This window comes from Crocodylus siamensis, chromosome 4, assembly GCF_052110815.1.
Source record: "Crocodylus siamensis isolate JL-2025a chromosome 4, ASM5211081v1, whole genome shotgun sequence".
Classification (NCBI taxonomy): Eukaryota; Metazoa; Chordata; order Crocodylia; family Crocodylidae; genus Crocodylus; species Crocodylus siamensis.
Window position 1 is genome coordinate 150801548 of NC_143398.1, and position 1069460 is coordinate 151871007.

A 1069460-nucleotide genomic window follows, 5' to 3' on the forward strand; every position below is an offset into this window, starting at 1 on the left:
GGCCAGGGCGGGGGAACTGTGGGATGGGGGAGGGGGACAGGACATACCCCTGCAGCCAGGAAAGGTTACACACACGAGCAGGAAAGATCATGGCTACTCTTCTTTTCTTTTCTTTTTTAAAGACATTTTTCCTGTTCCGAGCCAAATCAAGTCCAAATCTGAGAGTCAGCCCAGAACCATACATGGCCCTACAATCAGCAAACGTCCTACAGCCCCACCAGGGGCTTCAGATATTTCCAAAGTCTTTTGGCCGGCATCCTACGTGCAAGCTTGGGGTTCAGATGCCCCCAAGTTTCGCCTGCCCTCAGCCATATATATGGCTGGAGGAGCAAGCTAGGGAGGAGCCTCCCATTTCCATAAAATGGGCATTAAGCCCCAACCCCTCGGCGGGTACTGACCCACGCCAGGAGATCAGCTATCCCCGGGAATGCTTAAGGAGAAACTGCCGTCATGGACCCAGATACACGATGTTTCCCCTGCCAGGCAAGATCCTGGCTAGTCTGTCAAGTCTAGCCCCCGGCCCCTTCCCGTGTGGGGCCGCTAAGAGCCGGGCAGGCACGGGAAAAGCAGCGGCTCCGGCCCCGTAGCGCGATGAAGCCCGTTGGCAGCCGCCCCTGGGGCCCCCGAGCGTCTTGCTCCCCTGCGGCGGGTTTTGGGCCTGGGGGAGCCTGCGGCAGCCCCGGGGCGTCGGCTCCCCCGGCAGCACCTGCGCGCTGGGCCCGGAGGCAGCAGGGCGGCTCCTCCGCCAGCGCCGCTCACCTCAGCCGGCCCGCCAGGCGTCCGCCTGTTGCCTGGGCAACCGGGAGCCAGCGCGCACCAATCAGCGCAGCCGCCAGAGCGGGGCGGGGCCAGCACCGCTCTCCCCGCGCCGCGCCGCGCCGCCGCCCGCCACTAGGCCTCGGCCCGGTCCCCGCCGCGGGGAAGCGACCGGAGGTGCAGAGTCAGGCTCCTCCCCAGTCGGGGCGGGGGGGGACAGGGACCGCGGTGCGTCCCGAGCAGCCCGGCCTGACTCCTGCCGCCTCGCCCCTCCCACACGCGCATCTACGGGCCGGCAGCTTGTGGCCGCGTGAGGGCCTGCCCGGCCCAGCCCCAAGCCGGTCCCGTGCACCCAGCACCAGGCCCGCACCTCGCCCTGCCTGGGGTCAGAGCAACCCCGTCCAGTTGCAAGAGGAGGAAGCTCGAATGGAAGATGTCGAGAAGCAGGGCATGCCGAGAGCCACCTGTTTAGTTGTCAGGCACAACATTACCCTGTTGAGACACCAGGTTACCTATGGTTGCAGACACGGGCAGATCTAGGATTTTGAAAAGAGGGGTGAGGGTGGCGAAGTGCATCATCACTTACAACAGACACATTTTTTCTCCCCTTAAAAAGAAACTAGGAGGGTTTACTAATATGGTGGGGGCCTAGGGTGGGATTATTCAGTTTAAGATTGAATGAAAAGCAAATATAACTTCATTGGAATGAGTTGAAAACAATCTGCAGGGCTATGAGGTCGGAGCTTCGTTACCAGGAGCAGCTAACAGGACAGCAGAGCTGCAGTTAGGGGAACATCAAGACTGTTAAAATGGAGAGAGGGTCACGAATACCTGTGAGATGAGTTCGGAAGGGATCAGGTAGATTATAATGAGCCATACAGTCCATTGACTCCCTCAGCACTGCCTGACTAGAAATGTTGCTGCCACTGCCAGGCAGTTGATTTTAAACTTTGGGTAGAGCAGGAATCAAAGCTAGATGCAAGTGTACCAGTGCACTCTGGATCTGCCCCAAGGATTGACTGGGTGGCAAGTATCAGCGAGGGCAAGTCACTGATATGCAGCAAACGAGTAAGTGGAGGTCATTCAAAATGCCATGTGTTTTACACAGGCCAAAACAATGTCTTTGCAGCCCTTAATGCTGAGCTTAGTGGCCCCTTCAGGCTATTAGATCTCATAATGGTAATGAGTAATTAGAATACAAGCCATAGATCTGTTGGTTTCTGTTTCCAGTTCTGTTATCAGTTTGTTGTGGGACTTTGGTCAAATCATTTTACATTCCTGTCTGAGGTTCCCCATGTCCCTTCACTATCTGAAAACAATGATATAAAACTTAGGGGTTGATCTAGTAAACCAACGTTCTGTTCTTTCAGATCTCTTCAGAAAGCATGGTACATAGTCATGTCCTCAAGGCATTGCATTCCAAACCCTGAACTTTGGTGTTAAATAAATTCCAACAAATTCAAATCTTCTCCCTGCTGCTTCTCACACGTATGTTACAAGCAGGTATGGGGCTACTCCTAAAGTTAAAGCATGTTTAATTGTTTTGGTTAGTGTTTTGCTTAATTAAATAAAACACTTTGAGAAGTTTACTTAATAGAATATTACATGTGTCCATACCTTGTTAGTAACAAGAAGACCTTTAAAATCTAACCATTGCTGTAGTAGTCCACTAGGGTATGTGTGTGAAACATCATTCTACACTGCAACTGAACATATGGGAAATATGCTAAAATATGGGAAATATACTAAAATCCTAGTTAGGATATTTTAGTAAACAGAAGGAGTGAAAGAGTAAGTGACAGAAGCAAAAGAAATTCAGAGTTAAGTTTCCCATTCTGCCATTGACTTGCCCCTACTGTGTTTTAGAATTGCAAGTTTTCTGGAACTCAGTGGTCTCTCTAATTTGGAATTTCCTTGTTTGTTGAAGTCAGTCCATAGGTCTTATTTGAATACATGTTATTGTTCATCCAATCTCCTTTTACTGAAAACAGGAAAAAGAGTTAAAAATGATGAAAAATGTTAATTGGCAGAATGCCACAGTGCTGGCAGACAAACATTGAGTATCAGAAAAGCTCACCTTGGCGCCCCCATTCTTATTTCTTCCTTAGAGGTGGTAGAAAGCAGGAACCAGAACCCAACATTTAATAGGCTGGTAGTTCGGACAGCTTAATGGGAAGTGGGCAGTGTGATTTTTGAGAACTCTCGGGGAAGAGGGCCTGGAACTCTAATCTCCTATGTCTTGGGCAAGTGCTAAAACCAGTAGCTTCCAAACAAGAGGTAGTCAGTTCATCAACACCACTGGTGCTTCCAAGTGACTGTAACTGGAGTTTGTGCTTGTTACTAGACTCAATGTTATCACTATCAATCACGCATTAGGTATGCTCTGCAGCTATCTACTCAATTAGTGACTTAGCTAGACTTGAGGGCCCCAAACCAACTCACTTGTAGGCAGGTAAATAGCACTCATTCATCTATAGCACTCACACATGAATGGCATTTTGGGCTACTTAAGCAGGTTTCAGATCTCAACCCTCTCTAACTCAGCTCAACTTGCCTTTTTGAGCACACTTAGAACTAAGGTGAACTTAAGAAAATTTGGGACATCTGGAACACTTCCCTCTCCCCCCCACAAGTCAGTGGCACTGCTGTGGGTAGTGGCACAGGCTGGTGGGGAGGCGTGCAGCTACAGTTTGGCACACCATGCTGGACTGCACCCTGTCCTCTGTGAGTTCAGGACTCCTGTTTTAATTTTTACCAACCATCTGGGACTGGCCTTTGAAATCCAGGACTGTTGTGGGCAAACCAGGACATATGGTCAACTTGCTTAGAAGGAATCTTCTCCACCTACTTATTCTCTGCTTCAATCCTGTTCTGTCTACTTTGTGTAGGTCCTCAAGGTGTCAGCTGGAGAAAAAAACATGATTAGTGAAGGAAGGAGGGTGCCGTTATCTTTTAGGCTAATGGTCTAATGATTCTTGCATCTGCCTGGAGAACAGAACCGGTGTTCTAGGCCTCTTTTAAACAGAAGGACTTTGAACCTGTATATATCCAAGCTTTCATCAAATGCTCTAACCACCAGGTTACTGGCTATATAAGGTTGAAAAAAAACACTTTTCATGCCCCGTGTTGAAGCTACCCCCTGGGCAGCCAAAAAGGGAAGATAGGGGCAGGGTCAGAAGAGCAAGCCAGAGAGAGGCTTTCTCTGTGGCTCAGCGGACAGGACCCTGTCCTGGAGAGGAAGTTGCTGAGTGCCCAGTATTGCCAATTCTCATGATTTTTGCCATTGTTATTAAAGTCTCCACTTCAGGAATATGACAAACATAGCTCTTTCTTTTATATATATACTAGCCAATTCCCTGTCATGAATGACGGATTTCGAAGGAGTGTTTACATTGTCAGCCCTGAAGGTGGCCTTTCTCCTGCCCATTCTGTTGCCTCACACTCCCAAGCCACAGCCCCCCCAGCCCTGCTGCTGCCCCTCACTCCCAACCAATTGACCCTAGTCCTGCCAGTGTCCCTCAGTTTTCTAACTGCAGTACCCTGCCCCCCTGGGCCCTGATAGTGCCCTGCACTCCGACCGCACAGTCCCCCACCCCCACTCCGGTGCTCTAACCTGTCAAACTGCAGCCCCTTGCCTCCCTTCCCCCACCCCTGCAAGCCCTACCAGAGGGCCCCAGCTGTTCCCATCCTGCCTGGGCCAGAGCATGGTGGCCCTGATTCATGCAGGCAGGGTCAGATAATGTCTTGCCCCAGTGCAGTCTGGAGGGAAGAGGAGAGAAGACTTGTGGCTCTCTTGCCCTGGGATAAGGTTGCAGTGCCCTTCGGGCATCCTGGCAAGAGTCCCCCTCTCTGTCCTTCCCTCCCTTCCCCGAGCAGCAGGTCCTGGTCGCTCAGCCCCTCCAAGCACAGGCACCAGCTCCTGTGCTGCCGGCCTGGCCATAGAGTTCCCCGCTGCCCTCAAAGCCCCTCCACCCCTTTCCCTGCTGGAGAACAGGCAACCCTCCCCTCCCCTCTGCCTACTCATAGCTGCAGCTCCTGGTCCCCCTGCCCTGCACAAATGTCTGGGATTTTGCTGTGCTCTGGGGTGGGAGAAGGTGGAGGTGATTAGAGCCACCAGGGAGCACTGCATGGGTCTGCACCACTGTAGCTGCAGGCAGGTCCGTGTGTGCTCCCTGTTGCCTCCTATCACCCTCCCGCTGCTCCCACCCCTGGAGCAAAGGGAAATCCTGGACATTTGGGCAGGGCAGGAGGAGTGGGGGCTTCAGCTGCAACAGGGCAGGGGGCAGGGGAGGGTTGCCTGCCCCTCCAGTGGGGGAAAGGGGTGGGGGAGGGCAGTGGGGAACTCTGTGGCTGAGCCAGCAATACGGGCACTAGTGAGCAGCAGGAAGCACCACATGAGTCTGCTTGCATCTCCACAGCTGCAGGCAGGTCCACTAATGGAGCATGGGAAAATCCCGGACATTTGGGCAGGCTTAAAAAAACCTGCTCAGATGACGAACAAAGGGCTAAAAAAAAAAGACACGTCCAGGGAAACCCAGACATATGGTAACCCTGTCTTGGCAGCACATGTGCACTTGAACAAAAACGTTACAGACAGACAGACTAAGCCCTTTATTATATTAGAATACATAAATATATATAAAAGAAAGAGCTACATGTTTCACATTCCTGAAGTGAAATTCCTTATCCACGTGGGCACCAATGACATGGCTCGGAGCGCTCCCAGCTGGGGCATGAAGTGCTACAGGGATTTGGGAGTGGGGCTTAAGGGTCTGGGGGCGTAGGTGTGTTTTCTTTGATCCTCCCAGTCTTGGGTTACGGGCTGAGGAGGGAGAAGAGGATCTAGGTAGTGAACTAAAGACTGTGGCGCTGGTGTCATCAGGAAGGCTTTGGCTTCCATGACCACAGTCTGCTCTTTGGTGAGAAAGGCAGTGAGCTGCTGGGAAGGGACAGCCTCCACCACTCTCTGCTGGGGAGGAGGCTCTTCTCAGCCAGACTGGCTGACCTGCTTCACTGGGCTTTAAACTAAGCCCACCAGGGGAGGGGGGGACTACTGCCACTGCTGACCAGCTGAGCAACCCCTCCAATGCCAACAGGCCAAGGCACTTAAGGGAGTCCATCCCTGCCACAGCTCTGGAACAATCTGTAGGCAAGGCAAGGGCCCCCAAGGGGACCCTTGCCTGCCTGTACACAAATGCCAGGAGCTTGGGGAACAAACCAGAGGAGCTTGTCCTTCTGCTTAACACAAATAATTACGATGTCATAGGGATAAAAAAGACCTGGTGGAACTCCACCCATGACTGGACCATGGATATAGATGGCTCTACCCTGTAGAGGAGAGATCGAGGAGACAAAAGGGGCGGGGGTGTAGCTCTGTATGTTAAGGAGAGCTACATGTCCCTGACAATCTGCACCCCAGGGTACTCAAGGAGCTGGCAAGCATCATAGCTCAGCCCCTGGCACAGATCTTTGAGGACTCCTGGCACTCTGGTGAAGTGCCCAAAGATTGGAAGAAGGCCAATATGGTGCCTGTCTTCAAGAAAGGGAGGAGAGTGGATCTGGCAAACTATAGGCCCATCAACCTAACCTCTGTCCTGGGGAAGGTCTTAGAAAAGATTATCTAAGAGGCCATTCTTAACAGACTGGCCCACGGCAACATCCTGAGGGATAGCCAGCATAGGTTTGTTGCAGGTAGGTCTTGCTTGATCAATCTTATTTCCTTTTATGACCAGATGACCTATCACCTGGACAAGGGAGAGGAGATTGATGTCGTATATCTTGACTTTAAAAAAGCCTTTGATCTGGTATTCCATGATCACCTCTTGGCAAAACTGGCCAACTGCGGCCTCGGGTCCACCACAATCTGCTAGCTGAGGAATTGGCTCCGTGGTCGGACCCAGAGGGTGATGGTTGACAGAAGTCAATCGTCATGGTGCCCTGTGACCAGTGGGGTCCCTCAAGGTTCTGTCCTCAGACCTGTATTGTTCCACATCTTCATTAATGATGTGGACACTGGAGTCAGAAGTGGACTGGCCAAGTTCACCGATGATATGGGTAAAGCATCCACACATGAAGACAGGAGGGCAATCCAGGCTGACCTCAGTGGGCTCAGGAAATGGGTGGATGAGAACCTGATAGTGTTTAACACCAAAAAATGCAAGGTTCTCCACCTTGGGAGGAAAAACTTGCAGCATCCTTATAGGCTCGGCAGTGCTACGCTTTCCCTACGGATGAAAGGGACTTTGGGGTCATGATTAACCACAAGATGGACATGAGCATTCAATGTGATGCTGCAGCTAGTAAAGCGACCAAAATGCTGGCTTGCATCCATAGATGCTTCTCAAGCAAATCCCAGGACATCATTCTCCCGTTGTACTCGGCCTTGGTGAGTACTGCATCCAGTTTTGTGCTCCACAATTCAAAAAGGATGTGGAGAAGCTTGAGAGAATCCGGAGAAGAGCCACACGCATGATCAGAGTTCAGGAAAACAGACCTTATGACGAGAGGCTGAGAGCTATGGGACTCTTCAGCCTGGAAAAGCGCAGGCTCAGGGGTGATCTGATGTCTGCCTATAAGTATATAAGGGATGTCCACCGGGATCTGGAGGAATGTTTGTTCACCACAGCACCCCAAGGGACAACAAGGTCAAACGGTTATAAACTCCTGCAAGACCATTTCAGGCTGGACATAAGGAAGAATTTCTTTACTGTTCGAGCCCCAAAGGTCTGGAATAGCCTGCCATCAGAGGTGGTTCAAGCACCTACTTTGAATGCCTTCAAGAGGAATTTGGATGTTTATCTTCCTGGGATCCTATGACCCCAGCTGACTTCCTGCCCTTGGGGCAGGGGGCTGGACATGATGATCTTCCAAGGACCCTTCCAGCCCTAATGTCTATGAAATCTATGAAGTGTACACTTTAAGAACAATGCCAAAAATCATGAGAGTTAGCAATACTGAGTACCCTAACTGCTAGGTTATCAGGCCATAGGATCACAAGATACTTTTCATATGCAATGTCCCTGACCTCGGAGCAGAGCTGAACACTTTCTGCTTTTTCCTTTAACTGTCTGAACTCCCTGAAGCTGTGTTGCCTGTATAACATTTTGGCTTGCCATATCTTGTATCAGTAACTTCCAATGTACAATTTTCAGAGCAGACATACAACACTGCTTACACACTTCGTTGCACAAACACCTTAATCTTTCTAAAACCGCTCACTTATAAAGTTCCTTAGGCTCTACTTCTGTTACAAACATTCACACAACTTCGACCTACAGTTGGGTCTCTCTCGCTGTGCTTTAAAAATGGCTTTAAGTTAGTTTAAAAGAAAATCAGTCCACATCTAACATTGTCCCCTTTTTGACCCTTCGAACCTATGGTGCTGAATAAGTCACATTTAGAATTTCCTTAACATAATATATTGAGAAGCAATCTGAGCATGTGGTTTTAGTTTAAGGTACTTTTTTAATTCAACAGCACATACAACACATTGCAATAAACATTGTTCCAGTTAAAACAAAGAGAATAATTTTAGGATGTAACATAATGTTTAAAACCGCTGTCCACGAAGGGGCACATCGTGTAAAAATATCATACCAATAATGAATTACTATTTGATTTGCTTGTTCTGATACCTTTAAAATTTCTGGCACTTGATGTAAAATAGCCACACTATGCATTTATACCTGTTTTTGTGTAACGGCATTCAGGTGACTAATCTGTTTATTCTCTTGCAGTAGGTTGTACAAGGTTGCCCAATCAACTCCTAAAGAAAAACTAAAATCTAAGGCATTACTTGCATCTTATAGGAATAACTCCCTTTCCTCTTGAATTGCAAAGTAATATGTTAAGGGGTTTGGATCATGGATGTTACACATGCATGATGTACAGGAGGTTTTGAGACATTTCTCCCTTGTTGGATAATTTCTTCAAGTCCAATTACACAAACACAGTTTTTATCCTAATTGCAAATACATGACCTGATTGCCAGTTTCCCATAAAGCTGGGTTACCAATCTTTTCCTTCTGCATTTGTTGGATGGCCTTTTCCATTCATGCCTAAAGGGTTGCCTTGTTCTCTTTTATTGTGCTAACCATTTATACACTTCATAGTCAATGATATCTTCCACCTCATTAAACTGATTCACATCCATCATTAATTCATAGATTCATAAATTCATAGATTGCAAGGCCAGAAGGGACCTTGGAAAATCATTGGGTCCAGCCCCCTGCACTAAGCAGAAAAGATAACTCAAGGTCAGGTGACCCCAGCAAGGTGACTGTCTAGTCTTCTCTTGAAGACTTCCAGGGTAGGTGATTGCACCACCTCTGGAGGGAGTTTATTCCACAGTCTGGGCACCCTGACTATGAAGTTTTTCCTAATGTTGAGCCTGAATCGATCTTCCTGGAGTTTGTGGCCATTACCTCTGGTTTTCCCCTTGGGTGCCCTGGTAAACAGTTGCTCACCGAGCCTTTGATATACTCCCCTAGTGTAGCAGTAAGCTGCTACCAGGTCCCCTCTCAGCCTTCTTTTCCTCAGACTGAAGAGTCCCAGATCCCTCAGCCTTTCCTTGTATGGCTTGTCTTTTAAGACTCTGATCATACAGGTGGCTCTTCTTTGGACTGTCTCAAGTTTGTCCACGTCCTTGTTGAACTGTGGTGCCCAGAACTGGATGCAGTACTCCAGCTGCAGTCACACCAGTGCTGAGTAGAGCAGAAGAATAACCTTCTTGGTTTTGGTGGAGATGCATAGATTGATGCATGCCAGAGTATTATTTGCCCTACTGACTATGGTATCGCACTGCCACTTCATAGTCATACTGTGGTCTATTATTACCCCCATTAAAGCTCCCTTTCATTTATGGTGCTAGTCAGTTTGGTTTCACCAAGCCTGTAGATGTGCTGGGAGTTGCTCATCCCAAGATGGAGCACTTTACATTTCTCAACATTGAACTTCTTCAGGTTCTGATCCATCCAACTTGCTAGCCTGTCTAGGTCCACCTGTATCTGTAGGCTATCTTCAAGTGTTACCACACTCCCCCATAACTTAGTGTCATCTGCAAACTTGCCCAATGATCTCTTCACCCCCACATCCAAATCATTGATAAAGATGTTGAAAAGTACTGGACCAAGCACCGACTCCTGCAGGACACTGCTGCCCACTTCTCACCTGAATGACAGATCCGTTCACTACGACTCCTGGGTTCTATCCTGCAGCCAGTTTCTCACCCACCTGACTGTCTCGGAGTTAAGCCCACAATCCTCCAATTTTCTTGCAAGGACATTGTGGGATACTAGATCAAAGGCCTTTTGGAAGTCAAGGTATACAATGTCAACCTGGTATCTTATGTCCAGGTAACAAGTTACCAACCTCATCTCTTATGACCAGGTAAGGCAAGACCTGCCCCCAATGAAGCCATGGTGGCTGTCGTTCAGAATCTTATTTTCTGCAAGCTTATCACAGATAAGACTCCTAGGCGATTATTCCTACTATGCTCATCCTCAACTCTACCTGGCATGATTTTCATAGTTTCATAGTTTCTAGGGTTGGAAGGGACCTGAGCAGATCATCGAGTCCGACCCTCTGCCATGGCAGGAAAGAGTACTGGGGTCAAATGACCCCAGCAAGGTGTACATCTAGTCTCCTCATTTTGTACCCTATCTGGCATGATTTTCCCCTTGGTCCCCTCAGTGAAAGACTGAGGCAAAGTAATCATTCAGGAGTTCAGCTTTCTCCTGGGTACTGGTAACTAGCTCTCCTGAGTTGTTGAGCAATGGCCCCATGCTCCCATTTGTTTTCCTCCTGTTCCCTGTGTACCTAAAGAATGACTTCTTGTTGTCCTTGATTCCTGTTGCTAATCTAAGTTTGGTCGCTGCTTTAGCCTGTCTTATCTGTTCCCTGCAAATGTGGCCCATTGTGGAGTAGTCCTCCTTGGGGCCTGCCCCAAGCTTCCATTATTTATAAGCCTCTTTCTTTTTTTTTTTTTAAGAGGACTGTGATTTCCCTGTTTAGCCAAGAGGGATTCCTGGCCTTTCTGTTACCTTTTCTCCGCATGGGAATGGGCTTCCTTTGTGTTCAAGGATTGTATCCTTAGGGAACAACCACCGTTGGTGCGCACCTTTCACCTTTGGTCCCTGGTCCTGCAGCGCTTGTCCTTCTAGTGACATGAACTTGTTGAAATTTGCAATTTTGAAGTCCAAGACTTCAATCCTGTTATCCGATTTGTCTACCTTACGTCAGATCGTGAACATGATGGTTTCATTATCACTGTTGCCCAGGCTTCCCTCTATATTTATGTCGGTCACCAGGTCGTCTGCTTTGGCCAGGACCAAGTCTACCAGAGCATCACCTCTGGTTGACCCATGCACCTCCTGAGTCCAGGAAGAGCTCCTCGACACAGGTCAGGAAGGATCGTGGCCAATTCGACTTGGCTGAGTGTTTCTCCCAGGAGATGTCTGGATAATTAAAATTGCCCATGACGACTATGTCATGTGCATGTGCAGCCTCAGTCAATTCTCAGGTGAACTCTAGATTCAGTTCCTCCCCCTGATTTGGTTGTCTGTTGTATATACCTACAGTTGGGGTTAATTTTATTGTTCTTACTTATAAAATTAACTATGGGTAGGGCCTTTAAATAGACTGCATAGACTCCTAGGCCCTTTAGAGTTTATCAGTAAGTAGGGAAAAAACCTAAATCTTCTCTTTTAACACTTATCTTGCTGGGATCCTATGACCCCAGCTGACTTCCTGCCCTTTGGGCAGGGGGCTGGACTCGATGATCTCCCGAGGTCCCTTCCAGCCCTGATGTCTATGAAATCTATGAAACACTTGGCTATGGCTTCATCCAAGGGTTAGACTTTTACTGCATAGATTCCTATATCCTTTGGAGTCTATCAGTTAATGGAGAAAAATTTAAATTCTACCACATACACTTCTGTCTCCTTCAGCGTCTACCAGTTAATGGACATCCACAAAACTGCATAAATTCCTTGAATTTACCAGCAGTGTAAACAAACTACATAAGCTCCTATATCCTTCAGAGTCTACCGGTCAATAGGAGTGTGGTGGGTGTGGGAACTCCCCAGCTAGCCACAGTGCTGGTGTCCCACTGCCTCTGTGCATGCCACTCTTCTGCCACGCCTTGCTGTTAAAATAATTACATTCTTAATTAGGCAGGCAGCTGCCCATTCTGAGCCCTGATGTCTAGGGCCTTTAGTGCACGCTCCTACCTCACCTTACATGTCCCATACCTCACAGATGTTTCTAACGACTACTGGGCTGGGCCTAACTCATTGCAATATTAAGCCACTCACAACCTACCCTGTTACAGGCCAGACTCATACTGCCTCCCTCTCACTGAGATGCCTCACACTCCACCATCTCTCATACCATCTCTTTCAAATTGCTCTTGCCAGACCTCATTTGTTTTGCCCCTCCTTTTCCCCAGGGCCACAGTCACCTTGCCTTCACCTGGAGGGTCCTTGGGCTTGATTCCCTTCACTCCCTGGCCAGCAAGCACATGGCATTTTGGGTACCTCCCACTGCACTCATCTGAGTGAGTGCTGGGCGTTTTGCAAAATACTGCGCAGACTCTGCCCCTGTCTCATAGCTGGGTAACTCCCCCCAGCTGCTCTCCATACAGGGCTGCTGACTCACCCCCTTATTTCTCTGCAGCTTCTCCTGTGACGCCCTCCAATTGGCCTCAGGCCCACCTGTGGCCTCAGGTCCCTGAAGGCTTACCTGGACCAAATTCGGTCCTCCAAGTTAATGGGACCTCAACTCATGCCCCCTACTCGCAGGGCCTCCAGTCCATATTCCACCCCCATCTCTGGGGCCTGTGGCTGAAGGCTCCCACAGGCTCAGGTGCCCCTCGTCAATGTGCCTGGCCCTCTCCTTTTCTCTGCAGGGTCTTACACACAAAAGGGTTCAGGTGCAACCATGGGCGTGCCCTCTTACTGGGATCTTGCACCCCCAAATGGGCTCATGTGCCCCACATGGGCGTGCCTGGCCCCACTGCCCACTTTGGGCTTTGCGTCACATTGGGCTCAGCTGTCCCACCTAGACATACCTGGCCCTAACCCCCTCCGATGTTAGTAATAACCCACTAAATGGTGGGGGCAGGGGTTATTAAGTTGTCCCAATTCGCCTTTTACCAGGATGGTCCTCAAACCTGGCATTTGCTGGCCCTGCCCCACCAGGCCTCCCTATCCTGGCAGGGTGCACTTTTAGGTCATCCCCAGGACCAGGAGCCTCCAAGCCACCCCATAGCTCCTGGCCTTACCTCCATGCTATCTCTGGAGCAGCTGCCCTGCCGGGAGATGTTCCTTTCTCAGTGCCAAGCAGCAGCTGCTGCCTCCAGCCCTGCTGGCCTGAGTCTTAAGATGGTCACTCATCAAGACTGGGCTGCACCTGCCTGCTGCCTGGACCAGTTCTTAAAGCGGCAGAGCGCCATGAGTGCTTTGATACACACCTTCCCCCTTAAAATGGTTCCTTGTGGGTTCCTTGTGCCCCCAGAGCTTGCAACTTCCCTAAGTGACAAGCAGCTCACTGGTGCTCCACCACAAGGAGAAAAACCTAAATTTTCTCCTGTAGTGCTAAGCCAACTACAACTGAGGGTGTGCACACCAAAATAACAATAAGCATGGCGTATGCTATGCTCCGCCTTTTGCAATTCTCCACCAAAATGTTGTATGCACTGTGCATACAGTATGTTGAATAGCAAGAGGAATCTTTATCAGGGGACAAGGCAATATGCCATGTTTATTGTAAGTACAAATACATTAAAACATCACATACACACACACACACATGCACACTTCTGCCAATGCTAACATGTTACCAGTCTTTTAGTTGCTCAAGTCAGCTTAGTGGCCAGCTAAGCTGAACACAAGGAGGGAGCCGGGCCTCTGTCGGACGAGTACCGATGCTCTGTCATTGTTGTGCAGAAATACCCAAAGCTTCTTTATTCTCACCCATCTGTTATAGTCGCTGTTTCCCATGTATGTCTATAGACCTTGTTATGTCATGGTGTTTGCTTGCCAGCTGCACACCTTTCATTCCTGCAATTGAATCATGCATTGTTTGTTCAGACCCGTTGTTCCTGTTTTGATCAGGCTTGTTGTTTCTATTTCAGGTGGATTCTTCTTTGTTTTGGGTTTATCTGCAGTCTTCAGCCATTATAACAGGAGGTTACTGCAACCTTTGGTCATTGAAACTTTCACCTTTGGAACAGAAGGTCATCTCTTACTTCCTTTCATATGCATACCATACTTCCTTTCACATGTATACTATATTAAAAAAAACAACAACAAAATGGCATTACTCTTACGCCAAGCAATAAAAAAATAAGATGGAATCTAGCTTATGCTAAGTCATATAAAGGCTAAGCTAAATAATACAACAATAAAATGTATATAATCAAAATAAAATGGATACGAAGTTTCTATTATCCCTATCATTCTGTCTTCCTCCAGTGAGATTTCTTTTGTGAACAGAGTGTTGTTGCTCACTCAAATTATCCTTAGCCCCTCTTAGCATTACCATCCTTAGCTCCTCTTAGCATTACTAATGGATACTAGTTTTACCTTAAGCAAAATAATACAAAAGTAAAAAGGATACAAGTTAGTTTAAAAGAAAACCAGTCCAGATCTAACAGATTGGCTTGCTTTTGAGTATTCTCAGATGTCCATTATATATAGACTGGGAACTTTCAGGCCAAGATGGAAGTCTAAGTAGTTTTGTTCCTGCAGTGTTGATGTATATCATTTTTAGGGCCTTAAGTCTGATTAAGCCCCTATCGGAATGATTTGGAGTTTTGTCTTACCCTATCTTTAAGTGCTCAAACACCACTGTAAATCTGTCTCTTAATCTGTAGTAAACAGACTGTATATTTCTGATTGCCCCTTTCTGAGATGCCAGAAGAACAGGAGGAGCTCTCTGCACCATTTTCCCCCTCTTACGTGTCCATCTACTTAAGGCATGGCCTCTTATGCATGGCCCTGTTTTGTTTCCATTGATGTCAAAATGGTTTCCACTAATGACTTCACTATGACTAGGTTGCATTCCTGAATGGACAAAGAATAGAGCCAGTTAGCCAGTAGCTGCATATTTTTAATATTTTCCACATAATTATTTGGCCTTCCCTCTCCTCCTCTTCCTATATTATTTTAATAGGCCTTTTTCATTAAAAATCTTGTTGCCAATATGTAGCAAAAGTTGTACTAGGCAGATATGAAGGCAGAAAACTAACAGTTGATAGCCAACTGGTGTTATCCATGTGAGTCAAAGTTTCTTATTTCTTTATGTAAACTACATGCCTGAGGTTGCTGTTTCAGCTCTCTTTATTCCACCAATGAATCTCTGGATTTACGTCAGGCTATGTGTTCCATACAATATCTTTTCTTTTCTTGTTGTTAATTGCAGTTTAGCCTCAAAGTGCATCTCTGTAATTCCAGATATGTGCAAGCTATAGATATCATTAAAATGCTATATTCTAAAGCATGTAGTCAGGAATGTGCCCTGAGAGGAAACCTTTGCTTGCCTAAGATATTTGTTGAATTCTTCTATAGCAAAATATCCCCAACACACCCCTGAAAAAGTAATATCAAATGATTTTCAGTGCCTGGATTTCTTCTTTTGTGCACTTTTATTTTTAGGAATAAACACTGCAAAATCCAACTCAAGGTTGTGAAAATGGGAAGGTCATAGCCTTATCAGTCCTTTTGGAATTAGATTTATTTTAAACTGTCATATCAGGATAATGGTTATGAGCTTTAAAACCTTGTTTCCAGGAGGGTTGTAGGGCAAGAGCAACAATGCCTCATACACAGGTTATAACCCTTAACTGCAAAATGTTACATAACTGATACTAAATCTCTTGTAACACAGCAACAGACATCATCAGACCCACTCACCATTTGATTTCAAATTAGTTCTAAAGTTTAATAGCTATTTTGTCAGCATTGCAGTTTGGATGCCACATGAATTTGAACAAAGCTGAAAACAATGGTATACCTAAATATCATGGTATTTGTGTTTACATTTTTTATTATCATATTCAGTGCCTCACAAGATTTCATTTTGTGGTATTTTCACCATTCGGGAAATCCTGTGAGAGGACCCCAAACCTTTCAATCCAGAAATGGATTTTCTAGGCATTAAAATCACAAAAGCAAACAAAAAAATGGACTTTACATATATTTCTAACAGCAATTAAAACAATTGTGTTGCACTTAAACATTTATTTGCAGTTTTATTAACACAAACAGCTGCATGTGCTTGTCAGTGCCATAACAAGTGTGTGTGGGGAGAAATGGGGCAACCGCCCTGGGTGCCAAAACAAAGGGGCATCAACAGATACTGCCCAGCCAGGGCGGGGGGTGGGATAGATCTGTGAGAGGCTCATTTGTGGGAGCTTGGGAATGGGGGAAAGGTGGCTCCCACCCCTGCATGCACTCCCAGGCAAGTATGAGGAGGGGCATGTGCCCCCCAGATCTGTGAATGGGGCAAGGATGGGCTACTGCTGCATGCTTTGCCCCAGGTGCCAAACCTTGTTACTATGGCACTGGTGCTAGTGCAGTGGGTGCCTACTTTTTTAGCAGGTGTGCCACTTTGAACCCCTTCTCCTGCTCCTCTGCTTTCTGCTCCCTGCCCTATCTGTTAGTGTGTTTAATAGATTTCATAGATTTCATAGACATTAGGGCTGGAAGGGACCTCGGGAGATCATCGAGTCCAGCCCCCTGCCCAAAGGGCAGGAAGTCAGCTGGGGTCATAGGATCCCAGCAAGATAAGCATCCAATTTGCTCTTGAAGGTGTTCAATGTAGGTGCTTGAACCACCTCCACTGGCAGACTGTTCCAGACCTTGGGGGCTCGGACAGTAAAGAAATTCTTCCTTATGTCCAGCCTGAAACGGTCTTGCAGGAGTTTGTGACCGTTCGACCTCGTCATCCCTTGGGGCGCTCTGGTGAACAGACGTTCCCCCAGATCCTGGTGGTCACCCCTGATAAACTTATAGGTGGCCATCAGATCACCCCTGAGCCTGCGCTTTTCCAGGCTAAAGAATCCCATGGCTCTCAGCCTGTCATCGTAAGATCTGTTTTCCTGACCTCTGATCATGCGCGTGGCTCTCCTCTGGACTCTCTCAAGTATCTCCACATCCTTTTTGAATTGTGGAGCCCAAAACTGGACGCAGTACTCCAGCTGCGGCCTCACCAAGGCCAAGTACAATGGGAGAATGACGTCCCAGGATTTGCTCGAGAAGCATCTATGGATGCACGCCAGCATTTTGGTCGCTTTACTAGCCGCAGCATCGCATTGCAGGCTCATGTTCATCTTGTGGTCAATGATGACCCCCAAGTCTTTTTCTTCTGTAGTGCTAACCAACGTAGCACTGCCGAGCCTATAAGGATGCTGCAGATTTTTCCTCCCAAGGTGGAGAACCTTGCATTTATCGGTGAGGTTCTCCTCTGCCCATTTGCTGAGCTTGTCCAGGTCAGCCTGGATCACCCGCCTATCTTCTGGTGTGGATGCTTTGCCCCAAAGTTTGGTGTCATCAGCGAACTTGGCCAGTCCACTCCTGACTCCAATGTCCACATCGTTAATGAAGATGTTGAACAGTATGGGTCCCAGAGCAGAGCCTTGAGGGACCCCACTGGTTACAGGGCACCATGATGAGTGACTGCCATCAATCACAACCCTCTGGGTCCGACCACGAAGCCAATTTCCCAGCCAGTGGATTGTGGTGGAGCCAAGGCCACAACTGGGCAGTTTGGCCAAGAGGTGATCATGGGATACCAGATCAAAAGCTTTTTTGAAGTCAAGATATATGACATCAATCTCTTCTCCCTTGTCCAGGTGATAGGTCACCTGGTCATAGAAGGAAATGAGATTGGTCAAACAAGACTTACCCGCAACAAACCCGTGCTGGCTATCCCTTAGGATGTTAGCCTGGGCCAGTCCCTCAAGGATGGCCTCCTTAATAAACTTTTCCAAGATCTTCCCCAGGATAGAAATCAGGCTAATGGGCCTGTAGTTAGCTGGATCCACTCTCCTCCCTTTCTTGAAGATTGGCACCACATTGGCCTTCTTCCAGTCTTCGGGCACTACACCAGAGTGCCAGGAGTTTTCAAAGATCCGAGCCAGGGGCTGGGCTATGATGCTCGCCAGCTCCTTGAGAACCCTGGGGTGCACATTGTCAGGGCCAGCTGACTTGAAGGTATCCAGCTTCTCAAGGTGTTCCTTCACGAGGTCAGCATTGATGGAGGGTAGGGGATCCCCCTCACCCAGATTTCCCTGTCCCATAGCAGGCATGGGCATCCCATGTGACTGATGAAAGACTGACGCAAAGTACCTATTTAATAGGTTGGCTTTTTCCTGGGCGTCAGTTGTCAGTTGCCCCATCTGGTTTAGCAGGGGTCCAACATTGCCCTTGCTTTTCCTCCGGCTCCCCACATATCTGAAAAAGGACTTTTTGTTGTCCTTGATGCCTGAAGCTAGTTGGAGTTCAGTTGCAGCCTTGGCTTTCCTGGTTTGCTCCCTGCAGGACCGGACCAGCACGGAGTAATCCTCTTTGGAGGTGAATCCCGTCCTCCATCCTTTGTAGGCTTTCCTTTTTAGCCACAGTAGGTCCGCTAGGTCTCTGGAGAGCCAGGGGGGCTGCTGTGCCTTCTTGCTGCCTTTCCTCCGTGTTGGAATAGATTTAGCTTGTGCACTGAGGATCGCTTCCTTGAGAAGCAACCACTCTTCTTGAACTCCCATCTCCCTGGGGTCATGGTCCCTGAGGGCCTGACTGACTAGCCTCTTGAGCTTATCAAAGTCGGCTTTTCTGAAGTCAAGGACTTCTGTGTTGCTGACTGACTTGCCAGCTTCACGGCGGATGGTGAAGGTGATCAGCTCGTGGTCGCTGTCACCCAACTTCCCATCAATCACTAGGTCGCCGATTAGGTCGTCCCCCATAGCCAGTACCAGGTCAAGCAGCACTTTGCCTCTCGTTGGCCCATAGACTTCTTGAGTCAGGTAGAGGTCATCCACGCAGGAGAGAAAGCTTTGCGCCCGCTCAGATTTAGCTGAGTGATCTTCCCACGAGATGTCCGGGTAATTGAAGTCACCCATGACAACCAAGGTCCTGGAGCAAGCAGCCTCAGTCAGTTCCTGGGCGAACTCCTGGTCAAGCTCGGGACTTTGAGTGGGAGGTCTGTAGTAGACTCCCACTGTTGTGTCCCCTGTGCCGAATTCCCCACGAATTTTTACCCAGAGGGTCTCTCGCTGTCCATGCCGGTCGCCAACATCAGCTTGCAGGGACATGTAGCTTTCCTTCACATAGAGAGCTACACCCCCGCCCCTTTTGTCAACACGATCCCTCCTGTACAGGGTATAGCCCTCTATCCCTGTGGTCCAGTCATGGGTGGAGTCCCACCAGGTCTCCGTTATCCCAATGACATCATATTTCTTTGCACTGAGCAGGAGGACGAGCTCGTCCTGCTTGTTGCCCAGGCTCCTGGCATTAGTGTACAGGCAGGCAAGTGTGCCCTTGGGGGCTCTTGCCTTGCCCACAGATTGTGTCAGGGCTGGGGCAGGGGTGGGCTCCCTTAAGTGCCCCCTTAAGTGCCTTGGTCCGCTGGCTTTGCAAGGGCCGTTGAGCGGGCCAGCAGGGGCAGTAGTCCCCCCATCCCCCAGCAGGCTTAGTTTAAAGCCCAGTGGAGCAGGTCAGCCAGCCTGGCTGAGAAGAGCCTCCTCCCCAGGGGAGAGAGGTGGAGGCCATCTCTTCCCAGCAGCTCGCTGCCTCTCTCTCCAAAGAGCGGGCTGTGGTCATGGAAGCCAAAGCCTTCCTGATAACACCAGCGCCACAGTCTTTGGTTCACCGCGTGGATCCTCCTCTCCCTCCTCACCCCATAGCCCGAGACTGGGAGGATCGACGAAAACACCACCTGAGCTCCCAGACCCCTAAGCCCCACTCCCAACTCCCTGTAGCGCCCATGACCTGGCTGGGGGTGCTCCAAGCCGTGTCATTGGTGCCCACATGAATAAGGAGCATGGGGTAGTGGTCTGTGGGCCGGAGGAGCTGCAGGATCCTCTCCGCAATGTCTCGGATGCGGGCCCCCGGGAAGCAGCAGACTTCCCGGGCTAAGGGGTCGGGGTGGCAGATTGCCCCCTCAGTGCCCCGCAGGATGGAGTCTCCCACAACAAACACCCTTCGCTTTGTCTTGGGGAGAGCGGGGCCAGTAGCTGCGGTCGAGCCTGGGTTGCCTGCGGGAGCTGGCAACTGCGTGGGCTCTGCTGGGGCTGCAAGAGGTGCGAACCTGTTGCTAAGCTCCGGTGAGGGAGGGGCGTTGGTGCGGCGGGCCTTAGGGCCCTTGACCACCTTGGTCCATGCCCCTGACTGGGCAGAGCAGGAGGTCCCAGAGTCCTCCTTAGTCGCGGAGGGAGACGGAGCTCTCCCCTGCGGCTCCCGGGGGAGAAGGGCCTGGCAGTAGGAGTCTATCTCCTGCTCGCAGTCCCTGATGGCACGCAGTCTCTGGACTGTGGCCTGGAGCTCCTCCAGCTGGCATGCCAGAGACCCCAGTAGGGAGCAGACCCCACAAGGGGAGGTGGCCATGCTCCTGGGCCCCAGAGCCTGAAAAAGGGACAGGCAGCCCCCGCAGCCAAGAGCCAGGGGCTCTGTCTGCGTGGAGCCCGGAACCATGGGCTCCGTCTGGGCGGCCGTCTCTGAGGCGCCCAATGGGGGGGCCGCAGAGCCCGAGGAGACCCTCGGGGTGCGGCGCGTGCCCATCCGTGTCATGCCTCTGGTGGGCTGGCTATGGCTGGGGCTGGCTATGGCTGGCGGGGGGTCGCAGGCAGGGTCTCGTGCCCTCCCACGCCCTCCCCTGTGCGAACTCTGCGCTAACTCGAACGCCTGTTTACGCAGCCTGTTCGCGCGGCTCCAGTCGCGTGGCTCCCTGGGGGGCTGGGCCAAGTAGAGGCCTGGGTGGGGGCTTGACCTGGCCCGGCACCAGGCAGCGGCCTCCTCCCAGCAAGCGAGGAGTTAACCCCTTCCCACCATGAGCCCGCTCACCTCCGGCTGTGCTGGGGGTTGGCAGGGGGCTCCGCGGCTGCTGAGGGGGTGTCTGGGGGGCTTCGGAGGAGTGGGGGCGCAGCGGGCTTCACCCGTGCGTCTCTCACCACTCCAGAGCCTACCTGAGTGTGGGTTTTTTTGTTTTTGTTTTTTTTTGGGGGGGGGGTTGGGTTTTTTTTGTTGCCTGTCCCCTCCCTGGTCTGGGTAGTTTAATTGCATTAGCTGCAAACCAGAAACAGCAAAAATGGTAAAATTGATGTTGATTTTAAGATTTATTTCCCTTATAATAAGATATAATATTGCAACAGAATCTTCTTTAGTTTGCACTGATATTTGCCACCTGGTTTGCAGATAAAATTGTCGATAGCCAACATGGCTCATAGATTTCATAGACATCAGGGCTGGAAGGGACCTCGAGAGATCATCGAGTCCAGCCCCCTGCCCAAAGGGCAGGAAGTCAGCTGGGGTCATAGGATCCCAGCAAGATAAGCATCCAATCTACTCTTGAAGGTGTTCAATGTAGGTGCTTGAACCACCTCCGCTGGCAGACTGTTCCAGACCTTGGGGACTCGGACAGTAAAGAAATTCTTCCTTATGTCCAGCCTGAAGGGGCTCAGGGGCTACCACCTTTGCTTCAGAATCAGAAGCTTATTTTTGTCCTGTTGATGAAGATCATTTTAAATTGCTGTCACCCACTGATGATTCAAAGGAAGTGCTTTGAGGAGATGAGGGTGATCAGCTGTGAACTGGACCCATGGCCATCCTGGCTTGTAAAAGCCAGCCAGGGGAGACTGGGGCCACTGCTGGAAGGGGTTATCATTGCCTCCTGTCCCTGCCTGATCTCGTAAAGGTACTCTCTGACATCCTTTGAGCGCCCACTCCTCTCCAGCCGAGGGTTATGTCCCCAGGACCTGGGCGTTAAGTCACATTCCACCCCGAGGGAGACCCCGACACTCTCCTGCCACAACTTGATCTTCTTTTCTTCATTGGTGAGGCTCCTTCTTGTGGATTCTCACGGACCGGGTACTACCTGCTGTAGTGCTCTACACCCCAGCCATGCACCCGCCCTCAGGACTGCTGGATGATGGGTCGCCGGCCTGTCCCCTGTGATGTCCTTGTCTGTCTCTTTATTGCCTTGTCCGTCCCTGGATGACTTGCCTGCCCTGGATGACCACAAGGCGTGAGATCATCTTCGTCCTTGCGCCCAAACTTCCTCTGAGGTTCCTGCAAATCCCACCTCGACCTCTCTTCATGACCCTGGACCTGTGGAGGGTCTTTCTCTGGTCACGACTCCAAGTGCCCTCCAAAATAAAGTGAAACAAAGAAAAAAGTAACAAAAAGATCAGGGTGCAGGTCTCTCCTCACCCCACTCACGGGTCCAATGTCTGTGGTCCTTTTGATCCCTCGACACCATCCCTCTTTGTCCTGGCTGTCCCACCAAGCTGGGTGTACAGCCTTCTCACTGTAGTTGAGACCCCTCCACAGGGTCTCTGTCCTGCCCCTTGCAGAGCTGCCGATCTTGTTGAAACACAGCCTGGGGAGTAGCTTCGCCCTCAGCTGTCCTTGCTGCCTCCCCTGCCATTTCTCCACTGCTGGCTTTTGAATCTGCCGGGTGGTGGTTTTTTTTAACATCATCTGCTGATGCCGCTCCCAGCCGGCAATAAAAGCAGTTGATGAACCGCACCCGCACCCCTTCTCGGCGTGGCTCTTTTTTCTGTGGGTGGTAAGTATGCCCTCTTTTCAGGGCTTTCTCTCTCTTTTCCTGGGTGGGTCAGCCCTGCCTCAGGTCCCACCACAGGAGGCCGTTCTGGTGCTTCTGCTTTTGTTTCCCTGGGACATTTCCTTTTAGGAGAGCAGGGTGCTACACATTTGTAAGTTTATGGTTTTCAAACTTCTACTCAAGAAACAATTGCTTGATGCTGACTGCCCAGTCCCTTATCACCCTGTCTCCAACCTCTCGTTTTTGGATAGGACACTGATTGGCTGGTGACCCAACAGCTCCATGTGCGTCTGGATTGTCACCAGTGTTTTTGGACCCTTGTCAATATGGCTTTCATACTAGATATATCAAAGTGACTGTGCTTGTGGCCCTGGTTGATAATCTGTGCCTGGAGATCTAAAGGAGAAATTGTGCCCTTCTAATTTTACCCAATTTTTCAGTGGCCTTTGGTACAGTTGACCATGAGGTGTCAAAAAAGCATTTACTTGACCTGGTGGGTATTTGCAGGACCACTATAAATTGGTTCTGCTCTGTCCTAGCTGGGAGTTCCTGGAGGGTGGTGGTGAGAGAGTGCTCATTATCCTGTCAGGACCTTTCCTGTGGGATCCCCAAGGCTCCATCTTCTTGCCCCTCTTGTTCAATGTGCATATAAGGCCACTGAATGAAATTTTAAGGAGATTTGGAAAGAAGTGTCATAACTACGCTGATGACACTCAATTCTACCTCTCTCTCTCATCTGACCCTGCCTCACAGTCTCAGTCCTTTCCTAGCGCCTGGCTGCAGTTAGAGATTGGATGTGGGTGAACCAGTTGAAACTGAATCCAGACAAGACAGAGTTGATGGTGGTGGGCAGACCACTTGACTTGGGGGGGGCGGGATTGAGACGTCTATCATGAAGGGGTTTCTCACAGATTTGACATGCTCCTGGATCTCTTGTTGGTAGCACTAGCTAGGAGCACCTTTCACCAACTCCATCTAGTGAGAAGGCTGCAATCCTTTATTTCAGATTTGGATATGACCATAACCTGAAGTCTAGACTACTGGAATGTACCGTAGGCCTGCCCTTGCAGCTTCTAGATGGTCTTCAGCTGGTGCAGAACCCAGCAGCCCACCTTCTGATGGAGCTGGGTTACTAGAAGCACATAACCAGCGCTCCAGAGTGTGCACTGGCTCCTAATAGTTTTCTGGGCACAATTCAATGTGGTGTTTCTGATCATAAGACCTTAAATTATCTGGGCCCTATGTATCTAAGAGACAACCTTCTCCCTTATACCCCACCACAATTCCTAAGGTCAGCCAAGAGCAACCTCCTATAAGTCCACTTAGCAAAAATGTGTGGGAGGTCATTCCTGGCAGTTGCTTCTTCTTAGCTCTAGTGTTTCCTCCCTTGTGAGGCCTACAAGAACCTGAGCCAGGACATCTTCCAGAAACACTGTAAGACCTCCTATTTGGGCAAGTGTTTAACAAAGCTAGGCTAAGATATTGTTTGGACTGGTGGGGGCAGGGCCTGTTTTATATTGATATTCTAGTTCCCTTTTTAAATTGTTTTCTTCTCTTCTTATTCTCCTTTTTATGAGTTATTCTGTTCTCTTATTGTAAACTTTGCTGAGCCTCTATTGAGAACAGTGGCAGGTAAATAAAATATATAAACAAACAAACAACAGTGACCCAGTATGATGGTAAATATATTCCAGGTGTATTTCCATTGACTTCAGTGTAATCATGCACATTTGACCTACTGATTTTTATCGAAGGTACACTCAGCTCTCTTTATGTGCTTTATTGTTTTGTGCAAATTCGCTTATATTCGACAATCTTATCCATACCAGAAACTCGCTTTGTATGAGAAAAATTCAGTCTTATGCAAAGAAGCATGCAACCCGGCTATGCAGTGATGCAAGTGAAGCATTGTGGGAGGGTAAGTGAGGTGGATATGCAATGCCATCATGCACTTGCCTCAGTCTCGCATTGTCCATTGTTCTGTGCGGTGCTATGCTACTTGCACTCATATTGTGGTGCATCTATTTGCTTCTATCATTGAATTTAGTGAAATGTCATCTAAGTGACCTTCTAGTACATCTCGCGACCCCACTTCTGAGGCAGTCATGAAGTGAAAAAGGAGGCTGGTATGTATCCCTATTAATTACATGTAATAATGGATTCATTTTATGCGATTTCACTTTATGCGAGGTTTTTTGGAATGCAACCCTTGCATAAAGAAAGACCTCAATGTACTCTTTTATCTTTGTTCTCATACTCCTTAAAGGAATGAAGTGAAGAATTTGAGACTTCTTGTCAAGCTGATTGAATATTAATAAATGAGGGGCAGTTCTTTCTCCATCCTGATTATTCTACTGATTATCATACACAGACTTGCTTTTGCCACGCCAAAAAAACAAACAAACAAAAAACCCTGCTGACTTGAATGTCTATGATTCTGGACACTTTGACAAGTTACATTTACTGAGCAGAAAAAAGTAAGGAAAATGGTGCAGAACTCCCTGTAGGCACTTTTCTTGAAAGTGGCCTCATCAGCTTAGTCCTCAGGTTTTATCTAGGGCCTCATACAGACATTCAGTCTCTCTTGGGAGAATCGCTGCTCTCTAATGAGAAATCTTGAGTGTACAGATGTTCAAGCTTTTTTTCCCAAAGTAAAAATGGGCACTTCAAGAGTTAAGTTACCTGGGACCAGCCAGGGTTAAATCACTCCCAGGATATTTTCTCCTGGGAGAGTGAATGTCTGTACATGCCATGGCTTCTCTCAAAAGACAACATAGTCCTCCAGCATCTCCACCCCACCGCTCCCCCCAGCAAGGGAAATACCCCCCCCCTTCACAATGCCCATATCGTGCTGAGGGAAACACAGGCTAGTTCTGAGCAGTCTGGGTCAGCTAGTCAGAGCTGCCCTTCATACTACTGTCATTTGTTGCCTCCCCTCCTCCACCTGACCCCAAGTCTGCACAGTGCCAGTACTGTAAGTTGTTCATTTTTCAGTACTTCAGGATTCAAATGTTTGTATACACAGCTCTGAGTAAGTTTCTCTACCAGGAGAACAAGCTTGGGAATTCTGTCAGGTTATTTGAAAGTGCGTATGCAGCCTAGGGCTGAACAAATCCAGGCCTTCTTTATGTCCTAAAGAGCCTAGCCAAATATTTAAACAGACAGTAAAATAAAGGGTAGCATTCTATTATTTTGCCTGAATGCCTAGAAAACCTAGGGCCAAAAAGTGTAATCTCAATGATCAAAATTTTGGTGCCATTCTGTTGTTTTTTGTAAGTGAATATGTGCTTCCATTGTAAGTATAAGAACTTGTGGATGTATATTGACATGTTGGCATCAAGGCATGTAGACCTGGCTACATGGTGATTGGAAGGCACTGCACCTTCAGGGCTCCCCAGACCCACCTGTGCCTCTACCCACACACAGCCCCTCAGACTCACCTAGGAAAACAGGCAGTACCTGTCACTGTAGGCATTCAGTTTAGCTGGAGCCAGGAAGGGCTTTGTAGGCAGGGCCAGATTATGACGGGGGGGGCCCTAAGTTAGGGGTTCCCAACCTTTCCATGCCATAGTCCAGCAAACTGCAGTCCAGAAGTGGCTGTGGATGTAGCTGCAGCTGTGGCCTGGCAAACTGTTGACCACCACGTGGAGCTCCGCAATCGGAATTTCCAGCCGGAACACAGGTAAAAGTACTTCTACCCCCTGGGCAGTGGTGGATGGGAGCAAACCCCAACTGCAGGCCCTGTGGAAGAAGTCATGGCCTTGCCACCAGGCTCTGCAGGGCTACGGTTTGCCTGTCTGCGATCACTTCTGGTCCAGCAGCCAACGCTTAGAGGCCCCTCATAATATGAGGCCCTAAGCTATGGCTTGTGCCTAAATCTGGCACTGTGTGTAGGTGAGTAGAGCAACTTGTTATTCTGTTGCTATCTGGACATCTACATATCTGGACCCCCAAACTGGCCCCCCTTTTCAGATACCTACATCTGGACAACCATAGTCTAAGCCTGACCAGCAGGATCTCAATGGACCTGCAGGCCAACCCTGTTCTCAGACATTCCTTCAGGGGGTATGCAGGCAGGCAGCCCAATACAGGCAAGGCCAACATTGCCATGGAGGGTCCCAAGTTGGCTCAGGGGAGGTTCAGGCAGTGTTGCACTGACCCTATTGTCCATCTCAACTTTTTTTCCAGGGAGCTGTGGGGAACCAACTCATCTGCAGCCCAGCAGCTGGAGGAATTAACCAGAAAGGGGCTTTTTGACCACTGCATTCAGTGTGGGAAGAATTGCAACAGTAGGTCAGTTCTGTGGGGGCTATAGTGGATTGGTGGAGTCAATCCAAAAGAATCAGAGGTACCTGAGTGGTGGACAAGGTCACAGCTCCTTGAGAAGAAACAGGCTGCAATGGGAGCTTTGACTAGGAGGCAGTCATTAGACATGTGGTGCCTTACCTATGCCTGGCAGTTTCCACGGTTAACTATGTCAGAGACCAACAATGTTGGCAGTCAGCATCTTAAGGAAGAGAACTAGAAAGTAAAGTAGATACAGCAGGGGTCTGGCAGTGTCCTCCTGCCCTCATGGGAACAGGTCACAGGGCCCAACATGTAGCACACTTACAGAAGGGTTGCACAACACTCCATAGGGTGGCATGGCTTTGGAAGTACCTGCCCCTTCCTTCACACTCATGCTGTTCCAGAGCCCCTTTGTACTTCCCATTCCTCCTTCAAGACTCCTGTCCTGCTCCCTAGCTGTGTGTCCTTCCACGCATAGCCAACCTTGGGTTTCCTTTCTGGTTCCTGCTCCCCTGGCCTATCCATATATTTTCTCTACTTCCTCCTAGATGCCCCTGTAGTTCCAAATCTAGCCCAGGTCCCCCACTCTGGTTCTAAAGCAAGCTTGAATACCCTAAGCCTAATTGTAGCTAATATCCCTGGGGTCCTCTGAGTTGTCTCTCTCACAGGTGCCTGGCCCAGGTGTGCCTACCTGCTCCCCACAAGTGATCATGGCCACCAATCTGCTCCTTACAAGTGACCATGGTCACCTGCCCTCTAGGCCTGTGTGAGTAGGCAGCTATTCAATCTGGCTTTGGATTCGGCCAATTCAGATGCCAGGGATCTGATCTGGAGCTCCAGGATGGGTTCCTGCTTCAATCCATCCAAAGCAGCTCCAAAGCTTCAGAGCCACCTCAGACATCCGGCCATAGGGTATAATGGGAAATCAATGAAATATCTATCACTTTCTTGGGCTTTGTCTGATTTGGATGAAACATGCAGAGATGGTGGCCTCTGCTGAGACCATGAGCTCTGCCAAATTTCAAGAAGATCAGTGCAGGGGTTTGGAGGGAACTACACCCCAAATTCTTGAAAGCAAAACTCATGTCATGTCTATGTATTACACCACAGGGAGGTGAAAACTGCAGGGGTGATGGCCCCTGCTGAGGCCATGAAGCCTGCCAAGTTTCAAGTTGATAGGTGCAGGGTTTGGGGGGAACTGCACCTCAAGCTGCTGACAGGCAAAACTTGTGACATGGGTGACACTGTGTGTTAAGGCACAGCAGGAGGAAAGCTGCAGGGATGGTAGCCCCTGCTGTGGCCATGATGCCTGCCAGCTGTCAAGGAGATAGGTGCAGGGGTTTTAGGTTTTGGGGCCCTGCACCTGTAGCTGCTGACAGGAAGAACTTGTGACATGGGTGCTTGTGCAACTGTGTCTGTCTTGGGGCACGGGGGTGGGGTGGGGGACTACTGCAGGCCTGACTACTAAGCTACTGTGTTACCAGTTACCAATTAATCATGATTCTCAGGGACCAGCTCAATACACAGTACCTAGCTACTACATAATGAGTTAACGAGCATGGATTAACACCTACAAAACCACAGACTCAGGAGAGGAAATAATCAATACAGACAATCAACTGCCCCAAGACAGACACAGTCAGTTGCACAAGCACCCATGTCACAAGTTTTGTCTGTCACCCCAGCTAGGGGTGCAGGGCCGCAGAACCCCCCTGGACCTATCTCCTTGACAGCTGGCAGGCTTCGTGGCCTCAGCAGGGGCCACCAACCCTGCAGTTTTTAGCCCACTGCGCCTTAACACACACAGGGTCATCTATGTCACGAGTTTTGCCTGTCAGGAGCTTGAGGTGCAGCTCCCCCCAGACCCCTGCACCTATCTTCCTGAAATTTGGCAGGCTTTGTGGCCTCAGCAGGCGCCACTACCCCTGCAGTTTTCACCCCCCTGTGGTATAACACATAGATGTGACATGAGTTTTGCTTTCAGAATTTGGGATGCAGTTCCCCCCAAACCCCTGCATCTATCACCTTGTAACTTGGCATACTTTGTGGCCCCAGTAGAGGTGACCATCCCTGCAGTTTTCTCCCCCCCTGTGTTGTAGCACATAGACGTGACACTTGAAACTTGGTAGACTTCATGCTCTCAGGAGAGGCTATCACCCCTGCAAATTTCATCCAAATCAGACAAAAAACAAGGAAGTTATAGATATTTCATTGATTCCCCATTATACCCTATGGCCAGATCTCCAAGGTGGCTCCAAAGCTTTTCCAAAGTGTTTCGGAAGCTCTGAATTGCTTCAGATAGCCTAACAAAGCCAGTACTTCAATCCGGACATGCCGCTTCAGATGCTGAAGTGTCCAAAGCTTCTCCGGATCCGAAGCACGGTCTGAAGCCTTGCGCAGCCCTACTGCCCTCCTCTATAGATATGGCAGTGTCCCCTGCCCCCTCCTTTTATGGGCTCTAGGTGCAGGGAAACTTCTGAGGCATCTACACAGCTAGAGACATTCTATTAGATGTCTCTAGCCATCTAAAGCCTGGCACAGAGCATGACTACATGGACTTTGCCTTTGCCTTTGCCTTTGCCTTTGGCAAAGTCCATGTAGTCATGCTCTGTCCCAGGCTTTACATGGCTAGAGACATCTAATAGAATGTCTCTAGCTGTGTAGATCTTCATGGATAGAAACAGCTGATCACAGTGGTAGAAAGCTATTTCACACAACTATATTTAGCCCCATCCAAGACTTCTATACAGAAGTCCTTGTAGATGGTGGGGAAGGCATGGAAATAGAAACTGAAGTATCAAGTCAGTCTCATAAATCACTTATGCTCATGGTTTGTGTCACTAAAATGGCTAATATAATACCACCCAAAATGACCAGTTCCACTGAAGAATAAAAATCTGACTACAGGCCTGTTCAAATTTGAAAGAATCTTCAAAGAAGAGGGTTCATTGCCTAAGATTTTTTTTCTCTAAAGAAGAAATAGTAAAAGGCTCCAACAATAGACAATCTATTGTCAGATAAAAAACACTAGCCAGTTCCCTAACATCTTTCTGTAGTTCTGAACCACGTATCTACTGTCATTGTGTTTGTTGTTTGAGTACATAGAGCTTTAATAAATGTTGGTATCTGATTTGTCTTTGTTCTCACTTTCACCTATGCTACTGTTTAAGTTCAACGAAGGCTGATTTTTATTTACTCAAATGTGTATCACTTTTCTCAGATGTGAATTGCTTAAAGTGCTGCTAGTGATCTGAGTAGGTCAACTTCACAGCAACCCAAGTACTGCAGAAATTAAGGTTTTTTTTAGCTAAAGCCAAAAAATATATATGTTTTACGTTAAATGAGTGACAGTTGGCAAGTCTGCATCCTGCAGCTGGAGGAGCTCCAGCATTCTCTGACTCTCAGATATGGGCTAGTAATTATCTCCTGTCTGTAACTCTTTTTTACTAGGCTAAGCACATAATTTTGCAAAGTTTGCTCTAAACTATGTTTTACTTTGCAAACCACAATAGTCCTTTGTACTTTGAGAAATGCATGCTTTGTTTCCTTTTTAGGAGGTTTTCTTTTTTAGCTTTTGTTCTTCCTTGGTTCTGCTGGGCAGGTTAATGTCTACATTGTGTGGGCTGGAAAATGGCTTCACCACAAGCCCTAAGTAGGGGGCAGCAAACTTATGTGCAGTCACTGCAGATCAGAAGTGAGAATGTGACTCCCAGTCTCTCCCCTACTTAAATGGTAAATGCCCTGTGCCAAAGTTATATGGGTTCCTGTGGTAACCATTCAATTGAAAGGTAAAATGTGGGACCTCTCTTTACCCCCTCACTCATCAGCAGGATAGGAGAGGTAGGATATAAAAAGTTCTGCAGAGCCTTCTGTGCCCTCTGAGCTGCTGCCTAAGATACAGCTAAGCCATGCAAGAAAAATAAGGGGGGAGCTTACTTTCCTACGCTGCTGCACAAGCCAGGCCAAGATTTGGTCCTAAGGGAATAGCTAGGTCTTATATTAATGTCAATGCAGCAAGCTCAAGCCTCACTATTTAAAAAAAATCTGATGCTACAGGTTATGTATTTGGAATGTACATTTTAACAGCTGTCCCTGTTACTCTATTCTTATTGCTGGCAGATACAATGGGTGTCATTTCCACTAGTACATCAGTTAAGTGATACAGATAACTTTTAATATTAAAATGTGATCGATCCAAATATGTTGAGAACAAATGAGTATGGACGTTACTATTGGTCAGAATTATGGTCCAGTCCTCCAAAATCTGAGAGGGAATGGAAGATTCTGACTGTTGGAAAATATCTCCAAATGGAAAAATATTTCTTGTGGAATAGCATGAGCAATCTTGTTCTCTAGAGTTTATTCATAGAATGTAGCCTGGAAAGGACCTCAGAAGATCATTGGGTCCAGCCCCTCTGCACCAAGCAGGAAAGACAACTGTGATCAAGTGACCCCAGCAAGGTGACCATCCAATCTCTTCCTGAAGATTTTGAAGATAGGTGATTGCATCACCTCTAGAGGGAGTGGGAGTTGATATATTAATTGCTTGTTAATGGGCAGTTTTTGGCAAAATATCTTCTTGGTATGTCTGAAAGTATTCTAAGAGAACATCAGTTAGTGAGTGGGAAAATATACTTAAAAACATAAACAGGATATTCAGTGGTAGAGTCAGGTTGTGACATTATGTCCAAAATCAATTATTTTCCAGCTTAGCTGACTAGTAAACCCTAAGTTAACTTCAGTAGAATGTACTACTTTTTTTCTCCCAGCATGGCACTATTTTCTCCAATGATCCTCTGGGATCCTTCTTTCCTTTTCTTTTTAATTGTCCTCTATGTCCCAAGTACAGAAAGACTGAATATCTTTACTTGTGAATACAGATAGAGATTCCTGCACCATTCCTTCAGTGGCTAATAAATGATGAGGGGTATCAGTAAAGAAGATCCCCAGTCTGGTGCTTGTGTTCCACAATGGGTTGACTAAAGAGGAAGCAATCAGGGAAGCCTTAACAAAGTTCCCAGGGAGAAAATAGAGCAGTAAGTTTGCTATCTAAAATGTTTGTAGACTAATATAAGCATGGGAAATAAGCAGGAAGAATCAGAAGCCCTGGTAAAATCACAGAATTTTGATGCAATTGGAAAGACAGACACTTGGTAGGATAGTTCACATGACTGTGGTACCATTATGGATGGGTATAAATTTTTCAGGAAAGACAGGCAGGGGAAAAAAGGAGGCAAGGTCCTGTATATATAAAAGGTTCCTTTATACCTCCTGTTCTGAGGCACAGTATGAAGCAGGAGGTAAGCATGTTGAAAGTCATGGTCAAAGGGATGAACAGCAACGATATCATGGTGAGTGTCTGGTATAAACCATCAAACCAGGAGGAAAAGGTAGATGAGGCTTTCTTGGAATAACTAATCAAAGTTTTCAAGTCAAAGGACCTGGTCCTCAGGGTGGACTTAATATACCATGAAATTTACTGAGAGAGTAATAGCAGTGCACAGGCAGTCCGGGTTTTTGGAGTGTGTTGGAGATAACGTTTTTGATACACGTGGTGGAGAGGCCAACTAGAGGGGGAAATTCCTTTCGACTTGCTCACAAACAGGGAGAAGCTTGTTAAAAATACAAAGGTGGGAGGCAACTTGGCTGACAATGATTATAAAATAATAAGAGTTCAAGATCCTAAGGCAAGGAGCATGTCAAAGAGAAGAAATCAACTGGATGAAAATAGCAAAGACAGGTGTAAAGTCCTGAATTTGGGATGGAACATGCACAAACACAGATGGAAGAAACAGTGGTTAGCTTGCAGTATCACTGAAAAGGACCTGGCAGTTACAATGGATCATAAGCTGAATATGAGTCAACAGTGTGCTCTTACTGAAAAAAACAAAACCAAACCATAGCATATTGGGCTGAATTAATAATAGTGCCATTTGAGAAACAAGGAAAGTGATTCTCCCACTCTCTCTGGCATTGGAAAGGCCTCCCCAGGACTGTTTTGTCCCATTTTGGGCTCTTCGCTTCAAGAAAGATATGAACAAATTAGAAATAATTCAATGGAGAGCAACAGAAATTATTAGTGGCCTAGGAAGCGTGACTTTAAGAGCCCAAGCTGAAAGAAGTAGTATTATTGGGCATCTATACACATGCTCTGGGGTAGGGGAGTGCATTAATTAAAGCAGCTCTGAGAGCCACTTTAATTAAAGTGCACACAGCATCATATGTATTCAGTGTCCTGTGCTTCACAATGGCAATGGAGGTGCTTTAACTAAAGCTTTTTGGATGAGCTTTAGTTAAAGCACCCCAGCTGCCATTTTGAAACACGACACTGGATACACATGACACGGTGGCTGCTGGAGCATGCTAATTAGCACACTCCAGCAGACTCACAGCAGACTCAATTAATCGAGTCTGCTCTGATGCTTGCTAATTAGCATGTTTCAGAGCAAAGGTCCATCATATGTACAGGGTCTTCATAAACTCCTTGTGGACTTTTTAATAACTTAGGTTGTAGGTATGATAGAAACAATCTGTAAATGGCATTTAAAAGCAAATTTATTAAAGTTTTAGGACAACCAGCATGCACAATGCTAGACTTCAACATAACTACCATCCATCATGATAGAGTGCTCAATTCAATCTTCCAACTCCTTGAAAACATTTCCCAGTTGCTCTTGAGTTACTATACTAATTGCATTGGTGATCCTAGCCCTAAGTTCTACCAAACAATATGGTTTTGACAAGTAAAACTACACTTTTAACATGTCCCCATAAAAAGTAGTCCAACTGCAATGGGTCAGGTGAATGAAGTGGCCAAGCAATTGGTCCACCTCTGCCTATCCACTTTTCTGGGAAAACGTCATTTAGGAACTGTCATACATTCAAAGCATAGTGGCACGGAGCTCCATCTTATTTAAGAATAAATTTGTTATTACTTATGAAGTCTAGCATTGTGTACTCTAGTTGTCCTAAAACCCTTCCTCAAATACCTGAAGAAGGGTTCCAAAGAGGATGGAAATAGATCGTTCTCTCTGGTGGCAGGGGGCAGGACAACGAACAATGTTCTTAAATAGCAACAAGGGAAATTTAGGTTGGTAATTAGGTTGGTTGTTGGAACAGGCTACCTAGAAAGTCTGTAGAATCTCCATTCTTTAATGTTTTCAAGAACAGGTTAGACAAACACTTGACTGGGATGGTTTAGTCAGTAGGTTAAGCAGTCAGTCTTGAGCAGACTGCCTGAGGTCCCTTCCAAACCTACTGTTCTATGATTCTAAAGGCCTCTTGTATGGTTTCACTTTGCTATACTATACTGGGGTGGTAGGGATTAGAGAATATGTGTGGTACTTCAACATAGATTTCCTGTTCTGCACTATAATTATGTCCCACAAGTTATTATTGAAGATAGTAAATTCACTTTCTTACAGGACATGTCTGGAATAAATTTCAGTTAAGGATACACAATCAATATCAAGAAAACTGCCTATGACTTTTAGGATGAGGATGTTTTTGGAGTCTGGCTGCTGCAGTTGCTAGGCTGATAATAAAGTAAGTTACCTCATATAAAGGCTTTGAGCCTATGGCTTTGGCTTGATTAAACTGACAAAACTTTGTATCCATTTTCACACCAGTAAAGAAATTTCTAAGTATATTTTCTTAACTGACTCAAAAAGAATTAAGCCTATAAGGCACTTTTTTTAAATCAGGAAAATGTTGTTCTTTGTTTGATGTTAGATTTGGTATTATGAATTGTTGTATAAATATTATCTCCTCTTTTTTAAAAATGAACAATTCAATACAAAGAATTGTTGGAAAATCACTAGAGTTTTGTCCCGAACTCACTCTCAGTACAGACAAAGCCTTCAGTAAAAGATTGAGCTCTCAGAATTTTAGTTAATGCTGGTATTTCGGGAAAGGTCATGAGTAGTGACAAACACAACAAACACAATACAACCTGCAAATATTTAGTCACTTACTTTCTATGCCATTTTAAAGGACTCTGAGCTCCTTAATATTTGTGAGTTTCTTCAACATTCTGCATGCATGGAAATCTACTTTTTCATATGCAGAGGGGGCTGTTATGTGCATGAGTCCCTATATACATAGAAATGCATAATTACACACTACGTTAGTGGAGCCAGACAGGTGGAGAATGTGTGTCCCACCAGATTTCACACCTGCCCACTCCTTTGTGTGTGACACACGGCAGAATTTTTTTACCCTTTGTGTGCCGAAATTGCAGTTTTCCAGCTGTGTAAGTAGCCTTTTGGCACTTATGAACAGTTTTCAATTCCTTTACTTGTGCAGTGTGGATGAGTATTAATTTTGGAATATCACTCTACAAAGAAAACCTTAACCCATTACAAAAACCACATCCGCGCACCCATACAAAGGCCCGCTGGCCAGCCAGACCCATTACAGTATCCTCATCGCGCACTACACACACAGGCAACTTGTGGTCTCTCAGACCAAGCAACCCTTTTCTTTCATCCCCACCCCGCTTTGCAGGGTCACATACTCAGAAAACCTGTTGTCCATGTTGCTGTCGATCCAGCTTATACACAGATATACCAAGCATGCTTAGTAGGCTAAGCACTGGTTATGTGTTATGCCCAGTGTATATGAACAGGCTGTGAAATTATAGCCAGACAAAAAAAATATCACTAGGTGATATTAGATACCAGAGGAGATGGAAAGCCCTTTCTTGTTTTTCCCCAGTAGCTAAGGAGTTAAACTACTCACCCAATGAGTGAGAAACCAAGATATTGGGACTCCTCAGCTATAAGGGATCTGCATTGCACCTTTCTGACTTTCCTGCATAGGACTCTGACCACCACAGCATAGGTAAGGTATTGTGTCGGCATTTTTTTCAGCACTACCCTTGAAGCTGGCCCCCTGGTCAGTTGAGAGCAGGAGACATGTGAGGCTAGGAGGACAACAACAAGGCAGATGGCAATAACAAGGCAGATGGTGGGTGGCTTGGTAAACTGGATGCTCTTCTCCCCATAACCTTTACTCCCCAAAGGCCAAAATATCCTCACTGGTGTCTATCCATTTTATCCAATGGCTATTAAATACAAGCAGCCATGTCTCAGCTCCTAAAACAGTGCTTCTCAAATGGGGTGCCACAGCACCCTGGAATACCATGAGATCTTTTGAAGGGTATTGCAGGGTACAAACACCTTTACAGGATCTACAAGAGAATCTCAGAGATTGGCATAGGAATTCAGTGTCAAAACCATTCTTGCTGTTTTGGGCTTGCTGAGTTCTTTGCAAAAAAAGAATTGCTCTAGTATGTTTCCATAGTAAAAAAAAAAACAGTGAAAACTAAGAGCTGGCATTTTTCAAGCAGGGTATTGAATCTAACAAGGGGCACTGAGTTGAAAAAGGTTGAGAAACAGTTTGCTAAAGAACACAAGAAAAAGGGAAAATTGGAGTGCTGAGAGGAGAAGCTAAAAAGGATGTTTTAGCCCTGAAGATCCAAGGGCCTCTACTGGAAGGAATGGCTCTGTGTTGTGATTGGGTGCTACCTCTTGATCTATGTCCTGCTTCTTTCTTTGGGAAAAGGCAGGTGTGGTTTGCAAATTGATACCATTTCTATCAGCATTTGGGGTCTGGACCCAATGATCTTGTAAGGTCACTTCTAGCCCTAATGTCTATGAAGCATTAAATCCTGCCTAAGAAACCAAGGTAAATTCTGCCAAACTGGTAATTCAAGAGTACATGTATGGAGTCAATGATCCCCAGCCCTACCCTGGAATAATGCCCTTCCAAGCTGCAGAGCATGATCCCCACAGGGTGCGTGGCGGAAGCTGTGTCCACAGGCTCACCAGGAAAAAAAAATTCATACCCTGATTCCTATCTTGCTGCCCCATTACTTCTATTTGTTCCCTCTAGAAAAAAGAGTCCTGGGAGGAGCACCAAAAAATGTCTTATGTAAGTAGCAATTTCTCGGAATCCCTATTGTAATGCATGATTACATGGTATCAAATTAGTAGACAGAACCGGTACTGTGAAGGAGCTTGTGCTGTCACACATACAACATAATTAACACAAAACAACAAAATGAAATGTTAACCACTTAAGAGTCTGTAAGTTCTACTCCACCACACATAAGTGCATAGCTGCCTGTAACCACAACTACAGCACACTACAAACACAGACACTGCAATCCTCACTTTGTTGCTTCTTTGTCCTGCTGCATACACCCCTTTCCCACATTATATTTTCCCCAGCAGCAATAGTTGTGGATGTTTGCCTTAGAAGCTAATTGTTGGAAGTCTGTAGTTCAGGAAAGGATTATATGCAGAAAGATGGTTAGAGTAAAGATACAATAAAAGACTGGCAATGGCCAGGGTTACTGTTAAGGCTGCAGCTCAAGCCCCCTTTGTTGTAGGATAACATGAAGAGGACAGGGCCTAATGGAGATTTTATAAGTGCCCATCTCCCATTGATTGTGCCTGACTGTGTCCATCTCACATTAAAGGGGGTGTGCACCCCACCCTAATCAGATTACTGTGTATACTCGGCCAGTCATACCTGTATGTATCCACCAGGCAGGCTTGTGTATGCAGCACATATTTATCACATGAATAATAGCTAAAATTGCTCTAAATCCAATGTTTATGTGGGAAAAAAGCTGTTGTACCAGATTGCATCAGATCTATTGAGGATCCTTTTCTATACTTGCTTTTGTGTAGCTAAGCAATGTTTTCTGTGCAATATTCTTCAGCAGTGGAAGGTAAGCCTGCCAAGGACAAATTTGAGCCAGCACCTAAATCCAAAACTTGCTTTTGAAACTGCATGAAGAGGAACCAAATAAAAGCTACTCAGAAAACTCAAAGAGTCTGAAAATTAAACCTGTGTGAAATTTCTCATTAACTGGGCACATCTACATGAGGCATTATGTAGCTGTAACAACGAACTACAGCAACGTAGCTCCTCACTACAGCAATGTAGCATCAGCGGGCACAAACTGTGATACTGATGCTACTACCCAGTAGCAACCACAGTAGGGTTGGAAATGACCCATGTGCCACTGGGACTGTGCAGTAATGGTGGTTACTACACAGTCATTTAGTACTTGCAAATACTAAATGACTGCTCAGTAGGAACTGTGTAGCCACGCACACATGTAGACGCATCTAATGTTACCAGATTTGGCTGTCGCTTTGGGGTCTGCTCTTTTATTAGGGGTATGTTTCTGGGGTCTCTAATTCTATCAATGAGCTGCTTGTGTTACTTGTGTTTCTATATGGATCTGTATTTCTCCCTTCTGCAAGTCCTCACCCCCAGCGGAGCTATCCTGCAGAACTCAGGTTCAACGGGGCTGCATTCCTTTAACCACCAAATCAGTCAAACACATATACGCACATACACACACAGATTAACGGGACATGCCTGAGCCAGGCTGGGTTATTCAGCATTGACAGGCTGACATCCTCATGTGCCTTGAACTCAGTTCATCCCTTATTTCAGCAGGACAATAATAAATGCAGTTAGACAAACATGCTACATCTGAGTAGACTGGGTCCAATCAGCACTTTCAGCTGATACCCCCATGCACCTTAAAACTCAGCACATCCCAATCTCTTGTCACAATGGTCCTAGTAGTAACTCCCTTGATGAGCAGACCCCACTGTAGTTTTGGGCATTACAGGGATCTTTGGCTTAGGTAAAAGAAGCACTGCCGCAGAGCAAATGGGGAGGTCAAGGGGAAGGAAGAGTAAATGAGGCTCAGAGGCAACCAGCTGGACCATAAAAGTTTATTTATTGGTATATGAACTTATGATGATATCAGTAGTAATAGCCATACAAGAGAGACAAATAAAAGTTACAATTGTAAATGTTTTATTTAATTTTGTATAACTGCTGCATGGCATTGTTCACATTATGTAACTTTATCTTTTAAGTCAACCCAAACCAAAATGTTTATTTAGTAATAACTATAACCAAAATCCTATTTGCCATGCGCGCAAATTTTATATTTTCCCGCGCGCATGAATTTTGTATTTGCCACGCGCGCGAATTTTGTATCAAGCTGCGCATGCGTACTTTGTAAGTTTCTTTTCTATCCTGTAAGCTTCACTGTTGCAGAAACACAACCTATATAAAAATCTGCCTAGCAACACCCATGTAAAAGAAACTATCCTATCCCTGCACACTTAGCTTATGTCGTAGTTAGTGTCATAGAGGCGGTCCAACCAACATCAATAAAGAGGCAAAGAAGCAGGAAATGGCAGAGACAACGACTGGATAAACCTCAGGCTTGATCACCCTGTTCCCGGTCCTCAGCCTCCCGTATGGGCGTATCCCAGCGAAAACCCATCAAAGGCCTCGAAAACCCGACAACGAACATCAGCTTCTCAGCGTAGCTTAAATTGCATACCCGCTTTTACCATACCTCCTCGCTTATACTTTGGCTGCAACTTCGCTCCAGCCGGTCTCCCCTCTTATTTGTAAGAGGGTGAGGCCAGGTGAGTTGAATAAAGCCTTTTTACTATAAACTTTGAAAGCGTATAGCATTTCGCCTACTTGCGCCAGTAAGGCGAACCTCGAGGGTGGTCGACGAGCCACCTCTTATCCCGCCCCACAAGCCACGTACTCGCTCGCTCCGTAAATTCTGCGGCTCACCAAGCGGTGTCGGAGTCGCTAATCCGGCATTTCGCAACAACAATATTACATAGTTTCAATGAGGTATTTGGGGAAGTCTAACTCAAGTTTGATTAGCAAAAGTCAGGTTTAGAAAGCTGTGCCTGGAATAAGAGAGTAAAAATCAGGTTCCTGGAGTCAGGGAGAGAGCAAGAGAGTTGGGACCTCAGCACTCAGCAAAGCTTGAACCAGTCGAGGTTCCCAGGTGTTTATTGGAGCTTGCAGAACAGCAGAGTCCTGAACATGATCAATGAAGGGATCCCAGGCAGAAAAGGAGTGGAACCGGTGCAGCTTTTGGATCCAGGCACCAGGACAGAAACTCGAGCTTGGGTAGGGGTTTTTGTAGAGAACTAACAATGGTTCAAGGGAGCACGCTAGGTTTGTCTATGGGTAAACAATGGCTTATATGCTGGATAATAGGAACTGATCTCTCCTGGCCATAGGTGGTATTACTCTGAGAGAGCTCACAATACAGACAGGCAAATTCAGTGTTTTGGGTACCAGTAAAGGAGCCATTACTAGAATTGCTCTGATAAATGCTGAGCTGGGTATGTGCAGAGGTGGGTTATTAGCATTTGGAGCAGGGATCCCCCATCATGCAGTGCTCGCCTGCTTCTCTCATCCCAGAATTCAGTGCAGTCCTTGCCTTGGACTCTCTGTTCTCCATCCTGAATGCTAATGAAGGTGCATTCCTGTTCCATCTCCCGTGAAAATGAGTTGTCATCCAGTTCCATCTCTGATGTAAATGAGGCCAGGGGAACTGCTTCACTCCTATCACCCTTGTCTGGAGGGGTTTAGGTGTCTCTCACTGCATCTTCATTGTCTTCTGTAAATCCTTCCTCTAATCAGTTCTTGTTCTTGGGGGCGGAGGGTGAGTCCTTTGTGAGTCAGACAGGCTGCATACTGTGCCAGGGTTCCCTAAGAATACCGAGCTGACAACTAACACCAGCAGCAACCTTCTCCAAGATGGAAACAGAAGAATACGTCCATTTGCTGTTTTTATAATGCAACTCTTAACTACAAGCCACTACCAGGACCTTCCAGAATGTGATTTATGTTAGTATATATTAATTCTGATTGGATATGTCCTTTAACATATCTCCCACTGTCCTATGCACAATTTCAAGCTTCTCATTCATGCCATCAAGGTTGTATACAATTCCACCCCTTCTAACATATCTTCACTTCTCCAACTCTAAACTCTGTAAAGTCTTGGAACAGCCTTCTAGGAAGGGTTTACAAAAGCCCTGGCTTCTCCTCAAAACAAATCTTAAGACACACCTGTTTCATGATGCATTCTGGCTACAAACACCGCACCCTATCCCATGCATTTTCTGTATTGTTTTGTTCAGTATTGGGCCCCTGTGGTGAATCTTGATTGTAGATCTTTGGAGCAGACTCTTAATTTGTTTGGCACATTTTACCCATTGTACATTTCTGTGCACATCTAAAGCTCTGGATAAATAATGAAAATGAATGGGGCCTGTTGGCACAAGTCAATAGAGAGCTGCATTTCCTGAGGCTCTGCTCAGAGTTCTGCTTTGTTTCTAGGAGCAGAGTTCTTCTTTGGTTTTGAGTGCATTGTGTAAGTGCTTTTTGTAAAGTTTCTCTTGAGTTTTCATTTTCAGACTCCTCCAAGGTATGCCAGGCATTGAAAAGGAGCCTGTATGGCACCAGAATATGGCAAAGACACGTGTGGCTTGAAAAGCCGGTTTCTCTTTTAGCTCCCTTCACCACACCAGTTGCTGGTGTAACTGAGAATGGGGCATATATTGTGTGAGTGGTATTAGGCCAACAATATACTCAGCTTTAGAGGGAAAGGTGAATCTAAAATTTGCTGAACAGTTGTCTTTAACCAGTAGAAAAGGAGTGTTGCTAAGCTTGCAAGCACTACCTAACCAGTCCTTCTTGGACCTGAGAATGGTAGTTGTAACGGAGGCATAAAGAAAGATCAGATATAAAGCTGTGGACTGTGTTAGGAATTCTTCCCCATACAGAAAGTGTTTTAAAACATGGTCATCTATAGTAGCAATCCTGGGATTTTGCCAACCTGAATTTTATTCGTGATATACAGAGATTTCAGATAATTTGTCTGAAGTGTATTATATAAACTAACTCTGATTGATTTGAAGCAAGTCTCTTGAATTTTGGTTTCACTTGCAACAAATTACGTGTGTCTAAATTTCCCTACTTGAAAAATTTGACCAAATATATCATGGGTAGAATTAAATTAATTTTACCGCCCACAATAGTTCATTAGTGGGCACGTCTACACAATACATGTTACTGCATAGTTGTCTAATTTACTGCGTAGTGTGGGTGAGCGTTTACACATGTGCACCCATACTGCGCAGTAAAAATGGCTAATTACAATTAAATTTACTACCTGCAATTGCCCAAGGCTGGAGTGCTGGCTGCCTGCCTCAGGCCTCTGCCCCCTAGGTGCCTTGCCCCACACCCCCCACATTGGGACACCAAAAAATCCCACTTTGTATATAGTTTTCAAACTGGGAAGAGGGTTTTTTATTGTTGGTAGGTTGGGTATGTGGTGGAGGTGCTCTGTTTGTTGGGGAGGGAGCTCTGTGTTATGGGGAGGGAGAGGCAGGGGTTGGGGGGAGTGAATTCTGAGGGGAATAAAAATGTGTTCTTTGGAAACATGCCAGAAGGTGCCACTAGGACTGGAAGCCATGGCAGTGATGTACTTTTTAGCTTTCCTGATATAACCCACATAGCTGCATTTAACTGTGTATCAATAATCTTTGTGTGTACATTTTGTTCCAAACTGGGGAGCAATACTCTGCTGCAGAGAAAAAAAGTGCTAGAGTGGCTGTTTGAAGCATGGTTGCATTTGTTCCCCAAGTCATTCCAGCCAGTTCATGCACAAGGCTAACTTGTGATTTTGCTTTTTTAGCAACATTCCGTAGATGTTCACACAAGGTCAAGCTCCGATCAAGAGTTATGCCGAGGTATTTTGGGAACTCATAAAAATGATAACAACCTTCTCGTGGTCTTCCTTGTTACATACTAAAGTACAACCAATGTCATCAACTCAATGACTGAACTCCCATAAAGGGCCTCCCGATCAGGATTACAATGCCAAAGACCTTATTAGACTAGCATGCAATAATGAAAAAAATGTTTTTAAATATCACTTTGTAGCTACACTTAGCAATGTATTGAGAAGGTATACAAGTGGATAGGACATACTGTATAGCATTCATAAGTTGCTTGCTTATTCCATTCTGTAAAGCAGAGGTTCCCAACTACCGGGCCACGGCCCGTTACTGGGCCACAAAGGGTTGGCTGCTGGGTTAAAGCTGGGTGGCAAAGCAGCCCCAGGAGGGAGGCAGCCGGCTCTGTGTGCCCCATCCCATGCCCACTGCCATGGCCATGCCTGGTGAGGCACAGCCCATGCAGCAGGTACCAGGGCCCGCACCAGACCAGGCAGGACCCCCCAACCCCATCCACAGCTGGGAGCAGAGGGATGCGGGTGGAGAAGTGTCTGGGGTGGAGGGCGGGGAAGCATCCCCTGCTTGCTCCTAGGGAAGGCAGTAGAGCCCCTTCTTCCCGGGCAGCCCCAGCTGGGTGTCACCAGGACACTGTCTGCACAGCCTTCTCCCCTGCAGGGTCCCCTGGTGCCCACAGTTTGGTGCTCCAACCCAATCCAATCCTTGCAACCTCATCCCAGACTGATGCAATTCCCCTTCTGGTAAAGCACTAAGTTGTTGGGTTTTTTCCCTCCATATCTGTCAGTGCCCATAATAAGTATAATAACTGGTAATTATAATAATCAATTAGGATGATATAGTTGAGGATGGTCCAGCTTTGAGCAGGGGGTTGGATTAGGTGACCTCCTGAGGTCCCTCCCAACCCTAATTTTGTATGATTCTATATTATTTTGTTTTATTTTGCAGGAAATTTCATAATATACCTTGGGAAACTCCTAAGGTAAAAATGTGAATCACTGCAACAGGGCGATAATGATCCAGGAACTGTTGAACACTATCAAGTGGATTGCATATGTCCTATGGAAATAGGAAGCTTGTTCTGAACAGTTGAAACTACAGCAGGGCAGACCAGCGGAAAATAGGTGAGGCTCTGTTCCCCCAGGCACCACCTGGGATAACGAAGAATAACTGCCACAAATTGATTGAGAGCAGGTTCAGGCTTGATATCAGGAGGCATTACTTTACGATTAGGGCTCCCAAGGGAGGTGGTGTTCTCCCCGGGGTCTTCAAGAGGAGGTTGGATAGATATCTGGCTGGGCTATTATGATCCCAGCACTCGTTCCTGCCCAGAGCAGGGTGTCGAACTTGATGATCTGTTCAGGACCCTAGAAACTATAAATATACCCTTGTATTGTAGTGTGCACTGATGTAACCACATTTTAAACAGGTGAACCAAGACAAAGCATTTGCTTACCATATTGTAGAGCAGAAAAAATCTATAATGAAGAAAAGCTGTGATAAAAAAAAATATATCCATTGTAAGAACCCCTTGCAATGATGCCTGCATTTTTCCAATGTGCTTTGCAAAAGGAGGGCAATAGAATATAGGGTCAGAAAGTTATGGGGGAAAATGCTGGCCTTGTTGAAATTGTTAAGAGTTTTGCCACTGACTTCATAGGGATCCCTTGGAAAAATAAATCTTGATAGGGACTTGAATATGGTATACAGGGCACATCTACACACACATATTAATGCAAAGCAACAAACTCTGGCACATATTTACAAGTACTAACCTCCTGTGAAGTTTATTCATTTACTGTGGCCTAATAGGGCCACATATGTAGATACCAAGGTGTTTACTGCAGAGCTAATTAGGTAATTCCCCAGTAAATGTCTCATGTAGATGAGTCCATGGTATTTCAATATGAACAAAACCACAGGTAAAAATTTAACTTTGCATATCTTCCATATGCCCTTCTTTATGTAGCTGTGAAAAAGGCAGCCTAAACCATGCTGAGCCAAGCAATGATGATACAGGTTCAGAAGACTGAAACCAATAAACACATGTGATAGCTGACATCTTAGCCTGCACCAATGTTTTGTCCAGGGAAACTCCCAAAGTAAAAATGTGATTCACTGCAACAGGGTAATGATCCAAAAACTGTTGAACACTACCAAATGGGTTGTGCATGTCCTATGGAAAGAGGAAGCTTGTTCTGAATGGTTGAAACTACAGCAGTCTAAACCCAGCACAGGCTGTCATTTATGTAACAGCCACTTTCCTGGCTGAGGCAGAGGACTGCATGAAGGACTTCCACCTCTCAGTGCATGATCCTCTATAGCTTTAGCTAAAGAGCTAGGATTTGCAACTGGGTCCTGAATTCATCCTAACTCATCCTCTGTGGATCAGGCACAAAGGGAAGCCAGTAAATAACCAGTTCATATTGACTGTTAGTAGCACACACAGCAACTTAAAGAAGCTCCTGAGTGTAGATAAATTATACCTAACACCACAATTTTCAAGACTGCAGTTTTCCCCTTATGTTTTTTTCTTGTGTAGTCTTGACCCCCTGACTTCTTTTCCCAACTATGTCACTGCTTTACCAATATGACCTTCTTTGCTTCCCCAGCTAGAAATTGAAGCTGACAATATTCATCTTCCTCCCAGGTTCATACTCTTCAGAAACAGCAAGCTATTCTTGAAAAGTACCATATTTACTCAAATCTAAATTGAGATTTTCTTTTCCCCTCACTCAACATGGGGGGAAACCTCTCATCTTAGATACAAGCTTAAGCCAGACAAGATGCTGCAGCAGTTCCAGACAGGGCCAGGATGTCTCATGCAGCAGGTATGGGGAGCATGGAGCAGGGGGCAGTGTGGGGGAAGGGGGTGCACAGTGCTGGGGGGAGAACAGGAAAAGGATGCACGGAGTGGCAGGAGGAGCTGCTGCAACTCTAACCATGTCCCAGGCTGGAGCCAAAGCAGCTGCTGTTGTCTGGCCCAGCCAGGTGTTTTGTTCCCTTAGATGACCCAGAGCAGCTGCAAAGTTAAGGGTGGGGGAGTCAGAGCAGGCAGCAGAAGGGGGCAGGTGGCAGGGGGAAAGGCATAGGGAGGGACAGGTAGCAAGGAGAAGGCATAGCGGGGGCAAGTGGCAAGCAGGGAGATAAGAGGCATGGGGTAGTTTGCCTGCCTCCCAGTCACTACTTTCCTTGTGGGGGAGGAGGGTGGTAAATTTAAGCAAACCCTCCAATAACTAGATTCTAGACATGGAAAATAAAAACAAATTCATAATTTTCTATATCTAATAATTAGGGGGGTCCTTAAATTCAGGGCTGATTAGGGTAAATACAGTATTAGTCATCTAGTATTGTAGAAAATCAGATTCTGTGCGCAAAAACACCCATTGTAGTTTGTATTTTTTCTTTGTTTTTGAGCTCTTTTTCATCCCAATTCAATCCTACACACATAAGACCTTATGTGGTACCTACCCATCCTTGCAGCTGAGGTTGCAAGAGACTAGCAGACCTGTTAATGTCAATCCTGAGCTAGTCTTTAGGTCAATGTTTTGAGGCAGTTCTGTCTCCCAAGTGGCTGATCTTGCAGACTGCATAGCTTTCCCTCCCTGCCTCTGGGTTTGAATTCCGTTTGCATTATGCAGTAACATTATGTTGCTGTCCAATTATAGAAGCTATTCCTAATCCTCCCTGCTTTTGCTATTATTTTCTGATTTCTGTCTATTTGGTGATAGACTTGACCTCTTAAAACAGCAGAAAAAATGGTGGTGGTAGAATTCCTTGTACATCTCCTGTTAAGCAGAGTGAAAACAGCAACAGCTTTACCCCTGAGTTGCTACAGAAGGAACAAGTTCAGCTCAATTCTCATTTTCTCCTCTGCAGAAACCATTTTAACTGCACAAGGTGACTTTGTGAAGCAAAGCACTATCCTGAGGCCACCAAACTCAGTTCATGAAGAGCCACAGATGAGGTTCAGCTGTATGCTCAGATAGGCCATGCTAATCCCACTAAACCCTTCAGGCTCACTTTAGCACTTTTATAGATCCTTTATGGACTCAGGTATTTTCCTAAAAAAGATTTAGTATTTTTAATTAAGGAATAAAGTGGACATTATCCTACTTAAAGACACAGCTAGGGAATGAAAAAAATCCTTTAATATCCCTGGATGGGAATTAGGGAAAAAGACTAGATGCTTTGAAAGGAATTATTGCCTATTATTAGACTTTGGAAAAATAGACATTAAATTAATAGTTGTGTGTCATTTTCATTACCACTTTGACAATCTGCTTTCTTTCTTTTTTCAGAGCAAGTTGCTTACTAGAGTTTTGTAGTGAATAACCTTTTTGCATTCAATTCAAGACTGAGTATAATTACTTTATAATTTCAATTCATAGAGCCATTTTTGGCAGTTCCATTGGAAAAATGAGTTCATTCACTGCAAATGGCCCTCTTATTCAGGTGCCCTTCATAGGGATGTCACTGCAACTGCAAAGGATGTTATTTTGCCTTTCCTCATCATCTGCAAATAGTATACGCCTTAGGATCCAGCTACTGTCAGGGGCATAGCAAGATGAACGTGGGCTTGACATTTCTAACAGCTGGCATTGATTGGCTCTGAAAACTGAAGTCCTCCATCAAGGCACATGTCTGGTTTAACAACATAATCACTATGTATAAATGAGAAGTAGGGGAAGACAGCAGCTACAAAGAAAGAAATTGGACATAATGTGCTAGGAGTTCAAGCTGACATGCCCCAGTTCCACGCAGCTCATAGGACTGATAGAACAAATATACCCCTGTGTGTCAGCAGCTACTGAGGCATGGTATTCTTGTACGTTTTCCCCAAATTAATGACTTTACTATGGGAGACAACTTCACTCCAACATACCATTTAGCTTTCTATGGCATCTTTTATCCAAGGATCTAAAAGTATTTAAAAACAATTAATTATATTTTCTGTGTCTCTCTATGAGATAGGCAAGCATTATACTCATTTTCTGTCTGTATAAATGAAGGCACAGAGAAGGTGTTCATACTCACACATTTATTTGGTGGCAGATTCAGTAAAAGTGAGGAGGCCTGACCCAACTGCCCTGTGCTGCTCACTAGGCTGCTCACTAGGTCATCTGATCTTCCTGTGCTGCATCAATATGGGAGCAAGGTAAATCCTTTATCTCTTTGCCTGTCATATTTGCTTCTCTTTACTATTTTTAACTCCCTGCAGGAATGCAGTTAAATATGTACTGTGCAGCTTCCCCTGTTGCTTGACAAGCTTTTGCAATCTGATGCTTTATTTATAACAATTTTTCCTTGTTAATTGTGTGTATGTATGCACATGAGTGTGCGCATGTGCGTAAGCGAGAGAGAACATGGATATAAAGCTTCATAAAATATGGAACATTAAAATAATAATAGTCAGCCTTGCTGGAAGCGCAGAGAATGTTGTAGGCATCCCTGTGGTATGATTGCTGACTAACTGGTTCCCATGATATATTTGGCTGTCTAAAAATTGTCTTTGGATATTCAGGTTTACTTTATTTGTGGACTAGAAAGTGTTAAAACAAGGAGAAACATATTCTTGCTTAAGCTGTGCCTCTAACTTGGGATCCATCACTTATATATGATCACTATGGCAACCATAAAATGGTATAGAATTCCTTTTATGACTGATTTCCGAATCCAGCATGGCCGGAACGAGAGCCTGCAGAATCTGTTACCTAGCAACCTGTTTCCATGCTGTGGTAACTAGGAAATGCAGCCAGTGCAAAGTGCTTTTTAATAGCACCCGTCATTTTGATCATATGTTCCATTCTGTCGACTTTTGTCTTTTTAGTATAAAATAATTAGTATGTGTTAAGGCTAAAGAAAGGTTGCTGTTTTGCTTTGTTATTTTCTCTGTATCTTCTCGCTTTATGACTGAAAGGAAGGCAGACACAACAGTCCAGCTGTAAAAAAAAAAGTCAGAATGTTCTATTCCATATGTGATGCTGGCTAGTAATTAAAGTGATGCCATCTGCACTGTGTAAGAAGAGATATATTGTCAGGTCCCCAGGTTTACAGCTGATCAGACTTTGTGTTTCTGTACAAGCATCCCAATTTGTAGATGACCAATCCCTTTTAAGTGATACTTCTAATTTCTGCTCTAATTTTGACTCCATCCATGGCTTTATCCTTATACCTTTACAATAGAAATATGGGAACAACCAGTTCCATTGATAGAGATAGCAATTAGTTAATTTCAACAGTTGATTCTAAATATTTATGCTGAAATTAAAATGCTGACTTTTTTAGTAAATATTTATATTTCACTTATAACTTTCCCAAAGGCACCAAGAAGGGGCAGGATCCTTGGATGCATCTACATGTGATGTTATGTCACCGTAGCAATGAGCTATGGCAGAGGTGGGCAAAATACGGCCCGTGGGCCAGATCCAGCCCACCAGGCCATTCTATCCAGCCCACAGGGCTGCTAAAAAATGTAGAAAATTAGTATTTATCTGCCCCTGGCTCCTGTCAAAGATGACAGAAGCTAGGGGCAGTAGGACCCAGGGGAAGCCACAGCAGGCTCCTGCAAGAGCAGGGACTACCTGGCCCTGCCTCCCCCAGCCAGAAGTCCCTGCCTAGCAGGGGCCTCTGGCCTGGGACCGTGGGGCTATTCATGCCTGTGCTGGTGCAGGAGCAGGAAATTTAGATAAGAAGGGGAGCAGGGGGTAGCAGGGGAGGATCACAGGGATTGCCCCAGTCTGTGGGGCCCGGCCAGCTCCCACTGTATCCCACAGTCTGGCCATGCAGCCAGGAGCCATGTAGTGCAGTGGCTGGCAGACAGGTGGGCAGGAAAGTGGGGAAAGCAGCAAGGAGTGGAGGGGGAGTGGAAGCGAGCTGGAACACGGAGCCTGTACCAATGTCCACAGGGCAGCTTACAAGGGGGGCCGCCTTTTTCCCGTGTCGAGCACCAATCTGTTGCCCATTGCCACTGCTCAGCCCAGATGGGCAGTGTGTGGCATGCCGGGTTGGGGCTGTGTGCCTGTCCCTACCTGTACTATGTGGCTGAGGCAGGGGGACTGGGAGTGATTGAGCACATGGGAGCCAGCAGCAGCCAGGCAGGAGCACAGGGCCTGAGCCAGTGTCCCTGGGCCAGCACCAGCAGTGCCCAGAGTAGGATGGCAGGAGCACAGAGTCCTGGCCGGCACAGGCTCTATGGAGCCAGGTCAGCTCCCCACTCTTCCTGCTGGCACAGCCCAGCTTGGCTCCATAGACCCCTGGCAGCCCATGCCCAGAGCTCCTACCGCCCAGCTCTGACCCAGGGACATTGGTGCAGGCCCCGCGCTTCTACTTGCTTCAACTCCCCCGCCCCTCCCCCGCCTCCCATTTCCTCACTTTCATACCCACCTGCCTGCCCACCTGCTGGCAACTCTGCACTACATGGCTCTCATACCCACACACACAAACATACACACATCCCCACAAACCCCCATACCTACCCACCCACAACTCCCTGCAAACCCTATGCCCACCCACCCATACTCCCCAACACCTCTGCACACCCCACACAGTTTAAAAGACTAAGACTGCATTTTTCACTGTTATGCAATAACTTCTGCATATACAGCACAAATGCACACAGGTCAGGAAAAAATATATTTAAAAAATAAAATGAATATATATTATTATGGGTGTTTGATTTTTAGTATGTAATTTTTTTTTTTCCCCCTAAGATGGCAAACCCTCTTCCCCAAAGGAATACTTCCAGGGGCAAGGTGGGGGGGACTTCGGGTGGCAAAGGTCAGAGGCTAGGGGCAGGACATCTTGTCCCAAGATGGTGATGAGGTGGCAGGGCACCTGTCAAGGGGTGGAGCTACCCATATAGCTCTCAACAGCTTGCCAAAACTCAGTAAGCAGTCCTCTGTCCAAAATAATTGCCCACCCCGGGCTATGGTGACATAGTATCAGCAAGCACAACCTGTGACACTACAGCTATGTCACCATAGTGATGCGCTCCCTTGGTATAGTGCATTGCTATAGTGATGTAGTTGCTAAAAATAACCATGCACCACCGGCACAGTGCAGTAGCAAAGGAAGTACTAAATGACGGTGTGGTAACAACGGTGCCATAGGGGCACATGTAGCTGCACCCGTTGTGTACTAGGTGCTGTACAAATAAACATATGAAGACCTAGTCCTTGTCCTGAAAATCTCACAGTCAGTGATTTTGATTCAGGACGGCATACCTGTTATGCATGGACCGGACTCCAGGTACATTACTAGTGCTCTGAAACCCAAATAAGACTGCTTATTTGTTTGAAGTTAGTTTTGTTATATTGGAGCTTTGTCAAGGGGTAGGTGGGACCTAACAAGTCAAGACAGTAGACAGGAATCAGAAGATGTTTCACAGATATTTCTTCTATCTGAAGAGGTGGAATATTGGCTTCTTCAGTGTGACACAAGGAGGCATGTGTGTGCGCGCGCGCGCACACACACACACACACACACACACACCCCTCCCAGAGAAAGAGAAAGGATATGGTATCTTATACATGACAGAGAAATAGGCAAAAAACTCCATTAGGTTAAATTTGAATCAAGCTGATTTACTGTTATTAGAAAGACTTAGTGTATTTTCTTATGTTTTTTACTGCTTTTTATCACCAGCAGTAGGAGGGAAGGAAGGAACACAGTATACTATCCCCAGTGATAGCAGTCTGTCAGCATCTCATCTTGAGGCAGCTTTAAACATCAGCCAGAAAGCTGACTACATACCATGTTCACATCCTCCTTTTTACAAAGAAAAATACATTCCTCTACATTACATATGCAATGAGTGAATAGAATCTGGAAAGCTTCGTTCCTCTAACACGCAAAGGTAAGTGCTTTACTAAGACGAGCAGCATAGCAATTCACTGTGTGCTTAGATATCACAGGGCACATCTACACAAGACATTTACTGCAGAGCTGACTAATTAGCTCCTCAGTAAAATGTCACCATTTACATGTGCAGCACTAGGACAGAGTAAACTAATTAACACCACTGTAGGATAGTATGCAAGACACAACTACTATCCTACAATGGAGTTATTTACTTTGCCTCAATACATGTGCAGATGCTGACAGGGCTTCAGAGCAGGGGCTGCTCTTGTACCTGAGCCAGCCCCTCCACAGCATGTTGAGCTGGGTCAGAGCAGCCTTGGGCCAGTAGGCTGACCCCCAGGGTACTGCCAGCCACAGCTGCTCTGCTCCAGCTCAATGTGCTGCAGTCTCAGGCATACGTGCAACATGTGCCAGAGTTTATTCAGCCTCATTAATTGCATGTGTAGACGCACACACACAGATCATTTAGTACTAATCCACACAGTAGGTAGAACAATAAAGGGAGTATCTTTCTCTGGGGCTCAGCTTCCTGAGCCCACATAAGTTAAACAGAAATCAGTCTTTTGCCTTGTCTTCTCAAAATATTGGATACATTGCTATGAATATAATAAGGAAAAAGAAGGTACACTTTCTTCTATGTACTCTTCAGAAAACCGCTTGAGCCATTGTAACTAGCTTCTAATTTTTATTGTACCTTATACACAACAGTAAGGAAGAAGTACTATTACATGCATTTCAACTCAGTGTTTCCCAGGACTGAGAAAAGAGATATCTTTAGCAGGAAGTGAGTAAAAATGTAAGGAAAAATAGACTTATTTAGATTTCTTGTAAGGTTGAGCTGTGCTGGAGACTGAGTAAAGATGCCTGTGACAGTGCATGTAGCTAGATGCTACATGCCTTTGAAAGGTACAATGTTTCCTGCTTACTAAGAAGAATAAGCACAAGTACCTGTTATTACACCTGCATAATAGCTATATCCAGCATTCTCCTCTGAAGTAGAGGGAGAAGGAGGTCATATGTCTCCACTTTCACTGGGATCTGCTGCACTTGTCAGAGCAAAATTATGTTTGTCTCCAGAACTGATACACTGGGGGTTCTGTGCATTTTATATCAAGCTTCTACATACATATTGTATACTTTGCCTCCACATGCATATATCATTTTATATATACGTAGAGGCAAAAACATACATTAACTCATACCTTTTGCAGATACTCCATATTTATTCAGTTAAATATATATTCTCAACTGTGTCCTAAAGCATGGGATATTAACAACCAAGCAACTTTGCTAAAGACTATCATGATAACAGATTGCACCAAACCACTGAGCCATTTGCATACATACATTTTGAAACAAAAATGGCAAATGTGGTTGCAGAAGTGAGTTTACAAGTCCTGACCTCTGCTTTAGGAGGAAAAAGAACCTTTCTCCTGCTGTACTTGGAAACTCACGGGGAGACAGGCATGCAGCCAGTCTTTCTCTGCCTCCCTAAACACTGCACATACTGGTTACAAGTAGGATAAATCTGGCTAGTAACTAGCTTGGTCAAGGACTGCAATTGTACATCTGCAGCATCTCTCATTCAATCTCAAAAGCATATTGCAAATGCTAAGTAATTAAGCTTTAAACTTTTGTTTCCCGGGGTGGATGTTATCCCCATTTTCCAGGTGAGGAAATTGAGGTAGGGAAAAATTAGGTGGTTGATTGTCAAACAGAGTCGGTAGTGGAGTCCACAACTCCTAACTTCCTGACCCAGACTACTACCTTCCAGTACATTTTAGAAAACAGCATGGAGAAATAAAAGGGAAACACTTAGAACACAAGGTATAAACTGTCACAAAACATATTGTTCATGATAAAGAACAGATCTAGTTTTCAAGGAAACCTAGGATTTGCCAGGGATCTCTCAGTGCTGTTTTGCTGCCTCTGGAAGAGGTCAGCATCTGATACTGAAGAAAAGGTTGGTAAAGAAAAGCAAACAAACCAATGCCTCCAGTCAGTTATATAATGTGCATGCAGGAAGGATTCTTTCTGATTCTCTCAGTATCCATCTTGCTTCCTAGAGCATTAGACTTATTTATACATATCTGCATTTGAACAGCACCAAATTTTATTCTTCATAGATTTCACAGACATTAGGGCTAGAAGGGACCTCGGAAGATCATTGAGTCCAGCCCCCTGCCCCAGGGGCAGGAAGTCAGCAGGGGTCATAGGATCCCAGCAATAAAAACATCCAGATTTCACCTGAAGGCGTTAAAAGTAAGTGTTTGAAACACCTCTAGTGGCAGGCTATTCCAGACCTTGGGGACTCGGACAGTAAAGAAGTTCTTCCTTACGTCCAGCCTGAAATGGTCTTGCAGGAGTTTATAACTGTTCAACCTCATCATCCCTTGGGGCGCTCTGGTGAACAAACATTCCCCCAGATCCTGGTGGTCACCCCTGATAAACTTATAAGTGGCCATCAGATCACCCCTGAGCCTGCACTTTTCCAAGCTGAAGAGTCCCATAGCGCCCAGCCTCTCACTGTAAGGTCTGTTTTCCTGACCTTCAATCATGTGCATGGCTCTTCTCTGGACTCTCTTGATAATGAAGTTATCTGTTCCCATTTTCACTCAAGAAACAGTCTTATAATTCCTGTTCACGTTAACAGTCATGTTCTCAGAAAGATGTACTGTGTGCTGGAGAGTTTGTTGAAGAGTTTCATTCCAGATACAGATTCTCCAAACAAATAAGCCAGAAGCTTCACCTCATTGAAGTTGGTGGCAAAACTGCCAATGACTTTAGTAGGAATATGATTTTTCCCATAAATATTATTTTGGTGCTGATTTCTGATATGTTTGCTTACTGCATTGTGGATTCTCAGGTGATTTTAAACTGGCATAGTTATGTTGACTCCAGTAGGGTTACACTGACTTACACGAACTGCCAATTTGGTGCTTCATGCTTTACACCAGTGTTTTCTTTAAGGCTATAATTACATCAACTCACAGTGATATTTAGTGCAATCCTTAATGAAATGGCAAACTTTACACTAGCATTAATTTTACTGCGATTTTTCTGTCTCATGTGACAATATTAACATTATTTGACATCAACAAATGCTTCATGTACTTTGACTATTTCAAATGTTCTGTAACACTGTGCTGTGTATTTCCCATGCCCCTTGGGAATGCTTATTGTCAGGAGAAGTCATTTCACATCCCATCTATTTAGTAAGTTGTGAAAATAGATCTTTGTTCTTTTGCATTACTGGTATGCAAGCACAGACATCAATGCCTTTGAAATAACTGACCGCAGTCATAGTCATTAAGTGTCTGTATCACAACCTTCATTGAAGTAAACAAGACTCTATATAAATCTTTATATGGAAGCCTTCATACCATTTCAGTCAAGTAAGTATGCTGTCAGCTGTAACTTGTTCTTTTAATCTGTGGTAGTGGTTGTCAGGTGAGGAATTGACAGCCCTGAAGGTAACAATTTTCTATTTATCTACAGTTCAGGTATAGTAAGAGTGGATATTTACTATCCATGAATGATCATTTCTGCCAATCCAAGTTAAAGTCTATCCTTGTGTGTGCTTTCAGGGGATTCTAGTATGTAATTTATTTATAGATGCTAAAATGTAGTGGTGGCAGTAAATTAAGGGCTAAATTCAATTTCTTGGTTGCCCTCTAAATACTTGATCACACAAAGGCTAGGGCTGTAGGATTCTTGTACATGTACACATGACAAAAATGGCATTTGTGTGGCTTAATGGCATCACACATTACACGTATACCACTTTTGGGGTTTTAAGTGACTTTGCATTGTTACAAACTGCAATGATGCACCCGTCAGCCAACCCCCCTGGCTGCAGAAGAGGTGGGCAGGCTCTGAAGGAAAAAAGGATCTGGTCCCTCACCACTTCTGCCTTCAGCAGGTACCTGCTGAAGGCAGAAGTAATGAGGGGCCCAATCCCTCTTTTTATTTTTTCCAGAAGAGCCTGCCCGCCTCTCCCACAGCCAGGGGTTGAGCTGCCGGCATGCTGAGTAGCCTATGTATTGCAGGTGGCCCTGGTCCTTCCCTCTGTGGTGGTAGCACCCCCCCAGGGTTGCTGAAGTGGGCTGCTAGCAGGCCGCATGCTGCCTCAGCTCGCAGGCAGTACCCAGCTGGATCCAACTCTTCCCTGAGCCTTCCGGTATGTCCAGCACCCCGTGTACTGTCTCTGCCAACTTCCCACTTCCTGGGACTGCCCAAGAATTGGCTGGCTTGCCCTTGGGGCAGTGCAGGACTGTGGCTGGGTTTGCTGGCGGCCAGAGAAGGAGGCAGGGACAGTGCACAGGCTGTTGGAAGCCTGGGCGAGCTCCAGGAACCTCAGACTTAGTAGGTTTCCAGTGTCCTGTGCACCATCCCTGCTGCCTTCTCCAGCTGCCAGTAAACCCAGCCACCCTCCTGCACTGCCTCAGGGGCAAGCCAGCCCATTCCTGGGTGGTTCCAGGCAGAGGGAAGGTGGTAGGGATTGTGCACAGGGTACTGGAAGCCCCACTGGGCTCAGGGAAGAGTTGGTTTGGGCCAGGTGTTGCCTCTGACCTGGGGTATCATCCACCCACTAGCAGCCTTCCGAGCAGCCCCAGGGGATGCCACTGCCATGGAGGGAAGGACCAGGGGCCCCCACAGGTCAGGGGCTGCTCAACCTGCTTCCAGTTTGCCCTCTGGCCATGGGCAGCCTCTGGCTCTGACAAAAAAAATTTGAAACAATGGGTTTCAATTGAAAACCCATTGTTTCAATTTTGGGGCCATAAAATAAAATTTGAGGAGTAAATCCCCATCATATGTACAAGCACTCATAAATACTAGCAATAGTACTAGTTTTTAAAGACAAGTGGCTACATCTTGATTATGCTGTTCTACAGGCTATTTTAGTCATGCTGAATCAGATGGAAAAAAGTGAGACCAATATCTGTTGTACAACACTTTCAAGAAAATTGTGACTGCATTGTCATGCCTAAATCTCCAACACCAGTTGCAATCTAGGAAGATAATATGAGATATCAAATAACACAATACAACTGGAAAATAGAAAGCCAACTTCACAGTAAAGACCAAAGTAAATGGGATGAGTTATGATTTGAGAATCAATGGATAAGTCAAAATAGTACCAACTGTTTTAGTAGAATTATGAGATATGAAGATAACATCTGTGTAGTAAGTTAAATGGTATCCTATAACAAGGGACCCAAAACCTTTTACTCTGGCATAATGTAACAGAGAGATAGGGGCTCCTGCCAGTTTAAGAGGATGCAGCAGGCTAAGCTGGCTGCATGGGGCTACAGCTGCAAAAGTGTAGGCTAGCCCTTAACAAAGAGTGGAGAACACCTGTGCAAAGCTGGGGGAAGACATGTGACAGAAAAGGGGGCAGGGCTTTGAGGCATATAAACCCAGGGCCTGAGCCAGGACAGGTAGTCTGGCTCTGTATGCTTCAGGGAGAGGAACTCTTGGGTGAGCAGGCACCTAAACTACTTCCTGGAGCTGCCAAGAGAGCTAAGGGGAGGTTAGGGCCTGTAGTGAAGTGATGATCCAGAGCTGAGAACCCCTGCCACCCCCCCAACCCTGCCTGCTGCCCCAGCCACCCCCTCACAGATACCCTGCCCACCCCAGCTCCCGTTACTTTAAAAAAAGCCCCAGTACTCACCAGGTGCTGATGGGGGGGGAATCTCTGCTTCCTCCCACAGCATGGTGGGCTCTGCCCAAGCCCCCCCTGACCCCTCCCTTACTCCCCCAACCCCCTATGGGTGTCCTGCCTGAGCCAGCTCTGGTCTTTTAAGAAAAAAAAATAGAGAAAAGCCCTGGGACTTACTGTTCCTGCAGCAGCCTCGGGGCTCTGGAGGCCTTGTGCAGAACCCCCCACATGGCACAAGGCAGCAGGGATTGCCCCACCTCTGGCAAGAATAGTGAGTCTGGGGTTTTTCTCTTTCTTTTTTTTTTCCTTTAAAGAGCCAGAGCTGGGGTGGGCCTGGCAGCCATGGGGAAGTCTGGGGGCTTGTTCAGAGCCCCCCATGCAGCATCAGGCAGTGGGGCGCAGTGGGGATTGCCCCCACCCACCCAGCAGCACCCACTGTGTCGCTCTTTTTTTTTAAAAGAGCTGGGGCAGGCAGGGCAGCCATTGTCAGGTGGCGGGGGGGGTGGGCCTGGCTGATTCGGATATTCAGCAACAGCCGAATCTCAGAGTCAGATTCAGCCAAATTGATTTGGGATAGTGATTTGAATCACCAAATTGAATCACTGTCCCTCGAACTGAACAAATCTGAATCCAAAGTGAATTGTAGCCACTTTGCAGGCCTGGAGACACAGCCTGAGGCTGACAGATCTGGGCCCAAATCAGTGGTCCAGGCCTCGAGGCCTGCAGCCAGAGAAAAGCCAATGGGGCTGAGGGCTCTACACAAGAACTGGACTGTAGCCCTAGTAATATCTGAGAGGCATGGGCATGACTGCAGGGGTGGAAGGAGGTCACAAATTTAGTCCTTAAGTAAGGCCTGAGGAAATGAGTACTGAGAGAGAGAGAGAGAGAGAGTACCCTGGGCTCACCAGCCTCTGAGGGCACCCTTGCCTAATTCTCTTCTAACATCAAGGCATAGCAGGAAAGAAAGCGGGAAGAGAACCTGGGAAACTGGAGTAGGAGCCAGGCAGAAACAGGAGGACTGCTACAAGGCATCATGGCAGCCTTAGGGTGCTATCCAGTTATATATCCAAATATAAATGTATGCCTGCCCACCTACAGTCATGCATGTGCACACACTCTTTACGAGTAATCTTAGTGCAGGATCAGATTAAATCAGATAAATTTGGTTGACAAATTATGACTAACCCTTTGTAACAATATAGTGGCAATGTTGTGGCTTGCTTGTACAGTGTTCTTTGTCCTTCCTGTGGGACCCTGACTGGCTTCAGCTACCATCTATAGCAGGGGTGAGCAACTGCTTCAGCTCAAGGGCCACATAACAAGTCTTGGTGAGCTATCAAGGGATGCACACACACAATCTTTCACAAGATATTATTTTAAAAGATTATGGATAAAAAACTAATCATATACTAAAAATCAATCATCTACTATAACATATTTGAATTTTATTTAAAAAATATTTTTTGTCCTGATGTTTTTTTCAGTAGTAGTGTGTGTGTGTATATATAGAGGTGATTGCATAGTAGCTCAAAATAAAGTCTTACTCATGTATGGAATGGGGGGCCTTTGGGGGAGAGGGGCATGTGGAGTGGGCATTTGGCAGGTTTGGGTGGGGTGCACATGTGGGAGGGGCTGCCCACATATTAGGTTCTGGGAGCTGGCTGGGAATGGGGAGCAGGGGAGGCAGGGGAAATGTGCAGGGGAAACGTGCAGCGGAGCTTGCCTGAGCAGCATAGTGCTGGTGCAGTCTTCACCCCACCCCCCAATCTGGCCTGCAACTGCCCCCACAGTGTACTACATGGGGCTGAGCCCCGTCTACTTCCACCAGGGCAGCCTGAACCACACTCCCACCCACACCAATCCCATGCCTGCCAAACAACAATCACCCCATCCCCAGCCTCAGCCCCTGCCCCAGTCAGCATGCACAGCTTCCTGGCAGGACTCTAGCCCTGGCTACCCAGGTATTACTCATCTCCCCCCACTTCCAGTAGCTCCTCCTCTCCCTGCTGTGCTGCTCCAAGCAACAGGTAATGCAGGGAAGCCATGAGGAAGCATGCCAGGCAGCAGATGACCAGCCAGGCGTGGGAGAAGCTGCAGCCAGGCAGGTTCTGCCCCCTTGTGCAGGGCATCAGCTCTTGGACACTTTCTGCCTACTCCACTCACCCAACACAATGAGCAGCCACCTATGCATTGCTGAGTGGGTGGAAAGTGGCTGGGAGCTGGAGCTGGAGCCCTGTACTCTGGGGCAGGAGGTACCTAGCTGCAGCTTCTCCCCAACCTGGCTAGGCATGTGGTGCCTGCCATGCATCCTCATGGCCACTATTGCTTCTCAAAGCAGTGCAGCAGAGGCAGGAAGAGGAGCCACTGAAAGCAGGGAAAGCTAAGCAATACCCAGGCAGCTGCAGCCACACTGGAAACAGCTCCACCAGGAAGATATGCATGCTGGCTGAGGCTATTGGCAGGTGTGGATGGGAGCAGACAGGGTTCAGCCCCATGCAGAGCACTGCAGGAGTAGCCATGAGCTGACTACAGTTAAATGGCAGATGCCCTTCCATGGGCTGGATCCAATCAATTGACAGGCCAGATCCAGCCCATGGGCTTTATTTTGCTCACCTCTGATCTATAGGAACAAACTCTGCAATTTTATTCCCAGACCTGCTCTACATCATGCATGTTTAAGAAAAGAAAACTGAAATAAGAGTATGCAGATATAGTCTGTGTTCTATTCACACAGTGTCATTATTTATTATTTTCACTGTTTATAAAATTAGATTAACAATACTTCAGGGTCAGTGAGGCCTGGTATTGGTTTATATTTGCATCTGGTGGAAGAGTTCTTATTGTCCGATGCTGCCATCCTTACACCAAATAGTAATAGCCATATTTTCTAAGGTGTCTGGCATATCTGGTACACAATGAAACCTGAGCAATTCTAATATAATAAAAGCTGTAGCATTTCTGGCTGTGTTTGTCTGTCCATAACGCTCAGGGCCAACTGCACATGTGCCATCTGGAGTCTTATTGATAGACACACAGGCGAGGCAAACATAGTGGGGACGAGGGTGTGCTTTGCCGCGCGGGGGTGGGGAGGAGACACAAGGGATGTGGTTTGCGGCCCTACAGGGGGGCATGGTATGTGGCGGCGCCTGGCATGTGGCTGCAGAGTGCACAGGCAGCACCCACTGGCTGCAGCAGGAACAGGAGGGGGTTGTGGTGGTACGCCACTGCCACCACCACCACTGCTGGAAGTTCCAGAGAACGGTGGGCCTGAGGCTGCTCCAGGCTGCACTCAGGCTGCACCAGGCTGCCAGACTATGGGGGCCTGGCGACTCCTCCAGACCCGGGGGGTGGCTCCCACCACTGAGCACACTGCGGTGGAGCTGGGGGAGGAGGCCCTGTGCCACCCCCTTGGCTCCTCAGTGTCATGCTCTGCCCCACATGAGCTGCTGGGCTCTGATGGCCCCACAGTCTGGTCTGGCTGAGGTCCCAGTTAAGCTGAATGTGGCCCTGGCCAAGCCAGGCTGAGACATTCAGAGCCCAGTGGTTCCTCCAGAGACAGTGCTGGGGAGCCCAGAGGGGTACATGGCCCCCAGTCCGTGCATGGAGTAGGGGTGGTTGCAGCTGCGGTCTCTGCTCCTCCTCTGCTGCCTGCCTCACTGCCCGTGGTTTGACAGTGGCACGGCGCCATGTGGGTCCTGCCACAAGTGGGGCGGGGCCAAACAGCAAGGCACATGTATGTGGTGTGGGGGTGGCATGTGGCTGTGGCTATGTGTGTGCAGTGTGTGTCTGGGTGGGTATGTGGCATGTGGCTGGGTGGATGTGTGGGGGTGGGTTGGTATGTGTGGCTGGGTGGGTGGCTGGGTGGATGTGTATGTGGGGGGGTGGCATGTGGCTGAGTGGATGTGTCAGTGTGTAGCATGTGGGTGGGTGTGGCTGGGTGGGTAGGTGTGGCATGTGGCTGGGTGGGTTGTGTGGGTGTCGCATGTGGCTTGCTGTGTGTGGCATGTGGCTAGGTGGGTGTGTGGTATGTGGCTGGATGGGTGGGCATGTATGTACGGCATGTGGGTAGGTGGGTGTGGCGTGTGGTTGGGTGTGTGTGTGCTTGTGGCTGGGTGGGTGTGTGCGGCTGGGTGTGTGTATATTTGTGTCATGTGGCTTGGTGGGTGGCTGGGTGTGGGTCAGGTGTGGGGGAGGGGCCGCATGGGGCCAGACACAAAGCCAGGGGGGTGGGTTTGCACACAGCCGGATGCAGAGCAGTGGCAGCACAGGGCAGTGGGCAATGGCACTCCATCCCTGCCACCCACCTGTCATTCTTGATGGGCACTTTGCTAGTTTTGAATATTTTTCCATAAGTGTTATAACAGGAGCTTCTGACTGCTGAACACCTTTTAAAAGTTTGGTTTGAATTTATAATGCAAATTATTCAAATAATTTCTATAGGTCTGTTCATACATGCTATTCAGCATGAGCAAGCATTGTAGAATCCAGCTTTCAGTTTAGTGAGAACATGCTTATTTGATTAAATTATATTTACATATCCTGCTCCTTTTGTTTGATGGTCATCCCCTTTGAGTAATCTGAATGCAATCCAGGATATGTGGGAATCTTTACATGAGAGAATGCTGATTTGATTAATTTTGAGCTAGAGAAACACTACATCAAAAGCCAAGACACACAAAGAGCAAGTGACTGGAAATGAGGGCCCTTCATCTAAGAAAAACAACGCAGATACTTCCATGATGTTTTGTTAGAAGATTCCTTTTCTTTGTGACTTAAAACTTGCCTTCTACAGACATGAAGGAAGATGATTATACAGCCACTTCCCCTGTTGTCCATTTTTGTTTTCTGCATATCAAGGAGGAAAAAAAGTTTTGATTCCTTTTTTTTTTCCAGAGATGCTGCTTCCTTTGCAGATATTTACAGGCTGTTTTGGAAAGATACAGGTAGTTTACAAAATGCCCACAGAATTCCCATTTTTATTGCAAGTTTGCATAATAACAAATAATCCATAGATATTACAGAAGTTTTTGCTTTCTGATCATCACTTGTGCTCCTGCACTTAATGCTCAATTAATAAAAAAGGGATTGTTTTATTATTATATCCACTTCTAAAGAAGATTCACAGTTTAAATCATAACAACTTTGATTGAGTCTTGCAACTGTTGTAAAAATTGAGTCTTGCAACTGTTTAGTTGCTTGGTCCGACTTCTGCTAGTAAGTGCTGCAGAACTGGGCATTGCACAGAGTGACAGCAGCCCCTTGCTCAAGTTGTCTAACACCTTCCCTTGTAGAAGCATTGGCCAAGTTTTCATTTGGAACAGGAGTCTGCAATCCAGCCGTAAGATAGTCCTGGAGTCAAAAAGTTTCTTTTGTTATTATCCCAATGACTTTCTAGTTGGGTACAACCAAGTTATAAATGGTTAAAACTTACAATTTTCCACATGTGCTTCACTAGATTTTGCGTAGTCTTGATACTGAAGTCCCTCAAGGTCCCATTAGTATTATACTTGCACAGCCACACACAATAGAATTTTTGGGCAGGACTCAGGCAAAATGAATTAACCTTCTGTCTCCTCCCATTAAAATACTGTTGGTGGTAGGGCCACCTGTGGCCAATGGGCTGGATCTGGCCCATGAAGTACAGTCTGCGGTGACATGAGGGGTTGGTGACACACAGCTCAACTTGTTGTGTCCCCCTCTCCATCCCACCAACCCTCCCTCCTGCAGCCCCCCCAATTTCTCTCCCTGACTCATCAGTGCTGGCAAATTTGACCACTCCAACTCCCATAGCCACTGGGGACAGAGATGGGTGGCACGTGGCAGAGGTGGCGGCACATGGTGGAAGTGGCAGTAGACAGCCTGGGCATTGTGGAAAGGGACATTGCAAAGGGGAATAGTAGCCCATGGCAGTTGGGAGGAGTAGCAGCCAGGTTACAAGCAGTAGTCCTCTAATGTAAAAGGTTGGTGACTCCTGGTCTCCGGAAGGGTACTAGACTAGCATTCAGAGAACCATGAATTTTAGACCCTTCTACTGCCTCCTGATGATAATTCTGTGCCCTTCACAACCCTTACTGTTAAGCAAAACCTCACACTACATGGAAATATTACACAATCTGGGAATAATTTCAAATCTTTAATATTGTGCATTCAAATATCACTTACCTAACCACTCAGTCTTTTTCTTCCCCCTCAGTGTGGTCTTCACTGAAAAAGGGCATGTTTTTATACTGAAATGGCTCTCTCTACAAAATTCAAGTGGAGACAATACAAAGTCAAACCCTATGGTTCCATTTGGCATTGTCCTCATCTAACTACAGCAAAGTAAAATCTGTATCTTGTCTCCACTAGAATTTTATATTGACAAATCTATCACAAGATAGTCATCCTGATGTGAAAAAGAGACATTTTTAGCAGTGAAGACATTATCTGAAAGCATCAGTTTCATTTTTAAAAAGTAACTCTTTCAATACTTAAACAGGTGTTAACTGTTGAAAACACTTTTTTTTTTGTGAAGGTGGAAGTAATATTTCCCTTCTGAAACAGTTCAGTTGAAAGTACTTCCCACAATTTCTTATTGTAGTCCACCAAGAAAACAGTTGGAAAAATAATATAGTGTGTGTCAGGGGGAGCATTTTTATAAATTAAATTGTGAAAAAGTTAGAAATTAGAAAAGATAATTTAAAACAAATATTTTTCCTTGTAAAATTTGAATTTTAACAAAATCCTATTTTTTACAAGAAATTTGCTGATCAATTCTAATTATTATTATGAGCATGATGTATGGTGGACAGTAGGTAGAGGTGTGCAAAGCGGACCCTACTCGATTTGGATTTGGATTCAGATTCAGCCCGAATCAGAGATAGTGATTCAATTCATTGATTCGTATCACTGTCCCTGATTCGATTTGGCCGAATCTGAATCTGAAGATTCGATGCTGATTCAGAGAATCAGCGATCTGGACATAGACACAGCTTTAAATGTTTTTTCTATGTGCCTTGAGGTATCAGCATGGCTTGTGAATGCTGCAATGCTTGGGCTCACGGAGCATCCCAAAGGAGTACGGGGGGGCACCCTCCACGTAATACTTCTGGTCCACTTCTGGGTCTACCAGGGATTGCATGGGGGACCCTCCACGCCTCCCTGGCTTGGCAATTGGCCATGGGGGGACCCCGGGTGCCCTCCCCAGACCCAGAAGGCACCAGTCGCTGAACTGGGAGGGCACGGGGGAGGGGGGCACCGCATGTTCCCTGGCAGACCCAGAAATGGACTGGAAGTGCTTCTGGCCCACTTATGGGTCTGCTGCCAAGCGTGCTGGAGAGGCCCCTGTGCTTCTGTGGAATACTCCATGCGCCCCACCATTGCAGTATTCATGAATCACCTGGTACCTAAAGGTATGCAGTAAAAACATTTAAAGCTGTGTCTATGTCCAAATTCCTGAATCTTTCCGAATGTCTCCGAATCGATTCAGAGGGTTCCGATTCAATTCAGAGAAATTGAAGGGTCCTCTGATTCAATCTGGATTCAGAGATTTGGCCACTGAATCAAGCAGGCTGAATCTCCACCAAGTCAAATCAGGGACCAAAGCGTTGCACAGCTCTAGTGGACAGGGAGTATAGTTTTAACTAAGTGAATTTGCTTTTTCCTTGAAGAAAAATTTCCCTTAAAAGGTAGAAAGTCAAAGTTGCAAAATCAAGTTAGGAAATGCCATAATTAAGACTTCCCATTAAATCTTATTCACCACATATGCATAAATAGTCTTTTTGCAACAAACCATCTATAGTTACATACACTGATAAAAAGTGTATGTAATGTGGTACCAATCTGCTTTGGTGAAATTGAAAGTTCACTTTACAATAGAAAAAATAACTATCCAAGATAAAGTGAAACAGAGAACTGGGTCCGCATGCATTCTGATTGTAATCTCTTCCTTATAGCTATAATGTTTGCCTTTAGTTGTATGTTTACACAGTGCTGTCAAACACTTTAACAGTGGAACTCTGTTATATTTAGTGGAGCCAGAGGAGACATAACTAAAATGCTGGTGTAAAGAACCTTTTGTGTTTTTGCAGTGGTGAATATATTTGTCATGAACACTTAATGAAAGTGGGATCTGCAAGGCCAGTTGGAAGCAAGAAGGAAGAGCAGCATATATTGTATTTTAATAAGCTTGTAAGCTGCAAGGCAAAAATTATATCACATTGACAACTTCTCTCTTCAGAAAATTGCCCCAATAGCTCAACAACACTCATGTGTTTGGACCGTTTTCAGAAACCACTGGTTTTAGTCCTTCCACTGCCAATGGGGCCAGTGGAAACAAGAAAGGGAATGCTCATAAAATAATTAATTTTGCCATAAATGCGTACAAACAGCTGCAGTCACTGGTGGTGACTGACAGTTAATTACCACAAAGTTAAGTGGCTCTATCCTCACCTGTAGGTGTCAGTGCAGTGAATTAAACTAAATGGAAGATTTCACTAGGAATGGTAGGAATGTAATGCTGAACAAAACAGCAACTGAATAAACAAACTAAGTTGAAGTAGTGCTAGATGAATGAATATCTAATCTGGTGGCATCCACAGGAGAATGGACCTGTCAATACTAATCATTTTCTGGAACTGCAAATAAGAACAGATTAACACAATATCAACATTTATCAGATTTGTCCTGCAGTTTATAGATTTTGCTTTAATAGAAAAGGGACTTTTAAAAAGTGAAAGAGTTGCTTTTTAGAAAATGTCATCACTGAATGTCAATTGGTAGGTGTAAGTTTTCAGATTTTTCCAGGACAATGATCCTCAACCAGTGTACTGTGACAGGCTCCCATCCTACTCACCACGGTGCCAGAGTCCATGTGGCTAGCCTGTGGGCAAGCTGACCTGCACCACATAGCTGGAAGAAACTCCACCTGTAGGTCCAGAGCCCAGAGACTCTGGAGTTAAAGCCAGCATGGAGATAGAACCTGGGGGAGAGCATGCTGAAGCACCAGAAATGGAGTCAGATGCTCCCCTGTGACTGGATGAGACCCAGCTCTTGCTTCCAGGGCTAGGAAGCTGGGAGGGGCAGCAGATACATGTCCCATTGCCAAAGCATCCAGGGGGACCCCAGATGCTCTCTTTGTGGCTGATGGGAAACCGGTTGCTCTCCCTGGGCTGAGTTCCCCAGGCAAATCCAGGAAGCCTCAGCCACTGATGGGGCAATAGGGACCTGCCCAAGTGCCAGGAGAATCAACGCAGCAGGTGGGCTGTGCAGCCCAGGCTCAACACCGCTGTCCAGCACCCATGGCAACCCATACAGGAATACCCAGATCAGGTGGGGCTGGGAGATGGTGGCCCACTGGGCACTGCAAGTACCCACTGGAGGGAAAACCTGTACCGCACACCCTGGTAGAAGGTCTGCAGGCCCAAAGTGCACTGATGAGGGAGTGGTGGCACCATGAGCTTTGTGCAAGCATGGCAAAGCATGCCATACAGCATTACCATACCTGACTGGGCAGTTGGGCAATCAGAATCTAGATCCAGAAGATGGCCTGCCAGGAGGTCCTGCAAACATAGAGGTGGGTAAGAGAAGGTTGCCTTGGGCACTAGGACACCTATGCACTTAAGGAAACCACTTGGTACAGGGGCATTATTGCCCTGCCCACCATGCTGCCCAAAATATTTAAGTTAGATTTTCTGTTATGTTGTAATTCTCAGAGTCTACAGGGCAACAGCAATACCCCCTATAGCCATCATCTTCACTAGGCTCCAGCATAGAAGGAGAAGATCCCATTACCACATCTGAGCTTCACCCAGGCTGATCATAAACACCCAAGTGTAAAGGGGTGGGGTGTAGGGGAGAAGGAACAGAAGATGCTCCAACTGAGTTGCCTTGGGCCCTACAGAATCTACTGAGCACCACCTCCAGTGGTAAAACCCAGTAAACAGCAAGTCATGGTGGGGAATAGACCCAGGTGCTACACGGCCCAAAGTGGCAGGGCACACCCATCAACTGGCCTGGTGGTTGTGAGCTTGTCACAGGTACCATATCATTTTGGGGTGCCTTGAGAGCCTTTAGGGTGCTGCAGGGTGCTACACAGTACTACATGTGAAAACACCTACAATATGCCTCACAGGATAAACCCAGAGCTGTTAAATAGCAATCCATACTGTCAAAAACATTCTGACCTGTTGGGAAAAACTCAGAAAAATCACAATAAAAGAATTACTCTGTTATTTTTCTGCAGTCAAAAAATGAGTGAAACCTAAGAGCTGGCATTTTTTGAGGGGGGCCCTTGAGTCTAATGAGATAACCTAAGTCTAAAATGATTGAGAACCACTGCTATAGGACTTTAGGAAAGAGCTTGCTTGTAGAAAAAATAGTTTACTATTTAGCTCATTGATAGGATGCCAGTTACAGAGCACTTCCATGTTGTATGCTTGGGGAGGAATTCTGCTTCCTTGTGTGCATCTTAAAGGCAGTTTTCTAGCTGTACAAAATTGCATTTTTGCTACTTACACACAGGTTATGATTCTGCTTCCTCTGAAGCATGAACACAAGGAGGCATGCATAGACTAAGCATGTGCATTAAACCAGCATTTCTCAACCCGTGGGTTGAGAATATACGAAAGGGTCATGAACAAGCTTAAAAAATGGATCAAGTGTTGTTGGTTGTAGCTGTGTTGGTCTACAGAAGTAGACAGATAGGGTTCTTTGGTACATGTGATATCTTTTATTAGACCAACTATATAGTTGGGAAAATTGTTCTTAACAAGTTTTTGAGTACAAACACCCTTCAGGCATAGGGAAAGCCAACAAACTTAAAAATGGATCAACAAACTTTAAAAATGGATTCTCCTTTAAAGGATAAAAAAAAAAGATGGGAAACTGTGGCTTTTCCGTTACAAACTCTCAGAGTTCAGTTCCAATCTCCAAGGGGCTGCTTGGGGGCCCCCATGCCCCACATACCTCCTCCCTACCCCACACACACAACCCCTGCCCTGGAGCCTGTGGATGGGGGGCAGTGGGTCGGGAGTGAGGGGCACTGTGTTGAGACTAGCCATCAATATTTACAAATGGATCCTGGTACAAAAAAGGTTGAGAACCACTGCATTAAACTACACACTGGCCAGGCAGGTATGCAGCTATGTATGCACACCCATTCTAGATGTGTGCCTGCATCTAAGTCATGAAAATATGACCAGAAGTCACAGAAATGCAACCAGAAGCCCATGACTAGTGTTGCTAAGCAGAGACAGAAACCTAACAACAGACAAACTCACTAAGACAAAATGGACAATTTAAAAAAATGTTTCTTTGTTTCTTACCATGAAATCTTGGCCTTCTTGAAGTCAATGGGTATTTTGCCATGTATTTGAAAGTTATGTAGTTTATCCATGATTTCAAACCTACAGGGAGAAAAATGGGAGAATAAGATGCAAACAGGTAAAATAGGGCTTGGCTTAGGAATCATTGGACTTGGGTGATCACTCAACTTTTTAAATATATTTCTAACTTTGTCTTTTCCAATGTTGGCAGTAAAGAAGGTTGTGGTATACCTATCTCATTTGGCCAGATTTACACAAGCTTAGAGAAAAGTTAATTTAATTGAAAAATAATCATAAGAAGTGTTAGACAAATGCTTGACTATATTAGTTTAAATCAGATATCAGGGATTATCCTACCTTGAGCAGGGGGTTGCATTCACTAGCTGACCTCCTGAGGTCTCTTCTAGCTTTATTTTTCTCTGTTTCTATATGAATCCAAATGTTACAGTTCTGTTCTTGATTATAACACAAATACTTTTTGAAGCTTGAAAGTGTATTCATTATGACTTTGACCAAGCACAGCAGTTTCTATTGATCCAGAAAAAAGGGAAAAGTAGATAGACAGGGTCTTTACTTCTTGGCAAAACCTGATGCTACCTATTCTTCACCTGGAGCTGAAGTTTATGATCTTTGGTTGCTTTTCAGTTTCACATGTGCTTTTCCCCTAGTTAACCTTTTCCTCAGTGAGATCTTTTTCAAATATTGCACTCAGTGCATTATTTTCTTGTTGCATATTAATTTTAAGGTTCTTGAATACTTTAATTAGTATTTCTGTAGCGGAATGTGGAGCTTTACAATTTCTGTGCCTGTGTCTATTTATTATGTAATGCTTCTTTTGTGGTGGACTTTACAGACTATTTGAAGAATGCGTTTATCTTTGACTTGCCTGGTTATATTTCTTTTAATATTTTTATCTAATTATGTTTATGAAATATTAACTATTAGCATTTGCATTTATAACTATTTAAAGAAAAATGCACATTAATGGATTTTAATTTATATCTATTATGTATATTTTTCCATGGAAGAGTCTGGCTGGTGCTTAGAGTGCTAGCACAGGAAAGTGGACCCCCTTTTCCACATCCCTCCACCTCTGCTTTTCTGCCTCCCTGACTTTGTTCACCAGCACCTCTGTCCAGTGATCAAAGGTTTTGGTGCTGCACATGCTCCCCTTCACCCTTGGGTTGCACATGCCCACCAGCACATGGACTGTACTGGACCACAAGGGATCCAGCTGTTTTTTATGCCCTCCTTCAGCTGCTTCACCAGTGCCTGCACCTCTAGTGAAAGCAGCTGGCCCCTGCCAGGAACATTGGTCCCCTGGAACTTCTTCATTTGGTTCTCAAGCTCCTTGACTATGGGGATCACCTGCCTAAAGAGGGCATTGCCAGTGCTGAGAGTCTCAGTGGCCTCAAGGAATGGCTTGAGGACCACCAAAATCTGGGAGATAACAAAGCTAAGGATACTAAGGGGGTCACTGATCCCAATCTCCCTGAGCAAGGCCATCTCATGGATGGCCTTCTGTTGCTCCACCAGCATTTCCAGCATCAGGTATGTGGAGTTCCACTGAGTCTCCACATCCTGCATGATTTTGTGCTGTGGAATGCTGAGCTCTGCCTGTTTGTCCTGCAGTATCTTGCCTCCCTTGATGTTCTGGTGGAAGCAGCCTGCCACCTTCCTGCATTTTAAAATCAGCTGGATGGTAATAATGGCTCCATCACTGGCAGCACTGACCCCCTACAAAGCATCCCTGACTATGAGGTGGAACTTGTATACCACACAGCAGATGCCAAATAAAGTTGGTGTCACTCACTGCCTTAACCATATTGGCCCCATTATCAGTGACCATGAACCCATAGGTGAGCTTGCCTTGCCCAACAAGCCACCCCTGCAACATACGGTTTGTGGCCACCATTATCTCCCTTGCTGTGTGAGACTCATCCATCACCTCTGCTTGAAGGAGAGCCCACTGACCACCTGACTGATTGCACAAGTGCCCTGTGAGGGAGAGGTAGGTATGATCTCCACCCCGGCTGCTCCAGATGTCCAAGGTGAAGTACAAGACTACCTGCAGACCAGCTCCTCCCTCAAGTACTCCCTGCATGCCTCATACAGGGAGGGCACCACCATCCTACTAAAGGTGGTGCATGCCAGCATTTGGTAGTATGGGGCCATGAGTGCCATGAACCGTCTGAACCCTGGATGCTGAACTAAGGAGAAGGGCTGGCCATCCAGTGCAAGCATCTCCCCAGTGCTCTGGGTGACCTCACTCGCCTTCGGAAAATGCCTCCCTTTGTCTGCAGCTTTCCCCTACCGCTCCAGGGTGGCCTACCTCTGCTTTTTAGGGATGGGGAGACTTCTTTGTGGGCACACTCCCACTGGTGCCAATCTAAGGAGGAACAAGGGCAAGGGGGTGTTGCCTCCTGAGATACAGCATCATCACCATGGTGGTGAAGTGTTTCGCCTCCTTGCCTGGCTGATCTGCCTTTGGCAGTGCTGGCAGAGAGCATACTTGGGATCATCTTCCACCTCAAAATGATCCTACATTACACTTCCCCCCTTCCCCCCCGACTTCTTGTTTCCCAGAATTTCTTTTGCTAGGGGGCTCAGGTCCCCTACTTCCAGATCCAGATCCTCCTCCGGCACTGGGAGGCTTATGCTGGAAGATGAAATTGGGGTGAAGGAGACCATCATACTGGTGCTAGTGGCTATTTCTGGTGTTAGAGGAGGTGGTGCAGATGCAGAGACAGGTACTGCTCCCACTTTGTTGCTCCCACTGGCAGCAGAAGACTCATCACTGCTAGGAAAGAGGATACATCTGTGTTTGGGGGCGGGGGGGGGCTTGCAGCAATCCCCATACCTCCTCTTGGTCTTCTAACTCCCCTGCCAGAAGACCTGGCACCTGCCTTTCCAGCACGCTTCATAATATTTGCTGTTCTGGAAAATGTGTGTGCGCGCACAACTGTAATATGTCTTCTTTTCTTCTCTGTTTACTATATGTGTGTGTAACTAATATCTCTTCTTCTCTCTGTTTACTGAATGTGTGTGTAACTAATATCTCTTTTTCTCTCTGTTTACTATTTGTGTGTGAGTGTATGTAATGTATGTGCATTCCTGCACAATGATGGATCACACACTGTCAGGTTGGAAAAACACAGCTTTCTTTTTAAAAAGTATGAGGAAAAAAATAACAAGAACAAATAAGAGGTTTTTTGGGGGAAGAATAAGTTCAAAGAAACAACTGAGTAACAGGGCCCCGACTGAGACCCTGTTACTAGAGGGACGTGGACAGCTGAAGGCAATTACAATTTGTGGGGAGGAGGTGGGCCCCGCCCATGGAGAACCAATGAGGCCCGGGCCTGAAGGATAAGAGGGAGAGAAGGCAAAGGAGAAATTGCCTTTGGGCACTACAATCTACGGAGACACTGCGGAGGACGTGGCTACGAAGGATCCCTAGGGTAGATCCTAAACATGAGGGTCCCTACAAGGATGATGAAGGGGTACTGAGACCAGCTACCTCCTTTCTACATACTTGGAGTCCATGCAGGCAACGGTGAGTCGGAGAGAAGCGGTGCTGCACCACAGGAGAAACCGTGGCTCTGGGCTAGGACGGGGCGAAGGTACTTGGGAGGAAAAGAGGAGCGGGGAATGCCTGATCTGGCTCTGAGGAGGCATGGATCCGGCACCCCGCACCTGAAGAGAAGGGGGTCGGGACGAGAGACCCTTAGCACGTGGCAAGCTCCCCTCCGGCGAAAGACGCGGCAGGAGAATGTTAAAGGCGCTGCTAACAAGCCGTTGATGGGATAATTAGCTGCTGATGCGATAATTAGCAACAATTACTGGGACTCTGCGCAGTACTTACGTGTTGTATAAGTGGACAGGGATTGGCCAGGAGGCCTAGGGGGTCCCTGAGATCGGTCTGTTGAACTGCTTCCTCCTCCAAAGGGGGTTCCTGTAAATAATAGAAAGGAATAAAAGCACCTGAATTATACCCCGATCCAGCATGGTACTTCCCATGGGTAGTCACTCGAATAACACCCCCTTCCTCCCTATTTCTATTAAGATCCAAGTCATGGCAGATGAGAATCAAGAGGCTTGGGGGGCACTCTGCGTGGACACGCTGACAGACTGGATAGGGATAAGTAGAGGGATTCTAGGCAAGGGCAATTAGTAAGCTGTATCCAATCCTTTCCAAGAAGATAAACTAGCAGGAGATGACTAGGAAGCCAAGCCAGTCCAGTAGTACCTTTCAGATGCTGTTGCTCAGGCAGAAACAGCTCACAAAAAGGACAAAAAGGCTGCAGACAGAGGCTTATATGCTGTTTCTATGTCCCCCACCAGTGCATTGTGATTGGAAGGGGACTCAGGGAAAGATCAGAGTCACCAGCCAGCTACAGATGTCAGTCTTTCCCCCCCACCACTGAATCTCTGAATCTTTTTCCAAATTTTTTCCGAATTGATTCGGAGCAGGAGTGGGCAAAGTGCGGCCCATAGGCTGGATGCAGCCTGCCAGGCCATTCTATCCGGCCAGCGGTGTCCCTAAAATATTTAGAAAATTAATATTTATCTGCCCCTGGCTGTCTGTCATGTGGCCCTCCATGGCTTGTCAAAACTCAGTAAACAGCCCTCTGCCCAAAATGATTGCCCTCCCCTGATTCAGAGGCTCCAAATCAATTTGGAGTGGGGGTTTTGTCTCCCAATTCGATTTGGATTCAGTGATTTGGCCTCTGAATAGGGCTGAAACTTCTCCGAATCAAATTGGCAACCGAATCTTCACACACCCCTACTCCTAACTGATTTCATGGGCTCTGAATAGGGCCCCAAAAGGTAAATGGAACTTTCAAACAGAGACAGAAAGTAAGAAGTGCTAGGTAGTAGGGCTGTGAGAAGCTTTGGTCACTGATTCGATTCAGTGGATATTTCGCCTGATTCGGGGGCTGAATCTCTGAATCTGAATCGAATCAGGAGGTACCCTTTAATCTTACCAAATTGAAGCAGAACACTCTGAATCAATTTGGAGACATCTGATGATTCAGACATAGACATAGTTTTAAATGTTTTTTCTACATACCTCAAGGTACCATGTGGCTTATGAATGCTGAGATGCTAGGTCAGATGGAGCACCCCACAGGAGTGCAGGGGGGTCCCCAGTGTGCTCAGTGGAGGACATGGACGTGGACCAAAAGCACTTCTGGTCCACTTCCAGGTTCACTGTGGAGCGTGCAACGGACTCCCACCCCCCGGCTCAGCAACTGGTGCCTCCTGGGTCTGGGGGAGCACTCAGGGTCCCAAGGCCAATCACCAAGCTGAGGAGGCACAGGGGTGTCCCCCCCGCACTCAGCAGTGGACCCGGAAGTGGAATGGAAGTACTTCCGGTCCACTTTTGGGCCTGCCACTGAGCACACGGGGGGGGGTGGCGCCCATGCTCCTGTGAGATGCTCCATCCACCCCACCATCTCAGCATTCATGAGCCACACCTGGTACCTCGAGGTATGGAGAAAAAACATTTAAAGCTGTGTCTATGGCTAAATCGCTGATTCTCTGAATCAGCATCAAACCTTCAGATTCAGCTGAATCGCATTGGGACAGTGATCCAAATCAACTAATTGAATCACTGCCCCCCGAAATAGGCTGAATCCAAATCTGAATTGAATATGGCCTGCTTTGCACACCCCTACTATGTACCCATACTAAGGACTTTTACATACCAGAAGGGAAGTGCAGTCAACTTGGCCCCAGAGGCTTTTGCTGAATTGTGCTATATACTGTCAGCAACCGTAGAAGTTACTTAGACCCTTAGTACTTTTAAATTTAAGGCTGTAGCTCAACTATCCTCTCTGTTCAAATTATTAACGTTAAAGATACCTTAAAATGTCAATATAGTGGTTTCTGGATTTTGAAACGGGGAGTTAGGAGCAGCAACCAGTGTTACAAGGGTGGCTGCATCCCCTACTCCCAGCTTCCTTCCCTAACTAGAGTGTGCAGATTGCACCAGGGGAGCAGCAGCCAAGTAAGAATCTCTCTCCCTACTCTGGGATTCCCCTCCCTCCCTTCCATGCTCAGTGGCATCCCCTTCTCCTCCCTCCTCCCATTCACCTCTCACTCTCTCAACTACTGATGCTTCTGGAAGCAGAAAGGAGAGACTTGCCTGCCACTGTCCTGGCCACTCTGGTGCCACTTCAGCTATGGTTGCAGGGAGTGTCTGCATGGGGAACAGGGTTTGGCAGCGGCAGGCTGGTTCCCCCTCCATGTGCCTACTCCCAGGCTGGCAGGGAACACCCACAGGGACCAGGCAGGGAGGGGGAACCTGCTTGCCATCCTATTGCCACTGTCCCCAGCTGACCCCATCTCCCCAAAGAGCTGCTTCTCACAACCCTGACTGGAGCAGGGCAGGAGCAGCTCTGGGGCTCCCGTGGCTGCTAGATCAGTCAGGGAGAGCAGCAGAAGTGCGTGGGTCTCTCCTTCCTGCACCCAGAAGCATAAGTAGAGAGGGGGAGAATGGGAAGGGAAGTGCTGTGGAGCACAAAGGAGAAGAGAGGGGGTGGCAAGGTGAGTGGTTTTTACCTGCGTCAGGGAATTAATGTAAGTCCTCAGCTGCTGCTTCTGTAACATGGTCCAAATTCCACAGGGACCCAGGAATCTGGGACTGCAGGGAGCTGGAGCCTCTGATCTATATTGTGGAAGGCGGGGGTGTGACTATGCCACTGCATCCCCTTTGAATCTGCCCCTGAATGTCAATGATCAGCTATCCCATGGTGGCCTTACTAATCAGCTCTAGGAGGCACAGCCAATAAATTCTGTCTTCCTCTGAGGATCAACTTTGCTGGTAGCTTTTACTTAAAGAGGAACAAAAAGAGCAGAAAATGGGGGAAAATAAAATGAATTATTGTAAGGTGACTTCTTAGTGAGAAGATACTCATTTACATTCTGCCATGACAGCATCAATATCATTATACAGCAATCACACAAGATGACTCATGTAGAAAGTACATATGTTTATGCAGAAATTCTCAACAGGAAAAATGAGAAAAGAGAGACAAGTCAATGAGGGGCAATGTTTTTGGTCACAGGTATGCACGTAACAGTGCTAGTTCTCCATGACAACATCAATATCATTATACAAAAATCACACAAGATGATTCATCAAATGATACATGTTTATGCAGAATTTCTAAACAGGGAAACAGAAAGTAGAGAAGTCAATGATGAGGAAAACTTTTGGTCTTAAGTGTGTCCATAGTTGTCCTTGATCTCTCTCACTTTTATATCTATGTAAAGAGAATATAAAATGCTACCATTCATGTCTGGTAAAATTTTACAACCACTTTGCACAAGATGCCAAGTGTAAGAGAAGCAAATTAAAACATTTTATAAAACACTGGTGCATAGCAGTCCATTTCAAAACTGAATTGTCCAATAAAAATCCTCAGAATACATTCCAGACATTTGGAGCCAGATCCTGCCCCATCTCTAAAATATGTCTGTGGCATTTAGGCAACGTTTAGGTATCTACTGCTCTCTACACTGCCCCGAGCAGCAATGTCTTAAGCACTCTGCCCTGGAGTGAGCTGTCTCCCAAACTTATGCACAGTGCCAGGGTTGGCTAATTAGCCTTGCTGAGTGACAGTGCCAAGTAGTCTGCATCACGCAATTCACCCACTTGCATGGACATTGCTTCCAATTTAGGAGGCAGCCCATGTGAATGAAGTAGGGCAGTATGTCTTAGAGCACCATCATCAAGAACAATAAATTTACCATGTAGATGTAGCCTAAGTTTCTAAGCGTGATCCTATTCTATATTACTTGAGTCTCTGAAAACCATTAATGCAGGGGTTGTCAACTGGGGATACATGAACCCCCAGGGGTACTTGGGAAGCCCCTAGGGGGTATGCATGGGTGGGCAGGGAATGGAGAGGTCACCATCCCATGCTGCCACTGCTTTGCATTTGGCCATGCGCCACCCCACCCCCACCTTCGCATCCAGCTGCGCACCACCCCCTGCCAGCTCCACATCCAGCTGAACGCCACTTCCCCCTCCCAGCCCCCACTCTGTGTCTAGCCGCGGGGGTGCACTTATTTAAAAAGGTTGGAAACACCTGCATTAACCTATCCACTTTTGTAACCTGCCTTCATCTTTGCTTTAAGAATTCTAAATCACAAAGGAGTGGGTGGAAAAGGAGGAAAGGGCTTATATTTTGCCTAATACTGTAGTCAGGGCACTTACTTGAGAATTTAGGAGACCTAAGGTAGCACTTGTTTATGCATTTTGCATTAAATAATCACTTGATAAAATGCATGTACAGGATTGGCAGCAGGAAATAGAAGCCAGGACTTCCTCCCTCCCAGAAGAGAATCCACTTCACTACTCAAGTGTCAGCCTCGCTCTTATCTGCTTTCCTTTTTGACCCAAGAATCTTGTCCTCCTGCCTAATCAGTGGGCTGGAGGGTACTTTCAGCCCATTGCAGACTATAGTTCTTTAGTTAAGGCACTTTCCTGGACAGTGGAAGACGTAGATTCAAATCCCCTGATTGAAAAGTGTCTCATCCCCCACTTCCTGGGCAAGTGTCCCAGCTACTAGGCTGTTGGGCGAAAGTTGGGTAGATGCTTCTCCTAACCCTCTAGTAGGCATTCACTGTACAGCAGTGAGTCAGGTGCCTGAGGGGCAAGAGTTCATTCTTCACTTGTCTAACATTTCCTATTGTTTGTCTGTAGCTAACTCACTCTATGTTCCGGAGATTCATTAGGTTGGCCACTAAGATGATGGCTAAGGAATGAACCTCCTTAAGGCAGAGTACAATTGCTCTCCTGAAGGCAAGACATTTTTTGGTCAAGTGACCTTGTAGGTTTAGATGTTTAGATCTAGGTAGCCAGAGTAGCATCTATGCCTTAGTTTCATAGTTGGTAGGGTCGGAAGGGACCAGGGCAGATCATCAAGTCCAACCCCCTGCCATGGCAGGAAAGAGTACTGGGGTCAAATGACCCTGCAAGGTGTTTGTCTAGCCTTGTCTTAAAGACCAAGGTAGGAGCCAGCACCACTTCGCTTGGAAGTTGGTTCCAGATCCTAGCCACTCTGACAGTGAAGTAGCGTCTCCTGATGTCTAATCTGAATTTAGCTAGCACCCTCTGCCAGCTTGTGACTGTTATTTCTAGTCACTCCTGGTGGTGCTCGGGGGAACAGGGACTCCCCCAATGCCTGCTGGTCCCCTCTGACTAGTTTGTAACAGGCCACTAGATCCCCCCTCAGCCTTCTCTGTGGAGGCTGAACAGATTCAGGTCCCTGAGCCTCTCCTCATAGGGCCTGCCCTGCTGCCCCCTGATCATGCGCGTGGCCCTCCTCTGGACCCTCTCCATGTTGTCCACATCCCTCTTGAAGTGCAGCACCCAGAACTGGACGTAGTACTCCAGTTGTGGCCTGACCAGTGCTGCATAGAGGGGGAGTATTACCTCCTTGGACCTGCTTGAGCTGCATCTGTGGATGATGACAAAGTATGGTTGGCTTCCCTGACCGTGTCCCCACACTGCCGGCCCATGTTCATCTTGGTATCAATGATGACTCCAAGATCCTTTTCTGCTTCTGCACTGACAAGAAGGGAGTTCCCCAGCCTGTAGGTATGCTGCTGGTTCTTCCTCCCCAGGTGCATCACCTTGCACTTGTCAGTGTTGAATCCCATCCTATTCTCATTGTCGGGTATCACCATCCCCCGTGGACGTAACAGACACCGCCTGCCAGTTGCCTAGGGTGTCATCACCTATAATTGGGGTCTCACACGCGTATGTTTCTCCTGCCACGACTTGATATTAACGGAGTTGGTTCAGATGTCTTCAGCATGTAGTCCAATTATGAGTCTCCCCGGCGTCTCGCGAGGTCCTGAGTTTCTGAGGGCTCTGCCACCCCTACACCCTCACCCATTCCACCGGGTGGTGGCCAGCCGGTTGGTCTGGCCACATATCCACAGTTCCTCCCAGATAATCCACAAAAGAAAGGTCAGTCAAAACAAACACAACAACCACAAAGGTTCCCCTGATCTGTGTAGCTGCTCCGTCTGTCTGCAGCCGCCTTCCAACTCAAGCTTGACCTTCGAGGGGTCAAGCACCCCTTTGTTGGCTCTCAGAGGGCCCCCTTGTAGGGCTTAATGAGATTCCTTTTTAACAACTTAAGTTCCGTATTGAAGGTACCCCTATTACAGGGACTACGATACCCAAAGTCAATAGTGCCCCTCTATTAGGGTTATTATGGTACCCTTCTCCCGCCGGGCTCAGCCAGCTTCCAGCCGATAAACAAACAGTTCTATTCCCCACCAAGGGCAGTAAACTGGGTTCAAAAACCACACTGGGGTTTTGCTCTCTGCCAGAGGCTCCTACCAGCACTCAACGTTGCATCTAAGGATTTAGTGACCTGGTCGTAGAAGGCCACCAGGTTGGTCTGACAGGATCTGCCTCCGATGAACCCGTGTTGGTTGCCCCTAAGCATAACCTCCCCCACTGGCCCCTCATGGATATGTGCCAGGATAATTCTCTCAAAAAGCTTACCCAAATAGGATCGAGGTAAGACTAACTGGCCTATAGTTTCCTGGGTCCTCCTTCCTCCCTTTTTTGAAGATGGGAACCATGTTGGCCCTCTTCCAGTCCTCTGGCACCACACCAGAGCACCACGAGTGCTCGTAAAGCTGTGCCAGGGGTCCCACAATGACCTCAGCTAATTCCCTCAGCACTCTGGGGTGGAGATCATCCGGACCAGCTGATTTGAATACATCCAGTTCCTCCAGAAGTTCCCTGACTAGATTGTCCCTGACCCTTGGCCTAGGTGCACCTCCCCTGGGGCCTGAGGGAGGCCCAGTCGGGGGGGCTGATCCAGTCCTTGCTCAGGAAAATGGAGGCAAAGAAATCGTTAAATAGGTTGGCTTTGTCATCTGGTGTGATGACCAGATTTCCTAGCATGTCTTGCAGGGGCCCCACGGTTACCCGGTACCTTCTTTTTGCCCCCTGTGTATCTAAAAAAGGACTTCCTGTTTTCCTTGATCTTGGTAGCTAGTCCCAGTTCCATCTCCACCTTGGCCTTCCTGACCGCCCCCTGCATCCCTGAGCAACTGAAGCATAGTCCTCCCTGGTGATGGCCCCTCCCTTCCATTGGGTGTATGCCTCACTTTTGGCAAGGAGACATTCTTAGATGCTTTGGTGAGCCATGGGGGCTTTTGCACCCTCCTGCTCCCATTGATCCCTGTTGGGATTACCTCCCTTTGGGCTTGGAGGATTGTCTCCTTAAGAAGCAACCACTCTTCTTGGACACCTGACTCTTTTAATGGATGCATATCTCTGCTTTCTCTGGGTTCAAAATGCATGTCTGTGTCCCTCAGTTTTGGTGGCTCTAATATACATTCACAAAATTCTTAGCTCTTTTATATTTTATAATTGTCGACTTCAGAAGTGAAGCTTGACCCATTAATTTAAATCCCAAGCCATGCATTTCTTGTTTCAGAATTGAGAAGTCTCTCTACCTTTTTCTGAGAAGCAAAGAGTAAGAGACCAGTGTTAGAATTAATAGTGTGGGTCCAATCTTTTGGGCACATCAGTCCCATTGATGGTGTTGCAAATTTGTAAGATCGGGCTCCGAAGATGCAGTTCCTTCTGCTTCAGATAATATCTTGTCCTTGATTGTTAAAGATTTACATTGTATAAAATCACTGCTAGGAGTTGTGCTCCTTTGTGCCAGTGTTAAATGTGGTTTGAAAGTCAGCATATTTTCCATCCAGAAGCTTCTTTATTCTCTCTGGCAATCCATAATCCCAAAGCCAATGTCTGTTTTTCTTCACTGTAAAATAAACAAATAAAAGAAAACCAATATTCCCTCCCCCAAAAATAACAACAAAACTCCACCACTTTGGGTATTCTGGCTTCAGTACTCTCAGGAAAACAGATTATTTTATTGTCTAGTTAATCCATCTTGTTGAATGTTCATTGTCAATCCCAAACATTGTTTTGTTTAAACCTGAGCTAGATTTAAATGTGGCTACACTAAGAGATTTGGAAATCATCTAGCTTTTCTTCAGTTTCCTGTAATCTCTACAGGAAGAAAAGACTTAACTTTTTTATCTAAAGCACAGACAGAATCTCACAGAGTATAATTTCACAGATTTCATAGATATTAGGACTGCAAGGGACCTCGCAAGATCATTGGGTCCAGACCCCTGTCCAAGGGGCAGAAAGTCAGCTGGGGTCAAAGGATCCCGGCAAGATAAGCATCCAAATGTGCCTTAATGGCGTCCAGAGTAGGTGCTTGCACCACTTTTGGGGGGAATCTGTTCCAGACCTCGGGAATTTGGATGGTAAAGAAGTTTTTCCTTATGTACAGTCTAAAACGGTTTTCCAGCAGTTAGTGACCACTAGACCTTGTCTTTCCTTGGGGCGCCCTGGTAACCATTCTCCCAGTTCCTGGTGCACACCCCTAATGTATTTATAGGCCGCCACCAAGTCCCCCCTGAACCTTCACTTTTCCAGGCTGAAGAGTCCCATGTCTCTCAGCCTTTCCTCATAAAATTTGTTTTGTTGTCCTCTGATCATGTGCATGACTCTCCTCTGGACTCTCAAGCTTCTCCACATCCTTCCGGAAGTGTGGAGCCCAGAACTGGATGCAGTACTCCAGCTGTGGCTAGCAAGTGTAACACTGCCGAGCTTATAGGTGTGCTGTGGATGTTTCTCCCCCCCGCCCAAGGTGGAGCATCTTGCATTTCACAGTGTTGAATGTCATCAGGTTTTGGTCTGCCCACCTTGCAAGCCTGTCGAGGTTAGCCTGAATCACCACCCTATCCTTTAGTGTGACCACACTTCCCCATAGTTTGGTGTCATCAGTGAATTTAGCCAGCCTGCTTCTGATACCCGAGTCCAGATCATTTATAAATAAGTAAAAAAAGTACTGGTCCAAGTACAGAGCCCTGGGGGACACCACTGGTCACCATGCACCATTTTAACATGATTCCCTTGATTACCACTCTCTGGGTCCAACCAAGGAGCCAGGTTCCCAAGTCATTGGACCGTGAGGTTATTGAGGTCGCAGTTCCCCAGTTTAACAATGAGGATTTCATGGGAGACCAAGTCAAAGGCTTTTTTGAAGTCTAAGTAGATGATGTTAACCTCCAGTCCTTTGTCCAGGTGATGCTTCACCTGTTTGTAGAAAGAAATGAGGTTTGTCAGGCAAGACCTACCCACAATGAAGCCGTGCTGGCTATTTTTCAGGATATTGTATTCCATTAGCCTCTTGCTAATAGTTTCTTTGATGATTTTTTCCAATATCTTTCCAGGGATTGAGGTCAAACTGATTGGCCTGTAGTTCTCTGGATCTTCCTTCTTCCCTTTCTTGAAGATGGACACCACATTGGCCCTTTTCCAACACTTAGGAACCTCACCTGAGTTCCACGAGCTCTCAAATATCCTCACCAATGGTCGTGCTATGATGTCTGCCAGTTCTTTTAGCACTCTTGGGTGCATTCCATCCAGACCAGCTGATTGTGGGTGTCCAGGCTCTCAAGGTGTCCCTTCATGAGGTCTTCACCAATGATGAGTGAATCCTGCATCTTAGATTCATAGATTCATAGACATTAGGGGCTGGAAGGGACCTCATGAGATCAACTCTAGCCCCACTGCCATAGGCAGGAAGTCAGCTGGGATCAAGCGATCCCAGCAAGAAAAATATCCAGATGTCTTTTGAAAGAGTCCAGAGTAGGTGCTTGCACCACCTCTGAGGGGGAGTCTGTTCCAGGTTGCAACGGTGGGCGGATGAGAATAGGATGGGGTTTAACACTGATAAGTGCAAGGTGTTGCACATGGGGAGGAAGAACCGGCACCACACTTACAGGTTGGGGAACTCCCCTCTTGCCAGCACGGAGACGGAAAAGGATCTTGGAGTCGTCATTGACTCCACGATGAACATGGGCCGGCAGTGTGGGGAGGCAGTCAGGAAGGCCAACCGCACCCTGGCATGCATCCACAGATGCATCTCGAGCAGGTCCAGGGAGGTGATCCTCCCCCTCTATGCGGCACTGGTCAGGCCGCAGCTGGAGTACTGCGTCCAGTTCTGGGCGCCACACTTCAAGAGGGACGTGGACGATATGGAAAGAGTCCAGAGGAGGGCCACTCGTATGATCAGGGGTCAGCAGGGCAGGCCTTATGAGGAGAGGCTACGGGACCTGAACCTGTTTAGCCTCCACAAGAGAAGGTTAAGGGGGGACCTTGTGGCCTGCTACAAACTGGTCAGGGGGGATCAGCAGGTATTGGGGGAGTCCCTGTTCCCCCGTGCGCTGCCAGGAGTGACCAGGAATAACGGTCACAAGCTGGCGGAGGGTAGGTTTAGATTAGATATTAGGAGGCGCTACTTCACAGTCAGGGTGGCTAGGGCCTGGAACCGGCTTCCAGGGGAAGTGGTGCAGGCTCCTAGCCTGGGGATTTTTAAAAGGAAGTTAGATAAGCACCTTGCCGGGGTCATCTGACCCCGGTGCTCTTTCCTGCCAAGGCAGGGGGTTGGACTAGATGATCTACCTAGGTCCCTTCCGACTCTAGCTACTATGATACTATGATACTTGCACTATAAAGAACTTTTTTCTTATGTCTAGTCTAAATCAGCCTTCCTGGAGTTTATGGCCATTAGACCTTGTTATCCCTTGGGGAGCTCTGGTGAAGACCTGTTCTCCCATGTCCTGATGTACCCCTCTTATATATTTGTAGGCAGCTATCAAGTTCCCCCTGAGCCTTCTCTCTTCCAGACTGAAGAGTCCCAAGTCCTTCAGCTTCTCCTAATACAGCTTAGCCTCCAGGCCTTGGATCATATAAGTGGCTCTCTTCTGGACTCTCTCAAGCTTTTCCACATCCCTCCTGAAGTGGGGGGGCCCAAAACTGGATGCAGTACTCCAGCTGCAGCCTCACCAAGGCCGAGTAAAGTGGGAGGATGATATCCCTGGTTTCACTTGTAATGCATCAGTAGATTCATGCCAAAGTTTGGTTTGCTTTGCCAGCCACAGCATCGCATTGGTGACTCATATTCATCTTGTGGTCAATCAGGACCCACAAGTCTCTTTCAGTCATGGTGCTAGCGAGTGTAACACTGCCAAGCTTGTAAGTGTGTTGAGGGTTCTTCCTACTGAGGTGCAGCACCTTGCACTTCTTAACATTGAAGGCCATCCGGTTTTGGTCAGCCCACCTTGAGAGTGTGTCCAAGTCGGCCTGTATCCCCAGCCTGTCCTCCGGTGTGACTGCCCTCCCCCATAATTTGGTGTCATCCATGAACTTTGCCAGTTCACATCTGACTCCTGACTCCAGATCGTTAATGAAGATGTTAAGGAGTACCGGCCCAAGTACTGATCCCTGAGGGACTCCACTGGTCACCCTGTGCCACATTGATTTGCTCCCATCAACTAGCACTCTTTGGTTCCGACCACATAGCTAGTTACCTAGCCATCAGATGGTAAGATGATCAAGGTCATAGTCCCCCAGCTTAGCCATGAAGACATTGTGGGGAACTAGGTCACACGCTTTCTTGAAATCCAGATATATGACATCCATGTCATCTCCTTTGTCCAGGGCTTGTGTCACCTAGTCATAGAAGGAAATGAGGTTGGTCAGTCAAGACCTGCCAGTCACAAAGCCATGTTGGCTGGCATTCAGAAGCTTGCCTTCTGTTAGTCTGGTGTTGATGGATCCCTTGACAATTTTCTCTAGGATTTTTCCAGGGGTGGATGGCAGACTGATTGGTCTATAATTCCCTGGGTCATCCCTCCTCCCTTTCTTGAAGATAGGGACCACATTGGCCCATTTCCAGTCTTCTGGGACCTCACCCACACACCACGAATTTTCAAATATCTTTGCCAAGTGGGGTGCAATCATGTCTGCCAACTCCTTTAAGACTCTTGGGTGCATTCCATCTGGACCCCTGGACTTGTGAATGTCCAGATTCTCAAGGTGTTCCTTCACCTGATACACATTGTAACAGGGGGCCTTCTCAGGGCCAGTCCACAATTGGCCTGACCACCTCACTCACCTGCCACGCTTCATTGTTTCATAATTGGTTCTAATTAGGCAGGAGGCTGCCCATTCTTGCCCCAATGGCAGGGGGCACTATCTGCAGCTTCTATCCTACCCTACACCACAGCCCAAGCCTCGCAGATGGCATCCACTAGTGGTTTGTACTGGGTCTTTTATAAAACAGATGCACAAACAGGCAAACACATACTGGGCTCCAAGCCCTTGGCCCCCTCACTGGGGTTCTACACTGGGGTCTTCCACCCCTTGAGGCTCAGGTGGCCACAACCCTGCCTGGCCCTCTGCTTATGTGGCCATAGTCATGCCTGGCCCCCTCTCAGGGTCCCTGCAGCTACAGGACTCATGAAGAGCCTGAGCACTGCACCAGGTCCCTCTGCTGACCTGGGCCCTGCCTCAGGACTCCCATGAGCCTGGGCTCCCCCTGAACTGGTTGAACCCACCAGGGATGTGGGAGCTGAGGTTATTAAGGCACCTGAGCCAGCTTTCACTAGGGTGATAACTAGCCTGGTATTTCCTGGGGGCTCCCATGCCACTGGGAGCCCCACCAGATCACCCACTCCCAGCAGGGTACAGTTTAAAGTCATGCCCGGGACCAAGAACCTCCTGCTCCTACCTGCAGATATATCATTCAGCAGTTCAGCTAGGCATCAATTCAGTGGCGATCCCCTGCTCATCAGCCAGGGACAGGAATGTGTAGTGCTCCAACAAATAGCCCTCCAGGCAGTTGCGGAGGTTCTGGGGCAGGCCAGGCTTGCCCCCTACACCATCTTGCCTGTTTGGATCTCAAGCAGGTCCAAGGAGGTGATCCTCCCCCTCTATGAGACACTGGTCAGGCCGTAGTTGGAGTACTGTGTCCAGTTCTGGGCACCGCACTTGAGGAGGAATGTGGACAACATGGAGAGGGTCCAGAGGAGGGCCACTCGCATGATCAGGGGGCAACACGGCAGGCCCTATGAGGAGAGGCTAAGGGACCTGAACCTGTTCAGCCTCAACAAGAGAAGGCTGAGGGGGGATCTAGTGGCCGTTTACAAACTAGTCAGAGGGGACCAGCAGGCATTCCCCCAAGCACTGCCAGGAGTGACTAGAAATAACAGTCACAAGCTGGCAGAGGGTAGATTCAAGCTAGACATCAGGTGATGCTACTTCACTGTCAGGGTGGCTACGATCTGGAACCAACTTCCAAGCGAGGTGGTGCTGGGTCCTACCCTGCAGGTCTTTAAGAGGAGGCTGAATGAACACCTTGCTGGGATCGTTTGACCCCAGTACTCTTTCCTGCCTTGGCAGGGGGTGGGAATCGATCTGCTCAGGTCCCTTCCAACCCTACAAACTATGAAACTATGAAACCATTGTAGCTCAGGGTCCTAATCCAGGAGTGCAGGTGTGCCCAGGGTACCAACAAGATCAGCAACAGCAGGATGTAGTGGCCTGGGCAGACCCTCCACCTGTATAAACAACCCATCACACAACGCCCACAGCACACAGAGCAGGGGCACACGAGGGGTGAAGGGGCAACATGGTGGGAGGTCAGCCTCAGGGTGCCTCCTTGAAGAAGCCCCCAGCAGGGAGGGCAGGGGCATAGCCAGCTCCTCACCCCATTTGTCCAGGAGCCCTGCATGCCCTGATCCTGGGTTCTGGGGGCTGGACAGCAATGCAGCAAAGCAGTGGGCCTGCAGGGATGAGGGTGGTGAGGTCAGTGGGGGCTGGAGCCATGGCAGCACGTGCTGCCAGCAGCCTGGCCTGGCCCACCCTGGGAAGGGGTCAGGGGACACAAGCAGCCTGTGGACAGACCCCAGGGAGTAACCAGGGATGGGGGGACTTGGGTGGCACTTACCTGGGTCCAGGCCTGGCTGGCCAACTTACCATAGTTTCTGAGCACCCAAACACAGCCAGCCTCCAATCTGAGGCCAGGCAGCACAGGGCCTCTGGAGCAGACCATCTTATTTCTCAAATGTTGCAAACTCTTACAAAAGCTTTCTGTCTCTTGCCTCTGAAGGGCCAACATCTGGATGTGGGGGAGAGGCTGCAGGGGCACCCAGGACTACCACTGCAGGCTTGCTGCCACCCACTTCTAGAGCTGCCCAGAGGCACTGGTTGCACATGGATTCAGGGAGCAGGTCCAACATGAGAAGTGTTTTTCATGTTTGGGGAATGGGTTTTTTATTGTTGATGGGTGAGGTGTGTGGTGGAGGGGCACTGTGTGTGGAGGGATGGGGGCTGTGTTCATTGAGGGGGGAGGGAGGAGGGATGGGGGGTTGTATTAATAAAGTTTGTACTGTTTGACCTACATGTGTGCCCTGGTGTGGTGCTGGGGTGGGGCAGGGGGTTGGTGGTGTGTGGGAAGCAGGGCAGGCAGGCTGGAGCAGGGAATGCAGGAGGAGGGGGTCAGCCAGAGCCTCCTGCAGCTGGTGCCCTGGGTCCAACTGGCAGGTCTGTGGCTGTCTTGGGGGGGCAGCAGAGCCAGCACCTTGGCCAGCAGCAGCCTAGGGCTCTGGTCATTGCTGGTAGGGGCCAGGTTGGAGCAGTGAGATACTGGGCACTGCTGACAGAGGCAAGGGCAGGGGCAGAAGCTGGAGCAGCCGTGGCATGGGGAGGTAGGGTGGGCAGGGAGGGATCTGCTGTGTGCTGTCCCTGCACTGGGCATGCAGCTCCCAGGCACAGGAGGGGCTGGGCAAGGATCAGAGGGCAGGGGTGTGCTTTTAAGATGGCCACCAAATGCTGGCAGCTGCCTCTGGCCTCAGCATGGCTGGCAAATGCTGGCAGCCATGTGACCAGAACCTGAGTTCCCCCGGGTGGCCACAGAGGCATATGGTAGGCTGCTCTGACTTGGGACTAAATCTAGTCTCAGGTTGACTACATGTGTAGATGCCCTATTCCCACTTGCTACCCAGTAAGTTACTGTGCAGTAACTTTAATGAACAGTAAATACATGTGTAGACATGCTCAGTGCTGAGGAAAATGAAAGGAGAGTGAATCTACAGAAAACCAGAATGTACTCTTTCACTCCCTCTCTATTGATTCTAGCTAGAGTAAGCTGGCTAAAAGTAGCTTGCCTTTTCTGTCTGAATTCCATGGTGAAGAAACCATGTTTCTTTGACATTTTATACATGGACCTTGGCTTGGGAAAGTATTTTTATTTTGTTTGAAACAACAGGGGAAAGTGTTGGTCTTTGCCCTCTGACCACAGGTTCTTTCAAGGGCAGAAATTGTTTTGTATATTTTTTCTATTATCACAGAACTGAAACTTCATTCTAATTACACCACATTCTTTCACCTAACTTCCCCCACTGTACCACATCGTCCATGTCTTTTCATTGTGATTAATGTATTCTTGCTATTATAGTGGTATTAATAAATCTATCCTCTACATTTCTGAAAGTCCAGAATGCTGTAGCATAGATACTTTTTCATTTCAGAAAGTGGAAATGCATCACTTTCCTTACAGTGATATTCATTTCAAAATCCTCTACAAACAATCTTCTGGTTACACAAAACAAAACAAAAAACAACAAAACCCAAGCCATTCTTTCAGGCCACTGGTATTCCTCCTGAGATTTTTAATTCTTAGCTTGCTTAGAAACATGGAACATAGGACTAGAAGGAGACTCTTGGGCCAGCAAGTCTAGTCCCATACATTAGTAGACAATTAATATCAACTGAAGCAAGCACCAAAATCATCATTGTATCCCCCCACCATACACACAACTACAAGGCATAATATCCAAAACCCTAAAACAAGGGCAGGCAATTATTTTGGCTGGAGGGCTGCTTAGCGAGTTTTGGCAAGTTGTCAAGCACCTCATGGGTAGCCCTGCCCCTTGACAGGTGCCCCACTTCCTGATTGCCATCTTGGGACTGGAAGTTCTGCCCACTAGCCCCTGACCTTTGCCACCAGAAATGTCTCCCCTTTCCCCCAGATGTACTCCTTTCACCAAGGGAGTTTGCCATCTCAGAACCAGAAAAAACCCAAATTATATTCTAAAAATCAAACATCTACTACATTTATTCATTTGATTTCAAAAAATATTTTGTCCTGATATACATGTGTGTGTGTATGTACATAGAGGTGATTGTATAATAGCTTAAAATGAAGTCTTACTCTTGTATATGGTGGGGGAGTCTGGAGGGGTGTTGGGGGCATGGGTAGATGGGTATAAGTTTGTGGGGGGTTGTGGGTGTGGGTGTGTGGGGGGGGTTTGTGGGGGGTGGATAGGTGTGGGAGGTGTGGGTGGGTACGGAGTTTGGGGGGTGCGGATGCATAAGTATGTGGGGTGAGTGAACATATGGGGGTGTGTGTAGATATGTGGGGTGTGGGTGGGTATGGGGTTTGTGGGGGTCTGTGAGTGTGTGGGGGAGGGTGGCTGGGGGTTGTGGCATGTGTAGGGGAGGGTGGCTGGGGTATATGAGAGGGTATGAGTGTGGGGTGTGCATGGGGGGTGTGGGTACATATGTAAAGTGGGGTGTGCTTGTGGGAGTCCCCCTACAAACACGCCCCTCCCACACGTGTCCACAGACCCTGCCACCAGCAGTAGCAGTAGGCTGTGAGGCCTCAGGGAGATCACGACCTGTGGCAAGGCAGAGCCCCTGCCAGCCTGGGCTCCATGCTCCTGCTGCCTGTGGCCCCAAGACACTGGCACCAGCATGGGCCCCATGCTTGCTGCCACTCTTCCCCACCCCACCTGCCACTGCTGCCCTTCTGCCACTTCTCTATCTTCCTGCCTGCCACCACCACCGGCCCTCCTCACCCCACCTACTGCTCTGGCACCACAAGGTTCCTGACTGCATGGCTGGGACTGCAGAATGCAGTAGGAGCCAGCTTGGTTCAGCCAGAAATAGGAGGGGCCAGGCCAAGCCATGCTGGCTCATACTGCATTCTGCAGTGCCTACCATGCAGCTGACAACCATGTAGTACCAGAGTGGCAGGCAAGTGGGTGGGGGGTGGGGAGAAGTGTCAATGGGTCAGAAGGTGGGAAAGTGGTGGTTGCAGCAGTGACAGTTGGCAGAGGGAAGTAGCAGCTAGTGGGTGGGTAGGAGTACAGCGATAGCTGGGTGGAGCACAAGGCCCATGCCAGTGCCCCAGGGCCAGGGCCAGTGGAGTCACCAGGTCAAAATCCTCTGCTAGACAGAGGCTTCTGGTTGGGGGCTGGTGTGGGGGAAGGCTGGGGGTGAGGCAGGGCCAGGTGGGCCTTGCTGCTGCAGCTACTGTCCTGTTGCCCCTGCGTCCTGCCACTGGCTCCTCCTGGGTCCTGCTACCACTGGTGCTTTAGATAGGCAGCCTCAAGCAGATAAAAATTTTCTAAAAATTTGGGGGGTCCTGCAGGCCAGATCCAGCCACGGGGGGATTCCCCCCTGGTCAGCGATTGGCTGCTGGGGGATTCCACCCCACCCCCCAGCTGGTGATTAGCCGCTGGTGCCCGCCAGGATCAGGAGGCACCAGTCACCCATGCAGATGAGAGGAGACCAGTACCAGTGCCATCACAGGGAAATACCAGTATTTGGATAATGCATGCTCAGAAGATCTTAGGAAAAGGACCATGCCCCATACTTCAAAAGAAGGTAAAAAAACCTCCCCAGTCCATGGCAGTCTGAGCTAGGGCAACAATTCCTTCTTCACCTCAGATTTGACAGTTGATGTGACCCTGTGTGGAACAGCAAAACCCTTCAGCCAAGAACTCCGGGTTTCTGGTCCTGGAGTACAATATTTACCCCAAAGCAAGAAGATCTCATGTAGCTAGAAAAAAAAATTGTATGTTTGATCCATTATCCCTACAGTGACTACAGGCAGAATGATTCTTATTTCTCAACTGCTGCATCTGTCTCCCATCCAGCTCTTCTTATACAGTTTCTGCAAAGAAGCTAAGAGATTCATTATTCACTGGTTTTAGGGTTCCTGAAAACTGTCATGCCTTTTCTCTAGCTAATAAATAAGTTGCTGAGAAAAGTTCCTGATGAAACAGTGTATTAAGATTTTATCTAAAAATATATTGCATTTCCATACTGTTGTGAATTTAAACTGGCTTATTGCAGATAGAGATAAAAAAGATTATTAAGACAATCTCTAGCAAGAGAGCAGCTCCTGCTGTGTCAGGTCTAACTAGTGTAACAGCAGGTGTCCCCACAGCTATAACTGCAAAGGTATCCTTCCGATATAATGATTTAATTGTTTATTTATGTTCTTTTATGATTAGCTTTTCCTTTATATTTCCATCCTGGTTTACATGAAGCCCCTTTTATTAAATACCTACAATACATCCATTTTGCAGGTGACAAAAAGGGGTAAAGTGATCTTCTCTGACACTAGAAATGTGTTCAGCTATTATTTTTCAGGCTTGAGAATTAATTGTGATGAGCAATGTGACTTCAGGTGAGTCTTATACTTTCTTTAATATGCTTGAAGCTGCCACTTTTATTCCCCAAATGTACAAATACTTAGTTTACTACCTAACGGTGTCATGGGTACTTTATTCCATTGAGCAAACACTTCCTTTTCCCCCTTTACACAGCATTTTGATTGGAGCAGTGATATCAAAGAACTGCCTAATGGGATAGCAGTTGTTAACTATCACACAAACTTCAACTTCACAGTTACCTGACCTCCAGCACTTCTGGTTATCTTGCTGTTTACAACTATACTGTGAATTGTTTAGATGCTTTTTGAGACTCCTGTCATTACAACATATATACAAACAACTACTTTCTCAAGATCAGAGCAGTAGTATCAGTACCAAATGCTTGAAGCTGACAGTTTCATTTTAGTTTTAACATTTGCACTAGTTTGATTGATGTACTTTACTTGGCTCATCAGGACAATTCCCTATTGGGCATAAATTAAAAGTAAATGGCTAGAAAGATGTATTGAGCTGCATGAAAATAATTTGAATACTGGGTACAGTATCTGTGGGTGTTTGGCACATCCTCAGCACAGAAGATATTTTAACACTTGCTTATTTTTTATTCTGTTCAAATATGACTTTTCCCTATTTTTTTTAACTGTTGGGCATTTTATGTTATGAAAAAAATGTCCTAAAATAAAATTAGAATGCAAAAAGTTAGACTCAAGCAGTGGTCTCAATTATTGGGTGCAATACCAATTAGAAAAGCTAGACATTTACAAGTCAGCAGGACCAGATAGACTCCATCTGAGAGTGCTGAAGGAGCTGGCTGAGGAACCCCTGGCAAAGCTCTTTCAGAATTCGTGGCGCACAGGGGAAATCCCTGAGGATTGAAAGAGGGCCAACATTGTGCCCATCTTTAAGAAGAGGAAGAGGGAGGATCCCGGCAACTATAAACCAATCAGCCTAACCTCTATTCCAGAGAAAATCCTGGAAAAGCTCATTAAAGAATCAATGCACGATATGCTTCTGAAAGGTAGGATTCTGAACAACAGCCAGCATGGCTCTGTCACAGGTAGGTCTTGTCTTACCAATCTTATCTCTTTCTATGACCAGGTCTCTCACCGTCTGGACATGGCAGACAAGGTAAACATTATATACCTAGACTTCCAAAAGGCTTTTGATCTAGTATCCCACAATATCCTTGTGGGAAAACTGGAAGATTGTGGGCTCAGCTGCTCAACGGTTCAGTGGATAGGAAACTGGCTACAGGGTAGGACCCAGAGAGTTCTCATGAACAGATCCATGTTGTCTTGGTGTGAAGTGGCTAATGGTGTCCCTCAGGGGTCTGTCCTTGCGCTGGTACTTTTCAACATCTTTATCAATGATTTGGATGGGGGAGTGAAAAGCTCGCTGTCCAAGTTCATGGATGACAACAAGTTATGGGGCAGTGTGGCCACACCAGAAGATAGGTTGCTGATACAGGCAGACCTGGACAGGCTAGAGAGCCTGCACCATGACTGAAAGGTAATGGTTGACCACAGCATGAACATGAGCTGTCAGTACAATATGGTGGCCAGCAAGGCAAACAACACCCTGGCATGCATCAACTGATGCATCTCGTATAAAACTAAGGAAGTGATACTCCCACTGTACTCAGCGCTGGTAAGACCGCAGTTGGAGTACTACATCCAGTTCTGGGCACCACACTTCAATAAGGACGTGGAAAAACTTGAAGGTCCAGAGAAGAGCCACCCATATGATCAGGGACTTGCAAGGCAGACCATATGAAGAAAGGCTGAGGGACTTGGGCCTCTTTAGCCTAAAGAAGAGACTGTTGAGAGTGGACTTGATAGCAGCTTACCACTATATCAGAGGAGTGCATCAGGAGCTCAGCGAACAACTGTTCACCAGGGCACCCTGGGGAAGACCAGGACCAATGGATATAAACTTCTGGAAGGCCACTTCAGGCTTAATACCAGGAAAAACTCCTTCACAGTCAGGGTGACCAGACTGTGGAATAAACTCCCTCCAGAGGTGGTGCAGTCACCTACCTTGGAGGTTTTCAAGAGGAGACTGGACAGTCACTTTGCTGGGGTCACTTGACTCCCATTGTCTTCCTGTCTAGAGCAGGGGGGCTAGACCCAATGATTTGCAAAGTCCCTTCCAGTCCCTTCTAATCTGAATCTATGAATCTAGGCTTCAATCTGGTATGGAATACTGAAAGAGTGAGCATACAGGCTATGAATAAAAAAGAAAAAACATCACCCCAGAGTATCCTTTCCCAGAGGAAAAAAAACATATGAGAAACAAGACAGCTCAGCATAATACCTCTTATGGAGTTTCCTTGGAAGAGTTTACTTTGATAGGAGGGGAGTGAAAAGTCTTTGAAACTGGCAGAAAGTGAGGCCCCCCATATGCAGGGGATCCAGAGGAAAGAACTCTCAGGTCACCTAAGGAAGAAATTATTAGGCGGGGACAGGAACCCTTTTGTAATGCTACACTGCACATACAATGAAGGAGCTATGCTATCACTGGCTGATTCTGCTTATTCAACAATAGCTGTAAAGAGGACTCCACTGCAAGGAATGATGGTCCCAGTGGGTTTATGCATGGAAGTAGAATACAGAACAATACTGTGGAGAGCCTGCACCTTTTCTGCCATTAAACTTTTCCCTCCAAAATCATTTGAGCCCTCTCCTGAACTCCCTGGAAGACAAGATAGAGCCGATAATATAGTACTCCCAAGTGTTAGGGTCACATTAGATGTAATAGCGGCAGAAGTGATTTGATTTACTAACATAGTGTTTGGCTAAAACCATGAACAACTTGTGCCTCCTGAGGCTGGGGGGCACAGTGGCTGCCTGCAGATGGTAGCAGCAGTGGTAGCAGTGAGGGCATGGCAGTGGCAAGCGGGGACTGCCTGCAGGCAGCCACGGTGACATTGGCCGTGAGGCCGAGCAGGGACCCCGGAGGAGGCCACGGTGATGTCGGCAGTGAGGGCGGACCAAGCAGGGACCACCTGCCCGTGGCCACGGTGACATTAGCAGAAAGGGCAGGCTGAGTGGTGACCGCCCACAGCTGGCCACAGTGGTGTTGGCGGCAAGGGTGGGGGTGGCAAGCAGCAACCGCTCACAGACGCCAGTCACAGTGTCGGCAGCTGCTAATCTTGGGGGAGAATGTGCTCCCCTATGACTCCCATACATACTGCCTATGGCTAAAACTGTAGTAACTTAAAAAGAATCAAACCTGTGGCATTAGGCTGTCCTGCCCAGTCATCTCTAGCCATTGCAATGCAACATTTTAAGTCCTACACTCTTCAGCTAATATTTATACTTCTGTACATAAACTGCATAGGGTTGTATCTCGTAACCGGTGTACGCTTGACCTGTGAGCCTGGGTCGGCACAACCGGCTTGGCGCAGAAGGGATAGATGACCAGACAGGTGGGGAGTAGCAGCGAGTAGGAGTCAGGCGGCTTGAAGTGTATTGGTTGTATGAAAGGTTTATTGTACTTACGCTACCGACGGTCGCTGGATAGCTGACTTGTTCAGTTACAGTGCATAAAACAGAACCGTCTAAAGGGGTCTGTTGGTTCACGGGATTCCTGAGCCAAGCCTTTGCTTTCTAACCCGGAGACTAGGTGCGGCTGCCCGACTCAATAGTCACTGGTCAACAGCTCATGCACAGGGAAAAATTATAATGCACTTTTGATCAGTAAACTTCCAAGAGCTCTTTGATGAGAAGGACAGATGAACTGGTGAGAAACGAATACGCCAAAATGAAGGTTGGTGGCGGGGAGATGTCTGCAGGTGGCCAATCTGCTAACTGTGTCTCCCTGATGTGCTCTGAGTTCTCTGCTTAATGGCGGGAATCTGCTCTTAGTTATAGTCAGCAGTGACCAATCACTTCATGCCAATTGTGAATATTAACTAACCGCCAATTACGTTCTTACACAGTGACCTAGATACATATTCATCTGACCTAGATACCTATTCATTTGACCTAGATACATTATTCATCTGGCTGCCCTCAGCGGGTTCAAAAGGTCAATCTTGTGATTGGCACCTGCAATACTTATCATTGCAGACAACAAGCTTCTAAGTGTGGAGAACAAACTTTCAACAAACTCCAACTGCAATGCTTCTTTTAACAAAGAAATAAAGGCTACTAGTGCTGAGGGATCTTTATGGCCTGCGTCCTTACTAAGTTATTATGATCTTTTGCTTTGCTGGCATTGGCACTCTAACCGACAGGTAAAACTCAGACATGACACATAGTAGTAGCAAATACAAATGGTTGACTTCAAAATTGTTCCTTTGAATTGCAAACCCATAAGCAAATTCTATATTTCTCAGTACTATCGTTCTAATAAAGGCTGCAAACCTCACAAGTGGAGCTGCAGAAAGAAACTGTTGTTTCTTACATAGGCTTATTAAATATCAACACAGAGAACAGGTCACAGGAAGGATGCAAAGGCTGAGATAATGACTGCTAATAGACAGCTAGGACCAACCACAGAAAGACAAAGAAAATTACAAATGTGGCATCAACAGTATAACTTTTAACACTGAAACATTGATTTGGATTTCCAAATGTCACATAACATCTTTAGTGTTATTTTTCCTGAAGATTTTAATTCATAAGCCTCTTTACAAAGTGATAACCCAAAAAAGAAATCTGCTAAAATGCAGTCCTCTCTAAGGGGAAACACAGCAAGGTTTGAACACTGCAGAGCAGCAATACACAGGAATATAAGCCAGGTGTTGGAGCAGAGTAATAAGCAATAGATCCAGTTAAAACTTCAGAAAGAATGGAAAAGAATAGAATGTAATGGCTGAATTGAATTTTGATTATCACCCTGTCTCTGAAATCCCTAGTCTTGCCAAATTTGTCATGAAATCTTTAGTGATGAGAAGTGGCTAGAACAAAGTTTTGTGTGTGCATGAAAAAGTTACACCTCCGGTCACGTAGGCACTGTTAACTAACATAATGCAGGAACACTGGCTTCCATTCTGACTCTGAAGAAGGTTGCTGTCTGTTGAGTTATCCCTGTTCCCAGCAACCCCAATCCTTTCCTTGGAAAATTTCCCAATGGACCAAGTAAGTATTGGTCTGGTTTGACTCTGGTCAGTTTGTGAGAACTAATGTAACTGCACTACAGGCAAAATAGCTGCAGGTTTATAAAATGTACTTGCACATTAGTAAATATTGAATTACTGCATTCAGTGTTAATGTATATGTTTCTGTAGATTTGTAGCCATACCACCTTGCGATATGAACTCATCAGATGAGAACTGTATTAATGGTAACAGTAAGCACTGAATAAGAACAGTGTTAATAGCATTATCTTTGGATAGACCTGGGAAACTCGTGTAATTTAAATTCAGATGTTTCAAATATTTTCATAAGAGGAAAGACCACCCCCTTTTACAATTAGAAAATAATTAGAGATTAGCCAAAGCATATTTAAAAAACAGCTACTAGGCTGATTTTTCAAGCCACAATGCACACCTAACCTAACTCAGTTAGGTTAATTAGGAAAAGGATATATCTTAGTCCATATGTCTTTTTTAAATGGAATGAACAACATTATTTCATGGGGGGAAGGGGATAGGAGTAGGGTAGGTACTGGCAGCTGGCTTGTAATGGAAGAGTATTTTACATACTGTATTTTCACAGCTGTCTTACCCATTTCCTAAAGTGAATCAGGGTGGAGTGCAGAGTTTAGGAATGCCATGAAAAAAGGACTGAAAGCTTTGTTGTGGCTTCATGATAATGAAGTACTCCTGGGATAATGTGGCAGTCAGGAGATTCTGCTAGAGATAGGAAGAGTGCTTTAAGAATGTTCTTGTGTCAAACTGGGTGACTACTAGATCTAAGATCTGGAATGAAGTATGTTTCTTATTGCATGGGGAAAAAAAGCAATCTTCTATAATCTGTATACTCTGAAGAGCATTTTCTAGCAACAAAGTACCTCCTATTCTCTTGCTATACAGCCAAGTTTTGCGATATGACAGGTATGCCGACACGTGCTTTTACATGCGTCTAAAATGACTGTGCATTTGCTTAATGCACATTAAGGTGATATAGGTGCACAACTACACGTACACACCCTAGGTGCATTAATACAGTGTGGGGACAAACTTGGGACTAAAGTTAGTCCCAAATCAGTCAAGATACACAGTGTTAATGTGCCTTAGCGCATTTACATGTATTAAGGTGCTTTAGCTATTTGCACATAAATTTGGTGCAAATAGCCTAAAATCGCCATTTTTAAGGTGTGTTAAGGGTGTGCACGTGTAGACCCGCACCCTTAATGCACCTTAAATTGGGACGTGTGCATGTGCCCGACAAGTGTCTTCCATTCCATCTGGCTTTCCTGGAAGTTGAGGGATCCTAGCACCTTTGCAGGAAGTGCTGACTGCTCTGTAAGAGTGGGCACATAATGTTTTATGGCTGTAATTAAAAAAATTGCAAACCTTGCTTATTTCAATCATTCATTAAATGTATTACTCTTCTTCCACTGAACTCAGTGGCAAAATTTTGATTGGGAATTCAATGGGTTCAAGTTTAGGGTCTATAACACATAGATGTAGGAAATATAGTCTTTTATAACTGGTTTATTTCCAGTAGAAACCACTGTACTGTTTCCCCTTGCAATAAGATTTTTAAAAAAATAACCAGTGTCACTGTTCAGTTAACAAAAAGAATAATTATATAGACTGCTGCCCTCTTCTTGTATATTGGGGAGAGAATTAAGAACATTTTTACTAATTCATTACAGAACTTAAAAGGGAAAAGAATATGACATTCCCTTAACACTCATTAATGGAATACATGGGACTATTTCATAGTTATAGTAAACACCATTTATTCCATCATAGGTAAAAATTATAGTATATTTGACAGAAACAAACTGAATTAAACCAAAACCCTGTCCTTTCCAACCACACTTTAAATTAAATCTTCTGAACGGTCAGCCTTAGTCTTATTTATTTATTTGATTTTCCAATTAATGTATTGGAATCTATAGTATTCTATAAGAATTCATGGTCCAGGGTGATTGTAAAGCCCTGGCTATGATATCTAGGTAGCATTGGCTTACAGAAGTCCTTGAACAATTTGCAACATATGTGCCCAAAATTATTCCAATTTTGATTCAGTAATCTCTGACACCCATTTTGTCCAGGAGTAAGTTACTATGCAAATTAGAGAGATGTACAGAACCTGAGCCAATTGTCTCTGATATTCCAGAATTTAGTGTTCTTTTTTAATGTGAATATATAAACTGGAAAAGAAAAACTGTCAAAATTTTTCATTAATGGATGTATACAAAGTAAAAATGCAGGTCTGAGATAGTTCCAGTATATATTTATCTTTATTCAGAAACACAGTTATTATGCCTAAACCAAATTGTTAAGATTACTTTTGAATGCAAGTCAAATGAATAGCTACATCATAACTGATGAAAATTGTATAAAACCAGGCTTTTACCTCCCCAAATAAGCACAATTCTCTTCACCATCTGCAGCCACTTAGCCTGGGCTCTGATCATGTAGATACCCACAACTAAAACTCGTTTTTTGCCTGGCTTGTAGTTGAATGGAAGACTACCAGGGTGTGTCTACACATGCAATTAATTCATAGCAATAAATTCTGGAGCAGTTTGAGCCGGAGTAAACTATACCTGGGCGCAGTGCCTACACGTACACCTGGGACAGCAGCAATTTGAGCCAATGCAGAGCAGTTTACACCAAGGCCACTCCTGTCCTTCTCTTCCCCAGGTTCTAGGTAGCAGCATCAGGTGGTGGAGGAGCTGGCTGGGGCACAAGGGTGTTGAAAAAGCAGAGCTGTGTGGCTAGGCAACAGGCAGGAATCTGACCCCCCTGCTGGCTGGTCTGACTGGGCACAATCTATATCCACAGTCAGTGTCTACACATGCAATTAATCACATTTAATTACTCCACTATCCCCAACAGTATTATCTTATGGCAGTGTTATTAGTTTACTAAAGCCTAATACCATTGCATGTGCAGATGGTGATGCTTTACTCTGCAGGTAATGAATCTACTCTGCAGTAAAGTGTGTGCGTAGATGAAGCCCCACAGAATCTCTGGTGCTGCTGAGAGTGATGTTGAGAAATCAATACAGTGGTCTTCATTTAAATCTTTACAAACGCTGTTTGCCAGGAATTGCATACATTAGCTAAAACTTAAATAAAAATACTGTGAATACTTATGTAACTTTAACAAAAAAAAAATTCTAATATAATAAAAGGTGTAGCACTTCCAGTTGTGTGTCTGTCTGTCCATAATGGTCTAGGCCAACTGTGCATGCACCACCTAGAGCCTTATAGATAGACAGACACACAGGCGAGGCGGAGGCGGAAGTGGTGGGGACCAGGGTGTGCTCTGCAGTACATGGGGGAGGGGAGGCGAGGGGCATGATTTGCATCCCTGCAGGGTTGTGTGGCATGTGGCAGGGCCTGATGCATGGCTGCAGGTGGGTGTGCGTGTGCATGGGTGAGTGGGTCCGTGTGTGTGGCATGTGGGTGGGTAGGTGTGGCTTGGTGGGTGAGTGGGTGTGGCTTGGTGGGTGGGTGTGGCAGGATGTGGTGAGTGTGTGTGGCAGGATGGGTGGTTGGATGTGTATGTGTGTGGGGGGGGTGTGGCATGTGACTTGCTGGCTGGCTGGCTGGGTGTGTGTGTAGCTGGGTGTGTGTATGTCAGGTATGGGGGGGCACACAGAGCTGGACACAGAGTGGGGTGTGTGTGCACAGCTGGATGAGGAGCGGCGGCAGTGCAGTGCGGTGGGTGGTGGCACTCTGTCCCTGTCGCCCACCCATCATTCTTGACAGGCACTTTGCTAGTACAATTATAAGGATGTTGGTCATGACCACTGTACTTAATGCTTGTTCCTCTCTGTTAGTTTTGAAAGTTCTGTTGCTGGTGGTTCCTTATTTCAGATGCATTATTTTGAGCATGTGTACCTTTTCCTAGAGTGTATTAAGCCTCGTGTTCCTGCCAAGTTAGGATCTGCATAAATATAGTCCAGCTCCCTAAATTCCCACTGCAGTTTAATTGGCCACAGTTGCTTTTTTCTTTTACTTCTTTACTACTGCTTAATAATGGGAGCTTTGTAAAATGGGTATGGCATTCCACAATAGGGCTGCTGCATTTTGGTGATATTTTAAATAATTCTTTTTATCTACAGGTTTTCTTAACTAATCTCTCTATCTAGGAAGAATGTGAGAGAGCATTATAAGATATATGGGGGGAGAGAGGGGGAGGGGAGAGTTGGTCAAGTATAATACTTGTTTTTTGCTACCAAAATAAACATTAGAGTGTATCACATGATAACTTTTATCTCACCTAGTTGTTCAATGTACTGTTATTCTTGTTGAAAATCTCTTGGGAACAAAAGGCAAGGTCTCTGCTGTGGAGTGTCTTTGGCTATGGAATTAATTACTTCTGAATGCTTGCCAGAGTCTAAAATTACTGACCTTCAGAGTGCAGCGCAAGGCTCATCTTTTGGCCAAATATTTGCTATAACCTGAGATACGGCTATGCGATTCTTCCCTCTCATCTGCTGGGTGAGGGAACTCAGATTGGCTATTATTTGCTTACTATTGCCACCAGGATTGCTTAATTTTCTGTTTAATATGTTGTGGTAGGTGTCACCAAGCTGTTCTACTACACATGGTCCTCAACATTCTTTTTCTTAGAGTGCAAGCAAGTTTTTAGTATTTGGTTTATTATAGTATTTGGGAGATGGAACAATGCAAGCAACAAAAAAAAAGAAAGAGAATTTGCCCTCTGTGTTGATTTCTGAGTAGACTCAGTTCTTGAAACCAAGCTGCTGAGAACTGCATACTAGGGCTGGGCTGAGATTCCTGAAAGGGATGGCTCCTGAAACTATTCCATCAGTACAATCACCTACCCTGGAGATCTTTAAAAAATGACTTGATGCGCACCCTTCTGGGGTCATCTGATCCCAGCAGTCTTTCCTGCCCAAGTGCTGGACCCTATGATCTCATGAGGTCCTTTCCAGACACTACTTTGAGAAGAGGCAAGACATGGCAGTTTATTTATGTACTCTGTTTAGATTTACGCAAAAATGAAAGGGAGCACAGATGTAGTTGTGCATATGCTGAGAACTCAAAAGATACCTTCTCAGTAACCTAAAAAAATAAAAGTTCTTTTGAGTTATGCATCAAAGGTCATAACTGACACAATGCAGATGTGGATATCTGTTACACTGATGGGGCTGGACTACCTAACTGAACTGCAAGTGTGGCGCCCCTTTTCAAACTTTGAATCACATCACCTCTGAATGCATTTAATGGAACTCTATTGGATTTTCACAATACTACACCTGAAGCAAAAAGCTGGTTGCAAAATTTGGACATGAAATTATAAATATGTTTTTCCTTGCTTTGTGATCATTGTATTGCCATATACCAGGGGTAGGCAAAATACGACCTGCTGGGCGGATCCGTACCACCAGGTCATTCTATCCAGCCTGCAGGGCCCTTAATTTAGAATTAATAAGAAAATTAATATTTTTCCTGCTTCTGGCTGCCTGTCAAAGATGACAAGAACCAGGGACAGTAGGATCCAGGGAAAGCTGGCAGGACCCAGCAGGAACGCCAGCCCAGCCTCCCCTCGCCACCCGGAAGCCTCTGCTTGGCAGAGCTTCTGGCCTGGGACCCTGGGCTATTCCTGTCTCCCTGCACTGGAAGGAAATTCAAGTAAGATGAGGGGAGGTGGGGGAGGAGGCAGGGGAAGGCCTTGGGCATCACCCCAGTCCTTGGGGTCAGGCAGCTCCTGCTGAGTACTGTGGTCCAGCCATGTAGCTGGGAGCCATGTGGTGCAGGAATGGCCATCAGAGGGTAGGGAAGTGTGGAAAGTGGCCACAGGCAGGGTGTGGGGGAGTGGCAGCTAGTGGGGGCATGGAACACAGCGACAGCTGGGCAGGAGCATGGGGCCCGTGCTGGTGTCCCAGGGCCAGCGCCAGTGGGGCCCAGGGCAGGCCAGCAGGGGCATGGGCTGGCAGAGGTGTATGGAGCTGGGTTGGCTCCTCCCTCTCTCTGCTGGTGCAGCCTGGCCCAGCTCCGTAGATCCCTGCTGGCCCGTGCCCCATGATCCTACTGCCCTGCTCTGGGCTCAGCCAGCGCTGGCCCCAAGATACCAGTTCCACTTGCCCGCTCCCTCCCACTCTCCCCTCCTCTCTGCCACTATTTTCACTGCTTTCCTGCCTGCCCCTGGTCATTCCTTCACCACATGACCCCTGGCTGCATGGCTGGACTGTGGGAACACAGGGCCCATGCCAGTACCCTGGGGCCAGGAGTGGGAGGGTGTGTGTGTGTGTATATGTGTGTGTGCATCTGTGCAATGAGGGAGGGAGGGAGACAAATGAGGAAGGGACAGAGTGTGTGTGTGTGTGTGTGTGTGTGCAATGAGGGAGGTAGGGACAGACTGTATGTATGCAATGAGGGAGGGAGGGAGGGACAGACTGTGCGTGTGTTCTTAGGGTAAGTCCCACATGCACACCTCACCATATACATGCACACTCCCCCCCACACTGCCATGCACTCAGATTCCTGCGCTCACCCCTTCTCACACTCCAGCCACCCTCCCCCACGCACTTTACCCCACAAACCCCATACCCACCCACACCCCACATATCCACACACACATCCACCCCACACAGACACACCCACACACTGACCCCAAACTCCACATACCCACAAACCCACCCCCACAATATACAAGAGTAAGACTTAATTTTAAGCTATTGTGCAATCACCTCTGTGTACACTACACAAACACGTGTAAATCAGGACAAAAATATTTTTTGAATCAAATTAATGAATGTTGTAGATGTTCAATTTTTAGAATATAATTTGGTACTTTTCTGGTTCTGAGATGGCAAAACCCCTTGCTGAAAGGAGTATTTCCAGAGGCAAGGGGAGGAACTTCTGGTGGCAAAGGTCAGGGGTTAGAGGGTGAAACTTCTGGTCATAAGATGATATCTGGGGGTGGGACACCCTTGTCAAAGGGCAGGGCTACCCAAGTGGCCCTTGACAGCTTGCCAAAACTCCATAAACGGCCCTCCACCCAAAATAATTGCCCGCCCCTGCCATACACTAACAAAACAAACAAACTGACACAAAGTGTTTCCAAATGTTGAGGTTAAGAAGGGCAAAAATGTTTTTTGTTAAATTTCCACTATGAGTTGATTGCATCTTCCTGGTTGAACAGAAATTGTAGATAAAATATATATTATTTTATATGGTCACCCTTAGACTCAAATGCAAAGGATGCCTTGGTGATATATAGCTTAAAAGACATATTGGTATGTGTGTATTTTTTGATATTTAAAAAGAAACACCCGGGCGTTGCTTATTAGTCATTTTTTTCATTGGCGTTTTGAAAGCCACATATCAGCTAGCTGAAGAGAGATACAAGATGTATTTAATGATTTGTTTATTTTGGCTTCCTAACTTTCCAGAACAACATTTGGAAGGCTGTTTATAGGATCTACATATCAAATCCAGCAAAAGAAGCAATTGATGTAGAATTTAAGTGGAATTTAACCATCTTAATCTAAAATTGGAATTCTGAAAACCCTTACTCAACACTGCCCAACCTTGGAAATTCCTTGACTCCATCGGCACTTAACTTTTTTCCTTTAAAGTTCCTAATATACCTAGAGATGTGCTTCTGCATGGGCCCAAATTACTTCAGTCTTGACAGGGCTGGGCTGCTCAGACTAGTTGTCCTATAAGCCCAGTTAGGATCCTGGTATTGGCATTCTTCTCTCCTGAGTGGCTTAACCAGACGGTAGTTGCTGAATATGCTTGCAACGAACAAAACAAAACAAAACATGCAGTAACAGGATTAGACTCCCTGCAAAATGTAATGATGGCTGTGACTATTTTTATTTTAAACACTATAGGCTAGTATACAAAAGGGTAAGGAAAACACCTCCTTCCCTGGTAGTCTTGTTTTAAAAGAAAAGAGTGAGTCCAGCTCAGTTCTTTGTAAGAACAATCATGGAGACCTACTTTCAGGAGAAGATTTTTGGCAATAGATTCTGAGTGTACAAAGATGCCTCCAGCAGTGGGATTTAAAATTCACCCTTGTGTCAGCACAACTTTGTTGGCTATCTGTAGTCAACGGTAAACTGAATGCACTGCCTTTTGGCAGTTTGTTGCTTAGCATGCTGGCTGCTTTGGATCATTCTGAGGCACCTAACCTATCTCATGTGCTATACAGGTGGTCCTCGGACTTACAACACAATTGATTCCTGAAAACCACGTCTTAAGTCAAAACGTTGTAACTTGGAACCACTTTTCCCATAGGAACAATGTTATTAATGGGGGATTGGTTCCTTTGTCATGCTTGATACAGCTGTGTCCAGCTGGGAAGTCTGTTGTAGTGGAAGGGGAGCAGGGAGGGAAGGAGCGTGGGGTTGCAGATCAATGCCCCCCATGGTAAGGGAGGGAGGGAGAGAGGCTGGGGCTGGGACAGGGGCTGGGGCTGGGGCAAACACTGCCCAGCCAGGGTGGGGTGGGCATGGGATGGAGCCACGGTGCATGGATGTGAGGAGGGGGGAACGACTCTCATTGCTGCATGCTGCTGGTCCAGGAGCGGCTTGTCTGGTGGCTTGTCCGGTGGCTCCCACCACTGCTTCCGCCATTCGTCCGGGAGGGCATGGGGGGACATGTGCCCCTGAATCTGGGCAGGGTGGTGCCAGGGCTGCACCAGGCTGTGCTCTGGGTGGGCAGTGGGGGCTATGAGGGTGCTACAGTGAGTTTTCAGGTGGCTACACTCCACCCCACCCTGATTGGGGGCAAGTCCTTCCAGAGGAGTGGCAGGAGCAGCAGGAGGAGCTGCTGGACAAACCACCAAACGGGCAGCTCCCAGAACCGTGGGATGCAGAGGTGGGAACCACCCCCACCCACCCTCGTGGTTCCATCCCGCATCCACCTTGCCCCAGCTGGGTGGTGCCTGCCCCATCCCCTGTCCCAGCCCCAGTCTCACTTCCTCCCTCCCTCCCTCCCTCACCACAGGGCCATTGATCTACACCCCCACGCACCTTCCCTCCCCCCTCTCTTCTACCATAAAAGATTTACCAGTTGGATGCAGTTGTATCAAGCATTGTAAAGTTGAAACCCACATCAGAACTGGGTGCAGCTGGTGACCTGTGAGACAGATGGAGCAGGTGGAGCCTCACACTAGGAGCGACACTGTGCAGCTGGGGACAGCGGGGCTGCATGGGGATTCCTCGCCACTATGAGCTGCCCCCTTCCTGCTGCCCTGGCGATGCACCCCCTGTGCCTGCTTCTGCTTTGTGGAGTGCAGCCCCGCACACAGGGGACAGATTGCTGGGGCAGCAGGGGGCGAGAAGCGGTGAGGAGGTTTCCCATGTAGCTTCTCTGTTCCCTGCAGTGTTGGGCATTGGGGGGAGAAGCAAGGTGGCAGAGAACAGCAGGCCCCCTGCTCTCCACTGTTCACTGCTGCCTTGCTTCTCCTCCCCCCTCCCCGTGACCACTGCATGGAGCAGAGGACCCGTGCAGAAAACCTCCTCTTCTATGCTTCTCGCCCTGCACTGCCCCGATGTCACACCCCCTGTGCACAGGGCTGCATTGAGGGCAGTGGCGCAGGGCTGCTCAAAGCAATGGCAGGCGCATGGGATGTATTACCAGAACAGCTGGGGGGCAGCTTGCTGCATCGAGGAATCCTCATGTATCCCCACTGCTGCCAGCTGCACCGGATTGCACCCGCTGGGCTCTGGAAGCCCCGGGGGAGGGAAGCAGGACAGGAGCTCAAGCCCACAGCCTGTGCTTGCCCCAGGTACATGCCTTGTGGCCCCAGCCCCAAGCCCCACCTGGCTGGGCAGCAGCCCCCCAACCCTGCCCAGCTCCCTCCCTGCAGGGGCCTCAATCCCCCTTCCCCCAATTTCCTGCTGGAGCTGCTCTGCAGGCTGCCTGGGACCAGTGCATGTCTCTGCACGTGGTGCCCCCTGTCTTTTTGCCTTCCTCCCAAGAGCTGTTTACCCAGTCTGGGGCATCAGTACAGGCACCCCACTGCCTGCTTAAACAAGTGGTTATTGCCATCTATTCTAACTGTTGAAGTGTTTCTACCGCCCATGAACTACTCAGGCGGTAAGGAGATTGCCTGGAGATGCTTACTGCACATACTCAACTTTTTGTTGTGTATGTGTAGTGCATGAGCATAATCATAATCATGACATTGATCACGTCATTCTGAAACCAGTGGGTGGCACCTGAGTGCCCCCTATCGACCGGCCACCACCGGTCAAATGTTGAAACAGGGTGTGAATTTATAAACGTCTTAAGTGCCGTTCGTTGTAACTCGAAAAGTCGTAAGTCAAGGACTGCCTGTATATGGAACTTGAGTACCTACCACAAGGTTCAGGATTCCACTCCAGGGCCAGGCACCTACAACTGAAGAATTATGGAAGCATCTCTGAATCTGGCTCTGTGCCCACACTGTCACCAGCTCAACTAGTCCAAATGCCTCAGTGGGAACAGCAGCAAGGCCTCCTGCATTTTGAAGCACCTCTCTATTCTCTGAGAAGTAATACAGAAATGAACACTACTTCTAGGAATATTTTTGTTATAGGTGGAGTATTATTATTACTGCTGGGCACTCAAACAACAATAGCATCCAAACTCTGTTTGCCGTGCAGACAGCACACCTCACAAAAAGGGGGAGGGGATTTTTCCAATATCTATTTTCTTCTACTGTACATGTATTAAAAAGAATAAAAAATAACGTGAGATAAAATTACATAGAAACAATTACAAAAAGCATTTTCTTTGGTAAGGATCAAAAAAATCAGGTGCAGAATTAGGTGAAAATGATTTCACTGATATTTTTAGAAGGAGCTCATGCGCTGTTTTAAATTAAATGACTTTTAGAGAACATCTTTTTAGGCAGAGAATTCAGAGACTTGAGACATTGATGCAAGCATGGTCACCCACTGCAATCCTTACGTAATCCCAGAAATGTGAGAAGGTAAAGTGGAATGGTAAGAGCTACATTGCACATTCAGGGATAAAAACAAATAATGCTACCTTGATTTTGGACAGGTTCAAACTAATGGGACTACTTCCAACATATTCTTTTTTGTTTGTGTGGGCAAGTAGGCAAGCTTATTTGGGTAGATGCGATATCTTTCATTAGACCAACAGAGTAGTTGGAAAAAAAGTTCTTAGCAAACTTACAGGCACAGGCACCCTTCTTCAGGTATAGGGAGTTTCTGCTGGTCTGACTCCAAGGAATGAAAGAAGCTAAAAGTGTGACAGGTCAGTGAGAATGTAAATAGATGGAAATTAGGAAAAGAAAAGGTAGAGAAGGGAATGGAGGGGGGAAAACTAGAGGGAAACAATGCCAAAGGTAAATAAGGGAGACTATATTGTAGTTGAGTTCTCCAAGATAGAAAAGAGGCAGTCTAAGAAAAGGTAAATAGCTGGAAATAAGGAAGACAAAGGGTAGAAAAGGAGGGGAGGAAAGAAAGGTGGGGGGCAGGGATTGGAAATGGTACAGTCAAGGCAATCAGGACTCATAGTAGAGGTGATATCTTTTATTAGACCAATAAGATTTTTGCAAAAAAAAAAATTCTTTAATTGCAAGCTTTCAAGCACAAACTCCCTTCATCAGACATTGGAGAAAAGATTGTAAAAGTTCTCCTGGGTAGAAATGAAAGTTCATATTTCATAGGATTTCACAGAGGTGTCAATAGATGGGAAACTCCTCTGGGCAGTCAGTTCATAGCTGTTAGGAAGCCTCCCACCTCCTATGAGGATCCAGAATGATGCAAATTACCTTTGAAACAAATGCAGGAGCAGGATCTCAGGTTTCATGTGGTCACAGTTGCTTCCTGCTTGGGAAAATATGAAGATTTCATTTTAAAAAATCCGCTAAAATGTGATATCTTCCAGGTGTCAGGTATCCAGGTTGTAGCCGTATTGGTCTAGAGGAAAAGGGTAGGTCTGGCAGGTACCTGGTGAATCAGATTGTCAGGCAGGTTGTAGTGTGTCATAAATCCAATGTCTGTATTCAGTCCATGATTTTTTGTATCCAGGAGATTTACGAGGTGAAGTTCGTAAGCTTGTAAATTCCCTTTGAGGATTAGAACTGAGAGCTTGAAAAGGGAGTGATTGTTTTGCGAGAAGTGGGCACCCACAGGTTAAATGGACATTTTAGGGTAACTAGTTCAGTTTGCTGCTAACTGCAGCTCCCACTAGGGCCTTAGAGATGTAGCCATTAGCTCTGAGACTGGGGAGAGGGGCAATGCAAAGCTCTTGACCTTTTTCCAGGGGTAGATGGAAGCAAACATGCTGCACCCAGAAGATTTGACAAGCCACCCCATGGGAGCGGAGCACACTTGCAATCATTTGATAAAGGGAAGAGGGGGCAAGAAAGAAGGGTTTCCTTCCTAATAAACAGCGCAGCTTTTTCATCATTATTCTAAAAGGGTCAGTGGGAAAAACAATTTATTTCCTGTGCTGGGATTCAGGTTTGGGAATTAATAATAATAATAATTTTTTTCAAAGCGCAAATTAACTCATTTGTTTTTTGTTTTTTTTTAGCTCAAAATCTTCATCCTTTAAATGGCTCAGAGGTGCTGCTTCTTTCCATGTTGCCAGAGGCAAGTGGTTTTTATCCTGGCCTGTCTTCCACAGCCGGGAGCAAGTGCCCCCCTCCAGCACCTTCTGTCGGGCCCCTGTATCTGGCTCCCGGCGGGGGAAGGTGGATTGTCTTTTTTCCCCAGGGATTATTTATAAGCGAAGCGCCGTATCGCGCAGGAGGACCCGGGTGGGGGCAGTTTTAACCCCTTCAGCCCTCTGGGAGGCGCCGAAGCCTGCAGGAGGCGCCGCGGCTCAGCTCGCCCCGCCCTCGCGCGCCTCGCCGTCTCCCTCCGCGGCAGCGCGGCCCAGGTACCGCGGGCACGCGCGGGGACATATTTGCATAGCCCCGCCCCGCCGGGGCAAGGCGCAGGCCCCGCCCCCTCATGAATAAGCAATTTTGCTCCTCGCCCCCTCCCTCCCCCGCCTTCGCAGGGGGGAGACACCGCCACGCCCAGCTGAGGAGCCGGGCTGGCGGGCGCGCGCGCACTGCGGGGGGCGGGGCGCTGCTGAGGGGCCGCGATCGGCGCGGCGGGAGAGGGAGAGGGAGCGGGAGCGGGAGCCGGAGCCGGAGCAAGAGCGAGCAGGGCGCCCCCCCGCGCTGCCGCCTGCGCCCTGCCGCCCGGGCAGGGAGGCGCCCGGCCGCGGGATGCGCTGAGAGGGAGGCGGCCGCGCCCGGAGCCCGGAGCCGCCGCCACAGGTACGGGGCCTTGCCGCGCGTCCGCTCGGGGGGCCGGGCCCGGCGCCCATCTGCGCCTGGACCCGCCCGGAGCGCTGCGGACGGGAAGGGGCCGGGGGTCGCTGGGCGGCGCCGGCAGGCGCGAGGGCCGCGTCCGCCGCAGCCGGAGGACGAGCGCCGCGCCGGACCGGGGGCTGGGGCGGCTCCGCCCGGCATGGCACGGCACTGCATGTTCCCCGGCCGGGGACCGGCCTAATTGCCTCCCGGCAGGGGGGGGCAGGCGGACGCCGCTCTGGAGGAGGCTGATGCGCGCGGGCGGGGCCCACAGTGCTGCCCCCTTCGCCCGCCGGCGGCGGGGTCCCCTGGGTAGAGCAGCCCCTAGGGCGGTGAGGCCGCAACACCGCCCTGGCGGGGGGCGCGAGGGTGGATCCCGGAGCGCCTGTGCGCGGTGCCGCCGGCGGGGCTGAAGCACCGAGAGAAATGAAGACAAAGGGGGCAAAAAAAACCCTGTGTCTGTTAGAGAGGCTTTGCTTTATTCCCAAGCACTTGGCTGCATAGAGCTCTGCACGGGAGAGAAACGCTGGCAAAAACCTGGGAGCAATGAGCCAAGGAAGGAAAAGAAGGGTTGATCGCTTCCCTCCCCCGCTCCCCTAGTAAGGGGTAGGTAACCTAATGACGAGAGAGTGAGAGCAGTGAGGAGGGAGGGGGGGTGGTTTATTGCCAGTGTAGGTTGATGGCTGGGGGCTAAACGGGGGGGTGGGGTGGGAAAAAAAGTGGTGAGGCATGAGGTGGGTAGCTTGTGCTTTGCCAGGGCCCGAGGTTCTGGAACCTGTATCTTAGTGGAAGTTGGGGAAGAAACTCAGATGCGTTGTTCCCTGGAAGCTGGCTCACCGTTTGTGTGTCCTAGAGGTAAATCACTGGCATCAGGAGAATGGAATAAAAGATGCTGAGCAGAAAGATTTTTTTTTTATTTGATGTAGTTGGATAACAGGAGCTGAAATAATGAATAGTCTAGAGAGTAAAACAGCACTGATCTGTGTCTGTTCAGTGTGTTGTAGCAGCAATGAAACTGGGAGGGGACAGAACGGAATAGAATAGAGCAAATGTGCTGTGGAGAACAACAACATGGATACACTGCTGTGGAATCTTGCTTGCAGCATTTCCCAGGTGGAGCTTGGAGTGATGCATCTGAAGCACTAGATCTTGGATGAAAAAGAGTGGAAAATCATAAACCCCTTGAAAAGCCCAGCTCCTAATGTGTGAATATAAAGGCAAGCCAACGAAATGGGTGTATTTTGCCAAGAACATCTGTTCCTAAGATAATTGCCAGTTACAGTCATTCTTACTTGCTTATGGTTGTGAGGAGAGAAAAACCTTAACAAATAATGTGTTTTGTATATATAAAATATAAGGTACAGACAAGTGAATTATAAATCATGATATATTGACTAGTATTGTGTGGGATTGTCAGAACTGCTTTAGAGGGCAACATTTTGGGCTTGTGAATGAAGTGTTTGGAGGAGTTATGTAATGCTGGAGGGTTCTTGAGCCATCTTAGTTCCTGTGGGTAGGTTGACTTTTGGGGTTGTTGAAAAGTTGTTTGCGCTCTTGCCAACTGGATTGCATCTAGAGTGGAGAGGAGTGGCAGTTATGTATTCTGCCCTGACTTATGTTATGGGCCAGGAATGTAAGGCAAACAAGGCCTGTATAATTCTTGGTCATATGTTGAAGTTGAATGAAGTAACTTATGGGTATACACTCTGAAGCAGGTTTTGATGTACTTTATGTTCTGTAAGTGATTATAAAACACATTTCAGTTGTCTCTGTTTCGAATGACTAGGAATTAAGTCCGTATGTGTGTATACCTTTTGAGTATTGGTCCATATTCATATTACTGCAGCTGAAAGTCTGCTGACATATATTCACTATATTCAGTGAACTTTTACAAAATGAAGCTCTTTCTTCAGCACTTACCAAGGAACATGTTTAATTGTGTACCATGGTATACAAGTGCAAAGGTCAAGTGTATGCTTCAAGTTAAGCATGTGCTAAAGTGTGTGCAGCATCGGTCCTATGAAATATTGGTACAATATATTCCCACGGCTAACTTTTTTTTGTATCCTTTTAAATTTGGGATCTTTCAGCAGAGTTCTGTCCTCTTTTTTGTCTCTTTTTCTTAAATGGTTTAGTTGTAAACTCTGGCATATTTTTCATATTGATAACAATGATAGCAATATATTTTTCACATTTAAATATACAGACAATAAAATATACTTTATGAAAAGAACATATAAGTGCAGAGTGAAAAATACCAGTGTTTGTGCCCTATTCTGCTTATGAATTGTACCGAAAGCCTGAAATTCCACCCCCCATGTTATTTGTATTCCTGCTTATGTTTCATATAAAAAAAGGTAATTCTGTCATTCCCTGTTTTGTCGTCTTTGAGGAAAGGAGAACTAATGATCAGTTATGGCAAGTGATCTCTCATTCTAGTTCTGTGTTCTAATGTATTTAAAAACAATCCTCTGCTACTCTTCTAAAGCTGTGAAACACATTTTTTGGTATCCTACATGTCCTAATGAAGCAGGAAAGGTCATAGATAATTTTTCCTTTTTCCAAAACTAGGGTTTCGGAGTTAAATTTTTAAAAATAATATGGTGGAATGATTTAGCTTTGTGACTTTCATTAACATCTGTGAAAGCAGAGTGACTACCTACCTGCACAAAACCCTTGAAATTTGTATCCTAGAGTATATACACAGCGTGTGCTGTGGCTACTTTTTTGTAAGAGCATACTGTTCTATGAGTGGATCCAGGATTCTGAAAAGTATGTGGGAGCAGCGACCTGTACTGCAGGGGGTGGCTACACTCCACCTCCCAACCCCTGCCCCCTCCCCCCCGAACAGCAGTGGAAGACTTTTAAAAAAAAAAAAAATGAAGTCCCTCAAGTAGGTATGAATCTTCCCTCACTCGCATCTCCTTCCCAAGTCTTGCTGCCTCTGTCCCCAGCTGGCCTAGGAGGGTTGCTCCAGACTTACTGTAGCTGGATTGCACATGAGCCAGACTTGGCTAGAGACAAGTGTGGCAGCGGGCAGATTCCCTTCCCTACACCTACTCTCCAGCTGGCAGGAAACATCCGAGGGGACTGGGCAGGGAAAAGGGACCCAACTGCTGCTGCTGCTACTGTTCCTGGCTGAGCCCAGCTGGAACAGGCGAGTGTGGCTCTGGATCTCCCCCTGCCCTGGCTTCTCCCAGGGCAATTGGTTACAGCAGTTGGTGGGGGGTGGAAGGTGCTCCGAGCATGGAGTGGGGATTCTTACTTGCTTAAGGGACTTAAAAAACAAAAAAAGTCCCTGGCTGCTGCTCTTGTGGCATAGTTCCCTGAAAGGGTGGGTGAGTCCATGTTGCTGTACTCCCTGGATTCACCCTGTGCTGTTTGTGTTCAATGCAGTATACACCATATGCAGAATTCAACTGTATTAGTTAAATCAAAGGTCAGCAACTTTTCCTGGTGGTTGGAATGTGGTTTCAGGTAGGCCAGTGCTAGGACCTGGCTGCTTCCCACTGTGTTGGTGTAGTGTGGCTGCAGTGACCTCACACTGGATCTGGCTTATGGGCCATAGGTTGCTCACCCCTTACTTAAATTATTGAGTATACAGTGATTAATGTCATCATTACTCTGTAAATTGTGTGTTCAGTAGCTATTTTCAATATATATATGTGTGTGTGTTTTAATTCAAATTATAGCAGACTTATATACAGTGCTGGAAACCCACATAAGTAGCACAGTTGTCAAAGCACTGGTATTGCATTGTTAGGGACATCAAGGTTTACCACTGGCTTCAGGGAAGAAAGCTTGAGCACATAGCAAGGGTTTTGGGTTTTGCAAATGTAGACCTTTATCTTGAAAACACTTGTGCGTATCTTCACAGCTTTGAGTAGACATATTGAATTCAATGGGAGAGTTGGTTTATAAATGTCTGCAGTCTTCTAGTAGTATATAATTTAACTACTGGTCTTTGTTTTAAAAATGTATGAACTCTACTTCCATCATATGAAGCCATCCTTAGTTGTCTGGCCGTCCGCTCATCTTCTGTTTTAATTTTATTTTGCGTAAGTCAGGTTTAAATATGAACTCTTACATTAAGTCGAAAAGACTCTGGCCTGTCGTGTTATAGATACATTGGTAGGAAGGGAATGGAGTTTAGATCCTAATCTTGCAGTCAGATCCTTATATGAAGTGAATGTCTTCTTTCAAAGAGAAATCTTTTAAATGTTTTAACTTCTGTTTTATAATACCTTTTGGGAAGAATTAATATATTCTGTTAGTTGCTTTGACTTTCTGTTTATCCAGAACTTATTTCACTTTTTGTCCTATTAAAACTTGAAATAAACAAGGCTCTCTTCTTATAGCATTGTCAAGGTTATATCATTATTAATGTACTTTTAATTTTTTTAATATTAATCTGGAAGACAGTTGATTTTTACCAGATTTGAGAGAATGAATGGAATTGCATATTTTCAACAGAATCAATATTCCTTACATGGAAACATTGTTTAACTGCTATTATTTAGATGAAGCAGAGACTGACTTTGTACATAAATAAAATCTTTGTTTGAAATCTAGCACTCCAACAAGACATTTTATACAAAAGACGTTTTAGCTTTGGAGAGAGAAGAAAATAAAATTTTAAGTTTATTAAAATTTCTCCTCCTCTTCCTCCTCCCCTCCCCCCCGTATTTGTTACCAACATTTTGATACTTATTAATCTGTTTAGTAAAGGAGCAGCAACCCATGTTCTAGCATATCAAAGAAGTATGCAGCTGTTAAGCATGTGAATAATTGGGTAGAGTTCAGTGGAACTGCTTATGTGTATACATCCTGGACTGGGGCTTTCTCTTTGAATAGGAACAGCATTGTATGATCTAGTGGCGTGCTAAGTAGTCTGTAGAAGAAGTATGCTTTTTCAAATAAGAGATGAATCATTCTTGCTGACACTTCAATTCTTACCATATTTGCCACTCATTCATTGTTTATAGCAAGCATATTTTTCCTGGAAGACCACAGCTTAGAGTGGACTAATGATGTAGTGGGAGGGCTAAAGTTAAAAGTCAGTGCCACTGTTGCATTGAAGGGTAGATTATTGTAATAGATCCTAGTCACAGTTTCTGAGATTGGCATTCTGTTCATATTTAGTAAGGGATAATTAGAAAAAAATAGTACAAATTCAAAATTAGGATCCAGTGCTGTACACTGGTTTATATGGGTAACTTTTAATTTGTACTACAGTAGGCCCATTTGTATTAGTTTTCATGTACATGACTGAAGAAGAGACTCATTTGGATTTTGATTCCATTGTGTTGGGTCAAATAGCTCTAATTTGGCACATCTACACATGCATTGTACTTTTCCTAATGTGTGTTTAAATTTAGTACCTCCAGTGTGAGGTACTAAATTTAATATGCTTAAGGCTGCCCTAATGTGCAGTAGCCTATTTTACTGTGCATTGGAGTAAGAGCATGGTTTTTTTTATGTGCCACTTTAAAGCACAGTAAAACACAGGTTACCGCGAATTAAAGCGGATGTGTAAGTGCTGCCACTTAGAGCTGGGTTAGCTGCTTTGTGTGCATGTGAAACCTCTCAGAAGAGGACAAGTCCATGAGAACTCTGAAAAATGAACATGCTTGTTTCTTTCCCTGATGTGGGTCTTAATATTCCAAAGATTTTTTTTCTGCAGTTAGTGAAAATGATGAGTTTCTATTGTATACACCCACTTCTGAAACTTGAGCATTACTAATAACACTTAATGTGGAGAAATGGTGCTTATTAAAGGCACAAAATAATCTCTTATGTGTACCTGTGGAAGACTTTTAGCTGTTAAGGCAGAGTTCCTAATTGATTATGATTATGGTAAGAGTGTTGTGTGTGTGTGCAATTTACAATTGTTTTCACCCTTACCTTAAAAATTATTTAAATACTTGATTATCCATCTTGCTTATTACTTTAATAAGGCATCTATAGCTTGCATTGGTATTTACAGAAAAAGGTAGTCACAGCCCAGTGCCTTGAAACTTGAAGAGGTTTGGGAGAAATTAAAAAAACAAAACAAAACAAAACTGAATGTTTGTCTGAGATGCAAGTGTTTGCTCTGAGCTTACTTTTTGGACATCAAAATTAAGTGAAAGCCAATCTGTGTACTTGCCTATCATGGTGGATTTTTAAAAAGGTTTTTTTTTTTCCCCCCTCTGAATTCCAGGAAAGACATACAGTACATGTGTTGAGGGTTGTTGCTATCTTTGTTACATTTGGAAAATGAAGGTATATGATATGCTCCTATAGCATAGTAACCAGCCATTGCTGTAGTTCTGAAGTCTGATGTTGTTTTTGAGGAGTCAGTACTGTTGCATTTATTGATATGCAAAACAAATAACAAGCAGTCTGATGTTTTTAGATGGTAGTTCTGGAAAGAACATAGTGTAATCCTTAGTTTAGGCTTGAAAACTTGTTGAATGTATTTTAAAAAAATCCCTTAGCAAATGCATGGCGTGTGAAAATCGGAGAAATTGTAACACAGTATCTTCAAAATCTGAATAGGAATGGTGGTGTTTGGGAATGGCAGGTGTCATTTAAACAGGAAAACTGGAGACCTGTAGTTGTTTGGTGCTTGTTATCAAAAATTCTTTGTATATTGAATTATAAAACATAATTAAGGTGACAAAAAAGCCATGAGAGTTGAAATTTTTACTCTTAGTTGCCTTGTCCGAGCCCCCAAGGTTTAGAATAGACTGCCACCGGAGGCAGTTCAGGCACCCGCTTTGAACGCCTTCAAGACACATTTGGATGCTTATCATGCTGGGACCCTATGATCCCTGCTGACTTCCTACCCCTGGGGCAGGGGGCTGGACTCAGTGATCCTCTCGGGTCCCTTCCAGCCTGAATGTCTGTGAAATCAATTTATTTTAGCTGATGACTTAACCCATTGATTCGCAACCTTTTTAGATTCAAGGCATCCCTTATTAGACTCAAACCATCACTCAGAAAATGCCAACTTTTAATCTGCACTTGTTTTTTGACTATAGAAAAATACTAGAAAAATTATAGTGTTGCAAAGAACTCGGACCCCAAGAGATCAGAATGTTTTTAACACCATAAGTTCCTATATGAAATCTCTGGCTTGATCTTGTGAATCATGTTTCCACATATAACGGTGCTAATATTGTGTGGTATGCTGATACCCCTGAGAGGATTTCAGGGCACTCGGGTTGAGGATCATTGAGGCAACCATTGGGTAAAGCAGGGGTTTTTGACCTCTTTTTTTTAGTCGAAGTACCCCTGGTGACAAGATGCCAAGCGGAGGGGGCGTGGTGGCGCACAGCCAGATGCTGAATGGGGAGACAGGAATGGCATGTGGCCGGTCAGGGATGTAGTGCCGCCACCTCCCAGGAGCAGGGCCGAGGTGAGGTGAGGACAGCGGTGCCCCTTTGTGGGGCAGAGAAGCTCACCGGGTTGGTGGGTGGAAGCAGCTTCTGCACAGGTGGGTGGGGACAGAGTGCCATCACCTCCCAGAAGCAGGGCCGGGGTGCGGTGAGGGCAGCAGCACCCCTCTGTGGGGTGGGGAGGCTCGCATGTGGCAGAAGCCACTTCCAGTCCAAGTACCCCCAGAGGTACCCTGGGTTGACAGCTCCTGAGGTAAATCACTGGAGGCTAGCCTTTTTGGCAGATGTGCCACAAGTTAGCCATGCACCCTGTCCCGGGAGTCAAAATAATGAGCAGCACTTACCAGCAGCTCGGGATAGGACGTGCACGGGGTGGAAGGAGAAACCTGTGCGGCTCGTTAGCCACCTATTTGTTCAATTATGGCTGACAAATGACGTCAGTGTTGGACGCTGGCCGATGGAAATAAGAATGGCAGCTGGGCAGCTGTTGCCACGGAAGGGGCGGACAGCATGGGCGAGGAGCTGCACCTGCTGCCGGCGATGGGAGGAACCTTCATCACAGGATCCATGGAGCCAGGAAAGCTGGCAGGGCTACAGGCGGCGTGAGGCAAAACATCTTGGCAGGAGCCTGCACCGATCAACATGGGAGTAGCAGGCACGGTATCAGAAGACACGGTTGGAGTGGCATCCGGGAGCAACGTGACCCACAGGTGGGGTGCCGGGACGATGGGGCATGGAGAAAGCTGCACCAGGGAGGGAAGACCCCAGGAGAGCCCTGAGGGTGTGCATTCGGGGCGGGCATTTCCGCCAGTCCCAGATGGAGTGATAGGCAGAAGAGAAGAACACTGGAAGTGATTGGTCGGGTGGACCAGAAGGAAAACCCCAGGGAGTGTTCAGGGTAGGGAGTGACCTGATATTCTGTATTTTGTTGGTCTGTTTATTTAGTCACCCTAGATAAAGGGGCAGAGAGAAAGGGGTGTGTACCTTGGGGACCGAGGCTGAAGAGAAGCCTCTGTAAGGTTACCTTTCCTTTGTGTATGTTTTCTCCCTGAAGGAAGGGGTGAAGGTGAGGGGGGCAGATAGAAAGGCCCTTACGGCGGTCACAGTGGCTAAGGGCTGTGGGCACTTAAAGGCCAGTCAGAAGGTGTTACCCCACAGGGGGGAACAAGACCAATGGATGGGTGATGCACTGAAAGTGGTGTGAGGCTGGGGTGTAGGGGTGGCAGAGCCCCATGAGCAACAGCCGAGTGAATCCCGGGGCACCGGGTGTCCTGCCAGCTGACGCCTCCTACTGAGGAATAACAAGTCGTGGCAGGCAAGAACGGGGTTGGTGACGCGGGAAGAAGAGAGCTACTCTGGCACCGACATGGTCCCAAGAGGTGTTTGACATCCACCCGTAGACCAAAGGCTGCTTGAGCGGTTATTCGAAGCCCAGCGGTCACACACCTTCCCCAAGTGCAACTCAGATCCCTCTCACTTACCTTATCTGCTGCTCAGCTTTCTACTCTGTGCTCCCTGCCCAAGCTGCTGCTCTGCTTTCTGTTTCCTTCCCTGTGTTTTCTACCTGATCTGATGTTCTGCTTTCTGCTCCCTGCTGTGTCTGCCACCATGCTGCCTGTCCCTTCCTCAGTCTGCCAACTCCTGACACAGACGCTGCCCATGTCAGTTGTTGCATCAGTGCTGCAGGTTGGATAGAGAAGCCTCTGATGCTGCAACACATTTTAAGGGAAATCACTCCTCAAAAATCTTTATTTGGCTTCCTCTTCACATGCAGGTAAAGGTGCATTTGGATCTAATGAGTAATCCACACAACTGCACTTCCTGCCATGCCACATGCATGGTAAGAGGTGTGATTGTGTGTGTGTGTGTGTGTGTGTGTGTGTGTGTATTACTCATTAGATCCAATTATGCTTTTTTGCTGGTATAGAGCAGGTCCAATCCCAGGCTGCTTCTGCATCAGCAACAGGCAGGGAGACACAGCAGGGAGCCCCCCTTTTGAGCGATCTCCTAGCCATGGGTGCCATGTGCAGCCAGGCTTCAGAGATCCTGTAGCTGATGGGGCTCTGGGTCCTAGCTGTGTGTGAGGTGCAGCTGGGATCCAGAGCTCTGTATGGGCCTGTGGGTTCCATGTACCCCTGAACTTTGGGGATCATGGCAGCTCCAATCCTCAGAGCTCCAGGGTTGTATTCCTGTGGCTGGGAGGCCCATCAGCTGATGGGCTCCCAGCTACTGGCGAGGTGGGGATCTGTAGCACATGCAAATTTAAAGCTCGATGGCAACCAGTTGTAAAGTTGATGTACATTTTTGAGGTCTAACTTTATAGCTGGGTTGGAGCTTTTTATCATGATTAGCTATATGTGCAAAGTAGTTATCTCCAGGTACTTCTGCAATTAACCAGTTAGTTGTATGATGCCTGTAACGTGTAAAAGGGATCTTTGAAAGGTTTTATCTCATTCCATACCATATGGTATAGTGAAACAAGGTCATGTTTCCTCTCTTCCTATGATTATTTTTTATAATTTCACTGGCAGATAGAATGAAAAGAATTCTGGAGAAAGTTAAGTGTAAATATTATGGAAAACCATATTTTCTCACATATAACACATGGATTCCCCAGCCCCCCCCATCACCTATTTGAAATTGCAGTTTATATTATAGGTGAGAGAAAAAGTAACAGCAGGTTTTGCTGCTTACCAGGTAAAACTAAAAGTAAAATTTACAGGGAGCAGAACAGTGAACAGGGCTCAGCTTCCTAGTTGCTGTTGCTCATTTACTTATGACAAGGAGTGACCCTCCCCAACCCTCTCCTGTTTTCTGCCTTTCAAAAAGGTTTGTATTATATTCTGTGGCATGTTATATATGAGAAAATTAGGGGTGCACCAATAGAGAAATTGTGGGCCAATATCAATGGCTGATTTTTAATGAGCCATATCAGCGGATACCGATCCAATTCCGATATGGAGCCAGGTAGCATGGAGAGTGGCACTTGGCTGGTAAGTATTTTGGAGGAAGGAGCTACTGGGGGTGGGGGGTTGCAGATTGAGGCCCCGGTGGTGAGGGAGGGAGTGGGGCAGGGGCAGGTGCTGTACAGCTGGGAACAGAGGGTGGGGCGGAGTTGTGAGTGGCTTGTCTGGGGGCTGCTCCCACCACTGCATGCATCCCGGGAGGTCATGGGTGGCGTGTGCCCCCAGACCTGCATGCAGGGTGAGAATGGGCTGCTGCTGTGGGCAGGGGCTGGCTGTGCTGGGAAGCAGATATGGGGGGGGCTGTAGCCACCCCAAACTTCATTGAAGGTCCCCCATAGGTGCCTCTCAGTGCCACTAAAGCCTACCTTGAGCGCAGTCTGGCCCAGTTCCCTGCCAGAAAGAGTCCAATACCACCCCAGTCTGCAGTGGCAGTCCACCCTTGCCCTGCGCACAGATCCGGGGGCATGTGCTCCCAGTGCTGTCCCAGGGTAAATGCAACAGTGGGGGCCTACTCCTCCTCCTGCTCCCCCCCACCCCATACCCTTCTGGATGAGCTGCTCATGGTTCTGTCCCATGCCCTGCCCCAGCCAGGCTGTATAGCCCCAGCCCCACTCGCTTCGTCACCATGAGGCCCTCAATCTGCCCCCCGCCCCCATGCCCTTCCCCTCATAACAGACTTACCAGCAGACCCAGCTGCTCTCTATGTGCAGCTGTGCTCCTGGCTGCCTGTGTGCTGTGCTGTGGCTTATTGGTCACATCAGCCAAAAGAAGCTGATTGCCAGTATATATGGAAAATTGACTTGGTGCCAATCCAATATGGGGCCAATGTATCAGTGCACCTCTAGAGAAAATATGATATTCTCCAAAGGCATAACTTCAGTTAGTCCTCCATTTTTTCAGCTGAACTGGTAGCATAGGGAATAAACTCTTAGTTCTATGTTTTAGGAATAGGTGTTTCCATTATCGTGATATGTTCTGTTATATTCAGATCTTCGTATAGATGAAAGAGGCTGAGCTACCGCTGCCTTTTGTTATTGTATTGGGCCATCATTTTGCCAATTTGTTCTTCCTATTTGTAAGGGAACACCAGTACATCATAAGGATAGCAGAGTTCATTTCAAAGGATCAGGACTATGGTTGACATTTCTTACTAACACTTTCTGGTTGTGCTTTATTTAAACTTTTAATAAAAATTAGTTTTTCCCTCTTATATTCCTCTTGTAGATGAGGGGCTATTCTGTGGAGAAAAATTTGTGCTAGTAGGGCGGGGGTAGACAACCCCTCAGCACACATGCCAGAGCATGGCATGCGCATGACACGTCTCAGGGTGGACAGCCAAGGGGCCAAGGCTGTGCTGCCACAACAAGGATTGGGCCCCTCGCGGTTCCCCCGCTGCCTGCCCTTGGCACACCAACAACTTACAGGTCAAGGTTGTAGGTGTTTTTGGTGCTCTGCCCAAAAATGTTGCCGACCCCTGTGGTAGGGCATTCTTGAGTATTGTAAACAAAGTCTTAATGAGATCCAGTGCCTGGAAGCTGAAGCTAGATAAATTCAGGGTAGAAATGAGGTTTAAATCTAATATTATAAAGTCTGTCTGTCTGTCTGTCTGTCTGTCTGTCTGTCTGTCTGTCTGTCTGTCTGTCTGTCTGTCTGTCTGTCTGTCTGTCTGTCTGTCTCAAACTAAGGTGTCTGCCCCCTCCCCCCCGCACCTGGGAGGCAGCAGTGCGGGGTGCTGGCAGTGCAGCTCTTGCCTTGCTGCTGTCATTGCCGGGCCCTAACAAAAGCTGGCAGGGAGGGGGAGGCAGTGGGGTGGAGGGGAGGGCACAGTGGTGGTGCTCCACCACTGGCTCTGCTGCCTCTGGGCCCTGAGAACAGCTGGGGAGGGGGGTGTTGTGTACAGCCAGAGGCGCAGTGGCGGCAGCTGTGTCTGCTGCATGCAAGCTTCCCCTCGTTCCACGCCTGGGAGGTGGCGGTGCTGTGGGGTGAAGTGGCAGGATGTGTGCAGGGGCATATGGAGCCAGACAGTGCAGGGGGCAGCACACTGTGGTGGAGGCAGAGCAGTGACAGCATGGGCCTGTGGGTGCTGGCGCTCTGTACTTCCCCTCCCCCCCCAGTCATTCTTGACTGGCAGTTGGCTAGTGTTTAATGTTGAGGGTAACTAATCACTGGAATAACTTTCAAAGGGTTGGGGTGCCAACTTACCTGAGTATTTTCTAGTTAGCTAGACCTAATAATCTTGCTTCAGAAATAACAGAATGAAATTCTGAGGTCTGCTTTATGCAGTTAGAAAAGACATTCTGGATAGTGCCTTTGTGTGTCTAAATCTACGAGTGAACCATCAGTCCAATTTCCAGCTTCATTTCCAGTGTCTATTGGCCCCTTCTGGTACTCCACGCCCCACATTCACATATACTTAGCAGTTTACTTATTTAAAAAAATTTAAAAACTTAGTTAAGGATGTAGACAGTTCATTTCTTATAGATCTTGCAGAAGAAGTAGGGCTACAGGAGGGATTTTATGAGGAAGTAGTGAATTGGTGGACCAGGTTTTTGTATTTACAAAATAGTACAGGCCATGGAAATGAGATGAACCAGCAAAAAATACATCTGTTCTGAATGTTTTGGTGGGGCTAGGGACCTGGGGGCATGATGTGTTCAGGGAGAGGGAATTTGTGTTGGCAGACAACCTGATGTATGAAAAAGGGAAAGTCAAAGGAGAGATTCTGTGACTGGGAAGTCTAGGACCACATTTCAAAGTAGACTGGATTGGGTATGTCCTTGGTGTTAGTGGGGGGGAGGAGAAGGTGAGGAGAAAGTTACTGTAATCGATATGGGATACTTTGTGGGCGGAGAAGGTGTTAGAACCGTTGTACAAGAAGAAACAAAAACTGATTTGGATGTGTTGGGGAAGAGCAGGAAAGGTCTTTAACCTCAGTACAAAGGCATGGTTTATATAGAGGAGAGTGGCTATGTTGGCAGTGACAAGGAGCTTGAGAACTAGTTGGGATAATAGATAAGGTCAGCTTTGGCCATACCTGGTGTAGTAGATAGTGAGACAGCTAGAAAGAGATGCTGGGAGAGAGGCTGCAATGTGCATTGGATGAAGGAGAAAGTTCAGTGAGGAGATTTCTTGACATGCTTATGTTTTTGTTGTAATCGCTAAAAATGCTGCCACAAGGTGAAGGTTGCTGCTTGTGTTTTGGATTAATTTAAATGGAACAGGCATTATCATTGAAACCATATTTACAAAACATTTTCTATTCAAGGCAGGGTAAGAAGTGGTCTTTTTAGTTTTATTGAACTACATGAACAGATACACAGGAATGATTTTTTTTGCATTAATTTAGGCTCTCACTTTTAAGTACCATGCTTGTACTTTTAATTTTCATTCAGCTTTCTTCAAAGTGGTAAAATTTTGTGTAGCAGAATTATTCAGGGTCTTTGACATTACATCAGTCTGATCTAATTCTGTTGTTAGTGCCTGCTGTTTATGGTAGTTAGTACTCTTAAGCTTTTCTCCCTTTTGTCCAAAATGCATGAGACCTGACTTGCGACTTGTTTAGTAACATCATCTGAAAAATAGTTTGTGAATTTTTTTTCAAGCTTTGTTCTTACAAGTTATGTTTGTAAATGTAATTGGAATATTCTTTTAGTTTTCCAATCTGTACACTATGGATGATAATTATGCTTATGTGCTGCATAGTCATTGTATGACATTACTCTCCTGAAAGTTATATCATTATCAAATTGTACATTAATCCTAATTAATTCATAGTTTTGGTTCCAATGCATTAAACCATATGACTCTTTGTTTGCCTTTCCTGCCAAGGACATATGCAAAATGGCATGACACATGTAATTATTCTATGCACATTTGTAAAAACTATAATTCTATTCCACAGTTCATAGTAGTGGAAACTTTTCAAAAGGAAGTATAGTCTGATTTTTGTAGCTTTGCTAGTTTACTAAATTTGTGTTGAATGCCATTTCTAGTGTCTTTCATTAGGAACATGACTCTTTTATTATAGGCTAGTATTCGTTCAAGCTAATTGGGTGTTCAACTTATTTTTTTCTCCTTATCACTCACGTAATAGGTCACACCCTGTTTTATTTTTTTCTCTTTATAGAGACTGATATTCTCTCTAATAGAGAGATTTTTTAAAGATAACTAGGTCTACCATGTTATCTGTCAATCCTTTTTGATTTTAGAACCCAGATCTTCCTTCACCTCCTTCAAACAGCTAGTTATTAGTCTGAGATTCTTAAACTCACAGTTGAGGCATTAGAGATTGCGTGAAACCTGCACGAGCAGTTTCCCCTTGGTAACAGCCTTTGGTTAATCTTTACTCTTTCATCGAGGCATCTCTGGAGCTTTTTAGCCCTCAGAAGTGTGGCTTTATTACAGCTGGTGCCATTAGAGAAAGGAAAATTACTTGGATGTGATTCTTTTTCTTTGAAGGTTCAAGTTGTAATAGAGCCACATTTGCCCACCCACTTTCTCTGCAGAAATGGCGATTATATGTTTGCTTTTGCTAATGTTATCTATCTTTTGATTAAAACTGACAGCAGGCAGGCCTGTTCCACCTCCTCAGCCGAGGTAGAATATACCATCTGCCAGCATGTGGGAAGTAGCTACCCCCAAAACTAAATTACAGTTGGAGTTCTTGCCATGTGCTAGTTGGGATCACAGGCAAATGGTGCGGATCTAAGATATTTCTGTTTGAGAATGAAAGTAGTTTTCCTAAGCTTTAAATATTTTTAAGGACACTGGGATCTATGATGAAGAATAGTTATAGTGACTGATGTTTTAAAGTGAATATGAGGAAAAGAGTCTGGGAAATGAAGCCAGCTTTTACTTAAGATTATTTTATACACTTTGCTGAGGTTTACAGTAAAAAAAATTACTACCAGTTTATTTAATCAACATCTGACATTTGAAGAATTATTTAAAAGATGATTATTTATTTTTCTGTTTATAGAAAAAAATTTATAGTTATATCTGTCCAAAGTTATAGAAGTAGTTCTAACCATTATAGCTTGGGTATGTTCTAGATTGTGTAACATGATAATTTCAGCCTAAGGAAGGGACAGCCCAGCATTTAGGGTTGCCAGCCCTCCCACATTGGCCAGGAGTCTACCAGAATCAGCATCCATCTCCCCGTGACTTATTGAAAGCAATCTGGGAGATTTGATACTGTGAACGGGTTGAAGAGTACAATTAATAACATGACGTAATGTTGTATTAAAAAAAAAAAAAAACTAAAAAAAACCTCCCGGAACAGCTTCAGTCAGAGTTGGCAAACCTACCAGCATTATTGTTCTGCTCCTGGAGAGTCTCCCCATGGTTCAGGGAAGGGGTTATTTTTAGGGACCTATTCTCTTCACAATATTGCGGAAACTGCAAAATCAGGCATTGTCCACAAAATCCACAAGAAAACTTACTAAAAATAAAATGCTGGCTCCCCAGTAGGAGCCAGTGGTCTTAATGGCTGCTGTGGCCAGGCCTCAGAGCCTGCCAGGGGTGGAGAGGGGGAGCTGCTGGTGTGAAAGAGGGTAGCCAAGATGGTGCCTTCCCACCCCCTGCCTTTGCTGCTGATTGAATGATAGGGCTTCCAGTTGTGCGGCCCAACCCCTCTTGAACCAGTCAGTGGCATGGAGTGGGGCCACATGATAGACAGTCCTCTCTTGGAGAGTCAACAGCAATCGGAGGCTTGGGGGGGTGGGGGGCCTCCATGATAAGACAATGAAAATGGTGACTGGCCTAGTCATTGGTCTGTGAAATAAGCTGCCTGCCTTCCTGATTTCAGTAGGCCCCTAGTTACATTGTATGAGGTTTTTGCTCACATCTGTCTCCAACTTAGATGGATTCTTGGCTAGACCAGTGATTTTGCTATTTGCTGCTTTGCTTTTCCCATCTACCTGAGAAGAGGGGTGAACATAGCTGCTTTGTAGAGTCAATGGTCTCTTCCACATCTTCAGAGGTTTATAATGTGCAGGGTAGGCCTCAATGTGTTCCCAAATAAGGGTGATCAAAATGATGTAATCAATTTCCTATCTAATATTTAACAGTGTATTTAAATATAAATTAAATATATTGAATATAAAAAAATTGGCAAGAAGAACTCAAGGACAGATATAATACCTGCCATCATGTGTAATCTACTTCTTTTGGGGAGGAGATTTAACTCCTTTTTAGTGTCCCTTTTGCAGTTTTTTAAGTTATAACCTCACTTTAAATTCTAGTCTCTCTACTGTTACTCTGTGAACAAGTGACTTAACGAGACTGACTGTCTCCATAGTTCTGTCATGCACAGCTCAGACTTAAAATAGAAAACTAATTTTTCCCCTCTAATCTAGATATACTGCATGTTGCTTGTAACAGAAGTATATGCACACTTGCAGATGAAAATGTAATTTTTTTAAAAATTAAGTTGATAGTGTGATTTTAATCGGTTAGAATTTAGCGTCTTTTCAGGTGTTCTGCAGAGAGAGCTTTCACCTTAGTTGATCATTCCTAGTAAGGAAGTCTGATCTTGAATAAAACATTATTCTACAAGTTAGACTTGGTATAAAGTATTGACTTGTATTTTAGCTCTCCTGTTTTGAAAGTGTACTTTTCTGAGACTAAATCACTGAACAAACCATTTTCTGGAATAAAGTGTGAAATTAATCTTTGTGTTCTGAACTGTTTAGCATCCATCTCTTTCATGAGAAAAATGGAAAAGTTTTTAATGTTAGAATTGTAAATAATAAGATGATGTATAATAATAATGTGAGGTTTGGTGGGGACTAAAAATGATTTCTTTCTGATATAATTTTGGGAGGGATGCACTGCTTTATTATTATGTAACAGATTTGGTTGCTACTGACTTTAGATGCAAAACTTAAATTGAGTATTTGGAACAATGAACAAGGTTATCGTGACTTAAGAATTGAGAGCTTTATGAAAGGCTGCAATTACATGTTACCTAATTCTAAAAACTATTTTGTTATTGATGGTATGAAAAAGTAATGGCAAGTAGAAGATCAGCATATATGAGAGTCGAATTTAGAACACGTTCATTTTAGAGTTAGCCAGTTCATGAAATGGAAAGAGACTTTATATGAATCTACCTCACTAAAAAATGATGCACCCAGATTTACATAGCTGCTACTGAAATATTTATAGAAATTTTGCAATAATATAACATGGAATAGGCAGTATAAAATGCTGATACAGGATTTCAGAAGTAAACATGTTATGCTTGAGAAACCTTCCAGCTTTCAAGAAACACTTTGAAATCTAATTAATAAAAAAAAATATAAGTAATGTTTGGTAACAGGTGCTCTGGATCCACCTGTCTGTTTTTGTGGTATTATAATCATATTTTCCTATTTTTTAAAATGTACATCTTCTCCCAAGATGCTGTGTGAAAGACTGTTATAAACAGAAGGAAGTCACAGATTATATGCATAAACCTTGAAAATAGCAGTAGTTAGCATTCTGTCAAATACCCAAAATACATTGGGGTGAAACCCCCCCAAATTTTCCCCAGACTTTGGTACAGTAATACTAACAGTTTCTTTCAGTAGAAGTAGGGGAAAAAAGGTTTAGATGCAAGTGTTTTAGTTACCACCTTTTCAGGGGATAATTAATTTGGCTGAAGTGGGTAGCCAAAATTTGCAAATAGTTTCCTTTAAGAAAAACTGAGGATGTGGTCAAATTTACAATGAATTGGATATCTGCTGAAGGAATACTATTTATTTGCAAATAGGAAGAACCCATGGGGGGTAGGTTCTCTGCTTGGAGCTCAGAGGCTCTTTTAGCAAATGCTTTGCTTTAAATGCTCCTGAGAGCCATGCTCCCTGTGGGTACCCAGGCTGTGATCAAGTTTTCATTACGATGTTTTGTTTGCATAACATTAATGGCTAGGAGTTGTGGTAGTAGGGAGGAAACAAACTGACACAGATGATGTAGCTTTGGTGGCCAAACCCTTGGTGAACCTTTGCTGGCAAGCATGCTGGTTTGTTGTTTTACCCTTTTATGATTCAGGAGGGTGGGAGAGCTTACTGGCAGAAAAAAAATCTTCTTTATTTGGCATCTTTGCCATGGTGCTCTGCAAACATAGCTATAGTGTTTGCCAGCAGGGGCTCTCTCGGTCTATCTGCATCTTATTCACTTTTGCTGACTCTTCCTACTTACCTCTCTCTCTCTTGAACACATGAGCTTCAGCCAATTTATGCTTCAGTGGCAGCCAACTTATGCCCAGTGGCAGCATTATTCAAATTCTTAAGCGGCTTATGCTTATTGATATTTTGGTTTGGTTTGATCAGATACCAGGTATTGGCTTGTATCCAAGAAATATTAGTGCATTGTCTGTATACAGCAGGATCTTGTGTTCATTATCTCCTGTCTTAACGCCTTTTATGTATCACCCTTATTCTTTATAGGTGTAGCCAATGATTCCAATGCTAAATCAAATAGAAGTGGGGATAATGGGTAACCTTTTTGAGTCTCCGTCCCCCCTTTTACAAAGAAAATGGATCCGGTAACATATTAGTCACAGCTCTTGAAGTACCATATGAGTAAAGCAATGGTAGGGGCTGAGTCAGAATTCATAATCCACCTTATGAATTCTTTACCAAAGCCCATCTTTTATAATGCATACAGAGGTTACCTCCAAGAAACGTAGTTAAAGGTCTTCTTTTATAATCATTTAACATGGAGGTTTTGAGTTGTCTTCTATATGCAAAGAAGGGCTGAAGTTCCACTTTGGTATGGCCCAAAACTGCTAATAGAGGCACTGTCCAGAGGGTCAGTTATCCTTTGAGAAATTTAATGGTAGTCAGTTTGAGAATATACTGAAAAGAGGTATTGGTGGGGGGAGGGAGGGCAGGGGGAAAGCAACAAACAAGCTATGATTCCTGATAGAGGAGTCATAATTCACCAAATGTATACTAAGCCCGGGTCTGACACATCCTGTAATTACTTGATTCCAAGATAAGGTCACCCCTCAGTTTCACGTGGGGGGGGGCGGGGGGAAACGTCTCATCTTGGAATTGAGTATAAGGCTGGTGACGCAGATAGCTGCTGCAAATCTAGCTCCCATCCATATCTGACGTGGGACCAGAACCACAGCTGCTGCCTGCCCTGCCACTCCCTCTGAACCCCCATCTTGTCTCCCCCTTCTGCCTCTCAGTCTCTGCTCTCCATTTGCCACTCTCTTTCCCACTTAGCCTTGCTCTGGGCTCTGGTGCTGGCAGTCTTTATGCTTGCCGTAGCCTGGGGCACAAAGTAGGGCCCCAGTCCAATAAAAAGGGCAAGGGGAAAGGGGAGCAGGAATCAGGGAAGCAAGCGATTGGGCGGGGGTAGATGGTGGGAGCAAGCTGCTTTACTTTCCCATACACCTGCTCCCCCCACACTTGCTTGCCCCCTCTCCAGTAATGTTTGTGGGGGGAGTGAATTTAAAATGACCTTTCAGTAATTGGCTTTCTGTACATGGAAAATTATTTAAAAAGTGTTTTTAGATGTTCCATGTATAGAATTTAATTACTGAGTGTGTTGTCTTAAATTCAGGGTTGTCTTGGATTGGGGTAAATACAGTAACTGTTAATAACTTTCCTAGAAATACTTTTCATTAATAGAAGATCGCAAGGCATCAGTGACAAAATCCAAACATTTATTCCCGTCTATCCCCCTAAAAAGGGTATTTCCAAAATTCATACAGCTTTATGAAAAAGAATGATAAAATGTTGGCTTGTCAAAATGGGACCATAGATGCATCCCAAAGTAAAAATGGAATCTATAATTTTACATTTGCAAGAACAAGTCTACTTTTTGAATCATTAGTTAAATGGGGGTGCACTTTTTTTTTTTAATTCACTAAAACAGATATTCCGTGTGACATTTATATGCAAACCCTATGCAACCATGCTTTAATTTTTTTAGGTTCAAGCATGGCAATATCAACCTGTTTTTAAAGGATTTTTTTTTTCTTTTTAATAGGGCTGTTAAGACCATTAACATTCCAAGATGCACACTTTAAATGACTGATCATTCTCAATAACTTCATCTTCTGTGTTCAACTATATACATATTAAGTAATTTGTGAATGTCCTTAATTCAAATGTACAGTGTTTACCTGTATATTACCCTAGTTTGAAATATTGTCATTCTCCTATATATTTAGAGGTCATAACATACACTCCCTAGGATAGTTTTGAAAATCTCATGAGGGTAAAGAGGGAAACAAACAAAGTAATTCTCTGGAATACTCCTATACTAACATCAACTTTCTAGACACCACAATTCACATTCAGTATGGCATTCTGCAAACCACTGTGTACAACACCCCATGGACTGCCATACTTCATTTCCACAAGATGAGCTATCATCCCAAGCACACCAAAAAACCCTGTAATCTGCAGTCAGGCTCTTGGGTACCACTGCATATGCTGTGAGGAGCTCTCTTGTGATGCCCACCTTGCCAACCTAAAATCTGACTTCATACAACAAGGACACTCCAGTAGAAAATATACTGTACCTTCGAAGAGGCCATCCAGATATAGTGTAGCAAATTACTATGGGATAAAAGGAAACCCCACCACTGTGACTGCATACCCCAGGTGATCACATATCATCCCACTCTGGAACTGATTAGGACAGGGGCGGGCAATTATTTTGGGCAAAGGGCCGTTTGCTGAGTTTTGGCAAGCCATCGAGGGCCGCATGACAGGCAGCCCAGGGCAGATAAATACTTATTTTCTAAATTTTTGGGGGGCCCCGTGGGCCGGATAGAATGGCCTGGTGGGCCACATCCAGCCCCCGGGCTTCATTTTGCCCACCCCTGGATTAGGAGAATCATCAACTGCAGCCTAAATTTGACAGAGGTCAGACTTTGAGAAAGATACTGCCAGCCCCTCTGTTCCTGGTTTTCAAACAACCCACTAATGTTGCCCAACTCATCGCTGTGAAAACTCCACACTGCTCAACAGACATTAAATGGGACAAAAAGCCTTGCCTCTTAATAGTTGCTTAATCTGTCAACACATCTCCACTGCTGTTAAAATCGACACACCCCACACTGAGCCCATCAGAATCTATGGATTCTATACATACCTTTCCTAAAATGTTATATATCTGACCCAGTACACCAAATGCCCTCATGGTAACTAGGTGGGTGAAACTAATTGTACACCAGAATGAAATCTCACCCAAATATAATGGACAGAAATGTCATAAGAGCATATTTTTCATAGAACTACTGGCATCATATTCTCATGCTTAAGGAAAATCTACCAAATGCCTTTAAAGGCAAGCTTGGAAATAACAATTTATGAGCTGTCTGGATACTAGGAAGCAAGGACTAAACATCAGTATTTATTTATTTTTTAATGTTTTTATGAAGCACTACAATCTGTCTGATTCTTGAAATTCTTCCTATGCATTACAGACAGTATTCATCCTCCTCACTTTTGATAGTTCTTGATCAGGGTGGATTTGATTTAAATTAAATTGGTTTAAATCATGATTTAAATCACTGGGCAGGGTGTCTTGATTTAATCATTGTTTTCTTCCTCCTTGTTTGATAATAACTGTAATGCATGCTCTTCACAAAGCAGAGAGAGATGTAGGTTTCATTTTTAGAAAGTACACACTCTAGATTTTAAAGCAGTGGTTTATTTTGATATTTTTTTCAGATTAATTTTGAAGCTACATTAGATAACTAAATTTTGAGATTTTAAGTTGTTTTATTTAACTAGAACAGCAAGCTTATGTATTTTGAATATTTTTTGTCAACAACAAATGTATTTGGGTCTGGAGGCCACACAGGAAATTTTGATGAGTTGACATGGGTTGGATCAGCCCCTGATTTCCCTCCCCCACACACTGCTGGACCAACTCACCAAAACTCCCTATGTGGGGTAGACTGCAGACAGGTAGAGAACAGTGTTCAGGAGTGAGACAGGTGGGTGAGGGTGGGATCACAGGGTGGGATCATGGGGCAGCCCCTCACATGTATGCACATGTGCGCATACACACTCCCACAGGGCAGGGGCTGCCTGGATGTTGGGTCCTGGTAGCTGGCTGGGGGATGAGGGGAGGGAGGAAGAGGTAGGGGGTACATGCAGCAGAGCGTTGTCAGGTAGTGCTGCCCCTGTGGTGTTTGCATGGTGCTGAGTCCCAGCTGCTTCTGCCTGGGTACTGCTCTGCTCCCCACACCTTGCTTTGGCTGTAGCTCCCAGCTGCCTTCCACCCACTCCAGTTGCCCAGGGTGGGTGGTTGAGTGAGTGGAAGGCAGCTGAGAGCTGGAGCCAGAGCCCTGCATGCTGGGGCAGAAGCTGCCCAGTTGAAGCTCCCAGCTGTTTTCCACCCACTTGGCCACCTGTGCTGGGTGGGCAGAGTGAGTGGAAGGTAGCTGGGAGCTGGACCCAGAGCCCTGCCTGGCTGAAGTTTCTTCCTAGCCCACAGTGGTGTAGCAGTGGCAGGAGGATGAGCCTGTTGCTGGAGGTGAGGGGAACAGAGCAGTGGTGGCTGCAGCTGCACCAGGAACATCCCCAACAAGCTGTGTACACAAGCTGGAGCTGAGCTGAGCTGGGCCGGTGGGTGCGGAGGAGTGCAGAGCAGGCTGTCCTGGACGGGGCTTGGCCTTGCATGGAGCACAATGGGTGCAGCCATGGGCTACACTGAATCAATTGGCAGGTGATTTCCATCCTGCGGGCTGTATTCTGCCCACTCTTTACTATAGTGTGATTGTGTGTACATTTTTTTCCCCCTAAATCTACCCTATTAACACTGCATTAAAGTAGTTTCACAGTTCATGATCTGATTACTTTGAAAAATGAGAACACCATGATTTTCACATAAAAAAAATATTTAGAGGTGTATATATAGACATACCATAGGATTATTACTAAATTATATCAATTAACTATCATTTTAAGGTCCAGAAGACTTGGTTTCCCTGACTATTACTGTATTAGCAAATTGTCCATCAAGAATGACAAGTGGGGACGGAACCCCATATCCACCCACCCCTTGTCCTGCACCCTGCTGACCCCTGCCACTTTGGGGTCTGGCTCTGCTTCCCTGTCCCCTACTGCATTGGGCCTAGGCCTGTTCCTCCCCTCCACCCCCGCTGCTGGTGCTGCCACATTGGGCTTGCCCCTCCCCCCACTCCTCCCCCTTCCCCCCTGCTTCTGTATTGTGCCTAGTGCTCCCCTTCTTCACCACTGGCCTGCTCCTCCCTTTACTCCCCCCGGCCCACTCCTCCCCACTCCTGCTGGTGTGTATGGCCTGCTCCTTCCTGCTGTCACTGCATCGGGCACGCTTCTTCCCTCCCCTCTTCTTTCTTTCTCTCTCTCTCTCTCCCTCCCTCCCTGCCCCTGCTGCTGTTTCTTTGGGTCCGGGCCTGATCCTCCCTTTTCCCTCCTCCCATTGCATCGGGCCTGGGGCTCTCCCCCTTGCTCCCCTTTGCCGCTTGAGGTCCTGGGCCACTCCACCCACCACTGCCTCCAAGGGGCAGGGCGAGGCCAGTGGTGCTGGACTCGCCCCCACTCCCACCCCCCTGCCACTGCTCTGTCCTCTCTGTTGTGGCAGGCTGCTGCCTGCTGTCCATCACACTTTGTTTGCACTCTGATTGTGATTGGTTGTCTGGCAGCCAGTGTGAATAAAGTGTTATGGACAGAGAGACTAAGGCTTTTGTATATGGAGAATTTACTTGAACGCGAGACAACCCTGATTATAAGATGACCCCCAATACTTAGATTCCATAAATGGAAAACCTGTAAATTTGATATAATTTTCCAAGTTTAGAATCTAATTATTGGAGGTTTGTCTTGAATTTGTCAACCTCTCACTGCTACAGCAGGGAAAATTTAAATGGGGGGGGTGAGGTAGCCCCTTTGCCCCCCCCACCCTGAAGTGAGTGGTAACTGCTTGTTTCAGCTGACCTTGAAATACAGATTGCTACAACTGTTTATATACAGTACCCATGTACTTAGTTCTCCGTGAAATGATGCATTTTTCTTTTTTTGAAACTGCTGCAAATTTTAGCCCACTTTAAAGTAGCACTTCAGTACTTATAATAAAAATTATGCATATTAGGCCAAAGTCAAAAGGCTCATGATTTACCATATAGTTCACTAGGCTGGGCCCCAGCGGGGTCAACAGCATTTCAAGCCATGGTGACCTCACATGCTCAGCGCTGGTGTGTGTGTGTGTGTGTGTGTGTGTGTGTGTGTGTGTGTGTGTGTGTGTGTGTGTGTGTGGTGTGTGTGTGTGTGTGTGTACACTCCAGACACCTCCCTCCCCCTTCCCCCCCCCCCCCCCCCCAAAGATCCGTGTGCTAATTGCCCTCCTCACTCATGACAGGAACCAGGTGTTCTTGTCTTGAATCCTGGGATGCTTCAAAAATGTATATGCAGATGAGGTGCAGGGCAGCATGGTCTGCACCTCATGGCAGGTGGGGCAACGCTAATCATGTGTGATGGGCTGAGAGAGGATGCGACAGGGATTCTGGATGAACTGTTTGGGGTCCTGTTTGGTGATGTTTGTCAGACCTTTAAGGCTGGTCAGTTGGTCAGGGTGTGTATAATCGCCAAACCACGTGATAGTGTCCTCAGTGGCCATGTGCATTTCTGTAGTCCACCACTGAACTTAGTTAGCAGGCAGTCATTGACTTTATGCAACATGGTATGTGTTTTGCCACAGCTACAGTGTGGGTTGTTGTGATCACTCCAGTGATGGAGCTTGGCTGTGCATAGACCTTCGCCCGTCCGGAACCTATTTGGCAAGCTCCACTGATGGCATTACACGTTGATGCCAGGTAGGCAGACTGTAGGATCTGTGATTAAAGAACCTGTTTGTTGGTGATGTAGACCTCCATTCCTCATTTTGAGTCTGGTGAAGAAACGGGAATAATTAGAAATAATAATTGAACATGGGAAAGAGCTGCTGGAGTGAAGAGCAGGGTTCCTGGTTTTCCATGATTAAAAATCGCAAATACTCTAATAACCTCCCCCATCCATGATTAAAATTAAAGGCCTCCCATAGGCCTCCCTGGCCCTTCTTGTGCCTCTGACCCCCCTCAACCACAGTCCCTGATCCCCTTGTCCTGCTGGAGGGGCCCCTTACCTATCAGGGCTATGGACCCGGGTCTGCAGTCCCTTGCCGCTGCTTTCACCTGCTGCAGGCTTGAGGTGGGGTGGGGAAGGTGCTCCCTGCCACCACATGCGGTCCTGGGGGGCCAGGGAGACCCGCACCCCCCCGATCTGTATATGGGGTACCCACCCTGCTTCCCTTCCCCGGGGCCTTCCCACCCGAGCAGGCATGACCCAGCATGGCAGGGAACAGTGGAGCCACACAGGGAAGGTGTTTACTGCTGTGAGCTCTGCACAGCTGTGGTGAAGTGCTTCCTGCACGTGGGGCTGCAGTGAGGGTAGTTGCGTGGGGTTGCACTCAAAGCAGCAGCACGTGCAGGAGATGTGTTGCCAGGACAATGGAGAGTTCGCAGTGATGAGGAGGTCCCTGCATGGCCCTGCTCTTCCCTGCTATGCCAGGTCGTGTCCGCTGGGCTGTGGAGGCCCTGGGGGAGGGAAGCAGGGTGGGAGCCTGAGCCCACAGCTTGCGCCTCCTTGGTGTACAGATCTGGGGGGCATGGGTTCCCTCTCCCCCCGGGAGTGTATGTAGCAGCAGCGAACCAGCCCTCCCCCTCCCCTGGACAAGCCACCCATGGCCCTATCCTGCTCCCTCCGGGGGCTCTGCAACTGTACATTGCGGCCCTGGGCCCCAAACACCCCCTAGCTGGGCAGCAGCCCCAGTCCTCCCCAGCTCCCTTCCTCCCTCCTTACAGGAGCCTCAATCTTCCTTCCCCCCACTCCTCCCTTACCTGCTGGAACTGCTCTGCAGGCTGCCTGGGGCCATGTGCATGTAAATAATGCATGTGGTACCCCCAGTCTTGCTGCCTACTTCTTGCTCCCTCCCAGCTCCCTGCCGGCTGGAACTCTGGCAGCCTGCAGGGAGCTTATTGCAAAATTTATGGATTTCTCTGGTAAAGAGGAGAGCCACGCGCATGATCAGAGGTCAGGAAAACAGATCTTATGATGACAGGCTGAGAGCCATGGGACTCTTTAGCCTGGAAAAGCGCAGGCTCAGGGGTGATCTGATGGCCACCTATAACTTTATCAAGGGTGACCACCAGGATCTGGGGGAACGTTTGTTCACCAGAGCGCCCCAAGGGATGACGAGGTCGAACGGTCACAAACTCCTGCAAGACCGTTTCAGGCTGGACATAAGGAAGAATTTCTTTACTGTCCGAGCCCCCAAGGTCTGGAACAGTCTGCCAGCGGAGGTGGTTCAAGCACCTACACTGAACACCTTCAAGAGTAAATTGGATGCTTATCTTGCTGGGATCCTGTGACCCCAGCTGACTTCCTGCCCTTTGGGCGGGGGGCTGGACTTGATGATCTCCCGAGGTCCCTTCCAGCCCTAATGTCTATGAAATCTATGAAATCAAGAAATCCATGTTTGTCTCTGGTAAAAGGTAAAAATTATGGTTTTTCTTAGTTTTTTTTGTTTTTCTTGAAAGGGAATTGGTGCTATGGGGCACTGTGCTCAGTAGGTGTTACTGTGTGTATTATTTGGATGGGTTGTGCTAACCTACCTTTGTGGTAGCTTCCAATCAGCATGTTTGCCCCACATGGGCCATGTCTCTTGTAGTTATGGTCAGTGTTGGCTGCATTTAATTATAGTTGGTTTTGACTGCTGAGCACACGCTGCTTTTAGCAGCAGTTCAAAGATAGGCAATGTATTTAATGTGATTTTCCTTGTATCCGAATACTGTGCAAGATGAGGGGCTTTTCCCCGCCATGTTGATTGGTGTCGGGGAGGAATTCAAGTATATACGGTATCACTATTTAGATTTATTGCGATGGGTATGGGTAGAGAGAGATCAAGGACAGTTCTGGAATTTTTAACTAGCAAGCTTTATATGCTTTGTAAAAAGATTAAAAAAACAAAACAAAAAATCTTCAGCATTGATATGTGCAATGAATTCAACATATGCTACAAATTTTATTTTACTCCTGTTATTTGATATAACACTTGGTAGTTTGTTTCCCATGTAACTTTTCCCTTTCCCTTTGTTTATCCTCAATCATTGACAATGTGTAGGGGGTGCACACAGGTGCATATGCACTCCCTGAGCATGTCGGTGTACCCCCTGCAAAAAGGTGCCATTGGTACTGCCCGCAGCACCTGCAGGGAGTCGCTGCTTGCTGCCCCCCAGCCCCCCCACCCTCCCCCAGTGCTGACCACTGCTAGCAGCATTGGTGGGCGGCCTGTGATTGCAGCTGGCTGCCACCTGCAGAAGCTCTCCACTTGCCACTGCCACGCTTCTGCCACCGACAGCACCACTGCCTCTTGTGGGAGCTTGCCGTGCCTCCCCAGCCTCTGGGGGCATGCAGCGTTGATGTCCTGAATGCAATAAAACTTTCATTTAAAAAAAATAGTTTTTTTTTTTTTTTGCATTAGTGCTCTATTAAACAGAGTAACTATGCTTTTGCCTTGGATGAGCTTTCTCTGAAGGGAGACGAAATAAAGCAGTGTTTGGGAGACTGATTTCTTTTTTTCCTCGCAAATAGATTAATTCTCAATAGAAGTACTATAAAAAGAGCTTGTTAATTTAATTTAATTTATTTTTTCTGAAGTAGTATTCTCATTAGAATGGGGGAAGGTGAGAAATATTTCTCAAGACTGTTTGAAGAAAGAGACCATGTTTAACCCAGCATTATATAACATAAGGCAAAATCTGTTTATATTTCTGGACCCTTGTCGCTGGCAGGCGACCAATTTGCAGTGTTTATAGAAGCTTTTTTTCTGCTAATGGACTTGTTTCAATATTACGTGTTATATGAGCATTACAAATCCCCAGAGAAGAGACCCACCATTGTTGTTGGTATGCATTTTGAAGAGAGTTGTTTCAGTACTTAAGACAAATGCTGTAGCTGTCATGCAGTCACTAGGACAAAATATTTAAGTTGTCCCACAAAATGAAATGAAATGTTTTAACTTTATTCCCTTATAGAAGGTCACGCTTCTCTTTATTTTGGTCGCTTACCTCTAAACTCGAAGCTGTTCTATGGAGTTGATACCGACACGCAGGAATTAGAGATTCCACACCTATAAAATGTTATGGGACGATCGTGCTTGTCATGTCTCTGGGCTCCATTCAAGCAGCTATTAAATCCTTCTGTTTTTGAATCCCTTGATTGTCAAATTTTTCATAATCTGGTACCTTCAAGGATTTATTGAGTATTTGATTTGTTCTGAAGAGTATGGCTTTGTTTAATTCTGTTGCAGCTCATTTCTTGATGGAGCCAAAGGAAATACAGCAGTGGTTCCTTAAGAGGAGGTCTGTTCTTATTATCTTTTATTTTATCTTATTTTTAAAAATTTGTACAGTGCTTTCAATACTTAAATTCATAGGTGACACGTTAGGGAGGTGTATGGGGGGGGGGGGCACATGCCCTCCCTGCCCTGAGATTGGCTGACACTACCACCAGTATTTGCGAGCAGTCACTGCTTACCACCCTGCCCTCGCCACTGACATCACTGCAGCTGCCTGTTGGCGGTCCCTGCTTGCCACTGCCACTCCCCTGCCATCACCCCCATGAGCTCATGGTTTTAATAGTACCTCTTTAATGGAAGTCTTCCATAAATTAGCATAAAATGTCTGTCTTATTTTATAACAGCAATTATCTATACTAGTTTCAGTTATGTATTGGTTTGACCACATATTTAATGTTTTAAAATGATTAGTAGTATTAAACTTTTTCTCCTCAACTTCTCAGAGCTCCCGTCTTTGATAACTATGCCTCCACTGGCCATAGCTTTGGGGCAAGAAGATACTGTTTAACACCTCAGCTTCTTTGATTCTCCAGGCACCGTGTTCTCCAATGCATTCTGTTCCCTTACCGCTCAGAGTCTTCACAGTACTGCAGGTCCTCCCAGCACAGGTTCCCCAGACTCCTGCTGCTTGCCTTGCCTTCTCACTCTTGGCTCTGCAGAGCTTCCTTTCTAAAAAATCCTTTATAGTGACTTCATGTACTGCACCAGGGTTGTCTAACTTCTAAACAGTCTGGGGCTGAATCCCCCAGGAGCCCACACTAGTGCGAATCGCAGGCGGCCCCACCAGGCCATTTCCTTCACCCTGCTGCCCCATGGTGTTCACAGGTAGCCATCTTCCGTTGTGTGAGGGCAGCATTCCCCTTCTCTGCCCCACTTGTAGCATGCTGAAGGCTAGTAGTGGAAGCAAACTCCTCATGGAATGTAGAAGTGTATTCACTGTACAGCAGATATTATGAAAGAAACATGGCATTCTGGATATTTATCTTACTTTATTGTTTCTGTGTTTTCTTAAGGTTACAGTGTGTCTTGATGCACTCATCTTTTGTACATAGAAACTTGTGTTTAATAAGTTAGTCAGATTTCTTGTATAGGATGCTCCATAATTTGTACATTGAACTGACATTTCACTTACTTTTTTTAAAATGAATGCTAGTTTATCCCAATCCACCAAGTCAATTTTCTGATATGTTTTCATATGATGGAATTTTTTTTCCCTTCATTCACAAATTTGTATCGTTGAAGCTTTAAAGAATGAATCTATAGATTATTCAGTATTTTCATTTCTCAGTGAACAATTGAGTTTAATTCCTTTTCTGTTAAGGAGGTACGGAAGCATATTTAGGTATTGTCTTCCTTTTAAAGGTACGAGTCTAGTTTAAACATGTCTTAAAATTGCTGAAATTTAATATGTTCACCTGCTTACTTGGTGGTGACTACTTTAGCTAAGCTTCATTCTTCACAGCTGTCTGAACTGATTATTGACTTTGATCTTGTCTGTCTTTCTAAGTGGTTTTCTAGGTCAAGCAGATTATATAGCTCATGTATATCATTATAGTCATTCTGGGATTTAGGCAACTAGAAGACCTAAATATATTTTATTCAGTTCCTGTTGGGTCTTATTAGGAGGTGGAATATGGAAGGAAAAATGTTTTAAAGAAAGTTCTTCATGTTTTGCATGAACTTAGTTGGTTGAGTCTCTTTAGACTGTGCTGTCTACCCTTTTTTCATGCTGAAGCTTAATTTCTTTTAAGGGGGAGAATAATATGATGAAGGTGGCACCCTTCCTCTTTCTATGACTGATACAGAGCTTTGCTATTCTTGACTTACAATGCTAGGCAGGGGAATATTGCTCATTGATCAGCTTTTTAGCTATGTAAAAACAATATATGAGCAACAAATAATGAACTTTTGTTTTTCTTTTTAAATGAGGTAGATGAGCATGTAAGAGAGGAGTAGTACCTTTTTTAAAACCTTCCAGAGTGAGATGGCTCATAGTAAGCAAATATGATGCTGTATGTAAAATAGTCCATCATAAAATTTGTTTCTTTGTTCAGGACAAAAATCAGTATTTCTGTTTTATATCTTAGCTATCTAACTTGAAGAAAATGAAATTATTTTTAAAATTTTCTATGATACAGGACCAGAATTTGGGTGCCTGTTATAATGTAAACGCAAAATAATTGCGACTATTTAGGATAGTTTTACATCATTCAAAGAGTTACCCAGATGTCACTGAGAGGAATTGATTCTTTGGGTTTGTAATTTAAAGATGTTCTGTGACTCTCCATATTACATAACTTAAAATAACAAACGTTGGGAAATGGTTTGTACAGCAGCTGCTTTCTAAAAGTAATATTGAGTTTACTTTCTTCAGTCACATGTCTGTTGATGTTTTGCATATGAACCCCATAGTGGAAGTTGATTTGATTTTTGCTAAAACCAAAATGGAAAATGATCATGATATCTCATAAACTTTATAGCAGTTTAGTCTCAAAAAGGTATCATTTAAAGTATTAATGACTTAATATTTCTATATTTGATCCAAAGTACTGACTTAATATTTCTATATTTGATCCATTTCACTTGACCGAAGAATTCATTGTTTATACTTTATTTAATATATAACAGAGGAAATACATTTTCCAGTTTAATCTAGTTTAGTTGCATGACTTTTTTCAGAAGGAAATAAGTGGTTTCAAACAAAACTGTTTAGTCTGCCTGTGTAGATGTGTTTCCAACAGAGACTTACCAAACATTTTTTAGAAATAATTTTACATAGGGAAGCATTAAAACATGAAACATACAAAAAAAATCAGAAAATTAGAAGTGCCATTTTTTAAATAGTTTTTGTTCAATTTTTCTACTATGGTTATGCTTTGTAGTAGCATACATATCAAATTGCTAGTTTTTGTATCCTGTTCAGCATTGCAGGAACACTGGTTGTGTTTTCCTTCCTTTGTTTGTCCTCCCCCCCCCCATGTCCTACTGTTTAAATTATAGTGGGGTTGCTTTGTTTTTGCTATGTTGTTGCATTTGGCAAGTAGGGCCAGAAATTGATCTTGTTGTTCCTCAAATGTAGTGTGATTGGTATATGGCTCCTCTAGCATATAAACCTTTGGATTGAGTGTATTTTACAGATTTCATTTACTTTTAGCCTTTTTTTGACTCATGCCTTTTTTGAGCAACATTCTATCTGAAATCTTTAGTATTTGTGAAGGACTTCCCCCTTTCCTAATTTGCTGCCCTTGTGGTATTCTTCACTTGAATGTGTACACATTGTGAAAAAAACAGCAAGGTCCAAGAGTTTGTGCTTTATTTTTAACTTTCTTTGTTGCATTTGTTGAGGGATGGCCTCTCTAGGGGCTTGCCAGGTATATTAGGTATAAAGGGAAAACTGGAAAACCCACAGTCATGTTGAGGATTCAGCAGTAATAGTAGATGATACTGGAGTAAATTGATGCATGGTCATGGATGATTGTGCCTTGATCTCAAAGAAGTTGAATGTTTGGTGTTATGTATTAACTTGAAAATAAGGTAACTTCAGGTTGAGATGTTGTTTTGTCCCTAAGGTTTGTAAATAACTTTTACATGGCTTTTAGGCATCCGAGTCACTAAGTGGGATCCATTCTGTCTTTTTTGAATCGTTGGAAAATTATGATTGTGTGTACTTTTATAGCATGTGTTTATTTATCTTAGCTTTATACAGTTGGAAAAAGAGGAGGAGGAAGGACACCCACTTTTTGTCTAGTAATTTAGTGGTTAGGTTAGGGTATCCCTCAGGAAAGCAAGCTTTTTAGGCCTCATTCAGAAGGTTTGAACTTGCATCTCTTACTTCCCAAGACCCTTCGTTTCCTAAGGGTGCTCTATTTACTAGGCTTTGGGTTACATAAGACTACAGGTGCTCTCTGTTCATCCTGTTGAACAGAGACAAAGTAATGCAAAAGTCTTTTGAGGCCAGAAAGAGAGCATGCAAGAGAAGAGGTGGTGCTCTCCTCTAATTTGGGGGTCTTTAAGAGAAGGCTGGATAGGCATCTGGCTGGGGTCATCTGATCCCTCAGCACTTTCTTGCCCAGACAGGGGGCTGGACTCGATCTATTGTGGTCCCTTCCGACCCCAAAATCTATGAATCTGAGGGAGCTAGACTATGCAGCCATTGGGTAGAGAAGATACTAACTCTTCTGTGAAGGAGGGAGCCTTGGGTTCCACTCCTAAATCTGTATGGGGTTTTTGTTGTTGTTTGGGCTTTGGGAGCAAAAAATGGAATCCATAGTTTTATTCCCTTACAAGGAGGGCTGGCTGTGCCAGGCTACAGAATCAAGTGTCTTGTTTACTCTGCACGAATCACGGAGCTGGAAACATTCTTTTCTACTTGGTGGAACAGCTTCAGTAAGATTTCTCTTCTGTTTGGCACTGGTGAGGCCACATCTGGAGTACTGTGTCCAGGTTTTGCACCCCTCCCGCTATAGAAAAGATGTAGACAAACTGGAGAGTCCAGTGGAAGGCAACAGAAATTGTTAGGAGGCTGCTGAACATGACTTATGAGGAAGAGAGGCTGAGGGGACTGGGCTTATTTAGTCTGGAGAACAGAAGAAAGAGGCGGGATTTAATAGCAGCCTTCAACTACCTGAGGGGTGGTTCTGAAGAGGATGGAGTTAGACCAGGGGCAGGCAATTACTTCTGGCAGAGGGCTGTTTAACAAATTCTGGCGAGCTGTTGGGGGCCGCATAGGTAACCCTGCCCTTGACAGTTGCCCTGCCCTCTGGTTGTCACATTGGGACCAGAAGTCCTGCCACCTAACCCCTGACCTTTGCCACCAGAGGTCCCTCCCTTTGTCCCCCCCCCAATACTCCTCTTGGGGTGGGGGGGTTACTATCTTAGAACCAGAAAAAAAACAAATCATACACTAGAAGCCAAACACCTACTATATTTTAATTTTACAAAAAGTATTTGTCATGACTTGTGATTGTGTACTGTATATGGAAGGGATTGTATAAGAACTAAAAAATAAAGTCACTCCTTTATTGGGTGTGGGAGTCTGGGTGGGGGGACTGGAGCCTGCCATATTGCCAGGGTTCCTCACTGTGTGCTTGCAGCTCCAGCACTCGCAGCAGGGGAAGCCCCACACTGGAGCCTGCTACTTCCCCTGCTCCGTGCTGCACAGGTCGCTGTACTCTGCTGGGAGTGGAGGGAGTCCTGTTCCCTGTTTCCCTGCCAAGTCTAGTGTGGAGCTTCCGTACTGCGAGTGTGGAGCTGCAGGCGCCCAGTGTGGAGCCCCTGCAATAGAGGTGGCCAGTGCTGTGCTGGGAGTGAGGAGCACACCCCTGTGCAACCTGCCCAGTTTCTACTGTAGGGGCTCTGCGCTGTGTGACTGCAGCTCCACACTAAGTAGGAGAAACCCCATGCTGGACTGTACAGGGAAATGGGGTGGGGCTCCCTCCACTCCCTGCAGAGTGTGGGGACCTGTGCAACAGGGAGTGGGTGAAGCAGCAGCCTCTAGTGTGGGGCTTTTCCTGCTGCAAGTGTTGGAGCTGCAGGCGTGTGCTGCAAGTGTTGGAGCTGCAGATGTGGTGATAGGGCAGGCTCTGCTCCCTTTTCCCATGCAGCGCTGGCCAGAGCCACACCCCACCAGGAGCCTGCACTAGGTACGAGTGCCCTGACCTCTCCCTGCCTGCTGCTGCTGCCAGCACCTGGGGCTGTGTGCCATGGGGGGAAGTATGTGGGGGGGATCCCTACACTCCCTCACCCTCACACCCACACCTTCCCCAGCTGACCTCCGTGTTCCCAGTGCCCCTCTGGGCTCCATGCTGTGCTCCAGCTTCTGTCCATCGTCAACTCCCCCTCCCACCCCCCCCACCATTCCCACTGCTTCTGTACCTGCTGCCCCAAGCGAGCAGGTTCTGGCTGCAGCAGGAATTCTGCCGAGAAGCTGCTGGCTGGGCAGAGCCTTTACACCCATGAGGGTGGGAGTGAGACCCAGTAGGGTATGTTGGGGGTTGTACATGTGGGCATCTCACTCCCACCCTCATGCATGGAAGGGCTGGGTAGGGTGCAATTCATTGGGGGGGGTGCCAAATGCCACACTGAAGTGCTTGGTGGGTTGGATGCGGCCCGTGGGCTGTATTTTGCTCACCTGAGTTAGACACTTCTTAGTGGTGGCAGATGACAGAAAAAGGAGCAGAGGTCTTAAGTTGCAGCAAGGGAAGTTTAGGTTACCTATTAGGAAGAAACTTTTTCTCCTAGGGTGTTAGTAAAGCACTGGAACAGGTTACCCAGAGAGGTTGTGGAATCTCTGTTCTACAAGGTTCTTAAGACCCAGCTAGACAGCCTTGGCTGGGATGATGTAGTTGGGGGATGGTCCTGCTTTGAGCAGGGAGTTGGATTAGATGACCTGAGGTCTCTTCCAACCCTGATTTTTTTTTTCTATGATTCTATTTCTGCTCAACGTGTTCAAAGACAAATATGAAATTAAATTATTTAAATAGGATGTGCATTGATCTCCTAGACGATAAACTGTTATTTGGATGTTCTAATTTACAGGATTAGAGGTAGATGTGATGAAAAAAAATAAAATTTTGAAATAGACTGAGGAAGCGTGATGGGTATTATGAATAGGTTTATGGGTTCCCCTGAAATTTCTGGTGACTTCATATATGTTAGTTTCTATGGGCCTTCTAGAATCTTAAATGTTTTATTTCCTTGAGGACTTAACTGGCAATCTTAGTAATGTAGGACTGGGAAAAACCGCAAGAAGTCATTTACTCTACCCTCCTGCTCTGAAAAGTAGAATGTTTGTCTAAACAGTGATTCCTAGTCCATGGCTTGTGGGCAGCACTGGTGTGGCTCGCATCTGCAGAAAATGGAAAGTTTTTAAAACTGATTAACAGCGACAGCAAATATCATCATCTCCACAGCACTTTACCTGCTCAGTATTGTTGTCCATGGGTCTGTGAAGGTTGGCTTCCATGTGTAAACTTTGTTTAGAAACCTCCAGTAATGGAGATTCCACTGTTTCAGTGCTGTTATTCTTATAGTTAAATGTGTTATTTCTTTGTAATAAACTAAATCTCTGTTGCTGCAAATTTAACCTGATAGTCTTGTCTTACTCCCTTGGGGAGAGTGGTTGATCGCAGTCCTTATACATAACTTTTTTGAAGACTTAATTGTGTCTGTCTTTCTTCCTTCCAAAGTCATATTTTTGTGTGCTGAACAAACACATTTGTTTCAACCTTTTATTGTTGGTCACATTGCTGTCCTTTGGAATCTCTCTAACTTGTCCGTCTTCCAAAAAGTGTTTAGCCCAAAATTGGACAGTACTCTAGCTTGCATCTTGGCAGTGCCAAGGAAATGACTCTCAGGTCTTGCATACAGCACTATTGCTTATATGATATTTGTCTTTTCTGCAATGGCTTTATCAAGTTGAAAGGTTCAGTTTGTGATCCATTACAACTCCAGATTTTTTTTTGCAGTACTCCTGCCTAGTAGTTCTGGCACTTTATACTTCTTTAGGTTTTTCTTCTAAAGTGGTATACCTCACATTTTTATATTTATTGACTTGCCTTATTGATTTCAGACCTTCCTCCTATATATCTGTATCATTTTGAATTCTAATACTGAATTACAAAGTGTTTGAAGCCTCTTGCAACTTGATGCCCACAAATTTTAAGTGTATTGTGTAATCCAGAGGTTCTCAACCACCAGGCCATGGGTACCAGGCCACGAAAGGTTGGCTGCTGGGTTGTGGCATGAGCCCCTCGGTTGGACCCCCGCCTGTCTGCCTGGGCAAGTGGCTTCTGCCACTGCCAGTCACGTGTGGCGTTAAAGCTGGGTGGTGGGGCAGTCCCAGGAGGGAAGCAGCCGGCTCCATGTGCCCCATCCTGCTGCTGTGCCAGTATGCAGTATAAAAAAGACTGGGAACCACTTCCCTTATCCATCATCTAAATTCAGTGAAAATATTGAATAGTACAAGGGCAGATCCCAGGAGGAATTTACATGATAAATCTTTCTAGTTTCACAGCAAGCCATTGAGTAGTGAATGCTATTTCTCAGTGAGTTGTGCACTTACAGTCCAGATGAAAAGATAATAAAGATATTTCCTTTTTATTATTTATATTGAATGGGCCTATACCACAAGTCTTTCTATTAAAGTAAATTTCTCTATCATCTAGCACTTAACCTGCATCTTCAAGCAGATTTCCCTGTCAAAAAAAATTATTGGTTTAACATGACTTGTTCTTGACAAATCCATGTTGACTGTTTATCACTTCATGCTTTAGATTAGTTCTCTAGTCACTTTTTTTTGCCTTTTTATGTCTCTTGATGCTTCTGATTCACTTTCAACATCACCCTTTTTCTGATTTCCGCCCCCCCTTAGAAGCAAGGGTGGTTTGATGATTTGGGAATATGGTTGGGAAAGGAGAAAAGATTATTTTGTGGATAGGTTTTGGGAACTTGTTTTTTCCCTTCGTATATAAAGTTGGGTGAGATGTTAGACGAGCTTTCAGGCACGCATTTTTACGCAATTATAGTTGGTCCAAATATTTTATTTCTATTTCAATTTAATTTTCAGTTTTAATTTTATTTTAATTTTATTTTATCATGCCATGTGTTGGTCCCAAAAAATTATGATGTACAACTATATAGTTGTGAGAGAATGCATGTCTGAACGCTTACAGGGGTTTAGGTTGTAGCTGCGTTGGTCTAAGGACATGGGCAGACAAGGTTCTTTGGGTAAATCTGATATCTTTTATTAGACCAACTCACTTGGAAAAATTCTTCTTAGCAAGCTTTTGGGTATAAATGCCCTTTGGCAGGCTGAGGAAGCATCTACAGTTGGTGTGTGCTCTTCCTGGATGGAATGAATAGTAAAGAAGCCAGAGGCTGGTATGCATGCAAGAGAGGCAGTCTGAAGATATAAATTGAGGAGTCAGTGGGTGAGAGACAGGCTGGGGGAGGTGGGGCAGGGGAGAGGGGATGAATCTAGCAGGTTAATAGTGGAGAGGTACCTGGGGAGTCGGATGTTAGGCAGGTTATAATGTGTCATAAATCCAATGTCTGTATTTAGTCCATCATTTTTTGTATCCAGGAGGTTTATGAAGTGAATTTCATAGGCTCATCTATGAAAAGTGTTTTGTGGTAATTGGGTATTCTTGTCTTCGATAGATTTCTGGTGGGTGTTCATTCTGGTGCGCAATTGTTATTTGGTCTCTCCTGTGTATTTTCCATCAGGGCATTTGGCAGATTGGATGAAATATATTACACTTCTGGAGGTGCAGCTGTAAGATCCAGGAATGCTTATGGTTCTCTTGTGGGGTGCAGTAATTGTGGGGGTGATGGAGATATGTTGGCAGGTTTTGCATTTCTTGTACTGGCATGGTCTGGATCCTCTTGGTGTGTTTTTGGGCCATAAGAAGTTTGCTTCTGGTGATGAGGTTAGTGAGGTTCAGTGCTTATTTGAAGGCTAGAATGAGTGGTTCTGGGAAGCTCTCTTTAAGAATTGGGTCATCTTCTAGTATAGGTTGCAGTTGTTTGAGGATTTTCCATGTAGGTTTATGGGAGGGGTGATGTGTCATAGCCAGTGGAGTGTGATTCGTGGGGGTTTTCCTTTTGTACTGCAGCAATTCTTCACATGGTATCCACTTGTCTAACATCTCTCCTAACTATACTGTAGTTGCTGGAATCTTCAGAATTGCTGTTTTCAAGTCCTCTAATGGTTTGCAGACGCTTACTGTAATCTTGATTCATGTGCTAGAAGCTCTCTAGAAAACAATTAACTTTTACAGTCAATATGTCTCTACCTTTTATCTCAAAAGATTTTTGTCTTTTTTCGTTGCCACTTCACCAAGTAGGTTTTTAGGGTGGATTTAATAGTTTTGTATATAACCTCTATATGCACATCTTAATTTCTTTTAATTTTTTTTTATGGCTGATTATGAAATTCTATATAATTTAGTTATAGCTTGTCTTCTAGCCCAAGGATTGCATTATTTCTGCAGTCTTTCTGGTAAAGATTACTTGAATGGTATATTGCTTTCTTTCCTCTTTCAAGAAGTTGAATGGCAAAGAAAGCTGCTTTTTTTTTTTCTTTTCCCCAGGGAGTGTGCTAAAAATCATCATTTAATTTTCGCATTGGTTTAGTGTGCCTTGTTTTTTATTTCCCCTTTTTAAGCTTCAGAATATATCCTGTGAATTTTGAGGTTTCTCATCTACCATGCAATGGAATCTTGATGGTAAGTGCAGTATTCAAAATGCTAGAGACTAATGTTTAGACAAATCAGAAAGTAATGCAACAAATCTTTTAATTCTGCCCAGATGCATGAAAAGTCTAGGTTGGGAGGATGGTGTTGTTAAATGTTTGGTAATAAATGGGGGCTTGCTTAAGTTGTGGCGAGACAGTGGGTTTTTTGTGTTCCGCTTGCAGCACGTGAAGCAGATTTTGCAGTGGCCCCACCCCTTGCTGCTGGTTCCTGGTGGCCCTGCCCCTTGCTGCTAATTGGGAAAGGGTGCCTTCACTCAGTCTACCTCACTGCCACTGTCTTTGGTTGATTTCACAGGAAATTGTGCCAATGCTGAATTTCCTGGTGATTGCAGTAGTTTCCATGAAATCTGATGTAGGTAGGTCCCTAGTAATAAACAACTCCTGTGGTCTCTCTGTTCTGAGCAGGGATTCCCTAAATTCACATAGTAGTGTTTTACATTTAAGCATTAGTGCTTTCAGTTTAGATGGCTTTATTTTGCCAGAGAATAGGGAATACAATTAGAAATGATGAATTAACTTTAATATGGAATCTGAAAGTAAAGCAAATCAGAGATGCATAAGCTTTTGTCAGTCATTGAGTAGACTGACAGAAAATAACACTGAACTGATCCATTAATTTTATTATTAAAATAAAAAAGCATTTTATCCAGAGGTGCATCAATATATTGTTGCATATTGGCATCAATAAAAGGCAAATGAACATTATTGGCGATTGGCTTTTTTGGCAAATTATAATGCTACCGATAAATGCCATGTACATGAATGCAGCCAGGCTGCTTGGAGAGCGGCATCTTGCTGGTAAGTTGTTGGTGGCGGGGGGGAAGGGGAAGGGAAAGCATGATGGGGCATGTGGCCCCCAGCTTTGTGCGTGGGGCAAGGTGGGCTGCCCACTGTAGGCCTGGGGCCAGGGGCTGTGCCAGCCTCTTCCTGGCTGGGGGACTGAGCTGGGGCTGTGTTTGGGGCAGGCTCAGCTGCGTGAGGTGAGCAGTGGCAGTGCTGGGAGGGGTGGCTATGGGGAGTACAGGGAATTTTTGGGTGGCTATAGCCCCCCAAACTCCCCTACTACCACCACTGCTTGGGGCACTGTGCTCTACTGCCTTCGGGGGGGGGGGGCTTGGGGGCTATATATCAGCCACCCCAAAATTCCCCATTCCCACCCCTCCTAGCACTGCTGCTGCCTGCCCCATGCAGTTGAACCCACTTCACTCCCACTCCAAGTGCAGCCCTGGCCCAGCCCTCGTGCTGGGAAGAGGTTGGCACATCCCCTGGCCTTCAGCCTACAGTGGGCAGCTTGCCCTTGCCCTGTGCACAAATCCAGGGGGCCACATGCCCCCTATGCCTCTCCTGGGGGTGCCTGGAGTGGTGGGAGCCATCCCCGTCCCCCTGGATAAGCAGCCCATGGCTCCATCCCGCTCCCAGCCCTGGGATCGCATTTACCATCCTGACTGCAGCCCCTGTCCCACTCTGTCCCTAACCATGGAGGATTTAATCTGTTCCCCCCTGCCCTTCACCCCACACGGCCCTTCTTCCCCACAGACATACCAGCAGAATGCTGCTCCAAGCTGCTGAGCTGCATTCCTGTAAATTGGCTATCGGATGGGTATTGGCCGATATGACTGGCTAATAATAGGCTACCGGTATCGGCCAAGAAAATTTTTCAGTGCATCTGTAACTTTATCTCCATCTCTTTTACAATTTGCAGCCCTCATTTATGTTACATTTCAGATTTACCAGAATAAATATCACGCAAATGGTGATAAAACGTTTCTTGAAAATGATTTGCTAATATTTCTGCTAAAATATTTTCATACTGTGAGTTAACTAATTAATTTTAGATACCAGATGCTTACTTACTCCCTGATCTATCGTTAAGACATTGAAGTGTCATTTTTAGTACAGAAAATTAAAATTTAAGGAGATACTCCTTTTTATGTAAAGAACTATAATTTCAAAATGGAATCAAATGATGGGACCTCACTACTACTAATAAACTTCCTTTTATTATTTTTTATTTTTTTTAACAGCATTAATATTGTTGGTTAGGATATTATTCAGGACCATAGTTTAAATTTTGCTAAGCTATATGAGCAAAATTAAAATGAACTCCAGTATTTTTGCTAAGCCTAGTATGCTTGTTCAAAGAAAAATTAGTCTCTATCAATCAAAACTGAAGGAGTACTGCAAATATTTCTAACATTCACTTGTAGCAAAATGAGAGGACCTTAATTGTATCTGCTGTGTGTGCGTATAAATATAAGTTACATGAATATAAAGTAAGTAAAATGCTATATGATAGCAATCATAATTAGAATGGTTTTATGTTGTTCATGTAGCTCTCCATTGCTGAGTGGCGTAGAACTCCTATTCCACTTTTACTATCCAGAATATGTGCTCGTGCTAATAAACTGGGTTAGATTGAATTATTGATGCCACGTCCAAGTCTAACTGGCATGTGTATCTCTTAAAACAGAGGCGATGTGTAGCATCACCCTGAGTGGCGGTGCACCCCTTACGAAAAGATACCGCCGGCACTGTCGGTGGTGCCTGTGGTCAGTTGCTGGTTGCCACCCCTTCCCCCGCCACCGACACTGCTGGCGGCATCTGTGGGTGGTCAGTGATCCCCGCTGGCTGCTGCTGATGCTGCCAGCGGCATCTGCAGGTGGTCGCCAACCCCTGGTTGGCGCTTGCCACGCCCCCCCCCATCACAGGGAGCACCGGTGGAGTCTGCGGGAACTCCCGCTGCTGCGCCCCCACAACTGCTGGGGTTATGCGTCGTTCATGCTTTAAAATGATAGGAAAGTTGTTTCATTATTAAGATTATATTAACCATGTAGAAATTCATTTTAAGAATTAGTTAAGTTTCATACACTGATACATTAGCTTATTTCAACTGCAGGTAGCTAAAATCTTTTATATTATGGTTGTTTAGGGAAGGTAGCATTTCATAATGTGTATAAAAGAAAGTGCAAGTGGTAACTTCTGATACTATCATAAAAAAGAGCCTGACAGAAATTGTCTAATTTTTTGTGATGCTCTTCTGAAAGAATCAAAACTATACATATAAATCTAGTATAAATCTAATGAAAATAAATAAAATTCACCTGCTGAATCATGGGTCTGGTAGAGCTCAGAGTGGAAGATAATGTTTGCATTTGAACTTTGACAGAATTCTTGTTGGACCTTTTTTAGGAAGTGTATACAATTTTTTTTCAATGTGAAGGTTGTTTTTCTGATGCTAATAATATCTGAGGGAAAAAGTTCTAAGGGAGAATCTTTTAGTTGACAGAAAGGTAACATGTTGCTGCAGTTACATGTATAAATGGCGTAAAAACTTCCTTTCAAAATTCTTCTTGTGAATCGGTTCACTTATGATATATCTCAGGAGATATTCAGGCCTAATCTTCAGCATGAAAAATAGAAGATATAATAAATGTTGGATACTAGAGGAACCATTACATTTTTATGTCTAAAAAACTACTTTTACTGGGGACATTTACTGGCAGTTTTTACATGGGGAAAACTCAACTTTAATAGTATAAGTGGAAGAACAAGTCAGGAGGGTACAAAAGAGTACCTGAATCCACCGTACCATCTCCATCTGGAATGAGGGACTGCTAACAGTTGTTTGATTGCTGGAATACATAGAGTTGAATTTTGTGTTTTAAGGATACTTTTTGTAGGTTAATGTGGAAAGACATGGGGTGTGAAAGAGTTTTTAAAAAACAGCATGATGAATGGGTGGTGACAATCTCATAAGTGTGTAGGTGCTGCTGTGATACTTTTTAATGTATGGATGAGTGTTGAGGTGATGTTAAACGAAGAAATTTGTGACGTCCTGGAAGGTTATGGTGTGAAGATAACTGAACAAAATTCCAGTGACCGAGAGAGATGAATGGTTAATCTCGGGGTACTGTGATCAAGAATTTGGCCCCTCAAGTCTGGTGATTAATGGCCAGGGAGATACCAGCCCAGAAGATAATGTGTATTGCATATATTCATGCCAAGAGCTTAACAAAGGCCATGATGCTTCATTTTCTTCATTGGTTTCACCTAGTATGAAGTGATTAGGAATGTAGTCTAGAAAAAAGGATTCACCTCTTCATTTCATGTTGTTGAATGCAAAGTTATTGTCTAAGAAAATCAATACTTTAGTTTTAAGCATGGATAAAGACCCCTGACTTTGCATCTGTAATCACTTTTGACCAGAGATCCTGGCTTTCCCTGATTGATAAATCACATTCTCTGCTAAAAACAAACAAACAAACAAATGCACTGCTAAACCCCCCCAAATCCATGATTAAATTAAAGGCCCCACCCACAGCCTTGCTGGTGTCCCTTGCCAGCCACCCACAGCCGCTGTTCCCCTTCTCTGCTGGAGGGGGCGTTCAGCTATCAGGGCTACGGACTGGACCGCAGCCCCCTGCCCCCACTCCCCCCACCCTTATGGGCTTGGGCGGAGCAACTCCCCGCTGCAATGTGCATTCCCAGGGGACACGGGGGACCCATACCTCCAGGTTCTGTACCCAGGGCAGGCGCAGACTGAGGCTGCTACCCAGGGTGGGGCTTGGGGCTGCAGTGTGTGGCTGCAGGGCCCCAGTGGAGAGCAGAACGGGGCCATGGCAGCTCATCTAGGGGAGGGGGAGGGCTAGCTCCCTGCTACTGTGCACACTTACCGGGGGACAGGGGGAACCCACGCCCCCCAGATCTGTACCTGGGGCAGGCACAGGCTGTGCGCTTGAGCTCCCACCCTGCTTCCCTCCCCTAGGGACTTCTGGAGCTGGTTGGTGCAACCCAGTGCAGCTATTTCCTAGATCTTTGCTGTCGTAGCAGTGAAACAGAAGACTTTCAGGCCTTTAGGAGGATGTCTGCTGCTAATATCAACAGAGATCAATGAAACACGCAATTCTTAATACATTATTAAACCGTCAAGTCTACTTGATATGTAGAATAGCTTTGATACAGACTCCAAAGTTGTTTGCCACTTTCACAGGAAGACTTAAGGGAACAGCTAAGAGGGGAGAGGTCAAAGAATCATAATAAAGCTGTAGAAAGAAAACCTGAATAATGAAATTGCATGTAATTGTTCTTCCTGAAGAATGAAATTCCTTGGGAAAAATTTTCTTATGTAAATACTTTCACTCCTTCCCAGGGAAGAAGGAAAACACTAGATGGGGTCAGCTTGGAAAACTGTCTTCTGCAAGTGAGGCATAATTAAAAAACATCATCCACTGCTTCTTTGCAATGAAACATAAGAACTGCCATGTACTGGGTCAGACCATAGGTCCCTCTTGCCCAGTATCATGTGTCACACAGTGGCAGAGTGGATGCTGGAAGGGGGAGCGAACAGGAAATGTCCACAAACTTCTGGAAGACTGATTCAGGCTCGACATGAGGAATAACTTCTTCACAGTCAGGGTGTCCAGACTGTGGAATAAGTGCAGCACCTCTGGAGGGAAATCACTACCCTGAAAATCTTCAAGAGGAGACTAGACAGTCACCTTGCTGGGGTCACCTGATGCCCAGTTATTTTTCCTGCTTGGTGCAGGGGGTTGGACCTGATGATCTTCCAAGATCCCTTCCGGCCTTACAATCAATGAATCCTAAGCTTGTACAAAAATACCCCCTCCCCCCATAATTCTCTGTCAAGTGGACCCTATCTCTTCCTAGTAGTTCTTTTTGGAACACTACCCTATGGTCAAAGAAGTCAAAGCCCTTCTGGCTGTACTATTTATATAGCCATGTGTTCATCTCCAGGATGCATCTGTTGGTACCTGGGCTTTTACTCTTGACCAGAATGATCAAAGAAAATGCTGCCTGAGCCAGTTTCCTGGATTCAGAGCTACTTCTAATCTGCTCAAGTCACCCCTGGTGATACCATTAATGGCCACATAGATGAGAAGTGGTGGGTAGTAATCAGAGGCCCACATGTATCTTGAGAATCTTTCCATAAAATTTCAGAGGCAGGCTGCTGGCAGGCAGCAGACCTCCAGACAGAACAGAACAGAACAGTCTGGCAGATGGATTCCTTTGTCCTGCATAGAAAGGAGTTGCCAACCACCAACACTTACTGTTTCTTTTTGGTGGCAGGGGGCTTGACTTTTCCTATCCCTTGGGTACATGGCTTGGCTTCTTCCATTACTCTAGCAGGCTTCTCTGATGCTAAGACTTTTGTACCTGTTCTCCAGGTAGAAAGCCGTAGGTTTAGAGGGTGGGTGCTGTCTGCTGCCGGAGATTGCAAGCTGCCTGCTTCCACCTGAGAGTTTGGGTCATTTTTTTATCCTCTAACACTTTTTCGTGCATGATGATGGAATCTCTTTGTATGTCAAGTTGATGAACATGCATGTGATTTTTTTTTTTTCTGACCCCATTCAGCTCTCTTGCTTGGTTCTGGACTGCCAGGAGATGCATCTCCCACCTCCCTGTCTTTGGCCAAGGACATATGCACGCTGCCATCCCTGCAAAGCCAAACCAGGACTTGGACTTGCTTCTTTGCTGCCTCCTGTTCAGAAAGATTATGATGAAAGAATGTTTGAAAAGTAGGTGGGGCAAACTCTCACTCCAACTCCCATGTTTATGGCCTGTTCTCTAGTTCCTGCTCACTGCCCCAACTGCTCTGCAAAATGATTACAAAACTGAACCTAGACCACCAAGCCCAATCCAGATAGGCCATCGACTTGCCAGCATTCACAAACCCACTCCTCATTCACCCAGGGCTTTTTGGTAGTCTCCTAATAATACCTAACAGGTTCTGTTCTAGATGTGTTTAATACTCGGACATGATTTTTGAAGAACACTGGTTGTATGAACAAAGACAAAAACAAAAAACCTTTTCAGTATGCTAAAAAAGTTAATGTTGTTTTTGTTTTCTTTTTTTAAAACAGGGTTAACATGTTTTCTAAAAGAAAAGCCTTAAATTAGGCAACTTAAGAGAAGGAGTTTAAAAATGGCTTATGAGCACAAAGTCTCATTAACTTCAGATTGCGAATTCTGATACACTTTTTGGTCTACTTTTGATGTTTGTAATTGTCGTCTTTATTTGTTGAGCATGATTGTGGAATACCCATAGTTGTATTTAAAGAAGTGAAATACATACCTCCTTTCTTTGAAATATATAACAATTTTAGGAAAGTTGAATTTTGATTTCACACTATTGTTCTTGATTCAGTATGCCTTTCATAGAAAATTAGGGTTGGAAGGGACCTCAGGAGGTCATCTACTCCAACCGCCTGCTCAAAGGAGGACCATCCCCAACTAGATAATCCCAGCCAAGGCTTTGTTTAGCTGTGTCTTAAAAACCTCCACGGATGGAGATTCCACGGCCTCTTTGGGTAACCTGTTCCAGTGCTTTACTACCCTCCTGGTGAGAGAGTTTTTCATAATAGTTAACCTAAACTTTCCTTGCTGCAACTTGAGACCACTTCTCCTTGTTCTATCATTTGACACCACTGAGAACAGTCCAGCTCCACCCTGTTTGAAACCACCCTTCATGTAGTTGAAGGTTGCTATTAAATCCCCCCTTAGTCTTCTCTTCTTCAGGCTAAATAAGTTCAGTTCCCTCAGCCTGTCCTCAGAAGTCATGTGCACCAGCCCCCTAACCATTTTTGTTGCCCTTCAATGGACCCTTGCCAGTGTGTCTACATACTTTCTATAGTGGGGCCCCAAAACTGGACACAGTATTCCAGGTGTAACCTCACCATTGCTGAATACAGGGAAATAATTACTTCTCTCCATCTGCTAGCAATGCTTCTACTAATGCAGTCCAGGATGCTGTTAGCCTTCTTTGCAACAAGAGTAGGTTGTTGGCTCCTATTCAGCTTATTGTCCACTGTAAGCCCTACACCCTTTTTTGCAGAGCTGCAGCTTAGCCAGTCTTTCCCTAGCCTGTACTGTGGGATTGTTCCGTCTCAAGTGCAGGACTTTGCACTTGTCCTTATTGATCCTCATGAGATTTCTTTTCTTCCAGTCCTCCAATTTGTTCGGGTCTTTCTGAATCCTAGTTCTACCCTCCAGCATATATATCTATTACTCCCCACCCCCCCCCAAGCTTGGTGTCATCTGCAAACTTGCTGAGGGATGTACTCCGTCTCATCTTCTAGTTTGATGAAAATATTGAAGAAAACCAGCCCAGGACCAAGCCTTAGGGCACCGTACTTGGTATCAACTGCCAACTAGACATTGAACCATTGACTAGTGCCCTCTGAACCTGATGATAGAGAGAGTTTTCTATCCACCTTGCAGACCATTCCTCAAACGGTTAACCCATACTTCCTTAGCTTGCTTGTAAAAATGCTGTGAGAGAACACATACACAGATCAAATTTTTGTTGCCCCTTAGTTCTCTTTGCTTTCCCTCCAGTAAGCAAAACAAACATCAGGTCTTCTGTTACTTAAAAATATATTAATTTGTAATGTTGTTAATAAAGAGAAATACAGTAAAATCTTTGTTATCCAGCATCCCCGGGCTAAAGGGATTGCTGGTTATATAAAAATTCCAGTTGTCAGATAAGGCGGGTGCGGGGGGGGGTGGCGGTGGCTGCCTGTGGAGTGATGGCAGTGCAGGATGGTGGGTGGCAGCTGCAGCAGCCGTGTATGACCTTCCCACCCCTCTGCCCCGCCCAAACATTTTGGCTGGCCAGAAACTTCGGTTAATGGAATTTCTGGTTAGTTAAATGCTGTATAGTGGAGATTTTACTGTAAATATTTTTAGACAAAATGCAGGAGGCATAGAAGATGGTAGTATAGTTCCACGGTAACTAATACCTTCCTATGCTTGAAGTTGTGAGAACTTGCTTTAAGTTTTTTAATTAATACAATTAACTTGAAAAAATATTGCTTGGATTGTAGATTTAGAAGAATCATATTGAGCTGACAATAACATGAATGAAAAGGCACATTATCATCAAGAGTACTTTTGAGGAAAAAGGTTCTGTATTGCTAAAGGTAGCTTATCATTGACACTTGTGCATCTCTACCAAAAGCAGGTAGAGTAACTTCTCCCGTAATTGGTTTTGGTTTAATTTTTCAAATTATTGCAATGATTTTCATTGTTTTGCATTGTAGCCAAGTGGTAACTCTGAAAAAGTGTTTCTTAATCCACTTACTGGGAACCAAAACTATACTTTGTGGATAATACAATTTGTTTTAGAATGTATGCAGTTAGTGGCTAAACTTTACCTGTAGACGTATTGATTTAAATTTTTTGTAGTGGAGTAGTGGAAGAGGTATTCCATCAGTATGAAAAAACAGTTTTTCCAGTATTTCCTCATTACTTGGGTAACAAAAGAAGTTGGTCCCCTTTTTGGGACCTCAGTGTAAAGAATATATGTTGCCAATCTCTTCCTTACCACCCCAGAATAAATGGCAGAGAGATCTCAGTGGCAACAGTGATTTCAATGTGTATTTGCTTTTAAAATATCCATGGTACCACGTTTTCCAGTCCTTGTGGTTGTCACAGTTCATTTGCCATTAAAAAGATCCGTTTCTTTTTTCTTTAAGTAGACAGCCAATTACCTTATTTCCTAAAATCCAACATGACTTTACATTTAAGACAACCCTCCAGGAATTAGGTTCTTTACATGAAAAAATTAAAAATTGGTTATAGTTTTCCATGTATGGAATTATTGGGGATCATCTTAGATTTGTTGTCCCTCCCTTGCAGTGGGAAAAGCAGCAGCAGGGGTACATATAGGTTGTTCCCTTGTTCCCAGCACCTTCCTCCCCTGCCACTTATCCCATGTAGCAGCTCTCTCTCTGGCCCGGGGCATGGAGCACACAGTGGCTCTGACCATGGCTCGGTGGCAGCATCAGCAGCCCCAGCCCTGGTCCTGAATTAAGGCTGGAGCTGCAGCAGCTCCCCTATTGGTGATATCCCCTGCACAGTTAAGAATATGAAGTTGATAAAATTGTTTAGAATACCATGGGTTTTGCTAAGAACTCTTTTGAGGGAACACACAAGCATTTTTAAGGGAAATTTTTCTAGCAGAATTTAAGGGGGTTTTATACTGTTTTGCCTGAAACATTTAAAAATATCCCTGACTTTGTATACAAGCCAGTAAAACTAGCAGAATTTGAGCTTTCCCATCGTAAACCTTGCAACATTTATAGTATTATGTATAAATAGTCTGTATGAATAAATCTTATTTCATCACTTTTTTTTAATTGGCAATATTGCAGATAGGAAGGTTTTGGTTTACAGCATGTTTATGACAAATTGGCAAGCTTTATGGAGCTGTTGTTTAGAGATATTAATATAGTAAGTTTATTTTATTTTACTAGACTTCCCAGGTTGTTTCCAGAATTTTATCTCTACTTTTAAGCAAACTCTTAAGCATAACAAGATGCTAAACAAGTAGAAAAAAGGAACTAATACAACTCTATGATATCCCTTTCTACAAATTAGGATTTAAAATAAATCGTGTGAATTTAAGATGAAGGGTATGTAAGTTTTTCCTAATGTGGAAATGCCTGTCACTCTTCACTTGCAATGGGTCTTTTTAATTAAATATTGAGACTGTTTAGATATTCATGTTGTTCTAAATTGTGTTGTGTGGCTTGTGTGGCTTTTTGTATGCACAAATAAATTGAATGTGCACTTAAATCAACAAACTTATTCTGGTAGCATGTTAAGCAAGAATTTCATCACATCGGCAGATACTAAAGGTTGATGCATCAAATGACTTCGATTGACCCAGTTAATTAAGGTACTGTTCTTGTAACTGAATAGAAAGTGGTCTCAGAAGACTGCATTTCAGCCCTACTTCCTTGGTAAGGCATCACATTACTTGCCTTTTTCTGTTAAAAGATCACATAGTCTCTGCAAGCCCATAGCAATAGGCCTGTTTTGATATTTCACTCCTTGCTGCCAGGGAGAGCAGTAATCTTCCTAGAACATTATATCATGCTCTTTATTATACTCACTCTAGAAAATATAATTTGTGACTAGATTCTTTCTCTGACAATTTAATGAGTTTTGATTTAGGATCTTGCAGAAAGGATACAGCAGACATCCATGTCATTCTGCTTTGTGATAGCTGTTTGAAAGGAATTTTTAAGAAAACACATCCTCTCCTAGTAAGACAACGGAAGGGTGGTAGTTTTATTCAAGAATATCCTATTTAGAAGCTGGTGTATTAACATAGGACTTCCATCTTGTTTGTTTCTGGTAAAATCAACTGTGTAAAACATTAACAGTCCTTAGAACTCTTTAGTCAGTCCAGTGTAAAGTTGCCTGACTCTTCCAGGGAACCAGAGCAAGAACAAATTTAATCCAATCCTATGCTCTGAAAGTAAATTTAATAGGTTTATTTAATTGCTAATTGCACTTTAGTTTATTAAATTAACAGATTCAGTATAGAAAGAGGAGCTGAAACTATTGCACATTACTCATACTCTGAATTGTAACATTTAATCAGAGAAGGTTTCAGTTTCTAAGACTATTTTGCTGAGAATATGAGTTGAAAGACTGGAATAATAGTCTATTTCGGTCTGGATTTTACAGCAAAATGGACATAATTCCTAAGTGATCTGTGATATGAGCATGTTACCTAAAACATGTACTAGCTCATGTTAAGTTAGTTTTTTAAAATTTATCTGATCTTTGAGGCATACAGGTAGAATACCCTGATTTTTCTGCCATCTAATTGGGCTTTATTTTCTGTAGAATATTTAAATACCAAATCCCTTTTATAGTACTAAATCCTGGGTCAGGTTCCCAGTTTTTGAAGCCATGAAATACAAGTGTCATTCTTTTTTTTTCTTTCATTACTGCCATTCTCATTGCTGCCACCTAAATGGTTTGATTGCTTTTATTGATTATTTTTTCATAGTTTTTCTTGGAAGCAAACAGTTTTTATCCTTCTAAAAATGCTAAGGTAGAGACTCTATTTTCTACATTTGAACAAGGACATGTTTCATAAGCAGTGTAATAAGAAAGCCTCAGCTTAGGAATAGCTACTTCCTTTAGGTCTTAACTTTTTGATTAACAGCCAAGATGCTTCTAAAATATCATATTTAATTGCATACCACATACATGTTTTCCCAAAAAAATCTGCCTTCCAAAATTGAGGGGTGTCTTCTGTTCAGTGGGGAAGCATTGTCTGATTAGAGGCTCTGTAAGATAACTGCTGTTTTTCTTTCTCTTCCCTTCAGGAGCCCAGGAGGGAGGGACAGATATAGGGGTGGGGAGGTGGAGTGCAGCAGTGTAGTCATACCCCACTTTGATTCCTGCTCCACCAAAAGTTTAAAAGCAGCTCCTCTTCTGCAGCAGGAGCAATGCAGAGAGAGTTAATTGACTTTATGCCTCATTACAATCTACCTGATTTCTGCTAATTGCTCTTTACTTCACAGGAGTTTATGACCATATCTCCTTATTTTGTTGTCTCTTAGCTAGTCCTGGCCCCTCTCCTATTTCACTACCCTTGAGACTGTGTTTTTAGGCTTTTCCAAAATACTAGGTCTGCCCATGAAGTCCAGTCCTCATCAGCAGCTACATTTCAGCTTTTTTTGGAGTAACCAAGAGCTGCTGACAATTCAGCTGTGCAGAGGTTAAAATTAACTTTGGCCTGAGGAGGAAAGGGAGGGTGAAGGAGCTAAAACTTCAGTCACATACAGCCATTCAGTTTTTCCTGGGAGAGTTGTTCAAGATTTTTCTCTTCTGAGAGAAGCCACAGCACAGACCTGCAGCATCCCTGGTCACTTTGTTTCCTCAATTTTTCTCCAGGTGCATTATCTTGTACTTTTTGACACTGAAGTTCATCTGCCGTTTTGTCCAGTCAGTTAGCTTGATGAGATCTTCTTCTAGCTCTTCTCCATCAGCCTGGGACTTCACTACCTGGAATAATTTGGTCTCGTTTACGAACTTGGAAATTTCACTGTGTGCACCCCTATTTCCAGGTCATTGATGAAAATATTGAATGCAATAGGACCCAGCATAGATCCCTGTGGGACCCATCTTCTGAACATCCTCCATTCAGAAAAGTGACCATTTAGTCCTTCCTATCTTTTGATCAGTTCTCAATCCACAAAAGAACCTTCCCTCCAATTCTGTGACAATGTCTTTTTTTTTCAAAAGCCTTTGGCGAGGAACCTTGTTGAATGCTTTTTGAAAGCTTAAATATATTTATGGCAACTGTATTCCGCTTGTGTATCTGCTTATTAACATCCTTGAACTCCAGCAGGTTTTGTGAAATGGGATTTCCCTTCACAAAAACTATGTTGACTCTTCTCCAGCAGATTTGTATTTGTCCATGTGACTGCTGGTTTTTTAATTCTTTTTAATAGTTTCCATCGATTTGCCAGGGATGGAAGTGAGACTGACAGACTTGTAGTTCCCAGGGTTACCTGTGGGGCTCTCTTTTAAGGTGGGTGTTATGTTGGCAACTTGCCATCCTCTGGCACAGAAGCCTTTATATGAGAGAGTGCAGAAAATCCTTGCCTCATAAATTGTTTGAGATTTATAGCACCTTGCTGTAGAGCAGTGGTGGGGAAATTAGTTTGGATGGTGGACCACTTAATGAATTTTGGTGAGCTGTTTAGGACTGCATACACTAAATCTTTCTGAAAATACCATCTTAACATATTATAGATTTTTAAAAAACCCACAAATTGTACCCAAGATCAAACATCTACTATAACATATTTTAATTCTAATATGAGATATTTTTGTTTTTGTCCTGACTTGTGTATTTTTGTGTAGTGTATATAGAGGTGATTTTATAATAGCTCAAAATAGTCTTACTTTTGTATATTGTGTGTGGCAAGAGGATTGGGGAAGAGCTGGCTATGTGCTAAGTCCTGGGAGCCAGCTGGGGGTAGGGGAAGGCATGGGCAGGGGTTGTGTGCAGCAGAGATCACCCTGGCAGTATGGTACAGGTGTGGTCTCTCCCTTGTCCAGCCCACGGCTGCCCCCATGACACTCCACATGGGGCCAAGCCCTGCCGGCTCCCATCCAAGACAGCTTGTGCCATGTTTCTGCCTGCACCTGCTGACAGCCATTGTGCAGAGCTTCCCTGCACAGTTGTTTCTGCTGTTGCTGCAGCCACCCAGGCATTGCTCACCTCCCTCATCCTGCCGCAGCTCCTCCTCCTCCTGCTGCACCTCTGTGTCGCTCCCCTGCCCCATGCCAGGTTGGGTATGTGGCATGCATCCCTGGGGCTGTTGTCCCATCCACTGTTTGTTCGTCATTCCCCATTTTCCTTAAGCATGTTTTACTTAGTCCATTTCACTAGTGTTGGAACAGAGCCTCTTTCCAAATCTAATAAATACTTATGATCTGTAAGAGTTTGCCTTATCTGCATCATTACTGACAGCTTTACCTTCTCCTTTTTGAGAAGTTTTTCACATACATTCTTATACACGAGTGTGCGCAGTCACTAAGCATTTTGACCTGAGACTTCTTTTTTTTTCTTTTTTCTTTTTTTAACTTAGTAGGTCCAATAAGGGTTGCTTTGCCTCCCTGCCTGGTTTGAGTTGGAACAGTATATCAGCTGGCATTCATAGACTGCATCAGTTTTCTCTTTCTTTCATTATTCCTCACTCCCTCCCCCTGCCATTTTTTGATGTTTCTTATCCTGCTGATTTCAAAGGGGCTCAGACTCATTGCCACCCTCTCCCACCATATTATTTCTTTTTGTAGTACTTCCATTTTGCAACTCAATGGGCACATCTACATGTGTTGTTAGTGTGCAGTAATAAACGCTGTGTATTGTGCCAAAGTTTGCAGTTCCCAGGCACTGTCTTTTACATATGAGCCCAGGACCGCAGCACGTTGACCCAGGTCAGAGCAGCCATGCCTGGCAGAGGGTCTGGGAGTGGGTCGGCCTGTCGACTTGGGGCTGCTCTGATTCTGCTCCACGTGCTGCAGAGAGGCTGGCTAGGGCATGAGGGTGTGGGGCTAGCTGGCAGGCAGCCTCTGCACTGAAACTCCCTTTTGCCCCAGCCAGCCACATCAGTGTCTACATGTGCAGAGTTTAAAAAAAAAAAACAAAAAACAACTCTGCTGAAGGAAACTAATTAACTCCACAGCAGGAGTAGTACTTGTATTTACTTGTGTTAGGCTGCGGAGTTAATTTGTTTCCTGCAGCCTAATAGTGCCATGTGTGTAGAAAGGAGATGTTTCCTGTAAAGCTAGTCTATTCTGCAGTAAATGTCTTGTCTTGTGTAGACGCACCCAATGTGGATTCTCTTTCTCTCCTATTCTCTCTCTCTCTCTCTCTCTCCCTTCTATTCTCTATTCATTCTATAATCTGGTAGCATGCCACCAACTCCTAAGCCATCCTTACAGTGCCTTCTCCTAAATCAATTGATTTTTTTTTTTTTTGGTAGCTCTTTTCACAGGAGACTGATTCATGTCTTTTGACCTGCATACAAAGCATTAGTGTTGTCTCAGATTGCTGCATATGCTCAACAAGTGACATTTGTAAGTTATTCAAGTCCCGGGGAAGGAAGGGGCTTGAGATAAAGCTGGCTAAATAAAGTTAATTTACTTCCTGGGTAGGCACTGGCTGAGAATGAAGAAAAAGTTCCTGCCAAGTCTGTGCATTCTTGACCTGGTAGAAGATCAGTCCAGTGCCTGAAGGTGGGGTATCCTTTTAGCCATGGCCACTCAGTCTCACTGGTGACAGGTGCCACCCAAGCCAGCTGAATGTATTGGTGGCCTGTAAGTTCATGCCGTGTAGTCATCCCACAAGATGACCCTTCACATAAATGTACTTGTGCTGAGGGGATCAGACAGGCTTGCAGAACTTTTGTCTTCCATTTGGGCTGTCATGATCAGAGAATGCTAAACAAGGCTATATCTATGTATTACATTAGTAAGAAAAGAAGCACCAGTTTGTCCCATTCAGTGAGGAAGCTGTCTGACTGGCATTGATGCCATTGTATCTGCCTTACAGTTCCCTGGCCCTCTCAATGAGACAGCAGTCCTATAAATCTACCATGAGTGGAAGATCAAAGACTCCATCGTCTGGTGACTGTTCCAGTGTGGGTCTTTCCAGAAAGATTTAATTGTGATGGAGAGGAATGCAGCAATAAAGTCTGCATATCTTGCCAAACTTTGCTGTTACAAGGTGCTCTCCTGCTTGAGAGGAGGCTTTACTTTGGGTTCTGATGCTTTTCTGATCCTGTAATGGAAGCTATATGCTTTCCTTTGCATCCCATTAATTATTTGGTTCAAGAATGTACAACAGCAGTGCCTAGTTCATCCTGATAGCACTAGCCTGCCCCAGACAGCCCTAGTTTCAGGACTTCCTGCAATTTATTGATGAGAAATTGCATTTCCCTTCCTCTGTTCCTGGACCTGCTCTCTCAAAACAGTGGACCTGGCTCTGCATCCGGATCTGCACTCTGTCCATCTGACTTCATGGACATCTGATGGTCCTCTCAGCTAGAGTCATTCTGTCCTATTTGCATTAGTAATGTCCAAATGCTTATGACAAAGGGTTCATGAGGAGTATATACCTAATAAAGTGGCCTGGATGCTCCTTGTTGCCCCTGAATGTGGTATCCCCTTGGTACTGTCACTGATAGCAAATATTTTTTTGTCTCAAACACTGTCACTGGCAACAGCCTTCACCTATTCTCCAATCTGGTCCCCAAAAACTCCCAGTTGATGGCTGGCTAATTTTCTTATTTTCTGTTTGCTGAAGTTTCTGAGAGGACTGACAAACCTCCTCCCATGTATCAAGGAGGTTGTTCCTCAGTGGGATCTGAATCTGGTTCTTACTGCACTAATGTGCCCACCATTTGAGCTGATGGTATCCTGTTCATTCCATAATATGTCTGTGACATGTCTTTCCCAGTGATGGCTGCTTTTGTCAGGTGAGTTGGTGAGGTCTAAGCCCTAATGGCAGATCCACTTGTGTATAGTTGTCTGTCTCTGTGATGCTCAGCCAGGGTGCCAGAAGAACCTTTTAACCATGTTGTGGGGCTGCACAACACTAGCACTGTTAGGTGTGCTAACACCTATGCATGACTCACAAGATAAACCCAGGGGTTTCAAATAGGAATACAGTGTCAAACACACTTTGATCTGTTCTAGTCTTCCTGAGATCTTTGCAACAGAAGAATTGCTCTATTATTTTTCTGTAGTCAAAAAAGGGTGAAAGCTAAGAGCTGTCATTTTCCGAGGGGTGCCTTGAGTCTAAAAAGATGAAGACCCACCAGTTTACCTGGACAAGATGATTCTCTGTTTCCACCCCAGATTGCTGTCAAAGTTATGTGTCAGTCAGCAAATTTCATTACTGGATTGTACCCTAAAGGTGCATAATTTTATTACTGAATGCTTGCGGGCAGATGTACATGGATACCAACTTGAAGGAGAAAGGGAGGTTGCCAAGTGATAGCTGGAGGTTGAACCCTGCCATCCTTCCTCTCTCCTTCAAAGTCTGCCTCTTTGAAACTTCAGTTTCTCATTTTTTTGCAACTTCTATCCGTCTCTCCCACAAAAAAAAAATCCCTCACCATGATTACGTTCTTAGTTGGCATGATATGCAAGGGGCTTTGCAGCTAATCAATTATCTGAGACAGGTCAACTTGGAGAGACATTAGCCCTTCTCAGTTCTTCAACAGCATTTGGTATGTCAGGTTGGACCAGGATATTTGTGAACTCCAGAGGACAGAAGACAAAAATACTGTATCTTGACCAATAAAATTATTCTGCTAGTTTCTTAGGATACACTTGTTCCTAGCTTTCTTTTTACGAATAGGTTGTTTTTGGTTTACGTGGCAATTTCTTGATTTAATTTTTCACTGTAAGTTTATAAAGAGCCATTCAGATGTTGGTAGCCTTTTATCTGACATCAAGAAATCCAGTCATTTTTGTTGTTCATTTCAGCTTCCTGCTCGTATACATATTCATTTTTAAGTGACAAAGCCTTGTATTTAGAAACAAATGGGATTTTGGACTTGACTCTGTGAATGGTGACACATTGTTCCAAATTATGCATGTCTGAACTCGATTGCAGTCATTTATACTTCAAACCTAGGAAAAATGTACCTGCTCTCCCTTTTAGGTGTTTAGCTATCCAGGTGTCAGCCTCTTCATTGTGGTTACATTGTTCCTACACTTGTATAACATCAACAAATAGAATTGAACCCCTATTAAACGCAAGGTAAAGTGTGGGGGACCCTCAGTTTAAAAAAAAAAAAGGAAAAAAATAATTTTCTTCCTTTTATTATGTTTATTGTGTAAAGTGAATATTTCTAGTTATACTATTGTCTTAATTTCTGTGGTTTTCCTGATTAAGGTGTAGTGTGTAAACACAACAGGATTGCCTATAGAACACCACAACATTTTTGATGTAGTCTGTTAACACTTTTTACACACAGTATTTTTGTTGAGCATAAATTGCAAAGTGCAACATGGAGATTAAGATATGACTGTATACATCTATATGTAGAAATGGATGCATGGAAAAAGGAGTAATTTAGGACTACAAAAATTGTGGAAATGAATTGTAAATGCTTAAGGGGTCAGATGGGATATGCTTAACAATGAAGCTTTTGAATAAACTACAAGGGACTCACCATACCAAATCAAACCATCAGGCAGTCATGTGAAATATTTGCCTCCAGCAATTGTCAGCATTGGATACAAGCATTGGATGCGAAATGATTTTTTGCGACAACTAATTCCATAGAATGGAGAAATCTTGCAAAGTCAGGATTTTCAAGGGAATTAGGCACCAAACTGCCAAAGAGATTTTGTATCCCTCATTCTTGGGGTATAAACGCACATAACAAACTGCAGTAGCACTAAGGGTATTTAATACAGCTGTTATTTCTGCATGATTTGCAGCAATACGAGTACGTAGCAAAAGTCTATAATTTTACCCTGCTTCATTCAGGGTCACATTTACAGTGATTTAGCTAATTTATATCACTTAAGGATCATGCAGACATAATGGACTGTAACAGCTGCTGCATACTTCTAAGTAGCAGCTTCCCTCCTCTTTTAGGTGTGTTTGTCCATTTTTTGGGGGGGCACTCTTGCCCAAAATCCTAGTCCAAAGCTATTGATTTCAGAAATAGCCTTGTGAATGTGAGGTAAATCATGTATGCATAACTGCTTAGATAAAAGAACAAAGGTAGTTGGAATAAACTATTACAGTAGGAAAGAGCTTGCCTGTGTATGTGTTATAATAATTACAAAATTAAAATCGTAAATGCTGTGAAGGGAGAAGAATTGCCTATGGGTTGTCCAAGGTGATATTTCTTGGTTGCTCTTTCCAGAGAAATGTGACATTCTGTGCGGAACACCCCTCAAGTTCCAGATTCTAGGAAATTTGTCACATTTGAATGCTTCCCAATGTATGCTTATTTTAGCCAAATTAAGGCCATGTTTTGAATCCTAGTTCTCAAAGATGTTGAAGTTTCTTGCTCTATCAATTTGTTTGAATTTTTGTTTGTTTGTTTGTTTGTTTGTTTTGTTGTCTTCTAAATTTATTTTAAAGAAATGTTGCTTCCTGATCCCACTTTAGCTTGCTTGGTTAGCACACGGTGCTAATGACACCAGGGTTGCAGGTTTAATTTCCCAGTTAAACTAGGTGATCTCTTGAGGTCCCTTCTAGCCTTACTTCTCTGATAACTTGGTAGTTCTTTTTTGCAATAGGTTTGTGTGTAGGTACCACTTGATTACTAGTTGTTTTGCATGTATATTATGTAGGTGTTAGTCCTGGCTCTAATTTGTTGTTTTTTTTCACATCATGTTTTTATTTCGTGGTGATTGGTGGAATTTACAAAAAAAAAGTTAAGCCTTAAATAAGTTAGAAATACAGTGTATTCTAAACCGTGATGATTATTGCACAAGTGACCTATGTGTTGTACGTTTAATTTGTAAACTTAAGTCAGTGTTAGGTGGCTTGCAGCTTTATCAGTTAGAACAGTGCTATAAACTTTCCTGGAATAAGACGTCATCTACTTGAAAAGAATTAGTATGAAATGATAGCTGCTAACAAATAGGTTGCCTTAAGCTCATAGTGGAGAGTGGTAAGGTTTGAAATGATCCTTTGTTCCTTGATTCAACGATCTTTGGGGCTGTCCCCTTGAGAGAGCTCTTCAAGTGAGCCTTTTTCTTACTGTAAACAATTTGTTGTTGTTGTTGTTTTGGCAGAGGAACACAGTTCTTTGTCATATCTGGGAACTTTTGGGAACCTTGAATATAAGGACTAATACTTTTAACTGAATGCTGCTGTGTATGTACTGAGCACTCTGGGCCCTGATCTAGCAAAGCACTTCAGTGCATCTGTAACTTGAGCACCTTAATAGTGATATTGAAGTAGTAAATGTATGTATAAATACATGCATATTTTCGACCTTTTTTCCTAGCACCTTACAGTATCATGGCTTATAAGCACTTTTTATATCCTGTCCTTTGCTGAATAGGAAACTACCGTGGCAGCAGCAGGACTGCTGCCACAAAGACCTCCCCCAGATACTCTCTTCATGCATATGGACTTCCATTTCTTTATTATTTAACAATTTATATTGAAGGCATCTCTGGAGCCCAACTGGGATATGGCCTATTGGATTAGATTCTACATAAATGTAGGCAGAAGGTAGCACCTTTTAGAGCAATGATTCTCAGCTCGGGTGCTGGGGAACCCTTGGGTACTATGAGATGCTTTGAAAGGTGTTGCGGGAAGCATGTAAAGATAAACAGATAAGGGGGAGCTCAAGTTCTCCCTGGGCTGGTGCCCCACTCCCAGTGCCTGATCCCTCTGCAAGAAGGTAAACACTAATAAATTTGTTTTTGAAATGGGGTTTCATGGAGTTCCCAAAAGTTATGGAGGGGTGACTTGAGCCTAAAAAGGCTGAGAACCACTGCCTTGGAGACTAGCTACATTAGAGAGACAGCAAATGAAGTAGGCTGTTTCCTGTGGAAGCTCACTTCTTCCTAAACCAGCTAGTTTCTAAGGCCCTTGACACAGTCATTCAATGGCATGATGAGATCTAATCCCCAGTCCAGCAACTGCTCTTCCTGCTGTACCACACATACAGGTACTCCTCACTTAATGTTGTCCTGGTTAACATTGTTTTATTAATATGTCACTGATCTATTAGAGCACATACTTGTGTAAAGCCGTGCAATGTTCAGTTATAATGTTGTTTGACCACCGCCTGCTAGTAGGTAACTATTGTGACATAATTGGATTCGCTTAACATAGTTTTGCTTAAAGTCACATTTTTTCAAGAACAGTAGCTGTACAGAGCAGGAAGTGTTTTTGGAGGTTTTTTTGTTTTGTTTGAACTGTGAATCAGATCCTAATCACACCACCACTACTTGCTAGTGCAGGGAGAGCCCAAGGATTATGGCTATGGGAAGCTGGGCTGGGCCTGTCAGTCTGCTGATTGTCAGCTTCAGCCAGGACTGCACTGGAGACTTGAACTGGCCCCGATTGTAGTTTGGGGCCAGGAATGACAAACAGATGTTTGTGAGGGTTGGTCCATGGCTGGGGCCAACATTGGGGCTGGTTTTGAGTTTTTCCAGTGCAGTCCCAGGGCTGGAGCTGTGTGGCTCTCTCAGGGCTGTTTGGGCAAATGATAAGCTGGTTTGTCAAAACCCTGCACCCCACAGTTCTGGCTGGGCTGCCAGGTGCAGGGGATTGGCAGGAAAAGCTAAAGGACTTCTGCTGAGGTCTTAAACCTCATACTGGCAGATCTGGCGGGACTGCCAGGCACAAGGTGTGGGCACTGGCAGAGGAAGCCCTTTGCCTCCCCTCCTGCCTCCAGCTTCAGGCCAGGTCTGTTTCAGATGCTGGTGTGGTCTGAGTCCCAGGACTGACAAACAGCTGATTGTCAGTCCTACTCGCATGTTAAATTTAAGGTGCCATGCAAACCAACCATAAGTGTGATCTACATTACATGTGGAACATTTTGTTTTTTAATGGCTTGTTTCCCATTTTATGGTGCTTTAAATTTGGTGCTTGTATAGCACCTTTCCCATTTTTGAAATGTCATGATTAACACTTCAGTCATGGTATGAAGGTAATGTGTAAAGGGGGGCTGCCCATCCCTGCCTTCTGTCTGATTTCAAATTAATAAACACAGTTAACCACCTCTCTGCTATATTTCTTTTTCATTTACTATATCTGTGCCTAGAGAGAGTTTCTCCATATTTTTCATTTTGGTCTTTGCAAACTCTCACATAAGATCCATGCAGGAGTGGCCTTTTCAAGCATAGTATTAGTTAAAACTAGAGAAATCCATTACACCTCAGCAATATATGGGTTTAAAACTTAGGGGGTAATGGGTGCAATAGGGTAGCAAGATACTACCTAGTCTCCAGTAAACGAGTCTCTTTTTTTTAAAGATGCTGAGCAGCAGGGCTGTGTTAGTGGCTGACGATGATGCCTTTGGGAATATTAGTCTCCAGATCTTTTCCAATAAGTGTCATAGGGCTGAGTTAAGTCATAGTCATAGCCTTGAGATTTTTTTTTTACTTTCTAATGATGCTAATTTATGTGATTTTAAAAATTAATACTTGAAGAAAAGATGTTATTGATGGCAGATTTGTTTCCCTTAGAATTATTTTAGTAATTTACAAGTATTGACCCAGCAAATTTTCACTAAAAACATTTATTGCTGGATGTTTGCTTTATAAATAAGATTCTTTCTGAAATAATTCTTCACACCAAATTTCTTTACCAGCTGTGAGCTTTGTGAAGGCTTAAATCTACAAAATGCTTCAAGCTGTACCCATCATCAAATACATCACACTGTCAGTCAACTCAAACTTGTTTAATTTGCTTTCCCAACTTCTCCTCTTTTTCCTTCTACTGTGCTGCCATGTTTCCTTTTAAGGTTTGACTTTTTCCTGTTTTTCCTGTTAATCTTCTGCCAAAATTTGGGCTGAATATGCCTGACGTTTCTGGCAAAAACCATTACATATTCAGTAAAGTGGAGTATATTGGTTCTACCCAAAACAAAAAAAAAAAACAACTGGCCCAGTATGTTGCAGTCTTTAGACTCCTTTCAACCTTATCATACAGTTGATCAAGCAATTTTGAAAATAGCTTGTTTCAAAATATTTCCACAACATACTAGGTAGGGAAAGACTAGAGTTAAAACAAAATAGACCACTTTGCTTTTGAAATCACTTGGTGAACTTGAAGCAGCTTCAGAAACTCATCATTTAAACAAGCAGGTTCAATCAGTTTGCAAGTCATGGGGGGAAAAAAGCAGCATGTGATCTAGAAGGGGGCATATTTATAATTATAAACTTCATTGGAGGACTTGGTGGAATATCACTTTTTTTTAATGTAAATGCTGTCCAAGTTTGATATTCCTTGATCATTTTTTCCATATAACTTATATTTTCAGGTGGTCAGATGATTTCAGTCTTGATATTGCAACATTTAGGTGGCCATATCCAACTGCAGGTTGTGATAGGCATACTTACTGTATCAAGTGTTTGACCTTTGTGTCACAGAGTACCCTCTACTCTGTGGGTTAGTTTGTTTAGGACCATGGCAGCCTTTTCTGGTCTTTGAGAACAGCCTCCAAAGACAACCCAGGCATGGCTTCTAAAGCAGGGGTGGGCAATTATTTTTGGGCGGAGGGCTGCTTACTGAGTTTTGGCAAACCATTGAGGGCTGTGTGACAAGCAGCCAGGGGCAGGTGAACATTAATTTTCTAACTTTTTTTAGGGGCCCCGTGGGCCGGATAAAATGGCCTGGTGGGCCACACCCAGCCCATGGACTGCGTTTTGCCCACCCTGGTTCTAGAGCAGGGGAGAGCCTGGACTCCCTCCTGCTCTGAGGATGCTGGCCTTTTGGTCCTTCACTCTTCCTGTTTCCCCATGGCCCTGACTCAAGGAGCTAGCATCCAGTATTGCCCCCGACACAGGGGCTTCACTGCCTATTGGGAGGACCAAGAGCAACTTGAGGCCCTAGGCAGCATAGCAGAGAATCTCTTCATTAAGTGGATTTATTGGAGTTAAAGGGCACTCTGCTACAGTTTCTTCAAAGGGGTTAAGCAGTCTCTCTGTCCCTTGTCCAGCCAGCTCAGAGCTGAGCACTTCCAAAGGTCCTTAGCTGTTTCTTTCCCAGTCTTTCCATCTCTGCAAAGCACCTCCATTTTTCTCAGTCCCCACAGGTCTTCTGGCCAGGAGATGACAGGCTGCCTCCCTCCCACCTCTCCCATTGTCATGTTTATCTCCTCTGGACCCCTCTTGGATTGATACAGCAGGAAAACGAACTTTGCTAAAGGTCCATCTCATCTCATCCTGCATGTAGCTGGGTTGGGTACTGCATGGGGTGATTAAGGTAAACCGAGTCACAAATATTACAATAACATGAACACAGTTAAGATGGAAGTATCACAGTAAAACCTGTAGTCCACCACAACTTAACTTTTCTTGATAGTCATTTTAAAAGCTACTCTGATAGGAAGTTGCCTTTTATGCATCTTAAACATAGAATGGTGTCCACTAACATTGCTGGGGAGTAGTGAGTGAGGTGGGTGGAATGATACCTTGCCCTGGGAATCTTTGCCATATCGGGTACACTCTTATACCCAATAGCATATTTGCAGGTGTGTGGGAGTGAGCAGAGAACCAGGGTCAGTTCCCAGGGAGCCTACATCATGGGGGTGCTGCAGCTTAAGCTACATTGCTATAGCAGTAGCAATAGCAGCTGCCTTCAGTGTGTTAAGCCAGCCGTCACTCCCTCCCTAGACTCCAATGGTTGGCATACTCCCCCCCTCTTCTGCCCTGCCGTGGGTACTGGAGGAGCGTTGTTATGCCTTTTACTGTGTCTTAACATAACATGACTCCTGGCAAAAGAACTGTAGCCTCTTCTATGACAGCTTTTGAGTCTATAGTGTTATTGTAAAGTCTTCTTACAGTAAGTTTCATACCATTGATTTAAGTCAATTTTTGGATTCATGTTTCACAACACTCAAAATAATTCCCACCTTAAGTGTGAGCCTGTGGTGAGCCAAACTACTTGGTAACAACTACTGAGAACAGTCGGAAATCAGATATCCTGTTATCATGTTCATTATCTACACTTAAGTATACTCTGTCCTTTCCAACAGTTCTGGCAATTACTTTATAGTATCACAGTGTGTTTTGTGTGTGTATGAGTGTGGTTTTTTTTTTTTTGTTTTTTTTTTTTAAGGTGTTTCTCTTTTCTTTTTCAACAAAGAATCGCAGAATTTGAATGGCAGCGAAGGGCATCTTCTGAAAAGTCAGTGCCATAGACCCACCTGATTAATTTGCCTACTTTTAAAATGCAATATTCTGGTAACTTTGATAAGATCAGAGAAATCTCCATATGCAAACTAGGTCCCCTGTCTGATCCTCTTGAGAGGAGCTGCAAATTCATCTGTTCCAGCTGTTGCTGTTGTGTTGTGGTGAAGTTTCAGTATTTTAAAATGTCTCCACAATGACGATATCTTAAGACAGTTCTCAGTTACAGATGTGTACAAGCCATGAGGAACAACAGGCAAAACGTACCTGAAATTTCCTTCTAAAGCAATGACTTTCCCTTTAAATCAAGTTTCAGTCTTTATGTTGTGCAGGAATCACGCAGGGCAAGTGCACAAAGTTTGTTCTTAGTAGGTGGTGTTAGTATGTCAGGTGAAAATTGGGCAGCGATCAGCTTTATGTGAAGTTTCACAATGAATTAAAGCTCAGCACTACCTGCTAGCTTGCTTTAAGAATTCCAGGTGATGTGCACACATGTACTGTATTGCATAATGTTTTTCTGTGGCCACTTTTTTATTCACTTGTGGTTTTCAAACTTCTTTACAATTTTTGATCTTTGTGCAAATCTATACTTTCTTTATAACAGGGGTAGGCAACATTTTTTGGCTGGAGTGCTGAAAAAACCACAATGTCTACCTTGGAAGGTGCCAGAGTGCCGACATGCCGGAGTCTGGAGCAGCTGTTTGCAGCCTCCTGGCTGTAGCCGGCCCAGGGAGCCCGGTCTGCTTGCAGCCTCCCAGCCATCTGCTGGGAGCAGCCTGGGCTCTGTGGCTAGCAGCAGCTGCTTAGAGCTTGGGCTAGCGGTGGTCTGCCAAGCAAAATGGCGTTCTGTGCCATTCTTGGCATGCGTGCTGGGGGTTGCTGACCCCTGCTCTATAAGCTTTAAAATGATATAATATGTGGGGGTATGGTAAACTCAGATACCTTTTAAAATGTTCTTAGTTCATGCACTCTGTAGTGTATTTGTGTATAGATGGGAATGGCAGCATAGAGCTTTGTTTGTTTGTTTGTTTGAAATTTGAATCAGCATATGAGCAGGTGATGGGAGTGCCAGTGCCCTGTGGTTCTTATCCCCAACCCTGAACGAGAGAGAGGGGGAGAGAGAGAGAGAGAGAGAGAGGACTGCAACTAGCTTGGAAGTAGTACTGCTGTTCTCACTAGTTCTATGCAACTACTAGCGCTTAGAGGGAGAAATAAGTTAAAATTCCATCAAAGAGTAATAAGGAAATCATATCCCCACAACCTTGTGTCTTTGCATATTGAAAATCTGTGTCTAATTGTGAATAGTTTGTGAAATTATTTTATGAACCATATAAGTATTGTTTTAATAGAAAATTATGGGCCCAATCCAGTGAGGAACTTGAAGATGTGGCTAACTTCAGGTATATGCAAATAGTCCCATTGAAGTCAATGGACTGGTTATGGATTTAGGCAATAACTGTCGGCTACTGTTCACTTTATCTCCTCAGTGCACAATGTGCATTTTACATCCTTCTATATAATTCAGATAGAAGCCTTACATTACTGAGTTTTACCCATTTGCGCAGACTAACATGGATTCATAACTCTGAAACATTCCTAAAGTTTGGAAATTTAGATTTTTTTCTGTCAAAGCAACTGCTATCAAAAATCACTTATGGTATGTGTACATTGTCACAGTATAAAGTGTTTATTGCTTTCTTAATTTCTATCACACCAGTTGACATGGTAATAAGATGCTTTGGTTACAGAAGTGTAAAGAGGAGAATTATTTACAGCAGGGGCCAGCAACTTTTAGATCGAGCCCGTGGTCATAGGTCTTTGTATTTGGCAGTAGGGGCTTCAGTTGTGGGGTCTTCTCCAATGCCACCATGGGGAGAAACTGGGCTGTGGACACTTTGCCTGGGTCACTGTGGGGGAGAAGTGCTGGCAGGTAGGTGAGTCCTAGCATCTGCTTACCTGTCTGTGTCTGACCTGAGATGCATCACTCTTCATGATTTTAATTTTACAGTTGCTCTTATGGCTAACATTACATGCAAATACTTTTCCATGTGACCTTGATTCAGCTGCATCACTTGATCAGTGAACGTACAGAAAACAGAACCAACTGTCTTGTGGGTGTCTATGACTTAAGTGTGAAAGATGATAATTTGGAAAGCTCCAGAATGTAATTCTTCTTAACCATTGGATCTCCTAGCTATTTCCAACAGTTTCAGAGTTGAACAGTATTATTTCTAAGGGAAGTATTGAAGGGCATGTGAAAGACTAGTCTGATGATATGTGGAACTAATCGCATAAAGCAATCAACAGCTGTAAATATTAATGAAGAATTTGAAAGAAACAAAACTTGATAAAAGTATATAGCTAGCTTTTGAAAGAACTAGGGCAGCATTCTATTTTCCTTTTGTGCACTGAAATGGCAGGTTTTTTACTTGCATAAATGGCTTTTTTGGTACTTGTACACAGATAGCAATTCTACCCTTCTGTTATGTTGACGTGCAAGCATGCTTGTATAGCCTGAGTATACATAGTAGGTTGTGTATGTGGCTAAATATGTGTGCCGTTTATAGATGCTTAAATCATGAAAATATAGTCAGCCAGAAACTAATGGGGTGGGGGTAAGCTGTGTTCTAACCCTCTTTACTGACAACTGAAGTTTTTTACTCATATGCCAGTTATCAAACAACACCCATATGTTTCATGTGATGTAAATAACCCTTCTGCCAGGCCCTGGGTGACAGTAATAAGACTTGAGCTCAGATTTAGGGTTTTAATACACACCATACCAAAACATTTTGTCTGTCAGTAAAATGTTTGGAAGTTGTCAGTAAAATAAATAAATAAATAAATTTTTGAGTTGACAACCCTGCTTGACTTGACCATTTTTTAAAAAACTATGCTGTCCCTCCCCTTCTCTCTGCCCTGATTCCTAGAGGTCCCCTATTCAACTCCACATCCTGATTCCACCCACCCCTGAATACACCCTGCTTTGAGCTACCCCTTTCCTCCTAGGCCCACCAGACTCACTGCCCCCATTCCAGCACAGACCCCCACCCACTGCCTCTCTTCCCTCCTGGCCACACAGCTGAGTCCCAACCGTGCCAAACTTTCAGTGTCCTGCCTGGGGCCTTATGGCCCTGCCTACCTGTGAAGCAAGCAGTGTTGTGGGCAGGCATTGGGAGGTAGAAGTAGTAGCACATTGCTTTGGGATATGTAGGGTTGGGAAGGGGGCTATGGAGGCTCTGATGGGCCTCAGAACCTTGAGGGAGTGGTCCCTGCAGGTTGCTGAACTGTGCTTCTGCTCAGACACCAGAACGCCTTTCTGCTCTATTGTCAGTCCTTCAAGATCCATCCCTTGTTCAGGTGACAGATCTTCAGTCAAGTCCATTATTCCTTAGTGGGTTTGTTATTTAACACCCCTCATGGAAAGGCATTCTAAGGGATTTTAATCTTGTTTTTTGTTTTATTTTTAAAAAACAAATGAACAAAACCCCTAGAGCATACATACATTTACACATAGTTGGCAACCCTGAATGGGTGGGAGTGCTTTAGAAATGCCTGTATAATGTCTGACTTATTGTGTAGTAGTTGGTGCTGGACTAGAAAGTCAGACATAGGTGGGTTTAAATTCCTTTTGAGTGAGTGGAACCTAGCACATGGGTCTCCTGTATCCTGCATGAGTGCTGTGACCTTAGCTGTTGGGGCTTAACATGAGGCTCTCTACATTCTTCCTTCCCAGATTGATGTTCAGTTATATGCCAAGCTAGTGTACACAGGGTTATGCATTCAGTCAAGGCCAAAACTGTGGGTATTGTAAGTAGAAAACTGCTGTTTAGGTACACAAATTACAGATTACTACCTACATTTGTAAAAATATTATATGATTGATTTTATATTATCATATATACTGTGAACTATAGATGCCTTCGTCTGATTTTTATCTTCAGGATGTTTATGAAAACCTCTATTCCACAACAGATATGCCTGACTTCTAAATCTTGGTTTCCTCCCCACCATTTTGAAACTATTGAGAATGAAGTATAACTAGTTAGATGTGTAAGTTAGTCATAGAAAATTATGTGGATGACTGGAAATATGTTGTTTAATGATTATTAATCACCTTTTCATCTCTTAGTCAGGGGTTGGCAACCTTTTGCTGCTGTTTGTGTCCCAAAACCCTGCTGCAGGTCTCAAATCTCTGCCCCCTGATGTGCTCTAACTATCCGTCTTGCCAGTGATTCAAGTAACCACTGGTGATGGAAAGGGTTAAATTTGGTAGCACCAAAGGAACAAGAACAAGGAGGGCAGAGAGGATCTAATCTTTTCACTCTTTTTTGCTCCATCTTGTGGCCTGTGGGTGTCTAACTCTTGCCTTAAGTCGGGGGTCACCAACCAGGCGATTCTGGTCGACTGGTTGATCGTGGAGTCTCTGACAGTCGATCTCAGTCAGGGACTGTCAGAGGCTCCGGGATCAGGAATGGAGGGATGCACATGTGGAGCAGCCAGGATGCAGTCCAGGAGTGGCAGGATGCATGTGGCTGGGCTGAGCTGCGCTCCCTGCCACTGGGGCTGGGCCAGTGATCCCCCTCCATGCCCTGCAGTGAGGGAGGGGCTGGGGCAGAGGCCAGGGGTGAATGGGGCCCCAGCCAGGTTGGGGGAGGGTCAGGGCCCGGGCCGCTTGTCCAGGGGTGTGGTGGGGCTCATGTACTGCACACATCCTGGCGGAGGCCAGGGGCCACCTGCCCTCCTGATTTGTGTGCAGGGCAGAAGCGGCTACTGCTGCATGCTGGGCTTTATGCCCTGAGCCCCATGCACAGATTGGGCCTTCGTCGGGGTGAGTGCAGTGGTGGGAGCCCCCCAGTGCACCTGGACGAGCCTCCTGGACTTTAACCAGTTAAAGGAAGACCTGGCAGTATTAGTTAACCTGGCAGCTCAGTTAACCTGGCAGTTAGGAAGGCCAGCCCCACCCTGTCATGCATCCACAGATGCATCTCGAGCAGGTCCAAAGAGGTGATCCTCCCCCTCTATGCGACACTGGTCAGGCTGCAGATGGAGTATTGCGTCCAGTTCTGGGTGCCGCACTTCAAGAGGGATGTTGACAGCATGAAGAGGGTCCAGAGGAGGGCCTCTCGTATGATCAGGGGACACCAGGGCAGGCCCTATGAGGAGAGGCTATGGGACCTGACCCTGTTCAGCCTCCAAAAGAGAAGGCCGAGGGGGGATCTTGTGGCCTGTTAGAAACTAGTCAGGGGGGATCAGCAGGCATTGGGGGAGTCACTGCTCCCCCTAGCACCGCCAGGAGTGACCAGGAATAACGGTCACAGGCTGGCAGAGGGTAGGTTTAGGTTAGATATCAGGAGGCCTACTTCATGGTCAGGGCGGCTAGGGTCTGGAACCAACTTGCAAGAGAAGTGGTGCAGGTAGGAACCCTGGGGGTGTTTAAGAGGAGGTTAGATGAACATCTTGCCGGGGTCATTTGACCCCAGTATTCTTTTCTGCCATGGCAGGGGGTCGGACTAGATGATTTGCTCAGGTCCCTTCCGACTCTAGAAACTATGAAACCCTCCCCGCCATAATGGGAGCTATGTGGGCCTAGGAGGGAGAGTGTATGTAGAAGAGTTTTTGATAGACTGAGATGGCTGCTTCTCTGGAAGAAAAGGAGCTATGGGTTCCAACCTGCTTCCTATGGGGAAAAACTTTCCTAGTGCTGTTTATGTAACTATATTAAATACAAGATGCACGTTGCCAGCTTCAAGGGCTGCTGGAGCGCAGGGCCTGGTCAATACTTATATTGTGGCATCATGATTAAAGCATTGGGCAGGAAAGCAGAAAACAGAGGCTCAAACCACCTCTGGTTAAGACAATTATTTGGGCTGGAGGGCCACTTAAGCAGTTTTGGTGAGCTGTTGAGGGGTGGGGGGTGATGACTCAGCTTTGCACCCCATTCCCCCCATGCCCCCCCAGCAAAGCTGTTTATAGCGCCTGGTGTGGGGAGATGTGATTTGGTCCTATCTGGCTCTGGATCCATCTGCCCCACGGCCCCAGCCACCAGATGGAGTGGGCGAGTGGGGTCTTCATGGAGACCAACCGAGGATGCATGCAGGGTGTGCTCATTCAGGTGGATGGGAGGAGACTACAGGTGGGTAGGGAGTGGCATCTGGGAATGGGACAGATGACTGGGGCTGGGGTTGAGATTGCAAGGCGGTGACAGCATGGGCCATGATTGATTCCACTCCAGGTCCCTGCAATGGGTCCTGGTACCATAGTTCTGTGGACAGTGGCCCCTACCTATTGCCTGTTGTGGGTATGTATGGGGAGCAAATTGTGGGTCTGCCCCTGGGCCCTAGCCCCACAGTGTTACCACCCTGTGATCCTGGCCCCGCCCTTCCTCACCTGTCCCCTGAATGCTGCTACCTGCCCATTGGTGGCCCCATCATATCCTGGCTGCATGTGCATCCTGTCCATGGGGGTCCAGGCTGGGCTTTCTGTAGACCTGTGCCTGCCTGCTGTGTCCAGTGCCCACAGTGGTGGGCACAGGGCTGATGGATCGGGGTACCCGGGCTGTGGGCCTTGGTTCAGTGGCGTCAGCAGAGAGAATGGCAGTCGCAGGTAGAAGGAACGCCTGTCCCACTGCCAAACCACCCAGCCCCACAGACTACAGCTGCCAACCTTCCATGAGAACCATGCAAAGGGAAAAGGTGGGCTGAGCTCCATGCCAGGCAGCACCTCTACACCCAGGAGTGGCAGGACTGGCTGCATTTGCCATAGCCTGGGCTGCCCCCCACAGCTGGGCTGGTTGGGACTGAGGAGCATCGTGGGCCAGGTAGAATCTTTTTGCAGGTGGCAGACTAGATCTGGCCCGCGGGCTGTATTTTGTCCACCACTAGGCTTAAGGGGTGCTTGAAATGGTCTGGTATTCCCTTGGCAAGTTCCCTAAACACTGTGCTTTTGGGCTAAAAAGTAGGAGAGTGGTCCTTCTCTATTTTCTGGCTGGTACATGTGTAAAGCCATTCTATTTTGCCAGAGGGTGAAATTGCATTAAAAATTGTGACCAGGTGCTAAAAATAACAGTTACGTGGCTGCATATTGCCATTTAGGCACATAAAGGGAAATAGGATTTAGCCCTTTGTGTTTAAGGTAACTGCAGTATTTATTTCTGGCAGCCTTGTAAAGTAATTTGCTCTTCATCAGCCTGCAAATTTAGAGGTATCTTGGTCCAGAACAGTCTAGTGCTTGAGTCCTTTGCATTGTCTCTGAGCACATAATATACCTATAATGCTACCAATTTACAAGTGGACTCAGGGTTTTTCTGTACCATAATTCTCAACCTCTTTAAACTCAAGGCAATCCTCCATAACTTCTATGAATTGAGCAGTGCCCCATTTAAAAAACAACTGCATTTATTACCTCCTTGCAGAGAGGATAGGCAGTGTGAGCAGGGGAGTAGCCAGGTAGGGAGAGCCTGAGCCTATCCTTAACTGCTTTTCTCCTCACACTTGAAGCTTGTTCCTACCCTTATCTACTGATCTCCTCACACTTCCTGAAGCATCATTTAAAGGATTGCAATGTATTCTGAGTTTCCACGGTACCCTAGTTGGGAAACTGGTTTATACTGTAGTCACTTCAGTAATTATGTTTTGTGTAGACTTGCCCAACCATGATTTAAACTAGCTAGTTTGAGTACTGATAGGATTGTAGCTGCGGCCACGTGGATCTCTGTGCTGGTTAAATGCTGAGACGCATACCCAAAAGGAGTCAAAACTTGTGGAAGAGGTGATCTCTTTTATTAGATCAAGTAGATATTTGCAAACAAATTGTTTTATTTATTTGCAAGCTTTTGGGCACGCTCACCCTTCACCCAAAAGCTTTAAAATAAATAAAATAATTTGTTTGCAGCCATCTAGTTGGTATAATAAAAGATGTCACCTTTCACAAATTTTGATTCCTTTTGTCTCTAGACCAGGACAGACAGATGAACATTTTTAATCGGGTTTTACAGCTTGTGCTGAGCTCTGTGCCTCTGTGAATACAATGTTACTGGTACCAGTGCTAGCTCACTTAAAGCTAGTTTGGGTGTGTCTCTATAGACATACTGTTATTTACACTACAGTAGGTTTGCTTACACTGTTACATTATGATCCACTTTTGTCACTGGAAAATGTTCTCTCCTTCCAGGCTTTATGATCAATGTTTTGACAGAGATATAGGGCAGAACATTTTCCAAAATGGAAAATTTTTCAGTGCTTTATTTTTCCATGGGAAATTTTTCCATTTATAAAAATTCATTGTTTCATAAAATTTATTAGTAACAATGAATGCATGCCTATAAATATTAGGCAAGCTTGGCAGTTTCAAAGTTGTAATTAATGTTTTTTAGGTGATTAGCCCTAAAAAGTGTGTGAGAGAGTACATATATGTTTTATTGATTCATCAACAAGAAGGTAAATATACTCATATAATAATCCAAACCAAAAATCAAGTTGTGAATTCACTTAATTGGCTGTGCAGGTGAAATCAAAACCAAAGCTGAAATTTTTATTTCATCTCAGACTGCAAGTGAAAGCAAAACTAAAACTAAAACTGATGAATAGTTGTTTCTGTTCCAGTTCAGCAAACACACAGAGCAGTGTCTCATTTTGTTTCTTGAGTTGGGGAAGTTGGAAGTGTTTGCATAAGATCGGTTAGTTTTTTAAGTGTTTTTTCACTTGAAGTCATAACAATGGTTAATCAGAAAAAACTCTATTGTGTGGCATCATTATAGTGAAGTTCAAGCCACTGAAGGAAGGAAGAAAGTTGGCAGATGTAAATATTGCGGCCAGGAGTATGCTAACAACACAACAAGAATGAAGAAACAGTTAATAATGTGTAGAAACTGCCCTAAAACAGTACAAGTCATATACAGAAAACTAATGCAACAAAGTGGTAAAAGTACATCATTTGAGAAAAGTTTACTTCAGGAATCTTATGCAAGTAAACCAATTAATATGTTAAAAAACACACAGTATAGAATAGCATCTCTATTGTTTTAAAACATTATACTTTTAAAATTTGTTAATGCAACTCTGGACTATTTATTTATTTATTTAAAATATTTGTATCCTGCTTTTCTGCTTGCACTAAGCACCCAAAGTGGCTTAGGCTTAACAATATATATTTTTAAAAATTATATAATGGATAAATAGCTATTTCAACCCAGCTGAGCGAGCTTAGTCTTCTGGCCGGTGGCAGAGGGCAGACTATGCTTCCCTTTGGCTCTGCAGTCCCAGGGCAACTGGGCAGCACGTTGAGCAGCAGTCTTCTTTCTGGCAGGGAGCAGGGAAGCAAGCTCTCTGCCAGGGTTCTCTTCTGATGGATGAGGCCAGATTAGAATAGACTAAAATAAAAATATTTCCCCCTTTTATTGCAGGAACTTGGTAGCGCAAGTGAAATAGCAGATTTGCAAAAAATGGAAAATGAAAATGTTGAGCTGCCAGGTCTGGGAGAAGACGCAGCAGGACCCTTGCTTTCAAGATCACTGTCACCAGATACGTGACCCACCATGAGTAGCTGTTCAACACAGTCAAGCTTTTTATCAAGCTTTGTGGACAAAATGTCAAAAGAAGATCAAAAAAAAGCAAATGAGACATTGGCTTAATCTATATTTACAAGTGGTACACCTCTTTCCATAACTGAAAATCCATACTGGAAGGAACATTACAAACTAATTTGCTCATTACAAAAGTTACTGTCATGTTATCGCTTCTCACATTCTCTCTTAGATAGAGGGTATGGCAGAGTTCAAACAATGGTTATTTGAAGGATTGCTCAAGCAGAATCACTGACTCTGTCAGGTGGATGGACTGACATACAAGGAGATCCTTTATTGAACATTATGTTAGTAACACCTTGTAGCAGGGCACTGAGGTGCCTGCTACTTGGGGAGCAATAAGTAAGGAATCCAGCTGTGGGTTGCCAGGGTAACCGGTGGGAGTCAGCTGACCAGAAGGGGCAGGGCTTGGCTCCCATATAACCTAGGCTGAGCCAGGCAGGCAGTTCCCTGCTGGCAGCCGAAGGGGAAGGAGCTCTGCCTAAGTGAGGAAAAGGAAGGGGTCTGGATGGCTGAACAATGTGGTACTGGTGAGGGCTCAAATGATGTTGTAGCCCGTTGGCAGAGATTTATGTTATAGCCTAGGGGCTCAAGTTTTCTGTTATTGTTTACAACTAGTGGTTTGGGTGAGGCTATTGGTGCTTGGAGGAGGCCTTATAGGGGACCCCAGTAGCGTGGGGACCCTGGTGCCTGCGAGGGCGCAGCGTTTGAGGTGCACTGATCCTGGTGCCTGCGAGGGCATAGCATTTGGGGTGTATGGACCCCAGCCCCAGAGAAGGGGTGTAGTCTCAGAAGGCAGGTAAGGCTGAGGCCGCCTGAGCCAGGTGGGGGTTTGAGACCCCAAGGAGGAGAGTTAGGGCCAGGCACGGCTACAGCCACTTGAGCTCACCTGAGCGAGAAAAGCCCTAAAGCCAAGGGGGCAGCGAGAAGCCCCAAAGAGGGGCACCATTGACTGAGAGACATGCCAGGGAAGGGGCAGTGAGAAGCCCCAGAGAGGGGGGTAGCACTGACGAATGCCCTGTGAGGTGCCCAGTGGAGCAGGACCATGGAGAGCCCAGGGAGGACAAGGGGGCCAGAATATAGTAAGGCCCAGACTAACTGATGTGAGTACCATCTGTGAGGCTTGGGCTGTGGTATAAGGGGAGGAAAGGAGCCCCAGATAGCGCCCCCTTGCATTGGGGCAGTAAAATAGGCAGCCTCCTGCTTAATTAACATCTTCTAATTAAGCAATTAACAAGGCATGGCAGGCTAGAAGGCGGGCGGTTGGCCCATAACAGGTGGGCAGGGGCACTAGTAGACAGACCGTGAAGAGGCACATCTGTTACACACCTGAACCAATATTCCTGAAAGCAATTGCTACCAAATCTTCTTATCATACAGTTGAATACATGGCCAAATTACAGATTGAAGAGACTGAAAGTGCAGGTCCTCCAGGGTACAGGCCCTTGTAACTGATAATGTCACTGACATGAAAGCTGAATGGAAAATATTCAAGGCAAAATATCCTCATTTAATAGGATTTGGCTGTCTTGCTCATGGTTTGGATCTTCTGGCAAAGGACACAGAAAGTGTGGATACAATGAAGATAGCATTGGCAAACTACAAAGCGCTTGTGAAGGTATTCAACAATCATTATTTTGCTAATCAGACTGAAGAAATTACAGAAAGAGAAGCAAGGGAAAGAACGTGCACTTTTATTGCCGGGAGAAACTAAATGAGGCACGGCTACATAGTGCTTACATAGTTTGCCACTCACAAAGAACTGTTTATAGTGTGCTTCCATAGATAACACAGTAGCCAAGATTATTCCTATGAAGCAGATGTACAAGCAGATTCTCGACAATGATGTATTCTGGGTTCGAGTTCAAGGAGCATTCAGTTTGCTACTGCCCAGTTCACTGGCTATCAAGAAACTTGAAGGAGATGCACCGAGCCTTTGAAATATTTCAGAGGTATTCAGACAACTGAATGAAAATTTAATTGAGCTTTTGCTGTCTTTATCTCTATCTAAAAAAGTAGTAGTAGTAAAAACAAATGTTTACTAAAAGATAGGAGTTTTGCTCTCATTCAGTTTCATCTGGCAGCAAACCTTTTGGATCCTCAACACAGAGGACAACATTTATCAGAAGATGAATTATGTACTGCTCTTGATACAATTATGGAAGTAGGTAAGAATGTCCGCAACACAGACAAAATAGCCGTGATCCCAGACGCTGCCAAGTACTGTGCAAAAGAAAAACTTTGGAGCAAAGACGTCATTTGGCAGGCAGTGGAGAATGTCTCCTCTCACATGGTGGAAGGGAAATTGTAACACCCGCCTGTTGTCCAGGATTGCTCGAAGGATCCCAAGCATTTCCCCAACAGCAGCAGCTTGTGAATGGAACTGGAAAGCTTTCAGCTTAATTGAGACAAAAAAGAGGAGTAGGCTAACAAATGAACACACCGCTAAGCTGGTTTCTATTTCTCAAAATCCCTTGCTTCTGGAGAATCAGTCAGAAGCACAATTAGTGAAGAAGATGCAGTGTGATGATAAGTTGCCCTTGCCTATAGACTCATGGGTAAAACCATCCTTTAGCTGAAGAGAATGTGGTTTAAGTAGTTCTGAATCAGATTGGCCTCAATCTAATTCTGACATGGAACTAATAAGTAGTGCAAGTGATTCTACTGATAGTGACCGTGAAACTGGAGTTGCTGCGGTGATCTCAGTGGAAGAGAGTTAAACTCTGTTGAAGCAGATGAGTGGACAACCGCGGCATATCTTGCACAGCTCTTTGGGTGTGCTAAAATTAGTGTCTCGATGCTTTTCAGTGCCTTCTTTTTTTCCTTAAATTTAAACAAATAATGTAAGGGAAGTACATGCTATGGTGTATCGTCTTTACATTTTTACAAGTAGTCCAATAAAAATAATGTCTTTCCACATAAAGCTTTGAATTTGTTTGAATATAATATTTATACCACACTAAGTGTGCTGTATTATTTTTTTGTTCCTAATCGCATATTTCAGTTCAAATACTTGTGGCTATTGGGACATAAAATTAACATGGGGTAACTTTTGGTTTTGTTTACTGTATACAAGTCAAATAAACATGCTAAATCAGATCATGCTGTATTTAGGTCATTGGAAAATTTTCCAATTCATAATTTTCCAGAAAACCCATATCTCTGTGTATTGATAAAAGATGCTTTGAATTTTAGCTGGAACCACTTTGGTCTGTGTGAAGTTCTGTTTTGCACTTTGTTTGGTTTTGGGGTGTGGGATTTTTTTCTGTTACAAACTTCTCCCCTTGTTCAGAAGACTATGGCTAGAAACATTTTTATGTACAGATAAACATGTTGAATAGCCATGTTTACTTATATCAGCATTTCTTAACCTTTTCAGACTTGGGGGACCCCTTGGAAAATTACAGCTCTTGCATTCACTTATTCCTTTTGACTGTTGAAAAGTAATAGAGCAATTCTTCTGTTGTGAAAGAACTTGGACCACAACAGGTCAGAGTATTATAACACAATAGATTGCTATTGGAAATCTCTGAATTTATATTGTGAATGATGTGTAGGTGTTTTCATAACTAATAGTGCAAATATCAACTGACACTCTGTGGCATCTTGAAAAGTATGTTGTGGCACCCCAGGTTGCTATAGCAGTCTGGTTGAGAATCCCTGGCTTATCACTTTTCTTTAGTGTCTGAACAAATAAGCAGATCTTTCAGATGAAGTCCAAGCTGCTGTTAATCTATGGGAATGCCACTGAGCAGTTCTGCATTGGTGAATTTTTATTTCACCTGGGATGAGTAGTATAGGTTCCGTGTCTTGTTCATGCAATTTTTTAAAAAAATAGTCCACCTTTGCAAAATTTCCTTGCTTTGGTTCTTCAGGTTCCAGTATAAAATAAGATGTCCTTAAAAAAAAAAGAAAAGAATTTGCAGTATTTTTTTGGTGCTTGGGCCATAGCCCACCTGGCTGTAACGTGTACCACATTAGAATGTTCCATGTTAGAATTCTGAGTTCGGTTCCATTCTGCTCGTAGTTGTCAGTAAGAGGCAGATTGCCGTAGGAATTTGTGTGTCTTCCAGGTTTTGATATTTGGCCAATTTAAAAGTCTTCCAGCTTCAGGGATCATATCCTGCTTTTCCTTAGATCTCCAGCTGTTCCATATTAACATTTAATCTCTTCACTTAAATGAGTTTTGTCTTCTCATTGATGTATTACTGGGTTTTATCATTAATTCTGGCATTGTACCTGATATTTTTGTGGCTTGGAGTCTGTCCTTGGCTCTTCAGCGACCTCAGCGCTCTGGCTTTAGAAGTATTCCTTGTAGCTGCAAATACTGTACCCCTTTCTGAAAGTGACAAAACAGCTGCATGTTGATTCTGCCTATATTTTAGTGACAGAAAATTTTCTAGTCTTTTGAAATGTGTGTCATATTGTGTAATGGTAAAGAATTACTTTGCCACTATAACTGTATGGATTTATATTTTTAAGGTCTGTTTTATAAATTGCTTTCAGTAAAAAGTAGCTAGTGCTGCTTTGACAATTCCAGTGGTACAAACTTCAGGATTTATGTTTGGCAGTAATTAGTAAGAAGTAATTAAATAGTGTGATTGACATCTATTACTTTTTTAAATGACAGAGCATTGAATCAGAACTAAACATGCTACTAAAAATGTAATTGTTTGAGTACCTTTGGATGTAAAATGCATTTTAATGGAAATTCTGTTTTATGGCACTTTGGGTTTTATATTGCATTAGGTGATTTTTCTGGAAACAAAAATGCTTAAATGACCTTTTTGTTTAGGAGAGCGGTCAAGCGAAAGTTTAATACAAAACTGTCCATCATTCCACTGCCTCTAGTAATAGTTGACAGAGTTTTGAAGCAAGACTAAGGATGTCATCCTCCTATTCTACTTGGCCTTGGTGAGACTGCAGCTGGAGTATTGCATCTAGTTCTGGGCACTGCACTTGAGGAAGGATGTGGAGAAGCTTGAGAGAGTCCAAAGGGGAGGGCCACATGCTTGGTTACAGGTCTGGAGAGCAGGTCATATATGAAAAGGCTGAAAGACATGGGACTGTTCAGCCTGGAGAAAAGAAGACCTACAGGGGACTTCGTGGAAGCCTATAAGTATTATTAAGGGCACACATCAGGGCCTGGGGGAGCATCTGTTCACCAGGGCACACCAGGGGAAGACAAGAAACAATGGACACAAACTGCCTGATGGTCACTTCAGATTAGACATAAAGAGAAATGTTTTCATGATTTTGAGTGCTCAGGGTCTGGAACAGGCTCCCCCCAGAGAATGTACCTACCCTGAAGGGCAAAGAGGAAAGACCCCAAGAAAAAGGGGGGGGGTACCTACCCTGGAGATCTTTAAAAAATGACTTGATGTGCACCTTGATTTCGTGCCCAAGCAGTCTTTCCTGCCCAAGTGCAGGGAGGATGGACCCGATGAATCTTGTGAGGTTCTTTCCAGCACCTAACATCTGTGAGTCTATGAAATCTCTCCTCAATGGGTAGGGGCAGAAGTTGCACATAAACTGGTTTAAGACTTCAGAAACTGATTTAAACCTGTAACGGAACAGAAACTCAGTGCACATAAAGCAATTTCAAAATGGCTGAAACTAATTTAAAATAAACCAGGTCGAATGTAGTATCAGACCTAACTGATTTTAGGTCAAACCAGTTTATGAAACTTCTGTCCCAGACCCCTTCCTGGTTCAAGATAAATCAGAGTCCCCCATCATCCCAGCATGCTTTGCAACCCTGGGATGGACTGTGCCATCTGCTCTAGAGAGCAAGGTTAGCCCTGCCCCTCTGCTCCCTAGCCTAAGCAGTGATGGCTGGTGGACAAGGGTGTGGGGCAGCCTTTGCCAGGTTATTCGCTGCTCAAAGCTAGAGCAGAGGGGATGAGGGGTGTGGGGCTAGGTCTTGGGGAGTGGGCACAGCCTGAGGGGGACTGCCCCTCAGTCTCTGCTCCTGGAAGATACCTGCTATGCAGAGGCTTCCCTCTCATTCAACCCAGCTATCCGGCACATAACCAGCATGGACTGTGTGTCTGATTCCTCTTCCTGCTGCCCCCAGGTCTGAGATCTGCAGTCCAGATTCTTAACCACAGGATTCTGAAGGGTTGCTTATCACTTCCACTTCTTGCTTCCAGGTGCCTCTGGGATTTGTAGTCCAGGATCACAGCCAGCAGTTCTCTGCAGGGTTGTTCCCTTCTGTTCAATACATGCTCACTTTAGTGAAGGGAGTATTCTTGTTCAAGCTTTTATGAATTCAGTACCACTACCTTTTCCCCCACCCACTCCCTTCTCAGCCTGGCAGGCATTGCCCCCCCACCCAGGCAGACCCTCCAGATAGCTGTGGGCTCTGATCCGGCCACGTCCCCTTTGCTTGGAGCAGGCAGGGGGGAAAACCTTGGAGCTGGTAGGCCAGGAAGTGTGTTCTATGGGCCGCCCCCCCCCCGGTATCTGGCTTGAGCCAGAAGTGAATGTCTGTTCACTTGCTTATCGGTTCAGTGTGTGCAGGTTAGAATAACCTGCAAAGACTGAATCAGCCGTGGGCTTTTTGACTGTCTGTACTTAGTGCTATCAAGATTGTCAGCATATGGTTCGTGGCTGTCTCTTCTTCACTCTACAGGTGACTTCAGCATCAACTTTCACTTGTTTTGTTTTTTCTCTCTAAGGAATTGGGGATTTAATGCTGTTCCCAGATGAAACGGGGTTGAAGCTGACCTCATGAGGAATTAGATGTCTAGGTGGGCTGTTCTGGATTGCTTGCATAGTAGGCCAGGTCTCATCATCACCTAAGGATCTTTCCAAGCCAAAATGGAAATACATAAGACATCTAGACATTTTTTTTTGTCTGTTAAAGGTAGAATAAGATCACATGTAGTGATTTTAACACCTAAAAGCTATGCAAGTGCCACCTAGTTGTTAGAGGTGTAACAGGATCTAGGCCTGTAAATGGATGTTTAAAGTCATGTGGTTTAGTGCCTAAACCCCAGTTTCCTGTGTGTAATTTTAGTACCATTTTATTTTACTTTTTTAATTTGTATTTTATGCATTTGGCATTTTGAAAACTGTGGGTACTTATGTAACTATTGAGATTTTTAGCAACAACTAACTGGTAGTACTTAATTCCAGACAATCTGAAGAATTTTTTTTATCTTTTTGTTCTCACTCCATTTACTAGTATTTATATATGTGAAAGTGTCAAGTGACCAGCACTGCAACCCTGCATAGAAGATAGAATTTTCCTGTGGAATTTTTTAGTGTAATCTCATTTCAGTTTGGAGGCATGTGTGCTGAATGTTTTAAAATTGGAAGACATGGAATGGAAGAAAGGTATGGAAATGTATTTATTATTTTAACTAGCAGCACTGAGAACTCCATTGAACAGAAACCAATTCTAGGGAAAGAAAGAAGTCTAGTTTCCATTTTGTTCATCATTAATTCTCTTGGAAGGTTTAAATGTGACTTCTGCTTGTGGATCTTTTTATTAAAATTATAATATTATTATTATTATTATTATTATTGTTATTATTATTATTGTTATAAAAATTATTTTTATGGTATTATTATAAATACTGGACTGCTGAGTGTTATGGAAAAGAAATCCTGAAAGAACCAGGAAACTAAAACCTGCACTGATGCAAATCTTCTTTCTCCTCCAAGAGTATAATGAAAAATATAAATTATGTTGTGATTTTTTTTTTCCCCCCACAAGCACAAGACACATCACATGCTACAGTTTTCATGCATGTCCACCCTCAATATTTGCAAACATTGCTGAGATTATAATTAATATTTTGTATTTAACTGTGAGGGTGATTTTAATGTGCTGCATGTCTCCCTGGTGGGAAGCAAAAGGCTGGTGTCTTGCATTCACTGAGCCCATACTATTCCGTCCCTGGTTTTAATGATCCCTTCAGTTAAGTCAAGTCCAAGGCCCTTGGCCCCCTGCTGTCACTACCCTGCAATCTGGGCCCCAGTTGCCTGTCTTGCTTCTGGATGCCATTCCCTGCTCGAGCCCCCATCTCTTCTGCCCAACTCAGCGTGCCCTGCTTGCAGGGGTCCTGGGCTAGTCAACAAGGAGACCCCACCTGCCCTCTCCATTCAAAGCCCCTGTTGGTAGGTGCAGGGTGGATGGACCTGGAAATGGATCAGTTGTCCCCCGCCCCCCATGGTGGGCCAGGTCAGCATCCCCCCATCTCACCTGCCCTGCAACAGCTCACCCAAACTCCTTAAGTGGCACTCAAACCCAAATAATTGCCTACCCCTGGGTTAGAGGCTGCTAAAACAGTTCCCTTTTGGAAAACAGCTAATTTTAGTGAGAATCATTTTGTCAAGTTGAAACTTTTACTGGGTCACACACACACTTAATTTTGGAGGCCTGAGGAGGTTGTTGGAAAGCAGGTTTCATTTTGCTAAAGCATATGTTTTTTCTTGCTGTGATGATAGATGTGCATCTTGCCAGATCATAAATGAAGGCAAATGTTAAAGCTTAAGACAGCTTACATTTCCCCATTGTACCATAATGAAATATGATCTTCGTTGTTTTTAGTCTAACCTAGGGATGTCAAACATCTGCAAAGGTGGGTTGTCTGATCCATGGGACTTTTCTCCTCGGCTGTTAGAGCTACTGTGTTGGCTCATGCAGGTGGGTCATCCAGGTAGCAGGGCTTCTGGGAGGTGGGTAATCTGAGCAGTAGGGCTTTTTAAGTGGCTGTCAGAATCGCTGTCTGTGTAGCAAGCCCTGAGGAGGTTAATTCTGATGCCACCCAGTCCGTTTCCCATTGTTGAATTTGTTTCTTCATTCCTGCTGGAAGCATAATTTAGTGGTGGTTTGGAACAGCAATAGAGGCCTGACTGATGGTGGCAATATTTAACCCTCTGGATGTTGGTCATGCTGAACCTGTGGATCTGGCAGAGAATGTCGTCTGCTCCCTGGTTGCTGGAGGGAATACGGCTTGCCACCTGATTTCAGTTTGACCCCTGGTCTAACCCATGGAAACCATAATTCTACCAGTTCTGTGGAAGTAAGTTCTCTGTAGTCTAGTATCTAAACATCTCTTTTCCTCTTCTCTTTCTTCTCCAGTTTACTCAAAAGTAAACACAGTAAGTCTTGACGTTATTGATATGCTGGGCAAAGGAAGTGTTTGAAACCCACTGTCAGGGCCATCCCTGGTGAGGGTAGTGGGGGTGAATTGGGCCACTGCCCCAGGCTCTGTGCTTGGGGGGTCCCTGCAGAGCTGGGTAGAGCAGCTCAGCGATTCTGCGCTGCCACCAGCTTCACATCAGGCTGCTCAGCACCCCACCCTCCCCGCCGCTGAAGCCGGTGCATGCAGCCACTCACCCCCTTCCGCCCCAGCGGCAGATTCAGGGGCGGATCTGCCCACTGTGAATATTAGGGGTGCACGGAATTAAAGACTTTTTTTTTTTTGGCCGATTTAACTATGGTCAATTTATTAATGAGCCATATCTGCTGCGACTGATCTGATTGCCAATATGTACACACCCCGGATTTGTGCCTAGGGCGAGGGCGCGCTGCTATTGTGGGTTGGGGGCAGGGGCTGTGCTGGACTCTTCCTGGTGGGGGTGGGGCTGGGCCAGGGCTGAGATTTGGTTAGCAGTAGCGGTGCTGGGAGTGGGGGGCTACAGGGGAAACCCACCCTCTAGCCCCATTCCTAGCACCACCGCCTCCTGCCCTGAGTGCAACCATGGCCCAACCCCCTGCCAGGAAGAACCCAGTGCAGCCCTCAGCCCTCAACCGCCCTCAACCACCCTCACCTGCATGCAGATCGAGAGGGCACATATATCCCCTATGCCTGCCCCGGGTGTGCATGCAGCAGCAGGAGTTGCCCCTCCCTCCCTCCCCATACCTCCCAGACAAGCCACTTGCAGCTCTGTCCTGCACCCTGCCCTGGTTGGGCAGTGCCTGCCCCTGTTCTACTACCTCCCTTACTGTGGGGGCCTTAATCTGCCTCCCCCTCACTCCTTCCCTTCTCTCTGCTCCTTCACCTCAACAGGCTTACCAGCCAGATGCTGCTTTACATGCTGCCGGGCTGGCTACATGATGACTGCGGCTACACGCATGCACGCAGCATTTCTTAGCAACATTACTGGCCAGATCAGCGAAAAAAAGCCAGTTGCCAATAATGTCAATTTTCCTTTTATCGGTGCTGATACAATATAGATGGACGTATCAATGCATCTCTAGTGAATATAGAAAGTGTGAGAGAATTTGGGATTTCTAGAGATAAAATACCTTTAATTAGGCCATTTGTCCATTGGATGTGGCTATTGCTTCATACAAATATAGATATCTGCATCTTCTGGTGGTATGATATCAAATACATTCAAGAGAGCTATTTAAATGTGCTACTTCTGTGTGACCTATGAAAAATTAATTCCTTTTTTTATTACTGTGATTTTTTTTTTTTTTTTTTTTTTTTTTTTTAGTATCTGTGTCACCAGACTATTGGATTTCATGACACTTGTTTTTATGTGTCCTGCACGTGAGGCTACAGACATTTTGTTAGTGGAGTCATGTACATGCATTACAGTGGAAGCAGTCATATGATGTTCCTTTTCTTGGTGCTTTGTGTACTAAATTGTGGACCTGTAATTAGGTCAGCTGGAGACACTAAAAAGGAGTCTATTAGGTGTGATGCAATAGAAAGAGGCCTTTAAAAATAGCTTAACATGCTGTAATCTATTCATTCTGTTTTAATATACTTATTCCATGCTATTTGTTGCTGATTTGTCCATCATTGCCTTTCCCTCCTGCCACTCCTAGGCATGGTTACTGCATCTCACTTGCTTTTTGTCTTGTCTTTTTAATTTTGGGGTTTTCTTCCCCTTGTCATTTTTTTCCTGTATTTTGGTAGGCTTTGGTTTTCATTTTTCATCCCTGTTTTTATTACCTGTTTTTTCTGACACCTTTCTTTTATTCTTTCTTACTATTCTAGCTCCCTTCTTCCCAGTTTACCCACACTTTGTTCTCTTCTGCAGCAACCCTGCTTAGTGCTCTTAATTGTACTGAGTTCCTTTTTTTTACTTTTAATCTGTATTTCTTCTGTCTTCACCGTGTTCTCCCTCCCTGTTTCTTCTTCTCTCTTTATTTTACTCTTCCCTTTGTAACTTTCTTTTCTTCATCCTGTGTCCACCCTTCAACACAAAGATATATAAAAGAGAATAGGTCTGGGAGGGCCTGTGTCACTTGTGTCCCTGCAAAAGCAGAAGAGAGGGATTCGAAGGAAATTTGTGAAGAAAGCATAGGAAAATATTGGGACTGTGGTTTTCAAGTTGGGATATGATCCCCAGCTCATTAAAGGTTGGAATTATTTTTGCATTGGATGGGGTGAATACGCGAGCAACAATTTTTCCACACTTGGCTTTCTCTTCCACTTTCCCAGACTTTCATGCTGTCAGATCCATTGCTCCCCTGAAGCCCAGCCTATCGGAGAAAGTTCTTATGCTCCTAGGTGGTGGTGGTGATGATGACTACGCTTGTTGTTAGAGTACTGGGGCTAAGTTGAGGCAACTCCTGTGCACCACAATTTGTGCCACTTTGATTCAGTGTATTTAATTTACGTATGTTGTAACATGTATAATGTAATCTTAATTGCTAGTTCTATGGTTCTGTGTATGTTCATTTTTGTATATATTTCTGCAGAAATATATGTATTTTTTTTTTCTTTTTCCCCAACCTGTATTTTCTAAACTGGCTCTAGCAGAGTGGGCACAAAGCATGGTAGGATTATGTATTACATGAAAACCGTAAGTCATAACCGTAAGTCCTTTGAACTGGCAGAGAGTCCTGCTCTCACTCAAGTATGGAGCCATGTACCTTCTAGATTAAGGTCTTCATTCCTTCTCACTCTTAGGGATTATTCTTTAACTGGCATTGAAAAATAGTAATGACCTAAAGCTCAGCTTAAACTTTTTCTCCTACAGTTAGCAGTTGCTAGCATATTCTTCCAGGACCTCTGGAGCGATGGAATAGAAATGGATGCATTTTAGAGCGTCATAAAACCAATAAATGCAAAACTTTACATGCCATCTGCAATTTAACTTTTACGGCATTGTATGTGTGTTTTATGTGAGGGTGTGTATATATATTTTACAACATGAGCTACATACTTATTTAGTAAAAGAGGGTTTAAAGATGTGACATGCAGTGTGGTTGAGTTAACATTTCTGCTGTACGCGGAACTTTTCTATTCCGTGATCTTGGTACTTAACTATGTGGAAATATAAATTAGCATTTGTGTTGATATTTACATCTAATGCTCCCCATCTTTCAAAAAAAACAAAAAAAAAAAAGGGAAAAAGAAAACCGTAAGAATAATTTCAATATACTTGATCAGTCTGTATAGTTGATAGCTCAGTGAGAGCATGGGAAAGGAGAAACGTGGCAACCTTGTTGCTATTATAGTGATCAGTGAAGTAATCAACGAGGCTAACTGAAGTTTATCATGCATTAGCAGATGTGTGATGAACAGGTCTAGGGAAGTGATGCTTCCCCTTTGTGACACTGGTAAGGCCGCAGTTGAAGCACTGCATCCAGCTTGGGCACCGCCCTTCAAGAGGGATGCAGAGAATCTTGAGAGGGTTCAGAGGAGGGCCACGTGTATGGTCAGAGGCCTACAGGCAAGGCCCTACGAGAAGAGACCACGGGACTTAGATCTTGTCAGGCTTCGCAAGAGAAGGCTGAGAGGTGATCTTGTGGCTGCCTATAAATTCATCAGGGGAGGGCAGCAGGGAATAGGAGATACTCCAGGGGGTGCCCTAGTAAATAGAGTAACTAGGAACAATGCCCACAATTGATGGAGAGCAGGTTTAGGTTGGACATCAGAAAGAACTTCTTCCCCGTATGGGTGGTCAGAATCTGGAATGGGCTTCCGGGTGGTACTCTCCCTTACCTTGGGCATCTTCAAGAGGAGACTGGACAAGCATGTGGCTGGGATCACTTGACCCCAGTGCTCTTTCCTGCCCAGGGCAGGGGGTCAGACTCGATGACCTACTGAGGTCCCTTCTGACCCTAGCATCTATGAATCTATAGAAATGCAGACAAATTTCCCATTGCAGTCTTGGAGAGTTTTTCTTGAGGGCTAGTTTAAGGACTTTAGGATTTAGGCATTGGTTCACTGGAGAAAGTTCTCTGCATGATAGACAATTTGCAAGTAGTAGCACATTCTTTGATGCTTCAATTTCTATATATTTATACAGGAAAAAAATTGAATGCTTTATATCAGAATTTTTAGTGAGTTGAGAGCCCCAGTAGTATGAAGAGCACCCTAAATCAGGGGCTTTCAACCTTCTTTTTTAACAAGTGTACCCCTTCTGCCTTAAAGTTTCAGCTCACATACCCCTTTATATTTTTCTCTTGTTTTTAAGGGATGGGGGAGGGGTAGATAGAGGTCTCTGTGGTGAGGGAGGGAGTGGGGCTGGGGCAGAAGTAGGTGCTGCACAGGTGGGGGGAAAGTACAGGATGGAGCTGTGAGAGTTTCATCTAGAGGGGTGGGGTGGGAAGCAGCTCATTGGTCAGTTAAAAATAAATAAATAAAAAATATTCTTGGGTTGGAAACCCTGCTAAACCCAGTCCCCACCATAATCATAATCATATTCTCTGCTGAATATTATTTGGATTTAAAAGCATCTCCTTCCCTACAGAGACCATATATGAGATCAGTTTTCTTACAGTAAAAGGTTTCTACCACCATAATACTATTCTTTCTTTTTCCTTCCTTCTTGCATCTCTGTGTTAAGGACTCCCCATGGATTTGTGTAGAAAAGTTAATCTATCTAGGAAGTTTCTCTAAGAGGGTGGGGGACAGGACTGTATCACTTACATAAATTAATGAAGTGTTTCACTTTTGTGGTGGCACACTTTTTTAATTTATATTTTGTACCCATCTTTTTTTGTACTGGTATATTCCCAAGATTGTTTTGTTTAGCTGTTTGTGGATGGTTTTTTGAATAATAAACTCCGGAATAGTTTATTTGCAAATTTTAATGGGCTGTAATGAGCCAGCTTTTATTGCTGTGGTTAAAGATATGATAAACTTAACAGATGGTTGGGCTGTGGTTATCCTAAAACAATAATTAAGTTGTATTTTTTTTCTGAGAGTACTCAAAATGCACAACATTGCCAAAGGTGGGGGGGGTGGTTAGTTTATTTTCCACAGGTGGTGTCAGCATGTTAAGGGGAAAGACAAACAAAGCAAGAACTTGTTGAACACCTGTTTAAAACAGAAATAAAAGCTTACAAATGCCCCTAGGGTTGTTAGGTAAATATATTGTGTAACGTCTTTATGAAAAATAAAGAAATAACCAGACAGAACCAGTGTATTCACATTTTCAAGGTTAGAATGTCTTTGGATATGCCATTTTCCTTGCATAATGCTAGAAGCAAATGTAGTTACTGAAGGATGGTTAGATTTTGTTAAATTCTTTGTGCTATGCTAGGTGACATTCCATTTCTTTTTACTGACTGCATTGAAATGAAAAACGTCATCTCAAATGTATTTTGACCTTCTTGTAAAAGCTGAGCAACAGTAATCCCAGTAGAGAGGAGATAATGCTGAACTGTGTAGAATGCAGGAGCTTATGTGATTACAGTGTTATACTGGTCTTCAATTCTCTTCTCACTACAGTTATAACTGCAGAGTTTCCTTAGGTTTAAAACAACTGATATTCCTGTTTCACTTATATGTAGTTTCTTAAAAAGTGTTGTAGTTTCATATATTAAATGCATCAGTCATGCTTGATTTTTCTTGAAAGTTACAGTATTGTGAGTCAGTGGGATCATTTTAAATACTTGCATTAAATAGATTAATATTTTTTATTTTGCATTTTTAAATTTGTGCTGTTCTGAATGGAATAGTTCATGCATTTTTATAGTGATCTTTTTAAGGGACAGTGACACTGTAATATGTTTAATATTTTTTTTTTATATAAAGCCTTGTGTTAGTAATTTAATTTTATGTGGAACTTACTTTCTGTATGATACCATCTGCTGGTGCTTAGCTTCAAAAAATAAGATCTGCTAAGTTCCTCAGCACTTAAAGAATTTTGAATCCTGAGGGCAGCTGTAGTAGTCAACTGTTCTACATCATCCCTTACGGAATATAAATACTGTCTTCTGAATATTTCAGTTGGTTCCTTCTTTGCTGCATTTGGCAAAAGCTTCCTGTTTGCTGCACTTGTGCTTAATTGGAGCTCTTCCATAAACCTGGCTTTGATTTACGGAATGCTAGTTTAGTGCCTGCACTTCTTAGACCTCTGGTTAAGCTGGTTCATACCTGTGTTTCTGGTTCTGGAAGACTCCCCTTGCTTCCCTCCCTCCCCCTTACTATTTTGTCTGTGGTCTTACCTGATACCAAATGGTGCATATGCTATGATGGAAGAAGACAGTGTCTCTTATGTAAAGCTCTAATCATACTCTTTATACAAAAGGCATCGAAGATGGGTAACTTTGAGTTAAGTATGGTTCAAAATTATGCAAAACTTTGATATAAATATACTTTGGGTAAGAACCTGGATCTCATCAGATTTTAGATTACTTTATCCTTCCTGTGTTGTTTTGAGCAATTAGTGACATCTGTCTTGAACGCAGTCAAGGATAGTTTATCATTTAGAGAGAATGTCCTGACTACATCTTCTATTTTTTGTCTATAAAAACTTGTTGGCAGATCTGGCTCTAGCTAGAAGAAAAATGACCATACACCTTTGCAGTGTATTCCAGAAAGGAGGAAAGTCTATTTGAACCTGATGGGCCACAGGACAAGCAAGGTGAAGGCACTCAAAATAGTGAAGTGGCTAGAGTCACATCCAGCCATCTTTGACTCCTCAACCTGAATGACCAGGTACCCATTACAGATGGGTCAACCTCTGGCAACCTTTGATATAAGTCTAGAATGAAGCTTGAATTCACACTAGTGGAGTTGTAGCAAAATGTTGCAACTATTCTGCTATTGCATTCCTTAAAGATCTTGGAGTGAGGAATTATTTGAATGGAGGCTTTACTAAACATCTGTTTGCTGTCAGACATTCATGACTGGTTCTTCTGTGGAAATTCAGAACTAGATCCTCCATTTTGTTATTCTCTTCTCTTTCCCAGGAGAGAGATTGGATTCTTAAAGAAAAAAAATCCATAGATTTGACTCTGTTAGTTACTGCTATGAGCAGGCAATGGTTATAAATGCTAACTCTGGCATATGCTTACAGGTCTGGTAAGGATCAGGCCTTTAGAATTCATAGGGAAACCTGAGTACCAGCCTTATTCCAGGAATAATTTATTGACAAGTAAATATGAAGGCTTCATTAAAAGGTAAGAGAGGCATGTTTTACATATTTAACGATTTCTTTGCCTCTGTCTTCCTAAGTAGGGACCAGTTCAGCCACCTCCCTGCTGGGCCCCCCTCGGGCCCCGGGAGAAACACGCCTGGGCCAGGGGTTAGCGAGGAGTTAGTTAGGGTACTTCTGGAGAGGCTGGACGTGTTCAAGTCCGCTGGTCCGGACGATCTTCACCCTAGGGTTCTACAGGAACTGGCCGAGGTCATTGCGGGACCCCTGGCGCGGCTCTATGAGCACTCGTGGTGCTCTGGCGAGGTGCCGGAGGACTGGAAGAGGGCCAATGTGGTCCCTATCTTCAAAAAGGGAAAAAAAGAGGACCCGGGAAATTACAGGCCAGTTAGTCTTACCTCAATCCCGGGTAAGCTCTTTGAAAAAATTATCCTGGCACACATCCAGGAGGGCCTTGCGGGGGAATGTATGCTCAGGGGCAACCAACATGGGTTCATCAGTGGCAGGTCTTGTCAGACCAACCTGGTGGCCTTTTACGATCAGGTCACCAAATCATTAGACGCAGGGGTTGCTGTGGATGTAGTCTTTCTGGACTTCCGGAAGGCTTTCGACACTGTCTCTCACCCTGTCCTCATCAAAAAGCTGGGAGACTGTGGTGTCGATGCCCACACGGTCAAATGGGTCGCCAACTGGTTGGAGGGCCGCACCCAGAGGGTGGTAGTGGATGGGTTCTTCTCGACCTGGAAGGACGTGGGCAGTGGGGTTCCGCAGGGCTCGGTCCTCGGGCCCGCACTGTTCAACATCTTCATCAGTGACTTGGATGAGGGGGTAGAAAGCACCCTGTTCAAGTTTGCTGATGACACTAAGATGTGGGGGGATGTGGGTGCACTAGAAGGGTGCAATAGGCTACAAGCTGACCTTGACAGGTTGCAACGGTGGGCGGATGAGAATAGGATGGGGTTTAACACTGATAAGTGCAAGGTGTTGCACATGGGGAGGAAGAACCGGCACCACACTTACAGGTTGGGGAACTCCCCTCTTGCCAGCACGGAGACGGAAAAGGATCTTGGAGTCGTCATTGACTCCACGATGAACATGGGCTGGCAGTGTGGGGAGGCAGTCAAGAAGGCCAACCGTACCCTGTCATGCATCCACAGATGCATCTCGAGCAGGTTCAGGGAGGTGATCCTCCCCCTCTATGCGGCACTGGTCAGGCCGCAGCTGGAGTACTGCGTCCAGTTCTGGGCGCCACACTTCAAGAGGGACGTGGACGATATGGAAAGAGTTCAGAGGAGGGCCACTCATATGATCAAGGGTCAGCAGGGCAAGCCTTATGAGGAGAGGCTACGGGACCTGAACCTGTTTAGCCTCCACAAGAGAAGGTTAAGGGGGGACCTTGTGGCCTGCTACAAACTGGTCAGGGGGGATCAGCAGGTATTGGGGGAGTCCCTGTTCCCCCGTGCGCTGCCAGGAGTGACCAGGAATAACGGTCACAAGCTGGCGGAGGGTAAGTTTAAATTAGATATTAGGAGGCGCTACTTCACAGTCAGGGCGGCTAGGGCCTGGAACCAGCTTCCAGGGGAAGTGGTGCAGGCTCCTAGCCTGGGGATTTTTAAAAGGAAGTTAGATGAGCACCTTGCCGGGGTCATCTGACCCCGGTGCTCTTTCCTGCCAAGGCAGGGGGTCGGACTAGATGATCTACCTAGGTCCCTTCCGACTCTAGCTACTATGAAACTATGTTGCAGATAGAAAAAACCAATCCCAACATGAGTCTGACTCTTAGGTCATGACTCAGAACTAAGATAACATGGTACTTCCCAAACCAACCTGATTGCCTTCTATGATCAGGTCACCGAATCATTGGACACGGGTGTCATGGTGGGTGTAGTCTTTCTGGACTTCAGGAAGGCCATTGACACCATCTCCCACCCCATTCTCATTAAAAAGCTAGGCAACTGTGGCATTACCTACAGAGTCAGATAGATAGAAAATTGGCTGAGGGGCCGCACTCAAAGTGGTGGTGGACAGGTCATATTTGACCTGGAGGGATGTGAGCAGTGGAGTCTCCCAGGGCTCGGTCCTTGGGCCCACACTGTTCAATTTCCTTATTAGCGACTTGGATGAGGGGGTGAAAAGTACCCTGTTTAAATTCATGGATGACACCAAGATTTGGGGTGAGGTGGGCACGCTAGAAGGGAGGGACAGGAGACAGCTGGAACTGGATAGGTTACAGGGGTGGGCAAATGAGAATAGGATGGGATTCAATACTGACAAGTGCAGGGTGCTTGTAAGAACCAGCAGCATACCTATAGGCTGGGGAACTCTGTTCTCGAAAGCACAGTGGCAGAAAGAGATTTTGGAGTCCAAGATGAAATGGGCCGCCAATGCGAGGACACGGTCAGTAGGGCTAACTGCACCTTGTCATGCATCGACAGATGCATCAGGAGCAGGGCCAAGGAGGTGATCCTCCGCCTCTGTGACACTGGTCAGGCCGCAGTTGGAGTACAGCATCCAGTTCTGGGTGTTGCATTTCAGGAGGGATGTGGACAGCATTGAGAGGGGCCAGAGGAGGGCCACTTGCATGATCTGGGGACAGCAGGGCAAAGCCTACGAGGAGAGGCTATGGGACTTTAACCTGTTCAGCCTTCACAAGAGAAGGCCGAGAGGGGACCTGGTGGCTGTCTATAAACTTACTGGGGGGACCAGTGGGGAATGGGAGAGACCTTGTTTCCCTGAGCGCCTTCCGGAGTAACGAGGGATAACTGCCATAAGTTGTTGGAGAGTAGGTTCAGACTAGACATTAGAAGGCAGTATTTCACAGTCAGGGGGGCTAGGATCTGGAACCAACTTTCAAGGGAAGCAGTGCTGCTCCTACCTTGGGGGTCTTTAAGGGGGGGCTTGACAGTTTTCTCTCCTGCCCAGGGCAGGGGTCAGACTAGAAGATCTGCAAGGCCCCTTCTGACCCTACATCTATGAATCTATGAACCAAGAACCTTTCCTCTGACATAGTAGTGATCCATAGAGAGAGTGCTTCTGGGAAGTTAAGGTGGGTCATTAAGTTTTAAAATACTGAATTAGAAATATCAGAACATTTCTTTGTTCTGTACAAGTCAGTTTTCCTCATATAAGTGTATTTTACAGACCAAGAGCCAAATCTGTACGTGGAATCAGGTTCCGTTTTTGCTTGCTTTCTATCTGGCATCATGAATCTTGCATTTATTTTCTGCACGGTGTTATAGCTTTCTGCACAGTGGGAGAGGGATTGAAAATGCTCTCCTCCTTTGCCTGTAGTTCTGTGTTTAGAGCAGTCTCTCATGGGAGACTAGAAACATTTTTAAAAGAGGTTACTAACATGATCTGACACACATTTTATCTTAAGTCTCCTAACTTCATCTACTCCAAAATGTGAACCAGAATTTTTCATTTGTCACTTGCCTGTGCAACAGCAACTTAGATTCTGGAATTTAGTCTTTTGAGAGCCATCTTCAAAGTTCAGGTAGCTGGGTTCTGCACTTTTTTCAAACTATGGCAAGCCAAGTTTGATACCTTATCCTAGTATTGGGTGATTTTTATACAAGCAGTAGTTCTCAAAATGTATCATAATTGTCAACACTGGGATCTGACTCTGGCCTGGATGTATTTACCTTTTATCTCTTTTGACTACTTTTGAGAGCAGTCACTATTTTTCATCAGTGTTATGACAAGGTATAACTTCAAGCCTTATTCTGTGGACCTCCCTTATTAGAAGGAAGGAAATGCTTCAGTGAGCGATAAGAACTTCTTTTTGATTGTGCAGTCCCCAAGTTTGAATTTCATGGAAATTCATCTTCCTGCTGGTAATGACTTTTTAGATGAAAGTTTAGTTGAGATTTTCAGGCCCTGGAGAGAAGGGCAAGTGATGCTATGCATTCACTGGAGATTTTTTTTCCCTCAGGACTAACAGAATTTTGCTTTAGTGGACCCATCCTTCTATTTCATCTTCAGATACTCCATATCAGAAGATCCTTAGGGTTGGGGTGTGTGAATTTTTTTGGAGTAGACTAAAATGTTTACAAAACTTATCTAATTTCTTGTTTCCTTTGACACCAGTTTATGGAGAAATAAAATTAACTGGGGAATGCAGTATATTTCCTGTTGTAAATTAGCTAGCCTAAAACTAGAGGATCTTCTTCAGGCTCTAGGCTGTATCCTGTTGAATCAGTGACAACTGTTAATGCTAATCAGTGTCACCAGAATTGGACCAGAGCAACAGGTGTGACCCTTGGGAGAGGGCTTTGTTTTGGTGTGGTATTATCTGTTGGTTTTAGTTCTCTTGTAATCATTTGCTGATACTGTGAAATGTTAGAGAATTACAGCATGTCTCCTAAGCTTAATGCCACCTGAGTGAAAATTATTGTTTTTCTTAGAACATACATAACATATTCTATCACTAGATTGGTATATTTTGACATTCTGAACATATTATGGTGAGAACAGTACCCAAAACAACTTGTTTTAACTCAGTAAAAAAAAAAAATTATGTAGCTAGATATACTAAGAAGGATGTGTGTGCTCACACAGCAACAAATAGAGTAATAATGAGGTGGGTTGGATTTGAATACTCAGAAAAGTACTGAAATCTGGCATATAGGCTATTATTGTTAAAATTGTTACTGTAGCACCTGGAAACCTTATACAAGTCAGGACTTTATTGTGCTAGGCACTATGCTAGGAAAGAAAATGCTAGGCCTTTTCCCATGAAGCTTATCCTCTAATGTACAGGCATCAAACATGTGGCCTGTGGGCTAGATCTGGCCTCTGGTTCTCCTAGAGGTAAGGGTGGGCTGTCGGCCAAAATCTTGGATATGGAGCTGCATTGGAGGTAATGTCAGTGATGGGGGTGGCAAGCAATGGCTGGAGTGACTGGAAGCAGGCAGCTCCCTGAAACTGCTTGCTATGTCCAAGAAACTCCAGTCTGCATTTGGTGTGGGGGATTGGGTGAGTTTTGACACCCTTGATGTAATTAATGCATTTCTAAATTCTAACATGCTCCAAAACTAGTGAACGAGATAATGAGAGGTGCCTTTGAATACTTATGTCAAAATAAGATGCCAACTAGTTATCATATTTTCTTGAATCCAAGACTTAAGTATTTTTTCCCAAACAACATGTTGGGGTAGGTGGGGCTCATCTGCCATTCAGGTACTGGCATGGGGCAGGCAATGGTTTAGCTCTGTCTTTGACCCTAAGCTCAGAGCCAAAGCTGCTGCTGAGCCACCCCTCTGCCCCAGGCTGGGGTGGCTTGCACAATGGGAGAGGGGGAACATGGTTAGGGGAGCCCTTCAGCTTGCACCCTCCCCCTCTCCTTACTTTCTGCTCCAGCTTTGGCCCTAGGCATGACCAAGGTGGTCTTAGAGCTGCCACTGCTGCTTCTCCCTGGCCAGGCAGGGGAGACTTGGGCTGGGGCTGCCACTGCTGCTGATTCTCCTGGAGCAGGTGGGGGGAGGGAGCTGGCCCAAAGGTAGGGGCAGGCAGAGGTGGGCAAGTGACAGGGTGGACAGACGTGGTGGGGAGGCAGGCACTGGCATGGGGAGGCAAGGGGCAGGGGTTACTGCTTTCCTTGCCACAGCTGTTGGGGGGGATGAATTTAAGATGATTCTCCTCTAAATGGATTCTATCTAGGGAAAATCATAAATTAGATTCTATCCATGGAAAATTATATTTTTTCCGTGGATGGAATCTAATTATTGGGCGGTGAGGGTTGTCTTGGATTTGGGTAAATTCAGTAATTAGCAGTTTATAAAATAATATAGGTAATGTATATTAACTTCTGGACATCTTGCTGACCAAGATAGAATTTGACTTTCATGTGTAGTTTACTACACAACTTTTTTGAAAGTGTTGGAATGACTAAAATAAAATTCATTTAAAGAATTTTCAGGTTTCTGAAATCCTTTCATAGTTTATTCATTTGGTATGTGGAAACTACACTACTTGCTTAAAGTGATTATCATTAAAAGGAAAATGTTAGTTCAAAGTGCCACGAAGCTTATGTATGCTTTGTGTTTTTTAAAATCGTAAGAACAGCCATTTACTCGGTCAGACTGTATGTAGGTCTATCTAGCCCAGTATCCTGTGTCACAGTGGCAGAGTAGATGCTGTAAGGGGGAGTGAACAGGGTATGACCAGAGTTTTTTTCCACTATTCCTCTCCCACTTGCGGCCTCTAGGATTTAAGGTCTAGGAAGCTCTGATTCAGAGGCTGTACCCCTAACTCCCATGCTCAATAGGTACTGATGACTTTTTCCTCCAAGAATTTGTCTAGTTCCTTTTTGAATCTGGTTTAAGTGTCAGCTTCTACACCATCTATCTGGTAGCAGTGAGTTCCATGCTTTAATTACACACTGTGTGAAAAAAAGAACTTTTGCTCGCTCATTTTAAACTTAATACCCACTAGTTTCATTTTATGACCCCTAGTTATTGTATTGTAAAATAGAGTAAATAATAAATCCCTGTCAACTTTCTTTTCCATATTTAGTATTTTGTAAACTCATCACATCCCCTACTTAAGCGTCTGTCTTCTAAACTGAATCGGCCCAAGCCTCTTTAGTTTCTCCTCATATAGAAACCCCTCCATACCACTGTTCATCCATGTTGTCCTTCCCTGCACCTTCTCTAGTTCTTCTATATTCTTTCTGAGGTGTGGGGACCCAAATTAGGCTCAGTATTTAAGGTGTGGACCTGTCGTGGATTTATAAAGGGGCATAATGACACTTAGTTCTGTTTACAGTTCCCTTAATTATATATTATAATTTTTAAAAATTTGAATAAGATTTTTTTATTTTATTTTAGTTAAATTATAACTCAGCTGAATTTAGTACAGCATCGGTTAAAGGCATAAATTTGGTACACGCTATTACAATAATTTAAATAAATTAATATGTTGAGTCGACAAATCTAAGTGTAAGTGTGTGTCTGTAATGTTTCAGTTTTCAACCATCAATTTTAATCCACCCTGGGCAGTGGGCAGGCTGGTTCCTTCTTACACCTGGGCTATTTCTGGGCTTGTGGGGACACCTGTGGAGCTGGGGGACCAGATGGTGAGCGGGCACTCTCTTGCTGCTGTTGCTGTCCCAGGCTGAGCCTAATCCTCATGCAGCCCAGCTGGAGTGAGAAAGGAGTTCCCCTTGCCTCTGGGACAGCAGTGGTAGGCAGGTGAGGGGATGTGCCTCTGAGCATGTAGGGGAAGGGAAGAGGGGGTATTTCTTACCTTCTTTGGGGGCTTAAAGTCCCTGGCTACTGTTCTTGCCACATGAGCAGAAGTGGGTCTGTGGCTGTACTACTGCAGTCCCTCTGGATCTGCCGCTGGGAAGTGACCCTGGGTTCTAACCTCAGTCTTTCCTCCCAGGGGGGTAAAAACTTCCCCACTTCATTGTTCTCCATCCATTTTGTCCAATGACTGTTGAAAAGCAAGGTGCAATGTCTCAGCGTCAAAACAAATGTTGGAGTGGGAAGCATGGGTAATGCCTAGCCTGGTGCCTCATGGTTAGAGACCTGGCCTGGGAAGTAGAAGATGCAAGTTCAAACACTCTCTGGGTGTGAGGGGGCCTAGAAACTGGGTCTTCTGCTTCCTGATTGAGTGTTTTTACCACTAGGTTATTGTAACAGTAGGAGAGCTCTTCTCTTTCTTTCCAGCAGGTACCTGAGGTGATTGTTAGTCGTCCTCTTTTTTGTCAGGTGTTTGTGCAAGTGTCCATGGCAATTTATTTTGTCAGAAGCCAGAACTGAATTGCAAACTAAGCTTAAGTGCCAAATATAGCAGTTATGAAGTGCTGGGTAAGTGTTATTTACATGCATCAAGTGAAATAGGATCTATCCCTTATAGTCTTATTTTTCACCTGATACTTGGTCATATGTACCTCCTCAATCTACTATCTGGCAGGTTTAACAGAAATTTCCTCTGTGAACTTAGAATCATAGAAAGTTAGGGTTGGAAGGCACCTCAAGAAGTCATCTAGTCCAACCCCTGCTCAAAGCAGGGACCATCCCCAGGTAGATCTTCCCAGCCAAAGCTTTGTCCATCTGGATTTTGAAACCCCCCAAGGATGGAGCTTCTACCACCTCTCTGGGTAACCTGTTCCAGTGCTTTACTATCTTCCTAGTGAGAAAATTCTTCCTAATATCTAAACTTCCCTTGCTGCAACTTAACATCGTTGCTCCTTGTTTTGTCATCTGCCACCACTGAGAATAGCCTAGCTCCATCCTTTTGTGAACCCCCACCCCCCTTCAGGTAGTTGCAGACTGCTATTAAGTCTCTTCTTCACCTGTTTTTATTCAATTTTACTTGGATGTTTCCAGATTCTCTTTATTGGATATATAGATTTTTTTAAAATCAATGTTCTCCAATAGAGGTGTCATTCTGACTTATGTTCGACGCATTTACTTTCCTATGAACAGTATTTTTTTAATGTGCCAGCTGTCTGGTTCCATTTTGATTTGATGTGATGATCATCATGGGGCATCTGTGCATTACCTTTCCCGGAATATTCCGATGCGTCTAATAAACTTTAATTCTCTTTTCTTCACCTTAGTTAAAAGGATGAAGTTGCTCTTTCATATTTGGCCTGTCATCTCAGTTACAATTTTAGATTTTCTTGCATCACTAGTACTGGTATGTTCCACATCCATAGAAACCACTCCAATAGAAATACAGCTCAGTGCTTCATAACACCAAATTGCTAGGGGTGAACCAATTAAAGATTTTTGTTTTTGGCTGATACCAATGGCTGATTTTATTAACCAGCCATATCAGCCATTACTGATCTGATAGCCCATATGCAACCTGGCAGCTTGGAGGGCAGCTTGTGGCTGGTAAGTCTTGGAGGTGGGGAGGGAGAGGGAAGAGGTTAGGGGGTAGATCAAGGCACCCCTGGTGAGGGAGGGAGCGAGGCTCAGGTGGGGCAGGAACAGGAGCAGGTGCTGCCCAACTGGGGCAGGGCAAGGCGCAGGACAGAGCCACCAGTGGCTTGTCTGAGGGGCGCAGAGTTTGGGGAGGAGGACGCAGCTCCTGCATCTGGGTGTGCCCCCAAGGGAGGCATGGGGGGAGTGTGCCCCCCTGGATTTGTGCACAGGGCAAGGGTAGGCTGCCCACTGTGGGCTCAGGGGCTGTTCTGGCCCCTTTCTGGTGGGGAGGCTGTGCTTAGGGAAGGCAGGACAGGGAAGGTGGGTACTGGCGGTGCTGGGAGGGGGGGCTTATGGGGTGGGCTATTGCCACCCCAAAACTAGCTATAGCCCCATCCCCCCCATAACCTCCTCCCAGCACCACCACTGCCATCCTCACCCTGAGCATAGCCCCAGCTCAGCCTCCTGTCAGGAAGAGGCCAGCACAGCTCCTGGCCCTCAGCCTGCAGCAGGCAGCCTGCCCTCACCCAGCACACAAATCCAGGGGGCATATGCAGAGGACATATGCTTCCTCTAGGGGTATGTGCAATGGCAGGAGCCACCCCACCTCCACGTCCCCTGGGCGAACAGACTGTGGCTCCATCCCACGCTTTGCCCTGCCCCAGCCCTACTCCCTCCCTCAACTTGGGGGCCTCAATCTGCCCCCCCACAACTCCCACCCACTGACTTAATGGCCAGGTGTTGCTGTGCTGTATTCCTGTCCGTGTGCTTGATGCGGCTATGTGCATGCATGTGGCATTTATTGGGGATGTTATCTGCCAAGTTAGCCAAAAAAGCTGATTACTGATAATGTCAATTTTTCTTCCATACAATATGGACTGATATATCAGTGCACCTCTATAAATTGCCTAACATATTTTAAGTAGGAGCCTTTTCCCACCTGTAAGTGCCAAAAATGCTATCTCAAGGACCAAACAATGGCCACTAAGATGGCTAGTAAGAAATACAGTGTCACTTGTAATACCTAAATACTGCCTTATAAATGAGACCTTAATTGTCATCCATTATTTTAGGCTTTAAATGTAATGTAGAGTTGATGCAGGCTAATTAGAGGTTTTCCTAGCCTCATGCCAAAAGAAGCTTGGTGTTATACAAAGGATTTAGATTTGGGATCATCGATATAGACAAACCCATTAAAGAAAATAATTTAACTTAATGTGTGGCTTTTAATAAATACTGTAGTTAGGGCTGTCTTAAAAACAAAACAAATCAAAATAGCATTATTAAATGGGCTTATTAGTGCTAAAACTAAATAGTATAGAAAAGGAATTCTAATCCCTTTCCCCGCCCCAATCTCTCTAAATTATTTCCATGACATGCTCTTAAAATTGATTCTTATTTAAAGCTTAACAGTTTTTGGAGAACAGACGTAGGAATGTTAGGGAAGCTGGGAAGGAGGAAACGAATTATTAATTCATTTGGGACGTAGGAACAAAAGCAATCTCTTTAACAATTATAAAAGGGAAAAAGTGAATTTTTAAAAAAAAATTTCAGAGCTGAAAGTAGCAGAATTTGAAAATTAGATTTTTCTTCTCCCTGGATGCATCAGTCACTTTCCTAAGCATTTCAGTTAGACTTGTACTCTACAGAAGATTCTAGATTTATGTTAATTGTACAATCAGCTTTAATTCTGTTTTTTCCTAACTTTCCTAAATTTTGATTAATTAACTCTGTAATTAGGGACCTTTTTAATTTGCAGGGGCTGCCCCCCGATTTCATGGGCAGAATATGATTTTGGGCAGCCATTTTGCAGGTGGAGAGTGGTGGGCCCCCCAGGTCTCTGGCCAAGGGGCCCCACCTCTTACTGCTGATTTGCTACAGGGACTGCCTGTTGTGGCCCTACCCTTTGCTGCTGATTGGCTGCAAGGGCTGCCTGTCATGCAGGCCCACCCCTTAATGCTGATTGGTGGAGTGGATGGGGCCACATGACAGGCAGCCTTCCTAGCCAATCAAAGGTGAGGGATGGCAACCATCTTGCTTGCAGGCCTTTGAGCAGGCAACCACTCCTTCCCTGCTCTGCCAAGCTGCCGCAGCATACTGAGAACTGCTGGCTTCCTTTGAGGAGTCAGCAGTTTATTTTTTGTAAGTCCCTCCCACCCCCTGCAGATTTTGTGGGCATTGTCTGGATTTTGTGAAATTGTGAATTTGGTAGGTCCCTATCTATAATATATTTAGAGGGGTTTTTTTTATAACAACATTCATTTAGGATTCTGTCTTTGAAAGTGTATCCTGTCCTTTTAGATACCCAGAAACTGGCAGGATAATGTATATATTTGTTTACCAGGGAATTGGGATTAATTATGAATAAGTGAAATTAAAAAGAATTATCCAAGAAAAATACTCTGTCAAATTGAATATGGCAGAAGCAGCGATAGCAGCAATCTGGAATAATGAAGTGAAAGTAAAAGGTATGACCAGGTTGACTATATTTTTATGTGAAATAATTATAAAAGAATCAAATAATAAGCTATACTTGGGTGTTGATTTTATGTGAAGGTGCCTTCCTAGGGTTATTTTTTTTTATTGTTGTGTGACAAGTTGTGGTGATGCTCCTGCTGTGACTGATTCAATTTTTACCTTTCTTGACATTACTTACTTTATTCAGTTGACATAACACATCCTTCTAGTAAGACTCTTTCTTTGCATTATGGAATTGAAATATTCATGTCTAGCTCATGTTTCAAATTTGGCCCAGTTTAATGGTAACTGAAAGTCATTGTTTTCTGACAATTTTTGTAGTAAGTTTTTTATCCAAATCAGAAAAATCTGGATTGACACTTGGTGGCTTCTTTATTGATGGCCAAAGGCAGAATAGTCCATGCTACAAGTACTCCCTTCATAGCATCTGGTAACATAAGCTATCACCTATGAAAGCTTATGCCTCTGAATTAGTCTCTAAGATTAGATGTGAGCTACATATGCCCATGGGTTGGATCAGGCCTGCCAAGGGATTCTATCTGGCCTGTGATGGGTCCCATGGCCCTACCCGGTTTAGGTGCAAGGGGCAGCCTGGGTCATGGTGCATGCAGCTGATCCTCCTGCCCTTAGTCATATGGCAGGGTGGGAGTAGTGTGGCTCTGGGACTCTGCTTCCCAGCAGTCTCCTGTGGCAGCAGTTCACTTTACCTGAGTGCTGCTGCCAGTTTTGTCACTGCTGCCAGTCCTGGCCCTTGTGCCTGGGCACCTTGGCCTGTCTGCCCCATGCCCACTGCTGGATAGAACAGGTGGGCAGGTGGGAAGTGTTTCTATGGAGACTGGCCCTGGGACCTGTGCAGGCAGTGTGCACTTGACTGGCTGGATGGAATAGGGCCGTGGGTGGGTAGGGAGTGGGATGGGCGGGTGGAGCTAGGGCTGGTATGGTGGGCTGGGGCCCAGGGAAGAGCCACAATCTATTTCCCACATGTCCCTGTCTGTCACAGAGATGCCCATCACAGAGACATGGGGAGCAGATCATGGCTGTGCCCTGGGCCCTGGCCCTGTGCTGTTATGATCTTGGCCATGCTCACCTGTGGCCCCATCCCATCAGGCTGGCTGAGTGTGCCCAGCCCACAGGGTTCCTGGGCAGGTTTCCATGGAGACCCCTACAGCCCACTGTCTTCATTTGGCACCCTGGTGGGGGGTGGATGGGCCCTGGGGCCAGATAGCAACAATAACCACCCCCTCAAACTGCTGGCCTGCAGTAGCACACCAAAACTTCTTAAGTGGCCAGTCAACCCAAATAATTGCCCAGCCCTGCTCTAAGATGCTTCCCTGCCCTGATTTCTACCTCCCTCTATTTTTTTAAAGTTTAGAAATGCACTCTGAAGAAGTATTGTGCTTTGTGGCTAAGCCTGGATTAGTCTAGGCAAGTTCTGGCTTTTCCCTGTGGGAAAGAAAGAAAGACTGGGGGTGGGGGGCACATTTCAATGTGGAAGCGCAGCTGATTCCAAATTAAGTCCTTAATCTTTAAATTTGACTTCTGTTATGCCCATTTCGAGTAGCTTGTAAGACTGTGGCCTAAAGCCTTGTCTTCTCCAGAGCCTGGAATAGAGTCCCCCCAGAAGTGGTGCGAGCACCTACTCTGGATACGTTCAACAAATGCCTGGATGCTTATCTTCCTGGGGTCATCTGACCCCAGCTGACTTTCTGCCCTTCGGCAGGGGGCTAGACCCAATCATCTTGCAAGGTCTCTTCCAGCCCTAATGTCTATGAAATCTGAGCTTCTACTTTTTGTGAATAAAACTTTATGGTATAATGGTCTAATAACTCTTTAAGAGATCTCTCTTAGGATGGAATAATCCCATGCAACGGTATTGGCTAGGGATCAACTGGCTAAGCAGCAGCTCTGCAGAAAAGGACCTTGTGGTTACAGTGGACAATAAGCTGAGTATGTGCCAATAGTGTACCCTTTTTTTCGAGAAGACTAACAGTACGCTGGGCTGCATTAGTAGGAGTGTTTGCCAGTAGATCGAGGGAGGTGATTCTTCCCCTCTGTTTGGCACAAGTAAGGCTATATCTGGAGTGCTCTGTCCAGTTTGGGACCCCCTTATGACAGAAAGGATGTAGATAAATTGGCGAGAGTACAGTGGAGGACATAGAAAATGGTGAGGGGGCTGGGGCACATGACTTATGAGGAGAGGCGGAGAGGCTGAGAGAACTGGTTTTGTTTAGTCTGGAGAAGAGAAGACGGTGGTGGGGGGTGGGCTTTAATAGCAGCCTTCAACTACCTGAAGCCTGGTTTCAAAGAGGATGGAGCTGGAGTCCTTCTCAGTGGTGGCAGATTAGTGAACTAGGAGCAATGGTCTTAAATTGCAGCAAGGGAAGTTTAGGTGAGATATTAGGGAAAAATTATCTCAAGCAGGGTAATAAAGCATTGGAGCAGGTTACCCAGAGACATTGTGGAATCTCCTTTGTAGGTTTTTAATACCTAGCTAGACAAATCCTTGGCTGGATTGATATAGTTGGGGATGGTCTGTTTTTGAGTACAGGCATACCTCGGAGATATTGTGGGTTCAGTTCCAGACCACCGCAATAAAGCGAATATTGCAATAAAGCGAGTCGCACGAATTTTTTGGTTTCCCAGTGCATATAAAAGTTATGTTTACATTATACTGTAGTCTATTAAGTGTGCAATAGCATTATGTCTAAAAAAACAATGTACATACGTTAATTAAAAAATACTTTATTGCTAAAAAATGCTAACCATCATCTGAGCCTTCAGCGAGTCGTAATCTTTTTGCTGGTGGAGGGTCTTGCCTCGATGTTGATGGCTGCTGACTGATCAGGGTGGTGGTTGCTGAAGGCTGGGGTGGCTGTGGCAATTTCTTAAAATAAGACAACAATGAAGTTTGCCGCATCGATTGACTCTTCCTTTCACGAAAGATTTCTCTGTAGCATGCGATGCTGTTTGATAGCATTTTAAGTGAAAGACGTGTGACTCTTCCTTTCACTTGAACACTTAGAGGCCATTGTAGGGTTATTAATTGGCCTAATTTCAATATTGTTGTGTCTCAGGGAATAGGGACGCCCGAGGAGAGGGAGAGAGACGGGGGAACGGCCAGTCAGCGGAGCAGTCAGAACACACACAATATTTATCGATTTAAGTTTGCCGTCTTATATGGGCGCGGTTCATGGAGCCCCAAAACAATTACAAAAGTAACATCAAAGATCACAGATCACCGTAACAAATATAATAATAATGAAAAAGTTTGAAATATTGCGAGAATTTCCAAAATGTGACACAGAGACATGAAGTGAGCAAATGCTGTTGGAAAAATGGCGCCGATAGACTTGCTGAACGCAGGGTTGCCACAAACCTTCAATTTGTAAAAACGCAATATCTGCGAAGCGCAATAAAACGAGGTATGCCTGTATAGGATTGTACGAGTTGACCTCCTGAGGTTCCTTCCAACCCTAACTTTTTATTTTTATTTTTTTTTGAAAATTTTTCATGTACCAGGTTAAATTAGACAGATCAGTTCTGAATCCTTTGAGTTGTTCAAAAGCCTTATGTGGCCATACTACTGGCAGGTATCCTTCACAGCAGACTCTTCAGCCTGGAGCTTCAGATACTTCCAATTGCTTGGGCAGGCATCCTATATGTAGGCCCAAGCCTGGAGGTTTGGCGTTCGGATGGCTCTGAGTTTCGCTTGCCCTCAGCCATATGGCTGGAGGAGCAAGCTAGGGAAGTGTCTCCCATTTCCATAAAGTTGGTGTGTAGCCAAGATCCTCCCAGTGGAAGCTGGCCAGTGGGAAGCTACCTACGAAGCTCTCATGGGGAGTCCTGTAAGCAAGCAGATGGGTGCACCCTCCACTACACAGTGCCATTTTAAATGCATTTTGGCTTGGGTACCAGCCCAGTGCAGTAACTATGCTTGATCTTCGCCCACAAGAGGCCAAGAAGCGATACCATCCTCTCTAGGAAATCTCTTATCTCTCCCTAATTTTCTGTGATTCTATGATGGGAGCCTACCACAGGAATAGGTTAGTGTGCAGCCCGTCTGAATAAGATATATGATGGTGTCCATTGAGTGCAGTCTTTCTCAGTGCTGTCTTCTAGCCATGATGAGTCACTGCATCAAATACATTTTTACTTTCTCTTCACTCCTGCAGTTGAGCTGTGCTTTTCTTTCCCATTTTCAACGATTTATCTTTGTTCACGAGCCTTAAATGTTTGGCAAACATCAAATGAGGGCCCAAACAATTCATCCAGAATCCCTCTGTAGTCTCCTGTCAGCCTGTTGCATATGACTACTGTGGCCCCACCCTACATGAGGTGGAGCCAGATCAGGTTGCTCTGAACCTCATCTGCATATAATATTTTGGAGGATCCCAGGACTTGTAACAAGAATATCTGGTTCCTATCATGAGTGGGTGGAGATAATTAGTATATGCCTCCTTTGTTGTGGGGGGATATTTGGAGTACACACATATATCGAAAAGTGCTGAGATATGCGGTCACCATGGCTTGAAATACTGTAGACTGGTGGAGCCCAGCCAAATGAACTATGTGAAAAATCATGAGCCTTTTGGCTTTGGATTAATATCGTACATTAGTTTATATTCTGTATAAGTAGGTATAAATGTGCTGCTTAAGTGTGTTTATGGTGTACTTGCATGAAAACATGCAGCAGTTTCTAGTAAAGGTAAAATGTGTCACTTCTGGATGAACTAAGCCTATGGATACCTCTAATATGAAATAAATATGCCTATAACAATTTGCAAAGTCACCAAATTCAAATTTTTCCTCTCACTTCCATGTGCTCAGGGAGAGCGGGGTCTAATGGGAAAGAGCTGCAGAAGGAAGATGTTGGGGGGAGGAGGGGGGAAGCAGAGGACATGGGGGTCACCTGACCCTGCAGATTTATTTGCCCTGCTATAGCAGTGGGAGGGGGAGAAAAATAAAGGCAAGCCTCCAATAACTAAATTCCATTACTGTAAAATTATAATAATTTTTACATATACAGGCTTTCCTCGCTTTAGGCTATGCATACATTCCTGGAAAACAGTGCATAACTTGAATTCACATAAAGGGAACCCACTTTACAATGCAACAAATAGGGAGTGGGAATTTGTTCTCCCCACAAATTTTCCAGTGTCCTAAATAGAGCATGATCTGATTTAGCATGTTTATTTGACTTATATTCAGTAAACAAAACAAAAAAAGTACCCCCATGTTAATCTTATGTCCCAATAGCCACAAGTATTTGAACTGAAATATTGGATTAGGAATTAGGAAGCATGAATTGTGTTTCAGACTGATTCTCCAGAAGCAAGAGATTCTGGGAAATAGAAACCTGCTTAGCAGTGCATTCATTTGTTAGCCTATTCCTCTTTTTTTGTCTTGATTGAGCTGAAAAGTTTCCAATTACATTCACAAGAAGCTGCTGTTAGGGGAATGCTTAGGATCCTTGGAGCAATCCTGGACAACAGGTGGGTGTTAGTTTCCCTTCTGCCATGTGAGAGGAGACCATATTCTCTGCTGCCCACCAAATGACGTCTTTGCTCCAAAGTTTTTCTTTTGCGAGACACTTGGCAATGTCTGGCATCACGGCTATTTTGTCAACATTGGGGATATTCTTAGCTACTTCTATAATTGTATCAAGAGCAGTACATAATTCATCTTCTGATAAATGTTGTCCCTGTGTTTAGAATCCAGAGGATTTGCTTCCAGATGAACTGGATGAGAGCAAAACTCCCATCTTTTAGTAAACATTTGTTTTACTACTACTACTATTTTTTGGGATAGAGGTGAAGGCAGCAAAAGCCCAATTAGATTTTCATTCAGTTGTCATCTACTGAAGCACACTGCAAACAGTTTTTTTTTGCGAGCGGCAAACTATGTAAGCACTTTGTGTCCAAGACCCATTTAGTTTCTCCTGGCAATAAAAGTGCACTTTCCTTTCCCTGCTTCTCTTTCTGTAATTTCTTCAAAGTCTGATTAGCAACATGATGATTGTTGAATACCTTCACAATTGCTTTGCAGTTTGCCAGTATTTTTTTCATTGTATTTATGCTTACTATGTCCTTTGCCAGAAGATTCAACCCATGAGCAAGATAGCCAGATCCTAATAAATGAGGATACTTTGCCTTTAATAGTAGGAAGGCTCCAAGTATTTCCTCATATACATATTTTAATACTTTTGTAAAGATCTGGATAACCTTTCAAAGTAGTAAATCACTAAGTACTATTAAGTACTGGTATCAAGTTCCAGTTTGTACGGGTCATTTTTTACACTTTGTTTTGGAATAGTTGGATGACTTATTCTATGAAGCTTAAGAAAGAAAAAAAACTCAATATTATCTTTTTGTTTTTTTAAGTGACTTTTTTGTCACAAATTTCCTTTCCCTTTTCTCTTTTCTCTTTTGTATGTCAGTTACCTTTTTGTAACACTTATCTCAATATAAAGCCAAGTTCCTCAGTTACATCCATGCATGCTGTCCCTATGCCTTTGAGGAGCTTTGTTGGCATTAATGATGTTCTGCAGAAACATAGGCATCTGTTTACAGGTTCAGTTATAAAATTAAGTCAAAAGATTTTAAGCTCCTTGCAGCAGGATCTTCACTACCCCTCTCCCCACAATTAAACTTCATGTACGTATATGTATATTTATAGATGCAACAAAAATATATACAGACAATCCTTGATCATGGCTTGTCAGGGTGAGCATAGTAACTATAAAAACCCTGACTGGACAGAAATGACAGAAAAGCTTAATTTATTAGAAGCCTATGGCTTTGTTTTCTTCTTATTTTTTTAATGCAGTTAATTTTATAAGACATGGACCGTTTCCATCCCTATTGCTGTGCATTTCACTTGTATGAAGAAATAGAGAAAGAATACTAATCAAACTATTTAGCATTTGACAGTTTTTCCCCTGATACTTAATCTTGTATAAATTATAACCAGAACTGTATTGTAGAGGAGTTGAGTTTCCGGAGCTTAAAGGCAGAAAGGAAAAGGGATATGTGGCTAAGTAAGAGAATAAGAAAATATATTAATAGGAGGGAAGGGAAAGATGAGCAAGATTTTTAGTGTCAGTGTTAGGTTACAGTGAAGAGAAAATGCTGATGGGATCTGAAAAGTGGATAACTTATTAAGAGATAAAGAGACATGTCACACAGATGGGACTAAATAAAGTGACTTAACTGAGGTAATAAAGGCCAATTCTGGAAGAGCAGAGTGGAAAAGGTAGATTAAAAACAGTGAGAGAAGGTAGACTTAATTTATGAGGAGCTTTAAAATCAAGAGAGGTAATTTTTTGTTTGTTTTAGAGGTAGGGAGCCCTTGAAAGAGTTGACAGTTGGGTGCTATCTACTGTTTACCTGGCCAGAGAGAATTGTCTTGAAAAATTGTAAGCAAACTCTGATTTTTAAAAAGCATTCACACTTTTAGAATATCATCTTATACTTGAGCCATGCTCTATGGGGAGATGGTTCAGATTTGCAAACAGTGATTCTGATTTTAGAACATAGAAGTTGCCATTTACTGGGTCAGACCATAGATCCCTCTTGCCCAGGGCCCATGTCACTCCCTTCCCTAATGTAGACTCCATCATAGTGTAGGTGTAACTTGGTTTATTTTTGGCCCTGTGTATCACTTTATACTTGCCTACACTGAATTTAGTCTGCCATTTAGTTGCTTGCTTGCTCAATTGTGCCAGATCCTTCTGTAGTTCCCTGCAGTCCACCTTGGTCTCTACCACTTTGTGTCATCTGCAAAATTGGCTACCTTGCTACTCATCTGCTTTTCCAGAACTCTTATGAATATATTAAAGAGTACTGGTCCCAACACAGATCCTTGGGGAACCCTGCGGTTTACCTCTTTTCATATCGAAAACTGACTATTTGTACTCACTCTTTGTTTTCTAATAAACAATGGATTTTCTCTGTAATCCCATGACTACTTAACTTTGTTAACAGCCTCTGATGGGGGACCTTGTCAAAGGCTTTTTGGAAGTTCAGATATATGCTATATCAACTGGATCACCTTGATCCAGCTGTTTATTGAGACCCTCAGAGATCTCTAGTACATTGGCAAGGCATGATTTTCCTTTGACAAAGCCAAGTTGATTCCTCTTCAGCATGTCATTTTCGTCCATGTGATGAACAATTTTTCTTTAATATTTTTTCTACCAGTTTTCCACAAAAAAGTTAGGCTCACTGCCTTGTACTTCCCTGCGTTCCTCTCTAGGGCCTTTTTTAACTCTGGGAGCCACACTGGTAACCCTCTGGTCCTCTGGTACTGGGGCTGTTTTTAGTAACAGGTTGCACACTACAGTTAGGAGTTGATCAATTTCTGATCTGAGTTCCTTTGGGTCCTGGTGATTTGCTACTGTTCAGTTTACCAATTTCCTTTACAATCTCATCTATTAAAAATCTAAGCTTGCATCAGCTTCACTGACTTCTCCCTAGAGAGTAGTGGATCTGGTTAGGTAATCTGCCTAACATCTTCCATAGTGAAAACAGATGCAAAGAATGCCTTTAGTTTCTTAACAGTGGTTCTGTTATCCATTAGTGCTCATTTTACACCCTGATCATCGAAATGGCCAGCTAATCCTTTGATAGGTCTTCAGCTCTTAATGTAGTTACAGAAATTTTTATTGTTGTCTTTTGTGTGTCTAGCAAGTTTCTCCTGAAATTCTTTCTTAGCTTGTCTTTATTACAGTTTTACACTTAATTTGCCATTTATACTTTTTTTTGTTTCCCTCATCAGGTTTTGTCTTTCATCCTTCGAAGGAAGCCTTTTTTCTGTTTATTGCCTCTGCGACACTACCATTAAACCACGCTAACTTTCTTTTGCTCTGCTTTCCTTTTTATATTTTTTTTTATTTGTGGTATGGATTTGCTTGGTGCCTCTAATATGGTGGTCTTAAGCAGTTACCAAGACACTTGCAAATTTCTCACGTCCTTGTTGGGGCCCTTTTAACTTCTGTCTAACCAATTTCTTTTCTTTGGTGTAGTCTACCCTTTTAAAGGCTGCTGTGGTAAATTTTCTTCTTTTCTCCTCTCCTACATGGGTATCAACCCCAATTGCATTGTGATCAGTCTTGTAGAGCAACGCTTAACCTTGCACCAAAGCCTATACACTACTTAACAGTAGATCAAAAATGGCCTTTCTTGGAGTTGCCAGCACTAATTGCTCAAGAAAATAGTTTTTTATAATGTCAAGAAATGTGGTTTCTGCATCCTGGTGTAATGTTACATTGACCCAGCCAATTTGTGGATAATTAAGGTTACTCATTATTACTGGGTTTTCTGCTTTCACAGCCTCTCTTCTTTCCCTCAGCATTTGTAGCATGCTGCTGCTGTCCTGGTCTGCGGGTTGATAGTATATCCCTAGATGTACTTTTTTCTGTTGAAGGGTAACATTTCTATCCGCAGAGACTCTATGGTACCTATCTTATCATTTGAAAAATCTGCCCTATTTGATTCAATTGAGTCTTTGATGTAGAGAGCGCCACTCCCCCACTAGTGTGACCTACCTATCATTCTTGCATAATTTTTATCTTTGTATTACAGCATCCCATTGATTTCTTCATTCCACCATGTTTCTGAGATTCGTATTATGTCAATGTCTTATTTGCTGCTTATCATTCAGGTTCTCCCATTATAGATCTTAAAGTTCTAGCATTAGTATAAAAGCATTTATTCATTTTATTGTTGCCTGGTTGGTTACTTGTGTGTGACCTTTTAATTGGGAAAGGTATTTGTTTCTGTTGGTCTTCTCTGTGTACACCCTCCCAGTTCTTACCCCACTGTTTATGGTTTCACTCCCATAGGGTGTGTCAGTCTGAACTGTGTGCTGTTCTGCACTTGTCAGCTTTCCCTTTAGTTTTAAAAGCTACTCTACCACCTTTTTAATGTTACATACCAGCAGTTTGGTACCATTTTGGCTTAAGTGGATGCCATCCCTTATAAATATCCCCCAGTTGCTAATAAATCTGACCCCCTTCTTCCCTACATTGTCTCCACCACACATTGAGACTCTGGAATTCTGCCTACCTACTTGGCTCTGCATGTAACACTGGAAGAATTTTCTACTGTAGAGATCCTGGACTTCAACCTCCTAACTAGCAGCCTACATTTAGGATCTCTGCTACATTTAACCATCTTGTTGGTACCTACTTGGACCATGACCACCAGGTCCTTCCTAGCAGCCTGTTTACCCATTTTGTGAGCTCTGCTATCTCATAAGAAAAGAATGGAAAGAAAGAGAAGATCCGAAGTTGACTCATAATTATATTTGTGCATGTAATCTCTTGATAAAATTAAGTAACAACATTTCAGAGTATATACATGTCCTCCAAAAATCCCAGAATTTACACTTACAAGTATAATTAAAGAAGATTATAGGCATTTAAGGAGTAAAGTGTTAGCAGTGTGCAGTTTCTATTGACAGCCCACTAAAATTGGTTTCATTCATATAGAGATTTTTAAGGTAATTATATGAGCAGATGAAAGTCTCACTGTTTAGAGGTTTTCTTCAAAGAGAATTTGTGAAATATGCTGTCTGAATACAAGCAAAAAGTTACCAAACATATTATAAGTACTCAGCATTCTTTGATATGTGTGTTTTAAAAACTGCAGGTAAACTTGTACTGTAAAACACAAGGCAGAAAATGACTTTCACATTATGACAGAAGTTAAGATCATTGGCAGTAAGTGATAAACATTTTAAGAGATGGTCTAAAGTTTCCTTTCAGCTATACCGCTTGTTTAACTTTTCTGTTTAGTTCTTTATTTATGAGTATCTAGCATATTTTTCCTCTCTCTAACTTCAGTTACTTCTGTGATGTCTATTATCACCTTATGATGGAGAACAAATATGAAAAATGCATAAAGTCTTTAAGTGTGCTTTTCTCTTTCCCCTTAATTTTAGGTAGGGTATAATTTTTGTTTTGTTTTATGGAGGTCACTGATAAGAAAAGTCTTTTTTTTCATTCAAATGTGGTTAGATTTGAGCTCATTTTACATGAAAGTAACAGAGGGCGCCTATACATGTGCGTTGAGGCTGCTCCTAATGCACTGTGATTAACTGAGTCCGCCGGAGCGTGGTAATTACTGTGCTCCAGCAGACTCTAACATCACATTTGATGAGCTTTAGTTAAAGTGCCCCTGCTGCCATTTTTCAGTGCAGGGACACTGATGCATGTGATGCTCTGAGTGCTTTAATTAGGGCAGCTCTCAGAGCTGCTCTAAATAAAGCACCTGGCCTCCTGGAGCATGTGTGTATATATATGCCCATTGATCTGGAGACCAACCCCAACCTAAAATAGGTAGTCACTCAGTAATTATGGTGCTCACTCAGGATGTGGGAGACTTGGGTTGAATTTTCTGTGCCTCTTGGATTCAAGGCAAGTAATTGACCACTGGCCTGGTGACTATTTGGGGGATACCATTCCCATCTCTCTCTTGCTATTGTTCTTGCGCTCTCACTAGAACAAGCATACCCAGTCTGGTGCACCCTGTAAAAGCTGCCCATTGTCAAGAGAAGTGGCAGCTGCTGCATGAGGCCCTGCTGCGTTTTGACACTCCCTCTTTTTTGGTCTGGGTACATGATGTATTTGAATTTGGACAGTTTGCCCTACAACAAAATATTGACCAATTTGTGTTGTGCTGGGCCATCAAGGGGGCACTTTGCTTGGTGCAAGATGGACAGCTGGTCCTAAATGTGTAACCCCATGAAAGGCATTGTGGTGGAGGGAGAGTCAATCTCTGATATTGTGTTTTTTGTTTGACAGGTGCTTGCTTCATGAACAGTTCCAGGAGGGCTATATATTTTTGCACTTTTACCTTTTTGTTCGTAATATTCTTACATTTAAAGGTTGAAAAAGTCTATCCCTCCCCCTCCTCCTCCCTCATGAAAATCTATTTTGGGGCAACTTTTCTAATCTTTTGGGAAGGAAAGAAAAACTGTCAGATTTGTTCTGAAGTTAATATTTTATTTCAGACTCTCAAAGTAAGCTCAGACGAACCCAAACTCGCACATCTCCCTGTTTCCTTTCTCTGTGTTAAGAGAACCAGAAATCATTACAACAGAACTCTTAAAGTGAAATTCATTAAAATATTGATACTTCTCCATGAATTCAGTTATAAGTAGCAAGTTGTAAGGAGATGGGTTATAAAAAAAACAACAACTAAAAAACAAAAAACCAAACCATCAGCATGTGATGTTGTTGTTGTTGTTAAACGTATACACAGAAATTGTTGAACTATTTAGGGTCTTTTTGATGAAAGATACCAGATTGAATAGTTTTGACTATGACATTCAATGTGTATATGTAATCATAAAACTGTATAACTAACTTCCTGAACTTAAAAATTACTTCTGCTTCTTTTCACCAGTGAGTTACTACTATGTAGTCTCAACCTTTATTTTCTCTTGCAACATTTTTTATGATTTTAATATATGGTATCTCAGTGCTAAAACTGAAATGTAAAGAGAATCTACATGATATTTCAAATAATTTGAAGATGCAAAGTATCAACCTTTTAATAATTTTTCTTATAGAACTTCTCATGCATTGTTATGGCTAGGGATCCGGGTTTTCTGTTTGCCATGGAAAAATGTGGATGCTGTTCTTTAAACAAAAAATCACTGGAAACAGCTGGTTTTCCCCTTGCAGGTTGGCAGTGTTCCAGCCTGAAAGGGGCTGGAGGGAAGTGGGATGCAGGGGGCGCCATGTGCATGTATACACATGCACGTGGCAGCCAGGCAGCGTGGTGGACAGCAGCTCCCTCTAGGTAAGTCTATGGTTGTGGGGGGGACACCATAGGCAATGCAGCAGGGGAGTGTGGGGGGCAAGGTGATGTGCCCCTCCCAGATTTCTGTGTCAACTGGGGCACAGGGCTGCAGCTGGACCTGAGCAGCTCCAGGCAGGAGCCACCTCTGGTCCAGTGGGAGGGACCTGGTGTGGGAGGGAGCACCATGGTGCCATGGCCGCCAAGATGAGGCACTCTCTGCCTTCCTGGCAGCACTGGGGGCACAACTCCATGCCTTTGCTGCACCTCACCTTGGCAGCCATAATGGCTGTGCTTCTTCCTGAGGAGGCAGCTCCTGCCTGGGACTGGTCTCGCTCTGTTGCAGCTCCTGTGGCCCACTGTGGGTGCAGAAATCTGTAGGGAGGGCACGTGCCCCCTCCACTCCCACAGCATGTTGCCTGTGGCCCCCCCCCCAGTACATTGCCTGCCAACACACCTGCCCTGTTCCCCACACACTAGCAGGGCAGGGGCCTGTAGGTCAGGAGTGAGGGGCATTGGCAGGACCAGGGGGCTGTAAGGCCGGGAGCAGGATGTCAGCATGTCAGGGCTACTCAGCTTCACAAAGCAGTGGGGTGAACAGCCACAGCTAGATCGGCCTTCTAGTGAGTGAAGGAGGCAGGGAGGGGGAGCTCTGATTTTTTTTTTTTCCATAATAAAAAATCAAAAGCAAACTCCAAAATATATAGGTGTTTAGAATGTATTTTATTACAATGATTTAGGCACTGGTAGGCTTCCATATGGATTTAAAATGGTAAATATATCAATAAAACATTTAGATAAAAGCATTTCATTTTAATCATGGGAAAACACAGATTTTGGGTTTCTTAATAGGAGAGTTTTGGTTTTTGTTTTTTTTTAAGTTGGTGAATTTGGGATTTCTAAACAGAAAATCAGGATCCCTGGACTCAGCACTATGTCAAAGTAGCCAGCGTATACTAGTAAGATTAGTTTATTTTAGAGCTGTTTGCATCATCAAAGAAGAGCAGAGAAACTGGAACAGTAGGACTGGTTCTTGATCAGTAAGGTACAGTTTACTCTTCTTTTTCAGTTACATGTGGTAAGAGAAACAACATCTAGCATGCTTCTGCTAACAGGCATAAGTTAAATTTAGACATTATCATTGCTGCCACAAGTTTTATTTGTTTATCTATTATTACCCAGACTTAAAGAACATAAAATTAGTAGGTGACAGGTTTAAATCTAACCAGAAAAAAAATCCTCTTTTAATGCAAAGTGTAGTTAATTTATAGAACTTATTGCCACAGGACGTGGTAGAGGCGGAGAGCATAGCCAGGTTCAGAAAGGGTCTGGATAAATTCATGGATGATAGATCTATTAATGGCTATTGAACAGAATGGTTGGAGATATTTCCTCTGGCATCTCTCAGGCAATAGTAGTGGATACCAGGGAGTGTATCGCAAAGGGACTGGATTGTTCTAGAGAGCTCCTGTTCAATGTTTTCCCTCTATAGCAGGGGTGTCCAACCTTTTTGAGTGTAGGGCCAGATCATGAACTTTTTATCACCCAGTGGGCCGGTGAGCCATATTCAAAAACCTCACAGGAAGCGGTATCACATTACCCCCCACCCCCAATGAAAGTACAGTGTTTGCTTTCTTTTCCCATTGCAGCACCTTGGGCCTCAGAAAGCGGCTTGGAGGGCCACATGTTGGACAAGCCTGCTCGATAGCATCCACTCCTGGGCTATCGGACATGGAATACTGGGCTAGATGGACCACTTGTGGTCTAACCCATTATAGCACTTTTTATGTTTTTAACATTTGTTTCTCTGTAAAATTGTATGTGAAGGCAAGTTCTTGTAACAGATGCTGCAGTATAGCCAAGCGAGATTAACACTATTTATACCAGGTTTATCAATCCCCTGCCCTGTGGGTCAGATCTATCCCTGGGGCCCTGCACACTAGATTGGGTATGCAGGGTGGCACAAGGTCCAATCCTGGCATGTGGGGCTGGGTGGGGGCAGCATAGCATCTTGGGGCACATTGTAGCCCATGGGAATAAAGATTGAGCAACACTGGTTTGTCATCCAGTCATGAATCTCTCCTAGTTTGTTGTGCTATCGCTGAAGTACCTAGTTTGCATTATGGTTTTTCACTGGGCTAGCTAGCACGTTTTCATTATTCTTCACTAAATGCACTTTTATTATCTGGGAAAACGTGTTACTGGTTTAAAGGATAATGTTAGAAATGGTGTTTTATATGAAGGATACCAGAAAGAATTCAATTTTTGACTTTGTGCTTAAAGGGCTCTTCTGGTCCTGGTGCCCTGCACACAGGGTTGCTGAGGTCACAGTTAGGGCTGTGCAAAGCTTCAGTTCCAGATTTGATTCAGCGGAGATTTGGTGGCCAAATCCGAATCGTATCAGAGGACCCTTTTAATCTCTCTGAATCAAATTGGAACCCTCCAGACATAGTCAGCTCTAACTGTTTTTTTTCCTATATACCTCTAGGTAGCAGGGGCTTATGAATGCTGGGGCTCATGGAGTGTCCCACAGAAGCATGGGGGCTCCCCAGTGAGCTTAGCAGCAGACCCGGAAATGGACCTGAAGCACTTCTGGTTCACTTCTAGGTCTGCTGGGGAGCATGTAGGGGGCCCCCTCATGCCCTCCCAGCTCAGCGGCTGATGCCTCCTGGGTCTGGGGGGAGGGCACCCGGGGTCCCCCTGAGGCTGATCTCTGAGCCAGGGAGACGTGGGGGGGCCCCCCAGCAGATCTAGAAGCGGACCAGAAGTAGTTCTGGTCCACTTCCGGGTTCGCTGTCAAGTACATGGAGGGTCCCCCTGCATTTGTTGTGGGATGCTCTGTACACCCCAGCATTGCAGCATTCACAAGCTACTCCTGCTACCTCAAGGTATGCGGAAAAAACAGTCAAAGCTGCGTCTATGTCCGAATTGCTGATTCTCTAAATCGGCATCAAACCTTCAGATTTGGATTTGGCCGAATTGAATTGGGGACAGTGATCCAAATCAACGAATTGAATCAGTCCCCGATTCCGGGCCACATCAGAATCCAGTAGGGACCGCTTTGCATACCACTAGTAGCAGTTACTTGGGGAACTCTTCCAGTGCTGAGGTCTAAGCTGGTACACAGCCACAGAGCCTTTGAAAAACAGTGATAACTGATCCAGCTGCATTTGAGTGAGGATTCTTGATGAGTCTTTGGTCTCTCCCCGAGTCATTAAACCAATGGAATTACTTATGAAATTTAGCTGTAGAAGGACGGTACTAATTGGTTGACTTTTAATGTCACAGTAACCCTCATTAAGGATTACCTGAACAATTGATCTGACCTTGAGATTAACATATTCAATCATAAATTAGATACAGTGGTTTAAAAGTTTAATTGTAATGTAACTGTTTCATATATAGCTCATGCACAGCAATTCAATTAATGTTAACTATCTGGAAAGTGTGAATTACATGCATTATTGTATTGACAAACTACTGCAGAATAAAGACAAGAATAATTCAGGAGGTTTAATTTCTTAAGTGGCACAATTTTTAATTAAAGAATTTATTTGTAGCTCCTCAGGAAATTCATTACATACTAAAGATGTGAAAAATTAATTGGTAAAATGATAATTATACTGCTAATGTATTGCAGTTAGCAATTTAAACTAGCCTGGCTTTGCACACTACCTGCCCCTCCTACCAGCAGTTTGCGCCCCATAAATCAAAGTGCTGTGACTGGGTGGAAGGAGGAGGCAGAAGAGCCGAGCTGATCCAGCCTTTTCCACGTGGGAAGGGGAGGCAGGGCATGATGGCTGACAGCAGGAGCACTGCTTAGCATGTGCGTGTCTCACCCTGTGGCAAATATCAGGTGCTGGCTATAGGGAGTCTCCCTGCCTCCATCCTTCCCTGGATTACTCGCTGCTCTCAATCTCCTTTTCTCTTCTCAGTGGTGGTGTTCTCCATGGCTGGGTGGGCAGACAGGGGTGCTCCTGCAGGAGGGCCTGTGAGAGCACGGCCCACAGATGCTGCAGCTGGTTTGGCAGCTGTGCACTCCCCCCACCCTGTGATGGGGCTCTGTGCCTCTGCTTGCTGTTGAGGAGAGCTGATCCCCTTTCCTGCTCACACATGGTGGAATTTACAGCTAGGGAGGTGCCTCCCCTGTACTGTACCACCTACCCACTGAATGCCTGATTGGGCTGCCTGGGACCACTTTTCTGTGAGACTGGGTCCTGGGTACCAGTTGCACCAGCATCGAGAACTGCTTTGCAGTGGGGAGCCCCAGATCTCTGCAATGCACCCTGCACCCCCAGCCCTCCACAGCAGGTATGTGTTACCAATTAAAGGGTTAACCAATATAATTAGAAGAGTTCAAACAGCCAATTTTTTCAGTGATATTTACATCCCTATTCTGTACTCAACAAAGTAAGTTGGTCTTAGTTTGGGTAGGATGTATTGTATCCAAACAGATTGTTTCCATGCTTCATGTGCAAAACTGTTTTTAAGTACTGCTTTCTTGGAGGTATGCTGACATCTTAGTAGTAGCAGATGCATCAGGTAAGACTGAGATATTAGTAAGCATCATCATTATATTATTTGCAAGTGAGCCCATAATATCTCACAGATGTAAATGTGAAACACTCTAATTTGGAGTGCTTCAGCGTTGTGCAGATATACAGACCTCTCTCTGCTGAAACACTTCACAGTGTGCAGGAGCTGATGCTGTTATGGCAGAGGCAGGTAAAGTCTGGCCCACAGCAGACTCCATTTCCCAGCAGCCCCTGCCCATGTTGCTGCCTTCATCATGTAGCCCCATCCCTCACTGCTGATTGGTGTAGAGGGGCAGGGCCATATGATGGGCAGCCTTCACAGTCAATCAGCTGCAAGGGGTGGCAGTGGTAGCCATCTAGGCATGCCAGTGGCACCCCACCTCCTGGTGGGCTGCACGGCTGGGCTGTAGTGGCCACAAGGGTTGCTGCCTTCCCAGAGGGAGTCAGCATTTTTTTTTTCCCCAGGGTGCCTGGGCTTTTTTGCAGAGCCTGCCCAAAATCACAGTTTTCAAAAAATTGCAAAAATCATGATTTTAGTAGGTCCCTACCCATAATGCACAGAGCTCTATCAGGCAGAACTGTCATCAGGCATGACCATCTCCACAGCTGGACAGGACAGATGGCAAGATGCCCATTAGATACCATGGATAATTGATTCCATCTGCCACTTGGGACACAAACAAGGGCTGTGTTCCCAAAAAAAAAACATGGCCTGCAAAACTAGGCATATTGTTAGGAGACTCTGGAGGCGACTATGATATTCACCCTTCTCTTGAGCCCACTACCCACAAATTCCTGGTAAATGTTACCTCCTAACATCCTATGACTGCCTCGCCCTAGAAAACAGAACCACAATATGGCATGTTATAGACTTTTTCTGCAATAAGGCAGCCTTTAGTTCACTTTAAACTCATCCCACTCATTCTGGACCTCTGTCCCAAGGAACCTTGGCACAGCCACTTTGAAGTCTTTCTTTTCCAAAACTTGCCATTCCTTCTGCTCTAAGAAAGCCCCTGAGGTCCTGGCTTATGGGTGACAATATGGAGGGGCTTGTGTCAGAATATGGGATGCCAATCCCACCTGAGACTATGTGCTGTTTGCTGCCAGATCTCTTGGAGACTCCCACATCCTGCCTATAGGCTGCCTAGCATGAGCTCCAGTTGACAAACCTTCCTCAGGACATTTGATAGTGCACCAGTGAAGAATCAGTTACTGAATGGACTGATTGGTAGTGTCCGATGTGTGCATCATGGAACTGTGCCAATCCATTGCCATTTTCTCTTTTTAAAGAGAGCTGTGATTATCATGGAGATTGGTCAGGAGGATGGGGGTGCCTTCTCTGCTATTTTTTCCCTTCAGTCTTCTCTGATTTATGCTATGGTTAACAACCTAGAAAAGCAAAAGCTTCAGGGAAATCTGAAGTCTTGAGGGAGAGGGGGATTTATGAGGTTGCTTATGGATTCTTAAGCAAGCACTGCCTTTGGATGAAGAAGAAGTGAAAGCAAAGTGCCTTGCCCCTGCCATTGCCCCTCACTCACCACCCACATCTGATGCACCTCACTTCTGACCCACAGGTCCCTGGCCCTGCTGGTGCCTCTCACTTGCCACCCACAGCCGTTCCCCATCCCTGCTGGTGTTTTTCATTTGCCCCCCACAGCCCCCTGTCTCCCCTAAGTGCCAGGGCTATGGGGCCAGGGACTCAGGTCTGCAGCCCCCTGCCTCCCCAGTAGCAGGTGCTAAGCCCTGGCTGCCACCCACAGGAAGTGGCTGCTGCAGTGGAGTGGAATGCGGAGACTAGCTCCCCCTACCCCATGGACAGCACGGCCAGAACAGAGCCTGTTGTGGGCATAAGGGGAGGCAGATGCAAGCTGCTTGCTGTAGGCTTGCGCTCCCTACCCTGTCCCCAGGACCTCTGCAGCCCAGTGGGTGGGACCCAGCATTGCAGGGCAGAGTGGGGCCAGGTGGAGAAGTTTGTTGCTGATGGGAGCTGCCCCCTGCCTGCCCCAGAGCAGCGAGGGGCATAATTCCACACTGCTGCCCCCTCTGCTGTGGGGCAGATAGGGGGCACCTGGCTATGGCAGTAGCATCCGAATTCCCTGCCCTGCTGTGCTGGGTCCCACCCTCTGGGCCCTGGAAGCTGCAGAGGGAGGGCAACAGGGCAGGGAGCCTGAGCGCACAGTGGCCAGCCTGTGCCTGCCCCTGCCCTATGCACAAATCTGGGGGACACATGCCCCACATGCTCCCCCTGGGAGTGCGGGAAGCAGTAGGGAGCCTGCCCACCTCAGAGTTACCTCTGGGGAGCTGCTCTTCAGGCTGCCTGGCAGCCATGTGCATGTGTGTATGTGCACATGCACATGGCATCCCCTGCCTGGCCACCCTTAGCTTGATCCCCTAGCTTCTTGCAGGCTGGATCTCTGCCAGCCTGCAATAGCAAATCTACCATATCCTGTGTTTTATTTCTTTTTAAGGAGAAAATCTGGATTGTTCTCCTCAAAATGAAAAAAAATATGGTTTTTACCATGTTTTCTGTGGCCAGCGGAAAACCTGGATCCCTGCTGATGAGATTGGGTTATGTGTTGTGTTTTGGTATCCTGTGGAGGTGGAAGTGAAAACCTTACAGAGTGCTGGGATGTGCTATTTAATAGTCTCTTAAACATGACAGTGGCAAGAAAGGTAGGAGGCTTGTCCTACAATTATTTTTGTGCTTTTCAGATTTTGTCAAGTGCCTGGATTGAACCTGGCCTGTCCTTAAAATCAGAACTTTTTATTCTTTTCTAATTCTGCTCCCTTTAGCAAGGTACAATAGACTCTTACTTTTCTATTGCAGTGACATGATAAGGGCAACAACATCTTAGCAGCAACCTTTCCCTGGGAAAATCTTTTATTGGACCCAGAGTTGTTAGACATGCCTCTAGACGCACAATACTTTTGAACCATCTCACTGCAACATAACTACAGCAGTCCTCTATCATCTTTTAGTTGGTTAAGATAAAAAGAGAAGCAGGTAGATCCATAAAGCCTGTAATGTACCAGAAGTATTATAGCTGCTTGTAGACTTGGGGAGGGGGGAGGAACTCCCAACGCTTTGCTTTAAACTCGGCACACTCCCACATCAAGCCCTATACATGCCCAGAAAAGGCAGCATGTTAGTTGCACCTGGCTTTCCCAGCATCTGTAGAGATCAGGAGTTTGCTTTAGTGGGTCTTTTTTGGCTTTTTTTATCTAATAGCCAATTGAATTGGTTTTGCTAAAAGCACCAAAAAGCACTGCTGAAGCATCCAGGTTAAAGTAACACGCTGCTGCTGCTGCTTCCAGTGGAGAACATTTTGTTTGTTTGTTTGTTTTCACATCTTGTAGCGCCTTTTGTCAATGGACAGGATTCTGTATACATGTAAACACTGATATGGGTCACAGTGAGTTTCATTAGGTGTTAAGCTACAATGACCAATTGATACAAAGAACAAAAGGTCAAATCATTACATTTTGGCTTGGTTTGAAATACCTGCAAACGTGAGTTATGCTTGATTAAGGGTAAGCTGAAACAAAATGAGAGCATCAAATTTAATGCTTTGCAACTCAGCTAATAGAAGCAGTTTTTGTAAAGCACTTCATTTTTTAAAATTATCCTGGGATAATGGGATGAGATTATTGTGGTTATGTACTTCCTGTCTCCAGTGGGAATTGAATATCACATTTCAACAACATGAGATGTAGTTTATCTGATAATTAAGCAGAAGGCATTTGGTGCTAAATTTTGTTGCTTTTGTGGCTTTCAGATTTTTTTGTTGCATGGTGAAGGGCACTTCTGACTCAGAAGTTTAATACAATTGCAGATTTTAAGGTAGGAGAAACTTTTTTTTCCCCCTCTCTGTATTTTATCTATTATAGAAAATAAACGATTTCTTTAACCAGACCTGGGGGGCGGGGAGGAGGGCAGGTACTATTTTACATGTTAATTTCTATGCTAATTTTTGATAACGAGAAGAAGTAGAATACTGTAGGAGGGGCTCTTTTTCTGAATCAGTTTATAGTTCTAACCTAACAATTTACAGTTGAAAAACTGCATAATATTCCTTTTTCCCCTTATTAATGTAGGAGCCTTACCTGTCTCTTTCAGTTTATACATAAATATAACAAAAGTAAAATAGCATACTATTTACATGCACACTTCTATGTTTATATGTTTTGATAAACCTAAAATCAAACTAAATTATAGTCAAGAAGTGGACGTTTCCGTTATAGGCTGTACCTGAACTGCTTGTTGAATGCTCTCTGAAATTTGGATATATATAAAAAAATAAAAATAAAAAAAATAAAAGCTTGAGCTGATGGATCATTATACAATACTTCATTTTATATGTGTGTATGCATGTATACTATGGACATGTCTTAACAACTTTAGTTACAGTTGTGTTTTAGAAGTGGTTTAAATTATGGCATACATTCTTGGGGTTGTTTCCCATACAATAGGCAGTAAGCTGATATGAAATTTTATACGGGTTTACTTTTTGCCACCAAGGGGCATAATTTTTTTTATGTAATTTTTGTTTTACTTTGTGTTTTTTAACACCATAGTAACTTTTTTTGCATTTGGGCTCTGGCTAAGAGTTTATCTTTGTAGGCCTACATGTGCTGACTGACTCTCAAAAAACCCGTATCTGTTAACACAGAATTTGCTGGGGGGAATATGTTGAATACAAGTAATGCAATGTGTCGATATTTTTTTTTTGGGAAAATATATAGAATAGTAGAAAGATTTATCAGCCCCGAACCATTGTTGATGCTTGTACCACTCCTGATGACGGAGGGGAGTTTGTTCCAGACCCTGGACACATGTGCTGTAAAGAACTTCTTTCTAATATTCAGTCTAAATCGGCGTTCCTAGAGTTTATGGCCATTAGACCTTGTTATCCCTTGGGGAGCTCTGGTGAACAGATGTTCTCCCAGGTCCTAGTGTACCCTTCTTATGAAGTTAGGCTGTTACCAAGTCCGCCCTGAGCCTTTTCTTCTCTAGACTGAACAGTCCCAAGTCCCACAGCTTCCCCACCAGGCCTTGGATCATATGAATGGCTCTCCTCTGGACTTTCTCAAGCTTCTCCACATCCTTCTTGAAGTGGGGGGGGCCCAATACTGGATGCAGTACTCCAGCTGCGGTCTCACTAGGGCTGAGTGAAATAGAAGGATGACTTCCCTGGTTTTGCTTGAGATGCATCGGTGGATGCACGCCAGAGTTTGGTTAGCTTTGTCTGCCACCACATCATAATGGTGGCTCATTCGTCTTGTGGTCAATCAAGACCCCCAAGTCCCTTTTGGTCGTGGTGCTAGCAAGCGTACCGCTGCCGAGCCTTTAAGTATAGTGAAGGTTCTTCTTACTGAGGTGCAGCACCTTGCACTTCTCTGTGTTAAAGGCCATCCGGTTTTGGTCAGCCCATCTTGAGAGTGTGTCCATATTGGCCTGTATCCCGAGCCTGTCCTTTGGTGTGAGGACACTCCCCCATAATTTGGTATCATCTGCCAACTTGGCCAGTTCACATCTGACTCCTGAATCTAGATCATTGATGAAAATGTTAAAGGGTACTGGCCTGAGTACTGAGCCCTGAGGGACTCCACTGGTAACACTGCACCACGTTGATTTGCTCCCTTCAACTGGTACTCTTTGGGTCTGACCCCGTAGCCAGTTGCCTAACCATTGGACCATATGATGATCTAGGCTACAGTTCCCCAGCTTAACTGTGAGGACATTATGGGCGACTAGGTCAAAGGCCTTCTTGAAGTCCAGATAAATGATGTCCACATCATATCCCTTGTCCAGGGCATATGTTACCTGGGCATAGAAGGAGATGAAGTTGGTCAGGCAAGACCTGCCAGTCACAAAGCCATGTTGGCTGGCATTCAGAAGCTTGCCTTCTGTTAGTTTGGTATTGATGGATCCCTTGACAATTTTCTCTGGGATTTTTCCAGGGATGGACATCAGACTGATTAGTCTATAGTTCCCTGGGTCATCCCTCCTCCCTTTCTTGTAGATAGGGGTGGTATCACATTAGCTCTTTTCCAATCATCCGGAACCATGCCAAAGTGCCATGATTTTTCAAATATCCCTGCCAGGGGGGGATGCAATGATGTCTGGCAGCTCTTTCAAGACCCTGGGTGCATTCCGTCTGGGCCCACGGACTTGTGAATGTTCACTTTCTCACAGTGTTCCCTGACTTGATGCACGTCAATTTTGGGCCCATCACCCGCTCCCAGATTGGTTTGTGCCATTCCTGGCTGTGTGATCTTTGTGGGAGAGTGAAAAATTGATGCAAAAAAGTCATTTAGGAGATTGACCTTCCTTGGGTATCTGATAGTTTCATAGTAGGGTCAGAAGGGACCTGAGCAGATCAAGTCCAACCCCCTGCCATGGCAGGAAAGAGTACTGGGGTCAAATGACCCCAGCAAGGTGATTGTCTAGCCTTGTCTTAAAGACCCCCAGGGTAGGAGCCAGCACCACTTCACTTGGAAGTTGGTTCCAGATCCTAGCCACCCTGACAGTGAAGTAGCGCCTCCTGATGTCTAGTCTGAATCTGCCCTCTGTCAGCTTGTGACCATTGTTCCTGGTCACTCCTGGTAGTGCTCGGGGGAACAGGGACTTCCCCAGTGCTTGCTGGTCCCCCCTGACTAGTTTGTAACAGGCCACTAGATTCCCCCTCAGCCTTCTCTTGTGGAGGCTGAACAGGTTCAGGTCCCATAGCCTCTCTTCGTAGGTCCTGCCTTGCTGCCCCGATCATGCTAGTGGCCCTCCTCTGGACCCTCTCCATGTTGTCCACATCCCTCTTGAAGTGTGGCACCCAGAACTGGACGCAATACTCTAACTGCGGCCTGACCAGTGCCATATAGAGGGGGAGGATCACCTCCTTGGACCTGCTCGAGATGCATCTGTGGATGCATGACAAGGTGTAGTTGGCTTTCCTGACTGCATCCCCATGTTGCTGGCCCATGTTCATCTTGGCATCAGTGATGACTCCAAGATCTTTTTCTGCCTCTGCACTGACAAGAAGGGAGTTCCCCAGCCTGTAGGTCTGTTGCTGGTTCTTCCTCCCCAGGTACATCACCTTGCACTTGTCAGTGTTGAATCCTATCCTGTTATCATCCGCCCACCCCTGTAACCTGTCTAGGTCTGATGGCAGCCTATTCCTCTCTTCTATTATGCCCACATCCCCCCGCATCTTAGTGCCGTCAGCAAATTTGAATAGGGTGCTTTTTACCCCCTTGTCCAAGTCACTGATGAAGATGTTGAACAGTGCAGGCCTGAGGTCTGAGCCCTGCGGAACCCCACTGCCCACATCTCTCCAGGTTGAAAATGACCCATCCACCACCACTCTCTGGGTGCGGCCCTCCAGCCAGTTGGAGACCTATTTGACACTCTAGTTGTTGACACCACAGTCCCCCAGTTTCTTAATGAGAACGGGGTGAGAGACAGTGTCGAAGGCCTTCCAAAAGTCCAGAAAGACTCCGTCTACTGCTACCCCTGCATCTAAGGATTTGGTGACCTGGTTGTAGAAGGCCACCCAGTTGGTCTAACAGGACCTGCCTCTAATGAACCAGTGTTTGTTGCCCCTAAGCATAATCTCCCCTGCTGGGACCTCGTGGACATGTGCCAGGATAATTCTCTCAAAAAGCTTACCCAGGATCGAGGTAAGACTAACTGGCCTATAGTTTCCCAGGTCTTCCTTCCTCCCTTTTTTGAAGATGGGAACCACATTAGACCTCTTTTAGTCCTCTGCCAGTTGTCCCATTGGATATCTCAGGGGCCCAATACTGACCTTCTTTTTCCTACTTCCCACATTACCTAAAGAAGGACTTTTTGTCGTCTTTGATCCCCACTGGAAGCCTAAGTTCGGTTTCTACCTTGGCTTTTCTCAATTGCTCTCTGCAGGTGCGGGTGAGTGCAGAGTAATCTTTTTTGGTAATGCTTTCTGTTTTCCACCTGGTGCAGGCTACTCTTTTGAGCTTAATGAAGTCCAGTAATTTCCTATTCAGCCATAGGGGCTTCCTTGCTCGTTGACTGCATTTCTTGCGAGAAGGGATGGCTTTACCCTGTGCTTCAAGGATTATGTTTTTGAGTGACAAGGATTATGTTTTTGAGTGATGATTATTCCTCATGTACTCCCTTTTCTGGAGGGGTTGGGGGACCTCTGATTGCCTAACTGACCAGTTCTCTCAGTTTGCAGAAGTCTGCCTTCCCAAAGTTAAGGATTTCTGTTTTACTGAAGAGTTTGTCTGCTCTTCAGGAAACTAAGAAGGTGACCAATTCATGGTCGCTATTGCCAAGCTTCCCCTTGATACTCAGATCGCTCACCAGGTCCTCTCCTTTGGCCAGGACCAGATCCAGCAGTGCATCTCCCCTAGTTGGCCCATAGACCTCCTGGGTTAGGTAGAGGTCATCGACGCATAGTGAGAGAACTACACAGCCTGTCAGATTTGGCCGTGCGATCATCCCAAGAGGTGTCAGAAGTTGAAGTCTCCCATGAGGATAAAGCATCAGGATCATGTGACTTTGATAAGTTCCATAATAAATTCCCGATCTAGGTCATCTTGGTGGAGTGGGGGGTCTACAGTAGACTCCTACAAGCAAGTCACCCTTCCCATGTTCTCCTTGTATCTTGACCCAGAGGGTCTCAAGATGCCCTTCCTGGTTTGGAAGCTCAATCTTCAGGGAGGAGGGCTGATCTTTGACAGAGAGCAACTCCCCCACCTCTCTTCCCCATATGATCTTCTCCTATACACAGTGTAACCTACTGCCACTGACCAATCATAGGTGGAGTCCCACTAGGTCTCCGTAATTCCTACAGGTTTGTAGTTATTATCACAAGACGGGTGAGTTCCTCATGCTTGTTTTCTAAGCTCCTGGCGTTTGCATACAGGCAGTTAAGTCTGCCATGTGAACCCTCATGCTTCCTTGAGGCGCCTTTCCTTGAGCTGTTGCCAGAGTGGGATCCTTTAGGCTGCCCAAGGTATTGATAGTGCAGCTGACACGACCTGGGCTAAAAAGGTTAGTAGACCACCCATCTCCCAGCAGTCTCGGTTTAAAGCCCTGTCAAGGTCAGTCATTTTGTCTGAGAAGAGCTTCTTCCCTTTCCAGGTGAGGTGGAAGCCATCCCTTCCCAACAGTCCACTCTCTGAAGTGCAGACTGTGGTTGAGGAAGCCAAACCCCTCACGATAGCACCATCACCGGAGTCTTTTATTCACCTTGCTGATGCACCTGTCTGTCTGGAGCCTATGTCCTGCAACAGAGAGGACTGAAGAGAAAACTACCTGTGCCCCCAGGCAGTTCCTAAGTTCTGGCACACTGTCATGAGCCGTTGGGTGGAGAGCCTGAAAGTAAGAGTCCTGCTCCGCATCCCTAATAGAGCGCAGCTCCTGGACCATTGCCTGGAGTTCCCTAATCTGGCACTCCAGGGCCTCCGCCACTGAGCACACCCCACAAGTGGGGGATATCCGAGCCCCAAAATGCAGCTGCCTGTGGTCTTGCTAGGCAGTTTCCATGAGGAGCCAGGGGCTTCATCTGAGTGGAGGCCAAAGCTGAGGGTCCGGGGGGGGCAGGGACTGCAGGCTCCATCTGGGTACAGACCAGAACCATGGGCTCCGTTTGGGTGGAGATCCCAGTAGTGTCAGAGCAGGGGAGTCCAGGTGCAGGGGGGAGCCTCGGCATGTGACATGTCCCACCCACCGTAGTCTGGCTATTACTGTGCAGATCCTTGGCTATGGCTCAGTGCCCAGAGCCTTGGGCCCACCTGCTCAACCTTCTGTGCAAACTCCCACAGTAACTTGTGTGCCGGGCAGACAGGCGCCCCTGGTTGTACAGCTTTCTGGGGGGCTGGGTGAAGTAGGAGCTGGGGCGGGGCGAGACCCATCTTAGCTCCTCTCGGCTGCCTCTCTGCAGCTGTGTTATCCCCCTCCCACCTCAGGCCTTGCTCACCTCTGGCTCTGCTGGGGGTCAGTCAGGGTTGCTCTGTGGTTGCTGGGGGGCTTTGGGGTGCCAGGGCCTGTGCATCTTGCGCCACTCCTGGAGCCCAACTGCGGCTTGTCTGTTAGTGGGCTGTTTTTAAACTGCGCTCATGCACAGTGGGCCTGCCACCAGCACCGCGCTGCTCCCAGGCTAGGGGGGAACTTTACCTGCAATTTGGGGGATCCTGTCCCACCGGATAGGGACCAGTAAGTACCCTCCCCCCCTCCTCCTCCTCCCTGGGGGGCTGGGCCAAGTAGGAGCCAGGGCAAGGTGAGACCCTCCTCGACTCCTCTCAGCCACCTCCTCACAGCTGTGTAACCCCTTCCCACCACGTGCCCCACTCACCTCTGGCTCTGCTGGGGGTCAGTTGGGGATGCTCCCCAGCGGCTGGGGGTGTGTGGGGTGCAACGGGCTTACACCTGTGTGTCTTGCACTGCTCCCGGAGCTTAACAGAATGGGTTGTTCCTGCACCCTCAGTAAGCTTTCTTTAAAATATAACCAGTCCTCTTGGACTCCTTCAGACTGGCCTCCCAGGGTATCCTGCCCATCAGTTCTTTGAGTTAGTTGAATTCTGCTTTTCTGAAGTCCAAGATATTTACTCTGCTACTCTGCTTCCTTCCTTTCCTCAGGATCCTGAAATCAATCTTCTCGTCATTGCTGTGCACTACTACATTCCGCACCAATTCTTCCTTGTTTGTGAGCAATGGGTCAAGAGAAGCATGGCTCCTAGGTGGCCTGCCCAACACTTGCACCAGGAAGTTGTCCTCAGCGTTCTCTGAAAACTTCCTGGATTGCCTGTGCACTGCTGTGTTGCCCTCCCAGCAGATGTCAGGGTGATTTGAAGTCCCCCATGAGAACCAGGGCCTATCCTTGGATAGGGAAACTTCTGCTAGCTGTTTTGAAGAAAGCCTTGTCCACCTCATCCTCCTGGTCTGGTGGTCTATAGCAGGCACCCACCATGACAGTCACCCTTGTTGCTCTTCCCTCTGACCCCAACCCAGAGATTTTCAGCAGACCTATCTTCAGTTTCGTCCTGGAGCTCTGAGCAGTCATATGGCTCTTTTACACACAGCGCAACTCTTCCTCTTCTCCCTATTCTTCCTGAGTAGTTTATACTCATCCATGACAGTGCTCCAAGCATGTGAGCTATTCCTCTGTTATTCCAGTTGCACTATAGTTCCTTGACTGTGTGGGGACTTCCAATTGTTCTTGCTCATTTTCTAGGTTTTGTGCATTTGTGTACAGACATCTGAGGTAACTCCCTATTTTCATCAGGTGGATCCATCTCTTTCTAGCAGTCCTTCCTGGAACAACGCCCATGGTCAAAGAAGCCAAAGCCCTGCTGGCAACACCATCTGTGCAGCCGTGCACTGATCTACAGGATGCAGCCACTCCTGCCCAGGCCCTTCCCCTCAGCTGGAAGAATTGAGGACAACACTACCTGAACCCCTCTTTCCCTTCATCCTTGCATTAAGAACCCTGTAGTCACTTTTGATATGCTCAGAGTCCCCCCTGACAGTATTATTGGTACCCACATGGGTGATCAGCATGGGGTAGTAGTCAGAGAACTGGATGAGTCTCCATAATCTTTCCATGCCATCTTGGATCTGGGCTCTGGGTAAGCAGCAGACCTCCTGAGACAACAGATCAGGCTGGTGGACGGAAGCCTCCATCCCCTTCTGAAGGGAGTCTCCAACCACTACCAACTGTTGCTTACTCTTTGTAGCAGTGGTCTCAATCCTTCCAGTCTTGGACTGCGAGGCCTGATCTCTTCCACAACAGAACATGCTCCTGTTCCTCCTCCATTGTTGCTAGGGTTCCATATCTGTTTTCCAGGCAAACTGCTTCAGGTGGAGATGAAGACTTCTGCTTGCTGCCAGATGTCACAAGCTTCCAGCTTCCACCTTCCTGGGACTCTTAAGTCTTTCTTCTGTAGTGCTGCCTCTGGCAATCCTTGTTTCACTTTCTAAAGGTCTCCTCCAGCATCAAATCCCTGAAGTCCTCATGGCAGAAGATGCTTTGGAGCCTCACCACCTTTTCCTGTAGCTTTGGTAAACTACTCCCTGAGTGGGAGGTACCTCACATTGCAGGCACTCCCCGACTTGGATGTCACTGGAAGGAACCTACAAGCTGCTGTCTTCACACCACCCAACTAGGATCTGGGTGGAAGCTTCAACAGTGAGTGGTCCTTTCTGGACAGATGCACCTCAGGTGTAAGCAGAGGAAGAGCTGTCCCTGACGGTGGCTCTGGCCATTTCTCTGGGTCTCTTAATCCGCCACCTCCCTCTTCCTACCCCTCTTTTCAAACAGACTTTCTGCAGCAGACTTCCCTGTAAACTGGCCTGTTCACTGCTCCTTTGTCCCAAAAGGTTCCCTTTTTCCTGCTAACCTGATTCTTTCACAAAGCTTACGGTGAAGGAAAATGAGAGAGTTTCTGGGCAAACTCCCTGGAGAATTCTCCACTCGCTCTGGACTTTAGTTAAACCAATACTTAAACCCCTTGTTTAACTGCTGAGTATTAGCTACTTGCACTAAATATATGTAGGTTAGTTATTCTTATTTACAGAAAGAGTTTACCTTAAAGGCTCCCCTTCAAAGGGGCAAGGGGGTGGGGGGGCAAAAACTGACCTGCAAACTGCTTGCGAACGGCCCTGTTTTCTGGCCCTGTTAGTTCACTCTTGCTCGATGGTTGCTCTGGGAGTTTCCTTTTGTACCATCCTGGACCTGGATTGGCTCTACCTCCTTGCTAGGGTTTTGAGACGCAGGCACCAATCTCCCAGCTATGAGTGCTTCCAGCTGCTCGGAGCACACACCCAGGTACACAGCCTACCGAACAAACACTCAGCCTACCAAACAAACACTCAGCAAATCAAATGCACAGAAGACCCTGGCTCACTTACCTTCCTGGAGCAGGATCTGGTGCCTGGTTCATCTTCCTCTTCCTCCTCTTGTATCTCATACCTGCAGTAATATGCTAATTATAGTTGATAGAGAAACTCGATATGAAGCTACTCTTGTTAAAGTTCTTTGTGTTGAAGCCCACAGAGTATTACAATGGGTATTCAGCCTACTAGTAACCTGGGGGAAAACCAGACCCGTCAGTCACTGACAGCAGGAGATTGTCCCATGTCCTGAAGTTTCTTCCGTATTTTTTGCATCTGCAAAAAATATGAGCTGCTTTTCTCCAGAATTTTTTTTGAGGCACATTCCATTTCAAAGCTTCAGTTACATAGTATTAGACTGATAGTTTGTTTCAGTGATGTTGGTGTAATTTCAGGCAGTGTACTAGCATTGCATTTAATTTTTTGGGAGAGATGATTCTCAGAACTTCACTTACCCTTTTAAGGTGTGCAGACTACAGGGAGATCTGTGCCAAGGAGAGCCAGAGGTAAAAGGAGCGATCTCTGTCATCATTTCCCCTCTCTGGCTAATTAGTTTTGAAGTAATTGATTATTTCTGTGAGAATACATTATCTCTTGTACCACATCCTGGACTTGATAACCTAAGCCTTCCTTCCTCAGGTCAGAAAAGGGTTAGGTAGTCTCAGGGTGGAAACGGACATCACCTTTTGTTGCCTTGGTGTCACTCTAAAAATGTTTTGGCAGTACAAAGGTGAAGCAAACAGAGATCCTTACCTTTATTTTTGCCCCAGATGCCCAAAATTAGTGGTGTCAATTTGTGCTACTGCTTAACGGTGGATGTCGTCTTTTATTTTGCCAGCAGATTGAAGCTGGTTGCACTCTCCAGCTGCCTGGGGCAGGTGCTCTTGAGAGCCTGATTCTGTGCACGCCAGGAATTCTATAATGGATTGGGATTCTCAAGCTCTGGGAGCACCTCCCTAGCTTTCTCCTGGCTTTGCTCATCCCAGGGGTGCATTTAGGTAAGCAGAGAAAGCCCAACCTTTCTTGCTTACTGAGTTGTGCCCTGGAGATCCTGGGTGTCTTGGTAAACAGGGAAAGCCAGGCAGGGACTCCCAAGACTTGAGGGGCCTGATCCTGGTTAGGAATTCCTAGGATGCACAGGTCTGGGTTCCTTGAGCTCCTGGAGAACAAGTTGCCTGTTGATGCTGCAGGACAATGGGCTACATGTATGGTTTTGCCAGCCAAGTGGATCAGCTGTTGTGGGATACATCCTGGCACAGCTGATCCGCTTCATTTGACGACATTTATTTCTGGTGTCAGTGGCCAGTTCTGCACGGCAAGGTATAGCTCCAGCCAGTTATGGTTGCTTCAGTCCTTCACACCAAGGAGGCAGGCAGGATTAGACGAGACCTGGCTCTGGGGCAGGAAGCCACCCCCTCCATCAAAGGAGTCAAACCAGAAGGGTAGTGCCATGTTAAAGACAATTATTGTAACCTTTACCAGCAGGCATGCCTTTGCTCACAAGTTTCCTTCCTTCTGCTTTCGTGAGGTCACTAGGCAGAAAAGATGCTGACATCTGCAGAGAATGTGGTAGGTGCACTGGATAAAAAACAACAGCTTTTTCATTAAATAAATTGGGTTTTATCCATGGAACAGAATTATAACTAAATAATAAAATGAATAAAAAGTTATTTAAGTATAACAAGTGTATAATTTATAACAAATTATAATTTAAATACTTTTTCTTTTTAAAAATAAACGTATTTAAAATTAAACTAAACTTTACTTCTAATCTAATTTGATAACATAATTTAAACAAAAAAAGATTCATCAGTGAGCTGTTCACAATTTTTTGAGGTGGAATTCTGCTTTTTTGAAGTATAGCAGTAATGAGAAAAGTATCTAACTTTTGAGTTTAAATTTAAAAATGTCACGGCATAAAATATTATTTGAAGTGTATTATTTTCTGGCATTGCATCAAATTACTTAATTTTTCCCCAAAAGTGAGTGTTTTCATTTTATGTTTTTCAGAGAAACGTTATCATTAATAACCTTTATTTTTAGTATAGGTGCCAAAAGGTTATTTTGTCATTAAGACTAGTTTGTTCAGAGTTGAAAAACTGATGTAGATTTAAAAAATTAAGAGTTTTTTCCCCCTTCTTCTAATCTGCAAAATCTAAGGGGAGGCCTGCTGCTTCAAAAACAAACAAACAAAGAAACCCAAACCCCAAACCAAATCATAAACAAAACTTTTAGTATCACATTTTCAAAGCTACTTAGCACTTAAGCAGGTTAGATTCCTTGCTTCCATTGATTTCAGTCAGAATTTATGTACTAATCTACTTGGTACATAACTGACACTTAGATGCCAGTTGGATATTCATCTAGCAACTTGTCTACGTTTGTTGATGCCTTTTACACCATTGAAAATTTGGCTTATTGTCACTAGAAAAAAATGTTAATTTGGCAGAAACAGTTAATGCTTTATTTGGTTCAATAACCATTATTTCTTAATGAAAGTGTGTTTTGAAAGCGTTGTTTTATTCAGCAAATTTCAGATAATTTTTATCAGAAACTCCCCCTATCAAAATGTCAAGAGTATTGTTTGCATGGGGGATGACCTTAGTATAGTCTTTTATTTGTAGTTCTGCTCATACTAAAACTGATCTTCAAATTAAAAGAAAATCATGCCAGTTTTAATACATTTGTGGCCAGTGCTACTAGCCATAAAAACAAATACTTATCCCAAAGTCTATCTGGCTGTGTGTGACAGCATGTCATAGATGCTCACCTAAAGCAATTGGAGAGGTGGGAAGGGTGGCATGCATCTTGATAGCAGGTTTTGAATTTGCTGAATGCTCCAAATTTCCCTCCAGCCTAAACCATAAATGGCTGGTTCTAATATTCAAATAAATAGTCTCTGATTGATTAAGTCCAGTTCCAAAAGTTTCAGGTAAACAAAGATATTTAAATAAAACCGATTTCCTTGTGGATGTGAAAGGTGCCAGTTAGTTGAGATTTTATGTTTCTGTGGAAATTATATTCCTGGAAGGAAGGATTCTCATTCCTTCCTTCACCATTATGGAATACTGCTTGTCCTTATCATAAAGCCTGAGGAAGAGAAAAACAAGGTATTCTGTAAATAAGGCTGCTTTTTTTTTAAAAACAAATTATCTAGAGACTTAACAAAAATATATATTTTAAAGGCAAAACTGTATAAGGCTAGGGGCAGACATTACACATTAACCAGTTTAAGTGATCAGAAACTAGTTTAAACCTGTAACAGAACAGATGTTCAGTGCACATAAATCAGTTTGAGAATGGCTGAAACTGGCTTGATATAAACCTGGTTGAATGTAGTATCAACTTAACTGATCCAGCTCAAACCGGTTTATGCAGTGTCTCTTCCAGGCCCCTTGTTGGTTTAAGTTAAACCAGACTCCCCTGGCATCCTGACTTGCTCTCTGGGCTGGGCAGGGCTCTCTGTTCCACTAAGGTCATCCCCCATGGCAGCAGTCTCTGCTGGCGTCTGCCTGGCTTCTGCTCCCTACCCCTGCCCCCCTCCCCCTCACACACTTTCTGCTAAGCAGGCATTTTCCCCATCCCCAGACACCTCTCAGTATTAGCTAGTAGACCACATGCTGGCTACCTCTGAGCTGTGGGACATGGGACAAAGGCAGATTCAACAGATAGCTGGTAATGTCCTTCTCTTCTCTTAATGGGATGATTAAACACTGAGTCAGAGGTGATAAACATTCCCTGCTGGGTTGTTCAGGAGCAGGGCATAACCCTCCCTAATCACAGTGTCCTGCTGCCTGGCCACACCCTCCTCAGCTCAGCTCTGTGCAAGGGAAGGGAGGGCTGCTCTAGTGACCCCTGGTTTCTAGCCTGAGCCCACTGCAAGCTTGTGTCTGCATTTCTGAGATGTCTGTCTGGTTACAAAATTGATTTACCCTAGCCAGGTTAGACTAACCTGCAACGATTGAATCAATTCAGGCTCAGGGTTTTTGAATGTCTGTCCCTAGCCCAAGACATTTGGCGCATCAGTTACTATAAGCTAAACTATGATATAATAGATTGGGATTATTTAATGTATTGTATTTCCTTATAATGTCTTTTTTCAGATCTTGTGCTTTGTTTTAATGTATCTCATTACTAGTTTAGCTGCAGGTATTGATGGCTTTCTGTACTTTGTTGGCCAAGCTGGTTGTCACATTTGCAGAGGTTCTCTCCACTGTCCTTCAGAAACGGGTTTTGGGGATTTTTGCTTAGCCATGCTTTTGCAGTTTGGCTTAGGCCCCTTGGATATGGCCAAGGATGGCAACACTATAGAATCAGAATCATAATTGATTCATATATAGTTGTATAAAGTTCAATTTCATAATTTATTAGTGAGAAGGGTTACATCTAAGTGGATGCATCCCTGATTTGGACTGCCGGCCTCATTCCAGTGCCACACCTGATACTTCTCATGTATACATTGTTGTCAGTTGAACACATGAACAGGCTTATTGCTGTCAAAGTTATGATGACATTCTTTTAAATAAGTAGAGAGAGAACTTTTACTGAAGTTGTAGAAAAAATATTGGGTATGATGTATTGGGTTGTGTCAGGATTGACTGTAGTTTTATTAAGAGATTAGATTATAGATTGATATAGGATGGTTTGGATAGGGAGGTTGGATAGGGTAAGGGGTTGGATTAGATCAGTGTTTTTCAACCTGCGGGTTACAACCCAAAAGTGGGTTGCAAGAGTATATGAAAGGGTCACAAACTTTAAAAATGGATTCTCCTTTATAGGAGAGAAATGGGGGAAACTGTCCATGGCTTTTCCCTTGCAGGCTGGCAGAGTTCCAGCCTGCAAGGGGCTGCTTGAGCACCCCATTTCCCCATACACATTCCCCCCACACCCTGTGTTAGGGGGCTGGGGGGGCGGGCAGTAGGTCAGGAGTGAGGGGCACTGGGTTGGAACTGGCCATCGATGTTTACAAAGGGGTCCTGGTACCAAAAAGGCTGAGAACCATTGGACTAGATGACCTCTGGAGGTTTCTTCCAGCCATACTTCTCTATGATTCCATAAATCTGGAACAGCCTGCCATCAGGGTAGTCCAAGCACTTACACTGAACACCTTCAAGAGTAAATTGGATGCTTATCTTGCTGGGATCCTATGACCTCAGCTGACTTCCTGCCCTTCGGGTGGGGGGCTGGACTCGATGATCTCCCAAGGTCCTTTCCAGCCCTAATGTCTATGAAATCTATGAAAATGTAACTTTTTTGGCATGTGCTCTGTTTCTGTATTGCATATTAAATATAAAACATATACAAACTATGTAAAAATACAAAACAAAACAAAAAAACCAACAAAAAATCAAAATATGTTGTTTCACTAGTCCTGTAGTCATTAGAATTAAATGTATATATCTTATTTGGATTCATAGAACAGTATTTAGCCTTCTTTAGCATTTTGACAATACATCCAACATTTCACTTACAATTATTTCCACACATTGTGTTAGTGTTTCCCTGAGAGAATGTTTTTAGCTAGAGCTAAAAACAGTCTGCAGGGCTGTGAAATTGGAGGAGAGAGTCCAGGAATAGCTAATAGACATCACAATTGCATGAGAAAGGATACCTTGATTATTGGAACGTCAAGACCATTATTAGAAACAAGAGTGGGTTGTCAACACCTGTTGAGTGAAGAGAGATTAGGAAGAATCAATCAGGTAAATTATGAGTGATTGCACCATTGCACAGCCTCTGGTTTTGCCTTTTTGTGGGGCTGTCACAGAAAGGCTTTATAAGATTTCTTTAGTTTAGAAGTATAATTATTTTCCTTTCAAAAAGGAGGTTGAGAACATGGAGCTTGTGGTGCTTCTGTAGAAAAGCAACTACAGAAGTAACTGTGGCCTGAACTGATCATTTAAGAGTACATATGGGCACCCAGGTTCTTTCTGAAGACTCGCAAGAACTTCAGGTCACTTGTGTTGCACACCAATATATATCTTGAAAAAAGCTATAAAAGATTTTAGGGACAGATGGATGTTTTCTGGAAAGGGAAAAGAGTTTGAAGAGACAAAGTAAACACTAACACAGTGACAATTTAAATGCTTTGAGTTTTGATAATACTGTGTGACCTTTGCTTGTGGACAAGCTGATTGACTTCTTTTAAAATGTTTATTTAGTGGCTTTGGCACATATGTCAATGCCAGAGGTTGTCTTTTGAACTTTGGATGTAGTACTCCAAGCTAAAGCAAAGAGTGAGGTCATGCTGGACAAACTGAATGAGGTTGCTGATAGTACGAGGTGTCTTCAGATCAGGGGTGAGCAAATATTTAGGTTGGCGGGCCACATAGAGAGTTTTGGTGAGCTCATGAGCTGGGGCAGCACTCTCTGTGCACTTCCTCCTCTCCCGCCCCTCCCCGCTTGCCCTCCAGTGCAACAGGCAACCAACGCTCCCTACACACCCCTGCAACAGGTGCTGATTCTGTGGGCAGGGATGTCTGGGGAGCAGATCACAACTGTGCATTAGGCCCCATCCTGCACTTACTACCCAGTGATCCTGGGGTCTCCTTGGACACTACCTGGGACCAGGGCATGCAGCTAGGTGAACAGGATGATAGGGAGCTATGTCTGGGGCCAGGGCTGGGTTGGGGATCTTGGGGTGGTGATGGTGCAAGGCCAGGGCAGAGCCACAGTCTGCTTCCTGCACACTGCACGTGGAACTGTTGCCTGTGTCAGGAGCATGTAGGCAGCAGATCACGACTCTGTCCTGGCCCCAGGCCCACGCTGTCACCACGCCAAGATCATGTCCTGTGATCCCAGCCTTGCTCACGCATCCTGTTCCTGAACACACTCCTCACCCTGCCCACACGGGTCCTTCCCCCTGTTGTTGGTGTGGAGCAGACAGGCTGGGATGCCTGGGCTGGGTCCAGCAACAGCGGTGGCACCTAGAAAGACACCATCATCAGGGTTGTTGGGAAGCCAGTCCAGATGCTGCATTACCCCAACCCTGCTGCATGCCCAGAGGTGGTGGGATTGGCCGTACATGTCACGGCCTAGGCTGCCCCATTCTCCCTGTGCCTGGACTGGGTAGGACCTGCTATAAGCTGAACAAAATCCTTTGGTGGGCTAGATCCAGTCTGCAGGTTGTATTTTGCCTACCCCTACTTTAGCTGAACCCAGAGTTCATGTTACAATACTAAATAAAATATGGCACAGTGCATGTTTAGAGTTGAATCCAGCTGTCGAATGCTCAGGTTAGTGACATGAAGGAAAGACAGAAATTAGTTAGCCTTTCCGTGGTTTAAGTCATTTGGCAGTTCTCAGTGTTCTCTTGAGTTTCTTCTCAATAGGCTTTCTTCATGTGAAGTCCTTAAAATAGTCATTCTCTTCCTCTCCTCCCACCTTGAGCAGCAGGAACCCAAAGAAACGGCAAGAGGCACAAAGTAGGAAAACAAACTAAAGAGGAGGTTAACATAAGTATGATATTCCTCTGGGTATCTAGCCCATCAGTTGCTTTCCAGTGGGAGGATTATTTTGTCATTTCATTTTGTTTAAACACAAAAATGTTTTCTTTACCCTTATGTTCCTTAGAATGGATCAGCCTAAGAGGAGTTTCAGTAGTTCCACAGCATGATGCAAAATTAATTAGGAAAGAGCTGTTGAGCCAGTGTTGTAACCAGATTGGTTCCTTACCTCTCTGGATGCTCCATAATTTAACATTTTCTGCTATCTTTCACCTGGTGAATTTTATTTCCCTAGAAATCACAGCAATTCAACCTAGAATTCAAGCAAATATGCTACACAGAAAAAGCTATGTTTTGTCTTAAGACCTTGTAAATATATGTAAATGTAATAATTAGAAATACCTTGGTGGTGAAGTACCACATTTCATAATGTGCTAATTTGATTAACCACAAAATATCTCACATGGTATATATTTTAGGAAAGAGATCCATGTAAATACCATATGCTGATTTCAGAAAAGAGTTTTCTTATGTACCCTTTACTTCTGGCTTAAAGATACGATAGATCCTTAGCTGATGTAAATTGGTATAATTTGTTTAGGTTTTGATGTACTACAATTTATACTACCTATCTTCATTAAAGCCAGTGAAGTTAGCTTAACACAGACTAGAATCTGGTCCATTGCTTTATTTTGGGTATGATTTACTGCATGCACTTCTGATCTTGATATTGTCTTTAATCTTGAGTGTGTTCAGAATTGAGAACAAATGATTTTTATCCATTTGGTTTTTACAGCGTATGTGGGTAGCAAACAAAAAATGGTCGGAAAATCCAAAATCATGGAACTGGATTCTGATCTCAATGTGCAATGGGGCTGTTTCTTCACAAGAAACAGCTGCTTCCTTTTCAAACCCGGATGAACTGCTAAGCAATTTGAATGGTGCTTGTAGGTTGAAGAAAAAGGAGCTGCATCACAAAATATAGCATATTTGTTAATAAAATAATTTGCACGTATAGCAACTTCACTCACAGTTTCAAGAATCTTTGATGGAAGGGTGAACTTGTTAAGGAGCTTGACAGGGACTCGCATAATATGGGGTCAGTTCCTGGTTCTTACACACATTCTCTGACTTTGGGCCTAGGTAATTTTTTGCCTAGTTTTCCTTTTTATACAACTGGAGTAATATTCTTGTGAATACAATTTGGGATAATATTTTGGAGAGGGAGTCTCATATATGTTTGGCAGATGCCCTAAAGGCTTTCTTGGTATTCCCCCCCCCCCCTTTTTTTTTTTTTGACACGGTTCTAAATAAGAAAGAATGTAGGCTGAACTTTTGAATAATTTATCATAGAATCATGGAAAGTTTCAGTCTGGTAGCTGTTAAAAGCAAGTGTGAAGTAGGCTTTAATATACTTGCATACATTATACATTGCAAAAATCCTTGAATGGACTTGATTTAAACTATTCATGGTCTTTGTTTTATCCTTTTGTTGTTCATATATCTAGGGATAATTAAAATTATAAATAAATTATTTTAAAAAGGTTTTGTAACTTGTAATTGTTTTTACTGTGCGCCTTTAAAATAGTATGATAATTATGTATGGCTAGATTACATGTTAATTACAAAATTTGGAGCGAAATATTTATATCTTATATTACCTGAAAACTAACTAGCAAAAATATATGCTGTGCTGAAATGCAAGTTAACATTTCTCATAATAGGTGACTGAGGCAAAATGTACCAGCAGTGATGCTGATACTTTTTAGCCAAAATTAACCAGCAGCGATGCTAATGTTTTTGTTTTGTTTTGCTTTTTAACTTTCAGGCTCATTTGGTTTGAAATTAAAATAATTGCTGTTTCCTTTCCCTGCCTTGAAATTTGATGTTTGGTGTTTACTTCAGAGTAGTCTTTTTTTTATAAAATGAAAATACCTACAGTTGGACTGTGTTACTGTTACAATGTTACCATGACTTATTCAGAAAAGGTATTATCAAGAGGAAAGCTTTATTGAACACCTCCTTTGATCCATTTTTTAAGAAGTATCATGGTGATGTTGAATTACTTTTTAAAACTCGGAATGTGGTTGTTCATTAGCAAGTTACAATACCTGTACACATTGCAAAATAGTCAAATTTGCAATTTAATAAGTTTCCCTGTGGATTCACTAGCATCATCTTTTATAACTAAAATATATAAACATATCATGCACATTTAATAAAAAACATTTTCCTGTTTTACTCTTTCTAAAATAATGACATTTGATGCTTATGGAAGAAAAAATATTTTCTTTTACATTTTCATGCATGAAGACTAATAGTGATTGTTAGGTGAAGAGGTTGCAAGTAAACTGGGTCCTTTCTATTTTGGGGACATAATGCATAGCTGTTAAGTCATGGTATTCTGGGTAAGAAGTAAGGAAGAAGTAAGAAGAAAGTAGTTAGAAGATGGTATTCTGGGTAAGGAGGAGGGAAGGAAGATCGTAGTAAGCTTTGGACTAAGGTGCACACATTTCATAGGCAATAGCATGCAAGAGAGTGTTGTAACCAGCATCCTGTTCTGTCAGTTGTTGGTAGGCCTTTCACCAAATTAGAGTTCTGCCCCTTTTTGTGGGGAGTGCCCAATTTAATTCAGGCAAGTCTGTTATTCTTACAGAATTTCGTTTTGCACATTGCTGAGTCACTAAATGGTCTCTGTGTGATCAAATTCTGACAGGTAGTGGAGTGGGAAAGTAGTCTTACCTGCTAGGGCACTCCTACCTTGAGTTACAGCTGCTACTGCTACTGCCATAGGAGCAGGGCCTGGCTGCTGCTGCTGCTGGGGGACAGGCACTGACACACACAACTCCCTAGAGGCTGCTGCTGGTGCTCTGTTCTCCCCCATCCCTGGGGGCAGCAGTTTGTCTCCCATGACAAAGCAGCTCAGAGGTTGGGGGTGGGGGCACATCATCACATACCCAGCTCAGAGGATGAAGCCAAGAAGCAAGCCAGAGGGAGCAGCGAAACAGTCTTGGACCAGGGTGCCATGTTGCCTGAGCACTTCCTGTTCTGGGTCAGGGGCTTATATGTGGGAAATGGAGGGTCATTTGACTCTAGTTGGCCACTGTAGTGACAGGGAGTGGGTGAAGATGGTTGGACCCTACTGAAGGCTTCACAACAGCTTTGACCAACCTGGGAGGCCTGCACTGGAGTGGCAGGACAAGATATGTGGCTGTGCTCTTAGGTCAAGGTCTAACAGCTGTGGACTGACAGTGGGGCTGCCCAGCTCCCACTCATGGCGTGTGTCAAAATGGCTACCTGCTCACATTGTTCCTAATGAGAATGAAGCCAAGCTGGTTTCAGGGAATATGGTATCCCTTCTGTGTTGTGATAAAGCAGAGAGGAGCCCATGAAGGAACATAGAAACTGTAAATGGCTTGGAGCAAGTAGTTTCCCATTTGCGGATTTATAGAATATTGCTATAAAGTTGTCCATCAAATATTAGTGGATGTTTGATGGGTCATTCCAGAATGTGATAACTATCTCTGGAGATGACGGGCATAAGGGAAAGTTCTTAACTCCCTACTTTGAAGGACCTAGGGGACTTGAGATAAAAAGCTTAGCAGCGTCCCCCACCTATTTCTCGTTGGAGTGTGATCTACTGCCAGTAAATGTCATAATGGTTTAATAGGTAAATGGAGATGGCCATAGTGGGAGGAGTGTGTATGTGTGTGTGAACCTACATATATTGTTAAGAAATGCATCACTTAATTTTGAAATTGCCTTTTCAAAAGGAGTATGGTTTGATACACGTTCAAATCTTTCCCATTCATATATTAAGTATATTATATTATTATAATATAATAAGTGTATTATTATATTAAAAGTATTATATATATAGATATATAATACTTTTTTTTAAGTTATTGGTGATTACCTGTTCTAAGACTTTCAAGCTATGACTTTCTGAATAGATGACACAGATTTTCAGACTAAATGTTGTCTTGCCTATTAAATATAATATAACATACTTCTGCCTAAAAAAGGACGTTCAGTTAGTGGGATCCCTTGTTCTGTCACTGAGGTGTTCCTGTTTTTAAGTTTTACTTCTCGCCTGGCTGGAAACCACTAACAGAATTACTGAAGTGTTTCTGATTTGGCAGCATCACTCAAACAGGGTTTTTCTGTGGTTCTTTTAACATTCTTAATAGTAGCTTTGGAGCTGAAATACTCTCTAAGACTATATTGGCAACTATTTGCCCCGTTTCATAGTTTCTAGGGTCGGAAGAGGCCTGAGCAGATCATCAAGTCTGACCCTCTGCCATGGCAGGAAAGAGTACTGGGGTCAAATGACCCCAGCAAGGTGTACATCTAGCCTCCTCTTAAAGACCCCCAGTGCACCACTTCTCTTGGAAGTTGGTTCCAGATCCTAGCCGCCCTGACCGTGAAGTAGCACCTCCTGATATTCAGGGTAGCCTGAATCTACCCTCTGCCAACTTGTGACCGTTATTCTTGGTCACTCCTGGTAGTGCATGGGGGAACAGGGACTTCCCCAGTGCCTGCTGGTCCCCTCTGACTAGTTTGTAACAGGCCACTAGATTTTCCTTCAGCCTTCTCTTTTGGAGGCTGAACAGGTTCAGGTCCCGTAGCCTCTCCTTGTAGGGTCTGCCCTGCTGCCCCCCGATCATGCTAGTGGCCCTCCTCTGGACCCTCTCCATGTTGTCCACATCCCTCCTGAAGTGGGGCGCACAGAACTGGACACAGTACTTCAGCTGCGGCCTGACCAGTGCCGCATAGAGGGGGAGGATCACCTCCTTGGACCTGCTCGAGATGCATCTGTGGATGCATGACAAGGTGCAGTTGGCCTTCCTGACTGCATCCCCACACTGCTGGCCCATGTTCATCTTGGCATCAATGATGACTCCAAGATCCTTTTCTGCCTCTGCACTGATGAGAAGGGAGTTCCCCAGCGTGTAGGTATGGTGCCGATTGTTCCTCCTCAGGTGCATCACTTTGCACTTGTCGGTGTTGAGACCCATCCTATTCTCATCTGCCCACCCCTGTAACCTGTCCAGGTCCGATTGCAGCCTATTCCTCCCTTCTAGCGTGCCCACATCCCCCCACATCTTAGTGTCATCAGCAAATTTGAACAGGGTGCTATTTACCCCCTCATCCAAGTCACTGATGAAGATGTTGAACAGTGCGGGCCCGAGGACCGAGCCCTGAGGGACCCCACAGCTCACATCCCTCCAAGTCGAAAATGAGCCATCCACCACCACTCTCTGGGTGCGGCCCTCCACCCAGTTGGTGACCCATTTGACTGTGTGGGTGTCGACACCACAGTCCCCCCCATTTCTTAATGAGAACGGGATGGGAGACCATGTCAAAGGCGTCCAGGAAGTCTGTTGAGCTACGATTGATTATAAAAAGCATAATCGAGTGGTCTGAGTGACTGAGATTTCTGGAAACAAATTATGAACTCTTCTTTATGAGATTTATCACTTTAATTGTACTCAAAGACCAAATTTTTTTGCAATAATTATACTTGCCAGAAGCATCTTTTGAAATTATTCTTTTACTAATTTAGGCATTTTTCACCCCCTGAAGTTAACAAGTAGGAAGGAACTTGAATAGAAATAAAACTGTAAATTGCATCTTACATTTATCTAATATGTAAACTGGATACATTCCATGTGCCATTTTGTATATATGTAATTCTGTTTTCTTTCTTTTTAACAGTGAAGTTTATAAATACTTGACTAAAAAAGATACATTTGAATCAGGGTTGCCAACCCAAGGCGCATATATATATATATATATATTTTTTTTTTTTTTTCTGACAATGCACAAACTTTTTACTCACTTGTTTTACATAATTAAAACGTAACCTCTCTGCCAGGTTCTGAAAGAAAAATCTGCTACCATAAACCAGTGGGGACCACATTATTCCTGGTTTGGTATAAAGAGACTTGTAACCAGAAGTTTTCAGGGAAGGTTCATGGAGAAAACCAAAGGCAAGAATCCATTCAAACAAAAATCTGTCTGGTCTTGAATGGAGTGAATTCAAGAATTCCAAGGCAAGAATTTAATTTACCATATATGAAATATGTATTATTACACTGCAGCATAATACACATGTAAGCATCTTAGGGAGCAGAAGGTTCAAGTTGCTTGCTTTTTCAGTGGGGTGATTTTTTTTTTAAATACATGATAGGATATATGTAACTAGATTATAGAAGAGAACATTATTGAGCTACGTAGCTAAGGTTTCAACTATGAATTATCCTTAACTGCTGCTGTGATTGTGTCATTTCTTCCATGATTCAGTTCACTGGCCTTTGCTCTTGTCTGCTTTAAATTAAAGCTCATTATTCTCTTCAAGATGCTACACATCTTTCCCTTTGCTTTAGTTCTGTTCTCATTTCATTCTACACCATGGGCAGAATTTTATTTCCTTTTTGTTAGTCTAAATGGCATCTTTCTAGGACCCCCTTGCCAGTGCTGCTTTTGAAATTGAGTTACTGCCCCTTACATTTAATAGTCATTGGATATGACGGATGGAGACCAGAACAAGGTTCCAGTTTAAAACTTAGATCCCCTTCCCATCCAAAGCAACTTCTGTCTCACTGAACTATATATGCTCTAGCTTTATTTGTCCTGTCCCCACATATTTTGCTTCTTGGTTGTCTGGAGGACCAGTTTCAAAAGAAGTGCTAGAGAGGGGACTGGATGATACCAGACTTGAGGTCTGAGCAGTGCACTGAGTTAGGGAATCGGAGAAATGAAAGTTCAAACCCAGGTCTCCAGCTTCCTGAGGAAGAAGTTGGATGGCAACTTGGGCAGCGGTGACCATGAGAAGACTGAGTTCAGGATCCTGAGGAAAGGAAGGATGGAGAGCAGCAGAGTAAGGACCCTGGGCTTCAGAAAAGCAGACTTTGACTCGCTGGGGGAACTCCTGGGCATAATCCCCTGGGAAGCCAGACTGAGGGGAAAGGAGTCCAGGAGATCTGACTGTACTTGAAAGAAGCCTTACTGAGAGTGTAAGAACAAACCATCCTGATGTACAGGAAGACTAGCAGGTATAGCAGAAGACCAGCTTGGCTTAGTAGGGAACTTTTCAGTAAACTAAATCACAAAGAGGAAACTTATAAGAAGTGGAAACTCGGACAGATAACTAGGGAAGAATATAAGAGTGTTGCTTGGGCATGCAGGGATGAAGTCAGGAAGGCCATAGTGCAGTTGGAGTTGCAGCTAGCAACTGATGTGAAGGGTAATGAGAAGGGTTTTTTCAAGTATGTCAGTAGCAAGAGGAGGATCAGGGAAAGTGTGGGTCCTTTACTGGATGGGGGAGGCTACTTTATGACAGGATGCAGAAAAAGATGAAGTGCTTAGTGCCTTTTTGCCTCAGTCTTCATAGGCAAGGTCAGCTCCCAGACCACTGCACCAGGCAGCACAGTTTGGGGATGAGGTGAGCAGCCCTCAGTGGTGAATGAACAGATTAGGGACTACTTAGAAAAGCTGGATGTATACAAGTTCATGGGGCTGGATGGGATGCACCTGAGGATGCTGAGGGAGTTGGCTGATGTGATTGCAGAGCCATTGGTCATCATTGAAAACTCATGGTGATCAGGAGGGGTCCCAGATAACTGGAAAAGGGCAAACATAGTGCCCATATTTAAGAAAGGGAAGAAGGACCCAGGAAACTACAGACCAGTCAGCCCTACCTCAGTCCTTGTAAAAATCATGGAGCAGATCCTAAAGGAATCCATTTCTAAGCAGTTGAAGGAGAAAAAGGTGATTAGGAACAGTCAGCATGGATTCACCAGGGGCAAGTCATAACTGACCAAACTGATTATCTTTTATGACAAGATGACTGGTTCTGTGGATGCGGGGAGACCAGTGGATGGGGTGTACCTTGATTTTTAGCAAGGCTTTTGATTACAGGTGCACTGATGCATTAGTTTGATATTGAATTGGCACCAATTATAAAGAAAATTGACTGTATCAGAAACTGACCTGATGTGGCTGATTAACTTGGCTAATAAATGGCCTGTGCATGTGCGTAACCACAGCACAGCATGTAGGTGGCAAGCAGCAAAGACTGGCAGCTTGGAGAGCTGCGTGCAGCTGGTAAACTGTTGTGGTGGAAGGGAAGGGGGAAGGAAAGCAGTGGGGGGGAGGGGGGCAGATCAAGGCCCCCATGGTGAGGGTGGGAGTGGGGCTGGGGCAGGCACTGCCCAACTGGGGTGGGCACGGGACAGAGCAGCAGCTCATCTGGGGAAGGGGAGAGCAGCTCTTGCTGCTGTGCACCCTGGGATGGCAGGAGTGGGGGCATGTGCCCCGGATCTGGAGGGGGTGGGGTGGGGCAGGCTTGGGCTGGGGTGGTGTTGGGGGCTGGGCCGGGCTGTGCTCAGGGTGCGATGGGCAGCGGTGCTGGGAGGCATGGTTGGGGCTACGGCAAATTTTGGGGTGGCTGAAGCGGTGGGAGCCACCTCCCCCCTTCCCACACCCCCCGGATGAGCTGCTTGCAGCTGTGTCCTGCACCCTGCCCCACCCTAGCTGCCCCAACCTTAGCCCCACTCCCTCCCTCACTATGGAGGCCTCAATCTGCCCCAACCCACCATGCCCTCTTCTCTAACAGACTGACCAGCTGGATACTGCTCTTCAAGCTGCTGGGCTGGTATTGGAAATTGGATCAGCATCGGTCGATATGCCTTCTTAAAAATTGGCTATCAGCATCTGCCCCAAAAATCTATTGGTGCACCCCTGCTTTTGATATGGTCTCCCACAGCATTCTCACAGGCAAACTAAGGAAGTATGGGCTGGATAAATGGACCAAGGTGGATAGAAACCTGGCTGGAGCATTGGGCTCAGAGAGTAGTAATCAATGGCTTGATGTGTAGTTGGCAGTCTACTGTATCACGTGGAGTGCCTGAGGGGTTGATCCTGGGGCCAGTTATGTTCCATGTCTTCATCAGTGACCTGGAAGATGGCATAGAGTGCACCCTCAGCAAGTTTGCAGATGCCACCAACCTGGAAGGAGTAGTAGATACACTGGAGGGTAGGACTAGGATTCGGAGCAACTTAAATGAATTGGGCTAAAAGAAATCTCATGAGGTTCAACCAAGGACAAATGCAAAGTTCTGCACTTAGGACAGAGGAATCCCATGCACCAGTACAGGCTGGGGGCTGAATGACTGGGCAGTAGCTCTGCAGAAAAAGACCTGGGGGTTACAGTAGACAATAAACTAAATATGAGCCAGCAGTGTGTCCTTGTTGCCAAGAAGGCTAATGGCATACTGGGCTGCATTGGTAGGTGTGTTGTCAGTAGGTCAAGGAAAGTGATTATTCCCCTCTATTCAGCACTGGTGAGGCCACATTTGGAGTACTGTGTTTAGTTTTGGGCCCACCATTACAGAAAGGATGTTGACAAATGGGAGCGAGTCTAGCCAAGGGCAAAAAAAGTGGTGAAGGGGCTGCAGTGTGTGACTTATGAGGAAAGACTGAGGGAACTGAGCTTATTTTTAGTCTAGAGAAGAGAAGACTGAGGGGGAATTTATTAGCAGCCTTCAACTACCTTAAGTGGAGTTTGATTGAGGATGGAGCTAGATTGTTCTCAGTAGTGGCAGATTACCGAACAATGAGCAACAGTCTCAAGTTGCAGCAAGGGAAGTTTAGGTTAGATAATAGGAAGAATTTTCTCACTAAGAGGGTAGTAAAACACTGGAGCAGGTTACCCAGAGAGGTGTGGTGGAAGCTCCACCCTTGGAGGCTTTCAAAACCTGGCTAGACAAAGCTTTGGCCGGAATGGCTTAGCTGGGGATGGTCCTGCTCTGAGCAGGGAGTTGAACTAGATAACCTTCTCAGGAACCCTAACTTGCTGTGAGACTATGAAGATCCTAACCACTTCACTTTTGGGACTAGATTATGGGGGAGCCTTTTTTTTGTGTGCTTAACACCCATTAGTTGTAGGTTTCCAGCTATTTAATTACTTGAGCGCAGCCTGCTGCGTGTGTTCAGTTTATTTGCACATGCTTATGCTTTCACACTGCAGGAAAAATAGAATCACAGCCTGTGCATAAATTTCACTTACAAATGTAACCTATAAAACTGCTGTTTAAATGCACAAAGAAAAACAGATTTATGCCATAGGTCTTTTATATTCTCTAATTTTGGATTGGTTTGCTCTTGGGTGTAATCTGGCTGTGTTACAGCTAACATAAGTCAATAATGCTGGTGTGTACATGTGTATGAGCTAGTAGCTCCTCAAGGCTTTGGAAGTACAGCAAGGACATTGAATTTATTGATTTTGGCATCATTATACAATTTAGCATCTAAATAGTCCTTTACAGGTTCAAAATGCTGTATTGCTGTTACCTAATTAATGTTCATATTCCTATGATATAGTATGGTAGGTATTATTCCTGCTTAAATTCCATCAATGACATGATATTTTTAGTTAAGCAACTGCAGGAGAAGTGTAGAGAAAAACAAATACTACTGTATATAGCCATTATCAATCTGACAAAGGCCTCAGTGGTACAGTGAACAGACAGGGCCTTTTTACTGTTCTGAAGTAATTGGGTTGTCCCCCCAAATTGTTGAATATAATTTGCTCATTACATTAAGGTATGAAGGCAACTGTAGTATATGGAAACAAAGAATTAAACACCTTTGACATCAACAATGGGGTGAAACAGGAATGTCTTAGCCACCATGCTTTTTAATATCTACTTTTTATTCCTGCTTCTTCGTGCATTTAAGGAAAGCAATGATGGCATTTATCTTTGAACCAGACTAGATGGAGGCTTGTTTTAGAGCAAAAACCAAGGTGAAAGAACTCGTGCTGAGAGATTTCCTGTTTGCAGATGACAGGGTCTTGGTTGCCCGCAGTGTGCGGAAGATGCCCATACCTTCTCTGAAAAATCTTTTGGGCAGATTTTCTGAATCCTTTGGGATGGTACTTAGACTTACAAAGACTGTAATAATGTACCAGAGGGTGAAAGAATCTAACATCACTCTGGAGGATAATTCTCTTGGTGTCGTTGATAGTTTTTACTACTTGGGTTTTATGATCAGCAGGAATCTTGCTCTTCAGACTGAACTGACTAACAGAATCGAAAAAGCAGCTAAGAATTTGGGGCTATTACAGAAGTGTGCATTGAATAGGAGCAAACTATTAGCTAAGATGACGATAAAAATCTATGAGACTTGTATGCTTTATGGTTCAGAAATGTGGACTACATATGCTAGGCATATCAAGAGACTGAACAGCTTCCCCATGAGATGTCTGCTTAAAATCAGGAATTAAATGGGAAGACAGAATACCAAACATGGAGGAACTGCAGTGGACAGAACTGACACACTTAAAAACCACTATCAAGAAGAGGATGTTGCTTTAGATCGGCCATGTCAGGAGAATGGGAGAAGACTATATCCCTGAGAATATTTTGTATAGTGAATTTTGAGATGGCTCTAGAACGTGAGGTCGCCCTCTATGGCTGTACCATGATCTGTGTAAAAATTATGTGAAGTCATTCTACATAAACCTAGAAAGCTGGGAGGAATGCGCAGAATCCTGTTCAGTCTGGTGGGAGCATCTGGCACTGGGTGCAGCTCAGCATGAAGTGGCTTTGATTCAGGGGATGGAAGCAAATTGAGGAAGAAGAAAGCAGCATGCTGTAAACTTGGACTCCAACTCAGACAGCATATGGATATGTGAAACTTATAACAAGCTGTGTTGCTTTTGAATTGTGCTTCTCAGCCAAAAATGGATTTATCAGGCATCTGACTAGATCTCTTATATGTATACCATGATCCAAAGGATTGATAGTTGCCTACTAGAGGTAGGGGAAACTGAGGCAGAGCAGGGACATGATTTACCCGAAGCCATGTAGTGTGCTGTGCATGTAGACTGAGGGCAGAAACCCAGGAGACCTGATTTCCAGTTATCTGCTAACTCTTCTTTTCTGTGCTTTGCAAACTTTGATTAGTTAGTATGTATATTCAAGGCAATATGTTTCTTTTTAAAGTACAGGGTTTATCACTTGTAGTAGAGTGCTACCTAGGAAACGTAATTGAGATGGAAGCTCATTATGCTATTTGCTGTACAAACATGTAGTAAAAAACGCTCCATGCTCTTAAGAGATTACAGCACAAATAGACAAAGTTTGGGAGGGAAGGATGTATCTTAGAAGGTGGGTGGGCACTGTTGAAGCTAACTATGATGGGCCTGCTCCTGCTTTTTACATTTTTTCCCATTTTAAGTGTATTATGCTGGCTGGGGTGAGTGTAAGGGCAAAAGCAGTGGATGGAGACGTTAATAAGGGAAAGGGAGTGACAAAAGGGAAAGAAGACAGTGCGGGAGTACTAGAGGGAAAGAAGATGTTATACATATAGAACATACATACTAACTGGCAAGAAATTTCGAAGTTAGAGGCTGGTAGTAGAGGGGTAAATATTTGGTAAATTATTGGGCCTAGAATAGGGAAGGGGCATTGGAGAGAGAGTGCTGTCTTGGTTAAAGGGGAAAAAAAACCAGGCTGTATCTGTATGGCCTCTGAAGAGAGCCCAGAAGCTAAGGTAAGCTAAACCGACTTGCACCTGCTGCTGCAAATGAGGCAGCATAGACAGCTGAGAGAGGTGCCTGGGCTATTCAGAGCTCAGTGCGTTTTGGCAGATGTGAGTAGTCAAAATGGTCTTTTGCTTTGCATTTTATGTTGATTTAATTTTTGTACCATTTAACTTTGACTTAATTAATTTAAACTGCACAATTAAGTTCAATAACCTTCAGATGGTTCAAGTTTTTAAAATATTGGTTTGGTAATGAACTTTGCCTAACATAGGTTATTCACTGCTGTGATACAGAAGCTGACTTTCTAAGAATAAGAAAAATCTACTTCAGGTTCAACTTCATGTAAATTACCACAAGCCAGTGCCAGGTACAGAAAATGATGATTAAAGATTTAACACAAAGCCATTGTAGCTTCTTATAGGCTGGACTACCAAATTTGTTATTGTGTTAAAAGACTGTACTTCAACTTGTTTAAAAACATGAGAAATAATATACCTCTTAAATTGTGGGAAAAATATATATATATTTCAACATTTGGAAGTATAAAACAAGATGATAATTGGAAAAAAGCAATTACAAAACCATCCATTTTAAAGTCTAGAAAATGTATTTTTGGTGATTCATATCTTTTTGACATTTGGGTTGTATCACTTTAAACAAAAGGTCAGTTGCTTACTCGGTTTTATTAATAAGTGTCGCTTGCAAATCAAGGGAAGTGGTTCTTCCACTCTACTTGGTACTGATTCAGCCACACCCAGAGTGCTGTGGGCTCCTCACTTCAAGAATGAATCCAGTTTTGGGCTCCTCATTTCAAGAGAGTGGACAAACTAAGAAGAGTCCAATGGAGAGTGATTTGAAACCTGAGAAACGACTTACGAGGAAAGACTGAAAGAACTGTAGTTATTTAGTTCGGAGAAGAGAAGATTGAGGATTTGATAAGCCTTCAAATACCTGAAGGGTGGTTACACAGAGGATGGAGATTAGACTGTGGCTACAGGACTCAGGGCACAGGGGAAGAAGCAATGGTCTTAAATTGCAGCAGGGGAAATTTTAAGTTGGTATTAGAAAGAACCACTCTGAGGGTGATTAAGTATTGGAATAAGCTACCTGGTGAGATTGTACAATCTGCATCTTCTTTTTTCTTTTTTTTAAGAGCAGATTAGACTAACATTTTTCTACTCTAGGATAGTTTAGACAGGTATGGTGGTATGGTCCTGACTTGAGCAGGGGTTTGGACTAGATGGCCTTTTGAGGTCCCTTCCAGCCCTTTTTTCTATAATTTTGTGATAATCCTGAGTTTTATATGAACTGTTGACTGCTTTGAGGCAACATGCTTTCTGTGGCATTGCTGCCGCTCTTCTGGATAAATTAATTTAAACACAGAATTTTTGCTTGCCATCTGTTTGCCTCTGGCAGACGGATAGATTTCCTTAATTTTCCTGGTTTCCCTAAATTATCCTTGTCTTGTGGCTGTCATTTTCTTCTGGATCAAGGTGAGGCTGTGAAGTTACATACCGTATATACTTGAATCCAAGACTAGGTCCACATTCCTACCCATTTAAATTCTGCTCTCATTCTAGTCCCAAACTGGCTGGTCCTGGAGCTGCTCTCACTGCTTCTGCCTGGCTGGTAGGCCTGGGGCTGAGGCAGGTCTGACACTGCTGCTGAGTACCCCAGAGCCAGAGCAGAGCTGCAATAGGGAGGGGACAGTGGGGAGACAGACAGCAGGGATCAGGAACAGGTATGGGGGTGAGCTGAGAGGGCAAGAGGGATAGAAGTTGGGGGACAAATTTAAGACACTCCTCTAATAGTTAGATTCATCTCATCCCAAGCTTTGTTTAGCTGGGACTTGAAAACCTCCAAGGATGGAGATTCCACCACCTTTGGTAACCTGTTCCGATGTTTTACTACATTCCTAGTGGGAGAATTCTTCCTGATATCCAACCTAAACTTCCCTTGCTTCAAATTGAGACCATTGCTCCTTGTTCTGTTATCTGCCACCACTGAGAACAGTCTAGCTCCATCATAAAATTATAACAGATTTATAATTGTCCATATGTAGAAACTAAGTATTGGTGGTGGGGGTGGATCATCTTAAATCCAAAATTTGTCTTGGATTCAGGTAAATGGAGTAAAAACAAGGGGAGACAAAGGAAACACCCAACTAGAAAACAGTTTGTTTTCCTTCCAGTACAAGGTCTGTATTTCAGATATTATGCTGAATAAGTTAAACTTAACGCTTCCCATGAGGGCTTTATTTTGGATGTGAAAGAGTGGTGAAGCAAAAAAGTGAAGTTTATGTAGTATTGCCTTCTCAGCATGTAAAGGAGGTTTTGTACACATCCCAAAACTTGCATGTTCCCTTACAATACCAATTTTTTTTCCAAACCTGAAAGATCATGTAGCACAGTTTGGTAATCTCATTCTGCTCCCCAGAGCCTGACCCAAATTGAATCCTTTCAGGAGGTGATGTTATATTTCTTGTCCATTGGATTAGACCTCACACCATCTATTGTCTGAAATGGGATAATTTTTTTGAAGTTGGGAGTTTTCTTTAATGTAACCTAGGATAGTATTTTTTTAATACAAACAAATGTTAGAAGCTCAGGAGGTGCACAGACCAACCAGAGGTAACGCTATCCTAGATTTGGTCCTGGCCAAAGGAGACGTCCTGGTGACCAACTTAAAATAGAGGGTAGCCTGGGCTACCGTGACCATGAAACCATCATGTTCGTTGTCTGTCACAAGGCGCACAAATCTGATAGCAGGGCTGAAGTCTTGGACTTCAAAAATTCAAATTTCAACAAACTCAGGTCACTAGTAGGGCAAGTGCTGCCAGACCAGGGACTGGAGGCAAAAGATGTGCATGAAGAGTGGTTGCTCCTTAAGGTCATGATCCTTGAAGCACAAAGGAAGTCCATTCCCATGCAGAGAAAGGTAAGCAGAAGGGCTGGGAAGCTCTCTTGGCTAAACAGGAAAATCACAATCCTCCTTTAAAAAGAAGAAAGAAGCGTACAAACAATGGAAAATGGGGAGAAGCCCTAAGGAGAACTGTACAACAACAGCCCACACCTGTAGGGAACAAATTAGAAAGGCTAAGACAGCGACTGAGCTTAAATTAGCAATGGGAATCAAGGACAACAAAAAGCCCTTCTTTAGGTATGTAGGGAGCAAAAGGAAAACAAATGGGAATGTGAGGCCACTGCTCAACAACTCAGGACAGCTGAACTGAACTCCTGAATGACTACTTTGTCTTGGTGTTTCACCGGGCCACCGGGAAAATCATGCCGGATAGGGTACAGAATGAGCAGGGAAGAAATGACTGGCTCCCTACTGTTGCTGTAGAACTGGTGAGTGATCAGTTTAAAAAAAAAAAAAAAAAATTAGACGTATAAAAGTCATATGGATGAACTCCATCTGAGGGTGCTAAAGGAGCTGGCCGACATCATTGCGGAGCCCCTGGCAAAACTTAGAAAACTTGTGGAGCTCCGGAGAGGTACCTGAGGACTGGAAGAGGGATAATATGTCCATTTTCAAGAAGGGGAGGAGAGAGGACCCAGGTGAGTATAGGACAGTTAACATAACTTCTATCCCAGGGAAGATCCTGGAAAAATCCAGTAAGGTGTCTATACGCAGTAGGCTTGCAGAAGGTAGGATTCTGAACAGCAATCAGCATGGCTTCGTTGCGGGCAGGTCTTGTCTAAGCAACCTCATCTCCTTTTATTATCAGGTGAGTCACCATCTGGATAAAGAAGTGGTGGATATTGTATACCTTGACTTCCAAAAAGCCTTTGATCTGATATCTCACAATGTTCTCAAGAGAAAATTGGAAGTTAATGGGCTTAATGGCGAGGCAGTTAGGTGGGTATGAAGCTGGCTGTGGGGTAGGACCCAGAAAGTCCTAATGAACGGATCTGTGTCATCTTGGCAAGAAGTGGACAGCAGTCTTGTACTTGTCAAGATTTTCATCAGTGATTAGGATGAGGGGGTAAAGCGCTCACTGGCCAAGTTCTCAGATGACATCAAGTTATGGGGAAGCGTGGTCGCACTTGAAGATAGGCTGCAGATATGGGCAGATCTAGACAGGCTAGCAAGTTGGGCGAGTCAGAACCAGATGAAGTTCAATGTAGAGAAATGTAAAGTGGGGACAAACCATCCCCTGCACACCTACAGGCTTGGCAATGGCAACCTGACCAGCACTATGAATGAACGAGACCTGGGGGTAATAATAGACCACAGCATGAGTATGAGCTGGCGATGCAACTCTTATGTCAGCAGGGCAAATAATACTCTGTCATGCATCAATTGATGCATCTCCAGCAAGACCAAGGAGGTGATTCTCTCACTCTACTTGGCACTGGTGAGACCCCAACTGGAGTACTGCATCCAGTTCTGGGTGCCACACTTTAACAAGGACACGGTACAACTTAAGAGAGTCCAGAGAAGGGCCACCTGTGTGATTAGAGGAAAGGCTGAGTGACCTGGGACTCTTCAGCCTGAAAAAGAGGAAGCTGAGAGGGGACTTGGTAGCAGCTTACCACTAGGTCAGGGGAGTACATCAGGGGCTTGGTGAACAACTGTTCACCACGATGCCCTTGGGGAGAACCAGGAGTAATGGCCACAAACTCCTGGAAGACTGTTGCAGGCTCAATATTAGGAAAAACTTCTTCCCAGTTAGTGTGTCCAGACTGTAGAATAAGTTCTCTCCATAGGTGGTTCTATAGCCTACTCTGGAAATATTCCAGAGGAGACTGGACAGTCACCTTGCTGGGGTCACCTGGCCCCAACTGTCTTTCTTGCTGGGTACAGGGGGTGGGACCCAGTGATCTTTCAGGGTCCCTTCCAGCTTATAATCTATGAATCTTAGTAGTTTTTACTGTTGTGGCATTTGTTCTCTACATGAATTTAAGGTCTATACCTCCTTTTGCTAGGCATCAAAATCTAGTATTGAAAAAACTGGCATATCATATCTCATGTACTGAGATCTGCTAGATGTCCATAAGTCCACCATGTTCTGCATATTGGTCATCAAACCTAAGATAATAGAGTGTACTTTATTTTGACACAGAAAAGTTTTCTCTTTGCTTTCATGCCTTGTGAAAGAGGGAGAAAAGATTTATATTTATTTTTATATATAGATATTTTATGTATGCATATAATCAATCTCATTTTGGATATTCATGTTTAAAGAATGATCCTGTGCCCCAGCCTAGAGGAATGCCACTATGAAAATTCCACTGTGGAACGGAAAATATCTGAAAACTTGCTTCCTTCATGTAATAAAGTCCACTGCTGTAGCCATTCCTGGAGACTGATGAATCACTCAGAATTGTCTTTGGGGAAAATTAACTACACTTATCTTCAGTAATAGAAATTGGATACCTTTTCTTTAAAGTCTGTTTAATGAATTCTTAATTAAGTTAGGCAGCTGTGAATTATCTTGATTATGGAAGTTTTAACTTGAAGCAACCTTTATGTGTGGGGACGTTTCATTGGCTGCTGATGAATGACAAGTCTGGTTCTGTCCAAACTATATAAGCTGACTGAGGCCTTGGCTGTAAAATATCTCTGCACTTTGTAGTGCTACAAAAATAGAGCGCTATCGGAGTGGCAGGGTGGACACAGCTCCTTGCTCAGTTCTCCACTGACTGAAGTTGCATTCACATACAGAACAGGCAGTCAAGCATCTCCGAGTAGCTTTCTCTACAAGAGCTCCTTCCCCCTTACCTGCTGCCAGAGAACTAACCCTGCTAACCCCAGTCTGGGGCTTAGATGTACCCAGGGCCCTGCTTCCTGCCAGTCAGCTGAGCAGGTGCAGGTGCCAGCTAATGCCCTCCTTAGCCTGCCTCCCAGGCAGCCTGCAGCTGTGGAGCTCTGCCTAGCTTCACAGGGCTCTTCAGCTAAGCTGCTCCTGCCCTTAAAGAAGCATGTGTACTTTAGTGCCCTGCAACAGTCTGAAAGGACTGTTTTTTCTCCCCTCATCTCCAGCTGCAGCTTCTGCCACACAATGTAGCACCATTCAGGGCTAAGGGAGCTTCCTTCAGCCCAGCCGCTTCAACCTGAGTTGAAAATATAGTTTCATGAAAAGAAATGTTACCTTCATTTGGCTCTGAACGGTTCCTAGTTTTTTCTGAATTCAGTTTTCTATTTGATACAAAAGGCTGAAGCCTTTACAGAGATTCTTTTCCATAAATTTGTGTCCATCATTCATTGAGACAGGCATCAACATGTGTCACTATCATCTGGGGTACCTGTTGGCTCCTAAAGTATAATTTTACACAAGTTTTCATCAGTCAATGTCCCATAGCAGCCTAAGTAATCCATGCTGGAATACACTGGATGAATTTTTCCTTCGTCATTTATCTGTGTCTGGAGACGTCCATATTGTTTGTCGTCTGGTTCCTGACTTGTATCTGTCTGGAGCACAAAATCTGTCCTGTGCAAACAATTAACTGTAGTATTTTGTTTCATTCTTTCCAGGCTTTGCTGAGCATATGTAATGTGTGTAGAAGTGCCAGTTTTTTTCCACAATTCAGTTGATATTCATGCCTGAATTGCTGTCTCTCCAAGATGATCCTCTATACAATACAGCTTCAGTAGTTTTGGAATGATACCTGGTCACGTGGCTGCAAGCTGATTGGCTGGGGACTGTACTAAGCAGCAAATAGAAGGGTATTGTGTCACTGTTGTTTTATGTTGTGGCTGAAGTCTCTCAGACAATCTAGGAAATTCCCCAGTCATCAACAAGTTTGTCTTTGCTGTTTAAGTTACTGGTAAGCTGGTTGCTCCATAAAGCATCTGGGTTCCTTGCTTTTCCAATCACATTGTTTGCATTTGTCTTTTCCTGCTATATTACAGGCCATTAACAAGTGCTGATGTTTTCCAACTTTAAGGTCAGTGGTCCCTCCAGAAGACTCTGTAGTAAATGTCTGTCTGTCATGCATTGTATGCGCCTTTGCCTATGTTTGCTCTACGTCTCTCTCCATTAAGGATGTCCAGTGGAATGTTATCAGTCCCGTGTTTGGCAGTAAGTTGTCATTTTTCTTTTCTCAGTACGCCTTTTTAAAGAGGATGCTATTGAGTTCCTGCCGTCAAGACAACCATCCTTTTGTTGAAGTAACTTCTTGTTTAAGTGCTGAGATGAATCTTTTGCTTTTCCTTCTAAAAGCAGTCCAGATATGGGAATGTCTCTAAGTGTTCCATTTATACACAGCTGTGACAGAGCTGCCTGTTCTGTGCCATTTTATACCAAGGCGCACATATGCCTTGTACTTTCTGATGAGTTCAGCCTATCCGGTTGCTATTCTTGATATTTTGACTGAGAACATCCCAGTTTCACAGCTGTCTGTCTTAGATAATTTTGCTCTGTGCCAGACTCTTTCCAGTCTGTCTACATTCTTCTTGAAGTATGGGGCCCAGAACTGGACATAGTATACCAGGTGAGACCTCACCAGTACTGAATAGAGTGGAAGAATCACTTCCCTTGATTTGCAAATGGTGCTTCAAGTGATACAAAACTCTGCATGCTGTTGGCCTTTTTTGCAACAACATCCCACTGTTGGCTTATATTCCTCTCATGGTCCATTGGAGGCCCCAGGTCCAAATCATTAACAAAAATATTAAATAATACCAGATCCGGGACAGACCACTGGGGAACACTACTTGATACCTCCTCCTAACTAGACATTGAGCCACTGAGGACTAGTCCATGAACCCAGTGATTCAATCAGTTGTATATTTACATTACAGTACTTTCAGCTAGTTTGCATTTCCTGAGCTTGTTAATGAAAATTTTGTGGGAGACAGCTTGTGGGAGAAGAAACAGGCACTATATTTGCCCTTTTCCAATCATCTGGGACCTCACCTGTCCTCTGTGAGTTCTCAAAGAGGATAGCCAATACATCTGAAATTACCTCAGCCAATTCCTTCAGTACCCTAGAATCCATCCCACAGGTGCTGCCAACTTAAAAGCATCTTCTCTGAGTAATCCAGGGGTGGGCAGTTATTTGGTCTGGAGGGCCACTTAATGAGTTTTGGTGAACCAATCAGGGCCACACACACGTGTGCACACATATGTACATGTACACATGTTCCCCACAGCTGGGCTGGGGCTGTCACCACAGCAACAGTGGGAGCATAAGCCTGCCTGGAGCTGTAGCATGCCCCGGTGCCCCTGCCCCCTTCCTTCCCCTTCTCCCCCTGCTTGGAGCCAACATCTGCCAGCTATATTCTCAGGGAGGTAGGGGATGGAGCCTGGCTGCAGGCCTCCATGCTATTCCTCCCCATCGTCAAGGCTCCTGGTATGTACATGCACCCCCCTCCCCCTCCCAACCTTGTGGCTCCCAAGATCCCTGATTGCAAGACAGGACAGCATGGAGGCTCCCTCCCCCCTGGGCAGAGGCTGGCTTCTGCTGGTTCCATGGGGGATGCTGGGTGGAAGCAGCCATGCCCGGCACTGTGCAGCCACTGAAGCTGCTGGGGCCTGCATGTGGTTCACCCAGGGCCTACCATGTGGTATCAAGTGGGAAGGTGGAGCTGCTTCTGTCCAGCATTCCCTGCAGTGCCTGAGAGAATGCAGTTTGCGCCTGCAGGCCCGGGTTGCCACCTGCCAGCATAGGCCAGGGCTTGAGCGTGGCTTGCCAAGGGCCTGTGGGGCCGCACTGCATCTCTCGGGCACTGTGGGGGAGGTTGGGGAGAAACAGCCTCACCCACCTGCCTGGCATCATATGGCAGGCCTCAGGCAAGCCATGCTCAGGACCTGTGTTCTGCTAGCACCACACAAGTGGGCAAACCTGCTTCCACCCAGCATCCCCCATGGTGCCAGTAGAGGCTGGGGCAGGAGTCACTGCCTACTTGCATGTTGGAGAAAATCAATTGATGGAACAGACCCAGCCTGCAGATCATATTTTGCCCACCCATGTAGTAATCCCTAACCACTTCTGCCATTGTGCTAGCTTGTTTGCCACTTTCCCCATCTTTGCTGCTGACTGTGCTCATCATCGGGTAGCTGCTCCTATTTACAAAGACTGGAGTAAATAAATAAATACTTCAGCTTTTTCTGTATCATCTGTACCTAGACTGCCTTCCATATTCTGTAAGGGACCCAAGACCTGATGCAGGGGTGGTTACAGGGTGTAATGTGATGGCTAGAAAATGGTATTTAGAGGTTTGCATTTGGGAAATGGTTTATAGGTAAAATAAATATGTACTGGAATAATGATCCAAGGCAACAGAAAGGGTTAATTGATTTCTAAAATCCCCGTTCTGAAAATTTCCTTAAGGCCTGCTGTGTCTGACATACAAGCAGTGAGCAGATGCACAGGTTGGGAAATGGAAACCATATACTACCCTGTTCCATAACAGGAGATAAGGTGGCATGAGGTCACAGTGCCCAACTGCAGAGCCCTTGACATTTCCAGTTTTGGGAACAGACCAAATTTGGAGGAGAACGGGTAAAGCCCAAATTAGGATGTGTGCATACGATGGCCTTGTAAAACAAAGGAATATGCTGACAGGACAGGACGTGGGCAACATGATGACCACAGAGAGACCAATCAGTGATGGCCAGAAATGAAGAGTCATCAGGAGGGGAAAAGAATACAAAAGAGAGGATTTCAGAGCAGCAAAGGGTCCCCGAGAGGAGAACCTGAGGCCACTATGGACAAAGGGCACACCACCAGCCCGCCTTGCCCACCCCGCTTTTGGAAGGGGTGGGGGAGAGGCCTTGGCCTCCAACCTCCAGGCTGCTGACATCTGACATTCAAGAGAGAACCTCAGGGTGAAACTTGTGAACTGTCCAGACGTACCTTGATTCTTTGCAGCTCTAGAACTGATAGATACAGAATTGTTTACATTAGTCTTTTCTGCTATCGCTGTGTATCAATAAAATTTGCCTGTTATTGAATGGACAGGTTGTGGCTGGTCTGAGGGTTTAGGTCCACCCGGAACAAAGTACCAGAGTTGTAAATCCAGTGCCAACCCAACGCACCCCATGGACTAGTTAATTTATCTGGCCTGTGAGGCCAGAATGTTGAGCCCCACTGTTTTATCAGATTCTTTTTGACTTTCAGCTCATTGAAGAGATTGCTGTTTAGCCTGGCCTCCTGTTACACTTCCTGTTTTACATTGCATTGGGATAGCTTGCTCCTGTGCTCTTAGAAGGGCCTCCTCGAAGTACAGCCAGCTCTCCTGGATTTCTTTTCCCCTTAAACTTGCCTCCCAAGGGCTCCTGCCCCATCAGTTTCCTGAGTTTGTTAATGTCTGCTTTTCTGAAGTCCAGTGCCCTTATTCTGCTGCTCTCCTTCCTCCCCTGAGGTTCTTGAGCTCTATCATTTCATGGTCACTGTTATACAAGTTACCTCCTATCTTCACATTCTCAACAAATTCCTCCCTGTTTTTAAGCACTATGTCAGGAAGAGTTTCTCTCTAATTGGCTTCTCTACCATTTGTATTTAAAAAATAAATAAATAAATCCCTAATACGCTCCTGGAAGTTGCTGTACTGTTTATGCACTGCTGTCTTTCCCTCTCAGCAGATACCCTGATAGTAAAACTCCCCTATTAGAACGAAGTCCTGTGATTTTGTGATTAGTAAAGAAGGCTTGTCTACCGCAACCTCCTGGTTTGGTGGTTGGTAGTGCCATGCTCTCTGTTACTCTCCACTGACCTTTACCTAGAGGTTTTCAATAAGCTTCCCTTCTACTTCACACTGCATCTCAAAACACATGTACATCTCCTTTATATTTAGGACAATACCTTCACAGTTTTTCCCCTGCCTGTCCTTCCTGAGAGAGCTATGCCCATCTATGACTGTATTCCAGCCATGTCTCCAGAATCCTGCTATGTCTCTATAATCCCAATTGCATCACAGTTCTGTGATTGTACTAGAACCTCTGATTATTCCTGTTTGTTTCCTACACTTACTGCATTAGTATATCAATATTTTGGGTTAGAGCGTTGCTAAAGCTTTTGCTGTTGCTTCCCCTTACTAAGTTTTTATCCACATCCCCAGGTACTGCTGGGCTTTTTTTCTGTTCCCTAGTGTTGGTGGATAACAAGGGGCGATGTTATGATAGACTGTCTGTTGTGAGCAGAAATTTCTCTGCACTTGGCTTGATCTTTGCAGTCTTAGATTAATTCATTCTTGGCTTTTGTTTTTTCCTTCTTTTTTTTTGATTTATATGAACTGACATGTGTTAAAAGTTGGTGTGTGGAAAACTAGGCAAAACCCAACTGAATAGAAAGCAAAGTTATTTTTGTCCTACAGGAAGGTATACAAATAAATGAAATACACAAAATGACTGATAGGTGATAAAGTACAATATACTATATTGCTATCCTTTGCTTCTCTTAAATGACTTTGTTCATTTTCCTCAATTTAAAATAATGTAGAATGGCTTTCACTACTGCAGCTCATTAAATTCAATAAAACTATACACTGGTGGAAGTTCTCGATTCATATATTCAAATGGATCTAAGAACAAAGCAAAGCAAAAAAAAAAAAAATCCTTAAAGTAACATTGTTGCCAATGCATTTATTCTGGATGCCATGGTATAACTGAAGAATTTAGAGTGGATTTAAATACAAGACGTTATTGTGAACAAAGGGGCAAGAGCTTGGCATCACTTTCCCCCCAAACTACTTCTAAAACGTTCAGTTGATCTTGTTTTTCTTATATAATAGAGTGGGCCTAGGATATCTGTATTGAAAAACAGTAGGTTTAAAAAAAAAAAAAAAAAAAAAAGGTCTACTTCTCTTAATGTGATGTTTAATATTCCTATCTAACATGCAAGCAAATAAAAATGCAGTCTTTGCCTGGTTTGGTAGGAAATAGATAGGCAGGCAATGTTGTTTTGAAATTAATTAGCCTTTGTGGTTTTTTAACTTGAATGAAGGAGCTTTTATTTTACTGAGATTACCAGTATGCTCATGATGTCACTATATTCAGTTTTAATTGAACTCTTCAGTGCTTGTCTTGTATTTGCATTGTCACCATGATCGGATAACTTACTTATTGGCAGATAAGTCTATCTAACCAAACAGAGACCATGTGTTATCTTCTCTTAATAGCTCCTCCTTTGGCACATCTTAATTGCCCTTTTTTAAAATTATCACAGTGTATCATAACTATATTGGAAATTATGCCAGGGAGCAACATTTACATTAATTTAGGCTGAGTGCAAATTTTTGTTTCTCTTTGGGTTGATCTCTTTTCTGAAGCTTTTCTCCTAGCCTGCAGACTTCTGATGAGTACAAATTAAGACATTTTTGTGTCTGCTACTGCAGTATTCTTTATACTCAATGCAGCAGTATTTGTCTTCCACAGAAATTCTTATTTCTCTGTATTTCAGTAAGCATTGTAGCCAAGGGCCCAAAACTTCTGTTTCTGAAGTTCATAACACTCTTAAAATAGAGTTTTCATAAATATAATTCACTGGTTCATTCTCCACGTCTTGGTTAGATAGGTACATTATAAAACTTTTCTTACAGAAGTGTATTTCTAATGTGGCAACATGAACCAGCACCAGCAACCAAGCCAGGAACAATCTTCAAGGCATTTTTTTCATTCTGGTGCTTAATTAATTAATTAGCAGCCATCCAGATGATTTCAGAAGCAGATTAATATGAAATAATTAGGGGTGCACTGATAAAGATTTTTTTGGCTGATACCGATGGACAATTATTGAGCATCATATCAGCTGTCAGGTCAATATCCGCTGATATGCAGCCAGGCGGCTTTGAGACCAGAGTCCAGCCAGTAAGTCTTGGGGTGGGCCGGCATAGATTGAAGCCTCCACGGTGAGGGATGGCATAGGGCTGGGGCAATGGCAGGCGTTGCCTGGGCGGGTTGCAGGATGGAGCCACAGGTGGCTCATTTGGGGGTGCAGTGAGGGTTGGCGGGGCAGGTCCACTGCATACACTCCTGGGGGAGGCATGGGGGGCATGTGCCCCCCAGATTTGTTCACAGGGAGAAGGTGGGCTGTAGGCTTGAGACCAGGGGCTGTGCTGGCCTCTTCCTGCCAAGGGGGCTGGGCAGGAGCTGTGCTCGGCCTGGGCAGGGGCAGGGTGGGCGGTGGGGTCACTGGTGGAGGAAGTACGGGGGAGGGGAGCTACAGCAAATTCTGGGGTGGCTGTAGCTCTCCCTCCCAGTGCTGCTGCTGCCCGCCTGCCCATGCCCACCCTGAGTGCAGCCCTGGCCCCAGCCCCCCGCCACCAGTAGGTGGCCAGTGCAGCCCCTGGCCCTGAGCCTGCAGTGTGCATCCCCCCCTCACTCTGCATACAAATCCGCAGGGCACATGCTTCCCTTGGGGGAGCGCACAGCAGCAGCAGCTGCCCGCCCCCACTAACCCCCCGGATGAGCTGCTTGTGGCTTCACCCTGTGCCCTGCCCTTCCCCACCTGGGTAGCACCTGCCCTTGCCTCAGCCCCGCTTCCTCCCTCACTCTGGGGGCTTGATCTGCCCCTACCCCCCCCCCCCCCCCACAGACTTACCAGCTGGGTGCTGGTCTCCAAGCTACCGGGCTGCATTCCTGGCTGTGTGCATGCTGCGGCTGTGCACATGCACGCAGCATTTATTGATGATATCCACTACACCAACCAAAAGAAGTTGATTTTTTCTGATGATGTCAATTTTCCTTTCATTGGTGTCAATACTTTATGGACCAATATATTGGTGCACTTGTAGAAATAATTGTTGGTAAGGTTTGGCACACATTTATGGAGTGATAAATATTGACAATGGCATGTGAATTCTTCAGAGTGATCTGGACTTGTGGGTAAGACTGGGTTTATTTGAATAAGGCATCTGTTTTAGTATAGCCAAAAGCAATGTATTTAGAATCAAAGAAGGTGGATCCTGCTTGTATGATAGGGATTGTATCCTGCAGAGTTGTGGTTCTGAACAGGATTTAATGGTTATGGTGGAGAATTTATTAAAAATGAGTTCTCACTATGCAGCTACAACAGATGATAAAATGATTCTTAGATATATAGATAAAGGAACACCAAATGAGAAGCTGGAATTATATCTAAGTATAGAGATGATGAAACATTTACTAGAATACTATATCCAGTTTTGGTGTTAAGTTCCAAAAGGATGTTAAAAAACTTGAAGGACAAAAGAAGCAAAAATTGACTTCGGGTCTGAAAAGCCTCAACTGTAAGGAGATTGGGCTTCTCTTTTATTTCTCTAGCTTATTAAAGAGACTGCTAAGGGGTCACTTCATCGTGGTTTTTTAGTTTATTACTAGGCTTGGCAGGATTCAATTCTTATTGATAAATGGTGATTTCATCTCTCACTCACAGATGGACCAAAAGATATTTCCATTGTTAATAATCAAAATCTATAGAAAAGTGTTGTAAGAATAGGCTGTTGCCACAGTGTCCCAGAAGGCTACAGCTGGAGGGGGAGTGTGAGAGGGTGGTGGGGAGTGGGCTGGGCACTGTGTGCATGTATGCATGTGTCTGCCTCTGCCCCTGCCTCCCCGCTCAGTGCCTGCAGGGTTCTAGCCAGCTGGGCCCTCAGTTGCAAACTCAGGTGGATGGTGGGCTCTGAGCCACTGGCTGCAAAGGGCAGATGCTGCTGCAGCAGCTGGAGATTTCCTTGCTGGGGAGCCAGGGGAGGTGGAGGCAATGGCCACTGCAGGACAAAGGAAAGCAGGTGGTGAGCTTGGCAGCACTGTGCATGAGGGTTGGGTGGTGGGTTGACAGTGCTTGCTACATGCTGGGCTGGAGGAGGAAGTGTGTGTGTGTGTGTGCGCACGTGCGTGTGTTTGCACACCCTTAATTTCACACAGTCCTGAAAATTTAAATGGATAAAAATCAAAATAAATGCTTAACATAAACATAAATTTTAGCCATTGAAATTATTAAAAAGTAAAAATTGAATGCTGCCACGCTTATTTATCACATACTGTGAAGCCAGGTGTTTTACAGAAGATGAAGATGTAATAAGATCTGATTTGCTGGAAGCTGAAACTAGATGAACTAAAGATGAGAAATAAATAAGGCACATGCTTTTAACAAAGGAGTTCATTAGCCACCCGAATAATTTAAGTGATGTGATAAATTCTCTGTTGCTTAATTTTTATTTAAAGACTAAATTTCTTTCTAAAATATATACTTAAAATTCAAGTATATGACATCAACCACATCTTCCTCATCTAAGCAGTTCATTACTTGATCATAAGCAGATGAAGTTGGTCAGAGAGAACCTGCCCACAATGAAACCATGTTGGTTATCCTTCAGCATCATGCCTTCCGCCAGTCTCTCACAAATGGACACCTTGATAGCTTTTTTTGAAAATTTTACCCAGTATTGAGGTCAAACTGATCAGTTTATAGTTTCCCAGATCCTCCCTCCTCCCCTTCTTAAAGATTGCCACCGCATAGGCCAGTCTTCTGGGACCTCTCCTAAGCACTAGGAGTCTTTAAATACCTTCGCCAAGGATCCTGCAATGACTCGAGTCAATTCCCTCAGCACTCGGTGTAGTCCATCCAGTCCTGCTGACTTGAAGGCATTCAGCCGCTTTAAATGCTCCCTTACCAGTATGACATGGACCGTTGGTGAGCAATTGCCACTCCCTGCTATCTCTCCAGTATCCGACCAGGCAGGCAACCACCATTTGTATGCAGGAAGTATTCCTTAAAGAGTTCAGCTTTCTCCTGACTGTCTGCTATCAGCTGTACCATCTCATTTTGCAAGGGCCCCACATTACTCTTGGTCTTTCTCCTGCTCTCTATATACCTGAAGATGGACTTCTTGTTATTCTTGATTTCGGTCGCCAACCTGACTTTGGTCTCTGCCCTTGCCTTCCTAATCCTCTCCCTACAAATACTGGCTATACTTGTGTATTCCTCCTTGGTGACTACCCCTTGTTTCCAGTGTCCATTAGCCTGCTTTCTATTTTTTAAGCACTCTTCAACTCCTGGTAAGCCAAGAGAGCTTCCTGGCCTCTTTACCACCTTCCCTGCATACAGGAATGGAACTTTTCCGTGCTCTGAGGATCGTTCCTTTGAGGAATGACCACTCTTCCTGAACTCACTTCCCCTCCAGTCCCTCTTCCCACAGGGTCTCTCCCACTGTTTTCTAAGCTCATTGAAGTCAGCCTTCCTGAAGTCAAGCACCCCTGCCCTACTGGCTGACTTCTCTGGCCTACGATGTATAATGAATTCTATTATTTAACGATCGTGATCTCCTGGATTACCCTTAATTCTCAGCTCTCCCACCTAGGGTCATCCCTTTTGGCTAGAATGAAATCCAACAAAGCCTTTCCCCGGGTCAGCCCATTCACCTCCTGTACTAAATAAAGTTCTATTTAAGTCAAAACCTATGTAACCAGTCAGATCTGGCTGAGTGCTCCTCCCAGTAGTTGTCAGGGTATTGAGGTCACCCATAAAAACCATGTCCTTGAAAGTGTAGCTTCCATCAGTTCTCTGGAAAATTCCAGCTCCACCTCCTCCTCCTGGTGTCATGGTCTGTAGTAGATGCCTACAATCAAGTCCCCTTCTCCTCATCCCCCCTGTATCTTGACTCGCAGGGTTTCAAGTCATCTTTCTCTCAAACCAATTTGAGAGGTATACTGCTCCTTTACATAGAGAGCTACTCCTCCTCCCTTCTTCCCTACCCAGTCCCTTCTGTGCAGCCTGTAGCTGTCTGTGCATACAGCCCAGTCATGCATGGTGTCCTACCAGGTCTCCATTATTCTGACATATTCCCTATTTGCTAGCAGGAGTGACAGTTCCTCCTGCTTATTCCCCATACTCCTACTGTTTGTGTATAGACACTTAAGTCCCCCCATTGGTAATCCCCAGTTCCCCACAGCCCCAGTATTGTTTCAACACTTCCCTGACTGTCCTCTCTATGTCCTTCCTGCTTGGCTGTCCCCTGGCTTGCATTCTCATCTGTACTCTCATCCCCTGATGCACCTAATTTAAAAGCCCTCTCCAGCAAGTCAGCCATCCTGGAAGAGAATAGTTTCTTTCTCGTTTGGTGTGAAGTGAACACCATGTCTTCCCAACAAGCCTCTATCCCGGGACATAAAATCTGAAGCCTTCACTGTGGCACCATCTCCTGAGCCTCCAGTTGACCTCGTCAATACAGCTGTCCCTTCAGGGGCCCTGACCGGGAGGACTGAAAAGGAAACCAGTCCCCAGAACCTGGTAGTCACTCATGACCCACCCAGGGTTGTTCCTGGACATGTCATTTGTGCCCATTTGTGCATTGATGAGACCCCAGCTGGAGTACTGTGTCCAGTTCTGGGTGCTGTACTTCAAAAAAGGTGTGGAGAACGTTGAAAGGATCCAGGGAAGGGCCACAGGAATGATTAAGGGCCTGGAGGACAAACCTTATGAAGAAAGACAAAGGGATCTGGGACTGTTCAACCTGGGGAAGAGAGAACTGGGGGAAGGAGGGGAGGCAACACACACACACACTTGGTGGCTGTCTGTAAGTCCATGAGTATGTTGGAGCTGGGAGGAAAAACTGTTCACTAGGGCGCCCCAAGGGAGGACAAGGAGCAATGGCTATAAACTGTTAGAGGATGGTTTCAGGTTGGGTGTAAGGAAGAACTTTTTTATGGTAAGGGTGGCCAGAATCTGGAGTAGACTTCCCAGGGAGGTAGGGTAGTCCCCAGCCTTGGACGTCTTCAAGAGGAGACTGGACAGACACCCTGCTGGAATCATTTGATCTCAGCAGTATTCCTGCCCAGAGCACGGGGGGTTGGACTAGATGATTTTTCGAAGTCCCTTCATTTCTGTGATTTCTATGATTTCTATGCTTTAGTTCAACCAGAAGTTATGGGCCGCTGCAGGAATTCTTCTGTGGTTTGTGTTATGTAGGAGGTCAGAATAGATTATGATAATACCATATTTACTTGAATCCAAGACAAGGTATTTCCCTCAATCAGCATGGGTTTAAAAAAAACCAAACCAACCCTTGTCTTGGATTTTGAGTACTGACCTGGGGCAGGTAGGCAGCAGCTCAGCTCTGGCATTGGTGCTGAGCTTGGGGCTGAAGCCAGAGCTGAGCCACCACTGCCTGCGTCAGTCTGGAATGGCTCATTTGATGCATCTTGGCGCGGGGGCATGGGGTAGATTCAGGTTTCGTGGGGGGAACTTGCAGCCTACCCATTGTGCCCTCCCTGCCTTTCTGCATATGGTGGTAGAACCTTGAAGACGACCTCTCACCATTGGAGCAGCACCAGCCAACTCAGCAATCATTGCCTACCCTGTCATTCAGGCTGGGGAATCAAAGATGGGCAGGTGTGATGCCAGCTACATCACTTGCATACTGCTGGCTACAGAAACAGACATGCCTTTCTTTCAGTGACTTAGTAGGCTCTGGCAAACCTTTGTCCTTTTTGACTTCCTTACTTCAGGCAGTGTTGTGAGAATAAAAACCACTTGTAGTTTTGGGGTTCTCAAACTTTATGGTGATGAGGGCTATATAAATACCTGGCTCTTGTATTGGCTACTCAAACACTCCAGTGTTCTGAATGGTATAAATAATTAGAAAGATATGTAGACATTCCATGTGACTGGATTGGTATTCATGTTATTGGTCCTCTAAAAGCTAAATTGGTAGTTCTCTCCCTAATAGGAAAGGCCTTAATAGTAGGCTGTTTAAAAGTAACCGGTACATAAAGATTTAGGATCAGGTCCAGATTGGTAAATTAGTCACCTAAATTAGGATTAAGATGAAATTTAGGTCCCTGATATGCAAAAAGTGACACGCAATATGTGGTCAAATAAATTAAATTTCTGCATTCTTCGATACCTACATTTTGGATTGCAGTGTTTTCTTAGCCCATAAATTTAGGTTTCTGTTTATGGGCAGCACTCTGTCTAACATCTAAGGGACTGCTATATTAGGAATGCTCTGAGTATATTTAACACACGCTAACACATTAACTTTATTGTGAAATAATGTCCGTAAATACTTTCACTCAAAATATGGGAGGAGGTGGCAGTTGTGTTGGGGTTGCCTACCTTGTTATTAGTGTAGAAGTTATAGCACTCATCCAAAATGGGTGGCCCAGGTTTTAGACCCTTTTTAGCCTCAGTGGGACTCAAATGCACATTTTGCCTTTAAGGAAAGACCTAATCACCATGATATAAAAATAGGCTGGGTACAAACCCCTCCATCCGTTCTGCTGAAGCTGAGCTGCTGTGTAGTCAAGAATATAATAATGGGACAAAGGGAGAACAAGCATGGGGCAGCTTATATTGGATGTTTAAAAGTTAGGGCACTTATGTGGGAGTAGGTTCTGTTCTCTGATTCTATACTATTTCTGTTTATCCAGATTCTTCATATAGATCATACAATAATTAATCAATGCAGTTTCTCAGCGGAGTGTTTTTTACATACTGTAATCTCCAAAGGAAGATAGAAGATATACCATTTATCTAATTTTGGTAAGATAAATGCCTACAATTAAAAATAAATATTCTTTTTTTGCTGGAGGAGCAGTAATGTGAAAATCCCTTTGTAACAAATTTAAGAATCTCATCACAATGATTAGGAATGCTTTCCTAAGACTTTCTCTTCAAGCGAGAAGGCTCACATATCTGACCTATCCCAGAGATAAAAGATCATCCAAAACAGAGATGGGAGTTGATTTGGGTTTGTTTCATTAGATAGCCTTATCTCAGTATTCTGTAGTAATAAAAATTGTGTCCCGCTTCATGGAAATACAGTTAACATAAACTGCAACTTAGGGAAGCAGGATGAAATTGTCCTTATTGTGGAAGTGGTTTCAACTAGAAGGGATTATGGTGATTGGGGTACTTCCCTTTTGTTAAAGGTTTGCAGGCCTGACTCTGGCCCCCTAGCAGCACACAGGTTTGAGGAACATTATGATCAAATTGTGGACCTTGTTGCTCAAAACAAATGTTCATGGAAGTATGGAAAGTTTTTGTTATTGCTGTTTTTGATAAAATATTTGTATTGGTGAGAAGCCCCTTCCCTCCAATAGACTGTAAAATTTAACTTTCAGAATCTGAGTGCTTCTGCATTTACATTATAAATGATTTAATACAGGTTTATTATTAGCAAAGGAGATGCAGCAGTGGGATTCCATCTCAGTGATTTTTTTTTTTTCCTCTCTCACAGAGTCTAGCTAAATCTAAAAGGGGTTTCTCTCTGTTTCTGTCCATCTCCGTCTGTCTCCTTTTGTTTGCCATGGACAGAATCTTGTAAAATCTGACCAGAATGTTATGCCATGTGACATCAAACCCAGATGTTAGTTTGTGTCCAAATGAATTGTACGTCAAAATGCTTGTCATCTTACATTTTTCATTTTCATTTTGTAGTCAAATTTGAGAAATCAATTTAGCCTGTAGTGGTGAGACTGCACAACCTCATGCCATTTTAATTTTTCCATTTAGTCAAACAACTGTTAAACATCCAATAAATACACATGCAAATTGTTTTTCTTCCTTGATGTTGCAATATGAAGATAAAGTTGCAAAATGCTGAAAACTCTTCACAATTAGCAATGATTCCATTTTCCTTATTGTTAGCATGTTTTTGGTATAATCAGTAATATATTTCATTACTTTAAAATATAATACTGCTGATAGCTTTGAAATATATAGCTTTGGCATTTATTTTTATCAGTGTCAGATCCTCTTATCTCAGTTGAGCATCTTGTTTCTTTTATAGACATCCCTTCAGTTATTTAATCTGTATTTCACCTGCAAAAACATGTATCTTAGAGAAATGGAAACTTCCAACCTGTGACTGATGTTAACTGAAGGTGACAGCCATAATTCCTTGTTTAATCTTGTTTCCAGTGTTAGATTAGTAATATAGATTTAAGAGTATATTTAAAAATAATTGATGCTTTTTATGCAATGCCTTTGTACTCAAAGCATTGCCAACTTTTAAAGGTAGATCTCTAAGAGTACTTCTCTGAAACACATATTGTAGAGGTGCACTGATACATTGGTACCATATTGGATCAGTATGGGTAGAAGGAAAATTGACAGTATCAGCAGTCAGCTTTTTTGGCTGATGTGGCCAATAATGTCCCTGATAAATATCCCATGCATGCATGCAGCCACAACGCAGCATACAGGTGGCCAGGAGTACAGCCTGGCAGCGTAGGGAGCACCATCTGGTTGGTAAGTCTGTTGTGAGGGAAGAGACATGGTGTGGGGCAGATCAAGGCCTTAGTGGTGAGGGAGGGAGTGGGGCTGGGGCAGGGCCAGGCGCTGGCACTGTGCATCCAGCACAGGGCACGGGACGGAGCTGCGGCTCATCCAGGCGGGCAGCTCCCACCACTATGCGCATCCCAGGAGGGTATGGGGGGCATGTGTCCCCTGGATCTGCTTGCGGGGTGAGGGCAGGCTGCTGCTATAGGCTGGGACTGGTGCCGAGGTCTTCCTGTCAGAGGGCTGAGCCAGGCTGCACTCAGGACAGGTGGTGGCAGCACTGGGTGGAGGGCTATGAGGGGGGTGTTTTAGCCACTCCAAAGTTTGCCATAGCCTCCCTCCCAGCACTGCCACCTCCCACACTGAGCGCAGCCTGACCCAGCCTCCTGCCAGGAAGAGCTCGGCACTGGCACCAGTCCCAGCCCATTGCGGCAGCCTGCCCTCACCCCACGTGCAAATCCAGGGGCACATGCCCCCCATGCCCTTCTAGGGTGCGCATAGTGGTGGGAGCTGCCCCTGGATGAGCTGCTCACAGCTCCATCCCACTCTGTCCCAGCTGTGCAGCCCCTGCCCCACTCCCTCCCTTCCTCCCTCCCTCTCTCTCTCACTGCGAGGGCCTCGATCTGCCCCCCCCATTGCCCTTCCCTCACCCCTTCCCCTACAACAGACGTACTAGCTGGATGCTGCTCCCTAAGCTGCCCTGCTGCATAATGGCAGTTGGATCACTATTGGTTGGTATGGCTTGTTAAAAATTGGCCATCAGTATCGGCCCAAAACATTTCTATTGGTACACCCCTAACAAATTGTTTTTACTTATTTGTTATTACAGTGGTATCTTTAGGCCAACTAAGGATTATGTCCCAGTGTGCTGAGTACTGTACAAATACAGAATAAGTGAGAATCCTTACTCCAAAGTGCTTTCAGCCTGAAGAAAAAAGGATAGATGGGAAAATTTTCTAGAATGACAGTGGAGTGGTGATTTATAAATGTAATGCTGCTGTGTATGGAGAGGAAGGGAGTGGGGAGGGAAGATTGTTACCTGATTGTGGGATTTGAAAAAAGACCACTTTGATTTGAAGTTCATTCTTCAACTGAACTGATAAAAATGAATTTACTATTTTTAACAGGTACCAACAGCTTGCTTACCACTGTACAAAATGTAAAGGAACACATGGAATTCCCTAAGACCTAACCTTCTAATTGGATAGAAAGCACAAAATGCTTTCCTGGCAGACCCAGGAATAGTTTTATTTTGAAGTGTAGGACTTTTGGTTTGGTTTGGTTTTATGTGTTTAAGATTATTGAAAAGGTCTCTTACACCTAATTCCATTACACTGTTATTCTTTCTTTTCTGCTAAGATTGGCAAACACTCAGTTATTATCAGGTGACAAAATGTGAAATTCACTAAAGTTTCTCTAATGGATGCGTTTTATTTTTTGAGCTTTTCTATGTAAGTTAGTAATTGGTGGCCAAGCTTTGTGGTTACGTACTTAAAAGATTGGTAGCCTTGAAGGTCTTATATTAGGTTTTTAATATAATTTAGCTATTTATCTACTCTGACCTAGCCCATCTCACTTGACCTTATTCTGTCTTGTTTGAAATCAACCTGGAAGTAAGCTAGAAATACAATTCACTGAGGTTAAGGATGCTGTATTTGAACATTTCTCAGTAAATAAATTGTACATATAAGTATTTCTGTTGGATAGGTGTACTCTGATATGTTTCTTTTCTTTTGGTTTTGAATGATATTATGCTCGATTTGAACTTAGAAACTAGTGTTTTGGGGTATTCAAAGGTATCCTACCAAGGAAATGTCAGATACATTTCATTTCAACTCACTGAGCTTGCCATGGTGATTGTTTCTGTAGAATGAAATATATTACAGATGTTAAAAATCCTAGGTATAGAAAGTAGTGATTTTCCATATAACAGTGCTGAAATATCTCTGCTATTTTTATTTATTCACATTTGGATCTTCTTTCTACTGCCACCTCTGCTGTGGTACTGTTTTTTTTTAATCTTTACAAACATGCTTTAGCTTTTGAGGTCTCTCTTGGCCTCTTAGCCACACCTTGACTTACAGATTTGCACCTAAGGGATGCAATATTTGCTTTCTGAACCTTTACCTCTTCCACTTGTAATCTCAGAAGAACCCAAGCTTCATCTTGATCACAAGGCTTCTAGTGTTCATTATCTGTCAAAATATATTTATTAACATAATTTTCTTTGGCAAAACTAAGAAAATAGTCTGGCCAGTACCAACTTAGTCTGAGTTTGAGCTGCTGACCATTACTAACCCTACCAGAGCCCTCTGTTCCTTGGGGTAGTATGTATAGTAGATACTCTTCACCTTTGGCCACAGCTGGGTATTATTTATAGAAACCGATTTATAGATCATATTCATAATTTGGGGTCTGAACTCAGCCTTCCTCTATTACTCTGTCACAGTGTAGCTAGATGCAAACTGCATGTTTCCCTTCTGCTTCCCATTGCTTGCAAATCATAGGCTATTTCCGAAACATATTCCTAGTCAAACCACAATTGTTACTGTGGGACTTTACTGGCCTACTTCTATATCCAGGAGCTGCACACCTAATTGGGTCTGTCTGTCTTCCTTCTTGTTTAGTTACTGTATCGTTTAGATAAGGTCCACATACATTTTGTGGAGCAATAGTTGTATTGTTCCATACCCATACACTTGTGCATCACAGTATCAGTTAGGATACTCCTAATTCAACCTTTTTATTTAATTCCCAATGTTTTAATTGGAACATTGATCACCCATGCCTCCTCCTCAAGAGGTAGGGCAGTCTTGCTGTGAATGGCTTGCTCTCAAGTAGAGAGGGGGAGAGGAACAGGGACAGTTAGTTTCTAAATGCAGAGGCCTGCATGTATGAACAAAAAGGTTTCTTCCCAGAAAGGATAACAAAATGAGACAGAGTACTCCCATCTTTTCTTCCAAAATAGCTGAGTGGCTAGGCCACTCAACTGGGAAGCCAGAGGACTTGGGTTCTAAAGCCCGCTTCATCCAGAGGGAGGTGGACCTTGGATCTCTCTCATTTCCAGTACTGAACTCTCTAACAACCCTGCCACAGTCAGGCATTATGCAGGCTGTTCTCCAGTGCTCTTCAGCTATCTCCCTGAGAAGCCATGAGAAGAAGGTCTGTAGGAGATGTGTAGGGCCATGGAGAAAGGAGAAAGCCATAGTATGTATGGCTTTGTAGGGTGGCTGCTTGCTTTGGGTTCTAGCCAGGGCCCTTGTTCCCATTGGGGCAGAAGCTCTCCAGCTTCAAAGGGAGTGCTCTCGAGTAGAATGACTGATGGTTGACCTGTGGTTTAAGTGCTGTGCTGGAACATGAAAGAGATGCAAATTCAAACCCCCTCTAGATGAATGGGGCCTAGATCCTAGGCTCTGTAGATTTCCAGGCAAATGCCATAACCCCTGAGCTTTGGGGACAAATATAGGGAAGCAGTATGCACACATCCCTTTTTCATATCTGAGTCCAGTAGCCACAGGTTTTGATCAACTCCATTTTCAGGTTCCTAGAGCTGCTACATCTCCACAAGGGGTGTATGTACTGGCTATAGCTGCAATATGCATGCTTAATCTGTATGACTGCATAGCTATCTACATGCCCAAGAGGCTTCCTGATAGTACCTAACTGCCAGAAATGTCCTGTAGATGACCCAAAAAGGCCACTTAGTCAGGAAATAATAGAATGTTACTCTTTGTGCACCTTGATGGCACTTATTCAGCTTTGTAAATGCATAGTTTGCAGTTATATTACCCCTGCAGTATAGATATGCAAGCATGCACGTGTATACTGTGCATGCATAGTGGGCTATACAGTGGCTGAGAAGCTTCATAGCTAAGTACATATGAACGTGGGTATAAGCTCTGGGGGAGAAAAACAGGGGGAGGAAAAGGGTGGGCATGGTCTTCCCAATAGCTGAATATTTAGGGCACTTTCCTGGGAAGCAAAAGACCTGAATTTCAGGCCCCCTCACTTAAAAACAGGGTGGAATCTGCATTTTTATCACTTCCTTGTACAGGTTGGGCATTTTCCAGTGCCTTCTCCTGTTCTCCTTTTGAAGCTGAGTCACTGCATTTACAAGTCACTGGATGAAGAACAGTACAGTACACCCCAGGGAATTATGTGCAGAAAAATTCAAAATTATTCGAAGACAAATTCAAAATTATTCCAAAGTCATTACTTTCATTTAAAAAAAAACAAACTAAATTAGGGCTGTCAAACGATTAAAAAAATTAATCATAATTTATCATGAGATTAAAAAAGTAGTTGTTATTTAGTCACAATTTTAATTACACAGTAAAGCAATAATAGAATCCTGATTTTAAGTATAAATATTTTGGATGTACACACATGTACGCAAGATCTGTCCATCTAAATCCTGTTTCCCCCCCCCATACCTGCATCCAGCTGCTGGGTCTGCACCCCGGATCCTGGCTGGCTGGCTGGCAGTAGCTGAGTAGTAGTGAGGGGGGAGGAGGGACTGCTTTTCTCCCAGCACACAAGCAAGCACGCAGCAGCAAGGGGAGAGGGGCTGCTTTTTCCCCCATCACCAGCAGCAATTAACATGTTAAAAAAAAATTAATGCAATAACAAATTAATGCAGTAACCATGATTTAATTGACAGCCCTAAACTAAGTATAACACTCTTTGAACCTTCTTTAGAAATATATGCAGGTACTTCATATTATTGGGGGTGGGTGTGTGGGGTTTGTGCATGCTGGGGATTTATGAAACTGTAGGGGGTATGGATGTGCGTTTGGGGTTTGTGGATGGATGTTGGGGGATGTGGGTATGGAACTGTGGCGTTTGTGCTGTGAAGGTGTGTGGGGGGGTTGTGGGTGGGTATGGCCCCTCCCACCACACATTTTCTCCCTCTCCCCCATGGTGCACAGTCCCTGCTGCCAGCAGCTCAGTGAGAGCGGGCCCTCAGGGCGCTCATGGCCACAGCAAGTAGAGCTCCCAGTGGCACATGCCTTTGGCTGAGTCCCAGGGTCTGCATATGCTAGCATGGAGTCAGCCCAGCCCGCTGGCACATGTCTTTGGACCAGACTGGGCTGGCTCTGTCAGCATGTGGGGCTCATGGCACTGCAGGCAGGAGCAGTGCACCATCAGGCCTGGTGGGCTCCATGCCTCCATGTGCAGCTCTCCACTGGAGTGCTGAAAGCCCCATGTGGAGACACGGAACAGGCTTGCGTAGCCTGCTGGCATATGGGATGGGAGCTGCACGCCTTCAGGCTATGCAGGCTCCGTACTTGCACATGGGACTCCAGCAGGAAGCTGCATGTGAAGGCCACCAGGACCCTGCCTGGCCTGATAGTGCTCAACTTCACGTCTCCATGCCAGGCTTCCTGCCTGGCCTAATGGCATGCAACTCCCAATCCATGCATCATTGGGCCGAGCTGGGCCCATATACTTCCTTCTCTTGGTTGCCTAGGGAGCCAGTTTCAAAAGGAGTGTTGGATACAGGCCTGCTTAGTGCCTGACCTGTGGTAGTAGCAGAGCGATGCTATGAGAAGTCAGAGAGATCCATGATCAGACCTTATCTGGGCAGGGTTGGGCCTAGAACTCCGGTTTCTTAGGGCATGTATACATGTCCTCCAGGGTGGGGGTGAAGGGGGGGTGTTGTTTTAATTACAGCAGCTCTGAGAGCTGCCATAATTAAAGTACCTGCAGCGTCATTTGTATTCTGCATCCCACACTTTGAAATAGTGGTGAGGCGCTTTAACTAAAGCTCATTTGATGAGCTTTAGTTAAAGCGCCCCTGCTGCCATTTTGAAACATGGGAGCGCTGAATACATGCAATGCAGAGGCTGCTGGAGTGAGATAATTAGCATGCTCCAGCAGACTTGATTAATTGACTCTGCTCCAACATGTGCTAATTAGCGCATAGAGGAGCAGAGCTCCATCATTTGTATAGGTGCCTTAATTTGAGTGCCTTAACTGCTCAGCACCTGGGGCTAAAGCATGTAAGAGTTATCTTTTTCAGGAGTTGAGCTCCTGTTAGTTAATTTTGTGGCACTTATGCAGGTATTGGGCATGTGTATGTAGTCGTGTAACTGTCTGGCCTGCATGTAGACTACTGAACATTCTAAGTATATATGCATAAGTTTACGCATTCATACAGCATAGTTATAGAATTACAAATGGTGTGTAAAGTTTGTAAAACCCCCAACTATGCAGGTGGAAAACTGTTAGTTGGGCTCAGAAACGGTAATAAAATTTCAGTCCAGGTCTGTATCGGTGTTCCAGAAAGGTGCCAGTAGAGTAGGCTGACTACGTGACTCTCACTAATAGCAGTATACCAAGTGAGCCTTCTGCACACTAAAGAAATTATGTATTTTTAGAGCCATAAAATAATTTGAGTAATTCAGGTATTCAAGCAAATTCTTTCATAAATGAAAGGAATTAAAAGAAAATAATTAATGTTCTTTTGGTATTAATAAAGATTAAGGAGAAACAGTATTTGTCAAGATTGATAAATAATCCTGTTGCAGGAAAATCTGGTGCTGCTGGTCTTGATAGTAGAATGCTAATGTTTCCTGTTTCCCATCTTTTTTTTTTCCATATCTCTCTTTAGCAGAGCAGATGGGTATAGCACAATAGCTTTAGCTAAATGGAGTTGAAGAACAATACTAATTTGAGATGCAACATACCCTTTGCTCATAGTGCAAATGTGCAGTCAGTGGTTTCAGAAAATGTACACCTTTGGTTTGCTGGCAGAAAACTCAGATTTGGATTAATGGGCCAGGAAATGTTACTGTTAGTGACCTCGATGTTAACTGTATGCATAATGATAAAGCTTTATATTAGGTGTGCACCGATAAAGATTTTTCTGGGCTGATACTGATGGCCAGTTAACCAGCTATATTGTCTGATATCAATCCAATCTCTGATATGTAGCCTGGTAGTTTGGAGAGCAGTGTCCGGCTGGTAAGTCTGTTGGGCATAAGGGGCATGGGGAAGGGAAGGGGTGTGTGGGGCGGTAGATCAAGGCCCCCTTGACGAGGGACGGAAGAGGCTGAGGCAGGAATTGGGGCAGGGGCAGGCGCTGCATATCTGGGGTGGGGCGGAGTGGGGTAGGGTGTGGGACAGAGCTACAGGCAGCTCATGCAGGAGAGTGGGGGCAGCTCCTGCCACTGCGCACACCCTAGGACAGGTATGGGGGCATGTGCCCCCTGGTTTTTTGTGTGGGGCAATGGTGAGCTTTGAAGTTGGCGGCTGTGCCAGCTTCTTCCCGGCCAGGGGGCTGGGTGGGGGCTGAGCTTGGGTGGGGTGGGCGGCGGTGGCGCTGGGAGTGGGGGCTATGGCGCCAGCTATAGCCATCCCAAAATTTGTTGGAACATCACCCATAGACTCCCTTTCCTGCTCCTGCTGCCTGACCCTGCTTGCCCTGAGTGCAGCCCTGGCCCAGGCCCCCCTGACAGGAAGAGGCTGGCACATCCCTCAGCCCCAGCCCACAGCAGGCAGCCTGCCCTTGTCTCGCACCCAAATCCAGGGCATATATGCCCCCATACCTCCCCGGGGGTGCACGCAGCGGCCAAAGCTGCTCCTACCCTCCACACCTCAGTCAAGCAGTGTTTGCCCCTGTCCCATCCCCACTCCCTCCCTTACCAGGGGGCCTCTATCTGCCCCCCCCCCCATGCCCTTTCCCCTCAACAGACTTACTGGCCAGGCACTGCTCTCCAAGCTGCTGGGCTGTATTCCTGGCCATGTGCGTACTATGGCTGTGCACATGCATGTGGCATTTATCAGCAACATTATCGGCCACATCAGCCAAAAAAGGCTAATTGCCAATAATGTCAATTCCCCTTTTATTGGTGTCGATACAATATGGACTGATAGATTGGTGCACCTCTACTTTATATTGTTTATAAACCAAAATCTTGGACTAACACTTCCTTTCATTTAAATGAATTTGTTTGCAGTATTATTCCCATAAAGTAATATCACTTTGATTTTTATTGACTTTTCTTTATGATTTTGGTTTGTAAATTCCTTTTTACCCGATGTCATGTTTCATAGACTGTTGTGTGTATCTTTTAAAGTACTATTTATAAAAATAAACAGTCATATTGATGTAGTATCGAAATCAGAGGAATATTGGGCTGATACAGGACATTGTTTATTGTAGAGTAAATTAGGACATGGAAACCATTTATGGAAACTAGCTATATGGAACTCAGATTTAAGAGTACTGGATTCGTTGCTAGGCTGGTGAGTTAAAATTTTTCTACTTGTTTGCCAAATAGGATGCTCTGAAGAATGAGTTATTGTTTACTGAAGTTTACTATGAAATGGAATATTATTTATTTAGAACAAAAGATAAAAAAGCCTAAATGCTAGTTCTTTCAGTTTTAATGGTGTTATACAGGGCCTCAGAGAGAATGCACTGTGAAGTTTAAATAACTCTGAAAAATGCAGCAAATTTCTTTGTTTAAAAGGACCAAAATCGGTTCAGAGGAACTTAAGGTTATATGGAAAGTGCTGAAAAGTTAGGAAATGCTAAATTAGGGTCGCTTTGCCATTGTGTATATGCCTTATGCTGCTGGTTTTAATGACATGATAATGTTTCTCAGTAATTGAATATAGCTTACTACAGTGTCTTTCAATAACTTTAGAGGTACATCTTCAGTGTTTTGAATACTGAGTACTGCTTTGTGTGGGCTTGAAAAAAGTTCATTTAAGTCTCTTACATGCAACCTTGTTTCATTCACCCTAGTAGAAACATCTTAAAAGATTGTAGAAAAAAGTTGTTTGAAGTTGTGTTACTGGGATCATATAATTAAGGACTTCATAATAATGTCTGCTCACAGAAGGAATCTGAGTTATGCTTGCAAATGCATCCTTAACTTGGGTATTTCCTGATCTTTGACTGTTTAGTGTTCTTTTAATATATTTTTTAAAAATGGAATTGTCTCTTTTGATAAAAGGATGTTCTAATGCAACACTGTAGACCATTATATTTCTGAAGTCAGTAATGCATTGGAAGAGGTGTAGAGGAAAATATATGGAAAACACGTCCCTTTGATTGTTGACCTTAGGCATCTTACCATTTCTGTTTGGGTTTTTTTTGTGTGTGGGGGGGTTCCCCCCCTTTTCCTTTTGCAGTGGCAACTCTGTCAGCCTATAGAAATGTGTTAGTTAACTGACTCAGAAGTGAGAGACAGAAGTAGCCTGTGGGTCATTGGCAACAAGGCTGATGTATTTTCTGAGCAGTGCCATAGGGATGACAGTCCCTATCAAGTTTGGCCTCAGTAGTAATATAAAATGGAGATGAATTTGGCTGAGAGTTACGGTCTTTCCAACTTATAGAAACATAACTAGATAATAATTTAACTAAATTGTTGGACAAAAAAAAAAAGGAGTGGCTGTTGAAAAAATCCTGTTATACTGGGAATTATTTGAAATGATGTATAGCCTCATCATAACAAATGCAGTGAGATTGGTTGCAGGGGAACCCCCCCTAGTCATTGGGGGAGGGGGGGCACATGACCCTCCTGACTAAGGAGGCACCAGTCACCAATGATCTGCATCTTTTCATGAAAAATTAGTCTCCTTCAAACTGGGGTGCATGTATTGAGCTAAAGCCGTGTATATCTGGAGACACTGCATGTGCCATGCAGCTTTCAAAATGGCTGCCACTTGTGTGGCTCAGCAAACTGAAAGGGTGGAGTTCTGTGTTAATCCTCTCATGGCTGTAGTTAGTGGCTGAGCATCCTAGCTTATGCCTGAAGCGGTAAATGAGCTGCTGGGCTTGTGATATAGAAAAAACAGTTTGTTTTCAGGAACTTCTATAAAGAACTACTTACTGTAAAGAACTAAGTCTTGCTCCTGCTCTTGCACGGACCTGGGACCTAAGTTTGTGTGACATCGAATAAGCCCTCTTGGAAACACAGAGTGTTGGGTAATCATGGCATCCCAGGGAGACAGTCTAGGGGAGGCAGCAAGCAGCAGGAATGTCCTGCCACACTAGGAAGTTCCTAAGAAGTACCACACTTCCCAGGCACTCTGTTTTTAGGAGTGCTTATTCTGGCACTCAGTCGGCCATGACTCTGAAAAAATCTTTTTTTCTACATTCTGTTTTTCTAAAAACAAAGTGTACGCCTTACTTTGGGACATGTTGTATAGTAGAACATATGATACTATTTTTTATGACCAGTGATTCATAGTTTTAGGGTTTATGAAAAGTCTTTTGTTTTATAATGCCAGTGAAATAACTTTGTTCTTTGGTCAAAACAGTAAGAAGAGCTACATTATAGATTGTATTCATGTGCTAAACAACACCCATTGTTTTGTTCTCTAGTTTCTGGGGTGCACAGAGAAGAACAGGACAGCCATGTTCCGAAACAGTCTCAAGATGCTTCTTACAGGCGGGAAATCAAACCGCAAAAACAGATCCAGTGGTAAGTAAATGTTGACTCCTCCTCATGTGAATACTTATTACCTACATATTTGATTTAAAGAAAAAAAAGTACCTTCAACGTTTTGTTGTATTAAGCTTCAGTCTTGTTGTTCTTACTGACAACTGTGTACTGAATTTGTTTAATTGAAAGATATTGATCCTACATGGTCTTCTAGATTCAAAACATCATTATAGAACATTATAACACTGATTTTTCTTCTTTTAATATGAGAGAGTGAATAATTAAATTTAGAAAAAAGTACTATATAGAAGACAAGAGGACTAAAACAGCAGGGATAGAGATTTTTTGGGCTGATACTGATGGCTGATTTTTAATGAGCCATATTGGCCAATACTGATTTGATTACCAATGTGCGGCCTGGCAGTTTAGAGACCAACATCTGGCTGGTAAGTCTACTGTGGGGGGAGAGAAGGGGTGTGTGGGGGGAAGATTGAGGCCCCCACAGTGAGGGAAGGAGTGGGGCTGATGCTGGGGCAGGAGCAGGCACTGCCCAGCTGGGGTGGGATGGGGTGTTGGGGAGGGGCAGGTGCTGCTCAGCCAGGGCATCCACTGCTACGTACACTCTGGGAGGGTATAGGTGGCCGTGTGCTTCCAGATCTGTGTGTGGGGCGAGGGTGGGCTGCTGATGTAGGCTGTGGTAGGGCTGGTGCCGGGCTGTTCCTGGTGGAGGGGCTGGACCAAGCTGCACTCGGGGCAGGCAACAGTGGCTGCACTGGGAGTGGGGGCTATGGCAAATTATGGGGTGGCCACAGCTCCCCCCCATCCCTGGATCCCCCCCCCTTTTCAGTGTTGCCACCACCTGCCCTAAGGGTAGTCCTGCCTCAACACCCCCATCCCCCCCACCCCCGCCAGGAAGAGCTCAGCACAGCCCCAGCCCTACCTTGGAGCAGCAGCCTACCCTTGCCCTGTACATAGATCTAGGAACATATGCCCTCTTGGGGTGCACGTAGTGTCAGGAACCATCCCTGCCTCCCCCCCATGCCCTCCAGGCAAGCTGCTTGCAGCTTTGTCCCATACCCTGCCCTGCCTCAGCTGTGCAGCGCATGCTCCAGCCCCACTCCCTCCCTCATCATGGGGACCTTGATCTGCCCTCCCGATGCCCCTTCCCTCCCTCTGCCCCTTCCCCCACAACAGATTTACCAGCCAGACGCTGCTCTCTAAGCTGCTGGGATGCACTCCTAGCCACCTGCGTGCTGCAGCTGTGTGCATGCACAGAGCATTTATTGGAGAAGTTATTGGCTGTGTCAGCCAAAAAAAGTTGATTGCCTCTTATGCCAATTTTCCTTATATCAGTGCTGATACAATAAGGGACTAATGTATCAATTCACCTCTAAAAAACAGTTCTTAATATGGAAAATAGAACACTAAGAAAAGCAAAAATTATGAAAAAAAATCTAAAATCCTATGCTAACCGAACATTAAAGTGCATAATTAAATCATGTCAATTAAGAATATTCAAAGTTAAGTTTTCTGCAGGAAAATGAATTTGTGATGCTGCTTTACTGTGAGATCTTCTGCGTATGATTATGCTCACTGAAGAAATATATTATCATGGAGCCTGTAATTATACCAAAAAGTGTGGTATGATTTCAGAATGAAAGAAGCAAAGTTTGTTTGGTAATACCTTTTATTGGGCCAACCATATAGTTGGGAGATATTTTAGGTGAGTTTTTGAGCACAAAGTTCCTTTAGGTCTGGGAAAGAAGCAAAAACGGCCTGTTCCACGAACCACGGGAGTCAAATGTACAGCCCGTGGAACTGTTGCATCCGGCCCACTTATGAGCTACCAGAACAGTGTACGCTTATTTATGCACTGTTGCACACTCCTGTTATTGCTGACTGACTAGAGTTCTTCACCATGAAGCAGCTGCACAGAGCTGGGGACGCGTGGCAGCATGGAGCCCCTTGGGCATGCAAAGAGCCGGGGTCATGCGGTAGTGCAAAGCTGTGGCTGGGCAGTGGTATGAAGCCATGTTTAGGCAGTGGTGTGCAGCCAGGGCTGCCACTCAAAATCATTTCCATTGTCCATGCCACTGTATACTCTAGGCTCCAGCTCTGTTCTCCTGCCTGAATGTGGCTTTATGTAGCTGCACGTCCCCAGCTCCATGCCACTGACTGGCCAGAGCTCTGCACTGCTATATGGCTCTAGCTTCTCACTAACATATGCCTCTGGCTCCATGCTGCCAATTTTGGCTCTGTGCTGCCTGTTATGGCTCCATATAGCCACATGCCCTTGGACCCACAACAGAGAGACTTGACAGTGGACTTGATTTTCTCTGGGCCTTGGGCAGCCTCCAAACCTTTCCTTTCAAACTACGTCAAAGGCATGGGGGTGAGTGAGAGGGAAGAGACTGGAGGAGGCAGGAGTCAGGTGGTCACAAGGAAGTGCTAAAGTGCTGCTCAACCCCCGTCCTGCCACACTTGCCTAAGAGCTAGGAGAGCAAACCCTTCATCCCGTCCCAACTATGCTTCCCAGTCTTCCCAACCCCCATTCACATCTAGGTCCAGAAAACCTTTTTCTACTCCCCTTCTGCCCCACACGACCACTTATTCCCACTTGGTACAAAGAAAACTTCAGTAGTAATCCCTACACACTGTTACAGGTTTCTTCCCCATAATACAGCCTGGCCAGTGGCTCCTTTATATGTTACAGTGGTGATTTTTGGGGGTACTGAGCCTTGGGTCCCCTGCTGGGTATGAGGGATGTTTGTTTCTGGCTTTCCTGCTACTTGAGCAGAAAATCCATAGCTGTCCCTGTCTCCCCAGAGTTGCAGCACAAACACATCCTTTTTCTTTGTTTGTTCATTATTTTTGTAACTTTCTCATCCCAAATTGTCTAGTCCTTGGATTCCATACTGTATCTTTTTAGATAAGGTACTCCACTCCTACTCGGTTTTTGGTTTCTTTTCCTTATGAGGAAACTGTTGTACCTGATTTGCCTTGCATACCTATCACAGTGCTCACTTTTTCCACTGCCTTATAAAGCACTTTGTCCAATTTTATTGCTTAGTTCCGGGAAGGTCTAGATTCTGGCTGAGCCTTAGCATAACTCAGTTTGCCCAGTAGAGCTGGGGGTCCCCTTCATCAGGCTGGGAGGAGTGGGGGGGCTCTGAGTCACAAGTGAGGGACACCAGCAAGGGCAGGGGGCTGTGGGTTGGGGAGTAAGGGGCACTGACAGGGGCAGGGGGCTGTGGGTTGAGAGTGAGGGGCATCTGGGGGGTGAAGGCTGTAGGTTGGGAGTGAGGGGCACCAGTGGGGCTGTAGGTCAGGAGTGATGGGCACTGGTAGGGCCAGGGGGCTATGGATTGGGAGTGAGGGACACCAGCAGGGCTTGGGGGGTATAGGTTGGGTAGGGGGCAACAGCATAGACAGGGGCAGAGTACTGGCATATCAGAGCTGCTCAGTGCCACAAAGCGGGGGTGAGGGGACAGCCGCAGCTGGACCCATATCCTATTGAGCAAAGTGGGCAGGGGAAGCTCTAATTTTCTAAGACAAAAACCAATATCAAATGTCAAAATATATAAGAATTTAGAATGTATTTTATTATAATAATGTTTAAGGAACCTGGTGGGCTTCCAAATTGCTTTAAAACTGTAAATCTATCAATAGAACATTGTGTTCAACTGATACTAATATATATAATACAGGTGTTTCATTTTAATTGTGGAAAAACACAGATTTTGTGGGGTTTAATCAGTGAATTTGTGATTTTTATCAGAGAAAACCAGGATCCCTGCTTATAAGTCTCTTTCTGGGTCACCTGACTCTCGACTTCTGCCCCCAAGTTTATCAGTCAGTCACTGCTTGCACCTGGGACGGGCAGCCATTTTATTCCAGGGCTCCTTGCCTGCCTTAGCCTCTCCCAGGGACTGGGAAGGCCAATTACCTCTGCGCTGCCTCTCCCCTTTAGTACTGTAATGGGGTCCTTACCCCATTACTAGAATAGAAGGGTTTTTTTCCCCCATATGAAGCAGCATTTGGCTATATTTTTTACACTGCAGAAATAAAATGTTAGATTTCTTTCCTCTTGCCTCTGTTTTTATTCCTCTTGTTTATGTTGTATTTTGCATGTTTTATCTTTAATGGTGGCTTATTATGCACTTTAAAATTAGTTGACCTCATTGACTGGTGGCTAGGCAAATTATTATTGTTACATAAACTTTAAATAATTTGTTTATATCTCATTTAGGGCAAAATATCAATTAGCTTTTGTCTAGTGTGGTTGCAAGTAAGCAAATACTGTGGTGCCAACTTTACTGCATCAGTTCTTGGATTTAGTTTGCATATTGCAGTGTGGTATTTATACTGTACAGATGATAAATGTCTGTTTCATAATGGCTTCCATGGGAACTGGAATGATAGAGACTCGTTGCTATTAATCATACGGCATTATGACATTAAAGATCGTTGTTAGGCTATTGTTGTTGAAGAAAAGGATATCCTTAGGCAGCTATACATATTTTATAGATGTGTAGGCTTTGAGAAGATACTGACAAATAGGATATTAGTCAAGTCTCTTGGTGTTTTATAAAATCCAGTACTAGGGAGTGTTAAATATCTATTTTAAAGGACTAAGAATGTATACGTTGCCTTTCTACTAATGTGTCCTATTGTCTTGAAAACTGAATAGTTGATAACTTGTGCAAAGCCGAGCCTTTTAGTTGTTTTGTTTTTGATATCTGGTTTTCAAATATTTCCTTTAATAGACTCATAAATTGTAAGGCTGGAAGGCACCTCAGAAGATCATCGGGTCCAGCCCCTAGCACTCCAGTCTCCTCTGGAATATTTCCAGGGTAGGTGATTGCATCACCTCTGGAGGGAGCTTATTCCACAGTCTGGGCACTCTAACTGGGAAGAAGTTTTTCCTAATATTGAGCCTGAAACAGTCTTCTAGGAGTTTGTGGCCATTGCTCCTAGTTTTCCGTATGGGTGCCCTGGTGAGCAGTTGTTCATCGAGTCCTTGATGTATTTTCCTGATGTAGCAGTAAGCTGCTACCAAGTCCCCTCTCAGCCTTTTCTTTTTCAGGCTGAAGAGTCCCAAGTCCCTCAGCCTTTCCTTGTATGGCTTGCCATGCAAGTCTCTGATTATATGGATAGCTTTTCTCTCCACTCTCTCAAGCTTTACCATCTCCTTGTTAAGGTGTGGCACTGAGAACACTTTACTTTGGATATTCTTGTTTTGGGGGATGTTGATTGTTGTGGCAGTGGAGATGTGTTGACTGGTTTTGCCAGAAATGCCTACAAGAATATAGGCTACAGTCAGATTTCCAGGATGTTATATAGATCATCCACTTCATCCTCACCACAACAGTTTTACTTTCAACAATTGTCACTTTCTCCAAACAGCTATGGGCACAAAGATGGCTACTCAATATACCAGCCTTTTTATGAGATAGCGGGAAGAAAAATTTCACACCATGCCGCTGCCACCGCCAACCCCCTCCACCAGCACCCTGTGCCACCACTGCCTCCAGCGCTGCTGGCCTCGCTCCCCCGCCCTCTCCCCCGCCAGCCCTGCTCCATGGAGGTGGCGGGGCACTGCTGTGACAGTGGGGACAGAGCAGGGGGGTGAGGCCAGCAGAATTCTGTGGTACTTTGTAACATAAGAAAGGGAAAAAAGCAATAAAAATTTCAAGTAGTTTTCTTGTAATGTTGTTTGATTCAACTATGTTTACTCTTTTCAGAATTATCTAAAGAAATGGATTATTGTCTTGTAATATCAATTATAGCAACTTCTTAATTAAAGGAATTTTAATAAGTCATTTTAAGTTGATTTAAAAAATATTAGTTTATCTTCATGCTTTTCAGTTCTGGTGAAATATAAATAATGATGGATTAAATCTTTAAAGAAAAGATATTGGTTTCAGTTTTAATATGACACCAAAAGAAATTCCTGTTATCCTGTCAGATTCCTAGATAAAGCATCAGAATTGCTTGATGAAAAATTAAAATTAAAAATCCCTCAAAGCAAGTAGTTATAAAGTATTTTTCTCTATTGATTTGAGGTATTCTTTACAGAAAATAATAATCTGTTGTTTGATTCAACTATGTTTACTGTTTTCAGAATTATCCAAAAAAACAGATTATTGTCTTGTAATATCAATTATAGCAACTTCTTAATTAAAGGAATTTTAATAAAAAGTCATTTTAAGTTGATTTAAAAAAATATTTAAACTTTGTATCTCTATAACTTACTGTAGAAATAATGGGTATTTACACAAGTGCTGTGGGAGTTGGGTGGGGGGAGGAGGGAGCTTTAATTAGAGTGGCTCTGAAAGCTGGTCTAACTACAGCGCCTGGAGCATTTCATGTATCAGTAGCCCCACACTTAAAAATGGTGGCGAGGGTTAAGCTCATTGAATGAGCTTTAGTTAAAGCACCCCCCCTCCTCCCACCATTTATAAGCATGGAGATGCTGATACATGAGACGCTGGAGTCTGCTGGAGCACGGTAATTACCATGCTCCAGCAGACTCAATTAATCAAGTCTGCTCTTACGTGCTGTACAGCACATCAGAACAGCTTTGCTGCTCGTGTGTTGGTGCCCAAACTTAGCTGTACATCTGACCATTTAACAGATGCATGTATGATGCTAAAAGAATTCTTGCTGATGCTTTTACTGTTTTTCTGTTACCTCTAAAATAAACCTTATAATTCAACATTTAGTATACAGTTGTTAATCTAAGCATAAGATCATCTTATTAATATTGTTTCCCAATTTAAAAACTGAGCTCATAGTTTTGCCATTTCTCTGATTTCTGCTCCAAAAAACTAGAGCTCTAGAACTGCATGGGTGATGAAAGTGAACTGGAGAGAATTTATCAGACTGCATAGGTGTGAAAGTTAGGGGGCAAACCTTATTCAAACTTAGGCCCCTGGCAAACGTTGTACTTAGAAACTATGAATCTGTTACTATGAATCTGTTAATTGTGTTTTGTATAATAATCTGGCTGTATGTCCAGGCATATGATAGGACAGGCCTTGAGGGCAGCCATGGAGCCCCCTACGGGCCCCAGTAATCTTGCCTGCACTCTAGGTCCTATGTATACCGCCCCTTTCTATCTTACCTGCCATGCCTTGATGTTTGTTCTGTATGGAGGCTGCCTTGAGTTATGAAGGGATCTCACCTGTGTATAACCACTAACAGAACCACCTCTGTTCCCCAGGAGTCTCTTGTGCCCAGGTGTAACTATCATATTTACTCACATATAAGACAACCCTGAATATAAGATGAGTTCCAATAGTTAGATTCTATATATGGAAAATACATACATTTGTTATAATTTCCCATGTGTAGAATCTAATTAGGTGGGGGAGTTACCTTGAATTTGTCCTCTTCCCACTGCTACAGTAGGGGAAATAAATGTAAGGGGGCCAGTGGCACTCTGGTCTTCTGCACCATCAACTTCTTCCCTTGCAGCCCCTTCCCAGTCCCAAAATTGTGGAATCTGCCATGCATGTGTTGGGATCAATATGGAACAGATCTGTTTTATATGGAACAGATCTCATCATGCCAGTAAATGAAGATGGTTCAGGGGTCTGTGTTTTTGAAGGAAGTATATAATTATTTATCTGAACTTGTTTAGATTGCTGTCATTCAAGCTGTTTAAACTACCAAAAAGTCCAATCTATAAGAACATTCAGAAACTTCAAGAAGAGTAACATTTGGAAGAATATAATATGAATCAATTGCTCATATTATAGGACTAAACATGTAACATAGATCAGTTGGCTTAGTAATGGAAGAACAGTATTTGGCATTGTCCGAGTTTGCCAATGTTTGCCAATTTTTGTAGTTTTAAGTATGTATTTTTTTACAATAAGAAAAGATCAGCTTACATTATAATAAATTTTAAAGTCTATCTCCCCTAACCCTGATTATGTAACTAACCTGTGTATAACTGGATATGGAGCTCTAACTTCTCAAAGGCTTTGTCTACAACTATATTTGTATTTTATGGTTCCATGTATCCTCTTAGTGCTCAGTGTTATCCTTCATTGTTACATTACTCTGGGCTTTGGGGGTGGCAGGGCAAGTAACTCTCCTGGCTCTTGGCTCATATCAAAGCCAGTCCCCAGTTAAATGTTGTGAATAGTACCTAGTAATTCAGTCTGGGGAGTGAAAGCCCACCAGATGCAATGCCAACCTCCTCATTTCTCTGGCTTAAGAAACTTGTGCCTTAATCATACTAACCCAGTACACCATTAGGTTCAGATAGACCTTCCTTCTTTCCCATATTTCTGAAGGGAATCTAAACACAAAGTAATCTTCCTGCTTCTTGGAAAGCTGGCAGTGGTAGTGGTTCTGTATTTTATCATTGATGCACCTAATGTTTTATCAATATTATTATTTTCATGATGTATTTTTTACAGTAAGCATCAATTGGACCAGTGTAGGCATTACAACAGTTTCTCTCCCCTCCCCTTCCCCCAGTCAAAATAGCCTGTCTTGATGACAGTATTATTACAAGTTAAAGTGAAATTTCTTCAGATGGGAAATTAGCAGTGGGTGTATGATGAGGAAAAACTTAAAGGTATATGGGAACTGTTCCATAGCTAAATGATGATAACTTTTTACCTGTTCTACACAATCTTCGTTCCTTTTTCTGAAAGTGTTTGAGAGACGGTAAGGGAGCTGAGAATTTTATAAAAGCAAAAGGCCCCACAAATTGTTTCTTAAGAGTGTGATTCATTCTTACTGGTTTTAGATTTACTGTTGATTTGCATGCTAGATAATGAGGTGTATGTGTATGAAGGATGTGTGTCTTTAAGCTTGCTCAGGGTATGCACCTGTGGTGCTGTATCCCTGCCCAACACAGGTGCAGCCCAGTTGTGAGCATGTGCAGTAGGCATGTGGACCCTTATGCATCTGACACTGCATGTGGAATAGGATTATAAATTGTGCATAAGGGTCGAAAACAAGAAGTACATATCTGGGTAAGTGTCATGTGGTCATGTAATAGGATTCTGCCATTAACATTTTTTAATACAATAGTTCAAGGCTTATTATATATATATTTTTTATAAAGTTGTAATTAGTCTATTATTTAATTCCTGTATACAATTCAACCAACTCTTCAGGTCAGGATGTCCTACAGATATAGTTAAAAATGTTGTGGCTTTTTTATATAGGAATTCAGTGAACACACTGCCCTTCAAAATCAAATTATTTGTAGTCTCTCATATGAAGTAATATAGTCAGCCAACCAGGTTAGTAAGGTCAAGCTTAAGTTGTCCCTCTGTGTTGTGATGTGCTCTTGGTATTTCTGGCTGATTATAAAAACACTGGAAGTTATGGTACTATAATACTTTCTTAACATTCCTCTCTTCCAAGAAGTGCTGAGCAATTGATTTAAATAAATGTTATTTTGATTTATCTCCTGTTGTTTTTTTAGTGTAGTTTTTAAGGTACTGTGGTTCATGAATATAAATAATTCAGAATAATTCAAAACAGAAATATCTATTACAAAAATATATATTTATAGCTATGTACAATACCACCGTTCTAAAAAAATGAAACACTTTTGCAGCACTTAACATGAGGTTTTGTTAACTCCTGTGGCTACCTTTTGATGTATGCTTTCAATTCAGTGCTGGTAGGATTATATAGCTGTGGTTGCATAGAGTGAAACTATGTGTGTGGTGGGGTGTTCTCTTGTATTTTGTACTACACAAGTTCTTGAGCAGTTGAAATTGGCAGTCAAAATCTTTACAGTAGTAGCTGGGAAGACATTTTATAGCTTACACAGTATTTCAGTTCAGACATTTTTGGTTTCTGCAGTAAACTGTTTTTCTGCCACAGCTTCCATTTCCTCTAATCTTTAAATCTGGAATGTGACACTGTTACTGACTTGGGTGATGGTTAGTGCTATAAGTATGGATGATAAAGAACAAAAAATTATGTTTATATTTACAACCTGGTGAGGAAAATAAAGGCAGAACAAAGCCTTTTGCCTTTCTCCTTTATTTCTGAGATATTCTGAGAGCTGTTAATGTAAACCTCACACCTTGTTCCATTTTTGTGCCAGGTTCTTATCTATATTTTATTATTATAAGCCGTAAAACCTGGCAGTAGTTTCTGCTGCATTTTCATATGTGTTGGATACATAATTTAGTATGCAGTATTTTCATTTTTATTCTTTTTCCCCTTCTTGGGAGAAGACATTAATATTTGATGTGCATTTCACATAATTATGGATTAAAACACTACAGTAACTCAGATACTAAGGAATTCATGTTTCTCTATACTTGCACAAGAAAAATGGTGTCAGGGAGGAGGTCATATGATGTTGCTGAGAAAAATGGCTTCTTTGAGTCTGAGCTCTAAAGGAATCTCGTAAAGTCCAGAGGCATTGTCTCTCCTTAACAGTGTAGGGGTGTGGCCAGGGACCTATTGCAGAGGCGCAGCAGTGACTTCCATTTGTTGCCACAATTGCAATTGTGTCGTTGTGAGCAGCAGTGATTTTTTTTTCGCCCGCCAAGTTGGCACCTGGAATGGGTGCACTGTTCACACCCCTAGTTATGCTCACACCTCACCCTAACCCCCTTTCAGGTTTCAGAAACATTCCCCCCCCCCCAAATGTTAGAGGGCAACTGCATAAGGAGACTTACAAGTAGCCATCTTCCCCAAAGGAACTCACAAGAAGAAACTGTGAAACGGCAGGAAGACCCTGAGGAATCAAAGATGGCTCCTGAAGCTGGAAATAAAACAAGCAAGGCAGAAAAGCAGAAGACCAAATGCAGCATTTATCACCACAGATGGCATTGCTGTTTTCATATCAGAATTCAGGTCTCTTAAATCCTTTATAGAAGTAAAGCTTGAAAAAATTACATCAGAGATTGCAGGATTTAGAAGTAGTGTTACAGATATTGAACGGAATGTGGATAAAAACATTCAAGCTAATAAAGAATTCCAAAACAAAACTAATCTGGTAGAAAAGAAGAAAGAAAAGGAGCTTTCCGAAAAAAGATAGATTTGGAAAACAGTGCTCATATAAACAGTATTAGAATCAAAGGTCTCCCTACAGGGGTGGAGAAAGGGGATTTTATTAAATTCTTAAAAGAAGCACTCCAAACTTTTTTAGAACTGGAGACAAACACACTAATATCCATAGATGAAAAATCTAGTGTCCTTTTCAGTGGATACAAAATACAGGTTTTCTAAGATCTACCATACTCCACTCTTTTTTCTTAAAAAAAAAAAAAAGAAGACAAGAACTGAAAGAGATTACACCCCATCTTAGAGCAGCAAAAATAAAATACAGATAGGGCTATCCCTTTAAGCTCCTGTTTGCTCAGGAAGGACAACAATACATCAGTAAAGGTAAGGCAGAAGGAGTCAGAGTATTCACCAGACAAAAACCTCTAGAAGACAATTCAGAAGCACAAGCAATTTTGGACACAGATTTTGCAGCACAAAACAGAAACACAGTGTGACAAATTGTCAACAAAAAAGACCTTGAAGAATAAAGACAGGACACCTATAATGGGGGGTTTTGAAGCTACTTATTTGCAATAAGACCTGTGTGAAAATGAATAATGAATAGTATGCTGGGATGCTGGAGGACAATGACTGAACTTGAACTAGGAAGGAGTCTAAGACAGAAGTTTCATAAACTGGTTTGACCCAAATCAGTTAAGTCTGATAGTACATTCAACTAGGTTTATCTTAAACAAGTTTCAGCCATTTTGATACTGGTTTATGTACAATGAACTTCTGTTCTGTTACAGGTCTAAATCAGTTTCTGATCACTTAACTTGGTTTATATGTTACTTCTGCCCCTAGCTGTAAAGTTTGAAACCTTAAATAGAGAACCTAATTAAACAACAAAAAGAGGAGGGGAGAAAAAAGAAGGAAAAAAATCAAGAGGGGTGGGGAGAGATTACTGTGATTTGAAATGAGGTATGTTCTGTGGGAGGGATTGGCCTGTTACGTAGCTTCTTCCTTCTGCTGGAGTTAATCCTTTAAGTTGGGGGTTGCAAAAGACAGCCTATGGAGCCATTAGATCCAGCAAGTGCTTAGGCTGAGCAGCAAGGAGGTGTGCCAGGATAGGGGAGCTGGAAGCTGTGCCTATGCGACTGGTGTTTCTTCCCCTTCTCCCTCACTAAGGCTGTTGTGTGAGTCCAGCTTCCAGCCAGAGGGGAACTGCACTGGGGCAGGGGAGAAGTGGAAGCAGCATCAAAGCAACTTGCAGCTCCCACCCTTAGTTCAGTGCCTTTCTGGCTGAAAGTTGAGCTCCCACTATAGCTAGGGAGCTGGGGGCTGGGAGAAGCAGTGACAGCATGAGATGAAGTACTAGATTTTTGCTTCATTCAAGAAACCTGCCTTGAAGAGGAACTTGGCAAATACATAAAAAAAACAAGTGGTTCCACCCACTATATATATCTCCAGGTAAATTGATTAAAAGAGTTGGAATCATCATAGTAAACACATCCATATATTTTTCCTTTAGTTGAATAGGTACATGGAAGGCATATCTATCTTGGTAAGGGAATTATTGCTGATAGAATGTTAACTTTAGAAAGCATCTATGCACCTAATCAAGGCCTGTTTAAGAAAACTATTTCAAACTTAAAAAAAAATAAAGAGGCCGATATTGTGCTGGGAGGAGACTATATTATGGACCCAGAAGTAGATTAATGTGATGGAAGTGTCACAAAGGATAGAAGATCAGGCACAACACTAAGTTTATTAGTAGATAACCATGAACTTCGTGGGTCCTAGACATGTTTAAATTCAAAAGAAAGATTTCTCTTTTTATTCAACACAATACAAACTATATATGTGTATAGATATGGTCATGATTTCCAAATCATTATTTAATAATGCTGTGTTAACAAAACAAAGTGGAATTGTCTGGTCAGATTCTGGGCATTTGCAGGTATTTATTGAAAATCGAGACAATACACCAAAAAATGGAAACTTGGCAATTCAGTTTCTCACTTCTGTATGACCAGGAAAGAGTTGAAGATGTTAGAGAGGAAATCAAGGTATAGTTCACTGGGGCTAATATAAATCAAAAAAGAACTAAAGAAGAAAAGAACACAAGACTTTTGTGGACACTGACTTAAGTAAAATGAGTACTGGTATATTTTAGGGCAGGTGTGTCAAACATAGCTCACAGGCCAAATGTGGCCTTCATAGTCCCATAATCTGGCCCCTGGTGCTGACCTGTTGGCCCACGTGGTGTGTTGGACCATTCCTGTGAGCTTGAGGGGATGTGCTCCCCTCATGATATTCACTGAAGCCAATCCTGGGTTGCGTCACCTGCAGTGGTAATTTTGGCTGGACCCTGGGCTGTGCCACTTACAGCACTCAATCAGGCTGGGTCATGAGCATGGGCTAAATGCAGCATGCCTGCTTGGGCTGATATCCTGGACTAGCTGAGGTGGGTGCCATGGGTGCCGGATCAGGTATACAGTTGGGGGAGTCCATGAGCCTGCTTTGGCCCATAGACTGGCCCTGTGTCACTCATTCGGCCCATGAGGTCAAATTATTTTGACACCCCTGTTTTAGGTGATTGGATGTTGTAACAGGGGGCCTTCTTGGGGCCGATTTTCCTGTAGCCCGCCCACCTGTTTCTGGGCTAATCACCTGCCTTCTCTTCTACCGTGCCTTGATGATAATTAATTAATTGATGTGAATTAAGCAGGAGGCTGCCCATTTCTTGCCGTGATGCCAGGGGGTGCTAGCTGTGGCTCTGTTCCTCCGCTGTACCACAGCCCAAGCCTCGCAGATGGCATCCAGATGTTATTTGTCACCCTGGCTCCACACTAGCTCTAGATTCCTTCTGGCAGGACCCTCCCTTGGATCTCTCCACTTAGGCGGCCTATACTACCTTCATTTGGGCTGCCGAGCTCCGTGTAGCTGGCTCCTCTCTTGGACGTGGTCCCCACTCAGGACCTTTGGCTACACACAGGCCCTGGTCTCACCTCCAAGGCCAAGCGGGGTCTCAGGCCCACAACTCTGGGTGCCCCTTGTGGTGGGCATCTAGCCCTTTTGACCAGGGGGCACTGTACCTCCGGCCTCACTAGCCCCACACTCTCTCTGGGTCCCCCTTTCTGGATGTGGGGAGAAGGGTTGACTCACACCATGACTGGTGCTCTCCTGAGATCGTACACACTGCCCCCTCTACTCGGGGCTCCACAATGTACCCCCCTGTACTCAGGGTCTCAGGGCTTCTCTTCTCAGGTGGGCTCAGGTGGCTGTAGCCATGCCTGGCCCCCTCTACCTCTGATGTCCTTACGCACCGGAAGGTGGGAGCTGGGGTTAAGGTGCCCCGACTTGCCTTTCACCATGGTGGTAACTGGCCTGGCATTTCTTGGGGGCTCCTGCACCACTGAGAGCCCCACCAGGCTACCCACTCCTGGCAGGGTGCAGTTTTAGGTCATACCCAGGACCAGGAGCCTCCTATCCATCCCCAACAGCTCCTGCCCTTACCTCCAGTTGATACCAGCAGCCCTGTAGCCAGGCAATGTTGTTGCTTGGCCTTCCAGCAGCAAAATGCCCTGTTTATATGGGCAGCCCTGAATCCAAAATGGCTGCCCTAATCGGGCACCTGCCGGCTGCTGTCTTCAGGCCCTTATAGTGGCAGGGACAGTGCTGTGCCACAGATGTATATTTAAATGCTTAATCTGTTATTTTATAGTTTGGATCAATTATATGTTTGTTATTATTATGTTCATTATATGTTGTTATATGTTCATTATATGTATAATAAAGTTTTTAAAATGGTGTTAGTGAAAAAGGAGCTTCCCAGAATGTTTAAGACTAGTAAAGTACTACATGCAGCTGAATCTTGAAAGGAATAAATAGATCTGATGTACAGCCATTCTTCTACAGTGTTCACCAATCTTGGCATCACTAGGAAATTTAGTCCATGACAGTTGTTACAAAGGCTGGTTTCTAAGACTATTTTTGGATTCTCTTTGGATGAATTCTGTTACATGCTTAAATGGCAGTTTTCCATCAAGAAAGTGGCAATTTTGGTACTGATGAACAGTTTGTAATTCTGTCTCCCATACAGTGTATAGTTGTAAATGTCTACACAGCTCCTGAGGACCAGCAGTAGGCTCTGCACTAGCCAGGTAGCTATGCATGTGCATACCTGAGTATAAATTGGAGAAATCCAAGTTCAGGTTCTTTCTAGGCAAGTATAACACAGTGCTTTTCCCAGGGGGTGACTGCGATGCATTCTGGTGGTTGCTCAATCCCAGCCTGGTTTGCCCTTCTGGGGAACCCTTCCCTTTGCTTGCCTGCCACAACTTGATGATCTAGTCCTCTGAAGGAAGTTACACTGCCTCAGGGTCTTCCAAACCTGGTCTCTCTCACTGGCTTGCAGGCCAGTTGCACATCTTGGAGTACCCATATATGCTTGTTAGGGCTCATCTTTCTTGGTCTCAGCCCCCTTTTTCTATTGGCTGGTTCCTGTGACCTAGGTCCACTGCACAGAACCTGGCTGCTGTGTCCCAGCCTTGTCCTGGGCCTCCTTGGGCCTTGCCTCTGCCCAGTTTCTGGGCTTCGGGCTCTCTGGCTCCCAACACTGTTGGGATGGAGTGGGTAGGTGGGCGGAGGGAGCATACCTGTTTCGGCATTACTGCGGAGAGCCACCCAAGATCTCTGAACCTTTTAAACAGCACTTTTTTCCAGGACACTGGTCAATTTAATTTAATTCCTGGCTACTGACATGAAGACCTTGGGCAGCCTCCCAGATCACCCAGAAACACAGAATTAGGGGCATCTCTGCCCACCTGGCTGCCCCACCCCCCCGTGCCAAAGCTCTGGGCTCCCCGGCTCCAAACACTGCCCCTGCTCTGGTTTCTCTGGCCCAAAATGCTGCTCTGCTCTGGGCTCCAGGCTCTCCGGCCCCAAACATTGCCCTACTGTCTCCCAAAATGCTGCCTCGCTCCAGGTTCTGGGTTGTCCGGCCCCAAACACTGCTGAGCTCTGGGCTCTGCTTGCTCTCCCTGTCTTGAACCTGCCCCCAGCAGGTCTCAAGGCAATCGCATGCCCCTAAGGCACTAATGGGACCTCTAAAAAAACAAAACAAAACAAAACAAACAAACAAAACAAAAAAAAATCCTCACAATCCCTTCCACAACCACAAGTATAACTTAAGATGCAGCAAGCAACCACTTAACATAAACCTTCCCTTCTGGGCCAACAAACATTATGTAGAGGAAAACAGCATGCTAGCACTTTTAAAAAAAAAAATAGGAAAGCCTTCCACGCCCATCAAGGTAAGAAAACAAATGCCCAGGGCAGCCCTCCCTGGGTACCAACGTAATTCCCCAACTCTGGGTTATGTCCTTCTGTAGGCTCTCAGAGTCTTGCTGGTAGTTCCCAGGCAGCTCCGCAGTCCACCAGGCACTCTCTTGCAGCCTTTCTAGCCACGAGTTCCTTCCCGTGCAGCTTGCGGAGCGAGACTGCCCTCCTAAGGTCCTGGAGTTTGTTCCTGCTTCTCAGTAATGGGGTAGGGGACCTGTCGCCCAGAGGACCTGGAACTTGGGTGTTCTACTTTCTGGGTGAATGTCCTAAAACTTGGGAGCGTACTTCTTTTTCAGTATCTACATTTGCTAGTCAAGTTTTGTTTTTTTTTTGTCTGGCTAAAAATTCATGATATATAGATGTACACTGGAGGTGTATATGTAGTTACATACATGCCTGGTAGCCAGTGTGTAAGCTACAGAGCTTGCATATATATATATCCACACTGTCCTAGTGTTTGAATTACAAATTGTGTGCATCACAAAAGCCACTTATGCCTGGAAAAGTCTCATTTAGGTGGAGAAAGAATAATAGAATTCAGTCCCTAGCCTATGGCAGCACAGGGCATGCATGTGTAGGGTAGAGTACCTTAACCTACTTTCCGTAAGCTGCTTCTGCATCTTTCTTGCTGCCACAATATGAGTAGCTGTTCTTTTTTCTCTGAAAAATCTTTATTTTCTCTCCTAGTGCCCAACCCATTATATTTTAGGACCCTTCAGTGCCATACCTGACTTCTATACCAATTGATGATATTATGTATAAAAAAAAAAAAAAATACTGGGTATATATAACAGGGTGGCCTCCTTGTCCAGTCTCTGCTGGCTGCCCTGCTCCTGGGATAACCATGTGCTTTGCTCCCCTGCCATGCCTTGGTGGAAAATATGAGAGTTGTTACTAAGGCAGGAGGCTACCTATTACTGCCCTGCTGACAAAGGCCCTAATACCTGCTCCGACCTCCCTTCCATGGGTCCTGTGCCTCGCAGATGTTACTCTGTGTGTGTTGCTTCTCTGGCCTATGGCTGGAGGAAACTAAGCACACAGTTGTAGCTCTTTTCTACAGGCCCAAAGGGCAACTCATGCCACCCCTCTCTCACCGGGGTCCCATTTACTCCACTGGATCTCATCCAGCCTCTTTCATACTGCCCTCTCTCAGGGCCACGCTCATCCTGCCTGGCCTCACCCAGCTTTGGGATTAGTTCTCCTTGTGTTGGTCAGCCCTGGCGCAATCTGTTGGGTGTCTCCTGCTACCCTCACCTGAGCATTGACTGAGCAATTCTACAACTATAGGTCTGTTTCGCCCCTGGCCCCTTGCCGGACCACTATGCCTGCACTGGGCCTCCTCACTTACCCACACTCATGGGGCTGCTCTACTCATTGCCCCTCTCTTAGGGTCTCACTACTTATTGTCCCTCTCTCAGTATTTCACTTGTGCCCCCAGGCTTTACCTTGCTGCCTGGGCATGGCCCCAGGTCCCTCCTCCAGCCTGAACTCTGCCTCAGGGCTCCTTAATGAGCCTGGCTCCCCCTGCTCATTAGAACTCCACCAGGGATGTGAGGCTGGGGTTATAAGGTGCCCTGACTTGCTTTTCACAGGGGAGGTAACTGGCCTGGCATTTCCTGGCGGCTCCCATCCCACCAGGCCAACCTTACCCAGCAGGGTGCAATTTTACGTTTTACCCAGGACAAGGGGTCACCTTTACCCCATAGCCCCTGTCCTTACTTCCTGATATTTCCCAGGGCACCCCCTCAGCCTGATGTTACCTCCTTCCTTCCTGCAGCCCAGCTTATATCATTGGGCCAAAATGGCTGCCCTAACCAGGCACATGGCTGCTATCTATTTTCTGCCCTTAAGGTGGCAGGCACCAAAGGTGCACTGCCACAGTATATTATGAAGATTTGTAGTGCATTTTTTGTACACAAAATGAACTGTGGGAATTGATAGTGTTAGAGTGATGTTGTAGCCATGATGGTCCCAGAATTATGTGAGAGGTAAGAATTGGTTGGGGTGATGTCTTTTATTGGATCAATTGCATAGTTGGGATAAAGTTAGTTATAGGGTTGTTGGTTGTAGCTGTTTTGGTCTAATGACATAGGCATGCAAGGTTCTTTGGGCAGGTGTGATATCTTTCATTAGACCAACTAAATAGCTGAAAAAATTGTTCTTTGCAAACTTTTGGGTACAAACACCCTTCTTCAGGCATAGGGAGAGAGTCTGTTATACAGTGTACATTCATAAATGTGAAGCATTTGAAAGATTGCCTATCTGACTTTATCTCAACTATGCAGTTGGTCCAATAAAAGGTATCACACCAAAAAATCTTTTGGGATTGAGGCAGCTGTTATTTATTTTTCTTCACTGTAGTAAGTCCTTTGGTGGCCCTGCACCACTTTTTCTGGTCTGCCAAGGCTATTGGCTTGTACTTGTCTGACATGTCTTTGTTGTTCTTACACACTCCAGGAGGCTGCCTCCAGGGAACTGGAATGTGGTTTTGGGTACTTACTTCCATTTGGTCAAATCTGGTTGGGCTCACATCCACCAAAATGGTCTCTAGCACCAGGCCCTGTTGGCTCAGATTATGGCTTCCTGGCCCTGTTTGCCTTAAGGGCATTAATTGTGACCTCCTGCCTCCCCCCATAGTCATGCCCATGCCTCACAGGTGGCACCTAGTTGTTGTTGTTAAGGCAGTTTGTTCCTGCAGGCCCTAGTCCCTTTTGTTCAGACTTCAGTGTTTATGGTTTAAGGCTCCTTTCCTCTGGCCCTGGCCTTTTTGGCCTCAGTCCCCGTGTCAGGCTATCTCAGCTTTGGCCCTGCTTTGCTAGTCTGGGATCAAATAGCAAAATTAAATATATAGGTCAAATATTGTAACGGGTCAATACTGTACTGCTGTAGTGTAACAATATCTACAGGATACTCATTGATTATAGAAACACTCCATGAAGATTATTTCAGTTTAATGATAGGTTTTATTTTTTTTAAGTATTTTTCCAGATTTTGTTTATGATGCATGGACTTTGCTTCATTAAAACTGCTGTTTTTAGATGGGATATTTTTTTCAGACTGTTCTGAGTTTTAATATTTCAGAACTCATTTAGAAATCCCTTCGTGTGCAGCATTACCTCTGAGCAGTCAAACTGCAATGGCAGTCATTAGGTTTCTGTTGCTATAATGTAATATTTTCCACATAAGTATTACAGTGGCTGAAAGTAAGCTGCCTTAAGCCTCTAGAGTTTATTGCTGTGCGTCTAGGACTTTGTTGAAATCTGGAACTGGATGATTATGCTAAGACTTGCTGAGCAAAGAAAGTAGGATAGGAAGCATTAGAAGTTGGAAACTGGGAAGAGGGATATGCCTAGGACATGGAAAGTTTCAGGTGGCTTCTAGAGCTGTCTTCCAGCTCAGGGAGCTCTGGGAAGGGCTGAGAATGCAGATGTAGTTTAAGTGAGATTAGGGCCCACTACTGAATATAGAGTTTGCTGAAAATTAATTTTGGTGATGGTGGAGCAAACAGTAACACCATGGGTTTCTGAGCCAGTACCACTCTCTGGACTGCTAGAGGTGCATCTAACTCTGGCTCATAAGGAGCCTTGCAGTCTGGATCCAGCTGGAGGGGTCAAATGACTTTGATACTACTGGTGTAGGGAACTGGGGCAGAAAAGATCATGTTTTGGGGTAGGGAACAAACATTGGAGTCTGTATGCACTATGTTCTGCCTTCTAAAGCCTGAAATGGAACCCAGGTTCCTGAGGCATGCCATTCCTCCCCTGTTAACAAGTATCTGAGAGACCCCTTGGAAAAAGACTCCATCCCCTTCTACTGTGAATTAAAATAGAAAAAAAAAACAGGTTACCATTGCTGTCAGTTTTTGTGTTCAAGTGGCTGAGGCTTTATTTTGAGTAATGGTGCAGACAGACATAACACTTGAACACACGAATGTCACTGGGAACCAGTTCACAGTTGTCCCAGTTTAAAGGTGCTTGCTTGTACACTGCCAAGTATTCTCAATAGAAGGTCACCTTTTAGGCATTGCAGTGCTGTGAAACCACCACCAGGAGATGGTAGTGAGTACCCACTCCTGAATGCCTTCCAGTGGCCAGTGCCCCAGTTTCCCAAGATTCCCCGAGCAGGGCAAGAAGACCCTGATTGGCTGAATACAAAGGAAGAAGAAGAAGCCATCAATTGCTTAAAATTGCAATTTTCCAATTCCCTTTCTCGCTAACATTGAGATCAATAAAATCCATTCCTGCACTTTACCATACTCTCTGTGGTAATACCTGATTGGGGGTGCCCAGCTCTGTGTGTGAGGGGAAAGGGCTGCCAGACTTCTGCTGCTGGATTCCTGGGAACCATGTGCTCCGGGGCTGTTGGAGTTTTTGTGGTTTTTAAAGAGCACTTTCCCTCAAGTCACTCATCAGTTTATTTCAGTTCTTGGTAATGTACCAGGGCGCATCACAGGCTGATTTGGGGGTGAAAGGATGGCCAGTTGGTTGGGAGGAGGACTACCTGGACTCTTGCTTTTCCTTTTTCAGGGGGTGGGGTGCTCGAGGGGCCTACCCAAGTTCTCTGTCTCAGACATCTGTCTTACAAAGATTTTCCTTAGGGGTGGCCAGGTAAGAGGGTATTTGGACTCCTGCTTCTGAGGGGCTGGGCAAAGTCTCCGCCACTTTTAAACCACATTTTTGCCCAGCATGTTCATCAGTCTTATTGCATTCATGGTGACTAACCAGACTTCGGGGCATCCCAGTCTGTTTTGGCATGGGGGGATGGGGCAGCCAGGTGGGCAGAGATGCCCCTAATTCTGTGTTCCTGGGTGATCTGGGAGGCTGCCCAAGGTCTTCATGTCAGTAGCCAGGAATTAAATTAAATTGACCAGTGTCTTGGAGAAAAGTGCTGTTTAAAAGGTTCAGAGATCTTGGGTGGCTCTCCGCAGTAATGCCGAAACAGGTATGCTCCCTCTGCCCACCTACCCACTCCATCCCTTTGTCCTCCCCCCATCAGTCTGGGACACCCCCAAAGCCCTAGTCAGTTGCCACTAGTGGAATAAAGCTGACAAGCAGCTTGGGAGGAAAGTGCTGTTTAAAAGCTGCAGAGACATTGAGTCATATTCCCCACCCCACCCTGGTCTGACACATGCACACTCCCCCTGAGTACTGATCATCCTGGGAACCTAGCAGCAGCCCCCTCTATACACCTAACCACTCTCCCTAAGTCTAAAGCAGCTTGGGTTGGGTGGGGAGGAGTGGTGCAGTGTGTGATGCCTAGAGTACTGACCAGATGCTAGTCACAGAGAGCTTGGTGTCTATGCAGTACTGAACTTGTTCAAGGAGGACTGTTTCAAAATAATACCTAATTTTCCAGTTAGGTGATGTAAACTGTTCTAAATTAGCTTGTATGTCCAGACGCATTATTTAAACCACTTTTAAGATGGTTTGAGTATTATGTCCATCCACAGCCTAAAGCTTTCCACCTTGCTTATGATCCAGGTGGGTGTCAAAATTATATCACACAATGGAATTTTTTTCTTCTGGCACAAATTCATGAAGTAGATAATTACACACAAAAATAATATTAAACATTATTATCGTTGGCGTCATTCATTTAAAATTTAGGAGATACCAGAAGTAAGGCTACCTGAAAACTTGGTTTTGCCTCTCATGTGTTTATGCATTATAGTTTCATAGTTGGTAGGGTCGGAAGGGACCCGAGCAGATCATCAAGTCTGACCCCCTGCCGTGGCAGGAAAGAGTACTGGGGGCAAACGACCCCAGCAAGATGTTCATCTAAGGTGTTCATTATGAAAATTACAGTACTCCATACTGCAGTTTCCACTGGACTTTTGTCCCTATTCAGTATATAGAACAGCCCTGCTCTGGGAATAATTCAGGGCTAAGTGGTGAAGTAAGTTAAGGGTTGTGGAATCCCAGTCCTATTTGTTGCAGAAGGGGGAACGTGTATAGTGAATGAGGCAGGGACTTTCAAGAAGAGGAAGACAAAGAATGGTCTACTGGTTAATATAGTTGACCAGTCCTGAATGATCTGATTCTATCCGTGCATTTACCATAGAGTCCCTGTGTTGTGTTATGCAAAGGGGTATGGGGCAGGTCTGTGGGCCTGACTGGACCCCATGTACCACCTCAAGCTCTGGGGTCCTGTGTTACCTTCCACCCAGGGCTGCATGTGGGGATCAGGCACAGGGAGCCCTGTGCCACCTCCCCTGGTCTCATATGCCAAGATTAGGCTCCAGGGGCCCTGTGCCACCCCTACCTGGCTCTGCATGTGGAGATAAAGCTTTGGGGCCCTATGCCCAGGCTCCAGGGACCCCAGCCCAATCCTGCAGGCCACATTTGGGCTACAGGGCCCCATGCTGCTTTCACTGGGTCCCACATGCCAGGATTGGGTTCTGGGGGCCCCCACACCCCTTTCACTGGGTCCCATACTTTGCGGTCAAGCTGTGGGGGCTCTGTGCTGCCTGTGCCTTGTCCCATTGCTGAGATAAGACTCCAGTGCCAGGATCAGACCTCACTCTGCCATGTGCACCTGACCTACCATGCAAGGCCATAGCCCACAGGGCTTCCTGCAAACTTGTGTGGGCCAAATGACAAAGCTTCAGGTTTTGGATCTGGTTTGTTGGTTGGGGGTTGAGTACCCCTAACTTCAACCAAACTTTTCATTGGCAAACACTAATTGTATGTTCTTCATTCTCCATAGCCAATGATTTGACTTGTAGAAGTGCTGGGCACTCATTGTCTGGGTCAGGCAAATTATTATTGATTTGATTTAGGATTTTAAAAATGGTGTTGATGCTACTACACACTTTCAGTGGTAGCCTAATGATTAAGGCATCCACTCAGATTGTGGAATAATTAACTTCTATTCTCCTTTCTTCCTGATGGGGATTTGAAGTACCAGATGACAGGTTATTTTGCCAGGGAGTCTCTTCTGCTGGCTGTTCTGCTTAATGGTCATTGGATTAGAGACTCTTTGAACTAGTTGGACTCCTTTGTAAGATGGGGGATTCATGTATTTCTGCAAGTATTTAAGTACTTCATATGTGGTGGAACAGTATCTATAAGACGAGCTAGAGAGACTCAAGAGCAACCCATTCTGTAATATGAAGTCAATGGGAGCTGCACATTAACCACATAAAATATTGTAAGATGTCAAATACTCTATCAATTCCCCACCTCTACTTCCAGACAAACCATTCTTCCCATTTCCCTCATACCCTCCACCCCTGGGTCCTAGAAGTCTCAAATGGAGCACAATATTAATGGAAACTTGACCTGAACTCATGTTCCTCAGTTTTCTATTTGTAAAATAGGGTAATAATATTTCTTTACATCTGTGGAGAATCGTGAAGGTGAATCAGTTCATGTATGGGAAACACTTGGATGCTATAGTAATAATTATGTTAGAAACACTTAGGAGGAAATTAATGTTTCTATCTTCAAATAGGGTGCAGCAAGAAAGCCATGAAGCAGTACACTGGACAATGAGAATAAAGTAAAAAGATGAATAGATGCTGAGTGAGCTACCACCACCCATGCTGTCACTATATGAGCGTGGCATCCTGTGGAAAAAATACACTATCTGATCAGACCAGCATTAAAATAAGGTGGTCTTATTATTTACAAAGTGGAAAGCAAATAAATATTTTATAATAGCCGCCTTGGTCATATCTGGTATTTCCTAACTCTTTAATGCCTGACCTTGCAACCTTGTGTTTTTCTATTGAAAAGTTTTGTGCACAATATATATGTAGCAACTACTTGTATATTATAGCTTAACATTTGACAACCAGTAGAGGGAGTATGGATTTCCCAACCAGTCTTACCTACGGTAGTGCTAAAATGAGTGATATTGATAATACTGAGAAGGAAGTAATATAACATTTTTGCCCTGTATGATCTTTTTTATTCCTAGAATACATTAATATTCTTAGGCGCTATAAGAAACACAGAGGAAAAGGTATATGTGTTTGATTCAAAAGATGGAATTAAAACAGCTGCAAGGTTTAAGGAACCAATCTATTGAAAAACGAATGTCCTTCTAAGATTAATATCAGGATGTCTTTGAGCTGCTTTTAAATGATTCATAATTCAGAAGTTTTTTTTTAAAACTGAAAATGAGTCAATGGGAAGAGTTTATAGTGCCGCTGAGCTGTTTCATCTGTAAAAATATATACAACTGTGTTAAATTTCTTTTTGATACAATCCTGGTTTCAATTCCTGTGCAACAAACTTTGATTCTTTAATCTGAAAACATATCTTCAAGAAAATGAAATAATCCAGCCTATTAAAATGGCTTTTCATTCTTTTATATGCTTGACTGAGTAAATTACTTTTTCATAGTTGTGGAACTTGTAATTAAGTAGTAAAACTATGTGGCAGCATGTTTCTGAATAAATAAGTATCAGGATTGCTCCTTTGTTTTTAAAGTCCTGTGTAACTTTTGAGCCCTTTTCAGCATTTTAACTGAATGAACTAAATATAATTCAAGGTATATTTTCTTGTAATGAGCTCATGATGTGGGTCAAAAGCAAGGATCATTTGAAAAAAAAATCTAATGATGAATGTAAGTATTTTGCTTTGTGTTTATACAGGTTTTGAATGCTAATACTGTTGGTTTAGGCTGCAGCTAACTTGTGACTACAGGAATCTCAAATTAATAGCTGTGAATCACAGAAAGCCTGAGGTAATTTCCCTTAGTAATTAGTTAGCTTGTGAACTTTGCTATCACATGGGGTGGCACCATTTCAGTTAGATTTTCCAAGCAATGAATGACATTGACAGATAGGAGATTGAAATTTGTTAATTGTATTACCTTCTCAAGTTATTTATGTTATGTGGGAGTACAGCACCACTGTGTAGGTGAGATGAAGGGATTTTATAAACTCACCCCTTTAGGGGAGTAAAAACACTCCTTAGATTTTTTTCCACAAGTTTTAATTGTGTTTTTAGCTTTCTTACTGTGAAAACAATAGTATAAGGAAACCTAGAGTAACCAACCGTGAATCTGTTGAAGATTTATACTTAAGAGCCTTTGTCTGAAAAGCCTCTCAAATATACATTTTTAGAAGTGGAGATTTAAAAAAATATTTTCTTAACTGTTTTGTACAATTCAAAGAGTTGGCTTTTTGTGACTATCACAAGTATTAGATATGTTCTTCCAGGATCATAATTAGGAGAAATTCTATTAAATGTCATTACACAAATTATATTATAGTAGTTTATCATAGAAACTTTCAAATGAACTAAAATGCTTGTGTTTTTAGCCTGCATTTATTTTTCTAAAAGAAATAGGTTAGGAGAGTGATTAGGGAGTAATTTTTAGTCCATTTTAAAAGACAGGAAACTGATTTTTATTAATAATTTTTATATATATTGTATTTGACCTGGATATTGGGAGTTTTATTCTATACCTTCATGAAGTTATTGTATGAATATATATAGTGTATTAGTCAATTGCCTGTCAAGAATGGTGGTGGGCGGGGAGGGGGCTGGGATAGAGTGCCAATGCCCCATGCTGCCACTGTTCTACCTCTTGCAGGGAGCGGGGTGGGAGAGCTGAGGCTAGCGTTGTTGGCCTCGGCTCTCCCACCTGCTGTCCGGTCATCCACACGGCTTTGGAATCATGGTGGCGCTCCCCCATGCTTGGAACACTTTGGCTGTTTCTGTCAACTGATCAGAGCGCGAATAAAGCATGACAGACAGACAGACTCAGGCTTTTATAATATTAGAATGCTCAGTTTTATAGCAGAGCCCTTGGAAACTAGACGGAAGGTAACAATAGTTCTACATGTTTAGCTTTCTGGTAATCAAGGTGGGGATCTGTAACAGATGGTGCCTGACTTCTTTGTGGGGGCAAACTTTTCCTGTCTAAAGGCACGTTCTAGCTGGGTGGGCCAGGAGCTGTGCATCCTGGTGGGGGGACTAGTCAGAGGGAGAGGGTCCCCTTCAGACCCCCCCCCCCCCCACAAGAGCAGCAGTGGCTGTCAGGCACTCAGAGCCTGTTTGCTGGGAAGGCCCCCCCGCAGCATGACTTGGTGTGGCCCCGGCTGTCTCAGACCCAGCACTGCCTGGGCAGCTTTGTCACGAGGTGTGGTCCCTGCGAGCAGTGCTGGGCCCTGGGTAACAGCCCAATTCGCCCAGTGCTGCCTGAAGGTGCACAGCCCTGTGCCAGTGTGCTGGGTCTGAGGTGGCTGGGGCAGGGCCTTGCTATGCTGTGGGGGGCTTTAGCAGAAACAAGCCCTGAGCACCTAACGGCTGCTGCTGCTGCAGGGGCGAGCTGTGGGCCCTGTTGGGTGGGGGAGCTGTGGTCCTGTGGGGGGGGGGGGATAGTCCATGTGCTGGGAGGGGGCAAGGGATCCACCCCTCCTGAGCACCTACCCCCACACCTCACGCCTCCCCACATCCCCCCCAATCACACACCCAGCATGCCTAGCTGCCAGACAGGATGAGACCTGCTGGCAGGAGCTATGATGGCAGGGGTAGCTGTCCCCACAGCCTAGTTAGCAAAGGGGGAGCTCTAACTATTCTATGATAAAACCAAAAGCAAACATCAAAATATACAGTTATTTAGAATGTATTTTATTATGATGATAGAGACACCGGTAATTGCTTTAAAATTGTTAATATAACAATCAAACATTGCCCAACTGCTATATCATCTCTCTTTCTCTGTCTCTTTCTCAGTTTTTTGTTTAATTGTGGAAGAACATGGATTTTTGGGGTATTTTAAAGAGTGAATTTGGGGTTTTTTTTTTATCAGAGATTTTGCCATTTTTAAATGGGGAACATCAGGATTACTGCTAGTAAGGCAAGTGGCAGGACCCAGGCAGAGAAGCCTGCTCAGGGCTGGCACCTGGGACCCAGCTGGAGGTGGCTGACCTCTTGGCCACTTGGGGCCAGGAGGACATGGTTTGACAGTTCAAAGCAGGCCACCACACTGAGAACATTTTCCAGGCAGTGGCATGCATGGCAGCAGTGCTGCACAAAGGCCAGCTGTGCAGCCACAGCCCACTGGCAGGTGGCCCAGAGGTGCAGATGCCTCTGCTGCAGCTGTGCAGTCCCCATCCTGGTCTGGCAGGTATGCAGCCTTGGGGCCACATGCTGTGGCTATCTGGGAGCTGCTGTAATTAAAACACTGCCCTCCCACCCCAGAGCACATGCATAGACACCCTTAGTGGGAGGCCTTGAGCACCTCTTCAGGGAGAGAAAAATGGTGCAAGAGAAATATATGTAAGATACAAATATTCTGGTTATAGTTGCCTTCCATCCTGGGTATTTTCAGTGAAGGCTACTCTGAAGCATGTATTGCCTGCCTACTCCTGGTCTCATGCACCATATCTGGAAATAAGGCAGTGAAGTTGCTTCGGGGTGACTCAAGAGAATGGCTCTGAGAGGGTTGTCCTTGGAATAACTTTATGGCTTTTTCAGGTTTGGTGCAAGCAAGTAGGAATAAACAGGATATGCTCAAGAAAGTCCCTCCCCACAAGTGCTGGGGGATAGCATGTACGTGTACTTTCATACCCTCAGTAACTAGACATTTCACAAATGTACCAGAAAGCCATAAAGCAAATCTAACTAGAACCTGTTATATACAAATACATAAATAAATAACCCTCCTGCTGGGCACTGGTCAGCAGCAACAAGGACTGGGCTTAGTTTTTGGGGTACTAAATATATTTTACTTTGATTCAAACCCCCACCCAGAAATCTGGGAGCACTAAATTAATTAGGATGTCTCGCATAAACAAAAACCCTCTCCTTGCAAGCAGTGTAACCAAAAACAGATTTAATACAGAAAACAGACAAAAACACCAAATGCAGTGTGAAACGCTGTTAACTGCACGACATAGTCTATAGGTTGTGCTGCACCAGGGGAAGCTGCTTGACTGCACAGGTCCTTCAGTGGTGCAGGGGACACCTGTGTGCTCTTAGGATAGTGGTGTGGCAATCTTTGCTCCCACAGAGATGGGGTGGGGGTGTGTGTGGAGTGACTGTGGTTCTACGCAGCATGCGAGCCCCCACACTTCTGGGCTGGATTATATGGCCTGCTGAAACGAAAACTGCAGGAAAAACTCTAAAGGAACCAAATTGATTAATAGCTGCAGCTGGCCCAACTATACAGCTGACTAAAGCAAAGAACTATCAAAAGAGACAAGGAGAAAAGACCAAGCCTACCCTTTAGGCCTGGGCTGCAGGTGATTTGGGTCACAGCTCTAGTGGGAGCAGAAAATTGCAAGCCTCAACCCCAGCCCAAACCTGGCAGGATTAGAAACCTCCAGGTTCCAACCCTGTCTAAGATGCCAGGCCTAATTCCTAGCCAGCAGACCGAAGGAACCAAGACTCTTCCTCCCAGTATGAATCCCTTAAAACCTCAAAAGAAAAAACAAGGAAGAAAAGGAGGAGACAGGAGTTCCTAGACAGTGGAACAATCCTCCCTCTCTCTGCCTGCTACCTGAGCTTCCCTTTTTGCTATCTGCAACTTCTTCCTTGGAGAGACTTCATTCTTCAGCAATTACTTGCAGCTTCTCCACCCCTAAACTAGCTTAGCTCGCCTTATATCGCTTGCATGACATCACCTTGGCCTTGTCCAGTCAGGGAGTGCCACACTCCAGTTTGTCGCCCAGTCAACCGGCCTGAAGAATCCTCTGCTTCCCCTGGCCAATGAGGCTAGAGGATGTTACGCGTTTTCCCCAGATACAGGCCCCAGCTTGCCGCTGAGCACATGGCCAAAACACAGAGCCATCTTGCCCACGTTAAAAAAACCAAACCTCCCCCCCAACCCCCCCCCCCCACAAAAACCACAATATACAACCCAAGTGTGTGTGTGTTGCATATATATTTTTAAAGTTATACAAAATAACATGTAAATTAGCTATTATAGTTCTAAGTTTCTGACAAGTGGGCATAGTTGACCCGGTTGTCTCAAAGTTTGTTTACCTCTGAGTTGTATGTTTTAAAATCTGTTCAGAAGCTGATGCCTCTGAGAAATGTATCTAGTTGTGTAAACTTTCAGGCTGCTGTGTCACCAAAATACACTTTTCCCCCTTCAGACACTTGGGCTGATCCTGCAAACTGCTCAACAGCCACAGTTCATATTTATCAAGAGTTCCAAGTGCCCATTACCTCCCAGTTGCAGGCTCAGAGTTTGCATTTTTGTCTGGTTTTTTAAAATGAAACAAAAGGAAAACCACAACTTATTACTATTTTTTTTCTCATATTGGTTGAGAAAATTTCTTCTTTCTTTTCTGGGTATCCTTTCAATGTCATAAAATAGAGCAGATGGAAAACCACTAATTACTGGGTAGGGTATGGCAGTAAGTACTGCAGAACTGTTCTTTACTCTCTGATCTATTGTTAGACCTTAAAAATATAATATAAGTCTCTCATCCTATAATTTTATCTTGTGTTCATACTGAAGCTTCTAAGTTGAGTGGTAAAATTCTTAGATAAAGCTTGCCAGAACTGCTGCTGGATAGTAAAGATGGTGATTAGATTGTGACTCTGTTAAATTTCCCTTTCAATTTAACACTGACTCTTCAACTTTCCAATCATGAAATAAGAGGCAAAAAGTATAAAAAGATGAATGAACTGTGGTGACAGTGGGAAGAACTGAAATTGGCTAGTGCTTTCAAAGAAACATTAGAGTAGTGCTTAAATGTCAGACCATACTTCAGATGGAGAGATGAATGTGCAGTCACATAAGAACAGTTTGTCTAGGAAGGGGAGAAAGCTTTCATCCCACGGTAGAATTTTAGTTGGAGTTGATATTATGAAATGTCTCCTTCCTTCCCTAAATATTTTCCTATTGTGAGTAGCTTTAGAGAAGGCATTTCAGGGGTAGTGAGGAAGTACCCAGGACTTCAAGGTAGTTCTTCTTATCTACTGACTTGAATTGCTAGTAACTGTAATGAAAGAATATACTAAAGTGGCAGAACTCTTTCATAAAAGTATCAGGATAACACTATTGGAATAATAACTGGAACTTCAGTTTGTTTCTCTACTCCAGGTAAAAAAATGTTTGATCTCAAGTCCTTATCTAATTGCTGGAATTAATCAGCGTGTGATAGAGGAAGAGAGATGCATGTTTATAATAATGACTTATTTTCAGATGGTTTCAAACGTAGCATGATATAAAAATAATATACAACAAAACCATACTCTGAGGATGGTTTTGTTTGGACAGTTAGATAACATTACCAGACATTGTGCACAGAATTATGGGCAGTGGCCTTTCACTTCAGTTCTCTTTGTGATAAGGCAGTAATACTTTCCTCAGATTAGATGGTGTCACTGTAGATCTTGTTAAGCACTTCTTGACCACCCACCAGGCTGGTGCAAGTCCACTAAATGCCCTGTGTGTCTTAAGCCTCTGAGCTATATACAGACAGTGAAAAAGCCCAAGACTGCATCTATTCAGTCTTCTCAGGTTAGTCTAAGATACATAGATTGAACCAATAAGCAAGTGAACAGACATTCACTTTTGATTCTGGAGATGCAGTCACATGCCTCGAGTTGCCTGGCCAAACCAGGGAGCACTACAGCATACCTACCTGATTGGCTGGAGCAGACAGCTTGGGTCAAGGCTAGCTCGACCTCCCTGTGAGGGGGGATTTGCAGGGGAGGTGCAAAGTATCCTGGAGGGGATCTGGGATAGAAGTTCAATAAATCTATTTAACCTAAACCAGTTAAGTCTGATACTAAGTCCATCCAGGTTTATCTTAAATTGGCTTTCACCATTTTGAAAGTGGTTTATGTTCGCTGAATTTCTGTTGTGTTACAGATTTGAACCAGTTTTTGATCGTTTTAACTGATTTATGTATAATTTTTGTCCATAGCCCTGGAGTCTAGCACTGCATTGTCTTGGGTTTGGAGATGCGTTCTCCAATTGTAGACAACAGCCAGCACCTCCTCCTGAAGCTATAGTCCAGATGTTTTTCCCTGATATCCTATACTAACTCTTCAAATCTTTTTCAGTCTCATCGCTTAAACACACCTTTGCCTTACCCACTGGAGACACAGACAGAAGTGTAGCTCCCCACTGTAACTCAGAATGCTTTGTAGGAAACATTCTGAATTACAACAATCCCTCAGACCAAACAGAAGTTCACTGTCGGTTCTGGGGGGAGGGGAATCTAGCTGCTGGTTTCAAGCCTGTAATCAGTTTCTCCTAACAACAGCCCCTCTTCCCTGTGAGCCCACACTGCTTTCAGAATGGGGTGGGGTGGGGAAAGGGAGCAGAGGGAGCTCATTTTAATGGTTCCCCAGCTGGCTGTGGAGAGTGGAGTGGGTGAGTTGGAGTCCCCCCACCCCTGCCTTGGGGGGGTTCCAATACACGTACCCCACCCTCCAGGGGCCTTTCCCCATCTCCCTGGGAGGCAGCACAGACAGGAGTTACAGAAGAGGCTCTGTTTTGAAGCATCTTCATCTGAACCCTCATGGAATGAGGGTTCAGATTTTCACCCAATTGGCCATTTTTTTTAAGTGATCTGCAGCTATACACTTGTTTGGTTATGGATATAAACTGTTTTCTGTGGTCAGATCTAGTGAAAATTGTGTGCAAGTTTTTTCAGATTTATAATTTGGCGCACCAGAAGTGATATAGTAAACAAAAGACACAGGTTGTTGGCTTTTGCATAGATTTATGATGATTCGAGGCCTAGAGACCAGGTCGTACAAGAAGAGGCTGAAAGACTTGAGACTTTTCAGCATGGAGAAGAGAAGACTCGGAGGGGAGTCTTGGCACCCATCCTGCTAGGGTCATCTGAGCCCAGTGGCCTTTCATGCCCAAGTGCAGGGGAGCTAGACCTGATGATCTGTAAGATCCCTTCCAGCTCCTAACATGTATGAAACTATGATACTATTACTTAACTCAACAAAGCACAAGAGATAGCAGATACTCTGAAAAGTAACAGATATTCAGACATCAGTGACCTTCATTCCAGCTGCTTCTTCTCTTGTGAGTCCCTGTATGTATACTCAAGAAGATGAATTTTCATTTCTATGTAGGAGAACTTCTGTAATCTTTGCAATTTTCTATGCCTGATGAAGTGCGTCTGTGCCCGAAACCTTGCAAATAAAGAATTTTTTTTGCAATTATTTAGTTGGTGTAATAAAAGATGTAATCTCTGCTATGAGTTTTGATTCCTCAAGAAGATAAGGTATCCAGCTGCCTCATCAGGCATCTTGCAGTAGCTTTCCTCATCTTGAACGTGTGAGTGAGGTTTTTCCCCTTCTCTTTCTCCTCCTTCTCCTCTTCCTCCTCTGCCAGTAGAACAGCTCCCACTCTTTTATAACCTTCTAGTTCTTTCTGTCAGTGGACTCCCCAGTTAGCCTCCTCAGATCAGAGTTCTGCCATATGGCTTGCTAAGGTAACCTTTTTCCCGACAACCCATTTTTCCTTTGGTAGGAGCTAGCTTATTGACTAGGATGTGTGTGTATGCCCGTTTTTCTGTTTTTGTGTAGATATAAAATATGCTTGAAACTTTACAGTTTTTTGCTTACGTTAGAAATTTCAAATCTTGCTTACCAATGGAAGACCCTATCAACCACTGGGGAACTTGAAATAGTAGCTGAAAAGTTATTTAAAAGAGAAGCAATATTTATTCAGCTTAAAATTTGGATGTTATTGTTTTTATATAACATCTCTAATTTCCTTGATAATACTTGGGATAAAATAGATGTTTAAGATTCACTACTTATAATGTTTCATTTATCTGAAACAGATTCCATTACCCTTTGTTGAGAACTGCAGTGTGTTCTCTAGCAAAACCAGGCTTGGAATTCCATTTGCACGGGACAAATAAGAAATTAAAATAAAACATAACACCTCCCTATATTATTGCAGGGCTAGCTTATATGTAAAAAAAAACAACGCCTCCCCCTCCCCCCCCCCCCCAAAAAAAAAGAAAGAAAAAACTCATTTATGCCTTTGTAGGTTATATTTACAGGAAAGAATATTAACACTGTGGGTAGCCCTTCTGTTTGTTAATGGAGATAGATTCTCAACAGTCAGTAGCCAGTAATATTTGGTAGTCTTGTTAGAATTCATCTGTACTGCATCACTGAAATGCTTTACATGAAGTAAAGCAAGTATCATCTCTTGCATTATGTGCTGCTGGTGCCTGAAGTGCTTCCTTCTAATATACTAAGAAATTCCAATTTGGAATCCTAAGAGGCTAGATCAATTCTTTGTGTAAAACCTTTTTACATAGGGTAGAGGTCTTCCAGGGAAAGGGGGGGCTAAGAAAATGGCCAGCATTGTAAGGAACCATACAAAATTTACCAGAATTGATGCTGCTTGGCATTGCATCTACTATACACACAGAGAAGCCTTTTCATACAATGTTAGAAGTCTCTGGACAGCCATTACATTTGTAGTGCTACTAGTGCCTTTGCCTAGTTAAGCAGACAGATGCGCATAGCACCTGTAGCACTACAAAAATGGCAGAAGTGCTACAGAAATGTTGTTGTATTGAACAAACTTCTCTAGTGTTACATTTTGTTGTGTCGTCATATATAATGTCTGTACAGCATGATAAGTCCCTCAGCATCCCACAGTGCTTTACTTCCCCCCCCATCCTTTCCCCCTACTTTAAGAGTGTGCGAAGAATTGCAGCATGGACAGTCATGGAGTGTGCTGGTTGTCTTGTTCTTGTGAAAAGTCAGGGAAGACAGAACCTGGGATGCAGTGCTGTCACTAACAGGCTCCCTTCCTCCCTCTGTGTGGGGAGAACAGATTGGCAGGGCCAACCAAACCCCTATTGTGCCCTCTGCCTGTAGAGCATACCACTACATGCCTTAGCTGCAGTTCTGTAGCTTTTCAGCTGAGGGCCTCAGCAAGAGGGCATCAGGTTTGTTTGCTTTTGTAACATTTCCTGTATGTAGTGCTTCAAGGTGCAATGGCACTTTTAGCACTTCAAATGTAATGTTTCTCCGTACCCTCAGGTTTCTGGAAGTCATTATAAAAAAGTTATAAGTCATTATAAGAAAAGTTATATTTTATAAGAATACTTAGGGATTTTTGATTTATAATTATGAATGGCAAATTTTGTGATAAAGCTTTTTGAAAAATGGTAAAATTTTTAAACTGCCATAACAACACAGTAGCAGAAAGGGACCTTGGAGTCCTTGTTGACTCCAGGATGAACATGAGCCACCAATGCGTGGAAGTGGTCAGTAAGGCTAATCACATTTTGTTGTGCATCTACAGATGCATCACAAGCAAGTCCAGGGAGGTGATCCTTCCCCTCTGTGCAGCATTGGTCAGGCCACAGTTGGAGTACTGCGTCCAGTTCTGGGTGCCGCACTTCAAGACGGATGTGACTAATATTGAGAGGGTCCAGAGGAGGGTCACTCATATGGTCAAGGGGCATTGGGCAGGCCCTATGAAGAGAGGCTAAAGGGCCTGAACCTATTCACCCTCCACAAGAGAAGGCTGAGAGGGGATCTGGTGGCCGTTTACAAACTACCAGGGGGACCAGCAAGAATTGGGGGAGGCTCTGTTCCCCCGAGCACCACCCAGGGTTACTAGGAATAATGGCCACAAATTGTTAGATAGAAGGTTCAGACTGAACATCAGGAGACATTACTTTACAATTAGGGCTGTCAGGCTCTGGAATGGGCTCCCAAGTGAGGTGGTACTCTCTCCTACCTTGGGTCTTCAAGAGGAGGCTGGACAGATACTTGGCTGAGGTGATATGACCCTGGCACCCATTCCTGCCTGGGGCAGGGGGTCGGATGTGATGATCTGTTTAGGTCCCTTCCGACTCTAAGCACTATGATTCTCTGAATATAATGGGAGACCTGTGTATTCTGTATATTAACCTAAGTTACTTCTAGGGCTAGGCTCAGACATTTGGGGAGGTTAGAGTGTGTTAAAAATGGCGATCCAATCTAAAGTAGGTTGGGATGGGAGGGCTAGCAGGCTTGGGAGGGATGGAGGGGTCTGTGGGAGTGAAGTGGGTGCAGCCGGTATCCGCAGGAGTGATTGGTAGAATGGGGGGAGCAAGTGGTGTCTGTGGGGGGATCAGGGAGGTGGGGATAGGCAGAATCCATAGGAGCAATCAGGGGTGAGGAGGAAGCAGGTGGCATCTGCAGATGGGATAGTCCCTGAGGACTATGACATGATGTTGAACCAGATTATAGTGCTTTCTGTAACTAGATTGTTTTATTCCATTTCAGCCAGATGGAAGCAAAGGAACCCAGTTCTTATTCCATTCTAATATAATAAAAGCCTCAGTCCATCTGTCTGTCACACTTTATGAGCACTCTGATTTGTTGTCTCAGCAGCCAATCACAATGCTGAGTGAAACAACCTGAGCTGGGACTGAGGGGCTGGAGCAGGCAGCGGTGGCGCAACATGGTGGGTAGTGGCGTTCTGTCTCCACCGTCCCCCCTGGCAGGGAGGAGGAGGTGGCAGAGAAGAGGGGAGGGAGAAAGGGGAGCGGGACTGGAGGGGGGTGTTTCTGGTGTCAGTATCCTCCTGCTGCCATTGCGCCCACCCCTCCCTCTGCTGCTGCTGCCACCTGGCCCTGACAAGAGCCAGCAGAGAGGACAAGGTGGCAGGGAGGAGAGAGGAGGATAGGCAGGGTGTGGGGGGATGTTGCATGCGGTCAGACGTGCACCAGTGGCAGCGCAGGGCACTGGGTATTGGTAGCCAGTGCCTTATGCAAACTCCCGTCCCCACCATTCCTGGGGGCTGACGGTGACATGGGGTGGAGCAGCAGGGGGGTGCACAAGACTGCACTGGGAGTAGTGGGTGGCCCACATGGCCCGATGTGGAGGGGGGCGGGACGCATGGGGCTGGATGTAGACAGTAGAGGGGACTGCGGAGGGTTGGGGCAGGCACACAGGGCTAGGGGTGGAATGACGGCACTGGGGTGCTGGGTGGCAGTGCTCTGTTTCCCCCCTCCTCCCCCCGGCATTCACGACAGGCAATTTGCTAGTAAGTTCATAAAAAGGACTTAATTACTGTAACAAAAACCCTTAGCTGTAATTTTACTATTTAACTTATAACTGAAAATGAACTGAAAGCCAGAAGTGGGAAAGTCTGCATATATAATTTCTAGCAGTTAAAGATATTATCATGTGTTATCTGAAATGTAATGGTTTTCATATAAATGCTTATGTCAAGAGATACATGTCAGGAGATATATATTTATCTCCTGACATGTATCTCTTGATATAAACATTTTATATACATGTATATAAAACCGTGTAATCTTTTTAGTTAGATACTTATATTTTTCTGTGTAATTGTAATCTTTTTTCATCAACTCTGCCTTCAAAAATATAGATGGCAAGGTAGATTTGCATCTTATCAACTAAACTGAAAATCTGCCCCGTCTTCTGCTTGACTTCAGATTAACATGGCTAACTATACCTATCTTCCCAGAAATGTCATAATGTGTTGTAGGCAGTAAATCTAAGTTGTTTATTTATTCATTGTTTATTCAAAATATGAAACAATCCAGTCGCTTGCTTGCTGGTTTTCTCCTTATTTTCTCTCCTCGTAATCAAGGTTCCGGGGAAAGCTTATCACTTCTTCCTCTATTACGTATCACAACCCCACCTTTTTCTGACTGTTCCACTGTCAAATCCCTGGTTCATGCCCGGCATCTATTGCATTTCTAGGCTACTACAACAACCAGCTCCTTTCTAGCTTCACAGATTACTAAATATTCTGTGAGATCCAAAAAAGATTGGTTCAGCAGCTAAAATAAGTGTCTCTCCCTGTCCAGGCCACTTTCCTTTGCCCTCAGTTCCCTTCCTTATTTCTGACAACATCTTTATCTTTCCTTCACACTTGGACATCATCTTATGTTCTGTCACTCCTCACTCTTTCCTCGTCCTTTTGCCATGATTTCACATCTTCTCTCACTTTCTATTCTTGTCTCTGAACACTGTCCATTCTTTTTGACTTGTTACTCTACTTGATGCAGCCTCTTACATTGGCCTTGATGTTTTTTCACACTGTTCCTTATGCCTGGAATGATGCTTCTTTTATTGTTAACTTAGTATCTTCATTCACCTCCTTCAAAATCTTCCTAACAACCTTTTTTTTTTTTTTTTTGCCTTGCTTTCCACTAGTGTTTTTCACTCTTTTCTTCTTGAGGTATTTTGTTTTCTGTTTCTCCAGTTTATCATCTGCCTGTTATATAGTATGACTTATTTTTTTTATTGTTTTCTTTTATTCTTTTTTTCGCTAGCTGCTTTGTCAGTTCTGATGTACACTGTTTGATTTTTAGCTTGGAAAATCTTCAAGACCGGGAATATATATTTATTAGATTTTTGATAAATACAATGGAAAATGATTGGGCTATATAAATATTTAATTTTGTCAGCTATATCGGTTTTAAATAATTTTAGATGCAGAGCTAACTTGTGTACTTCATTATATAAGAAATGTTTAATTATTTATAACCTTTGTTTATAAACTTCAGTATCTCAACACAGTAGATGTGAAGGCTCCAGTCTTCCAAATGCATTAACTTAAGCAGGTGTTTAAATTTATTCATGAGTAGTCCCTTTGACATGCATGATATTACTCCCATGTGCAGTTAAGATTATTCCATTGCAGAATCATCCGTTGCTTGTATGGTCTATAACTCTGTTATTACTGATGTTTGGCCATACTTCTATTTTTGACATGCTTTTCTACATAGAAAAGTTGTGTCTGTCATTTGTACTGTCAGAAAAGTTTATAATATTTCTGTGCAAAGGGATTCAAATGTGCCAGTTGTTTTAAAAATTTGTGGACCTTTACATTAAGAAAGTTATTTACATGTGTACATTTGTAGACAAGCTCTCCTTTTCTTACTACATGACCTTTTTAGAATTGGTCATTGATATTTTTGCCTACCACTTCCATTTTGATGTTATCTATATTTAGAAATTAAACCATTGAATTTGTTGCTACGACATTTTATGGAAGCTAAGATTAATAAGTTGAAGCAGAAATTTTTTACCTTTTACCTTGATTTTCTGTGTTAGTCCTGTCAATCTGGAAAGCCATCTAGGCTTGAATTCTACTTTTGTTAGGATGCTTTTTTTAAGTGTTGCTGTGCTAGCTTTAGAGACTAAGGAAGTTATCAACTGGATTGCTGAAAATGCTTGTAGGGTATTCCAGAATCTTAACAGAGATAATACTACATGTCACTTAGATAAGTTTAATCATCTGTAAAGAAAAGAAATATCTTCATTTGCCTTGGCCAAGATAAAATTTTACAAGACAGGGCAGTAACCAATAACTGAATTAAAGATTAGAAAAAAAACTTTGTCTGTATTATGAAACTCTATAGTTAGCAAAGGAAAGGGGACATTCACTTCCCTCCAAAGAATTACATATCGATGAGTGCTGGACACAAGATAACCAGAACATATGGACTAATACTCTACTGTGTTATGGGAATGTCTGTATTCTTCATCTGTTATATAGTATTGTATGTTTTATAGCTTCTTTTCCATTGTACGCCTAGCTGAAATAAGGATGAGAGATAATTTCATGGTTCAGACACATTTCTCTAAGCAGAGACATTTAATTTATTTATATTAACATTTTATTTTATTGTAATTGGTAACTAAAATTATAACTGGAGTTTATTACTGTACAGCATATAAATTTGCACTTTTTAAAACGTATATTAAAGTAACATTCTAACACTGTTATATCAAGAATTAATTAGAGGTGCACCAGTACATTGGTCCCGTATCAGATTGGCACTGATATGGGGAAAATTTAAACTCTCGGAAATTGGCTTTTTTTGGCCTGATGCAGCCGATAAGTTGGCTGATAAATGCCTCGTGCACAGTGGCAGCATGCACAGGGCCAGAAGCACAGCCCAGCAGCTTGGAGACCAACGTATGGCTGGTAAGTCTGTTGTGGTGGAAGGGGAGGGGAAAGAGAAGGGGCATGGTGGGGACAGATTGAGGCCCCCACAGTGAGGGAGGCAGTGGGGCAGGGGCTGGGGCTTGCACTGTCCAGGTGGGTTAGGGCATGGGACAGAGCCACAGCTTACCTGGGACGCATGGTGGGGGGAGCAGCTTCTGCTGCTGCACAAACCCTGGGAGGGCATAGGGGGCATGTACCCCTGGATCTGCACGGGGCATGGCAAGCTACCACTGCAGGCTGGAGCCGGGACTCTTTTGGCATCAAGCTCTTCTGGGTAGGGGCTGGGCTGGGCTGCACTCAGGGCAGGCAACAACAGCACTGGGAGGAGGTTATGGAGGGGAGCTGCAGCCCCCCCAAATTTGCCTTAGCCCCTCCCCAAACCTCTCCTCCTTCCTGCTGGGAAGAACCCACTGCAGCCCCAGCCTGCAGCAGCAGCCTGCCACATATCCCCCCACTCTTCCCAGTGCCCTTCCAGGGTGTGCACAGTGGTGGGACCCCTGCACCGCACCCCTCCAGGCAAGCTGGCTCCATCCCATGCCCTCCAGGCCCTGCCTCCCCACTGCTGTTGGACAGGTAGGGGATGTGCAGCCGGCGTGGGACTCCTGAGGGAAAGGCAGCAGAGCGGAGAGGCCCAAGCCCAAACCAAACGGCACACGTCTGCACCGCGCACAAATCTGTGGGAGCACATTCTCCCTGTGCCTCCCTTGGTGGTGTGCGTACTCCCCACCCCCTACCCTGCTCTGCACCCCCTGGATGAACCATCCATCCTGCTTCGTGCCCTGGCCCCAGGTCCCATTCACTGCCCTTGCTGGGCAGTGCTCCCATTCCCAGCTCCCACCCTACTTCCTCCCTCACCATAGGGTCCTTGATCTGCCCCCCCAACATGCTCCTTCCTCTCCAGAGACTTACCTGCAAGGCAGCTATTGTCCATGCTGCCCAGCTGTGTTCCTGGTCATGTGCATTCATGTAGCTGCACGCATGCACAGGTGTCCAGGGGCCCCAGACAGAAGGCATATTATATTTATCAGTGATATTATCAGCTATACTAGCCAAAAAAAGCCAGTAGCCAATAATGTTAATTTTTCTTATATTGGTGCCAATATGATATGCAACCATTATATCAGTGCACCTCTAGTTTTCTATGCTTTTGGAAGGCAGTTATCTTAATAAGAAACTATTTGCAATCTAATGCAGCTTCATGAAGGGTGATACTCAGTTGATCTGCCCAGTCAATATTATAATGCTAATAAATGTTCAGACAGTTTATAAGGTTTCAGTTGTCTTTTGTAGTAATATCCGTCCTCCTCCAACAAACTTGCCAAAAGAAACACGAGACAGAACTCTAAACCAGTGATTTTTAATATTGTGGCATCTTGGGTTGCCCAAGAAACTTTCAGGGGTATTGCAGTGTGTCATTAGTGCTAGCACTAATAGAGGTGCAAACATATTTCACAAGATGAACCCACAGACTTCAAATGGGAATTCAAAATGTTAAAAACATTTTGACCTGTTGTGGACTTCGAGTTCTTTCCAAGAGAAGAATTACTGTGTTAGTTCTCTGTGGTCAAAAATGGAGTGAAATCTAAGAGCTGACATTTTCTGAGGGGTGCCTTGAGTCTAAAAAAGTTGAGTTTTTTAAAGAAGCAAGCACTAGTCTGCAAATGTAAAAAACAATCTTCCAGATGTAAATGGAATCCTTGGCTCTTCTCTAGATATTGACAAGAAGACAAGGCTTCTGTTCTTCACATTTGAGTTAGAATACCCTTTGCTATTGCATAGAATCAGTATTGTTTATCCATTCAGACCATATAATATATGATCCATGGTTTGCAGCACATAAACTCTCACGGACTTGATATTATGTCTTTCCTTGCATAGTTTTTTAGGAGTGCACTGAAAGAGATTTTGGGGGCTGATACCAATAACCGATATTTAAGGAGGCATATTGGCTGATACCGATCCGATATCTGATACAGCTGCTTCCAGGTGGTAAGTCTGTTGTGGTGGAAGGCGAGGGGGGAAGGGAAGGGGCTTGTGAGGGCAGATCAATGACCCCCATAATGAGGGAGCGAGGTGGCAGGGACAGATGCTGCCCAGGGGGGCAGAGGCATGGTATGGGGCAGTTCTTGCTGGTGCTTGCACCCTGATAGGGGTGGGAGTGGGCAGGTGGGTTAGAGCTGGTGCTGCACGTGGCTTTTCTTGGGGGCTGGGTTTGGAGCAGGTGCTGGTGGCGTTGGGAGAGGCTGCAGCCACCCTAGATTTCACTGCAGCTCTGCTCCCAGCCTTCTGCCACCAGGCGCAGCCCAGCTCCATGTCCCACCTCCATCCACGTGCTGGGAAAAGCCGAGGCTGTGCCGGGTGGCTAGCAATGGCAGCGGTGCTGGGAGTGGAGCTGCAGTGAAATTCGGGATTGATGCAACCCCCTCCCAGCACTGTTGGCGCCCTCTCCAAGGCTCTTCTGGCACTGCACAGGGCTCTTCTCAGTGGGGCTGGGCTTGGAGTGGGTGTTTTGAGGGGCATGCAGCCACGCCAAATTTTGCTGCAGCTCTTCTCACAGACTTGCTGCTGCCGCCAGCCGCCTGGCACAGGCTTGGCTCTTCCCACTGCGTGGATGGAGGTGGAGCATGGAGTTGGGCTGCGCCTGGCAGTGTAGGGCTTGGAGTGGAGCTGCGGTGAAATCTGGGGTGGCTGCAGCCCATCCCAGCACTGTCAGTGCCTGCTTCAAGTCCGGCCCCTGCTGAGAAGTGCCATATGCAGCCCACCCTGCCCTATGCAGATCCAGGGGGTACCCTCCCCACTGTCCTGGGGTGCAAGCAGTGGCAGGAGCCATCCCCCCCACCCTCATGAGCTACTGGCAGTTCCTGCCCTTGCTTGCTCGCTCCCTCCCTCCCTCCCTTACCACAGGGGTGTTGATCTGCCCCCCCCATGTCCCTCCTTCTGATTTACCAGCTGGAGGCAGCTCTCCATGCTGCCTACTCTGCTTCATGCTGTGCTGCAGCTGCGCACAAAGCAGGCATTTATTGGCCAAATTATTGGCCCCAGTGGGCCGATATCCAATACAGCAAATTTTCTCTACATTGGTACCGATCTGATATCGGACCAATGTATTGGTGCACCCTTAGGTTATGTGACATTGGACACTTTGTAGTACTACAAAAATAGAATGCTGTGGGGGTATGCACAGCCTCCTGCCTGGAGCACTATAAACTTGCCTGAAAGGCACATTCTCCAACAGAGGTCAATAGGGGGGTGCTCTTCATCTCCCTCTGTCCTAAGGAGAACCTGTGAGTGAACCTGCAAGGCTTCATGACAGATTTATCTGATCAACTTTTCTCTGAAAGTCCATGGTGGCAAAATCTGATCAAGTGTTCTCCCTGCCCAATCAGATGTTGCCACTTGTAGCAGTCCAATCAAGTGTTTCTGCCCTCTAGCAGGAGCTGACTGGGCTGCAGCTAATCTAGTAGTTCCCCCTGTGAGAAGGAAGTCCTGGTCTGTCCTTGAGTTGTGGCAGCTGCTCTTCATGACATCAGAGGTGCCAGGGTGGCAACAGCATCCCAAAAAGGCTTTGACACCTTGCTGCAGCTGGGGGCCTGCCACAGAGCTATCCACTCACTCTCTCAGTACTTTGCAGGAGAAAAGGGAAAGTGCAGGACTGTGGATACTGGAGATCTGAGAGGCCCTCTATAGCACTACATGTAACTGTAGATTTTGCATATTGTGCTACAAAAGGTAGCGCTATGAAGTTCCTCACTGAAACAATAACTTCTTTTTTCATGGATCCACTACCTTTCTATGCTACAAACAGCCTGAACTCATTGGTACATTTTTTAATCATACAAGCATATGATTATTATTTTAAAGTAAAAGGCCATATTGTGAAAATATATTATACAAGGGAGACTTCAGTTTCTTCCATAATGTGACTTTGGTGGAGGGAAAGTGCAATCTTGTCCTGTGCATAAAGTATTATATCAATAAATGTCTAGAACAAGTTATAGTTTGGAAGCTACATTTGTAAAGAGCGTGATAAAATTATGGAACAGTCTGAGAAAAATCAAAAATCAAAATAACAATGCTTTATTTTACAAGATGGTGAAAGAAAGCCTGTTTCCTTAGGCTTTTAAGAAACTTTCAAGCTCTGCCTCGTAGACAAACTACCAAAAACATCAATGGGAGTCTTTTCTGTTGAGTTGGATTTGGTCCTAATAACAACAGAAATAAAATCTATTCAGTTAAATTGGAAAAGGTGCTGTTTTTTAATTACTAGGTAAAGGGTCTTAATTCATCTTAGCATATTTTATACACTAATGCAGTAATTCTCAACCAGTGTGCCATGGCACCTTGGGATTCCTTGAGATCCTTTCATGGGCGTCATAGGATATCATGCGAGTTAGCATTATTAGGTGTACAAATATGTTTCACAAGGTAAATCCAAGGACATTCTGACCTCTTGTGGTTTTTTTGAGGTCTTTGCAATAGAAGAATTGCTCTATTATTTTTTGTAAAAAAGTGAAAATTAAGAGGTGGCATTTCTAAGGGGTTCCTCATGATGAGCAAGGGGTGCTTGGAGACTAAGAAGAACCACTGCACTAATGATTCATATCTGTTCAACAAAATGTTTTGCAGACAATGTTAAGGCACCCCAGTTCAGAAAATGTTAATGTAAGCTTTGATTTTGGGGGAAGTCTGTTAGTATTTTGTAATGACAGCTGGCATTAGTAATAATTTATCACAGGTTCCCTCCTTCCAAGTATCTCTTTATTGGACACTGTGTGCTATAGAAATCCAAGCTGCTGGACTTGCTCCAACTTCTTCAATAGAGGGGATGAATAGCATAATAGCTCTGTGCCAGAGAGCCCTATTAATCTCATGTGAATGGAAGCTCTTTAGAGCTTTGAAGAGGAGAAACCAGAGAGGAGAAGGAAACTCGTTTGAAACTTTAGTTTGGCCAAGTGCTAGCCATCCTTTTGGATTGTGCTGCAGCTGGTATTGTTACCTTCACATTGCCAAATAATGTGGCTAATACTATGTTGACAACAGAAAGGAAGGCTTCTGGAACAGCCATAAACCAGTGAGAAAGAAGTCTTGTATCTTAATTATTTGTTTATAAATCCACTAATAATGAATACATATAAGCTTCGCTGAGGACGTAAATTCTGCACGCTGTCAGAGAGATGTCTGCATCTCTTGGATGTTTGTTTCATCAGGGACTTGATTACCACACTCAGCTTCTTTGTCTTCATACTTCCCATATTTCCAGGTAAGTAATGCATTTCACATTCTGATTGCTAGAATCTAAAAGCAAGTGAATTTTTAGAAGGAACAGGGACATTTGATTTCTGAAATTCAGGTGAAGAAATCTAAACCTTTTATATTTACAAAAACTTGAGTTGCAAACATTCTGAATCAGAATAAAAGTAACCAAGCAGCTATATATGCAAATATGTCAGTATATATGAGTCACTACTGTTGTGAGTGTACATGAATAAGCATTTGCATTTCATAACTTACTGAGAGCACCAAGTAATTATTGGACTTGTAGGACAGTCAGTACATTACTAAAAATGTATCTCTTTTTTTCTAAGGACACATTGTACACTACTCTTTTGGCATAGATTCCTGCTCCTAGTATATGTTTTGTATTGATGAAGTCATAATCAACAGAATTTATTTTGAACAAAATCTTAGCATTTCCCAGTTGTTTTTTACTGAAATAAGTGTTCTTAACTTTTTAATAGATTGAAAGTATTTTAAAAGCTTCCAGACCCAACACAGTGGGTTTTCTAATACAAAGAAAAAATGAAGGTCCCATCTTAACCTCCTTATTGCAATCCCATGCAAATTCATCAACAAACGACATGCATTGTGCCGTGCAAGACTTAGTGTTATTGTTTTGAAAATTAAAGAGAGGCAAAAGGTAATTAAGCTGAATTGCTGCTGTTTTGTGGAAAGCATAGGGGAGGAACAGGGATTAATACATAATGGTTTCAAAATAATAGTTTCAAAATTGTGGGATTTAAAAAAAGTTTTTATTTTCAGTATCACTTTAAAGTCCCTTATTAATGAGATTATTTTGAAAATGGAAGACAATATTTTGCTTGGAAGTAAATCTTAATTCTACATTTTTAGCGATCTCATTTGGCAGTGTTAGATGTCAGTGAGATTTCATTTAGTTGTATTTATTTCCATTTGTGTTTGTCATGTGTTTGAGGTACAATATACATGTTAAATCGAGTTCCTTGGGCAGTGACTGTCTCAGTCTATTTGTAAATTTTTTTTATAGTAGGACCTTGCTTCTGATGGGGACTTCTGGACAGCAATGCAATATATACAAAACAATTACGATAAATATGTAAGAAGACACAAAATAATCAGGACACTAGAAAATGAAATAAACTCAGTAGCATCATTGCATGCATTTCCCAGCTAAGCCATCAAAAGCTTGAACAAGCATCTGAACCTTATATTTTGATCTCAGAATCACTAAGTTTCAGTTGTAAAGAATCAAAGAAGTGAATTCCAAAGTCAAAGACCTTTTACTAAGAATTGTTTGCTGTCAGCTACCTTTTATTCACAGACCACTCCTAGTTATCATTGGGGGCCTACTCAAATCATGATTTTGTGGATTTCACAGAAATCATGAAATTGGGCAATGTCCGCAAAATCCACAGGGGAAAAAAATAAGCTTACTAAAATTAAAATACTTGTTCCCAGTAGGAGCCAGCAGTCCTCAAGGACACTGCAGCCTGGCTGGGGAAGGGGGAATGGGGGCTGCCAGCACAAAGAGGAGCAGGCAGGATGGCTGTTATCCTGCCCCTTGCAGCTGTTTAGTTGAGAGGGCTGCCTGTCATGCGGCCTCGCCCCTCTCCACCAATCAGCCATAAGGGATAGAGTCATACAATGGACAGCCCTCTGAACCCATTAACAGTGAGGGAGGGTCCACCGGGGCCCCTTGGCCTATCAGAGGTATGGTCAGGTGAGGCTGCCATGATAAGCCCGTGAACATGGCAACTGAGCATATGAGCTGCCCGCAGAATCAGCCGCCTGCCTCCTTGATTTAAGTAAACCCCTAGATACCATGTAGTGTTGCTGTGGAAACTACCATCATTGCATATATGAATAAGTAAGCATAGAAAAGTATTTCATATGTGATTGATGCCTTTTAATACAATTTAATAGTTGGAAATAGAGAAAAGAACAAATACCATGACCTTGCCTTCTACTGGAAAACCATAATCCAGGTAGGATATATTTTGAAACTATACTATTACAAGATAAAAATTACATTAAAGGCATGCAGAATGAAACTTCTTTTTTTAAAGTTGGAAAATAAGCTAAATCTCTCTCTCTGCATTAATCAAAGATGTATGCACATCTTTGCTGATAAAAGAAGTTTTGCCCATCATGCTGTGATGATGATGACAGATATGGGAAAAGCAATGGTATTGACATGGGAATGGAAGGGAACCTAGGTTTAGTGCGATCAGTGATCCAATGTCATTTTGGAAGCTGTGAGCTAAAATGTAAATATTGTTTAATCTATTTTTATAAATGTAAAACAGACACCTATTCAAGAATTCCTGAAATAGTTTTACATCCATGGTACACAGTACACTTATGGAGAGATCAATATGTTGATTGCACCATAAATAGTAACAGTACTACACATTCTGCTGATTTATGATGTTATAAAGGGGCAAACCAGCTACAAAGATAATCCACAAGATATATGGAACATCTTTATGCATGTTTGTGTGGCACCATAAATTGAACATGCCCCCATCCTGATGCTGATAGTCAGCTCATTGTTACCATTGGCATGGGGGAGGAAGTTGGAATTGGGACTGGGACAGCCCCTGTTAAACCAGACCTGGGGCTGTCCTGGGGCCAAAACTGACAATCAGTTGATTGTTGCCTGTGGTCCCTCACAGTCTGGGGTCTCAAATGGACCTGGAGCTGACAATCAGCTGATCCCATTAAATAAATGTGTGCCAGGGATCTTAGATTATGTATATCACTGTTATAGAAATATTAATAACTATCATAAATTGTCAAACATAACTTATTTTAATCAGCATGACTACGACAACAGAATAGTTAATAAAAAAAAAAGGGTTTTTATCCATTGTAGTAAGGACAAAAATGTAAACTTTTGTGAAAATATACTGCTAAAAATGTTTGTGCCATGTTTGTGGTCTTGTCTCACTCAGTCTAATTATTTTATTGATTTGATTAAGTGACAGAACATGTGGGAACATAGAAATCCAAAAATTATTTTTCAAACACAAGAGTGGGCAGCTGGTGTGTCAAACTCTAGTATTTACTGTCTCTTTAACTCTTATCAAGAAACCAAAGGTGCAAGTACATGGTGAACATAATAAATCCATGTGATATAAGAAAAAGCCTTTTTTGGAAAAAAAAGTACTCAGGTGGTAGGAATAAACAACTTCTAACAACTTCTTCTGTAAATTATGCTGGAATCTAGTGGAGACAAACAACTACCTGTGAGTAGCTGCTTTCAGTAGGGACTGCTAAAATTCATTGCTCCAAACGAATACTCCAGGGTAGTTGTAGACATGCAACACATGGCATCCGTCTGCGGAAGAAAGATCAAGATAAGTCTTCCAGTGATGAAGGCTGAAATAGTTGTCATTAATCTAAAAGAGGAAGAAACTACTTTCTGCTACTTGTTTGGGGATCTCCAGACAATATCGGACAAACAATATCAAGTAGAAATTATTTAGATAAAATGAACCAAATACATTTTTGCATCAGATATGCGTGTTGGTTTAATAAGAGAATAGAGAATACTAAATAGAGTATGCACTTTCTTTAAGCTCATATTCACAACACTTTCACATGAGTGTAATTAACTTTTACACTGGCTGAAACTAACCAGCTCTACGTTGGTATTGCTTACTCAAATCCAGTGTAAAACTATTCCAGAAAAAATTGGGGTAGAACTATTGGGTTGAACTATGGGTTTTGTGATATTTCTGTGTTTACGTTACAGTTTTGTGTGACTCAGTTTACTTCATTAACATGTGCACAGAGAATGAAGGGTTAAGTGCCTGGGTTAGCTGCATGTGGGAAGAAACTAGATGGATCTCTAGCATTAGCAGAGCGTTGAATGGCTTTGACATATCAGTGAAGGTGAGATGCAGCACGTCCAAGAGGTGTCCAGAGGATATATATGACAGTTGGAGAGCAGGCCACAACGTTGGCTGGAAGACTGGGCTGACTGAAATAAATGGAGGATCTGAGGCTGCACATGGATTGGGAATGAAGGGACTACTTAACCCCTTTGGAAGGGACAGAGAAACCTGACTGAGTGTCCTTTGCCCCCATAAATGCCTTTAATGAAGAGACTGTCTGTTTTGCTGCTTGAAACTGTGGGTTGCACGGGGTCCCAGGAGGAGAAGTCCCTGCCTCAGGAGCAGAAATGGATGTTCACTTCTGGAGTCAGGGGCATAAAGAAGTAGGGAAGGTGAGAGACCAAGGGTGTCAAGGTGGGATGAACCTCAGGTTTCCCCTTTGCTCAAGAAACCAAGCCTGGGCTGGCTTCAAGGGGTGTTCTCAAGAGACTAGTGGCCCTGAGAAAGCACCCCCAAATGTATCAGATAAGTTACATCAGTGGAAATGTTACATGTCCACAATCATTCTGGGTAGTAGTTTGGGGCTTGTTTAATAGCACCTGAAGCCAGTCCCAAGTGTTTCTCTGTCAACTTTGAATCCCAGTGTAATTTATGTAAGCATGCAAAAAAGATATACATTACACTGGTATAAATGTGTTGCTTGGCCAAGCCCTTTTGAATACCTTGTTATCTTGCTGTTCCCTATCATCTTCCAGAACAAGAACAGTTATATTCAGCAGAAAAAGGCTGGACCCTGGGTTTGAGCATCAGGTAATTGCTTCTATAAGCATTACCTCTGGAATACCTCTTGCAGCCACCACTTGGACTTCACGGGTCTTTGTACATGCAACAAAATTGGCCTTTAAAGCAGCTTAATTGCCCTTTTGCACTGCTTTAATGGCATTGCTATTTACACGCTCAGCAGCAAATTCCGCTTTAAATGACTTTGTTAGGTAGCAAAGTAAAACCCATCTGAGGTGTTTTAGTTCACTACGTAACAGTGCAGTGGTGCACGAGAGGCACCGAAAGCCAGTGTGCTTGGGGAAGCATGGGCTTGGCAGGCTTCCAGTGCCCTGTGCACCATCCTTGTTGCCTTCTCCTGTCACCAGCACACCCAGCCGCCCTCTTGCCACCTTGCCACTCTGCCCCAGGGGCAAGCCAGATGTTCCTGGGTGGTCCCAGGAGATGTAGTTGGTGTACGGGGTGCTGGAGCTTACTTTTCTTCTGTGGCAAGAGGGAGCAAGCTGCTGGCATGCTGAGTGGTAGTAGAGTTGCAGGAGACCCTGGTGCTTTCCTCCACGGTGGTGGTGCCCCCTAGGTGGCATGCGCTCACCTGCACTTGGCCCAGGTGGTCCTGGGGGGCACTGCCACCATGGAGGGAATAACTGGGCCCCGCACAGCTCAGGGGCTGTGCGACCCAGTGGTGGCTCATGCGGACGGGCTTGACTGAAGAGGAAAAAAAAAAAAGCGAGGAGCCTGATCTTTTTTTTTTTTTTTTCTCCTGGAGCCTGCCTACCTGCGTGAGCTGTGCAGGACCCAGTGCTTTCCTCTACTGCTGCGGCGCCCCCCCAAGCAGCTCCTGCCTGCTAGCAGCCCACCCAGGAGCAGCCTGGGGGGGGTGGGGGCGTACTGCTGCCATGGAAGAAAACACTGGGCCCTGTGTAGCTCACACATGTAGGCAGGCTCCGGGAGGGGAGAAAAAAAAAAGATCAGGCTCCATGCCAGTTTTGTTTTTTGTTTTTTCTTCAGTCAAGACTGCCTGCACAAGCTGCCACTGGGTCACACAGGCCCTGTGTTGCACGGGGCCCAGTGCTTCCCTTTGTGGTGGCAGCGCTCCCTGGGACTGCATGGGCTGGGTGCCAGTGGGCAGGTGCCACCCGGGGGGTGCTGCCACAGCAGAGGGAAGCATTGGGGTTCCCTGCTGCTCAGGGACCACTCGGCCCACCGGCAGCTCCACTGCACTGCGAGAGAGGCAGGTAGGCTCTAAGGATCAGGCCCCCTAAACCTTGTGTACATGCAATAGGAGTTTAGTTCGGTTTAGTTCTCCCTAAATTGAAATAGTGGGTTTTTAAAAACCCACCACTTCAATTTAGGGAGAACTAAACCCCCATTGTATGTATAAGCACCCTACAGGGATAGGATCACTCTCCTGGGTGGGGCAGTAGATCATTGACTCTAAAAGAGTTGTGATCACCCCTTAAATTCCCAGCCCTCACTGCCCAGAGAACAACATTTGCACCCTGTTAGAAGCCTTTGCCAAAAATCAATATTTTATTGCCCATGAACTTTTCCAATTTTATAAGTGTAGTTGGGAAGCAGAAGCACACTATATAAGATCATGCAGAAACATCATGTAGTGGAAACATTATATTTATTAAAGGGGCTGTTTGCAGAGTGCATTACTTACGTTCTCCCTGAATTGAATGTAAACAACCTGCTGGCTCATTATAGGCCCAGATGGAAGTGACATTTTTTGCCCAATCTAGCCCCTGTAACCACTCTACAGCTGTGACCAAACAAAAGTGCACAGCTGCAGAGCACTATAAAAGGGTCTGATCCTGTGATTAAAATGCTTCAAAATGGAGCAGCTTTGATAACTTCTGTTTACACCACTTCTCAGGCCTGGTGCTGTTTTCAGAATGGGAAGGGGGAAAGGGAGCAGAGGGAGTTCTGTCTTGGGGGTTTTCAGCGAGGGCTGGAGGGTGGATTGGAGCCCCCCAAGGTGGGGAGGGCAATCCATCTGCCCTACTCTCCAACGTCAGCTGGGGAACCCCTAGAACGATCTCCCTCTGCTCCCTTTCCCACCTTCCATTCTGAAAATGGTGCCTGGGCTGGGAAGGAGGACATGTGTTGCTAGGGGGAACGGGCTACAGGTTTACAGCCAGCAGCTGGATTCCCCAACTCCCAGGACCCAACAACAAACTTCTGTTGGGTCCAAGGAATCATGACTCATGGCACTTTCTGCAAAAAGCCATGAGTTATAATGGGGATCTGCATTTCTGTCTGTGCCTTTTATCAAATTAGCTATATAGCTTGCTAGGGTATATTACTCAAGGATCCGTTATGGTATTTTGAAGGTAATAGAAGGCAGAAGGTTTCAAAAGTATGATAATGTTAGTTCTGTAAGAACATTAATTACTTTATTTAAAGCAACTTTTAATTAATCTTAACTTGCCTTTGCTCTGACATATTCTGATGTCATTGTTTTCTAATGAGAGAGTCTTTGAGTGTGTTTGGAAAAGTTCTTTGATAATTCAACAGAAAAGCAATTATTATCAAAACAAATTCTATTTTATAAGAAGTATCCTCTCATTTGTTGTCCGTTTATTGATTATTGTATGAAGTGGCGGTACCAGAGCAGTGGAATGAACACTTGAAATCTAGGTCAGTGTAAGCAAGTATGTCTGTCCCAAAGAGCAATAACTTTCAGCTATAGATCTGTTGGATAAGCATATGGAAAATTACATGATTCATCTGAATAACATAGAAAGAAACAGTGTGGCATTGAGAATCTGTTAGTTATTCTCTACCAGCTTGACTGGCATTTGATGTATTTTGTTTTTGAGTTGGTCTCCTTGTTTCTTTTCAACATGGGTCTGTAACAGGGCAGTCTGTCCCTTTAAGAGGAAACAGTCTTGTTGATGCAATCCAGCTGTAGGGAATTTGGATAATGAGGGAGTGTCCCCCTGTAAATTTAAAACCCCGAGAGAGAGCAGAATGGTAGCAAACTGAGGGAACAGTTTGCAAGTAGGAGGCACTGTGAGCAGAACAAACTTGCTGCATGAACGGGCCAGGCTACTGTGCTAGAGCCAGAGCCAAAGATCACCCCTCCTAGTGCTGGGGATGGCGCAGGGGGATTTGGTTTTGTTTGTTTATTTATTAATTTGGCTGCTGCTTGGAGACTGTATTTTTATTTGGGAGGAGATTCTGAGGAACCATTCAGGGAGCAAAACCTGCCTGCAGAAACCAGCAGACTAGGCAACACTCTTGGAGTCCCAATACCTTTAATCTGCCTTGTCAGATCTTAGTGGTGCAACGCTTTGGTGATTCTAATTGATCCGTTTGCTGCCAGTTCTTGATTGATAATGTTCTTATAATCCTTTGTCACATATGTATCAGGACTTGTTTTAAGCCCTGTATTATTCCGTGTTTGAAGTACATGCTTTTTTTGATGCATATTTGTAGTGATTATGGCTGCTTTTACACATGATGGAGGTTTAGTCCCCTAAATTGAAACAGTGGGTTTTTAATTGTGATGATTAAAAACACACCATTTCAATTTAGGGGCTTGCCACTGTTACAATGAGGGGTTCAGTCTATTTTTTTTTTTTTTTAATTATCTGTGGAGTCTGTCTGCATCTCCCGTGGCTGGGGGTGAGCTGCCAGTGGGCCAAGCGGCCCCTGAGCTGCAGGAGGCCCTGGTCCTTTCCTCCAGCTCAGCAGCGCCTCCCGGGACTGCCTGGGTAGGATGCTGCCGCCATAGAGAGAAGGTCCAGGGCGTCCCACAGCTAAGGGGCTGCTGACAGCTCTCCCCACAGCCACAGGAAAAGTGGGCAGGCTCCACAGGGGGGAAAAAAAGGATCTATCCCCTTGCTGCTTTTTTTTTTTTTTTCTTCTTCTTAGTGGAGCCTGCCCATACAAGTTGCCACCGGGCTGTGCAGCCTCTGAGCTGCAGGGGGGCTGGTCCTTCCCTCCATGGTGGCAGTGGCACCCCCCCCCAGGGCTGTCTGGGTGGGGTGCTAGCTGCACAAGTGCTGTCCCAGCTCGCATGGAGCACCCACCAGATCCAACTCTTCCTGAGCCCATGTGCTAGAAGCCTGCCAGGCCGCTTCCTGCACAGGCCTGGGGAAAGTTGGGTCCAGCAGATGCTGCCTGCAAGCTGGGGCAGCACCAGCACAGCTAGCACCCCATCTGGGTGACTCTGGGGGTTGCCACTGCCATGGAGGGAAGAACCAGGCCCCTCTGCAGCTCAGGGGCTGCATGGCCTGGTGGCGGCTTGCATAGGCAGGCTCGGCTGAGGAGAAAAAAATAAAAAGAGGCAAGGGGTCTGATCCTCTGCCCCACTCCACTCATAGAGACTACCTGCCTCTCCCGCAGCCATGGTGAGAGAGCTGCTGGGGGGTACTGATCTGCAGGGGGGCCCCGATCTTCCCTTTTGAGGGTGGCAGCACCCTCCAGGGCCACCCAGGTGGGTGGCTAGCAGGCAGATGCTTCCCCTGCTCACAGGCAGCACCCAGCCCCATCCAGCTGTTCCCTGAGCCTGAGCTGGGGCACCACTTGCCCACTAGCCACCTGCCTGGATGGTCCCAGGAGGGCCCTCTGTAGCTCAGGGGATGCTTAGCCCACTGGCAGATTGCCCGCCGGCCATAGGAGATGTGGCTCCATATATTTAAAAAAAAAAAAAAGGATCAGGCTCCTCGTCGCTTCTCCCTTCAGCCCGCCTCTCGTGGCAGGGGGAGGGGAGAAGCTGTCAAAGGCTGCAACATTACAAATAGCTACTTTGCAAATTAAATTACATATGAATATGGTTTAGTTTGCAGCATAGCAAATTCTTTTAAATTGTAAGAAACTGCCACACATGTACAGTGTGATGTAATCCATAAAAACAGCCAATTTTCGTCGCACATACATTCACCCTATAGGGTGAATAAGGTCACTATCCCTTTGATCTATTATATTCTTAGGCAGTTTCAGAGGGGCAGTCTCATGTCTTGTTATCTTTCTTTGTCCAGGTACATGACAGCAGATGTACTGGGGGCAGTGGCGCAGCTACCACGTTCCCCTCTGCCTGACCACATGGCAGGAAAAGTAGCTGGGGATGTTTTTAAGACCCTGAAAACAGTAAGAATTTCCCCCTCCCTTTCCCTCTGTGCTCAGATGCATGTCCCCTCCCATCTCATTCCCTACCCTCCTGCCTGTTGCTGCCACTGTCCTGGTGTCCTGGGGCAAGGGCTCCTTTCCCACTCCAGCCAGGCTGCATGGGGGCTAGGCTCAGCTCAGGACAGCAGCAGTGGGGATATAGATTCCTTCTCACTGTCTGATCCCTCTCAATGTTCCCCACCAGTGTAGGAGCAGATACAGGGAACACCCAGTGGGACCGGGAAAGAAGGGAGAACCCACTGGCCTGCTGCTGCTGCTCTCCTGGCTGATCCAAGCCCCCTCACAGCCCATCTGGAGTGGCTCTGAAGCCCTCCTTGTTCCCAGGACAGTGGGGCAGTGGCACTTGCAGGGCAGGAAGGGCCTTTGAGCAGGAAGGTAAAAGGGGGGAGGAGTTCTTGGTCTGTTAACATTTATTCCTTGTATAGTATCCTCTACTGGTTGTTCTTTCCAGTGTGATGGGAAACTGAAGTGGTTGAATGGATTCAATTTTGCATGTAAGTACCTTCATTTGGAACTTTCCCTACCAAAACTGTCATAACCAGTTTGTCTACTTTCAAGGCATGATAAAAAGTTCATTTATTTACTTACCGTTTTAGGTGAATGGGGATAATTATGAGGAGGGCAGACAACTGTTTGTGGGATAAAGTTCATTTAGTTTACTGTTGAATGGTTCTTAACATTCTTAATTAAAGAAGAGGCATATACTTGAAATTTAGTATAGCATAATCAGTCTACAGTGGTTATAGCAGTTAAAAATGTAAAAATCATATGCGAGGTACAAGCGCGTAGTCTTTGCTTGTTGCACTTTATTAAATGATTTTAATATCTCTCTATACTAAAGCTATTTCACTCTTTTGTTATGATTAGTACTGCTGTTTTTGGAAAGGCTTCCCATAATTCAAACATATAGAATACTTAATAGGAAAAAAGGATGAAAACAAATCACATTAAAATTTACCCCTGTGCATCTTTAATTGTATGAAAAAAGCACATAGTGCACAGGAGTTGGGGGGAAAATAACCAGATATCCATTAAGAAGATATTCTGTGGCCTAACATTGTTACATTTGGAATAAATAATCACTTTATTTTTATTGGACATATTTTTGTAGTAAACTTAAGCCAAGGCTAATTTAGATGTAATATAGGGATGTCTTTTACCGAAGACTTATTGACTGATGAAACATGGAGATGTACTACTGCAGGGTGCTCAACCACTGACCCACAGGTCAGATCTAGTCCTTGGTGCTATGTAGTTTGGCCCATGGGCCTCCCTACAGACTGTGGGCATGCAGGATGGCATGGAGCCTGATCCCAGCATGAGGTAGGGAGAGCAGGTGCCCTGGGGCCTGATCCATGGCTGGGGCAGATGGCATGTGGCCCCATCCTGGGTTAGGGTGAGGTGGGCCCTGATGCAGAGCAGGTGATGCGTGGCTTGATTCTGGAGTGCAGGGCAGGGGACATGTGGGACACCAGAGCCTGATCCAGGCATTCAGGACCTGATCAAGCCTGTGGATTGGTCTCCCACCACTCATCTCCCTATTCTCATAGGGAAGCTGTGCTGTGGATGCTTACACAGTCAGTTGGGTGGCCAACTGGTTTAGGGACTGGACGCAGAGAGTGGTGGTAGACAGGTCGTTCTCGGTCTAGAATGAAGTGGGCAGTGGAGTCCCGCAGGGTTTGGTTCTTGGACCGGTGTTGTTTAATATCTTCATCAGCAATTTGGACAAGGGTGTGGAGAGCACCCTCTCCAAGTTTGCAGATGATACCAAGTTATGGGGCAAAGTTAACATGCCGGAGGGCAGGGAGCAGATACAGGCTGACCTGGACAGGCTGGATCGATGGGCAGAACAAAATAGGATGCAATTCAACAAAGGTAAATGCAAGGCACTTCACCTAGGAAGGAGGAATCCCCAGCACACCTACAGGTTGGGGGATGACCTCCTCAGCAGCTCAGAGGCTGAGAGAGATCTTGGAGACATAGTTGACTCCAAGATGAACATGAGCCGGCAATGTAACAAGGCCATCAAAAAAGCAGTTCACACCTTGTCGGGTATTAGCAGATGCAAAACCAACAGATCAAGGAAGGTGATGCTCCCCCTCTGTGGCATGGTTCAGGCCTGAGTTGGAGTACTGTGTCCAGTTTTGGGCACCGCACTTCAAGAGGGACACGGAGAATCTGGAGAGGGTTCAGAGGAGGGCCACTCACATGAAAGACCTCTGTGAAAGACCCTACGAGGGGAGGTTGAGAGATGTGGATCTCTTCAGCCTTCACAAGAGACAGCTGAGGGGAGACCTTGTAGCTGCCTATAAGTTTATCAAGGGAGGACAACAGGGAATTGGAGATGTGCTATTTACCAGAGCACCCCAGGGAGTAACTGGCAATAATGGGTGTAAACTAGTGGAGAGTAGATTTAGGTTAGACACTAGGAAGAAATTTTTACAGTAAGGGTGGCCAGAATCTGGAATGGGCTTCCAAGAGAGGTGGTACTATCACCTAACTTGGAGGTCTTCAAGAGGAGGCTTGACAATCACCTGGCTGGGGTCATCTGACCTCGGTCCTCTTTCCTGCCAGGGGCAGGAGGTCGGACACAATAATCCTTTATGGTCCCTTCCAACTTTACAATCTATGAATCTGCAGGGCCAAAAGGTTCAGTGCCAGTATACTACTGTGTTGACAAAGCTTGGGGAAAAAAAGCAAATCTTGGGAAAGCAGTTTACTCCATCAAACATAGTAACTAGAATAAGTCATCCTGGAAACCAGTGTGTCCATGAAATGTGGCTTCCCAGGATGCAGTCTGGGTGAGAGAGCAGGAATCTCCTGGTATGGGAGGACATCCACCAGGTTAGGTCCTAGATCCTCTCAAGATATTTACTGTAAATAGTTCTTCATATAATAAGTTCCTGTAAATAAAGTATTGCTTCCACACCACTCATTGAGATGCTACCAACTAAATGCAGGAGCACAACTACCCTGAGCCAGTTCAATTGCTGATTCAGACATAAACTACAGTGCTCAGCTTTCGTTGCTGTGAGTGTTAATACAGGCCCCCGCTCTTTCTGCTTGTTGCAGCCAGACAGATGCTGCAGCCAGCTATCTTGGCAGCTACTAGAGGACATCAGCGGTTCCCAAACTGTGGGACATGGGTCACAGCATCAGCTTAGGGGGCCACTGGGGGGAGGGGTGTGGGTTGGGAGTGAGAGGTCATGCTCAAGAAATGGGGTCATGTTGAGGGAATGGGGCCATAAACGGGGTGATGTTGAGGAAAAGTTTGGGAACCGCTCAAGTAGTGTCTGCTTGCTTTTTTCCCTCCCCGCTTATATTGCAGGGAACAAGAATCAGCTTCCCTGCTCAAGACACATACCCCAGTTCTGGAACTCTGATTTTGGAGGAAAGAGTTAATGAGTAAACACAGTATTAGCACTACTTTTTCAGGGGCTATGAAGCCAAAAATGACTAAGCTGATACCTTGAATAAAGTTATAATTGTACTGCTAGCCTCATCATGTAAATTTGGTTTACTCACTCAACATTTTAGCATTTTGAAAAATACTCATTCCCATGGTTTGACAGAATTGAATAGATTTTAGAACAATGAAATGATCAGAATACCTTGTATGAATGTACTGAAAATATACTTAAGTGATAGTTGAATACTATCTGTGATGAACTGTACTGAAGATGTTACATCAATGATTCTCAACCAGGGTTCCACCAGATCTTTAGAAGGTTGCTATGAGGAGATAAGCTGATAAACTAAGTAGATAAATGCAGGCTCAGGCTTGCCCCTGCCTGAAGGATCCCCCATCCAAACTGCCCAGCCCCTCTGCAAGTGGGGTAAGCACTGTCATATATAACTTGTTTTTTGAAATTCATGCCACTCAATTCAGAAAAGTTATGGAAGGGTGCCTAAGGTCCAGCGAAGAGTGCATAAAATCTGAAAAAGGTTGAAAACCACTGTTAAACTTCGTTTAGACCTGATTGTTCCACATCACTTTAGCATTATTTGTTAAGCAATCATTTAGTATATGTAGAAAAATTGAGAAATATTTGGCAGGAATTATAATTGTGAAGTGTTATTTAAGGTGGATAGCAATGCAAAAAATGGTTAGTTTTGCTTTTTGTTGCTGCTGCTTTATTCCTTATGTTTCATAGTTACTAGGGTCGGAAGGGACCTGAGCAGTTCATCAAGTCCGACCCCCTGCCATGGCAAGGTGATTGTCTAGCCTTGTCTTAAAGACCCCCAGGGTAGGAGCCAGCACCACTTCTCTTGGAAGTTGGTTCCAGATCCTAGCTGCCCTGACCGGGAAGTAGCACATCCTGATGTCTAATCTGAATTTACCCTCTGCCAGCTTGTGACCATTATTTCTAGTCACTCCTGGTAGTGCTCGGGGGAACAGGGACTCCCCCAATGCCTGCTGGTCCCTCTGACTAGTTTGTAACATGTCACTAGATCCCCCCTCATCCTTCTTTTGTGGAGGCTGAACAGGTTCAGGTCCCGTAGCATCTCCTCGTAGGGCCTGCCCTGCTGCCCCCTGATCATGTGAGTGGCTTTCCTCTGGACCCTCTCCATGTTATCCACATCCCTCTTGAAGTGTGGTGCCCAGAACTGGATGCAGTACTCTAGCTGTTAAAATCTGTAATTCAGATGCAGTTGATAAACATAATTTGGGAATAAAATTGTCTGCTGAGCTGTCTGAATCTCTAGGTTAGATAATGTACATGTAGGTATATGTTTAAATAAATACATTTTCACATTTTAAATTTAAAATCTCTAAATATTTTACTTTCAGAGAAAACACCTTAAGGGTCATCTAATCCAACCTCCTGCGCAGATGTAAGATTTGCTATTCCTAATCCATCCCAGGGAATGTGGATGGTACTATTGTAGTTCAAGGATGGACTCATTAAAACTTTGCAAGCTCATGTCCTTCTGGAGGTCATTATAAGCCCAAGGCATATAGTCATGCACCTCAAGTTTAGTTTTCCTAAGCTGTGCACTAATAAGAGTTAGGTCTGCACAGTGCTTGTATGGCAAGAATACCAGTATTGAGCTAGGTAGGAATATAGACATGAAGCTGAAAGTTTCACACAGTTGAACTCCCTTGTGGTTCTCCTGAGATTCTTACTGTGAAGGCCACAGCTTGAAAAGAGCATTTGTGAGTTGAATCAACCTGGTCCATCTAGCACAGCAATCACAAACATAGAATGATAAGAAAAACGATGGCTGGAAGAGATGGTGGAAAAGACTTTAGGAGATCATCTAGTCTGGTCTCCTGCTCAAGGCAGGAACATTCCCAGCTAAGCCATTCCATGGACATTTCACAACCTCTCTAGGTAATATCTTCAAATGCTTGACCATCTTCATAGTGAAAGTTCTTATTTACAGCCTAAATTTCCCTTGCTGGAAACCTACAACCTAAATTTCCATTGCTCCTTGTCCTGTACTCAGCAGTGACAGAGAGTAGTTCATCTGTATCCTTTGTATTTCTACCCTTCAGGGCTAGGGACAGACATTACACATAAACTGGTTTAAGTGATCAGAAACTGGTTTAAACCTGTAACAGAATAGATGTTCAGTGCACCGGTTGAAAATGGCTGAAACCTGTTTGAAATAAACCTGTTTGAATGTAAACCTAGCTGATTTGGCTCAGACCAGTTTATAGAATATCTGTCCCAGACCCCTTGCTGGTTTATAATAAATCAGACTCCCCCAGCATCCTGGCATGCTGTCTGGGCTGTAAAGGGCTCTGCTCCACAGCAGGGCTGCCCCCTCCCTTCTGTTCCTTGGCTGCAGCTCCAGCAAGACTGTGGGCTGCTCCCCACTCCCTGCTAAACAGGAATTCCTCCCTCCCCTCTGCCTTGTTGAGAGGTGTCTGTATATTAGCTAGCAGATCACATGCTGGCTATAGTCATGCTGAATCAACAGGAAGCTGGTAATATCCCTCTGTTGTTTTCTTAATGGGGTGATAAACACTAAGTTAGGGGTGATAAACACTGTTATTGATTCCCTGCTGGGCTAATCAGAACATCCTGCTGGGGCCTGACCATAATGCTCCCCCCCCCCCACAACCCCCAGTTCAGTGCTGCTCTAGTGCCCCCTGGCTTCTAGCCTGAGCCACTGCAGGCATATCTGTTCAGTTAAAAAACTGATTTAGCCTAGCCAAGTTAGACTAACCTGCAAAGGTTGAATCAATTTAGGCTCAGGCTTTTTTAATGTCTGTCCCTAGCCCAGGTATTTGAAGACTGTTATCAAATCTCCCCATAATTTTCTTTTCTCCATTCTAAATAATCCCAGTATTTCCAATCATTTCTCGTGAATCCTGTTTCTTAGACCAACGATCATTTTTGTCATTCTCTGCTGACTGACCTCTTTCTAATTTGCCCCCATTTTCTTAGCATGCAAGGTCCAGAACTGAATGCATTATTCCAGGTGATGTAAAAGTGAAAAAATTGCTTCCTTTGATTTGCAAGTGATGCTCCTATTAATATAGCCCAATATGCTATTGCCTTTTTTGTTCTTTTGGGGTTTTTTGTTGATTTGTTTGTTTTTTAACAACAATCCTAATCCTAATTGTCTGCTGTTGGCTCATCATTCAGATTATTGTTTGCTATAACTCAAGGTCCTTTTCTGCAGTACTGCTGCCTAGTCAACTGTCTGTAGTCTGTATTTGTGAATGTGATTGTTCCAACTTCATTGAAGGATCTCATGCTTTTCCAGTTTATCAAGGTCATTCTGAATCCTGATCTTATCTTCCAAAGTATCTGTAACTGTACTTATCTTAGTGTTACCTGTAAATTTGCTAACTGTGCACATGATCTCCTTCAAATCAGGGGTGTCAAACTCACCCTGTGTCCCAGGTTGGGATCCTTGCAGGCTGGATTCAGCCTGGGGCACAAGGAAGCATTGGCAGTGGAGCATTTAGTGGCTGAGGCAGCAGAGCACAAAATGGCAACAGCAAAGTAGCACAAGGTGGCAATGGTTGTGGTGGCAGCAGTGGAACATCTGGTGATGGTAGTGGCAGGAGAGCATATGGCTGTGGCTCCAGCCACAGCAGGAGCTACCGCTATCACACGGGTGGGTAAAACGCAGCCCGCAGGATGGATGCAGCCCACCAGGCCATTCTATCTGGTCCGGGGGGGCCCCTAAAAATTTTAGAAAATTAATATTTATCTTCCCCTGGCTGCCTGTCATGTGGCCCTCAATGGCTTGCCAAAACTCAGTAAGCGGTCCTCTGCCCAAAATAATTGCCCACCCCTGCGCTGTCATGTGCCCTGTGTTGTGGCTGCAGTTCAAGCTCTGGCTCCAGCAGAATGGACACAGTAGGGGCTGGAGCTATTTCTGCTGCAGGTGCTGCCATAGCTGAAGGCTCTGTTCCTGCTACATGCTCTGCTGCCTCCACTGCTGCTGCCAAATGCTCTGCTACCTCTTCTGCCATCACTGGATGTCTGTTGGCTTTGTCACCACTGCTGCCTCTTACCCCTAATTTCCAGTGTCCTGCTGGTAGTCTAGTGAGCCAGATCCTGCCCCCAGGCTGTATGTTTGGCACCCCTGCTCTGAATCGTTAATGAAGATATTAAATAGTACTAGACCCAGGACAAGTCCCTGATGAACCCCACTGGATACCTCCTCCCAATTAAGCATTGAGCCATTGATGATTACTCTTTGAGTACAAATACCACCTCATGAACAGCAATTTTTATTTAACAGGCACTTTTTGCACCACTATTAACTGCTTTGAAACTTTAATACAAATGGCTTTCTTCATTTTCAAGGCTTCTCTTTGTTTCAGGGCTGCTAATTGAAGATCAGTTTCGGGGCTGGTAATACCATGAGAATGTGTACTTTAATAAACATTACTTAAGTTGGGTAAGCCCGTGCTCCTGGTAAGTGCAGAGTCTTTTTTCAGTCCCAAAGCTGTCTACTTACCTACAGTACTGCACTTCCAGAAGGTAAAGATCCTCAACTAACATCCTGACACCCTTTTTTCCATTGCTTCTAAAGTGCTTCAGTGGATCAATATGCTTTTCCTGCCTGCTACATCTTAATGTTAGGCTTTAATCTCTTCCCCCAGGACTTACTTTAGAGCGCTCTCCTGAGGTTTACGCTCAAGTTTCTTCCTCTTTCTCCAGATATTTATTTGGTGTGATCAAACACACATTAGAGCTGTGCAAGGCTTCAGTAGCCAATTTGATTTGGAGGAGATTCGGCCCAGTTTTGTGGCTGAATCTCTGAATCGAGAGACCCATTAAAAGGTCCGAATAGATTCAGAAGCGTCCGAATTGATTTGGAGAGATTTGGAGATTTAGCCGTAGACTAAGCAGGCAGCAGTCCTCGTCCATGGTGGACACAGCTGCCCCCAGTTGGTAAGTCTGTTGTGGTGGGCGGAGGGGGGAGGGAAGGGGCGTGGGGGGGCAGATCAATGCCCCCACAGTGAGGGAGGGATTGGGGCTGGGGGTGGGACAAACTGCCCAGCTGGGGTGGGGGAGTGCAGGACTTGGGGAGGGGGGCTCCTGCCACTGTGCGCTGCCAGTCCAGGATCTGCTCTTCTGGTGGCTCCTCTGGCGGCTCTCGCCACTGGTCTGGGAGGACATTGGAGTAGGCGTGTGCCCCTGGATCTGTGTGGAGCAGTCTGGGCTGGACTAAGCTCTGGGTGGCTAGCCCCAGCCACCAGGCTGCACTTTGTGGGGCGGATGGAGCCAGGACTGTGCTCTGTGTGGCTAGCCCCAGCCACAGCCCGGAGTGCAGTCCTGGCTCCACCCGCCCTGCTGAGTGCAGTGGAGCAGGGACTATGGGGGGCTGCAGCCACCCTAAAATTCCCCATAGTCCCTGCCACTGACCTGCCCCGATCCGGGTGCACATGTCCACCCCCATGCCCTTTTGCTGCTTGCCCAGTCCAGGCAAAGCTGTGGCTTGTCCAGGAGGTGCGGGGAGGCTGGAGCGGCTTCTGCTGCTGCACGCTGCTTGTCTGTGGCAGTGCAGTGACACCGTCCCACGCCTCTCTGCCGCAGCTGGGTGAGCGGTGAGAGGGCATAGCCCCCACTCCCAGCATCTTCCTCCCGGAGTAGCTGCACCGGCATCGCCACCCCCCCGGCTGGGCAAGAGGCAGCAGGACAGAGCCACTGCTTCCAGCACCTTCCACTGCCTGTCCAAAGCACAGCCTGGTACAACCCACCCTACGCAGATCTGGTAGCACGTGCCCACTCCCATGATTTCCCAGACAGGTGGCGGCAGCCGCCGGAGGAGCCACCGGAAAATCAGCTCCTGGACTGGTGGCACGCAGTGGCTGGGGTCCCGCACCCCCTCCTACCCTGGCTGGGCAGCTTGTCCCAGCCCCAATCCCTCCCTCGCTGTGGAGGCATTGATCTGTCTCCCCCCACGCCCCTTTCTTCCCCCCTCCACCTACCACAAGAGACTTACCACCTGAAGGTCGCTGTGTCCAGCATGGTTGAGGACTGCTGCCTGCTTAGCCTATAGCCAAATTTCTGGATCCAAATCAGCTGAATTGAATCAGGACAGTGAGTCGAATCACCAAATCCAATCACTGTCCCTCCGAATCAGCCAAATCCAAAGGAAATACTTGCTGCTTTGCCTAATACACATATATCAGTCAGTACTGTTGCCCTCTTTCCCTTGGCTTTTAGTGATTTGTCTGGTGAGCTGGCGCTCACAGGAGGGATATGTTTCCTGACACTGAGATGAAGAGAGAAGTCCTAGATACAACTCTGAGCATGGCTGAAAGGAATTTTAAATACTTGATGCAACAGGCGTTTCTGCAGAATTCCCTTGTAATCCCTTCCGCATTCTGGCAGATGACTGAGACCATCATGTATTTCTTAGGATTAGTTGCTTTTCTAAATCTTCTAATGGACCATACATGTTCCCAGAAGGTTTGGGGGTGAAATAAGTCTTTGCATAAGTGGATTCTGTGGTTATAGCTTACTTAAAACATTTAGTATGGATTGTAACATCATTCTAAAGAATCCCCTTGGGGAGGGTTGGGGGTGGAGGTGGGGAGAGAAAATCATATGTGGCCACATCAAGGCTTTACTGGCTATCTGAGTTAAAGGAGAGGGTGATTTTCTGTTCTTTTTTTAGAAAGGGATAAAAATCAAAAAATTAATCAACAAAATTCTTGGAGAAACATATTTATCTCATAAAGGTGTACCTGACAATTTTATTTTGCATTTTAATTCATTGTTGCTTTCTGTTAATTTATATATTAAGAGTATCTGTGTGTGTGTGTGTGTGTTTATATGTTTATACCGATTTGTGAAATAAAGCCAATGAGTTGCTATTTGACTGTTATTATCTTTAACGGTGAGAGAGTGTATGTGTGTATCTGAAATAATATAAAAGGCTTCAGATATCAGTATCACAGTTAACATTTTCCGCTTGAAATAACTAGCTGATGTTAGTCTTTTGTATGGACCAGCTGCTAGCAGGGATAAGAGACACTGCAAGTGAATTGCTGTACTGCAGGGGAATGTTGAGAATTGGGGATTCTGGGTTTTGTTCAGTATCTGAGAGGGGGTGTCCTCTAGAGGCTACCAGCTTTATTACCCTGTCACCAAACTCCCTCCATTTCTCCCCACTCCTTTCTTATCTTTCCCTGTGCTCTTGCCACTGTTTCCCTCTTCCTGGCTCCTTTCCAGCATTTCCTTTCATCCTTTCTTTTACTTTTAACTTTGGAGTCCTGTAATAGACATATTTGTTGAATCCATATCAAAATTTTCTTAGATCCCTCCTCACTCACCTTATATTATCCTAAAAAATTACAATGAGATTAAATCAATATATTTGCTTAAGCCTCGACAATTTTGTCACCTTTGTCTCTTTAGTGGAGTCTAGATCTGCTGCAAGTGATTTTTAGATGCAAAATGTTGATTCAGGTGCTTATTTTAATGCATTCTTAGGGTGATATTTTTTATTGGCCCAACTGCATAATTACTGGGATAGAGATAGACAAGCTTTCACATGCAAGACATTCTTCATTAGGTCATTTATTGTATTTAGTCTAATCCAAAACAAGGGTTTTTTCCCCCAAGCATTGGCAGAGGTTGACTCAGGGGAGCCTCAACTTGGATTTGGGTACCAGCCCGCGTCAGGCAGTGGCTCGGCTCTGGCTTTGGCCCCAGGCTTGGGGCCAAGGCCAGAGCAGAGCTGCCCTCTGCCTTGGGACAAGATGGCTTGTTTGGTAGGGAAGGGAGCTCACATTCAGGGGAGCACAGGCAGACCATCAGTTGAGGTTGAGGTTGGGGCTAGGAAATGGGGCAGACTTGCACATGTGGCTTGGGGGGAAGACCATGCAGCCAGCCCCACCCTGTGCTACCTTCTCCACCCTTAAATTCTGTTGCAGCTCTGGGCCTTACTGCCCCCATTTGGCATAGCTGGGAGCTGCAGCTGCTTCTCCCTGACTGGGGCCACCGCTGCTGCTGATTTGCCCTGGAGCAAGAAGAGAGCTGCAGTAGAAGATAAGTGTGGGTGGGGGGTGGGCAGCACAAGGGGACAAGAGGCAGGGAACAAGCACAGGCATGGGGGCATGGGTCGGGAGTAGGCTGCAGGAGGGAGGAAGGGAAATGGGGTGCAAACAGCAGAGGGTAGTTACAGACACAGGAGGGCACAAAGTGGGAAGCAGGCAGGAGGAAGGCAGGCATTGAGGAGCAATTGGTAGGGAGGACAGGCAAAGTGTCAGGCACAGGTGTGGGGAGAGGCAAGGGATAGAGTTGGCATGAAAGCAAGAGATGGCCATCCTGGCCATCACCCCTCACTGCTGCTCTTTGCTACAGCAGTGGGGGTGGGGAGAATTTAAGACAACCTTCTGCTAATTAGATTCTATACATGCAACATTAGAATACATTTATAATTTTTCATGTATGTACTTTAATTACTGAAGAGCCATCTTGCATTCAAAGTCATTTTGGATTCAGCTAAATATGGTAATCAGGTTATTTTAATGAGCGTTAAGCAGTGTTGATGGATGGAGGACTTTGAGCTCCAGCACTGTGTACCTACACTGCTTTAAGCTGATGTTTCAAAGCATGCTGGCCCCCTCACATGTAAGCTTGGTGATGCCTTTTTTTTTAACAGAAGCCAGGGATTGGTGGCTTTTGAGAGGTTCAGGTTTTTCCAGGTTTAAATTATGTAGCGTTCCAGATGATTTTACAAAATTAATTTGGATAAAAGAGGGATCACAAAGTCACAGTAAATTTAATATTTGCAAATGAAAGGAAGCAACTTGTAAAGGCACGCCATCATCTTTCATTGCAACCCTTCAAGTTCAGCAGTTTTAATAACTTCTTGAGGCTGGACCCCAATAATCAAAACAGTGGCAACTCAGGTCAACAGAATGTGAGATACATTGTATATATTTTACATCCTTTGGCCTGATACGCCTTGTTATGCCCTCTTTTCCTTTCTCAGAAAGACCTGTTAAAGATTAGAAATGACTGACTTGGATAGCATCTATTTTTCATATGGTTGGAATATGTACTGAACACTTGTATTTTTAGAAGGCTTTATTCATTGCCCAGTCCTTTTAGCTTCCACCACTCCCACTTTATTCACATTATTCTGTATGTTTTATTAATAAGCTGGTATGTTTTGAGAGGAGCTATGTTTAGATAACTGTAAATACCAAAGAGTCAGAAAGGATTGGTTGGTGCTTCCTACCCCCTTACATATTTCTATGCAGCTACTGAATGTTTCAAGGATGTTGTGAACTGTAGTTTTTTGACATCATGTACAATTTTGGTTTGATTGTGTTGGTATATGCTGTAAGCAGTCATTCTATAACTAAAATTATTTCTGTTATAGCAACTTTAGCATTGACGAAATTTTACTGTGAGCTGCTCAGTTCACAAAAAGAAAAACTTCATCACTACTGGCAGAGTATTTTTCAAATCTAACTTACTGTATGTCTAAGTAGAACTTGTAAAAACAATGGTAAGTAGCACTTCCTGGTAAATTCCAACAACGTATTTATAGAAGAAAAAAGTAAATGTATCAACTGTTACAATTGGTGTGGACTGAAAACCTCTCACCAAATATTTAGGAAGTTACTATTTAAGATCAAAACATCTTAAAATGTTAATTTCATAATATTTGTTTTGTATGTTCAGTTTCAGACCTCTTTATAACGGGTGGGACTGGGTCAAGGCCCCTTTTCCTCTGTGGGGCCAGGTGAAGCCCCCTTCCCCCCTTGTGGGGCTGGGCTTAGGCTGGACTGTCCCCTCTTTCCCTCCACGTGGCTGGACAGCCATCATCCAGTCTGTGGTTAGGCTAGGCACTGTCCATCTAGCCCATGGCGGGGAAAAGGTTGAGCACCACTGCACTACTGACTTTAGCTGTCATGAGATAAGAATTTCTGCGTATAGACTGTTGGGTTAGTTGTACTGGGAATCAACAGCATATAATATTTCCTTGAGTATTCTGGTTTGGGCAAAGTTACATTTATGCTTTTGGTAATTTGAACACTTTTGGGTTTCTCTATTAACTAAAAAATAAAAATAAAATAGGGTACAGTCTATCCTGAGCAGTACTGAAGATAAGAGGCAGTCTAGAGTCAAAAGTATTTTTTTGCCTGTAGTTTAGGCTGTTGCTGGGGCCAAAACACTTCACTGGCATAAGTTAGAGTAGCTTGGGGAACAGTATTGTGAGCATTCCCCCCTCACAGCCAGTTCCCAACATGTCTAGTATGTCAGGAACTACAAAGAGGAAAAAGCATAGGGGCAGTTCTTCTAATCCAATGCTGCTGCTTTGTTGGAGGAATAATACCGTAACTCGGGTGTGTCACGCTCCCTTGCCCCACCCTAGGTCAGATGCAAATCATTGGGCTCCTTGTGGGCTGGATATGGACTGCAGGGAGCCTTGCTGGCCAGATCCAGACACACCTATCTTCAGTGGTGGGATGAATGGCAACAGTGTTAACTGCAGTGGATTCCTGAGCTGCAGGGATTAACACATTTGCAGGTTGCCCCTCTGTCACTGACACATGCCCCAGCAGGACTCCAGACACCAGAATTCAGTGGCAGCCTCCACCCCTGCTTGCCCTTCCCTTGAATTTCCACCCTCTCCAGGAGCCCTACCAGTCAGACCTTTGACATGCCTGCCCTAGCCCATTACGGTTTCTTTGTAGTCTTATGCGTTGCCTCTTGAAGGCTCAGGACAAGTGTAGTGGCTTCTTAAACTGGCTGGGGAAATACCATGCATCTGTGTCCAAGAAGGCAGTTTTCCCGAACCGCATCACAGGAAAACTGCTCTTCTGGTGTGGTTTGGTACCTGCCGAGGTGCAGCGGCTTTAAGCCCAGTTTATGGAAATGGGAGTCTCCTCCCTTGCTTGCTCCAAGGGCTTATGGCTAAGGCAAGCAAAACTCAGGGGCATCCAAACCCCAAGCCTCCAGGCTTGGGCCTGCAAGTAGGATGCCCACCAAAGGTTTCAGAAACATCTGAAGCACCAGGTATGGGTGGAGGATGTTTGCCACCAGTAGGGCCACTTATGCTTCTGGACACTTGGATTTGGAATTAGTTTTTGCTAATTTGGCTGTGGATACAAATTAATAAAAAAAAGTGTTGTTTTATACATTAGTACAATGCTTTACATATTGGCATTATGGTATGCAACGGTAGGAAAGAGAGAAGCCTTTCCACACAGTTATCCAGTGACCTGCTGTGGAGGAGGGAGCAACAACCATTGCACACTCACAATTTGAAAGTGCTAAGAGCCAATTATTCAAATTAATACTCTTTTGTTTCAGTCCTTGATTATATTATCACAAGCTTTTCATATTATTATGAGATCATCCGTAAAAGTTAGAGCATAAATATGGAATACCCATGTTCTGTGTCATGTACCAAATGCAGTGTTTTCTGTATGTATTTTGCTAACCAGCAATGATCATTTCCAGCAATTTGGGTAGCTGAGGCTCTCTGATGTAACCATTAGTCCTACCCTTCTTTATTAACAGTTAAACTGGAATTTCTGCTTCAAATGACTCTGCCATGTTCTTGTCCCTCACCAGACATAGTCTTTTTAATTTACCAGCAAGTATTATACTTTTTACTGGTTTATATGTAAGCATTATAATGTATTTTTACTACAGCTTTGGATGCTGCAGCATGGATGGGTTTATCCCACTTTGTCTCCAAGATGGTATTTTACTATAGCATATCTACCACATGTGTGCTGGTGACATAATTGTAGCTAAGCACTCTTGTCTACATTTCTATGGATTAAACAAGTCTAAGGGCTTGGATATACAACACATTTACTCTCATATAATCAGCCTTTGCACTGGATCAAAAAGGGCTACACAGATGACACAAACCCCTACACTGGTGTAAATGTCTCAAATCTGTGTAAAAAAAATTAAAGTGTAAAAGAATGTTGTTCTAAAAATAAGCATGTAAATGACACTGAGTGTCTGTCTGCTTCCATTCACTTGTGAGATTAACTTTTGAACCCTTTAAGATTCCAGGAGCATAGATTGTAGGTTGGCATCATGTCCCATATTGCAGCTTGAAACACCAAGCTGTCATCTCCAACAGTGCTGTGTAAGCCCTTGACGACTGGTACAAATGTGCCTACTTTCTTTCTTTACTTTTTTATTGGTGTGACTGAATACCAAAGGGTTGGTATGTGCATTTATGTGGTGTAAAATGTGTCCGGCAATGAGTTTTATCTGCCTTACTTGACATGCCAGTATTCTCATTTGGCAACTACTGCATTTAAAAACTGGGAATCAATCAATTTACTTACTGTTAGTTTGCTGTTACATTGGAGTAATTGTGAGCAATCTATACATGATAGTAGCTAGTTGCATATAGTTGTCAGTTTCAAATGTCACAGTGCTGTCTAATAGACAGGGTTGGTGCCTACTGATGGAGTAAAGTATTTTATAAATAGTAAAAAAATAAATAACTAAATATGTATAATATATATTTGGTAATTCCCCCATTTGGTTGCCAGGTTCAGACCTCATAGATCTAGGCACAGTTCCATAAATTGGACCTCCGTCAGTATTTGAATAAATTGTTTTACTTTTCATTTTGCATTTTTTGTTGGTTTTTAGAACTGGTAGTGATATTATTTTGTTTCTGCATTTACAGTTGCCCAACTTTCCTTTTGGATTGTATTTAGTGAATCTTCTACTCTCCAAAAATCTTAGTGAAAAAGAATCAATCTTCCCTCTTTATTTGAGCCTGTCAGATTCTGGCAGACAGTAGGTTATTACATTTTACTTCATTGTCATTCTCCCCACTTCGTAAAATATGTATTATTATTGGCTATTTCTCCTTATACTATATTTTGGTAGTTTTAGCAGAAAAATCAATGGAAAGAATTTTGTTTCACTTTCCATGCCCAAATGGCAGTTTCCCAACAATGTAACTGCCATTTTTGGCACTGAACTATAGTTTGCAATTCTACTCACAATGCAGTGTGGATGCATAAATGTCTATCTGGTTGCTGAGCGTGTGCACATGTACAGCATGTGCAGAGCTATGCTTTGGCTGGGCAGGTATGCATCTCCAAACACATACCTGGGTGTAAGTTCCAAAACTGTAACCTTGCAAATCCCAGGAGGGCCCTCTTATATGTTATCCAGTAGCTCAGAGGTTAGCTTAAAGACCCAGGTTCTAGACCTACTTTATCCAGATAGGTTTGGACTTAATATCTTTGACTTTTTAGCACAGAACTGTAACTACCAGGGCACACATCAGGCATCTGTAGCGGTCCCTTTGGAGGTGAGTTACTGTACCTTGCATTTAACAGTCATTGGATAAAATGGATAAGGAGCAATGGGGAATTTTCTATCCCCTGTGAACAGTGGTCCAAGCTAAAACCAAGATCCTCCCTTCTAGAGTAGCATCCATTTCAGTCACACACACTCTCTAGTTTGTTTTTTTCCTCCTAGCCCCATATGTTTTCCTTTTTGGTTGCCCAGAAGGACTGCTGGAGAGAGTACTTTATATAATGCCTAACCTAACCTGTGGCCTGATGAACAGAAACTTGCACCTGGAAGCCTAAGTGATAGAGGTTCAAATCTTTTCTGTGTGAAGGGAAGGTAGAATCTTGTTGACTGCTTCCTGTGGTAGTGATCTAACAAGTAAAATGTTGGATTGACACAATGGTGCTCATCCTCTGGCTGTCATTATAGTCTATAAAGGTGTGTATATATACCCTGGCTTTGGTAATCTAGCCCATGGGACTCCCCATATATCTGGAGTTTTGATGGGTAGGAGGGGGACAGGGCAGTGGTATGACCATTAATTGCTGCAGCTTCCAAACCTTTTAAACCACATTAAAAAACAATTTCCCTTGGTCTATCCTGGTGATGCTCAACTCTGGGTCTACAGGCTGGATATGTGGTGCAGGGTTCCTTTGTACCAAGATGTAGCACACGGGGCCAAGCTGACATGATGGATTGCACCCACAGACCAACCCTATGCATTGACCTTGCACTGGATCCTTCCTGCAGACCAATCTTACACCACTCATCTGGCCTGTGGGGCTAGAAGTTTCAGTACCACTGGAGTAATGCACAGGATGGCCCTCTTCCTTCTTTTCTTGTGTCTAGTCATGGGGTTTTGCCAGGTACAATAGGTCTGCATTCCTGGTAGGTGCTTGAAGTGTTATAAATTACTAGTCCATCTCCTGGAATTCTGCAAGTTATTGGCAGGACACCGATTTATTTTTAGCTTGTTGCATTATTTCATTGTTTTGGGTGTTGAATTCTACTGTGCATAAATAATCACAAGTACCTAAAAGAAAAGATGATGAACATGTTCTTTGTGTACTGTTTTGCTCCCCCCTCTGCTTTTTTCTCATTCTGATTTGTCTACAATTTTAATTGTAAGCTATTTGGGATGGAGATAGTATCCATTTTTTCAAGGCATGTGACAGCTACCGGTTTAATTTTCAGTGCTATAAACAATAATAAATAATATTACTGCCTTATCCAGAATTTACATTATTCTGCCAAATTGCTTTTAATTTGGGGGGCAAGTCTGTAGAATATGTGTACTATTACATGTAGGTCCAGCAGGTGTCAGACTTTTCATCTTTTTGGCTGCAATGTCCTGCCAAGTGCATGCAAGATGAATTGCATTAGCCCTATTGTAGCCTAATTTGAATATTCCTTAGTAAAATTCTAAATTCTTTCTCATTTGTTTTTCTGTTTGGACTTTTAACTGTTGAAAGGTAACAACTAGTCAGTGTAACTTCATTTTGTATGAGAGAGGTTAGTCACAAAATTATTTTCAAAGGACAGTGAGTCATTTAGTCAGGCAGTCACTCAACTGACAATATGTATTCTTAATGATTTTCAAGTTATTTTTCTACTGCAATCTTCTTGAAAAGTGCAGATTACAATTAATTGTCCTTGTGTATTTCAAATGACCTTTGCAAGAGAAGAATGTGTATGGTAAATGGGTGGAGTTTAATTTGTCTAAAATTTGCTGTTGTCTAATGCCACATTTTATATTTTTTCTTACTAATTAGAATGTTTCCATATTGCAAACAGTGGTGGGTTCACCTCTAGGCAGATGGCTTACTCCATGGGAGACCTTAGAACATGCACTAGTACCAAATACAGTATTTAGTCCCTGATGCAGTTTTACTTGTACTGCATTTCTGATGTGCGATGTGTATGCATTTATTTTTCCTAAGAAAGTATAAAAATGATATAATTGATTTAGCAATTAAGGCAAGGGTGAAGTAAAGTGCACAGAAATAATGCTAATATGCACTGAAATTATTGTGCATGGTAATATTTATTCTTTTGAACCACACTTTTTGAATTCTGAGGCCAACCCTCAAATGCAATTTACATTAAACTGTTTGAAATGAAAGCTGTCTTGAATATTTTAGAGGAGAGATGCTGTGCAGTATTCTGAGTTTGCAATGGGTTAATGAAAAGTGAAAGTAGAGCACAGAGGAAACATTAAGTTGCTGTCTGCAGCTGGAGTGTTTTTACGTAGGCACCTGTGGGTTTCATTGCGTTCAGTGTACAGACTGCAGTATGAGGCTGGCACTGACTGCTGACTCCAGTACACTCCTTCACTGCTATTCTGCTTGTTTCTCTACTGTCCAGGAGACAAAATGGTGCAGTGTGTTGTGGGTTAGAAAAGAATAACCTTCAACATGATCCAGAGGTGGGTTTGTATCCCTAAATGAAAGAGGAAATTATGCAGAAAGATTAAGGGATTGGGTAGAATTTAGGATGTGTTCTGCTTTTCTGTCTGTTTCAAAATGCAGTTATGGGCGGTTGGATAGGGATATTTAATATTGTATGGATTTATATGGACTGCATGTAGAGGATTTAAAGAAATAATCAGACACATGTGTGCATGTTCCTGTGTGTTTGTGTTAAGAAATATATAGCCTGTTTTGTAGAAACATTGATTTTCATTTTAATACTACAAAGGGAGATGTCTTTATTTTTTTTATATCATAAGGTAATAAAAGATGTGCATGTCCTTTTTTTTAATGTATAACAGATACTGCAGATTGCTGTCCTTCATAATCTCTATATCTGTTTCCCCATTTCTTTGTCGCCTTTATTTTTCTTGTTTTTCTTTGTTTATTTTATAATACTACTGAGCATTAGTAGAAAATTCTCAGCTGAGACGTAGAAAATCAGGGGAATGAACATGAGTTGACACTTCATCTTTTATTGATTACAGTAGAACACAGTTTAGTTCTTATTATAAATAAAAGGGCTCTAAATTATGATTTTTAAAAGGGAAATGTATATAAAAATCTGAGATATTGCATACAGTGAGGAAGAGGAATTAGGACAAGAGTCAAAGAAATCAAGGACACAGAAATGTGAAGATTTTAATAAACTGTCTTTTGCATTTATGCACTCAAATCTTAGTTTTTAGCTTGTATATAAAGTAGATAGTTAATCCAAATAATGTTAAAAACAAAATATCAATAAAAAGTGTAGTTGCAATTTTTTATAGTAAAATATCGTTGAGGGAAGTATTCTTACTTCATCACTGTCATATTTCTGGTATGATTACTCTGTTTTGTTTTTGTTTTATTTTAATAAACTTAGATTTTTATTTAGCATTTGGTGTCTGTGGTACCTGTGCTAGCATATTGCTGATTCACAAGCTTTGGACAGGAGATGCTATTGAATTGAGAGTGTGAAGAAAGCACTAGATCACTGGCCACAGCTGGGTGTGCTCTTGAGAGGCTGGGCTGAAATGTGTCAATATTGTAGGAAAAAAAGTCTACAGGGAAAGATTTTAAGCAATAGTGCATTGTCATATGAAGTTAATACAGAGGACATATTAATGTATGTGGTGTATACTTTTTATAATTAGGTTGTCCCTTGTCTTAAGATAAAGGATAATATGCACAATGCAACAAATACAAAAATTAAGTATGTGAAGAAAATATATGGTACCATTACTGCATTTGCTTGATTCTTTGAGACTGTGTTTGCACCTGTTCTATATATGTAATTATTAGAAGGTTTTGCAGTGAAAATCCTTTTTTTTCCTTGGGTGAGAAATGTAGTGTCTAGCCAGGCAGTTCAAATACTGTATTTCACAAGGCATAATTTATTTATTTCAGGGTTAGGCATGGATATTTTTTGTCAGTTCTTCTGGACTTGTAATGCATTTTTTTCCATCAGTGCAATCAGTTCTGTTTTGTTCTTTTGTTGTACTTGCTCAATCCCCACCCGTTTCTTTTATAGTGAGCATGTAGGGGCACAAAACATTAGTCTTAATATAACAGTATTGTGTAGTCTACACTTTATAGGCTCAGTAGAATTTTCTGGGAAGAAGAAGGATATTTCTGTGGTGCCCCTAATGCCTGACTCATCTGGTATTACTTTTTACAGAAGCTACTCACTTGTAACTCTGACATGAAATCAAAAACAAGGTATGAGAACTAAAGATGTTAAGAATAGTAACAGCATGCTTCCGTATATACTGTACTGCTTATTAGGGATCTCCTATACTATATTCCTAGATATCTTCATGTTTCTAAAATGTTATATAACACTGATGGAGCTTTGCAGATGAAACAAAGGAATGTGATTGGTTCATTTACAAGGTACAGCAATAATGGGAACCATCCTATCTATGTGCTCCAAAGTCAGTGTGAAGGAAAGGTAACAGAGCAGAAACGGTCTGAAGACGTTATTTTTGTTGTGCTTTAACATCAAAGTAAAGTTCAAATAGTAATGATTGCTGCAGTTAGATGTTTCCTTTGGACTATTTAATCTCTCAGCCCAGTCACTTCCCCCTAATCAGGAAATGTTTTGTAATTTGCTTGTTAGTGCTTAAATGTAGCATTGCATTATATTCTAACATGCTACAGAGGACCAGATTATACCAGATAAATGAATTCCCCATGTACATATGACTGAAACAAAGTAAAGTTGTTAGAGAAAAGATAATTACACCTCTGTGATATTGGAAGTATGGCATGGTGGAGAACCTTACGCGGGGGACAGAAGGTTCCTGAAGAAAAACATTAGCTTTTAGCCTCCAAATTTTTAAAATTTGGCTGTAGAAACTTGTCACGTTGGACTTCAGTGACACTTTTTACTAGACCACATTGTAATTGGCATTCAAACAGCAGGATGTTGCAGTCAAAACAGGTGGAGAATTGTTTTCTGTCTGCTGCCTACTAGTGACACCCTTGAGGAGAGAGAATAATGCATGTTAGCTTTTACATATTTATTATTCATGGTTAACTGGTCTAGTGAAATACAGCTATAATTACTTGACCAAATGTACGCCTTCTTCCCTTTAATTTTAAATATTTAAAAGATTAAATGTACTCTGAAATGACTTACAGTTAGAACGCTCCTCTGTTTGAAATCACAGTGCTTCAACCTTTCTTTTAATACAGTGGGAAAACTACAGTGTGTGTGTGAAAATAGCATTGATAAATTAGTGGTGAATATTTAAGAAAAGGAAAAAAAGAGAACTTGCTGAGTCAAAGCTAGTAGAGCAGAACGAAGGTAGAAATGGAAAAATCAGGTAGCAGGAACATATGTATATTCCCCATGATAAAAATCAGCCATTACTGCTTCTAAGCTGATTTTTTTTTTAAATTATGTGATATGCTAATAGAGAAGCAGGCTGGAGACAGCTGGTTGCTAGTGTTACATGCTAAAAACAAAATGGCTGGTGGATATTAGTGCTGCAAAATTGCGCATGAGGAGCTGTCTGCAATTAAGATATTTTTATTGAAAGGGAATTAAACAAAATACAATGATTTTTCTGGCTGTTGGGCCAGATGTTATTGGAATGGAAGAGAAGAAAACAGTCTTTATGTAAGAAAATTTGCAAACAAATCTTCACTTGCTACTTTAAAAAAAAAAAAAGTTTTCACTTAGAAGCTACATAAATGTTCTGCTGTGTAGTTAGGGGCTGCTTTTAGTATTCCTTTAAGGTATTTTGTCAAGAATAGCTGATCCAGTCGTAGAGCTGCTGTGCTTTCTGCAAAGTAGAGCATGCAGCATGCAATTCTTTAATGCAAAGACTGCAGTGTTTTCTTTAACAACCACAATAACAAAAGGAAAAAAACATGGCACAGACAAAAATCCTTTAAGTCGTTAAATGTTGTGTTTGTATATATTGGAAGAAGCTGTTTTGGTGAGGAAATTTCACTTTCAGACTTTTAAATAATTCAGTTTATTCAGGGGTTGTGAGTATCTTCAGTGTCTCTTTAAAGTGACAGGTTGAATTGCATTAATGACTTTACATGCACTGGATTTTCTTCCTCTTGGAGAAGTCCTTCAGTTAGGGAAATGCTTCTTATGTGCCTTTTGAAAAATGTGTTTTCTCTTTGGAGCATTCACTATTGTGGATAGGTTAATAAATAGTGTGTTGCAATACTGGGTGGACTAGATGACTCGGGGGATTAGGGTTAACATAGATCTTTTCCAGTCCAGGTCTAGCTCAAGTTGACAGTAATTAATTTCCGCTTGATGGCTCTTGAGAGTGGGTCTGTGCTGTTATTTAGGATTGACCATGAGGATGGTCCTTAACAAGCCAAAGACTCAACAGCTGGCCATTACCACATACGTTACCATATCACAGCTTTACTCCAGCTAAAGGAAGACAAGTAGAGGACAGATCGATTCCTAGAAGGGGTTGAGGAGAGCTCTTTTAGAATTGGTCTCCCTACTACTTGTCTCTTGTTCTTGCTTGGCTCTGATTATAGATAATAGAAACAGGAAGTACAGTAAAGAAAGTCAGGAAGTTGGGTGGTGATGGACTTCATCTGCTGTGCCTGTCAGTGCTTGGATGAATGAGTAGTGGACCGACTGTGGAGGACTGACTAGAAAAAAGCTTGTCCTCAAGCCTGATTGTTAGGAGAGTTTCTGCGCATAGGCCAGAGTGCAGCTAAGCAGTGAGGTAAAGGGTTTTTAATTTGGATAGTTGATGTGTGAACTTGGGAGCAGCCTGAGTCAATGGTATTGACACAGCTGCTATATCTGAAATAAATTGGTCTTAGTCTAGCTCCTACTTCATCATTCCAGTTTAACAAAAGTTCCACTGCAGTTAGGCCTTTGTGTCTTTCTTGAGCTGATGTCAGATCTATACTCATTCATTTTTACATGTAAGAATCATCCTGTCTGTCTGATGTAGTCAGCAGAGGGGCTCTGTAAGCAGGTAATGGCATGTATGAGTTGCAGGTAAATGAACCTTGGAAGTTGTTATTTGTATCTTTTGTCTAGTGATAATGTGGTCTGTATTGATGAAGAAACACAGCTCTGTTGCAAGGCTTGGTGCCTCAGTAAGAATTAGAGTTAGATAGCCTGTTGCTTGAGAGATGCCGTTGGAGGTTGCAAGGCTGCTTATAAGCTAGGACAGGTTTGTCCTGCATGGCTACCTTGAGACTATTGACTTTTTCCCAGGAGCATTAAGAGTTCATATTAATTATGTGAATAAGGCATTCAAGCTCAGGGCTTAGGTGACAGCCAAAGAGATTTTGATTTCCTTTGTCCCAGGGTTGGTGTTGTAAGAGGTTGGAACAAAATCTGTGTCTGGCTTTGTTGGTTTGAATGGCTACAGTTCTGGGATTGCATTTTCATTGGGCATCCCTGTTCCAGATTCTTAAGGTGTGCATTCCAGTTGGTGGGATCAGAGCAGATATGGTTGTAACATAGACCTTAGCTGTAGACAGTGGGTTTGTGATGTACCTAGGATGAAAGCTGGTGGCATGAAGGTAGGTGTGGCAGTTGGTACCCCTCTCATCCCATTCATAGATTGTAAGGCCAGAAGGGACCTTGGAAGATCATTGGATGCAGCCTCCTGCATCAAGCAGGAAAGATAACTGGGGGTCAAGTGACCCCTGCAAGGTGACTGTCTAGTTTTCTCTTGAAGGTTTCCAGGGTAGGCAATTGCATCACCTCTGGAGAGAGCTTTTTCCACAGTCTGGGCACCCCAACTGTGTAGAAGTTTTTCCTAATATTGTGCCTGAATTGATCTCCCAGGAGTGTGTGGCCATTATTTCTGGTTTTTCCCTCAGGTGCCATGGTGAACGGTTGCTCCCCAAGCCCTTAATATGCTCCTCAAGTGTAGCGGTAAGCTGCTACCAGGTCCCCTCTCAGCCTTCTTTTCCTCAGGTTGAAGAGTCCCAGATCCCTCAGCCTTTCGTTGTATGGCTTGCTGTGTAAGACTGATCATGTGTGTGGCTTATCTTTGGAGTCTCTTAAGCTTGTCCATGTTCTTGTTAAAGTGTGGTGCCTAGAACTGGATGCAGTACTCCAGCTGTGGTCTCCCCAGTGCTGAGTAGAGCAGAAGAATCACCCCCTTGGTTTTGCTGGAGATGCATAGATTGCATGCCAGAGTATTATTTGCCCTACTGGCTACAGCATTGCACTACTGGGTCATATTCATACTGTGGTCTATTACTACCCACAGGTCCCTTTCATTCATGGTGCTAGTCAGTTTGGTGCCGCCAAGCCTGTAGGTGTTTTGGAGGTTGCTCGTCATAAACCATTATTGCCTGTGGCCCTGTAGCTTTAAGGATGAGTTGTGATATTTTCAGTTCTTTTTGTCCAAGCCATAAGATCTTTGATATTGTGAAGTAGGCAGTGATTTATTTAGAAAAACATTAAAGTTTGTCCTACCATGAGTGTTACTGTGCTAATATTACAGGTGTAGGTGATGTACTCAATCTTAGTCTCATTTGTTTGGCAGACCATGTGTGCGCATCAGGATTTCTCATCTTTAAATAGTTGTTTTAATACAGTTTATTTTCAGTATTGTAAACTTTGTTTTATTCAGATTAAATTAAGGGCTGTGTTTAAACAAGCAGGGCTTGTCAGTAATGATATAAATTATGTTAAAGAATTCAGTAAATTTCAGTTAGTTCAAGAGAACAATGGTTTGCTTTGGAAAAATAAAAACTAGAGACCATTTCTTACTGTTTACACTGATATAATTTTTCTGCAGGGAATTAGAGTAGTAATTATGACCTTATAGTCACTCAGTCCTATTCATTTGGTTTCTTGCACTGATCGAGTATCCTAGGTCCATGTTGGTATTGGCAACATTCTTTAAACCTTACAATATTTAAATATTAACTAGCGATTTTAACTAATATTGTTTAGACCTTTAACTTAATACACTGTGGGTGTGTCTACATGTGCATTTACTTCACAGTAAAGTTACTGTGCAGTAACTTACTCCTATGCATTGTGCCCCAGGGCACAGAATGGCTACAGGGTTTTATACCCTGCAGCCGGGGGCTGCCAGAGAGCAGTCCAGCCAGTGGGAGGGCAGTAGCCCTAGAGCTGGGCTTCAGCTGGCCCCCTAGTGGCTGGACAGACCCAGCAGGGAGGACCCCTGGTTACTGCACAGTAACAATTGGGCATACATTTGCTACGTGCATCATGCCAGTAGCAAATTTATGGCCAAGCAGGTGTAAGACTCTGTAGTTATTGCGCAGTACGGGAGTGCACGTGTAGATGTGCTCCTGCACTGCACAGTAACTAATTACTGTGCAGTAATTTACATTACTAAGTAAATATGCACGTGTGGACACGTACAGTGAATATTTTAACACCTTTTGATGGTAATTGTAAGGAGGCTAATATCTATTTTAAAAACTCATGAATATTTAAGTATGTTACTTTCATTTTTAACATGATATCATTTCAGATTCCAGGCACTTAGCATATGCCTTTTCTAGTCCAAAAGCAGTTTTATCAGGGAAGTACACCTTCAATAGGATGCCTCTTGCCCCAGGTGCTTTTAGGTCAAAAAAAGTGTATTTTCAGGTTATAATAATGTTGCATGTTATATAAGGTAACAAAACATAATTTTTTTAAGTAATAGGGTAAAACCTGTAAAAATACTGTTTTATTAGTTATACTTCATTGTAATATTGGTGAAAAAGAAATACCAAATTGAGATTGGGGAGAGAGATTCAACTTTTCAAACTATATATTACTCGTTAAGAATGTTGACTTAAAGACTTGCATCTGTCATTGGTTTCTGTACAGCAAGCCTACACACACAGTCATGCACACACTTCAGAGGCGCAAAGACTGTCAAAAGATAAAAAATCAGTGGAACCATTTTAAAGTTCTGAAATTAGTTTATGCTGATGTTTTATAACACTTCTGTCTTCAGTGGAGTCTACCATTTATTGTCTAATACAAAGACATATTCTAACCTCTATGAAATAAAAAAATAGCTCTTACAATGCCAACATAATTTGTTAAAGTGTTGTTAAATAGTACAAGTTTTATGTGAACAGGCCTATAACAATTTTTCTTAGAAGCAGCTGAATTATTGGTTGACCTTTAGTTGATTACACCTTCATAATGCAGCTTTTACCATTTAGAAATATCTCTGCAGTTAACCACTTTTCAGAGGGATGGGAGACGGGGTGTTCCACATGTCTGAGAACCAGCTAAAAAGCAATGATAAGCAGGGATCCACAGGAAAAAAAAAGCAGAAAATCTCAGTCTAAAAAACACAAAACCTCACGTTTTTCCATGACATACCGAAAGTGTGGTAACATCCCACGGCGAGTGGCACTGTTTCTGCTCTGTCTTATTTTTGCCATGGTTTTTGCTCCTCAGCTAATAGGCAGCACCACCTCCCTCTCCCTTCCCCCCCTGTTGCCGATTGACCGAGAAGCAAAAACTGTAGCAAAAATGAGAGAGAGCAGAAATGGTGCTGCTTGCCATGGGATGTTGGGTAGGTCATGGATACCCATAGATTCTGCAGTTTTCCATGATGTTATGTAGCAAATGGAAAAACTGGGATTTCTGATGGAGTGATTACTGGAAAGATCCTTTTCACATGATTTCAAACATGTAGTGCAAATATACTTTTATATAAAGGACTCTTGTTTCCTTTCCTGCTCCCATAAATTTAATTTCTCTACACCTTGATTCTCTTCATCTTATTTCCACTGTTGTATATTACACATTGTAGTTTGTAATGTAAATGAAGCTTCAGGGGACAGGTAATTTGGTGTAATGATAGATGTTTTTTTTGTGGTGTTTTTTTTTTTAAATGTGTATATATATCTGGAGCATTAAATGGTCCCATACTGGTTATTGCATATGTTTCTTACCATTCTTTGTCCATTACCTTGCCTGTTACAAGTTAGGATTTTGTGATGATGAGCCTGGATTTTTTAAAAATCCTTTCCATAAATTTAGAATACTATTTCAGGGGTACTGATCTGAAATAAGCATACATTAACCAGATTTCAGTCAAGATTGCACAGAAGATTTTGCATGGATAGTGAGCATATTTTATACATGCTGTTCTTCTTGAGGGCTCTGGCTATGCCCCCATTCAATCTTCACTTCATACCAGACTGTAATGGTAATCTGCTTAAGCTGTCACGGGATATATATTTTTTTATAATATTTGAGTGACTGACTTGCCAAAACCCAATTTTAAGGATATTTTCCCATCCCTGTCTGTAGTATTACAAGTCTTACGATCACCCAGGAAGAGAAACAATTTTCAAGCTAGTATAGAAGCTTGCAGTCATACAAGCATATCTAAATTCAGCTTTAATTCAACAGAGAGTTCTCCAGACCTTCCAATAAATAACTGTTGACTCGATTACAGTGTGGTCTTGTGGGATGGTGAAATCTTTTTTTTTGAGTCTTCAGGGATTCATGGCTCTTGTGTTAATGTTATTACATTTAAGATCTTCACAATTTTGGTAAATATCAGTTACAATGCAGAAAGCTTTTCTGCTTATTTGTTCTATAGTTTAAGAAAAGTGGTTTTTAAAAGGGTAGGATTCCACTACAGTTGCAAGCTAGTTACTCTTGTACTCGAAGCTCAAGCAGCAGAGGTTTATGCCAGTATTTCGCAGACTTCTGGTCCTTGGGGCATACCTTTTCTGGATTAGAATTGGTGGCACACGTCACTCATACATCCAAAAAGGGGTTGTGCGCACGCGCGCGCGCGCGTGTGTGTGTGTTTTCAGAACACATATTGTATTCCATTTCCATGCCAGAGCAGATCATACTAGTGCTGAGATGTACTGTTAAAAAATGAAACAAAATATATCTTTAAGCAAAGCATTAATCTCTGTACCAGTGGTTTTCAATATTTTTAGCCTCAAGGCATCCCTCCATAACTTTTCTGAATTTTGCAAACCACTTAGAGCGATCTAAATTCAGAAAAGATGGAGTTGATGGGGAGGGGGCTTAAAGCTAAAGAAGCTGAGACTCACTGATCTAGGTGGTGCCACCTAAGGGTGGCAGGAGCAGGACCTCACCCTTCTATGCCCTGCTCTTTCCACTGTTTGCCTCCTGCCAACCTGCGATCAGTATTGCGGGGGCCAAGGGTAGTTCCCACTGCTAAGGCTGCTCTTGCAGGGGCTCATGCTGGTGACCACCCACACACAGTGCCTCCTGTTGGCCCTGGGAGCATGGGAGGAGTGGAGGGGATGAGCTGGGCTGCAAAGCACGGCTTTGTCCATTTGCCTGCCTGTCTACCTACTCATAGCAGACCATGTTCCTGTCAGGGAGGAGGGGCAGGGGGAGGGGGCTGACACAGGCTGCCTCCAAGCAGGGAAGGGGAAGGGAAGGCAGCAGAAGCAGCAGTAATCTCTAGAGGAGCAGCCACCACAGGTGCTGCTGGAGTAACTAGGGCAGGTGCAGGGTGCTAGATGGGTGAGGAGTGCATTTACCCCCTCACACGGGGATCTTGCAGCGCACTTTCATTGTTCTCATGGCACACTAATGTGTTGTAGCACACTCTGTAGCTTATGCTTTGAACACTGCAGGCCACAGATTAAAATTTCACTGTCATCTCCTGGAGTATCAGTAAATTCAAGAGTCAGTTTTTCAGGGACCCTGTCTCCTAGTGTCTTGGAAGATGGGAAATCCCATCTTGCAGCTATCTTTATCAGCAGTGGTAGGAATGGACGTTGCTAAATGGCCCCTCTGAATGATGACTGCTATTGTAGTCATTCCAGTAGTTATTGCTTTCCATATGCTGGACAGACACCAAGGATTATGCTAAAAAGTGTCTGAAGCTGAAAGAAACATATTTGGAGAAATTAATACAGGGAAATAAATTTCATTATCTAGATATCATCTGATTTCCTGCTGGGAAAAGTGGCTAAACAATATAGCACTGTTTACCAAGCATATAGTGTTTTGGTGTGGTAGGGCAAGGATTATGAACAAACTGTCCGTTATTGGAATCAATATGTTATAAATAGGTATTGTAATATTCTCTCTCCTTTTTATGTGTATGCCTAGAATAAGAAAAGGAGGAAGGAAAGATGCTTCATATATTCTGACTTAAACAGACTTTAATACCCATTTCCATTGTCGTTTAATGATCTGAATATCTGCCTCTGTTTTGCTTAACAGGGTTAGATAAAATATGTTGATTCTCTAGACTTTCCTTGAGAAACCCTGCAAGATGAAGAGTGACTTGGCATGTATACACAACAAGTTACATGTTTAGAATATGTTCCTGCAACTTGATGGGAAAAATCAGTGCAGTTTCTTTAATTTTATGAATGATCCTAGTCTGTGTTGACCTGATAAGATTACTGTATTACTTAATTTTTTTAAAGGTGATTGTGGAGATTACGTTTTTGGGAATGGTAGAGGCACAAGAAAAGGTCCATAGTCTGTGATCCCAAGGATCTCGCATCTAAAACAGATTACATTTCAGACAAAATATATGCAGGTTTAAGACTGTTTGAGTTGTGCAGGTTTTGCAGATGAAATGTTTTTGAGGAAGGAATAAAGGAAGAAAGGTGGTCAACTGATGTGCATGGAGCAAAAGCCTGTTCCAGGAGTACAGTTGTATGGAAAATGGTATGAAGATTGCAGTGGGGGAAGTTATGAAGTAGCTGGTTGGGGAGGAAGAGGAAATGAATGAGGACAGGTAAACAAAGACATGGTTTAACAGAGGCTTAAAGATTTGTTAGATTAAAAACCACTATCAAAATGATAATAAGAAAATCTTCTCAGTTAGTAGGATCTAGATATATTTTATCAACACTGCAGCCCAAGTTTTTCTGCATTATTTGAAATGATTTTTTGATAGCTTCAAACACAGTAAACAGACTCACAGTGATTCTAAGATAAAAAAAAAAGACTTCAGAAAATGTAAATGATGACATGACTTCAACATTCTTAATCCTTTAAAATCCACAAGAATATATAATAATACAATAAAGAACACTGTCATAGTTTTTGTGGAATATTTTTTTTCAAATGTAAATATTCATACTTACTATGTAAATGACATTTTAGTTATTTTTATTCTCTTGTTTTTATTATTGTTTTGTTGTTTTTGTATGTTCCACATAATTAATAAATTTCTTTTAATAATGCTTAAAATACACTTGCTTTCCCTCAAGTACATGCTCTTTTACTCTTCTGTACATCTATATAGTGTGTGTGTGTGTGTGTGTGTGTGTGTGTATATGTGTATATGTATGTGTGTATGTGTATATGTGTGTATGTGTATGTGTGTGTATATATATACACACAGATCTGGAATGGTAGATGTAGTGTGAATAAAACTTCACAAACACAGCAGAACAGTAATGTGAAGTTAAGGTTGCTTTAACTGTATTTTTCTCTTATATGCGTGCCTAGTATACATTACTATTTAATACATTAAATGTAGAAATGATAAACTGCATTAAAAACATTCTGTGTGTGTATGTATACAAAAATGTTTCTCCATGTATACGGTCACAAATATAATAGTTTTTGCACCTGTATTATAAAGATGCCATTTTTTGAGGTATTTGAAGTAAAATAATTATAAATATGCAGAGGAATGTATATATTTTCCTTATGTTGTCCAAATTATCTATATCCATTCCTACATGTTTGGCATATGCATTAATTTATTAATTGAAAGATGATCTAGAATATCTATTATGCTGCATTGATCAGAACTCCATAGTTAATACTGATTTCCTTTTAGGATTTGATGTTACATTAAACAATTTTTTACGTTCTGTAAAAAAAGAGAGCACATCTGCCTGAAAATTGTATCATTCAGTCTTTGGTCACAGAATTTTTTTTTTTTTTTTATAATTTGCAAGGAAATTATTTAATTTGTTTGAATTAAAATTAACTTAAAAAGGATTCTTTAAGAAATCTAGCATCTGTGTTGGGGTTTCTTTGATCTTAACAACAGATGCTTTAGATGTTCCCTATTAAAACTAATTGATATCCTGTGTATAGCTTATATTAGAAGAATTAGTTTGTCATTAAGCTAAGTTCTTAAAGGTTATTTTATCAAATTGCTTATGATTGTATAGTTTTATGGGAAGATTCAGATCCACAGTGCAGTTAACTCTACAGAGTGGCATTATGGCAAAAGGATTAATTAAACTTATCCCTATTTTTCTTGCACCTAATTTGGATACAAAATATCTAGTGTTTATAATAACTCGGTGGTAGGATGGAGATTGGGCCCAGGGGTCAAGAGTTCTCATGTGTAGTTTAAGTGGTCCATTTGTGTCTCAGAGTATCAGGCTTCATGCTAACTTTAGGTATCAGTGCTTGTAAAGCTGTAGTTTCATTACATTTTGGTGTATTGGTGAGCCTTTAAAGCCTAGAGAAATTGGGTTTCAGGGACCTTCCCTCTTATAAAGCAAAAAAAAAATTCCCATCTTGTTTTAGAAAGCCCTGTGAGCCAACAAGTCAATTCTCTACTATAGTTCGCTTGTTTTCTGCTGTTACAATGTAAACATTTTTAAAAAAACTTAAGGTTGGTGGTATATATCTTCAGATCATTAGAAATGCCACATAATGATGTTCTCTTTGCATTTCCAGTTTAGTATGAAAATTTACAGACCAAAATTAGTAAAGGTTGAGTGTATATATAGGTAAATTTTAGAGGTAAGAAAATTGTTAGGATGTTATAATTATCTTTCAACCAAACATTATTAATCTAGGAATTCAAAGTTAAGGTTACAGTGAAAAATGTCAACATAATAAGACAGGAAATGTAAAAATTAAGCATTCAATCCTCTTTAACTCTGCTTCCTACCAGTGTCACAATGGGAAAAGAAAGTAAGAGAAAGAGAGAGAGAAAGAAATAAAGAAAATGTGGAAAGGGATTGGGGGAAACCTAATATTTTTAAAAATCAGTTTAACCCAATCTGAGACAAAGGACACTGAAATACCTTAATTATAATCATGATATTGTGGCTGGGCAGGGCAGTGTAAATTTGTTTAGGTATCTAAACAGTAGTTTTTACCTTAACATGTTTTAATTATTTGTATGCTTGCTTTTGGGGTAACTATAACATCGCTATAACATTTTTTACCCTTAACCTTAGCTATTTCTTAAGAAAATGTTCATCATGTGGGATTTAGAAAAGGACACTGATTAGAATGTCATACTACTTAAGCAGTATTTACCAAGACTCTCTGACATTAATACTTGATACATTTTAATACGGAAACATCTTTATAAAATATAATAACCACTTTAGGTTTTAAAATGGTTTCTGAATAGTTTGTAATGCATCATTATCAATCGCTGTGAATAATACTGTTTTTGAATAAATGTAAAGTGGAAATATCTTTAGGTTGTTTAAAACATCATGATTTAATATTAAAAAATCTGTAGCAAATAGTATATATTGTCACACCCATGTCTTTAATATTTTATTGTTTAATGGACCCATATTCCGTTCCATATACAAGTTTCCCTCGCTTTATGCTGTACATATGTTCCTGGAAAACGGCTCAACTCTAATTTGCATAAAGGGAACCCACTTTGTAATGTAACAAATAGGGATGCATTCCAAGACCTTGACTGCATTGATCCCCAAACTCATTTCTGCCAATTTTACAAGACAATTTTGGTACTTACCAGCAGCAGACAATACACACAAGCACAGGGTGGTGGTGAATGTTTAGTTGGTGTGAAGAGAGGGTAGTGAACGCTTCATTGATGGACCAGGGAGAGGGGTAGGAGATAAGCTACCACAGGGGCGTGTAATTATTTCGGGTGGAGGGCCGCTTACTGAGTTTTGGCAAGCCATTGAGGGCCACATGACCAGCAGCCGGGGGCAGATAAATACAAATTTTCTAAATATTTTAGGGGCCCCGCAGGCTGGATAGAATGGCCTGGCGGGCCGCATCCGGCCTGTGGGTGCATTTTGCCTACCCCCGAGCTAGCAGGACGTTTAGAAGCCATAATGGGGATGGCAACTACAGAAACGCATGTCGCAGACAATGAGCAAGGAGCGCAGACCCACACAGGAGACTATATTTTGGTGCACACCAGTCCCACATCATACCGCACAAAGCAGCTAACTGCGGGCTTCCACCACACCGATTGCATAAGAGTGAATATACCTTGCATGTAACAAATTTTTGGTATAAAAAGGGTCATTGCATAAGAGTGAATTCGCACATACATAAGCTGCATAAAACGAGGGAAACCTGTAAACTTATTGCCTATGTAACAAAAGTGCAGGTGAAGCACTGAAACTATCAAGTGACACTGAAAGCTTGTTTTCCGTCCTGTATGTGTATGTACAGGATAAAGCCACTTTTATATGCCAAAAATAAAATGGCATATAAAAAACTACATTAAAGTAACAATAATTTTGTCAGTTCAAACTTTCACAAGATGGGAGATGTCAGATACTGCACTTTTAGCTCACCCTTAGCCTATGTGCTCACACAGAACACACTATTTTGTCCACAGAGCTACCACCACATTCAGTACACAGATGGAAAGCACTAAGAGAATGAGCAGCTATTGAATCATTTAAATTCTTTGCTCAGAATTTAGCCCCATGTTTTAAATATTGCATGTTATTTAGACAGAATTATTTTCTTGTGGAATTCTGAGGCATTCATTGTAGTGCCTATACATTTTATAAACATAAATGATACTGGTTTTAGTCGTGTTGCTCTAAAATCATAGGCACGCAAAACTCTTGCGATAGGGGCAATATAATTTATTAGGTGAACTAAATAGTAGCAAAAAAGAATTTAGTTTGTCTAATAAAAAATATCACCTCTATCCCAAGAGTTTTGTCTGCCTAAACATAAATGAGGTGTACTTGGTAGCTGTGTTGGTCTGAGGCACAAAGACGTACAAAAAACTAGAACTCTTGGTTTCAAAATGATACCTTTTATTAGACCAACTGGAAAATGGTAAGAAAATTATCCTTTTCTGGAAGCTTTTGGGAACAAAATCCCTTCATCAGGCTCTGGGAAAAGTGTAGAGGGTTCAAGATGGTAAAAAGTCCCCACAGGTAGGAAATAAACTTCATTTTTGCACAGAGAGAGCTGAAGATGGAAGTCTGTCCCTCAGAAATGAAGTTTATTTCTGTTTGATTTACTGTTGATTGCAGGTTTTCCACCCAGGTCTGTAACCCTGCCCCTAATTTCTTTCATCTCTGCTTTTGATTTTATCAAACATTGAGGATTTTAAAGCGCTGAATTCTGAGATTAACTCACCAAAATCCCTTTTTTGGCCAAAGGCCTGTTCCATCTTCCTCCTCCTCTGTTCTGCCTGCTTTGTTTCTCCCTGCAGCAGCCATCTTTGATTCTTCAGACCCTGTGAGCTATTCTAAATGAAGACCTTCCAGAAAGTTTCTTCTGGGAAAGTAGATTTTCAAACTGTTCCCCTTGTGTGGGATATGTGTTCTACAAATAAGTCAAATGTTTTTTGGGACGTTAAGGTGATCAAATATGTTTGTGGATCATGCCCTCTCTCCCATGGAGGCCTACCTTCAGGCAGCCATCTGCTCTGGTGATACCATATGACCCTCAGAGTTGGAGTGTTTAACATTAAATAGTTTACAAAATTTACAAAAAATTAAAAACTGGTTTCATTTAATTTAGTTGGCAGCTGTGAGTAATAAACACATTCCTGATCTGTTTCAAGGCTGGGCACTCAGAAGAGGAGTAACCCACTGTTTGCACCTCCTGGGAAAAATTTCGTTTGAGTGAGTTACCTAGCATCATACAGGAATTTGTGGCAGTAATTAAAGATTCTATCATGATGCATATAAACATGAATTAAGACTGCACAAACAGCCCTAATTCTGTGATTTCCTAATATTTGAGTCTTAACTTTGCAAACTTTAATATGAAAAAGTATGTTTTTTCATATAATTTCCCAGATTTTTAAAAAACCAAACTGAAAGAAACAAGTTCTGTCATATGACATCATATAACACCCACACAGTTCACCAGCAGGGTTGACCCCACTAGATCCACTGCATAGAGGTCTTTCACTTTGAGTTTATGGATTAATTGGCTGCCATAATAGGTGGTTCTTTCCTGTGTGCAACAACAGCATTAGTGGACGTTGAGATGCATAGTTCGTTTGTGGGTTTCACAGATATTTGCTGACAGCAAAGGAAAGGATAGACTCAATAATCTTGGGTTACATTTCAGACGGTGGAGGTGAAATTATGCTTTTGTGGTCAGGTTCTTTTTCCCCCTTACCTGAAGCTTGATCCTTTCTGCCTAAGGTGGCCATTGGTTCTATTTTATACCAGATCATCCTGTTTTTAAACCCTTTGTCCCCTGTCTATTTCTAAATGAGGAACAGACTGCAAAAAGTCCTGTTTTTCAGTGGATTGGTGGAAATACATGTCAATAATTTGTCCTTATGATTCTGTTGGTTGTGCCTAGAGGTAGGGCAGTGCACAGCCAGGAGCAGAAGGGTTCTAAGCCAGCCAGGGAGGGAGGTGGCCTTTTTCTGGTGGCTCTGCACCTTGCTGCTGATTGGCCAAGGAGATGGTGTTTCTTTCTCACCACTGATTGGCTGAGGGGGCCAGTGGTCCCCCACCCTTTACCCGTTGGGTTGCTACTCGGTGCTCGTCACCCTTCCCCCCCCACTGCCAACACTGCCACAGCTGCCTGTGGGTGGCCGGCCCCACTTGACCCACCCTCACCGTCAATATCGCCATGGCTGTCTGGGTGGTCCCCGCTTGCCACTGTCACACTGTAGCCTGCAGGCAGACACTGCGCCCCGCCAGCCTCAGGAGGCATGAGGCATACATGCTTTAAAGTTTTGGTCCTGTGTTCTTGAACACAGTTAACTAGAGGAACAGATGAGGGGAAATCCTGATTGTCACCATTTCAGTAACCATTGTTAAGTTTTAATTTAAGCAGCATGAGATGCATCCTGTTTACCCTTCATTCATCTAGAAGACGTGAATGGTGCTGCATAACTACAGTTTCTGACATTTACACACCATTTGGAATTCTGTTTCCTATATGAAAAAATACAATCACTCTGTGCATGCAACTGCTGTAAATCAAGCAGGAGGAGGACCCCCTTCTATGCTATAGCCTACTGGCCTACAGACAGGGGTCACTTGTCCAGGGTGCAGGAGCCTTAATTCTAGCACTGTCTTCCCACCCCACCTTTCCAGAGGGGGCTTGGCCCTGGTTTTCCTGAAAGCTACAAGCTAGATTCAGCCTAGCTGGCCTGCTATACTTTGCATTTGTTATGTGTTGGATTAAATGGATAGGGAGCCGTGTAGCAGTTTCTCTCTCATTGGAAGTGATAATCTAGGCTAGAATTGCAGGCAGCAGCCATCTCACTGAGTCGCACACCCTCTGGATAGCCTTAAATATCTTCCTTCTTGGCTGCCCAGTGTATCAGCTTCAGGAAAACAATTGGAGACATACCTGGGCAATATGTAGCCTATGACCTGGCAGCTGGAACACCTTGTTGAAAGGAGAAGATGTAGCTTCAAGCCCCTTCTGGAAGAGGAGGCCATAAGACAGGGTTTCCCACTCCCGGGTACATGCCTTAACTAGTAGACTCTTGGTTCAAAGGTTGGGAATTGGGGGTTTCTTCCCCCACCCTCCTTTAATGCCTGCTGCTCCTGGTTTTTCTAAAATTAAAATTTTGGGATTTGCTGGGCCTTATACATGTACCTGAGTGATTCTCTTCCCTTTATGTAGCTGACCAGCTGGAGCACGGCCCTAGTGAATGGGATCAGTAGGCTAATGTGGGCAGTGCTGAATCTCAAATTGTGCAAGTGAACAAACCTTTGATTGTGGGGCAAGGTATTCTCCATTTAAGCACATGAAGAGTAAGTAAGTAGCTTCTGCCTGTATGTGTATAGTATTGAAATCATTAAGAATTGCTTATTAAAACCATATTTAAATATATTGAACAGACAAAATAGTAATGTTTTGGAAATCACTTCTCCCACATTAAAGACAAAAAAGACTTCATTTCTCACAAATGTATAGTTAGAAACAAGAATTCTAATTTATTTTCCAAAAAGCAAGAACATTCATAGTCACTCTTAGCCTGGAGTTAGATTGGAATTGCTGAATTCTGTTAATAAAAATGCAGTTATTAAAAATATAGAACTGATGTCAGTTTTTTTTTCCTTTTGCTCAGAAGTTAATTCAAGAAGAGCTTCTTACTTAAACTGACAAGGGATGTCACCAATCAGATTATTTTGATAATTGTAGTTATATCAGTTGAGAAGCTTAACTTCTTTGGCATATTTTGTCATTGTAAAAGCCTTAATTCTGCAGTTTATTCTATGTGGGCACACTTAATTCATATATATTTTTTAATAATAAAAAGGGCAGACCACTAAGGCATACCTAAACAGGAGTGGAGTAACCTTGCCAAGACTTCTCTTCATGGATTGTTCTTTAAAATATTGAAAGGATTTTTGCTTTGGGGAGATGGAAATAAACATTGAGCAGCTAAAAAATTGAAATAGTTGGACTTTGTTCTTTGGAAAAAGAAACAGTATGTTGACCTGATAAAGTGTGACACTTGTCACTTTGCTTATCCTTACTGACATTTTGAAAACTGTATTATCACCTTTTAAATTTAGGTCTGCCTATTGACGCTTGCTGAATTTACAGTTAACAGTTTACTTGTCTATATTTCTCCTATTAGTCATCAGTGGCAACAACAGTTACATAATGGCGACTGAACACTTCTTTGAAGAAAAGGTTTTCTTAGTATTTAGCTCAGTCTGTCTGTATCTGTGGAATGTATGTTCATTGCCTAGAGCAGGGGTTGTCAACTGCGGATACGTGTACTCCTGGGGGTGCTTGGACTGGTCCTAGGGGGTGTGAGTGGGTGGGTGGGGACCGAGTGCTGCTGCCTCCCAGGAGCAGGGCTGAGGCAGGGTGAGGACAGCAGCGCCCCTCTGCAGGGCAGGGAAGCTCACATGCAGTTGCCGCTGTTGCCACACACCAGTCCAGTGAGCTTCCCCCCCCCACAGAGGGGTGCTGCTGCCCTTACCCCTGCCCAGTCAGCTTCCCCACCCTGCCCCAGCCCTGCTCCTGGGAGGTGGTGGCGTTCCATCCCAGCCTGCCTGTGTGCCGTCCCCACCTCCCTGCTCCGTGTCCAGCCATACACCACTCCTGCTCGGTGTTCAGCTGTGCGCTAACACCCCCTCCACACAGTGTTTGGCCGCGTGCTAACCCCTGCGCCCCCTTCCCCCCTGCATCCGGCCACTGAGGGTACTTAGACTAAAAAGGTTGAAAACCCCTGGCTTGGAGCAAATACAGATCATAAATTCATCATATCCTAGGCTGTTTTCCTGATTCTGCTCAGATGTTGTAGCTGGATTTGTGAAAATCTAAAAGATGACAATCTTCTTGATGGCTTATAAAATAATAGAATTTTAGGGTTAGAAGGAACCCCAGGAGGTCATCTAGTGCAACACTTTACTTGAGGCAGGAACATCCCCTACTAAATCATCCCCAACAAGTGTTTATCTAACCTGTTCTTAAAAACATTCACGGATGGAGATTCTACAGCCTCTCTGGGTAGCCTGTTCCAAAGCTTAACCATCCTTATAATGGGAATTTTTTTCTAATTTCCCATTTGAATTTCTGTTGCTGGAATTTAAGACCATTGTTCCTTGTCCTTGTCCTTGCAGCCACAAACAATCCCCTTTATAACACCTCCTCACCATCTCTGTCCTCTATATAATCACCCTTTGTGTATTTGAAGATGGTTAGCAGATCTCCAAAATGCATCCTCCTAGTTCTTTCAGCCTGTTTCCCTAAGTCATGTTTCCCAGAATTCTAATAATTTTGGCCACTTTTGAATTACTTCCCTTGATCTGCAAGTGACATTCCTATAAATACAGCCCAGTATGTTATTGGCCTTTTTGCAACAAGAATACACCATTGGCTTATAATCAGTTTATGGTCCCCTGTGGCCCCTAGGTCCTGAAGTAGTGTACTTAGTACTTCCACAGTCTGTATTTGTGCAAGGACCTTGCGCTTTTCTTTGTTAAAATTCATCTACTTGATACCAGACTATTTCTCTATTTTGCCAACATCATTCTGAATCCTAGCCCTCCAGAGGTTCTGTAATTCTAGCCATCTTAGTATCACCTGCTAATTTTCCTAAGTGTGTACTCAATCTCTCCTCCAAGTTGTTAATGAAGATATTTATACCATACTCAGAACAGATCCCCAGGGAACTCTACTTGATATTCCTCCCAACTAGACATTGTCATTGATGACTACTCATTGGGCTCAATGATTTAACCAGTTCTATATCCACCTTACAGAGCTTTCATCTAGCCTGCAGTTCCTAAGCTTATTAACAAGAAGGTTGTGGGAGATTGTCAAATGCCTTTCTAAAGTCAAGGTATGTCACAGCCAGTACTCTTCCCTATGTCGCTTTGTCATAGAAGGAATCAAGTTTGTCAGGCATGCCTAGTTTTTGATGAATCCATGCAATTTGTTCCTGATCACCTTTTTCGTCCCCAGGTGCATGGAAACAGACTCCTTGATGACTTGCTCCATAACATTTCCTGAAATCCTTTCTGTATCCTCTTCCTTCCCTTTCTTAAAGATGGGCACTTTATTTGCCCTTTTCCAGTCTTCTGGAATATTACCCTGGCTTAAAACGTTCTCAGAGATTATCAGCAGTACTCCTGAAATGACCTGAGACAGTTATTTCAGTACTGTAGGGCAGGGGTTCATGGTCTACAGCTCATGGGCTGGGTCCAAGCTGCAGAGCTATTTTATTTGTTATGCAGAGCTGGGGGCTTTGGCAGTGTTTTAGTGGTAGGGGTCAGCATTTGGTGGTGGAGAGAAGCAATGGGGAGGGTTGGCTGCCCCTACAGCAGGTGGGTGGCAGGGAGAAGCAGTGGGTATGGCTCTACCAGCAGTGGCACAGGTTGGGTTAGAAGTATCCGGTAGCTGCACTCGGAACAACTCTGTTAAAGCAACCCTCTAGTGCAAAATGTTGCCAACCCCTTCTCTAGAGTATATCCTGTCCAGCTCTGCTGAACTGAAAAATATTCCCTTATTAACTTGATTCTAGAGAAGAGAAGAAGAATTAGTAGATGCCTAAGAAGTAGTGTGGCTGTACCTGCATTAGTGACATTGAAAAAGATTTGTCCTTGAAAATGTTCTAAAATGTAGGTATCATAATACGGAGACTGTGGAACTCAGCAAAGATGCTAGAAATTTGGTTGTGTTAACATTTGCAACACTTTTCAACCTGGGAACTCAAATAAACTTTCCATGCTAAAGTAATTTACAGCTTAATATTGTAAAGACTTTCGGTGGACTCCAAAATTTGAGGATGATTTTTTTGTGGTGGGGTTTTGTTTTGTTTTGTTTTCTTTGGGGTTTCTTTTTTTTTGGGGGGGGAAGGGTGAGGGAGGGTTGCAAAGTCGGTGTAGAGTTAATGTTTTGGTCCTTTTTTTTTTTTCCTGCTAAGGAAGAATTCCAAAAGACCTTCAGGCACAACCCAGGTCTCCAGGGCCCAAATCCAGAGTGTAGAGGGTGGGAGAGTATAGAGGGTGGGAGGAGATGGTACTGGGACCTAGGGGTCAGTCTGGCCCACAGATGGGCATTATGCTACTCATTGGGCCCACAGGAACAAAAGGTTGAATGCCACTGCCTTATAATAACCAACCAGTGTATATCAAGGGGATAGACTTCAGTTTTAAACAACAGAGCAATATATTTTTAAATAATGAAAAATATGTGGTGGTGGTTAAAAATGGTGTTTCACCTGAATTTTGGGGAGCTGATTATAATTGCCAACATAGTCATTTACTTATAAACTGTGCTTGGGCAAAACGTAAGGAATTTCTGGCTATAGAAGTTTTTAGGTTAGTGATTGGCAACCAGTATTCTATTTTATATTTGTTCAATGTTGTTGTTATATATTTGTGTGTGGCTGTATTTTTATGATCTCCTCCATGAGTGTTTGGATCAGATCATAGAACATTTGCACATCCTACCAGTCTAGACTCTGAAACTTGAATTTGGCCAAGAGCCTTTCTTCACCTTTAACACTTAAATGATGTGGATGGTTTTGTACGTCGTGATTTGCACTACTTCTTCCAAGAAGGATGTTCTAGCTTACATACTGCCTCAGCAACGTGGTGCCTCTGGGTAGATCTGAACCAAGGCAATTTTGTTTAACTCCTTTGTTCAGAGAGCTGCTTAGTCACTTGCTTCTGGCTTTTTTTTGGCATACGCTCATTTGTTAGGTAAAACTAGAACTGTCTTGCTGACAACTGTTCTTTCTGGGTGAGAATATTTATAGAGGTTTTTGTTGTATACTGGTACAGTACTTTAATACGCTGCTAGTTACTTGAATACACTACACCTGAAAACAGAGAAAAAAGTGACAAACTATATAAAAGAGAGAAAATGTTCAGACACATCACATAACGTTAAATAGAAAAAATATTTAGTCAAAATCCAGAATTCTTCAAAGGTACATATGAAAATACATTGCCAGTCTTTGGAGTGGGTAGCATGACAGCTAGCAGGGAACTCCTATAGATCATTGCTAATTCTGCTGTAGATATTGTGGAGTGGCTCCTGAAGCTGCACTTTGATTTGCTTGAAAGCAGCAGCCAGCTCCATTACTCTGGTGTACATAGAATACCTCAAAGTGTCACTGATTTGAGAACCGTAGCTTGGAACGCCTGTCCTGCTTCCAAAAACAGAAAAAGTTTTGCTTTAAAAAAAGAGCCCGCTCAGTTTCCATATTGGATTCCAGAACTGAACACTCATAATCAGCACCAAGAGTAGTCTTTCTTGGGGTTAACTTGTGGTCTGTTATCACTAATACTTTTATACTGTTTGGTATGAGGTTTAGGATGTTCTCTAATGAGGAATTCACATTCTTTTCCTCAAATCATAAGTGTGATAAAATATGTATGGAAAATTTGCCTCTCAAGGGCCATACGTAAATGTCGTCATGGTAGTTCCATTTAAGCCTCTTCAAATTTGTTTTCATTTGTCACATATTTTATTGTTGTCCATTACTGTACCTTATAAAATGAGATGAGCTTCAGTCTAGTTACCAATCTCTTTCTACTGTATTTTTTAAGGATATGGTGCTACAGATGCATCTTCAATTAGTCATCCTGCCAAAATGTTTCTTATGCAATTGTTTTCTTAAAATGTTGTCTGAAACACATTCATACACTTAACTTTTAAAAAGTAAAAAAAAATGAGAGCCACCCACAAATAAATTCAGGTTTTACAGTCTCCAAGGAAATCATGTTCGAATGTTTTTGTTAGAACCTGACAGGCCTACAGCTTCAGGCACATATTCAGCATGGGAGACTGGTGCCACTTTAGTCATGGGAGGCACATGCCCCCCAGTGACCAGTCAGTGACCAGGGTGGGGGGGTCCCCCACAGCCAATCTCACTGACTGGGTGGGGAGTCCCCCCACAGGCTGATCGCAAAGCCCGCTCTGGGAGCGCCTCACCTGCACTTGCAGGGTGGGCACCAGTGCTCCCACCTGCCCATTGCCTAAGCAGCGAGTGTGGCCAGTTGGGGTGCACTCCCTACGTGTCACCACTGATAATCAATCTAGCAGCTTAGTCATTTTCAGTTCAGGGTATTTTTGGTTTGACTACCTTGAATTTTCTATACATGTTAATAAAAACATCATTTGTTGGACTCCCTTGCAAGATGGAAGTCTGTTAGTGTTTCACAAATTGGCATGTCTACCAGGAACACTGTATGAGCTATATGGGTGTGGCAGGGACAGATTTAGAATTCGAACCCACCAGGGTGGTGAGCTAGTAGAGTAGGTTAATATTAGGCTTACTCTCAACATAGGTGTCCTTATACACTGAGAGATGGGATGTGCCAACCTAACTTTTACTGAGATTGTTGTCACACACAGAGGGACACAAGATAAAAGTTAAAAATGGAAAACAAGGATTTATTGTAAAAATAACGGGATCAAACAAAGATAAGGGATAATAACAGTAATAACACTCAAGCATACAAGAACAAAGGGAACAAGTAAAGGTGCAGTCTATGTTATCAGATATCCAAACAGTGAAACAGTGAACGAGGTAGAAATCAAATCCACTAACAGTCTAAGTCAAAGCTAAGAGATAATCCAAACCGAAGCTGAGATGGTGAGATCTCAGGAAAAGGTTGTGGGAGATTGGGCTTCACTGAACCATCTCTTTCTCCTTCCAGAGAAGAAAGCTACCAGCTGCAGTTGTCCCCAGTCTACTGCTCCTTACAGGCCAAATCACAGAACATCCAAATTCACTAACACCCAATTCACAGAGCTCCACCAAACAAGAAACTCACACCAGCCAACTCGCACACACCACACATGAACTGAACCACACTGACACTTCACACAAACCACAACCGCACTCAAACCACCACACACATACACATGTGCACAGACAGGACTAACTACAGCATTTACAGACCAGTCACTCCATTCTCAGCAGCCAGTTCTCTGAGACAAAGGGCCAGTTGCTCAATCCCAATCACATCACATCCAAGCACCTCACGTGGGTCACTCGTAAAAAAACATTCAACTGACAGTCACACTCTTGCTCTCCTTTATCTCAGAACAGACACACATCTTTCCTGCCATTCACTCAACTGCACATGCCCAGGCTGGGTAACTGGTTGAGCTGGTCAGAAGTTCATTGTTTCCAGGGGCTTGTGAGAGACTCCTTTACTGTGCATGCCCTCGAGCTTCACAATTAACCAGTTAACCATGTAACTGCCAAACATAAACTTTTTCCTCGAACACTGGAATATTTAAACCAAAATAGGTAAGTTGAAAGAAATTTGTGTGTGTGTGTTAATTATCTTACTTTAAGTAGAAAGAGAGGTGTGTAAGTCTGCAGTTAGGGAGAAGGCAGGGAAGGGTGGCACCTTTATAGACTAACTTGTTCAGAGGTCTGTGCTTTCATAGGCTATGACCTATTTTGTCAGATGCTATGATGATGTATCTGACAAAGTAGGCTGTTGCCTACAAAAAGCTCGTGCCTTTCTGAATGAGTTAATCTATAAGGTGCCACCCTTTTGTGCCTTCTGCCTGTCTTACTCTGGTATAAGAAGTCCTGTATCAGCATAGCTCAAACCCTTTCCCAAGTAACATTTTATAGTAGGATAAGATTGTTCATCTGGATAGTTATCCCAGCATAACAGTTTAAATTATCCGTCAGTTTATATGAATAGGCAAGGCCTCAGTGTGCCCTGGGTGAGATTATTTGTAACACCTTTGTAACAGGGTGAAATTATTTGTAATATATGAGAGGTTCCCCTCGAAGCACCAGAATGAGCCTCGAGTGCTTGGTTCTGCCCTACTTAACATCAGGCCTCCTTGGTTTGGCCTCATCTTTCAGTTCTGTTCCTTCAACAAGGAGTAACAGCCCCTCTGCTAGGACTTGGCCAACTTGCTCTTCCAGCTTTCTATTTGTGGGGCCCACTCACACTCTGTAGAGCTTCCCACACTTGCTGTCCTTCTCTAGGGCTCAGTCTCTCCCTTGAGCTTCTCCCCGCAAGGTTTCCTTTGTCCAGGGTTTGCTCACTGTCCCTCTGGCATTACCTCCATTCATCCAGTGTGTCCCTTGTCAGCCGTACCTGTTTGGGGTGTATTTCCCCTCGCTTGCAGTAGGGCCACATAGCTACTGCCATCAGCAAACCATCTCAATTCTAGCCGGGCTCTTGCTCTAGCCCAGGGGTGGGCAATTATTTTGGGCGGAGGGCTACTTATTGAGTTTTGGCAAGCCATTGAGGGCCACGTGACAGGCAGCCAGGGGCAGATAAATATTCATTTTCTAAATTTTGGGGGGGCCCCGTGGGCTGGATAGAATGGCCTGGAGGGCCACATCCAGCCCATGGGCTACATTTTGCCCACCCCTGCTCTAGCCCCTTTCTCAAAGTGTCTTCCCCAGGCATACACCATGGCTTTGTAAGGCTCCTACCCTCAGCAGCTCACAGCCTTCAACAGCACCCTGCCCAGGGTGTTCTTTCATGGCTTCCCTTTTCTCCTATAGCCATACCCATGTCTCGCAAGTGAAACACAAACATAAACACATACATAATGTAAACCCCTGGGCCTCTGCAGAGCTCCTTCTCCTCCCAGGTCAGGGTCAGAATAAACCTATAGCCTTTGGACCGTGCTGATATAGCCCCTTGGCTCCTTCCCTTTGCGGTCACCCGCCTTCCATCCCTAACAGGGCCCAGGGGTTTTCCATTAGGTTATTTGCAGAAGTACTGCTCTGCAGCCTGCCTTCTTGCAAGCTGCCTTCTGCACCTTCCTGCAGCCACCTAGCTTTGCTATTGCTGCGTCTTTCAAGTAACAAGGGTCCTTTTTTACCAGTTAGCAGGCTCATTATTTTGGAGTTTGTGCATATGTCTACTCGAGACACTTAATGCTCAGAAGACTAATTCTACTCCACATCAGCATGGTGGGCAAAACTGGTGTTTAATGTGTAGTAGATTTAGTCTAACGTGCATTAACGTCACTAAAAAAGCATTCATTTGTTTATCTTGCTGGGATCCTACGATCCCTGTTGACTGAACTCAGTGATCTTCCGAGGTCCTTTCCAGCCCTAATGTCTATGAAATATCTATGAAATATCATCTGTAGTAATGTGCAGTAGCACCAATCATGGTGCACTAAGTTAATACTTGTCATTACAGGTACTAAACTTAATGTGCCATAATATGGCGCATTACTGAATAAATAGACGTGCCCAGTCTCTGACAGCAGTCTTACGGCTCTGCAGCCCAGCTCTCTGCAAGCTGCATCCTATGGCCTGCTCCTATGGCACTGAATTCAGTCAGCTCAAGGGACAGGGGTTAGGGGCCCCTGTTACAGTTATGATGTCACAAGTTTGCATTTCTGCTTTTCCCCCCAAGAAATTTAGAAGTTCTAGGAGGCTATCTGCTAAATAGACAGTATGGAGCACCCCTTAAAATAGTTAACTTCTCATAGGCACCTTATACAACTTCCTACTTACATTCAAGGGTATCATCCTTAGGCTGTGGACAGATTTTTCCATTGTGAGCATATCTGTTGATCCATTTTAACTGCTTTGTGTGTCCACTCCTATCCTACAGTAAGTGATGCTATACCAGAACAGCTTATACAGGAAATAAATAGCTACTAAATTACCTTTTGGTTTCCACTTATTGTGGGATAGAATGAATACACAAAGCAGAGAGGATTTGGTTGAAATGTAGTAAATCCATTCTTCTGTCTACTCACTGTCCTTCTAGTCACTTCAATTATCTGTCCATATCCTAACGCTACTGATGTCTTGTCATTACAGTCTTACATTTAACCCCCCCCCCCAATATTAGAGGTAATTACAATATATGAAGAAGAAACAAAAAAAAAAATACTAAAAAAAATATGGAACTGTGAGTTGCCAGAGAGAAAGCTAATTCATTTATATTAAATACTAGCTCTGTGGCCCCTGGCAAATGCTCATGTAAAGGTGTGATGGGATCTGATCCTCAATCCCAATAATCACATGTCCTGCCATGAATGTTATACATGGCAAGAGTCATGATTTTGGGATCAGAGAGCCAATCTAAATTTTGTACTTTCTACTTGCCAGTGCAGAGGAAGCCTAGGATAATGATGCCTCTGCACTGACAAGTTAAAGCCAGGTGCCTGCACCACATAAACTAGCCATGAGAAATCAGTTGTAGAATATTTTTATGGCTGGTTTGTCATTTTATGGCACTTTAAATTGGGTGCTCATTTAGCACCCTTGTCATTTATGCTATGATTAACACATTCATTGCATCATAAATGTAATGTATAAAGGGGGCTAGACTTAATGTTTACTTTCTTGTATTGCTTTATTTCTGAGTTTTATATATAAAATTACTTTTCAGTTTTCTGTTGTTCTGAGTGTCGTTATCACAAAGAATCCAATATTGCATATTAGGAAGACAGCCCTACATTTCTGTTCACATATACCAGCTAGAGTGGCATCAGTATACTCAGGCCCTTGTAACATGGCATGATTATAATAGGATTACCATATTTCCAGTTCCAGAAAAGAGGATACCTGCCACGGGGGAGTTGCTCCACACTCCCGACCCACAGCCCCCCTCACTCCCACTCTGAAGATCCCTGGCATTGCTGGGGCCCTCATTCCCAACCCATAGTACTGCACCCTCTCCCCCCGGCCATGCTGGCGCCCCTCACTCCCAACTCCCCTGGTGCTGGCAGTGCCCCATACTCCCGATCCACAGCACCCCCCCCCCCCCCGCCCTGGTGACCCTCATTCCCAAGCTACAGTCCCCTCATCCCTGGTGGTGCCCCTCACCCAAAACGCAGCCTCTTGCTCCCCCCAGTTCAGCCAGAGAGGGCCCCTAGTTGCCTCTGTCTTGAGCAGGTCTGAGTGTGGCAGCTGTGGCAGCTTTAGCTCATGTGGGCAGCTCATTGGCTCTGTTGTGGGCTGGAGGGAGATATGGCACACCCTGCCCTGGGCTGGGGCTCCTGTGCTGCATCAGGCATCCTGCCCATGGCCCCCCCGAGCAGCGTCTCTGGGTGCCATGCCCCTGTGAGCACGGGCATCAGCCCTGGTGCCACTGGCCCAGCTGTGCAGTACTCTGCTGCCTGCAAAGGGCCACCTCCTCACTCCCCTACCCTGCTACTGCTCCAGCTTCAGCCCCAGCACCCAGACACCATCCCCAGCACTGACAGGCACCTGGCCCCCCACTCACCGCTGCCACCCTTCTTCCACATCCCTCCCCAGACAGTGTACAAGCCCTGGCCCTCCAGCCCACATTCCCCATAGACTTATCTGCATCTGGCTGCTCCCAACCCCCTGCCTTGTTGTATGCTGGACATGTGCATGTGTGTGTGCAGATGCACGTGGCTCCTCCTGCCTCCAATCACCCAAGCAGCTTGCAGGCTGGAAGGCTTCCAGCCTGCAAGGGCAGTTTCCTCCTTTAAAAAGGAAAATCCATGGATCCCTGGTAAACATGCAGGCCTCTAGGGCAAGCCAGGAAATGTAGCTCTAAGAGCAAAATCCTGGACATTTGTTCCTATTTAAAAAAAAACTACCCAGACGGAGATCAGAGGACCCAAGTAAAGGACATGTCTGGGAAAACCCGGATGTATGGTAACCGTAGATTATAATTAAAAGTATTATGTTGGGATGTGTTTGCTACATTTAAATCACAAGTTCTGGCAGGATATAGTTCACATATGCTGATAAGTAACAGTTGAGAAGAGAGGGGCAAGGTCACTTTTGTCTGTTTTAGATTCTTCAAATATATATATTATAACCAAAGGCTACAGACCACATTGCCTGTGCTTGTTTCCTGAAGGATATACATAATGAAAATAATCCAGGTACACATTCTACACCCTAAAGTGAATGAGGTAATCGCTCCTATGCAAATAGCTTAACTTGCCTGACAACAGGCCTTCTGTTTTGTCCCTAAATGTAGATGTGGGGATTAAGTGTGGGCGGTCTTATCTATACAGAACTGAATTGTCTCTCAGTCAAGCAGTTGGACTACATTTGGATTACAGAACGCATACGCTGCACAGAGAGAGAGCTTAGCTCCTTTAAAGAAAAGTTTCCCCCTCCCCGATTGATTCTAGTGTAGCAGCTACTTTATTATTTGAAGGGGTTATATCATTATTACTCTGTTTACCTGAGATTTTGTCCAGCATCTTATGAATGTCATCAAGGGTTATAAAATGGGTAAGTTTTACATTTTAAAGACAAGGAAGCTGATTTGTATTCGTATTTTACAAATATAAGCTCTTTTAGTTGGGACTGCTTAAAATTCACTTTAATCAATAATGTGTAGTCAGTTAAATGAATCTACAAAACGGAGACGGTTTGTGTGTCAATCTTCATATTTAAAGGAAAAGCAATTTCAAACTCTGTAAACAGAATCAAACATTATTTGCTAAAAAAAACCCCAAAAAACCCTTAGCCCTTCTTTTTAACTTCCAAGGACTTGCAAGAAAAATGTATATTCTTAGAGTAAATCCTGTGCCATAAGACAGTGCATGTATAGGAAATAATATTACCTTGGTAATATGGCATCCAGCTCCATGTCAGTTGCTGCCAACTAGCTAACCAACAACTTTTTTTAAGTGTTGTTTGTGCTTTTGTTTACTCTAAGCACAATTTGCATTCCCCATTTCAGTTTTATGTGGGGTTAGACGGCATAGCCTGACTCATCCTTCAGTAGATTGCTTTCCTGAATGGCAGTGTACTGTTCTTATAAAGTTCAGCTGTGCTGTAACTCTCATTCTCTTTTGTTGGTTCAAATGAGATTGGTTTGTAGAAAAGTTTCAGGGGTGTGGAGCTTTATCTATAAAGAGCATTACTCGTTGAAAATGATATTTTACATAGGAACTTTAATCCAGAAGGAAATGAAGTACATGTTATACCCACACCCAGTTGTTCATATATGTATATACCTTTATAGTAGCTTTATAAAATAACTCAAATGGTCACTGGAATAATAAAGTTAACCATCAGATTTTTCTTCCTCTCAAACCATCTGAACCCATTATCATGGGTTAGGCGCCATGAGAAACAGCAGCTTAGTGGAGCTGCTTTGTGATATGTAAGCTACTGCTCGGGGCATGGATAAGTAAAATGCCACAGGGCGTAAGCTGTGTTATACCTGTTGACTGAAGGGGGAGTGTTTTTTTTTTTTTTATTATTCGGTTTTTAAATTAAAGGTTATTACTTTTAAAAATTATGCAGAAATACTAAAAATGGAAACAGCGCAGGACCAAAAAAGTAATCATACAATGTATTTTTTTTCATGGGGTTCCTAGAAATCAGTTGTGTCTGATATTTTATTATTTAGTATTTTTAAACCAATGATCTAGATTGAATATATGACATAATTTCTGCTAATATTTTTGAACAATATACAAACTTGTGGAGTGGTAAATAAAGACTAGGCAGTTATAATAAGGGCTAGTTTGATTACTAAGAAATAAAATATTGCTTGCCTAGTTGGGTCCATCCAAGAAGAATGTATTATATAGCTGTCAAATACACAATCATAGATATAGGAACAAGAATGACAGCCAAATGAACAAGTACTTCCTAGACTCTGAAAAGGAGTTAGGGAACAGTGTGAACTCTCAGTATAATGCTGTGATAAAATGAACTACTGCTACCCTCGGTACAGTCCCATGCAGCAGTACAAGTTGGGGACTGACTGGCTGGGCAGCAGCTCTGCAGAAAAGGACCTGGGGTTTACAGTAGAAAATATGCTGACTGTGAGCCAACAGTGTGCCCTTGTTGCTAAGGTGGCTAATGGCATACTGGACTGCATTAGTAGGAGTGTTGCCAGCAGATCAAGGGAAGTGATTCTTCCCCTTGGCTTGGCACTGGTGAGGCTACGTCGGGAGTACTGTGTCCAGTTTTGGGCCCCCACTGCAGAGAGAAAGTGACTACGTTGGAGCGAGTCTGGCAGAGGGCAGTGAAAATGGTTAGGGGGCCGGGGCACATGGCTTCTGAGGAGAAGCTTAGGGAACTGAGCTTGTTTAGTGTGGAGAAGGGAAGACTAAGAGGGGATTTAATGGAAGCCTTCAAGTACCTAAAGGGTGGTTCCAAAGAGGATGGAGCTAGACTGTTTTCAGTGGTGGGAGATAACAAAACAAGGAGCAATGGTTTCAAGTTGCAGCAAGGGAAGTTTAGGTTAGATATTAGGAAGAACTGTGTCACTAGGGGGCTAGTAAAGCACTGGAACAGGTTACCCAGGAGGCTGTGGAATCTCTGTCCTTGCAAGTTAAGACCCAGCTAGACAAAGCCTTGGCTGGGACAGTCTAGTTGGGGATGGTCCTGCTTTGAGCAGGGGGTTGAACAAGATGACCTCCTGAGGTCCCTTCCAACCCTAATTTCCATGGTTCTGTGATTTCTGATATGGTTTTACCGCTGTACATGGCACTGTGAGATTGATACTCTGTGTGAGACTGGAATACACACTCGATTATAGTGTCTTTATTTAAAAATAGGTTGCAAAATTGAAGAGGATGGAAAGGAAATGCTTTAGATGCGGGGATGGGATGCCTTATACTTCATAGTTTCATAGTAGTTTGGGGTCATAAGGGACCTGAACAGATCATCTGGTCTGACCCCCCGCCACTGGCAGGAGCACACGCTGGGATCACACAACCCCAGACAGCTGTTCAGCCAACCTCTTTTTGAATTTACCCAAGGTAGGAGCGAGGACCACTTCCCTAGGAAGTTGGTTCCAGATCCTAGCCACCCTAACGGTGAAATAGTGTCTCCTAATCTCTAACCTGAACCTGTTCTCCAGCAGCTTCTGGCCACTGTTCCTGGTCACTGCAGGTGCTGCTGAGGGGAACAGGGCCCTTCCTATTTGCTGCTTATCTTCCCTGATGAGTTTGTAGGCAGCCACCAAATCCCACCTCAGCCTCTGCTTGCTGAAGCTGAACAGGTTCAGGTCCCTCAGCCTCTCCTCAGAGGGCCTGCCCTGTTGCCCTCCAACCAAGTGGGTGGCCCTCCTCTGAACTCTCTCAAGGCAGGCCATATCCTTCTTAAAGTGTGGTGCCCAGAACTGGACACAGTACTCCAATTGTGGCCTGACCAATATCATGTAGAGAGGGAGTATCACCTCTCTGGACCAGCTTGAGATGCATCTTTGGATGCACGACAAGGTGCGGTTGGCTTTGCTGGCTGCAGTCTGGCATTGGCGGGTCATGTTCATCTTGGAGTTAATAATGACTCCAAGATCCCTTTCCGCCTCTATGCTCACAAGGGTGGGATCTCCCCACCTTGTATGTATGCTGTGGATTCCTTCTCTCCAGGTGCAGCACCCTGCATTTATTGACATTGAACCCCATCCTGTTACCATCCACTCACTTCTGTAGTCTGTCTAAATCTAATTGCAGTCTCTCTCTCTCTCTTCAAGCGTGCCTACCTCTCCCCACATCTTGGTGTCATCAGCAAACTTGGACAACGTGTTTTCCACCCCCTCATCCAAGTCGCTGATGAAGATGTTGAACAGCTGCTGGAGCTAGGTGAAATTACCCCATGCACCTGTTTCCAGGAGGTGCCAGGGTGCACCTGAACTGAGAAGTGGTTGCAGGAGGCATGTGGAGCACTTTCACCTGACTGCAGTGGTTGCGCCTTAGCACCTTTGAAAGCCTCTAATCTTTGAGAGCCACTGATCTTGATGGTGATTTCTTTTCCATCCTTAGAGCAAAGGCTTCAGGTTTATCATTGCTTCTTTTTTTTGACCTTTATCTAAGTTCAAATGTGCATGAGCCTGTCTTGTGACAGTCAGAATTGTTCTCTTCATTTCACTATGTTGGTTGACACTGTACAGGACCTTACACTAATGGGCAATTTTTAGCATGTATTTTGTGTATATTTGAGTGCCAGTTGCTGGCTTTTTTATCAAAAGAAATAATTATGGTCTTTCGCAAGTTTGCTGTCTTATTTCTTTTCTGTGCGGTTGCAAAATAATTACAGTTTGTAAAATGTTTTTGTTTTATTTTCTGTTTATTGCAACATCTGAAATCACACACATTCATAACTGATGCATTTCATACACCATATATCTTTTGAGCCATGACCATTGTGAAAATAAGAGTTTTGATAAGAGTGCTGTCATAATGTATAGACCAGCTATTGGCCTGTTTCTCAATGTGTGGAGCCCTTTTGAGTATCCAAGTATTTTTTCAGGTACCTGAATGGGAGCTGAGTCTGTTTTGAAAATCTGGTCCTAACTATGAGTGCTAAGCTCTTTCAAAAATTCTGAAATGTCTTAAAAGAAGCCATTTACGTGGTGATAACCTTAGGACTGAAGACACTTCAGTGAGTTCCAGCAAACTTCTGCTCTTATTTCCTTGTAGTAAAATAGTTGTGTCTTTTTTCCAAGGGTTATTGCTAAAATGAGTTTACCTTTTCATGTGATTCAGGAAATAGCTTTTCTTCTTTTTCTCAGTCTGTCTTCTAAGAGATTGTTGTTTTTCCTTGGCAGAATCCTTCAGTTTCATTTTACAAGAACAACTTGAGTGTTAGTGATTCCTTACTCCCTTTATGGATCCTCAGGGAGGCGGAAAAGTCTCCAGACACTCCATGGCTAATTGGATTACTGCTTGCACTTGAGAGCTTTATGGGCAAGAAGGGTATTTCTTGTCCCATATCTATTAAAGTGCATTTATCAAGACATGTTAGGCATGCTTCTGCCTAAATGGAATTCTGCATCTGTATGAAATTTTATGACGTGTTATAGGAAAGTCAACTCATTGCTTTACCACATATTCTAGACCAGATGACTTTCTTTGGCACCATGGAATTTAGTGCTGCCATGATTTCTCGTTGACAAGACTAGCTGTACTTGTATATATTGGCAGAGAAAAAAGGAGAGGCATGTAATTGCTATAGTCTTTACTGAGGAGAGTCGCTCACATATTATGGTTATGGGAGACAAAAAAAAAAAAAAAAGCTAGATAGATTTAGATGGTTCCTACCAAGCACTACCTAGAAATGGCTGTTTAGAGTAGGTGAATATGTCTGGAGCTTGAGTCCATCTTACATGTTGTAGTTTTGCTCTTACCCCTGTAATCACACGGCATCTATAAATAATATCTCATGAAACTCAGAGACGATACTTTGATGGTCTTTTTGGCCTGGGCCAATTCTGCTAGAACTGGTCATCCATGTTCAAAAGTAATTGATATTTTCCATAGAAGTTTGAAAGATTATCATTTGTTCTTCTTTCAGGGAAAATATTTCAGATTTCTTAGGCTGTTTTTTGCACAAAATAGTTCCGATATAATAGGACTTGTGGTATGGTTGAACACTGCAGACACTACTTTATAACGGATTAGACCCTAAATGAATAGGGTGACAATGATAGGTTTCACAGTCTTTCTCACAGTTTTTGAGAGTTAGCAATCCACATTTAACAATGTGTTCTGGTTTCACTAAGTGTTTTAGGAATTGTTTTGATTATCATGTGCACAAGATGATGTATGAGCAGGTTGCTGGCAAAACAAGTAACAATACTGTAGATGATTGCAGAAGGACACTAAAGCTGTAGCAACCTTCTCTGTGGGTCAGAGATGGGCATAGGGAGAATGACTGTTGCTGAAGCCCCATGTCCTTGGGCCAAATGAAATGCCTCTGTGGGTCAAATCTGGCCTGAAGGCCATAGGTTGCCTGCCCAAAAATTAATCATTTGGAAAGGCTTTATTGCCTGCATACTGTATTTTCTTGCATACCGGCTGCCAACTAGATATTGAGCCATTGATTACTACCCTTTGAGCCTGACTAAAACTGGCAGGATCATCAGGCTCAAAGGGTAGTAATCAATGGCTCAATATCTAGTTGGCAGCCAGGATCAAGTAGAGTGCCACAGGGGGTGGTCCTGGGGTCAGTTTTGTTTAGTATCTTCATCAGTGATCTAAAAGGTGGGATGGGCGCACCCTCAGCAAGTCGGTGGATGACACTAAGTTGCGGGCAGTAGTATGCTGGAGGGTAGGGCTAGGATTCAGAGAGGCATCGACAAATTGGAGGATTGTGCCAAAAAAATCTCAGGAAGCTCAGTAAGGACAAATGCAAAGTCCTGCACTTAGGACGGAACAATCCCATGCACTGGGGGCTGACTGCAGTCTGCAGCAGCTCTGCAGAAAAGAACCTGGGAGTTACAGTGGACAGTAAGCTGACTATGAGCCAACAGTATGCGCTGCTTGTAACGAAGGCTAATGACATACTGGGCTGCATTAGAAGGAGTGTTGCCAGCAGATTGAGGGAAGTGATTCTTCCCCTCTATTCCACACTGGTGATGCTACATCCGGAGTACTGGGTTTAGTTTTGGGCCCCCCACTACAGAAAGGATGTAGACAAATTGGAGAGAGTCCAGCAGAGGGCACTGAAAATGATTAGAGGGCTGGGACACATGACTTCTGAGGAGAGACTGAAGCAACTGAGCTTGTTTAGGCTGGAGAAGAGGAGATGGAACGTGGATTTAATAGCAGCCTTCAGTTAGCTGAACTGTTGTTCCAAAGGGGATAGAGCTAGATTGTTCTCAGTGGTAGCAGATGACAAAACAAAGCGCAATGGTCTCAAGTTGCAGAAGCAGAAGTTTAGGTTGGATGTTAGAAAAAAACTAATTCACTAGGAGGATAGTAAAACACTGGAACGGGTCACCAACAGAGGTTGTGGAATCTCCATCGTTAGAGGCTTTTAAGACCTGGGTAGGCAAAGCCTTGACTGGGATGCTATAGTTTTGGGGATAGTCCTTCTTTGAGAAGGGGGTTAAACTAGTTGATCTGCTGAGGTCACTTTCAACCATAATTTTCTACCATTCTATGGTACTATATAAACACACCCCAAGCAGCATACATATCTTGTTTTTGAAAGGAGCCTTCCTGCTAGTGGGAAAGGAAAGTGTCCATAACCAACTAATAAGGAGTCCCACATGCAGCACTGCACCATTATTTCCTCTTTCCTTCAATAGAGGCATAAACTGGTTCTACCATATTTCCTCACATATCAGTGCACCAAAGCTTTCAGTAGCTGAACTTTGAGGGAAAGGTGTGTGTTGTATATATGAAAATCTGGTATAATGGATCCCCAACCTCCGACCCAATGAGAGAGACTGTAAATTGACTCAAAGAATATAGAAACAGAACATTGATAAGAGTTGGATTACTCTTGATTTCTAGCCCTGTTAGTTTTTGCAAAACAAGTGGAAAAATGGTTCTGCCTAGAAGAGTTTGGTATGGATAGTCCTAAAGTATTCATGCAAGTAAGAAGATTGTCCTCAAGGAATGTAACTGAAGGCAAATACTCTACATTCAAGGATTTTGTTAATTCATTCATTGACTTAAGGTATAGAATAGCTTTTTGTTGCATATTAATAGTACTCTTAAAAGCCTGAGCACCAGGTAGTGCTTGCTGCTTATAGTACATGAACGCCTGACGTTAGACAGAACCTGGCATAATCACAGAAGCATAAAGAACAGCCGTTACCCCTCCTTGGTGACATTTTGGTCTTATGATAAGGCAACCATCTGTTCAAAGAGAGAAATCACTTGGTTGGGCATGTTGTATCATCCAGTCAGATATCTATAGTAGTCAGGGCTCTCACTGGTGATTTTACATGCCTGCTTCCCATCCCAGTAAATACTTTGCATGGTTTCAATGATAATAGAGAATCATCTTTGTTTTGGGTTGGGGAGAATGTCATGGCAGCAGCAGCAGCTGTAGAAACTGTGTTCAGTAATCACATGGGTGTTCATGATTTTTTAGAAGTAATGCTAGACCTTTACAGAGGGGAAAATATAAACTTTTAGAGCCACGTAGAATCAGAAAAAAAATATTTTTTGCAATTGACTTCTCATGTCCACTTGGGTCATAGTTTTTTTATTTGTGTTCTAATTTAGCATCTATTCAGGGCATCACGCTATTATATTAATACAGACTGTGACCTTTTAGTAAGCTCTCCAGTGGTGAATTAATTTTAGTAAAACTTGCAACCCATTTAGAGAAGGATAATTTTGTTGGAAAGCATGCGTGGCTGGTTTATGAGCAATTACCTAGATTATCAGTAGCGAATATTTGCAGACTTCTGTATGTGATTTTTGCTTCTAATTTGCTTCTGATTTGAAATCCAGATAACAAGTTCCAAAGGAAAAAAAAATCAAGTCAGAACAGAAATTCCCTGTGCAGTTGTAATATGACAGCTATTGTGCCTAAAATATCAGATTATTTTTATGCATGCATCTCTGATATCTTTCTTGCTTTTGCAGAAAAAAAACTTCATTGGTCCAGTTTTGGGTTTGCAAACCAAAAGTATGATGGTTCAAATCTAGGCTTCAGTTATCCAGCCCTATAACCTTGAAGAGACTAGGACAGATGTTTCCATTTTTGTCTAGCTGTACTTTAAGAGAAACAATAAAGTAGGGCAGTACACTGGTGGGATAAAAATAGTGAGAAATCAGCATTTTTCATTTCCAGCTTGCTACCTGTGGCTTCCTAATGTTTTAATTAGAAACAAAATCATTTACGTAAATGCTGATACATTTCTGTCTGTAGTTCACTTTGTTAGATTATGGGCCAAATTTAGTACTTATGAAAATGAAGTATTGTTAGGACTTCCTCTTACCAATGAAATAATAGCCATATTGTATGCAAGTGCTTGGGAAAATTTTCCCCACAAAGTCCTTCCTTTATATTCAACACCTACCCCACTGTACTCCTGCTATTCCACCCTGTGAAACACACCTTGAATGGAAACAGCCGTCATGCCAAGATCTATAATAACTTTTTGCAAAGTGAGAAGTAAGCTGAGACTGCCAGATTTATTTTATTTTCATTGCTGACCCATTTGAAATTAAACTGATACTTAAATTCAAATGTGAATTGACAAAGGGGAGGAAAAACGGTCCACCCGTCCACATCTAGTATCTATAATAGGTTTTAATGTGTTGTGTAGCAGGTTTGGGGTTGACTAGCTCCACACACAGTCTTTCACTGCCCTTGTACTAGCTCACTGTCTCTGTTTATTGTGCTTACTCCCCTGGGGTAGGCTCATTCCTGGTGAGAGTCGGTCAGCATAAGCACTTCACACTTGGCAAATTATCCGCACATGGTCTTCTTCCAGACCCCCCGGTTTACTCTAACATATATACAGTCTCTGATGCACTCAGTCACCAGCTGACTCAGGAGAAAGGCACTCCAGGCCAGGATCCTTGGGCACCACTGTGCTGACCTACTGGCTCTCTCCCTCTCGGTTCCCAGTCTCTCAGCCCTCAATTCTCAGTTGCTGTGCTCTCAGCTTTCTCTCTGTCTCAGCTCTCAAGCTCTCAGCCCTCCGGTCTTGGCTGTCTTCCTGCCTCAACTTTCAACTGTCTGCCTGTCCCAGGCTCCTCTGTCTGGGACTAGGGACAGAAATTATAGCTAAACCAGTATAAGAGATCAGAATCGGATCTGTAACACAACAGGGCTAAGGCCGAAATTCAGAAAGTCTGAGCCTGAATTGATTTAATCTTTTCAGAATAGTCTCACCTGCCTAGGTTGAACCAGTTTGCAGCCAACCAGACATTCCCTCCAGATTGAAGAAATGCAGGCACATGCCTGCAGTGGCTCAGACTAGATGCTAGGGGGCACTAGAGTAGCCCTCCCTTCCCTCCAACTGTGCTGAGCTGAGTGGGGCATGGCCAGGGGTGTAAATCCCCACCCTGGCCTGCACCATTCCAGGCTTTTCCCTGCTCACTGCTCAAGGGGTCAGAGTGTTACCAGCCCCTCGCTAGCATTGTGAGGCAAAGGGAGAAGGGTGCAGTGCATGCATCTGTTGATGATGCTGAGCTATTCAATCTCCCTCTCCTTGCTTCTACATGCTGTCTGTAAACCAGTGGGGGGCTGATAACACAGTGTTTATCAGCCCATCAACAAGACAAAACCCATTCTCGTTAGTTCAAATTCTTAAAAAGCTTTTTCCAAGGCAGGAAGGGAGGGACATTACCCACTGACCTGTTGATTAGCTTCAGAAAGCCCAAAACGGACACTGTTCTGTCTATCCCAGTGAAATAGGAGATGCACACACACATACCACTCCCCCTCTTCCCCCACCCCCAGCATTAGCTAGCTTACCACATGCCTGTGGTCCATGGGGCTGGGGTCTGTGCTGTGAGACTGGGGGTGGGGAGAAATCCTTGCTTGAGCAGTGAGGGAACCTGCAATTTCCCCTGGAGCTGTGGTTAGGGAGGAGAGGGGTAGGGCCAACCTGTTCTCTAGAGCAGAGAGTACAACCTAGCTGAGCCCAGGGCTGCAAAGTATCTGAAATGCTGGGGACTCTGGTTTAACTCAAACAAGGAAGGGGTCTGGGACAGACATTACATAAACTGGTTTGATCCAAATCAGTTAAGTCTTAAACTGGTTTCAGCCTGAAATTTTGAAACTTGTAGTGTGCATTGAACTTAAGTTCTGTTACAGATTTAAACCAGTTTCTGATCACTTAAACTGGTTTATGCGTGATGTCTATCTCTAGTCCAGAAGTTCGATGCATGTAAACCATTTTCAAAACCTCCCCCTCGTAGAATGGGCAACCTAGCCTTGCCTGAGCTGTCTGCTTCAGCCAAGCAGGGAAGCTTGTTCTAGTACCCTTCAGCTTTTGGGCTGAGCTACTGCAGGCATGTGGCTGTATTTCCAGAAACAAAAGTGAATGCCTGTTCACTTGCTTATCAGTTGAATCTGTGCCCCTTAGACTAACCTGGGAAGACTAAATCAATTCAGTCTCTGATTTTTTGACTGTCTGTACTTAACCTAAGAGCCTAAATGTCTTCCTGCATTCTCTGTGGCAGTCTTTTCCTTTCTGGTTCCTCTCTGGAAGTCTCTCTCTGGCTTTCTTTCCTTGGGAGCCTTTTCTCTTCCAGCTATCTAAGGCAGCTGGCCCCATTGCCTAGGCAGCCTGCAAATCACCTCTGCTACTTACAACTGGGCTGTAGCTTTTGCAAGCCTGTAGACTGCCCCAGGCTTCTTGAGCTGGCAGACTGCTACACTGTCATTCTGTCTGCATGCTAATATATTAATTGGTCATTTAAATGTTATAACACACCACTTACCTCAAGATTGTTTACTATTCCATGCTTTATTTTTTGTAAATTATTCCACAGTTTATTATATTTTCTACTAGAAGAAGGTATAATCATTGGTTGGACTTCAGGAAAATCTTGCCTCTGAATATCTGGAAAATTTTATTTTATTTTTTTAATTTAGGACTTCTGAAAACCAGTGGAACTGATTGATCTATTGAGTTTTGATTTAACTTCGGCTGCTTGTGAAACTTACTGTACATTTCTGTATATCATGACATTTATACAATTGGTGTACTTATGGATCTGTTCTTAACACTTGCCTGAACAAGAGAGATAAAGTAGGACTGTGAATGTAGTCATAATGTAGTTAATCAGCAGAGCAGATGTTTCACTACAGATTTTCATTAATAAACTACTAAGTTTAAGTCTGTATAAACAGAATTATTTTAGCATCAATAGGTTTCTCCATAATTTTCAGTGTAGGTAGAATTATTAACGGGCAATTATTTTATATAATGGTATGCAGAAGTTGGCTTCATTAAGTTAAATGCTAAACTCTGCATATTAAATTGCCAAACAAAGCAGTGATTAATGTAAACAAAAAATGTCAGCAGGTATTTTACACCTAGTTGAAGTAGTGGGCAGTGTAAGAGTGGATGGTGCTGGTCAGTCATGAAATATTAATGAGGCCAGTAAAGGGGAAGAAATAAGCTAGTTACACATGCACAGTTTTCATCTGTTTAATTAAAAACCCTAGGCCTGTGCCTTTCCAGGGAAGCATCTGTCTCACTGAGCCACATATTCTTTAGTTTATATTCTTCCTCCTGGCACCACTTGTCTCTCTCTCAACTTAAAGCACTGTAGTAGCTGAATGAACAGATGATGCATAGTGCTATAGCACAAAAAAATGGGATCAGACCATATAAAAAAATGTCCCGGGATGTAACAGGGATAACTCTGAAGTGCTTTACAATGATAATTCCTCTGGGATGTAGTTGTGTGTCTGCGGATTCTTGAAAGACTAGGAATTAACAACACTTGAAAAAGAGACCAAATTGGAAGCACTTTATGTGCATCTGTCAATAGATTTCATCTATTTCATAGACATTAGGGCTGGAAGGGACTTCACCAGATCATCTGGTCCAGCCCCATGCCCAAGGGGCAGGAAGTCAGCTAGGGTCAAAGGATCCCAGCAAGATAAGCGTTCAAATGTTTCTTGAAGGTGTCCACAGTAGGTGCTTGCACCACCTCTGGGAAGAGTTTGTTCCAGGCCTTGGGGGCTCAGACAGTGAAAAAGTTTTTCCATATGTCCAGCCTAAAATGGTTTTCCAGGAGTTTGTGACCATTTGACTTCTTCTCTTGGGGTGCCATGATGAACAGATGTTTTCTCAGTTCCTGATTTACACCCCTTATGTACTTATAGGCTGCCACTAATTCCCCCCCTAATCCTATGCTTCTGTAGGCTGAAGAGTCCCAAGTCTCTCAGCCTCTTCTCATGATGCCTTATCTTGGCCTCTGATCATGCGTGTGGCTCTCCTGTGGGCTCTCTCAAGCTTCTCCACATCCTTTTTAAAGTGTGGAGCCCAGAATTGGATGCAGTACTCTAGTTGTGGCCTCACCAAGGTTGAGTAAGGTGGGAGGATGACATCTTGGGTCTTGCTGGAGATGCATTGGTAGATTCAAGCCAGGATTCTATTGCCTTTGCTGGCTGCGGCATCACATTGGTGGCTCATCTTAATCTTGTGGTCAGTTGTGACCCCCAAGTCTCTTTCGGCCATGGTGCTAGTGAGTGTAGCACTGCTGAGCCTATAGGTGTGATATGGGTTCTTTCTCCCAAGGTGGAGCACCTTGCATTTCCTTATGTTGAATGTCATGAGGTTTTGATCTGCCCACATTGCAAGGCTGTCCAGGTCAACCTAAATCCTCAGTGTATCCTCAAGAGTGACCACGCTTGCCCATAATTTGGTGTAGTCTGCGAACTTAGCCAGTCTGCTTCTGACAGCAGAATCCAGATAGTTTATGAATATATTAAAGAGTACTGGTCTGAAGACTGAACCCCAGGGGGTGCCTCTGGTCACCATAGACCATGTTGACTCAGTTCCATCAACTGTTAGTCTCTGGTTCTGACCACGGATCCAGTTCCCCAGCCATCAGATCAAAAGGTTGTCAAGGCTGCAGCTCCCTAATTTTGCCATGAGGACATCATGGGAGACCAAGTCAAAGGCTTTTTTGTAATTCAAGTAAATGACATCAGCCTCTCCTCCTCTGTCCAGGTGATGCATCACCTGGTCATAGAAGGAAACGAGGTTGGTCAGGCATGACTGACTCATAATGAAGCCATTTTGGCTATCTCTCAGAATGATGCCTTCCATTAGCCTGTAGTTGATTCATAGATTGTGAGACTGGAACAGACCTCGAAAGATCAAGTCCAGCCCCCCTGCACCAAGCAGGAAAGATAACTGGGGTCAGGTGACCTCAGCAAGGTGACTGTCCCGTCTCCTCTTGCAGATTTCCAAGGTAGGCGATTGCAGCACCTCTGGCTACAGCATTGCACTGCTGGCTCGTATTCATACTGTGATCTATTACTACCCCAGTCCCTTTCTTTCATAGTGCTGGTCAGATTGGTGTAGCCAAGCCTGTAGGTATGTAGGGGATTGTTTATCCCCATGTGGAGCCTTTTACATTTCTCAGTGATGAACTTCTTCATCTGGTTCCTATCTGCCCAACTTGCCAGTTTGTCTAGGTCCACCTGTATCTTTAAGCATGACCATGCTTCCCCATAACTTGGTGTCATCTGGAAACTTGGCCAGTAGGCTCTTCACCCCCACATCCAAATCATTGATGAAGATGTTGAATAGCACTGGACCAAGCACCGACCCATGTGAGACACCACTGGCCACTTATTGCCAAGACGACACACATTAGGACTCTCTGGGTCCTACCTCGCAGCCAGCTTCCTTCCCACCTAACTATCTTGCGGTTAAGCCCATAATCATCCTATTCTGTTGTGAGAACACTGGATATCGGATCAAAAGCTTTTTGGAAGTCAAGATATACAGTGTCAACCTCCTCTCTCTTATCCAGATGGTGAGTTATCTGATCATAAAAGGAGATGAAGTTGGTAAGACAAGACCTGCCCATGATGAAGCCATGCTGGCTGTCATATAGAATCCTATTTTCTGCAGGCCTATTGCACATAGGCTCCTTAATGATTTTTTCCAGGATTTTCCATGGGATAGAAGTTAAGCTAATTGGCCTATAGTTACCCGGGTCCTCCCTTCTCCCCTTGTTGAAGATGGGCATAACCTTGGCCCTCTTCCAGTCTTCAGGCACCTCTTGGGAGTGCCACAAGTTTTGGAAGTTTCGTTAGGGCTCAGTGGTGTACCAGTGGAGGTCGGGGGCAGAGGCTATGCCCTTGGGTGCCGGCCTGGGGGGACACTGACTTGTCCCTCCAGAGGGTACTTGGTCCTGTGGCAGCACTTCGGGTTTCGACACTGGCACTGGTCTGGTTCTGCTGCTAGTGTTTCTTGGCTTAGTGGTTGGGTGCCAGGGGGTCCTTCCTCTCCCACTCAGCTATCGAGGGGATGCTAATGCAAACATTGGTCCCCAGGCACTGGAGACCCATGGGACACCACTGCCAGAGGTTCCATGATAACTTTGGTCAGCTCCTTCAGGACTCTCAAATGAAGTTCATCCAGTCCTGCCGACTTATGTATGTCTAATTTTTTTTTTTAACTGATCACATACCAGAGGTGGTGTAAGCACCTACTCTGGACACTTTCAAGAAGCACTTGGATGCTTATCTTGCTGACTATACACCTGGAATTGGCAAAGACCTTCTGAGGCAACACCTTGAGAGGCTGGACCATCCACAAGTCAGTGGGCCCAGATGGAATGCACCCAAGACTGCTAAAAGAGTTGGCTGATATCATAGCATGGCCAATGGCAAAGATATTTGAGAATTCATTGTGCTCAGGAGTGGTTCCTGAAGATTGAAATAAGGCCATTGTGGTGCCTATCTTCAAGAAGGGAAAGAAGGAAGAGCCAGGGAGCTACAGGCCAATCAGTTTGACCTCAATCTCTAGAAAGATGTTGGAAATTTTTTTTTAAAGAATCCATCAACTTCCTGCAAACTGCTTCCTCTGTTTGCAGTCCCTGTTCACAGGCTCCCTTGTCACCCTGCCCACACCCTCATTATCTTATTAGATAAACCAGTGCCTAATTTGTAGGGACCTACCCAAATTGCAGTTGTGTGGATTTCATGGAAATCATGAAATTGGGGGATCTCTGTAAAATCTATGCGTGTGGCGGGGGAAACTTATGGAAAATAGAATGCTGGATCCCCAGTGGAAGCCTGCAGTCATCCTGGCCTCCTGGGGGAAGGGCAGAGGGAGGCTGCCAGCACAAAGGCAAGCAGGCAAGATGGCTGCCACCCCTGCCACTTGTTGCTGATTAACTGAGAGGGCTGCCTGTCATATGGCCCCAGCCCTCTCCAACAGTCAGTGATAATGAGCGGGACTACATGGTGAACAGCCCTCTCAGCCAATCATACGAGAGGCAACCCCCTCTACCAGTCAGTGGTGAGGCTGCTGGGGCCGTCAGCCAATCAGAGGCATAGGGAGCTATGATAAGCCCTTGAAAATGAGAGCCAGCCCCATTGTGTACCCATGAAATTGTTTGTCTGCCTCCTCGAGTTGGGTATGCACCTACTAATTGGGCATCTATTAAGACAGAGGCCCTAAAATTAAAAAAAAAAAAATGTTTAGTCTTGTTTTCTTTCTGATTCTTTATGCTGGACTGGTAGTTGCTTATTATTTTTAGAAGGGATTGTTGTCCAAAGAGAGTCGCAGAAAAAAGTATGATCACTACTCTACCATCCATGATAGATGATCGCTTAGTTCTTAATAGTTAGTTTATGCGCGTGTTATCCACATTTTTCTGCATGTTAAATCGCATTTTTTAAAGATAATAAACAGAGTGGAGTTTGTATAAATGTAACCTGCTAGCTTATCTTTACTCATTAAAACCAAGGGTGAGTGCCTAGTGCTCTTGAAAATACCACATTTATAACATCGTTATTATAGAGTAAATGATGTGACCTAGCAAAGTGCTCTTTAGAAATCCTTTTATGGCATTAGACTGATATAGGGAAGCTGTGTTGTTTTTTTTATGCAGTATTTCTGTTAAAATGGAAGAATCAGTTGAGGAAAAATAGCTTTAAAAGCTTCCCTGTAGCTCTCATTTTGAAACACAAATAAATAGTTCTTAAGAGATCAGACTTTGTTAGAGTGTTTCTGGCTTGTTATAGTTCTGGACTGGTTAGAGCCAAGTAATATTTTTTCTCCCCCTGATGAAGACAGCACTCTTTTGATGCATCTATATGTATATAAAATCAGGGGTATGATGAAATTTTGTTATATAGAATCCTTGTACTGCAAGTTATTTAGATAGTAAGTAGGGGTGCATCAATGAGCATTTTCTTGGCCAATACTGATAGCTAATTATTAACCAGCCATATTGGCCAATATCAAGCCGATAGCCAATTTACAGGAATGCAGTCAGGCAGCTTGGATAGCAGCCTTCTACTGGTAAGTTGGTAGGGGAGAAGGGGAGTGGGGAAGGTAAGAGACATGGGGGTGTAGATCAAGGCCCCCACAGTGTGGGAGGGAATGGGACAGGTACATTCTTTTCCTTGGGAGCCATGGTTCCCCAACTAGGGGCAGTGCTGGGGGGAGTTTGGGGGACTATAGCCACCCCAAAATTTCTCATAGCTCCCCCATAGCCACCCCTGTCAGTGCTGTCACTGTCCGCCCACCCCACCTTCACCCACTTTCAGCACTGCCCTGACCTAGTCTCCCACTGAGAAGAGGTTGGCGGAGCCCTTGGCCCCAAGCTTGCAGTGGGCAGCCTGCCTCCAGCCTGTGCACAAATCCAGAGGGTCACATGGTCCCCATACTTCCCCTGGGGGTATGCGCAATGGCAGGGAGCTGCCCCCTTCCCGTGGCCTCTGGACAAGCCATTAGCGGCTCTGTCCCACTCCTGGCCCCAAGGTCCTATTCACCACCCTGGTTGGGCAGCAGCTGCCCCTGCCCCACTCAACCTCTCACCGTGGGGGCCTTTATCTGTCCCCCCCCCCCATGAATCCCCCCCCCCCCCCAAAGAATTACTGACAGGAGCCTGCTCTCAAGGCTGCTGGGCTGAATTTCTGGCTGCACGCATGCTGCAGGTGCGTGCATGCACTCAGCATTTATCAGTGACATTACCAGCCAAAAAAGCCAATTGCCAGTAATGTTAATTTTCCTGTTTTCAGTGCCAATCTGATACACGACCGATATATTGGTGCATCTCTAGTAGTAAGGCTTGTGTTGAGGGGATTACGTGAGAGAGATTCTGTCTCGTGGAAACCATTATATATAGTCTTGAATTCCAGCAAGGGAAATTTAAATTGGATATTAGGATGAACTTTCTTTCAATGAGGGTGATTAAGCATTGGAACAGATGACCTGGAGAAGCTGTGGAATATCGAGCCTGGGAAGTTTTTAAGAGCAGGTTAGACAAACACTTGGCTAGGATGATTCTGTCATGAATGATCCTTCCTTGAACAGGGGATTTGGCTAGATGACCTCACAAAGTCCCTTTCAGTCCTTGTTTTCTAAGATTCTGTAGTCTCTCTCTCTTTCACATGACATTTTAGGATTACAACATTCATAAATTAATATCTAAATTTTATATCCATTTGACTACTTCAGGGGCAACTGAATGGATTGATTTTTTTTTTTTTTTAATCACCATTGAATGATCTAATTGGGCAGTTGTGCACAATATTTTGCATTGTCTGAAAAATTCACCACAGTCGCAACGAACTCTCTGATTTTCCATTTATAAAGTAGGTGTCCACATTTTTTATGAAGTGTCCAGATGTGATTCAGGGAGGACTTCACAAAGATCTGTTTGGACTTCAGCCTGGGTCCTTCTTTGAGTAACAAGAGCCAAGTCACCAGCATAGCCAAATTAGCCAAAGATTCACTTGCTGGTAGCCATGATGATATTTTAGCTTAATAGTTTTTTTCTCTTGCAGTAAATTCATACTACAGAGAAAAAAAAACCAAAAACAAACAAACAAAAACCCTCCCCCCGCAAAAGCAACAAAGTTTTCATTCCTGCCATGAGTGGGATGGACAGCATCTCTGTGGTCCACAGAAGATAGGGAAAGGAGCAGGGAACCCAGTGGCAGAGAGGGAAGGGAGCAGAAAGTAGAGGAAGAGAGAGAGGAGGAAAGCAGAAGGCAGATTATTAGATTGGGCAGTGAAAAGGGAATGAAGTCTCACTCAGAGTGCCAAAAAAAGAGGGTGGCCACTGATCTAGTTATTGCATCTATAAGAGCATCTACCCTAGATTGTGTTTTCAGTCTGTGTGACTGAAGTAGCTTAAACTACACCCACAGTTACCTACCTTTTTGTCTCTAAGAGGGAATAATTTTAAAGGTGATTTTCAAAGGAAAACCATGAGGATTCTGGCCTTTTTGCCTATGTATGTCCTGCTTTTCATTTGTTTTTTAAGAAGCGGGATTGTTTGGGTTCTTCTTTTATGCTTGCTTTTCACATTATAAATGCAGGAGCCATCTTGCCCTGATAGACTGGTTAGCTGAGAGACTGGTATGTTTTTGACATACGGGAAAACCAAGCAGGTGAGACCTGGTTGACTTTGAGAGGTGATTTTTATTCAGCCTGTATAATGATTTTTTTCTGGTACTTGGTTGTTTTCCTTCCTCTGCTGTCAGAAAGTAAAAAGAATGATTCTATTTAATAAAGAGTCTCTTTCTTTTAAGGCCCCCTGTGTGCAAGTGCCCCCGTCTCTTCTTACATCTTCGCAATAATGGTAGTAGATGGTAGTAGATGCATTGAGGTGAGGTCCTATTTATAGATCTTGTCCACAAAGGGGATGAAAAGCAACATAGGCAAAACAAGGAATTGCCCTTTATTATAGTGGTAGTAGGAAAGTTTGCCAAATTGAGGAGGTTTTGTTTCATCTTCCTTTATAAAGCCTTTGCTTCTGAAACGAACATTTATGTTGATGATGACCTTGCTCAAGTGTCTGCCAGAGGGAACAAATCCAGACTTTTTCTTCAGAACTCATTTGGTGGATTTAGATCTGGACAGAGGAAAAGTAGGTAGAGCATTTCCTCTTCAGATCTTGTTCGTGGTGGCATATGATTCTATGAGAATGCGCACCTTGAAAATCTGTCTTGAGAAGTCCCTCTTTCTGATCACATTTAGGAGTGGCTATATTTTGCATGTGACTTATATTCAGCTTTTGTTTCTGTGGAAGATAAGGGGGAGATAAGGAAGAGATGGAGGATAGATTCATGGAGGATAGGTCCTCTAATAGTATTAAACAGATCAGTCAAGGACGTATCCTCTGACATCTCTAAACCAATGATAGTTGATGTATCAGGCTGCAGCCTCAAGCCTGGGGCCTCGTGGGTGCCCACACTATGCTTGGGCACCCAACCTGTTCAAAGCTTGAGGTCTGAAGCCTCCAGCAAGACCTAACACTCTGACAACTCCCTGTCACTGGAGTGGTCAGCTGGAGTCAGCTGACCCTCCACTTTCTCCCATATAAACCCCCGACCCAGAACAGGAAGTGTGTGCCAGTAGGGCTCGACCTGATTCTAGACTGCTCGCTGTTCCTTGTGGCTTGTGCTCTCTGACTTCATTCTTCACTTGATCTCCTGGCTTCTCATCCCGGGTAGCTCTCTGACTCCTTTCTCTGCTTGATCTTCCAGTTTCCTGGCTTGCTTTATTCCTAGGCCTTGCTCTTGGATCCCTGGACTGTCTTGTTCCTGGATTCTGCTCACTTCTCCTGACCCTAGTGGCCACCTCAAGCCACAAGTACATCTAGCTCTGGCCACTTGTGACCAACAGGACAGGATGCCAGGAAGGGTATATCAGGGGATAGATTAGTGAATCCCAAAATGTATGCTGCAGCACACTAGTGTGCTTTGAGAGATTCTGTTAGGGTTGAGTGCTCTCATCTCCCATCTGGCACCCTGCACCTGTCCCAGCTGCTCCAGTGGCTATTCCTCTAGGGATTGTTGCTGCCTTCCCCTGCTCTTTTCTTTTCTGATGCAGCCCCTGTGCCAGCTCTGCCCCTGCCGTGCTTCCGTTGGTGTGCTGTGCTGTGATGCACAGATGGAACAAATCTTTGCAGCCTGGCTTCTTCCCCCCACTCCTTAGCAGTGGGGGCTGCCCTTGGCCCTGAGGTACTGATCAGGGGTTGGGAGGGGGCAGACAGTCTAAAGACTAGGGCATGGCAGGGTGAGGTCCTGCTTCTGTTACCCTTAAGTTGACACCTAACTGGATCAGTGATAGTCAGATTTTTTAGCCTCAAGAATCCCACCTTTGCTCCCCCCCCAATATCTTTTCTGAATTTAGATTTAGCTCAGTGATTTTTTAAGTGGAATATTATTAAAATCAAACAAGTTTGCCACCAGTTGATCTGCAGAGAAAAAGTGTGCCCTAGGTATCAAAAATTTGGGAAACACTGTTTTAGATATACTTTGGTTCATATGTTCTTCCTCTAAAGCATCCATTCCTGCCAGTGGCAGAGACCGATATTGTGGCTAGATGGACCATTGGTCTGACCCCATATAGCACTGCTTATGTGTTTATTTGAGGATATCTCTATGGGTAGCTTCCTGGGTGGTTAGGGAGCAAATCACTCTTTTTCTGTTTTAAAGAAAAAAAAAAAGAAAGAAAATTTTAAAAAGTTTTGATGTGCTCCAATTCCCAGTTAAAGAGAATTAGAGAGAAGACAGTGTTGCTGAAAGCAAGACCCTTGTCTTCCATTCTGAGAGCACTTTTTTCCTGAAAGCTTTGCACAGCTATGGGAAAAGAATCTTCAAGCTAACAGAGTAGATCTATCCTTCATTTGGAGGAAAGGTCATTTGGCAGAGTAGGGAATGTCTTCTTGTCTTACAGACAAGCATGAGTTCTTTGCAGTATTTAATATTTTAATTGTCTCCTTTTTTGATACTGTAGTAAATATCCTAGTAGCATGGATGCATTTGTTCAAGCTGACCCTTCCAACTGATATGGAGGGTTCAAAAAAAACAAACTTCCAAATGAGCACAGAAACAGATTTCATAGATTTCATAGACATTAGGGCTGGAAGGGACCTTGTGAGATCATTGGTTTCAGCCCCCTGCCCAAGGCGTAGGAAGTCAGCTGGGGTGAAATGATCCCAGGAAGGTGGACATCCAAGTGCTTCTTGAAAGTGTCCAGAGTAGGGGTGTCGCAGAGCACTTGATGCCCTGCGCCTAAAAGCAGAAAATGGTTCAGGAGAGACCCCTAGTGGTGAGAAGGGGAAGGCTCAACTGTCAGTCACCAGGGCAGCACAAGGGAACCAGCTGACAGGAAGGGGCAGGGCTTGGCCCTTCTTAAACCCAGGCATGAGGCCAGGAGGGCAGTTCCCCTCTGGCGGACAAGGCCAGGGCAGAGAGAAAGGAGAAGATAGGCTGCATGAGCATCCCCTGGTTGCAGCCATGAGTTGGAGTATTTTCCCGGTAGGGATAGAACATTGTTTTGACCGGATGGTGTAGTTTTATGTTATAGCCTAGGGGCTTTATGTTTTGTGTTTTACAGTTTACTGGAGGACCGGGTGAGATTATTAGGGGTTGGAGGAGGCCTCATAGAAGCTCCACAGTAGCGTGGGGACCCTGGCGTTAAAAGGGCGCAGTGGTTTGGGGGGGGGGTGCATTGACCCCAGCCCCAGAGCACAAAGGGGACGGCGAGGAGCCCCAGAGCGTAAAGGGGGCAGCGAGGAGCCATGGAAGGCAAGGAGAGGGCCAAAGCATATCAGGGCCTAGGTCAAACCACGTCAGTTCCATCTGAGAGGCTTGGGCTGTGGTGTAGGGGAGGAAAAGAGCCACAGGTAGCGCCCCCCTGGCACCAGGATGCATAAAATGGGCAGCCTCCCACTGATTACCCAATCAATTAATTAAGACCAAGGCATGGCAGGAGAGTAAGCAGGTGGTTGGCCCATTACAGGAGGGCGGAGTTACTCTTGAAGAGGCTCCGATAGCGATACTCCTGTCACAAGGGGCTTACATCACTTCTGGGGGGAGTCTATTCCCAGCCCTGGGGACTCAGACAGTAAAGAAGTTTTTCCTTATGTCCAGTCTGAAATGGTTTTTCCTTATGTCTAGCAGTTTGTGACCGTTGGACCTTGTCTTCCCTTGGGGTGCCCTGGTGAAGAGATGTTCTCCCAGCTCCCGATGCACACCCATTATGTACTTATAGGCTGCCACCAAGTCACTCTTAAGCCTCTGATTTTCCAGACTGAACAGCCTCATTGCTCTTAGCCTCTCCTCATAAGGCCTGCTCTCAAGTCCTCTAATCATGTGTGTGGCTCTCCTTTGACCCTTTCACATCCTTTCTGAATTGCGGAGCCTAGAATTGGATGCAGTACTTCAGCTGCAGCTTCACCAAGGCTGAGTAAAACGGGAGGATGAGTTTCTGGGTCTTGCTTGAGATGCATTGGTAGATGCAAGCCAGAGTTTTGTTTGCTTTTTCGGCTGCGGCGTTGTATTGATGGCTCATGTTCATCTTGTGGTCAGTCATGATTGCCAGGTCTCTTTCAGACATGGTGCTAGCAAGCGTAGCACTGCTGAACCTATAAATGTAATGTGGGTGTTTTCTCCTGAGGTTGAGCACCTTGCATTTCTCTGTGTTGAACACCATCAGGTTTTTGTCTTCCCATCTTACAAGCCTGTCGAGGTTGACCTGTATTGTCAGCCTATCCTGTAAGGTAACCACACTTCCCCATGTTTTGGTATCATCAGTAAACTCACCCAATCCACTTCTGACACCAGAGTCCAGATAACTTATAAATAAGTTGAAGAGCACGGTCCGAGAATGGGATCTTGGGGGACACCACTGATCGCTATGCGCCACATTGATACGGTTCCCTAGCCATCGGACCATAACATTGTCGAGGCTGCAGTTCCCCAATTTTACTCTGAGGACATCATGGGGCACCAAGTCAAAGGTTTTCTTGAAGTCCAAAAATATGATATCAACCACTTCTCCTTAGTCCAGGTGATGTGTCACCTTGTCATAGAAGGAAATTAGGTTAGTCAAGCAAGACCTACCTGCAACAAAGCTGTGTTGGCTATCCCTCAGAATGTTGCCTTCTGTTAGTCTGTTGTTAATGGTTTCCTTGATGATTTTTTTTAAAGATCTTTCCAGGGATTGAGGTCAAACTGATTGGCCTGAGTTTGAGCTGTGTTTCAGCTGAATATTCCTCCTTAGTGATGTTTCCCATCTTCTATCCTTTATAAACTTCTCTTTTTAGACACAGGAGGTCCATGCGTTCCCTATTGGGTCAATGGGGTCACCCAGCCCTTTCGCTACTTTTTCTGTCGACTGGATTGGACTTCCCTTGTGCTTCAAGGTTCACATCCACTCATCGTGGTCTCCCCTCCATCAGATTATGGCCTCTCAGGGCCTCATCAACTAGCCTCCTGAGCTTGTGAAAGTTGGCTTTCCTAAAGTTGAGGACTTCAGCATTGCTGACTGACTTGCCAGCTTTGTAGTGGATAGAGAAAGTGATCAACTTGTGGTCAGTCTCCCAGCTTCCCTTCGATTCTTAGGTCACTTGCTAGATAGTCCCCTTTGTTCAGTACCAGGTCCAGTCGTGCCTTGCCTCTTGTCAGCCTGTACACTTCTTGGGATAAATAGAGCTTGTCTGTGCATGTGAAGAAGTGTTGCGATGATCGGATTTGGCTGAGTGCTTTTCCCATGAGATGTCAGGGTAGTTAAAGTCACCCGTGACAACCATGCGTCGAGAGTATGCAGCCTCAGCCAGTTCCCTAGTAAATTCATGGTCAAGTTCTTTCTCCTGATTAGGAGGGCTGTAATAGACTCCTACCGTTTGTTATATCCTCTTCACCATGTTCCCCCTGTATTTTTCCTCAGAGGGTCACAAGTCACCCTCCTTGGTTGCCAAACTCTACTTGTAGGGAAATGTACTATTTCTTTACATAGAGAGCTACACCCTGCCTCTTTTTTTTTTGCAACATGATCCCTCCTGTACAAGGTATAGCCATATATACCAGTGGTCCAGTTATAGGTGTGGAGTCCGACCAGGTCTCCATCATCCCTATGAGATTGTAGTCATTTCTGTTTAGCAGAAGGGCCAGTTCTTCCTGTTTGTTGCCCAGGCTCCTGTATTTGTGTGTAGGCAAGTAAGCCTGCCATTGCAGGCCCTAGGCTTTCCTGCATTCCTGGTAGAGCCCCATCCCTGGGCTGGTGTAGGAGTGAGTTCTCTTCTGCAACCTGATGTGTTGATTTTGTGGGTGACACTTGATGGACTTGCACAGGTGATTATCTGTCAATCCCCCAGAGAACTTAATTTAAAGCCCTGTCAATCAGGTCAACCATTCTGGCCAAGAAGAGCTTCTTCCCCATTCAAGTGAGGTAAAGGTTGTTCTTTCCCAACAACTCTCTGCCTTTCTCCCTGAAGTGCAGGCTGTGGTTGTAGAAGCCAAAGCCTTCAGGATGGCACCAGCACCTCAGCCTTCTGTTTACTTCTACAATTCTTCTCTCCCTCCTCTGCCCGTGACCCATAACTGGAAGGATTGAGGAGAAAACCACCTGTGCCCCCAACCCTCTGAGCCCCTCTCCAAGAGTCCTATAGTCATTCATGACCTGGCTGGGATTGCTCTGAGCCATGTCATTCGTGCCCACATGGATAAGGAACATGGGGTAGTGGACGGAGGTATGGATAAGTGTTGGGATTGTTTCAGCTACATCCTGGATACGGGTCCCTGGAAAGCAGCAGACCTCACAGGCTAAGGGGTCGGGGTGGCAGATTGTTCCCTCAGTCCCCCACAAAAGGGAGTATCCCACAATGACCACTCTGTGTTTCTTCTTAGGGGTGGTTGCTGGTTGTCTTCCTCAAATTCAGGAGCTGGTGGCTCCACTGGCTCTACTGGTGCTGCAAGGAGTTTGTACTTGTTGTGTAGATCTGGGAGGGTGGTGACTTTGGTGTAGTGAGCCTTGGGACCGGAGACAACCTTTGTCCAAGCGACCCCTGGCTGGACATTATGGGAGCTTCTCTTGTCCACCATTGTCTTGCCAGCCAACCTTGCTCTTCCCTGTTCTTTCTTCTGGTAGGGAGTCTGGCAGTAAGAGTCAGTCTCCTCTTTTCCATCCCTGATGGTTTGCAGCCTCTGTACCACAGTCTGGAGCTCCCCTATCCAGTACTCCAGAGACTCCATATAGGAGCTGGGAAGGGGGGCCCTCCTCGACCCCTCTCAACTGCCTCCTGCAGCTGACTAGCTCCCACTCGCCATGGGCCCCACCTACCTCCTGGCTCCGCTGGGGGTCAGGGTCAGGGTCCACCAGGTGTCCCACTGGGGGTTTTGTGGGTCCAGGGCTCACAGGGGTGTGATGGGCTTTGGCCCATGCATCTCATGCTAGAGCCAGACCAAACTGACAGGTGTCCTCTGGAGTAAACACGGTGAAGAAAAGCTGGGTTTATTGGCCACCTGTAACTGTATTCTCCTTTACTCCAGTGTACAACCTAAAGGTCTTGTTCACATCTTCAGAGAAACTTCCTACAAATATGTCCATTTCCTGCAGTCCTCCATATTCTGTTACATTCTTCTTAAAAACCGTAAAATAAATCACACAGCTTATTGAAGAAAAATGCTCTATCTTCACAGTTCATTCAGTGTTTTGGTAGACTTATGGATGAATCTATATGATGTGTTTACTGTGCAATAGACTAATTTGCTGCACAGGACATGTCTCAGCATCTACACATATGCCTCTGCCTTTATTAGGCAGGAGTAAACTAATTTACTCCTCAGCAGGACTGTGGTCATAAATACAAGTACTATCCTGCTGTGGAGTAAAAAACTCGGCAGCAGCGCACGTGTAGATGCTGACGTAGCTGGATGGGGCATGAGGGTGCTTCAGTGTGGGGGCTGCCTGCTGGCTAGGTCTACACTGAAACACCCTCATCCCCCAGCTAACCCGCCCCTTCACAGCACACTGATCTGGGGGAGACTGTCAGGCTCACCCACTGAGGCCCCTGCCAGCTGGGGCTGCTCTGACCCAGCTCAATGTGCTGCAACTCCCAGACACACATTCAAACAGCAATACACTATGAAGTTTATTACTCTGGAGTTTATTGCTCTTGGGCGCATGTTCAGACAATGCACCCTGGAACAATAAACTCCATAGTTTCTTGCTTTGCATTAATTGTACATGTAGATGCACCCAATTAAAACAAACTTTTGAGATGCTGTGGAATTCTTGTTCTCTTAGGTAGGGTGTATGAACTGGTTCTTGCATGTCCAAGCTTTGTTTCTTTGTATCCTGAGAAGCTTCATGGGGTATACTGTGTTTTAAAGTGATTAGATTTCCAGAGGCTACTTACTCTGTGATGTCTTCAGTCATCAGTTCTTCAAAGTATGCTTATATCCTTTTGAACTCCTCGCTAAAGTCACTTACTCAAAGCAGGTCTAGTCAACAAATAGAAATGTTATTGTCAACATTGTTTAAATGAAGAAGTATCTGAGCCATTTGTCCACTGTCCTTTGAAAGGTTTTCTTCAGAAATAATTATTATTAGAATAAATCTGTTCATTCTAAAAAGATAAGGTGGTTCCTTTGGAAGGCAAACAAGTTAGGGAAATATTCCAATGACTGATAGTTGTGTTTCCTTTGGGCATTTCTTAGTTTTAACTCTTGCTTGAAATGTGGAAGGTCAGCCAACCTTTTAGAAAGCTAATGTATTTTCCTTTTGTTGCTTACATTCTTGTCAGGTAATTTTTCTTCACACTTTTTACAGAACACAGAGTTTGTTCATGCTTCATTGACCCTTTTACCTGACATTGTAGCATTCAAGCCACGTGATCTCTTGCTTTAACCGCTTCCCTTGTTAAGCTTCCTGACATTGTAATTCTGCTTTTTGACCTTGCTGCATTAATTCTAGTTTTGAATTTTGCACAATCTTCCTGTTGTCAGCCTTCAAATCCATGCCTGTAACAGTAAATTCAAGAACTGGGAGATATAAAAAAGAGATTGAATTGATTTGGCCAATTTTTAAAGAGAATAATATAAGATTTTTTTACAGAGTTCAAACTTTTATCTTTTTTCTTCACTAAAATAATTTTCTATGAGATTTGTAAAGGAAGGAGGAACATGGGCGTGTACTTGTTTAGTGACCGTATCTGCTTGAGAGCCCTACTGTGCGATAGCTCGATGTTCTGATTTTCCCATCCTGATCGGTGTGCATGTTTGATAGCTGAGCTAAATATAAAGCATATATCCCTGTGAAGGATATTGAATATCATTGCATTATCTTAGGAAGAGTTTGTAGATTGTTAGCAAAATAACAAGAATTGGGTTTTTTGCTGTACTTTATTAATAGGAGTTTCTGACCAAAATAAATCTGTTTCTTTAGTTGCCAGATTACATTGATCTGTGTTCATCCCTTTTATTTGCTTCAGGGTAATGATGAATTGACACAACTTGGATGCTATTTTGCGACAAAACGCCATTATTTATGATATTCTGTATCATTTTGAGAGGCATAAATTGAATAACTGTACTTTTCAGAGCATCTGCACATGTAGCTTTAATCTGTAGGGGATTGGTAAATGACAAGTTAAGTTCTTTATCTCTTTATTTTTAGAAAAAGTGTTTATGTAACTTAAGTATGTCAGCAGATTTTTAAATGTTTATTTTAATTTTCTCCATGTGTGTTTCTCTTTCCTTCAGAATCATTAAGGGGAGCAGCAAGTACTTTTATATATCCTTGTGAATGATTTGATCCATAATGCTATCTTAACTGGCAAAAAAGTTATAAACTGTCACATGTAGTACATTGATACTAAGTAATTCCATCTCCTTTCTAATAAATCAAGTAACTGTATAATCAAAAGCCTTGGTAACTTTAGTAATTTAAAAGATGTAGGTATTATCTCTGTAAAGGGGTTAGTGGTACTGGATATAAGCCAAAGGAGAAATTAGGTTGTTCTGGTTATTAAGTTACAAACTACTGGCTTGTTCTGTTACCCAGATGCCAGGTGGCCTCACCTGCTTTTTAATTCTGTGGTATTGGTGCACTTCCTACCATGGAAGGGTGGCAGCAGCATTGTGCTGCATTAACTATCATCTATTAATACAGGAGCTTTCAACCTTTTTTAAATAGTGTACCCTTCTGATAGTGGTGGCCAGCCAGCTGGGGGGGCACTTGCATGTGACAGCCACTGCTGCTGCCACCCACCAGCCTGCAGCATCACCACCCACTGCCACTACCACCTCACCCCGATTTTCAGTGGCTGGTCACACATGTGGCTCCGCAGCCTTCTGACTGGCTTTGCACCCAGCCAATTGTGCACTGCCCATCAGCAGCCCATGGAGCTGCACATGCAACTGGCCATGGGAAAACAGCGCAAGGCGGCATGGGGGGGGGTGGCATTGGCTTCCATCCACAGAGGGGCGCCTCCTTGCCATAGGCTATTGACTGAAGGCAACTACCCAGTGGCCAGTCAGGAGAGGAAGCTGTGGTGGGGGGCAGGGAGGGACTTTGGTGTGCCATCCCTGCCCCTGTACTCCCTATGTCTTTTCTAAGTACCCCTAGGGTACAACCCCTGTATTAAAATATTGTTGTACATCTTGTTTTCAAAGTCAGGCTCTGCCTCCTAACCAAGATTTGTGCAGTGGTGAGCACAATGCCAACACACAGAATTAGACAGTCTCCTCACTGAAGATCTTATAATGCACTACAATCACAGTGGTGAGTTTGTGACATTGGAGGAGTTGGAACTGGGAACTTGCCAAACTCACCTTCTTACACTAACCACCAAACATCCAGAAGGTAGAAACTATTATTTGTGAAAGGGTGGGAGAGTGCTATATATCCAGGATCTCCACATTATTTTTCTCTCTGAGAGCAGAGAATGATCAAATTATTATTTTGTGTGTGTGTGTGTGTGTGTGTGTATATGTATATATGTATGATCAAATTATTATTTTGTGTATGTGTGTACGTGTATGTATGTGTGTGTACACACACACACACACACACACACACACACACACAAATAATTTGATATATAGAGTATGGCCAAGTATATCAGTGCCCTGTTTTTAGAATATGAGTGGGAACTGAAACCCAGACATTAAGAGATGGCTTAAAGATGGTTGGTGGTTTTGAAATTTCCCAAACTGAACAGAGTATTTCGTTTCTCTCCTTTTCGTGATGCAGCATTTTTAATTGGATAATTTTGTTTGAAGTATTAACAATTTAGAATATGAGCTATTGTTTCCCATAACGGTAATTAGAATTACTTGACCAAAAACATGGTTTTCTCAAATGACCAATGAAATTCCCCTGCAGCAAGGATATTTGCATTCCTGTGTGGTCTCTGATACAATGGTAACGTGGGTTTGTAGCTCATGTAAATGTCTTTTTCAGTCAGAAAACTGAACTGATTAATTATAAAATACTGACAAGAAACCGTATGATATTATGAAATTCTCATCACCTCTTTGACACATGTTCATTAAATTTATCTTAAATCCTGGCTTATTAGCAGAAGAATAATATCCTTGGTAAAGTAACACGCAGACAAGTTAAAAATCACTTAGTTTACTTTGTAGTTTTCATACATTTTTCAAGATGTTTGCATTGTGTATTCCTTGGACAAAGTGACAGAATTTCGCTTCATAATTTAAATAAAAACAAATTCAAATCTGCTAGAGAACTTCAAAAATAGCTCTCAGTTGCCTACTCTGGAACTGCATCGGTAATGTGTGATACTCTTAGAGCTGTTTAAAAATCATTAAGTTCAGCATTACATATTAAACTGCATATGCTACAATTACAATAAACTTCAAGCCATTATTTTTACAGTTCATTTTATGAACAAGGGTATTGCATGTTAAAAGACTGTGTTTTAGAACTCCTTGGTTCCGTTGACTCATTCTATACCATTGGGCATGTCACTTCATCTCTATTTGCTTTAGTTTGGAAAAATGGGTAAAATAATCCTTACAGCATAAGAATTTTGACAGTCCTGATATTTGCTATGTGCTTGAGGTTCTTGGATGAAAATTAATATATTAAAAGATTTGAGTATTTCTTTCTGTACACAGTAAGATATGATTGGTCTTGTAACTGTTTTAAGAGTAGATATTGTGTAAGGAATATGAAGCCGGCAATTTCCACATCATTAAAACTTTATGACTCTCTACCCCCTTTTGGGGATAAAACTATAATAACTGTAGTCTGAGCTGGGTATGAAAAGGAGGGTCAGGTTTCATAAGGGGACCAGTATATTTTTTAGAGCTTGAAATAGCGTGGTAATCAGGTTGGCACCTGGCAGATGCAGGCTGCTCAGACTGCAGTACAACTACAACATGCAGTATTTTTGTTCCCACTTGGAGCTAGTCACAAACTTACATTCATTCCTCTTTTAGTAGAAGTTGGCTGTGTTTTTTTAAATTAAAAACATGTATGAAAAGTTTCCCATGTTTCAAAACTTTCCAGTATTGCATTTAGGTTTTTTGTAATAGCCTGTTTTTTCCCCATTGTGTTCTTATTTTCTAATTGAATATAACAGAATTAATATTATCTAAGGGGTCTGGGTTTTTTGTAGGGAGTGGGGGGGGGGTACTTTTTTTAGTAGACGGCTAAGCAGTCACAAAGGCTTTGATGAAAATATGAATCTCTGCTTGGGAGAGTATTCCTATTTTACCCTATAGAGCCATGTATCTTTCCTATTCTCTCAAGGGGCAGCGTTGTGTTTCCCCAGGTCATACAGGTTGTTGCCTACAGATGGCCAATAGAAAATGCAAGACAGGAGCGAGCGGGATAGGGGCAGGGAGTGGGACTCTGGTCTTCTGTTACAGGACTCTCAAGATCTGAATCTGCCCAGGGGAAAAGTTTAGTTGAATGATAGAGAAAAGGAGGACAAACATCCACCCATTGTTTGTACTTTTTTTGTACCAGGGTCCATTTGTAAATATTGGACAGTCCCCCGACCCATTAAATAGTTTAAGTAGAAAACAGCTCCCTGGTCCTGCTGGTGCCCCTTACTCCTGCACTCCTGACCCACAGCATGTGTCCTCCCCAGATTTGTGCACCCACAGTGGGCATGGGGCTGCAGCCTGGCTGGACTGGCATGGGTATTAGCCATCTCCATGGCCCAGTGGATGGGTCCAAGCACAGGAGAGCGGAGCGGGCAGTGAGACTTGTTGCTGCCACTGCCGCCACTGTGAACCCTGTGCCAGCTGCACCACCAGCAGTGTAAGGAGTAACAGACAGGGGGAGGCCACACGGCCCTCACCTTCTCTTGCCACCAGCCACTTGTGCATTGGGCCACAGATCTACCCCACCACCATGACCTAGCTGTCACTGCCACTGCTTACCTCAGTCTGCCTGTAGTGCCCACCATCCCAGCTCCCCTCCAAGGGTAGAGCCACAAACTGGGGGGGAGAGGAAGGTGGCGGCAGATAAAATATAGACTGTATTATTATTAATAATATAAATTGTGTCAATAATGTATAATCTGTTGATAATATAATACAGCTTATATTATTATGAATAACATTTATAATACAGAAAGTTGTACCATTCTATAAACTTGCATTTATATTAATATTGCAGAATGCACCTAGTTTATCAGTCTATTTTTTTATATTGTTTAGTTTACACTCATTGGGTGTGTGTATATATGCATTAATGCTCCTTTGCTATTGCACATTACGTTTAGTACCTCTAACATGAGGTACTATATGAATGCTCAATAGCCGGCACTACTACACAGTAGCAAAAGCGCGTTGTCTTCTCGTGATTCTTAATGTGCAGTAAACTAATTCTACTGTGCATTAGTATATTAACGTGGCTTTTGCCATGACACACTAATATGCAGTAGAATTAGTCTACTGCACATTAAGTGTCTTGTGTAGACGCACCCAAGTATGACCATATCCACATGCATCAGGTAAAAACTGGCCTTACTGTCTTTCATGGCACAAAGAAGGTTATGTACCTTTACAAGGCACGATAACTGATTTTTCACTACACATCCCATGAAGTGTTACACACATAGCTTTGTCCTATTGTATGTAGGAACAACTTGGTAGTCTAGCACAGGGGTTGTCAACTAGGGAGTACTTGGAAAGGGACTAGGGGGTCCATGTGGGTGGATGGACAGAGCACTGCCACCCACCACCCCATGCTGCTGCCTTCCAGGAGCAGGGCGGGGGGAGGGGAGAGTGAGGTCAGTGTCTCTCCCTTGTGGGCCGCAGAGGGGCCGCCCAGGCCACCACCCTCCCCCTGCTCCAGCAGAAGTATACTCAGAAAGAGTCCACTCCTTAAAAAAGGTTGAAAATCCCTGGTCTAGCATCTTATATTATAGCAGGAAGTAAATAAAGGCAGAAGTACTAGTTGAAATTAGCTTGAGCACGCATAGAACTGGCACACATGGTATCGATCATGCATGTATTGATGGTCTTGTACTTATGTGCCTCCTTTTCTCTTGGAATATCATCATTCAGATGTTGAGAATGTCTTGTATGCATAATTATTACATTTAAAATTCTGGCTTGATTTGTTTGTAAGAGTCTATATTAGCAATTAATTCTTTTAGTGTTGGACTAGAATTTAGTAAATAAGCCTACAAAACTAGTTATGAATTATTTTTTGTTATACTGAACCTCATTTCAATGTTTTCTACATAATTACCTTTAAAAGGTAAATTTTAAGAATTTTTCACAGTCTAAGGCCATTGAAAATTGTGTAAATAATAACTCGAAGCTTGTGGAAAAATTTCCGTTAGAAATTCCATTAGACCCTAACAAGATATAAGAAAGATGGCTCTCCAGCATCCAAGCACATTGTTATAGCTTATTTAACGCTCATGCATAACTTTTTCAAATTAAGATATCTGAATTCTTTCATTTTTGAGCTAGCTACAATAAGTAGGCTTTTTATAAATTCAGACCTTCTATATTACTAAAATGCTGTTTTTCTAGAACTGTATAAGCGGTGCCAGTGTTTACTGTTTTAAAAGAAATATTTCAGCTGCAAGATATTAGGGCAGAAATCAACAATAGCAGTTACTAAAAATATTGCCCAGTGTTGATTTTTTTTTTTTTTAAGATAACAGAACGAGGACAAATGAAAGATTTTCACTCGAAGGTTTTTCTCTCTCAATTTTTTTCTTAGTTACCTTTCTCTAACTTGGATAGCACATTTCCACCCAAAGGCTGGTTAAATGTCCTATTCTAATAGGGTTTTCTTGAATTTGGTTGCAGGGGAGGTTTGAAGAAGGATACACTCGCATATCTAGCCTCTCCTCTTTGTATGAATGTCATTTTGTTAGAGTTAATTTAATTGTGACACTATTTTATTTTCATTATCATATGACCAGTTAGCTCTTGACAGTTTTAATTACAAATCACACATGCAGTAATGGTGACAAAATGTAGCACACATATATTATGGGAAGAAATTAATTTTATCAAACTTCATAAAGCAATCAATATTTTGGACGAGCATGAAGGATTGAAGGCTCTTAAACAAAACAGTGCAGCCTGCTTGTGAAAGCAGAAACTTGAAGTCAAGAATGCTGCTCTTGATTCTGTCAATGACTTGCTGTGTGACAATGGGGAAACCGCCTGCAGGGGAATTATCAAAGATTTTCCCCTGAGTGCTTATATACAAAATTGGAAGTCCTTCTCTCAGGCAGCTAATTAAAGAGACAAGAAAAAACATGAACTGTAACAACTTAAGAAATAAAATAAGACAAAGTTCGAGAACTAGCAATATGTGAAACCTGATTTTAAATTTTATAAAGGATATATATTTAAAAACCATAATTTAATAAAAGTGATTCTTGGTTATGAGTTGATCTACTTTGCATCTGTGGTTATACTGAGGAAATTCACCAGCTGCATTAGAAAAGCCTCAGAAATTCATAGGAGTGGATGGACTTTTTAGTTTTAAATGTAAATTAAAACAGCTTCCTTTATTCTTGCTCAAATGTTGTAAACTCGATAGATGAAGTACATAAATGTGGGAAGTTTTACTGTTGCCTACATTTGGCCAACTTGTCTCTTGTCACAGGGCCCAAACAGAATTTGGACACCCAGGTGTTTGGTCGTATCAAGGCTGGGATTCTTCATAAGCTGTTTCCATAGAGAGATGCAATGAACCCACAGTAAATTGCTCTTTTGTGTGTGTGTATTCTGTTTTAACTGTGTACAAAAGTTATGGAACATCCAACAATTGTCTGCTGGTAATATGATCAACTTAGCTCTTACTACTTTCCCCATTAGCTTTCGAGTAGCCCATGATATCCATGGTCCTTTGAAAAATGCTGTTTTATTTAATCTTTATTTAATTGGAAGAGCACACATACAATAGGTGACATATTGGGTTTCAGACAAACAGAAAATAAATAATTTTGTTGTTTTTACTCTTGGGCCCCTTTTATTTGTTACATTTATGCCTCAATTAATGTTTTAATTGTGACATAAACCATCAGGGTACTACGCATGCATCCAATTTAAGGCTCCATAAAATGGAGCCACCAGTCCTCATGGCCTCTGTAGCCCAGCCAGGGAAGGGGGGCTGCCATCTTGAAGAGGGTAGGCAAGATGACTGCCACCCCCAGCCTTTGGTGGCTGATTGGCTAATGGCTGCCTGTTGTGCAGCCCCACCTCTCTCCAATCAAGAGCAAAGGGTGGGGCCATGTGACAGACATCTCTGTCAGTTAATCGGCAGCAACTGGTGAGGCTATACAATAGACAGCCGTCTTAAACAGTCAACAGTGAGGGTTGGGGCCATTGGGGTCCCTTGGCCCATCAGAGGCATGGGGGGGGCATCCCCCAACTTCCTGCCACGCCTTCCCACACACTCACCCACATCCCTGCACACCCCTTCCCACCCTCCTCATGCAAACCCGACATCCCCCCATTACACACCCACCATGTGATAAGAAACCAAAAGCAGCCATCGGAACATACAGATATTTAGAATTTATTTTATTATGATGATAGAGACGCTGGTAGGCTTCCAAACTGCTTTAACATTGTAATTGTAGCAATAAAACATTGCCCAAGTGATCAATATCTCATATATATATGGGAGGGGAATAGGAAGAGGTAAGGTAAGGCAGATTTCACCTCCCAGACTAGGCGGCTGTTAGCACTCATTGTGGGTAAACCCATGTGTCGGGCCAGCACAGCTGCCACCCACACCTGCCTGTCATAGTCCAGGAAGTCTCCGATATGGATGATACTACCCAGGGCCAGCCTCTGTTGCAACCAGAGCGTCTGTGCCATTGGCACCTTGGGGCGGGGTTCCAGAAGAGGGTTTTGACAAGCAAGTCGGCACTCTGGGCGAGTGTTGCAGGGGATCTGAAGGCAGAGACCAGACTCTGGGCCCAGAGGAGGTCCTGGTAAAACCCTGGCAGCCCTTGTAGGTGCTGCAGGGAGAAGCCCCACAGGCCAAGGAGCTGCCAGTCGTAGTGGAGCCCTCAGAAGTAGTGGACAAAGGTACACCCCAAGTGGCCCCATGCTGCATGGTTACTGACACCGTTTAGCAGTTGCTGCAGGGCCTGAAGGTGGAACATCAGGACCTAGCTGCACAGGCAAACCAGGTCCTGGCCGCCTTCCTGCAAGGGGAGGGAGACTCAGGACCTCTGCAGCGACCCAGTACTGTCCTAGACAGAAAAACTCCAGTGCCTGTCTCTGGAGCCCAGCCAGGATCTCGGGGTCATCAGGGTGTGGAAGCAGTGCCAGAGCATGCACAGGTGCTGGCTGCAGGCTCTAACTCCCCCGACTGCAGATCCAGCAGGAGCTGGGGAGGGTTATTTTGCCCTAAGTGGTACAACTTGCCTCACACCAAAGTGCACGTCTGGGCATGTGTGCTCAGGGAAGACAAAAACCCTGGCTCCAATATATGCTGTTCCTATTTGAGCTGCCGCTCATCTAAAAAGGTTTTTGGATTTTTTCCCCACTTTCAGTAAAGTTAAATCATGAAGCTGGTGGGCTGAGACACTTGCTCCAAACCACCAGCTGTGGTGACTTGTCTTTGATTCAATGACAGATACGAAATACAGGTCCAGCTTGCCTGATGGATCCTCCCCCCTTGCTATACACACTGAGGGTGGTGAGCTCCTTATACTCTTTTTCCTTTGTGGAAGGTTTTCAGTTTTTGGAACTTCACCTAATTGTATTGGATGGTCCTGTATTGAAACCTAAACTCATAATTGCAAGTTAATGCACTTGGATTACAGCAAATTAGTACCTTTCTAATTCAGCGGCAGTAAACATTGTATTCAGCTATTACCTCCCACACTGCCCCATTAACTTACGTAGTTTCCAAAAAGACCAATATTACATTTATTTAAGTAATGATGTATTCTTGTAGGTATTTTTCCATATCAAGTTCACTTCCGTAATTCCATATCAAGGTTACTCATCCAAATATGTTTCCAAACTAATATTGAAGACTCAAACAATATTATGGAGAGTCTACAGATTATATATCAGAAATGTTGACTGTATTCTTGGATCATGTGTTTTGATGGCTATAATTTTCAAAAGCCACAACTGATTTGTGAGACTAAGTATGGCGTTTCCAAAGTGGTGGCATTTCCAAGTTGGGTTGGGTCTGAGCTTGCCCTGACCACTTGCTCCAAGGGCATGTTTGAAACTAAGAATATGCCCACAAAGCTGTTTCGGCAGCCCTCTGTGGCTCTTCTCCAGACTTTGCTGTTCCATGTGCTTGGGAGCAGACACTGAGGACAACCGTGGGCATCTTCACTGCCAGAATCCCAGTCTCGGAACCTGGGTGTGGGAGTGGGTGTGTGGGGTGTGCTTGGAGCTGTCTCAGGTGGTTTTGAACATTTTGCTCAAGGAAGGTGTTTGGCTGTTCTGAATCAAACGGTTTGCTGCTAATTTATATTTTTAATGCATGTGCTCTTCTTGAGAAACAGAGTTAATATCAGGGAACTGATTAAAATGCAGAGTTGATCCCTGTATTTTTGGGAGGTTAGGTATTGAAAGGAGTGGGGAGCTTTAAGTATCATTTCTGTCTCTCAAAATAAGTATATACAATTTAAGTAAAATGTTCTAAATAAAAACAAGTAAAATCCACTGATGGTGTCTTGAGGCTTTTTTTTAAATTGGAGTAGGCCGACTTTTGAAGGATTTCTTTACATTTTGGATGTTCTAAATAAGATGCATCTCTGGCTTAACTTTTCTTACTACCTCAAGGACCCATGATACTTTTAACTCTATTCTGTTTGCCAGCTAGCTCACCAGTGCTGTGAAACACCACAAATAGTAAGGGTATGCTGGGCTCCATTTAAAAATGTGGTAATGGTTTTGTTAATTGTGTTTTAAAACTGGAAGTTGGATGTGTACCAAAGTATGAAAAGTGTTTATGTCTGTGTATTGATATAGATAAAAATATGTAATATAAATAGACAAGCTTCATATAGTTACCAGAACATCATATATCCTCATACTCTTAGTCTGTAGGTGTATTAATCAATGGTAATAATACACCATACTAGCAGACTGCTACTTTACGTTACTCATTATAACCCTAATTTTAGAAGTAATTTCTCATTGTGATAGTGTGGTTCTTATATCCAAAGTTATCCTCAGAGCATGGGTACAATAAATACCCTGTTTTAATTCTGACTCTTCCCTTCTCTTGACATTACTTATAATGTCAAGTAATAACTGTCATTTATTTTGTGTTGTAAAAATACCTTGGATTAAGGCCAGTTAATGACTAATGTACCAGTAATTATAAAATGTAACAACATGTCTATGAAAACATTGCTATGATGTAGAGTCTCTTATCTTCTTGCATAATACACTTTCCATATTTGGAAAGCTATTATTGTATTTCTTTTCATGGTGCATTATTAATACTTAGTTGAATTGCTGATACTCTTGCATTTTGTGACTTCTGTCTACTTACTGTAAAGTGTATGTATTTGTACTCATCAGGTGTTGAGTAGTCTCTCTTGAGCAGCTCAGGACTGGTTGCGTGTCCTGCTTTGGAATTCCCTTAGGTACTGCTGCTATTCATGCACCACTTCCCCAGGGAGATCCCTGAAACTCGCCTGCCACAACTTGTAGTTGGGTTCAAAGATAGGAGGCACCCTTAGTGTGGAATTCTGTTAGGAGATGTCACCAGCGGATGTTACTGGGTGTCCACCTCCCTTACACCCCTTCTATGTGCAAGTCAGTGGCATTCGACCAGATATTAGTCGGTCTGTGAGCTTCAGTCATCAGGCCTATGGACATGACCCTGCTCTGTGTTTCAAATTATGGCAGCTTGTACCCAACGCTCCTCCATCCTGTGGGCAGATCTGCTATCCCATGCCCTTTCCAGATGGACCTGGGTTGTCTGCTCCTTGTGTCCTCTCTTAAGGACTGGTCTTATAAGGACATCGGGACGTCCAATCTTACTTCTTACTTATTTATAGGCCTGGGATCTCCGAGGGCCCCCGTTCCCCCTCAGCCCCAGGGGTCATCTCGGGCATCTGTCTTCTGCCCTACAGGGGCAACATAAAAACTAAACAAGAAACTGAACAAAAAAAAAGTCAAAGGAGTTGCAAACGTCTCCTGACTCATGTGTCCTGCGTCCATTGGAGAGATTCGTCCCTTGACAACTTCCCTGGCCCAGATTTGGGCCGGTGTTCCCTCCCTGGGGTCTGCTCCTCTTTGGGACTCTGTCCTGGGTCCCACCATACAGGGTCTCTGGCCATCCTGGGGGGAGCACTCATCAGCCACTCGGTTGTGTCTCCCCTTGTGTCTCAGCTGGCTGGCTTTCTTCTGTCACTGCCACACGCCAGCCCCAGCTGCATTGAAAAGTGGCTGATGAACCGCATGGGTGGTTTGCTTGGCTGCGTCATGTTCCTGGACGCCATGCCTGCTGAGGGTAAATTCTGCCCCGTTATGGGGCTGTCTCCTTGCTACTGCAGTGGGCTTTTCCCACCATGCTTCTGTCTGCAGGAAAGGGGTTTCCACCCCTTGTTTCTTGTCCCCCTGCAACAGCATTACTGATTTGTATTCTAGGAAAATTAGACTGGTAAGCCTAGTTACTCATCCATTGTTCCAGTATAACCAAAGTAAAACCTGTAAGGTATAAATTACTGCATCTAAAACAAAAAAGTAGGGTTTTTATAATTAATTACACAGTTTAGAATGATCCTGCATGGAAATTACAAATCTTGTTTTTTTTTATTTAATGGCTTTCTTGTTTCAAGATGAAATGATTGTTCATAAGTGAATCAGCACACTGATAATAATGAAGGTTGATGCATTTGGTTTATGAGTTGGATGTTTATAAGCTGAATGTCATGCACAGTTTTATCACAACAGTCTCCTATATGGAAGGTTTATTTGTGTTTAGTATAGCAATTTTCAATTTTTGGAATATACAGATGTTTTGGAGGAGCTCCACTATTTAAGAAATGTTGTAAATTATACCAGCGTCACCTAATCAGGACAGAATTTTGGCTACTAGTCTCCTGCTTTTTTTTCTTTTAGTGATTGCGATTCATGGGGGTTTTTTTTGTCCACTGTTCTCTAACTTCAAATTTACAGCACAGTCAGGGTACAATTATACCCCTTCTCAAATATTCTGCAGAAGAATATTTGAACTGCCTTCACAGTGTCATTACTTAGCCTGACATGAATCCCCTGAGATTGCTTTAAAAAAAAAAAAAAAAAGACTGTGATGTGATCTTCTACACTGGGCTGAGCTGGCTATAACCATCAGATGAGACAGAATGAGAGAGAGAGAGAGTGGGAACTGAACATTTCCACGACAAAATGCCCCAAGGTCTGGGGACTGCTTCTGCTGTAGTTGTTGGGTTGTAATCGGCAAGCTTGGATGCAGTTTGGCAATTTGACTGTACAGGTGTGTGTCTTTTAAATCCTTGATACCAGTTGTGAGGTACATTGCATATGTGCATTAAGGTGTTGCCATGTAACCATGTGCAGCAAATTACCCCACGTCAGCCCAGACAGCAGGGGTTGGGGGAACTATCTCCTCCCTTTCAGCTGTTTCCTAGCCCCCTGCCCCAATTTGGGGCACAGGGCTGGGAAACAGCTGCTTGACAGGCCCCTCTTCAGCCTGGGGCTGGCACCCAGGGAAGCCTAGAGCTCCCCGTGGCTGCCACATGGAAACAGAGCATAGCAGGAGTAGTCATGCCCTGCACTGCTCTCAATAGGTACACATGTAGGCGTGCTGCCAAGGAAAGCTTACTGCACAGTATTTTATTAGTAAGCTTTCTGCGCATTAATTATATGTGTAGACGTGCCTGCTATGTACAAAATATACTTTTTTGTCTTCAGGTGTGGCAAACTGACTTGGAATCAAATCAGTGCTTAATAACTGGACAAGGTTGAATTTGAGTGTTATGTTACAAATTCATTCTTTATATGGTGCAGGGTTTACAAGAATTATTTCAAGCTAGTATGGTGTCACACACTTTGTTAACAGCTCTGTAGAACAATGGCATACCTAATGCAGAGAGAGGTCGTTAGCCTGAAGTCAGGCCGAAGGCAGGGTAGATTTGCACCTTATAGACTAACTAAATCCATCTAATGCAGTCAGTTTTTGCAGCAGATATCCCAGCATGCATAGAGAAGCTAGACCCACCCTTGTGTATTCCTGTACTAACAATAGATTTCTCAGATAGAAAAAAGGAGATAAGGAACTAAAGGGATACTTAAGCACTTGATGTTCTTTAAAAAACAGTTACAGTTAAATAAAGAATAAGCAATGTTAGGCTGATTGTACTTTATTGCTGTTTTTATTACCTCCTCTCTTTGCTTTTATCATAAACACGAATACCTGAGTGTGAAGCAGTGCAGGAAGCAGCAGATTATTGCTGACATCAGACCATGTTGGCTGCAGATGCATCTTACTTCTACTCAAATTGCTATGCAGTGGTTTCTGTGCTGGACTAATTCTGCAGGGTTGCTGAAACCTCTTCAGGGTTTTCTGTTTCTCTGGGGGGCAGTCACTTCAAAGAATGCACTGGTCTTGTGCACTGTGGAGGATTTGTTGTATCATTGTTTTTAAAAAGACAATTGTTTAGAAGAAGAAAAGCAACTAGAAATAAGACATGCAACACAGATCTGATTATAACCTGAACACAGCTGTGCTGAATCTCATACAGTACATGATTGTTAGTGTTACTTTATATATCTTAAAAGCATATCTATTTATCATCTAACACATTTTTCAGCTACTCAGTGGGTCATTGCTGGAGTGTTGACCCCACAACCTACCGGGTATATCTGGAGGTTATATGTAACTAGTGAGACATTATACCATGCAAGTGAGCACATTGATCTTAGTTCATTTCATAGCTGCCACTGAGTCCTAGGAACTGTTAAAGACTTCAGCCTAAATATTCCCTATGTATCAGCTGCATATAGGATAGTGCTGATTGCTGTTGTAAGGAATTGTTGTGCTGTGTAATTCTGTTCCTATAGGATATTAGCAAAAGATAAATGGTGTCTTCGTTTCATAGTAATCTGTTTAGCAGCTCAGCAGCCAGATTTACAGAAATTTGTTCTGATGCTTTTAAATGAACACATGCCCCATTTTTCTTTCTCTTGTTATCAGAACCATTTTACGTTTGATCACATCTTCTGGAGGTTGCACCTATGGCTTTGTTAAAACATGTAGTTTTTTACCATGTTTAGGATCCACATACCTACTGAATTGTAGGCATCCCCCGTATGTGACACGATGCAAATTAGTTAATGAACTAATTTGTTTATGACTAAACATTCTATATGAAACATTTCACATTGTGAAAGGCAATCCTGATGAATGCAGTGCAGACTTCTTGTTTTCTGTCCAGTCTGGATGTATACATTTCATACATCTAAAATATAACTTCTCTAGGGTAGCAGGGGTAGTTCATTTTCCTTGGGCAAAACCCCCCCACTTTTTGCTGAGTCTACAGAGTTATACTGAAGATCTATAGTCAAAAGGTTCTGAACTTCATTAGCATTGCCCTGGGACATCCAATCCTTCAATATGTGCTAATTAATGTTATGCCTTTGGAAGTGAGGGTTTTTTGAACAGTGAAGTTTACTAAATCAGGTGGTGACATTTATGGAATTTACATAGGCAGAGATTTCCCCTGACAAAATTACTCTCACATTGTACTCATTCTTATTCTGACATACGCTTTCCCAAAGGGACCATTTCCAATAACACAAATACAAACAGTATAAATATCACACTAGTACACATTAATAAACATCTGAAATCTCTTCCGAGTAAGATGTTTTACAACAAACTATTAATCCAATAGGTTATTTGTATGTCTGTGGGTGCGCGCGCGCGTGCACACACACACACGCGCGCACACACACACACACACGCGCGCGCGCACTGCTTAGTTTGGGTATGGTTACAATAATCCTTTTTGTACCTTTAAGTTATAGATACGTACTCAGCTTTAACTCATTTTTAATATAGTTTTTGTCTTGGTATACGTGTAGTTAATTAAAAATATTATCAAATCTTAAATATCATATTTATGCAAATCCAAGACGAGGATCCCCTCCTCTGCTTAGCATGGGGAGAAGCCCCTCATCTGATTTTTGGGTATGGAGTGTGGGGGGAGCAGGTCTGACGGCTGCTGTGACTGTGGCTCTGACCTTGAACCCGGCTTGGAGTTGGGGTCAGAATCAGAGCTGCAACCACTGTCCACTCCCCCACCATCTCTTCTTCTCTGCAGCCCCATCGCTGTCTGCTCCCGTGCCTGCTCGCTTGTCACTGCTTACCTTCCAGCTCCAGCTCCAGCTCTGGCCTGGCTTCGCCCCCACTCCAGCCTGAGGCATGGATCACAGTGTGGCCGGGCTGGAGCCATAAGATTAAACAACAGATTGTGAGTGTTCAAAAGACCACGTTCTCTCAAATCTTCCCCAAAACAGAGACTATAAAGAAGGAATGGAAATTAAAATAGCATAAACCAGTGTTTGAGCAACAGGAAATTCATGGAAGTATAAACTGAAATTACATGGCTTATTGGGAGTTACATTTGCATATTTATTTAGCTTCCTATAATGAGTACCTGTCACAGATAATCTTGCCTTGAAAGGACAGTCTGCTCTAGAGAATTTGCTTTTAAGTAATTGTTCATTTCTCTTTAAATTGTGAATTTGAACACTGGCTACTTTTAATCTTCAAATGCATTCTTCAGCAAAACTGAAATGCTTTTGAGAACACCTATCCAAATGTATTGAATTTCAGCCAAGGTGTACAGCTGTCGTGGTTGCTTCCCTCTGCAATGAATGCAGTGGTAATGAAGGCATAAGAGCAATCTTTATTCAGTCTGGAGATATGAAAGTGCTGAGCTACCACATTCCTTTATCTCCTCTCTCTCTGAAAGTTGATTTACTGTAATCCTTCCCCACCTCCATTAAGCTGTATGACTTGCAGAGTACCTGACAAATATATACCAGATTATAAAACCTATGTAGCAGTTCACACACTCTAATGTATTGTGTTTGAAGATGTGTTGTCTCCATTTAGCCATCTATTGTTCAGTGCTTCAGAGCAGTGCCTCAGGATTTGCCTGACAAAATACCATATTATCTGAGTTTAAATTAAACATGCAGGAAAGCATTATCTTTCATTTGTGTGTATGTACAGAGAGAGAGTGTTAAATTACTATATTGACCTGAATCTAAGACGCATAAAAAATTAAAATGACAAAAAAATGAGATTCCATATATGGAAAATTATAAATTTTCCATATATAGAGGCTAGACCCACATCCATTGCTTTCCCTGTGCCTGTTCCCCTCATCTTGCTTCTCATCCCCACCCCTACGCTTGCAGCATGCCTGCTTTTCTGCAGTATGAGCCAACCTGGGCTGGGGCAAGTGATGTTTCAGCTAAGGCTTCAGCCCTGAGCCAAGGATTTCATAGATTTCATAGACATTAGGGCTGTAAGGGACCACGGAAGATCATTGAGTCCAGCCCCCTGCCCAAAGGGCAGGAAATCAGCTGAGGTCATACGATCCCAGCAAGATAAGCATCCAATTTGCTCTTGAAGGTGTTCAGTGTAGGTGCTTGAACCATCTCCAGCGGCAGGCTGTTTCAGACCTTGGGGGCTCGGACAGTAAAGAAATTCTTCCTTATGTCCAGCTTGAAATGGTCTCGCAGTAGTTTATAACCGTTCAACCTCGTCATCCCTTGGGGCGCTCTGGTGAACAAACATTCCTCCAGGTACTGGTGGTCACCCCTGATAAACTTATAGGTGGCCGTCAGATCACCCCTGAGCCTGCGCTTTTCCAGACTAAAGAGCCCCATGGCTCTCAGCCTGTCATCGTAAGATCTGTTTTCCTGACCTCTGATCATGCGCGTGGCTCTCCTCTGGACTCTCTCAAGCTTCTCCACATCCTTTTTGAATTGTGGAGCCCAAAAGTGGACACAGTACTCCAGCTGCGGCCTCACCAAGGCCGAGTACAAGGGGAGAATGACGTCCCGGGATTTGCTTGAGAAGCATCTATGGATGCAAGCCAGCGTTTTGGTCGCTTTACTAGCTGCAGCATCACATTGAAGGCTCATGTTCATCTTGTGGTCAGTGATGACCCCCAAGTCTCTTTTTTAGCCAGCGTAGCACTGCCGAGCCTGTAAGGATGCTGCAGGTTTTTCCTCCCAAGGTGGAGAACCTTGCATTTTTTGGTGTTAAACACCATCAGATTCTTGTCCGCCCATTTGCTGAGCCTGTCCAGGTCAGCCTGGATCACCCGCCTATCTTCTGGTGTGGATGCTTTACCCCAAAGTTTGGTGTCATCGGTGAACTTGGCCAGTGCACTTCCAACTCCAATGTCCACATCAATGAAGATGTTGAAAAATTTGGGTCCAAGAACTACCTTCTGGGTCTGACCACAGAGCCAGTTTCCCAGCCAGGGGATCGTGGTGGACCCAAGGCCACAATTGGCCAGTTTCACCAAGAGGTGATCATGGGATACCAGATGGAAGGCTTTTTTGAGTTAAGATATATGACATGAATCTGTTTCCCCTTGTTCAGGTGATAGGTCACCTGGTCGTAAAAGGACATGAGATTGGTCAAGCAAGACCCACCCACAACAAACCTGTGCTGGCTGTCCCTTAGGATGTTGGCATTGGCCAGTCCATTAAAGATGGCCTCTTTAATAAACTTTTCTAAGATCTTCCCTGGGATAGAAGTCAGGCTGATGGGCCTGTAGTTAGCTGGATCCACTTTCCTCCCTTTCTTGCAGATTGGCACCACATTGGCCTTCTTCCAGTCTTCAGGCATTTCACCAGAGCACTAGGAGTTTTCAAAGATCGGTGCCAGAGGCTGGGCTATAATGCTTGCCAGCTCCTTGAGTACCCTGGGGTGTAGATTGTCGGGGCCGGCTGATTTGAAGGTATCCAGCCTCTCTAGGTGTTCCTTCATGAGGTCAGCATTAATGGAGGGCAGGGGATCTCCCTCACCCAGACCGCCCTGTCCCATGGCGGGCATGGGTGTCCCATGGGACTGATGAAAGACTGATGCAAACTACCCATTTAATAGGTTGGCTTTTTCCTGGGCATCAGTTGTCAGTTGCCTCATCTGGTTCAGTAGGGGTCCAACGTTGCCCTTGCTTTTCCTCTGGCTCCCCACATATCTGAAAAGGACTTTTTATTGTCCTTGATGCTTGAAGCTAGTTGGAGTTCAGTTGCAGCCTTGGCTTTCCTGGTTTGCTCCCTGCAGGACTGGACCAGTGCAGAATAATCCTCCTTCGAGGTGAATCCCATCCTCCATCTTTTGTAGGCCTTTCTTTTTAGCCTCAGGAGGTCTGCTAAATCCCTGGAAAGCCAGGGTGGCTGCTATGCCCTCTTGCTGCCTTGCCTCCGAAATGGAATAGACTTAGCATGTGCATTGAGGATCGCTCCCTTGAGGAGCAACCACTTTTCTTAAACTCTTCTTGATGGGAGAGCATTTACCCTTTGGAGTGAGAGTTACAGCCTTAACCATCTCACAGCCACCGCTGCAGCAGTTAGTACTTTTTGCAGCAGTCAGCATTTATCCATGTCTGAAACAATCTTTTTTTCATTCTGCCTTCCCCAAAACAAGGTGCATATCTTACTTGGGGATTTGGTAGTGTGTGAGAAAATACCCAGGGTTTGTGCTGCAGTTGTCTCCTATTAGATACATTACTGCTTGTGAGTGCTACCAGGAATCATAGAATCACAGAGAAGCAGGGCTGGAAGGGACCTTCAGAGGTCATCTGAAGCAGGATCATCCCTATCCAAACCATCCTACACTAACCATAATTTAACCTACATAAGACCACCATGAACCCTGACACAACACAGACCAAACAGCCTAACCTGCCACAAGTAAAGCTGGGGAACCATGACAGCCAATGTCCTGCTTCTGTGAAATGTTGTCAGCATATGTTCAAGAGATCCCAAATAGAGGGCCATGCCCCCAGCTACACAGGATGGCAAAACCCCAAAGTCCGTACCGATCGGACAATGGGGCAAAATTCCTTCCTGACCCCAACTCATGTCCCCTCTTAAAGCACCATTTCTGCAAGCTGAACATGCTTAGCTCCTTTGTTGTCCACCTCTGGTCTCTCTCTAAATTCTCCACATCTCCAGATGAGGCCTTGCCAGTGCTGAGTAGAGAGGCACTATCACTTCTTGTGTCTTGCATCTAATGCTTTTGTTGATGCATCTCAAAGCTGCTTTCACCTTTTGTGTGGCAGCATCACACTGCAGACTCAAGTTGGTTCTGTGATCTACCAAGTCTCACAAGTCCTTTTCCATAGTCCTTCTCCTTTTCCCAGGACAGACCCCTGTGGGACACCACTCAAAATCTCCTGGCCATTCTGACATGGACCTGTTAATAATTACCCTTTGGAAATTTGGTGGTGGGTATGCAGTGCCACTGCTTTCCTGCTGCCAAATTTCCAGACCTAAGGGGAGCCCTGCAGACTAGGTGATATAGCATTGTGGCCCATGAGTTGGGGATTGAACATCCTTTATCTAGGGAGTTGTGCACTCTTCTAAATCTTTAGTTTGTCTCAACTGCCTCCCTGAGTTGTAGCTTCTTTTGTTGGTCTGCTTTGCAGCCTACAGCTTGTTCAAAGTCTGTGCATGGCTGCTTTATTGCCTTTTTCTCTTTTGTTGCCTTTTATTTGATTTTATACCTTTCCTCTTGCTGTCCTTCCCCTAGCCTTATGCTTCAGCACTCGGGTTATGACTAGTGCTGTTGTTGCCCCCTCCACCCCCCACCAACATTGTTCTTTTAGCTATACCATATGTCACTACTCAGACAACATACGGATTTGTGAAACTTGTAACAAGTTGTGTCACTTTCTAATTCAGTTCGTCAGCCATAAATGGATTTATCAGGCATCTGACTAGACCTCTTATGTGTATACCATGATCCAAAATATCAGAGGTTGCCTGCTGTGTCTGTACCATTGTATGGACTTGCTTCATGCTTTATTTTTGTCTTTCCCAGTTACTTTCCTCTTGCTTTCTTTTTACCATCAACATTCACAAGAAGAACCCTCCCCCCCGCCCCCCTGTGCCTACTCCTTTCCCCCAAATCCTGTTCCCCTTTTCCATCTTGGAAAACTATGATTCCTGTGTAGCACAGCCATGCTGGGTGTTTGTACTGTCTGGGCAAATGCTACAAATGCTGCTTTTATATTAGGACATGGGGCTCGCTTCACATCTGACAACCAAGTCCTCAGGCTAATGCTGTCTCCATGCTGGTCTCCTTCCTTAGTATCATCAAGTTCAGGCTGTTCTCTGCCTTCCATGTCCCTCTTCAAAGCTAGGTCCCCAATCTGGAGCTTTGCAGCATGTTGAAATCTCTCTCCTCACAAAATATTGGATATTTCCCACCTGCCAATTTACCACGTAGGCTCCAAGACTTTCCAGCTGTCTAAAGGTGGAAACACATGCTGCCTTTCATCTCCTTTGTGACTGTTGTTTTTATGGGGGTACAAAGGACTTTTACTCTGACCCCACCATCCTCACTAGTTGTGTCAGTGGCTAATGAGCAGAGATCCAGTTTTTACATTCACCGTGGAACTATGCAGTAAAACCTGGATTTTCTCTTTTTTAAGGAGAAAAACATGGGAAATGGTGGGTTTTCCCTTGCAGGCTAGCAGAGTTCCAGCCTGTAAGGAGCTGGGGGGAGCGGGAGGAAGGCAGTCAGGCAGGGGGCACCATATGCATATACACGTGCCACTGTGCACACTTCTGCAAGGGGCATGGGGGACACATGACCCCCAGATTTGGGGGGGGGGGGGCGGAATGGGAGCGTGCTGCTCACTGTGGGCTTGAGGTTCCCTTCCCTGGTGCCCTCCCCCTGGGGGACTCTGTGGCCCGGCAGTCTGGACCCGGTGCAGCAGGGCAGAGTGGGGTGGGGAGGTTTGATGCAGCCACTGCTGGCCCCACACTGCCGTAGTGAGGCCCCCCTGCCTGCCCAGCAGCATGGGGGTGGCACTGCAGAGTTGTGCCCCTGCTGCTGCTGGGTGGGCAAAAGGTGCCTCATGGCAGTACAGGGCTCCCGGCAGCATCACCGAGTTTCCCCACCCCTCTCTGCCCTGCTGTACCAGATATTGCCTGCTGGGCTGCAGAGGACCCTGGGGGAAGGCAGCAGGATGGGGAGCCCCAAATCCACAGTGGGCAGCCTGCATCCACCCTCCCCACGGGCTCCGCTTTACCTATGCTGCCTGTGGGGGAGGGTTGAGCTGGGCTCCATGCTTTGCTGCGGCAACTACTGCTGCCTCCCATGGGTGGCAGCTGGGGCTTGGGTGCTCCTGTGGGCAGCGGGGGCTGCCTGTAGCTCTGGCAGCTGGGGACCCCTCTGGTAGGGGTGGAAGGCAGGGGGCTGTGGGTGGACAGTGAGAGGCACCAGTAGGGCCAGGAGTGGGGTGGCTGTGGATGGGGAGTAACAGGCAGCCACAGCTGGATCTGCATCCTGGTGAGTGAAGTGGGCAGGGGGAGGTCTAATTTTCCTTCATAAAAAACACCAAATCTAACAAAATGTAAAGGTATTAAGAATTTATTTTATTATTGTGATTGAGGCACTGGTAGGTTTCCAAATTGCATTGGATATTGTAAACATGTCAATAAAACATTATAGTCAACTGATACCTATATATAATTTTAATCATGGAAAAACATGGATTTGGGGGGCTTTAATTAGAGAATTTGCATTTTTTTTAAACCAGGATCCCCTGCTAATGAGAAAGTGGTCCTATACAAGTTGGTGCCTAATGAAAAAGAGCCACAAAGACTGGACTTTTTGATAACTGAGCCTACTTCGGACCTCCCTGAACTGACCCTTTGTTCTCACTAATTACAGTAGGGCAGCTGGTAGCTAGAACAGCACTCCAAAATGAAATGGGCTTTAGCTAGTTTTTTTTTCCCCCTGGACAGCCAAAAGAGGGAGTTGAGGAGGGGGGCAGCAGAAAAGACAAAGCCTTGGTTTGTGTTCATCTCAGTGAAATGGATGCATGGGAGAGGGCCCTGGATTTTAGTGTGTGCCTTTACTAGCAGTGTCAGAAATTCATCTGCTACTCTCTGTTCACTTTATTCAATGAATATCGAATGCAAGGTGTATTGAGTCAGTTCCATTAATGGCTTGGAGGATGGAATGTAGTGCAGACTTATCTGCTAATGACACCAAGCTGGTGTGGGATACCAGGCACTCTGGAAGATCGGAATAAGATTTAAAAATGTACAAAAGAAATTGTGAAATGACTGGGAAGGCTGTAGTACTACAGACAGGAACATAGGGGGTTATCATAAAATGTAAGCTGAGTATGAGTCAGAAGTGTGCTATTAGATGTTGCTCTAAGAGATACTGATGGCCAGAAGAATCCAATCTCATGTCTGCAGGACACACAAACACCAAGAATGGATTGACTGTGGACAGGAAATCTCAAAGAAATATAGTTACTATTAAGCAGTTGCCCAATCTCCTGTGACTCAGCTGAGCAGCACATTACACATTATGCTTCCAGTCAATGGCACCTTCAGTGTTTTAATTTCCTGTGACTGTATACAACACGGGAGTGTCTTCGGTAACATGATAGGAATCATTGCTATGAAATAAATTATGATTATGTATTTCTTCCCTGTGTTATTTATAGATTAATTTTGTACAATTGCACATACGTTTATTTTTAAAAATAATTTGTTTATTTTTGTCATAATGTGGTAAGGCAGCTCTTCTTGAGTTTGTGAGACAATAAGCCAACTAAAATCCAGAAAAAAAGTTTTAAATGATATTCCTTTGTTCTTAAGAACAAAATGTTTTATGAAAGATTTCAAGAGCCAGGTGTTGGATCTACCCCGAATTCTTTACCTGGGCAATGCATTCTGACTTAATGTATGTTTCATTTTGAACTATTGCGTCACTGTGGATAATTGGAAATGTTGCATAGCTGTTCTCGGGTGGGGGGGATATGGGCTAAAGTACACTTCTCTGTGTAGGCAGTTAGACCTCTCTTGAGGTCCTTTTGTGTTACAGAAAAGTTTCACAAATGGAGGAGTAAAGGGCCAGCCACTTTTTCCAAGTATATAGCTAGAGGGAAGCCTTGGCAAGGGGGTCCCTAAATGTAAAGTCCAGGGATTTGGGGAAGAAATAGGTGCTCAGTCCAAAGGAGTTGGATTGTTTTGAATTTTGTGAAAGTCTTTTCTTTGTACTCCAAATAAGGAACAGGCTTGCCAAAACCCACAATCTACATTTCCTTGTCAAAGGGGAAATGGCACAGTTCTTTTAAAACTGACAGACTGTAAAAACCATTACAGTTCTGATGAACAGCTTGTGAGAATACTGAGTAATTCAGGAAAGAGCTTTCAGACACTTTACTAGTGAGTTATGTTAACTACCTTGCCAGAGTAGATGTAGTAGTCTGTACCAGGGCTGCCCGATTTTGGATTGACCAGGGGCCATATGCAACACCAGCTATGGGCCATATACCACACTGCTTCTCTGGCACCTTGCTGAGTGGTCAGTGCAGCTCCCTCCTTGTTGCTAGCACATGAGTAGTACAAATCTCCTTAGACCAAGGTAAGAGCACTTAAAATTGCATATTAAGGCTCATTAAAGAAGTGTTAAGTGCTCTCTAGCCATCTTAAATTTATGCCACTTTGGGCAAGGGTTACCTTTGAGCTGTGCTCCACAGCTCCAGTTAAATTAATTTCTGGCTGTTCACCTGAGATAAAACCATCAATTTGCAGTCTTCTGGTATCTTAGGAGGCACTGCTTTGAGGTGGACTAATTATCATCCAGGACTCTACAGCCCTGGACTGACAGCTGGGGACAGCTGAGTGAGTGGGGAGGGAGGAGAAAGGAGAGAAAGAGGGCAGGGGAGCCAGAGGGAGGAGGGGCGTTGCCAAGCTGCCGCAGGAGAGGTGGGCAGGTCTGGCAGCTCCACATGTCACAGATCAGGTTCATGTTGCCCCCACTGGGCCCTGCAACTGCCCAGTAGCTCCCTGTGAGAGAAGTGGGGCAGGGATGGGTAGGGGTTTCAGGGAGCTGGTCAGCAGCTCCCCCTGTGCCTGGATCAGACCTGTAGCTTTCCCACAAGGCCCTACAGATGCTGACCAGCTCCTGTCCCCCTTTCCCTTCTGCCCACTCCCTCTCTTACCCCTTTTACCCACAGAAAGTTTCTGGTCAGGGGCAGAGTGCACTGGGGCCTGCATCTTGTCATGTGGGGGCAGCACAGGTAGGGGTGGGGAACCCCCCCCCCACCATCACCACCACTACTGCCACTGCTGCTGTTGAGCTGATTGGGGTGGTAGTCCAGGGGTTGAGGGGCTGATGAGAGGTAGGATGGGGAGGAATCATAGCTGATTCAGGGGACAAGGGATGATTAGGGCAATAGAGGGGTGATCCAGGGGTAAGTTTGATCATGGGCCAGGGGTTGATGTGGGGGCCAGTGGAGGGGACTGTTTGTTGGGGTAGGGGCAACAATCCAAGCAGTGCAGGGGGGGGCTCTTCCCCTCCCCTTCCCCACTGGACTACTTTTAGGGATCTACCTTAACCATGTCAGAAGTGCACTGAGCTGCAGCTGCTTAATTTTGCTCTTTTTGACATGTACCCCCCACGCCCGCAAACCATCCCCTCCATTGATTCTGAGGGGCTCTGGCACCCTCACTGCTTGGTCCTGATTGACCATGGTTTTGCCTCCCAGCTGATCAGCAGCAAGGAGTAGGGCCACCGGGGCCCTTCTGCCAGTTGGTGGCAGGAGACAAAAACTACGATATATGTAAAATGGTGGTTTTTGCCTCCTGGCTGATGAGAACTGAGTTGTGGAGCTGCCAGAGCCCCTCTGCCAATCAGTGAAAAGAACAAGATGAAACAAGCTACTGTGCAGTACACTTCTGGCACAATTTAGGTAGATCCCTAACTGTACTGTGTCTAGGGAGCCAGCAAGCAGGGCAAGCATGAAGCTGACTTGGCAGCTTCCACTCATGTCCTTTCTTGCCGGTCCTCTAGGCTAGGGGCAGAAATTACACATAAACCAGTATAAGTGATCAGAAAATTCAAATTTTGAATTTGAACACAGGAGAAGTTCAGTACACATAAATTGCTTTCAAAATGGCCCAAACCAATTTAAGATGAACCTGGATGGATGCAATAGCAGACTTAACTGATTTAGGTTAAATCAGTTTATTAAACTTCTATCCTAGATTCCCTCCAGATTCAAGTTAACTCAGAGTCCCCCAGTATCCCAAGATGTTTTGCATCTCACCCCAAACCTCCACACAGGATGGGCAACCTAGTCGTGGCCCAAACTGTTTGCTCCATCAGAACAGGGAGGTGTGCCTTACTGCCCACCCCGCTCCTTCCCTATCTTACGGCCTGGGCTACTACAGGCATGTGGCTGCATTTCCAGAATCACAAATGAATGTCTGTTCACTTGCTCATCATTTCAATCTTCGCAGCTTAGATTAACCTGCAAAGATTGAATCAATTCAGCCTTGACGGTCTGTACTTAGCCCTGCCGGCAGGTCTGAGCACTGTAGGTTAGAGAAGGTATTACCTTAACCCTTCATCTGTGAATGCTCATAGCACATGCTAACTTAACGCAGCTTAATATTCCTTAGAGTTAGCACATGCTAGTTGTGATGTGTAGTTTCACCTGTAGAGGGAGAGAGAGAGTGAGTGTGTGTGTGTGTGTGTTGGTATTTGTCCACTAGTTTAAGTATTTCTTCTTCCCAAGAGTTCCCAAGTTTTGGGGTGTTGTTTGGGGAATTCTATCTGTAGGTTGTTGGTCCGTTGACTGTAAGCAGCTCCGAACCTTTTGGATAGGGTAGGATATACATTTAATAAATAAATTCTGGTTGTATAGGTTTATAAGGACCTTCGTGAACTGTACCTGGTTCTGCTCAAGAATGCAAAAAGGAAAAGTTCAGATGAACATGGTTCATAATTTACTTGTCTTCTGCCTCCCTTTCCCACCAGCCAACAGAACTGACCACTTGGAAAAAGGTGGTGCATACTGTATCATTATCCACTACTACACATGCTCCACGTACCTTATAGCCCTCCAGAACAGGGAGAAGCATTAAGCGTAACTTAACCCCTCAACATGGAAGATCCTTAATTACAGGTTCAGTATCTTTTAAACTATATTTCAATCATAGACTAGTATATTAGAGAGAGTACTCAGTTCTTTTAAGATAAATCAGTGTGAAAGGCAGTTTAAAGAAGGGAAATATAACTGGTTATATGCTTTCATTGCTGTTCAAAAGCATTTAACTGAAATAACATCAATCTACTTCCACAGTTACTTGAATGTTGTGGAAAAGCAGTGTCTGAAAAGGTATTATCTGAACCTAAAAATAACTTTACCCCTTAAAAAGCAATTTAATGGTACCAAATAATCCCCCATTCCTTTTATTCTGTTTTTTTTTTTAATCTTAATTAAATTTTGAAGATTTATTTCAGTGCTACATGGTAGAATAGCCTATAAAAGTTAAGTGGTAGTAGCTTTTGATATTGCAGTGATGATGCATTTGCCCTTTTCTTACAGATTAGGAAGTTTCTTTATTTTTTCTCCCCAAGTACTGTGACATTTCCTTACGGCACTTTGTCTTCATAGATGTTTCATTCAGCTAATTATCATCTTGAATTTTGTTTTTTCTTTTATTGACTCAAGTGCTTATTTGAAACTTCCTAACTTACGGGGTGTCAATCTAGGCTTGAGAGTTGATCATCATCAGGTCTGCAGGCAAAACACTTTGCAAAAAGGAAGTAAACCTATTTTCCAACATAATTTTATATAACTAGTAAAAATGTAGATATTAGCCTCCAGTCCTCACTTGTATTATTTCATAGATTTCATAGACATTAGGGCTGCAAGGGACCTCGGGAGATCGAGTCCAGCCCCCTGCCCAAAGGGCAGGACGTCAGCTGGGGTCAGAGGATCCCAGCAAAATAAGCATCCAATTTACTCTTGAAGGTGTTCAATGTAGGCGCTTGAACCACCTCCGCTGGCAGACTGTTCCAGACCTTGGGGGCTCGGACAGTAAAGAAATTCTTCCTTATGTCCAGCCTGAAACGGTCTTGCAGGAGTTTGTGACCGTTCGACCTCGTCATCCCATGGGGCGCTCTGGTGAACAGATGTTCCCCCACATCCTGGTGGTCACCCCTGATAAACTTGTAGGTCAGATCACCCCTGAGCCTGCGCTTTTCCAGGCTAAAGAGTCCCATGGCTCTCAGCCTGTCATCGTAAGTTCTGTTTTCCTGATCTCTGATCATGCGCGTGGCTCTCCTCTGGACTCTCTCAAGCTTCTCCACATCCTTTTTGAATTGTGGAGCCCAAAACAGGACGCAGTACTCCAGCTGCGGCCTCACTAAGGCCGAGTACAAGGGGAGAATGACGTCCCGGGATTTGCTCGAGAAGCATCTATGGATGCACGCCAGCATTTTGGTCGCTTTACTAGCCGCAGCATCGCATTGGAGGCTCATGTTCATCTTGTGGTCAATGATGACCCCCAAGTCTTTTTCTTCTGTAGTGCTAACCAGCGTAGCACTGCTGAGCCTATAAGGATGCTGCAGGTTTTTCCTCCCAAGGTGGAGAGCCTTGCATTTTTCGGTGTTAAACACCATGAGGTTCTCGTCTGCCCATTTGCTGAGCTTGTCCAGGTCAGCCTGGATCACCCGCCTATCTTCTGGCGTGGATGCTTTGCCCCAAAGTTTGGTGTCATCGGCGAACTTCGCCAGTCCACTCCTGACTCCAATGTCCACATCGTTAATGAAGATGTTGAACAGTATGGGTCCCAGGACAGAGCCTTGAGGGACCCCACTGGTCACAGGGCACCACGATGAGTGACTGCCATCAATCACAACCCTCTGGGTCCGACCACGCAGCCAATTTCCCAGCCAGCGGATTGTGGTGGAGCCAAAGCCACAACTGGGCAGTTTGGCCAAGAGGTGATCATGGGATACCAGATCAAAAGCTTTTTTGAAGTCAAGATATATGACATCAATCTCTTCTCCCTTGTCCAGGTGATAGGTCACCTGGTCATGGAAGGAAATGAGATTGGTCAAACAAGACCTACCCGCAACAAACCCATGCTGGCTGTCCCTTAGAATGTTAGCCTGGGCCAGTCCCTCAAGGATGGCCTCCTTAATAAACTTTTCTAAGATCTTCCCCAGGATAGAAGTCAGGCTAATGGGCCTGTAGTTAGCCGGATCCACTCTCCTCCCTTTTTTGAAGATCGGCACCACATTGGCCTTCTTCCAGTCTTCGGACACTACGCCAGAGCGCCAGGAGTTTTCAAAGATCTGTGCCAGGGGCTGGGCTATGACGCTCGCCAGCTCCTTGAGTACCCTGGGGTGCAGGTTGTCAGGGCCAGCTGACTTGAAAGTATCCAGCTTCTCAAGGTGTTCCTTCATGAGGTCAGCATTGATGGAGGGTAGGGGATCCCCCTCACCCAGATTTCCCTGTCCCATAGCAGGCATGAGCATCCCGTGTGACTGATGAAAGACTGACGCAAAGTACCTATTTAATAGGCTGGCTTTTTCCTGGGCGTCAGTTGTCAGTTGCCCCATCTGGTTTAGCAGGGGTCCAACATTGCCCTTGCTTTTCCTCCGGCTCCCCACATATCTGAAAAAGGACTTTTTGTTGTCCTTGATGCCTGAAGCTAGTTGGAGTTCAGTTGCAGCCTTGGCTTTCCTGGTTTGCTCCCTGCAGGACCGGACCAGCGCGGAGTAATCCTCCTTGGAGGTGAATCCCATCCTCCATCCTTTGTAGGCTTTCCTTTTTAGCCACAGTAGGTCCGCTAGGTCTCTGGAGAGCCAGGGGTGCTGCTGTGCCTTCTTGCTGCCTTTCCTCCGTGTTGGAATAGATTTAGCTTGTGCACTGAGGATCGCTTCCTTGAGAAGCAACCACTCTTCTTGAACTCCCAACTCCCTGGGGTCATGGTCCCTGAGGGCCTGACCGACTAGCCTCTTGAGCTTGTCAACGTCGGCTTTTCTGAAGTCAAGGACTTCTGTGTTGCTGACTGACTTGCCAGCTTTACGGCGGATGGTGAAGGTGATCAGCTCGTGGTCGCTGTCACCCAACTTCCCATCAATCACTAGGTCGCTGATAAGGTCGTCCTCCATAGCTAGTACCAGGTCAAGCAGCGCTTTGCCTCTCGTTGGCCTATAGACTTCTTGAGTCAGGTAGAGGTCATCCACGCAGGAGAGAAAGCTTTGCACCTGCTCAGATTTAGCTGAGTGATCTTCCCACGAGATGTCCGGGTAATTGAAGTCACCCATAACAAACAAGGTCCTGGAGCAAGCAGCCTCAGTCAGTTCCTGGGCGAACTCCTGGTCAAGCTCGTGACTTTGAGTGGGAGGTCTGTAGTAGACGCCCACCGTTGTCCCCTGTGCCGAATTCCCCACGAATTTTTACCCAGAGGGTCTCTCGCTGTCCATGCCGCTCGCCAACATCAGCTTGCAGGGACATGTAGCTTTCCTTCACATAGAGAGCTACACCCGCTCCCCTTTTGTCAACACGATCCCTCCTGTACAGGGTATAGCCCTCTATCCCTGTGGTCCAGTCATGGGTGGAGTCCCACCAGGTCTCCGTTATCCCAATGACATCATATTTCTTTGCACTGAGCAGGAGGACGAGCTCGTCCTGCTTGTTGCCCAGGCTCCTGGCATTAGTGTACAGGCAGGCAAGTGTGCCCTTGGGGGCTCTTGCCTTGCCCACAGATTGTGCCAGGGCTGGGGCAGGGGTGGGCTCCCTTAAGTGCCCCTTTAAGTGCCTTGGTCTGCTGGCTTTGCAAGGGTCGTTCAGCGGGCCAGCAGGGGCAGTAGTCCCCCCATCCCCCAGCAGGCTTAGTTTAAAGTCCGGTGGAGCAGGTCAGCCAGCCTGGCTGAGAAGAGCCTCCTCCCCAGGGGAGAGAGGTGGAGGCCATCTCTTCCCAGCAGCTCGCTGCCTCTCTCTCCAAAGAGCGGGCTGTGGTCATGGAAGCCAAAGCCTTCCCGATAACACCAGCGCGGCAGTCTTTGGTTCACCGCATGGATCCTTCTCTCCCTCCTCAGCCCATAGCCCGAGACTGGGAGGATCGACGAAAACACCACCTGAGCTCCCAGACCCCTAAGCCCCACTCCCAACTCCCTGTAGCACCTCATGACCTGGCTGGGGGTGCTCTGAGCCGTGTCATTGATGCCCACATGAATCAGGAGCATGGGGTAGTGGTCTGTAGGCTGGAGGAGCAGCAGGATCCTCTCCGCAATGTCTCGGATGCGGGCCCCCGGGAAGCAGCAGACTTCCCGGGCTAAGGGGTCGGGGCGGCAGGTTGCCCCCTCAGTGCCCCGCAGGATGGAGTCTCCCACAACAAACACCTTTCGCTTTGTCTTGGGGAGAGCGGGGCCAGTAGCTGCGGTCGAGCCTGGGTTGCCTGCGGGAACTGGCAACTGTGTGGGCTCTGCTGGGGCTACAAGGTGCGAACCTGTTGCTAAGCTCCGGCGGGGCAGGGGCCTTGGTGCGGCGGGCCTTGGGGCCCTTGACCACCTTGGTCCATGCCCCTGACTGGGCAGAGCGGGAGGTCCCAGAGTCCTCCTTAGTCGCGAAGGGAGACAGAGCTCTCCCCTGCGGCTCCCGGGGGAGAAGGGCCTGGCAGTAGGAGTCTATCTCCTGCTCGCAGTCCCTGATGGCACGCAGTCTCTGGACTGTGGCCTGGAGCTCCTCCAGCTGGCGCGCCAGAGACCCCAGTAGGGAGCAGACCCCACAAGGGGAGGTGGCCATGCTCCCGGGCCCCAGAGCCTGAAAAAGCGACAGGCACCCCCCGCAGCCAAGAGCCAGGGGCTCTGTCTGCGTGGAGCCCGGAACCATGGGCTCCGTCTGGGTGGCCGTCTCTGAGGCGCCCAATGGGGGCGCCGCAGAGCCCGAGGGGACCCTCAGCGTGCGGCGCGTGCCCATCTGTGTCATGCCTCTGGTAGGCTGGCTACGGCGGCGGCTAACTACTCTGGGGGGGTCGCAGGCAGGGTCTTGTGCCCTCCCACGCCCTCCCCTGCGCGAACTCCGCGCTAACTCAAGCGCCTGTTTACGCAGCCTGGTCGCGCGGCTCTGGTCGCGTGGCTCCCTGGGGGGCTGGGCCAAGTAGAGGCCTGGTGTGGGGGCTTGACCCGGCCCAGCACCAGGCAGCGGCCTCCTCCCAGGGAGCGAGGAGTTAACCCCTTCCCACCATGAGCCCGCTTACCTCCGGCTGTGCTGGGGCTCGGCAGGGGGCTCGGCGGCTGCTGAGGGGGTGTCTGGGGGGCTTCGGGGGAGTGGGGGCGCAGCGGGCTTCACCCGCGTGTCTCTCACCGCTCCAGAGCCTACCTGAGTGTGAGTATTAGTCAATTTGTACCATACCAGAAGTATGAAGAAGGCCTGAACTTAGCAGTAGGATAACTCTGGGGCCTGGTGGATCCTCATGTGCTGGGTACAGCCTTATTGGGTCCTAAGAAAAGAAACATGACAGAAAAAGTGCTATAGCTGGGGTTCCTTTATGCCCTTGTGATACCTAGCTGCTGTAACAGCACCTCAAGCCGGAAACAGTAGATATCTTATAGAAACTGTCAGGCTGTTCTGATGTGGTTTGGGAAACCTGTGCAAACTTTTCTTAGGATCATGGAACAGTACAAAGGTGATTTAAAAATCCTATTTTCCCACCCCCATAACATCTAGCTGCCCGTACAAGCACACTATACATTTCTTGTACACAATGGAGGACACAGGCAATTTGGTGAGTAAAAAGCATGATGCCCATTGTTTACATGTATTGCAGTTCCTACCAGAGAGATGGTTGGTTTTTGTTTGTTTGTTTTGAGATTTTACCATATTCTATTGGTATGCTCTTATTGAAGTGTAAGAGCTCTCTCAAATAGGAAGAAACTATTTTTTTACATATAGTGCAAGTTGAAAAAGTACAATTACTTTATGAGTAAAAGCTTTTAAATACTTTAATGTAATTTTGTACTCTTACTGCAACCAAAGTTTTATCTTGTTTATATACAAGAAGTTACTGATTCTATCTTAAAATTCTTAGGTAAAACTCTCATTAAAAATATATATATAATTATCTCTCCTGAAAGGCAATAAAAGGTTTACCTGGGTAATGACTTCTAGATGAGATAGTTAGCCATGATAGTCTGAAGTCCATTAGAAGGCAGGATAGATGTGTACCTTTTTAGACTGTCTAAAGATGTATAGAGGGAACACAGGTTTACATGAACCCAAATTCACATAAGGGCTTCTGGATTACATCCTATATTTTGGCAATCAGGACTCGTAGTAGAGACGATATCTTTTATTAGACCAACAAGATTTGGTTGCAAAAAAAGTCTTTTATTGCAAGCTTTTGGGCACAAACACCCTTCCTCAGGCACTGAAGAAAAGATAGTAAAAGTTATCTTAGGTAGAAATGGAAGTTCGTATTTCATAGGATTTCACAGAGGAGTCAATAGATGGAAAACTCTTCTGGGCAGTCAGTTCATAGCTGGTATGAAGCCTCCCACCTCCTATGAGGATCTGTGATGATGCAGATTACCTTGAAACAAGGACAGGAGCAGGATCTCAGGTTTCAAGTGGGCACAGTTGCTTCCTGCTTGGGAAAATATGAAGATTTCATCTAAAAAAAAAAAAAATTTCATTAATAAAAAAAAAAAAAGCAGAAAGATTTTTTTTTTTGGCAAAAATCTTGTGGGTCTAATAAAAGACATCATCTCTACTACGAGTCCTGATTGCCTTTTTCTCTAGACCAATATGGCTACAACCTGGATACTTGATCCTATATTTCATGCATTTATATATGTTTTCTTTGTAACATTGTGCACAGTTTGATTAAAGGAAATTTTGAGGCTATAGTATATTTTTAGTTCCTTACTTCCTCTACGACATGTTTATTTCATATGTTCTCAAATATTTCTATTGATGTTTGTATCCTGGTTTGATGCATTTTGCCTGTTTTTGTTTCTAATCTGGTCAGCTGGTCAGTGGTGGCATATAATTAGTTGTATAACATTTTTATGATGTCCATCCCAGCATCTGTCCAGCAAGATCTAGGTGTTTCTGTTTACTGCTGCAGATCTTCTAAACTCTTTCATGAGTAGATTTTTTTAAATGTCTTTTTTTTTGCTGATTATTTAAAGAATTGTTTTCAAAGGAAACAGTATTTTACATGCTGTTCTGGCAAGTATAGACCTATTTCAAACATGTTCAGGGTTTTTATATTTTGACAGAACTGTTCAAAACGAGGGAACTAATTGCCTCATGAAAAAAGCACAAGTGGAATTGTGATTTCATATGGAAGTCTTGTGGGGTCAGCAGGGAAAATTTAGAAGTACATCTCTTTTTTTTTTTAGTTTATGCACCTGTGAAGATCTTCTGAATTCAAATTGTTGGAGGTAGTACACAAATGAAAAGAAACAGCAGAGGTCTCAGTCAGCAGTTTTGTTCCCTCCATCTCCCCTCCACACACACTTTTTTTTTTTTTTTTTTTATTATATTAAATACAAGATTCACCTGTTTTCCTGCTGTTCCCAGAAGATAAATGATGGTGATCAAAAAAACTTACATCTACCCAATCTATCCATTGTGCTGATGTACTTCTGCTGTTTTGGTTCTCATTCAGATGGAGGGAACGAGGAGCCACCAGACCGGAGACAAGCAAGTGTAGATTCCCGCCAGAGTCGATCTGGGCAAGGTAAGTGCTCATATTGTTCCTATCATTTAGCCTTTTATGCACTGTTTTTGTATTTCAGAAAAGCATCCGTATCCCATTTACTGCACTTTTTATTGTAATTTAAACATGCATCATGTTGACAACGATCAGAGACACGTACATATTAGTATTATTTAAGAGCTGGAATGAAGCTGGAATCATTTGTGGTGCACTGGATTCAGTATTTTTGTGGGAGTCTTTTAAATATATACAGTAAAAGCTGCACTATCTGGCACCTTACAGGTCGTCATGCTCTGTTAACTGGCAGCAGGTTGGCTTGTAAGGGAAAAGCGAAATTGGAAGTGCCCACAGTGGCACTTCTGGTTTCACTGAGCCCCCATGGCCCAGGGAAAAGCAGTCAGCACTGCCGAGCCCCCACTGCCCTGGAGTATAGCAGCTTGTGTGGGGCCCCCCTCCATATCCCTTGAGTCCCGTGGGGCTGGCGGGAGGGGTGGCAGCGGCCTGAACAGGCAAAAACGCCTGTTTGGGCCGCTTGGTTAACCAGCATATTTTGTTATCCAGCACCCCCCGTTCCCCATGGTTGCTAGATAACAAAGCTTTTACTGCATAAAGTTAGTTATACAAATGGGCCCCCTATTTTCACCCTTGTTTACAGGTTTCAGAACACAGAGAGAAAGAACTCTCCCTACCAATCCTCAGAATAGTGGCAGATGCAATATGTGGCTATCTGTCTTCTACTTCCACCTCCAGAGCACATTGGCTCTGAGTAATGAGCCTTGTTTTCCCCACAAAGCTCCCTTACATTAGGGCACAGGGGCAGAGCAAATTCTTTTCTTCATCCCTCATTCAAAAGCAGCACATGCTTTCTTTTCAGCAGGGTTCTCCACCCTCAAGGACACCCTCCACCATCAAGGACAGCAATAAGCATCCATATTGTATTTCAAGAAAACAATACTACAGTGAGACTAGTAATGAGTCTTTGGCTTTTTTTTCCCTACGATATTGAAGGACTTTCCAAAGCCCTGATGTCTGAAGTCTTGCTTGGCTGGCATGCTATAGAAACATGACTCATTAATAGGCTTGAGCTTTCAGGATTTCTGCACCAAATTCCAGCAGTAATTCTGCATTACTTTTTCCTCCTCAAATCTGTTATTGTCATAGAGTCATAATGATTTATTGAAGTGACATTGACTCCAGTGTAATTTTTCTGTTCTTTGGTGGTGCTCCAGTGTTGCCAGCAGAGTATTATATTGGCAAGAACATTCTGAGTGATTGAGACCTGCAGTCAAATGTTGAGAGATTGGAATTTAGAACTAAAGCTACCAAACTTTGTGAAATGGCAGTAATTGATACAGATTTGTTACAAGTCATAATTTCTTTGGAATTTTATTTTTCAATTAGTAAGAACAGAAATTTGATTAGGGAGAAATAATGAAATCTATTTACAGTATACCCTTTCAGAGCTAGGCTGGTTTCCTGGACATTTGTTAGAGTATAAAAGATCAGTAATAGCTGATTACAACTTGTTCTCTTCAAACTACTCTCCGTACAATGTTCCATTGCTGTTACTGCTCATACTGTTAGTAATATACTGTTAATTGTGCAGTGAGGGTCTTGAATACTTTCTATGTATTTTCCCTTAAGTTGTTTGATTTTTTTTTTTTTAAATGGAAGTATGTTTATCGAAAATTAGACATGCACATGAATCACTAGACGTTTTCACGTTGATCAAAAATGTTACTCTGTGGACAAAGGGTACATTGTTTGCAAGTATGTCCTTGGTGAAAAACACTTAATACATGTATATTACACACATAAAATATTGGAGAAAGCATTATAAAAGTTGTAGAATGAAACATTAAAAAGAAAATGTTATGAAAATTTGTAATGTGGACAAGTAGATTATTTTTTCTCTAACCTTTCTCTCAGAAAGAGTTGAATTGAACCATTTTGATTTAAATTCACTAAGGCTGCTTGCAGACGTTAAACCTCTCCCCTTCCCTTACCACCCCTGTCCAAAATAAATTACAAAAAAAAAAAAGTACTTCAGTGGAAGAAGCAGCGCATTACTTTGACCCAGCTCTGCAGCAGCTGTATAGATCAAGTGCTTCACCAGGGCTTTTTTGCACTTTAGCTAAACCCGATTCAATCAGCTGTTAGATAAAAGTACCCAAAAAAGCCCTACTAAAGCACCTGATCTTTACAGACATCAGGCGAGCTGAGTCCAACTAAGTCACTGCCTCTTTTGGGCATGCACAAAGGTTGGCATGGGAAAATGCTGAACTTGAAGTAAAGTACAGTTTTTTCGGTGGGAGGCGGGCTGGAAAGGGTGTTTGTTTCATAGTTTGTAGGGTCAGAAGGGACCTGAGCAGGTCATCAAGTCCGACCCCCTGCCATGGCAGGAAAGAGTGCTGAGGTCAAACGACCCCAGCAGGGTGTTCATCCAGCCTTGTCTTAAAGACCCCCAGGGTAGGAGCCAGCACCACTTTGCTTGGAAGTTAGTTCCAGATCCTAGCCACCCTGACAGTGAAGTAGTTTGTTTGTTTGTTTGTTTTTTAACATCTGAAAATGCCTTAAGAGATTCAGCTGTAGGCAGGCAAGCATCATGGAAAAGTTTCGGGCCAAATGGTTAAACCAATTGAAAACCAGGTCTTACTGTAAGAAATGATGGACAATTTTAAGAGGCAGTGCTACTGGCCCCAACTATAGTAATCACAAAGCATGAAAGATCAGTAATATATAGTATAAATCAGGGGTGTCCAACATTTTTGAATGTGGGGCTGGATCATGAACTTTTATCACTCGGTGGGCCAGCAGGAGCGGGTGCTCAAGTGGCCTGTCCAGTCCGGCCATGGCCTGTGGGCACAGGGGTCAAGGGGTGCCACCTGACCCTGCCGTGTCCTCCCTGCCACATGGGTGGCTTTGAGGATGCTCCCACACCTGTGCATCGGGGCTTAGCAGCCAGGGGGACATGTGGGGACAATACAGGGGGGTGCGGGATGTGCAGGGATACCCCCCTGCTCCCTCTCCCCTGGGGCAGCCCGAGCCCAAGTGGCAGGGGTCCCTCCCTCCCCGGGACCTGTGACTCATCACCCCCAGTGCGATGTCTGCAGGTGTGGGGGGATGTGGGGAGGCAGGAGTGGTGCCGGCTTCCTGCCCCAACATCCACAGCAGCAGCGGCAGTAGCATTCCTCTGAGCAGTGGCATCCGTGCCCACTGCATCTGCCCACCCGCTGCACTGCGGCCTGCTCCAGCCCACGCGGCTGGCGGGGACCAGCACAGGGCGGGGCCATCATGCAAATGAGGGAGGGGTGGGGCTAGGAACGGAAACCATGCAATGTGGGAGAGAGGAGGAGCTGACATACAAATGAGGAAGGGAGGGGTGGGGCGTGAAAGGGACACCATGAAATGAGGGGGGAGAGGAGGAGCCATACCGCGTTGGCAACTTCAAGCTGACACAGTGCATGTGGGAACCTTGTCCCTTCCCCAGCCCTTCAGCAGCCACTAGGAATCTGCTGAGGGACTGGGGCAGGGACAAGGGGTGGGAACGAAAGTAAACAGTGTTTACTTTCGTTTCCCGTCGCAGCACTGTGGGCCTGAGAAAATGGCTTTGGGGGGCCACATGTTGCACAAGCCTGGTATAGATAATAAGTATACGTATTAGATTTCATAGACATTAGGGCTGAAAGGGACCTTGCAAGATTGTCAGGTCCAGCCCCCTGCCCAAGGGCAGGAAGTCAGCTAGGGTCAAAGGATCCCAGCAAGATAAACATCCAAATCTTTCTTGAAAGTGTCCAGAGTAGGTACTTGCACCATCTCTGAGGGGAGTCTATTCCAGGCCTTGCGGACTTAGATGGTAAATAAGTTTTTCCTTATGTCCAGTCTAAAATGGTTTTCCAGGAGTCTATGACTGTTGGACCTTTGTCCTATACATAACATATATTTTATCCTTTATATACCGTATATCTCTTGGTCGTTCTTGCTGTTCCTTCATTGGGGACCTCCGCCTCCCCTACACCCCGCCTAGCACCAACCTTGATGTTGTCACCTGTGTCACTGAGATTGATGTTCTGAACCTTCTCAGCACTTGGTCTCTCGGGATCTTCGGCCACAGTCTAATGTGATACTCCTATGCCGAGCATCTCCTACAGCCCCTCCATTCTCTCTGCTTACACAGTGTCTGGTCTTGGTACTGTTCTGTCACCTGGCATGTCATCTCTTCCCCAGGCTCGGTACCTGCTGTGCATCTCTTGCGTCCATGTCCTGGCTCCACTGGGTTCGGCTGTAATCCAGTCATCACTGTCGACTTCCTCGGTCTCTGTGGATAGATCTTTGGGCCCTCTCTGGCCCTGTACTGTCACTGTGACCCCTTTCTGGGGTGCTCACCGAGTCCCCTCGCTGAGACTGTTCAAAAGCTCTGGCCCCTCCAGGCTGGTTGGGGACTCTCCTTCCAGTCCCCCGGGCTCGTCTTCCACCGGGTCTTTTATCTCGGCTCCGGGCATCCAGCCATCCAATCAGCCCTGGGGTTGTGAGATCCATTCCTGGCTCCTCCCGGCTCAGCTGTTTTTTTTTTTCTTTTGATCATCTCCTGTGGCGGCTCTGGCTGCCACGGTTTCACTCTTGCTGCGATCAGCTTCTGGCACGGCATGCTGCCACCTCCCTGGCTCTCCTGGTAAGTCTTTTTCACACCAATATATTAGACTGTTTCAGGCTCAACATTAGGAAAAAACTTCTTCACAGTCAGGGTGTCCACACTCTGGAATAAGCTCCCTCCAAAGGTGGTGCAATCACCTACCCTGAACATTTTCAAGAGGAGGCTAGACAGTCACCTTGCTAGGGTCACCTGATCCCAGTTGTCTTTCCTACCTGGTGCAGGGGGCTGGACTCAGTGATCTTCTGAGATCCCTTCCAACCTTACAATCTATGAATCTCTGAGTTTGTGAAAATGGATATGTCTTTCACAAGTGAGACGCATTTAATTAGAAAATGTCAAAAAAAACCCCAACCTAGTAGCACACTAGGCTGCATTAATAGGAATGTCACTTGCAAATCAAGGAAAATAATCCCTCTGTTGTATGCAGCACTAGTGAGACTTCACCTGGAGTACTCTGTCCAGTTTTGGGCACCATGCATCAAGAAAAGTGCAGACAAATCGTTTACGCAAATACGACCTTGCACCTTTTTTCCTGAAAGTTTGCTGCTGGAAATTTAAGCGTCTGTCTTAAATGACGAAATGTAGGAAACAGAGGATCTGACCCTGCAAGAGCCAGACTGCCCATCCCCTATTCAGGGCACCCCGACCTCAATTATTTACATCCAGTACTTTGATGATGCTGTAGTGTGTGTTCATGCAGAAGCACCACAGACCATTATTGATGTCTTTACCGAGGCATACAAGAAAATAGGTCTGATGCTTAACTTTCAGAAAACTAAGGGCCTCCACCATTAAGCTTCTGATGAACAGTCCACAGCTCCAGTAATCCAGTTCCATAGTGAGACTCTTGAAAACATTATTTCCCATACATCGGAAGCCGCCTCTCACAGAAGGCTGACATTGACAACAAAATCCAACATCACCGCAAATGTGCAAGTGCAGCCTTTGATGCCTGAAGAAACAGTATTCGAATATCGGAACATCAGATCAAGCAGTCGTGTTCCCCATCTTGCTGTATGGAGCTGAGACATGGACAACATACAGGACACACATAGTTATTGGAGAAATACAATCAATACTGCCTGCAGATATGGTGGGAAGACATGCACACCAACGTTAGCATCTTCCTGCAAGGAAACACCACGAGTATTGAGGTGATGATCATATGTCATCAACTTCATTGGGCCAGCTGTGTCATCTGAATGTCTGACTCCAGACTCTCCAATCAAATTTTATTCTCCCAGCTCAGACCAGACATACACTTGAGGAGGGCAGAGAAAGTGCTTCAGGGATGTCCTCAAGGCCAACTTAAAAAAAAAAATTGCAACATGGATATCAATTCATTTGGACCACCCAAAATTGAGGAAGAGTCTGCTATAGGGATCTTAATACTTTGAAACCTCATGACAACAACAGAAAATGGGAAAGCCAGAGTGGCAGAAACAGCATGTTGTGTACCAAACCAAGCATCTAGTACCATCCACCCGACATAGAAACATATGTCTGAGCTGCAGTAGAATTTGTCTATCCTGGATACGCCTCATGAGGCACATTAAGATGCACAGAGAAGACAATCACGGAAGTCAATCATCCTCAACTGCGAGGGCTTGTTGAAGAAGACTTTTTTACACTTACAGGTTTAACAATGGTTCTTTAAACAACAGAAATGAGACCTAGGCAGAGTTTAGGTGTATAAGGTCCAAGGAGAAGTTCAAACTTGTCCTGCATCAGCAACCACAGAAAACTTCATATCTGAATGTATTAAGTGCCCCTAAATTGGACTGCAAAGTTCACTGAACACCTTAGACACCGGACGCCACTTAGACGCTTGTCTGTCTGTTCTTTGTAGGAAGTTTTAGCAGCCTCCAGGTGTATATTTAGCTCAGCTTGGATTTTGTGGATGGTCTTATCAAGCTCTGAGGTAGCAGGACCAAGGTTAAAACTTACAGTTTGCATATAAATGATTAGTTTTAACTGAAGCTCCATGTTATCATAAACTCGGCCCAAAGTATGATCTGAAATATGGTTCAAAAATTTGGTTCACGCATTCTGGCTGCCCATCTGTTTGAGAGTGGTACGCTGTGAAAAGGTGAAGATGAACATTCAGGAGATGGCGTACCTCTGTCTAAAAGCTGGTTGTGATCTGGAGCCCACTGTTACAGATTTATATGATCCAAAAGGTTATGTAACTGGAAGACGTGCTGAACCAGTGGCTTCTGCAGATGGGAGCTGGGAACAGGGCAGGAAGTGGGGCATCTTGTTGTATTGGTCTACCACTGTTAAAATGGTAATTTACCATAAAATCCATTGTAATGTGGGCCCAGGGTTTTGATGGTGTCTCTGTGGGTATTATGGGTTCAAATAGTTTGTGGTGGGGAGACCTGGTGTGGCTGCAGAGGGTGCAAGACTGCATATAGGCCAATGCGTAGCCTTTCATTAGGGGCGACTTAAATGACTGGGAAGCCATATGGAAGTTTCTTGTTTGGCCAAAGTGCTTCTCCCACTGAAGGAATATCATGGCAAGGCAAGGATGCTTGCAGCTGCAGAGGGCCTTCAGGGAGATGCAAGCAGTCCTTTATGAACAAAAGCTTATATTTCCAGGCATAGGACCCTTGGTGCTCTTGTCTGGGTATCAGGAGTTCTTTGGTAAATGGGTCATTTGGGAAGGCTGCATAGAAGGAGGAGGGGAAATCTGGAAATGCAGTTCTACAAAAGAAATTAGGGGCAGAATTATGTTCGGGGCAGATGAGTCTGGGCTTTCCATATAGTATTCACTCTTCCAAGACAGGGCATCAATTTTCCCATTCTTCCTCCCCAGCTAGTATGTTACTGTGGATATAAAGGAGAACAGGAAGAAGCCCCTGTACCACTGATGGGGTTCAGGATTTTGGTCAGCTTCAGGGTTTCCAAATGTCTGTGTTAAGTGTAGACACGTGGGGTGTTGAGCTCCTTCAAAGTAATGCCACTAAGTTTCAGACCCTGTCTTGATATTTAAAATCTCCTGTCTGCCATGCCATAGTTCCACTCAGCCAATGCAACCTTCCAGGAAAAATAGGTGCAGAAGTGCATCTCTTGTTGATCTCCCAGTTGCTGTGACAGCATACCCCACCAGCAGCCACAACCAATGTATCCATCTCCATTATGGATGGTTTCCTTGGGTCTGGGTATACCAATATGGGCGCTGACATAAAAGCCTCAGCATTTGGAAAGGACTGGTGCAACCTGGCAGGTTTTTACGGAATGGCTGTAACTGCGGCAACCACTTGAGAAAAGTTACAGATGAAACAAAAGTAAAAGTTTGTAAATCCTGTAAACCTTGGGCTATCACAAATGCTTTGGGGCTCAGCACCAGTCACATACAGCTGCTACCTTTTGGGGATCCATCTGAACTCTATTTGCTGACAAGATAAAACTCAGGAATTCTATAGAGGTCTTGTCAAATTCACATTTCTCAAGCTTTGCATAGAGCCCATGTTAATGTAGCTGTGCTAAAACTGTTTGATCATGGGTAGCTGGGTCCTCTGGAAAAATCAGGATATCGTCCAGGTAAATCAAGACATAAAGATCTAGCAGGCCCTGGAGCAAGTCACTGACAAAATGCTGGAATGTAGTAAGAGTATTGGTAAGACTGAAAGACGTGGTGACATATTCAAATTGCCCATAGCAGGTTCTGAAGGTTGTCTTTCACTCGTGTTCTTTTCTGATTCAAGCCAAGTTGTTAGCTTCCTTTAGGTCTAATTTAGTAAAAACCTTACCAGTCCTCCCCCTATTGAGGAGTTCAGGGATAAGACTAGAGTAGCGTTTCTCAACCTGTGGGTCACAAACAAACTTTAAAAATGAATAAACATTTTTAAAAATGGATTCTTCTTTAAAGGAGAAAAATGTGGGAAACTGTGGCTTTCCCCATGCAGGCTGTCAGAGTTCCCGCCTGCAAGGGGTTGCTTGGGGCCTCCACAGCCACGCGCTGCCGGTTGGACAGCCTGGTCCAGCGCATAATCCTGAAAACTGATCCAGATCAGCAAAGTACTTATGTATGTGTTTCACTTTAAACAATGAAACATGAATAGAGCAAAACAGAGAAGGAAGCTCGGTATTTATAGCAACCATGAGAATAAAAATAATAGTTTCTGAATCAATTTGAAATTTGCCTTCAAAGAATCCTGCAGTACAGTGATACAGTTATGTTAAGAATTAAGCCTTCAGTATGTAGACAAAATAAAATAACATGGCCTGCCAGGAGTGCTCAGCTGTTGTCAGTGAGATGCAGAGCATAATACAGGGAAGCATTATTCCAGCACTTGGGCACGTATGTGCAATAGCAGTAATGTTTTTGTTTTCTATTAGCTGATTCTTAAATGGTAGAGATACATTGTGAGCTATTCCTTGATCTGGAAATTGGTGATTGGCCTTTACATTTTAGCCCTAAATTGCACCCCTTTTAATCAGGTTTCAGGGGTTCTCTGAAAGCCTTAACACTTTCTATATATTTTCTGTTGTTAAATGAATAATTTATTCATTATTCATGGAGCCATTTTAAACAGCAGGAATAAACTCAGGTCATTGTCTCTGAAATATAAAGTATTGAAAGCATTTTTTTTTTGCCTTGTCTGCATATGACAATTCAGCTCATATTATCCATTCTTTGAGAATTAGCTTTTGTAAACCTGCATTTATTTACACAACCACTGAGAATCACACACAGCTGTCCAGTGGAAATCAAATAATCGTCTTGGTAGAAGAAAATCATTTGACAGGAACAAAGGCTAAAATCCAGCCTTTGTTTTCTTGTTTGTTTGTTTTTGTTTTCTTTGACACCCAATCAATGAATTAAGCTGATTTGTCAGAAATGTGGGAGCATAAGTCTTTACTCAGTAACTATAGTTTATCCATGAGTGTATATGCCTGCAGTGAAATACAAAAGATAGCTGTTTCAGTTTATCACTGAACTCAGTTTGTTGGCCATATTCAGCTGGAAATGTAGATGCTTATTCTTTTTCAAATATTAAAAGAGTTGTGTTATGAGTAATGACTGACCCACAGTTTCAGACCTTATTGTACAAAGTCCGGTTCATCCATCCTTAGTAACAGATCTGACCCCAGGAACTATTCAGGTAACAGATTTGAAGACACTTATCTGAGGGGTGTCTGACATTGTGCTGATGCAGCCCTGCTCACAGTGCCGTGACTGCACAGGTGAAGTGTGGTTCCAACCTGCATATGATCAAGTAAAAGAACAGCAGCTGCTTGAATTTAATGTTTTGTTAGATGTGCAGTTTGTGCCTAGGCAAGCCGAGATCCCTTTCTTTTCCAAACTTAAGATGAGCAGTGAAGCCCCAAAGTACCATTTTGGTCTTCAGCGTGTGTATTTTCAAGGAAGTTACTGGAAGAGTGACCCATAGGCATCATCATTGCTTTGGAGATGCAGAACATGAGACTTCATTTCTGGTAGTTTCTCTGTTTCTTAAAAGTAAGGATTGATTCAGTTAATTCTGTCTTCTGATCTGCTATGGCAAAGCCTAGCCTAGATTTTAACATTTTTGTCTGGGGACCTGGATGTTTATAATTAAAAGCAGCAGCATAAAAGTCCCAGGCCAAGAGGGATGGGGCTAAGGTGGCTTTAAATCCCTGCCCCCCCCCAGTTCAGTTCTGGGCTGCTCTGGGGATATTCAGACAGGGGGGATCTAGACAGTCCCAGTCTAAGTTAGAACAGGCTGTCCTATGGAAGGCTTACTAGTGAGAGCCTCAATAGCATCTGCCTCATGCCCTTCCACTCCAAGCACAGCATCTTCACCAGAGCTCATGGGGGAAGTCTGACATCCATCTTCCCCAAGTTCTACACTTGCAAACTTCTATTGCTGTCCAGTGTCGAGATTTTTTTAGACCATTTCTACTTCTACAGGCTATTTCCTAGGAAACAGAGTGAGAGTGGGGGCAAGCATCTCACCCATTATTTCCTTTGGTCTGGTAGGTTAAGAGGTTCAGAATCAGTTAGCAGAATGATCATTTATTCATTGGTGACACATTTTTCCTGCTTCTCCCTATACAGTATGACAAATATACCTCTGTCTGTTGTCATTCAAATGTGTCTGAAGTATTGTTAGCAATTTGCCCTATTTCGTTGAATATTTTTTTTAAAAATGTGCTTCATAATTTTGGTAAAGTTGGTGACTGGAGGAAAAAAAATCAAATAACCTTCCTCCCAGATTTTCATATACTAGAACTGGGAGGAAAGTAGGAATTTTTCCTCCAAAATTTTTTACATTAGAAAATATCCCCTTCAATTTTCAGTCACATATATTTCAATAACCAATGTATGTTGCGGGTTAGGAAATGCCTGTGTCCTTAAGGTTTTACTCTGCCAACCATCATTTTATCTGAATGTTTCGGTAAATGTCTTCCATGCAAAATCAGTAATAATGCAAAAACCCTAATAGATTTTGTAGAGCTCCTAGCATTTGGTATCGTTGGGTTTGACACTCGTCTTGTAGCAGAGTTGAAGTGGTTGTGACTGCTTTTAAAAATGTATTAATTTCTTCTCCATTTGTGTTTGGTAAGGCTTGGAGAGGAAAGGAATTCAAGAGAAATTTCAGTAATGAGTGATGGCGGTGCGATATGGGATAAACTTTGGACCTGAAAAAAGAACAAGGACAAAAAAAATGAAGCATTTAAATTACTGCTCATTGAGGAGCTTTAGTTAGATTCTAAATTTATCACCTGAGTTCAAATACAACAACAGTTCAGATGAATAGGGGTATTCTGCATAGCCCAAAGGCTTTTCTAGTGCCTAGAGATAAGGCTGCAGAAAAAAATAGAGAGGATCTCTATCTAAATAGTGTGTCTGACTCATGGAGTAATGGACCACATTCTCAACTGTTATAAATCAGTGTAGCTCAGCTGTGCTGACTTACCTCAGTTGAGCATCTAACCCAATATCCATTTATATCTGCTGTGAGTAAAGCCAGATTTGTCATTAAAGATCACTTTGCGGTAATGGTTCCTCCTCTGTAAGCCAGCACCTTAACTTAGGTTTTTGATGTTGTTTGTCCCTAGAAGAATTCTAATACAATAAAGGGCTTAGTCTGTCTCTCTACATGTCTGTCTGTATGTTTGTCTGTCTGTAATGCTTTTGGCCAACTGGGCATGTGCCACTGAGGGGGTGCGCAGCAGTTGGGTGCACTGGTCAAGGCTGTGCAACCCCAAGTTTGAGCCACTGCCAGGGAAGTTTGTGGCTTTGGTGAACATGCCCTGGCCGCCCGAGCAGCAGGGCTTCCCCACACTTGCCTGTCTGAGGGTGAAGGGGCGGTGCCCCCCACCCCCACTGCCTTTCCCTGTTGCCCCCCGGAACAGCCAGCAGGGTGGCGGTGGGAGGGAGGGGATCTTGGCAGGAGGAGGTGGGGGGGGGGGGGTCACAGTGGCAGCTGTTGTCAGGTTCAGGTGGCAGGAAGGGAGCAGGAGGGGGCCCTGACAACAGCCAGGAGGGAGGGGAGGTGGAGGGGAAGCCCTGCTGTGAGGCAGAGGTGGACGGGGGGGGGGCCCCTGCGCTGGAAGCGGCAGTGGCGGAAGAAGTCTTTACATGGCCAGCCCCAAAGGAAGAGCAGGGGGCGAGGTGGGGCCATGTAAATGCTCCCTGAAATCTATCATTCTTGACAGAATAGCTAGTATTAAAGAAATAACAGTAAAATGGCAGACTCCATCTTTCTAAACTCTCATCATCCCACAAGTGAGAGTGGGCAAACGAATAGAGCAGCTGACCCTGAAAATATAGAAACCTAAAAACTCTGTTTCTGTGTTAACCTGTAGAATTGAATGGAACAGGCATGCTCAACTGGGAATTCTCTTGTTCTACAGAGCTGGGGTGTCAAATTCATCTCATCCCATGGGTTAGATGAGTGGCCCTGTGGGCCCATGGACCTCTTACCTCCCAACCCATGCTAGATCCAACACCCTCTCTGGCTGGGATTACCATATTTCCAGGTTCAAAAAAGAGGACACCTCTCAGGGGGATAGTGATATGCTTGTGGCCTGCCCCTCACTCCCAAGCCACAGCCTCCCCAGCCCTGCTGCTGCCCCTCACTCCCAACCCATACTATCATGCGCCCCAGTCCATGCTGGTGCCCCTCACTCTCACCCTGCAGCCCCTCCATCTCTGCTGATACCCCTCACTCCTGACTTGCAGCCCCATGGTGCTGCTGGTGCCCAGCACTCCTGATCCACAGTCTCCCACTCCCCCAGCATCCCTCACTCCCAAGCCACAGCCCCCCCCAGCCTTGCTGGTGCCCCTCACTCCTGACCCACAGCTCTCTGCTCCCTCCCAGCCCTGCAGCATTTCCTGGCTGGCCCCACCCCTGCCAGCACAGGCACTGACCCTGGTGCCACCAGCCTGGCAAGACAGCTCCATGCTGCTGCCAAAGAGCCCCATTGCCTGCCCTCCTCCCCTGCCGGCTTCACCCACCGGGGGGGCAGGCACATCCTTCCCCCCCCCCCCGATGCCTCCTCCCTGCTCCAGCCCCAGCACCCAGACAGCTTTGTCCAGTGCTGGCAGGCACCCGCCCCCTGTCATATACCCATCCCCTCTACACATCCCTGCCACACACACACCCTAGACAGTCCCCAAGCCCTGATCCTCCAACCCCTGCCTCCCATAGACTTACCTGCATCCAGCTGTGAGGGCTGGTCATACCACCCTGTCTGGCTGCATGCTGGCCATGTGCATGTGTGTGCGCAGACTCACGTGATGCCCCCTGCCTCCAATGGTGCCCTGCCCCCTGAGCCCGAAGCAGCTCCTTGCTAAGACAAGCTGCAAAGTGCTAGGAAATAGGAAAAATTTCAATGTTGAGCACAGCAAAATCCCGGACATTTATTGATATTTTAAAAAAAACACCTGGATTGAGATGGGAGGACCTGAAAAGAGGACACGTCCAGAAAAACCTGGACATATGGTAACTCTATCTCTGGCCATTCCTGGACATGAGATGTATGTGGAGTCCACTCCAGTTAGTCTGGGGCAGGTGCCACATACAGTGCATCTCCTGGACAAGCTGGAATGGGTTCTGGACCTGACAGGTGGGGGACTCATGACCCCTTCCTTTTCCCATCTGTTCCCCACACATGCTGGATCCAGTGGCCATTCTGGCTGGTCTGGAACTGAACTACATGCGGCACCTGATCCAGGACTCGTATTGCATCCAGGTCCTACCCCGGACCAGCTGGAACAGGCAACACATGTATTGGATCAGGTAAGTGGTAGGGCATCCTGGACTGGCCTCTTGCAGGTGCCACATGCAATGTGGGTCCTGGAGCAAGTGCTGCATGCAACTCGTACACAAGGGGAGGGTCTGGCCCAAGCCTGGCATGTGAGTCAACCTGAGACCCAGTTGGGGCACCAGGGGCCAGATGATGGGGCTCTGTGGGCCAAATCCAGCCTACAGGTTACAACTCAACACCCCTGTTCTAAATGGTTAGCTATATGTACCACAGAGCAATATATTGGCTGGGGTGGAGTGAAGGAAACCTGTTAGCATTGTGTGTTCTAAGTTCTTTGTGCTAGAAATCATCTGAAAATCTGTGATGAACAAACTCCATTTATCTTTTCTTATGATATAAAATAGATTTATTATGAAGTATAAAAATGTTGGTCTAACAGCAGACGTACTTTATCTCCATAACCGCAGAAGACTGTTTCATCAGCATCCTTTTCACAAGCAAAAACCCAATATTGAACTCGATTAAACAATGCGTTAATTTTAATTTAAGATATATTAAAATCTGAGAATAAAAAATAATTGCTCTCTGCATTTATACATTTTTAAAGATGAAATATGTTATATCTCCACTGAATAATAATTAAGATAAAATACCAAATACAGCTATAACCAGTATTGTTGGAGTGAAGGAAAAAAACAATAAATGATTACAAAGTTGTGAATCATCATTTATTAGTGGGTTTGTTTGTTTTTCTTAATGATCTAGGACACCAGAGTTTTACATGGATATTCTTTTGTAGAATACTAAAAATCCAAATTAATAAGAATCATTTGCAAAATGAAAAAGTAAAATGTGAAGTAGAAAGTAAAGACTGTTGTACCATATAAGCTGTGTCCTTTGACAGATGACCATAATGCTTATTGTTCCATCATCAGATTTGGCCAGTCTACGTTCACTGCAATTTGGATGGTTTAGCTCCTTCAGCTGAATGAAGCTTCCCCATTTTGGGGTAAACTAACACAAATGGGGGGGAATAGGGGGTGCTGAGGGACCTCCCAGTCCTGAGCAAATGTCTTTTTTTTCCCCCATGTTTACACCCCTCTTCGCATAGAGTTCACACGTCTCCTAGCAAATGTCCAAAGAAGGGCAAACATCCTGTCTTTTTAAAAAATACAAAAGCTGTTTTGATCCATTGAACAAGAAACGTTATCAAAGCATAAAAGGAACATTAGATTCAGTCTGAGGTCTGGCTATAATACAGTAGCAATTGCAACCGTCAAAATCCAGAAATAAAGAAAAGCATTGTTTCGTGCTTCGTAATTACGTTAGAATGGGTAACTCAGGAACTCTTCACAAAAGAAAACAGCTTACAACAAAAGCAGACTGGTCATGTTGTCCTTTACCTGCATCAAGCCTGTTTGCTATTGTATACATATAATTTCTGCAAGGAAGCATAAACACTTTGAGGCAAACACAAGAAGGAGCAATTCAACACTAATTAGGCTTCAAGATGCTTTGAGAGACGGTATGAAATTTCAGTCAGTCTGGCCATTCTAAATCTAAAAATTCCTTTGCCTAGGAATTGATAAAGGTAGTAGGCTGCCAATAATCACAAGCTCTTCTATTTTATTTTTACATTCCTATCAGGCACCTCCACAGAGAACGACTGTGCTTTTGAACCAGACTACGCTATTCCTCCACTCCCAATGACCGAAGGTATGCAGCACATTCGGATTATGGAGGGCATGTCCCGCTCTCTTCCATCCTCCCCCTTACTCACACATCAGTCTATCAGTGTTCGGCTCCAACCTGTGAAGAAATTAACTGGTAAGGACTTTAAATAAGTTCAGTGGGGCTTTTAAGGTCAAATGATGCAGAATCTGAGAGCTCTTTGAATAAGTTTCTTTGATCAACTCTTCATTTGTTAACTACATAGCCTGCTTGAATGACAGGATTTTGTAATTAAAGACTGATGCTTTTAGGATCAGGTTACCATAGGTAATGGGATGGATCTCAGTTTGACAGGCAGATCTGTCTGCTCTTGAAATAATGCAGTTGGTTTGACATGTTCTACTATTCCAGGAAATTTCTGATATCAGGATGTATTGTAGTGCCTGTCGTCTTGTGTATCTATTTAAGTCAGACCAACAGATGGAGACATTTAGCAATGTTAAGTAACTGTATGGAAGTTTTGAATGTTAGATAAAAGATGCATCAAAGTAGGTTATGTAATTTGTTACAGCTCTTTACAGTGATTTTTCACACAGACGTGGCGGGACTTCTTAAGTGCCTGGGCAATTAGCTCTCATTTGGAAAAAAAATCAGGCCTTAGATTTCTATTGAAACCTGTTTTTAAAAGCTTATTTCTCATGTAATGTTTTCACTCAAATCTGACATTATTTACTGCCCATTGTTAAAAAGCATCAGCATAGGGAGCCACAGCTTTATTAAACTGAAACACCAGCAAGTTCTTTAGAGACAACTGTATTTGGTACATGTTTGGAGGTAAACCCTAGATGCACATTTTATTAAATAAAACTGTTTTTAGCTAGTTAAAGTTTTAAAAGTAAAGTATCCTATAGAACAAGGGGAAAATGTAGCCCTGATGTTGGAATATTTTCGTTTAATTCAGCTGCATTTAGGAGGTAAATTCTCTTTGCAGTGCAGTGGGATTTTGAAGCTTCTATTAAAACTTAACTGGAGTCATAATGAAAAATGTATCTACCTTGTTGTTTTGCACCAAAACAAAATCTTGAAATGTGCAGAATGAGAATAAAATCTCTTGTTCAAAAAAAGATTCCCATGTAAGATTTCTGACCTAGCTCCTCATAGAACTGAAAGTTTGTGCAATGTTATCTTGGCTTTTCCTCCAATTTTTTTCTGTCTTTGGGCAGGTCCACAAGTGCTTGTTCACACCAATTCCCCTTTTGACACCAACAGTTATTAGGCGTTTGATGTATAAATAGACATACGTACCTAAGTATCTTTGTAAATCTAGACCCTATAGTCTGTTTGCGTTTCAAGACCCAGGCTATGAAGATCAGGATAACACTATTTCCTGACTGGAGTTTTTTCTATTTGAAATTTCTATTTCTATTTAAATTATAAACTCTAGTTCCTGTCACAATGACACTGTGACACAGTGACACTGATCTCAGTCTTCACATCTAAGCACTACTGAATATAAATAAAAATAACTCGATCATAGATACAGTGTCTCAGCAGCTTCACACTTGACTTCTGTCTGAGAATTGTGGCTTGCAGTTTTGTCTTGCATAAGCAATACACAACGTTTCTGTTGTATTAGTTAGATGTTCTTATACTATGACATAGCATATGTGAGTGCGTTGTGTTTATCATGAGCACCAGCTTGGACTACCAGAATTGGAGACTAATTCTCCAAGTAAATTCTTATGCATTTTCTCACTAATAACTTTGCTCTTTGAGGTTAACAGAAAAGGGAAGCAAGGTAGAATCCAGTCCCTCTTTTCCATTATACTTCTGGACTCCTTTAAAAAACTTAGCTAGTACCCTGATAAATGCATGTAGGAATAAAAGAAATACCACTTTTCTCTTACTGGAGTACTGAGAATATATTTCTTTTGCAGTGTTACAAACTCAGTATGAACTTTTATAAGGGATGAACATCCCATTACATATAATTTTGCAACAATTCAGAACGCCAGATGAAGATTGCAAAGAAGCAGGGAACAAGACAGAGTACTTGTCTGCAAGGCAAGTAGACTGAGAACTCCACATACAGAGAAATAACTTTTCTTTCTGCATTGATTGACTCTGCAGATCCACTGGAACAAATCATACCCTGGAGGAAGGGTTGAGAATAGAAATAAAATATTTTTAGCGTGATTCCATTCATTTCAGTTGTAAAACTCTCGAAAGGCAGGAAGAATTACATGTTTTGGACTTCCCCTACAACATTGTTAACCATGCTGTAGGGCAGGATAGTTATTTCTATTATTTGACCTTTTGGTGACGTTTCTTGTGTGAGAGTGGAAATGCTTTTTAGTTAAGAGTTGGTGCATAAATGCTCATACAAAAATGATACCAAACATTTTATTACAATAGGGATCCCATGTGTTGAGTACTTAAATTATCGTAAAAGAATGTTGGTCTCTGTATTAATATTTGCAAGGTATTAATAATAATTGTTGCACTTATTAATATATAAATAGACATCAATATAGTTGTTAATTGTATTAACACCCAATATTAATAATATTGGTATCAATATTAATAATTGGAAGGGTCATTTGTATTCATCACTCAGAGTATTTTTGGAGAACAGATGGTTGATACATGATTTAGTAAGAATATCACCTTTGAGTTTTTTTCATTTAGCTTATAGGATTAGTTATATCTTTGGTTTAGTTAGAAGTCAGAGAATTCTTTGAGAGAGAAGTTTAGGAACTGTGAGATTTTATTCCTGCATATTAATTTTTAAATTATTCCATAACAATATTTCATGTTCAAAATATGCTTTTTCTTTTTATCTGTTGCTCTGGAGCTGGGGAGGGAATGTTTAACCAGCCAGTTATGTTTGGAGAAATATATTTCATTTGATTTTAAATTTTTAGTCTGTTCAACCTAGGATAATACTTTGTTTAGATTTCTTTATTATGATAGAAGAGATGCCTTTTTTACTAGTTGTACTATTATCTTTGAAAAGCAAAAGCGGTTTCTTTGAATAAGTTAGCTCCACTCAAGTCAAGGACAAAATAGGCCAAGATTTCACCCATGCCTTTTCCTTCTTGCTTGCCTTAAACCTAGAGGATTCAGTAAATGCCTCCGTATTAACTTTCTTTAAAAGTGAAGGATTCTAAGGCAACAAACAATAACATTTACAATAAATTAAAATCCCATATCTCTCTCATTGAATATATTTTTCCCCTTATACCCCATACACTTTTGGTAATGCTGAATAACTTCCTCTCCATATTTCCCTGCTTTTAAAGAGACTGATGCAGAGCTACAGAGTCAAGTTAGAGATGCCCAACTTCCAATCTGTACTAAGAGATCTCCAATTAGAGCCCATTCACATTGTTTTTCAGATTTCTGGCTCTCTAAGCAATGTCTCCATAGTATTTTCAGCCTTACAAACATACTCAGGGGAAGATTGGGCCTGGGGGTTAAACTTGTCTTCATTGGTGACAGTATTTGTCAGTTAGTTTGTGTAATTACCAAAAGTAATGTGGTTTGTTTCAATTTTTCAAATTAGTCCATATGCCTTTATAATAAGCTTTTCTGGACAGGTGATATGTGTCTTATTTGCACTGTGTAAATATACAGCCCTGTATGCATTACCTTAAATAATAGTGAACTTTTAGTTTGTTTAGTATAGCTGTGGAATTTCCATGCTTTGTCTGTATGGTTAACAAACACACTAAGCAGTTTGCTTTCTTCTTGTTACTCTGATGCTCATTTTGCTTGCACGTAAACAGTGTATCCAGTATTTACAGTGATTGAGATGCATGTTAAAGATTCTCTTTTGTGAGGAATCAAGTTTCCCTGAAAACATATCTTGAATTTATGTATTTTTATGTAGCTACTCTTCCCTAAACAAATAATGTTCCTCACCTGCTTATGGCCTGATAGGGCCTTCATTTGCTCTGAAAGTTAGTGACTACTGTCTTATCAGTTCTCTGAGTTTCACTACCACTCTACTCTGATGAAACAAAAATGAAAATGTTATCACCTACCTCACTGTAGAGTGGACTGGTGTTGCTCTGTGATGGATAGCACCAGCAGGAAGGGAGAGCATACGTTTAGGAATTAGGGTGGCCACTGACACATCCCCAGAATATAGGATAGACCTTTGGTGAATGATGACCCTTCTCAGCCAATCAGAGGTGAGGAATGGGGCCACTGCTGCCTCAGCCAATCAGCAGTGAGGAGTGGGGCCATTGGGCCCCTTGGTCAGTCAGCAGCAAGGGGCCATTACCCCCTCTGCCCTTTCCTGGCTCACTCAGAACCCCTGTCCTCCTGGCTGTGCACCACCCTACCTCTAAGCACAGCCAGTAGAATCACGAAGACAAGTGATTGACATGTATTTCTACCAATGAACTTCTGTCTGTTTCTCATTCAGAAATGGACAGGGGACAAAGGGTTTAAAAACAGGATGGTCAGGTATAAAAATAGGATCAGTGGCTGCCCTGTTGGAAACCCAGGTATGGCCCTTCCTCATTTTTTCAAGGGTCAAGGTTCATCCAACTAACATGGGTTTAAGGTTATTAAATGCTGTCTGCAGTAGTAATCAAACGTGGCAGTATGTGTTACTAGTATTTTAAACAATGTCAGTTTTCTAACCTAGATGTGGCTTTTGCCTTTTGACCTTTGGAGAATGCTGTAAGTTGTGTCGATTTACCTAACGTGAAACCTATTCTTCTCTTCTCAAATCTTTGCTGTGTCTGATGCATGTATGCACAAGTCTGTGGAGCTGGGAAGAAGGAATTGGATATCACAAATCAAAATAGGCAAATGGTGTAGGCCACTTCATGGACTGGAGCAGTCTCAGGCTGCCTTTTTAAGGCCTTAAAATAGGATGTTTAAATTTATTCCTTCCTCCACTGCTTTATTTCAAGTCAGCTAAAAGCCTCACTCCTCTGTGAGTATGATGACATAATTGTGTCTCCATGGCTGCAAAGATATCTTCCTTCCCTCAGGAGAAATGCAAGTGAGATGCTCTGCAGATACCAGGATGAATTTCATCCTCAGGCTTTTGAATGCATATAAGGGAGTGAGGATCATAGAATCATAGAATAGTAGGACCAGAAGGGACCTGTAAGATCATCAAGTCTGATCCCCTGCCATGGGCTGGAGGTAGTTAGGCTCAAACGAACTCAATGAGGTGCTTGTCCAGCCTCCTCTCAAACACCTCCAGGGATGGCAACTATGCCACCTCCGCTGGGAGTGCATTCCAGATTCTAAATACCCTTATGGAAAAGAAGTTTTTCCTTATCTCCAGCTTAAATTTTTCCTCAAATAGCTTGTGCCCATTGGACCCCATCCTCCTAAGAGGTGCCTTTCAGAAGAGTTGTTCCCCTAGATCTTGATATTCACTCTTGACATACTTGTAGGCAGCTATCAAGTCACCTCTTAGTCTTCTTTTACTAAGGCTGAACAAACCCAGTTCCCAGAGCCTCTCTTCATAGGACCTGTCCTCCAGGCCCCTGAGCATATAGGTGGCCCTTCTCTGTACCCTTTCAAACTTATCCACATCCTTCTTGAAGTGCAGTGCCCAGAACTGGCCACAGTACTCCAGCTGTCGTCTCACCAATGCGGAATAGAGGGGGGGGAGCACCTCTCTGGATCTATTAGCCACATGTTGGCTGATGCACACCAGAGTTCTATTTGCTTTGTTGGTGACTTCATTGCACTGATGGCTCTCATTCATCTTCTGGTTAATTGTCACCCCCAACTCCCTTTCAGGTGCAGTGTCAGTCAGTGGACCACCACTCGTGTAGTCATGATGAAGGTTTTTCCTACCAGATGAAGGACCTGGCACTTGTCCCTATTGAACCTCATCTGATTGCGTTGAGCTAATAGGACCAGCCTGACAGGGTCATTCTGGATACTTACCCTGTACTCAGATGAGACCACATTTCCCCACAGCTTGGTGCTGTCCACAAATTTTAATCATTGCACTTTCTACTCCCTCATCCAAGTCATTGATAAAGATGTTAAAGAGCATGAGCCCAAGCACGGATCCCTGGGGTACACAACTCGAGATGACCCTCCAGGATGAGGCCATCCCATCGATTACAACTCACTGGGATCAGTCTCTGAGCCATTGCCAACAGTCACTGTAGACTGGTCTAGGCCTATGCCCTCCTACTTGATCGAGAGACTCGGGTGATGCCAGTCTGATTTCTGATACAGCTGTCTCCAGCTGGTAAGTCTGGTGTGGTGGAAGGGGAGGAGGCAGGGGCAGGTGCTGCCCAGGTGTGGGGACTGAGCTGTGGCTTGGGGGAGGGGGGCAGCTTCCACTGTTGCTTGCACCTGGGAAGGCACAGGGGGATGTGTGCCCCCGGATCTGCATGGGGCAGAGTGGGTGGCAGCCGGGGTTGCGTGGGGCTTTTCTCGGCAGGGGCTAGGCTCGGAGTGGGTGCCAGTGGCACTGGGAGGATGCTGCATCCACCCCAAATTTCACTGCCCCCCATGTCTTCCCAGGGTGCAAGAAGAGGCAGGAGCCTTCCCCCACCTGCCACGATCCATGGCTCTGTCCCCCTGCCCTGCTTGGCTGGCACCTGCCCCCTCCCTCACTGAGGGGGCATTAATCTGCCCCCCTGCATGCCTCTTCCCTCCCCTCCCACCTCTCCTTCCACCACACCAAACGTATCAGCTGGAGGCAGCTCTCCACACTACTGGTTCTGCTCCTCGCTGCCTGAGTGCTGTGCTGTGGCTGTTCACAGCATGGGCATTTATTGGCCAAATTATTGGCCCCATTGGGCTGATATCTGACACAGCCAATTTTCTTTATAGTGGTACCGATCTCATATCAGACCAAAGGCCTGCAACTTCTAATCAAAGGCCATGCTGAAGTTTAGGTAGATGATGTCAACCACTTGTCCCATATCCAGCAGGTTAGTTACTTGGTCATAGAAGGACACTAGTTTTCTTAGGTATGACCTCCCCTTGACAAGGCCATGCTGGTTGTATCTTAATACCCTGCCAGTTACGAGCTTGTGGTTGATGGCCTTTTTGACACTTTTTTCAAAGATTTTTCCCAGGACTAAAGTCAGACCGACTGATCTATAGTTGACAGGGTCGCCCCTCTTCCCTTTCTTAAAGATAGGCACCACGTTGGCCCTCTTCCAGTTGATGGCACCACTCCAGAAATCTTCAATCAGCCTTGCCAGAGGTACTGCTACGAGGTCACTCAGTTCTTTCAGGGCTCTCAGATGTAGGTCGTGTGGCCCAGCAGACTTGAAAATGTCCAAATGTTCTAAGAATACTTTCCCTTTTTCGGGACTGATTTTATATGGACTGCTGTCTTCCCCGTATTCTCTGGGCATCTGGAATGGTTACAAGTTGCCGTCTGATTTTCAAGAATATTGATGCAAAGTAAGTGTTTAGGAGCTCTGCCTTTTTGCAGGGATCAACTGTGGGCTGCCCCTCCATATCCAGTAGCAGTCCAACAGTGGAGCTTGATTTTTTTTTTCTTGCTCCCAGTGTACCTATGTAAGGACTTTTTGTTGTCTTTAATTTGGTTGCCAGCTTCATCTCTATGCAAGCCTTGGCTTCCCTTATTTTGTACCTGCAGACCTTGGCTGTATGAGTATACTCCTCTCTGGATGCTGCACCATTTTTCTGTTTCATGTATGCTTCTTTTTTCTTTTTGATTAGTTCTCTAATGTCCCTGTTGAGCCAAGTCAAGAGTTTCTTGGCCCCTTTCCCTCTCTTTGACTGCGTGGGGATGGCACCTTTTGAGCAGTGAGAATTGCCTCCTTAAGGAAACACCAACCTTCCTGAACTCCCAAATCACCCAGCCACTGGTTGCGAAGGGCCTTTCTAACTAGGCTCCTGAGTTTACCAAAGTTTGCGTTTCTGAAGACTAGGACTGCTGCTGGCAGAATTCCCAGCCTTTCGGTGGATGGTGAATCTGATCAGATCGTAACCACTGTTGCCCAGAGTACCTCCAGTCTGCAGGTTGCCTACCATGTCTTCCCCTTTGGTCAGCAACAAGTCCAGAGTAGTTTTATCCCTTGTCAGTCCCTCCACAGCCTGTCAAGAACAGGTTGTCTATAGTTGCCATGATGTTGATTGACCTACCGGAGTTGGCTGAATGGTCTTCCCAACAGATGTCGGGGTAGTTGACTATCAAATCTTTAGTGCTGGCTACCTCAGTCAGTTCCCTGGAGAATGCCTGATCGCTCTCCTCTTGGTAGGGAGGCCTACAGTAGACTCCCACCGTCAGGTCCCCTTTTCCTGAGCCCCACTTGTATCTTGACCTAGAGGACCTCAAGGGGCCTCCCCATAAACTCAAACGTGACCTGCAGGGATGGGTATCGCTCTTCCAGATAGAGCGCCACCCCTCCACACTTCTTTCTGACCCAATCCTTCCTGTAGAGCCTATAACCCTCAATATCCACTGCCCAATCATATGAAGGGTTTGAAGGATGAACATCACAGGAAGCAATGAGATAAGAGTGTCCATCTAGTAATTTATCATATGTCTTTGTGCTAATTTGAGTACATTCACTTATGCTTTTAGCAAAGAATATTTTAATACTTTGGAAAACAAATATAATAATTCTCTCAGTCTATTTCCCACTTGTCAGAACCATTAATATGGTTAGTAGTATGATTTCTCAGTATATAAATGAATTTTAGCATTTTCTAATGTTGAGATTTTTGATAGCCAAGCCATAAAAATTCATGAAAATAAAAAGGACACCAAAAGTAAGAGTCTTCCTTTAGAAAATTACAGCCACAGTGCCTGCCTAATTCTAAATCATCTCAGAGGCATTTAGTGAAAAATTAACTTTTTCCAAGAACAAACACAGTAGTGTGTTCCAAGTCTTTTCTGATGATGCCTCCCCTCCCCCCCCCCACCTTAATGGACTTTCTTAAGATTTGCATTTAAATCTGACTTTTTCACAGCAGAATTAAAGGGCACATTCTCATATGGACTGTTTCCTCTTTGTAAAACCATGAAGATGTACCACCATATTGACAAATACCATGTGAAAGACATACCGTAATCACAACACATGTTTAAAGGGCTGCAGTATTGTCAGTGTCTAAATATTTATGATTATGGAGACCAGTCTTCAGTAGCAGCTAGGTTTCATCGTTTGGTTAAGCAGGAAAGAGAGGGTGAGTGAACTGAAGATTAGGCTCCTTCCGTGCTCCATACAGCCATGACTCTGGGGGGGGAAAAAATTTTTTTTCTTCATTCTGCCTTCCCCAAACAAGGTGCGTACCTTATTTGGGCACATATGGTATGCATGTAATACACTAAATAGCAGTGATTGTTATTATCTTTCAACTTGTTGCATATTTGGGGTCAGGAAGGAATTTTACCTTATGGTCAGATTGGTACAGTGTGTAGGGGTTTTTGCCTTCCCCTGCAGCAGGGAGTGTGGCCCTCTACCCAGGACCTCTTCAGCATATATTGACAACATTTTATAGAAGCAGGACATTGGCTGTTGTGGTTCCCCTGTTTTGCCTATGGCAGGTTAGATCTGTGTTGTGTCAGGGTTGATAGTAGTCTTATGTAGAGTTTAGATGGTGGGTTGTATAGGAAGGTTTGGATAGGGATGGTCCTGCCTCAGGCAGGGGGGTGGACTAAATGACCTCTGGAGGTTCCTTCCAACCCTACTTCTCTATACTTCGATGATTGTCTTCTGACTCCTAATATGTAAGAGTGAGTACTGAGCTAATTGATGAGGAGCTTCCACTGAAAATCCAGATTTCCAGTGTTTAGTGTCTATACTGTTTGAAAACAAAGAGCCTGAGCAGTGCTATACAAGCTGGAAACCCCAGATGAAAGGATTTGACAAGAACTATAGAAACAGTTCCAAAGAATCTCTTCCTAATATGGAGAAGGTTATCAAGGTATCTTACAAGTTTTAACATACTATGTTTATGTTTGCGCATTTGACATGAGCAACAGTTTATTTTTCTGATGTGTTTGACATTTCAGAAGTAAATAGAACTTTTTAAAGTAAAATAGTAATTAGTTAAGATTCTAGATCAGTACATACAAACTTAATCTTAGTGGCCTGGCTCCTTAGATACTTTCAAGAGGCAGTGGGCAGTACCCAAAGTTCTCTTCTTGGTGTCCTCCCTTGAAAACCTATGTATGAAACTGACCTGTACTTCTGTTCCTGTTTCATCATCTTTTATCCCAAGAATTCAGTTATACATTTATTGGCCTCCCTGCAGTCATTTAGGGGGGGCTTATAGTTCCTTGTGGGCCTAGGCCCATTGCAAACCTATAACAACTAGCTCTGTCTCTGACAGTGGTAAGTTATGGATGCTGTAGAGGAATTGTATATGAAAAGAGCATATCAAGAGTAATCCAACATCTGTCATAACCTCCCTGGCATCAACCATCATTGGTTTAGGGATTTCACAGGATAACATCCCTGATTGTCCTGTTTTCTAGATCTCAGTAGACCTGTCCTTCATGGTTCTGTCTAAGAAATATGAGAGACGGTCTCTGTTTTTTACGTTAAGTCATTTGGGCTAAGTACAGACAGTTAAAAAGCCCGAGGCTGAATCAGTTCAGTCTTTGCAGGTTAGTTAAAATTGCATAGATTGAACTGAGAAGCAAGTGAACAGACATTCACTTTTAATTCTGGAAATGCAGCCACATACCTGTGGTAGCTCAGGCCAGAAGCTGGGGGGCACTAGAGCACAACTTCCAGCCTGCCGTCTACTGCCAAAGGGAAGGGAGAAATGTTGGGAGAGAAGACTTTGGAGGCTTTTCCTCCCCTCCCTGCTCAAGCTGGTGGGGAGGGGGCTGGCCAGGCCCCAGCCAGCTCACTAAGTAAGATGGGGGGGTTTAAACCCCCACCATAGCCTGCACCAGTCTCAGCCAGGGTATGCAGGGGGGCAGGAAGCAGCCCCAGCCAGGCTTTTTCCCTGCTCCCCGTTTGAATGGAGAGTTGGGAGCATGGTTGGACCCTGGCTTGGACCGGCCCACTGAGGAGGAAGGGGGCTTTAAACCCCATCCCTCACCCACATGGGACCCCAGTCAGGGTCTGTCTGGTGAGGGTGGAGCAGCCCCTGACAGGCTTTTCCTCATTCTCTGCCCCCACCAGGCAGACCCCAGCTGGGGTGCCATGCAGGCAGGGGAGGGGATTTAAACCCTACATCCGCCCCCTCTGCCTCATTGTGCCACTCTGGCCCAGGGCCTTGCCATGCTTTCCACTTGAACAGAGAGCAAGGAGAAGTCTGTCAGGAACTATTTCACCTCAGCCAGGCAGACCCAGCTGGGGTCCCATGTAGGTGGGGGAATGGGTTTAAACCCCACTCCTCCTCCCCTACCTCCAGGTGCCAGACTGGGGTGGGGCCTGGCCATGCCCTCCACTCTCCCCTCAAGCAGCAAAAAGCCTGTGAAGGACAACTTCCCAACCCCGCACCCTGCCAAGTGGATCTCATCTAGGTTTCAGACCCAGGTTTGTCCCCCACCCTCTTCTCAGCCAGCCAGAGCAGCGATAGTGCTCTGGCTAGGGAGCAGAGGGGCAGGGCAACCGTGCTCTGCTGGAGCAGACAGCACTGCCCAGGGTTGCAAAGCCTCCTGAGATGCCGGGGGACTGTGAGTTAACTTGAACCAGGAAGGAGTCTGGGACAAAAGTTCCATAAACCGGTTTGACCTAAATCAGTTCAGGCTGATACTACATACAGACAGGTTTGTCTTAAACTTGTTTCAGCCATTTTGAAAACAGGTTAAGTGCACTGATATTCTGTTGTGTTACAGATTTGAACTGGTTTTCGATCACTTAAAATGGTTTATGTGTAACTTCTGTCCCTAGCCTTGCTGCATGCCCCATTTTATAGTGAAACACTACCTTTGTGAGTTGACAATATTGTTACAACTACTTCATACTCATAAATAAAAGTACAAGTGGAACAGGTCAGTGATAGTTGTCTCAACTTTTTTATGTTTCAACTTAAGTTATAAACAAATAAACAAACACATTGAAATATAAGATAGTTTTTAAAAAATGGTATTTTCCCTTTACCGTGACCTGAACCATTTAGGCCTCCTACAGCAGTTGATGATATCTAAAGCATGTGAAGAAAAGTAAGAAAATTGTCTAGAACCAGCGACAGAAAGAAAGCTTTTAAATTTCCAATCATGCAAATATATATAATTATATATAATTAAAATATATATTAAATCATTGGCATTGTAATTTTTGTTTTGTAATTCAGAGTTATCCTTTGATGAGATTTCAATGTCTGTGGGTGAAATGAACCATCTTAGGAAGGTGGAATCAGTGTCTTGCTACCCACTTATGAACAGTGGCTATCACACTTCTATATGTTGTTGCTATCATCTGAAGATAGAAGTTATTATATGGATGATTATTATCATGTAATACAGCAGTGCTTGTGGGCATGGGCGAATCTTGGATTTAAAAAAGTGGGGGTGCAAGTGGTGTGGTGTACCATCACCTATAACGTAACAGACTTTTTCTCCAGGTAAAAAGAAACTAGAAGCTTTACTAATATGCTAGGGTCCTAGGGCTATATTACTCAGTTTAAGACAGAAACAAAAACATAACTATTAGAATGTGCATTAATTTGCTATATCATTATTAGTGTTCCACATTCTCAGTTTTTATTTAAAAAAAAAAAAAATCCAGGGAATTTTTGGGGGTTTATCTTTGAATCATGAAAACCAGGATGAAATCAGGATAAAAGGAAGAAAAGGGAAAAAAATCAGTTTAAATTGGGGAAAAATTGGCAGGGAGGGAAGGAGGGAGTAAGGATGGGACTGTGAAAGGGGAGGGGCACAGTGCAACCTGTCAGCTGCTCCCGGAGCCTCAGCACGGAGCAAAGCGGGGGGAGCTGCCAGTGAGTGCAGGGTGGGGGGGGTGGCATGGCTCTTGCTGCCACAAGCCCTCTGAGAGGGCTGCCGGCTGCAAGGCCTGTGCCGAGCTCTTCCCAGGGGGTGCATGCCCCTGGATCATCTGTAGGAAGCACATGGCACCGTGCCCTGCCTTTCTTCCCTGGCAGCATTCGCATTCTTTTCCCCTGCTGCAGCAGCCTGCTGGTGGGCTGGACTGGCATTTAGAGGGAGTGGGGAGTGGCACGCAGCCAGATGTGGAGGGTGGGGGGACCCGATCCCAGCACCTCCCACCCCGCTTGGGATCACAGCCGGGAGCCCCGGACCCCTAGGCAGCGAATATTTCATTTCCTCATCTTAATCCTAGGCTTCCCTGAAGCAGCTATCCTGCTTCATTGAATGAAGAAGTTACACTTAGAAAATGGAGAGAAAACAATGTGGAAATAGACTCCCATTATGGAATGGGTGTAGCTGTGCATTCACAGTCATTCTTACATACCTGCTGTATTGCTGTGCTGTTCAGTTCTTTTGAATGAGTGTAGACCTTCAGATTTGTTAGCAGAAGATCTTCTTTTATTGCCTTGCAGGCTTGTTCTGTCCTCTTTAGTGTTTGCAGCATTTCAGTGTTAGTGTCATCTCTAAATTGGATTACAGTTCAACCGATACAGAGAAAAAAAATGCAGCATCTGGAAGGGGAAAGAAAGAATGGGCTGCTTGTTTTTCTCTTTTGCTTATTTAACTAATAAAGTATCTGGAAGCCATGAATCTTGCACAGGGATGTTACTAACTACAGCAGATTTGTGTGAATACTGACAGATGCTTTATTGTTGCAACAGAATCAAATCCATGATGTCCAATTTAAGAACTACTGAGATAGAACATGATGCAAGTAGGAGTTATATTTTTAGATCATCTTATAATAAATGCAGAGTTACTTTAGAGTTTTGCTAAAATAGCTGAGACAAAAATCTGGTTCTTGGATCTAGTCAGTTAAGTTGAGGAAGCTGCTGTATTGGGAGTACTTTGAATGCAGTAGTTTGTTCATGAATCTTTGTATATTTATTAGCTCACTATTTGCATTTTAAAGGCTCATAGGCAAAACCTGACTTACCATCCACCCTTTCCTTTCCAGTTTTTAAGTTAGCATGTACGTATGTACCTGTGTTGGGGAGAGGCATATTTCCTAGTCTTATAGCTAATGTTAACATTTAAGATTGTGATTAATCAAAAATATCAACAAGGTCAGTCACTTAATGAGAACCCTTACATCATAGAAGTAAACATAATACAGGTCAGGAAACAGATGTCCATTCCAGAAGGTCATCAGCAACCATGGAGAAAAAGGAGGAACACAATGTGGCCTATGGGGCTTTCTTTCATATTTTGTTCCTTTTTCATTTTTTTATTCCCATCTTCTAATTCATACCTCACCAGCAGCGTGGCAGAAAGGTTTTGAATATGGTAAGGTGGCTTGGTGAATAGATTCAGGATGAGAGGTCCAAGTGTAAAGAAGTATGGTTTAAATTTAGCCAGGAAGAATTCTTTTCAGACTTCGGCAAAAGCTATTTCTGGAAACTTCAGAGGGTAGAGGCTCATAAGGATTGGTGCTAGTGGTGAATGTGAGCTGAGGAGGTAACTATAATAGTTGCAGGCATCCCATTCAGTCAGTAAGGTGCTGAAAAGGTGAAAAGTGTTGGCACTGGATTTGTGACCCAGGTACCTACCTTGTTCCAGGAGGTCCCAAACCCTCAGACCAACCATGACCTCTCCTTTTGATAACAGGCACATTTTATTTATACACAGTGATAGCAGATAAGAATAATGCAAACAGTTCTATATCTACCAGTCCCAGAGCTGTCATGGAGAGAAGATGCATCTGGCCAGTATGCAAGCTTCACCCTGAGGTTCTTTGTGAATGTCAAATATCAGCACTGGAGGTTGAAGGTCGAGCCCCACTCCCCTCCAGTGGAATGGGTGAGAAGGACTGGTGGTGTGCCCTCTGTCCATGGTGGCCTCAGGTTCCCCTCTTGGGGACCCTCTGCTGCTCTAAAATCCTTCCTTTTGTATCTTTCCTTCCCATTAATGACTCTTCATTCCTGGGCCTTGTTGACTGGTCTCCCTGCGTTCATCATACTGTCCAGGTTCTGTCTCGTCAGCATATTCCTTTGTTTCACAAACTCATCACATGCACACATCCTAATTTGGTTATTTACCAGTTTCTCCTAATTTGATCTGTTTACTAAAGCCAGAAACCCCAAGGGCTGTGCAGTTTAGCACTATGACCTAATGCCACCTTATCTCATGTTATGGGACAGCGTGGTACATGTCTTCAATTTCCTAGCCTGTGTCTTTACTGGTTTTAGACACAGTGGGCCTTGAAGGAAACTTTGTCACCAAACAGGCTTATAGAAAACAGTTAATCCTTGTCATTCCCCTGGACCTTGGTTCTAATGCATATCTACTTTACCTAAAAGCCAGTTCTGAAAAGCAAACCTCTAAATACCATTTTCTAGCCATCAAAAGGTTATCAGATTGTAGCTGAAGACACAGATGGGGTGATGGCAGAATGTTAAAGGATGGAAGAGTCCAGAGTCTAGTTTAGTTACTCTACTGCCTTATAATGTTATCTTTGCATTACTAAGGACTATGGGACAGAATCCAGAGTATATTTTGAAGATGTGAAATATTTTGAAGCCTAAAAAAAACTTTTCAGCAGAAACAAAAGGACAAAACAAGTTTCCTTCTGAAAAAGGAAAAAAAACCTGGAGCAATGCCAAATTCAACTTTGTGTAGTCTTCATGTTGCCTAATATTAAAGAAGGTTAGCTAGTGTATGTGGGTTATTCAGATTATGTGAAGCTTGAATCTTACCTAAAAGGAATTATCTCCCAATCCTTTTGCAAATAAGTTTATTTTTTTTAAAATACTCTGCATTGTAGTCTGAAACCAAGACTGCCCTGGAATGTTTAGAACTACTTTTGCTTCATGCTGTCATCCTATGAGTTTTCCTTTTCTGTAGTGAAAAGGCTAAGAATGGAGTATGCTTTTCTTCAGAAGAATGACATATTTTAAAAATGACTTTAATTTAAAATTACAATTATTGATCTTATGGCCAAGAATTGTAACAGAAAATGCAAAAGCAGGCTCAGAACAGAATCACATTTCATTATATCTTAGTCTGATTTAGTGCTTTCTGTTGTTTTTTTCCAGTTATCAATGTTTCCTTGAGATGCAGATAAACAATATGCCATTTGCTGTACTTGGTATAATTTGAAAGCTCAACATGCATCTGTAATGAGGTGTTATTGTTCTTCATTAATTATGTCATTCCAGACAATTTACTGACAGATCAAAAAAGGTCTTTCCCCAAAAAGCATGGAATACAAAAAATCCTAAGAAGTAAATAGTACACATGGGGTGTGTCTATACATGCAATTAATGTGAATCAGTAAACCCTGGAGCAATTTGAACTGAAGCAAACTACTCCTGGGCATAGCATCTGACCTTGATAGGTTGCAACAGTGGGCGGATGAGAATAGGATGGGGTTTAACACTGATAAGTGCAAGGTGTTGCACATGGGGAGGAAGAACCGGCGCCACACTTACAGGTTGGGGAACTCCTCTCTTGCCAGCACGGAGACGGAAAAGGATCTTGGAGTCGTCATTGCCTCCACGATGAACATGGGCCGGCAGTGTGGGGAGGCAGTCAAGAAGGCCAATCATACCCTGTCATGCATCCACAGATGCATCTCGAGCAGGTCCAGGGAGGTGATCCTCCCCCTCTATGCGGCACTGGTCAGGCCGCAGCTGGAGTACTGCGTCCAGTTCTGGGCGCCACACTTCAAGAGGGACGTGGACAATATGGAAAGAGTTCAGAGGAGGGCCACTCGTATGATCAGGGGTCAGCAGGGCAGGCCTTATGAGGAGAGGCTACGGGACCTGAACCTGTTTAGCCTCCACAAGAGAAGGTTAAGGGGGGACCTTGTGGCCTGCTGCAAACTGGTCAGGGGGGATCAGCAGGTATTGGGGGAGTCCCTGTTCCCCCGTGCGCTGCCAGGAGTGACCAGGAATAACGGTCACAAACTGGCGGAGGGTAAGTTTAGATTAGATATTAGGAGGCGCTACTTCACAGTCAGGGCGGCTAGGGCCTGGAACCAGCTTCCAGGGGAAGTGGTGCAGGCTCCTAGCCTGGGGATTTTTAAAAGGAAGTTAGATGAGCACCTTGCCGGGGTCATCTGACCCCGGTGCTCTTTCCTGCTAAGGCAGGGGGTCGGACTAGATGATCTACCTAGGTCCCTTCCGACTCTAGCTACTATGAAACTATGAAACTATGTGCCCATGACAGCAGCAATTTGAGCCGGGACAGAGCAGATCTGGCCTGGCAGGAGGCACAGGAGGTCAGCACCAGGCTCTGGGTGGTAGCTGAGGGACTGGCTGGGGCACAGGGGTACTGAAAATGCAGAAACATGTGACAGGCAGGAGTCTAGCCCCTGTCTGGCTGGGCTGACCAAGTGCAATGTATGCCCATGGTCAGCATCTACATGTGCGTTTAATCACAGTAAATTACCCTGGCATAAGATAGTACCCCAACAATACTATCTTACAACAATGTTAATTAGTTTACTGCCACCTAATACTATCACATGTGTAGATAGTAACAATTTTCTCTACAGCTAATTACTGTACTCCACAGTAAAGCACATGTGTAAACATGGCTACTGTGTAGTTAAATGCTACCTTAAGGGCAAGATTCTTCCTCTCCCTGCACAAGTGTCAGCATGAATTTGTACTTGCCCTGTTTACTCAAATCTAAGAGTACCCTGAATTTAATACAATCCCCCAATAATTTGATTTGTTTATATGGAAAAAGAATACATTGTTATAATTTTCTAGGCATAGAATTCAATTTTTGGAGGGCCATCTTGAATTCATTCCCTCTACCTCCCCTTCCCACTGCTACAGCAGGGAAAGCAGTGGCTGGGGATGGTGGTGAGTCAAGTAGCTAGAGGGTTAGGTGCCCCCTTTGCCCTCTGCCCCTCCACCCCAACATCTTCCCCCTGCAGGTATCCTGCCCCTCAGTCACCTCTTCCCTCTCCATCTCCTCACAATCTCTGCCCCTTCCCTCCACTCCCCAGTCTCTGCCTTCCCCCTGCCACACCTCCTGATCTGCCTTTTCCCCTCCTCCACTTACTGTTAGATGCTGCTTGGGTTGTGTTCCCTCCCTAGAGAGCAGCATGTTGCTGCTGTTTGGCTGGGAAAAGGCCATGTACCAGTGTCAGCACTACTGATTGCCAGGCAGGGACATAGATCCATGTGCTCCATTCCCAGGGGGGAATCCAGCCTGAGCTGGAGCTGAGCTGCACCTACAGTAATGGGGAGAAGGGAGCAAGTGGAGTAGGAATGGGGGAACAGGAGGCTGCTGTGGATCTGTCTGTGGCCCTGACCCAGGCTCAAGGCCAGAGTCAGAGCCACAACAGCTCTGTACCTCCACCTCTTCCCTCCCCCTGTGATTTATATACAAATCTGAAGTGGCTTTTTTCCCCCATACTGAAGGGGAGAAGGGGTGGAAACTTATCTTAAACTTGAGTAAATATTGTATTTTATTTAACCAAAACTTTATATATTGTAGGATTACCTTGGTGCAGTTTTTCCATCCTTATTTTCTCCTACAATTTTCTTCTTTTAAAATTTTTTCCATTTAAAAAAATTATTTTTCTTCAATTACTTCCTTTTGCTTGTCGCCGTGGAAAAGAAATTTCTACTGTAGAATATATACACATTGTAGTATGCAGTGTAGTGCAGTGAGACATAAGTGAGCTTGAAATGAACTTTCCTGGATGCAGGAAACAATCTTGCTTCTCAGCAGGATAAATTAGCCTTTACAAGGGATACACCATGTTGCCATGGGTAGACTATGTCTGGGTTATGGTATAGCTTGCAATGTGGACATATCCTGGGATTATTCAGACAGCAGACAGCAGTGGTCACAAGTATCCTAGCCCTGTGTTATTCTTTTGTTAACATAGGTGCTACTCCTTCTCCTTCATCTGATTGACAGTCCAGGATTTTTTCCTCTTAAAAAGCAATTAACAAAAAAAGAAAATCCTAAGCCAGTGATTCTGTCATGTACAGTGATGGTAAGCTAGGTATGCCTGGTCAACGCAGAGGCTGTAGTTATTAGGGGTGTGCAAAACAGGCTGTATTCCATTCGGATTCAGCCTGAATTGGGGACAGTGATTCGATTTGTTGATTCGGATCACTGTCCTTATTCGATTTGGTCAGATCTGAAGATTTGATGCTGTTTCAGCAATTCGGCCATAGACACAGCTTTAAATGTTTTTTCTACATACCTTGAGGTACTAGGCACAGCTCATGAATGCTGTGATGGTGGGGCAGATGGAGGGTTCCACAGGAGTGCAGGGGGGGCCCTCCATGTGTTTGGTGGTGGACCCCCCTGTGTCTCTTCAACTTGGCAGTCGGCTGCAAAGGGACCCTGGATGCGCGCCCCCCCCTGGACCTAGGAGACACCAGTCACTGAGCTGGGGGAGTAGGGGCCCTGCGTGCTCCCCGGTGGACCTGGAAGTGGACTGGAAATGCTTCTGGTCTACTTTTGGGTCCACCGCTGAGTGTGCTGGGGACACCCCCATGCTCATCTGCCCCAGCATCTCAGCATTCATGAGCTGCTTGGTACCTTGAGGTATGTAGAAAAAACATTTAAAGCTGCGTCTATGTCCGAATCATCGAATCTCTCCAAATCGATTTGGAGGGTTCCAACTCGATACAGATAGATTAAAGGGACTCCAGAGGCCAAATCTCAGCTGAATCGAATCAGCGACCAAAGCTTTGCGTAGCCCTAGTAGTTATTAGCAGATCCACTGGCATATTCAGTATCCCAGAGGAAAGCTCATTTTCTCATGCAGCTTGTTGATTGCCACAATTCTGTGAGGATTCAGGAACAATAAGTGGATCAGTCAGGTTGTTTGGACTGCCCTTGCAAATCCTGCCTTGCAGAACTAATGTAGCATGCTTTCAGTTTAGGACATGGGAAAACATCATGGTTCTGTTATTGTTCAGTGCTTAAGCTTATGGCTTGTGTTTTTGTGGATGAAGTAGAATTCCCAGTGTCCATCACAAATGTCATTCAGCAGGTTACCCATGTCTGATGATCTAGTGTAGTAACTTCAAGCTGAGGAAGTAAAAGTATTACTTGAGACACACACCACTAATACTTTGAAACTCACCACGGTTCTAAGACTTCAAATCCTTTTTTATGGATTTACTGAATGCTCTAGGTTGGACCTGCTAATTCTTTTATAGTTTTCCAGAAGAGAGCACTATTTAAATATCCAGACAATCCTACCCCTTCAACGCTTACTAAGGGTCTGAACCATTTTTTTCTTCTTTCAATAAAATTAGGTGCATTAAGAACTTCTTCTTCTCTCTCATCTACTGTTACATTTGTGTGGAGTTTTGACTCTTTATCCTGCTGTTCTTTCTTTTCTTACTTAGTTTGAATTCGTGGAGCTTGTTTCTTTACATTTCTGATTTCAAAGTCCTATGGCCTATGTGTTTCTCTCTTTCCATAATGTGACAGTGGATTCAATGATAGATGCCACGTGTTGCCAGCAGTCGGGGAGAAAAGAACATAGGGAGTGCTCAAATGCTGTTCCAGATTATAAACCTCACCCAGAATTCTCCCTCCCAGTTTTCATGTGTACAACATGCTTGTCCTTGATAAGTTTTGGCATAGTTTGATTAAGAAATCAAGGAAAAGGTGGCTTTGAATGTAAACAGTACCATTTTATTTGAATATATCCCAACTCTTTAATCAGTCTGGCAAGTTATTTTCTGACAGCACCAAGGCATGTAACAGACTTCAAAAAATCAAATCAACAACAGCAAAATGTAAAGCATTAGCATGGTAGATAAATCTTTGTACATTCAAAATTCTCATTTCCACGTGAAATAAAATCTCATTCCATACAGATGTTATCTTTCTCCTGAGCAAAGGAAACTTCCTTTTCAAGAATCTGTAGGTAGAAATGTGGGTGTCTGCCTGCTTTCTCAAAGCAGTAGAGAATGGACACATAGGACCTGATCTAGTCGAAAGACTTCTCAGAAGGGCAGGAGCAGGCCTTTACTCCTTTTGCTTTAGGAATCAGTTTTTGAATGAAGGGTTCTAACTTAGTCTTGTCTGAATGTAAACATTACTAGAAGTAAGCTAGGTTGTAAATTTATAGTGCTTTAGATACTCCACTCTTAGTCTCATAAGACTAAATTATTTTTCACTTCACCATATAAATGGCATTTATGCACAGTTTGTGATTCAGCTCTGGGTGCTCAGGCATCTATCTACATGCCCATTGAGTATTCTCATTAGGGCTGTGTCTCGGCCAAGCAATGGAGAGCAAAATGAAATTGCATAAGTCCCAAAATTGCAGCTATGCAAAACCCCATGACTAGCAGGTGTTAGAGAGCTAACCCAACAGGCGAGTGCAGGTGTGTCAAATATACGGCGAAGGGCTGGACTCAGCCCACAGGTCATCTGGCCCACTGACTTTGCCCTGACCCTGGCTGCAGTCCTGTGGTGTCAGCCAAGTACCCGAGCATGGTACTGGAGCTCCAGCAGCACCACAGGGTAGGCTATGGCTTGTTCCTGCAGCACGAGCCAAGCATCCATGATACTGGGCTTCTTCCTATGTCATCTAACAGGTAAAAGTCAACTGACAGGTAAACCATTGGTTTTCCATCCTAATAACTGAGAAAAACGGACAAAAATAAGTGTCTCTAGGCAGTCAGGTCCTAAGGATGTGGACAGATGAACAAACAATGCCAAGTTAAAATAGAGCATGTCAGATGAACTGCAGTAACTGTTTTGTGTGCCCATTTTGTAATACAGTAACTAGAAGTTAATGGAGGAATTTACCTGCTTATTCTGGGGTAGACTGCCTTAGTTTATCTTTCATTTAGTGTGGGACAGAGCAGACGCAGGCAACAGTTATTGTGGGTGTGCTGACATTCAATAATGTCATCTCCTTAACTTGGTATAATTTTCCTTTCATCTCTATAATTTATTTCCCTGTTCATACCCAATGTTTGTCATTAGAGTAATAATTCAGTTTTAACAATGAGAGAATACACAGTGTTTACAATGAGAGAATATAAAGTTTAACAGTGCAAGAGTATAAAAAAGCAGGGTAGAAATGCACCGTAAAGACTGACTAAATCAGTAAAGAGTAACAGTAGATTCCCATACACATGCTCCAGAGGGTTCATTTTAATTGGAGCCCACAGTGTCTCAGGTATTCAGCATCCTGTGTTTTAAAATGGGGGAGGGGGGTAGCATTTGATGAGCTTTAGTTAAAGCACGCCGGCTGCCATTTTGAAATGTGGGGACACTGAATACACAAGATGCTGTAGCACGCGGGAGGGTCCTAATTTGAATGCTCCAGCAGACTTGCTTAATTGAGTCTGCTTCAATGCGTTCTAATCAGAATGCATTGGAGCACATGTAAAAGTGCCCAGACAGTATAAAGAATGTTTACCAGTGAAAAAGTATAAAGAAAGAGAGCAGGAGGGTATTGTTTCACATTTGATATCACATTTATTTCACCCACAGAAGGATGACAGATTTTCACAAGCACTGAAAAAGATATATCTCACTATCTTTTGATGGGATTTGCACTCATACATTTTTAGGTGCTTTTGAATCCCTATCTTAGATGTTCTACTGATGCACACAGCTTTGATTCCATTAGCTAGCAGTCCTGTTCTGGAACCTGGTAAAGTTGCATGAGTATTGTTTTTATGAGTAGTTATATACAAAATACCAGTAAACACTGATGATCCATTTCAGTTCAGTTAAAATTGAGAATAATTGTTTTGCATCCAGTGTTAGTTCAGTTTTCTTTCGGGCATGCAAATATCAAAGTAATCAAAATTCAGTTTGTGAGGTGAGTAGATTTGTCTTTATACTTGCATACTTTCTTGTGTTCACTTATTCCTCTGTCTTGTCCCTCTGCTCTTGGAGCAAAGCAGATAAACACATGCTACCTTTAAGCACATGTGTAAGCCCGTTGACTTCAAAGGAACATTGTACATATTTCAGTTCAGTTTGTGTTTGGGTGTATTGCTGGGCTAGGGTTCTTCTTTTGTTTTTTTTTTGTTTTAAGAAGATATACTATAAGTGCTGTAGAACATGAGTATTTTTCCCACTCTCATCAAATAATTCTTATAAGAAATTTTTTTGCCTTAATATAATAAAGAAATTGGAAAATAAATGCTTTAATTTGTATTTTAACTATCATGTCTATGAGCTGTATGGCACTTCCACCTCATGCATTCCCTAGATCACTAGTGTTTGTCTCCTTTATTCATTACCACAATTTGAGTTTGTGCAGAGACTTTTGGAAGCAAAAGAAGCCCTCAGCTAAGGAAGCACTGGCTATTGAATGACAAGCCATTTATTATATTAATAAATGAACTGTTTTGTCCTCTGGGGGACATTGTGTGTGATGATGCATGGAAGGTCCTCATCCTTCTTGCTTATTATTTTGTAAAAAAATATTGTCTCATTAAAGAAAATGTAAATGTTATTGATTACCTGTTGGGTTAGCCTTAGATTCACGTAGAAGTTTACAGTGTTGCACATTTCTTAACATAACATATATCATTGCATATTCAGTTTTCCTTTTCAGATGGTTCTGTATACAGTGGTGTAACAATGTGTGTATAGTAATACTGATGTAACAACTTCATTAAAAATCCTCCCATGATTTTGAAGCTTGTAGCCTGATGCCCGTAATTCATCATAAATGCAGGGGGATATTTCGCCAATCTGGCCTGGCTATGATTTTCAATTCATTCTTTGCTTTTGTCTGATTCTTATTTCCAGCTGTTAATACTATACAACAAAACCAGTGATTCTTTTCGAAAAAGGATATAGGCTATTTCTGGGGAACTAAAGTATTACAAAGAGAGGCTTTGTCCAGCTGACAGTTGCCACATGGATTTTTCAAAGTGACCTTCAGAGCAGAGAAAATTGTTAAGAAATTATCTAGTTGTAGGGGTGCTATTTCATGCTGTTTGGTTCCTAGATACATTTGTCTGTGACTAACCCATTCATGCAATGATTTCCATATCTGTTCAGTGACCAGATAGGTGGTTTGATACTATTTCCCTGTATAATTGCCTTGGCATCTTCAAGCTTTCTTCCTAAAGATTTAATTTCTTGAGATCATTACCAGCAACATACAAGTATATCCAACAACAGATTTGTATTTACAAAGATTCTGCAGTGAGGAAATTTGAAGTATGAAAGGCCTTTCAGCCTCTTAATGACATAATTATGTTACAAGCAGTGTTTTATTTAAATAGCATGGAATGTTTTAGAACTGTACAAATGAATAACTATAGTTAATAATGTGGGATTGAAGATATCTGTTTTGCTGTTGATAGTAATTGGATTACAAAGCACATTCTCAAGATACTGGTTGTAACTTGCACCAAGATGGAAATTTAGGTGCAGTTTTTTGTCAATAAGTTTGTGCCTTTGTGTTGCATGTATGCACATAACAGACCACAGAATTTGGTCCAGTATGAAATAATGTCACTTATATATCATGAAATATCCTTTAAAACCAACTAGAGATAGGAATTGGAAAATTACACAGTGCAGGACACAGGCTTCTAGTTTTTGAGAGAAAAAGGGAGTACATTGGGGGTGTGATGTAGCTGAATAGGAGGGTGAAAAACTGTCCTGGAGCAGAGCTTTGCTATGCTTTGTCGTCTCCTGGTGTGAGCTATAGTTCCTCCGGTGAAGCAATAAATTACAGTTAAGGTTGAGAATCTGTGAAGCAAGAAACACCTGCTTCCCGCAGTGCTCCATCTCCAAGCCCATTATACTCTGTGTGTGTGCGCACGCGCACGTGTGTCTGCACACGTGTACACATACTTCATGAGTGTTCATTTATCAATGTGCATATGAGAAATATCTTTCAATTAGTGTGACTGTAGTAATGTAAGTTCCTTTCTGTCTTTGTGTGTGTATGTATATGTCTACCTGCCTATGCAAGACATTTAAGTTAGTCTGATTAATATAGAAGATGCTAAAAGGGCATCTGTTTTCTAAGCATACGTACATTTCAGGCACATTAATTCCGGGGAAAATGTTCAAAGGCTGAAATTCAAATATTCAATTATTTGAAAGTCAGTGGGGGTTAGGCAGCTAACTGCCATTTGTGCCTTTGAAAATATCACCCACAATGGACTAATTGCTGCTTTTGATCATTATTTTTTTTTAATTCTCTTTTATCATGAAACCATGAAAGCATGAGCTTTTTGTTGGCTTGCTAACTCCAGAAAAAGGCCTCTGCCAAAAGAAGCTGACAACTTTCCTGCATAGTTATCTTGTCATGGGGGGAGTTTTAAGACTATAGTAATAATACTTGGCATTCATGTGGTGTTTTAAATATTAAAAGCAGTGTGGATACATTATTTTATCCTTACAGTGTCCTAGTGACATTCTGAAGATGCAGATACTGTGCAGATTTTTTTAAGGTCATGCAGTGAGCCATTGCTAAAGGAAAAATTAGAAGTCAAACTTGCAGTGACCACAGTCAGATTCTCAAGCCCCTGGTGTATATGGCACAATACAGTGCCATGCGAAGATACTCAAGCTAGATTGCATGCAGGAAGCAGTGTAGCATAACAGTGTAGCACCTTTCTAGGCTAATTAGTCCTGATGAAAAATGGAATATAATACCCTGAGCACAATATCACACTCACGTGAGTGTGGTTAGACTGTTTTTGGTACCCAAGCTAGCTTGGGTATCTCTGCATGCACTACATTGTTCCATGTAGTCACACCCACTGATTCAACTTGTTCTCATCACCTCATTATTAGCTAATTATGTTTTATATCTTCCTCTTCTCATGCTAAACCTGATAGTTATGCTGTGCTGCAGCAAGCAAGTCAGTCACCAGTGGAGACTTCCATTTGTATGAGAATCCATTTCCCCCATATGCATTGCTGTTTGATGCTAGAAGGGATAGCACCATGATACAAATTACATGAAACACATCTGTGCCTGCAGGAATTGATTGTGACTGATTGTTCCCAAGGCAATTCCAGCATCTCAACGTGTGCTTGCATGTCAAAAAGTGAATTTGAAATTTTATGGGTTTTTTTACAAAACATAAATTGCAAAAAAAAAAAAAAAAGATTTTTGTGCCTGTTGAAGCATTTCAACATGTGTATTTGAAATAAAACATTTTGACATCCCCATAAAAGCAATACTTCATTTTGATTTATTGAAATGATACAAAATAAATTGATCCTTTAAGAAATTCTATACCTTATGAGCTCAGATATGTAGTAACACAAGGATCTTCAAACATTTAAAATTGTTAAAACTCAATTAAATGTGTTAACTTAAAATTACAATCAACATGTCATTAACTTTCATAATAAAATATCTGTCATCCTTCATGAAATAAGTTTTCTATAATAGAAACTGAAGAATAAATATCCTAGCCAACAGATTCCATTGAAGAGGAATGCCATCTTTCCTTGCTCTTGTGAGACTGAAATCACAGACCTACATTCAAAGGAGGGGGAGTAGGGGAAAAAAGCCAAGCGGAAGGGTAAGTGGGAAAACAGTGGGAGGAGTCTTTAAAATCAGTTTAATTTAATCTGGAACGATAACTAACTACTACCATGCCTGAATAATTTAATATCGTTAGTTTACTTGGTGCCATTACAGAGTAGGGATAAAGTTACTTGCTGACAACTTTGCATTGCCAGGCTAAAAAGGCTTGTTTAGTTACTGCTTTAATAAAGGAGCGGCAAACATAGTGTCTGTGAGCTAGATTCAGCCTATGGAGCTGTTCTCTTTGGCCCATTGGACATGTAGATCAGGGTGCAAGTAAGATGCATCCAGCACAGCCCCAGTCGCCTTCTAGATGCTTCATCAATTCTCACTGCCTTGGCCCCGGCTCTTCTGCCACCAGCTTCTGCCATGTACCCCATGCTGGAGCCAGAGCTGGAGCTGCTGGAATGACATGGGGCACTTGGTGGTAGCACCTGCATCTCTGGCCTCCACCATGTGCCCAAAATTGGATCTGGAGCTGCTGCAGATTCCTCATCCCCTAAGTTGGATTTGGCCCACAAAGATCTCTGCAGTTCAGATCCAGCCCAGAATACAAGGTGAGTTTTACACCTTCACTCAGGAGAAGGGGAAGACGAAGGCAGAGGAAGCCTTGGACCACTAAACCAAGCAGCACCCACAAATACAGCCCAGCCTAGACCGACGAGCAGAACACATACCCAGGTAAGCAACAAGAGCCAAGGCAATGCTGAGATTAGGGGGCCAGTGCACACAATCCTCAGGAGGCCTCAAATGCCTCTACACACACGCTCGCAGTATGGGAAACAAGCAGAAGGAACTTACCCTCCTGCTAGCTGATACCAATCCAGACATTGTGGGGCTCACAGAAACGTGGTGGAAATATCAAGAGCTATAGGCCATACAGGAGGGACAGGACAGAGAAGAAAGGCGGGGTTGTGGCGCTCTACATTAAGGAGGCATACACATCCCCATCAATTATCAAAGAATCAGAGGAGGGGCACTCTGAAGTGCTCTGGGTTAGAATACAAGGCAGTCGAGGGGAAAGAGATTTAATGGTGGGGGTCTACTACAGACCACCCAACCAAGGGGAAGAGCTAGACCAGGAATTCTTAAGTCAGCTCACGGGGGTAGTTAAGTCAAAAGACGTGGTCATCATGGGTGACCTGAACTTTCCAAACATCTGCTGGGAAGAGCAGTCAGCCAGGTCTGACCGTTCACGTAGGTTCCTAGCCAATATGTAGGACCTCCAACTAACGTAGGAGGTGCACAGCCCCACCAGGGGAGACGCCTTGTTGGACATGGTGCTGGCCATGGGCGACAACCTGGTGAGGGGGCTGCGGGTGCTAGACCACCTACGCGACAACAATCATTGCCTGCTGGAATTCACCATCCAGCGCAAGGTGGCAAAGGCCTACAGCAAGGCAGCAGCCCTAGATTTCAGGAGGGCGGACTTCAATGAGCTAAGGAGAATAGTCGGGGAGGCACTGAGGTCCCGGAGGGAAGGGGAGTCAAGTATCCAAGAAGAGTGGTCATTCCTTAAGGAGATGATCCTCCAAGCCCAAAGGGAGGTAATCCCAACACGGATCAAAGCGGGCAGGAGAGCGCAAAAGCCCCCATGGATCACCAAAAGCATCCGGAAATGTCTCCTAGCAAAAAGGGAGGCGCACACCCAATGGCAGGGAGAGGCCGTCACCAGGGAGGACTATACTGCGGTTGCTCAGGGCTGCAGGGGGGCGGTCAGGAAGGCCGAGGTGGAGATGGGACTGGGACTAGCTTCCCGGAACAAGGACAACAAGAAGTCCTTTTTTCAAATACATAGGGGGCAAAAAGAAGGTACCAGGTAACATGGGGCCCCTGCAAGACACACTAGGAAATCTGGTCATCATACCAGACAACAAAGCTAACTTATTTAACAATTTCTTTGCCTCCATTTTCCTGAGCAGGGACCGGATCAGCCCCCACACTGAACTCAGGCCCCAAGGGAGGCACACCTAGGCCAAGGGTCAGTGAGGATCTAGTCAGGGAACTTCTGGAGGGACTGGATGTATTCAAATCAGCTGGTCTGGACGATCTCCACCCCCGAGTACTGAGGGAATTAGCTGAGGTCATTGCGGGACCCCTGGCATGGCTTTACGAGCACTCGTGGTGCTCTGGTGTGGTGCCAGAGAACTGGAAGAGGGCCAATGTGGTTCCCATCTTCAAAAAAGGGAGGAAGGAGGACCTGGGGAAGTATAGGTCAGTTAGTCTTACCTTGATCCTGGGTAAGCTTTTTGAGAGAACTATCCTGGCACGTGTCCATGAGGGGCCAATGGGGGAGGTTATGCTTAGGGGCAACCAACACGGGTTCATCAGAGGCAGGTCCTGTCAGACCAACCTGGTGGCCTTCTACGACCAGGTCACCAAATCCTTAGATGCAGGGGTAGCAGTGGATGTAATCTTTCCGGACTTTAGGAAAGCCTTCAATGCTGTCTCTCACCCCATTCTCATTAAAAAAAAACGGTGGGACTGTGGTGTCGACACCTGCGCAGTCAAATGGGTCGCCAACTGGCTGGAGGGCCACACCCAGAGAGTGGTGGCGGACGTTTTCGACCTGGAGGGATGTGGGCAGTGAGGTTCCACAGGGCTTGGTCCTTGGGCCCGCGCTGTTCAACATCTTCATCAGTAACTTGGACGAGGGGGCAAAAAGCACCCTGTTCAAATTTGCTGATGACACTACGATGTGGGGGGATGTGGGCACATTAGATGGGAGGAATTGGCTGCAGTTGGACCAAGACAGGTTACAGGGGTGGGCGGATGAGAATAGGATGGGATTCAACACTGACGAGTGCAAGGTGCTGCACCTGGGGAGGAAGAACCAGCACCATACCCACAGGCTGGGGAACTCCCTTCTCATCAGTGCAGAGGCAGAAAAGGATCTTGGAGGAGTCATTGATACCAAGATGAACATGGGCCGGCAGTGTGAGGATGCAGTCAGAAAGGCCAACCATACTTTGTCATGCATCCACAGATGCCTCTGAGGCAGGTCCAAAGAGGTGATCCTCCCCCTCTATGCGGCACTGGTCAGGCCGCAGCTGGAGTATTGCGTCCAGTTCTGGGCGTCGCAATTCAGGAGGGACATGGACAACATGGAGAGGGTCCAGAGGAGGGCCACTTGCATGATTGGGGGCAGCAGGGCAGGCCCTATGAGGAGAGGCTACGGGACCTGAACCTGTTCAGCCTCCACAAGGGAAGGCTGAGTGGGGATCTAGTGGCCTGTTACAAACAAGTCAGGGGGACCAGCAGGCGTTAGGGGAGTCACTGTTCCCCGAGCACTACCAGGAGTGACTAGAAATAATGGTCACAAGCTGGCAGAGGGTAGATTTAGGCTAGGCATCAGGAGGCGCTACTTCACTGTCAGGACGGCTAGGATCTGGAACCAACTTCCAAGCAAAGTGATGCTGGCTCCTACCCTGGGGGTCTTTAAGAGGAGGCTGGATGAACACCTTGCTGGGATTGTTTGACCCCAGTGCTCTCCTGCCATGGCAGGGGTCGGACTCAATGATATGCTTACGTCCCTTCCGACCCTACAAACTGTGAAACCATGAAACTCTAAAGAGAAGAGTGTTTTTGTTTGCTTATTTTTAAATAATGGCTATTCCAAACACTTAATGTTTATGTTCTTCTCAAGTGGTTCCATTTTTCAGACATGATAAAATAATATGAGTAGAAATTAAATTACCTTTATTTATTTACTAGGCTACTGCGCAGTTATCGTCACTAAAAAGCCATATGCCGGCGCTACTTGCATTGATTTAGTACTTGATTGAAATATTACAATGCAGTACTTGATTGCAATCAGTGGAATACTGTGCATTAATGTAGTACTTACTGTGGATTGATTAAGTACTAAACTTAATGTACAGTAACTACAGCGCATTAATGAACACATAGACATGCCCAGAGTAAGAAATGGTATTCTGTTTCATAAGAGAAGTTTTGAGAATTAAAAGAACAAATTCTTTAAGTCATCCAGACTGAACAGCTCATGGGTTTGACTATGATGATAGATTGAAATAATCTTATGGCAAAGGTGCAAAAACTGTTTGGCATTTGTACCCCAAGCAAGGGGAAAACTTGCAGGGCTGGCTCCTTCCCTACCTGGGTGAAAGGATCACCTCAAAAACAGTAAATAAGAGTAAGGATAAAGCCTATACACAATGCAAAAAATATTAAGAAAAGTGTGTGTCGTATGCCAGAAAATGTTTGGCTAAAGTAAGACTTGTTAAACATCCTATCAAAATAGACCTTGTAAAGGAAATTAAAACACAAAAACAGGTTCTCTACCCATGTAAATAAAAAAGAATATAAAGGAGAAATGGTTGGACCATGTAGTGAAGATGATGTTGGTATTAAAAATAACTGTTTTGGCTTAAAAACCAAATGAGTACTTTGTCTGAGTTTTCAATCAGCATAACAGATGTAGAACATGGGGGAAAGGTGGGATGGAGGAGAGAGATCAGAATATGGAAATGGAAATGACTGTCTCTAAACTGGAATCAAAACTCAAAAATCTTAAAATTCTAAACTTGGGAAGCACAATTTATCTTCCTCCCACTGGAAGATAGCAAACATAGTACCTTTGTTTAAAAAAAGGGGAAAAACAGCCCAGTCAGCTTGAGACCCATTAGTTTGACTTTGGTTTTATGACAGGTTTTAGAACAATAAGAACACATTTTGAAGAAAAGAATAATGAGAGAAAATATAATGAAATTCAGCTTAGGTTTTCCAAAGCTAGATTGTGCCATAGTATCCTGATGTATTTTGTTGATAACTGATTTTTTAGATGCAAGAAATGCAGGAGATCTAATCTATCTAGACTTCAGTAAAACATTTGATACAGTGTTGTGTGGGAAATTTTAGTAAAGCTGCTGTCCCATCCTATCTGCCAAACCAAGTGCAGCCTGCCTGTGCAGGTCCCAGGCTGGTCTCCAGGGAGACCCCGCCTGACTGCTCACCCACTCTATCTAGCACCCCTGGCAACAGATGTGAGGTGGATAAGTGGGGCTGGGTCCAGCACTGCTGGAAGGAGCTGCTGCTGTAGGGGCTGCTGGGAAGCAAGTCCAGCTGCTGCACGGCCCCAGCCCATCTGCACAGCCAGGGGTGGCAGGATCAGTTGCTCATACTGCAGCCTGAGCTGCCTCCTACAGGCTGGATAAAATCTCTTGTTATGCCAGATCTGGCCCATGGGATGCATTTTACCCACCCCTGCATTAAGGTTATCCACATAGACACTGATACCAAGAATGTCTGTTAATTAGAACTTATTGAAAATAAACTATTGGGAATAAAGGAGGAGGAAAAGTACCTGAGTGTGTTAACTAATAACTGAATGACCTGTGCATGCACCACCAAAGTGATTCAGCCTTAGAAAAAGCAAATGTGTTTCTAGAAGTATCAGGCAAGGTATTTCCTGCAGAGGTAGGGAGATAGTAATACCACCAAATAAGGGTCTGGTGAGACATCAACTAGAATATTGTATACAATTCTGTATACAACAGAAAGATTGTATGTTCCCATGTTCAGAAAGATTAATGCAAACCAACACTTGTTTAAAAAGTGCTACTAAATTATCTAGAAAATGAGTTTTGCTTCTTTTTTACCTGGCAATAAGAAGGTTGAGAAGGGATATCTTTACTTGCCATAAACAATTGTAAGATAAGCACTAGGGAGGATGATGAACTATTTAAGCTGAAGGGCAATTTTGGCACAAGAATTCATGATCCAGATCTTCTATACCCATTAATAAAGGTAGGCTGAAAAATATGAGTGGGTTCCTAACCACCAGAGGAGTCATGTTTAGGAACAGCCTCCCAGTAAAATTTTAGCAGCAAAAAATTACTAATTTTATCAGTGGAGCTCAATTAATTCATAAATGGACCTGTTTGGCCTCACTGGTCAACCTTGTACATTTAGTCCTGCCCACTACACCTATTGAGTGTTATTCTTAGAAGGGGAAAGCATACTTCCAGGTCCAAAAAAAGAGAATACTGGTGGGGGTGGGGCAGGGGGAATATGATGATGTAGGGGGGCAGTGACATGCCAGCACCCTGCCTCTTCCCATTCAGTTGCCCCTCACTGACAAGTCATAGCCCCCCCCCCCCCGCTGTCTTGCTGCTGTCCCTCACTCCCGACCCACTGACTCCAGCCCTGCTAGTGCACCTCACTCCCAAAAAGCAGTACCTTGTTCCCCCTCCCCCTGCTGGTGCCCCTTGCTCCTGACCTGCAGCCCCCTGCCCCCCATAGCCCCGCGGTGGCCCTCACTCCTGACCCACAGCCTCCTACACCCCCACCCCTGTCAATGCCACTCATTCTGGCTGACCGCCCCCTGCTGGTACCCCTCCCAACCCTGTGTGCTCTGATCCCTGCTGCCTCCGATCACTCTCCCCCTTCTCTTACCAGCAGAGAAAAGCAAAATTGCAAACTCAGCTCCTGATTGTGCAGTGCTACGCTATGGATTCTGGGAACTGTAGTTGTACCTAACAGTGGCCATATTGAAAACCGGCCAGGGAGGAAATTATGGAAGTTTTGCTTGCATTTATAAAACCCACCCAGGCACAGAACAGGGGGCCAAAAAAGAGGATATATCTGGGAAAACCCTCATGTATGGTAACCCTAGGAAAGCTTAACAGTAGAAGACTGTCTGGGCAATATAATACAAGCTGCTTGTATGCAAAACAAGAAGTCTTAAGGTGGTGGAAGGTGGAGCTACAACCAGGTTTGTGACTACTGATGGGAATTCCCTCTGACAGTTGGCCTTAGGGGAGCTTTCTAGGTAGCTGGAGAGGACAAACACAAAATGGGTGAGGTAAAATGCCTTCAAGAAGAGAAAGCACTGAGGAATTGAGTAAAACAATGGTCCGTCCTCCTTTGCACAGGACCCTTAGCCTGGAAGCCAGAAATGTGGTCAGGTCTGGGTTCCATTCCCAACTCCTAACAGAAGGGGTTACTAAAGATCAGTGTCAGGAACTCTTGGATGTTGTCCGGAGAAATAGAGAAAGGCATCCTGAGTAAAAATGACAAAAAGCAGCAACAAACTGTATCTCTTTCTTTCATGTACAAAGATAACTTGTAAACAGATGGGGAAGAGAATGAGAGAGGGAGGGCTTAAAAGAAACCAAGGAGAAAACATCAGATGGGTAAGTTTGCTGACAACCCCCAGGCTTTTTCTTTAAGTGAATCTTCCTATTAACATGGATTTCTTTCTGTCGGAGAATTATTTTCCACTTTCTCTCTTTGAAGTTTTTTTCTGCCGAGAGTGGTAGTTGGCTGTGTTAGCCTGAGGTCAGAAGGCAAGGTACATTTACAACGATGAGTCTAAACCAGGGTGCCAAGGAACCCTGGGGTGCCTCCAGAACCTTTGAACAGTGCCATAAGGTGTGCGGATATTAGTGAAGCGTGAGGAGATAAGCAGGTTAGCTAAGAAGATAAACCAGGCTCAGGCTTGTCTCTGCACCAGTGATCCCACACCTCTACTGCCCAGCCCCTGTGCAAGGAGGTAAGCACTGTAATATATAAAGTAGTTTTTTGAATTGGGTGTCACTCAATTCAGAAAAGATATACAGGGGTGCCTCAAGTACAAAATTCTAAAAACCAATTTGAACAGGAAATTGAAGAACAAGACATCATTTGCAAATTGGACTGTGTTAAGTATGGTTTAAATATGGACTATGGATTCTTATGTCATTATCTGGATTAGTTTTTGCGACTCCTTTATTCCTATGGGTTTAATGTTTGTCTCTCCTAGCACTGCCTCTTTCCCCTGTCTTGTCTTTTGTATTCTAATTTTTCTCTTCTTATATTCTGATGAAATGAGCTTCATCCCATGAAAATTTGCATCTATGTATGTTAACTAAATAAGATATATACCAAGCACAGTTTTTCAGGGGCTGGGTAGTAAAGGCGTGGCATCATTGGTGCAGAGACAAACGTGAGCCTGATTTTTCTGCTTAGCTAACCTGCTTATCTCCTCACACCTCACCATGGGCAACTGGTGCCACCTTAGGGGGGCATGTGCCCCCCCCCCCCAGTGACCAGTCAGCGACAGGGGGCAGAGGTCCCCCCACAGCCAATCTCACCAGCTGGGGGGGGGGGGTCCCGCCGCAGCAAAACCTACTGAGTGGCGAGTGGCTGCGGCACTCCCACAAGTGGCTGTGGCCGCAGCTTACATCTGGTGCTCCCGCTCCTGCCTGCCCCCCCTGCCCATTGCCTAAGCAGGGAGTGCGGCCGGTCAGGGGGTCTGGCATTCTCAGAGGGTGCACATGCTCCCCCATGCACCCCCTACGCATTGCCACTGCACCTCACTAATCTTCTCACAACTTACGGCACTGTTCAAAGGTTCTGGAGGCACCCCAGCATTCCTTGGCACCATGGTTGAGGCTCATTGTTGTAAATGTACAAGAGTTTAGGAGATAGCTAGGAGTTTTTCAGAGTAACCCAGAACAAGTGACTAATAAAGAGCTACTTTGGGGCAGGACCAGAGAACAGGAAAATAATTTCCCATTTGGTTGTAGTGCCTCCAGTATGTGTTAGAAGAATGACTTGCTGCCTGGTCCATTTTGATGACTGTCCAGTACCATTGTGTTATAATCTTACATTGAGAAACCATATTTTAAACAGCACAAAGCCATGTGGAAGACATACAGTGCTACACCTTTTGACATAAGAGGATGTGATAAGTCATTTTCTGTTTATTTTTTCTTTAAAAGTTGAGGTAAACACAGAATTGCCAGTCACAATCTTTCTGGTGATTTTCTGAGGTTCCAAACTTAAAAAGAGGTTTGCTAGAAAAGAAAGGGTTCTGCCATACCAGTGACTTAAATCTCAGGATGAATAAGAATATGACTTTTCCTTTATGCCTTAATTTTCAGAAAATCTAGCCCATTCTATCTGTGTCTCGCTTCTTTAAGGAATGGATCTGTTTTAAAAAAAATCCTGGACTCCCCCCCCAATTAACAAGGTAAAATGAAGATGGGAGCAAATGAATGAAAGGTAGGATAAATTGCTTTTAAATTTGCATGTGCTGAATTTGTCCATGAGGCACATGTCACAAATGTCTACCCCAAACAAACACCAATAATGGTGTGCAAAACAATTTTCCAGAAAGTATGCAGCATGGTAATATACTTCTGTATCTAGCAAAGGGAGTTCACCATATGAAAAAGATGTAAACAGTACTTTTAAGCTAGTTCTCTCTGCGCAGATAAAATAACTGAGTTTAGTAAGCAATGTGCACCACTATGCAGGGGCAACAATACATATAACACAAGGGGTATCCACTTAATTCAGATCCCATTAATACAGTTGTTCCAGCTAATTGAAAGCAGCCCTCTAGTGTCTGCCTCACTACAGAGGTTGTGTGAGTAAAACTGGGATATGACCCTGTGTGTGAACTGTGTTCCTGGCATTGGAAAATCTCAGCAATATCAGAAAACAAAATACAAAAGAAAAGCCAGATCTTTGAGACATGAATTAACAAAGTGAAGAAAGACTAGAGCTCTATAGCAGCCAGCTGACAATGGAAGTAGTTAGAGGCCTCTGCTGTGCAGTGCTGCAATTCCATATAAATGGATTTAGACTGGGGTGGGTAAAATGGCAAATCTGGCCAGCGGCAGGACTCCATTTCTTAGCAGTCCTTGCCACATCGTTGTGGCCAGTTTCCATGAAGAGCCCGGGAGCAGTGGGGCTGTGACAGTGCAGGGCCAGGGTTTCCATGGTGACTGGCCCCAGCAGCGCTGGTAGGGCAGGAGGCTGTTCCAGGGCCAGGGCTGGGGCTGGGATCTTGTGATGGTCACCGAGTGGGCCAGAGCTGGGGAAGAGCTGCAATCTGCTGCCTGCACAGAGCCTGCTCTACCCTGGCTCTGAACCACACTGTCACCACGCAAGATCCCAGCCCCGGACCCAAAGCAGCTCCCTGCCCAGCCATGCACCCTGCCAGTGCTGCTGGGGCTGGTCTCCATGGAAACCCTGACCCTATGCTGTCATGGCTCCACTGCTTTTGGGGTCTCTGTGGAAACCAGCTACAGTGATGCAGGCAGGGGCTGCTAGGAAATGGAGTACACCATGGGCTGGACTTTACCCTCCCTGTTCTAGAGAGAACCCACAAACCTTTAGGCTCAATGCTGTCCTCCTCCTGCTCTCCCACCCTTCTTTCACTCTTCTTACCTGTTCTATAAAGTGGTTTAATTCTATATTTTTACTCATTGTGTTTAGTTAATTGTCATAAACCACACATTTGTAGTTGAAGCAGCCAGTAAATATTGTGGAGTACACTTTTACTGAGAGAGAAATCTTGCAAGAGGTCCTTTGAGTGGATTTTTAATAGGTTGTGGGAAAAGAAACAAAAAAGGACTTATTGAAGGCCTGAGGTGGGGAGGGTGGAAGGATGGAGAGGAGTTGCAAACTGAATCTGAATAATGTAATTTTTGTATGGAATTTCATGAAAATCTTTGAACATGAAGAAGGGCCAAACTGATAACCGTGTCATTTTCACCTCGTAGAACAATGTATCAGTCATGAAACAGGGTTGATGACATTGCTACCTTCAATTCAAAAAACACTATGCGCAATTGCCAGTCTTTGTTTAGATGAATTCCAGGAAGAGACTAATACAGAGATTGAAATAGACCTGAGCCCTATAGAGTATGTCTCTGCAGGTTACAGTGAAGCTTGTTGCTGAGACACTGTGAAGAACCTGGCACTGCAGCTTGCTAGGGTGGTTTGTAAAGGTTTCTGTTTTCAGTGCTAAGCCATGCACTGCTCACATGAATTAGAGGGGAACTGAATGTGCAGTATTGTTCAAAGAATTCAGTGATATTGGCACACATTGGTAGCCTTACCTATAGGTGCAGACAGAAGTGCAGCTCCTAGCTGTAACTCAGGATGAAGCTCACTGTTCGTTTCAGTGGGGAGCGGAGTCTAGCTTGGGGCTGGGAGCTTGCAGCCAGGTTCCCATAATAGTGGCAAGGGCTCTCTGCCAGTGCTGGCTCTTCTCAGAATGGGAGGGGGGGAAAGCAGTGGAGGGAGCTCATTCTTGGGGCTCCCCAGCCAGTGCTGAAGGATACAGTGGGTAAATTGGAGCCCCCCTACCTCAGGGAGAGAGAAGCTCCAATACACCTGCACCACCCTCCAAGGAGGGCTGAAAAACCCCCAGACTGAACTCCCTCTGCTCCCTTCCCCCCACTTCTGGAAGCAGCGACAGGCTGGGTGCTCTGCAGACACAAGTTACAGAAGACACTACAATAAGGGGGTGAGATTTTCATCAGATCAACCATTTTTGAAGCTGTCTGCAGCCATACACTTGTGTTTCGTCACACCTATAAACTGCTTTTACAGCTTTACCTTTTGATCCCTAGCAGTTCATTGTTTACCAGCACATCTTTCTACTTTTTGCCAGTTTGTGTAAATATAGTTGTATTTAAACTGTAACTTAAGTGTGTGTCTCCCTGTACAGTGTCTGTCAAAGATGAATATACCCCCTCGTGAAAGGAAAAAAAGAAGCAGCGCCCTCATTAAAAGTCCCAAAATATGACTAAAGGACAGGAGTTGAGCCTGAGCAGCAGCATCCTTACTCCCTTTGATCTTACAGAAATCTTTTGGCATGAATTTTGTCTAATTGGGGCTCTGCAGGCTCTTCGTTGCAAGGGATTGGGAGTGAGAGAATTCCTGTACTTCAAACTGTGGGGAAGTACTCAGGGAATTAATGTTGATCCAGGAGGTTGCTCCACAGGTTTTTGCTCTGTGCTAGCAAATCCCCAGTTGTCTGGTTAGGGAGGTAACAAGGAGGTATTGTAACTATAATGGTTGCCAGAGGGCCAGGAGAAACAACAAAGGAGCTATTCCTCCACTATTCCCTCTGTAGCTTTCTGTCTGGAAAACTAGGGAGTGGTGCTGCCTTCCCATACCTCAACATTTTTGAGTTTTTATTCTTTAATGAGCGCCTTTTTCAGTATAGTTTGTCAGACGTACCTTAAGAGAAACCCTAAAAACAGCCACTCTTATACCAGAAAAAAGGGTTTGGGATGGTCATACCAGTGTCTTGTGGTGCTGGTGGTTATGTTTTAGATTTTCCCAGACAACCCCTACAGGCTCAGTTAGGCCATTGCTGAACAAAATGCCTTTAGTGACAAACCCATGTGAGTTCTCTGTGGTGAGGATTAATACCTGGTAAGGCCACAATGAAGCCAGCAAAGTAATTTTAACTTTTTAAACCCTGTTTGCTCGATATACCATTGAGCCCTAAGATTGCTTTACATTTTATATTTGCAGATTGCATGGATGATGGCATCGAATTATCAGGTTAACGCAGGCTGAAATTATCCTGATATTTACACTAGAGTTGTATTAGAGACTTCCTCATTGAGAAAGAAGAATATCCAGAGTTCCAGTCTGCCTTAAGTAATGGACTATGTAGCATCCTGGGACATATCTACACTTTCAGAGGACCATGCTGCAAAGCCAGTCCCAATCCACTCACTTTATCCCCTGAAATGAGTGTAATGTAGCTGCCTTAGTGCAGTGCTGGATGTGTGCCAATATGCTCACTCTTTCAGGAATGATTACTGGCATGCACCCAGTGCCACATTAAGATGGCCAGATTACGTCTGCCTTTGCAAGTGGGCAACATGTGCTTCTCTGCAGCACTCCCTATTGTGGCCCTGAGGCACTGTAGACATGTCCTGTTCCTGTAAAAGAATGGATTGTAGCCAGTTTCTTTGCTGCATTTTCAGAGAAAGATTGAGTGAGGGAGCAAAGGAGGACAAAACATAGAAATAGCCTCCTATGAGTTGGATATAGATAGATGAGCTGTATTCACATAGGATTATGTTTTACACAGGTCTTGTGAAAACAAGACCCTATAAAATGACTGGAATCTGTAATAACAACCCTTAGTTCTGCACTTGAACGTATCTTGTACATGAGGCTATTTTGCTTTACTTATAAAGGAATTCTAAAATGCTATTTAATAGGCAAAAAGCAACAGCAATAGAATTGTTTAAGTATGAGAATGTACCATGGAAATATTAGACTTGGAACAATACAAGTTCAACATCTTCATCAGTGACAAGGAGGTAAAAAACACCCTGTTCAAATTCGCAGACAACACTAAGATGTGGGAGGATGTGGACATGCTAGAAGGGAGGAATAGGCTGCAGTCGGACCTAGACAAGTTACAGGGGTGGGCGGATGGGAACAGGATGGGATTCAACACTGACAAGTGCAAAGTGATGCACCTGGGGAGGAAGAACCAGCAGCAGACCTACAGGCTGGGGAACTCCCTTCTCGTCAGTGCAGAGGCAGAAAAGGATCTTGGAGTTGTCACTGATGCCAAGATGAACATGGGCCGGCAGTGTGGGGAGGCAGTCAGGAAGGCCAACTGCACCTTGTCATGCATCCACAGATGCATCTCAAGCAGGTCCAAGGAGGTGATCCTCCCCCTCTACACTGGACACTGGTCAGGCCACAGCTGGAGTACTGCGTTGAGTTCTGGGCACCGCACTTCAGGAGGGATGTGGACAACACGGAGAGGGTCCAGAGGAGGGCCACTCACATGCTCAGGGGTCAGCAGGTGACCTACGAGGACAGACTACGGGACCTGAACCTGTTCAGCCTCCACAAGTGAAGGCTGAGTGGGGATCTAGTGGTCTGTTACAAACTAGTCAGAGGGGGCTTAATAAAGTCTGATACTTTCCTCTGTTCGTTATGCTGGCCACTATCTACTTATAGAAGAAAACAAGATTGGTTCATGTTGAACTGCTAGATCAAAAAATTGATTTTTTGACACTGTCTTCTTGGTATTTTATTTTGAAGTGCTTTATAAAAGAAAGTTCTTGACATTTTTACATTGACTACAAGAGAAGATTTTATATTAAGTGTTAGCAATTACACTAAGTATTGCATAATTAAAAAGTAGGTTGTAATTTTTTAGGCAATTACTTGTATGTATATAGTAACTTCATTGCTAATATAATGTAATTTATTTAAGTACAGTTATGTCCCTGTTGGAATCTGAAATGCTGTTGTCTGCCATGGAGCCATGGAGCTTTCCAATTTAATAGTATTGAAGTTATTGCATTAATACAATTACAAACAATTATAATGCAGCACCTACATAGTGACTGGTGACAATTCAGGCGTAAAGAGTTACTGGGGTTAATTGATGTGTTCCCTTAATTCTCTATTAGGCCCTTATCCAAATCCCACTAAAATCAAATTGAAAGATTCTTATTAACATCAATGACTGCTTGACAAGGGGCAACATTTTTGTAGGTGTTATAACAATCATAGTTCTGTACACAACTCTGTGAGGAAGGACACTTAAAATATAATAATTTCTTTCAGCCAAATCACAGTCTCCCTCAGAAAAAAGCAGTAGTGAGTTAAAAGGAAAATTATGGCCTTTAAACCACATTATCCACAGTGTTGTCTACTCTAATAAGAAGAAGACATGGGCCTCCACCCCTGCACAAGTCCTGAGATCCACTGTGAAAGCTTAAGGACCGTGAGACCTCTGGAAGGACTGTGCCCTGGTCCTCACAAATATATAGGTGCCTACTTCCTATTGAAAGCAATGCTGTTTTATAAATCATGAGATACCTAAATAGAAGTTTGGCACCAAATCCCCTAGACAATCTGGGCCATGGTCCCTTCACCATATTTACGTGCCTTCATTGCTATCACCCCCTTGCCTTTCTACGTCCAAGGATTTGTCAGGTAGAGTTCATCTGACAGTATCCATGTTTAGGTATACCAAGCATGACGTTATACAGAAATTATCAGAATGGAAATCATCAGCTAAGGAACTGCCTTTGATTTAGAAGGAGAAAGAGATAATGGGTCTTCAGTAGGGGTGTGCGAAGCAGGCAGTGTTCTATTCGGATTCAGCCTGATTCAGGAGACAGTGATTTGATTTGCTGATTCAGATCACTGTCCTGATTTGATTTGGCTGAATCTGAAGATTCAGTTCTGATTTAGAGAATCAGCAATTCAGCCATAGACACAGCTTTATATGTTTTTTCTATGTAACTTGAGGTACCAGGCACGGCTTGTGAATGCTGAGATAGTGGGGTGAATGGAGCATTCCACGGGAGCATGGGGGGGTTCCCCTGCATGCTTGGTGGCAGACCCAGAAGTGGACCGGAAGCATTGACCACACGTTCAGTTAAAGGCATGGTAGGAACCAGCCACAAAGTTATTATACAAAATATGGATTATTCCTCATTTTATCAAACCATTAATTGAATGAATATGTGGCCAGGTCACTTCTTAAGATACCAGCCAAATGCCCATCATGAATGACAGATTTCAAAGGAGTGTTTACATGGCCTGCCCCAAAGGGTGGCCGTGCCCCTGCCCATTCTGTTGCCCCTCACTGCCAAGCCACAGCCCCACCCCCAGCCCTGCTGCTGCTTCTCACTCCCAATCCACTGACCCCAGCCCTGGCAATGCTTCTCACTCACCAAACTGCAGTACCCTGCCCCCCTGGGCCCTGATGGTGCCCTTCACTCTAGGCCCACAGACACCCACCCCCAAGCCCTGCTGATACCCCTCACTCCTGACCCACAGCCCCTTGGTGCTGCCAGTGCCCCCACAGTTCTCCACCCCCACCCCAGTGCCTCACAGTCTCAACCCACAGTCCCCCACCCCCCGTGCCCCTCACTTCCAACTTGCAGCCCCCTGCCCCCCAGCAACCCTGCTGAAAGGGCCCTAGCTGTTCCCGTCCTGACCTGGCCAGAGTGTGGTGGCATTGATTCATGCAGGCAGCAGCAGAGCATGTCTGGCCCCAGCGTGGGCTGAGTGAAGATGAGGGGAGGCTTGTGACAGCCCCTGGCTTGGGATGAGGCTGCTGCACCACACCAGGCAGCCTAGCCGTGGCCCCTTCCCCTCCCTTTCCTTCCTCCCCACCCCTTTGCCTCCCCAGCATCTTGTAGATGCTCAGTCCCCTGGAGCGCAGGCACTGGCCCCTGTGCTGCCCTCCAAGCCCCCCTCCCCACCCCTTTGCCCTGCTGGAGAATAGGCAACCCTCCCCTCCCTCCTGCCCTGTCTCAGCTGTAGCCCCTGCTCCCCCTGCCCTGACCAAATGTCTGCGTTTCTCCTTTGTTTTTATTCTGGGGGTGGGAGCAGGGGGAGGGTGATTGCAGGCAGCTGGGAGCACCACATGGGTCTGCGTGCCTCTGCAGCTGCAGGCAGGTCGGTGTGTGCTCCCTGCTGCCTGTGATCGCCTTCCCCCTGCTCCCAGCAGCTAAGCAAAGGGAAATCCCAGACGGTCCACCCAGACAGAGATCAGAAGGCTTAAAAAGACCAGGGACATGTCCGGGGAAACCCAGATATATGGTAACCCTATCTCGGTAGTGGCATGTGCACTGGATCATTAATCTGTGTTATGGACAGACAGACTAAGCCCTTTATTATATTTGAATGATTAACCAGTTAATCATTTGTTAAATGTCAAGTGTGTCAGCAGCCACTGAAGTACTAAAAAATAGTCATGAGTACACAGGCAGATCTGGGCATTTGACTTAATTTTAAAAAATTATTGAAATCTGATTTTAGGATTATAGGGAAGTAGGGCTGGAAGAAACCTTGTATAGTTAACTAGTCCTTCCCCCTGCTCAAGGCAGTATCATCCTTGACTAAATCAGCCAGTCAAGCATCTATCTAAGCCATTTTTGGAAATTTTCAGTGATGGAGATTCCACAACTTCTCTAGGTACCCTGTTTCAATGCTGGACAGCCCTCACAGTCAAAAAGTTTTTTCTAATCTCCAATCTAAATGTCCCCTGCTGCAGTTTGAGAACGTTGCTCCTAAATTCTGTCCCCTGTGGCCACAGAGTATCATCTGTCTCCATCCATCCTCTCTAATTGCCCTTTAGATATTTGAAGACTGTTATCAAATCCTCCCTCAGTCTTCTCTTCTTCAAATTAAACAGGATGAGGTCTTTTGGGCCCCTAGCAGATAATCAGTTAAAGGCGCAATGGGATTTGATCTGCAATCCCAATAGTGTCTCCTGCCGTGTTACTAGTGCATAGCAGGTGACGTGATTGTGGAATCAGGGATCATATCCTAATTTCATCATATTGTCATGGCAGGGGGAAGAGCCCAGGGTCATGATCCTGGCTCCCCTTGCACCAGCAAGTAGCAAGCCAAGTGTGCGGTGTGTCGAGCTCATTGCACTAATTGGTGATTGGTTTTCCCAGCCAAAGGAGTACATCAGAGCCCTTTGCTCCAGTGTGCTTCTGAGCCTGGAAGCAACAATCAGCTGATTGTTGCTGGCTACATGTTCAATTTAAGGCACAACATGAACCAGCCACCTAAGTTATTATACAGAGGTTAATTAACCAATTAATCATGTCTTCAGTGAAATGTCTGCTGAGAACCTCAGTCTTTCCTCATAGGTTTTGCTTCCCAAGCCTCTAATCATCGTTGTTGCTCTCTGCTAGACTCTTTTCAATCTGTCCACACCCTTCTTGAAGTGTGGGGCCCAAATCTGGACACAATGCTACAAGTGAGGTCTCACCAATGCTGATTCAAGGTAAAGAATCACTTCTCTTGATTTGCAAATGACACTCCTGTTAATACAACCCAGTATACTCTTACCCTTTTTTGCAACAAGAGCACACTGTTGGCTCATATTCAGTTTATGGCCTGCTGTAACACCCAGGTCCTTCTCTGCAATAATGTAGCCTCGCCAATGCAGTTTTCCTGTCCCAAGTCTGGAATGTTGCATGCCTTCATATCATGCATCTGGTTGATTACAGACCATTTTTCCAAGCTATCCAAAGCGTTCTGCACCCTAACCCTCCCTGCCGGAGTGTCTGTAACTTCCCCCAAGTTTGGGTTATCCACACATTTGCAAATGGTGCATTCAATCCCATCATCCAAATTATTAAAGAAAATGTTAAGCAATATAGGACCTAGGACAGACCCTGGTGGAATCCTACTTTATACTTCCTTCCAATTAGGTATTTAGCAATTGATGTCTACTCATTGAGCATGATCCAACCATGCTCCAACCAGTTATGTATCCTCCCTAAGGAACTCTCATCTCATCTGTATTTCCATAGCTTATTAATGAGCTTAGCTTGTTGATAAGAATGTGGTGGGAGAGTGTCAAAAGCCTTAATGAAGACCTTTAAAAGGACCTGTCACCATATCATGAAAGGAAATCAGGTTATTCAGATTGACTTGCTCTTGGTGAATCTGTGCTGGCTGTTCCCTTTTATAGCTGTTTCAAAATAGTTTCCTCTACTTGCTTCAAAATGGATACCTTCAGGATCTGCTTTATGATCTTTTCAGGTATTGCTGTCAGGCTATCTGGCCCGAGGCTGTCTGGTCTGAGGATTCCATAGATCCTCCTTCCTTTTCTTAAAAATGGGCGTTATATTTGTCCTTTTCCAGTCATTCAGGACCTCACCTGACCTTCATGAATCCTCAAAGAGGATAGGATAGTCAATGGCTCTGAAATTACCTCAGCCAATTCTGTTAGGATCCCAGGGTGCATCCCATCCAGTCCTGCTGACTTAACAGCATCTAACTTCTCTAAGTAATCCCTCACCTGTTCTTTCACTACTCTAGGCTGTATGTCTTCCTCCTTGTCTTTGCTACCGGTACCAACTGTGCTTGTTATCTGGTAGCTGACCCTATATGTGAAGCCTAAAGTAAAAAAAAAAACACTTAATACTTCAGCCTACACTACATCATCCATCACTAGATTGCCTTTTGAATTGCATAAGGGACCTAAAGTTTCTTTGGTCTTCCTTTTGATGTACTTGTAGAATCCCTTTTTATTGCCTTTAATATCCCTTGCCAGTTGCATCTCAAAAGAAAACATGTTTTGACCTTCCTAATTTTCTCCCTGCAGATAATAGTATATTTCTTCAAATAACCAGAAGTGTAATGCAGCAGCATTATGATTTTCTTGGTTAGTGCTCTTATGTATGTCTATTTAAGAAAAAAACCCTCAGTAATCTGTCAGATAAAACCAGCATTGCGTTTCAGTTCATGTTGGGAATACATATCATATTTGGGAAAGCACTTTAGAAATAGAGTGCAGTTATCCCTAAATTAAGGATTAATTTTGACCTTCAATAATACCATGAAGGAACAAAATAATTAGAACGTGACCTTAAATACCAGTTTAATGTTATCTGGAATCATAAATATTCCTGAGGTTTTTTTGATTTTGGGGATACCACTTTCATCAGAATTTTTGGTGGGGAGCAGGGAAAGGAGGGTAGATATGTATGGGAATGAGAGCACAGAAATTCCCCTAAGATGATAGCATTTTCATTTGCTGTTTATCAACTGTAAGGTCTAGGCCTAAACTACATTTATTTATAATACGGATCCCTGGGTAGGCTAGAATCTCATCTTGTGTTGTATTGCAGGAGCAACTGAGATCACAAGTTAGCGGCCAGTAAGGTATAACAGGATTAATAATGCCAACACTAGATTTTTTTAATTATAGCTGTGCAGTTTCCCCCTCCCCCAACACACCCGAGAATAATTATCAAAGACATGCAATTCTGACAAAATCATTGTTCGCTTGTTTTGTAGCTATGGTATTTGCATATTTGAGGACAAGTATAAATGCGAAAGGAATTTTTTTTGTATTAATAGTGCTTGAGAAGGTTTTCGTTTTTAGAGTATGCAGCGTACACCCTTTTTGTGGGCACAGCTTCTTATTATAACGATATACAAGGGTTGGCTTTCACTGTATTGTCAGTGTCTTATGGGAACCCACCTTATGGTTCTTTATGGTGCTGCCAGGCTTCATTGCATAGCAGTGACTGAATTGCAGGTTATCCTCAGGATCTTTTCTGTCTGGGAGGAGTGGCTGAATCTCTAACCAGTGCCAGTGCTGCTCTGTCAGTCAGCCAGGGGATGGTGCTGCCATTTGGTTCATCCGCTGTCTGCTTCCTGAAAGCAGTGTTTGCTCCCAGTGCGAGACCACTGGTAACATCTGAGGGTCTCATTCTGTGCTCTGTTTTGTGATCAACAGGCCCCCAAATGTGTTTTCAGTCCCTTTGCTTAATCATTTCAAACTGAGTCTTTGAAATAACAGCAAAGCACGTTAAGTTACGCTGTGTTTTGGTGTGGCGTTCCCAATAGAAATGTATTTTCAATTGATGTGATTATGCATGTGACGATTTGTTGTGACTGCTCAAGTCTGAACAATGAAAGCTGTACACAAATCTGTGAGAGAGGATGCTGCAGCTTTAAAGCATTGAGGGTTTACAGCTTTTTAGTATAAATTGTTCCCGGAATCCATGTCACAACTCCTTATATGGTACTGCTTTTTTCCTCTTAGTTGCCATGACAACAACAGCACTGCACCATTCATCAGCTCTGGACCTGGGCTGCATTGCTAGCCTTTCGTGTTACTCCTGAATGTTAAGGAGAACATCAGTGAATCATTCACTTTGGTATACTGCGCCATTATTTACCTACTCCTTCAGCAATTTGCTCTAACAGAAGAGCAAATTGAACTGCGCCATAGAGAGAAACTGTGTAAAAATACTTCATTTTTTTCCCCAAGGGGGGGGCATCCAGCCTACATTTTCTGCGGCACTCTGGAAAGAGAAGCTGTTTAATGCTGACAGATGTAATGAAGAGAGAGCTCAGTGTCTGTGTTAGCTTTTCTGAAATCAGCCTTGAGTCTGCTCCCTGGGAGACATAGAAGAAGCAGAAGTGATGTTTGTTAGGGACAGCAGGCACCTTAGGGAGATCTCTGTTGTGCTTTTGGGACCAATCCTGACATCAGCTGCAGGAGGTGTCACCTGTAACATCACACTGACGCTCTGAGCAGCAATATGGAGCTAGCTCTAGGGGGATCAGTGAGAGGTGTGGACCAGAAGAGGATCTTTACTGAAGTGCTGTTCTCATGGCAGTGTTGCCTATGAATTAAGAGGGTTTTCGACTTATTGGTACAAAGATTTTATTCTATCGACTGACGGGGAGAGAAAACAAAACCTTGTGAGTATGTGCAGTGGACTGTTTATGTCTTGCATGGACTCTGATTTAAATTGCATTAGTCTTTTTTAGGCCTACTTTAAACTCTACAGAAAAAAAATCAATGCAGGCTAAGGGATTCTGACACTTGTAGTTTACAGGGAAGCCATTAGGAGACTGCCACTGTGAATCCAAAATATTCTGCTTTAGTTCTTAGTCATTTTCTTGCCTGTTACAATTCTTATATAATATGTGATTTTTTTTTCTCTGGCAAGAGTGCAGAATATTTATACAAAATATGATGCAAGGACAAAAGTCAGTGTTCTAGTATGTATTTTCATTATATGGGAGATTTATATGTAGCTGCTTTAAAAAATATTAGGGGCATTGAAGGTGATGTTATTTATCCTAGAACATGGTACCAAAATAGGATTTTTGCTTTGTATTATGAACGTTTCCCACATCAGATTTAATTTAGAATTAAATTTAGACCTGGGGGAGAGGCGGGTCTTTCATTCAAAGGTATTTGTTCCTCAAAAGAAAATTAGAATTGCAAGTCAGTGCTACTGGGAAAAATGGGAATACTCAACAGCAATTTGAAAAAATAACACCCCCCCCCCCAAGAAAATGCCATTTAGGGACCCAATATCCATGTCACGCACAATTTATGAAGGGTTCCTGGTTAAAATGTATCATTATGTTAGAAAATTGCCCTATTCAAATATTATATGTGACTGGGATAGAATAACTAATGCACTTTTTTCATTTTTCTAATTGGTGTGGGAAAGCTTTTGTTTTTTTACCCGTGATTGCCTTAATTCTTATTTTTGTGTGGGAGTAGATGTTGGATTGGAGGCTGTCTCTTTCTTGCATTGCTAAACTACAGGAATGACATGGATTGAATTTTCTGAAAAGTCCACCCTTAGATTTATTTTTTCACAAATATATTTTCTGGGCCTATTTTCCTTCCTCTTTCATTTTCTCTGCTAGTTTCAAGCCATGGTTATCCTGGGGCTGAATATAAGTAGCAAGCTTGTTTTTGTCAGATGAGGAGATTTGAACTATGATTTGTTATTTGAAAAAAAAAAAGTCATTTGGGTTTTGATAGAAGCATTTTAGCTGTATTCCTGAGTTTTAGCTCATATTCCAGGGTTGAATTTGCTGTTTCTAATTTCAAATTGTTTCCAAGAATGAAAGCTGTTGAGGAGGAACATGATCTTTTATTTACAGATTTATGTTAGAATTTTTATACTGTATTGCTTTATTTCTTACTGTTTATTGTTGAATGCTTCATTCATTTCTGTGAGTGATTCCTGATGTGTTTTGACAGATGTGTAACACTACAGATAACGATTCTGTTTATAGAAGTAGGTGCATGTGTGTGTTGATGAGCATGCTTGTATAAGGACATACATATTTATGTTAGCGTTTCTGCATATCTCCATTTTGCAATTTATAAACAGCCTGTTTGGTTTTGCACCAGTCTGAAATGAATCATACCATTTCTATAGCTAACTACTACATATATTTTTAGCTAATTACTAAAGTCAAGTCAGTTTTTATTTAATTAGATAGCTGCCAAACCAGTAACATTTTTGATGATTTTAGATATTAATCCAGCAATTCACAACATGGATGAAGATTTTATTTTAAAAAGCAAAGAAACAATGGAGGTGGCATTTGTTTATCATTTGAAATAATCTTCTTCAGTACATGCTGGTCCAAAGTGCTGCTTACAAACTAAAGGTTCTGTTCATGTCTTTGTATGTGGGTACCAATTTTAATTCATAGCTGTCTTCCACATTTAGAGACTAGGGACCATCACAGAGAATGGTGCAAAATCCTGTATGATTTCTGTGGGTGTTTGCAAAGTAAGATTAACTGCCCAGGATGTTCTTTGAACCTTTGCAGTGTGCCCTTTGCCAGGATTTTGCATTTATACCGTGTAACCATTCAGAATGCCAGCATATGGGGTAATATGTAACTACACACGCAATTCCTGAAAAGCCTGATACCAGATTTGATTTGATCTGATTTTTTTAGTGTTAAGGAGGAGGAAAACCCCAAAGATACAAAATTGGACATAATACAGATCACATAGTATAAAAGATTTTATTCCTTTGGTTTTCACTGATTTAAGACTTAAAATTTGCCATTATTTCACTTTGAGATACTTTGACATACCTAGGTATTGATGAACAATAGAGAAGACTATGTAGCAATCATACTTTTGTTGTGAGGCAGTTTGAATTCCTGGACTCAACTGAAACACGAGAAGGTGGAGCTGAGAGCCATAGCATGGAGCGTGGTTAATTTAGGCCATTAGTTTTCTTCTGTAATACAACGTTGCACCTCTGCTCTTAGTGACTCCTTGAAAATACTCTCTACCCTTCCTCACTCTATTCCTTAAGGAGGGAGGGAAGGCGTCACAGTAAACTTTGCTTATAAAATGCTTGTTGCATTTCAGACTACTTCAGTTGTTGTTTCCATTCCTTTCCTTCCTCCATATCAGAGACTGAGCCTGTGGGATTTTTTTGTCCACCCTTATTAGAGCATTGGAGTTCTGTTTGTCCAGTGACTTTTCCAACAATGTGTTTAACTTCCATGGTGCTTAGTATCCATTTGCCTCAGATCACTTTGGTCCCACACATCACAGCTTATGGCATTACCATGATGTACAGAGTTGTAGGTGGCCCATCTGGCTAGCATAATTACACTGTTCCAGCTTCTGCAGCCAATAACACAAGGGAATGATTTGGCTAGCATTGCATTCAGCTGTCTCTGCCTCCTCATCTCAAATGAACAAGTACCCATTTGTAGGTTGGTCAACCAGGGGCAGTCTTCAATTTGAGTCTAAAGCGAAGCTCACGCTCATGTTCCTGGATATGTAGCCCAGCACCTTAACCTCCGCGGTTCAGTATTATACTGTGTGATAGATCTTCTTGCAGTCTGAGGCTGTTGCTTTTTCCTAGCCTATAATAAAATATTAAAGTGTTGTTTTTTTCAAACTTTAATGTCTGCGCTTGACCTTTCAGTTATGTTCAATTTCTGTCCTTCAAGGACACACATTTATTGAGGTTCCTTAATGGTGTTTTTTAACATATGCAGCATACACCCACAGGGCTAAAATTGGTTTTTCTAAAGATGTATGATACACTGTGTGTCAAATAACACTGGGAGAACTAATATGCCCTGGTCTCTGTTTGTGTCTTACAAAACATTGATGGGCATTTTTCCCTTTCCTTTCGCCTCCAGGCCTGCAGAATTATCATTTTCAGAATCGTTCACTCTTTTACGATCAGTAATAATAACGTTTATAGTTGGGGGGCTGGTAGCAACGTCTATATTCAAAGGATGCCTAGGACTTTTTGTTACAAAAGATTCTTTGGACCTTTTGTTTTTGGCGGGGGTTGAGACTCTCAAACACCTCCATTGTGTCTCTTTGACCCATGAAATTTCAGTCATGTTTTCTGGAGTGACAAACTGTGGAAAGTTGTCCTTTCTTCGCTGTAGCTGTTTTTTGGACTGTGTCGAGATAATCATCAAAAACTAACATACTAAACAGCGGTTTCCACCACAGCACCAGGGTGTAGTATATTGAGACCGCTCGGGAGCTAGGTCCCCGCTTACTCAGTGTCAGTTCAACCCATGAATCCCGCACACAGAATCAGGGGCCCATTTTCTTACCCTGCAATAATGTTCTGCTTCTGGTGGCAGCAGGCATAGGGAGTCCTGCACTCAAGTGGCAGATATCTTTGCTATTGTGAGGAAGCTCCCTGGGGCTGCTTGAGGCTAGGGGACCCTGGGCTGGGGTGGGAGGAAGCGTGCTGACTACTGGGCTGGGTCAGTGCAGAGCTCCCTCTGCCTTTCTCAGTTGAAAACTAAATGTCAGTTCAGTTGGTTACCCGTGCAACCTACACTGCTTAGAGGAAGCTGCCTAGTTTGAATCAATTCTGCCTCAGGCTTTATGACTGTCTGTACTTGGCCTGTGTGTATGCATTGCAGTACAGTTACCTGATTCCATACCCTTTATTTCCATAGGAAGTCTTGGTTTGTTCAGAGCACAAGTTAGGCATGCAAAGAGTTATCGTTAAGGTTGCATTGGCACATTACTACGTTTCTACGTACTTTGCACTTTTTTTTTTCTGTAGGACATTCATACAGTTGATGAAAGGTATTCCTTTTATACCCATTCCCACATTAATTGAGTTGTGTAGGGATCTGTTTGGTCCAGTATACTTCAGAATGTCAGCTATCAGCATTAATTCCTGGCTAAGTGCTATGTAAGGAAATAGAGCAGGAGTGGGCAATTTTTAGGGCTGGAAGGCCACTTAAGGAGTTTTGCTGAGCTGTTGTAGGCTGGTATGGCAGGGGGACCACAGTTGATCCTATCCAGCTCCAGGCCCATCCACCCTGCACCAGGGGCAGAGCCACAATCTGTTCCCCACATCTCCCTGTGATGGGTGCTGGTTCTGTGGGCATGGACATGCGGGGAGCAGATTGCAGCTCTGCCTTGGGCCCTGACCTCATGCTCTCTCTACCCCATGTTCCTGGCCCTGGCCTTGCCTTCCTGTCCCACTCCCAAACATTGCTCCCAGCCTGCCTGCATCCCCATCCTCTCCACTAAGCCAAGCTCACTCTGCCCGTGAGGCTTTTGGGCCAGTCTCCATTGTGACCCCAACTGCTCTGTCCAGCTCCTCTGGTGTTTGTTGTGGGGCGGACTGGCAGGAGCAGCCAGACAGGCTGAGATACTGCTGTGGGGCTGCTAGGAAGCCGAGTCTGGCTCCTGTGCCACCCACATCCCACTGTGCACCTGAGGATGGCATGTGCCATGGCCTGGGCTGCCCCCCTCTCTGGGCCAGACTGGGTCAAGGGACCCACTGCCAGCTGGATATAATCCCTTGGTGGGCCAGATCCAGCTTGCAGGCCATATTTTGCCACCCCTAGAATAGAGCATTATCCAGTACCAAGATGTAGCTGAGTTTTTCTTGGCAAACATTGTACATGCACAGATCCTTGTTTAATTCAGCATCATTACAAAAGAAATTTCACACAACTGACTGGACTTAGGGAGCGAAGGCTTAGAACCTTTCCTGCCTCTAAGTAATATTTTAATGCTAGTTAATTTGTAGAAAAATGTGTTGTGGGCTTATTTAGTCGAAATTCGTGTTCCGCCAACAGCGGTATTGCCTCTTGTTTCTCTGGTAACTCAGGATTTGATGCTGAACATGATACTTAACATCTTACTTTATCAAGTAGTTTGTTGTTTATAAAGCAGCTAATCAGAGTCATGAGACATTTAAGGAAGATGGAAAGTGACATAATACAATGACTGCCCCGTATCACAATGTGCTAATAATCTTGTAAACTCCTTTGTTGTTTCTGATGTGATTTGTGGACACCAGTTCCTATCAGTCACAGTCTGAAATTGGCAGGGGCTGGTGATGGCTGCCTCAGTGCCATTTTATGTTTGGCATTTTGTGCCCGGAAGGGATTGAACCATCTTGTTAGATATGGGTAGCAGTCTAGCTGAGCATTGTCAAACAAATGTCTTCTAAATGCTAAATTTTCTACTGTCAGATTGCTTTAAGAGGACCTTTGTACTAATCTTTAGCAACAGCTGCAAGTTGCTCTGAAGATAGGACCATCCCAGAGGTTTTTTTTTATTGTTATTGCTTTAAGTTTTTGATAACTGAATGTTTTAGTGATTTCTAAAAATGTATTACTTATAAATTCTTCCCCTGTTTCTGAGGCCTGTACAAATTGATTCACATTATTAAATCAGTCTGGCTGCATAGACCAAGATAGTATGAACATTTGCACAATGTTTCCCGAAGCTAACATTTCCAAATCAGTTTTTTTGTCTTAAGTGATGGAAAGGAACATAGATTTTATCAGCACTTGTTTAGGATGAACTGCATAATTATTATTTCAATGTGCCAAGCTAATAAAATATATTAGTGCCTTCAAATTTTTTGTTATACCATCATCTGTTGCTAGCAGTTGAACTATGATTGGTACCTCTATGAGTAGTTAAGATTGCTTAAAGCTTTCCATTACTGTCCCTGTTTCAGTTGTTTTTATCTTTGCCAGGTTTTACCTGTTTGATGCAATAATTTTCATATGTGATCATTATCTTAGAATGATTTTTTTTGGAAAGTTTCAACAAAACAGTTCAGCCACCTCTGAGAACAGATTTAGCCATGGGCAGAGATTCTTCCAATCTGTTTTGCACTGATTGACCTCACCTGAACTATTGAGTCCAGTGTTGGGCACCACTTGTGAGAGAGATGTTGACAAATTGGAAAAAGTCCAGAGGGGAGCAACAAAAATGATTAGTGATCTAGGAAACGTGATGTGAGCAAATGTCTGAGTAATTGCAATTATGTAGCCTAGAGAAAAGACTTAAGGGGGATTTGATACCAGATTTCAAATACAAAAAGAGTTTTTATCAAAAAGATCATGATGCATCGATTCTGTCTTGAATAGAGGGTTGGACCAGATGATCTCCAGGAGTCCCCTTCTAGCCTTACTTTTCTGAGGCTGAAAAAAGATATTTTCCGATATGATCAGCTACGCAGCAATATGTTGCAACACAGCTGATTGCACTTCATGGACATTTACAGATGTTGCCAATTGCTGTTCCCTACTTAAGGAGTGGGGTAATCCCATACAGGGGATTTTCTTACATGTATATCTGCAGGTGGGGAGTAGGGAACCGCTATGGGAGTTCCCTTCCTCTGTGCTTGCAGATGTTCATGGAAATCCCTGCAGATGCCAGGCTGGGGTACATTTCTGGCAGCAGAGTGGGGCACAAGTTGAACACATAGAGGGAAGACCCCCCCTCTGTGCTTGCAGATGTGCATGGGAAAATTCCCTGCAGAGGGTTCCCCCACCATTCATATCACTGCTACATGTGAGAGTTTTTTGGTCAAAATTTTTATGGCAGCATGAAGGTGACATCTGTTTCTACCCTATGGTTCTAGTCCTCTGTGTTGGGAAAGGAGTCAAGAGAAGACTATGGATTCAAATCTGAGCACTTCTGAAGACAAGTATTGATACAGCTGTGTACTTCACACCCTTGTTTTTGAGAGAGACCTCAAACCCCTGTTCTCTAGGAAAAGTTTCATTCTCCCCGCTTTAGTAATGGGATAACTAAGCGATTGCATAAAGTTGTGGAAGCAAATGGTATTTCATAGCAATAGAATAAATAAGCATTGCCACATATTCAAGGAGGTAAAAAGAGACTTTGTCCTCATTTAGCCTCTTATGTTACACAATACACATCATCATAACTTGTATCACCATTTGTAAAGGTTTTCATTTGGATTTAAGGTGTTTATTTAAATATATGTTCAGTATTACACTGACATTTGTCATTTGATTTCATTTTCTGATTTTCAAATATACTGTGAACGCTGTGAAATGAAAATTGTACACTGTAAATATAAATACATGTATATATGCAAGTCTTTAAACCCCCTTTCATTATTTATAGAATAATGTTTGCTTTAAACATTGTAGTTTGACTATTAATATGCACTAAATTAAGTGGTTCTATAGTGAAGGTATTTAATTATTTGGATGATTTTATTAATGCTTTATAACTATTATTTTACCTGTACATTTTTTATGCTGCAGTTTCTTTAGCTTTAAACAATCATATTACATGAAATGAAGAAGAGGAAACGCATTTGTCAGCTATTGCACAAATGGGTTGGCAGATAGTAATTTAAACTGAATGATATTCTTTGTGTGTCAGATTTTCACTTATAGAAAACAGTTTCATGTACCTTGCATTTTCTGTTGCATATATTTCTGTATTTCATACTAGTTCATACAGAGGTGAAAGGACTGGAATGTGTTTTGCTCTTTGACATTACTCTAACTTGTCTGGGTTTTTTTTGTGACATTTCCCAGTAAATCCAGCAAAATAATGTAAGTTATTTTTAACAGATTTGCCCCACCTTTTTCTTTTTTAGCTTGAATTCATTCATTAATGTTAGGATCTTCCCAGTTATCTCACATTTAGAGCAGTTAGCTTGTTGGACAGTCTACTTAATAAGCAGAAACATTTGTTTAGTTAAAATTCTCCATTTTTTGAACATCTATACAAGTTATGACTAGAGATATGTGATTTTCCTGTGAATTTGGTCTACAGTTTGAAAGATTTAGCTTTTGGCAAAGGCAGATATAAAGATTTGTGTCTGTGGACATTTATTGCATGAAAAAAGCAGTAACCAATTGTTCACTCTTGTCCGTTCTACCTAGATTTTGTTTTAGTATTTCTTGGAAGTGAAAAAGATCTATTGATTTTTGCACTAGTAACTAAGTTCTTATCTTTAGTACAACCTTAGTTTACCCTACTGTAGCTGTTATAAACTGGAAAAATCCAACCATACCAAAAAGACAACGATTTCCAAAACTTATAAAGAGCTCTTAAATGTAATCCTGTTTTGTATACAACTTAGTACTTAGGTTCTGCTTCTGAAAAAAACTAATTCAAAATGTGTATGACGTGTATATTCAAAAATTTTCAGGCTGTGAGAGAGACTTCATCAAATTTATTGTTGTGCTGGGGTGCATGTGCTCCAGCCAGCTCTGAACTGTGTATAATACAGTTTATCTTAATAAAAAGAAATACACAAACTACTGTCTAGAGCCATTTGGCCCAGGATAATAAGACTTCTGTGTACTTGAATCATTTTACTGTTTCACTGGTTCTTTTCTGCAGGGTTTCACCAAAAGATGTCTTTTTCTGTTGAGAAGATGAGAAATAGGGGTCAGTGATAACTCTTGAGGCCACTTACAATTCTCTGGACCACATTAGGCTAGTACAAGCTTCATCTACACATGACATGCTGACTGTACAGTAGCGTCGCATAGCAAAAAGCATGACGTGAAGCTACTGCGCAGTAGTCACAGGTTTCTGTGCAGTCAGCGTCACAAAAAAGCTGCATTGACATGACTGCACAGTAACTCCAGTTACTTGCTCAATCATTTAGTACTTGTTTATACAAGTACTAAATGACTGCCCAGTAATGACTGTATAGTCAGTGCTTTGTGTAGACAAGGCCACAGAGTAGCAACATGAAGTAGAAGAGAGATACTGAGAAGAAGAGAATGGAGGAAGAAAAGAGAGGTACTGAGAATATTAGAAACAGGGGAATGGGACAGATGCTAGATGTAGTGAAGAATAAAGAGGCAGAGAAGGATAGAAAGGCGAGATCTGGGGAATGGAGAAAATGAGGAGGAAAAGTGAGTTTTTGATTCAAGGAGGGAAAACATCTGAGTATAACCATGGATGAAGGGGAGTGAAAGCAAAGGAAAGTCACAGAAAATTTGGGAGGGACGTCCAGTTTTGCAAGAATCAGGAATCGGGTAGGACTGAGACGCATAGACTATACAGGTTTCCCTCGTTTTATGCAGGTTCTGTTTGTGCAAATTCGCTCTTATGCAATTCCCATTTTTATACCATAAATATGTTATATGTGAGGTGAATTCACCCTTATGTGATTGGTGCAGTAAAAGCCCGCAGTCAGTTGCTTTGTGCAGAGAGCATTGTGGGAATGACACGTGCCAAAATATAGTCTCCTGTGTGGATCTCTGCTCCTCGCTCATTGTCTGCGACACGTGTTTCTGTAGTTGCCGTCCCCATTATGATATTGCCCTGTGCTTGTGTGTGCTGTCTGCTGTTGGTGAATAGCAAAATTGTCTTGTAAAAGTGGTAGAAATGGGTCCGGGTGTTAGTACAGTCGATGTCTTCGAACATATCCCGATTGGTTACATAGTAAAATGGGTTCCCTTTATGCAAATTCGAGTTATGTGCTGTTTTCCAGGAACATATGTACAGCATAAACTGAGGGAAACCTGTAGTAAGTATTTGCATGGGGGCTGGCTCTGTGATGAATATTACACTAAAGAGGATGCAGAGGAACAAGTATAGCTTCTCCAAACCTTTACTGTGACATCCCATGTTAAAAATTCTGCAATGGGAAGGAAAAGTGGTTAGCAGAAGAAGGAGGATCAAAATCTCTGCCCTGCTGTCAACAACCTTTTAGCTGTGAAAACTGTTCCAGCATGATTTTTTTTTCATTTTGCCCAACTGAAGCTTGATTCTCATCTCAAGACATATGAGTGGCACATATGGCTGTATTTTGTAAAATCAGCCAATCTGCATGGGAGTTTAAATGCAATAAATGATTATATAACACAGAGGAGGAGCAGAACTTGGGACTCTGGTTTTTGTGTTTGCAGGGTATGGAAAGCTGTAACTTTGTGTCCAAAATAATATGAAAATACTAAGGATTTTCTTTGGAAAGTACAGCCCAGGTTTAGAAGGAGGAGGCTGGATTTTACCTTGACTTAATTTTACATCATCTTTCCCTCACTCTCCCTATCACTGCTGCTAATTGCTATACAGCAAAAGACCTCACATTTCTCCACAAAGAGAGGCCAGACTGCTTAGTTTCTTTCTACAGAAGAATAAGTGTCCCGTTTTATATTGTTTATGTCACAGTGTAGCATGGCTCTTCTTGATTGAGAAATGCCACTCTTTTCACTACAGTTGGGAACTGTGAGTAGAGAACTTCTGCAGAGCAAAAATTGATCAATGGTTTATGTGACTGGTAATAAAGTGCAAATGCTGTTGTGTATAGGAAGAAAAGAAATATTATGCTGGTACTTGGAAATAATGTTCTAAAGTGCCATATGTATCTTGTACCTAGAAATAGGATGGATGCCATTTTTGTTTGGAAATGTATATTGTTCATAAGTTGAAATCAGTTGCAAGCAGAGCGGCACACAGGCAATTTAAGGATTGCACTGTGACCTCCTTTTTATATTAAATATTCCTGGTGAATTATCTGAGGTTTGGACATGTATGTTTGGAGCCACTTCAAAAGAGGAACATTTCAAAAAGGCAGCTCCTGTTAAATTCTAATTGTTAGAAGTGTGGACAAGCTGGGAGCCATGCAGGTGCAGCAAAACTATTTCAGTTTTAGCACAGTTTCATCCAAGGTTTAGGTTTGAGTGGTTTTGCTATCTTTGTATCATTCCCTGCATGACCATATCTAACAAAAACATAACTGCTAATGGCGTTTTGAGCCATTCCCCATCTGAAACGGTCTCAACTGTATGTGTATCCACACCACAAACAACTGTCTAACCAAAGGAATTATACATAGATTTGTTAAACAACAGTGTTAATACTACAAAATCCTCTATCATGAAAACTTCCACCAAGGCTCTAGTTATGACTGAGCAGAGTCTTCCATCTAGTCCTAGTCTAGCCCCAGTGATCTAATGGATATGGCCCTTGTTTCCTAATCCAGAGATTGTAGGTCTAAGTACCATCTGATGTGACATATACATTGAACTACTGTTGACAGTTAAGGCACTTCTGTCCCTTATGTTAAAGTGTGCAGGAGCAAGCTGCACAGGTTCTTTGTTCAGCACGGGAACTCTCAAGCAGCATGTCACAGTTGAGAATCCTTTTCAAGGTTGCTGTGGGGTGCCATGCAATGTTAGCACCGTTAGAGGTGCAAATGCGATTTGCAAGATAAACCCAGAGGCCGCGGCCGGACGGGGATGAGCATGGTTGTGCACTATGTGGGGCCACAAGACCTGTCTGCAGCACCATGCATTCTATATGTAGGTATTCTACATATGCCTTGCAGCATGGGAGGAGGGATTTTTTTAACCCTGGGAGATTCCAGAGTCAGAAAACACACCAAAAAAAAGTGGGGAGGTGCAGATGGTGGTAGTATGTGCCATCTAAAACTCAAGCCTGGCTAGCCAGAGCCACACTCCAGCTGCTGGCCAGGTCCCAGGTATAGGAGTGCCATGGCTGCAGCTCCCCGAGGCCCTCAGTACCCCAGGTAAAGCTGCTAGAGCCAGCACAGTTGCTGACCCCAGCTTACCCTACCCCACCTGGGGTAACCTGCTGTGTGCCAGAAGGCATGTGGCACAGGCATTCTCTGTAGACAGCTAGCAGCAGCGCAAGGTATGCAGCTGCTACTTGTCTCTGGGGAAACAAATGTTCGTGCTCACATGGACGCAACCAGAGATTTCAAATAGGTATCCACAGTATTAAAACAATTCTATTGTGGTCTTTCTCAGTTCTCTGCAACAAAATAATTGCTGTAGTATTTTTCTACAGTCTAGCAATGCATGAAAACAAAGAGCTCCCATTTTCTGCTGTGAGTCCCTGGATTAGCAGGCCTGGGAAGCATGACTCATGAGCAGGGATCCTGTTTTTTTTCTGTTTGAAAATCCCAAATTCTCTGATTTAAAACCGCCCAAATCCATGTTTTTCCACAGTTAAAATGAAACACCACTGTATATGTAGATATCAGTTGAACACAATATTTTATGGACATATTTATAATTTTAAAGCAATTTAGAAGCCTACCAGTGCCTCAATCATTATAATAAAATTAATTCTAAATACCTATATATTTTGGCATTTGATTTTGATTTTTTTACCATGGAAAATCAGCTGCCCCTGCCCCGTTCACTCACCAGGATGCAGGTCCAGCTGTGGCTGTCCTCCCTGCTGCTTTGTGGTCCTAAACAGCCCTGATATGCCCCTGTCCATGCCATTGCCCCTCACTCCCAACCTACAGTCCCCTGGCCCTGCCAGTGCCCCTCACTCCTGATCCACAACCACTTGGCCCTGCCAGTGCCTCACTCTCACAACTGACAGCTGCCAGTGCACCTTACTCCAGACCTGCAGCCCCCTGGCCCTGCCGGTGCCCTTCACTTCCCAGCCACAGCCCCACAGCCCTGCTAGTGCCCCTGACTGCTGCTGCCTGTCCTCCAGTCCCAGCCTATGAGGAAAAGGGTGTGTGGGGACATACGTGATGCATGATGGGAAAAGAGGGGCACATGCCTCCACAGATTTCTGTGCCCACAGCAGGGCACGGGGTTGCAGCCAGGCCAGACCACCTCCAGGCAGGAGCTGCCTCTGCAGGCAGGAGCTGGTACAGGAGGAAGTGCTATGACACCATGGCCACCAAGGTGAGGTGCCCCCTGCCCACCCAGCAGGCGCAGGGGACACAACTCCATGCAGCCACCCCTGCCACACCTCGCTTTGGCACCCATAGCGGCACAGTGCTCTCTTCTGCACTGGGTCCTGTCCACTGCTTCACCCATCACCTGTGCTTCCCCCCTCCCCTGACATGTGGCCTGTGCCTCGCCCCTCCCACGCATTGCCCATGCTCTCCCCCTCTGCCCAGACTGACCTGGCAGGAGCTGCAGGAGTTGCTGTCCACTGCTGTCTGCTGCCACATGCATGTGTCTGTGTGCGCACATGCACATGGCACCACCTGTGTCCCACTCCCCCCAGCCCCAAGCAGCCCCTTGCAGGCTGAAACTCTGCAAGGGGAAACCTACGGTTCCCTGGGTTTTTCTCCTTTAAAGAAAATCCATGTTATTCCCTAGCAAATGGAAAACCCGGATCCCCGCTTATGAGGAAAAGCTGAAAGATCTAGGTCTGTTTAGTCTGGAGAAGAGAAAACAGAGGGGTCATTTGATAGTAGTCTTCAAAATACCTGAAGGGTGATTACAGATGGGATGAAGATAGATTATTCTCTGTGGCTGTAGAGATCAGGGCTAGGAACAATGGTCTCGCACTGCAGCAGAGGACTCTTAGGTTGAAGATTAGGAAGAACTTTTTGACTATAAGGGTGGTCAACCACTGGAACTGGCTGCCTAGAGAAACTGGAATCTCCATGGCTGGGAATGTTCAAGAGTAGGTTAGTCAGACACTTGGCTGGGTTAGGTTAGTCAGGGATGAACCTGCTTTGATCAGAGCTTGGCTAGGTGACCTTGTGGGCTCTCTTCCAGCCCAACTTCTCTATGATTCTGTTATCACACATTAAATCCAAAATGCATTATTCCCGTTGTGCATTTTAAAGCCTTTCTATGTTTCCTTCCATTTCTCCAGTATTCTGAGCTTCTATGAAATTTTAACCAAATACTCAGCAGTGACAAGTCTTTAGCTAACTAGCCAATTTAAGCATTTGTTCGTCTGTTCTGAGAAGCTGTAAGTTTCTTGTAACTGTAAAATGTGTGACAGGTGATTTGCTTCAAACTGTATGAATTAATGTGACCACTTGTCTCCCATTGTTACTAATGGGAGTGGAATAGATTGTCCTCAGAGAAGATGGTTGCTCCTTGTGGTGTCGGGAGACAGTGGGGAGTGTCCTGAAGAACAGATAAATGCGACTCTTGGTCATTTTTACTAAGTCCAAACTGCAGCCTCACTTCCAATGAAACTGTTAGAGATGGCAGCTGTTATGAAAGAGTGCAGTTCCTTGGAGAATTCTCCAAGGAGAAAGGCTATGTGTCCAGCTCCCTAAAAGAAAAACTTTCCGTTTTGAAGAATGTCAGTAATGAAACTCACCATTAGTATTAAAGGAAGTGTTCAGATGTGATGTATTCTACTCTACTCTGTAAGTCTACATATATGCAGTAGGTGTTTAAAGTTTTACAGAGACAACTAGAAATACAAGTTAGAAATAATGAATAAGTTAAGGACTTGCACAACAATGATTAGTATAGTATGGGAATTTATATGTAGAAGAGCATTTGTGTTTGTGCAATTCCGTCATTAAAACTGTTTGTAACAAAAATATGCCTGGCCCTTATTGTTAAATATTTAAAGATCCTGGTTTACACTTCATTTTAATTCAGAAATGAGCAGAATTTATTGTTAGTTCTCAGAAAATACATTGTGATAAGCATTAGAGAGAGAACAGAAAGAGGCATCTATGCCTTATGGGGCTTGTGCTTATTGCATGGCATTGTGATATCATTCGTGGATTTGTAATAGGTTTTTTTAGACTACCTCCCTGCAATATTTTTCATTCTTAGTTGTTCATCAGTTCAATTACCTTAACTCCATTTTAACTTAGTTTTTTATCTAAGAATAGAATAAAGATGATCTCTTATGGTGTGTATGCTGGTAGGATTTTCCTGTAGTATGACTAACTTTCTTCCGCTGAAGCCAGCGTGAAATACCTGTCGATTTGGCCACTAATAGAAAATCTACTCTGTAAGTCTACATATATGCAGTAGGTGTTTAAAGTTTTACAGAGACAACTAGAAATACAAGTTACAGTAAATAGGAGTCTGACAGGTGCAGCCTTTATTTCTTCATGAAAGTCTAAACAGTTCTGTGCTGTTTATTTTGTTACAAATAATGCAGAGTGAGTACTGTCATAAAATTTTATTCCTTGTACATATTTTGCTTATGCCATAGAGGACAGTTTACTTGATTAGGTGCCACAGGGATGATGAATATATTTTCCTGTAACTGTGAAATCATCTAAAGCACCAGAAATGCAGTTAATGTTTCATCAGACTGAAACAATTAACAATTAAAACAGAAGCCTGGAGTTTGAAAATGTATGCTGAATAGAAATATAGTTCCAAATAGTGTATTAGCTGAAGGTATGATCCGGTCTGTGTAGAAGATAGGCAAAGGTGGGTTGCTGGGGTGATGGGTGACCTTATTTTTAAGTACTTTATTATTTTAAAATATTTCTCTCTCATTTATTCTCAGACCTCCTGTCCCCCTTCATTATTTGAGCCAGTGAATCTCTTCCTTGCTATTTTGTTCTTGCATGTGAGGAAACACATTAACCACTTCTGGCTATGCTTACCTCTAACTTCTGACCGATTTTTTTTTTGTTTTTTGTTTGTTTTTTTTGTTTGTTTTTTTGTTTTTCCTGTCCCTATTAGTATTTGTTGTTTGTGAACTTTTCTCATGGTTTCACTCACCATAAGAATAACTTGTGGTGAGCTATTGAGTATTAAAGCAAGTGCTTAACCGTAATATTTCTGCTTCATTAATAGCACCTAGACAAATACTGATGATGAGACTGTGAACTCAAAGGCTTGACATTCTTTGTTAGCTGCATGCACACAGTGAGGCAACCAAACAGGTTCAGATTTTCTGTACTACAAACAAGCTAAAGTAAAAACATTGGAATAAAAGATCTTTTAACTCATAAGGAACACAGTAAACTTTCTAGATACTTTTGGAAGTGTATGTCAGTGTGTACACATGGGTGTGTTGTGCTGTGTTCTGTTTTGTCTAATTCTGGACTATAAGGAGTTTGTTCATTGCTGACTCTCCAAATACCAAATGTTTCAGATGAGATAAGGCCATATTCTAAAGGATCTAGAGCAATGGTTCTGAATCATTTTCAGTCGACGTACCCCTTGGTGTCTGAGTGAAATTTCATGTACCCCCTAGGAGCGATGTTTCTGGTGTGAGGTTGAAGCATGGAGCAGGAGTAGGATATCTGGTTTCTATGCACATGCGTGTTTTACAGCAGTAAAACCCCGGCAATTTCAAATTGTCAAGACTTCTTTTAGGCCCTTCGACCTGTGTTAGATATTGTATGTTTAGAAACAAAGGATCTAGAGTAGCAGTTTGTGAAATATATCTTAACGTACCCCCAATGAACCTTCACATACCCCCTGTGGGTACATGTACCCCCGGTTCAGTACCGCTGATCTAGACAATAATGATTTATGTAGTTTTTGGCTAGTATTTGCAATGTCTAATACAAAATACTAGACACTATTTTTTGTTATTAAAACTAATGTCTAGTTAGAGATAGACTTGACAGTTTGTTTTGACCTTTGGACAAACTAATCACTCATCATCAACTATTTATGCAAATTTTCCTCTTTAATGTTGGACATAGGTTATAAAATGTACCTGGCACATTCTCTGCATCACTTTGCAAGAGATTTTATATTTGCCTCTTAATAGGGCATAATTATGTTATTTTGTTCCCCCCCCTGCAGTTTCAATCCTTTTGTACAGTTTTGCTTGCCAGGGAAACATTCTTCACTTTATTCCTAGACTGAATAACCCTCTATATTCTGGCTTACTAATGATTCAAAGGTAGTGTTTTATCAGTTTGCACATTCAAGAAGAAAGCCACAAAAGTTTTAATGATGTTCAACCTTTGAAAGTTATGATCCATCCTGCATCTGTGTACACTATCCGAAAAGGCAATATCTCTTCTTTTGCTCATGATAAAAAATGAAAATAGCAGACTGTACAGTTTAATAGTCTGGAGGAACTGGAGGAAAAGCCTTCACCAAGTGTACCTAAATGATATTTCTATACATTTAGATGTTACATGAGCTCTTTAAAGCAAATTGCGCTAAGGCATCTTCATGACTGGTATGAAAATACATGTGTAAACTACAAAATACTGTGTTTTCTTGCATACAACATTGTCCCCAAATAAAACACATGCCTCGTTTTTGAAAGGCTGAACGTAGAAAAAAAAATTCCAGAATGAAGGCTTGCTGTGACATAGTATAAGTCTTCCTTGAAAGATATTGTGTACAGAAAGTATGGCATCAGGAATTTCCTGGTATGGCAGACTATCTCTTGTGGTGCCCCATTCCCAGGACCCTCTGTGTTCCAAGAAGGACTTATTCTGGATCATACAAAGTTAGGCCCCAAGTGCCTTGTAAAGGGCAGTTGCAAGGCTGTTACTTTACTGAAAATAGTTCTTGCAATAAATCCCTGTAAACAAAGTATTGTTTCCACATCACAAACCTCAACAAGATGCCACCAGCAGCTTTCAAAAGTATCTGGAAAGTTCACTGTGTTCTTTATGAGTTAAAAGATCTTTTATTCCAATGTTTTTACTTTGAGCACAAGCCACAGCACTCATCCAATAGCCATGGCTGTGAGAGGGTTCACACAAGACTTCACCCCTTCAGTTTGCTGAGCAGATATAAGTGGCAGCCACGCACAGCGTCTCCAGGCTTGCTTCTTTTTCAGTAAAAACATTAGCTTCCTTGCTTAAGACTTTGGGGGCTGTTTCTGGGTACAAAGGTATACGATGTGAGGAAATATAGGAGGAGACTTGTTTGCTTAAGGTGTGAAGCTTAGATAGTCAGATAAATACTTTCCAGCTACCAATTTTTCTCAGCAGTTCTATACAGCTTATTCCTTTCTTTTTGAAAGATATGTTGATCCCTGGAGGCTGTAAACCATTTAAAGCTATACTACACAGAATCTAGAATCTAGCTGTACTACACAGAATCTGTATACATACTTCATTTACCTTGCTTAATTTGGGTTTGGAGTTTACAGGTGTTTTACTGCCTAGACCCAGCATATAATTGTTAAACCTCTCCTGGAAACCAGTTAAAGAAAATATGCTGAGGATGGATTAGGATCTTTTGGTTTCTGTGAAATTTGGTTCCAAATTCACACACTGTTTTTTTTAGACCTGCCCATGGAAATCAACTCAAATAATGCCTAGAAGTTTTGATGCACCTGTGCATGTTTAATCAATTCACGTCCAGGGGTAGCTAAGCTACTGCATGAGTGCCATACGTGGCCTGGGTAGCCTCAGTGTGTAGCATGCAGTAGCTCGGGGCGGGGGGGAGGGCGGCAGCAGCAGTGGTGGTGAGACGAGCAGCACAGTGGCAGTTATGGCAGGAAACAGAAAGCAAAGCAGCTGACTGGGAAGGGAGCACAGCAGAAAGCATAAAGTAGATCAGCAGATCAGGCAGAAGAACTCAGAGTGGTACTCAGGGTGGGTGCAGGACTAATTTGTGGCACTTTTGCCAAAAATGTTGTCCCCAGTTTAGTCTAATCCAGGTAGCTCTATTTTTAGACTTCTTCGCTCTTTCAAAGACTATGGTTGTTTTATTATGTATTTGTATTACTGTATCATCTAGAAGCCCTAGTCTCAGAAGATGACCTGCATTAGGCAGGACACTGTCCAAATACAGAGCAAAAAAGTGGCGTTAGTTTACAGAATATGACAAGTGACAACAGATGGACATTGACACTTGAAAGAATACGAGGAAACATTGAGACAATACCAGTCAGCCTGGTAGACAAGAGCCTCAACACATATCTCTACATTCTTTCCCATCTCAGTTACCTCAATCATTGAGTTCCAATATACTGATGATGCTGTAGTGTGCACTAACTCAGAAGCAGACCTGCAGGCAATCATTGACATTTTGATGAGGCATACAAGAAAATGGGACTGATGCTTAGCATTCAAAAGGCTAGGTCCTCCATCAACAAGTTCTGAATTAGCAGTCCCCAGCTCTGGTAACTCATATTCATGGTTAGACTTTGGAGAACATTGAGTATGTCCCATACCTCCGAAGCCATCTCTCACAGAAGGCTGACATTGACAAAGAAATCCAGCATTACCTCAAATGTGCAAGTGTAGCCTTTGGAAGCCTGAGGAAATGGGTGTGTCCCAGACAGCCCTTCTTGTGTCGTTCCTGGGAGCTCCGCCTTCCTGGTTGTTGGCTACTCCCCGTTTGGACCTGCTTGACACTGTGGGTGTTTGTTCTCCCTTGTCGCCAACCCTGCTCTTGCCTGCCACGACTTGCTGTTTTCCCAGTGGGCGGGGCTAGTTCAAAGGTCCCTCGGTGGCCTGGGTTTGGCCCGCCGTTTGCACACGGAGCTCCGCCACCCCTACACCCCAGCCTCATGCCACCCGTAGGTTCCACGTGCCCGTACCTGCTCTGTGCTACTTCTGCAAACTTCCAACACATCGTTTGTACTTGATCCCACCTCAATGTTGGCCCCTTCACCTAAACCTACATCGGTGCCTCAGTTGCACTATCTGCATACCCCGTGCCACATGCCTTTCACCCTGTGAGACCCTCCACACTCGGAGTCACCGATATTCTCACAGCCATGCTGTCCCGCCACCAGATCCCACTTAACCCGAATGCGGCGGGAAAGGGATGCCCCTTTAACTACTTTGAGGCTGCTCCGCTCCTATTCCTTTAACATGCGGCTGCTGCTCTTGGCAGCGATCCCGCCCCGATCTCCCTTCAGCCAGGTGATCCATGATCCTTTGCCTCTCTTGAATGTGACTCACACCCAGCGTCCCAGCACTTACTTCAGGGTCCTCCTGAGTCGTCCCGACCTCTAGCAGCTCACCGGATCCACCGCTCCTGTGGCCATCTGCAGACATCCCTGTCGTCATGCATCTCGTAGGGATTGCTGCTCCCTCCAACACGCCCGTTCGCTGATCCCCGTCCCGGAGTTTCCTCGCTGTCGCTGGCTCCAACCATGTCTGGGTTCCTGAGCTCCCCGCCACCTCCGGAGCGGCGGCTGCCATTTTTAAATCCCCCGGCCAGCATCCGACGCTGCCGTCAGCTGCTGGCCGCAGCAGTACAAAGATGCGGCTAATGAGCCATGCAGATTCTCCCTCCGGCTCGGCGTTTCTCCTGCCCTGGGCTTCAGGTAAGTGTCTCCTGTTACCTCGTGCCCCATGACAGGGTGTTTGAAGATCATGACATCAGATCCGAAACTAAGCTCATGGTTTATTAAGTAGTCATGATCCCCACCTTATTGTACAGAGCTGAGACATTGACAACATACAGGAGACACGTCAAGTCGTTGGAGGAGTACCAGCAATGCCGTCTTTGGAAGATCTTTTCAATCCAGTGGGTAGACAAACGCACCAACATTAGCGTCCTTTTGCAAGCAAACGCTACAAGCATTGAAGTGATCATTCAGCATTAACTTTGCTGGGCCAGCCTCGTCATTTGTTTATCTGACTCCAGACTCCTGAAGCAAGTTTTATTCTCCTTGCTCAGACAAGGCATATGCTCAAGAGGAGGGGAGAAAAAGCGTCCAAGGATGTCCTCAAGGCCAACTTGGATAAAATGTAATTTTGACATGAACTTGTGGGATACTGTCACCCAGGACCACCCCAAATGGAAGAAGAGTCTTCTGCAAGGTTCTCAATACTTTGATACCTTATGACAACAACAGGAAATGAAAAAGTGGGAGTGGCAGAAACAGCATGTCAGAGCTTGAACCAGGAGCCCAGAGCCATCTATCTCTCACAAATGTCTGCAACAGAGTCTGTCATTCCCAAATAGGTCTCATCAACCATCTTTGGACCCACAGATACGGCAATTATGGCAGACAATCATCCTCAACTGCAAGGGATTGCCAATGATGATGAGTTAGCTAAATTTCCCATTAGGATATATGTTGATGGCTTAAGTAGAGGAAGCGATTCAATCTTTTTCTGGTTTCTACATTTAAATTATTTTAAACTATGCCTTCTGTGATGTAATTTAAATACACAATAGAAATCACCTACAATATGCAAATCCTGGGAACAAGTAGAAATATTAGTGATTGAAGCCAAAAGGTATTAATTGTGATCATCAGCATCAATGACTGTAGTATCTACCCCAATTTATTTGTCTTGCTGTCAGTGAGAACCTCTCCTCTTTAACAATGTGTAGAAGAATAGGGGGAGTGGGAGGAAGAAAATCTACGCTCAGTCCCTTCCCCTTAGTATCTGGAAGTCAAGTGGCCCCAACAGTAAAGGGGCAGGACACAGGAGTGGTTGAAACAGGGCAACTGCAGAGCCTACTCAGAGGCAACAAACAGAAGAAGCCCCTAGACAGGTCTGAGAGTGTGGAAAGAACTAAACTCTTACCTGCAGAGCACTCTCAGGCAGAGGAAAGAAGTATCCCTGTGTTGCAGAAAGCCCCAGGAGAACACAGAGATGGTCCGACCCCCATAAGATTCCCACTAGGAAGCAAAACCCCTGGAAAGGGAAAGCCCCATTTGGAAACACTAAAACTGGGGATGAAACAGCCGAGGCTGTTTATAACCTCAGGGAGGAGACACTTCATGTTAACTCAGCCCAGGTGTCTCCCCTCAGTACAGGACAGATGAGCCACAGCTGGGGACCAGAAACCAGCTTTGATAGGCTGGGTGTTCAGGGCATAGAGCTCAAAAGGACACCAAGCAGTAGTGAGAGGGAAAACCCTGAACTGGAGAGCAATGGGGTGAGGAATACCCCTACCCATATTTTCGCATTTTTGTTTCTAATGGACCGCAGAGGCTTCCTGGGAGTCATCCAGGAAGGTACTGAGAGCAGCTCGTAGCTGTGATGCCTTAACAGCAGGAGCCTGTACTTGAGCCCAAAGGACTATGGCGGGGGTACTGGTGTTGGAGGAGCTCCCTGTAAGGCCTGTGAGGCTAAGTTACACACCATAACTGATTATTTTGGATTATTATTATAAAAGAAATATAAAGTAATAAGTATAATGGGGTACATTCCCCAAATAATCCCTGTGCCAATTTCCAAGTGATATAAATTCAGGGATCCCCACTGACTACACACCTCTAATTGTCACCTTGTATCCCGTGCTCAAACTGATACTGATCATCAAACAATTATATCCTCAATAATCAGACCTTGAGAGAAATATTTTCAGCTCCCAGTTTGCAAATCACCCAAATCCTGTGTACTTGGTGGTTACATTGGACCGAACACTTTCCTTCAAAGCACATGTAGAAAAGACAAAAGGGAAAGTTAGTGCCTGCAACAATATACTTCAAAGTGGGGAGCAAACCCAGCTACATTACAAACCACTGCTATTGCCTTGGGTAACTCCACTGCAGAGTATGCATGTCTCGTACAAGAATGATCAGTTTATGTCAAGAAACTAGACCCAGTTCTAAACGACAGCTGTCATGAAATAATTGGATGTTTAAAGCCCACACTAAAGGATAGCCTGTACTTGCTGGCATTGCACCTCCTGATATCAGAAGAAAGGTAGAGAGCGAAAAAGAAAAGGCAAATGGAAGACCCCAGGCATCCACTCTGTGGTAACACAGAATTATTTTAATGGTTTAAAGCACCATTGGACATGCCAGTTGACAGGATGCATCCGAGGTTACGGAAAGAAAGATTATGTGTAACAGGTGTTCCAGAATAGACTTGGAACCCCAGCAGGACCTTCCCAGAGGTGCTCATCTCGACTGGCCAACATTGCAATGCCTGAATTGCTTGTGTGCATGGACTATAAGATCAAAAACAAGCTTGATTAATTGAAGCTACTCTAATGACATGAATATATGCAAGTGTAGTAAAGTACAGACTGTGGAGCACCTGCTCATTTGCTGACTTCTTGGTGAGACCTGTACAAAAGAGGACCTTGCTGCAGCAATGAAAAGAGTCATCACTTGTGTATGATTCTGGAAAAAACGTCTACTTTATGACAAGGATATGAGAAGCAGAAGAAGAATCTAACCTCAATCAATTTATCATCAGAAGCAAACTCTGTACTGATTGACAGAAGCTAAACAGGATACAACCCTACATTAATAAGACACTCCTTGCACATTACAGGTATTGTACAGTTAACTGGTTAACTGTGTAATTACTTTGCAACCAGCTACATGTGCAAAGTAACTCTCATGCTATAAAAAGCTCCTACCAACTATAAAGTTTGACTTCAAAATGTGTACTATGTAGCTGGTTGTTATTGAGATTTAATTTGCACATGTAGTAGGATCTCCCCTGTGCCTGGGAGCTCAGTTGGATAGGGCTCCTAGCCACAGGGTTGCACTCCGCCCAGCCAGGGCTGGGAGTCCCACAGCTGAAATCTGTGGGGCTGGGAGATTCTGGCTGAGGCAGTCTCCCAGCCTTGGGGGTTTCATGTACCTCTGGGCTCAGAGATCACAGCATCTGCATCTCCCAGTCCCAGGGGTGCGTTGGGTGCCACCCTGTGGCTGGAAGAGTATCTGCTGAAGGAGCTCCCAGTCATGAGAGCTTGCTTTTGTCCAGTGCAGGGGGAGCCCAGGATTGGGCTCGCCCTGTGCTGGCAATTAGATACAATGGGATTTAATGCGCAATCCCATGATTGTGCCTCCTGCCAGGCACATGTGGCACGGTAGGAGGTGCAATTGTGTGAATCACACATTAGATCCCATCACACCTTCATGTGCAACTGTAGAGGGGCCCTAAAAATGCAAACCCTGTCAACTCATCTCTACTACCACAACAATCAGTCTCCACAACAACTCCCACAGAATCCACGGAACGGTAACAGGGGGAAAATTAAGGACGGAGACACAGAAACACGGGGAGGAGTGCACTTTTCACAGAACAGCTGCTCCCTCTCTGACTTCAGACCTCATGCTCAAGGGAAATTTATAAAACACGTTCAGAAGACGGACCTGGGAACAAAAATTCATAAGATTACTGGATTCTAAAAACCAGGATTTAAATACAGATACTGACTTTATGGTTCATTATAATCTACTTGCATTCCTGCTAATCTCTCTGCGCTCCACATACTCAACACTCTTTCCCCTTCAGTGGTCTTACTCTGCTGCTAATCAGGTTGTCCTTTCTACTGCATTTCTCTTGCCTGTTACCTACTTCGGATAATATCTCTCTTCTCCTATTTCACAGCCATGCTTCATTCCTCTAAGCAGACTATTGTTATTTACATATGGAGTTTTACACAGGCCACTAATCTGTCTGCTACTTAGCTCAAACTCTGTCTGCTTCTTCCTCAGAAAGCGTGCTTAAATCTCTCCCAAGTAGGTCCAATAACATATCACAAAAATTTTTGCCTCTTGCATAAAGCCAAGAAACAGTTGTTCTTAATGTATGAAAAGGAAAGTTCTCCCCTCATTATTTAATATTTAGGAGAGTAAATGGACCCAGTTCTGCAACTTAAAAATAACAGAAATATAGGAATTAACTCTTTTCTCAAAATACTTCAGGATTTTTCTTCAGAGAGCTTTGGAAAGGAAGTATGGCAGTGGAAAGAGTGATACAGTTCAGTAATTTTCTGAGGATCCTGTGCAGTATCAGAGAAGCAATATTTTCCTTTAAAAAGAAAATTGAATTTGACAAGGAAACACATGTGGCCAAATGAATGTTCCTTCGACAGGTGGGTCACAAAATCTATTTTGTAGTCTATTCTGTGCATTGCTGCAGTCATGGAAAGAAAACGTGTGTTTGCTTTGGTATTCTGCTTGTTTTAGTTTACAAATGCTTCTCAAAGTAGATTCTTTACCTTGAAATATTAGAGTAGCATTTTTATGAGCAGGGCGGTGATCTTAGGGTAAGATGACCCTCTTGAATTTCAAATAGTGCTATACCTACAAGTTTACTTAAAATGTGTCTGTTATGATGAAGGCACCTATGCTTGTTTTAAAAATAAAAATCCTGACCTTCCTTGAGGATTTCAGATCAATTTTATTATCTGTGCAATATTTAGAAATTCTTGGATTGTTGATAAAGAGTCTGTAGGATAATAGGAAATAGAGCTAGAGCAAAACATCTTTCTTCGTTCTTGTGTCACGGGACATCCCTCTCGTATCCAATTTAATTTTATCATCAAATGATATAGTATAAGGAAGGAAAATAGAAAGGCTCCCCACCTTAGCACTGGGCCAGTGCTGCTTTCACCAGTTGGAAGGAGCTCTTGATTTTAAATAAAATTACATGGCTAAATTCAGTATAACCCTGTGTGGCACAAGTTCTCCTTTAGCACAACTTTTAGCACATGCCAAATTAAAGCTTTAAAAGCAAACCGATAAGGACATAAACGTGTAAGAAATGTCAGCTAATGACTGACTTATTTTCATAGATAACACAAATAGCTCAACAGATTTTGAGTTGCATACTTTTCTCCCACCCTCCTTCCTCCCACACTCAATTAATTCTGCAGTGAAACCAAACCTGAGAAGTTTCTGCCAAAAACGTAATTTTGAAAAGTTGTGTAAGAAGTCAAAAAGGTGTGGAATGGAAACTCCATGCAAATCCATACTACCGTGATACTTAATTCTGAAGGAATTTTAGGTGCACTTCTGGCAGCCAGGCATTGTAGTCAGTCTAATATAATTGAATGGAAGGTCTAAGTTGAATGTATTTATTTTCATGCACTTCAATTATCTGCTGTTACCAAAATCTGCTTCATGAAGCAGAATAAACGGGAGACTTTCTGGTAGTCCACACTAACAGTGAAGTTGGGTTGAGAGAGACTGGGAGATTTTCCTGGAATCCTTTGTCAAAACACCTTTCTTTTAAAAGGCTTGCCACAGTTTTCTAAATAACAGCTGTTCAACACTCATTTTGGGATTCCCGGTCTGGAATAATCTAAATTAAAAAAAAGCATTTAGTCTGACCAAAGGAAGGCTCAATTTTCTGTCTGTTTTTTCTAGTGATGGCAATTAGCCATCAAACTTAATTTGCCATAATTAACTATAAATAGTCTTATTGCAGTAAACACGATCAGGACTAAACTACTATTCCTTTTAGGACAGCATATATGCATATTAGTGTTTTAGGATGTGTCCTTTTCTTCCATTCAGCACATTTAATATAGTGTTTGACGCTTTTGAGAAAGGTTTAAGTAATCATTATACTAAACACTTACTTTGCCCATGATCGATATTGGTTTCACCATACTTAGTTCACCTTTTTCTTGTTAACCATTCTTCCTTCTATATTTGATGAGGGTTTTCTTAAAGATGCAGTGATTGAGCAGCAGTAAGTTAAAATCAGAAAAGTGGGAGGGTAAAATGGAGCTCAGCAAGGTCTGCCTTCTCTCCTGTGCTCCACTGAACCATACAGCAGAGAGCCCTCCACCTTTAGAGCACTAGGATGCGCAGGTAGTTCCTGCCCCCAGCCTACCCCACCACGTGGAAAGTAAGGTAAAAGAAGAGTTAACCAGTTACTTCAGCTGATAACAATAGCTGCTGAACCAGCCAGAGCAGGCACATTGGGTGTTAGAAAAATTCCAATGGTTTAGACTGGACATCCTCTGTCCTGATATGAGTGGACGTTTGCTGTCTTCCTTCCTTTCCTCTTCAGTTTTCTGACCTCAGTTTCACTCCAAATGCCCTGTCTCACCTACTCTTTCCCCTTCATCCTGCTTCCTTTCCCTTTTTTTCCCCTCGCCCCTTCATCTCATCATGGAACTAAATCGGTTTTTGCTGCCATCACATAATTCACTTTGGTTGTGTGTTTTGCTCCCCAGTCATAGATTCATAGATGTTAGGGGCTGGACCTTATAAGATCAATGGGTCCAGCCCCCCCACATTTGGGCAGGAAAGACGTGTCTCTCTCATTTTGATCGTAAGCTGTTTTTGTTAGTATTGAAAATAGGTTGATGCTGGGATAACTGTGCTCTGAAAGGTTCACTTGTTAATAAATCTTTAGGCAATAACAGGCCTTTTGCACTTAAGTATCTAATTAAAGAGACTTTCAGGGTCTCTACCACAATGGAATAATCTGTTGCTATTGTATGAGGCAGTGGTTCTCAATCTGTTTAGACACAAGGCAACACTCATTAGACCCAAGGCAAACCCTCAACAAATACCAGCTCTTAGCTTTCATGTGTTTTTTTGACTACAGAAAAATAAAAGAGCAATTTTTCTATTGTGAAGAAGTCAGAAAGGCCACAACAGATCAGAAATGTTTGTGACATTATGGATTCCTAATTGCAAATTCTGGGTTTACCTTGTGAATCAAATGTTGGTGTTTGCACATCTAACATTGCTAATATTGTGGAACACCCCATGCAACCTTACACAGATCCAACAGCATCCTGGGGTGCTGTATGACCCTAACTAAAAATCACTGTCATAATGCAGCGTGTCTCTGGAATGTCCATCTATGAGAATAGGTGCTCTATATAGGTATTAACAAATACTGAGGGGTGGAGTGGGGTCTCTGTTTACCTTTACAGATGATTTTGCATACTTTCATTTTGGCTTTAATCTAATGAAAAAGCACTTTCTACATATTTGACATCCTGATGTCATGGTAGAACCCTGTGTGAGCTGTGATCTAGTGTTTATATGGCTCTGGCCTGAGCAGAACAAAGACTCTTGGGCATGTAGAAGAGATCGAAGACTATAGTCAGAGCTTTGTTGGGTGTGGTGCAGCCACTTTGAACTGGTAGTTATTTGTTTGAGAAGCTCTGTGGATCAATAACACTGCAGCACTTAAAACATTTTAGTACAAGAGTGACTTCAATAAAGGCAATTCTCGGAGGCATTACGTAGTCATTGGGCTGCTTCCAACATGTGAATCAGTCTCTGGCAGGGCAGTCTTCATTACTAACTAAAGGTGGGGGGGGAATATATGACCTGTGAAGAGCGTGGCACAAAATGCCACTTTTGCTATCTTTGAAAAGTGGGTTTCTCAAGTCTCCCTTCTAAAATAAGTCTCTTGACTTCCCTTTTGTGATCCAAATGCTTGGTAGGTTATTTGTAAAACTAGTGAATCATCAGCCATTTTAGTAAACCTAAATGAAATAATCCAGTTCTGGTTAGACATGCAAGTGTAAAATGCAATCCATGCTTGTTCAAAATTTAAATAAAATAAACTTATATAAAATGAATTGTACAGTTTAAACAGAAAGCTATTCTGACATATTTGCAGCATATATAGGAATATTTTACTCCAGGTCTGGTGGGAAATAATATTTTTACTTATTCAGAAAGATACAAATGGCAAATTCTAATCTCTTCTCCAGCTTGCGGTAATAGAAAGTCCATAACACAGTAGAATTTCACCAGCTCTGTTGTGCATAAGGTGGCCACCAAATGGAAAGACCACTCAGGTCACTTTGAACTAAGCTGTATATTCTCCCCCTCCTTGGGAACAAGATTAGTACAGTGTATATAATACATATGGAAGGGTGTGATTCTGTGTAATGGAGTTCCACGTGGCTTCCGAGTACGTCATGTCCTATCAGACTCCACATCGGGTATGAGGATTCCAGCTGCCATGCTATTGTGAGAGGTCTTGTGAGGGGAAATTGAAATATTCCTAAATTGTTGCCTTTAACAGCCGATGAAAACAATTATTTTAGACGTCCGTATATTCTTCAGCCACATTTGTAATGTAAATGTGTAGAATGTGTATAGTTGTCTTTATTTTCTATAAATATTCCAAATACTTACTATAAACTTTCCTATAATGTAGGTAGTCATCTAAAGTCTTGCATAATCAGTCAACATTTCTGCATGTTCTTCCGTATATAGAACATTATCAAGCTAGGCCCAACGTATCCTTCATTCCCATTAGTTCTAAGCATTCTTAGTTTTCACTTTTAAAGAAAACAGAGCAGAGAAAGCCTATAAAATATTCAAAATAATGTATTTTATTATCAGCAAATTATAGTGTCAAAATAAGTCAAGTGTTTCTCACCTTTTACTCTGTCTTTAAATATATTTTTATGCATACATGTACCTATTCTCCTTTTCTCTCTCTCTCTAATTGGAAATTAAAAGGTGTGCATAAGCATAGTGGATTACCAGGCTTGCTGGGTCAGGCAGGCTGATTTCTATGGCCACCTGGTGCTGGAGAGCCTATGTCAGGCTGTCTTTGTCTTCCCAGCTTGAGTGACCTAGTGAGGAATGAATTCTCACCTCTGGAATTGCAGTAGGACATCTTAACCCCAGTGATTTTCAACCACTGTGTGGTGGGACCCTGGGGTGCCTTGAGGTCCTTTCAGAGGTACCATGGCATGCTACACAGTGTTAGTGTTCTTAAGTGTGCAAATATGATTCACGAAGTTTCAAATAGGAACCCATAGTGTTAAAAGCATTCTGACCTGTTGTGGTGGTCTTTCTGAGTTCTTTGCAGCAGAAGAATTACTCTAGTATTTTTCTGCAGTCAAAAAAATGTGTGAAAATGAACTGGCATTTTTGATGGTTGCCTTAAGTCTTTTGAGGACTCCCTTGAGTCTAACAAGGGGTGCCTCAAGTCTCAAAAGGTTGTGAGTGTCTATCTTAACCACTTTGCAACTGTGCTCCATGCAGTAAATTCACACAGTGGGAACTGAAGAATCAGATCACCTTGTACACTCAGATAATAGGTATTTATTTTTCCTTTTAACAAGACTGAGCATATTCTTTAGATAGCTGGAATTGATGCAAGTCTTTCAGTAATCCACTGCATTGTCATTTTATCAAGGCCTTTTAATCAAAAGAAAATATTTCCTAATTAAATGCTAACTCAGTTATGAACTGCGTAACAGAGAAATAATTACATAAATAGAAAATGCAATAGAATTAGTGAGCTCAAGAGATTTTAAGTATAGTAGACTAACAACACAGTGTTAATATGAGACAGAGAAAAGGTGATCATTTTAAATTATAGAAACATTTCTTCTTGCCTTTTTCTAAATTTATTTTTTAATATAATGGACTCCTGAAATTTAGCTCAAACAGAACCAAAATTTATCCTAATACTGAACTTAAAAATACAAAAAATATGAACTGTAGTGTAACTCCTTATTTTCATAATCTTTTTTAATGACTGATTGGAGTGCATTTACAGCTGGGGTTTTCAACCATTTTGGGTTAGTGTACCCCAGCAGCTGGTTGAGAAGGCAGGAGTCCCCTAGTGGCCAGACGAGCTGGGGGTGGAGGTCCCCCAGGAGCTGATTGGTCACCGGGGGGGGGGGGATCCCTGCAGCCAATCGGCGGTAGTGCTGGCGGCAGCACCCACTGTAGATGATCTATTGAGGTCCCTTTCAGACCTATATTTTTTGTAATGTAGATTTTTTTGAATGCTCTAGAGATCTAGATGATCTCTTGAGGTTTCTTTCAGACCTACGTTTTTTGTAATGTGGATTTTTTTGAATGCTCTAGAGATCTAGATGATCTCTTGAGGTCCCTTTCAGACCTACATTTTTCATAATTCTATTATAAAAACAATTCTAAACTATTACTGTTCATGTATATCTATTACTGTTCATATGTATGGAAGATATAAAACAATCAAGGAATACAATACAGATGCTAGCATGATTTATTCAATTTGATAATCTTGCTCTCTAAATGATCTCTTAAGGTCCCTTTCAGACCTACACAGAGGCAGGAACAAGTAATTAAGACCATCCGCACACATGTTTCTCTTACTACTTAAAACAATCTCTGATTAATTTCATAACCGTCCTATGTAGTCTGTTCTAGTGTTTCACCATCCTATCAGCTGGAAAGATGTCCTTAATGTCTATTGTAAATCTTTGCTGCAAATTAAGCTGATTTATTTTTGTCCTTCTCCCTCTGGCCATGGAAAACTATTGATTACTTTCCCTTTTTTGAACTCCTTTACCTACTGGAACATTTCATATGTTCTCTCCTGCTATTTGTGTTGCTCTCTCATTTAGTAATGAACCTATACTTTCCTTTGTTTTCTTCCTACTTCTAATACATGCATAGAACCTTTCCGTGTAGCCTTTTCATGTCCCTTGATAATTGAAACCAATTTTGAATCTTAGCCTTTTTGATTTTATTACCATGTACTTTGCTATTCCTTTTTACACATCCTTAGTTAGCCACCTGTGTTTCCAGTTTTTGTATGTATACTTTTTTGATTTTCAGGTCATTGAAAAGCTCCTGATATATCCATAATAATCTCTTATTATGCTTCCTGTCTTTCCTTTGCAGTGGGATAGTTTGCCATTGTGCATTTAATTTAGCCTCTTTCAGTAACTGCCAGTTCTTCTGCACTCCTTCATTACAAAAAATGTAGATCTCAAAGGGACCTCAAGAGATCAACTAGAGATCTAGATGATCTCTTAAGGTCCCTTTGAGACCTACATTTTTTATAATTCTATTATATAAGAACAATACTAAAGTATTACTGTTCATGTAATATCTATTTACTGTTTATATGTATGGAAAATATAAAACAATCAAGAAATACAATACAGATCCTAGCATGATTTATTCAGTTTGATAATGTAATTTATATGAAATTCATAGGACTGACAAAGAATGGAAGAAAGAGCCAGGGAACACTCCGACAAACCATAGCACAGCACTTGTAAATCGTAAAAGCATAAGGTCATGAAGTGTACCCAAACAGTTCCACCTTAGGGTGATATTCTCTTCCCTTTCTGGTCATCTGTGGGCCATTTTTGGCACTTACACACATATAGATGATTATATAGGCACGCAGACTAGGCATGTGCACTAGCTCTAACCACCACACCAGAAGTCAGGCATTATCCAGGCCCTTTTCTGGCACTTTTTTTTTTAAGCTGTCCTCCTCTATGCCCCCCAGTCACCCAGTGAGGGCTTGAACCTGCACAATTATCTAGCCAACTAGGCATTATCCATGTCCTTGTCTGATGCTTCTTTTGTACTGAGCCACAGGCCCTTGAACCTAACAGAAACCTGTATCCATTATTTTCCAGTTTCTGTTAGGTTCAAGGAACTGTGGCTCAGTTCAAAAGGAGCATCAGACAAGGACCTGGATAATCCTTGGTTGCCTAGAGCATTATTCAGGTTCAAACACCCACTGGGTGAGTGGGGGTCCTCAAGTTCATGTTGTCTGCTTCTCAGGTGAGTGTCCTAGCCACGCAGCTGGCGGTGGGGGCAAAAAAGGAGAAGACCTCCTTGTCTGTTCCTGAATGTAAGTCCCGCTACACGTCTGGAACAGATGTATGTATGCAGCAAGTGCACAGCCTACTCTGCATGTGTATGCAGTGAGCTATGTCCTCAGACTGTGCAGCTAAGAGTAGAATTTCTAAACCAAAAATACAAATTATATCATAAAGTCCCATAAGTTTTTGGGAGAAGGGGATATTTCTCCCTTATAATTTTGTAATTAAATTACTCGGTAATTTTGATTGCTGACAAAGAATGTCAAGAGATGGCCATGATAAGCATATGGTACAAATTCTCGTGAGGCAGTTATTAGCAACCATAATTTTAAAAACAAATATTTGTCATCCAATCGAGAAATTTTGTGTAGTACCTTATTTACTCAAATACAAAATGAGGTTCCCCCCTCATCTTATAATCACATACAAGGAAACTTCATTAAATACATTATCTATCATTAAACTGCTGCCAAAAGCAGGATGGGTTCAGCAATGGAAACCAACTAAGGTGATTAAATGCAGTCAATACTGAGCATGACTATAAAACACTTGGCCCATATTAGGCAAACATACTGATAGGAACGTTCCACCCCCAAATTTTATTCAAAACACACGTATCACCCTGCACTTAAGAAGCTGCACATAGGGCATCTATACATGTGCTCCAGGGTGGGGGGCACTTTAATTAAAGTGGCTCCAGGAGCCGTTCTAATTAAAGCATCCACAGTGTCACATTTATTCAGCGTCCTGTGCTTCAAAACGGCAACAGGAGCGCTTCCTTGAACTAAAACTTGTTCGATCTTTAGTTAAAGTGTCCCCATTGCCATTTTGAAGTATGAGGATGCTGAGTACACATGGCAAGTTAATTAGCACACTCCAACAGACTTGATTAATCAAGACATCTGGCACATGTATATGTGCCCATATTAAGCATCCTTGTCTACCAAAGTTTCATATTGCAAAAACAGCTACATATCCAAAAAACATACAACTACATATATTAAACCCTTAAACATCACATATTAACTTGCCACAAAAGAACCCTTTACAGCACTCTTTCGTCATATAGAAACCCATGAAAAACTATTCCCTCAGTAACTACCTGAAACTCTCCACCCCTCTCTATCAGTCCTTTCTGTTGGTTTAGTGAAACAAGTGTGTCCAGGCCTGTTCCCTACCCTTCTTTTCTGCCTCATCTTCTCCAGTCTTTTCCTTGTCCTGACTGATGTAGTATTTCAGTTCATGCAGCCCCAAATTCAGGTACTTTCTTTCAAGTGAAAGCCAACCCCTTAAAAAGTTGGAGCTTTCTTACATTCTGTAAACTAGTTTTAAAAAATGCTAATAAAGTCCTTAATAATTTTTCCTCCAGTCACTTTCATATGAATCTATATAATACCATCTACCGTGCTAAAGATAGGTTTATTTTGGTGATGCTCAGAAAGCAGCAGACCCTTTCCCGCATTCCCTTTGCATATGTACACTCCCAACATACCTGTCCCACCATTTCTTCTTCCCCGTACCTCTGCCTTGGGCACCTAGATAAGCTCATCAAGCCCCACTTGTGTTGCACCTCTCTCACCAATAGGATATTCCTTACAACCATCCATGCTAAGTCAGCACGTTTCACCTTTAGTAGTTTACTTGCCACCAGTCCCAACACATTTGCTTGTCCTTCTGTGAAATTTCACACCGGCGCTGTAGTAATGTGAGGGGGACAATTTCAAGGCAAACCTCCAATAATTAGATTCTATACCTGGCAAATTATAACACATTTATAAATTTTCCATATATAAAATCTAATTACCGAAGGGTCATCTTATAACCAGGATCATCTCCTATTCAAGTAAATGTGGTATATCTTTCAATTAAACAAATGATATTGTCTTAATTATACTTAAAGACAGGGTTTGCTAAACTTTGACCAGTGAAGATCTAGAGATTGCTGCCCTCGTGTTGTTCTCAACATAAAGTTCTTTGGGGGATTTGTTTAAGTATTTCCACATTTTGGTTGAACTGAGCAAGTGCCAAGGCCACAGAGTCTGAAGCATTCTGTTCATAGATGTTAGGGGCTAGAAGGGACCTCACAGATCATCAGCCCCTCCCCCCCGCTCTAGGCAGGAAGACAACAGGGGTCAAGTGCCCCAGCAAGGTGACTGTCCAATCTCCTCTTAAAAATCTCCGGGGTAGGTGACTGCACCACCTCTGGAGGGAGTTTATTCCACATTTATTTCCCTGACCGTGAAGGAGTTTTTCCTGGTACTAAGCCTGAAGCCTTCCAGGAGTTTATATCCATACTGTGGTTCTTATCCTGTGCTCATCAGCATAGTGTGCACGTGCTTTCCAGTTGTGCGTTAAGCCGCATAACATGTCACATGTTATATGTTCTTTCATTCTCTCCTTAGAGACAAGTGTTTTTGGTGGAATACATTATGTATTTTAGATGAGTCTGAGGCATGGACATATGTTACTGTCTTTACTTGATTCTGAGACAAGGTTCCCCCCACTGCCCCGAAGTTTAACAAGGGGGAACAAGCCCCTTATTTTAGAATTGTGTACGAGGGAAATGGGGGGCAGGCAAGTGCTTTGGCTCAGGCCTCAGCCCCTACCTGGGGTCAGGGCCGTAACTTCAGGAGTTGCCGGTCTCCTCCCCTTGCCACCTCTGCATCCCTCTATCTCCCCCATTCAGCCTCTTTTCTCAATTCTCCCCCAACCCCCCACCCCCACACAAACTCTGCTCCCACCTGGCCCTCTTCTTCCCTGCTTACCTTTGCCCTATGCTGGCAGGCTGTGCACATGCTGTGGCCTGGGGCACTGAACAAAGCCCCAGTCTGCCCCACAGCAGCAGTATGCAGCCCACACTGATGCTACATGGGCTGGGCTGGGTTGGGCTGGGGCCATGCTTAGTGCCCCAGGCTAGGACAGTAATGGAGCCTGCTGGCTCGGATCAGATGCTGGTAGGGAGCAGGGGAGCAGAGGCAGCGAAGAAGTGGGAAAAGCAGAGATTGGAGGTGACGTGGAGAGCACAGGCTGTGAGAGGAAGGGGGACCCCAGGCTGTGAGAGGGTAGGCAGAGGGCAAAAGTAGCAGGGGGACTGACACAAACAGGAGGCAATCTGCTTGACATCCTCACACCACCTAACTCCCTATTGGTTGCTCCCTGCAATGGTGGGAAAAAACAACCCTCCAGTATTTAGATGCTATACATGGAAAATTAGAACAAATTCATACATTTTCCATGTAGAGAATCTTATTAGTGGGGAATCATCTTAAATTTTCAGTCAAATTAGATTTGAGTAAGTATGGTACATTTGTCATGCTACATAAGTTCTTGTAGCATTAAAGAAGTTGAAGGGACAGGCATGGGTACTCTCTGTAGTGCTACAAAAATGGCAGAAATGCCACATAATGTTAATGAATGAAACAGGAACTTTTCTAGAGCACTTTGTTTTGTAGTATCACTAGGGACTACTGTAATTTGGGCTTCAGCGGATTTCAGGGGAAAGCCCCAAATTTATCATTTCCCCTAAAGCCCTAGAAAGCTGCAGTTTAGCCAGAAATGGCCTGAACCCACGGGGTAGAGAGAGGGCTGGGAATTTTTTTTTTAACTTACCTGAAGTGCTGAGAAGAAAGGTTGCAGAGCCCTAGAAACACTGTGGAAGCCCCACATGTTTCCAGGGGCAGCCTAGTACAGGCTAAGCCCCAGCGGTTTGTTCAATTCCCTGCTTCAGCAGGGAGTTTAAAAGCCCTGGCCAGAGTGAAGCAGGTAATTACCTCCTGCCCTAGTGGCTGTGAGTATAGTTATGCTGGGTGCCTGCCCCCACAGCTGGGCCTGGGGCTCTGGATGCCCCTGCTGTAGGGTCTTCCCTCTACCTGGAACAGCTCTCCAAGCCCCATTTTGTTTTGCTGCCATGTGGGAGCAGGGGGTGGGGAATTTCCCCCCCCCCCTTCAGTGCACAGTGGAGCAGAATGGGGCTTGGGAGACCTGTGCCAGGCAAGGGTAAGCCCTGTGTGTTCACTTCCTCTTTCTGCTGCCCCCCAAGATCTCTGGAACTTGCAGTCCAGAATTACAGCAGCAGGACTCTGCAGGGTTTCTCATCACTTCCTCTTCATGCTTCCAGGTGCCTCTGAGATTTGTAGTCCACAGTTGCAGCCAGCAGTAAATTTGAGGGGGGGACGGGGTATTTAACCCCTGGCCTTGGCCCCAGACCCCAGCTAAGCTTTGCCCAATTGCCCCTCCCTCCCCCCACCGGGGATGATCTGAACAGGGTGCGGAGCCTGCCCCACAGCACTTCCATGGGGAAATTGACATCACGGCATGCCAGGGAAGGGGCGGTGGCCAGAATTTCCAGCCATAACAGGTAAAGAAACGGACAGCCCCCATCACTACACCACTGGACTGAGCTCACCTGCAGCAAGCACAGCTGTTGGGCCAGCCGGGACAGCCATATCCTAGAAGGGAGGCAACTCCATGGCTCCACTTCTTTGGTTGGGGCAGGGGGAAGTAGAGCTGCAGATCCTAGCAACCCCCTCTTGCCCTCTGGCTGGAGAGCACTCCACTGAATGCCTTCTTAGGAACTTCACGGTTCTCCTCTCCTACACATATTTTACACATACACCAACATTAAATATTTGAGACTCGTGATTTCAGAGTGCTTATTTTAGTAGGTTTCACAGACTATTATTGATACCAAAATTTTAAAAGGAATTTCTGAACTACGACTCAAAACCTTTTGTCTGCTGTTGTCCACATTTACAGCTGCGTTAGAATGAATATCTGGTTTGTCAGTGTTACAGTTCTAGGAATTTACAATTGCAAATCCTTCCTTGTCTTGTCACCAAATCATTCCTTAGCTTCTTTTGCCTGATTTTCTTTCTTTCTTTCTTTTTTCTCTTTTTCCTGAACCAAATAGGAATATGTACTTCAGATATTTGTTGATCCTTTTTATTCCATAGGGCTAAGTTGACATTTCAATATACATTTGAAGAATGGTATCAATACTTTTTTTAACCAGTTCAGTACATTTTATTTTGCATACTTTTGAGTCTAAAATGATAGGCAGGAATGAAAGAATTGCTCATAATTTTATGATGCCTAAACTTATGTTTTAGGAAAATGTATATTGTTGAAGTTATATAAAAGTGTGACCTGTATCCAGGTCTTATCAGCACTAAACTGCTGTAAGATAATGTGTTTACTATTACTTTAAATCATTGATATTACATCTTGTTTACCAGTTATCAAATCATACACATGATGTGAATAAATGAGAATTAAATTCACAAGCGTGTAAAATTAGTAAAGAAAGGAAATCAGGGAAGGAAGGAAGGGGGCATTAGATATAACTGATTTTAGAGAAAAGCAACTTATAATGTTACTGAGAGCTGAATTAGCAAGCATTCTTCAGACTAGTACATACCTTTCCGAACTGATTTTTCAAACTTCAGTAAGCTAGCCCCTGAAGGTTAAGCAGAATATCATTAAAATTGGGTTCAGCATTTTGATCTAGAGATTTTAAAGCTTCTACCAATATCTTTAAAGGTGTCATTGTAAGCGCACAAGGAACTCCTGATTTTTCTAGTATGGGGAGCATAGAGATGCATACAACTCTGATTTTATACATGGAAAAACATATTTGTAACTAAAGCCTTTGGCAGTTCCATCACGTACATCAGGACTGTCCAACTTCTAGGCATGTGGGGACTGAGTGTCCCATCAGCCACATGCCATGCAGAAGGCCTCCCCTGCTGCACCATGCTCCCATGCCCCACCCCACCACTACACCATGCTCCAGCACTTTCTCCCTCTGCTGTTGCACTGCATGCTGTGCAGTCATCCCCACCCCCACAATGCTGCACTGTGCGGCCCTAAGTTCACACTCAGCTACCTGGGCTGGGATGTGCGGTGCAGCATTCAGCACAAGCCAGAAGGGAACCCTGGAGCACCCCCATCGCACACGCCACTGCTGTTGCACCCCCATCGCACACGCCACTGCTGTTGCAGCCAGAATTGAAGGAGGGAACAGCAGCCAAGCAGGAGTCCAGGAGCCACAGCTGAACCCCTCACAGGCCACTTTCAGCTCACAAGCCTCCAGATGGATGGCCCTGATGTATATTTCATCTTAGCAAGTGTCCAGATCACTTCAAATAACAGAGAGGCAGTTAAGGCCAAGCAAACCAACTGGTGTCACAGCTGCCTGTATTTAACAAAGCTCTTCTTCTTTGTTCACATTGTTTTTTATGTCCACTGCCCAAAGGTGAGATGGATTTTTACCACAACTCCTTTTTGAGGAATCACGGTCAATTAAGGTATCTTACGTATGTTCAGTGACATCGCATACATTCAGTTACAGTTAAGCCTCCTGTCTGTTACTGCCTTTCATCCTTTTGTGTCCTCTGCTTTTCAGTCCTTTTTTCCCTATTCACTGCAAAGAAGAGCCAGAGCAACATAAGGCATAAATTTAAGAGCACTTTTAAAGATGCAGCGAGAAAGAAATTGAGTGTAAAACAGTACAAAAACTTTCATATTTTGCCGAATAAATATGGCTCCTATGAGTATGCATTTTATGGCTGTTGTATTCATGCATGATACAGTCCACTTCAAGACATACTGGAAGTGGACATTGGGCAGTAGTGATGATCATTATCACGTGTCCTACAACAAGTAAATTATAGAGATGAGATAGCTCAGAAGAATGGGAGTAGGATACGCTTTAATTTCTTCTCAGTGAATTGAATCCAATTCCTGCTAGTTATGACCCAAAGTGATTATCTTACAGCTGTTCATGTTCTTATTGACACAGGTCCTATCAGTGAATACTTTGCCCTCTCGCATATATTAGTAGCATCTCCTGAACAAAGTTTAGGTACTGCCTAACAAAGTTTGCTGCCTAATGTACTTGCTGTGTGGAGAAAGGATTGCTGGCTCCCTTACCTTCAGTTCAACTGAAGATCTTTTTTTAAATCGTGTTGGTCTAATAAAAGATATCATCTCTACAAGTCCTGATTGCCTTCACCTTCAGTTGAGCATTTTGCATCAAATTCATTTTCAAAGTAAGAAAGAGGTCATTATTGTGACTGACTCACTTTTACCCCTGTTAGCTGAACAAGGTTCGATTGATATTTGATTTAAGATTCAGCTGTTGTTGGAGATAGTGTTCACGTCCTAAATTCAGCATAGACTCAAAGGTTCTGTTATTGTAGATACTGCTGCATATTATAACATCCTTTAGCCCCAGTAAATATATTCAAACAATTTGGAGGCTAAATAAGTGTTCACATTTTTTATTGTTCAGTGCAGTGTTGTAATGTAAATGTGACACCAAGCAAAGGATAAAATGCAAATGTTTTGTGTGTTGTATGGAACGTATTGTAAAATTTACTTTGATTGAGGAAATGTCCCCAGTTCAGGACAGCAGTTAAGTACATGCCTAAATCTCAGTGAATGAAAATGGAATTGTATACTTTATTATGAATGTGGGTTCTCAACTGAAGAAATGGAGATGATTAAAAGAGGATCTACTATTAAGAAGAAGAGCAAAAATCTAAAGAAACCATTTTTAAATGCTTGCCATGGCACCAAGGACTTTAGATGGATGGCCTTTAGTTTGGAAGTTACATAAGTCTGAAATCTAGATAAATACTGTAATGAAACAGAGACCTTTGGCTTACAGAATGAGAGATAAGAATGGAAAGAGACTCACAACAGTAGAGAGAAATTTTTTATATTTGTGAATTTTACTACTACTTCTTAATATGAGATCCAAAATAACCCCTTAAGCCTTGATCTCCTGTTATCTCAGTGCTTTAATGGAAATGCAGTTATGATCCACTATTTTTTTTTAGTTTGAGGATGCTATATATTCTGAACTGCAACAATTCCTTTTGCTCAGTTTTACCTCAGTGTAACATTATATCATGGCTCTGAAATTGGTTAGCCCGAAACCAGTACAAAGAAAAAGACAAGCTAGTAGCTGTTTGTGTGTTGTATTGCAGTCCTTCCAATTTTTACTTGAACAGTAGTAAAATGGTGCTAGAAAGATTTGCTTCTTCTAAAAGTATGATGTGTGTTGTGCCAGATCTTACAGTAAAGATAATGTTGTCAGGCCATTGCCTCAGTCATACTTTCAGGTGTGTTTTCCTGCATAAGTACAATTACTGCTGAACTGTTAGTAAAATTATCTTTGCTAGATGACTACTTGGGTTGCTTCTAAATATTATGTTCATGTTACAGTAGAATTATTATTTACACATTTTCATTATCATCATATTTTTATTCCCTCCTCTATCTCAGTTCCATAACTATGGGCACAGTGTTTCATGATTTGTGAACTATGAACTAGCTAATGACATTTTTTATAAGTTAAAATTTTTAATGCATCACATTGCACAGTGTGGATTGTGTTGCACAGTGTAACCTTGGAGACCAAGGTGACTCTGGTGTATGTATATCAATATCCCTTAGTGTGTGTTGTGGAAAGTGCCAGAATAAAAATGTTACTCAGCAGATCAGCTTCACTGAAACAGATTCTCCCCTAAATTACATTAGTATAAATCCCAAGAGCCTTATTCTAGAGTTGTTCTGCAGTTGCACCAGTAACACGCATGGCAGAATCCAGTCCTCTGGATGTATTCAGTCTGGGAGTTGCTCTTGTGGGAAGTCACATAAATTTTTACTTGCAGATATCAGATTACTTGCCCACAGAGTAGACACATCTACACATGCACTTTCCTGTGAAGTAAACTTATTAGCTGTGAAGCAAAGTGTCACCATCTACATATGCTAACTGTGTTAGGCTGCATTACTATCTTATGCTGGGATAATTTACTGCGGTTAAATGCATGTGTAGATGCTGACTGCGGGCATAAATTGCACTCGCTAAACCCAGCCAGCTGGCAATCGGACTCCTGCCTGCCACCTAGCCACATAGCTCTACACTTTCAGGACCTTTGTGCCCCAGCCAGCCCCTTCACCACCTGATGCTGCCACCTAGAGCCAGAGGCCTGCTCCGCCCTGGCTCAAATTGCTTCTGTTCCTGGGTGCACATGTAGATGCTGCACCCAGGAGTAGTCTGGCTCAAACTGGTTTGGAGTGTATTGCTTCACATTAATTGCACATGTAGACATACCCAGTAAGTGAGCTGCATTTTATTACTTCTTTTGCATCATCTTCCGAACCACCAACTGATTTGCAGATCCATGGCAAGTCAGTTATAATCCTATTAACATCAGTGTTACTATCTGCTAGTAAGGTCAGAATTTGACCTGGAAAACCTTCTTACAAGTGGTGCATGTGAGGGTAAGGACGCAGCTTGACTTTCAGGCCCCAGGTTTAATTTTCAGGATTGACAAGTATAAAACAGTTTTTCAAAGTATATAATTTGAGGATGAGCTACAGAGAGATGTTAGACATGGAACCTATTATACTGTTTTCTTAAAATAATTTTTCAAATTGACTTGCACCTTAATGAACATGTGAATTGATTCAAATGCAACTTTCATGATCTATTTCATTCTGAATATTGTCAAACATAACCCAGTTATCTTTGCCTCCATGAACCACATGTTTCTCTAGATTTGTTTTTCATGGCTGCTAAGAATTTGCTGTTTAAAATCTTGGTACTAAAAGTATTCCATAAAATTATGTTTAATTACACACAGATATCCCAGAACTCAGTGCCTTAAGAATGCTGACAGCTCAAATCTATAATTTAATCACTTCTCTTTAAAACCAGAAGTCAGTATTGTTTTGCTATGTTTTGCTATATCAGCTCAAGTAGTATCTAAACCCCCCAAAACATTTTTGCTTCTTTTTTTTAAATCTTTCCAATCAAGTGGGGTTCTAAGACTAAGAAATGAGGTGATTTCTTTCTTTCTTCAACAATTTAATTCAGTCTGACGAGTCATATTTAATACTGAATTTTCTAGAACTGACATTATTGAATGCAAATTATATTTAAAATTGAGGCTTCCGTTCAAAGGAAATATATTAATTATCCAACATTTCATATTTAAGATTTCTTAACATCTTAGCCTTTCTGTAGCTGTTTATATAGTTCTATTTGTTCCCTATAAAAGAATTGCTTAATGAAGCAGAGAGAAGAAAGAAAGTGTGTTGCTCACTAATACAAAGCCTTGGTGCTTGACCATTTTAAAGTAAAATGTTGCAGTTTGTTGTAGCTCTTTAACAAGACCCATCTCCTTTGTGAAGAATGCAGATAATTTTTTTCTGTCCCCCCCAAAAAAGAGTAACCTGATATGAGTCTGACAGTGTCGTTTAGCTAAGTGTTTCCATCTGTTGCCTGCTGTTCCCTTTACTCATGACCTCTCTCTTTCTTTCTCTTTTCTTCTTTCTTTTTCCTGCTTCCCTCCTCTTTCCTTTCTCTTTAGCCCCCCTGAGGAAGGCAAAGTTTGTTGAGAGCCCTCGAATTCCAGAGTCTGAGCTTGGCTCACCAACACTTACTTCAGCACAGAAACTGGACGTTGATGCATACTGCCCTGGTAAGCATGCATGAAAAGTCTCTGTTAGATGAGGAAGGCAGGCCATTCCAGCTCAGCAACATTTCCTATGCTTTGTATTTTCTTTTTATGAATAACTGCTTGGCCTTTCCCTAGCTGAGTTTTATGGACTTGCAGGCTGAACGGGAGTTTCTAACTGATTTTTTTGCCCTTTGTCTGTACAATTCCCCTCCCCCTCCAAAAATATATTAAGAAGTTACTATAGAGCTGTTTATAGCTGAATAAAAAATGATCAAATAGGAATGCTGTTTTCTAATGACACATCTTCAGAGATGCTGGAATCAAACATAAACTGCTGGTGTATTTTTTCCTTTAATCATTTAGTACAATGGCCATATGTTCCTGAATATCTGCATGTAAGGGCATTGCATTTTATTTTGTAGGTAGCTATCAGTTTGTGTCCCACAGAATTCAGGAACTCTGAAAATGTATGCATCTTGTTACAGGCCTCTGGAGTGCAATGATTAAAAGCATAAATAGAACTGAATGATCTCCTAGACTTAACCTTACATTTGTCTGACTTTTTTGGGCAGTCAGTTTCAAAATATCTCCAAACGCAGACAGACCACTTGCAGATGTGTGAATTCCATTAAATCTTTATATAGCTGTATCTTGCTGAGAATTCAGTATCATTTCCCAGATTCTTCTGAACTTGGACTAGTTGCTTGGCAACCTCATTAAGGTTGGGAAGCTGTGTCAGAGGTGTTTCAGCTAGAGTAGGCTGAAGATCAGTCTTTTGTTAAAGGAGCAAGAAGTGTTTGTTTTCAAATCTTTGCTGAATTCTGCAGGTTCTTCTTCTGACTGTTCAGTAATTTGTAAAGCAAAGGGCCATATTATCCTCATATTCCTGTACTGTAGTAAATAAGGTTCCAAATAGAATTTGGTCATGCATGGCATTTATAGATGTGCTCCAGGAGGCTGGGGAGGGGGGGAGGGACGCTTTAATTAGCACAGCTCCAAGAGCTGCACTAATTAAAGCTCCCAGAGCGTCACGTGCATCAGCATCCCCACGCTGAAAAATAGCGGCAGGGGTGTTTTAACTAAATCTCATTCAACGAGCTTTAGTTAAAGCACCCCTGCTGCCATTTTTCAGCATGGGGATGCTGATGCACATGATGCTGAAGTCTGCTGGAGCATGGTAATTACCACGCTTCAGCAGATTCAGTTAATCAAGTCTGCCCCAACACATCGTAATTACAGTGCGTTAGAGCACTCTCCCTGCACGTGTGTAGGCGCATGTAAAGTCTTGCTTTTCACATTGTATCTGCCTGGAAAGTGGATGATCATTTCAGTCAGAGATAAATTTAAAGAAAATAAACTGGTGGATGAAAAGCCATGGGTTTTTTTTGGTTTTTTTTTACAGATTGGTGGTTAAACAGCTTTTTATAACACAGGCATGTCAAAGACATGGCCTATGGGATGAATGTATCCTACTCACCTAGCCCATGGAGCTCCTTGAGGAGCCAGGAATTAGTGTGTGAAGTGAGGGTGTGGGACAGTTTTGTTAATCCCTATAACTCCCTGAGCTGATGCAGCAATACTTGTCCCACCACCACCACTCACCTGAGTGGTAGGTCTGTTGCCAGCCTGTCTGGATCCAGCCCAGGGTGGCTGACAAATTTGACACCCCTGATGTAACATGTTGGAAGTAGAGGGAAGTCTTTAAGAAAAATGCATTGATGATTGGAGAAAGTTTCATCTAAGGCCATGTTTGCTATGAGAAAAGTTCATTCTTAATGTATTTATGATATATTGCAAAGCAGATATTGCTGATAAAAAATTGTCCCTTCTGTCTAAATACTTCCTACTATGAAAGTCGTAATTAGGGAAAAACACTGTCATGATTGTATTTATAAAGCTCTATAATTGATCAGTGTACTTTACATTAAAAATACAAAAATCTCTCCTTCTGTCTCTAAATATGAATATGAGACAAAATTTGGAAGATGCTGACATGATCCCAAAGACCTGGGAAAGACATAGGGCAGAAATGTTGCTTTAACAGTGAAATCATATATTTGGCTTTCTGTTCTGTTTCTCCAGCTTTTTGAGAGCATGGATGAACATGTAGAATAACAAGGGGGTTCCAGCATCCCAACGTGCAAGAAGGGTAGCTTTAAAAAGCCTCTTTGATGCCAGTAGAAGCACTGGCTTAGAGTAAAAGCAGGCAGATTATGGGAGGCCTGGAGAATTTTTTTGTGTCTGGATCTATTTGTTAAGATACCTGTCATGGGGAACCTGACCCCCTGATGTCTGAGTACACATTCGGCATCCAGCAGTTCTTCCAGCAAGGGAACTGCAGTTTATTAGATCCTAGAGAATGCTGAGTTTGAATGCCTGTGTAAACCTCAAATATGCAGCTATTTACATTTGTTTGCAATACGTGAGATGCAGCTGGATAAGGATAGAACAACATATTGAGGAAGGGCTTTTGAAGCTGAAACAACCCTTTACACAGAAAAGGGAGTTTGTACAGTATGCAGTTTTCTGTTCCTTTGTTCCCTCCTCCCCCTGCACTGTTTTGGAATATTAAAATGAGGTATGTACCTGGAAGCAGTACTTCATGGCTGTTTATTCCTCTTTTGCGGTAGAACTCTAGCTTATGCTTTAACTGTCTGAATGCACAGTTCATATTGTGGAAACAGAGGTAATGTGAGGGATGGAGTTCTAATTTTCCACTCGTAAATTTAGAAGAAAACTTTAGGCCTCTGTTAATTTTTTTCTTATTAGAATATAACCTTTCGCTTACATTGAGGTCTTGTGACTAGTCTGCTTTATTACATACTTAGTAAAAGGGGGAACTGGCAAAGCTTCTGAAACATTTCACTCTAAAACTGATTCCTATTTGGCTCACGTTTTAGTGAAGTTATCTGTGTGTAAAGAATATGGGGCTTGGCATTTCTAATACAGATTTCTAGGCTAGGGACAGACATTCAGAAAGCCTGAGCCTGAATTGATTCAATCTTTGCAGGTTAGTCTAACCTGAACTGGGTGGAAACTAGACAGATATTCTCTCTGGACTGAGGAAATTCAAGCACATGCCTGCAGTGGCTCAGGCTAGAAGCCAGGAGGTGCTAGATTAGCTCTCCCTTCCCTTCTGCAGAGAGCTGAGCTGAGGGAAGCATGGCCAGCCCCCAATGGGACTCTCTCATTAGGGAGGTCTGCCTGGACGGTCCCAGGCTTTTCCCTGCTTGCTGTTTAAGGGGCAGGAGTGTTACCAGCCCCCAACCCCAGGCTAACACTCTGAGGCAAGGAGGGTGTGCAGTGCATGCATCTGTTGATGATATGGAGCTTTTCAGTCTCCCTCCCTGCTTTGTCATACTATCTGCAGTAAACTGACAGGCAAGTGAGTCAGCTGGGGGGCTGATAACAGTCTTTATCACCCAAAAAGCAAAACAATAGCATGTTTCACATTACTTCAGACTTCTTAAACAGTTTACCAGCTGCCTGTTGATTAAGTTCCAAAAGCCCTAAGCAGTCACTGATCTGTCTGCCTATCCCAGTGAATTTGGAGAGAGATACACACAGAGACACCTTTCGGTATTAGCTAGTGTACCACATGCTGGCTACAGTCCCTGGTGTGGCAGAGGGGAGAAGGGATCTCTGTTTAAGCAGTAAGTGGAGGGGGAGAGGGGGACATGAGGAAGTCAGCAGAGACATCTCATCTTAACCCAATCATCAATTCATCGGGCAAATTAAATACTGAAATACTTCCTTTGTTCTGTGACAAGCCATCTTGAACCTCTCCCTCTTTGAATGCTAGGCCCTGAACTTTTATCACATTTGATCTGCTTTAAACAGGAGCTAACCTTAAAAGTGTCCTTCCCCCCCCCAAAAAAAAATAAAAATATCTGTTAGCAGTTTGCCCTCTCCACCTGCAGTTCTGCGTAAGGAGAAAGGCAGGTAGGGTAAAAAGTAATTTACACATTTAAAGGTAAAAAAAATGCTACTATATATTTCACTTGGAAACTAAGAAGCAATGAATGAAAATTTTGGGATACTAACATAAAAGATAACAAATGGTAGTTGAAGTCTGTGTCAGGTTGTTTCCAGCTAAATTTAAGATAAAACCTTCATAGAGCACACTGTAATAACCTACTCTTGAAGAGATAAAAGTTTGGCAGTGACAATATCTGGATTTAGAAGTAAAATCCGTTGCTCCTTGACTGTATACATAAAATGACAAAAAGCCACCGTAGATGCCTCATCTTCCTATCTGGGCTCCGTACATTTCAAATGTAGACAGATGGCCATGCATCCTAACTTGAAGGGAAAGATGGCATCCTTTTCAGAACCTGTGGTTGTCCTCACTGGCTAATATTAACTCAGTCTTGTGTAAATTGAGCCTCAGCCATCTCACTCAAACACATATTAGTGGTTCGTTTATCAGTATATGCATGTGTAGTGCATCCTGGCCTACACCGACGACCTTGTCCTCTTCGCCAAAGATGCTGCCCAGCTGTAGCAGATGCTGAATGTGACGTCTGAGGTGGCCAGATGGATGAGACTACACTTCAGCATCTCCAAGTGCGCCTCCCTGCACATCGACAGCAGGCAGAAGAGCCGCGTCCTGGATTCCACCCTCATGATCTAGGGCCAGGTGATGAGGCACCTGTGCGACAACAAGGACTACTGCCACCTCAGGATGCCCACAGGCCACCGGGCCAGGCAGATGCTGGAGGAGACCATCAACAGGTTTATGCAGGACACCCACAAGCTAGACTCGTCCCTGCTGGGCCCTTGGCAGAAGATAGATGCGGTGAACACCTTCCTTATCCCCTATGTCACATTTGTCCTGAGAAACTTGGCGGTCCCCAAGACTGCCCTGAAGAAGGTGTACTCTGAGATCCGGCGGCTGCTGAAGAAGTGGCTGCACCTGCTTCTGAGGGCCAGCAGTGAGATGCTGCACATCCCCTACTGGCAGGGAGGTGCCAACATCTCCCCCATGGGAGACCTCTTTGACATTGTGGTGGTCACCCATGCCTTCTGCCTCCTGACCTGCCTGGACCCAATGGTAAGTACCATTGCTGCCAGCGCCCTTGAGGAGACCACCCGCAAGAGGATTGCAAGGCAACCTATTGGACATGACCTAACCATCTTCCTCAGTGGCTTGCTGGAGGGTGAGTTCGGCAGAAACAGCAGGGACTTTGCCTTGCTGTGGAACCAAGGCCGCAATGCCACATGGTGCCTCGGCAGCGCATCAGTTGCACCTGGACCTGGACTGGGGAGCGCTGGGAGCTGGGGGTCTCTCTGCAACCAGCCCCGCATACTGAACCAGTGCTAAGCCTTCACCGACACCAGGGCTCACAAATGGGAGAAGTATGCCTCACTGGCCGATGTCCCAAGGGGCCATGGCTATGACGTAACAGTTGATGTGCTCATTGTGGGAGCACTTGGAGCCTGGACCCCAGCAACAAGAGAATTCTGCATGCCTGCTGCATCTCCCACTGCTACGCCAAGCTGATGCGCTGCCTCATAGTGTCCAACACCATCCACTGGTCCCATGACATCTATGTCAAGCACATCACTGGCCACTGCCAGTACACTGACCCAGCCAGACCGACTGCCGCCAGACCAGACCCAGAGGGGACCGCCTGAGCCCCCTTCTACATCTGATGGACTCCAAGAGGAATCTTAAATGATGGACCACTCTGCTCCACTCGAAGGGAACCCCCACAATGTGATTCCATACAGACTAAAAAACTCTCCAACCTACCCCTCCACTATTGCAGACCATTGTATCTATCTTCTTTCTCTCTTAGCGTCACAACTCCCCTTACCCCAGCCCTGGGGTTAGTTGGCTAACACTGTATTTTCTGTAACCTAGTTGCATTCTCCTCCTCACCCCCATCCCTCTTATGTTAGTCTCTCACTCAGGTGCTCTATATTTCCCTTCTGGCTTTGTCATCTTTTTGGTTCATGATTCTTAACATCTACTAATACTATTTCTCTTTATTCTTTCTGTCCTTTGAACAAAGTCGACAGGATCCTTGGAACCCAGAGCATGTAGTACTGGGTCTTCTATGGCTCATCACAGTCTTTTTTGAATAGAGGGCATTTTGGGGGATGTCATTTCCCCCCCAAAAATTAAAAGCTTAGATTAGTACTGGGAAGGAGGCCAAAAATATAAATTAGCTGTGTTTGCCTAACAGATCGAAGATGTTAATGCAGGGCTTTCACTGGTGCTGGAGATGGTTTGGCTGAGAGGGGGCCCAGGAGATGAGACCTTGGGAAGGACTAGCTGCTAGGGCAGGGGTGGGCAAAATGCGGCCCATGGGCTGGATGCAGCCCACCAGGGCATTCTGTCCGGCTCACAGGGCCCCTAAAAAATTTAGCAAATCAATATTTATCTGCCCCTGGCTGCCTGTCATGTAGTCCTCGATGGCTTGCCAAAACTCAGTGGCCCTCTGCCTGAAATAATTGTCCCCCCTCTCGCCCCCCCGTGCTAGGTGAAAGGGCCTTTGTAAAACTCATAAAAGAAAAAATTAAGACTTCTAGAAAAGTGAAGTCTACCATGAGTAGACAGGACTGGGGACTGGTCACAGGGGGTTCCTGCTGGTCATGGCACAGGCAGGAAGAAAGTAGCTAAACACGTATTCTAGACTACAGAAAAGCTTAGAGGCAGATGGGGGGCCACTGTAAGTTAAAGAGACTTTTCCTTTGTTTCTGGGCAAGACTAGCCAAGTCAGGGTGGAACAAGCAGCTTTACTTTTGGAATCTAAAATGTGGCTAAACAACCCAGGCTTTGCGTGTCATCTCAACAGTGGTTAGAATATGTATAGAAAATAACTGTTCCATCCCTTAGCTACATAGGATAATGTGGCCAGGCACATTTAAGATAAGAATCCATCCTGCCATAAGAAAACAAGCAAAGTATTTTCAAAGAAGTTTAAAATAATTTCTCTGAATGATTTTAACTTTAAATGGGTGCGTTCTCAGGGCTGTCAAAAATTGGTTTGTCCTTTGAGCTAAAATTAAAGGTAGTGTGAACGGCACACTTTGAAGATCTAACAAACACAAGGCTGAAAACGCTACAGCCCAGCATTTAAGTAGAGGTGAAGATGCTTCGTAATGTGATCTGTGACAGAAAATCTAATTAATTATAGACTTAAAGGTAGTTTAAAACATTAAATACCAATGGGGAGAGGACCTTACCTGCCTTGTTTATAGAAATGCTCATCACAGTGTGAAGTGCCAAGAGATGAAAATTTGCTTGATGCTAAAATACTTAAGGCTGAAGGCAAATTTCAGCTGGGTTTCTGAGTACCTGTTATCCTATGCTTCCTCTTGTGTGCCTGTCTCATGTTGTATTTCTTTTGACAAGTTGCCATGTGAACCATGTAGAATATGCTACATTTTTAATTATTCCTCTTCCAAATGAAAGATGAGGAAAAGGGAGCAAAGACCTCCTGAGAGAGGACATTTTTTATTGTGGGGGAGGTCAATTGTTGCGAAGAGTTCCAGTATTTATGATTTTATGATCTGAGCATTATGTTCAGGATGCTCAATGTTTTTTGTGTAGAGGAAAGTAATAAGATTCTTCAAGAAGTTGTGGATTTAATTCATATATTTTAAATGAGGGCAGAATATGGTCCACTTGTATAAATTATTATCACGCTATTTCAAAATCATCCCATCCTAGTTGTCATCCATGCTGACAGTGAAAAAATAGTATTGGGAATTGAGCTCCCCTTTGAACTACATGTAGTTTTATCATTGTGATCATGTTCATTCAGAGTTAAATCTTGCCCTGTTTTGGAGCATATTTGGGAGGAAAGAGGTTCCTTGCTTCCCCTTCTATCACTGTAGGGTTTGTCTTGCAGGGCTGGGACCCAGTCCTTCTTCCATTGGCTCTGATTATATGTTACTGTCACCATGTGATAGAGTGGTTTGCATGTTGTTTCTAGTCAAAGAGCAACAGTATGTTGGAAGTTGCTCTGCCATCCTGTCTTTCACTGGGAGGATAGTTCTGAGACCTAGTGCTCAGCTACCATCTTTCCTCTTCCCTGTTAGCATGGCCCAGCATGAAGAGGAAGATTTGATCTTCATCAGCAGATTCTGTGGTATTGACTCCACCATTCATGATTTAATATGTAATGGTATCCCGTAGTATTTTTATTGTTATTGTTATCTCATGAATTCGGATATCTAATCATAGCTTTGTAATGCATGGCAAACTAGTCACATTATTTTGCTTAGTAGATTATTTTCAGAACCTGAATCTTTTTTTGTTTAGAACTTTGCATCCAAAGTATGTCCACTTTTTATTTATAAATGCTCAGGAAATCTATTGGACAGTGTCTGAAATGAACGTGCTTTCAACTAATTGCCTTTTGTGTTAATGCTTTCAGCTGCATTTTGCATGATTGATTACCCTGTCATTGTCATACATACATATGGAAACGGTACCCATGTTACAACATTATCTCTTAATTTGATTAAATTCTTTAAAAATTTTAGCCGTGAATCTTAAATGTGTGGTCAGCTGATGTTTTGGTGCTCCAAATTAAGCTGAAAGGCATCTATTTTGATTGATAATTGAATTAGATATCCCAATGGGTACCTTTTCCATTAACGATGAAAGGCTGCTTGCCATCACAGTTATATTTATTTTTATCCAGCTGTTGGATAATGAGCTTTTTCTTTTTTTGTTTTAAAGTCTTTATGACCTGAGAGATGTGTCTGCTTCAGTCTCTTTCTTTTCTATGTAAGGCCCATATAATTTATTATTGTGGATTTTAATGCTGCTTTTCACAATGAATATTATTCTTTTTCTTTAAATATAACGCAGTGTGGCTCTCACCAGCAGCCTTTTAACAATCAATTTTCACATGCATGTGTTGCTGAAGAAAAACAATTCCAATGGTGAAACATATTTCTCTTCTGCCCTTCCATCAGGATGGTGTAAGCAACAAATTAAAAGAAAAATATATTTTAAATGTCTTTAAAGTGTTCTGGCAGTCTCCTGGGTTGTAACTATCCCTGCCAGTGCCTCCACAGAACCAGAAGCCTGTCCTTGTTCGAAAGCACTAAAGAATTGCAGAGAGACAAAAGGTGAAGTTGCCAGTGGTTGTACTGTTTAACCTTTCAGTTATCCCATTGTTACTTAACTTACTGACCTGAAGGGAAAGTAGAATCAGTGTGATCAGGCCCAATGGCCAGAAAGGACCACAGTCCTTCAATTTGTTGGTTCCCATGGAAACCATTGACATTTTTGAGGCTTTTATTCAGAGGAAAATGGTCTGATTTTCCATTTACTTTGAGATAATGATATCTAGATAACAAATGATAGATACTAATAATTGGAAACAAAAATCTAAAAGCTAGTTTTTAAGGCTGAAGTATTTGAATGTGGTAGGATTGTTTTAGCATTTTATGAGTTACAGAAGATAGATGAGCTACTATTATGTAAACTTGGCCTTTAACCTGATGCAGCCTTAGTGTTGAAAGACGGTAAATAGTTAGTTATATGAGTATGTTGGATGGATTAACCACTTATCTTGGTTTATTGAACTTCTTGTCAAAGGGAGAAGGCCAGAGCACTTCTGGAAATTACATGTTATTGTGCACATATTTTCTTTAGCTCAGCAACGTTCAGTCCCTGCTGTTACACGATGCAGTTATTAAATGGATTCTTAAACAGCTTCGGATAATACTGATGTTCTTCCAGTTTCACAGCGTGATCTAATAATAACTAGTGTTTTGTGTGATATGGGGCTTGGTTTCACCAATCTAAAGATGCCATCTTCTTTATATAAACAGATTCAGAACCGTTTTAAATAACTTTAAAAAATCACACAGCTAGTTTAAGATTTTAGCAACAGAATTTCCTGCAGCCTCACACCCTTTATTTTTAATTCTTGGTAGCTCCCAGGTGACAGTCAAGTTCTCCATCAAGGAGATGCTTGCTCTCAGCACCTCTCTCAGGAAGTGAAAGCTTTCTAGGCCATGTGCTTGTCTTTTCCAGTGCTGCTTGTAGCCTTTCAGCTTATCAATAAGGAAATGTATGAATAGGCATGTTGTTACAGACCACAAAATCAGCTCAAGGAATTTTCTGAAGGTATTGCTAGTAGAACTTTCCACTTGTAGGTCTTTGCCACAAGCAGCAATATAAATTGTCTTCATTTTAACTTTGAAGCAGATATGAATAGGCTCTTCATATTGGACCAGATCTTGATGTTGTCAGGGCTTCTGATCAGTCGGGCCTGGCTGAGTGAAGCTCTTGAGCTTCCACACCTACCTTTGATCCCAGGCTAATGCAATTGACCCAGTTCTCTGTAACTGGAGTGGCTGCTGAGAGCACCACTCAGCCCTTTTAAGCAGACTTGCAGCCTCAGGCTGCAGGCATACCTTGACACCGGCCTCAGTCTATTTTAGTAACCCTTGCATTCATTATTTCATAGTTTCATAGTAGCTAGGGTCAGGAGGGACCTAAACAGATCATCTAGCCTGACCCCTGCCACGGGCAGGAATGAATGCTGGGTTCACAAGACCCCAGACAGGTGATCAGCCAACCTCCTCTTGAATTTGCCCAAGGTAGGGGTGAGCACCACTTCCCTGGGAAGTTGGTTCCAGATTTTGGCCACCCTAACTGTAAAATGTTGCCTTCTGCTCTCTAACCTAAACCTATTCTCCATCAGCTTATTACCATTGCTCCTTGTCACCCCAGGTGGTGCTGGGGAGAAAAGGGCTCTACCTATTTGCTGTTAATCTTCCCTGATGAGTTTGTAGGCAGCCACCAGGTCCCCTCTCAGCCTCCTCTTGCTGAGGCTGAATAGGTTCAGGTCCCTCAGTCTCTCCTCGTAGGACCTGTCCTGCTGCCCTCTCACCAAGCAGGTGGCCCTCCTCTGAACCCTCTCCAGGCTGGCCTCATCCCTTTTGAAGTGCGGCGCCCAGTACTGGACTCAGAACTCCAACTGCAGCCTGATCAGTGTTGCATAGAGGGGGAGTATCACCTCTCTGGACCAGCTTGAGATGCACCTTTGGATGCATGACAAGGTATGGCTGGCCTTGCTGGCTGTGGTCTGGCATTGGTGGCTCATGTTTATCTTGGAGTCAATAATGACTGCAACATCCCTTTCCGCCTCTGTGCTTTCAAGAAGGGAACTCTCCAGCCTGTATGTATGCTTGGATTCCTTCTCCCAAGGTGTAGCACCCTGCATTTGTCTACGGTGAACCCCATCCTATTTTCATCTGCCTACTTTTGTAGTCTGTCTAAATCTAGTTGCTGCCTCTCTCTCCCTTCAAGTGTGTCCACCTTGCCCCACATCTTAGTGTCATCAGCAGACTTAGACAGCATGCTTTCCACCCCCTTGTCCAAGTCGCTGATGAAGATGCTAAACAGTGCAGGCCCAAGGACTGAGCCCTGGGGTACCCCACGGCTCACATCTCGCCAGTTTCAGTATAACCCATCCACCACTACTCTCTGAGCCAGTTTTTTTACCCATCCAACTGTGCAGGCATCAGTGCCACAGTTGCTTAATTTATTGGTGAGGATGGGGTGAGAGACAGTGTCAAAGGCCTTCTTAAAGTCTAGAAAGACTACATCCACGGCAACACCATCATCCAAGGATTTAGTTACTTGGTCATAAAAGGCAATCAGGTTGGTCAGGCAGGACCTGCCTTTGATGATCCTATGCTGATCCCCCCTGAGCATGATCCCCCCTGCTGGCCCCCCACAGATGTGCTCCTTGGTGATTCTCTCCAAGATCTTCCTAAGCACCCAGGTGAGGCTAACAGGCCTATAGTTACTTGGGTCCTCCTTCCTCCCTTTCTTGAAAATTGGGACAACATTAGCCAGTTTCCAATCCCCCAGCACCTGGCCAGATGACCATGAATGCTCATACAGCCAGGCCAAGGGCTCCACGATGATCCCTGCCGCTCCCTCAACACCCTTGGGTGGAGGGCATCTGGACCTGCAGATTTAAACATGTCTAGCCCTTCCAGAAGATCCCTAACTACATCTGCACTGATTGAAGGTCTGACAGAGCTATCCCCAAGATTGTCCCTACCTCTGGTAGGTGGAATATCATGGTCTCTGTTCAAGAAAACAGAGGCAAAGAAACTGTTAAAAATATCAGCTTTCTTGTCTGGCCTAGCCACAAGATTACCGTTTGCGTCTTGCAGGGGCCCTACATTGCCTAGTGCCCTTTTCTTGCTCCCAGTGTATTTGAAAAAGGACTTTTTCTTGTCCTTAATCTTGGACGCTAGCCTGAGTTCCATCTGTATTTTGGCCTTCCTAATAGCCCTCCTACACTCACGGGCCGAGGAGGATCTCTCTGGTTCTCCTGGCGCCTCACTCTGCTTGCACCCCAGACCGTCTCTTGGATCTTCCTCTTGGCTCTCCTAGGACCGGGTCACATTCTCCACGTGAGTGGTCCAGACCCCAACCTGATGCCCCAGTAACCTGCACCCTCACCTAGCTGACCTCCTGGTTACCTTTCAGGGTCTACCCACAGGCCCAGCTGTCTATGCCCTCGCTGAACCCTTGCAGGTATGGAGCAGAGATCCCATATGGATTTGCTTTCAATTTTCCTTCTTATTATGATCAGAAAAATTAGGTAAGGCTAGCATCATTCTGGTCACTGAAGCTTGGGCCAAGCAATACAGATACATCTGCAAGATACCTTGCCTCTCTCTCCCCCATATTTCTGTTTCCCTCAGAGGCCTATCTCCATGGTAACCTACTTAAAGGGTGTGTCTACATGTTCATTAATGTGCCATAATTACAGCACATTAAGTTTAATACCTGTAATGACAGGTATTAAACTTAATGCTGATTAATTGGCACTGCTGAGCAATAGCTCAGACAAATGGTTTTTATGTGACGCTAACATACAGTAGATTAATTCTTCGCATTAGCATGGTTTTTGCCAGCTACACTGATGTGCAGCAAAATTACTTTATTGCAACATTAGCATCTCATGTAGACGTGCCCAAAGTCAACTTTACTTGGTTATTTATTCTAGCAGTAGAAGCTTTTCCCATAGCTGAGAGTGTCCCTACAGAGAACTCTCTACTTCTAGTCCTTTCACTTTAAACTGCGAGAAAGCCAGGTCGATTGCTTTTGCCACTTATGAATGTGGCAAGGAGAGATGCAGTCCCTAAAGCAAACCCTTTATTTAGGGTTTTATAGCTCTGAGCCAGTGGCTTAGATCAGCAGTTGGCAACATTTCCCTATAGGAGTCTGGAATGACTTAGCCCAGGTCTGAAGAAGGCCAGCACTGAGACCTGACCACTGTTGCTACTACCACCACTTTTCCCATGCCACCTACCTGCAGTATGGAGTAGGACAGTTCCCTGCCACCCAGCTGTGGGGTGGGATAGAGTGGAGTGGCATCCTCCATCATTAGACTCAAGGCTTCCTGCAAAAAATGCCAGCTCTTCATTTTTACTGATTTTTTGACTGCAGGAAAACTAGAACAATTTTTCTTTAGACTACAATAGGCCGGAATGGTTTTAACACTGTAGATTCCTATTTGAAATCTCTGGATTTATCTTGTGAATCATGTTTGCATACACAATTCATACATTACATTGTGTGGCACCCTGTGGCAACCTTGAAAAGATCTCAAGGCACCACAGGGTACTGTGGGCCAGCTGAGAATCCCTGTTCTAATCAAAGGAGGTCTTTCTCTGAATTTCAGTTTAAAGTCACTTCAGTTTGTGGTTCGGATCATAAGATTCTGACTACTTTAAAGTAACTTGTTCTGCAAGCGTGCAAAATATTTTGACTCCCCGCAGGAAATCAAACACACTGAGATGTCACTGCCACAAATGGAAAAGGTTTTCTCCAGGGGTGAATGATAAAAAAAAATCTTTCTCTATACTTGCACGTTGTTTACTCCTTGTGGAGCTTTTTTCTGTTCTTGTTTATTATATCTTGTCATCAGTCAAAGTACACCTGTCAGCAGTGTCATCCTTCAACCATCCCAGGGTCACAAGATCCCTCAAAAGTCTCAACTTGGAATCTTAATTTAGTGATGGCAAATTGATTGATGTACCTTTTAAACTTTGGGGGAATGTTATTTACTCTTCCAGTTTTTAAGGACATTGTTTAGCTGCCAGATTCCTACTTTAATGACTGACCCTGCCTTAAGAGTGTTCCACAAAGACAAAGTACTATGTGCTTAGCCAAAAAATAGCATATATGTACTATGTGCTTATCCAAAAAATTTCATCTAATTGTATTGTTTAAATTCAGTCTAAATCAGATTGCTAATCTCCTAATTTTATTTCATAGTCTTGCTTGGATTAGAGAAAACTAGACATCAATATTTTGGTTGATAAGAGAGCTCTGAGTGTCACTGTAGATTTAGGAAGTCACCTAAGCTTTTGGTTGGCTTTGGATAATGACATTTTCCACACCTGCCAAAGTGGATTACACATGAATTGAAATATGTCATGTGTTTGAATCTGAAAGTCTTGAGGCTAAGGCAGTGTTGACCTGTCTTTGTAACGTTTGCATCATAGAACTCTTCCAGGCTCCGAACTAGAGTTCTCTTGGTATCCTTCACAGGCCTGCTTTTCATGTTAACTTCTTGATCTGGTATTCGATGTAGGAGAGCATTTCTTTAGTATGTGCTTAACTAGAACTCCAGCCCACCTTTCTCAAGTTACTCTTGCTGTATTCCCACTTCAAGTTTAAGTTGAAAAAGGAAAGAAAAGGCCTTGCTGTTTGACAGGAACTTGGGTTCATAGTGTTTTGCACTTTGTAGTTATGCTTCTTATTCACCATGCCCTCTTTCTCATGGATCTACCTAGTTAAGGACTACAGAGTTCAGCAGAACTAGTTGAAATGCCCCTTTTTTCTTGCAAAAAGTAAATGACATCATCTCGTTTGACTTTTTATGGAAACAAATCAATATTTAAAAAAAAAGCTATATTAAAAAAATAACAGTTTTATTGAAATAAAACGCTTTTCCATGAAAACACTTTTAGCAACGACAACAACAAATATTGGTAAAAACAGATTAACTGCCTCTGAAAAATAGAAAGGATTGAGTTAGTTGTGGTGCCTGCGTAGCCTCTTTTATAATATTGTTCCCAAAGCTCTGTGTAATGATGCCATTCTTCAGTGATCCCAGGGAAAATTTCTTTTCTTGAAATCACTAGTGCCAGGGAGTGCTTCCCACATGTTAAAATAGGGAAGAAGACTACTCCTGAAAAATCATAGAAAATTAGGGTTGGAAGGGACCTCAGAAGGACATCTAGTCCAACTCAAAGTACAGGTTTCCCTCGCTTTATGCAGGTTCTGTATCTGCAACTTTGCTGTTATGCGATAACCCCTTTAATACCAAAACGTCATAATATGAGCAGTAAAATCACTCTTATGCAACTGGTGTGGTAGAATCCCGCAGTCAGCTGCTTTGTGTAGTGCATTGTGGGAGTGAAGTGCAGCAAAATATTGTCTCCTGTGTGGATCCGTGCTTGTCGCTTGTTGTCTGCGATGTGTTTCTGTAGTTGCCATCCCCACTATGATAGTGCCCAGTGTGTACTGTCTCCTGTTGGTGAGTACCAAAATTGTCTTGTAAAAGTGGTAATAAGGGGTCTGGGGGTCAGTACAGTTAAGGTCTTGGTACATATCCCTACTTGTTACATTGTAGAGTGGGTTTCCTTTATGTGAATTCGAGTTATGTGCCATTTTCCAGGAACGCATGTACAGCATAAAGCGAGGCAAACCTATAGTACCATCTCCAACTAGATCATCCCACCCAAGGCTTTGTCTCCTTGCATCTTAAAAATGTCTAAGGATGGAGATTCCACAACCTTTCTCGGGAACCTGTTCCAGTGCTTTACTACCCTCCTAGTGAGAAAGTTCTTCCTAGTATCTAACCTAAGCATCCCTTGCTGCAACTTGAGACCATTGCTCCTTGTTCTGTCATGTGCCACCGCTAAGAACAGTCTAGCTCAGGGGTGGGCAATTATTTCAGATAGAGAATTGCTTAATGAGTTCTTGGTGAGCTGCAAAGGGCCACAAGAGTCACCACCCCTCCCCCTCCCCTTAACAGATGCCCTACCCCCTGGTTGCTGTTTTGGGACTAAAAGTCCTGCCGCTAATCCTTGACCTTTGCCACCGTAAGTCCATCCTCTTGTGCCCAGATGTACTCCCTGGGGGGAAGCTGCCATCTTGCAACCAGAAAATAAAACAGATCATATGCTAAAAATCAAATATGTACTGTAACATATTTTAATTTTATTTCAAAAAAGACTTTTGTCCTGATTTACATGTTTGCCTAGTGTATTTAGAGGCGATTGCATAAAAGCTCACAAATAAAATCTGACTCTTGTATATTGTGTGTAGGGTATGGTTAGGGGGTGGAGGGTGTTGTGCGGTGTGTGAGGGAGGTGTGGAGGAGAGTAGATGTGTGTGGATGTGGGGTTTGTGGAAGGATATGTCTGTGGGGGTTGTATACGGGTGTGGCTGTGTGTGTGGGGAGGGTGTGAGGTTTGTGGAGGAGTGGCAGGGATGTGGGGGAAGGTGTGGTTGTGTGCTGGTTGTCTGTGGTGGGGACATGAGAGAAGATGTGTGTCCCCATGGCACACAGCCCCCGCCACCAGTGGCAGCAGTAGCAGCAGCAAGTGGCAGGGCTTTGGAGCACCCATGGCCCATGCAAGTGGAACCACTTAGTGGCATGTGGCTCTGACCACTTCTGGGAGTTGCACTTGGCATTAAGTGGGGCCAGGCTGGCCCGCCTCCATCATGTGGGGCTCACCACAGCTCACATGGTGCTCCTAGGACCTAGTCAGAGCCATACACTACAGGGGAGAACCCCAAGCAATGGAGCCAGCACCAGGCCCTGCTCCCTGCAGCCATGTGCAGCTCCCAGGACTCCACCCGTGCTGCACTCCTGGGCTTCTTCCTGCACCCCTTTCCCTGCTGCCACATGAAGCTCTCAGGAATTCCAAGAAACAGGCTGATTCAGCCTGGCTCCACTGTGTGGGGCTTCCCACCACTTCCACCAGAGTCCTGAGAATTGCATGTGGCAACAGGGATTGGTGAAGGCTACCAGCTGCTTTGCATGGGGCTTTGCCCCGGCAGTGTGTGAGTCTCAAGAGCTGCATGTGAGCCACAGAAAGCCTTGCATGATGGAACCAGGCCAACCCAAGTTCCATACTCCTACCACCCTGCTGGGTGTGGGTCCCAGGCTACATGCTCCTTCCCAGCTGCGGCTTCTTCCTGACCCCAGTGCTTCCCTACCTGCTGCCTGGAGTGTTGCAGCAGTGACACAAGGAAGAGCTGTAGGAGCTGAATAGTTTCTTTGGCAGCAGCAGCAGTAGCAGTGGCCCTGCTGGAAGCTGTGTGCTGGCCAGAGCCGGGGCTGTTCCTCACACAAGGGTTGGAGCTCAGTACGCTGCCCTGGCAGGAATGGGTAGGGCTCAGACCCTATGTGAGTGCAGCAGGAGCAGCCACGGGCCAGGCAGGAAATCATCCGGTGGGCCTGATCTGAACTACTACTCCCCCACAGTTTGGTGTCCACTGCAAAGTGGTTCAGGGTGCACTCTATTCCATCTTCCAGATTACTGATGAAGATACTGAACAAAACTGGCCCCAGGACCAACTTCTAGGGCACTCTACTTGATATGCGCTGCCAACTAGATATCAAGCCTTTAATTACTACCCATTGAGCCTGATGATCCAGGGGAGACCATATCACAAGCCTTGCTAAAATCAGGGTATATCATGTTCACTGCTTTCCCTGCATCGACAGAGCCCATCCTCTCATCAGAAAAGGCAATCCAGTTGGTCAGGTATGACTTGCTGCTGGTGAATCCATGCTGACTGTTCACTTTCTTCTCCTCCATGTGCTTAGAAATGGATTCCTTAAGGACCTGATCCATGATTTTACCAGGGACTGAGGTGAGGCTGACTAGTCTGTAGTTCCCTGGATCCTCCTTCTTCCCTTTCTTAAAAATGGGCACTATATTTGCCCTTTTCCAGTCATCTGGGACCTCCCCCAATTGCCATGAGTTTTCAGAGATAATAGTCAGTGGTTCTGCAGTCATATCAGCCAACTCCCTTAGCACCCTTGGATGCATTGCGTCCGGCCCCCTGGACTTGTACACATCCAGCTTTTCTATGTTGTCCCTAAGTTGCTCCTGTGCCCTTAAGAGGGCCTCAAAATACAGCTAGCTCTCCTGGACTCATTTTCCCCTCAGATTTACCTTCCAAAGAAGCCTGCTTACCAGTTCCCTGAGTTTGTCTAGTGTGTTTATTCTGCTGCTCTCCTTCCTTTCTGAGCCTTACGATCTTGAAATCTTTCATTTCATGGTGACTGTCACCCAAGTTACCTTCCACCATCACATTCTCAACCAGTTCCTCCCTGTGTGTAAGCAGCAAGTCAAGAAGAGTTTCCCCTCTAGTTGGTCCCTCTACCATATGTATCAGAAAAGTATCTCCAACACACTCCAGAAATTTGCTGGACTGCTTATGCACTGCTGTGTTTCCCTCCCAGCAGATGTCCTGGTAATTAAAGTCCCCCATGAGAACCAGGTTCTCAGATTTGTGTCAGTTGTTTGAGGAGGGCCGCATGCCTCTTCCTCCTGGTTTGGTGGTCTATACCAGATACCTACCCTAGTATCCCCCCCTGCTGCTACTTCCCACTCTGACCTGTACCCAGAGGCTTTCAACAGGCCTACTTTCCACTTTATATTGTACCTCAGAACCCATGCATGTCTCTGTCATATAGGGCGATGTCTCCACTTTTTTTCCTTTGCCTACTCATCCATGACCATATTCATCATGTAAAATATTTGACCGTGTTTCTGTAATCCTAAATGCATCATAAATCCTGTGCTTGACACGTAATAATTGCATACACAGATAAAGACCCCTGGAATGACTGGCTAGGTTGTAGTACTGCAGAGAAGGACCTAGTGGTTACAGTAGACTGTAAGTTGAATATAAGTCAACAGTGTGCTCTTGTTGCAAAAAAGGCAACAGTATACTTGGTTGTATTAACAGGAGTGTCACTTTTAAATTAAGAGAAGTGTTTCTTCAGCTCTCTCCAGTATTGATGAGGTCTCACCTGGAGTACAGTGTCTCCACACTTGGGCCCCACACTTCAAAAAGGAAGTGAACAGATTGGAAAAAGTCCAAAAGAAAACAAAACAAAAAAAGATTAAGAGGCCTGGGAAACATAACTTATGAGGAAAGTTTGAAAGACCTAGGACTGTTTAGCCTGGAGAAGAAAAACCTGAGGGATTTGATAGCAGTCTTCAGATACCTGAAAGGTTATCATAGAGAGGATGGAGATGCTTTTTTTTTTTCTCTGTCTCCATAGGGGACAGGACTAGGAGCAATGGCTTCAAGCTGCAGCAGAAGAAATTCAGGTTGAAGATTAGGGCTAGGGACAGACATAAGCCAGTTTAAATCATCAGAAACTGGTTTAAACCTGTAACAGAACAGATGTTCAGTGCACATAAATCAGTTTGAGAATGGCTGAAACCGGTTTGATATAAACCTGGTTGAATGTAGTATCAGACTTAACTGATTTGGCTGAAACCGGTTTATGTGATGTCTGTCCCAGACCCCTTGCTGGTTTAAATTAAATCAGACACCCCCAGCATCGTGCCATGCTCTTTGGGCTGGTCGGGGCTCTTTGCTCCACAACAGGGCTGGGCCCTCCCCTCTGCTCCCTGGCTGCTGCTCCGGCAGTCTCTGCAGGCATCTACCTGGCTTTTGCTCCCCCCCCATCCCCAGCCTCTGCCAAGCAGGCGTTCCCCAGTCCCTCACAGACACCTCTCAGTATTAGCTAGCAGACCACATGCTGGCTGCCTCTGAGCTGTGGCACACAGGACAAAGGCAGAGTCAGCAAATAGCTGGTAATGTCCCTCTGTTTTCTTAATGGGGTGATAAACATTGAGTTAGAAGTGATAAACATTCCCTGCTAGGTTGTTGGGGGGCGTAACCCTCCCTAATCACAGGGTCCTGCTGGGACCTGGCCAAACCCCCCATAGCTCTGTGCATGGGAAGGGAGGGCTGTTGTAGCACCCCCTGGCTTCTAGCCTGAGCAACTGCAGGCATGTGCCTGCATTTCTGGGGTGTCTGTCTGGTTACAAAACTGATTTAGCATAGCCAGGTTAAATTAACCTGCAAAAATGGAATCAATTCAGGGTCAGGCTTTTTGAATGTCTGTCCCAAGCCTAGGAGGAACTTTCTGAGTATGAGGATGGTCAGGGATTGGGTAGCATCTTCCATCCAGAGATCTCAAAGTACTGCAGAAACCCTTTGCAATATTTTTTATTTTATAAATGGAAGAACAACGACCTAGAAAAGGGAAGTTACTTGTTCCATGTCACATGGTAGATCAGCAGCAGAGAAATTGAAGTGGAATGTCATGGCTGCCAGGCTAGTGCCCTGTTCATGTGGGCATACTGCTCTCCCAGCACTTTTCAGAGTGCTATTCATGCAGAACTCCACTACAGTTTTCCTAGAAGATTTCTCAGTTAGAGCTTTCTGTCCAGCTTATGCATGCCATTTGTTTCCTCTTTCTTGGTCTTGGTGAAATTTCCTTCTTCATGTACACTTTTGTTTGTAAATCTGTCACCATCCTCAAAACATCATACAGGTAATCACTGACTCAGTGGAAGATATTTTTTACATCCTTAGCCATAATTTACTATTTTTTTGCCTTCAAACTTTCATTTCATTCTGTATGTCCTCCCAAGTCTTGAATCTTCAAACTTCGGAATATACTTACCCATACATTTTCTCACACGCTAAATAAATGGACTTTCCTGAGTATCTAATGTTAGGGGTTAATAAAATATCAAAAAGCATGTCAACAGAAATTAGCCAAATACTGGATCAACCTATAATGGTAGTGTCACATAGAACATATTTGATCATTTATTGAAAATTTGTAATTGAGAACTATAGCTAGTTGCACAAAAATATTATTATTTAGCTATCGCCTTCCTAATTTAATTGTGCTAAAAAGCACTGTCATCCTAACATATAGTGCTGCAGCCCTTCAGATGGATTATTTACTTTTTATTGAGCAGATTAACTGATATTGCTATACTAGGCTCCTTAAAATAATTAAAGGTTATTCTTTCACTTCCTATAAGGAAATGTTGGCAATTAAATCTGTTCTGGAAAGGATAACTTGTATTTTAAAGTATGAAGCAGACTGACCATGCTGGAAAGCAGGAAGAATTCTGCTCTTACTGATCTTTTTGCATAGGTATTCACCTACCAGTTTACTGTGATAATTAAAATATTAATTTGAAAGTATTCTGCAAAACTAAGGAATGAGATGATCAGCTTCTACAGAGAATGGACACTTTTTAAACAAACACAAGCAGGTTGCCAGGTTCTGAAGGTATTCTTGACTAAAGTGGGGTAGAAGGATAATGCCTAATACAGGCATGGGAAGATCCTATTTGAACTAACCAGAATGGGGAGGAGGGGAAAGGACCAAGAATTTCCTCATATTCTTCCCTTTTCCTTTTAACCTAAATTGCAGGCAGACTTGGTCATAAGTAGAAATCAGCTATGTTACAAGGAATACAATGAATGCATCCTCCAGCTAAATGAGTTTGAAGAGAAGGCATTTGCAGAATCATCCATCTGAAGTCATATAGTGGAATTTTAGCCAAATGCCAACTTCAAGCTGAATTTTGCTTCCTCCTGACCAAGATACATGACCCTATTGCCCTGCATTCAGATTCTGCTACTGATTCTTCATTTATTCCCAGGTCTAGTTTCAAAGCTGCCCAGCCTGTTCTAAAATCCCTTTTTGGGCTTGTATCAAACCACACAATGCCTTCCTCCCTGCATACCTTTGGTCATTTGGCTTCTGACCTCCCTTTTATTCATTCCTACAGTTCTATCACAGCAATGCCAAAGCTGTTTCCTCTGCAGCGGCAGATGTCTGGAACCATTTTCCTGCATCTCTACCATATTGATTATCCATCTATATCTAATCTGAAAGCTGCATTGTGTGTAATTTTTTGGTCTTCCTGCTGCATTCTCTTCTGTTCCTGCCTGGCACATGGTTTGTTCTCTTGACAAGACGAAAAGTAACCATGTGTGAGGTTACCTGCATGGTCATCACCTGTACATTTTCTTGATAAATCAGCATGGTGTCTTCTCTATTCAAAATACCAGGTATATTATATTATGTCTGCTGTCTGGTTAGCCTTGGCCAACCTAGAGCCTAGGAGACTAAACCTTAATTTGAAAGCAAGTTTCTTATGCAGAGAAGGTCATAAAATGATATTTTAAAAATATAACTAATTTTCAAGAATTACCTGTATATTTTTATCTTTATTCCCATTTTGGTGGTTCTCTTTAATATCTCTGAACAAAGAAATATTAATTAAAATGTCATTTTCAGTAAACAGAGTTGCAGATCCTTTGGATCAAACACGCATGATTTCATCTCTTTATTTGAATGTATCCAGTTCTGGGATGAACTGCAAATTCTGAGCCAGAGGAGACTGAGTTCATCCTAAATGCTCGGGTTGATATCTTGATCCTCTGGATAACATAAAAGTAGTGTACAGTCATCCCACAGAAAGCTACTTGTCTGACAAGAAGAACAAGCTGACAGAGGAGTAGATATCCAAGACAAAGGGGAAGTGTGTGTGGAAACAGAGATGAAAAGTTTGGAAAGCGAAGAAAAAGAGGTTCAGTGAATTCAGGAAGCATAAAAGTTACTATGAAAATTCTCCATATTGTCAAATTGAAAGCATGGCATATTGCATTCAAAGTTGACTTCGTAGTTCTAGATTTGACCCTATTCAGAGGAGAACTTTTGGATTTCACGCAAGTGTTCCTCTCCCTAAAGCTTGAAAACATACCTTGTGTGCACAGACAGAAGTGACAAGTTTCACCCAGTCTGGCCACAGAAAGTAGTCTATAGCCATGACCAAACACAAGTGTATGGCTGCAGACCGCTTAAAAAGGGCCAGTTGAGTGAAAATCTGAACCCTCATCTGATGAGGGGTCAGCTGAAAATATTTCAAAACAGTGTCTTCTGTAATTTGTCTCTGCTGCCTGCCAGCCTGTCACTGTTTTCAGAATGGGGGCGGGAGAGTAGGGGGGAGGGAAAGGAATGGAGAGAGTTCAGTCTGTTTTTTCAGCCCCCAATGGAGAGTGGAGCAGGTGTACTGGAGCTCTCCCAAGGTGAGAGCCATCCCACGGTGGGTGGCTCCAATCACCCACCCCACCCTTCAGTGCCCACCCCAGACTGGCAAGGACCTGGCAGGGAGGAGGGGCTGTTGCTAGGGGAAACTGGCTGTAGGCTCATAGCCAGCAGCTAAATTCTCCTCTCCCCTGAAACCAACAATGAACTTCTGTTTGGTCTGGGGGACCATTGTAACTCAGAACACTTCCTGCAAAGTGTTCCAAGTTACATCTGGGAGCTGCGCTTCTGTCTGTGCCCCATATATTATGGACCTGAACCTGAAGAGAATATGATACAGTCAGCCTGTGTTTTTTTGAGTGGTGATGTGGTTTAATCTGTAGAGTTCACATTTTGGAGCAAATGTGAGGATTACATAAATCCTTTTACTCAAAAATGGACAGTGAGGTTTATGGGTCTAATGCAGTATTTACTGCTAAAATGCAAATACAAAATGGATGATGCTTGGCACTACAGAGAAGGATCTGCGAGCCTTAGTTGATCACAGACTCAATATGCATCTGCAGTGTATCTCTCTCTTTCATATGGCATCAGATATCAGCTTCCAAATCTATGAGCCACTGTCTGGTATTATCGTTCAATGTGCAGATTTCATCTGCCCCATCTGGGCATTTGTAAAGAATGCAGCTTTCAATTAAGTGCTGTGCTGTATGTTGGACACTGAATTTACACGGGAGATTGTCCAAGATGTTTGTCTTGTGAAATGTTGTTTTGAAGCATCCATATCTAGATCTTAGTTTGTTCAGCTTGACCCATGCGTCTCTGCCAAGGTTGTGCTCAGTTGGGGGACTCATTTGCTGTTGGTATAAAATACTGTGCGAATAGGTCTGACCTTTCCCAGCAGTCAGCTCACTCTGTTGCTGTCCATAGGTTTTGTTCAGCATCCCCAATCTCTTCTAGGATCTTGTGGGTTTATGACTTTTAAGCCTTTTAAGCCTCCATCTGTTTGGGTCTTCAGTTAACAGTTGATGGAACAGGTGATTTTCGTCATCTCTTGCTTTTATTGCCAGTAGTGATGTTAGAGTCTGTCTACTTACATCACTTGGTCTAATGCCAGAGAGTATAGGGAGCATGTGTGTGTGTAAGTTGTACATACAGCCTGTTATGAGTTTCAACACACTGTTAAGTACAGTGTCATGCTTCTTAGTGTGGCAGCTTCTGGACCCTACAGGAGCACAGTAGTTGGCTGGGTATACACCATTGCAAGTGTGGTGCTTCTGAGCACTTTCAAGTTGGCACCCATGTCAAACTGGCTAAACAACTTAAGGCAGCTACCCATGCAGAGAATTTACTGCTGACCCTCTGAATGTGATGTGTGTAGGTGAGGGAACAGTCTATTGCGACTCCCAGGTAGGTTGGGGTATGGTCATTGGGAAAGATGTGGCTGCCTACTCTGATATTCAGCATGCTCCTGACTCAACAATTGTCTGGGTAGGTACTGATTTATTGATCAAAACCCCACTTATGGAGATAGTTAGGAATGAGGTAGATCCATGCCACTGCTCAGTGTTGTTTCCAATTCTGTCATATTTATTCCTTGGGCTACTATAATGACATTGTCATCATTCATGTATCACTTAGATGGTGTATGCGGGAAGTCTGAGGTATTCAGGAATATTAATAATGAAAAGTGGGGTCTGCAGTGTGATGCAGCTGTACAAAAGGGAAATGCAGTTTTGGGGAAGTGATAGTCCCTCTTTACTTGGCACTGGTTAGGCCTCATCTAGAGTAGTGTGGGCAGTTTTGGGCTCTGCATTTTAAAAAGGGTGTGGAGAAGTTAGAGATTCAGAGGCAGGTGACAAAATCGATAAAGGACTTGGAAAACCAGCCATATAAGGGCAGGCTGAAGGAGCTAGCCATGTTCAGTTTGTAGAAAAGGCATTTAAGAGGGGACAAGATAGTGGTCTTCAAATGTCTGAAGGGCTGCCATAAAGAAGAGGGAGAACACTTTTTCTCTCTTGCTGCAGAGAGTAGGATGCAGACCAATGACTTGAAGTTGCAGCAAAGTAGGTTTAGATTGGCAATCAGAAAAAACCTCTTTGGGATAAAATGGCTTATCCTGGGGGAAAATGCAATGTCTGTTTTTAGCCTCGCACCTAAGGATTCTGGTTTGCTGTTGCCTGGGCATTGAGGAGAAAGGATTCTCTGTAGTGTTTCTGCGAAACCAGTGGGGCAGTGGAATAGTCACCTAGGGAAGTTGTGGACTCTCAAATGCTGGAGGTGTTCAAGAAGAGGTTGGATGCTGGTTGACTGGTTGGCGATGATTTAGGCATAGCTATGTCTGTGTTCTACTATGGGTATTTTCCATTCTTTTGGGCTCTGCTGGATGCTGCATGGGGCTGGGAAAGAATTCCCCTGTACCCCTCTTGCTGCTACGTGTGTTAAGGTGCTTTTTATGCCTTTCTCAGAGCCATTGGTGTTGGCTGCAGCCAAGGCTGGGGATTTTGACTGGGGTGTGCCAGGGCTCCTACTGGGGCTTAAACCCAGAGATTCCTGGTTACAGGGTCTTGCCTCTCCACTCAGGATCAGACCAATTGCTATGGGTCAGGAAGGAATTTTACCCCATGGTCAGGTTAGTATGGACTCTGGGGGTTTTTTTGCCTTCCTCTGTATTGGGGAGTGTGGTCCACTTTCTGGGCTCTGCACTCTCTTGAGTGCATATTAACAACTTTTTACTGAAGTAGGACACTGGCCGCCATGGTCCCCCGCTTTACCTGTGACTGGTTAGGGTGTTACATCTTGTATTGTGTCAGGGTTGACTGTGTAGTTTGGCTAAGAGGTTAAATTATGGATTTATATAGAATGGTTTGAATAGGGATGGTCCTGCCTCAGGTATGTAGTTGGACTAAGTGACCTCTGGAGATCCCTACCATTCTATGAAAAACACACTACTTCTAAACATATGAGTATAGTTACTTAGCCATAGCCACAAATATGGTTCTGTTTGAAAATAAAAGTTAAAAGGAGAGTTGTGATTAATGTTAAACAACCTGGAGAACTTTTGCAAAAATTTGGAACCTAGATTCAAGGCTTTGTCAGTACTGAAATTAGTTTTACATTCAGACCCTGAATCTTCAGACCGTGGAATCAAAAGACACTTTCACCTCAGAATGGTAATTCCTGGGGGCCAGTACATCTCCATTCTGTAGTGGGATCCCATTTATACTGCAATCATATATTAAGCAATATCTTTTTAAGCTGTTGAGTGATCAGAGACTATGTGATCGGATCATTCAACAATATAAAAATGCATCTCAGAGTTGGAGTCATCAAAAAAATTAGTAATTAACAGTGTCGCAGTATCTTTTAGGATACCCTCCTATAAGAAACTGAAACATCAATCAAGGTGTGATTTACCCATATAGTTATTGCAAAGTACTGCAGTATTTTATAGCAAATATGTAAGAATTATTTAGTTTCACTATAAAGCATTGTACTGACATGACAGCTTTACAGATACGTTGCAATTAAATGCACGGTCTGTGGCTCCAATTCAAGAAAACATTCCTATTCAAGGAGAGTATTTCAACATACATTTATTTACTTTTCTGGGTTAGGGCTTGAATAGATGTAGTATCGCTGAAAAAGAAGATAGAAGCAGCTCTGAATGCCTTTCCAAAATCTTTCTTTCCAAATATTCCCATCAGAATTGTCCTACATGCTGAAAAGTCAGGCTGATGTGCTCCACAAAATTAGCAGTAGAGTATCTCGCTTTTCTCCCAATAATTGATTAAATAACTGTCTTTTAGGAGAGTCTTTTATATATGTTTCTTCATGTAATTTTCTCTGTATTTGTTATTTTAACTCATGCTGGAAATTACAATACATATGCATACTATGACATATGTGACTGTGTATTCATTCATTTATGTTTAGAGTGGTAAGAAGAAAGCATTTGAAAAATACAGAGTATTACAATAATAACAGAATTTCAAGAACACTGTGGCAGGGCACCTTTGGTGCATACCACTTCAACAGCAGCAAACAGCAGCCAGGGGCCTGATCAGGGCAGCCATTTTGGCCCAGGGATATAAGCTGGGCTGCAGTTTGCTGCAGGAAGGAGGGAGGAAACATCAGGCTGAGAGGCTGCTCCAGTCACAGTCAAGAGGTAAGGACAGGGACTATGGGGAGGAGGTGATCCCTTGTCCTGGGTAAGATGTAAAACTGCACCCTGCCAGAGAAGGGTGGTTTGGTGGGGCTTCTAGTGGCGTGGGAGCCACCAGGAAATGCCAGGCCAGTTACCTCCCTGATGAAAGGCAGGTTGAGATGCTCTATAACCCTAGCCCCACATCCTTGATGGTGTTCTAGCAAGTAGGGGGAGACCAGGGCTTTTTAAGGAGCTCTTAGGCAGAGCTCAGGCCAGAGGAGGGAGCTGGGGCTGTGCCCAGGTGGCAGGGAAAAAGCCTGGGGGCGTAAGACCCTGTGTGAGAGGGACGACGATTCATGAGATCCTGTGTGAGAGGGGTGATGAACAGAGAGCTCCCATCAGTGTGGGCAAGTAAGTAGGCCCAGTGGGGGCATAGTGGCCCAGTGAGGGGCCAGGAGTGAAATAGGCCTACAGTCATAGAATCACTCAGTCAGTGTTCAGGTGACAGTAGCAGGAGACACTCAACAGACTGCGCCAGGGCTCACCGAGGCAAGGAGACCTGAGCCTGAAGCCAGGTGAGGCTGGGCGGGATGAGTGTGGCCCCTGAGAGAGGGCAATGTGAAAGAGGCTGGGTAAGAGCCGGTGGAGTGAGTGGGACCCCAGTGAGAGAGGGGTAGCATGCAAGTGGCCCTCCAGGGCTGTAGAAAAGAGCTACAACTGTGGACCAAGATTTCTCTGGCCATAGGCCAGAGAAGTAACATCAGAGAAACATCTGCAAGGCATGGAACCAATGGAGGGGAGGTCGGAGCAGGTATTAGGCCCTTGTCAGCAGGGTGAGTAATGGGTAGTCTCCTGCCTTAGTAACAACTCTCATATTTTCCATCAAGACATGGCAGGAGAGTGAAGTGGGCAGGTACCCCAGAAGTAGGGTAGCCTATGAAGGCCTGATGAGGAGGCACCCTGTTACAAACACCAAACTGAGTTGTTATGTCTGCAAAGTTATACTTCTTGAAGTGTGAAGCTTGTAATAAAATTAGCATGGCATTACTGAATAAAAATCCAAAAGACTGTTACAGACACAACACTTGTCCTGTTATACTTCTGGCTATATAATATGTAGCCTTCAGTCTTCTGGATCATGGTGTACACGTTAGAGATCTGTCTAGTCAGATGCCTGATGAATCTGTTTGTGGCTGACCAACCCCATTCAAGGGCAACGCAGCTTGTTACAAGTTTCATAGATCTGTATATTGTCTAAGTTGGAGTCCAAGTTTACAGCATGCTGCTTTCCTCCTTCTTGCTTTGCTTCCATCCTGTGGATCAAAGCCTTTATGATGAGCTGCACTCAGTGCCAGATGTTCCCTCCAGATCAGATTGGATTCTGAGCTCTTCTCCCAGCTTTCTACATTGATGTTGAATGATTTTATATCATTTTTGCACACATGGTACCACCACAGAGGGCAACTCCACTTTCCAGGGCCATCTTGAATCTCACTATACAAAATATTCTTGGGGATGTGGTCTCCTGACATGGCCAATCCATCACAACTCCCTCTTCTTGATAGTGGTTTCTAAGTGCATCAGTCCTGCATGCTCCAGTTCCTTTGTTTTTGGTATTCTGTCTTCCCACTTTATTTTCAGACATCTTATATGGAAGTTGTTCAGTCTCTTGATATGCCTAGCATATGTAGTCCATATTTTTAAACCATAAAGCAGGGATGACAGCGTACGAGTCTCATGGAGTTGCATCTTCACCTTAGCTCAGTGGTCTCCAACCTTTTTATGGTGAATATCACTTTTTGCAAGTAAAAGGCACTCCAAAATCTACCACCTCTACCCTCCCCCCCAACCATCTTCTGCCTCCCAGACAAGCTACCTAGGCTCTGGCCCCACTAACCCAGCCCAGCCCAGGTGGTGGTGGGCATGGCTCGGCTCAGCCCAGCACATGCATCCTGACACTCTGATTGTGGAGCCTCTGACACACTGAAATCGACTGTCAGAGGCTTCGCGACTGACCAGTCGATCGATCAACTAGTTGGTGACCAGTGCCTTAGCTGATAGTTTACGGTTACGCCGTGTCCGTTTTTGTAATAGCCCAAAATTTTTAGCTTCTTTTCAAATTCCAATTCTGTTAGTTCAATCTGAAGGTCAAGATTCCTGCTGATCTTAGAACCCAAGTAGCAAAAGCTGTCCATGACACCAAGAGATTTATCCTTCAGTGTGATAGTGCTATATTTTCAAAATTAAAAACAGAAATTTGCTGATTTTTATAAAGGTGTTGTTACTATGTTATAGTCTCATGTGCACAACAGTTTTATAAAATGAAATTCTATGATGGTTCTCCAAAGTCAGTAAACAGTTTGTGACACTAGACTGTGTTTCCTTCTCAAAGGAAGCAAAATCATCTTCCTGAACCTTTGCACAGGACTGTTTCCTGGAAAGTATTTTTTCCTGGTATCAACCACATGGCCTTAAGCATGAAGCATGACATTTTAGTGGTTATTCTAGGTTGTGTATCTACAAACTATCATATTGAAACATATTTACAATTGTTTTGGAATCTTACTAAGCGTTGTAACAACAGCAAAATAACCAGTACGTTATATGTGGCATAAATATTTATTTTGTTTTGTTGGCTTTTAATATGGTTGATTCAGTAGAATCAATGTTTTATTGCAGGGGTTGTCAACCGGGGGTACGCATACCACCAGGGGTGCTTGGAATGGTCCTAGGGGGTACATATGGGCAGGCAAGAACAGAATGCTGCCACCCTCCACTGCCCGGCCAGCTGGATGCAGGGGTGGGGGCAGAGCTCTCATGTGGCGGCTGCCACTGCTGCCCCTTGCTGCTGCTGCTGCTCTTCACCCCTGCCATGTGCGAGCTCCCCACCTTCCCCCTCTGCTCCTCATCCAGCCGCTGCCACCAAAAGGGGTACAGTTCTTAAAAAAGGTTGAAAACCCCTGTTTTACTGGATCAAGTTAAAAGAAGTCTGTGCCTGTCATAATGCTGTCACATAACCTTGACCATGCCTTTAACATTAGATTGTAGCCACAATTTGTGTAAGATGACATAATTCCATTTTCATCCCTTTACCTTACCTAAGACTTTGGTTCAGCATGCATGGCCTTGCATACTATGAGTTGTCCTTCACCTTTATCTTCAAAATTACTTTGTTCCTTTTTGTTGAATTAACTCAGGCTAGGAACAGAGAATGCTTTTATCCCTGGACAAGTTGTGCATGCCTTTGTCTCAGAACACAAATATTCCAGGATTGGCGTATGCACACATCACCCTTCTAATCAGTGTTTAGTGAGCTGATGGATGCACTGAACTGCCACTTTTCTATCATTGATTGAATGACGCAATCCTGAGACAGTCGTATAAATGCATTTAGCAGGGTCCCAAGGTAAACTATTAGTACTTCTTATTTTGTTAACTTTTTTAGGATTTATCCTGAAACAACAGATATGGACATCTGAATGATTCCACTTTGTCCCAGGATAAAATGGCTTATCCTAGGGAAAATATAATGTCTGTTTGTAGCCTCATACCGAGGGATTCTGGCTTGCAGCTGCCTAGGCTTATGGGGAAAAGATTCTCTGAAGTATTTCTGCCACCTCTTCCACCACCTCTAAGCTGAGCAAAATCTGGCCTTTAACAGCTAACATTTTTAATTCATATTAGGGCAGTCAAATGATTAAAAAAATTTGATCGTGATTAGTTGCACAATTTTAAAAAATAGTCACAATTAACCATGATTTTAATTACACAGCTAAAAATTCAAAATTATCTGTAGAAAAACTCAAAATTATGCAAAATTATGCAGGTACTTAGGCGGGGGGTATGCAGGGGGCGGATTGGTGAAGGTGTGGGGAGCTGTGGTTACGTGTGTGGGGTTTGGAGCCCAGGTGCGGGGGAGGGGCCGGTCTCTGCATGCCTTGGCAGGATGCAGGGTACTGTGGGTCAGGAGTGAGGGGCAGCAGCAGCAGGGCTGAGGGGGTTTTGGCTTGGGGGAGGGGCATACACACACAGACAGTGCCCTGATGATAAGGGGAAGGGGTGGGGGGAGAGGGAAGGAATGGAGGGAGGCAGATGGAGGTGCCATGGTGAGGGTGAGAGCGGGGGGGAGGGTGCAAATAAGGCCCTGGGGCAAAGCCAGCAGGGATCAGAATCCCAGCCCACCTCCACCCTGTGCACAAATCCAGGGGGCATGTGCCCCACCCATCCCTACTGTGGGCGTGTGCAGCACCCCCCACTCCTCCGCACCTCTGGGCAAACTGCCCATGGCTGCCTCCCATGGCCTGCCCTGGCCCCTGCCCCACTCCTTCCCTCACTGTGGGGGCCTTGATCTGACCCCCCACACCTCTTCCCTCTCCCTGCGACCTTCCCCTTCACTGACTTAGCTGCAGGATGTTGCTCTACACACAGCTGGGTTGCTTTCCTGGTTGTGGCTGTTTGCCTGTGCCTGTGTATGTGTCCCTCCCCACTGCTGCAGCTGCCCTGTGCCTGTGTATGTGTCCCTCCCCACGTCTGGGCTGCCCTGTGGTCCTCTGCACTGCCACCGTTGCCCTGCTGGGTGGCCCGGAGGCAGCAGTGGCAACAGCGGAGTGGAGCCCAGGTGCAGGCTCCAAAACCACATGCACAATTAACACAAGAACTGATTAACATGTTAATTGTAATTAATTGACGGCCCTAATTTATATGCACAATAGCAGATGGTCTGATCCAAACCTAAGGTTGATTCTTTCGTGATTCCTGCTTCCTTTCTTGCATCCATGTGACAAAGTATTTAGGAGAATTTGTTGGAATCTGACAGGGCTGCACCATGAGTGCTTCTTCTATGGCCTTGAACTTGCAACCTCTGGTCTGTCAACTGCACATCTTAGCACCCACACCATCCCAGCCCCTGTGATCCATGTTGTGAATGATGCCAAAATGCTCTTACACCTATACCTGGCACCAGTGTTTATTCCCTGTACAGGTTCAGCCACAATGTAGCTGGTCAGTGTAGATGTTTGGATAGAGTAACCTCATAGGGATTCTCACCTGGCATTTACCTTCCCTCCAGAGAGGAATAAATGCTTCCTGTGGCAGAAGAATTCAAAATTCCCATTGCACCTTGAGCTCCCTGAAGTTCCAAAAAGAATTGATATACACATAGAAAATGAGAGACAAAAATTATTTCCCTAAATTCTCACACAGTCATTGAGTGACAGAGATGAAAACAAAGCCCAACACAGTCTGATGGAAGGGTTATTGTCCACTTCTAACTGCTTCAGATGTCTCCTTACACCCATTCTGTCACATTTAGGTACATTTTACCACAGTCATTTTAAACTCCTAGTGACATGGCAAGAATGGAGTTGTGAAGGATCCATTATGCTCAAGTTGTGGAGTTTGTATCTAACAATGCGTGTTTCCAGTTCTGCAGAAGACTCCGCTTGCCGATCAGGCAAGCAATTATTCCCTCATCCAAACTACATCTGATTGACTGTTCTCCATTTATTTCTTTTTCACAAGGCAGCATTTACTACAAAAGTATCATTTGGTCACTGGTGATAACTTCCCACTATAGCTGCCAGATCACTGAGATAAATCAGGTGCTTCTGTTCTCCCCCGCCCCCCTGCCTGTTCTCAGTAATAGTGATGCATAACTGAATTATAAAATATGTATTCGTGAGACTTGCATCAGATTCCTGACATCTGATGAATTTTAAAGAGGAGGGAGTGGGAGACTTTTTGCAGAACAATTGTTGAAATAAAAAAAAAATGTTTGGGGCGGATTGCATGAGAGAAGCCTAATATAGCACAGTAAATGTATGAAGCACTGCTTAAGAGAATTCTACTGCTTGAATTTTAGCAAATAGCTTAACTGTAAAGGGAATATATTTTCTTTGGGTGAGTCTTCCAAAGTGCTTTGTATTCGCAGCGCTTGCAGATACTAACCTCCAACTCTTCTTGTGCTATAAAAGGTCAGGTGAAGCAACTAGAGTGAAAGACAGACAGTGATGTTTGTGTCAGTTCTTCCATCATTGTGTGTGAGTACATGTTTGAAACTCCTAAGAGTGCTAATGGGAATTTGTGCATTCAGAGGTAGGAGAATAGATCCAAATTTTACCTTGAGCATGACGGCTTAAAAACAACAGGCCAGAATTTTAACAGGTATAAATTGTGAATCTGTACCAATAAATCTTGTTGCCTTCTTCATATACATCCCCTCTCCCTGAATACATGGGACAAGATTTTTCTGTGTTACCTGCTATTTTATACCCCTAAATAAGAGCCAGTTGTTTGAAAGTGCTCAGCATGCACCATTGGTGAAATTATGGCCTATATTAAAAATTACGTGTTTGTTGCCCTAAAGTGTTGCGCGGTGTTGAGTATCCATTTTCATGTTTTGGTGCGTAAATGGGACTGGAGCCTTTGCATATCTGGCCCTGAGTATGGGTTGCAGAGGGTTTTTTAACATAAAGTATAAAGCATTGAAGTTAGGAAGCTATGATAGCTCTGAAATTACATTTTACCTCCTGTTTACAGTTCAGCCTCTGTGTCTTTATTGTCTCTTTCAGATCTGTGGGAAGGAACTCTAGAAAACAACATTAAAAAACTGTAATCTGGGAGAACTGGAAGTAGCGTGATCCTTTTTGTGCAACTTTTTTGTGGAATTCATGTTAGAGAATAACTTAATCATTTGGGATTATTGATGATGCTTACCTGGAGTGAAAGTAGTTAAGTTTATTTTGGAAATATATGGGTGGTTAAACCAATAAAGGACCAACTCTTACTTATGTGACTAAAGTTACAATATAGCATGCAGTAATGAATAGAAAGAATATGATGATTCGGAAGTGAAAGTTTAGTCACTTTCTATATTTCTGTGATTGTTGTTTAGATTAATAGAGCTTGTAGTGGAAACACCATATAAAAACCTATTTCTTCCCTTTAGAGAGGGTTATCTATTCTACTTAAAGGTTAATTCATCTCTCTGTTTTATGTGGTCTTGTAATTTATATACATAGTCAACCATGAGTGACTGGTGCCTCCTGAATCTGGGGCAGGGTACCTGCAGAAGCCACTGGCAACCCTGTTGGAGGGCACCAGCCCTACTGACAGCATCAGTGTCAGCTGTCAGGGGGCACCAGCCCCATCAGGGGGAGCATGTGCACCTCCGTGCACTCCCTACAAGTTGCCTATGTAGTCAACCTCAGTTGCAGGAGAACTGGCATAAATATTGTATGACATTTATGGAGCTAGGAAGGTAGTGTGCCAGAACCCATGTAAGATATCTCTATCGTCTTCTCACTATGGAATTTTGCTCAAGAGAGGGCATGAGATGGTTCTTATAGATCTTCTAGCTGCTCCATTTTTGCATTAGGGATGTGTGAGTGCCACAGATAGCAGAACAATTTGAGTTTAAAGCAGTATAGTGCCCTGGCAAGCAAAATTCCTTCCCCTCTGCTCTATAGCACTCCGTATAGATCAGTATTTCTCAACCTTCTTAGACTCAGGGCACCTCTTGTTAGATTCTAGGCACCCCGGCTTATACTTGAAAATGCTGGCTTTTAGTTTTCACTAGGGTTTTTTATTATAAAAATATAATAGAACAGTTTTTCTGTTGCAAAGAATTCAGAAAGCCACAATAGTCACTCTTTGAAATCCCTGAGTTTATCTTGTGATTACATTTGGACATCTAGCAGTGCTTACATTGTGTGGCACCCCATATCACCCTCGAAAGGATCTCAAGGCATCCCAGAGTGCTGTGGCACCCTAATTGAGAGCCACTGCTATAGAAACTATAGATACTGTACTATTTGGACTTTGGTCTGGAAGCAGGACAGGTTCTTTCCTGTATTACTTACCAGAAACAACCTTAAAAAACAGGTGCATATTTATTTTCAAAGCACTAGTTTTGATAAACTAGAAAAAGATACCTTGTTTTTTTTTTATCACCTAGTATATAAAGAAGTGAATTTAATGACTGTGATCCTCTGGTGCTCTGAACAAATCAAAATTATTTGCAAAATGCTGTATAGCTGATATGTGTTCTCACAGGAACCATAAGCAATCAAAAAATGTTTTCCTGGCAAAATTATTATATCAAAGGATACCAGTAGGCAACTTGCCTGAAGTGGCCAATTATATTATTAGTTACAATGTAAAAAAGTCCTTCTGGCCAGAAATAAGATTAAAGATATACGTCCCATTAATTTAGAAATAATCAGAGATGTACAGGACTGGGAAGGGCATTTTCTAATAGATATTTCAAATACATTCAGAAACAGTGAAAAGCAGATTTATGCAACAACAAGGCACGTTCAGATCATGTCTGAGGAGGAGACTCATAGGGCAGGAATCCAAATAATAAGAATCTTTTGATCAGAAACACAGACAATATAATTTTCAGATTTCTTTCTGGCATTTTGTGTTTGCTCACACTTAGCAAATAGCTATTCTGGGTTTTTTATGGTAGCTAAGAATTTTCCCATTTCAGATAATAACTCAATTAAATGTTCAATTTTTAAATGGCAAAGTGTATGATGAGTCTCATTATATGAACCGTTTTCCTAGTTCCCCTAGATGAGAATGTGTTTTCAGAAAGAAAAGGCTGACCAATGAAGCAATAATTCTGTCTGTTATAACTTTGCACTATAAGAATTTGCGGGGGGGTGGTACCCATTATTTACCCATACAGCAAACCCCCTCTATTCACAGGTTTGGCATTCGTGGTTTCAAATACAGTGGAGTCGCATCTTACACGGGAGTTATGTTCTAAAGTCAGCGCTTAAGACGAAAATCGTGTATAGTCTAAATTACCCTTGGGCTTGCCCAGTGGTACAGTCTGCTCCCTCCCCCATCCAGTGGTACAGTCCCTCCTTCCCACCCAGGGCAGCCTGCACCAAACTCCCGCCCAGCCAGTGTGCACAGCTTCCCAGCAGGGCTGCTCCCAATGTAGCTGCTTGGCCCAGTGCACAGCGCTGCAGGGGGCAGCTGCAGGCTGAATCCAAACAATCTGCACTCCAGGGCATACACATATGATGCGACTCCACTGTATTCACAAATGCCAAACCCGCATCTTAAATGCACTTAAAGGAGCTCCTCAGGAGCTCTGTGCTTGCCACCTCTGGACTCCCAGCACCACCACTGCTCTCCCACTGCCGCCTGTGTGCCCCTGCCGTCACCAGCACAACTGTGTCCCCCAGCCACCGGGGATATTGAGACAGTGTTCATGAACGCAGTGCCTTATTTGCAGATTTTGCCATTTTCCAGGGATACAAGAACGTATCCCCCACGAATGGCAAGGGTCTCCTGTACTATGCATTTAAAAATGTTCAACCGGTATAACATTCAGACAAAGTCATGAAAGTCAGTAAAATAGAGTTGGCCACATTTAATTTTAAAACAAACATTGCTGTAACATGTAGGGCAGATTTCAATACAGGTTTTCCTCACTTTATGCAGTATGTGTGAATTCACTGTAATGCGATGACCCTTTTTATACCAAAAATTTGTTATATGCAGGGTAAATTCACTCTTACGCAGTCGGTGTGGTGGAAGCCTGTGGTCAGCTGCTTTGTGCGGTGGACTGTGGGAGTGATGCCCACCAAAATATAGTCTCCTGTGTGGATCTGTGCTCCTTACTCTTTGCCTTTGACACATGTTTAGGTAGTTGCTGTCCCCATTATGATAGTGCCCTGTGCTTGTGTGTACTTTCTGCTGTTGTGGAGTACCAAAATTGTCTTGTAAAAATGGTAGAAACGGGTCTGAGGGTCAGTACATTTGAGGTCTTGGAACGTATCCCTATTTGTTACATTGTAAAGTGTTCCCGTTATGCAAATTTGAGTTCTGCGCTGTTTTCCAAGAATGCATGCACAGCATAAAGCAAGGGAAACCTGTATATAAATTTAAAAAACTGGACTGCATTTTAGAAGTACCACATATGTTGTATGATTTTTTGGAACAGAGAAAAAATTAATACGTGCATATCTAACTTTAAAAAAAGAAAAGGAAGAAAAGTTAAAAATACTTTTGCCAGGAATGCTTTGTGTAATCTTCCTGGAACAGTTAGGTGGGCTATAACTTTGCATCTTTGTAGGACTGAGGCTATGGTCTCTCTTGAGAAAAATTTTTTTTTCTAAATGTTATGGATTTATTTCAAATTGTAAGAATTTCTTAAGCATTGCAGGAACAATCTATGTTCAACGTCAGTCAGAAATGCTAGCTGCCTGTCAGATGCTGTTTGCACTGGAGGAATTTCTATAAGACCTGGCAAGATATGATGTGTGAGGGTAGGGGAAGGCACTTACAGTAGCTTTTTTTGTTTTTTATTGTATAATCCTTTGCTTTTCTCCTCAAACTTCGTATCAAAATGGCAGCTCATTATATGGCTCCTCTTCCCTGTTCTGTTTCAGAAAGCCAAATTTCCTTACACAACTTGTAAAGCTCCACTAGCTAGGGAGCAGGAGGCAAGAATTTTCTGACAAAAGTTTTTTGTTGCTGTTTTAAAAATAATGTGTTGCCGAAACTGTTTTTTTTTAATGGAAAGACTTCAGCCTTGACTGTTTTTCCCACACTATCTGCACCTAATACAGGAGGGTCAGATCCTGTTCTTCCTCTACTAAAATGTAATCCAGGCTAATGACATTGCTTTAGTTAGTTTGGAGTTAATGGCATGAATTCCATACTTGCATTAATATTTGGCATTAAATAGTTATTGGATAACAATTATAAACAGCCTTGGGAACAGGGTCCACAACCGAGGGCTCCCCCTGTGCCAGAGCAGTGCATACCTCCCAGAGTCATGGAATTAGGCACTCTCTCTCCTTCTGGCCCCATGACTCTTTACCGTTTGATTGCCCAGTAGACTAGTTCCAAAGTGAAAGAGGTATATCCTTCTCTCAGTCATGCCTGTCCCATAGCTGGGTGGTTAGAGACCTGTGTTGGATTGTATATAACATGGGTTCAAAACACTGAAGCTGAACGATTTTATAACCTAGTTCTCCCGTGTCTTGGGCATGTGGATATGATCTAGGAGAAGGATTTATACTGAAGTTAGTATTTTCTATTTAAGTAGATGCGTCTGTCCAGGTATGCATTTCTGTGCTGAGTTCAGAAGCCCTGCTAAGATGTCTGTCTCTCCAATATGGGCAGAAGTAAATAAAATTCTGACCAGATGGACCCACCTTAGCACAGGTTAATATTTTTCATTGAAGTGAACATAGGCAGCAGATGACCAGTCACCGGAGGCATTTAACTGTTTCCCCTTGAAATTAGTAAGAGAGCCATGCAGTTCTTCAGGGTACAGCAGAATGTGACTGTAAAATCTGCACGAAAATGTGCATTAGCTCCCCACTGAACATAGAGGAGGAGAATGTTCTACACAGAGAAATAGAATGCTTCCCTGCACCTGGTCAGGTTCACTTGAAAGAAAGCAAAGGCAAAATTGGAGATGCCTTAGCAGCCAAACAGAATTTAGGCCTTTGTCTCTTAGATTTTATTCTGTTATTCCACAGAATGGACCAACCTGGCAGATCTCTTGGCTAGGGACAAACATTCAAAGAGCCTGAATTAATTCAGTCTTTGCAGGCTAATCTAACCTGGCTAGGCTGAATCAGTTTGTAACTGCACAGACATCCACTCTGGACTGAAAAAATGCAGGCACATGCCTGCAGTGGCTCAGGCTAGAAGCCAGGAGGCTCTAGAGCAGCCCTCCCCTCCCTTCGACAGTGCTGAGCTGAGGGGGGGGTGTCCCGGCCCCAACAGAATGCTCTGATTAGTGAGGTCTGCCTGCACCATTCCAGGCTTTTCCCAGCTCAGTGCACAAGGGGCGGGAGTCTTGCCAGACCCCAGCAGTAGGATAGCACTCTGAGGCAAGGGGTGTGTGTGCAGAGCTTTTCAATCTCCCTCTCCCTGCTGCTTCATCTGTCTGCAGCAGACTGACAGGTGAGCAAGTCAGCAGGGTTCTGATAACAGTGTTTATCACCTCATCAGCAAAAACAATAGCCAGACTCAGTAGTTCAAGCTCTTCTTAAAGAGCTTTTTCCAAGCAAGGAAAGAGGGATCTTACTAGCTGAACTGTTGATTAGCTCCAGAGAGTCCTAAGCCAACACTGTCCTGGCTGCCTGTCCCAGTAAAATTGGAGACACACATACAGACATCTCTCAGCATTAGCTAGATACCATGTACCTAGGGTCCATGGGGCTGGGGTCCATGCTGTGGGAGATGGGAGGAGGGGATCCCTGCTTGAGCAGCAGGGGGAGAGGTTGGGGGAAGCCAGGCAGTCCCTGCTGTGTCTACAGTCTCTGCCAGAGCTTTGTCTAGGGAGCAGAGAGGTGGGGCCGGCTCTGCTGTGGAGCAGAGAGCCCCGTCCAGCCCAGAGAGCATGCCGGGATGCTGAGGGAGTCTGGTTTAACTTAAACCAGGAAGGGGTCTGGGATAGACATTTCATAAACTGGTTTGACCCAAATCAAGTAAGTCTGATACTACATTCAACCAGGTTTATCTTAAACCAGTTTCAGCCATTTTGAATCTGGTTTATGTGCACTGAACTTAAGTTCTGTTACAAGTTTAAACCAGCTTCTGATCACTTAAACCATTTTTAATGTTTGTTCCTAGCCCTTGTGTACAGTGTGGTTAAAATATAGAACAGTTGATAATTCTCTTATGATTTCAGGAGTCTGGTCTTGGAGCAGTTATATTATCTGCTTCTCTCTCCTTGGTACTAAAGGGCTCTGACTCAGGTCATTTTTTATCTCAGTTTTGGGATTCAGGGTCCTATATTTCCTTTCTACATTTTTTTCCCTTTTCCACTGAAGTGAGTGGAGGCTGTAAGAATTAGGTCCTGAATTAGGTCCCCTTTCTCCACTGAAAATTTTCTTTGACTTTTTTTCACATGGCAAGATAAGGTGCTTTGTATTTGTACTTTTTGAGCAATTCTGCTTCAAATTAACTAAACCTTTCCATCCAGATTATTCCAGTTTATATACTGTAGAAGGATGAGTCACGGTGCCAGCTGAACACCTTCTGTTATGAGAGATAAATTTCTATTAAATCCCACTTCTCTAAAGATGGTTTACTATAAAAAGGGTAAGTTGCAGAATTAATGTATTTGGCTTTTCAGCAGCTTTCTGTGTAATTAAAGCCCAACACCTTTTATATACACTTCTGCATAACACTCCCTGGCCAGAGACAGACATTAAAAAACCCTGAGCCTGAATCGATTCAGTCTTTGCAGGTTAGTCTAACCTGGCCAAGGTAAGTCAGTTTTCTAACCAGACAGATATCCCAGAAATGCAGGCACATGCCTGCAGTGGCTCAGGCTAGAAGCTGGGCGTGCTAAAGCAGCCATCCCTTCCCTTGCACAGGGTTGAGCTGAGGGGGACATGTTATGTTCAGGCCCCAGCAGGACACTGTGATTAGGAAGGGGTCTCCCCCTGCTTTGATAACAGAGGATTTATCAGCTCTCTTATCAACATTTAACACCTCGTCAGAAAACAAGGCCTCGCTCATTACAAGCTCTTCTTAAACAGCTTCTTCCAAAGGAAGGAATTCAAGGACATTACAATGTGAGGTGTTGATTACCTCCAAAAAGCCCTAAGGGAACACTGTCCTATCTGCCTCACATAGCATTCGCTAGCATACCACATGCTGGCTACAGTCTGTGCTGTAGGAAAGAGAAGGAAGGGATCTCTGCTTAAAAAGTTAGTGGCGAGAGAGGGGGAGGAGAGGGAAGGGAAGAATCCCTGCTTGAGCAGAGAGTGGTGAGGGTGGGGGTGTGGGTGGGAGCAGAGGGGAGGGGCCTAGCCTAGGGCAAAGCATCTGGGATGCTGGGGGACTCTGGTTTAAGTTAAACCAGAGAGAGATGTGGGACAAACATTGCATAAACCAGTTTGACCCAATTTAGTAAAGTCTAATACTACGTTAAACAAGGTTTTTCTCAAACTGGTTTCAGTCATTTTCAAACTGATTTATGTGCACTAAACATCTGTTCTGTTACAGGTTTAAAACAGATCACTTAAACTGATTTATGTGTAATGTCTGTCCCTAGCCGCTGAGACCACTTGGCTTCCCAAGTTAAGGCTTTAATGAGGGTGGCACATATGGGAGGTCAGCAGATGCTTAGTCTTGGGTTACTAATTTAATCTGTAGCATCAACAGTTACTAGTTTAATTTGTGCTACTACTTCAAGCCAATATAGTAATGCACTATATTTAGCATAAGAAATGAAAGTCTGATGACAAGCTTTGCTGTGTAATGAGATCACAATGGAGTTAAATGCCAATTTAGATTGATGATTGCCAGAAAACATAAAAAGTGCTTTGCTCCAGGAAACTGAAAAAAGTCACAGGTTTGAGTTTACCTTTCTGAATTAATTTATCTAATCTCAACAATAAGATAATAGCACATCAGAGAAGAAAAAGAGTGCCAAAAGAAGCAAAAGAGTTTCTAGTTTTGCCCATTGGTCTGCCTTTCATGATTTTTGTTTTCTTGTCTAATTAGAATGTGCAGGTTCAAGAGAAAAACTACAGAGCTAGATTGTTCTTGAGTGAGTTACTTCCTCTGGGCACAGGGCGGGGGGAAACAAATATAATAACATGCTGTGCCTCACAAATAGTGCTGCTGGTTTTTTTCAAGATCATACCCTCAGGTTCCTATTAGTAGGTGTTTTTTAAGCTATATCATTTTGTTTTGTTAAAGACACTATATTTACATGCCACCTATTGTATTTAATTGAGAGGTTTTTAATACTTGGGGGTGGAAGATATTCTAAATCTTCAAGAAGTTGGCCTCACGGTGCATGTCCCCACAAGTGGGAACATGCATTTCCCTAGGGAGAAATAGTGGTACATATTTGTGCTGCTGCTACTTATTCTCAGGGAAAACCCCTACATGTGCAATCTGCATGTGCTTACCTAGGGTCCTGGGGGCCTCCTGGAGCTGCAGTGGTGGTGATCGAGATGCACAGAGTCTGGCTGGTAGCCAGAGCTGGTAAGGCTCCTGTTTTGTGTGGTGCATGCTACTGCCACATGTAGCACCATGCTTTTTTTCAGGTGCAGGTTTTTTTTGACACCGGGATATCCTGGTGTAAAAAAAACCCTGCCACACTGCAAATTAGCAGTGCAGTGAACGTGTGCATGTGTTGTGCGTGACTGGTTTGCACAAACCAGATGAGCACGCACATGCAGTTTGTGTTGCTGCAAACCGTATGTGCTGCACATGCACGTTTGCCTCTCTTGCACACTTGTCTGGTTTGCACAAAGCCACCTATGATACCACAAACCACACACAATCACACATGCACATGTTCACCACGCTGCTAATTTGCAGTGCTGCAGTTTTTTTGATGCTGGGATCTCCTGGTGAAGAAAAAAAAATGCACCAAAAAAAAAAAATTGGTGCAGTATGCACCACCTGAAACTGGAGCCTGGTCAACCAGAGCCATGTTCCAGCTTCTGGCCAGGCTCTGTGCTCCCAGATCACCTTCACTGCACCCCTGGGAGGCCCCCAGGACCCCAGGTAAGGCTGCTGAGGCCAGCCCAGGTGCTGGCCCCAGCTTCTCCTACCCCACCTGGGGCAACTTGCTGCATGTCAGAGCACGTGTGCAGGGGTGTTCCTCAGGGACAAGTAGCAGTGGCATAAATATGTGTTGCTGCTGTTTGTCCCCAGGGAAACATATGTTCCTGCTCATGGGAACACATCCACTGAGGCCATGTCTACACAGCAAATTTACTGTCTCCAGCAGCTGCAACAGCACTCCTGCTGCCCCAGGCATGCCAACACCATTTCAGGCAGGCTGCGTTCTCTACCTGAAGGAGTGTAGATGCCCCCATATTCAGCAAATGCTGAGTAAAAATGATATGTGGTCATTTGTTCTTTCGCACGAGGGTGCTAAATTCAATGAAATGTTTACAGGCACTCTTAATTCTTAAACATTTTCACATTTTTGAGTGGTGAACTTTGCAAACATGACATTCTTGTAACAGGAAGAATTCTGTTTGGTATTTTGTTTTGGGGGGTTTTTCAATGTCATTTTCTAGATTTTTAAGAAGTATTTTAAAATGCCAGGTTCCACCATGTGAAACCATTTTGACCCCATGCAGATTACCTGCAGAGTTGGAACCTTAAGTTCTTTTGCATAGACCTTTACTGCAATGGCTACCAGTAATAAAAGCAGTCTTATCATGCGTGTCAGATTAGTCCCTAGAAGAGCTGAAAGGTACAATTTATTCAACAGCATCTGTGGATGTCAGAGAAGCACTGAGACTTGGGAACCTGGCTTTCTTTTCTAGGTTTCAGGAATTTTAGTGATTACAGACCTTTTTCTTGCTGTTCTCCAGCTTTCACATCCTCTGTCCCTGGATCTCAAGTATGTCCTGGTTTGCCCTTCTGCTCATCCGCTTCTATCAGTGATAAGGGTCAAGTTGCTTCCATCTTTCCAATTCACAATGGTTGGGTACCAGCGGGAGGAGAATGGAGGAGACAAGATAGATGATCTCTCTCTGAGTTTTTTGCCTACATCATAGCACCCCCAGGCAGCCAGGAAAATCTCCTCTTCGGTCCCTGGATGCAGCATATGTAGTATGTCTGACCAAGACCTCTGTGGGGTGGAAGCATACTCAGTGCAGATGGAATATTAAAGGATTTCATTGGCAACCTCTGGTAAATCTCCACCAAGCATGTGCTTAAGTTAACTTGAACAGTTTATAATGCAGCCAAGACTAAATGTATTTTCACATCAAAAGGTACTCCTCTGACCCCAGAGTCACCTCCCCATGGCAAATTGCAAGTCCCAGTCCCAAAGCAGAGACAAAGGCTCTTAATTTTTTTTTTTACATTGGTGAAAGCATATCTATTTCCAACCCTCATTCTCAGAAAGAGCTGGACAGCTTTATTGTACAGTACCTTGAAAAAAAAATCAGCCTGTGGCTGACAACCATCATGGAAAATGTCAGCCCAGATGGAAAATCTTTCAAAGTCAGAAGCATCTAAATTAGTGTTTTCTAATATAAAGAGTTAGGGGACCTTAACTCTTTGACTTCGGTGCCAGCTCTGCATTTAATTAAAAGAACATCTGTGAAACAAATCTAAAGACGCATCCAGACAAAGAATGTGGTGATCTTTCTGAGTGTCTAAAATTAGGTAGTTATTTGTACTGAGTCACCAAATCCAAAAGACCCAGTACTCAGATGTGCTGATCACCTGCAGATCCCATTAGTTTCCAGTTTTTTGCTGTTCTTTGTTGGCCCTGTCCATCCAGTCTGTACAACTCAAATCCCCTTATTCTTTCCTTTATCACCCTGTAGTTTAGAATCAGTGCAGCCAACCTAGGCACCATTTCTCTTGCATTCCATCTACGTTTTTACCCCCCACTAGCCCTGTCAATCAGATTCCTGTCATTAATCAGTCAATTCTTTGTACAGTTTCCAAATCTCTGCCCGTAACCCCTCATTTTCTCCTTACCTCCCTAATAAATACCACAGCTTCTAGCCCATCCAGTTGCACCCTCTTTTCCCCCTGTAACCGACTTTGGCCCATTAATCCAGGCATGAACTGCAGGATTTTTGTTATGTTGCTAACATGTACCTTTGCTTATCTGACCCAGCCAAAATCATTAGTTACCTCACTCAGTGCCTGTGTGAGATCAAAGCATAGATGTGAGCCTGTTGTCTGAAATTTGTTTTTGCAAAGATTGAGGTGATACCCTCTGGGTGCTTCTCCCAGTATTTCAGAATATCTGCCTCTTTATTAGTGGGTGTGGGTCCGTAATCTGTTGGGTAGGATTGCAGTCTAGAAGTAGGTTCAGTTCGCAGCAGCTTCTACAAAATTGAGTAGCAACAGCTCACTGGAGGTTTTTTGTTTACCTTCAGTCAAACTAGTGATTGTTCCTATGAGATGCAAACTTGGCAATTGTCTTCTCTTTGTTTTCTCATTAGATTATGGCAGTGTGTTCTGCCTGTTGCTACACTGTAAATACATCTGGAAATGGAAGTTGCTGCAAAATATAGCAGCCTTTGCTTCCTACTCCAGGAGCAGTTTACTGTCAAGTTAGCTATTCGAACTCTCCAAGCCACATGTCTACACATGCAGGGATGCAGGGACAGATTTGCTGCTATTAGCAGCAGACTGTTCCTGCTCCCTGTGGCCCTGCAACTAGCCTCTGCAGCAGCCAGGAGGAGCTCTAGGCTCCATCAGACACAGCTGTCTCCTGGCTCTGAGATCCGGGTGTCAAAAAAAACCTGCTGCGCTGCAAATTAGCAATTGAGTGAATGCATGCATGCACAGTGTGTGTGATTTGCAGCAGTGCTGTTGGGTTTGCACAAACCAGATGAGCACACATGCAGTTTGGGGCTCTGCAAACTGCACATCCTGCACATGCATGCGTTTGCCACATGTGCGCTCATCTGGTTTGTGCAAACCCACCTGCAGCAACCACTGCACCACACATGCATGAGTCCACATGTGGCAAATTTATGCATGTGCAGTGCATGCAGTTTGCAGTACTGCAGACAGCATTTGTGGCGCAACAAACTGCATGTGCATGCTTATCTGGATGTGCCCATAAATCAGTCCATAAAAAAACCATGAGGCGAGCTTAAAATGAGAAGGCATTTTTCTTAAAAACCATGGTGTTTTGCAGTTTGTGGTTTCTTTTGCTCAGTCTTGTTCAGATTTGGGTCACTTTCCAAGCTTGTCTACGCGACCATGTGGGCTATGTGTTCTTTAATGAAAGCACAGATTTTCATATAATCACTTGACACCAGGCATTGCAATGTCCCAGATATTGTGAATCTCAAATTTCTTGAGATGCCAGCACTAGTATTTTGCTTCTGGGGCAGGCTCTCTGGAACTTCCAGAATCAGAGAGCAAGAGGAAACAAAATAACAGTTTTGCCAAATTGTTAAACAGTGATATTAGAAGCACATTCCCCTTCAGTTGTAGTTGTGCAACCCTATATACACTTTGTTCAGTTTGTAGAAGTTCAACTTTGAGGTAGAATATGACATTGTACCAAGCTAAGTAGCTGGTAATGCTTTGCTCTGTTTTCCTGTGGTCCCTGGCAGATGTAGCAGTTTGTTGCGCAGTCAGCCACAGAAAGCACTCTACAACTATGCACTGACAGAAGTGTACACCTGCAGAGTGCTTTAAAAATGCCTGATCGCATGACAGTCTGAACTCTTGGGGGACTCAAATCCATCAGCCCCACCCTCTAGTGCTGGGTGGGTACCCCTCAGAAAGAGCTCTCTCCACTCCCTTGCCCCGCTCCCATTCCAAAGACAGCACCACGGCTGGGGGGTGGGGGCGGGAGGAGGAAGGAGCTAAGGGAGAACAGCTGCAAAGACACAGACAGTCTAAACTGCAGCTCATCTCCCAACCCCCTGGGACCCAACAGTGAATGTCTGTTGGGTCCCAGAGATAGCTGTACCACGTGGCGCATCCAGCAAAGCACTATGAGTTACAGCGGGGAGCTGCATTTCTGTCTGTGCCCTGTGACCCTCACTCTGAGGTGCTCACTTTTGAGACTAGATTCAGTTTTGTGCTAGAAAATTAGAAATGGTGGGTTGCTGTTTTCTAAAATTACTCTATTCTGCTTCTGAATTCAGTCCATGGATTCCATGAAGTTAAGACTTCGGTTCTTCAATTTATTCCTTTCAAGATGCTTCTGACCTGGCTGATAAAACACTAGATACTCTAAACATGAGCAGTATTCCAATCCACAAAAGCTGCCTGCTTCGCAACCGTGTAAAAGCTGTTTTTTTTATTTCTTTTCTATAATGTTGGCCAATCTATATAGAGAACTGCTACCTATCTCTACTGGAAATTAAGAACAAAAGCCAGAACATATTAATGTGCCATTCCTGTTCATCAGTCTAACAAAAAATGGATAAAGATTCTAGTGCAACTTTTTGAATGATTTGATAACAGTGGAAGGCTCAGCACAAAAGAATCCCAAAGTCTTGATTTCAAGTACACTGGTTCTTACAGTGCTCAAGCAGGGATGTTAGTTTTCACTTTTCTTGTTTTTTCTTTTTTTTTAATCCATACTGGTTTGCACAATTTCCCTCTCTTTCTGACTTAACCCTCCCCTTTGAGAGACTGATCCTGCCTTTTGCTGAGGAACCTCAGTGACTCGATGCTATTTAGAGTCTCGGCAAGCCACAACAACATACATTTAGTTTCCTACCTACACCTATAATGAAGTCCTGGGACTAGTGGCAAACACAGAGTAGTTCTGACCTCACATCCAAAGGCTAAAAAGTTGACACCAAATCTGAGTTGTTTTTATTTTTTAAATTAAAGGCACCATATTCAGTATACATACAAACATATTTTATGTCATCTGTAGTTAATCTCTGGAATTGATTTGTACAGAGAGACAAACAATTAAAAAAACCTCAAAAGAGATTCATTTTATTTGCATAATAATAGCAACTGCAACAATGTATGCAAAGACAATGTTACCAGAAGACTCAATTGTCCTTTGTCAGAGCAGAACTGACCACACTCTGGATTAAAAAAGAAAAGTCATTGCAGATCTTTAAAAGTACTGAAGAATAGATTGTATGGATGGATCATGTTCCTTTCATTTGAAACACCTAGAATGTCAAAGAAAGGAGTTCCAAATTGGATGAACCTTTTGTCATGAGAAGTTGTAAGCTCTTTTGGTGTTACTGTAATGGAGCCCCTACCCCATTACTGAAGAGGGGCAAACCAGAGAGCAGCCAGCTGGCTCCAGGATCCTGGAGGACTGGAAAGGCCTTTAAGAAATATGGCTGCTTGCCCCAGGTACAGAGAGCACAATCAGAGTTGTGACTGACAAGGCTGTTGGGGAAGTGGTGGGTAAGGCTCCCTGTGAATCAATACCAAGTGACACCAGAGAGGCATGTGTATGGCTATACGGGATGACAAAGACCACAATTCTCACCCTTAAGGCAGTTAGGGCAGTGGGGCTAGAGGCCCAGAAATGGAGAGACTGTGAGGTCAGGATAGGAAGGGCACGCTGAGCACACGGACCTCTGAGGGAAGTCTCCCCATTTTGCTATAATACCAAGGCATAGCAGGCGAGATAGCAGAGTGGGACCTTGAGAAGCCAGAGTGGGTAAGTAGGACAGAATCAAGGCAGCAACTAGGGGATGATATGGCTGCCCTCAGGACCTGTCCTGCTAGAGTTACTCAAACCCAGTTGTTTGAGGTTGTCTTCAGTTTATGATTAATTATAGAGAAAACAATCATTCTCTTTCTATATAAATTAATAACATGTTAGATACTTACCTGAGGGAGTGATGCACAGAGAAGCTAAGTGGCTTGCCCAGGTTCTTGCAAGATGCGTTTAACAAAGCAGAGAACATGTCCATTTCTGGTTCTTCTGGTTTACCTGGAACCGTTACTCTTCTTCATGAAACGTGTTTATATAATCATCATATTCTTGGACTAAATATGCTTTCATAGTATAAAAGAAACAGCTTAAAATTCAGTAAGTGAACACTACAGTTTAAAGATATGGTTATTACAGTATACGTGTCAGTAGTGGTGTTTGGATATATTCAGCAGAAGGTCAGATTTTCTTTTATTGGCAGGCACATTTTTATAGTAAATGATTAATTAATATAACAGTTACAAAAAAGAGACAGGTGGCATTTTTGTCACTTTTTTTCTCAACAACCATCACTCTACAGCCATGCATTGGCTTCTACAGTGTAGAATTTTCCAGTTGTTTTCAGATAAATGTTCTCTCTTCATCGGAGTGAAATTTTTCATTATATTCCCTATAAAATAGATAGTAGCTGTTTTGTACACAAAGTATTTTAAGTTCTCTTTATTAATTATGGAATAATGACAGTATCACAAGCATTACATTTTTCATTTATATTAGAAAAATAATAAATGTAATTACTTTTAATTTAGTATTTGGATGGTTTTGAAAAAAATAAATTCACTATTTATAACTGCATCCTGATTTATAATGTGGAATAGTAAGTTTCCATTCCTTCAGTTATGATTTGACAGATCACCACAACCAAAAAAACTTGACAGGAATTGACAGACAACAGTAACCAAAAAACTCCACAGGAAATGACAGTGGCTGGAAGAGTGCATTGGTCAATCTATAACATGCATTTCTATGCCCTGCTTTCTGCCTGACTTCTTACTAACACGGCCACCTACCTCTTTCTGATCACATGCATTATTAGGTTGATCAACATTTCAGGTTACAGCCAAATAAAAATATAATTGGGTTGTCATTGTTTAAACCCAACTTGTCAGTGTCAACCCCCTTGGCACATGGCAGTAATAATAAATCACATTTTGGGAGTTTGATTCTATATCAATTCCCTGGTCACTTCAATTCAACAGGAATTATAAATAAAAACCTAGTAAAAAAAACCAAACAGATCCTGCCACTTGGCCTAAAGGAGAATTGCTAATTATTGTGATAGAATAACAGTTTATGTAATTCCAATTCTGCTCACCTGGGTCAGCAGATCAGGTAAATATGCATAGCTCAAGTCCCATACAATCAATGGGACAACTTCTTATATAATGTTATGTGTACTTTAATATTTTCTGCTGAAACAAGGTGACTGGTACCTAGAGGGGCCTAAGATTCTGTTCAGAGCAATGGCTGTCATGCAATGAATGCCATGAATGAATGTGGAAATTTTACAAAGTTAGCTTTAATATTATACCTGTATATCTCTCATATTCCATTTAGGAAATTTAGCAAATGCAGTAGAACCTAGATCTGTTGTATTTGGGTGATTTGCAACCCACTTAATCTGCAATGGGTAGCTGAGTTAAGGATGATCTGCTCAGCTGTTTGCTGCAGCTTTTACTTCAAGGAGTACTGCATCTCCAACCAGCTGTAGTGCTTCACCTGTCTTGTACAGCTGTTTTTTTGGCTATATATGACACCCCCCCTGCAAACACTTTGCAAACCCTCATTTTTGCAGGGAGGGAGGAAGAACCTAATCTTGTGGAATATGCCTTTCCTAGTGTACCTTGGTAAAGGTAAATGCTGTAGTGTTATAAAAAAAAATAGTTTTAATGGCCTGTACAGTACACATTAATATATTTAGAAACCCTACCCTGAATATTCATTTGGAGAGTTTTAAATGGAATATACAAAAGAAAACCTTAAAATATTTGCATCATTAGACAACTTTTAGAAAGGTTTTGGTGTTAAATATGAAAGTAGTGGTGTATTCCTGTACTGTAATCTAGTTTTCAGGGAAGTTGTATGAGGGTTTTTGTACCAGATGGAGTGTAGTTTTGCAATGTGTATCCTATGCAAAAGGATATGTTTATACCAAACACTCCAACAGCTCATTAAATACATGGGCTAGTCCTCAGGACTTAGTGCCAGAGAAGTTCTTGGTCAAGCTGCTACACATAGGGCACATCTATACAAGATGTGTTAATGCGCATTAGCCTAAATTAATGTGCCTTATGGTTGCGTGTCTACATGTGCACACCATGAATACACATTAACTTAGGCTAATCATGCCTAAATTTGGTACCTACAGATGCAGGTATCAAATATAGGTGCAGTTAGTTAATGCACATTAATGCCTGTGTAGACGTGACACGGCACTTACATTAATGCCTGGTCTGCCCTGTCACAGGTGCTGGCAGCTGATTCTGGCTTCAACATGGCTGCCAAGTGCTGGTAGCCATGTGGCCAGAGGCTGCAGAGACTTGGAGCTAACTTTAGTGCCAAGTCCAGGGATTTGAGACTAACTTTAGTGCCAAGTCACTGCACATGCAGACACCTGCCAAAAATCGCTTAATGAGCATTAACTTAATGCACATTAAATTTAGTCGCACTTAAATGCAAGTGTAGATGCGCTTATAGTTACCTGCTGATAAGCAGCTATAACTGAGCTGATCCCCAGGGTTCTATCATGTCTTACTTCAGGATCAGCTCAGGATTTGAGCAGAGCACAAAAGTGATTTAAATCACCTTACTCCCAAACTGTTTAGCCCTGTGCTCTCATACTAAGGATGTTACCCAGAATGCTCATGGAGAAAGGTAGACTCTGTGACTTCCACAAGGTCCCTTTTCATTCTGCTTTCCTGCCAGTGGGGCAAGAATATACCTGTTGAATGCATCACCAGGGCTCGGGTAGTACAGTTAGGCCACCTAATTAAGGACAGATTACATCATGTGGCAGATTTTGGAAATTGGTTTTATTGCACTTTTTGGTAAACTGTGGCACCAAGAAACAAATAAAAAAGCCCTCTACAAAAATCCATTGTTAAAATTCCTGTAGTGACCTATAAGAACTGATTAATGATATTCAGAAACCAGTGTCTATGACAAATTGGCACGAGTGAGAAAGTAAGTGGATAAGAACATGTCTTTGTGTCTTTATCTCAATAAAGACATGACCTTTCTAGTGTGGTCCCTTTTAAAATGGTGGCATAATTCATCACACTGTTTTAATCCCTTGAGATGGAAATTTTCTTCCTACTCTCTCCTTCTGCCCTGACATATAAAATAAAATTACATAATTTCTGGGTTCTTCCTGTACAGTGCCTAGGCACCATGGAATGACTTAAGCAGTATATTTTTGTACTTCTTTTTTTTGGCTCTGGCAGTTTTAGCAAGATTCTCACTATTACTTTCGATGCTTATATGGAAATGTGTGAGTTGATGTGAGACACCACAAAAGCTTTAACCTGTGGTCTCATGCATATGGCCCAGTTGGCTTCAGTGGGCTTACATGCATAGTGCAGAGCAAAGAATTTCATACTGTTTATTGATATATTGATTATTAATGACCTGATTTCACTGTGATATTTCTTTTTGAGCTGGTATAGTTCATTATATCAATGCAGGGCTAGAATTCTTTGAAGTATCTCAAGCTAATTTTCCCCTCAGATACGTAGTCTAATATCCCATTGAGGTCAAGGACATTTAATTCACTGAATTGTGTTAAAAAATTGTCCAGAGTATTTACTGGGTAGCATACATGTTGATGGAGGAAAGAAACAATAATGCCCTTTCACTGAACTCAGTGAGAGGCTATTTTATCTGTCATCTTTGAAAGGGAAGTTACAGCTTTTTTTGTAATACCTTGGCACAGATTGCTTGGAGCGGTCTCGTCTCTCTTCCCTGACATCCAATTCATTAATGCTGCAAACATTTTATAAAAGCCCTGAATTCAAAATAGTCCACTGCAAAGCTACCTCACTTGAGTTCTTTTGCATCTTGAAAGCTATATTCTAATAAAGTAACAATTGGTCATGCTGAGCTATGTGAATTGCTTGAATTATACTACTTCCTGTTTTGTCATGTCAGAAGAGCCTTCCAGTTGAGTTTCATTGTGATAATCACTGTAGAAACATTTGTTATCCCTCATATAATGAGAATATATACAGTATTTCACTGTGTTGTGATGTAGGATAAGCGGATAAGTTTGTTTGATAGTTAAATGACAGCTTTCTAGCCTTCTCATTGGGTAGGACAGAACAGCAAAGACTGGGGGCTAGTCTTGCAAGCTGGTGTGTCCGTTGAGGAAACAGTCACTGTTGCTGGGACAAGTGACACCAACTGTTCTGCCCTAAAATCTACAAACAGTTTCTAAGGCAGTGGTTCTTCAAGCAAGTGCTGCTGCCATGATGGCAGCCAGGAGAAGCTGCCCTGCCTGCTCTTCTCCTGCGTTAAGGCTCTCTGATTGGCTTAAAGCAGGCGGAAGATGGCTATATCCCTTCCCAGACTGATCCTTTCCACTCTCATCCTGGAAATGGGGGTGTGCAAGACAGTCCCACTTTTGTGCTTCTGTTTCTGGGAGGAGTTGGGGGGGAGAATGCTGAACCAGGAAGAGCTACACAGCACCATGCATTTCCTGCCTTGCTTTAGCCTGATCAGGCAACCCTAATGAAGGAAAGGGCCCTTCCCAGGCTGAGCATGCAGCAGGCATGGGACAGTTTTATCAGGAGGCAGCAACAACTGAGGTAAACTGAGGGAGCACCAACAGTGGTTCTCAACCATGGATGCCACCACATTCAAAAAAGTGATGGAGGGCGTCCTTGACTCTAAAAAGTTTGAGAGCCACTGCTCAAAAGGGGCTACTGTAGCTTACTCGCTGACTAATTCTAATAATGCATTTCAACCTAATTCAGGTAGCCCAAAATTCAACAGCCTGCCTGCATAAATGCATCATACTTATATTCAGGGAATTGCACTGGCTTCTCCTTTGCTTCCATGTACTTTCAAAGCACTAATTTTCATCTATACATAGCTTCATGGTTTGGGTCCCAGATACTGTACAAACTGCTTGTCTCCCCATGTACCATTTCAGCAAGAGAAATAAATCAATGCAATCATGCAGACTGCCTTATGTTTGAACATTTTGACCCAAATCCAGTTACTACAGCATACCTCGAGTTGCTTGGATATATGATGGAAAGTGCTTTGGGGGCTTTTGAGTAGACCCATCAAGCTTTAGCAGCTGCCATACCTCTAATTCCTCACTGTACTGTGGTACATATAGACACCTACACAGGTGCACACGTGTGTGCTTTCACAGAAAAACCTGGGTTCATGCTCTCTGTGTAAAATGGACTCTCATACTGCTGAATCACACTAATTCATTAATTATGAACTAAGTTTTCATTTGGATATCCGACAGAACTTTCAAGGCTCTTTACATTTACAGATATGAACACTAAATTTACATATATTTTTTTCTCTCTCCATTCATCCATTCCAAGCCTGCTTTTCAGCAGTGGTGAACACTAACTGACTTCAGCATGAGCAGGAATGCTCGGTAGTTCAGAAAATGAGGCCCTCTTTCTAAATATGTCTCTCACTTAAATCTATCCTAAACACAACACTGGTGAATGAGCTTTTTGTTTGACAGTAAAACAGTCCTATAGAGAAAGGCAAATCCTATAATCAGTTAAAAGCATCTGCTTTCGTAATTTTCACAAGAGAAACTGCCACTTGAAATAACTAAAAAAAGCTTGTCTTCAGTAGTTGGTAGTTGTTTATTCATAGATTCATAGATTGTAAGGCTGGAAGGGACCTCAGAAGATCATCGGGTCCAGCCCCCCGCACCAAGCAGGAAAGATAGTTGGGGTCAGGAGACCTCAGTGAGCTGACCATCCAGTCTCCTCTTGAAGATTTCCAGGGTAGGTGATTGCACCACTTCTGGAAGGAGCTTATTTCAGGAGTTTGTGACCATTACTCAGTAATTTTCTCCAAGGGTGCCCTGGTGAACAGTTGTTCACTGAGCCCTTGATGTATGCCTCTGATGTAGCAGTAAGCTGATATCAAGCCCCTTCTCAGCCTTCTCTTTTTCAGGCTGAAGAGTACCAGATCCCTCAGCCTTTGTCACGCAAGTCTCTGATCATACAGGTGGCTCTTCTCTGGCTTTACCACATCCTTGTTAACGTGCGGCACCCAGAACTGGACGCAGTACTCTAATTGCGGTCTGACCAATGTCAAGTAAAGTGGAAGAATCAGTTCTTCGGTTTTGCTGGAGATTCATCGATTGCTGCATGCCAGGGTATTGTTAGCCCTGCTGGCCACAGCATCGCACTGCTGGCTCATGTTTATACTGTGGTCTGTTGTTACCCCCAGGTCCCTTTCATTTGGAGTGCTGGTCAGGTTGGCATTGCCAAGCCTGTGTGTGTGCAGGGGATTGTTTGTCCCCAGGTGGAGCACTGTACATTTCTTGACATTGAACTTCATCTGGTTCCGGTCCGCCCAACTTGCAAGCCTGTCTAGGTCCGCCTGTATCTGCAGCCTATCTTCAAGCATGACCAATTTATCAGTTTGGGGGTACTGCAATGCATGACATTCTGCAGCCAGGAAGTATAAGGTGGGCTCCCCATGAGGTATTTATTTAATCATTCTCATAAATCAGTATTATCTGTATCCTACTAAAAGCTCTTGTAAACTGCAATAATATGACTGAGAACTTACAAACTTGCTATATGTATCCATGAAATCTATGTTACGACCTTAAGCTGGTTTCTGTAGGAGCAGCAGGCTAATCTAATTATTGAACTCTTATATAGGTTACTATTTCAGCTCTCCATATGAAGAACAACTTTAAAGAAGATTCCCTCTGCCTTAGCTGCAGGCTATGCTTCCCAAGACCCTTTTGAAGGATGTAATTAATCCATACTCAAGAAGAGAAAGATAAGGGATTAAATAAGATGCATTTAATTAAAAGAAAAATACAGATCTAAGAAGATTCCCTTCTGGAAGGGACTTCATAAAATTGCTACCCTTTCACACATCCACTGGCTTTTCTGGCTGGAATGAAATTTCACTCTTATTAGCACCAGAGAATCAGCATAGGCCTGGGAAATAGAGATGGGTTTCATTTTTGATTGCACATTATCAAATGAATAATTATCTACATTTTCATCACACACCCAGACTTTGCCTTTAGCTTTTCCTCAGCAAATGCTGCATTGCGTCTGGGATCAAGAAGATTACTTGGGCAAATGGTAATGAAGAGAAGTAACACTATGAGACTACTTGAAGAAAGAGGGGCCCCAAAATTGAAAAGTTGCTATTTGAAGTCAATAAACACTTTCAAGCACTCTTCAGTGAAACTGCTGAGAAGAGGCAGAAGAGAGGACATCTGCAGGCATGAGGAGGAGGAGGCAGCAGCCTAGAGAGCAGGAAATGCAAGGCCTCAAGGGCATTGCACCAAGAAGGAAGAGAAGAGTCATGGTGGTTAGTGACCCTTCTGTGGGGAGCAGAGGCACCAATTTATTTGGATTTGGAGACTTGGGAGATGTGCTGCCTGTCTCAAGTCCCAATTCAGAACATCCCAGAGTCTGCCAAAGCTCAGCCATCCTTTGGATGTTGGTATGTACCTCTTCCTACTTGTTCATGGAGGCACCAACTATACTGCCAGGAATGACACTGAGCAGATGACAGGTGACAATGAGGCTCTTGGCAGAAGGATTAAAGAGCTTGAAGCACAAGTGGTATTCTCATCAATCCTTCCTGTGGAAGGTAGGGGTCAAGGCAGAGACCATCATATCCTCAAAGTGAGCACATGGCTGAGATGGTGGTGTTGACGTGAAGGCTTTGGCTTCTTCAACAATAGACAGATGTTCTTAGAAGGAGGGCTGCTATCAAGAGACTGGATCCATCCTGATGAGAGCAGGGAAGAGCATCTTTGGATATTGTCTGCCCATCCTAGTAAGGAGGACTTTAAACTAGGTTCCATGAGGAAAAGTGATCAAATCCCTCCAGCAACAGAGGACATAGTCCAGAGGGAAAAGGACTCAAGGAAGCAACTCAACTCTGGGAAAGTGCCAGAGAGCTACAGGATTGTAACAAGTGGCACAAAAGGGAAGTGAGGAAATCAGAATACAAGCTTTGTCTGATGCAGATATACAAATGTGAGAAGTATGAGGAATAAACTAAATGAGCTGGAAGCTGCAGCCTGTGAAAAGAACTCTGATCTGGTTGGCATCATGAAGAGTTGGTGGAGCAGCTGTTATGACTGGAGTATGAACATCAAGGGTTACAGAAGGACAGGGTTGGGAGAAAAGGTGGTGGTGCTTGTTCCCTGGTTCAAGAGAAAGAAGTCTGCAAAGCAGAGTTTATTTGGGTGAAAATGAAAGGTGAAAGATACAGCACTAATATAATAGTGGGGATTTATTATAGGCCACCAAATCAGAAAAAGGAGGTAGATGAGGCAGTCTTCAAGCAGGTGGCAAATCTCTCCAGAAGCTATGGGATCATACTGATGGGAGAATTCAGTTTTCTGTACATCTTCTGGAAGAACAACGTAGCCAAACAAAATGGCAAGCCAATTCCTAACTTGTGTGGAGTACGACTTTCTCTTCCAGCAAGTGGAGGATACAAGTAGGGGATCATCTATCTTGGATCTTGTCCTAGCCAACAGGGAAGAATTGGTGGAGCATGTGAAGGTGATGACAAATTTGGGAGGAATTGATCATGATACAATAGAATTCCAGACCCTAAGATGGCGAAAGTATGAGATAAGCAAAATGAGGAGAGTAGTTTTCAAAAAGATGAATCTCATCTGACTCAAGGAGCTGTGGCATGGTGTCATGGGAGAATAGACTTAAGGATAAAGGAGGGCTTGGAGCTTCTGAAGGTCACAGTATTCAAACCCAACAAGAAACTCTTGTGACATGAATGAAGCACAAGAAGAATAACAAGAGACCAATGTGGCTGCACAAGGAGCTTCTAAAATGCCTCAAATACAAAAGGAAAGCCTACAGGAAATGGAAGAATGGGCAGGTCACCAACAATGCATACCAGGAAATAGCAAGAACCTACAGGGATAAGATCAGGAAGGCAGTGCAGAGGCAGAAAAGGATCTTGGAGTCATCACTGATGCCAAGATGAACATGGGCCGGCAGTGTGGGGATGCAGTCAGGAAGGCCAACCATACCTTGTCGTGCATCCACAGATGCATCTCAAGCATGGCCATGGAGGTGATCCTCCCCCTCTACGCGGCACTGGTCAGGCCACAGCTGGAGTACTGCATCCAGTTCTGGGCGCTGCACTTCAAGAGGGATGTGGACAACATGGAGAGGGTTCAGAGGAGGGCCACTCGCATGATCAGGGGGCAGCAGGGCAGGCCCTGCACGGAGAGGCTCAGGGGCCTGAACCTGTTTAGCCTCCACAAGAGAAGACTGAGGGGGGGTGTAGTGGCCTGTTACAAGCTAGTCAGAGGGGACCAGCAGGCATTGGGGGAGCACCTGTTTCCCTGAGCACCACCAGGCATGACTAGAAACAACAGTCACAAGCTGGCAGAGGGTAGATTCAGATTAGACATCAGGAGGTGCTACTTCACTGTCAGGGCAGCTAGGATCTGGAACCAACTTCCAAGCGAAGTGATCCTGGCTCCTACCTTGGCGGTCTTTAAGACAAGGCTAGACAAACACCTTGCTGGGGTCGTTTGACCCCAGTACTCTTTCCTGCCATGGCAGGGGGTAAGACTTGATGATCTGCTCAGGTCCCTTCTGACCCTACAAACAATGAAACTATGAAGGCAAAGATAAAGAATGAGCTGCATCTAGCAAAGGAGGTTAAGAATGACAAGAAGAGGTTCTATAAGTATGTTGGCCAGAAAAGAAGGACCAAGGAAGCTGTGGTTCCCCTGTTAACAAGCCATTGAGGTGTGGGGGGGTCAGATCTACACAACAGCTACTTTGCTTCAGTCTCCATAAAAAATTAAGCTGCAGCCAGACACCTAATAGGGATCATCTGGATAAGGAAGTGGGGAAAGCTGAGGAATGAGATAACAAAAGAGATGGTCAGAGAGCTTTTGTTGGGTCAGAATGAATTCAGGTCATCAGGGCTGGGTGAACTTCATCCCAGGGTCCTGAAGGAGCTGGTAGAGAAGATCTTGGAAGCCTTGGCAGCAATCTGCATGAAGTCATGGGAGATGGGCCAGGTAACAGAAGACTGGAAAAGGGCCAACATAGTGCCCCTCTTTTAAAAAAAGGCAAGGAAGACCCAAAGTACTACAGACCAGTTAGCCTCACCTAGTACCTGGGAAGTTACTGAAGCATATGCAAAGGAAGGCCATTTACAAGCATCTGGAGAAGGAAAGGCTGATCACAAGCAGCCAGCATGGATTTATAAAAAACAAGTTGTGTCAAACAAACTTGATCTTCTTAGACAGGGTAGCTACTTGGGTGGATAAAGGAGATATAGGAGGTATAGTGTATCTGGACTTCACTGGGGCTTTTAACAAGGTCCCACATGACCTTTTCATAAACAAATTGGAGAAATGTGGGCTAGAGAAAACTACTAGAAGGTGGTTAGATAACTAGCTCAGAAGCCACAAGCAAAGGGTAATTATTAATGGGTCCGCATCAGAATGGCAGGAAGTTTCAAGTGGAGTCCCCCTGGGGTCTGGCCCAGCCTGGTGCTGTTCAATGATTTTTTTTTTGATTTTTTTTTTTATGATTTAGATTCTGGCATAGACAGCTTCTTGAGCAAGTTTGCAGACAACATGAAACTGGGTAGAATTGCGAACACTTTGGAGGATGCAATCACAATTTAAAAGGCTCTCAGGAGGTTGGAAAGTTGGGCTAGAGCCAACAGGATGAAGTTCAATGCGAACAAATGCAAGGTGCTACACCTTGGGAGGAATAATCAGAAACCCAAATACAAAATGGATGACACCTGTCCAGATGGCAGCACTATGGAAAAGGACTTGGGAATCTTGGTAGATCACGGATTCAATATGGATCTGAAGTGTGATGCAGCCGCACAAAAAGCAAATGTGGTTTTGGGCTGCACAAATAGAAGCATTAGGTGCAAGATACTGGAGGTGATAGTGCCTCTCTACATGGCACTGGTTAGCCCTCATCTGGAGTCCTGTGTGCAGTTCTGGGATCCACATTTTAAATAGGATGTGTAGTAGGGTCCAGAGACAGGCAACAAAGATAATAAAGGGCTTGGAAAGCAGGTCATACAAGGAGAGGTTGAAGAAGCTAGGCGTGCTCAACTTGTGGAAAAGGCATTTAAAAAGGGACATGCTAGTAATCTTCAAGTACTTGAAGGGCTACCATAAAGAAGAGGGAAAACACCCTTTCTCTCTTGCTGCAGAGAGGAGGATATGGAGTTGCAGCAGAGTACATTTAGATTGGGTATGTGAAAAAACGTTATTGTTAAAATAGTGAGGCAGTGGACTAAACTGCCTAGGGAAGCTGTGGACTCTCCACTCCTGGAGGTGTTCAAGGAGAGGTTGGACAGCCACTGGTTAGGGATGATATAAGCATAACTATGCCTGTGTTCCACGGTGCTTCTGGGTTTTGCTGTTCTTTTTCTGCTACATGTGTCAGGGTGTTTTTAAGTCTCCCTCAGAGAAGATTTGAGATGCAACTATCAAGGGATGTAAACGGCAACAAAACTCTATTCTACAAGTATGTCAGAAGAGGAAGATCAAGGAAAGTACAGGCAGAGGGCAATCTAATATTTAGTATTGTATGATGTGGTGAAGGCTGAAGTATTTAATGCTTTTTTTACTTCAGTCTTTATGAAGAAGGTTAGTTATCTGATGATGAGGGAACTTGGCAGCAAGGATAGGGAAGGACATAAGCAACCTAGAGTACTGGAAGAACAGGTTAGGGATTACTTAGTGAAGCTGGATATTAAATCAGCAGGGTTGGGCGGGATGGATTCTAGAGTACTGAAGAAGTTGGCTGAGTTAAATTCAGAGCCATTGGCTATTATCTTTGACAACTTGTGGAGGACAGGTGAGGGCCCAGCTTCCTGGAAAAAAGCATATACAGTCTCCATCTCTAATAAATGGAAGAGGGAGAATCCAAAGAATTACACACCAGTCAGTCTAACCTTGACACCTGCAAAGATCATGAAGAGGGTCGTCAAGGAGAATTTTAGTACCTGGAGGAGAACAAGGCAATCAGAAACAGGCAACATGGATTCAAAGCAAGTCATGCCTGACCAACCTGATTTCTTTTTATGACAAGGTAATGGACCCTGTAGGTGTGGGGAGAACAGCATAAGTAATATACCTTGATCCTAACACAAACATTGATGCTGCTTTTTATGATATTCATAAACTAAGGAAATATGGACGAGAAGAAAGTACTGTAAAGTGAATACATAACTAGTTGGATCATCGTGCTCAATGAGGAGTTATCAATGGCTTGATGACCTGCTGGATCTGAGGTATCAAGTAGGATTCCCCTGGGGCGTGTCCTGGTCTGGTATTATTTAACATCTTCACTAAATATTTGGAGGATGGAACTGAGTGCACACTTAGCAAACTTGCAGGTGGTACCAAGTCAGTTGGAGGTGCAGACACTCTAGAGGGTGGAGCTAGGATCCAGAGTGACCTGGATAAACTGAAGAAATGGTCTGAAAGTAAACAAATTAAATTCAGTAAGGACAACGGCAAAGTCCTGTACTGGGGATGGAAGAGTCACATCCACAAATACAGACTGGGGCATGACTCTCTTCTTCAGTTCTACGGGGAAGGACCTGGCAATTACAGTGAACCATAAGGTTGCACATGAGCCAACAGTGTGTAGTTGTTTTAATAAAGGAAGAAAGAAAAAAGCCAATAACATACAGGGCTATATTATTAGGAATGTCACTTGTAAGTCAAGAGAAATGATCCTTCCCCTGAAGGCACTGAGGCCTCACCTGGGGTACAGTGTCCAGTTTTGGCCCCAACTCATCAAGGAAGATTAGACAAATTGGAAAAGGCCTGGCAGAGAGCAACAAAAATGATTTAGACGTCTGGGAAACATGCCTTTCGAGTAATGACTAAAAGAACTGGGATTATTTAACTGAGAAGATAAATTTGATAAGTTTCCAAATACCTGAAGTGTAGTTATATAGAGGTTGCTGGTAGACCATTCTGTGTGGTCATAAGAGACGAGACAAGGACAATGGTCTTAAATTGCAACAAAGGAAATTTGTTTAAATCTTAGGCTTTCTCACTGTGAGGGTGAGAGTGTGGTTAAGCACTGGCACAGATTACTTACTTTATGGAATTTTCACCCTTGGAAGTTTTAAGAGCAGATTAGATGACCAGTTGTCCAGGTTGGTTTAGACAGGGATGATCCTACTCTGAGCAGGCTATTGGTTTGGATCAGGAGTGTCAAACCTGTAACCTGTGGGCTGAATCTGGCCTGCAGAGGTACACTATCTAGCCTACTAGACTACCAGTGGGGTACCGGAAGTTGGAGGTATGTGGTGGTGGTGGCAGAGCATGCGGCAGTGGAGGCAGAGGAGCACATGGTGATGGCTGCAGCAGTGGAATACATAGCTGGGGCTCCCCTGCCACATCCCCCATGCTGGAGTTGTCATTGGAGCTGAAGCTGACAACTCCAGCTCTGGCAAGGGGCATGTTGCAGAACCTAGAGCCACTGCCACATGATCTGCTGCCTCCGCCGCAGCCATGACTGCCACATGATCCGTTGCTGCAGCCACCACTACCGCTGCATGCTCCTCTGTCACCATGTGCTCCATTGCTTTCACTGCCCCATCTTCTGCTGCCTCCACTGCCATGGCATGCTCCACTGCTGCCACCACTGCTTCTTTGTGCTCTGCACTGAATCTGGCAGCCAAGGAGCCACATGGTCCAGATCTGGCCCAGGGCACAAGGTGAATTCTCCTGGGGGCCCTTCAAGCCCCACTATTTTCTATCATTCTATGCATTTCTGATTGTTGTGCTAGTTCAGTGGTTCTCATCAATTTTTATGCACAAGGCATCCCTTGTTAGACTTGAAGTCTGCCTGGAAAATGCCAGCTCCTAGTTTTCACTGATTTTTTGACAATGAAAAAGTAATAGAGCAATTGTTCTGTTGCAGAGCACTCAGAAACCACACAACAGTTCTGGGCGGCTTTTAAACTGTGGGTTCCTATTTGAAATCTTTTGATTATCTTGTAAATCAGGTTTCCACCTCTTAACAGTGCTAACATTGCATGGTATCTTACAACACTCTTGACAGGATCTCAAGGTACCCCAAGGTGCCAAGGCATCCTAATTGAGAATTACTGTGCTGCATAGACCACGTTGCCTCTAGTGTGTCTGACCAGAAGCATGTAGCTTACTATATCAAAATGCTAGTAAGGGTCTGATTGAGACTCGCAAAGAACTTGATCTGAACTTCTAGCCAAACATGCACTGAATAATGGGAAGTCTTTGCATCATATATATAAATATCCACACATCCTTAGGTACAACAGATTGTGATAGAGGGAGAGTATCAATTTTCCATCTACGTTTTAGGTTTTTTGTCAGTTTGAGAGGCCTTTAGTAACATTTTTTTATCCCATGAAATTCTTTCAAATGATTTAGGGTAGTGAAAAGCAGAGCTCTTCTGGGAAATATACAGGAACTGAGACAAATGTATCATACTTCACCCTTATTTTTGTCCATTTTAGCCAGTATTTTTTGTGTCACTTATGCAACGGGCTCCTTCAAAATCGTTATAGCCTATTGTGCAAATATGTAGGGAGAGATATTGAAATGTATTTTTACCTAGCACAATGTCTGAGCACATTCTGAGACGTTATTTCACATGTAAATTCATAATTGGGCAGTTTGAAAAAACAAAAAGTAATTATTTGGCTTGATAGACCATAATAGCATCCTAAGAGCTGTAATGTTTCTTGTGCAGTGTTTTTCCAAGGACAGCAGGTGTGATAACAATCCTTCTCAATTTATTTTTTTGTGAAATGGCTGCACAAAAGAAATTGCATCTTGCAGCAGATAAAAATCTTTGCTTTTAAAATGTTTTGAGAGGGTGAAATATTTTTGCCTGCTAATTTACAAAATGCTGTATAAAGGGGACCCAAGGCTATAAGGGCTAGACTATAATGGGAAGCTTGATTTTGAATGGATGTGATTTGGAATGATTTTTCCTGCTCTGACAGGGCTGAAAATGGGACTGTTATCTTATTCCACCTTCCCTGATGAGCAATAGGTTATGCTTTAAACAAGTTCCTTAATTTTATGCAGTAATGAACTTCAGGTGGTTAGAAGCTTACAAGCATGAGCTTATTGATATTTCTGTTACTTAGTGAGTAGTTAGCAGGAGATCAAAACAGTGCATTTATAGTCATTTAAAGTGGTGTGGGCATGACGTGTGTGTATATAACAAAGAGCAGGAGAGGCAAGGAGGAACATGGTTTCTGGATTGCTGTTTCAGCAAGGTCCTGTTTCTTAGCTAAGCCTACATTGCTTTTCCATTAAACTCAGGGAGAAAACTGACTAAATTGTCTTTTAATATGAGCTATTAAGAATTCCTTCTAATAAGGAGTTGGAGGATAAAGACTAGAACTGACATAAATAGGCTGAAAATCTGAATCAATCAGTGACCAGCAGGTAGTATTGAGTAAGACACAGAAGAAAAGAATGACCCAAAAACTGATCTATCGAAATAGCAGTGTGAAAAGTTATTTGTATTTTGCTGCTGTTCACCCACTGTTTGCATAGACAAGCTTGGCCAATTTCCATCATAATTTGCCTTTTTTCTTTCTGTGTAGGTGAAACAGAACAGGAGCTGGGACCCCCTCCATCCGTAGATGAGGCAGCAAATACACTCATGACTCGCCTGGGCTTCCTCCTTGGAGAGAAAGTCACAGAAGTACAGCCAGGGCCCCAGTACAGCATGGAGGTGCAAGATGAGAATCAGGTATGAGATCTCCTGCATCTTCTGGGATTCGGAGAAGCCATTTTTGGGGGTCTGATTATGACACAGTACAAAATCTTTGTTATGTGGTGTCTTCTTATTTTGTAACTATTATTAATTAGTTGGGGATGAAGCAATGATGGATTAATTGTCTGAAGAAGAGAAAGGTAATATTGTCCCTGTGTTAACTTGTGCATTATCCTTGCACTGTAGCACTATGTATTTCAGGGATTCCTTGATATAGTATGTAACATTTTCTGTCATTTTCCTGTATGAAAAACAAATTTCCTAAGGGACAGCAGCCTCTTTCACCAGATTGGTTAAAAGTGATCAAATAATGTGCATTTCCAGAGCAATTTAAGAAGCAGCCTTTAAAGCACTTGGATTGTATTGCATGAGCCTCACTAATCTCAGGTAGGTAAGTATAGCTACCCTTGTTTTATAGATGTTTACCTGATTTGCTCATGTTTAGATAGTGAGGTGATTCATGTCTGAAAACAGACAAACAAACCAAATCATGATGGCTTTATTCTGGTCATGCCCTTATTAAATTCAAGTCATACTTTTTAGCTATCTGGGGAGCAGAGTGGCATCTGGACACCCACTGTGAGTTAAATTCACTAGGAGTTTTGTCCAAGTAAGGACTTGAGAACACAATTCCCAAGTCGTCTCTCCTAGCCCCTCTCTAAACAAGAGGCTTGCTCCCTGCATCACACTGAGGATGACATCAATACAAGCTGAGGTCACTTGGTGTGGTGGGGTGAGAATGAAAACCAAATGTAGAGAACCTCTTTAGTAAGAAAGGCCCATTGGTTAGTGCCCTACCTTGGGACTCATCACACCCAGATTAATTCCATATTCTGACACAGGTTTCTGTCCAGATTCTGCTCCCCCTATTAAGCATGTAAGTTGACCTAGGTATCTATGTGTCAGGATGATTTTGTTTCATCCTGTTTTAAGTCCCTGAAAACCATTTAATGCAAAAAGTGGGTTGGTCCTCCTCCCACTGCTCACCATGTTTGTGGTCACTCAATCTTAAGGGCCTGATGATGACATCATAACAAAAGTAACTGTATTAATGGATTCTCAGGGGTTTGAACAGGGTGGAACCGAATCACATTTCAGCATCTAAATCCACTTAAATGCGCAACAGGTGGAACAGAATCTGGGCCTCAAGGGCCAAAGTGTTACTTAGATTCCTAATGGACGGAGTAAAACCTGGCTTATAGCATCTGCTTCATGTCCCCACTTATAAAATAACGTGTCACTGCTGCACCTGGGAGTTATTAATATAAATATCATATAGACTCACTTGCTCAGAAACAGTTAATGAGGGCAACATTACTACCAGAGACAAAAATGCTGTAAACATGTATTTTCCTTACTTACTGGCTGAAATTCTTATAGGCTGGTATGTCAATGACTTGCCTTTGAGTGAAAATAAAAAGTCTCTGATAGGTTTAACTTAATAATGAAGTAACAAATGCAGGTGCCCCTCTGAGGTCGAATGGCCATTTTTTTTTATTATTCTCTACTTCATCGAGAAAGACCCCCTTTTCCCTCTTCTGGCTCACTGCAGCTGAAGTTTTCACCAGCTTTTTTAGTCCTTTTTGTTTGCGCTGCCACTGTACAAGAATTGGGTTAAATAGACTATCATTTTAACTATGGAAGTCACTACTGTATTTTAACCCTTCCTGAATTTGGTAAGGTATAAAAAGGAGTTCCTGGCAGCTGCATGAGAAATACTGGTGACAGAGCAGACATGGAGGGAGGAACAGGTAGATGAAACGTGTGGATCATTTGAGATAGGTTGATAGTTGTGTTTGCAGCCAGACTTCTGGATGTCCGAAGGAAAGAGTGACAGCTATAGATTGGCTGTTCCAAAGTGCAGGGAAGTTTTTTTTCTATCCACAGGAGGTGAAGAGGTGAGCTTGCTGTAGCAGTGGTATGGTATGGTATGGTATGGTATGGTAGGAGCTGTTGAAAGGACTTGGCTCAGTTTTACCAAAGAGTACTCTCTATCAGTGTTTTTCAGCAGTCCTATGCTACGTGTGGGCTAAATAGTTAATGTGCTTTACTACTTAGAGCAAAGGAAGTTTATTTTTGTAAAATGTTTATTCTTTAACACATTCATTAAGCTTTTGGTGATTTCATTTACTTTTTGATATAAGTTTGGTTGGCTGCCTTTGAAATGCCCTGTACAGTACATTGTACTAAAAAGTGTATTTTTAACAGGAACTTATTTAAATTGAATACTTCAAAGCAGAGCAGAGGCTTCTACTATAAAGGGATACTTTTGTTGTTGCCGGGTTTTTTTTTTAATTAAAATTCCATCTTTTCTCAAAAGCAAAGAAGGCTTGTGAGAACAAGTGAAAGAAAATATCTGAACAGAAACAGCAGTGACAGTTGCACTCTGAAGCAGATTGATATCTTGGTCTGTGAGTTAATTTCTGCACAAAAAAAGTTTTATAGGCCCTTTGGAATACCATGCATGTATTTGGAGAAGTTACTTAGTTAAATTTGTCCTTTCTGAGCAGTCCTGGCTGTCAGCACCATGTAGTTCCCCAGCATATGCAGTGGAAGTAGGGAAGGGCAGTTTAAGGGCTGTCGCAGAGTTCGATGCCAGTCTTACTCTTCTGCATCTACTGACTATTGTGGGACAAACATTTGTCCCAGCTTGTCCCACTTTTGCTTCTGGTTCCTTGACAGGGGGAATACTTCCCAAAATAAGTCCTCTTCTGTGTAGGATTCTTTTGTGCTGTAGCACACAGCTATGCTCCAGGCCCTACAAGCTGGCCCTCCCGGAGTTAATTCTTCAGCAGCTTTGGGGAAAACACAGAACACTTTATCGACATTGTAGGACATTGTTGGGGTTTGCAAAGCTTAATTCTCCTATTAATCATGTGCTAACATCTGATTGAGACTTTGGCCATTAGTTTGCATTGGAAATCGGTTTTCTTTTTTTTAGATTTTAGATTTTAATTCATTAATTTCTATGGCTTGAGCAGGGGAAGACATGCCTATATAGAAAACGAGGACCAGGGTTTTGCTTGCTCTTCTAAACAGGCTGTGCTCTCTGAAGCGAGAAAATAATTATTTACAATCTCCCCAGTGGTGAGCGGAAATGGAGATAAGGGACAAAGGTGTTTTCACTTAATCTGCCCCAATCTATAAATCTAGCACATTGTGATTCCAATAATGTTCTTTACTTTGAATGTATCAAGGGGCACACTTTCTAATCAAATGGCTAGGAAATTGCATATTTTTAGTGCTGTTTCTTTCCTAAGCATGCTTTCCTTAATGAGAGAATAAAACCTTTATCTCTTATTCTTCAAAACATTGCTTTCCCCTTATTGACTGCCAGTAAAGCACAAATGAAAATGTGACTATGGTACTGCAGTTCAGTTTTTCAAAAGCTCATGTCAAAATTTAACATTATACTGTTAATGCTGAAAACAAAAAATGGCCTATAAGTGGGAATGTATTTTTAACGCTGACATAGAGGAACACATGATGATTATATTACAATGTCAATAGAAAAATCTGGGTTGTAATCCATATAAAACAATGCAAAGTAACATATTGAGGTTCTGGAGATTTCCATTTGCTAAGCATTTTGTTCTTAATTAGCAGCATTAATAGCATTATGAATGAAAAACTTGATAAGAACATTGCTTGTCAATACTTCTGGCACTTTATGAAACAATAATGTGGTAGCCAGAGGGGTGTAAGCTGGGGGTTTTGTGGGTGATGTATTTTATTGGACCAACTGTAAGTTTGCATTTGAAAGGTTGTCCAACTCTGTAGCCCCTAGCAGATGTTTCGCTTAAGACATGATTAGTCTCTTAATTTTGTCTTACATGATGACCCCACCACATGTTTGGCAATTAATGGTGCCACAAAAATGTTATACACAAAATGCATAATATTTTTGTGGCTGTTTTCCATCACACCTTAAAATGAACATTTGGCAGCACTGGAGTCTCCAAACCTGGAATGGTTAATTGTCAGATGAAACTGGGACTACACTGGGGCTGCAGCTAGCCCCAGGATGGTCCCCAGCAGCTAACAAGCAGGTAGCTCTGGGACCATACTGAGGCTCAAACCAGCCCTGGGGCAGGCCCTGGGAGCCAGGCGACAGTCAGCTGATTTTTGGGTACCTGGCTTTTAGTTTTCAGCAAGGGAAGCCCAGGATCATGATCTTGGATTCTCCCTGCACTGGCAAGTAGGGTGTGAATGGAAACTGATCCCCGATCCCAAAATTACATGTCCTACCATGGATGTGTGGCATAGCAGGAGGCACAGTTGTTGAGATCGGGGATCAGATCCCCTTGTGCCTTTAAATGAATCAGTCAGCAGCCTAGCTTAGCAATGCAGTTGGTTCAGTAAATGATATCACCCATAAAAAGTCTTGCCTCTCAATAATATTCATTGTTAGTACTACTACTACTACTACTACTAATATGATATTTATATGCATCTCTTCATTCTGAGTGATCCAAAGGTGACATTTATGCGTGACATTGTTTCAGCTAGGTAGGACTGTAGCAGGGATGGGCAATTATTAGGGCTGAAGGGCCACTTAATGAGAGCTTGAGGAGCACACACACACGTGCATGTGTGCTCCCTGCAACTCTTCCTGCACCCCCTCCCCGAGTCCCCAACATGTGGCTGCGTCATCTAGGAGCCATTCCAGCTGCTCCAGCTGCACCCACAGATACCCCACGCTTCCTAGCCCTCTTCCCTCTGCACTCTCTCCCTGCCAGCAGGAAGAAGCCTACCCGAGCTTTGAGTCTCACTAGGGGCTGGGCTCTCTGGTCAGTGAACGGCCACAGGGTTGGAGCTGAGCACAAATAGCTTCAGCAGGAAGAAGCCTGGCCAGGAGTCAGTGCCCCCTGCCTTAAAGCGTACACAGGGGGCAGGGCACGGTGGGCTAGGATGGGGTGGGGAGTGGCTGCTTGGCCTCTGGAGAAGGACGAGGGGCACCAAAAGCCAGAGCAGCTGTGGGCCACATAGAGTTCTCCTTCAGAGGAACAGCCACAAGCTAGATAGAATCATTTGGTGGGCCGGATCTGTCCTGTGGCCATATTTTATCTACCCCGGACTATAGATTAGGATTATAGGATTATAAAAGTGGGTTGATGGGTTTGTCTGGGTGATTGTCATATTTGTAATTTCACTAATGTATTCCTTCAATTTTAGGATATTACAGGCTTATACTGAAATCAGTGTGTTTACACTGGTGGAAAGCTAGTCCAATACAGGAATGACTTGGGGCCCAAACTTCTACAATTTACAGAGTCCTGACTTGTTCAGGATGTTCTATTTTCCCTCAAATGACTGATTGCCTTCTGAGTGAGCAAGAATTTTCACAAGCCACAGTGTGTTGTGTGAGATATAAACAGCTTCCATCTAGCTACACATGGGATCTTTCGTCTTATTTAGAAGCCAGTTACTCTTTCACATATCCTATTTATTAGGGCTGTGTGAGTCTTCGGGTGCTGATTTGATTTAGAGGAGATTCGGCCCAATTTGGTGGCCGAACCTCGGAACCTGAATTGAATCGGGGACCGATTAAAAGGTCCAAATCAATTTGAAGCTCTCCAAATCAATTTGGAAAAGATTTGGAGAGCTTTGGTGATTCAGGCAGTCCCCACCTGCTGCAGCAGGGAGCTGGACCCGGACTCCAAGCTGGTAAGTAGGGGCCGGGGGAAGGGGGGCTGGAGGATGGGAAAGGGGAGCATGGGGGATGCCCACCAGGCCTCATCCCCTCCCTGCTTCCCCAGCCCCCTCATGGCTGCCCTGCCCATCCCAGCTCTGGGCCCTTTTAAAAAAAAGCCTTGACTCACTGGCTGCTGCCCGACCGGGGGGGGGATCCCCACTGCCCCCCACTGTCCCATGCTGCATGGGGCGCTGTGCCACGAGTCCCCCAACCCCCGCCTGCTCCCCCAGTCTCCCCATGGCTGCCCCACCTGCCCCAGCTTCAGCCCTTTAAGAAAAAAACAAAAAAAACCCTGAACTCACTGCTTGTGCAAACCCCCCTGTGGGGCAGTGGGGGGCAGTGGGGATCGCCCCCCCACACACACCTGGCAGTACCCGGCGAGTCAGGGTTTGTTTGTTTTTTTTAAAGAGCTTGGAGCTGGGGCAGGCAGTGCAGCCATTGAGAGTGGGTGGGGAATGGGGCCTGTATGATTCGGAGAGTCAACTAATTCAGCAGCAGCTGAATCTCCGAATCATAGAAGTAGGGTCGGAAGGGACCTTGTAGATCTTCAAGTCTGACCCCCTGCCTGGGTGGGAGAAAAACTGGGCTCAAATGACTCCAGCCAGGTAGGCGTCAAGCCTCCCCTTAAAGACCCTCAGGGTAGGAGCCAGCACCACTTCCCTTGGAAGTTGGTTCCAGATCCTAGCCACTCTGACTGTGAAGTAGTTCTTATGGATGTCTAATCTAAACCTCCTCTCCAACAACTTGTTGCCGTTATTCCTTGTTATGCCAGGGGGTGCAGTCGATTCGGGACAATGATTAGAATCACCGAATTGAATCACTGTCCCCCAAATCGGCCCAATCTGAATCCTGAAGTGAATACTAGCTGCTTCACACAGGCTTACTACATATAAACTGTCAGTCTTAATCAGTTTTCAAGCTTTATGCCAGCAAAGAAAATGTTAACCTTTCAAAAATGCCTGTAGTTTGCAAGCACTGCACTTCCATACTGAGTTTTCCCAGCAATGCTGAGTTAAAATGATACTTTAAAAATGTCGTGAATTTTATATAACTGCTATAAAAATATTAATTGTAGAACAAACAGCTCTATTAAAATTAATTCTTACTGTGATTTCCTCTACACCAATATCATTTTACCTGATGGCAAGAGATTATTATGCAGGGGGCTAAACATTTTAATCGGACAACAGATACAATTGCAAGAAGAACATGGTAACAGCAGTGCAACTAAGCTTTTAGGAAATGAGAAGAAACTTTCTCTTCTTGTAATGGTTCTCTTCTAAACGTGGTTTGAGGGAACCAGTCTGTTCAGAGGATATCAACAGTGCTGAGCTACTGAGTAGATTTGGTGCATTGTAAGCAAAACTACATGGTCCATTGAGTCTCCAAGCTACACAGGAGAGCTCAGTGATTCAGTGGATCAAGTATGGAAACTTTACCTTGAGCACTATGATTGATGGTCAGTATACAAAGAAAATGACATTGGTTTGCTGCTCTCATCTCTGGCAACCAATGTGTTTGTAGAGGCAAGTTTATAAACATTAAATATGCATGAGACAAGGATTTCTTAGGATGATATCTTTTATTGGACTAACTGTGTAGTTTGGATATTAGACTTATCCCAGCTACATAATTGGTCCTATAAAAGATAGCACCCTACGAAATCTTTGCCTCACACATAATTTTTGGAACATCATAGCTACAAAATCACTTTCATACTATCGTAAGCGTTAAATAGGCACTTCAGTGAAAATGTACCCATAAGTATACATATAATGCACAGTGAGGTTGATAGGCATTATAGTGGTGGGGGAGGAGTTGAGGTGCTGGCTTCCCTTTAACAACTGAAATGTGTATGAGCACTACTGGAACTTAAATCAGGAATTATTCCTGCAGGGATACTGAAGATATTGAGTTTGTTTTTAGTGCAGGTTGTGCAGATTCAGTTTTTGGAAGAGGCTTAAAAGTTAGCTTTTTTAACTTAATTCTAGAAAAATGCTAACAGCAGTTATGTGCATGGTCTGATGTACAGTACTATGTAACTTTTAATAAGTAACTACATTTGATGGATAAAATCACTTTAACTTGGTTATGGGCCACGTATCTCCTCCCCAACCAGGTGTACCTCAGTAACTGCACTGTGTGCACCTACATGTGCAATTAATTAGAAGCAATAAACTCCAGACCAGTTTGATCCAGAGTAAAGTCCCATGCACAGCATCTACAAGTGCGCCCAGGACAACAGCAATTAGAGCTGGGGTGGAGCAGTTTACTCCAGAACCGGGGCAACAGGGGGTCAGCCTGGGGCTTCAGGTGGCAGTGTCAGGTGATAGAGGGGCTGGCTGGGGCACAAGGGTGCTAAAAATGCAGAGCCGTGTGGCTAGGCAGCAGACAGGAGTGTGACCCCTGCTGACTGGGCACAATTTATGCACAGTCAGTGTCTGCACATGCATTTAACTGCAGTTTATACCCTGGCATAAAATAGTACTGTCCCTGACAGAACTATCTTATGGCAGCATTAATTAATTTACTGTAGCCTAATACCATGACACATGTAGACAGTGACACTTTACTCTGCAGCTAATTAGTCTAGTCTGCAGTTAAGCACATGTGTAGATGTGGCCACTGTGTGACATTTTTGTATCCAAATATAGGCAGCCCCCACTTAATGCTCTTAACTGGTTCTGGGAAAACAGAGCATTAAGCAGAACCACGCTAAGCGAAACCTATTTCCCCATAGGCATTAATGTAAATAGAAATAATTGGTTACTGCTGCTTGTTGTAGCTTTTCACCATCACTGCCACCTCTTCCCACCCCTCCGCCTGCCTGCTGGCTGCTCTGGCCCCACATGCCAGCCCACGCCCCACACTCCTGCTGGCTCTTTCACCACAGGGCCCCTCACTCACTGCTTCTTGCCGCTGCCACTTCTTCCCACCCTGCTGCCTGCCAGCCGCTCCAGCACCATGTGCCAGCCCAGGCCCTGTGTTCCTGTTGCCCTACCCTGGGCCTCTGCCACCACTGGCAGGAGCTCTGCACTCATGTCTGCCTCCCGCACTTGCTGCTTTTTGCCACTGCCGCTTCTCCCCACCTGCCAGCCACTCTGGACCCATGTGCCAGCCCAGGCCCCCCACTCCAGCTGCCCTGCCCTGGGCTCCTGCTGGCCCTGACCGCCCACTCACTGCCACTCACCACTTCTTGCCGCCATTGCTGCTTCACTGAGCGCTATAACGAAACTGGCTCAGCGTGAAGTGAAATCAGGTATGATTTTTAAGTAAGCGCTATAGCGAAATAGCGCTAAGTGAAACCGCGTTAAGCGAGGGTTGCCTGTTGCGTAGGATGGGATAGAACCAAGTTAATCTGTATCTCTAGAAGCAGGTATCCTTTTTTGTTAGGGAAATATACACATCATCTGTGTGTTCTATAGCCTAGGAGTAGATGGAAGATTTCATTTTTACCCCTGGGAACCTTATGCTTCTTTTATTACTTCAACAAAAATCTCTGTTCATAGTATTGCGTCATTAAGTCTGCTGGGATTCCTTTGTACCAGGATTCCCTTACAAGGATCTCATAGGTCCTTTTGATGATTACTGTTTTAAAATGCAAATCTATTTTCTGGTGTCACATTTTTAACTTGTCCTACCTTTTAAGGGAAATACATTGCTACTGTAACATCTGAAAACTCTGCACCTGTTGTGGAAACCATTTCTACTGGAGAAAGGATTTCCTTCATTAAGATGTGCAACGTGGCACTTCTTTCACTAGGGCACAAAAGAGCATTGTTATTTTTCTTGAATGAAAGAAGCCATTACAAAACAACACAGAAATTGCAAAAGGCCAGCTAAGACTGCTGACCCGATAGAAATGATGCAGAGATCTTTATAAGATTTCCTGTATGCATTATTTCTTGCAATAAGCATTAAAATAAAGGTGAGCTAATGCAGTATGTTTGTCACCAGGAACTCTGGTCATATTGAAAAGTAAAAACATTTTACCTTAAGTCTCCCAGGTAATACTGATACATTGGGGAGGGGGTTGTTTTCTGTTTAGCACAGGGGCGGGCAGTTGTTGCAGGTGGAGGGCCACTTAAGTTTTGGCGAGCTGTCGGGGGCCGCATAAGTAGTTTTGGCACCCAAACCCTGACCTTTGCCACCAGAAGTCCCTCCCTTTGTCCTCTTGGGAAGGGGGGGTTACTATCTTAGAACCAGAAAAAAAACAAATCATACACTAGAAGTCAAACACCTACTATATTTTAATTTTATTACAAAAAGTATTTGTCATGACTTGTGATTGTGTACTGTATATAGAAGGGATTGTATAATAACTCAAAAATAAAGTGTCACTCTTTTATATTCTGTGTGAGCGTGGGAGTGTGGGGGGCTTGTGAGAGGATGTGGCTGTGTTGGGGGGCATAGGATATGTTGGAGTGTATGTATATGTTGGTGGAAATTGTGGGGGCAGGGAGTGGGTGTGTGTGGGGTAAGGGAGGGTGAGGAGTGTAGAGACCCCCCACACACTTCCCCCGTGGTGTGCAGCAGCAGCAGACAGGGAGGTCAGGGTGCTCGTGCCTGGTGCAGGCACGGCTCCAGCCACTACTGCACGGGGGGAGGGAGTGGAGCCTGCCCTATTGCCAGGGCTCCACGCTGCACGCCTACAGCTCCAGCACTCACAGCAGGGGAAGTCCTGCACTGGAGCCTGCTGCTTCCCCTGCTCCCTGCTGCACAGGTCGCTGTAGTCTTCTGGGAGTGAAGGGAGCCCTGCCTCCTGTTTTCCTGCAAAGTCCAGTGCGGGGCTTCCCTACTGTCAGTGTGAAACTGGAGGCGCCCAATGCAGAGCCCCTGCAATAAAGGGGGCCAGTGCTGTGCTGTGAGTGAGGAGCACACCCCCGCGTAGCCTGCCCTGCTGCTTCTATCACAGGGGCTCTGTGCTGCGTGGCTACAGCTCCACACTCACAGTGGGGAAGGCCCATGCTGGACTCTACAGGGAAACGAGCCGGGGCTCCCTCCGCTCCTGGCAGAGTGCAGGGACCTGCACAGCAGGGAGCGGAGGAAGCAACAGCCTCTAGTGCAGGGCTTTCCCTGTAGCAAGTGTTGGAGCAGCAGGTGCGCGGTGTGGAGCCCCAGCGATAGGGCAGGCTCCGCTCCCTCCTCCTGCACAGTGCTGGCCAGAGCCGCACACTACCAGGCTTCTGCACCAGGCATGAAGGCCCTGACCTCTCCCGATCTGCTGCTGCTGCTAGCAGCTGGGGCTGCATGCCATGGGGGGAGTAAGTGGAGAGTCCCTACACTCCTACACCTTGTCCAGCTGAGCTCCAGACTCCCACTGCCCCTCTGGGTGCAGGCTCCATGCTGTGCTCCCGCTTCTGCCCACCTTCAACTCCACCCCCCCCACCAGCCCCACTGCTTCCCTACCTGCTGCCCCAAGCGAGCAGGTTCTGGCTGCAGCAGGAGCCCTGCCTGGAAGCTGCTGGCTGGGCAGAGCCCTTTCACCCATGAGGGTGGGAGTGAGACCTAGTAGGGTATGTTGGGGGTTGTACATGTGGGCACCTCACTCCCACCCTCATGGGTGGAAGGGCTGGTTTGGGTGCAATTCATCGGGGGGGTGCTGCAGGCCGCAGGAAAGTGCCTGGCGGGCCGGATGTGGCCTGCAGGCCGTATTTTGCCCACCCCTGGTTTAGCACAGCTGCATACTAACTGGGCACGCCTACACATCCCATTAATGCACAGTGATAAACTCTGGAGCTTATTGCTTCAGAGTTTATGGCTCCTGAGAAGCTCCTGGGCATGCTGTTTACACAGGCATGTGGACTGCAGCCCACTGAGCTAGATTGGAGCAGCCCCAGCTGGCAGGAGGTCCAGGGGGTCAGCCTGCCAGCCCAGGGCCAATCCAGCTGGGCTCACTGGGCTCCAGAGGAGCTGACTGGGGCATGAGGGTGCTTCATTGCAGGGCTTGACAGCAGGCAGCCCTTGTACTGAAGCACCCTCATGCCCCAGGCAGCCAGGTCAGTGTCTATATGTGCACTGCTGTGCATGAAGACATTTCTCCGCAGGGTAGTACTTGTATTTACAAGTAATACCCTTCTGCAGAGTTTATTCATTTTGTGTTCTCTAATAGGAGTGCATGTGTAGATGCCGAGACATTTACTGCAGAGCTAATTAGTCGGCTCCACAGTAAATCTCTCAAGTAGATGTGCCCACTGGAAGCAAAATGCTAAACTACCCTACAAACTTGAGTCATGACACACAAACAATAAAGTTACTTCACAGTGGATGCGTCTACGTGTGCCACCATGGCACCGTTGTTCCTGCGCTGTCTTTACTACTTCCAAAAGGAAGTAATAAATGACAGCACAGTAGCAGCCAGTACTGCGCCGTGTGCACCATGCATGGTTATTTTTAGACACTACATCGCTGTAGCGATGCTCTATAATGGGGGGGAGAAGTGCGTCACTATGACAATGTAGCCGTGGCATCACAGGTTTTGCCTGCAGATGTTACGTTGCTGTAGCACATTGCTATGGTGACATAGCATTACATGTAGATGCTCCCAGTAAATCTCAGCTTGTACAAACTTCTCTAGATTTCCAGTTGAACTTAGGGCATAGGGTCTTTTGTAAAAGAAATGTAAAACAAACTATCAGTGCTTTTCATTTTTTCCAGATGCAGAGTCTGAGTACACTGGGCATTTTCACATTGTAGAGTAAATCCATTTTTTGTTCTTTATTATGAGTCAAATTCTCAAGCGAGAGGTACAGAAATACTTTTTTTTCACAGTAATTGATCATGGTGAATGATTTTTCTGGTTTCGTTTTTTCAGACCTCAGCGGTAACTCAGAGGATAAGTCCCTGCTCTACACTGACAAGCAGCACAGCCTCACCACCAGCCAACAGTCCCTGCTCCACCCTCCCTCCAGTCAGTACAAACGTCACATCCAAGGATTGCAACTATGGGGCTGTTACCAGTCCTACATCCACTCTTGAAAGCAGAGATAGTGGTATTATAGGTAAGTAGTGTCCTCTCTCTGTAATATAGCTTTTTTTTTGTAATACTAACCTAGGCAATCATTTTTTGTGTTTGGTGAACAGGTAGTGTTTAAGATTACATGATGGGGCTGTCTGACTTGACTACTATTTAACAGGACATGCTAGCATCATTCAGATTTTTACCATCTAATATGGCTGAGTGGAGGTATTCTCCATTTCTCACTCTCCAGGGTTTGATAAAATTGTGCAAAACGAATTAATGTTGGCATGAGTATCAGGATGAAAGAGATTAAGAGGGGGTTTTTTAAGTCCTAGAAAAAATTAAAATGAAGATATAAAGAAGGCAAAACTTTGTTTTTCCTTCATTGTATGCTTTTTCCTTCTTTCCTCAGTATTATCTCTGTCTTCCTCTTCCCGTTTTCTCAGATTTGCTTTCTTTTGCTCCTTTTCAACCTTCTTCCCCAAATCCTACTTTTTCTGCATGACATTTTCCCTCTGTCTGTAAGGTTACATTTTTGGTCCACGGTCACCATTTCTGGATGCTGAAGAGCACATAATACTGGCGCTTATATACCAAAGCACTGTAGGATTTGCAGTAACAGTGCGTGATATTGAGAGATTAGTCGCAATTGTTTTTGTCAGTCTCTGCACTAAGTTAAAAATAGTAACCCTTCCTAATCTAACAGTGTTGGCTTCGTAGTTTTAGAGGAGTTACAGTAATTAGCTTATGCAGAGTAGTCCCTACACTTTTCCTGTGAGGTTGTCACATCAGTCACCTTCAATCTTCTTTTTGTTTTAAAATGAAACAGAAAGCATTTTCAGTGTTCTCAACCCCTGTGGTTGACCACTGGAAGGACAGTACTCCCAAGAGAACGAGACCTATTACAGTTTGTATGTCCCCTATGAATGACTGCAGTCTGTACCTGTGACTTGTCTGAACCTTTAGGTGAATGAGCTCCCCTTCTTCCTCCCATGCTCGCTAGTTTTCTGCAGCACAACCATCAGCAAACCTAGCCTATAGCCTCATACTTTGTCCAAGCTGTTTACAGTACTATATTTACTCAAATCCAAGATGAGGTTTTTACCCTCTGTCTACAGGGGGGGAAACGAGCTTCATCTTAGATTTGAGTACCAGATCTCCACATCTGCCCTGGCCCCAGTCTTAGCCCAGGGCCAGAGCCAGAGCAGCAGTGCAGGTCAAGGGAAGCAGCAGCAGCGCAGGTCAAGGGAAGCAGCAGCAGCATAAGTGTGGGATGGGACAGTAGCACATTGGTGGATGTCACAGCAGCACGCACTGCTTTGACCTGTGCTGCTGCCCCATTCCCCCTTCCCCAACTCACACTGTTGTTGTATCCCCTGACGCACTTGGGTCGGGGGGGTGTGGTAGTAGTAACACACCTGAGGAATGGAGCAGCAGTGCATTAGGGGATGGGGCATGCATCATGAATGGGGACTCATGCCGCACTAAACATTGGTGAGGGGGGTCATCTTAAATTCAACCTTGTCTTGAATTCATTTAAACATGGTAGCTCTTGTATGTAGAATGGAAAGAAACACATTTGGATGTGGTATTTTAGTTCAATACCAATAAAAGACACAATTGAGGAAAAATGAATTGCTGTGTAAATCAAGTAGGATGTTTCTAGCTCAGTAGTCCTTCTCATGTTTCCAATATTGAATGTTTTGCTGGCTGAAGGAATTGTATACCTTTGTAGCTGTCAACATGATAAAAGAAAATGGACAAACCAGACTCAAAATTTTATAATTTTCCTAGTCATTGTTTTGTTGGTTGGCTGATCAGGAAATCTAGACTTAATTTCAGCATTTCCACTTCCAGAAAGTGGCAAGTGTTTATATCCCTTTTGCTTTTGTAATGGTATTTTATAAATTACTCCAAATTAGCTATTCAGTGGTTTAATGACCTCTGGGTGAGTTCTGAAGCATAACGCTGTTCTCTGTTTGTGGTCCTTGGTCAGAACCTCAGTCTGTTCAATCTGCAAGATCCATTAAATGAAGTTATCCTGGGAATCATGAATGACAACATAGTATCTGGGTTAGACCAGATTATAGTTCGTGTCTAGGCCTGTGAGTTATTTTCCATCTAGGAAATATGGGAAAGCTCTGAAAAACTGTGGAGTAGTTTTTCCCTATTTTTTTCCTTTCTTCCAACAAAAAAAGAGTTCAGCAGGAATTTTTTCAACCAGGTCTAGTTTTTCCATACTTCTGCTCTTTTCTCTAATGTGTATGGATATTTTGACCACTGTGGAAGTTGATTTATTGTAGGAATTGACATGCAGTTTTGTCATTAAATTAGAGACTTCTAGAGGTATGATATAAGTCTGTGGTATTTCCTAATCACACTGAGAGATGATTATTTGCATGACCAAGCAAGCTGTGGAATGATCTTTAATGCAGTATACAGTGGACAGAATCTTCTCCAAATATGACACATTTCACACCTTTTGTAAGATTAGTCTGGTTATCGCTGAGAGAACACATGTTAAGGACCTCTCTTTCCAAAGGGGCAAGGATCAGGTTTCTCCTTTCGATGCTTTCCCAGTGTAGAAGCCTTGCTAAATGCATTACAGTTGCCTTCTACTACATGTATACATACCTATAAACAGATGAATAACATAGTAACTGTAATTGGCATGAGATAATATTTCTATTTATCAGCTCAGGTGAAAAAGGGAGGTACCGTTACTGAGGAAAAGTGAACCTTCTAAGGAAATGTGTAGCTCTTCCCCTATCGTGAATAAAGATTGGGAAGAATACAGGAAATGCTTAGAGGATTTCTCTCAACAGGTTAGATTGACAGGTGCACAGTCTTGAAGTAGGAGTCAGAAGTCTTGGGATGTAAACCCTTTTGAAAGTGATCACCCTAACCAAGAATGCATCTGAAAGGAATATAACAGCATTTCCTGTATTCTTCTCAGAGAGAAGAGGTCCTCATCTTAAGGACCTCTCTTCCCAAAGGGGCAAGGATCAGGTTTTTCCTTTCCTGTATTCTTCTCAATCTTTATTCATGATAGGGGAAGAGCTACACATTTCCTTAGAAGATTCACTTTTCCTCAGTAACGGTACCTCCCCTTTTCGCCTGAGCTGATAAATAGAAATATTATCTCATGCCAATTACAGTTACTATATTATGTATCTGTTTATAAGTATGCATACATGTAGTTTATTTCAAAGCCATCCCATTATCATATACTTTGGATCACCAGACTCCTTGCTTCTAGGAGTCTCATGCCAATATCTAGATATGGTTGGGAACTGCAAGACACATACTATGTAGATTTTGCCTTCTGAAATTCCCATACATGAGAAGAGAAGAAATAAATAGAGTTACCCTTCCATTCCATGATAATATTTATTAGGGACATGCAGTATAACAGCTACACATGCATTTTCAAATTGAGTTTGCACTCTCATTTTGCATAAAGATCCACTGTAACACTGCTACATATTATTAGATGCCTTGAGGGTCTGCATCCTAGACATACCTGCCTCTTTTTGGCACAGTCTTGCTTCTTTCATTCAGGCTGTAAATCTCCAGGAATCTGGGCAGGAGCATTTCTAGTAGCACATCACTCCCTAGAAGTAGGAAGCTGCACTGCACTTTCTCTCTCTTCAGAGCCCAATTGCTTAGCAGCTGGTTGTCAACAAAAAAAACCCCTCCCCTGCTTCCTTTAGGGTAGACTCCACACTGTATATGTCAGAGGTGTCAAAAATATGGCCCATGGACTGGATCTGGCCCATGGAGCTGTCTGATGCCTCCCGGTGCTTCCTGTGGGTTTCTGAGCCATGGATATGTGGCAGTGGTGGCAGCTCCTGAACCATACAGTGCAGCCTGGCAATGGCTTCAGTAACATGCACTGCAGCGTGGGCTGTGCAACACAGCCCAGTGGCAGCAGCTCTGGGGCCATGCAGCATCACTCATCCAGCCTGTGGGACCAAAACAGTTTGATACTCCTGATGTATGTCAACCCACATTTCCCTAGCAGCTTACGAGCTACAGTCTGCCTCCTTTCCATCTTTTATGTGCAATCCATATGGAATTCTTTGGTTTCAGTTTCTTAACAATTGAAACCAGGACACTAGTTTGCTGGCACATCATTTGTGTTCTCTTACCTCTTAATAATGTCACAATCGTAAGTCACCTCTGTATTGTATGCTAAAATAAAATACAGTGGTTCCTGAACTGTTTCAGAGAGCTGACTAGTCGCATGGCATTTGTCTCGCCTTCTTGCTTCCAGCTGCCAAGTCACATTAAAGACATCTAACAACAGAATACTTCTCTAATATTACTTTTCACTTAAACAGATGCTAGGTTTTCCTCTGGGATGTGGGATGTGATCACAAATTTGGGGATGAGCCAGAAATCTTTGCTACTAGGATGTGGTCCAAACTGAAATAATTATGAAAGGTCTGGTTTCAGGACAACAAAAAACAGCAACAAACTCATCTTATTGTGCCTGCCTGTTATTTGTACTTGGTATAAAAAAATTGGTTTTTTTTTTCCATAATGTATCTGAGCACATCTTAACATCATTTTACCCATTTACTTTGATGGTCTCTGTGGATCCATTGTCAAACTTGTATATCTTCATTTACATACCTAAATTTCTGGTTTAGGCATATAAATAAGGAACGTGCCTTGGGACTTTGGTGGATAACATGGGTATTTAAGCAACTATATATAGCTGTAAGGCCCCAATCTTGGGAAGTCATATTTAGAAATTGGTCTGTATGGCTGCATCCACACAAGCAGGGGCATGTGCTTACACAGCAGCACAAATAGTAGCAGCACATATTAGTGCCACTACTTTTTGCCTCTGCGCATACCCCTGCACATGCAGTTTGTTGTGGGACACAGTCCCGCTGTAGGCAAACTGCCTGTGCTTAGCTCCTCCTGGCTCCCAGTGTGCTGCTCTGGCTGGACTACGTGTACTACAGGGGTGGGGGGTGTCTGGCTGGGGCACAAGGCAAGTTCCTTATTTATATGCTTACATTTAGGTGCATAAATGAAGATATAGAAGTTTAACAATGGATCCTCAGTGCAAGGCTAGCTGGCAGGCAGCCGTCACGCTGAGGCACCCAGCATCCCAGCCAGCTATGGAAAGGCACGTGGAGATGGGGGAGCAGCACACTAGGAGCCAGGAGGAGCTCAGCATTTGTCCTGGTGCATGCTATTTTGGTGTGCTTTACGCTGTTTTTTTTCTGGGGGTTCTTTTTGCTACTGGGAAGTCCTGGTATCAAATTTTGCCCCCGTGCTGCAAATTAGCAACACCACACCCAGTTTAACCTGCAACCTGCAGTTTGTGGCGCAACAAAGAGGTTTGTATCATCATAAACTGCATGTGCCTGCAAGTGTGAATTCAGCCTATGTGTCAGTTCCACTGGTGCTCTGCAAGTCCAGTTCCTTCTGAATTATTTGATTAGTGTGAATTTCCTGGATGTTTTCTAGATCTTGTTCCCATGGTTTTACATCCCGATTATAAATAAAATGAATTGGCCGCCATCTCCTGCTTACTGAGCTCCAGAATAAATTCATTGTTTGTGCTAGTGTTGGTTACTTTGAAGCCCTGTACTGTCCAGTGGGAACAAAGTTGGCATATTTAGCCATTCAATGTATCAAATACTTTAAAAATACAGAGTCCTTCAGGCTCTAGCACTCTGCACTTCTTCAAGGACAGGAATATGTACTTCCTAAAAAGGAAACTCCCAGTTTCTCTTTTAGATGAATTCTATTGATGATCTATGCACACTTCTAAAGGGTTTTGCTCTGCATTTCCCATGAAGGAAAATATCTGTTGATTTTAATCTGCTTCCTTCAATTAATTGCATTTGTTTAGTTGTATGAGAGATGTAGGTTCCTACCCCAACATTTTATTCTATCATTTACTGCTATATCCCAAATTATATTTTAACTGCAATTGCTGTGGTGGCATTAACAATTCTTATTTGGCTGCAGCATTGGTTATCCCTATGTGCGTTAAGAACAGGGTGATTTTTTTTTCTACTCTTTTTTTCAATTTAAGGAAGGTTGCTGGTTTTTTATATTATTTAACTGGAGCTGTTTTCTTTCTTTACGTGAACACATGTTTCTCTGAAACATACAAACTAGTTGGTTTAGCGATCTTATAAATCATACAAGTGAGGCAGCTGGTTTGTATAGTTCTAAGCTTACTTTTCTTATCACAGTTCTGTTAGAAAAGTACAATCTAGGTTATAAGCATTTTTGTACATCATTATTCCCTCCCCCCCACATTTTGTAGGCTCAGTCTCACTAGCTTATGCATTATATAAATGATCTTCAGAATTTCAGTTTAAAATATTTTGGTTATGTGATGGAGAGATGATAATTGTGCCTTGAGAAGAAAAAATAAGCCCTGCAGATAAAGGAAAAGCACCAGCTAAATATTTATTCTTATGACACTTATGATAAGGCTTAAAAGTTTATTTCATTTACATTTCTTCTTGTAGCTGGCAAAATTCCTAATAAGTGCAAAACTTAAGGTGTAAAAGGAAAGGAAGTTTGGGGAGGTGAAAGGTAAGGTGACACCAGAGATAGAAACAGGTCATTGCTTTTTCCTGTGAGCCACTGAATTCTTTTCTTGCAAGGAGAGTAACTGGTGAAAATGCTGACCTGATTTTAACCCCAGACTAGCTTCCAGGTTTTTTTCGCTCTGACAACATAAAAGCAGCCAACTGTTAATGTTCAAGAACTGCTACTGAAAAAAAAAACTGGTAACAGAATCACGTGCTTCTGAGATGAAAACTCGTACATCAAGTTCCAGCAAGAAACAGAGTTTTAAGTCTTAGTTGCTAACCATTTAAATAAATTAGAAACTATGAGTGATCACCAGTTGCCTTATGCAAGACAATGAAATAAAATATAAAATACAGGGCTTGGCATGTTTGTTGCAGTCCGCTACTTTGTTTGCAGTCTTTAGTTGCCTGAAGATTCAAAAGAATAACAGCTTTGCATTTTGAATCTTCCTGGGAGAAGCAGCATTTGTGGTTGTGCAGTTGAACCAATCATGGAATGGATGTGTATGTTTCTTCCTGCAAGTAAGCATTTGCGAGGGCCTTCAGGTTCTTCCCCTCTTAAATGTCATTTTCTTAAATGAGATTTTTGATGGTGGTTAGTGAGCATTAAAAAATTGAGGCTGAAATAGCTTAAACCATGAACTGTGCAGTCAGGCTGCAGGGCTGCATAGGATGGCTACATCTGATACGACCTGGGCGGCCTGCTTCTCTTCAGTTTCCTAAGATTTTAACTGTTGTAGCATCTCAGCATGAGGCAACGGGTCTTCATTCCAAAAAGTCTGCTGGTAAAGCAGCTTTCATGTGCAGTGTTCATCATCTCTTCCTCCGACTCCCTTCTTTATACCCAGCAGGTCCCTACAGATTTGTGTATTTCTGTGTGTAAAAATAGCTTTGTTAACAAGTTCATGTAGAGTGCATATTAAACAGAATAGGTGATTCTAACAGCAGAACAAGCTGGTTCGATTTACAAGTCACTACCTGGAGAACAGTAGAGCAGCTCAAAAGGCACTGTTGGATAAATCCAGGTTAAATATTCTTTGTGGTCTTAGACGGAAAAACTTAATTCTAATACTCTTGTTTGGTGCTTGCTAATCAATCAGCTTTCTAAGAACTCCACAAACCTTGTTAATCAAATAAGCCTTCTCATTTGAGCCCCTCGCAGACAGGAGCAGCTAGCTGTAAAAGGTTTAATTTTGATAAGTGCTGAGCTTTTGTACACTACTGCATGTGAACCCTGAGAATTATTACGGTGGCAGTTAGAGAGATGGAAAAAGAGAGTAAGTACCAGGCATCTAATCAGGTGCAAGGAAAAAAATCACTGGGGTCATGGCAATATCACTTGACCCTTTTTTTTACTCCATTTCATTAACAAGCACAAATTGCATAAAAAGAAAGCTGCATTCAGCTCATGTGCATTGTGGCATGGTTTGCTGGTACTCTTGAGGGTAGGTGGTCCAAACAGTGTATCTACCGTAAAGCAAAAGTATTAATTAAAAGATGTATGTCACCATGCATATTCAGTCTGTGTTTGGAAAGCTATTTGAAATACACTTTTTTTGTTGCATTGAGTTTAAGGATCCCATTCTGCCTCTCACTGAGAGAGAGTATCCCCATCCTATAAAGGAAGTCCTACTGAAATTAGCAAGACTGTTTACTATATTTACCTGAATCCAAGATGACCTTGAATTCAAGATGACCCCCTCCCCAATAATCACATTCTATACCTGGAAAAATTATGAATTTGTTGCAATTGTCCATGTATAGACTTTAATTATTGGGGGGGGAGTCATTTTAAATTTGTCCTCTCCACACTGCTCCAGTGGGGGAAGTAGTGGCAGGAGGCGAGGTGGTAGGAAAGGCAGTAGGGAGCATACAGGTGATAGGACAGGCAGTGCAGAGAAGTAGGTGGGGTATAACCCTTGCCCCTTGTCCCCCCCCACCTTGCTTTCTGCTGCCTGTCCACACCCCTCTGTGACTTCTGCCCCCTACCCCACCAGTGCTTGCCACCTCGCCACACCCTCCACAGCCTCAGGGCCTCCTGCCTTATCTCCTCCTCCTCCTGCAGCCTCTGTTCCCCACTCCACCACTACCCTTAATCTGGCTCTGGCAGATTCCATCCCCACCACAACCTGGGGCACAGAAAATGTGTTTTGTTCCACCTCAGCCAGGCTCCTTAGCAGTGTTGGCAGTAGGGTGACCACCTTTTCAAAATGGAAAGGAGGGATACATGCCTGTATCTCTCCCCACCTCTTCCCCCAGCCAAGCTGAGTGGGGTGTGCATGTGGACTGCAGGCTCAGGGCTCCCCACCCTGCTGCCTTTCCTTCTGGAGCGCTACATCAGCTGTATGCCCCCTATCCCCCGGCAGCATCAGGGGATGCAACTCAACATTAACGTTGCTCTCGTTGCTGCCAGGCAGTCAGGGGGCATGTGGCCAGTGGGGGGGGCTTCCAAGGGAAAGCCAGCAGGGTGGGGAGCCTTGAGCCCACAGCCTGCATCTCCTCCTGCACAAATTTTTTTTGGGGGGGGCAAATGCCCCCCCAAGGGGTGTGCACAGCAGTGGAGAGATGCCCCCCTGCATTCCCTGGATGAGCTGCCTGTGGTGCTGTCCAGTTCCATGCCCCAGGATCTGGCCCCAGGATCTGGCCCCATGTGCTGCCCCAGTTGGGCAACACTCCCAGCCCCTGCCCCGCTCCTTTCTTCACTATAGAAGCTTCAGTCTGCCCCCCAATGCTCCCCCTTTGCCCCCCACCGTAGACTTTACCTGCAGGGAGCTTCTCTCCATGCTGCCTTGCTGTATACCTGGCCACATACATGTGTGCACACGCCCACATGCACATGGCACCAGCTGTGTCCCACTCGTGGCAGCCCCATGCAGTCTGTTGGAGGCTGGAATGCTGCCAGCCTGCAAAAGAAAGCCTGCCATTTCCCAATCCCTCCATGATGCTGTGAATCCAGGACAAGTGCTGTCCTGGAGTAATGCAACCTGGTACCTGGACTTGATATTCCCATTCCAGTACTGTCCTGCCCAGTTAGGGACAGAGATGGGTGGTCACCCAAAGTAGCACAGTGACAGTTCTGGCCAGGCCCTGGAATTAGGGTTAGAGCTGCCATGCTGCTGCCACTGCTATGGGGCTAGGCTGTGGCCAAAGCAAACGCATGCTTTGCAGGGCCAGATTAACCCTTTAGGCAAACAAACTCATGGGCCCCGGGCCAGTCTAGACCCACCTCCCTATGTCCACACTGCCACTTGTGGGGAGCAGGGCTTGGAGCTGCTGCTAGGAAGCATCTGCTATGGCAGTGAGGCCAGCAGAGGGGAAGGGAAGGGGAGGGAGGCGGGCAGACCCATTTGTGCTGCCACTGCAGAGGGAAGGACTGGGCTTCCCTGCAGCTCAGGGACCCAGGCATGTGTCTAGTTTGCCCATGTGTTAATCCAGCCCTGATGCTTCGTTCTTCAGACATTGACATGAGAGAAAACAACAGACTGTGGCCCTTAAAATGGCAAGAAGGAAAAGCTGAGGGAATTACTGCTTAGAAGGGAAATGATTGCTTGAAGTCCATGACTGAAAGAAGAAGGTAGGGTGCCTCAGAGGTGTAACAACGAGGGCTGGCCCAGCCAGCTACAGTGGCTGGGCTGGCAGCAGTGGTAGCTATTCTACTTGTACAGTAAGTGGGCTGATGTGCCAGTCGCCCACCACTTGTTACATTACTGAGGTGTCTGCTGCAATGACGAGAAAGTTTATGCCCAGCGCACAGGCCAGTGTGACAAATGGCACAAACCGTAGAGCGAACAGAACATGTATGCAGCAATAAACTGGACAGACTGGGCCAGTCGTAGCCAGAGGGAGACTGTTGGCAACTCTGAAGATTTTTATTATGGACACTGCCATACGTGGCGTTTTCCTTAAGTTCCTAGCTATTGAGGCATGTGGTTAGCTGAGAATCTCAGCTTTCATTTTAAAAAATAATCTGAAATAATAAAAGAGCAAAACTTGATGGAAGGGCTTAATCAGAGTTACATGACTGGATGACTATGAAGGCTACAGCCATCCTTCTGGGATGATGTCTGCTCTCATGTTGGGAAGCAAATTCCCCAACAAATTATCTTGCTGGTAACTAATGCAGGGTGTGGTTTCAGGCAAAGAAAGTAGAAGAATGACACGTGGTATATATGCACATCTCCAAGTGCAACACAATCTGTGTCCTGGATAATTTTGGTGAGTCACTGCTAAATTATTTAATTCCAGAGACTGCTCAAGTTTGATTGCTTGTATCAGCGAGACATTTAAATAATATTTCTTTTTTATCTTCAGCCCCTTTCAGTCATCAGTATTACTGACCTCTGCATGAGATTTGGATTTATGATAATAGGCTTATTTAAAATACATAATATTAGACATGACAGACAGAATATATTAAACGTTTGCCCAGTGTTGCTTCTGCCAGTGATAAGCTGAAGTAGAAACTGGTCTGTTTGATCTCATGATCACGGTATTTACATTAGGTAATCTGTTCTACAAGCCTGGGTGTGGCTTGCTTTCTGTGCAGTAATGCTGTTTTATCTAGGCCTTACATTTCCGGAATGAGTATCAGGCGTGAATCTCCAGTGTCACTGATACATTAACTTCCTTCTTCATTCTGCTCATCTGCTGATTGATTAGGGAATTAAATTTAGAGCAGAAAGAATAAAGGGTCAGGATGAGGCGGCTTTCAAGGTACTGTTCAATATATTTGAAGCCCTTTTGAGTATTAGCTGTCATTTATAAGTGCTCTTTGAGGTTTGAAACTGAAATCAGCTTGATTGTTTAAATTCTCTATCTCTCTCTTGTTTGTTTGTTATTAGCCAATGATCCCCCCCCTCCCCGTTTTTGCAAATGAGACCATTGCTTCAACTGTTCTAGGGAAAATTAAGCACGCAATTATGTGGACTTTGACTTCTCCAGCCTTGAATACTATTGGCTTAAAATCTGTATTTATCAGAAAGAAGCCTTTGCTTCTGCTGATATGTGTTGTCTAGCTATAGTAATTCTCTTCTTCTGAAAGCTCTACAAGGTTCTGGTTGGAGGTCATTACTGTTCAGAGGGGTGTTTCTTTTGACTGCATCATACTCCTGCACAAAGCTGCCAAAGGGCAGAGGAGTTCATCGGGGTGAAGTGAATCCTGCCTACCCGGTTTCTATATATGGTAGCCTAATTCTCAAGAATGATGTGAATCCTGCCTACCCAGTTTCTATATATGGTAGCCTAATTCTCAAGAATGATGTGTGGTGCATATTTACATGAATTCTTGTGTGGTTGCTTCACAGAATACTTTTTAGGTGTATTTTAGATTGTGTCAGCTAATACAGGTACTCCTAACTTAATGCCATCCCGGTTAACGTTGTTTTGTTATTACATTGCCGATCTATTAGAGAACACATGTATGACATGTGCCCCCAGAGGCTGGGGGGCCACGACAGTGGCGGGAGCATGGCAGTGGGAGTAAGCAGGAGCTCCTTCAGATGCCCCGGCATTGTCGGCAGCCGGGGGGGTGGCAAGCGCCAACCAGAGGTCAGTGACCACCCACAGGCGCTGCCAGCAGTGTTGGTGGCAGCCACCAGTGATCGTGGACCACCAGCAGACGCTGTTGGCAGCTGTGTGGCAAGTGGCGACTGCCCGCAGGTGCCACTGACAGTGTCAGCGACGCCTTTTTCTAGGGGTGCACCACCACGTTTAGGGGGCGCACATGTACCTGCGTGCACCCTCTATGTGTCATCCCTGAGAAAACTACTTGTTTAAAATCATGCAATGTTTGGTTATAATGTTGTTTGGCCACTGACTACTAGTAGGTAACTACTGAGACATAATTGGAGTCGCTTAACATCATTTCACTTAGTCCCATTTTTCAAGAACATAACTACGATGTTAAGTGAGGAATAGCTGTACAGTGTAGCACAAACAGTGTCTATTTAGAGCTATTTAGCGAGTTTGGTGTTTAAAGGTTTTAGTACTTAATTTAAATTCAGATTGCGTAGTTAGGCACCTTGAGGTAGTTATCTCTGTAAAAAAATAGCAAAAACGTTTTCTTGTAGTCTAGACATATTCTAATTCTCATGCTGTTGATGCCAGTTATAGTTACTGAAAATCACTTTCCATTATTCCTTTATATTTCCATATGCTCAAAACTTTCTGTATTGTTTACATTGGAGCCAAAATTTTCCAGGAATGCTCTTTGCCTAAAGGAGAATTTAGGGCAAATTCCAAAACATTGTGTAAGTTTTGGAGAGAGCAGTTTAAGACCTTAGATTTTAGGACGTAAACTGGTTTTTAATTGATGGGGATTAGGAAGAAATTCTCTCAGATACAGGATATCACGTAACTGCATGGAAATTCCTGTGAAAGATGTGATTCTTCCCACTGCCACAGACTGGATACTGGTCTAAATGTACTGTTCCTGTGATATAATAATACTATTAATTTGTTTCTATGAAAGAAAAATACTTTTTACTTACAGTGAAATAATTCTAAATAAAATGTTTTGCAAGGGCAGAAAAACCGGCCAAAGTTTGAAACTGAAAAGTTGACATAGACATATTGGTGAGCCCTTAGTTGATGGCGAAGGAAATTAGAAATAAGCATAAAACATAGTTCAGAAGCATGTCCTTTTCCAGCATCGAAGTCCATATTTTCCCTGACAAGCCCAGTGCTGCTGCTTTCAGACTGCTGCTGAAGACTTTGCATGAAGGACACTGTTAATGGCTTTTTGAAAGAGCTATGGCAGATCTCCCAAGAAAATTGAGAGAGAGAATTGCAAGACCTACAAGTGTTTTGATCCTGAAGTTGTAGTCTTCAGTTTTCCATATGCTGTATTATTAATAATGTTTTACAGCACCCAAAAGTTTGCTGGATCTTCCACATGGGGATATGTCAGCCTAAGAAAAATATACTTTCACAAGCTGTGGTTGTCGTGTTAGGCAGTAGCAGTGTAGATGGGTTCTAGGTGCTTTGATATACCTGTAGTATAAAGTAGCAGGAACACTTCTAGTATCTCATTTTTGGGCTGTTTTTCACATAAAGCAATAATTTGTCAGCCCAAGCATTTGGTTTATCCTTCCCTTATCTCTATTATATTGGTAAAAGTAGTATGATAAGGTTTGAGTTTTCTGGAAATTTTTAGTTACTTAGTTGGATATTCTAATATTAGAAGGGGCTAAATCTTCCTGTCTGTATGTCTGTCCATCTGTAATGCTTTATTCACACTCTGATTGGGTGATGGAAACAGAATCAGAGTGCTCAAGCATGGGGGAGCACTGCCATGATTCCAAAGCTGCGCCGAGGACCAGACGGGGTGGGCCAGAAGCACTGGCCTCGGCTCCCCCACCCCGCTCCCTACAAGAGGCAGAACAGCAGCAGCAAGGGGCGTTAGGTGGCGGCACTCCATCCCAGCCCCCTCCCCACCCCCTGCCATTCTTGACGGGCAATTGGCTAGTTTATTCATAACTTCCAAGGTCATTGGCCTTGTTAGGGCCTTGCTACATGTCGCACTTTAAGCTGCTCAAATGTTGATCAGTGTTAGTGTTAGTTTGAATTTAGAATAGTTACATGTTCAGGCTAAAAATGCCTGACTATCCTTGATCTGCACAGCTGTGATTTGTCACTAGAGGGCTGGTGAGCAGGGGCGTGACTAGGAGCTACAGCTGTAAGTTGCCTAAACAGAACAGGAGGTTGAGAGGGAGGGATACTGCATCCTGGGATGCTGGAGGACTGAAACTTGAGTGGCTTATCTCTGAGGAGTGGCCACTTATTCACGGAATACAACCCGGGTAACACAGATTAGAGGGAAACCTGCCTTGGAGTGGCATAAATATAAGATGCCTAGCGGGTGCTTAAAGGTAGTTTAAATGTCTTAAGGTGTGGACATTCCAGGGGTTAAGAGCTCCCTGAGCCACCTAAAATTAATATGTAAGAAAGCCCTTAGAAAAGCTAACTGTGACCTTGGCTCTTTTCTTTGCTTGACATTCTTTGACCAAGTCAAAAGGCTCCCATCCCTTCAGTAATATCATCTATCTTCATTTTCTTTGGACAGCCTGCTTTTCTCCTTGTTCACTCTTTAAGTTTTAATTAAAAAATGAAACCCTTAAGAACCTTTGCTCCAGTATCTCTTTTGCTTCAGGATTCCCCCCTGAACTCTTGTTAAGAAATAAGTTGTTTGGCCTCTCAGTCAAAGTGGCCATTAAATTCCTGGATTCCAATGTCTCATTGTTTCCAAAAGGATTGAAACCACAAGCTGCACTCAGGGGAACTGGCTCTCCACTCTGCAGTGCCTTCATTCTTCTGCCCCTTCAGACCTGTGGATGGGTGACACAGTCTAACCGTGTAGTCAGTGACTTATGTATGGAGTGCTTGAGGTCATTGCATATCAATTCATGACTGACAGATTCTAAGTTTTAACTATGAAAACTGATCTAAGCATTTTTTTCACTGTGTGAATTAAGTAATCCAGTGTTCTTCTTAAAGAAAAGGAAAACTTGAAAAATGGGATTTTTATCATATGCAAACATAAAGATTTCCCACATGAGCAGGATGAGTCCATCATATTTAATATGACCAAAGTAATAGTACCGGCAGGAAATTTTTATATAATTTGGAGGGTCATTTTATATCTAAAATATACTATTTTGATAACAGAATGTTTCTGTCTCAGTGTGTGTATATTACTATATATAAAGAAACTGTATATGAGTGGGTACAAAGGTCCTATGTCACTGCAGTAGAGCTTAATCTTGCAAAAACACAATCTCCTTCATGGACAAATGAAGATGACGGGGGTGGAAAGGGATGGGGGAGAAGGAAGGCGGAAAGCTCGGTCTCCTGAGACTGGTTTTGGACTGCCTTAGCATAAGACCACGTAGTTTGGGAAAGAAGAATTGCATCACCCATGCTTTCTTTTCATTGCAGTTGTTCATCTGTGTGCCTAAATGCATCCTGCTTTAGCTCAGTATAGCTAAGCTATCATCATACTTCCTGTGTACACCAGTCTTATTAACTTTTCTCCATCTACTGTCACACTGAGACAGACTCCTTTGACGTAGACGATCTGACTTTTCTGAGACAGAAATGTGTTGTCTGAAATAGTGATTGAGAGGTGGTAATTTCACAGCTTCAGTTGCCTGGGGCTGAGGCACAGCTCTTTGGTTGCACCATTATTTATGTTGTAGGTCTCCTCAGGGACATGCAGTACATGTTGGTTCATGCTGGTAATTTTTAGCAGTCTCTTTGTTTTGCCTCTTAAATAAAATCAAAACTATTTTCATTTAAAGGAGCTCATTAAACCCATAGTGCCATTGATTCTACTCTGCAGAGTAGCACTTAGATCACCCGGTGCCATTGAGAACATAAATTAATCCATGGGGGACAATCCTGAATATCTGATTCAATGAAAAGTTTACATATAAAACAGTTTTAATTTAAATCAGTCAAAATTACATTTCAAGAAAATAAGAATTAACATTAGAAAGTTGATCTTCAGGGCTCATTTTCATTTTATTTTGCTAGTTCATAGTTATAAAATATTTTCACTATTTTTGATAAATTCGCCAGGGTGGAAGATAATTTCTTTTGGGTCTTGATGCATTTCCATAAAGATTGGTTGGAAATATGTTAAATGGATATTTGATATGAATGGATATTGCCATAAATAAGTGGTACTGTGTCTCAGCAATGCAAACTAAAACTTTGAAATGGAGATTGTAGAAGCAGCAGCTGAAAACATATTTCTCAATATTAAACAGTTTTATGGGGGGCAGGCAGGGAGGCTGCTAACATCTGTTACTTGTTTTATCTCATTTTCTCATGTTAACTCTGTAAATTTGTTTTCCCGACAGAAAATGTATATTTAAATGCCAGCATGAAAATATTATCATTTAGCACTTGTATATAGTGGTTTTGAACTTCTAAAAGCTTTATAAACATTAACTAATTCTCACAACATCTCTGTGAGGTAAGAAAATACTGACCCCATTTTACAGAGAGAAAGTTTAAAATACAGGAACATAAAATAGAATTAACATCAAAACTCACATGTTGCTTGAATCTCAGTCCTGGACTTAAATCATTAAGGAAGGGTTAGTAGTATTGGAGTGATGTTCTTCCTGTTTGGTCACCTGATTCCCAAAAGCTTGTCCAGCAGCTCTCCCCACCCATACAGTTGGTCCAATAAAAGGTATCACAAAAAAAGCCTTGCCTCTTGAGTGTTGCTAAAGAATGCATTCCATTACCTTCCTAGCCATCTATCCAGGGCTGATCATCTATATGACATTTTTGGTCATCTAAATGTCAAAGGGCGTTTATACACCCCACATTTTTTGCCCTTTCTTGCACCGCAATGACAAGACTGTTTGCACAAGCAGGTTTTCCGGATACTTTAAAAGTCCTTCGGGTACATTAAAGTAAAACTACTCAGAAGTAGTTTAGTTTGGCTTGCCACAAATTAAAGCGCCATGTCCATGGATTCATTGCATGCAAACACAAAGCCACTCAAAGACGTGTAATCAGCTGATTTGTCCAAGAAATGGCACTGCGACTTTTTTGTAGGTCACCCCTTCAAACTGCTGCCTTTTTGAATTGCTGCCACTTTTTTTTTTCTTGTGCCATGTGCCAGCTTCCTGCTCCCACAGCTGCATGGCAGGGCTTAAGGCGGACCATTCTCCTGCAGCACTGGCTGGAGACTGGGCTCAATTGGTTCAAAAACCTCTCAGTGCAAACACTGATGCAACCCTCCAAAGCTTAATTAATTCAAAAACATAGTATGTGCAAACACTAAAGCAATACTTCAAAATAAAAAAGTTTAAATTTCATAAACCCATTTAATTTGATGAGGATTACACCCCATTATATGTATAGGTGCCCAAAAATGCCACTTACGGACATGTTAGCAATCTGTTTCTTGCTGTGTAGCCTGTCCACAGGGATAACCACATGCACATGCAGACTGGACGTATGCGTGCACTGGCCACATATATAGCTGGGCATGTACACATGCCCCTTGTAGATATGTAGTGCATCTAAGACGCAAAGATATTGTAAACCAAAATCCATACATAAGGGGACTTAGACTGGGGAACAGAGGAAGGGGACCTTCCCATATTTTTCCCGGTTGGGATTAGTAGCTAGAACACTTGCCTAGGAACCCCAGAGGATCTGCCTGATTGCATAATACTTACCAGTGTACAAGTGGCATTTCCAGCACTAAGACCACCAAAAATTATGTCTGCATGGCAGTGTCGCCCTGTTTGGAGGCAACACCTTCATCTCAAAATACTCCAATGGATCTTTGAGCCAACCATGCTTTTTTGTGAATTTTTTTTTGTTTACGTTTCAATATACTTGTGTTTACTAAGGAGACTTCATTTCTTTCTTGTTAAAGGGAAGCGTAGCTGTGCGTCTTTATTCTTAGCAATTCATGGAGAGGTGAGACCTGTAGAATTGCTGTTTGCCAGTCTCATTGCAAGTTGCCCTTTAGTTTCAAAAAATTTGAAATTTTCAAAAGCTAAAATAGTACCTAAAATCAAGGGGGGGAAAGTTATTTTCATGCTAACAAGCATATTGTCTGCTGGGAAGGTGTTTCTTTTTCCTTTTCTTTATACAATAGTTACCCTAAAATGCCCTTTTCATTTGTCAGGCATCCAGGTTGTAGCCATACTAGTTTAGAGGAAAAAACAATCAGGGCTTGTGGTAGAGGTGATATCTTATATTAGACCAACAAGATTTTTGCAAAAATAAATTCTTTAATTGCAAGCTTTGGGGCACAAACACCTTTCATCAGGCATTGGAGAAAAGATTGTAAAAGTTCTCCTGGGTAAAAATGAAAGTTCATATTTCGTAGGATTTCACAGAGGAGTCAGTAGATGGAAAACTTCTCTGGGCAGGCAGTTTTTAGCTCGTAAGGATACCGGGTTACCTTACAAGGAAGATACCAAATATTAGCCAATATTTTTAATGAAATCTTCATAATTACCCAAGCAGGAAGGAACTTTGACCACCTGAAACCTGAAATACAGCTCCTGCCTTTGTTTAAGGTCATTTGCATCATCACAGAGCCTCACAAGAGAGCTGAGAGACTCCTTACCAGCTAAGGACTGCCTGCCCAGAGGAGTTTTCCATCTATTGACACCTCCGTGAAATCCAATTAAATATGAACTAAAGAAATTTATTTTTAAAAATCTTGTTGGTCTAATAAAAGATACCACCTCTGCCATGAGCCCTGATTGCTCCATTCATTTCTGTAACATTCTTTTTTTTGTTTCTTATTATGATGCATGGCACTTTTGCATCTGCTTCTAATTATATCGACTAAACTACAAATGTTAAATGTCTGCCAGACCCAATGGGGCAGAATAAGCCCAGGATATTTCCACTGAGGTTTAAGTAGATTTACATGAAGTATCATTTTGGTACTGTATGCTAATACTTAAGAATCTGTTGTTCATATTTTATTACAAAAAACATTAAAAATGTTCTTTTGTAGATGCTTTTGTACATTTTGCCTTAAGTTGAAATTTACATAAGAAATAGTTTTAAACTAAAAATATATCCATCTTTGGGCATTTTGGGGGTTTGTTTTTACCATTTAAAAAAAACCCTGCTCTGGCTTGTTGTTAATGAGACCATGTATCTCAAGATAGTATTTTATAAGTACAAGGAGGAAAAGCCTCTTTCATAAAAGAGAACATTATAATAGAGTACCTTGGATGACAGGAATGCAATTTTTATATTGCAAACAGGAAGTGATAAATTCATACCATTTTGTCTAGGGACAGCTGGCAAAGGCTTATTACATTTTAGACAAATTAGCATAGAATTTAGACTTGGAGAGGTAATTACAGTGATTTAGTGAAAATGAAGACATTAGAATTTCAGTGGAGATATGGTTTAGAAAATAATATTTGTAGCTAGATATACAAATGTAGGATACACTTGACAGCAAAAGAAAGTTTATGATCATAACATCTATGTTCCTGACAGTAGTGCATATGTGGACGGTTCCAATAGAAAGGGAAAATGGTGAACTTTGGCTGAGGTTTCCCTTCTCAGCAGGTGATAGGATAATGTTTGGATACACAGGGATAGTTCATTCTTACTAACAATAACTGCTGCCTTCCCCATTGACTTCAGTGAAATAATGTATACTAGGTCTAAATGTGGCCCATTCACTTGATACTCTGACAGAATAAGTACTTGAGACAGGTCAGAAAAGGCCCTCAAAATTATAGCTGCCATAATATCAAAATGAAAATAGTACTTAAGGCTGGATTCAGAAGAGAAAAGGCTACAAACAGACATCACGTTTGTCCCAGGATAAACTATTTTATCCCCGGGCAGAGTACAGTTGATAAGATGCCCATGTCCATTGTTCCAGGAAAGATCCTTAAAAGGTTCATAGGATAAAAAGCACTAACATTTTATCCTGGGACATTATTAAAGTGTGCCTGAACAGTTACTAGGTATGCAGTCAGCTAGTCACTAAACCCTGATTAGAAGGGTGATGTGTGTGCATGCCAATCCTGGGATATTTCTGTTCTGGGACAAACACAGGCACAACTTGTGTAGGAACAAAAGCAATGTCTGCCTCTAGCCTTTATGAACATTAGCAGTATAGGTTAGTAGTAGATCCTGTTGCTTGTCTGCCCACAAAGGCCAAACTAGGAACATCGCTTAGCTTTCGTACTAAGAGTTGTGATATAATCACGTAGCATGAGAGTGAATCTGTGGATTACTTCTGAAGCTGTATGAAACTGTGCTAGAAATCAGGTATGATATTGGAGTGAAATATGTGTACTAAATTGATTAATAGGAATTGACTGTTCTAAGACAAGTTGAGTCCTGTATTTTATTGCACATTTTTGTTGACTATTAAAAAAAAGTTTACAAACTTTATACTGATAAGGTTTATGACTGCAGTGCATTTAGGAGACCATGGAGACAATGAAGAAAAGCTATCATTGTGGGGATTTTTTTGATTGCCTTTATTTAGAGACTGTGGGATCATGTATTTGGACAAATGCTGATATACCTCACACTTTAAAGATTTTGAGAACTGCATATTTTGTATAGTAGTTGAGACAAAACAGCATAGTTAAACATTTTGAAGCAGTAAGCAGGACATTTTCAGTAAGCAAGGTTTTATGATCTCATTTCTGAGAGAATGCTGGAAAATATTATGATTTATTTTTGGTATTTTCATTGCCTATCTTGCCACATATATTATGCATGCAGCCATTTCTTTCTTTTTCATTCATTTTGTTTTTATTGTTTCCTTCAAGCTACTTTGACAAGCTATTCTGAAAATGTGGAGCGCACTAAATATGGAGGGGAGAGCAGCAAAGAATTAGGATCCGGAGGAAACATGAAACCTTGGCAGTCTCAGAAATCCAGCATGGACTCCTGTTTATATCGGGTGGATGAAAATATGACCGCCTCTACCTACAGTTTGAACAAAATCCCAGAAAGAAATTTAGAGACAGTTTTATCTCAATCTGTACAGTCTATTCCACTTTACCTTATGCCACGGCCAAACTCAGTAGCAGGTAAGAAATAATATTTGTAATAATATTTTGATAAGTTCAAAGTAAAGTGAACCACTAGTACAGCCTTACCATTTATCTATTTCATGTTTTTTTCATGCAAATGATAAAAATAATTTCTTTGGCCAGCTGCCACTGGATGGGACATAAACGATATGTTGTGGGGCAGAAATGGATTATAAAGGAAAAACTAACCAAGAAAGTATATTTCCCTCTAAGTATAGTGGTTACCTCATGAATACAAGACCCCTGCTTTTTAAAATTTCTTTGGGGAGTGTTAAAAAAATTGCTTAAATGTCTATGTATTGCTTTGGATTAAATCACATTACAATACAAATACCAGACCCACTTCTAATGTAGTGTAACACACGATTTCAAAGCATAGAAAGTTTCAGCTCTCATAGTTAGCATCTAAGTTAATTAGTAGCATTAATGTCAAAAGCCTTTTCTGCAGTTCATAATTAAAATGTAGGAGTCCGGAGAACAAGGATAATAGGTTCTGGCATTTTGAAAGCAAAACATAATACCACAATACAGTTTATAAATATTAGTCTCTCCTGTCCTAGATAGAGTGAGGGGAAACACATAGCCAGGTTAAAGAGCCAGATTTAATTTAAACAAACCAAGTGAGCATCCAGTGAAAGCGAGAACTACTAGCAAGATTACGCATACTGTCGAATTGTACTGTGCATAGATTTTTAAGTCAGAGAGATCACCACCATCATCTAATCCAGCGGTGGGCAATTATTTCAGGAGGAGGGCTGCTTACCGAGTTTTGGCAAACTGACAAGTGCTGCATGGATAGCCCCACCCCTTGACAGGTGCCCTGCCCCATGGTTGCTACCTTGGGACCGGAAGTCCTGCCCCTTAACCCCTGACCTTTGCCACCAGAAGTCCCTCCCCGTGCCCCAAGAAGTACTCCTTTGAGCAAGGGGTTTTGCCATCTTGGAACAAGAAAAATACCAAATTATATTCTAAAAAGTGAATAACTTTGTGATATAGCTGGGAGCCACGTGGTGCTGGAGCAGAGCAGGGGCAGGAAGAAGGGAAATGGCTGGTGTAGATGAAGCTGGCTTCCTGTTTCCTGCTGCCGGGTCCCCCTGGGTCCTACTGCCCCTGGCTCCTCTCATCTTTGACAGGCAGCCAGGAGCAGATAAATATTTTCTAATTTTTTTTAATTAACTTTCTAAATTACCTGTGGGCCAGATAGAATGGCCTGGTGGGCTGGGTCCTGCCTGCAGCCCATATTTTGCCTACCCCTGATCTAGTCTGACCACTCAGAAGCTCTTTGTACTACATAAGTAAATTCTATCAAGATCAATACCTTCTTGAACAAGAATTCATTCAGGCTGTTTCCAGATGTTAAAAACCCCCCAAAAACGCGCTTTGTCAGAAGAAGCAGCACGTTACTTCAACCTGGCTCCGCTGAAAGGCCTGATCTACACAAACATCAAGCAAGCTGGGTCCATCTAAGGCACTACATTTTCTGGACATGCACTGGGCTCAATGCAGGAATGCTCTGAGTTTAAAGTGCCATTTTTAAAAAATAAAGTAATGTCTACAAGCAGGTTCAATGACAGCGTGAAGACTCCTTAATTTCCCACATCATTTCTTAAGCTGTACCAGTGGCTAATTATTTTCACTATTAAATTAAAAAGTAATGTTTTATTTTTCTAACATTTGCTTTTCAGATCATTATGTATTTAAAAATGTGAATGATAGTCTTGGTTTTGGAAGAAAGTGTCTTTCCATAAGTTCTTTTCTGGTTAAAAATAACTGTTTTTCCTGGTAGAATTTTATATTGAATTTCATAGGCGTTAAAATCGGCTTGTTAATCTTTCTTATAATATGTGAATTTGCTGATCCTTGGTTTTAAAAATGAGGCCTCTTGATTTCCTTGAAATGTCTATTATCTGAAGGATTTAAATTGATGTTACAATTTATTTTAATGCTATTAATTTACAATTTAATTCCATTCCTGAAATTCCCTTTTTTAGCGAAAGTAGAAGGAAGAAAAATAATGCAAAAATTTACTTTACCTTCATTTAAAAGTTTATTTTATGGATTCCTCCTCACTTAATGTTTTTATAGAATCATATGGTTGGAAGAGACTTCAAGGATTGTTTAGCCCCCCCCTCACTTCCCCCACCAACAAATATTGTAGAAGAATTCATAAAAAATCTGGCTGCATGCAACTTCTTTATGTCCAGGAATCCATATTCATGACTATTGGGTAACAGCATGATAAACAGTGTAGGGGTACATAGATTTTAAGTAGTTTCCATGCCCTCTTCTCATTGTGGAAGACTTCCCCCTCCCCCCCCCCATGGTTATTTCCAAATGCTGTGAGAAAGTAGCTAATCACAGAGTATAATCTTGTTCTGGTCTGAAAAACCTGATTTCCTATGTCACTGTTTGGCCTCATCTATAATTCTACAACAGTGACTTTCTGATGGACCATAATCACTATGAAGCTGCCTGCAAGGCACAGTTATTGCTAGTAGCATACCTTGTGGAGGGGACCCACATGGGCATCAACTTTGTACAGTTGGGGTACAAAAATAGCCACTGCTATACTGGCAGCATGACAGCTGGCACTGCCTATATCAGTGGACTGAACCAGGTTTGGGGAGTCAGGGTTAAGGGCACAATTAGAGCTGAGGGTCACAATATCGGGGGTCCTAGAGCTGAGGCCAAGGGTCAACAAACCAAGAGTCCAAAACCCAAAGGAAATCATAAGCCAACATGATCACCATACCAGAAGTCCAAGAGCTAAAGCCAAGGGTCACAAACTGGATATTAAGCCAGGGATTGAGATGGGTTCATGGTCAAGGCAAGCCCTTTGTTGAGTCAGCAGGACCAAGACCGGAACAGGAGCAATCAGGAACAGTCTGGACAGGACAGGAACAGGCAAGGATGAGAGCAGGGGCAGGGGCAGGCAGTAACCAGGCTAGGCAGGAGCAGTGCAAAAAATTTGAGTTCAGGAATCAAGATGCAAGAGCACTGGTACTAGACAGAAGGGAGGGTCGTCTTAGGTGAAAGCCCACAAAACACTAATAAGGGCTGTTGCTTATATGCAGCAGCCACAACCAAGCACTTTAATGGGGCCCCACAAAGGGCACTCAGCTGGCAACCCAGGCCAACAGGGGCCTTTTTTGCCTGCTTGCTGCCCTGGCTTCTGATACCCTGTTACGCCTCTGGTCATTACCATAATTATTTAAATTGGCTAAAACTGTCTATTACAATATGATCTGCGTATGTGGGCTGGTTCTTATAACTATCCACTGCACCTCTGCCTTACTCTGCAGCAGATGAGAAACCCAAGTTAAGAAACCTCTTGGCCATAAGGGCCCCACCCATACTTAGGTAAAGGTGTGATGGGATCTAATGCACAGTCTGCTCAATCATGCTTCATGCCATGCCACATGTGCCATCATGCATTAGATCCCGTTGCATTTTATTGCTGGTGCAGGAGGAGCTTGATCCCAGGCTCACCCTGCACTAGCAAGAAGCAAGCTCTTGTACCTTGGAGTCCCCTCAGCTATGGGATTCTCAACTGTGGAGGCACCCCATGCATGCCTATGATTAGGAGACTGCAGCTGCTGTGGTCTCCCAGCCGCAGGGTGCCTCATGCACTCCTGCAGCTAGGAGATCACAGCAACACTCTATGGCTGCCAGGACCCAGCCACTGGGGGCTGCTGGGATCCAGCATCCACAGCTGCCGGGTGCTGCTGGAGCTGAGTGTTCCTTCAGCTGTGGGACTTCCAGCCCTGGCTGTGGATGATGCACCCCTGCAGCTGGGAGCCAGCAAGCTGATGGGGCTCCCAACTGCAGGGGCAGGCCTTGCTACATGTGCAAATTTATAGCAGAATAATAACTGGGTATAAAGTTATTATACTTTTTCCAGCAATAATTGTATAGCTGTCTGGACCTTTTTATGGCACTATAATTAATTTGCATGTGTAGCTGGTGCATATTAATTGTGTAGTTAACCCAGTAATTGTGTGATGCACATAAATCGGGCACAGAGGAACCCTTTACTTGTTGCAGAGGCTGGTTCAGCCCACCGCAGTTGAAACACAGCTGTACAAAATACCTCATCTGCCCTCTCCTGGATTTTATCAGACCTAGCATAAGGAAAATCCATGACATCCAGCTAGTGACATCCACAATGCTGAAATTGGAAACCCATCTGTGATTCAGTCATTTCAGACACTTTTTTGCTGATCTGGCAGCTGGTATCTAATATCTGAAAACACTGACTCTTATAGTACCACCAGGTATCATTCTCCTATAGCCAAATGAGCATCCTGTTTAGTTTGAGAGTAAGAGTTGGCATTTCAGAGCAATTCAGGGTGGTAGAAACATGACTGGAGGCATATCCAACTGACCAGTTAAGTTTCTTATGGGGTTAGGGTATAGGTTGTTATATGCACAACCACAGCCTCTGCCACATCTTCAAAAGAAAAACAAAGGTAGACCCCCAGGGGCAATGTTTGATTTCACTTGCAGAACATGCCACGGTTGGCTTACCTAGTAGACTCAACAACATAAGAATATCAGACAAGAGGGAGCCTCTTGGGCCATATTGTCCAGTCCCCTGTATTTGCAAGCAATCATTAATTGAAGAAATTCCCAAAATAACCACTTCAGACCTTCACCCCCTCTGAAACAGCAGAGAATTCCCTATACTGTGCCATGTGAAAAAATAAGGCTTGATCAGGGTACTGCCACTGCCCTCCCACAGAAACACTGATCATTTCATGAGTCACCTAACAAAATTAAGAAGCACGTATTTCTTTCCTCAGCTATCTTATGCTCCTCTCCTCACATAGTCCATAGTTATGCAGTATCTAACACAACTGGTACTGCCGTGTAACTCTTAATCATAGTAACTGTGCAATCTGCAAATGAGAGAGGGCGTGGCACGATCCCTTTAAGCAGTTTGCTATGAAATTTTAGTAAAGTTTACAAGTAACAAGCCTGACGTTTTATTTTTCCAGGTTGGCAGACCCACTTGCTTCTGTGCCTTTGAATCATAATACATGCTAGCCAAGTTGGGACTAATATAATATTTTTGTGTTAATCTTCTTAACAAATTTTACCAGACTGTTTTAGCTTTCTTTGAATACATTTAATTTATAAGGAATTAAGTTATAAAAAAGCACCATATCATCATTCTAATATGTAGCAGGATTTAACCCAGGAGATGTAAAAGATTTTATTTTAAAAATTCTTGCTGTGTGTCTACAGAAATCTACATGAAAGTATTCTCTTATTTAACTGGTCTAAATGCAGCATTTCTTTTGCTATTTAACAAGTCCTTCTGTGGTACAAGGAAAGCATGAAATAAAGGGGAAAACTCAGTAAACCACAATAATTCTCTTCATAAAATATCACTCTAGTCCTTCACTTCTTTGTATGATATTTATTTTTATTTGGTCAGAAATGGCACTGATTGATATTTTGTTGAAGGGAAACTTGTTTATTAAAAAGTTCTGGAACACTGGAGGCTCAAGTATATGATAATTTCCTGTGCTGGGATGTTTAATTTACTGGGGCTACATGTTCAGCAGTTTGGCTGATCGCTTGAATTAATGGATGACTGTAAATGTGATATGATTGCGGGGGGGGAGCGGCAGCGCAGAACTGTACTCTTACCCAGCATGTCCACAGGTGGCAGATAGTGGAATGACCGTCAGGGAAAGTTAGCTATGAAAAAGCAGTTGTGGACCAAGCAGCAGTAGCAACACCAGGATGTGGTGAAGACAGGAGATGACAATGCTTTCCCTTCTGAAAAGCCGCATATATCCTTTGACGGTGCTCTGACATGGCGAGTACAGGTTATTACTATCATAAGCCTCCCCAGCCCCCAGGCATGGGTCTGCAAGTTCTCAACGGCAGAGCAGGCAGCAGATGATGTTAGAATCCCAATGGCTGTGCAGGCAGATGAAGGCTGCAGCAGAATGAAATCCCCAGTTGTTTTGGTCTCCTTGCCATTGGATCAAAGTCCTGTTCTGCGAATAGCCATGTGGAAGCTGAAGTGCAGCAGCTTTGCCATAATAAAAGAAATCACACACAGGTGTCTTCCATGAAAACAGTTTTTCCAGCACGCATTCAAGCCCTTTGGCAACCAGCTAATAGTGACAGGAGCAAGATTTTGGTTTGTGAGTTCGCTCTAAATGGCAAAACCTGTGAGGCCTGGAAGCTCCTAGTCGTGAATTGGCATGAAGGTAGCAGTTACAAGAAGGTTGTCTAGCACTTGGGATGAAAAAGAAGTATCATTCAACAGCTGTAATAGTGACTGAGCAGCTCTCTTCAGGATCTTCTCAGTTCACCCCATGTGCGGAGTAGGCTAGAAAAGATGCCCTAAAACATACCTTGTCTACCTTCTTCCTAACTGGATAACCATGTTCAGTGGGATCATCTTACTGTGGTTGAAAATACTAGTGAAGATGTACCATCAGTTTCAGAACCTGGAACATCAGGATCCTCACGGCCAGCCCTAATAATGAATGCCCAGAGCACCACACTGCAATCATGGCCCAAGAACCCGGGCGACACAACATCAATGTAGCTGTATGGAGCGAGACCTGGTGAGCAGATGGGCAACTCAAAGAACATGGAGGCAGCTATACCTTTGTGGCAAAGGGGCAGTCCCGGGGCCAGTCATAATGTTAGCCCACCCACCTGTCCAGGGCACTCCACCTGACTTACCTGCCACAACTTTGCTGTAAAGAAATAGTTGGTTCTAGGCAGGAGGCTGCCCATTTGATGTTCTGATGCCAAGGGTATAATACACAGCTCCTACCATCTCTTTACCATGTCCCATGCCTCACAGATGGCATCCAAAAATCACTTCCACTATTACTGTCCCCAGCCCTATTGCTGGGCCACACTTGGCCTCAGGCCCAAACTTGTTCTCAGGTGTCCGTAGATGTGCCTTAGCCGCATGCCCCCCAGTGGGACCTCTAATCTGCCACCTCACTGGGGCTTACCTGCCCTGGTCTTTCCTCTCCTCACTGAGCTCCTGGATGTTCTCTCTGGGCTATTAACTCCTGGGCACTCTGTAGCCGCCATCTCATAGCCTGCCCTCAGTCTCTGAACCCATCTCTCTCAGACCCCACTTATAGGATTCCTCCCAGCAGGAGGTTGGGCTTCAGCCTCCATCATTTCAGGGTGCTGGTTGGCTAACCATCTGTCCTCTCTTGGCAGTGATGTCGCCCCCCCATCAAGGGGAACTTCAGCCTCTTTTAAGCTTTGACCCCACCTCTAGGCCAGCTAGGGTGCCAGTTAGCCCTCTGCAGCTCATGCCTGGCCCTCACAGTGGGCTTACTTACCCTTCGGTTTGTTGTCCCTGGCCCCCCTGCAATGACCAGTCAAGAGCCCTGGGTCATTTGACTCACAGCTGACTCCTTTCCTCAATAGGGGTCCCTTCCTGGGCCTACCAAAAAGCCAAAAACTGATATTGGGCTTGCTTAGAGCTTTAGAAATATTATATCTGGCAGTCCTTGACTCCACTGGCTTCATCGAAGCCTCTGGCCTCACCACCAGTTCCAGTCAGTGCCTGCCTGGCCCCTCAGTGGGCCCACAAGCTCTAAGCCCCTTCCTAGGCTGACCTGTACCTTCTCCAGCCCTAGTTACACATGGCCTCTCCACAGCCACAGGCCTACAGCCACTTCCTTGTGGTTGGGACTCCACTGGGTTGCTAGGAACCTCCTTCTTCCCCATAGTTCCTCCCTAACCTCCAAAATATTTCTTACAGCAGCAGATCTCCAGCTGCACAATGTTACCTCTGCAGTATCTCTGCAGTAACTGCTGGCTCTGCTCCTCAGGGCCTGCTCTTATACTGAGGCTGCTCAGCCCTGCTCCAATCAGGCGGTCTCCTGGCTGTCATGTGGCTACCTGATTGGCTCTACTGTCACCTACAGGCTGCCTCTCAGCCTGTTCAAGCACTTGAAGTGGCAAGCACCCAAAGGTGATCTGCCACAACCTTCTTCTGGAAGGGTAAACAGGAAGGGGAACAAACACCAACTTCACAGATTTGGTTTTGCCATTTAGAGCGAACTCACAAACCAAGTCAATGAATTCCCTATTGGAATTAATAAGTGCCTCATGACTCTCAGTCTTAAAGTGGCAGGGAGCCAATATGTTGCTCTCATCAGCACATATTCCCCAACTCTTGACACCACCAATGAAACCAAGGAGGAGTTCTATGCGATCCTTGACCAAGTCCTTTCTGATATTCTGGGGGAAAAGAAACTTATTCTTCTTGTTAATTTCAATACCAGAATCAGGACTCTAACCTCTGGAATGGAACCATCAACAAGGCAGGAGTAGAAAAAGTCAACTCCAGTGGCATCCTCCTCTTGACCAAATGCATGGATCACGGATCCACCATCACCAACACCCTGTTGCACTAGAAAAACAGATACAAGACATCATGGCAATGCCCACAATCTGAGCATTGGCACCTGATTGACTGTGTCATTGTCCGTTCCTGGGATCGTAAAGATATCCACATCACCCGAGTTATGCTAGGAGCTGGTGACTGCTGAACTGATCACTGACTCATCTGCTTGGTTATGTCATTCAAACTGGCTCCCAAATGATGGCTGAATCACAAGCAGAATATAAACATTGATGGACTCAAGGACCCAAGCAAGCAAGGCCTCTTCCACCAGTGCCTCAATGAAAAACTGGTGAATTCCAGTCAACAATAGGAAAATGTCAGTGTCACATGGGGTGCTCTCAAGGTCACCATCATCAGCACCTGTGAAATGACACTTGGATTCTTTACCAGGAAACATTAAGACTGGCTTGATGAGAGTGACCAGGTGATCCAAGAGTTGATTGATCACAAGCACAAGCCCCTTTGGACTTGGCAAAACAACACCAACTCCAAGCAAAAGAAATTGAATTTCCAATAAACCAAAGCAGAGATCATGATCCCCTCCTTACTGAACGGAGCTGAGATATGGACAATATGCAGGAGACTTCTCAAGTCACTGAAAAAGTATCATCAATGCTGCCTGCAGAAGATCCTTCAAATCCAGTGGAGAGACAGATGCACCAACATTAGCATCCTCTCACAAGCACACACCACAAGCATCAAGACAATAATCATCCAGCATCAACTTCCCTGAGCTAGCCATGTCATCTGGATGTCCAACTCCAGATTCCCAAAGCAATTTTATTCTCCCAGCTCAGACGAGGCATATTCTCAAGAGGAGGGCAGAAAAAGTGGTTCAGGGACATCCTCAAGGGCAACTTAAAAAATTACAACATCGATGTCAGCTTACGGGCGACTATCACCCAGCACAGCCCCAAGTGGAGGAAGAGTCTGCTGCAGGGATCTCAGTACTTTGAAATCTCATGCAAACAACAGGAGGTGCAAAAGTGGGAATGGCAGAAACAGCACATCATGAACCAAATCAAGAATCCAGTGCCAGCCACCCTGTACAGAAACACATGTCCAAACTACAATAGAGTCTGTTGATCCTGAAATAGGCCTCATCAGCCATCTCTAGACACAGATAAGACAGTCACGGAAGAGAATCATTCTTGACTGTGAGGGATTGCCAAGGAAGATGATTTATTGAATGGTCCAGTTGTGGGAATAGATGGAGGTTTTCTTTCACATGAACTCACTAAAAACATATATGGGACCAATTCTTAGTGATTCACTGCATAGAATAGAAAAGTTGATAAGCAGTTTTATGGTACTAAAGCAGCAACAGCTGTGAAGGCCACTGGTGCTGGGTCATGCAGTAGCAATTTTAGGTATAGAAAGAAAGAAGGATTGAGTAGTAAAAGGAAAAGAACGTATAATTTTGATGTTAGTGTGCAAGCAAACTTAAGATTTATTGGAATTAGACTTAATTTATGGGCAACAAATTTTACTTCCTGAACAGTAGGCTAAAATACTAGTAATAAAAAATTAACACCCCCAGTACAAATAGATATAAATTTAAAATGAAAGGTTAATTATTTACCTAACAAAGGGAAAATGCTCATTGAATTAAAAAAAAAATGGAAGGAAAGTTTATATTCTCTCAGGCATATTTTAATAAGCCTTGCAGCAGGAAGAGACTGACAGCCCTTGTCCCCCTGCGTTACCTGTGGCAGGTTAGGTTGTAATACCTTGTTATACCTTGTAGTTATGCGACAGAGTTGATTGTGTAGTTTTTGTAATAGTTTAGACAAGGATTTGTGTGGGATGATTTGGATAGGGATGATCCTGCCTCAGGCATATGATCTCCTGGTATATGGATGATCCTGTCTCAGATATATGACCTCTAAACATCCCTTCCAGCCCTTCTTTTCTATGGTTCTAACTGAAGCCAGTATGGGCAGGAGGATATCTGAAAATTTCTGAGTGGTGGCATCGACTTGTTAATGTTGTTTAAGTTGTGACCATACAATGTTGTTACTGTGTCTGAGAAGTGTCTCTGTTTTATTTGGAAAAATAATGCACAACGTGAATTTGGTAGCTTTCTGTATTTTAACGCCTCACTAAAAAAAAAAAAGGCAAATTCTGCCACCAAGTTAACTCAGTAATTCTTCTAAATTAGTCATTTAAAGAGCGTGCTATGCTATTTAAACTAATGTCATACTGCTTCTGTGTTAGCCCCCCAAGATGAAGGAATGCAGTTCAGAACATTAGCCAGTCAAACTATCCCAGCTCTGAGTTTCATCAAGTCTTTGCAGAGCAAAAAATGCAATTGTCTAAAATTAGTACATTAAACCATTCTCAGTTTGCCTTTATAAATGCAAAAAAAAAAAAAAAAAAGAAGAAGAAAAGAAAGAAAAGAAAAAAAGCCAGGCTATTTCTACAACAGTCTCAATATTGTCTTTTTTTATCTTGATATAGAAAAAGGTATTACTTTTAACCAACACTCTTGGGGTAATCTTTTTAAGATATCTTTATTGAATCAGCCTTTCTCTCTCCATCCAATTTTTTTCTTAAAAGCCAGTGGAGCTAAATATCCTTTTACCTTTTTTAGACTTATCCCAGACTCTGTCTCTGGAACTCCCAGTGTTTTTGCACTACTCTGATGCTTTGCGGATATTTTTCAATTATCTCAGTCCTACTGGTTAACTTGTAAAAGGCCCAGTAGCTCCAAAAAATATCAGTAGTTTTCTTGATGTCTTTTATCTTTTGAGAGAACATTTACATTCATCATAAAGTATATGAAATCCAGACTATCTACAAAAATATCCAGGAGATCTCTTACTCCTTTGAATTTAGAATCAGATTTGCTCTGCTGCATCACTTGTTGGAATATGATTTAATGTTTGTGCAACTTTTGCTTGCCTCTGTCATTCTAATTGTTAATATTTATAGGTGAGGCAGATATACCTATAGTTACACTTGCTTAATACTTTCCATTACAGTACCCAGTTCTGCATATTATTTTACCAGACTTTTGCTATGTGAATGGAAATTTTCCGAGCCATTTATTTTCCCATAGTGGACTGTTTTTGGAAAGCTTCAGCTAAAATGGTTCAACCATTTCTGATAACAAAATTTGGGAAGAAGGCAGTGCTTGCCCATATTAGCCTTATAATAATTTCCCTGTACAGGAAGGTATTTGCTTGTATTAATCTGCCAACCTGTCCTGCCTTCTGCCAGTCATTTCATTGAGAAGTTCTACCATTTCTGAACTTTTGTAAAGTGGTTTGAAGTCAGCAGGGGTCTTCTGGCATCCTTGACTACCTTAATCAAGCCCCCTTTTTGTTTATGTGCATATTTTTAGTAATCTAAGAGAGGACTGTCCAACTGGCAGCCCACAAGGGATTAAGTTCCTTTTCCTGGGCTCCTGCATGGGTGTCACTCCCCCATCACTCTAACTGCAACAGCAGCTGGAGTCTATGGGCTTCCCTTGCCTCCTCCAACTTCTGCATTCAGTATGTGCAGCGTGGCACTGGGCATTAAGGGTGAGGCCAGCACTGTGCAGTGCAACGGTGGGGCACGCACATGGGTATGCACTGTGGTGGCAGCAGGGACTTTGAAGTGGGGTGGTTTCAGGGGTTGGAGGGGTACCTGCATGGGCATAAACTGAAGTGATGGTGGCGGGGAGGGGATGTGGGTGTTTGGTACAATGAGGGGGTGTCCATGTGGTTTGTGGACTGAGGGCCTGTGACCGCCACTGGATCAGGCCTGCGTAAAAGTTGGAACGAGACTGATCTGAAACAACTTTATCTATATCATTAAGTCAAGAGTTGTAGAAGTCATGATTAGTCTTGCTATCTCATTGGCTGATATTCTTATTTAAATAAGGTTCAAGCCCTAATTATGTAAAATGTTCATGATCATTTGAGAATCAGTTTTGGGCAGCAGTTCCCAAATTGTGTGAAATTAATTTGTTAAAAAAGAAGAATGTTCTCCTCATTCTAATCTGGGAATCCTCCCTCTCGGCCACTGCCCCCCAATATAAATAATTATAGAGCCTACCCACATAATCAGAATAAGGAGGTTTTCCAGGTATACATAAGTTCACGGGAATCTGGCCTTTATTGCACAGGGAAATGTCACTTTGCTTTTATAAATTGACAGCAGTCTTCCTTGTTGTACCACCTTCACAAAACATCACTTGCAAATCTCTAGTTCTAATATGAATTCACAACCTGGGATCTTTTTTGTTTTTCTTTTTGAGCAGGTGAAGAGGAATGTGACAGTTTGTGACTAGAACTGGTATCTATCATTTCTGGGGGGCAGTGAATCATAGAATCATAGACAGAGATTGCTACTAAAGAAAAAAGCAAAATGGCAAACCAGGCCACTTTCACTTTATATATAATGTTTATAACAACAGCTAGCCATTTGGGAAATGCAATATCATGTGCTAATCAGAAAGGGCACAGTTTATTTATTTATTTAGATATACGGCAAAAGAGAGAAAGTATCTATCCTGGACCATGGTTGGCTTGGATATAATTTTGCAAATACAATGGTATGAACCAACAGGCTTTCCAAGCATAGCAAAATAAACAACCAGAGAATGCAAACTAAGTATCCTGCCAAAATAAGACATTGGCCAGCAACAGACAACATCATGTACCTTTTTGCATGCTCGTCTTCATCTTCAAAGGAACCTTCCTTTATTAAACAGTCTAAGACCTTGTCTAGACACAAACTGTAGATCTCTAATTATACCATTGTGTGTATGTGTATACAAGCAATCCTGATATACTTGTGTGCACAGTGAAGGGGTGAGGGGAATTTGTACCATTATACCAATTTTTATATATATATATAAAATTGGGGGGGGGAATTGTACCATTAGACCAATATATATATCGGTCTAATGGTACAAATTCCCCCCACCCCTCCAGTGTGCACACAATTATACCAGGATTGCTTGTTCCCTTATAAAGGTGAATACGCTTTACTGTTTTAAGGTACCTTTATACAGATATAGCTGCAACCCCTTTAACAGTATAATTAAAATATTCACACCCATGACCAGCATGGCTTACATTGATACAAAACTGTGTAGCTCAGGTCCTCTGGTATAATGTATTCATTTTAGAAGTTGCTAATAACCAGGAAGACTAGGGATCATAAAGTTCATGTAGGAGACCCTTTGCCTATGGCACTTCATTCTTTCATAAAGGCAATGCTGATGGCAAACAAACAAGTTTTCTCTTCTACTCTCTCCTCTGACCCCAAACAATGAAATCACAGTTTCATGATGACTTTTGTTTGCTGACTGGAAAAACTTTAAACTATATGTAATATTTTCTTCTTCAACTGGCAAACCATTTCAGCAGTTTAAAACAATTATGCAAGTTCCATTTTATGGTAGTAAATGATAAGAGATTGCAATTTTTGACAGCAGGAAAGGTTATGTTCCAAGAACAACCCCTATTAAAATAATCCCTCAGCCTTATATAAATCTTTTTTCACTTAGATTTACAATCAATTTGGTTAGCCATTTTATTTTTCTCAGAAATTAAAACTTTCTACCCAACCCAGCTAGTTCCTCATTATAATCTATTTTTTATATTCTAACATTTCATGCCAACCATCCCAAGGTATTTTGCATTGGAGTTATGTATATATGTTTCTGAATAAATACAGATACCATTTAGCTAAATATTCTATGCACTTCAGTGCATGGAACTGGACTTGTCATATTTCTGCCATCTGAAAGACGAAATACCAGATCTTGCAATAATTGGGTCACATAATTGGCTTTAGGAAGCCTGTTAAAATCACCCATGCAAATAGTAAGTTACCTTTATTCTACTCTTTTATAAAGTGTGCAATAACCCTAAATGTAATACTACAGTGTTAATTCTCTTCAAATACTTGTCCACATACACATTCTCAGCTAATTCTTGGAAAACACCAGTACTGAACTAGGATGAGAGGTTAGAGCTTGTTTTTCTTGCTTTGGGGGCAGCTTACCACGCTCAGACTTTGGCTTGGCTCTAGCTTGTTCATCATTAATAGAATGGCACCACAAAATGATACCATTTTGTGGGTTTGCCACAGACACTGCTGACTATGTTCTTCCCTCTTACCACAGTTGGACTCATTTAAGTCCCTTGTAGTATAGGCAGAGGTACCTTTCCCAGACTGGCATAATCTTTGGGGTTCAGACGATGCCCCTTTTGTGATGGCCTAATGCAAGGTTCAAAAGGCCATACAGAATACCTGTAGGAACCAATATTTCCAACAGCAGCACAGAGCGAGAAGGGTAGCTCCCCTAACTGAGGATGAGTCAGCATGAGAGAGATAAGACATCCAAGACAGAAGTGTAGCTGGGGAGCGCTGGCTGCCATAGTGCTGATGCCTGCACAAAGCCAGCAACTGGAGCTGCTGCCTTGTATCTTACCCCTTCTTTCCTGTCCCCTTCTTTATACTATTGCTCCAAGACCTCTTGGCTCATATGGGTGATGGACAAGGCTTACAGAATTCAGCCCAGAATTATCACCTGTCCTGTCTTTTTGGCTCTGTGGTATTTCCCTGAGAGCTTAAAAGGGTTCAGAACAAGATAAAATGGGAACTGCTGGCAGTAAGCTTAGAGGACAGAAGGTGGAGGGAGCACCTCTGCATCAAGACGCATCCTCCTATACCCCAGCTACTTGAAAGGCCTATTGCATTACTATATTTGTCACCAATGGAGCAAAGAGCAACCAGCATTTATATCCACCTGAAAAAGAGAGCTAGGAGTGGGGGGGCTATGGGTTGGGAGTGAGGGGCCATGCTGAGGAAATAGGGCCATAAATGTGGTTGTGCTGAGGAAAAGTTTGGGAAGCACTGCTTTAGAGCCTGAATTTTACTTCAGAGAAATTAATGTCATTATTTCAAGTTAGGTATTGCATGTATGACCACAATCCAATTTTCTTCCATTTTTACTGATAAAACATGCTGCAAATTTTATGACTATCTGCCAGAAACCTGATCTTAATTGTGAGAGAACTTTCTGTCAAGCTCAACTAAAGAAATACTAAAGTTCTGTCGCTTACCCTTAAACACTTTGACTGCTTGCAAATGTTAACCCCCACTGCCCCACAATTTACTCTAACCTCAGCATACTCACATGCTGAACCCAGTACCTGCCCAGAAGAGGTATCACATTAGTTAGACCTAGCTTTAGTAGGGCTTTTTTGGGCACTTTTATCTAATAGCTGATTGAATCAGCTATTAGGTAAAAGCACCGAAAAGCCCCTGTTGAAGCTATACAGATGCTGATGAGCCACGTTGAAGTTATTTACTGCTTCTTCTGGTAAAGCACAGTTGTTGTTTTTTTTCTTTTTAATGTCTGCAAGCAGCCTCTGGTTTCATCTCTCGTCTTCCCCCTAAGATTCCTGTATACAATTGTATTTAATTTGGAGTTTAACTGGACCCAGCACTGCAAGTTAAAAAGCAAGAGTATTCTTGTAATGACTTCTTTATTGCAGCAAAAAGCCAAGAGCAGAGGGCTCTCTTGGAAAGCATAACAGCAGAAAATACAGTAATAGATCTGATTAGACTTCTCTTTCTTTGCCAAAATGTGTTTCCTTTAACTTTATATTTTTTCTCTCTAATTACTGTATCAAGAGGAAGTGAAATCTGAAAAATATTCAAAGCTACGGCTGTGCTCACTCCTATCTCAGATCGTAAGATTGTTTCTTGTTGTTTTGTCACTATTAGATCATAGTTCTCTGTTGGCTTTTGTGACTGTTCAGAATATAGATGTTAGATTCCTCTGAGGGGGAGGTGGGAGAATAGACAATGTGGATGAATTTCCACTTCAATAAACTTCTTAATTAGTGACCAGTGAAAACTCTGTTAAAACAACTCTTTCTTTGAAGAACATCTTCTATGACACTCTCTCCAGAAACTAATATATCTTTAAAGTTAAAAACAAGACCAAATTACAGTTAGGTTACAGTTGGAAAAAAATACAGAACAATCCTGAATATATCAAAATACATTACACCAGTTTGAATGCCATCATTATACTTCTAATACCCATTTAAGGTAACCCACAACTCAATGTCTTCTAGAGAGTCTAAGGCTAGGGGGAGACATTCAAAAAGTCTGAACCTAAATTCATTCAATCTTTGAAGGTTAGTCTAACTTGCCTAGGTTGAGCTGGTTTGCAACTGCACAGACATTCCCTTTGGACTGAAGAAGTGCAAGGACATGTCTGCAGTGGATCAGGCTAGAAGCCAGGGCGTGCTAGAGTAGCCATCCTTGCCCTTCCACAGTGCTGAGCTGAGGGGGGGCATGGCCAGGTCCCAGCAGTATGCTCCCATTAGGGAGGGAGGTAAATCCCCACCCTGTCTGCACCGACCCAGGCTTTTCCTCGCTTGCAGCTTAAGGGGCAGGAGTGTTGCCAGCCCCCAGCTAGCACTCTGAGGCAAAGTGGGGGTGTGCAGTGCATGCATCTGTTGACGATACTGAGCTTTTCAATCTCCCTTTTCCTGCTTCTTCATACTGCCTGCAAACCTGACAGGCCAGGGAGCCAGCAGGGGGCTGATAACACAGCATTTATCAGTTCATAAACAAAACAAAAGCCTCTCTCATTAGTTTGAGCTCTTTTTAAACAGCTTTTTCCAAAGAAGGAAGGGAGGAACATTACTAGCTGATCTGTTGATTAGCTTCAGAAGTCCTAAGTGGACACTGAACTGTTTGCCTTTGTCCCAGTAAAATTGGAGACACACAGTCACCTCTCAGCATTAGCTAGCATACCACATGTCTAGGGTCCGTGGGTCTGGGGTCTGTGCTGTGGGAGATGGAAGGGAGGGAGGGGGGAATCCCTGCTTGAACAACCAGCAGTGTAGCAGCACGGAGGGGAGGTGTGGAGCTGGGGGAAGCCAGACAGACCCTGCTGTGTCTGCAGTCTCCTCTGGAGCTCTGGCTAGGGAGCAGAGGGCGGAGCCAGTCCTGTCCTCTGGAGCAGACAGCACAGCCCAGGGCTGCAAAGCATCTGGGATGCTGGGGGACTCTTAAACCAGGAAGGGGTCTAGGACATAAGTTGCATAAATCAGTTTGACCCAAATCAGTTAAGTCTAATAACTACATTCAACCAGGTTTATCTTAAACCGGTTTCAGCCATTCTCAAACTGGTTTATGTGCACTGAACTTTAGGGTTGTGCGAAGCTTCAGTCCCTGATTCGATTAGGGCAAGATTTGACTCGATTCGGTGGTCAAATCTCCGAATCCAGATTGAATCAGAGGACCCTTTAATCTCTCCACAGAGATTCTGAAAGGTTTGGCGACTCAGACATAGAGACAGCTTTAAATGTTTTTTCTACATACCTCTAGGTAGCAGGCAGCTTGTGAATGCTGCAATGCTGGGGTACATGGAGCATCCCACAGAAGCACAGGGGGCTCCCCAGCACATTCGGCAGTAGACCCGGAAATGGACCAGAAGCACTTCCGATCCACTTCTGGGTCTGCCAGGGAGCGTATGGGCTCCCCCCCGCATGGCCCCCCAGTTCAGTGACTGGTGTATCCTGAGTCTGGGGGGACACCTAGGGTCTCCCTGCGGCCAGTCACTGAGCTGGGGAGACATGGGGGGGGGGGGGGCCCAGTGTGCTCCCTGGCAGACCCAGAAGTGGACCAGAAATACTTCTGGTCCACTTCCAGGCTCATTGCTGAGCACATGAAGCGTCTGACAGGAATGCGGGGGCTCCTCCAAGTGCCCCACTGTTGCAGCTATCACAAGCTGCACCTGCTGCCTCAAGGTATGTAGAAAAAACTTTTAAAGCTGTGTCTGTGTCCAGATCGGTGATTCTCTGAATCAGGATCAAATCTTCAGATTCGGCCAAATCAAATTGGGGACAGTGATCCCAATCAACGAATCAAATCACTGTCCCTGATTCAGGCCAAATCTGAATCGAATAGGACCTGGTTCACACACCCCTACTGAATATCTATTCTGTTACAGATTTAAACCAGTTTCTGATCATTTAAACTGGTTTATGTGTAATGTCTCTCCCTAGCCTAAATGTTTTCCTAAATGGCAGTATGTATTGATATGTCAGCATGTAGCTCAAAGGTTAAGTGTTTATTTTTGTCCAGGTCTATCATGTCCATAGAGTAATCATTAATCTTTGGTGTCCATTTTATTCTCCATATGTTTAAGAAAACTACTTTTCAAAAGATAGATGCACATATAGTCAGCTAAAATGCACTGTGCTTTCTTCAAGAAGCTCATTGTTCAACTGGGGCAAGCTACTTGCTATTTTATATTCCATTATGTATTATTAGTCATTTAAATTTTCTGCTTTTTTCTGTTCAAAAATGGCTTGTGAAATTAATTAAGTTTATCTGTAACTTGGCAAACATATTTAAGCTTTTATATAGTTGATAAGCATTTAATAATATATGCTTGTACATGTGTGACATTCAGAACACAGTATTTGAGTTATCTGATGTATAATTTACACAGCATGGTTTCTGTTCTAAATTTGATCAGAGAGAGGTAGTTCATTGTGTTAGTCTGATGTCAGTCAGAAGGCAAGGTAGATATGCACCTTTATAGACTAACTCAATAAGATATATATATAGAGAGAGCATAATCTTTTGTGAACTCAAGTTCACTTTATCAGATGCTGTGAAAAGATCTGTAGAAAACAGTGTAAGGAGGAGAGAGAAATTAGAATACTAAAGACATAGGGAGAAGAGAAGAGAGAGAGGAGCAGTACTAAGAGAGAAAAACAAAGAACCTATAAAAACAGAGGCAATTCACAAAAGATAATCCAGATAATTAGAAGATTTTCAGGTGAATGAACTTTGGATGTTGTGCTCCTTATTATTAGGTCCAGTGATGATGTGGTCTGTATTGATGCGGAATACTGCAAGGCCTGGTGCCTCAGTGAGGATGGGAGTTTATTAGTCTGTTGTTTGAAGTTGGGGGGGCTGTTTATAAGCCAGGATATGTTTGTCCCCAAAGACTACTTTGAGGTGGTAATCCTTTTCTAGGAAGGCTTTAAGGTCAGCAATGATGTCTTAGATGTTCAAGCAGGGGGCTGTAGTTGCTAGCCAGAGGAATTCTGTTGTCCTAGTCTCACGGTTGGTATTGTAGCTGCCCAGATGGCCAGGCGGTGGCACACATGGCAGTAGTACCACACAGAGGCCAACTGTGCAGCCAGAGCCTAATGGCAGCTGGCCCAGAGGTGCAGATGCCTCTAATGGCCATGTAGTCACCATCTGGATCTGGCAGGTGTGCAGCCTTGGGGCCATATGGTGTCGCAGGTGGTAGCAGATCACAGCCAGGCAGCAGCTCCCATTGCCAGACTGCTACAGTGGGTAGAGGGTGCAGGGAACTCTCAGGTCTGCTTCAGCAGCCCGGCTGGCACAAGGGGTAGTGCCCCCAGATACCAATTGGCTGGGCCCCAGAAGCTCCTGTCCATTTGTATCTTCCATTGGGCATGGGCTTGAAGGCCCACCCAGTTAACTAATAGCCCACACTGCCCCAGAAGCTCCTGATAGCAAGTAGCCCTCAGCTACTTGCCAGGGCAACTTTTTTATACTGCTGGGGCCAGCACATAAAAGCTCCCCCTGGCTGCAGATCCAGTAGAAGCCAGGCAGGGTTATTTTGCCCCAAGTGGCACAATTTGCCCTACACTAAAGTGCATGTCTGGGCATATGCACTGAGGCAAAAAGCCCCAGCTCAAATTGGCACGCTTCTATTTGAGCTGCTGCAAGCACACATGGCTGCATGTGTGGACGTGCCCCAAGTGGGCATCTGAACTCCAAGACCTCTGGGCTTGGGGCTAAAGCCCCAAGTTGAAGAGTTTGGGAGGTAAGATACTTGCCAGTGGTAACCCAACACAGACTTAAATAAATGCGCTCTGCTCAGTTGATAGAATTCAGAACTGAGTTGGTCCAAAACATTAAATTAAAAAAATGCGGTAGGTTCACATCAATTTTGTGGCAGTGGGGGACTTGTTTTGCACTTTTCACTAGCTGTTCCTTGGCCTTTTGGGTAGGAGTAAGCAAGATGCAGTTTTGGCACCAGGGGTGGATGTTGGAGCTTGCTCTGTTGTCTCCAAGTGCCAGCTTGGTATTCTACCTCTAGGCCTGGTGCTTGTTCCCTCCTGGGGAGCAACTTCCCCTTTTTTAGGGACACACACACACTCACTCACTCACTCACTCACTCACTCACTCACTCACTCTCTCTCCTCAGTATCTATTTCTGTTATGGGCCGTGTGTTTTATCATCATGCTCAGTGTTGGCTGCATTTAATCAGCTTCATAGTGGGTTTCCATTACTGAGCACATGCTGCTTTTGGCAGCAGTTTAATAGTAGACAGTGTATTTAATGAGGCCTCATTGTATGCGAATATAAAACCAGGAGCTATTTCCCCATGCTGAATGAAAGAAAAAGCCTCGTCCTATATTTGAGTAAATATGATACCTCTTTTTGAGCCCTAATAACTAAACTTACATTAACCGTCTTTTAAAACATTTCATAAAGCACAATTACCATTTATTTCAATGTAATCATTTAATTCAGAATACAGAAACTTTAAGAGACTTTATGATTCCTCATAACATAAAAAGTGTCATACAGTCTTATGTTATGGTAGTTGGTAACAGCTTCTAGTGTGAATATTCAAGCACCAGTATTACCCACATGTGAATTAGTGAGCTTACACATGAACATCCATATACATTCATGAAACATGGCATATCTACTGGGAAACATAAAAGTCATCCATTTGTACTCCTCATGTAGGTTGATCAGTCTCTGTGGTATTATAAGATTTTTTTGGTTTTGACAGTATTGCTTATTTTCCTATTCCAAAGTCACTAATTTTATTAAATAACCAGAAAATACGTGACTTTTACTGCTTTTCCAAGTACATCTCCACATTAATCTGCATATTTTAAAGCATGCTGGTGCCCATTACCTGCTGTGTTTAATTATTAACAGCATTAGTGTGATAAATAACAATAATTAGTGCAGACACTTCACTTTTGATTCATAGTTAAAAAGTAACAGAGTATGCAAGCATTTTCATGTGTCACTTCTCTGAGGGTGGAAACAGATGTCTTCTTTGTGCTGCCATAATTTTTTTTTATCTGATTGCAACAAAAAGTAGTAATTATTTGGGCTACTTGATTGTGGTGGACATTTATTTGCTTTATAATAGGAGAGTGTGGGTAGCCCAGAGCTACCTGCACTTTCTGGCCATCCCAGGTAGGTGTTCCAGAGGCTTGAGGCACCCAATCTACAGGGTCATAGGAATTCCCAGGAAGGATTGGGCCCTTCAGGCCCTGGGAATACCTGCCAGGCTTTCCCCACTTACCGAGATGCATCCTCAGGAACTCCAGAGCATGCCTTGGTAAATGAGGAAAACCAGACAGTCTCTCCTAGGGTTTGAGGATCCTGATCCTGACATTGAATTCCTGGGGTGAACAGGACCAAGCTCCTGCAGCCTCAAAAAAATACATCACCCGCAATGAGTGAGTGACATGTGTTTCATTCAGTAAAGTAAATCAGCTTTGTCAGGAAATACCCCAACGCAGCTGATCCACTTCATTTGGTGACATCTGTATCTTTCCTGAGACAGGTTAGGTTGGGTTGAACGTTGACTTTTCTTACAAAAGATTAATGCAGTCTAAAAGGCCAAATGGATCACTTCGGAGTGGCAAGACAATGAATCAAGGACATTTCCCGAAACATATCTTTATGTGCTGTCCTCTGAAAAGTTCAAAACTGAACAAGACAACTGGGATCTTGGACCACCTGATTTAAATCCCAAGCAAGGCAAAGTAGTTATATAGTAAAAACTTTCTCTGCAGCTCTCTTCTAAGTTTGAGTTCCCAAACTAATTATGAAGAGTTCTTTCTCAGTAAATACCCTGAGGGCCAAGCAGCAAAATTATTTTATTAAACCTCTTTGTCACACTTACCTCTCTCAACCCCTCACCCCCAGTGAATGAATTTTTTTGTATTAAATTGATTTCACAGAGAAGACCAAATAAATTTCAGCTGTGCAGTTGTTTACTAGATTTTTTTTTTACTTGATCATACATCAGTATTTTCTTGCCCATTTTTATCCAGTCACAGGCATTTTATATACAATGTACGATGTAGATAGGTCTATTTTATTTGAAAAGGTGCTATGTACTGTTACTGCTAGACAAACCTCCCTGGACAACCAGGGGTCCTAAAGGACCACAAGTGTGCCGATGTCTTTGGTAAACAGTAGATATATCCCCTCAATAAGAGGACTATTTGCATCTCTTTATCCTTTGGCCAACTTCTTCAGATATTTTCCTCCGTCAATCAGCATATTATTAATAGTACTATAGTAATACCTTGGATTTATGTATAACAGACTGTTGGCAGCACTTAGCTGTGAAAGTTTCACTTTAGTGTAAATATGTTTTGTGTGAAGTAATCATGTGCTTGACTTAAGTTTACATTTCTGCTTTGAGCAAAACTGGATCAAATTCAAATAAAATGTGGTGGTAGGGATCCATTTTGGAAAAAAAATAGGTTGGGATTTTAGATCAGCTTGGAAGGAAGTGTTTCTGTGTTTATACAGCTATGCTAGAACGAAAACAGTTGCAGACATTATTTTCAGAACAGTTGTTCCATGTTGCCTTCTAATGCACGATGCATAAATGAAGAATTTTCACAAACATACTCAGTAGAAAATTTTGAGAGTCTTTTACCAATGGTTGAGCTCTTCTTTTCTCCATTCTAGGTAATGTTAATGTTTCTTGTACATACCATAGTCTTGTCCTTTGTTGATTTAAAGAAAAGGAAAATGTAGGCTGTAGAGGGTTTGGTTGAACTGTTGTCCCACTACATTGAGCCTCAAATACTCTGCATTATTCATCTGCAGTTTTAATGCAGGTATATTGTTCGCAATATGCAAATTCGCTATTATCAGGAGGGGATTTTGTTCTCGTATTTTATCTCACAATCACTGACTCCAAGTGGAGAGAATAGGGTTTGCAATGGAAGTGGTACTTTCTGCTGTTTAATATTATATTGGATAAGTTAAACTGATAATTTCTAAAGAAATTTGAATAATTCCCTAAGAACTGGAATATGTTTCTAATATAAATTGCATTTAGCTTCTTTCTGTTCTTTGATCTCTTTGATCTTTCAGATTTAAAAATGCAGAGTAGTTAAGGTAAATTCATTGACTGTATAAAGGACAGAGGAATTTTGTTGACTTAGGGTGTTTGTACACATTACATTTTTTGCCTTTCTTGTGATGCAACAGCATGACTGTTTGCACGAGCGGGTTTTTCAGATGCTTTAAAAGTCTTTCTGCTGCAGTAACCTAAAGCTCCTCAGAAGTAGTTTAGTTTGGCTTGCCGTGAATTAAAGCGTTGTCTCCATGGATTCATTGCATGCAAACACAAAGGCATTCAAAGATGTGTAATGAGCCTCTTTGTCCACCAGATGGTACTGTGACTTTTTTGTAGTTCACCCCTTCAAATTGCTGCTGCTTTTTTTTTCTTGTGCCATGTGCCAACTCCCTGCTCCCACAGCTGTGTGGCAGGGCATAGGGTGGGGACCCGAGGCAGGCCTGGGGGGCAGCACATCCTGCTCTCCTGTGGCACTGACCAGGGCCTGGGCTTAATTTATTTGAAAACCTAGTATGTGCAAACACTGATGCGACTCTTCAAAGCTTAATTTATTTGAGAACCTAGTACATGTCAACACTGATGCAATGCTCAAATAAACAAGTTCAAATTTTATAAACCTTTTTAATGTAATGAGGGCTAAACCCCATGACTTCTACAGGTTCCCATAGGCAAAAATATTCCACTGGGGCATGTAAGATGCATGAGCCAACTTGTGCTGGATACAGTTCACTGGTAGTGTAACTGTGGATGAATATTCTTAATTGTGGCAGACCGAGGAGGTACAGATGGAAAAGAGCCTGGCAAATATAGATGAAGCATTACCACCCTTTTTTGACAACCATATGCAGGAAAATATGGAGCAAGGATGACTAACTTCAGGGTACAGAATACAGTTACGCCCATTTTAAACCATCATTAGGCTGCGTACTGGGCACTGTGCATGGCTTGACTCATTTCAAAAGCCCAGATCTTTAGACTTTGTTGAAACGTTTGTCTCCCATCTGCCTTTACAGAAGCATGATAGAAGATGAAAAACTGGTTCTTAAAACATGTGGCTATACAATTAATGATCCCCATAGGAGGCACCAGGAAGTCAGTTGTTCATTGCATTTATCAGGACACGTAGGTCTCCTTTGCTTCATAGGCTCTCCCTCTGCCCCTCTTATCAGCATACTAACTGTTATTATGAATCAGCTCTTTCCTTTCCATGTACAGTCTTTTTTTAGGACAAACTGTTGGTTTTTGCTGTTTCCATAATAAATTACTGAATATAATGTTTGTAGGATACATGCTATAAAAGTTATGGTTGTGAGATGATGGCAAAAAATATTTCTCAGGCTCTATTGTTGTCTTTTAACCAAACCCCCAAATTACAGTTATATCTACAGAACTGAGGCAATTTAAGAAGGTTTTCAACAGCTCTATTTAAAAAGTTTCTTCCTATTAGCACAGTTCAGCCTGTACTGGAAAAATGACATTGCTCAGAAACTGTCATAGGTCACAGACTTGCTGAACATTTTGGCAACTAATTAGTTTAGATAGAAACATCACTGCAGATTTTTTTCAGAAGTGGGCCTCCCAAGTCTGGGGGGGCACCAGTGGGGCATGACTGGGGGTGGTCCCCCAGCAGCCAGCCAGCAACGGGGAATGGGGTGGAGGGGTGCACTGGCAGCACAGCTGCAGCGGAAGTGCCAGCACTTCCACCGCCAACATGCTGCCAACGGAGTCAGTTTCAGGGAGGCAGTAGCATTCTCTGTGCCTCCCTACCAGCCGAAACACTCACTGTCAAGGGGGGCATCAGTTCTCTCAGGGGTAGCATGTGCCTGCCCATGTCCTCCCTATACACCTCCTCAGTAGCAAAAGACTATTCTTACTTTAGCTTATTACTTGGCTTCTTCCTTAAATCTTTTCCTTTCATTATAATTTGTGTATTCTAGTTAAGAGGTGATTGTGAAGCACATGAGACATTCTTATCTTTATCTAGTAACTATGGCTTTTATATAAGAGGTCCCACAAAAGATCATGAACGGCAGTAAATAAAATTATTGCAAAAGAGATCACTGTAAATGAACAAAATTATAATTTTCTTCACCAGAAAGAGCAAAACATTTCAAAATACAAAGACACAATAAACTGAGTACTGTTTTCTGCCCCTGTTTTACAGAAATGTTTCTCCCCATTCACACTGGTTGCAACTTGTTTTAAAAAAAAGACAAAAACAAATCTAGAAAACTTGCAAAATCTCTCAGGAATTATATGAGGATGTAGGAACTATAAATTGTGCATGACATGCAAGGTCTGCCTCTTCAAAATAGCATCTTAAAAATTAAAATACCATATATGTTACATAATAAAATTTCATATGCTGTATATGTAGCAGGCAGCCATGAATCCACTGGATCTTGGTGTACACATAAGAGTACATACAAAACTGTTTCATCAGTCAGATGCCTGATGAATCCGTTTATGGCTGACAAGCCCAATTTGAAAGCGATGCAGCTTATTATAAGTTTTGCAGATCCATATGTTGTCTGAGTTGGAGTCCAAATTTACAGCATGCTGCTTTCTTCTTGGCTTCCATCCTCTGGATCAAAGCCGCTTCATCTTGAGCTGCACCCAGTGCCAGATGTTCCCTCCAAATTGGACAGGATTCTGTGCGTTCCTCCCAGCTTTCTAAATTGTTGTTGAATGACTTTGCATCATTTTTGCATACATTGTGGCACTGCCATAGGGCACGTCCAGATGAGCATGCACGTGCATCTTGCAGCATCTCAAAACCCTTTGAGACGCTGCAAGAGGCATGCATGGAACAAAAAAACATTCTCCCCACTGAAAATTTGCAGTGCAGGGGCAAATTTAGACCCCTGGATATCCAGGGGTCAATAAATATCCTGGGGAAAAAAGGTGGGGCAGGGCATGGTCCTGGACCATGCCCTGAGGCAACCAGAGGCTTGGGTCCTCCACAAAGGTGCTCTGATAGCCAGCCACCCAGCCAGAGTGTCTCTGTGATTGGCCCTCACCCCGGTGCTGAAGCATGCTGCCTGCTCATGCAGGGCAGGCAGCATGCCAGCTGCAGGGAGCTGGACCTGGGCTCCATGCTGGTAAATAAGGCGGGGGGGCTGGGGAGGGAGAAGGGGACCATGGGGAGACCCCCACTGGCCTCATCCCCTGCCTGCTCCCCAAGCCCCCCGATCACTGCCCTGCCTGGCCACATCCCCTGCCCCGAACCCTCCTGATAGCTGCCCTGCCCGGCCCCAGTTTCCCAGCAATTAAAAAAAAGAAAAACAAGCCCCACACTCACTGGCAGTAGCAGCTGCCTTGGGGGTTACTTGGGCCTTGTGACAGAGTCTCCCCACCCAGCACAGGGCAAGGGCGGCAACGGGGACCAGCTCCAGCTGCCTGGCACCCATACTGCCACTGTCCCATCACATGGATGTGGCTGGGGTTGGCAGAGTGCTGTGTGGCTCTGCGCACTGTCAGGGATCTGGGGCCACTCGGGCTGAGCAGTGCCTGACCCTGGATGACAGCTACAGCAGCCCCAGCTGCCCAACATCACGTGAAGCCACGTGGTGACCTGCCAACCCCGGCCGCACCTGCGCAATGGGGCAGTGACAGTGCGGGTGCCAGGTGGCCGGGGCTGGTCCTTGCAGCCCCCAGCCACCCCATGCTGTGCGGCACACTTTCCCACAAGGCCCCAGTGACCCCCGCCCATAGCAGCTGCTACTGCCAGCGAGTGCGGACCTTTGTTCTTTTTCTTGCTGGGAGGCTGGGGCCAGGCGGGGCAGCCATCGGGGGTCTGGGGTTGGAAGCAGGCGGTGGGGCAGCAATCCAGGGGGCTGGGAGTGCAAGGGGGGGATGGGTGGGCAGCCATCCCCATCTCCTAGATCAGGGGATCTAGGAGAGCAAGTAGGGGTGGGGCATGTAGGCCCTGCGGGGGGGGGGATAGTCCCTGCAGGGGCCATGTGGCCACTGTTGGGAGGGGCTATGGCATTTGTGGGGGGGGCAATCTGTGAGCTGGGTTGGGAGCTGCACCCTCTGGGGAGCAGGAGACTCACCCCTCCTGAGCAGCCCCTGCACCAGAGTCCCAGCACAATCCACTCACACCTACCTAAACACCTCATTGGCACCCCCATCCCTCCACAGCCACCCACATCTTCCCACCCCCCTTATGCAAACTCCACATCCTCCCAGCACACCCTGAATGCCCAGCTGCCAGACAGGATGAGGCCTGCTGGCAGGAAATGTGGCTGCAGGAGCAGCTGTCCCCACATCCTGGTTAGTGAAGGGGTCATTGGGAGTTCTAACTGCTCTATGGTAAGAAAACCAAAGACAAACAGCAAAACATATTGATATTTAGAATTAATTTTATTATGATGATAGAGACACTAGTAGGCTTCCAAATTGTTTTAACACTGTAGATATATCAATAAAACATTGCCCAACTGATCGCTGTCTCTGTCTCAAAATCTCGATATATATAGTGGTCTTTTGTTTTAGTTGTGGCGGAACCTGGATTTGGGGGTATTTTACAGAGTGACTTTGGGATTTTTTTATCAGGGATTTTTCAGTTTTCAAATAGGAAACACCAGAATTCTTGCTAGGGAGGCAAATGGCAGGACCCAGGCAAGGAAGCATGCTCAGAGCTGGCACCTTGAACCCAGCTGGAGGTGGCTGACCTCCTAGCCACTTGGGCCCAGGAAGACATGCTTTGACAGTTCAAAGCAGGCCCCCACACTGGGAACATCTTCCGGGCAGTAGATGGCCAGGTGGTGGCATACATGGCAGTAGTGCCACCAAACGGCCAACTCTGCATCCACAGCCCACTGGCAGCTGGCCCAGAGGTGCAGATGCCTCTACTGTCTGTGCAGTCCCCATCCAGGTCTGGCAGGTGCACAACAGGTCACAACCAGGCAGCAGCCCCCACTGCCAGACTGCTGCAATGGGTAGAGGGTGTAGGGAACTCCCAGTCCAGCTGCCACAAGGGGTAGTGTCACCAGGTACCAATTGGCTGGGCCCCAGAAGCTTCTGAGAACGAGTAGCCCTGAGCTCCTTGTCAGGGCAACTTTTTGTACTGATGGGGCGAGGACAGGGCAGCTTTTTACAGTGCTGGATCCAGCACAGTTGCTGGCCCTAGGCTTTAGCTTCCCCTGGGTGCAGATTCGGGAGGAGCCAGGCAGAGTTATTCTGTCCCAGGCAGCAGAACTTGCACCACACCAAAGTGCACGTCTGGGCACGTGCACTGAGGCAAAAAGCCCCAGCTCAAATTTGCACAGCTTCTGTTTGAGCTGCTGCAGGTGCACGTGCCTGCACGTGTGGACATGCCCAAGAGGGCAGCCCTGGTTTCTAGAGCCATCTTGGACCTCACCCTACTAAATACTCTTGAGGATACGGTCTTCTCCTATTCTTCTGACATGGCATCACAACCTTTACTTCTTGATAGTGGTTTCTAAGTATTTCAGTCCTGTGCGCTCCAGTACCTCTGTATTTGGTATTCTGTCTTCCCACTTCATTTTCATGAATTTATGCAGACATCTCACGTGGAAGCTGCTCAGTCTCTTGATATGCCTAGCATATGTTGTCCATGTTTATGAACCACAAAGCAGAGGACAACACAAAAGTCTCACAGATTTGCATCTTCACATCAGCTGGTAGTTTGTTGTTGTTCTGTGCACATTTCTGTAATAGCCTGAAATTCTTAGCTGCTTTTCCAATTCCATTAGTTTAGTGTGAAGGTCAAGATCCCTGTTGATCATGGAACCAAAGTAGCAAAAACTGTCAATAATGCTAAGAGATTTATCCTCCAGAATGATAGCAGGTATGGTTCAGGCACCTCTTGGTACATGATTACATCCTTTTTGAGCCTAACTGCTGTCCCAAAGCTCTTGCATGCTCCAGAAAATCTGCCCAAGAGAGATTTTTCAGGAAAGATTCACCGTGGACAACTAGTGTGATGTCATCTGCAAACAGGAAATCTCTCAGAAACAATTCTTTCACCTTGGTTTTTACTCTAAACCTTGCAGTGTTGGACAAGCCCTTCATCTATTCTGGTTCAAAGATAAATGCCATCATTGCTGTCCTTGAATGTGTGAAGAAGCTGGAACAAACAGTAGATGTTAAAAAGCATTGGGGCTAAGACACCCTTGTTTCACAATGTTGATGTCAAAGGCAGATCTGATTCTTTGTTTTCTTATACTACAGTTGCCTTCATACCTTGATGTAATGAGTGAATGATGTTCAGCAGTTTTGGGAGGACAACTTAATTTCTTCAGAATAGTAAAAAGACCTTGTCTGTTAACTGTATTGAAGCCCTTCATTAGACTGAGTACAGTGGTATTTGTTTTCTCTACACTTCTCTTGCAGTCGCTTGACCAAAAATATCATATCAATGGTGGAACGTCCTGAGCAAAAACCGTATTGATTTTCTGAATAGATTCTTTCACGTAGAGATTGAAGCCTAGGGAGTATGATGTGAATGACAATTTTTCTGATGATGGTCAACAGGGAAATACCTCTATAGTTGTCATAGTTGCTTCTATCCCCTTTGTTTTTGTATAATTGTACAAACGAAACATCTTTGAAATCTTGTGGTACTGCTGCTTCTTTCCAACAGAGCAGTATAACGCCTTGAAGTTTTTGAGGTAATTTGTCATTGGCACATTTATAGATTTCAGCAGGCAAACAGTCGTTGCTGGATGCTTTGTTCCCAGGAATGGATTTAATGGCTTTCTGCAGATCTAATGTAAGCTTATTGTCTAAATCCATTATGACTTTGAACTGGGGTAATCCTTTGAGGTCTTTGTTTAATTATACTCAGTTTCACTGGAGTATATAATTCCATTAATGTTCAATCCAACGCTCAAGTTGTTTTTTGTTCATCGGTAATGACATTTCTGCTTTAGTCTTTCTGGAGTTGTGTTCTTCTTGACTGGACCAATTGCTTATTTGATGCTTTCGTACATTCCGCAGTTATCACCTGCATCAGCTGCTTTCTGAAAATCATTACAGAGTTTCAGCTGAAAATCTTGGGCACACCTCTTAAACTCCTTTTGCATTTCTCTTCAAGCCTTTCTCAGATTTTCTAGGATTATGATGTTGGGAGATTTCTTATAGTTGGTTAGTGCTTCTTTTTGTTCTCAGCCAGTGGTAGAAGGGTTTCAGATTGCTCTTTAAGCCAGTCTGCATTTTTCTTGCATTTTTTTCCCAAACGCTCATACAGCAGCATTGTGCATGTTAGCTGTTAAGCTTTCCCATGCCTCAGTAGCCGAATTGTTAGGTAAACTTGCTTTCAGAGCTTCTCATTGAATAGTCTGCATTTTTCTGTCTTCAGTTTGGCTGACTGTCTGATGGCGACAGGTAGTTTTGCTATGGTGGATCTTTTTACATAGATTCTGACTTTGCAACAGACTAAGGCAGGGGTTTTCAATCTCTTTTAATAAGTTTACCCCTTCTGCCTCAGAGTTTCAGCTCATGTACCCCTTTATGTTTTTCTCTTGTTTTTAAGGGTCAGGGAGATTGAGGCCCCTGTGGTGATGGAGGGAGGAGTGGGGCTGGAGCTGGGGCTGGGGCAGGCACTGCACAGCCAGGGCAGAGTGTGGGACAGAGCTGCGAAAGTAGTACATCTGGGGGATGTGAGCAGGGGGGCAGCCCCCTTTTGCAGGGGATGCACCGCCATGCACAGGGGGTACACATGCACCCGCATGCACCCTCTGCGCATTGCCCCTGGTTGAGTAGATACAGTAGTGGGGCTTTCACAGAAAGATAGTAAGCTATTTCTAATAGGAAAACCTACTCCCTGCTCTCTCCTTTCTGCTGCTGGTTTCCTGTGCCAGAATACGGTGTAATCATTCTCTCAGAGAGAACCTGTGTTTGAGAGTTGAGTTTCTGATAATCCAGCAATGTCAATTCTGAGTCTAACCAATGCATAGTTTAGTAGTACCATTTACCTTAATTCTGAGTGGAAATTGAACCCAGGGGTCATTCATACTCAGTCCAAACATTCCAGCATGCAAGTTGCTTTATCATTTTACCTAATATAGATCACACCAAGACCTTCAGTGCATATGCCTAGGCAAGAGTATGAAGGAGTGGAGGCTGCCCTAGACCTACCACATCCCCCTTTTAGACCACTGAGATGAGAGTCCAAAGGCCAGACTGAGTCCAGATGTTCAAGTGCCTTAATGCCTGTAGCTTTTGCCACAGAGCAACATATAAGCGCTGTTTCTGACTGCCTAACACCTCAGCAAGGGCATGTTTCTGTCAGGGTGATGTCCCTTAGCCATTTTCCATTCAAGGAATAGCAATTCCATTCAAGGCAGTGGGGGCTATGGCTTTGAGGTGTTCTAAATTCACCTTACTCTGGAGGTTGCAATATTGTGGTATTTTGTAGGAGCTACCCTGCTACGAGTAGCCCACCACGTTGTCACAAGCCCTCCAGTTGGATGCAGTTAACAGTCATACCTGGACCAATGCTGTGTATAATACCATAATAAAATATATTTTAAAGCCAGGAGATATATGCATGTGCACATAGCGAGGCATGCAACAGATTTATAGTTCACTTTCACTCATACATGCATGGATTGTCAGTTTGGTTTTTGCTTGCCTGTTTTCCCTGAAACTGCAAAATGAAGAAAAAAAGCATTATTAGTGTCATAACACTGATCTCTCTTCTAGCACTAATATGAATTTTCATAACAAGATTTTTATTGGTTGGTTTTAGTGGATGAGTAATTCAGAGAAACTAGTTTGACATTTTTAACTGTGGTTGTATGAAATTGAAAGGAAACATCTATCAATTTGCAGTGACACTGAGCAAGTTATATATAACAAATGAAATTTCCAGGAAGATTAGTGTCTATGGTCATCCTTGATGGCTTTGTTTGTGCTTTGAAGAATTAGAATGAGATTGATGCAGAGCTGGACAGAGAATTTAAATGTAGGAAATGTTTGCTGTGTGGCTGTTGTTGTCAGTACTATATATATAATGGGATGAGGGTGCTATTGATGAGGCACATGAACAGCTGTACTGTAATATGGGGCTTCATTTCTACTTACACAATGTTCAAAGCTGCACATTTTCTTAAGAAACAGGAGCTGCTTAAACCAGGTAACAAGTTGAGTACACTAAAGCAGGGGTTCCCAAACTTTGCGTACCCCCAGGGGTACATGTCCCAACATCTCTGGAGAATACGCGGGCGAAACTGTGTAATAGCAGATTTAATTTTCATTATAATAATAATTGGCATTTACTGGGTTAAAATTAAAAACATAAGTAAATAAAATTAAAAACAAATTTGAGAGTTTGGGACTAAACTAAGCAGGAGCTGCAGCCCCCTCCTGCCTGGGCTGACTGGGAGCAATTTGTCAGCATCTGTATGTGCACATTAATGTAAAGCTCCATCAGGTATCTGTCAGTATTACCCAATGTGCTTTATATTAATCAGCTGCACACTAATAGTGGTGCACATATAGAAGATAATGCTTTACTGTGCATTAGATTAGTCTAATGTACAGTAATGTGCTCGTGTAGATTCACCCTCTGTAATGCATTAATAGCTCCCATTCAAGTGCAGAAGATATGTTTGGAAATCCTTAAGTTAATGATCTGCACAAGCTTACTGAGGTATAATTCACAAACTTAGAAGCAAAGCATTCAGACTCTGAAATAACCAATCTCCTTTGCCAGAATTGCTCTTTTCTAAATGCTTTGAAGAGCATTTAGGGTTGATGTTTTTGGTTTGGTCATTTAGTATATTCTAAATGAACTAATGGGTTCTAGTATATTCAGTTGGTTTGATTTTTATCTCAGTGCCTGGAGAGCAAACAAAGTGAATATTATTTGCAAAGAAAATATTATGCATTAAGGGTCTTGTTCTCATTTCCACATGAGGAACATCTATACTGTATTCCCTTTTTATAACTTTACAAAATTCTAAATCATTCAAGATGAAATCTTGCATGCTTGAGAGTTCTATCTCCAGCCATTGTGTTTAGGAAAGTTTCTTTAAAAATGGCTCTATCATTTGCAAGAATGAAGTTATAGAAAACAGATATAGTTTTGCTAGTGTAATTTTCCCCTCTGTTTCTTCTTGGATTAAGAGCTCTAGCATAGAGTAAGAATTACGATATTGTATCAACACTATAATTTGTCCAGGCCAGTGGTACTCAGCCTCCAGCCTGTGAGCTGAATCCAGTGCATAAGGCCGTGTCATCCAGCCAGTAAGGCTTCCCCTGGGTCCAGAAATTCAGTAGTGGAGAGCAGTGGCAACATTAATTGACATAGCTTCCAGAACCATGGCCATTAATGCTGCCACTGTTTCCCCACTGCCAAATTTCTGGACCTGTGGGAAGCCCCACATATTGGCATATGGAGTTGCTCTGCAGCCAGATCCAGTGCATCAAGTTAGGCCATGGCCAAATCTGACACATGGGGCCAAGCTGGCCTGCCAGATTGTACCTACAGATTCACCCTACAGCTCAACCCTACCACAGGGCTGGAAGGTTGAACACTACCAGTCTAGGCCAGTATGCTTTCTCCAGCAAAGGTGCAAGAAATCATATAGCAGCGAAGTGGGAGAATTCACTCTCATGAAAGCCTGATTTTAACCACCAATAATTAGCGATCAGCTTAAACCCCAAATCATGAAGTTTTATATCTTTAAAAAATTGACTGTAATCATACCAGTCCTCAGATCTTGCTAAATTCCTGACCACAACAACCTTCTGTAGTAAAGCGTTCCATATTTGAATTTAGTGTTGTATACAAAAGCTTTTCCTATTAGTATTGATGTGCCACCTTCCTCATTGAATGCATTTGTCCCATCCTGTGCTAGGCAAGAAAGAGAAAATATGTTCTCTTGCCTTTGAAGCCTTGGACTTGGACTCAAAAGAGCTGGCTCTAAATATTTGAGTTGCAAAGGATTCATTTGCCAAACCTACACAGAAAATCCATAGAAGAATCATTTAATCAACAATTTTAGTTCAAAATAGTCATTTTGTTTTATTTATTTACTTAATACTAAATAAATAAATGAGATCATTTAAATTGTAATAATTTGTTTTTTATCATTCACTTATCCGACTGAGACCACCATAATGCCATAAAATTATAATAATAATGAACACATTAAATAGGCAATCTCAGATTCAAACAAAATAGTAAAAAGTCTGAATAGCAAGCAGTATGATTTCCATTCCTGTATGATTAATAGGCATTGTGGAGATGATTATCTGAAAAAGAACAAAGCCAGCAATTATGCTTATATTCCAGTTGAAAGAAGACTTTGCATATAAAGTAGTGCCTCTAAACCCTGTTGTGGCTAAAGCTACCTGGTGATAGTGCCAGTCTGCCTAATCCTCCCAGATGGTGTGACTGGAAGATATACCTCAAAGTTCCCCTTTACTTTGGCATCCATTAAAATGTATACATTTCAGTATACATACATACACAACTTCTCTTGCAGAAATGTTGATGGCTAGAAAATGGTATTCAGAGGTTTGCTTTTGGGAATTGGCTTATCGGTAAAGTAGACATGGCATGAAAATAATGGTCCTGGGCAATGGCAAGGGTTAATTGATTTCTAAAAGCCTGTTTGTGGCAAACGTTTCCTTCAAGGCCCACTGTCTGACATGGACAAGCAGCAAGCAGACACACAGTCTGGGAAATTGATAAGGGACTCTGCCATGTTGGCCAGGTCATGGTGACCAACTGCACTTAAGATTTCCAGCTTTGGAAAACAGGCCAATTTACAAGGAAACCGGAAAAAGCCAAAATTACGAAGCATGCATATGATGGGTTTGTGAAACAAAGGAATGCACTGACAGGACAGAACGTGGACAGTATGATGACCACAGTGAGACCAATCAATGAGCCCAGAGATGAAGAGTCATCAGAATGGGGAAAAGAATACAAAAGGAGGGATTTCAGAGAAGCAAAGGGTCCCTGAGAGGGGAACCTGTGGCCACCATGGACAGAGAGCACACTACCAGCCGTCTCACTCACCCCATAGCAGGGGAAGAGGGGGGTCTCAGCCTCCAACCTCCAAGCTGCTTACATCTGACACTCGAGAGGGCCAGAGTGAAGCTCATATATTGGCCAGTAGAGCTGTGCAAAGCTTCAGTCTCTGATTTCAGTCAGCAGAGATTCGGCCCAATTCAGTAGCCAAGTCTCCGAATCTGAATTGAATCAGAGGACCCTTTAATCTCTCTGAAGTGAATCAGAATCCTCCGACTCGATTTGGAGAGATTTGGAAAGATTTGGAGATTCGAGCATAGACATAGTTTTAAATATTTTCCCTACAAACCTCTAGCTAGCAGGCAGCTTGTGAATGCTGAGATGCTGGGGCACATGGAGTGTCCCACAGAATTGTGGGGGGCTCCCCAGCATGCTCAGCAGCAGACCTGGAAGTGGACCAAGAAGCACTTCTGGTCCACTTCTGGGTCTTCCAGGGAGCACACAGGGCCTCCCACCCCAGCTCAGCAACTGGTGCCTCCTGGGTTGGGGGGGCGTACCCGTGGCCCCCCTACAGCCTATCACTGAGGCAGGGGAGGGGCCCCCCAATGCATTCCCCAGCGGACCCAGAAGTGGACCAGAAGTACTTCCGGTCCACTTCTGGGTTTGCCGCTGAGCACGTGGAGGGTCCCCCCCGCCCCACTTCTGTGGGACGCTTCATCCACCCCAGCGTCGCAGCATTCACAAGCCGCGCTGGTACCTCGAGGTACGTAGAAAAAACTTTTAAAGCTATTTCTATGTCTGAATCACTGATTCTCTGAATTGGCATAGAATCTTCAGATTCGGATTCAGCCGAATCAAATCAGGCAGTGATCCAAATCAATGAATCGAATCACTGTCCCTGATTTGGGCCGAATCTGAATCAAATAGGGCCCGCTTCAGACAACCCTACTGGCCAGACGTACCTTGACTCCATGAACCTTAGGATTGGTAGATATAGAATTGTTTGCATTATTCTTATCTGCATACTCCTCTTTGGTAGCTACCCACAGCCTGTGTGCTTCTTTCTTTGCACCTAGGCTTTCCTGGATTTCTCTGTTCAGCCAAGAGGGTTTCTTAGCTCCTTCGCCCCATTTTGGAAATGGGATAGTCTCCTTCGGTGCCCAAAGAATTGCTCCCTTGAGGAACAACTACACTTCTTGGACTCCCATTTTGCCAACGCTCTTGATCTTAAGTGCCTCACTAACTAATCTCCTGAGCACAGTGAAGTTAGCCTTTCTGAGGTCTAGCACTTCTGCCCTGCTTGTTACTTTTCCCACATTAGGCTGGATAGTGAATTCCATCAGTTGATGGCCACTATCCCCTAGGTTATCTTGTACCTGCAGAACCCCCACCAGGTCATCCCCTGTAGTTAGCATTAAGTCCAGCAAGGCATTTCCCCTAGTGGGACTGTATACCTCCTGTATTAGATGAAGGTCCTGTATGCAGGTTAAGAACCTACATGAGCAGTTAGATATAGGTTAGTTAGACTGCTCCTCCCAGCAGATGTCAGGTTAGTTTATGTCACCCATGACAACCATGCCCCTTGAGTGTACAGCCTCTGCAAGCTGCCTTGAGAATTGCATGTCTAGCTCATCCTCCTGGTGTGAAGGTCTGTATCATAGAATCATAGAAGTAGGGTTGGAAGGGACCTTGTAGATCTTCAAGTCCAATCCCCCGCCTGGGCGGGAGGAAAAAGACAAACAAACCAAAAACTGGACTCAAATGAGTCCAGCCAGGTAGGCATCAAGCCTCTTCTTAAAGACCCCCCAGGGTAGGAGCCAGCACCACTTCCCTTGGAAGTTGGTTCCAGGTCCTAGCCGCCCTGACTGTGAAGTAGTTCTTGCGGATGTCTAATCTAAACCTGCTCTCCAATAATTTGTGTCCATTGTTCCTTGTCGTGCCAGGGGGCGCTAGGGGAAACAGTGTCTCCCCCAAACCCTTCTGGTCCCCCCTAGTGAGTTTAGAGACAGTCACCAGGTCCCCCCTCAGCCTTCTCTTGTGAAGGCTGAACAGGTTCAGGTCCCACAGTCTTTCATTGTAGGGTCTGCCCTGTTGTCCCCGGATCATGCGTATGGCCCTCCTCTGGACCCTTTCAATGTTGTCCACATCCCTCCTGAAATGAGGCGCACAGAACTGGACACAGTACTCCAGCTGTAGCCTGACCAGTGTCGCATAGAGAGGGAGGATCACCTCCCTGGCTCTACTTGAGATGCACCTGTGGATGCACGACAAGGTCCAGTTAGCTCTGCCAACCGTGACCTCGCATTGTCAGCCCATGTTCATCTTGGAGTCAGTAATGACTCCAAGATCCCTTTCTGCCTCCGTGCTCTCAAGAAGGGAGTTTCCCATTCTGTAAGTGTGCTGCCGGTTTCTACTGCCTAAGTGCAGCACCCTGCACTTGTCACTATTGAAACGCATCCTGTTTATATTAGCCCACTCCTGTAACCTATCCAGATCTTGCTGCAATCTTTCTCTCCCTACTAGCGTGCTCACCTCACCCCAAATTTTGGTATCATCAGCGAATTTAAACAGGTTGCTTTTCACCCTGTCGTCCAAATCACTGATGAAGTAGTAGACCCCCACTACCAAGTCTCTTTCCCCCCCAACCCTCTTGTATTCTAACCCACAGTACCTCAATTTGCCCCTCCCTCTGATCCCATCTTGATTATAGAAGAAGTGTACTGCAGAGACCAATACCCCCTATTGCACGTCTCTACAACCTATAGCCCACAATGCTTACTGCCCAGTCATGAGTAGGGTCCCACCAGGTCTCAGTTAGCCCAACCAGGTCGAAGTTATTGCTTCCAAGCAGGAGTGCACGTTCCTCCTGCTTATTCCCCATGCTCCTAGCATTAGTATAGTGACATTTAAGGCCCCTAATGGTACCCCCTGTTCTGATGCCTATCGGGGCCCTTAGTACTTACCTGAGCTGATCCAGTGTGTGGCTTGTGGCTCGCTGATTCTAGGATCTCTTTGTCCTCTGCATCCCCATCCCCCAGTGAACCTAGTTTAAAGACCTACATAGGAGATCAGCCAACCTGTAAGAGAACAGACTCTTACCTTTTGAAGAGAGATGAAGACCATCACATCCCAGGATGCCCTGTGGACCTGTTAGGCTATTCAGTGTCTACAGATCCATTCCTGAGCCCCCGCTGGCAGGATCAGTCTAAAATGCTCTCAGGTCAGCAGTCCCACAATTTCTGAGGTAGAGTTAGTTTCAGTTTCAACCTCTGGTTGCACAAATCCTTAAGGCCACTGTTTGAAGCTAAGAATTTGGGTCTAATGGCTCCCCCTGGAACTGCTGCCTGTAGGCCTTCTTCACAAGTCCCATGCAGTCGAGAATGAGTGACTTCATGGTGTCATAGGTGGATGTGGGATCAGCTCCAGGGCCTGATAGGCAGCCTCAGGATCGCTATTTTGGTTGGGCTGTAACTTAATAGCTCCCTAATCACGCAGCCACTACTCACTGGCCACCTACTCAAAAGTCTCTAAGAAATCTTTGGGGTTGCCATAGAATAATAGAAAATTGGGATTGGAAGGGACCTCAGGGAGTCATCTAGTCCAACCCCCTGCTCAAAGCAGGACCATCACCAACTAAATCATCTGCCTCCCTTTTGGTAAGCGTGCTCCCTCTATCCATCTGAACCTGAGGAGCCCCACCCCCTTTCAAGACTTTACCTGTTCTAGCAACAGGAGCATAAAGTGCTGCTGTTCCTTTTGCATCCTTTGATGGACCTGCTGCTGCTGTTGTAAAGCCTGTTGCTGCTACAGCCCCTCTGTCCAGTTTAGCACTGCTTCAGGGTTCATTCTAATGATTGATGGCTGAGCCTGTAGCAGGCTGCTACCTCAGGGCCTCTTCAGGCTTTTGTTCCCCTTTGTCTCTCAGTATCCCCCAGTAATAAAGTCTTTTAAACTGGATGGCTTTAGCTCCCTGGGGCACCTTTCAGCATTCCTCATCAATATACAGTCTTTTAACAAATAAAGCAAATAAACCAGATAAATCTTGGTATCCTATACACTTGGGGGGTTCCCCTGTGGCTCTAACCTTCCCATAGCAGGCTTGTCCCCTCTCATAGCCCAGCAGTTTCCCATTCAGGTGCTTCTCTTCCACACCTCCCTCTGGTTCCGCCTGCTGTGATTCTTGACTCCCCAGGAGCCTGCACACAGCTGCAGCCCCTCAGCCAAGCTGGCTGCCTCCTCTTGAGGGGACAGTTCACGTTGTCTAGAGTGGGGCTTAGGGCCAGTTGATGGGGGTCATTTTAGACACAGATTGCCAAGGTGAGGGAAGTGTTTCAATGTCTTGTTGCTGATAATTAAATCTGAACAAAAGTGACTCAGTTCACTTGACCAGGCATGAACTCCTCATGCCTCCCAAGGCACAGCGACTGCCTGCAGGTAGCGGTGTTGGTGGCAGGGTGTAGCAGCAGCAAGCGAGGACCACCCGCAGGCGGCTATACTGACATTGGTGGCAAAGGTGGGCCAAATGGGGACCGTCTGCAGGTGGCCAGAGTGGTGTTGACAGTCAGGGGGGAGGGTGGCGAGTGGCAACTGCCCGCAGGTACCACTGGCATTGTCAGTGATGGCCAGTCTCAGGGGGTGCACATGCACCTGCATGCACCTCCTATGCCAGTGCAACAGGAATGTATATACCTCACTATGCACAAGTGGCCTTCGTACCTAGCCTTTGAAGAGTCAAAAACAGTTGACGTGTACTGCGGTGTATATGGGTATTGGTATTTCCTGGTGTGCTTCTGCTTGATAGAAGGGTAAGCTGGTCACACTGCATTTTGGTTTTGTCATTTTAGATAAAAGGCAGGGTACTCAGAGCCTGGGTACAGGTGCCTTTTATTCTAAACTGGAAGGAAAAAATAAAAATAAATGGCTAATTACATTTGGATTTCAGTCCCATGTGAGATTCTGACCTTAGTACCGGGCACATCTACAGGACACTTTTACTGTGGAGTTGCTTAATTAGCTCTGCAGTACAGTCTCAGCATCTACAAATGTGGATCTATTAGGCTACAGTAAACTAATTTACTCCCTTGTTAATTGGTACTTGTAAACACAAATACTGTCCTATGGTAGCGTTATTTATGTCATAGATTTCATAAACATTAGGGCTGGAAGGGACCTCGTGAGATCACTGGGTCCAGCCCCCGACCCAAAGGGCAGGAAGTCATCTGGGGTTAGATGACTCCAGCAAGATAATTGTCCAAAAGCTTCTTGAACATGTCCAGAGTAGGTGCTTGCACCACTTCTGTGGAGAGTCTATTCCATACTCTGGAGACTTGGACAGTAAGGAAGTTTTTCCTTATGTCCAGTCTAAAATGGTCTTCCAGCAGTTTGTGACTATTGACTTTGTCCGAGTAAAGCGGGAGGATGAGTTCCTGGGTCTTGCTTTAGGTGCATTGGTAGATGCAAGCCAGAGTTTTGTTTGCTTTGCTGGCTGCAGCATCACACTGGTGGCTCTTGTTCATCTTGTGGTCAGCCATGATCCCCAAGTCTCTTTCAGTCATGGTGCTAGCAAGCATAGCATTGCCGAGCCTATAAACGTGATGTGGGTTCTTTCTCCCAGGGTGGAGCACCTTGCATTTCTCTGTGTTGAAATTCATCAGGTTTTGATCCAACCACTTTGCAGGCCTGTCCAAGTAAGCCTGAATCCCCAGCCTATCCTCTAATGTGACCATGCTTCCCCATAATTTGGTGTCATCTGCAAACTTAGCCCGTCTACTTCTGACACCCACATCCAGGTCATTTATGAATATGCTAAAGAGTACTGGACCGAGTACTGAACCCTGAGGGACGCCACTGGTTACTATGTGCCATGGTGACTCGGTTCCATTGACTATCGCTCTCTGGGTCCGACCATGGAGCTGGTTCCCCAGTGATTGAACCGTAAGGTTGTCGAGGCTACAGTTCCCCAATTTTGTCATGAGAACATCATGGGAGACCAAATCAAAGGCTTTTTTGAAATCCAAATAAATTACATCAGCCTTTCTTCCCCTGTCCAGGTGACATGTCACCTTGTCACAGAAGGAGGTTGGTCAAGCACGACCTACCCATAATGAAGCTGTGTTGGCTGTCTGTCAGGATGATGCCTTCTGTTAGCCTGTTGTTAATGGATTCTTTATTAATTATTTTCTGTGATATGTACAGGAATTGAGGTCAAACTGATTGGTCTGTGGTTTCCTGGATCTACCTTCCTTTCTTAAAGATAGGCACCACATTGGCCCTTTTCCAGTCTCCAGGGAATCTCTCCTGAGCACCATGAGTTCTCAGATACCACCATTGGTCACGCTATGATATCAGCTAACTCTTTTAGCACTCTTGGGTGCATTTCATTTGGTTCAGCAGAGGTCCAATGTTGCCTTTATTTCTCTTTCGACTTCCCAGGTAGCTGAATAAGGACTTTGTGTTGTCCAGCCATTTTGAGCTCGGTTTTGGCCTTGGCTTTTCTGGTCCGCTCCCTACAGGTATGGGCCAGTGATGTATAATCCTCCTTAGCGGTATTTTCCGTCTTCCAACCCTTATAGGCTTTACAGATAGGAGTTTCTATAGGCTTCCCACTTTCCTCTCTGTTCAGCCAGTCTCACTGTTATGTGGCCTCATGATTGCTATTAGAATATCACAATAAATTTATTTTACAAAAGATGCTCATCATCATTTCTCTTTCTGGTATGCTCTACATTTTTTTTCTGCTAAGGAAACCATTTGTCTCTGTTGATTTGAAATAGCTTGTGATATATTGCTCACTTACTGCAAGGTGTCAGTGGGAACCTGCTTTCCATTCCCCTCTGGTACTAAAACTCCTGTTTATAAATATTTTCAATCATTAGGTGTCTGAGTAAAAAATAACACTTAAAGAATCGATCATTGAAATGGGCATATTAAATGTCACAATTTTGATAAAGCATACCAGATGTAATCAAAGTAATCCCTGAGGCCATCTGATCCAAAGATAAGTATTTTTCAAACTCAGGATGAATGTGTCCTTTAAGCTATTTAATGCATCCTACGTAGAAGTTACTTGTTTTGATCCCACATGGAAATTTTGCCTGTGGCATAGTCCCTGCAGCAGTAGCCCAAGCACTTGTAGTGCTTCTGCCAACTGGTGGTGTGTCACTCAATTTTTAGTCCTTGATTTCAGATTGGAAGGAATAAAATAATTTGCTCTGTATTACTTGAAAATCTATCCCTGACCTTTCAAAAACTGACAAGTAATACAGGACATTTCTATTTATATTCACGTAAGGGTGGTACTTTCAACTAAGAGCAATCCATTGCTACTAATTAATCATGTATTATTAGAGGAACAAAGTTTTATCATGCACAGATGATGTTTGTATAGTAACATCTTTTTTAGGACAGAAAGTCTCTTCTTTTTATCATTTGTACGTCTTTTCGCCTGCCTGTTGGGGTATTATATTTCTGTAAGTCATTCTACCTGTCTGAATAGATAGATATCAGTGTCCAAACTGAGTTGATCTAAAATGATTCATGAAGAGATTTGTTGCAATTCACTTAACTGTCATTGTTAAATTCCTTTTGATATGGCAAGTGATTGATGATCTTTATTAAACTTCGTCCCTAAGCAATTAAATTATTTTTTTTTCAACAGAAGAGGGTTGACAGGTATAAGTATCTCCTTTTCTCTTTGTCTTTTTCACTGCTAAACAACATCAGGAAACTAAGCCAGTGTAAAATGTGTTGGGAATGTTTCCACATCTCCTTATTCCTAGCTGTGTGAAATTACTGTGTCCTGTCTTTCTGAACTTGCTTAATGGACAAGCTATCCATATTACTTGTAATTTCTACCTTTAAGAACCCAAGAGCAGGAAGGAAATGCACAATTTTTTCCATACCTAAGCAATTTGTATAAAGCTTCTCAAATAATATTTTACACTTGGATTTTTGTCCACCCTGGGATTTATGGCATGTCAAGGTTGAAAGTAGTAATCCATAATATCATTTCTATGCTTACTTCATCTCAGCTGTGTTGATTTAACATAGTTATAAATGTAGGTGTTTTGTTTAAAAAAGAAAACTATATGAACAAAAATACTAGAACTTGGAGCCAGATCTGATTTAGCTGTTTGCTTTCTCTTGGCAGCCACCAGCTCAGCCCACTTAGAAGATCTAGCTTACCTGGATGAGCAGAGGCACACACCCCTACGCACATCCCTCCGAATGCCTCGGCAGAGCATGGCAGGTGCCCGCACACAACAGGATTTAAGAGGTAAGCTCCAGATGGAGGACCTGTGTGCCATAAGAAGTGGTTGCCAGTGCTGTCCATGATGCCCCTACTCCCCCTCAATTCATGCGTTTTCTTGGTGGGAGTGGTTGAATCAGATTAAGTTTCATGTTTTATACACATGAAGTGCTGTCTTGCTGCTTGGAGTTGAGGTGGCTTCCTTTGATTTGCAGCATATTTCCTCCTAGCATTGTCAAATAAGAAGGGAAAGGCAAATATGAGAGAAGCTGTCAAAGCAGACTTGAGTACTGATCTCTTTAGATGATAGTAGTTTGTCAGTAGCTGGCCCACTGTTCTGAAGACACTGATGAACAGTGCAAAAGGAGCTGTGGGGAAGCAATGCTAAAGTAACCTTTCTGGGTTTCTTCTTGTTACGATGTTTGCTTAAAAAGCAAATATGTCAACTTTCATGTCTATTCAGTTTGCAAAATTGTATGCTGGTAGGTTATAAAGATGTGATCCACACCACAGTGTACTTGCCTGAGTTTATCCTTTTACTGGGTTTTGGCTTGTTTGCATTTCAGCAAGCACTGCTTGCAAAAAAGGCATTGTGACAGATTCATTTTTCACCCATAGACTAACTTAGTTGAAAGAGCATGCATGAAAAAAGATGCCTGAGTTTTGAATTGTATTTCAGATAGATAACCAGCAGGGATCTGGGTTTTCTGTTCCCCACAGAAAAACACAGATTTTCCACTTTAAAGGAAAAAGTCGTGGATTTTCCCCTTTGAAGCAGGAAACCACAGTTTTCCCTTTATGGCTGTTAGAGTTCCAGCTTTCAAGGAGCTGCTTGGAGCTGGAGGGAGGAGGGTGGGGGGAGAAGGCAATCAGAGGCAGGGGGCATGACATGCGTGCATGCGCATGCACACACATGGCTGCATGAGGAGGGAAAAGAGCAGGTCCTGCAGCTGCCTGCAGGTAAGTGTATGGGTGGGGAGCATAGGTGACATGTGGGGACTTTGATGATGTGTCAAGGGGCAGTGCTGCAGCACTGACAGTGGGGCGCAGGACTGTAGCCTGGCCAGAATCAGCACCTAGCAACAGCGGGGGGGAGGGGCTGAGGAGAGGCAGTGGGGTGGGTGGGTGCTATGAGCAGTGTTGCTGTTGCTGTTGTGCCTGCCTGCTTCACCACAGCCCTGCACCCACTACCATTGCCTGCACAAGGTGGGGTGGGTCCCACGCACCCACCTGCCCTCAACACTGCCCATCGTGCTTGTTGGGGCACTGCTGCTGCAGGTTGAGGAGGTGCAGTGGGCACCAGGTGTGGTTAGGTGGGCACACAGGTTCTGCACTAACTCATGCAGGCAGCAGCAGTGTGGGTGCAGGTCTACAGCGAGACAGGCTGGCGTAGTAACACTGCCCGTAGCACCCACCACCCCAATGCAGGATGCTGTTATGCTGCCCACAGCAATGCACAGCACTGTAAAGACCACTACCTATTACCCCGCCTGCCCCGGTGGTGTCCACCAGCTGCAAGAGGTTGGCTGTGCCACCCTGCATGCTGCCCTGCAGACTCTAGCAGGTACTGACAGCCTGGGGTAGGAGGCAGGGGCCTGCCCCACCAGCTGTAGGGGCTGTGGTGCCATCTCTGGCCCGCCCTGAGCCCTTCTGACTGTCCTGGACCCTCCCCAGCCTTGCCCCCAACCCCATTAGCAATGTCTCCAGGGGCACTCGTCCCCTCCCCATTTCTGCACTGACATTGAGGTGCAGAGACTTCATAGACATTCAGGCTGGAAGGGACCCTGGAGGATCATCGAGTCCAGCCCCCTGCCCAGGGGCAGAAAGTCATCAGGGATCATAGGATCCCAACAAGATACACATCCAAATGCGTCTTGAAGGCATTCAAAGTGGATGCTTGAACTGCCTCCAGCAGCAGTCTATTCCAAACCTTGGGGGTTTGGACAATAAATAAGTTCTTCCTTATGTCCAGCCTGAATCAGTTGTGGAGGAGTTTGTGACCATTCGATCTTGCAATCCTTTGGGGCGCTCTGCTGAACAGATGTTCCCCCAGATCCTGGTGAACACCCTTGATAAACTTATAGGTAGTCACCAGATCACCCCTGAGCCTGAGCTTTTCCAGGCTGAAGAGTCCCATAGCTCTCAGCTTGTCATCGTAAGGTCTGTTTTCCTGACCTCTGATCATGCATGTGGCTCTTCTCTGGACTCTCTCAAGCTTCTCCACATCCTTTTTGAATTGTGGAGCCCAAAACTGGACACAGTACTCCAGCTGCAGCCTCACCAAGGCTGATTACAACGGGAGAATGACATCTTGGGATTTGCTTGAGAAGCATCTGTGGATGCAAGCCAGTGTTTTGCTCACTTTACTAGCTGCAGCATCACATTGCAGGCTTATGTTCATCTTGTGGTCAGTCGTGACCCCCAAGTCCCTTTCATCTGTAGTGCTAACCAGCATAGTACTGCTGAGCCTATAAGCATGCTGCAGGTTTTTCCTCCCAGGGTGGAGAACTTTGCATTTTTCAGTGTTAAACACCATCAGGTTCTCATCTGCCCATTTCATGAGCCTGTCAAGATCTGCCTGGATCACCCTCCTGTCCTCAGGTGTTGATGCTTTACCCCAGAGTTTAGTGTTGTCAGCAGACTTGGCCAGTCTGCTTCTGACACCAGTGTCCACATCATTGATGAAGATGTTAAAAAGTATAGGCCTTAGGACAGAGCCTTGAGATGCAGCCTGGCAGGAGCTAGCACCTGACAGCAGCAGGGGAGAGGATGGAGGCAGGTGCTGGGGGCACTGCCCAGGCAGGCTGGTACCCAGGTTCTGGGGCTGGACCCAGGGCAGGCAGCTACAACTTCCTTAGGCAGAGGGTGTTTTTGCAGCAACCATGAAGGGAGTCTGGGCCTGAGGAGCGGGGTGTGATGGGGACCCCAGCCATTCCCCCCTGTGCTGTCCCCAGCCTGAGGGGTGGACATATGCCTTCTCATGACCCCCCAGTGCATTGCCTATGTAGGGGTGTTGGAGAGCTATGGCTTGGGGACCTTCCCTGTGTCTTTGGGGCTGGGGGCCAAGCTCTGATGAGCCTAAACTGGCCCTGTACCATCAGGGACTCCCTGAAGGCACAGGGATGGTCTAGACATGCTAGAGCTTGGCACACAGCCCAGATGGCATGGGGCCTGTCTTGGTCATCAGGGGCCAAGCTCTGGCAAATCAGGACCAGCCCTGCACCATTGGGGGAGGGGCCAAGCTCTGGAAAGCCCCATACATCTACTGCGTTACCCACACACCTACCCCCTGCCCCACACACTGGGGGGCTGAGGCCTGGAGGCAGGGGAAGGCTGGGGTGGGCAGGGGAGCACCCAGAACTGAGGGCAGTCCCAGTTTGTGCCTCCCCCTCTGCCCCCACACAAGCTGAGATGGGGCCTTGCCCTTGGGTACCATGTCCCCCACCCACCTCAGTGCCCTGGGTGGTTGCCTTCACTGCCCACCCCTAGAGCCAGCTCTGCCTGCAGGTCGTGCTGGCAGGACTGGTGGTGGCAGGGCAGTGGGGAGCGAGTCATGCTGGCACTGCTTGGGAGGCTGTGGCTTGGGAATGAGGGGCACTGACATATCACGGCTGCTCAGCACCACAAAACAGTGGAGGGGACAGCTGCAGCTGGACTCACATCCTGGTGAGTGAAGGGGGCAGGGGGAGCTCTGATTTTCGATGATAAAAAACCCGAAATCAAATGCCAAAATATATAGGTATTTAGAATTTATTTTATGACGATGATTGAGGCACTGGTAAGCTTCCAAATGGCTTAAAATTGTAAATAGATCAATAAAACATTGTGTTCAACTGATACCTATATATAGTGGCATTTCATTTTAATCATAGAAAAATGCAGATTTTGGTGGTGTTAATTAGAGAATTTGGGATTTTTATCAGAGAAAACCAAGATAATTGATAATCAGCAAGAAGTTTGTCATCTCGATACGTACAAATCAGCAGGTCCTGATGATCTCCACCCCAGAGCACTGAGGGAATTAGCAGAAGTCATTGCGGGACCCCTGGCACAGCTTTACAAGCACTCATGGTGCTCTGGCGAGGTGCTGGAGGACTGGAAAAGGGCCAGTGTGGTCCCCATTTTCAAAAAACGGAGGAAGGAGGACCCAGGAAACTATAGGTCCGTTAGTCTTACCTTGGTCCTGGGGAAGCTCTTTGAGAAAATTATCCAGGAGCACATCTGTGAGGGGCCAGCAGGGGAGGTTATGCTTAGGGGCAACCAACATGGGTTCATTCGAGGCAGGTCCTGTCAGACCAATCTGGTGGCCTTCTACAACCAGGTCACAAAATCCTTGGACACAGGTGTCGCGGTAGATGTAGTCTTTCTGGAGTTTAGGAAGGCCTTCGACACTGTCTCTCGCTCCATTCTCATTAAAAAATTTGGTAACTATGGTGTCAATGCCTACAGTCAGATGGGTCGCAAATTGGCTGGAGGGACCCAGAGAGTGGTGGTGGATGGGTCTTTTTCAACCTGGAGAGATGTGGGCAGTGGGGTCTCCCAGGGCTCTGTCCTCGGGCCCACACTGTTCAACATCTTTATCAGCAGCTCAGACAAGTGGATGAAAAGCACCTTGTTCAAATTCACAAATGACACTAAGATGTGGGGAGAAGTGAGCACGCTGGAGGAGAGAGACAGGCTGCAACTAGATAAAGACAGTTACAGGGGTGAGCAGATGAGAACAGGATGAGCTTCAATACTGACAAGTGCAAGGTATCTACAGGCTGGGTACCTGTCCCTTCTTATCAGCACAGAGGCAGAAATGGATCTTGGTGTCATTATTGATTCCAAAATGAACATGGTCGCCTATGTGAGGAAGCAGTCAGGAAGGCTAACTGCACCTTGTCATGTATCCACAGATGTATCACAAGCAGGTCTAATGTGGTGACCTCCCCCTCTGTGCAACACTGGTCAGGCCACAGTTGGAGTACTGTGTCCAGTTCTGGGCACCGCACTTCAGGAGGGATGTGGGCAGCATTGAGAGGGTCCAGAGGAGGGCCACTCGCAGGATCAGGGGGCAGCAAGGCAGACCCTACGAGCGGAGGCTACGGGACCTGAACCTGTTCAGCCTCCACAAGAGAAGGCTGCGAGGGGATCTGTTGGCCGTCTACAAACTGGCCAAGGGAAACCAGCAGGCAACAGGACAGTCACTGTTCCCCCAGGATAATGAGGAATAATGGCCATAACTTGATGGAGAGTAGATTCAGGCTAGATTTCAGGAGGCACTACTTCACAGTCAGGGTGGCTAGGATCTGGAACCAACTTCCAAGGGAAGGTAGTGCTGGCTCCTACCCTGGGGGGTCTTCAAAAAGAGGCTTGATAATCACCTAGCCGGGGTCCCTTGACCCCAGCATCCTTTCCTGCCCATGGCAGGGGGTCGGACTTGATGATCTGCTCAGATCCCTTCCGACCTTACCAACTATGAAACTATCTAAGGGGGGAAAATTCTTATGAATAAAATATTTATGGATTTTTAATTTTTTTTTTAATTGGGGAAAAAACACTCCATTCCAATTGAATTCCAATACAGTTCTATCTGTCTGCATGTGCACTTTAATCTGCATTAGCCTATTTAATTGTGCATTAAGGCATCACTAAAAAATGCGTTATTTAGTTAATGTGCATTAAAATAGGCTAATAGGCATTAAGCATCACTTAAAACCATGGTCTTTAGTTAATGCACATTAAGACAGGCTAATGCGCATTTTCCCAGTACCTCACAGTGGAGGTACTAGATTTAAAGCACATTAACGCACATGCAGATGTGCACAGCATGTAGATAAAACAAAAACAAATATACTGTGTATGAGTGCATCCAGACAAGCATGGCTGTGTGGTATGTGGAGCAACAAACACATCTGGAGCACCACATACCACGCAATCCGGTGTTCTCTGCCCTGCAAGGGCACGCTGCCTCTGCATGTGCTGTTCCAGGTTTGTTTTTTTTTAATGGGTCTTTTTGATCCGTGGATGAGGTCAAAAAAACCTGTGGGGAAAAAAATGTGGAGCATTACATGCATGGGCAGTGCACACTGCTGAAAATGCTGCAGCTCTGCCTGGCAGGATTGTTGCAGTTGCAGACCCAGGAGGCTCTCCAGGGCCCCAGGTAAGGCTACTGGGGCCAGCACAGTGCTGGCTTCAGCCTCCCCTACTGCACCCAGGGTAACTTGCCACGCGCCAAAGTGCATGTGGCCCAGGTGTTCCCTGGGGACAAGTAGCTGTGGCACAAGGTGAACTGCCACTACTTGTCCCCGGGAAACCAAACACCTGCGCTCATCTGGATGCGGCCTATGAGGTTAACTTGAACTAAGAGTCACTATTTCAGTGTTTTCCTAATGATCCTTTTGAAAGGCATTTCTAGAGGAAAACTTTTGTGGTCAGATATCTCTCAGTATCAAGGAGTTCTAGGAATGGGGGCTACCAAATGAAATTCCCCGGGTTGATACCTTAGAGTCATCCTAACTATGTTTGCTTTATTTATTTTCAAGGAAGTTCAGTTACGTATGCTGCTTTCTGTAACCCAGTCATAGGCTTTGTGTTGCTTCTCCTTTAAGTGGAGCACTGGCAACTGATTGTCTCTGGAAATTATTATTTTATCTATTAACTATTGCTTTAACTATTAACTAACACATATTAATTATTAGGTTGTTCTGTGTAGCATGTAGGAACCACGAGTAGCATTTCCTCCTAATCCTATGCTACTTCATAGAGCAGTAGACTAATCAGGGGAAGCTCACCCTATCCCCTCAGAAATGATCAAACAATTTTTTGCCTTGCTGACATTTTCATGTCCTGTAGTCTCAGGATGGAAGCCTACAAATTGTTCGTTTCCTCCTCTTGTGCGAGAGCTTTTCTGCTGTTGCTTTGCCATCAGCCCGACTTCCGTTTGCCTGTCTACAAGGCATTCACTGCTTGTTAACAATGCATGGAGCTCTCCTCCTTTCCTCTGGGTGACATGATTGTTTTTTCCGTGAGGAATGGACCAACTCCTTCAAGTAAGGAAGTGTGAATTCAGAGTGCATCAGGACATCCTAGATTTGTTTCTAGTGCAGCAATCAAATGGCATTGTAAGGTTGGCCAGTTTTAGTTCTGTGAGGATTTTCACAAAATACATAACCCCCTGCCTGAAAGAAAAACGGGATTTTGTGTTGTTTTGGATCGTGGTTTCTAATGAAATCATATGGCTGGTGATACTGTTATAAAAATGTATTAGCAGGCTGTAAGTGAAGAAGGCAAACAGAATTTCCATATGTTCTAACTGAGGCGTTTGCCAAGCCTTCCTAATTTGCAGTGATTGGATCCAAAACATTAAACTTTATTGTAGGAACAGAATCAAATTGTTTTCCAGACACACTTCTAAAAAACATGCAGCACCACATATTTTCTTTTCTCTTTTGGAGATGGTTGAATCCTCATAGCAGCAGTGTTTCATGTTTTATGTCTTTCTCTGGTTCTTGTTGAGGTGACACGCTATCCTACAATAAGGAAGTGGGGAAGGAGGGGAAGAAATACATTACTTTGGAATTCTTTTCTATTCCTGGGACTTGTATTTTTCCTAAATGTTATAACATCCTAACATTTCTCTAAAATGCTCTGTTGGACATATCTTTGTGGTGTTTCACCAGTTGGAAATCCAAGGCTTGGGTTAAATTATAATAGCCTTTAGTACTAGTTTCATATGTAAACACTACAGCTTATAAACATTTTTTTAACCTACTGATTCACCTAGTGCTTGAGATTTAATTTTTTTCATGCAGAAGCCAAACAGGTAAACATCAAGTCAAGGACTCTTCCCTTCTATTGACTGTGACTGTTATACCACTTTATTTTAATAAAGGGAACTGCACTGAGTCCCTGTTTAATCCCAAAAGCAGGAGAACTATCTTGTACAAGTAGCAGTTGTTAAACAGACTAGTGAATTCATTTCTCATCTCACTGACTTCAGCCAGGGGACTTTAAAGCTATTTTAGTTTCTTGTAGCCTAACATAAAAGATAATAGTGTGGCAGAAATAGAAGGCAAGTAGAGACAAAAATACTGTGTATTAAAATATCCCCAGCCTTGCCATCATGTTCCCTTCTCAAATGAGGGCAGCTTAGTGTTAATTTACTATGTAAAACAATCTTGTGAAATATTTTAGGAAGGATTGAATAGGGAATTCTCATGTATTAACACTCTTGCATGAGAGTACAAAGCGCTATTCTTAATTCCAGCTGTGCTGTACTGCTACGTTTTATGTATCTTCCTTTGTGATTTACTGTTTCCACATACTTGTCGTGACAGCATACTTTGACCTACTAGGCTTGAGGTTTCCTTTTTGACTGACATTTTGGAAAACTTGAAATAGAAGCTTGAAAGCAGAAATGTAATCAGGGAAAAATTGGTATTATTTATATATGGAGTAGAAGAATAGAAAATCAAGACCCTCATGTATTTAGTGTAACAGGATTTGCATGCTGCTGTTTAATACGTGGTGGATGGAGAAGACAATAGACATTACTGTGTTCTTCTGAACTCTGCTTCAGTTGGAGTAAGTACTAAAGCACTTCTGGCCTGGTCTTGATGTCTACATATTTTTAATGCTCTTATTTGGTGGCTTAGTACTGTATGGGCTTTGTATTAGGCAGCAAGAAATCTTTGTGTTCCAGCTGGCGGTGTGAAAATGGAACCAGTAGCAAATGAATAACAACATTTAGTATAAATAATGAATTGTGGGTACTTATTGCCAGGATAGGTAAGAAGGAATTCTTGTTCTCTTTGGAAAAAGACCAGTCTGTAAGCCAAATTGTTTTCTAACACACACTTTTAGGGCCTCCTTATATGTGAGCTGCTCAAGTGTTTATCAGTGTTAGTGCTAGCTTGAGTTTGGAGCAGTCACATATTCCTACCAGCAGGGGCTTGGAGGACTGAAAGGTGTAAGAATCTCCTCCAATCCAGGTTTCCTCATCTGCCTACAGGGCTGCCCCGGTTCTGCCCCCGCACCTCCACCCCTTGGGGTCCCCACTGCCTTCCCTTGCTCCCAGAACTCTCCTGCCCCTCGCTTACTTGTGGCTGCCTGCGCAGTCTGCCCTAGGGAGGCAGGCATGGAAAGGTTAGTTGCCCCGCCTAGTCCCTGCTGCCACTGCTGCTGTTCTCTGGGCTGAGCCTGGCCCAGAGAGAGCAGTGGTGGGGCTGGCCAGGCAGGAAAATTAACCCTTCCCTGCCTGCTCTCCTGCAACAGACAGTGTTGGCAGCTACTAGTAAATGGAGGGGCAGTGAGTGGGGGTCTGGGGTGCTGGGGAGGGCAGAGGGGGAGGCAGTGGGCCTGATCCAGGCCAGCATGGGAGGTGGGGGCAGCTAGGATGTTTATACTAAGATCCTAGAGTGGCTACACTTTAGTGTAACATGAGCTGGGTAATATAGATCAGAGACAATCCTGCCCTGGAGTAGCATAACTTTGAGCTGCCTAACAAGTGCTTAAAACTAGTTTTGGGTATTAATTGGTGAATAATCCAGCTGTTAAGAGCTCTAGGTGCTGCCCAAAATTACGGTGTAACAAGGCCCTTACGATCCTGTAACAAAATCAAACTGCTATTACAAATTCCATCTGTGCAGAGGAGAGGGATCTATGATTTATGGAAAGGAGTCTCTCTAAAGGGTCATGTACCAATCTGCAGTTTGGGATTGTAAGTAAAATGTATTAGTGGATCTCAGCTCATTCCTTTCATGTCTTTGGTCCCTATTATACAACCAGCTTTAGTTTAATAGGATTGGCATTTATCTTCTGCTCTGGAGGGACACAGGTCATAAATACAAAGGGATGGTTCAGATCATGATTGAAGTGGATTCTGCATAAGAAATTTGCACAGCCTGTATATTGTCAGTGTGTTATTAGAAAATTCACACTCTCCCCACCCTATCTTGTCCTCCCACCCCCTCCTTCTATATAAATATGGGTTTAATTTACCTCACCGTGGTATCACATGTTCTGGATATTACCAAGGGGACTCTAGCTTAAATTCTATAAAATGCTTCATTAAAAAATAATATTAAAACCAGCAAGGGGTTGACAAATTGTTGGGTATAAAAATGCAAGTCGTTAATGCATTTTGTGGTTTTAGCAAGCCCTGAAGCCAAGCAAGTAACCCAGATCCTCCAAACTGTGCACACACATTCTGGCCTGCTAATAATTAACATTTTTTGTTTGGTTCCTTCTGAGTCCATTCCAGCTATCTGACCTTCAATGAATTGCTATTTAAAATGTAAAGGCTGTGATGCTGCCTTCCTACCCCAATTTTTTCTCTCTCCATGGTGTGTTTTTACTTGGTTTCTCATTCCCCGTTCTCTTCCTCTGTTGCTAAATTGGCTTTTAGGAAGAAAATGAAGGATCATTTGTCCTCTTGCAGAAGTCAGAATGCAGGGGTTGCTGCTGGGAGTACCTCAGCACTACAGTTAATCACCTTTTGTGACATGCTGCTTAATAAAAGCACAGCTCTGTGCATCTTTATTATGTGCCTAAATCTTAGTACTTGCCACCATTCTGGACGTGTCTACATGAGATGCTAATTGCACAGTAGTCTAATAACATTGCGCAGTAGCATGCTGGGCAAAAACCATGCTACTATGCTGCTGTGCAGTAATATTAGGCTACTGCATAGTAAGCGCCACTGAAAAAACATACATTGGTGCTACTGAGCAGTAGCACAAGTTAGTGTGTGTTAATTTAGTACTTGATTATCCAAGTACAAAACTTAATGTACAGTAACTCTGGCGCATTAATGAATGTGTAGACACCCCCTCTTGTGTCTTGCCTGATTCTGCTTAGAGACTGCAAGCCACTGAGGATTATAATATGAGGAGGGAAAATGTTGAGTGGTTCATCAGATATCAAGAGTTAAATACATATCTGGCATATAGCATGTGACCAGATATTGGCACTTGAAAATAATTTTATCTTTTTTCCCCCCTAAAACTGTTAGCAAATTCTTGGTGCTATTTTCTGCTTTAAAGATAAGCAATTTTGGTTTAAAATAGGTATTGACTAGGTAACGTTTTAACAGAATTTTCAAAGTAGGAATGAGGAATGCTGATTACACTGCAGGACTTTATTTAGTCAGTACAGTAAAATGAAGTATTTGGAGCCTTTTCCTACCATGTGGAGTTAATCTTTAAGCATTTGGTACAAATATAACTTTGGTGGCTAATGAAACAGAACATATCATGAGTGCTGATGTCCAAATGGTTATGGCACTAAACTTTTTCTTACTGGCAAGGTACTTAATTGAAGCACGGAGATTATAGCCAATTACAGAGGGAAGGACACTTTCCTGAAATAGAACAGCAAAGTAATACATTTTTTCTGTTAAGAAAATATTCAAAATTTTAAAACAAATTGACAGTTAAAAATATAAAAGTAAATAGTATTTCATGGTTATGTGGGCTACTGTTTGTTGTTAGCTGATTACTTTAATTTTTTTTCCTTGTTTTTTATAGTTATTTTTCAAAAGCTGTAATTGTTAGAGGTAAGAGTCCCATCACAAATAAGTCAGTTATTTTTTTTTAAAACCTGTTTTGACTTATTGATCAACATTGGGCATGTCAGACTACCTACTGGGGCTCTGCTTAGCACACTGAAAGATATTTCATGGAGAAGAACCTCCCTCAAATTCCTTACCAGGGCACTCATTGTTATGGCCATATGGGATCAATAAAATATGATTGCCATAATAACTTTATTTTAAAGTCAAATGCCAAAGAAAGTTTTAAGCATTTGGGTTGTTTTCAAAATGTTAATGTAGCCATATTGTTCAAATGTACTTCTTGGTCTCTCCCCTAAACTCCTTTGAAAATTACATGCGAAGTGAATGTTTTAAGTTCACTTTTCAAGTTTAGCGTTCCAGTGACTTTACATTTTTGACATTTCGGTGTTAACATTGCATTAATGCTACTTGTTGCACTCAAGAACAATAACTAGTTATAGCCCCAGACTAATGTAAAAATAACTTTCAATTTGATAAGCATTTGGACATAAGGAATAAATAGGCATAAATACAAAACTAGGCAGGATATTTAAAAACCTATTAGTATATCTTCCAAAGAAGGTACTGCAAGAAAAAAAATTGAAGCAGTAATTTAATAATTACTTGCTCAAAATGAAAACAGATTTACCGATATAAAAAAGACCTGCATACTTTTCACTGTTTAAGAGTAAATGTATTCATCCATCTCCTCCCCAAACACCCTATTTCATACAGTTTTTTAATGCTTTCTGTGAACACTGTCATACTGCTGTGTGCATAGCAATGCAGACAGGGAGGCATGTGTTAGAGTATGTATGTATGTAAATTTGTCATCAACTTCTGGAAAAAGGATTTAGTTCCAGGTTTAGTATGCGAATGCAGGAAACTTATATCAATTTGACTCAAATGCTGCTGCTTTAATTAGCTGTATTTGCAACATGAAATTCCTTTGCAGTTATCTGAACAGTCAGATTTATATCAACAAATACGTCATGTATTTTAATGATGGAACCTGCTAAATTAGAGTTAACTGCTAGAGTCTTCTATTTTCTATTGAAGCTAGATGTCTTTGTTAGGGTGTGTTATCGTTTTCCAGGTACTGAATCTAACTATCAGAGCGTTGTCCCCACCACCAGCTCCCCACAGCCTCTGCCCTTTGCCCCCCACTTCCACCCCTAGTCTCTTCCTCTTCCCATCCCCCCTTGCCCCCCCCCCCCGTCTCTGCCCTTTCCTGCACCACACTGCCCCCAGTCTCTGCCTCTTCCTCTCTCCCATCTTACTGTCACATGCTTTTCAGGTTCTGTTCTCTTCAGGACCACAGCACCTGCCAGTCATACAACAGTGGCAGTGATGCTGATTGGTCAGGCAGAGGACAGAGTTTCCCTGTGCTTCATGTCCAGGAGGAAATCCAGCCTGGGTTGGAGCTGAGCTGTGCTTGATGGTAAGGTGGGGCAAAGGGAATGGTGGGAGGCAGAAGGTGCTGTGGCTCTGATTCTAGTCCTGACCTGGGCACAGGGCCAGAATCAGAGCCACAGCAGCTGCTTGCCAGCCCCCACCCCCTTTTAGTCAAATCTAAGACAAGGGGCTCCCCACCATGCTAACATGGGGAGGAGGACCTTGTCTTAGATTTGAGTAAATTTGGTAAATTGGCTGGTATACTAGAAGAAGGTAGGGTAGATTTAGAAGTAGTGATTCTCCACCAAGCTGCCATGGCACCCTTCCTTTCCATAGTTCATGTCTTTATGACAAGGTATTTAGAAGAATTTGCAGATTTTCCTTTGGATTCTGAAAGGCTGCACCATGAATCCTTCTGCTGTGGTCTCAAACTTGCAACCTCTGGGCTGCCAAGCATGCACCAGTGCCCATGCTACTCCAGCCCCCCACACCCCTCTGGGGTGCCCTGAGAACCTTTCAGGAGTGCTGCAAGGTGCCACACAATGTTAACGCTGTTAGGTTTACAAACATGATTGACAAGGTAAACTCCAAGATTTCAAATAGAAATCCACAGTTATCTTTCTGAGTTCCTTTCAACAGAAAAAACTGCTCTATTATTTTTCTGTAGGCAAAAAGGGTGAAAACTAAGAGCTGGCATTTTCTGTGGGGTACTTCACGTCTATTATCCAGGGGTGCCTTGAGTCTAAAAGGGTGAGAGCTATTGTTATAGACTAACCCAAGTAGATATATATTGCATAAGCTTTTGTGAGCTGAAGTTAGCACTCTCTCTCCCTCTGTGTGTGTGTGTGTGTGTGTGTGTGTGTGTGTGTGTGTGTGTGTGTGTGTGTGTGTGTGTGTGTGTGTGTGTGTGTGTGTGTGTGTGTGTGTGTATCACGTGCCTTTGTAAGCTGAAGCACCATGGCACCCTGGTTGAGGATCACTGGTCTATACCCTGCCTTCTACCTGACTTTAGACTAACATAGCTAACTATGCATCTCTGAGATACTAGAAGCCCAGCTACAGGATTGCAGTGCCTGTTAAAATAACATTCTCTGAGTAAATCAGTGCTACATCCCATGAAAAAGTGTTAAGTCTTGGATGTATTGATTTTCTCTTTAAGCTTAGGAGATTTCAGATTTAACCTTGAAGCTGATGTTTTTATGTAGATTCCCTATATAATTAGATGTAAAATCCCTTTCAAAACATGATTGTGAAAATTAAGGGGAAGACAGGTGAGAAAACTCGATGACTATCTAAATGCCTCGAATATTCTTGACCTTGCCATTCTGAGTGCAGAACTGGGCATGAAACATAAATCACACTAGTAAAAGATTTGCTGTTATACAATTAAATGTTATCGTCCCTTCCACTTAACATGTACTTAGGGCTGCAAGGAGGTATGAATTCCAGTGTTTCAGGATGCTGACAACTTCTGACTCTTCATCTCAGTCTTTCCTGATGTGCACAGTGCTATTGAAAACCCAGTCTAGTGTTTAAACAATATTGGGGCATGCATGAGAGCTAGCACAGATAAGAATTGTGGTGATGTTAGTAGGTTGGGAAAAGAAGATCATCTACTATTTATTGAGAGTATATTTCCACACTTCGTGATTCATTTTTGGGACTGTGCCAGAACTCAGCATGGAAACTTAACTAATACAGAAGGTAGTAACCTGCTTAGTAAGTGTTGTTTTTAGTAGCTGGAAACAAAGGTGCTTTCAGAATTACACTGACTGTTGATTCATTTTCAGTTATAATTAAAGATGCTGAATTTGACCTGTAAAGTCCTAATAGATTGGGATCCTTCTGCACAAGTGACAGCCTCTCCTCCTGCCATACCTCTCCAATGCAGTCTCTGGAGATGCTGTATGTAGTATCTTAGGCTAGTGATAGAGCATTTGCCAAGAAGGTCTCCTCATTTTGGGATCAATCAGAGAAAGGGCTTAGGATTTGTACATACTCAAGGCCAACTTTTGTGGGTGGGCTTTTGTGAAATCTGTATAGAATGGAGGGGTCTGTTGGGGAGAGGGTTCCCCCTCTTTTTTGGACTGGGATTCATATTTGTTTAGGGTTAGCTACTCACTTGTAGTTGAACTGTTTTGTAATTTTTTTTTTAAATGTCTCTAAGGCAGATACAGGCAATAATTTCAGCTGGAGGGCCAAGGTAACCATCCAGTTTCCTCTTGAAGATTTCCAGGGAAGGTGATTGCACCACAGAGGAAGCTTATTCCATAGTCTGGACACCCTAACCGTGATGAAGTTTTTCCTAGTGTTAAGCCTGAAATGGTCTTCCAGGAGTTTGTGGCTGTTACTTCTGGTTTTTCCCAAGAGTGCCCTGGTGAACAGTTGTACGCTGAACCCTTGGTGTATTCCCCGATATATAGTGGTAAGCGGCTATCAAGTCCCCTCTCCACCTTTTTTTTTAGGCTGAAGAGACCCAAGCCTTCCCATATGACTTGCCATGCAAGTCTCTGATCATACAGGTGGCTCTTCTCTAGACTCTCAAGCTTTTCCACGTTCTTGTTGAAGTGTGGCGACCAGAACTGGACACAGTACTCCAGCTGTGGTCTCACCAACGTTGAGTAAAGCAGAAGAATCACTTGCTTGGTTTTGCTTGAGATGCATTGTTTGATGCATGCCAGGGTATCGTTTGACCTGCTGGCTACAGCATTGCACAGACGGCTCGAGTTCATACAATGGTCTATTAATACCCCTAGGTCCCTTTCAGTCATGATGCTAGTCATTTTGGCACCACCGAGCCTGTAAGTATGTTGGGGATTGTTCATCCCCAGATGGAGCACTTTACACTTCTCAATGTTGAACTTCATCTGGTTCTAATCTGTGCAACTTGCCGGCCTGTCTAGGTCTGCCTGTATCTGCAGCTTATTTTCAAGTGTGACCACGCTCCCCCATAACTTAGTGTTGTCTGTGAACTTGGCCAGTGAGCTCTTCACCCCCACATCCAAATCATTGATAAATAAGTTGAAAAGCACTAGACCAAGCATGGACCTCTGAGGGACACTACTGGCCACTTCTCACAGCAATACAGATCCCTTCATCAGAACTCTGTGGGTCCTACCCACCTAAATGTTGAGCAGTTAAGTCTGCAATCCTCTAATTTTCCCGTGAGAACATCATGGGATACCAGATCAAAGGCCTTTTGGAAGCCTAGGTATACAGTGTTGACCTCCTCTCTCTTATCCAGGCGGGGAGTTACTTGGTCATAGAAGGAGATAGTATTGGTAAGACAAGACCTGCCCACGATTAAGCCATGCTAGCAGGCATTCAGAATCCTACCTTCTGCAAACCTATCGCGCACAGACTCCTTGATGATTTTTTCCAGGATTTTCCTTGGGATAGAAGTTAGGCTAATTGGCCCATAGTTACCCAGGTCCTCTTTCCTCCCCTTCTTGAAGATGAGTACAACATTGGCCCTCTTCCAGTCTTCAGGAACCTCCCCTGAGTGCCATGAGTTTTGGAAGAGTTTTTGCCAGAGGTTCCGTGATGACTTCAGCCAGCTCCTTCGGCACTCTTGGATGAAGTTCATCTGGTCCTGCTGACCTATAAACATCTAGCTTTTCTAACTGATCATGTGCCAGCTCAATGTCAACAGTACAAAGATGGTCATTCCCAACATACCCATTTTGAACCTTATCTAGTATGATTTTCCCCTTGATCTGGTGAAATACCAAAGCAAAGTAGTCATTCAGGAGTTCAGGTTTCTCCTGAGTGTTGATAACCAGCTGTCCTGAGCTATTAAGGAATGGCCCCATGCTTCCATTTGTTTTCCTCCTGTTCTCTAAAGAAGGACTTCTTATTGTCCTTGATTTCTGTTGCTAGTTTAAATTCAGTCACCACCTTAGCCTTTCTAATCTTCTCCCTACAAGCGCGGGCTGTTGTTGTATAGTCCTCCCTGGGGACTGTCCCAGGCTTCCGTTGTTTGTATGCGTCTTTCTTCTTTGTCAAGAAGACCATGATATCCCTGTTAAGTCAAGAAGACTTACCAGCCCTTCTGCTACCTTTCCTCCATATGGGAATTGACTTCTTCTGGGCTTTGAGGATCGTATCTTGAGGAACGATTGCTCTTCATACACTCCTTTCACCTTCGGTCCCTGTCTCTCACTACTACTGCCCTGAGCCTGTTGAAATTCACTTTTCTGAAGTCCAAAACTTCAACCTTGATAGCTGATTTGCCTGCCTTGTGAGGGACAGTGAATGTGATGGTTTCATGGTTGCCATCGCCCAGGCTACCCTCTATATTCAAGTTGCTCACCAAATTGTCTCCTTTGGCCAGGACCAAGTCTAGGAGAGTGTTACTTCTGGTTGGCCCGTGCACTTCCTGAGTCAGGTAGAGCTCTTCAATACAGGTCAAGAAACAATGCAAGCAATCTGACTTAGCTGAGTGTTCCTCCCAAGAGATGTCTGGGTAACTGAAGTTGCCCATGATGACCATGTCCCATGCACTTGTGGCCTCTGCTAGTTCTCTAGAGAACTCCAGATCAAGCCCCTACCCTTGGTTTGGTTGTCTGTAGTATACACCTACAGTTAGGTCTCTCTCACTGTACTCCTCCCATAGTTTGACCCAGAGGGTTTTGAACCACTCTTTTTTGGAGCCAATGTTGGCCTCCAATGAGGTGTACTGGTCTCGCATAGAGAGCTACACCTCCACCTTTCTTCCCCACTCAGCCCCTTCTGTGCAGGGTGTAGCCCTCTATGGCTCTGTTCCAATCATGTGAGAAGTCCTACCAGGTCCCTGTAATCACTGGTAGATTGTAATGACCATTGGAGGCCAGGAGGGCTAGATCCTCCTGCTTGTTCCCCATGCTCCTGGCATTAGTGTACAGGCACCTAAGTCCTCTAATTGAGACCCTCAATTTCCTGCCACACTAAGGGAGAACCATTCCCTCAGCTCTTGCAAGAGTGGCTCTCCTAGTGTCCTCAGCTTCGGAGCCTTCTTGTGTGCCGGTCCCCGGGCATGCTCTAGTCAGCGTTTTCCCCGTCCCTACTAGTCATCTTAGTTTAAAGCCTATCTAAAAGTTTGGCCATCCTGGCCAAGAAAAGGGACTTACCTCTTCACATGAGGGGAATGCTGTCCCTTCCCAGGAGTCCTTTCTCCCCAAAGTGTGCGCTGTGGTCAAAGAAACCAAAGCCCTCTTGGTAGCACCACCACCAGTCATTAGTTCACTTCTTCGACACATCCTTCTCTCCTAGGTCCATGGCCTGCAACTGGGAGCACAGAGTGAAAGACTACCTGTGCCCCTGACCCCTTGAGCCCAGTCCCCAGAGCCCTGTTGTCACTCATGGCCCAGTCCAGATTACTCCTGGTTGTCATTTGTGCCCATGTGGATGAGGAGCATGGGATAGTGGTCAGAGGGCCGGATGAGCCTAGGGATCCTCTCTGCAGCATCCTGGATGTGGGCCCCAAAGAGGTAGTAGACCTCACTGGCTAGTGGGTCTGGACAGCAGATGGGTCCCTCGGTATCCCATAGGAAGGAGTCCCACCACCACCCTGCCTCTCCTCTTGGGGGTGGCAGTTTACTGACTACCCACGTTCTCTGGTGTCTCCATCAGAGCTTCCTCGTGCATGATGAGGGGAGCATACCTATTCTGCAATGTCAGGGGAAGGGTGGCCCTGGCCCTGCGTGTCCTGGAACCTGAGACCACTGTGTCCAGGTAGCTCCAGGTGGGTCTTTATGGCCAGCCTTCTTGTTGGCCACCTTCTCTTTTTCATTCTTCAGGAGAAGAGCCTGGCTGTAGTACTCATCAGTCTTCTGCTCGTGGGCCTTATGGCACAAAGTCTGCCTACATCGGCCTGAAGCTCAGTCACCTGGGACTCCAGGGACTTCACTAAGGAGCATACACCACAGGTGAGGGTGACTTTGCTCCCATTCCCAGTTGCTGGCAGCCATCCCAGGCAACCCCCACATCCTGGTGCCAGGGGCTCTATCTGGGTGGAGGCTGGAACCATGGGTTCCATCTGGGTGCAGACCCCAGTGGTGCAAGGGAAGGGACAACTAGCTGGGGCCGAGGTGGGAAGCTGCAGGGTACAATAAAGTCTTAGTTTTGTATATTGTGTGAGGGGGTGTGGTCACGGGTGTGTGGTGGCTTATGGGGGTGTTTGTGTGTGGGGGTGTATCGGGGCTGTGGGGGTTTTAAGAGGGAATGAGGCTGGGTGTGGGGGCAATAGGGTATGTTGGGGGTGTATATGTGGGGGAGTTATGGGAGGATGGGGCATGAAGGAGGGTGAGGGAGTGAGGGGATCCCCCCCCACACACACTTCCCCCATGGCACAGCCCCACAGGCAGTAGCAGCAGGCAGGGACACTCAGGGTGCTCGTGTCCGGCACAGGCACTGTCACCCAGTGGTGTGCAGCTTGGGCTAGCACTGTACATCATGTTGGAGAGCACAGCCCTTGCTGGGCTGCCTCTACAGGGGCAGCCCCCCCCCACTCGTATGCCACTTGCATGGGCAGTCCCCACACTCGTGTGCCACTGGACAGAAGCTTCATGTGTTGGAGCCAGCTGCCTCATTGCTCCCTGCCACGTAGGTCCTCGGACTCTGCCAGAAGGAGCCCCAGCCCCTGCTTCCCCATGGGGTCCGGAGACCTGCACAGCAGGGGGCCGTGAAGGCAACTGGCTCCAGCGTGCAGAACTTCCCTACAGTGCCGTGAGTGCAGGGGCTGCCTGTGCGGGCAGCACTGGCAATAGAGACAGCCTGGCGGGGGCTGCACTCCTCTCTCCAATGTGTCTTGTGTAGATGCACCCACAGTAGCCTACTGGACCACCTAAATCAAAAGAGCTATATCTAAGCAGTGTTTGTCTACACCACACTAGACCCTTGAGACCATTTCCCATTTGGTAGATTTTTGGCTTCCTGGTTTTAAAGGCCCCTCTTGCAACTTTTCAAAAGTGTTACAGAATATTTTCACTTGTTAACAGGATACAAGCATATATAAAATATAAAAGCAGAAGAACTAAATCTGTAACTTGGCGAGTATAGAACTTACCCTAATGTTTTCCAAATGGAGACTTTTCTTCCATTTCTTTCTTCAGCATTGCTGCCAAAATACAAAGAAAATGTGTCTCATTAAGTATATTGCTGGAATATTTTCTGTGCCAAGATTAATTCTGGATTTATCAAGTTTACCATCTCACCTATTTGACTTGGTCAAAAGCTTGCCATAGGGCTCAGCAATTTTATTTGTTCCTTAACCTCGACTATAACATCTTTCCTTAGGGCCATAATCTTAAAGAGCATATCCATCATTTTCAAGTGGGAATGAAATACATAATTCACATCATACTACTGTTTCCTTTGTGACAAGAGACCTTTCAGAAGCATGGCATGGGTTAAAAAGTGTAGTATTTCTCATGCATTCTAAGTGAGTTTTCTCTTTGGGAACTGAGCACTGCACAAAGTTCTCAGACCCCATTGCAAAGTCTATTTCAGGGCAGCCCTCTAGACTGTATTTGTTCCTTAACTTTTACTCACATTTCATATTAGCAGACATTAATGCAGATGCCCTGTTTTTTGTCGTTGCTATTCTGAAGGCACTCGCAAACATACCAGCCACTGTCCATACCCAGAGTATGCCCTAACTCTCCAAAAGCTTAGCAGCATGAGAAAAGTAGAGAAGGGAGACCGAATGAAAACGCGGAACATTTTATATGTTTTATGACTTTGAATTGTATGTTTATTAATTAAGCTTACATTAGGTCTACATTACTGCCCATCTGTCAGTGCTGTTTTTAGTTGGCCTGTTTCTTGTTGGTGTCACAGAAGGATTTAGAGAAGGAATTGGCCATAAATTTATCAAGTCAGGAACAGTGTCCCATGATCAGAGGATGAGATGGAAATAGGTACAAAGTGAGAGAAACCAAATTTGAACAGTCATTTTATTGGCTGGGTTAGTGACAGTACAATACTAGATAAGAACAGAGGCTAGGGACAAATATTCAAAAAGCCGGAACTTGAGTCAATCTTTGCAGGTTGATCTAACCTGCCTAGACTGAATCAATTTGCAGGTGAATAGACATTCATGAAATACAGGCGCATGCCTGCAGTGGCTCAGGCCAGGCACTGGGGCGCACTCGAACACACGCTGTGGTGCAAGGAAGCTGTGCTGCGGGGAGCATGGCCAGCCTGGCACTAGTCTCAAGTAAACTAGCCAGGGAGGAGGTTTAATTCCCCCTTCCCTGTCCCACTGGCACAGACCCGAGCTGGGGTCTGCCAGGTGCTCCCCCTTGCTGCTACTGCAGCGGAGCTGGGGTCGTGGTCAAACACGGATGGGCATGGCTTCTTAGGCAGAGGGGCCAGGGAGGGGGGTTCGCTACCCCCAGGGGACCGCAGCTAAGACGAGACTGCCCTGACCACCACCACCTCTCGCTTCCTGTGTGGGGCAAACAGCTAAGCTCCCTCCTGCCCCCTCCACCAGATGCTGGAGGGAGGGGGGAATAACCCCCCTCCCAGCCTCTTTGCCTAAGGGGCCCTGCAGGCTGGTCTCTGGCCAGGCCCCCACCCTGCTGCTGCAGCAGCAAGGGCGCAGGGCTCTGACAGAGCAGCAGCCCTTGTCATGGTGCCCGGGGAATATGACCCCCACTTGCCTGCGGCAGCTTTGCCCATGGCATGGCCCCCCCTGCCGGGAAGAGGCTTGCACTCTGGGGTGCCGTAACAGAGGCTGCAGCCTCTCTCAGGTTCACTCCCCCCACACCACTCTAGTGGTAGGGTCGGTGGCCTGGCCAGAAGCCAGCTGGCAGTACCCCCTTAGGTGGGGGGCAAGGAGGGGGACTATTTCCCCCTCTCCCTGAAGTGTCTGGTGGAAGGGGCAGAAGGAGGCTTAGCATGCTGCTTGCTCCCTTGTGGGGGGAAATAACCCCCATTCCTGCCCCCAGTTAAGGGGGCTGTGCCAGGAAGCCTCTGGCCCCGTCCCCTGCTCCTGGAGCGGCGAGGGGGAAGTGACCCTAACAGAGGCTGCAGCCCCTGTCAGTGTCTCAGAGTGCGAGGCTCTTCCCAGCAGGGGGGCCATGCTGCAGGCAGGGGCGGGGAAAGCTGCCACGAGCAGCCGTGGTGGCAGTGCTGGGAGGGTTTGGTGGGCTGTGGCCCCCTCTGAGCCCCAGTGCCTCCATTTGCTGCAGTCTGCAGCAGCTCTGATCCACCACTTGCAGCTCCCCTCTGTGAGGAAGAGGCATATGTTCCCTGAACACCATGGTGTGGGCTGCTGCCCTGTCAGGACCCTGCCCCTTTGCTGCTCCAGCAGCAGGGTGGGGGCCTGGCCAGAGGCTTGCTGGCACAGCCCCTTAGGCAAGAGGGGCAGGAAGGGGGGTTATTCCCCGCTCCCTCCGGCATCTGGCAGAGAGGGAAGGAGGGGGCGTATCCTGCTGTTTGTCCCTCACAGGGAGCGGGCGGCAGCAGTTGGGATAGGCAGACTCTGGATGTGGTTCCCTAGGGGCAGTAGGGGTAGAGGGGGTATAACCCCCCCTCCTTTCCCCCTCTGCCTCAGGGTGCCGTGCCGGTCGGCATTTGGCTGCGACCCTGGCCCCGCTGCTGCAGCATGAAGGGAGGAGCGCCTGGCAGACCCCGGCTCAGGTCTGTGCCAGTGGGACAGGGAGCAGGGAATTAGATGCCTCCCCTGGCCACTTAACTCTAGGCTACTGCTGGGGCTGGCCATGCCCCCGCTGCTGGAGCAGCCAGCAGAGAAATGCAGGTCCACACGAGTGGGACAGGGGACAGAGCAGTGGGGGAATAAACCTCTTCCCTGCTCCCTTCTAGGGCCAGTGTCTGGCCAGGCCCCTGCCCCAGCGTATCCCTGCTCCAGCTGGGAAGCAGAGGAATGAGACCAGCCCTGGTCCACTGGAGCACAAAGCCCAGCCCAGAGGGCATGCCAGGATGCTGGGGGAGTCTGGTTTAACTTAAACCAGGAAGAGGTCTGAGATAGATATTGCATAAACCAGTTTGAGCTCAATCAGTTAAGTCTGATACTACATTCAACCAGGTTTATTTCAAACCAGTTTCAGGCATTTTGAAACTGGTTTATATGCACTGAGCTTATGTTCTGTGACAGGTTTAAACCAGTTTCTGATCATTTAAACTGATTTACATGCAACTTCTGTCCCTAGCCAGAAGGTCAGAGAAAAACAGAAGCCTTGACAGTGAGGGAAAAGCAACTCTTGTTATGATGGAAAAAGGGAATCTGTGAAGGGATTAAAATAAAAGAAATAAAACATCTCTGATGCGGGGGGTTCTTCGTAGCTGCCACAGACATTCATAATAGCCTGGGAAAGGATCAAATGCTAAATAATAAAACTGGCACAACATTCTTGTAAATTTTAAAGACAGACTGATTATATTTACAGTAGGGTCAGAGGGATGGTCACATAGTTATTAACTAATCTTGTTAAAATTCAGTACTGTTAAAATCTGAAATACAAGTTAAAATTAATTTAACTTCCCTTGTTCAATTTTCCAGTAGAAAATATTGTGCTAAAACATTATCATCACCACATACTGCCCTCAAGACCTAACAGTGAGCCTGCACAGGATATCATACTGCCATTTATTCTTTCCAGACTGGAGGTCAGCAGATGAGAAAGCATCTGGAGAAATATGACATCGGGCCTTTTCTCTCCAGCTCCTGGCTGTGATTATTTATTTGTACATTTTCTGTAATAGTGATAGCTGAGACATCTAGGAGCCATAATGCTGAGACCAGCAAAACAGTCTCAGTTAAAGCAGCAAGTTTAAATGAACGAAGTGTGGGTTTTTCTCACGCTGTGTTCTCTAAACCAAGAGTTCTGGCACTTTTCATCAACCCAGGTCTCTAACCTCCTCTGTGTGTGATTTTCCTTAAAATATCTGTATACGCATCTAGCTTTAACATGGTTATTTTCATCTGCATCTTGGTGTGCAAATTCTCAAACCGGAAGTGGCTGTAAATTTTGAAGCCATGGCTCTTCTCTTTTGCAGCTAGATATTTGACTTCTTGCTCAAGAATGGTTTTTTGTTTGTCAGATACTTTCTATTCCGCCTGCTGTCACTTATGCTGGTTTAACTCCATCAGCTTCAATGGAGTTCATTCTGCTTTGTATAAGTATGAATGAAATCAGAATCAGGCCATTATGGTTTAGAAATAAAATTTCCCAGCTTTAGAGAGCAATATAAAGCCATGTGCAAGGGGAGGACATTCTTTTTCTTTACGGCTTCTACCTCATCCAACAGTTGAGCAGCTTTTGAAGAGCTGCATCTTTGTCCTTTGCAGAGAAACAGCTGAGTAGTCAGGTATAATTAGAGGAGAACACAGTCCCAGGTTATCCATGAGCTATTCTTGCACCCTTTGTCCAATTTACTGTATGCTTTATACCCCTTGGCAATGTTTGAAAGCTGGAAAACAGGAGACGCCACTGTTATGTACAGTAATTATGTGCCTTACAAGTTGCATGATTCATTAAATGCACTTTTTGGATCCTCTAGTTTGCTGAATAGCTGCTCCCTGCCCCTCCCCACCCCTAGCTTTATCCTTCCTATTTCTGTGAAGGGATTGATGTACCAGCTAGCTGCATCTCCTCTCTATGCATGTCCCCTCCTCCTCTGTAGGATCAAGTCACAGAAAGGAGAGATGAGCCTTGTCGTTTTCCATTATGATTCAGAATTGACAATTGGCCCCATTTCAAAGATAATTTTTAAATGACGTTTTTTCTGTCAGCACCAACCTCAAATCCATACAAAAACAACATGGTACACTTTGAAATGAACGAATGACTCAACCTAATGAATAATTAATGTCAATTAGATGACTTTTGTTTCTGTGTCATGACTAGGCTGGCTACTGACGCATCCCCAGAATACAGGACATGCCCTTGGTGATGGGTCAGGACCACTACGCCCTTGGCCAGTCAATGGTGAGGGGCATGGGTGCTACCTCCTCAGCCAGTCAGGAGTGAGGGGTGGGACCATGGGCCCCTTGGCCGATCAGCAGCAAGGGCCTGACCACGAGAAAAAGACCAGGGAAATGGCACTGGCCTTCGCTTATTGCTGACAGTTGTTTTGTTGCACTTGTAATGACATTGAATGCCACGGAGAACATGGCGTAGCAGGTGTGAGGCTCAAACACCTTCTCCCTCCACTGGGATCCGGTCTCACTCTAGCCCAGCTCCATGTTTGGGAGTCAGGGATCACATTAGACGGGGACCTCTCCTCCTCCCCATCAGCATTCAGCATGAACACTGGACACCCAGGAATTTGCCCTGGTCACAGTCCGGTTGGAGCTGGGCTGAGTGGAGTCAGTGGGCGTCGGATGTCTGTGGCAGTGCAGACAGCTGCTTGGTGGGACCGTCCCTTCCTTCTCCAGGAGACAGATAGGTTTGCCTGTCCCGGAGAAGAAATAATGGCTTAATGACCTGGCCCAGGAGCCTGGAGGCCCTTCTGCCCAAAGCTCCCCATCCTTGCACAACAGGACACCCTAGGGAGTCACTGGCCTGCTCTGTGGGTGCAAATATGGTTACAAGAGCCTCCTTCCAGTCCCAGTGGCATTCCAGCAGATACAAATGCAGTGCTCTTACCTGCCTGCTATCAAAGCCATTATCATCTGCTGAGGCAGCGCAGAGGTAGGTATGTGTAGACCAACTGCCTGGCCCTGGCAGCTTAGTGTGCCCACCTGCACACGGGCAGCCCGAGGTCAGGGAGCTCAGGCATGCTGCAGTGCCTCAGCTCCCATTGTGCCTGCACTTGCACTGCAGCTATGGCTCATCACACAGGCGCAGAGCGGCCAGCCCCCCGAATCCTCTGCCTCCCTGGCTGGCTCAGAACCCTGCTCCTCTTGGTTGCGCACTGCCCTACCTCTAGGCACAGCCAATAGAATCACAAGGACAAATGGTTGACATGTATTTCCACCGATGAACTGAAAAGCAGGACTTTTTGCAGTCTGTTCCTTATTCAGAAGTGGACTGGGAACAAAAGGCATTTTTACACAACACAGGGGTTTAATTTTTCCTAAATTGAAGCACTGTTTTTTTAAAAACACCACTTCAGTTTAGGATGAAGTAAACCCCTGTGTCATGTACATCCATGTTGAAGCCCAATCCTTACCTGCCTCTCCAGTGGCGGGGAGGGGAAAGCGATTTGCTAGTGGGCAGAGCAGTCCCTGAGCTGGGACTGGTGCTTCCCTCCGTGGCAATAGTGGGACCCCCCAGGCGGCACCGCTCACAGGCACCCGGCTTGGGCAGTCTCGGGAGGCAGGCAGGCTCCGGGGCAAAAAAAAAAAGATCAGGCTTGCTGCTTTTATTTTTTTCTTCTGTGGAGCCTGCCTTACCGGGCTGCCTGCATGGTCTGCCTGCATAGCCCCTGAGCCTGAGAGAGCCTGGTGCTTCTCTCTGTGACTGTAGGGTAGGAAACTAAAACTCCTTGGAGGTGTTTTACTTTGCAGCACCCCAAGTCATTTGCTGTATCCTGAAATCATTTAAGGCACATTACACTGCTGAAAGTGCTACAGCGGTTGGAATTAATGCGCAATACACTGCCAAATGTGCAAATAGCAGTGCCGTTAAAGCAGTGCAAAAGGCACTTTAAACCTGCTTTAAAGTGTCATCTACAAATGCCCAAAGAGTTAAAAAACAGGATGAACTGGTATAAAACAGGGCCAATGGCCACACCCTAGTCAGGACTAATGCTGGATTCTCCCTTCCTACGGGCTAAGATGGGAGTTACCAAAGGGAGGATTTGGTCCTATGGATATCCATCAAATACTACAGAACTGCTTAAATAATACAGAACTACTTCAACAAATTATTTGCTTTTTAATGTCATTTGAAGACAAGAGAGTCTCTGTGTAATCAGTTTTCAGTGTAAATTTAAAAATAAAAATATTGTAATTGGGTCACTGAACATGCAAAGAGAATGGGAATGGCTGTTAAAGTAACTGAGTGGGGATTCCCCAGCCTTGAATTAGACTCTGATGCAGCTACTCAGGGAATCTTATTATTGGCAAGGAAAACAGAAGGCCCAGGCTGTTCTTGCTATTATAGTACATGCTTAATTAAGTAAGAACATAATTCCCGGTGGCCAAAAACACTAGCTCATTTGTTACCAACTGGTGATGATAATAAAAATGATAATATCCTTCCTCTAAAGGTCAGAAAATCATTTTCCAAGAAAGCAAGATTCTGATAAATGAAGTCTCCCAGAACATCCAAAACCTCTCATCACACTTGTTGTTTGTAGGTAGATTTAATAAAAAAAACCACTCCTTTTTGTTCCAGTTGCACCAGAAACTCCATTTATATTATCATAAAGTATATTCTAGAAATGTAGTGACTGGCTAGGGGAAGAAGTTCTTTTTGATTCTCTTCTTACTAAGAGGAAGAAATTGTGCAGTATCTGAAGGTGAATGTCACTTGCGTGATAGAGATCTTGAAATGCTAGAGTTCATTATCCTAAGGCAAGAAAGAAAGGAGAGTTAGAAGGCAGAATTAAAATGTTGAACTTCAGACTTCAGTGCAACAATGGACTTTGGAATTAATTGAGGAGACAATATTAAAGGAACAAAAGCATGCTGTCCTGATGCAAAGAAAATATAGGAAGTATATCAAGTGGCTTGCTTCACTAAACCATGAGCTCTACAATAACTTGAAACTTGAAAAAGAATATTGCCAAAAATGGAAACAATAATATTACTAAGAATGTGGTGTATAGGGACAAAAATTAGAATGGCCAAGGCACAAATTGAGATAGCAAGGGGCAAAATGTGACTATTTTATAAATGTTAGGAGCAAGTGGAAGACCATATGTTGGTCCCTTACTGAACATGGCAGTGTGGAGAAGGCTGAAACGCTTAGTGCCTTTTTCAAAGTATTTGACAAAAAAGTCAACTGTCAGATGAGAAGCACAATTAGAAGCAGAATGGGTAGATAAGTTATTCAGCCAGGAGTATGGAAAGCACAAATTAGAGACTTTTACTAAGCTAAATATTTTCAAATTAGCAGGCCCTTCTAAAGTATTCAGATAATTACTTGAAGAAATTGCAGGGTCATTGGCTGTTTTCTTTGAATACTCCTGGAGGACATGTGACATCTCAGACTGGAAAAGGGCATAGTGCCCATTTTTTTAAAATAGTAAAAGGAAGAACTGGGGAATTACAGATGGATCAGTCTAACATTGATAACTGGATAGGTAAAAGAGATGTCATCAACAATTGGTTGTGAAGCTTTTTAACACACTGTCACACAATTCTCATACATAAGCTGTGGGAACAAAGTCCAAATCAGGGTGGGTGTCAAACATGCAGCTTTCAAGCCAGATCCAGCTCACAGAGCCTTATTATCTGGCCTCTGGTGCTGCTTCTAGGTCTTGGAGTGACCCACAGACAGCATGTGGGACATGCTGGATGTCCCCATGTGCTGCATGGGGGCACCTGTTCCAGCTTGTGTCCTGGAGCAGTGGAGTGGCTGCTACGAGCAGTATAGCTCCAGAGTGGCCACGTGCTGCTCTGGGGCCATGCAGCATGAGGCAACTGCTCTGGAGCTCCAGGGCTATGCTGTACAGCCTGGCAGTGGCAGAGATATAAGGTCCATGCTGAACAGCCTAGCAGTGGCTCCGGGTGTGGGACTGGTCTATGGGTTTGGAGCAGTCCACAGACCAGCTGCCCCATCTAGGGCCAAATGAGTCTGACACCTCTGATCTAGATTGATTGTTCTCAGACTTTTTAGTCTTGGAAAAAGCCAGCCCTTACCTTTCACTCATATTTTGACTATGGAAAAATAATTGAGCAATTCTTGTGGAAAGCGCACAAAAGATCAAAATGTTTTTGACACTATGCATTTCTATTAGAAGTATAGGGGTTTATCTTGTGAATCATGTAGATGTTTGCTCACCCAACAGTGCTAATGTTGCATAGCACCCCATCACAACCTTGAAAGGATCTTGCATCACCCTGCTTGAGAGTCATTGATCTTGTTGAAACTGCTACAATGTGAGTACATAACTGGTTGGATAATTGTGCTCATAGAGCAGTTGTCAACAGCTCAATGACTGACTGGGAGGAAAAATATCAAAGACCGTCCCCATGGGTCTGTTCTGGATCCGGTACTGTTCAATATTTTCATTACTGACTTGAAGGATGGAATTGATATGTACTTATTAAATTGGTTGATGACACCAAGCTGGGTATGGTAGCAGTGTCTTTAAAGAACAGGATTAGGATTCAAAATGACCCTCTTAAATTGGGAAAATGATCTAAAGTGAACAGAATGAAATTCAGTAAGGACAACTTAATAGCATAGTGGGCTCTCTTAACAGGAGCATTACGAGTCATAGGAAGTAATTCTTCTACTCAGTTCAGCACTGGCTGGGCTTCATCTGGAGTCCTCTGTATATACATAGAAAAGAAGAATCAAACACATGCACAAAATAAGGAATGACTGAGTAGGCTATGTAGTATTATAGGAAAGGGCATAGCTATAGTGAATAGGAGTCAACAATGTAATTTTGTTGGAAAAAAGTTAATAGCATAGTGGGCTTTCTGAACAGGATTCTTATATACAAGTTCCAAGAAGTGATTTTTCCACTCAATTCAGCACTGGTGAGACTTCATCTGGATTTCTGTATGTAGTTTCACATATTAAATGTAACGTGGACAAATCGGAAAGATGAGAGGAGAGCAACAAAATTATTAGAGGTCTAAAAGCATGACATATAAGAGAAGGTTTGAAGAACTGGGATTAATGAGGCTGGAGAAGAGAACAATGAGGGAGGATTTGATAACAGTCTTTAAATAAGAAAAGGCTTGTTATAAATAGAATGCTGTTTTCTGGCTCGGGATAAGAAGGAATGGGAATAAATTGTAACAAGGGAGATTTAGGTTAGATATTAGGAAGAACTTGTTAAGTATGCATGTGGTTAACTACTGGAACCAATTACTTAGGGAGGTTGTGAGATCTTCATCTTTAGAAGTTTTTAAGTGCAACTTAGACAAAAATTATTGTCTTGGATGGCTTGGACAGGGATAGTCCTGCCTAAGCAGGGTACTAGGCTTGACAAACCTTTGAGGTCCCTTCCACCCTCTTTTTATGATCCTGTGATAGTATAAAGTGATATCATATTGGAGTTCAAGATGTCATTAGCCCACACAACATCACTGCAGGAATTCTCAGAGGCAGGGTCAGGTTTACCAGGGTTTTTTAGCTTCATAGGCTGCATCCACATGAGTGAGCAATTGTCTGTTGCAGCATCTCAAAGCAGTTTGAGACACCGCAGAAGGCATGCCACAAACTAAAAAATATCCCCTGCACTGCATACTGGGGAATCCCGGTATCAAAAGAAAACATGCTGGAAAAAAGCAGCACAGGACACACTCCTGGAACATGCCCAGAAGCAACTGAGGGCTGAGTTCTTCAAAGAGATGCTCTAGCACCCAGCTAGAGTGTCTTTATGGCTGCCACATGCCCCTGCTGCTCCAGCATGCTGCCTCAGTCAGGAATGATACTACTCAAGGCATGGGTACACCAGGAACTGACTAAACTACACTAAGGATTATCATAAAACACAGTAAATGCCGGTTTCTTTACCCTTGTGCCCATCGCTGTCATACCTTGCAGAAAGTTTCAACAGATACTTTTTGAATCAGTGGTAAGATTATTACTATTGCATTTCATAGCTGAAAAGTCTATATTAATATGTTTTTCTTACAGCAAATGTCATACATGACTTCAGAAATTCTAACTGAAGAAGTATAGGGAAAACAGTCTTTGAGAGGGCTGTATTTCTAGCTGTAATGTTAATATAAGTGGGTTTCCTTCCTTAAGTGGCCTCTACATATTCATACTCTTGGGATACCCAAACTGCGTAGCTTAGATCAGCACTTCATAACACAGCATAGCATAGTACTCCTTGGAGTGTGGTTGTGCGCTCTGGCTCTCCTCACATAGCATCCAGTGCTAAGCAGGTAAGACCATACAGGAAGTGGCAGGATTTGATGTACCAGCTGCATCAGTTCAGTACAGCCCTTTTCTTCCTATCTGTGCTATTTCAGGAATTGAACTTGCATTTTGCTAAATCATTTTGCTGTTTACAGTCAGCTGAAGTTCACATAAAAGCAAAATTCAAATTATGTTGACTGGCTGGATGTAGTTTAATTCAATGTGTTGTGCTCTCTTTGAAATTAAGAAAACAATTATATTTTAATATTATGCAATTCTTGTGGCTTATCCTAAACCTAATCAGACAGAACCTATGACACTTCTGTATTAGCAAAAGTATGCTTTAGGTGGAATCCTTTTCTCCTGTGGTCATCTAAATGGCAGTTCTCCAGCTTTCCACCTTGGCCATTTTTGGCCCCTGCTTTACACTTTGGATATGTAAGGCTGTGCCCATAGTCTACACATGCACATGGCTATGTACCCATGCATCTTCCAAATAAAGCAAGGAAGGAAGAGAAGGTGGGCCCTCCTGTGTTTTAGCTGCAATAGCCTTGTGGTTAGGGCACTTGGCAGGGAAGCTAAAGACCTTGGTTCTAGGTGCTTAGCACCCAGACAGGGTTTGAACCTGTGTTTTTCTCACGCCCTAGCACAGGGGTGGGCAATTATTTTGGTTGGAGGACCAGCTTCAGAATTCGGGTGAGCTGTTGTAGTTGGGGGCGGGAGGGGGGAGAGGGCGCTGACCCCCCCTTCAGCGTGGAGTGGCAGCAATAATTCATAATTATCTGAATAAACAAAGATTTCTTGTCATGCCTCATAACGGGGGGAGTGACCATTCAGCTTTAAAATATGGGGAAGTGTGTGTCAAGTCATCTTCTAGTGGCTTTTCTACAAAGGCTAACAATTACTTACCACAAGTGGCAGGGGTCTGAACTGGGGCTCTAAATATCAAGGCTTAAAACGCTGCGATTGCTGACCTCAGGAAGATATGAGATTTTATGTAATACATACAATGAGCATACATATTTAGAAATAATTGCATATTTAAAAACTAGAAATATATGCATAATAAATAGGTATTATGTATTCCAGTCATTTGTCACTAGTTGTGTTGCTGATGTCATATATTGGCAAGTTGAAAGATTGAGAGAAATGTTTCACACTGCTAGGGCAGGGACCAAGAGGAAGAAAGAGCACAATAAGCAGACCTACTGATGGAGAGCAAAGTGCTCCTAGATGTACCTGTTTTCAGAAGGCTGTGAAAGGCAACAGTGTATGTCCAGAAATGAATGACAGTACTGATTTCTTCATGGAGGCTACCTTCAATTGACAGGTTATGTTGTTAATGACAAGTATGGTAGGTTGTTCTTGGAGTACTTACTGAAACTTTTAAATAGAGACAAAATGATGTAGACACATGACATTTAATGAAGCAAGTAGCAGCCTTCTTCCCTTCAGGAAAGTTGATGCAGTCAGGAGTGGCTTCACCAGTACTGTTTTTCTCTAATTCCCAAGCAGGTTCATTTGCACTTCCTCTCTCTTTTCACTTTTAGGCCCTGGGTAGCTATTCATGAGATGTACCAACTCTGTATTAAGAAGTTGGCAGTGAACACAAATACTAAACTTAGTGACAGTGAAGATTGCATCAGCATATATCTTATCTACCCAAAGCTTGAAATAAGAAGCTAAAAGTTAGGAGGAAACAATTCTTATATTCCTTGCTAATTTTATATTGCACAAGACTTTCACTTCCATCTCCAAAAGATAACAAAAAGTAATGCGTGTCTTAGCTTTATCAAATTTGCACTCTAGCATAAAACTTGAATGGCAACCTCAGCAATTTTAGAGCAGATTCATTACCAAAATGCTTGGAATGTGTGACAGATGTGCTGATCTATTGATACATCGATATTGCAGTTGGTGTTGGAAGAGATACAGAGCTGGTAATTACTCTTTTCTGTTAATATTACACATTAATGTTTGGGCTTGTAGTTCATTATTAGATTTTAAAATAGCAGTATTCTAACATAAAAGCACATTATTTTAGAGGTTTTATAGTTATAATTTTTCTCCTCCAGGCAGTATTGTAAAGCTAACCCATCTTTATAGGCATAAAGAGACAAAATTGTATCAGTTACACATGCTAAACATTCAGAGAACAGGTTGTCTATAGCAAGATGTGGCCAGCAAAGTGAAGGTATGGTGTGGTTTAAAAATATTGTGCCAAAGTATTTCAGATAAAACATTGTCACACTGGAAAACACAGAGGAATTAAAATCACCATTCTCTATAGCAGAGGTTCCCAAGCTTTTTCTTATTGCATACCCCCTTCCAGATTTACGAGCTGCCCACATACCCCCACCAGCATACGTTTTCTATTTTAACCCCTTACATGCCAACAATTACAATGAATATTAAATCCATCATTACAGAGTTTCTCTCGCCTTCCCCCCATTGATGTCTTGGGTACCCCCAAAGGGCATGCATACCACAGTTCGGGAAAGTCTGCTCTACAGGATTGTCCTTCACACATGTCAAAACACTTAGTTTTGGCTTGTGTGCTTGACATGCTCAGACAGAGAGAACTGAGCTCTCATTAGTACTTTTGCAGCTGTTTGTGCTGTTTGTGTCACGTAAGTGCATTTTAAGATGTGTCTACATGGCTGTTAAGGTAAGTCTTCAATGGAGTTGAGCTACTGTGACTAAAAGCTACCCTTTTAGATGGGACCTTTTTTTCAAGTGAATTTGACTTAGTTATTTTATTTATCTGTGTCTCAGTGCTGGCCCCAGACTCCTCTGCTGCCCCCGGAGTAACGTGCTGCACTCCAGAGTCTGGGTGGCATGGGCGTTCCTCGGGGACAAGTAGCTGCAGCACAAGGTGCACCACCGCTACTTGTCCCTGGGGAACAAAATGTCCACGCTCATCTGGATGTGGCCTTTTTGTTTCCTGAAGGACTTATTCTATGTCAAACAGTCAGCCGCACCTCTGAAAAAGTCTTTTTTTCTACCTTCTAAAAAACAAGGTGCTTGTTTTACTTGGGGGTGTGCTGTAAGCAAAAATATACTGTTTTATTAATAACAAGCCTCTGCGAAAAAAAATGCAGGCCTGTTGATCGTCACTGAAAACTCTTTTCAGCATGAACACTCTGGCCTTCTAAGAGATTTTAATAAGTAATTTTGTAACCATGCCTTTACTCCCATTCATCTCTTAATTCTCTGTTCTTTCCTTGTGTCCCTCCTTTACAGTACGCTTTGCACCTTATAGACCTCCTGACATCTCTTTGAAGCCGCTGCTCTTTGAGGTGCCCAGTATCACCACAGAGTCGGTGTTTGTTGGCCGGGACTGGGTGTTCCACGAAATCGATGCGCAGTTGCAGAGTTCCAACGCCAATGTGAACAGAGGTGTGGTCATTGTTGGGAACATTGGTTTTGGTAAAACAGCTATCATCTCCAGATTGGTTGCGCTGAGTTGCCATGGCACACGCATGAGACAGATTGCCTCTGATAGTCCACATGCCTCCCCAAAACGTAAGTATTAACGTGTTGCGAGCTCTCCAGATCCTCTTACATTTAACCTTTATTGAAGGATCCTGCTGCCTCCCTCACCTAATAGACCGGTACAAACATTGTTGCCAAACCTTTGATCATGATGGACATCCCTTGGCAATGATATATTTGCTGTTCCTGTTCCAGGCCCCCCTAATCTCTTATACCTCATTTCCTTCCAATAGCACATATCTCTGCTGCTCCTGTTGCCTATTCCTTCCCTTCCAAATGACCTGTCTCCATCTTTTATGGCATAGGAGTTCACAGAATGGTCATCACACTGCATCAGTCCTCAAAACTTCATCTGCCCTACTTCTTGTTCACCAAGACAAATTGATTCACCCTCCTCTAGAATTCAGTGCCCTTGCAGGTAAAATCCAGCTTCAGTTTAAAATGACCCAATGACACTAAAATGCTGGATGCTGGAATCAATGAAGGTCAGATCCTAAGTACAGAAGGGTCTGTCATTCTGCCTTACTGAAACTGCGGTTAAGCTTGTTGAACAAATGCTATTTGCTAGACTAACCTGTTTTCATCCATGTATGATGAATAATAAAAGGCAGGACTTGGTTTTATGGTAACTGAAAGCCTGCAGCAAACCTGCATTAAGTTCCTTCCACTCTGTTTGAAGAGATTGTGAGGGAGATTACAAAGGCTATTGTTTAGCTGTTCCTAAAAACTTTGCACTCAGCAGAGGCCCAGAGGTAAAATATTTCACATTTCTTACTTGCAAATCACAGATGATGGCTTCCTGGTCAATTTAATTAGCCACAGCCTTCACATCTTACCCTAGCATTTCAGTGAAGTAGCAGCAAACTGTAAAGCGTCTGAGTTTTTAATTCTGGATATTCAGCTCTAAGAGGGAATCAAAAATTTTGACTATGGTTATTTGCCAATAAGGGGGCTTGAGCTCCTAAAAATGGAAAATAGCAGGTTTGTTTTGGAAAAAATAAACCTTATGTCCATCTTTATTTTTGCATGTTCAGAAGACAAACCCCTTTAATATGTTTGTTAACTGAAGTGTCAGTCAGGTGACCCAGAGTATTATAACAAGCGTATGATCAATATTAGTGAGCTGAAACAAATAGCCCCAGTAACTGTTTGTTTTTGTCTCCACCAGGCTGATAGAAAGGGTGAAGGCGGGTTCATGGGTTCAAAAACAATGCTGTAAATGTATTACTTGGTAAATAAACTTAAATATTAATTATTTAGGTGATGGATGCTATTCTTAATGGTTCTACTGACATAAAAAATGATCACTATTACCATTTTGACTTAAAGCTGAACTGAAGCATACATTAGAGGACTCGGGAAAATTCTCAAATTGTAAAGCCAACCCTGGCAGGACCTGCTGCTATTAGAATACAATTAAGAGCAAAGAGAGAGAGAACAATGATTAAGCATTGCAAAATACAAAATCTTTTCTTTATTTAGATCATTTTCTCTGCAGTTGTCTTGCAACTGGTCCTGACACCATTTCTTCAATAGTGTTTTTTTTGTGGGTGACCCTGAATCACAACCCCACACCCAATGTAGATCTTTGTCTGATATAGAAAACATGTTAACCACCTTAAATGGATTCCAAACCGATACCTACCACAGAGGTTGTACAATTTTGCCTTACAGCTGTCCTGTAGTAATGTGTTACCTTCATTGTTTAATACAGATGTGGATGCAAACAGAGAGCTTCCCCTAACACAGCCACCATCTGCTCACTCCTCAATCACCAGTGGAAGCTGCCCTGGAACTCCTGAAATGCGCAGACGTCAAGAAGAGGCCATGCGGAGACTGGCCTCACAGGTATTAAAGGATTTTCATGGTGCCCTTTTCTGTACACAGTGGGGTCTATGAGTCAGCGTCCTGTCTCATCACTGCAGTTATCTGACTGTGTAGCACAAAATGTGAATATTGACATATAAAGAGGGTGTGCAAGTGCTAACCAGACAGCATGCAGGGAAACCGTCCAAAATAGAAACATCAGTCAACTTTACTATCCTAAGAAAAAGATGATATATTTAGAGTAAAATTCATATAATATCAACAGCTCTGAGGGTTCATCTTTCATAACATAATCAGCATCTTTAAGACTATATGTATGTCCTGATAAACAGCATTACTGTTGTAAATTTTCTTTCTTGAATGGATGCAGTGTCACTGGGCAGCCAGATGGAGAAGATGTGTGGGGCCAGGAAGAGGGCAACAAGTCAGAAGTATGTGGCTAAGCAAGATGAATGTTGCCTTGGGTTCTGATTCTGATCCTGCCCTCCACAGTAGGGCTAGGGACAGACATTACACATAAACTGGTTTAAATGAGCAGAAACTGTAACAGAACAGACATTCACTGCAGGTAAACCAATTTCAAAGTGGCTGAAACCAGTTTGAGATCAACCTGGTTGAATGTAGTATCACACTTAACTAATTTGGCTCAAACTGGTTTATGCAATGTCTGTCCCAGACTCCTTCCTGGTTTAACTTAAATCAGAAACCCCCCCCCCCCCCCCAGCATCCCAGCATGCTCGCTGGACTGGGCCCTCTGCTCCCCAGCCCGAGCAGGGACAGGCAGGGGCAGAGGTCTGGCCAGAGAGGGGTTTAATTTCCCCCTCCCTCTGCCACCGGCAGGGACCTGAGCTAGGTCTGCTGGGAACTCCTCTCTTGCTGCTGCAGCAGTGGGGCACCATGGCACCTGAGGCAGAGTGGGGCAGGGAGGAAAATTAGTCTCCCCTCTACCCCTCTAGCAGCCTGGTATGCTCACCATCACCACCGTGTTCACTCCCTGCAGGGGAATAAGCCCCTGCTGTCTCCTTCTCCAAAGGGAGGAAGAATAACCCCTGTCCCTGGCCTCCCAAGGGGTCCTGCAGTTAGGCATCTGAGTGTGCCCCTGACAAGCTGCTGCAGAGAGAGGGGGCAGAGCCCTTGGTGGGAGCAGCAGCCCCTGTCATTATGTCTGGGAGCATGAGCCCCTTCTCAGCTGGGGGGGCTCTGCTGCGGGGCAGGCAAAACTGGCAGGCTGCACGTGGCAACACTGGGGCCCAGATGGGGCCAGAGGTGCCGCTCCCCCCTCCCGCCCCCCAGCACCGTGGTACAGGTAGGGACCAGCACGCACAACCCTGACCCCACGCCAGCTCCAGGCTCACCCATCTGGGCTGAGCAGCAGCAATGCAGGAGAGAAACTGCTGCTCAACACAGGGCCAAAAGCAGCCTTTCTTCCTCCTCCCACTGCCAGTACTTCCTGCTGCAGCCACCCAGAGCCGGCACCAGGCTGCTCTTTGTCTGCTCTTCGCTGTCACCGCTGCCCTGCAGGGCAGCCCAGAGGTGGCGGTGACACAGTGGAGACACAGGGCAGCCCTGCACAGGCTCCAGGCAGCTACAACTGGAAGTGCCAGCAGCAGGAGGAGGAGGGCCTACTTTTGCCCCCATGCTGAGCAGCAGTTTCTCTCCCGTGCTGCTGTTTCTCAGTCCAGACGAGTGAGCCTGGAGCTGGCTTGGGGTGCGTGGTGTCAGGGCTGCATGCACTAGTCTCCAACTGCACTGTGGGGCTGGGACCAGCGGCAGCAGCAAAAGAGTTGCTGTGGCTGGGCTGCCTAGAAAGGCAGTGCCACTACGGAGCAGCCCCAGCCCAGCTGTGTGCACAGGGAGTGGTGCTGCAGCCCAGTGGGACTGAGGGGCTCGCTGTGGACCAAACAAAGCGCCTCTGCAGGCTGAATCCGCCCAGCCAGCAGCATCTGACTGTGCCTCCACCTGGCCACTGGAGCACCTGACAGACCCAGCTCAGATCCCTGCTAGTGGGACAGGGAGAGAGGAATTAAACGCCTCTCTGGCCAGTTCAGCCCAGACTGGCCACATACCCCACAGCTTCCCTGCAACTGAGGGCATACTCTAGCACCCCCAGCTCCTCGCCTGAGCAACTGCAGGCATGTGCCTGTATGTCTATTTTGCTACAAATCAGTTCAACCTAGGCAGGTTAGACTAACCTGCAAAGGTTGAATCATTTCAGGCTCCATCTTTTTGAATGTCTGTCCGTAGCCTACGGGTGAAACTTTCCTAATGTAGTTTATCTATTTTATCCAATGAATAGTAAATGCAAGGTGCAGTGGGCCAGTTTGAAGAGGAGAGCTGGAGAGAGATTTGGACAATGCCATTGTAGGCCTGTTGTTTCTCAGCCTTATTTGACTCAAGGCACCCCTGTGAAAATGCCAGCTTTTAGTCTTCGCTCCTTTTTGACTGTGGGAAATAGTAGAACAATTTTTCTGTTGCAGAGAACTCAGGAAGACCACAACAGATCAGAACATTTTTAACATTATAGATTCCTATTTGGTATCTCTGGGTTTATTTTGTGAATTATGTTTGCACACGTACCAGTGCTAATTATGCTGGCACACCTACCGGTGCCACATCACCCTGGTTGGGAATCACTGGTCTAGGTCATAGACCAGTGGTTAGTGCATCTTTCTGGGAAGTGAAAGAAGCAAGTTCAAATTCCCTGTATGTGGAAGAGGCCCAGAACTCAGGTCTCTGCTCCTTAGGCACTAAGCCATTGGTCCAGAAAACAGAAGTCCCTCCATTGCCGTTGCTTTACTTACGGTAGGTACACATACAAGGACGTCCTGCTTTGCTACAGGTGGAAATAAGATCCAAACTGCATAAATACCATAAAACTGCAACTACATAAATGCATGTAGAGCAGAAATAAGATTTTGCCCTAAATATCCAGAACTCGCTGGTGAAAGACAGTTCCCCTTAGTGAAGAAGACACTAGGTGAATCGGTAGGGTGTGGATATGCTGCTTGTGATACCCTTTTTATGGGAAACTCTGTGTAGATGGATAGTAATTCTGTCAAAAGTGATTTCCAAATCATTTGATCATCTGACAGGGAAGGATTATATACAATATTATTACTTACTGTAGGTGATTTGTAGATTGGATTATATTTTACATTTAAGATACATCCCTACTTTTGTTGAAGTTGTAAGTGTGGCATAATGCTGCTGCTACAGTGTTTAAAAGGTGGCATGCAGTTTGTTTTCCTGTTGCCTGCTCCTACTCTGGAGAGTAAAAAGTTATTTTACTTGTTTTTTTGCAGTAGGTACAATCTTGCCCTATACGTTTGTTTTATAGGGCACCCAAATGGGAGGACAAAGGGTATATCATGAATTTCAACATAAATTAATATTAAAACTTTAATAAATGCCCTCTGCTTCTACATACAGCACTCTCAAAAAAATGTGACTGCCAACTCAGCATTGTTCAGCACATATTAGTCATTGTGCTCCTCGTGAATTGTACACACCACACACTGACAGGATGGCCAGAAGGAAAGAGTGTTATCTCTGCCTAAAATACTGCATTTATCTAGACTTTCCCCTCCCCCACATTCACAAGTAATCCTGCTGGATATACATTTGAGAAATGGATATACATTTGAGAAATTGATTTAGCTTCAATTTCCTTCTTCCCTTAAAAAAAAAAATAGCCAAAGAGTATAACTGTTTCACACGATGTGGTGCTTCCCAATTCACATCCAGAGATTATGGGCTTTACTTTTGGCATTTCTGATCAAATAAGGAGGAAAGAAAAATAAGTCATCGTTTAAGCCAAAAATATGAATTGAAGAGGCCCATTTGGGAGTACTTTTAACCACCTTCTAGCTGAAAAGAAAGCCGGTGTGCCATTTAACTATAAAACAAGAAAAGAGCCATGTATTACCTCTTACTATAAAATATGTGCACCTTTTAATTTGATAATCTGATAGTAATTCTTATCTTGCGTATTGAAGTCTAGGGACAGACATTCAGAAAGCCCAAGCCTGAATTGATTCAATTTCTGCAGGCTAGTGTAACCTTCAGAGTTTGAACCAATTTGCAAGTGGATAGACATTCACTTTTAATCAAGAAATACAGGCACATGCCTGCAGTGGCTCAGGTTAGAAGCCGGGGGGAGGGGTGGAGGGCACTAGAGTGAGCCCTCCCTTCCCTCCCTTAGTGCTGAACTGAGGGGCAGTGTGGCTGAGCCCTGGGAGGACACTCTGATAAGGGGTGGGGTTTAAGCCTCAACCTTACCTGCACAGTCCTAGGCTGGAGTGTGCCTGCAGGGAGAAGCAGCCCTTGCCAGGCTTTTTCTGGCTCGCTGAAAAAGTCATTTAAGAGTTGGTTATGATGACAAGTCTAAGGAGAGGTGGCCTTGCTAGTGGTGATTGGGAGTGAAAACGGTTGGGTTCTATTGCTTGCCCTGCTACCAGCTTGTTGGTTGACCTCAGGCAGTTCCTTTCACTGCTCAGTGGGAAATGGGAATGAAGATAGTGATCTCCTGTATAAAGCATGTTGAAGTCTACTGATGGAAAGTGCTTGTTAAGAAATAACTTCAACTCAAAAAAGTGTTTCTGGTAAGGACTACATTTCATCATGTGAAAGTTGTGCAAAACACTAAGCACATTTTAAAATCCTGGCTCAAAACTTTATTTTATATCACCCAGGGTCATTTAATTGAAAATGTCACCTTTGGGTTTCATATGCGGTCATCTGTTTCTGTTGCCTATTCCTCATCTTAACCAGAATCTTCTTCATATTATACCATCATTTCTGCAACTATTAACAGGATGTTACAGCAGAAAGTGGGTGGCAGAGAGCAAGGTGTAGGGAACAGCAAAGCAGTCTTGGGTCAGATTGAATCTCGTTGCCTAAACAGGTCCTGTTCTGGATCAGGGGTTTAAATGGGGAAAGTGGAAGGTCAGCTTGCCCCTGACTGGCCACTCTGGTGACAGGGAGTGGGTGGAGGATTAGACCTTGCTGGAGGCTTCAGTTCAGACTTACCCTTATATGGGTGGTAAGCCATGAGAAGGCAGGCTTGGGTGAGTGGCTGAGTAGGCCAGATGCAAGGGTATTGTAAAGAGTGAATTCTGAAATAAACTGTATGGTAAGTTCCAAAAATTGTATGTTACAAAAAGCACACAAGGCCTCAAAGCAGGTTGAAGTTAGAAGGAGCTGTTCATTTGGAGTGGCAGTGTTTGTGCCACTTAGTTGAAGATTTTTTAAAGAAGTACAAAAAGTAGATGAAGTTTAATAGCTCTAAGTATAAAGTTCTACCTCCTTGCCAACAGAGAATGTTGTCAATGTACTCTAGAAAAGTAAAGGGATTAGACAGATTCATGAAGGATAGGCCCATTGATCTCTCTGTGTACTAAGGCAAGCAGGGCAGATCCACCTGTCTACCATACCACCCCTAAAAGGGTCTTACTGCACCCTGGTTGAGAACCTGCTCTAGATACACCCTGTTCATATCTAAAGCATCTGATGTTGTCACTGTCAGATACAGGATACTGCATTAATGGATCCAGTATGGCACTGCTTATTTTCTCATTATATTCTTAATAAAGAAAATAAGCTCCCCATTATGGAAGCTTGTGAATAAAACAGGAAAATGTTTAAGTAACTGTTGATATAGGCTGCAGAAATCAGATGTGAAACATGCCATCACATTAACCTCCTCCCTCCTAAATTTCACTCCAAGGCTCCTGAACTGTGAGTTTATAAAAACAGAAGCAAAAGATAAATGCCTGCTACCTCTCTCTTTGGACTTTTCAGTATTGCACTATCTCCTCTCTGACTGTTCTTCAGACAGTGAGCTCTTTGGGATGGAGTTGCTTTTATCTTTGGCCTTGTACAAATGCTGAGAACATTGTAAAAGCTAAACAAGCAATTTAAAATAAAAGGTGCCTATTGGGAACTCCAAGAGAACCCATCTCTTAAGTTTTCATGCCATGCCATTCAAAAGCAGCTTTTTGCTGTATTCTGAGGGAACAGTTTGAAATCTGTTGTGTTTTCTAGCTTACTAACCATCAAGGGCTGACAGTCTTCCATCAGCCCAGTGGGATCACCCTGCCTGACAAGAGGCAGGATCACCAGGGGAAGGGCGAACCTGCATCCACCATTACCACTGATCTTGTGAGGGAACGTCTTAAGAGGCTGGACATCCACAAATCAGCCGGTCTAGATGGAATGCACCCAAAAGTGCTAAAGGAACTAGCTGACATTATAGGACAGCCTATGGCGAGGATATTTGAGAACTTATGGCGCTAGGGCGAGGTGTCAGACGATTGGAAGAGGGCCAGTGTGGTGCCTATCTTCAAGAAGGGAGAAGGGAAGATCCAGGAAAAAATCCCTGGAAAGATCCTGGAAAAAATTATTAAGGAAACCATTACCAACATCCTAGCAGAAGGTAATATTCTGAGAGATAGCCAACACAGCTTTGTGGTGGGTAGATCTTGTCGGATCAACCTGATTTCTTTCTATGACCAGGTGATGCATGACCTGGACAAAGGAGAAGAGGTGGATATAATATTCTTGCACTTCAAGAAAGCCTTTGACCTGGTATCCCATGATGTCCTCATGGAAAAATTGGGGAATTGCAGCCTAGACAATTTCACGGTCCGATGGCTGGGTGCGGTGAAGCACAGTTGGGGTGCTCGCCACATGACTTGGACTGCAGCTGACTAGGGAAGAGCCAACAGGGAAGGCAGCTGGAAAATACCCTGAGGGTCATTTTTAAGGGGGGAGGCGTGTGGCAGAGCACCAGTGGTGTGCTTGTCACTCTAGGGCTATTACAAGCTCCATGGGAGCTTGCTTGCAGAGCAACAGGGAAAGCCTCTCCAGGAGCCAGTTTAAGGGGGAAGGTGGGTGGCAGAATACATCACGTGTCTGTCACTTTAAGAGCTGGGGCAGGTGTTGCCCCAGTTCTGATGAGCAGTCATTTTGGATCTGGGCCAGCAGAGCTGGAGGCAGCAGTCTGCTGCCTGATGCTGTCGACATAACATCTCCTGGTGGAGCTGCTGTTCCTACAACAACAACAAGGTAAGGGCAAGAGCTTATGGGGGTGGCTAGGAAGCTCTTAGTCCTGGGCATGACTTAAAACTGCACCCTGCCAGGGAAGGGTGGCCTGGTGGGGCTCCTAGTGGCATGGGAGCCCCCAAGAAATGCCAGGCCAGTTACCTCTCTGGTGAAAGGCGAGGAGGGGCGCCTTAACCCAAGTCCCCACCTTTGGGTGGGTTATTTGTCATCAGAGGCAGTAGAGGGCCAGGAACACCCCAGTGTGGCACCTGAGCCCATGTGGGGTGTAAGACCCCAGGGAGTGGATAGTGGGGCCAGGCACAGCTCTAGCTACCTGAGCCCATGTGGGCTGCAAGACCCTGGGGGGTAAGACAGGTGGGCCAGGCACGCCAATGAGTGGCACCTGAGCCTGCAGAGTGGTGTTTTACCCCAGGCCCTAATGTTGGGGGCGCAGTACGTGCCTCAGTGGAGGCAGAGGTGCAGTGTGGGGATGCAAAGGGGTACCTAACAGCCTGCACCAGAGTGGCAGTTGAGAGGCCCTAGAGAGAGGGGTGAGTAGAGAGTGGAGTAATAAGGCCCTGCAAACATGGGGGCCTGAGATGAGACCCCATGAGGAGGGGGTGTGAAGTGGGACCCGGTGAGCAGGGGGCTTGAGAGTGCATACTGCCCAGTGCTTGCTCAGATGAGGGCAGCAGGAGATGCTGTCCAGGGAGTGCAGGGAAGCAAGCCCGAGGACCCTTTGGGTGAGGGCAGGATGAGTGTGGCCCCAGGGAAAGGAGGGGCAGTGTGAGTGTGGCCGCACAAAGGGGCGGTAAGAGACAGACTGCGTGAGACGCAGTGGAGAGAGAGAGGCCTCAGTGAGAGGGAGGCGGTATGAATGTGGCCCGGAATAGGCCGGAAAGCAAGAGGCCTAACACTGTGATGAGTTGGGCCTGGCCTCAGGCCGGAACCAAACACAGATGTCAGGAACATCTGCGAGGCTTGGGATGTAGTACAGGGGTGGCTGGAGCTGCATACATAGACCCATGAGAACAGGGCCTTCAAAGGGCAGCCTCCTGCCTAATTAAGACCAGAATTATCTAAGAACAAGACATGGCAGGTAAGAGAGGCAAGCAGTGTGCCTAGAGGAAAGTGGGAGACTAGCACTGTGGTGGTTAGGGAGTTCCCACCTTTGCCATACTGGGGAACTGGCTCCATGGACAGACCCAGAGAGTGATAGTTGATGAAACCAAATCAACTTGGTGCATTGTAACCAATGGTATTCCCCAGGGCTCCATTCTCAGACCTGTACTCTTCAATGTGTTTATAAATGATTTGGACTCGGGTGTTATAAGCAGACTGGCTAAGTTTACTGATGACACCAAACTATGGGCAAGTGCAGCCACCCCAGAGGATAGGCTGGCAATCCAGGCTGACCTCGACAGGCTTACAAGGTGGGCAGATCAAAACCTAATGGTATTCAACACTGAGAAATGCAAGGTGTTCCACCTGGGGAGACAGAACCCACACCACACTTATAGGCTCAGCAGTGCTACACTAGCTAGTACCGCATCTGAAAGAGACTTGGGGATCATGATTGGCCACAAGATGAACATAAGCCACGAATACGACACCATAGCTGGCAAATCAAACAAAACTCTGGCCTGCATCTTCTGATGCATCTGAAATAAGACCTGGGAAGTTACCCTCCCACTTTACTCAGGCTTGGTGAGACCACAGCTAGAATACTGTGTCCACTTCTGGGCTCCGCAATTCAGAAAGGATGTGAAGAAGCTAGAGAGAGTCCAGAGGAGAGCCACGTGAATGATTAGAGGTCAAGAGAACAGGCCTTGTGCGGAGAGGCTGAGAGGCATGGGACTCTTCAGCCTGGAAAAGCGTAGGCTCAGGGGTGACTTGGTGGCAGCCTATAAGTATATAAGGGGTGTGCACCGGGAACTGGGAGAATTCCTGTTCACCAGGGCACCCCAAGGGAAGGCTAGATCCAATGGTCACAAACTCTTGGAAAGCCATTTTAGGCTAGACATAAGGTAAAACTGTACTGTCTGAGTCCCTGGGGCCTGAAATAGACTCCACCCACCCACTAGAGGTGGTGCAGGCACCTATTCTAGATTCCTTTAAAAAACACTTGGATGCCTATCTTGCTGGGATCATTTGGACCCTGCTGACTGCCTGCCCTTTGGGCATGGAGCTGGACCCTATGATGTTGCGAGGTCCCTTCCAGCCCTAATGTCTATGAAATCTATGAAAGTGGCTAGTGAAGGAGAAAACTGCCTAGAAATACACCAATTTAGACAACCAGCAAGCAGATATATTTTTTTTCCCATGGAAAGGTGCACAAGAAAATGAGCTGTTGCTGTCTGAGAGTGCTTCCTACTCCTCAGGACTCTCACAGGTCTTTTGAAATTATCTTCACTAATAAAATCATTATCAAAAACACAAATTATCAGAAACAATGGACAGAATCCTGTTCCCATTGAACTGTGGCAGAACTCCCATTGAAGTCTCTAGTTTCTGACTATAACATAATAATGTCAAGACTTTGCAATAGGAATAACTGCCATGGAGAGAAAGGCTATAGATTTTTTTGGCAGATAAGGTTATTTGGGTAAATGTGATCTATTTTATTAGACCAACTAAATGTTGGAAAAATTGTTCTTTGCAAGCTTTCAGGCACAAACACCCTTCTTCAGGCATAGGGAGAGTCTGCTGTTGCTTTGTGTTGGGTGGAACAGAAGCCAATGTGCAAAATGCAGGTCTGTCAAAATGCAAATGTGTGGCAGTGAGGAACAGAGGCCATGGGAGACGATCGGTGTTAGAATGGGAGAAAAGGGGAGAATGTCGACCTGGTGATGGAATGTAGCTGGTAAAATGACAAGAGGTTACCTGGGTGTGGCAGGGCACTATTTGTGCCTGCCACATTAAGGGCCTGGAGCTGGCAGCTGCCAGGTGCCTAATGAGGGCAGCCATATTTAGATTTAGGGCTGCCCATATAAGCAAGGAAGTTCTGCTGCTAGAGGCCAGGCAACAACATCGCCTGGCTGGAGGGTGGCTGATATCATCTGGAGGTAAAGGGGGAGCTGTAGGGGATGGATAGGAGGCTCCTGGTCTGGGCATGACCTAAAACTGCACCCTGCCAGGAGTGGGTGACCTGGTGGGGCTCCCAGTAGTGCGGGAACACCCAGGAAATGTCAAGCCAGTTACCACCCCAGTGAAAGGTGGGTCGGGGCGCCTTAACCCCTAGCCCCCATGACTGGGTGGGTTGCCCCTTTGTTGGAGGGCCCAGAGGGGGACCCTCGGAGACTGAGAAAAGGGCCATAGACTCAGGCCTGTCTGACTTTCCCCTGACTGGCCTATGCTGGGGCCAGGACTAGAATGGTCAAAGGGCCAGGGGTCCACTGCGAAAGATGCCCAAGAGCAGAGGGCCTGGGGTCCCAAATGGCCTGAAGATGGGCCAGGGCTAGATAAGCCAAAGGTCTCAGTGGGGGGACCACACCCAAAGGGGAACCAGCTCAGGGAGATGTGTTGCCCAGTATGACAGTGGAAGAGGCTGCCTGAAAGGGAGGAATCCAGGTGGGGTTCAATAGTAGGATTCTGGGGCCCAGAGTGGGGGCCAGTAATTATGTGAACATCGAGATGCCATCTGCGAGGCTTGGGCTGTGGTGTAGGGGAGGAATGGAGCCGCAGTTAGCACCCCCTGGCATCGGGGCAGGAAATAGGCAGCCTCCTGCTTAATTACATCTTGAAACAATTAATTAACATCAAGGCATAGCAGGTGAGAAGGCGGGCGGTTAGCCCAGGAACAGGTGGGCAGGCCACAGTGAGAATGACCCTAAGCAGGCCCCCCGTTACACTGAGGTTATCAGGTGTCAGACAGGTTATAATACGCCATAAATCCAGTGTCTATATTTGGTCCATGATTTGTTTGTATCCAGTGGCGTGAAGTTTGTAGGCTTGTCTATGAAAGGTGTTTTGTAAATTCCCTTTGAGAATTAGAACTGTAAGATTGGAGAGAGAGTGGTTGTCTTGTAAGAAGTGTGCACCCACAAGTAATTGGATATTTTTGTCTTTGATAGATTTTTGGTGTGCGTTCATTCTCGTATGCAGTTGTTGTTCAGTTTCTCTTACATATTTTCCATCAGGGCATTTAGTGCACTGGATGAGATGTATTATATTTCTGGAGGTGCAGGTGTAAGATCCAGGATTAGTGGATCCAGGTTCTGTTTTGGGCTGTAGTTATTGTGGGAGTAATGGAGATATGTTGGTTGACTTTACGTTTCTTGTTCCGGCATTGTCAGGATCCATTTGGTGTGTTTTGGGCCATAGGCAGTTTGCTTCTGGTGATGATATTGGTGAGGTTCAGTGCTTGGTTAAAGGGCTGACAGTCTTCCATCAGCCCAGTGGGATCACCCTGCCTGACAAGAGGCAGGATCACCAGGGGAAGGGCGAACCTGCATCCACCATTACCACTGATCTTGTGAGGGAACGTCTTAAGAGGCTGGACATCCACAAATCAGCCAGCCTGATGGGTGGTTCTGGGAAGATCACTTTAAGAACTGGGTCGTCTTCTAGTACAGGTTGCAGTTGTTTGAGGATTTTCCGTATAGGTTCCAGGAAGCAATGGTATGTCATAACTAATGGTATGTGATTCATGAGGATTTTATTTTTGTAGTGCAGCAATTCTTCACATGATATCTGGGTGGCACTTTCAAAAATGCAGTCAATCTCTCTGGGGGAGTGTCCTTGTTGAGTGAAAGCCCTTGTGCGATCGGTGAGGTGATGATCACAGATGTTCTCCTCAGTGCAAATTTGATGGTATCAGAAGGCTTGGCTGTATATTGGCTTGGCTGTATCTTGGTGTGTTTAGGGTGACTGATGGTTCTGTGCAGATATATATGTTGGTCTGTGTGTTTCTAGTATATGGTGGTTTGTATTTTACCATTCTGGATACTGTTCATAGTGTCTAAAAAGGAAATTATGGTGCTGGAGTATTCAAGAGAGAGTGTGATGGAGGGGTGATGATTATTGAATTGTGATGGAAATTAATCAGAGCTTTTTTAGGGATTCCACTGATTCCTGGAAATAGTCTTGGTTTCAGAACTTTGTTTTTTCTTAATTAAAAATATATTAAAATAGCAGGATACCAAGTTATTCATGTGGCACTGAAAAACCCTACTGGGTGTTTCTGTTTTTTCAAACTTCTCTTTGAAACAGGCTCACTGAATTTTCTGATGCGTTTGCAGGTGGAAAGAGAACTGTTCTCCCCATAGTGTTCTGTCTTCATGCTCCTCCATATTCTTTGTTTCCATACACCCCCTCTTCCTCCTTTCTCCTGATCTCCTCCTCCTCCTCTCTCTCTTTTTTTCTGTTCCTCCTAAAGCTCTCTCTTGCCTTCCAGTTGAAAAGTCCTTCCACCCCAAATTCGCCTAACAGTATAGGGGGCTTTCTTTCCTGAGAGCAATGCAGCTTTGTTCTCACTGATAACAATGAGAAACCATGACTAGTTTTGTGAAGGGCATCTTAAGCTTCTTTGTATATAAGCTGAAAAGAAATGACAACACTCTCAGCTGAAGGCAGCCTGTGTCTTCAGTCGCATTTACAGCAACTGAAGGTGACAGTTACTTTCAAAGAGGTTAATTCTTGGTGAATTTCTATGTATGAGATGTAAATACCAGTCTCTGATAAAGCATAAACTTTCAGGTATGAAAAGTAATTGCCAAAATGGCCCTTAGTCCTAAAAGTGTGTTAATAGAAACTACTCCTGACATCAGATATATTCACAAGTCAGTTCACTGCAAATTTGTTGTGGATAGACAATGGTTATAATAATTAAATTTGACCAGGATGTATAGCCTCACACTTCATGAGATACATGTTGCAGGTAAGGGTTTTTTTGCATTGACATTGATGGGTGTTGTGTATCTAAATCTCCTATTAGGTTAAAATATCCTTTTTAACATTTTTTAAATTAAAAATAATATTTTTAAAAATAATCTCTTAGCAATTAAGAAAAAAGGGGAGTTGACAGCTGTGGACAAATTTCAGACAGACTAATTTTAGATACTTAAATTATGGACAGGAAATGAATAATTACACAGAAAATTCAGAAGATAGAAAAACTAAAGCTATGTAAAATTTTACACTGAATGGTCCCCTCACTCAGAAAAACAGGAATCTACATCCCATTTTAAAACCCACTTGAGAAGGCAACCTTAATTGGGTGCATCTACACATTCATTAATGCATCTTAGATACTGCACATTTAGTTTAGTACTTGCTTAATAAAGTACTAACTAAATGCACAGTAAATAGAGTTACTGCGCAGTAGTGCCGGCGCATGATTATTTTGATGCTTAGTGTGCAGTAGTCTAATAACACTAGGCAGTAGGCTATTAGCATGGTTTTTAACCGTCACGCTACTGCACAGTGTTAGTAGGCTAATGTGCAGTAAGCATCTCGTGTAGACCTTCTCCCCCACAACAAGCCCGTTACACATTCTTTTTGATATTGTGTGAATATGTAGGTTGATATCATTTAAGAGTCACCAAGGCAGAGAGCTCCCAGATCCAAGGCTGAGGTATGTTAGTAGAGAAATATGTTCTCCTTACTGGAGAATATGAAAGAGTCACTACCCTTGAATCTGCTTTATGAAACTAAACCTTCCCTGGATGCTAATAGTCTCCCTTCGCATAGAATATGAATGCTTTGATGAAGAACTGTTGTTCAGCTCTAATTGTAACTGTATTTAGTCATTTTATTACATAATTATGAACTGATCTTGCCAGTGTTGGTCTTGGGTTTAATGGAAAAGAAATATTTGCTGAAATTATCAGATATTTTTTACTAATTTCTGGATGAGGATAATTGTTTTGCTCTTGCTAGTCAGTGCCACTGCAGTGAAAATGGAAGATAAAATTAGAGAAAAATAGTTCAGAAATGTAGCTTGCATATCAGCATTCAACTTGGCAGCATTTAGTTTGCAAAGGTCATTTCAGGTAAACTATGTGGGCTTTTTATATATAGTATATATAGTAAAAGTAAGATTTTTGAAGTGACCTTCCCAAAGTTATTTCAGGTGCTGCCTACAGAAAACAAGCCACCTGCCAATTCTGCAGCACTGTTAAGGTTTTATATAGTGGGCCAGATTTCTCAAATGGTTGAAGTTGACATAGGGCAAGCTGGGTTAATTTAGTTGTAGTCCATGAATCTACCTGGAGATATGGTCCAGTATTTCTGAATATTTAGTGTGATGTCACTGTTGAATCTATCTGTTTTAGTTTTTATATAGCAACTGTCACCATACTATCTATGTGTCAGTTTTAGCATGCAAAATGTAGACTTTGCACTTGTAGAACTAATGTAGAGTGGAAGGACAGAAAGGACCGGGATATGTTGTAAATATAAAAAGTAACCATCTTCCATCTAGAATCCTGTAAAGAGTACATGAAGGTGACCTATAAAAATCCAGGTGCACCAGTCATATGACAAAGTAACCCTTCATACCATCTATTTTTAAGAGCAAGAAGATAGCTGCGTGTAATGCCTTTTGAGTTGAGGTCTAATGAGCACTAAACCATGACAGGGGATCGAATCCAGTTTGATAAGCTCATGGCCGCACCTTTTACTGGTCTGAGGCAGTCAACTCATTAAGCCTCTCCATGCTGAGATATCATTGTTTTCTTTGTGTTGTTGAGAGTTTTTCTGCCCCTCTCAGGCGTGTTGTTCCTTCTATTAAAACATAGGCCTGGAAAAGACCAGCCCCAATGAAGCATTTGAGACTAAAACAGGCAACTTATATTAGCAGCTTTGCATCAGTCAAGAAGAAGTTGTTGCACTGTTTACCTTGCAGTTTTGTTTTCCTAGTACCAGGTGATGCTGTGTAAAGGTGTAATTTCAATATCCCCACTGAAAATGTGAGCCACCCCAGTTCAGGAAAATAAAAGCAATTATTCTCCTTGCAGTCTCACTGGGCATCTTTATATGTACTCCAGGGATGGGAGGAGGGGCCTTTAATTAGAGCACCTCTGAGTGCTGTATTAATTAAAGCACCCGCAGCATCTTGTGTATTCAGCATCCCACACTTCAAAATAGTGGCGGGGGTGCTTAACTAAAGCTCATTTGACAAGCTTTAGTTAAAGCACCCCTGCAGCCATTTTGAAGTGCAGAAACACTGAATACACAAGACGTGGAGGCTGTGCTGGAGCACGCTCCAGCACACTCAGTTAATTGAGTCTACTCCGACACACTGTAATTACAGCGCGTTGGAGCAGCGTCCCCGCACGTGTACAGGCACCCACAATGTCTGCCCACAGACAACCTTCCTTCTTAGTTGTTCTTTACATCTCTCTGCGTGGCACAGCCCACCCTTTGGGAAACACTGTTCAGAGCTAAGAAAGAAGGAGCCAGCTCTGCAGTGCACTCCCTGCAGTTGGGCTCCCCGTTCCCTGCCTTCCCTTGGTGGCTCTGCATCAGAAGCAGGCAGTTATTTCAGGCAGAGGGCCACTTAACAAGATTTGGTGAGCTGTGAGGGCCACAAGGGTAGCCTCGCCATCTTGACACTGGAAGTCTCACCCCTACCCCTGACCTTTACCACCGGAAGTCCTTCCCCTCGCCCTCAGGAAATACTCCTTTTGCAGGGATGAGTGGAGGAGTTGCCATCTTAGAACCAGAAAAAAACAAATCATACACTAAATGTCAATCCCCTACTATTTTAATTTTATTACAAAATATATTTTTGTCATGATTTGTATTTGTGTACTGTATATAGAGGTGATTGCGTAATAACTCAAAAATAAATTCTTAGTTTTTTATATTGTAGGAGGGCTGTGCGTGGGGGCGTTTGTGAGGGGGTGTGGCTGGGTGGGGGGGTAATAGGGTATGTTGTGGGGTTGTGTGTCATTTGTGGGGTGTGGGTGTATGGCTCTGGAACATACTGTCCTTTCCTGCAGTCAGGTAGGCAACACTGGGGAGGGGGATAGATGTGTGTGTGGTTTGTGGGGTGTGAGGGAGGATGGGAAGGGTGTAGGGACCCCCCCCTCACACTCCTCCCATGGCACAGAGCAGGCGGGGCCACTGGTGCCTAACTCTGGCCAACACTGCGTGCCACAGCAAGGAGTACTGCCCCCGTGGGCCGTTTGTTTCCCCAGCGCTCCCCACACTTGTGGGGCACAGGAGGGAAGACCCACACCTTGGAGCCGACTGCTTTCCCCACCCCAACCCGATCTCATGCCTGAAGTTTCCCTCCTGCGCCCTGCGAGTGCAGGGAGCACCAGGGAAAGAAACGGCTCAGTGGGGGCTGCACTCCTCTCAGCGCTGGCTGGAGCCAAGAGCCTGGCACCAGTGCCAAGCAGAACACCCCACTGCTGCTGCTACCACCGCTGCCTGCCAGAGCTGTGCACTGTGGGGGGTTATGGGAGGGGTCCCCATATCCATCCCCCTTACTCCTGCCCACCTAAGTTCCACACTGCTGCTTCCCACCTGGGTGCGGGCTCTGTGCTGCAGCCATCCCCAGCCCTGCACTCCTGCTCAGCTGCAGCCCTACCCCTGCCTTCCCTACCTACTGCCCAAGGGATCGGGATGCCAAGAAAGCCTGCAGCAGCGGGGCCAGCCCTTTTGCCCATGAGGGTGGAAGCAAGGCAATGGGGTGGGTGTACACATGGGTGCCTTGCTCCAACCCTCATGGGCAGAAGGGCTGGTCAGGGTACAATTCATTGGGGAGTGCTGTGGGCCAGATGATAGTGCCTAGTGGTCTGGATCCAGCCCACAGGCCATATTTTGCCTACCCCTGATCTACATATACTTTATAGAAGAATGTTAATAGATTGAACATGTATTTTTAATTATCTATGTAACAGTTATACCCCTTGGGTTTCCACCAGCCCTGTGATTGCTTGCTGTACTATTTTAGGGGCAGACAGCAGCATTTACACAAAAATGTGGATTTGGAAGCAGACTCTAGAGAATTTATGGGTCATGCACTATGCATAACAGCTGGTTTAGTAGCTGTTTTTTCTGTTGAGTTAGTACACTTGACTGAAGCCCAGCATTACTGTTGATGTCACAGGCCATTTTCCCCTGTCTCCTAGCCAGAAGTGAGTGTGTTTATGGTTGCTGGGGACAGCTAAAAAGAAAAGGAATGCTCTCTGATGTAAAGGTGGAGGAAGAAACATGAATTTGCTGCTTCTGAGACCTGATGCTCTGTGACACTAATGAGTTGCAGAAGGCACTTACTACCATATTCAACTGAGTAGAAGTAATGAAGGAACATTCACCATAAACTGGGTCACCATATACATGTGCAGTCATATGCAATGAAGAAAATACTGCAATGCTGATTTCAATGTACATTATTACAAGTAAAGTAATACTTGGCCAATGGCCTTTTGGCACATAACTGCATTATGCTGTATTTACTTCCAAGCCATTTTATATGACTTAAAAAGGGAGAAATCTTGTTAGATACTAAAAGTTGATTAACACATGGGTTCAGGCCTTTTATTAAATGCAAAGGAGCATTGCAGGACTTGGAACATTTCCCTGCCTGTCAGAGGAGGACAGCTTCTTTGTATTTGGGGTGGTTTTGCTGTATAAGAAAAGCAAAGACAAAATGGCTTCTTTATCTCAATGAGGGTGCTTTATCAAGAGAAACTGAAGCAAAACACATCTAGAGTTTTAATGTCAAAGGAATGCTGCCTTAAATTGAAGGTATTACTTTTCACAAGTGGTGCCAAAGAACTGCTTAAAATTGTCCTGTTGTATTAAGTAAAAATAACTTCTTTCCTATTTGCCATTTTCCAGTCCCTACTCTCTAGCCATCCTACCTTGTCCCCTTTCATGTGCACTCTTCTTTCTCATTTTACCCATTCTGGTCATTCTCTACTGCCTCTCTTGACTTCCTGTCTTTCATTTCGTCCTCTTCTCCTTCTGGATACTATATAATCTTCTTTTCCTTGGATCTCATTTTTTGCTGTTCTCATTTTCCTTGCTCCCTGAGCTCCTTCCAAACTTTTCTTTCCTTACTGTTGCACTCACTTCTGTCCATTGTCCACTTACTCTTTACCAGTGCTGCCTAATATTCTGGCTCTGCAGACCAGATGAGTGGAATGGGATTGGTCCACAAACCAGATCCCACATAGTCAGTCAGTGGGCCTGATTCTGCACCACCCCAGTTCAGCTATATGATACCAGCCACCCCAATCAAGTTGTCTTCCCCCCTGATCTGGCTGCCTGTCCCATCCCTCTCCATTCCACGGTCCAGCTCTGTGCCCCCTGCCACTTTTCTTCTGGAACTTTTTCACTGTTTCTAATCTGAACTAAAACCCAGTATGAATTAAATATGTGTGTATTAACGTTCTGAACTGGGCTGGGCTGGGCTGTATAGATCAGGTAAAATCATTAGCTAGTCCTGGAAGGTATAATGCACAACTTACATAGCCAGGATTTGGTTTCCTTCTTTCTAGAGAGGAGATGTGAAGACCTCCCCTGATTGCCACATCCAGATAAAAACAGCTAAATAGGGAAGCAGACTGGGGTGATGGAACAGAGATAGCATGAATAAAGGCTGATAGGATACAAGTTGTTTGAGGCTGAATAAAAAAAGAAAGTGGCAGAGGATGGAACAGAATAGGAAGAAAATTGTTACTCCTTGACCCCATTTTAGGAGTATGAGCATTTCTTATCTTAGTTACTATCTACTATGGCTAGTTTCCTGGCTTTTACATATCTGGTATTAAAAAAAAAAAAAAAAAAAGCTCTGTGAAATGCATGTCTAATGTAAAAAAAAAATCCAGGCCTTTTTTTTCCCCCTGACCACAGAAAGCACATACAGACAAGTGTGCACATGCCTCTTGTGGCGTCTCAAACCAGTTTGAGACGCCACAAGAGGCACAGTGAGTATGAAAAAATGTTCCCCGTGCTGCATATTCGCAGTGCAGGCTCAAAATTTGATACCTGGATTTCTAGATATCAAATAAAAACACCCTAGAGAAAAGCAGCTCAGGGCACGGTTCCCCACTGTGCCCTGAGGCAAGATGGGGCTTGGACCTCCAGAGAGACTCTGGCATCTGGCCAGAGCATCTCTATGGTGCCCCCTGCTGCCCTAGCATGCTGCGTCTGCATGTGGGGCAAGCAGGAGTGGCTCAAGGCTGTGACCCGGGACCTGTCCGTGGTAGGTAGGGACTGTGGATGAGGGCGATTGTGGGGGGCCTCTGTAGATGTGTGGGGGTGGGGAGGCTAGTAGGGTGGTATGGGTCCCCCATGGGGCCTACAGCCCCCCCTAGGCCCCAGCCCCCCCACAGGGCCTACTGCTCACCCCCGCAGCAGCAGTGGCTGTGGGGTTAGTACTCCTCCACCCATAACACCCAAATCCCCAAGCCACCCCCACAAACCCCTCACTCACATACCCAGCCATAAACCACCCACAAACCCTACACCTACCCACAAACTCCCCAACCCCCTCCCTCCATATTGCTTTACACTTGTAAATAGATCAGTAAACTATTGCCCAACTGATCTCTCTATATATAGTGGCATTTCATTTTAATAGTGAAAGGACACTTCTTTGGGTATTTTAATGACAGAATTTAGATTTCTTATCAAAGTCTTTACAGTTTGTACAGGCGACACCAGGATCTCTATTGGTGAGTCAGGTGGCGAGACCCAGGCAAAGGAGCCTGTCCAGGGCCAGCACTGGGAACCCAGCCGATGAAGTGGCTGATCTTTTGGCCATTTGGGGCTAAGGGGACACACTTTGAGAGTTCAAAGCAGGCCACCACAAGGAGCACATCTTCTGTGTGATAGCTGCCCAGGTGGCAGAGCGAGGGCATCCCACCCAGGTTTGGAAGGGGTTCAGCCTTGGGACCGCAGGTCCAAGGGGGAGGATACTATTGTAGTTGGCAGCAGGTCACGGCCAGGCAGCAGCCCTCACTGCCAGACTGCTGCAGTGGGTAAAGGGTGCAGGGGCCACTGCAGGTTATGGCTGCTTCAGCAGTCTAGCTGGCACAAGGGGTAGTGTCCCCAGATACCACGTGGCCAGGCCTCAGAACCTCTTGAGGGCAAGTAGCTCTGAGCTGCTCACCCCAGGGCAGGTTGTTATATTGCTGGGGCCAGCACAGGTGTTGGCCGCAGGCTCTAGGTCCCCTTGGCTACAGTTCTGGGAGGAGCTGGTCAGGGTTATCTTTCCCCAAGTGGCACAATTTGCCCCACACCAAAGTGCATGTCTAGGCACAAGCGCTGAGGCAAAAATCCCCAGCCCAAACTTGCACTGCTCCTATTTGAGCTGCTGCAAGCTCATGTGCCTGCATGTGTGGACACACCCAGGAAGTGCACAGGAAGAGTTGCAAAAGGATTGTTGTAACGCTGGCAGAGGTAGAAACAAAAAGATTTGACTACATATTTTGCCTTCTCTTGGGGAAAGGAAAGGTTTCTGTTTACACAGCCCCCAGCATTTTGAATGGAATCACTTGGAGGAATTTTCTGTTTTCCAAGTTTCAGTAGTTCTGTGTAATTTCAAATTCACAGATGCACAGAATTTTAGGGCTGGAAGAACAGTAACCCCACTGCACACAGCAACTATGTAGATAGCATGTCACAGATGGTTGGTTTCATGATCCTATGCTGCAACATGTGGAATCACTTGAGGTAAAATATTCATGAAACAAGTTTAAATTTTTTTGAAACTATCGTAAGACAAAAAAGAAACTATACCGTGTGTAACCTTTGTTGCATTTGTTGTTTAATATAAACAACATAAAGCCTTGTCTCCTTAACGTTTTACATGGAATGGTTAGAAAAGATGATGTATAAATGCCATGCTTAGTTCTTAAGAAAATAATGAAAATACACTTTTTATATGTAATCTTGCATGCTCATTTCACTCAATTTGCATGCATATTTTACTTAACAATTGAGTTTATATACAGGGTATCAGTCCTGTCTCTAGACAGTGCTGGATAGAAAGTATTTGAGATTAGGTAAATTCAACTGTATCAGACTGGGACAGAGAACTTTAGGTGCTGTCTTCAACTTTAGGAGTGACAAGAACTAAAAGTAAAAGTCCCTTTATGTGTTTATAGCCCCCTTTTGCCCTTTGCTGAGGTTTACAGTGAGCTATAACCAGAAAAACATTGTCTTGCATACTTGTATCTGCATGTTTCAGGAGAAGATAAATGTTCACTCCTGGCCTGTAACGACCACATCTTTGGAAACACAAACTGCTTTTTTAATCTGCTTCTTTCATCATTACATAATTTCCAGATAAAATCAGATCCTCTGTAGTTGTCATGCGATAGTGTACACTGTAGTGTAAGAGTCATGTGATTGAAACATTCCTACCCCCTCTAAAAATTGGTTTACTTTTTGGTTGGAAAATGTCAGTTCACCAAAACATAAACTTTTTGTAGGTAGGTAACTGTTGCAAGGAAAGTTTCATTAGGAAGTATTTGTTTTAGCTCCATGATGGAATATTTTATCAAAAGTAGAAAGAGAAAGGGCAAGCTATATTCTAGAACAGGGGCAGGCAATTATTTTGGCCCAGGGGCCACGTAGGGAGTTTTGATGGGTTGTTCTGGGCTGGATCAACAGCAGCACCCCCAACCCCATCCCACCACAACAACTCACCAAAACCCCCTATGTGGAATGGGGCCACGGACAGGGAGTAGTGTTCAGAGATAGAGGGTGAGGCTGGAATCACAGGGTAGGTTTGCCAGGTGGTGACAGCAGGGGGAATAACATGTAGCCTGGTAGTCAGAGTACTCCACTGGAGTATAGGGCTGTGATTGGAGCAAGGACTGGAACCTGAATATCCCACATGCCTGGTGAGTGTCGTGTATACTAGGCCAGTGATCAGCAACCTTTTCAGGCTGTGGGCTGAAATGATCAAGCTTGGGTCAGAGGCAGTTAAGTACTAGAACCTTGCTGCTTCCACTGCTTCTCCCTGCCACAGCACAAGGTAAGCAGTCGCCACACCGTTTCTGTTTATTGTGGCAGAGAGGACACACCCACTGTTTTGCTTCTCTCTGCTGCAGCAGAGGGAAGTACCTATCACTGCCAAGCCCCCCCGCTGCCCCCCACTGCCACTGAAGCCCCACATCCGCAGGTTGGATCCAGTGGCTCTGTAGGCCAAATCCAGCCTGTGGGCCATAAGGTTGCTAAGCCATGCACTAGACAGTGGAGCTAGTTTCTTTCTCTTTGGCCCCATGAGAATGTTTTATTTATATTAAATGGAGTATGTCCAACAGGAGAAATCAAAGGAGACCCAATTCAGAAAAGCTAGTGGCCTAGTGATTAGAGCACTCACTTGGTATGTGGGAAAATAACTGAATAGTGCTTCAGTCTTGATCTCATGTATCCTGGGTGAGTGCTGCAGCTACCACTGACCTGGCTCTCCTGCATTTCTATGGCTCTCCCTATCTTTTTCTCTCGGTTTTCACAAGGGAATGGGTCTTGACTTCATCCCAAGGTGGAACACAAAACATTTTGGAAGTGTCAGCAGTTTGAGGGAAAGGAAATATAGTGGACCACTCAGGCCCAGTTCTGCTATATATGATATGTACTTGACTCCAAGATGAGTTTTTTTCCCTCATTCAACATTCCCAGCATTCAAAAAAACACTCTCATTGAATTTAAATACAAGGTGGGGCAGCTGCTGCAGTGCCAGTCTTGACCCCAGGGGTAGATCTGGAGCTGGAGCAGCTGCTACCTGTCCATTGCAGCTCCTGCCCTGCACTGCCTCTGCCCCCACCCCTCTGCCTGCCCCCAGCCACTGCCTCTGCCCCCCATGCTGCCTCTGCTTCTCCCCACTCCTGCTGTTGCTTACTTTCATTGGCAGCTTCAGCAGGGAGCATGGAGTACACTCTGGTTTGAGTCCTCACCCAGCCAGGCAGTAGCAGCTGCAGCTCTGGCTCCGGCCCCTGTTTCAGTGCTATGACTAAGGGTGGGACTGGGCTTGGGTCGGGATTGGGGCCAGAACTACCACTGCTGCTTGCCAAGTGGGGCCAAAGCAAGACTAGAGTGGCACCTGTGGGGTAAGCAGCAACATGGGGGGCTTAGGCCCTGCAGGGGGGGCAAAGTGTTGGGAAGGCAAACACTAGGAGGTGTAGACACTGCAGATGGGCAAGGGTGGCAAGTGGGAGGAGGCAAGAGAGGGACCAAGGAACGGGATGAACCATTTGAGCCCCAGCTTCTGCTTGTCCCCCTGCCACTGCTTTCCCTGCTATAGCAGGGAATGGGGGGAGGGGACAAATTGAAGATGACCCTCCAATCATTAGATTCTACACATTTAAAATTGTATATATTTCCCATGATCTAACTATTGAGAGGTCATCATAAATTCAAGCTGTCTTGGACTTGGGTAAATATAGTAATGCCAAAGAACGTGGTGTCAGATATACCATTCAGACTACAGGCCTCAGTTTTAGCAATATCTGGTTTTGACTTAGAAATTCATGAAATGTCATGGAATAATTAACATGAAGGTGAAATGCTGGTACTGTCATTGTTATAAACACATACTAGTCTTTTTCTGTGGTTTCTTTTCCAAGATCCTCATCACTTCCTGGTTCATTTTCAGGGTCCATTTTTTTAAAGAATTATACTATTTACAATTATACCATTTCAGAATTAGTCAACATGCCAGTTAATCTAGCATAAGTAAAAGAAGGTATTTAAAACCATTTAAAGTGCTTCCTTGCTTGCTTGCTTTCTTGCTTGAGATATAAATGGGTATGTGATCCCCCCCAAAAAGAAACATTGTTTTCTGTTTGGGTCTTTGCTGTAAATTTAGCTAAGAAAAAATATCCTATCATGACAGGATATTTTTCCCCTTCAGAGGTATCGGAGTCCAGACACCAGCCAGTCACTGCTCCATTGTACGGCCCTTCGAGGTTCCTGGTACTCCACGGGGGACCAAGACTTGGGGAAGGGTTGAAGCGTCCTGTGGAATAGTTAGTCCTTGAGGAAAACGTGTAGGCTACTGTATGCTCAGGGTACAGAACCAGGAGCCTGTGAGTTGTGTATGGAAGGTTTAAAAAGGAGTGTGATTGGATAGGAAGGGGTGCTGCAAAAGAGCTGATCAAACTGGCAGGGACTGCAAAGGACACAACTTTTGTACCTAGTGACTAGACTGTGTGGTGGATATTAGTGGAGGAATTCAGGATGGTATCAGAAAGAAACAACTTCTAGGGAGGAATTATGATGTGCTCCAGAGAAGGGTCATAAGCAAGGAGGGACAGTTGAAGAAAACAGGTAAATAACATGGGTGAATGGGGTGGAGGGAATCTCATTGCTTTTTTCTCTGTGTTTGAGAAGGTGAGAATTTATTTTGGTCCTGTGCAGATCCAAAGAACCAGAAAAGGAAACATTTCTTTTTCCTTGCATTAGTTCTCTTTTTGAGGAGCTTTATGAGAGAGCTTTATTTAATGTCCAGTAGGTCTGGTGCCCCCTTAGTTTGTGAGAATGCATAATTTGCAGGTCTTACAGTACTTTAAGGCAGGTGGTGTCAACCGGGACTGCGCATACCCCTAGGGGTACTTAGAAAGGCTGCAGGGGCATGAGCAGGCAGGCAGGCAGGGATGGAATGCACCATGGGGCACGGCGACAGCGTCTCCCTGGTGCATTCCCATACTTTGCTTCTTACCCTGGTGGTGGGAAGAGGGAGGAGTGTGCTGGGCACTGATGGCCTCACACAGTACACTGTAGCACCTCCCTGCCCTCCACCTGAGCTCACTCTCTGTGCCCACTTCCAGGAGCATGGGGCTGGGGTGGCGAGGGCATCAGTGCCCTTCTATGGGCTGCACATGTGCCACCCAGCCAGCTGGACGGGTGGGAGGCTCGCACACAGTGGCCGCCACTGCCACCATCACCACCTCGCACTGCCACTGCCGCCATGCCCCCTGCTGCTTTCTCAGCAGCGACGTGGGATAATGATGGTGGCAGCAGTGGCCACTGCATGCGAGCCTCCTCCCCCCCCCCCCCCCGGGTCCGGCCATCCAAGTGGCATGTGTGTGGCCTGCAGACGGCCACCACTGTCCTTGCCCCCCACCCCCCCGGCCCTGCTCTTGGGAGCAGGCACAGAGATACATTCTACCCCCACTCCCCCCCGCCAGTCTCAATCTGGTCCCACCCCACCCCACCCCACCCCACCCCTTCCCCCCACAGATACTGGGGGAGGCGGTATTTGTGTTTGTGTATGTCTGTCTGTCTGCATCTGTGCATGTCTGTGCCCCATTCCCTCCCTCCCTCACCACAGGGACCTTGATCTACCCCTCTCCCCCCTCTGCCATCCCTTAAAAACAAGAGAATAATATAAAGGGGTACATGAGCTGAAACTTTGAGGCAGAAGGGGTACACTTGTTAAAAAAAGGTTGAAACCCCCTGCTTTAAAGTATTCTCTTCCAAGTACTGTCATATGCCGCTCTGCCCAGCCTGACATTCTGAAAGCACTAAATAAAATGTGAGTTTAAAAAGCTGTCACAACTTATTACTGAGGTGGAGCTCTGAAATGGAGCTTGGGGCATAAGTCAATCATGTAGTACACAGACAGATCAGTTAGTTATTGTCACTGTCCATCTTTGAATTGCTGCTGTTTAATATCACTTGTTTCTCAAGTGGCAGATCCAATAGGTTTTGAGGATCAGTACCTGTTTTTTTACCAGCCAATTCATCTGGATCATGTCAGAGGTAGTTAACACAAGGTCCCTTTTAAAGACCTTGCCTGCTGGAATAAATGAAAATTGCATTGAAAAATGCTGCTTTCAGACCTGCCCACCCAGGGTCTGATGTGGATATGTTTGTGTTCTCTTCCTTTTGGCAGGTTGTTGCTTATCACTACTGCCAGGCTGACAATGCCTATACTTGTCTCGTGCCCGAGTTTGTACACAATGTGGCAGCACTGCTCTGCCGCTCACCACAGTTCGTTGCATACAGAGAACAGCTGCTGCGGGAGCCACATCTACAGAGTATGCTCAGCTTGAGGTCCTGTGTTCAAGACCCCATGGCCTCCTTCCGGAGGGGAGTCTTGGAGCCTTTGGAAAATCTTCATAAAGGTACTGTGATTGAGGCTCTTTCATTCCTCTCTGAAATTTTTAACATGGGTTTTCTTCGGGTCTGTATCCCCAAGCTGAGGAACAGCTTCCCAGGGAATTTCAAGGGCTTCAAGAGAGAAAGTTTGACTCAGGGAGACTGAGAATACACCAAGAAACACTTTTTAGGGGGTAGCAATAGGAGTGAAGAGGAGCCATTAAGTCCACTCCCAATCCCTCCTTTTCTCTTGCCAGGGGAATAGAGGGGATGCTACCATCACTGAACACTTGGACTTGGGGATATTTCGTTTCATTCCTACACTAAATTTGCCCCCCAAAAAACTGAAAACAGATGCACACAGCATCTGCCTACACAGTGCTACTTAGAATGACATGTTCAGTTTAATTTGTTAGGTCAGTAACAGTGTTCTCCCCTCAATTATCCATCAGAAAGTATTATCCATTCAATCAACTCTTGGTAATTCTCAGCTGCCAACACACATACTAACAATATATAAGTCTGTAGATAACTTAAGTAAAAGTGCTTGGGGTAACTGTAACAGATCATATCCTAATGACTGACTCTAAGGGTGTATCAAAAGTCCTTAAGAGTCTTATCATTTTCCCAATACAATGTCAGCTTTATCTGTTTCTCTTCCTTATGTTTACAAGGAAGTTGCAGTTAGTTTTTCATAATGGAGTAGCTAACTCTAAGAACTTTGACCTCTATAGCAACAGACACAGTCCAGGACAGGGCTTATAAATATTGTGAACTGCATATTGTTGCCTGCAGGAATTGTTTGCATACTTGTTTGGTTTACCCTGAATGCAATATAAAAACCAAAATAAAGCAGATGCAAGTCTGGTTGACTTGTGCTAGTAGAATCACTACTTCACATCTGAGCGTCTAAATTCTGTTTTACGTATAAAATTTTGGAGTGGATATCGACTCTAGCAGGTACAAAGGGTCTGTAAAGCTGGCTTACCTGTACAGATGTTGATACGAGGAAATCTCAGAGTAGGTAGGACCAGCACTGCTATCCTTCAATGCCACTGTGCCTGGCATAAAGGAAATGTTGGTAGTATAGTTGGCAGGAAGGGAAGCGGTGCCTTAGGAGGCAAGCCACTCAACACAACTTAGCACAGTTCTGAGCATGCTTAAATTTTGCTGGGAGCCAAGTGGATCCCCATTTGGTCCCAAGGTCTGGGGAAAGAAAAATTTATGTGGGAGTCTATTTTTTTTCCTTGAACCTTGCATCAAGCACACTGCTGCTGGATCCACAGATCAAAACTCCAGTCTTTTAGCATTGCCAGTTTAGGTTCTTGGCAAACTCATTTGTAGTGAGTGTTTTGTGACAGAACAAACAATACATGAAATTTGGTTTTAAAATATATGACATATAAGAATTTGTAAATATATCAAGAGGTCTTTTAAGAGGTGCTTTTGAAACTTTAATGCTACTGGGACGAAGTTATTACATTGTTATTAACATTGAATGTTGTGGACAAACCTAGATTTGGGTTTCTCAAATTTATTTCAGTTTCAGGGAATCTAAACAACTGTCAGAGGAACAATGATGTGATTTCCCCACAATGTATCTGTTTTATGAAAAACACGAGATGTCGATGTAAAAATCAGGGTTCTATAATATGAGATTGTAAAGATAGTTTCCTAGTACCCCCCATAATCTTATGTAAAAGTTAAAAGAAAGAACGTGTCATAATTTCAATAAAAATGGTTACCCTTTTACATAGATATTAACAGTAAGTGGAGAAATAAAAAGCAGTTAGGATAAGGTAATAGTAAATTGAGATTTAATGTGTAGCTCTTCTTACCATATATTTGTACTGCTTTCTGGTTTCCCTTGAATACCACAGAGGCAACTGATGTCATCAGTGTACCTTTGATGTACCTTTTATTTTAGTTTTCTTAAAATGTTTCCTAATGTTATTGAAAGGAAACAGTGAAAAGATGAACTACAGCAATAATACTTAGCCCTTTTATAGCACAATCCATTTGTGGTGCATGGGAAAGAAGGGAAAGATTTTGCAGCTAAGTACAAGGGTGCAGCAAAAATCATTAATGCTCTAGGAACAAAATTGCATCTCCAAAGTTCACTAGATCAGAGGTTCTCAAACTGTGGTCTGCAGACCACCACTGGTCCATGAGCTCCATTCAGGTGGTCCGCAGAAAAATTGCAGAACAATCGAGAATATCTGTACTTGTAAGGTAAGACAACTGATATTAAAATATGAGTTGTGTGCTTTGATTTGTAGAACAAAAAAAAGTTTTATTAAGTGGTCCACCGAGACCCTCAGCAATTTTCAAGTGGTTCACAAAAAAAAAGTTTGTGAACCACTGCATTAGATCATACTGCCTTCCAGAAAGATGTGGCTGGCACCAAGGCCTAGAATCCCAAAAGTGTTTCGGTACCTAAATAAGATTTAGATGCCTAAATGCCTTTGGGAATCTGATCCCAAGACCATAAAAGTGGCTAGATAAGTGCTCTGGTGGACTTGCCAGACGTAGTAAGTTCAAGATCTAAGGACTTTTCACCAAGAATGCCCTATTATTTACTTTAGATAAATCATTTGCAGCTATGTGGTTCACAGCCTACTTAATTCACAACAGGTTGCCAAATGTAGAAGGAGCACTCAGCTGTTCTGCAGTTTTTATGTAAAGGGCTCCACTTCTCCACTCAGGTGGTATTCATCAGTGGCCCTGCACTGCTGGGCAACCTGCAAAATAGTCAGCAGCAAACAGCCAGAACAACTTAGCAGCCTGGTGCAATGTTTGCTGCAGATGTATATGCCTTCAACTAATTCACAAACTCTTATTCTCTTATTCTGGGTGGAGGAACCCTACCCTGTGAAGAATCCAGATTCTGATGCATATATGGAAGGGGTCTGTGAAATATGCACATATTTCAGGCTGAACTTGGAACTGCCAACAAGGAATTAAGCCCTGCCCCCTCACTCTGCTGTGTACCTGCCCAGAGTCATCCTTGGGAGAACATATGATTTAGAGCACTCCTGAGCATATGCCCCAGTGCTGCTCCCAGGCTCTCTGTCTCAGTGATGAGGTGCACACCTAGGACCTCTCTGAGCTACATATGCTGCCTGTTTGCCAGATCTGGGTGTATGTGGAGCAGGAGTAAGCAGGCAGGGCTTCTTTTTTGGCAGCTGTCCTGGGCTTGTCTGGAAGACTGTATAGACTTGTACCTACCTTTTAATTGCCATAATGTAGTTCCTGATAAGTAGGTCTCTCTTTTTTTCTTTACTTTTCTTCCTCTCTCTGGAGTGACTGAGTGACAGGGCTTACTCTGGGTAGAGCTGGTTTAGGTAATTGAGGGGGGTGGAAATGGGATAGGCAGCTTTATTAAAAGGCAGGTCCCAGAGAATCATGGGAGCAGGGAGCAGCAAACATGGAGGGAGTGTGTGTGTGTGTGTTCGCCCGTGTGCGCGCACGCACGTGCGCAAGGGCTATGGTGCAGGTGTTTGATATATCCTAGGTGTATACTAGGGCTGTGCGAAGCTTCAGGAGGTGATTCAATTTGGAGGAGATTCAGTCCGATTCAGTGGCTGAATCTTTGAATCCGAATCAAATCGGGACCAATTTAAAGGTCCAAATCAATTCAAAGCTCTCTGAATCTTCGGCAAGGATTTGGAGAGCTTTGATGATTTGGGCAGTCCCCGGTGGCTGCAGCAGGGAGCTGCAGCCACTCCAAGCTGGTAAGTACTAGGGGCAGGGAAGGGACAATAGAGGGGCCCCTGCCAGCCCCCGTGACCCCTGCCTGCTCCCCCAGCCCCCACATGGCTGCCCCACCTGCACCAGATCCTGGTGCTTTTAAAAAAAAAGCCCTGGTGCTCACTGGGTGCTGCTGGGTGGGGAGCGATCCCCACTGCCCTACGTTGCATGGGGGACCCTTTAAGAAAAAAAAAAATCCGAGGAAAAACCCCAGGACTCACCACTTCTGGTGCAGCCTCGGGAGCTCATGCAAAGCCCCCCATGTGGTGTGGGGCAGCGGGGATCGCCCCCCACCCGCAGCAGCGGTGAATCCCAGGGTTTCTTCAGGGTTTCTTTTGTTAAGCAGCCAGAGCTGGTCCATGTGGAGCACCCATGAGGGGGCAAGGGGCAGGGGGCTCGGTGGGGGCTTGTGCAGAACTCCCCACACAGTGGGGGGCAGTGGGGATTGCCCCCCACCTGGCAGCACCTGGTGATCCAGGGCTTTTTTTCCCCCAAGTGCTGGGACCTGGGGCAGGTGGGGCAGCCATTGCTGGACTGGGAGACGGGTGAGGGATGGGCCTGGCCTGGCTGATTTGGAGATTAGGCTGCTGCCAAATCTCCAAATCAGATTTGGCCAAATTGAATCAGGACAGTGATTTGAATCACCGAATCGAATCACTGTCCCCTGAATCGGCCGAATCTGAACCAGATACTAGGCATTTCACACAGGCCTAGTATATACCCTTTTGTAGTTTGTCTTTTTAGCAACTTGCCCATCCCCCACCCTCCCCTTTTTCTTTTTCTTTTTTTTTCTTTTTCTTTTACTTTTTCTTGTCTATCCTTACAGCATAGATTTTCTCCACAGAGCAAAAGTGCCACAAATGGAGCCTGGGTCAGCTGTTATGACCTGCAAGGAATGTGTCATGTTTGTGTTTCTCCTGGAGGGTCAGGAGCACTTCATCTGCACCAAGTATAAGCTAGTGTCTGCCCTAGAGGACAAGATTCAAAGACTGGGAGCTTGGGTATCCAAGCTGCATTGCATCAGGAACCGGGAAGATTACTTGGTGTAGAGGGAGGCTTGGTGCTCCTACTGCTTTACAAGCAGGCAGGCTGCAGATGGAGCAGGCAGCAGGTGTGGCAGGAGACAATCGGGAGCCACGTGATGCAAAGGCAGCTTGCCTTGCAGTATATGGCCTAGGCCTAAACAGGGCAGGCAGTGTGGCCCTGGAGGCTGCTAAGAGAACATCTCCTGGGCAGGATGGCTGCAGCTCCTGAATAGTATCTGGGAGATTATAGGCTTTGGTAACAGCTGGAGGTTTGGGAGGGACTAAGGGGAGAAGGATGCCCCAACAGGCCTGGGAGCAGGATGAGGGCTCAGGAGCAGGGCTACAGCCTGGGTGAAGCAGGGAGAAAAGACCAGGATGGGTGTAGGCCAAGGGTGGGCAAAATGCAGCCCGGGGGCCAGATGTGGCCTGCCAGGCCATTCTATCCGGCCTGCGGGGCCCCTAAAAATTAGAAAATTAATATTAATCTGCCCTGGGCTGCCTGTCATGCAGCCCTCAGTGGCTTGCTGAAACTCAATAAGTAGCTCTCTGCCCAAAACAATTGCCAACCCCTGGCTAGGCGCTCAGAAGTAGAATGGAAATGGGACCAGAGAAGGTCTGGTGCCTGGGGGGAACCAGGAGGGTTCAGTGCCAAGGAGGAACTAAGTACCCAGGAGTAGAGTGGAGATGAGACCAGAAGGGTTCCAGTGCCTAGGTGGGGCCTAGGTATCTAGGAATAGTGTGGAGATGGGAGCCAGGGTGGCCTCAGGACCAGAACTAGGGCAGACTAAGACACAGGAGTGGATGAGCACTTGCTCGGTAATCCCTGGGGCAGCCTCTCTTTCCTTAAAGGTATAAGTACCTCAAGACATGGCAGGAAAACAGAAGGGGAGGATCAGAGTAAAGCAAGCTGAGTAGCCACCAGGGGAAGTCACAGCCACCCTTGGGACAGGCTCTTGTTACACTTGGACAAGAGCTACGAGACACTGGTACTGGATAGACCAAAGAGCAATGAGCAGAAGTGGGGTGGAGTGTACTCCAAAATGCAGTGTTGACGGCCCAGAGTTTGCAAGTTCTAGGCCATAGCAGCAACACTCATGACACAGCCTGTCAGATTCTGTGAATTCTGCTAATACCTTGTCACAAGGACATGTAAAAGGAAAAGAAGGAAGGAGAGGTGGCAGCATGTGATTACTCAAAGAAAGAGTTCCCAGAACTAAAAAGCAGCCAATTGAAGTCAGCAACCACTTTCAAGCACTCTGTGCTGGAATTGCTGAGGAAGAGGCAGAGGAGAGGACGTCTGCAGGCATGAGGCGGAGGAGGCAGCAGCCTACAGAGCAGGAAGTACAAGGCCCTAAGGACAGGGGCTCTGGGACCACTGCCCCAAGAAAGAAGAGAAGAGTGAGGGTGGTTGGTGATTCTCGTCTGTGGGCGGCAGATGCACCAATTTGTCATCCAGATCTAGGGACCCAAGGGCTGTGCTGCTTGCCTGGAGCCCCAGTTCAGGACATAACAGAGAGTCTGCCAAAGCTCATCCATCCTTCAGGCTGCTACCCCTTTCTGTTTGAATTCCCAATCCTGAAACAGGCAAAGCACGAGGTATGTAAAATTAGGACAGTAGATTTTGAAAAGGTGGATTTGATTTGACTCAGGGAGTTAATAAGCATGGTGTCGTGAGAAGATAAATTGAAAGATAGAAGTGCCCAGGAGGGCTGGAAACTCCTAAAGGGCACAGTATTGGAAGCCGAATAAGAAACTGTCTCGACATAATTGAAGCACAGAAAGAATGGCAAGAGAGCAATGTAGCTGCACAAGGAGCTTCTAAAATGCCTCAGATGCAAAAGGAAAGCATACAGGAAATGAAAGATTGGGTAGGTCACCAAGGACACGTAGCAAGAAATGGTAAGAACCTGCAGGGACAAGATCAGGAAGGCAAAGGTAAAGAGCAAGCTGCACCAAGAGAAGAAGGTTAAGGACAACAAGAAGAGGTTCTGTAAGTATGTTTACCATAAAAGAAGGACCAAGGAAGCTGTGGGCCCCCTGTTAAGAAGCCCGGGGGAGCTCCTAACTGATGATGCATAAAAGGCAGATCTACTCAACAGTCTTCACAAAAAAATTAAGCTGCAGCCCAACATCTAATAGTGATTATCTGGATAAGGAAGGAGGAATGCTTAGGGGTGAGATAACAAAAGAGATGGTCAGAGAGCTTTTGTTGGGTCTGAATGGGTCAGGTTAGTATGGTCAGGTGAACTTCATCCCAGGGTCCTGAAGGCACTGGCAGAGGAAATCTCAGAGCAATTGGCAGTCTTCAAAAAGTCATGGTACCAGAGGACTGCAAAAGGGCCAACATAGTGCCCCTTTTTTAAAAAAGCAAAAAAGGAGGACATTGGGGAACTACAGACCAGCTAACCTCACCTCAATAGGGGGAAGTATATCCTAAGGAAGGCCGTGTGCATGCATCTGGAGGGGAAAAAAGGCTGATCACAAGCAGCCAGCATGAGATTATGAAAAACAAGTTGTGTCAAACAAACTTGATCTTCTTTGACAGAGTAACTACTTAGGTGGATGAAGGGAATATAGTGGATATAGTGTACCTAGACTTCATCAAGGCTTTTCCCGCATGACCTTCTCATAAACAAATTGGAGAAATGTGGGCTAGAGAAAACTACTACAAGGTGGATAGATAGCTGGCTCGATAGCCACAAACAAAGGGTAACTTATTAACAGAGTTATTAATGAGTCTGTCAGAATGGCAGGAGGTTTTGAGTAGAGACCCACAAGGGTCTGTCTTGTGCTTGGTGCTGTTCAACATGTTTATTAATGATTTAGATCAGGGGTGTGCAACTTTTTTGAATGTGGGGCTGGATCATGAACTTTTTATCACCCAGTGGGCTGGCGAGCCATATTCAAACACCCTCTGTCCTGGGCCAGAGAGACCCGGCCTGTGTAGCCCTACTGCACCTGCCTGTTCCTGCAAGGTTCATGGTAGCTGCTGGTGGGCAGGGGCAGGAGGGACCCATTCTGCATCCAGCCAGCTACTGCCCCAGAGACTGAAGGGGAGAAATAAATAGCTCCACATCTCCATCCCCCCAGCAGCGCAGCCCCACAAGCTGGTGCTGCCTGAGGGGGGCTGGAGCAAGGTGGCCACTGCACCACGGCCCCGCTTACCTTGGTGCCCTGCTGCCTGCGCATGCAGCCCTGGTGGCCTCAGCGCTACAAGCCCAGAGTGCAGGGTCCAGCAGACACCACTCCTGCCGCCTCGCCCTGCAGAAGTCACGCCAGGACCCTGCCTGCCGAGGCCCCCCTGTGCTGCCTTCCCACATGCTGCTGGGGACAGGAGGAGGCCAGCCAGCAGAAGCTACGGCGGAGCCGTGTGCTGCTCGGGACTGACCAGCGCAGGCAGGGGGAAAATGCAGCTGAGCCCCTGTCACTCTGGCCGGGCTCATCCCATCCCGAGTGGCGCGCAGCTCCACCGCTGCTTCTGCTGGCCAGTGCAGACCCAGCTGGGCTCCTTTCACCCCCAGCAGCTTGTGGTGCTACACCTTGGGAGGAATAATCAAAAACACAAATACAAAATGGATGACACCTGACTGGATGGCATTATTATGGAAAAGAACTTGGGGTCCTGGTAGATCACAGACTCAACATGAGCCTGCAGTGTGATGCACCTGCACAAAAGGGTAATGCAGTTTTGGGCTGCATCAACAGAAGCATTAGGTGCAAAACATGGGAGCTGATCGTGCCTATCTACTGAAATGCTTGAAGGGCTGCCATAAAGAAGAGGGAAAACATCTTTTCTGCCTTGCTGCAGAGAGAAAGACATGGACCAACTTGCAAGCTCTTGCTCCCTGTGGGGCAGAAACGTTCTTCCTATACTACTGTCCACAGTTTCTTTCCACCGCCTCTCTAAAGTGCAGGAGGCAGAGTCCCATCTTCAAAAAGGGCACAGGAGAAGACTGTGGTACAGTGTTTGGAGCACTATGCTAGAAAGTCAGAGAGCGATAGAAGCTCAAAAGCCCTCTGAGGGAGTGAGATCTAGAACCACTGGCATCCTAGGAAAGCGCCATAGCCTTTCATCTGTCGAAGCTAAATCATAGGAGAACCTTCCTTCCCCTCACACTCACATTTTGTTGCTAGCAGCCACATAGCTGCCTGCAAATTAGTTTGTGGCTGAGAGTCAATTTCCGTCCTGTCTCATCCCTCCCACCCCCTTCCAACCAGTTTTTCTAAAGAGCAGGTAATCTAATTAGCAGGTACTATCTTTTTTAATAAAACTGCTTCATTAAATGTGAAACATCATCTAATTTACTGGCAGGATGAAAAACAGTAATTTATAGGGAATTCATGTAAGGGAAAATTCTGCTGTTTTGGAAGGTAGGTGCTCGTCTTTGTTGTATAAGAATTTTTTTCCCTTTTGGGAGAAGAGAAATCTAAGGTGTCTTTCCATGATGACATGCTAAATGTCTCATTTAGAATGGTGCCATCTACAGAAATATTGGTTGCATATTGAATCCGTATTCTGTAACCATAGCCAATGGGGTCAGTGAATATGGAAATCTGTCATGTAACAAGGTTATAAATCTTTTTGTAGCAAAATTCAGATCAAGTAACTGGGAGCAAGCAATCATGACCTCTCTTCAGCACTCACGTATGACACCTCTTTTACATTTCTTTACCTGCTTGTTTCTTAGCTATACATTTCATATGGATCAAGATAACCAAAATGCAGGAAGTAGTGCAGAAAATAATTGTACCATCTATTATTGATCAGTTGTTATTATTCTGAAGCTATCTGATTTTCTAATGGCTCAAAAATATATCCCATTACTAGGATCAGCTTTTGCAGAAATGCAGGGGTTTTTTGCATATTCGTAAGTGGACTAGCTGTGTGCCTGACCAATAATTTTGTCTCCCTCAATAGATATAATATTATACAATTATTTTTTTTCTTAAACAACACGCAAAGGGATCAAGGGTTACTGACTGCTAGGGCTGTGCGAAGCTTTGGGTGCTGATTTAATTTGGAGGAGATTCAGCCTGATTCAGTAGCCGAATCTCCAAATCTGAATCAAATCAGGGGACCAGTTAAAAGGTCCAGACTGATTCAAAGCTCCCTGGATCAATTCGGAAATGATTCAGAGAGCTTCAGCAGTTCAGGCAGTCTCTGCCCACTGCAGCAGGGAGCTGGACCTGGACTCCAAGCTGGTAAGTAGTGGTCCACCGGGGGGGGGAGGGCTGGAGGATGGAGAAGGGGACTGTGGGGGGACCCCCCCCAGGCCCCATCCCCTGCCTGTTCCCCCAGCCCTCCTGCACCCCATGGCTGCCCAGGTCGGCCCCAGCTCCTGGTCCTTTAAACAGAAGCCCCCATTTACCAGCTGCTGCCAGCTGGGGGGGGGTGATCCCCACTGCACCACACCACATGGGGGGCTCTGCCATGAGCCCTCTGACCCCTACCTGCTTGCTACCCACCCGCCCCAGCTCCTGGCCCTTTAAGAAAACAAAAAAACCCAAAAAAAACCTGGACTCACCGGCTTCTGCAACAGCCTCGGTGCTTTGGGGGGCTCATGCAGAGTCTCCCACATGGCGCAGGGCAGTGGAGGGCAGCAGGGATCATCCCCTGCCAGGCAGCAGCTAGTGAGTGCAGGGGCTTTTGTTTGTTTGTTTGTTTTAAAGGGCCAGAGACGGGCCAGGTGGGGTAGCCCTGGGGAGGCTGGGAGAGTGAGCAGGGTCGGAGAGCTCATGACAAAGCCCCCCACGTGGTGTGGGGTAGTATGGGGCAGCAGGGATTGCCCCTGGCCAGGCAGCAACCAGTGAGTGGCAGCTTTTTTTTTTTTTCCAAAGGGCCAGGAGCTGAGGCGGGGAGGGCAGCCACTGAGAGTGGGCAGGGGATGGGGCCTGAGTGATTTGGCTGATTTGGGAGCAACCAAATCTCTGAATCAGATTCAGCCGAATCAACTCAGGACAGTGATTTGAATCACTGAATCGAATCACTGTCCCCCGAATTGGCTGAATCCAAATCCGAAGCGACTATTACCTACTTCACACAAGACTAGTGACTACATCTCAGGGACAGTTTATGATTCTAAGAACACTCCCAGAGCAAATGAGCTTGAAGAGAGAAGATTTTCAAAGCCAAATAGAGAGTTATATGCTCACTTTTTAGAAATCACTGGAATTTGATGCCTTTTTCTGAGGCCTTTGAAAATCCCAGGCAATGCAGCTTGTGGTTTTGGAATTGTATAATTCGTAGATATGTCTCACGTAAAAAGAACTAGGGAGCAGTCCTGCATGGGTTGAGACTGAGTGGGTGACTGCATGGGATGCCTGTTCCTATGATTCTATAAGTTGAGACCTACTGAATTCATGATTGTGCAGTTTTCACAGGAAATGTGAAAAATGGCAGGCTCCACGAAAAATGGCAGGCTTTGTGATTTTGGTATACTCACTGCAACAGAAAAAACAAACTTAACTGCAAGCAGAGAAGAGGGCAGTACTGAAACAAGGTGGCGGGGAGGGGCATTGGGATGTGAGGGAGCAAATTAGAGGCTGAGTCTGTGATGTGGATCAGTCCAGGAGCCAGTCCCGGGCCAGTCAGGGAAGTGAGAGGGTTTTGGAGCTGGCTTTCAAAGTGGCCATCTGGAAGCTGGTACAGCATGCTGCAGCCTGAGGTGGATTCTTCAGTATGACCACTGAGAAGAAATCCTCCAAGACAGCCAAATACATTTCAGCACTGGACCATGTAAGGCAGTATCCTGCAGGGATCTTGCACACAGATAGAGGCAAATTGTTCTGTACTGCCTGCAATGTTCAAGGTTCACATGAAGCAAAACGCTGTTGCAGAGGCTGAAGTTCAGAGCTGGAAACAGGCTACCATGTCCTTGCTCTTTAAAAGGATCATGGAAAGCAGCTTGGCAAGGCAAAAGATGGTATTTTCCTTCATGGAGACTCTCACGGTGGTGAACATCCTGCTGGAGAACCTTGATCACCTGAAGTTAAGGGATTACCTGAACCAAAATGTGTGGAGTGCTGGCAGTTTTCCATGTGCCAGCAAGCTTCGCCAGGACTGTCTCCCTGCAGTGATTGCTTTGCATGTACAGTCAACAAAGTCTGCACTGGCAGAATATGAATCCTTCTCCATTGTGGCTGATGAAGCCACCAACCATCAAGATAACTATGTGCATCACATTTTATTTGTACTGAGGAGCTGGACAGACCAAGACCTGCCTAAGTTTGAAACTGAGCTGGACCACCTCACATCTGTCAATTTTTCTACCATGTCTCAAGTCATAATTAAGGTGATTGGCAGCTATGGCTTAGAATTTAATATGATCTAAACATTCCTGTCCAACAATGCCATGTGTATGTGCAAGGCTTTCTCTGATGTGTTCCAAGAATGCCGCTCAGCATTGTTCATGCCACCTGCAGCGTACACATCCTGTACCTAGTAACATCTGCAGACAGTTCCTCAATTTGGATTGCCTAGTGTCCTTCAAGAAAGCCTTCAAGCATTGTCCAGGCCATAAGGTCCAGTCCAAGAAGTCCATCACTAGTCAAAATGAAAACTCACATGCCACTTTGTCGCTGCCATCAGAGCCTTTGCTCACATGGTGGAATTCATGGTTCACTGCAGTCCATTACCATGCCAAGCATATGCAATACTACCCACAGTTTGTGAGTGAGGAGCTAGAAATCACACCCAGCACACAGTGCATGCTTAAGCTTCACCATCTCTTAAGGCAAGGCATTGCTCAAGATGAAGCAACGTTTGTGGGTGAAAATGCCACCCAGTTCATGGAAGCTTTTAATGTGGTGCGAAGGCTGGTAGGCTGTGATTCATCAGTATACAACAAGCTGATGTTTTTGATAAACTGGGTCAAAGACATGGCATCACAAGAACTATCAAGCTGTCCTCATGAAAACTAGCGGAGACGAACTGTTCCAGGCAATAACTATGAAACTGAACCAGTACTACAGGTATGACTCATCACTACCACCACGGTTCAGATAACTAGCTACCTCTTTCCTTAGTTCTGTTCACATTTTGGAACCTGACTGGGTGTATGTTCTGAGCTGCGACCCTCAGCTACTGAAATCAATCCCTGGATGGTGGAAAGAGCATGACAATGAATGTGCTGTTTACGTGAACTTTGTCAAAGAGTGCTAGATGCCTTTGCGTGTGCCTGTGGTCTGTCTGTGACTGGTTTCCACATCTCTACACCCTGGCAAAATGCTGTCTCATCATTCCAGTGAACTCAGTGGATGCTGAGTGTGCCACCTCAGTGTACAGACAAGTGTTCACCCCACAGAGACAGAGAATGTCTGGAGCAACTGCCACTGGATGCAGCATGCTAGCATTTAATAGCTAGCATGAATTGCCTGTCTTAAGGTTAGCATTCAGTAAACTTCTTTTTACAATGTCCTTTTAATAGAGTGTATATAGTTGGTATTAGTCAATAAAGTGTTATAGTGATGGTATTAGTTACAATTCATGTTGCATATAGCTTTAACTTCATAAATTATTTCAGTTTAGAGTTTAATTAAATGGTTATATTGCTTAGTAATGTATCAATGAATGGCTTCCACGGGCTTAATCATGAGATTAAGAATGCAGAAGCCATTAAAGGAAACATTATTAAGCAATTAAGCTATGGTTTCAGGCCATCTGGCAATCTGTGGGGAGGGGTTGGACTGCTGGGGCCCCTTGGCCAATCAGAAGCATGGGGGGGGCCCGTCACACTCGGCCCATGAAAAAGGCAGCTGGTCCTGGGATCTGCCTGCAAAATGGGCTGGCCACCTCCTTGAGTTTGGTAGATCCCTATTTATGTCACTTTGGTTTATGGTAGAGAAGCAACTTGTACTGAAATTCCTTTTATATTTAACAAGCTACAGCATTTGTGACATCATGAGCTCTAAACCTTATTGCTAAAGTTGAAGTTCAGACTTCAATATCTGTTTCCAGAAATGTTATTGTCATTGCCTTAAAACATCAGTCTTTGTATTTCTGCCATCAGCAGCATGAAACTCCCCCATGGCACTGTTTTCAAATGTCTGCATTCAGTGATTAGTACATATATTATGGTCTGGGCCGTAGAATTCAAATCAGACTTTCCTAGTTCATTAGTCTTGCGATCCAAGCTCATTTTGGACAATTTCTACTGAACAGAGAGCAGTATTTTGAAAGTTTGTGTGACTAGCTCCTGCATATGATAATCAACTTGTGCTCAGACATCTATGAATCAGATTTATGCCTGTTTTAAAATCTAACCCAAATTAGCATTATTTGGTTTAAAAGCCTCCCATGTGCCTTAACCACATATATCACTGTGCTATCTCATAAATCGGGAAAAGGCAAGGAGATTTATTGCTCTCAAAAGGGCTTTATTGTGACAACTAACACACACAAAGATGGCTGACAACTTCCTGTTGATGTCGTCAAATCAGCCCTTGGGAAGGGTGTTAATCCTTGCTGCTACTACTACAATTACAATGTGAATTAGGGGCAGGTGCTAGGGACTTTCACTTCTGTGTGTATATATATATATACACATATGTAATACATGCATCTAGCGATTGTAAATGCTGAAACAGGTTTTCATCAAAGTGTTGCTGAAGTTTAACATCAGGAGTGTAAAGTTTGGTTGATATTCATGTCAACATTTATTGAGAGATCTTGCCTTCAGGTCTTAGATAAAATGGCTATGCCAGTTTAAAAATTACCTTCCCCACCAACTCAGTTTTGACAGAGTGCTATCAAAATTGTATACACGTTGTTAGTTAAATACATATTTTCTGAGTCCCATGCACCTGCCCACTGTGTACAATCACTGTATCCATAGGTATTGTTGTTTTTGCTTTATTTTATCTTCAGATAAGAACAACATGGTGACTAATTAGCATGGAGCCAGGCTGCTAGCCTCTGAACTAAACATTTTTTCTTTTTTCTTACAATCTCAGAGAGGAAGATCCCTGATGAAGATTTCATCATATTAATTGATGGTTTAAATGAAGCAGAGTTTCACAAACCAGATTATGGGGACACCATAGTATCATTCCTGAGCAAAATGATTGGAAAATTTCCATCCTGGCTAAAGTTAATAGTAACAGTCAGGACAAGTCTACAGGTACATTGAGACTGTTTATGGGTAAACACATAAACACTGAGTATCTTTGCAAATGGGTTTTCACTCCTAAGGTCTTAACTAGTATCATATTGATTTGATTATTGATTGTCTTGTGAAGTTATCACATTTTATCACTCTTTTGCACTTATGTGTCTGCACTGGATTCAAATTGGCTTTTGTGTGAACCTGTACCACTGATTCATGCCAGTAATCCTTATTCAGCAAGGCATTCTATTAACTTCAGCAAGAAGGCTCATGTGACAAAGAGCTCCCTGCTGTCAGTGAGCATTACCAATTACAAGTTTGTGAGGCAAGGCTTTTAGGAAACCAGTTTCTTTTATCCCAAATGAGAGAAATTGGTGGACAGGATTTCATGCATACATCCCTCCTTGGTCAGACAGAGCTTATATGTTACGTTTGTTAAAGCTGAGAGAATCATAATCCGAGTCCAAGAAATTATTTAGCTCCGCTAGGATTGATTTTTAGGTTGGTTCTGAGATTTTAGATTTAATGTAAATAACACTGCTGTGTGTTTTCATCTTAGCTCATGCAGAAAATTCAGTTTATATTGGTAATCATTATAACACTAGTATCTTTGGACCTCACAACTAAATGAAAGCCTAGAAGAAAATACATCAAGTATATATAACTAGTCTTTAAACAGTTAAAAATGCCTGCATTTTAGAGCCTATGCAAAGTAGCATAATGAAAAAGAGCAGGAAATACCAATGAATCAGTTTTAGCTGTAATTCTTCTAGACACAGCCCAGATGTAGTTCACCACTATCATAAATCCAGATATGCATTGGCTTTCAGTTTTTATTGGCTGATTATTTTTTACAACAGCAGGTTGCACAGTCTTCTTACTGCAGTGTTCATTTCCCTTTGTTTTAAGGTAGTTTAGATGATATTTTGGAAAAGGATTATGTCATGTTTGTTTCAGTGAGAATCTTATATTGTAATCCTAGCATTTAACCTGCCTGCCATTTAATTGCTCAGGGCTTTTGGAGCCCTACATTTCTTAAAATTAAATGGTTGATTCTTTATCATGCTTAAATTTTGCTTTTTGGGAAGCTGGCCAATATAGCTTCCTGACTCTCCCCAGTTTGAGCAGAATCACCTCTTTCAGCTTTGTGCTAATTGAGGGTTCTTTGCATAGAGATGTCTCTATGGAAAACCTCTGGCAGGGTTAAATTCATTTTGTGCTGCATAAGCAGTATAAAGTGAACTTACTAGATCAGTGAATCCTGCCCGCATTGTCCCTGTGATGCATAGTAGACACAGAGTTCTGCACTACATGCTCTTTCAGAAACATCCTTTCAGCTGAGAAAAGATTGAACCTACTGCTGACTCTGAACAGATCAACAGCATATAGAGTATTTCACTATGGTCTTTACTGTACAGTAGTAAATCTCTGTTATTAGCTGTGCTAAGATTTCAGTATACCTCCCTATTAATCAGCTGCTGCATGATACTGAGGATTGCTAGTCAGCACTCCTTGAGATATACTCAACTGTTTCAACAAAAGTTCTACAGTGTTGGACTCTATCAGTTTTGACTGCCCATGCATCATTCCCTAATCTGTCAGCTTTTTATATGCCAGCACAGAGAACTGATGGTATGTGTGAGAGTAGCTGGGGTGGTGCTGGGTTTTAAAAGCATTGCCCTGTGTGCTGGGATTTAAAAGCATGGCCCTCCAGCCCCTTTTCTAGGAAAATATATTAGGAAAAATGTTTTCAGGTTTACAGAAATGTTTGGATATTCATCTGAATTTGTAAGGTCTTTGGGTCACAAACTGTCGTCACAAGTGCTTGCTCAGCACCTAATGGAGAGGGCACTGATTAGAATCTGTATGTGCGGCTCTAATACAAATGTTTATTTTTGTTAATAATAAGAACTTCCAACATGAATAATTGCTTTTTCTTTTCTTTTTTAGGAGATAATAAAACTGTTGCCCTTCCACAGGATATTTCTGGATAGACTGGAAGAGAATGAAGCCATAGACCAGGACCTGCAAGCATATATCCTTCATCGAATACACAGCAGCTCTGAGATCCAGAACAACATCTCCCTTAATGGCAAAATGGACAACACTACATTTGGCAAACTCAGTTCTCATCTCAAGACCTTGAGTCAAGGGTCCTATCTATACTTAAAACTCACTTTTGATCTCATAGAGAAGGGCTACCTGGTACTAAAAAGCTCCAGCTATAAAGTAGTCCCAGTCTCTCTTTCAGAAGTTTACCTGTTGCAGTGCAATATGAAGTTCCCGACACAGTCTTCCTTTGATCGGGTTATGCCTCTCTTGAATGTGGCAGTGGCATCTCTGCATCCATTAACAGATGAGCATATTTTTCAGGCTATTAATGCAGGTAACATTGAGGGTACTCTGGAATGGGATGACTTTCAACAGAGGATGGAGAACCTTTCCATGTTTCTTATCAAGCGTAGAGATATGACACGAATGTTTGTTCATCCCTCTTTTCGAGAGTGGCTTATCTGGAGAGAGGAAGGAGAAAAAACCAAGTTTCTTTGTGACCCTAGGTAAGTAAGAAAGACATAATGAATTTGTTAAAATTTCTGAAGCATTTCACTGTCTCATCTTAATCCTTTTGATCCATGGGTTTGCATATAGATAAGGAGTGTATAGTCCAAAGGGGAGGTTTTTTTTACTGTCTTCTACAAAAGCATAGCATCTATTTGACATAGATGACAGGAAGATGAAACTGAAACAGCAGATACATGTCTGTATGCATTGGGCCAACTTCTAGAATCACTCTATTCATGAAACTCCCATTCATTTTGGAACCAGAATGAGATGCAGAATATGACTGCACTGCATTTTTGAAGTGTGAATGTGTTTCACGTACACTGACATAATAAGGCAAATTATTAATTGCGTTTCTGGCGTAGCTATTGTGTAACATTTCATTTCTCTCAGATGTATGTTCCATATAAACTGGTCACATAAGAATTCTAAAACCTTATTAAAACACTTCCGTATTTCAAATCCAGATTGGATGTGCAAGTATTCTCACTGTAATTTTAGCAGCCCATCCCAACAGGGGCAGTCTCAATTTTTCTAGTCCATTCCTTGAAACAAGGATATAGATACTAGGAAACAGTCATTCATATTCTAAACCACTGCAATCCATCTCCTTGACTTATTAACAGTCAACACTAGGAAAAGGGATAGTGTCTGCTGAAGCTGAAAGTTACACAAGGTGACAGCTATTCACTTCATTAAAGCAAGTAATTCCTGTTAGCGTGGTCAAAATAAAGAATATATTTGCCACCCCAGGTTTGGAAGGGGGTTCTTTTGTGGTAAACAATCTTTAGGAAAAAAATAACACAGCTGATTTGAGAGAAATATCACATCTGCTTTAGTAGATTCTGTGCAACACTTTGTCACCCAACCTTTGTAAAGCATCTTCAAGTTGAATGCACTTACCTTTAAGTCAATCATTGTTAGTTAATTTAAACATAATATCCTTCCCAAGCTTCAGTAGTTATCTCTCACCATACAGTGTGCTTCCCAGCTTGGGTTACACAATACAGTAAAATCCTCGTTATCTGTCATGAGTGGGGAAAAAGGGGTGCTGGGTATCTAAAAATGCCGGTTACCTGAGGCCAGCGGTTTTTGGCTGTATGCAAAGTGAGGGTTGTGGAAGGTGGCACTCGCACGCAGAGCAACTGCAGCACAGGGTGGTAGCTAGCAGCAGTGGCCGCTGAGTGAGTATGAGCTTCCCCTTCCCTCCCCTCCCCCAATATTCGTGGCTGGCCAGCCAGCTGGAAATTCCTGTTTATAGAGTGTTCTGGTTACTCAAATGCCAGATTACATGGGTTTTACTGTAGTTGTCTGCAATTTGCAAAGTCATTTAAATGTGTGTCCCATCTATTTTTACGTCCTAATCAACTGTGCTGAAAATCGTTCTGCCATTCATGCTCAGTCCAGCTCCTTTCTGTCCATGGTCAGTCTGAAGAGTTGTACACAGTTTCATCAGAGAAAAGATGACCTTCTGAGTTACTAGTTATTAAGCTTGCAGAATCATCACTGCTCCCTCTCTGGTGGGCCAAAACCTACAGCCTTAAGAAAAAACTTAAATACTTACTGTTGATGACTAGTGGTACCAGACAACTTGCAAGAAAGTAATTCAGAAAAAGTAGTCTCTTTCTTTTTTGTCCCAAACAAAATGAACCTGTAGAAGGTTAAGTTGTGATATTGTATACCCATAGTAGCAATGAAGATTATTTGTACAGCTTTATAAATATGAGCACTTCAGTTTCCCACCTTCTTGGTTTTGGTCCACATGGGTTTGTGCTCTCTGAATTTTCCTTTGAGTTCAGGCTTGCTATGTCTCACCTAGCTTTGTTCTAAAACCAGGGCTGCCTATGGGCTGCATGTGGCCCACAAGGGGTTAGTTTGCAGCCCCCAAGCTCCCACCTGGCCTGGGGGTGGGGCAGAGCACTGTTGCACAGCCAGTGGTGCCAAGGAAGCCCATAGCATGGGCTGCTGGCATGGTGCAGAGCAACAGAGAAGCTCATGCTAAGGGAGCTGAAGGTGAGGCTGGTATACTTGTATCTGTGTGCCCACGTGTATGGTGCAGTGGGGGAAGTGCCAACATGCCTGGTGCAGTGAGGGATTGGGGAGAAGGAAAGCAACCACCTGTCCAGTACAGTGCGGGGTAGGAAGTGCCCATATGCACAGGACCATGGGGGAATGCCTGAGGGGCCTGTGGCTTGTGAGGCTTGTGGTGTGTGCAGCAGCCCCAGCCTCTAAGTTGGACAGCCCTACTCTGAAACCATGCTTATGAATTTCATATGGTTTTAGCATGAAATCATGAATCAGTCTTGACTCATTCAGCAATTAACAAAACGTTTGAAGAAAATGTGTTGAGGATCTGGTTTCACGCAGTTTCATGAGCCCTAAGCACAGCATGAACATCTTTGACAGCCTTCACAACTAACATAACCTGGTGCTTTGAATGTATATAGAATCATAGAATCAATGAGTCGGAAGGGACCTAGACAGATAATCTAGTCCGACCCCCTGCCATGGGCAGGAAGGAACACTGGGGGTGGCAGGGGTCATAAGACCCCAGCCAGGTGCCTATCCAGTCTCCTCTAGAAGTCTCCTCATAGAATCAATTGACTGGAAGGGACCTGGAAGATCATCAAGTCCAGTCCCCTGCCATAGGCAGGAGGTTAATGAGCTCAGACTAGCTCAACGAGGTGCTTATCCAGCCTCCTCTTGAACACCCCCAAGGATGGCAACCGTACCACCGCTGCTGGGAGTGTGTTCCAGGTTCTAGTTACCCTTACGGAGAAGACAGTTGATCCTTATATCCAGTCTAAATCTTCCCTCTGTTAGTTTGTCATCCATTGGTCCTCATCCTCCCAAGGAGTGCCTTCCTGAAGAGTTGCTCCCCCAGATCTTGATGCTTCCCCCTGACATACTTGTAGGTGGCTACCAAGTCATCTTTCAGTCTCCTCTTACTCGGATCTGAACAAGCCTAGTTCCCAGAGTCTCTCCTCATATGGACCTATCCTCCAGGCCCCTGATCATGCAAGTGGCCCTTCTCTGCACCCTCTCAAGCTTATCTGCATCCTTCTTGAAGTGCAGGTGCCCAAGACTGGGCACAGTACTCCAGCTGCAGCCTCACCAACACTAGAGTAGAGAGGCAGAAGCACCTCTCTGGATCTGTAGGCAACACATCGGCTGATGCACATCAGAGTTCTATTTGCCCTGCTGGTGACTTCCTTGTACTGTTGGCTCATATTCATCTTCTGGTTGATTGTGAACCCCCAGGTCCTGTTCAGATGCTGTACCAGCCAGTGGGCTACTGCCTATCCTATAGTTATGGTGAAGGTTCTTCCTACCCAGATGAAGGACCTGGCACTTTTACTCTGTTGAACCTCATCTGATTCTGATCAGCCCATAGAACCAGTCTGTCTAGGTCATCCTGGATCCTTACCTGTATCCTCTGGTGTGCCCGCATTTCCCCACAGCTTGTTATCATTGGCAAACTTAATCATAGAGCATTCCACCCCTCATCCAAGTCATTAATAAATATGTTAAAAGCATGGGTCCAAGCACCATTCCTGTGGGACACCACTGGAGACAGTCCTCCCGGATGAGGCCATCCCATCGATTACAACTCTCTGGGACCAGCCTCTAAGCCAGTTATCCACCCACCTCACCGTAGGCTGGTCCAGGCCAGTACCCTCCAGTTTAGTTGAGAGAATTTCATGGGAGACAGAGTCAAAGGCCTTACTGAAGTCTAGGTAAATGATGTCTACCTCATGTCCCTTGTCCAGCTGGTCAGTTACTTGGTTGTAAAAGGACACCGGTTTGTCAGGTATGATCTACCCTCCACAAAGCGATGCTGGTTGTTTCTTAATACCCTGTCAGTTACAAGCTTGTGATTGATGGCCTCTTTAACAATTTTTTCAAAAAGTTTTCCTTAGGACTGAAGTCAGACTGACCGGTCTATAGTTTTCAGGATCATCCCTCCTCGCCTTTTTAAAGATGGGTACTACATTGGCCCTCTTCCAGTCATCCAGGATCACTCCCAAGTTCCACGACTTTTCAGATATCTTCACCAAAGGCCCTGCTATGAGTTCAAGCAGTTCTTTTAGGACTCTTGGATGTAGATCGTCTGGCCCAGCGGACTTGAAAATTTTCAGTTGCTCTAAGAGGACCCTCACCTAGTCAGGGCTGTTTTCAAGTTGTCTGCTGACAACCCCATATTCCCTGGGCCTCTAGACAGGTACACAGCTTGTGTTAGCTTTCTGGAATACTGATGCGAAGTAACCATTTAGGAGCTCTGCCTTTCCATGGGGATCTACTGTGGGCTGCCCCTCCATATTCAGTAGGGGTCCCACAGTGAAGCTCAATTTTTTTTTCTTGCTCCCCATGTACCTGTAGAAGGACTTTTTGCTGTCCTTAATGTCGGATGCCAGCTTGATCTCCATGCCTGCTTTGGCTTTCCGTATCTCATACCAGCAGACCCTGGTTATATAAGTGAACTCAACTCTGTTGCTGATCCTTTTTCCATTGCCTATATGTGTTCTTTTTCAAAAGTTAATTAATCATCACCATATTGCGTACTGTACCTTTGCTGGCCTTGAGTATACACTGCTGACAGTAAGAAACAGAATCATACTCTAAAGGAAATTAAATCCATCTTCACTCATATAATGAGCAGAAACCAACTTCCATGTTTTTCTGCCATTCTGTACAGGTTTTGCTCACTTTATGCGGGTTCTGTATATATGTATTTTCTCTTATGCAGTGACCTTTTTTATACCCCAAATTTGTCATATGTGAGGTAAATTCACTCATACAATCAGCATAGGCGCTCTCCCCTCCCCCAAGCAGGTAAGTCTAGGGGGGAGGGGAAAAGGCTGTGAGGCCACGGCCCCACTCAGCCCAGCCCCTGCTGCAGCTGCTCTGGGAGTGGCCGATGCCAGCTGCCTGCAGCTGCTGGGCTGCGCCACACCCTGAACCCCCCGGGGCTCTGCTTGTCCCCATACACCCCAGCCCCTGGGCTGCGCCATGCTGTAGTGCAGGAAGCTGATGTTGGCTGCTCCTGCAGCCACTGCAGCAGAGGCTGGGGTGAGTGGGGACAAGCAGCGTCCCGGGGGCACAAGACACGGTGCAGCTTGTCCCCACTTACCCCGCCCCTGCTGCAGTGACCCTGGGAACAGCCAACACCAGCTGCAGAGGGAACAGTCAGTGGGTGTGGGGTGGGGGGGGCGCAGCTCTTGCTGCTATGCGCACCCTGGGAAGGCTGCGGGCTGGAGGGGCTGCGTGGGGCTCTTCCTGGGGGGCACATGCCCCTAGATCTGCGCACAGGATGAAAGCAGGCTGCTGCCTACCCCAGGAACCGGGAAGAGTCCAGTGCCACCGCCGGCCACAGCCTGCAGTGGCAGCTTGCACTCATCCTGCTCACAGATCTGGGGGCACGTGCCCCATGGGAAGAGCTTGGCACAGCCCCCCAGCCTGCAGCCCTCCTGGGGTACGCATAGCAACAAGGGCTGTGCTCCCTTGCCCTGCACCCACTGACAGTTCCTTCCACTTTGCTTCCTGCTGCAGCCCCAGGAGCAGTTGACGCCACCTGCCTGTAGCTGCTGGGCTGTGCCACGCCCATCCACCCGCCTCTTCCCTAGCCCCAGCCTCACTCCCTCCCTTCCTCACCACCGTGGGAATGTATCCCTATTTGTTACCTTATAAATTGGGTTCCCTTTATGCAAATTCAATTTATGTGCAGTTTTCCAGGAAAGCGTATACCGCATAAAATGAGGGAAACCTGTACTTCAAAACTCAGATGGCCTATGATATTATAACAGATTCAGTCCTAGGCATCAGTTTATATATGTATTTACAATATTAATATAGATAGATCCATAAATAGCTGAAAAAGCAGGGAAAAAATATTTTAATAGTTATGTAGTGCTTGACCAAAGCTAGCCAGACTTTCCTCATTTACCGTACGTCTCACGAGAGGCAAAGATGAAACAGTTTGATGGATTGAGACACAACAGTAAGTAATACAGACTTCCAGTAACTTATAGTGCCCAGAGTGAAAGCCTGTTTGTACTGAAGGACTAATAAATATCTCTAATGCATTACATATGCTAATTTTACTATACTCTGATGGCAGAGCTGAGATATGTTTCAGTGATTAATGGAGAGGACTCCTGAGATTTAGCTATTGCATGACTTCAATCCTCCTATCCAGCTCTCAGGGAATGGTTGATACTGAAACGCTGAGCTCCAGGCATGGTAAGCACTCAGCAAGAATTAAGAAAAGCAATGATTTTTCACTTCATTACAATAATAGGAGCACAACTTAACAGTGATTTGGCTAATAATAGGAGTGGTATATAAAGACATGGTTTCATTTTGCTTGGAAGTTTGATTTTTTTTTCCCATTAATGTGGGAATCACAAGAGTATTCTGGTGGTTGGTTTGGTTTCCTTGTTCAGAATTTCAGACACTAATAGCTAATCCTGTGCTTGTAGATTTCACCATGAAAATATGGTAGAGGCCCAGGTTGCTGAGGCTGATTTTTCTCATGAAAATAGATTTGGAGCTAAAGTGTATTCTTGTGAAACAGCTCTTAATTGACTCTCCCTGACAGAAGCTAACAGTTTTGGAGGATGTTGTGGAGGAAATTGAGAAAATAGGACACTGCAGCTTAGATGGTCTTTTCCCTTCCATTAGTACAACTGAAAATCTCCTTGCTCCATCCTCTCAGCAGTACAGAAACAGGGCAGGTGGGGAAGGGACAATGACTGAAAATTATGTTCAAATTAGCACACGTTGTTCTAACAGCATATGGGAAAGCAATAGACCCTCTGCCTCCGGTTTTTTATTTTAGCCTATTGTGTTACAAAGCTTCTTCTTCCCTTTAATGCTCAGCATGAGGTTTCTAACCAAGGCAAAGGCTAATTGGCATTGAAGGGAAACACTATCATTTTGGGCTCTCTCACAAGGGAGCTCCTTGGTACTGACTGTTGTTTAATAACAGGACGTGAAAAAAGCTGTTGTTGCAGATCCTGCAATAATGACTTCCCTGGTCTGTCGGAGTAGCTCTATTAGCTAGTTGTATTATTTGACAAACCATATAAAGCAACATATGGAGAAGACTGTACCCAAAAAAGCAGTCATCAAGATTAATTTATCTTCGTTTTTAGTCTAAATATTGTTATACCACTGTGGTGTTTTTCACATGGGTTGTTAATTTACAACCCTTTGTCCAATGAATCCATAGACTTTTTACAAAATTAGGACTGATTGGGGAAACTGAGGCACTGAGGAGTGAAATAATTTTTCTAAGACCAGATAGTAAGGCAGTTACACGCAAATATAGACCCCGGTACTTCTGGCTCTATGTCTGCTGCTGTACATTGTGCAAACATCAAACATATCCAGTCTCTTCTGAGATGAGTCTTTTTTTTGTTGCCTGTGATAAGCACATGTAACGTGCGAAAAAGGCAAGCATTTAGTTGCTTTTACATAAGTTTAATTCTCGCTTTAGCACCTCAAGACAGTACTGATGTGTGCAACTTTGTAATCGCCATCATTGGGCCACTGCACCAGCACAAAATAGCTAAACAGTACACTCTGGAGACACCCTTTTTTCCTGGTCAGAGAACCTTCCCTTACAATAATACGCTTTCCAAATATCTCAGTCTGTTCAGCTTCAACACAATGTAATCTACACAGAGTACATCTTCTAACATGGGCAGCTGTGCTTTTGAACAATTAGATCCCCAGGAGGAAATGAGTTGTTTTGTAACCACAAGTGATACCTCCTTCCTCCAGCTAGATTTTGTTAAGCCAAAGCAGAATCAGGAAGTCTCTGCTGCATTTGTTCACTATACCTAGTTCAAGAATCATTATAATGAGGAAAAATCTACGTTTACGAAAATGAACCTTTCTCTCCCTTGCTGTCTAGAGGAGGATTTATCTTACTGCTGAGTCATTTTGGTTATACATAGGTGCTTTTTACACTTTAACTTAAATCTGCAATAAACCTTTTAGTGGGGACTAGTTCATTCTCATTTCACCTGCTTGAATCAGCTTTAGCAAAGAAGTTGGTAGTGATTCTTGTGTTGGAGTAGAATATCTGTCATTAAAAATGCCTTTGGAGAAATGACCCACAGTGGGCATGTCTACATGTACATATTAATGCAGAGCAATAAACTCCAACACTTATTGCACCAAAGTTTATTACCTCTGGGTTCCATATGTGCGCCTGGAACCGCAGCGTGTTGAGCTGGGTCAGAGCAACCCTGGCTGACATGGGGCCCAAGGGGTCAGCCTGGCAGCCCAGAGCTTCTCTAACCTGGCTTAATGTGCTCTGGAGGGGCTGACTGGGGTACAAGGGTGCTCCATTCCAGGGCTAGCTGGCAGGCAGCCCCACACTGAAGCACCCTCATGCCCTAGTCAGCCTCATCAGCATTTACACATGCACTGCTGCAGAGTAAAAACTCAACAGCAAGATAGTACTTATATTTACAAACACTATCTTGCTGCATAGTTTATTAGTTTACTCCAGCCTAACAGGGCCTCACATGTAGATGCAAGCTACTTACTGTGGAGCTAATTAGTCTGCTCTGCAGTAAGCATCTCATGTAGAAGCACCCTGTTATTTTTACTAAACGAGTATGCAGCTTTATCCTCATTAGACTTCAGACGTATAGCTTTCTGTCTGAGTTCTTGGATACCTGTAGTCACCTTTCCAGAGGTGCTGAACACTTGCAGATAAAAGAAATTGCCAGCTCACAGTGTCTTTAAAAATTCAGGCTGCTGGAAGCTAGACTCAAATACAGTGCAGATGCTGCTCAGCCAATTTGACTAGGCGAACCTTAACCAAGCTCCAAAACCTTGCAGAAGAATAAATCTATTCTAGTAAATTTTCCCTAAAGCACACAGAGAATGAGGCATACAACTGCTGCTCATTAACATTAATAGAAGAGGCTGGCTAATGCCCCAGAATACCACTGTAACAATTAGAGAGAGGCACTATTCTCTGCATAGTTAGGATTGAAGCTAGCTTCTCACGTTCCTCTCTTTCACCTGTGCAGAATCAATTCTGTTCATAGCAGTTTTCCAAACGAAAGGTAAGTAAGTTATGGCAAAATCCCATTTCATTCTGCATGTTCAAATAGCAGTTACTCTGGCATGGAACTGCCATTTTTGGCAGTTATGTATAGTTCATTGTCCTACTCTGTGCAGTGTATTCACATGAGTCGAGGAAGCAAGTGGTACAAATTCTAGGCCCCTGTTGCTCAGAGAAAATGTGAACCTCCAGGTCTTCAACTTACAAGCATGAAGCATTTACTGCCAGGTAGCCTAGTGTCCTTTCCAAGCTGTGCCACTGTACTGTTAACTTAATAGTCACTGGGTAAAACAGATGGAGAATAACAAGAAAGTTCCTGCCTAGCAAGGATCTGGGTCACCTATTTGTTGGATGAGTGCCTTAATCACTCAGCTATTGAGCTAAAATACATGATGGCCCTCCTCCTCTAACAGCCACTCACTATAGGTTTTTGTTTGGCTACCATTTTGTGACTTAAGTTCTCCAGGTATGCATATACAGAACCGTGTGCCTGCCAACCAGAGCGCAGCCTAGTGCACAGGCTCAGATTTGATCTTGTGTGGATTACTGTTTGGTGGCAATCTAATCTGCATGGGTGAGGCTATGAAACAATACTTAGCGTTGCCATAGTTTCCATTGGAGTTACCTCTGAATATCCTCCAGTATACATAATTTACATTCTTTCCTTCCCTAACACCTCCACAAAAGCATGCTGTAACTGAAGGGTTTTAGTTAAACAGAATGCAGATCTGCAATCCCTGGTTCTTACCCACTCAGAAAACCATGTTTGTTTTAAATTAACAAAAATATTTTTTAAACATTGACATAAAGCCTAGGCTTTCAGAGAAATAATAATTCCCAAATGAAAAAGAAGTAATTTAGAAAGCTTGGAAAAAATGAGCAGGAGGTGGCACTGAAGATGATGACTTTTATAAGAAGTTAGCTACAGCTGAGTAACTCTAACTTCCTAAAATGCTCGTGTTTTCTCATCTTACATAGTGGATTTTTTTAATTATCTAAGATTAGCTTAAAAGTGCATTTCTTTGTTTGTCATTATAGACAAGTACTTAATTGTTGATTGTTTTCATTCATCTATTTTCAATTCTGAGAGCTCAGAAGTCTCAATAATATGTTCTTTATAATTAGGTAATGTAGTAAAGTATTGTAAAAAAGGGGGAACAAATTTAAGGGTTTTATTGGCGTACGTGATGGATTTTATTCAAGGAAGTGAAAGTGCCGCTTTGTTACAAAGCAGGAAAGAAAATGAATTTTAACAAGAAATTATTTGAATCTTTTATATTCATGTATATGTGGGGAAATACATATAGGCCTTTGTACATGCCACAAAATTGGCTTTTAAAACAACTTAAATGCCCTTTTGCAGCGCTTTAATGGCATTGGTGTTTGCACATTCGGTGGTGTATTCTGTTTTAATGGCGTTCGCTGTTTGGATGCTTGGTGGTGTATTATGCTTTAAATGACTTTGGTACATAGCAAGATAAAATACCTCCAAGGTGTTTTAGTTTGCTAATTAACAAAGTGCAGCAGTACACAGGGCGCTGAAAGCCGCCGTGCTCAGGGCTTGACGGGCCCCGCACAGCTCAGGGGCTGTGAGACCCAGCAGCAACCCATGCAGGCAGGCTCCACTGAAGGAAAAAAAAAAGTGTCAAGCCTGATCTTTTTGATCTTTCGAAAATTTGTTGTAATGGCCTTCAATTAAGTAAACTGATAAACATCACAGGTCAGGGAAACATGCCTAGGGTATAGACCAATGAATAAATTATAACCAGTTAACTCTAGATTTACTGTGCATCAGTTGCTTTATGATGGCTCTTGCCTATGTCCACTCCTGTCCCATAAGTGGAAGCTACCATGGTAACCCTTTTAACCAGTTTTAATGCATTTGTCTATCCATATAACATACTGCAGTTTTGATGGCATTCATTAAAATAGTGCCCAGAATAAAATGAGGTTGTCTTAAACCAACATGTTTATCTAACAGCTATACAAATAGTAAACGAGTTTATCACAGCTGAACAAAATGAACATTAGAATACTTACTTTATGCAGGTAACCGTCTTTAGGAAGAAATGTTGATTTTTACTGGTAGAAATTTCAGAGAAATCCTACTGTTGGAAATCCTGGAGAGAGAGGAAACAGTGTAGACTTCAGTCTGCAGTCACCCTGTCTCCCCTGCTGTTGATCTGCCAGTGGGGCAGCTCCTGGCTACTGCCAGCTAAGCAGTGAATCCCCACCCAGCCAGGGGCTCACTGCGAACTGCCCCACTGGTGGATTGGGGCAGGGGCTGGGACCTGCCCCTCCCCCTGCAGCTCATTCCCTGCCCTCAGTCGGGGAGCTGAGGTCAGGAGCTCCATGCTGCCAGGGCAGGGGGACATTGTCCCAGCCCGGGTTTCATCACTGGAGCCCCCTGGCAGCAGGTAGCTCGTGGGGGCAGGGAGCATTCTCCCAGCCCTCACCAGGAGACACTTGTCTCCTGGCCCCATGCTCCCTGCCAGCCCCTGGGCTACCACCCAAGGGGAGACTGAAGCACCCCCTAGCTACTGCAGGGGACAGAGCAGGGTTGGAGTAGCCTTCTCTGGTCTCCCAGATGCCTGCACGTGTAGACGCCTGCCCAGGGTGGGTAACAGATGGAGCAGCACTTGCATGTGTAGACGTGCCCACTAGCTCCATGAGAATCAAAGAATGCATATTGTTCCTTGCTGAACCATAATTTTGGTTGCTGCTGTGCACTTAGAACTGACTTGACCTACATCTTTGTCACTGGATTTCCAAGACAAGCCCTTATAAGTTCCTGATTGTTCTAAAATTCTTTAAAGCCACTGCGTTTTTACATGGCTTTTATTTGGGGGCTACCATTTTAGCACTTGCTTTCAGGTAACTTTATGGATAAGTTACTTGGAGTGCAGGAAAAGAGCATGTACAGTGGATAGTCCTGGTGTCTGGTTCAGTTTAGTTAGTCTGTAGGTATCTGCCTAATGGCATCACATTACATTGATTGCTCCTGATATTTTGTAGCTGACTAGTGCCCAGACCCATTGAAAGCAATACTCTTGGAGAATTATTTACTCTCTGGAATAGAAACCTCTACATGCTGCACAGGTTTCTAAATACAAAAGTTGTTCAGTAAAATGACCCATCTGTGACGCTAGGGAAAAGGTTCATCTTCATGAGAAATTTATCAGAAAAAACATGGATGCTTTCTGAAAAAGAAAGTTCCCTAAATTATTCTCATTGTGACCATTCCTTAAATCCAAAGATCTATCTACTAACTAAAATAACTTAAAATAGTTTATTGCAGGAGAGACTCTGCTTTTTCTATTGTTTTGTATTTTTCTATTGTTTTGTATTCTGCGTGGTCACTTACATCAAATGAAGTAAGCTGTTGCTTGCAAAAGCTTATACATCTCTGATTTAGTTGGTCTTTAAGGTACAACTCTACCCTGTCTTCTGCATTTACCATTTACACAGAATTAAATGAGAACAGAGTGCTCAAAGAAGCAGGCCCAGCATATCTATATGGCTAAAATAAATGTGTCTTAAATCCAAGATTGTTGAAGGACAGAGTTTGGAGAAGCCATTGTTACTCTCTCTACCTTGCCCATCATATACATATGGTATTAAATATTAAACATGATATTCCTGTGATTATACTTTGCTTAGAGCAATATGTATTTACGTTGAACACAAAGTACTCTGCTCGTGGCAGCCAGTGAGTCAGCTGAACTGGTTATGAGTTAAACCAGGATGCAGAGATCAACTACTATCAGAATTAATTTTTTCGAAACTCATTGGGGTCTCTAAATTATTACAATTTCCTTTGTTTCCTTTCTTTTCTTTTTATTGTAAAACCTTTTATTATCATTAATCTAACAGGGGCAGTAGAGTTCTCTATTTCCTCCCTTCCTGATTCTCCTAATACTTTTCTTATCTGTTATTGGTATCTGCCATATTTCAGCCAGGTCAGTGCAGATGCTCCCTTAGATCAAGTCCTGATTAGGATTTGGCTATATTATCCTGAATAAACTTGAAATGTCTCATTTCCCTGGCAGAGCCAAGTGTTAAACATAATACAGTACACAATAACACATAGGGCCGTTGTTGCTGATAGGAATGGAATATTAAACAAAACAGATAACCTTGAGCGAGATAAATATTACATTGGGATCGTTAGCAGTTTTTTGGCCTAATTTTTGCTGAACTGCAGCAGTGTGATGATTGCTGATTAAAGTTATCAAAGAGATGCAAAGAAACTTGGGAACTTTTGCCCTGAATAATAATGTTGCAGGAGAATGTTAATGCCATGTCAACTGAGGGCAGGGAGCCAGCTTCCTCCAAATAAGAACTCATTAGGCATTTACTCAGTAAAGCATCTCTTGATGTTGAAGATCTTGCTAGTTATCTTTTTGTTTTATCCAGTCCTCTATTCTCCTCTCCCTTCTTTTCTTTCTGGATGAAACTGAGAATGTTAGATCCAAGACAGATTAGGCTATATCTGGAGTGAGATTGCTTCAATTGTGTCTGTACTCTTGACCTAGATTTTAGCTCGTGTGCAGAGCAGAGTGCTGGTTTTACTGCTGGATGGTCACATCCTGAAAATGGACGAATGAACTAGCTGATTTTTAGATCCATCAGAAACTTTTAGTCCCACTAACCAATGCTTTTTGTTGATTTGACTGCAGGCCCTTGCCAGGGTAACCCTCCTGTGAATGATACCATTCCTGCTTCTTAAATAGCTCTGAGAGAATTGTATTGGGCATTACCCACCAAGCTTTTGTCTCTCTTGTATGTGATTTCACTGTTTGCCACTTCTCTCAGTGTATATGTGAGACCAGTTGGGATGATAATGAAAACATTTGGGTGATAATGGTACCAGTACACTGATCCTATGTGCGGTTATGTGTTTCTGGGTGAAGTTATACATTACACTCAGATCATACTATATCTATGGAAGGTTAAGTGGTGCGTAAGTTAGAATGTGCTGTGAGCAGCTTCAGATTAAGGATTAATACTGTTTCTTACCTATACTGCTCTGACCTGCCACTGGACTAGGGACAGAAGTTACACATTAACCAGTTTAAGTGATCAGAAGCTAGTTTAAACCTGTAACAGGTTTACCATAAATGCAGTGCACATCAACCAGTTTCAAAATGGCCAAAACTAATGTAAGATAAACCTGTTTAAATATAGTATCAGAATTAACTGATTTGGCTCTAACCAGTTTATGCAACTTCTGTCCCAGACCCCTTCCCACTTGAAGTTAAACCAGAGTCCTCCAGCATCCCAGCATGCTTTGCAGCTCTAGGCTGTACTGTGCTTTCTTCTCCAGAGAGCAAGGCAAGGCTAGCCTCACCCCTCTGCTCTCTAACCCAAGCAGGGGATGTGACAAGACACTGGCTGGCATGGCCCTGTTAAGGCAAAATGGTCAGAGAAAGGGTTAATTCTTCCCTCCTTCCCCTCCCCCCTCACCACAGCTGGGGTCTGCCTGTCTGTGGATGAGCCGTGGAGGTGGCAGTCTGGGCTGGCAGACCCTAGCTGCTGGGTAGAAGGAATGGAGGGAGGGAGGAACTAACCCCCCCCCCACCTCTTTAACCTTAATGGGGCCATGCCAGGATGGCATCTGGCCAAATCTGGCTGGTGGATTAGCAAGGGGATGGGGAAGGTCAGAGTGCCCAGGAGGGGGTTTATGCCCCGGCTCCCTTCCTTGTCCCACCAACAGGGACCACAGCCATTCTGGCATGACCCCACTAAGGCTAAGGGGGCAAGCAGGGGGTTAATTCCCCCCCTCCCACCAGGGGACTGCAGTTGGGGTGGAGCACCCCCCTCCTCCTCATTCCTCTGCCGCAGGGTGGGGCTCTGTTTGGGGCTGCCCGGCCCTAAAGGGGGACTCTTCCCCCCGCTCCTCCCCAGGGGGGAGAGAGGGAAGCTGTTTTCATGCTGGGGGGGGACCCTTCCCCATCCTCCTTCCCCCCCCTTGGCCCCTCCCAGCAGGGCTGGGAGGGGAGCTCTGTGTAGGGCTGCCCAGGCCCAGAGGGGACAAGCCCCCGCAACACCTCTGAGTCAGCCCGGGTAGCCTGCTGTCCAGCCAGCCACCACCTGTGCCTTAACTAACAGGGCTCAGCCTCCCCATCACTGCTGCTGGGGATGGCCCTGCCCCCTGGCCTGCAGTGCAGCTGCTTGGGCCGGGGCTGAGTGGGGCCAGCCCCAGTGGCTGTGGCTCAATGAAAGCTGCGCCCAAGCTAAGCCAGGCAGCACTGGACAGAGCTCCGCCTCCCTGCCCTTTCGGGGGGTAGGGAGAGGACAAGGAGGAGGAAGAGTCCCCCTCTAGTACTGAACAGAAGCCCTGTCCCTGCCCCATGGAAAAGGGGGGAGGAGGGGGAAGAGTCCTCTTCTGGGGTGGGAGCACCACACAGAGCCCCCCTCTCTACCCCATGGCAGCAGGGGCCAGAAGGGGAGGAGGGGGAAGAGCCCCACTCTCCACCCTGCTGCCCTGGGTCAGATGGAGGAGGAGGAAGAATCCCATCTGGGGCCCAGCAGCGAAACTGTGTGCCCTGGTTGCTCGTGGCAGTCAGGGAGCCGCTGGGACAGGCAGAGCTCTCCCCTCCTCATCCTCCCCCGCCACGGGTCTGCTACGCTCCCTCTTCCCCAACCCTCCGAACCCTGCAGGCCAAGGTGGGGGTTTAAAGCCCTCCACAGTCTTACTCAGTTCTGCTGGGGCCTGGCTATGCCCTTTCCCCCTTCAGCTCAGCTTCCCTGTGGAAGGGAAGGGAGGGCTGCTTTACTGCCCCCAAGTTTCTGGCCTGAGCCACTGCAGGCATGTGCCTGCATTTCCAGAATGAAAAGGGAATTTCTATCTACTTGCAAACCAGTTCAATCTCTGCAGGTTAGACTAACCTGCAAAGATTGAATCAGTTCAGGCTCAGGGTTTTTGAATATCTGTCCCTAGAGGGCTGGTGAGCAGGGACATGGCTAGGAACCAGGGGCTGTATCCCTGCTGTGGGTAAGAAGGAGGGGGAACTGGAACCACTGCATCCTGGGATGTGGAAGTACTTCAAATTGCTCATTTTATCTCTTTGGAGTAGCCTGAAGTTATCCTAACATGAGCTAGGTACCATGGCTCAGAGTTAACCTTCAACTGTGGCATAACTTTGAGATGCTCAGAGGGCACTTAACATGAGATAGCAAGCCTTAACATGTGGGTGCTTACATTTTGAGTGCCGTTACTAAGGTCTAAGGGTAACGTGTAAGTTTACCCTTTGATTCATCTAAAGTGGGCTTTCTGGCATCTCAATTTGGCTGAGATAGGGTCTTCATTGAGACCTTAAATAAAGACTGGATGTCTTCCTAAAATATATGCTCCAATGAAACCACATATTGTTGAACTGGATACAGAAATCACTAGGTAAAATTCTGTCATTTGAATATTACAGAAGATTCAGGTTAGGTGATCATAAATGGTCCTTTCTAGTTTGAAACGGTCAGTGACTGTGTTTTTATTGTGCTTAGCACCTAGCACAGTGGTTCCCAGTTTATGATTATGGTCTTTAAACACCACAGCAGCATAATATAATGATTCGGGTAATCCCATAACTGTCTTGGTATGCGCTGGGTGAAAAATGCAACTAGGGATTCTGATAAGGTAGACATCTTGCCCCTTTATATTAGGACTGGGCCTACACTTCCCCAAAACAGGTTGCAATGATGGCACAGTTCTGAGTCCTCAATTGCTCCTAGATTTCCAGGTGGCTTGAGTTCTGAGTATCTTTATTCATCTCTGTGGTACATGATGGGTGCAACAGTTTTTCTTGGCTGTGAACTTTACTCTTCTGAGGTATCATGGAAGCAATTGGCTTAGGAAGAGTCCAGAAAGTGTGGGATAATCCTACAAATAAGAATAGTCGCTGCAGTGATAAGAGAGGGTTGAATTAGGAGGGCTTATATAGGTTTATAGTAAGTGTACCCACTTACGTGCTTTTCCTATTTTTTTTGAGTTGTTACTTGCATGGCGTTTAATTACCTCTGTGCAGTTCACAGTTAATGCATGAGATATATAAATGGGACAAAATTGATCAATTAATTTCAGTGATTAAGTATCCTTTCAAAAATGCACACTGAGTTCTGAGCCTTGTATTTATACTCTGTGTGCACTAGCCAGGGCACTAGATGAAAGCTTTTCTTATTATTTTTTCAGCTAACTGCCACAGTAGACTTTATTTTAAAAGAGACTTTGAAAAATGACTAGTAGAAAATGAGAACTGGTGATTGCTGGAACAGAGATGACTGTGTGCACCGCAGTTCTTATGCAACTGCACTTTGGAGCCTTGAATAAAATATGAATACAAGTCTCCTGGAAAAGCAGATTCACTGGGCACAGTGTCAGCTGTCTGGATTCTGAAATGGTTTCATTCAATTAATGGGAAGAAAAGACATGGCTGTAAATCAGGGAACTAGGAATTAGCAGTGCACAGGAGCACAAAGTAGCTATATTGGGCTTGATTCTCACCCTTTTTCACCACTTTGACAATATAAAAGTTTGATCGACATCCACTCTAAATCCCATTTATTTGGCCTGAGTGACAGAAAGGCAGCTTAGTATAATACAAAATCAGGCCCATAATCTTTGTCTAGCTTATTTTTCCATTTGTGCATTGTTCATTACAAGCTTTGGGTATGCTGGACCTTTATGTCTGAGGATATATGTCTTGTCCCTTTCTATCTGTGGCTGGAAGCCAGGAAGGAGGGTGAGTAAGGAAACGTTCTAGGCAGAAGGAATCTAGTAAAGTGGAAAGTTGGAGCCGTAGCTTTAAAGCTAATATTGCTTTCCTTAAACAACTGGTTCCTTGGTCAATGTTAAAGAAAGCCATTCTTCCTGTGATTCTTTTGATTGATACATGATGTAATAAAAATGACAGAACAGCTCAAATAAAGAGCTGAATTCCCAACCTGCATGAGAAAATCAGTCTTTCCAGACAATGTGCTCAGGAAAGATCTGAATAAATACATTTTACAGCGTGCCTTAAAAGAGGGAAAACAAACAGCCCACCCCCAACCCTCTCTGGCTTTGTTGTACCAAAAGAGGAAGGAAATGTCTCTCCTATCCTGAGGACAGTACAGCCATTCAGAACTGGGTTAGTGGAAGGTTTCCAGTTGATTCTAATGGCTGAGCAGGTGAAATAGAGGATCTCCATTCAGCCAGGACATGGCCCATATAGGTCTTTTGAAGGTTAATTGCTTTCAGTATCTGTTGTGGGTAACAAATTACCAAATTACTAGTTTTGTACATAAGTGTCCATTTCTCTGTTTCTGAATGTTCTGGCCCCCTTGGGTTTTCACTCTCAATCTCTCCACAGATAACTGTATAGTGCTTTTGTGATTTGGATCAATATTTACTAAGGACCACGATGAAACCACGCAATTTATGACCATGCAATTTATGTTTACTGATGTTCTCAAAGTACATTTGAACTTAAGTCTCCAGTGAGCAATTTAGAGAAAGGAAAGCTAGACTAAACTGACTTATTTTTTCAAGTGTGGTACACTAATTTTTATCTCCTCTAATGAAACATTAGAATGTGAAGCCTGTGTGTTTTCCCTGAAAATATATACATTATAGAGAGTAACAGTTCTATCACGAGGCTCTGTTACACAAGTAGATTTTAGCTATTCCTAGTAATGAATTGCAAACTGTTCCAGATTAATGAAAACTATTAATATTTGTTTTCTTATTAATATTTGTGTTTATTTTGACTTTCCCAGGGGCATCTAATTCTTATCTTTTCCCTTAAGTTGCTTCATGTATATGAACCTTTCACCTGATTCTCATATACTCTTTCCCTTTACTCTTGTCTGACAAGTTTTGTAATTTCTCCATCAGCAGAGGCCAGCAAAACAGTAAAATAATCTGTCTTCACAAAGAGTGATTCTCAGTCATCAAATATCACTCGGGTTTGACAAATTTAACATGCAGAAATTCCAATGGGAACTCTTCAGCACAGTGTAAGCTACAACTGAATATGCAAGAGGAAACATGGCAGATGACCCTATGAAATCAGTTTTTAATAATATTCTCACCCAGAAATCTTCCAGTGCCTTTGACCTTCCAAAGCCCTAATTGTAATATCAGGAATTCAAAAATGATATATCAGAAGGGCAACATTTTTTTCGGAAATTTATCTCATAGCTGTTATCTAAGATTTTTCCCTCCTGTTCCCTCACTTGCGAGACCCTAGGGTTCTTGGCTGTACTTATAATTTTGACTCTGTATCATCCTGTTAAAGGCATGTTTTTTTTCCACTGGTGCTAGCATTAAGAGTTCTTGGGTCTTATGCATTTTACCTCTCCATTTCTTCATTGTTTGACCATGAGCTGGAACACGATAGACATGGCTTTCCAAGAGACTGAGCTGTTCTGTTTTCCATCATCCTAATCCTATATGGCAAGGGTTTTCAACCTTTTTGGATCAGTGTACCCCCAGCAGTTGGATGCAAACCAGTGTACCCCCAGTGGCTGAGTGCTGGGGGGGTGGCACATGTCCAAACGTGGAGCGGCAACAGCTGCCATGTGCGATCTTCCCCTGGATGGCAGTATGGGATGGTGCATGGCGGTGTTCTGTCCCCACCTGCACGTACCCCCTAGGGCCTTCTCACGTACCCCTGGGGGTACGTGTACCACCAGTTGACAACCCCTGATATATGGTGCTCTCTCTATAAATATATCTTATTCAGTTAGGCTATAGAGGTGCATTTCTACCCTGCCTTCATCTTAACCATTTACCTTGTCCATTAAAGTCACTGGGATTTTATAACATTTGCGATGCGTAGTTTTTCATAGAGCTCCCACAATTTTTCACTACACATGGTTCTTCTTTACAAGCCACAAAATTTGGCTCAACACTTACACTTATCTTTCTTTTTTCTTAGTTAGCAACTACATCTCAAAACTGTAAAGCAGTAGTTTTCATAATGCAGTGGTTCTCAACCTTTTGCACCTTACGTCCCACGAACCATTCTGGCAAAAAACCCTGGTCCCACCATGATAAAAACAAAACCCCACTTCTGCACTGTTCGAGATATCTGTTGATTCATCTATTTGAAGTACAAATAGCTTTGATTTTTTTCAATACAGCAATGACTTGAAGTCCTACCTACACGACTTCCGCGTCCCACCAGTGGGACGCATCCCACTGGTTGAGAAACACTGTCGTAATGGACTTACACTTAAAGCTTAATCTTTCACAGTGTTTTAGAGCTGTAAATTATCTTCAAAGAATGCAGTAGGCATTCCAGCTCTATACACCTGTTATAATTTCTTCCTTCATCAAATTGTTTTAGCAATTAATGCTTCTAGGTATGTAAACTAACTTGTTCAGATTTATGGTAATTGGCTGCTAGGTACGTATGTTTGTCTAAGATCATTTTATTGCCTTAAGGCCATGTATTTGGATTTTGTCTTCACTAATGTTACATTTCATTTTTTCCTACTTTCTTCAAGTCTCCAGTAAGTCTTTGTACCATAACTCCTGAGCCCTGTGATAGTTATCAACATATCCAGAATACTGAAGCGGTCTAAATAAATTCTTCCCATCCTGAGAATTCTGCTGTAGCCATACCACTTTTTCTATAACTGCATTAAAAAGCAGCAGGAATAGTGAGTCTCTCTGGATTGACATCAAATGGGGCAGAGATTTCACTCCCTACTTGTACTCTACTTTTGGAACTATAAACACATCAGTAGAATCATCCTAATAATTTTCCGAGGAGCTCTGAATTCTTTTATTGTGGCCCAGAGGCTGTCTTGCAATATGCCGTCAGATGGTCTCTCAAAAATCTATAAAAGCTATACATTCCCATTTTTATTTGAGTAATTGGCAAAGAGAAAATATTTAATCACCAGTGGAACTTTGTTTTTGGAACCCACATTGGCAATCCTCTCCATGAAAAATTGATTATCAATGAAAATGGCATATAGGCCATAATGAGACACCGTGATAGCTCTGACATTTCACTTTGTCCCCTCTGTCTACAACATGGCTGTAACTATATCCTTCCATTCCTTAGGCATGTTCTAACTAGATATAAATATAGATTAAAATGCAGTCCTTTGCTACTGCACAATATACATTTTACATTGGGCCAAATGCACCACACTTATTATTCCCAGTTTGAGGTCTTGCGCTTAGAAAATCCAAGCCTTTTGCACTTGCCATTTGCCAGTACATTTAATATATATATGATTTTCTTTCCTGTTTCTTTGCCTCTGTTCCTTCTCCCCCATACTACAAATATCAAATACCACAAGCATTAGTGTTTAGATAGTCTTCCCTGGAACATACAGTGCAGTAGGCTGTTCTTTCTGAGTTTTCGTTCCTAGATCTGCTTGCTGATGGCATGATCCTGCAGCCTAAAATGAACCAAGCAACAGGATGGTTTGTACAGAAACCAGTCTTGCACCATGCCCTTATACATGGTTTGATCATTTCTGGAGTGGGTGTGGAATGTTCTGTTTCCTGTAGATGCACACACTAGCAAATGATGATCAAAACGAGGAGGAGCCCAGTAGAGCCAGAACTTGAATTAGCAAGAATGCAGCTACACATCCCCTTTATCCCAGCCTTCCTGCTGAAGGGCAGTCTGGGAGGAGGAACATGTAGGCAAGAGCTCATATCATGTGGGATGCACCTGTTCTTTCTCCCTGCCTCATGCTCTTTTATACCCTGTCTTTTTATGAGTAAAAGAACAGGTACACAAGGACTACCCTGCTTTGTCCAGAGCACTATGCCTTATGTTTACACTTACCTGTATTCACACTTAAGCTTCTCTGTACTGCCCCTAGTTTTAACTTCTTTGTGCATGTCATCTCATACTGTGCAAAGACTTGCTGGGCCAAGGTCATTATTTCTGTAAGGTGTATTTGTCAATATGGGAAGAGTCTGAATTATGCAGGATTAACATGCAGTAGCACATCCCATTTCTGAGAGAATGAACAAAAGCTTCAGAGTTGGCAGCACTATTAATTTTTCACAAAAAGAAATCTTACATTAAAAATAGAAAACCTTGGATGATAAACTTTGCTGTGATGAAATTCAAAGCAAATCATTTCACTAGGCACCTTGATGCAGACATCACTGCTGCCAATTTCTTCTGAGCTTTAAAAAAGACTCTGCTGTTAGATTCAGTTTTAGTGTTCAATTAACACTGACAGAACAAGAGACTGTAGGTATTTATCAACAAGTCCAAAGTCAATGTTATTAGGCCTATGAAACATTGCATGGTGCTGATGAATACTACACTCAATTCAGCAATGGTTGATACCTGCCTTTTTTTATAACAGCCAGAATCATGTACAAAATTATATTTAGCCATATACATTGCATTACCAGCTGCAGCTGGAAAGCAGTTTGGGAACCAATGCTGGAGCCTGGAATTGGAATTGCACCTCATCTTTGGGTAAAATAAGCCAGGCACATTAAGGAGGCCTGGATATCTCATTAATACTTAGCATTAGCATAGCTGACTTTGTGCTTGAAGCCCTTTCCAAAAGTTTTTTGATTCATCCTCACTAAGCTCTGTGCAACAAGCCAATAAATATCATTAGCTCCTTTTCAGAAGAAAGGAAAAGAGAGGCAGGCAGGTTAAACAATTAGGCCTATATGTTGAGTATGTTGAAGCCCAAAAATAAGGCTCTCAAGCTCCCCTTTCCATTCTAGTGTATGACTATGCCTCTCTCCCAGGAAGGGCAAGAAGCCAGGGTCTCTGAGTTAACTCAAACCACCAACCTTTGGGTTGGGTAAATGTGTTAGTCCATGTCCAACAGATTAGCATTCCAGTGTGAATCAGATTAGCCAGTTGAGATGAATTTGGTACATTAAAGTGATTATGGGTTTTCATAGTCTACTGAGCTGGTATGGATAAAATCGTTACATTTGCTATACTCTTTGAGCATACCTGGATCTAAAAAAGCTCCAGCTGTACATCACAGTCTCTGTTTCCTTTTAATCCATTTTCTTCCTTCCATGTCTCTTTGATCATTTCTGAAGGTTAATCAACAGTGGGTGTGTCTACATGTGCACCTCAATGCGCAGTAGCCTATTTTACTGCACATTAGAGTGTCATGGCAAAAACCGTGCTAATATGTTAATGCGCAGTAAAGTTAGGCTACTGTGCATTAAGGCTAGGGACAGACATTACACATAAACCAATTCAAGTGACCAGAAACTGGTTTAAACCTGTAACAGAACAGATGTTCAGTGCACATAAACCAGTTTGAAAATGGCTGAGACCGGTTTGAAATAAATTTGGTTGAATGTAGTATCAGACTTAACTGATTTGGCTCAAATCGGTTTATTCAGTGTCTGTCCCAGACCCCTTGCTGATTGAAGATAAACCAGACACCCCCAGCATCCTGGCATGCTCTCTGGGCTGGGCAGGGTTTTCTGCTTTACAGCAGGGCTGGCCCTTCCCCTCTGCTTCCTGGCTGCAGCTCCAGCAGAGAATTGCAGGCACAGAGAATCCACCTGGCTTCTCCCTGCTAAGCAGGCATTATTCCCCGCTCCTCTCTGCCTTACGCAGAGACTTCAGCATTAGCGAGCAGACCACATGCTGACTATGGCCTACGTTGTGAGAGACGACAGGTAGACAGGCTTTTTGGAGCTAATCAACAGATAGCTTAATGTCCTTCTTTGGAAGAGCTGTTTAAGAAGAGCTCCATTAGTTAATGGACAGAGGCTTTGTTTTCTAAATGAGTTGATACTCAGTTAGGGGTGATAAACACTCTCTGCTGGGCTGCTTAGGAAGGGGGGAAATAATCAGAGTGTCCTGCCAGGGCCTGGCCATGCCCCACTCAGCTCAGCCCTGTGAAACTAAGGGAGGGCTGCTCTAGCACCCCCCAGCTTCTAGCCTGAGCCACTGCAGGCATGTGCCTGCATTTCTGGGATGTCTGTCCAGTTACTGATTTAGCCTCGCCAGGGTAGACTAACCTGCAAAGATTGAATCAATTCAGACTCAGTACTCTGAACATTACTTTTTCAAGATTATCTTCTTTAAAGGTGCACAGTAGACTGTAAATAGAGTCTTCCAGGGGTAGGGGGGAGCTAAAAGTAATTTCAGGTGCAAGAACCACTACAAAGTTCCCTTCCATTTGTATGGTTTTCCAACCACATGAGTATTGTTCTTTGTTCATGTTTTTCTGTCCCTTATTGCTGTGTGGAAAATTCACACAAATAGGAAAGTGACTAACTTAACACAACACATATGTGAGGAAATCAGTGAAGCTAACAGGTCACAGAGTGCTGACAATTGCAAAATTATACAAACTGAACTGAAAGACGCATCTTTTAGGCTAGGAACAGACATTACATATAACTAGTATAAATAATCAGAAACCAGTTCAAATCTGTAACACAACAGAAGTTCAATGCATATAAATCACTTTCAAAATAGCCAGAACCAGTTTAAGATAAAGGTGGATGGATGTAGTATCAGACTTAGCTGATTTAGGTTAAATCAATTTATTGAACTTCTGTCCCAGATTCCCTTTAGATTCAAGTTAGCACACAATCCCCTAGCATCCCAGGATGCTTTGTGCCTCCCCTGAAAACCTCCCCCCTCCCTTTGCAGGGTGGGTGGGCTAGTCTGCCAGCTGTCTGCTCCAGTGTAGCAGGGAGGCTTCTGGCCTGGGCCACTGCAAGCATAGAAGATCTAGGGTTCAGGTTCTACCTTGCATGGAAAACAATTGAAAATGAGTTTTGTTTCCCATTCTGGTCTGCTAATGGGCACATGGTCATTTCCTGTGTCTGCTACATTATCTGGCAACTAGTCATCAGTCTCTGCTAAACTGAATCCTTACATTACCATGCAGAGTTGAGGATCATTAATAGGGCTCTGAAGAAGTAGCCTGTTGAACACCTGGCCGTGATCACACCTCCTTCATTTTTATTCTAGAAAATTCTCTAAGGATGATCATTTTCTTTAAATTTAAACATTCTGATAAGGCTCTAACATTATGGAAGTATTGTTGCTTTCTATTCCTCAGTTGCATTTAGACTAGTATAAGAAGTCATGTATTTTCCATTATAGTAGTTGTGCTTCACAGTGTGAGGAAGAGCCTATAAATAATTGACTTTTCTCACATATTTCAAAAAAACCCAAAAACAAAAAAACCCCAAGCACATGGACAAAACCTAGTACCACATATTTGTTAATTAGGGTAATTGGATGTGCTTGATAGAAAAAAGGCTGAACTGGCACCTGAGTATCCTGGAGGGTCCCTGTATCAGGGCTGCTGGCTCAGGGATGCAGTACTGCTTGTTGTAGCTCTGCTTTTCAAAGGATGTGTTCTACTGAATCTTTTCATGGAATTTTATTCCGTTTTAAAATATACTGTGTTTCAGTTTAAAATAGGAGAACGGTGTTTGTTTATGGAGAGATTCTCATGCCAAAAATAAGAAATCCGTTTACCAAACAAGTGGAGCACCCAAGTCAAAAAGGTTAAATATTAGAACCTTCTTTAAGGGCTTGTCTCCATTGCTTTATATTTTCTGCTGTCACAGTCACCACGACACAGTGGGTGCAGAAAGCCACCTGTCTGACCTGCTAATGTTCTACACATACTTTGTACAGGAAGATGTGACAACTATGGTTTACTGAGCCACCATCATCTTGATCTACCAACATGTTCAGCCAGAAACGTGTGTGTTATGGTTACAAGTTACATCACAGGTCGCTAAAACTGAAAGAAGTTAATGAAATACAGTTTTCCTTGACAGAACTCTGTGTAGAGTCCAAAGTAACTTGGCTTCCCATAGGGTCAGCTGGTTATCTTCTCCCTTGTTGAAAATGCCTTTATAAATATTAACAGAGAAACAAAAAACCACTTTGTGAAATTGTTTTGCACCAGCATGAAGTTTCACTACTGTTAAGATGATTTAACCATGGAGAACCTGCTCTGTTATTTAAAGGTATTCGATCAAAAATTGATTTTTTAAAAGTATCACTATAAAAAAAAAAGATGACAACTTTTCAAAGTGCAGCTTTACTTTGTAAAGTGACTGTAAAAATAGAACACAGGATTCTATGATACTGTATCTCAGAAGCATAGAGAAGTAGGGCTCAAAGGGACCTCAGGAAGTTATGTACTCCAACCCCTTGCTGAAGGCAGCCAAGCAATTCTATTTCATATCATCTCACATTACAATTAACATGATGTATTTTATAACTCCCAGCATGGTTTGTTCAGGGCTGTGCTCACCAGTAATAAAAGTTCTACAATTAGATAATGTTTTACACATTAGAATTCAGCCTTACTCATTTTCCCAGAGCTGGGTTGGCTTGTAAAAAATAAAACAAAGAAAGAGCACTGTTGTTCTGAAGCTCAGGAGGTAAACAGAAAGCAGATCTAATGAATAAGGGCTTATCCATACAAGAAGGGTTTTTTCGATTAAAGTGGGCTGTGAATTTGCTACTTCAGTTAACTTGCCCTCATAGAAAAGCCTAAAGAAGGTGATATGTATACATCACTTTTCTGACCATACTCACAGCTTCAAATGAGTTGACAAAGAATGAAAAGGAAAAAGACAGTACCAGGTACTGTAGCTGCAAAGTAAATATGAAATGAGGCGGATGCCTCTCATTTAACAGGAATATTTTCCTAGCCTCAGCTTCATGATTCAGCCTTTCTTACATCAAGAGATTAGTGAGATATCTTATAATGAAGTATGCTGGAGAAGTTTGCAGGGATACATCATGATTAGCGTGACACAAAGCAGTTGCGCAGGCTCTGTTTCAACCCTTTTCTGGTCAGAATTGACAATCCTCCTTGGTTTACACTGCAGCTTAATTCCTCCTGGCAAGACAACACATAGACTAAACAACGCCAGTGAAGTTGGAGCTGGAATTTAAAAATGAAGCAGGCTTCTTTGGAATACTGACATTTTTTTTAATTTTATTTCTAGGAGTGGCCACACGTTGCTTGCCTTCTGGTTTTCCCGACAGGAGGGGAAGCTAAACCGACAGCAGACAATTGAGCTGGGACACCACATTCTCAAAGCACACATTTTTAAGGTAACAGGAATTCCAGCCAAGGCTTACCCTTACCCTATCTCTGTTATACACAATCTGCTAGAACTAGCTGTATGAGGTCTTTTCTTGTTGAAGTGTTGCTGCAAGGAATGACATTGCTTCAGGTTTCCAAAACACATGCAGAAAGTTAGCTTTGGAGAGCGGATGATAATTCAGATCTCTCAGAAACCAAATTGCCTATCAGACCATATGTTCACCCATCCAGGCCTGCACCCTTAAAATTATTCTTCTACTGCATAAGTTTTTGTGCTGTGTAGGATGAAGTCAATTTAATCATGCCAGGTTTCCATAAAAGACTGGAATAAGCACATAAAAGGATCTAGACATAAAGAGTTGTAAAGGGCTGGACTAATAGCTTTGATTGTAAAGGAGATAAAAGAGAGTGAAATCTCAGAACATGTCCTGTTTTGTTAAACTGCTGCATACAGAAGAGCAACTCGGGCTGTGCGAACTTTTGGTCCCTGATTTTGATTCAGCGGAGATTCAGCCCAATTTGGTGGCCAAATCTTTGAATCTGAATCAAATCAGGAGACCCTTTAATCTCTCCGAATTGAATCAGAACCCTCTGAATCAATTCGGAGAGATTCAGAAAGATTCAGAGATTCGGACACAGACACAGCTTTAAATTTTTTTCTATATACTTCCAAGGTACCAGGCAGCAGAAGTTGTGAAAGCTGCAATGGTGTGTCAGACAGAGCATCCCCCAGCACGCTCAGCAGCAGACCCGGAAGTGGACCAGAAGCACTTCAGTCCACTTCCGGGTCTGCCAGGGAGCACGCAGGGGGGCCCCTCCAATACTCACCTGGCTCAGCACCTGGTGCCTCCTGGGCCTGGGGGGGCACCCAGTGTCCCCCCGCAGCCAATTGCCGAGCCAGGGAGGTGTGGGGGGGGACCAGCGCATTCCCAGGCAGACCCAGAAGTGGACTGGAAGTAGTTCCGGTCCACTTCTAGGTTTGCCACCAAGCACATGGGGGGCCCCCTGCGCTCTTGGAGGACATTCCATCTGCCCCACCATCGCAGCGTTCATGAGCTGTGCTTGGTACCTCGAGGTATGTAGAAAAAGCATTTAAAGCTGTGTCTATGTCCAAATTGCTGATTCTCTGAATCAGCGTTAAATCTTCAGGTTCAGATTTGACCAAATAGAACTGGGGACAGTGATCTGAATCAACAAATTGAATCACTGCCCCAGGTTCAGGCCGAATCCGAATCCAAATTGAATATGGCCCGTTTTGTACACCCCCAGCAGCAAGTTATACAGGAACATAGGACTGGAAGAGACTTTCTGGGTCACTGAGTCCAGTCTCTTGGGCTAGAAACAGACATTCTAGGGGGACCATGGTCAGTTGTGCTGCAATATGTTGCGGCACAACTGATCACGTTCCAGGAACATCTACAGCTTGACTTGGGGTATGTCTGGTATGTCTGCAAGTGGAGAAAATCCTCCACTTGCAGACATGCCCCTGTTTTGAGGAGTGGGGAAATCTCCCACAGTGGTTCCTCCCTTCACATTTGCAGGTGTGCTTGAGGAAGTCCCTTTGCAAGGGGGATTCCTGTTGGAGTTGGAGGGGTTCCACCCTGACTTGAGCAGGGTTTTTTGCTGCCCAGTCAGATCCTGGGGATGGATCTGGCTGAGAGATTGTTTTAGCACCCTGCTTATCTGTCTGCTTTGTTCTTAGACAGCTAAAAGAGACTATGCTATTTCATGATCTGCTTTCCCACACCTGACTTCTTTTATGTAAGCGGCTATATAATTTTGGTTGGAGTTTCCTTCTTTATAAAATGCTTTGAGATCTACAAATGTGTATTTATTTACAAACTGATAGTGATGGCAGAGGTGAGATACTGCAGGTTTCACCACTGTTGAACTTATTCAAATAAAATGTTGCTTATTGGTGGTTAATGGTTCATTTTTAATCTCAACACTAAAACTGAACTCCCAGGTGGTTCACATCTAAGTTCTTAGCTGAGCAGCAACATACACTAGCTTGGATTACATCCTTGTGTCCAGCACTGACCAATCGAAATATGAATCTGGTAGGTTACTGTAACTGCCACAGAAATAATATATAATTTCCTAAAATTAAGATGGTCTCTGGGAGCTAAACATCTCTGAAAATTGTGCCACTTATATAAGTGCCTATACCTGGATTTAGGTACCTGAGCTTAACTACAGGCACTGGCCAATAATCTTTAAAGCAGTTGGATAGTTCCATACATAATGGGGCCATGTTATCGTCCTGCTAGATCTCTTCATCTGATTTCACACACTGTATTACTACTCGTATACCAGGGTCAGCAACCTCTAGCCAGCGGTCTGGAACCAACTCACAAAAAGGTCTGATCTGGCCTGTGGAAGTCTGATCGGGGATTGGTGTCATGGAGCTGCACTGCAGTGCCCATCCTCTCCACCATGTTTTACTCCACTGCACAGCCTGCTGCTCTTCAGAGTCTGGGCTTCCCCAACTGCAGAGGGGCTGGGAATATGATAGCTGGCCACTTGAAGGACAGGGAAAGGGGGAAACTTCCAAGCCACAGCAGGGGTGGGGTTTCGGGCTGTGCAAAGCTTTGGGTGGTCATTCAGTTTGAAGCAGATTCGGCCCAATTCGGTGGCCCAGTCTCTGAATCCAAATCGAATCGGGATTGAGTCAAAGCTTTCTGCATCTTTGGAAAAGATTTGGAGAACGTTGATGATTCCAACAGTGCCTGATGGCTGCAGCAGGGAGCTGCAGCCAGACTCGTAGTTGGTAAGTACTAGGGGCAGGGGAGGGGGGGCTGGAGAAGGGGCAGGGGACCATGGGGGGACCCCTGCCAGCCCATCCCCTGTCCACTCCCCTAGCCCCCTGACCTCCCCCCCACTCCTCCAGCCCCCACCTCCCCCACAGGTGTCCTGCCTGCCCCAGCTGCCAGCATTTAAAAAAAAAAATGCCAATGCTCACCGGGTGCTGCCAGGTGGGGAGGGATCCCTGCTGCCCTCCACTGCCCCCAACCCCTCCCCCAGCCCCGCCAAGGGTGCCCCGCCCGGGCCAGCTCCAGCCCTTTTAAGAGAAAAAAAAACCCCAAGACAAGCCCTGGGACTTACCAGCTCCTGCAGCAGCCTCGGGGCTTCAGGAGGCTTATGAAGAGGCCCCACATGGCGTGGGGCAGCGGAGGGCAGTGGGGATTGGCCCCCATCAGCAGGAGGGGTTTGTTTTTTCCTAAAGGGCCAAAGCTGCAGCAGGCGGGGCAGCCATGGGGGGACTGGAGGGGGGCAGGAATCGGGGGGCTCATCCAGAACCCCCCATGCAGCATGGGGCAGCAAAGATCGCCCAGTAGCACCTGCTGAGTCGGGGATTTTTTTTTCAAAGTGCCAGGAGCTGGGGTTAGCCGGGCAGCTATTGGCAGGGCTGGGAGAGTAGGTATGGGATGGACCTGGGTGATTTGGAGATTCAGACAAATCGCTTTGGGACAGTGATTTGAATCACCGAATCTAATCACTGTCCCCCGAACTGGCCGAAGCCGAACCCAAAGTAAATACTAGACGCTTCGCACCGGTTTAGTGGGGTTTTAAGCTCCGGCCTGCACCTGCAAAAGGCTGTCAACTCCTGCTCGTATGTAATGGTGTCTACATCATTTTGAGAGATAATGTGTAGAAGTAAAGTAAGGAACCCCAGATAAGTAGACTTTCTATTATGTGCTTTTCAGATTTTGAGCTTCATCTCCAGTGCCAGTTTTAGCTCTGGCATTAGTGTACTCAGCTCCTATTGACATTAATGTCAGGCCTGAATTTAGTTCCTAGTCTTATCGTTTTACTCTTTGTAGTGGAAAAAAATAGCAGGATTTCAAAATCTAAATAAATGACAGTTTTCATTAACTGGATAGTTGCCCAGAGATTCCAAGTTTAAATGAAAAATATTTACCAACATCAAAAATGTCTGTAACATATGAAAAATGTCAGTATTCCTTCTGTTCCTAATTACTTGGCAAACCCCTTGTTTTTGCACTATTTCAGTAAGAATAATTTGGCTGAGTGACAGACAAATGTAACAGTACATTTTGTAGAGTACTGCAAAGTTCTGAGATGAGTTTGCATTAGATGCTTATACATATGAAAAGCACGGCGAGATTAGCCTTTAGTGTTCCTTGAACAGATTTATTTTTATTCTTTTATTAACAATAGTGGCTCATTTCATGAGGCTTTGTTAGTACTTACTAAATTAGATCATAGCAGCATTGGTTCTTAGATGAGAGACTTTCAAACTGAATATATCAAAGGAAAATGTACACGTAGGATATATGGTATATGCATTCTCTTCCCTCTTCTTACAGACCCTATTCATTTCTGAAACATCACTTTCTCCCTTAAGAGCTTCTCATTTTGCATAATCTTTTAGCAGAATCTTTGTAGCTGTGACGCAAGTTTTTTGCCAATAAAATAAAATGCATGTCAAACTGTAAATTCAGCATGCCTTTTCTGTAGTATTATGTTAGAACAAGAGCCTTATCTAATACATGGGCTCTCATTTAGAACAATCATACACTGGTTTGACACCAGGGTAACTTCAGTGGATATACCCTTTACATTCTTTGAAAGGAGAATTGGATGCAAAATATTTTGCAGAGCTGGCGGTGAACTACTTTGCATATGCTGATCAGATTTTGAGTAAGAGAATCAGAAAAAAAGAGAGTTTGCTTTAATTCTGTATTTTCTCACACACTACATGCCCCTGCAGCAAAGTACATTCCTTGTTTTTGGAAGATAGAAATGTAGGGAAAAAAGATTTTTACAGCAATGGCCGAATGAGGCCACATCTACACAAGATGTTGACTGTGCAGTTGTTACTGTGCAGTCATTTAGTACTTGCATACACAAATACTAAATGACTGCGGGCCAGAGATACTACACAGTAGCATCCCTGATTGGCTTTTTGATGACGCTGACTGTGCAGTAGCTTGTTACTACTATGCCGTAGCTCATTATTACTGTGCAGTAGCATCACATAACAAGCTACTATGCAATCAGTGTTTCATGTAGACATGGCCAGAGTGTCCAGGAGGTATAGCATCCCAGGAAACAGCATGGGTAAGGCATCAGGAACTTCCTAGTATGGCAGGACATCAACAAGACCCCAGATCCTAACAAGGGCAGTAGTAAGATTGTTATTTCTTTTCTGTAAATAGTTCTTTATGCAAGTTCCTGTTAATAATAAAGTGTTGCTTCCACACCACAAATCTCATCAAAATACTACAGACTGCTTGAAGTGGCTTACTTAGCCTTAGCCAAAACCTACTGCCCTACCGGTGACTATGAGAGAGTTAACACTAGACACCTCCCCTGCTGCTGCTTGCACAATGTCTACTTGCTTCTTTTCTTCCATGCTTCTATTTCAGCAAAGAAAAATCAGCTTCCCCTAAATCAGCTTTAGATGCACATTCTAATTTGGCAGGGCTGTTTTTTTAAAGAAAATATGCATGTAGTATGTGAGTAAATATGGTTTTAATCTCAATCAAGTCAACTCCACTGTTTGCTCAGGGCGGGCTTTGGGCTGGAACCTCAAGATGTGCAGAATCTGTGGTTTATAAATCATTAAATACCAATCACAGTCAGATGCTTTTACAGATATATATATATATATAGGGAAACTTGCATACACTCAGTTTACACTGTGTCTTGATTCAGGACAGTTGACCCCAGTCTCAGTGGTAAAACATGGAAATCTAGGTTACAAACCATGGCATATAATGGAAAGGCATCAAGAGAACCTTAAAAAAACAGTATCAGTAAGCCCAAACTTCAAGCTAACATGTCCTTTGAAAATCAAGCAAAGAGAAGTCCTTAATTTCACTCTTAATTGACCTGCCAAAATGTTGGTGATCCAGAAATGAACTTCCCTTGTCCCTAGATGAAGAGATTGATTAAAATTACAGGCAATGAAAACTCATTACTACAGCTAGTGAAATGAAAAGATGTCTGGTAGTCCTTGAAAAGCAGTATTACAGAATTACACTGTATAAAATTTAGTTGGCAAATTGTTTTAAAGGGTAGGCCTTTCACTATTGCATTTCAGTTCTAATGCTTTCATGAGTCACAAGCAACAATTACATTGTTTTTTCTCTCATTCTTAGAAGAATTGTTTCTGTATTACAAAAAAAACCCCTGTGTATATTATTCTGTAATGAGGGCAAAGATTTGCAATAGCCAGGGGGTATAACAGGTTTGGACTAATATGCTTTGACAGAGTTCTGGGAGGGCCTTGGACTGAAATAGTGTGGGTGTACAATAGGTGAGGACTGAGATACATTGGCAGAGCTACAAATGAGGATTAAGGTTTAAAGTATCCTGGGATGTTGTAGCCAGAATTGTGGTTCTTAGGTAATGTTGCCCACAGGAAACTAGCACAGAGTTACGTCATACTAGTCGTCTGTTCCTGTCCATTAAGCTATTAATGAGATTAAAATTACTCATCTCATTTCAGGAATTTAATCTTGTATTAAACTGGGATTCATTGTTACTGACAGATGCAACTTGAGGTTATAACTCAGAATATAAATATTACAACTCACATTAAATAGAAAAGGGAAAAAGAAGATACTAGCTAAGGACTGAAGAGAAATAAAGATTTGTTTCCCCTACTGAACTCTTTGGCTGCTTAATGCATTTATTCCAGATAAGACGAGCATCTTCTTTTGTTTAGCAAACTATTTTCTTTGATTCAAGTTTAGTTGTTTGTTCCAAAATGCTTACTTAAAAGTATTATAGCACATAATGTTATCTTCAGATGGCCTTTTGAAAGGCATATGTGCTTTTCCTATCAGACCTAAAAGAGAATCAAGGTTATTTATGGGTGTAGTAATATAGTAATTGTGTTTACCATTTATGTGATATTGTGGCTTCTAATTTCTCAAAATTATACTGTACTCAGTAAACTAAAAATTAATTGCTGGCATGTAATTGTCTTGATTAAAAAGCAGGCAGTAATAATAGCTAGAATTCCTGAGATCTTTGATTCCCACCTCTACCATACATACAAGCGTTTTGTTTGACATCCCTCCAGCTAAAATCTGTTGAATTGTTTTTACCTGTGTAGCACTCATACCAGGCACTCCAGTCTCTCCTCTTGCCATGCCCCTTCCACCCACCGAGGGACTATAAAGCCAAGTACATGTCCCCCATTCCTCTTACCTGCCTGGCTGAGCTGCAACATGTTTCCTATTGGCTTTCTATTCATGGCCTTTCATTACCTGTAAGTACCAAAAACTACTTTTGTCCCTTTTTCCCTATTTCCTGACTTTCCTTTTTTTGCTTCTTTTCTCTCAGAACAATCTTCACAATTCATGTTTTGTTGCTTTTGGACTAAAAAGTGTTTTGGGCATGTTGCGCCCCACATGCACCACTTTCTTGTATAGGTGTGCACTGTGACATCACTGTTTGCACAGGCAACTGGTGGGGGGGAACTGAGGGGGGCACATGCCCCCCCCCCCCCCGTTTGGCCCCCAACTCGGCACCACTCAGGATGGGGCAGTTTTTTTGCCATGTGGGCCGGCAGAGTGTTGCGGGAGGGCGGGGGGCGGGCAGAGAAGTATAGGAGTGGATATGGTGCTTTTGGCCCACTCCTGTGCTTGCCCACAAATTGTGCCCCCCCCACAATCACCCCTGAATGTTTCTAGCCCAGACTTGAGGCAGAATACCCTCTGAATCAGTGATGCTGTTGTCCTTGGCCTACACTGGCAACATAGCGTTGGGGTTGTCATTAACCCAGGTGTATCCTAACATAGCAGGTGTTTCAAGAATAGTTGAGCTTGTCTCAGCAGTGTTGCTGCTAAATTATCTGGCACTGGAAGACTAAATGCCAGCATAATTTCTCTTACCTTCTTCAGCACAAGCTTCTCTCACATCCAGGGACTACCTTTCAATACAGAATCTTCTACTTCCTATTCCAGCACTGAAGATGACCCTGATCCACACTAACTATTGCAGCTTCCCAAGGCTCTGTCATCAGAGTCCTCATGGAAAATCTACTGTACCTGGTATCTCTGGGAGTTACAGAGCATGTTACATCAGTCCTAAAAAAGGAAGGGGTTCTATAGCTCTTACCTTCTGATTCCACAAAGCACAGGAAGATAAAGACTGATCCTGGACTTGAGAAACTTGAACGGGCACCATTGCAAGCTCAAGTTCAAGGTGGTCATGTTAACAGACAATATTCCATCTCTAGCAGCAGAGAGATGACTAGAATCTCTTAATTTGCAAGATGCCTGTTTTCATATTACACTTCCCACATGCACTATCTTTATATTCTTATCCCTTGGGACCTCTGTCAATATTGGGTCATCCCATTCAGCCTCTCTTCCACCCCACAGCCTTCATAAAAGTGCTTATAGCACTGGCTGCACACCTCAGGAAACTGCATTTTCCTTTAAGCTGGCTTATAAGAGGCTATATAGCACTGTGCATATCAACCATTTAATGGCTATAAACCTCTTCCAGACACTGGACCTCATGATAAATTACTAAAAACAATCTTAACCAAGATACAAATCTCTGACTTCACAGGCGCTACCTTAGATGCAACATTGGTAAAGACTTTCCGCCCTCAGGAGCATTTCCTCCATGTGAGGAGACTAATCCTTGAATTAGAGGGACACCCAAGAACTTCAATTAGATCGTGTCTCTCCTTTCTTAGCACATAACATCCTACGCCTTCCGGACACCACATGCCAGACTACACCTAAAAGACATGCAAATCTGGTTACTGTTAGTTTACCTCCCAGGGAGACGCCTTCTAGGAATGAAGATCATATTTTCCATTGATTTTTCTAGCATTATTGAGCTGATAGAAGGTCCTATCCCATGCCTGCAAGGAAATACCTTTCTGGCCTTGGCTGCCCACAGACTTACTGCTGACAGATAGGTTTGGGGACTTCCCCAAAACATCTTGACTGTCCACAGGGAGTTGACCCTTTGCCCCAGGAGATAACCCTTCACATAAGCGTTCTTGAGCTGAGAGTAGTTAGACAAGCCTGTAAAGCATCCTTACCCTCCACTGTGGGCTACCATGTTCAAACACTGACAAATGGCAATTCTTCCATGTTTTATAAATAAGCAGAGAGGCACCAAGTCCTCCCAGCTCCATAAGGAATCTTCTCAGTTGTGTCTTGATACATTTGCCTCCCTATCCAACTCTCAGTGGTTCACCTGCCCAATTTTCACAATAAGACAGGGGACTGTTTGAGCAGGGTCATATCTGTCAATACATGTCAATCTGTCATGAATAGGGAATCAAGGACTCAAGGTCTTCTCTTGGACTGGGGTTCTCCAACTACAGACCTGTTTGAGTTGAAGCAGAACACAAAGCTCTTCTGAAAGCAACCAGGGCTCCAAGACCTGTGCTTAATAGGATTGAATTGCAATCCCCTGCCTCTGCTCCCAAACTTGGTCTCCCAGGGCAACAGCAGAGTGTTTCACTCAGATTTGTGGTCACTTTGCATGTCTACTTGGTTTTTGGACAGTTCTCACAGACAGAGTATATCCATTCCATCTCCATTAGAAATATTTGAATGTACTGAAGAACAGTGTCATATAGTCCAGATTGTCTTTGTGGTACCTATTGTTGGGGTATCTCCTTACCACTCTCCTTGATCCCAAACATTCTAGGGTACCTGGTGGACTTGAGGAACTCAGACATATCACTGACAATCTCTGACTAACATCTTCTGTTGAAGTTGATTCCATCACACTGAGATTTCTAAAGGGGTTATCAAAGGGTTTCCCAGGTTTCAAGGATTTAGTCCCTGCAATGTGACTTAAACCTGGTCCTTACTCCTCTAATGCATCCACCTTTCAAGCTGGCAGAATCCTGATAACTCCAACAGATATCTGTGAAGATAGCCTTCTGGGCAGCGATCACTTCTGTCAGGTGAATTGGTGAGATTCAGGCCCTACTGGCAAATCCATTGTATACAACCTTCCATCTGGACAAGATGGACCTCCATATCCACCCTAAAGTCTTGCCAGAGATGGTTTATGAGTTTCACCTCAGTCAGCAAATGTCATTACTTGGCTTTTTCCCAAAGCTGCAGAGTTCAAGGCCCAAGGCCACCCTTCATACTCTGAACTGAAGAGAACTCTAGCCTACTATTTGCACAGAAACAGACCCTTTAAAACAGGGGTCAGCTGCTTTTTAGAGTGGAGAACTGGGCAACTGCAGTCCAGCTGCTACCACAGGCTGCTGATTCCCCTGTCCCCATCACAGATCCCTTGCTGCTGCAGTGCCCTCCCTGCCCTGTGGCCCTTCTCCACTTACAAGGTGCCACTAAAAGCTGTGGGTAATGCCAACAGGGAATGAAAGATTTGCCGATACTCAAACCAGTCTTTTCCTGTGAGATGCCAAAGCTTATCTCCAAGGTTGTGGGTACTGCTTTGGAGTCACCCACATGTGACAGCATGTGTGGACAGGAAAAAGGGAAGTTACTAACTAGTAACTGGAGTTCTTCATGATGTGTTGGCTATGCACATATTCAAATTCCAACCTCCTTCCTCTCTTCCTCAAAGTCTGCCTCATTGCAACTCTGCTTGAGAGGGACTGAGGAATAGAGGTGTGCATTTTCTTGCTTTCTCCCTTCAGTTTAAGGAGGGAAGGAGGCAAGGAGTTTAAGGGGAGTGGCTAGATCAGACTCAAGATATACTACAGTAACTGAACTCACCCATGCATGAGAATCTGTATGGTGTGGACAATACTTCTAGAGGAATTCCAGTTAAAATTTCCTGTTTGTCATAAGCACCAGCACATTCTGAATATTCTTCACAGTCACTTCTTATTTCTTTATATAGGGCAGCCCATTCACTTGACTGATGCTCAGTATAATGACCCTGAATATCATTACAAATTTTTAACTCTGTGCGAGTGATGTCATGATGTCAAGACAAAAGGCTACCAATGAATATATATAGAACATCCTGTCAAACTGTAGGGGCAAAACAGACATTGCTAATTAATAGTAAATAAATTATGATAGCCAAATAATAGCTGTTTACATAGAAACCATGGGCCTGATATTTTTCACTGCCCTGCACCTTATGTGTTCATTTATATCATACAGTATGATTGTGTCTACACGTACAATGCTATTAGGCCACAGTAAACTAATTAACATTGCTGTAAGATAGTACTGTTGGGGGAGAGGAACTAGTGAGGGTGCTGGGAACCATGGGGGGGCAGCACAGGCACACGCCCCACCTGCCTTCTGCATGGCCCCAGCCCCCCCACAACTCATTGGCTGCAGCAGTGCTGATCAGGGCACTCAGACCCTCATGGCACAGCCTCCCCCCACGGAGTATGGGGCATCGGGGGTCAGTGCAGCTCGGCACCGACCACCTGACACCCACGCTGCCTCTGCCACATCATGCAGGTGCGGCCCGGCTCGGTGTGGCACTGTGCGCTTTTGGGCAGCTTGGGGCTGCTTGGGCTGTCACCCAAGTCCCTGTGCCACTCACGGGGACTGCCTGCTGAGCTGGGCAATGTCCTGTATTCATGGAAGCGGCCTGGCCAGACAGCACATGGAGCCCGTGCACTCAGGACTCAACCCAGCATGGCAGGCAGTCCTCACAAGTGGCACAGGGCCATGGATGACAGCCTGAACATCCCCAAGCTGCCTGAAAGTGCATGGTACTGCACGGCACCACGCTGTGCCCAGCCACACCCGCACAATGTGGCAGAAGCAGCATGGGTGGCAGGCATCCAGCACAAAGCTGCACTGCTGCCTGCTGCCTTGTGCCATGTAGGAGAGCTGTGCCACGAGGCCCCAAGCATCCTGATCACCGCTGCTGCTGCCAGTGAGCTGTGGCTGCTGTGGGGGCAGGGGCAGTAGCATCTGCAAGTAGCTCTGGACACTGCAGGGGGTGGTAACCCTAGTGGGGGGGCTTTGAGTCCTGTGGGAGGGGAGCTGTACCCCCTGTGGGGGAGCTTTGGCCCCCTGCAGGGGGCTCTTGGCCCTGCAGGGGGCTGTAACCCCTGCAGGGGGGGGTCTGTAACCCCTGCGGGGGGGCAGTCTATGTGCTGCGTGGAGGGACAGTGCCCTGTAGGGGGCAGGGGACACACCCCACCTCAGCAGGCCCCTCCCCACACAGTCCTGCCACACGTACATTTCCGCCACAATCCCCCACACCTACCCACATCCCTCCACGCCCACCCACACCCATCCGCATCCCCCCACACCCCTTCCACCCTACTACCCCTTCTCACCTCTCTCTATCACACACCCATCGTGTGATAAGAAAACCAAAAGCAAACATCAAAACATATAGATATTTAGAATTTATTTAATTATGGTAACAGTGACACTCATAGGCTTCCAAATTGCTTTAAAATTGTAAATATATCAACAAAACATTTCCAACTGATCTCTCTCTATATCTATCTATCTATCTATCGTGGTCTTTTGTTTTAATTGCAGAAGAGCATGGATTTTGGGGTATTTTAAAGATTTGGGATTTTTTTTATCAGAGATTCTGCAGTTTTTAAATAGGAAACATCAGAATTATTCCTGCTAGTGAGGCAAGTGGCAGGAGCCAGGCAAAGGAGCCTGCTCAGGGCTGGCACCCAGGACCCAGCTGGAGGTGGCTGACCTCCTGGCCACTTGGGGACAGGAGAACATGCTTTGACAGTTCAAAGCAGGCCACCACACTGAGAACATCTTCTGGGCAATAGCTGCCCAGATAGCAGGGTGGTAGCACACATGGTAGTAGTGCCACACACAGAACAACTGTGCAGCTACAGCCCACTGGCAGCTGGCCCAGAGGTGCAGATACCTCTACAGGTTGTGCAGTCCCCATCTGGGTCTGGCAGGTGCACAGCCTTGGGGCCACATGCTGTCGGTGGGTAGATGGTACAGGGAACTCTCAGGGCTGCTTCAGTAGTCCAGCTGGCACAAGGGGTAGTGTCCCCAGATAGCAAGTGACTGGGCCCCAGAAGCTCCTGTCTGTTTGCATCCTTCAAGTTAATGTGGGTCTTATAGCCCACCCAGCTAACTAATAGCCGCTACTGTGTGGGGCCAGCGGGTGAGAGATACAACTGAATTCCCCAGAAGCTCCTTAGAGCAAGTAGCCCTGAGCTGCTAGCCAGGGTAGGTTTTTATACTTCTGGGGCCAGCACAGGTGCTAGCCTCAGACTCTACCTCCCCCTGGCTGCAGATCCAGGAGGAGCTGGGCAGGGTTATTTTGCCCCAGGTGGTACAACTTGCCCCACCAAAAGTGCTGGTCTGGGTTTGTGCACTGAGGCAAAAATCCCCAGCTCAAATTTGTGCCACTCCTATTTAAGCTGCTGCAAGCGCACATGCCTGCATGTGTGGATGTGCCCACAAGTGCATGGTGGTAGGAAATAAGTCCTTGCATATTAAATGAGGGCTCATAGAGTTCATATGCCTAAGAATGACAGGGCTGGTTTAAAGGCATTGTGGCTGGCAATACTAATTTAGGAAGTTATTTCTGGGGGCCACAAATTTATCGATTCACAGAAAGCACTAATGTGATAAATGGTTGCGCTGTCTTCCATATCAACTTAAGTCTGTAGTGACTGTTCTTAACTGTTCTTAACTAGCAGGGAAGAGTATTTTAGCTACCCTGTTACTCTGTTCAAGAAGAATGGTGCAGTATGTGTGATCCTTTTACAGTAAGCCACAGCTACACCTTTCTATAGTGATAATGGCATAAATTGCTGTGACAGATAATACTGAGGACCTGTCCCAACATATCTAGTTTTTGGGGGTTGTTTGTTTTTTTTAAATTTTTAAATAAGTCTCCAGTAGTGATCCTACATTGCTGATATAGATTGAATTTGAAGTGAGTGTGCTTATTATTTGTACATATTATTAGTGCCTGAGTTAATGCTCAGCTGGCTGCATTTATGTTGTTAGCAGAAACCTAATTCTGCAGGCAGTGATTGGTGAAATGTGTTTGTTCGTGAATGTTTTCTATTAAATATAATGATCCCTACTGTACAACAGAAAGCAAATATGTTGAATACTAAATCATTCTTTTTCTTTTAGGGGCTAAGTAAAAAAGTTGGGGTATCCTCCTCTATCCTGCAAGGGCTTTGGATCTCCTACAGCACAGAAGGTCTTTCAATGGCACTGGCATCTCTGCGAAACCTCTACACCCCTAACATCAAGGTACCATAAAAAATGAACGGTTCATGAGATAATTCTTTGCTAGAAAGACAGGTGCCTGCTAGCCTGTGGTGATCCAAGTATGCAGTGTTCTCTAAGGCTCTGGTTCAGCAGTGAACTGCACATGTGTACATTTAAGTATGTCAACAACTCCACTGGAGCCAATGAAACTGCTCGTTTAATTTACACCAGTGTTTTAAGCGCTTGGCTGAATTTGAGCCTAGGGCTTTAAGGCAGGGGTGTCAGACTCACCTTGTCGCCCAGGCTGGATCTGGGCTGCAGGTCACCATGCAGGCTGGATCCAGCCCAGTGCATGAGGAAGCGGCAGTGGAAGCAGTTCTTGCTCCAACCCAGAGCACATAGTGCTAGCTCCAGCTCTGATCTGCAGCATACAGCAGCACTGGCACTAGCAGCTCTGACTGCAACCTGAAGTATGCAGCAGTGGCTCCAGCACACAGCACAAGCTTCATGCCAGAACTGGAGCTGCCATTGCTACATGCCCCATGCTGCAGTAACAGCTTTAGCTCTGGCTCCAGCATGAAGCACATGGCAGGGGCCAGCAGCTGAGGAGGTAAGGCAGCAGCAGTGGTGACAGATGAAGTGGCCAGAGGGCCACTGGGCCTGCATTACCTCTTGCTTGCCCTCCTCCTGCCAATCGCCATGTCTACTGGAACCTGAAGAGCCCAGAGTCTGTGGTAGGCCATGGCCCTCCCCACCCCTGCAGCCACATCCCCCAACTTCCAGTAGCCCACTGGTAGTCTAGTGGGCCAGATAGAATGACTCCATAGGCCAGGTCTGGCCCACAGGTTATGTTTGACACCTCTGCTTTAAGGGGATGTCTAAAGAGATTTCTAAGCCATTTTGGATACCAGAAATAGTAGAACCACATTAGCCCAACATTACATGCAAGGCTAATTAGCTCTGCTGAGAAGCAAGTTGCCATGTTCTGTTTAAATGTAAGATGCACTTTTTTTAAAGGAAATATTTCTTCTGAAAATGGCTTGCATCTTAAATGTCAATAAAAATGAAAGTAAAATGCTCTTACATGCACCATCAAGGTTGTTTCCTCATAAATGTGTTTTTTGTAAGAGATGTTATTTTTCTTAAAGTGAGGGTCAGAACATTTGGGTTCGTCTTAAATTCCAGGGTATCTTATATTCAACGGAATACAGTATATTATCCTGGACAGAGTGCTACACTAGCACAGCAACACTATTTCCAGTACAAGACATGGCTTATTCAAATCTAGCATAAGTATCTCTGCAGGACATAACATCGTGCCATGTAGACCTACCTAGTTACGGTTTGGGAACCAATGTGTGTTGGCTTCCCAACTCTTCCATATTCAGAAGGGATTTTCTATTAAATGCTGTTAATGAGCAGCTTCATTTCTGCTCCTAGTAAACATGCTTCATTTCCCATTTCTGTCTCCCAAAGATACATTTGTCTGTGCTAGAATTCTTTAAAAAATTATAATAAATTTGAATTACCTGATGCATTTACATATACTAATCTAGAAACATTAACAGTGTTTGTGGATTGTACAGATCAGCATGCCAGACATATCAGCTAAAGAGGAAAAAACCTGTAGCACAGAGAAATTTGTAGATAAACATTTAGACTTGCAGGTGGGTCCAGCCTAAGAAAGCCCTTCGTTCCTGTTCTCTTCTACATGGAGAGGGAAGCCCAGGGTCCTCTTCTTTGTCCCCTTCATCTTTCTTTCTCCTCTGCCGCATGCACTGTCTTCTTCACTCTGCAGCAAAATGCAAGAACAGCAGAGTGACCAAGGCAGAGGAATGAGCAGCAGCATTTAGGTGACCTGTAGATGGATCTGCAAGGCTCCTGTGGGAGAGATGTTCAAGCATTTTTAAATATTGAGAAAACTGAGTACCTGTTTGCTTGTCCTATCCCCGTTTGAGACTCCACAAGCCCTTTGTCTGGCTGTATGGTTAAAGCTACCCTACTTCAACACTAAGCAAACTACAAAGGTCAAGTGCTTTCCAGAATGTCAGAGATTAGGCTCTCCCTCTGCCAACAGTAAAGTCACATATTGGGCATGTCCTGATATTGAGCGTTTGTGTTCTATGCTGATGCAAATTCTATGTTTTGGGGAAGGCCTGGACAACTGTTTAGGTGTTTAAGGACCATAAACAAACACCTGGCAAATGCTTGGTTCTTTTCTACCCTGTAGGTTAGTCGACTGCTGATTTTGGGAGGTGCCAATGTTAATTATCGAACAGAAGTTTTGAACAACGCTCCAATATTGTGTGTCCAGTCACACCTTGGTTACACAGAGATGGTGGCTTTATTGCTGGAGTTTGGAGCCAATGTAGATGCCTCATCTGAAAGTGGCCTGACGCCTCTTGGCTATGCTGCTGCAGCTGGGTACCTGAGCATTGTTGTGCTGCTCTGCAAGAAACGGGCCAAGGTAACACATCTGCGTTTATCTGATGCCTGACTTCCCATGCATTCTACATTTGTGTGAGAGAGTGTTCTGGTAGCCTGTAGAAAATAAGAGACCTCTAAAGAGAAGTTGGCCCATTGTTATTCCCAAATAATTCTTCTTAAATATTGTTCTTTGTTCTGGTCTGTTCAGAGGGCTAAGATCAATGATATAAGCAAAGCTGTATGTCTGATGGAATGGTTTCTGTACAGCCAAAACCAGATGCTGACAGTTGTCATAGGCCAGTGATTCTCAGCCAGGTTGCCATGGTACCCTGGGATGCCTTGAGAAGCTTTCAAGAGTGCCATGGGGTCTCACACAGTGTAAGCACTGTCATGTGTGCAAACATGATTTGCAAGATAAAAGATTTTAAATAGGAATTCATAGTGTCAAAAAACATTCTGCTTTGTGAGGTCTTTCAGAAGAATTGCTCTATGATTTTTCTGTAGTTAAGAAATGAGTAAAAGATAAGAGCAGGCATTTTTCAAGGAGTGCCCTGAGTCTTATATGGGGCACTTTGAGTCTAAAAAGGTTGAAACCACAATCACAGGCTATCTTTAAAATCTGCAGTTTCCTAACCATCTAACAAAAATATAGTTATCCTTTATTCTCAGAACTCAGTCCTGCTGGGCATGTCCTGAAAAGTCAAGGGAAACAGATTGTTGGAAAGCTCATAGGATTAGATTATAGCTGTTTTATGGTGAGATTATCGTTCATTAGGTTACTGTTGTAATGTAGATAGCCAAAGTAACTACCTGATATGGCACATTTTGTATTCAAATATGCACCAAATGCAATCATGCCAGTATAAAATACCAGAAAAAGCAGCTAGTCTGCAATTTTCTATCTGCAGAAAGCTTTTTGAAGGTGCAATAAAACAATCACCTATTCAGTTCACATGAAAGTCAGTTGGAATTAGGCACATTACTGTCTTTTGATAATGCTGCTACATGCAGATATGCATGCACATGTGTGGTGCCTGCACACACACACAGTTAATATTTAACATCGTTTCTGCCTGTCTAACATCTGTTTCACCTGCCTAACTAGCCAGTGATTCCCAAAATCTTTGAACCTGGGGTGGCAAAGATAGAGTCCACAGACTGAATCTGTTGTATAGAGCCCTAGCATCTGGCCCTTGATGCTGCCTTTGGGTCTCAGACTGGCCCCATGTGCCACACACAGTTGGTGCATGCATGTGGTCTGCAGGACTGGACCCAGTGCACATGTTACATTCAGCATGCAGGGCTGATCCAAGACCCAAAGGTGCAGTGGGGTAGATGCCAGGGCTCTGCAGGATGGATATGGGGTGCACACTGCTTGTGGTGCACAGGGCTGAACCCAACACATGCGCTGCATGCAGCACAAGGGGCTGGTCCAGGGTTCATGCTGGCTGTAGTGTGCAGGGCCAGTCTGTGTGCCTGATTTGGCCCACAGGGTCAGATGACTTTTATATGCCTGATCTAAAGGAGTTAGATGCCTAATTTCCAATGAATACAGTGAGATTTAAGATCCTAATTCTGTTAGGCTCATTTGAAAATCCGTACCTTAATCTTTATGTATCCAGTCTATTTTATCTAAAACACCTATTCCAAAATCATTCATGCATTATACTCAAAAGTAGCACTAGGAACAACTTAGTTGACAATAGTCAAACTGCTTCTATTATTCCTTGTGTACATATCTGTGTTTTTTATTGTTATTGGAGTTTTGTTGTTCTTGAGATGTAAGAGATTAGGATCCTGTTTATAGATGGCCCCAGGGTAGTGGTTGTAAGGCTTTCTTTTCTATAAGAGCATGGTACTTTGAAACATATCATTGGCACAAAAGGCATACTGACTCCAGAGTTTGTAATTAGCATTCTGGAATTCAAGCCTGGGACTGGGAACAGTCTAACCATACTTTCCTAAATGGTTTGTCAAAGTCATTTTTATAAAATTCCTTGACTTTGCACACTGTTAATACAGCAACCTTGTTTTTGCTACACACGATGGATTTAAAATTCCTCATTTGGGTACATTCTTTGAAAAGTTCTGTCAAACTTGTCCAGAAAAAATACCCTTTGTTTAGATTTGTGTTGATTGTTTCAAGGGTTAATTCTGTATAATGAGTCAAGTTCAAACATTTTGTTAAGAGAAAAATTGTACTCATAACTGAAGTGGCAGCCTCCTGGAAACAATTTTGGTTTCTATAAATGCTTTGCCTCAGTTCTGAAAGAAACTAAAGTCTTGTATGGTTTTAATATGAATGTCAAGATGACTAACGGACCTATTTAGCTCTTGCTCTATTGTCTGTAATAAAGTCAGGACAACGTAAAGGAAAAAATGAACAGTTTGGGGTTCTTTTTCTTCTTTTTAAAGACAAGCTGGGTGAGCTGCTGACACTGGTCAATAAGAAGCAGTATGATGAGATCCCAGTGGAGTTCCATTATACCCTCTCTCCAGAGAAATGGAAGAGAGAAAAAGGTCACTAAAGGTGATTCAAAAGATCCCCCAACCTAATAGGAGAAAAGGAAGTTGATGTTCTTGAGTATTGAGTTTTCAGGGAATAAATAGCATTGTGGTAGCAGCTGTTTTTGGTCCAAAGGCTAAGATGTTGGATTGGAGCACAGAAAAATACTAAATATACCTCACGATAAATATATGACATTTATCTCTCCTGGCTATATCTGATGTGTTGTGCATCAGTGAAACAGTTAATCAGTAGAAGGCAACCAACTGAAATGTTTACTTGATGATACTAGTGTGGGCGTTATGATACTTGCATTATGATAGGACCTAGAAACCACCACTGATGTTCACAAACAGCAGGAAAAGACCATTCCTTATCTTGAAGAGCTTATCAACCGAGTTTTTTGTTGAATATCAGATTATAGTACCACCAAATCACTCTTCGTTTTTCTTTTGCCCACTGCTAACATCGAGCTCATGTGATGAGGTCTTTTTGCTTCTTTTTAAAGAACGTTGAAATAGTAGCTTTAGAACATTCTCTCCTTTCTCTTGTGGACTTAGACAAATAACAGTGTATAGAATTTCAGTTCAAAAGGAACTACAGTTGATGCATTTAATGACAAAGGGAAAATGCTTTTTTCAAGACGAAAGCTGGCATGCTTTTAGCATGAGGAAAACTGAAGTTGTAACGTGGTGACCTGCCCAAAGAAAACAGTTGTGGCCAAGAAGAAGCCTAAACATAGGGCAGTGTTTCTTTGGGAAGGAATGTTGACAACTTGTGGATGGATTCGTTAATTAGAAAAATGCAGAGAATGTGTATCTTGCACATGTGGAATTATTATGAAACCAAGGCTGGAAACACTGAGACAGCCATGACGTTTCAGCCATGATTTGGTTTAATTTTATTTTGTCTTTTTCTTCTCTTTAAAGGTGGATCATTTGGACAAAAACGGTCAGTGTGCTCTGGTCCATGCGGCTCTCAGAGGTCACCTCGAGGTAGTCAAGTTCTTGATTCAATGTGACTGGACAATGGCTGGCCAACAGCAGGGGGTATTTAAAAAGAGCCATGCCATACAGCAGGCACTGATTGCAGCAGCCAGCATGGGCTACACTGAGGTAAGACATAGCTATACTTTGCTGAATTTCTGTGGAATAGGGAAATAATATGTCTGTTTTGTAGTCACAAGCCTGAACAAAGAAGGTCTAGGAGGAGGAGCCAGTAATTTCACCCCCGTCCCTCACCTTGCCCCATCCATGGGATTCTTGGCATCCTATGTAGCCTGGGCAGGATTCCAGCCAAAGAAAGTATAAAAAGTCCTTAAATTATTTAAATAAACCTAAGCAAGCAAGGATAAGCTATGTAATGATTGTCATTTCCTTGGTAGTAGTAGGAGACTGTTAGACCTAGTGGTTGTTAGCTGTTTGGAGGGGAGAAGAATATATGAGGCATTTGCTCCTATTATACTTTGTACAGGTTGCTGATAATATGCTCTGTATTTCTCTGTCGGGAAATAACACTAAGCTTAAAGAAGACTTCTGGCTAAATAACCATCCCCTCCACCCCTCCCTCACATACACTACCACCACCATTTATCTGACTTGAAATGTTGCCTTAGTTAAATGGAATCCATGAAAATTATGTAACGTGAGCAAATTGGAGAAATTAATCAAAGGAAGTTGCAGATCTGGTGCAGCCTGACTGCATGATACTTTTTTGTGGGGAGATTCTCCAAGATTATGTGATATATTTGTAATTTTAAAAAATGCTTCCAGAATTATGGACTATTTAGTTAGTGTTATATATGTACATGACTCCTTACAGATGAAGAAACTGGAAGTCCTTGACCTGAGATGCTTCAACTGATTAGGCAGTTTGCTTAAAATATTTCAGCATTGCAGGGTTTCCCACTACCACTATCAACACTACCTTTTTAGTGTTTTAACAAGTATAAAAAAATGTTTGAAAACTGATTTAGGGTTTTACAAATTAAATGATCACGTTGCTTTATGGGAGGGGAGGCAGCATGCTTGTCCAGCAAGATATTGTAAGCTTTGCCTAGCTGTGAAACATGCCTAGGTAATGTGAGTTGTTCACATCAGCTCATTTATTTATCTGCTCATATCCCATTATAAATGAAGATAAATCAAGGTAACTTGCACTTAAATGAAACAACTCCTAAATTACTGCAGTTTAGCTTTCATTTACCTGCATAATAGAACAGACACAAAACAATTGCAGCTTACTGGGTGTGTCTACATGTGCAATTAATGTTCAGTAAGGTTACTGCACACTTATATAAAGTGCAGTAAACTGCACCCAGGAACATCTCTACATGTGCTCACTGTTGGGCACAGATTTATTCCCAACGGCAGCAGCCTGGTCCAGGGCTGCTCCTACCCTGCTCTGCTCCCCTGCAACAGCCAAGAGAAGCTCCTGCCTCCCCAGTGGCAGGTAGGGGGCACAGGGATTGGTCCTGATGTGAACAGGGCTGGGAAGTCTGTGAGGCTGCAGGGGCAGCTGTCTCTCAGCCCCATGCACGTGGGAATGGAAGATAGCTGTCCTGGAACCCCACAGCTCCCCTGGAATGGGGGCTTAGCCAGGCAGCAGTAGCCCCCTACTGGGCTGACGGGGAGCAAAATTGCTCCTGGTTGGAACCTACACATGAGACACTGCACAGTAGCTACTACCTGTAATCTACAGGTAGTAGCAGACCACACAGACTAATTTAGTGCACAGTAAATGCCATGCACTTGTAGACCGTAACAGATTAATCTACTGTGCACTAAAGCATCTCACACAGATGCGCCTGTAATGTAGTAAATTCCCTCCATTAACCCTTAAACATCATAAAAGATTCATCCATACCCTTAGTCTCTGAGTGTCTACAGTGCAGTTATTGCTTTGACTAAGATGTAACATAGCTGTGCCCAAGTTAGTTTTAACGTGCTAATTTGGATGCTGGTCACACTGTAGCCACAGCAGCTACAGGACCCACACAAGAAACTTGGTGAATACTGGTGAAGTTAGCCCACACTTAGTTCACTTCTAACACAGCTACACCTCTACCCCTACGCAAGATAGCTAGTTTAAAGGTAGCTTAATTCTGTCTGTGCAACTCTACAGTGACAGCAGTGGTTGTAGCATCATTATATGCTCTGATTTCAAGTTCCCCTTGTGCCAGTGTTGTGTGTGGGAATTTTCAGCCAGTGAACTGAAAATCTTTTTTTCAAAGCCCCCTCATGTATTTCACTTTGACAAGAGAATTCATGCCCTTCTCTGCTGCCAAACATTTACAGTGAGCACAACGGGCATAGTTTCTTCTTCACTGTTCAGCACTACACTGGCTTTAGCATAGCTCTAAACCAACAGTTCCATCTCCTAGGGTGAGAAAAATATATCTTCATCCACCAGTCACTTCTGTACTGTCTCACATCTTCTCACCATGCCAGGAGAAGATTTTTAATCGATTTAAAAAAAAAATCATCCTTAAAAGAAATTAGTTTCATTCTCTGAAGTTCAGGCCAGAAAAACCACACTGGCATCTTCTAACAAGGAAGCAGTGAGTATTTTCTAGAAATAGCATTTTATTTGGTGGCTGGGGCCCAAAACACTCTGAAGACTGGTATTGCATTCCTCTTTGTGACATGAACTCACTTTTTAACCTGAAGAATGTCACCTCACCGGCAGTGTGTTCCAGTTTCCTCATCAGTAAATCAGGGGTGCTGGTACTTACTCTCGTAGTAAAGAGCTGCCAGATTCCAAGGTGCAAGTCACAACAGACAGACAAAGTATTGTTTCTTCACTGTTTGCAGAAGCTGCAGCTTAACTTAGGAGTGAAAGAGGACTCACTGTGCACACTATATGATTTGTCTACAAGACATACCTATGTTCTGAATTGCTAGGTACCAGCACAATAAAGGTTTATCACATGCAAGTTTGTCACTTGCTCAGGGCAGTGGGCTCAGTCACTGATCTCAGGAAGTGTATTTATTTATGTTAAGATGCCAAACAGACACTTTGTTCATGTACTTTTGTGTATTCAGAACAGCTTGTGTTAAAATGTCAACACACTAAAGTTTGTTAGCTAACATGTCCCTTTGTTTTAGATTGTCTCCTACTTGCTCGATCTTCCAGAGAAAGATGAAGAGGAGGTGGAGCGAGCACAAATCAACAGCTTTGACAGCCTTTGGGGAGAGACAGGTAATTTCTGCTGGACCTATACCTTCTATTTTCTATTTTTATTTATGGACTCATTAATATCTAATATGCATTTGATACTTATGAGTATTCTGACTTCTCTGTTTCCTGGAAGATTATCACCCTCCTTATTGTATTTTGACTATAAAGTAGGATCATTTACTCTAGCTTGAAATTCTGTACAGACACTGATATGCATCACAGTGGGTGTGTCTACACAAGACGTTTTACTGTGCATTAGACTAATCTAACGTAAAGTTTCACTGTCTATATGTGCACAGCAATTACTGTGCAGTCTGTTAGTATATTAAGATGGGTCCTGATCTCCACAGGGCTGGGAGGCAGCTGCCCTGGCTCAGGGCCAGCCTGATCTCCCCCAGGCTGGGACAGAGCTGCCTGTTGAGCCGGGACACCTCCCCCCTGCTCTCTGGAGCCTGGGTGTAAGCCCTCATGCCTTCTGTCATCCCAGGGCTGGCTCTCGGGAGCCTGGAGCTCCCCCTGGCTGCTGCAGAGGGCAAAGCAGGGCAGAAGCAACCCTGGACTGGCCTGCTCCTGTTGGGCCAATTTGTTCCAATGGGGGTGCTTTAGTGAACGTGAATTTTCTGTACAGAAAATTCAGGCATGTTAATTCCACATGTAGATGCTAGATGGGCACATGTAGATGCTAGATGGCACCTGTTGAGTTAGCTGGGTACAAAACTCTGGTCTCTCTTTCTCTCTGTTGCTATTTGCCACAATTATACTAGGGGTGTTTTTTCCCACCAAAATAACCTGCAATACCATCAGTTAAGCACTTGAATTTTAAATTAGTCTTTTGTTTTCTGCATCCTCTTAATCGCTCATAGTAACATTGAAAATGCACTTAGCAGTTAAACAGATGTGCACTAATAGGGGTATTCTGTTCTCTGAGTTTTGATGTCAGTCCTGAAGTACCATCTTTGTAAATTTCATGAGCAAAAAAAATTCACTCTCTGCACTTTAACCATGTAGCAGGTACCATCATTTCAGTTTCAAGCAGTGTACAAATTGGAATTGTTGGCTTTTAACGTGGAGCATCTAGGTAAATATTAACTATCATGTTTGTTCAACTCTGATCTATTTAAATCACTGTCGTTTCCACGATAATGTTTCTATCTGAGTATCACCACCCTGATTTTGATCCTACCAGCTTTTTTCATAAATGACACAAACCAAGGCTACAAATGTAGGAGGGCATGCAGTCCTGTATGTGATCAGATGGCTTTTACTAAAAGAAAGACACACTTTGGCACATTCTCAACTGATTCTGATTTTATAGACTGAAAAATTATACTGATGAAAACCAAACCTCTGAACAGTGCCTGTGTCTACAGGAGATGCTGACTGTGCAGTTGTAACTGCACAGTCATTTAGTACTTGTACAAATAAGGACTAAATGACTACACAGTAATCTGAGTTACTGCACAGTAGCACCAATGAATGGGTTTTTTGTGACACTGACTGTGCAGTAGCCCCAGGCTACCGCATAGTAGCAAGCATCATGTTTTCTCCCATGCAGTGCAACTGCACAGTGGGCTTGGGCTACTGCGCAGTCAGCATCTCATGTAGATGTGGCTACTGTCATGCTTCTGGCAAAACCCAAATTAATCATTGCAAAGCACTGAGCTTATTGGGAAGTATTTCCCATGGCACAGTGAACTTAAGGAGGACAACAGGAGAGAAAAGGCATAGCAGGCAGCCTGGCGAGTAGCTGATGGGAGCAAAAGGATGAAGTTCCTGGAATTAACAAGAGGGCTTAACTATGTAATGAATTAGGCATTCTGACATGAACTGAAATAAGGTAGGAGGTATTTAGTGGGGCATTTCAGAGAGTAAGGACAAAAAAGAAATAAGGTGCAATCTTAGAAAGTAGTCATAACACTCATAATAATGGCAAAGCTCTTACAGGTAAGCTCTTGAGTCAAATGGTGACTAGCAAAGATCTAGCATATTTTAAAAGTCCTCTTGGTATTTTGGGCTTTGTTTGTAATATCAAAAAGTTACTGCATTCATGAAAAACAGACACTGGAAGCAGGGACAGTAATCCAACCTAATTTTAAGATTTCATTAAAAAACCACTAAAAGTCTCTCTACCATATATCTTCATAAGCAGCATTGAATAGTGCAGATATTATCATTGGACATGAGCTAAGATAACTTTGGGTTGTCTGAATAAAGCTGACAAAGTCTGATAATAAGCCAAACAGATTTTTGGACTAGTATACGAGACACACTTTTTCCTACGTGGTCTCTCTAAACTTTCAGACATCTCCATGTCTCGTTCCGTGTACAGTCATCTTAGCCTGAAGGCTTTCACTCACATAGCTTTGCCTGACAGTGTCCGGCAGTTTTGTGTACTCTCTGACCTTTACCATTTCCACACTTCCTGTGCAACCTTCTTTGCCCGACCATTTTCTTAGTGATACAGCCAGCACCTTCCATGCTGCCTTTGTATTTGACTCCCTATGGAAGGACTAGTTTGTGCTGCCTTGACTACTGTAAATCATTATATTTAATGGGAGCTGTTGAGTGAATCTGGAGACCTTGGAACAAAGTGGATTGTGTACTAATTACACTCAAATTGAGGAGTTATTTCTAAAGAATAACAGGTATCAAATTAAAGCTGATGTTAAGATGGAAGAACAAGCACCAGGCAGTTTCATAAACTCTCAAGCTCAAGATCCTATTTTTCTGCCCTGGAGAAGGTGAGCTGCATGGGCCTCAAAAGGTGCCATTTGATTTTGGTTTACTTTTCTTCCCCAAAAGTACTTGGTGCTTCTAGGTAAATATAAAGACAAATGTAGCAGAAAATACACGCTCAACCTAAAACTAGTAATGAGCTCCAAATGTCCAAATGTTCTTGTTCTGTTCTGACACCTGTAGCTTATGTCTACTCATGCCTAGAATAGAATTGACTTCCTGACTTAATGATCTTATCCTGCTATTGCCTGAATTGCAGTGCCAAGTTATATCATAACCTCAGAAATTGCTGACAGCACATTAAAGCCTGCTCCAGATGGAATATTTTACCTTAAGTACAAGACTAAAATCAAAACCCAACAGATAAGTGTGTCAACAGTAATAACGCAGTCAGAGATGGAGGTGCAAATACAATGGTGATAAATGCATGAAAATATATTTTCTCTGCTACTGAGCTATGCAGTAGATAAAAGTACAACCTAAGAGACTGAAAGCACATTAATAAGTTGGTTGTTTTTCCTGGTAGGGAAAGTTGATTTTTTTCTAAGAAAGAGCTCAATTGCATTTAAAAGAATATTATTATTGAGCTTGACTATGAATATAGAATAGATGCACATTTAAAATCGGCAGCTGCACAGTTTTCTGTAATGACATTTTGTTAGAGACTGTGGTTGAGCCAACATAATCCAGTAAATGACTGAAAAAAGGCCTGTTGGTACTTAAAATGTGTTTTGTTTATATCTATGTTAAGTGATCTGCAATGAATATTGCGGATTAGGTGTATCCATCACATTGTTATTTAGTAATTAAACTACTTTCACCTTGCGTCAGAGTAACTGAACTGCTTTGCTGCTGTGTCCTAAGCATTCTGGGATTTTCCCCTCTACACCTTGTGAAATACCTGTTGATAGGGCACTAGAACTCTAGGGGCTGGTGTCAGCTTCCCATGATTCTTCCTGTTTCTTCATCATCACCATCTTAGCAAGCCAGTGCTATTTTCAAAGAGCAGTGGGCAAGCAGGAAAGAAATATCGTGACTTCAGAACCAGGGTGATACAGGCAAGTGAGGAGGAAGAGGCCAGAATCAAAGAGACATGTCTAGATCTTTTCTGTGAGTAGTTTCACCTCACAGGGTGCAGTATCTGCATTTGGCTAACTGGTATCATTTGGCAATGGTGACAAAACATCTGAGGGACAAAAGCCACTCTTAGATGCCTTAAAGCTGTGATGATGAACACCAGCTCCCTTCAGCATGGAGAAGTACAAAGCCATTATTGTCTGGAGTCTCATGTGCCTTATTTGCTATCATTGTCCTGATATCAAGAAGGTGCTGTTCCTTTGGGACCCCACACCAAGCCTCAAGTTAATCAACAGAAAAAGTACTTCTCTTTGGTGCTGCTGTGACTGGTCATTTACCATCAAAAGTTCATCAGTATTGATATGGAGTAACCTGGAAAGATCTGCAATACCAAGATCTTTAAAAAATCAGATGCATTTACTGCAACGTGAAATAGAATTTAACACTGATGGTCTCTGTGGGCACTGATGTTATTGCCATTCTCCAGTCACTCCAGGATACCTGGTTTACATATAGCTTCTCTGGATTATGAAGCTGTTTACCAGAAACTTGGGCAAGAGGATTTTTTAACTGTACCCAGAGTTGTGGCAGAAAGAAAGTAAACTTAGTAGTTAGAAGATGGGAAGGCAGCTACAGAAGTCTGATGCCAAGGCCTAAGCGTCATGGAAAATATATGCCTCCCACAGTACCTGTTTGCTTTGTTAATAGGGCTGTGCAAAGCTTTGGGAGGAGATTTGGCCCCATTCGGTTGCCGACTCTCTAAATCCAAATCAAATCAGGGGACCAATTAAAAAGTCTGAATTGATTCAAAGCTCTCCGAAACTTCGGAAAAGATTCTGAGAGTTTGGATGGTTTGGACAGTCCCAGGTGGCTCCAGCAGGGAGCTGCAGCTGGACTCGGAGCTGGTAAGTAGGGCGCAGGAGAGAGAGAGGGGGCTGGGGGAGGGGACCATAGGGGGGACCCCTGCCTGCCCCCATCCCCTGCTTGCTCCCACAGCCCCCCTGAGAGCCCCCTGACCCCCGCCCCAGCTCCTGGTGCTTTAAAAAAAGCCCCACCCATTGGGTGGTGCTGGGTGATTCCCACTGCCCCACACTGCAGGGGGGGCTCTGTCGCAAGCCCCCCCCCCCGCTCTCCCAGCCACTCCATGGCTGCCCCACCCAGGCCAACTCTGGCCCTTTAAGAAAAAAATGAGAAAAACTCCAGGACTCACTGCTCCTGCAGCAGCCTTGGGGCTTCAGGGGGCTTGTGGAAGAGCCCCTCACATGGCAGGGGGCAGTGGGGATTGCCCCCTGCCAGGCAGGGACAGTGAGTCCAGGGTTTTTCTCATTTTTTTTTTTTACCTTAAAGGTTCAGAGCTGCAGCAGGCATGGCAACCATGGAGGACCAGGGTGGGGGATAAAGGGCTTGTGCAGAGCCTCCCACATGGCGTGGGCAGCGAAGATCACCCCCCTGCCCAGCAGCACTTGGTGAATCAGGGCTTTTCTTTTCCAAAGAGCTGGGAGCTGGAGCAGGCAGGGCAGCCATTGCTGGGCTGGGAAAGCAGGCAGGGGATGGGCCTAACCTGGGTGGTCTGAAGATTCCAAATCTCCAAATCAGATTCAGCCGAATTGATTTGGGACAGTGATTCGAATCACCGAATAGAAGCACTGTACCCCGAATCGGCTGAATCCAAAGTGAATACTAGCTGCTTCGCACAGGCCTATGTGTTAACCATGATCTGTATGAGAGCAGGGAGAGAGCCCTGTGAATGAAGAGAAGCAGGAGGTGGGCAGACTTGCTGAACATTTTGGACAAGAGAGGGAGGCCTCTATGACTATGCAGCTCTCAGAGGCACAGTTAGAGAGGCAATGTACTTCTGTTTGAAGGGTAGGGGACAAATGTGAACAGTGTATGTGCTTTTGTTAAAGCTTTAATCGTGTTTGTAACACACATTTTAATATGCATGCAGTGTGGCAAGAATCTTATGATTCATGTGCATATGTTAGCATAACGCATATGGGGATTTAGTGTGGACTTCAGTATAATGCATGTCTGGGTTTCACAGCAGTTGAAAATAACCTTCTAATGAATTGTGTAAGTCTCAAAACCATTAATGTAATGACATTTTCAGTGATTTTCTTCAGTAAATGTGAGCCAACATTTGGCTTTTCTCTGTGGCTGTAGGGGACAGGACTAGGTGCAATGGTTGCAAGCTGCACTAAGGGAAATTCAGGCTGGAGTTTAGGAAGAACTTTCTGACTATGAGGATGTTCAGGCATTGGAACAGGCAATGTAGAAGTTGTGGAATATCTGTGCCTGGAAATTTTCCAAAGCAGGTTAGACTGACACTTACCTGGGATGGTTTAGCTATTGTGGGAAAAATATGTGAGGTCTCTCTCTTCCTCCTGTCTAAGTTTAACTCTGGCAGTTATGAGTTTTAGTGAACTTTATTTTCAGACATCTAAGGCCATTATGAATATACAAAGTATGCATGTACCGTATCTACCTGAATATAAAATGACCCCCCAAATAATTAGATTCCATATATGGAAAATTTATAGATGTGTTATAATTTTCCAGGTATAGACTATAATTACTGGAAGTTTGGCTTGATTTTTTTGTCCCCCTTCCACATGTACAACAAGGAGAAGAAATCTGGAGGGGTTAGATGGCCCTCTTGCCCCCCAACTTCTTCCCCCTGCAACCTCTCCCCCACTGTCAGACACTGCTTTCCCTGAGCACATGGAAGTGAGTGGCACATTTGAAAACACTGACTAATGAATTGACTCATTTGATCTTTTTTAAAAACTGTAAAAGATTTAGCACAGGCACTTTGTAAACACATTTTTAATCAGCACTTTAACACCTACTTAGAGCAAGTACAAACTATACATGATATTAGTCCAAAGGCTCATGATTTACCATATAGTTACTTGGGCTGAGCAGAGTCCTGGAATCCTCCAAAAATTTATATGCAGATGAAGCATAGGCCAACCTGGTCTGGCTTCACATCACATAGGATGGAGCCACACTAATCATATGTGACAGGCTGAGAGAAGGGCCAACAGAGTGATTCTAGGTGAACTATTTGGGGCCTTTTTGGGTGATGTTTGCCAGACATTTAAGGCTGGTGAAGAATCAGGATTCATTGGAAATAGTAAAAAAGGTGCAACTCATCTGTAGGAGTGAAGAGAAAGCCAAAATATATGGAATATAGAGGCTCACCATGACTTGATAAGGAATTCATGCTGAGGAGGACTGCACTCAGTGGGCACTACTAAATATCTTATTCAGATAGATTCCACTAACCTATCCTTATGGTAGGTTCCTATGAGCACTGAAAGCCTGATCAGTGCCTTAAAGATATAAAAAGGGATCAACAGAGTGTTGGGGGGTAAGGCGTAGAGGAGGGACACCCAAAACTCAAAACAATGGCGGTGGTGGCAAGTAAGCATGAGGTGGAAAAAGAGTTGAAGAGCAAAAATGAAGATCTGGAGACAGCTGGAAAGTGGATAAAGGTAGAGAAAAAAGGAAGAAAGAAGGTGACAGCAGGAGCAATGGTGGAAGCAGCAACAATGAGAGTGATGATGCCAGAAGAAAGACAGGAGCAGAGGAGAGGGGAAACAGAGGAGGAGCAGCAGCAGAAGGTATGTTGGGCAAGAAGCAGAGGACAGCAGGAGCAGGCCAGCCCACCATGAGTGGCATGATGGGTAAACATGGAAGAGGCACCCAGAGAAGCTAGAGAGGAGTGGAGGCTGAGAATAAAGGCAACTTTAACTGGCAGTGGGAGGCAGATTGGATTGACAATCAGATTTGATTTTCTGGAACAGGTACTGTGTGAGATTTTGGAGATGGAGGTGGAGCATCTCACCAGCCTGCTCGTTTTCTTGAACTGAAAGATTTGGGAATTGACTTAGTCAGATGGAGAAGGGTATGAGAACTTTTGGAAGAAATAAGCCGAGAAATGTGGGAGGGAGGAATGAAGAGGGATAAAGTTCATAGCAGGAAATAAGTCAAGAGAAAGAACGATTATAGTTCTAACGTACACAGATATACTAGAGGCAAAAGACATTGAAAGATAGATGAAAAAGTACATTCAAAGGGTAATGTTGGTAGAGAAAGTAAAGGACAAATATGGTATCTGGATAGGCTCTTGGAGGGCACAAGTAGTGTTACAAGCAGATGGGTAGAGGGGTGCATCCACATCAGGGCACACTGGGGTTTTATAATGTATCATGGGCAATCAAAATAGAAATGCAGAAAGGTGGGTACCTGTCCACAAGCTGTCCCCTCATGGTGTGCTACAGATGTGAAGGGAAGGAGAATAGAGCAGCAGAGTGCCAGGACTCCCTAAAATGCACTGTTTGTAAGGGAGAGAGACATTTGTATCATGGGTGCTCCAAAGCCTTTGCAAATGTAGTCAGATCTCCTAAGGAACAGCAAAACCTGAAGGAGGAGAGCAGAGGAGAAGGAGAGACTGGAGACTGAGGTAGAAACGGTGGAACATTTGGTGTTTCAGTGGTGGAACAGCTCCACAGGAGGGTGAAACAGGAGTGCGGTGAGATGTCTGTGGTTGAGGCAGTGCAGGAGGAGATAGGAGACGGAAGGGAAGGGAAGGTGAGAACAGCAAACAGCTCAGACATGAAGGTGGGAGTAGGCAAGAAAGAAAACACCCTACAGATAACAGAAGTGGAGGTAGAGCAAGAGAAAGAACCAGGGAGTCTGGAGAAAGAAAGAAAATGCAGGGGCTGAACACCAGGAAGAAGAAAACTGATAATGAGGGAAGTGAGTCGGAGGAAGAGCCAAAGAGCAGTTTCCTACTGCTAGTGCCTCTGTGGAGACCAGAAAGCAGAAGGCTGGGGGAAGTGAGACTATGCAAGCCTTCTTAAATGCAAAAGCGATCCAGCAGCTTGCAAAGGCTACAGGAATGTGAGGGAGGGAGGGAGAGGAGTCAACCACCCTGAGCAATGGCACAGACAAACCTTAAAGGGACAGGCACACTCATTTTAAAACAAGCTTGAACGGCATTGACAATAGTTTCACTTAACACAAGAGTATCTTGACAAGGAAAAGATGGGAACAGATCGAACCAGTGTTGAACCAAGTAACTCTGCCTACAAGAAGGTGGTATACCAGGGGAGAGGGATTATAAACACGTTGAGAAAAGGTAGAAATAGGGATCATCTTGGTGGTCAGGTACAAATAAGAACAGCGCAGCAGGGATAGCAATATTATTCAAGAAAGAACCCAGAGCTGAGAACAAAGCAAATAGAAGAAGTCATCAGTGGCAGATTGCAGTGAATGATACCATCAGCCAGGGGAACAGAATTAGAATTTTTCTATGCATCTGCAGCATCAGAGAGGGAAGGAAGGGATGTGCTGCTTAGAAAGCTATTGGTTTACATGGTTGGAAGGAGCCTCAACGTAATAGTGGGAGATTTCACTTGTATCCTCGAAGTGGGCAGTTAAATAGGGGAAGGAGGAAATGGACCTTGAGACAGCTCATCCTGACTGGTAACAAATACAATAAAAGAAGAGTCTCTAAGAGTTGTATGGGCGGGGAGAAAGGTTTCACTAGAAGAGACCCCAGTGGAAAGTAACAATCAAGAATTGACTTTGTGCTTGTATCAAAAGAAAGGAGGATAAGGAAGAAAGAAACCGTACATGTGGCTTTTAGTGATCACCAGATGCTGAAAGTAAAAATGAGTCTTGGAAGGAGCCCCATGAGAGGGAAGGGACTGTGGCAGTTAAATGTGTGGCAGTTACAAAATGAAGAGATATGTTAAGCATACACGAGACAGTATGAAGGGTGATAAAGGAGTACTGTAGAAGGGTGGATGATGGTGAAGAAGAGAACAGGAGAATTCTTTAGGAAGGAAGGCTGAAGATGCACAGGGAAAAGAATGAATGCATTTAGAGAGCTATAAAGAAGGAGACAGGAGCTGTTAAAGGAAGCTGCAGAAGGAAGACAGGTACGGGAAGAGCTAGAAGAAACCAGGCAAGAGTTAGAAGCCTGGTTGAAAAGCAAAATGAGAGAGAAAATGTTCTTAGCACAAGCATCCTAGGTGGGGAAAAATGAAAAGAGGTCCCGATACTTGTTGGCCAGAGTGAAGGTGGCAAAGGGAGAACTTAAAGCAGTATGGGAAGAAGTTGGTACCCAAGTGGAAAACCAAGAGGAGGTAGGTGTTGGAAGATGTTATGAAGAGCTATACCAGAAGAAGGAGAGAGACAGAAAAAAAGATAAGGGATTTCTTAGAAGGGATTGAAGAGGAAGTAGAGGAGGAGGAAGCAAAGAAAGAATAAAAGATAAGTGGATAAGAAGTGGAGGGGTGTTTAAAAACCTTTAAAAGAGGGAAATCACCAAGAGCAGATGGACTGTCTACAGAATTTTACAGAAAGTTTTGGGCATGGGTAAGGAGGGATATAATGAAAGTTTTCAAGGAAATAGTGAAAGCAGGAGAGGCAGAGAAAGATTTTACAAGAGGTGTTGTGATCTTGCTCTGCAAGAGAGGGGAGAAGGAACTCCTGAAAAACTGGAGATTGATTACATACCTTAATATAGATTATACGTTAATGGCCAAGATGCTGGCTTTGAGGATGAGAAAAAACCTCCAGAAGATAATACATGGAGACCAAGTATGGGTAGTACCAGGTAGAGGATCTCCAAAGCAATTGGAGTAATCAGAGATACACTGTCTCACATCCAAGAAAGGAAAACAAACACAATTATAGCAAACCTAGATTTAGAAAAAACATGGGACGGAGTGGATCATGATTACATATTTGCGGTGCTAGGAAAAATGGGCTTCCCCGAAAAATGTATATGTTGGATAAGGTTATTTTATAGAGAAGCAGAGAGGCATATCCAAATTAATGAGCACCTAAGTGGAGCCTTTAAAATCCATACAGGGGTGATACAGGGTGCCCCGTGGTTGCCACTACTGTTTGTACACAGCATGGTACCATTAGTACAAAGAATAAGACAAGGTAATAAGCAGAGTAGAGATACTGGGAGGAGGAGAGGTAAAATGCATATTATATTTGGATGATATAAATGTAATGGTTAGAGATAGACTTTTGATGGAAAGGGTGCTAAAGCACCCATCAGGGTATGGAGAAGCGATAGGAGCTGAACAAAATAAATCAAAAAGCACTGTAATGGTAGTGAGGAACTGGAGGGACTTGGAGGAGTTGGGCCTTCAAATAAGAGAGAGAGAAATCAGAGTGATAGCGATCACTATGGATGCCAAAGGGAAAGGTAATACAGGTTGAGAAAATGTGATGGAAAGGCTATGGGAAATACTTTGGTTATGCTCTGGAAGGCTGCTGTCTTTTGCCAGAAAAGTGGCAACAGTTAAGGCAGTGCTACTGCTGGTTATTCTGTATATGGGAATTGTATTCCCACCAACATGGCAGCAGATAGTAAAAGTACAGAGGGAAGTATGTGTGTTCTTCTGGAATGCCAAAGAGAGAGGTTAGCTAGAGCTGAACTGTACAAAGCAAGAGAGATGGGGGGGATGGGACTGCTGGACTTGGGATTGTTCATCTGTGCGAAATATGGAAGCGCAATATGGACGATGGTAACAGAGGGAGAAGGAAAAGCAGTGCATATCACCCTTTTCATGCAGCTGCAATTTTGAGAAAATGGGGAGTATATTGGACCTTTTTAAAGAGTCCATGGGCATGGCAGCTGCTGATTCATTACATCAGGATGGAAGGATTTGTGAGGTATAAATTAGGGAAGGTAAGGATGGAGGTCTGAAAGGATCATAAGAAACTGATGAAAGAACTAAAGGAGAGAAACAGGATGGCTCTGGTGGGAAACTTCACAAAAGGACAAGTTTCATAGTTTCCTAGTTGGTAGGGTCAGAAGGGACCTGAGCAGATCATCAAGTCCAATCCCCTGCCATGGCAGGAAAGAGTACTGGGGTCAAATGACCTGAACAAGGTGTTTGTCTAGCCTTGTCTTAAAAGACCCCCAGGGTAGAACCCAGCACCACTTTGCTTGGAAGTTGGTTCCAGATCCTAGCTGCCCTGACTGTGAAGTAGCGCCTCCTGATATCTAGCCTAAATCTACCCTCTGCCAGCTTGTGACCGTTATTTCTAGTCACTCCTGGTGGTGCTCGGGGGAACAGGGACTCACTCCCCCAGTGCCTGCTGGTCCCCCCGACTAGTTTGTAACAGGCCACAAGATCCCCCCTCAGCCTTCTCTTGTGGAGGCTGAACAGGTTCAGGTCCCGTAGCTTCTCCTCATAGGGCCTGCCCTGCTGCCCCCTGATCATGCGCGTGGCCCTCCTCTGGACCCTCTCCATGTTGTCCCCATCCCTCCTGAAGTGTGGCGCCCAGAACTGGACGCAGTACTCCAGCTGTGGCCTGACCAGTGCTGCATAGAGGGGGAGGATCACCTCCTTGGACCTGCTCAAGATGCATCTGTGGATACATGACAAGGTACAGTTGGCCTTCCTGACTGCATCCCCACACTGCTGGCCCATGTTTGTCTTGGAGACAATGATGACTCCAAGATCCTTTTCTGCCTCTGCACTGATGAGAAGGGAGTTCCCCAGCCTGTAGGTATGGTGCCGGTTGTTCCTCCCCAGGTGCATCACCTCGCACTTGTCAGTGTTGAATCCCATCCTATTCTCATCTGCCCACCCTTGTAACCTGTCTAGGTCCGATGGCAGCCTATTTCTCCCTTCTAGCGTGCCCACATCCCCCCACATCTTAGTGTTACCAGCAAATTTGAACAGGGTGCTTTTTACCCCCTCGTCCAAGTCACTGATGAAGATGTTGAACAGTGCGGGCCCGAGGACCAAGCCCTGGGGGACCCCTCTGCCCACATCCCTCCAGGTCGAAAATTACCCGTCCACCACCACTCTCTGGGTGCAGCCCTCCAGCCAGTTGGCGACCCATTTGACTGTGTAGGTGTTGACACCACAGTCCCCCAGTTTCTTAATGAGAACGGGGTGAGAGACAGTGTCGAAGACCTTCCGAAAGTCCAGAAAGACTATGTCCACTGCTACCCCTGCATCTAAGGATTTGGTGACCTGGTCGTAGAAGGCCACCAGGTTGGTCTGACAGGACCTGCCTCTGATGAACCCGTGTTGGTTGCCCCTAAGCATAACCTCGCCCACTGGCCCCTCGTAGACATGTGCCAGGATAATTCTCTCAAAAAGCTTACCCAGGATCGAGGTAAGACTAACTGATTATAGTTTCCTGGCTCCACCTTCCTCCTTTTTTTGAAGATGGGAACCACGTTGGCCCTCTTCCAGTCCTCTGGTACCACAACAGAGCACCGTGAGTGCTCGTAAAGCCGTGCCAGGGGTCCCGCAATGACCTCAGCTAATTCCTTCAGCACTCTGCGAGGGGATGTGAAGTGAAGCGAAGGTGTGGGGAGTGGTGGTGGGTAAACAACTAAAAGACTAATCTGCTGACCCATCATGGACGGTTGTAAGAAATACCTAGCCAGTGAGAGAAGTGCAACACAGATGGGGCTTAACAAGCTCATCAGGGTGCCCAAGGGAGAGGTGGAGGGAAGAACAAATGGTGGGATATGTATTTTGGGAATGTACATACACAAAGGAGGTGTGGGAAAGTGTCCATTGCTTTCTGAGTGTCACCAAAATAAACTTGTTGTTAGCACAGGAGATGGTACTATATGGACTCATACCAAAGGGACAGAAGGAAATGTTATAAAGGACTTTATTAGCATGTTTTAAAACTAGTTTTGGGAAGTAAGAAACCTCTGGATGTTTAACGGGTTGGCTTTCACTGAAAAAGTATACCTGAAGCTGGGGCTGCTTGAACTGAAATACTACATCAATCAGGACAAGGAAGAGATTGGAGAGGAAGAGGCAGAGAAGAAGTGGAAGAAGGATTGGACACAATTGTTTCACTAGACCTACTGAGAGGACTGATGGGAGGAGCACAGAGTTGTAGGTGGTTACTGAAGTAACACTTTTTCATGGGGTTCAGTACAAAGACAAAGATTTATCATGGTTTGTTCTTTTGTGGGATACGTTGTTTAAGGGTTTAATATTTGTAGTTGTATGTTTTTGATATGTAGTTGTTTCTGGGATGTGAAGTCTTGGTAGAACAAGGACACTCAATATGTGTAGCTTTGTAAGTATAGGGTGACAAGTGTGTTTTTAATAAAATGTATTTAACAAAAAGGTTTTCATTAACATGTTTGCTCCTTATGGGCCATGACTTTAGTTATGTTCAGTGTTGACTCTATTTAATCAGTTTTATAGTTGGTTTCCATTACTGAGTACATGCTGCTTTTAGCAGCAGTTCAGAGAAAGCCAATATATTTAATGTGGTTTCCTCGTATGCAAATGTGGCTATTTTCCCCCATACTGATTGGGTGGGAAAACTTTGTCTTATATTCAAGTAAATACAGCACGTGCCCTGGCTGCTACTGTGCATGCTCAGTCTACATGTCTTTGTAGCTGCTCATAGTGGTACATGTGCATAGGGAAGTGCATCCAGCAATAGAATTCCAGCCTGCTTGTAAGTGGTATTTTTGGCACTTAAACAACCAAAAATGCCACCTACATGGCCAGGTCTGGACACCTGGACAACCAGAATGGAAATAGAATGCCACCCAAATTGTGCATAAGTGTAAAAAATACCACTGTGAGTTTCATTTATCACAAAGAGGAATAAAATTCTGTCCTTATAATCCAGCCAGAGCACCTGTCTCTTACTACAGACTGGCTGGTTCCTGGTCCTACTGTTCTTCATTTGTTGAATTAGTAACTAGAACAGGGGCAGGCAAAATATGACCCATGGGCCAGATCTAGCCCTCCAGGCACTTCCTTACGGCCTGCGGAGCCCCTTCAGACCCCTAGTAATGGAGGCTGCAGGCACTTAGGGCTGTTTACTAGGGTTCTGGCTGCAAGGCAACAAACCCTGACCTCAGCCCGACCCAGCTGGCCTCGCCCCACCCCTAGCTCAGGCCAGGTGTGCAGCTTGAGAGGGGCAGGAGGGTCTGGTCCAGATCCTGTGACACCAGTGAAGGGAAGGGGTGCCTGGGCCAGCTTCTGCCTCGCTGCATGGGACTAGACAGGCTCCTACCACCCAGGTAAGGAAAAGCAGCTGCTGTATGGGCTTCTACGATGCTGCACTGTGCTGCTTGGGCTGGGCCGGGCTGGCACCTGGAAGGGGTAGCAGCAGCTGAGCTGACTTTGCTGTGTGCTGCTGGGCCAGCTTTGCCACATGCCACTCAGGATGGGTGGGCAGAGGTAAGGGGAAGCTCTGGCTTTGCCACGTGCTACTCGGTCCAGGCCAGGTTGGCACAAGAGAGGGAAAGACATGGCTGAGCTGGCTGAGCCACGTGCTGCTTTGCTGTGTGCCGCTTGGGACCAGCCTATCCTGTCCTGAGCAGCACGCAGCAAAGCTGGCCCAGCCATGGCTTTCCCTCCGTGGTGCCAACCCAGCTGGGCCCAAGCAGCATGCAGCTCAGCTGCTGCATCTTCTCACCAATGCCAACCCGGCCAGGCCCATCCCATCCTGAGCAGCACCAAGGAGGAGAAGTGGTGGGTGAGTCGCATGCTTCTTGGGACTGTCTGGAACAGGCACAAGTAAGGGGAAGGCAGAGCTGAGCCATGTGCCACTCTGGCCAAGCTGGGCTGGTCCCATTCAGCACGTGGCTCAGCCACCGCGTCTCCTTGCCAGTGCTGACTCAGCCAGGCCCGTCCCGAGCGGCACACAGGGAAGCCGCAGTTGGGGCCTACATTGGCCACATGCCGTTCAGGATGGGCTGGGCCCAGCCGGGTTGGCAGCAGCAAAAAAAACCAGCAGCTGAGCCTCCTGGCTCTTTGTACCGGCCGTGACGGGAGCGAAGCGGAAAAGCTGCAGGTAGGCCAGTTTTGCTGCATGCTGCTCGGGACAGGACGGGTGCTGCCAGGTTGGCACTGGAGAGGAAAAGCCACGGTTGAGCAAGCTGAGCTGCCTGCTGCTTGGGGAAGGACAGGTCCAGCAGCACCAGAGGGGCCGAGCTGGCACCGGTGAGGGAAAGCTGGGCCTGGGCCGGCTTCTGCTGTGCCACGGGGGCAAGCTGGGATGGGCAGGGTCATGTTGGCACCAGTGAGGGAAAGGGGGTGGGCAGGAGGGGGTTGGCAAGTTTTTACTGCCATACGGGTTTGATTGGCTGGGCCAGGTCCTGTCTTGTGGAATGGGTCTGGTTTACGGTGAGGGGAGGCTGGGCTGGCTTCTGCCAGCCTGCAGGTAAGGAGGGGCTGAGCCAGGTCCTGCCATGCAGGTGAGGGGAAGGGCACGCTGGGCTGGCTTCTGCACTGTGGGGTGCCAGCCCCTGCCTTGCAGCTGGGAACCCTGCTATTATACTATCACATCTACATACACTACACAAACACATGTAAGTCAGGACAAAAATGTATTTTATAATGAAATTAATGAACATTGTAGTACACGTTTGATTTTTTTAGAATATAATTTGGTATTTTTCTGGTTCAGAGATGGACCTTGCTGAAAGGAGTAATTCTGGAGGGCAAGGGAAAGGACTTCTGGTGGCAAAATTCTGGGGTTAGAGGGTGGGACTTTTGGTCCCAAGATGGCGACCAGGGGGTGGGGGGGGGCCCCTGTCAAGGGGCAGGCCTACCCATGCAGCCCTCAATGTCTTGCCAAAACTCGATAAGCGGCCCTCTGCCCAAAATAATTGCCTGCCCCTGGACTAGACGTAGTTGGTTTGTGATCGGACTTCAGAGGGGCTGGGACATGTTTTTCTTAGAGGGCAATGAAGTCTACTGATTGTGGATCTTAAGCGTAGTTTAACAAACTTCTTCTTAACCATGCAGTGACAGGGCATTGATAGCGCCCTCCTCTGCTTGCTTTACCTTTAGCAAGGTAAAGGATGATTTTGCCAGTTTTAAGAACAGGTAGACAACTACTTGTCTAAAATGATTTAGATGGGTATGATTCTACCTGGCGCAGGGGTTGGACTAGACCAAGAGTCAGCAACCTATGGCCCATGGAGCCATTAGATGAAGCCCCTGGAAATGGAGCCTTTGGTGGCATTCTAGTGGTGGGGGTTCCACCCAGGTGGCCAAGCAGTGGGGAGGAGTAGTGGTGGGAGTAGCAGCTAGTGCTGGCCCACCTTAAATGCAAGCTGGCTCATTTCAACCCGGAACCCCAATAAGATTACAATGACCGACCTAGCTGACCTCCTACAGACTCTTCCACTCCTATTTTTCTATGATTCTAAATCCAAGGCTTCAGCATGGGACAGTGCTGGAGCAGCAAGGCATGACTGCTTAGTGACTGGGCATAGCACACGTGTATTAACTCCCTAGAAGGTAGAGTCTTGCATAGTAGCCCCTGGGTGCATACCAGCATTAAAGCAGCCAGGTGATACCCAGTCAAGATGGCTGAACAGTGCAGAAGTAGAAAGACAAGTAGAAGGTGCATAGTTAAAGAGGTAGGAAAAGTCCAGCAAGTGACCATGTACCACCAAACAGGCTGCCTTCTGAATGTGTAGCTGATGTTGAGATCCACACAGATCTCAACATCAGCTACACATAAGACTATGGGTTTGACAGCATGGTGTTCTGTTTTTTGGTAGGCTGTTCTTCGGTGGCTCTCCAGCCCAAGGGAGAGCAAAATGCAATGCATTCGGAAGTGACTGTATTCACCACCATTAACAGTTTTGCAGTTGGAAACCCATCAGCATCTCTTAATCAGCCATCCCACAGAAACAAACTTCAAAGAATAAACAAGCTAGATCTGCTAGAAATAGACTTCCACCTTCTGCTCAGACTCCTGCTAGAAGCAGTGGAGCACCGAGCCAGAGGAGTTTTGCTGAAATATGCATGAAGCTGAGGAGGGGAGGGAGGAACTGAAAAATCTAAAATTAATACTGAAGACTAGTAAAAGACAGGTCCTACACTAATATCTGTTTTCAAATTGAATGCACCTTTTCTAACCCAGCCATGCTGTCAGAGTTTACAATGCACATTTTGTCAGGAAGGGGAATGCTTATGTTAACCAGAGCGTTTGTAATATTGAAAATTAAAGGTAATTTTTGGTTTTGCATAAAAGGCATTTGTTGGTGGATTCTGGCTTGGCCCAGAAACAAAGGCCAGAATTAGCATTTAAATTGAAGAATGTTTAAGCGTATGCGTGTGAGGCTTGCTTTCCAATTGTTTCCTTGATGGAGTGTCAAAGATTTACAGACTAAAATGGGATATTAAAAATAAAAATCCCCATCTGAATAATGCTGCTCTACACTAGTCCTGACAAGGACAACCACAAACTTCACTAGCTTCCAGCTGGCAAGAAACAGCCTTTCAATAAGCCTCGCTCCTCTGCACCGCCCCCTCCTCCCCCCACCCCCCTCCTTCCTTGGAGAAGCTCAGATATTCAGGTTCCCTGGTGATGTAGTAAAGTGCAACTTAAACTTCATGGAAAAGCTTTAAAGTGCATATAAAGAAAGTGCATGCCCAGCAGTTTGCATTTGTTACTAAAATTGTTCCCAGGCAGTGGTGTATGCAGGGTTAGAATCACTGGCTCATGTGATCCACTTTGCAGAAGAACTGCAGGAGGTGAAAGGGGAGGTGTGTGGGATTTCACATGACACTGAGAACTGTTTCATGTGGTGCTGCCATTAATTTCTTAGTTACACAGACCGGTAAATTATCTGATGATTACTGCAGACATTCTTCATAACCTGATGAAAATGATGAGGGTTTTTGTCATATATCATTCAACTTCTATGAATCGGGATGTGCCTTTGCAAAAAGAATTGAACTTTCCAAATACAACATAAATGACTAGTGAGGATTAGGAGCAGTATGTGTTCTAGTCTCTGGCTCTCTATCTGTCTTTTCTCTTTCTTCATCCTGCCTACAATCATCATTGTGTTGGCATGTAGACACCAAATGCAATTACTTTAATACTCAGGGCTATCTTGATAGGACTTTCTTCTTAACTCCGTTCATCATGACAGCCTAAGGAGGGACTGGTAAAACATTGGAAAATGTGAGGATAAGAGGAAAATGCTGATGTTGTGGAGGGGCAAGCAAGAAAAGAAACATGGATTTGACGTTACAGGCAGAAATCACTTGCATGCACAAATTTCCACAAATGAGCCTGGCAGGCTTTCTTCTTACAGGATCAATTCCTTGGTGATCCTGGTTTGTATTACTGTTTTTCATTTGTTTTTATTGGTTTTTTTTCTTATTTCACTGTAATATTCAAATACCCAGCTGAGCTGCTCCTTGCACTTGGCAAAATTGAAAGAAAATCTGTTGAACTTAAATCGCATTTTATTTACTGATGGAAAGTAACAAAGCAGATACTTTTCTCACTAATGAAAACATGCAACTCCAAATGTCTTCTGTCTCTTTTCCTTCAGCCCTGACAGCTGCTGCAGGACGGGGCAAGCTGGATGTTTGTCGGCTGCTTCTGGAGCAAGGAGCAGCTGTGGCACAGCCCAATCGACGTGGAGTAGTTCCGCTGTTCAGTGCAGTGAGACAAGGCCACTGGCAGGTAAAGTGGGACATTACAAAATCCTCCAGTGTCATTTCCCACTGTAATGGAATAGTGAGAGTTCAAACCATTAGAAACTTCACAGCTACAGTTCTGGACAATCTCTCATGCTATTATGAGGGAGAGAGATGGAAAGGGAAGGAATGCTGCTGCCCTCTGTGGAAATGGTCTAGATAGGATATTAAAGAATTTGACCATAGCTAAACATAGTGTTACAGTCTCACACACGTTCTCATATTGGATGTTAATCTTTCCTAGCTCTTGTTGTGGGCAGGTTTATAGCTGATAGACTTTGATAAATGACTGTGCTATCAGGAGTGTTTGTCAGCCGTGGTTGGAATGCTTTTGAGTTCTGTTAATAGGTTATTTTTGCCCCTCTGATTTTGTTAGCCCTTTTTTCTGCTTTAACTTTGATAGCTAGTGTGCCAGACATTCAAAGCTGGGCATTTCTTCAGCTACCCCACTGCTGGGGCATCTCAGAAGCAGTGGCTGATCAAAAGTTAGCTGTTCCAATTACCAACCATGTAATTGCATATATACATTCCATATATGCTTACATTTTGGGTCTGTGTGCATATCCTGAGCATCCATGACATTAACCTCAGAACAGTAGCTCCTAACCCCTACGCCACATCAATGGAAATTTAGTTGCACATAGACACCTTCATTTTAGCTTGCAATATCTTCTTTCTAGTCATCTGTGCAAACTGCAAGGCCACCGTTTCTGAATTCTCAAGATTGTCACAGACATAGTGAAGAGCAGAGAAAAGATGGCAAGGACACAACAATAAAACAGAGAACTCCATGGACCACTTCAGGCACCCACCCATGTTCTCAAATACACTCAGAGGGTTGTTAAGCTTCTGTACTGTACCAACTTCCCTATTAGATTTGAGGGACACCAAAGAGTTAAATCCCCTCTGGAAATTGGTCTACTGCCCAGCCCCGACCAGAGGTAGAAACACTACCAATGGAAACTTCATGCACACAGATGTAAAATTAACAACAAGAGTATATTATGACAAGAAACAACTACAACAAAGTATTATAACAACAATATTATAAATACTATACAGACAATATACAGTTAACGAACCTAACAGCAGTCTGTCACCCTAGGTGGCAGGTAGGGTGGCCATCAAGGTACCTCAAGAATAGAGGGCAGTTGCATTTAGTACAACTGTCCCCAACACTATGAATGTTGCGAGCCTCCCGAGGCTGGGGGGACACGGTGAGCTCCCGCAGGCGGCGATGGCAGTGTTGGTGGCAGGGGTATGGTAACAGCAAGCCGGGAGTTCCCGCAGGCAGCCACAGCAGTGTTGGCAGTTGTGGAAGGTGAGTGGTGAAAAATACAGGACATAGTCATCTGGTTTCATATCAATAGAGGAGAGAGGACCAGAAAACCGGACTGTCCTCTATAAAACTGGACAAATGGCCACCCTAGTGGCAGACTATATCGCCTTAGAGAGCTGACAGATAGAGAAGCCCTGCTTTGCAGCCTCACACCCCTAAAGATTTCTTTGCTCTTCCTTCAGGTAGGTAGTGAGCACCCCAGAAAAGGGAGGGTGATATTCTACCCACCAATGTGACACGATGACACAGTTGAGTGGCTGGCAAGTGCTCAGGTGATCAGGACCCTCCTGTCATTGCTCCTGAACACTGTGCCATCCACACTGCTCTTACTCACTCAGCGATAAACTCTGGGTTCCAAACAACCAACACAACTCAAATGCTGAGTCAGTTCTATGCTAGCTGTACTTGCACACTCAGTCACACGCGTCAATCAAAGAGGGAGAGAACACAAGACAGAACAAGCCTCAGCGAGATCCACCCTGTTGACAACGACCCCGAAAAGCCACTATGGACCCCAGAGAGCCTACTGACCCTGCACTGAACAGTCTTTTATAATGGCCAAATCACGCCGCCTGTCAAATGGAGATCCAGTCGTTAATCTGTGATCGCTGTCAATCACAGTAAGGACCATACAAATGGAACTGTCACAGTAGTCCATAATAACTCATTAGCATAACAGTCCTAACTGTCATGTTCCCCCCATTATCAAACAAACAACTTGGCCTTCAAACAAACGACTCACTGTGCCTGCTCAGCTTTTAAAAGTAGGTCATGACATCATTACGGTTAGGAGTTCAGATGTTCTAGAACAGCGGTTCTCAAACTTTTGCACCTTATGTCCCACCTATGTAAGGTCAAAAAATCGATGAGCGGTGAGGGGGTTCCCCAGAGGCCAGTCACGTGTGGGGGGGTCCCCCAGTGGCCGATCGAAGCGTGCAAAAGTGAAACCGGAAGTCCCGCCATGGCATGTATGGTTTCGCTGCCACGACCTAAGTCCCACCTAGACCTTCACGTCCCACCAGTTGATTAAACCCTGTTCTAGAAGACTCCACCCTCTAGTCAACCTACACATGGGTAACCACACCAGGACTCTACTGTCTAGTATTGCCAATGGAGCGCAAAAGCCCCATACTAACTTTATACATGGCAGCACAACTCACTAATGTCACGAGACTTTTGACTTGCCCTCTAAGGGCATGTGTAGATGAAACAGGGGCCCTAAATTGAAGTGGTGGGTTTTTAAAACCACTGCTTCAATTTAGAGCCAATTAAACCCCTGTGTTGTGCACACACTTGACTTACCTGCCTCTCCGGCAGCAAGGAGGGGAGGGCAAGCTGCCAGTGAGGGGAATGGTCCCTGGGCTGCAGGGGCGGGGCTTGGTGCTTCCCTCCACGGCAGCAGTGGCCTGCCCCCTTCTAGCACCTGCATGCAGGCACCCGACTCGGGTGGTGCCAGGGGGCATCACAGCCACAAAGGGAAGCAGCAGCCCCTCTGCATGGCAGGCAGGCTCCAGGGCATGGAAAAAAAGAAAATAAGGCTCACCACTTTTCTTGTGTGGAGCCAGCCTTCCCAGGCTGCTGTCAGGCTGCCTGCAGGGCTTCCTGCAGCACCGCGAAGCTGCATGGAGCCTGGTGCTAGGCTTGGGGCTGTAGGGACAGCAAACTAAAACTCCTCAGGAGTTCTAGTTTTCTGCACCTCAAGTCATTTAAGGCACATTACACTGGCAAATTTCCTATAGCAGCTGGAATTAATACACAATACACCGCTGAGGCATGCAAACACCGACACCATTAAAGCAGTGCAAAAGCATTTAGGCTGCTTTAAAGGGTAGTGCACACACGCCCCTCGTTTCGTCTACACGTGGCCTAAAAGTTTAAGCCTAAATGTATCATAAAGGTGATTGATTTTTAGAGGCCAGAATCTAAGAACATAAAATGAAGCCTCTTCAAAGTGTCTCAGTTCGGACATCAAAAATCAGTCACCTTAGAAACTATAGACCTTCATTGCCAATGCTGCGTGCTTTGGTTATTCCAAGTATGGAACTGTTATTGCTGTGGTTAAACAGAAAAGGTTCTGTGTTTTGAAAGTTTTGAAAAAATTCTATGGAGTTAGAATGAATAGACACTTTACAAGCTCCAGTGTCTGTCCTGGTGCATGCAGTAGCAACACCCTGAAAGAGAGAACATGGTGGAATGAACTGAACAGTGGTTGTTAGAACTGTCATGACTGTTATTACAGCATTTCCAATGCAAACAAGAACATTTTCCAAGTACTGGGAACCACCCCTGCCACACCTCACTTTAAAAGACAATAGCAAATAAAGCTTAGGGAACATATCAGGACCCAGGGTTTCCAGATCCCACAGTTAGCCACAAAAACAAAAACCCCTGCACAAAGAAGCAATTCCCTTCCTCCTGTACCTAAAGTTTGGATAAGGCTCCAAAGCAAGGGCCCAGCAATGCTCTTCCTCTCATTTAATCCCATCAGAACCTCTTTGTATAAACTGTCTCGTGTGTGTGTGTGTGTTTGCAGATTGTCGATCTCTTACTCAGCCATGGTGCTGATGTAAACATGGCAGACAAGCAGGGCCGGACTCCTTTGATGATGGCTGCTTCAGAAGGGCATCTGAGCACAGTGGAATTCTTACTTGCACAAGGTTAGAGCTGAATGTATGCCTAGACCTATGCTATTTCTGTTTGAAAGAAGCCCAGGAACTCCCGGACAGCTGATTATCTCTCATCTGGTGGAGAAGTTTCGAAAAAGTATAATTTTGCTACACGACTTGGCACCCACAGGTTCTCTGAGGACTTTATGCAATGCCCTCCTGCTAACTTTTAGAATTAGTACATGGGAAAACATTGAAAACTTTCATTTAAATATCAGAAAGCAAAAATTATTGCACCTGTTCTGAAATAATCCTTAACTCAAATAATCCTTAGACTGTTCCCAGCTTTCAAGTTATTGTTATTCCAAATTTAGAACCCATCTGCATTAGACTGTTTTTCTACAATTCATCAACCCACAATATAGCCCCACATATAGCAGTGGTGGCTGAGTATGGACCCTTGGCTGGAATTTTACCTACCAGGTCATCTAACCCTATTCAGAGCTAGTCTAGGCATCACAGTAACTAAAATCCTGGTGGCTCCCAGCATTTTGTCTATAACAGTACTTTCCAAATTGCTGCCACTAGTGGAGCTTTTGACTGCAAAGCAGTTGTTTGAAATTTTAGGAGAATAAGGGCAGGACAAGCATATTAGCTGCTTAAAAAGGAAGGGGGAACTGTTGCTCTGGAACAGGCATCTGGTGTTGTGCAGTAACTCACAGCTACAGGAACCTAATGATACAGGTAAGCGAAATTGCCCTAACTTTGACTTTAAATGAAGCAGGATTAAAGTTGAAGCAGCTTTTACTGTGCTTGTATTGCTACAGAATTATGCAGGCATAACAGCTGCATCCTAACAGCTTGTATCAGTGTCCTTTGATGATGCAGTTGTTCACCTGCCTATGTCAGTGATTCTCAACCTTTCTAGATTCAAAGTAGCCCTCAATAGACTCAAGCCAGCCCCCCCCCGCCCCCCCCCTTGGAAAATGCCAGCTCTTAGTTTCCACTTTTTTTTTTACTATGAAAAAATAGAGCATTTTTTCTGTTGCAAAGAACTAAGAAAGACCACAGCAAGGCAGAATGGGTTTTTTACATTGTGGATTCCTATTCAAAATTTCTATGAATCATGCTAGCACATGTAATGGTGCTAACATTGTGTGGTACCTCATGGCACCCTTGGAAGAACCCTGGTTGAGAATCACTGGCCCATGCCTAAGAGTACAGTGGACATGGCCTTAGTCCTGGCTATTCATTTTGTTTTCCAATTTAAGTGTGTATACCCTTGATACCATGCATTCATGTTGGAACCTGGATGCTAACAAACAGTGCACGGTGAAAGCTCCAGCTGTCAACCTAAGAGATGCCTTTTCACCACACTAGGAAATATACCTCTTGATGATAAGTATTAACAGTGGGTTAATGGAAACAGTTTAACTACACAAGTAGACAGTGTCAAATATCCAGGCTCAACATGGTCTTAGGTAATAGGGCCAACCACCCTTTAGGATGCAGGTTAATACTTACTGGGCATGTCTACATTTGACCTTTAATGCACAGTAGACTATTTTACTGATCATTAAAATGTCACATAAAAAAATGACATTACACTAATGCTCAGTAAAATAGTCTACTGCGCATTATGCATCACTAAAAAAGCACACAAATGCACTACTACACATTAGCACAGCCTAATGTGCATTAATTTAGTACCTCACATCTGCATTGGAAACTTGCTTAGGACTGTACCCCCTCCACAGCTATGATTGCTTGAAGCCCCTCAGGAAACTTTGCAGCAGCTTCATGATCAGCACTTGCAGATTCCCCAGTCATCTTAACATTGTGCAAGTTCATACACCAAAGGAACTTGTCAAACCAGCCCTTACTAGCCATGAAGGGCTCTTCAGGGCCACCATCCTCTTGAAGCAGGCAGCCATAAATTTGCAGGGCCTTACCCTTATCGCAACAGAGGAAAGATTCATCTTCCTCTGGGCCTGATCTTCCACCCACATCCCTAGCATCTTCTCCATCTTCTCCAACAGCAGGTTCCTTACTCTTGTTGCTATCTTGGCAGTATATGGTGTAGAATGTATCACAGAACTCCTTCTGTTATCAGCATTCTTCTTGATGGCACATATGGTTGACTCACCCAGGTTGAATGCATGACCAAGTGCAGAGTGCCCCTCACCAGCTTCTGCACAGTTCAAAATCTCCAGTTTTGCCTCCAGTGTAAGTGAAGTTCTCTTGCTCTTTTTTGATGGACTAGGAGATAAGCTAGAAGGACGGTTAGAAGCCATAATGGGGATGGCAACTACAGAAACACGTGTTGCAGACAATGAGCAAGGAGCACAGATCCACACAAGAGACTATATTTTGGTGTGTGTCACTCCCACAATGGACTGCACAAAGCAACTGACTGCGGGCTTCCACCACAGCAGTCACATAAGAGTGAATTTACCTTGCATATTTTGGTATAAAAAGGGTCATTGCATAAGAGGAAATTCACACATACAGCACCCACATAAAGCGACGGAAGCCTGTACTAAATTTAATGTGTGTTGGAAAAGGCTCACTAATGCACATGTAGATGTACTCACTGTTAAATTGTTTTCAGCAGTCATGTAGCTGCCCCCATTGCTAACACCAGTGCATCTGGTGTAGACAGGAATTTAGTGTATATGATGATGCCAACTGAAACATTTTATCAGGCTTTTAGATGAGAAACTTGTCATGACAATTTAACTGCTATAAATAAATTTTGCTGAGTACTTTCAGTTGCTAGTGATGATCTTTAAACACAAAAAAAATCACTAAGAAAGAGTTTATATTTAACACACATTAATCTCCAAAACACACATTTGTAATGTATCAGTTCAGTAAGTCAGAAATGTACTTAGTAGCCGTGTTGGTCTAAGACAAGAATACATACAAAAAACTAGAACTCTTGGTTCCAAAATGATACCTTTTATTAGACCAACTGGGAAATCTCAAGAAAATTGTTCTTTTCTTGCAAGCTTTTGGGATCAAAGTCCCTTCGTCAGGCTCTGGGAAAAGTATAGATGATGCAACATTGTAAAAAGTCCCCATAGGTAGGAAATAAACTTGATGTTTGCACAGAGGGAGCTAAAGATAGAAGGCTGTCCCTGCAGGTCTATGAGAGTGTCTTTGTGAGCTATGCTGAGTAGCTTTCTGATGTGTAGATCAGGTAGCATTCCTTCCCTGGGAGTGTCAGATGGGAGACAGGAGGTGAAAAATTCTTTCTTACTGTTCTACAATGAAGTTTAAAATCTAAAATTGGCTCGAATTCGGCATCTTCCATGTGTCAGGGGTGTACTTGGTAGCCATGTTAGTCTGAGACAAGAAGACATACAAAAAACTAGAACTCTTGGTTCTAAAAGAACTCTTTGTCTCCGTGTCTCAGACTAACATGGCTACCAAGTACACCCCCTTCTAGTTTTTTGTACGACTTCAATAAGAAATGTTGTCAATATTCTGTGACTACATAAGTCAAATATGAACAGTTAAATGAGCAGCTTCCTTTTGCTGGCTGATTATTTGTTTTGGGCAGAATTAATCTTTATTTTAATTTTTGCATCTAATCCCGCCTGGTATTTTCTGTCCTGAAAAGACAAAAATCTCTGAAATAAGGCCTACTTGCAAAGGGATGTTTTCTTTATTGCTTTAAGTAGCTGCGCCTATCAACTTCTAACTGAAATATTAATTGAAAACTCTTCAGCATAATTTCCCAAGCCATTTCAAATATTTATTTGCATTATAGACCACTGACAACCTTTTGTCACTACGGGCTGCTGCTTACAACCTAGCCCCTGCTGCAGGCCCAGGGTTCCCAACCCAAGAAGGGTTTTTTTTGACAATCTGCACACCTTTTACTGACAACCATTTTTTTTTACTGATACATGTACATAGGATAAATGTAACCCTTTTGCCAGGATCTGGATGGCATTTAGAAAAGCTCGGTAGTTTCTTAGTTTTTTATGAACAGCTCCAATTTTTTACAGACTTCACAGACACGCATTTCTAGCCAGGTTTTTTTTTTATAGACTGCCCCCTACATTTATGAACAGTTGGCAACCTTGCACTATCCACACTCCTGTACTCCTTGGCAATCAGGGGACTAGATAGGAAAAGGCAGGCATTAGGAACCCAGGGAATGCAACCTCTGCTGTTTCAGTGAAAATAAACTGAACATGGCAGGCAGTAGGACTCTGGAGATGTCTCCTCTGTTGCCCTGGCTGGAGCCTAATACAAGTTCCCTGAGCAGACAAGCCAGATCCAGTCTCTTCATGGGCTGGATCCAGTCTGCCAGGTTCAGGTTGCAGACCCCTGTTCTAGAACTTCCAAACTTTCAGGTGCAAATGATCCATTATGGGTATATATGCCAAGGGGTCCTCACTGTTTGCTTCAATGAAGTGGACAGAGCTGAATTAGAGCCCTTAACATTTTGCATATTAATCAACCTTTTTCTTTTTGTTCCAGTTAAGATTTAAATCGTCATATCCTTCCATCTTCCTAAATGGCACCCTTGGCACCATCTGCAGCTATTGGTTGAGTTCATGGAAAGGGCTTAAAATACAGTTTTTAACAGACATAAAAATTCTTCACATTTGTTAAATCAGGAATAAAGGAGGCAGAGGATCAAAGTACCAGCTGATCTGATACTGGATATAAGAGAATGAGTAAAGTCCAATTCACATGTATTGTGCCCCTGTACTTCCTGAATATAGAATCATAGAATATAAAATTAGGGTTGGAAGGAACCTCAGGAGGTCATCTAGTCCAACCCCCTGCTCAAAGCAGAACCATCACCAACTATGTCATCCCAGCAAAAGTCCTTGTCTAGCTGGAGCTTAAAAGCCTCCAAGGATGGAGATTCCACCGCCTCTGTGGGTAGTCTGTTTCAGTGCTGTGCTACCCTCCTTGTACTACTGCTATGTCTGTGTGGCTGCCTCATCCCCTGCACTCGGGGTTGTTGTCCAATGCCAGCAGCCCCTGGGCCAATGAATCCACCACTCTCCAGCCCCTCACCAGCCCTAGCTGCCTCCCCTGGCCCCAGCTGCAGTCCCACACCATCCAGGGGGGCCCTGTGCTGCCAGGCCACCGGGGATGGAGCTCCCAGGACCCTTGCACCCACCCTGCTCCAAGCTGAGGCAGGACAGATGAAGTCATGGCTCATCCAGGGGGCACAGGGGTGGTGGGGCAGCTGCATACATCCCAGGAGGAATGGTGCGGCTCAGGGCACATGCCTCCAGATCTGCGTGGAGCAGGGAAGGCTGCCACTGCAGGCTGGGGCTGGGGCAGTGCCAGGCTCTTCCCGGTAGGGGGCCAGGCTGTGCTGGGGTGGGTGACAGTGGCGCTGGGAGTGGGGTTGGTAGGGGATATGGTGAATTTGGGGTGGCTGCACCCCCACCCCTTAACCCCCTTCCAGCGCTCTAGCCCCAGCCTGCAGTGGAAGCCCGTCCTGCCCCGCACAGATCCAGGGGCATGTGCTCCCATGCCTCCCAGGGTGCGTTTAGCAGCCAGAGTAGCACCCTCTGGACCAGCCATTCACAGCTTAGTCCTGGTCCCTACTGGCTGTGCAGTGCCTGCCCCACCCCTAGCCCCAGCCTTAGCCCCACTCCCTCCCTGCCCCTGCTGTGGCCGCTGGAAACCCTTGGTCAGGCTACCTTGCATTTGGGGAGGCTAAGCCCTGTTAGCCCCCACTTACACCACCTGTGCCCCCAGGTCCTTTTCTGCAGACCTGTTGCTTAGCCAGTCAGTCCCCAGCCTGTACCAGTACATGGGATTTTTCTATCCTAAGTGCAGGACTTTGCACTTGTCCTTATCATGAGATGTATTTTGGTCCAGTCCTCCAATTTGTCGAGGTCTCTCTGAATCCTAGCCCTACCCTTCACTGTATCTGCTACTCCTCTCAGCTTGGTATCATATGCAAACTTGCTGAGGGTGCGCTGCATCCTATCTTCCAGGTCATTGTTACCCTGTGCCTGGGAGCAGTGTACTCCAGTGCAGACTGTGCTAGAGTTTATTTCTTCCCATTAACTGCATATGTAAATGCACCCAGTGTGTTTTAATTAAAAAAGCTTTGACAGTCCTGTTCACTGTTTCAGTAAAGTCAAAGTGTGAATCATAAACTATGAGTGTTAATGAGTATGTTGCAAAGCAAATCTCATTTCACTGTACTTCATTAGCAAAGTCAGCATTTGTAAACACTTTTTATTAACAGAGTTGCAGTCATCAATCAGTTTGAAATTCACATTTCCAGAATTACCCCGTTTTCACTAATATCCAGGAGATATGGGTATGCAGACAGTATATGGAAGCCCTCTGGCTGCAGTTCAGTTGATGTTTGTCCTGTCAGGATGAATCTGTTTTATGTAGATACAAGAGAAATCTAGATGAGCATTTGATTTTGAGATCGTCTTTGGTTTGGGGTAGATGCATCTACATGTGCAATTAATGTGAAGCAACAGATTCTGACATAAATCACACTGCAGTTTATTGCTCCTGGGCTCTGCATTTACACATGCACGTGGGCCCACAGCACATTGAGCCGGGTCAGAGTTGGAGCATCACCTTCTGGCAGTGGGACAGGGGGGTCAGCCTGCCAGCCTGGAGCTGCTTCAACCCAGCTCAATGAGCTGCAAAGGGGCTGGCTGTGTCATGTTGGTGTTTCAGTGCATCGCTAGCCAGCAGGCAGCCCCCTACACTGAAGCACCCTTGTGCCCCAGCCAGTCCCATCATCATCTACACGTGTGTTGCTGTGCAGTAAATAATCCCACCACAGGATAGTACTTGTATTTACAAGTACTAACCTACAGAGGTATTTATTAGTTTACTGCAGCCTAGTAGGGCCACACATGTAGACATGGAGACTTTACTGTGGAGCTGCAAGGATCCTGGTTTTTTCTGATAAAAAAAAAACCAAAACATTTTTTGGTTAAAAAAAGACCCAAAATCCACATTTTTTGAGATTAAAATGAAACCCCTCTGATGCATAGATGTATATATAATGCTGTTTCATTTGATCATGGAAAAATGTGAATTTTGGGTTACTTTTTTTAACCTGAAAATTGGGAATTTTTTTTTATCAGCGAAAACCAGGATCCCTGCTAATTAGGCAGGTCCTCAGTAAATGTCTTGGGTATTCGCACCTGGTTTTGTCAAGATTAAACTTTTCAGCAGACATAAAGCAGCTCTTCTCACATAATCACCAATCCTGGTGCAAAAAGCTAAATAGAGGAAAGAAGGCAAGCAGTGGTTTTATGTCTTTGAGTATTTCATAAGTGAGCAGATAGTCAAGGAAACCAGAAGATAATATCCTTCCTCCAGGATATGCCAATGCTTTTTGCCATCTTTGCCATCCAACAGCAGTAAACCTAAGGGTTTTAGAATGGAAATGAGGACAATTTCTTTAAATACTTTATATACTTATATTTTTCATATAGTGCTTTGACACACTCAGCTTTCATACAAGAATTTTATATGCAGCTTCTTTCTACCCCATTGACTGGATCATCAACATATTTTGGCCAACAAACAGCTTTCACTTTCCTTCCTTCTTAGATGAGAAATGAAGTTTCAGGATGGTTTGAACAGTTAACAGCCAATGGAATAAGTGTTCTCTATTCTCTCAATTATAAAATGTCAGCAGACCCTGTTGTGAAAAAAATCTTGGCTTTATCCCACATATTCCCTCGGCTGCTGAGATGTTTGAGGCAAGGTCTCAGGGTTCATACGATAAAGTACAACTGGAATTAGAGTGCCAAGGTGTTTTGCTCCTGCCTAGCTCATGGATCAAGAAGTGGTGTGATCTCTTTGCTTGATAACATTTAGGGAGTTGTATTTGCCACATACCAGGAGGGACTAGTTTAGAAAAGGCTTGCAAAAAATCTGCCCGTCATTATGATTGAAAATATTCTTGTTTTTCCAAAGGTACAGGTTATAATTATTCTTCCCTTTCCAAATTATGTGCCTCTGTTGTATAGTACTGAATTCAAAGCTACTGAAACCATCCTTCCTTCTCCAGCTGATGACACATCTTCGTAACTGCTTTGATCTATAGATGCCTCTTTGGTACCTTCTCTCCTGAAATTCCTATCACTTGTTTCTTCTTCATCTGGCACATTCTGCTAGCACTGAAAATCCTAGAGCTGATCCTTAGCCCTCTGGCCAAGTCAAAGCCTTCTTATTTTTTTAGTCACTGATTTACCTTAAATATAAAATGGTGCCTGGTTTACTAAAGCTTCATGGTTTTGATGCAGCTCCTTTTTCTCTTGCTGGTGATTCTTTGTCAGATAAAGTATCTTCACCCTACTTAATTTTCAGATAAGAAGCAGCAGTCCAATTGTTATAAGAACTAAGCTTGGTACACCAAGATAAAAGTCTTTCCTGCTACAGCAGGAAACTAAGGGTGAGCAATTATTTTGGGTGGAGGGCTGCTTACTGAGCTTTGGCAGGCCATTGAGGGCCGCATGACAGGCAGCCAGGAGCAGATAAATATTAATTTTCTAAATTTTTTAGGGGCCCAATGAGCCGGATAGAATTGCCTGGTGGGCCACATATGGTCCACCCAAGTTAGAGTGATTCTCCCCCCCCCTCCCCCCCCCCAAAAAAAGACATTCATCTGTTCAGGGGAAGGGGGAAATCGAGCTCCACTTTGGAGCTGATACAGTGGAGGAGTCTGCCTGCAACTTCTCTCTCCCCTAGTGCTCCCCCCATCCCCAGCTCTGGTGCTGTATAAGGAGGGAGCTGTAGGCTGGGGTTTGCCTGACCTGAGCTGGAGGGGGAGGGGGCTGGGGGGTGCACGAGTTGGGGGGGCTCCAATCCAACCGCCCCCTCCAATTCAGGATGGAGCCCGTAGCTTCTTCTCTGTCCCTTCCCCGCACCCCCCCCCGATACACTGACAAACTGACCCTAAGGAACAGAAATTCCCTAAAGTGCTTCACTTTGAGTGTCTTCATCTGATACCTCCTTAAATAAGGGTTAATTTGTCATACAGTCAGCTGCTTTTAAAGTGCTCTGCAGCCATGCATGTGTGTCACAGCATAGCTGTAAAGCACTTTCAGGGGGCCGATCACACAACAAATATCACTTCTGTCACTTTTGAGCTGACTGCTTAGAGGTCAGACATCGTTAATCATATCTGGCTATCCACCACACTAAGGCCATAAATGCCTATAATGTGCTAGAAGGTGAGAAAAGCATGTGTAGAACCTGTTGAGAATGACAGCTGCATCCTGCACTTGGTAATTCTGTAGACATAAAACCCAATAGCCCCTGGAGCAGCAAACTGATATCCTTGAAACAATCTCCATTGTCCATTTAATGTTTCAAGTTACCTACTGCCTCAATACTCCAAGGTTTTCATGCATCTCACTATGAAGGAATATGTTCAGTTCATTGTTAGGAGAAGGGCTAAATGGTGGTATGGCTGTCCAGCCTCTTCCAGTTTCCTTGGGAGGAAAGCAGAGTAAAAACCTTTGGCTGCTTTATCCCTAGAAAATATATGGGAAGTGAGAGGGGGAACAAACAAGTTAGAGTGCCTTTGTACCCCTCTGATGATAAAGCTACCCTCTTCTTGGCTGCCTAAGGCTTGAGGACCCTTTCATAAAGCCTTTACAGCTGTTCAGAGACCAAGTGAGGGGTAATGTAGGAGCAGGCTGTTGGGAGAAGAACAGCTATTGGTAGTAATTAGAACTGGGTTTTTAAACACCTACTGTAAGACAGTGCAGGGGAAAATTCCACTGCCTAGATTTGTTTGAGTGAAAACAGGTCCCTTTATAATATGGTTACCTGAATCTGGTTAGCTTGACTGGATAGTTTCCACATGACCAGCTCAGGTGATCTCTGCACTGTGCTAAATCCGATGCACAATAGGTGGGGAGGTCTTTGATCAAGCAGAACTAATTCTACTGGAAAAAGCACTGCCCTTTTTACCCAAATAGATGGAGCCACTTTGGCTGATTATTCCAGGTTTTCTCTTTATCTCTTTTCCAGATCCATATCGGTAAGGCTCCTTTGTCCTCTCAGGGGAGGAATTTCAAATCTGCTTCGCTGAGCAGAGGGAATTTTCCAGAAAAGTCTTAAGTGGGAAGAATGTTTGGTTTGATACGAATCTACTCCAGTTTGCTGCCGACTCTTCTAGTGGATTTTCAGATACCATAACCTTCTGCTGGGTTTAAGATGCTATACATCAGCGATCACCAACTGGTTGATCCTAATCAACCAGTTGATTGCAGAGCCTCGGACAGTTGATCTCAGTTTGGGGGGGGGAGGCTGAGCACACATGCATTCAGCCACCCTGAGACTAAGATTGACTGTGGGAGGCTCTGCAATCAGGAGCAGTGGGACGCACATGTGGAGCATCCCCTGAGCCATGCCCCCTGCCACCAGGGCTGGGCTGGGCCGCGTGAGTGGGGTGATCCGCCTCCACGTCCTGCCACCCTGCGGTGAGGGAGGCACTGGGGCAGGGGTGAGTGGGACCTTGGCTGGGCTGGGGACGGGTTGGAGCCTGGGTGGATCATCCGGGGCACCGGGCGGTGGGGCTCCCGCGCTAAGGCCTGGGGACCACGTGCCCTCCCAATCTGTGCAGAGGCGGCTGCTGGTGCAGGAACAGGATGGAGCTGCCAGCGTCTCGTCCGGGGGCATGAGGAGGGCATCAGAAGCATGTGCCCCAGGATTGGCGGGGCAGTGTGGGCTGGGTCCAGGGTGGCACCAGGCTCTTCCCAGCATGGGTACTTGGGCTGGGTGGCACCGGCAGTGCTGAGAGGAGTTCAGGGAGGGACTATGGTGAATTTTTGGGTGCCTGCGGCCTCCCCTGTGGCTCCGCTCGCAGAGCACTGCATGGCCAAAGAGCTGCATGACCAGAGAGCCTGGCGCTGCCCTGGTCCCAACCTGCATGCAGATCCAGGGGTATGCACCCCCTGTGCCCTCCTGGGCTGCGTGCCCTCCCACTCTGCACCCCCCGAGCAAGCCACTTGTGGCCTTCCCTGCTCCACTCTCTTATTCATCGCCATGGGAGGAATAGATCGGGACTCCAGCAGTGAGCAAGGGAGCAAAGCACAGGCAGGAGCAGGGGCTGGGGATGTGGGGGACAAGCAGAAGCCTGGTGGGCACATGTCCCCCGGGCCTCTGCTTGTCCCACCACCCAGCCCGGCTAGGCCCACTCTCCCCAGCGCCTGCTCCTGCCTGTGCCCCGCTCCCTTCCTCACCGCTGGGGCCTTGATCTGCCCCACCCTGTCCCGTCCCATCCCCGGCACAGACCTTTCCCGTTCCCCACCCCCACAGACTTACCTGCTGGGGAGGGGGAATGCCCCCAAATATTTTTTTCTCCTTATGCCTTGATTCTCCACCCCCCTGCCCAGACTGACCTGCGGGGGTGGGGGGAGAAAGGTGCAGGGAGGGGAGTGGCAGTGGCACAGGGTAGATCTTGGGTTGCTTTTTAATTAAAAAAGCAATCTCCTACCCAAAAAGGTTGAAGACCACTGCTATACATTCTTAGTGCTTCTAGCCCAAGTTGCTAGACTAGCATGCTGCAGAAACAGCTATTATGTTCTGCTTTTAACAATAAGGCCCTAAGCATTAATCCTCTCCCTGATTCAGAATAAGAACTTCTTGCATCAGAGGTATATCCTTCACTGTTTTTGCAGCATGGCTGGTCCCTAGTGCGTAACGATTAGGCCAATGTGCTGCCAGTTTCATATTAGGTTCTGGCTTTACATTCACCTTTAGGATATTATTCCAGGGTTCACTGTTTCCCTACAACTCGTGATAAGAGAACAGGGAACTGCATTCCCTGTGTTCACTTCAGTTATTACTTCTGTAGCTGGGAGAATGCAAATTTCCTGAGCTCAAGCATTGCCGTGTAAGTAATCAAGATAGGATCCAAATGTCATATACTGTGATGCATGTGTTAATTTTAGGTAAATTCAGGCATGTGCTTTTAGAGACGAATCTGGGCCGCTTGGCTGCAGAGGTTGCATGAGAGCTTCCAGAGGCTACATCAGTGGTTGGGCTCAATCAGCATCCAATAGGCAGCTTTAAAGCTGCAGTGCATCCTTTTCATCCCCCTATACAGATTTTCCCACTGCTGTATGCAGCTACTCAGAATTTGGTCCATAATGGTTTTCCTTTTTCAAGAATTCTATTTTATTGATATTTTTAAAAACACTTTAATTGTATTGATGATAAGATAACTTGACAGAAAGTAAATGTGACTGGAGGGTAAGGAGGAGACTAGAGTCCGAGATACCTGAGTTTTTATTCTGACTCGCTTTAAAGGATCCTTATGTGACCTTGAGCAAGTCATTTAGGGGCATTTATACACGTGTTGTGGGAGTTGGGGGGTGGGGGGGAGCACTTTAATTAGAGTGGTTCCATGAACCACTCTGATTAAAGCACCCAAAGCGTCTTGTGTATCAGTGTTCCCGCACTGAAAAATGGTGGCAGGGGCAGTTTAACTAAAGCTCAAACAAGCTTTAGTTAAAGCAATCCGACTGCCATTTTGCAGCCCGGGGACACTGATACACAAGAGCACACACCAGCAGACTTGATTAATTGTGTCTACTCTGATGTGCTGTAATTACACTGCATCAGAACAGCCTTGTTGCACATGTATAGGTGCCCTAAGTGCTCAGCACATGGCTTTTTTATCTGAACAATAGGAGTAGTCAAATTGGTGACCTTCATAATGTAGTTAATATTCATACCTCACTCTGAAAGTAGAGTACTACTGGCTGTTGCTACATGTTATTATGTAATAGTAACAATTGTATGCAACAAAAAGTTCTTATGTAGATTTGCACATGTTCTTCCAGGTGCATCCATTTCTTTAATGGACAAAGAAGGACTGACTGCCCTCAGCTGGGCCTGTTTAAAAGGCCATCTCTCTGTGGTGCGTTCCCTGGTGGAAAATGGAGCTGCCACAGACCATGCTGACAAAAATGGACGCACTCCCCTGGACCTGGCAGCTTTTTATGGTGATGCAGAGGTGGTAAGTGTCCCTTTGAATAAATAACAGGGCAAGAAGGAAATCAGCTTAAAAACCATAACATAGTTGTAGTCAAATGTACAACTCACAGCACACTGCCTATGTTCACATGGACTAAGTACAGACAGTTAAAAAGTTGGATGCTGAATCAATTCAATCTTCACAGGTTACTCTAAGCTGTGAATTGATAAGCAAGTGAACAAGCATTCACTTTTGATTCTGGAAATGTAGTCACATGCCTCGAGTGCACCAGTTCAGAAGCCAGGGGGTGTTAAAGCACACCTTCCTGCTCAGCTGCAATAGACAGCTTGGGCCAAGGATAGCCCACCCACTTTGCAAGCGTTGGTGGGGTGGGGAGCAGGAGGATTAGCCAGGGAGGTGCAAAGCATTCTGGGATGCTTAAGGACTGTGAGTTAACTTGAATCTGGAGGGGGTCTGGGACAGTACTCCAATAACCCAGTTTAACCTAAATCTGCTAAGTCTCATGCTACATACATCCAGGCTTATCTTAAACCAGTTTTGGCCACTTTGAAAGTGGTTTGTGTGCACTGAATTTCTGTTGTGTTACAGATTTGAATCAGTTTCTGATAACTTATACCAGTTTATATGTAACTTCTGTGCCTAGCCATGAGATGCTACCCTCCAGACATTCACCTGCCCTGGTTAGTCTTGTGTAAGATGACTGACTGAATTTTTTTTACCATAGGTTCAATTTCTGGTAGACCATGGTGCCATGATTGAGCATGTTGACTACAGTGGGATGCGCCCACTTGACAGGGCAGTGGGTTGCCGCAACACATCTGTAGTTGTCACTCTTCTGAAGAAAGGAGCGAAGATAGGTAGGAAGAAGGGGGAGATCCTCTTTCCGCTGTTTACTGTAACAGGACTTTTGAGCAGTTGGTCTGGTCGTAGACTATGTAAATGTAGCTTTGATATAAACCTTAACCCAGCCTGCTGCTGCAATTCAGAATGCAGCACAGTGACTCAAAACTGTCATGTTCTGTTTATTAAACTGTGATTTTTTGCTGCCATACTATTTAGCAAAGTTAATAAAGCAACTGTTTCTTTGGCAAGGTCTCTCCTATGGTAATGCTTTTCTATCTTTACTAGTCTGGTTTTACAAGCGTACTGTGTTCATACATTGCTGTGAGCTGCTGCTTTCACTTGCTCTGTATATGCTTTCAGATCCTAGCGTGACCTGCGCTGCTCTGCACAGCTGCTCACGTTATGTTTTCCTGTGAAAGGGGATTTTGCTGGTGCATTGGCTTCTTTGCTGCCTGCCTCTCACAGCTGCTTTTTTTCCTTTCTTTTTTTTTTTTTCACCTTCATCCATTTTTTTCCCCTCTCTCCTACAACTTTTTGTTTTCTCCTTTCTTTGAAGGTTGTCAGACGTTACCGAGTCGCCCACGAGGTATATTTCACTGCTGTCAGCATCAGGCTTGATCTGATGGCTTTGTCAGCTTTGCTTTCTCCTGTTTGATTTTTGCCTGCATGCATTCCCTTACACCCCTAATCTTTTAATTTACCTCACCTTAAAATAATTTTTAACACCTGTTGCAGAGAATAACTTGAACTCAAAAAAAACCTTAACCCTGAAAAATGCACTGGATCCACTTTTAAAGTATCACTGACTCATTCTTCACCCAGACTAATGAACTCTTCTGAAATTTGTGTTACTCCCACCCACCTGTATTAGGCCTTGAGCCATCACCTGCCTCCATGTGGGTGGATTCCTGCGCTTATTGAAGTCAGTGAGGACTGCACTGGTACAGGGCACTGGCTGTCTGGAGTCATTGAGGGACCAGGGCATTAGAATGGACTGTGTCAGCATAGACTGTACCTAAAAAGATATTGCCTTTTTGTTGTTCTATCACCAAGCTTATTAAATTTTCTGCTCTTTTTAGCATTTAATCTCTTGAAGTTTTAAATCAGACGCTAGTCAGAATATTTAAGTAGCTGTTAAATTTCTATACATTTTAAGTCAGAAATGCTTTTTTCTGTGTAACTGCTTTGATTTCCTCTTTAAACATTTTTAAACAGAATCCTTTTCCCCAAAGCTGATTCTACAACCTGCACTGCCCTCTTGTGGAAATGACTCTGATAATTCAAAGACTCGGTTGTTTTTAAATGAGTACAAAGGAAAGACATTGTATTGAGGATGGTGTTAATTTAAGAAATGCAAGATGAATAGCCAGCTCTTTAATCTGGAGCATTCTGCTCCTTGAACACACCAAGTTGTTCTCTCCAGCAGAAATTCCCACCCCAGGATATTTTTTCCACCTAGCTTCCTACCACCCTTGCATTGTATGAGTTTTTTACCCATCATGCATCCTGTACACTACAGGTCCAGCAACATGGGCGATGGCCACCTCCAAACCAGACATCATGATCATCCTGTTGAGCAAGCTGATGGAGGAGGGGGACATGTTTTATAAGGTGAGGAGAAGGGGTAATTTCAGAATTACTCTGTGGGGTACTGTTTTTTCCCCCCACTCGTGTTACGCAAAAGTAATCCCTCAGTCCAAGACAAAAAGTTACACTTTGACCACAAGGAATATTTGCAGGATATCTTCCATTGGAAAACAGTTTGTCTTTTGGTTTTTAAAGATTAAACAAAGCTGAAACAAAGCAAAAATATGTCTGCATTCCTGGATTTGAGCTGAGGGTAGATCAATGTCTTGAACCCCAGCAAATTAGATATTCAGCACTAATATCATTGCATTAGTTCATGGGAGGGCCATTGTTACATAACAATGTAATTGCTGTGCAAGAAAGAGAAAAGGTGGTAGACGATCCATGTAGTGAATTCAGAATCTTAGGGCATTGGCTTTGTCATGACAGCAGCACAAGAGATGGCATTTCACCATTGCAACTATGTGCTTATTTTTACCTGATCTTTAATACCTGAACATTTGCACAAAAAAATTGCAAGTACTGTGGTGATTCACTGTTCATCTCCAAGGGAGGCAAAAAAAAAATATGCAGAGCTGGCACTGTACATGTAGTCATCTTCCAGGGATACATGATATAGCTGAGAAACTTGAGTCTAAAGGTATTGAAAGTTGCATAATTAAGGTCTGGATAGTTGTGAATCGTGTATGTCCTGATTTCCCCCTCTCCCTCTTTTTTCCCCTTTCCATTTGCTGCCCATGTGTCAGACTTCTGCATTTTTGTTTTAAATAGTTAAGCTACAATAACATGACAAGGTTTATCCTTGCTCTCAGAGGGCCTTGTTACACCTTATATTGTAAGATGAACAAGTGTTAATTGTCTTAGTGTTGTTTGGCTTAGTAGAGCAGTCACACCTTAAGGTGATAAGCCTGCTCCTATTGTCTTTCAGCTGCACAGTGGCTCTGGAGAGGCCCAATTCTTTTTTTCTTGGGAGCTGCCTGCCTCCCCCCACACCAGCATTGACAGGGGCAGCAAGCTGGTCTAGGTGGCAGTGGGAAGCCCTGCTGCTGCCAGGGGCTGAAACACTCACTTTGCCCAATGTGCCCAGGGGGCACAGGCAACTGGTGTGGGGGGGGGGGCAAAAGGCCCACCTGACAGGGCCATCCCTGCCACCGCCATCTGCGGGTGCCTGCCAGCTCCATCCCCGCCACCACCATCTGCAGGTGCCCTCCCAAGACTTAGGAGGCACCAGTCAGCCATGCCAAGGGGCAAGGCACCAGTGGTCCCCATGTGGCCCGACTCAGGAAGGGCCACTGCATTCTGGGAAGCTGAAGGACTTCAGCTTTGGTGAAATAGCTGCAGGATGTGGCCACACCTTAATAGAACAGGAGCAAAATTAGGCGAATCAAACATAATCCTGCCCTGGAGTGGGGTAGCTTTAAAATGAATAATGAGTGCTTTAAGATGCTTAAAAGCTGTTAACTTGCAGCCATTCTAGGGGTTAAGAGCTCCAGATGTTTGATTTCTTCTGGAACAAAGCCTTTTATTTTACTGTATTTCTGCAGACCTACAAACCTGTTGTTCTTCTTTAGTACCTATGAAGTATCCAAGATAACACTTTTTCATGGAATGATTATAGCTCATTTCAGTTCATTGTCATTCAAGCTGTGTATGTAAGTGGCTGTTCCACCCTGTTTGTATGAAAGTCAAAGACCAGAACAACCAGATCCTCTCCTTCCCACCCATGTCTAAACACTGGGGTTCCACTAGAGCTCCCTGCCTCAAATTTGTCACCTCAGGCAAACTGTTTAGCCAGTAGCCTTCAAGCTATGGTGTCCTCATCACCCTTTAGTCACCACTGGTTTGCTGGTATAAAGTTTAAACAAAAGCATAAGCCCACTGGCTATAACTAAAATACCCCCACACTGGGCCCTACTCCCTGCAACCTGTAAGCATCTTACCTGCAGAGCAGCTCAGGTGCCAAGCAGTTCCTCACTTGTAGCCGTCTGGCTCAGGAGCCCCTCTTTCTGCTGCTTGCAGGGCCAGACTGTTCTGGCTCAGGCCCTCAGTTTATATGCCTCTCAAGCCCTGTCCCCATTCAGTCAGGTGATTTGCTAGCCCTGGCACAGCTGCCTGTCTTCCACTCTAATGGGCAGCTTACTGTTGCTACCCTAGCTGCCATAATAGAGTCTTTGTTGTTTCAGCAGGGCTTTGCCCTATTGTCCTTTTGCTGGGTAAGGAACCCAAGCAATGGGTCCTCTCAGCCTGTGAGTCTCTGGCTCCCTATTCTCTGACAGCCAGTCCTTCAGAAGCAGTATTCCCCACAACCTGGGGACCGCCCTGCTGCTCCTTCTCCCTTCAAATAACAGGAGCCCTCTGGCTCCCTGTTATAGCTTGCCATTGCTTGGCTGATCAGCATGCTGTTTGGAGGTTTTGTTTACTTTGCAGCAGCAGCAGCTGAGTGTATACCCCACCTACCCATGCCCAAGCAATGAAGACTGTTCAGGGCCTCCCTCTATGGCTGTTTTTAAGACCTTGGTCTGGGGAGTGCTTGAAAGAAGCCACCAAGATGACCCTAGATCAGCTTCAGCAGGACACCTGAGTCCTGTACATGCCTACAGGCATGAGTGAGCTGGGCCTCCTCAAGCCCATCCTAGCCAGAGCAACCACCACTATGATGCAGACAAGCCTGGAAAGGGAAACAGAACACAACAGAATGTGTTCTTTACCAGACTCATTTGAGGAAAGACCTTTGTTTCTATATCCTGTCACCTCTTGATCCACAGATCTGAATCATAAAATCAATGGATCGGAAGGGACCTGGAGATCATCAAGTCCAGTCCCCTGCCATAGGTAGGAGGTTAATGAGTTCAAACTAGCTCAACAAGGTGTTTATCAAGCCTGCTCTTGAACACCTCCAAGGATGGCGACCGTACCACTGCTGCTGGGTGTTCCGGGTTCTAGTTACCCTTACAGATAAGACGTTCATCCTTATGTCTAGTCTAAATCTTCCCTCTGTTAGTTTGTGTTCAATGGTCGTCATCCTCCCAAGGGGTGCCTTCCTGAAGAGTTGCACCCCCTAGATCTTGGTGCTCCCCCCTAACATATTTGTAGGTGGCTGTCAAATCTCCTTGCAGCCTCCTCTTACCCAGACTGAACAAGCTCAGTTCCCAGAGTCCCTCTTCATATGGCCTGTCCTCCAGGCCCCGATCATGCCGGTTCCCCTTCCCTGCACCCTCTCAAGCTTATCCACATCCTTCTTGAAGTGCAGGGCCTAAAACTGGGTGCAGTACTCCAGCTGTGGTATAACCAATGCTAGGTAGAGAGGGAGAAGCACCTCCTTAGATCTGTTGGTAACACATGGGCTAATGCACTCCAGAGTCAATTTGCCCTGCTGGTGGCTTCATTGTATTGTTGGCTCATATTCATCTTCTGGTCGATTGTGACCCCCCGGGTCCCATTCAGATACTGTGCCAGCCAAGGGATGCCGCCTATCCTATAGTTATAGTGAAGGTCCTTCATCCTTCCCAGATGGAGCCGGCACTTTTTCCTGTTGAACCTCATCTGATTCTGATCAACCCATAGAACCAGGCTGTCTAGGTCACCATGGATCTTGGCCCTACCCTCTGGTGTGCCCGCTTGGTATTATCCGCAAACTTAATCATAGAGCATTTCACCCCTTCATCCAAGTCTTTAATAAATATGTTAAAAAGCAGCCATCCACCAGGTAAATTGCAGCCATCCACATTGTAACCCTGTCTTGTATTCAGTTTAATTGGGGTGTTTGTTATGGAGCTTGCAGCTGTGTTATCACCTCCCGAAAGATCATGATACTTCATGTACTAAAGAAAGCTAACTTCCAAGAGTTTCAAAAAACACTTTTTCAAAGAGGGAAACTGCTTACATCACAAAAACCTGGAATTTGATAAGAATCACCATCAGTATAGGCAATCGATACAAGTTTGCTTTCAAGACAAAGTAAGAATAGATGTTCAGATATTTGTAGAACTGCTGGAGTGCCGCCTAGGGTGTCGTGCTGTAGGAAATGTAGTGGCAACTAGATTCAAGAAAGCAGGGATAACTCTAAGTTGATTTCTGTTGCTACCGAGCTTCTGCTGTTTTCTACCGTCATGAAGAACTTGGGGACCCTATGTGAATTTGGGAGAGTTGTTCTTGCAGGATGCATCTGAGTTTCAGAAGTTCTTCCCTTGATCAAATGTTCAAGCTGTTCTTTCTGAAAAGCTGTGAAGTCACAGCACCTTAACTACACAGAACACTCATTTTATTAATAAATTGTTTTGCTGCGGTTAGCAAGCAGCTGCAGCTCTTAAATCAACACAGTGGTGTACTCTGACATGTTCTCCTTCCATCAGAAAGGTAAAGTGAAAGAAGCTGCCCAGCGCTACCAGTATGCCCTGAAAAAGTTCCCCAGAGAAGGGTTTGGAGAAGACCTGAAAACATTTCGTGAGCTGAAAGTGTCACTCCTCCTTAACCTCTCTCGATGTCGAAGGAAAATGAATGTAAGTTGCACGTGCCCTTTGAGGTCTTTCCAAGCAATCTGCTAGCTTCCTGCCTGCGCAAAATAAAGCGTGTCTTACCCGTAGTTCTGCTATGGCCTCTGAAATGTCTCCTCTTTGTAACCTGGTTGTCCTTCACAGAGCACTGACATTTATAATTCGGAAGAAATAAAGTCATGATTTAATATTCATTTCAAACAATTAAAAATTCATAGCTATATTTATAGCATTCTGAATTTTTTATTACTCCCTTCTGATGACGATATGAATTTGGGGTAGAGTTTTTGTAGTGCATTTTTCTACTTTCTAGGGCAGTGATGAGAGGAGGAGCTAGAAGGTGTGATCACTTGCATACGAATGAATTTAAAAGCAAGGAGCATATGTTTAGGGAGCTTTCACTTCCACAGGGCAGTGACTCATCCTGAGACTCCCCCACACATGCTCTGCCTCCTCCCAGAACTGTCATATCCCTGTCCTCCTCCCTGTGCTAATTTAGCTGTGTCTAGGGATAATCTTCTGCAGTGTTTCTGTACCTCCAGAAGAGCTAAATGTCACATCCCCCTCCTTTCACATGAGAAATGAAAGTCTTCATTCAATCTCTGTGCTGGGCCAGGTTATAATGGGAGGGAGAGGACTTTATGATGCCTTCATTTCTTTCAACTGTGAAGGAGGCAAATAAAACCTTAATGCCAGCTTGCAAATAACATAACAGGCAGAAAACACAACTAAAAGCTTAGCTTGTCTGTAAACTTTCTGCTAAGCCTGCATGTTAAGAGACAGATTTTCAGCTTAGCTTTAGCTGGGACTGCCTTTCTTGGCCCGAGATGGCAGGGGCATGTATTTGTTTTTACAGTTTTTTGCACCCGTGACTTAGTCACAAAGTCATCTAACCCTTGGGCTGCATCACCAGTTCAGTGTCATAGATCAGGGGTGCTCAACCTCTGGCCTGCAGGCCAAAAGTGGCCAGTGGAGCCATTGCATCTGTCCTGTGGGGTTCCCCATGGGTCAGGCAATTTGGTGGTGGGGGAGCAATGGCCATTAACACAGCCACCCTCCCCCATGCCAAATTCCCAAACCCTAAATCCTACGTGCCTGGTCAGAGCCAGGCCATGCCCCCTTCCCCCGGCAGGGCTGGGTTGGGGCTGGGCCACAACCCCTTTTTTCCCCACATGGGGCCAGGTCATGCCATCTTCCCTCCCCGCCCTGCCATGAGGCTGGACCATAATCTCTTCCCACCATGGAGCCAGGTCATGCCCCCTTACTACGCACATAGGGGAACACCAGGTCTCATCCTGCCCTGCATTCCCTCCCTCTCTCCGCCTTCCCCCCCCACTCCTGCAGAGCTAAGTGAAGCTCCCATCCCCCACTGTAGGGCTGGGCTGCCTCCTGCTCCCATTGGCTGGATGGTGGGTGCTGTGCTGGCTCTAGGCGCTGGATCAAAAAAACCATCCAGCCCCACAGTCAGATCAGGCACTGCCCTTCCAGCCTGCTAGGCAAAATGATTGAGCACCACTGTCATAGACAACAGATGCATGACTGGAATTGCAGGGACTAATTAAAATCAGTCCCTGCACCTCATTGTTAATAAGTTTTTTTTCCCCTCCAGATATTTGGATGCAAAAGTCTGTTTAATAATTTGACTCTGATATGCTCAATACAAATTTCTGTCAAACTGTAGAGTTAGTGGGATATGGCAAGTGTCTGGAAAGAGAACTGAAGCTAAACCCACAAGGGGAAGCTTTCTGCAGAGACCTCCTGTTCTAGGGATTTTGTTTTCATGAGATTCAAATGCCTTGACTTGGAATGGCTAATTAATTGGTGTTGCATGGACCACATACAGTGGAAATAAAAGCCAGACCCAAGGTCTGGGAACTAACTGTGTATTAATTGTCAAATTAATTGTCATAGTTTTGTTTTATAGAAGTCCTTTGCTTTCCAAAGGCACTGTTTGTAACACCAAGTAATTACTTTTCCAAGTAATACTTGCTAGAAATCACAGCCCAGGGGTAGTAACAAAGCCCATTTCTAGCACAGCAGAGCTTCCCTCACTTACTTTTTAATCACAGTGTAACTTCATTTAGTGCTGTAGCCTAGAATGTTTTAGATTTTTAGCTCAAATCCATGGCCCCGTGGGACAGACATTCAGTCTCCAAACTAAAGCTAACCCACCAGAAAGCAGGCTTCTTATGAAGAGCTCAGATGAGCTCTGTGGTAAGGCTCAAACGCAGTAGGAAAACAAGGAGAAGGAATTGTTGTAGGGAATACCAGATGATGTTGCATTCCTAGCCATGGCACACAAGTGTTGTATAACTGGCCTGTGTTCCATTCTATCCCCCTCTGTGCATTCCCAAACAAGCATCTTCTAAATAGTCTCCAAATGCAGGAGACAGGAGCAGAAAAGAGGGCAGTGAGATAAAATTCACTGTGGAGTGGAGTTTAGATTATATATTCCTGCACCTGGCTACACAGACGATATTCCTTTCCTTCAAGAGAAGCCTGGTGCAGTTCCTTTTTCAAGTGTTTGAGCATGTGCCAGAGAGGAAAAGGAAGTGGGGAAGGGTCTCCTAGTGGTTTCAACTATGGAAAAATACTCCATGAGGTTCCATTCCAGCTTCCACGGGACTGTTTACTGAAGGAGCTAGGCCACTTAAAAGGGGCTGCATGCACTTACCTGAGACCCAAGAGGTGTGAAAAGAGAGTAAATGTCTACTGTACAGTGTCTAACATTGTGAAAGCGCTTTGAATCTCCAGATACCATTGTAGCTCTGGCTATCAGGGGTGTCTGAGCCATGTTCAGAATACCAAGTGCCATCAGGTTTTCCAATTATACATGCAGAAACAATGTCCATATAATTTTGTTTTATTCCCAAGTTGTATATATATTTTATATCATTTTTTTTATATATATATATATATATATTCAATTACTTATCTACACACCTATTGTAATGACAGGATTTTGGAATGGCGGAGGAATTTGCCACTAAAGCACTGGAGCTGAAACCGAAATCTTATGAAGCTTACTATGCAAGAGCAAGGGCCAAACGCAGCAGCAGGTGAGGAGAGAGAGAGAGAAAAGTGAGAGGGGCTATTCTTGGCAAGTCTGGGCACCTCGGTGTAGGCATTCACCATGCAAAACTAGATATGTAAGAACATATCACAAAGGGACATTAATTAGGGCAGCTGTTAAGAAACAAAACCCAAATCAACAATCTCCCTGATTTTGTAACCCAGATGGAGCACATTTTAACGTAAAAATGAGAGGCTCTCCATAGTTAAGTGTTTGAATGTACTCCGGACCTGAAAATCAGGATTGGATGTTCTTCTACAAGATCTTGTTCAACGGCAGCTATTGGACTTGATGCAAGAATTAATTAATATAAGTCCTGCCGCCTGTGTGCTGCAGGAGGACAGAGAAAGTGATCACAGTGGTCCCTTCTGGCCTTAAAAATCAGAAAATCTGTCTGTCCCAAAGCGAGGCAGAAATTTATAACTAGTAGTGCAGTGACTGCAGATGAATGCCTGCCATCTTGCTTTCAGCAATAGCTCATGGTCAGAGCTGAGCCCTAGAATGACTTTTTTTAGAGAGCTGGAATGCTGGGCTCTCAGCACTTCAAATGGAGCCCTTAGGGATTCCCTTCTTAATCTCCCAGGACCCAGGGAGATGAGCTGAGATTGTCTTCAGAACCTATCAGTGCCATTCCTGAACTGGTAAGAAGTCTTGCTTTAGAGTCACTTTCTTAGGGGCTGAGCACACTGCCATTGTGTAATGCCTTGTCTCTGCTCAGTCAGTGGATCAAGACACCAGCCACAAATTGAGAGTGTCCTGCATGACAGTGCAGAAAACCACCAATAGCCAGAAGACCTTGAATGTCCACCTGCATAAGCATTGTAGCTAAATAGAAGGCATCACAGTTTAATCCCTCATCCTGCTAACAACATGCTTAACTGTGTATCTACCCTAGCTAGTACTGCATGGCAGTGAGCTTGAATCTTGATGTGGAAGTTAAACCCTGTGACCTTCTATTCCAGAAACAAGTCCTGCAATTTGAACCAGGCTGACATTTTCTAGCTTCCCTTTAATGCTTGTGCTCTCCATTATTTACAACACTTCTATAGAAACTTAAAAATAGAAGGCCTTTTCTAGTGAATTTTAGTTCTGTCCCCCATCCAAGCAGCATGATGCTCCTGCTTCTTGAATGAAACGGGCACCCCTTATGGCTTTTTTGGTTTACTTCCTTATTAGTGCACCAGCATAGGTCAGTTTAGGTCTGGGGAGCGTGTTGCTGTTCCTGTTCACACCTAGCTTTGAGCAGGTCTTGCCCCAGCATAGACAAGTGTTGCGGGGTATTGGGAGGGGTGGGAGGGTTCTTTATTTGTGGCAGGGCAGTGAACTGGAGCATTATAAAAAGTGATGTGTCAGATCTGGAGATGATTCACCACCAGATCACAATCATGTTACAATAGATAACATTTTTGTTCAAAAGCAAACAGTGTCCCTGTAAATGACAACCCACCTCCCCACGTACCCTACCCTGCTACTCCTCACAGGCTAGCCTTTCCAGTGTCAGTCACAAGTATCCTTCACAAGGGCCTTGCAGCCTTGCAAATGCTGGGACCTCCTCCTGCCGTGTTCCCTCTGTTCTGAAGACATGAGCCCAATCCAAAGCAAAAACCAAGAGGCAGCCATGTCTTATTCATTGGCCATAGAAATCCCTGGGTTGTAATGTCAGTCCCTGCCACTGCATGGCCTCAGAGCAAGTTAGAACCAGCTAAATTTGCCATTGGGCTAATCTGAAATAGTTCTCACCTGCTCTTCTTGACACCAGTGGTGAGTTTCTTGGCTCTTGTGTAACACCTACACCTCAGTTTCCCCTTCCATAAAGTGGGGGCAGTGTACTGACAAAGCTCATGTGGGTGCTGTGAGGAGTAATTAATTAACTTTTTAAGCATTCTACCACCAAAAGGGTATTACTAGAGTGGGTCCTGCTGTCCTGGTTATGTGTTCCCTTCTTCCCAGATTGGCTAACTGTGTTTTCTTCAATTGGGGTAAAGAAATGAAAGAGAGAGACACATAAGGCAGAGCTTAAGGAACGCAGCCAGCTGTAGTGGTCCCAGGCATTTCCCTAAGAACAACAGACAAGCTGCTTGAGCTCTGTAGCTTCCCAAAAATGCTTCAACCAAATCCAGAGTAACTCCATTCTCATTTCTGTCCCTCTGTCAAGCAGGCAGTTTTCAGCAGCCCTGGAGGACCTGAACGAGGCCATCAAGCTGTGTCCGAACAACCGTGAGATCCAGCGGCTGCTGATGAGAGTGGAGGAAGAGTGCAGACAGGTGCAGCAGCAGCAGCAACAGCAACAGCAACAACCACCCCCTGTGGAGCCAGAACCTGAAGCCCAGCATGAAGAACTGTATTCTGTGCAAGACATCTTTGAAGAGGAGTATCTTGAGCAGGATGTAGAAAATGTTTCCATTGGCTTACAGACAGAGTCGAGACCAAGCCAAGGGCTCCCCATCATCCAGAGCCCACCCCCATCCCCTGCCCACCGGGATTCAGCCTATATTTCTGGCTCACCTCTTGGTTCTCATCAAGTCTTTGATTTCAGGTCTAATAGCTCTATGGGTTCACCAACAAGACAAGGGTACCAGTCCACTTCTCCTGCTCTGTCTCCAACACACCAGAACTCTCATTACAGACCTAGTCCACCACATACATCTCCTGCTCATCAGGGCTCTTCCTACCGCTTCAGCCCACCTCCTGTTGGGGGCCAGGGGAAAGAGTATCAAAGTCCACCGCCTTCGCCCCTCCGTAGAGGTCCCCAGTATCATGCCAGCCCTCCTGCAGAAAGTATGAGTGTCTATCGGTCACAGTCTGGCTCCCCAGTACGTTACCAGCAAGAACCTAGTGTTAGCCAACTCCCTGGTAGACCAAAGTCTCCACTGTCCAAAATGACGCAGAGGTCCTTCCAAATGCCCCAGCTTCCTGTCGCAGTCCCACAGCAAGGGCTCAGACTACAGCCAGCAAAGGCACAGATTGTCAGAAGCAACCAGCCAAGCTCTGCAGTGCATTCTAGTACTGTGATTCCAACTGGTGCTTATGGCCAAGTGGCCCATTCTATGGCCAGTAAATACCAGTCAACACCAGGAGAAATGGGGGTTGGGCAAAGTAGATTGGTGTACCAGGGTTCAATTGGTGGAATAGTAGGGGATAGCAGACCAGTGCAACACGTTCAAGCCAGCCTTAGTGCAGGCGCAATCTGCCAGCATGGAGGACTGACTAAAGAAGATCTTCCACAGAGGCCTTCCTCAGCATATAGAGGTGGGATGAGATATAGTCAAACCCCTCAAATAGGGCGCAGTCAGTCCGCTTCCTACTATCCAGTCTGTCACTCAAAGCTTGATCTGGAACGCTCCTCCCTTCCCTCCAGCCAGCTTGGTTCTCCAGAGGTTTCTCACCTAATAAGAAGGCCAATTACAGTCAACCCCAGTGAAATAAAGCCTCACCCACCAACTCCAAGACCACTGCTTCATTCTCAAAGTGTTGGTCTCAGATTCTCTCCTTCTAGCAATAGCATCTCATCCACTTCCAACCTGACTCCTAACTTCCGCCCTTCTGCTTCTATTCAGCAAATGGAGATCCCTTTAAAGCCAGCTTATGACAGATCATGCGATGAGCTTTCACCAGTCTCTCCAACTCAGGGGGGTTACCCCAGTGAGCCAGCCCGTTCCAGGACCACGCCATTCATGGGAATCATAGACAAAACAGCTCGGACTCAACAGTACCCACATCTCCATCAACAGAACCGGACCTGGGCTGTGTCATCAGTGGATACTGTTATTAGTCCTACATCTCCTGGAAACCTTCCCCAGCCAGAATCATTTAGCCCACCTTCTTCAATCAGCAACATTGCCTTTTATAACAAAACCAACAATGCACAGAATGGCCATTTGTTAGAGGAAGACTATTACAACCCCCATGGGATGCTGGCCAATGGGTCCCGAGGAGACCTTTTAGAGAGAGTCAGTCAAGCCTCCTCGTATCCAGATGTTAAGGTGGCTAGGACACTGCCTGTTGCACAGGCCTACCAGGACAACCTGTACAGGCAGCTTTCCAGGGACTCTAGACAAGGGCAGACATCCCCTATCAAACCAAAGAGACCGTTTGTGGAGTCTAACGTGTAAATGACACTTGTTGGAGTAAGACCCTTATGTTTTCAGCACACACTTCTGGGCTTGATTTTCATGCATATTAGTATTCTTCTTATTATTTTTTAATTTCTATTTGATAGTTTCATGACCAAGTTTCTCCTGTAATTGCTATGTGGTGATCAGCCAGCCATGCACGTGCTCAAAGCCCTTTGTTATCCAGCTGACTGTGAAGCCGACATCAAACAAGCCAGTATTGTTTGCCCAACTGAAACTGAGTTCCCTCAGTTTTCAGCTGTCAATCAGGATATTTTAGTATATGGTGTAGGTTAATCCCAATATAGCCCCTACACAGTGGGAGGTAACCAGCTCTTTTCAAGAGACAATCATGTTCAATTCAAATTGGTCTCTTTTGTCTGCTTAATAAGATCTTGTGAAATTAAGCAAATTCCTAGTGGGAACTGGCCTAGACTTGTGGCAGCCTTTACAGAGTGCATTGTCCAGTGTTCCCCTAGACAACCAGTACGTTCCTCTTCCCAGTTGTCTCCTTGCTAATTACAAAGAGCTAATTACCTGCACAGAGTGGGGCTTGATTTGTTTTAATACTAAGTAGCTATGCATAATAACCATCCTGCTTTATCTGGTTTATAGAATTTTAATCTGAATTATATTTGTTTGTTTGTTTTAATGATGCAATCTGCCAGCATGGGTGGGGACCACAAAATGCTGCGCGACTTTGACAGTTGTGTCCTAAATGCCACAGCACTGATTCACTCTGGGGCATTTTAAAAATGTGTCGAGAAAAAATTGAACTTGGCCCCTTTTATGCATCTTAATCAGCCCAGGTAATTGGCTCAAACCATCTTGTGCATTTTATAAACTGAGATTACCACAACCTTTCCTTTACACTGTTAGCAGATGACTGCACTTCACATATGCACCAACCCCATGCTTTCACCAGGACAATTTAAGAATTTGGTTTGGCTCAAAAGAAAAATGGGATGGGGGAAAAAGCTTAATTAAGGAAGGAAATTTTAAGTCTTTCTTTGCCCGTGATGCCCAAAGCGACATGATGGTTCCCAAGAGAGAAAGTGGCCGAGGAGTCACATCAGTGAAGTCCTTCTGAAAACAGCCTTGCCATGCCATTTCCTTTCTGTTTGCACCTGCTCTTTGGAATCTGTGTGCTGTAGTGAGGGGCTGCACTCCTCAAAGGGAAGAAGGAATAAAAATGGGTGTTTTCCTAGAGCTGCCAGATTTGTTCCTGGAATTTTGCAAAGCAGTTGCTGTGATCCATACCTGTAAACGCTAGAGGCAATGTTTTGCTCTTTAAGGACCTGTAGTTAAAAGAGAGATATTTATAATTAATTTATGTGATCTATTTCAGGAAATTTGTTTTGGGGTATATCTTTTTTTTTCTTTTCTTTAATTAGATGCAGCTAGTGTTGAGGCAGTGTGAAAAAGCAGGGGACATTTCCAAAACCCGGTTTACAGAGCTTTCCAAGTAGTCTCTGAAGTTTAGTTTGCATACAGGAGACTTTCTGAGCCTGTTCTACGTTTCTTGTTAGCTGCATTTTATAATCCACCTTTTCAGTGACTAAGAGCAAACAGCCAGGTGAGTGGAAAAGAAGTTTGTTACTGTAACTTGTTTTAAAGCAAAATAGTGCCTGCTACCTAACACTGAAGCTAGTTCATGTCAACTCTTAAAAACAGAATGGAAAGTGACTCCGAGGGAGAGAAGTTAAATGTGTTTCTGTTTCCAAAGGGCTATGTGAACCTGTCATTGAAGGAAGGACTCATTGAACCAAAATAAGGGCCAATCCGACATTAGAGTCAATTGGTATGTCTACATTGTGATTTCTGTGCAGCTGCCCTGATTTATGCCAGGCAAGGATCTGGCCCTGAATCACTCAGCAAACTCTGGCTCTGATTAGCATTTTTGTTTGCGTGAAGCTGTGAAGCGGATCAGCATCATTTGTTGTAATTTGCTTACTTATTTTGCTTAGACCAAATGGAGACACATAGGCCTCAGGACAGGTCAGACTCGTGTCCCACAGACAGACTGAAAGTACTCTTGGTTTTTTTGCCTCTGCGTTGTTTGGGGATTATTAAGTTTCTTTAACTCAAGATATTTATGAGTCTATTTTCTATTTGTCCAAGCCAGTATTTGTATTGGGGTTTGGGTTTTTTTTTCTTTCCCAAGGGGGTATGAAGGTACAACACAATTCTTACCCTTTGCTTTATTACAGGGATCTGTAAAGCAGGTTATAAAACTGGGAGCCTCCCCAGATACTTATGCCTCCTTCCCAGCCTGTTTGTATGAGGCCATGAGGAAATAGGAATGTGCATGCACTATTCCTCTCTTTGAAAGGGATGTTGACTTTTTTGTTCCTCTCTTTTTTAAGAAGTGTGCTCTGCCTTATAAGGAATAACTGATTATTTTAATCTGCATACCGTGCACCTAGTTAGCTAGAACTTGTATATTAATGGGTTTTTTTGAATAGCGTCATGTTTTTGTTCCAGGCCTTCCTTCCCTCAGCTTTCCTGAGCAAATGAGTGGCTTTCTATCTTTGGTAGTTTCTTTTGAAAGGACAAAGTAACCAAATCCAGCCCATTCCCTTTTTTATTACCGTAAACAAGATGTGCTACTGCCATAAGCCAGTCATCTCCAATTTTCTTGTTATCAGAGAATCCAAATGGAATGATCCTTGTTGAAGAGAATGCCATTGTAATAACTCTGACTGTGCTTTGCTTCGCTATTCACTGCCGTGTGATTCCAGTACTGTACTTTAGAAATGTCCCCTAAGAAGCACTTACGTGTACAACTTTGGGTTTATGAAGATGTTGTAAGGGAAAACAAAACAAAACAAAAAACAGCTCACACTTTAACACAAATACAAAAATGAAACAAGGCTTAAATACTGCAGTGTGCAGGGTTTTTTCACAACACCATGTGTTACATTTTCACAGAATTCTTGCACTAATGGTTTACCATCTGTTCTTTCTGTAAATGGGTGCACTTTACTGTTTGAATTTGTTACTATGATAAATACTGGATATTTAAGCGTGAGTAGTGTCTTCATTAGAAAATAGCAGAACAGCTCTTGTCTCTTAGTGTATTTTTCAAAAAAAAAAGAAAAAAGAAAAGAAATGAAGCAATGAATCATAACATTTATAGCACAAGAACTCACAGTTGTATATAAGCATCAAAAGATTGAGTAATTTTTAAATACAAAAATATTTACCGTGATTTTTTTAAAGCGCTTCCCCAGCAATTTTCTTAGGGACAGCTGAAACATAATTGTTGCTTTAGTTACTGGATCAGTAAGGAACATACTTCTCACTTGAAAATCAAATATTGTGTGTCATTCGAAGTCCTGATTGGAATTTGGCATGGGCAAAATGGAGATTATTTTGTATTTTCTGTTGTATATGGTCCTGATTGTAAAGTACACTATCCAACCACAACTCAATAGAGCACAAGACTGTAATTTTGCTTACTGTCCCTTCACCCCTTCATCTTAGCTGCAAATCTCATGAACTTGTCCACTCAGGAAAGTGTAGTAGGACAGTGTGCAGTAGCCCATCTGGCAGTCAGACTTGCCAGGTACAGTGTTGAGTGATTCAGAGATACTGTACCTTTTTCCTGTTGGAGTAATTGAGACTACCAGCATCATCCCCAGTCAGCATCCTAGCTGGAGTCAGGTAGTTTGAGAATCCCCACACCGCTAGCTTGTAGGTGCACCAAATAAAACAGCTTCTTGATACCTTAAGACCATAGGAATTTGTTCCTTGGAATGTATTCTGTTGGCTATGCCTAAGCAAATGCTCGTGTTTGACCAAACCAGCCACTAGATGGCTCTCGGACTCTGCAAAAAGTTGCCCTGAGAGCCTTTCTAAGGTAGTGATGAGTCACTATAGAGCTAAAGTCCCAGTTTTGTGAATTGGGTGCTTGTCAAGTTCCTGTTGAGCACATTTCCCAGATGTTTGTTTTTTTGTTTGTTTTTTTTGCTTTGCAGGCTGGAAAGGCCTCAGGAGAGAGGGCAGTAGCTATATGTGTATGTCTCTCCAAATCCTTAGCTGCTGGTTTCAGGGTGGCATCAAAGGGCTTGAGAGCCAGTTGTCAGCTCATCTAGGTGCTTAGGAGATGGAAGTGTTCTGTAGAGCTGAGGGCAAGGGAGCAGAGAGCTTGGCAACCTGTTTCCTTTTGTTGCTGGATTCAAATCAGTGCTCTTGTGTAGGCGATGAAGGCTGTGCCAGCTACTGACTGACCAAGGCCTTTGGAATCAAGCTCACGGTAAGTTTCGATGGTTTGGTTTGAAGAGTAGATTTTTCCCCCTTTAAAATGGCTGTAAAGCAACTTGCTTGGCTGGTGGAAATGCTTTTTTTGTGCATATGATGCATACCTAAGCCATAGTTTGGATTAGGTCCTTGCCAGGATGGCTGCTAAATTCCCAGTAATTCAGTTCCCTAGTGCAAAGACTATTGTCAATTCAGGGTTACCCAGAAGAAGTCTAGCTAAAACCGAAGTGCCAGCTATGCCTTATGTAGAGAACAAAGCAAGCCTGAGTGCCTGCTAGGTTTTCACCTTAAATGCTGAGGTAGGTCCTTGCTGATCTGTCACAAGCTATTTGGTTGTTGCATCTTTTTTTTTCTTTTGAGAGTTCCAGACAATTCATCTACCACGATTAATGGTATTTAAACAAGGGCTTAGGGAAAGAGCTACTGTACCTCCTGTGACATGTCACAGAGACCTCCAGAGTTAAATGCCTTTACTCAGCACTGGAAAGTTTGGTGGGGATGCATTTGGACACAAGCACAATGGCAAAGGTTGATCTGCTTTTTCAGGGTTACTTGAACAATTGCTGGACTTTCATTCAATCAAACTTTTTCTAATACAAACCACAAAGGGCTCAATAATTTAGCAAGATTCGTTTGTGTCCAACTCCTGACAACAGCTGGATTGCACTGGAACCTTTCCTGATACACAACAGATCCCCATGAGAAAACAAAGCAAACACAGTTGTCACCATTAAAGTGAATGGAGCCAAATAAATACTCAGTATCCTTCCCTCCTAATTTTCTAGCAACCACTTAACTGCTGTCATGCCTACTTAGCAGGAAGCGGTCAGTTCCAGTCTGACATTTCTGCATCCTGGTTCCTGTAGTCATTAAAATGGAGGGCTACTGTGAAAAGGGGCTTGTCACTGATCTTTCGTACATATGGATCAGTCCAAAGGAAGGAGAGTACTAGGCCTGTCCTCCAATAACTGCTAACACATGGAGTCTTGTTTCTGGTGGGTGGGAAAGCCTCAGGCTGGTAAAGTTAGATCACTTTAGCTGCAGTCTGCCTTGCTCTGCACTGATATACCAGACACCATTAGTAATGTTTAGAGATAAACTAACAGCAACACTGTGTGTATAGGTTCATTTTGTCAAGATACCAGTAATGTAGAGACTCCAGCGTGGACTCTTCCAGCAGCGAAGGTGTCATTTCTGTCTCTCATTTTCTTTTCCACAGTATTTACAGCATTTCGTCTCTGTTCTGTCTTCACTTCCGAGAAGATTTGACTTAGTACAAATATGTATAGTCTATACACTTTGGTGATTTGTACTATTTGCCATCCTTCAAGACACTTGCTGGGAAGATCTTTAAGACACTTAATTTTCCTTTAGCTTTTCTATAATTCTGATGTAAAGGACTTTCTCTGTACAGTATATTATTCAATGCATGTTCTGTTCTCTCTACTGATATATTGAACACCACACAGTTGTGATATTGTGCAGTGGGCAAGGCGACCCTGCACTCAGCTGAGGCCCTCAGCCTCTCATGTATAAGGAAAGAAAAACTATTTTTTCCTTTGCTGTATTTGCTTGAGCAGAGTTTTCTTGTCTGTACATGTGAGCTGTGAGATAGATGTGAAAAGTTCAAATGAATGCATTTCCCCAATGTATACAGATTGTAATCTGTACAATGAACTGTATGTATGAAAAAAAAATGTACTTATTTATAAATGGTTAACACTTGGAAACAGAGTATGCTTACTATTTTCCTCATGCTGCAGCCTGAAATTAAGGAGTGTGCATTGGTTTCATGGCGCAGCTGTACAGGGATTAAAATAAACTGTTAGCAGGCTGGTGCACACAAGTGACTAGATGTGCTCTATTAGTGAATGGGGCAAACTGGGAGCAGAAGAATAGATCCAGCGGCTGCTTCAACTGAGTTTTCCACTCCCCCAGATGGCACCTAGTAAAGGTGGTTTCGCTCCATCAGAGCCGCTCCCCTGAGGAACACAGGCCACCACCAACATACTGTATCCATTCTCCTGCTTCTGCAGAGAGAAGGCCCCATCCAACATGGTGAATTGTGGATAAATAACCCAATACTGACACCAGAGGGAATGTTCCCCAGTCAGAATGGGGATTCTTGTCTAATGTTGGCTTCCAAGTGGTCTTGTAATGGGCTGCACTGAAATGCCACAGTGCTTGTCAGCCCACTTTGTGATCCTAAGCTAAGGATTGGCAACATTTTTGAGCAGAGTGCCAAAAACACCTGCAACCTTGACTTGTAAGGTGTTGGCATGCCACGGGCAGACAACAGGGGAGCTGCGAGGGACCTGATCCTTGTTGTGGCAGTGCAGTCGCTGCCTCTTCCCCAAGGTGCACATGCCAAGCAAAATGCCCCCATGCCAGGGGTTGTTCTAGGCAGTGGAGCTAGAAGTGGCATTTTTACTTTGATGCTGTATTTACATGCAGCCAGCATTGCACCTGAATGTAGCTTGTAGTACCACTGGGCACTGACACCATCCTGCCCCTCCTCCCTACCCGCTTCCTCCTCATCCCCAGAGTGGACAGCTGCTAGAGAGAGGTTGAGGCTCAGCGCTACTGCTGCTTCCTGGCCCACCCTGACTGGAAAACTGCATTTGAACTGGGTTAATTAACGCCTGTACACCGACCTGTGGTAAACTGCTAGGAATACAAGGCACCAACCTCTTCCTACAGTTACATTCAGTGAGGTAGCCCACTGCCCCTTGGTGACTGAGCGTTTACCTTCGAGTCAAGCCAAACCGCTTTGTCCTGTATCTGTAGCCCAGGTTGCTTTTGAATTAGTTACCCACTAGGTTAAAAACAAAAGCCAACAATCCAAAAGCAGTTGCGTCTGTTCAGTATAGCAGGGCAGAGGAGCCCAGAATGCAGGGAGTCTTTTTCTGCTATAGCTTAGCAAAGAGTTGCAGTTTAGCAAACTGCCTCCATTTAAGGATAGGTACAGCGCGCACTGCCCTGAGAAGGTTTATCTCACCCCAGCAGTTCCCTCCCTGATGCAAACACATCCTCACATGCACTCACTCCCCAGCCACCTGATCAAGAGTGAGGCTTATTTTATTATCCAAGTCTCATTTGAGCCAAATGACTGACTTCTGTGATTCTAGTGCAGGCAAGAACCACCATTGCCCCAGGTAAGTAAGAGGGCATCTACACGTGCGCTTCAATGTACAGTAGCCTATTTAACTGTGCATTAAAGCATCACATCAGAAACTGTGCTAATGCACAGTAAAAATGGGCTACTGTGCATTAAGTGTCACTGAAAAATTGTGCACGTTCGCTACCGTGCATTAGCCTAATGCATATTTAGTTATTACCTCACATTACAGGTACTAAATTTAAATGTGCAGTTGCAAAAGCATATTAATGAATGGGCAGATGCACCTTAAGTACTCTATTTCCAGCTTGGTCTATGGGGTTAGGCACAGATTACATAGTACTTCATAGTTAAAGGTACATAGTCCCTACAGGTGCCCCATGACACTTTCAGATGCAGGGTTCAGAGGTCTTTCAGAAATCAGGGTTTTAATTCCTAGTTCTGAGCCCATCTCAGGACCAAGCCCTTTCTGTCAGAACCAAGTGCCATACCCCTACTGGATGTTAGCTACCTGCTCTCCAAGAGTAGCAGGCAGAGCCTGCAGTAATCAGTGTTAAATATTAACACTGGCTCTGGAACCAGAAGCACATGGCTGGCAGGCAGGGGAAAAGAGTTGTACTGGCAGAGCAGTGGGCATTAGGAATGACCAGTTGGCTGGCACACAGAGGAGATCGTCCATGCTCGTTGCAAATATTTATTGACTCGGGAGCATCCACAAAACAGACAGCATGGCACACACAGTACAGCAAGATGTAGCTCTGATAGGAGACAACATTTCAGGTCAAAGTCGCACAAAATGTGATTTTTTTCTTCTGCTTTTAATAGGCATTTGAGCCAACAAATCCACAGCTCAGCTAGTGCAGCTCCCCCCCGCCCCACACACACACACACACAATGGGTTTCTTTCAGAGATTAATTACAGCAACAACAAAAAAAATCACCTGCGTACAAAATATTTTCAAGTATAAACATTAGCAACAGCATCTTGGGCCAGGTAAATACCTGGCATGTGGCACAGCAGGTGCTTGCTGACATAGAAAAGGTTTGTGTGGTGTCTCTGATTACTGGCAGTTAGCTGCTGCAGCACCGTGCATCCCAGGCCAGCTGCATACTAAGGTACTTTCCTGAGCACAGTGTGCAGATTTAGGCAATTGTTTCCATAGGGCCTCACTTGAAGGTCTGTTTCCACTAATGTCAGCAGGGAACAGGCTTTCAGTCTCCATCCTAATAATCTAGCACATAGTTGGAAAGGCTATAAGCAGCAGGTCCATACCCCGAGCATAGAAATACTCAAGCGTAAGGCAGAAATGGATATTGCCAACCGGGATAGGTCTTGTGCTGGTACAGCAGATCTACTTCAGTGGGTGAAACACATTGCCTACTGTTCTGCCTATTCATGCTGCAGGACAATGGGTGATGTGTTCTCCTAGGGCTTGAGGGGGCCCAATCCTGGACACCCAGGAAGTCCCCATGCAGGCCTGGACCCCTCCATCCCTGCAAACACATGTCTGGCTTTTCCCTCTTTTCCCCAGCATCCCCAGGGCCATGTCACAGAAGGGAAAGCCAGGCAGCAGCTCCCAGAGATGGAGGAGTCTGATCTAACATAGGAATTCCTGGGGTGTGCAGAATTGGGCCCCTCAAGCCCCCAGAGTACCTATCAGGGCACAGCTGGAGAGCACAGCTGGCTTTGGGCTACCTGAACCCCCACTTTATAAAGTAAACATCTGGCATGAAACAGCAACACAAACTGGTACATTTGTCAAAGCCGCTTTTGTGCTGCCATAAAAAAAAATGCTATGGCACCACAAAGGCAACAAAAGGCACATTTGTGTCCACCCTCAGTTCCAGAGCAGGGAAGAGTATTTCTTTCAAGACTAGTACGGGCAGGGTGGGATTAATGAAGCTTTTGGGAGAAACGCCTTGTTTCATTCCTTCCTCACCCCATGGACTGACCTTTCCTGCTGTGTTGTATGATACAGAAGATCTAAGCTAAGGCTTCCAGGCAAGACTAAGCAATTTGCGGGTGCTCCATTGAAACATCTGCGAAAGGGGCCCAATTTTTCATGAAGTGCTAAGTTAAATGCAGGTAGCAGTAACCCCAGTTACTTGTGCCATTCATGCCACATTAGGGAAGGAGGTTGTTTGAGAGCCCCTGTGGGCACGGGCAGGAGATTGTACAGTGTGCAAACACAGTAATCACACAGTAATCTCCAACTCAGACTTTGTCTGGATCTGGTCAGTCTAGAAGGACTCCAAATATTTGAGTCTGCCCTGAACCATCAGACCAGGGCAGAGGCCACTGGCTCAGGGACCCATTTATGGGCAGGGATCAATAGCAGAGCCAGGGGTCTTTTTCTTCATGGCAACACTGTTTACACAGGATACCTGCTAATTAACAAATCTAATATTGCTTTTCCAGCTCCTCCTCTTGTCAGCAACTCTCTTCCCTCTGTAAGGCAGCCCAGGCAGGAACAATGTCACCAGACAGCCTCACTGGGCCCCTAGGCTGACCTGACCTGTGCCCTGTGCCACCTTGTGCCTAGAGAGGCAGGGGGTTGACCACACTTTCAGAAGAAGGCCTCGAGTTCCCAGCTGGTTCTCAAGCCCAGTTCCCTTTGCCTGTTATTCTTTATCGGTGATTTCCTTCACTCTGCTAACGTGGCACCTATTAGCACTCCCACCAGCTGGCTGCTTCACTCTGGGGTTACTCACCAATTCAGAGGCAGGGATACCGACTGTCTGATCAACCTTGAGTAACTGCTAGCAGGAAAGGCCTGTGCAGCAGCACTGGGCACTTGTGATGCCTTTCAGCACCTGGAATGGAGGAATCCCACATCTGTCTTTAATTGCAAAAAAGAGCCAATATTGGAGGTGGATGAGACAAGCTGTAACATCAGATGTGAAAGGAGAAGCCCTGTTGTACTGGCAGCTGCTTCATGTAGGCTCCAAACAGTAAAAGATGGAGCTGAAAGGAGCCCTTTAGAAATAACACGTGCTTTCATTTTACAAACTGACTGCTCACCCAGTCATTTAAGGTCAGAAAATGTAGTGGAAATCCCCTGTGTGCCTTCTCTGCTCAGAGTCCAGCTGGAAGTCCTACCCCCAAAATGCCCCTCAGCACCAGGGAGAATCAGGAGAGAGGGGGACAAGTACTTCCAAAATGCTGTTAGCTAGATAGGTGTGAGTGCTTTGACTTTGGCAGACACATCCCCACTCCTGTGGCTGGCTGTTGTGAACTGGTTGGGATCTGATGAGAATCTGCAGAAGCAGTACATTATGGGGCATCAAGAAGTAACATGCCTCAGGGCAAGACAAACACCACTGTGATCATTAAAGGCACCAAAGCTTTGGCATTCAGCCAAGGAGCAGGGGCACTGAAACAGAGCATAGGACAGATTTAAATCCACCCAGGACCAGGTGGACTGGCACAAACAGTTTCCAGTGCTGCATGAGCTCCAGGAGGCACAACAAGGCAGTGTGCGTGAAATGATAGGAGCCAGGTTGAAGGCCTCATCTTTCACCTGAACTTGATTTAGGCATTTAGCTACAGGTTCTTTCTTTGTGTCCCTGGCCTGGCCTGCCAGGTCAGGAAGTAAGAGCACTGCAGTCCTAGTGCAAGAGAGGCAAAATTGCCAGCTTCGACAGGTTTGGAGAAGGAACCAAACACCTAGAGGAGCTCAGCTGGTAACAAAGGCTGCAGCACAAAGAAAGCAGCCCTTGAGCGAAGCCAGACCTCAGTGCTTTGGGTAGGAGGCAGGGAAGAGGCCCTGACTGGCACCCTGGCTCAGTGGGGAACAAAGGGCAACCTGCATGTCTCACAGGAGCACAACACACAGGACCACAGTGTGGGCTGGGAGAGCAGCTGCACTGGCACATGGCTCCCTTGCACATGAGGAATTAAAGCCCTCCCCCTCTCATGCCAGCTGCACTTGATGATCACTGGGTGGGAGGGGAGTGAGGCCGACACCAATACACCAGGGATGTAGAATCTGCAAGACAGCAGTGGAGCTCTAGTTACACAGCACACATGCACAGGGCCGAGAGCAAGGACTATGGATGATAAGAACGCCAAACCCCCGCCCTCCCCCATGCAAGGGCATCACTGGCTGCCACTGGGACTCTCCCCCTCAGTGAGATTTTTAAAATCCATGGACAGTGCCAGTTCCTCAGCCAGTGGAGGTCTCTTCCACTCATCTCGCGTCAGGATGTAGCCGATCAGCAGCCCAAAAGTGATCAGCAGCAGGCCCAGCACGTTGGCTAGGATCCCTTCAGGCACAAAGGAGCTGTAGGTGGTCCTGCAAGAATAGAGAAGGGCAGTGCTAAGGACACTGGCTTCCTGCTGCCCTGAGGATACAACAGCTCCACACAAGAGGCAGCTTCTAATTCAGTCCTGGCCCTGAATGCTCCCATTCACCCTGACCCCATCCCAAACCCCACCCAGAAAGAACCAGCAGCCTGACCTAAGACAACAAAAAACTACATCGCTTCACAGAAGTGCACTCTGGTGAAGGAACCACCCTCTTGTAGTCCAGGAGGGGCCAAACCAGGCTGGACATCTTAGCAAGCAGGCTGTCAGACTGTACAAGTTTCTCTGCAACCACACAGGAACTGCCCATTAGATGCTACTGCCTCTCCTGGCTGGCTTGGGCACCATGTGGGTTACATAGCAGAGACAGCTCAGGCTGTGCCTGAAACAGAGTCAGCCAAGGGACTTTTCCCACTGGCTGTTTGACATCAGCTGTCCCACGTGTAGCGTACTGAGACAGCCGATCCAGCCCTTGTCTGGATCAGCACAAAGGATCCATATGGCCAGTATGAGCTTGAAGGAAAACCTACAGGCATCAAATCTGGAAGCTAACTATTAGGCATGAGAAGGGCAGAACTGAAACATGGACCCAATGAGAAAAAGCCTCTCAGAACCCAGTGTTTTTATCTAAAAAAGAAATCACAAACCACATTTCCCAATATCCTGCAGCACCTGTCACTGGCCAGGACTCCCGAGACATCTTGCCAACACACTACTGCCTTATGGAAAGTCAGACGTGTCTACTCCAGACCTTAGCAGACCACAACCCATATCATCTAGGGACCCAAACACTGCAAGAGAAGGAACAATGGGACTGGGAACTAGGTTTAGAGGGGCTGTTTTCTCCCACTGCCCAGGAAGTGCCTCATGCTGAAGCCCATGTGAAATCCAGTGGCGAGGTGGGGAGAAGAATACAGGTCAGCTGTTTTAGCCATGTACTTGATACTGAAGAGGAGCAGCTCCTTGATACCCAGCAGGCATGTGGCGATGGAGAGGATAAAGAGGAAGATGCCAAAAAAGACATGGTGCGATTTGTACTTGCTGCGAAGTGAGAAGGATGCTCCAGGGAACAGGAAGAAGCTGAAGCCCATGAGCCACTGGAAAGGGAAGAAAAATGGCAGGGGGCAATAAGCCACTGAGTCCTCTCAGGGCTGGAGCCAAAACTCAATGGACAGCAATCCTTTCCCAACAAGACCTCAGCTCCCACTGCAGCAGGTATTATGGCAGCAGGGCACGGAGGTTAGGGCAAGTTAGCTCTTCCTACCTCACCCCCCAGACAAACATGCATTAGTGCCCAGGGAAGAGTCCAACTGAGCCCTGCTCAGATGCTGGCACCACATGTCCCCCAACTTCCACTAAAATAACAGGGGACTGAGTTGTTGGCACCACATGTCCCCAGGAACAACTTCCATTAAAATAACAGGAGACTGAGTTGCCCCAGATCCCACAGGGCAAGTCAATAGCAGAGCTAGGACTAGTCCTGACATCCAGCCCCCTGCTCTCACCGCTAGGCAGCTCAGCCTGTCAGGAGTGCCTGCAAGACAGGAGAGAGCACCCAGCTCCAGCTCACCCCCTGCCCCTCACCTGGATAAAGTAGAGGCTGAAAGCTGATATGCCACACCAGCTGTGCAGGCTGTACATGTCTGCAAAGTTATTCTTCCTGTGGTAATCAAACACGGCTATCAGGCCTGTGGAGAAGAGAAAGAGGCCTGTTAGAGCTGGACACCCATCCTCAGCCAGCACTTTCATCGCACTGTGTACCCTTCACAGTACCAGCATGCAGGTAATGAAGTAAGTGGCAGTGGGTGAGCCATTACTGTACTGGCTCCCCGAGCTGGCCTTGGCAGGGTCCTGCCAAGCAGGTTCACTGGGCTCTGGCATTACCAGGCTAATACATCATGCTACAAATGGGACTGCTACATCCACCCACCCACCTCCCTGGCTCCGATGCTCCCCTCTCTGGGATGGTCTATGAGCTGTAAGAGGAAAGACAGGGCAATGGAGGGCTCCAAACCCCCCTGCTCAAAACGCAGCTGCTCTTGGGGACATCTTGCCAACGATGCCCTGCAGCTGGAGGAATCCCTCCAGGCCACCTTCCTGATGGCTTGTCCTTGTTGTGGGGGAACCCAGAACTCACCCACAAGGGCGATGACCAGTGCAAGGACATGAAGGAGCCCATGGAGGATTTTGGTGGAGCGCTTGCTTTCGTTCCTGAAGACCCGGTAAACCAGGAGAGCTGGCGGAAAGAACATATGTGAGACAAGTGCAGGGGGGCAAGGCAGGAAAAGACCCCCCCAGCAAAAAAAGACTAGGTATAGCTGTGCTACACATGTAAAATTAACTCCAAGAGTGCACAATACCCAGTGCTGGAAGGGAGCCACAGAAGGGAGGCAGAGGGTGACTCATACTGCAGGAAGCGTTAAGCACTTTGTTATTCTCCCCACTGCCTTTCCCAGATTTAATTTGCTAGCTTTAATCTTTCCTTAAAGCCACAGGACCTGGCTGCAGGGCACCTGCTACTGTGGCTTTCCCATCATAGCTCTGTGCAGATGTGCCTGGCTGCGTGCTTAAGAGGCCATCTGGGAGACAATTACTGCTGCTGGCTCCCTGAGCAGCACTGTGACAGAGCAAGGCACAAAGCCATCCTCCACACCCAATCCATTTAGCCCCTGCTAAGTGCTCTGCAGAAGGCCTGACCCACATCACCTCCACTCAGACACCAGCAAGGGTTTCATCACCAGCATGCGGAAGCTTTCCACAGGGATCTGCTGCATTGTCATTGGCTACGAGAGCAGATGTCCCATAGCATCCCTCTCCTGCACCCTTCAGCTGGAGCAGAAGCCAGCCTTGCTTTGCACTAGTTCAGTGTAGATGGCATCAGTGCACCCAGTTGCAGTACCAATTGCTAATGTCATGGGACAGCTTTGTACTTTTCCAGAATGGGTAGCTTGCTGCCTGGGCCATGTCCCCTTTCAGCCCGGCAGGCTGATGGTGCTGAATTGGAGTAGTGTGATGGAAAGCATTACCAGGCCAACATGAAACGGCCCAGCTTCTAATGCAGTTACTGGTGTACATTTGGACTAACTCCACTTTAAGGCTATACCCAAAATACTCAGTAGGGAAGCACCTATGGGACTGCAGCGGAGAAGGAATTAACTCCATCAGTCAGCTGGGGGCTGAGGCCTGGACTCTCGGTCCCCTGAAGGAGTGTTGAGGAACACAGCAAGCACCCGCCCCACTACCTGCAACCAGGCCAGGTCCTGGTCCCAGCTTACCATCCCCTTGGAGGAAGACCATTCCAATAATCATGCAGAGTGGGTGGACGTTGAACTGTAGCAAGCTTTGCCAAGCGATGCCCCCCCGGAACTGGCCCATCCAGGCTCCAGTCATGGCAATCACTGTCAGTCCCAAGAACTGGGAGATTGCCACGTAGCAGGAAAGCCCTGCTGGGCTCAGAGACCTTGCAAGGCTGTCTTCCATATCAGGCAAGGCAGATGACACTCAGGAACAGGATCACAGGCTGCAGGCACAAGAAGAAGAAGAAGAAGGATCAGTGTGGCAGCACACCAGGAGCTCAGAAGGGATGCATCACCTTTCCCAGGCACCTTATGAGCATCCAGGACACTATTCAACTGATCTTCTTGCATAAGAGCCAGAGTCCCAGCTCAGCCTGGAGCTTGTTTGTATTTCAGGCAGGGACTAGATGGCTGATCCCAAGACCCACTCCCAGTTCTCAGATGCTTTTGAGCACAGCAGCTGGCAACAACAGCAGACTACCCGAGCTCAACAGGCACCTGTGGCACCCATCAGCCCAGGGCACTTCTGTGGGCTGCACCTAAAAAGCCAGCCCAGGTATGGGCATAACAGATTGTAAACAAGGGCAGCCCTGTGCTGTGTTGCAGGCACCCAGCATGCAGACGGGAAGTGTTTTGTTGAATCTGAATGCATTACTCAGTGTTTGTCCAAAAGAAAAACAAATGTGGTTACGCCCAGCTTGGGTATTGTGCCCAAACAGTCACCAAGGCAGCTAGGCTAGTATTCTCCCTACCTGGGCAAGCCACAAGCATGGCTAAAAACAACAAGGGAGAAAAGGTTAAAGACTTTTCTGCCAAACTAGGAGCTGCAGCTGCTCTGCATGTGACCCCACAGGCCCTCACAGCTCCAGGCATCATCTGCCATCAGGTCTAGAGGAACTTCCTGGCCGACTTGTGACCCAGCTGGGACTCCTGTTCTCAGAGGCTTGCCTGGCGCATGGATCTAGCTGGCTGATTCAGCATGGGTGGCAGCTGCAGCCTGCCACAGCCCACATAAAACAAGACTTCTCCTTGCTTGTTCATTAAGGTCCCCTCTGTCACAGCCTCCCAAGAAGGCTCCAGCAGTCTCTCCATTTTATCTTCATTGTTGACCCCCGCATCCCTCTGCCCTCACCAGATACCCTGATTTTTCCCGATTTCAGTCTTAAACTCTTTTTTCCCCCCCCTGTTTGTACAGCTATGCACTGGGGCTCCTAGACACTCTTCAAACTTGGTTGTGTGTGGCATGATGGTAGTGGGTGCTACTGGGGTAGGAGCATTGTCAACTCTTCAGGCTGTCACAAATCCTGCATTTTGGTGTTTCTCATAAAGAACCAGTCATGTGAGAGAGAACCAATGTTTTAATTAAGAAACAGATTTTAACCCTCCTGTTTGCAGGCAAGAGCCTGGAAACATGAATCCTAAAAGACCCAAATATCCTCATGTGTCAGGTATCCAGGTTGTAGCTGTATTGGTCTAGAGGAAAAAGGCAGTCATCTATTGACTCCTCTGTGAAATATGAACATACATTTCTACCCAGGAGAACTTTTTTCTTTTCACCAATGCCTGATGAAGGGTGTTTGTGCCCAAAAGCTTGCAATTAAAAAATGATTTTTTGCAAAAATCTTGTTGGTTTAATAAGAGATAGCATCTCTACTATGAATCCTGATTGCAAATATCCCCATGTCCTTCTATTTTAAAGTGATGGGATTGTATTAAATCTGGCAGGGAAAGAGTGGCCCAATTTATGTTCTTTGGGTACCAGGGTCTGCTGGTAGAAGGCTAGAGCAGCAAGAAGCAGCAGAAAACTTTATTCATAAAATGTACTGCTAAAGAGTAGGTCAGGATTGCTCCCAGAAGAAGCCAGTCATCTTGGATGTTCTGCTTGAACCTAGGCAAAGAGCAGATGGTGTTTTCCAGCACTGGCTTCCTCCAGGTCTAATGAAACCCACTGAAGCCTGGTTTCCACTGGTATTCATGACAAAGCACTCAAGTCTTCGTCGCACTTACATGGGGCAACAGATGGTAATTGGGAAGCAAGAAACATTAACAAGCAGTTGCGATTTTTAAGGCCGATTTGGAATAAATGAAACAAATGAGAGGTGTAAAAGGAATCCTTCAATGGGAGGTGGGAAGCATGCACTGTTAATGCAAGAACCGACAGGAGCCTCATGTCCTAAGGGGCCCATTACAGACACCTCAGTCAGGGTGAGCACAGTTACGTAGATTGATGGCATTACTGTAAATTGTAGGTTACAGACTTCAGCTCCCCTTCTCCCTTCCTGCCTTTTGTATTCAATTCACTCTCTCCAGTTTATACACTATTCTGTGCACGGTCTTTCACAGCATCTGATGAAATGAGCTCCAGCTCCCGAAAACTTATGCTACAGCATTTAGTTAAAAAGGTACAAGTCTACCCTGTCTTCTCATTTTAATGTTGCTACTCCATTTTTTGCATAAAGAGGGGTCTGCAGGCAGCCTCCACACATTGGAATGGTCCTGCTTTACCACCAGCCAGCCTGAAACTTGGGGGAAAGATCCCTGGGATTGAAAGCAAAGACCACAAATTCATATCTGGTCTTCCTCTGACTGCTACTAGTGCTTCTGAGCATTTTACAGCCCGCTTTGCTGTGCAAGGCCTCCCAGCCTGACCTTGGGGGCCAGTAGCTATCAGTGTCTTCATCTGACAGATAGGGGAGACTGCGTAATGTCACTCCAATAATGCAGGCCCAAGCCCCCAAGGTTGTGTGGATAACATGTGAAGCCTTGTCTCACTCCTCCTGTCTAGCCTCATTTCTCATCTGAGACCATAAATTCTGTTGACTTGTGCAAACTACCTGCAAGGTGCATTAGCTCAAATACTAAAACCTGAAGGTCCCCCAGTCACAGCCTATACAGCTGGCTCATGTGAGCAGGCACCAGAGCTCCCCACCGCAAAGGGTTTGTTTTGCCAGTGCAGCAGGTTAAAGCGGAGGTCTTTTTGACATTGTTTTGTTTGCATTTTCTCTAAACCCTAGCAAATGGCTATCAGACAGGCCTGGGGACAGGTAGGGCAGAGGTCTGGCATGGGCTCCTCAATCTAGCCAAAGAGGACCAAGAACAGAACAACATGCCATCCCCACCAGCCTCCTACAAGGCTGAGCAACACCATGGTTTTTGCTCTCCACAGCTGGGACTTCCAAACCCTGCAGAGACCTCCCCGCAGAGTGCAGTACAAGGAAAACTCCATGCATTTCCTGAAAAAAAAAAAAAAAGGGGGACCCAAGACAGCTGCCCATACAGCTTTAAACCTGAGCCAGTATAACGGCAGGAGACCGTCACTCCTAATACAAGGGCCACTTCTCGGTGCCCAGCACAACTGTAAAGCTGTACAGTGCCCTGGGGCTCAGCCTGGGTTGAGGAGCAGTGCTGCCAAGGGGAGCCATTGCTGTTACCTGGCTCATGACAGCTGCTGTACCTTTCTCTGCCCGGTTTTACAGTCACAATCCTAGGCAGCAGGAAGGCATTTTGTGCTATGAGTTTCCTGAAGGTTGGGCAAGAACTCCCTGCTCCAAGAGAACAATCTTACAAGGCACTTGACGAGGCATCAGTGTCCCAGCAGGTGCAAATTTAAGGTTGTTCAAGACGCAGGTTACAAGCTACCTACAGCCTGTTGCTGTAAGCCCATGGCATCTCTCTCTCCTTCCCCCTCCCTAAGTTACCCCGTGATTTTTGGGGACATTAATGAAGGGACCCTCATGGGAATCAAGAAGTGCTCAGAGTGCAGGGAGCAGCAGCAACTCTTCCAGCTCCACCTTAACAAAGCTTGCATGTAAGCAAACATGTCGGAAATGGATCCGGACAGACAGATTAACGATGCCAGTTGAAGCGGGGAAGATTTATTAAGAACATGCACACTTTTCTTCCTAGCCAGAGCTGCAGACTTTATTGGATCATGCAAGATAAGTGGATTAAGACAACTGGTTTATTCTATTAGATTGCACTACAAATGCCAGCTGCGTGCTTATGGCTCTTGCAGCTTGAGGTCAGAAGAGGCTCTGGAGGGGACATTAGGGATCAAAGCCTTGAAAGCAAAGGAGATCACTAGTCACTCTCCCTTTGGGAATACTAAGGAAAAGGGCTATGGCTTTCCCCCTCTAGGCTATGGCAGGCACCAGCGAGTGTCCTATGCTCTACAGATTCTGCTCTCTCTCACAAGGGGGTCCGACTATGTGCCATGTTCCCTTCATGTTGCTCAGGAAGGGGTTAAAAAGAGCCTGGGGTCTCAGTGCTTCCCAGGTGATGTGCCTGGGAGGTAGGGATAAAAGGGAAGAACCTAGTCCAACTGGGAGGGTGGGAATGACTAGGTCTCTAATTCTTGCCCAGGGAGAAAAATGTGGTGGAAACCCTCACTTCATCCCTACGACAAGGCAGGTCTGAAGCAGGGAGCAAAAATGGGAGTGCTATAGAGAAGGCAGAGTCTGGATGAGAGGGGTAGGCCCAGGACTGCATGGGGGCAGTGTGCTCTCCTCCTTGGTTTTAGTACACTCTTTTGATGCTTGGATACTCCCAAAGGGTTGGGAATTGAGTGTCTGAGCCTGAAGGACCATGTCATTGGGAACTGTACTTCTGGAAGGAAACTGAAGCAGGATAATGGTGGAACTGTGAAGTGACACAAGCTGCAGAAGCCAAGCCTGTCCTGGGGAAATAAGGGGCAGACAAACACCTAGCACTTCTCTTCAGCGTGGAGAGGAGTGAAGGCAGGCTGGTGCTGAGACCAGACCTCTCTGCTCAGGGAAATCTTGTCCGCCAGGGAAGAGGAGAAGCTACTTAGATCTGCCCTCCCCCAAGCCAACAGCTTTGCCAAGGATCCCAAATTCCTAGTGCTGACCCTGGACTGGATCACCTGAGAACAAACAAGTTAGTCTTACCTTGGTCCTGGGCAAGCTTTTTGAGAGAATTATCCTGGCACATGTCCACGAGGGGCCAACAGGGGAGATTATGCTGAGGGGCAACCAACACGGGTTCATTAGCGGTAGGTCCTGTCAGGCCAACCTGGTGGCCTTCTACGACCAGGTCACCAAATCCTTAGATGCAGGGGTAGTAGTGGACGTAGTTTTCCTGGACTTTCGGGAGGCCTTCGACACTGTCTCTCACCCCGTTCTCATTAAGAAACTGGGGGACTGTGGTGTCAACACCCACACAGTCAAACAGGTCGCTAACTGGCTGGAGGGCCGCACCCAGAGAGTGGTGGTGGACGGGTAATTTTCGACCTGGAGGGATGTGGGCAGTGGGGTGCCCCAGGGCTTGGTCCTCGGGCCCGCACTATTCAACATCTTCATCAGTGACTTGGACGAGGGGGTAAATAGCACGTGTTCAAATTCGCAGACGACACTAAGATATGGGGGGATGTGAGCACACTAGACGGGAGGAATAGGCTGCAATCAGACCTAGACAGGTTACAGGGGTGGGCGGATGGGAACAGGATGGGATTCAACACTGACAAGTGCAAGGTGCTGCACCTGGGGAGGAACAACCGGCACCATACCTACAAGCTGGGGAAGTCCCTTCTCGTCAGTGCAGAGGCAGAAAAGGATCTTGGAGTCATCATCGATGCCAAGATGAACATAGGCCGGCAGTGTGGGGACGCAGTCAGGAAGGCCAACCGCACCCTGGCATGCATCCACAGATGCATCTCGAGCCGGTCCAAAGAGGTGATCCTCCCCCTCTGTGCGGCACTGGTCAGGCTGCAGCTGGAGTACTGCATCCAGTTCTGGGCGCCGCACTTCAGGAGGGATGTGGACAACATGGAGAGGGTCCAGAGGAGGGCCACTTGTATGGGCAGGGGACAACAGGGCAGGCCTTATAAGGAGAGGCTACAGGACCTGAACCTGTTCAGCCTCCACAAGAGAAGGCTGAGGGGGGGGATCTAGTGACCGTTTACAAACTAGTCAGGGGGGATCAGCAGGCACTGGGGGAGTCCCTGTTCCCCTGAGCACCGCCAGGAGTGACCAGGAATAACGGTCACAAGCTGGCAGAGGGTAGGTTTAGGTTAGATATCAGGAGGCGCTACTTCACGGTCAGGGCGGCTAGGATCTGGAACCAACTTGCAAGAGAAGTGGTGCCGGCTCCTACCCTGGGGGTCTTTAAGAGGAGGCTGGATGAACACCTTGCTGAGGTCGTTTGACCCCAGTACTCTTTCCTGCCGTGGCAGGGGGTCAGACTTGATGATCTGCTCAGGACCCTTCCGACCCGACCAGCTATGAAACTATGAAGCAACTGTTCTCCAGCCCAATGCCAAGCTACCATACAATGTGACAATGCTAGTCTGACTCTACAGCACAGCCTGCCCTACAAGGGGAAATGGAGCCTCAGACAGATGTGGGCAGATGTTGTTCAAAAATGGCCCTGCAGAACTCCCTATCTACAGTCAGGGCAGAGGTCAGACCCGACAGGACTATATGTCATAACAGGATAGAATCAGTCAAGTAATCAGACAATTGGCATCACAGCGTAGATACTGGAACCCAGAGCATGCTCTTCCTCCCAAGTACTATGGCAGCTTTGCACCAACAGGCCTCATGCCTTTTGCTCTCAGCTGTTATCATCATGGGAAAGAGCTGGGCATGGCTTTGGTAATGACAGTCCTGCCATCAGAACAGAATTCAAAAAGCCCTGAAGCTGCCTCTAGCGATAACATGCCTGCTGTCCTAAAACATGGTCATGCAAAGCAAAATAAAAGTAACACCAATGGGAAAAGCCACTGCAGAACAGACAGCAATGTACGCAAAGCAGAACCTACCATCTTCACCCTTCCAGAGTGCAAAAATTCATCTGCGTGCTGTTATGCTCCTAAGATAGAGGCCTGAAAACTCCAGTACGGTTATCTTGTTCCCGTGAAGCAGCCTTATAACAGACTCTGCTAGAACAGTCCGACTTGAATCTGTCCTGCCCCTTTTAAAGAGTCAGTTTCCAGGAGACCTCTGCTTCCCCCCCCCCCGAGGCACTGCTGGCAGTGGACAAGATTTGCAGGACAGGAGCCTCAGTGGGCTGAGCTCTGTGAGCATCAGCATCATCATGGGTGCTAAGCGCTCTGAAGCCTGGCCTCTAGTATCATGGTCTCCAAAGAGCAGCTGCCTGACAGCGTACATACTATGTTCTCTTCAATTAAGACATTACTCTTGTGCCTGTAATCTACCCATGGCCCACACTGTTTCTGGGGAAACACCAAGCAGAGCACAAGGGACAGGAGCTACACTGAAATCAGGCTCCGCTTTCCAAGACCACAGCTTTCAACTCCCAACTCGTGCTTTCCTCCTGACCCCCTTACGGTTATTAAAGGAGTTATCCTTTACTGCTAGAAAAACCAAGGCTCACTAACATGCTGTTGAATAACATCAGATACTGCCTCCAGTGTCTCTCCTGTTCAGCATGTAAACACCCAGGGTGGGACAGACCCCATTACAACATTTGCACTTACAACGTCCCAGACTTACAATATTTTGAGTTACAACGTTTATAAATCGACACCCTGTTTCAACTTTATGATGTCCGTTTCGACTTTACAACGCTTCTCTGATGCGACACCATGCCAGCAAACAAGTTCACTGCGTCACTCATCTCCCTGGAGAACATCTGTCCAAACTTCCTTGGACACTTTCTTTAAGAAAGCCAACAAGACTCCAGAAAAACCTGCAGCCAAGACTCCCAAGAAGACGCCAGCCAAGAACCCTTCAAAACATCCAGCAAAATCACCTCAAAGAAGTCCTTCCAAATCAATGTGATTGCTAGTTACAATATGAATACATTAATGTAGCTATATTACTCATCTATAATTGATTAAATACAAAATTCCGAGTTATTTTTAGTGAAAATAGGGTATGGGGCCTTGGTTCAGGAACCAGCCCCCTATTTATAACATTGCTTCCTATGGGAAAAATCGGTTCTGAGTTACAACGTTCAACTTAAGAGGTGGTTTTCAGGAACCAGTTGTGTTGTAAGTCTGCGGACTGCCTGTACTACACCACTCTGAGTTATCCAGAACCCTTTTCTCTGCCTCTGCTGGCTATGCAGCCTCTATGGGGGGACCCCGTGCCTACTCTCCTCTCTTGATCTTGACTTTCAGTGCTTCCAAGGAACATCAGCGGCTGCCAGTGGGGAAGCCTATGGCCCCAGGTGAGGAGAGAGATTTGGAGTGGATGCAATTTAAGAATCAGGCTCTGCAATCTGCAGCTGCTACATACCCTTCCCTCCCCTGGACTAGGGCAGCTCTATGCCGCTCCCAACCAGCACTAAATGACACACGCACACTGGAAAATGAAGCAGTCAGTCCCAGCACTAGCAAACGTAAGATCCCAGTCTAAAAACTAGCCGCTGAAGCTGCTTCAGGCAGCAAATCCCAACCCCACCCACCCCAAGCCAAACTTGGAGAGTCAGGATAGAGGATGCAGACTCACATGGACTCCTGGAAGCATCCGTCTCTAGCAACAGCAACAACCCCACTGCCTGCAATTCACTGTCACCAGCCTAGCAAAAGCTGATTGCCCACAGTGTGATGATGATCCAGGCTAGGTTAATCATCTCCTGAGAATCCTCCTTTCCCAAACTGATAACACCTGGAGCAAGATTCCCTATTAAGGCAGCTCTGCATGCTGGGAAAACTGCATCCCTAGCCAGTTAACCCATTCCATTTCACAAGCTGGTTGCCTTGCAACAGTACCGAATAGAAATGCAGTCATCACTGGCAAAGGTCTACTTTCCCCATGGGCAGCAGAAGCAGAGCACAGGAAATTATTCCCATCCTACCCCAAGTAATCTAGCTCCTGAGGTAATACCTCCCCAGATGCAGGGAATTAGTGAGATACATATGTCCTACTGAGGACATGAAATAAACTGCCTGGCACAAAGCGTCTAGCATAAAAACAACAACAGCCCTCAAGCATTTTTAAAGCCAGCAACATAACAACATTCAGCATTTAGAGCAGAAAATTTGGAAATTTCTCTAAATTAGAGACATTTAGAGCATGAAATATCCCTAATGTCACCCTTTGCTCACTCTTAGGAGGGTTCCTTATTTCATCCCACTACCTCTAGTTAACCCTGCAGAGTGATTCTCTCCCTCCTGGACCTTAACATTGTGTAAGTACAGGCTATAAGAGCTGCTCTTCGATCATTACTAAACAAGTTATACAACATCCATCTAGCAGTCCTAGAGGTCAGTGTTTTACTAGGGTAAGTACGGGAAATGCCCTTTCATGATAGATGCGGCGCTTTCATGACAATGTGACTGTAAGTGGCCTGGTGGGACCCAAGTACTTCTGCAAACCTGGTAACTCAATTGGAGATGGACCCGCTCCCCGGAAGACTAACCTAGCCCTCAAGCCCTCCTTATAAATCAAATGCTCCAGGTCTCTGGTCAGTTCTGTTGCTATTGTGAACCTATTTGATGGTAGTTTCATGTACAGTCCTGAGCAGTACTCCAGATGCAGTCACACCTCGGAGACCCATCAACTCCCTCATCTGTCAACAGTGTCTGTCTAGCCAAGTCCCACTCCCATAGCATCAGTGGCTGACTTGACAGGCAAGAGGTGGCATGTTTGAGGCCACAGCAGAAGCATTCATGGTGCAGCCTGCCGTATTCCAGTGAATCTGCAAGTTCTGCTGAAGGCCTTGTCACAAGGACGTGAAAAAGGAAAGGAAAGTGGCCCACTAGAGTTAGTACACTCACCCTTGTGAACACAACTCCCATGTGAGGCAGGGTAGTGAGGAAGAGACTAAGCGACATGCCTGAGGTTATGTAGGGAACCTGCAGCAAAGATCTAAGCCCCAAGTCTCTTGCTAGCACCATAACCCAGGAGTGGCCAACCTGGGGCATGGGTGCCACAAGTGGCACGGGCAGCCTGTGTATGTGGCATGCAGCAGCTCAGGGAGGGGACAGGCAGCACAGCAGCAGATAGGGCAGGAAGCCGAAACCAAAACAAAGCATTAGGCAGGGAGCACAAGGAAATAAGCAGAAAGCAGAGCAGCAGATGAAGCACTGAGCACAGGGCTGAGAGCAGAAAGCAGAGCAATATAATTGGGCAGGGGAAGCGGGTTTGAGCGGCACTCGGGGAGGATGCGGGGCTAATTTGTGCCAAAAAGGTAGCCTCACCTTCCCTGATCAATGAAGCACCTTTCTCCTCCGCTGCCCAAAGATTACATTTGCCTGTTTTGTAGCCATGTCCCACTGCAAAATCCTGTTCGACTTGCTGCCTACCCTCACGGCAATGCCTCTGGTCGTGACAGTTTTCCAGGTGTCTTCCCCTCCCTCATGTGGTTATTTCAGATCACACCCATTTGATCTGATGGGTAGACACACCATATGAATGCCCCAGGTCTGAAGGTTACTCCTGCCTGAGAAGTGAAGTTTCCTTAGCTAGGCCTTATTTTAAGGGAATAAAAAAAAATCTATGAGAAAACACAGATCTGCGAAAGGATCAAGTGCCAATAAGCTCCCCTACAAAAAAACAGAAAGCAGGATGGAAAGGGAGGCCTGAAAGGGCCTTTAAGTAGCTTATTAAATAAACGAGTTCTATGGCAACTGCTCCAGGCCACCGTGCAAGGCAGAGAAACGGTTCAGCGCGTGACTAGAGATTATCTTCCTTCCCCCTTTTCACCTGCTATGGGAAATGGAAGCATTTCCCAGACGTGGAAGCAATGGCAGCAAGTGGGAGAGCTGCACCAGCCCTTGCAGGGATGCCTGCCCTCGTCTCACAACCACCAAGTGCACCTCCCAGCCCAGACACCGCGCAGCTGCGGTGCTGCGCTGACAAGGAGGTCCTCCTACCGCCTAGGCAATGCCACGCCGAGAAGTGTGCCTCGCACTGCTTAGCCGGGGCCCGATCCTGCCCTGCTAGGGTGCAGCGGCCGGCCGAGCCCTAGAAAGCCCCGCGAGCTGGGAACAGGGGGCCCACAGCAGCGGGGCTGGGGACAGCCGGGCTCCGGCAGCGCCTCCTCGGCGCACACAGCCCGGGCGGAGGGGCCGCAGGACGGGGGCGCCCGGCCCCGGCGCCAGCAGCGGGCTCCGCTCCGGTGCGCGCTGCCGCCGCCCGGCCCTGTCCCGTCCCGTCCTCCCGCCGCGCCCGGGCCCGGGCCGCCGCCCGCCCGCCGCGCCTCTCCTGCCCCGGGCACCGGCCTCCGCGCGCGGGGCGGCCTGTCCGCGGGAGCCCCCTGGCGGGGCGGGGCGGGGCGGCCCCCCTGCCCGGCGCACACTCACCGGGCCGCGCTCAGGGCGGCCGCTGCTGCTGCGCTGGCGCCGGCGGCCGGGGCGGGGCGGGGCTGCGGCAGGAGCCCCGCGGCTCCGCACGTCAGCCCGGCCGCCGGCCCTGCCGCGTCCCGGGCGCGGCTCCGGCTGCCCAGGCCCCCGCCCGCCCTGGGCACACGGGCCCCGGGCCCCGCGGCAGGGGGCGGCCGCGCCTGGGCAAGTACGAGACGAAGCGGGGGAAATAGCTGCGTGTATGTGTGCATGTGTTTATATGTGAGTGTATATATACATCTGTATATGTGTGTGTGTGTATATATGTATATGTATGTGTGTGCATGTATCTGTGCGTGTGTGCATGTGTGTGTGTATATATACGTGTGCATATGTGTGTGTATATACATGTGTACGTGTGTATATATGTGTGTGTGTGCGCGTGTGCGTGTATATATGCGTGTGTGTGTGCGCGTGTGTGTGCATATATGTATATACATATATGTGTGTGTGTGTGCATCTATGTGTATACATGTGTATATATGGGGGGGTGTATATATATATATATAATTTTACCTCCAACACTCTGCCAAGTGGCCCTTGTGGTTTATTTGGCAGATCAAAGCACACTAGAAACCCGTTACACAGTTCGCACAGCGTATCCGCACACCCACGCACCCATCTCCCTACCCATGCCCCCAACCACTGCCCTCTGTAGAGGGCTTGCCCCTGAAAAAGTCTATTCTGGACCCCTTGCCACCAGATGAAGTCTGCCATTGCTTTCCTGTGGTCCTCTTCTGCCTTCCTGTAGTACCAGTACATTTCACTTAATCCCGTTTTAATACAGTCCTCATCTGTGGGGTCCAAGTGTTTGTTGATGAGCAGGTTCCTGGCTTTCCACAGGGCATCCCTGAAGCAGGAGATGAACTGGTCAAAGCAAGCTGTTGGGGTCCCTTGCTGTCTGGCCATGTGCCCATAGAGAACCACTTCCTTGGTCAGGTCTCTGAAGCCTGTCACCACCAGAAGGAGCGCACAGATTGTCTTCCACACCTCTCTAGTGTATCGGCAGTCCCAGAAGAGGTGGTCGAAGGTTTCTGCCTGCCAGCGGCAGGTCTGCCTCAGGCAATTCGATGGACCTCTCTACCCTGCACTGTTTCTCCGTGCCCGGATGGGAAGTGCAGGTGGGCTGCCTGCCAGTTCAGGTCTCTATGCTCCTTCTGCATGTCCTTGTGGAAGATTTGCTCCTACACCGCCTGGCAGCCATCACCAGGTAGTAAGTCTATGGGTGATATGGTGTTGCTTGCCATTACCACCTCCCGTATCTTGCAGTGGTTCACCAGCATTGCTAGTGTGGCGTCGTCCAGCTTGTATTTCTCTCAAAACCACTTCAGGATTTTGTAAAACCATGGGGAAACTATGGTCCATGGGCTCCCATTGGTCATTATGTGCAATTGCCACTGTTGCAGCAGCTGCCCTGCAAAATACTTAACAAAGCTGGCTGTTTTAGATTCCACCCCTGTTGCCAGTTTGCAAACCTGGCTCATGTATTTGGCCCAGAGGAACATCTGGCATTCCTCTGCCTCTGGACCATTTCGCTCTGTACAGCTTTGTCCTGACCACTTTCTCCCATGTGGAGCTCCAAAAGAAAGCACGCATGGCTCTTTGAATTCTGCAAACAACTTGTTCTAAGGATGGGGGGAAGACTAGGGCAGTGTGTAACAGCATCAACAGGTGCACTGCCTTCATCAGTGCCACCCCTCTGCTGATAGGCAGCATGATTGCCATGCCTCCAGTATCTGTCTCACTTTAGCCTCTGTCTTTTCCCCTACCCTCTGCTCTGTCAGCTCCGGGTCAAACTCCGCCTTGAGGTTCTTTACCCCCTTCCAGGGGACAGAAAACCCCAGGGGCAGCAGGCCCCTGAGCTTACTCAGGACTAAGCAGGTGCTTTTGCTGACGTTGAGCTGGGCCCCTGCTGCTGCTCTGTATGCCTGAGCGTGTTGTAGTGCTCTTTACGCTGGCCTTTTGTCCCTGCATAAGATGTTCAGGTCATCCATGTATGTGAGGACTTTCGTCTCTTCCCCGTTCCTCCCAGGGATCTTCACACTGCTGATCCCGGGGTCTTATCTGAGTTGTTGTGCCAGTGGCTCCATTGTCCAAATAAACAGGATTGAGGAGAGTGGGCAGCCCTGCTTAACACCCGATTCTACTGCAATTGGGGCTGTCAGGGACCCATTCACCCGAACCCTGCTGCTCACGTTGGTGTACAGTGCCTTTAACTAGGTGACAAAGGTTGCATGGATTCCCATCTTTTTCAGAGTCTGTAGTAGGGAGGAATGGGATGTCCAAGTCGAGGTTCAGCATGGCGACATTCTATCCCCTCTCTCTCTGGTACTGTAGCGTGTCACACAGCTGCATCAGGGCATCATGGATATGTCACCCAGCACTGCTCACTCCTGGTTCTCATGGGTCACTGCACCTATAACAGACTTAAAACACTAGGCTAAGACTTTGGCCATCCTTTTGTAATCAAAGTTCAGGGCTGGTTGAGCGCCAGTTTCTCAAGTCACACCTCTCCCCCTTCTTGTAAGGAAGGGTTATGAGGCCTTCCTCTATCTCCATTATGATACATTGGTGTTATATATCTTGACTTCAAAAAAGCCTTCAATCTGGTATCCCATGATCACCTCTTGGCGAAACTGGCCAGTTGTGGCCTTGGGTCCACCATGATCTGCTGGCTGGGAAATTGGCTCCATGGTTGGACCCAGAGGGAAGTAATAGATGGAAGTCAATCGTCATGGTGTCCTGTGACCAGTGGGGTCCCCCAAGGCTTGGTCCTTGGGCCAACACTATTCAAAATCTTCATTAAAGATGTGGACACTGGAGTCAGAAGCAGACTGGCCAAGTCCGCTGATAACACCAAACTTTGGGGTAAAGCATCCACACCTGAGGACAGGAGGATGATCCAGGCAGATCTTGACAGGCTTAGCAAATGGGTGGACAAGAACCTAATGGTGTTTAACACTGAAAAATGCAAGGTTCTCCACCTTGGGAGGAAAAACCTGCAGCATGTCTACAGGCTCAGCAGTGCTACGATGGCTAGCACTACGGAAGAAAGAGATTTGGGGGTCATCATTGACCACAAGATGAACATGAGCCTGCAATGCGATGCTGCTGCTTGTGAAGCAACAGACTGGTGGCTTGCATCCATAGATGCTTCTCAAGCAAATCCTGGGATGTCATTCTCCCCTTGTACTCAGCCTTGGTGAGGCCACAGCTGGAGTACTGCATCCAGTTTTGGGCCCTGCAATTCAAAAAGGATGTGGAGGAGCTTGAGAGAGTCCAGAGAAGAGCCGCACACATGATCAGAGGTCAGGAAAACAGACCTTACAACGACAGGCTGAGAGCCATAGGACTCTTTAGCCTGGAAAAGCGTAGGCTCAGGGGTGATCTGATGGCCACCTACAAGTTTATCAGGGGTGACCACCAGGATCTGGGGGAACGTTTGTTCACCAGAGCGCCCCAAGGGATGATGAGGTCGAACGGTCACAAACTCCTGCAAGACCGTTTCAGGCTGGACATAAGGAAGAATTTCTTTACTGTCCGAGCCCCCAAGGTCTGGAACAGTCTGCCAGCGGAGGTGGTTCAAGCACCTACATTGAACACCTTCAAGAGTAAAATGGATGCTTATCTTGCTGGGATCCTATGACCCCAGCTGACTTCCTGCCCTTTGGGCAGGGGGCTGGACTCGATGATCTCCTGAGGTCCCTTCCAGCCCTGATGACTATGAAATCTATGAAATCCCCACTCCCAGGTGACCTTCCTGCAAATGCTCCCTATAGACCTCCAGGAAGTCCAGGCCCACCTGGTTCCATAAGACAACATGTAACACTTTTGGCAAGCTGTCTGCCTCAGGAGTCTTATTGTTCTGGAAGCTGCAGAGCATCATGTTGATCTCCTCCAGCATCCACTCCTCCACCAGCCTCTGTCCCTCATCCTCCCTGAGGACCCACACAAGCCTCTGCAGGTAGTCCTGCACTGCCTTGGGGTCCTCCAGTCGTGCCATGTAGATCTCCTGGTAGAATGCTGCTGCCATCTTCAGCATCCCCTCAACCATTGTCCCTTCCAGGACAAAGGAGGACTCAGGTACCTCCCATGATGTACAACCAGGGGATTGGACCAAGGTGGTCAAGGGCTCTAAGGCCTGCTGCACCAGTCATTGTGAAGGCTTCGGCTTCCATGACCACAGTCCACACTTTGGCGAGAGAGGCAGTGAGCTGCTGGGAAGGGACAGCCTCCACCTCTCTCCGTTGGGGAGGAGTCTCTTCTCAGCCAGATGGGCTGACCTGCTCCACCGGGCTTTAAACTGGGCCCACCAGGGGACAGGGGAACTACCACCACTGCTGGCCTGCTGAGCAACCCTTGCAAAGCCAGCAGGCCAAGGCACTTAAGGGAGCCCACCCCTTCCCCAGCCCTGGAACGAGCTGTAGGCAAGGCAGGGGCCCCCAAGGGGACACTCACCTGCCTGTACACAAATGACAGGAGCTTGGGGAATAAACAGGAGGAACTTGTTCTCCTGCTTAGCACAAATAATTACAATGTCATAGGGATAATGGAGACCTGGTGGGACTCCACCCATTACTGGACCATAAGTATAGATGACTATACCCTGTACAGGAGAGATTGAGCGGACAAAAGGGGCGGGGATGTAGCTCTCTATGTCAAGGAAAACTATGCGTCCCTGAAAGCCGACATTAGCACCCACAGTGGACAACTGGAGACCCTCTGGGTCAAAGTTCCCTCTAAGGTTCGTGCGTGCACAGCTGCGCACCACTAAAAGTCTGGCCGTGCATAGCCTTTTCAAGGCCACGCACCAGGAGAGGAGCTGAAGGTAAGTTCCAAGATGAGTCGAGGTGGGGGCGGGGGCCTGGTGTGGGCTCTGCTGGCTCCAGGGAACTGCTCCGCTCCCTCGCATTGCGGAGCGAGGAGACACATGGCATCAGGGCCGGGGAGTGCACCAGGTCCCCAGAGCCGACAGAGCCTCACTCAGGGCAGGCAGTGGCTCCTCCCTGAGGTGAGGTGAGGTGAGGTGAGGCAAGGCAGGGATGGAGGCTGGTGCTGGGGGCTGGTGCGGGCTCCGCCGGCTCCGGGGAACTGCTCCACTCCCCGGCTCTGATGCCACATGCCTCCTTGCTCCCCAAGGCAAAACAGCAGAGCAGAGCAGTTCCCCGGAGCCAGAAGAGCCTGCACCAGCCCCCAGCTCCAGCCCCAGTCCCCAGCCTCCAGCTCCAACCCCCAGCCCCAGCCTCTCACCCCCAGCCCCGGCCCCAGTCTCCCAGCTCCAGCCCCGAGCCCTCAGCCCCCTTCGGTAAGTGTCCCATGCTGGACTAAGGCGGCGTGCTCATGGACCGAGGTGGCACGCTCATGGACCGCTACTTCTTAAAGAGAACATTGCTCTGGGTTAAAATCCATGGGGAACACGGCACAGGGGACACAATGGTGGGAGTCTATTACAGACCTCCTACCCAGGATCAAGAGCTGGACCAGGAGTTTCCCAGGGAATTAGCTGAGGCCGCACGCTCCTGGTCCATGATTGTCATGGGAGACTTCAGCTGCCCTGACATCTCGTGGGAAGAGTGCTCGGCCAAATCTGAGCAGTCGCAAAGCTTTTTCTCGTGCATGGATGACCTCTATCTGATACAAGAAGTCTACGGGCCGATGAGAGGTAAAGGACTGCTCGACCTCGTACTGGCAACGGGGAGTGACCAACCTAATGATCAAAGGGAAGCTGGGTGACAGCGATCACAAGCTGATCACCTTCACCATCCACTGTAAAGCTGGCAAGTCAGTCATCAATACAGAAGTCCTTGACTTCAGGAAAACTGACTTTGACAAGCTAAGGAGGCTTGTTGGCAAGGTCCTAAGGGACCCCAACCCTGAGGGGAGGGGAGTTCAGGAAACGTGGTTGCTCCTCAAGGGAGCGATCCTGGATGCACAATCAAAGTCTATTCCATCTCGGAGGAAAGGCAGCAAAAGGGCACAGCAGCCCCCTTGGCTCTTCAGAGGACTAGCAGACCTCTTGCATCTAAATAGAAAGACTTACAAAGGATGGAGGACTAGATCCACCTCCAAGGAGGAATATTCTGCACTGGTCTGGGCCTGCAGGGAGCGAACCAGGAAAGCCAAGGCTACGACTGAACTCCAGCTAGTTACAAGTATCAAGGACAATAAAAAGTCCTTTTTTAGATATGTGGGAAGCCGGAGGAAAAGCGAGGGCAACATCGGATCCCTGCTAAACCAGATGGGACAACTGACAGCTGATGCCCAGGAAAAAGCCAACTTACTAAATGGGTACTTTGCATCCATTTTTCACCAGTCCTAAGGGACACCCCTCCCCATTACAGGATGGGAACACCTGGGTGAGGATGATTCCTTACCCCCCATCAATGCTGACCTTGTGAAGGAACACCTTGAGAGGCTGGACACCTTCAGGTTAGCCGGTCCTGACAATCTACACCCCAGAGTACTCAAGAAGCTGGCAAGCATCATAGCTCATCCCCTGGCACAGATCTTTGAGAGCTCCTGGCGCTCTGGTGAAGTGCCCAAAGATTGGAAGAAGACCAATGTGGTGCCTATCTTCAAGAGAGGGAGGAAACTGGATCTGGCAAACTACAGGCCCATCAGCCTGATCTCTATCCCGGGAAAAGTCTTAGAAAAGATTATCAAAGAGGCCATCCTTAACAGACTGGCTGATGGCAACATCCTAAGGGATAGCCAGCACAGGTTTGTTGTGGGTAGGTCTTGCTTGACCAATCTCATTTCCTTTTATGACCAGGTGACCTATCACCTGGACAAGGGAAAAGAGATTGATGTTGTATATCTTGACTTTAAAAAAGCCTTCAATCCCATGATCACCTCTTGGCAAAACTGGCCAACTGCGGCCTCGGCTTCACCACGATCTCCTGGCTGGGGAATTGGCTCCGTGGTCGGGCCCAGAGGGTGGTAATTGATGGAAGTCAATCGTCATGGTGTCCTGTGACCAGTGGGGTCCCCCAAGGCTCTGTCCTAGGGCCAACACTATTCGAAATCTTCATTAATGATGTGGACATTGGAGTCAGAAGCAGACTGGCCAAGTTTGCCAATGACACCAAACTTTGGGGTAAAGCATCCACACCTGAGGACAGGAGGATGATCCAGGCAGATTGACAGGCTCAGCAAATGGACGGACGAGAACCTGATGGTGTTTAACACTGAAAAATGCAAGGTTCTCCACCTTGGGAGGAAAAACCCACAGCATGCTTATAGGCTTGGCAGTGCCCTATGGACGAAAAGGACTTGGGGGTCATGATTGACCACAAGATGAACATGAGCCTGGAATGTGATGCTGCGGTTAGTAAAGGGAGCAAAATACTGACTTGCATCCATAGATGCTTCTTGAGCAAATCCCGGGACGTCATTCTCCCCTTGTACTTGGCCTTGGTGAGGCTGCAGCTGGAGTATTGAGTCCAGTTTTGGGCCCCACAATTCAAAAAGGATGTGGAGAAGCTTAAGAGAATCCAGAGAAGAGCCACGCACATGATCAGAGGTCAGGAAAACAGACTTGATGATGAGAGGCTGAGAGCTACGGGACTCTTCAGCCTGGAAAAGTGCAGGCTCAGGGGTGATCTGGTGGCCACCTATAAGTTTATTGGGGTGCTCACCAAGATTTGGGGTAAAAGTGTCTGTTAACGAGAGTGCCCAAAGGGGTGACAATGTCCAAAGGTCTCAAACTTCTCCATGACCATTTCAGGCTGGACATAAGGAAGAACTTCTTTAATGTCCACTCCCCCAAGGCCTGGGATAGACTGCTGCTGGAGGTGGTTCAAGCACCCACTTTGAACGCCTTCAAAAAAAATCTGGATGTTTATCTTGCTGGGATCCTATGACTCCTGCTGACTTCCTGCCCCTGGGGCGGGGGGCTGGACTCAAAGATCTTCCAAGGTCCCTTCCACTCCTAATGTCTATGAACCAGTGCTCCACCCCTTCTCCAGCTACCAGGCTGGTCATTTCTTCTTTCTTGGTTTCCTTTATCTTACTAAAATAAGCAGATCACTCTTTCCCCTCCTCCACCCAGGGGGCTCTGGCAAGGAAGACCTTCCTGGCCTGTTTCCTGTACCAGGCCCCCATCTGGGTCTTCACCTCCCTCATAGCCTCCCTCACATCCCAACCCCAAGCTGCCTGCTTGTGCAGACTCTGGAATTTGTGGTTGAGGGGTTCTTGTTGCCTTCTCTGGAACCAGGCTGACCTCCTGGCTTTCCAAAAGAAGTCCCTCATTCGCTTTGTCACTCTGGCCCACCACCCTGTGTGGTTCCGGTACCCAGATTAGAGGGTTTTCCATCCTGCATAGTGCTGCCTGAACTCCCACTGTATCTTCTCATCTTCCAGAAGGTTTACGTTCAGTTTTCACATGCCCTTGCCTCATAGAATCATAGATTCATAGAAGTCGGGTCGGAAGGGACCTTGTAGATCTTCAAGTCCATCCCTGCCTGGGCAGGAGAAAAACTGGACTTAAATGACTCCAGCCAGGTAGGCATCAAGCCTTTTCTTAAAGACCCCCAGGGTAGGAGCCAGCACCACTTCCCTTGGAAGTTGGTTCCAGATCCTAGCCACCCTGACAGTGAAGTAGTTCTTGCAGATGTCTAATCTAAACCTACTCTCCAACAACTTGTGGCTGTTATTCCTTGTTATGCCAGGGGGCGCTAGGGGGAACAAGGTCTCTCCCAAACCCTTCTAGTCCCCCCTCGTGAGTTTATAGATGGTCACCAGGTCCCCCCTCAGCCTTCTCTTGTGAAGGCTGAACTGGTTCAGGTCCCGCAGTCTCTCATTGTAGGGTCTGCCCTGTTGTCCCCGGATCATGCGGGAGGCCCTCCTCTGGACCCTCTCCATGTTGTCCACATCCCTCCTGAAATGGGGGTGCACGGAACTGGACGCAGTACTCCAGCTGCAGCCTGACCAGTGCCACATAGAGGGGGAGGATCGCTTCCTTGGCCCTACTTGAGATGCACCTGTGGATGCATGACAAGGTCCAGTTAGCCCTGACCTCGCATTGTCGGCTCATGTTCATCTTGGAGTTAAGAATGACTCCAAGATCCCTTTCTGCCTCCGTGCTCTCAAGAGGGGAGTTTCCCATCTTATAAGTGTGCTGCTGGTTACTACTGCCCAACTGCAGCACCCTGCACTTGTCAGTATTGAAATGCCTTTCTTGGGCTGCTCTCCTATTTCTGCTTTAACTGGCAGTGGTCTGAGAAGCAGACCAGCATGGATTCAGCCTTGGCTACTTTCCACCCTTTTGGGAGGAGGATGAAGTCTATATATGATTTGGACTGCCCTAGGGGATCTACCCAGGCAAAATTTCCCACAGGAACTGTGGCCTCTTTGCCTGCATCCACCAAGCTGTGTTCACTGATAAGCTGCTGCAGTAGCTGAGAGGATCTGTCTAGTCCTTTCATTTGGCCTCTGCTTATTCTGTCACCTACCTCAAGGATGCAGTTCATGTCTCCTGCAATCATCACTGGCCAGCCACTGTGATGGTACCATCATGTTCTTGAGGAAGGCACGTTTCACTATCTTTTTTGCTGGTGCATATGCATTCAAAAGCTCGAGCATCCTTCTGTTTCCCGGGTGACCTGCAGCAACCTGCTTGCAGTGATTTCTCTGTGCTGCAGAGGCCTCACTCTGTCTCCCTTCAGGAGAACTGTGATCCCCCCGCTGCCTGGTCATCACTGTCTCCAGACCAGAAGGAGGGGCCATGTTGCCACCTCTCCTTAAAATCAACATGGTGTCTACTTTGATTTCTGTGGCCTCAACAACCTTATGGTCTGATGGCTGGGGAACTGGATCCATGGCCAGACCCAGAGAGTGATAGTCAATGGAACTGAGTCAACATGGCACATGGTGACCAGTGGCATCCCCCAGGACACAGTACTTGGACCAGTGCTCTTTAATATATTCATAAATGAGCTGGATTTGGGTGTCAGAAGTGGACTGGCTAAGTTCGCAGACGACACTAAATTATGGGGAAGTGCATTCATGCTAGAGGATAGCCTGGCAATTCAGGCCAACATGGACAGACTCACAAGGTGGGCAGATCAAAACCTGATGACATTTAACATGGAGAAATGCAAGGTGTTCCACCTTGGGAGAAAAAACCCACATCATACTTACAGGCTTGGCGGTGCTACACTCATAGATTTCATAGATTTCATAGACATTAGGGCTGGAAGGGACCTCGGGAGATCATCGAGTCCAGCCCCCTCCCCAAAGGGCAGGAAGTCAGCTGGGGTCATAGGATCCCAGCAAGATAAGCATCCAATTTACTCTTGAAGGTGTTCAGTGTAGGTGCTTGAACCACCTCAGCTGGCAGACTGTTCCAGACCTTGGGGGCTCAGACAGTAAAGAAATTCTTCCTTATGTCCAGCCTGAAACGGTCTTGCAGGAGTTTGTGACCGTTCGACCTCATCATCCCTTGGGGCGCTCTGGTGAACAGACGTTCCCCCAGATCCTGGTGGTCACCCCTGATAAACTTATAGGTGGCCATCAGATCACCCCTGAGCCTGCACTTTTCCAGGCTAAAGAGTCCCATGGCTGTCAGCCTGTCATAGTAAGATCTGTTTTTCTGACCTCTGATCATGCGCGTGGCTCTCCTCTGGACTCTCTCAAGCTTCTCCACATCCTTTTTGAATTGTGGAGCCCAAAACTGGACGCAGTACTCCAGCTGCGGCCTCACCAAGGCCGAGTACAAGGGGAGAATGACATCCCGGGATTTGCTCGAGAAGCATCTATGGATGCACGCCAGCATTTTGGTCGCTTTACTAGCCGCAGCATCGCATTGCAGGCTCATGTTCATCTTGTGGTCAATGATGACCCCCAAGTCTTTTTCTTCTGTAGTGCTAACCAATGTAGCACTGCCGAGCCTATAAGGGTGCTGCAGGTTTTTCCTCCCAAGGTGGAGAACCTTGCATTTTTCGGTGTTAAACACCATCAGGTTCTCGTCTGCCCATTTTCTGAGCTTGTCCAGGTCAGCCTGGATCACCCGCCTATCTTCTGGTGTGGATGCTTTGCCCCAAAGTTTGGTGTCATCGGCGAACTTGGCCAGTCCACTCCTAACTCCAATGTCCACATCGTTAATGAAGATGTTGAACAGTATGGGTCCCAGGACAGAGCCTTGAGGGACCCCACTGGTCACAGGGCACCACGATGAGTGACTGCCATCAATCACAACCCTCTGGGTCCGACCACGAAGCCAATTTCCCAGCCAGTGGATCGTGGTGGAGCCAAGGCCACAACTGGGCAGTTTGGCCAAGAGGTGATCATGGGATACCAGATCAAAAGCTTTTTTGAAGTCAAGATATATGACATCTATCTCTTCTCCCTTGTCCAGGTGATAGGTCACCTGGTCATAGAAGGAAATGAGATTGGTCAAACAAGACCTACCCGCAACAAACCCGTGCTGGCTATCCCTTAGGATGTTAGCCTGGGCCAGTCCCTCAAGGATGGCCTCCTTAATAAACTTTTCTAAGATCTTCCCCAGGATAGAAGTCAGGCTAATGGGCCTGTAGTTAGCCAGATCCACTCTCCTCCCTTTCTTGAAGATTGGCACCACATTGGCCTTCTTCCAGTCTTCGGGCACTACACCAGAGCGCCAGGAGTTTTCAAAGATCCATGCTAGGGGCTGGGCTATGACGCTCGCCAGCTCCTTGAGTACCCTGGGGTGCGGGTTGTCAGGGCCAGCTGACTTGAAGGTATCCAGCTTCTCAAGGTGTTCCTTCACGAAGTCAGCATTGATGGAAGGTAGGGGATTCCCCTCACCCAGATTTCCCTGTCCCATAGCAGGCATGAGCATCCCGTGTGACTGATGAAAGACTGACGCAAAGTACCTATTTAATAGGCTGGCTTTTTCCTGGGCGTCAGTTGTCAGTTGCCCCATCTGGTTTAGCAGGGGTCCAACATTGCCCTTGCTTTTCCTCTGGCTCCCCACATACCTGAAAAAGGACTTTTTGTTGTCCTTGATGCCTGAAGCTAGTTGGAGTTCAGTTGCAGCCTTGGCTTTCCTGGTTTGGTCCCTGCAGGACTGGACCAGCGGTCACTAGCACCATGACCAAAAGAGACATGGGGGTTGTGATTGACCACAAGATAAACATGAGCCACCAATGCGAAGTTGCAGCTGGCAAAGCAAATAAAACTCTGGCTTGCATCTACTGATGCATTGCATGCAAGACTCAAGAAGTCATCCTCCTGCTTTACTGGATAGGGGAAATGAGGTTGATGTCATATGCTTGGACTTCAGAAAGGCCTTTGACTTAGTCTTTCATGATGTCTTTATGGTAAAATTGGGAAATTGCAGTCTCAACAACTTTACAGTCTGGTGGCCAGGAAACTGGCTCTGAGGTAGGACCCAGAGAGTATTCATAGATGGATGTTATCGGCCTGCTTCTCTGGTTCTCGCCTGCCATGACTTGGATCTTATGAGGGGAGGAAAGAGATTGATGAGATGTTAATTGGTACCTGCAGAATGACCACTCCTGAGCCGTTATGTTATTCTAGGTATTTTATTTCTTTTTTTCTTACCTTTTCCCTTACAGTGGCCCAGGTTGGAGGTGGCAGCAAGTTCGAGCTGCTCCCTGGATCACCCTTGGGCTCAAGAGGGGATCGGCTGCGGAATCATCAAGGTAAGTGCCAGCCGGTGTTTCTCAGGGTTAATTGCCTTGTTAGTAGTTTGCAAGTCTGGCGGCTTTTGTCTGTGCCGGCTAGTTGCGTAGAGAATGTCCCCAGCTTTCTCCCTCAATACAGGGTAATTAGGCACAATCCCAGCTCAGTCACTTTTGAGTCATAAAGAAGGAGGGGAACAAGGAGTTTCCCTGACCATGGCTCATTAGCGGCAAGCACTCGCCGCATTCCTTATTCTTTGCAGATGCACAACCCGGGGGAGAGCCTCCAGCTACTTCCCCTCACAATCAGTTTTCTGTTCCCAGTTTTTCCCAGTCTCACTGGGTTTCAGCCTTGGAGATGCCCCTTTCCCTCACTAAGGAACCCAATCCTTTCTACTTGCAAGTCCCAGCGGATCTGCCGCCTGGTGCCTCCGCTTTCCCCACACTCCCCGGCACCGCTGGGTTTATCAGCAGGGACCCTGTTACAATGGAACTGAGTCAACATGGTAGAAGATGACCAGTGGTGTCCATCAGGGTTCAGTACTCGGACCAGTGCTTTTCAATATACTCATCAATTATTTGGATTCAGGTGTTAAAAGTGTACTGGCAAAGTTTGCAGACAACACCAAATTATGGGGCAGTGTGGTCACGCTGGAGGACAGGCTGGGGATACAGGCTGACCTGGATAGGCTTGCAAGGTGGGTGGATCAAAACCTAATGATGTTTAACATGGAGAAATGTAAAGTGCTCCATCTGGGGAGAAATAATCTACAACACGCTTACGGGCTTGGCAGTGCTACACTTGCCAGCACCACAACTAAGAGACCTAGGTGTTGTGATAGACCACAGTATGAACATGAGCCACCAATGCAATGCGATAGCTGGCAGAGCAATTAAAACACTGGCATGCATCTACTGATGCATCTCAAACAAGACTAAGGATGTTATCTCCCCAGTCTACTCAGCTTTGGTGAGACTGCAACTGGAGTACTGCATCCAATTTTGGGTGCTGCACTATTAGAAGGATGTGGAGAAGCTTGACCAAGTCCAAAGGAGGGCCACGATATGATTAGATGTCTGGAGAGCAGGTCATATGAAGAAAGGCTGAAAGACATGGGATTGTTCAATCTGGAGAAAAGAAGACTTAGAGTGGACTTAGTGGCAGCCTATAAGTATATAAGGGGCATACATCAGGGCCTGGGGGAGCACCTGTTCACCAAGGCATCCCTGGGGAAGACAAGGAACAATGGACACAAACTGCTAGAAGATCACTTCAGATTGGATATAAGGAGAAATTTCTTTATGATTCAAGTGTCCAGGGTCTGGAACAGACTCCTCCAGAGGCGGTACAATCACCTACCCTGGAGATCTTAAAAAAATGACTGGGCTCGCACCTTGCTTTTCTGCCCAAGTGCAGGGGGGCTGCACATGATGATCTCACAAGGTCCCTTCCAGTCCCTAGCATCTATGAATCGTACAAACATTGCCTCCATGTAGGTCTGTGACTTGGGGCTTCTGGTAATCACTAGTCCCTGCCCCTGTTGCCATTCATGCATCATCTTTGAACTTGGTATTGCCTGTGCATCTCTTCTTTTTACATGGGGATGCTATTGTGCATCGCCAACCACACAGTACTTTGTGAGAAACAAGCCTTAATCTAATGGCAAGGCAAGCCTACGTGACCAGAGGTTTCTATTCTGCTCCAGCCCACTGATTGCAGCCATTGTGAAATATTCCTTCTTGATCTTCCTACTTCATCATTGAGGACTTTTATTTTCATTTTTGGATTGCTGTTAGTCTGGAAACCTTGCTCTTAACCTTGCTGCCATGAGTGACCCTACCAGGAATGTGCCATTGACATCTCTCTCAAGGTCACTGGTAGCGAACAGGGCTCTCCACCAAATCAAGTTTGCAATCCCAGGGATGGAACATGCAATTCAAACAATTTATCACACACTTCCAAACATTCAAGCAATTTATCGCCTGTGAACAAGCCATAAAATTGATGATCCAGCCACAGAGATGTTATTTGTTATATGTAGAATATGTTTGCAGCTCATTTGTATCATGCTTTAATTTGTGGCCTGTTATACATAGGTTAATACTGTTTGGCCTCCAGCATCCCAGGGTGGACTTCTCTTCCTCCACTGCCCTACATCAGCCCTTTTCCCTGTCTGGAACCAGCCTTCAAGATTTCTGTAAGTCCTTCTACCCTGTAAGTCATCAGGCAAGCATGCTGCAGAATTCAGTCAGTTGTAGGCTACTGAAGTTTGCTGAAATCATGTTTCACAGACAAGTGAAAGCAGAAAAGTGAAAATATCCCCAGCTACAGATTACCCACCCCCTGGACTCCTCAAAATCTGGATGTAAGCATCCCACCCCCTGCCCTGCAAAGCATGCTCATTAGGTGCTCATTCTCGCCCATGGTGTCAGAGCCACAAAACTGCACACACGGTTGTGAACCAGTTCCCAGTGGCATTTGGCAACCGTTTATTTGTTATGTGTATCCACACCCTGAGAGATTCCCAGGTCATTTCTTTTGCTAGTGCCATGGGGTCCGGCGTTACCCCAGAGAAAGCAGTTGTGAGGGAAAGAGGAAGTGCTTTTTTGCTCTCTCTGGCTCTTAAGTTCAAATGAATCTGGATTTCACTTTAACAAAAATGAGCATGTCCTCTCCATGTTGAGTGTTTTTCCCCAGACCCACCTGATTTCAGAGACAAAATGGTTGTCGAAAATGTAAGGATCTCCTTTTTCCCCCCATGAAGGCTCATATTCCAAGTAGGATGTAATGTTATGATGCCCAGCATCCACCCTTAGCTGTATCAAATGCTCTATTATCCATTAAAATGCTTCAATTTCAAGCCATATTGCAAGTCTTTCTGCATATCCAGCTAAGATTCCACACACAGTCATTAATCCTGCTTCATATATATTCTCCTTTTGTATTACACATCTTTTCCCATCATCCTATTACTAATGTTATTTTGCTGGAGTAATTTCCGACAAGTGACACTGTCAGAATGCAGTGAATGCAGTGAGATGCTGACACTGAATGCAGTGAGAATTGTAAAATATCATCAAGATGCAGTGAAAATTATAAACCACCACCAACGAATCAACTAGAAATATCACAATGTGACAGCTATTGCTTCTGCCAGAAAATAACAGAGAGTACAAATGGGGAATTATTATCGAAATTATTTTCTTAGAGAGAGAGCAATCACATAGGCCATGGCTGTCCAACTTCCAGGCAGCCAGGGGTCCCATGCTGTAAAGACTTCAGACCTGAGTGCCACACACACTTCATGGGCTACAGACCTGGGGGCCAGCCCACCCTCAGTGCTCCCCATTGTGGGGGATTCTCAGTAACACCCCCCAGTGGTGAGCACAGCATGTGCAATCTACCTCCTCCCTCTCCCAGCTGCAGGTGCTGTGTGAGCAGACCCTTCTTCCACCACAGGCATTCTGGCTCCATCCTCCTCCCTCCCTCCCCACAATACCCCATACACTCCACCCTTGCCTTCCCAGCTGTGTACCTGATCCATCTGCACTGCAGGCAGCCCAGGTGTGCATGCACAACTTAGGTACTCCAGCTCCCTCCCAGCTGCTGGGGCAGGGGCAACTTGGTGTGGGGTATGGCAGCCAGGTGGGAACCTGTGGGCCACATACTAACCCTCTGAGGGCTGCCAATTGGAAAGCCCTGACAGACACAACCAAGCTCCTCAGTTTGGGAGTATTTGATGGGGTAGATTGTGCCACAATGCAATCCAACTGATAGGCCAGAGGATTGTGACTCAGAAGACTGGGATATTGTTAGTCCCTGCTCTACTGCTGACCTGTTATGGGACCTATGATAAGTCATTTGACCTCTCTGTGCCTCTTTACTTTTCCCTCCTTTGATAGAGTAGGAGTTATTCCCAACACGAACCAACTCAATATAAAGAAACCAGCATAAGAAGCAAGGATGGGAAGGGATGTCCTGGGTTTAGTGAGTGCCTGCCTAGTTCAGGGAACAATATCACTTCCATAAAGTAACCAAGCTTCATTTTAAAACTAATTAGGTTTCTCCACCTTCCTCACTGCTCCTATGGGGAAGCTGTTCCACAACCTCACTGTTCTGAAGGTTAGAAACTTTCTTCTGATGTCCAGCCTGAATTCGTTCATAGCCAGTTTACAGCAGGGACATAACAACCAGGGCGCAGGTGACTGGTAGAAGGGGCATGTGCCCCCCCTGAGATTGGCCCCTGACTTGGCACTGCTCAGAACAGGGCAGTTTTTTTGCTGCGTGGGTTGGCAGCATGTTGGGGGGGGGGTGGCACTAAGCCATGGCACAGAAGTATAGGAGTGGATATGGGGCTTTTGGCTCGCCCCCGGATCAGCCCACAAATTGTGTCCCCACAGACTCAGGAGGCACCAGTCACCCCTGAAGCAGAGTTTGCACCCTGGACAAACCCTGTGAGAGAGTGGGGGGGAGGGGACAACAGTTGGGAAGGCAGGGATGCAGGAGTCTTACCTGTACTGGGGACTCAGTAACAGTCCCCAGCTGCTGCCATTGCCACTGTTGCTGCCACAGCACCATAATCTGTGGGGCTGCTTTTGCTGTCAGGGCGACTCTGAAGGGTTGGGAGGGTGATTCAGGGGCTTCTCCTAGGGTGGTGCCCAGGGCTGGGGCCTCTCTTGCCTAACCCTAGTTACACTACCCTATTGTGGGGGCTCGGTCTCTGGCAGGGCCTCACTATGCCACCCTAATGCTAATATTAATGGTTCTGTTAGGTCAGTAGACTGATTGCAGCCTTTGTGCAAGTAGAAGTCAATGAGGCTGCATCTTTTCTTTTTGGTCCATCCAGGAAGGGCACACACCAACTGCTGAAATTTCCTCAGCCTGACAAAGAGTTTTTAAACCCGAATGCTTGCTTAAAATCTGTTTTTCCAGCTATTTAAGTTGGTCTAATAAAAGATATGATTCACCCAAAGAACCTTGTCTGCCTACGTCCTTAGACCAACATGGCTATAACCTACACCCCTGGGGCTGCATCTTATGCTCATCCCAGTACACCTTTGGGTTTGCAGTAAGCAAGTGCCCTTTGGGGTTTACAGTTTAACTACAAACAGAGACTCATGTTGCACATGAGATTTTTGAGCCTGGAGGTAGGACAAGCCATTGTTTTTCCAACCACAGAAGTTGTGAAGGATGGGGTGCCCTCTTGTGACCACACTGCACGGCTGCACCTATCTATGCCAATACCACTGTTGGGTCCAGAATAGAACCTCAAAGAGCAACAATAATCAGCTGGCTGGGACTTAAACAGTCTTCATTTGAGTTTGTATCTTTTGGGCCTACTGCAGAGCTGGGAGACTTGTGCAAAGAAACCCCAGAATTAGTTAAATTTGTTTGTGTTACACATCTGGCTAGATTCATAAATGGAGTTAAATAATCCCTGGGAAGCATGTCAAATAGATTTGTGCAGATTCATGCCCTTTAGCTGCAGGCAGTGCTGTAGCAAGGAGGGGGGGCAAGTGGGGTGACCGCCCCCGGTGCTGAAACCAAGGGGCGCCAATAGACACTGCCCAGCTGGGGCGGGGCGTGGGATATTGCTGCAAGAGGCTCATTTGTGGGGGGCGATTCCTGCCGCTGCATGCATTCCTGGGCAAGCATGGAGAGGGGAGTGTGCCCTCCAGATCTGTGTGCAGGGCAAAGGCAGACTGCCACTGTGGGCTTTGCCCTGGGTGCCAAACTTTATTGCTACGGCACTGTTTGCAGCAGTACCTCTGGCTGCTGATATTGTGGGAAAGGGGTTATGAGAGAGTGTGTGTGTGTATGTGTGTGTACTTGGAATTATTTGCTTCTTTTCTGCCTCAGAGAACACAGAACACCAGCAGAGTCTCCCTATGCCTGACAAAGGGTGTTTGTGCCCAAAAGATTTCAAAGAACTTTTCCCCAACTTTTTAGTTGGTCTAATAAAAGACACTCAAAGAACCTGGCGTACTTGGACCTATGGCAGCTAAGAGCTGGGGGTGGGGAATAAGCTATGGCACGGTGGCCACCCTGCAGCATGGGTGTCACAAGTGACATGGGTAGCCTCTGTGTGGCGCATGGCAGATCATAGTGGGGGCAGGCGGCACAGTGGCAGATAGGGCAGAGAGCGGAAAGCAGAGCAACAGATAGGCCAGGGAAAGGAGATTGGAGTGGCACTCAGGGTGGGCTTAGTGCTTAGTTTGTGGCACACCTACCAAAAGGTTGGCCCTATTGAGCAATTTGGGGTCCTGGGGCTGGGACCCACAATCAGCTGATTGCTGGTTCCAGACCTGGGACCACATTGGAACTGGTTCAAGACCTTGGCCCCCACCATGCCTTCAGTTCCTTAAAACCATGTTTATATCAAACCAGAGCTGGTTCAAGAGTCCAGTGTGGTACTAGAGCTGGAACCGGCAAACAGCTGGCTGTCAGTCCTAGCCGTAGAACCTCGTAGAGCAGCTTAAAGAGTCCAGCGCGGTCCTGGGACTGGGACTGACAATCTGTGGGCCAACGATCCTGTTAGAGATTGTAGGAAGCATTACTGTGCCACTGCTCAGAGCATGTTCAGCCTTTTAAAAGGACATGGGAATGCTTACTACAATCCAAATAAAATACATGCTAAGTGTTCTGTGCAACAAGGCCCTAATATTGCTAACCATGTCTCTGCTCAGGTTATGACAGATCAGGTTTATAAGTGCTCAACATCCACAATCAGGGCCAGAGTTTCCAAAGACAATTCCCAAAAGGCAAGCTGATATGAAAAATGTGGCCAGTCTTGCTAGTGTGTAAATGCGAGGTGAGTAGGCTTCCCTTCCAGAAAATACCATCTTCAGGTGTCTTTAGAGGCCAGGCCACTAGATGTCAGGAGGAGTCTGGAAAACCACAGTCTCTTCTGAGCTAAACCAGCAGACTGTGGTCATTTTGAAGGCAATTTCCCCATGACATTCCCTATGAGTTTTCTATTGCAAAGTCTAATGTGTACTGTCTTACCTGCCAGGTGTGTTAGCTTCTCCCTCTCTAAAACAAGGTTAGTAACTCACAGGACACTCCAAAGATCACTCAGTGAGTATTTGCAAAGTATTTTAAGGGACCTGGTAGAAGGGCCAAGTGCACCTCCTATAGACGAGGGTGTCAAGGCACCTGGAAGTTGAAGTGGTTTGCTGAGCATTTAGGATCAGGAACAGACCCAGATGCCTCACCAACCAGCAGCCTGCTCAACCTATCACTTCACATACTATGCCACAGAACAGTATGTGCAATTTAACACGTGTCAGGCATGAGTTACAGCAACTGGGTTCCAAAGGAGAGCATGTGGGCTTGGCATTAGGACTCGCAGTGGCGGTGCGTGGGGGGCACATGGGGATGCATGTACACCCCCTGAGACTGCTGGTGCACCCCCTGACAGGCTGCACTCCCTGCTTAGGTGATGGGCAGGAGGGGCCGGCGGGAGCACCAGTGCCCCCCCTGCAAGCACCAGCTGGGGAGTGGGGGCACTGCAGTTACTTCCAGGAGCACTGCGGCCACTTCCCACTTGGCACGATTGGCTGCGGCGGGGCCCCCCAGCCAGTGAGATTGGCTACAGGGGGATCCCCCCAGTTGCTGACTAGTCGCAGGGGGGTGGGGCTTTCTAAGGTAGCACCAGTCACCCATGAGGACTAGGGTGGCCATCATAAAGGACATTCCAGTTTTCTGCTACTCTGTCCTAAGAGAAAAATAGAGGACATAAAGGCATCCGGTTTCATATCAATAGAGGACAGAGGACAACTGGACTGTCCTCTATGATGGCCACCCTAATTAGGACTACTCCATAGGAATAAACCTGTGACATACCTGGGGTTGTATTCCACCATCCTATAGTGGATTGCCACCTCAGGGTCTCTTCAACCAGGCTTTTGCTCCCCAAGAATCTCTTAGCAAGGCTAGCTGGTCTTTGCTCCATGGGGCATCTCCCAGCACACCCCACGAACATAGTCTTTTAAGAAATAAAGCAAGTAAACAAGAACACTTTATTGTCTTGGACACTGGGAAGGGTCTGCCATGGCTCCAGCAGGCTTGCCCTCCTCGTAGCCAAGAAGTCTCCTGTTTTTGGTGCTTCTCTGCACTTCCCTCTGGTTCTGCCTCCTGGGGTTTTGGCTCCCCAGTGAGCCACTCCTTCATCAGCCTTCATACAGATGCAACCCCTCAATCAGGCTGGCTGCCTCCTCTTAAAGGGACAGGACACCCTGTTATACACCCATAAATCTGAGGAAAAGAATGCCCCTGCACCCCACCTGTAAGAATATAAACAATGAGACAGACCACTGGGACTGTACCCAAAGGCCTGTTATCTTTGGTTGGATTTCACAAAGGCACAACAGTCCACTTGCACAGATGAGCATGCAGCGTCAGGGCCTAACTGGTGGCATTCCCTATGCAATCAAATTAGATACAGGAGTAAGCTTTGTGTTCTGGTGAAAACTATTGCACAGTGGCCATCTTTCAAACTACAGTTCTGCCCTGTCTCAGTTCCCTGATGGGCCTAACCACCTGGAAACATTCAGATTAGTGCTGGTCCTAACACGTGGTGGGAATGTCCTGCATGCTGGCTTGGCAGAGCTGGTTTGATTGTTGATGCAGTTCTAACAAAAGCCTTCTGTGTTTCCTGCCAGCTTCTCCACACCTCCTCAGGTTTCCAAGAACCATAGCTCTAGGACCAGGCAGAACAGCACCTTCACATCAGGGCTCCTTTCTCTTTCTCTGAGAGCTGGAAATTGTGAGGGTTTGTTCCAAATGAGAATAAAAAAACAAATTTTGAAATATTTACATTCACTGCACACAAGAATCAATTTCCTTGGCACGCCTTGGAGGAGGGTGGAGACATGAAATACATCTCTGCTAAACTATGCATTTTCACACCCAAACCATCTGAAGCTGGACCCCTTTTCCCAATAAGAGGTGAACGTTGTGTGGTCCTCCCCCCACAAGGGTTTGAAATATTCAGTTATTTATTCCCTTTCTCTCTCATGCACAAACACCCTCCCTCTCCATCCCCCTCCCCACCCCTCCAGCAATAATAGACATTAGGGATGGAAGGGACCTCAGAATCTCATGGAGTCCAGCCCCCTGCCCCAGGGGCATGAAGGCAGCTAGGGTCAAAGGACCCCAGCAAGATAAACAACCAAATGTTTCTTAAAAGGGTCCAGAGTAGGTGCTCGCACCACCTCTGGGGGGTCTGTTCCAGGTGTTGGGGCTCATACAGTAAAGAAGTTTTTCTTTATGTTCAGCCTAAAACGGTTTTGAAGGCGTATGTGACCGTTTGACCTTGTCATCCCTTGGGGCGCTCTGATAAACAAGCCTTCCCCCAGATCCTGATGCACACCCTTTATATATACTTATAGGCAGCCACTAAGTCACCCCTGAGCCTGTGCTTTTTCAGACTGAAGAGTCCTTTGCCTCTCAGCCTCTCTTCATAGGGCCTATTCTCTTGCCCTCTGATCATGTGCGTGGCTCTCCTCTGGACTCTACATTACCAATGATAAGCAGCAGCATCTGCATTACCAATGAAAAGCAGCTAAAACCAACTGATCTTGCATACAATATAGCTCAGGGACACTTATGGGAGTGGGGGCACATATCATCTGAGCTTCTCATAACCCCCATGTGAGGCAGGGCAGTGCCACTGTTCCCCATTTTATGTATGAGGAACCAAGTCACAGAAAGACTGAGTTGCCATGATCACGAAGAAAGGGTTCTCCCTAACAAGGGGACAGTCCCTCTTCTCCCTTGGACCATCCTGAAGACTCAGAAATCCTGGTCAAACTGACACAGCTCTTTATAATTTTCAAGCTGTGTTACTGCGCTTTTCAATGGAGTGACCAAGGAGCTGACCAGCAACACAAATATGAAGTCAGCCTTGAGTCCATGTCCTCATTGTCCTGGGCCTTGCCAGTGGCCATTTACACTGGTGAGAATGGAGTGCAAAGAAGAGGTAAAATTCTAGCTCACCAAAATGGCAGTATTTTATATTCACTTTGCCCTGATGCCAAAAACTCACTGGCGAGGGAGTACAGAATCATGGTAAGAGTCCCCTATATTTATTTTTTAACCTAGGTAATTGCTGATCAAAATGGCAGCATGGTTTGTATCACAGATCTGGCAAAGCAGGGTACCAAACTTGTCTCCCCCTAGAGGAAGTTGTGGACTGTTTTGCTGGAGGCTGCTCCACACACACCTTTTGTTCCACTATTGCTTCAGTAGTTTATGACACAGTGGGCATGTCAACGCATGCATTTACTGCACAGTAAGATACTAAGCGACTTTTAGACTGGCATCTACACGCATACGTGTTACTACATAGTAACACTGTGTGTGCTCCAACTTGGAAGTAAAGTTAGTCCCAAGTCAGAGCACACACACATGCCTTACTGTGCAGTAGGAGTGTGCAAAGTGGGCCCTATTCAATTCAGATTCAGCCCGAATCAGGGACAGTAATTTGATTTGTTGATTTGGATTACTGTCCCTCATTCAATTTAGCTGGATCCGAATCTGAAGATTCGATGCTGATTCAGAGAATCAGCGATTTGGACTTTGACATGGCTTTAAAAGTTTTTTCTACATACCTTGAGGTACCAGCACAGCTTGTGATCACTTTGATGCTGGGGCTCATGGAGCATCCCACAGGAGTGTGTGGGTGGGGGAGTCCTCCTCATGCTCGGCAGCAAACCCAGAGCATGCTGGGGGCCCCCCGCACCACTCCAGCTTGGCAATCAGCTGCGGACCCAAGAGGTACCAGTCACCAAGCTGAGGCAGTGCAGGGAGGCCCCCTAGTACGCTCCCCAGTGGACCCAGAAGTGGACTGGAAGTGCTTCTTGTCCACTTCTGGGTCTGCTGCCAAGTGCACTGGGGAGCCCCCAGCATACCTATGGGACACTCCATGCACCCCACCATCACAGCGTTCATGAGTGCCTGACACCTAGAGGTATGTAGAAAAAACATTTAAAGCTGTGTCTATGTCCAAATCTCCAAATCTTTCCGAATCTCTTCGAATCGATTTGGAGGGTTCTGATTCAGTTCGGAGAGATTGAAGGGACCTCTAATTCAATTTGGATTCAGAGATTTGGCTACTGAATCAGGCTGAATTGCTGCCAAATCAAATCAGGGACCGAAGCTTCACACAGCCCTACTGCACTGTTACTAAGTGGCGTAAGTCACCCAACTTGGCGTAAGTCACCATAGTTACCATGCAGTATGGGCACACACATGTAGACACATGCCTGTATGGCACAGTAACTTCCGGTTACTGCGCAGTAACTGTGCACATGTAGACGTGCCCAGTGAAAGCCCTAGAACTATGAAGTGTTAAATTACCATGAGGAAGCTGTACTAGTCTAACCAGCACTCGCATAGTGCAGGCGCTTGTATCACTTTAACTATTTTTGCTTCTAAACCTATAGCGCTCCATCAGCACCAAGCTGGCATGTAGACAAATTCTGTCTGAAAACTGCCACTGGTTGGACTTTACTTTGAGGCAGGGACCAGAGTTTGTTCTTTTATCAGAACCATCAGGGCTGCAATTAGTCTGATGGTGTAAACATGATTAATCCCTCATTTTCCCTTGATTTGCAAGGCCAAAATGTACCTGCTGACCTAAACACTTCACCAGGGGCTAATAGCCCAGCAGCAAAAAAGGAAAAAGCAGTAGCTATAGTGTGATAATAGTCAGGGTCCAGGGTACAATTATTACACAGCTGATGATGGAGATTTATTAATAGAAAGGTTACTGGGAGACATTTGATTTGTACTAATCATCAGGATAAAAGCCACCATAAGCTGTACTCCATTAATTGGTGTGGAAAACAACTGCCTGCTACTGCCCAAATATTTCTCCAGGGTCTAAGAGCTAGCGAAGAAGGTTTAATGCAGGGCTGGATGGCCTGTGAATGAGGGATGAAAATGTTTTTTCCAGAAGGATGGGAGTGTTTCAGTGATGAGGGACCAGTTCTCAGATGCTTGAATACAGTGCTTTACCAATCTGGGCTCCTTACCTCCTTCCGTCTGATACCAGAGCTCCTTGACTGTACCCACAGGGCTCTTCTACAACAATGCTTACTGTGGAGCTGCCTAATTAGCTCTGCAGTAAAGTCTCAGTGTCTACAAGTCACAATGTCTAGCCTATTAGGCACAGGAAGCTAATGAACTCCACCGCAGGTTGGTACTTGTGAATACAAGTACTATCCTGCAGTGGCATTATTTAGTGTGCAACAATACACGTGTAGACTGACACTGTTGGCTGGGGCACAAGAATGCTTCACTGCAGGGTTGCCTGCTGGCTAGCCCCACACTGGAGTACCCTCATGCCCCAGCCAGCCCATCTGTAGCATATTGAGCTGGGCTGGAGCAGCCCTGAGCTGCAAGCTGATCCCTAGGGTCTGACCTGGCTCAACGTGCCGTGGTCCCAAGCACACGTGAAGCCATGGTGCCCAGGATTAATAAACTCTGGTGTGATATGTGCTGGAGTTTATTCATGTGCATTAATTTCACATGTAGATGCTCCCACATGTAGATGCTCCCACTGAATAGAACAGTGCCATGGAGAGAGTTAGACTCAGGTAGCAGGCTTCTCCACTACACCCCACATGTGGAGTTTCTCCACCTATATCTCCCCTCCCTGATTGCAGGTTTTTCTAGCAGTGTGCTCTAATCTTCCTTGTTCCTGCAACCCCTGCTGATCTGATTTCACCTGGGGTGCTTTTGCAACTGGGCTCCTAGGAAACAGTTGTGCAGGAGGGTACTTGCTTTCCTAAGTGTTGTACACATGGAAAGAGAGCCCTTCTCCTTTAGATTCACCTTCTAAATACAGAAGACAGACAAAGGGTGGGAGGAAAACACATATTATAAGCCCTGTGTTACTGACAGGGATTTGAGGCCTGGACACTAATGGGCGCAGAGCCTGAAGGTATTTAGACACCTCCTGTAAAGGGGCCTTGATCATCCAAAGTAGTTTGGTGCCTACCTTAATGACCTATAGGTGCCTAACTGTCTCCGTGATTGTGGGGTTTTGTGGTTTGCATTGGTATTTTATGGCACAAGGATGTCAATATCTGCCTATCTCTGGCCTTAGCTCTCTGAATAAACAGTGGTTCGGGGCATCAAGAGCAGGTTAGAGGAGGCTGGATCATATACTGCCCACTGCATTGGTTTCAGTAGCAATGGGTAGATAGACCACCACTTCTCCCTTCTGCTGCTTCTCTCTTCTACCCCACTGTGGCATGGCAGTGGAAAGCTCCTTGTGGCGCAGCTGCAGCACAGCATGGTGGAGCATGGTGCAGGCAAAGCCCACCACCACCAAATCCTGTGAAGCCCCCACTCAGTTGCTTGGATCCAAAAGCCTGACTTCAGCCTTCAGGCTGACTCATGTTTTAGTTCATCAGTTTTTCCAGCTTCACACCTTCACGTTGCACTTGATCAGGAGAACAGATGAAGCAGAGTTCCCTGCACCCCTAGGCAGGATTTAGCCCATCTGATCTATACTGTTTTTCCTGAGATGGGGGTTACTGTAGCCAAATATGACTGGATAGGCTTTCCCATGGCTGTTGGCTGAGTTAAGTAAAACAGTTGATCGATCCCAGTCCCCCTTGGGTCTATCCTGGACTGTTCCCTATAGGGCTTTCTAATTTTATTCTTCCCCCATGTGGAGCTCCAGCCCTTTAGTGCTTCTGCAGCCCCAGAGAGCTCACAAATAATCAGTTTTTCCTGATACTAAGACTCCATTTCTCTCATCTTCAACCCACTGCATGTCCTTCTATCCCCATTTTCCACCCTCAAATCTTCCTCTCCAGGATTTGCATCTTGGTAAGGAAACACCCCTCCCCCCATTACTGGGCAAGGAAAGCCTGCTCCCCCAGGCCAAGGGGCAATCAATCCTGCACTGTGTTTGCCTCTATTGCGGCACAGTTCACACACCACCTGTTGTAGGTCAGATGTGTTGGAAGGGAAATTACAGCAAGATCTGAACCCAATTCTTGACAGTAGTGTTTGGTCACCAGAGAGCAGCACTGCAACCAGGCAGTGCTTGTGCCCCTCAGCATTTCCCACCTGCCACCACTGATAGATCATAGGAGGCAGTTGAGAAGTGGCTTGCAGTTGTAATGAAGAAATGAGTTCAAGTCTGACACTAGCTGATCCAGTTTTGTAAGGGCTGGCCTAATAGGACCAGGCTGCAAGGGGAAGAGGTGACAGGACATGAGAGTTTGTTTAACTGGTTCAGAATGGAATTGAGCTGGAATTAAATATCCTAAAATGTAGATCTAGATCCTGATCCTTGGTCTGCTTTGCTCAAATTAGGACCAAAGCCATTATTTAGTTGTTCTGGATTTTGTCAGATGAGTCACTGGTCTCCATCCAGTCCACAAGATGTTATAATGTGATCCTTGGTTTTCCATCTAAGCCCATCTAAGCCCAAAAGAATGGCTTTCTCCTCTCACTGGATGGAGGACTCTCATGGGCAGGCCTGAAGCATATTGCTATGAATCTTTTCATAGACTTCATAGATTTCACAGACATTAGGGCTGGAAGAGACCTTGGAAGATCATTGAGTCCAGCCCCCTGCCCCAGGGGCAGGAAGTCAGCTGGGGTCATAGGATCCCAGCAAGATAAGCATCCAATTTGCTCTTGAAGGTGTTCAGTGTAGGTGCTTGAACCACCTCCGATGGCAGGCTGTTCCAGACCTTGGGGGCTCGGACAGGAAAGAAATTCTTCCTTATGTCCAGCCTGAAACGGTCTTGCAGGAGTTTGTGACCGTTCGACCTCATCGTCCCTTGGGGCGCTCTGGTGAACAAACGTTCCCCCAGATCCTGGTGGTCACCTCTGATAAACTTATAGGTGGCCATCAGATCACCCCTGAGCCTACGCTTTTCCAGGCTAAAGAGTCCCATGGCTCTCAGCGTGTCGTCGTAAGGTCTGTTTTCCTGACCTCTGATCATGCACGTGGCTCTCCTCTGGATTCTCTCAAGCTGCTCCACATCCTTTTTGAATTGTGGAGCCCAAAACTGGACGCAGTACTCCAGCTGCGGCCTCACCAAGGCTGAGTACAAGGGGAGAATGACGTCCTGGGATTTGCTTGAGAAGCATCTATGGATGCAAGCCAGTGTTTTGGTCGCTTTACTAGCCACAGCATCGCATTGCAGGCTCATGTTCATCTTGTGGTCAATGATGACCCCAAAGTCTCTTTCTTCTGTAGTGCTATCCAATGTAGCACTGCCGAGCCTATAAGGATGCTGCAGGTTTTTCCTCCCAAGGTGGAGAACCTTGCATTTTTCAGTTCCTTTTGTTCTTGCTGTACCTTTCCCTCGAGTAAATGGAGGTTTTACTGCTTTGAGGGGTCAGTGCAACACCTTTGGACAAGCAGGAGAGTCTGGAGGAGCAGGTTCACAACTCTGCTATCTAATCCTGGAAAGGCAACTGTTGACAGTAGGGCAAGCTGTTTTACCTCTTTTCCCTCCAAATGTTCAGCAGTCTTGTCCATTTTACCCTGCACCCTGTGGAGCAGGGACTGTCTTTTCATGTGTTTGTACAGCACTCTGCACATTGGGACTTCGGTGGTGGTTGGAGCCTGAACATAATGCTATAATACAAATCAGTAATAATACTCTTTCATAGCCCTGAGTTATACTGTTATTGTGGCTAGGTAATCAAAGCTAGAAATGCACAGAAAGCATTCTTAGGCAATCTTGTGGACATAGATCAAGGGTACAGACACAAGCTAATTTATCTCAGGCTGGGTTTGCTGGTATGTGCCTAGATCTGGCAAACAGTATAGGGCATGTCTGTGTTTTGTTCAGGAGAGTGTGAAATCACCATCTGGTGGAAATTGCCATATTAAGTTGTTTGATGATGTCTCTTTCACCATGTTTTCTTAAAGCTTAGCAAGGCACAGAATCCCAGCTGAGAAACTGATGGTGCTTCCTCACCAGCAGGCTGGTTCCACGCCAGGTGGAAGACTGAACACACAGCCACTGAAATTACCCAAGTAGAAAAAGCACCAGCAGAAGAGATTTTTGTTCTGCAACACAAGCTATTTTGTCTATGTGCCAAGGACTCCAATACAACCCTGATGCTTTCTTCATTTCAGAGCCAAGGCACCTTTGGGCTGCCCTGATGAGGTAGGAGAAGAGAACAGCTGGTCTTCTGGTCCAAGCCCTGGGCCAGAAGATCTACATGCAGTTTTTGTCATGGCCATGCAGTTTTTCAGTGTTTCTGAGCAAATCCCTTTTGTCTTCTGAGCCAGAGCATCCTGCTTTGCAGCCTTGTGACTTGGATTCCTCCATGTCTGTCTAGTTGGTGGGTACACTTTTTGGAGCAGGGACGCTGGGTCACTCCAGGCAGTAATCATAGGCAAAGGGTGGAGGGGGGTGGGTGACAGACTTCAGCAGTCTAGTGAAGTGGCTAGGCCTCTCAGGGCTTGTAGAACATTAAAGTCCAAGCAGCGGCATCTTCACCGCTATTATTAATCGTGTTAGGTAGGTTAAATGTAGTGTATGTACCCGTGCTGCAGTTATGCTAACTGGTACTGCACTCTGGCCCTAATCTCCATTGTGACCCCCAGCCACAGCCCATCTACAAACAGCAACAACATGGCACGCTTAGTGCATGTGTAGGGGGAATTACATACTCCCAGCCATGTATTTTTAGGTCCAGGCCAGAGTCATGCTTTTATCTGAATGTAAAACTTAGCAATGATGGTGTTTGCACGATTAGAGCCTTAAAGCAATAAATATTTTGTTTACACTTCAGTAAGCCAGTCTAATAGCAGAATGGCTGCTTGTTAGTAATAGATCCTTAAACAAAGGTAGCCACAGAGAGCAATCTCTTCAGAACCAGGGACAGAGTGTGAGAGTGATCTGTAAATAGCTCTTTAATTAAAGAGGTTGCCTTTGGCTTAACGGTTTTAATAAATCTGCCCTGGGTTTCAATGTCCCTCCATGGAGCAGTAATGAAATTTGTACTGTGCTGCCTCTGGTAATGAGTCTGTTTTGAGTGAGATCTTGCCTCTTGCTACTCAGTATTCACCCTGTCTTGGAAATGGTGTGCAGTATGTTAGCTGCTGAACCAAGAGGATAAATCAGAAATCAACAGGGGAAGTGGGGCCAAAAGCTGGGTTCCTTAGCACCCTGCACTGGAAAGATGGCCTCATGTTATGGCAGTGAGATTCCTTGAACTGCAGCACTACTTTAGCTGTGCTACTTCCCTATTAGACATATAAATAGGGACAGAGAGAGAAGGTGGAAAGTCCTTTCTCCAAGCAAAGTGTGGGAATAAAGCCAGGCAGAATTCATAGGTGGAGAACCTTGCATTTTTCGGTGTTAAACACCATCAGGTTCCCGTCCGCCCATTTGCTGAGCTTGTCCAGGTCAGCCTGGATCACCCGCCTATCTTCTGGCGTGCATGCTTTGCCCCAAAGTTTGGTGTCATCGGTGAACTTGGCCAGTCCACTTCTGACTCCAATGTCCACATCATTAATGAAGATGTTGAACAGTATGGGTCCAAGGACAGAGCCTTGAGGGACCCCACTGGTCACAGGGCACCACGATGAGTGACTGCCATCAATCACAACCCTCTGGGTCCGACCACGAAGCCAATTTCCCAGCCAGCGGATCGTGGTGGAGCCAAGGCCACAACTGGGCAGTTTGGCCAAGAGGTGATCATGGGATACCAGATCAAAAGCTTTTTTGAAGTCAAGGTATATGACATCAATCTCTTCTCCTTTGTCCAGGTGATAGGTCACCTGGTCATAGAAGGAAATGAGATTGGTCAAACAAGACCTACCCGCAACAAACCCATGCTGGCTATCCCTTAGGATGTTAGCCTGGGCCAGTCCCTCAAGGATGGCCTCCTTAATAAACTTTTCTAAGATCTTCCCCAGGATAGAAGTCAGGCTAATGGGCCTGTAGTTAGCCAGATCCACTCTCCTCCCTTTCTTGAAGATCGGCACCACATTGGCCTTCTTCCAGTCTTCGGGCACTACACCAGAGTGCCAGGAGTTTTCAAAGATCCGTGCCAGGGGCTGGGCTATGACGCTCGCCAGCTCCTTGAGTACCCTGGGGTGCAGGTTGTCAGGGCCGGCTGACTTGAAGGTATCCAGCTTCTCAAGGTGTTCCTTCACAAGGTCAGCATTTATGGAGGGTAGGGGATCCCCATCACCCAGATCTCCCTGTCCCATAGCAGGCATGGGCGTCCCATGGGACTGATGAAAGACTGATGCAAAGTACCTATTTAATAGGCTGGCTTTTTCCTGGGCGTCAGTTGTCAGTTGCCCCATCTGGTTTAGCAGGGGTCCAACATTGCCCTTGCTTTTCCTCTGGCTCCCCACATATCTGAAAAAGGACTTTTTGTTGCCCTCAATGCTTGAAGCTAGTTGGAGTTCAGTTGCAGCCTTGGCTTTCCTGGTTTGTTCCCTGCAGGACCAGACCAGCGCAGAATAATTCTCCTTGGAGGTGAATCCCGTCCTCCATCCTTTGTAGGCTTTCCTTTTTAGCCACAGGAGGTCCGCTAGGTCCCTGGAGAGCCCTTCTCTGCTGTGCCTTCTTGCTGCCTTTTCTCTGTGTTGTAATAGATTTAGCTTGTGCACTGAGGATCGCTTCCTTGAGAAGCAACCACTCTTCTTGAACTCCCATCTCCCTGGGGTCATGGTCCCTGAGGGCCTGACCGACTAGCCTCTTGAGCTTGTCAAAGTCTGCTTTTCTGAAGTCAAGGACTTTTGTGTTGCTGACTGACTTGCCAGCTTTACGGCAGATGGTGAAGGTGATCAGCTTATGGTCGCTGTCACCCAGCTTCCCATCGATCACTAGGTCGCCGATTAGGTCGTCCCCCGTAGCCAGTACCAGGTCGAGCAGCGCTTTGCCTCTCGTTGGCCCATAGACTTCTTGAGTCAGGTAGAGGTCATCCATGCACAAGAGAAAGCTTTGCGACCGCTCGGATTTTGCTGAGTGATCTTCCCACGAGATGTCCGGGTAATTGAAGTCACCCATGACAACCAAGGTCCTGGAAGAAGCGGCCTCAGTCAGTTCCCGGGCGAACTCCTGGTCAAGCTCGGGACTTTGAGTGGGAGGTCTGTAGTAGACTCCCACCATTGTGTCCCCTGTGCCGTATTCCCCACGAATTTTTACCCAGAGGGTCTCTAGCTGTCCATGCTGGTCGCCAACATCAGCTTGCAGGGACATGTAGCTTTCCTTCACATAGAGAGCTCCACCCCCGCCCCTTTTGTCAACACGATCCCTCCTGTACAGGGTATAGCCCTCTATCCCCGTGGTCCAGTCATGGGTGGAGTCCCACCAGGTCTCCGTTATCCCAATGACATCATATTTCTTTGCACTGAGCAGGAGGATGAGCTCGTCCTGCTTGTTGCCCAGGCTCCTGGCATTAGTGTACAGGCAGGCAAGTGTGCCCTTGGGGGCTCTTGCCTTGCCCACAGATTGTGCCAGGGCTGGGGCAGGGGTGGGCTCCCTTAAGTGCCTTGGTCTGCTGGCTTTGCAAGGGTCGCTCAGCGGGCCAGCAGGGGCAGTAGTCCCCCCATCCCCCAGCGGGCTTAGTTTAAAGCCTGGTGGAGCAGGTCAGCCAGCCTGGCTGAGAAAAGCCTCCTCCCCAGGGGAGAGAGGTGGAGGCCATCTCTTCCCAGCAGCTCGCTGCCTCTCTCACCCAAGAGCGGGCTGCGATCATGGAAGCCAAAGCCTTCCCAATGACACCAGCTCCGCAGTCTTTGGTTCACTGTGTGGATCCTCCTCTTCCTCCTCACCCCATAGCCCGAGACTGGGAGGATCGATGAAAACACCACCTGAGCTCCCAGACCCCTAAGCCCCACTCCCAACTCCCTGTAGCACCTCATGACCTGGCTGGGGGTGCTCCGAGCCGTGTCATTGATGCCCACGTGAATAAGGAGCATGGGGTAGTGGTCTGTGGGCCGGAGGAGCTGTGGGATCCTCTCCATGGGCTCCATCTGGGTGGCTGTCTCTGAGGTGCCTGATGTGGGGGCCGCAGAGCCCTCAGGGACCCTCGGGGTGTGGTGCATGCCCATCCATGTCATGCCTCTGGTAGGCTGGCTACGGCTGGGGCTGACTACTCTGGGGGGGTTGCAGGCAGGGTCTCGTGGCCTCCTGCGCCCTCTCCTGCGCGAACTCCGCACTAACTCAAGCGCCTGTTTATGCAGCCAGTTTGCGCGGCTCCGGTCGCGTGGCTCCCTGGGGGGCTGGGCCAGGTAGGGGCCTGGGCGGGGGCTTGACCCGGCCCAGCACCAGGCAGCGGCCTCCTCCCAGGGAGCGAGGAGTTAACCCCTTCCCACCACGAGCCCGCTCACCTCCGGCTGTGCTGGGGGTCGGCAGGGGGCTCGTCGGCTGCTGAGGGGTGTCTGGGGGGCTTCGGAGGAGTGGGGGCACAGCAGGATTCACCCGCGAGTCTCTCACCGCTCCGGAGCCTAACTGAGCTTTTTTTTTTTTCTCCCCCCTGTTTGGCGGGCCCTTTTAAACTGCGCACATGCGCAGTGGGCCTGCCGTCGGGGAACGCTGGTTTCTCAGGCCAGGGGGGCCCTGCCCGGGATTTGGGGGGCCCTGCCCTACAGGAGGGGGACTGGTGAGTGTGGAAGGGATTTGTTGTGTTGGAGCATGGCCCTAGCAAGGCAGTATAGTCCTATAAGCAGGGTTCTGGAGTAGGCTTGGGAGACCTAGGTTCTGCTCTGGGCATTGCTACTGATATAATGAGGGTCCCTGGGCAAGTTATTTAACCTCCCTGATTCCTAAGGCTACAGTGACAGTTGGGGAATGGGTCTGTGAAAGAAACTGTGGGTGTGTCTACATATACATTTGATCCAGGATCAGTTTACTCACGATGAGTAAACTACGTGTGAGTAAACACTCCTTGGCAGGCATCTACACATGCAGGAAAGCTGAAGCAGATTTGCTGCTAATGGCAGCAAACTGCTCCTGCTTCCTGAAGCCCTGCAATGGGCCCATGACACCACCAGAGGAAGCTCTAACCCTCCCCGCCAGGGGCATGCAAGGAGCACCAGACCAGGAGACTGCTTCTGGATGGGGCTGGGACATTACACCCTGCCCCTGGGGGTTGCTTGCTGCTGGGGCAAGGGCAATGTCCTCCTGCTCAGGCAGCAGGGAGCTTCTGGCCTTGGCTCCCTGATAAGGGGCAGGGGACTTGGAAAGACCTGCAGGGGAGTGCAGGTCCCAGCCCCCTTCCCCAATCCACCAGTGGGGCAGATAGCAGTTCTTCCTAAGCCCCATGTTTCCAGCTTTTGCGCCACTTTCAAGGCAAAGGCTGGTAAGCCTGCTCCCCACTCAGCTTCATTAGCTGCATGGGGAACAAGCTGGGGAGTTTGTTCCCTGCTCAGCTCCACAAGCATGCAACTGAGCGGGCAACAAGCTCTCTAGCCTGTTCCCTACTCTGCAGTTACAGGGTTTGGAGACCCTTATCTCCCAGCGCCAGCTCCGCAGTCATGGGGCCAGTGCTGGGAGATCCTTATTTCTCAGTGCTGACCCCGTCATCGCAGAGCTGGTGCTGGGAGATAAAGGTCTCCCAGCCCCCCACCCCTCAATTGCAATGGCAGACTGGGGACTGGGAGATATGGATCTCATAGCCCTTGCTCCCTGATCTCACAGCCGGGGGCTTGGAGCTCAGTGCTGCTGGGGCACATGGACACAGTCCCTGCCTGGGACCTGGTAGTGGGGCCTGTGACAGCACCAAATAGCTCCCAGGGGTAGGGAGCAATCCCCTGCCCCTGAGGGACAGCTGGCCAAGAGTAGATTTGCTCTTGGTCAGGCATCTACACAAATGCTACTGTGTCATTACTAATCAAAAGTAATTTTGCTACTTGTATTTGCAGGTAGCAAATTTACCTGTGGAGGTTTCCTGTGTAGTAAGCATGTGCACATGTAGACACATACTTACTGCACAGTAAATTATGCTATTGCGTAGCTAAGCACCTCATGTAGACGTGCCCAGCAAGTACCAATGATTATTATAATCTTAATTATGTGCTGGCCCATCCATCATGCAGAAGACTTCACCTCCAGTGGATAGACTGCCTGAAAAGCTGTGAGAGAGCATATAAGAGCCAGCAAAACTGAATGCCTCTTCCCTCCCAGAACAAGGGGCTTTCTACCAACAAGACAGTTGAAGGATTCCTGGTACCTAACTCTCTCCCCACCTTGAAGCACACTGGGAAAACAGGGAACAGGGTCAATTCAGAAAAGCACGCTTGTCTGGGCATGGAGGCAAGGCATTTCACTCCCTGAAACTAAAGAGCCCGTCCAATTGGGCCCAAGTGTGTAGCCTAAAGTCTCAGAACAAACCAAAGCCAAATACAGGTGCTGAGACCAGCCAGGGCATTCATTCACAAGTTTGTTTTCCACAGATCTCTTCCTCCCTTGTACTTTTCTAAGGGTAGAGTATTTGAAAGACTCTTTGTCTCAGCATGTGTATTTTGCTTGACTGCTTCTGAAGTGGGGAACAAGGACAGCAGAGATCCCACAGACACTGAAAGGATTCTGATTCTCTTCCAGGCAAGCAGATCCTGGCAGTGGGTGTCGGGAGTAGACAATCTTGGCTGCATTATCTCCACAGGTTGCATTTATCTAGCTTCCCCACAAAAATGAAATGCAGCAAAGCAGATTTTATTTTATTTTTTTCATTTAAAAAATAAATTAATTAGAAATTCTAAATCATTCTGACTCCAAAGAAAATCTGTTGCTGGGCAGCATTGATGCAGTGGTAGGGGAGGTGTAAAATAGCCCAGTTCATATTAGTGGAAGGATGATGTTGTAAGGACCCAAGGACCAAACTGGGAGGTGCTGTTGCACTGCTGCTCTGCACCAGAGGCTATGCATGTTCTGCTGCACATGTCTATTTGTACACTAGAAGCAGCAGTGAGGGCAAGAGTGTGCTGCCACATAGCCACCACGTGCCATGATGCCAAATGCAAGAACATCTCCCAAGCTCAAAGCCTAAGGGCTTTATCCTGGCCTCTGTCTCCATATAAGCCCTTCACTGTCAGCGGTGTGACACCCCTGCCTTAGGGCTGACTTAGAACTCAGCACCACATGGAAATGTCACCAGTAATGTTAGCCTTTGCTATGTGGTCCTTCCCCTCACACCCACTGTGCCATCCATCAGCACATGAAAGCTGCCGGAGGGAGTTTAGCCATCCATTTGCAAAGCTTATCCAGAAAGTCTCTCTAATCTGACTCCATGTGCTGCCCTGGATTAATGCAATTTGTACTGATTGCTGATATCCCAGGGTTGGCAGTCAGGCAAGTTGACACATACTGCACCAGGCCTTTTGAATCTGCCATTGCATAATGGTATGGGCACACAAATTGCAGATGGCATTTTATGCATGCCCAGCTTGGGGTGGGCTCTGAAGGAAAGCCAACCGTCTTTCGGAGGAACACTGACCTCCCTGCTTCCCTGAAATGGCTGCTTATTGCACTACATTAGGCTATTATCTGGGAGGATGAATAAAATTACCTGTTAATTACAGGATGATTATTTCCATCTTCATAACTGAAGGAGAAGTTAATGGTTACGCATGTGCTCTGAATTCACAAAGTCTATTCACGACCAATTAATCCACAGGGGTGTATAATACTCATGTAATGATGAAAGATTAATTTGCAAAGTTGGAGGAAAGAAGAGAAAGCAGTGACTGAAGCAAGCCATAACTTCTGGAGTTAGGAAGCATGTTTTTCCTCTGCCACAGATTTTCTGTGTGGCTTTGGACAAGTCAGGCCTGACCTTCATAGGTATTCAAGTGCATGGCTTAAATAGCTGCTGAAGTAGCTTTGAAGATCTATGCCTCAGTTTCCCCTCTGCAAAATGTGGACAGTAATAGTGTTGGAGCCACAGGGTAATGTGAGAAGGAGGAGGAAGAGGTAAAAGATGCATCATTGAGATGCTGATGCTGGGGGACACAGAAACGATAATGATAGAGAATTATTTCATAATGCAGGGTATTTCTGCCATGCTTTAATTTACTTAATATCTTCCGTTTTAGGGTTTTTTTGGGTTTTTTGGTTCCTCATCCCATAGGAGCTCACCATGCCTCAAACACTAGACATATTTATTCTCATAACATGCTATGAGGTACAGAAGTGCTACTATCCTCATTTAAATACACAGATTGAAGTAGAGGTGGACAGGACGTCATTCTCTCATTCTGCAAAAATGTTCAAGAGGTGCAAAAATTTTTCCAGGTTCAAATCAAGATGAAAGGTCAAAATCTTGAACATTTTCACAACTGAAAAATTTGATGGAAAATGTTGGTTTGGATCAATCAAAACTAATTTTGAATTTTTTTTTCTCCTATTTCTATCATGTCTCCTTTTTTTTCCCCTGTAGCTTAACTTCATAAGCAAGAGATCCTTCAAACTATACATTTTCATTTTGAGAATGAAATGTTTCAATGTTTTATTTTTTTCCCAAAACTTCTGAGTTGAAAAATTCACTGACTCTTTGCTGTAAATAAAATGGTTTTAAAAAAGGCAGCATTTTCCCATGGAAAAAAAATAGTTGGTAAAAAAAAATGTATTGGTCTGCGTTCAACCTGAGACACAGAGCAGTCTAAGTGTGGTGAAGTAAGCCTGCTGCTTATGAAGGCTGATGTTATGCATCTCTGATTTAGTTAATATAAGGTGCAAAACTATTGGGCCTTCTGCCTAAGTGTGGTGGCCAAGGCCAAGGAGTTGTGATGGAGAGAAGCATGTTGGGCCAAACTCTCCAAAGTACTAGACTAATTCTGAACTCTCCTTCCTCTCATCTTTCATATGCCCTTGGTGTGTAAAGCCTGTTTGGATGGATGGTAACAGGCCATGGAGGGAGTTTAGAGCCAGAGGAGTGGGAGAATTGACAAGTTTTTCAAGTGCAATCAGAAAGGGAGCAGGGATCTGCAGGGAGGCTGCTCCAGATTGATCTCTCCTCTGTCCGTTCCTGCCCCCCCATAACATCTAGCACAGTGTTTCTCAAGCTATGGGTTGTGCCCCAAAGTGGGTCGCAGGAATATATGAGAGGGTCACAAGCAGACTTTAAAAATGGATTTGCCTTTAAAGGAGAAAAATATGGGAAACCGTGGCTTTTCGTTGCAGACTGGCAGAGCTGCAATCTGTGAGAGCTGCTTTGGCCCCCCATGCCCCACACACTGGGAACTGGGGCCTGGGGCTAGTGGGTCCGGAGTGAGGGGCACTGGGTCGCGACTGGCCATCAATATTTACAAATGGGTCCTGGTTCAAAAGGGTTGAGAACCACTGGTCTAGCATTCAGAAGCCTAGAAGTCCTAATTTTGAGGTTGCACCTTTACTCTCACGTTTCATGCCCAATGATGGACCTGTCCCGTCCTGCAAGAATTTGTCCAATCCACTTTTGACCTAGTCAGCTTGAGTCCTCGCCAGCTAGCTTGGGCCTGGTTTCTCTGTTAGGCTGTCAAAAATCATAGAAGCATAGATAAACAGGGTTGGAAGAGACCTTAGGGGGTGCAAGGCAGGACCAACCCTGTCTAAATCATGCCAGCCTAGTGTTTTTCTAGCCTGCTCTTAAAAACGTTGACGATTCCACAACCCTTCTAGGTAACCTGTTCCAATGCTGTACCACCTCAATAGCAGGAATGTTTTTTCTAAGAGCCAACCTAGATTTTCCTTGTTGCAATTTGAGAACATTGCTCTTTGTCCTGTCCCCTGCAGCCACAGAGAAAAATTTATCACCTTCCTCCACAAAACTGCCTGTCAGGTATTTGAAGACTGTTATTAAGTCTCCCTTCAGTTTTCTCCAGACTAAATAACCCTAGTTATTTCAGCTTTTCCTTCTAAGCCATGCTTCCCAGGCCTCTAATCATTTTTTGCTCTTTGCTGGACTCTTTCTAATGTGCTCATCTTGAAGTGTGGTGCCCAAAACTGAACCAAATACTCCAGGTGAGGCTTCATCAGTGCTGAATAGAGTGGAGGAATTACTTCCCTTGCAAATGATGTGCCTTTTCATACAACACAGTGTGCTATTGGCCTTTTTTGCAACAAGAGCACACTACTGGCTCATATTCTGTTTATAGTTCATTATAGCTCCCAGGTTCTTTTATGCAGTTTTGCAGCCTAGCCGGTCATCCCACAATCTGTATTTGGATGTATAATTATTCAGACTATTTCTCCAATTTATCAAGGTAATTCTGAACCCAGCCCTACCCTCCAGAGTGTCTGCAACTCCACCCAGATTGGTGTTATCTGAAAATTTGCTCAATCTACACTCAGTCCCATCCTCCATCATCAGTGAAGATATTAAACAGATATTAAACTATCCACGAGCTTTACCCAGAGCCGCTCCTTTGTGTCTGTATTGCTCAGACCCTGGGCAACAGATGCTCTGAGACTCCCTTAATAATAGCTTGGCAGAGTTAAGGCTTTCCATTCATTGGTCTCCACTCCAGAACAGCCTCTTTAAGTATGTTGGTGTCCTTGCATCTCTGGTAAGAAATCTGTTCCTTTTCATCTTAGTCTGAGACATTGTCCAAAGGGAAGGTTTTGTGGCTGTTTGCCTGAGTGGGTGACCGTGTACATTTGGCAAATTCTGGCAGTTAACAGCCTGGTACCTTAGTGGAGAGGTCAGTGACTCAGTCTATCTCTGCAGGTCAGTGACTTGGTCCATCTCTGCAGACCTTCACATTCAACAGGATCTGAGCTGCGCTTGTGGCCCTATTCTAGGAAATGCTGAGCTACCTCCGAAAGCAACAGGAGCAGAAGGCATTCGGTGTCAGAGGACAACTGGGATATAGGTAGTTGGGGCTTGGCTCTAGAGGGTCACTAGGGAGACAAGATCCAGGTTAGTCAGCTTATTGTGTTAAAGGCAGTGGGCCCAGGACCACCAAGAAAACTATACGCTTCCCTTAGTCAGGAAGCACAACAGCTGATGCCAGGGGAATCAGGCCAGTCGCTTACCACAGGTAGCTGCCTTCCCCTACCCTACCTACACTGGGTCAGGGCTGGCTTCTGGTGGCAGCTGCCATGGTGGCTCCAAACCAACTCCCTCCCTTCTCCTCCCTACAGTCTGGGAAGTTTGCTTCTGTGCTGTTGGGCCCATGGCACCCAGGTTTCTGCCCAGCTGGGACACAGAGCTACTGATCCCCCCTGATCCCAGTGGCCCTCTCTAGAGGGGCACCCTAGGCCAGGCAACCCACAGCGCATGGCCTGCACTCCAAGTGTGCCTCTGGTCAGTCTCCAAGGCCTGCCACAATGAGCCATTTGAGCACACTTAGGGGTGCCCTACCCACTACATCCTACTACTGCTGATTGCCATGGTGCCCCGCACACAGCAGAGAATGTGGTGTGGGGGGCCCAGTTTCAAGGACACCTCAGGCAAGCCCACACTTCCTTGCAACATGCACAGCCATCTGGAGGGGTATCTCTGCCTACTTTATCAGTTCCTGGCCTTGGTGGCTGAGGAAATTGCTGTTGCCATCAGTGAGTTTCCCTGCAGGTGATGGGCCCTGGCTACCTAGCTGTGAGCTCGCGGGCTGCTCAAAAAATCCTGAACTGCCTCCCACCTTCCTCTGTGTTATGGGGGCAAACTCTGGCTGGCAGTAGGGGAGCATAGCCAGCCAGGAAGCAGGGGGAGGGGAGGGAAGGGGAGGAGAGGGAAGGGAAGGGTACCTTCACCCACCTCTCCCTTGTACAGGGCCCTTGGCTCCAGAAACGCAGCCTGGGAGCAGGTGGGTGAGCTGGTGTGGGCATTGGTGCAGAGGCACACTGCCTGACCCCTTGGGCAGTAGTTACCTCTGGGGAAGAGCCGGAACTGCTTGCTGCCGAGGCCATCCCTGGCCTGTCCTCTGTGTGCTGCTGGAGTTGGTGGGGCAGGTGCTGGTCTGGACTGCCCAAGCTGCCAGGTGATGCCGAGGACAGGGAGTATCCTGGGACCTGACACCGAAGCCCTGAGGGCCCCCTGCCCGCTGAGTCCAACTCCTCGCTGGGCTATGGAACAGGCTCCAGCATCCTGCCTGTGCTCAATAGCATGTAATGGGGCCCAGGATCCAGTACAGCTACCGCATGAAGGGCAGGGACCTGTGGGCAGCCCTGGACCAATGTTGTGGTCCGTGTCGTGGACCCACTATGCATGCAGGGCCTTGACCTTTATGCAGCACTGCTGGTTGGAGTGCTGGTGGCCACACTCCTGGATGGAGATGTGGGAGCATGGCCGTGTATATGCGCAGATTGGCCTAGGTGGCCCAACCAAACTGCCGCTGAACTTCTGTGTCACCCCAGATTGTGGTAAGGTCCACAAAGTAGGTGTCATGAAGTTTATAATTACACACACACACACACACACACACACACACACACACACGGGATTAAAAAATATTACTGTAACTCTCTGTTTCATCCAGGAAGTGGCATTTAAAGAGGAGAAAGTCCATTTGTTTTTCTGGTAGTAAGTACTGATTCTAGCACTGCTCCTGGTAGGGAACACAGCCCCATTAGAAGGTTCAGAGATAAGCTAAGACAAATATTTAATCTATTTTGAAACAGGACAGAAGAAACATTTATGGTGACTTTAATAGCCACTTAGATAAACCTACTTTGATGGCATGTATAGGGCTTAAAGTAAATGATTGACAGTTCAGTAACTGTCATGCTTATTTGTCTCAGAGAGGATAATCCTGTTATTCATTAAAAAATGATAGTGAACTTTATCACATTTTATCGGCTCGCAATAGCCTTTGGAAGAATATCAGGGGCTTCTTCCATCCCTGCTTTTATTCTAAGGCAGCTTGCCATTTTCTATGCTTTATTTTTTTTGTGGAAGTGTTTTATGCCTTCTGCAGGAACAGAGAGCAGGGGGTCTGCTAGAAAGGGGGGCAACCCAGGATTTAGAAGCCTTGGAAGTTCTATTCCTTGCCTCTGACCTTTGGCAGATGTGAGTCTGCTCCCTTTCCCTCCACAGGCTGTGGACTATTTGAGGCTAGGATAGGGAGGGTGCATCTACATGAGATGCTTTACTGCACAGTAAAGCATCAACATCTAAAAGTGCATTGGGATTTACTGCGCATTTAATTAGTCTAATGTGCCGTGTGCTACTACCAGCACATACAGGTACTAGAAAAATGGCACATTAGCTAATGCACCATAGCGCATGTGCAATTTGGTCCCGGTCAGCCCAGGCAGTCATGGGCCATGGGTACCTGGCTAAGCCCTGATGCAGGGGGGAGCTGTGCCAGGTGCAAGATCAGCTGCCTCCCTGAGATGTGGGGATCTGGACCTGTCCCGATCCCCACATGGTGTGGAGACAGCTGCCCCTGAAGTTGGCACAGCTCTCCCTGCCCAGCAGAGATTGGGACCAGCTTCTGTGCTCCCTGCCAGCCCCTGAGAGTACGGAGCTCCCCCTGGCTGCTGTAGGGAGGCAGACCAGGGCAGGAGCATCCCTAGACTGAGCTGCTCCTATCAGGCACAATTTTCTGCCGGCAGGGTTGCATGTGTAGACATGCACCTGGTAGTGCATTAATGAGCCTGAATTTTCTGCACAGAAAATTCAGGTCCATTAACTGCAAATTAGACATGCCTGAATTGTACCATGCCTGGGTTAACTGGGCCCAGGTCTCAGTTGAGTGTCTTGGCCCTGCTGTAATTCTACTAGTAACAGCTTGAGGATGCTATTTTAACAGTTGCTTCTAAAGTAGGGGAGCTTCTGCTGAGTGCCCTAGGCTATAGAGGCAAGCAAAGAGCTAGGGAGGAATGTGAAATAATGGAGGGAAGAAGGCTAAGTGGAGGAAAAGCCCTGCCTGGACAGAGGAGGTGTAAAAGGTGGTGACACAAAAAAGAGAGAATTCAGAGTGGGCCTGGGCAGCTGCTGGAATAACACAGGGAGAACTCAGGGTTGCAGGCTGCTAAGTGGATCTTGCTGAAAGACTCAGGATGAGAAGTTGAAGCTGGGAAGTCTTGCTTGTGTGTGTTTTCATGTCAAGTTTACTGCAGAGTAGACTAATTAGCTACACAGTAAATGTCTCACATCTACACACGTGGTCCTATTAGGCCTCAGGAAACTAACTTTGCAGCAGAGTAGTACTTGTAAATACAAGTACTATCCTGCCATGGGGTTTTTTACTCTGCAGCACAACACATGTAGACACAGACACAGTTGCCTAGGGCATAAGGGTGCCTTAGTGAGCAGGCTGCCTGCTGGATAGCCCCACACTGGGACAACCTCATGCCCCAGCCAGCCCCGCTGCAGCATGTTGATCTGGGTTGGAGCAAGTTTGGCTTGGGAGGCTGACAGCCTGGGCCCCCTCCCAGCTGGGGCTGCTCTGACCCCAATGTGCTGTGGTCATGGGCATACATGTAAACGCTGCACATGGGAGCAATAAATTGCAGCACAATTAGCACCAGAGTTTATTACTTTGCCTCAATAGTACATGTAGATGTGCAACGTTTGTCTTGTACTCCTTAGCTGCTCTGCTTATGCCTCTCTGAAATGCAGCATCTGAAGAAGAGGGGTGTTGTGAAGTCAAATGATTGGACACCTGTGAAGTACCCTGAGAGCCTCTGAGAGAAGAAAAAGTATCCTATGGTCTGTGTGCTGCCTCTGAAATTGCAAAGCCCTTCTACTGATCTGGGATTCACTAGTGGGGAGAGTGCTGAGTGCTCTCTGCCCTATTTCAAACCAATATACATTCATGGAGCTCTTCTGAGAGTGCAGCTGGGTCCTTAGAGAGGTGGGACACAGTGGCAGGGGAAGGATGCTGAAATCCTATGATGAAGCAGCCATTATGTTACAGGTAGAGATGAACAATTCCAGGGTTAAAGTCCTCAGGGTGCTACTGTCATGCCAGGTCATGGGTGGCTAGGTATGGGTCAGAAACAGCCATCAAAATCTGAGGGGGATGCACAGAGACTGAGTGTAGGGGAGCCAGAAGCCAGGACTTCCATCTAGGGAATCGAGTCAGAAATTCAGAGGGTCAGGCAGAGTGCAGGGTCAGGCCATCCAGGTCGGATATCCAGGAGATCAAGCCAGGTTGGGCAACCAAAGGGTCAGACCAAGCTCAGGATTCATGGGCAAGGGTAGCCAGAGAATAGAGGCACAAACTGAGGGCAAGGCAGCCTGAAAACAAGGTTGTGGTCCAGACACTTCCTCTTCTGGATCATGGGTTTTTACAGGAAAAAGTAAAGGGGCAGCTGACCCTCATGGGCCACTCTGGCTGCAGGGGAGGGGGGGGGGGGTGGCTAGGCTCAGATAGCAGGTACTGACCACCTTTGTCCACCCACATGTCCAAATGAGGAGGTAGCAGATTGGGATGAGTAGCTATGTCAAGCAGACTGACACCCCAGGTTCAAGGCTTTGGCCTGCCAGGTTTCTAGCTTATTGTACAATGTCTAAGGAGGTGGTCAGAGCTTTGAGCTCTTCTCAGTAACATGTTATCTTAAGTAGAGACAAGGGGGCAGAGTTCCGGTTACTTGCCACCCAGGTAAATGGATTTGGGTGTCTCAGCCTGGCTGGTCTCACTTTCTGAAAGACTGAAGCTGCCCTATAGATAGGGTGGAAGTATCTGAGGCAGCAGGGTGCAGTTGTGCCACCCCTTTGATTCCTGCTCCATTCAAAGTTTAAAACCAACTGTCTGGCAGTGGCAGCAGCATTTCTAATGAGGCAGCAGTGAGAGCATCACTTGAATTCATGGTTCATTAAAAGCTACCTGATTCCTTCCAAACTCTTCATTCCACAGGTGTGAATGACCCTTTGTCTTTTTAATGGACTTGATGTTCCACAAATTAAGCCAGCCTTTCCTCCATAAGTCTACTGTCTGTTAGCTGCTCCTGGTGATGTAATTCCCATTTCACAGCCCTGCAGGCTGTTTTTAATTTATTGTACTGAAGTTAGATCTAATTAAAAGCAAATATTAAACTGAATAATGCAGCCCAAGAATATAGTGTGCCAGTAAAGCTTCTAGTTTGTTTGTTTTTTACTTGGAGAAAAATATGTGTTGTGTTACATGGCAAGATGAACCACACCATCGCCACCCCACTTTTCAAAATCCTAGATCTGCCCATGGTTTCCCAGTAATACAATCTCCTACCGCTGGTGCATTTCTTCTCCTGCTAGGGAATTAGCAGTACCAGGTTTTATTTTCAGTTATTCCAGGCTCACAATGGGAACTCAGAGCTTGGAAGTTGCCTATGGCCTTTTATTGTTTGCACTTAGCAGAGGTATCTGTTGGATTTCTCCCAGCCCATGGCAGACCCCAGCCGTCATCACTCTATCCAACCTCTCCATGGTAATTCATAGGCACAGCAGGTGACACAATGCAACATCCCCACAGTATCTCCCTGTCCAACTGACTCCTTCACCTTCCTCTGAGCACCTGCACGTGATTAGCCTGTGAAGGAGCAGGTCTGGGGGAGCAAGTCCAGGGAAGTGAGAAAACCAGAAGGACTGCAAGTCGGCCAGTCATGTTTCAGCACAATACAGAAAGGAGGTGTGCTTAGCTTGGACAGCAGCCAGCACTGCAGGGCTGGGATTCCTGGTAGCCAAGTGGTTCTTGTTGTACAACATGTTCTGAGTCCGTTTATTTCCATTTCGCTGGGGCCCCCTGCCTGCCTTGATCCCCTTATGCACACTGAAGCCAAACTATTTGTAGCTCTGCTTATGCTGCACATAACCCAGGGCGGGCAGCTCCCACGCCACGCTGACCTCATCACCAGATGGGGCCTGTACTCCATCGTCTTGGAAGGCTGTTCCTGTCCTGAACTGCTTAAGCAAGAACATGTGAGGTACCATGGAAAATTTGCCTACTGTTATTTGTACAAGTTATTGGCCCTATGATCTGGGTCATGGACCAGAACCACACTGTGCTAGGTGCTGTACATACACAGGATTATAAGGCAGAATCTGTCCCTGCAGTTTCCAGCCTAAGTATCAAACAACAGGCAGCAGGTGCATGCAGACAGACATCGCCTTGGCTGTGTTCCCTGACCTTTTCAGGGTGGTGGCCCCTTTTTTAAGTGCTTCTTGAGGATCTCCCCAATTCCGGTTTAGTATCACACTTAGAGGAAAAATACATCAGTACTAACAATTAAAAAAACCCACTGGAAGGCATAGGCGCACTGGTCCGTGTGCACTGGGAAGGTGGCAGACAATGTTTCACCCCGACCTCTGAAGTGAGGGTGTGTGGGGACTTACCAAGTAAGATTATTTGCTTTGCTTTCGATTGTATTACAGTGTTGAGCTCCTCCTGCCCCTTCCCCTCACCATCCTGATAACGTCTGGAAAACTCCCTCGGGGATGTTATGACCCACTTGGTCACAACCAGGCCCTGCCCTAGATCAGGGGATGCAACTGATGCTGTTCTCAGGGCATGGCACTTACCAACAGGTGCATGAGTGTTGTGCAAAGACATGAGTTGGGGGACAGAATGACCCCTACCTGAAGAGTGGGGGACACCTGGAAATACCCAAACCCAACTTGACACTTTGTGTTGTCACTTGCGCAAGGGCATTGTAAAATGCTACTGCTGTTTTTGGTGCTTGGAAGTCCTGTCTTGACTGTATTTCACTTACAACAGAAATGAAGGTACCAGGGGTAGGGCACGGGGTGAGGTGCTTACAGTCATTACTTGTGTAAAGGAAGCCCCTCCATTACATATGCAGAGCATGCCAGGGCTCTCTCAAAATGCAAAGTCATTTTCCTGGGCAGCCCTGGAAAGCCATGTGCAATACCCCACGTGGCATTTTGTATGGACACTACCTCTCAGTGCCCTGTGCAAGGGCAAGGTACAGCCCCACAATCTCTTTGTCACTATCTGAATGTGCCCTCTAGTTTCCAAAGACCGGAGCTCCTCCACTCAGATGGAGCCATAAAAACAGCTGAAAGTTGCTGAACCATGGGAGTTCGGGGGGCACACCTGATTCAGATAAGGAGCATTTCTGCTGTGTTCAGCCCACAGTAGCAGCTGAGCTTGCAGCTCAGAAGCCAAGTAGCAATTACCACTGTTAAGTGGGGACCTGGTCATGAGATGAGGTAATGCCCCAGTCTGATCTCCTGGAATTCCTGTAGATTTCTTTTGTGTACTGTACATGCTTGAACATCGTACTCACCTCTGGCTGATTAGGAGGTAAATTGCACTGTCATGATTACTGTGGGCATGAAATGGGTCTATACTGGAAAAGGGCTGACCCACGGGATCTGTCAGGAATCAGCTGGCTGGGCCCATACTGATAAAGACCAGTTAACATTAGAGGACTATTCTTTTTATACTAGGGTCGTATCACACAGATTCTGGGCCAGCAAGGGGGCTGTTCTCATTTGTACTGCCTTTGTGGTCTATCTGGGGTGTACCCTGGCTCCAGTCACACAGTGTCTGGCAATCTCATAACCCAAAGTGCTTCCTCCTCTCACTGTGCAGTCAGGAAAGGCTCTTCTCATTTCATGGAGGGACTTGCTTAAGGTCACACAATCTTGGAAGAATAAGGAACTTCACTTTGGTCTACAAAGGTGTAAGCAAGGGTTTGAACCACTGAAGCACACTTCCTTTCCCCCAAATCCCAGCCCAGAAACTCTGTAGGGCTGCTCAGCACCAAGCAGACTGCCTTTCTCATCCTGACCAGGCTCCTGCAGTGTAGGGTCTACTGTGAGCGATCTGGTTGCTCTGGGGATGCCTATGGCAGGCTGTGACTCCTTGTGTACCACCAGAACAATGTGTAGGGGCTGAGACGTGAGACCAAGTGTCAGTCACTGAGGCTTGGTCCCAGGAGCATGTCCCTGTGGCAGCTAAAACCAGTATTTTAGGTACAACCCACTGCATCTGCTGCACCCCGTGAAGCCTCTGGAAATGGCCTCAGAATTCACCATTGTTCCAATGGGGGTTTTTTTTCCAATGGGCAGAGAAAAAGCCATCAGCAAATTTGCGGCAACAGAAGTACGTGCTGCCAAAACACATGGAACCCGCGTGGAGCACATACCGCCTCCTGCTCAGCTGCTTGCAGAGCCTGGGGAGCAATGCACGCAGAAAGCCTGGCTGGTACTGAGCCACTTTTTGGCAGTTGCACTGTGCTGCTGCTCATACCACCTGCTCCACATTCACACTCCAGAAGAGCTGCAGATGCAGAAGATTTTTCATCATCTTCCAGAACCAAGGAAATCTCTCTTCTTCCTAAAAGCAAAGTTTAGTTGAGGGTAGAATGGGGTTGGGTTTTCCCCCATCGTTTGCGCTGTAACCAAGGCGCCATTGCTTCTGCATAAGATGGAATGACCCCATGGAGACTAAGGGCCCAGAGCTGTATAGTGCATCCTTAATGACCAGTCCTTCAAGTTCTGGATCTGCCTCCCAGTTGCTATCTCTTGTTAGGCAATGCAGCATATGGCAGAGATGCACACCCCATGTGTGCTTTCTTGTGGGTGCCAATTTTGTTCTTGCTTGGGTGTTTTGTTCTCCCCACCAACACAGTGTTATTCATACCACCAGTCCTGAGCCACCAGTGGGGTTCTCCAGCTTAGCATCTACAGCTCTTCCCCAAAATATTATCAAAGTCTTTGGGGTTTTTTTTAATTGTGTGCACAGGGCATGTCTTTTCATAATCATAAATAAACTAACTCATGCAACTATACCACTGCCACACATGCAACTACCTACTGTCATTTTTCTTTTGAGCAGAACTGCTTGCTACAGTTCACTTCAGGGGGCATGGGATCTTGTAGTTCTTTGATTAACCCTGACTGCATGTATGGCTCCTGGGCCAGGAAGGGCTAAGTGTCTGGGATATCATATAAAAGTGGATCTTGTTCATTTGCACTCTGTTGAAGGAAAGATGCGAGTCCAGGGCATTGAATCCACATGTTACCACACATGGCATCTGGACTAAAGAAATGTTACGGTGGAATGCAGAACTGATGCTAAGGTGCCTGGAGGTAGGGAATATAGTAAGAATAGGTACCCTTGAACAGAGCCTCACAATAGGACTCAGGTTCACTTTGATGTGTCTTGAGAGGAAGAACAATCTGGTGCCCTTGAGCCTCTTCATCACATGTAGGTGAAACCATGGACTCTGAAGGTGCAGACACACAGTAAGGAAGCATTTAGAAAGCCTTTGAAACATTTGAAAGGGCTTGAACACAAGTACAAGCCCTTTGCAACAGTCTAAAAGTGGCTGAAACACCCCAAATACCATATTTATCACATATAACACCCCTCCCCCCAGAATATAATATGCATTTTGTTTTTGAAAGCAGAATTAAAAAAAAAAAAAGATTTGTTCCAGATTTATGGCTGGATAGAGCAGGGATAGAGTAATCTTCAGCAGACTCACCTTCTGTTTCCTGCTTAATGAAAGCAGTTGCTGCTGAAGATTGGCATCCATGGATGGATCTATGATTTTGAAAAAAGATAAAGAATTTCCAGGGCTGTGGAATAAGAGAATAGAGAGACCAGGAATACCTAGAAGTCAGCAAAACTGCCCTAAGAAAGGTTAGCTTGATTAGAGGAACACCAAGGCAATTAAAAAGGAGAGACATTCACTACCATCTGTGGAGTGAAGAACAGTAAGCCATTGAGTCAACTGACTCCCCCAGCTGCCTGAATAGTAGTACTACAGAGACTGCACTATGGAAGAGGAATCAAAGCAGAATGCTTCTTTCTTGGGCAAAAAATCAGCTGTTCTGCTTAATACACACACCCTGATTTGGGGAGGCTGATTTTAGGGGAAAAGACGTGTGGTATATACAAGAAAATATGGTAAAACATCCCGAAATGAAGGGCTGTTTTGGAGCATTTCTCATTTTGTTAGGTCTAGATGAGGAGGGAAGGAAAATGACCAGGATCCAGCTGCGGCACTGGAACCCCTGCTCCCTCCACTGGGATCCTTGCCCCTGCCAGACCCAGAGCCAGGCTTACTCTCCTCCACCAGACTGCTGTCAACTCTCAGGCCCCTACCAGAGCTAGGCCCTTCAGCTTCAGTCCACTCTCCTCCCCCTGCTCCACTCCCCGTCCCCTTTGCCTCCTGCCCCTGTGAGGGGAGGGAGCCTGGCAAAGCATGGAGCTGCACTGCATGTTCCTGCAGCTGGCTCAAGGGCCCCTGGCTGATGCTGGAGGTCTCTGCAGTGTTCTGAAATGCTTCACCCAGGGAACAGCAGAGAGGCACATTTGTCCCCGGCCCAAGTGTTTCCAAGTGCATTTCACTTGGAAGCATTTCCATTGTTACTTCTGTCTGCACCCTCAGACACCAATGAGCATAGCCTGACCTTGCCCGGTCTTGCAGCAGTAGCACTGTTGTCTTCAGAAAGCACTATGTGTAGCACAGAGAAGGCCTCAGAGGCAGAGCTGGATCTGGGCAGCTGCCGGCAGCTAAGAAACCTCCGGTTCTGGCCGCGGCCCCGGCTCCTGCGCTGGTAGGACAGAGAGGCTTGGACTCTTCTACCAGGGTGCAGGAACCCAGGCTAAACCTTCTCCTGGTGGAGGAGTAGCACAAAACCCCAAGCTTTGTCTTAATGAACCTGGAAGACTGGGGTTTGCAAGGCTTTGAATGGCAGAGAAGAGGTTGACCTAACCTCCCGCTTTGAAATCAGCTGCACCAAGAGAACTGCAGCTCAGGGAAAGGGGATAATATCTTCCCGCACATCCCATCTACCTCCCTAGGGGACATCTTTTCCAGATTACTTCACTCTGACATGACTGGAAGGAAGCTGGAGCTGGACTGGGGGAGGAAGACAGAGGCTGAAACTAGCAGAGGTGGGAGAATTTAATCATGTCTCCAGCTGGAGGTAACCAGAGCTCATTAATGCGCTCCCTCCCACGGGAAGGCAGGAGGGAGGGATTGAGTAGCAGCCATATACAGGAGTGAGTAATCTTAGACTATGCAGAAAAGCCCTATCTTGTGTGCATGCTGTCCTCTACTGTGAGCCACTCCCTCCAAAGGAGCGCAGCGCATCATTGTTTACAAGTGCCTACTTTGGGAAAGCAGGACAGGCTTAGGAGAAGGGGATGGTGACATGCAATTATTGTGGCACCTAAGGGCCACAGATCCATATGAACCAGATCAGGGAACCAGCCTCTGATGCTTCTCTGCAACTGGAGTGCAGGAAGAGTTAACACAGATACCAGAAAACATGCTATAGAAATGTTGCGGTGAATGGCAGGAACCTGGGCTCCTGGGTTTTGATCTTAACTCAGGGAGAAAAGGCAAGCATAGCACCATGGTTTGAATCAAGGACACTGTTTCCATATAGAGAGCAGCAGGAGAGGAGGGTAGAAAGTTTCAGCTAGGAAGTTTCATAGTTTGTAGGGTCAGAAAGGACCTGAGCAGATCGAGTCTGACCCCCTGCCATGGCAGGAAAGAGTACTGGAGTCAAATGACCCCAGCAAGGTGTTCGTCCAGCCTCCTCTTAAAGACCCCCAGGGTAGGAGCCAGCACCGCTTCTCTTGCAAGTAGGTTCCAGATCCTAGCTGCCCTGACAGTGAAGTAGCGCCTCCTGATGTCTAGCCTGACTCTACCCTCTGCCAGCTTGTGACCGCTTTTCCTGGTCACTCCTGGTAGTGCTCAGGGGAACAGGGACTCCCCCAGTGCCTGCTGGTCCCCTCTGACTAGTTTGTAACAGGCCACTAGATCCCCCCTCAGCCTTCTCTTGTGGAGGCTGAACAGGTTCAGGTCCTGTAGCCTCTCCTCATAGGGCCTGCCCTGCTGTCCCCTGATCATGCATGTGGCCTCCTCTGGACCCTCTCCATGTTGTACATCCCTCTTGAAGTGCAGTGCCCAGAACTGGACGCAGTACTCCAGCTGCGGCCTGACCAGTGCCGCATAGAGGGGGAGGATCACCTATTTGGACCTGCTTGAGATGCATCTGTGGATGCCTGACAAGGTGCGGTTGGCCTTCCTGACTGCCTCCCCACACTGCCGGCCCATGTTCATCTTGGAGTCAATGACGACTCCAAGATCCTTTTCTGCCTCTGCACTGATGAGAAGGGAGTTCCCCAACCTGTAGGTACGGTGCTGGTTGTTCCTCCCCAGGTGCATCACTTTGCACTTGTCGGAGTTGAACCCATCTTTTTCTCATCTGCCCACCCCTGTAACCTGTCTAGGTCCGATTGCAGCCTATTCCTCCCTTCTAGCATGCCCACATCCCCCCACTTCTTAGTGTCATCAGCAGATTTGAACAGGGTGCTATTTACCCCTTGTCCAAGTCACTGATGAAGATGTTGAACAGTGTGGGCCTGAGGACTGAGCCCTGGGGGACCCCACTGCCCACATCCCTCCAAGTCGAAAATTACCTATCCACCACCACTCTGGGTGCGGCCCTCCACCCAGTTGGCGACCCATTTGACTATGTGGGTGTCTACACCACAGTCCCCCAGTTTCTTAATGAGAACGGGGTGAGAGACGGTGTTGAAGGCCTTCCGAAAGTCCAGGAAGACTATGTCCACTGCTACCCCTGCATCTAAGGATTTGGTGATCTGGTCGTAAAAGGCCACCAGGTTGGTCTGACAGGATCTGCTGCTAATGAACCCATGTTGGTTGCCCCTAAGCATAATCTCCCCTGCTGGCCCCTCGTGGACATGCGCCAGGATAATTTTCTCAAAAAGCTTGCCCAGGATTGAGGTAAGACTAACTGGCCTGTAGTTTCCTGGGTCCTCCTTCCTCTCCTTTTTGAAGATGGAAACCACATTGGCCCTCTTCCAGTCCTCTGGCACCACACCAAAGCACCACGAGTGCTCGTACAGCCGTGCCAGGGGTCCCGCAATGACCTCAGCCAATTCCCTCAGCACTCGGGGGTGGAGATCGTCCAGACCAGCTGATTTGAATACATCCAGTCCCTCCAGAAGATCCCTGACTAGATCCTCACTAACCCTTGGCCTAGGTGCACCTCCCCTGCGATCTAAGGGGGGCCCGAGGGGGGGTGGCTGTTCCGGTCCGTGCTCAGGAAAATGGAGGCAAAGAAATGGTTAAATATGTTGGCTTTGTCATCTGGTGTGACGACCAAATTTCCTAGCGTGTCTTGCAGGGGCCCCACATTACCCGGTACCTTCTTTTTGCCCCCTATGTATTTAAAAAAGGACTTGTTGCTGTCCTTGATCTGGGTAGCTAGTCGCAGTCCCATCTCTGCCTTGGCCTTCCTGACCGCCCCCCTGCAGCCCCGAGCAACTGCAGTATAGTCCTTCCTGGTGATGGCCCCTCCCTGCCATTGGGTGTGCGTCTCCCTTTTAGCTAGGAGACATTCCTGGATGCTTTTAGTGAGCCATGGGGGCTTATGAAGGGGCAACATATTTATCGTTACAGGAAAGCACAGCTGATTCCACATTATGCAGGTCTAAAGCAGGACCTAGGCTTCCTTCCTTCCTTGGTTTCCCTACTGGGAGGGCACGTCTACCCATTCATTAATGCACAGTAATTACTGCACATTTAGTTTAGTACTTGCTTAATGAAGCACTAACTACAGTTACTGCACAGTAGCATCAGCACATGGTTTTTTAGTGACACTTACTGTGTAGTAGCCTAATTCTACTGCGCAGTAGCATATTAGCGTGGTTTGCCCAGCATGCTGCTGTGCAGTGTTATTAGTAGGGGTGTGCAAAGCAGGCCCTAATCAATTCGGATTCGGATTTGGCCCAAATCAGGGACTATGATTCGATTAGTTGATTCGGATTACGGTCCCTGATTTGATTTGGCTGAATCTGAAAATTCAATGTTGATTCGGAGAATCAATGATTCAGGCATAGATACAGCTTTAAAAGTTTTTTCTACATACCTCAAGGTACCAGTGTGGCTTGTGAAAGCTGTGATGCTGGGGTGCATGGAGCATCCCACAGGAGGACCCTCCACGTGCTTGATGGCAAACCTGGAAGTGGATCGGAGCTACTTCTGGTCCACTTCTGGGTCAGCTGGGGAGCACGCAGAGGGGCCCCCCACTTGGTGATCAGCCATGGGAGAACCCCAGGTGCTCCCCCAGACCCAGGAGGCACCGTTCACCGAGCCAGGGGATGCGGGGAGTCCAGACAGATTTGGAGCACCCACTCCTCCCCAATGCCTAGGAAACAGGCAGGGTATTCAGCAGATAAGTGCATGGGACCCAGCGGGTGTGGAAGGGAGTCTTCAGGTCTGTGTAGCTTCCTTTTTCCTAACAAAATACCCCGCCTGTGAATCAGCACATAGAATGAGTATGGTAAACATGTCTAAGCACAGGCAATCCCTCCAGAACAGCTGCAGCTGGCAAGCTTCTGACAAGTTAATGTGAAGAGTCAAGGACAGCCAGCCTAATCCATTCAGGTGAAGCTGTGTTTCAGTGTCCTCTCCCTTGCCAGTCCATGTCCTGGCTTGACACTGGAGAATGGTACCCAGACATCATGATGATGGACGCAATGGAGGGATGGGTACTGTCTCAGGCAGTGCCTGTCAGTTTTCTGACTCTGGGGCCGGCTCAATGCAGGCTGCCTTGCCCATAACTCACATACAGGCCAGACCACCCTGGAGCCTGAATAACAGGAAACTATTTCAGAATGGAATTCACGCCATCAGTGTTAATAGATTTGCTCCTAAACCCACGGATGTCCCAGCTGGAGCCCATCTTGTCCTGTTAAACTACTGCAAGTACCCAGGAAGCAGCTGTCTGGCTTGGTCTGTAGCCTTTAAAGAAGGAATTCAATCTATATTTTAATGAGATTTTATTTCTCCCCCAGCAGAAAGGAGCTGGTACCAAATTACCTTCACTATTATTTTTGGAAAGCCACGTAAAACCAGTTTAACTAACCGGCGTCTTAATGAGGCCCCAGTGTGCAGAATAGGTTTGCAATTTCATGGCCCAGTGTTTCAGGTTATTATGTATCTACAACACAGTTCCAGCCCTGCTGTGCTGCGTTTCTGCCAGCACCGAGACTGCATACAGGTCAAAGCAAGACTGGGCAGTGATGAGAGTAGCAGGGGGGATGGGACATAAGAAACCCCATCAGTATAGATATTGTACATGGCCAGCTTCACAGTCTGGATGGACCACAACCCAGCGTGTCAAGTCGGCACAGACTGGAAATGTGTCTGGCCTGAGGGACATGTCCCAGCAAGGGCCACAGCCACAAGATCTACAGAGCCTGGTATCTTCCCTACTATTGATTCCTTCTTGCTTCCTTCCCCTCTTGTTCTGTCCCTATGTGTTTTAGAGCAAGAAGAAGCCACTCGGCCCTGCCTGTTAGTGCTAAAGGAGTGGCCAGTACATCAGCAGTAGTGCTGCTTGGGAAACTATGCCTGTATTGCCTGGGAGGACTCTGCTAAACCATGATAAACAGACCAAGCCCTCAGCACTAGCTCTGCTCCCCACCTCCCCCCAGAGCCAATAACAGCAGAGCCCTACCGACCAGCCCCACAAAAGGCAGAAGGTATATGGGTGGGTGAGCACCGAGATAACCGTTTGGGATAAGGGAGCCATCAACCAAGCATGATACATAGGCCACTGTTTCTGGGGGAGAAATAATAATATTTCACATTATTATTATGAACAATAATCATAATTTCCTATGAGCATCACCAAACTGCTAACCTCAAATTATACTTTTAACTTTTTAAAAGGCTGGAACAAATGTTTTGGCTTTCTTTTAATTTAGAAAAGACTCATTGTTGTCCAATTTCCTTCAGTTTTGTTATGAAAATAAGCCAAGATAGCTTTTAAAAACTTTCCAAATCTAAAACATTTCATTTGGGGGCCAATGAAGTGTCTCGTCCAGCCCGAGCTGACTTTCTTTATCTGGTTATTTGCTGAAATTCTTGCCTCAGGCCAATTCAGAATTATTTTTTTGGACTTGCCAGGGAATGGACATTCAGTTATGTGTGCAGCTCCAGTGCAAGCATTGGCTAGAAGGCCACTGGCAAGAATCGTCCTTGGAGTGGAGGTTAGACATTTGTCAGCATGTCCCCATCCAGAGCTTCTTCTGCACCCCTGGCAAGACAATGACACACAGAGCAGTTCTAGGAGGGGCTAAACTAAGAACCATTCCCCAGATAGCTTGCTGCTGAGGGGCTGGACAGGCCTTGAACTCACTTGATAGAGAGGTATTTCCTTCCTGCCCTTGACACCACCCCCTATCATTGGGCTGCACCACTAGGCACTAATGCTGTTCCAGGAACAAGAGGGAGCGCACATAAGGAGGACATTGAAGGAAGAGGGGCCCGTTTTTATTGGCGTATGAAGGACCTGTCCGTATCCTTTCTCTACACTGGCTGTGGTGATAACCTGTCACAGTAAGAACACAGCAGACACCTGCACCAGAGTCGAGGAGAGGTGGCTAAATGGAGAGGGAGCAGGTGGACGTGTTGCTCTGGACATGGGTTTCATTGGGCAGCCAGGCCCATAGAGACTGGGAATATGTGATGAACAGGAAACAGATGCAGGCTGAGGATCCAGACAAAATCTCTATCCCCCCAACCCCAGGCTTCTCCTTCCCCAACCCTCCCCCCCACCAAGCCTTGATTTCATTTGGGAGATGGATTATTGACCCAACCTACTGTGAGTCTTTAACAAGTGAAGTAGGGCAGGTATTTCTTCCTCTTGCTGCTCAGGTTGTTGGGTTCAGGAGGTTTCTGTGCGGGCTGTAACATGCACCAATGGGTAGTGATATAGATGCTTTGCCAAGAAGCCTCGCCATCCCTTTGCCAGGCCAGGCTGTGTGTGATACAGTTGGCCAGAAGCCAAGGTAACACTGACAGATAGCAGCCCTGATCTCATCTGAAAAGTGTTTTGAGACCCACTGATGAAGACCATCATATGAGCTAGGCAGATTATTCCCTTACATGCACCCCTGCTCCCTCAGACAGCTTTTGGATTCAGTGCCTCAGCCCAGGCCCCTTGGCTTCACGGGTCCAAGTCTTATGTTTCAGGGACTTTCATTGTTCAGGCAGGACCTTTCATTTCAGAGGTAGCCTCTCAAATCTAGCTAGCCCAGCAGGTCTGCCTGTATACAAATCCCTAAATATGCTGTCTGGTGGCTTACTGGCAAGGACAAGGAGATCACAGTCCACAGCGGGAAACCCCCAACTCCAGCTACAGAGCTCATTTATTCTGTCTCTCAGTACGAGGGCTGATCCTTTCTGAATCGAGGGCAGTTATGAGTGCTGGCTCATAACTGAGTGGGATCAGTATGAAGTGTCCTACCCATGCAGAGGCGTCAACAGCATACACCCCCACCCCAGTCCAAGCAGAAAGCAAGCTGTGGTGTATGTTCAGCAACATGCACCCTGCCCTTCCCCACTGAGAGCAGCCATTCAGACAGGCAGTGGAACTCCCTGGCACAGAAGGCTGCAGAGTCAGGTGCTACAGCTGGATTTTTCCCTGGAAAGACTGTTTTATAGTCAACACAAAAAGACAGTAATTAGATGTGTTTATAGTTATGCACAGAGATAAGGGCTGCCAGTTTCATGCTTCAGGTTGTCAACTGATCCCCATACAATGAGGAAGTTTTCTTCACCCACTTACTCACCACTGCATTACTATCCAATAGGATTGTATTTTGGACCTTCACCTTCCTCTGAAACCTAACGTCCTGATCTCTGCTGATGCTTTAAGGGACCAATGGGCTGCCTTCTGACTGACTTTAGATTAACACAGCTAACTACCTCTCTCTAATCTGGGTTGACCAGCCCTGTTATTCTTACAGCAGAAGGCATCAGGGGGCATATCTACATGTGCATTTACACTGACTTAAATTTACTGTGCAGTAAGTTACTGCACAGTAAGCGGGAATAGGCCAGTGTTTACAGGTGCAGGTGTTAAAGCGCATTAACGTCGTGTATGGACTGCCTTGGGACTGAAGTGTTACTGTGCAGTAAGGTGCCTATACATGTGTTACTGTGCAGTAACTAATCAGGCATAAATTTGATACCTGCATGATGCAGGCATCACATTTATGCTCAAATCAGCATAAGTCACCATATTTACTGTGCAATACAGGTGTGCATGTTTAGGCGTGCGCCTGTACTGTGCTGTAACTTCAGTTACTGCGCACTTAATGCTCACATGTAGACATGCCCAAGTAGCATGCTTATAAGCTCTTTTTTTCTTAAGATACATGAAATGCTTTGTTGTCAGGAATTCTATGGCTCACTTTACTTGGAGGGGATGTTGTGCCAAGCACCAAAGGATTCAATTCCTGGAGCACAGCTTCTTTCTGCCAGGGAGCCAGGCACTGGCATTTGGACTGAGAGTTCCGACTCAGGAGGTTGCATGTATGCTGTATGTGACCACCTCTGTTCCAAGACAGATCTTGGGTAACTAAAACTAGTCTCACAAAGAATATACTCCATGTCACTGATTTCCCCCACAATAGAATCTCATCTCCCTAAAGGGATCTCATCTCCCATCTTCTGCTTCTACACAGCAATGGGGCCACATTATTATTCTTACTGTTGTAATAGCAAACACCCCAGTCAAGAAAGTTCCTTACTAAATACTTAAGTAAGGAAGTCGTGCGTGTGCATGCTGTGTGCATAGACATGTAGGCGCATCCACATAGTGCTACCCTCTACTGGGTGGCATCAGAACTGTTTACCTCTGCATTATACATAGGGTGACCATAAGGAAATCCAAGATATTTGGGACATCCAAAACACTGCCCCCCTCCCACCTACCCCTGCAAGTCAGCAGCATTACTGTAGGCAGTGGCAGAGGCCAGTGGGCAGGGGCATGGGCACAGTCTGGCAAGGAGGCAGAGATGCCTGGCGTACCACGCCACTCTTCCTCCCTGCTGGATGGCACCCTGAACCTCTGTGATTCCCAGACTCTCATTTTAATTTTCACCAACTGGCCAGGACCAGCCTTTGAAATCTGGGACTGTTCTGGACAAATCAAAACACCCTAATTATAGGTCCTACACTGCTGAAAGCCATTAAAGTTTATCTTTTACCACAGCATAGGGGCCTGGTTTGAGGTGAAGGGGGTAATGCTCTCTCCTTGTTGTTGCTAGGAGGGGCTGAGTGGCTATGGTTTTTACCCAGGGTCATCTGGGAAGCTGTCAAAGAGTCTCAGAATTCTTTCTACATCATATTTCAGCCCAGGTACCTCTCAGAGTCTGTCTGGACACTTATCTTAATCATTGCACCCACCTGTCTTTCACCTCTTAGCATTGCAAGTACTTATCATTCACTGTAAGCCATCTATACATCCTGCTCACCCACTTACAGCTCCTTCACTCTTCAGAATTGATGCTGCAAAGGCACAGACAAGAGACGAGGCAGATGGCATGAAACGTACATCGCGGAGACCAACTGGCGGCTACAGGAATGGTGCTTCGAGGAGGGCTTTGGCTTCCTCAGCACATCACGACGAGAGACATGCTGGGATGGGATGGGCTCCGCTTTTCCCCTAAAGGTAAGCGTGTGTTCTCTTCTAGGTTGGCCTGTTATAAACTAGTCAGGGGGGATCAGCAGGCATTGGGGGAGTCCCTGTTCCCTCGAGCACTGCCAGAAGTGACCAGGAATAACGGTCACAAGCTGGCAGAGGGTAGAGTCAGGCTAGATATCAGGAGGCGCTACTTCACTGTCAGGGCAGCTAGGGTCTGGAACCAGCTTCCAAGAGAAGTGGTGCTGGCTCCTACCCTGGGGGTGTTTAAGAGGAGGCTAGATGTATACCTTGCTGGGGTCATTTGATCCCAGTACTCTTTCCTGCCATGGCAGGGGGTCGGACTAGATGATCTGCTCAGGTCCCTTCCGATCCTAGAAACTATGAAACTATGAAACGAAAGAGAGAAAAATAACCTTACACAAGCTGCACAATGGTCTAGAAAGCATAGCACTGTCTGGATTTTGGGGGTTTTTTTTCCCATTCTAAGCCTCAACCTTAATACTCAGATTAATTTGGTTTAATTCATTGTTATTGTTGTTACCTTCCATTGGACATAGTACGTAATCTAGTGTTTCATGTTAATTTTAATAATCACAGGTCTAAAATTAACTTCAATAAAAAGGATTTTAAAAAAAGGATCACAAAAGAGCTGTTTATATGAAAAATTAAGAATAGCAACTTTTTTCCCTTCCAGCATCATCACAGCATCTGGGAAAGCAGCTTAGCGAATTATACAGGATGATAATTGATTGAATTCATAAATAAACCAGGATAATTTAGAAACATGGCCCAGGAAGATAAAAGTTCTTCCAATGGTAGTGGCTTTGCCAAATGATGAAGAAACCGTCATGACCAGAAGACCACTGCAGTCACAAGAATTTGTGCAATAGAGCTCATGTCCTGGAAAAGGGTCCTCATTAATGGGAAAAAGTCCAGGTAACATGCAAGCACATAAATGAATCCCAGTATCACTAATAGCATCTTAGGTACTAAGGCAGAGAGGATAGCATGGGGGGGGATTTGTAAAGCCCCTTGTGGATTTGGACACTTGCTTCCTGTTAAAATGAATGGTAATCGGACATTCTTGTACTGTAACAGGAGCAGTTAATAGTACCCAGCTTGTACTGCACGCTTCTCCATTTAGCACTCTTATTTGGCACATAGCACTCCTGGATATACTGAGATGCCTCCAGATGCAGATTAGGAGCCTAGTGGGATTTTCAGAGTTGCTTTTGAAAATCCCTCTAGGCTTCTAACTGCCTTCTGGGGCATCTCAATACCTTTCAAAATCTATCCCTAAGGCACTGTCCCACGGTCACATAAGAGCTCTGCAGCAGAGCAGGGAACTTAGCCCAGTCTCTTGAGACCCCGGGAACTACACTTACTATTGGCAGCCGTGGTGGCAGTCCCCCGATATGAGAATGACAGTCTTCCAGTAAATAGGAAAGACACTGGTGAGTCTGCAGGTAACCAAGGAAGCAGATCCAAAACCCTCATGTTCAACTTCATGTGGTAGCTAGTTTCAGAAGGAAGGAGTAGATCCTGCTGATGTAGGCTCCCAGCTCTTTCCCTTTGCGTCCAGCATCTATTTGACTCCATAGCAAGACAAGTTCGCTCAAAATGGTCAATGCCTTGTCATATATCACAGAGCCTTTGTGAATGATGCTTGTGTTTCCCACATATTGATGTTAATATTGCATTTCTTCAGATTGGCCTTCAAGGTGTACTGGAATCTCTTCTTTTGACTGCCTGTAAAGCAGTGACCATCAGTGAGTTGGGCGTATAGGACCTGTTTTGGAAGCTAGTTATAAGGCATTCGTGCGACAGATCCTGTCCAGTCGAGCTAGTGCCACATAAACACTGTTTCAATGCTGGTGGTGTTTGCTTGAGCCAGAATGCTGGCATTCATTCATCTGTGCTTGCAGTTGTGATGGAGGTTTCCTGAAGACATCACTGTTAGTAATATTCCAAAACTTTCAGGTGTTCATACTGAGCAATGGAGGGCAGGGCTCCCCCCCTCTGCTCTGGCTGTCCAACTCCCTGCCCTCAGCCACATGAGAAACAAAAATACCCAGTTTCAGGTATTTTTTCTGGGTCTGGCCATCCTTCAGTTGCCCAGGACATAAGGAATGGGGAACAGGTTCTGGATTGGGAGATCCTGCCAGCCCCTAAGTAAAGAAAAGGGCAGCAGAGGAACACAGGGATGATCCTGTTGCTTTTCCTGCTCTGTATCTAAATGGGGAAGGGGGGCTTTTCCTCTGCCCCAGTCACTTTCAACCCAGACACGCCCCCCCAGGATGTCCCCAGGCAGAAAGTGTCACAAGGCTGATGCAGGTAGGCAGATACAAGATTTCTGCTTTGTAAGTGGGGACAGAGGCCAGTTTGGGTCCTAAGCACTGTGTCATGGGACGGGGTCCCCAGGGATGGCCGTGACGGTGCCAGTCATGCCCAATGGGCACCCTTTTCCTTGCCTGCCACATCTTGTTGGTAATTATAATAAATAGGGAGGCTGCCCTCAAGTGTGTTTGGACCCAGTTCTGACGGACCCCAAGAAACCCTGTGGGTTCTTGCACCCCTTTTGGGTCCTGCTCAAAATGGGTGCCTCACAGGACACCCTCAGCCTTATGGGCTAGATGCATGGCTCCAGAACCACCCCTTTACCACACTCTAAGCCTTGCAAGTGGTATTTAAACATTGTCCCTCTGAGGCTTTAGTCTAGTTCAGCCTCCTGTCATCCTTGGGCTCTCTGCACCCACACTGGCACTGGGGGCCACTCACCCCTTTGTCACTGTGCCCCCTAGCACTGCGCCTGTTGGTGCTGGGGTCTCCACACTGCTGTGTGCCCCTATGAGGCCTCCTCCTCTCCCAGTAGCTTCAACCCATTCCACAGGTTTATAAACAGCAACCAAAATATGAGCCCCTGGTCTATAACATAATGCAAGCAGTTCAGGGTGTGCTCTATCCCTTTAAAGGAGTCAAACTTCCCCCAGCAGTGCCTTGTAGGCCAGGATACCTGGTGAGCTCCTGGAGCCCCATTAGCCCTATATGCAGGCATATCAGGCAGCCACAGCATCTCTGGGCAATTCTTCCTTGGAGGCTCCTTCCCCTGGCTGCTACTCACTCCTGCTGGTCTCAGCCCTGGGGTCTATATGTGCCCAGGGCCCTGCCTTCTTCCGCTTAGCTGACCGGGTGCAGGTGCAGGTGCAAGCTAATTCTTTTGTTAGCCTGCTGCCATAGTAACCTGCACCTGTGGGGTTTCTGTCTGGCTCTCAGGGCCCTCTCCCTAGGCAGTTTCTGCTCTTGAAGGAGCAGGCACCTTAGTGCCCTGTGACAGACTCAAAGGTGTCTCAGGCTGGGCACCCCAGGCCAGGAGCCCTCTCAAAATGAGTGAGCACTTGTCAGCTGGCAAGCCACTGTCTCTTGCCAGCTAAACACATTTGTTCTAGTAGGATTAAGTAGCTGTCCATTATGGATTGCCTTGTTCAGCTGAGTTTGAGCGGCAAGGAGCAACAACTGTTAATTTTTCTCTATGGATTATTGTTAAAGGTAGCAAGCACTGTGAAGGATCTCATGCACTCCTAACATTGTGGCCATGAATTCTTTGCCCTACCAGAATATGAAGTCAAAGGCATTCCCCTCACACACTGAGCTGGCTTTTTTCTTTTAATCTGCTTTCCCTTCCAAGATACATACTCAGGTGATTTCTGCTTCCCCCCATTCCTGGCATAGGTAGGGGGGAAGCTGCCCTGAACCACATGCCAGTGCAGGACTGAACAAGACCGTAACATCCCGGGCTGTGCCAGCCTGGCACTGTGACAGGAAGGCTTCCCTGCAGTTCATCTCACACCACAAATTACATTATTCTGGACTGGTGTCTTTCTACTTTGCAGCTAAGCTCATTGGGCTTTGCTTTCTGCTCACATGAGCTGTATATCAGCATCACCCCACTGAATGCAGCGGACTTACTCCTGCTTCACACTAGGGAGAGTAAGAAGAAACTCAAGGTCAGGGTCCTTCTGAAGTAGGCATCCTTTCTTTCCTCAGCCCAACAGGGTGTCCTAGCTTAATTCAAGGTGATCCTTATGGGGCAGCCCTATCTTGTACCCTAACAAGACTGTGACATAATTTTTCTTCCGGCTCAGAAGCAGAGCTCCTTAGAGGCACCTAGCTTTCCTTAACAGTACATGGGAATTGGAGTGCTTGGAACTGCAGTAAATTCATGTTGCTTCATACATGAAATGTTGGTAGTAAAACTTGTAACTGGACTTCAAACAGGGTTTAGCATCTGAGGACCCTGTAGAGGCCTGTTTCATTATGTGGAGCTACCATGGGATATTTCTTCAATGCCAGCAGCTACTTAGGGCCTAGCAGAAGAGAGCACTGAGTTCTGCTAGACAGAGCTGGCTTTTTGGCAACTTAGCACTCAGAAAGGACACCAGGGACTTGCCCATCAGGGCCTGGGGGAGTTCAGTTGCTGCAAAGGCAGCATTGTGACTACATCAGATGCACAAAGGGCCCAGAGTTTCTTCAAAGAAAATCTGAACTGAGATCTACTACAAGACTTTCCACTGCTTGAGAGGGTGCAGGGGGCACCTCTACAAGAACAGCAAATGTGTTTATTCATGGGTTGTTAATTGTAACTCACAAAGTAGGAGTTCATTATGCAAGTCTGGAGTGGAGATGCGGTGAGTGAGTATTGCTGCTGGAGCCTTCCAAGGTCAGTGCACTGGACTGGAGCAGCCAGAGGCTTTGAAAGAAGGATGTTGAGTGCGGGGGGCCTGTAGCAGGACTGGCCCCAAGGGCAGCCATAGTGGTCCCTAGCAGCTGAACTAATCCGGCCCCCACCCCAGCTCCTCAGAGTAACCTCCTCATCAGCCTACCTGCCATGCCTTGGTAGAATCCTACTTTATATTTGGAGGCTGTTCCCCAGAGCTCCTGAGCATCCACTGGCTTGGCATCTGCACTTGGCTTAGTTTCTCCTGTTGTGCTGGACCCCTCAGTCTAGCTCATGCCCACAGATCCCAAAATCTGATACCCCCACTCTGTTCCATTACACCTGTACGCATCTAACTGATCAGGCGCTGCTGGCCCTATCACTGCCTTTAGGGCCTTCTTGGCTCTAAATGTGCTTTAAGGGCTCTAATTATGGCCTCCAGCCACCCCCATAGCCGTCCATGCCTCGCAGATGTCACTTCAGATTAATTTCTCTGGACATATTTGTCTGTCAGCCCACTGCTGGCCCTGGCAAGGCTTAACCTATTTCCTTGGCCTCATCTGGATTTGTCTGTCAAGGCCCTCTGACTCTGTTTGCCTGTCAGCCCAGCAGGCCCTTGGCCCTATTGGCCAGTCTCTGAGCCCTTGGTCTAGTTTTGGCTTTAGTGTCTCTCAGGTTTTCACCCATCAACCCAGGCCCTCCACCAGTCTCCCAGCCCCTGTCCCTCTCAGGTTGCAGCTTCACCATGCAGGCCTCAGCCCCCTCAGTTTTGGCCTGTCTCCAGCCTTCAGCCCTTTGGGTCCCTGACCCAAGACTAAGCAGGTATCACAGGGTGCCCTTCTGGACACCCCCGTGGCCTGTGTTCATCCCTATGGGTAAAACCCAGTCCTCCAGTCAAACATAAAGCACAAACATCAGCCCACCAAAGTCTAACATAATCTCATACCCCAACCTAAACCCGCTGGTCTCTACCTGATGCAAACCACTCTCCAGGTTCCAGCTGCACAGCAGCTGCTCCTGCAGGCAGAAGCTCCTCTTCCACCGGGGATCAGGGCCCGACTGCCTGCTCTGGCTCAAGGTCAAATCAGCCAAATCAGTTTCAAATTGTATCGATTGAGCAGGACTCAATGGTTCCAAAAAACATTTTGGCACCTTTTGATACCTTTGACACGGTACCCCATACCATCCCATACCATTCTCATTATATAAACTCAAAGGATTTGCCTTGGATGATTATACAGTAAAATGGGTATTAAACTGGCTCAAGGGTCACACTCAGAGGGTGGTAGTGGATGGGTCGGTGTCAACCTGGAAAGATGCGGGCAGTGGAGTCCCTCAGGGCTCGGTTCTGGGGCCAGTACTGTTCTGTAGCATGAACTGAACTAATGTAGCTGATGTTAACATAAAGTGCAATAACAGTGAAATATAACCATGTTAGTCTTGTCCTGTAAGCAACTTGAAAACTCCACTTTGAATCCTTCTGCTTGACATAAGTGAATGAACTTTGCATAGCCTTTATGTATAAGTGTGTGTAAAAGGGTGAATGGTGAGAGAATGGCATAGAGATGGGGGAAGAAGATTTAACTGTTTATGTAAGCAACAAGGCGCCAAATGTAAGTTACCAACCACTAACTAACTAACAAATGGTTGAAGAATCCCTTTGAAGCTCAAAGGCACAAAGGAGATAACAGAAGAAGAAATTCTGCCAGACAGGCAACAAAAACACTCCAAGGCTAAGATAAGCGGAAGACAAAAGAAGAACAACTGCAAAAACAGAAGCTGGGTATGGAAAAAGCACTGAAACTAAGGATGCCAATCCTTATAAAAGAACACTTTGAAAATGCCAGGTTGGGTGAGTCTCTTTCTGTACTGCTGTTTCATCGGAGCACAGATGCATCTGTTCACCCCGCTCCAGGTGTTATCCTTAAATCTGCTATCTTCAAATCATCATCATCTACTCAGTAAGCCCAGGTTGGCCACCCTGGGCTGATATTGAGCAACTATTGCTGGTAACTATATCTGATCTACTTGTGGATGAAATGGTTGTTTTGTGTATGTGTATGCCTGTGTGTAATGATGTGTATGATGATTTGTGTGTGTTTGTATGAACGGTGTGCTTGAACCACTATGTCTAACTCATGTAATCAATAAATGCGGCACCTTGCCTTATCCCCCTTTATAAAGTCTCGCTCGTGATTTGAGCAATTGGCAATTTGTGTAACAGTTCAACATCTTCATCAGTGATCTGGATGAGGGAGTAGGAAGCACCCTGTCCAAATTCATGGATGACACAAAAATATGGGGTGAAGCTAACACCCTGGAGAGGAGAAACCAGATCCAGGCTGACCTATACTGGTTGAGGAAGTGGGCCGAGAGCAACAGGATGCAATTCAATAAGGCCAAGTGCAAGGTGCTGCGTCTAGGGAGAAAAAACTGCCATCATACCTGTAGGCTGGAGGGCGACCTTCTCAGCACCACTGAGGCAGAAAGAGATCTTGGAGTCACTGTTGACTCCAGGATGAACATGAGTTGTCAATGTGATGAAGTAGTCAGCAGAACCGATCGCACTTTGTTGTGCATCTGTAGGTGCTTCACAAACAGGTCCAGGGAGGTGATTCTCCCTTTCTACACAGCACTGGTCAGGTCGCAGCTAGAGTACTGTGGAATGGACTTCCAAGGGAGATGGTGCTAACCCCATCCTTGGGGGTCTTCAAGAGGAGACTGGACAGGCACCTGGCTGGGGTTACATGATTCCAGGTTTGGTGACCCTTTTCTTGCCTGCCAGGGGCCGGGAGTCAGACTAGGTGGCCCACTGGGGTCCCTTCCAACCCTGGAATCTATGAAACGTATCAACTGGGCAGGCAGGACTCAATTGTTCTAAACATCACGTATGGCGCTACAACTGGCGAGCATCCTCTGTCTCCAGCTCTCACCCTGGGACTTCAGGTAGTCCCAAATCCATTGGTAGGTATCCTACGTGCAGGCCCAAGCCTGGAGGTCTTGGGATTCAGATGCCCCCGGATACCAGTCAATTTTATCGCACAAGTGGCCAAGGAGCTTGCACTGCTGAGCTACTTAATGTAACTGGGAGCTGTCCCCACCCGAATACAGCTCTAGCCAGCTGCTCTCCCCTGTTAAAATAACAGGAGCCTTGGCCCCCTGTTCTAGGACCCAGTAAAAAAGTGTTGTCCAACTGGTGCCCTGTGGGCTACATGAGGCCCCCAAGGAGTTAATCTGCAGCCACCAGGCTCCTACCCAGTGGCTGCTTCTCCCATCTCTCCAGCTCAGGAGCAGCTGTGGCTCTCGGTCTCTCCCACTTCCTCTGGCTTCCACTTCCTTTCCCAACTTCACAGTCAGGTGCATGGTGCAGCTTGGACTGCAGTGCTGTGAAGCTGAGGGTGAGGCTGGGACATCTGCGCCTATGGTGCAGTGGTGGGGGTGCACCTGTGTATGCGCTGCCGCCAAGGAGAGTGCACACACAACATATGGCCTGAGGGGGCTGTGGCTTGTGTGGGTAAGGCCCATGCAGCATGCAGCCCCTGCCTGCTTAAAAGATGGACAACTCTTCAGTGGAAAGTTCCCAGGTAAGAAACTTGATGGAGGCAGCTGTTAACTCAGTCTGAGGCACAGGAAACCCACAGCTGTGACAGACCCCTGTTTACTTTTATGGATCTGGCCTGAATCCTCCCCTACTTAAGCAGCCCAAGAAGAATGCCATGAGATGCCCATCCTGTTCATTCATGGTGGAGGAACTCAGCCCTATGCTGATAGAGATCTTCAATGCTTCTTCATCCAAAGGTCTTGGGGCTCTGTAAAAAGATAGGAAGCATTATTCCACAGTCTGCCAGCTTGGGAGGCTCAGGCACAAAAGGGAGTCACATTTTTAGACTTATGCAGAGTTATACTGTTGAGTGTTCAACACCTATAGCCAGGACTGGGCTTTCCAAAGAGCTTGGCACCTACCTTCTAGAGCTCAGCACCCACCATACAGAGCTCATATACAGATTCTGGCCATAAACTCAGAACATGGATGATACATAAGGCCCAGTTTTGCTTTCAGATAAATGGGTGTCCCTTGCACAGGGTTCTACATCCCTGCAGCTTTGGTCCTTAGCTTTCTAGATGGCCTTCTTCATTCCCACCCACCCCTGAAGTCCACTGTGTACCAAACAAGCTAGTACTTTGTAACAAGCACTATAATAGGTCAAGGTTTTGGTCACAAGAGTAAAGGAGGCCAAGGACAATAGTTAGGGGACACCAACTCTCCTCATTGAGAGCTTGAACACCTGAACTCGAGTCAGGGCAGAAGAAAGGATGCAGATGATCACCCCCCACTCTCTCAACAAACAGGAGCAGTTGCTTCTCTGCTTGTCTACCTGTTTCACTCTGGACTCTTCACTCAGAGCCAGATCCATGTAACTCTGGAAGTTGGTGGTGCTGCTGCAGGTTCTTGAGCATCCACTGAGAGAGGGCCTGGTGTCCCATGACTGGATGCAATTGGTCCCATGGCCACTGTAACTGTGAGACTATGCACAGAGCCAAACAAGTTAAAGCATAATATAAGCAGGCTCCCCACAGCCATTTCCAAGCTGTCCTTGGATTGCATCCCATCAGAAGCTACCCGGAAGTATTGAGCAGACCATCGTAGCCATCAAATCTTCAAGCTCTAAAGTGCTGGGCCCAACTACCTGAGATACGGGAGACTCTCCTATACCTGTCAGCAGCATGGGGCATGGGATACACAGTCAAGCAGTTCTGTGAAAAGAATGAATGATTTGCTACCCTGCTTAATAAGCATGACGCTTTTGGTTCTTCATATTCATTATACTTTGCACAACCCAGCAGTAAGGGTTAATAACAAGCAAGAAACATGTATTCTCATCCAGTCATTAACTAATAAAATCCTCACTGCACTGAGTCAGATCAGCTAAGACACCTATGCTGCTCATGCATTGAGCTGGTTATGAAAAAGTGGTGTCATTTTCTATTATAGCAATGAGACATGATGACCCATGCATTTCTGAGTGATTATAGCAAGGCCCAAGGATACTGAAAGTAAGGAGGCATGGGCAGTTAAAGAGTACAATGAAATTGGTCTAAAAGACCGTGCCTAGTGTGTCCTGTACTGCAGGATGGGTTATTTTTAGGGAAATCAAGAAAATCAGACCAATGGGTGGAATCACAAAGGAGGTTGGAATGACTTGCTCACATTTTGTTTTCCATTTAGCTGGAAAACTGACAATGTTTTGACAATACCTTGCTCCAAAGCAAGCCTCTTAGGCAGTGAAAATTAAACCATCTCATCCCAAAAGTGACTTCTAAGCTGGGAATCCGGTGTGGTTTTGAGTTGCAAAATTGACCTTTTCTTTTTAATTTTGAAAATTTGAGGGGTGCAGAAAGTCAGACCATAACACAAAGGTGAGATGCTGCAGATAAAATTTATGGAAAGATTTGCACCAGATTTGCCCCATTCTTAGAAACAGTCACTTCTGCTTTTACTTAATGTCTCATCATTCCCAGGGCCTTTCATACATTACAGACCTTATTCTTGTATACATAAACTTACACTAAAAAATGTTACAAAAATGTTGAACTTGGACTCAAGCAAGCTGAAATTTGGAAATGCTGCATTTGAGGTTGTCTCTGCAACCTTGTCTCCTTTACAGTCTTCAGTTACAAGATCACATGCTGTTTTTCCAAGGACCCAATGCTTTGTTTGGTGTACAGGAAAGATAGCCTGACTGAATTGGTAGCTGTTCTATAGTCCTCTTTTTTCCTTCGTATGTAGCTCATGGGCCTATGAATTACTCTGAACACAGAGTTACTAATTCGCCCAGCGGCTGTTCTGTGGATCCCTACTCTCAGCACAGTAGTTTATTTCTTTACACGAATAATGACTTTGTCTTCACCGCACCTCCGGGAGACAAAGTGGGTAGCTAATTTTGGGTGCCTAATCTTTGATGGCTTGTTGATTTCTCCAGACTCATTTGTAAATCATTTGTGTATCACCACAAATTTCACCTTCAAGACGGTGTAAGCAGGCATTGCATTTCTCCTTGGAGAAAACCTTTTGTCCAGGGATCCTACATAGGTCCCAAGCCCACTGTCCCACTTTAAGTACCTGTGAGTATGCGAGAGAAAATGTGATAACACTTTTTGCTGGGACAATGCAGTGTAGTCATGGCTCATTCATGTAAAGTGACAATCATTCGAAGGACAAGCCTGTCAGGCTGGCCAGTGAGCAACAAAGCAGCTTATAACGCATGTAAAGGGTTGTGCTGCTCCTCTTTTGACTCAGATCAGTCAGGACCTCTTCAAATGAGAGGCTGTAGAGCCACAGCATCTGGCCTGCTGGTCTCCCTGCAGGTCAGAAAATTTAGTGGTGGGGGAGCAGTGGCTATTAATACTGCCACCCTCCTGCATTGCCAAATTCCCACTCCTCCTTCCCCCCACACCCCCAGATAGGTTTGGGCCAGGGCCCCTTCCCCACAGGGCTGAGCTATGGCCGGGGCACATCCCCTTCTTCGCGCATGGCTGAATCATGATCTGGCCATGCCCCCGTCCCGCCGTGGTGCTGGGTTGGGGTGGGCCATGCCCCCTTCCCCCACACAGATGAATCAGGGCCAGGCTACCTCTTGCACCCCTCTGTGCAACCAGATCCTGGCCACAGAGAGACTGGGCACGGCCCATCCAGCCAACCAGTGAAAAAGATTGAGCATCACTCCTCTAGAACAGATAAATGTATGAGCCTCCATTCTGTTTCTTTCATGTTATGTGTCAGATGGTGGCAGAGAAAACACACCTGACAAATGTGTCACACAAAATACATGTACTCATCACTTTTGGTTGTTTTCCAATCCTGTCACTATGTTTTTCTTAGACCCAAAGAACAATCAGGTGTTTCCAGTCTGGGTGACTCTTCTGATTAAGCTGAGAACAGGTTGGGAGGACAACACAGTGCAAACAGAACAAGTCTCAAGGATGAAGTTCTGTATTCTTGATATTAAGGCAAAACTTCCTTTGACTTTGATGAGCCCAAGCTTTTAAATATGAAAAAAATTGCAGCAGCCTCACTTGGAAGAGGAGTTCATGGTAGGTCATAATGTCACAGTCTGTGCTTGCAAAATTGTCTTCTCTGGACAGCAACAGACAGTATGGCATGCTTTCTAAACTGGAGTAATAATTCCCAGGGGAAAAAAAACTCCTCACACTATTTTTGATGTTCACTGAGACTTGTGAACTAACTGCTTGCAATGGAGAAGTGATGTGATTCCATGGAAATCTTTGCGGCTGCTAGAAGCCACCAACTCTCATTACTCATCTTGTCAAGTAAGCCTTGTCCATTCTTCAGGTTTTCTCCATCGCAAATGCACTAACAAGCACACAGTGGCTGCATCCAGCATGTGTCTGCCCAGCATGTCTCATGGATTCAAGAGCTCAGGTACCAGGCTGGGAAGAGAAGGGGTTTTAGACAGTGGTCTCAGCATCATCATGACATCTGGCTCATTCTGGTCCAGTCCAGAACCCTGGCCTCAAGCCCAGGCCCTCTCAGAGGTCGAGAGAGGCCCGGGCCACTTCCATTTTTTGAGGCTCCCAGTATATTAAAAAAATATTAATTCATAGTGCACTACAGGCGGTGTGGCCCGGTAATGGGACATAAGTTTAAAGTTGTATGATGAATGTCTTCTTCTTTCAATCCTGTCAGTGTATCTCTGTGTCTGTATGTATAACCTCATTTGGAGATAACATCAAAAGTTTAAATTTGAGGCCCTCCGTGAATGAGAGGCCCGGGCCAAATGGCCCTCCTGGGCCCCCCCGGTGATAGGCTCTGCTCAAGCCCACCTTCCTGCTGAGAGTGGCAATGCCAAGGAAACCTGTCTGTGTGTGTGGGCACCTATGAGTATATCTAGGTACAAGTCTGTGTGTGTGTCCATGTCTGAGGGCATCCGTGTGTGTGTGTGTGTGTGTGTGTGTGTGTGTGTGCATGTGTATGGAGGCCTAAGCAGGCTGTTACTCCTCCCTGTCTTACATCATATTTGGGATTGACAAAGGTTTTTCCTAATAGCTCTGGCACTAAGCTTTTCTTCCCCCTCCACCCTTCCCCTCCCCCTGCTTCTCCCGAGCCATGCTGCACTAGGGTCATTTTTTATATTAACTGAAAACAAAAATAAGGAGAAACATAGTAAATGAGTTAAACTAGGGGGTGTCAAACATACAACCCATGGACAGACTTAGCCTGCAGAGCTGGGTCACCTGACCCATGCGCTTTTGCCCTGGCTTGCCTCCTTGGCAGGGCTTCCCACATTGGCAGCCAGAGCTGCTGGCGCTGCCCAGGTCCTAACAAGAGCCAAGGGGTGCTGGCTGTCACCACTGGAAGTCCCTCACCATGGTCACAGCTAGAGCTCTGGCTGCAGTGGCAGGGTTTCTTTCCACAGTGCTACCGAGGATGCCTGTCTGAGAGCTGGGGAGCAGCCTACAGGCATTAAAAAATAGGAAATACAGCCTTCTAACAGATCTGAGTTTGACACCCCTGAGTTAAAGTAACCCAGACTGTCTCCCCACATCCCAGCAATCTGCCAAGCAAGGTTGACTTAAGTGCATTGCCCCAAGAGCCAGCCTGTGAGCAGAATGCTGCTCTGAGTGTGTCTGTGCCTCTAAGCCTTCATGTATCAAGTCTGCATCTATATGTGTGTGTGTATATTCACATGAGTATTCATGTACTGCACGTGTGTGTATGTTCACAGCTGTGGGTCCACATAGGTGTCTATTTGGACAGTGTGAACTGATTTCTGTAAACATGGCTATATAAACCTTTGTGTGTGAATCTGTTTGCGTGTGCATGCATATACTCACATTTGTGTAAACCTGAGTTGGGGCCTGTTGGTCCCTGTTAGAGCCCAGATACATGAACAGACAAATGGACCACATACGTGCATATGTATCTGTGTACGAGACTGATTTTACTACTCTCTCCATGCCCTCTCTGTCCTGTTTGTTCAAGCGCTCCCTCCAAGGAGCATCTGTCTCCGTGGCAACGTTTCACATCTTTTAATACCTCTGGTCCCTCTTGTCTGCTCAGTCTGAAGTTCTGATTAAGCAGAACACAAGTGGCCTTGGGCCATGCAGCAGTGACTCACTATGGAGATGGCACACTTAGCCTGGCAGGGTAGGAAAATGCTCACCCTTCCCACATCTCCCTCTGCTGGTACACAGCTCTGCGGGGAGATGGCCAGCCCTGGAGAGGCGGGTTCTGGTAACAGTGGAGGGCAAAGGAGAGGAAAAGGTCCTTTGGATATTCTGGGTAAATTGCTTTTAGCACATCCTGAGAGAGAACACCCAACTTGCTGCTCAGGCAAGAGAGAGCGATTGTATTTTATTTAACCCCCATGATGCAGAAAAGCAGTGTTTCTAGAGGGGAAACAGGACCTAGGGATCAGGACTTCTGGGTTTTATCTCCACCCCAGCAATTGGCTCACTTTGTGACCTATGGCAAGTTCCCTCCCCTACGCATGCTGATGCTCCTTGCCCTGTGTCACAGAGGACATGGGGCTGACAGTGACATCACTTGTGATTGTCTCAGCAGATCTGGATCTGATAGTTACTGTAATATAAAGTGAGTTTTCTGTGGCTTTTCACAATACCAGTTTAATGCCTTTCTTGCAGAGAAGCATCAAGGGAAAGGATTAGCTCAATGACCCACCAGCCCTTTTCCATTGCTCTCAGCATCCTAAATCAGTTACACACAAACATATCTATCAGCTATTCCTGGAATCCACTTACCTTACTGTCCTTAGCATAACAGGGCTCTTATTAAAGGTCACAAAAGAAGTCCAGAAAACACTGCAGTTCATCTAATACCTAAAATGCCTCACAGGCTGCAGGATCTTTGCTTTCACAGTGCACAGTAGAGAAGTCCTGCTCTCCAAGCCTGAGGCACAGAGACCAAGTCCTCAGAAGTATTTAGGTGCCACGCTCCTATTTGAGGCTCTGCACCTAAGTGACTTGTCCACAGTCACCAAAAATGCCGAATAGCAGCCTGGGGAATTGAACCATCCTTTTCTTTTCTGTAGAGCTCAGCCGCAGACATTTAGGATTCACCCTTCAACTCATGTATGCAGCTATGATGGACGTTGCTCCAGGACTTGGCTTTGTCAGTGTCTGAGGAGGTGAATGGCAGATGCATTTTGACAAGTCACGTGCTTGTGTCCAGCTAGTCACAAACCCTGCTCGTCTTCTGTTGTGAGTTAATTCATTAAAAAAGCACTCGGAGAATCTGAGAGGCACATGCAGAAGCAAGAGGCCTGTGCCAAGCATCAGTCTTTTCCCTGAGGAGGGAGTGGGTTTGTGAGCCATGGCAAAAGAATTTTCCTCTTCTCTCCTTGGGACAAATTCACCGTGTGCATTAGGCCCAGCCCCCCTCTTACAATGCACTGGCTGAAGTGATGGCAGCACATCCTGACTTGTATCAGTGATTTTTTTTTTCTACTCTGTCTGCCTCACATGGATTCATTACAACTGGATGTATCACACTATGTGCCCAGTTTTCCTTTTCCATGTTGTAGACAGAAAAATGAATACATGAACAAACAATAAAAATAAGCCTGGAGCCCATTGGTAACTTCCAAGAGAAGTGGTGCTGGCTCCTACCCTGGGGGTGTTTAAGAGGAGGCTGGATGAACACCTTGCCGGGGTCGTTTGACCCCAGTACTCTTTCCTGCCATGGCAGGGGGCCGGACTTGATGGTTTGCTCAGGTCCCTTCCGACCCTACCAACCAAGAAACTGTAAGACCAATGCCAGGAAACCTGTGCATTGCTCAAGGGGCTGAATTGTAGGGAGGCAGATTTTTACGTCTGGCCCTGCTACTCTTTATTTATATTCCTGGTGGGTGAATAGGGGTGAGTTAATGTCAGGCTGACCAGCAGCATGGGCGTCCCTTCACACTGCTGGCTGGATGCCCGGCCTAAGTTTCATTGGAAGACAAGTAAGGAAGCAAAGTTAAATTTTTAAATGCAAAAGAATTTATTAATAAAGCAACAAGGAATTACAAATAAAAGGGAAGGGCAAGGACAACAAGGTGAGTAAATAACAATAATCACACAACGGAGATAAAGTATGCTTTACCAAAACTATTGAACAGCAGTGCAGGTATCAAACAGCAAACAAGACCAGTGAACTGCAGCAAGAAAATCAAGATATCAGTAAGCCAAAGTCGAAAAACCAGTAGAACAATGCAGGTCAAATCTAAAAGGTTGAAAAACAAGAGGGTTGCAGAAGACTGAGCTTTAGTGGAGCTGCTTCTTCCTCTCCACCTGGAGAGTTGCATACTCTAAACCGGGGTGGGCAAAATATGGCCCCCAGGCTAGACCCAGCCTGCCAATTGATTGTATCTGGCCCACAGCTTCCCCTGCGGCACTCTGCATGAGGCCGAGCTCTGCCTGCCCCTGCCTGGGACAGCCTGTGCTGCTCTCCTGCCCACACCTGTCCTGAACCCACCAACAGCACCTTGGCCCTGGCCACAGCCCCAGCGCAAGCAAGTGTGCACAGCTTCCCAACCAGGAGCTGGAGCTGGAGCCCCACGAGCTGAGGCAGGAGCTGCCAAGCTCTAGCTTCCTCCCCACCCCACACCTGACTGGGCATGTGGTGCCTGCAATATAAATATATATACAAGAAACAGCTACGCTTTTCCCATTCCTGAAGCGTAGACTTTAAGAATACCAAAAATCATGAGAGTTGGCAACACTGTGCTCCAAGGGCCGCTGCTGCTTCCCTGCACTGCCTACTGGCACAGCAGGGTCAGGAGGAACTACAGGAGCTGGGGGGATCCAAGCAGTACCTGGGCATCTGCAGCAGCAGTGGAAGCAGCTCCTCTGGGAAGCTGTGTACACTGGCTAGGGCCAGGGCTGGACCCAGGGCCAGGGCTGGGGCCAGGGTGGTGCCATCAGTAGGCGCAGGCAGAAGCACTGCATGTGCTGCCCAGACAGGAGCGGTCAGGGTTCGGCCCTATGCAGAGTTCTGTGGAGGCAGCCGCAGGGCGGTTGGGTGTGGGCACAAACCACACCTGCACTTGGATCACCCAGATGAGCTGTTACCCCCTTCTCCCTCCCCTCACCCAAGCTGGCTCCCAGGACCTGGCAAGCAGGCATGCCCCTCACACATACATACACCCACCCCCCACACACACCCGACTCCCGCACACACCCCCATGCCCCACACCCGCACACACTCTTCACATACACCAGAAACATGCACCATAACCACCACTAACCAAGCCCTCTTTGCAGCCTGCAAATGGCTCTGCCTCCTCATTAGCAATGCATTGTGGGAAACTCCAGTGTATATCTGTATACCTATCCACTAGCATAACAAGGAGTGCATGAATGGGACCCTGGTGCTGATTAAAGAGGGTGCCAGGCAGCAGCAGCAACAGCCCTTGTGCAGGCAGCCCATGGTATGGTAGCAAGCATCCCAGCAGCATCCAGGATCAGGTAAGACTCTTCAGTACTTGGCTCCTCTCCTCACTTTTGGCACTTAGTACATCCCCTTTCCTATTCCCTCACCCCCACCCCCTATTCCTGGGATCTCTGCTGAGAGCTTACAAATCATTAGTTCCACCTTCGCTACTCTCTGCTAGTACAGTGCACATCTGGGATCTCAGTTAAGGGGCTCCATGTTTACACTACTGTAAGAAGAAGTGAAGCTGGCCCCAGGCCTGATATGCTGGTACCTTTCAGCAGCATGACATTCACATACACAATGACTAACTCATCAGTCAGTTGATCCTCTTCCAGCCTGCAGCAAAGCCCCAAGTCTTACTAAATGGATCCTTCTACTGCTTTATTTGCCATAGCACTTCCAAGCGCTCCCTCATTAATATAGCTACTCGAAGCTTCTCCTCCCTCCCCCTTGATGGGACCTATTGTGAAACAGGATTTGTATGATAGCTCCCATTTGTCTAAATACAGAAACTTTCCAGGCCACTCCCCAAGTTCTAGCTGGAGCTTTACAAAATGCTCTCACTGCTGGAGTCTGCTGACAACAAATCCTGTTGGAGTTCACTTCTCTTTCAATATTCCTATTTCACTAACTGCACGTACAATCCAGTCTGTAACTAAGGAGAAAGGGTTTCACTTTCCTCCTTTATATTTCAGTAACATTAACGCATGTACATATACACCACATGTTTCATGTCACAGAATCATAGAGAAATAGGGCTGGAAGGGACCTCCACAAGTCATCTAGGACAGCCCCCTGCCTGAAGCAGGATCATCCCTATCCAAGCCACCCTATACAAATCCATTGCCTAAGCTATTAGTGAAACTACTCAGTCAAGTCTAACACAGCACAAAGCATAAGACCCTAACCTGCTACAGGTAAAGCAGGGGACCCATGGCAGCCAACATCCTGCTTCTTTAGAGGTTGTTATATACACTCAAGAGATCCCAGGTAAAGGGCCATGCCTCCTGTTACAGAGGAAGGCAAACCACCCCATAATCCATATCAATCTGACCAGGGGAAAAAATTCCTTCCTGACCCCAAATATGGCAGTCAGTCTTACCCTGAGCAGAGAAGCAAGACCCTCTAGTCAGGAACCTTCAGGTTTAAATCCCAGCAGGACCACTGATGCCCAGTCAAAATCTCCAGCCTTGGCTGCAGCCAGCACCCAATGCCTCTGAGGAAGGCTTAAAAAAACGCTGACACATGTAGTAGGCAGGGGCATGGGAGGGAGGTAATTCCTTCCTAGTCCCATGCAGCAATCAGCAAAGCCCAGAAGCATGGGACATACTAATAGTAGAAATAGGTATCACTACACCCATATCATCCTCAACCAGAGGCTTCTTGACCATTTCCAGTGATGGAAAGTACACAACTTTTCTAGGCAGTCTATTTCACTGTCTCACTATTCTAACAGTGAAGAAGATTTTACTGATATCAAGTCTAAATTTACTTTGCTGCAACTTTAGGCCACTGGTCCATGTCTTCCTCTTTGCAGCAAGAGAGAAAAGGTCCTTTCCCTCTTCTTTATGGCAGCCTCAAGTATGTGAAAACAGCTATCATGTCCCCTCTTAAGTGCCTTTTCCACAAGCTGAACATGCCTAGCTCCTTCAGCCATTCCTCATATGACTTGCTTCCCAAACTCTTTATCTCTCTTTATTGCCTGCCTCTGGACCCCCTCTAACTTCTCCACCTCCTTTTTAAAATGTGGAGCCCAAAACTGCACACAATACTCTGAATGAGGCCTAATCGGTGTTGAGGACAGAAACACTGTCACTTCCCATATCATGCATCTAATGCTTCTATTGAGACATCTCAAAACCACATTTGCCATTTGTGCAGCTGCATGATGCTGCAGACGCATATTGAGTTTATGATCTACCAAGGCTCTTAGATCTTTCTCTGCAGTGCTGCCACTCAGCCAGGTCTCACCCATTTCATATTTGCATTTTTGATTGCTCTTCCTGAGGTGTAGAGCTTTCAATTTGTCAGCACTGAACTTCATCCTGTTAGCTTCAGCCAAGCTTTCCAATCTGTTGAGATCCTTCTGAATTGTGCTCCCATCCTTCAGTGTGTTCACACTCCTCTCCAATTGTGTGCCATCTGCAAACTTGCTCAATTAGCTTTCTATTCCAGCACCCAAATCATAAATAAGCAAATTAAACAGCACTGAACCCAGGACAGATCCTGGTGGGACTCCACTTGAAACCTCCTGCCATTCTGACATGAATCCATTAATAATATCCAATCCATTAATAATATGGATTGGATGGATTGAATGGATTGAATCCATTAATAATGTGGATAGAGTCCATTAATAATATCCAATCCAATAATAACCCTTTGCCTGCAGCTATTGAACCAATTGTTTATCCACCTCATAGTAGTTTGTTCAGCCCACATTTCTCCAATTTACTTTAAAAAAGGTTAGACGGGACTTTGTCAAAAGCCTTGCCAAAAGTCCAAATATATTATGTCCACAGCATTCCCTTCACCTGCCGAAGTAGCTACTTTGTCAAAGAAGGAGATCAGGTCTGTTTGACATGATTTGTTCTTAGTAAATTCATGTTGGCTGCTTGTGATCAGCCTTTCCTTCCGCAGATGCATGCAAACAGACTTCCTTAGGATTTGCTCCAGTAACTTCCCAGGTATTGAGATGAAGCTAACCGGTTTGTAGTTCCCCAAGCCCTCCTTTTTGCCTTTTTAATAAAGGAGCATTACATTGGCCCTTTTCCAGTTCTCTGGTACCTCGCCCACCACCCACGACTTCACAAATGTCATTGCCAAGGGCTCCAAGATCTTCTAAGCCAATTCCTTCAGTACCCTGGGATGAAATCCGTCAGGCCCAGCTTACTGCTGCATGATCTCAACACTTAATGCTTCATCTGATAGTACAATGCAGTCTTTAGGGAACAACATGACAGCCGTTTAACAGCACACAGCAACCCTTCACAACTGCTGAAGCACAGAAAAGTGGAATACAGCGCTCAGCTGAAAATGCAAGAGGAGTTTAGGGAGGCAGAGAAAAATGCCTGGGTTCAAATTTGGCATGGACACCAAAGTTATTCACTCTGGGAAAGGTGCAATGAGGTGTGTATTCTCTGCAAGCAGTAAGGACTTTGGTGGGGTTTCGTGTCTGTGGCGGCATCCCCAAAAGCACAGATCCTTGCCAGGACACTGCCTATGAAGTGACTTGGCAGGATGGGTGTTCCCCTCCTGAGCTGCCAGTGCATCTTCCTGCAGCATATGTCTATCGAGGAACACGGACAGCACATTCAGCCCCTACCAAGCAATTGAGCAGCGTGGTTCTTATCTCCAGCCAACTGACAGCAGCACTCACAGATGTGAAGGGCCTCATAGGAGGCTGTGAAGCTTTCTGAGGCAGACCTACGTCCCTCACAGGCTTAGGGAAGAGGTAGTTCGCTGTGTGCATGTCCCAGCTGTATGAGGCAGAGGATAACTTTAATGCAGACCCATGGCTCCTTGCTGCTGTGGCACTGCTAACTCCTAGTGCCACCCAGAGGCTGCAGCAGGAACTGCACTAGTTACTTTCTGCTCCTATAGTACCAATAGATGAAGTCTCACAACACCCCAGGACACAAGGGGAGTACAGTCCTGCCCTGTTTGGAAAGCAGGGGTTCTGGTTTAGTAGGAATTTTTTTTTATTACATTTTTTCCGTCTCATCTGTACCAAAATGAAAATATTTTAAATTTGCCCCCTGGATAGGAGACTTCCTGGACCTTGCAAGTGCTTGGCCAAATGAGGGTTCATGTCAGCTTCACTGGTGATACCAGCAGTGCATGCAGGAAGCAGATATCAATTTCACTAACCAGCTGCAGGGATCTGCCAGGTCCCCGGCTTCACAACAGACCCCCCAGATGCATTTTAGCAAGGGCAGCAGCTCTGCAGCTTCCAGTGGCTCTGGCGCCCAGGTAGTCCTGCCTGGAATGGAGGCAGGTTTCTCTTGGGCTTTACCTCAGATTAGGCAAAAGTAGCTGAACTGGCAATGCACTGAAAAAAAACATTTGGGGCTCAATAAACAGAATGTTTCTCAGCCAACTCTGTAACTGTCCCCATTGCACTGAGACCCAGCTTGGGTAAGCATCTCAGCCAGGGCCCCATACTGAGCCAACAGTCAAAGGCCCATTCCCACAGCCTGCTCTCTCCAAAGCAGAGCCCTGCAATGATACACGATGCTATGGAATAGCAGCAGCTGCCTGGGTGCAAATCAGGTCAGGGCAAGCCCCTAGGCAGGGACTTGTCCCTCTATGGCAGCATTCAGCAGTGGTTTAGGGTGGTAGGCTGAAATGGCCCAGCTTGGGTCCTGGGCAGGCCAAAGCTAGGACTTAGCTGCCATTGCTGCTGCCAGTTCTTCCCCTGCCTGGCTGCAGCATATCATGGGAATGCTCCTAACTGCCCAGCTGCCTACCTTCCTGGCTGCTGTACGGTGCGTACGGCACAGTGGGGGCGAAGTCACTGCCACTGAACACCACCAACGCCTCAGAGGCTGCATCCAATGGCTCTATAGGCTAGGTCTGGCCCACAGGCTGCAGCTTGCTGTCCCATTCTGTTGGAGATATGAAGCCTACTCATCGCTTGCAGTCTGTTAAGTCAAGTTGGATGACCTTGCTATAGTTTAAAAACAAGCCATGGACTTGATACAAAGATTGCTGTAGGACATGGGTTGGCAAAATATGGCTCATGGGCTAGATCTGGCTCACCAGTTAATTATATCCAGCCTTCAGCAGTGCTTTTCATGGGGCTGAGCCATGCTCAGTCCTGCATAAGGCAGCCTGCACCGTGTTCCTGCCCACACCTGCCCTGTGACCACCGATAGCACTGCCCTGGCCCTGCCAGCATGCATAACTTCCCGATGGAGCAACTCTTGTTGCTGTTGGGTAGTACTTGGCTCCCCCAATTTCTAGTGGCTCTTCCTCCTCCTTCTGCCCCTGCTTGTGCCACTCTGGGCAGCAGGTAGTATGGAGAAGCAGGGGCATGGGGGAAGCTGCACTGGGGTGGCTCATGCCCCAGTGTGCAGGGCTCCAGCTTCAGCTCATAGCAACTTTCCATCCTTTCTGCCCACCTGGCATGATGAGTGCTGGCTAGGGTCAGGGCTGGGGTCAGGGCAGTGCCATCAGCAAGTGCAAGGTAGGTGCAGGCAGGAATGTGGCATGGGATGCCCTGGGCAAAAGCATAGGAGACTTGGCCCCATGCAGAGCACCACAGGCATGGGTGACTGGTGCTGCCTTAGTCAAGGGGGGCACATGCCCCCCCAGCAACCAGTCACCGACCAGGGGGAGGCCCCCTGCAGCCAATCTCACTGATGGGAGATGCCACCGACTGGGGGGGGCAGGTCCCCCTTGGCAGAGCTAACTGATGGGGGGTCCCCCAAAGCCAATCACTGCAGCCGCTTACAGAATTGGCTGTGGCTGCTGTGGCCGCTTCTGGGGGTGCCACGGTGCTCCACTCCCTGGCCAGAGCTTGCAGGGGGGCACCGGCACTCCCTCCTGCCCCCCCTGCCCATTGCCTAAGCAGAGAGGGTGGCCAGTCAGGGGGTGCACCAGCACTCTCAGGGGGTGCACATGCACCACAGCCAATTCTGTGCAGCAGGAATCAAAATAGGGTGCTTCTATTTTGGGAAGACATTCAGCTTCCCTGCTTAATACATACACATCAATTTGGGGAGGTTGATTTTGAGGAAAAAGGTGTGTTCTGAATAGAGGAGCAGAAACACTGCCCTCAGTCTGCTGGCAGCACTCCTACTAATGCAGCCCAACATGCCCTTAACCTTCTTGGCAACAAGGGCAGACTGTTGGCTTGTGTTCACCCTATTGTCCACTGTAACCCCCGGTCCTTTTCTGCAGAGCTCCTGCAGAGCCAATCAGTCCTTGACCTGTGCATGGGATTGTTCTGTCCTAAATACAGGACTTTTCACTTACCCTTATTGAATTTAAGATTGGTTTTGGTCTAATCCTCCAATTTTTCTAGGTCTCTCTGAATTCTAGCCTTATCCTCCTGTGTATCTACTGCTCCCCATAGCTTGGTGTCACCTGAGGGTGCAATCCATCCCATCTTCCAGCCTGTTGATTAAGATATTGAACAAAACTGATCTGAGGACCAACCCCTGGGGCACTCCACTTGATACTGACTGCCAACTAGACATCAAGCCATTGATTACCAACCTTTCAGCCCAATTATCCAGCCAGTTTTCTATCCACCTTATAGTCCATTCATTCAACCCATACTTCCTTAGCTTTCTTGTGAGAATGTTGTGGAAGACTGTATCAAAAGCCTTGCTAAAGTCAAGCCATATCAGGTCCACTGTTCTCTGCACATCCACAAGGCCAGTCATCCCATCATAGAAGGCAATCAGGTTGGTCAGGCATGACTTGCCTCTGGTGAATTCTTGTTGACTGTTCCTAACCACCTTCTTCTCTTCCAAGTGCTTAGAAATTAATTCCTTGAGGACTTGCTTCATGATTTTTCCAGGGACTGAGGTGAAGCTGATTGATCTTTAGTTCCCTGGACCCTCCTTCTTCTCTTTCTTAAAAATGGGCACTATATGGGACCTTTTCCAATCATCCAAGACATCTCCCAATCCCCATAAGTTTTCAAAGATGATAGCTAGCAGCTCTGCAATCACATCAGTGAACTCTCTCAGCGCCCTCATGTCCACTGTATCCAGCCCCATGGATTTGTACATGTCCTGCTTTTCGAAAGAGTTCCTAATCTTTCCTTTCACCTCTGTTGGCTGCTAACCTCCTCCCTCATAAAGTGCAACTCCTCCTCCTCTTCTCCCCTGCCTGTTCTTTCTAAACAGTTTATACACATCCACGACAGTGCTCTAGTCATGAGAGCTAGCCCACCAAGTTTCTGTTATTCCAATCATATCTTGGAAAACTCAGAAGGGATCTCTTGATTTGCACTCAAATGCTCTACCACTGAGCTATACCCCAATTTTACTATTGGCTTCTCATTTCCTGATGCAAATGAAGTCACTGAGTACTGAAGGTGATGGATACTTCGGAACCACCAGGCTTTATAGCCAACTCAGTGGGTGCACCTGCATGAGATGCTTTACAGTGGAGCTGACTAATTAGCTCCACAGTAAAGCATCACTGTCTACACATGTGGTGATGTTAAGCTGAAGTAAACTAATTAACTCCATTGTAGGACAGTACTGCCCAACACAAGTACTATTCTACAGCAAGTTATTTACTCCACCATAGTGCACATGTAGATGCTGCCAGCTAGCCCTGCACTGTAGCACCCCCATGCCACATCCAGCCTCTCCACAGCACGTTGAGCTTGGGTGGAGCAGCTCTTGAGCTGGAAGGTTGCCCCCCCCAGACTCCCTGCCAGCCGGGGCTGTGCTGCCCTGGCTCAATGTGCTGCGATCCTGAGTGCACGTGTAAATGCTGTGCCCAGGAGCAATAAACTCCAGCGCAAACTTCACTAGAGTGTATTGTTTTACATTAATAGCACATGTAGATGTGCCCAGAAGAAAAGGATTGATGACACTTCCCCTTTAAGAAGGATGTCCTCCCTCCACCTCCCCCCCACTTCTTTTACAGTCCCTGTTTAGTGCTGGCATCTCTTTTCTGAATTGGTTCTGAGGTCCCAACTATTCTTGCAGAGTGCCCATTTTGGACACTATGGCACCTGTGTGTACGTGACAGAGCAGATTGCACTTCAGGATGTTGAACCCTGCCTACAGCATCCAGAGCATGTCTGCTGGGCCTGCACTAAGGAGGCTGGGGACTGAAAGGATGGCTCAGGGCTCTGCCTGCTCCCTACCTCCTTTGGGATGGCTTTTTCCCCAGGCAGGCTAGGAAAAAGCAGTCCTTGTATTTAGTGCGCCCCAAGAATGGCATTGTGCCATGGTGACTGTGGGGAAACAGGCTGCTTCCTTGTGTATCTTGTGTTTTCCCACAGTGCCCTGGGGTTGCTACTGTACTCCCAGTGGAGTGATCTGGCTCTATCCTGATCCCCAGTCAAGCCAATGCCCCATGGAATGGCAGAGGAAAGCCAGTGGAAGCTGCAGGGGTTGGAGTGGGATTAAACACTGTGCCTTTGAGAATTGAGCTCCCTAGCCAGAAAGTCTAAGCAGGGTGTTTTGCATCTCTGTTGCACAAACCAGCTGACCCCAGACCCACACCAAAGCTTGCCTCTTTCAAGGTGCTCCAGCACTTCTTGAACCCAGAGCACCACGTTTGGCATCTGTGCCAAGGCAACCCAGGGATCAAGCTTCTAAGACCCTGCAGCTGCTGGTCTGATGCTTGCCCAGGGGCCACCCAGGATTTTTGCAGGACCTTTTGAGACAGCTGCTGGCAACCTTAAAGCCCACAAGCACTTGGTTTTACTGCTGCCAGCAGAGCCACAGAAAGCATACATTCTCCAAGGGAAGAGAACTAGCTGGTATCAGCCCAAACTTATTATTGGAGATTTGCATTGTGGTAGCACCTAGGAGGCTGTGTGCTGGACCAGTGCCTGATAGGGTTTTATGCTGTACAAATACAGAACAGAAAGCCAGTCCAACTCCAAAGAGCCTCCAATCCAAGTATTTGAGTCAGCTCTTGTTTTTACAGGGATACTTCCCATCAGATGATGTTTCTTATAGCTGGGGGAGGTGGTTTATTTTGCAGAGGTATCCAGGCAGGTCAGACTCGCATCATGGAACCCTTAATAGTAACTTGCACCTCTTGTGTCTTTCACCCATACAGATTCATAGTTAGGGGCAAGGATCGTGAATGTCATTGTATAAGTGGGGAAACTGAGGCACAGGGTGCCATGGCTTATCAAAGGCCATTGCAGCCAATCATAGGCTGCTATGGTAGGACAGCTAAGAATAGGAGTAGTGTCTCCTGACTCCCACCCCACTGCTCTTCCTTCTGAATGTATTTTTGCACATAAAGCCTCCTGCTACGTGCTGCTGTCTCACCCCCACAGGAGTGATGTTTCTTGTTTCCAACTACTTAGCCAGGACTCCAAGACAGCAGGAGGTCTTTCTTCTCTTATGGTCAAGCTGGGACACAGCTGTGGTTTTGTTTAGCATCCTTCTTTGAGTCCTGAATCTCCCAGGCCTGTCAGGGAAGCATTCTTCCCACTGGGCTCAGCAAGGCAGGAAGAGTCCCTGTCTGCTCCAGGACTGCTTGGGGTGGGGGAGTAGAAACAAAATAAATGGGGAGCTACATCCTGAACCCCACTTTAGGATGGAGACAGGTAGACCTGAACTGCTTTTCAGGGTAGACTGCATTTGAGGGTAGGAGCCCTTATCGTAGTATCCCATTGAGGAGGAAGAAGGAGAGGAGGGAGAGGATGGGGGAGGGAGTCCTTACAACCCAAGCTGGGACAAACTGTTTGGTTGACTAGTTTTTCACCTAATAGTGCAGAGACAGGTCAACTGAAATCTGAAATGTATCATGTCTTTGTGAAGAATTGAGTGGATTGCTTAGCCCAAAGTGGAAAACTGGAAAAAATACAAATGTAGAAAAGTCCAAGTGTTTCCATTTTTCCTTTTGAAACATCTCCTTATGATGGAATTTGCCTCAGATTTATTTATTTTTAAATAAAATACAGAGACACTGAAAGACCTTCCATTTTCTAATCAAATGAAATGCTTCCTTCAGTCCCAAATGAAACCCCTTCTGACTTTTTGTTCTGGCAAGAAAGAAAAAATAAAATATTTTTGTTTCAGCCTGACTCAAATGTGAATCTTTTCCCAATTTGTTTGTTTTGGCCAAGACACAGAAACTATCAGTCTATTTGTATCATTCTGCTGCTGCTTCGTCTCATGTCTCACCACATTTGACCATTTTCTTAATCATTCTGCTTACAGCTCAAAATCCACCTTCAGGGCCATCCCTAGGGGAGGGAATGAATCAGGGCAACTGCCCCGGGCCACGTACTTTGGGAGGCCCTGCAGACCCAAGCAGAACGGCTTCAGCAACTCCATGCTACCACCAGATTCATGTCTGATCTCTTGGCACCCCCAACCCCCCTCCCCCCACCCAGCTTCCTCGTGTTTGGGGACAGGGCCCCGCACAGGCTGATTTGCCCCAGGCCCCACACCCTGCTCAAGTTGTCTCTGCCCACCTTGGAGTGGGGCACTCAGTGGTAACCTGGTCCAGCCACTTTGACTAAGTACAGACAGTCAAAAAGCCTGAGCTGAATCAATTCAGTCTTTACAAGTTAGTCTAAGATGCAGAGATTAAACTGAGAAACAACTGGACACACATTGACTTTTGATTCAGGAAATGGAGCCACATGCCTACAGTGGCTCAGGCCAGAAGCCAGCAGGCGCTAGAGCATGGCTCTCTGGCATGAACCATCATGTGCTGCGTGTTCATTTCCTCTTTCTGCTGCCCTGGAGGTGTCTGGGATTTCCAATCCAGAATCACAAGAGCAGGACTCTGCAGGGTTGCTCATCACTTCCCCTTCCTGCTTCCAGGCACAGGCAGGGGCTGCTTCCAGGTGCCTCTGGGATTTGTAGTCCACAGTCACAGCCAGCAGTAAGTTTGAGTGGGGGAAGGGGTGTTTAAACCCCCTCCCTGGCCCCAGAACACAGCTGGGGTTTGCCTGGGTAGGGGCAATCCCTGCCTCCCCCCCACCCCCACCCCTTCTCTGCTGGAGCATACAGCCCAGCCCAGGGCTGGAAAGCATGCTGGGATGCTGGGGGACTGTGATTTAACTTGAACTGGGCAGGGGTCTGGGACAGAAGTTTCATAAACCGATTTGACCCAAATCAGTTAAGTCTGACACTACATTCAACCAGGTGTATCTGAAACCAGTTTCAGCCATTTTGAAACTTGTTTATGTGCCCTGAGCTTCTATTCTGTTGCAGGTTTAAACCAGTTTCTGATCCCTTAAACCAGTTTATGTGTAAATTCTGTCCCTAGCCTTCATGGTAGAGGGTGGTGACATTAGTTTAGACACAGGTTTTGAGGTGAAGTGGTGGCTAGTCCTGTTGTGTAGGGAGTTAGGTGAGGGGCCTGGAAGCTGGCTGCCCCCTGGCTCTTGGGTAGATGAGCGCCTCTGTTCCAGGGCAAAATGACAGTGAAGCCTTCAGTAGGAGTGTGATAAAGTGGTCAGTGGTGCAGAACTAGGCACAGCAAAGGTGACCTCAGCCAACTGCCAAGTAATTCAGATGCAGAGACAAAGGAGCTACTAGACTGGAACAGGACAGTGATCTACCTAACCTACAGCAAGCCCTGCATGGAAAAGCAGCAGTCCTAGCTTTCTGGTCAATGGTACAGGCACTGCTGGCTATGGCTGGCCTCCAGGTAACTGGGGGACAGAAGGTGCAGAGATCCGGGAGGACTCTCTGGCTCTGCACATGAGTTATAGGCAGTTCACCCCACTTTTGCCTTCCCACTCCATACTGCCAGCACCACCTCTGCCTCATCGTACACACCCTCAGCACCTTTACACAAGCCCTTATCCCAGGGGATACTATATAGGCCCCCAACTCTTTCCACATTCTCACCTCTAGCTGGATCTGGCCATCATCCCATTTCATTCAACATCCTGGAGAGGCAAGGTGCCCATGCCCCGTTCATCCATCCATCCTGGCTGGGGTTCTCAGCCACATCACCACTGGTGGATGGGGGGGAAACTCGGGGGTTGGGAGTCATGGGCTGGGGGATGGTGCTCACTGTGGTCTGGTCCCAACCCTGCATCCTCCCTGTCTGCTGGCCCTGGGCCAGAGCCCAGGGGCTCCCAGCACCACCCCAACCCACTGCCAGTGCATGACAGATAAGTGCACACTCCTGGAGTGTCTGCTTAAGCTCAGCCATAGTTTGGAGTTGCATTGGAAGGAAGGGCAAGGGACCTTGAAGGGAAACATCCCTGAAGCCAGCCTATGCCTGAACTAATCCAGCCCAAGCCTGCAGTCCTGTCTGATCACTGTTCAGCCACTTCCTGCTCTTCAGCAGCATCTTTGTGTGCTCGGAGACTGGACTCTGACCAGGAGAAATTAGACTGCTCAGGGAAGATGTTCTTGTGTGGGCTGCGTGGCTGAAAGCAGGTCTCCCTGAGCCATCCCCTCCCCTGGGGAGAACAATGGGGCTGGGCTTTCCCGGGGGAGTGGGAGCCATGCCCCTCAAAACATTAGCACTGTCCCTCAGGGAATCTTCTCTTTCCCCTTTTCTCTCTCCTCTCTTCCTCCCCACTCTTTCCCTTCTCTGCCCCCCCCCTTCCCCAATTTCCTCTTTCCTCCTGTCACAGTGAGGCATGAAAAGACTTTGGAACAGAAAGCAGATCTCTATAAGCCGCTGAAGGGAAAGTAAAATGTTCAGTCTTATCTGCTAGGAGAGGCGGCCTCGGTGGGCAGGGTCTCTGCAAGGGCTGCTGGCTTATAAGCAGCTCACAGCTCAGGGAGGATCTCTTTCAAGGCATTAAGGGGAAAGCCTTGTGGAAGACAGGCTCCGGCACCAGGGCTGCTGCCAAGATGCCTCCTCTTTTAAGGCTCCTGCTGCTGTTCCTCAGCCCGGCTGCTGCCTTGGAAGCCAGTCTCTTGCCCCCTGAGACTAAACCCAGCGAGCAAGGGGCTGTCTTGTTCGCACAGAACTACAACAGCACAGCTGAGATAGTCCTGTTCAACAGCGTGTCTGCCAGCTGGACTTACAACATCAACCTGACCGACTTCAACTCCAACTTGCAGGTAGGACCTCTTCTGGCACTGGGGCTGGGGCTGGGGGTGGGGTGGGGGGGCAGACTTGGAGCTGGCAGGATAACCAATCAACGCCTTGCCTGGCATCTTGGGGGGGTGCTGTTAGGACCATGCCACTGACTCTCTGGCTGGCGTGAACTGCCATCAGAGAGCTTCCCGGAAACAGGTTCCTGCTCTGTTCCCTCTGCCTCCCAGGTCGTTCAGTTATTCAGCCCCTGCTCCCCTGGAGCCTGTTAATGTTGTGGTGTTCCTGCCAGGACTCAGCAGACTTGTGCTCCCTCCCTGGGACAAAGGGAACAAGAGTGACACTTGGACCCGTGTCCCAGGCACAGCAGCACAGTATTCCCTGCACCCCCCGTCAGTGAGCTGAGGGTCAGCCCTGCTTAGTACTCCCCTTCCCCTGCCGATTCCTGCAGATGGTTCTGCCTGGAGCAGGGGCTCAGTGCCGGTGACCCCCTCCAGGTTCCCCCCGGCCCTGAGATGCTATGATCCTGTTAACTTGCCAAGAATTCCCAGCAGATTAGGCTTATAGCCACTCCCTTCCAGTTCCCTTCCTTATACATCAGAATCAGGTCCTGAAAAGGAGTCCCCCAACTGCTGCCTTGAGTCATCATGGTCCAGGGGGTCTCTCTTGCCTTGGGCGTGAGTGGTCCTGGACTTCGGGACATGGTCATGTTTTCTTGCCACAAAGCTACAGAGTGCTGGAGAGGGACAGGTATGCAGGGGAAGTGAAGATCCAGCCCAGATTGACTCCAAGTGGCTGGGGCCTGAGGCATGGAGTGGCTCTGGACCCCATACCCAGGAGTCTCTGCCTGTGAAGCTGGGATCTCTTCCAACACTGGCACTGCTACCAACCTCCTGAATGTACAAACGGCTCTGCCTGGAATCTCCCTTCCCCTGGGCAGGTTGGAAGTCCCATTGCTTGGGACAGTTACAATTAGACTGGGCAAGTGCTTGGAATAGAGTCTAAAGGGAGGGATCCTCCACACCTGGGCGGGGTGAGACCTGCTAGCACCACTTGCTTCCCCGCCCCTGAGGTCTGTCTGTAAGGCACAAAGGGGTATCTGCAGAGAGGTTTTGCCAGCCTATTGCCTCGCAGAAGAGGATTGAATTCTCTAGCCCCCTCACCCCTTGTGCCTTGAACATTGATACCAGCATATCTGGGCTATCTGCATATGCCTATACAGCTTATCATCATCCTGGCTGTTGTATGTGTTTTTGCCTGTACGTCCTTGCCCCAGACACGTGATCTTTTTTTCTGGAGGGGGAATCCTAGCTTCTCCCAGCTGATGATGTAAGATATGATAAGAAGAATGATATGTAAATGGGTCTCCCTCTGGGCAACTTCTAGTAAGCATAACGGCTTTGAGGACTATTGGTTAGATCAACCCTGTGGCTGCTCTGGACTGTACAAGGTGTAACAATAAGCAGTGAAGCAAGTGGATGTAGCTTGTGACAGTACATTGACCTTGGGAATCATATGACTAGTGTCATGAAATAAAAATGTCACTTGTGGACCAGTGCCTCTGCAAGCTGAGCCCCTCATTATGCTGGGGGAAGGATCTGGAATAGAGGAACATTGCATTGATCACTCCCCTGGTATAACTGAGGATTTGACCTACACCTGATTCTGTACAGCGTATATGTCTTTTAGTAAATACTGGATGACTGGCTAAGGAAACATACTTGTATATATGTATATTGGTATGTATACATGCATGTGGGTCTGTCTGTGTATCTACATATATTCTATAAGCCAAGTCCTATGCTGGCAGTCCCCTATAATGCTATGGACCGCAGCAGGACTTCATGGAGAATAAGCTAGTGAAGAATTTGGAGCCAGCTGTGTATTAAGCATGTGCAGCTGTATTAAGTGTGTATATCTTTATCCATAAGTCTGTCTTCATGTGTTGGTGGGCAAATCTATTCATATGGCCTCGTACATGTGTAAATATAGCTACCAGTGTGCTTTTAAACCTGTGTGTGCAAAAGAGTATAAGTGTGTGCATGCATTTTTATGAACATTTGTGTGTCTGTATATGGGTATGCATAATCATATATTTATAAGAATGTGTGTGCATGTGTAGATAGGAACAGATACGTATATATGCACCAGTTAGTGCAGAACACTGTAGTCTACCTTCTGACAGGGGTGAGTGGGCAGGAGCACATAACTCCAGCATCTGCATTGGCTCCCAGTAGCTTTCTGGGTGCAATTCAAGGTGGTGGTTTTGACCTATAAAGCCCTAATTGGCCTGAGACCTAAGGAATAACCTGAAGAACAACCTTTTCCCCCATGTCCCAGCACAATTGCTAAGATCAGCTGAGAAGAAACTCCTTCAAGCGTCATTGGCTTGCCAACTCTTCTTGGCGAAAACCCATTCCCAAAAGTCATTCGTCCACTCTGGAACTCCCTCTCTCTTGAGGCCTGCCAGAGCCCCAGCCTGGAAATCTTTTGGAACTGTTGCAAGACCTTTCTGTTTAGACAGGCATTTGCACCCAGGACTAGGCAGAGATGTCTTTTTGTGGGTCTTCATTTCATTTCATTTTATTTTATCATTGCTTTATTTATTCTAGCTGCCGTTTTGAGTTGTTCTGTTCTCTTGCTGAAAGTTGCACTGAGCTTTTGTTGGGAAGGATGGGCATATGAATCGCATAAATAAATAAATATATAAAAATGCTTATGTGCCTGTGCATATAAGGGGGCCTCTTGAGTGTGTGTTTACAAGTGGAAATGTGTGCCCCAGTAAGCTAATGGCATGTTGGACACTGGCATAAAGGACTTCTCATGGGCAATGGCTTTCCTCCTTATTGACCCTGTAAGCTAGTAACTTCTCTCCCTTTCCCAGAGGGGTGGAAACTTCAAAGTGCAGGCCCGCTCCATTTGCATGCCAGATAATTTACTATTTACAAGCTGGAAAGACACTTGTCTAGGTTAACATCATTAAGCAAAGCAGTCCCTGGAGGGGCTTGACCATTAACAGTGCTGTAAAGGCTTGGAGGAGTCCCAGGGAATTTAGCAAGCCTATCTGTTTTCTGGGGGCCCTGTGTAGTCTCCTATTCTGCCCAGGCTGGGACATTACAGGCACAGCTGCCTGCTGCTTACTGGGTACAGTGGGCCAAGGATATCTACATCGGTGCCAGAGGAGTGATCACAGTTCCTACAAACAAGCCAAGCTAGCCTGTGTACCAAGAATAATGAGACCATGGTGTTGCAGGCTGCAGCCACAGAACCCTGGGTGGGCTTGTGCCGTCTGTGATGAAGCCCCTGCCATGCCAGCTGCGCTGCTGTCAGTACCAGCCAGCCAGCTCAGGTCTATCTGTACACACTGCAGTCATGCCTTTCCCACACGTGTAGAAGAGAAACTAAGGGCCTTGTTACACATTAATTGTAGGTGGCTCCTGGACCTCTTAACCCCTGGACTGTCTACACATTAACACCTATAACTAGTTTTAAGCACTCTTTACCACCATAACCAGAGTTATGCCACTCCAGGATAGGTGTCTCTCTGATTCATGTTACCCAGCTCATGTTCCAATAATGTGTGGCCACTCCCCACAGGTGAGCTGCCTAAGTTGCAGTCTTTCAGCATCCCAGGATGTAGTGTCCCCTCCCTCACTCTCCTGTTCTGTGGAGACAAACTTTCCACCCCCTGAACTCCTCTGGCATCAAGCCAACTCCCCTGGGGGCAGAAGAGGTGTGATTTTCCAACTCCCAAGGGTGCAACCCCATGCAAACAGCCTGTAAAGCACATGCCAGCTAGGCATGGACAGGTCCAGGAGTGTGGTCTAGAGGGGATGGCAGGGGAACAAGGTAGGGGACTGGATGGGGTCCCCATTTGCTGGGCTTCTTTCCCAGGGCAGGGCCAGTAACTTCTGCAAAAGCACCTTCCCTCGCTGTTCCTACTTTTCAGCCACCCCAGGAAGCACAACCAGTACTCTCCACACCCCTATCCCAAATCCCAATTTATTAAAACATGAGACCTCCTTTAATTTACTTCCTCTTTATGTTGTTTAAATTCCTTTTTTTAATTTCTTTTTATTTTATCCTTCAGTGGCCGCAGCATTGCCAACCCCATGCATTCAAAAATCCTGTCAGGCTGCAAAAAAAGAAAAATCATGAGATCAGCTTCAAAATCATGAGGGTCTAAATTTAATAAAATCTGGGGGTCTCTAGTTTCTGAGTTTTTAGGCCGCCCGTGATCACATATTCATGTTTTCTTCTACAATCATGCATGAGGCCTAGTAACTCTTCAATGAAAAAATGAAAGCCGGGAGTTTCACGTAATTACAGAATTCCAGGAGCTGCGGCTTTAGGGCAGGGGACATTCAATCACACAAGAATCACAGTAAAATCATGACAGTTGGCACCAGTGCGGCTGGTTGACTTCACCTTCCCCCACCCCCATTTCCTTTCCACTTCCTATTTCATTACCCACCCTATCCCATTAATTCTCTGCCTCCCAGCTTCATGTTCCTGCCCTCTGGCTCAATCTCTCACCCTGTCCCTCCACCTACAGCAGGGATAGAAGTCTATCCTGGCTCACCAGCCCCGTGGAGGCAACTTGGAGCTGTAGTTCCTAGTCCAGCCTCTGCTCACCAGCCCTCCAGTGGCAAGTGAAAGCTGTGCAGGTGGGGGACAGTCAGAGGAGGTGTTTTAGCCTTAAGGTGCGACTGCTTCAAACCTGAGTGAGCGCTAACACCGATCCATATTTGAGCAGCTCAAAGTGCAACACGTAATGTGGCCCTAACTCACATTCCTGTCTCCCACGATTCTAGGAACAAGCTATGCTTTGATGATCCCCCAGCACGCATTAGAGCACCAACTGATGCTGGTGAGGAGTGTCACTAGGTGCTCCCTTAAGGGCAGTTTCTGAATCCTTAGCACAAAGGGGCAGGATCGAGGGCACCCAGTTAGGCCCAACATTTCCATGGCAGCATTATCCAGTCTGCACCCTGTGGGTAAGACCTTCTGCTGGAATTAAGTAGTGTGATCCAGTGGATTTACACCAGCTGAAGACCATTGCCTGTGTGCTTATGGCAGGTGTCCAGCAAGAATCAGCCCTTGACCTTCACGGCTCTGGGATTTGAGCACAGGGAAAGAAAACAGGACCTGCTGCTAGGATTTGTCTCACAGGAGTGCAAGTTAATGGTCAGCACTAGTGGTGGAGGCGAAGCCAGGACGTTGGGTTCTATTGCTGGTGAAGTCAGGAAGTGTGTGACGGGGCTGACTCTGGGCATGGGGACACCAGAACGTCCTGCAGGCCAAGTTGCTACATGTTCACAGGCCGCTTCCTGTTCTTCTTTCCCTTTTTTTGTCCTGGCACTGGTAATAAAAAAAATGCAAGAAATTTAATATCAGCAATACTGTTAATGCTACAGCAGGGTATGCTGGCAGCCTGCAGGGCCAGCCCACACGCTCCACTGCAGAGGCGGATGACTGCTCTCTCTCCATGAGCAGTAGGGCTGTGTGAAATTTCACCCAGTGTTTCGTTTCAAAGCTGTTTCAATGATTTTTGAGCTCAAAACAGTAAAATCCAAATGAAACAAAAGCCTTCGAAACAGCTTCAAAATGAAACAAGGGCACTCTAAATATTTTGATAGTTTCAAGTTTTGAAGCCAGGCTTACTTGGCTTCAGTGCCAGTGCCAGCTGGCAGCACCAGCCTCCTGTCATCTGGCAGGCAGATCGGGGGCTCGTCCACACCCCCCGGGGAGGGCTGTGCTGGACTGCTCCCAGGGGTGCAGGCCCTCCGATCTGCCTCCCAGATCACAGGAGGCTAGTGCTGCCAGCTGGGCCCAGCGGCAGTACTGATCTTTCCGGCGCTGGCTGCGGAATAGCCTATGGGCAAAATGTTGAAACAGCATCAAAACAGAGAAACAATTTCAATGAAATGAAACAGTGCTTTCAAAGCAAAATGAAACTCTAAACAAAACACTGTTCCGTCGAAACAGAAGTTGAAGCCGAACGGTGCTGTTTTGCACAGCCCTAATGAGCATCAGCATCCCCAGGCCTTTGGGAGTGTAAAGCCAGGCTGAACAATCCTGACGCATGGGAGTCAGCAGGTGCAGCTGCTTATCTACCCAGATAGGCAAAGGAACTGGCTGAGCTGGTGGGGATCTCCTCAGTTTGTTCCAGGCTGAGCTTTTATGAGTGCTTCACTATAAGGGATCTGATGCAAATGCTTGCCGTAGCAGGGATTCTGCCTAACTGATGCTTGCTCATAGGGGACAAAGGTGTTTTTGTATTGTTGGACAACTTTTTGGCACAAAGTGCCTTTCTGCAAGTATATCATCTTTCCCAACTACACAGTGAATCCAATAAGAGATATTACTAAAGTAACCTTTCCTGTACCATCACAGCTATAGCAATGTTTCAACCCTACCAAAGCACTCAGGCCAACAGCTACAAAACACTCTTGCTGTTGCTTCCAAGAACTTTTTAGGTTTTACTACAACACGGTTCTCATAAGCATGCAGCAGTTATTCAGTAAGTATATAAAATTTGTGTAGCTTTTATTCATCCTATTAGCCAGGTGATCAGACTGCTCAAGAGAAGATATAGTGCTGAGTTAAACACAAATCCAAAGTGTGTTCCTATTCTATTCTTTTTATCTGTTAGGAGCACTCATATGAAGCCTGCATCTTCGCATTTTATAATTTGCCATTTAATGACCTTTATAATTACAACATTCCTCTATATATTTCCAGGCCTGCTTACCAGGTTTTGGTTATACCACCCTACATGCTTTCCTTTTCTATTATACGAATTTGTACAGACTCTGTCTATCTCTGGATATTCTTGAACAGATCCCAGATGTTCTGATGCGCCCTGTTGCCTTCCCTAGGACTTTGGATCTGCAGGCTTTTAACTTTTACTGCTTCTGGCCTACGCCTCCCTTTAGAAAGCCTGTCTGGCTCAGATGGAGGGGTGCAACTTTCTCTCTTAGAGAAGCTGTTCTGGAATAGAGAGAACCATAGCTGGGTGTGAAGTCCTAACTCTACCAAGCTGTTATTAAGGGAGTCTCAGAGTGTCTTTGCTGTGCTCCAGGGCCTTAGCAATCCAGACACAAAGACTAGCCCTAGGGAAAGTTATTTAATAACTTAATTAATGATTTGGAGGATAGGATTGAGTCTGGTTAGTAAATCTGCAGATGGTATCAAGCTGGATGGAGTTGTGGACACAGTGGAGGATAGTCAGGACTCTGATTTTGAATGACCTTGATAAATTGGAAAAAATGGTCCAAAAATCAAATGAAATTCAGTTAAGACAAATACAAAGTCCTGCACACTATTCCTTTTCTTGCTGTATAAGTCTCTGGGTTTGGCTCACTACATGTCATTTTTGGTTGTTCCAGTGAAAAACATGCCACTTAGATCCCAGGTAGGAATTATAGTCCTGGCTGCATAGTCTGCATGTGTAGGCAACTATGTATATGTGCATATTGGATATCTACAGTAGGCTGTGCACTGGTCACATCCCAAACCTGGCACATGTTCATACATCTTTCAGATGTACAGTGACCTTAGAAATCAGAAAATGCAGTCAAGCAAAACTCACATCTAGCAGACACAGGACTTAGACACAGGAACAGAGGGGGAGAGGAACACTTCTTCACTTTTGCTTGCATTAGCTGCGTGGGTAGGGCTCTTGCCTGGGAAGGTGGAGGCTCTAGGCTCCACCTAACACAGAAGAGGTTTGAAGCTGGCTCTTGCTGACTTCCTAACCCAGCACTCTAACCACCCCATCACTAGCCAGCACTTAAACACCTTCCCTAATGGCAGTGTCATGACCTCTTGCTTCCTGCGGGTTCATTGGGACCTGTCAGGAACCAAGATGCTTCCCCTCCACCATGCAATTATAGCACTTGCACACCCTGGTAAATAGTTTACACACGGGTTCCTGTGGGCTTGTCCATAAACACTTTACTCTGCCACCAAACCTTCCAGCACAGAAAGAGGCCACCCCCTGCCGACCTGCCAGAGCATGTGCATGTCCGTGCCCTTTGAGCATTTCCACAAGACCAGCCAGCAGCTGCACTCTCAGAGTATGAAGAAGCCTCTGAAAGAAGGTACCAGCTACTCCAGGGTCCATGGCAGACAGCAGAAGGCATGGGAGTGTTCACCTGGACTTTCTGCCAACTGCTGGATAGCAACAGAAACTTGATGGCACTTGGCAAAGGTGGAATAACTCTGACAGTGGAAAACAGTGCTCTGCTACCACAAAGGGGCTTGAAGCATGAACACTGCTATATACTAGACCCAAGTCCTCCCTGCATGGTCTCCATTCAGAGGTCTTTGGCAATCTATTTTCAGCCTTTGGAGCTGTTTGGATTGGTCCCACAAGCTGCATGATATAATCTCCGTTTCATGACTGGGTGCCAGTAAGGAGGAGCCCCTTGGTTCTGCAGGTTTGGCTTCCCCAAACTTTTGTGCAAACACAGCGTCATTCATCGGACTGAGAACCAAGAACAAGGACAAAACAAAAGAGCAGTTCAGAGCTCCAAGCATGTACCATATTGTTCCATCCACCCACATCTGCTGCCCAGGGAAACGAGGCCTCTATATGAAGAGAGAGATTAAAACAAAACAATCCTGGCTTATTGGAGACTAGTTGAAATGCCATAAATAACAGCTAATGAGCTATAAATCAAATTCTACAATAACAATAAACAGGCACTTAATGTGTTTTCATTCCATTGCTGCTAAGTGTGGACTTGGATCCGCTGCTTATCAAGTCAGCGTTTCCAGCCAGTTCTACTAGTTAGCAAAATATTAACACAGAGCACCACCTGGAGAAGCTGCTCCTACCCTTTGGCTTTTCTGGGAAAGGTTGTTCTCAGGGGCCTCCTTGGCTTCCGACCTTGCAGTCTCTGCGGCTGCATATAAACCAGTCAGCTATGAGTGTGTGGTGAACCTCAGAGGACTTTAAAGCCTGCTTTAGGACAATTCCTAGGTTATTTTCCCCTCTGATAACCTCTCACTGAAGTCACTGGGTCAGACCCTGAGGCCTTTTCACAGTGAGATGGTTGTGGAGACAGGAGTCAGTTCTTAGCTTGTAAATAAAAAACATCACCTAACCATGCATGTGATGCTCACTGATCTATTTGTGGCTCTATGTTGCCCGCTAGATACTGGACTGCGTAAGAGGTTTTGTGCATTTCCACATTAGCACCAGCAGTATCAGGGTATGATGTTTAGATCCTAGCAGGTGACCCATCCAGCTTCAGTATTGTTTATCTACTATATTTAGACATGGCTTGTTTGCAAAGAACTCCCCAGGTTGCATCCAGTTCCAAGTACAGCTGAATGGCTCCAGCCTTCATGTAACAGCTTTGAGTGTTCTCTGCCCTACACCGTCTTTTGCCCAGTACATGGCCTCCAGCCATGGTGAGCAGCAGATCTCTCTTTTCAAGACATACAAGTGAGTTGTTTGAGTCCAGTATTCCTTTCCTGTGGATACGGTGCACACCACAAAGGGGGTAATTTGGTGAATGATGGTGAAGCCTAATGAGATCAGAAAGGAATGCCCCATTTCCACAACGGAAACCATGCTGAGCCTGTAATATTAAGCATAGTTCATGCTGTAAACTATATGCTAGGGGTGAAAGGGAATGGGGTTGCCATGGGTAGCAAGAGTGAAGGGTCCAAAACTGGCTTAGAGACAGGTCATCTTTCTATCTTACAATGTGTGCAGAAACAAGGAGAGCTGCCTCCCCCAACTTCCCCCTCTGGGCTAAAATAAATTCATCTCAGGGTACTTCTCTGTTCTGGGTTTACCAGCCAAGAGGCCACCAACTGTCCCAGCTAGGACCCAAGACTACAACCCAGCCATCAAGAACATGCCAATAACTCTTTCTGTCACTAGTGGTAGGGACACAGGCTGGCCATAGTGAACCCAAGGTGAAGAGCTTTGAGCCCAAGCCCCAGCCTGCTGAACAACCTAGTGCATTGAAGAAGGCATGCGTTTTCTTTATAGATGGTGGCTACCATCTCTTCCTGGACAAAATACGAGTAGGGGGCTTTGTGTAAGGCTGGGGTAGAATTAAATGAACGCCTGGCTCCCTGGACTCCTTTCTGGAGGATGCAACGTGCTAATAGATCCACATAAGATTGTCCCAGGCATGGGCTTCCCCAGTATTCCCTCCATACCAGTGCTCAGGCTCCACAACTAATTGCAAGTGGTCAAGAAGCCTAAGGTTGACTCAGTTGAGTCTTTGCAGGTTAGTCTAAGCTGCAAAGATTAAACTGGATACACATTTACCTTTGATTCAGAAAATGCAGCCACATGCCTGCAGTGGCTCAGGCCAGAAGCCCAGGGTGCTAAGGCATGGCTTTCTGGCACTTTTTCCTGCTGCCCATGAAGTCTCTGGGATTGGTGCTCCAGACTCATAACAGCAGGACTCTGCAGGGTTGCTCATCACTTCCTTTCTCTGCTTCCAGTACAGGCAGGGGCTTCTTCCAGGTGCCTCTGGGATTTGTAGTCCACAGTCACAGCCAGCAGTAACTTTGTGCAGGGGAAGAAATGTTTAAGCCTGCTCCCTGGCCCCAGACCTAAGCCAGGATTTGCCTGGGGTGGGGTAGTCCCTGCCTTCCTCCACCCAACCCTTCTCTGCTGGAGGACACCACACAGTCCAGACCTGGAAAGCATGCTGGGGGACTGTGATTTAACTTGAACGGGGAAGGGGTCTGAGACAGAAGTTACATAAACTGGTTTGACCCAAATCAGTTAAGTCTGATGCTACATTCAACCAGGTTTATCTGAAACTGGTTTCAGCCATTTTGAAACTGGTTTATGTGCACTGAGCTTCTTTCTGTTACAGGTTTCAACCAGCTTCTGATCACTTAAACCGGTTTATGTGCAACTTCTGTCCCTAGCCCATCTGTGGCCCAAGTGGGCTAGATACTTTTTTTTTGTACCAGCCTTCCTCCCTCCTTGAAAGGCCTGGATAGATGTGGGTGTTGCCTCTGACTTGCAATCAGTGAAGTAATCATCATGTATTATCCCTGTACTGTTTAGCAGACCACAAACCAGAACCCAGGACAAGCAGCATATGTAGAGGATCTACAGGGCCAACAAGGTCTCCACCCTCTAGAAATAAAAGAGATGAATCAAACCTTGCATCTTTTCCAGGGCTCTTTTGGCACAATACAAACCACTCTCCTGGTCTTGAAGGCTTAAGGAGTTCACAGTAGGCTCCAGCCAAATCCTGCACCCACAACACACCCTCCTGCTCCTCTGCCTTGGGGCTTTTTAACCTTGTTGTCTACTGTAACCTAGCAGCTACTCAAGTACCAGCTGTACCCACTGCAATGCACAAAGGAGGGAATGGCCTGGAAGCTGCCCTATGTAGCACTTAGGTTTGATGCTTGTTGGAAGCACCTGCTTTGGCAGCCTCCGCCAGGAATGCTGACACTGGAGCATTTTGCTCATTGGAAAAACATACCCCCTCAGCTCTGCAAAGTGAATAGGGCAGAGGCTGGACGCACACCCAGGCTCACTGGGATTTTTGCATGGCACAGAGTTGGATCTAGATGCCCCTGTTCATCTCCAGCTGCCCCAAGGCATTGCCAGCCAAGGGCTGCTATGAAATCCTCCCCCACAATGAGAAACCATGGCCTGAGCAGTTCACCTCTTGCTGCCTGGGTGAGCTCCCTAATTACTGTCTATACTACACCTCCTTAGGGGATCAGGCAAAGCCATCACTCCCTGTGGCTGCCAGGTCAGCACCTTTCACAGGCATTGTGCTAGTCAAGAGCCTGACATGATTTGAATGGATCTAAACCCGGAGTGGTTGAGTGCTGTGCTGTCACTATTTGTATTATGCTAGATGACCCAGCTAGATCAGGTTCCCTTGTCCCAGGCACAAGGCACACACATTAGCAGACAGACCTTGCCCCAAAGAGTTATGTTTAGAACAGGGGTTTTCAGCTTTTTTGTATCAGTGTACCCCTGGCAGCTGGACACAGAGCGGTGTACCCCTGGAGGCCGGATGTGGAGCTGGCTGGTGGGGGCAGGGGTGGTGCACAGCTGAATGTGAAGCCGCAGCAGCCATGTGTGAGCTTCCCCCACTCTAACCATGTCCTTTCAGGCAGGCGGCACCTGTGCGGCAGCACAGGATGATGCATGGCGGCACTCTGTCCCCGCTTGCGCATACCCACTAGGGCCTTCTCAAGTACTCCCAGGGGTACATGTACCCCCAGTTGACAACCCCTGGTCTAGACAGAGAAGACAAAGGAAGCCAGGGCAACAAAGACACAGATGAGGAAGTGACTTGCCCAAAGTTACCCAAAAAATCAGTACCAGACCCAAGTACAAACCCTAGGTCTCCCAGGCCCATTTTATACTCACTGGACACTGCTGCTTCCCAAGTACAGAAGGATGGTTACTGCCTAGAGCTTGCTTTTCCAGTACAGATGACAGACACCTGGCAAACTTAACAAGGAGCTGCATACAATACTTGTCTTACGTGCCCTAGCTTTGCGGGATACACCTGGATGCATCTGGTGCCCAGATATATCAGGGAGGAGAACATTAGAAATACTTTGAGCAAAAAACTTGACAGAAAGATAATGCAGCATCTACACTGTATGTAACTAGGGCACTATGCCTTTACATTTCCCTGTGTTCTTCCTACCTATTGAGTTATTTCCTTCCACCTGTTTCTGAGTGAGATGCATACACTGTGCTTTCTCTCCACTAAAAATTTTTCTTTCCATGGTTGTTGTTTTCCTTAACCTAAAATAGAAGTCTCAGTCTTGCCAACCCCAAGCTCCCAAAAGCCGTGCTCCAGAACATAATAAGATTGGCTTGAAACTCATGAGACATAAAAAGTAAATGCTTATATTTGGGGCTCTTATTTATGTCTTATCATGTGCTTTTAGCTGTTAGGCCACACAAAGTCCAACGTCAAGCCTTACTCTGCAAACACAAGGGTCAGAAACTTCCTTTTTTTAATTCAAATGGGAAGTTGAAAGGTGATCTTCTCACAAATCTGGGAAGTGGTACTTTATGGAAACAACCAAATATTCCCAGTTTGTGATAAAAATCACAGGTCACCAATGCAGGACTTTCCAAAGAAATTGGCATTGCTGTCTCCATTTCCACCACGGCTGAGTCAGCCTGAGTCATTGCTTCTGGATAATCCTGCCCTGAAAGGGAGCAGAAACCCAGAGAGATGAGAGGTCAGTTTTACGCCTAAGATTCCAGTTGTAAAGAGCTTACAAAGGGTTAATACATGATGAACAGCTGTTTGAAGCATGTTGCAGACACAAGCTGCTTATTTTCATTGTTCTTTTAGGCACCTCACTTGAAAATGCAAGGGACATTCCTTAGCCATGGTCATTTGCAAGTGATTGACTTTGGGGCCTCTATAAACACTGATGCAAACATCTCCTAATGATGTATTAATCATTCATAATTTAAACTAAATGAAGCCTTGCTGTGAAGTTTGACCAACAGACTTCTCCCCTCCCAGCTGTGCAATTTATTTAACTTTGGCTGTTGCAAATGTCAGCAGAGCTGCAGCCTTCCCCTGCAAGGCACTTACAAGCCACCTGCTGCTTCCATTCAGTTCAGAAGCAAGACCTTGAATGACACCCCTCTAAGTGCTCGTTTGCTCCCTGGAGAAGCTCCAGGCAGGGAGAGATTTCTGCCTTGGCTGGAAACCGATGTCTCCTCTTATAAATGTCAAGGATCTGTGCAGCCTGTACATTGCCTCTGATTATCTGCCTCTTCCCATCCAGCCTTCACATCAAGCACAGTAATTAGCAGCTTGTGGCACTTCCAAGTTGGCAGGGTTTGCATCTGCAGAGCTGACAGGTGAGGGTGAGACCCAGCATCCCAACGGAGTCCAAGTGTGGTGTCAGTCCCTAGCAGGGGTGGGCTGCAGCTCCTACACAGTGGAGTCAGTAGCCAGAGCCCATGACAAGAAGGAAGGTTATTCCAACACACAGGAATACTGCTAATTACTGAGATCAATAGCAAATGGGCAACTTTTCTGCAGCTGACCACTGCTCTCACTGGCTAGGCAGTTGTCTTCCCACAAGCTGTTGGAACACTGCCTTAGATCTTCCTTACCAGGTGCTGGGAATCTGAATCTGGCTCATGGTTCCCCAATTTCTATGTAACAGGCCACACCATGGTCTTGCATTCAGACACCCCAAACATGGGCATGTTGGGAATCCAGAGCTGGCTTATCTCAGCTGCTTGCAAAGCAGGACCCAGACACTACTGTTCATTCCATGTGGGCAAGGCCTCTTTTTACAGAGAGCCCCCCAACTTCCAAGGAAATGTGCTGGTCTAGCAGGGAGCCCAGGTGCAGTGAGCTGCAGGATTGGTGCCTTGTGGCACAATCCCACGGATACTAGATCCCCCTGTAGAGGCCATTGTATGCCTCTGCCACTGCCTGATAAGTGGGTCTAAATGTGGTCTGTCAGGTGCTTCCTTTGCTACCTTTTCTTGGCAAAATCCCCATGCAGACCCAGCACATCTGGCCCCTATAGGGCTCTCTGAGATGCACTTTGGGAAAGTGAGATGTGAAAGAAAGCACCTAAGGTCTCCGTGTCCTCTTTGGAAGCTTGTGTCCAGCACTCTACAGTTGTTAACTTACACCAGATTTGAGCCAAGCATCCCTATTCATATTGGTCTCATGCTTGTGCTTAGCATCTACTTTGGTGCTGCCCTGAACAGGAATGGACTTAACCATGAGTCTCACTGCTTTTCCAGATCAAGTCCTTTCAGCTTACCATATTTATCCTACTGCTTCTCTTGCTTATATTATAGGAAATGTCTTAGCCCTCATTGTAACTGCTAAGTGGAAACCTTCCCACACTCTCTCTTTCTCTGTGGGAGCCAATAGATCAAGGGATCACCTGTTCCTGGAGAGTTTTGTCCAAAGTCAGGAATGATCCCAGAACCTGATCAGTAGCTTCTCAGTATGAGGGTAAAATAAGCATTCCCATGTCTCATTTGTTGATCCTTCCCTGTCATTAGAAGTTGTTCTCTTTTGCCATTCACTGGGTTTTTTCCCTTTCTCCTTGTCATTTTCTTTCTCTCATTTGTAATTTTGAGGTCAGATTCTCTGTAGCCCTAAAGCTTGTGGATCACATACCAGTGTAAACTTAGGCCTGCAGCTCCTTTACACTCAGGTCCTTTTACCCCACACTGGTAGTGTCTGCAAGGGGATTATGTCGTATTACACTTCCCTCTACGTTCCCTTATGCTGCCAGAACAGGGCCTTGATGTGAGAAAACATCAGGCCCATTGAGTGCCAAGGGCAGAGCATGACACATAACCAAAATGGTAGTGACTCAGACCCGCTTTGCCTTCTCCTGGCACTGTGGAAATGTCAGTATATGGAACAGGCAGGGGCAGCCTGGCTGCATGTGGTACCTTTTTCCTGTTAGCACCAGTTTCAAGAGAAAGTCCAAGCCCTGGACTGGAGTAGGGAGGAGAAGAGGATGATACTATGGGGATCCTCCTTGGGTTTTGCTAAATAAAGGTGGCTCCAAACAGGAGCATCCCCCACTCTCCCCTGCCTGATCCTAGTAACTGCACAGGTGTTTTCCCATCCCATCCCATCCCAGCTAAGTCCCAGGGCACCCATCATGCTATACAGCAGGGCTGTCCAACTGGTGGCCCAGGGGCTGCATGCAGCCCACGAAGCATTAAGTTGGGGCCTCCAGGCTCTCACCTGGCCATCACATTCCCCATTGCTTCTGCCGCTACAGTAGCTGGAGTCTCTGGGTGCAGGGAGCTGAGGGTGAGTCCAGGGCACATGTAAGGTTGTGGGGGGGAGGAGGTCAGGTCCAAGTTGTGGGGGGCATCCCAGTGCAGCAGTAGTGGGGTGCCCGTGAGGGCACATGCTGCTGTGGGAGAGGAGAAACACACCTTTGAGCCCACATGGTACAGCAGTGGAGGGAGGGGGTGCCATGCAGCAGGGCAGAAGCACCTGGTGCAGCAGTGGCAGGCGGTGTCTGCATGAGTACACAGACCAGTGGGCAGTGTCCACATAGCCCAATGGCCCATAGCTTGCCTGATGTGGCCTGTGCACTGTGTAGCCCTGCTGTTGTGGCACTCAGGGCCTTATAAATAGGATAGCCCTGCCTTACAGCATTGCAAAGTGGACCACAGGTGCTGTTCTGGAAAAAAATCTGCCTTTGTCTAAAGCATGAACTGTTAGCTTTAGCCAAAGATAGGCAGTTTGCCCCATGGCAATGACTAGTGATGATCAGAGCCTAAGGGCAATGCAATAGAACAGGCTCTAGAGCCTAGAATAGCCTCTAGAGCCTAAGGGCAATACAAGGGCCGTATTGCCTATGGGTCTGGGCAGTGCTGGCTCCTTGTGAGACAGTCCCTGCCCCAAAGTGCTTACAATTTATTTGGGCAACACCAGCTCAGCTGAGGCCCAGGCAGGGGTGGATCCAGAAGGTACGCAGTGGCATGGATGCAGTGGCTGGAAATGTATAGGTCTTTCAGTTTGTTTTAGGTCAGGGCTGCTTCTTGTTCAGCTGAGGTCTGGACAGAGGGAAACACAGGCCTTAAATGCTAGATGGCCACAGATTTCCCCCAAAAAACCTGAATATCTGCCTCATAAAGGAGTATTTCTTCCTGTCTTCCAGATCATGGCCTCACTGGAGGAGCAGAATTTCACCGAGGCCTGGGGCAAGAAAGCCAAGGAACTCTATGGCCCCATCTTCAGAAATTTCACAGACCTACAACTGAAGAAAATCATCGGTTCCATCCAGACCTTGGGGCCTTCCAACCTGCCCCTGAATAAGCGGCAGCAGGTAGGTATCCTGCTGGGTGGGGTCTGATACCTGCTGGGGCAGTAACACTTGTTGGCAAGAGGTCAGTGAAGATAATATCACCAAGTGTCTGTGGGGAATGAAGGTGCTCAGGTCGCAGGCCAATCCTGGGAGAGAGACAGCAGTGAGGAAGCCTGTCATTTGGTCTGTGAATGGAGCAGAATTGATGGGGAATCATCCACTCAGGCCAAGATCTGCAGATCTGCAAATTGGGAATCCCCTGATTACTTTTCTGACTCTAGAGACACTTTGACCCCATGCTGTGGTGCAAGCCATGATGACCTCAACGAAGTTTCATCTGCTTCTATCAGGGGTAGCTCTGCTCTGTAGAAGCAAGAATCTCCTTTTCCTATATAGCAATTGGAGAAGGGAGACCTTCACTCAGTGGAAAGCAGGAACCAGCAGCAGTTGGAGGGCCCAGCTGCTGCAGGTTGGAAGCATCAGCCTGATTGTAATGGGAGTGCTATACCATTGCCCCATGGCCCTGACTGTTTCCCAGTGAAGAGCTCCATGCAACTACCTACAAATTTGAGTCTGCCAGTTCCTCCCAAAGAGCCTCTAATGCAGGGGTTATTAGGGGACTAAGAAGGGACAGGGCAGGGCCATGCTGCATTTGTACTCCTTGGCAAACCCCTACAGGCCAAATTAGAGAAACCAACTCTGTATGGCCCATGCTTAGGACAGGCCAGAGGAGGGACATGATGCAGTGGCCACATGCCTTAGTAACTACTCCTGAAAGGCTGTTTGGGAAGAAGTCAAGGCAAGTCCTGGAGGACATGTATGACCTTGACACCATTTGGGGCTTTAGAGCCTGCCCTCTACCCCTCTACAAACTTAGTTCACAAATTCAATGCATTTCCCTGCTATACATTCATAGTTCAAAGCCACTTACCAGGGTCATACCTCAATGGTATGCCAGTGCTTGGCCACACAGCACAAATAAGGCCAAGGCAGATGATTCAGCAGCAGTCAAGGACTGGCAAGAATGTGCACAGAGCAGCAGATCCAGGAGGTCCATTTACAGACATTAGGGCCTGTCAGGAAGGCAGAATGCCCTGTTCCTAACAACATAAATTAAAATGAACCACACCATCCCCTCAGAGCAAAGGTTGGGATGGGAGCACTGACTGAGCCAGGGTTGATGTTGAACACTATGGCATGTCACATGAAGAGCCAGGAGGACAGTATGAGAGGATTTCTTCTCATAGGCCGTGTCTACAGGAGATACTTACTGCACAGTAGCTCACTACTACTGTGCAGTAGTGTTGCATAGCACAACCTGTGACACGATGCTACTGCACAGTAGTAATGAGCTATTGTGCAGTAGTAGCAAGCTACTGAGCAGTCAGCATCACCAGGAAGCTGCGTTGGGATGCTACTGCATAGAAATACCGCTCTGCTTTTTACTTCCTGCCCTGTGCTCTCAGACTGATTTGCTGATAATCTTTCTGCTCCCTGCCACTGTACTCCCTCCTATTTCCCTGACCTGTCCTGTGCCATAGGTTGGCCACCCCTGATCTAAACCAAGACTACAGATACTTTTGTCCAAGTTTATTACTTGTTTGCCTCTCCCAGCACTGTCCCCCTCCCACCTCTCTCTCTTCCCTGTCTTTTGTATTCAAGCAGAAGGCAAGGTAGATTTGCAACTTGTAGACTAACTAAATTAGAGATGGATGTATAGCATAAGTGTTTGCAAACCCATACTCACTTCATCAGATGCTGTGAAAGAACAGGCATGGAGCAGTATATAGAGAGGGTGATTAGAATTCAGAAGGCAGAGGGGGGTGCAATTCTGAGAGAAGTAAATGAGACATAAACCCATAGAGACAAAGGGGTTAGAGAAGCTAATTCAGGTAATGGGATAAGACTCTGAAGTCCCTGTTTAGACCAAACTTAACACAATCCAGTCTGGGGATGATTTTTTTGTTCCACAATTTCACATTCAAGTTCATTTTTAGATATGTGTTGTCTAAGAACAGCTTAGAGGTCAGTGATGGAGTATCCAAGGAGTTTAAACTGTTCTGCAATAGGCTTGTGTGTCATTCTGGAACTGATGTCAGATTAGTGTTCATTCACCAGAAGGATCAGCTCATCAGCCCAATTTAGACAGCAGAGGGACACTAAGCAGGTGTTGGTGCATATGACATCAGTAGAGGTGCAGGTGAACAAGTCTCAGATGTTATAATCTGTATTATTTGGTCCAGTGATAGTTTCATAGTTTCCTAGTTTCTAGGGTCGGAAGGGACCTGAGCAGATCATCTAGTCTGACCCCCTGCCATGGCAGGAAAGAGTACTGGGGTCAAACGACCCCAGCAAGGTGTACATCTAACCTACTCTTAAAGACCCCAAGGGTAGGAGCCGGCACCACTTCTCTTGGAAGTTGGTTCCAGACCCTAGCTGCCCTGACAGCGAAGTAGCACCTCCTGATGTCTAGCCTAAATCTACCTTCTGCCAGCTTGTGACCGTTATTCCTGGTCACTCCTGGCAGTGCTCAGGGGAACAGTGATTCCCCCAATGCCTGCTGATCCCCCCTGACTAGTTCTGTAACACGCCACTAGATCCCCCCTCAGCCTTCTCTTGTGGAGGCTGAACAGGTTCAGGTCCTGTAGCCTCTCCTCATAAGGCCTTCCCTGCTGTCCCTTGATCATGCAAGTAATGCGATGATGTGGTTTGTACTGATGAGGGGACACAGTTGGCATCTGAATCTCTTACAAAGCCTGGTACTTCAGTGAGAACAGGAGTTAGGTAGCCTGTTGCTTGAGAGATGCCATTTGAGGCTGGGGGACAGTCCGTAAGCCAGGATGGGTTTGACCTCCATGGCTACCTTGAGATAGTTATCTTTTTCCAGGAGGGGTTGGAGGTCATTAATAATTTTATATGCAAATCTCTGCTTGATAGACTACTTTGGGCATGTCCAAAGCATCTGATGAAGTGATTTCAGGCTCACAAAAGTTTATGGATCTCTGATTTAGTTAGTCTGTAATGTACGTTTTTACCTTTCCTTCCACCCCTTAAACCAGTGGTCTCCAAACTTTTTTGATAGCGCATCCCTACCAGTAAAAAATTTTTGAGCACGCACCCCCAATATATGTATATTTATAGAAATAGAAATAGAAATTCTAATATTTTCTTCCCGCACCCCAGCGGATCGTCTTGCACACCCCCTGGGGTGCGTGCACCCCACTTTGGAGGCCACTGCCTTAAACCACAGCAGCCGAACAAGCTACAGTACAGTTCCACTTTAACCACTGGGCATTTCTTCCCATCTGACAAAGCCACTGCATGAGAAACTGAGGAGTGCCTGATTACTTCACTTAATGGATTTTTCCTTTCCTGGTTGTCATGAACTCCTGAGCTGCCAAGGTTTCCCCATTTCCTTGCCTAGGCTTACTTGTTTTTCAGCAGAGCTCATTGCTAGTATATTAGTCAGGCCTGCTTGATTACAAAACAAGTGTGTTGAGTATAAACATCAGAACCATTGCAACACTATTTGCTCCCAAGGGGCTGCTGTATGCTGGATAGAAGAGCCGGGCCCTGCTGCCTTGCAGCTTGTACCATCCATTTACCCTACTCTAATGCTGCCCAGAGGGAGGGGCAGCACTTGACATCAGGGCTGCATGAGGTGCATGGCAAGAGGCAACCAGGTCATCAAGCACATAACATGAAGGAGATGCAAGCTGGTACCACACAGACTATCCCAGGATGACTGATACCCAGAGTGGGAAGTGAGAGGAGCAAGGGGTAAGCCCTGCATACAGAGGCTTGTAATGTCTCGAGATTCCTAAATCACTTGAGGAGATTGGGCAGACTGCAGAGAGCAAATCTTGGCTTTGATCACGGGAGATTAAAAGGCAAGGAACCATCATTTGGGAAGGGGGGAGAGGGCGGGAAATAAGGAAGTATGCTGCTTGACAGTGTCAGACAAAATTGAACAAACAACAGAGCAGGAATGTGCCATAAGAAAAAAGTAAAGGTAGAACAAGCATGAGAGAGGGAGAGAGACTGAGGGTAGGAGGTGGAAAAGAGCAGGCCTGGCTCTGGGAGGAAAGGGTTCTCCCTCTGCAGTGTCACTGGGGATAATACTAGGGGATCCTTGACTGTTGCAGATAATCTAGGCATTGCTTTTATACATCTCGCAACAACAAGTGCACTGGGAGGGGAAAAATTTGCCCCAGAAAGTGGATGTGTCCCTCCCACGTTCTGACTCTGTCAAGCTCATAAGATCACTCGGTAAGCAGTGATCTGGGCCCCTGTGAACTGGAACACCTTATGGCTCAGGGGACCCGGCTGACAGTGTGAGACCTGTGCTGGGGATGGGGCACACTCCTCCTGTCTGCAGAGCCCTTTCCACTGAGCAGTGTGATCATTGAAGTGTTTACTAGCAGGTGCTGTCACCTGAGCAGGCTCAAAGGAGTTCTGTTACCCCAGCTAATCCATTCCCCATGCTTGTGCCAGTTAGTTTACCACTACTCAGTTGAACTATTCTGAGGGAGGGGGAGAGGAGAAAATACCTATGTGCTTGACTCACAGCAGGGGGCAAACAGATACTAATTTAAAACCAAGGTGTGTCCTTAGGCTGAACTGATCTGGCCACTCTGGTGGGTGAGGTTGCAACCCTGTACAGGTTTAGAAGGATTCAAACCTGACTGTGCCAAGCAGTAACCATTCACAGCTTGCCCCTGTACTAATGCCAGCCAAGGTCTATGCCAGCTGCTCAGGAGGCAGACCCTGGAGGTGTATGAGAGCATAAGGGCTGTCAGTAAAGCTGGGACTGGAAAGCATGAGCCTTCTCTACCCCTCACCATGTCATTTGCCTGTGTGCCAGTAAATGCTGGGAGGTACCAGACCTGCAGTCTGCCCTCACTTGTACTAGCATGTGGTGATAATGAATGCCCTGGTGAGAGTGGTTCTTATTTGCTTTGCCTGCAGTGAAATTGGTGTTGCTACTGAGGCATTTCATACCCAAGAAATAGCTTTTCTAAAATGCTGCTCTGTGCTTTCACCCCAGAGACGCTTGCATTTTGGTTGCAGCTAAAGATTTCGCACAGCACATAGGACCATTGCTCCTGAAACAAGCCCAGGGCTCGGTTTCCCAAGTGCTCAGCACCCAGAACTGGACCAGTCTTCTAGAAGACCTCAGCACCGACCATTCAATATGCTGAACTCTTAAAATCTAGGCCATTGTTTGGGTGCCAAGGATGAAGCTGAGCTGTTCTGAAAACCTGGCCCTCATTCATCAGGTGCAGCCAGAGGTTCCAGCCTGAACTATCCTGTCAACCAAATAACTACTCTTGCAACATCAAGTGGGGGGGGGTGTTAAATTCATAGCAATACCCACTTGGAGGCAAGGCTTCCTGGCACCAGTGTTCATAGTCTTCTGCAGAGAAGCTGTATCCCCAACCCTTCCCAGCTGGCAGGCTGGCTGTAGAAGGTACTGACAATGACATCTTCTTCCCCCAGAGCAGCTCTTTGGATTCTTCCACAGCTGGTAAGGTTATTCAGTGAGCACAGGCCAGAGCTTTCCCCATGGGAAGTACTTCAGCATCTTTACCTCCCCTCCCCCTTCATGCACTGTCACAACCACAGGGAAGGACCAAGTAGTGGGATTTTTTCCTTCTTTAGGAACAGCTGTTACAGGCATGATACAGGAAATGCCCTATTGCTATTTTTGCTGTGCTCAGTGACTAGAATTCACATTTCTACCTCGTATTTATGTTTTCCCCAAGTAAATACTGACTCTGCCACAGGCCTGCAGGGCCTGCAGGGAAAGGACATTATAAACAGCCACATTCCAGGGGATCTCATGATCTAGTGCTTATTGGAAAGGATCAGCATCTATATAAAGAGTGTCCCAATGTGCCTCACCACCCTGAAATACCATTGCCTCTGGACAGCTCTTTTAACAACATGATACCACACAACTCAAAACAAGGAGTGCAAATGATCATTCGAACACAAGGAAGATGGATTGCAAATCTGGCCATAACTATGAGGCTAATTATTAAATCTTTGATGCTCACCAGGATCCTTAGGCATGTGCAAACGGGCTAGTATTTGCTTAGGATTTGGATTTGGGAGATTCAGGGAACAGTGGTTTGATTTGGTGATTCGAATCACTGTTCCGAATCGATTCAGCTAAATCTGATTCAGAGATTTGGCCAAATCTCCAAATTGGCCAATCTCTGAATTGGACAGGCACTATCCCCCATCCACCCTCCCAGTCCCACCAATGGCTGCCCTGCCCAGCCCAGCTCAGCTTCCAGCTTTTTAAAAAAAAAAGAAGAAAAAAAAGCCCCCACCCACTGACTCCTGCCCGGTGGGGGGCAATCCCCGCTGCCCCACACTGCTCTGCACTGTGTGGGGGGCCCTGCCACGAGCCCCCAGAAGTCCTGAGGCAGCAGCCAGTGAGTGGGGGCTTTTTTATTTTAATTTTTTTTTAAAGCCAGGAGCTGGGGCAGGTGGGGCAGCCATGGAGGGGGTACTGGGGGAGCAGGTGGGGGTTGGAGGGGTCAGGGGGGCTAGGGGAGCAGGCAGGGGATGGGGCCTGGTGGGGGTCCACCCATGGTCCCCTCCCGCCTCCTCCAGCCCACCCTTCCCCCACTCCTACTTACTGGCACCGAGTCCGGGTCGAGCTCCCTGGTGCAGCCAGTGGGGACTGTCTAGATTTCTGAATCTTTTCTGAATCGATTTGGATGCTTCGAATCGATTAGGACCTTTTTACTGGTCTCCTGATTAGATTCAGATTTCAAGATTCGGCTGCCAAAACGGGCCGATTCTCCTCCGAATTGAATCAGCACCCAAAGCTTTGCACAGCCCTAGTCTGCATCTTGTCATACAACCTACACTTCAAGCATTTTCACCTCCTCAGCTCAGTGTTACAAGAGGGCCCAGGGGTTAAGCCAAGGACAGAAGTCTATCACATTTGGTGCTGCAAACACTCCCAGGGAAGACGGTCCCTACTGCAAAAAAAAACAGCAATTGAAGTACTGTATTTCATGGTGTATAAGTTGAAATTTGAAGCCAAGATATTTACCCTTAAATTTCCACCTTGACTTATACACTGTATCAGTACTTTGAAATAACAAAATATTGTGTTTCAAAGTTCGTTCATCTTTGAAACAGTTACCAAAGCAAAGCAAGGAATGGCCACCAACATTCAAATTGTGTTTTGTTACAATTAATCACGCAATAAGTTAGTGATGATAGTTTCAACGCATAAGGCATGAGGTGCAGTTGCACTAATGACATGAATTAGTTACCGTAATCACACCTGTTATGATAAGTTTGTTGTTTATCTCCCTTTGTGTAAAAGTGCATTGATTCTCTTTAATCATTATACATTATTATTTTAAACTTGTGATTTGGCACTATTTTAACAAAAACCAAATGAACTTAATTACTGTTGGGAAACAAAGACCATTGTCAGAAACAATCATGGCGGCAATTGTTCATTCTGAATTCTTCCCGCTATAAGAGAATACTTACCGTACATGGATTTTTTTTTTACAAATGGATCATTATAAAATGTGGGTTGATTTATACACTGGATCTATGAAAATCCTAACTTTTTAAATGCGAAATATGGTGTTGACTTATACACCACATAGACTTATACACCATGAAATATGGTAGAGATGGAAAACAAGAATCAAAAGGACTCCCCAGAGGCACCTGGTGGGCATGTGGTAGAGCCAAGGGCAGATTCTGCTCTCCTAACAAAATCCAGTAGACTGCTGCTTCCCACACATTAAGAACAACCCCTGCAACATTGAGGGCACTTTCTGCACCCAAGTGGCAGTCACCTAGCCATGTGGCTGCTGGTTTTGGCACTTTGTGATCCTACTCAATGTGCAGTGTGGACATGCATGTTATTCACTGCACTACGGAGCGTGCAGTAGGCTGTGCTCTGGCTGGGCAGGTATGTGGCTCTATACAGGAGTAGGAGCACAAATCCTGAAAATGTAGCTGGGCTGAAATCCAAGGCTAATGGGTGTTAGAGGAGGAGTAGGAGGATCTTCTAATGTTTCAGCCCTGGTAGCTAAGTAGTTGTGTCACTTGCCCGGGAAGCAGAAGACTTAGGTTCTGTACTCAGTCAGTGGGAATCTGAACCTGTATCTCCTACTTCCCAGCACATTGCTCTAACTACCAGGCCATGACTGGGAATTAGCCAGCACTCCTTTTGAAGCTGAGACTCTGCCCCTTGCATTTAATAGTTAGTGGAAGAAATGGATTATCAATAGCAGCAGTGGAGAAGCTCTGCCCCAGTGGGGACAAAGTTAGAAGCCAGGGCCTGCTCCCTTGCAAAAGGGAATCTGTCTCTGTAAACCACACACACACTATAGATTGTGCCCTTCCTCCTGACCCTACATACTTTGGCTGGCCAGCAGATCAGATTTAAAAGGAGGGATGAACAGTGCCTAATCTGTACCCTGTGCTGGGAAGCAGGAAAATTACAGGTATAAACCCCACTCTGGTGCTCAGAGCCTGAGTCTCCCACTGGGGCAATCAGCCAGACAATCTCTAGGCCAGGGCTGTCCAGCTTTGGCATGGCTGGGGGCCACATGCTACAGGGGTGGGCACCAGAATCCCACCACCACATGGGCACTACATGGCCCCCTGGGATTCCCCCACCATCACCACCATGCAGGCAGCATGCAGCCCCCAGCCAGTGCACTGTATGGGCGGTGTGGTGTGTAGGCCCTCTTCTACCTGCTGCATAGGCAGTGCTGGTAGGAAGCAACAATCACCGCACTCCACCCCCTCCGCATGTGGCAGCAGGAGAGGCAGCTGCAGGGGCCTATGGCCTACCAGTTGAACAAACTTGCTCTAGGTTACTGGGCTAAAACATGGGCAGGCCCTTCTCCTCTGCCATCCCCCCATTCTCAGTAGCTGTGTGGATGCTTGCACATCCACAGACTGTGCTTGGTGCCAAAAATGGCAGTTGAGTGGTGGTATAAGTGCCATATGGGCATGTAAAATGAATGAGGATACTGTCCTAAATTGGCTCCTTCGATGGTACTAGGATCTGGATGGTACAACTACACAAGCAAAATTGGACTTGCACCAACCTGCATTTACAATAGCCTCCTAATAAAGAGACACACACAAAATTCTACATATAAGACTACACACAGGTGCAATGTTTTCCCATCAAGAGATGTACACACAAATTTATACATACCCCCCCAACACATACCCCCACCCAATCTACATATATACACCCAACCTGTCCCACAAAACCACATGCTCACAAAGACAAGACATTGTTGGTAGGTTGGCTCTGCTTAGATCTTTTGGTGAATCCAAGTTGATGGTGACCACATGGTCTGTCCCCATTCTTTGACTCCTAACCTCAGCTTTTCCCTCCTCCCCCCAGTACAACACCATTTTGAGTGAGATGGACAATATCTATTCCACTGCCAAGGTGTGTCCTCCACACCAGATGTCCAACTGCTGGTCATTGGAACCAGGTATGGTGCTTTCTTGTCCCAGCTGGCTTGGAGCATTAGGCCTGGTTTTACATGCTGTCACCCTCTGAGATTCAAAACTCCTCACTCGGTTGTCAGGGGCTCATCACCCTCAACCTCTGTTGCAGCCAACAGGCAGCGAGGACAACCAACCTTTTGTAGGATGGGTCTCCTTCTGGAGGAGCTGAAAAAGCAGAATACTGCTGCCTGCTTGCCCCACTCTGTGATGTATGGGATCTGCCATCTCAGCTGTATTGGGCTGGACTCCACTGGCCCAGTCCTTCTACCACCACAGCAGTGGGAACTTGGTCCCCACCTGGACTTCAGGGGGACTGTGGAAAATCTAACCCCATTTTACAGCAATCAGACCTCATGATCCCTAAGGGCAAAGGGAAACGCCCCTTTTTCCTTGCTATATTGCTTAATTGGCTAGGTAAGTCAATTGGCTACACGCGTGCTGTTGGCACATGTGTACCCCCTCCGACTCAAGACTCCTTGATTTGGCTTGCAAACACCACCCCCCCACATCCATTCCAGCGGTGTTGGGACATGCTTGAGGCTGAGCTCAGGCCATGCTCTGCTGAGCCCACGAGCCATAGAGACCTTGCCTGAGGCCCGAGGTTCGGTGCGGAGCTCTCCCTCTGTTCCAGCCTCTCTGTGACATCAGGGTCTGTGTAGTCCTGAGAAGCTGCCCTGTCTGGCAGCTCAAGCCAACCTCACTAACTGCCTTGTTGTTCTTCTTTGTGTCTCAGAGTTATCTGACATCATGGCCAATTCCCGCAGCTACAAGAAGCTGCTGTATGCCTGGGAAGGGTGGCACAACTCTGCTGGCAACCCCCTGAGGTCCAAGTATGAGGAGTTTGTGAAGCTGAGTAATGAAGCCTACAGGATGGACAGTGAGTGTCTTCAGAGTGCTTAGGCAGGAAGGTCATGAATCGGCCCCAGCCTACGAGAGTGTGTGTGGAAGGGGAAGAAGAGGCAGGGGAGGAAGGGAGGGTGTCAAGAGGGAAAGTTCCTCTTCAGATTACCCCAGTCATTACAAAGCCTGGCACAGAGTGTAGCATTGCAGAGGTTCAGCTCTCCCTCTGTTGTAAACTGGAAACCAATGGACTCCTCCCAGAAAAGCCAAGAAGACAGTCCAGTGCTGGTCACTCTGCATCTGGCGCTGGGGATCTCAGAGACCAGGCCCTGACCCAGGTGGACCACAGGGATGCTTATCCACCACTGCACCATGGCCAGGCTTTCACTGCCTTGCTGTGAGTGACCTCTTGCTCTGCCAGTTCAACTGTGTGAAACCAGACCTAGCTCTGATCCCACCTACACCTGGGTAACTCCTAAGACCCCCCGCAAAGTTGTACCTTGAGGTGTGACAACTCCCTCTCAGACTCATGGAGCAAGGTCTAGCATGGCTCTGCTCAGTGTAAGGCCTGGTAAGGTGCAACAAAGGGAACCACAGGGCTTCTCAAGCTTGTGCCTAGGTGCCCACCATTCCTGCAGTGCTCTTCTATCAGCCAGGCCCAGGTGGGGTGCAACTGTCCCCTCCCCCAGTTTGCCCATGCCTGCAATCACTATAGCTTGGAGAATGGTATACTGCTGGCCAGACTGGCCCTAGAGTAGGCCACCTGGAGATCCCTCCCCTAGCCCTGTGGCAGGGTGCGTTCCAGGGGTGATCATAGCACCTCCTAGTGGCAGAAGAGCACCTATCCACTACCCCAGTCCTTTGATCTGGCTCTCTCTCTTCTGCTACACCTTGATGTTATAAGATATTTATATATGTGCTGGGGGGGGTGCGCTCCAAGACCCACTCTAATTAAAGCACACATAGCGTCATGTGTATCAGCTTCCCCATGCTGAAAAATGGTGGTAGGGGGTGCTTTAACTAAAACTCATTGAACGAGCTTTAGTTAAAGTAACCCCACTGCCATTTTTCAGTGTGGGGATGCTGATACACATAAAGCTGGAGTCTGCTGGCACACAGTAATTACCATGCTCCAGCAGACTCAATTAATCAAGTCTGCTCCAATGAATTGTAATTATAACATGTCAGAACAGTCTCATTGCACATGTATAAGTGCCTATAGTTAATATGTTGTTTAGGTGGGTGCCTTCAGTTTTTCATAGATTCATAGATGTTACGGGCTGGAAGAGCCAGCCCCACCCTGCACTTGGGCAGGAAAGACTGCTGGAGTCAGATGACCCCAGCAAGGTGGGCATCAAGACAATTTTTGAAGATTTCCAGGGTGGGTGACTGTATCACCTCTGGGGGGAATCTGTTCTAGATCCTTGGCATTCGAATTGTAAAGAAGTTTTTCCTTATGTCCAATCTGAAGTGATCTTCAACTAGTTTGTGCCCATTGTTTCTTTTCTTCCCCTGGGGTGCCTCGGTAAACAGATGCCACCTTAATCAGGGGAGCATGTGCCCCCGCTGCAACCAGTCCCACTGACCAGGGTAGGGACTAATCCCATGATGGCCATTTGCTGTTGCCAATTGCTGTGCTCACTTAAGCCACTTCTGGGAGGGGCTGCAGCTGCTTCTGGGAGCAAGCGCTGGCTGATCACTGCAGTTGCTCCCAAAAAAGGCTGCAGCAGGCGCAGCAATCAGCCAGTGCTTGCATGGAGGGCACCGATGTTTCCACTTGCCCCTTCTGCCCATTGCCTAAGTCACAAGCACAGCCGTCAGGGTGTGTACATGCACCCCCATGCACCCTCTATGCATTGTCACTGCTGCAGACAGTCATCCCAGAAAATGTTCTAGTTTTAAAGGTATCCCGCTACTTTTTCTTACCTGGCCTTCTCTTCTCTGTAACAGGGCTAGGGATCTCTGTTATAGGCCCCAGCTGGGAGTTAACTGGTGCTGGGAGTTGTGGGGAGGGGAGGTACTTTCTACACTTTATGCAGCCTGTTGGAGGGCAGCCAAGCCCCCCAGTGGAAAAACTGGGGAGGATGCCCTCCAAACTGCAGCCCAGGTACAAGACTCACAGCTGTTGGCTCTGTGCTCTCTATGGCTAGATTTTGCAGACACTGGTGCTTATTGGCGCTCCTGGTATGACTCACCCACTTTTGAGGATGATCTGGAACAACTCTACCATCAGCTGGAGCCCCTCTACCTGAACCTGCACGCTTTTGTCAGGAGGAAGCTGTATGACCGCTATGGTGCCAAGTACATCAACCTCAAGGGACCCATCCCTGCCCATTTGCTGGGTAAGTGAAGTGTCCTTCCCCTTGGGGAGGGTCTCTCCCCCTCCTGTTCCAGCATGTAAAGGAAATAGCTGTGCCAGTATGCAACTCAGTTCTGGCTGTGAGAGGGGAATTGTGGGATTGCCATGAGGTGAGGAACAGGGGATTGTGAAAGTTGGAGAAGGGGATTGGGACAGGCAACTGCAGACTATTTGCTTTAAAAAGGGGTAAAAGGCCTACCCAAGCCTAGCAGCTCATTGGGTGGGTGTGGTGAAGTCTCTCCCAGCTTCTGTAGTTAAGGGCATGCAAGAGAGGGAACCATTCAGCATTACATCCACCTGTCTTTGACTCCCCAGCCAGCATGACCAGGTGCTCACTGACAACTGGCTGGTCTAGAGGCAGCCTCAACACAAGCATAGATCATGGCTCATATGGTCCAGTGGACTTAGCTTGCTTCTGTATATGCACAGAATGCTGTACCCCTGGAAGAGGTCTCTGATGCAGAAGTCAAATCCACCACTTGAAGGAGACAATGGGAATGGGGGGTCATATATTCTGCACTTGTTCCACCTGGGGAAATTCCCCTTCCTCCATAGGGCATGCAATGAAACCCAAAGACCCACTGTGTCCTTTCTGGGGGCACAGCAGAGTTGAGGAGCTGTGCTCTGACTTTTGCACTTCCCACCATTGCAAAATGAGCCACAGTGCCTGCAGGAGCTCCTGGAGTTCATAGATTCATAGTTTCATAGTTGGTAGGGTTGGAAGGGACCTAAGTAGATCTTCAAGTCCGACCCCCTGCCCTGGGCAGGAGAGAATACTGTGCTTATATGACCCCAGCTAGGTAATCATCAAGCCTCCTCTTAAAGACCCCAGGGTAGGAGCCAGCACCACTTTCCTTGGAAGTTGGTTCCAGATCCTAGCCACCCTGACAGTGAAGTAGCGCCTTCTAATGTCCAGCCTGAATATACTCTCAAACAACTTATGGCCATATTCCTTGTTACTCTCAGAGGTGCTCGGGGGGAACAGGGTCTCCCCCATTCCCCGCTGGTCCCCCAAGTAAGTTTACAGACAGCCACCAGGTCCCCTCTCAGCCTTCTCTTGTGGAGGCTGAACAGGTTCAGGTCCCGTAGCCTCTCCTCATAGGGTCTGCCCTGCTGTCCCCAGATCATGCGAGTGGCCCTCCTCTGGACCCTCTTGATGCTGGCTACATCAGTTCACAGGCATCTCTGCAAAGGGCAGGGCAAGGATGGGAAATTCCATTGCTGAGTAAATCTTAATGGAAAGTATGCAATCCCCTCCCCATCTGCTGGCACTAACACTTCACACCTCCACAGTGCTGATCATCTAAAGACAAGCCACACTTTTCACTTTAGCCTCCCAGCTTTCCTGGCAGACAGTCACTATTCCATCCCTACAGACATGGGCACTGAATACAGAGAGGGGAAGTGCCTTGCTTTAGCACACACAGTGACTCATGGGCAGAAACTCCTATTCCAATGTTTCCACCCCCTGCCAAAAAAACCCAAAAAAGAGCAACTGCTTAAAATAATCAAGAAAAGAGAAGATCTAAACCCATCCCTTCTCCCAGAGGAGACCTGTGGGTCCTCCTGCCAAGTGTCTCCCTTGTGGTGCCCAGAGGGCTCACATGGGGCTAGAGGTTCTAAGCAGCCCTGCAGGGCACTTCCCAAAGCATGTTCATGGGCCCCTCCCCTCCATCAGAAAACATCCACTGTTTTATGAATAGGCCAAGCACCTGCCTGCTTTCCCAAGTCCCTGAGTTGTGGCTGTTTTTTCTCCAGGCAACATGTGGGCTCAGCAGTGGAACAACATCTATGACATGATGGTCCCCTACCCAAACAAGCCCAACCTGGACGTCACAAACACCATGAATCAGAAAGTAAGTAACTGGGTGCTCTTTGTTGTCTCTGTTTATTACCTTGCCCACAAGCCTGACACAGGACTTGGGCAGCAGCTATAGCAGCAGCTCTAAGGATTGTGAGTAGTGATATGCAAATCAACAGGCAGGCAATGAGAGGCCTCCCTGCCATCTATAGGCTGCCTTGCTCAGTATTGCCCATAGCAATGAGCAGGGATGCTCCCCAGCCCACAGGTTGCCTGAGGTGTTTAAATTCATTGCTCATGCCTTGTGCTAACTGCATGTGCCTACCACCTTGCAGGATAAAATAGCACGGGCAAAGCAGTGCTGCAGAGGAGGGCACTGAATTGTCAAACCAAGGGGCTAGAGCAATGGTTCTCAACCTTTTCAGACTTGAAGCACCTCTCAGAGAATACCAGCTCTTAGTTTTTATAGAGCAGTTCTTCTGTAACAAGGGACTTAGAAAGACCAAAGCAGGCAGAATGGTTTTAACACTCTTGATTCCTATTTGAAAACTCTGGGTTTATCTTGTGAATCATGTCTGCACACTTAACAGTGCTGACTTTTCATGGCACCCCACAGCACTCCTGAAAGGATCTCAAAGCACCCCAGGATCACTGGCTTAGTGGTAGTGGCAAAGGAGGAAGTGTAGCTTGCAGCTGAGAATCATTTGATTCAATGGGTATGTCTACACATTCATTAATGTGCCATAATTACTGCACATTAAGTTTAGTACTTGCATAACCAAGTACTAAATCAATGTGCAGTGGCTGGTGTTACTGCGCAGTAATGCTGGCACGTGGCCTTTTAGTGACACTAACTGTGCCGTAGCATATTAGTACAGGTTTTGACTGGCATGCTACTGTGCAGTGTTATTAGGCTACTGTGCAGTTAGCATCTCGTGTAAACACACCCAATCTGTGCCTTGAGCAGTGGAGAAGCTGAGAATGGGGAAGCCATAAGTGGCTGAAAGACAGCAGTATCCTGACTCCCAAAGCCACACAAGTAGGGAGGGCTGGCCTGGGGAGGAGAAGGGGCTGAGGTTATAGAAATGGTCTTCTAACTCTGCTGAAGTGCAGGGCTGGCTGTAGAGCCTGCATTTAGGTGCATAAAAGTCCTTATAGACCAGGGGCTCCATGCCAGTGACACAGCCAGCTCCAGGAGAAGCAGATGCTTCAAGGACCATTATTTGTGTGGTCACTTCTTCTCCAAGAACCATTCTGAGTGGCAACAGCCCCCAAGTCTGGATGAGCCCTGGGAGAGTCCAGTTTATGCAGGGAAGGGACAGGGTGGTGCAGACATTGTCAGGATGAACCTGCCTTCAAGTCCCACTTTAATTACTTGAACAAGGTCCAGGAGAAGTAAAATGCTTGGTGCGAGCAGACAGAATAGAGAGAGTCAGATTCCTCCCTGGTGTAAGGATGTGACTCTGCTGCAACCCATGGAAATAGGCTCACATCTACCAGGGATACAGAACAGAATAAAGCAAGAGAAGGAAGAAGAGGACATGAAAAAAGGAAACAGATTCACAGACCATTCAGGCCAGAAGGATGAAAGAAACAGAGGGGAAGATGAGGGTTCCCTTATAAGTAGACTGCAAGGCTCCCAGGAGCTGGGACATAGAACCAACACAATCCTGGCCACTGCTTCTTCCAAATCAAATTGGGCTGCAACAAGAGAAACGATCCGGTGCCAAGTGTGCAGCCATTCGTAGTTGCAGAGGATTCTTCTACAGAGCTTATAGGTCTGGTCCTTAGTGCAGGGAGCAGAGCTGGGAATGGCTGAGGAAGGAGGGAAACAACAGAGAAGCAGCCTACTGATCCCTTCCCTGCTGAGTGATGACAGAGCCCAGGCTGGGCCCTCTGAGCACAGTGACCATGGGGAGAGGAGGAGCAGATCTAACAGTCAACACTCATTGGCCTAGTTCTCTGCTGTCCTGCCTGGTCTGCACCTGCACCTAAGATGCCAGGCTAGTGGGAATGGCTAATGTCCAGCTGAGAGATCAGCCACCCCCAGGATGGCCCTACCTTTGTGTACTGCACCATCTTCACCAAAGGTGTTCTCCCTGAGGAGCTGCCACTAGAGCTGTGGCCAGGTCAATATCAAGAGCTGCCTGCATAGTCCATATAGGTGGGATAAGTGGAGGCCTCCATTCTTAACCTGGCCATGACTCATAGAAGTAGGGTTGGAAGGGACCTAGTAGATCTTCAAGTCCGACCCCCTGCCCTGGGCAGGAGAGAAAACTGGGCTCAAATGACCCCAGCCAGGTAGACATCCAGCCTCCCCTTAAAGACCCCCAGGGTAGGAGCCAGCACCACTTCCCTTGGAAGTTGGTTCCAGATCCTAGCCGCCCTGACCGTGAAGTAGCGCCTCCTGATATCTAGTCTAAGCCTACTCTCTAGCAACTCTCTCCAAAGGCAGAACGTGGCCTCTTGCCACACGAGCACTTGCTATGTGACTGGCCCAAGGTGGGCAGCCTCTGGTTAGCCCTCATAACAGCAGCCTCCTCTGGTCTCTGCCTGCACAGAACTGGAACGCCACACACATGTTCCACGTCTCGGAGGAGTTCTTCACTTCCCTGGGACTTCTGGGGATGCCCCCGGAGTTCTGGGCCCACTCCATGCTGGAGAAGCCAACGGATGGGCAGGAGGTGGTATGCCATGCCTCAGCCTGGGACTTCTACAACCGCAAGGATTTTAGGTGCGTGGGACATGGCCTGTGGAAGCAGGGTGCTGATGGTCCCTTTGTGCTATGCACGTGGCCCGCCCCCCCCAGTAGGACCTGGCAGAAGCAGACAGGGGGAGGTAAGAGTAGCCATATCAGCACTGGCACACATCCATAAAAACAGCCCTCTGTGCCCCCTGGTTTCCATTTTCTGTGTGTGCTGTTGTGCCCCATCACCCTAACACAGCAATGAGACAGAAGTTAGCTGCCTCCCCAGGCTGGTCAGGAAATCGTCCCCTCAGATGTAGAAGCCCTTGCCACCTCCCCACCTCCCCTACTCCATGCACTTACAGGAGGTCTCATTGTGCACATTTCCCCAGTGCACCATCCCTTGGTGCTGCTTTGATTATCCAATACCTAGGGGATGCTAGACAGCAATACATGGCTGTTCTTCTTCCTATCAAACTGGGGGGGGGCAGGGGAGAGGGGGCTCTCTTCTTTCAGGCCTCCCTTCCCCCCTCAGAGGGGGAAAGCAGCCTCAGGAGCTGAGTGCATCCCAGCAAGGGAGAGCTGGCAGCCCCTGTGCTCACCAGTGCAAGGGATATGTGTAGGCAGGACTCTGCTCCAGCTCACACCCCACCCCCTGCCATGCAGGATAAAGCAGTGCACCACAGTCACCATGGAGCAGCTCTTCACCGTGCATCATGAAATGGGGCATGTTGAGTACTATCTGCAGTACAAGGACCAGCCTGTCACCTTCCGCAGTGGAGCCAACCCTGGCTTCCATGAGGCCATTGGCGACGTTATGGGCTTGTCAGTCTCCACGCCCAGCCACCTCAAGAAGATCGGGCTCCTTGACCAGGTCGTCCAGGATACAGGTACAAGGACTACCCCTAGCCACAGGTGACAGACACAGTGCACAAAGGAAACTGGGCTCCTTCTGTGGACTAGAGGGAAGGAGAGGACAGTGCCTGAAGAAGTGACTGCAGCTTGGGATGAGACCTTTGGGCTAAAGGATGCTCTACAGAGCAAGCACCCTCACTGGGTTTGCTTTGAGGTCTCAATGGGAACTGGGTGCCTGAATGCCTGTGGAAACTGTCTGCCCAAGTGCTGTGCCCAAGGTGACCCTAGTTGTCTATGACAGGGAATAGGCAGACAAGGTTCTTTGAGTAAATCTGATCTTTTATTAAACCAACCCAAATAGTTAAAACCCAAAGAACCTTGTTTGCTTATGTCCTTAGACCATCACAGCTACAACCTATACCCCTATGGCAGGGAATGGCACTTGGGTTTCCTGTATTTAAGGATAGTGCCCTGAACCCTGAGCCTGTCCTGCACAGGTCTCTCTCTCCTTCTTCATGGTGTATGGGGGTAATGGGGTTCTGTTGGCTTGAGAAAGCCATGCTGCTACCTCTGACTCTGACACCTAGTTGCATCTGAGGCTCCAGGGAGGAGGGGTTCCAGCTGGCATCGTACTCCTGGCTGTCCCATCCCACCCTCTCTGCACTCTGAGATCATTACACATTGGCAGGATTTTCACTCACCCAGCAAGATTATCTGAGTCCCGTTAAACTGGGGATGAGGAGGGGGATAGGGATTTCTCCCTTCCCTTCCCTTTGCTGGCAAGAGAACAGAAAATTCCCTTGTGAAAGGCTCTTTTGGGGCTGGAAGTCCTTGGCAGCCAATTAATCCCACCCCCAAGGAGATGCCAGCTCCCAGGGTGGGGCTTGATGGCACCATTCACATTCAGCAGAGCTTGGCAGGATACCTCTGCAGCACAAGGCAAGCAGAAGGAACTAATTCCTGCTGGGAGATTGCCAGGTTGGAGAGGATCCATCCCAGAGCTGGGTTTTACCAGCTCACATGTGGAGCCAAACCAGAGTAGATTGAGCCAAACGCATTTGCAAACTGATACTGTGAGCTGTGGCTTCTTTGCAAAGAGAGGACCATTTCTAGGATCCAGTGACTATGACAAGTGTTTATTCTGGGAGTGATGATAGATTGATGCCATCAGGTTGGAACTGCTTAAACACAGTCGCTGGTGGTCCCTGCCCTGCTTCCCCACCCCTCTCCACTCAAGAAACCTATGGCTTCAGTGGGGATGGGGAGGGCAGGAGGAGAACACACAAGCAGAGTGAACTGGGTAATCAGCAAATGGCACATTAGAGCCATGGCTATTTTTGGAGGGGGGTTAGTTAGGATGGGATTGGCTTAGTATAGGGAACTCAAATAGAGCTGTGCAAAATTTGACCAGCAGTTTTATTTCGATGCTGTTTCAACTTGTTTCAAGCTCAAAACAGCAAAATGGAAACAAAACAGAGAGCTTCAAAACAGCCTCAAAACAACATGAAACAACATGAAAATTTGAAATTTTCAAATATTTTGAGTTTCAAAGCTCAGGCTGGGCTTGCCTGCAGGAAAACAGAAACTAAAGTAAGGAGAGGGAGCGGGAAGAGAGGGGAAAGAGTGCTCTTATTATTGACTGTGTAGCTGGCCAGCGACTGTCATCCTTCCCTGAGGTCCCTTCCAATCCCAGTGCTCTGGAGGAGGGATGGAAAAACTGCATAAAAGGCAGCATTGTTTGAACTGCCCTGCTTTCTGCCTTGGGGTCAGTTGAGTGAGGTTGCACCTTAACACACACACAGTGTCATCCACCCATGTCATGAGTTTTGCCTGTCAGCACCTAGAGGTGCAGGGCCCCAGAACCCAGACTCCCCCTGTATCAGTTTCCTTGACAGCTGGCAGGCTTTGTGGCCACAGCAGGGCCTAGCCAGCCTGCAGTTTTCACCCCCCCTGTGCCCCAAGACAGACACAGTCCCACAAGCACCCATGACACAAGTTTTGCCTGTCAGCAGCCAGAAGTGCAGGGCCCCAGAACCCCTGCACCTATCTCCTTGAAGGCTGGCAGGCTTCATGGCCTTAGGAGGGGCTAGCATGTCTGTAGTTTTGACCCCACTATGGCTTAACACATACATGTGACATGAGTTTTTTGCTTTCAAGACTTTGAGGTGAATTTTCCCTGAATCCCCTAAACCTGTCTCCTTGTCACTTGGCATGCTTCATGTCCTCAGAAGGGGCTACCATTCCTGCAATTTTCATCCAAATCAGTGCAGAAATGACAAAGTTATAGGCTGTTTCAAGCTTCCCCATTATAGCCTGTGGGCGAAACGTCAAAACAGTGTTGAAACAGTGAAACTGTTTTGACGAAACAAAACAGAACAGCAGTTTCAAATTGAAACAAAATTCAAAACGAAACGCTGTTCTGTTGAAACATCAAAATGCAAGTCGAAACAGCACGGTGCCATTTCGCACAGCCCTAATGTCAAACTCATTTGGCCCCATGAGCTAGTTGAGGGTCACTGGGCCTGTCTGCAGGCCCACATGCAGCACCCACAGTGCCAGGATCAGCCTGTGAGCCACATGCAGCACATGACAGTCCCCTCCAGGGCCTGCTGTGCATGTAACGTACACACAGCACAGGAGATCTGGAGCATAGACTGTGTGCAGCACCCCACCAGACTGGCCCTGCTTGCTGTCTCTGGGACCAGTCCAGATCAGGCTTCAGGCTATCTGTGTGTAACCCCAGGAGTTGCCCATGTCTCTTCATTCTTTGCCCCAATGTGAGATGCAGTAAACAGAAGCAATGCTGATAACATTTCACTAGTGAGAAGGAAGGATGAACCTATCCAGAGTCCATGCCTTGTGCCACATGCAGTGCCAAGTCCAGCCCACACACAAGCCCTGGGGTCAGTGCTTGCTGCACATGGTTTGCAGACTGGACTCACTGCACCACCATGAGGTGCACACTACATGTGGTGCCCCACAGGTCCAGCCTTGTGCACTGGCACTGGCACAGCCTGATCCAGATTGGCCCTAGAGCCAGCACAGAGAGCCAGTCCTGTGCAGGTGCCATATGCAGCACATGCCCTGGACGGACCTCCTGTGCTGCATGCCAGTGCGTGTCCCATGCGGCACATGGGATTAGTTCAGAGATCCATGGGCCAGAGCATACAGCTTTCTGGACCAGATCCAGCCCATAGACCGTATGTTTGACACCCCAGACTTAATGGAAAGGAAAGGGAGATGGAACAGCGAAGGGGAGAAGAGGAGCAAAGGGGTAGACTTGGAGTGAAGGGACTGTGAAGGGAGAAGTGGGAGGGTTGGAGCACATGACTGCTCAGCCCAAAGCTGAGGAGGTCCTGTCTAACTGTAGGCTGTTTTTCCTGAATGGCCAGAGTCTCTTGGCTGTTTCTTCATCTGCTGCTACCAACTACAGCCTTGGGCTGGCTCCTCTGGGACGTTGTCCTCTATGGCTGCATAGTGGGGGTGGGAAGGAAATATCCCATATGGTTGTTATGCCCCAGAAGGGGAGATGTTACCCTGCTTACTTGGCTCTTTCTGGAGGGCAGTGACCATCCACAGTGCTGTCAGATTAGTGACCTGTGAGGGATCCCTGGTGTTTTCTAAGTTGTTAACTTTGTGCTCATTCTGCTGAACTTTGTGGGACCTGGATATGGCCTTTTGACATGAAGCACCATAGAACCACCTGCCACACAGGAGTGGGCAATTATTTTGGCTGGAGAGACACTTTAGGAATTTGGGTGAGCTGTTGATTAATTAATACTAACTGACCCAGACCTGTCAGCCCTACACCCAGTGGATGGGATGGCGCTGTGGGAGGGCAAGGAACAGCATCTAGGAATGGGACAGGTGGGCAGGGGCCAGGGATGGATCATGGGGCAGAGCCCCAGTCCACTCCCTGAGGGGCAGGAGTGTGCAGGGAGTGGATCGTGGCTCTGCCCTGGGCCCCAGCCCTGCTCTGTCACTGCCCTTTGATCCTGGCCCCTGCCCTGGCCCACCCATCCTACTTTTGGATGCCACTTCTCACCAACCGATGGCCCCATCCCATCTACCCAGCCGAGTGCATCCTATCTGGAGGGGTCTCAGCAGGTTTCCATGGAGACCTTTCCCACCCACTGTATCCGGTGCCCCTGGTGGTAGGTGTGGGGCAGATGGACCAGGGTGCCCAGGCAGTAGGGCCAAGTCTGGGAGTGGCAGAGACACTAGCAGTAGCAGCCAGAAGGAGCCACCACTGGGGCTACCAGGAAGCAGAGTCTGGTCACCGTGCTGCCCCTACCCTGCCATGTGTCTGATGATAGCAGGAACAGCTGCATGTCTCTTCCAGGGCTGTCCCTTGCATTTAGGCCAGATGGGACCATGGGACCCTCCGCAGGCTGGACAAAATCCCTTAGTGGGCCATAGTTTATCCACCTCTACTGTAGACATATATGGCTTGGTTCCCTATATCTATGCCGTGTGCCCTGTTTCTTACACAAATGGAAAATGGGCATGAACCACTACCACAGCTGGAAGGGGCCAGGTCCATGTTAATTGCTTTTCCCACCATAAATCCAGGCCAGCTAAAAGGAGCATCTAGTGCCCCCATTAGTGATAGAAAGGGGCATGTCAAACCCTGAGTCTTAGTTACAGAGCCTGCACTCCTTGTCCAAGGGGAAGCCCTGACGAGCTCTGAGTTGCCATGGGGCAGCTGGGTGCTCTCTCCGGGAAGCCTGGATAAAAGCCTGCCTTTAGCAAAGCCCCTTTCCTGACATGATTAAACTCTGATGTTCTTGTAGAGAATGACATCAATTATCTGCTGAAAATGGCCCTGGAGAAGATTGCCTTCCTGCCCTTTGGGTACCTTATTGACCAGTGGCGCTGGAACGTCTTCAGTGGGCGTACCTCACCAAACCGCTACAACTATGACTGGTGGTACCTGAGGTAAATGGGACCATGCTGTGTGTGTGTATTTGTTGTGTGTGCATGCATGAGTGCACAAGTGTGTCCAAGCACTTTTGTGTCCAGAGGAATGTACAGTGCATGCTTATATGTGTGTTCATTTGCACATGTATATTGTTCAGGTATCTACCTATGTGCATGGGGTTTCTGAGTATGCATGCATATGTATGTGCATGATATGTATCCAGGTTGTAGCTGTATTGGTCTTAGAGACAAAAGGAATCAGAACTCATGGTAGAGGGGATATCTTTTATTACACCAACTAGATTTTTGCAACAACAAACAAAATCTTTAATTGCAAACTTTTGGGCACAAGCACCCTTCTCAGGCATAGGAGAAAAGATTATAAAGTTCTCCTAGGAAGAAATGAAAGTTCATATTTCATAGGAGAGTTAAAGGTGTGGTAAAATCTCCTGTTTGGAACTGTTCATTTTATGCAGGTTAGGCTCAGAGAAAAGTTGGAATAGTCTGTTTACCTCAAGGTTGTTTGGTGTGTGTATGATAGGCATGCATGTATATTAGACATGCATGCATATACATGTGTGTTTGGTGAGTGTGCCATGTATGAGCACTCAGATGTGCACAAATATGTGAATAGGACAAGCTTTGTGCTGCTGATTATTTGAAAGGTGAGCAGTGAAAACAGGCTGTGATACCCTCTGAGCTGCCCATGTCTCTTCACTCTCTTCCCTGATGTGAGATGGAGTAAATAAAATCAACACCAGTAACATTTCCTCATAGAACATAGGAGCAGGAACAAACCTGTCTGGAGAAGACAAGGCACTGCCCCAGACCTCACACCAAGCCCTTTCAGGGTGGCATCACCTTTGGCCAACTTGTATGACTGCCCCAGCTCTCCTGATGCCTGGCTGGGACTGGAAGTGGAAAGACCTGTGACCAAATCTGTGTTGCAGGATTTGGGAATATCAGAAGACACACAAGACAGCTCATCCTTGGTCTGGGTCGGTGGGTGGATGGGCAGCTGATTGAACAAATGGATGTGTATGTGAATGGATAGATACATGGGTATGTATGTGATAGCCTGATATGTTGGTTGGCGGGTGGATAGACTGACAGGTTTAGGATGTCTCTATGTGCAGATAGAGAAGTGGGTAGATCTATGGGCAGATGGATAGATAGAAAGCTAGACAGCATGTGGAAGGAGAGGTGGAACTATGTGCTATGACTTCCTACCTAGATATGCATAAGCTTGTCTCCATTGTGTTCCCCTTTCCTTCCCTGTCACCCTTCTATACTCAGCACTCATTAACCATTGATGTATCTGTTGCCTTCTTTCTGCCTCATGCAAATACTCATTATTCCCCCCTCACTCTCCTCCCTTTATTTACAGAACAAAATATCAGGGAATATGTCCTCCTATTGCAAGGAATGAAACCAACTTTGATCCTGGTGCAAAGTATCATATCCCTGCCAACACACCCTACATCAGGTAGGAGAGCTGCAAGTGGCAACATTGACATTACTGTCAGAACCAGAGCACAGCATGGGCAGGGTATGCAAGGGCAGGGGAAGGCCATGGGTTATTGCTGGGGTGCAGGACAGGGTTGTGTGAGGAGCCCAGGTCTGCAAGGGCAGGGACTAAAGGACAATACAGGACTGAGCCTGTGAAATGCATGCAGCACCTGCCTCTGGCCCAAGTGCCCTCATTTCACTCCTTTCATCAAAGCAAAACCCACTGTTCAAGCTCAAAGATCAGCGGTCTCATCAGGCTGCTGAGCCAACCCTATGAGGGCTCTTTGTTGCTCAGAGTGATTTAAAAGATGAGAAAATGCTGATGATAGGGAAGGGCATCACAACCCCCAGACGTACTTTGTCAGGGGCTGGCACCTTCTCCCAGAGGCAGACAGCTGCAGTCACTCTTGGGGCCCATCTCTTAGTTTCCCATGCTGTGACACCTGCTTTCTTTGCAGATACTTTGTGAGCTTCATCCTGCAGTTCCAGTTCCACAAAGCCCTGTGCCAAGCTGCCAACCATACAGGCCCCCTGCACACCTGTGACATCTACCAGTCCAAGGAAGCTGGAACAAAACTCAGGTGAGAGGGATAGGGAGGGGGAAGGTGAATGTATGTGTACAGGCATCTGGGAGGCAAAGGTGAAGTACTCAGATCAGAGTCCCTGCTCCAGCAGTAACAATAGAAACAATCCCACTGGCAGACTGCAACCTTTCTCAGAAACATCATCTCAACTCCCCATAAATATCCCTGGTGTAATGGTTCATTTGGGAAGTATATGGTGATCTTACCCATTCTGGGGCCAAAGGGCTGGGATACTCTTTATTCCTATGGAAGGACTGACTGGAGAAGACTTGCTTTTAATTCAAGTGCTGGAATTATTGTTTTTAAAACCAGAGGTCCCTGCTCCAGGTCCAAGCACAGGAAATGGGATGGGTGTTTATGAGAAAGGAGATGCTTCCAGACTCTTAGACAGGGGATTGTGTGGGTGTTCTGCAAATCAGAGAGTCTAGGGGTGATGTGTTCAAAGATGCTGAAGTGATTTGGGAGCCCAAGTGCCATTTTCAGCACTGATGTAGGCATGTAGGAACTGAGGTTCACAGGAAAGCAGTAGAACTTACTCTCCTTTGAGTACCTCAGTCACCCTTGAAATTAGTATGTGGGGACTTCTGACAACGTTGCTTCAGGCATCTCAGCATATGTCTAGGCTGCCTGAGGCGGTGGTCCTTGCAGGGTAAACTCTGTCCCACCTGGGATCTGAGTGAGGCAGCAGGGTAGAGGATTCAATGCTATTTGAACCATCTGTACTGGTCCCCTGGGTCCTCAGGGAAAGATGTGCCCAGAGCAGCAGCAGCGCTCCATGCCTGGCAAGCCAGCCTCCGGGAGCAAGGAGTCCTGAGGACAGTGTGGAGGTGACAGGCCGGTTGTGTTTGTGTGTGTTTTGAACTGATAGGCATAGGCTGCTGCCCAGAATTGGCACTGCAGTCTGTCTGTCCTGCTGCTGTGACACACACACAGGATCCCAAAGAAAGCAGGAGGCCAATGCTGAAATAGCCACTGGGTGATTATGCTTCATGGATGGGATTTTCCAAGCCACCATAGGTTGCTGTCCTGTCTTCCCCAGCACGTGAAGAACTAATGCCACAGCCTGAAGTCAGGCCAGGCCCTTCATTTAGTGCACAGACATATTCATCAACTATATGATCAGAAAGTATCACAAGCAATGTTCTTTCCATGCTTAGGCTGCAGGGTTCAGAGCCTAATCCCCAGGTGTCTTCTCCAGTATCACCCTTGGGAGGGGTCATCTTCAGCTGTGCTCTTCCAGCCTTTGCTGAAAACCACTAGACCCTTTCCCAGCTGCTTTCTGTCTCCTCTACTCCTTGCAGATGTCAGTTCTTAAAGGGGTCTTGTCCTTAGACAATGCTACCTGTCTCAAGGACTCCCTGACCCCGAATCATAGAGAAGTAGAACTGGAAAGGAGCCCCAGAAGTCATCAAGTTTAACCACCTGCCTAAGGCAGGAACATCCCTATCCAAGTTATCTTATTCAAATCCATTGTCTAACCTATTAGCAAAATTATAATCAACCCTGACACAGCTACAAGACATGACAACCTAATCTGTCACAGGTAAAGCAAGGGAAACATGCAGCCAATATCCTGCTGCTGCACAGGTTATTAAAATATGCTCAAGAGATCCGAGGAGGAGGGTCATTCCCAACTCCCACCTCCCTACCCCCGCTCCGGAGGAAAGCAAAAATCCCCACAGCCCATACCAATCTTATTATGGGGTAAAAATCCTTCCTGACCCCAAATATGGGTATCAGTCTGACCCTGAGCAGTGGGGCAAGATGCTCCAGCCAGGAACCTCTGGGTTTAAGTCCTAGCATGAGCACTGGCAGACCCCAGTCCAAATCCCCAGCCGTGGCTGCAGCCAACACCCAATGCATCTGAGGAAGACTTCAAAAAGACCCCTGACACATGTAGCAGTGGGAAGGGGAAAATTGCTCCTGGCCCCATGTGGCAAACAGCAAAGCCCAGAATCATGGAAAATACCCATAGTAGTAGGCATAGCTAGTCCTAGATCACCCTTGGCCGCATCTACACGAGAGACTGACTGCACGTTGGCATTCAGAGGCATCACCTTTCCTTGAATGACTTGCTTTCCAAGCAAATAAGCGGAGTCCTTTGTAACAGCCACCTGGCCACTCCTTTTAATATCAATCAAATAACAAAATCCTTAGGGAACTTTGCAAATCTAAGCCGATTTGCTAATCCAGGGACATTGTTCATAGTGCTGCACATGATATCAAATGGAAATGGGGCCTGTCCCAAAGCAGTTACAAAGTGAGAGCTGAACGCAGAAAGGAAATGCAGAGTGGAGGGTGTCATCTTCCTAGCAGCATAGGACCATTGGTATCCAGAGGGATCACTGTCTTATAATTGAAGTAGTGATCAATTTAACCATTAGCCAATGCTTGAGTGGAGGGAGTCCTTGAACTCTTATGTAGTGCCATCCATTGTCATGCCTAGTATGGACAGTGGCCATGAGAATTGAGTGCTTGTCCTTTGCTCTGCAAAGCTCCAAGGTCTGTGGTTGTTGGCCCTGCCCCTCTCAGTGTCTCACAGTGGCATTTCTTATTCTGGTTCTCTGCAGTGAGATGCTGAAAGTTGGTTCTTCCAAGCCATGGCAAGAAATCCTGTTCAATATGACTGGCACCAATAGGATGGATGCTGGGGCACTGTTGGAGTACTTCAAACCTGTGACAGAATGGCTGAAGCAGCAGAACAACAAGACCCAGGAAACCCTGGGCTGGCCAGACTTTGAGTGGCGCCCACCTGTTCCTGAGGGCTACCCTGAGGGCATTGGTAAAGCTCCCCCGCTGTCTCTTTGCCCCAGAGCTGGGTCTGGGGTGGCTGAAAGGGGTGCAGAGACAGATGGAGTGCGACATTGTTAATCCATGTGCACATGCAATATCTGCTGGTGCATGGTGTGCTGGGTTAGGGAGAAAGAATGCAACATAGACTGGTCATCAGCTCAGGTCTAGAGATCACTGTGCAATCATGTTTCACAAGGTACTTCACCTCACTATTAATCACATGCCATGGGCCAAACACAGCTGAAGGGACCTATGGTCTATTCTGTTACAGTAATCCCTGTCCTCCTGATGTAACAGATCATCTTCCCTGTGCTGTCTCTTGATTGGCTGATTGGGAGGGTCTAGAATGTAGTACTTGTCCTGTTGACCCCTTGCCCTGTCCAAATGAATAAGGACAGATGCTCCACCAGCTCCCACCTGCCTGCTGGCTTCTCCTATCACTTCTCTCTCAGGGACCACCAGGACAGGAATCCAGATACTTCCCAGGTCTCCATCACATTCCCAGGCTGTGCCTCCAGTGCTGGGAAGGGCTCAATCATGGAGTTTCCGAAGAGGGGTTGCTCTCTAGAGGGGAAAGTTTTCTTGCCTGTCTCACCATTGTGTTTTCACCCCCATCTCTTCCTAGATAAAATAGCGGATGAAGCACAAGCTAAAATATTCTTGGCAGAGTACAACCGAACAGCTGAAGTGGTGTGGAATGCCTACACCGAAGCATCCTGGACATACAACACCGACATCACTGAGCACAATAAGCAGATCATGGTATGAAAACAAGCTTTAGGCAATAGTCTGACAGTGAAAGCAAAGGCAGGCAGACAACACAGAAAACTAGAGCAGCCTCTGCTTCTGCCAGGGAGCTTCATCCACATGTCAGGAGATACCCTCCTCTAGTATCCTTGCCCATGGCCGAGAGACATTCCTAGCTGCTCCTTGTTTACAGATTAGACTTGGTCCCTGGCCAGTCATGGGGAAGAAATGCCTTAGATGCCCATTGCATGCTGCAGCATCCTTAACAGTGACCTGTGTCTGATGGAGCCCCATGGGGCACTTCCTCTGCTATCCCCTCTTGGTCTTGCAGCTGGAAAAGAATCTGTTGATGTCCAATCACACCCTGCAGTATGGCATGAAGGCCCGGCAATTCGACTACTCTGACTTTCAGGACCAGAGCGTGAAGCGCATCCTTAAGAAGCTGAGCGACATTGAGAGGGCTGCATTGCCCAAGGATGAGCTGGAGGAGGTGAGCAGGATTGGCAAGAGAGTGCTCTGAAAGTGCAGCCAAACATGTCCACCCAAAGGCCCTTTCAGGAGCCTATCATCTACTCCTGACTTGTGTAACATGGGGCAGATTGTAGCTGCCAACCTGGTTCATGGGGAGCCCCTGGAGAGAGTGCACTAACTGCTTTCCAAACAGAGGTGAACACCATTTCTGCCTCTAAGGAAGCACTTTTCCAAAGACTATAAATCCCAACATCCAGGCACACTGGGGCCTGGATTCTCCCATAGCACCCTCCTATGAAGAGCGAGGGGTCCTCTAGGCTGCTTTGCAAAGTTCTCCACATTGCATTTGGCCTGAGGGCTGTGCCTGGGCCCTGCATTGATGAGAGAGTTGAAGAAGGAATTGAAGAAAGATGTAGAGACAGGTTGATCCCAGGTTGCTGTTGAGATCACAGGGTTCCAGATGAGATCAAATAATGGGCCCCAGCTTGTATTTTGTGTGATCTGAGATCATGTGTTTTTCACCATCCAGATAGTGATTGCACAAAGTGTCCTTCCCTCTGTCTCAATCTCTTTCTATGAATGATATGGCAATACAAATATAATGCAGCCATAATCATTTCTACCCATCAGCCTGGAGTCTTGGAAAGATTGGGACTTGTGGGCTCTGGAAGGCTCAGGAAAAAAGCACCTGCCCCTATTAAAATGCAAATTATTTTCACTCGCTGTAAAGAAAATTTAAAAAGTAACAGTGAGCAAGTCAATGCTCAGTATAGAAACATTTCTCTCAGCTCCCAAGCATGTCAATCTGAAAATCTCATCGTAAAGAGATCCAGGATCTTCTGTTCTGATACAGTCAACAAATGGTTATAAAACAGTGAGAGTAGTGTAATGAATACAGAGGAGTGGGGCAGGGGGAGCGCATCTACCACCATTTCTGTGCGGAGGTGGCACTGCCAGCTGTATTTCATTGGATCTATTCTGTTGGCACCTCATGAAGATTTCTTCTTATCCCCCATATGGCTGAGTCGGTGCTGTAGGTGCACTTGCTCTGAGGTATGTGAGGGTTACTGGCACTCTGCAAGGTAGGAAATGAGGCCCATAACTCTGTGACTCATTTATTGAGTCTGGATAAGCTTCTTCTGTCTGTGCCTCAGCCACATCCGCATTCACTTCAAGACACACACAGGTCTGCATTTTGGGTAGTGGTGAGACTGAACTCATTCATGTCCCTACAGTGTTTGGAGTTCTTGCATGGCAGGCACTAGAGCAGGGTAGCTGGCGCTAGTCAGTGGGCAGTGACATATTCCCATCTTCTACCATGCAAGCAAGAATCCTTGTCTAATGTGATCCAATTTCTTTCTCAGTACAACCAACTTCTCTCGGACATGGAGACCACATACAGCATAGCCAAGGTCTGCAAGGATAACGACAAGTGCTATCCACTGGATCCTGGTAAGTTGTAGAAAAGTCTCCGGAGGACTTTTCTCTGAGTTCTTTGGAGATGCCCTAGAAAAGAAGGAACCTCCACCTATAGGGCAGCAAACTGGGAGGGAAGGTCATGAATGTTTTTAGAGGCCCATGTAATTCTGATGTTAAACTCTGATGTTTAGCTCCAAAGCCTAAAACCCAGAGGAGCCTAGGACCAAGTCAGGCCTGGCACCATTTGCCACTGCCTACTTTGTTGCCATGTAAGAACTGGCATGTCCCCTGCTGGATGAGGTTGTATTCCTGAGCATGTGAAACATAGGTGACCATAGAAAATAGAGGAAACTATGACCAGTGATGGTTCTCCCAGGAGGATTTTAGGAGTAGGAGACCTGGTGAAGAAAAGCAGAGGGAGAACTTTGTTGGGGAACAGTCATCTCACCAAGTGTGTTATGGGCATGTGGAGAGGGTTACGATGGAAGGATTCTCAGAAAGGAGCCTGGGAAGGGGATAAGCCTTGGGAGCTGTGCTCTTGCGCTAAGCCAGGGTAGACGGGGGAGGGAGATCTTCAGGCCTCTCCAGGGTCTGTCCAACAGTGGGAAGGTACACAGCAGGGAGACTGTGAGTTTCATTTTTCTTTCTCCCTTTGTAGACCTTACCAACATCCTCGCCACCTCAAGGGATTATGATGAGCTCCTCTTCGCCTGGAAGGGCTGGCGGGATGCCTCTGGGAATCAAATCAGAACCAAATACAAGAGATATGTGGAGCTAAGCAACAAGGCAGCCAGACTCAATGGTCAGCTTCCCATTGTGGTGCCTGCTTCTCCAGTGGAAGATGGCCCTCACAAGCCTAGCTGCTCTCAGCCATTCTGCTTCCCTACTCTCCTACAGCCACAGGCCACCAGCTCCCTGCACTCTCTCATGAGTCCCTTACTCAGACAAAACTCTCTGAAGTCTGACAGATCTATGGGTACTCAGCACTGCTCAGGATTTGGGCCTCAAACAAGACCTAGAAGTTTGATCCTGCTCTAATAGAGATTAATGGCAAATGGATCACAGGGGCTTATTGAAAACAGGGTGCTGAGTGCCATGCAAGCCCCATTGACTTCACTGGGTCCGCAGTGCTTCCTGGAAGGGTTCAGCACCTCCCAGAGTCAGGGGCTGAGTCAGGACTTCAGGGTTTGTTGTGTTATCTTGTGAAAGATCCTTGGCAGCTGCTGTTCTTTCTGCACCTCTGGTAGCCAAGTGATGTGAAGGGACCTCCACACAGTGACGCCCTAACAATTTTTTACTAGCAATGTCCCCATCACTAAAAAATAAGGCACAATAGAGGATGAGGAAAGCAGGCACCTTACCCTGGAGGCCAAGTAATTTCAGTCTCTGGAGAAGTGTGGCAATCTCCTGAAACATGGCTGCTTTTGCAAAGCTCAGGAAGAGGGTCCTGGGTCTTCCTCAGCCTGAGGAGAGCTCCCTAGCCATCAGGCTCTAGTCAGGCTGGGATATACACCAACAGTTGGTCCTCAGAGCATATGAGTCTGTTATAGGGGAGGATTCTTGAGGTTGCTCCTTTGGCTCAAGGGACATCAGGTTGTGTTTGTAGTTCTGGAATTGACATGTTCAGTCCCTGGTGACAACTCCCAACAGTGGTTTTCAAGTAGGATGGCCATCATAGAGGACATTCTGGTTTTCTGCTATTCTGTCCTCTATTGGTACAAAACCCAATGCCTTTATGACATAAAGGCATCTGGTTTCATATCAATAGAGCCACCTATTCTCAAGCAGGGTTATGTGAAAGCTTTTCAAGGGTGTCACAGAGCCAGCAGTGGTGCTGTGGCCAATTTGAGCTGCACAGTATGCCTTTGTTTCCAGGAGGGGCATGCTGGGTGGACTAGGAAGCAGCTGCAGCAGGACCCCCTCTCTTGCAGCCTTTCCTGGTCCACCCGACATGCCCTCTCCTGGTAAGAGAGGTTTTGGTGACTGGAGCACGAGTCCTAGGCACCAGACATGGTAAGGATGCTGGAATGGAGGTAGATGGTACCTAAGTTGGCAGCAGGGGTCTGTGCGTGGCATGGGCTCACCCAGAGACCCAGATGAATCTGCCTGGCCAGAGTCAGGGATCCCCTTGCTGGCTGGCCCCTCCTTCACTTCCCTCCCCTCTACCCCCCATATTACTGTGAGACAACAGCTACTTTGTTAACCCTTTCACAGCACAGCCAAATGAAGGCTTTTTCAACCACAATCTATATGCAGATGAGACCTGCCTATATGGCACCTATAAAAAGGTTAATGGAGGAGAGGGTGAGTGAGGCTGACATGGGGACTTCACGTCAGGTTCCCACTGTAAGCCTGTAGCCCATGGATGAGCCCAGGCTGTGGCAGGGTAAGACTGTACCTGGACCTTCCACCCCTCCTTCCCCTACTCAGCACAACTCCGTCCCTGCCCCACATCTGTGCCCAGGATGCAGAAATAGCTAGTTATGCCCCTGGAACCCAACTGGTGTTGGGTGCCCCTGGTTCCCAACTGGGTGTTGTTAAATTCAGAAGAGCTATGGAGGGGTGTTTCAGGTCTGAAAAAGATGAGAACCACTTATTCAGTCCTGGCTATTCTCAGCGGCTGATAGTAATGCTGCTGGTGTGCTTGGTGGGCTGAGACTATGAGCTTTGACAAAGGTAAGTCAGGGTGGCAGTGTGGGATGTGAACTTTAGGGCTTTGCCTGGTTACAGTGGGAAAAGCAGACAAATTAGGAAGAAGAGTTTGGGACCAGCCACAATGGTCCAAGAGCAGGGCATGATCAGGAACCTCTCATCCCGCAAATGAGGTAGCAGAGATGTGCCCCCCACCCTGATCAGGGAGTTCCAACGGCTTCTGTTCTCATCCTGCCTTCGGACAGGTCATGCAGACAATGGTGCCTTCTGGAGATCCCTCTATGAAACACCCACCTTTGAAGAGGACCTAGAGAAGCTCTACCTGCAACTGCAGCCCCTGTACCTCAACCTGCATGCCTATGTGCGCCGAGCCCTCTACAACAAATATGGGAAGGAGTACATCAACTTGAAGGGCCCCATCCCAGCCCACCTGCTAGGTAAGGCCCTGCTGAGCATGGATGGGCTTTCTCTCTGTTGGGAAATGGCATTCCCTAGAGGGCACAGATGTCTTAAAGACATCTATTGCCTAAACCTCAGACCACTGGTTATAGGACAGAGCATTCCCCAAAGCTCAGTGCCACCGTTGGGCTCAGCTTGTACAAAGCACCAAGGTCAATGGGAGACTGCCAGGTGCTGAGCACTTCAGGAAATGCAGTCCCAGTATCCTGACTTTGTGTGAACATTGTAGCCTAAGCCATGTACCCACAACCACAAAGGGAGTCAGTGGCAGGTCCCAAAGATGGACCTTGGGGTCCTGATTTGTGGTCACCTGCTTTAAGTGATAGGATGTTGGATTCTTGAAGCCAGACCAAAGCCTGGTGGAAGCCAGCACAGCTCTATTACTGCTGATCCCAGGTCCTTTGCTGTTGGGGCTGAGCGCTCAAAAAACAATGGCCAGAACCTCCCAGCACCCTAGTGAGAGAGTATTGCCATGCTCCCCCCTTGCAGAGATGAAGAACAGAGGAACAATAAGATTGAGTGACCTGCCCAGAGTCACACACAGTCTGTGGCAGATCAGAAAGCTTAATCCAGGTCCCCTTGGCAAGTGCCCTAATCCCAGTGCTCTGACCGATTAGACCCTCCATCCTCTCACTGGTGCTAGTGCAGTTAGGTTGGTTTATGCCAAATCTTCACTGATCTGTGTTGTACAGCAGTGGAGCTTTGCAGTCACGTTATGTTGGGAACGGGGCCATGTTTGGGGCTTGTGGAGGGACTCAGACTGGGAGGTAGGAAGGTCACTAGGGAGGGGCAGAAATCGTGCTGTCTTGGTGGAGGGCAAAGCCTTGACAGAAGCCCTTAGGCTTCTTCACAAATAGCCAAGGAAGGTGATGTCCTGGCTTATTAAAGGATTTGGAATAACCATTTGCTTTTGTCCTTTTCTCTTTTTCTCCTCTTTTCCATGATTCTCTGCCCCTCCTGGGTTCTCTAGGAAACATGTGGGCCCAGTCATGGTCTGCCATTTTTGATCTGGTGACACCTTTCCCTGGTGCCACCAAAGTGGATGCCACCCCAGCCATGAAAAGCCAGGTTAGTGAGCTTGCACTGTTTAATGCATTTTCCTTTCTATAGGATGCCCACCACCCTTCTTCTTTAAACCAGCCCAGGACTCAGTGTGCTCTCTGCTCACTAGGCCCCACGCTTCTCACACTGACCCAAAAACAAACCAGAAATCAGTGGGACAGCCTTTTAAGCTATAGAGACAGGATCTTGCAGAGAAGTCGAGTTCTTCTACTAATTCATTCTAATAATCAGGCCATGTGGATCCTTCTAGGTCCAGCCTAGAGGTAGAACAGACTTTAATGGTCAGTGTTAGGCACAAGCTAGGAGCCCCTCGTGGTTCGTGTCACTTGCAGCTTCCTAGGCAGCTTCACAGATTGCAGTCTCAGGGAAGTCCCTGAGCCCACAATAGCTATCTTGCATTTTCTGCTCACCACCCACAGTCAGAATATACTCTTCCCTCACACCTTCCCCCCCAGGATAAGTCTGTGCACTGACATCCTCTTCCCCATCACCTCTGGTCACTATAAGAGCTCAGCCCCAGCTCTGCACCAAGCCTTTTCCAAAATGTATTCCCTTTGCTTACTCACTTCTGCCCTCCCCTTCACTCACTGTTCTGAGGGCGAGATCCTGCTCCCATACAATAGGAACTTTGCCCCAAGAGGATCAGGATCACAGCCTAAGCTCCAGAGTCAAGAAGTGGAGCTGTGATACCAGCTCCGGCTTCCTGCCATTCATGGGATTGCCAAAGCCCTTGTGTTTTCTCCCACTCTCATGCATGGTCTTCACTGTCTGTGCAGAACTGGACCCCCAAGAGGATGTTTCAGGAGTCAGACAATTTCTTCACCTCTCTGGGCTTGATCCCCATGCCCCAGGAATTCTGGAACAAGTCTATGATTGAGAAGCCATCGGATGGGCGGGAAGTGGTGTGCCATGCCTCAGCCTGGGACTTCTACAACCGCAAGGACTTCAGGTGCCTCTGGGGAGCCAGGGAAAGGGCTGGGAGGTACCATGCCCTTCAGGAGAGTGGGAATTGAGCAAAGCAGAGGAATCTAGCTAGAGCCTTGGCCAAAAGGCCTGATGCTGTTGCAACTCCCATTCCCTGGAGGCTGGCACCAGTGCCCACAGTACTGCACTCAATTTGGCATTGTTGCTAGTACCCAGATGGCTGTCATACTGGTTTGTGACTAGCTAGGTCCCCTCAAGCATCAGTGGAACTCCTGGGTGTGCCCAGAAGACTCCCAGCAGCTCCTTGACCTGCAGGCTCTTTGCCTACTGCTGTCTGGCACATACCTGAAGCTTTGCCTGTTTGCCAAATCCAGCATCAGGGCCGGGTTTGCCCTCCCTGCCCAGAGATGGAGCAGGGTAAGGAGCAGTGTCATAGCCTTGGTCCAGGGCAGCAGGCAGGTGCAGCTCATCACTGCCTGCAAAAGGATCTGAGCAGAGCACCAGAAGAGCCAGAGACAAACTGTGCACTGCAGCACAGGGCTGTCAGCCCAGCATGTCTGCAGGACCATAGAGGAACTCTGCTTCAGCCCCTGGGACAGGGATACTGATGTGGGGAATGACTCATTGTGTGAGTACATGTGAGTGAGAAAGAGTCTAGGTATAGCACCCCTTCTCCACCCCCATATCTTCTATCTCTCTCTGTCTGTCCTCACCCTTGTCTCATGCTAGCTGTTGACCTCTGTGTTCTAGGATTAAGCAGTGTACGGTGGTGAACATGGATGACCTGATCACTGTGCACCATGAGATGGGCCACGTCCAGTACTTCCTGCAGTACAAGGACCAGCCCATATCTTTCCGTGATGGAGCCAACCCTGGCTTCCATGAGGCCATTGGGGATGTCATGGCCCTGTCAGTCTCCACCCCTAAGCACCTGCACAGCATCAACCTTCTTCCTCAGGTTGAGGATAATATGGGTGAGTTCAGCCAAGCCCATGACCACTCCATAGGTCTCCCTTGGACTCAGCAAGCTAAGGCAGTCATGGGAGTCAGGGCAATGCTGGAAGTCATGGGAGACAAACTGTCTACTTGGAATGGGCTGCCTCACATCCTCCACATACCCTTGCCAGACAATGGAGCAGCTCAGTAACATGGAGGTATCTGGTCATCTCCCCTCCAGGATGGGGCGAGTGGGATGTTCAGGCAGGAAGATTACAACCAGGAGGTAAAGGCATACCTGTACTCTTGGCTGCTTCCTCGCTCTGAACCTTTGATATTCATCAGAGACTGAAGGAGTGTATGGACTGCCCTGGTTCTGAGAACAAAGCTGGGGGGAGGTGTCAGGGACACAGTGTGTTACACTGTGTTGCAGCAGTGCTGGGTCACTGATGGCAATGTCTTGCAGGACCCCTCCTAAGTTCTCCACAGATCTATGCAGTGGCATTGCTACCAGGCCGTTGACTGGGATGAGTACTGCCTTAACAACTTCCCATCCTCTCTCCCACTCCACAGAGAGTGACATCAATTACCTGATGAGCATGGCCTTGGACAAGATTGCCTTTGTGCCTTTTGGCTACCTTATGGACCAGTGGAGGTGGAAGGTGTTTGACGGGCGGATAAAGGAAGATGAATATAACCAACAGTGGTGGAACCTCAGGTCCTCCTTGGGCTTCATCAGCTGGAGGGGTTGCAGAAAACTGAACTCCTGGACAGCACATAGCTATTCTTGTCTGGGGTCAGGGACTTCACTCTAAGCCATGGCCATGCCCTGGCCTGGATAAACCCTCCCCATATATGTGAATGGTCCCTCCTTCCAGTGGGATATGATAGTGCATGACACTCCTTCCCATTTCTTGCTGCAGGCCCACAGCCCTGTACTCTACCTGATCAGCCTCCAGGAGACTGACTAAATCTCCACCTGCTGCCAGGCCACTTCATCCCACCCCTTACTGACCCTGGTCTGTTCTAGCTGCTGCCCTCTCCAGTCCTCCTGCCCCAAATGCCCCCTATCCCAGTTACACTAAGCTTCTTGCTTCCTTTTTCTTTCTGAACAGAGGTTCCTAAGCCTCACTCTTCTCTTTGTCCTCTGCAGGTTGAAATACCAGGGCTTGTGCCCACCTGTGCCCAGGTCAGAAGCTGATTTTGATCCTGGTGCCAAGTTCCACATTCCTGCCAATGTGCCGTATGTCAGGTAAAGTGTCGTGCAAGTCAGCACCCCGTCTTCCACACTGAGCCAAGTGAGAGTGTGTTAAGTCAATCTGTAGGTAGCCCAGAACCTGAGAGGGGTGGGGAACAGTGGCCAGGGAAAGGGGCTGACAGTGTGGGACAGGCCTAGGAAGTGTGTATGCACCTCCAGTTTGTGGACCAGACATGGGCTTATTGGTCCTCACCTAATGGGGATGCACCAGGCCTCTGGGCTGAAGTTTCCCCACAGTCAAGTCATAAAAACTGTGGGCACCAGAAATGTTCATGCTTAAATGTCACCCTAATGGATAACAATCCCCCTGAGCTGCAGGATCATGGGCAACCTATAAACTTCTGTGGGGAAGGGGGACGCTACAGAGCAATTATAGCAAGTCATATGCTGGCACAAACTGTTTGCAAAGAGAGCACCCTGTGGAGATGATGGGCCTTAGGTGAGTCCAGTAATAAATATTGGATCCCTTGCATCACTTAAGTCATGGTCCTGAGCAGGGCCAACAGGACAACCAACCTTGGTGCTGACACCTGGGGAATTTGCAGAGCAGAAAGTGTGAACCGCTAGGATGCCTCCTCCACACCAAGGGGGTGGGAAAACTCATAGCCCCTGAAGATCAGGCTCAGAAATGGACATGCAGCACTCAGAACTTACCCTATGCAGGTCTGGCTATAGGGGGGCTCCTCTCTGCTCGCAGATACTTCTTGGATGAGTGACTCATGGAAAGTCTGGTGCTGCAGTGTTGAGTGTTCAGGGCTGTATTAACAGCATTGCCAGCGCTCAGTTATTGATGATGTGCGCCCTGTAAGGCTGCAGGTCACAATGTGACACTTTGGGCCAGGCCTAGCTATGTTCCTTACATTGCTGGGCATTCAGCTCCTTCTGTGGCTTCTGCTGGACTGCAGCTCTGCATGTGTCTGCGCACATCCATGTAGCCACACTCTCTGGCCCAGCTGAAGACTTATGTGGATGTGGACGTCTGCTCCCCTGGCAACTCAGAGCAAATTGCACATCTGTGAACAGGCTATTGCTCCACCTGACCTGGAAACAGCAGAGGTGGCCTGTCTATGCAGCCCAGTCCCACTTACTTCCCTCTAATGCATTTGCAGGTACTTTGTCAGCTTTGTGATTCAGTTCCAGTTCCACCAAGCCCTCTGCAAAGCAGCTGGACACACTGGCCCCTTGTACAAGTGTGACATCTACAAGTCCAAGGAGGCAGGGACCCTCCTGGGGTGAGTATGCCAGCAGGGAGAAATGTGGGTCACTTCCAATGAGAGGCCACTTCCCAAGGGGTCTCCAGCCATTTTAGCTCCATAATCCAGCTTTCACAACTCTTTGCTAACCCCTGAGAGCTTTGCACTTGTATGATGGGATGGTAGGCAACTGAGGAGCCAGATGATTAGGTTCTGTTCCCAGATCCCCCAGTGACTGCCTGGGAAAGTGACTGTGGTCAGGATTTTCAGACCTGTTCAAGCACCTGACTCCAATGGATTTCAGCAGGAGCTGGAAGCCTGCACACCTTGGAGGGGTTGGGCTTTCTGCAGCCTAGCCCTGAGCAGGTGCAGTGTTAAATGTTGATCATGTGCTATGAGAGTCAAGTGCTGCTCCTGGCAGGCAATGATCTGCCCTGAGCTCCTGCCCACCCCTACCCCAGCTACTGACATGGGGAGCCTTAATGTGGCCACTGGAGCTTGAGTGGCTTTGGGCACCACTGCTTAGATTCTGTCCTTCACCTGGTCCTCCTTCCCTGCCACGTGGCGGAGTTGAGGTGGAGGAGAGAGGGTCTCACAAGTGCCTCGGGGAAGGGCAGGAGCTGCCTGCCCACCATGAGTTAGTGCCAGTTGCTGTCACAGAGGAGGCAGCCCTGTCTGCACACATGGGGCAGCTGGGTCGCAACACTGAAAGCTGCCACTAGATGGGAAGTTGGCTTCTGCAAGCACTCAGGCTCCTGTTTAAGGAGGTACCCCAAATTCCCTTTTTGTTGGTATCTAGATCTGCCTGTAGGGGCTGAGGGATGAGAAGGACTAAGGGGGCTTTCCCTGAGTTATAGCTCCATGTTCACACCACCTGAAGCCTGTTAGCCAGCCTGCCTACCAGGGAATCAGCACCTACACCACACTTTCCAGGGAATCAGCTGGTGCCCCAGACCAAACCCCACATCCACCCGCCTGCACCCAGCCTTCATCCCCCTGCAGTAGGCTTTTCCTGTGTGTCATCATGGTACCTCTGGAGGAGGCCTTTGGCACAGCCCAGCACTGAACAGCAGGGGCCAGAGCAGACTCCAAGGGCCACTAGCAAGTGCGAGTACCTCTGGGCAGAGCCTGCTGCCGCGGGGCCTGATGGAGCTGCTTCTGCTTCCACAGGAATGCCCTGAAGCTGGGCTTTAGCAAACCCTGGCCAGAGGCCATGCAGCTTATCACCGGGCAGCCCAACATGTCTGCAGATGCCCTGATGATGTATTTCGAGCCGCTGATGACCTGGCTGGTGGATGTGAACAAGAAGAATGGGGACATTCTGGGCTGGTCTGATTATGACTGGACGCCATATGCAGGTACTCCCAGCCCCCGTGAGAGGGCTGAGCACCTCTCTCCCATCGGACACAGGGAGCGGGGGTCACATCTGAGGGGCTCAGTCTTGTGGGCAAATCCACTGCCTCAAACTGAATGGGCTGCCACTGTTCTGTCTCCTTCCTTGGGGAGCAGAGAGTATGGGAGAAGCTGGTGCTGCCACTCCTTGTGTGCATTGCTTTCTCCTAAGCTGTCTTTACAACACCCACCCATAGCCAGAGCTGATGCCCTGAGAGCCATCCAGTCCAAAGGCGGGTGGGAATTAAGCCCTGGAGCCCCTAGAAGTGGCATCACCTCCTTAGATTAGGTCAGGGTATAGGGGTGGGGTTTCTGCAAGGGGCATCCTGGGCCAGTGCAGCTGACTCTTTTCTCCATCCAGTAACCCACTCCCACTTCCGTCTCAATCCTTCTCCAGGGTTTGAAGAGGGTGGGAAGGGGAATCCACGCATCCCCATCAGGACAGCAACAGGCCAGAGCAGAAGTGCCTGCACCTATGGACATAGGTGGCCAGGAGCATGCTTGCATTACCAGCTCATAGCACTGCAGGCTGCCTCACTTGGCTCTGGAGGGGATAATGTATTGCAAAGGCTCCTCCTGTACAGGAAGACATGTTCCTGGCAAACCCCTTAGCTACATATTTCCCAATCCTCCAGAGGCTTGTTTTAAAACATTCATTGCTCAGGTGCCCAAGCTATGTGAGGGACCCAGCTGTCTGTCCTGTCTTGGGGCATGTATCTGCTGTATCGCTCCATCCCCCAGTCAAGCACCCCCTGTGTGTGACTGCCAACTCCATTTGCCCAAGGCAGGTCTGACCACCGCACATGGATATACCTGCCAGTCAAATGACTTCAAAAGCCCATTTCCTTCTTCCTCCTCCCTTAGCTCGAACAGACTCGACAATCAATTTTCTGGGGATGTCTCTGGATCGCAATCAAGCCACTGCTGGCCAGTGGGTCCTGCTTGTTCTGGGGCTGGTCCTGCTTCTGTCCACCATTGTCCTTGGAGTCAAATGCTACTCTGCAAGGCGGAGGGCTTACAAATCCAGCTCAGAAATGGAACTGAAATAAGTGATTCACCTTCCCATTTCACTGCTGTGTGTGCCAGGTGCATGTGTGTCTGTACACATGCATGAGTACTAACGTGTGTATGTGTGCAAAGGACATGTGTGTGCAGTGTGTACACATTAGCCTGCAGCCTCTATGTGTGTGCACACACACACAAGGGCCTGGAGCGTGCATGCAAAGTTCATATGGGTACCTGTGTGAGCCTACTGTGTATGTGTATGGCCTATGCACTTACATGAGCCTTACATATATGAGTGTGTGTGTATGTATGTGTGTGTGTGTGCTTGAGAGAGAGAAAGAGAGAAAGAAAGAGTTCTGCATTATGCAAAGTGTGTGTGTGTGTGTGTGTGTGTGTGTGTGTGTGTGTGTGTGTGCGCACATGTGCCCACACATGATCCTGGTTCAGGTGGAACATGTTCACTTGCCTCATGGGCAGCTGAGGCAAGAGTGCCAACAGGTGCATAGGACTTTTTCTTCCAATCAGGTCAAAACTCTTTGACTATGCAAGAGCCAAGTGAAAGGTAATTATTTATTCATAAATGTCTGGAGTCCAGGAGGAAAATTTACTTGAGATGACAAGTGGGGTCATGGGGCTTCAGCTCAACCTCCAGCTGATTGGCCAGTCCTAATCAATGTTGCATCAGTGAATTCCCTAATAATCCTAAAGGTGTTTGGGCCGGGGAGGGGGCTCAGACAGGATCCCAGGTGCCACCTCTGCAGCCCTGATGGTGGGGACCCAGAGGCCCATGCTGGCAGTGGGGTGTGTTCAATGCAAAGGGAGCTGTTTGCTTCCTGACAGTTTTTCTCCTCCCAGCACAGCCACTGCTGACTGTTTGCTTGTATGGAAGAAAATAAAAAGTGTCATGTTTTCTCCCAGCGCCCTGTAGTTGTTATTGCTGGAGGGAAGCATGGGAGCAAGTTGGGGTGCGTAGTGGCCACAGAGGTGATTACAAAAAGTTGCACATAATGCAATAAAAACAAGTGTCCAGCTCACCACACCCCTGCGCCATACCCACAACTGTCATCTGGGACCTCCCATCTCAAGCCTTCCCTCTCATCCCTTCTATTCATGCCCCCCACCCACAGAGTAGACTACCCCGCTTCAACAATGCATTGAAGTCTGTGTCTAACTTTAACTCCCAAGTCAATGGATTGATTACTCGCATGCCTCAAGTAAAGCTGGCAGGTCCAAGGCAGCAGGCTAGCCAAAGTGCCACAAGCTGACCTTAATTACCTGACTCCACCTGTTTGCCAGGAGCCTGATTTACCCCCACCTGGCCCCAGTTGCCTGATGGGTGTGTCTGCCTACTTTGAGCAGCCACCCTTTCAGTGCCTAGCAGGTTGCTCAACAGAACAGGTACTTTCTTATCTAGCCTGGGGCTGCTGACTTCCTGTTTCTGATTTCCTTGGTTGGTTCCTTGTGCCCTGGGTCCTGTTTCCTGACTTCATCTGGGTGCCTGCCTGCCTGTTCCTGGATCCAGACTGCACTCCAGTGCACCCAGGCTGCCTAGCCAGCTTCTTGACTCCCTCTGGTTCATGTTCCATGTCCTTCAAGCTCCTGGTTTGTGGCTTAGCTAGGTGATCACATCCATCCTGATCCCCTACAGTTGTAATTGCTTTCTCCAGACCCCCTGGCTAGTGATGCAGGGCTGGATCCCTGCCCCTGTTTCTAACACCCACTCCTTTGCCTATGGTTTTACCCAGGGGGGCCGGTTATGTCCCAGTCCCTTACAGACTTTGGCCTCATGACTCACTTGCTGCGAATCCCCTGACTCGCAATTCTAGTCTAGACCCTTGCTTCCCTGACCTTGCCTGTTCCTGATTCCCTGGACTGGGACCTCTTAGACTCAAGCCCTGGTTGCTTGCACCCATTCATGCCCCTGGCAAAAGCATATGCTCATGTGCTGTGCTGAACTGGGGTTGTGTTCTTTCTCACTTCCATCCCAAAATTTCCTTTTGGGTCTTCAGCGTGGGTTGGTTGTGCTGGCTCAGGCTACCTTGCCTGCCAGCCAGTGTGAAAGGGTGTGGTCTTGCAAACAGCTCCTTCCATGAACACGCTCTCCTTTCATTCTTCACACTGAAATGCTGGAGTAGTTGGGCACAACCCCACTTGTGGCAGGAACTCTGTTCCACTGTCTGTAATTAAGGCCAAAAGAGTTATACTGAGCCCAGCCAGCCCAGCAGCCCATCCCCAGTGCCTGCAAGCAGTGGATGCTTTAGAGGAAATGTGCAAGAAGTAGGGAGGGTATAGAGTGGCCCCTCCCCTGTCAGACCCCTCCATCACCAGTACCTAAAAAATTCCATAAGTTAACACCACACACCCTCCACCCCCTAATTTGAAAAAAGCCTAGATGGCTTGGAGCAGGAAAACTTAGCCTGGAGTCATCCATGATAAGTCATTGTGAAGTGATATGGTGCTTCACAGAACAAGGGAGAGATGTGGGGGCTGCCCCCTGCCAGCTGTACACTGCATTTGGGAGTGTCCCCCATGTCCCTATGCCAGGGATTACAATTGGCCAGCACTCTGTGTGCCCTCTGCACAGGTGTGAAGGAGTCTTTGCAGTCCCGTTCACTACACCCTCGTGATGCCATTTACATGAGTACAAGGCAGGTGTGGAGGGTGCTTGTCTCCATACACCCACCAGGAACTAATATCACCAATCCCATTAAGGGCAGGGCAAGAGCATGTGGGGCCTCTTGCTCCTTCCCTCTAAGGGCCCAGGCCAGTCCAGAAGGTGTGAAAGGGAGCTGGGCTCTCAAGGAGAAGGCATGTCCATCATGATCTCTGAGACACTGCAAGGCAGAAGTGCAGTGCTCCCTGCTCCACCATATTCAGCTGCAGCCGGGGACTGAGCCAGCTGAGCAGACTTTCTGTCCTGCAGGAATTTCCTTGGGTTCTGAATCAGAATGAAAAGACAATGTTTCCCAGGAAATGGGAAGTCCAAACACCTTCAGTTCAGTGCCACTGTGCCAGTGAACTGTCAGTTCCTCTCCAGCCATATTAAGCAACCCTAATATGGACCATTTGACATCCCAGATGGACAAAACATAATGGACAGCTCATGGTCAACGCTAGAAAGCAGAAGGGGACCGAACCCAAGGGAGGAGGTCAAAGGGTGAGGTCTTCACTGCAGCGAAACAGGAGGCTTGGCTGTTAAGGGAATGAAAAGGTTGTCTTGGCTTTTTCTGATGCTTCCTGGGTGAAAATGCTAGTGAAGCTGAAGTGCTGGTTATGGCAAAGCAGCATATCCTGAAGAGTGCTGCTCTGCCAGCGTTCTGGGCCACATGCCAATGGTGAACATCTGATGGGCATGGGCACATCCCACATCTGTGCTGGGGGTGTCCACTGAACCTCATGGGCCCTTCCAGCCTTAGGACCCTACTGGTCTAATGAAGCCACCAAGAAACTCCAGGGCAGGGTAGAGGTATGAGGTGGGGCTGGCAGGGTTTGGTGGTCAGGTCAGCGGATTGGTACCCTGTGCTCTGCTTCAGGTTTGCAGCAACCCACATGCCATATGTTTATGTAAGCATGGGGAGGGCTTTAGAGTCAGCAATCAGTTCCAGGCCCCCTGATCTTTCCTTCCTCCAACCACTGATTATCTTTGGATCAGCCAAGCTGGGGCTTTTCTCCCTGCCTTTCTTCTGTTTCTGTAAATAAGACTGGTATTTGTTCTGCAGTGATTAGGTGCAAAATTAATCCCAGGCCAGGGATTATTGCAGCCTTAAAGAGCCAAGATTTTCAACAGCCCCCAGTGTTAGAGGGAGAGCAGAGGGAGGCTAGGACCAGGAAATGGAATAACAACCTCACACCCTTCCAACGCATCTTCCCTCTGGAGATCTCCAAGCACTGCTCAGACAGGGAAACGGCCAGTCTGTGGCTGAACCAGGAATCCTTTTCCTTTCCTCTCTGCCAAGCACAGGGAACACTGTTTGCATACATGGGGCTGCCAGTCATAGGAGACCAACTGTTTTCACAGTGCAAAGAATCACCCTCCACTGCCTCAGAACACAGCACGGGGCAGTCTCCATTTCCCCGTCAGCTGTTCACCGGTTTAAAGGGAAGGGCTCAGACCTTTAGTACCATAATTGTTTGCTTCCCATAACTGGAGCCTTTACAGTTTCCCCTTCTCAGCAGATGCGGCATTATTGGCATCTTGGGTAGCTCACACAATCTCAGGCATTATCCTGTGTTGCCCCATGAAGGGGCCCACGCCACCCTCTGCACTGGGCATGCCACACTCCTCCAGGACTGGTTGGTCAGCTCTTAATCCTGACGGCTGGGACTCTGAAATGCCTGGAAACCCTGAGGATTAAGTGAACAATTATTTTCAGGAATCTGTTGATTAACAGCACCACAAAGAGCCGAGTAGCCCGACTGCCACCATATGGCCCTTTTAATGCACAAATGATGGTTGCAGCAAAGCGGTGCCCTTAGGTTGTATCACAAAGCAGCATTGCAGTACAACCTTCCAGGGCAGAGGAAGTGCCTGAAGTGCAGCCCATGACAGGCTGTGACACACGAGTTGTTCACCAAGTCATGTGATAGTGCAGACCATGCAAAAGCGTAGGCATTGCAACTCCTTGTGACAGCTCTGCAGCAGGCAGGCAGGATACAAATGTGGTCTGGATCACACAGGCTGCTCATAGCCACATTTTTCATAGAAGTTCCAGCTGAAGGGAAGCCAGGCTCTGGGGGAAGGGAGATGGAGGAGAAATATTGTTAAAGCCATCTCTGACCAATGGAGTGTAGAGCCTCTCTCTCTACCCAAGCACAGAGGAACTTTCCTATTCGTGTCTGTTACCAAACCAGCGGAGCTCAGGGTGTCTGTCTCTGCACCACCTCAGCCTGGGGAAATGAGATGGCAAATCACGGGTCAGGAGTGGGCAGGGGAGAGACTGCGCTGGGCACCCTGCCCCAGTCACACTATTGTGCCCACCAGCCTGGTTCCCCCATGAAATCCACGGCCATAAGGGGCACCAGCCCAGCTGCCCAGGCAGAAGGGAGGAGGCAGCCTTGATCTGCACAGGCCAGCTCTGTTAGCAGCTGCCACCTGGGCTGACTCTGTCCTTGGGACTCTGCAAACTGCTCGCTTGTGAGGGGGCTTTGAAAAGGAAGGGTGTAGCTCCTGCAGTGTGAAGGCAGAGTGTGCTTATAGCACAGCCCAGAGATCAATGAAAATGCAGTGTCTGGGGCAAGGCTGACGCATGCCCATTATGGACTTCTGGGTCTGTCTCACCTCTTCTCGGCAGCAGAGGGTGCCATTCTCCCTTTCCCTGTATCCGCTGAGGTCTTATCCCTCTGGGGGGAGAAACTGGTATTTGCAGGTAGTGTTCAAGAAAGGAAAAGTTAGAAAGACAGCGCCTCAATGTACCCGATGTTGCCTCACAAGATCAGGGAGCACTGAGTGACACCCAGAGTCCAAGGATAGTGCTCTGGCTTTGAAAGGGCTCCATGTACAAGGGGACCATGAAAGAGCTGCCAGGATGCCACCCTGCCAGCCTGTTTCCACAGAGATGGTTGGCAATGGGGCGATGTCAAGGACACGTCCTGGGGAGGTGGTGCAGGCTGCAGGACAGTATCTCAGGCACCTCTGCCCCTGGCTCCATGTGAAGGGGGAAGTGTTTGCCCCACTCCACTCCAGTAAGGTGTGATGAACCCTCCCAGGCAAAGCCCAACTGCTTTGGCCTCTGCACCTTTCTGATGGTGCAGGAGAGGATGAAGATTTATCCTCCACCCCAAAGCCCTGCACCCTGTGCCAAAGCCCCTGGGCTCTGCACCAGTGTAATGCAGCTGCCAGTCCCAAGCATTGGTACTGCATAATTCCTTCCCTCAGCCTTGGAGCAGCTACTCCTAAACCAGCAGGTTAGCAACAGTCCAGCCTGCTTTTTTTCCCCAGGCCAAGGATGTTCTATTCTTGGGCTGTATTGAGAGCCCCGGCCCCTTTGCCAAAGCAGAGCTGGGGCGGGGGGTGCAGGGATAGCAGGCGGGGATGTACAGCCTGCATTCCTCACATTCTCTCACCCCACAGGGACAAGGAGCTCATGGAAAAATGCTGCTGGCATGGCCAGAAACAGCAGCTCTTCAGGATGAGTCACACAAGAGGGGAGAGGCACCCAGGGGGGCAAATGCTTCACAGCTGCTCTCAGCAGAGATAGGGAGTTGGTTTTGCTAAATCAGGGGCTGTTTCACAATTCAGAACAGCTCTAAGACTGTGCTGCAGCCAAGTTCAGGTGTGCTCACTTCCCACATGGCCTGAGACTGGATGTGGGAGTGAGGACTGAGCCTCGGACTGGGGGCATTCACTGGGGCCTTTTCAGTCCCTTTATGCCCCAGGGCCAGGTACAGGAGCTTCTCTAGAACATAGCGCTGAATGGCTGTGCTCAACAGAAAAGAGAAGGACAGTCAGGCCCTACAGATGGGGTCAGATGTATGTGCTAAGTTGTGGGACTCAGCCTTAGCTTCCCTGCAAAAGGACACACCATGGGGGGGGGGGACACCTGGGATTGGAAACTCATAATGTGCAGATGGAAGAGGGGATGTGGGCATCCCTGCTCTTTCAGACAGGGCACGGGAGCCATAGGTGTAACTGTGTGGTCATTAGATGTCTCCACTTTTCCCTCCCAGCTTCCTGCCCTGCCTTTGTCCACAGTCTTCAGGTATACAGGGTCTTAAAGGGCTGGCATGAAGGCCCAGTTCCTAGGCTAGTTTGCAGGCCCCACTTTTTGAGAGGAGTGCCTTTCTGCTTGGTGTGAGGAAGCAGGGGGAAAAAAGGAACCCTTTGAGGCCAATGAGCAATAAACAGGCCAGCTTTTAAGTGGCTTTGCTAGATAAGGTATGCTTGGAAGAAAAGCAGTAAGAGAGAAGGCAGATTAAGAGGCGCAGGGAAATGCCTGGAGGTCATTGCAATGCCAGAGCCATTGCCATTGCCTCTGCTTGCACCTGTGAGGTTTCTGTCCAGGCAGGACTGCTCGCTGTCAAGGCTTCCACCCAGGTCCTGGTTTGGCACTGTGGGAATTGTGGCTTGCAGGTTCCTTTCAGTGATGGCCAGGCTGGGGAGTGCCTGCGGTGTAAGCGGTGTCTCCTGGTGGTGTCCCTCAGGAAACAGGCAAGAGAACTACAGGAGGAGGTGGCGAGGCTCTGAAGCAACCTCTGTCATGAGTTTATTGATTCGATGCTGGAAGAAACCTCCAGGACTCTGGAGGAAGAACTGCCAGAGGCAGCACTAGAGAAGAGAGACGACATGGACACCCAAGAGGGTGGAAGCTGGAGACATGTGACTTCTGGCAGCAAGCAGAACTCTTCACCTCCACCTGCTATCTTTCATCTGAAGAACAGCCATGCAGCCCTAGCAGCAAAGAAGGAGGAGCACTTTCCATTGGTGGAGGAAGACAGGCCACGCCTCATACTGTTCATCCATGTGGGTACCAATGATATTGCTAGGAGAGACTCCGAGCATATCAAAAGTGACTACAGGGCTGCAAGGGTGATGGGGTCTGAGGTTTAGGTTGTGTTCTTGTTGATCCTTTCAGTCAAGGAAAAAGGCCCAGGAGGAGGCAATAGGGGAGGTGCTCTCATACTTCCTGAGAAATCAGGGCAATCAACTAGTTACCTAGGGTGCCTGTACATGAATGCATGGAGCCTGGGAACCAACCAGGAAGAACTGGAAGTCCTCGCACAGTCAAGGAACTATGACATGACTGGAATAACAGAGACTTGTTGGGATAGCTCACATGACTGAAGCACTGTCATGGATGGTACAAACTGTTCAGGAAGGAGAGGCAGGGGAGAAGAGGAGAAGGAGTTGCACTTTATGTAAAAGAGCTGTATCATTGTTCAGAGCTCCAGTATGAAACTGGAGATTAACCTAGAGACTTTTGACAGGCCTGAGTCCGAGAAGACAGCAACAAGGGTGATGTCATGGTGAGAGTCTGCTATAGACCACCAAATCAGGAAGAAGTGCTGAATGAGGCTTTCTTCAAACAGCTAGCAGAAGTTTCCCCATCACACTCCCTGGTTCTCATGGCGGACTTCAATCACCCTGACATCTTCTGGGGGGGCAACACAGCAGTGCACAGGCAATTTTTGGAGAATGTTGGGGGCAACATTCTGGTGCAAGTGATGGAGTGGCCAACTAGGGGCCATGGTCTTCTTGACCTGCTGCTCACAAATAGGAAATAATTGGTGGGGAATGTAGTAGTGGATGGCAACCTGGACAGCAGTGACTATGAGACAATTAAGTTCAGGATCCTGAGTAAAGGAAGGATGGAGAGCAGCAGAGTAAGGACCCTGGAATTCAGAAAAGCAGGCTTCGACTCAGAGAACTCATGGACAGGAGACCAGCTTGGCTTAGCAGGGAATTCTTCAGTAAACCAAATCACAAAAATGAATCTTATAAGAAGTGGAAACTTGGACAAATAACTAGAGAAAAATATAAAAGCATTGCTCAGGCTTGCAGGGATGAAGTTGGAAAGGCCAAAGCACAACTGGAGTTGCAGCCTGCAAGGGATATAAAGGGTAACAAGAAGGGTTTCTACAAGCGTGTCAGTAGCAAAAGAAGGATCAGGGAAAGTGTGGGTCCTGTACTGAATGAGGGAGGCAACCTTGTGACAGAGGATGCAGAAAAGGCTGAAGTATTCAGGGCCTATTTCACCTCAGTCTTCACAGGCAAGGTCAGCTCCCAGACTACTGCACCGGGCAGAACAGTTTGGTGAAAGGTGAGCAGCCAACAGTGGCAAAAGAAAAGGTCAGAGACTATTTTAAAAAGCTGCACATATACAAGTCCATGGGGCTGGCATACTGGGCTGCATTGGTAGGTGTATTGGCAGTAGGTCCAGGGAACTGATTATTCCCTTCTATTCAGCACTGGTAAGGCCACTTCTGGAGTACTGTGTTCAGTTTTGGGCCCCCACTACAAAAAGGATGTGGACAAATTGGAGATAGTCCAGTGGAGGGCAACAAAAATGGTGAGGGGGCTGGGGCACCTGACATATGAGGACAGGCTGAGGGAACTAGACTTATTTAGTCTAGAAGAGAGAAGATGGAGAGGGGATTTCACAGCTGCCTTCAACTACCTGAAGGGGAGTTCAAAAAAGGACAAACTACACTGTTCTCAGCAGTGACAAATGACAGAATGAGCTATAGCAAGAGAAGTTTAGGTTAGATATTGGGAAGGATTTTCTCACTAGGGGGTTAGTAAAGCACTGGAACAAGTTATCCAGGGAGGTTGTAGAATCTCTGTCCTTGGAGGTTTAAAACCTGGCTAGGCAAAGCTTTGCCTGGGATGATCTAGTTGGGGCTGGTCCTGCTTTTAGAAGGGGGTTGGACTAAATGATCTCCCGAGGTCCCTTCCAACCCTCATTTTCTAGGATTCTGTGATTCTAAGGTCAGTGTGCACTAGCTTAGCCACAGAGGAACTGGAGACATGCTGGCAGGATGGGGGTGCTAAATGAGACACCCCGACTCCCTTGCACCAAGCACAGAGCTGTCTGCAGCTGTCAGACATTCTCTAGCCTGCCCATCTGGGAGGGCTGTCTCAGCCAAGCCCTGCTTTTGGGAAAAGCTCAACAGCAAAGTTGTGGTGACAGCTGAGGGGTGACCTCTCAAAGACACACAGCAGCTGCACCAGCAGAGGCTTCCCATTATAGCTCTTGCTGAGCTGGCTGTCGCAGTGGGTAGACCTCCCCCAGCCTTCAAGAAGTGATGGGGCATTAGTTTCTCAGACCAGGGAATCCCTGGAGGAGTCCTATTTACTGTAGCCCTAAGGAGTCTTTCATGTTGCTTCTCATCAGCAATTTTTCTGGTTGTAAGACCAGTTCCCAGCTATGGCATAGAGCAAACACAGGAGGCTGGATGCTGAGCCTAGGGACAGTCTGTGGTAGTGGAGCTGAGGACTTCTTAGGCCCCAATTACTATAAAATCCTACCCCCAGCAAAAGGAGATGAACAGCATGGGAAAGGGGGGGAACAGGGCAGTGATCCTGGTGGTATTCATTTCCAGCTGCCCTTACATTCACTTTCATGCAGTTGAATCTCAGGACGGCCAGCCAGAAGCTGTGGGAGGAGAGGGGTCTCTAGGAAGCACATAAGCCCTATCTGCATCAGGACATTTGCACTGTGATGGCCCTCTTAGCTCTGAGGGGAGCTCATGCCCTTCACACTTCTCAGGGTCCAGGGAGCACAGAGCTGGCCTCAAGACACTGGTGTTTTCCCTCCCCTAGTCCATTCCTCCTGTGTAGAGCAGACCTAGGTCATGGTGTCTCACTGCTGTGCACATGTAGCACTCCCAAGGTTCTCCTCACTGTTCAGATAGACAAGTGTGGTATTTTGTACTGGGACTTGGGCTGAACAATAAACAGAAGAAGTCATAGGCGATTGGTAGGCAGGGCATCGGGGGCGGGGAACATGCCTCGCCTGACAGAGCCATTCCTGCCACCGACACTGGTGGCAGCTTCTGCAGGTGCTTGCCAGCCTCATTCCCACCACCAGCAGCTTCTGCAGGTGCTTGCCAGCCCTCTCCCTGCCACCAATGCTGCTGGCGGCTTCTGCAGGTACCAGCTCCATCCCCACCACTGACGCCAGCTTCTGCAGTGCTCTCCAGCTCCACCCCCACTGCCAATGCTGGCTTCTGTAGGTGCTCACCAGCTGCATCTGCACCACTGACACCAATCCCCACCACCAATGCTGCCACCAGCTTCTGCGGTTGCCCCCCCAGACTCAGAAGGCACCAGTTGCCCTTAGAAGAAGTTGTCCCACTCTGTGAGAGAAGAGTTTTGAGGAGTTTTATGTTTAGACTGGGACAATGTATATTTATTTGTGCTGTGTGCGTGTATGTGTTTATATTTATACGCGTGTTCTTACGTATTTTGTATATTATGCGTGTGTGCCTGTGTGTATGTGCTTGGTCTCTGATGAATGTGCATCAGTGTACAGTATGTCTATGGTTTGTATCTGTATCTGATGCATGTATGTTTTGCATGATTTGTGTGTGTTGAGATATCTGTATTGGTTGTGTATTTGAGCGCTTATATCTGATATATGAGTGTAGTTCCAACACACTATTGAGAGTGCTTTGTGTTGCATGCATACGCATGTCCCCTATATCCAAAATATACATGCAGTGCTTTTGACTAACATTTGGTGTTTTCTGTGGCGGAGCTGTGTGCC

The 1069460-nt window shown here is 45.1% G+C and overlaps 3 protein-coding genes across 16 annotated transcripts; 2 read left to right on the forward strand and 1 right to left on the reverse strand.

The window, feature by feature from the left end:
• Nucleotides 1–108833: 108833 nt before the first annotated feature.
• TANC2 (tetratricopeptide repeat, ankyrin repeat and coiled-coil containing 2) lies at nucleotides 108834–889663 on the forward strand. Of its 10 annotated transcripts, XM_090044146.1 has the most exons (29): nucleotides 108834–108972; nucleotides 154368–154531; nucleotides 292127–292226; nucleotides 449328–449394; nucleotides 456902–456973; nucleotides 472458–472637; nucleotides 562558–562668; nucleotides 626909–627057; nucleotides 639591–639777; nucleotides 660607–660870; nucleotides 704535–704660; nucleotides 738750–739031; nucleotides 740716–740849; nucleotides 766675–766906; nucleotides 781607–781773; nucleotides 783709–784316; nucleotides 811350–811458; nucleotides 825496–825618; nucleotides 827807–828043; nucleotides 831439–831624; nucleotides 834616–834709; nucleotides 853851–853984; nucleotides 857871–857994; nucleotides 870774–870949; nucleotides 871653–871785; nucleotides 873291–873382; nucleotides 877711–877857; nucleotides 880810–880910; nucleotides 883083–889663. In XM_090044146.1, exons 2-29 carry the CDS (start codon nucleotides 154398–154400, stop codon nucleotides 885034–885036), a joined length of 6423 nt encoding a protein of 2140 aa, XP_089900272.1. In that variant the 5' UTR covers nucleotides 108834–108972; nucleotides 154368–154397; the 3' UTR covers nucleotides 885037–889663. The 10 variants fall into 10 exon arrangements, with proteins under 10 accessions (XP_089900272.1, XP_089900273.1, XP_089900276.1 ...); XM_090044147.1 differs by lacking the exon at nucleotides 562558–562668 and having other exon boundaries at nucleotides 472458–472526; XM_090044148.1 differs by lacking the exons at nucleotides 154368–154531; nucleotides 449328–449394 and adding an exon at nucleotides 231543–231607 and having other exon boundaries at nucleotides 108836–108972; nucleotides 883080–889663.
• Nucleotides 889664–893097: 3434 nt separating this feature from the next.
• CYB561 (cytochrome b561) lies at nucleotides 893098–911403 on the reverse strand. Of its 5 annotated transcripts, none has more exons than XM_090044158.1 (6): nucleotides 911250–911403; nucleotides 899999–900243; nucleotides 898861–898959; nucleotides 898308–898411; nucleotides 897663–897820; nucleotides 893098–896712 (listed from the first exon to the last, which is right to left on the reverse strand). In XM_090044158.1, exons 2-6 carry the CDS (start codon nucleotides 900201–900203, stop codon nucleotides 896517–896519), a joined length of 762 nt encoding a protein of 253 aa, XP_089900284.1. In that variant the 5' UTR covers nucleotides 900204–900243; nucleotides 911250–911403; the 3' UTR covers nucleotides 893098–896516. The 5 variants fall into 5 exon arrangements, with proteins under 5 accessions (XP_089900284.1, XP_089900285.1, XP_089900283.1 ...); XM_090044159.1 differs by lacking the exon at nucleotides 911250–911403 and adding an exon at nucleotides 910821–911155; XM_090044157.1 differs by lacking the exon at nucleotides 911250–911403 and adding an exon at nucleotides 910146–910814.
• An 88383-nt stretch (nucleotides 911404–999786) lies between these two features.
• Nucleotides 999787–1059174, forward strand: ACE (angiotensin I converting enzyme). The gene is made up of 25 exons (XM_090044162.1): nucleotides 999787–1000089; nucleotides 1016720–1016887; nucleotides 1026282–1026375; nucleotides 1027125–1027268; nucleotides 1029382–1029573; nucleotides 1031349–1031446; nucleotides 1033953–1034125; nucleotides 1034744–1034967; nucleotides 1039726–1039870; nucleotides 1041240–1041338; nucleotides 1041820–1041942; nucleotides 1044516–1044727; nucleotides 1045364–1045500; nucleotides 1045817–1045975; nucleotides 1047321–1047408; nucleotides 1048034–1048177; nucleotides 1050273–1050464; nucleotides 1051457–1051554; nucleotides 1052325–1052497; nucleotides 1053223–1053446; nucleotides 1053982–1054126; nucleotides 1054562–1054660; nucleotides 1055776–1055898; nucleotides 1057030–1057217; nucleotides 1058116–1059174. The coding sequence occupies exons 1-25, from the start codon at nucleotides 999877–999879 to the stop codon at nucleotides 1058298–1058300; spliced, it is 3840 nt and encodes a 1279-aa protein (XP_089900288.1). The 5' UTR covers nucleotides 999787–999876; the 3' UTR covers nucleotides 1058301–1059174.
• The last annotated feature ends 10286 nt before the right edge of the window (nucleotides 1059175–1069460 follow it).

Coding starts and splice junctions, on each gene's coding strand:
- ACE (XM_090044162.1), top strand. CDS start 999,877: ATGCCTCCTCTTTTAAGGCTCCTGCTGCTGTTCCTCAGCCCGGCTGCT. Junction 1,050,465..1,051,456: donor CATCCCAGCCCACCTGCTAG/GTAAGGCCCTGC, acceptor TGGGTTCTCTAG/GAAACATGTGGGCCCAGTCA. Junction 1,057,218..1,058,115: donor TGACTGGACGCCATATGCAG/GTACTCCCAGCC, acceptor CTCCTCCCTTAG/CTCGAACAGACTCGACAATC.
- TANC2 (XM_090044146.1), top strand. CDS start 154,398: ATGCATCTCCCACCTCCCTGTCTTTGGCCAAGGACATATGCACGCTGC. Junction 449,395..456,901: donor TGGAAGATCCTTAATTACAG/GTTCAGTATCTT, acceptor GTTCTCATTCAG/ATGGAGGGAACGAGGAGCCA. Junction 562,669..626,908: donor CGTTGATGCATACTGCCCTG/GTAAGCATGCAT, acceptor CTTTCTGTGTAG/GTGAAACAGAACAGGAGCTG.
- CYB561 (XM_090044158.1), bottom strand. CDS start 900,203: ATGGAAGACAGCCTTGCAAGGTCTCTGAGCCCAGCAGGGCTTTCCTGC. Junction 898,412..898,860: donor ACTGGTCATCGCCCTTGTGG/GTGAGTTCTGGG, acceptor TCTTCTCCACAG/GCCTGATAGCCGTGTTTGAT. Junction 896,713..897,662: donor CTGCTCCTCTTCAGTATCAA/GTACATGGCTAA, acceptor CTATTCTTGCAG/GACCACCTACAGCTCCTTTG.